General features: G+C 43.9%; 7 protein-coding genes and 1 non-coding gene across 22 annotated transcripts; 6 read left to right on the plus strand and 2 right to left on the minus strand.

Moving 5' to 3' along the window:
- Positions 1–48910: 48910 nt before the first annotated feature.
- LOC130355874 (protein spinster homolog 1-like) lies at positions 48911–52476 on the plus strand. Its single transcript, XM_056556675.1, has 2 exons — positions 48911–49010; positions 50926–52476. The coding sequence occupies exon 2, from the start codon at positions 50951–50953 to the stop codon at positions 52463–52465; it is 1515 nt and encodes a 504-aa protein (XP_056412650.1). The 5' UTR covers positions 48911–49010; positions 50926–50950; the 3' UTR covers positions 52466–52476.
- A 41393-nt stretch (positions 52477–93869) lies between these two features.
- Positions 93870–171196, minus strand: TUBD1 (tubulin delta 1). 5 transcript variants are annotated; one of them, XM_056556681.1, is made up of 11 exons: positions 171114–171196; positions 147561–147655; positions 126698–126830; positions 120330–120514; positions 120093–120240; positions 118416–118632; positions 116867–117098; positions 115015–115179; positions 112720–112854; positions 97940–98123; positions 93870–97029 (listed from the first exon to the last, which is right to left on the minus strand). In XM_056556681.1, exons 4-11 carry the CDS (start codon positions 120496–120498, stop codon positions 96927–96929), a joined length of 1353 nt encoding a protein of 450 aa, XP_056412656.1. In that variant the 5' UTR covers positions 120499–120514; positions 126698–126830; positions 147561–147655; positions 171114–171196; the 3' UTR covers positions 93870–96926. The 5 variants fall into 5 exon arrangements, with proteins under 5 accessions (XP_056412656.1, XP_056412657.1, XP_056412652.1 ...); XM_056556677.1 differs by lacking the exon at positions 126698–126830 and having other exon boundaries at positions 93871–97029; positions 171114–171189; XM_056556678.1 differs by lacking the exons at positions 126698–126830; positions 171114–171196 and adding an exon at positions 147926–147944 and having other exon boundaries at positions 93871–97029.
- Positions 147969–210255, plus strand: RPS6KB1 (ribosomal protein S6 kinase B1). Its single transcript, XM_056556676.1, has 15 exons — positions 147969–148211; positions 152971–153017; positions 159707–159827; positions 169270–169338; positions 171739–171886; positions 173146–173203; positions 175162–175262; positions 186866–186956; positions 188247–188337; positions 188457–188564; positions 202939–203001; positions 203309–203386; positions 203521–203628; positions 204375–204487; positions 208592–210255. Exons 1-15 carry the CDS (start codon positions 147972–147974, stop codon positions 208827–208829), a joined length of 1674 nt encoding a protein of 557 aa, XP_056412651.1. The 5' UTR covers positions 147969–147971; the 3' UTR covers positions 208830–210255.
- Positions 210256–238185: 27930 nt separating this feature from the next.
- OGG1 (8-oxoguanine DNA glycosylase) lies at positions 238186–267741 on the plus strand. Of its 2 annotated transcripts, XM_056556683.1 has the most exons (8): positions 238186–238232; positions 238379–238489; positions 246211–246584; positions 247623–247802; positions 250031–250209; positions 253184–253331; positions 263770–263819; positions 267584–267741. In XM_056556683.1, exons 1-8 carry the CDS (start codon positions 238201–238203, stop codon positions 267656–267658), a joined length of 1149 nt encoding a protein of 382 aa, XP_056412658.1. In that variant the 5' UTR covers positions 238186–238200; the 3' UTR covers positions 267659–267741. The 2 variants fall into 2 exon arrangements, with proteins under 2 accessions (XP_056412658.1, XP_056412659.1); XM_056556684.1 differs by lacking the exon at positions 263770–263819.
- A 24373-nt stretch (positions 267742–292114) lies between these two features.
- RNFT1 (ring finger protein, transmembrane 1) lies at positions 292115–373663 on the minus strand. Of its 5 annotated transcripts, none has more exons than XM_056556693.1 (10): positions 373529–373603; positions 345947–346019; positions 328612–329039; positions 322085–322161; positions 318245–318345; positions 316875–317028; positions 311910–312068; positions 310936–311001; positions 297106–297207; positions 292115–295335 (listed from the first exon to the last, which is right to left on the minus strand). In XM_056556693.1, the coding sequence occupies exons 3-10, from the start codon at positions 328988–328990 to the stop codon at positions 295201–295203; spliced, it is 1173 nt and encodes a 390-aa protein (XP_056412668.1). In that variant the 5' UTR covers positions 328991–329039; positions 345947–346019; positions 373529–373603; the 3' UTR covers positions 292115–295200. The 5 variants fall into 4 exon arrangements, with proteins under 5 accessions (XP_056412668.1, XP_056412669.1, XP_056412666.1 ...); XM_056556694.1 differs by lacking the exon at positions 373529–373603 and adding an exon at positions 347321–347358; XM_056556691.1 differs by lacking the exons at positions 345947–346019; positions 373529–373603 and adding an exon at positions 344309–344540.
- On the plus strand, positions 344313–845992 carry LOC130355880 (uncharacterized). 5 transcript variants are annotated; one of them, XM_056556685.1, is made up of 30 exons: positions 344313–344394; positions 354053–354171; positions 405046–405189; positions 417955–418063; positions 426764–426876; positions 438132–438267; positions 478205–478421; positions 486936–487059; positions 488684–488852; positions 495683–495861; positions 550666–550809; positions 551162–551323; positions 552487–552602; positions 567236–567267; positions 567563–567663; positions 569040–569202; positions 635032–635139; positions 636626–636787; positions 650218–650305; positions 654272–654416; positions 654853–655054; positions 661956–662134; positions 676877–677042; positions 683502–683663; positions 687669–687832; positions 698238–698413; positions 739478–739535; positions 813708–813860; positions 817078–817278; positions 845863–845992. In XM_056556685.1, the coding sequence occupies exons 1-30, from the start codon at positions 344367–344369 to the stop codon at positions 845899–845901; spliced, it is 4059 nt and encodes a 1352-aa protein (XP_056412660.1). In that variant the 5' UTR covers positions 344313–344366; the 3' UTR covers positions 845902–845992. The 5 variants fall into 5 exon arrangements, with proteins under 5 accessions (XP_056412660.1, XP_056412665.1, XP_056412661.1 ...); XM_056556686.1 differs by lacking the exon at positions 344313–344394 and adding an exon at positions 344557–344656; XM_056556687.1 differs by lacking the exon at positions 344313–344394 and adding an exon at positions 344609–344677.
- LOC130359899 (U2 spliceosomal RNA) lies at positions 402922–403109 on the plus strand. The gene has a single exon (XR_008890496.1). It is a non-coding gene; the product is annotated as a U2 spliceosomal RNA (small nuclear RNA).
- Positions 845993–991928: 145936 nt separating the features above from the next.
- MED13 (mediator complex subunit 13) lies at positions 991929–1140383 on the plus strand. 2 transcript variants are annotated; one of them, XM_056556697.1, is made up of 30 exons: positions 991929–992673; positions 995082–995316; positions 1020962–1021130; positions 1036082–1036227; positions 1036384–1036581; positions 1037902–1038093; positions 1045087–1045249; positions 1046840–1046950; positions 1052866–1053555; positions 1067578–1067788; positions 1069638–1069722; positions 1070012–1070133; positions 1079289–1079376; positions 1080903–1081093; positions 1084707–1084903; positions 1085786–1086705; positions 1099034–1099198; positions 1100407–1100630; positions 1103656–1103845; positions 1108489–1108939; positions 1115290–1115509; positions 1116034–1116225; positions 1124296–1124519; positions 1124650–1124792; positions 1125330–1125488; positions 1127853–1128029; positions 1129124–1129269; positions 1129519–1129692; positions 1136106–1136206; positions 1138371–1140383. In XM_056556697.1, exons 1-30 carry the CDS (start codon positions 992608–992610, stop codon positions 1138501–1138503), a joined length of 6483 nt encoding a protein of 2160 aa, XP_056412672.1. In that variant the 5' UTR covers positions 991929–992607; the 3' UTR covers positions 1138504–1140383. The 2 variants fall into 2 exon arrangements, with proteins under 2 accessions (XP_056412672.1, XP_056412671.1); XM_056556696.1 differs by having other exon boundaries at positions 991930–992673; positions 1099031–1099198; positions 1138371–1140381.
- The last annotated feature ends 13050 nt before the right edge of the window (positions 1140384–1153433 follow it).

A 1153433-nucleotide genomic window follows, 5' to 3' on the forward strand; every position in this document is an offset into this window, starting at 1 on the left:
GATCGGAGCAACAATTGTCTATTCTCTGCTAACCAAAATGGAGTGCGGCAGCGGTGCAGTGCAGACGGTGTGTTATAATCAATCGTACGGCCTGTCGCAGAACGGTCCCAGACGTCCTCCCGCTGTCAGAGCTGACCTTATACAGGACATCCACAACGTATTTGTTGAGATTATCAATATGTACTTCTATATACGATTATTTAGACACGTATCTTGTGTCAGTAACTGTGAAGCATTTAGGCCAATAGCCAAGGACTTTTAACCATCTCCTGCCACCAGTGCCGGAGTAGTAGATGCTGGATTAACTGATATTCAATGGGAAGTTTAATCTCCAACCTTGATCAAGCATATATATTTTATGCCTATAATATACATTATAATTGCAGTAATATTGCGCAGCTACAGTTTTTAATTTGTTATTATAAATAAATGTTATTCAAAATTTGAAACATAGTCTCCTCATATTTTTATATATTTTATATATTTTTATTATCAAACCACAATCATGCGCCAGTAACTCTGGTGAGGTCCTTGAGGTCCTTTTTTTTTTTTTTGTTTCATTCATCTAATCTAACTTCAATTTAAATTTAAAAAAATATATTTCATCTTTTCAATTGTGAGGCCCTATGGTCTCATCAGGTTGCTGCCATCTCAAGCCTGAGTGATTCTGCCACTATATGGTCTCCAATGGCTGCTGCCACCAGGCTGAGTGATTCTGCCACTATATGGTTGCCTACTGCTGCTGCCACCAGGCTGAGTGATTCTGCCATTATATGGTCTACTACTGCTGCTGCCACCAGGCTGAGTGATTCTGCCACTATATGGTCTACTCATGCTGCTGTCAACTCCAGGCTAAGTCATTCAGCCACTATATGATCTACTCATGCTGCTGCCACCATGCTGAGTGATTCTGCCACTATATGGTATACTCATGCTTCTGCCTCTTCAAGCTTGAGTGATTCTGCCACTATATGGTCTTTTACTGCTGCTGCCACCAGGCTGAGTGATTCTGCCACTATATGGCCCCCTACTGCTGCTGCCACCAGGCTGAGTGATTCTGCCACTATAAGGTCTACCCATGCTGCTGCCACCTCAAGCCTGAGTGTTTCTGCCACTATATGGTCTACTACTGATGCTGCCAAAAGGCTGAGTGATTCTGCCACTATATGGTCTACTCATGCTGCTGCCACCTCAAGCCTGAGTGATTCTGCCACTATATGTCTACTGCTGCGGCCACCAGGCGGAGTGATTCTGCCACTATATGGTCTCTTACTTCTGCTGCCACCAGGCTGAGTGATTCTGCCACTATATGGTCTCCTACTGCTGCTCCCACCATGCCGAGTGATTCTGCCACTGTGCACCCAGAATTATTGATGCCACTATGCCACCAGAATTAATGATGCCACTGTGCCCCCAGAATTAATTATGCCGCTGTGCCTCCAGAATTAATTATGCCACTGTGCCCCCAGAATTAACGATGCCGCTGTGTCCCCAGAATTAATGATGCCACTGTGCACCCATAATGAATTATGCTGCTGTGCCCCCAGAATTAACGATGCCACTGTGCCCCCAGAATTAATGATGCCGCTGTGCACCCATAATTAATTATGCCGCTGTGCCCCCGTAATTAATTATGCAGCTGTGCCCTCAGAATTAACTATGCCGCTGTGCCCCCAGAATTAACTATGCCACTGTGCCCCCAGAATTAATGATGCCGTTGTGCCCCCAGAATTAATGATGCCACTGTGAACCCATAATTAATTATGCCGCTGTGCCCCCAGAATTAATTATGCCGCTCTGCCTCCAGAATTAATGATGCCGCTGTAACCCCAGAATTAATGATGCCACTGTGCACCCATAATTAATTATGCCACTGTGCCCCCAGAATCAATTATGCCGCTGTACCTCCAGAATTAATTATGCCACTGTGCCCCCAGAATTAATTATGCCGCTGTGTCCCCAGAATTAATGATGCCACTGTGCACCCATAATTAATTATGCTGCTGTGCCCCCAGAATTAACTATGCCGCTGTGCCCCCAGAATATTGCAGCTGTGCCCCCAGAATTAACTATGCTGCTGTGCCCCCAGAATTAATGATGCCGCTGTGCCCCCAGAGTTAATGATGCTGCTGTGCCCCCAGAATTCATGATGCCGCTGTGCCCCCTGAATTAATGATGCCACTGTGCCCCCAGAATTAATATTGCCGCTGTGTCCCCAGAATTAATTATGCCGCTGTGCCTCCAGAATTAATTATGCCACTGTGCCCCCAGAATTAATGATGCCGCTGTGCCCCCAGAATTAATTATGCTGCTGTACCCCCAGAATTAATTATGCCACTGTGCCCCCAGAATTAATATTGATGCTGTGCCCCCAGAATTAATGAAGCTGCTGTGCCCCCAGAATTAATATTGCCGCTGTGCCCCCAGAATTAATGATGCCGCTGTGCCCCAGAATTAATATTGCCGCTGTGCCCCCAGAATTAATGATGCTGCTGTGCCTCCAGAATTAATGATGCTGCTGTACCCCCATAATTAATTATGCCGCTGTGCCCCCAGAATTAATGATGCCGCTGTGCCCCCAGAATTAATATTGCCGCTGTGCCCCAGAATGAATAATGCCGCTGTGCACCCATAATTAATGATGCCGCTGTGCCCCCATAATTAATTATGCCGCTGTGCCCCCAGAATTAATGATGCCACTGTGCACCCATAATTACATATGCCGCCGTGCCCCCAGAATTAATATTGCCGCTGTGCCCCCAGAATTAATGATGCTGCTGTGCCCCCAGAATTAAGCATGCCGCTGTGCCCACTGAATTAATTATGCTGCTGTGCCCCCAGAATTAATGATGCCGCTGTGCCCCCAGAATTAATATTGCCGCTGTGCCCCAGAATGAATAATGCCGCTGTGCACCCATAATTAATGATGCCGCTGTGCCCCCATAATTAATTATGCCGCTGTGCCCCCAGAATTAATGATGCCACTGTGAACCCATAATTAATTATGCCGCTGTGCCCCCAGAATTAATTATGCCGCTCTGCCTCCAGAATTAATGATGCCGCTGTAACCCCAGAATTAATGATGCCACTGTGCACCCATAATTAATTATGCCACTGTGCCCCCAGAATCAATTATGCCGCTGTACCTCCAGAATTAATTATGCCACTGTGCCCCCAGAATTAATTATGCCGCTGTGTCCCCAGAATTAATGATGCCACTGTGCACCCATAATTAATTATGCTGCTGTGCCCCCAGAATTAACTATGCCGCTGTGCCCCCAGAATATTGCAGCTGTGCCCCCAGAATTAACTATGCTGCTGTGCCCCCAGAATTAATGATGCCGCTGTGCCCCCAGAGTTAATGATGCTGCTGTGCCCCCAGAATTCATGATGCCGCTGTGCCCCCTGAATTAATGATGCCACTGTGCCCCCAGAATTAATATTGCCGCTGTGTCCCCAGAATTAATTATGCCGCTGTGCCTCCAGAATTAATTATGCCACTGTGCCCCCAGAATTAATGATGCCGCTGTGCCCCCAGAATTAATTATGCTGCTGTACCCCCAGAATTAATTATGCCACTGTGCCCCCAGAATTAATATTGATGCTGTGCCCCCAGAATTAATGAAGCTGCTGTGCCCCCAGAATTAATATTGCCGCTGTGCCCCCAGAATTAATGATGCCGCTGTGCCCCAGAATTAATATTGCCGCTGTGCCCCCAGAATTAATGATGCTGCTGTGCCTCCAGAATTAATGATGCTGCTGTACCCCCATAATTAATTATGCCGCTGTGCCCCCAGAATTAATGATGCCGCTGTGCCCCCAGAATTAATATTGCCGCTGTGCCCCAGAATGAATAATGCCGCTGTGCACCCATAATTAATGATGCCGCTGTGCCCCCATAATTAATTATGCCGCTGTGCCCCCAGAATTAATGATGCCACTGTGCACCCATAATTACATATGCCGCCGTGCCCCCAGAATTAATATTGCCGCTGTGCCCCCAGAATTAATGATGCTGCTGTGCCCCCAGAATTAAGCATGCCGCTGTGCCCACTGAATTAATTATGCTGCTGTGCCCCCAGAATTAATGATGCTGCTGTACACCCATAATCAATTATGCCGCTGTGCACCCATAATCAATTATGTCACTGTGCCCCCAGAATTAATTATGCCGCTGTGCCCCCAGAATTAATGATGCTGCTGTTCCCCCAGAATTTATGATGCCGCTGTGCCCACTGAATTAATGATGCCACTCTGCACCCATAATTATGCCGCTGTGCCCCCAGAATTAAATATGCCGCTGTGCCTCCAGAATGAATTATGTCACTGTGCCCCCAGAATGAATGATGCCGCTGTGCCCCCAGAATTAATATTGCCGCTGTGCCCCCCAGTATTAATATTGCCGCCGTGCCCCCAGAATTAACTATGCTGCTGTGTCCCCAGAATTAATGTTGCCGCTGTGCCCCCAGAATTAAGACTTATTACTGATTGGTGCACTAAGTATTATCTACTACAACTGATAGTGAAGTTGTATCTATTGCGAAATCATTTTCGCATTGCGATTTTCGCTAGGCAATTTTTGCATGCGCGAATATATTTGAACACTATAAAGAGATTGATCTAGCATGCATGTGAAGTATAATGAAATACACTAGTGGAATGCGAAAATACTTGCACTGATGAGGAGTTTTTCCTCCTTCCTTGAAAAGTAGCTGCCAACCATTTTTGCTGCTGCTAGATTGCTGTAAACTTCGCTGCCGAAGATCATATTGCGCATGTCACGCGATATTGCGCATGCAAATTTTATGGCGAACGCACATGCAAATTTTAAGGCGCATTGAAAAAAAGGCTGCGAATATGCAAATTTTACAAATATATGGCGAATATTCACCCATATATTCATGAAATATTGCGAATTAATTTGAATATGGCCTATGCCACTCATCACTAGCCTCCACATGCATTAGCTGTTTTGCTACCTGAACCCCCTTAAGATGCCAGGTCTCGAATAAGCTATTCTCCCTACCTTTAGGGAATTCTGGGTGGCCCCAGAGATCTAGACGCCCAGACAGCAGAAAAGGAAGCCCATAAACCCTATGGACAGCTTTCCATGTCCAAATAATATCTCTGATCACTAGAGAATGCTTTATGTGAGAGAGAAGGTGTGGGATGCAGGCATGAAGGCAGGACACCAACTTTCAGGGGAAAGTCAAGTCCACCTATAGTTACATAGTTACATAGTTAGTATGGTTGAAAAAAGACATACATCCATCAAGTCAAACCAGGGAATTGAAGTGAAGGGTGTAAGGGGATAAGGGAAAGGGATATAGTTTTATAATTCTGCATAAGCATTAATGTTATTTTGTTCCAGGAATGTATCTAACCCTGTTTTAAAGCTGTTAATTGTTCCTGCTGTGACCAGTTCCTGAGGTAGACCGTTCCATAAATTCACAGTCCTCACGGTGAAGAAGGCGTGTCGCCCCTTTAGACTAAAACTTTTCTTCTCCAGACGGAGGGAGTGCCCCCTCGTCCTTTGGGGGGGTTTAACCTGGAACAGTTTTTCTCCATATTTTTTGTATGGGCCATTTATATACTTATATACGTTTATCATATCCCCCCTTAAACGTCTCTTCTCAAGACTAAACAATTGTAACTCCTTTAATCGCTCCTCATAGCTAAGATGTTCCATGCCCCATATTAGTTTAGTCGCACGTCTCTGCACCCTTTCCAACTCCGCAGTGTCCCTTTTATGAACAGGCGACCAAAACTGAACAGCATATTCCAGGTGAGGCCATACCAATGCTTTATAAAGGGGGAGTATTATGTACCTGTCCCTTGAGTCCATGCCTCTTTTTATACATGACAATATCCTGCCGGCTTTGGAAGCAGCTGCCTAACATTGCATGCTATTCTGTAGTCTGTGATCTACAAGTACACCCAGATCCTTCTCTACCAGTGACTCTGCCAGTTTAATCCCCCCTAAGACATACGACGCATGCAGGTTATTAGTACCCAGATGCATAACTTTACATTTATCCACATTGAACCTCATTTGCCAAGTGGATGCCCAGACACTTAGTCTATCCAAGTCATCTTGTAACTTATGCACATCCTCTATAGACTGTACCGTGCTACAAAGCTTGGTGTCATCTGCAAAGATAGAAACAGAGCTGTTAATACCATCCTCTATATCATTGATAAATAAATTAAACAGCGGGCCCAGTACTGAACCTTGGGGTACACCACTAATAACCGGGGACCAATCAGAGTACTAATCATTGACCACCACTCTCTGGGTACGATCTAAGTTTCCAAGCCCAAAGACCTTAACTTACCTGTCAGACGTCTGTCAGGGACAGTATCAAACGCTTTGGCAAAATCCAGAAACACTATATCCACAGCCATTCCTCTGTCAAGGCTTCTACTCACCTCTTCATAAAAGCAAATTAGATTGGTTTGACAACTTCTATCCTTAGTAAACCCATGCTGGCTGTCACTTATAATACTATTATCCCCTACGTATTCCTGTATGTAATCCCTTATAAGTCCTTCAAACAATTTACCCACAATGCACGTTAGACTTACCGGTCTATAATTGCCTAGTGAAGACCTAGAGCCCTTCTTGAAGATTGGTACCACATTAGCCTTGCGCCAGTCCCTTGGCACAATACCAGACACCAGAGAATCTCTAAATATCATGAACAAGGGTACAGATATTACTGAACTTACCTCTCTAAGAACTCTTGGGTGTAGTCCATCCGACCCTGGAGATTTGCTTACATTTATATCACTTAACTTACCTTGTACCATCTCTACATTAAGCCAGTTCAGTACATTACATGATGTGTTACCAGCACTGACCTGTCCAATGTCAGCTCCTTTTTCCATAGTATATACAGAACTAAAGAACCCATTCAGTAGCTCTGCCTTCTCTTGATCACCAACTCTGCTTTGTTGGAAATGATCAGATCCAACAAGGCATCACTTCTTGTTGGGTCCTCCACAAACTGGCCCATAAAATTATCCTGCAATAAATTTAGGAATTTTCTCCCCTTTGTAGTTTTAGCCAGCCCCCGGCCCCAATCTATATCTGGATAGTTAAAATCTCCCATTATTATTGCATTATTTCTTTTCAATTTTGCAATACATTTTTTATATTTTCTTAATGTATTAAAAGGATGTTTTTTTGTATGTGGGTGGGGGCATCTATATGGGTGTGGCTTACACATGGGTGGGCGCATGGGGGGCCCCATGATCCTCTATCGCCTGGGGCCCCCAGGAGTTGTCAGTCCACCCCTGCTTAGAAATATCATGACCTGAAGTCAATGCAAGTTAGGGGACAACTGTTCGAGAAAATCTCACAAACAATAAATAAACTATAATATAACTATAATCAAATTACAGTGATAAGGATATTCAGAGGTTTCTACAGTAGGTGGCCTGATATCTAAGGTGCTCACATGCTGTGAATAGCTGTTGGCCAAACACTATCAGCCACCCAGTATGACTTTTCTTTAATCTGTATTGGCCCTGTTACATATGTTACAAATTGGTTTTACATTCTCATTCAGTGAACAAGATTATGTTTTGTAGTTTTGCAACATCTGGAGGGACCCTGTTTGTGTGAAACTGCTCTACACACTCGGATGCTGTCAACACTAATGGAACAAATAATGGTCCAGCATTATAACTTCTCAGGGAATGCAAGTATTTACTATACAAGACTAGATGTTGGTATTAAACTATCATTTTTTTAGTCCTGGAAATATTCCCATTCGCAATAACATGACAGTAATTAGCAACATAAAACTGAAAAATAATGAATTATAAATACATTTTCACTAAAGAATATTTGCCTATTGAAAAAAATCATTTTAAATTGCTTTATTTGTAGCATGTGCCAAATGTCTTGTAACTAGGCAAATTGTTGTAATTTGAGGAAGTTAATCCATGCATTACAGCCAGTCCCTTTCCTGATATACATGAGTTGTGAGAAGGCACAAATCCAAGTGGGTTAACGACATATCATTTATTTTTCTATTGTAGCATGATGAGCACAGCAAAAATGTTTTCATAGCTGCTAGTACTTTCCCTAAAATAGCACAATGTTTTTGCCAAAAACATGTCCAGTATTAAACTGTTAGATTTATCGGGTTTATGTAAGGTATTGCTCCGGTTTACTCTCTTTCTTTGCCTTAAAAATCAAGTAAAAGAATTTCACTGTTAGGGTAGGGTCATATGTGCCGAATTTTGCTACATATTTTCTGTAGCTGATTTTGTTACCCATTGACTTAAATGGGTAGGAAAATATACAGCAACAAATACACAGCAAAATACGGCATGTGTGGCCCTACCCCTAAAAAGTACCTTTCACCAAATAAACTTTTCTAAACTAACTCAGGCTACTCCTAACACTCCTCCTACCCTTAAAAACAAAATTCAGAGCTTTAAAAAAACCCTGTATCTTACCTTTTATTCTTGCTCACATAGTGCAATCTCCTAGTGTTTCCCTGTAGGCATGACATCACCAAAGCCTGCTGGGGGACCACTTCCACCCTCACATCTTTGCAGAGCTGTGATGAATATAAGACCTCAAGCTCTGTGCAGCTTTCAGTGAGGCTCTATGCATGTTTCAGTGAGGATCTTTGCAGCTTTCAATGAGGCTCTGTGCAGCTGTCAATCAAGCTCAGTGCAGGGAGAAGGACTTCCTGAGTTTAGTCTCCTGCCAGGCAGGGAAGAGACCAAACTTACTGTATTAATTGAAGCAGGGAACTGAACAGAGCTACCTAGTGGCCCTTTTTTTTTTTTTTTTTACATTTAAATAATATTGCATTTTAAACATATTTATGTTGATAATTTTAAAAGCAAGTGCATTGGAAAGTGTCTGCTTATTACACAAGGAGCACAATATTAAAAGTTTTATTTGGTGACAGGTACTCTTTTAAGGAGAACTCCCATGGAAATGAATGGATCGCAAGCTGTCTACAGTTCCAGAGACTAATTGGACAGGGGATAAGTGAATTTTTGCTTGATTTATCCTTTAAGGTTAATTGTGCAATTTTGACACACACCTAAAAATAGACCCTTACTTCTTAGTCTCCAGGTAGCACAGATGGGATAATACGTTCCTCATCCCCAGCCTACGACCACCAATTTAGCAAATTAGACTAATTTAACAATTAATAGTCAGCCAATCAGCGTGGAACAGCATAAATACCCAGCACAGACACTGCACTCCATGGGGGAGATTTATCACAACCTGTGTAGAGACTTCTGGTTCCGGCGCTGCCATGGAAGGATGTGGCAAAGCAAGCTCCTGCGCCTCCCGACCCCTAACAGCCTTCTCTAATGCTGATGCTGATCCCCCTCTGGACCCCAGCGCCTACAGACCCCCTCTTCTCCTCACTGACCTGCCGCATGGAGGGTTATCTGCTTCGCAGCGCCAGAGATTCGCCTGCCACCTTGTCCTCCCGCCTGGCTTCTGCACAGCGCACGGCGGCGCCATGTGGGAAGACAGCTGCAGCGCACATACAAGTGAGAAAGCGCCTGTCCCGCTTCTCCTACGGGAGGAACTCTGCCCGTCGGAGCCCGTCAACTGCTGGCCTCACCCACCAATCACCGGTGACACTCTCCCCAGCATGGCCCGAAGATCCCCTCGCGGCCTCTACATCCCCTGCAGCCGCGCCATCCCGGACACAGCCCGGCGCACCTCGAGGAGAGCCTGCGCACAATTTGCTATTCAGACCCAGGTCAGTGTATTTCATATGGGGTCTGTCACGCCCCCTTCCCACAGACTTTTGTTGAGCGTTCGTGACATCAAGAGGGGGCGGGCTCGAACACGGAAGCCCACACACAGCGTTCGGAGTAACAAACTTACGGTCGCTGTGAGCGGAGCTCCGGAAGGCAGGGCAGTGGAGAACCCCTTTAACGACCATGGACGTACATTTATATCTGTGGCTGGATCTCCGATCTGTGAAGCGCGCTCAGAAGCTGAGAGCGCTTCGTATCTGCAGGGTCCCGGTTGCTATCAGCAACCGGGACCCGCGGCCAATACCGGACATCGCTGATTGGGCAGATGTCCGGCATTAACCCTTTAGGTGCCACAATCAAAGTTGATTGCGGTGTCTAAAATGGGAGAAATCCTCACCGGCTAGCTCAGCAGAGCTGTTAAGGACCACTGTGGTGAAATCGTGGCATCCCAAACAGCTGAGAGGAGAGCGGGAGGTGCCTTACCTTCTTCCTGGCTGTCCTATTAGCATTTGATTGCTCCAAGCCTGAAATCCAGGCTTGAGCAATCAAGCGCAGAAAACACTGATCAATGCGTTCCTATGGAAATGCATTGAACAGTGCCTGCGATTAGTGTATGCAATGCTACAGCCCCTACTTTTTTTTTTAAGTTAATAAATGTGATTTAACCCCTTCCCTAATAAAAAAAAAAAGTGTGTAAGTAAAAACAAACATGTGGTATGGCTGTGTGCATAAATGTCTGAACTATAAAAACTGCACGGCCAATGGCGTTCACGCAAAAAAATTCAAAAGTCCAAAATAGCGTTATGATTTTATGCAGAAGTACGACAAAATCAAACCTATATAAGTAGGATATCATTTTAATCGTATAGACCTACAGAATAAAGATAAGGTGTCATTTTTACTGAAAAATGTACTGCGTAGAAACGAAAACCCCAAAAGTTACAAAATGGCATTTTTTCTTAAATTTTGTCACATTTTTTTTCCGTTTTGCTGTAGATTTTTGGGTAAAATGACTGATGTAATTACAAAGTAGAATTGGTGGCACAAAAAAAAAAGCCATATGGATTTTTAGGTGCAAAATTTAAAGGGTTATGATTTTTTTAATGTAAGGAGGAAAAACCGAAAATGCAAAAACTGAAAAACACTTGGTCCTTGGTCGTTAAGGGGTTAAAAAGGCATGCAAAACTACAACTCCCAGCATCCCCAGACAGCCAGGGGAGAGTGCCCAAAATGTACTATCCCATTTTTGGTGTTTCTTCTTTTCTTCTTATTTTAAATAAATGTATGCTGTGGCTTAAGTCAGATTCTGTGGACTATGTCGACGAGGGCTGTGGGGGGGGGGGGGGGGGTGTTTTAAATTTTTTTTTATATTTATATATATATATATATATTTTTTTTTTTTTTTACATGTTTTGTATTTTTTAATATTGACTTTACAAGCTAGGTCAGTGTTTCCCAACCATGGTGCCTCCAGATGTTGCAAAACTACAACTCTCAGCATGCCTTTGGTAGCCTTTGGCTGTCCAGGCATGCTGGGAGTTGTAGTTTTGCAACATCTGGAGGCCCCCTGGTTGGGAAACACTGAGCTAGTTAGTGGCGTTCATTTCTAAGCTGGGGCTTAGCGTAAGCCCCAAAAACAGCTAGCGCTAACCCCAAAATATATTAGCCTGGTACAGCCGCCACAGGGGTAGCCGGAAGAATCACTGCCCACAGGCCCGAAGCCCGCTCCTGGACCCAGGCAGTAACAGGCTGGCGTTATTTAGGCTGTGGTGGGCCATAAACAATGGTCTTCGCCCACCCTGGTAATGTCAGGCTGTTGCTGCTTCATTGGTATCTGGCTAAGAAGTAAAATAGAGGGAACCTTACACTTTTTTATTTATCTAAAAAAAAAATACACAACACAACATGTGGGGATTCCCCTATTTTCATTCTCAGCCAAATAACAACAGCCTAATAAAGTGCTGAATCCCCCTTCTCTGTTTTTTTCTGCATAGCGGTGGCAGGCATAGCACAGGAACTGCAGCACATCTCTGTTCAGCTGAATGGGTTCGGCTGCAGTTCCCTGTATTGTTTGGTGACCTGAAAACCAGCTGTGCTGGGAAAAACTCAGAGAAGGACACAGTGCTAGTGTAAAGTGTATTGTAAAGCCATCTCCTAGTCAGTAGAACTGTTTTAGTTATACATTAAGTTTAATTCAGATGTTAACTTAAGGTGGCATTATGAAATCGAAATACTGTATCTCACATACTGTAAGTAAGTACACCCCTTACAAAAAAAACTCAACACACATCCATTAATGTCTAAACCTTGGCAAAAGAAGTGGGTACACCCCTAAGTGAAAATGTTCAAAATGGACCCAAAGTGTCAATATTTTGTTTGGTCACCATTATTTTCCAGCACTTAAGCCTCTTGGGCATGTAGTTCACCAAAGGTTCTTAATGAAGTCCTCTTCCACTTCTCTATGAAGACATCATAGATGCCCCACAGATGCTCAAAAGGGTTTAGGTTTGGAGACATGCTTGGCTAGTCTATCATCTTTGCCCTCAGCTTCTTTAGCAAGACAGGGGTTGTCTTGTAGTTGTCTTTAGGGTAGTTATCATGTTGGAATATTGCCCTGCAGCCCAGTTTCTGAAGTTGATCATGCTCTGCTTCAATATGTCACATTACATGTTGGCATTCATGGTTCCCTCAATGAACTGTAGCTCCCCAGTTCCAGCAGCACTCATGCAGCCCAGATCAAACCAATCCCACCACCATGCTTGACTGTAGGCAAGACACACTTCTCTTTGTACTTCTTACGAGGTGGCTACCACACATGCTTGACACCATCTGACACAAATAAGTACTGTATACATGGTCCTAGTAATACAAAATCCATGTCCTTAGTGTGCGGCATATTGTCTGAGCACTGACAGACTGACTCCCACCACCCTTTCAACCTCTGCATCAATGCAGCGCCCATAAGTCTATTCCCCAAAGTCAACCTCTGCATATGACGCTGAGCACATGCACTCAGCTTCATTGAGTTGACCATGGTGAGGCCTGTTCTGAATGGAACCTGTCCTGTGAAACCACTGTATGGATGGCAGATGGTGGGAAAGATAAATTGTGCTCGTATATGGTGAAACTAGGACAATAAGTTTTCAGCAAACAGCTATGTAAAGTATGGCCACTATAAGTATGCTTGTATGACATAATCTTTTTTATTGCATTGAATAGATGTATTAAGGAATTGTAGATCTTAACAATATTATATTTTCTGTAAACTTCTTAGTATGTCTGGAGAGATTCTGTGAAGTTAAGGGGCTTTCACAGGAAAAACACAGGAAAGGATTTGAATAGTTTCCTGTGTATAAAAGAAAACTGGGAATTCCTAGTTACGTGCTCCAAAGCGATTAATGTCGAGCAGCTTTACATTCTTTGAACATAGTGCATGTGAAAGAAGCATTGAGATCTATTAACATGGAGTTCTTTGTAACAGACACCCTTATTGTATCTTTTCTCAATCCTGGCATATTGTGAACTGAGGAGGCATCATTACAGGGTTTGGTGGTGACACATTCTGTAATGGGCTGTACGTTCTGTATGACTGTTCCACATTAATTGCAACAGTAAGTGCTAAATTCTGGGAGTTGTGATCATGCAAAATGTAGGATGATAGCTATACATACACGCTTAATGTACTTATAACTAATTTCATATATAATAATCATTTATAATAATATCATGTAACCCATTCTATAGCAACTGGAGCCACTATTGGCATGTAGACCAGACATGTTATAGGCGAGGCAAGCAGACTTATGGACATAAAGGGGAACTGCTAAAGATCTTGGGGGAGATTTATCAAAACCTGTCCAGAGGAAAAGTTGCTGAGTTGCCCATATCAACCAGATTGTTTCTTTAATTTTTTACAAGGCCTCTGCAAAATGAAAGAAGCCATCTGATTAGTTGCTATGGGCAGCTCAGCAACCTTTCCTCTGGACAGGTTTTGATAAATCTCCCCCTAGTCTTTAACCTGTTGGGGACGGAAGGCGTATGGATACGCCCTCGCGTCCCGGTACTTAAGGATGGAGGGCCTACCTGTACGCCCTCCGCATTTTCGATCACCTCAGCTCGCCAGGCGGTGATCAGAAAGGGATGCCTGCTGAAATCATTCAGCAGGCATCCCGTGACATCGCCCAGGAGGGGGGGGTCATGAGACCACCCATATTGGCGATCGCTGCAAATCGACGGTCACCGCTCGCTGGGCGGTGATCTGAATGGGATGCCTGCTGAAATCATTCAGCAGGCATCCCGACACATCGCCGAGAACCCCAATATTGTCGATCGCTGCAAATCGACGGTCAATACAGATTGGCGATTTGCGGCGTTTCCGGGCATTCAGGGTTTCCAGACACCCGGTGACCCAGATGTAAAGGGTCACGTGTGGCGTAGCACACGTGACCTAGCTCACTTCAGAGTTAGCCCTTCCACCCCCAATGGCCTTTTAAATTGGCTGAGAGTCCTTACAGCATTTTCAGAGATTTTAGAGACGAAAGGCATGGGAGCACAGAATTCCCGCCTGGCATGCTCCTCCGCAGGCGGAGGGCCCTCATCCGAGGATATTTCGTCTCCTGAGGACTGTCTGGCAGCTTCGGACGCTGGTTTGACCTTTTTTGATCAGTTTCTCAGGCCGCCCATGTAGGGGTGTACTTTCCAAAAAGATGGCACAGTTGTGGGGGATCCTCTGTTCTCTCACCATGGGGGCTTTGAAAATGCACATGGCCCCCAACTACAATACCAGCCAAAACAGTGCTTCTTCTCTTCTGAGACCTGTAGTGCGATCGCTGAGCAATTTATGTCCACATGAGGTATTTTCTTATTTATGAGAAATTGGGCTACAAATTTTGGGAGGATTTTTGTTCAATTACACCTTGTTAAAATGAAAAATTTGAGGTAACACAAGAATTTTTGTGTTAAAAATAAAATTTTTCACTTTTACAACCCACTGTTCAATAAACCAGTGAGGTATAAGTTCTTACTGTAATGCTTATTACGTTCCTTGAGGGGTGTAGTTTCCAAAATGGTGTCACATGTCGGGGGTTTCCGCTGTTCTGGCACCATGGGGGCATTGTAAATGCACATTGCCCCCAACTTCAATTACAGCAAAATTCTCTTTCCTACAGCCCAACAGCACTCCTTTTCTTCTGAGACCTGTAGTGCGCTTGCTGAGCAATCTGCGTCCACATATGAGGTATTTACTTATTCATAAGAAATTGGGCTACAATTTTTGGGTGATCTTTGTTTAATTACACCTTGCTAAAAGGAAACATTTGGGGTAACACAAGAATGTATGTGTTTAAAAATCAAATGTTTTAATTTTACAACCCACTGTTCAATAAACTTGTGAGGTATAAGTTCTTACTGTAATGCTTATTAGATTCCTTGAGGGGTGTAGTTTTCAAAATAGTATGCCATGTGTTTTTTTTTTGCTGTTCTGGCCCCATGGGGGGCTTCCTAAATGCAACATGCCCCCCCCCCCCCCAAAAACCATTTCAGCAACACTCTTTTTCAAAAAGCCAAATTTTGCTCCTTGTCTTCTGAGCATTGTAGTGCACCAGCAGAGCACTTAACATCCACATATGGGGTGTTTTCTTAATCGGGAGAAATTGGGCTTTACATTTTGGGGTACATTTTCTCCTATAACCCCTTGTGAAAAAGAAAAATTTGGGTTAATACCATCATTTAAGTGTTAAAAAACTAATTTTCCATTTTCATGTCCAACTTCAACGCAAAGTCGTCAAACACCTGTGAAATGTTTAGGCTCAATATACCCCTTGTTACATTCCTTGAGGGGTGTAGTTTCCAAAATAGTATGCCATGTGTTTTTTTTTCCTGTTCTGGCACCATAGGGCTACCTAAATGCGATATGTCCCCCAAAAACCAAACAAAATTCTCTCTCCATAATCGCAAAGCTGCTCCATCCCTTTTGAGCCATGTTGTGCGTCCGCAGAGCAATTAACATCCACATATGAGGTATTGCCATACTCGAGAGAAATTGGGCTACACATTTTAGGAGTCTTTTTCTCCTTTTATCCCTTGTAAAAAGTCAAAAAATGGGGCTACAAGAAAATGTTAGTGTAAAAAAATGAGATTTTGATTTTTTTTCCTCCAGTTTGCTGCTATTCCTATGAAACACCTAAAGGATTAACAAAGTTTCTGAATGTCATTTTGAATACTTTGAGGGGTGCACTTTTCATAATGGGGTCCTTAATGGGGGGTTTATTACAGAAAGGCCACTCAAATCCACTTCAAACATAACTGGTCCGTGATGTCAGCAGAGAGCTCTGTGTTCCAAAAAGAAAATCATTTCCTCTGTAGTATTCAGCAGCTAATAAGAACTGGAAGGATTAAGATTTTTTAATAGAAGTAATTTACAAGTCTGGACCTTCTAAGTGAGTGAGTATGATTATAGGTAATTATATAAATGATTCTCTGGATCGTGCTTCAATAATAATAATATAAACAATTTATTAAAATAATATATAGATAAACTATGATTAGTTACTTCTCACAGGGCCCATGTGAGAAGAACATATACAATAAAAGAAGCCATTCAATAATAATTATGCATGAAATTAAAATAGAATAAATGATAACAATATCACTGGCATAAATTTAATTTCTGATGTGCAGCTGGTATTCGTCCGCTAATAAGCAGACACCGACTGCACAAGACAAGCAAGATACAGCTAAAAGTGCTTAAGTGATTGTTTCCCTCTTTGAATGCTCAGAATAAAATGTATCCTTTTTGTAATATTTAAACAGTCTGCAACAGTTTCAAAGTTATGGTACAGATCCTTGTAGTGGCAACCTTGGTAGGAGGCGTTGTTACCGCAGTGTCTAGATGGTTTTAGTGCACTGGGTCCTCTGTGCAATGGTCCCAGATGGTAACGGTGTAATGGGAAAAAAAAAATCTTTGTGGGACGAAATCTAAGAAAAAACGCCATTTTGTAACTTTTGGGGGCTTCCGTTTCTACGCAGTGCATATTTCGGTAAAAATGACACCTTATCATTATTCTGTAGGTCCATACGGTTAAAATCATACCCTACTTATATAGGTTTGATTTTGTAGTACTTCTGGAAAAAATCATAACTACATGCAGGAAAATTTATATGTTTAAAAATGTCATTTTTTGCGCCGTGATCTGAAGTTTTTATCGGTACAATTTTTGTTTTGATCGGACTTTTTTTATCACTTTTTATTCATTTTTTAAAGGTATAAAAAGTGACCAAAATACGCATTTTTGGACTTTGGAATTTTTTTACGTGTACGCCATTGACCGTGCGGTTTAATTAATGATATATTTTTATAGTTTGGACATTTACGCACATGGGAATACCACATATGTTTATTTTTATTTTTATTAACACTGTTTTATTTTTTTATGGGAAAAGGGGGGTGATTCAAACTTTTATTAGGGAAGGGGTTGAATGACCTTTATTAACACTTTTTTTTAACTTTTTTTTGCAGTGTTATAGGTCCCATAGGAACCTATAACACTGCACACACTGATCTCTCATCCTGATCACAGGCGTGTATTAACACGCCTGTGATCAGTGTTATCGGCGCTTGACTGCTCCTGCCTGGATCTCAGGCACGGAGCAGTCATTTGTCGATCCGACACAGAGGAGGCAGGTAAGGGCCCTCCCGGTGTCCTGTAAGCTGTTCGGGATGCCGTGGTGATCCTGAACAGCCCGACTGACTAGCCGGGATACTTTCACTTTCGCTTTAGAAGCGGCAGTCAGCTTCTAAAGGGTTAATACCGCACATTGCCGCGATCGGCGATGTGGTATTAGCCGCGGGTCCCGGCTGTTGATGAGCGCCGGGACCGACGCGATGTGATGGGGAATCGCAGCGCGACCCCGCATCATATCGCGGGAGCCGGCGCAGGACGTAAATATACGTCCTGCGTCGTTAAGGGGTTAAAGGACAAGTATCATGAACAAAAACGTATCCCCTCTCGCGGGGGGGGGGGGTGTTTTCCGAGAGCTGGAGCCCCCGTGATCTCCTGTTTGGAGCCCTGGTTCTCTAGCACAAGAGCGCGTCCCGACCCCTGCCCGAAGTGGGAGCCGCCATGCCCTCTCCATATAGCTCTATGAAAGAGCCGTTCAGCAATCTTTGGCTCTCCCATAGATCTTTTTCTTTCTTTCATGTGGGCGAAGGTGTGCACTGTTGCACTTTATATTCTACAAAGTATATGTGTTTAAAACATACATGTATGGTAGATTTTTTTTTTTGTTACTTATTTTGTGTATTTTCATTTCTTATATTTATTTTATACACTGCTCAAAAAAATAAAGGGAGCACTAAGATAACACATCCTAGATCTGAATGAACCAATCATATGAAATACTTTCGTCTTTACATGGTTGAATGTACTGACAACAAAATCACACAAAAATGATCAATGGAAATCAAATTTATCAACCCAGGAATGTCTGGATATGGAGTCACACTCAAAATCAAAATGGAAAACCACACTACAGGCAGATCCAACTTTGATGTTAAATCAAAAGGAGGCTTACTAGTGTGTGTGGCCTCCCCGTGCCTGTATGACCTCCCTACAATGCCTGGGCATGCTCCTGATGAGGTGGCGGATGGTCTCCTGATGGATGTCCTCCCAGACCTGGAGTAAAGCATCCGCCAACTCCTGGACAGTCTGTGGTACAACGTGGCGTTGGTGGATGGAATGAGACATGATGTCCTCAGCTCTGGGGAACGGGCGGGCCAGTCCACAGAATCAATGCCTTCCTCTTGCAGGAACTGCTGACACACTCCAGCCACATGAGGTCTAGCATTGTCTTGCATTAGGAGGAACCCAGGGCCAACTGCACCAGCTTATGGTCTCACAAGGGGTCTGAGGATCTCATCTCAGTACCAAATGGCAGTCCGGCTACCTTTGGCAAGCACATGGAGGGCTGTGCGGCCCCCTAAAGAAATGCCACCCCACACCAATACTGAACCACTGCCAAACCGGTCATGCTGGAGGATGTTGCAGGCAGCAGAATGTTCTCCACGGCGTATCCAGACTCTGTCACATCTGTCATGTGCTCAGTGTTAACCTGCTTTCATCTGTGAAGAGCACAGGGCACCAGTGGCGAATTTGCCAATCTTGGTGTTCTCTGCCAAATGCCAAACATCCTGCACAGTGTTGGGCTAATAGCACAACCCCCACCTGTGGACGTCGGGCCCTCATACCACCCTCATGGAGTCTGTTTCTGACCGTTTGAGAGGACACATGCACATTTGTGGCCTGCTGGAAGTCATTTTGCAGGGCTCTGGCAGTGTTCCTCGTGCTCCTCCTTGCACAAAGGCGGCGGTAGCGGTCCTGCTGCTGGGTTGTGGCCTCATCCACGTCTCCTGATGTACTGACCTGTCTCCTGGTAGCGCCTCCATGCTCTGGATACTATGCTGACAGACACAGCAAACCTTCTTGCCACAGCTTTCATTGATGTGCCATCCTGGATGAACTGCACTACCTGAGCCACTTGTGTGGGTTGTAGACTCCGTCTCATGCTACCACTAGAGTGAAAGCACAGCCAGCATTCAAAAGTGATCAAAATATCAGCCAGGAAGCATAGGAACTGAGAAGTGGTCTGTGTTCACCACCTGAAGAAACACTCCTTTATTGGGGGTGTCTTGCTAATTGCCTATAATTTCCACCTGTTGTCTGCCCCATTTGCACAACAGCATGTGAAATTGATTGTCAATCAGTGTTGCTTCCTGAGTGGACAGTGTGATTTCACAGAAGTGTGATTGACTTGGAATTACATTGTGTTGTTTAAGTGTTCCCTTATTTTTTTTGAGCAGTGTATATTATTAAATAGTACATCCAGAGAATTCAGAGCGTACTCACCCAGAGTCGGTCGCCGTCACCAGGAAATCCAAGCACAGGTTATCCTCGGTCCGTTAGGAACGTCGCAGGAGAGAGAATGGGGGAGTTCTCAGATGCTGGCCATGGACCGTATCACGCCCTCCGGCGCTTCGTCAGGCCACGAAGCGCCGGGGGGCGGGGGGGTGGGTGATACGGTCCGTGGCCAGCGTCTGAGAACTCCCCCACTCTCTCTCCTGCGACGTTCCTAATGGACCGAGGATAACCTGTGCTTGGATTTCCTGGTGACGGTGACCGACTCTGGGTGAGTGCGCTCTGAATTCTCTGGATGTACTATATGATATTTCTTTTTACTGATAGAGGAGCACCACCCCCGCTATATGCATAGTCTATCCCCATGCTAAGACTCGGTTGGGGAGTTTAAGTGCTGGAGTACTGGATAATATTGTGTCCGAATTACCGGATTAAGTATAAGACTGTGTATATATCTAGTGGTGCCGGGATGATGGCTCCTGATGAGCACCCCCATTTGGGGCCAATGTGCCCTCCTGACCTTCTCATTCAGATAGATCCAGAGAAATCCGGGGTTTTCCTCTTTAGGGAATCCATAGTATGACATGATGCACATGACACTGTGGGTTGGGGTACGACCAGGGCAGGAGATTAGGAGAGGTAATAGATGTGCTCTAGGATGAATGTGTTTCAGATGTGTGTGGTTGGGGACGTATGTGCAGATACTCTTGCACACTGTTCATTATTCGGCATCTATGCTTTTCATTTTTTGTTATTATTTTATTCATATTTTGATTTGTTTATTTTTAATTGGTTTCATTTATTTTTATAAATTTTTTTCCTCTACATACTTTTTACTTATTTCCTAATATTGATACTTACTTTTCCTACTTTTCTCTCTATGGTCTTTTTCCTTAACCCCTTAAGGACCTCGTGTTTTCCATTTTTGCTCTTTAGTTTTTTCCTCCTCACCTTTTAAAAATCATAACCCTTTCAATTTTGCACCTAAAAATCCATATGATGGGTTAGTTTTTGCACCACCAATTCTACTTTGCAGTGACATCAGTCATTTTACCCAAAAATCTACGGAGAAACAGAAAAAAAAAATCATTGTGCGACAAAATTGATGAAAAAAAAGCAATTTTGTAACAGTACATTTTCTGCATATGGGGGTGTATGAGGGCTATTTTTTTGCGCCGTGATTACATTTTTGTATTGATTGGACTTTTTGATCGCTTTTTATTCATTTTTTCATGATATAAAAAGTGACGAAAAATACACTATTTTGGACTTTGGATTTTTTTTGCGCGTACGCCATTGACCCTGCAGTTTAATTAATGATATTTTAGTTCAGACATTTACGCATGCGGCGATACCACATATGTTTATATTTATTTTTATTTACATGTTTTGTTTTTTTTAATGGGAAAAGGGGGGTGATTTGGACTTTTATTAGGGAAAGGGTTAAATCACATTTATTAACTTTTTTTCTTTACACTTTTTTTTTTTTGCAATGTTATAGCTCCCATAGGGGACTATAACACTGCACACACTGATTGCAGGCACTGATCACTGCAAAGCCATAGCTTTGCATTGATCAGTGTTATCGGAGGTCGATTGCTCAAGAGGAAGGTGAGTGACCCTCCGCTTGCGTCCTAGCTGATCGGGGCACCGCATTTTCACTGCGGTGGTCCCGATCAGCTCCACTGAGCAGCCGGGAAGCTTTTACTTTCGTTTTATTCAACTTTGAACGCTGTGTCTAAAGGGTTAATAGCAGTGGCACCGCGATTATTGCTGCCACACGCTATTAGCCCAGGGTCCCAGCTTCAGTTACATACCAGGACTGACCACCGCGTGACCCTGCGTCATATCGCAGAAGTCGGCCACGGACGTAAATATCTGTGGGGTACTCCCCTGGAAAACTGTTTTTTTTTTTTTTTTTTTTATGAACTGGTGCCAGAAAGTTAAACAGATTTGTAAATTACTTCTATTTAAAAATCTTAATCTTCCACAGGAAGTTCTTTTCTTTTTGAATTTCCTTCCTGCCTGACCACAGTTCTCACTGCTGACACCTCTGTCCATTTTAGGAACTGTCCGGAGCAGGAGAGGTTTGCTATAGGGATTTGCTCCTACTATGGACAGTTCCTAAAATGGACAGAGGTTTCAGCAGAGAGCACTGTGGTCAGGCAAAAAGGGGATTAAAAAAGTAATGAACTTCCTATGGAACATAGCAGCTGATAAGTACTGGAAGAATTAAGATTTTTAAATAGAAGTCATTTACAAATCTGTTTAACTTTCTGGCACCAGTTTATTTGAAAGAAAATGCTTTCCAGTGGAGTACCCCTTTAACCTACTTGATGTGTATGACACGGTCTGGACAATCAACGCCACTCGATGACGATGTCACATCGTCTTGTGTGGCGAGGGTAGTCCAATTACTGAAACATACACTGATTGCTGGACTCCTATTACTAACATGGCGAACACAGCAGCTGGCAGCACACTGCGCTTGCGCATGTGCTCCGGTGACATGCCGGGTCATGTTACCTGTCCTCCTAAAAGGACGTCATTAGACATGTGCAACACATGCCGGGATGGCGATTTTACAGTTCTGCTAACTCTTATGATGCTTTCTGACTATTGTTCTGTGCAGCCGCTGCTGCTCCCGCCACTGATTATTGATTTTATTATCTACACAAGCACCTGATTGAGCATATTTTATAGTTTTTTCATATTTTATAAATGCTGATACTGTAATGTGTTTACTATAGAGCAGTATCCTTATATCGTGCACCTTATATTATGCTCTGTTCCTATTATACACGTACATTTGTTGATATTTTATCACTTTGTTTGTATTATTGTAATTTTGATTGATTGTGAATTAATTTGCACATGTTATATACCACTGAGTTGGTCACTTGAAAAAGGCTGCATGGGCAGCTGAAACATTGCATTTTTTACACGTTTGGATTGGAATAAACAGTTTCTATTTTTCCACTACAAGTGTGCTGCAGCAACTTGCTTTTGTTGCACTTATCCAGAGGCCTTTTGACTGGGGCCAACGCCACCTGCACCTGTTCACTTTACCTGTGAAGTGCTGCTCTACCTTTGCTTTTTTTCTAACAACCAACCCAGCTACATACAGTACATACCTAAAGCAGAAAACAGCACATCCCTTTTCCATACTGCGAACGTCTTTACAGCTGGGGCACGCAGATTCCTGAGCCTGGGTTAGGGGCCCACACACTATATAACAGCAAACAAGGGTCTCTCTGCAGCACACAATAGATGAAGAAATGATGAAGTTTATTCCATAGTAAAAAATAAAAAAAAAGTGTATTTACAAAAGTGACATTTCAACCAGCTCAAACTGCTCTTCCCCAAGCTGAGAAAGACCAGATTGAACTGGTTAAAATGTTGCTTTTGTAAAGACACTTTTTACTATAGAATAAACTTCACCATTTCTCCATCTATTGTGTGCTGCTGAGAGATCCTGGTTTGCTGTTACCTACGTAGCTAGCAACTTACTTACCTGGTTACCTTCCTAGTTAACAACCTATCTAGCTCTCAGAGGCCATCGCATGTCGATGTCAGCATCGACATACGATGCTTTTTTATGTCGGGGCCATCGCATTAAGTGCTATCCGGCAGCGCCAAATGCTTAAGCTGCTGCCGGATAGCAGCTTAATGTTCCCCGTGTGGTGCGGTAAGTATTACTTACCCCTCCACGATGCTCCGGGGTGCCCTCCGGGTCCAGCGCTGGTCTTCCGGTGTCTTCTCGGCCCTCTCCAATGACGTCAATACGCTGCTGCGCACGTCATCCAATAGGAATGGCGTACGCAGCGGCGTTATGACGTCGTTACGCAGGCCCAGTAAGGCCTTGCGGAAGACAGAAGAGGACCGGAGAAGACAGCGGAGGACCGGAGAAGACAGAAGAGGACCGGAGAAGACAGCAGAGGACCGGAGAAGACAGCGGAGAGCCCAGCGGAGGCCGGGGTCACCATCTCGAGTGGCGGGGACAGGTGAGTACAGCTTCCTATACTTTACATTGCACGAATCCCTCAACATACAATGGATTCGACAAACGATGGCTCGTTTGGAACGAATTACCATCGTATGTTGAGGGACCACTGTATTTGTGAATCCAATTGCTGACTTCAGCAGTAGCCCAATAGATAAAAGCAATGAGTAGCACTAAAAAGTTTCCTCAGAATTAAACTCTTCATAAGAATATTTTCTTAATCATAACATCAAATCTATTGCCCCTGTGCAACCAGGGATACACACACAGTGTGCCTGGCTTTGATTTGCCTGGCTATTTTGACACATAGCAACAGTCGATAGGAAGTAGTGTCAGTGTTTTTTTTATATGATAGTTGTTACTTTTATAATTTTTAAATAGTGTGAGATAAAAAAAATAATAGAATTTTCAGAACAATACATTACCAAATAATCATCTGTTCTTTAGGCTCTGACTACACTGAGGCTTTTTGAAGTATTACTGACAATAGATTTTTACTACCACATAGCAGTTGCAGTTTGCAAGGTTACATGTGTGGTGACTGGGGTGATGCAATGGTGTAGCAGGGTCTGGTGGTATTAACCCTGTGGGGCAAGGTGTTATTAACTCGATTAGTCGTGACACCAGGATGTGGGTGTTTTCTGTATAGGCCCTGCCAACAACCAACCCAGAAACAGCAGGCAATAAAGGAATGTCCAAAGCAGGAATTGTGCAAATAACTGGAACTTTTACTTAACTCCTTGGGGACGAAGGGCGTATGCATATGCCCTCTCGTCCCGTCACTTAAGGACGGAGGGCGTATCCATACGCCCTCGGCATTTCCGATTACTGCCGCTCGCCGGGCGGTGATCGGACCGGGATGCCTGCTGATATCTATCAGCAGGCATCCCGTGGCAATGCCTAGGGGGGTCCTGAGACCCCCCATATCGGCGATCGCAGCAAATCGCAGGTCAATTCAGACCTGCGATTTGCCGTGATTCGGGAAAATCGAGTCACTTGTGACCCGATCTCCCGGAAAATAAGACTGATCGGAGCTGTCAGAGCCAGCTCCGACCAGCCTAAAGGATAGGAGCGAGGTGGCAGTGTTGCCACCCCCTCCTATCCCCTGCCATTGGTTGGTCAGGCTGACCACCAATGGCAGGAGGGGGCGGGGGGGTTAGAGTTCATTTCCCCCACTCTGCCCACCGATCGGAAGTCGGTACAGAGCGGGGAAAACGTGTGGAGAAGGGGGAGCATAGCCCGGCTTACCCGGACCTTCGGAGGCGGCATCGGTGGCATCAGGAACCAGCGGCGCAAGCAGGAGGAGCGGCGGCCGGAAAGTGCGGCGCAGAAGGCTGCAGTGAAGATCGCGATAAGTGATCTTCACTGTGGCCTTCTAAAAGCTGCAAAACTACAACTACCAGCATGCCCACACAGCCAAAGGCTGTCTGGGCATGCTGGGAGTTGTAGTTTTGCAACATCTGGAGGGTCACAGTTTGGAGATCACTATATGGTGGTCTCCAAACTGTAGCCCTCCAGATGTTGCAAAACTACAACTCCCAGCATGCCCAGACAGTCAGGGATGCTGGGTGTGTTGTTCTGCAATATCTGGCCCTTCAGATGTTGCAGAACTACAACTCCCAGCATGCCTGGACAGTCTGGGCATGCTTGGAGTTGTAGTTTTGCAACATCTGGAGGGCTACAGTTTGGAGGCCACTGTTCTTCCCCAGTTGTTGCATAACTACAACTCCTAGCATGCCCAGACTGTCCAGGCATGCTGGGAGTTGTAGTTCTGCAACATCTGAAGGGCCAGATATTGCAGAACTACACGCCCAGCATCCCTGACTGTACGGGCATGCTGGAAATTGTAGTTTTGCAACAGCTGTAGCACACTGGTTGGGAAACACTGAGCTAGAGTCTGTTTCCTAACTCAGTGATTCCAACCCATGTACCTCCAGCTGTTGCAAAACTACAACTCCCAGAGTGCACTGACAGACCGTACATGCTGGGAGTTGTAGTCTTGCAACAGCTGGAGGCACATGGGTTGGAATCACTGAGCTAGAGTCTGTTTTCTAACTCAGTGGTTCCCCACCAGTGTGCCTACAGCTGTTGTAAAACTACAATTCCCAGCATGTATGGTCTGTCAGTGCATTCTGGGAGTTGTCATTTTGCCACAGCTGAAGGTTTGGGGCGCCCCCCCCCCCATGTGAATGTACAGGGTACATTCACACGGGCGAGTTTACAGTGGGTTTCCTTCAAGGAAACTTACTGTGAACCCCTGCCTGTGTGAATGTACCCTAAAAACACTACACTACACTAACAAATAATAAAATGTAAAACACTACATATACACGCCCTTACACGTCGCACGCCTCCCCCCCCCCTCCCCCCCCCCCCCCCAATAAAAAAGAAAAACTTCTCATACGGCAGTGTTTCCTAAATGGAGCCTCCAGATGTTGCAAAACCACAACTCCCATTGTTGCCGGACAGCCATAGACTGTCCTGGCAGGCTGGGAGTCTTGCAACAGCTGGAGGCACCCTGTGGGAGACACTGCTGTAGGGTTTTGGTGGAGACAAGCCCCGTCCTTGTAACCGGGTCCACCCCTATTGCAAATTCCTTATTCAGGCCTCAAATGCGCATGGCGCTCTCTCACTTCAGAGCCCTGTCGTATTTCAAAGCAACAGTTTAGGGCCACATATGGGGTATCTTCGTACTCGGGCAAAATTGCGTTACAAATTTTTGGGGGATTTTTCTCCCATTACCCTTTGTAGAAATGGTAAATTTGGGGGAAAAACCTGCACTTTAGTGAAAAAATTTTTTTTCATTTACACATCCGAATTTAACGAAAAGTCGTCAAACACCTGTGGGGTGTTAAGGCTCACCGGACCCCTTGTTACGTGCCTTGAGGGGTGTAGTTTCCAAAATAGTATGCCATGTGGTTGTTTTTTTTGCTGTTCTGGCACCATAGGGGCTTCCTAAATGTGACATGCCCCCAAAAACCATTTCAGCAAAATTCACTCTCCAAAATCCCATTGTCGCTCCTTCCCTTCTGAGCTTTCTACTGCGCCCGCCGAACACTTGACATACACATATGAGGTATTTCCATACTCGAGAGAAATTGGGTTACAAATTTTGGGGGGATTTTTCTCCTTTTACCCCTTGTAAAATTTAAAAAACAGGGTCTACAAGAACATGCGAGTGTAAAAAATTAAGATTTTGAATTTTCTCCTTCACTTTGCTGCTATTCCTGTGAAACACCTAAAGGGTTAACAAACTTACTGAATGTCATTTTGAATACTTTGAGGGGTGCAGTTTTTTATAATGGGGTAATTTATGGGGTATTTCTAATATGAAGGCCCTTCAAATCCACTTCAAAACTGAACTGGCCCCTGAAAAATTCCGATTTTGAAAATTTTGTGAAAAATTGGAAAATTGCTTCTGAACTTTTAAGCCCTCTGATGTTTTCCAAAAGTAAAAACATGTCAACTTTATGATGCAAACATAAAGTAGACATATTGTATATGTGAATCAAAATATTATTTATTTAGAATGTTTATTTTCCTTACAAGCAGAGAGCTGCAAAGTTAGAAAAATGCAAAATTTTAAATTTTTTCATAAAATTTTGGAATTTTTCACCAAGAAATGATGCAAGTATCGACAAAAATTTACCACTAACATAAAGTAGAATATGTCACGAAAAAACGATCTCGGAATCAGAATGAAAAGTAAAAGCATCCCAGAGTTATTAATGTTTAAAGTGACAGTGGTCAGAATTGCAAAAAATGCTTAGGGTTATAATGGGCTCCGTCCCCAAGGAGTTAAAGGGGTATTCCAGGCAAAAACATTTTTTTATATATATAAACTGGCTCCAGAAAGTTAAACAGATTTGTAAATTACTTTGATTAAAAAATCTTAATCCTTTCAGTACTTATTAGCTTCGGAAGTTAAGGTTGTTCTTTTCTGTCTAAGTCCTCTCTGATGACATCTGTCTCGGGAAACACCCAGTTTATAAGCAAATCCCTATAGCAAACCTCTTCTAAACTGAAAAAGAAAGGAATTTCCTCTGTAGCATTCAGCAGCTAATAAGTACTGGAAGGATTAAGATTTTTTTAATAGAAGTAATTTACAAATATGTTTAACTTTCTGGCACCAGTTGATTTAAAAGAAAAAAGGTTTTCACCGGAGTACCCCTTTAAGTTTTTGTGAAATATCTAATGTTTTCATACCTCATCCAAGGCATTGAACTATTTTACTCTTTTCGGCAGCAGAGAGTTATCTTCCCCATTCTGCTTGAAAATGGTGCTCTGCTTAAAGAGTACCTGTCATCAAACCATATTTTCTAAACTAACTCAGATTATATTCCCTAACTACTCCTAACACCCCTCCTGCCCTTAACACATTTTTCTGAGCTTTAAAAAGCTGTGTACCATACCTTTCCCCTTGCTCACATTGTATGAGCGCCTGGCAGTAGAATGTGGGTGTTTCCCAGCAGGTGTGACATCACTGAAGCCTGTGAGAGCTGTGCCTCACCATGCCCCGCATGCACTTCCTGATTTTGGTCTCCTGGAGACCAAACTAACTGTTTGATTTGTGCAGGGAACAGAACAGAGCCACCTAGTAGCTGTTTTTTCAATCACATTAAAAACATATAAAGGTTGAGAATTTTAACAGCGAGTAAATAGCAAAGTGTCTTATAATTTCATAAGGAACAATATATAAAAAGTTTAGTTTAACTCTTCCTCCCTTTCTAATTCTGTTCTTTCCAGTGGGTGCCTTAGGCACCCCACTATCTTCTCTTCAATTCCTCTTCCCTTTCCTCTTCTAATATGGATCTAGCAACGCCTTTCCGCCTTTGGTTTCTATAAGCTCGATGCTGATCCACTCAGCTGTGTCTCTCTGGATTATTATATGTTTTACTCAGGTTATTTATACAGGAGTGTACTACTGAGGTCTGAAAAGTTTTCTCATTTGCTTATTCACCTTGATCTATGTTACGAGATGTAATATGTTCTTTCATACTTGTAACTTTTGTTAAGTTCTCACTCTAGTTCTTTATCTTGTTATGTTAAAACTTGAAAATAAAGAATTGATTAACCTGTTCAGGATGCAGGGTGTATGCATACGCCCTGCATCCCGAGTCCTTAAGGATGTAGGGCGTATGGATACACACGTGGGAATTCAGGTCCCTGCCGCTAGCCGGTTGGGGACCGGACCGGGATGCCTTCTGAAATCATTCAGCAGGCATCCCGGCACATCGCCGAGGGGGGCCCTGAGACAACACCCCCCCCCATGTCGGCGATCGGAGAAAATCGCATGTCAATTCAGACATGCGATTTTCTACTATTCCGGGCTGATCGGGTCTCTGGTGACCCAATCGCCTGGAAAATAGGGATGATCGGAGCTATCAGTGACAGCCCCGATCATCCTAAGGGATAGGAGCGAGGTTGCAGTGCTGCAACCTCCTACTATCCCCTGAGATTAGTTAGCACTGAGTTCTGACCAATGGCAGTTGAAGACAGGGGGGTTGCCATGGAAACCCCCCGCTCTGCCTGCCCCTGGATGTCGGGCAGAACGGGGGGAGAAGATGGTGGCCGGTACCTGTGGGGACCGCCGAACGTCGGTGACATCATCGGAGATCAGTGGCGCAGGTAGGGAGGCGACGGCGTGGAGCATGAAGGGAGGTGGCAGTAAAGCGATCTTTACTAAGCCAAACTGCAACTCCCAGCATGCCCAGACAGCCAAAGGCTGTCTGGGCATTCTGGGAGTTGTAGTTTTGCAACATCTCCCAGAAGCAGAGAAGCAGAGAGCTTCAAAGTTAGAAAAATGCAAAATGTTCATGAAATTTTGGGATTTTTCACCAAGAAAGGATGCAAGTAACGTCAAAATTTTCCACTAAAATAAAGTAGAATATGTCACGAAAAAACAGTCAGAATCAGAATAATCGGTAAAAGCATCTTAGAGTTATTAATGCTTAAAGTGACAGTGGTCAGAATTGCAAAAATTGGCTCCGTCCATAAGGTGAAAATGAGCTGCATCCTTAAGGGGTTAAAAAAAAAGGTTTAGTTTAGTGACAGGTACTCTTTAGTAGTTTTTCCTTAACCCCTTAAGGACCAAGCATTTTTCTGTTTTTGTACTTTCGTTTTTTCCTCCTTATCTTTTAAAAATCATAACCCTTTCATTTTTTGCACCTAAAAATCCATATGATGGCTTATTTTTTGCACCACCAATTCTACTTTATAATGACATCAGTTATTTTACCCAAAAATTTAAGGGGAAAAAAATCATTGTGCGACAAAATTTAAGAAAAAAAACATTTTGTAACTTTTGGTAGCATCCGTTTCTAGGCAGTACATTTTTCGGTAAAAATAAAAATGTATCTTTATTCTCTAAGTCCATACGATTAAAATGATACCCTACTTATAAAGGTTTGATTTTGTTGTACTTTTGGAAAAAATCATAACTACATGCACGAAAATTAATACATTTAAAATTGTCCTCTTCTGACCCCTATAACGTTTTATTTTTCCACATACGGGGCTATATACAGGGCTCATATTTTGTGACGTGAGCTGAAGTTTTAACCTGTACCATTTTTGTTTTGATCTGACTTATTGATTGCTTTTTTCCCCCATTTTTTATGGTATAAAAAGTGACCAAAAATACGCTGTTTTATACTTTGGAATTTTTTGCACGTACGCCATTGACCGTGCAGCTTAATTAACAATATATTTTTATAGTTTGGACATTTATGCACGCGGTGATACCACATATATTTATTTTTATTATGTTTATATATTTTTTATATGGAATTTAGGAAAAGGGATTCCATAAAACCACATTGATCTGTGTGTTCTGCGCTCGATTGATAAAGCCTGGCCCTGCCAAGTCTTTATCATTGTCAGAGCCACAGCAGCAGCAGGACAAGAAGTAAGCCTTCCGGCTACCTCAGCAGTGGATCGCCCCCCCCCCCCCCCCCCCCCAATCATGCTGGGGGGGAAGCAATCCACCCCGCTGGACCACCAGGGACAGGATAAAGGCACCTTCAGACGCTGCTGCCAGGTTTGACAGCGGCGACCTAAAGGGCTAATAGCCGGCCACTGCGATTGCCGCATGTTGGCTATTAACCCCGGCCCCCAGCTACAGGAATCAGCTGGGGGCCGGCCGGTATGACGCGGGCTCGAGTTGGGAGCCAACACTATACCCAGTTAACGGCACATGGACGAGTATACACGTCCATGGTCGTTAAGGGGTTAAATTGGGCTCACCTGGCAATCTAAATGTCACAGGTATCTGAGCTTGTGATCAAAAGAGCACAATGCCATCCATGAGTAAAACTGAGAAACAAAATATTTAATCTTTGTGACATTTAAATTGAATTTGCATAATAATTTGGAACAGGGTGTATACTTTCTGCGAAGAACATGGAGCTTGGGAATCATTAGACTTTCCAAGACAGGGCAGTGATCCCAAGCATACCTTAAACTTTACCAAGACTACTTGATTTCAGATGAAGTGGAATTTAAAAGAAAAACATGTAAACCAGAAAATATTAGTGAACTGGGGGATACTACTTATCAGGAATGGGCTTACGTTCCTCTGGAACACAGTTGGTCATAACAACAAAAGGGTGTTTTATTAAGCAGTAAATACAAAGTGGTTACATAATTCTAATGGCAGTAGTCATTATTAAAAGTGGCATTTTGTGTTGAATTTACATTGTCCTTGTATGAATGGCTTTACCAGAAACAGCTGAAGAACTCTTTCTGGTTTTCTGTGCTCCTGTTGTTCATTCTATTCGGTAAAGAGACAGTACATAACTAGACTGTCTCATTCTCCGTTCACTTGCTCCAGTGGCTGTTGCTGCATGCTGTGTCAGTATAGCCTCTGTTGGCAGTTCAGGCTGAGCTCCTGCCCCTGCCTACATGGTTCACCTTTTATCCTTCCCCATCTTTCTGTTTACTTTATGATGGCACAGTGGCCTTAATACTATATGGGTGCACAGAGGTAGCCTATTATTATATGGGTGCACAGAGGGGTCCAAATACTATATGTGGGCACAGAGAGAACCAATACTATATTGGGGCACAGAGGTAGGCCTAAGTACTATCAGGGCACAAAGGTGGGCCTAGTACTATATAGGAGCACAATATGGGCCCACCAAATATAGGTGGGAGCACAGAGGGGGCCTAACTACCATATGGGGAGGTACAATTTATGGGGGCATAGAGGTGGGTTTAATTACAATATGTGGGCGCAGAGGGGCCTAACTACTATATGGTCAATGTATGCAGTTGGGGGGCTATTGGTCTTTGTATAGTGGATTTTATTCAGTGTGGTGATATTAGCCACTATGTGGCAATATGTGGTCATTGTGTAGCAGTATTATTTGTCCAATTTAATTCATTTAGCCATGTACAGTATCGTGCATGGAAAATTGTCTTACCAATGTTAAAGGGGTTATCCAGGAATTAAAGACAGAGCTAATATCTTTCAAAACAGCACCACTCCTGTCCTCAAGCTGTGTATATCCACAGTTGCAAGAAAAAGTATGTGAACCCTTTGGAATTAAATGGATTTCTGCACAAATTGGTCATAAAATGTGATCTGATCTTCATCTCAGTCACAATAGACAATCACAGTCTGCTTAAACTAATAACACACAAAGAATTAAATGTTACCATGTTTTTATTGAACATGCCATGTAAACATTCACAGTGCAGGTGGAAAAGGTATGTGAACCCTTGGATTTAATAACTGGTTGAACCTCCTTTGGCAGCAATAACTTCAACCAAACGTTTCCTGTAGTTGCAGATCAGACGTGCACAACGATCAGGAGTAATTCTTGACCAATCCTCTTTACAGAACAGTTTCAGTTCAGTAATATTTTTGGGATGTTGTTACGCCGAGCGCTCCGGGTCCCCGCTCCTCCCCGGAGCGCTCGCTTCACTCCCTCCGCTGCAGCGCTCCGGTCACGTCCTCTGACCCGGGGCGCTGCGATCCTGCTGCCAGCCGGGATGCGATTCGCGATGCGGGTAGCGCCCGCTCGCGATGCGCACCCCGGCTCACCTACCTGACTCGCTCCCCGTCTGTTCTGTCCCGGCGCGCGCGGCCCCGCTCCCTAGGGCGCGCGCGCGCCGGGTCTCTGCGATTTAAAGGGCCACTGCGCCGCTGATTGGCGCAGTGGTTCCAATTAGGGTTTTCACCTGTGCACTTCCCTATATTACCTCACTTCCCTTGCACTCCCTTGCCGGATCTTGTTGCCTTAGTGCCAGTGAAAGCGTTCCTTGTGTGTTCCTTGCCTGTGTTTCCAGACCTTCTGCCGTTGCCCCTGACTACGATCCTTGCTGCCTGCCCCGACCTTCTGCTACGTCCGACCTTGCTTCTGCCTACTCCCTTGTACCGCGCCTATCTTCAGCAGCCAGAGAGGTGAGCCGTTGCTAGTGGATACGACCTGGTCACTACCGCCGCAGCAAGACCATCCCGCTTTGCGGCGGGCTCTGGTGAAAACCAGTAGTGGCTTAGAACCGGTCCACTAGCACGGTCCACGCCAATCCCTCTCTGGCACAGAGGGTCCACTACCTGCCAGCCGGCATCGTGACAGTAGATCCGGCCATGGATCCCGCTGAAGTTCCTCTGCCAGTTGTCGCTGACCTCACCACGGTGGTCGCCCAGCAGTCACAACAGATAGCGCAAAAAAGGCCTATCCAGCAACATTAAAGATGTTCTGGCCGCACGAGAAATTCCTGCTAATCTACATGAACTTATTCACCTAGCCACTCGCATTGACATGCGTTTTTCTGAAAGGCGTCAGGAACTCCGCCAAGATATGGACTCTGTTCGCACGAGGCGTTTCGTCTCCTCGGCTCCTCTCTCTTCTGGTCCCCTGCAATCTGTTCCTGTGCCTCCCGCCGTGGAGGCTATGCAGGTCGACCGGTCTCGCCTGACACCTCAAGAGAGGACACGACGCCGTATGGAGAACCTCTGCCTGTACTGTGCTAGTACCGAACACTTCCTGAGGGATTGTCCTATCCGTCCTCCCCGCCTGGAAAGACGTACGCTGACTCCGCACAAAGGTGAGACAGTCCTTGATGTCTACTCTGCTTCTCCACGTCTTACTGTGCCTGTGCGGATGTCTGCCTCTGCCTTCTCCTTCTCTACAGTGGCCTTCTTGGACTCTGGATCTGCAGGAAATTTTATTTTGGCCTCTCTCGTCAACAGGTTCAACATCCCAGTGACCAGTCTCGCCAGACCCCTCTACATCAATTGTGTAAATAATGAAAGATTGGACTGTACCATACGTTTCCGCACGGAGCCCCTTCTTATGAGCATCGGATCTCATCATGAGAGGATTGAACTTTTGGTCCTCCCCAATTGCACCTCGGAGATTCTCCTTGGACTTCCCTGGCTTCAACTTCATTCCCCAACCCTGGATTGGTCCACTGGGGAGATCAAGAGTTGGGGGTCCTCTTGTTCCAAGAACTGTCTAAAACCGGTTCCCAGTAACCCTTGCCGTAACTCTGTGATTCCTCCAGTAACCGGTCTCCCTAAGGCCTATATGGACTTCGCGGATGTTTTCTGCAAAAAACAAGCTGAGACTCTACCTCCTCACAGGCCTTATGATTGCCCTATCGACCTCCTCCCGGGTACCACTCCACCCCGGGGCAGAATTTATCCTCTCTCTGCCCCAGAGACTCTTGCCATGTCCGAATACGTCCAGGAGAATCTAAAAAAGGGCTTTATCCGTAAATCCTCCTCTCCTGCCGGAGCCGGATTTTTCTTTGTGTCCAAAAAAGATGGCTCCCTACGTCCTTGCATTGACTACCGCGGTCTTAATAAAATCACGGTTAAGAACCGCTACCCTTTACCCCTCATCTCTGAACTCTTTGATCGCCTCCAAGGTGCCCACATCTTCACTAAATTGGACTTAAGAGGCGCCTATAACCTCATCCGCATCAGAGAGGGGGACGAGTGGAAAACGGCATTTAACACCAGAGATGGACACTTTGAGTATCTGGTCATGCCCTTTGGACTGTGCAATGCCCCTGCCGTCTTCCAAGACTTTGTCAATGAAATTTTTCGTGATCTGTTATACTCCTGTGTTGTGGTATATCTGGACGATATCCTAATTTTTTCTGCCAATCTAGAAGAACACCGCCAGCATGTCCGTATGGTTCTTCAGAGACTTCGTGACAACCAACTCTATGCCAAAATTGAGAAATGTCTGTTTGAATGCCAATCTCTTCCTTTTCTAGGATATTTGGTCTCTGGCCAGGGACTACAGATGGATCCAGACAAACTCTCTGCCGTCTTAAATTGGCCACGCCCCTCCGGACTCCGTGCTATCCAACGCTTTTTGGGGTTCGCCAATTATTACAGGCAATTTATTCCACATTTTTCTACCATTGTGGCTCCTATCGTGGCTTTAACCAAGAAAAATGCTGATCCCAAGTCCTGGCCTCCTCAAGCAGAAGACTCCTTTAAACGACTCAAGTCTGCCTTTTCTTCGGCTCCCGTGCTCTCCAGACCTGACCCTTCCAAACCCTTCCTATTGGAGGTTGATGCCTCCTCAGTAGGAGCTGGAGCTGTTCTTCTACAAAAAAATCCTTCCGGGCATGCTGTCACTTGTGGTTTTTTCTCTAGGACCTTCTCTCCAGCGGAGAGGAACTACTCCATCGGGGATCGAGAGCTTCTAGCCATTAAATTAGCACTTGAGGAATGGAGGCATCTGCTGGAGGGATCAAGATTTCCTGTTATTATCTACACCGACCACAAGAACCTCTCCTACCTCCAGTCGGCCCAACGGCTGAATCCTCGCCAGGCCCGGTGGTCTCTGTTCTTTGCCCGATTTAATTTTGAGATTCACTTTCGTCCTGCCGATAAGAACATTAGGGCCGATGCTCTCTCTCGTTCCTCGGATGCCTCAGAAGTTGATCTCCCTCCGCAACACATCATTCCACCTGACTGCCTGATCTCCACTTCTCCTGCCTCCATCAGGCAGACTCCTCCAGGAAAGACCTTTGTTTCTCCACGCCAACGCCTCGGAATCCTCAAATGGGGTCACTCCTCCCATCTCGCAGGTCATGCGGGCATCAAGAAATCTGTGCAACTCATCTCCCGCTTCTATTGGTGGCCGACTCTGGAGACGGATGTTGGGGACTTTGTGCGAGCCTGCACTATCTGTGCCCGGGATAAGACTCCTCGCCAGAAGCCCGCTGGTTTTCTTCATCCTCTGCCTGTCCCCGAACAGCCTTGGTCTCTGATTGGTATGGATTTTATTACTGATTTACCCCCTTCCCGTGGCAACACCGTTATTTGGGTGGTCGTTGATCGATTCTCCAAAATGGCACATTTCATCCCTCTTCCTGGTCTTCCTTCTGCGCCTCAGTTGGCTAAACAATTTTTTGTACACATTTTTCGTCTTCACGGGTTGCCTACGCAGATTGTCTCAGACAGAGGGGTCCAATTCGTGTCTAAATTCTGGAGAGCTCTCTGTAAACAACTCAAGATTAAATTAAATTTTTCCTCTGCATATCATCCCCAGTCCAATGGACAAGTAGAAAGAATTAACCAGATCCTGGGTGATTATTTGCGACATTTTGTTTCCTCCCGCCAGGATGACTGGGCAGATCTCCTTCCATGGGCCGAATTCTCGTATAACTTCAGGGTCTCTGAATCTTCCTCCAAATCCCCATTTTTCGTGGTGTACGGCCGTCACCCTCTTCCCCCCCTCCCTACCCCCTTGCCCTCTGGTCTGCCCGCTGTGGATGAAATTTCTCGTGACCTTTCCATTATATGGAGAGAGACCCAAAATTCTCTCTTACAGGCTTCTTCACGCATGAAGAGGTTCGCGGATAAGAAAAGAAGAGCTCCCCCCGTTTTTTCCCCTGGAGACAAGGTATGGCTCTCCGCTAAATATGTCCGCTTCCGTGTCCCTAGCTACAAGTTGGGACCACGCTATCTTGGTCCTTTCAAAATTTTGTGTCAAATTAATCCTGTCTCTTATAAACTTCTTCTTCCTCCTTCTCTTCGTATCCCTAATGCCTTTCACGTCTCTCTTCTCAAACCACTCATCCTCAACCGTTTTTCTCCCAAATCTGTTCCTCCCACTCCTGTTTCCGGCTCCTCGGACGTCTTCTCGGTCAAGGAAATTTTGGCTGCCAAAAAGGTCAGAGGAAAAAATTTTTTTTTAGTAGACTGGGAGGGTTGTGGTCCTGAAGAGAGATCCTGGGAACCTGAGGACAACATCCTTGACAAAAGTCTGCTCCTCAGGTTCTCAGGCTCCAAGAAGAGGGGGAGACCCAAGGGGGGGGGGGTACTGTTACGCCGAGCGCTCCGGGTCCCCGCTCCTCCCCGGAGCGCTCGCTTCACTCCCTCCGCTGCAGCGCTCCGGTCACGTCCTCTGACCCGGGGCGCTGCGATCCTGCTGCCAGCCGGGATGCGATTCGCGATGCGGGTAGCGCCCGCTCGCGATGCGCACCCCGGCTCACCTACCTGACTCGCTCCCCGTCTGTTCTGTCCCGGCGCGCGCGGCCCCGCTCCCTAGGGCGCGCGCGCGCCGGGTCTCTGCGATTTAAAGGGCCACTGCGCCGCTGATTGGCGCAGTGGTTCCAATTAGGGTTTTCACCTGTGCACTTCCCTATATTACCTCACTTCCCTTGCACTCCCTTGCCGGATCTTGTTGCCTTAGTGCCAGTGAAAGCGTTCCTTGTGTGTTCCTTGCCTGTGTTTCCAGACCTTCTGCCGTTGCCCCTGACTACGATCCTTGCTGCCTGCCCCGACCTTCTGCTACGTCCGACCTTGCTTCTGCCTACTCCCTTGTACCGCGCCTATCTTCAGCAGCCAGAGAGGTGAGCCGTTGCTAGTGGATACGACCTGGTCACTACCGCCGCAGCAAGACCATCCCGCTTTGCGGCGGGCTCTGGTGAAAACCAGTAGTGGCTTAGAACCGGTCCACTAGCACGGTCCACGCCAATCCCTCTCTGGCACAGAGGGTCCACTACCTGCCAGCCGGCATCGTGACAGTTGTCTGCTGCGAATCGCTTTCTTAAGGTCATGCCACAGCATCTCAATCGGGTTGAGGTCAGGACTCTTACTGGGCCAATCCAGAAGGCAATTTTCTTCTGTTTAAGCCATTCCGTTGTTGATTTACTTCTATACTTTAAGTTTGATAAACTTGTGAATTCATTTTTCCTTCGATGATAGCAATCCATCCAGGCCCTGACGCAGCAAAGCAGCCCCAAACCATTATGCCCCCGCCTCTTTTTCTCCACACATAGTGTTGTGTGTTTCTTCCAAACAACTCAACTTTGGTTTCATCTGTCCAGAGAATATTTTGGTAGTACTGCTGTGGAACATCCAGGGGCTCTTGTGCAAACTGTAAACGTGCAGCAATGTTTTTTTTGGACAGCAGTGGCTTCCTCTGTGGTATCCTCCCATAAAATCCATTCTTGTTTAGTGTTTTACATATCGTAGATTCGCTAGCAGGTATGTTAGCATATGCTAGAGACTTTTGTAAGTCTTTAGCAGACACTCTAGGATTCTTCTTCACCTCATTGAGCTGTCTGCTCTGTGCTCTTGCAGTCATGGTTACAGGACGGCCACTCCTAGGGAGAGTAGCAGCAGTACTGAACTTTCTCCATTTATAGACAGTTGGTCTTTCCGTGGACTGATGAACAGCAAGGCTTTTGGAAATACTTTTATAACCCTTTCCAGCTTTATACAAGTCAACAATTCTTAATCGTAGGTCTTCTGAGAGCTCTTTTGTGGGAGGCATCACTCACATCAGGCAATGCTTCATGTGAAAAGCAAACCCAGAACTGGTGGGTGTTTTTTATAGGGCAGGGCAGCTGTAACCAACACCTCCAATCTCATCTCATTGATTGGACTCCAGTTGGATGACACCTCACTCCAATTAGCTCTTGGAGATGTCATTAGTCTAGGGGTTCACATACGTTTTCCTCCTGCACTTTGAATGTTTACATGGTGTTTTCAATAAAATCATGATAACATTTAATTCTTTGCGTTTTATTAGTTTAAGCAGACTGTGATGTCTATTGTTGTGACTTAGATGAAGATCAGATCACATTTTATGACCAATTTGTTCCGAAATCCATATAATTCCAAAGGGTTCATATACTTTTTATGGCACATCTGTATTTATTGGTATTTCAATACATAAAACAAAACAAAAATTTGAAACAGCAGGTGAGCGGACCATATTCCATATGCATCGGAAAATGAGTTAAACTTGAAATGGACTTGCAGGTCCAACTGGATGAATCACACAGTCAACATATCAATCACAGCATGGACATAGTAAAAGAAAAACAAAACAAAACAAAAAAAAAAGGAGCAAGGGAGAAGAAAGGAAAATACAGTTGTGACATGGAAAAAAGATAAAAAGAGAAAAGAAGACAGGGACAAACACTCGACAATGACAATGACAAACACGGGGAGACAGGACACAGACAAACAGGTTGGAGGGAGGGGGGAGGACACAGATGAAGATGATCTGTAAGGGGGGCAGAACGGGAAGGGAAGGGAAAAGGGGGAACTAAAAGAATTAACCTAAGTCCCTCAGGTAAGCCATCGGGACATCTCCGGAGATTTTCTAAAGGAGTCCCAGGGGTGCCATATACAAAAAAAATCTTCATGTCTGTCCTTTTCATACGCTACCAGTTCATCCATTGTGCGCAACGTGTTAAGCGTCTCAAGAAACTTCAGCTTTGAAGAAGGAGTGATAGATTTCCAATGGCGTCAGATTACGGCCCGCAGGATACCCCCTTTAGCATGCCAAATGGAGGATGTGTAGAGAAACAAAAGGGCGATGGTAGGTGAGGGAAGAACACTATATGCACAGGTCTTGTTAAACAGTTCAAAAGCAGATACCCAGAATGGGCAAATGAGAACACAGTCCCACCAAATATGAGGATAAGAACCTACTGCTCCATTACAGCACCAGCACGTGTCCAGAACTGCAGGAAACATTGCGTGTATCCGATCTGGGCACCTTTACCACCTGGAAAGAATTTTTTAATTGCGTTCCTGGGATCAGGATGAGAGAGAAGTCTTGTGAGTGAGCACAAACACTTTAGAAATCTCAGAATCCGTAAAGGAAACCCCTAGATCTGCTTCCCATTTAAGGACATACGGTGGTTTAACAGAGGTCTCCAGTCTCGATCGCAGCGCTCCGTAGATCTAAGAAATAGTATGAGAAGCGGTAGGAGAGAACACACATCTGCTCAAAAAAGGTACGCTGTCTATGAAGCTGGTCCTTGGGGTGGAGGGAAGAGTAGAACTGGCGCAACCGTCTGTACAGCAGCCAAGTGCTGGAAGGGGTGAGGGAACTAGGGCGCAGTCAGGAGGCCCACGCTCAAGAGTGCCTGCCATATGCATGGAAGCGAGCCAGCCGGGAGCCCCAGGAGAGTACAAATACCCAAGGACTCAGCAAAGTGGGGGTTACCAAAGAGAGGGGTTAAGGGACCCGGCCGACTAGACCGCTGCCAGCGGGCCATAGCAGAATCCCATAAGTACACTCCCGCCTGGAGATTCAGCTGTCAAAGTCACTTTTAGTCAGCAAAGCTTTTAAGTAGGTTTTAATGTCCCAGTCACCTCCCAAGTCCTCCTCCTCTGAGTCCCCAAGCCCGAATACCTGGGAGAGCGGCGAAGAGGCAGACCACGCTCATTCCGTGTCACAGACCACGGATAGGGACCTTGTGGCAGCCGCCATCTTAGAGGTATGCATGCTGACTTCTGGTGCTGTTTGGCTGCTGCCGAAGAAGCAGGCGATACTGCCAGAATCAGGGTGCGAATGATCTATGGAATCCTTATGCTTGTTGGAGCGGGGCATTAGTGTGGGTATGCAGGGTTCGGCAGGTTATAAAGCGTGGTAGAAGCAGGCTGGAGAGCGGAGCGAAGCAGAGCACGTCCTCACTCCTCCATAGGCAAGCCATGACCCCCATATACTTTTTCTTGCAACTGTATGTATCTATTTATAGAATATAACTTTTTTGTTATACTGGCACAAGGATAGGAGTATTGAGTTATAAGGTTAGGGAGGACTAATGCTGTGAGCTTGCCCCCCCAGGCTAAAATTTGCCAGATAGCCCCTGCTTCCAATGGTCACTTCAAAATTTGCAAACTCCACTCACTTCTAAATGTGCACACTTTATATCAGTCCTCTATTTATCCTCAAGCCAAAACAGATTTTTTTTTTGCAATATATGCCTAAAGAGAGCGGATTCAAACCAATGAAGATCACTAAATCTAGAGATCTCCTTTGTTGGTTAGAATTCAGTCCCCATAGGCATATGTTGATATTTTTATTGTTTAAGAAAACCTTGATAAAACCCGATGGACCTTATTCTTAGTCAATGGAATCATTGGGTATCCACAGTGCAACTGATCTGGCGGAGTACTGATTCTGTTATAAATGGAAGGCACAACCAGAGTGCAGTTATAGCCTTATTTGTTGGGTTTGTTATATAATCATATTATTATTCTTAATTAAGAAAATAAAACAAAAAAAAAAATCCCACTGTGCTGTAAACATAGCTATTTCTCCCTGGTGAACCTGGTAATAAAATATTTGAATCCCACCCCAGTTGTGTTATCATGAAATGTAAAGTGCATCATGCAGCAAGAGCATTTTGCTTAGAAAACAGAAAGAGCCCCATCTTGTGGTATGAATCGGCATAGCATGCACCAAGAACGTAGTTTGCTATTTAGATAAAATCTAGCAGGAGCACTGCAGCCCAAATCAATCACCTGGTCACCCCTAATTTTATAACAGTTCCATCTTGGGATATATGTTATATTTTGAAAAACTTGTATTCATCTTTATATTTAAAAAAAATAAAAATTCTGCAATTTTTTGCCTTTCTTTTTTAAAGTATACACTGTGTGGTATTCAAGCAATGAACAAAGTTTTCAGTTCCCCCTCGACGGACTGTGCAAGGCGGCACCACGTCAATGGAAAAGGAATGGAATGTCCAGCACAGATGATGGTGCAAAAATTGAAGTTACTTTATTGATAAAAAGCCATAACAGGGGTGAAGGTAACGCGTTTCAGGTGCTAACGCACCTGAAACGCGTTACCTTCACCCCTGTTATGGCTTTTTATCAATAAAGTAACTTCAATTTTTGCACCATCATCTGCGCTGGACATTCCATTCCTTTTACACTGTGTAGTATAAATGACATGCTAACTTTATTCTGCAGATCACTATGATTTATATATTTTTTTACTATGTTTTAAACATATTTACCTATGCTCTCTGAACAAATATTTGGTGGAAACAGAACAATATTTTTGGCGCACTTCATGCCTGTTATTCATAATTCAGTGCAATAAAATCCTACTTTTCCTGACTAAGGCATTTTTTCCCATAGCTTACATAAGTGAGCATTCCCACCTATGAGTTTGACAGATTTATTTAAAGTGTGGACAAATAATGTATGGAATTTTTGATGCACATTCCACTAAAAGATCTTGTGTATAAAACAGACAGCTTTTTAGTTTTTCCGTTTTTGTTATGAAGCTGTGTTTGCATTCTACAAACAACAAGCCAACTGCCAGCCCTTCAGTATTTAGAAATTATTTTTAATTTATTATGTCCTTGTTAGGATTCGGCAGGCTGGAGGTGGATCCTCTGTGTCAGAGAGGGATTGGCGTGGACAGTACCGGTGGACCGGTTCTAAGTTGCTACTGGTATCCACCAGAGCCCGCCGCAAAGCGGGATGGTCTTGCTGTGGCGGTAGCAACCAGGTCGTGTCCACCGGTAACGGCTCAACCTCACTGACTGCTGAGAGTGGCGTGGGACAGGAGGACTAGACAGAGGTGAGGTCAGACGTAGCAGAAGGTCAAGGCAGGCGGCAAGGTTCGTAGTCAAGGGTAACGGTAGAAGGTCTGGTAACACTGGTAAGGCAATCACAGAAAACGCTTTCACTAGGCACAAGGCAACAAGATCCGGCAATGCAGGGAAGGGGAAGTGAGGTAATATAGGCCTGGAGCAGGTGAGCTAATACACTGATTGGGCCAGGCACCAATTAGTGGTGCACTGGCCCTTTAAATCTTAGAGAGCTGGCGCGCACGCGCCCTAGAGAGCGGAGCCAGGACGTGACAGCCGGGGACCGGGACAGGTAAGTAGATTGGGATGCGACCCGCATCCCCGCCGGCAATGTCAGTGCAGCGCTCCCGGGAAGCGGGTCTGACCAGGGCGCTGCAGAGAGGAGAACGCCGCGAGCGCTCCGGGGAAGTCACAGAAGTCATAGCAGATATGCAGCACATAGTATAACATACCTTCAGTTGTTTGCTAGATTACTGGCCGTGTACCCTAGATGGATGAAGCTGCTACTTTCCCTAGTGCTGTTACGTTGTTTTGCATGTTTTTTCCATCGCTTAGGTATAGTTGATGACAAAAGAGGACAAAATTTGCCATTCTATAAAACCAGACAAATTTACCAAAGTGATTATATCCGACATTATTGGTAAATTCCCCCATTGGGTCCATTGAGTGTTTTTTTTTTTTTTTTTAAATACAGGATGCGCATTTGCTTGCCTTTCTTTCAGGTGTTCCCATAGGCTCTTCCGGATTACAGAATAAACTAAACAAACAGTAGTAGTCTCCAAACAGCTGAAGAGACTGTTACTCTATAGTATAAAATGTTTCCATAAAGAGGAAAGGCTTGCCTCAGCAGGCTTATAGTATGGCCTTTAAAGGGGTATTCCGCTGGCAAGCATGGAACTAAATGTTCTGAACGCTGTTTTTGCGCTGCGGGTTTAGGCCACGCTCCCTCAATGCAAGTCTATGGGAGGGGGCCATAGAATTGTGTTGAGGGGGCGTGGCCGTGACATCACAAGGGGGCATGACCGACCCCCACAGTGCAAAAACAGCTTTGGAACATTTAGTTCCACGCTGGCCAGTGGAGTACCCCTTTCAGGGTCTATTCACACATACAGTATCCTGCGCTTATTTGATGCACACGATTTGAAGCTGAGTTCAGTCTTTTAGTTTACATTGAAATCTAATGGGGGGAAAAAAGAGGGGAACGTGCAGCTCACAACTAAAGTAGCTCAAGGTAAACTGTCATAGGACAACTATACCCAAAAGACCAATATATAGAGACTAATATAAATAAAAGGAAAGAAACTGTCCTCAAGAGCTAGAAAGTACTCCTGTGGAGGAAATAATGCTGCTTAATATACAGTTTTGTATAGTATAACTTGTATTTCAGTTATGGCTCAGTCTCCTATACAGGTATATAGCAATCTCAGCGCAATGCACTTGTAATAGTTTGTATGCATGAATAGCGGTAGCCAGGGGCAGACACAGACAACAGAGGGCCCCTGTGCAAAGAATGTCAAGGCATGCTGGAAGTTATAGTTTTGCAACAGCTGGAGGCACACTTATTTGTAAACACTGGTGTAACACTGGAGGCACACTGATTTGTAAAACTGGTGCTGAAACAATGATGACACTGAGCGCACCGTGATTCACTGACCTGCAGGAAAAGCAGAAGGCGGCGAACAGAGAACGGGACACCAATATTGGAGCAACGGGGGAGCATAGACAGTTGAGTTAGTTTCTTTTGGAATAATTTTCATCCCTGGCACAGTGGATAAAACTAAAATAAAATACTAAAAAAGCCAGCAAGTAGAAGTAAAACGTCCGTCTTTATTCAGGGTTCTTCCTTAAAAGCCTTCACGGTGGCAGACAAACCGTGAACATATCAAAAATATGAAATATTGCACAAACAGAGGGGGGTCCCAAGCATGGCTGACGCGTTTCTGATCTCTCGATCCTTACTCATAGCCTGTAGATCCTCAAATGAGGCACCCTTATATTCTCCAGGGCATATTCCCCATTCCCACAGGAAGGGGAGGGACAGGTCCACATCACATGTGCACGTGATTAAAACAAAAACATGGGACCAAACACAGATAAATTATTCGGAGACATATCAGTAATGTAATATTAAATCTGTTTTGCTATTTAGACCATGGGGTTGAATGCAATTCAAAAGATAAATCCACATGATTTCCCTATTGTGGAGGGATCGAATATGGTCACCTCCCCTTTTATTTAGCTTCACCTTCTCAATGCCTGAGAACCTGAGGGAAGTGGTGTCTGAATTATGATATATTAGAAAATGTTTAGATATGTTAGAAATGTTCGAGCTTAAAGGGCCAGCAGCATGTCTAATGTGCTCTTGCATGCGTTTTTTAAGGGACCTTTTGGTGGAACCCACATATGTTAAGTGACATTGTGTGCACATGATTTTATATAAAACAAAAGTGCTATCACAGTTTATAAAGTTGTGAATGACATGGCATTTGCCATCCACCGTACCTTCTATTTTCTGGCATTTTTCGGCAAAGGTACATACTACACATCGCGATTTACCGCACTTGTGGAAGTCCTTGGTGCTAATTCACTGGGTGGTAACACTAGCCGTGTCCACCATACTGGGGACAAGGCGATTGGATAGAGTAGGTGCCCGCCTCGCTGCAAATCTCACACCTGACTTTATAATCTCCCCTACCATGGGATCTGTTGATAGCAAAGGTAAGTGTTTAATTACAATGCGTTTGATGTCATTAAATTCTGGACTGTACGTGGTGACAAATGTAGGACAATCTTGTGATTCAGTTGGTTGCTTACTTGTAAAAAGGGATTTTCGATCCATAGGATCCACTGTCGACCGAGCTTTTTTCAAGAGCCATCCAGAGTAACCTCGAGCCGCCAGGCGTGTGCATGCTGCATCAGCTTCCCTGCGGTACACCTCGGCGGAAGAACTGTTCCGCTTAATTCGTATAAGTTCACCTACTGGTATGGCTCTTACTGTTTGTTTGGAATGGCATGAATTTGCCCTTCGGATGGTATTGCCTGATATCTTTTTTCTGTAAGGATCAACCTCAATTTTATTTGTATCAGGGTTGCCACGTAATATGACATCCAAAAAGGGGGTTTCACTTTTACACCATGTGTGGGTAACCGTAAGATTGAACCGATTATTATTGATATATGTCATGAATGCATCAACGGTCAGATGGTCGGACGACCAAATGATGACCACATTGTCTACATACCTAGCATACCATGCGAGGCATGTGGAAAATGGATTGGTGTCAGAAAAAATTAACTGCTCCTCCCACCAAAAAACAAAAAGCTTAGCCCGAGCTGGTGATGACTTTGCTCCCATTGAAGCACCCGTGCGGTGCAAATAAAAATTGTTACCAAACATAAAATAATTGTGTTTTAACACAAAATCTACCACCTCAATAATGTAATGTCTCAAATCCACAGAATATTTAGAAAATCTCATCAGTATATCCGAGATAGCTGATAATGCCAGGTTTTGCGGAATACTGGAATAGAGCGATTCAATGTCGCAAGTAAGCCATGACAGAGAATCGCTCCATGTGAATTCATCCATGATTTTTAGCAAGTGCTTAGTGTCCTTGATATAACTTGGGCATTGCATAACCAGAGGTTGCAGTACTGAGTCCAACCACTCGCATAGGTGCTCGTTAAGGGATCCGATCCCCGCCACGATCGGACGCATCGGCGGCGTGAATCGGTCCTTATGCAGCTTGGGTAGCGAGTGGAAGATAGGAATAATTGGAGCAGGCACGAAAATATAATCCACTTCTTTTTGGGTCAAAATAGATCTGGCTTTCCCCTCTTCCAATAGAGTCAACAGTTCTTTTTTAAAAGGTTCAGTGGGATCCCCACAAAGTTTAAGGTAAGTTTTATCATCAGATAGTAGATTTTCGTTTAAATTGATATACAGTCCCGTGTCCATACATACTACCGAGCCGCCTTTATCGGCGGATCAGATCGTCAAATTTTTGTTTTTCTTTAATTTCTTAATGGCAGCAGCCTCCTTTTTATTCAAATTAGGACGAGTTGTATTGGACATTACTTTTGATTGTAGATTAACCAAATCTTTCATGATAAGGTCCTGGAACCAATCAAAAATTACTGGTATGGTCTGTATGGGGTAAAAATGTTGGTTTTAGTGGAGAAGGTATGTGCAGTATTCACTTCATCACAAATAGATATCCCACTATTTTCAAGGAGACAGAGATCTCTAAAAGCAATTTGTTCTGCTAACGTATGCATTAGTGGTAAATCAGGGTTTATAGAAAGTTGAGGTGGGTCCGATGGTTCATCAGCATTTTCCACAAAAAAATGTTTCTTAACTGTTAAAGTTCTCACAAATTTATTTATATCCAAAATTGTCCGATAAACATCAAAATGATGTGTAGGAGAGAAACCCAGTCCTTTCCACAGGACCGAGGTTTCTTCATCTGTAATGATTTGTGCAGAAATGTTAATGACTTGAAAATTCTCTTTTATTACTTTTTCCGTTTGTCCTTGTTACGCTCCGCAGCTCTTCTTCCTATGTTTTCTGCCACCGCGCCTTCCTCGTTTTTTGACTGTCTTCTCGCATTGCGATTCTTGTGAGTGTTCACATATTGCGGTTCTGAGTCCCCGCTAGTGTCCGTGGTATCTGAACAATCTGAATTTTCAGTAAACTCCTGGTCAGAAGAACTAAATTCACATGGAGCGATTCTCTGTCGTGGCTTACTTGCGACATTGAATCGCTCTATTCCAGTATTCCGCAAAACCTGGCATTATCAGCTATATCGGATATACTGATGAGATTTTCTAAATATTCTGTGGATTTGAGACATTACATTATTGAGGTGGTAGATTTTGTGTTAAAACACAATTATTTTATGTTTGGTAACAATTTTTATTTGCAGCGCACGGGTGCTTCAATGGGAGCAAAGTCATCACCAGCTCGGGCTAACCTTTTTGTTTTTTGGTGGGAGGAGCAGTATATTTTTTCTGACACCAATCCATTTTCCACATGCCGCGCATGGTATGGGAGGTATGTAGACGATGTGATCATCATTTGGTCGTTCGACCATCTGACCGTTGATGCATTCATGACATATATCAATAATAATCGGTTCAATCTTAAAGGGGTATTCCAGGCAAAAACTTTTTTATATATATCAACTGGCTCCAGAAAGTTAAACAGATTTGTAAATTACTTCTATTAAAAAATCTTAACCCTTTCAGTACTTATGAGCTTCTGAAGTTAAGGTTGTTATTTTCTGTCTAAGTGCTCTCTGATGACACCTGTCTCGGGAAACACCCAGTTTAGAAGACGTTTGCTATGGGGATTTGCTTCTAAACTGGGCGTTGCCCGAGACAGGTGTCATCAGAGAGGACTTAGACAGAAAAAAATAACCTTAACTTCAGAAGGTCATAAGTACTGAAAGGATTAAGATTTTTTAATAGAAGTAATTTACAAATCTGTTTAACTTTCTGAAGCCCGTTGATATATAAAAAAAAGTTTTGGCCTGGAATACCCTTTTAAGTCACAGGATGCCCTTGGTCCCAGTGGGGTTAAAAGGTCAAAAGATTAAAATATATAAACTAAGAAGACACTGTGAAGTACGGGGATATACTCGGCAGGCCTGGAGAAATATTTTTCTAGGTGTATATTAGTATATATATATTCATATATATATATATATATATATATATATATATATATGTCAAAGAAGAAAGCAGCACTCCTAAAGCGTGAGTAGGTGCCTCCAGCTAGGATCCGGGTCCAGGATCCTGCATACGTAGTTCCAAGGAAAATGCTGTGGCACTCAAGGTATGGTGAAAAAATGAAAACTATTTATTCATCCCAAATGTGCAAAGAGCAACGTTTCAATGGTCTCACACCATCATTTTCAAGTGGCTTGATAATGATGGTGTGAGACCATTGAAACGTTGCTCTTTGCACATTTGGGATGAATAAATAGTTTTCATTTTTCACCATACCTTGAGTGCCACAGCATTTTCCTTGGAACTAAATATATATACACACAAATCAAAAAATATGTTGCAGTCTCTTGTGATACCTTTTTTATTGGACTAACAGAATTTTGTAGAGACAAGCTTTCAGGATTCCTCCCTTCATCAAGTCCAATAGTCAAGGACTAATGATCAAAGGACTTTATAAATTATCAGGGAGGAATCCCAAAAGTTTGTCTCTACAAAATTCTGTTAGTCCAATAAAAAAGGTATTACAATCTGCATCACTGGACTAATATGGCTACTCACATTTACTATACAGATATACACATACCTGAAGATGGTTTAGAACCCTGTGATGTCACACATGCTTGGGATGATGTCACCGTAAGCTGTACAAGGAGGTGCGCGCCGGCTGCAGTCTCTTCAGTGTGTTTTGCATTCACAACCTGTGGTGCAAAGTGTTTGTTAGAGAGTTTCTATTTGCGATAGAGAATTCAAGATTTTGACCGTTCCTTGTCTGAAGAGAGAACCACAAGGTAAGTCTCAGCCTCTTCTATTCATACATACACAGGGCTTTTTGTTTGACAGTTTTTTTTTTTTATTGCTGTTGCTTTTTTTTTTTTGTAGCAAAAAAAAAAAAAAACAAGAAATTAATTTCCAAAAGAAATAACAAAAGTTATATTTCTCATAGCATTGTGACAATACTTGGCTTAGGCATTAAACATAATAAAACGCACAGATAGTATCATGATCAGAGCTTTTTCTTGCAAAACTGCTAAAATGCAATTATGCCCAAAAAAGCCCCCAAGAAAAAGAGTCCTAATTCATGAAGTTCTAAAAGATATAAGTCTATGAGAAAGATTTGGTGGTGTAGTAAAAGAATAACAGAAAGATTAGGGCAGAAATATAATAGTATATAATAGAATTCTGTGTGTACTAACAATAGAAATACTCGGGGTACTCCGAAAGGGAAAATTTTCAAATCAACTAGTGGCAGAAAGTTATATAGGGGACGGATAGATCCCAATGAGATGGGGTAGGTTCATTATTAGTAAATGTATATAGCAGGATAACCCAATTGTATCTACAGTATGAAGTTCACATGGCCCAGTGACCATACAGCCAAGCCCTTATAATCCACCATTACTAGGACAGATTCATGGTTATCAGATATTACTATGACCGGAGAGGTTCAGGTTTATCAGATATTACTAGGACCGGACAGGTTCAGGGTTATCAGATATTACTAGGACCGGACAGGTTCAGGGTTATCAGATATTACTAGGACCGGACAGGTTCAGGGTTATCAGATATTACTAGGACCGGACAGGTTCAGGGTTATCAGATATTACTAGGACCGGACAGGTTTAGGGTTATCAGATATTACTAGGACCGGACAGGTTCAGGGTTATCAGATATTACTAGGACCGGACAGGTTCAGGGTTATCATATATTACTAGGACCGGACAAGTTCAGGGTTATCAGATATTACTAAGACTGGACAGGCTCAGGGTTATCAGATATTACTAGGACCGGACAGGTTTAGGGTTATCAGTTATTACTAGGACCGGACAGGTTCAGGGTTATCAGATATTACTAGGACCGGACAGGTTCAGGGTTATCAGATATTACTAGGACCGGACAGGTTCAGGGTTATCAGATATTACTAGGACCGGACAGGTTCAGGGTTATCAGATATTACTAGGACCGGACAGGTTTAGGGTTATCAGTTATTACTAGGACCGGACAGGTTCAGGGTTATCAGATATTACTAGGACCGGACAGGTTCAGGGTTATCATATATTACTAGGACCGGACAAGTTCAGGGTTATCAGATATTACTAGGACTGGACAGGCTCAGGGTTATCAGATATTACTAGGACCGGACAGGTTTAGGGTTATCAGTTATTACTAGGACCGGACAGGTTCAGGGTTATCAGATATTACTAGGACCGGACAGGTTCAGGGTTATCAGATATTACTAGGACCGGACAGGTTCAGGGTTATCAGATATTACTAGGACCGGACAGGTTCAGGGTTATCAGATATTACTAGGACCGGACAGGTTTAGGGTTATCAGTTATTACTAGGACCGGACAGGTTCAGGGTTATCAGATATTACTAGGACCGGACAGGTTCAGGGTTATCAGATATTACTAGGACCGGACAGGTTTAGGATTATCAGATATTACTAGGACCGGACAGGTTCAGGGTTATCAGATATTACTAGGACCGGACAGGTTCAGGGTTATCAGACATTGGTAACCTCAGGGAAGACGTCTCCATATAAAACACTTATAGAGAAGCGTCTTCTTCTGAGGCTGCCATGGTCTTAGTGTTATCTTGTGGTTCTGTGCTGGACATTTCTGCTCTGTATGAAGGATCTATTGTATAATGACAGGAATGATGACATGTTGTCTAATGTGTTCACTTATCTCTCTCTCTCTCTAGTGTTTTCAGGCTCTGACCTGTGACCATGGCCTCTCCACAAGACCCATTGCTGAAGGAGGAGGAAGAAGCAATGGAGGACCATAGTGATATGGATGTAGAAAAGGGCGATATCCCTGAGAGGCAGAACCTGCCATCTCTAAGCGTGATGTCCACCGCACGTTCCATCATCACCGTAGTGATCCTCGCCTTTGTTAATTTGCTCATCTATGCAAATCGCTCCAGTGTGGCGGGGGTGCTGCCTTATATACAGAAAGCATATGACACCAATGCTAGTCTGTCCGGCTTATTGAATACATTGTTCATTGGAAGCTACGTGCTGGTCGCACCAATTGCCGGATATTTGGGTGACCACTGTAATAAGAAATATACTGTTTGCGCAGGAGTCATCGTTTGGCTGAGCATGACACTTACCCTGTCATTCATCCCTGACGGGTATTTCCTGCTCTTCCTGCTGACGAGTGGACTGGTTGGAGCCGGAGAGGCGACTTTCTGCACCATCGCCCCCTCCATCATTGCAGACCTTTTTACAAGTGACCAGCGGACCCGCATGCTGAACGTGTTTTACTCCGTCATACCTGTGGGTTGCGGACTAGGATACATCATCGGGCCCAAAGTGACTGATGCAGCAAGGGGTGATTGGCACTGGGCATTTCGGGTCACCCCTGGCTTGGGCCTCATAGCTGTGGCTTTGTTGATTTTGGTCACAAAGGAGCTTCCAAGAACGACTACAAACGGGAAGAAGAACAACAAATCCCAGAAGTTTGCCAAATGGGCGACAGATCTGAAAAAACTATTTAAAAATCAAAGCTTCATGTTAACCACCATGGGATCGACGGCTGTATCCTTCATAGTGGGAGCCATAGGTGTATGGGGTCCGTCATACCTGACCCACGCACGAACACTCCTACAAGAGAAGGACCCTTGCCGTGCTGAACCATGTGACTATCACGACATCCTAATATTTGGTGTGGTTACAGTCGTTTCCGGCATTCTGGGAGTTGTAGCAGGGACGGAGATAAGTAAAAGATATCGCAAATCCAACCCACGGGCGGACCCACTTGTGTGTGGATGCGCGATGATGCTCTCCGCCCCTTTTCTTCTGTTGGCATTGACTTTTGGCAACATCAGCCTCGTTGCCACCAACATCTTCATCTTCATCGGAGAGACGCTTCTGTCAGTAAATTTCACCCTCATATCTGACATTATACTAAAAGTAGTAACTCCGTGGAGGAGATCTTCAGCCCTGGCCGTGCAGATGACAATCTATCACCTCCTAGGTGACGCCGGCAGCCCGTACCTCATCGGCTTGATATCTGACACCTACGAACGAGGATATGCCGAATCCCCTCTTCTGAAATACCGCAGCCTGGAGTATGCCCTCATGACCTGCACCATAATGGCAGTCATCGGAGGGGCCTTCTTCATGGCCACGGCCCTATATATAGAGAGGGACGAAAAAGAAGCAGAGATGGAATCAGAACCTCCGTCATCCTCCTCCTCCTCACTGCTTCCTGCCGTTGAGGACCGCGCTTCAGACTGAGGAAAAGTCATTGCTTAACTTTATCTCGTTTACTTCATTAAAAAAAATTAAGAAAAAAATAACTGCATTTGTTCTATGTTCCACTTTACCCCTTATTCTCTACCCAGGGGCGGACACAAACAGCAGAGGGCCCGCCCTTGTGCAAAGAATGTGCCCCCCCCCCCCCAAAACATCAATTGTTCAGCAGGGGGGTGCATGTGTCACTTACTCAGGTGGACCCCCATATGTCACTTGCTGTATAAGTTTCTAATTATTTATTAAGGCCTCCCATATGCCGCAGCTCATTCAAGCCCCCCACATTAGGTAGTATAGATTCCCAACATTAGGTAGCATAGATTCCCCACATTAGGTAGCATAGTTTCCTCACATTAGGTAGCATAGTTTCCCCACATTTGGTAGCATAGATTCCCTACATTAGGTAGCATAGTTTCCCCACATTAGGTAGCATAGTTTCCCCAAATTAGGTAGCATAGTTTCCCTACATTAGGTAGCATAGTTTCCCCACATTAGGTAGCACAGATTCCCCACATTAGGTAACATAGTTTCCCCACATTAGGTAGCATAGTTTCCCCACATTAGGTAACATAGTTTCCCCACATTGGGTAGCATAGTTTCCCCACATTAGGTAGCACAGATTCCCCACATCAGGTAACATAGTTTCCCCACATTAGGTAACATAGTTTCCCCATATTAGGTAGCATAGTTTGCCCACATTAGGTAGCACAGATTCCCCACATTAGGTAACATAGTTTCCCCACATTAGGTAGCATAGTTTCCCCACATTAGGTAGCACATATTCCCCACATTAGGTGACATAGTTTCCCCACATTAGGTAGCATAGCTACCCCACATTAGGTAGCATACTTTCCCCAAATTAGGTAGCATAGTTTCCCCACATTAGGTAGCACAGATTCCCCACATTAGGTAACATAGTTTCCCCACATTAGGTAGCATAGATTCCTCACATTAGGTAGCCATAGCCCCCCCAAACACACAGACAGACACAGACACACACAGAGACACACTTACCTGCCGTGCACAGCGCTTCTCCTCTCCAGCAGCAGCCTGACGAGTGACGTCACTGACGTCCTCCTGAGCGGGTCTGCAGAAGTACGTCACTTGTGCGACGTCCCTCGTCAGACCCCGTTCGTCCGGAGGCAGACTCACTGTCTAAAGTGCCCGCTGCGCTATTATACCCCGCAGCTGCTTTAGAACAGTGAGCAGCGGCGGCGCCAACCCTACCATGAACCTACTAGGCACAAAAAAAAAAGGGGGCAGCAAAATGCCGCCCCTGAAAAGTGCCACCTGGGACTTATGGTCCCACCGGGTCCCATGGTAGGGCCGACTAGAGGCGGCTCTAGACTTTGTGAGGCCTTAGGCGAAACTTGAACATGAGGCCCTGCTTTAATTTCTGCTGAAATTACATGGTGGTCCGGCTGTGAGATGGTTATACTGTGACATCACTGTGTATTATCCCTGTACTGTGACATCACTGTGTATTATCTCTGTACTGTGCCATCACTCTGTGTATTATCCCTGTACTGTGACATCACTGTGTGTATTATTCCTGTACTGTGACATCACTGTGTATTATCCCTGTACTGTGACATCACTGTGTATTATCTCTGTACTGTGACATCACTGTGTATTGCCCCTGTACTGTGACATCACTGTGTGTATTATCCCTGTAATGTGACATCACTGTGTATTATCCCTGCACTGTGACATCACTCTGTATATTATCCCTGTACTGTGACATCACTCTGTATATTATCCCTGTACTGTGACATCACTGTGTGTATTATCCCTATACTGTGACATCACTGTGTATTATCCCTGTACTGTGACATCACTGTGTATTATCTCTGTACTGTGACATCACTGTGTATTATCCCTGTACTGTGACATCACTTTGTATATTATCCCTGTACTGTGACATCACTCTGTATATTATCCCTGTACTGTGACATCACTGTGTATTATTCCTGTACTGTGACATCACTGTGTATTATTCCTGTACTGTGACATCACTGTGTATTATTCCTGTACTGTGACATCACGGTGTATTATTCCTGTACTGTGACATCACTGTGTATTATTCCTGTACTGTGACATCACTGTGTGTATTATCTCTGTACTGTGACATCACTGTGTATTATCCCTGTACTGTGACGTCACTGTGTATTATCCCTGTACTGTGATGTCACTGTGTATTATCCATGTACTATGACATCACTGTGTATATTATCCCTCCCTGTACTGTGACATCACTGTGTGTATTATCTCTGTACTGTGACATCACTGTGTATTATCCCTGTACTGTGACATCGCTGTGTGTATTATCTCTGTACTGTGACATCACTGTGTATTATCCCTGTACTGTGACATCACTGTGTGTATTATCCCTGTACTGTGACATCACTGTGTATTATCCCTGTACTGTGACATCACTGTGTATATTATCCCTGTACTGTGACATCCCTGTGTATTATCCCTGTACTGTGACATCACTGTGTATATTATCCCTGTACTGTGACATCACTGTGTATTATCTCTGTACTGTGACATCACTGTGTATATTATCCCTGTACTGTGACATCACTGTGTATATTATCCCTGTACTGTGACATCACTGTGTGTATTATCCCTGTACTGTGACATCACTGTGTGTATTATCCCTGTACTGTGACATCACTGTGTATTATCCCTGTACTGTGACATCCCTGTGTATTATCCCTGTACTGTGACATCCCTGTGTATATTATCCCTGTAATGTGACATCACTGTGTATTATTCCTGTACTATGACATCACTGTGTATTATTCCTGTACTGTGACATCACTGTGTGTATTATCTCTGTACTGTGACATCACTGTGTATTATCCCTGTACTGTGACGTCACTGTGTATTATCCCTGTACTGTGACGTCACTGTGTATTATCCCTGTACTATGACATCACTGTGTATATTATCCCTCCCTGTACTGTGACATCACTGTGTATATTATCTCTGTACTGTGACATCACTGTGTATTATCCCTGTACTGTGACATCGCTGTGTGTATTATCTCTGTACTGTGACATCACTGTGTATTATCCCTGTACTGTGACATCACTGTGTGTATTATCTCTGTACTCTGACATCACTGTGTGTATTATCTCTGTACTGTGACATCACTGTGTGTATCATCCCTGTACTGTGACATCACTGTGTATTATCCCTGTACTGTGACATCACTGTGTATATTATCCCTGTACTGTGACATCACTGTGTATTATCCCTGTACTGTGACATCACTGTGTATTATGCCTGTACTGTGACATCACTGTGTATTATCCCTGTACTGTGACATCACTGTGTATATTATCCCTGTACTGTGACATCACTGTGTATATTATCCCTGTACTGTGACATCACTCTGTGTATTATCCCTGTACTGTGACATCACTGTGTGTATTATCCCTGTACTGTGACATCACTGTGTATTATCCCTGTACATTGACATCACTGTGTATTATCCCTGTACTGTGACATCACTGTGTATATTATCCCTGTACTGTGACATCACTGTGTATTATCTTTGTACTGTGACATCACTGTGTATTATCCCTGTACTGTGACATCACTCTGTATATTATCCCTGTACTGTGACATCACTGTGTATTATTCCTGTACTGTGACATCACTGTGTATTATTCCTGTATGTTGACATCACTGTGTATTATTCCTGTACTGTGACATCACTGTGTATTATTCCTGTACTGTGACATCACTGTGTGTATTATCTCTGTACTGTGACATCACTGTGTATTATCCCTGTACTGTGACGTCACTGTGTATTATCCCTGTACTGTGACGTCACTGTGTATTATCCCTGTACTATGACATCACTGTGTATATTATCCCTCCCTGTACTGTGACATCACTGTGTGTATTATCTCTGTACTGTGACATCACTGTGTATTATCCCTGTACTGTGACATCGCTGTGTGTATTATCTCTGTACTGTGACATCACTGTGTATTATCCCTGTACTGTGACATCACTGTGTGTATTATCTCTGTACTGTGACATCACTGTGTGTATTATCCCTGTACTGTGACATCACTGTGTATTATCCCTGTACTGTGACATCACTGTGTATTATCCCTGTACTGTGACATCACTGTGTATATTATCCCTGTACTGTGACATCACTGTGTATTATCCCTGTACTGTGACATCACTGTGTATTATGCCTGTACTGTGACATCACTGTGTATTATCCCTGTACTGTGACATCACTGTGTATATTATCCCTGTACTGTGACATCACTGTGTATATTATCCCTGTACTGTGACATCACTGTGTGTATTATCCCTGTACTGTGACATCACTGTGTGTATTATCTCTGTACTGTGACATCACTGTGTATTATCCCTGTACTGTGACATCACTGTGTATATTATCCCTGTACTGTGACATCACTGTGTATTATCTCTGTACTGTGACATCACTGTGTATTATCCCTGTACTGTGACATCACTCTGTATATTATCCCTGTACTGTGACATCACTGTGTATTATTCCTGTACTGTGACATCACTGTGTATTATTCCTGTACTGTGACATCACTGTGTATTATTCCTGTACTGTGACATCACTGTGTGTATTATCTCTGTACTGTGACATCACTGTGTATTATCCCTGTACTGTGACGTCACTGTATATTATCCCTGTACTGTGACGTCACTGTGTATTATCCCTGTACTATGACATCACTGTGTATATTATCCCTCCCTGTACTGTGACATCACTGTGTGTATTATCTCTGTACTGTGAAATCACTGTGTATTATCCCTGTACTGTGACATCGCTGTGTGTATTATCTCTGTACTGTGACATCACTGTGTATTATCCCTGTACTGTGACATCACTGTGTGTATTATCTCTGTACTGTGACATCACTGTGTGTATTATCCCTGTACTGTGACATCACTGTGTATTATCCCTGTACTGTGACATCACTGTGTATTATCCCTGTACTGTGACATCACTGTGTATATTATCCCTGTACTGTGACATCACTGTGTATTATCCCTGTACTGTGACATCACTGTGTATTATGCCTGTACTGTGACATCACTGTGTATTATCCCTGTACTGTGACATCACTGTGTATATTATCCCTGTACTGTGACATCACTGTGTATATTATCCCTGTACTGTGACATCACTGTGTGTATTATCCCTGTACTGTGACATCACTGTGTGTATTATCCCTGTACTGTGACATCACTGTGTATTATCCCTGTACTGTGACATCACTGTGTATTATCCCTGTACTGTGACATCACTGTGTATATTATCCCTGTACTGTGACATCACTCTGTATATTATCCCTGTACTGTGACATCACTGTGTATTATCCCTGTACTGTGACATCACTCTGTATATTATCCCTGTACTGTGACATCACTGTGTATTATTCCTGTACTGTGACATCACTGTGTATTATTCCTGTACTGTGACATCACTGTGTATTATTCCTGTACTGTGACATCACTGTGTGTATTATCTCTGTTCTGTGACATCACTGTGTATTATCCCTGTACTGTGACGGTACTGTGTATTATCCCTGTACTGTGACGTCACTGTGTATTATCCCTGTACTATGAAATCACTGTATATTATCCCTCCCTGTACTGTGACATCACTGTGTGTATTATCTCTGTACTGTGACATCACTGTGTATTATCCCTGTACTGTGACATCGCTTTGTGTATTATCTCTGTACTGTGACATCACTGTGTATTATCCCTGTACTCTGACATCACTGTGTGTATTATCTCTGTACTGTGACATCACTGTGTGTATTATCCCTGTACTGTGACATCACTGTGTATTATCCCTGTACTGTGAAATCACTGTGTATATTATCCCTGTACTGTGACATCACTGTGTATTATCCCTGTACTGTGACATCACTGTGTATTATGCCTGTACTGTGACATCACTGTGTATTATCCCTGTACTGTGACATCACTGTGTATATTATCCCTGTACTGTGACATCACTGTGTATATTATCCCTGTACTGTGACATCACTGTGTATAGTATCCCTGTACTGTGACATCACTGTGTGTATTATCCCTGTACTGTGACATCACTGTGTGTATCATCCCTGTACTATCTGTTATAACACTATGTGTTATCTCTATACTGCAACATCACTGTTGATACTTACACTGCACTGTGACATCACTGTATATATATTATGCCTGTATACCCTAATGCCACTGTACATATTTACCTTGCACTGCGAGTGACAATACAGGGTAAATATGCACAGTGACATCACAGTTCAGAGTTAATATAAACAGTAATGTCTCTGTACAGGGACAATAAACAGTTTTGCCACTACAGGGTTAATAAACACAGTGTTGTCACAGTAGATGGTAACTATACATTGATGTCATTGTACCGGGAAAATATACACAGTGAAGTCAGCATTCAAGAATAATAAACTGTGATGTCACTACAGGGTTGTTATACACAGTGACATCAAATTACAGGATGAAGCACAGTGATGTCCCAGTTTATTATGAAGCACAGTGATGTCCCAGTTTATTATGAAGCACAGTGATGTCACAGTTTATTATGAAGCACAGTGATGTCACAGTTTATTATGAAGCACAGTGATGTCACAGTTTATTATGAAGCACTGTGATGTCACAGTTTATTATGAAGCACAGTGATGTCACAGTTTATGATGAAGCACAGTGATGTCACAGTTTATGATGAAGCACAGTGATGTCACAGTTTATTATGAAGCACAGTGATGTCACAGTTTATGATGAAGCACAGTGATGTCACGGTTTATGATGAAGCACAGTGATGTCACAGTTTATGATGAAGCACAGTGATGTCACGGTTTATTATGAAGCACAGTGATGTCACAGTTTATGATGAAGCACAGTGATGTCACAGTTTATGATGAAGCACAGTGATGTCACAGTTTATGATGAAGCACAGTGATGTCACAGTTTATGATGAAGCACAGTGATGTCACAGTTTATGATGAAGCACAGTGATGTCACAGTTTATGATGAAGCACAGTGATGTCACAGTTTATGATGAAGCACAGTGATGTCACAGTTTATTATGAAGCACAGTGATGTCACAGTTTATTATGAAGCACAGTGATGTCACAGTTAATTATGAAGCACAGTGATGTCACAGTTTATTATGAAGCACAGTGATGTCACAGTTTATTATGAAGCACAGTGATGTCAGTTTATTATGAAGCACAGTGATGTCACAGTTTATTATGAAGCACTGTGATGTCACAGTTTATGATGAAGCACAGTGATGTCACAGTTTATTATGAATCACAGTGATGTCACAGTTTATGATGAAGCACAGTGATGTCACAGTTTATTATGGAGCACAGTGATGTCACAGTTTATTATGAAGCACAGTGATGTCACAGTTTATGATGAAGCACAGTGATGTCACAGTTTATTATGAAGCACAGTGATGTCACAGAGCAGAATGTACAACTGTACGTATGAGGAAGATGGCGGGATGCTATCGAAACGTCACACATACATGGGGGAATAAAACACTTTGTTTTTGCACCTTATCTGGGAGTGCCGCTGGATCTTTAGTTTTGTAGATAGATAGATAGATAGATACATAAATAGATATGAGATAGATAGATAGATAGATAGATTAGTGTATCCCAACCAGGGGGCCTCTAGCTATTCCAAAACGACAACTCCCAGCATGTCTTTGGCATTATGAGCATACTGGGAGTTGTAGTTTTGCAACAGCTGGAGGCCCCCTGGTTGATAAACACTGCTCTATCTATCAATCATCTATCTATCCATCTATCTCCTATCTATCTATCTATATCATATCTATCTATCATCTATATCATATCTATCATCTATCTATCTATCATCTATTAATCTATCTTTCTATCTATCTCATATCTATCTATATATCTATCTATCTATCTCTCATATCTATCTATCTTTCATCTATCTCTCATCTATCTGAGATAGATATGAGATAGATAGATAAATAGAAAGATAGATAGATACATAAATAGATGGATATAGATAGATGGATAGATAGATATGATATAGATAGATAGATATGAGATAGATAGATAGGAGATAGATAGGAGATAGATGGATAGATAAATAAAAAAAAAACTCCAGAAGAGCAGCACAACAAAATGAAGAAAACCAATGCAATGGTGCACGCTGGGTGTGGACCTTGGTGAGAGGTTCACTTGTACTAGAAAAAATCAAGAGACCAGCAGCACACAGAAAAATTACTGCAAGAAAGGTGGAGATTTATTGCATTATCCCAGTGTACAAAAGAAGCGACGTTTCAGCGACCTTTCTTCGCCGTTCTCAAGGAGCTTGTACACTGGGATAATGCAATAAATCTCCACCTTTTTTGCACTAATTTTTCTGTGTGCTGTTGGTCTCTTGCTTTTTTTTTTTTTTTGGATAGATAGATAGATAGATAATAGATAGATGATTGATATAGATCAGTGTTTCCCAACCTGGGGGCCTCCAGCTGTTGTAAAACTACAACTCCCAGTATGCTCATAAAGCCAAAGGAATGCTGGGAGTTGTAGTTTTGCAACAGCTGGAGCCCCCCTGGTTGGAAAACACTGAACTACCTCCCACTGTCTCCTACAACTTTCCCCCTCTCCCCCAAGCAAGTTACTTACTTTAAAAGGGCAGCATCAGCAGTGGGCACTGGGCAGGTAAGTCTTCCCCACTGGTGGTGTCCGGGCCTGTATACACACAGCGGGCCTGCTCCACAAGGTCCAGTATACAGGGGAGTGAGAGAGGGGGAGGAGCTTCCTGTCTGCTCTTCCCAGTCTGCATAGCGTGGCCCCTGCGTGGTGACAGGGCTGCTGGCTGAAGATTCATTTAAAAAAAGGCCGGAGTAGATGGCTCCGGGGTGAGGGGGTGCAGCGGGGGCTCGGGCCCCTTACTGGTGGCCATGAGAGCTGCTAGTGACCTACTGCTGCTAGGGGGGCCCAAGGGGGGGGGGGGCAATCATGATGTAGGGGGGCTCTCCGTGGCCCCCCTAACCCCCCCCCCCCCGCTCCCCCCAGAGACGCCACTGGCTGCAGGGGTGGTTGAACGCAGCGTCCATCCGGGTGCTGTCAAACTTGCTGTGGTCTGGGAGTATGCGGTGGTATGTGGCCTAATGCTCAACTCTGGGGCCGGACCTGGAGAGGGCACCGGGCCCCCTCTCACGCTGGGCCCCTGTGCATCTGAACCGGCTGCACAGGCGATATGTTCGCCCCTGGCGGTAGCGCTGTGCAGCACTGGTGGTACATGAAATGTGTACCACTGAGATCCCGTCAGGCAAGATGCTAAGGTTTTTGACACTATGGCCCTCATTTACTATTGCAAACCCGACATGTTTTGTTGGGTTGTGCGCCAGATTCTGTCGCATTGCGCCAGAAATTCTGTCTGCACCAGAGTGCTAACTCTCCATTTTGCTTAGAAAACCCGAAAGGGGGCGTGGCCACAGAAAAGGGGGCATGGTCGCCGAAAAGCGGCATGTTTCCGGCATTTTCACAAAAACCCAACATATTTACAAAGGTTTCCACATAAAATGTGGTGGATTTGAGCTGAGGAAAACCCGACAGATCAGAGCATGTGTAAAAAAAAAAGCAAAATGTAGGGAAAGTGGAAAATGGAGGGAAACCTTAGTAAATACGGTGGATTTACTGTAAATACTGTAAATAAGGGCCTATGTGTCACAGTTTTTATGGTTTGAAACTACCGTATTTTTCGCCATATAAGATGCAATTTTTCTTCCCCAAAACTGTCGAATACACACCTATCGTGGCGGTCCCTGCGGCCATCAAAGGCCGGGACCCGCGGCTAATACAGGACATCACCGATCGCAGTGATGCCCTGTATTAACCCTACAGACACGGCGATCAAAGCTGACCGCCACGTCTGAAGCGAAAATAACACTAATCGCGGCATCCCGAACAGCTTACAGGACACCGGGAGGGACCTTACCGTCATCCAATAGGAATGGCGTGCGTAGCGGCTTGCGTAGCGACGTCATGGCGGCGGCGGCGGAGAGCGAGGATACCTGGCAGCAGAGACGTTCCAGAGGGAAGGGGACACCCTGGGGACGCGTGACAGCAATGGAGGGCGACATCCAGGGCATCGGTGACGAGCGGTGACAGGTCCGGTGCGGCGGGGACACGTGAGTACTACCTCCCATATCAGTGGTCTTCAACCTGTGGACCTCCATATGTTGCAAAACTACAACTCCCAGCATACCAGGACAGCCAACGGCTGTCCGGGCATGCTGGGAGTTGTAGTTTTGCAACATCAGAAGGTCCGCAGGTTGAAGATCACTGTCCTATACTTTACATTGTATTTGGTTCAGAATTTTTATTTTCTAGATTTTTATCCTATAAAATTAGATGCGTCTTATATGACAAAATATACGGTATATGTCTAAGTTATGGAGAAGCCATAACTGAAATACAAGTTATACTATACAAAACTGTATATTATGCAGCATTCTTTCCTCCACAGGAGTTAATCTGGAATAATTCATATGTACTGTGCTTTAATAGATCCTGCAACAATTGAAAATCCGTATATGCGATTTTGAGGGGCATTCATCAATTCTTCATTCCTTTTTATCCTATTTTAGTCGCCCTGTTTTTGAACTTCCCGTGCCAAATTCATCAAATGTCACACGCTACTTGCTGAATTTACCGGCTCCTATGCCCATGCTACCCGTGTAGACTGCTTTCCAGGGCTGAAGTGACATTTTGTGCGTAAATCACGGTGCTGCTACTGTTTTTTGAGAATTTCAGAGAAAAGTCGCAGATAATGAATCAGTGCCCACTGCATAATACTGGTCTAAAGCCCTGCAAACAGTAGTTCACTTTCAAATATGATCTATAGCAAAAGTCGCACAAAAGTCGCAGGGGAAGTGACTTTTTGTGAGACAATTTTGGAGTAGAAAAAAACATTCTTAACAGCTTGAAGGAGTTATGCAGGAAAAAAAACTTTTTTTAAAAAAATATATCTACTGGCTCCGGAAAGTTAAACATATTTGTAAATTACTTCTATTAAAAAATCTTAATCCTTTCAGTACTTATGAGCTTCTGAAGTTAAGGTTGTTTTTTTCTGTCTAAGTGCTCTCTGATGACACCTGTCTCAGGAAAAACCCAGAAGCAAATCCCCATAGCAAATATCTTCTAAACTGGGTGTTTCCCCGAGACAGGTGTCATCAGAGAGAACTTAGACAGAAAAGAACAACCTTAACTTCAGAAGCTCATAAGTACTGAAAGGATTAAGATTTTTTAATAGAAGTAATTTACAAATCTGTTTAAGTTTCTGGAGCCAGTTGATATATAAAAAAAGATTTTTTTTCCTGGAATACCCCTTTAATGAATTCTCCTCTTTATTCCTATTTTTTGTTCTCAAACCATCATTTTCATTATGTACATTCCCCCAGCTTGCCACAAGTGCCCTGTGGTCAAGTCTGAGTGATGTTTTCTAAAATCATCATTTTTTTTTTATTATGCATGAAATTGAAGTATTATATTTTATTCTGTACAGCATTTAGTATATTCATTTACAATACTAAGACCATACATTGTGGTAAAGTTCTTTTTTAGCTCTTAAGGACTTTTTCTTTCATTTTATTTACATTGAAATCTGCAGCATCAAATATGTACAGGATACTGTACATGTGAATACACCCTTAGGGGTAGGGTAACACGTAATGTATTTTGATGCATATTTTCCTACCCATTGAAGTTAATGGGTAGCAAAATCAGCTGCAGAAAATACGCAGCAAAATACAGCATAATTGACCCTGCCCAAGGGTGTATTCACACATACAGTATCCTGCGCATATTTGATGCACAGGATTTCAGGCTGAAGATTTCAAGGTAAACCAATTGACTAAACATAGCATCAAATTGACAGCTTTAAATTCTGTGCATCTAATATGAACAGGGTAGGTTCACACATTGCAGATTTTTCTGTGTACTTTCTGCAATCGACTTTGCAACCCATTGGGGGAGATTTATCAAAACCTGTGTAGAGGAAGAGTGGTGAAGTTTCCCACAGCAACCAATCAGATTGTTTCTTTCATTTTAAAAAAAGGCCTCTGAAAAATAAAAGAAGCAATCTGATTGGTTGCTATGGGCAGCTTGCTCCAATTTTTGATAACTCTCCCCTATTGACTTCAATGGATAGGAAAATATGCAGCAGCAAAACAGGCACATGTGACCCTACCCTAAAGGGATATTCTGGATTTTTTTTCTTTTTTTTATATTTGTTCATTTGAGTTATCCCATACAAAATTACATTTTACATATTATTTACTTTCCTTTTACATATTAAGCCTATATAAGACCCCCCCTAAAAAAATAATAATAATATTATTACTGATACATTATACATTATATCATCAAAAATGTCAAAGTTATCTATCTCTATACTTTTTTTTTAACTATCTCTAGCCATTCCTGTATATTGGGAGGATTTGAGGAAATCCTTTTTTGAATAATTAGAAGTCTCGCACAGAATAATAATTTATGCACTATATTTCTCCTACTTCCAGTTAATTTCATCCATACATTATCTCCTAATATCCCTTCCACTGGATGAGGGTTTATTTTCATTTTCCATTTTACCCCAATTTCGGAGTAAACCTCAATCCAAAACCATTTTATCTTTTACATTCCCATAACATATGAAAAAAACCTTCCTCATCTTGTCCGCACTTGAACATCTACTATCCTGTCTTTTGCCAATTTTATAAAGGAACAACGGCGTATAATATAGTCAGTAGATAATACTGAATTTTATAATTATTATTTAAGGGTATCTTGTCCATTCCTATATATATATTTGTTCCCATTGTTTGTCATTTTGCCTTGTTCTCTTACTCCTATGTACCAGGCTCTGCCCTGGGGATTGTTTAATTACTTTATATATGTAAGATAATACCTTTTTATTACCTATACCTCTTGTCATTTTTTCAATAAACTCCGGTGCATGACAAATCACCATCCCCTTTTCTAATGTGTTATAAAAAATACTTTGCATCCTTATATACTTAAACCATATACCTGCCCCTACATTCCCTTTTTATTTTTTTCAATCTCTTCCCAAGTGATAAATGTTTCTTCTATCCAAACATCTTTTATTTCCCTAATCTGTTTGACTCAGTGCCTTCATTTCTTCCATTTCTCCTCTTTTATAAAGTGTTCATTATTCCAAATTAACACATTATCTAAAGTTCCCTTAAGTTTCATCTCACTCTTAAATAATTTCCATGATCTTACAAGACTTTCAACAATTACATTTCCTTTCCATTTTTCCCCCGCTTAATTGCCCGATTCCAGAACCTAGTACGTTTTCATATCTGCCCCTACTATTTTTCAACAAATAAGTGCCAAAACGAAATTTTCCCCATTCTTTTAGTAGATATCTTTTAGCAGCACAAATTTATTTAATAACATCTAGGAATCCCAGACCTCCCTTTCCACGTGGAAGGCATAGATTTTCTATCTTCATTCTGGTTCTTTTTCTCCCCCAAATTAGTGAATTAAATGCTGTAATTTTTCTAAAAAGGCTTTCCTCGCACCAAATGGGGCATGTGCCAAATATGTAGAGTAACTTGGGAAGAATAATTATTTTAATCAGTGCAATCTTATCCACTCTCGAGATTTTAAATTCGACCCATACCTTAAAGGAGATGTACGGACTTTTTCTATTCCATCCTGCCCGGGCTGCAAAAAAAGAAAAAACAGACTTTCACTTACCTTCCTACGTTCCCCCGGAGCTCCGCAACAGCTGATCGGTCGGGCTGGGCTGTGTACTTCCATCTTCCCTTAGCCCAGGACGTCACACGGCGCTTCAGCCTATGACCGGCCGCAGCGATGTCCCGTCTCGGTCTGTGATAGGCTGAAGCGCCGTGTGACGTCCAGGGCTAAGGGAAGTAGGAAGTAGACAGCCTGGCCGACAGATCAGCTGTTGCGGAGCTCTGGGGGAATGTAGGAAGGTAAGTGAAAGTGTGTTTTCTCTTATTTTGCAGCCCAGACAGGATTGAATAGGAATATTCCATACCGGACATCTCCTTTAACCTTTCCCTCAATTTTTTTAAGGGGTTTTAGGTTCAAATTATGATGTTCTTTCAAATTACCCAATATTTTTACACCCAAATATGTACAATAATCTTCCTAATCTAATATCCTCACCTCACTATTTATTTTCGTTATACCTAGGCCCAATGGTAACATAATAGATTTTAACCAATTTATTTTCAACCCTGAATATCCTCCATATTCTTCTATTATTTCCATCACCTTAGACATAGATTTCCCCGAGTCTTGCAAGAAGAGTAAGATATCATCTGCATATAAAGATATCTTGTCCTCTCTCCCCCTCGCTCCAAAGCCACATATCTCTTCCTCTTCTCTAATTTTAATCACTAGTGGTTCAATGACCATGGCATAGAGCAAGGGGGAGAGAGGACAACCTTGTATGGTCCCTGTTGAGAGCAAAAAACTCCCTGATAGCTTTCCATCTACCAAAACTTTCGCTGTCGGCTCAAAGTAAAGCAGTCTGACCTTTTTTTATAAAGTCCTCCCCAAATCCGAATCTACACATTGCTCCCCAGAGGAAGTCCCACTCCACTCTGTCGAACGCCTTAACAGTGTCCAGCGACAGAATGGAGTGGGAAATATCCTCATCTTTATGGCCTTGCTGTATATTGGTCAATACTTGGATTCTATATATATATATATATGAGATCCTATATAGACAATTGAACACCCACTCCATACGTTAATAATAAACTTTATTGAGAACATCATTTGATAAAAACAATTAAAAAGGACAGTATAGCCAGACAAAAACTGGAGTTAGTGAGGTAGGTAATGTATCATTAATTAGCATAAATGCAAAAGCAGCATAACTATTCCTACCTAAGGAGTAGGGCCACCAGTATAACAAAAATTATAAGTTACACATAAAAGTCATGCAAGAATTGCACGGATATCAATACATAGATAAGGAGGTCACTGAACAAATGGCCTCCAGCGAGTGTTCAGGAAGAAAGGGGAGTAACAAAGTGCAGATAAGAGCCCAGATAAAGCTTCGGGATAACAATCAACATCCGCACGTCTTGAGCGCAATGAGCAACATAAATATGGAGCTTCCCCACTCACAGAACACAGGCTGGGAGACATAGACAGTGTACCTACCCACACAACGCCAGTACCCCAATGTCGTTTCGCCGTTTGGCTTTTTTACCCTGATATGTTCTGCCTTATACTGCCAGCAAATTCAGTTTACACTCACCTACCCAGTGATTCTATGCGTGTTTCGGCCAGAGGGGTCATGGACACCTATTCTATTTCGGAAGAAACTAATGCGAGTTTGGCCCGTCATCTTGGTTCACCTCCCAGTCCTCCATTGGTTTCTGCCAGGGGTGGTCATCGATGATCCTGGTCAGATCATGAGGTCTCCAGTGCCGACTACGTCACAACGAGGATTGGTTTGCTGGACTTCGCCTCCTCGGGAGCAGAGATCCAGGCTATTCTTGTTGCCGAGGCCTGATAGAATACTCAAGTGTCTATCTATGTGTTCTACTACAGGGTGACAATGGAGGGCGGAGAAACAGACAGGAAGATGGAGATCGCGCTGTCGAAAGAGGACGGTAAGTCCAGATATATATACAACAGGTTACTTTATTGATGTACAGAACACCCAACGCGTTTCAAGACCAATCCGGTCTTTTCATCAGGCGTGACTACAGGGTGGCGGAACTGTTCATGTTATGTTTGTCTCTTTGTGGTTATTGTTCCCTTTTTAGCAGCCCTCTGAGTGCCAGACCACAGTCCTATGTTGGGCTGTAGGCCCGGGACCACAGAATAAAGAAAATGTGTAATTTTTACCGGAAAGTGTACAGCGTGAAAACAAAACCTTCCAAAATTTGCTAAATTGCGGTTTTCTTTTCAATTTTCCCACATGAATAATATTTGTTTGGTTGCACCGTACATTTTATGATAAAATAAGTGATGTAATTACAAAGTACAGTTGGTGATGCAAAAAAACAAGCCCTCATATGGGTCTGTGGATGGAAATATAAAAAGTTATGATTTTTAGAAGGCGAGGAGGAAAAAACAAAAATGCAAAAATAAAATTGGTCTGGTCCTTAAGGCCAAAATGGGCCTGGTCCTTAAAGGGGTATTCCAGGAAAAAACATTTTTATATATATCAACTGGCTCCAGAAAGTTTAACAGATTTGTAAATTACTTCTATTAAAAAATCTTAATCTTTTCAGTACTTATGAGCTTCTGAAGTTAAGGTTGTTCTTTTCTGTCTAAATCCTCTCTGATGACACCTGTCTCGGGAAACGCCCAGTTTAGAAGCAAATCCCCATAGCAAACCTCTTCTAAACTGGGCGTTTCCCGAGACAGGTGTCATCAGAGAGGATTTAGACAGAAAAGAACAACCTTAACTTCAGAAGCTCATACTAAAGGATTAAGATTTTTTAATAGAAGTAATTTACAAATCTATTTAATTTTCTGGAGCCAGTTGATATATATATAAAAAAGTTTTTTCCTGGAATACCCCTTTAAGCGGTTAAACATACTAATTTGGTTAAAAAGTTAGAGATTTTTTTAAATCGGTACAATAAAAGAAAAATATGTCGTCATGGGTATCATTTTAATTGCATTGACCCACAGAATAAAGAAAACATGTCATGTCATTTTTACTGATAAGTGTGTACAGCGTGAAACCAAAATCTTCCAAAATTCACAAAATTGCGGGGTTTTTTTCAATTTCCCCACACAAATAATATTTTTTGGGTTGCGCCATACATTTTATGGTAAAATGAGTGATGTCATTACAAAGGACAACTGGTTGCGCAAATAACAGGCCCTCATATGGGTCTGTGGATGAAAATATAAAAGAGTTATGATTTTAAGAAGGCGAGGAGGAAAAAATTAAAAAGCAAAAATGAAATTGGCTGTGTCCTTAAAAGGGTACTCTACCCCTAGACATCATATCCCTTATCCAAAGGGTAGGGGATAAGATGTCTGATTGTGGGGAGTCCCACTGTTGGCTGTTGGGGACCCCCGCAATCTCTGCTGCGGCACCCCAGACATCCAGTGCACGGAGCAAACTTTACTATGTGTCGGATGACTGGTGATGTGGGGTGGAGGCTCGTGACGTCACGGTCATGCCCATAGACTCCCCTTTGGATAGGGGATAAGATGTCTAGGGGTGGAGTACCCCTTTAAGGCTAAAATGGGCTGTATCCTTAAGGGGTTAATGTTTATAGCCCAAATGAGGATCATAGCTCTTTTTTTATTTTATTATCTCGCTTCTCAGGTGCATCAGAGCGCATTTCAAGATAAAGTGGTGGCGGGTGACTTTAATTTGGTAATGTACCTTGCTGAGGATTGACAGAAGACGAAAGAACGTCTTACCCCTCATAATCGGGTGGCTCACACGCTTATGAATTAGAAGTTCCAGGTGAGTCTACTGGATACCTGAAGACTTGAAGACAGTTATTTCTGATCACGCCTCAGTTACTCTTGCCTGTGCTGACTTAGTTCCTAGAAGCACAGATTATATATTTGATCCTTCCTGCAGGATCTTGCAAGGGAGGAACAGTTCAGGTCTCTGCTTAAGGGTTGGTGGCTTGAGTATGCATCCGACAATTTCATGCCGGAGATGAGTTCGCAGACCTAATGGGAGGCGGCTAAATCGGTCCTCCGTGGCCGAATAATAGCGTATGTTGCCATGTTGAAAAAACCTCATGTCTAGCAACTTCAGGAGGCTGGGGAGAAACTTAGAACAGTTTATACGGCTTATTTGACTTCTCCCTACTGAACATTGTAAATCTTTGTGGAATCAGGCTAGAGCTGAGTAAGAGTCTTGTGTGGAGAGGAGAATCTACATAGGTCAAATCTAGATGGGGCACTATTTCGCTATGGGAACAAACCTGGGAAACTTTTAGCTCGTTCTTCAAAAGGCCAGTTCACTCCCCCGCATATTCCCGTAATGCGTGACGCACAGGGTTTTAGCCTTCACAAGCCGAACAAAATAGTCGCTTTTCAACTATTACTTTCGGGACCTGTACGCGGAGACTTCACCTGCAGCCACTTCTACTAGAGACTTGCTGGCGGATGCACGTCTCCCTTCCTTAACTATGAATGAGAGGGATAAACTAAATGCTCCGGTTGCTATAGATGAGTTGCATGCAGTAATAAAACAACTGCACCCCGGGAAAGCATTAGTCCTGGAAGGATTCTCCAGTGATTTCTATAAAAAACCTCCTCCAGGAGGTGTCCCTGCCTCTGTTGAACTTGTTTAACTCCTATCTCTTAGGGACAAGTATCTCTGAGGCGATGAATATGGCATTAGGGTTCTCCCTGAACCTGGCAAAGACCATCTCACTCCGGATGGCTATCCTCCCATTTCATTAATTAATGTGGACTTAAAGGGGTACTCTAGTGAAAACCTTTTTTCTTTTAAATCAACTGGTGGCAGAAAGTTAAACATATTTGTAAATTACTTCTATTAAAAAATCTTAATCCCTCCTCTACTTATTAGCTGCTGAATACAACAGAGGAAATTCTTTTCTTTTTGGAATGCTCTCTGATGACATCACGAGCACAGTTCTCTCTGCTGACGTTATTATAATAATAATGCTTTCTTTATTGTTGTCCTTAGTGGGATTTGAACCCAAGTCCCCAGCACTGCAAGGCAGCAAATGTTCCTACCGGGTTTTCTATCTTCCTGTTTTCAGCTCCAGCATGGGTCTAGACAGGGGTGTCCACTGTGACCATTTTGTTCAACCTAGCCCTTGAACCTTTGGCTTCAATATTTGAGACTGATTAGTGTGCAGTGGGAATAGCAGTTTATTATACGATCCTCAAATCCGCTTTTCAAAATTGCTATACCCAATGCAGAATATTCCTGTATTGTTGAAGCATAAAGACATCAACTTGCTCAACTCTGTATGAAAATTTTTTAATCGTATATACAAAGTCAAGAATAACATTTATCCCATAGTGGTTATTTATTTAACACACAAAATGATTATATGACACTTAGTAACCATACGTGACCAGTGAAAAAATAAGATCATATGAAATACATAGTTTTCAGGAATAACAAGTGAGAGGAGTGTGCCCATGTACAATGATGGCAAACCCAGTGAGGCAAGTAGGGGCTAAATTGGTGAAGACCCTTTCGGACCCTCACTAGTGTTGACCTGCCTGTTAACTGTAGGTCCCCTGTCCTTGTGACCTGGGCCTACACTGGAACCTCCTCGCTTCTCCTATACTACAGGGAGGATTGGTAAAACATATACTGCCCAGAGGCACCTTAGACTCCGCTTCCTGGCACGGCTCACGTCATCATCCACACAGGTCCGGAGGAACCACCACCTGCTGTGACCCTAACTCCTCCTCTCAGTTGCTATTTAAAAAAAAAAAGTGAATAAAAGGTCCCGGATCTCATTTAGGAAGTTGATGCTGTCGAGGGAACAGGGAAGGCTTAATTTCCCAGACATCAGAAATCCTTCCCCTTGATCCCCTCCCCTCTATACCGGTTATTGGTAGGGTTGGCCTCCCTGTGGTTACACTGGGTGTTTATGTTACTGCCTTTCCCTCTGATTATGTTACTCTTCATCTTGTTCCATTGCTAGACCGTTTTTCTCGCAAAGTGACTACTTGGCATAAACTTCCCCTCTCTATGATTGGTAGATCCAACTTAGTTAAAATGGTTCTAATGCCTCACTTTTTGTATATTCTATATAACACTCCTGTCTGGATTCCTATGAAATATTTTCCTAGGATTCAGTCATTATTTAGAGAGCGTATCTGGAATGGCAAGCCAGCTAGGATCCGTCTTAAAACGTTTCAATGTGGTAAGGAGGTGGGTGGTTTATCCGTTCCAAATCCTTGGTTGTACTTTTTAGCGTTGCAGGTCCAGCAGTTGAAGGGATGGGCGCAGTTTGATACTATGGGGCACACGGGAGATCTAGTATCAAGGCGCATTGGTAAGGTGACCCCTATTTATCTGTTGGAAATGGCTGCACTGACACTCCCCCCAGACCTCCCTCCTACCTTTGTACTTATCCGTAAGGTGTGGACGAAATTTAGGACCCGTTTGCATTATCCTATGTTTGTTACATAGTCTCCTCTGTGGCATAAACCTAGCTTGTCTGAACCCATGGAGTTTTGTATCTCTACCAGCTCTATGATGGGCCGATATTGAAGTCATTTGCTCAAGTGCGAGAGGACTTTATGCTGCCTCAATTATTTTTTTATTGTTATCTACAATTGCAACATGCCCTTGATGCGCAGTCTCGGGCTTGTGATTTGACTGTTGGCTCATCTGTGGCAGATGATGAACTGTTCACTCAGATATCTACTAAAGGTGTGATATCTATGGTGGGCATACCTGTACGTCCTGAGTCCACTCCCGATCTAGCGGGTCGGGCCGGCCTCTAACAACGGCCGGGACCTGTGGCTAATAGCGCGCGGCATTGATTGCGGTGCCGTGTGCTATTAACCCTTTAGACGCGGCGTTTAAAGTTGAACGCCGCGGTCTAAAATGAAAGTGAAACCATGCCGGTTAGCTCAGGGAGCTGTTCGGGATAGCCGCAGCTAAATCGCGGCATTCCGAACAGCTTACATGACAGCTGGAGGATCCCTACCTGCCTCCTCGCTGTCTGATCGCCGAATGACTGCTCAGTGCCTGAGATCCAGGCATGAGCATTCAAGCGGCAGAATCATCGATCACTGGTTTCTTATGAGAAACCAGTGATCAATGTAAAAGATCAGTGTGTGCAGTGTTATAGGTCCTTATGGGAGCTATAACACTGCAAAAAAAAAGTGAAAAAAAAAAAAGTGAATAAAGATCATTTTACCCCTCCCCTATTAAAAGTTTGAATCACCCCCCTTTTCCCATAAAAAAAAACCAGTGTAAATAAAAATAAAAATATACATATGTGGTATCGCCACGTGCGGAAATGTCCGAATTATAAATATATTGTTAATTAAACCGCATGGTCAATGGCGTACGCGCAAAAAAATTCCAAAGTCCAAAATAGTGCATTTTTGGTCACTTTTTATATCATGAAAAAATCTATATCCTATCAATGCAAAAATTGTACTGCTAAAAACTTCAGATCACGGCGCAAAAAAATGAGCCCTCATACCGCCCCATAAGCGGAAAAATTAAAAAGTTATAGGGGTCAGAAGATGACAATTTTAAACGTATAAATTTTCCTGCATGTAGTTTCGATTTTTTTCCAGAAGTACGACAAAATCAAACCTACATAACCTACTTATGTAGTATCATTTTAACCATATGGACCTACAGAATAAAGAGGTATCATTTTTACCGAAAAATGTACTGTGTAGAAACGTAGGCCCCCAAAATTACAAAATTGCGTTTTTTTTCCAAGTTGTCTCACATTGATTTTTTTTCCGTTTCGCCGTAGATTTTTGGGTAAAATGACTGACGTCATTACAAAGTAGAATTAGTGGCGCAAAAAATATGCCATCATATGGATTTTTAGGCGACAAATTTAAAGAGTTTTTTAAAGGTAAGGAGGAAAAAACGAAAATGCAAAACCGGAAAAACCCTGGGTCCTTAAGGGGTTAAAGATGGAAGTCAGATGTGGGTCCCATGTCGGATGAGCAGTGAGCACAGATTGTATCTATGACCCCGCAGCTTGCAGTGTCAGAAGCTCACGGGTTGTCCCAATTATTTTTGCTGCGTCGGGTGTATCGTACTCCTGCATTTTTGCACAGGATTGGGGTCCAGCTGCCCCCATTGTTCCTTGCCCAATGCTCACTCGCTACATGTGATATGGGACTGTACTCATCTCGTGCACTTCTGGAACGAAATGGGACAGCGGATTAGACAAGTGTATGGTTGTCCATTTGGTCTGTCTGCTTTGACATGGGTGCTGGGATACCTGGAGGGCTTAGATGAGGATAGTGGCTTATATATAAGAATCAGCAGGATTTTATACCAAGCTCGTAAGTTGATTGCCCAGCATTGGTTGCAGGTTTTGCCGTCTACTATTTCTGAATTGATAAAATTGAATCATATTATTAGATTGGAAAAAGGGGTATATCTTAAGAGAAAAGCCATGCGTAGATTTGAGTCGAAATGGGGTCCATGGATAGATACCCCTGGTTTGCCCTCCACCTATTTGCGGAGGAATCCAATGAAGGTGTTTCTGGGGGGGTTGGGGTTTTGTCTGTGTTTTGCTCATTAACTGTCCTCACCTTGTCAGTCCCCCTATTTTGTATTTGTCTTGGTATGTTGCTCACTGTCTGAGTCCCTGTTCTGTGTTGGGGTTCCATGTGCCTCTTGTTGCTGCCCCCTCTCCCGTACTGTTTGATGATGTACTTTCTTCTCATATGATGCTCCTGCCTTCTATTTGAGTATGTATGTTGACATGCTTTTGCCTTTTGTCTGGGGGATGATATATTATAATGTATTGTTTAAAAAAAAAATTGGCATGTCTACTCCGTCGTGGATTGGGTGAAGGGCACCAGTGCTTACTCAGTGTTAATTTGCAGATCTGACTACTGAACATGGCACTACGTACTTTGATAGTTTTCTGCATAGCATGGGTGCACGCTATTCTATTTGTTTTGGAAGATTAGGCATAGAGTCAGTGAAGTAGTGGGGGCATCTCTCTTCAGGTATTGGGAGACCAGACTTGATAAGACTAATTTAGTGAAGCCAATTCTGGAAGGGTTGGCGAAGGTTAGAAAGGCAGTGGTGGGGGAAGTGTGGCAAAAAAAACAGTTTGAGATTATGCATCATGCTTTTTACGGGTTTACGCTCCCTAAGACGTCTGAAAGGGCGGATCATATAGAAGCTTATCATAATTGTGGGCTGCAATGGTCTGGTCTTCTCCATGGTCTTGTAACTTATCATGGGCGTTTTGGACTATGCTTGTCGCCTTCTTAGTGTACAAGCTCAAGGTTCGCTTACCAGTAGTCCCTATGTTGATTCTGTTGCATGTACCTGGTGAAGATTTGACCTTGACATTGCTAATGCATGTTTTAATTTTAGTGGGGAAGAGGTGCCTATTAGCTCTGTGGTTGACAGCAGACATGCCGACAATTGCAGATGTTATGCATCAGATGTGACATTATCTTCTTTTGGACAGGTTGGAGTGTGGTAGGATGGCCAATAAAACTGCTAAATCCCTTTTCAAAAATTGGAAAATGTTTATCACTTTCTTTTTGAGGGATGATGAAATTGTACAGGTGGTCACTTACTTTAAGGATACAGTTTGGCATCTACAAAAGGCCAGAGCTGGCATGCTAGGTAGGCTGGCTATTTCTTGAATTTGGTTATTTGGGACCCTGTATAGGGTTTATTGAGGTGACCTTAAAGACCTATTTTGGCCTTTCTTGCTATTTACTTATTGATTGCCTGCTATTTTTTCTTTGTTTTGAAAATCTGAGCAATGGGCGGTGTTTGGGCTGAGATGACATGTACCCATTTTTTCTTTTTTTGCTGCCTTTGTGTTCTTTTCATTAGATTGGGACTATGTTGTTTATCAGGGGTGTGAATGCCTGTCTCTCTTTATGTGTTAATGTTAAATAGAAAAAATAAAAATTATATATATTACTGTATATAATATGAGCTATGATTGGTTGCTTTCTAAAACAGATCATGTATTCAGGCAGATTGGCAAATTTGGGCCATTAAATCCGGAGTAAACTGCTTTCTTGCTGCCGATGTGCCAGCATCGGATGGAATATGGGTAATAGGTACGTGATCACAGAAAAAGTAATAATATTCAGTTTACAAACCTAACAAGATTAGCCAAGGGTCAGACAGACCATCACATTTCCACTCAGTTAACACTTAAGAAAGTGGAGGGCATGGTTAGCCACTGAGGAAGATGGACACCTGAGTCTGCTGCTACCGATCCATAGGCCTTCCACAGCAATTTACCCGCTGTGTCCGCAGGACTGCCCATTTCCGCGCACCTCCCTCCATGCCATTTCCACCCCCCCGTTTGACCTCACAGCGCCCTGAACCCCTAATAGGGCCCAGGTCATGCTGACATGTGCCCCCCCTCCTCTCATATCCCCACGTCATTTTTACATGAATATTTCTACCCTCCCAATACCTTTATCTATCTATTTTTAAACCTTGACTGTCTATCCAATTTACCACTTCCTCTGGATTATGGAAAAACATAAACGTTTCATGATACACAACCTGCATCCTTGCCGAAAATATAAGGGAGAATCTAATTCCATTGAAGTGCAATCTTTTTTTTAACTTCCCTAATCCCTTAACGACGCAGGATGTAAATGTATGTCCTGGTGAGGTGGTACTTAACGCACCAGGATGTACATTTTACATCCTCTACATAACCGCGAGCATCGGAGCGATGCTCGGGTAATGCGCAGCAGGACCAGGCTGCTCATAGCAGCCAGGGACCTGCCAATAATAGCCGACATCCGCAATCACATTAACCCCTCAGATGCCGTGATCAATACAGATCACGGCATCTGCAGAAGTGCAGCACTTAATGTGGACGATCGGATCACCCGCAGCGCTACCGATCATTTGTAATAGTGGACGGAGGTCCCCTCACCTGCCCCCGTCCATCTCCCGGTGTCTTCTGCTCTGGTCTGAGATCGAACAGACCAGAGCAGAAGATAGCCGATAACACTGATCAGTGTTATGCCCTATGCATAGCACTGAACAGTATTAGCAATCAAATTATTGTTATAAATAGTCCCCTATGGGGACTATTAAAGTGTAAAAATAAAAGTAAAAAAAGTAAAATATAAAAGTAAAAAAAATGTGAAAAATCCACTCCCCCAATAAAAAATTATAATTGTCAGTTTTTCCCAATTTTTCCCTCAAAAAGTGTAAAACATTTCTTTTTTTAAAAACATATATTTGGTATCGCCGCGTGTGTAAATATCCAAACTATTAAAATATAATGTTAATTATCCCGTACGGTGAACGGCGTGAACGTAAAAAAAAAATTTGCTGTTTTTTTTATAACATTTTATTCCCCCAAAAATTTATATAAAATGTATTAAACGTTTTATGTATGCAAATGTGGTATTAAAAAAATTACCAATCATGGCGCAAAAAATTAGCCCTCATACCGCCGCTTATATGGAAAAATGAAAAAGTTATAGGTCAGCAAAATAAAGGGATTTTAAACGCACTAATTTGGTTAAAAAGTTTGCGATTTTTTTAAAGCAGTATAATACAAAAGTATGTAATCATGGGTATCATTTTAATCATATTGACCCACAGAAAACAGGTCTATTTTACCGTAAAGTGTACAGCATGAAAACGAAACCTTCCAAAATTAGCAAAATTGCTGTTTTCTTATCAATTTCCCCACACAAATAGTATTTTTTTGGTTGAGCCATACATTTTATGGTAAAATGAGTGATGTCATTACAAAAGGACAACTGGTGGTCGCGCAAAAAACAAGCCCTCAAACTTGTCAGTGGATGAAAATATAAAAGAGCTATGATTTTTAGAAGGCAAGGAGGAAAAAAATGAAAATGTAAAAATAAAATTGTCTGAGTCCTTAAGGCCCAAATAGGCTGAGTCTTTAACCACTTAAGGACCAAGCTCCTTTGTACTTAAGGACCAAGGACGCGATGGGCGGGGACCGGGGTGACTGCTGATCAGCAGGCACTCCGTGCAAATGTGATTCGGGTGATAGCAGCCAGCAGGGGAGGAGTTAATGACCTCTTCTTACCGCTCTGCCGGCTCACTGAGTTCATTCAGCGGGCAGAGCTGCAAGAAGGAGCCATGGAATCCACCCCCCCCCCCCCCCCGCTGTGATCGGAGCCCCTCAGGACAGAAGATCCCCCTTAGAGCAGGGATAGAATACAGAAAAGGGACAGATAGGAGTAAAAAAAAAAAAAGTTAAATGTAATAAAAATGGAAAAAAACAACATTTCCCCTCCCCCTAATAGGTCCCCAAGGGTCCCCCGCAGTTTTTACAGCATGACCTGGGCCCTATTAGGGGTTCAGGGCGCTGTGATTTGCCCCCCCCCCTTTTTTGGGGGGACGCAGCTTTTTTCCCCCCATATAACGGTGTGTGATTTTTAATCACACACAGTTATAGATAAAGTTAACACCAAGCACACACTACATACTCTCTCCCCCCACACACACACACAAACACCCTCCCCCTTTTTTTAGTTTTGGCTATGCTCTGGGTCATCATTCTAGGAATATAACCTGTTTTAGTATTTTACATCCCACTGTACCCCATTTTAATAATTTAGTGTACCATTTTAATAATTTAGTGTACCCTATGTAATGCCCCTTGAGGGGGGGGGGGGCGCTGTTCTGGCTCCATAGGCAGCTATACAGAAGCTCAAGGCCCCTGACTGCACTCCTGCTCCTCCGAGACCGGTGTGCACCCGCAGAGCTGCTGACGTCCAGATATAAGGTATGTCCTTACTCCAAAGAAATGTATCTACAAATTTACAGTGACATTTTCTCATTTTACCACTTGTGAAAATGAAAAATTTGGGTTAACCCCAGCATTTTAGTGTAAAAAAAAAAAAAACATTTTCTTATTTTCACATCCCACTATAATGAACACTTATCAAACACCTGTGGGTGTTAAGGCTCTCTGTACTGCTTGTTACGTTCCTTGAGGGGAGTAGTTTCCAAAATAGTATGCCATGTTTTTTTTTTTTTGTTTTGTTTTTTTGCTGTTTTGGCACCATAGGGGCTTCCTAAATGCAACATGCCCCCCTATTTCTGCAAAATTTGCTAATGTGACTCCTTCTCTTCTAAGCATTGTAGTGCACCCCCAGTGCACTTGACATCCACAAATGGGGACTTTCATACTCAGAAGAGATGGGGTTACAAATTTTGGGGGGCATTTTCTCCTATTACCCCTTGTAAAAAATGTAAAATTTGGGGGGGGGGGGGGGGAAACAGCATTTTTGTTAAAAATAAAAAAAATATAAAAAATAATTTACACATCCAAAGTTGTCAAACACCTGTGGGGTATTAAGGCTCACTGGAGCCCTTGTTATGTGCCTTAAGGGGTGTAGTTTCCAAAATAGTATGCCGTGTGGGGGGTTTTCTGCTGTTGTGGCACCATAGGGGCTTCCTAAATGTGAAATGCGCCCCAAAAACCATTTCAGAAAAACTAACTCTCCAAAATCCCATTGTCGCTCCTTCCTTCTGAGCCCTCTACTGCGCCCGCCGAACACTTGACATACACATATAAGGTATTTCCTTACTCGAGAGAAATTGGGTTACAAATTTTGAGAGGATTTTTCTCCTTTTACCCCTTGTAAAAATTCAAAAACTGGGTCTACAAGAACATGCGTGTGTAAAAAATGAAGATTTTGAATTTTCTCCTTCACTTTGCTGCTATTCCTGTGAAACACCTAATGGGTTAACACATGTACTGAATGTCATTTTGAATACTTTGAGGGGTGCAGTTTTTATAATGGGATCATTTCTGGGGTATTTCTAATAAGAAAGCCCTTCAAATCCACTTCAAACCTGAACTGGTCCATGAAAAATTCCGATTTTGAAAATTTTGTGAAAAATTGGAAAATTGCTGCTGAACTTTGAAGCCCTCTGATGTCTTCCAAAAGTAAAAACATGTCAACTTTATGATGCAAACATAAAGTAGACATATTGTATTTGTGAATCAAAATATCATTTATTTGGAATGTCTATTTTCTTTACAAGCAGAGAGCTTCAAAGTTAGAAAAATGCAACATTTTCAATTTTTTCATAAAATTTAGGAATTTTTCACCAAGAAATTATGCAAGTATCAACAACATTTTACCACTAACATAAAGTAGAATATGTCACGAAAAAACTTTCTCTGAATCAGAAGGAAAGGTAAAAGCATCCCAGAGTTATTAATGCTTTAACTGAAAGTGGTCAGATGTGCAAAATACGCTCTGGTCCTACAGTGAAAAATGGCCTGGTCCTTAAGGGGTTAACGTGACAGTGGTCAGATGTGCAAAAAACGCTCTGGTCCTTAAAGCCAAAATGGGCCTGGTCCTTAAGGGGTTAAAGGCCATGTTTTTTTTTTTGTGTTTCAAATGAATAAATCAGGAAATGTCATTATTTTGTTATTATTATACATAAAATTATTCCTTTCCCTCAGTGCTCGTAAAATTTGAGATTTTCCTAGTTCCTTATGACGGAAAATATGGATTTTATAACGACAGGAGGCGAATAATATGCTTTTCAAATTCTTTACTAGTCGTATAGCAGCTGAGAACATAGTACAGATAAAGGTGAAAAAACTGTGTAAACAAATATGCTAGACAGGTATATCCAGGTAACCAATCAGGTAACATCACAGGTGATATAAGACAGTGAGTCCCAATAACGTCTCCTTTCTTTGATGTGAGTGGTAATAAAACAGGTAATAAAACATAGTAAATATGAAAGTAAAACTAGATCTTCATCTGTAAACTGTAGATGTCTAAATTCAGTCAGGTTCGGTTTTGCAGAGTAACAATGAAGTGAAGAGATGTAGTTCTGCACAAGAAGTAGAAGTGAAGATTCATCTGGTAGATTCTAGTAGGCTGCAAGAAATAAAAAAATATATAATAATATAATAATATCAGGGTTGGGTTATGGGAGGGATATTATTTGCCTCCTGCCGTTATAAAATCCATATTTTCCGTCATAAGGAACTAGGAAAATTTAGAATTTTATTACCAACAAGGAGGCTCATAATATGCTAGTTTAAAGCTAACAATTCAATTAATAAATACATCTACTCATATAAAAAGAGGGATATTATAGGATCATGGACTAGACATGTAAGAATTAAAAGACAGATAAGGAGACATGAGGTTCGGAACGGAAATAAAAGCTGCAGATTGGTCTTCAGAGTCTACCTTTAGAACCTTCTATGATATCTGATAGAGAACCACCTGAAGTCGCGGTTTTTGTAGACATAGCACTACGAACCGAGTGTGCACCAAATAGGGAGATGTCAATGCCGGCAATCTTCATGGTGTTTTTGACCCATATTGCTAACGTAGAAGAGGAAACGGGAAGATGGGGTCTACAGTAAGATATGAGAAGTTGAGGGGAAGAGGAACGAAGAGAGGAGGTTCTGCGTTCATAAGCTTGAAGACAAGAAACTACACATAAATCTGGACGATTCGGAAAATAAGGATAAAACACAGATTGAAGTGATGTTTTTGTACATCTGCATATTTCAAAACGAACTCCGTGAGGAGAAAAAACTCTTCTAGTGATGTCTAAAGCGTGAACGTCTGAAACTCGTTTGATGGAAACAAGACATAATAACATGGTGAGTTTAAAAGAGAAATTTCAGTGAAAGAGAATCAAGAAGAAAGTAGGGAAATTATGAGGGATACGTCCCAAGTGGATTGATAATTAGGACGAGGGGGTCTCTTGAATAGAATGCCTTTGAGCAATTTACAGATTAAAGGGTGTTTACCAACAGGAATGTCCATGTATAACGCATGACGTGCGGAAATGGCTGAACGATAAAGTCTGAGTCGAAAAGTTCTGATAAGAAATTTACGATGTGGAGAATAGAAGCATGAACCCGATCAAGATGTCTTCGACTGCACCAATTATCCCAAATTTTCCAAGCTGATCCGTAAGATTTCTTGGTGCCTGGAGCCCATGCTTCGGCCAAGATGTTTTTAGCTGATTGTGAAAGTCCATAATTATTAGAGGATTGCCCGAAATGAGCCAGGCTACTAGGGACATGGAATTCGACAGGATCAGAGGATACGGATTGGAGTTGGGATCCAACAGAATGTGTGGGAAATTCGGAAGAATCCTCGGTATGTCTATGGCCATGCTCAGTAATTGAGGAAACCAGGATTGAGCTGGCCACCAAGGTGTGATCAGAATCAGAGTAGAGCGAAGGGAAATCGTTTGGAGGAGAACCCTGGGGATCATCGCAAAAGGTGGAAAGGCGTAGACAATGCCTGTGAGCCATGTTTGAAGAAAGGCGTCTTGAGCTATGGCTTCCGGATCCGGACGCCAACTGTAAAACATAGGCACTTGATGGTTGAGGTGGGATGCGAACAGATCCAGTTTTACTGGACCCCAGAGGTTGTTGATAGACTGGAAAATTGAAGGATTTAGCATCCAGTCGCTGGAGTCTATGAGGTAGCGGGAATTCCAGTCCGCTATGGAATTGTAGAGTCCTGGAAGATATTCTGCCTTCAGAACTATATTTTTGGCTAAGCAAAAATTCCATAATTGGGTAGCTATATCCGAAAGGATTTTGGCCACCTAAGCGATTGATATATTGAACCGCTGAAATGTTGTCCATGCGAATCAATATACAACAATGTGATCTGAATTTTGCAAAGCTCTTTAGAGCGAAGAAGCCTGCCAGTAATTCCAGGAATTGATATGCAAATTGGTTTCTGTCTCTGACCAAGTGCCTCCAGTTGAAGCTGAGCCGCAATGGGCTCCCCAGCTTTGGAGACTTGCATCGGATTCTATGACCATGTCTGGTCTGCAATTGAAAATTGCTTTCCCATTCCAGTGTTGTATGTGTTCGAGCCACCATAATAGTTCCTCTTCTGCTTCTGGCGAGAGGGTGACTTTGTCTGAATATGAAAGACCTTTTTGAAGATAATGTTTCTTCAATCTCTGAAGAGCCCTGTAGTGCAGGGGTGCAGGGAAAATGGCTTGGATAGAAGCCGAAAGAAGTCTCACTATCCTTGCAATCACTCTCAAAGATACAGATCGCTTGTGAAGGACAGAAGAAATCTCTCTCTTGATAGTAACTAGTTTCTTGGGGGGGAAGACTGAGTGTAGATGATAGAGTGTCTATCATAAAGCCAAAGAATTCTATTTTCCTGGAAGGAGAAAGGGTGGATTTCTTTGTGTTTATAGAAGAACCTAGATTGTTGAGAAGGGAAATTGTCCAATCTAAATGACGAGTAAGGATAATGGGAGATTGGGCCATGATGAGGATGTCCTCCAAGTATATAATTAGACGGACACCTCGGCTCCGTAATAAGGCAACTACCGGTTTCATCAACTTGGTGAAACACCAAGGAGCCGATGAGAGACCGAAGGGGAGGCAAGTGAATTGCCATTTCACATCTTCCTAAAAGAATTGAAGGTATTTTTGATGAGAAGGAGGAATAGGGACCATTAACCCCTTAAGGACCGGGGTTTTTTCCGTTTTTGCATTTTCGTTTTTTGCTCCTTGCCTTTAAAAAATCATAACTCTTTCAATTTTGCACCTAAAAATCCATATGATGGCTTATTTTTTGCGCCACCAATTCTACTTTGTAATGACGTCAGTCATTTTGCCCAAAAATCTACGGTGAAACGGAAAAAAAAATCATTGTGCGACAAAATTGAAAAAAAAATGCTGTTGTGTAACTTTTGGGGGCTTTCGTTTCTACGTAGTACATTTTTCGGTAAAAATGACACATTATCTTTATTCTGTAGGTCCATACGATTAAAATGATACCCTACTTATATAGGTTTGATTTTGTCGGACTTCTGGAAAAAAATCATAACTACATGCAGGAAAATGAATACGTTTAAAATTGTCATCTTCTGACCCCTATAACTTTTTTATTTTTCCATGTATGGGGCGGTATGAGGGCTCATTTTTTGCACCGTGATCTGAAGTTTTTAACGGTATCATTTTTGCATTGATAGGACTTATTGATTAAATGATATAAAAAGTGACCAAAAATGCACTATTTTGGACTTTGGAATTTTTTTGCGCGCACGCCATTGACCGAGCGGTTTAATTAATGATATATTTTTATAATTCGGACATTTCCGCACGCGGTGATACCATATATGTTTATTTTTATTTTTATTTACACTGTGGTTTTTTTTTATTGGAAAAGGGGGGCGATTCAAACTTTTAATAGGGGAGGAGTTAAATGATCTTCATTCACTTTTTTTTTTCACTTTTTTTTTGCAGTGTTATAGGTCCCATAGGGACCTATAACACTGCACACATACTGATCTTCATCATTGATCTTCATCATTCACTCATAAGAAACCAGTGATCAACGATTCTGCCGCATGACTGCTCATGCCTGGATCTCAGGCACTGAGCAGTCATTCGGCGATCGGACAGCGAGGAGGCAGGTAGGGGCCCTCCCGCTGTCCTGTCAGCTGTTCGGGATGCCGCGATTAGCCGCGGCTATCCCGAACAGCCCGACTGAGCTAGCCGGCAACTTTCACTTTCGCTTTTAGCCGCGCGGCTCAGCTCTGAGCGCGCGGCTAAAGGGTTAATAGCGTGCGGTGCCGCGCGCTATTAGAGGCGGGTCCCGGCTTCACAATGACGCCGGGCCCGCCGTGAAATGACGTGGGGTTACTGTGTAACCCTGCGTTATTTCAGGAGAGCAGGACCAAGGACGTACCAGTACGTCCTTGGTCCTTAAGGGGTTAAATAAGCGTCCTTCAAGTCAACTTTCACTTGCCAATCTAGTTCTAACAGAAGGTCTCGTAGAAGATGGATGCCTTCCATTGTGAAGTGTTGGTAATTGAAAAACTCGTTTAGGTGACGGCGATTGATAACCGGTCGGTGACCTCAGTCTTTTTTCTTTACTAGGAAGATGTTGCTTATAAATTCTAGAGAATCTGGGGGAGAAATGGAGATAGCTCCTTTCTGTGTCAATTCTTTGACTTCTTGAGAGATCAGGGAGTAATCCTGATTTGAAAACTGAATGTGATGGGGAGGGTGTTAATTGAACTGGAGGTGTTACAAACTCTATCAGATATCCTGGGACTGTTTGTAGAATCCAGTGATCTGAGGTTATAGAAGCCCAGATGGGGAAAAAATGTTGGAGACGGCCTCCTAGAGGAGGAAGGGAAGAAATTCCTGGAGGGAGACTTACCTAAAGTTGGTCTTGATCTTGGGAAACCTTGTTGTCCTCGGGATCGCCATGGTCTTCCTCTTGATGGAAAAAATGGAGTTGGGTTTGATTGGAAGGTTGGAGCAGGGTAAGCGTATTGCTGTGTCTGAAAGGAGCCTCTGTTGGATTGTCTATTTGCAAAGGGACGGCCGGGAAAACGGCCTCTGGTTCTCCCGGCCTTCCCAAAAACTTTTTGAGAAAACACTTTCTTTAGAGAACTTTGGGCCTTATCTAAAGAGGTGAAAATATTGACATATTTGCCAATTTATTTAATGGCCTGGTCACCAAAAAGAAATCCCTCAGTAGAGGGTTCAGTTTCAACAGTTGCTAAATACGGCAATTGAGGATCAAGCCTCATAAAGAGGGTTTTCTTCCTGAACAAAGGGCTGCATTTGCATTACCGAAGAGGCAAATGGACCTTTGGAGCCAGCCTCTCATTACTTCAGTGTCTAGAGTGGTGTCAGAGGCTGCGGCATATTCCACAATATCCATCATTTGATTCAATGGGCCCAATAAATCTAATAGTTTATCTTGGCAGATGCGGAGAGATCTGTCCAGACCCTTTTTAGGGTGTTTCCCGGTTTTTAACATATATTTAACTAAGACCGGGTCCACATCAGGGGTGGCAGTAGCCTTGTCTGGTAAGGTGGGCCTGGGGCATTCATCCCTAAGTTTACTTCTAGCGGCCATATCCAAAGGCTTTTTTTATCCAAGTGGAAACATATTTGGTCACTAAGGGTTGGGGGACCCATTCTCCAGACCTAGGATGTGAAATTAATTCTGGATCGAATAGGGGAAACCTTTTGCTGTCAAGAATGATGGAATCTGATTTAGAGGGTTCTTTGGACCTGTGAGGTTCAGAAACTTCACCCTCCTCAATATCAGAATCTTGTGAATAGTCTTCATATTCGTCATCATCATCATCATCCTCCTCATCAGAGGAATTAGAAGAATGGACGATATATGAGTCCGGTTTAGCTCTGGACTGAGCTTTTTGTGCCCTTTTTACTTTATCCATCTCCAGGGCTGAGGGTCTGTGGTGAGAGCTGATATCACCCATCGTATTACCACTAGGATTAACAGTGGAATCATAAGTTTCTTGCCCAACTCCAGTATTAAGGGGAGTGGGAATTTTAAAATCTGTATTGCAAAAACGCCTTTTTTGGGACCTGTTGCCTGATTTTTTATGTCCTCTGGCCAATTTGGACACAGAGTCGTCCGCAGACCAGAAAACGTCAGATGGAGTATTAGGAGGATTGGGGCTAATCATAGCCATAGAGACAGATTTGGTAACAGTCTCTTTGGCTATAGCTGATTTAAGAGCCGATTGGACTGATTGGTCCACTAGTTTTTGAATATGAGTGGGCTCATTCTCCTGTTCAATCATATTGAGAATAGTTATAGGCAGTAATATGGCAATAGGTAAAATATATAAATGGTCAGAAAATATATATATATATATATATAAATAATGGTAGATTAATTCTAATAGTATAGTATAACTAAGATATTATATTTGAGAGAAGTATAGGAATGAAAATGGTGTAGCTGAGGGCTCTGACGGTCTGCTTGCGGCAGGCTGTCTGAGGAGAATGCGAAAGAACGAGTGGCGAAGTGTAAATTTCAGTCAGACGCGTAGTCTCGCGAGGCGCGAGAGTACGCGCAAGGTAAGGGAGGAAGGAGCGCGATGAAGAGATATAGAATGGCGCCGACGGGGAACAAGACAAGACACTGCACGCTCCTAAGGATGCGGAAAGTCACCGGGGGATTCGGAAACATAGTCAGAGGTATGGGAGTTGTAATAATAATAATAATGATAATAACAGCGGGAAAAAAGGGGGGGGCAAGAGAGGAGATAAGTGGTATATGAAACACAGGGGAAAAATATAAACGTAAAACAGGAATAAGATATGATTATATATATATATATATATATATATATATATATATATATATATATGACCAGTATCTATATATAATATGAAAATCTATATAGATAAAACCACTGATATGAAAAATACTACTGAGGAGAAAAACCACAGTATATGGAGAGTACTTATCTTTCTGACGAGCAGCAAAGAAAGGAGACGTTATTGGGACTCACTGTCTTATATCACCTGTGATGTTACCTGATTGGTTACCTGGATATACCTGTCTAGCATGTTTGTTTACACTGTTTTTTCACCTTTATCTGTACTATGTTCTCAGCTGCTATACGAGTAGTAAAGAATTTGGAAAGCATATTTATTACCTCCTTGTAGGTAATAAAATCTTATCTTTATCTCCTTCATTTGGTAATTTTATGACTACCCGGTGGGAACGGACGCATCGGGACCCGTGAGCTCTCTCAATACCGAATGTGGGGGATATTTTGCCCTCTCCACATTCCTCAAGTATCCATCTTTGCATAAAGCCCACTGGGTCCTTCCCCTCCGGGAAGCCCAACAGTCTCAGATACCTTCTCCTAGATCTATCCTCCATTTCTATTTTCTGAGTTAGAAATTTGTTCTCATTCTGGCTTTTCTTTCCCCTTTTTTTTTTTCAATATTTGCATTTCATCCCCTGTAATTCTGACACTCTTTCCTCCATTTCTTTACATCTTTCAATAAGTTTTCTCATGTTGTCCCTTATTAATGTCACATCTGACCCTATACTTCCTATCTAATCAGCTAATCCCTCAATAGATGTATTACATTTCCATATTGTCTCCAATATCACTTTAATTGTCACTGTTGGGCCTTCCTCTTCTTCCTCCATTAGGGTATGCTCACACTGCGGAATACCCACGGAATTCCGCGAGTGAAATTCCGCACAGTGAACTTTAGCATCTGTGTGAATGGGTCTTCCGCGAGACCCATTCACACTGCGGAATTTCATTGGCGAAAAATTCCGCCGCTGAAATTGTTCCGTGCAAAGAAAGAACATGTTCATTCTTTGCGCGGAAGTCTGCGAGCACTGCATAGCCATCAATGGTGACGGCGCAGTGCCGCATGGCCCTCCCACCACCACTGGCTGCCAGGCTGAATCTCTTCTCGCTGAGTTCCGTGAGTGGAGATTCTGCTACAAATCCGTAGTGTGAACATACCCTTAAAATCTCCCTTACATTTTGCTTTCCCTGCTTATTTCTCCAAGTTAATGTTGGTGATGCCAAATATATATATATATATATATATATCCATCTTCCCCGTATTTTTATTTCCTTTTTCTGGACTTGTAGATTTCCTATAAATTAGCAGAATGTCCTATATATATATTTTTTCCTTTCTTGTTAGTAACTTTATTGATTTATTCATAGAAATTCTTCACTACTAATATATATATGATGGTTATTAGTCAGTTTAGTTGTTAGTCAATTTTTAGTTTTTTTTTCTTTCCCCCCAGGACAGTACAAGTGATAAAAGGCACAAAAAATGGAGCAGTCTCGCCCATCCAGCGGATTAATCGCCCGACTGTAGCCGACTTCTATTCCCCACTGTGCTTTCGCCACGGCGGGGGTGGATTTCACTGAAAGGAGGCGCCCTTTAAAGTAGCAGGAGAATTCACTTTTGGGGTAGCATCTATTCCTCTACAGCCTGCTCTCCATCCAGGGGCTCCTTCTATGCCCCTCATTCACCATGGATCTCCAGCTGCTGTGTCTCCACATCAGCTCCAGTGCTCTGAATATACCGCAGCTCCTCCTGCAGCAGCCACGTGTCCTCAGTGTCCCGGCAGCAGCAGCTTATCACCACCAGCTACCCCAGCGATTTTGCAGCAATCACCAGACCTGACCTACTCTCCTCCGCAGATTCCGGTGTTCCCCCGGCAACCACCATGTGGCCTGCGGATCTCTCGGCGTCTTCCGTATTCGGTGTCGTGCGCACCTCCCGTCACAGAATGTTGCACCTCCAGTCGCACCACAGCATTTCCTCACCACCGGGGCCCCCACAGCGGTCCATGTACCCTCAAGCACACACCCGCAGTCTCCACTCACAGACTGTCCTGGAGCTCCGGCACAGGCAGCCCAGCGCAGCTCACCTGTCTCCCGCTCTTCTCTCACCGGACACGGCACTCCCAGGTACTCAAGATCTCCTCTCCGCTCAGAGTTCCCCACCCCAGGGTCCTCTCCTCCAAACTGGGTTCACAGGGGGTATGGCATTCCCACTTTCCGGCTTGCACCAGGCTCTGCAGCATAGCTTGGCGTGGGGCACGAGCTAGAGGAGGGGGACGGAGCCTGTCTTAGCTTCTCCTCCTCATTCAAGAAGACTTTCTACACACAGTTTTTTTGTTTTTTTTTTACTCTCTGTCTCTCGTCCTCTTCCTTCCCATTTGGAAGAATTGATGATTGCAAGGGGAAGATAGGATGTGTATGAGCATATTGGTATGGAACATAAGGGGTTAGGGGCATAAACACAAAAGAATAGCGATAGGAGATATTCAAAAAAAGCACTTACCAGGTATAATTTGCTTATTAGAAACTTCACAGCGAAAAAATTAATTGACACAGAAGGAAGATTTATAATGGGAAATTGGAGAAATTAATATGAACTTTGGCATTTGTATATATATACCATCGCCGTACACATCCGATATTCTTCAAATTGTAATTAGGTTTTGGCAAGGGAAGAGGGAAAGTCCGCTATTCATTCAAGGTGATCTAAATTGTGTGATGAATGAAGAGGTAGATAGGTTAAGATTGGGAAAGGTAAGAAAGAACTATGGACAAACCCCCCTGAAGAAGTTTTGCGATGAAGTAGGATTAATAGACATATGGAGAGCTCGCAATCCAGGGAAAAATATTTATTCCTGTTCGAATAATACCAGTAAAACAATGTCCCGCATAGATTTGTGTCTGAGTTATAAGTTGGGGAGTGTAAAGATTAGAAAGATTAATTATTTTACTCGTATTTCGGATCACTCTCCGTTAAGTATTAAAATTGATACGGGAGTGGGAAATTTAGTGAGAACATGTAGAATTAACGTATATTGGTTTGAATTTTTGGAGAATGAGGTAATAAAACAGTAGTTAATTGAATTTTTTGATAGGAACTGGGGTACAGCTTCAGACCAAATCATGTGGGACACAGGCAAAGCATTTTTACGAGGGGAACGAATACACACAATTAAAAAGAAAAAAGGAGTTTAAAGGGATACTCCGGTGCTAAGACATCTTATCCCCTATGCAGCACCCCATTACCACCAGCCCCCGGAGCATCTTCGGAGCGACGGATGACTGCCAATCATGGGACCAGAGTATTGTAATGTCACGGCTCCGCCACGTGTGACGTCCCACTCTGCCCCCTCAATGCAAGCCTATGACAGCTGACTCCCGCGATCACTCATTTTATCCCCTATCCTTAGTGCCGGAGTACCCCTTTAATATGAGGGAAACATTTTTTAAGGATATAGTAAAAGAAGCAGAGGAAAAATTCATAATAGATGGATCAAGGGACAATAAAAAAGGACTGGGAAGATAAACAAGAAAAACTAGAAAGTTATTCAATTGAGAAAAAGTAGGAGAAAAGCTAGTTTTAAAGGTCAACAGAGATTTATGGAAATGGGAAAACCTAATAAAAAATGTATGGCCCTAATTATCAATCAACAAGGGAATAGAAGTATCCATGCTATTAAAAGATAGAGTGATACAGCATAACCCTGATAATATAATTCAAGAATTTGATACATATTTTGAGGCATTATATAAAACAGAGTCAAAATTTAGTCAGAAGGAATTTAAAGATTACTTGGATAGAATTGAGTTACCTAGAATTTCAGAAGAAGAGCTGAAGGAACTCAATGGCCCATTAACAGTGAACTAATTATACAAAGCATTGGGTACTATTGGGGGGGACCCATCTCCAGGAGGAGATGGGTTCCCCTTTGAAATTTATAGAAGATATGGAGAGATTCTTATTCCAGCTTTTGTTAGAGTTATAAATAGTTCTCTCAAAATGGGGCATTGTCAAAATCAATGAGTGAGGCCAATATAATATTATTGTTAAAACCAGAAGAAGAAAAAAGAAATAGAGTCGTATAGACCAATATCATTGTTGAATACAGATATTAAAATTGTAGCAAAAGCTCTAGCCAACAGAATACAGATAATTAAGCCAGAATTAATAAATAAGGACCAGTGCGGGTTTATACCTGGAAGAATGACAAAGTACAATATTTATAGAGTACTCATGAATTTACAGCTACCACTCCATCTTGTCATTGCACGCGGTTAAAGCGTTTGAAAGGGTGGAGTGGGACGAGTTCTGATTAAAATAATTTAGTTGATGCATTCAAATGCCACGGGGAAGATAAACATAGATGGCATGAGCTCGAAGGGATTTGGGTTGACTAGGCAGGGTTGCCCTAGGCAGAGTTGCCCTCTCTCCTCTCTGCTATTTGCGATGGTTATAGAACCATTGGTGAGTAGTATAAGAAAAAATGAATTAATATGATTTGGAGCTTGGGGGAAGAGGGGACAAAATTACAATATATGCAGATGACATTCTGCTGTTTCTTGAGGACCCAAGGAAATCTTTGTCAAGAGTGATAGAGATAATAAATAACTATGGTAAATTTTCTGGACTGGCAATAAATTGGTCGAAATCGGTTCTCATGCCAATTGGAGATGGAACTATAGGGCAGATGTTTGGATTAAGGGTAATAGATAATGGAGAAAAATTTTAATCTTTAGGGATATATATGTCTAGTGAGATAGGAAGATATCATCAGTTAAACACGGTAAAATTAATAAAGGATATAGAAAGTAAGGCGAATATATGGAATGATTTAAATTTATCAAAAAGGGGGAAAAAATAACATTAATTAAAACAGTTTTGATGCCAAAGATTCTGTACGTATTTGGGTCTGCACCAATTTGGTGCGAGATGAAGCTGTTTAAAAAAATCATTTCAATTTTCAATTCATTAATTTGGGGAAGAAAGAGAATGAGAATCAAATTAGAATATTTCTGTCAAATGAATTAAAATGGTGGGAAAGATTTTCCGGACATATACAAGTGTTTCTTGGCAGGACAAATACATTTTTTTACTAATTGGAAAGAATTTTCCTTTTTCGATTTTTTGTTATCCGGTAGTGGTCCGAAATCTATAGATACATTCCAATTGTCGGAATCAGGGAAGTTAGAAGAAGGTGAATGAAGGAAGGTGTTGATGGTTAAAAGCCTGATTAAAACAGAGGGCATTAAGGAGAGAGACGGACATAAAAGGAATAATGGATGAGGCACAACTGTTGGATAACTTAAATATACCCGAAGTGAGAGCGATGGAAAAGATGGAGTTTATTAAGAAATAAGAGGTGTGTTAGGATAAAAGATGTTTGGAGGGGGATAAATTCCAGAATTGGACAGAATTGAAAGAAAAATTTAATCTAAAAGGAGGGAGGATGGTTGGAATATATTGTCTTAAAAAATGCGTTTCCTGAGTTTATTGATAAAGGAGGTTATAAACATTCTGTTTTACCCCGAGATTATAAGGAAAATAATGGATGGTAAAATTAGGGATAAATACATTTGTATACGGCCTTGGCAAGCTTGACTAAAAATAAATTATTCCATAAGAGCTTTCGACAATGGGAGGAGACCTGAGACCCCCCCCATGTCGGCAATCGCCATAAATTGCTGATCAATTCAGATTGGCGATTTGCAGCGATTCCAGGCTGATCTGGTCTCCGATGACCCAATAGCCTGGAAAATAGGGATGATCGGAGCTGTCTTCCATCATCATGTCCCCCCCTGTCTCATCATGTCCCCCATCATTTCCCCGTCTCATCATCCCCCACCCTGTCTCATCATGTCCCCCATCATTCCCCCCTCATCACCCCCCCAACCTGTCTCATCATCCCCCCACTCATCATTTCCCCCGTCATGTTCCTCCTATGGCGTGGTCTTCAACCTGCAGACCTCCAGATGTTGCAAAACTACAACTCCCAGCATGCCCGGACAGCCAACTGAGTTGTATTTTTGCAACATCTGGAGATCTACAGGTTGAAGACCACTCTTCCCCTTTCCTTACCTGGCTGCGCTTCGGCAGGTCAGGCGGGGGGGTCTTGCGGGCTGCAGGGTCAGTGAAGCAGATGAGTGAAGTCCTCTCCCGGCTCCTTGCGCGGCATCAGGGATGTCACTTTTCGGCGGCAACTACAGGAAATGAAAAGTGACGTCACTGATGCCGCGCAAGGAGCCGGGAGAGGACTTCACTCATCTGCTTCACTGACCCCGCAAGGCCCCCCGCCTGACCTGACCTTCCGAAGCGCAGCCAGGTAAGGAAAGGGAAAGAGTGGTCTTCAACCTGTGGATCTCCAGATGTTGCAAAACTACAACTCCCAGCATGCCCGGACAGCAGTAGGCTGTCCGGGCATGCTGGGAGTTGTAGTTTTGCAACATCTGGAGGTCTGCAGGTTGAAGACCACCCCATAGGAGGAACATGATGGGGGATGATGAGGCGGGGAAATGATGAGACAGGTTGGGGGGGGGGTGATGAGGGGGAATGATGGGGGACATGATGAGACTCTGGAGGACTCTATACCTTGATGTCCATGGGACTCCAGATGCACCAGCAGCTTCAAATAGCTGTTTGCTGCTATGTAATGGTATTTTAGCAGCTGTTCTCTTTATCCGATACATGGATTTGGCAGAAATCTTCCTCAATGTGCCATTATCTGCAGGAACCCGTCTGTGCTCTGAATCAGCCACAAATCTCTAAATAGTTTTCGTGAATTATCTAATGTTTTCATACCTCATCCATGACATTGAACTATTTCACTCTTTTCATCAGTAGTGAGATGCTTTTTATTCCCCATATTGCTTGAAAATGGGTCTCTGCTTAATAATGTGGAACAACCCCCTTTAGTAGTTTTTTCCTTAAATTGGGCCCACCTAATTATCCCAGGTGTCTGAGATTGTTTTCATTGATCAAAAGAGCCCTGAGACACAATGCTATTCATGAGTTAAACTGAAAAAACTAAATATTTAATCTTTGTGACACTTAAATAGAATTTTCATATTCATTTGGAACAGGGTGTAGATATGGTCTCTCCTCCTCTGAATGGTTCCATTACCAGCAGATGCTCCATCAAATGCTCTCTAAGCTTGGCTCGATGGTAGTTTCTTTGCCGACAGCCTTTGAGCATTTATGTCGCCAGGGCCTCCTGTGTAACATTTACTCAGTCCTGAGCTCCCCTGCTGAGGGCTCTGCCCCTTCTCACGTGTATATGGGCCGTTGGGAGGAGGTGCTTCAACCACATAAATCCCTTCCCCAGTAGAGGGTCATTTGGGAGCGTGCCTCTATTTGCCCAGCTTACAAGGAGACCCAGTATAAGATGTTGATGGGTTGGTATCACACCGCTGAGCATTTACATAGACTGCATCCAGCCATCCCTTCCCAGTGCTGGCACTGTGGTGGGGGGTCGGTTCGACTTACCATATTTTCTGGTGTTGTCCTCTTATTGGTCCTTTCTGGATGGAGGTCGGACATCTGGCTTCAGATTTGCTTCATGTCTCTATCCCACTGGACCCCCTGATTTACCCGCTGCATCTGTTGCCTAGGAATCTGGGGAAAAAGCCATTTAAAACCTTTTCTCCATATTCTATTGGCTGCCAAGATGCTGGTGGTGAAGTTATGGAAGAGGAAAGCCCCTAGGGATTTCTGCTCCTTAGCTGCTTACAGCCTTCCTAAATAACACAATTCCTCTGTTCACCACAGTGTGGGAGCCTTTCGACCATTATGTGGATTCAGCTCCCCAATGAGCCTTCTCTCCCTCCCCTTGTCTTCTATGTTGTCTTTGTGTTTGTTTTCTCTGTGTTCTCATCCCCTTTTTTCTTTCTGTTTTGGGGTATGTATCTTTTGTATACTGTTTTATTGGGTTTTATAGCACTACCGCCCCTTGCTTTGGATTTCTTATGTGTGTTCTCTGATTTTTACCTTTCGTTATTTTTATTATTGGTATCTGTCGTGTTCATATTAGTGCTATTGCTACTTATTAGTCTCAGGATATGCAGAAATGCTGTGTTACATAGTTTCTACACTTATGTATCCCATGTTGCTCATTTTGATGCCATCCTTTTTGTGGTGGGCTTTCTATGCTTTATTCTGTTATTGTAATTGAAAATCTTTCCATAAAACCTACAGTTAAAAAAATAAAATAAATGAAAAATAAATATTTATTATAAATATACCCATCTCTCATAAAAAGGATGCTACTTATATACTGGAACAGCAGATTGTGCTATAAAACATGTAGATGTTGCATCAGCAGAATAAATAAAATACTGTACTCTTAAACAGGGCAGGCGCTACCATAAGGTAGCTTAGGCAGCTGCCTTAGTGCTCAGTTATTTTTGTTATTTTTTTTTTTTGGGGGGGGGGGGGGACTAAATCTGAAGGTAATAGAAATGGTCTAGGCCTCGTACAATGTTCCCACTCCTCCACCTTAGAAATTAAAATGAGTGGCGAATATTGTACAGGTGCAGGGAACTGGAATCTCATGGTGCACAGAAGAAGCCCTCTAGCTGCTTGCCTCTGCCTCTTCCTTCTGTGCACTGGTGGCAACAGGAGTGAAAAGAAATAACTGGGGTAGTGTAAGTTAGCTAGTCCAAAGTCTACCTTGTTGGGGGTAGAGGTCATGTGGGAGACCAATTAGAGAGTCAAAAGCACTGCCCACGTTGCCAGCACCTTCTAGCGGCCTGGCACACATCCTGTAGGATGCGCAGCATTACTTACATTATGATGCTGGCAGCTCTGAATGAGGGATAGGAATGGGTAAATGCACAGTGTGTACACATCCTAATGTACAGTGTAACACATTCTGGAATGCTAGGTGGTCTTGCACACACTTAGGGCACACATCAGGCTGCTCGATGTTCAGCTTCAGTGTGGGACAGTACAGTTGCCTAGACATCTGTACCACTCTCAGTAAAGGTTTGTGCACAGGCCCTTTTCCAATGAATGGGACTAGAGGGCAAAACTTCGCTGAGTGTGGTACGGTTGTCTCGGCAACTGTACTCTCCAGCATGACCTGCATCTCCCCACACTGGAGCTAAAGATCGCACAGGCTTGAAACTTGGGAATAGTGCTTTAAAGGGGGTAGTCTGGGGAACTACACTTATCCTCTATCCTTAGCATAAGGGATTAATAACTGATTACAGAGGAGTCTGGCCACTAGGGCCCCCAGCGATCTTCAGAATGGGGTCCAGCTACTTACTGATCCTCAGAGCAGAGTGGCCCACACCTTAGCAAACATGCAGGGTGGTGACAACCTTTTCAGTCAATCACTGGCTGAGGAGAAGATCCTGTCTCAGTCAGTAATTGATGGTGCGGGCCATCATTCCCGCAGGTCTCCAAGGGTGAAGCAGCTTTGCTCCGAAGACAGGTAGTAAAAGTGCGTGTACACAATACTTTGCCTTGCCCCGGGTGCTGTCAACTCACACTAAACTGTGACATCTGGACAGTAACGGCCTTATGTATGAGTCCTGGGGGCGCCAAAATGCACCTACAGCCGGGTTGCACCGACTCTGCTCATAAAGTGGAGTAACTGGAAATAATTTGTTCAAGTGTCGTGAAGCTCTGCAAAAAATCTTCTTCTTCAATGCCATATTTTGTGTATTGGTGAACATATGCTCTGAAACAAAAAAGGAAAATCAAAATCAGCCATGAGTTACTTTACCAACTGAATAGTCAAGGGCAGTGCAGGGCAAACTTCGTAATTGCGAGGGCCTCCAAACTTTTGGCTTAGTAAGCCACTTTTAAACTGTATCTACATTCTTGAGATGCCATCTTAAGCTGCCTGCCCTGCCATTCATTGTATTGCAGGCCACTTGGCAATGGCAATATGCCAGGAACATGTACAAGATGTCCATTTTCTGTCATAGGCAGCAGATGGGAAGAGGTACTTTCATTGTGATGCTGGCATTGGGTACTGACCTCACAGGCCAGAAGAAGCCTGTGAGGTCAGTACCCAATGCCAGCATTACAATGAAATTGGGGTAAGAAAGTTTTATTCTGTAGGGGAAAAAGGTGATGATATTACCTTTTACTCAGAACGTTGGGCATTAATACTGAATGATACTGTGTAGGGTTTAAAAGGTGGCACAATTCTTTGGGGTGTCATGAGCTTGGGTCCCAGCGGTCTTCTTGTAACAACCTACTCCATCCATAAAGGACTGCAATTTTGCTCTATGGGCAATGGATGCTGGTAATTTTAATCTTTGTAAAGTTTTTTTTACCCAACATCTGTAATTATTGATTTACTACGTAGAAGTAAAGGCGTTGCATTTGTAATATGGGCCTTGTATAGTATTATCATTGGTAACATTGGTCTTTGTATAGTGTGGTAAAATGCAAGTAATATAAAGCATTACTACTTGTATAAAACTTTTGACATGTTGTCCAGATGTTGTGATTTGAGGTGCAATCTTTTGTGGCAGCTCGCTTATGCCCTTGGTTTGGATGCAGAGTAGCCCTATTCCACAGGGCTAAGCTGCATGTGGCTTATCGGAAAAAAGGGTAATAAAGAAACAAGAGGTTTTTACTTTGAAGCAAACATGGTCCATGCTTTTCCAACAATGGTGTCCAATGGCTTCAACAGGCCTTGACTATTGCTCATTAAAGTAGCAGACTTCTCGTATTTGTTGAAAGCTCTTGGTGTTTTCCAAATACTAAATGAATTATCCGGTGGCAGCCAGGAAGTATACAATGCTGGTTCTCTGAAGCCCTCTAAAATAATACAAAAAGCAATTGTGAATGACATACATGCCCTGTGACATGTTACTCAGTTGTCACGTAATACAGTGTAGTGGGGTGTACAGTTCATACTTTTTATCTCACAAAAGATAGGCTTCTGTTATATTCACAATACAGTTCAGTCACATGTATCTCAATCATTTGACTACAAATGTAGGTGATGTTGCCATGCAAGTTGCATATATATTTTTTTAAATTACTACATTAAAATATTAGTTTAGATCGGAGGGGTCTCAGGTCTGAAACCCTGACCAATCATTAGCCCCTTCTTGCATTATCACGTACATGCACATGATGATGCTGTAAAGAGAGTATGGAGAGTGCTCAGGAGTCCACTCCATAACCTGCATCCCCTGGCTGATTTCAGCAGCCAAGGATCGCTACTAATAGCCGGCATGTGGCGATCACCAATGCTTGCTAATAACCCTTTAGAAAAAAACTAAAATTGGTCAGCACATCCAACACAAATATTATAGATGTTTTTCTTGTTCTGTGTTTTTTCAGACATTGGTATCCCATTTTACGTCATCATATATTGGCCCAGGTTTATCAAACTGTGTGAGAGAAAAAATAGAGTGATTTTCCCCCAGCAACCAATCACAGCTCAGCTAATGAGCTCTGGCAAAGTGAAAGCTAAGCTGTGATTGGTTGGTGTGGGAAAATCTCTATTTTTTCTCTCACGCAGTTTGATAAATTTGACTAATTGCGTGTAGATTTAAAAAAAATTACAACAAAAACATACAAAAAAACTAATATAGATGTTATAAGTATACACGCTGCTGTGTCTAAGCAAGCAGAAAAATTACTGTAGCACACCGCTAGTGCTAAGATATAATATGATGTATAATGAAACATTTTAAAATGCAATACGGATATAGAAAAAAAAATGTAAGTTCTTAGCGTACCATTTGGCCAAATAGTGTATATCATCCCCCCATGGTTTGGGGACCTAATTTTGGGACAGACCCTACACTACAGAATATGCCTACATGGGCACGCACTAATAATAATAGGGTCCGAAAAGGAGGTCACCGCACCATGGTAGGATGGTATACACTATTTGGCCAAATGGTACGCTAAGAACTTTTATCATTACTTTATAGCAGTTCAAAATGCTTCATAGTATACATATATCTTAGCGCTATGAATGTGCAGTCGTAATTTTTCTGTTTGCATTTACCATCTTTTTATTCTGCTGTTAAAGCTGACAGCAGTATCTAAATCAGTTAAACAGATTTGGTGGTGGTGCAATGGTTTGGATCTCCCACCCGCATCACGATCAAGGGCAGAAGATCCATTGCAATGGCAACCAGAGAACTTATCTAGGTTTCCGGGGCTCCCGATCATCTTATATTAATAGAGCCCAGATGTGATGGATCAGTGCAGTACAGCTGTGCAGCACTGATCTGTATGAGCCACAGATGTATGAGGCATACATTTGTCCCCTAGGTAGACTAATAAAGTGTTATAAAAAAATAAAAAAACTTTTCACATTGTCCATATTAACCCCTTAAGGACCGAGGTCATTTTGGCCCTAAAAGGGGTATTCGAGGATTTTTTTTTTTGACTATGCTACAGGGTCTGTAAAGTTAGTGTAGTTCATAATATAGTGTCTATACCTGTGTGTGACAGGTTTCTCACAATTCTTCTGTGATTTTCACCCCAATATTTATTTTTAACAGCATACAAAATGACTGTTGTCTCAGATTTTTCCCAGCTCACAATGCGGCCGAGACCTGACTCACTAGTCAGCTGATGACAGGGAGCCTGTCTGCTTCAATAGGTGGAGCGATCGCGTGGTGGGAGAGAGATCAATCTGCAACTAATGCAACAGCTGTAGGAACCCTGATTGAAAACCACAGGTCTTTTGTTTCAATGGGTGGGGTGGCTGATGTGTGGGAGGGAGTAAAATGGAATTGTGGGATTTGTAGTCAAAAAAAGAAAAGTCAAACATGAAATACAAGTTCACAAAAAGCTAGCCACAGTGTTATGGTAATCTCATGACATAGCCATTTAGCCCCAAGATAAGCACAGATCCTTCCTACCGTAAGCATGTCCATCACTGTCTGCCAGGTACATACTAAAATCCCCTTATGGTGGAGAACCCCTTTAAGGACCAGAGCATTTTTTGCACATCTGACCACTTTCACTTTAAGCATTAATAACTCTGGGATGCTTTTACTTATGAATTTGTTTCCAAGACAGTTTTTTCGTTAACTATTTTACTTTATCATAGCGGTAAGTTTTCGTCTATACTTACATCATTTCTTGGTGAAAAATTCAAAAATTTCCTGAAAAATTGTAAAAATTTGTATTTTTCTAACTTTGAAGCTCTCTGCTTGTGAGGAAAATAGACATACCAAATAAATTATATATTGATTCACATATACAATATGTCTACTTAATATTTTCATCATAAAGTTGACATGTTTTTACTTTTGGAAGACATCAGAGGGCTTTAAAGTTCAGCAGCAATTTTCCACAACATTTTCAAAATCTGAATTTTTCAGGGACCAGTTCAGTTTTGAAGTGGATTTGAGGGGTCTTCATATTAGAAATGCCCCATAAATGACCCCATTATAAAAACTGCACCCATCATAGTATACAAAATGATATTCAGAAGGGTTGTTTACCCATTAGGTGTTTCACAGGAATAGCAGCAAAGTGAAGGAGAAAATAAAAAATCTAAATTTTTTACACTAACATGTTCTTGTAGACCCAGTTTTTGAATTTTTACAAGGGGTAAAAGGAGAAAATGCCCCCCAAAATGTGTAACTCAATTTCTCTTGAGTAAAGAAATACCTCATATGTGAACATAAAGTGCTCTGTGGGTGCACTACAGGGCTCAGAAGCGAAGGAGCGACAATGGGATTTTGGAGAGTGAATGTTGCTAAAATGGTTTTTAGGGGGCATGTGGCATTTAGTAAGTCCCTATGGTTCCATAACAGCAAAAAAACAAACAAAAAAAACCCCACATGGCATACTATTTTGGAATCTCCATCCCTCAAGGCACGTAAGAAGGGGGTACAGTGAGCCTTAACACCACACAGCTGTTCGACAACTTTTCGTTAAATTCGGATGTGTAAATGAAAAAACATTTTTTTTTTTACTAAAATGCAGTTTTTCCCCCAAATTTACAATTTTTTACAAGAGGTAATAGGAGAAATGCCCAACATTTGTAACCTCATTTCTTCAGAGTATGGAAATACCCCATATGTGGATGTCAAGTGCTCTGCTGGTGCACTACAATGCTCAGAAGAGAAGGAGCCACATTTGGCTTTTGGAAAGCAAATTTTGCTGAAATGGTTTTTGGGGGGCATGTCACATTTAAGAAGCCCCTATGTTGCCATAACAGCTAAAAAAAAAAAAACACATGGCATACTATTTTGGAAACTTTTCATACTTATTGTAGGCCCAAAAATGAATCACTATGCTTTAATAACATTGAAAAGTGTCAACCATGTTGTATGGATTTTCCGAAAGGCCTAAGGGTGCATTCACACTGCGGAATCTCCACTTGCTGAATTCAGCGAGCAGAGATTCCATCTGGCGGCCGCTGCTGAAAATACTTCGGCGCTAGGGCCGCGGGGCACCGAGCGGTCACCATTGATTGAACCTATTCTTTCTTTGCGCTGAACAATTTCAGCGGTGGAATTGTCCGCCGCTGAAATTCCGCAGTGTGAACGGGTCTCTGAGACCCATTCACACTAATGTTAAGTTGACAACGCGGAATTCTGCTCTGTGAACGTACCCTAAGGGGAGTTCAATGAAAGATCACAGACTTTTGAATGTTTGTAAAAGTGTTATCTGTCTAAAACAAGTCAGACAATGGTTTGATGACAGTGATTTACCAAACCATGACAAGTCTCAGGTGAAAGTCCTAGAGAGTAAAACTTATTGTCTGAACACAATGAGTGGTCTGCTCTACACACTTGGAATACCGGTATGTGTGTGTGTGTTTAACAATGGATTGTATTTGCATTCTATTTATCTGTATCTCTGGCCATCTATTTGAAATGCCTGAGAAGTATCAATGGCATTGTAGTACAAGGATGTTGATGTGTATACAGGCGGCCACAATATTCCTTTACATCTATAAACACAATTATAGTAAATTATTAGCTGTGATGTCATTTAACTAGACATGTGACTAGCCCTGATCTCCATACACACACACACACACACACATACACACCAGTCATCATTGGATAATACATTATTACTTGGGTGGATCCTTAAGATAGGAGAGACGCTAAAAGCAGGTATAAGGAGGACAAGGGGGGACCGACAAGGAGAACTACAGGGGACACAGAAAGAGGGACCCCCTTCCTCATCACAGAAGTTCCTAGAGGCTACCTGAAGGGGCAGAGCCATGAAGTTTCAGGGAAAGAGCTAGATCCCATAAGCCCATTGTTCTCTGATAACCGGTTATGACTACAGGTGTTCCCTTGGACCCCAGGCAGCCATTTTTCTTTCATTCAGAAGAAATGAATAGATACACAGGTTTCTTATTTGATTAAGTTACCTCATTTTAATGTGGACATACTTATGTTATGTATATTAGCAGATATGGCTTCTAGATAACCATACCCCCTTCTACTGCAGATGAACGGGGCACGTCTTATGGGGATCAATGCAATGATCATATTGCATATTAGCATAGTCTGATGGGATCCAATACTCTGCTTGTCCACATGACATAATTTCCATGAGGAAACTTAATTTAAGTCTTCCTAATTAGTAGCGTACTATAAATTCTATATTTAGTACCGTATCTTACCAGAGATAGTTGTGGTTAGAACTGGGCAGGGTTTAGTCCCATTTTATACATATAGAATGCCCATTAGATATCATGTAATGTAATGATCTCTACACAAAGTAATATATGAATATCTGAACTAACACACTTCTGTGATTAAGTTTAATCTTTTGAAATAACTTACTAATACATCATTTGTTTATATCTGATCTTGAGTCATTGATATTCTTCATATAATTTCAATGATATCCCCTTAAGGACCAGGGTTTTTTCTGTTTTTGCACTTTCGTTTTTTCCTTCTTACCTTTAAAAAATCATAATCCTTTCAATTTTGCGCCTAAAAATCCATATGATGGCTTATTTTTTGGCACCACCAATTCTACTATGTAATGACATCAGTCATTTTACCCAAAAATCTACAGCGAAACGGAAAAAAAAAATCATTGTTTGACAAAATTGAAAAAAAAAAAAAAAAGCAATTTTGTAACTTTTGGGGGCTTTTGTTATTACACCGTACAATTTTCAGTAAAAATGACACATTCTCTTTATTCTGTAGGTCCATACGATTAAAATGATACCCTACTTTTATAGGTTTGATTTTGTTGTACTTCTGAAAAAAAATCATAACTACATGCAGGAAAATGTATACGTATAAAATTGTCATCTTCTGACCCCTATAACTTTTTTATCTTTCCGTGTATGAGGTGGTATGAGGGTTCATTTTTTGCTGCGTGATCTGAAGTTTTTGGCGGTGCCATTTTTGTATTGATCGGACATTTTGATCGCTTTTTATTCATTTTTTCATGATATTAAAAGTGACCAAATATATGCTATCTTGGACTTTGGAATTTTTTTTGCGCGTACGCCATTGACCATGCGGTTTAATTAACAATATATTTTTATAATTCGGACATTTCCGCACGGGGCGATACTACATATGTTTATTTATATTTACACTTTTTTTTTAAATGGGAAAAGGGGGGTGATTTAAACTTTTCTTAGGGAAGGGGTTAAATGATCTTTATTCACTGTTACGCCGAGCGCTCCGGGTCCCCGCTCCTCCCCGGAGCGCTCGCTTCTCTCTCGCTACCGCAGCGCTCCGGGCAGCTCCACTGACCCGGTGCGCTGCGATACCGTCTCCAGCCGGGATGCGATTCGCGATGCGGGTAGCGCCCGCTCGCGATGCGCATCCCGGCTCCCGTACCTGACTCGCTCTCCGTCTGTCCTGTCCCGGCGCGCGCGGCCCCGCTCCCTAGGGCGCGCGCGCGCCGGGTCTCTGCGATTTAAAGGGCCACTGCACCGCTGATTGGCGCAGTGGTTCCAATTAGTGTGTTCACCTGTGCACTCCCTATTTATACCTCACTTCCCCTTCACTCCCTCGCCGAATCTTGTTGCCATTGTGCCAGTGAAAGCGTTTCCTTGTGTGTTCCTAGCCTGTGTTCCAGACCTCCTGCCGTTGCCCCCGACTACGATCCTTGCTGCCTGCCCCGACCTTCTGCTACGTCCGACCTTGCTTCTGTCTACTCCTTTGTACCGCGCCTATCTTCAGCAGTCAGAGAGGTTGAGCCGTTGCTAGTGGATACGACCTGGTCACTACCGCCGCAGCAAGACCATCCCGCTTTGCGGCGGGCTCTGGTGAAAACCAGTAGTGACTTAGAACCGATCCACTAGCACGGTCCACGCCAATCCCTCTCCGGCACAGAGGATCCACTACCTGCCAGCCGGCATCGTGACAGTAGATCCGGCCATGGATCCCGCTGAAGTTCCTCTGCCAGTTGTCGCCGACCTCACCACGGTGGTCGCCCAGCAGTCACAACAGATAGCGCAACAAGGCCAACAGCTGTCTCAACTGACCGTGATGCTACAGCAGCTACTACCACAGCTTCAGCAATCATCTCCTCCGCCAGCTCCTGCACCTCCTCCGCAGCGAGTGGCCGCTTCTGGTCTACGACTATCCTTGCCGGATAAATTTGATGGGGACTCTAAATTCTGCCGTGGCTTTCTTTCCCAATGTTCCCTGCACTTGGAGATGATGTCGGACCAGTTTCCTACTGAAAGGTCTAAGGTGGCTTTCGTAGTCAGCCTTTTGTCTGGAAAAGCTCTGTCATGGGCCACACCGCTCTGGGACCGCAATGACCCCGTCACTGCCTCTATACACTCCTTCTTCTCGGAAATTCGAAGTGTCTTTGAGGAACCTGCCCGAGCCTCTTCTGCTGAGACTGCCCTGTTGAACCTGGTCCAGGGTAATTCTTCCGTTGGCGAGTACGCCGTACAATTCCGTACTCTTGCTTCAGAATTATCCTGGAATAATGAGGCCCTCTGCGCGACCTTTAAAAAAGGCCTATCCAGCAACATTAAAGATGTTCTGGCCGCACGAGAAATCCCTGCTAACCTACATGAACTCATCCATCTTGCCACTCGCATTGACATGCGTTTTTCCGAAAGGCGTCAGGAGCTCCGCCAGGATATGGACTTTGTTCGCACAAGGCGTTTTTTCTCCCCGGCTCCTCTCTCCTCTGGTCCCCTGCAATCCGTTCCTGTGCCTCCCGCCGTGGAGGCTATGCAGGTCGACCGGTCTCGCCTGACACCTCAAGAGAGGACACGACGCCGCATGGAGAATCTCTGCCTGTACTGTGCCAGTACCGAACACTTCCTGAAGGATTGTACTATCCGTCCTACCCGCCTGGAAAGATGTACGCTGACTCCGCACAAAGGTGAGACAGTCCTTGATGTCTACTCTGCTTCTCCACGTCTTACTGTGCCTGTGCGGATATCTGCCTCTGCCTTCTCCTTCTCTACTATGGCCTTCTTGGATTCCGTATCTGCAGGAAATTTTATTTTGGCCTCTCTCGTCACCAGGTTCACCATCCCAGTGACCAGTCTCGCCAGACCCCTCTACATCAATTGTGTAAACAATGAAAGATTGGACTGTACCATACGTCTCCGCACGGAGCCCCTTCTAATGTGCATCGGACCTCATCACGAGAAGATTGAATTTTTGGTCCTCCCCAATTGCACTTCCGAAATCCTCCTTGGACTACCCTGGCTTCAACTCCATTCCCCAACCCTGGATTGGTCCACTGGGGAGATCAAGAGTTGGGGGCCCTCTTGTTTCAAGGACTGCCTAAAACCGGTTCCCAGTACCCCTTGCCGTGACTCTGTGGTTCCCCCTGTAACCGGTCTCCCTAAGGCCTATATGGACTTTGCGGATGTTTTTTTGCAAAAAACAAGCTGAGACTCTACCTCCTCACAGGCCTTATGATTGTCCTATTGACCTCCTCCCGGGCACTACTCCACCCCGGGGCAGAATCTATCCTCTGTCCGCCCCAGAGACTCTTGCTATGTCGGAGTACATCCAGGAAAATTTAAAAAAAGGCTTTATCCGTAAATCCTCCTCTCCTGCCGGAGCCGGATTTTTCTTTGTGTCCAAAAAAGATGGCTCTCTACGTCCTTGCATTGACTACCGCGGTCTTAATAAAATCACGGTAAAGAACCGCTACCCCCTACCCCTCATCTCTGAACTCTTTGATCGCCTCCAAGGTGCCCACATCTTTACCAAACTGGACTTAAGAGGTGCTTATAATCTCATCCGCATCAGAGAGGGGGATGAATGGAAAACGGCATTTAACACTAGAGATGGACACTTTGAGTATCTGGTCATGCCCTTTGGCCTGTGCAACGCCCCTGCCGTCTTCCAAGACTTTGTTAATGAAATTTTTCGTGATCTCTTATACTCCTGTGTTGTTGTATATCTGGACGATATCCTGATTTTTTCTGCCAATCTAGAAGAACACCGCCAGCATGTCCGTATGGTTCTTCAGAGACTTCGTGACAATCAACTTTATGCCAAGATAGAGAAATGTCTGTTTGAATGCCAATCTCTTCCTTTCCTAGGATACTTGGTCTCTGGCCAAGGACTACAAATGGATCCAGACAAACTCTCTGCCGTCTTAGATTGGCCACGCCCCTCCGGACTCCGTGCTATCCAACGTTTTTTTGGGTTCGCCAATTATTACAGGCAATTTATTCCACATTTTTCTACCGTTGTGGCCCCTATCGTGGCTTTAACCAAAAAAAATGCCAATCCCAAGTCTTGGCCTCCTCAAGCGGAAGACGCCTTTAAACGGCTCAAGTCTGCCTTTTCTTCGGCTCCCGTGCTCTCCAGACCTGACCCATCTGAACCCTTCCTATTGGAGGTTGATGCCTCCTCTGTAGGAGCTGGAGCGGTCCTTCTGCAAGGAAATTCTTCCGGGCATGCTGTTACTTGTGGTTTTTTTTCTAGGACCTTCTCTCCGGCGGAGAGGAACTACTCCATCGGGGATCGAGAGCTTCTAGCCATTAAATTAGCACTTGAGGAATGGAGGCATCTGCTGGAGGGATCAAGATTTCCAGTTATTATTTACACCGATCACAAGAACCTCTCCTATCTCCAGTCTGCCCAACGGCTGAATCCTCGCCAGGCCAGGTGGTCTCTGTTCTTTGCCCGATTTAATTTTGAAATTCACTTTCGGCCTGCCGATAAGAACATTAGGGCCGATGCTCTCTCTCGTTCCTCGGATGCCTCGGAAGTTGAACTCTCTCCGCAACACATCATCCTGACTGCCTGATTTCCACTTCTCCAGCCTCCATCAGGCAAACTCCTCCAGGGAAGACCTTCGTCACTCCACGCCAACGCCTCGGAATCCTCAAATGGGGTCACTCCTCCCATCTCGCAGGCCATGCGGGCATCAAGAAATCTGTGCAACTCATCTCTCGCTTCTATTGGTGGCCGACTCTGGAGACGGATGTCGTGGACTTTGTGCGAGCCTGCACTGTCTGTGCCCGGGATAAGACTCCTCGCCAGAAGCCCGCTGGTTTTCTTCATCCTCTGCCTGTCCCCGAACAGCCTTGGTCTCTGATTGGTATGGATTTTATTACAGACCTACCCCCATCCCGTGGCAACACTGTTGTTTGGGTGGTCGTTGATCGATTCTCCAAGATGGCACATTTCATCCCTCTTCCTGGTCTTCCTTCAGCGCCTCAGTTGGCTAAACAATTTTTTGTACACATTTTTCGTCTTCACGGGTTGCCCACACAGATAGTCTCGGATAGAGGCGTCCAATTCGTGTCAAAATTCTGGAGGGCTCTCTGTAAACAACTCAAGATTAAATTAAACTTTTCTTCTGCATATCATCCTCAATCCAATGGACAAGTAGAAAGAATTAACCAGGTCTTGGGTGATTATTTACGACATTTTGTTTCCTCCCGCCAGGATGATTGGGCAGATCTTCTACCATGGGCCGAATTCTCGTATAACTTTAGAGTCTCTGAATCTTCCTCCAAATCCCCATTTTTCGTGGTGTACGGCCGTCACCCTCTTCCCCCCCTCCCTACTCCCTTGCCCTCTGGTTTGCCCGCTGTAGATGAAGTGACTCGTGATCTTTCCACCATATGGAAAGAGACCCAAGATTCTCTTTTACAGGCTTCATCTCGCATGAAAAAGTTTGCCGATAAGAAAAGAAGAGCTCCCCCCATTTTTGCTCCCGGAGACAAGGTATGGCTCTCCGCTAAATATGTCCGCTTTCGTGTCCCCAGTTACAAACTGGGTCCACGCTATCTTGGTCCTTTCAAAGTCTTGTGCCAAATTAATCCTGTCTCTTACAAACTTCTTCTTCCTCCTTCTCTCCGTATTCCTAATGCCTTTCATGTCTCTCTTCTTAAACCACTCATCATCAACCGTTTCTCTCCCAAATTAGTTTCTCCCACTCCTGTCTCCGGTTCTTCTGACGTCTTCTCAGTGAAAGAGATACTGGCCTCCAAGACGGTCAGAGGAAAAAGGTTCTTTTTGGTGGATTGGGAGGGCTGTGGACCTGAAGAGAGATCCTGGGAACCTGAGGACAACATCCTAGACAAAAGTCTGCTCCTCAGGTTCTCAGGCTCTAAGAAGAGGGGGAGACCCAAGGGGGGGGGTACTGTTACGCCGAGCGCTCCGGGTCCCCGCTCCTCCCCGGAGCGCTCGCTTCTCTCTCGCTACCGCAGCGCTCCGGGCAGCTCCACTGACCCGGTGCGCTGCGATACCGTCTCCAGCCGGGATGCGATTCGCGATGCGGGTAGCGCCTGCTCGCGATGCGCATCCCGGCTCCCGTACCTGACTCGCTCTCCGTCTGTCCTGTCCCGGCGCGCGCGGCCCCGCTCCCTAGGGCGCGCGCGCGCCGGGTCTCTGCGATTTAAAGGGCCACTGCGCCGCTGATTGGCGCAGTGGTTCCAATTAGTGTGTTCACCTGTGCACTCCCTATTTATACCTCACTTCCCCTTCACTCCCTCGCCGGATCTTGTTGCCATTGTGCCAGTGAAAGCGTTTCCTTGTGTGTTCCTAGCCTGTGTTCCAGACCTCCTGCCGTTGCCCCCGACTACGATCCTTGCTGCCTGCCCCGACCTTCTGCTACGTCCGACCTTGCTTCTGTCTACTCCTTTGTACCGCGCCTATCTTCAGCAGTCAGAGAGGTTGAGCCGTTGCTAGTGGATACGACCTGGTCACTACCGCCGCAGCAAGACCATCCCGCTTTGCGGCGGGCTCTGGTGAAAACCAGTAGTGACTTAGAACCGATCCACTAGCACGGTCCACGCCAATCCCTCTCTGGCACAGAGGATCCACTACCTGCCAGCCGGCATCGTGACATTCACTTATTTTTTTTGCAATGTTATAGCTCCCATAGGGGGCTATAACACTGCACAAACTGATCATTTACATTGATCACTGGTTTCTCATAGGAAACCAGTGATCAATGATTCTGCCGCTTGACTGCTCATGCCTGGATCTCAGGCAAGGAAAGGGACACCAGAAGGCAAGGAAAGGGATCCTCCTGCTGTGTCACAGCTGTTCGGGATGTCGCGGCGATCGCGAACAGCCCCCTGAGCTGGCCGGCTACGTTTTAGTTTCACTTTAGACGCAGCGTTCAACTTTGAACGCCCCGTCTAAAGGGTTAATAGCACGCGGAACCGTGATCAGTGCCGCGCGCTATTACCCATGGGTCCCGTCCAGGCCGGGCCCGACCCGCTATGGCCCCGCGTTATAGAATGGGAGAGGACTCAGGACGTACCGGTACGTCCTTGGTCCTTAAGGCGTTATGGTCTGTTTTTATTACTCTTTAATGTTAATCAATTATAACCAATAAGTGTACATATCATTTTTATAATAACTGCGTTATTTTATTATATTGCAAAAGTTACGATTACGACTACTTCAAAGAACTCATATCTGGGAAAATATTCGGGCCTAGATATGGTGAATTTCATTGTTTGTATATTTTTGGCAATTAATAACGGTCATAATATTTTTCATATTTTTGTTGACCAGAATTAATAATTCTCAAGAGTTATTAACCCCGACAAACTACACCCCAAGGCACGTAACTAAGCATACACTTTTCGTTAAAGTTGGATGTGAAAATAAAAAAAAATTTCACTAAAATGCAGTTTTTCACCCCCAAATTTACTATTTTTACAAGAGATTATAGGAGAAAATGCCCCCCAAAATTTGTAACCCCATTTCCCCATGTGTGGATGTAAAGTTCTCTGCGGGCGACCTACAATACTCAGAAGAAAAGGAGCTTTTGGAGAGAGAATTTGTTTACAAAGACCCATGCTACCAGAACAGTGGACCCTCCGCCCACATGTGACCCCATTTTGGAAACTACACCCCTCACAGAATGTAATAAGGGGTGCAGTGAGCATTTACACCCCACTGGTGTTTGACAGACTTTTAGAACAGTGGGCTGTGCAAATGAAAAATTAAATTTTTTCATTTTCACGGACCACTGTTCCAAAAATCTGTCAGACACCTGTGGGGTGTAAATGCTCACTGTACCCCTTATTACATGGAAGAGACTGTGTAGAGGTATGTGTATATGTAGTGTTTTACTTTTTATTTTGTGTACTGTAATGTAGTGTAGTGTTTTTAGGGTACATTCACACAGGCGGGGGTTCACAGTGAGTTTGAGCTGCAGTGAAAAATTTGCTACATCTCAAACTTTCAGCGAGAAAAGTTCGCTGTAAACCCACGCCCGTGTGAATGTACCCTGTAGCTGTTTTAAAACTACAACTCCCAGAATGCCCTTTGGCTGTCTGTGCATGCTGGGGGTTGTAGTTGGAGGCACACTGGTTGCAAAACACAGAGTTTGTTACTCCAGCTGTTGCAAAACTACAACTCCCAGCATGCATGGTCTGTCAGTGCATGCTGGGAGTTAGTTTTGCAACAGCTGGAGGCACACGGGTTGGGAAACACTGAGTTAGGAAACAGACAATGTTTCCTAACCAGTGTGCCTCCAGTTGTTGCAAAACCAAAACTAGAAACTCCCAGCATGCCCAGACAGCTGAAGGTCATGCTGGGAGTTGTAGTTTTGCAACAACTGGAGAACAGTTTGGAGACCACTGTGTAGTGGTGTCCAAACTGTAGCCCTCCAAATGTTGCAAAACTCCAAGCATGCCCAGACAGCAACATCTGAAGGGCCAGATTATACAGAACTACAACTCCCAGCATGCCTGGACTGTCTGGGCATGCTGAGAGTTGTAGTTTTGTAACATCTGGAAGAGCACAGATTGGAGACCATTGCACAGTGGTCTCCAAACTGTGGCCCTCCAGATATTGCAAAACTACAACTCCCAGCATAACCGGACAGCCAAAGGCAGGGGTTGTTGCGGAAGTTGTCCCCCGCCCGACTTCTGCCAGTTAACCCGTGCGGGGTTAACTGAATGACTTATATAAACGTCATGATGCGCGAACTACCAGCATAACATGACGTTTATATAAGTAATTCTGCGGGAAGGGGTTAAAAAAAAGGAAACCCAATGTCTGGTATCGCCACGTGCAGAATTGTCCGATCTATTCAAGCATAACATTATTAATCCTACACAGTGAATAATGTAAATGAAAGAATACCAAACATCAAAATTGCAGGTTTTTTGGTATATCACATCCCAGGTTTTTTTTTTTTTTTTTTTTTTTTAAAGCAATCAAGTCCAAATTTAAGTTTCTACTTGTTTAGAAAAATGCCAAATCTGCTGCATGGCGTTTTTTCGGCCACAAAACGCTGCGGCCAGATGATAGCTGTAAATCAATGAGAAATCGCTAAATTCTTTTTCCACTTTGTGTTTTTCATTTTGGCATTTTTTTAATCGTTTTGGCCTTTTTTTTCTTTTGGAGTTTTTCAGCAACTTGGCAGTTTTCCAAAGTCGCAGCATGTTGAGCCACTGGCGTTCTTTTAGTCAAAATCGTGGCGTTTTTCTCCCATAGAAGTCTATGGGAGTGAAAAAACGCCATGCATGTTTTGCATTTGGCGTTTTTTCTTTGGCATTTTTTCACCTGTGAAAAAAAGGGCTGTTCCCAGGAAGAGGAACAGCAGCCATTTTCTCTGGAGTCAGCCAAAAAGTTAAAAAAAAATCCAACTTGGAAAGGCTGGAAAAATTGCCAAGGTGCCAAATATGCAATTTCCACACAAATGAAAAAACGCATGGAAAAAACGCCAGGCACAGGAAATTGCACTGGCGTTTTTTCAGGTGTTTTTTCTTGCATTTTTTTCTAAAAAAAAAAAAAAACGCAGGACAAACAAACATGTAGAAACTTAGCCTCAATGCAAAGCCTAAATCTCCAGCTTGGTGCGCAATCTGACTGACTGCAGGAGATGGGGTTCCATTAAAGTCTGGGGAGACTGTCTCCTTCGATGAGCACCAAGCCAAGGAGTGATGCACACTTCTGCATGCTTCACCCTTCACTTTCTTCTTTTGGACAGTTCAGGTCAAGTAAGCAATGAGGTATACAAAAAAAAAACTCACCAGGAGATGCTTCTTCGATATCCTTTCCACGAAACATAGCAAGGTTTGCCACAGATTTATTGAACTGCAATTCAGCTGCCAGAGAGTTTCTTCCTGATGCTAGCTTGGATGGTAGTTGAACTTGCCAGTTGATGCCTAAAAAGTAAAGTAAAATTCCTTTGAAGAACTGCTGTAGTACAATTTGCTGAAAAAGTTAATACTGGCTTTGAAAGGCGTCAAAACACAGTGCATAGCAGTTTATTGCATATGGGTCTGGGCACCTGCAGACAGGGCAGAGTACCCATTGCCCACAGCTGTTGGCACCTACAGAAGGTAAATGAGCATCAGATATGGACCATGGAAGACAGTGGCATTGCTTACTTGGGAAATGGTGTTAGGATCCATTATAGGAAGAAGGCAAGGCTGCTAGCAGGGGTAATGTGATGCTCTAGGGTCTAGGCAATGTTCTGCTAGAAAACCTTGTGTCTTTGTGTCCATATGGGTTTTATTATGACATGTATAACTAACCTAAAACATTGTTGCAAACAAAGTACGCCCCTTAATGGCAATGGTATACCTTACAGTGATCAGCAGGATAATGCACCTGCTATACTGCAAACGTTGTTTAGGAATAGTTACTGGAATACGACAAATACATGCCTTAGATGTCATCATCACGTCTGATCCATGTCAGCCCCACCTCGCAACTGCTGCTTATGCAATGGTGCCAGATACCACAGGGCACCATCAGAAATCTTGTAGAGTCCATGCCTCTTTAGGTCAGAGCTGTTTTGGTGGCCCATGGGGGACCAGTACAATATTAGACTTGTGGTTTAAATGTTATGGCTAAATTGGTGAATGTGAATAAAAGACTTCTGGAAAGTCAATGAACCCTTCAGCACAACTCATTCTAAGGTTTGTGTATGGACAGCTCACGACTACATGCTTAACAACCTATTAGCCATGGGTGTGAAAAAAACCTCTGTACCGGCGAAGCGGTGTTAACCCACTTTTGACCATTAAAAGAGGTAACAAATGTTTTTAAATCAACTGGTGCCAGAAAGTTAAACAGATTTGTAAGTTGCTTAAAAATCATAAAGATGCATCATGCATAAAAACTTATCCCCTATCTGCAGGATAGGGAATACATTTTAAATCACAGGGGGGACCCCCTGCCATCTCCTGTATGGGTTCCCAACTCTCCTCTGAAACGGAGCGAGTCGGCTGCTGCAAGAAGCCGCGGCTGACAAGCCCCTTCCATATATCTCTATGGGAGAGTAGGAGATAGCTGAACGTCTCTCCTTTAGAGATATATGGAGGGGGCGTTTCGGATGCTGCTTTGTGCAAGGTTGACATGCCTTGTTCCCAGGGAGTGCCAGGGACCCATACAGGAAATCGCAGGGGGGTCCCAGCGGTCAGACACACAACCCCCCCCCCCCCCCGCAATCTATAACGTATCTACTTATATATATCTACTTTAAGTTTTCCAGTACTTATCATCTGCTGCATGCTCCGGAGAAATGTGTGTAGTTCTTTTCAGTGTGTCCACTGTGCTGACACCTCTGTCCATGTTAGGAACTGTCCAGAGTAGAAGCAAATCCCCAAAGCAAACCTCTCCTGCTCTGGACAGTTTCTGACATGGACAGAGGTGTCAGCAGAGAGCACTGTGGTCAGACTGGAAAGAATTACACAACTTTGCCTTGTAGTATACTGCAGCTGATGAGCACTGGAAGGATTAGAATTTTTCAAATAGAAGTAATTTATAATCTGTTTAACTAGCATCAGTTGATTGGAAGAAATTTTTTTTCCACTGGAGTACCCCTTTAAGAATATTTTATTTAAATGATTATATTTTCCATAGATTGTACTCTTGCTTAATTTCAAGCTATAGTAATAATAAATCTTAGATTTACAGCATTTGCATCCTCAGCTATGCAATAGCCTACTTGTTTTTGTTTCCAATAAGCTTAAATTCTAACCAGAAAGTTTTAAATGACCCAAAACAGACGGAAGAGTATTAAAAAGTGCCAAGTGTATGTCTAGCTGAGGACACAAATACTGAGAAGCATTTGTTCTAGTATGGGAGTTGCTGTCGTATATTTTGGTGGAGTTCGGACTGTGGGTGCTGCAACCACACTATTTGCCAGTAAAGATGCTTCTTTACTGTATGTGGAAGGAGTATTTTTTCCACAGAACTGGCCAAAGTCACCAGGGGAACATCCAACATAAATAAACCCAAGTAGCTTACAAGAACACATATTCAAACTGCATAGTTATCGGTGTTTATTTTAAGCTGTACTACATGACTGCTCGCACCTTCTTCCATTTTTGCATTAGCAATGAGCATTTGTCTCAGATGTTTGATGAGGCCATGCCAAGTAAATGTACTATACGCCAGGGAGTGTTCAGACATCTGAGGAATGTTACCAAGACCTAACAGTTTGAATTCTGGGTGTGGAACCAGACTCTCCATTAGTTCCCCTAGTAAGAAGAGGAAAAAGTGTGTATTAGCAAATGTGATAAAAACAAGTATGCATTATTTTTGTTAGCATTTTGCATAATATGATAAATATTTGAAAAGGGTATTTGGGGCAGATATTTTATTTTTTATTAATGCTGTAAAAAAAAAAAAAAATAAATAAACATACTCACCTGCCCTAATCCCCCTGTTCTGACAGTGCCTAGTCTCTGATGCTCTTTGCTTTTTTCTGCTTTCAAAAAATGTCCACTCAGGGGGTGAGCCGCCTCAGTCAATAAATGGCTAAGTGCTTTTCCCTGCTACCAATGAGGTTTCATTAGTTGATGCCCAACATGCACTAGAGACTCTGTGCTGTTAAATTGTCAGTAGCCAGGTAATGGGGCAGGTATGTATAGCTAAAGGGGTATTCCCGCCTTATAAATCTTATCCCCTATCCAAAGGATAGGGGATAAGATGTCTGATCGTAGGGTTACCAGCACTAGGAACCCCTCGATCTCTGTGCAGCCCCCAGCATTCTGTGCCGCGCTGCCTCCGAGACAGAGATGTAATGCCACGGCCAGGCCCCCTCATGATGTCACGCCATGCCCCCTCCATTCATGTCTATGGGAGGGGGCGTGGCTGCTGCCACACCCCCCTCCCATAGACATGAATGGAGGGGGTGTGGTGTGGGTGTGATGTCACTAGGGGGCCTGGCCGTGTCGTCACATCTTGATGGCAACGGCTAGACCCCCTATGTATAAGACCGGAATACCCCTTTAAAATAAAAACATTCTGCCTGAAAAACATCTTTAAGAGAGTATTCACACGTACAGTATCCTGCGCATATTTGATGTCCAGGATTTGAAGCTGTGTTCAGTGATTTAGTTTACACTGAAATCTGCAACATAAAATCTGCGCAGGATACTGTACGTGTGAATAGACCATAAGGTTGAAATATTTAGTTCCAGTCTATCTGAATTTACATGTAAGTTTATGAAATGCAAGTCCACCACTATAGCTGTCTACAGTGTCTAAAACTTATCAAACAAAAATCACTATGATGGTTTGTGTTTCATCTGTATATTACATGTCTTAAACACCAATGGTTCTCCTGAGGGAACTTTTTCACATTGTTAGCATAAAAAATGCATGAAAGTGACACAGACTATTAAATTTAGCCTGTACTGGATGTGACTGTATCCTTAGGTGATAAAGAAGAGAAAAAATACAGAGACAAGCATCAAAACTGATAAAGGGGCATAGAGCCTCTTAAGGTGGCCATACACCTTCAATAGCTGACCAACAGCTATTGCTCCCAATCCCTTAATAAACTTGGATGTTTGACTTGGCCGAACATCCATGTATTGTTAGTGAAGAGAGGAGGAGTAGTCTGCTACCAAACTCCTTTGGCAACTTAATACTGAAAAATAACCCAAAAAACTAGGGTTAGCCATTTGGAATTCACTACGTATCGGTATCGCTACGTGTGAACACTACCTTATAGACTAGTAAACATGCTCCAATCTAAAAGATTGGCACTTATTTACTCAGCGTCACGGGCCTTGTAATATCGCCTTTACTCTAGATCAATAAAGGGAAAAGTTCTACTATAGCCTAGCAAGCCTGATTATGTTTAATTACGCTGAACATTAGTGTCACTTTAAAACTGTAAGCAGACTGTTCATTTAATTGCAAACCAATCTATCATACCAAGAGGATTTCTACTGTAGTGCAAGGCTCCATCTGCCGTGTATGCAGGCTGAAATACACTGCCAAGCTGGTGTGCAATGACTTTATTTACATCCTGGAATGATATCTGCTTGATGTTCATCCGTTGAGAGCACACCTTGTGAATAATGTCATTTTCATGAACCAACAGAGCATCAGAGGATTCATAGAGGTGGGAAAGTGTTAAAATGGAGTTGTAGTTCTGAACAATAACCTAAAAGTGAAAAGTTTGAAGAGCTAAATAAGATTATTTATATCCAGTATATGTAGTCATAAAACGCAGTAATTATTATTCATTAAAATCTTCTCATAGACCTCTGTGTTTTGTTCTTCTTTACTTCCTTCTAGAAATATATAAACTGGGCTCTACCAATTAAAAGTGTGACCCTGCACAAACTGAAATGGTCCAATCAATGCTGGGAGTGCTAGACTGCATATGGGCACAGCCATCTGGCAATGGATATGGGAACACCCAGTTTTCAAATTATTCATTTTTTTTCCACTTTTTTTTGCAGTGTTATAGCTCCCATAGGGAGCTATAACACTGCACACACTGATCTTTATCATTGATCACTGGTTTCTCATAAGAAACCAGTGATCGATGATTCTGCCGCTTGACTGCTCATGCCTGGATCTCAGGCACTGAGCAGTCATTCGGCGATCGGACAGCGAGGAGGCAGGTAGGGACCCTCCGGCTGTCCTGTAAGCTGTTCGGGATGCCGCGATTTCGCCGCGGCTATCCCGAACAGCCCACTGAGCTAACAGGCACTTTTTACTTTCACTTTTAGCCGCGTGGCTCAGCTTTGAGCGCGCGGCTAAAGGGTTAATAGCATGCGGCACCGCGATCAGTGCCGCGCGCTATTAGCGGCGGGTCCCGGCTTCACTAGGACACCGGGCCCACCGTGATATGATGCGGGGTCACCGTGGGACCCCGCGTTATATCACAGGAGCGGGACCAAGGACGTACTCATACGTCCTTGGTCCTTAAGAGGTTAATTAAAAATAAATAAATTATAATAATATTTAGCTGTGATACAGACAGGCTTGTAATGCATGAGGTACAGTGTCATTAGCCAGTTCTCTTTTATTTGTACAAATAAGAATAAAACAACATAGGGGAATAATGTGAGTCACTGAGTAAAGTCCAAGCTTCATACTGGGATTTTACAGAAGGACTCCGCCTTTATACAAATAAATACACCCACATATGCATGTAATTCCCATCTAGAGATACACTGGGAATTGAGTCACAGAATCCACAGCAAACTGTTTAGAATGCAAAATGATTTTAAGAATCAGTTCTCAACAAATAAGACACCACAATATGGAAACCTCATATGTTTAGTCCAGTTTATGTTGTTTAGTTTGATTTAGAAATTTCCTTCTTTACCTTTTATAGACAGTTTATAGAACAAAGAAAAAAAAAAAAAAAAAAAACAAATGATATGCTTCTAAAAGTTTAGAACTCCAAAAATTTGTTAAAACTGATAACCAAGTCTTACTTTAGTGAAAATGTGTAAACAATATTTACCTCTCCCGTTCCATAAGGCCAAATAACTTCATTGAGTAATAGGGAGTTGGGGTAGAAATCACGTAAACATCTTGTGACGAAGGTCCCCATACCGGAGCCAGTGCCACCCGCCATACTCATTATTGTGATGAAGCCACTCAATCGATCACATTTTTCAGCTTCCTTTCTGACCAAATTCATGATGAAGTCCTTATGCTTTGGTCCATGCACATAGTATCTATAATGATAGTTATTAGGAAAAAAAAAAAGTTTGCCATCATCTTATAGCTAATTATCTAACCCACCCATCCACTGCAAATACATGCAAATCTAAATCCTGTAGAATACATATTAACCTAAATGTATAAAATAAAAATAAAAACACAGCCTGCATTTAACTTAATATGTTTTGCATGGATTAAGGGCTTAATAATACATTTTGTTATACCTTACAGGAAATCTAAAAAATATATTATATATCTGGGCCCTAACACAGTGGGCCTCAGTATCCGGTTCCTTCTCAGTAGAGCAGTGGTTGGGCATGCTTAGATCTCCAAATTCTGCAACTTTCACATGCACATGAAACAACCCCACTTAAATGTCTGGGACAGTATTTTAGTCTTAGAAATTTATGTAACAAATCTGTCATGTGTGATCTAGAAAAGTTCTCTTTCTGAGAATTCAAGAGTGCATGAAGATTTACAGAGATCATCAAGTGCCCCCTTCTAGGTATACTTAATGTTTACCGGGGTTGACCACTTGTTTTAGGTTTTAATGATCTACATGTTAATGGAATACTTCAGCATTTAAAAAGGCCTCCCCCTTTCCCAGAGGTTGGACCCCCGAAATCTCCAGAACGGGGCCAAGCATGCTCTATAGGAGCACTGGAGATACCAGAGTATAGCGCTTCGGTATCTCTGGAGCTCCCATAGAGCATGCATGGAACGAGCGCCGACCATGTGCGCCATGGGGCAAGGAGCTTGGAAACCCTGCAATCAAACACTTATTCCATGTGAATAGAGGATAAGTTGTTAAATGCTGCAGTCCCCCCTTAATTATAACAGGTGACTTACTGAATGTCCTTTAGCACAGTTGTGTACTATATAGTATATATACTGTCTCTCTGTGCTGTCAGGACAGCACTTCCATCCATAAGATGTCAGTATATCGAGGGGCATGTGACCATATAACATCACCAAGTCTACTCTACTGCATCTGTGCTACTTTCTTGACATTTAAAAAACACTTTTGACATGTTGTCCAGACATGTGGAGACCTGCACTTGAGACCTGCTGCAATTGAGTTACAGCCTAGTTAAGTGACGCGTCTCACTCCCCAGCTATCACTCAAACCAGAATCATTCACATTGAAACTCTGCCACACACTTCACTTGAGTTATAACTCAGGACTCAAATTATAAAACTTTAGCTACAAATTTGCAGAAATCATGGCAAGATTACATATAAAATGCACACAAATTAACCACACGTTTGAACACAGCTAAGTCCCCTGTAAGGAGTGACCAACCCATCTAAAAAGAGACTGGGGTCTCTTCTGGGTTGCCATTTAGTGATGCCACTTTTGTAGCATCTTTATATTCTGGATTTTATTATTGAAAGATTATTTTTGGACCACCCAAACAAAAGTTATTTCCTATGTGAAATTCTGAAATTCTATACTTTAACAAATATTCCTTACCCATTTGCCCAGTTGTTTCCGGACCCCTGCTTCTGGGAAAATTGTGACTTCTCACTATACCTCCATTTACCGGAATGGGTTGCCCTTGATAGAGTCTGAGAAATTACTTTGGGTTCCATGTCAAGAAGCACTGCGCGGCTAACAAAGTCTACAAATGAAAAATATATATCATAAACACTGCAGTATGATAAAAATTTTAAAGCCATAGGCTTTAAAAAGTCGTTTTAGAACCTATACCTCCAGATTCTGTCTCATCAAAGAATCTTTCCTTAGATGCTGCTTGATAAAGCTCATTTTCCTTTCTGGTGCACAGTCCATTGCTGTGTATATCATTAGAAATCACATCAAATAACTCATAGCCAATCTGATTGCCACATTGCCCCAACTGTACTGTAATAAAAGACATGTTCAGATGATTTTATCTGTGAAAGAAAGAGACCAGAAATATAAAAGGTGCAAAGGTGCTCCAAACCATTCTAACATGAGTCATATGTATATTTTTTTTCACTTTAATGTGCAGTTCATCCCAGCTATATTTTAGACCCTGTCAAAATAGGGGTACCGATGTATACTGCGACGCATTGCAGTGGGCCCAATTCACTTCAATAGCCCTTGAATACTTTAATACCCCACTCACTTCAGCTAGTGACTAAGTTTTGCCCGCTTCCCACTCATATACATTAAATTCAATTGTGTTGCTGGGTTCACACTATGTTTGTAGTGGACGGGAACCGGATAGGGCTGGGGGGCGCTCCCGTATCCCTGCCGGATCTGGCCCGAACCCCATTCATTTCAATCAGTTGACCGGAGACAAATGCTGACTCCGGTCGGCTTATTTTTGCCCCGCATACAGTTTTCTGACCAGATCTAAAACCGTGGTATACCATGGTTTTAGGTCTGGTTAGAGAACAGTATACGGGGCAAAAATGAGCTGACCAGAGTCAGTGTATGACTCCGGTCAGCTCATTGACATGCATTACATTAGGGCCGGGTCCGGCTGGGATAAGGGAGCGCATGGTTTATGCTCCCCCCCAGCCGTATCCGGTTCCCGTATTGGCAAATTGTAGTGCGAACCGGCCCTTAATGAGTCCAACAGTGACAGGGATTATGTTTACATTGAGGTGTGTATATCATAAAACCGAACTGAAACTGAAAGTACATGAAAGAAAATCCGGTCTGGATGAGGGAGTGGTCTACCTAAAGAGGTGGTCTTTTGAAGATCCATATCGACCTGTACTGTAAAGATAAAGGGGTTGACCACTTATTATGCAGCAATGCAGATTACTAAATATATATGTGTGTGTGCGCGTATGTTCCTGCATAACTTCAAAATGGCTGGAGACATTTCTATGAAACACGTTACTCATATGTCAACTAAAAGTATAGTAGAGTTATATTAACCCTAACCCACCCCCATTTGTGAGGGTGTATTTTTTTTGTCTGATATCCCATACATGTCAATGGGACTTCAAGTAAATCTCCAGATCGCGTTACCCTTTGGCTGTTGAGACTGCACAGGACATTTAAAACATCCCGTAGAAGGTGTAGGAGAGCTAGCCAGATAGTTAACTAGGTGCCCTAGGGACAAAAAAGTGGCAACAAATAACACTAAGGATTCTGGCATTCTGGGTCATGGATAACTGAGGCATATTGTAAACTGGTTTAGTTATAAATATAAGGATAATTTATTATATTCCAGTAGTGAGACACTGGATGACTGGCGGGTTGCAGGGCCCTTGCTCGCCGCTTAAGTCAAACCAATAAACAGTTACAATATACGTAAAAATTAAGATTGATACATGATTAGAAAAACAAAAATTTTAAAATTATAAAACAATGGTATTAAAAATAAGGTGCTTAAGCTGTGTTCAGATTAAATGCACTATTTCCATAGATAACATGAGGGTAGAATTGGGAGAGATGTAGTAATAAAACTCTCCTGGAGCACCCAAGCAATAACAAGTAGTGTAAGTCTGTTGCTATGGGCAACCACCTGTAATTAAAGTCTTAGTAGATGATCCTGTAAGTCTCTAAGGGAAAATTTAAATGCACAAACAACTTATGGGTTATTGGTAGAGTGCTCCGGAATGTAAGTATATCCTGTACTTAAAAGAGTAGTCTAGTAAAAAAGAACGTATCCCCTATCCAAGGATACGGGATAAATTATAGATCACAAGGGCTAAAATGTCCCTACCCCTGCCTAAATGTGAAAGTGGTTGGCCACTCCTTCTGTGTTTTTAGTAATTTACACGTAAATAATGATTATAAAAGCGTACTTAAGCTGTGAAAATCATGCACTGTTTGAACCAGGTGAATGTACAGTGTCCAAGTCACACTGGCTCTGGAGATGTCAGTAGAGGCAGAAAATTAAGCTGGAACATTTGAGTCAGGGTGAGTATCAGAGGGGGGAGCGGGCATTCCTCTCACGGCCCATTATGGATGGAGAAATCAGAAGAGGGGATGTTATTTACCTAGACCTAAGCTGTCAGACAGGAATAAAGTGACAAGATCCAGTTTAAGAACCCCGAGCAGATGTCTACGTGGAGAGTCTCTGAATGCCAGGAACTGCACATTGGTGTGAATATCTGCTTTTAGATTGTGAAATAAAAGCTGTGATTTTATCTGAATGCTGAATCATTTGTTTCTTTAGTCCAGGAGTACTCAATTATTTTAGTAAGTGTCCGCTCATCCACGTCTGTCACGTCCAAGCAAAGCGCTGAGGCCCGGTACACACCTAGTGGCCGCAGTGCAGTGAAGGAAATGGGCAAAATGACTGGAGTTGAGTACCCCTGCTGGGTGCGGATTCCAATATTGTATGTACCACTGATCTAGAGGCAAGAATTTTGACAAAAAGCTTGAGATCAACATTAAGGAGGGAGATGGTACAGTAATTTGCACAAAGGGATCCTTCCCCTCTTTAGTGATAACTGAAATGCGCCCATGGTGGACCACACCCTGAGATAGAGAATTAAAAGAGAGGTGAGAGGAATTCACCCAAAAACTTTTAGTACCCCATGGTAAAACCATTCGAACTGGGAACCTTCGTCCATGTTTAATCACAATTGACAATTCATCCTTTCTAAAAAGGTGATTCAAGAGCCATTACATTACACTAAACCGTGGCAGGCCAGAATCAGAAATAACCCAAAAACCAGGACCAGTAAAAACAGGTTAGAAGGTATCAAGAGTACAATTCCATACAGAATTCCTGAAAGACACGTCAGTTAAGAGGTGTACTAGGGTTTGGGAACATGTTTGGATGGTATATATGATCTTGCCTGCTGGGCAAGGAGTAATCTGGCCAGAGTTCCCCAGGCTTAATACCAAACTCATGAAAATGTCTACGAGACTTAGGGCCGGTTCACACTACGATTTTGCAATACGGGAACCGTATCCGGCTGGGGGGAGCGAAAACCGGGCACTCCCGTATCCTAGCCAGACCTGGCCTGTATGTAATGCATTTCAATGAGCCGACCGGAGTCAAACGCTGACTCCGGTCGGCTCATGTTTGCCCTGTATACAGTACTCTAACCGGACCTAAAACCGTGGTATACCACGGTTTTAGGTCCGGTCAGAAAACCGTATACGGGGCAAAAATGAGCCGACCAGAGTCAGCGTTTGACTCCGGTCAGCTCATTGAAATGAATGAGGTACAGGCCGGGTCCAGCTGGGATATGGGAGTGCCCGGTTTTCGCTTCCCCCGGTTCCCGTAACCTAAAAACATGGTGTGAACCCAGCCTTAGTGAGTGTGGCCTTAGTTTTGGAAAGCAAACCTGTTATTTCTGGAGAAGGGAGACCTTAACCCCTTAAGGACCAGGCCATTTTACACCTTAGGACCAGAGCGTTTTTTGCACATCTGACCACTGTCACTTTAAACATTAATAACTCTGGAATGCTTTTAGTTATCAATCTGATTCCGAGATAGTTTTTTCGTGACATATTCTACTTTAACATAGTGGTAAAATTTTGTGGTAACTTGCATCCTTTCTTGGTGAAAAATCCCAAAATTTGATGAAAAATTTGAAAATTTTGCATTTTTTTAACTTTGAAGCTCTCTGCTTGTAAGGAAAATGGATATTCAAAATATTTTTTATTTTATTCACATTTCCAATATGTCTACTTTATGTTTGCATCATAAAATTGATGTGTTTTTACTTTTGGAAGACACCAGAGGGCTTCAAAGTTCAGCAGCAATTTTCCAATTTTTCACAAAATTTTGAACCTCGCTTTTTTTCAGAGACCAGTTCAGGTTTGAAGTGGATTTGAAGGGTCTTCCCATTAGAAATACCCCACAAATGACCCCATTATAAAAACTACACCCCCCAAAGTATTCAAAATGACAATCAGTAAGTGTTTTAACCCTTTAGGTGTTTCACAGGAATAGCAGCAAAGTGAAGGAGAAAATTCACAATCTTTATTTTTTACACTCGCATGTTCTTGTAAACCCAATTTTTTAATTTTTACAAGGGGTAAAAGGAGAAAATGTATACTTATATTTGTAGCCCAATTTTTCTCGAGTAAGCACATACCTCATATGTCTATGTAAAGTGTTCGGCGGGCGCAGTAGAGGGCTCAGAAGCGAAGGAGCGACAAGGGGATTTTGGAGAGTACGTTTTTCAGAAATGGTTTTTGGGGGGCATGTTGCATTTAGGAAGCCCCTATGGTGCCAGAACAGCAAAAATAACCCACATGGCATACCATTTTGGAAACTAGACCCCTTGGGGAACGTAACAAGGAATAAAGTGGGCCTTAATACCCCACAGGTGTTTCACGACTTTTGCATATGTAAAAAAAATATTTTTTTTTTCACTAAAATGTGTGTTTCCCCCCAAATTTCACATTTTTGCAAGGGTTAATAGCAGAAAATACCCCCCAAAATTTGTAACCCCATCTCTTCTGAGTATGGAGGTACCCCATAAGTTGGCATGAAGTGCATTACGGGCGAACTACAATGCTCCGAAGAGAAGGAGTGATATTTGACTTTTTGAGAGCAAATTTTGCTCGGGGGGCATGTCGCATTTAGGAAGCCCCTATGGTGCCAGAACAGCAAAAAAAAAAAACACATGGCATACCATTTTGGAAACTAGACCCGTTGAGGAACGTAACAAGGAATAAAGTGAGCCTTAATACCCCACACGGGTTTCACGACTTTTGCATATGTAAAAAAATATATATATTTTTTCCACTAAAATGTGTGTTTCCCCCCAAATTTCACATTTTTGCAAGGGTTAATAGCAGAAAATACCCCCCAAAATTTGTAACCCCATCTCTTCTGAGTATGGAAGTACCCCATAAGTGGAGCTGAAGTGCACTACGTGCAAACTACAATGCTCAGAAGAGGAGGCGCACCATTGAGCTTTTGGAAAGAGAATTCGTTTGGAATGGTAGTCAGGGGCCATGTGCATTTACAAAGCCCCCCATGGTGCCAGAACAGTGGACCCCCCCCCCCACATGTGACCCCATTTTGGAGACTACACCCCTCACAGAATTTAATAAGTGGTGCAGTGAGCATTTACACCCCACTGGCGTTTGACAGATCTTTGGGACAGTGGGCTGTGCAAATGGAAAATTACATTTTTCATTTTCACGGATCACTGTTCCAAAAATCTGTCAGACACCTGTGGGGCGTAAATGCTCACTGTGCCCCTTATTACATTACATGAGGGGTGTAGTTTCCAAAATGGGGTCACATATGGGGGGGTCCATTGTTCTGGTACCATGGGGGCTTTGTAAACACAAGTGGCCTTCAATTCCGGACAAATTTTCTCTTCAAAATCCCAATGGCGCTCCTTCTCTTCTGAGCATTGTAGTGCACCCATAGAGCACTTTACATCCACATATGGGGTATGCTCTTACTCAGAAGAAATTGGGTTACAAATTTTGGGGGGCTTTTTTTATTTTCCCTTGTGAAAATGAAAAATTTAGGGTGACACCAGCATTTTAGTGAAAAAAATTTTTTTTTTCACTTTCCCATCCAACTTTAATGAAAATTTGTCAAACACCTGTGGGGTGTTCAGGCTCACTATACCCCTTGTTACGTTCCGTGAGGGGTGTCGATTCCAAAATGGGGTCACATGTCTGTATTTATTGTTTTGTGTTTATGTCAGAACCGCTGTAAAATCAGCCACCCCTGTGCAAATCACCAATTTAGGCCTCAAATGTACATGGTGCGCTCTCACGGGTGCAACAAGGTTAGCTTGCAGAGGGCGCCTGAACACCTAACAGGTCACAGAGCTGTGCTGGTAACTGTGAAAGCCGAAGCACGCTCTCTCTCTAGGGGTTATCCAGTATTCGAAAAACAAGTCTTACAAGTAACATTTTTGTGTCATCAGCAAAAAGACATATCTTACAATAGATTGCAACAAATGCAGCAAGAGATTGCACAGGTGAGCAGACAGTATAGAAACTTAGGGGGAGATTTATCAAAACAAGTCCAGAGGAAAAGTTGCTGCATTGCCAATAGCAATCAATCAGATCACTTCTTTCATTTTTCAGAAATGAAAGAAGCAATCTGATTGGATGCTATGTGCAACGCAGAAACTTTTTCTCTAGACAGGTTTTGGTAAATCTCACCCTTAGTGTCCATGAGAGCATCCACACATTAGCAGCAATCAGACGGCCAACCCAAAAAGAAGTCAAGCTTCCAGAGGCAGAGACACAGCTTATTCCGGGGCCAGAAGTTCTGAAAAGAGCAGGTCAGCAGGAGAATTCCTCACGGCCAGTGCAGCAGCCCTGGATCTGCAGCGAGAAGGTAGAGATTCCGAATTTTCAATTGAGAGCCAATCTGTAATAGAGATCAGGTCACATCGAGGAAGAAGCAAAAATCTGGGACAATGGAAGTGCCCCTCCACAAAATCAAAATGAAAAGGAAGTGATAGTGATATTGCGCAACAGGGTCTCAAAGTTTTGCAGAGCTTAGAGGCATCTAATATATAGGCTGCGGGCAGGTACATCCAGAAACAGATGCACTGGAGCTCTGTCATAATTTATAGTTTTAGAATCGTGCACCGAGTGCCGGATAAGTTCCTTGTCAGAAAAATAGTGTAGATAGCATACAACATCACAGGGACCCATTAGTTCTGGCGTTGAGGCTCGTGCCACTCTATGCACATGATCCAAGGTAATCAAGGCATCAAGATGCCAGGATGTGGCTATATTGCAACATTTTAGTAGGTGGTGCTGCAAATCAACCTGATGGTGCAATTGTGGCAGATATTATTGTATTACAGTGTCCTCTGTTCTTCTGGTCATCAAACATGAGTCAAATGTTGCATATAGAGCTCGGAGTTGGACACTAGTTTCCAGAACCTCCACCCAAGCAAACAGGGCAGATGTAGCAGTCTCAGTTACTGATGTACTGACTACCAACTGGTCGATATCTGAATGTACCCTAGCAAAGGCCTGCTGCTGTGAAGCTTCTATAGGTTGCAGTGCTGCATCTAGGGCCTGCTTTGAGGAAAGTGCTTGAATGAGGGACCAGAGGAAGTTGCAACTCAGCATGTACTGAGGTTTGGAAAGCACCATGAGGAGATACCATGGAGGCAGAGAGAGCAGGCGCTGGTATAGCAGGCAGAAAAGGGGGGGGGGGTCATAGGCCAGGGAAGTCAATTGATAAAGGTCCACCGGCCCCACAGTGACTGAAGGAGCAGAGGAGGAAGGGCCTACACAAAATTAAAATGATACCCATTTACATCATTTTTTTTTAAATATCAGGCAGGGTTCATACTGAAGAATCTAAGGACAGAAAAATTCCGGCCGAAGATAAGAGGGGCCAGCTTAGGGCTGCTGGGGCAGTGCCATCCCCACAGAATGCAATACATTGTGCCAAAAGAATGACCAGGATCATAATTTCAGCAGCAGAGTGTCCGCCGCTAAAATTCTGTAGTCTGCCCTGTGCAGTTGAATCCCAGAGACAGTAATGAGATTCTGCTGCTTCAGAATTTAGGAGCGTAATTTACAAGCTGAATTATGCTTGGAAATTCCTAGGTGTGAACCTAGACTTCCTGTATTATGTACACTTGTCCAAGGGACTAAAACATAACACAATCTACTTGTCCCTCATGAAAATTCACTTGTCCTGGTATACAAACTAATTTTAACCAAAATAGTACGCAAGGTCTTTATTTGTTTATTTAGTTTTAGTTTTTTCCTCCCCGCCGTATAATAGCCATAACTCTTATTTTTCCCCATACAGACCCATGAGGGCTTGTTTTTTTGCAGGACCAATTGTACTTTGTAATGACAGCTTTCATTTTTCCATAAGTTATGCTCCAAAACAAAAACTTATAAAAAAAAAATTAAGTGAAAAAAAAAAATAAATAAATAAAAATTATATATATATATATATATATTCTTTTTTTTATGCCTGATAACCGCAATACCAAATTTGTTTAGTTTCAATCATGTTTTACTAACTTAAAAAAAAAAAAAATTCGGACCCCTATAACATTTTATTTTTCCGTGTACCGGGCTGTATGAGGGCTCACTTTTTGCACCTTATCTGCTGTTTGTATTGGTACCATTTTGGCATAATAGGTAATAGGGGTGGCACAGGAGACCTGAGACAGGAGGTCTGGACGATAGGGAAGGCGCAACGTTAAGTCGTTCAGGAGCCTGACCATGACGACGTACCACGCCCGCCGGGCCCAGGCTGGGCCACTAGAATGGCGGAAACGTCCCCCGAAAAGAGAAGAAAGGGAGTAAACAGATAAGGTAGGGCAAAGCCCGACCACCAAATATACCAGGTAGGGCAAGGCTCGACCAAGAGAGAGGAACGCGTCGGTTGTGGCGGGACAAGCAGAGGTCCACGTCTGGAGCGCCCCAGGGGTTTCAGATCACAGCAAACACTCCTGGATGTAGGGACCAGTGGCCTTGGACGACTGAGGACCGGCCGAGATCACATCCCAGGGACGGCCAGACTGAAGATAACTGAGATGGCCGGAAACCTGAGTTCCGCCCAGGAGGGAAATTCCCAAGAAGCAAGCAAAGAAAGAATTGCCCTATGCCCCAAAATGTTGAAGGGGAAAAAGCTTATCGGGGAGCCAAGACCCCAGACCGGGAGGTCCCTGAAAACACCTCCCCAGCCTGACAGACTGGCAGGGATGGACAGGAAGGAAAACCCCCGAAAAAAATGAGGGGGGAAAACAAAGCCACCATAGAAGGGACCAACAAGACTGACGAGAGAGAACGATCTTGCGGCCGAGAGACAATGGAGACCTGTCACACCGGAAGAAAATCACCAGTTGCATGTCCAGGCATCCTGGAGGGTGAGAGGCGACCAACCACCCGAGAGAGGTCGGCGGGTGGGGGCGACCCTTTAGGCCAAGGAAGGCCTACAGCTGCCTGATGGGGCCGCCACACGGCTGGAACGGATAGCCGACCTCCAGGAGGAATGGGATCAGAAAGAGGAGCCCTCCTTCCATGAAGGAGCCTGGCTGGACCCTTTGTCTGTACCAAAGGTCCGCAGAACCGGAAGGAGAACTTACGACGGAAAGCGGTTCTGAGAGTCTTACCAGAGGTAATAAAGAACTCTTTTTCCGGCCGTCGCCTCACTTCCTGAAAGTGGCGTCTGCATTCCAGGCTTAAAGCCACTTCAATCACCACTTGTTGAAAACAGTCTAGTAACCGTTTAGTAACCTTCGGATCAAAGTTACTCCTCTTCCTTAAATTATCTGGGACATCTCCCTCTGAACTGTATCTAAGATTGCATGTAACCGAACATATCCACTACAATACTGTTATATGGTCATGAATCAGGAGTGCCAGAGTAACGGTTGCCGGTCTATTAGGACACTGACGCTATATATGAGCAAGTGATAGTATAAGATCCTGAATTGCTTAATGCAGTAAAGGTGATGTGATTAATTATACATATCCACCACTAGGGCCCAGTGGTATGACATATTATTAGTGCTTTTAATATATGTGTGTTTATTCTTACTTTTATCTGATGTCAATAAATAACTTGTGAAATTGAAGCAGGTTCTGTTTACAATCCACTCTTTTCATTATGTACCATATTTTATGGTAAGGTCTTTGAGGTGTGGTTATTAGTTTTTAATATCTCCCCCTGTCCAGTATTTACCCCGGTTAACATTAAAAAAATGCATTTTCAACCTGATCATTCTGCAAAATGTATTAAAATCCACCATAAATTAAAAACTAGTTGCATCTTTAGTTGGGAAAAAGCCTAATCCCCAGTTCAATACTTTATTTTGCACTTTGGACAGTTCAACAGATGATATATTGTTCAATAGCTCACCCCTTTCATCGGTTTGCATCTGTTCCGGGCTCTGGTATGTACTTACTCCGATCTTTCTAATTCCTTTACTTTTCCTTTCTCTTTTTTGGTTGTTTTTGGTTGTGCCCCTAAAAAATTGTGTGCAGCTTTATTAGGCTAAGTTTCCACTTGGGTTTTTCTGGCAGTTTTTGGAATACTACCACTGCAGTTTTTGTGCCAAAGTCAGAAGTGGTTCAATAAGGGAGGAGGAGTATAAGTCCTTACTTTATATGTCCTATTCCTTTTGAATACACTTCTGGCTTTGGCTCAGAAACTGCAGTGGCAGTATTCCAAAAACTGCCAGAAAAAAAAACCAAGTGGTAACTTAGCCTTAGGCTAGGATTCCACTGAGATTTTTCCCCTGCAATTTTTTTGGCTTAAAAACACCAGAAAAACTGCCACAGTTTTTCCCTGCGTTTTGGCATTTTTTCTGGCGTTTTTACCTTTGTGTGGAATTTGCCTTTTTTTGGCCCCTTTGGTGTTTTTTGTACAAAATGAGTTGGGTACCAAAAAAATAAAATAAAAAAAGGCTGCAGTAGGGATGTAAAAAAATGTATTTAACTAAATGTTTTTTTTTCTAACAAAATTTAAATACATTTTTGTATAAAAGTGTGTGTGTGTTTAACTTTTTTTTTCTCTTTGTTTTTAATTTTTTTTTATGTAGTACTACTACTCCCAGCATGGAACACACTTTTCCATGATGGGAGTAGTAGTACCTGTACTAATAGACATATCGCCCCGGGTGTCAGTCTGACACCCGATGCGATCGTAAATAATATAGCAGAGATGCGGCTGTATACAGCGCTTGCATCTCTGCACTATACTCCGGCCAGTGATGTGAATAGAACATCACTCTTTCATATTTTCCACCCAGAGTGGTGATTGGCCGGATGGTTGCAGCCATTCACCGCTGTGAGGGAAATATGAATGAGTGGCCGGCCGGAGTATATTGCAGAGATGTAGTGCGCAGGAGAAAGCCGCTCCATCTCTGCAATAGACAGGACGATCACAGCGGGTGTCAGTAGTGATACCCGCTGTGATCTGTTCTTAACTACAAGTACTACTACTCCCAACATGGAGCACACTCTGCTCCATGCTGGGAGCTGTATTCCTGCATTAATAGACAGATCGCAGCGAGTGTATTTCTGACACCTGCTGTGATCTGTCTATTCATGCAGGTACTACAGCTCCCAGCATGGAGCACACTCTGTTGGGAGTAGTAGTACTTGTAGTTAAGAACAGATCACAGCGAGTATCCCGCTGTGAACTTCCTGTATAATGTATAGATGCGGCGGATGCTTTTCTATGGTCCCCTGCACTGACGTATATATACACATATTCCTATTTCCCACAGAGAGCTGTGATTGGCTGGAACCATCTGGCCAATCACAGCTCTCTGCGGGAAATATGAATAGGTGTATATATACGGCAGTGCAGGGGACCATGGAAGAGCGGCCGGACGCATCTATAAATTATACAGAAGGATCGCAACAGGCGATCTGTCCATTAGTACAGGTACTACAGCTCCCATCATGGAACAGTGTGTTCCATGCTGGGAATAGTAGTACTACCTAAAAAAAATGTTGAAAAAAAAAAAGGTGAAAAACACACACACACACACACACACAATACATTTTTATTATTGTCGGCTACATTTTTAGTGCTTTACCCGTCCACAGAAAATTTCGTAATAAAAAAGATAGATTTCGCTAAATACAATTTTTTCCATCACTACTTTATCTTTTTTATAATTTTTTTTTTAATGGTACCCTACGAAATTTTAATAAAAAAGGTATCTCCATCACTTTTTTGGATCGCTAAAGTCCAAAAAAGAATAAAAAACGCCTGAAAAAACGCCAAACTAGGTTTTGTCTGGCGTTTTGAAAAACCAGCTTCTGAGCCCAAAATTGCTGAAAAAACGCCAAAAGGATAAAAAAAACGTCAAACTGAAAAACATATGAAAATATAAAGTTGTATATAATAAAATAAAATATTATCTATGAAGGTTATGTTATACATAAAGAATCATGATGGTTATTCTACGATAAATTAATATATGGGACACAAGATGAATAAGTGTCTGTATAGGTGTCATGTTTAGATAATTGTGTCTCAAATGTTATCAATAGATCTATTCAGCACTGTTTTTGGGTATCACTTTTCAAGAAATTTTTTCAGTTAGAGAGCAAGCTTCTTTTTCAAACTGAGGTTCTAAAGTGCAGTTTCTCTTAAGCATACAATATTGGCTTATAGGGATGTTTAGGAGCCACCTAGGTAGGTGGCAACTATCAAAGCGAATAAAGCTATTCTTGGATACTGGTTTACGATAAGTGCTGCATATCAATTTTGGTGGGTCTACAGATACCAAGAGGTCCAGAAATTCAAGTGATTCAGTGCTAATGTGGGGTGTGAATTTCAAGTTTAGTGAGTTTGTATTTAATTCTTGAATACAATTTTCTAAAAAGTCCCTAGACCCCTTCATATAAATAAAATATTGTCTATATAGCCCCGCCAAAGCACGAGATCCGCGCCTATCCTGGAAGTGATGTGATTAGCCTCCCAGGCTGCCATGAAGAGATTGGTATAGCTAGGCGCAAATCTCGTGCCCATGGCGGTGCCTGTCAATTGTAGATAAAAATCTCCCTCAAAATAAAAATTATTGTGGGTTAGAATAAAAGATATTGAATCAATAATAAAATCAATTTGTTCGGGTAAAATGTCACCTTTAGTTAAAAAATATCTCACTGCCTCTAAACCAGCTTGATGTTGTATTATAGTATATAAAGAGCTGATGTCCAAAGATGCTAAAATATAATCTGGTTCCCAAATGATGTTTTCTAAAATTCTAATAATCTCTGTCGTGTCTTTTAGATAAAAATCGGTGTTTTGTACAAATGGTTGTAAAAAGCGATCGATTACTTGAGAAAAATTTGCTGTCAATATAAAAGTGGATTTATAAAGTCTTTGTGGATCTTGGGGAGACAGTAGAAGACTGGGAGTCTCCCCTGTGTCCCCAAGATAAAGTCGTGTTCTTTGTTGGAGAAAATATCTAATGAAAGTGCATTATCACAAAGTGTCTTTAGTGCCATGGTAAACTTTTTAGTAGGGTCAGATTTTAATTTCATATATGTATTGCTGTCGGATAGGGGCGGATTGTATTTCCTAATTTCTCTCTATATGTAATGTTATTGGGTTTTGTATTCGATTTCATTTTCATGAGATCCGCCTGTACAGATTTTTTTTTAAAAGCTAAGATGTCAGGTCCAGCTTATTGTTTAGGATAGAAACTAGATTTCAGAGTACATGTTGTATGTTTAAATTTGGTATCAAAACGGTAACGGGGACTCGTCTAAATCCCCGATACCAAATCTGTCACCTCATGGAGTGCTCCGCTTTGCTGCCCTGTCCTCCGGTTCACGTCATTACTGCTGCCCCCGTTCTGCCGTCCGCATAATGGAGTCTTATGGAGGAGCATGTGACTTACACGTCACTTCACTGCGCCCAGCGTAACGCTACGGAGGAAGCAGAGTGACGTGTATGTCACATGCTCTTCCATAAGACGCCATTATGCGGATGGCAGAACAGGGCAGCGGCAGTGATGAGAATGGGGCTGCGGAGCGGAGACAACGGAAAGTGAACAGCTACAAAGGGGGTCCTGCTGGCTACAAAGGGGAGGCCCTGCTGGCTACAAAGGAGGGGCCCTGTTGTCTGTCTGCAACTATCTATACTACCTATAAGGGAATACTACCTACTATTAAAGGCAATCTTACAGCAGAGTCACCTGCCCTAACTTGAATTTATTGGTAGATAGTGCAGGTGACCCGGTTTCTACTGCTGCTCACGATGTGAACATCAGCGCAATCTCTCCGGAGACAATCGGTCTCGCTGCCAATGCATATTTCCTGTTCTGCCAAATGGAGAAGAGCGAAATCTTGGCTCATACTACAGCAGCCGCCTCCAATGCACACAACAAGGAACCCACATATCAGCACGGTAAGCAGCATCAGAGAACGGGTCACCCTGGGGTCAGATTCCCTTTAAAATAAAAGTACTCGTATTTGGTATCGGCGAGTACTAGAATTAAAGTACCGGTACTCGTACTCAGTGTTAAAAAAATGGTATCGGGACATCCCTATTTGTTACATTGTGTACGATAAAATAATAGGACAATATCTTCCTACATAAAATTACACAAAATTACCAAATCTAAGTATACAAGTAGCACCTACTGTAAAACCCCCCTCTAACCCATCAAACTGGTTACAAACTAAGGGTTTCCACAGATGTGGAACCTGTTTGGGCTGTAGAACTACTAATTTCTCTAAAAAAGACTGTAGAGGTACCTTCCAAATCTAATGAATTCTTATTTAAAATAAAGGAATGTTTACCACATTTACACTGTACTAGATAAATGACACCTTTACTGTGACATGTTAAACAGTACATTGGTCGTACCAAATGCCATTTTAAAAAGGTACGCATCGCTGAACATATCTATAACATTAAAAAAGGTGTAAAAACACATCCCTTATCCCTGCATTTTAATGATTTCCATAAAAAATGATCCATCAGAACTAACATTTACAGCTTTACATACTGTTAGAAGATGTTGGAGAGGAAGCGACTACATCACACGTATGTCACGAGCAGAAGCACAAAAAATCTTTGAATTTTACTCATTGATCCCTAAGGGACTCAATGCTGAACTGGAAATTTTTGGATTTCTTTAGGCAACATGAGTCAGGTTCTCCCCCATGAGCAGTCAACGGCTGGCAGTTTATTGACCCGATGACGGAACCTGGGGTTGACCCCGCTCATGTCATACTTCCACTCATCATGTTATTCACCATGCATCTTATACAGTACACTTTATCTATCTCTATTATTATTTCCATTCATGTATTAATTTATTATTATTTCTATTTATTTATATGTATTTTTATTTCTATTTTTATTATTATTTTAATTTATGTTTTTATTTTCCATACTCCATTTTTTATGGTTTATATTAAGATCATTACCATCTCGGTCTACTTATTATTTTATGATATTTATTTGTATCCTTTACTTTTATGTACTCATATTTGTTTATTAACAATTGTCTAAACATGACACCTATTCAGACACTTATTCATCTTGTGTCCCATATATTAATTTATCGTAGAATACCCATCATAATTCTTTATGTATAACATAACCTTCATAGATAATATTTTATTTTATTATATACAACTTTATATTTTTATGTGTTCATGTATCTATTCTTCTTCTTCTTTCTTCCTTTAACTTTTCCCCGTTTCCTATTTAGAGAGTTTATATATAATACTTCTAATTCTATATATTCTACTTGTGGAATTATTTTCCATGTCTTAGCTTTTTCTTTTTCCAAATCTGACATCACTGACCTGTGTTATATAAATCTGAATCTTAAGATAGCTAATTGATATACATTTCTGGCTACCGAAGAATGAGACTACGGTCTACGCATATAGACAGTTTATTTTTAAGATCACCACCTCTTATGACTTTTAAAGCCGACCTATTAGCCTTTGGTAGCGCTGCAGCACCTTATTTTCTGGACCACCAAGTGATCGCGCGCGCGACCTAACACGAGGACGCCAGGGATGGCACTAAGTCCAGACATCTACATCTACTACTAAAGACGATGACGGCCGGATGACCATCCATGCCAACCTGTACCTAATGAGACCGCATAACAATCAGGTGACTCACCTATCCATACAGGGGCCGGACACCACTCCATTTCAGTGCCGAACGCTGCCCTCGACGCAGAGATTGTCAGCTACGAGGAAGCCGGCCACACAGACCGTAACAAATAGACCACATCGCGGATTGCAGGTATCACTATCATTGCAATATTGAATTGCTACTTTATCACCATTGACATTATCTCTGGCTACATCACTCCCTAAACTGCCATTTGGATCTATTAGATACTACAATTCAGGACTGTCGGACCCCCACACCATCACACCTCTTCCTCCATGCTTCGCGGTGGGAACCAGGCATGTAGAGTCCATCCGTTCATCTTTTCTCCGTCGCACAAAGACACGGTGGTTGGAACCAAAGATCTCAAATTTCTACTCATCAGACCAAAGCACAGATTTCCACTGGTCTAATGTCCATTCCTTGTGTTCTTTAGCCCAAACAAGTCTCTTCTGCTTGTTGCCTGTCCTTAGCAGTGGTTTCCTAGCAGATATTCTACCATGAAGGCCTGATTCACAGTCTCCTCTGAACAGTTGTTCTAGAGATGTGTCTGCTGCTAGAACTCTGTGTGGCATTGACCTGGTCTCTAATCTGAGCTGCGGTTAACCTGCGATTTCTGAGGCTGGTGACTCGGATGAACTTATCCTCCACAGCAGAGGTGACTGTTGGTCTTCTTTTCCTGGGGCGGTCTGCATGTGAGCCAGTTTCTTTGTAGCTCTTGATGGTTTTTGTGACTGCATTTGGGGACACTTTCCACCTAGAATATGACATTTTCAGTTGTTTCACACTTTTTCTTATGTTTATAATGCCACATGTGTTAATTCATAGTTTTGATGCCTTCAGTGTGAATCTACAATTTTCATAGTCATGAAAATAAAAAAAACACTTTGAATGAGAAGGTGTGTCCAAACTTTTGGTCTGTACTGTATGTATTGCTGTAATTCAACAGGAGATGTTTTAGGGAGATGTATTAGTTGGTAGAACGGGATACATTTGTCCACGATGTTGCAGAATGGAATGCACACCTTAACCGTTTGCATCTTCTTTTTTGTTATAAATGCCAAGTATGAGGCACACATATTACAATTGATTACCGTATTTATCATGGAACAATACACCAATAAACTCTTTCTGGCCCCGCAGAAGCAACTACGGTTCAATGATTTATATTGGCCGCTTTAGATAATGTAACTGCAGCAGCTTCTGCAGCGTCGCGCGCTGTTGCTGAGCGCTGCCCACTGACGAGTGACGTCCTCAATGCGATGCCACTCGTCAGTGCACAGCAACAGCCAGGATGCCCCGGAGCCTGCAGGAGATGGGGCCCCCAGGAAAAGTAGATATGAAAGCCAGGGACTGGGAGGGAATAAAGCGGCGTCAGCGGGACTCTGGCCCCGCAGAAGCCGCTGCAGTTACATGATCTAAAGCGGCCGCTATAAATCATTGAACCACAGAGGCTTCTGCGGGGCCAGAAAGCGTTTATCAGTGTATAACACGCAGATAGACTTTAACCCCTTAAGGACCCAGACATTTTACACCTTAGGACCCGGCCATTTTTTGAACATCTGACCACTGTCACTTTAAACATTAATAACTCTGGAATGCTTTTAGTTATCATTCTGATTCAGAGATAGTTTTTTCGTGACATATTCTACTTTAACATAGTGGTAAAATGTTGTGGTAACTTGCATCCTTTCTTGGTGAAAAATCCCAAAATTTGATGAAAAATTTGAAAATTTTGCATTTTTCTAATTTTGAAGCTCTCTGCTTGTAAGGAAAATGGATATTCCAAATATTTTGTTCTTTTATTCACAATTCCAATATGTCTACTTTATGTTTGCATCATAAAATTGACGTGTTTTTACTTTTGGAAGACACCAGAGGGCTTCAAGGTTCAGCAGCAATTTTCCAATTTTTCACAAAATTTTCAAACTCACTATTTTTCAGGGACCAGTTCAGGTTTGAAGTGGATTTGAAGGGTCTTCATATTAGAAATACCCCATAAAATACCCCATTATAAAAACTACACCCCCAAAGTATTCAAAATGACATTCAGTCAGCATTTTAACCCTTTAGGTGTTTCACAGGAATAGCATTTTTTTACACTCGCATTTTCTTGTAGACCCAATTTTTGAATTTTTACAAGGGGTAAAAGGAGAAAATATATACTTGTCTTTGTAGCCCAATTTCTCTTGAGTAAGCACATACCTCATATGTCTATGTAAAGTGTTCGGCGGGCGCAGTAGAGGGCTCAGAAGTGAAGGAGCGACGAGGGGATTTTGGAGAGTACGTTTTTCAGTAATGTTTTTTTGGGGCATGTTGCATTTAGGAAGCCCCTATGGTGCCAGAACAGCAAAAAAAAAAAAAAAAAAACAACACATGCCATACCATTTTGGAAACTAGACCCCTTGAGGAACGTAACAAGGAATTAAGTGAGCCTTAATACCCCACAGGTTTTTCACGACTTTTGCATATGTAAAAAAAAAAAAAAACACTAAAATGTGTGTTTCCCCCCAAATTTCACATTTTTGCAAGGGTTAATAGCAGAAAATACCCCCCCAAATTTGTAACCTCATCTCTTCTGAGTATGGAGGTACCCCATAAGTTCACCTGAAGTGCACTACGGGCGAACTACAATGCTCAGAAGAGGAGTCATATTTGGCTTTTTGAGAGCAAATTTTGCTCGGGGGCATGTCGCATTTAGGAAGCCCCTATGGTGCCAGGACAGCAAAAAAAAACAAAAACACATGGCATACCATTTTGGAAACTAGACCCCTTGAGGAACGTAACAAGGGGTACAGTGAGTATTTACCCCCACTGGTGTCTGTCAGATCTTTGGAAGAGTGGGCTGTACAAAATTTTTAATTTGCACAGCCCATTTTTCCAAAGATCTGTCAGACACCAGTGGGGTATAAATTCTCACTGCACCCCTCATTACATTCTGTGAGGGGTGTAGTTTCCAAAATGGGGTCACATGTGGGGTTTTGTTTTTTTTGCGTTTGTCAAAACCGCTGTAACAATCAGCCACCCCTGTGCAAATCACCTCAAATGTACATGGTGCACTCTCCCTTCTGGGCCTTGTTGTGCGCCCCCAGAGCACTTTACGCCCACATATGGGGTATCTCCGTAGTCAGGAGAAACTGCATTACAAATTTTGGGGGGCTTTTTTCCCTTTTACCTCTTGTCAAAATGAAAAGTATAGGGCAAAACCAGCATGTTAGTGTAAAACATTTTTTTTTTTTTACACTAACATGCTGGTGTAGACCCCAACTTCCCCTTTTCATAAGGGGTGAAAGGAGAAAAAGCCCCCCAAAATTGGTTAGGCAATTTCTCCCGAGTACGGCAATACCCCATATGTGGCCCTAAACTGTTGCCTTGAAATACGACAGTGCTCCGAAGTGAGAGCGCCATGCGCATTTGAGGCCTGAATTAGGGATTTGCATAGTGGTATTCTACGCCAGCGATTCCCAAACAGGGTGCCTCCAGCTGCTGCAGAACTCCCAGCATGCTTGGACAGTCAACGGCTGTCAGGCAATACTGGGAGTTGTTGTTTTGCAACAGCTGGAGGCTCCATTTTGGAAACAGTGGTGTACCAGACGTTTTTCATTTTTATTGGGGAGGGGGGCTGTGTAGGGGTATGTGTATATGTAGTGTTTTTTACTTATTTTATTTTGTGTTAGTGTAGTGTAGTTTTTTTAGGGTACAGTCACACGGGTGGGGGATTACAGCGAGTTTCCCGCTGCGAGTTTGAGCTGCCGTGCAAAATTTGCTGCATCGCAAACTTGCAGCCTGACACTCACTGTAAGCCCCCTGCCCATGTGAATTTACCCTGTACATTCACAGGGGGGGGGGGGGGAACCTCCAGCTGCTGCAAAACTACAACTCCCAGCATGCACGGTCTATTAGTGCATGCTGGTAGTTATAGTTTTGCAACAGCTGGAGGCACACGAGTTGGGAAACACTGAGTTAGGAAACAGACAATGTTTCCCAACCAGTGTGCCTCCAGTTGTTGCAAAACCACAACTCACAGCATGCCCAGGCAGCCGAAGGTCATATTGGGAGTAGTAGTTACGCAACAGCTGGAGGAGAACAGTTTGGGGACCACTGTGTAGTGGTGTTCAAGCTGTAGCCCTCCAGATGTTGCAAAACTACAACTCCCAGTATGCCAAAACTGTCCAGGCATGCTGGGAGTTGTAGTTCCTTCAGATGTTGCAGAACTACAACTCCCAGCATGCCTGGACAGTAAGCGCATGCTGAGGATGTGTGGTTTTGCAACATCTGGAAGGGCACAGTGGTCTCCAAACTGTGGACCTCCAGATGTTGCAAAACTGCAACTCCCAGCATGCCCAGATGCCAAGGGCTGTCTGGGCATGCTGGGAGTTGTAGTATACAGGGTCCCATTACAGCAATGCATGTCGATTTACAGCGACGTGCATTGCTGTAAAGGGCCCGACCGCGGCTGAAGAGGAACTCACCTGTCGCCGCCGCCGTATTCACCGCCGGGATCCGGGTCTTCAGGGACGAGGTAAGTACCGGGGCCGGTCCCCAGTACTCCCCCGTCCCCTGCCGCATCCTCCAGTCTTCCTCCCGTTCTGTCAGGACATCCAGGGGCCGGGCAGGGCGGGAGGAAGTAACCGCCCCCCCCCCCCCCCCTGCGATCGGTCGGTTAACTAACCGACGGATCGCAGGGGATAGGAGGAGGTGGCAGGTTTGCCACCTCGCTCCTAGCCTCCAGCATGGTCCTGGCTGTCTGACAGCCAGGATCATGCAAAATTACCGGGCGGTCGGGTCCCAGAGACCCTATCAGCCCGGTATCGCCGCAGATCGCAGGGGCGATTTCCCTAGCGATTTGCGGCGATTGCCGACATGGGGGGCCTACATGGCCCCCCTCCGCGTTTGCCCTGGATGCCTGCTGAAGCATTTGAGCAGGCATCCGCTTCCGATCTCTGCCCAGGGCACGGCAGAGACCGGAGAAACACCAGGACGTACTAGTACGTCCTGGGTCATTAAAGCCCAGGTTGCCAGGACGTTCTAGTACGTCCTGGGTCCTTAAGAGGTTAAGCAAAAAATGTTTGTTTAAAAAATGCGTGTTATATGCTGATAAATACGGTAATCAATTGTAATATTGGTACCTCAAACTCGGCACTTAATAAAAAAATATATAAACGGTTACGGTGTGCATTCCATTCTGCAACATCGTGGAGAAATGTATCCCGTTCTACCAACTAATACATCTCCTATTGGATTACAGCAATACATATATAATAATTGTTTCCATGTATAATCAGGTCAGTCATTTTATTTATATTGTGGCATTGAGACAGGTTTGAGGGCAATGAAAGGGTGTTTTTCCCAGTCCTTTATCCTAGCTGAGCTAGCAGAGATGCTCATCAGGTGCCTAATTAATGAGGCCAGCAGAAATGTGGGAAGTCTAGACATAAGGAAAAGAAACAGAATAGTTGGGGCTCTCCCTGGGAAACAGCATGTCGCTATAGGGGGGAAACACACGGACCCTGTTGAGGAAGTATACAGCGGGAGCTGTGAGTGGTCCAAGAAGTGGTGTGAACTGTGAGTAGCAGGTTGCTGGAGTCACATGTTTAACTGGCTGAGGGTAGCTCACCAGTTAGTAGTCAGGGAATGCTGATATGTGTCTAGGATTTTATTTTGTTCCTGAAACCTATGTAAATAAAACTGGTGAGGTGCCAGACTTGTATGCTTAACGGTTGTCTGGCGAGTTATTGCGAGGAAACGTGTCCCGTGGCAAGTGACCGGGACGATTCCAGAGCTTATCCCCAAGGAGGAATCCTTACAATATATAGGGAGTTATCTCCTTCTTTTTAGGTATACTAGCTGAGTACCCGGCATTGCCCGGTTTTTTCTTCCTAATCCTTGTTGGGTAGGAAACTCAACAAAAGGAGGAAGCTTACTTCATATCCCGTCCTTATATATTGTAGTCATATCCTAATCCCATATCCTGTCCCACTATCCCCTCAGGTGGGACTGATCTGTGATGAAGATATTGTAAGCTGAAAATGGTGTGATGTCCCAGTACAGGACTTGATCCTGCACTACACTTAGGCCCTATCAGATTGAGTCCCTCAGTGACCTGGAGCTCTCCTGCAGTGTCTTCCCTGCGGTTACTATACTGTCATTTATTGTAATAGAATTATAGTCAGTATGTCAATGTATAGTCAGTATAAAGGACCTGTGAGAGGTCATCTAAAAAGGACCTGTGAGATGTCACATGTTATGTTTATGTTGTCACATGTTACCCAGAGGGCACCAGTTTAACACATGACCCGCAGCTTGACCAATGGGCTTTGGCTCAGCCCGCCTCTATATAAGGGGGCAGCCATTACAATTCTGTCTCTTAGCACTTGTGCTCTTTACTGAGGCCAGCATATACCAGAGATCTCAGTGCTAGTGTCCAGCACCTGGAAGGCCTCAAATCCACAGTCATTCCAGTAAATCAAGTCTATGTCTGCTGTCACTACTATCTATAGTCAAGCCAAGCCTTTAGTCAAGATTCTGAAGTCTATTACAAGTCTAATTGGTCCCGGCAAGCTGCGAGTTCCTTCTGTGTTCCTGGCCACCTCTCTGAGATTCTGGCCTAGCTGTGAAGATAACACCTGTCTTAACTCTGTAAAGCCTCCGTTAAACCATAACTTTGTTGTGGACTCTCCTTTCACTGCCTAGCCATTGGAATAGCGGAGATACCGTTCGTGTGGTTCCGGTAGCCAAAAACCACTCTGGTGTCACGAACATTAGGGGTTAATAACACCTTGCCCCTTGGGTTAATAACATCTTGCCCCATCCACCTACACCGTTACACCCCGTGGTCCCACCATCACAGTGGGTCACCACAATAGAAGGGGATGTGGCTTTGTGGGACTGGGCGTGATTTGCAAGCCATACTGATGCACAAAAAAAGGTAGATAATAAAAGGGGTGGGGCTTAACATGTGGGTGTGTCTTTGTGACATGGGGTGTGGCTTGCAAGCCGGAATGACACAATTACCAGGAGATGCAGAGCGGAGCTTGTGGAGTAAGGTACTGGAAGTCCCATATACTTGCATAGGACTTGAAACAAAAAAAAAACATCTTTTATAAAAAGGTGTAGGAAAGGGTTAATTTAACTATCATATATTTTTATTTGACATATAAGTAATATGTGTACCAGGTATTATTGAAATATCTCCAGCCGTACAGAAGTTTTGTGGGAACATACATTTCCCATTGATTTGCATGGGACTTTAAACAAAAACCCTGACCTTCACAGATGGGGGTAGTTAAGGGTTAAATTAACTATCCTAAATTTTAAGTGGAGATATAAGTAACATGTGACCAAGTATTATCGAAATATCTACAGCCATTTGGAAGTTATGCAGTAACATATATTTCCCATAGACTTTTATGGGAATTTAAACAAAAACCCTGACCCTGGCAAATGGGGGTGAGTAAGGGTTAAAGGGGTTGTGCACTGCCCTGACTTTTGGAGCTCCGCTCACAGTGTCCCGAAGTTCATTACTCCGAACGCTGTGTGCGGGCTTCCGTGTTAGCGGTTGCCGGGCGTGACGTCTCGCCTGCCCCCTCGTGACGTCTCACCCTCCCCCTCGTGACGTCTCTCCCGCCCCCTCAGCGAACGCGGAAGCCCGCACATAGCGTTCCGAGTAATTAACTTCCGGACGCTGTGAGCGGAGCTCCGAAAGTCAGGGCAGCGCACAACCCCTTTAAAATTACCTATCCTATGTTTGTTGTTGACATATAAGTAACATGTGTGCCAAGTTTCATGTTGATATCTTTAGCCCTTTGGACGTGATGCTGGAACATACTCACACACACACAATGGCCCTCATTTACTAAAGTCCAACCGACTCTTTTTCTCGGTTCTAGCGCATAAATTTTAGTCGCAACGTCTGTGCGACTATTCATGCGACCAAATTTTACGCTGCACAACCGACACTTTAGAAACCACTCGAGTGGGTTTTCTTTCTCTCTGAAATGGGCGTGTTATATGCAAAAATGGGCATTTTATTGACAAAACACAAAAAAAAACTCGGAGTACTTCACTCGAGAAAAAGTGTGAGTTTGCCTCACACAATAACCGACAGCCAAGAGGACGAGTGAAATTCAAAAAGTGGAGTGATTTCTAACAAGGGACTGTTTGCCATTGTGTTTTGTGTGAAAGTACCGTATTTATCGGAGTATACCACGCACAGGCCTATAACACGCACCCTCATTTTACCAAGGATATTTGGGTAAAAAATGTTTTTTACCCAAATATCCTTGGTAAAATGAGGGTGCGTGTGTTTGCATGTGTATACCCCGATACACTGTTTCTGACCCCGCAGAATCCCCCAGGAAAGGCAGGGGGAGAGAGGCCATCGCTGCCCGCTTCTCTCCCCCTGCCTTTCCTGGGGTCTAGAGCCCTGCTGCCGCCGCTTCTCTCCCGATGGCTATTGGCGCCGCTGCCCCATTGGGGTCTAGAGCCCTGTTGCCGCCGCTTCTCTCCCCCTGGCTATTGGCGCCGCTGCCCCATTGCCTCCCCCATCCCCGATTTTATAATTACCTGTTGCCAGGGTCGGGTCTGCGGTGCTTCTGGCTCCGATGTGGCGACTATGCGTTGTTGCTATGCGCTGCGAAGCACAATAACGAGTGACGCAACGTCACTCGTCATTGCGTAGCAACGCATAGCAACGACGCATAGACGCCACACCGGAGCCAGAAGCACCGCAGACCCGACCCTGGCAACAGGTAATTATAAAATCGGGGATGGGGGAGGCAATGGGGCAGCGGCGCCAATAGCCAGGGGGAGAGAAGCGGCGGCAACAGGGCTCTAGACCCCAGGAAAGGCAGGGGGAGAGAAGCGGGCAGTGACGGCCTCTCTCTCCCTGCCTTTCCTAGGGGCTTCTGCGGGGTCAGAAAAAACGGGGGGGATGGGGGAGGTAATCGGGAAGCGGCGCCGGCAGTCTCTGGACCCTAGGATAGGCAGGGGCAAAGAAGCCGGCAGCGACGTCAGGTCTCTGGACCTGCAAAAGCTGCTGTAGTTCATTGATTTAAAGCGCCCGCTTTAAATTATTGAACTGCAGCGGCTTATCGGCGTATAACACGCAGATAGACTAAAAATTTTAGCCTAAAAAATGTGTGTTATACGCTGATAAATACGGTAACTTGTTTTATAACCTGAAAACATTTTGTACAGTTAAACACTTTTATGAATAAAATATTGAATGCTTTTGTGATAGTTATTGTTTATATTTTTTATTCTTTTTAACACATTTGCAATATTAGGTTTAACACCCAAGCTGATAAACAAGGATAATTGTTGTAATGTTTGAAAAATTATAACACATGAATACTTTTAATTCATGAAAACATTTTTAAACAAACAAGTCTAAACCATTTTGACTCACACAATTAATTTCTTTATCTCAGAGTTTGTGAGACACAATTGACTAGTGGGACACAAAAAAACAAAAAACAAATGTGCGACAGAATAGTAAATAAGCTTGAAAAAAAAATATTGCGATATAATAAAAAAATTGTGAAATCCCCCCATTTCATGTCCAATGGCCTCCATTTCACATCTATCCACCCATTTTATGCCCACCGCCTATTTCACATCTCCCCCTTGTCACATTCTCCTCCCGTCACATCCTCCCCATGTCACATTCTCCTCCCCCTTGTCACATTCCCCTCCCATCACATTCCCCAACCCCTTGTCACATTCCCCCCCTTCTGTCACATTCCCCTGCCCCCCATTCTGTCACATCCCCCCCTGTCACATTCCCCCTGTCACATTCCCCTCCCCCCTCCTGTCACTTTCTTGAACTGCAGCAATACACTGGGTTTCCCGGGCGGATTTCAAATCTTCCGCGGGAAACCTAGTGTATTGCTGCAGTACAAGACCTTTCCCCATCAGCCAATCACTGGCTTGACATGTGACACCACTGCGGCTACTGTACTAAGATAGGACACTTCGGAGCGCACGGAGACGAATCTGCAGGGATCGGGACTAGGTGAGCAGAAGGTTTTTTTTATTTTTCTCCCTGCGCCCTTAGCTCAGTGTTTTTCTAGCAGGGTGCCTCCAGCTGTTGAGAAACTACTACTTCCAGCATGCCCGGACAGCCTTTGCCGATTCGGGCATGCTAAGAGTTGTCGTTTTGCAACAACTGGAGGCCCCCTGGTTGGGAAACACTGACTTTTAGTATTTAAATTAGTCTTTACCTGCTCTGGCCGGCCCCCGCCACGGGATACAGCCCGAGCAGATAATCGCATGTTTTCCCGGGGGGGCGTAACGCTAGATCGCAAAAAGCGCGATTCGATTGCTTTTGCGATATATCGTGCTGCCCTAATATATATATATATATATATATATTATGTATGCACGGCCTGTCAGTACTCAGTCATGATTATGTAGAAATCTAATCATGTATGTAAAATTGCACGATCGGTGAGCGCCCCTGAAAACCCAGCTTTTCTCCACAGCAGGTTCCCAGTTCTCCTGGGCATCTGAAATCTCCATAGCAGGACCATCCAGGACGGGTGTGGGTCAAGGCAGCTACCAAAAGATTTTACTTGCTACATGCCAGAATAGGTGTTGAGCTCTTAGCTGAACATCAGGTGGGCGGACAAGCTGACCTGTCTTTTCTCCAGTTGTGTTACCATAATATTCCGCTCACAATCCCCATGTAAAAAAAAAAGTATTTATAGCCATATTCTTATCAGAAATAGGTCAAATGTGTAACCATGAAATTCCACCCATAATTCCCATGTAAAAAAAAAATTTATTATTCCCATATTCTTATCAGAAATATGTCTAATGTGTTCCTTAGCATGTGTAACCATGATATTATAAAATCAATAATCTAGCCCTACAAATGGCTAATTTTTCTATTTCTATAGAATTTACTATGAGTCCATTATACAACTGTAAATATTTCAGCAAGTAAATGGTTAATCATTTGCATCTTATTTTTGCAACATAGTATCAAGAACTACAGAAAAGGACATACTGTGATTTCCTATGAGTGTAAAAAGTGTAGTGACATCTAGTGATAGTTAGGAGAATTGCAGTCAATCATCCCACAATGCTGTTTAGTATGTGCCTAAAAACCGTGCACGACTCCTGCGCTTGCTTTATATCCGTGTCGTAAATGTACTTCATTGTACATAAAGTTACTAACTGCATAAATTTCCCTTAACACCAAATAAAAAATCCCCCTTACACACAAGCACTAATAATAAATCCCACAATCATGCCTTGCAGCCAAGACCCCCCGCCACATAATATGGACAAATTGCCGGTAGTCTGTATGTGTGAGACTGGCCTCAGTGATACATAACTAGTCCCAACTAAAACTGGGAAAAAAAGAGACAGCGCATATAAATAGTAAGAACTAACACATGAGAGGAATCCAATAATCGAAAGTGCAACATCCCAATGAATAAGAAGCAGAACTCTACCTGACAGGCTCCGGCCATCACTCAGGGATCAGCTGCTATTACCTCCTAGGAGCCCCTGACAGAACACACACCATTCCATGACGTCTCCAGCGTCTCTGAAAACCAAACACAACAACCGTTCAAACTGTTCACAAGAAAAAAAATCTAATAAAAATTCGAGCAATAAATGTCCGCAACTAAGAAGCCATTTTAGTGAAGCCTGACAGCTCTACATCCCAGTCAATTATAATTACTGCAAAAGTACAAGCCCCCGCTAGTAGTACCGTTTTATATATCTAATATATACCATATAATTTATCTTTGTCTAAATGCTAAGTGGTTAAATACTATAAAGATGTGCAGTTAGAACTAGAACGATCCCTTACACACGGACCAGGCTGCGCATGCTGATGACCCTCTACCCAATTGCGCATGTCCTGTGTTGGCGGGATCGCGCACGCAGGAGACCTGGGAAGTAGAGTCGTACGGGGGCGCCGCTGCGCTTCCACGTCCGGTGATGGCGGCTGTGTGTTGGAGCCCATGAGGCGGGGAACAGGGGGACCGAGCCGCGCTGCGGGGAAGCAGAGCACGTCCGATGCCATGGCGGGCGTGTTTGATATCGACCTGGACCAGCCCGAAGACGCTATTTCGGATGAGGAATTGGAGGACGGAGTGAGTAGAACCTGCGCTGTATATGAAGGCCACAGAGCACTGGAGGCCTAAGTTCTGCCCAGCATTCACAGCTGCCCGGGCACCTAGAGCGTCTCCTGTCCGTATGTGTCACCGATACCTCCCGGAGCCCTCAACTGGGCCGCTTTGGAGCTGCAGCACAGTACACCTGATATTAGGCAGGACTAGTACCGGAGCCTGGTAATGTGTGTGCTGTACACCTGATATTAGGCAGGACTAGTACCGGAGCCTGGTAATGTGTGTGCTGTACACCTGATATTAGGCAGGACTAGTACCGGAGCCTGGTAATGTGTGTGCTGTACACCTGATATTAGGCAGGACTAGTACTGGAGTCTGGTAATGTGTATGCTGTACACCTGATATTAGGCAGGACTAGTACCGGAGCCTGGTAATGTGTGTGCTGTACACCTGATATTAGGCAGGACTAGTACCGGAGCCTGGTAATGTGTGTGCTGTACACCTGATATTAGGCAGGACTAGTACCGGAGCCTGGTAATGTGTGTGCTGTACACCTGATATTAGGCAGGACTAGTACTGGAGTCTGGTAATGTGTATGCTGTACACCTGATATTAGGCAGGACTAGTACCGGAGCCTGGTAATGCGTGTGTGTGTGCGCTGTACACCTGATATTAGGCAGGACTAGTACCGGAGCCTGGTAATGTGTGTGCTGTACACCTGATATTAGGCAGGACTAGTACCGGAGCCTGGTAATGCGTGTGTGTGTGCTGTACACCTGATATTAGGCAGGACTAGTACTGGAGTCTGGCAATGTGTGTGCTGTACACCTGATATTAGGCAGGACTAGTACTGGAGCCTGGTAATGTGTGTGCTGTACACCTGATATTAGGCAGGACTAGTACCGGAGCCTGGTAATGCGTGTGTGTGTGTGCTGTACACCTGATATTAGGCAGGACTAGTACCGGAGCCTGGTAATGTGTGTGTGTGTGTGTGTGTGTGCTGTACACCTGATATTAGGCAGGACTAGTACTGGAGCCTGGTAATGTGTGTGATGTACACCTGATATTAGGCAGGACTAGTACCGGAGCCTGGTAATGCGTGTGTGTGTGCTGTACACCTGATATTAGGCAGGACTAGTACCGGAGCCTGGTAATGCGTGTGTGTGTGTGCTGTACACCTGATATTAGGCAGGACTAGTACTGGAGTCTGGCAATGTGTGTGCTGTACACCTGATATTAGGCAGGACTAGTACTGGAGTCTGGCAATGTGTGTGCTGTACACCTGATATTAGGCAGGACTAGTACTGGAGTCTGGCAATGTGTGTGCTGTACACCTGATATTAGGCAGGACTAGTACTGGAGTCTGGCAATGTGTGTGCTGTACACCTGATATTAGGCAGGACTAGTACTGGAGTCTGGTAATGTGTGTGCTGTACACCTATTAGGCAGGACTAGTACTGGAGTCTGGCAATGTGTGTGCTGTACACCTGATATTAGGCAGGACTAGTACTGGAGCCTGGTAATGTGTGTTCTGTACACCTGATATTAGGCAGGACTAGTACTGGAGCCTGGTAATGTGTGTGTGTGTGTGTGCTGTACACCTGATATTAGGCAGGACTAGTACTGGAGTCTGGTAATGTGTGTGCTGTACACCTGATATTAGGCAGGACTAGTACTGATGCCTGGTAATGTGTGTGCTGTACACCTGATATTAGGCAGGACTAGTACTGGAGCTTGGTAATGTGTGTGCTGTACACCTGATATTAGGCAGGACTAGTACTGATGCCTGGTAATGTGTGTGCTGTACACCTGATATTAGGCAGGACTAGTACTGGAGCTTGGTAATGTGTGCGCTGTACACCTGATATTAGGCAGGACTAGTACTGATGCCTGGTAATGTGTGTTGTACACCTGATATTAGGCAGGACTAGTACTGGAGTCTGGTAATGTGTGTGCTGTACACCTGATATTAGGCAGGACTAGTACTGATGCCTGGTAATGTGTATGCTGTACACCTCATATTAGGCAGGACTAGTACTGGAGCCGTACAATTGGGAGACTTGGCACCATTGTGAATAATTCAGTTGTAAGTAACATGGAAACAAGTTTGTATTGTATTGATACACCTAAAGTGTTACTTTAATTTATATAAACTTTTGACATGTTGTCCAGACATGACAAATACTTTGATCGCTTTGAGTCTTAGTTCTGAGACCCGCTACAATCTTAAAGTAGAACTGAGTGTAGAGGGCTTTACTCCCAGATCCTCCATAGTAGTCTATGGGGTGTATCAGTAGGGCCTGGCAGCCAGCTGGAGAGTGAAACATGTTGATGTATGCTTCACTTGGTTATAAATGTGTTATTTGAGAAAGAAATTGTTGTCTCATGTCTGCGGGAATTCCGCTGTATGAACCTTAAAGGGGTTGTGCGCTGCCCTGACTTCCGGAGCTCCGCTCACAGCGTCCGGAAGTTCATTACTCCGAACGCTGTGTGCGGGCTTCCGTGTTCGCAGCCGCCGGGCGTGACGTCACGTTGACCGCTGTCACGCCCCCTTCCCGTAGACTTTGGTAGAGGGGGCTGGTGTGAAGTCACGAGGGGGCGGGCGAGGGGCCAGGCGTGACGTCACGCCTGGCGCCCGCGAACACGGGAGCCCGCACACAGCGTTCAGAGTAATGAACTTCCGGACGCTGTGAGCGGAGCTCCGAAAATTAGAGCAGCGCACAACCCCTTTAACGTTGTTGTGAATGGGCTTTCTGGTGACCTATTTACACTGCAGAATTTCAACATCAAAAAAATGTTGCTGCTGTAATTGATCTGCCGAAAGAATTACATGCTAGTAGTGCTGGGCGGTATACCGGTTCATACCTAACACCGAAATTCTTGTGCTGCACAATATTAATTTTTCCCATACCGCAATACCGGTTGGGCCCCTCCCCCTCGGGAATGAATGATCAACCCAGCGCTGCGCTGTCCCAACATCGGGGAACTAATCATATGTGACCCACAAGCGCTGTTCTGCTTCTCCCCCCCCCCCCCCCCCCCCCCAATTATCAGCCCACCGACGCGCTGTCCCCATCAGGGTAAATACTCGCATATCACCCGCAAGCACTGCCCTCCTCGTCCTCCTGTTTGTTGCGGACCGCCGGCGCTGACACTCTATACTGTACCCTGTATCCCTATGCCCGGGCTGCATAAGATAAACAAAATAAACTTTAACTCGCCTTCCCCCGTTGGTCTGGACCTGCTTCCTGGGGACTGGAATGTCGGAGAGCCGTCAGCCTATCACCGACCACAGCGATGTTCTGCCTCGGCCGGTGATAGGTTGAGCTGGCTTCTTACATGACAGTGGGCTCAGCCTATCACCGGCGGAGGCGGAACATCACTGCGGCTGGAGATAGGCTGACGGCTCTCCCACGTTCCCGTCCCCAGGAAGAGTGTGAGGCTGACGTAGGAAGGTGCGTAAAAGTTTATTTTGTTTATCTTTTACAGCCCAGGCATAGGGATACAGCGTACTGTATAGAGTGTCAGTGCCGGCGGTCCGAAACAGACAGGAGGACGGGGACGGCAGCGCTTGCGCGTGATATGTGAGTATTTACCCTGATGGGGACAGCGCAGCGCTGTGCTGATAATTAATTGGGGCATTGAGAAGCAGAACAGCGCTCGTGGGTCACACGATTTGGGGGGAGGGAGAGAGGAGAAATACCGTTATATACCGTGGAACCGCCATGAGTTACAAAAATACTGTGATACACATATTTGGTCATACTGCCCAGCTCTACATGCTAGCTGCATTACTGTGAATAGTGACAGTTTGGTCCTAGTGGCGAAGGATTTCAGTGGCGGACTGGATCCTGAGTGGTCTGACTGGCTCCTTATGTCTACAGTTATTTCACCTTCCTTGGGTAGAAAACAAGTTAAACTTGTACAGAAGCCTGCTGTCAGGCTTGCTGATCGTCTGGACTTTAAGTTGATAGAGGTTATGCTGGTTTCCACAATGTTCTGTCCTTACTGTGTAGTAATGTTTCCAACAAAATATTTTACAGAATAAATAAAACAAGTAAATGTGCTGTGCTAGTTTTCAGTAGAAAAAAAAAACCTGGTGGGTAGCTAGCTGATAGAGGGGGTGCCAATGCAAGGAAGCTGATAATTCACCATGGTATGGAAAATACAGTTTTTATGGTTGATCCCCCTAAAAACATCATGTATCTTCCTCTGCTAAACAGTGCAACGTACATTAATATTTCATGCTGCAGTACAGTTTCATATTGAGGTCCAAAAATAATGTTCATGTAGCTTAAAAGGGTACTCTGCCGCTAGACACGTTATCCTTTATTGAAAGGATAGGGGATAACATGTCTGATTGTGGGGTCTGGCTTCTGATTGTGGTCTACCACTGCGATCTCGGCCGCGGCACCCCAGTGATCCGGTGCACAGAGTGTACTCTGCGCCGGATGACTGGCGATCACAGCTGCCACGCCCCCTTCATTCATGTCTATGGGAGGAGGCGTGATGGCTGTTTAGTAGCCGTCATGCCACTCCCCCTCCATTCATGCTTCCGTGACCGTAGCACTACAGCCATGCCCCGGAGATCCGGAGGGTCCCAGTGGCTGCACCCCCTGCGATAAGACAAGTTATCCCCTATCCTTTGGATAGGGGATAGCATGTCTAGGGGTAGAGTACCCCTTTAAGGCTGCCTTTTCAAGGCTAATGCAGTGTTACATGTTTCTGTTGATGCATAGAAGCTTGTTGAATTTTAATTTCATTTTATTTCTGTCTTCTACAGAGCACCGTAAATGAATTCATGGACCATGGTGGCATGTCATATGAACTGTAAGTTGAACTATTGGTTTAGCATTGAATTAATGTTAGCAGTTTCTGGTACTCAAAGACTTATCCGTGCTTGCTTGTTCCTCATACGGTTTCTCTATAAAATATGGGTTTGCGTGTAAGGAGTAAAGTTATACGCTTCAGTCATCCAGAGTTTGGGAAGTTACCCTCTGAGCAAGCTTCAATGTGATTCTTAATACAACTGCTTTGTGTTAAGGTTAGCATTGCCCTCTGTATTTGGGACTCATAACTATTTTATGGAGCACACCTCAACAGACCAGAATAATAGCCTAGAATTCGTGGCATCTTTTTTAGTTTAGGATTAGTGTGTATATTTGTCTATGCACTGCCCAATAATCAAGCAGGAGCTGCCCCTATTTTTATTTTATATTTATACAGTATAAATTACTTCACATAGTACATATGACATATCTGAACCAAGCACCACATTATTCAGGATTTTCTCCCATGTAGGACCTTCCAGGGGGCCTATTTCTCTTTCCCATTTATTGTTAATCTGGAATATAGATAGAAGACGTTTCATGTAAACATTCCTCAGGGACTTCATTGTGCTCTGTGATTGCATAATATAAAGTTAAAAAGTTTGTGTTCCTGTAATAAATTTATCTCGATCACTAGTGTATCTATCCGCTTCCTTTAATTGAAGATAGAAAAATTCCTTCCCTTCCCTAATGTTATATTCTACCCTCAGTGAGACAAAGGGTCTCAAGTCACTTTTATCATAAAGCTGATGTACAAATTCAATACCCCTTTGAACCCAAAATTGCTTTTCCAAACCTTTATTAAATTCACTAAATTTATAATTCCCCCAAATCTTCGTGTATTCAAAACTGTCTTGCTCCACAATGTTTTATTTCATTCCAAACTTTATAGTATATCTCAAATATTGAGAAAAATTTAGATAAGTGCTCCCTCGGTTGTGACTCAAAAATATTTCTATAGTCCTTTAAGTAAAAATGTATCATAGGTTCCAAGATGCTATTCCTGGTGCCTTGCTTTATATTCTGTACTTTTGCCGCCACAAGGTAAAATTTTAAATTTGGTAATGCCCATCCTCCTTTCCCTTCTGGAAGAGTAAGAGCTGAGTATTTTATTCTTACTCGACCACGTCCCCATATTAATTTATTAAGAATTGCTTCTAGACCTTTAAACCAAGAGTCCTGTACCCATACTGGAGCAGCCCTAATAACATACAAAATCTGCGGAGAAAGATAATTTTTAGTGCTGCCACCCGATCTGCCTGTGATAGTCGTAATTTACACCATGTATCAACTTTTTTCTTGATTTATTTTTTTTTTTTTTCCCCTTCAAAGGTTTAATATTTGCATCCATGAATGTTTTACTATTTGATGTAATATCTATCCCTAAATATTTTAAGGATTCGCCTTTTTTTTAAACATGTTATCCCTGATTTATTATTTTTGTCCCTTCCACTACTGGCAATAGAAAATATTTCTCCCAATTCACCTTCATTCCGGATATCTCTCCAAATTCATCGACCATTAACATTACTGTTGGTATCATATCATTAGGTTTACCTAAAAATATCATATCGTCAGCATATAAAAGGTCTAGTTGTTCTCTCCCTTTATACCCAACCCCCTTATACCTACCGACCTCTTAACTGCCTCAGCCAGTGGTTCTATAAATAATACAGAAAGGAGCGGGGAGAGGGGGCAGCCTTGTCTAGTTACCCTAGAAAGTGGGAAGGAGTCCGTCAATCTTCCATTACTTATTATTCTAGCAACGTGTGTTGCTGTATAAGAATTTCGCACATCTAATAAATCTTTCACCAAAACCAAACTGGTCCATAACTCGCCATAGAAACTCCTATTCCACCCTGTCAAAGGCTTTCATGGCATCCCCTTCCATCTGCATACTGGCCAAAACCTTTGCTATATTATCATGGATTTGCCTACCTGGTATAAAGCTGGATTGGTCCTAGTGAATCAGTGTCTGTATTACCTCAATCAACCTACGTGCCAGAATTTTTGCAAACATTTTCACATCCACATTTAATGAGATTGGTCTCAATGCTGTGAGCTCTATTATGGATGGGGGGACTTTGCCAACCTTAAAGGATTCATTGAAAACATTCAATAATATGGGCAACAATATTTCCCCCCCATTCCTTATATATCCCACCGGGAGACCATCCGGACTGGGAGCTGACTTTTTCAGATAAATAATCAAGTGCTGCTTTCACTTCCTCCAGATTTATAGGTCTTTCAAGATGATACCTTAATGATTCCGTAAGATTTGGTAGCTTTATTCACCTCATAAATAACTCCCATTTATTCTCAGAGAAATTAATCTGATTTATATAAGCTAGAAAAAAATTCAAGGACCTACAGCCATATTTGTTTAGGCTGAATTACTATTTCACCTCCAGTGTCAGAATACTTCCAATATCCATACTACCCCTTTGTACCCTGTACAGACTGCCTTCTTTCGCCCCTTCGATAAACTGTTCCTCTCCCCAAAAAAGGCTTTCTGTTGAGCCCTTTCCTGCTAAAATTTCGTAAAATTATCTTGTGACTTTTTCAAATAATCATATTGTATTTGTACCGGATTCCTAGCATACTCCCTTTCCCCTTCCATAACTTCCTCCTTCAATTTGTTTTTTCCAAATTCCTTCTTTATCTGAGATATTTCCCTAAACAGTAACCCTTGAACCCTTGGTCTCTGGGACCCGATCGCCCGGTAATTTTGCATGATCCTGGTTGTCACAGACAGCCAGGACCATGCTCCTCCTATCCCCTGCGATCCGTCGGTTAACTAACCGACCAATCGCAGGGGGGGGGGGGGGGGGGGCGGTTACTTCCTCCCGCCCTGTCCGGCCCCTGGAAGTCCGGAGGGGACGGGAGGAAGACCGGAGGATGCGGCGGGGGGCGGGGGAGTGCTGGGGCCCGGCCCCGGTACTTACCTCGTCCCTGAAGACCCGGATCCCGGCGATGAAGACGGCGGCGGCGGCGAAAGGTGAGTTCCTCTTCAGCAGCGGTCGGGCCCTTTACAGCAATGCATGTCGCCGTAAAGCGACATGCATTGCTGTAATGGGACCCTGTATACTACAACTCCCAGCATGCCCAGCCAGCCCTTGGCGTCTGGGCATGCTGGGAGTTCCAGTTTTGCAACATCTGGAGGTCCACAGTTTGGAGACCACTGTGCCCTTCCAGATGTTGCAAAACTACACATCCTCAGCATGCCCTTACTGTCCAGGCATACTGGGAGTTGTAGTTCTCTAACATCTTGCCCTTCAGATGTCTCAGAACTACAACTCCCAGCATGCCTGGACAGTTTTGGCATACTGGGAGTTGTAGTTTTGCAACATCTGGAAGGGCACAGATTGGGAACCACTGTATTAGTGGTCTACAAACTGTAGTCCTCCAGATGTTGCAAAACTACAACTCCAAGCATGCTGGGAGTTGTAGTTCGGCAACATCTGGCTCTAAAGATGTTGCCGAACTACTACTTCCAGCATGCCTGAGAATGTTTGGGAGTTGTGGTTTTGCAACAACTGGAGGCACACTGGTTGGGAAACATTGTCTGTTTCCTAACTCATTGTTTCCCAACCCGTGTGCCTCCAGCTGTTGAAAAACTATAACTACCAGCATGCACTGATAGACTGTGCATGCTGGGAGTTGTAGTTTTGCAACAGCTGGAGATTTCCCCCCCCCCCCCCCCCCGAGGGTACATTCGCATGGGCAGGGGCTTACAGTGAGTATCGGGCTGCAAGTTTGCAATGCAGCAAATTTTGCGTGGCAGCTCAAACTCGCAGCGGAAAACTCGCTGTAATCCCCCTCCCGTGTGACTGTACCCTAAAAACACTACACTACACTAACACAAAATAAAATGACAATAAAAAACACTACATATATACCCCTACACAGCCCCCCTCCCCAATAGAAATGAAAAACGTCTGGTACGCCACTGTTTCCAAAATGTAGCCTCCAGCTGTTGCAAAACAACAACTCCCAGTATTGCCGGACAGCCGTTGACTGTCCAAGCATGCTGGGAGTTTTGCAACAGCTGGAGGCACCCTGTTTGGGAATCACTGGCGTAGAATACCCCTATGTCCACCCCTATGTAAATCCCTAATTCAGGCCTCGAATGCACATGGCGCTCTCACTTTGGAACCCTGTCGTATTTCAAGGCAACAGTTTAGGGTCACATATGGGGTATCGCCGTACTCGGGAGAAATTGTGTTACAAATTTTGGGGGGCTTTTTCTCCTTTAACCCCTTATGAAAAGGTGAAGTTGGGGTCTACAACAGCATGTTAGTGTAAAAAATAAATTTTTTACACTAACGCTGGTGTTGCCCTATACTGTTCATTTTGACGAGGTAAAAGGGGGAAAAAAGCCCCCCAAAATTTGTAATGCAACTTCTCCCGACTACGGAGATGCCCCATATTTGGGCGCAAAGTGCTCTGGGGGCGCACAACAAGGCCCAGAAGGGAGAGTGCACCATGTACATTTGAGGTGACTTGCACAGGAGTGGCTGATTGTTACAGCGGTTTTGACAAACGCAAAAAAAAAAAAACATGCGACCCCATTTTGGAAACTACACCCCTCACGGAATGTAATAGGGGTGCAGTGATAATTTACACCCCACTTGTGTCTGACAGATCTTTGGAACAGTGGGCTGTGCAAATTAAAAATTTTGTACAGCCCATTGTTCCAAAGATCTGACAGACACCAGTGGGGGGTAAATGCTCATTGTATCCCTTGTTACGTTCCTCAAGGGGTCTAGTTTCCAAAATGGTATGTCATGTGGGGGTTATTTTGCTGTCCTGGCACCATAGGGGCTTCCTAAATGCGACATGCCCCCCTGAGCAAAATTTGCTCTCCAAAAGCCAAATATGACTCCTTCTCTTCTGAGCATTGTAGTTCGCCCGTAGTGCACTTCAGGTCCACTTACGGGGTACCTTCATACTCAGAAGAGATGGGGTTACAAATCTTGGGGGATCTTTTCTGCTATTAACCCTTTCAAAAATGTGAAATTTGGGGGGAAACACACATTTTAGTGAAGAAAAAAAAAATTTTTTTTTTACATATGCAAAAGTCGTGAAACACCTGTGGGGTATTAAGGTTCACTTTACCCCTTGTTACGTTCCCCAAGGGGTCTAGTTTCCAAAATGATATGCCATGTGGGGATTTTTTGCTGTTCTGGTACCATAGGGGCTTCCTAAATGCAACATGTCCCCCAAAAACCATTTCAGAAAAACATACTCTCCAAAATCCCCTTGTCGCTCCTTCACTTCTGAGCCCCCTACTGCGCCCGCCGAACACTTTACATAGACATATGAGGTATATGCTTACTCGAGAGAAATTGGGCTACAAACATAAGTATAAATGTTCTCCTTCTACCCCTTGTAAAAATTTAAAATCGGGTCTACAAGAACATGCAAGTGTAAAAAATGAAGATTGTGAATTTACTCCTTCACTTTGCTGCTATTCCTGTGAAACACCTAAAGTGTTAAAACGCTGACTGAATGTCATTTTGAATACTCTGGGGGGTGCAGTTTTTATAATGGGGTCTTTTTATGGGGTATTTCTAATATGAAGACCCTTCAAATCCACTTCAAACCTGAACTGGTCCCTGAAAAATAGTGAGTTTGAAAATTTTGTGAAAAATTGGAAAATTGCTGCTGAACTTTGAAGCCCTCTGGTGTCTTCCAAAAGTAAAAACTCGTCAATTTTATGATGCAAACATAAAGTAGACATATTGTATATGTGAATAAAAATTTTTTTTTGGGGAATATCCATTTTCCTTACAAGCAGAGAGCTTCAAAGTTAGAAAAATGCAAAATTTTCTATTTTCTCATCACATTTTGGAATTTTTCACTAAAACGATGCAAGTATCGACAACATTTTTACCAATAACATAAAGTAGAATATGTCACGAAAAAACAATCTCGGAATCAGAGTGATAGGTAAAAGCATCCCAGTTATTAATGTTTAAAGTGACAGTGGTCAGGTGTTCAAAAAACGCTCCGGTCCTAAGGTGTAAAATGGCCTGGTCCTTAAGGGGTTAAGTTATTTTCCTCACCATCTTCTTTAAAACAAAAGTCCGACACAGAGCAGGCGTTTGTTGCAGCGCTGCTGAGCGCACTCCTCGGCAGCATGCCGGGAGTTATCCACATGACTGCCTCATCACGTGGTGCCTCTCCTTCACCCACGCAGCCTCAGAATGGACCATTCAGATCACAAGTAGGGGGAGAGATGCAGCAATCCTCTATAACTCACCATACTCCAACTTGCAAAGTCTCACCACTTCTTCCCCCCGGCAGCTCTTCTCTTCACCACGGCCTTTCTCATATTCCTACATAATCTGTCTCCCCTTCTCCAACGACCATCAGCCCGGCACCTCAATATATCATAGACTGGTCCATCCCGCGTTCTCCCTCCCCAGCACGGGGAAGGATCGCAGCTGAGAGGGAGGGGGGGGGGCGCAACCGAGGAGCCCTCCGGTGAGTGCCTACAGCATGATGTCCTCCGCCCACTATTACTTTTGCTTCTGGCACAGATCCAGTATTCACTACATACAGAATTACCTGTCACTGTTTTCCTTGTAACCTAGCAGTATTCATTTACGATACAGTTCTGTTTATATAAATTTGCAAGAAAAGAATGTTCGTGTTTCATTTAAAATGTTCACATTTTTTATTTAGTGGCATGGAGCATTGTGAAAAGTTTGAGATCTCAGAGACCAGTGTAAATAAGGGCCCAGAAAAGATCAGGCCAGAGTGTTTTGAGCTTCTTCGTGTTCTTGGAAAAGGTGGTTATGGGAAGGTAAGAGAATAAAGCTTGTTTTACTACCTTGTCTTCTGTCATCCATTCTGTTATTAGAAAAGGAATGTGCACTAGAATTTATTCTTAAGTTGCCTCAGAAATTGCACTGCTTAATGTAACCTTGTTACAGGTAAACCTAAATTCTAATTAGAGATGAGTGGAAGTTACAGTGATTCGATTCGTCACAAACTTCTCATCTCTGCAGTTGTTGACTTTAGCCTGCATAAATTAGTTCAGCTTTCAGGTGCTCCGGTGGGCTGGAAAAAGTGGATACAGTCCTAGGAGAGTCTCCAGCCACCAGAGCACCTGAAAGCTGAACTCCTTTATGCAGGCTAAAGTCATCAACTGCAGAGCTGAGAAGTACATGACGAATCGAATCACTGTAACTTCACTCGTCTCTAATGCTAATGCATATTTAAAGGAGTAGTCCAGTGGTGAACAACTTATCCCCTATCTTAAGGATAGGGGATAAGTTGCAGATCGCGGGGGGTCCGACCACTGGGGCCCCCTGCGATCTCCTGTAGGGAGCCCCGACAGCCCGCGGGAAGGGGGCGTGTTGACCTCCGCACGAAGCAGATGTTTAGTGTAAATCTTAAACGTAGACAACAGTATACCATGCAAAATGGGGGACGTCAATCTCAAAAAGAAAATGTAACACTGATAGGTCATCACTTTATGGTCTGTGGGAGGTCCCAGAGGTCTGACCCTCAGTAATTCTAAAAACAGTGAATAGGGCTGGCTACAGTTATCAACAGATCCCCATGGACAGGAGTGAATCTGTGCAGAAGCCATAGCACCAGACCCCCATGATCATACGGTGATTGTAAATCCTAGTGATATGCTATCACTTTAGGATGTAGGAATGTATTGTATTTTGTTTTAAATCACTTACATTCAACTTTCCCTTTCTCTCTGCCTTATATGCCAATGTAAATGAGGTAGGCCAAAAGTAAACTCTTGGGACTACATTTGACCCATTTAAAGTAATGGGATATGGATTTTGTGTATATATTGTTTTTATGTTTCAAGTATAGACAGTCATGTCTTAACTAAATAGCTTAGACTCCATAAAACATTGCTGATAGCATTGATCTGCTTCTAGACAGCTACCAGATTTACTACAGTTGTATACAGCATAGGGATGTAAGAAAAAATCGATTTGCGCGATTATCGCGATTTTTCATTTGGCGATACTGAATTGATTCAAAATATTTTAGAATCGATCCTTTTAGCATGTCCCGGGCGTCAGGAGATACAAATTCCACATTTGTGGAGCCAGGCAGGTGAATTTTTCCGGCTCGTGCAAGCAGGTCCGGATCTGACTCTGCTTACTCTGCGGCCCCCAGCTGATTTCAGTAGCCGGGGGCCGCTGATGCATCACCGCCGCTAATATCCAGCATGCGGCGCTCTGCAGTCTGTATTGAGCGGGCTCCGAACTCTTGCCCGCTCCATACTCTGCAGCCCCCGGCTGTTTTCAGTAGCCGAGGGCCGCCGCTAATAGCCAGCTGTGGCTGGCTATTAACCCTTTATCGGCACCTAAAGGGGTCTGTGAATGCTCCCTGGTGGGCTAGTGGGGTGGATCGCCCCCCCGCAGCACGATCGCGGGCGGGCAATCCACTGTGGAGGTAGCCGGAGGGCTTACCTCTGTTCCCTGCTGTCCCGTGGCTCTGTCATTGATAGAGCCTGGCTTGACTAGGCTCTATCAATGGATCACAGATCAATGGAGTTAAATAGAACTCTATTCATCTGTCTGAGGAATCTAATGATTCCTCTTAAAAGTCTAATAAAGTGTATAAAAAAAAAATGTAAGTTTTAATAAGTGTAAAAGACATTGTTTTTGAGACAGAATCGGGATATATCGCGATGTATCACCTAGACGGTATCGCAATATATCGGGATATATCGAATCGCCACACTGGTATTGCGATTCGAATCGTATCGCCAAATTTTGGGCGATTCACACCCCTAATACAGCATATACATTTGTAGATATTCCAGTAGGTTTGTTTTTCTTAATGTGATGGAGGAGGTTCATCATAACCTGGGCAAAAAATGGAACTGTTGTCCATAGCAACCAACCAGATAGCATTTTTTTTTTTTTAAATCCTTAAATAATACAAAGAAACAGCAGTCTGGTTGCTATGGTCGACTTTTTCCTCTACATGGGTTAGGACTAATCTCCCCAAAGATTTTGTTCAAATTATATGGATTAAAAAAAAAAAAAAAAATGTTGATCACTGAGCCAGAGGAGCTTAACCCCTTAAGGACCAGGCCCATTTTGTCCTTAAAGAGGTACTCCGGGGAACTAAATCAGTAGCCCATTCTTTCCCTCTCACCAACCTATGCATTTGTCTAAATATAATTCATTAGCTATATACAACAGTTTTCTTCTTTCAGCTGTCACTTACATGCAGGAAGTGTGAGAAAAATTAATTTTTTAGATCCACATTGTCTCCTCAGTGAGAGCAGCCCCTCCCATCAAGACAACATCACCTGATCTATGTCTGATTTCTGATTGGGCTAGAGCTCTGGCTGTACAGCCACACCTCCCTTCCCCCTCCCCTCCCTGTGTGAGGAGCTTGTGAGAGAAAACCTTTTTAGTCACAACTGAGCACATAGCTTCAGTTTTTCTCTTGAATATGCTGCCATTCAGAACACACAAATATTTATAGCAGGAGGAGGTATAGAAGAAAAGACATGTACAGTGGCCCAGATTTATCAAACTGTGAAAAAGTGGAGAGATTTCCCCATATGCAGCCAATCACAGCTCGGCTTTCACTTTACCTCACTTTACCCAGTGTGTGTGTGTGTGTGTGTGTGTGATCTGCAGTGTCTGCACACAGATAGTGGAAGCAGTTGACTGGCAGCCATTACACAGAGCTGAATTCTGGGAGTGGTAGTCTGTGCTGCAGATAAGGAAAAACAAGTATTTAGGAGACATCAGGGGCCAAAGTAACTGCCAAGATCACATGAATAACTACAGGGGACACAGAACAGGTATTGTGATGGCTTTGGGGCATTTTTATTTTTCTTAACTTCCCCGGAGTACCCTTTTAAGGACCAGAGCGTTTTGTCACTTTAAGCATTAATAACTCTGGGATGCTTTTACCTTTCATTCTGATTGCGAGATTGTTTTTTCGTGACATATTCTACTTTGTTAGAGGTAAAATTTTGTCGATACTTTCATCCTTTCTTGGTGAAAAATTCCAAAATTTGATGAAAAATTTGAAAATTTTGCATTTTTTTGAACTTTGAAGCTCTCTGCTTATAAGGAGAATGGATATTCCAAATACATTATATATTGATTCACATATACAATGTCTACTTTATGTTGGCATTAGAGATGAGCGAACTTACAGTAAATTCGATTCGTCACGAACTTCTCAGCTCGGCAGTTGATGACTTATCCTGCATAAATTAGTTCAGCTTTCAGGTGGTCCCGTGGGCTGGAAAAGGTGGATACAGTCCTAGGAAAGTCTCCTAGGACTGTATCCACCTTTTCCAGCCCACGGGACCACCTGAAAGCTGAACTAATTTACGCAGGATAAGCAATCAACTGCCGAGCCGAGAAGTTCTTGACGAATCGAATTTACTGTAAGTTCGCTCATCTCTAGTTGGCATCATAAAGTTGACATGTTTTTATTTTTGGAAGATATCAGAGGGCTTCAAAGTCCAGCAGCAATTTTCCAATTTTTCACAAAATTTTCTAATCAGAATGTTTCAGTGACCAGTTCAGTTTTGAAGTGGACTTGAAGGGCCTTCATATTAGAAATACCCAATAAATAACCCCATTATAAAAACTGCTCTCCTCAAAGTATTCAAAATGACATTCAGTGAGTGTGTTAACCCTTTAGTTGTTTCACAGGAATAGCAGCAAAGTGAAGGAGAAAATTCCAAATCTTCATTTTTTTACACTTGCATGTTCTTGTAGACCCAGTTTTTGAATTTTTACAAGGGGTGAAAGGAGAGAAATCTTCCTAAATTTTGTAACCCAATTTCTCTCGAGTAAGGAAATAGCTCATATGTGTGTATGAAGTGTTCGGCGGGCGCAGTAGAGGGCTCAGAAGGGAAGGAGCAACAATGGGATTTTGGAGAGTGAGTTTTTCTGAAATGGTTTTTGGGGGGCATGTTCCATTTAGGAAGCCCCTATGGTGCCAGGAGAGCAAAAAAACTCCACATGGCATAATATTTTGGAAACTACACCCCTCAAGGAATGTAACAAGGGGTACAGGGAACCTTAACACCCCACAGTTGTTTGACGACTTTTCGTTAAAGTTGGATGTGTAAATTATTTTTTTTTTTTTCACTAAAATGTTGGTTTTTCCCCAAATTTCACATTTTTACAAGGGGTAATAGGATAAAATGCCCCCCAAAATTTGTAACCCCATCTCTTCTGAGGATGGAAATGCCCCATGTGTGGACGTCAAGTGCACTGCGGGTGCACTACAATGTTCAGAAGAGGGGTCGGGAAAGTACACCCCTCAAGGAACGTAACAAGGAGTACAGTGGACCTTAACACCCCACGGGTGTTTGACGACTCTGGATGTGTAAATAATTTTTATTTTATTTTTTATTTATTTTTTACTAAAATGCTGTTCTCCCCCCCCCCCCCCCCCCCCCCCCCAAATTTTATATTTTTACAAGGGGTAATAGGAGAAAATGCCCCCCAAAATTTGTAACCCTATCTCTTGAGTATGGGAGTACCCCATGTGTGGACGTCAAGTGCACTGTGGGCGCACTACAATGCTCAGAAGATGAGTCGCATTTGCAAATTTTGCTGAAATGGGGGGGGAGGCATGTCGCATTTAGGAAGCCCCTATGGTGCCATAACAGCAAAAAAAAGTTTTTTTTGAACCGCCTCCGTGCCATGACCATACTGTAAAGCGGGGTCTGGTATAGCACGTCCCCGCTCCAGTACTGCCTGACACTTGGTTTTTTGACCAGGCCCATATGCAGCGCGAGGCCCCAAAATGTCCTCATGACCCCCCTTGGCATTTGCACAGGGAGCCTACTGATCGACCGAAATTCCCACGGAAGTACACGTACATCCTTGGTCCTTAAGTACCATGGAGCTAGGACGTACATCCTTGGTCCTTATGTGGTTAAAGGGGTTATCCAGGGAAAAACTTTTTTTTTTTTATAGATAAACAGATTTGTAAATTACTTATTAAAAAAAATCTTAATCCTTTCAGTACTTATGAGCTGCTGAAGTTGAGTTGTTCTTTTCTGTCTAAGTACTCTGAGTACACCTGTCTCAGGAACTGTCCAGAGTAGAAGCAAATCCCCATAGCAAACCTCTTCTACTCTGTGCAGTTCCCGAGACAAGGATGTCAGCAGAGAGCACTGTTGCCAGACAGAAAAGAACTCGACTTCAGCAGCTGATAATTATTGGAAGGATTAAGATTTTTTAATAGAAGTAATTTACAAATCTGTTTAACTTTCTGGAGCCAGTTGATATATAAAAAATAGTTTTTTCCTGGAATACCCCTTTAACCCCTTCCCGACCTATGACATACCTGTACGTCATGGGTGGCAAGGTGTTCCCGACCCATGACATACAGGTATGTCATGAACATTACTGCCGCTACTCGCGGCATCCCGCAGCGCCCGGAAAGATGGTGACTATCACTGATAGCCAGCCATCTTACCGTGCGACCACGGGGGGTTTCATCCCCCCCCCCCCCCCCCCCCCAGCGATCGCTGCTATCAGCTGGTCAAATCTGACTAGCTGATAGCAGCGTTTCGCTATGAGAACACTTAGCAGCGCGGTGTGTGAGTTCCTATCTCGGGGATCGGGACACACACCGCTCTGCTAAGTGTCCCTGACCCGTCCCCCGGCGTCACTTACCCGTCCGAGCGGTGTCCCGAGCGGTCCCGGCGTCCTCCATGCGGTCCCGGCTGCGCTGCGTCCCGGAGGTGAGTTTGCAGCAGCAGTGCGGCATCTTCATTGGCAGCAATGAGATCGCCGTAAAGCGATCTCACTGCTGCCTCTGAGTTTCAAAACTGCAACTCCCAGCATGCCCAGACAGCCTTTGGCTTTCTGGGCATGCTGGGAGTTGTAGTTTTGCAACATCTGGAGGTCCACAGTTTGGAGACCACTGTATAATGGTCTCCAATCTGTGCTCTTCCAGATGTTGCAAAACTACAAATCTCAGCATGCTCAGTCTGTCCAGGCATGCTGGGAGTTGTAGTTCTCTAACATCTGGAAGAGCACAGATTGGAGACCATTATACAATGGTCTCCAAACTGTGGACCTCCAGCTGTTGCAAAACTACAACTCCCAGCATGCCTAGACTGCCCAAGCATGCTGGAAGTTGTAGTTCGGCAACATCTGATCCTTCAGATATTGCCGAACTACAACTTCCAGCATGCCTGGGCAGTCTAGGCATGCTGGGAGTTATAGTTTTGCAACAACTGGAGGCACACTAGTTGGGAAACATTGTCCGTTTCCTACCTCAGTGCCTCCAGCTGTTGCAATTGTTGCAAAACTATAACTCCCAGCATGCACTGACAGACCATGCATGCTGGGAGTTGTAGTTTTGCAACAGCTGGAGGCACACTGGTTTGGAAACACTAAGTTTGGTTGCAAAACACTTGAAAGTTTATTACTTAACTTAGTGTTTCCAAACCAGTGTTCCTCCAGCTGTTGCAAAACTACAACTCCCAGCATGCACGGACAGCCAAAGGGCATGCTCGGAGTTTGCAACAGCTGGGGTCCCCCCCCCCCCCCCCCTGTGAATGTACAGGGTAAATTCACATGGGCAGGGGGCTTACAGTGAGTGTCAGGCTGCAAGTTTGCGATGCAGCAAATTTTGCGCGGCAGCTCAAACTCGCAGCGGGAAACTCGTTGTAATCCCCCACCCGTGTGACTGTACCCTAAAAAAAACTACACTACACTAACCTAAAATAAAAAGTAAAAAACACTACATATACCCCTACACAGCCCCCCTCCCCCCAAAAAATGAAAAACGTCTGGTACGCTACTGTTTCCAAAACGGAGCCTCCAGCTGTTGCAAAATAATAACTCCCTGTATTGCCGGACAGCCATTGACTGTCCAGGCATGCTGGGAGTTTTGCAACAGCTGGAGGCACCCTGTTTGGGAATCACTGGCGTAGAATACCCCTATGTCCACCCCTATGCAAATCCCTAATTCAGGCCTCAAATGCGCATGGCGCTCTCTCACTTTGGAGCCCTGTCGTATTTCAGGGCAACAGTTTTGGGACACATATGGGGTATCGCCGTACTCGGGAGAAATTGCCTTACAAATTTTGGGGGGCTTTTTCTTCTTTAACCCCTTATGAAAAGGTGAAGTTGGGGTCTACACCAGCATGTTAGTGTAAAAAAATAAATTTTTTACACTGACATGCTGGTGTTGCCCTATACTTTTCATTTTCACAAGAGGTAAAAGGGAAAAAAGACCCTCTAAATTTGTAACGCAATTTCTCCTGAGTACGGAGATACCCCATATGTGGGCGCAAAGTGCTCTGGGGGCGCACAACAAGACCCAGAAGGGAGAGTGCACCATGTACATTTGAGGCGATTTGCACAGGGGTGGCTGATTGTTACAGCAGTTCTGACAAACGCAAAACAATAAATATCCATATGTGACCCCATTTTGGAAACTACACCCCTCACGGAATTTAATAAGGGGTGCAGTGAGCATTTACACCCCACTGGTGTATGACAGATTTTTGGAACAGTGGTCTGTGAAAATGAAAAATAAAATTTTTGACTTGCACAGTCTACTGTTTCAAATATCTGTCAAACGACAGTGGGGTGTAAATGCTCACTGCACCCCTTATTAAATTCCATGAGGGGTATAGTTTCCAAAATGGGGTCACATGTGGGGGGGGTCCACTGTTCTGGCACCATAGGGGCTTCCTAAATGGGACATGCCCCCCAAAAACCCTTTCAGAAAAACTCACTCTCCAAAATCCCATTGTCGCTCCTTCCCTTCTGAGCCCTCTACTGCGCCCGCCGAACACTTAACATACGCATATGAGGTATTTCCTTAATCGAGAGAAATTGGGTTACAAATTTTAGGGTGATTTCTCTCCTTTTACCCCTTGTAAAAATTCAAAAATTGTGTCTACAAGAAAATGCGAGTGTAAAAAATGAAGATTTAGAATCTTCTCCTTCACTTTGCTGCTATTCCTGTGAAACACCTAAAGGGTTAAAACACTTACTGAATGTCATTTTGAATACTTTGGGGGTGCAGTTTTTTAATGGGGTCATTTATGGGGTATTTCTAATATGAAGACCCTTAAAATCCACTTCCAACCTGAACTGGGCCCTGAAAAATTACGATTTCGAAAATCTTGAGAAAAATTGGAAAATTGCTGCGGAACTTTGAAGCCCACTGGTGTCTTCCAAAAGTAAAAACATGTCAATTTTTTAATGCAAACACAAAGTAGACATATTGTATATGTGAATCAATATATAATTTATTTGGAATATCCATTTTCCTTTCAAGCAGAGACTTTCAAAGTTAGAAAAATGCTAAATTTTCAAAATTTTCATGAAATTTTTAGATTTTTTACCAAGAAAGGATACAAATATCAGTGAAATTTTACCGATAACATAAAGTAGAATATGTCACGAAAAAACAATCTCTGAATCAGAATAAGTAAAAGCATTCCAGAGTTATTAATGTTTAAAGTGACAGTGGTCAGATTTTCAAAAAATGCCCAGGTCCTGAAGGTGAAAATGGGCTGGGTCATGAAGGGGTTAATCCTTCACTACTTATCTAAAACAATGAAATGCAGATGTATACCAATGTATTATCAAACCTATTACTTTTACAATTATGTCAAGTGTGTTACCCCCAAATATTGTCCATGAGTACATGGAGAGCACTGTTACCAGACAGAAAAGAACAACTCAACTTGATTAGCTGAAGTTCCAGAGATATCACTAGGTCAGGAAAGTTTACATTTCCTTAAAATGGCACTTTTCTCATTTTGCCTGGTGTAAGCAGATACATTCCACTGCAGTCTTTGAGCCAAAAAACTGCCAAGTGCAAACTGGCAATATTCGGTCTGTTTACACTAGTGCCTATGGCTTCCATTTAGAATGGAAGCCATGTTGCTGTGAAGGATTTTTCATGCAATGGATAAAAGTTGTTGCCATAGAATGCCATTAAGGTGTAAATGGGATTCATCAGTGTTCTGTCAAGATCTTAATGCTCTTACAGCAAGAATATGTGATGCCCTATTCTTGCTGTCAAGTGACCAAACTCTAAATAACTGCTGTTAGTGTGTGTGTGTGTGTGTGTGTGTGTGTATATATATATATATATATATATATATATATATATATATATATATATATGTATATATATGTATATATGTATATATGTGTGTTTTTTTTTTTTTTTCATATGCTGTTGGCATTGAAGTAAAAAAAAAATTTTTTTTTTTTTTTTTTTTTTTTTTTGTGCAGGTATTTCAAGTGCGGAAAGTACTAGGAGTTCATACTGGAAAAATATTTGCCATGAAAGTACTTAAGAAGGTGAGTACCAGATTGCAGCTTTTATTTTTAGAGGCATTTTAAAAAAATGAAAGAAGCCATCCTGTATGATAGGCCAACTTTTCCTTTGCATGTGTTTTGATAAATGGCCCCCATGGTGTGACTGACTCCACCATTTGACTGTTTTGTTTAAATAGCCACTGTCATTAGGTGAAACTTCTGATGTCCTAGCGACATGTCAAAAGTTTTAATAGGAGGGAGTGTTCAAACATCTGCCAATCAGGAGAACGAGCCCAGAGGAATTCGCACAAAGAGGTTCTTCTCCATGTAAGCCTTTGAGTGTCTTGATCTCGTGAAGAGCATGTGGCAGCGTGATCTTCTCCCAGTTTGTACTCCCGATGGATGTAGGTGTGAACACTCAGACCAATGCGGATCAAAACTTTTAACATGCTAGGACATGTTAAGTTTGTCCTAATAAGGGTGCATGCACACCACTTTTTTGCTATCCAGTTCCCGTATACGGTTTTCCTTCAAAAACCGTACTAATTGAAAACCGGATGTATTGACCTAACATTGCAAACGCATCATACGGTTATGTCTGTTTGGCGACTTTTACGGTTGGTCCCGGTTTTTCAGCCGTGTTCGCAACCGGAGTATACAGCGTATCCTAACCGGATACGTTTTTATTAACATGGAAGTCACTGAGAACCGGACTAAACCGTATGAGTGTACGGTTGCATCCGTTTTAATCCCTCTGTTTTTATTATTGCACATGCAAGCCGAAAACACCACCCACCTTCTAGAATGTTCTTTCTGGAAAAACTTTATTTAAAAACAAGGCGAACATTGACAGACGTATACATTTTTTTAGGGTGAAAACGGATACAACCGGCTTAAACCGTACATCACGATTCAAACCGTATACGGTTTCAAACCGGATACAGGTTGATCTATGTGCACACGGTTAAATACGGTTGAGTCCGGTTTTTGCCTATCCGTTTTTTTTACACACAAACCTGATGGGGGAACTGGATAGCAAAAATGTGGTGTGCATGCACCCTAACAGGTACACTTTAAAGGGGTACTCAACCTCTAGACATCTTATCCCCTCTCCATGGATAGGGGATAAGATGTTGATCGCGGGGGTCCTGCTGCTAGGGACCCCTGCGATTTCTCCTGCAGCCCTGACCCCCCCCCCCCCCACATCATCAGCTGTATGGAGCAGCGTTTGCTCTGTGGCTGCTGACTCACGATACAGGGGCTGGCGGCTAGACATCACTACCCCGCCCCCTCATGATGTCATGGTCTGCCCCCTTAATGTGAGTCTATGGGAGGGGGCGTGGTCACCATCACACCCTCTCCCATAAACTTGCATTAAAGGGGCGGGGCTGTGATGTCACAAACTGCCGGCCCCTGTATTGTGAGTCATCAGCCACGGAGCAAACTCTGCTCCATACAGCTGATGACTCGGGGGCTGCAGGAGATAGGGGATAAGATGTCTAAGGGCGGAGTACACCTTTTAAGTTTGTTAAAGGGAAACTGACAGCAGAGTCACCTGCACTAACCTGAATATACAGGTACATAGTGGCCATGGCACAGGAAATGTGCACATACATGGAGGGCATTTAGATGACTTGCTGTCCATGTAATACAAGGATACCTTGAGCCCACCAGAACATGAGCTGCTTTTACAGAGCAGCTCTTCATTACAGCTCAAACACAGTTGAGAAGGCCCCTAATAGTGCATATAGTAAGGGGTTACCCACACAAGACAACCTCCTTTAAAATATAATGCTGTTTCATTGTGAACAGCATACCTGTCATCACTTGGACAGAGAAGTTCAGTCCTACTTGGAAGTGGTCTCTGATCATTTCCAGCCTTTTCTTGCCAGGATAACAGCTGTTAAAGGCAAGAAAAAAGAGAGGGAGCTTAAGAGGCCGTTCTCAACGGGGCGCAACGACAGTGTGAAAGTAGCCTTAAATGGCCCAAAAAAATAATGAAAGTATATTGGAGCACTTATATTCATAGGCACTTTTCTTTTTACAAATAAGTGCCTATTTAAATGTGTTCGTTAAAGAGCCATAAAAAAAAATCTGGTATTACAAAGGGTTTCTCATTACTTTGATCCTTAGAATATGCCGTCAATACAGATCAGACACACCCACAGTACAGGTAACTGAATGTGATTGTTAGACCAGCCGCAGCCCGTACAATGTGTCTGGTAAACAATGGAAGGGACGTAAGACCCACTGGGAGCACAGAGGATCTTTCAATCACCTGATTTGTGTGGGTGCCAAAATCCAGGCCTTTCTAATATTGTTGTCCTATCCTAAGTTCATGATTACATTTTCTGAATTAATGTGCTTTCTTCAAGATTATGAAATAACCCTTTCTAACACTGAAATTGAAAATTGTCCTTGTGTTTTTTAATTGGCTCCTAGGCTATGATTGTGCGGAATGCAAAAGACACAGCGCATACAAAAGCAGAACGTAATATCCTAGAAGAAGTGAAGCATCCTTTTATTGTGGACTTAATTTATGCCTTTCAAACTGGTGGAAAGCTCTACCTCATTCTGGAGTATCTTAGCGGTCAGTCACCTCAACTAAAGACATATTAGTAGGCATATTAGACCGCGATCACTCTTCAGTTCAGAAGCTGTCTCTGTTACTATAACTGGGAACTAGGAAAACTGTTCTGGAAAAAAGCGATGACTATAATTTTAGCTGTTGTTAAAGGGATACTCTTCCGGAAAACATCTCATCCCCTATCCAAAGGAAAGGGATAAGATGTTTAATCACAGGGTCCCGCCACTTGATCTCCGCTGTGGCACTCTAGTCATCCGGTTTACAGAGTGAACTCCGCTCTGTGCTGGATGACTGGCGACTGCAGCCGCCACACACCCTTAATTCATGACTATGGGAGGAAGCGTGACTATGTACTGGCCGTCACGCCACCTCTAATAGACATGAATGGAGGGGACGTGGCATTACGTCGCTAACACGGAAGCTCCAAGCACCCCTGTGATTAGACATCTTATCCCCTATCCTTTGGATACGGGATAAGATGTTTTCCAGTGTAGTACCCCCTTTAACGTGTCAGAATAAGTTTTAATGAGAATACCCATTTATTTTACACCTGCCTCGAATACAAGGGATCATGGAGAATTAATATATTCTGGGGAGGCAAGCTGTGGTTATATATAATCCTTACACAATTCTGTGTGTTTTTCATTTCTGACCTTCAATACATTTGGATGTGAAATGAAAATGAGGAAATAGTTTTCATTAGTGATGAAATTCAAAAAGAACGAAGGGTGAATTGCGTTTTCACCATTATAATTAGTTTTCATCACTGAAATATCCTATTCCAGACAAATCCAACTTCTGCACAGTAAAGGGCGTGGTTTCATGCATGGAAACTTTCCATGGCATAAACACATTTAAATGCATGTTTTGGCATGCTTTTCATTGATTCTAACATAACCATGCATTCTGCTTCACAGCTTAGAATCTTTGATGCACTCTACGTGAAACATGGTGCTTCTGCTTCACTTTTTAAAAAATTGCAGATCTTTTCTATGCATTTTAGAAAACGTGGTGCGGGTGCATTTTAACATGTTGTGCACCTAAATTTGCAAGATTGAAAAGTGTTCACAGAAATTCACTACAGGGAATAAAGGATTTTCAAACTGGCAGATTTCTCATCAGTGAATTCTGAAGAGATTAAAACATTTTATTTTTTCAATACACTTTTCACACTTTTGTATTTATTTATTCTCCCCATTTACTTATTTTTTCCCCCCCAAAATGTTTAGTCTGTAAACCCATATAGTTGTATTTTTATCTAGGTGGAGAACTCTTCATGCAGTTGGAACGTGAAGGGATATTTATGGAAGATACTGCCTGGTGAGTAAAATGGACTTTTTTCTATTTTAGTCCATGAAAGCTTTAAAATCAAGCAAGATTTAGACAGTTTCCTCCTTCTATTCCATCTCGGGTTAGAGTTGACCAATATGCTCACTCACATGTCTGTTCCTTTGTCTCCAATGCTAATGTCCCACTGCATCTCGTGAGTCAGGGAGATTCTTTGTTGCTTCTAAGGGAGGAATAGCCCCTAAATAAGGAATGCAAAGGATTTGTACAGAATAAGAAACATTCATTAGCTTTCGTAAGACTCAAACATACTAAGGTACATTAATGCCCCTTACATCTCTATGGGGGCACTGTTGTGACTCCTAAAAGAATAAAACTGTTAAGAATTGGTAAACTTAAGTTTTTGTGTTTCTCAAAATTATACAATTAATAAATATTAAAAACTTGAGTCTAAACTTTGGATCTGAGAGATTTTAATCAATCAGTTAGATTTGTCCTAATGTTAATTTGCTTTCTTCTGAAATGTTAGTCTTCAGTCAGGGTTCTAGGCCATTATGTAAAATAAAGGGCAAGGTCACATGTGCCATCTATTGCTGTGTATTTTCCTACTCATTGAAGTCAGCTGCATATTTTGCTACCCGTCAACTTCAATGGGTAGGAAAATATGCAGCAGCAAAGTATGGCATGTGTGACCCTACGCTAATACGTATTTACTTAATGACAATACAGTGCTGCTTTTATTTTGTTACTTTATTAATCCCAAAGAAGTAACGTTGGATTATGAGGAAACAGACACATTTTTACAGACCCTTTTTTCTTTTTAGAACTGTGTGCCATCGTAGTGAAGCCATAACAAGACAATTACAACAAAAATTTACTGTACTATAACCAAGAATTGGACGTGCAAGGGTGGTTAACCTTTTCCCTAAGAAATTAGCTGTAGGTCATTCCTATGTAGAAATGATTTATGATGTCTGGCCACCCAACATCGTTAGTAATATGCCTTAAACCATTATCTAGAACGTATTTGCAATGTGTTGAAAATGTACTGTTTGATATATATACAACAAGAAGCCAAAAAATGTAGGCTCTTAGCGCACTTTTTGATCAAAACGTGTCCCCCATCCACCATGCGGAGGTGACCTTCCTTTGGATGGGACCCTAACATGCCTATAAAAAAAAATATGCGTCAATATGCCCTGTTGTCCTTGGTTATGACAATCAAGCAGACTCAGTTCAGCTGCATATTGCTCATTAGTCTCTACTGAATATGCAAGAATTCAAAAAACAGAGCTTTTTATCTTCAAAATACAGCAGGACCCTGTCCTTAGGTTGTGTCTAGTATTGCAGGTCAGTTTCATTGACATGAATGCTGCCAAGTTGTAGTACCACACACAACCTGAGGACAAGTGTAGTGCTGTTTATTTTTTTTTTTTTTAAAGAAATCTGCTCTGTTTTTCTATTATTTCTAGATAACCCCTTAAAAGGGACTATCCAGGAATAGAAAAACAGAGCTAATTCATTTCAAAAACAGCTCTAAGTCTGTCATCAGGTTGGGTGTGGTATTGCAACTTGGCTCTATTCACTTCAATGGAACTGAGCTGTAGAACCACACCCAACCTGGAGACAGATGGGGAGCGGTTTTTAAAAGATGTTAGTTCTGTAGTTCTATTCCTGGATAACCCTTTTAAGGGGGTATTCCCATCTCATAGTGATAGCATAATGGAAGGATGTACATCACTTCCATTATCGGTAGGGTTTAACACATCTAGGAACTACACCATTTGTGGGAATAAACTATGTGCAGTGCAGTTACAGTGCTGCACCCCCTTCTTGTCCTTGCCATGTTCTGATGACAACATGCAACTTCATTGTAACAGATTGAAAGCTAGGCAATGGTAGAATTTAACATTGGACAAAGGGTAGTAAACTTCCAAGCTCATTTTTTATATATAAATTGTTTTTTTATATTAATCCATGTTTATTTTCAGCTTTTACTTGGCTGAGATCTCAATGGCTTTGGGACATTTGCATCAGAAAGGAATAATTTATCGTGACCTGAAACCAGAGAACATCATGCTTAATCATCAAGGTAGAAACAGTCACTTGCAATTCTGTCTCTTCTGGTAATATTTATCAGAAGTTAATTCTTATGCAATGTTTGATAACTTTTCTTTATTACAGTGGTAGGCCCATTACAGACATTTAAGGCATATCTACAGCATGTGCCATAAATGTTAGATAGGTACAGGTCCCAACTCTTGGATTTACACTTACAGGTATTTCTAGAATATGCACAGAATATAAATTAGTTATCCATACACAATTTTTCCAGGCCTGTATAACCATGCAACATGTGAGGTAGGCGTCAAATATAGGAGTTCATGTCCACACGATCATTTAACCCTAGAGGGCCCGTTGCTTCGGTTCTTAGAATCCAATTTGTTTCTCTCTGTAACAATTTCTTGTCACGCTGCTCTCCTGGTTTAGCATAAACTTGCTCTATACCAGCAAACCTAAGTGTTTCAGGGTTACCTCCGTGGATATCATTCATGTGGGACAAGAGAAGATGTGCTCCTTTAGCAGAACGGAAGGAGTAGAAATGCTCCCTAAATGTGTGTTACAGTGGCTTACTTCTCTCTTCCCCAATAGGATTGGATATTTGTGATTTGGGAAATATAGCATTTGGCCAACTGCTGTCTTGGGTATGGGCAGATTTAGGTTCTGTATATTTAGTACCACAGTGAAAATAGATCCTGTCTTGTGAGATTGGGAAAAGTCTTTTGTAAAAGAAGGGATTGGAAAATGCTTTTTTTTTTTTTCTATCTGCTCCATTGGGGGGACACAGACTATGGGTATATGCTGCTGTCTCTAGGAGGCTTGACACTATGGCAACAGAAAAGTCGTCTCCTACCAGCAGGGTATACCTGCCCACAGGCACCTGAGGTAATCCGTTTTAGCTTAGTGTCTTAAGGAGGTGGATATGGTCTGGAGTTCTCCAGACCAGGTCTTACGTTTTATTATTTTCCTAGTTAGGGAATGTGTTGGCTGTTTTATTCCTTTTTCTTTCCGTTTTCAGGTGGGGACTCGGGAACTGCGGTTCACTGTTTCCCCACTGCGAAAGGTGGCAGGCATCTTGGATGTACTGTTAACCCCCTCACGCCAACGGTCAGCGCTTGGGGTTGTACCTCATGGATCCGGGTCCCCCTACCTCCCTGTTAGCCTCGCTATGAGCTTGGCTTGCTGCAGGTGACAATGCTGACTAAAGACAACATTCTGAAGACTTTCATGAGGCAAGTTCTTCAGCATGAGGTGAGTATTTTTTCCCCTTTTTCTTCCAGGTAGGGACTTTCAGCCTCTGGAGACCCCCTATTTTGGTCCACCTTTGGTACACTGCCTGGATATGGCGCCTGGCATGAGGGTCTTTGTTCCCTCCTCCTTGGGGTCTCTTTATTCATGGGGTGGGGGACAATGTCTCCCCGTTCTATAGCAGTGGTGCGGAACTAACTTTAAAGATTTCAGGGAGAGCTGCACTGTCATGGCAGCGCAGCTTTAACTTTCACTTTCTTCTGGGCTTGCGGCTCAGCCGGCTGTGTATCGCGTCCGCCTTATGTCCCTGTTGGCAGCGTGGGGCTGCTGGCGGGGTGCTCATTCGCTCCGGGGCTGACAGTCCGCCATATGTCCCTGTCGGCAGCGTGGACTGCTGGTGGGGTGCTCGCCTGCTCCCTCCCCCTGTCATTCGCTCAGGGCTGGGAGCGGGCGCCATTGTCGGCCGCGTATAGAGTCCTCCTTTTCCCTGTCAGCAGCGTACTGCTGCCGGAGGAGTGCTCTCCCACTCCCTCCACCTGTTATTCGCATATATGTTCGGGGTTAGGAGCGGGCGCCATTATCAGCCGACATGTATTTTGAGCGCGGCTGGGACTTGACTCCTCCCACCCGCAGTTAGCTAAGAGCGCGAGGTTTCTTTCTTTATGGGACGCTATTGTAGCCTGGCCATTTTGATTCCTTGTCGGGCTGTAGCCCCGCCCACTCTCGGCTGCGGGAATCCTTCTCCCTCTCAAAAAAAAAAGAAGAAAAGTTACAGCGCTTAGACCAGTCCCCTTCTCTGCCAATCTGCGCTAAGTGCGCGCAGAGGTGTCTGAGAGCCAATAGACAGTCCTCTCTTCTGCTACTTTGGGCCGCATTGGCTATTCGTCTTTCTCTTCTCTGGGGAACGGTCCCTCCTAGACGGATAGCAGGAGCCCTGGTCACCTATTATTTTTGCAGGGGCCAAAATTCTACAATGCTTGGTTCTGCTGAACCACTTGTTCCACCTGCACCACTGCTTCCCCTGCTATTTCTACCCCTCTCCCAGTCTATATCCGACTTGGCTCAGGTGACAGCCTTGGAGAGGTCCACCCTACGCCGGTCCTTCAGAGGGACCCGCTCCCCTTCTCTCCATATCACCGCTCTCGCAAGCGTGATAGGGTGTATTCTCTGACTCATCCTGGGTCTCCTTCATAGGACTCTCCCTGTTGCTCCAATTTGTCACAAACGTCGCTCCTTCGGAGGACTCTTCCGTGGTCGCCGCTCTGGCTCTCCAGAACCGCGTACCCGGTCAGTGTCTCTCTCCTTCAGGACTGCCTCCACTCGTTCCCACTCACCTGGAGAACTTGTGGACGAGGTTTCCGATTTGGCATCTGACTCAGAGGACCGCACGGATGTGGCTTACGCGGTGAACTCATTGGTTTCGGCCATAAGAGACACCTTCCATCTAAAGGACCCAGGAAGTTCGGATGTGGCTCCAGAAGTTGAATTTGACGCCCTGCTGGCATCTACCTGGAGGCACCCTGACAAGAAGTTTCAGGAAACGAAGAAGGTTCAGGCGTGGTATTCCTTTGCCAAGGACCTCATTTCTCGGTGGACCTCCTCTCCAACTGTGGATCCACAGGTCTCCCGCCTCTCTAAGGCGACTACCCTGCCATTGGCTGATGTGGCGGCCTTCAAAGATCCAGCGGACAAGAAGGTGGAGACCTTGGCTAAACATGCTTTTGAGACAGCAGGTTCCTCACTAGATCTCCAATGCTCCTCAGCTGGAGATTTTTTCTGTGTTCTGCTTCCATGCGCAGCCGCTGCACTGCCTTTGCCACAGGCTACCTGGTAGCCCTCAGTCACTCCATATGGCTTAAAGCCTGGAAAGCGGACATCGCCTTCAAGAAGTGAGGCGACGGGCGGAAAAGAGTTCCTTTTTGCCTTTGGATAAGGCTCGCAGACCCATTTTCTGACGGAAGTCCTCCTCCTTCCGGTCCTGCGGACCTTTGGTTCATGTGACCCGATTTAAGCCAGCTGATGTCTCCATAAAAGTAATTGGAGAGGTAACCTCTGCATTGACCTGTGTGGGGATAAAGTGCTAACATGAATCTTTAAATGAGGGTTGTAGGATGCCTGCTTTATGCTATACACTCTTGGTATGCCATAATTGTTTATGCTATGTTTATCCCTTTTAACCCCTTGCAGAATGACAATGTAGCTGACCTCAGCTCAATAACATTCAACTGACATCTCACTGCAATGGCTGGCATCAGAGCTAAGTCTGATCCTAGCTAGCAACACCCTTAAAGGAGTACTCTGGTGGAAGACTATTTATTTTTTTTCCTAATCAACTGGTGGCAGAAAGATTTGTAAATTACTTCTGTTTAAAAATGTAACCCTTCCAGTACTTATCAGCTGCTGTATGCTCAAGAGGAAGTGGAGTTGTTCTTTTCTGTCTGACCACAGGGCTCTCTGCTGACACCTCTGTCCGTGTCAGGAATTGTCTAGAGCTGGATAGGTTTGCTATGGGGATTTGCTCCTACTCTGGACAGTTCCTGACACGGACAGAGGTGTCAGCAGAGAGCATTGTGGTCAGACAGAAGAACTATAACATTTCCTCTGTTGCATACAGCAGCTGATAAGTACTGGAAGGGTTACACTTTTTAAATAGAGGTCATTTACAAATACTAACTTTTTGACAGCAGTTGATTAAAAATTTTTTTTTTTCCATTGGAGTACCTCTTAAATGCCATAGTCAATATAGGGGCTCCTCTGTTACCCCATCGGCACCCCATGTGATACATTCTAGGGGAGCTGGTACATTGTCATGCTAGTTGGATGTAGAACAGAAATCCCTGTGTATGCCTTCTGTATTTGCCAAAACATATATCTCTCAAATGTGTGGCAAACTGTCATTTTTAGTGTATTTTTGGCACATTCAAATGAATGGGTCTGATGGGCATGTTGTTGTATAGGCTGGCATTTAGTTTTCCTGGCTTGTTGACATATACCACAAAATTGGCGTTATATCAAGGGCAATGACTAACCAAAGCAGATCCTGAGATGCACAACATCTTCTGAAAATAAGTTTAACACGTGGAGTTAATAATTGTTACCTATGTCTCATGTACCTTACCCTTAATACTGATGATTTAAAGCTATTCCCCCTGGTCTGCTAACAAAAATAGTTGACTGACTTTAACCCCTAGAGCAGGGGTCTCAAACTGGTGGCCTTCTAGATGTTACAAAACTTTAACTCCCAGCATGCCCAGACAGTTATCGGCTTAGCCAATTGCTGTTAGCTGCAGCCAACACATGTTCAGGCATGCTGAGAATTGAAGTTTTGCAACATCTGGAGGGCCACCAGTTTGACACCTGCCCTAGAAGTACATATATGTTGCAGCGGATTTACTTTTTTTTTTTGAAGCACTAGCTTTATAGACTATGGGCGTGCATCCAGGGACCCGCTAATAATGGTGGACATCAGTGTTTATGCTTATGTCTGCCATTAACCCTTAAGATGCCGGGAATACAACTTTTGAAGGCTTACGGACAGGTGCCAGGTGGATCACTATGCTCATCAGACCCCTGCAGGGAGATCACTGGTTTAAAGAGAACCAATCACCAGAATTTACCCTATATAATGCTTGGCAAAGCGTTATATAGGGTAAAATCTTTATCCTCCCCTTCCCCGAGGGACACTCTTGGCTGCGGGGATGAATTGAATATGAAGTTATAAACTAGTCCCCGCTGGCCCCGTAAGTAGTCCCCTGGGCTGGGAGCTCCTCTTACCAGGTCCCGTTACTTCGTCTGGCAGCGACGCCCCTCCGCTTGATTGACGAGCCACATCATCGCTCTGCTCACTGAACAGACGAAGCTGAGCGATGACGCGGCCCATCAATCAAGCGGAGGGGGGCGTCGCTGCCGGCCGATGTAACGGGACCTGGTAAGAGGAGCTCCTCGCCCATGGGACTACTTGTGGGGCCGGCAGGGACTAGTTTATAACTTCATATCTTCACCATCTCTGGGGGGAAGGAGCGTCCCCTGGGGGATGGTGAGGATAAAGATTTTATCATATATAATGCATTGCCAAGAGTTTATATAGGGTAAAATCTGATAATTGGTTCCCTTTTAATAAGCTAAATGGTGGAGGAGGTCAGTTATACTCCTGCTGCAGGCCAGATCGTTGCAGAGCCAGGTTGAATCAGTACACGGCAGGTCCCGGCAACCATCAGCAGCCAGGGACCCACAGGTAAAGGCATTCATTAGCGATCGCACTGATGTCACCATTAACACTTCAAATACCGTGATCAATACTAATTGCCGCTTTTTATAGCTGATCAGATTTCCCGCGGCACGACCATGAGTATCCGATCAGCCAAGATGTAGGATGGATGTCTCCTAACCTTCCTTCCAGCTGCTCTGACAGGGTCTTCTTTTCTGATCTTCACTGAACTGTATTAGCAATCTAATGATTGCTATAAATCGTACCCTATTGGGGACCTAAAAAGCGTAAAATGTGTAATGTTTTGCTGTAATAACTCAATTGTGCTCATAAAAATAGATTATGAAAAATTAAAATTATTACAAATATATATTTGCCTAGCCGAGAAGTTCGTGACGAATCGAATTTACTGTAAGTTCGCTCATCTCTAATGATATTATCAATATATATATATATATATATATATATATATATATATATATATATATATATATATATATATATATATATATATATATATATATTATATATATAATATAATATAAAATAATATAATAATAATAATAATATACACACAAACAAAATCCAAGGAACACAGCACCAGTCAGGTCACGGATCTTTAAAAAGCTGCATTGTCTTTATTATCCCAAAATCAGAGCAACTTTTCGGCAGTAGTAGCCTTTATCAAGCATACCAATGCCGAAACGTTGCTCTGCTTTTGGGATAAAAAAGACAACTCAGCTTTTTAAAGATCCGTGACCTGACTGGTGCGGTGTTCCTTGGATTTTGTGTACAATTTTCCTGGGCTGGCGGCCTGGGTAAACACAGGCACAGAGGTCAAACCCTGGTGCAGTCTCAAAATAAGAAAAAAAAAAAAAAAAAATAATATATATATTTATAATATATATATATATTTATAATATATATATATATATTTATCTATAATTAATATATATCTATCTATCTATAATTAATATATTTATCTATAATTAATATATATCTATCTATCTATAATTAATATATATCTATCTATCTATATCTATCTATCTATCTATATCTATCTATCTATATCTATCTATCTATATCTATCTATCTATATCTATCTATCTATATCTATCTATCTATATCTATCTATCTATCTATATCTATCTATCTATATCTATCTATATCTATCTATCTATATCTATCTATCTATATCTATCTATCTATATCTATCTATCTCTTGCTTGTACTCACTGTACTTTTTATTGATACCACATTTGCATATATAAAACATTTAATACATTTTTTTACGTTTACGCCGTTCACCATACGGTATGATTAACATTATATTTTGATAGTTCGTACAATTATGCACGCAGCAATACAAAATGTTTATACATTTTTTTTTTATACTTTATGTCCCCATAGGGGACTATTTATTTCAATCACTTGATTGCTAATACTGTTCAAGTGCTGTGCATAAGGCATAGCACTGATCAGTATTATCATTGATCTTCTGCTCTGGTCTACTCAATCTCAGACCAGAGCAGGAGACCCCAGGAGACAACTGGAGGCAGGCGAAGGGACATCCTGCCACCATTATAGATGATTGGATCCCCGCAGGAAGGATGCAACACTATGGCTTAAAAGCGTTTCCAGCCCGGACTGGGCTCTTCGTCAGGCCCGTGTGGAATCGGAACACCGTCGGCCGAGGAGCCCAGTGACTCAGGAATTGGGCACATTGATTCTTCCACCTGAACCCCCTTTGTGTGTGGATATAGATGCTCTATACGTTCTGCTGGGAGCTGCGGAGTGCTGACCGTGCACCTGTGGACGTGCTCCTTGTACAGCAGCGATAGGTGAAAGAGTTGTTATGGAGAATATATGAAGAGGAATCTATGAGAAATTGACGGTGTTCCGATTCCAAACGCGCCTGATGAAGAGCCCAGTCTGGGCTGGAAACGCTTTTAAGCCATAGCGTTGCATCCTTCCTTGTGGAAATAAAGAATTCCTTTACTTTGAAGCTGCGCCCCGAAGTGATGTCCTGTTTTTCCAAAGGTTTTTGACTGCTTGTTTGTTCTGAAGTCTACCGATTCTTTTCGCTGAAAAAGTTCGGAGGGACCAGGAGGCTGCAACATCTATACTATACAGGTTTACACAGGTGTTATGCTCTCAGCATAACCCTCTGAGATAAGGGTCCAATCTGTCGGCCCCCTCTATTTATTTATTGATATAATCTATATATCCTGAGTTTATCTGCACGAGGTGCGCACCGGTATTTTCCTTTTGTCTCCTTTTTATATATACACACACACAGTGCGACACACACACAGTGCGACACACACACACACTGCGACACACACAGTGCGACACACACACACAGTGCGACACACACACACAGTGCGACACACACACACAGTGCGACACACACACACAGTGCGACACACACACACAGTGCGACACACACACACAGTGCGACACACACACACACAGTGCGACACACACACACAGTGCGACACACACACACACAGTGCGACACACACACACACAGTGCGACACACACACACACAGTGCGACACACACACACACAGTGCGACACACACACACACACAGTGCGACACACACACACACACAGTGCGACACACACACACACACAGTGCGACACACACACACACACAGTGCGACACACACACACACACACAGTGCGACACACACACACACACACAGTGCGACACACACACACACACACAGTGCGGCACACACACACACACACACAGTGCGGCACACACACACACACACACACAGTGCGGCACACACACACACAGTGCGGCACACACACACACAGTGCGGCACACACACACACAGTGCGGCACACACACACACAGTGCGGCACACACACACACAGTGCGGCACACACACACACAGTGCGGCACACACACACACAGTGCGGCACACACACACACAGTGCGGCACACACACACAGTGCGGCACACACACACAGTGCGGCACACACACACAGTGCGACACACACACAGTGCGACACACACACACACACACAGTGCGGCACACACACACAGTGCGGCACACACACACACACACACACAGTGCGACACACACACACACACACAGTGCGACACACACACACACACACAGTGCGACACACACACACACACACACAGTGCGACACACACACACACACAGTGCGACACACACACACACACAGTGCGACACACACACACACACACACAGTGCGACACACACACACACACACAGTGCGACACACACACACACACACAGTGCGACACACACACACACACACAGTGCGACACACACACACACACAGTGCGACACACACACACACACACACAGTGCGACACACACACACACACACACAGTGCGACACACACACACACACACACACAGTGCGACACACACACACACACACACACAGTGCGACACACACACACACACACACACAGTGCGACACACACACACACAGTGCGACACACACACACACACACACACAGTGCGACACACACACACACACACACACACACACAGTGCGACACACACACACACACACACACACAGTGCGACACACACACACACACACACACACAGTGCGACACACACACACAGTGCGACACACACACACACACAGTGCGACACACACACACACACACAGTGCGACACACACACACACACACAGTGCGACACACACACACACAGTGCGACACACACACACACACACAGTGCGACACACACACACACACACAGTGCGACACACACACACACACACAGTGCGACACACACACACACACACAGTGCGACACACACACACACACACAGTGCGACACACACACACACACACACACAGTGCGACACACACACACACACACACACAGTGCGACACACACACACACACACACACAGTGCGACACACACACACACACACACACAGTGCGACACACACACACACACACAGTGCGACACACACACACACACACAGTGCGACACACACACACACACACAGTGCGACACACACACACACACACAGTGCGACACACACACACACACAGTGCGACACACACACACACACAGTGCGACACACACACACACACAGTGCGACACACACTCACAGTGCGACACACACACACTCACAGTGCGACACACACACACACACTCACAGTGCGACACACACACACACTCACAGTGCGACACACACACACACACTCACAGTGCGACACACACACACACAGTGCGACACACACACACACACTCACAGTGCGACACACACACACACAGTGCGACACACACACACACACACAGTGCGACACACACACACACACACACACACACACACAGTGCGACACACACACACACACACACACACACAGTGCGACACACACACACACACACACACACAGTGCGACACACACACACACACACACACACAGTGCGACACACACACACACACACACACACACACACAGTGCGACACACACACACACACACACACAGTGCGACACACACACACACACACACACACAGTGCGACACACACACACACACACACACAGTGCGACACACACACACACACACACAGTGCGACACGCACGCACGCACGTAAATGTACGTCATGATGCGCTGGTACTTCTTGCAACAGGACGTATGTTTACGTCCTGTACATGACCAGGCTGATGTCCGCCATTAACCCCTCAGATGCCATGATCAATAAATATCATGGCATCTGCGGCAGTTGTAATGGCTGATCTGATCCGATCAGCCAGGATGGTGGACGGAGGTCCCCTCACCTGCCTCCGCTGCTTTCCCGGGTTATCTTCTTTGATCTGCCTTCCAGCAGACCAGAGCAGAAGATCGCCAATAATACTGATCAGTGCTATGTCTATGCATAGCACTGAACAATATTGGCATTTTAAGAATTGCTATAGAGAAGTTAAAAATAAAAGTAAAAAATTTGAAAAAGCCCCTCCCCAATAAAATTTTAATCACCCATTCTCCCCATTTTACTCAAAGCATAAAAATGTATTAGACCTATTTGGTATTGCTGCTTGTGTCACTGTCCAATCTATCAAAATATCTTTGTTCCCATATAGTGAAACGTAAAAAAAAAAAAAGGGGGGGGGGGGGGAATTTGTCTTTTTTGGTCATATCACATTCCCAAAAAGATTGATAAATAAAAAGCAATTAAAATGTCACAAACACACGTGGTACTAAAGAAAACAAACAAAAAAAACTACAGGTCATGGCGAGGGAAAATGGAAAAAAGTGAGTTGGTCAAAATAGCGAGATTTTACCCAGGCATAAGCAGTGAGTGTGAGGCTACTGATAGTAGCCGACTTGAAAGAAGAAATCGCAGACGGCACTCACGGAACAGCAAGAAGTTTTATTCGGGATCGCTGGTTCACACAACAAGAACGCCAGGTTCTTGGCGTTCTTGTTGTGTGGACCAGCGATCCCGAATAAAACTTCTTGCTGTTCCGTGAGTGCCGTCTGCGATTTCTTCTTTCAAGTTACCTAAGCTTATGCTTATGGCGGACTGAGCATCGGATTAGTGGCATCTGGACCCTGACGGTGCAGTGATCCAGTATACTCCAGCAGTATCGTGAGTGCGGCAGTGCCGACATTTTTCCTTCACCATGTGTTTGATAGTAGCCGACACTCACTGCCCTAAAGCGAGCGAAGCTCCTGCGCACGCTTAAGGATTAAGGGCGTACAGGTATGCCCTTGGGCCTTAAGTACCAGGACGCAAGGGCTTACCTGTGAACATGGGTATCCTTTTAATCGTATTGACCCACAGAATACAGAAAACATGTCATTTTTAAAGTGTACAGCTTGAAAACGAAACTCTCCAATTTTTGGGGTTTGCCGTATGTTTTATGGTAAAATGAGTGATGTCATTACAAAGTACAATTGGTTGCGCAAAAAACAAGCCCTCATATGGGTCCGTGGATGAAAATATATTTAAAAAAAAAAAATTTAGATGCCAAGGAGGAAAAAATGAAAACTCAAAAAAATGGACTTGGTCCTTAATGGGTTAATAAAATATATATTTTTTTAAACTATTTTTTTTGTTTTGTTTTTTTAACCGCCTTTCCTTCTTTTGGCAATTTTTTTTTTTTTTTTTAATCTTGGAAAATAACTTTTCATTTTTTATTTTTTTTATTTTTTCTCTAGGACATGTTAAACTGACAGATTTTGGACTTTGTAAGGAATCCATTCACGATGGCACAGTGACACATACATTTTGTGGAACCATAGAATACATGTGAGCATTTACTACTTCAATAAGTTTTAGTACACATAAAGTGGCAAAACCACACTAAATGATGCAGATTGTAATATAGTTTTGCTGCTGCTAATCTGTAAATAAATATGCTTATTGTTTTTAAAGAGTCATTGGGGAGGATTTATTGATTGGTGTTAGGGTATGTTCACACTGCAAAATCTTCGCTCGTGGAATTCCGCAAGCGGAGACTCCGTCTGGTGGCCACTGCCGAAAATCCTTCGGCGGTGGGACCGCGCAGCACTACACCGTCACCATGTAGTGGTGGAATTCCTCGGTGTGAATGGGTCTCACGGAAGACCCATTCACCATGTTCACTTCGCGGAATTCTACTTGCGGAATTCTGCTCACGGAGTTCCGCGGGAATTCCACAGTGTGAACATACCCTTAGTGTAGGTTTCGACAGAAATAAATTTGCTATAAAAATTTTTTATTAGTGTTTTGTGACTATTGTATGATTTTCAGTTTAGTGGGCAAATCCACAGTGACTCACAATGAATTAGTTTTTTTGCTGCTGTAGTAAAAGTTTCCAATTTTCCACACAGAAATATATAGCTGTTAGGGTATAAAAGCTAATTATTTTTCCAGGAGCTAGTGGTTGCCAAACTTATAAAATCGCCTTTTTATTTCCCAGCCAAGTGCAGAGCTGCTCAAATGCCACAGCCTGAGCTGAACTACTCAAAAGCCACAGCCTGGCACACCACCTTGCATGTCATCACCTCCCAGCCTCTACTTATTGACATACAGGGTTCTTTACATCAATCAAGGAGGGGCTGGGTAGCTGAAACAAGCTAGAAGGCATGCTGGTCTGTGGCCCTTAAGTAGCTTAGCCCTGCCTCCTTGACACTTGGCTGAGAAAAAAGGCAAATTTTTAGTTTAGCAACCATCATCCACATCAGGAAAGGTACAGTTTGCCCATAACCTATAAAAGCTATACAGTAGTGCCTTAAGCAGTAATTGCAGCTGACAAAATTTTGATCTCTAGCTCTTATATTCTTTCTATATATATTATGTCGGCGCCTGCAGTTTGCAGAATGTTGCACAGAGATTTTCCATGGGGACATTCTGATGTGTGAACATAGTCTTACATAAAGTATCTAGTTTTCTAGTAATCTGAAAACCCTTTTACATCAGGGATATAAGATTAAAGGATGTAATTCCACATTGGGTAAAAGCAGACCTATAACACAGGTGTAGACCCTTACAGCCTAATTCCACAATCTAAGTATTGTTTTGTTTTATTTATTTATTTTTTAATTCCTTATTTTGCAGGGCCCCAGAAATTCTAATGCGGAGTGGCCATAATCGAGCAGTGGATTGGTGGAGTTTGGGAGCCTTGATGTATGACATGCTAACTGGGGCTGTGAGTGCCTTCACCCCTCAACCGCCTGTGTTATTTGTGTTATTTCCAGTACAACGGTCTGTTTTGCCATACTGGATTTGTTTAATATTACTTTTCTTTTTTCTATCTTTCTCTTTAAGCCACCATTTACTGGTGAAAATCGTAAAAAGACTATTGACAAAATTCTCAAGTGTAAACTTAACTTGCCCCCCTACCTCACCCAGGAAGCCAGGGATTTACTTAAAAAGGTATGTACCTCTGTTTCTACCCTTGGTTATTTTTCTCCATAGAAAGTTCATGTGTTCATATAACCTCAGGGTTTCTTGTTTGAGTGCTGTGTATTTAGCCTTAATACTTTTGCTTGGATATTGATTGACCTCTAGTCAGTGTTTGTTTATTAAAAAAAACAAAAGTAAACCTGCAAGAGAAGCACATTTAGGGTCTAGTTACATGTACAGTATCCTGCGCATATTTGATGCACAGGTTTTTATGCTGCAGATTTCAATGTAAACTAAATGACTGAACGCAGCTTAAAATCCTGTACACATATGATGCTGCTTATACTGTACATGTGGTACCACTTATTATAAGAATAATATAGGCCCTTGGGACTGAGGCGTGTATAATCTTAAGTGATTACAAGAGAAATAACTCTATCCTTTTTATACTTGTACAGTTTAGGAAAACATAAATTAACTTTAAATGGATGAGAAAAACATCCAACCTACTATTTAGAATTTTATGTATAGTTATTTATAGTTTTTGTTGTATACTGCAATAGGCAGTTTTCTCTATCGGCTCCATTGGGGGACACAGACCATGGGGTTTATGCTGCGGTCTCTAGGAGGCTTGACACTATGGCAACCAAAAAAGTCGGCTCCTCCCAGCAGGATATACCCGCCTGCAGTCCCTGAGGTAATCAGTTTCAGCTTAGTGTCTAAGGAGGATAGACATTGGTCTGGAGTTCTCCTCAGACCAGGTCTTTTATTTTTTATTTTCCTAGTTAGGGAATGTGTTAGTTCTTTTCTTTTTCTTTCCGTTTTCAGGTGGGGACTCAGGAACTGCGGTTCACTGTTTCCCCATTGCGAGAGGTGGCAGGCATCTTGGATGTACTGTTAACCCCCTCTCGCCAAACGGTCAGCGCTTGGGGTTGTACCTCATGGGTCCGGGTCCCCCTACCTCCCTGTTCGTCTCGCTATGAGCTTGGCTTGCTGCAGTTGATAATGCTGACTGAAGACTACATTCTGAAGATTTCATAGGAAAGCCTTCATGAGGTGAGTATTCCCCCCCCCCCCCTTTTTTTTTTTTTCTATCAGGTGGTGGATTTTCAACCTCTGGAGACCCCCAGTGTTTAGCCCACTATTACATTAGATCAGACCAGGAGGGTTTTTTCCCTCCTTTTGTCTGCTTGGGGGTCCCTTTCTTTATTATAAGGCTGGGGGACAGAGCAGTGGTGTTTGTACATTTATAGCGGCTTGCTAGTAAGCCGTGGCGGTTATTTTTGTTTTGTGCTACGGGCGCTTCTTCGGCCTGGCCACACACAGAGCTCTATCATGTCTCTCTGTTGGCAGCAGAGGCTGCCGGAGGTACTTCGCCCGCTCCTTTCCTCTCTATCGGGGCTGGGAGCGGGCGCCATTATCGCCTCAGCTGCATTTTTCGGCCCGTCAGTGTTTCTCTGTGCAGGGGCTAGTTATCTATTGGCGCTGTGCACGCGCACGCAGAGGGGAGTTTTCAGGGCCATTCAACAGCGCCCTTGGTCCCCTCTTGCCATTGGTGCAGTGTTCTGCATCTCTCCTCAGCCTGCCAGAGTTTAAAAAAAAAAAAAAAAAACTTCAAAGCAGCTGTCTTGGGGGCTCAGACCGGGGGTTTACTTGTCCTAGCCCAGACCTATTCCTCCCTCTAACAGATGACTAGGTCCCTGGTTTCCTTTTACACTCTAAGGGTTGTAACACGAAATTACTGGTTCTGTTAAACCCACTTGTTCTGCCTGCACCACTGCTCCCCCCAGAACCCCCCTGTTATATCTACTCAGGATTCCCTCCCAGACCCTGTGGGTTCGGCCATCCTTCTGGTCTGGGTATTCCCAGACTTGGCTCAGGTCTCCCGGTATGGGGTGACTGCCTTGAAGAGGTCCTCCCTACACGGAGGGTCCCATTCTCCCCCTGTTCTGATGCTCTCGCAGCGTCATAATAGGGATGTTTCATCTGTCTCATCCCCTTAGTCTTGGGCAGGCACGGGAGCTCCCCTCACAGGCATCGCCCTGTTGCTTCAGCTTGTAGCTCGCGTCACTCCTCTAGTGGACGCTCCCATGGTCGTTGCTCTGGCTCTCCAGACCCGCGTAGCAGGTCAATCTCTCTCTCCCTCTTCCAAGGCCGCCTCCCGCGTTCACCTTTACCTGGAGAACTTGTGGATGAGGTTTCCGATTTGGCCTCTGATTCAGAAGACCACATGGATATGTCGGACATGGTGTACTCATTGGTTTCGGCCATAAGAGACACCTTCCATCTAGAGGACCCAGGAACTTCAGACGTGGCTCCAGAAGTTTCCTTTCATCGTGCCCGACCTCTTCCAGGGCTGCCTCACCTCGTTCCCATTCACCTGGAGAACTTGTGGATGAGGTTTTTGATTCGGCCTCAGACTCTGAGGACCGCACGGAGATCCTGATGTGGTGTACTCATTGGTTTCGGCCATAAGAGACACCTTCCATCTAAAGGACCCAGGAACTTCGGACGTGGCTCCAAAAGTCTCCTTTCTTCGTGCCCGACCGGCACCCAAGACTTTCAGCTCTCACGCTGAATTTTACGCCCTGCTGGTATCCGTCTGGAAGCAACCTGACAAGAAGTTTCAGGACACAAAGAAGGTTCAAGCGCGGTATCCCTTTGCCAAGGACCTCATTGCTCGGTAGACCTCCTCTCCAACTGTGGATTTGCCGATCTTCCGCCTCTCTAAGGCGACTACCCGGCCGTTGGCTGATGCGGCTGCCTTCAAGGATCCAGCAGACATGAAGGTGGAGACTTTGGCAAACTTTGCCTTTGAGACAGCAGGTTCTTCCTGCTTTTGCTTCTGCTGGGTGTCAAAAGCCCTTTCAGTATGGTCTCCCAACTCTGCCAGGGTAGTCTTTCAAGATCCTTCCGGAGGATTTATTTAATCTAGTTCTCCGATGCTCCTCAGCTGGAGATTTTGTGTTCTGCTTCCATGCGCAGCCGCTGTGCTGCCTTTGCCACAAGCTACCTGGTAGCCACCATGTGGCTTAAAGCATGGGATACCGACACCGCCTTCAGGAAGTGAGGCGACGGGCGGAAAAGAGTTCTCCTTTACCTCTGGATAAGGCTCACAGAACCGCTTTCCGTCGGAAGTCCTCCGCCTTCCGGTTCTGCGGACCTTTGGTACCAACAAAGGGTCCAGCCAGGCGCTTTCCTCCTTCCGGACCACGCACATTCAGGATCCCTGGGTCAGGGATGTGATAGTCAACGGATACAGGATCAAATTTGCTTCCCTTCCATGGGATTGCCTTTTTCTTTCCTGGACCCTCTGGTTCCCATCTCTATCGAAGGCAGTTCGGAGCGTGCCCCAGCTCCTTTTTGTCCAGGGAGTAATTTTCCCGGTTCCTTCAGGGGAAGGTTTTTGAGGTTTATTCCAACCTCTTTGTGGTCCCCAAGAAGGCGTTTCTGTTCGCCCAATCTTGGTTCTCGAGTATCTCAGCCAGCAGTTTCTGCTTTCCATCCCGAATGGAGTGTCTCCGTTCGGTGCTGGCGTCCGTGGTTCTAGGGAAGTTTTCTTCCTCAGTGGACATCAAGGATGCCTGCCTCCATACCTCATTGTTTCCCGGTCTTCAGCGGTATCCCCGCCTTGCAGTTCCGGACGGTCATTTTTCATTGTGGCTCTCCATTTTGGTCTGGCCACCTCTCCGTGGACTCTTACCAAAGTCCTGGCACCTGTGATAGCCCTTTTACGGATAACAGTTGTTTCCGTAATTCCTTACTGGATGACCTCCTGATCAGAGCTCCAGCCAGGGCCCGGATCCTGGAGAGTCTTAGTCTCAACCTTCAGACCTTATCTCACTTCGGTTGGATGGTCAATTGGGACAAGTCCAACCGCTCTCCTGGGGCTCCAGTTCAACTCGGCCTCTGCCCGCTTTCGACTCTGCCGAGCAATTGGCTGACTCTCTTATCTAGAGTCCGATGACTTAGGCACCCTGCTCCAGTTTCCATTAGCTTTTGCATAGATGTCCTGGGTCGGTTGGTGGCAGCCGTGGTCGCCGTGCCATTTGCCCAGTTTCATCACCGACCTCTTAAACTGGTGATTTTCTTCTGGTGGGACAGTTCTCCATTGTCTCTCGACCGCAAGATCGTTCTCTCTCGACAGTCTTGTCTGTCCCTTTTATGGTGGCTTCGCTTCCCCCCTGCTCTTTCAGGGGCGCTCCTTCCTGCGCCTCCCTGCCAGTCTGTCGGGCTGGGGAGGTATTTTCAGGGACCGGCCGGTCTGGGCCTTGGTCCCCCTAAAGCCCTTTTCCCCTTCAACATTGTTGGGGCCTAGGGCAATTCTTTCCTTGCTTTTTTCTTGGGAAATTCACTTCTGATCGGAACTCAGGTTTCCGGCCACCTTCGCTATATTCATTCCTGCCGTTCCTGAGCTGTGGTCTTCTCGGCCGGTCCTCATTCGTCCAAGGTGAGTGGTCCCCACATCCGGGGGTGTTTGCAGTGATCTGCAACCCCTGGGGCGCTCCTGTCGTGGACCACTGCTTGTCCCGCCACAACCGAAGCGTTCCTCTTTCGTGACCCAGCCTGGGCCCGGCGGGTGTGGTATGTCGTCGTGGTCAGGTTCCTGAACAACTCAAGGCTGCGCCTTCCCTATTTACCGTCTCTGCCTTTGCTGGCGTGGCGGTTGAGACAACAGTTCTGAGGACCCGTGGCTTCTCTTCCCAAGTGCTGAGGGCTCACAGGCCTTCCTCTGCAAGATTTGCCTCCATACCTGGCGGTCTTCTTTTCGTTGGTGTGAAACTCAGCCCTTGTTTCTCCGGTCGTAGTTTTCCCTTCCGACCCCTTTCCAGTCGGGGATGGCCCAAGGGTTGCCTTTTCAGCTCCCTTAACCTCTTCAGGACATAGGGCGTATGGATACGCCCTGAATCCCGAGTCCTTAAGGACCGAGGGCGTATCCATACGCCCGTGGGAATTCCGGCCCCCACCGCTAGCCGGTTGGGGACCGGAGCCGGATGCCTGCTGAAATCGTTCAGCAGGCATCCCGGCATATCGCCCAGGGGGGTCATTATGCCCCCCCATGTCGGCGATCGCCGCAGATCGCTGGACAATTCAGTCCAGCGATCTGCGGCGATTCCGGGTCAATCGGGTCTCCGGTGACCCGGTGACCCGGAATTACTGGCTGTTCGGCCAGACCCTGCAGGGGTGAGGTGGCACTGGTGCCACCTCACGATCGCCCTGATTCGTCGGCCGGATTACCGGCCGACCAATCAGGGCGCCTGCTGCGGGTGTCACTCCCGCACCCGCTCCGCCCCTCTTCTGGAGGACGTGAGCGGGTGCGGGAAGACGACCCCCGGTGCTGGGGACCCCGATCCCCGGCGTCCCTGTTGGGATCGGGGCCCCAGGAGCAGCTGCGGCGGCGGGACTGACCTGCAGCGTCTGGATCGTTGGAGGTGAGTGACAGCCTCCTGCTGTTGCTTAGCAACAGCTCCCAGCATGCAAAAAGGGCATGCTGGGAGCTGTAGTTATGCAACAGCAGGAGGCAGACCACCACAACTCCCAGCATTCCCTTATGGGCATGCTGGGACTTATGGTTTTGCAACAGCTGGAGGCACATTCTTTCTATGGAAAAGTGTACCTTCAGCTGTTGTATAACTACAACTCCCAGCTTGCACAATCAGCTAAAGTGCATGCTGGGAGTTGTAGTGGTGCATCTGCTGGTTGCATAACTACAACTCCCAGCATGCCCGTTGGCTGTCGGTGACTGCTGAGAGTTGTAGTTTTGCAACAGCTGAAGGCACACTGGTTGTGAAACTCAGTTTTTTTTTACCTAACTCAGTGTTTCACGACCGGTGTGCCTCCAGCTGTTGCAAACTACAACTCTCAGCAGTCGCCGTACACCATGCACCGTACATGCTGGGAGTTGTAGTTTTGCAACAGCTGGAGGCACACTGGTTGTGAAACACTGAGTTAGGTCACAAACTCAGTGATACATAACCAGTGTGCCTACAGTTGTTACAAAACTGCAACTCTCAGCAGTCACCGACAGCCAACGGGCATGCTGGGAGTTGTAGTTATGCAACAGCTGGATGTCCCCCCCCCCCCCCCCCCCCCCAATGTGAACGTACAGGGTACACTCACATGGGCGGAGGCTTACAGTAAGTATCGGGCTGCAAATTTGAGCTGCCGCAAACTTTCTGCTGCAGCTCAAATTGCCAGCGAGAAACTACTGTGAACCCCCCGCCCGTGCGACTGTACCCTAAAAACACTACACTACACTAACACAAAAAATAAAATAAAAAGTAAAAACACTACATAAACACATACCCCTACACAGCCCCCCTCCCCTCCCCAATAAAAATGAAAAACGTCTGGTACACCACTGTTTCCAGAACGGAGCCTCCAGCTGTTGCAAAACAACTCCCAGTATTGTCGGACAGCCGTTGACTGTCCAGGCATGCTGGGAGTTTTGCAACAGCTGGAGGCACCCTGTTTGGGAATCACTGGCGTAGAATACCCCTATGTCCACCCCTATGCAAGTCCCTAATTTAGGCCTCAAATGCGCATGGCGCTCTCACTTTGGAGCCCTGTCGTATTTCAAGGCAACAGTTTAGGGTCACATATGGGGTATCGCCGTACTCGGGAGAAATTGTGTTACAAATTTTGGGGGGTATTTTCTGCTTTTACCCTTTTTAAAAATGTAAAATTTTTGGGAAAACAAGCATTTTAGGTAAAAAAAAAAAATTTTTTTTACATATGCAAAAGTCGTGAAACACCTGTGGGGTATAAAGGTTCACTTAACCCCTTGTTACATTCCCCGAGGGGTCTAGTTTCCAAAATGGTATGCCATGTGTTTTTTTTTTTGCTATCCTGGCACCATAGGGGCTTCCTAAATGCGGCATGCCCCCAGAGCAAAATTTGCGTTCAAAAAGCCAAATGTGACTCCTTCTCTTCTGAGACCTGTAGTGCGCCAGCAGAGCACTTTTCACCCCCATATGGGGTGTTTTCTGAATCGGGAGAAATTGGGCTTCAAATTTTTAGGGGTATTTTCTGCTATTACCCTTTTTAAAAATAAAATTTTTGGGGGAAAACAAGCATTTTAGGTAAAATTTTTTATTTATTTTTTACATTTGCAAAAGTCGTGAAACACCTGTGGGGTATTAAGGTTCACTTTATCCCATGTTACATTCCCCGAGGGGTCTAGTTTCCAAAATGGTATGCCATGTGGGTTTTTTTTGCTGTTCTGGCACCATAAGGGCTTCCTAAAGGTAACATGCCCCCCAAAAACCATTTCAGAAAAACGTACTCTCCAAAATCCCCTTGTCGCTCCTTCCCTTCTGAGCCCTCTACTGCGCCCGCCGAACACTTTACATAGACATATGAGGTATGTGCTTACTCGAGAGAAATTGGGCTACAAATACAAGTAAAAATTTTGTCCTTTTACCCCTTGTAAAAATTCAGAAATTGGGTCTACAAGAACATGTGAGTGTAAAAAATGAAGATTGTGAATTTTCTCCTTCACTTTGCTGCTATTCGTGTGAAACACCTAAAGGGTTAAAACGCTGACTGAATGTCATTTTGAATACTTTGGGGGGTGTAGTTTTTATAATGGGGTCATTTATGGGGTATTTCTAATATGAAGACCCTTCAAATCCACTTCAAACCTGAACTGGTCCCTGAAAAATACTGAGTTTGAAAATTTTGTGAAAAATCGGAAAATTGCTGCTGACCGTTGAAGCCCTCTGGTGTCTTCCAAAAGTAAAAACTCATCAATTTTATGATGCAAATATAAAGTAGACATATTGTATATGTGAACCAAAAAAAAATGTATTCGTAATATCCATTTTCCTTACAAGCAGAAAGCTTCAAAGTTAGAAAAATGCTAAATTTTCAAATTTTTCATCAAATTTACGGATTTTTCACCAAAAAAGGATGCAAGTATCGACAAAAATTTACCACTATGTTAAAGTACAATATGTCACGAAAAAACAATCTCGGAATCAGAATGATAACTAAAAGCATTCCAGAGTTATTAATGTTTAAAGTGACAGTGGTCAGATGTGCAAAAAACGCTCCGGTCCTTAAGGCCAAAATGGGCTCCGTCCTGAAGGGGTTAAGGGTCAAAGGTTCTGCCCTTTTTCCATTCTTTTTTTCAACGTCCCCTGACGTTCAATTATCATGTCCGAACCTGGTTCAGGGAGTGGCACACCTTGCCCTCCTTCTCAGTCCCCTTCTTTCCTTTGGGACTTACTCTTGGTCTTAGGTGCTCTGCAAGGCGCCCCCTTTTGTACTTCTCAGGGACATTTCTTTTCGCTTCCTTCCCTGGAAGGTGGCGTTCCTTATTGCTCTTACCTCTCTTTGGAGGGTGTCAGAGCTGGCAGCTCTCTCCTGCCGTTCTCCTTCCTGGTTTTATACCAGGACAAGTTGTTTTCTGTCCAGATCTGTCCTTTTTACCTGAGATGGTTTTGACTTTTTCATCTCAATGAGGAGACAGTCTTACCGTCCTTTTTGTCCGGTCCCTTCTCATCCCTGGAAGCGTTTTTTTTTCCCACAACCTGGTAGTGGTGAGGGCTGTTCAGACTTATCTCTGTCTCTTTCCTTTCGGCAGTGTGGCTCCCTGTTTTGGTTTCTCCGGAAGGTCGTCGTACAGGACAACCTGCTTCTGCGGCCACCATTTTTTTTCCGGTGGATCCGGTCTGCTATTCGGGAGCTTACCGCTGCAAGAGGAAGATCCCAGATGCTACTCTGGGCTGTAAGACGTTGCAGCTGGCGGTGGTCAAACCGTCCACCTGTCTGATTCCTTACCCACCCAAGGGACGGCTTTGGTACGTCCCATGGTCTGTGTCCCCCAATGGAGCCGATAGAGAAAAGGAGATTTTTTTTATGCTTACCGTAAAATCTTTCTCGAAGGATCCATTGGGGGACACAGCTCCCAGCACTCCCTCTGTAGCCGTGCATCCCCTCCCCTATTTTCACAGGAGGTGGTTTGGATCGTTAGTGGATCCAACATGTCACCCAGCCTGAGGTGGGTGAGTGTTTAGGGACCCATCCGATAGGAGGCCACCTCCGCGTGGTGGATGGGGGGACACGTTTTGATCAAAAAGTGCGCTAAGAGCCTCCATTTTGTTGACCAAGTGTGCTGCTGCCATTTTCTTTTCTTTTTTTACATGTTTTGTACTTGCCACAGCAGCGTGCACCCGTGTATTGGGTTTAGGTGCTGGCTACATTTTCATTTTTTTTTTTTTTTCTTTGCGACACAGCTCCCACCCTTTTTTTTTTTTTCTGGTGTTCCTATTTCAGTTATCTGTCCGAGGGTGTGTTAAGTTGCTTTTCTTCTGATTGCTCGGACAGTTTGTGTTTTTTTTTTTTCTTGACCGGTCGGTCATCTCCTATTGCTCTGGGACTAAAACTGATTACCTCAGGGTCTGGAGGCGGGTATATCCTGCTGGGAGGAGCCCGACTTTTTTGGTTGCCATAGTGTCAAGCCTCCTAGAGACAGCAGCATAAACCCATGGTCGGTGTCCCCCAATGGATCCTTCGAGAGAGAGATTTTACGATAAGCATAAAACATCTCCTTTTTTAGTAGCGCTGTGTTCACGGTGGTGTATAGTAGGGGTGTGAATCGCCAAGAATTTGGCGATACGATTCGAATCGCGATACCAGTGTGGTGATTCGATATATCCCGATATATGGCGATACCGTCTAGGTGAGGATACATCGCGATATATCCCGATACATCGCCCACCAGGGAGCATTCACAGATCCCTTTAGACGCCGCTGTCAGCTTTGACAGCGGCGATCTAGTAGTCCAACGCGCACTCTTCTCATTTTATCCCGTCCGGGCTGCAAAATAAAAGAAAACACACTTTTTCTTACCTGCCAACGAGCCCCCGGAGCTCCGGTACAGGTGTTCGGTCCCCGGGCTGTATTCTTCTTACTTCCTGTTAGCGCGGCACGTCACACGGAGCTTCAGCCTATCACCAGCCGAGGCGGGACATCGCTGTGGCCGGTGATAGGCTGAAGCTCCGTGTGACGTGCCGGGCTAACAGGAAGTAAGAATAATACAGCCCGGGGACCGAACACCTGTACCGGAGCTCCGGGGGCACGTTGGCAGGTAAGAGAAAGTGTGCTTTCTTTTATTTTGCAGCCCGGAGGGGATAAAACGAGAAAAGTGCGCGCCGGACTACTCCTTAATAGCCAGCCGCGGCGATCGCCGCATGCTGGCTATTAGCGGCGGCCCCCGGCTACTGAGAACAGCCGGGGGCTGCAGAGTATGGAGCGGGCACAAGTCGGAGCCCGCTTCATACACCCAGAGCGCCGCCGCGTCAGATCCAGCCTGCCCGGCTCCACAAATGTGGAATTTGTATCTCCTGATGCCCGGGACATGCTGTTCCGGGCGTCAGAAGATACAAATTCCACACCCCTGAAAGAATCGATTCAAAAATATTTTGAATCGATTCAGTATCGCCAAGTGAAAAAATCGCGATAATCGCGTGAATCGATTTTTTTCTTACATCCCTAGTGTATAGCAGAGCAAGCAGTGAATTATTACAAACACAACTTGCTCTGGCAGCCACGGACATAGCGCTACTGACAGACAAGACTCCTCCAGAGTATTGTATATTCTAATGCATTTGTGTATACCATACATGGGGAAGGCTCTGTGTCAGTAGCACAGTATCTGCGGCAGTGCTTAAAGGGATACACCGGTGTAATTTTTTTTTTTTTTTTTATTTATTTTTTTTAAACTCAACTGGTGCCAAAAAATTAAACAGATTTGTAAATGACCTCTATTAAAAATTTCCTTCCTGTACTTTTTAGCAGCTATATGATACAAAGAAAATTCTTTTCGATTTGAAATTCTTTTGTCTTGTCCACAGTGCTCTCTTCTGACACCTGATATCCCTTCTATCCCGTATCAGCAACTGTCCAGGGCAGGAGAAAATCCCCATTGGAAACCTTTGTTGCTCTGGACAGTTTCTGACATGGACAGAGGTGTCAGCAGAGAGCACTGTGGACAAGACAAAAGAGAATTGGAAGGGTAAAGATTTTTTAATAGAAGTCATTTACAAATCTGTTTTAACTTTCTGACACCAGTTGATAAAAATAAAAAATTAATAAAAAGTTTTCCACTGGAGTACCCTTTTTAAGCGAAGTGGACAAATGAGGACCAGGACACGTGCAGTCTTGCAGTTCCTCGATACAACTGTTGTTGGCAGCAGGGAGCCAAGTGTCAGTTTACTGCTGCCACTGAACATATACAAGTAAATATCTTAAAAATAAGTTGTTGTTTTTTTCCCCACAAAGTAATTTTTAAAGGGGTAAATCAACTGGTGCCAGAAAGTGAAACAGATTTGTAAATTACTTCTATAAAAAAAATCTTAAACCTTCCAGTACTTATAAGCTGCTGAATACTACAGAGGAAATTCTTTTCTTTTTGGAACACAGTGCTCTCTGCTGACATCACGAGTACAGTGCTCTCTGCTGACATTTCTGTCCATTTTAGGAACTGTCCAGAGCAGCATATGTTTGCTATGGGGATTTTCTCCTACTCTGGACAGTTCTTAAAATGGACAGAGATGTCAGCAGAGAGCACTGTGCTTGTGATTCAGCAGAGAGCTCTGGGTTCCCAAATGAAAAGAATTTCCTCTGTAGTATTCAGCAGCTAATAAGTACTGGAAGGATGAAGATTTTTTTTAATAGATGTAATTTACAAATCTAGACAATAAAATACAGAAAATGGGGCTCAAGGTCACGGATATATGGAGTAATGTGGTATTTATTAGAATTAATAGTATAAAATTTATCAGATATTGGTTGATGCCTGGCTAGCCACAGGACCCTTGCAGGTGTACAGGAATCGTGTGTGTGTGTGTATATGTCTATCTATCTATCTCTATATATATATATATATATATATATATATATATATATATATATATATATATATATATATATATATATATATTCAATCATAATGTAATAAATATCATAAAAAAACATACCGTATATACTCGAGTATAAGCCGACCCGAATATAAGCCGAGGCCCCTAATTTCACCCCAAAAACCCAGGAAAAGTTATTGACTCAACTATAAGCCGACCCGAATATAAGCCGAGGCCCCTAATTTCACCCCAAAAACCCAGGAAAAGTTATTGACTCAACTATAAGCCTAGGGTGGGAAATACATCATCGCCCCCCGTCGTCATCGCCCCCCCCCCCCCCCCCGTCGTCATCGCCCCCCCCCCCCCCCCGTCGTCATCGCCCCCCCCCCCCCGTCGTCATGCGCCCCCCCCCCCCCCGTCGTCATTGCGCCCCCCCCCCCCCCCCGTCGTCATTGCGCCCCCCCCCCCCCCCCGTCGTCATCGACCCCCCCCCCCGTCGTCATGCTGGGAGTTGTAGTTTTGCAACATCTGAAGGTCCGCAGGTTGAAGACCACTGAGAAGGGATTGACAGGCGGAGAGTTCACTCGTGTATAAGCAGAGGGGGGTGTTTTCAGCACAAAAAATTGTGCTGAAAAACTCTGCTTATACTCGAGTATATACGGTAATGCATATATTAAGAAAAACCTGAGATCACTCCAATAAATGATAGAAGTGAATATTGTTGTTGTGGATCAACACCAATAATTATCATAAAGTTCACAAAAGTTCATCCAAATTTATGGTGAGTCAAAAACTCCATATATGCCTCTAGCAATGAAATAGTAAAGCAGAAGATTCAGTCTCTCATATGTATCTCGAGCAAGAGATAACAATAACAATCAATTATTCTCAGCAGCTTTATGTAACAAGTTTTCATAAGTAGCAAATCCGGTCACTTTAGATCAAGCCACTTTGTATCAGTTATAATGGAATGCTCTGTACCAATGTACGGCTCTGTACAAATAGCAATTCACGGCTCTCCGTGATGTGAATGGGTAAGATATGCTCACCGGTCCGGGCGTCTGCTGCACGGGTTCCGTGATGGACTCTCCGGTTGATGCAGTGATGTCTCCGGTACGTGTATGTAATCCCCGGCGGGTCCTCCTGGCAGTCTACGTGCCGGCTCTCTCAGCAGGAGAGCCCACCGCTCGGAGACTCGGCCATCTCCCGGTAAGATATTGGAGTGGATATTGGAGTGGACCTGGAATCGGGTTACTGCAGCACTGCACCGCTTAGATGGTGGTTCCGGTGCTCTCCTCGTGTCTCTCCAGCGCGCGCTGGGAGTGATTTTGATTGACAGGTGGCGATCTCTGTAAAACTTAGATATTGGAGGCAGGAGTACAGATGATAGTGATCCTAAGAGTGTAGTATAGTGGGCTGGACACGTTTCAGAACCTCCTAGGTCTATATTTTATGCTGCTGAGGAAAGAGCCTAGGAGGTTACATTTTATGTTTTTTATGATATTTATTACATTATGATTGTCTAACATTTATATATATATATATATATATATATATATATATATATATATATATATATATATATATATATATATATATATATATATATATATATATATATACATACACGATTCCTGTACACCTGCAAGGGCCCTGTGGGTAGCCAGGCATCAACCAATATCTGATAAATGTGATACTATTAATTCTAATAAATACCACATTACTCCATATATCCGTGACCTTGAGCCCCGTTTTCTGTATTTTATTGTCTAGATATTTTGTGACACCTGAGGTATAGGTGTCTGTTGGGTAGCCCAGGTCTTAATTGCTGTCCAGAGCACTTTAGAGCCTCTCCATACTTCTATTTTTATCATTTACAAATCTCTAACTTTCTGCACCAGTTGATTTAAAAAGAAATGTTTTTCACTGGAGTACCCCTTTAACTTTATTAAAGGAAAACTGTCATCCTCGTCACCCACACAACCTGTTGGTACAGGCTTGTAGTACGGGTGACACTGATTAAAATTATACTTAACCCCACCAGATCTGTCTTTTGGCCATTATGCTTCTTATTTGGTTGCAGCTTGGGCAGAGCTTCAGAGGCACAAAGACATCATGTTGCTGCTGCTTTCTCAGTCTGCTGGTGTTCTGAAGGTTCTTGTCCCATCAGTGCTGAGAGCAGAGGGAGTTGTATGTGGCCTCAGCCAATCATGGGAGGATATGCTAGCTGCTGGGTGGTATGAACTCAAAAAATTTTTAGGGCACAAGAATCTTGAGAACACAGTCAATGAGAAAGCAGCAACAACTGTAAGGTCAGCGTGCTCCTGAAGCTTCGTCTGTGCCCCAAGCCGCAACCAAATAAGCATTAAAGCCAAACAGCGACTGATGTGGCGGTAGGGAGTATCATTGTAATCAATATCACCTGCATTACAGTCCTGTACACACAGGTTATGCGGGTGACCGTTTCCTTCCTTGAATACCTCTTAAGATGGGCAAAAAATGTTTTTTATATAAATTTTTTTTTTTTCCTTCTTTGAAAGCTGCTAAAAAGAAATGCTGCCTCACGACTTGGAGCTGGTTTGGGTGATGCCGGGGATGTTCAGGTAAACTTTCATTCCTCTGTTTAAAACGTTACTGCATTTACATCTTCCCGAACACCCCTAAAATTTTCCTTAGATGGGATCTGTTTCTATTTAAGGCACAGGCTACAGGTTTCCTGTCTTCCTTTGTACCAAAATGGATTTTTTTCTGTCAACGCAGGCAAATTTATCCATATTGCCAGGATCATTTAACTTTCTTTTCATAAATTACCATGCAGACCTTTCATTACCATTAAAAGCTCTTGAAGAAAGGTTGTCTAGCATCACTACTTCTCAAAACCTATTGGTTATTTAGCAATTTTTATTTTAGGCTCATCCATTCTTCAGACACATTAATTGGGAAGATCTCTTGGCTCGGAAGGTTGAACCTCCCTTCAAGCCACTTTTGGTAGGTTTATCTATCTACATACATATCATTTTTTTTATTTACCTTTATTTTGAACTGTCATAATGTAAGTGAATGCTTGTATAAAAAAAAATTGCATTCCCTCTCTCATATAAACATTGTTTTTCTCTGTAAAGCAATCTGAGGAGGATGTGAGCCAGTTTGATTCAAAGTTTACACGACAAACACCAGTAGACAGCCCAGATGATGCCACTCTTAGTGAAAGTGCCAACCAAGTGTTTGTGGTAAGTTATCTTCTATAAATGGCAGATATGTATTTCAGTCTACATCTAAGAAGATACAGCAGTTACTCTAATGAGCTATAGTGCCAGTGTCACTAGTATATAAAAACTTCGGCGTGGTAAAGTTCACGGCTACCTGCAGTAATGATAGTGGTGCTCTTTCACGTGTAGCTTAAGTCATAAGAGCGGCAAAAGAACAAGAATTGGGAGACACTCACGGTTCAAGACTGTGCAGGCGTTGTCTCCTTTATTTACAGTGCATGAGTATAAAATACAGCGGGGCACTTAGCTGAAATTAAACAGGAGCCATGCTGGTAATAGCTATTGCGTGCCACTGATGGCACTTCATCAGACTGCAGGAAAGGGGGTAGGGTCGAGGATCTGACCGCTGTACTGGGAAGTCCCAGCGGTCGTATTGGATTCAGGATCATGTTAGTGACCTTTTTTTTTAATCCCCAATACCCCACAGTGAGCTTCTTGTGAGATTTCTGCTTACACAAATGGGATACATAGCATTCAGGTGCACAGCAATAATACTTCAGATATACTCTGTATCCTTTGTATGTTGTATGTATTTGAAAAATGTTAGACCACCTGTGATGGCTTAAGGGTCCCTTTAGATGCCGCTGTCGCAATCGTTGCATGCCGGCTATTACAAATTCCGCCCCCGAATTTACACTCAATACTTGTATAAATTTCAAAAATACATGTATATTTTTGTTTGATAACTATCTTGTTATGATCCCTAGGGTTTTACTTATGTGGCCCCTTCTGTACTTGAAAGTGTAAAAGAAAAGTTTTCTTTTGAACCAAAAATTCGGTCTCCTCGTCGATTTATTGGAAGCCCTAGGACACCTGTGAGGTAACTTATTTAATTTTTTTATTTTGCCTCCAAGCCTGTTTAGGATTTTTGCTACTCCATTAATTTAGGCTAGGTTTAGATCTGCACCTGATCTCAGTTCAGGGAGTTCTATTCTTTTCAAAGAAAATCTGGTTGCTATGGGCAACTGCATCACTCATCCTCTACACAGGTTTTGATAAATCTCCCTCACTGTCAGCTTATAAACAGACCCCAGACAGACCCTGTTAAAGGGGTACTCCGGTGGAAAACTTTTTTTTTTTTTTTTTTAAATCAACTGGTGCCAGAAAGTTAAACAGATTTGTAAATTACTTCTATTAAAAAATCTTTCTAGCACTTATTAGCTGCTGAATACTACATAGGAAATTCTTTTCTTTTTGGAACACAGAGCTCTCTGCTGAAATCATGACCACAGTGCTCTCTGCTGACATCTCTGTCCATTTTATGAAATGTTAAGAGAAGCATATTTTTTGCTATGGGGATTTTCTCCTACTCTGGACAGTTCTTACAATGGACAGAGATGTCAGCAGAGAGCTCTGTGTTCCAAAAAGAAAAGCCTTTCCTCTGTAGTATTCAGCAGCTAATAAGTACTGGAAGGATTGAGATTTTTTTTTTAATAGAAATAATTTACAAATCTGTTTAACTTTATGGCACCAGTTGATAAAAAAAAAAAAAAGTTTTCCACTGGAGTACCCCTTTAAAGGGGTACTCTGCCCCTAGACATCTTATCGCCTATCCAAAGGATAGGGGATAAGATGTCAGATCGCGGGGGTCCCGCCGCTGGGGACCCCCAGGATCTCGGCTGCAGCGCTCACCTGTTGCGGCTTCCAGAAACGCTGGAGACTTCGGCTCCCGACCACGGTGACGGGAGATTGTGACGTCACGACTCTGCCCCCCGTGTGACATAACGCCCCGCCCGTCAGGTCGTGAGGCGTTAGGATGAGAGCCTCCAGCGATGCCTGGAAGCCGCAACAGGTGGGTGCTGCAGCCGAGATCCCGGGGGTCCCCAGCGGCGGGACCCTCGCAATCTGACATCTTATCCCTATCCTTTCGATAGGGGATAAGATGTCTAGGGGCGGAGTACCCCTTTTAAGGTCTGTGTCATCCGCAACAGAGCATCTGACTGCTTCTTCTGTCAGAAACGGTCTGATGGAGCTCTGATGTAGAGGTGAACCTAACCATAGCTGTTCAAAAAGCAATACATGGAATCAAGGCAAGTTGTTATACCATACTGTTATACCATACTGTATTACTGGTCATGGTGAACTCTGTAAAAGAGTTCAAAAGGGGTCTGGGTGCATTTTTGGAGAGTAATAACATTACAGGTTATGTATTCTAGATTTATAGGGACAGAACGTTGATCCAGGGATTTATTCTGACTGCCATATTTGGAGCCGGGAAGGAATTTTTACCTTTTAGTATGAGGGTTTTTTGCCTTCCTCTGGATCAACTCAGTAGGGACTCATTAGGGATATAGGTTGAACTTGATGGACTCTGGTCTTTTTTCAACCTCATGAACTATGTTATGTATCGCCTGAAGGAATTACTTTGGTTCACAGGGAAAGTTCTCATTTTGGTTAATCTGCTGAACATCATGCTCACTTGGTGGGATGTCACACAAAATCAGTAATCTGCCCAGACATGTAGGCCACATTTACACATTACTTGTGCCTGTTTTGTGCCATTACCTGCACATGTGACTACCTTCGGCCCATTTCTCCTCAAACTCATTAAAGGGGTATTCCAGGAAAAAACTTTTTTTTTTTTTTTTTTTTTTTTAATCAACTGTCTCCAGAAAGTTAAACAGATTTGTAAATTACTTCTATTAAAAAATCCTTAATCCTTTCAATAATTATCAGCTGCTGAAGTTGAGTTGTTGTTTTCTGTCTGGCAACAGTGCTTTCTGCTGACATCTCTGCTTGTCTCGGGAACTGCACAGAGTAGTAGAGGTTTGCTATGGGGATTTGCTTCTAAACTGGGCGGTTCCCGAGACACATGTCATCAGAGAGAACTTAGACAGAAAAGAACAACTCCACTTCATCAGCTCATAAGTACTCAAAGGATTAAGATTGTTTTAATAGAAGTAATTTACAAATCTGTTTAACTTTCTGGAGCCAGTTGATATATAACGTTTTTTCCTGGATAACCCCTTTAATCTGAAAACGTCTGCTGCCTGTGCTCCATTATATGCCTGATGCCGATGCATACCACTGGCAGGTTGGAATTATTTCATTGTGAACCCCTCCTTTAAAGGGAACCAATCAGCTTATTTTAGTATATATAATGCTTGGCAATGCATTGTATATGCTAAAATCATTATCCTCACCATCCCCGGGGGATGTTTGTGCCCCCAGGGATGGTGAAGATATGACGTTATAAAGCCCGGCAAGTAGTCTCCTGGGCGGGAACTTACACTTACCAGTTCCTTTCACTGTGGCCCCGCCCCGACAGCTTGAATGACGGCTCGCATCATTGCTCCGTTCCCTAAGCAGACAGAGCAGAGCGGTGTCGCGAGCAGTCAATCATAGCGAGGGGGTGGGACCTCAGCCGCAGCAACTGGAGCTGGTAAGTGTAAGTCCCAGGGGACTACTTGCCGGGGGACTTTATAACTTAATATATTCACCATCCCTGGGGGCACAAACGTCCCCTGGGGATGGTGAGGATAATGATTTTAACATATAAAACGCATTGCCAAGTGATATATAATATATATATATATATATATATATATATATATATATATATATATATAATATATAATATATATATATATTTATATAATATATAATATATATATATATATATATATATATATATACACATGCTGATTAGTTCCCCTTAATTGTCTTGTCTCGAGATCATATTTCTTTTTGAGGTGTACGTTTTACTTTAGTCTTTGAACACAGCTTCCCATAAAAAATGAAAATATATAAATAGTGTGTTTCCTGAAAAAAAAGCTACTTAACATTTTTTGAGTTGCTTACAAAAAGTCCATTATCCATATCGTAAGGCCCTAAACAGCTGCCTCATTCAGCTGACAGCTATTCCTCCTGATCTCATCTCATACAAATGCTTACTTGGTGTAAATGTCTTCTCAATGGCAGAAGAGAGTAAGCCGCTGCCAGACACAGAATAGCGGCTTAATTGTGTGAGAACAAAGGATTGGGGATTTTAAAATCCAAGATGCCCATTCATCCTTTGCTGTGTTTTGTTATGTATGAGAAGGTTTGGATACACCAATATACAATGTCTGCTAACTAGGGCTGAAACTAATTACTAAATCAACAACTAATTAATTATTTATGAATGTCAACTAATTTTATAACTGATTAATCAGTTGGTTGATTAGTAAGACAATTTCCAAAGTTCATTTACATAGCAATTATCACTATGTATATATGCAGCTGCAGTTCCCAGCAGCCTGTGTGGTGAAGAGGGGGGGGATCCAGTACACCTGATCTTTAGCTTCCGACAGCTTTTCTTTGCAACTATTGAGTCCCTGGCTGTCTGACTTTGTGCAAAAGATAGTCGCAGAGGAGATGCAGTAAGTGAACGATCATATGTTCTGGGCCCCTTCTTCACTAAACAAGCTGCTGTGGGCACATAGGATGCCACTGGACAACCAGAAAGTGTGTTGTCCCTCCTCTGGCCATGTGTAAGAAACCGGGAGGGGGTGAAAGACCTTATAAATAAGGGAAAAAGCTAAATTAATAAAAAAATTTAAAAAAAAAAACCACAGATGATCTGGTCAAATCCCCTCCCTGGTAAAAAAAAAAAAAAAAAAACCCTCATTAAATTCCTTCCTTGTAACTTACAAATGATCTTCTCCACTGTTGTTTTTAACGCATTATGCAAAATAATAATCAAACTATTTATGAAATTATGAAAATAATCTTTCAGTCTGCTGTAGGGTTTCAGCCCTACAGCAGACGTTCATAAAATGTATATAGGCACCTTCAGAGGGTGGTCGTGGTAGATTGGGGAAAGTTTTATATGCTTACCAAAGCAAGTCTAGGAACTTTGTGATTTAGAAAAGTCTCTCCATTGCCTAATAGATGAACTATGCATAGCAAAGATATTGACATTTCATTCTTTATATTTTTAAAGCCCTGTCAAGTTTTCCCCTGGTGATTTCTGGGGACGAGGAACAGCTGCTGGATCCACCAATGCACAAGCACATTCTGATTTCCGAATGGAAACAAGTGCTGTGGAACAAATGGATGTGACAGTAAGCGGAGAAGCCTCAGCTCCACTACCAATTAGACAATCTAATGTGGGGCCATACAAGAAGCAAACCTATCCATTGATCCCTAAACGACCGGAACATCTGCGCATGAATCTATGACAATGTAGTGTTGACTGAAACTTTGACTTGTACAGGTGGTGAAACCAAGGAAGATAGAACCCAACTGAAAATAAAGCAAAAATATATATAGATCTTGGGTTCTTTTTCAACTCCCTATGAAGGGAAATTGAAATTTAGTCTTGGTTACTACACAGATCAGTTTGGCAAGACTAAGGCGTGAACATTCATTTTTTTTTAAGATATAAATTATATATATATGCTCAAATATATATATATTTCAATCAGTGGTGCACAAAAACAGATTAAGAAACTGTAAACAGAAATGGAGGCAATGTATTATTAACCTCCAAGAATACTTTCAATGTCCTAGTTGAAAGAAAAATGTATTTGCTCAAGGATTTCATCTTACTCTACACGTTTACATTTTTTTTTACATAAATATCACCATAAAATGAACTCTGTGGATGGCGGACATGATCCTGCAAGGACATTGAGTTGTGTTTCAAGTTCTTTAATAGCTGAATAGAGTTTGCATACAGTGATCGAAAAAAATGGTATTTCCTTGAAACAAATCAGTTGACCTGCATAATATTGAAATCCCCAATGCTATGTTAGAGAGCTAGTTTTACCCAGAAACAATTGGCAGTCTTCCATTGTGTTTTGGGAAATATATGCATTGGAGTGGCTTTTAAATAGGAGTGTGATTACTTCCATTTTTGCAATGTAATGATGCTGTTCAGCATATAGGGAATTAAGTATTGAAGGCTTCAAATGAATCCAAGGCACATGTGAACCTTGACACTGGAGTGTTTCATGCTACTAGTAATGTATTCCTTTGCATTTTATCAGTTTTTTTCCTTCTATTCCTCTATATATTAAGCTCAATGCTATAAGAACTTTAAATGCTGGGACTTTCCGATTGTAAAAGTATTATATGGCCTTTAAACTCATGTCTTCCATAAAAGGGGGAATGCTGTCCCTGGACCTAGGGAATGTTATCACAATGCTGGTCTTGGATTCTGTATGAATGGTGTAGCTGTTTGCCCTCTAGGTACAAAGAAATAAAGGTAACTTTACCTTAACTGCCTTAACAAAGCAATTTCATGAACATCTTTGAGAAGGTAATTAAATCATGTCCATTTTTGTATTATACACTTAATAGTATCATATAAGTGTTTTCTTACCTTTTACTTGTTTTCCTGTACGTCCAATTATGTAAATATAGACTGGAGTACACTACCATTGCCTGAATTTTCACACACCACTTTCAGCCCATAGTTGAGCCTAGGAAACAAGCCATACAAATGTCTATGTATTGAATTCACTGAATAAAGAAGGCGTTTATTTGGTGCAGTTGGCATTGCAGCTATTAACCTGTTTCATGTATAATGTCCATCTACCACACACACAACAAATATCTGGCACTGTACCACAGGTTGTATTAAAAAAAGCTTGTTGAAAGGTCTTTCAGTGGTCTGTTTACTGTATGTGTATCCATACCAGTAAAAGTATAGTTACACAGCTTGCAAGCACAAGAGGTAACTTTAGTTGACACTTAAGTCTCTTACTTACGGGTGAGTACTAATGGATTAGTTTGTATTTGAGTTTTATTTAGCACTCATTTTTTAGCAGCATTTAGAGTGATCTGTAATGATGAGAAATTTAAATCTGATTTGAATTTAAAGTGTTAAGTGTGGGTTGTAATTTAGGCATTAATTTCTATAATACTGCATTATACAAATAAAAAAATTTAGGTATGTACCTTACATTTGTCTGACTGAGAAGGCTGCTTATATGCCAAACTTTAAAGAGCTTTAGCTGAATTTTTATCAGATATTTATATACTAAACATCGTTGTTAGCACAATACTTACCTGTAAGTACCTGTCACCAAATAAAACTTATAATAGTGTTTCTTGTGTAATTAGAAGACACTTTCCCATTCAATTGAATTCGGTCTCCTTCTGGCCTGGCAGGAGTCCGAACTCGGCAAGTGTTTCTCTGCACAGAGCTTAATTGTCAGCTGCATAGAAAGTGAAAGCTCCACAGATTCTCACAGAAAGCTGCACAGACAGCTGAAGGAGAGCCTCACTGAAATATGTACAGAGCTTGAGGTCTTCTGCCCTCACATTGTTGCAGAATTGTGATAGATAGAAGTGGTCCCCCAGCAGGTTTCAGTGATGTCATGCCTACTGGGAAACGCCCACTTTCTCCTACTGGGAAATTGCACTATGAGAGTCAGAAGAAAGGTAAGATAAAAACTATTTCAGAGCTTTAAAAAGTTCTGTAAGGGCAGGAGGGGTACATAGCCTGAGGTAGTTGAGCAGTTTATTTGGTGACAGATACTTTTTAAGGGAGAACTTCACCCAAAAACTTAGTCTGAGGTGGAGTCATTGGTAAGCCCTTAAAGGGGTACTCCGGTCAAAACCTTTTTCTCTTTTAACCCCTTAAGGACTGAGCCCTTTTTCACCTTAAGGACTCGGCCATTTTTTGCAATTCTGACCACTGTCACTTTAAACATTAATAACTCTGGGATGCTTTTAGTTATCATTCTGATTGCGAGATTGTTTTTGCGTGACATATTCTACTTTACCATAGTGGTAAAATTTTGTGATAACTTGCATCCTTTCTTGGTGAAAAATCCCCAAATTTGATGAAAAATTTAGCATTTTTCTAACTTTGAAGCTCTCTGCTTGTAAGGAAAATGGATATTCCAAATAAAAAAAAAATTGATTCACATATACAATATGTCTACTTTATGTTTGCATCATAAAATTGATGTGTTTTTACTTTTGGAAGACACCAGAGGGCTTCAAAGTTCAGCAGCAATTTTCCAATTTTTCACAAAATTTTGAAACTCGCTTTTTTTCAGGGACCAGTTCAGGTTTGAAGTGGATTTGAAGGGTCTTCATATTAGAAATATCCCACAAATTACCCAATTATAAGAACTGCACCCCCCAAAGTATTCAAAATGACATTCAGTCAGCATTTTAACCCTTTAGGTGTTTCACAGGAATAGCAGCAAAGTGAAGGAGAAAATTCACAATCTTCATTTTTTTCACTCGCATGTTCTTGTAGACCTTATTTTTGAATTTTTGCAAGGGGTAAAAAGGAGAAAATTTTTACTTGTATTTGAAACCCAATTTTTCTCAAGTAAGCACATACCTCATATGTCAATGTAAAGTGTTCGGCGGGTGCAGTAGAGGGCTCAGAAGGGAAAGAGCGACAAATGGTTTTTTGGGGGGGGGGGGGGGGGGCATGTCACTTTTAGGAAGCCCCTATGGTGCCAGAACAGCAAAAAAAAAACACATTGCATACCATTTTGGAAACTAGACCCCTCGGGGAACATAACAAGGGGTAAAGTGAACCTTAATACCCCACAGGTGATTCACGACTTTTGCATATGTAAAAAAAAAAAAAATTTTTTTTCTTCCTAAAATGCAAAAGTTTTTACATTTTTAAAAAGGGTAATAGCAGAAAATACCCCCCAAAATTTGAAGCCCAATTTCTCCTGATTCAGAAAACACCCCATATGGGGGTGGAAAGTGCTCTGCTGGCGCACTACAGGTCTCAGAAGAGAAGGAGTCACATTTGGCTTTTTGAAAGCAAATTTTGCTCTGGGGGCATGCCGCATTTAGGAAGCCCCTATGTTGCCAGGACAGCAAAAAAAAAAAAAACACATGGCATACTATTTTGGAAACTAGACCCCTCGGGGAACGTAACAAGGGGTTAAGTGAACCTTTATACCCCACAGGTGTTTCACGACTTTTGCATATGTAAAAAAATAAAAAAAAATTTACCTAAAATGCTTCTTTTCCCCAAAATTTTACATTTTTAAAAAGGGTAAAAGCAGAAAATACCCCCCAAAATTTGTAACACAATTTCTCCCGAGTACAGCGATACCCCATATGTGACCCTAAACTGTTGCCTTGAAATACGACAGGGCTCCAAAATGAGAGCGCCATGCGCATTTGAGGCCTAAATTAGGGATTGCATAGGGGTATTCTACGCCAGTGATTCCCAAACAGGGTGCCGCCAGCTGTTGTAAAACTCCCAGCATGCCTGGACAGTCAGTGGCTGTCTGGTAATACTGGGAGTAGTTGTTTTGCAACAGCTGGAGGCTCCGTTTTGGAAACAGTGGCGTACCAGATGTTTTTTCATTTTTATTGGGGAGGGGGGCTGTATAGGGGTATGTGTACATGTAGTGTTTTTTACTTTTTATTTTATTTTGTTAGTTTAGTGTAGTGTTTTTAGGGTACAGTCGCACGGGCGGGGGTTCACAGTAGTTTCTCGCTGGCAGTTTGAGCTGCGGCAGAAAATTTGCCGCAGCTCAAACTTGCAGCCGGATACTTACTGTAAACCTCCGCCCATGTACATCCAGCTGTTTAAAAACTACAACTCCCAGCATGCGCTGACAGACTGTACATGCTGAGAGTTTGTTTTGCAACAGCTGTAGGCACACTGGTTGTGTATCACTGAGTTTGTGACCTAACTCGGTGTTTCACAGTGTGCCTCCAGCTGTTGCAAACTACAACTCCCAGTATGTACGGTGCATGCTGGGAGTTGTAGTTTCCAACAGCTGGAGGCACACCAGTCGTGAAACACTGAGTAAGGTAAAAAAAAGAGTTTCACAACCAGTGTGCCTTCAGCTGTTGCAAAACTGCAACTCTCAGCAGTCACCGACAGCCAACGGGCATGCTGGGAGTTGTAGTTATGCAACCAGCAGATGCACCACTACAACTCCCAGCATGCACTTTAGCTGTTTGTGCAAGCTGGGAGTTGTAGTTATAAAACAGCTGAAGGTACACTTTTCCATAGAAAAAATGTGCCTCCAGCTGTTGCAAAACTATAAGTCCCAGTATGCCCATAAGGGAATGCTGGGAGTTGTGGTGGTCTGCCTCCTGCTGTTGCATAACTACAGCTCCCAGCATGCCCTTTTTGCATGCTGGGAGCTGTTGCTAAGCAACAGCAGGAGGCTGTCAATCGCCTCCAACTGCTGCTCCCCCGGTCAGTCCCTCGCCGCCGCTCCTGGGGCCCCGATCCCAACAGGGACGCCAGGGATCGGGGTCCCCAGCTCCCGGGGTCCACGTCCCGCACCTGCTCACGTGCTCCGGAAGCGGAGCGGGTTGCGGGAGTGACACCCACAGCAGGTGCCCTGATTGGTCGGCCGGTAAACCAGCTGACTAATCAGGGCGATTGTGAGACGGCCCCGATCAGCCAGTAATTCCGGGTCACTGGATATGTATGCTAAGGGCAGCAGATGTATGCTAAGGGCAGAATGGTGGCTCAGTGGTTAGCACTGCTGCTTTGCAGTGCTGGGGACTTGGGTTCAAATCCCACTAAGGACACCAATAAATAAAGCATTATCATAATGTCAGCAGAGAGAATTGTGGTCGTGATGTCATCAGAGCATTCCAAAAAGATAAGAATTTCCTCTGTAGTATTCAGCAGCTAATAAGTACAGGAAGGATTAAGATTTTTTAATAGAAGTAATTTACAAATATGTTTAACTTTCTGCCACCAGTTGATTTAAAAGAAAAAAGGTTTTCACCGGAGTACCCCTTTAAGGCCGTGTTTACGCTTTTTTTTTTTAACCTATCATAGTTTGGAAAATCACTACTAATATCTTATGGACATGTCGATCAGCTCAGTAATTGTTCATTTTCAGAAGACATGTTCCATTGTAAGACCTATGTTATAAATGTTGGATAAGTGATAACCATAGTGGCATATTTATTGAAATACTGAAGTTTATTGCTGATGCTAACCCTTTGATTTCTCACTGCTGCAGAACTGGATAAGAATTAGCCCTCTTGTAAACATATCACTTATTTGTGGTGTATTGAAAGCCACACAGATTGGGGTTGTAGAAACCCTATTCATTTGAACTGGAGATGGACTGTCATCAGATTAGAGGTGTAGTTTGGTGCAGAATCTTTGCCAAGGTTTCTGTGCCAGTGGTAAATGTGTTGCTGGCACTGTTCTATTGATATTTTTAATCATTAAAGGACAACTGTAGTGGTACACTTTTCTATATGCCTGTGCCTCAAAAATAAACAAAATAAACTCATACATAGCTTCCTACGAGCCCCCGTTGGTCCGGCAGTGCTGATCTCATTCCACTTCCTGGGGACACCGCAGAGCCGTCGGCGTATCACCGGCCGTAGCGATGTCCCGCTCTGGCCGATGATAGGCTGAGCCCACTGTCATGTAAGAAGCCAGCCAGAGCTCCTTACATGACAGTGGGCTCAGCCTATCACCGACCCGGGCGGGACATCGCTACGGTCGGTGATACGCCTGCGGCATCCCCGTCCCCAAGAAGTGGAATGAGGTCAGCACTGCCGGACCGTGAGGCATGTGCCGGACCAATGGGGGCTCGTAGGAAGGTATGTATGAGTTTATTTTTGAGGCACAGGCATATAGAAAAGTGTACCACTACAGTTGTCCTTTAAAACAAGACAACAAATGTTGTGATTGCAAACAACAATCATAATAATTATTGCTAAATGTAAGCAAGCAGGCCATAACTTTTGTATCATTCAGTAATATGACTAGCCATCTTCATGGTGTGGGATAGGTGGCAAATACATCTTTGGAGGGTGGTACCTTGCACCCAAAACTCTGGAGTTTTTCATTCATTACACATCTACAATAGTTTGTGTGCTCTTTTACATACGGATTGCTTTTAAAACGTTCTCTAAGAGGCAATGCATATATTAGAAATGAGCATTGACAGTATTCAGTTCCAGAACTGATTTTTTTAAAACATTTTTACATTTTGCTTTTGTAACCTTAGATTTTTCATTCTACAAACTGTAAACAGAAATGTTTTATCTATTTTCCCTAATTACATATGAATGCCACAATTGATCAGGTGAGAGAATACTTGATCTTTACTTGCATTGTAATTATTAAAATATTAAATATTTTCCTGAAATATTATATATCATTTGTTAGAATCTGACAGCTGTTCACCTGCACTAAACCCAATTTACTGGGCTATAGTGCAGGTGCAGAGCTTTACAATGAAGGGTCACTTTTTTTTGGTTGGTTGGGTGCAGAGTTCTTTAATGCTGTTGTTCATATTGTGCTCCAGTGTGCATTGGAGGCAGGGAGCCAGCTTCCCTGCCTCATCCATATGAGGTAGGGGAAGTGGGTGAGCTGGCTCCCCGCCTCCAATGTGCGCTGGAGTGTAATAACAGCATGAAAGAACAGAACTCTGCACTTACGCCACCAAAAAGAGTAAGTGACCCTTCATTTTAAAGCTCTTCACCCGCACTATAACCCAGTATATTGGGTTTAGTGCTAATGAACAGCTGTCAAATTCTGTAAAAAATGTAATGCTTACAAATTTGTCCTATAGTTAAAATTCCCACATGAGCTGCATATTTCATGCTGTTAAAATGATAATGTGACAAATAAGTAGTTGAACATCCGCAGCAGATATGGGATGTGTAAATGTACCATAAATGTGGTCAAAAATGTTGTATTGTTTAAGATATTGCTGTTGCATACTTGTTATGGTGTCTTATAGTGCTGGGCAACATACCGGTTCATACCGAATGCTGTTTTTCTGTACAGTATGAATCTCCCCCCTCGAATGAATTATCAAATGTGACCTGTGGACGCTGTCCTGCTTTTTTCTCCCAAAAAATACTGTCAAATACCGTGGAACCATAAGTTTGAAAAAAATACTGAGATACACCTTTTTGGTTTATACTGCCCAGCACTAGTGTCTTATTTGTTTTTCCATCTCATGCAATCCCCATTCAAAATCTCAACCTGAACATTTTAAATTACATTTATGGCTAAAAGTTCCAGTGCAGCAGAGTCCCTTTGCTGTCATTGGGATTTAGCTGCACAGTGCAGATTACAGAATTTCAGAGGCGTTCCTCAGTCTTTCGTCAGAATACAGGGTGGGCTATTTATATGGATAACCCTTAATAAAATGGTTGGTGATATTAGCTTCCTGTTTGTGGCACATTAGTATATGTGAGGGGGGAAACTTTTCAAGATGGGTGGTGGCCATTTTGAAGTTGGCCATTTTGAATCCAACTTTTGTTTTTTCAATAGGAAGAGGGTCATGTGACACATCAAACTTATTGGGAATTTCACAAGAAAAACAATGATGTGCTTGGTTTTAACCCCTTAAGGACACAGCCCATTTTCACCCCTAGGACGCAGCCCTTTTTTGCACATCTGACCACTGTCACTTTAAACATTAATAACTCTGGAATGCTTTTACTTATCAATCTGATTCCGAGATTGTTTTTTCGTGACATATTCTACTTTAACATAGTGGTAAATTTTTGTGGTAACTTGCATCCTTTCTTGGTGAAAAATCCCAAAATTTGATGAAAAAATAGAAAATTTTGCATTTTTCTAACTTTGAAGCTCTCTGTTTGTAAGGAAAATGGATATTCCAAATATTATTTTTTTTGGATTCACATACACAATATGTCTACTTTATATTTTCATCATAAAATTGACATGTTTTTACTTTTGGAAGACACCAGAGGGCTTCAAAGTTCAGCAGCAATTTTACAATTTTTCACAAAATTTTCAAACTCGCTATTTTTCATGGACCAGTTCAGGTTTGAAGTGGATTTGAAGGGTCTTCATATTAGAAATACCCCATAAATGACCCCATTACAAAAACTGCACCCCCCAAAGTATTCAAAATGACATTCAGTAAGTGTGTTAACCCTTTAGGTGTTTCACAGGAAAAGCAGCAAAGTGAAGGAGAAAATTCAAAATCTTCATTTTTTTACACTTGCATGTTCTTGTAGACCCAATTTTTGAATTTTTACAAGGGGTAAAAGATAAAATTTATACTTGAATTTGTAGCCCAATTTCTCTCGAGTAAGCACATACCTCATATGTCTATGTAAATTGTTCGGCGGGCGCAGTAGAGGGCTCAGAAGCGAAGGAGCGACAAGGGGATTTTGGAGAGTACGTTTTTCTGAAATGGTTTTTTGGGGGCATGTTGCATTTAGGAAGCCCCTATGGTGCCAAAACAGCAAATAAAAAAAACATGGCATACCATTTTGGAAACTAGACCCCTTGAGGAACGTAAAAAGGAATTAAGTGAGCCTTAATACCCCACAGGTGTTTCATGACTTTTGCATATGTAAAAAAAAAATAATAATTTTTCACTAAAATGTGTGTTTCCCCCCAAATTTCACATTTTTGCAAGGGTTAATAGCAGAAAATACCCCCCAAAATTTGTAACCCCCTCTCTTCTGAGTATGGAGGTACCCCATAAGTTGACCTGAAGTGCATTACGGGCGAACTACAATGCTCAGAAGAGGAGTCATATTTGGCTTTTTGAGAGCAAATTTTGCTCGGGGGGCATGTCGCATTTAGGAAGCCCCTATGGTGCCAGGACAGCAAAAAAAAACGACATGGCATACCATTTTGGAAACTAGACTCCTTGAGGAACGTAACAAGGGATAAAGTGAACCTTAATACCCCACAGGTGTTTCACGACTTTTGCATATGTAAAAAAAATATTTTTTTTTTACCAAAAATGCTTGGTTTAACAAAAATTTAACATTTTTATAAAAGGTAATAGCAGAAAATACCCCCCAACATTTGAAGCCCAATTTCTCCCGATTCAGAAGACACCCAATATGGGGATGAAAAGTGCTCTGCTGGCGCACTACAGGTCTCAGAAGAGGAGTCACATTTGGCTTTTTGGAAGCAAATTTTGCTCTGGGGGCATGCCGCATTTAGGAAGCACCTATGGTGCCAGGACAGAAAAAAAAGCCACATGGCATACCATTTTGGAAACTAGACCCCTTGGGGAACGTAACAAGGGGTAAAGTGAACCTTAATACCCCACAGGTGTTTCACGACTTTTGCATATGTAAAAAAAAAAAATATTTTTTTTACACTAAAATGCTTGTTTTCCCCCAAATTTTACATTTTTACAAGGGATAATAGCAGAAAATACCCCCCAAAATTTGTAACCCCATCTCTTCTGAGTATGGAAATACCCAATAAGTGGACGTGAAGTGCACTGGGGGCGAACTACAATGCTCAGAAGAGAAGGAGCATTATTGAGCTTTTGGAGAGAGAATTTGGCCATGTGCATTTCCAAAGCCCCCCGTGGTGCCAGAACAGTGGACCCCTCACATGTGACCCCATTTTTAAAACTACACCCCTCACGGAAGGTAATAAGGGGTGCAGGGAGAATTTACACCCCACTGGCATTTGACGGATCTTTGGAACAGTGGGCGATCGCGGCCCCGGCAGCTGCGGTGGGACTCCGGCTGTGATTGACAGCTGAGTCCCACCCGCGATCTCCTGCGCTGCCCGCGGCAGAGCAGGAGATCGCTTGGACGTATGCATACGTCCATTTGCGCGAACGTGTAATTCGCCTGGACGTATGCATACGTCCAATAGCGGGAAGGGGTTAATAAAACTTTCTTCTTTCATGAGTTATTTACAAGTTTCTGACCACTTATAAAATGTGTTCAATGTGCTGCCCATTGTGTTAGACTTTATTGCATTGACAATCCAAGGGGGGTCAGATTGGGAGACCTTGGGGGGCCATTCAACTGGCCCACGGCGACCAATCCACTTGATGTGTTTCCCTCTATGCACTGAAGCTGGCACGTTCCCTGAGTTTTTCCAACAAGATGGTGCACCACCACATTATGGGTGTCAGGTCAGAGCATTCCTAGATGAACAGTTTCCTGGAAAGTGGATTGGTCGTCGGGAGCCAGTTGAATGGCCCCCAAGGTCTCCCGATCTGACCCCCTTAGACTTTTATCTTTGGGGTCATCTGAAGGCAATTGTCTATGCTGTGAAGATGCGAGATGTGCAGCACCTGAAACTACGGATACTGGAAGCCTGTTCTAGCATTTCTCCTGCGGTGTTGCTATTAGTGTGTGAAGAGTGGGAGAAGAGGGTTGCATTGACAATCCAACACAATGGGCAGCTCATGGAACACATTTTATAAGTGGTCAAACTTGTAAATAACTCATGAAAGAATAAAGTTATGTTAAAATCACATAATTGTTTTTTTTGTGGAATTCCCAATAAGTTTGATGTGTCACATGACCCTCTTATTTAAAAAACAAAAGTTGGATTCAAAATGGCTGCCATACTCACTACCCATCTTGAAAAGTTCCCCCCTCACATATGAGCTTCCTGTTTGTGTCACATTAGCATATCACCAACCATTCCCATTTTATTAAGGTGTATCCATATAAATGGCTCACCTTGTACATTGCCATCTCTAGGGACTGCACTGTCCACATGGTCCTAGCTACCCACTGGTTTAGACTATATACAGGCAGCTTTTGTAGACTCTGGCCATATGAACCCTACCTGACAGAAAAATTGATATGCTTAATTTAACTGAATTTTAGTAATTGTGTAACTATTGGACAATACTTTTTTTTTTTACATTGCATTCATCTGAACACTTTTTTTTTTTTTTTTTTTGTTTCCCCTGCAAATACACTATAAAGGGCTAATATGTATTGGTAACTGTTGTATATCTTCCCCCTGAATAATTATCACTGCTTTAAAGTACCTGATTGTGTGAGTGGGAAGATTATCTGAAAAACATAGCAACTGATCTTGCCATGAATGTCTGATTGTTAATAGGTGTCTTCAGTGTATGTTAACTGGCAAGCCAATAAGTTGCAAGAATATATATATTTAGCAGCCTGGAAATGTGTTGAAGAGACAGCACTGGACTTCACAGCTGTGCAAGTAATCATCCAGGAATGCCAGCCCGGAGAAGCATACAAACGTGTAGTGGATACAGCACCAAAGAGCTGAAGCCTCAAATATTGGAGTGTAAATATTTATTCGCTCCCCAAAATGCAACCTTTCGGCAACAAACTGCCTTTTTTAAGTATAACAAAGTGGCAATGTGCATAGATACAGGAACCACAACATTTCAGGGATTGGTTAACCCATACAGGACCTAGGGCGTATGGATACGCCTTCTGTACCTGGGTGTTAAGGACCCAGGGCGTACCTGTACGCCCGTGGGAATTTTGGGGGACCGGGCCGGAGTGACTGCTGATATCGATCAGCAGGCACCCCGTGCAAATGCCCAGGGGGGTCATCAGACCCCCCCATGTTGGCGATCGGCGCAAATCGCAAGTGAATTCACACTTGCGATTTGCGCCAATTCCGGGTCATAAGGGTCTATGGTGACCCGGAATATAAGGGGGATCGCGGTTGTCTAAGACAACTACGATCTCCCTCTAGTGATAGGAGTGAGGTGGCAGAGGTGCCACCCCTCCTATCTCTGCTATTGGTGGTCTAGACACGACCACCAATAGCAGATCGGGGGGGGGGGGGGGTTTACTTTCGTTTTCCCCGTTCTGCCCACCCACAATAGGCGGGGCAGGACGCCGAAGATCCACTTACCCGTCGGTGGAAGCTGCGGGACGGGATCGGCGGCGGTGATGTCGTGCAGCAGAAGAGGACGGCTCCCTGGATCCGACGGAAGCCGGTAAGTTGCCTAGCAACAGCTAGAGGGCTACAGTCTGAGACTGTAGCCCTTCAGATGTTGCAAAACTACAACTCCCAGCATGGCCAGACAGCTGCTGGGCATGGTGGGAGATGCAGTTTTGAAACAGCTGGAGGTCTACAGTTTAGAGACCACTGCACAGTGATCTCTATACTGTAGCACTCTAGATCTTGCAAAACGAAATTTATATTTGTTATAAAAAACATTGTATTACTTTTTAAACAGGGATCAATTTGTGTGCGGGGAAATAAAAATGTAGCCGACAGTTATAAAAATGTATTGTGTGTGTGTTTTTTACCTTTTTTTTCTCTTTTTCAATTTTTTTTAGTTAGTACTACTACTCCCAGCATGGAACACACTGTTCCATGATGGGAGTAGTAGTACCTGTACTAATAGACAGTTCGCCCGCTGCGATCTTTCTGTATAATGTATAGATGTGGCGGGTGCTCTTCTATGGTCCCCTGCCCTGACGTATATTTACACTTATTCATATTTCCCGCAGGGCTGTGATTGGCCAGATGGTTCCAGCCAATCACAGCTCTCTGTGAGAAATAGGAACATGTGTATATATACGGCCGTGCAGGGGACCATAGGAGAGCGGCCGCCGCATTCATACATTATACAGGAGCATCACAGCGGATGTCAGGAGTGATACCTGCTGTGATCTTTCCATAACTGCAGGTAATACTACTCCCAACATAGAGCACACTCTGCCTCATGCTGGAGCTGTAGTACCTGCAGTAATAGACAGATCGCAGTGGGTGTCAGAAGTTACACTCGCTGCGATCTGTCTATTAATGCAGATTCTACAGCTCCCAGCATGGAGCAGAGTGTGTTCCATGTTGGGGGTAGTAGTGCCTGCTTAAGGACACATCAGAGTGGATGTCACTACTGACACCCGCTGTGATCGTCCTATCTATAGCAGAGATGGAGCGACTGTAAACATTGCTCGCATCCCTGCTCTGCACTATACTCTGGGCCGGCCGCTCATTCATTCATCTTTTCCTCAGAGCTGTGATTGGCTGCAACCATCCGGCCAATCACAGCTCTGGGTGGGAAATATGAACGAATTATGTTCTATTCACATCACTGGCCGGAGTGTAGTGCAGAGATGTGAGCGCTGTATACAGCAGCATCTGTACTATATAATGGACGATCGCATCAGGTGTCAGGACTGAGACCCGATTCAATCTGTCTATTACTACAGGTACTACTACTCCCAGCATGGAACAGTCTGTTCCATGCTGGGAGTAGTAGTAGTAGTACTACGTGAAAAATAGAGGGGAAAAAAGTGAAAAACACACTTTATTAAAAATAATAAAAAGTGGGTAATACAATATATACATTTTGTTTAATAAAATGTTTTCCATCACTGCAGCATCTTTTTATTTTTTATACCAAAAATTTTAGGTCCCAAAAAAAAAAAGCCAAAAGGTGCCAAAAATGCAATTTCCACACAAATGAAAAAAATGCCGGAAAAAACGCATGACGACGTATATTGCACTGACGATTTTTCAGGCGTTTTTTAGGCGTTTTTTTTTAATCCCTAAAAACGCAGGACAAAAAAACAAGTGGAGACTTAGCCTTAAAGGGGTACTCCGCTGCCCTGTTTCCGGAGCTCCGCTCGCCAGCATCCGAAAGTTTATTGTTCTGAACGACGGCTGTGTGCAGGCTTCCGTGTTCCGTCACGCCCCCTTCCCATAGACTTTCGTTGAGGGGGCGGGCGTGACGTCACGAGGGGTGGCCCTGATCACGGAAGCCCGCACACAGCTGTTCAGAACAATAAACTTCCAGATGCTGGCGAGCTGAGCTCCGGAAGCAGGGCAGCGGGGTACCCCTTTAAAGAGACATATGCCAGATTAGAAAAATTGGGCTTGGTCATCTAGGTAAAAACAGGCTGCATCCTTTAGGGGTTAAATTTACTCACCAAAATTTCTTCTTACCATTAGTCTCAAGGCAGCACATTAAAGGGGTACTCCGGTGCTTACACATCTTATTCCCTATCCAAAGAATAGGGGATAAGATGCCTGATCGCGGGAGTCCCGCAGCTGGGGACGCCCGGGATCTTGCACGCGACACCCCGTTTGTAATCAGTCCCCGGAGCGTGCGAACATGCTCCAGGGACTGATTACAAACAGGGTGTCGCGTGCATGATCCCGGGCGTCCCCAGCTGCGGGACTCCCACGATCAGGCATCTTATCCCCTATCCTTTGGATAGGGGATAAGATGTGAAAGCACTGGAGTACCCCTTTAAGCTTCCTTTTTCCTACTAGGACAGAAGAAAACAATACACCCTATTAGTTAATTAGTACCACTAACAAGCACATTAACAGCTTAACCCCTTCAAGGCATCTGCAGCAGTACGGCACTTCGAATGGCTGATCTGATCGCCCGCTGCACTGCTGTGGGGATTAGATCAGGTAAGATGGCGGACGATGGTCTCCTCACCTGCCTCCTGGGGTCTTCTGCTCTGATCTGCCTTTCAGCAGACCAGAGCAGAAGATCGCGGATAATACTGATCAGTGCTATGCCTATGCATAACACTGAACAGTATTAGCAATCTGATGATTGCTATTAATAGTGCCCTATGGGGACTAAAAAAGTGTAAAATAAATGTTAAAAGTGGGGGGAAAATGTGAAAGCCCCTCCTCCAATAAAGATTTAAATCCCCCCTTTTCCCCATTTTAATCAAAAAAGCATAAAAATGATAAACATATTTGGTATAGCCACATGCGTAAATTTCTGAATTATAAAAATATAATGTTAATCATCCCGTACAATGAATGTCGTAAACAAGAACAATAAGTCAAAAATTTCAGCTTTTATGTGACATCACATTGCGAAAAAAGTAAAAAGCGATCAAAATGTCATACGCAAAAGTGGTAGAAAAAAAATAATAAAAACTACAGATCATGGTGCAAAAAATTATCCCTCACATATCCCTGTATAAGAAAAAGAGTGTTAGAGGTGGTTAAAATATTTTAAACGTACTTATTTTGTTGAAAAAAATCAGTTATTTTTAAAGCAGTACAATAATAGAAAAGTATGTAACCATGGGTATCCTTTTAATCGTATTGACCCACAAAATAAAGAGAATGTCATTTTTACCGTAATGTGCACAGCGTGAAAATGAAACCCCTTCCCAAATTGGCAAAATTGTGATTTTCGTTTAAATTTGTTTACACAAAAAAAAAAATTGGGGCTTTACCATTCATTTTAGGGTTAAATGAGTGGTCATTACAAAGTACAATTGGTTGCGCAAAAAACAAACCCTCATATGAGTTTGTGAATGGAAATATGAAAAAGTCATGGATTTTAGAAGGCAAGGAGGAAAAACCGAAAACGCTAATAAAATTGGTCCTTAAAGGGGGTTATCAAGGAATAGAAAAACAGAGCTAATTTCTTTCGAAGACAGCTCCACTTCTGTCCCCAGGTTGTGTGGGGTATTACAACTTGGCTCCATTCACTTCAATGGAACTGAACTGCAGAACCACACCCAACCTGGAGACAGACAGGGAACAGTTTTTGAAATAAATTAGCTCTGTTTTTCTATTCTGGATAACCTCTTTAACATGTTTAGAAGTACCAAGACACAGAAACCAGTCGTGAGAGTATGCACAAATAACATTTATTAGGATTGGTATATTGTGCTGCCTTGGGACTTATGGCAAGAAGAAATTTTTTGCTATAAATTCAAACTTTCCATTTCTTTCCTACAGTAGAACACGAAAAGAACTTATGAAAAAATAATCAAAAAGTAAGGGTTGGCAAACTAAGAAACTGCCAACTCAAGCACTCTTCTGCCAAAGGCCTCTACTTGTGGAGCCATAACATTCACTCTGTAGTGTTTGATGAAAGTACAAGGTGCTTCCCACTACAAATTTCTTACAGTGAGACTTGCTCTAACTCTGCCCACGATGTTAAAGCAAATTAGGTAGAGTGGGCTCTGAACCCTTCAGGTGGTGGAACCCCTAAACCACCCTTGATAAAGATTCTTTTGAGGCTGGTTTCCCTTTGTTTGGGTCTTGAAATTGCAAAAACCGTTTGTCTTCCGGAAAGATTCTGAATTCTCCAGCTATGTGAGCACTGCTCATGTAACCACCCGTAACCTGAAAGGGACTTTTTGGGCCAAAACCGAAAATTTAGGCTGTGCTTGGCCGGAAACAGAAACCGAAAATGCATTGCCCCGCCCACTTTTTAAAAAGTTTTTTGTAAAATTGTATTATCAGAATTTTTTTGTTTAATACATTTTGTGAATTTAAAGCGTACCTGTCAGATCCAACAAAAAACATAATTTTTAATATATCACTCCGTACCTAATCCTAACCATGTACATCTAATTTTTATGTGTCTAGCACCATTATTTATTTTTTTATTACACTTTTAATTTAGATGAAAATATAAAATAGATGATTTTTTGAAGGCGAGGAGGAAAAAACAAAAACGTAAAAATAAAATTGTCTGAGTCCTTAACGCCTTAACGACCACACACGTAAATGTACGTCCTGGTTTGGCGGTATTTCACGCACCAGGACGTACATTTACGTCCTGTGTATGACCGCGAGCATCGGAGCGGTGCTCGCATCATACACAGCAGGTTCCTGCTGCTATCAGCAGTCAGGGACCCGCCGGTAATGGCGGATGTCCGTCATTAACCCCTCAGATGCTGTGATCAGTACAGATCACGGCATCTGCGGCAATGAGCAAGTTAACATGGATGATTGGATCGTCCGCAGCGCTGCCGCGTCTCCTGCTCTGGTCTGAGATCGAGCAGACCAGAGCAGGAGATAGCAGATAGTCCCCTATGGGGAAATAAATAGTGTAAAAAAAAAAAAAAAAAAAAAGTTGAAAAATGTTACAAAAAAAAAAAAAAAGTGAAAAATCCATTCCCCAATAAAAATTTTAATTGTCCGTTTCCCATTTTACCCCCTAATTTTTTTTTTTATAAACATATTTGGTATCACCACATGCGTAAATGTCCCAAATATCAAATATAATGTTAATGATCCCGTACGGTAAACGGAGTAAAACGTAAAAAATAAAAAAAAGTCCAAAAATGTTGCTTTCCCCCCCCCCCCCCCCCCCATTTTATAAAAAAAAAAATTATCCAATAGTTTTATATAGGCAAATGTGGTATCAATAAAAAGTACAGATGACGGCACAAAAAAACTGAGCCCTCATACCGCCCTATATATGGAAAAATAAAAAAAATTATAGGTGGTCAAAATAGGGCGATTTTGGATTACTGATTTTGTACAAAAAGTTTTTGATTTTTTTAAATCAGTGCAAAAATATAAAAGTATCTAGTCATGGATAACATTTTAATCATATTGACCCACAGAATAAAGAACACGACATTTTTACCGTTAAGTGTACAGTGTGAAAACAAAACCCTCCAAAATGTGCAAAATTGTGGTTTTCATTTAAATTCCCTCCCTAAACAAATTATTTTTGGGGTTTGCTGTACATTTTATGGTAAAATGAGAGGTTTCATTACAAAGTACAATTGGTCATGCAAAAAACAAGCCCTTATATGGGTCTGTAGATGCAAATATGAAAGAGTTATGGATTTTAGAAGACTAGGAGGAAAAGACGAAAACGCTAAAATAAAATTGGCCTGGTCCTTAAAGGGGTACTCCGGCTCTTAGACATCTTATCCCTTATCCAAAAGCTAGAGGATAAGATGCCTGATCGCGGGGGTCCTGCCGCTGGGGACCCCCTGTGATCTTGCACACCACACCCTGTTAGAATCAGTCCCCGGAGCAGAGCTGTCACGCCCCCTCCCATAGGCTTGCATTGAGGGGGCAGAGCCGTGACATCACAATGCTCCGTCACGGTGATCGACAGTAATCCGACCCAGAGCGAACACGCTCCGGGAACTGATTCTAACGGGGTACGGCGTGCAAGATCACAGGGGGTCCCCAACGGCAGGACCCCTGTGATCAGGCATCTTATCCCCTATCCTTTGGATAGGTGATAATAAGATGTCTAAGCGCCGGAGTACCCCTTTAACCCCTTAAGGACGCAGGACGTAAATGTACGTCCTGGTGAGGTGGTACTTAACGCACCAGGACGTACATTTACGTCCTAAGCATAACCGCGGGCATCGGAGCGATGCCCGTGTCATGCGCGGCTGATCCCGGCTGCTGATCGCAGCCAGGGACCCGCCGGCAATGGCCGCCGCCATTAACCCCTCAGGTGCCGGGATCAATACAGATCCCGGCATCTGCGGCAGTTCGCCATTTAAATGAACGATCGGATCGCCCGCAGCGCTGCTGCGGGGATCCGATCATTCATAACTCCGCACGGAGGTCCCCTCTCCTTCCTCCGTGCGGCTCCCGGCGTCTCCTGCTCTGGTCTGTGATCGAGCAGACCAGAGCAGGAGATGACCGATAATACTGATCTGTTCTATGTCCTATACATAGAACAGATCAGTATTCGCAATCATGGTATTGCTATGAATAGTCCCCTATGGGGACTATTCAAGTGTAAAAAAAAATGTAAAAGTAAAAAAAAAGTGAAAAATCCCCTCCCCCAATAAAAAAAGTAAAACGTCCGTTTTTTCCTATTTTACCCCCAAAAAGCGTAAAAAACTTTTTTTATAGACATATTTGGTATCGCCGCGTGCGTAAATGTCCGAACTATTAAAATAAAATGTTAATGATCCCGTACGGTGAACGGCGTGAACGAAAAAAAATAAAAAAAGTCCAAAATTCCTACTTTTTTAATACATTTTATTAAAAAAAAAATTATAAAAAATGTATTAAAAGTTTTTTATATGCAAATGTGGTATCAAAAAAAAAGTACAGATCATGGCGCAAAAAATGAGCCCCGATACCGCCGCTTATACGGAAAAATAAAAAAGTTAGAGGTCATCAAAATAAAGGGATTATAAACGTACTAATTTGGTTAAAAAGTTTGTGATTTTTTTTAAGCGCAACAATAATATAAAAGTATATAATAATGGGTATCATTTTAATCGTATTGACCCTCAGAATAAAGAACACATGTCATTTTTACCGTAAATTGTACGGCGTGAAAACAAAACCTTCCAAAATTAGCAAAATTGCGTTTTTCGTTTTAATTTCCCCACAAAAAGTGTTTTTTGGTTGCGCCATACATTTTATGATATAATGAGTGATGTCATTACAAAGGACAACTGGTTGCGCAAAAAACAAGCCCTCATACTAGTCTGTGGATGAAAATATAAAAGAGTTATGATTTTTAGAAGGCGAGGAGGAAAAAATGAAAACGTAAAAATTAAATTGTCTGAGTCCTTAAGGGGTTAAGGTTAAAATGGGCTGAGTCCTTAAGGGGTTAACATAAGTTCCATTTAGACAGAAACATACTCCCAAGTCCTCATGCACGTCCTCATGACCGAACTTTCACACATAAATAAACCCCTTCACCAGTGATCTCCTCCATCACCACCTGCGCCTCTCCCTATACTACTCATTAACACCCCGCATAAACTCACGGCCCCTTATTCCCCCCACAGCTCCTCCTCATGACCCCGCTTCCCTTTAACCACAGCCACGCCAGTAGAGGCTTTCCTAGACAAACAATGCACACCATCTATTCCCGCGAAAGTATCGTACCACGTGACCTACGAAATCAGGTGGCTGGTCACGTGCTGTGATGACGTAGACAGGTCCTTTTGACTAAGGAAAGCCAGCTATTACCGAAGTTTCGGACAGAAGGTAAAACGGATCGCCCATGTATTACGTCCTCTTGTCAGAATGTTCGCCTTGTACATACACGTTATGGAAAGCCATCCATATTCTTTGTAGAAGGAGTTTACAGCTGTATTGTCTTGCACTAGGAAGGGTCACATGGATATGCTTGCTCTACCTAGTGCTGGTCACATGACCTGCAGTAATGGGGAGAGCCATCATAAACAGATATTGGGGGTGCAGTGTATTCATTTGTTATAAGCATCTTTAAAAGATTGTCTGCAGGGGTAGGATTCAGCCAGTTCTCCCCAGTTTTCAGAAACTGGCTGTTTAAAATGGCAACTATGCTACTCTCCACACTGTCGCTGTTTCCCCCCACTAGGCACCCTATTTGGACGTGCTGCTGGGGCACCCTGGCCCAAAGTACATTGTGCTGGGGCAGGGGCACTGCCACTTTAAGAGGACAGTACAGGGGGGCAGCTAAAATGAGAAGAAATATTGGCAGGGTTATATTCGGGGGGCACTGTGTCCTGGCAGGGTTATATTCGGGGGGCACTGTGTCCTGGCAGGGTTATATTCAGGGGGCACTGTGTCCTGGCAGGGTTATATTCAGGGGGCACTGTGTCCTGGCAGGGTTATATTCAGGGGGCACTGTGTCCTGGCAGGGTTATATTCAGGGGGCACTGTGTCCTGGCAGGGTTATATTCAGGGGGCACTGTGTCCTGGCAGGGTTATATTCAGGGGGCACTGTGTCCTGGCAGGGTTATATTCAGGGGGCACTGTGTCCTGGCAGGGTTATGATTATTGTTTTCATATAGGAAATCCAAAGAAAGGGCAAAATAATACCAATATATTTCAAGTCGAGTGTGTTGGTAACTAACAAGAAATCCTATATACACACTAGAACACCAATTTTATACATAAGTAGTAAACTTTATTGAGAACATCATTTAATAAAAACAGTTAAAAAGGACAGTATAGCCAGACAAAAAGGAGTTGGTAAGGCAGGTAGTATATCATTAGTTAGTATAAATGCAAAAAATGACCTAGTTATTCCTAACTACAGAGTAGGGCCACCAGTATAACAAAAATATAAGTTACACATGACAGTCATGTAAAAATTGCACCGAAAAACAAAACTAACCTAAGTACGGAGGTCACTGAATAAGTAGCCTCCAGCGAGTGGTCAGGAGAAAGGGGAAAAGCAATTAATGGTGTGCAAATGGAGCACAGAATATCAGCATTACCATGAAGCTTCCCCACTCACAGAGCACAGGCTGGGAGACATAGACAGTGTACCTACCTACACAACACCAGTACCCCAACGTCATTTCGCCGTTTGGCTTCCTCAGGGAGTATATATATATATATATACTCCCTGAGGAAGCCAAAAGGCGAAACGACGTTGGGGTACTGGTGTTGTGTAGGTAGGTACACTGTCTATGTCTCCCAGCCTGTGCTCTGTGAGTGGGGAAGCTTCATGGTAATGCTGATATTCTGTGCTCCATTTGCACACCATTAATTGCTTTTCCCCTTTCTCCTGACCACTCGCTGGAGGCTACTTATTCAGTGACCTCCGTACTTAGGTTAGTTTTGTTTTTCGGTGCAATTTTTACATGACTGTCATGTGTAACTTATATTTTTGGTATACTGGTGGCCCTACTCTGTAGTTAGGAATAACTAGGTCATTTTTTGCATTTATACTAACTAATGATATACTACCTGCCTTACCAACTCCTTTTTGTCTGGCTATACTGTCCTTTTTAACTGTTTTTATTAAATGATGTTCTCAATAAAGTTTATTACTTATGTATAAAATTGGTGTTCTAGTGTGTATATAGGATTTCTTGTTTTCATATAGGGAATCAGCTGACAAAGTGATGAACCAATGATTTCCGGATGTCAAATTGCAGAGGGAAGATGTAGCTGGAAAAAGTCCTAGTGTCTGGACCAGATGAAGAAAAGGAAAAACAATAGAGAAGATGTCACCTAAGAGTCACTGATATCACTGTGTATTCTGACAGGGTCCCATGAGTGCTGCAGTCACTTGTAAGTTTTGCAGTTATAAAACTACAACTCCCAGCATACCACAGCTTAGATCATACTGGAAGCTGTAGTTTCACATGCTAAAAACTTGTTTAGCACTTTTTCCTTACTTGGCAATTGGTATACAGTGGTCCCTCAACATACGATGGTAATCCGTTCCAAATGAACCATCGTTTGTTGAAACCATCGTATGTTGAGGGATCCGTGCAATGTTAAATATAGGATGTTGTACTCACCTGTCCCCGCCGCTCCGGACAGTCACCGCTGCCCTGGATGTCGCCGTCCATCACTGCCGCGTCGTCCCCGGTGTGTCCCCACCGCTCCAGAATGTCTCTTGTTGCCTGGGATCGTCGTTCCTCATCGCCGCCATCACATCACTACACACGCCGCTCCTATTGGATGACAGGACAGCGTGCATGGTGACGTGATGACGACGATGGAGAGCGCCGACGATGCAGGGGATCCCGAAGATGACATCCTGGAGCGCCGCGGACAGGTGAGTGACCATCACCAGAGCTTACGGGGCACCGAAACGGCTATCCGACGGCAGCTGAAGCAGTCTGCACTTCCAGATAGCCGGTTATGCGATGGCCCCGACATACAAAAGCATTGTATGTTGATGCTGCCTTCAACATGCGATGGCCTCTGAGAGACCATCGCATGTTGAAATTTATCGTATGTCGGGGGGGGGGGGGGGGGTCACTGTATTTCATTATTATTGTCAAAATAATTTCCTGCTACGCTGCGGGTGTCTTGTCATGTCAAGTAGGGAATTGTGGTAAAAAATGTGAATCCCACCCCTGGTTGTCTACTGAGGGTATTGGCGGCATGTTGCCGAGGTTAGCAAAATTTAGTGGAATAGAGACGAGCAAAGAGCCCTGCACCTGTTTTTAGCCACACTCTTGGCATTGACTGTAATTATCCAGCTATGGCATATTTCGATATTTAAGTGATCGTTCCACAAAATTAGCCGCTAAATATTTAGTGATTTAATTACCTTCCTCTAATGTGATGGCTGAACCACTTCTCTTTGGTGAAGTGTGCGATATTAGCTGGGACTGATGGATGATTTGTATTGGCCATTCTGAAGCGCAGTAAACTCTTTGCGATGTGAAGTTTTGAAAAGCCATTGTTTTCACTCTGCATTATAGTCTTAAAGGGTGCGTTCACACGCTAATAACTGGGTGCGAGTTACGCTACCATTCAAATCTAACACTATTGCGGACTGTCTGTGGACCCATTCAAATCAATGGTAACGTAACTCACAGCAGGTTTACTGCAGCGTGAAACCCACTGCTAGTAATGGCGTGTGAACGCACCCTAAAGCATAATTTGAAATCCACACCATGGAAGAAGTGATATCACAAATTAAATATGCATTGGATTGATCGGATTAAACATATTTTGCCACCCAAAAATCCATCATGTGAACCTGCCCTAAGAATTTTGGAAAGAAGGGTTTAAAGTTGCCCCAGAAGAAATAGAACATGATGGCACCATCCTATGTGCAACTAACACTCATAGAGTATGTTCACATAAGCATTAACCTGTGGTGTTTTTTTTACATGAACGCAGCACTAATTTTTGTGTCAAAAACTACACTATTAAAATAATAGTAAATAAAATAATTCTCATTGATTTTAATGGAAGAAAGTGAACCACGCACAAAAAATTGATGTGTTCATACAGCTGGGCGGTATCACCAAACATGTGTATCACGGCATTTTTGTAACTTATGGCGGTTCCACGGTATATAACGGTATTCCTCCCCCCCCGCCCCAAAATCATGTGACCTGTGAGCGCTGTTCTGCTTCTCCGCCCCTCCCATCCCCCCCCCCCCCCCCCCAAAAAAAAAATAATTTCATTACCAGGCCAGCGCTGCGCTGTCCCCATCAGGGTAAATACTCACATGTCACCCGCAAGCGCTGCCCTACTCGTCCTCCTGTTTGTTGCGGGCCGCCAGAACTCTGTACTGTACGCTGTATCCCTATGCCCGGGCTGCAAAAGATAAACAAAGTAAACTTTAACGCACCTTCCTACGTCGGCCGCAAGCTCTTCCTTGGGACGGGAACGTGGGAGAGCCGTCAGCCTATCACCGGCCGTAGCGATATTCCGCCTGATAGGATAGGCTGGCTTCTTACATGACAGTGGGCTCAACCTATCACCGGCCGAGGCGGAACATCGCTGCGGCCGGTGATAGGCTGACGGCTCTCCCATGTTCCCGCCCCCAGGAAGCAGGTTCGGACCGACGGGGGAACGTAGGAAGGTGCGTTAAAGTTTTATTTTGTTTATCTTTTGCAGTCCAAGCATAGGGATACAGCGTACAGTATAGAGTGACAACACCGGCGGCCCGCAACAAACAGGAGGGCAGCGCTTGCGAGTGACATGTGAGTAGTTCCGATGGGGACAGCGCAGTGCTGGGCTGATAATTAATTGGGGGGGGGGGGGGGAGCAGAACAGCGCTTGTGGGACACATATGATTAGTTCCCCCGATGGGGTTGATAATTCATTAATCTCCGAGGGGGAGGGGCCCAACCGGTATTGCGGTATGGGAAAAATTCATATTGTGCAGCACAAAATGTAGGTATTCGGAATGAACCAGTATACCGCCCAGCACTACGTTTTCATCAGTCAAACACCACCGCACTGCCCAGTGTGTTGGCCCCTGGTTGGAGAAAAACACAAACCCAGCACTGCACACGGGCAAGATTTTCATATGTGTTCACATGCTCTTATTTTCTTAGGCTTCATTGCATGGGATGTAAAAAGTATGTTGTGGATTTTTCTGCAAAGTACACTTTAAATGACTACATATAGCTTTTGTGGTAGAATTTGTTGTGGATTCTGTACTATGCATTAACACGTTAAGGACCAAGGGCGTAGGGGTATGCCCACAGTCTTTGGTACTTAACCCCTTAAGGACATAGGGGTTTTTCAGTTTTTGTACTTTTTGTGGGTGTTCGTTTTTTCCTCCTTACATTTTAAAAATTATAACCCTTTCAATTTAGCACCTAAAAATCCATATGATGGCTTATATTTTGTGCCACCAATTCTACTTTGTAATGACAGCAGTCATTTTACCCAAAAATCTATGGTGAAACGGAAAAGAAAATCATTGTGCGACAAAATGAAGAAAAAATGACATTTTGTAACTTTTGGGGGCTTCCGTTTCTACGCAGTACATTTATTTCTATGCAGTAAACCTTATCTTTATTCTGTAGGTCCATACGATTCGTCCTGCGCCAGCTCCCGCGATATAACGCGGTGACCCAGCGTCATATCGGGTCGGTCCCGGCGGCGATCAATGTCCGAGACCCGCGGCTAATACAGGACATCACCGATCGCGGTGATGCCCTGTATTAACCCTTCAGACGCGGCGATCAAAGTTGACCGCCATGTCTGAAGCTCAGACAGCTCAGTCAGGCTGTTCGGGACCGCAGCGGCGTCCCGAACAGCTTACAGGACACTGGGAGGATCCCTACCTGCCTCCTCTGTGTCCGATCGGCGAATGACTGCTCTGTGCCTGAGATCTAGGCAGGAGCAGTCAAGCGCCGATCACACTGATCAATGGCATGTTAATACATGCCAGTGATCAGTGTAAAAGATCAGTATGTGCAGTGTTATAGCCCCCTATGGGGGCTATAACACTGCAAAAAAAAAGTGTTAATAAATGTGATTTAATCCCTTCCCTAATAAAAGTTTGAATCACCCCCCTTTTTCCCATAAAAAAGTGAAAATAAATATAAACGTGGTATATGTGGTATCGCCGCATGCATAAATGTCCGAACTATAAAAATATATCATTAATTAAACCGCACGGTCAATGGCGTACATGTCCAAAGTCCAAAATAGCGTATTTTTGGTCCCTTTTTTATACCATAAAAAAATGAATAAAAAGCGATCAAAAAGTCTGATCAAAACAAACATGGTACTGATAAAAACTTCAGATCACGGCACAAAAGATGAGCCCTCAAACCGCCCCATACGCGGAAAAATAAAAAAATTATAGGGGTCAGAAGACCTGTTTAAACGTATACATTTTCCTACATGTAGTTATGATTTTTTTTTCCAGAATTCGACAAAATCAAACCTATATAAGTAGGATATCATTTTAACTGTATGGACCTACAGAATTAAGATTCTTTCACCAGAAAATACACTGCGTAGAAAAACGGAAGCCCCCAAAAATTACAAAATGGCGTTTTTTCTTCAGTTTTGTCGCACAATGATTTTTTTTTTTCGGTTTCTCCGTGGATTTTTGGGTAAAATGACTAATGTTACTGCAAAGTAGAATTGGTGGCGCAAAAACTAAGCCATAATATTAGGTGGAAATTGAAAGGGTTATGATTTTGAAAAGGAGGAAAAAACGAAAATGCAAAAACTGAAAAACGCTGAGTCCTTAAGGGGTTAAAATGATACCCTACTTATATAGGTTTGATTTTGTATTCCTTCTGAAAAAAATCATAACTACATGCAGGAAAATTTATATGTTAAAAATTGACATCTTCTGACCCCTATTACTGTTTTATTTTTCCACGTACAAGGTGATATGGGGGCTCATTTTTTGCGCCGTGATCTGAAGTTTTTATCGGTATCATTTTTGTTTTGATCAGACTTTTTGATCACTTTTTATAAAAAAAATTTTATGGTATGAAAAGTCACCAAAAAGACCCTATTTGGGACTTTGGCATTTTTTTGCATGTATGCCATTGACCGTGCGGTTTAACTATATATTTTTTATAGTTTGGACATTTACGCATGTGGTGATACCACATATGTTTATTTACACTGTTTTTTTTTTTTTTTTTTATGGGAAAAGTGGGTGCTTTTGCATTGTAATACATTGATCAGTGTTATCGGTGGTTGATTGCTCAAGCCTGGATTTCAGGCTTGTAGCAATCAATCGCGGATCGGATGCGCAGGAGGAAGGTAAGGCACCCTCCTGCTGCGTCCTAGCTGATCGGAACATCGCGATTTTACTGTGATGGTCCCGATCAGCCCGACTGAGCAGCCGGGAAGCTTTCACTTTCGACCCGGCGTCTAAAGAGTTAATGCCAACATCTGCCGGAACAGCGATGTCCAGCGATGTCCAGCATTAGCCACAGGTCCTGGCTGCTGACAGCAACCGGGACCGTGTGGGTATGATTCATTTTGCGGCAAGGGATTTAGGACAGAGGTCGTACCTGGTCCTGTTACCGGGTTTTGAAGGGTGCTCAGTTATATTTTTTTTGTTTTGTTTAAAGTAGTAAAATAAAATAAAACCTACATAAAATGGGTATCCTTGTAATCGTATGGACCTACAGAATAAAGATAAGGTGTCATATTACAGAAAAGTGCACTGCGTAGAAACAGAAGCCCCCAAAAGTTACAAAAATTTTATTTTTTATTTTTTACAATTTCACCCCACAAATATATATATGGAGTGGATTGTGTTATGAAATTATTTATGTCATTACAAAGTACAGTCGGTGACGCAAAAATGCAAGCCTTTATATGGGTCTGAAGGTGCAAAATTGAAAGCTTTATGATTTTTAGAAGGGGAGGAGGAAAGACTAAAGTGAAAAAAAATGAAAATGGGCTTGGTCCTTAAGGGGTTAAAGAATGCCGTGTCTTGTGAAAGTCTGCAACATAAACTTGACATGCAGTGGATTTAAAATGTGCGCTGTTATATACGGTATTTTCTTTTTTCCCCACAGTGGAAAAATCAGCTTTTTATTTCTCAGCAAAGGAGGCAGAGCTGAGCTGCTTAATTCCAGGATTTTGTTTTTTTGACTATGCTACAGGGGCTGTAAAGCTAGTGTAGTTCATAAAATAGTGTCTGTACCTGACTCTAATGGTTGGTCTTGCATTCTTATGTAATCTTTGTGCTGGATGTTTATTTTTAACAGCATACAAAATTACTCCTGTCTCAGGTATTCACAGGATGCAGTGCGGCCGCAACACTTCATCAATAGTTTGGTGATGACAGGAAGCCTGTTCTGCTTAAATGGGTGGAGTGATCACAGGGGATTTGCAACAGCTGGAGGCACCCTGACTAGAAAGCACTGGTCTTTTGCATGGAATTCAGCTTGTTTGTGGTTCAATGGGTGGGGTGGCTGATGGGTGGGAGGGAGAAAAGTGGAATTATGGGATTTGTAGTAAAAGAGAACTCCAACAGGAAATATCCAGTTCACAAAAAGATAGCCACAGTGTTATGGTAATCTCACAACATAACTTAGCCCAAAGACAAGCGCAGATCCTTCCTACGCATTAGGGATCGACCGATATCTTTTTTTTTTTAGGGCCGATAGCGATAATCGGTGGAGGTTAGGGCCAATAACTTATACAGATATTCCGGTATAAGTTATCGGCTATTTATCCCCCCGCGACACCGCTGCAGATCATTGATTTAAAGCGGGCGCTTTAAATCAATGCACTGCAGTGGCTTTTGTGGTGCCATAGGCCACCGCCGCCACCCGCTTCTCTCCCCCTGCCTGTCCGGGGGTCCTGAGACCTATCACCACCATCGCTCCCCCCGCTGCACCGCGACCGACCCCCGCACCGCATCGGCCCTATTGCCTCCCCATCCCCGGTTTTATAATTACCTGTTCCGGGGGTCCACTCCACATCTGGCTCCGGTGGCGTCCTCCTGAACTGTCACTGTGGGCACTGACTGTGACGTCACGTCGCGCACGTCATGTCACTCGTCATTGCAGCAGGAGCAAGAAGTAGCGTGGGCTCCGGGAACAGGTAATTATAAAACCGGGGATGGGGGAGGCAATGGGGCCGGGGTGGTGGGGGGTGCGACGCGGTGCGGTGGGCCGGGGGGGCGGTCGCGGTGCGGCAGGTCGGGGTGGGGACGGTGCGGGGGGCGGGGCATTATCGGCTTATCGGCAAGGTAATTGCCGATAATGCCCAAAATCGTAATTATCGGTCGATCCCTACTACGCATGTCCATTACTGTCTGGCAGGTAAGTGCTTAAATCACCTTATGGTGGAGAATCCCTTTAAGTGCCACAGCCTGGCAACTTGACAGGTGTACAGTCGTGGCAGCATTGACCATAGCCCCACTCTCTGCTTCTTGGTACACTGTCAATACATCTTATTGCTGCTCTGCATATTACTGGCTGAGGGGGGACACCTTGTGGCCAGTGATTGGCTAAGCAACAGTGTGATGTATTTAATTTCCCCCTCCCAGCACTATAGATTGGAGCATGTTGGAGGAGGCTATGGGGGACAAAGGGAGGTAAGTATAGGTTTGTTTTTAGCAAGCAGTCTGGGCATATTTAAGCCCCAGTGCATTAGCCTGTGCATGACTGTTTACTTTATAGGTTTAGTTATAGTTGTTGGACTGTATTCTTGTACTTTAATTGCGGGTTATGATTCTTACAGGATGAAACTCCTTAAATCTCTCGCAGACTGCCCTAATCTGTGGCGCTCAATACCATGCCAACTCTCTGAGCTTCGCTTGGATTTTGTTTTGCCAGGTGGCCAGTCTTTTCGGTAAGTTTGTTGTTTTTTTAATATATATTTATATATATATATATATATATATATATATATATATATATATATATATATATAAATATTTTTTTTTTTTAATATTTATTAGTAAATATATTCCTGATAAATAGTGGGTATGCTACTTTTGCTATAACTGGTTGCATCCTATTTTTTTTCAGATTTCAAAACAAAACCGCACCTTTCAACACGATGAAAAACATGATGGGGGAGATTTATCAAAACCTGTGTAGTGGAAAATTTGCCCAGTTGCCTATAGCAACCAATCAGATTGCTTCTTTCATTTTGCAGAGGCCTTGTTAAAAATGTAAGAAGCAAGCTGGTTGGTTGCTATGGGCAACTGGCCAAATTTTCCTCTGCACAGGTTTTGATAAATCTCCCCCGATGTGTACTCCGAGAGTAGTGCCTCTAGACTTCTTCAGCACCCTATGTGTGCTTGCAGACTTCAACTAATCGTCTAGCCCTCACAACAGACAAAACTGATTCCATTACCGAGAGAGCTTACCTCCTCCTCTTGCATTTGATTAACAGCCTCTGTGCTGTAGGGGAAGGAAGTTATGGAAATTCAGGGCACTTAAATGGGCAATGTCATTTGCAAAAAGTTTTTTATATAATGTAGATAATAACATTAAATGTATTTTTGTAATATACATTGGTTAAAAAATGTATATATTTTTGTATGGAAAAAATGCTCTATATTTCTTACCACTATGGGATCCTTCACTGTCAAGAAAACTGTCTTGCCCCTGGGGTTATTGCCTGTGTGTGTCAGTCAGTAGTTTTGGAAAACTACCACTGCAGCTTTTGAGACAAAGTCAGAAGTGGATCAATAAGGGAGAAGTGTAAGTCCTTCCTTTATATGTCCTATTCCTTTTGAATATACTTCTGAATTTGGCTCAAAAACTGCAGTGGCAGATCTCCAAAAACTGCCAGAAAAAAAAAGTGGAAACTTAACCTCGGTGCGCAGCCAGTGAAAACCGGTGGAAAACAATTTTTTTATATAAACTGGCTCCAGAAAGTTAAATAGATTTGTAAATTACGTCTATCCACTGAGGAGGAGGGGCGTTCCCTTTTTTTATTTATTTATTTTTTTATTTTAATCAACTGGTGCCAGAAAGTTAAACAGATTTGTAAATAACCTCTATTAAAAATCTTAATCCTTCCAGTACTTATCAGCTTCTGTATGTTCCTGAAAAAGTTTAGTTATTCTTTTCAGTCTGACCACGTGCTCTCTGCTGACACCTCTGTCTATGTCAGGAACTGTCCAGAGTAGGAGCAAATCCCCATAGCAAACCTCTCCTGCTCCCTATATGGACAGAGGTGTCAGCAGAGAGCACTGTGGTCAGACTGAAAAGAACTACTCAACTTCCTCTGGAGCATACAGCAACTGATAAGTACTGGAAGGGTTAAGATTTTTGATAGAGGTTATTTACAAATCTGTTTAACTTTCTGGCACCAGTTGATTTGAAAAAATAAAATAGTTTTCCACCGGGGTACCCCTTTTAAGGGCAAACATCATGATTGCCTAAGGGAACGCTGCCTCCTCCTCAGTGAACCGTATACAGTGTGAGCAGCATAAACAATGTTTTTTTAATCTTCTCATCGGCCCCACCCTGCTGGGGACTTGCTGCTCATTTGAATATATAAGAAATGCAAAGCGCAGCAGAAGTTTAAAAATTAGTTACACTGTGTAAAACAATCAGACAAATTGATAATCTTATACAGTTATAAGGTTTAAAGTGGTAGTCCGGGGAAAACAACTTATCCCCTATCCACAGGGGGTTTGTTTCTACACAGTGCACTTTCCTGATAAAATTACATGTAATCTTTATTTTGTAGGTCCATACAATTGCAACAATATCCAACTTATAAAGGTTTTGTTTTTTGTACAGAGCTGTTTAAGGGCTCATATTTTGCATCATGAGCTGTACTTTTTATCGGTAAAATTTTGGTCTAGATGGGACTTTCTAAAGAGGGGGTGATTTACACTTGTATTAGGGGAGGGGCATAGCATTCATCCGAAGCACAAGCAGCCTGGTAAACAGATCAAGCAGACAGCACGGAACCTGGTGATGAGCCTCTGGCCATCATGTAACAGAGTGCCATCTAAAGGGTTAAAGGGGTATTCCAGGATTTTGTTTATTTGACTATGCTACAGGGGCTGTAAAGTTAGTGTAGTTCATAATATAGTGTCTGTACCTGTGTGTGACAGTTTTCTCACAATTCTTATGTGATTTTCACCCCAATATTTATTTTTAACAGCATACAAAATGACTGCTGTCTCGGATTTTTCCCAGCTTGCAATGTGGCCGAGATCTGACTCACTAGTCAGCTGATAACAGGGAGCCTGTCTGCTCAATGGGTGGAGGGATCGCTTGGTGGGAGAGAGATCATTCTGCAACTAATGCAACAGCGGTAGGCACCCAGATTGAAAACCACAGGTCTTTTGATGGATGCAGCTCATTTATGTTTCAATGGGTGGGGTGGCTAATGTGTGGGAGGGAGGAAAATGGAATTATGGGATTTGTAGTCCAAAAAAAGAAAAGTCAAACAGGAAATAGATCAACTAGTTGTAGTCTAGAAACTAGTTCACAAAGAGCTAGCCACAGTGTTATGGTAATCTCACAACATAGCCATTTAGCCCCAAGACAAGCACAGATCCTTCCTAAATATGTCAATTACTGCCTGCCAGGTACGTACTAAAATCACCTTATGGTGGATAACCGCTTTAACCTCTTAAGGATGTAGGGCGTACCTGTACGCCCTACGCCTGGTCCTGGTAAATAAAACAGGGTCACGCCATGACCCCGCGTCATACCGGGTCGGTCCTGGCGGCTAATGGGACCCTGGGCTAGTAGTGTGCGGCACCGATTGCTGCGTCTAAAGTTGATCGCTGCGTCTAAAATGAAAGTGAAAGCTTCCCAGCAGTTCAGTCGGGCCCACCGGGACCATCGCAATGTCCTGATCAGCTCGCACCCGAGCGGGGGTTCCCTTACCTTGCTCAGTCTTATCAGATCGGCGATTGATTACTCCAAGCCTGAGATACAGGCTTTAGCAATCAACCGCCTATAGCACTGATCAATGCACAGCTATGGCTTTGCAGTGAACAGTGTAAAAGATCAGTGTGTGCAATGTTATAGCCCCCTTTGGGAGCTATAACACTGCAAAAAAAAAAGTGAATAAAGATCATTTATCCCCTTCCCTAATAAAAGTTTGAATCACCCCCCCTTTTGCCATAAAAATAAACATATGTGGTAATCCACTGAGGTACTTAACCGTACCGTATTTTTTAGGTCTCCCAATATTGTGTAAAACAATTAATAGCGCAAAGGGAACCTTTTAAATTATTTTATTGTATTCACATAACACTCGTGGTAATGATTAAAATCCGGGATTGCCACCATACACTGCTTATAATGCCGCTTCCATATTGTATCTATAGAGATATATCACACGTTGTAGTCCATGTATTGCTCTAGGCCAAAATGTTCATCAGTGCGTTTAAAGTGCATATGCGAATGTGCGTTTTCTTGTGCATACTTTGTCATCAGAGGTTGTGCTTGTACACTTGTAACATCTGTCTTCTGTATGTGCCTCCTTAACACCTTGATTGTCCAAGTGTATTGACAGTATGCTTATTTTGTGCATATATTTGCAAACAGAGGTATTTAATGTGCATTTATATTTTCAATAGAGGTGTTTCATATGTATGCCTCCTTAGCAGCCTAAATGTCCATCTGTTAGTGGCAACATGTAATAGATTCTTATTTAGATGTATCACAGTCTATAGGATATTGCACATTGTACATATTGCACATTTGGAATATTTCCATTCATTGAATTATTGCACATGTTCCATATTGCACATTACACTCATTGCCCTTATCTCTTATTCCAGCTATTCAAGTAGTTGGTGCTTATCGTTTCTTTCGGATGGGAGCCTCTTTTTCTTTCTTTTTAGATAATTGCCGGTTCGACGCGTTTCCTCTTGCGATTCTTCCGGGACTTCTTTTCGGCTTCTTTCACTCCTCCTGTATCCTTTTTAGATACGGCACTGATGACTGCCGTCAATATGTACAATGTGCAATATCCTATAGACTGTGATACATCTAAATAAGAATCTATTACATGTTGCCACTAACAGATGGACATTTAGGCTGCTAAGGAGGCATACATATGAAACACCTCTATTGAAAATATAAATGCACATTAAATACCTCTGTTTGCAAATATATGCACAAAATAAGCATACTGTCAATACACTTGGACAATCAAGGTGTTAAGGAGGCACATACAGAAGACAGATGTTACAAGTGTACAAGCACAACCTCTGATGACAAAGTATGCACAAGAAAACGCACATTCGCATATGCACTTTAAACGCACTGATGAACATTTTGGCCTAGAGCAATACATGGATTACAACGTGTGATATATCTCTATAGATACAATATGGAAGCGTCATTATAAGCAGGGTATGGTGGCAATCACGGATTTTAATCATTACCACGAGTGTTATATGAATACAATAAAATAATTTAAAAGGTTCCCTTTGCGCTATTAATTGTTTTAAACATATAAGGTATCGGCGTGCGGAAATGTCCAAATTATAAAAATATATCCTTAATTAACCCGCACGGTCAATGGCGTACGCGCAAAAAAATTCTAAAGTCCAAAATAGCGTATTTTTGGTCACTTTTTATATCATGAAAAAAATGAATAAAAAGTGATCAAAAAGTCTGATAAATAAAAAAAAATGTTACCAATAAAAACTTCAGATTATGGTGCAAAAAATTAGCCCTCATACCGGCTCGTACGCGGAAAAATAAAGTTTTATAGGGGTCAGAAAATGAGAATTTTTAACGTATAAATTTTCCTGCATGTAGTTATGATTTTTTTCAGAAGTAAGACAAAATCAAACCTATATAAGTAGGGACCTACAGAATAAAGATGAGGTGTCATTTTTAACGAAAAATGCACTGCGTAGAAACGGAGGCCCCCAAAAGTTACAAAATGTATTTTTTTCTTCAATTTTGTCGCACAATTAATTTTTTTTTTCCATTTCGCTATGGATTTTTTGGTAAAATGACTGTCACTGCAAAATTGAATTGGTGACGCAAAAATAAGCCATCAAATGGAATTTTATGTGCAAAATTGAAAATGTTATGATGTTCGTATGACTGTAACGCTTTAAATTTAGAAAATTTATAATTAGAAGTAAATTTTCTTTTATAAATAAACACACAACACAAAGTAACCAAAGTATACCACCAATTTAAAGCGTACCTATCAGATCCCACTGTTTACTCAGTACCTAATCCTGATCATTTACATAGGATTTTTATGTGTCTACGATCTATATTTCTCTCAGAATTACCTTTTTATTTACTTTATTTATGGAATTACCCATGCCACATTGAGCTCCTGGCAGTGCTGTCAGCTTATGACAAAAGTCACAAATCAAGTGAAGTCCTGCACAGAGTTGGGCATTGATTTGTGACTTGTGTGATGAGAGCTGCTCGGAGCTCTGTGAGGAGCAGGAGAGAGCTCAGAGAAGTGCTGTTAGTATAACACTTAAGTCCTGCACTGCCTGTAACAGCCAAGCAGCTGTTTTCTCCCTGTGTCAAACTCTGCAGCCACAGAGAAGAAATATTAAAAAACAATGGCCAGTAGAAACCCTTACCGAAATACACTGCTTAAAAAAATAAAGGGAACACTTAAACAACACAATGTAACTCCAAGTCAATCACACTTCTGTGAAATCACACTGTCCACTCAGGAAGCAACACTGATTGACAATCAATTTCACATGCTGTTGTGTAAATGGAACAGACAACAGGTAGGCAATTTGCAAGACCCTCCCAATAAAGGAGTGGTTCTGCAGGTGGTGACTACAGACCACTTTTCAGTTCCTATGCTTTCTGGCTGATGTTTTGGTCACTTTTGAATGCTGGAGGTGCTTTCACTCTTGTGGTAGCATGAGACGGAGTCTACAACCCAGACACGTGGCTCAGGTAGTGCAGCTCATCCAGGATGGCACATCAATGCGAACTTTGGCAAGAAGGTTTGCTGTGTCTGTCAGCGTAGTGTCCAGAGCGTGGAGGCGCTGCCAGGAGACCGGCCAGTACATCAGGAGATGTGGAGGAGGCCGTAGGAGGGCAACAACCCAGCAGCAGGACTGCTACTTCCACCAAGGAGGAGCACTGCTAGAGCCCTGCAAAATGACCTCAAATGTGCATGTGTCCAATCAAATGGTCAGCAACAGACTCCATGATAGTGGTATGAGGGCCGGACATTTACAGGTGGGGGTTGTGCTTACAGCCCAACACATGACCAGTTTGGCAGTGGGGCAGTAATGGTGTGGGGTGGCATTTCTTTGGGGGGCCGCACAGCCCTCCATGTGCTTGCCAGAGGTAGCCTGACTGCCATTAGGTACCGAGATGAGATCCTCAGACCCCTTGTGAGACCATATGCTGGTGCAGTTGGCCTCCTAATGCAAGACAATGCTAGACCTCATGTGGCTGGAGTGTGTCAGCAGTTCCTGCAAGAGGAAGGCATTGATGCTATGGACTGGCCTGCCCGTTTCCCAGACCTGAATCCGATTGAGCACATCTGGGACATCATGTCTCGCTCCATCCACCAACTCCACTGTCCAGGAGTTGGCGGATGCTTTAGTCCAGGTCTGGGAGGACATCCCTCAGGAGACCATCCACCACCTCATCAGGAGCATGCCCAGACGTTGTAGGGAGGTCATACGGGCATGTGGAGGCCACACACACTACTGAGCCTCATTTTGACTTGTTTTAAGGACATTACATCAAAGTTGGATCAGCCTGTAGTGTGGTGTTCCACTTTGATTTTGAGTGTGACTCCATATCCAGACCTCCATGGGTTGATAAATTTGATTTCCATTGATAATTTTTGTGTGATTTTGTTGTCAGCACATTCAAATGTAAAGACGAAAGTATTTCATACAATTAGGTCATTCATTCAGATCTAGGATGTGTTATCTTAGTGTTCCCTTTATTTTCTTGAGCAGTGTATATAATATATTTGTGCGCCTTGAGGTGATGCTCTTTGCACTGATACTGTAGATCCATGCGCGCTCACACAGGCAGCCTTGTCAATCAGTCATCTCTTGCACATGACTTGTTCATGACCCCTGGATACACACTGATGCTGCAGGACTCGTCAGTGTCTGGGGAGGTATGGGGACCCCTAGTGGTCTGATTTTCAAAGGCAGTTTTCTTAAATAAAACATGACATTTTTATAAAAGTATACTAGAAAAACTATTGTTTTGCCAAGATGTACAACATATAAAAAGTTTTTGTATCTGACAGTGCCCATTTAAAGAACAGTGGAGGGAATGGGTAATTTCATTTATGCCAGTTTTTGGTGTAGAAAAGACCACAACATTTTACCTTATGTCACCCCTTCTAGTTTTTAAAAAGTAGACTGGCTTCCTAGAAAAAGTGGGGCCAGCACATTTGTTTAACTATGGTTTCCTATTAACCATTCTGATTACATTTGTGCTTTTTCTAGGAAGTATAAAAAGCAGTAAGCCAATTTCTGCGAGCATCATCTTTTTTTTTATTTTTTATTATTATTATCCAGTTTTCACAAATGAGGTCAGCTTAGTACAGTACAGTGGCACAAATTCGGAATTATGGTTTTTTTTTTCTCTTTGTCCTAAAATGTTTAGGTGGAGAGAAACCAGTCCTGGGTACTGGACAGGGGTATTACATGGACAAGTGTGGACACTGACTCAGAAAGATAACCACTTGTCGTATACTGTGTATCCCAGCCCAGGGGCAATGGAGTTGGAAAAGAGAACGAAAAAAAGGCCTGCAAAACGAAAGCTGACTCCTAATGTGTCTGAACAAATAAAGCAGGAAAAAGACACAATAAAGCAGGAAAAAGAGGAGGTGGCTGTAAACAGTGGATTTATGAGTGACTGTAAGAAAGACAGTGACATTTTACAGGATTACTTCCAGTTGCACATCAGTCTTAACGAACTCTACAATCAGTGGGGAAAGTCTGACAAGAATTTTCTGAAAGTAGCGAAGGAATTTCCAGGTAATATGGTATTAGCATTTTTGTAGACATAAGCAAGTGCTATAACCTCTCCCTTTATAAAATGGAGACATTTTGAAAATAGTGCATGGTCACTCAAGGGATTAATATTGTTCACAAAGCATGTGTCTGTATGCACTTTGACAGCCCTCCTTCTCTTCCATTCACACAGTACAGGCAATGCATTCCTCCACTGATCATTCCTGCTTGTAATTTAAAAACATAAATTTATTTTTCAGCTTAAAAGTATGCCTGTTCTGTAGTATATAGCAAAACAAACCTTTACTCACCTCCTGTGTCCTGCTTTGGGCCCTGCAGCGATCATCTTTTTCGCGTGACTGTCAGGCCTAGGATGCACCCAAGCCCATTGTGTCTCACTGCTGCTCATCGAATCGCTGGCCGAGGCGGGACACCGGAGACATCACTCAGGAGGTGTGAGTAAACGTTTGTTTTCTTAGAAACTACAGAACAGCATACTTTAAAAAATACTTCCCCACCTGCTGGATAACCCATTTCATAATAGTAAAATAAAATATTCTGTTATATCGTACAAAACAGAAGTTTTAAATTGAAATAATAATAAAAAATGTGTGTTAATATTGCAGTTACATATTTAAGGGCTCCCTGATGTACTTATGTTTCTCTTTAGGGTCACACAATGCGTGTATGCAGTGTATTTCAGGCTGTGCAAAATCCGCTGCGTATTCTCCCATGAGCAAACACACAGAGCTTCTCTGCAGCAGCCCTTTGTGCGCAGTGAGGTTTGGAGGTGGGGCCAGCCCACCAACATGACTGTGACGCTTGGACCTGCCTCCAAATCTCGCTGGGCACACAGGGCTGTCATGGGGAAGTCTTGTGTGTTTTCAAAGGAGAATATGCTGTGTATACGCAATGTGTGACCCTTTCCTAAGCGTGTATTCACACGTACAGTATCCTGCACATATTTAATGCAAAGGATTTGGGGCTGCAGATTTTAATGTAATGCTTATATATAGCTGTGAATGTCACTTATGATATGACTGTGCATTGTCTTCCTTCCAGGAATTCGAATTTTGCGGCAGGATCCTGTAGAGTGCCTTTTTTCTTTCATCTGTACCTCAAACAACCACATTTCTCGCATCACTGGAATGATTGACCGGTTATGCAAAACTTTGGGAAAAAGACTATGCCAACTTGACTTGGTGGAGTACTATTCATTTCCCACCCTGCAGACATTGGCAGGTAACATGCCAGTCTTCCTCTGACTGGTTATATGAATTGTGTACTTGTGGGGACAAGCTACCTTAGCATTATGATGCTCAAGCCACTTTGGGGGAGATTTATCAAAACCGTCCAGAGGAAAAGTTGCTGAGTTGTCCATAGCAACCAATCAGATCGCTTCTTTCATTTTTCAGAGGCCTTTTTAAAAATGAAAGGAGCAATCTGATTGGTTGCTATCGGCAACTTTTCCTCTGGACAGGTTTTGATAAATCTCCCCCCTTTATGCTGAACGGTTAGAAATACTGTTACTAGATCAATGCAACAAAATTTCCAATAGTGTATTCGTTTCTGGCAGGGATTTCATGAATAGAAATACTATTATAAAAGTGTACTGTAGACATTCAACAACAGCTCAAATACTGTACCTATAATTACTAAACCGCTTAATTTTTTTCTAAATATTTACTACATCCCTGTTGCTGAAAACTCCCTATATAGGTGTTCTCCTCAGTCAGTTATTCCATTATACCAGTGTTTCCCAACCAGGGTGCCTCCAGCTGTTTCAAAACTAAAACTCCGAGCATGCAACAGCTGGAGGCACCCTGGTTGGGAAACACTGCGTTATGCAATAATCACAGGATAATGTTTAAAGGGGAACTCCGGTGGAAAACATTTTTTTTTTTAAATCAACTGGTGCCAGAAAGTTGAACAGATTTGTAAGTTACTTCTATTAAAAAATCTTAATCCTTCTAGTACTTATTAGCTGCTGAATACTACAGAGGAAATTCTTTTCTTTTTGGAACACAGTGCTCTCTGCTGAATCATGAGCACAGTGGTCTCTGCTGACATCTCTGTCCATTTTAGGAACTGACCAGAGCAGCATATGTTTGCTATGGGGATTTTCTCCTACTCTGGACAGTTCTTAAAATGGACAGAGATGTCAGCAGAGAGCACTGTGTTCGTGATGTCAGCAGAGAGCACTGTGTTCGTGATGTCAGCAGACAGCTCTGTGTTCCAAAAAGAAAATAATTTCTTCTGTAGTATTCAGCAGCTAATAAGTACTGGAAGGATTAAGATTTTTTTTATAGAAGTAATTTACAAATCTGCTTCACTTTCTGGCATCAGTTGATAAAAAAAAAAAAAAAAAAAAAAGTTTCCCACCGGAGTACCCCTTTAATAGATGTGGGTCCCGTCTCTGAGACCCACACCTATCTCTGGGTCTTCTGCTAGAGGTGATAGAGAAGCTGGAAAGCACAGTTTATGTAACTCACATTGAGGTTAATGGGAGCTGCATAAACTGCATAAGGCTGGGTTCACACTACGCTTTCTCCCATACGGGAGCGCATACGGCAGTGGGGAGCTAAAACCTCGCGCTCCCGTATGCCTTCGTATGCGCTCCCGTATGTCATTCATTTCAATGAGCCGGCCGGAGTGAAACGTTCGGTCGGCTCATTTTTGCGCCGTATGCGCTTTTACAACCGGACCTCAAACCGTGGTTGACCACAGTTTTAGGTCCGGTTGTAAAAGCGCATACGGCGCAAAAATGAGCCGACCGGACCGAACGTTTCCCTCAGGCCGGCTCATTGAAATGAATGACATACGGGAGCGCATACGAAGGCATACGGGAGCGCAAGGTTTTAGCTCCCCCTTCCGTATGCGCTCCCGTATGGGAGAAAATGTAGTGTGAACCCAGCCTAACACAGCAAGCTATTCTGTTTCTGTAACTTGGGAGCTTGGCTGTTTTTAGCTTCAGTACCACTGCCACTTTAAGGACTGGAGGGCTCTCGATCATGAAATGGGACCCACATCTTTTATGGCATATCCTGTGGATATTCAGTGGTCAAAATGCAAAAGACACAAATCTGTGCATCCAATATATAGTAGTTGCCCATGCCCCATATAGTACAGGGTTAGGTTAACAAAAATGGACGCATAACAGTCTTTTAATTTTGTTTACCAAGTTTCAGATTAATTTTACAAGCATACTCTGTGATTCACATCTGTATATGTCACGATCAACCCATGTGCACAAGTCCCAAAACTGCTTTTTTTACTTGAATGGTCCAACGTGCCAAGATTCTGGATCCATTAGCAAAGTTCTCCCAAGCAAGGAAGTTACTGCATCTCAGTATGTGTTTGCAATGTTTCACTGTCTACCTTTTAAACCAGCATATATTTTTTTATATATGCCACAATTGTCATACTGTGTTAAGCATGTATTATGTTTTTAACTTGTGTTTACTCTGCAGCTGAAGACACTGAAGCAAAGTTACGAGATTTGGGTTTTGGTTACAGAGCAAAGTTTGTTAGCGAAAGTGCACGGGCCATTTTACAGAAGCAAGGCCTTGATTGGTTGAACAGCCTTCGTCTGGCTCCCTATGAGGAAGCAAAGTCTGCACTGTGTTCCCTGCCGGGGGTAGGAGCCAAAGTGAGTATGATGTGTTTACAATTCAGCACATGTAATAGGAATTATCAATCCAAGAACATCAGCAAATGATCTTGTGAAGATTCTAAATGTGAAATTGCCAAATTTTTACTTTGTGGCAGTTTTTCACTGCCTTCTGCGTACCACTCTCTAGTTTGGATGCAGGATGCCCCCGGAGTGTAAGGACTGAAGTAGTGATTCATAACACTGCTGCCGGTTCTATAGTATACAGAGGTGCATAGCCCGGACTCCTGTCACTCTACTGATGGGAGTTCCTGCTTCTACCTGTTCTATACAGCTGCGGGTATAGCTTATGGTGGGCAGGACATATAATTTTTTTTATCTCCTGCCCATCAAGGATATACATTAAACCAGCAATCTGTATAGGTCACTGGTTTGCTGTAACTCCTTGATGGGATAGGTTCTATGTGCTGGCCCAGCAAGGAAAGAGTTAACTAGTGCTGCATTCCTAGGGGGTACACAGCCATCTATATAGATCCTATGCAGTGAGCAGAAGTTCACCTACACACCTCGTTCCTGGTCCGGTGTAGCCCTGTCTCTAGTGATGATCACTAGAGGCGGAGCTACAGCCAGGAACAATGGTGTGTAGTGAGGCTCTGTTCACATTGTGCATTTTTGGTATGCCTTTTTATGTAATAAAAAAAAAAAAAACATTTAAAATGCAAAATGTGAACAGACCCTTCCTGGCAGTGTTTCCCAAGCAAGGAGCCTTCAGTGGTTGCAAATTCAACTCCCAGCCTTTGGCGGTCTGGGAATGCTTTAGGTTGTTTAGCAACAACTGGAGGCCCCCATTTTTTGGTGTTTTTCTTTTAGTATCAGATGCAGTTGCTGTTTGATATCCGATGCAGCAACAGCCTGATGTTCACAGGGTGGGCAAGTACCACTGTTTTGGGTCTTCTTCAGCATTTATATAACGCTGCCTAGGCCCAGGAGCACCATTTTGGATGCTTCAGGCTTCTTGGTACCAGATCTTAGTGGTACCCCTGTGTCGGAAGGTAGTGGGGTAGTAAATGTGGTCATCAATGTAGTCCACATACGCACAATGGGAACAGAGCCTCACTTACCACCCTCATACCTGGCCGTAGTGACATCATCACTAGAGGCGGAGTAAAGCTAGGCTAGGCCAGATCAGGAATGAGGTGGGTAAGTGAATTCTGCTCATGGTTTACAGTATGCAACCATCTACACTGCTCAAAAAAATAAAGGGAACACTTAAACAACACAATGTAACTCCGTCAATCACACTTCTGTGAAATCACACTGTCCACTCAGGAAGCAACACTGATTGACAATCAATTTCACATGTTGTTGTGCAAATGGAACAGACAACAGGGGGAAATTATAGGCAATTAGCAAGCCACCCCAAATAAAGGAGTGGTTCTGCAAGTTGTGACCACAGACCACTTTTCAGTTCCTATGCTTCCTGGCTGATGTTTTGGTAACTTTTGAATGCTGGCAGTGCTTTCACTCTTGTGGTAGCATGAGACGGAGATTACAACCCACACAAGTGGCTCAGGTAGTGCAGCTCATCCAGGATGGCACATCAATGCGAACTGTGGCAAAAAGGTTTGCTGTTTCTGTCAGTGTAGTTTCCAGAGCATAGCGCTACCAGGAGACAGGCCAGTACATCAGGAGATGTGGAGGAGGCCGTAGGAGGGCAACAACCCAGCAGCAGGACCGCTACCTCCACCTTTGTGCAAGGAGGGAGCACTGCCAGAGCCCTGCAAAATGAGCTCCAGCAGGCCACAAATGTGCATGTGTCCACTCAAATGGTCAGAAACAGACTCCATGAGGGTGGTATGAGGGCCCAACGTCCACAGGTGGGGGCTGTGCTTACAGCCCAACACCATGCAGAACGTTTGGCATTTTAGCACCACAGACTGTCCAGGAGTTGGCGGATGCTTTACTCCAGGTCTGGGAGGACATCCCTCAGGAGACCATCCGCCACCTCATCAGGAGCATGCGCAGGCATTGTAGGGAGGTCATAGGGACACGTGGAGGCCACACACACTGCTGAGCCTCATTTTGACTTGTTTTAAGGACATTACATTAAAGTTGGATCAGCCTGTAGAGTGGTTTTCCACTTTGATTTTGAGTGTGACTCCATATCCAGACCTCAATGGGTTGATAAATTTGATTTCCATTGATACTTTTTGTGTGATTTTGTTGTCAGCACATTCAACTATGTAAAGACGAAAGTATTTCATATGACTAGTTCTTTCATTCAAATCTAGGATGTGTTATCTTAGTGTTCCCTTTATTTTTTTGAGCAGTGTATATAGATGGCTGTACACTGTATACTCTCCCAAGGAACGCTAGCAGCGATAGTTAACTGAGTAGCATAGTTAACACTTTCCTTGCTGGACTAGCACATTGCGCTCAGCCCAGCAAGGGGGTTACAGTAAACCAGCAATCTATACAGATTGCTGGTTTACTGTATATTTTTGCTTAGCAGGAGATATACTGTACAATGTATATCTTCTTCCCAGCATGAGCTGTGACCCGGCTGTATAGCTTCAGCTAGCTTAGTCCCGCTAGTAGCAGAGATGGTATACAGTGCTACCCTAAGCAGCTCTACATGTACTGTACAGCTGGGGGGGGTAATCAGCGATGCTATGCATCACTAGTTACCTCCGTAGATGCTACAATAATCTCAGCATGCTACAGTTATGGAAAACTTCCACTGAGCCCAAAATCAAAGAAAAACAGCCAACATGAGGGAAAAAATGAGCCCAAAAAATGCCATTTGGGTTAGGTGTTTTATGATTCTCTATTTGTCTCCCTGCCAATATGTAGCCACTGCATTTGGTCGCAAAAAAGTGCAATGCGACAGTTTGGGCGTTTTTGCAAAAAAATAAAATAAATACTTTGTGGAAACTTAGCATCAAAAATCCAGGTGGTATCTGATGCTTTTCTTTTGATGTAATAATCTTTTGAATTTACTATATTCTTTTAGGTTGCAGACTGTGTTTGCTTGATGGCTTTAGATAAACCCGAAGCTGTACCTGTGGACACTCATGTCTGGCAGATTGCAAAAAGAGACTATTTACCTCAGCTCGGTCAGGGTAACAAGACTCTCACAGCAAGGGTTTACCGGGAGATTGGTATGTATATTCAAGATGTTAGGCATTTTTATACGTCTTTCTTGAACATTTCCAGTTTTAAACATTACATTTGTTACATCATTACCAAAGTACTGTACTTGTTGCATTCATTTTACAGTAGTGCAATTTATATGGTAATTTGATAGAGTAAGGCTCATGGCAAAGAGAGTAGTTGGTTGGCAGGCTGATAAAAATATTGATTTAGTTTACAAAATGGCTGTCTACTCCAGCCTGCCCCCTCACACGACACACACGTGAGCAGCGGCGCTGCTCTGCCACTGCTCACTGTTCTAAAGCGGCCGCTGTGCATAATAGTGCAGCGGCCACTTTAGACCAGTGTTTGAAATTTCCTCCTGGCGACCGCGTGAGCATCATGCGCTGAACACTTCTGCCAGAGAGGATCCTGTGTCCGAGCGGGGAAGCACTCAAGACACTGCAGCGACGACGTGGGACGCTGCAGCCCTTGTACAGAACAGCGCACAGGTGAGTGTGGGGAGCGGGGATTTTTAATGCAAAGGGGCAGAAGCTGGGAGGGGGGGTTGACTGGAAGCTGGGGAAGGAGGAACTAGAATGGAAGCAGGGGAGGGGGGGATAAATGGAAGGAGTAGGGGGGATGAATGGAAGAAGGAGCAGGGGGGGATGAATGGAAGAAGGAGCAGGCGGGGTGTTAAATGTACACAGGGGCAGAAGTGGGGGAGGGGGGAATTTGAATGGAAGAAGGCGAGGGGGGTGGAAGCAGGGGCAGGTGGGGTGAATGGAAGAAGAAGCGGGGGGGGATAATGGAAGCAGGGGGGTAATGGAAACGGAGGGGGGTAATGGAAGCAAGGGGGGTATAAATGGAAGCAGGGGCAGGGAGGGGGTTTATGGGGGGGGGGGGGACAGCACATTCTTTGCTTCTTTGTACAGGGGCCCTCTGCTATCTGTGTCTGCCCCTGATCTACTCTATTTGATAATGTCAAGCAGCAGCTGCAAAAACAAATAAGATTTTAGTGTTTATATAAAAGAAATATCCAATGCAATCTTACCTCTCTAATAGCCCTAATGAAACTACGTCTTGAATACATGATTTTTTTTAGGGTTTACATTATAAAAAAGATATAGGATAGCTAAAGAGAGTTAAAAGCTGTTGAGTAGACTATTGACTGTTCTCTCTCATAATGTGAGGATAGAAAATTAGGCTTGCTCAGGTTGGAAAAAACAAATTATAGTGGATTTTATTCACATTTATGATCTGTATCCGTACCTAAACTATTGGACCTGAGGTGTGCCCTGGTTTTGCCGTCAGGTGTGTGCCTGAATATGGGCATACCAGTGAAGTAAAATTTAAAGATAGAATAAAAAATAAATAAATGAAAAAAAGATATATTGAGAGGGCGGGATCAGCAATAAACTCCAACCATGAGTAAGAGACTTGCCCCTGTAAAAATATACAATAGGCCCCTGCCATAAATCAGGCTAACCCTTTGTTAGCCTTCTATTTATGGTCATTTATTACCTGTGACATTGTCTGTACCTAACCTATTCGACCTAAGGTGTGCATTGGCCTTGCCATAAGGTGTGCCTGAAATGGAGCAAAAAACTGAAAATTGTAGGTAAAAGAATTATTATAGTTAATTGTGACACAATCATATAGCGAGATGCCAGATTCATGAATGATGGTGCCAGCTTAAACTGAGGCTTAGGCATGTGACGACTGGAGCAAGAGGATTACCATCTACCTAGCTTCTTGTAAAGGTGGAATAGAACCATTAGTTTGAGAGAGCCCCTAAAGCCATCCCTTCTCTGAAAGAATGCCCTAAGATTTGTTGTGATGCTTGATTTAATTGGAGTTTTAGAGGCAGCACTGGACAAAGTAGAAGAGTGCTATCTGCATGGCCTGGACAGCCTCCAGTAGCCGATAAAATACCAAAACTGAGCACCATGCATTTGAGTGGCTAAAACTTGTAATGGTAGAATTACCTGTTAGTTGTGACTTACATATTAACACCAGGGACAACCCCTACCTCTTATGACCAGATGTTTAACCCTTAGCACCATTGAATCGTAAAGTGTTGACTTTTATGAATTCTCCTGACCTCAGACACTCCAAAGTTTTGCAGAAAAAAAGTAAGAATACCAACAGATAAATAAGATCCATATATAATCTTCAAACAAATAAGAGTTGCAGCTCACCCACAATTATGCCAAGTGTCTATTCTGGTACCACCCGAAAAAGTACTAAGGAATAAATGATTTAAACAGGATGGCTCCACTAAGCTCACAACCAAAAATGATGTCCTCACAATACCCATTCACATTGTAGTAATCCGATTTCTCTGCTACTTTTAAGGTTCCATTTTCTGAGAAGCTTTGCTCTGTGGATGCAAAGGACTATTCATGTCTCTTAATCAGCTCTTTGGTTGAGAATTCCCAGTGATAAAGAATATTGTGGTCGCAAAGTGCTCTTGTTACTATCTGAAGCTTCCTACAAGCTTCGATTGTTGCTTGTGAGAGATCTGCGTACATAGTAACCTCCTGATATGGAAGTTGCTTTAGCTTCCTGCTTTGTTGCATTAGCTTGTCTCTAACAAATATCTTTTGACACATGATCTGGTAGACTTTTCAGTTTATAAAGTTGGTGTGCTCGATCTATAAGGTCTCAGTCATTGTCACACGACACCACTGCTATAATAATCTTTCCCTCATTTTGGGTAAGTTCACTGTTAAAGACTTTTTATGGAAGCCCGCAGAGCTTAATATTGTGGCTGTTCCTGTCTTCTTTACCAGCCATTTAGATTTTTATTTTATCCATCTAGTTGCACATTCCTGAATGGGCATCTCCAAAGTCATTCTGTATTGATGTTAATTCACCCACTTTATTTTCTAGATGGTCTATCTTGAAAGGTCTCAAACTTTTTTCTATTGGTGAGACAGTAGCTGAAATCTTTTTGTATAGATGTCCTTAACGCCATTATGGCTTCTAGGATGAAATCATTAGATGCAGATTTGCCAGTAGTGCAAATATTGGCTAACGACTCATTAAAATATTCTTTTTCTTTATTATCAGGTATGTGTCCCATCTCACTTTATTTCAGTGGGCTTGTTGTGGATGAATTCCTTATTTTTACTTTCAGTTGTGATGGGCTCTTAATTTTTAAGGTTCCCCTTTTTCCCTAAGTTTGACATGGTGATATGGCAGAAAGGGCTTTCTTGCAGTGCATTGTGGGAGAAGTTCCTGATTTTGAGAAGCTTGAACTGCCAGGAGAACATGAAAAGCAACAGGGTTTTCCCATCACAGTTGTCATATAGGCTGCGGCTAAGGAAGTAATGCGTTTCAAGGCTTTTCCTCTTGCCTTCCTGGATGCTGTTGTTGAGGTTGTGTTGCATGGCCTCATAATCTTTATTCTGTATGTACAATTTAACATTTTTTCTCCAGGTGTAAAGAACTTTGATTTTATAGTGTATACTATTGCACAGTCAGTCTCAGTACATGGTCATAAACAGTCCTGTAAGTCACAAAGCTTATGAATTGTATGCAGCTTAATCTTCACTACAGCAAGTCATGATGGAAATAAGAAAACACTTTGGTTTGAACTGTATAGACACAGCTGTCAATATATCAGTTTTAGTATTATTTAAAGGGGTATTCCAGGGATAAAAAAAAACAGGCCTTTTTTCTTTCAAAGACCTCTTGCTGTTTGTCTCCAGTTTGGGTGTGGTTCTGCAGCTCCGTTCCATTGAAGTGAATGGAACCAAGTTGTAATACCACACCCAAAGTGGAGACAAGGAGGGCGCTGTTTTTGAAAGAAATAAAATGCCTGTTTTTTTATTCCTGGAAGACCCCTTTAACCTCCTTCCTGCACAGGGCTTTTGGTGGGTTTATATTAGCTATACATTTATAGATATCTCCAGATGGTTTAAAAGCCTCGGTATGGGTAGATTCTATGGCCGCGGTCCTAACTGGCAATTATCCCTGCCAAACTCTCCCAAGGTATCCCCTACCTTTTGTGGGTAAGTGTCATAAGATGTCCAGTGGTAAGCAGGGGTTCACCTTTAGTGGATGACAGCAGATACGTTTATGTTTATGGCCATCTGGAATTTAGCGCAGAAAATTTAGCAGCACTTGACCTTAGCTATATTTTCCAGAGCTTGGATTTCCTCCAATCTTTCCCTGGAGCAGCACCACAATGACAATAGATTAATCTGGTGCAGAAAAAAAGCTTTTGTGTTGCTTTTTAGCTCCTTATCCGGATCTCCTCAGACCAGAGCTCTACACTTTACTTGGGTCCCCTCAAGATGGCACCTAGCAGGCAAAAAATTGTTCTGCCTTTTTGAACGGTGGCCATATGCAAAAACCATCTGCATTAAAGGGGTATTCCAGGAATTTTTTTTATTTGACTATGCTACAGGGGCTGTAAAGTTAGTGTAGTTCATAATATAGTGTCTGTACCTGTGTGTGACGGTTTTTTCACAATTCTTCTGTGATTTTCACCCCATTATTTATTTTTAACAGCATACAAAATGACTGTTGTCTCAGAATTTTCCCAGGTTGCAGTGCGGCCGAGACCTGACTCACTAGTCAGCTGATGAAAGGGAGCCTGTCTGCTTCAAAGGGTGGAGCGATCGCTTGCTGGGAGAGAGATCAACTGCAACTAATGCAACAGCTGTAGGCACCCTGATTGAAAACCACAGGTCTTTGGATGGATGCAGCTCATTTATGTTTCAATGGGTGAGGTGGCTGATGTGTGGGAGGGAGGAAAATTGAATTGTAGGATTTGTAGTAAAAAAAAAAAGAAAAGTCAAACAGGAAATACCAGTTCACAAAAAGCTAGCCACAGTGTTATGGTAATCTCACAACATAGCCATTTATCCCCAAGACAAGCGCAGATCCTTTCTAAGCATGTCCATTACTGCCTGCCAGGTACATACTAAAATCACCTAATGGGGGATAACCCCTTTAAAGCTCGGCCACAAGCCTGAGTCCCATCCAAGCCCTGTGACTGTACACTGTCTGGTTCAGAGTCATGGCCTGGATATTGGGGAAGTTACACCACATCCTTTGTTTGGAATCTTGACATATTGTCTTGACGCTGAACCTGCGAGTTTATGACAACCACATATCGGCAATGGCTTTGCCATCAGTATGCAATGCATACATGGGCTGGTGTAGTTTTAGAGACTTTTCAGTGGCTTTGCGCCTTTTTTTGTTCCTTTTTACAAAAAGGCGCAATGATCAATCCCTTCCATATCATGTGTATTGGCAAAATCTGTGGATTGCAACTCAAAATCAGCAGAAATGTGTACACAAAAAGGGGCAAAAAAAGGCGCAAAAAATCCTGCTTGCGCCTTTTTTGCCCCTTTTTTGACTCAAAAAACGGTCTAAAGACCATGATAAATGTGTGCCTGTATCTTCTGGACTAACCAGTGTAAGCGTTGCTGAACTAACCACCAGGAACTCTAAAGTGCCCCTCCCTTTTGAGTAACTGCCTGTCTCACACGAAACATGATGTATGCCCACCGTGACTCCCCAAGCAGAATAGTGAGAGCAGCACTGGAGTATAATAACCTAAATAAAATGCAGGAAAGTAAAATGTATGTACGCAGTGACTCTCGCAGTAGTACAGAGAGTTCAGCAATGAAGTATAATACAGAATGTCCAGCAGAATAGTGCACACAGCTCTGTAGTCTCGCCACTACAGGGAGCAGCTTCTCTGACTGCTGAGTGTGGAGTGTATCGTTTGGTGTGTGCTCTGAGGTCAGCATGAAAACATCTGCGCCAGGCATCGTTTTTCCTTCCCCAGAGGAAGGGCATGTGTTCTGGTATGAGCGGGGAGAGGGGAACCCCAACACTGGCCCCCCAAACCAGGACTGCTGGGGAGCAAGGGAATCTAGCAACCAGCTACAGAGGAAATGCCATCAGAAAGCACATCAGAGGTCTCCGGGTTAAGGCGTTCTGCAGCTCCAGCCCTCCATGAAAGAGTAGCCGCAAGGCTGTTCCTGCAAGTTGTGGGACCATGCACACAAGTTCTGCTTAGGATACTGTTACAACAAGGCCTGATAATGTGGACTGTGACACTCCTGGAGCAAGGCTAAATTCCTGTGGAGGTGGATTGGGGAATGCCTAGGGCCCAGGAGCCACTGGAGTCACTTATGGTTCCTGGGTAACAGAATGCCTCGGTAGATATGAAGAAGCCAGGAACGCCTTTTGTATAGGCTTCTGGAGGAGGTACGCAACCTTTTAGGTTGTTGGACACTGCGCCTAAGTGGCAGAAAACTGAGCTGTTGGCAAAGATTAAGCAGCTGAAAAATTAAATAAAGAAGCTAGGGGAAAAAAAAGAGCAGGGGACCATTCAGGGAAAAACTGTTAAATGACGATCGATTTATGGAAATGGAGAAAGAAAAGGAGAGAGAGCTGAGGGGGCTTCAGCCATGGGGTGAGGAGGCAGGAGATGCTGTGGAGGCTGATAATGTTGAGCCGAATCCACCCGGGATCTGTAGCATCTGACCCCATTCAGTGGGCTCCCTGCTGGGCAAGTGGCGATGTCATCTGGCCATGGTTTGGGGGATGAGTGCAACACCAGTCAACAGGGAGGGGCGCTGATGGGCTGATGGCCCAGATCCAGCTCCTGGAGTCCCCAGGTCGCCTCCAGGACTTCACATTTGGGGATGAGTTACCAGAGGAGGCACCTGGGGGAAGAAGAAAGAGAAAAAGCCAAAGAAGACAAAGCTCCAGGAGCAGGTAGCATTTGCATATACCCCTTTCCCTGAGCTCCCCGCACTGGCCACAGAATCAGCTCACGGTGTGAACCCCATTTCTCAGCCTGGCTTGAGTTCTGCTGTGGACTGTGCTGGAGAGTGGGTAGAGTATTAAGTCTAATGTGGCGGTGAGCTCCATCGAGTTTGCAGTAACAGTGGTGGAGCAGGTGAGGTATTGGCTGTGAGACCAGACAGAGATATTGGCCTAGCAGTGGGCAGTAAAGGCTCTGGTGCATTAGCTTGCTCCCCAAAGGGTGGGTGGACAGCTTTTTGCCTGAGTCTGCTGCGGGAGCTCCGGCGGCTCTAAGCATTGCCGCTGCTGATCCTTTGGAGCAGCGGTGTCATCCTGAAAGAGCGGTCAGTACATACATAGATGCCTTCGCCACCCAAAAAGACTGGACTGAAACTGTTATTTTGTATTGGTACTGCTTATCCGGATCAGTGGCACACAGGAGCAGGAAACTTGGGTACTGGTAAAAACAGGGCTGGGGCTGCTTCTAAACAGGCTAGGCAGGCTGTTAAAGAGCTAGGCAGGAAAGGTATAGGGAGTCACGGGAGCAGCGTCAGGCAACTGAGGTGATTTTTAAATCTTGTCCCTGAGGCCAGCCTTACTGCTGAGGACCTGAGGGATAGTGAACTAGATGAGGAGATTGGGAGGATCCACAAAGTGAAGGATGCCATCTACTTGCTGTCCTCTCATGGTGAGAACACTGAGGACAGTGGGAGATGGGCGGGTACTAGGCGGAATAAGAAAGGATAGTTAAGATCTTCAGCCACCCGCCAGATGCCAAAGGAAGGTTCAATTTACCTCCCGAATCTCTCAAACCGGTTCCGAGCCCTCTGTGACTTTTCCTCTTCGGAGGAGGAGGAGGCTGGGGGTGAGGTTCCGGATGTTGTTATGGGGCTTACAGGAGACGCTGAGTTCTCTCTCCCTGGGGAACCTGGAGGAATGGGGCCAAGCTGTATAGTGGAGTGGCAGTCTTTTTTACCACAGCAGTAGAATGCCGACCTTTTGACTAAGATCAAGTGTAGTCTCTGTTCTTATCAGGTAGTCCACTGGTGGAAATGGATGGCTACATGGAGGAGCAGGTGTACCAAGGCGCTCTGGGGCTGGTGCCACAAAATCAGCTCAACGGCTACCCTGATGTGACCTGCTTCCTCCAGGTCTCACCATGAGGCCGAGAGGGTCTAGAGTCAAGATACATTAGTGCCTCGGGGAGTGGTGACCCCAAGGTGCCGAAACTCACTGGGTGTATTGGCTCACTGAGTTGAAGCACTGGCACCATGATCTCTTCACCTTAGTGGCACTCACCACTTGATTCCCGGCCTTCTGGCTAGGATAAGAGAAATTTTATAGATCTGGCCGGATGTCCGGGCAGTATACCTGCGCATATTCACATTTATTTATTTTTGTTCACCGTGTCTTTTTTTTGCGTGTTGTGTGTCCACAGGATTGTTAGGATGCGGTAGCCCTTCTGGGTGTCCCTCCTAGCGGTCTGGGGGAGGTGTGTGGCATTAGGTTTTGCACCTTCCTGCAAAAACCCCTTGTACTCCTGCATGGACAGAGTACCGACCGTTAATGGCTCTGCCGGCAGATACCTTGGCTAACGCCAAGGTGTTATCCCGCTTCGGTGAAAAGGGACATCGAACCTGGAACCTCGCAGGTACCTTTTTGGTTCGGAGGCGAAGGGTAAGGTTTGTTGGGGTGCCTCTCTCCTGTCGGAGAAGGGTTTGCGATAGATCGCATTTTTTAGTGTAACACGTTTGCACTTTTTCTTGAACTTTGGGTGATTCGAGAGCACGTTCCTTGGCTCTTTAAAAAAAAAAAGTAGAATTCGACCTGATCCTGTATCAGTGCCCAATAGGACCGTCCCCTCCCAGTATTAACCCTAAAGACGCGGCAATCAAAGTTGATCGCCACATCTGAAGTGAAAGTGAAACCTTCCCGTCAGCTCAGTCGGGCTGATCGGGACCACCATGGAGAAACCGCAGTGTCCCGATCAGTTGTACGGACACGAGGAGGGTCCCTATTTGCCTCCTCGCTGTCCGATCACCGAATGACTGACTGCTCCGTGCCTGAGATCCAGGCAGGAGAAGTCGTGTGGCGATAGCACTGATCAATGCCATCCTATTGCATAGCAGTGATCAGTGTAGGAAATCAGTGTGTGCAATGTTATAGTCCCCTATGGGGGCTATAATATTGCAAAAAAAAAAAGTGAAAATAAAGTGTTAATAAATGTGATTTAACCCCTTCCCTAATAAAAGTCTGAATCACCCCCCTTTTCCCATAAAAAAAACTATGTAAATAAATATAAACATATGTGGTATCGCCGCGTGAATAAATGTCCAAACTATAAGAATATATAATTAATTAAACCGTGCAGTCAATGGCGTACACGTAAAAAAAAATTTAAGTCCAAAATAGCGTATTTTTGGTCACTTTTTATACCATAAGAAATTAATAAAAGCAATCAAAAAGTCAGATCAAAACAAAAAACGGTACCAATAAAAACTTCAAATTACGACGCAAAAAATGAGCCCTCATACATCCCCCATATGCGGAAAAATAAAGTTATATGGGTCAGAAGAGGACATTTTTAAACGTATAAATTTTTGAGCATTTAGTTATGATTTTTTCCAGAAGTAAGACAAAATCAAACCTATATAAGTAGGGTATCATTTTAATCACATGGACCTACAGATTAAAGAGAAGGTGTCATTTTTACCGAAAAATGCACTGCGTGGAAACGGAAGATCCCAAAAATTACAAAAATGGCGTGTTTTATTTTTTTATTTATTTTTTCAATTTTGTTGCACAATTATTTTTTTATTTTGGGTTTCACTGTAGATTTTTGGGCAAAATGACTGTTGTCATTACAAAGTAGAATTGGTGGCACAAAAAATAAGCAATCATGGATTTTTAGGTGGAAAATTGAAATGGTTATGATTTTTAAAAGGTGAGGAGGAAAAAACGAATATTGAAAAACACTGAGCCCTTAAGAGGTTAAAATAATAAACTCTACTTCTCTGGTCCCCGGAAGCTATTCCTAGTCCTTTCCCATTTTTTTAAATAAAATAATGTAATCAGAAATAAATATAAACATATGTGGTACCGCCGTGTGCGTAAATGTCCGAACTATTAAAATATAAGGTTAATCAAATCGCACGGTCGATGGCATACACCTAAAAAAAAAAGAAAAATACCAAAGTCCAAAATTGTGAATTTTTGGTCCCTTCATAAACCATAAAATTTTTTTATAAAAAGCGATCAAAAAGTCCAATCAAAACAAAAATGGTACCAATAAAAACTACAGACCACGGTGCAAAAAAAGTTAAAGGGGTCAGAAGATGACAATTTTAAACATACTAATTATGGTGCATGTAGTTATTTTTTTAGTAAAATAAAATAAAACCTACATAAATATAGTATCCTTGTAACCGTATGGACCTACAGAATAAAGATAAGGTGTAATTTTTTAATTTTTTGTTTTGCCGCAGATTGTTATAAAATTTGTGATTTCATTACAAAGTACATTTGGTGACACAAAAAACAAGCCCTTATATGGCTCTGTAGGTGCCAAGGTGAAAGTGTTATGGTTTTTAGAAGGGGAGAAGGAAAAACGAAAGTGCAAAAAATGGACTTAAGGGGCTAATAAAGTACTGTAACTACATAATTTGTCTATTCCTCTCTCTTGTCTTCTAGGAGAATATTACCACAGTCTCTGGGGTCCTTACGCCGGATGGGCCCAAGGAGTAAGTTTGTGTGCCTATTTAAAATTTTTGCAACCCATAATAAATAAATTCATATTAACGTTTTTGTATAAAATATTTTGAAGTCTTTAGCTTTCAGTATTCAGTGGGAGGGCCAGTTGAAGGTATCGTGAGTAGTTGCTGTGTATTCCTATGCAGTCCCTGTAAAGACATCCTTAATCCCTTAAGGACATGCGCCATAAATGTATGGTACTGCAGCAAGTACCTGCACACAGCGCCATACCTTTACGGCACGGCAATGACGCAAATGCAGGAGCTGCGCTTGCTTCATGCACAGCGGGGACCCGCCGGTAATGGCGGACATCAGCGATTGCGCTGATGTCTGCCATTAACCCCACAGATGTCATGATCAATAGAGATCACGGCATGTGCGGCACTTTAAATGGTTCATCTGATCGCCCGCAACACTACCGCAAAGGTCCCCTCACCTGCCTCCGCCGCTCTCCCGGGGTCTTCCTTCCTGCCTTCCAGCAGAGCAGAAGATCGCCGATAATACTGATCAGTGCTATGCATAGCACTGAGCAGTATTGGCAATCCGATGATTGCTATAAATAGTCCCCTATGGGGACTAAAGCGTAAAATAAATGTTAAAAAAAATGTTTTAAAGCCCTTCCCCCAATAAAGATTTAAAGGGGTACTCCGGTGGAAAACTTTATTTTTTATTTTTTATTTTTTTTTATCAACTGGTGCAAGAAAGTTAAACAGATTTGTAAATTACTTCTATTAAAACATCTTAATCCTTCCAGTACTACTTAGCTGCTGAATACTACAGAGGAAATTATTTTCTTTTTGAAACACAGAGCTCTCTCTAGGGGCGGAGTACCCCTTTAAGGACGCAGCCCTTTAAGGATGCTTTTACTTTTCATTCTGATTCTGAAATTGTTTTATGTTCATGTTAATGGTAAATTTGTGTCGATACTTGCATCATTTCTTGGTGAAAAATGCCAAAATTTTATGAAAAATGTCAAAATGTTGCATTTTTTTTTACTTTGAAGCTCTCTGCTTATAAGGAAAATGGACATCCCAAATAAATGATATATTGATTCATATATACAATATGTCTACTTCATATTTTCATCATAAAGTTGACATGTTTCTACTTTTGGAAGACATCAGAGGGCTTCAAAGTTCAGCAGCAATTTTCCAATTTTTCACAAAATTTTAAAAATCTGAATTTTTCAGGTACCAGTTCTGTTTTGAAGTGAATTTAAAGGGTCTTCATATTAGAAATACCCCATAAATGACCCCATTATAAAAACTGCACCCCTCAGCATGTTCTTGTAGACCCAGTTTTTGAATTTTTACAAGGGGTAAAAGGAGAGAAATCTTCCTAAAATATATAACCCAATTTCTCTTGAGTAAGGAAATACCTCATATGTGTATGTCAAGTATTCGGCGGGCGCAGTAGAGGGCTCAGAATGGAAGGAGCGACAATGGGATTTTGGAGAGTGAGTTTTTCTGAAATGGTTTTTGGGGGGCATGTCACATTTAGGAAGCTCCTATTGTGCCAGAACAGCAAAAACAAAACAAAAAAAAAAACACATGGCCCACTATTTTGTAAACTACACCCCTCAAGGAACGTAACAAGGGGTACAGTGAGCCTTAACACCCCACAGGTGTTTGACAACTTTTTGTTAAATTCGGATGTGTAAATAAAAATTTCACTAAAATGCTGGTTTTTCCCCAAATTTGACATTTTTACAAGGGGTAATAGGATACAATGCACCCCAAAATTTGTAACTCCATTTCTTCTGAGTATGGAAATACCCCATGTGTGGACGTCAGTTTGCTGTGTGGGCATGCTGAGATTTGTAGTTTTGCTACATCTGGAGGGCTACAGTTTGGAGATCACTGTGCGGTGCTTTCTAAACCGTGGCCCTCTAAATCTTGCAAAACTACAACTCCCAGCATGCACGAACAGCAAACGGCTGTCTTGCCATGCTGGGAGTTGTAGTTGCGTACCTCCAGCTGTTGTTTAACTACGTCTTAAGGGGTTAATCAAAAAAGCTTAAAAAATTATAAATAAACATATTCGGAATCGCCACGTGCATAAATGTCCGAACCATAAAAATATAATGTTAATGATCCCATACGGTGAACAGCGTAAAAAAAGAGTCAAACATTTCTGCTTTTTGGTCACGTCACATTGCAAAAAAGATTAATAAAAAGCAATCAAAAAGTCACATATACGCAAAAGAAGAGCAAAAAAGAGCCTTCACACATCCCTGTATACAGAAAAATGAGAACGTTATAGGTGGTCAAAATTTTTAAATAGAAGTAATTTACAAATCAAATATAGACACAATCGAGAGGCTCCTGTCTGTCTGACCGGCACTAAAGACCCGAGCAACCCAGCAAACACCTATACCCACGGTGTATAAAAATAGGGACAATATGTAAAAAGTAGATGGGGCTCAAAGGTCAAAGATATCTGGTTTAAAATAATTAGTATTTATTAATATAGAATGATAATAGATTAAATAGGGAATGTACAGGGTCCTTGTACTCCCCTAATTAATTTAATTAAATACACAATACAAATATAATATAATAATACCAATAACAACTATAAAAATAATAATAATCTGCGACTTGAGCCTGTAATATCGATATAGCAATCTAATAATCCTGTGGAACAACACAGTGCAAATGTTCATTCAATTGTTCCTATTCTCAGTGATCTTCAATATGAAGCAGATAAAATGTAGCAGCTACAGATATACAGTTAGTCAATTGATGCAATAGTACTGTATCTGTCCAGACAGTGGCAACTCGATCCCACCTAAACAAGGTAGCGCTTGGTGAACAGTGAACAGTCACTAAAGATCACTCCTTATGCATCTCTGTGTATACCACACATCAAAATGTCATATCAGATCAGCCAGTTTGCAATAAGCTCCATACAATGCTCACCACTCCCGGGATGTCACGGATCTCCCTTCAGTGTAGTCCTGTGTGCCGGCTGTATAGAGTCTTTCGCCCAGTGACTTGCCTCAGTCAGGGATCGCACTGCTGGAGTCTCGGCCAACTCTTAAGAACGCGGCACTTGGTGGTGGGCACCGTTTGGGGGGGACTGCAGCGCTGTCAAGCGGAGTCCCTTGGTCGGACCAGCTGGGAATGGTGGCGGTCAGCAAGCTTCAAGTCCTTATTGTGGATGGCCCGATTGGCTTTTCACTTGCAATTAATATAACGGCTGGATGCGGTATGCTGAGTGAATATCCCGGCGGCGTTCCTCGTGTACAGGTCGCGCGCTCGGGAGATAGCGCACTGTAATAGATGCATTGGATCTGTCGGATGATCGCTAATAGTCTCAGGCAAGTGTTCTATATTGTCAGGCTCAATATCGCATATTTATAATCGCTGGACGCGTTTCAAAACCATCCTCGGTTTTTCCTTCAGCAGCGGAACGTTCCGCTGCTGAAGAAAAAACCTCTTTGGGCGGTGACAGGATACAGGTTTAAAACTCCCAGCAACCCTCTAGCGAGCAGTTTACTAAATTGCCAGATGACCCATGCGAGTCTTCAGGACTGCCAGCAATTCCGTAGACCACTTGTTTTAGCAGCAGGCTACAAGGTTGCCATTAGTTTTAAATGTGTATCCTGCTGCTTAAAAATATTGCAGTTACACTGTAACATATGCGGTTTGTACTTCTGATCAGCTGCTATGTTGCAGTATACAGTTGTGTGTTAACGTGTAATGCATAGTCTATCCATTCTCTGTATTTTATTATTATTTGCTTTTTTTAGGTCTTATTTTGTTCAGATCTTAAGAAATTTCAGCATTCAGAAGATCAACCAAAAGAAAAAAAGTTAAAAAGATAAAAATGAAAATTATTATTTTTTTGTTATATATTAAGAACAATTTTATTTTGTTTTTACACAAGCAAATAATAAATTCTATATAACCCCAAAGTCAGTTTCATATTGTTTATATTTATTTTTTTATTCCAGATTTAGGAATCCTAAACAGTCTCTGCGTTACAGTGCAATGTGATAATCACCTAGCACATGCATGCGGGGAAATTTATCAAAACCTGTGCAGAGGAAAAGTTGTCCATAGCAACCAATCAGATTGTTCTTTTGTTTTTCAGAGGTTTTTTTTTTTATTAAAGCAGCGATCTGATTGGTTGCTGTGGGCAACTGATCAACTTTTCTTCTGCACAGGTTTTAATAAATCTCCCCCACTAACTAGAGCACTGAAGATTTTGAAACAAAACATTGGATACTATCCTAATTATCTGTCATATTTAGATGAACTTCTACACATGCCAATATTAATAGCCATATAAACTCAAAATATCTGTATTGTCACATTTCCATAAGGCCTATTTCTGTATGTGGCAAGCCACATCTTAGAACCCTCATCTGTGAGATATTAGTTGAAATGATATGAATTTCTAAAGTGAAAACTTATTCTAGGACCCTTCACACATAAAATTACTGTAATGGCATGCTGGGAGTTGTAGTAGTGTGGCGGGTGGTCGGAAAATGTGCGGGCGGGTGACAAGCTTGTCACGCACCCGCGCCGCAGGACTACAACTCCCAGCATGTCCTTATTGTCACCCGCCCGCACATCTCCCTCCCGTCCGCGCTCCACCAGGGCATGGTGGGAGTTATAGTAGTAATGCGTCACGGGCGGAAGATGTGCTGGCGGGTGACAAGCTTGTCACGCACCCACGCCGCAGGACTACAACTCCCAGGATGCCCTTACAATAAGGACATGCTGGTAGTTGTAGTGGTGCAGCGTAGGCAGCGGATGACAAGCTTGTCGCCTGCCTGCACATCTTCCACCTGCCCGACTACAACTCCCAGCATGTCTTCACTGTAAGAGCATGCTGGGAGTTGTAGTCTTGAGGCGGGGTGGGTGACAAGTTTTCGTCTGCCTGTGTCACAAGCCTACAACTCCTAGCATGTCCTTACTGTAAAGGCATGCTGGGAGTTGTAGTTATGCGGCAGGGCAGGTGACCAGCTTGTCACCCGTGTCGCACATCTCCCGCCCACGACACATAACTACAACTCCCAGCATGTCCTTACTGCAAGGGCATGGTGGGAGTTGTAATCGTGCAGCAGGAGATGTGCAAGCACGTAGAGATAAGCGAAGTTACAGTGATTTGATTCATCGCAAACTTCTCGGCTCGGCAGTTGCTGACTTGGAGAGTCTCCTAGGACTGTATCCACCTTTTCCAGCCCACCGTAGCACCTGAAAACTGAATTATTTTATGCAGGCTAAAGTCAGCAACTGCAGAGCCAAGAAGTTTGTGACAAATCGAATCACTGTAATCTCTAGTGACAAGCTTCCCTGACTTGCTTGTCACCCGCCTGCAAATCTCCCGCCAGCCTGCCATCGTATGACTACAACTCCCAGTTTGCCCTTACAGTGAGGACATGCTGGAAGTTGTAGTCGTGTGCCACGGTCAGGTGGCAAAAAATGTACCAACCTATTTTCCATCTTTCTCTCATTTCAGATCTGTGTATCCTGTGGACTACTTCGGATTTGGTGGACTACTATTATGACCAGCGTTTTTTAGTTTTTGTTTTTAAAGTTAATAATAAAATGGTTAATGAGGGCTTGTTGGGGAGTTTTTATTTTTTATTTTAAACAAAAGTACCCACTGCCACAGGGCCGGTAGCAACAGGCCCGGGGCATCAAAAATGGCACTCCTGGGCCTAGGCGGTAACACGCTGGCATTATTTAGCTGAGGATAGCCAGTAACAATGTTCCTCGCTCACCCTGGTAACATCAGGCTGTTGCTGCTTGGTTGGTATCTAAGAATGAAAATAGGGGGAACCCTATGCAGTTTTTTAAATATTTAATTATTTATGAAAAAAATGTGGAGGGTTCCCCATATTTTCATTCTCAGCCAGATACCTATCAAGCAGCAGCCTGACATTACCAGGGTGGGCAAGGACCATTGTTACTGGCCCTCCCCAGCCTAAATAATGCCAGCCTGTTACCGCCTATGCCCAGGAGTGCCATTTGACACTCCGGACCTGTTGGTACCGGCGGTAATAATTGGGGATTAGTTCTAGCTGTTTTGGGGGCTAACGCTAAGCCCTGGCTTAGTAATGGACTCTGTCTATAAGAAAGTTTCCACTACTAAGCCTGTAAAGTAAATTTAAAAAGAAAAAACACAACACTTTTATAAAATATTTATTTTCAGAAACACTGCCCCACAAGCCCTCTTTAACTATTTTATTAATATTAAACAAAAAAAAAAAAAAACACTGGTCATCGTAGTCCGCCGAATCTGAAGTACGCCACAGGATACACGGATCTGAAATGAGAATAAAAAACACAAACAAACAAAAAATGGGTTAGTACATTTAGGGTGAAAAAAGTTGTAATTTTTTTTTTTTTAAATAAACACACACATACAGATATAGATATATATAGAGATATATATATATATATATATATATATATATATATATATATATATATATATATATATACACACACACACACATATATACAGTCATGGCCGTAAATGTTGGCATCCCTGAAATTTTTCGACAAAATTAAGTATTTCTCACAGAAAAGGATTGCAGTAACACGTTTTGCTATACACATTTTTATTAACTTCGTGTGTATTGGAACTAAACCAAAAAAGGAGGAAAAAAAGCTAATTGGACATAATGTCACACCAAACTCCAAAAATGGGCTGGACAAAATGATTGGCACCCTTAACTTAATATTTGGTTGCACACCCTTTGGAAAAAATAACTGAAATCAGTCGCTTCCTATAACCAATCAATAAGCTTCTTACACCTCTCAGCCGGAATGTTGAACCACTTTTCCTTTACAAACTGCTCCAGGTCTCTATAATTGGAAGGGCGCCTTTTCACAACAGCAATTTTAAGATATCGCCACAGGTGTTCAATGGGATTTAGATCTGGACTCATTGCTGCTCACTTCAGAACTCTCCAGCGCTTTGTTGCCATCCATTTCTGGGTGCTTTTTGACGTATGTTTGGGGTCATTGTCCTGCTGGAAGACCCAAGATCTTGGCCGCAATGCCAGCTTTCTGACACTGGGCTGTACAGTGCGACCCAAAATCCATTGGTAATCCTCAGATTTCATAATGCCTTGCACACATTCAAGGCACCCAGTGCCAGAGGCAGAAAAACCCCAAAACATCATTGAACCTCCACCATATTTCCCTGTAGGTACTGTGTTCTTTTCTTTTGTAGGCCTCATTCTGTTTTTGGTAAACAGCAGAATGATGTGCTTTACCAAAAAGCTCTATCTTGGTCTCCTCTGTCCATAAGACGTTTTCCCAGAAGGATTTTGGCAAAATGTAGTCTTGCTTTTTTGTCTGTGTCAGCAGTGGGGTCCTCCTGGGTCTCCTGACATAGCGTTTCATTTCATTTAAATGTCGACGGATAGTTCGTGCTGACATAGATGCTCCCTGAGCCTGCAGGACACCTTGAATATCTTTGGAACTTGTTTGGGGATGCTTATCCATCAGCCGGACTATCCTGCGTTGACACCTTTCATACATTTTTCTCTTCCGTGCACACCCAGGGAGATTAGCTACAGTGCCATGGGTTGCAAACTTCTTGATAATTTTGCGCACTGAGGACAAAGGCAAATCTAGATCTCTGGAGATGGACTTGTAACCTTGAGATTGTTGATATTTTTCCACAATTTTGGTTCTTAAATCCTCAGACAGTTCTCTTCTCTTTCTGTTGTCCATGCATAGTGTGGCACACACAGACACACACTGCAAAGACTGTGAGAGTGAACTTCTCTCCTTTTTATCTGCTTTCAGGTGGGATGTTTATATTTATACACAAAGGGAATAAACATGTGTATAGCAAAACATGTATTACTGCAAGCCTTTTCTGTCAGAAATACTTCATTTTATTGAGAAATTTCAGGGGTGCCAACTAGATGAGCGAACTTACAGTAAATTCGATTCGTCACGAACTTCTCGGCTCGGCAGTTGATGACTTATCCTGCGTAAATTAGTTCAGCCTTCAGGTGCTCCGGTGGGCTGGAAAAGGTGGATACATTCCTAGGAAAGAGTCTCCTAGGACTGTATCCACCTTTTCCAGCCCATCGGAGCACCTGAAAGCTGAACTAATTTATGCAGGAAAAGCCATCAACTGCCGAGCCGAGAAGTTTGTGACGAATCGAATTCACTGTAAGTTCGCTCATCTCTAGTGCCAACGTTTACAGCCATGACTGTATGTATGTATATGTATGTATGTATATATATATATATATATATATATATATATATATATATATATATATTCACTTTTTTTCACAGCTGCAACTTGAGATGGGGTTACAAAGTGTTGTTCTGAAGTCATTTATTGGTTTTCGCTTGTGCTAAAAAAATAAATAAATGGTATTCAAAAGGGATTTACTGTTTTTTTGCTTATGTGAGCTAAATTTATCAACAGCCTGTGATAGTATGAGAAATATGTCACACATAAGCAAAAGCAAAGCTAGAAAAAAATGACTACAGAACTCTCTTACCAAAGCAACCATGATAAATGTCCATCATTGACACGGCTATCAAACGTATGGTTTTTATGCTTTTAAGGAAATCTATGCAACAGTGCTGGAGGTTCACGTCCTGAGTTGCAGCTGACAAATGCATACAGATGGTTCATTATCTATACTGAAAATCCAATGTGTGTTATATTTAGTTGTATGGGCAGGGCCCTAGTCCTGCAGGAATGCACAGGAATGGCGTTCCTTTGCTTTTTCCAGAGGAGGAACTCCGTCCCTTTACATTGGTCCTGCAGGACCGACCTCTGAATTATTCTTATCCTCCCTCCGTCTCCTCCCCCGGCCGGGACTGCTAGATGCTGGAGATGTTGGGGGCGGAGCTTAACTGTGGAGCACAGGAGAGATCGTGGCTGAAGGACCTGTGTGATGCTGTGGAGGAGGAAGGCTGAGCTGGAGGAGACATGTCACAAGTAACCCCAGTAAGGAAATTACATGGAAGGAGGTTTGTTACAGTGTGTCACCACAGTAGTCGAGTAATTACATGAGGAGAGTTTGTTACAGTGTGTCACCACAGTAGTAAGGAGATTATATGAGGAGGAGCATTGTTACAGTGTGTCACCCCAGTAGTAAGGAGATTACTTGTTGAGGAGATTTGTTACAGTGTGTTACCCCAGTAGTAATGAGATTACATGAGGAGGAGGCTTGTTACATTTGTCACCCCAGTAAGGTAATTACATGGAAGGAGGTTTGTTACAGTGTGTCACCCCAGTAGCAAGGAGATTACATGAGGAATAGGTTTGTTACAGTGTGTCACCCCAGTAGTAATGAGATTACATGAGGAGGTGGTTTCTTACAGTGTGTCACCCAGTAGTAAGGAAATTACTTGAGGAGGAGGAGGTTAAAAAAGTTATAGGGGTCAGAATACAATAAAAAATAAATGCTTTACTTTTTTTTTTTTTTTTTTAAAGCAGTACAATAATAGAAAAGCATATGTCATGGCTAGGCTATCATTTTAATCATATTGACCCACAGAATTAAGATGTCATATAATTTTTACCATAAAGTGCTCTCCAAATAAATAGTTGCCAACTTGCATTTTTCTTTTAAATTTCCCTCACAAATTATATATTTTTTGGTTGCCTCATACACTTTATAGTAAAATGAGTGATGTCATTACAAAGTACAATTGGTCATGCACAAACAAGCCTTTTATGGGTTCTGTGGATGGCAAAATTAGTTATAGCTCTTGGAAAGCGAGGCGGAAAAAATCAAAACCCCAAAAAAGTTAACTTTCTGTGTCTTCAAGGCCAAAATGGGCGAAGGGCTTGTTACAGTTTATCAGAAATGTGATTTATTACAGTGTGTATTCTTGAGTGACAGTCACCCAGGGCCGCCATCATCACATTAGGAATGCAGCCGCCCTCTACCACTTTAACAGGGCAATAGCTGCTGGGAGTAGACATGCTAAGACAGTCACGTCTGCTAAAATACACCGGGCCCTCCGCTGCCTGCCAATGAGGAGCAGAACAGCCACTACTGTGGAGTCAGACTGTGATGGTAACCACAGGGGTCTATAGGGGCTATACAGGAGGGCTGGTAATCTCTACAGGGGGGCATTATTACTGTTTGGGGTACAATAGGTGCTGGAAAAGTGCTGAGCCTAAAATGTTTGTCTTGCAGGTTCTGTGGAGATGAGTTGTGTCTGGAATTAATCATCATGACATTTTGGGCCGGATGAAGAAGAAAAAGAAAGTAACCGCCTCTGATCAGAGAAGACGTCACATGCGAGTCACCTGATGTAACTGTATATAATCGCTTATATGGTCTGCAGAGCCTGTGTGCAGCTGATATCTACCATTATATGGTCACCGTATGTGGGAATATTTGTAGAAGTGGGGGTAGGGGGCAGTAGTTACTTCTGTTCTCTAATTCTCTGGCTACTATATATGGTCCTATATATTCACATCATGATTTAATCTTACACGTAGGTTATATATTTGGTCAACATATAGTGGCAATGCCCCAGTTTACTTTAGTGGCCTAAACATGGTCATGGGCTAGTGTCAATGTTTAGTCCATTTTCTGCATGTATATGTTTACTTAGTGTGACTAAAAAGTGTGGTCTGCTGTGCTTTACAGTGCTGCACAGTAAACCTATACATGCAGGGAATGGACTAAAACGTAGTCACATACTAAGTGTAAGTTTAGATGGTGATGTGCACAGCCCCCGAGTAGGATAACACAGAGGGTTAACCTGTTATAAAAAAAAAAAGTGTATACAGTTAAAATCTGTGACTGAGCAATAAGTCTTGCCCTGTTACTAAACTCTTATAAACTGTAGGCAGCTGTATGTCTGCGTCCTGTAAGATTCCTGGATGTCAAGTTTTAGCTTGGACTTTTTCTATTCTTTTATTTTTTTGTGCAAACTGTAGGGGTTTATTAGAAATCTTGGGTGAGTTCCCACACTTTTTTCCAGGACTTGACCCCTAGGTATGGTGTATATTGTAAGGAATTTTAGGGGGAGAGCTTGTAATACAATACATTTTAGGGGGTATGATGTATATTATGGTGACTATCAGGGGTAGGGTATATTTTATGATAAATTACAGGGTGCCTTGATTAATCAGTATATGTAAGAGAACAACTGGAGAGATTTACTCCACAGCAACGAATTACTGCTCAGCTTTCACTTTACCAGAGATCATTAAAGGGGTACTCCAGTGAAAAACGTTTTTTGTTTTTTTTTATTTTAAATCAACTGGTGCCAGAAAGTTAAACAGATTTGTAAATGAGAAAGAACTCCGTCCGGCACCAAGGTATGAGGTAAAAAAGGCTTGTCTTTATTTATTCCACTGCAGGATACATACAGATAAAGATGTCTGATGCGTTTCGCCCTTTACAGGGCTTAATCGTAGACTAATACATCTCATAACAAACACGATTAAAATACTGAGCGGTCCGGTCACATGACCTACCGCATCATCACATTAAAATTACATGGAAGAACTGGATACCTGGATAACACATGGATCACACTCTATTTGGAGAAACCTGAGGTAACTGTCAACGCGCTAATTCACACCTTCCTCTTTAGCCGTTATTTCTGTGTGCGAATTTTATCCTAACCCCAAGAAAAATAGGGGAACATGGCTGGAAACAACAGGGTGCTGGAAGTATGGACACACTAGATGCATTACCTGTAACTTTATAGAACAAACAAACAAAATAATATCATGTTGCACAGGGAAAGAATATAAAATTAAAGATTACATTAATTGTAATTCAAAATCGATTGTATATGTGGCCACATGTACTGCCTGTAAGATTCAATATACAGGTTGTACAGGCAACACTTTAAAAACAAGGTTCCGCAAACATGTGGCCGACATTAAAAACAATGTATCTAGTGTGTCCATGCTTTCTAAACACTTTAGAAAAGTGCACGCAGGGGACAATAGTTTTCTGAGGGTCACAGGAGTGGAAAAAATACAATTAGGAGTCAGGGTAGGAGACCTAAGGAGACGGCTATATAATCGGGAAACATTTTGGATGTTTCTATTAGCAACCAGGCATCCGCAAGGTCTGAATAAGAGACTAGATTTGATAATTACCTGTCCGTGAAACTTATCGTCCCATCTATATTGGCTATATATGTAAAAAATTGGTTTGCATTTGTTTAAGTATTGCCGTTTATAAATAAATAAAATGAAATAAAATAATAATACATAACGAAGCAATACTTATGAACAATGCTATTTATTAAGCAATATAAAAAGAACTTTGTTATAATAATTATATCAAAAAAGGAAAAAATAACAATAGAAGTAAAATAAAATAGCATAGATAATTGGCAACAAAAGACAATTATTATAGCATATGATAAATAGTGAAACACTAACAATAAGAATGGAATAATATTAAATAATAATAAAAATAATAATAAAATAAAAACATGAATATAGAAAGTAATATATATATAATAAAATTAGGAAATATATATTAGCAACTATAAAATTAAACATATGTTGTCATAGTTAATATTATGATAATAATCTAGCATCCCCTGATTGATAAATACACTCACATATAAGAAATAATAAAATAATATGTGCTGAGCACTACTTATATTCATCCATATTACTATTATGTATGATGAATATATGTAGAACCAATTACTATCAGTAAAATCACTATAGGCTCTAATATCTAGAATAATAGAAAATAAGAGTAAATTCGGCACTATCTCAAAAATACCTTATAGCCTTTAAATTAGATCTCAAATAGTATTAGTTATTTTGGTGTTTCTAAGATTTTATAATTGATATGGATTTATACATGGCCCCTCTGTTTCATACTAATTTGTATTTCATATATAGGGATTATCAAATGAATTAGGTTTACAGCTAAATCCGTATAATTTTAGGATAAAATTCGCACACAGAAATAACGGCTAAATAGGAAGGTGTTTAACTAGACGCTTTCAGGGTTGTATAATATAACCCTTTCCTCAGTAGTCATGACTACTGAGGAAAGGGTTATATTATACAACCCTGAAACGCGTCTATTCGTTATCTACTGGCATAGTAGTACTCGAACTGTGCCTAAACTTTATGGCCAGTTACCTTTTATGAACTGTACCATTATTAGCGCTCTTACTCTGCTACCTACCCGGTTCAGCAGTTCAGATCCATTCCGGTGTAACCATCCTGGTGCAGCCATCCCGGCTCTGACGTCAGACGCCGGCACAACGAGTTGAACTTCCAGCCCTCCAGTACATGGTCCTGTCTACCAACTAGCAAAGCGGTGAGGAATACCAACTCCAGCGCACGCCAGCGCCAGCAGTCCCCGGACACCACTGCGATCTTCGGCGCCTGCCAGCGCCTCAGCCGACAGCGACTGCCACCGCGCTAAGATTCTACTGGACCAGGCTCACAATTGGAAGCACCGCACAGAGAACTGTGCACACCACGGACACTCAGCCATTGCGGGAGCAATATCCATCGCCTGAGTTACCATTTACAGACCGGTAACAATTTCTAATATTACAGACTGTTTGCTACTGTATCTAAAAGGGACATATCTACCCTAAATACCCAGAAGAGCAACTCTTTAATATATTTGTATGGTACAGATCCTACTCTGCTATTTTATTATCCTATGCCAGGATTATACTTTTAATTACTATTGCCTAAATTCATTGTTAGGTTGCCTTTTAATATGTATGTTCTTCTCACAAGGGCCCTGTGAGAAGTGTCGAAATCTTATCTATATTTTATAATAAATGATGATTATTATTGAAGCACGATCCACGTATATCCATTTTTATTCACTCACCTAGAAGGTCCGGGCTACATTGTATTTTTTGGTTTTTCCCTTTCTAGCAATTAAGGTATAGTTGCTTGCCCAGTTTGACCTCGGTGCGTAATAGTTGTGAGCTGCACACACCTATATAGTTTTTTCATATTTGTAAATTACTTCTATTAAAAAATCTTAATCCTTCCTGTACTTATTAGCTGCTGAATACTACAGAGGAAATTCTTTTCTTTTTGGAATGCTCTCTGATGACATCACGAGCACAGTTCTCTCTGCTGACATTATTATAATAATAATAACGCTTTATTTATTGTTGTCCCTAGTGGGATTTGCTAACCACTGAGCCGCCATGCTGCCCTTAGCATACATCTGCTATGCATTAAGATTAGGATTTTTAATAGAAGTAATTTACAAATATGTTTAACTTTCTGCCACCAGTTGATTTAAAAGAAAAAAGGTTTTCACAGGAGTACCACTTTAAGGTTTTTCTCACAATCCTGTGAGCTGTTCTGTCTGATATTTTCCCTGGTGTTCTAGATCTTGCTTTAACTTCCACTGTTCCTGATGACTGCCAATTCTTAATTACATTCTGAACAGAGGATATTGACATCTGAAAACGTTTTGCTATCTTCTTATAGTCTTCTCCAGCTTTGTGAGCGTCAACTATTTTCAGTTTCAGATTTCTAGACAACTGCTTAGAAGAACCCATGGTGCTGATTGTTGGGGCAAGGTCAAATGAGTCTGGGCATTTAAAACCTTTGAGATTGACATCACCTGGTCTTCCCAGATGATGATTGAGAACAATCCATGACACTGGCAGGTCTCAGCTTTGCAAAGGGGGCTGTACATGCTATAAATTCTGCAGGGTGCCCAAACTTTTGCAGACCCCATTTTTTTGTTTTTTGTTATTTTGAAAGTGTAAATGATGGAAATAAAATCTAACTTTTGTTGACATATTATAAGAATGGCTAATCTGTAATTTGATGCCTTTTGGAGATTTTTCCATCTTTCCTTGGCTTCTTTATGCACAATAATAATGTTTTTTTTTACCTGGGGTGCCCAAACTTTTGACCCCCACTGTATGCTGCTCTGGACAGTTCCTAAAATGGACAGAGATGTCAGCAGAGAGCACTGTGCTCATGATGTCAGCAGACATCTCTGTGTTTCATAAATTAAAATAATTTCTGCTGTAGTATTCGTCAGCTAATAGGTACTGAAAGGAATAAGATTTTTAATAGAAGTAATTTGTTTAACTTTCTGGCACCAGTTAATAAATAAAAAAAAAAAAAAAAAGTATTCCACTGGAGTACCCCTTTAAGCTAGGAAAGCTGAGCTGTGATGGGTGCTCTGGGGGAAAATTACTACAGTTTTCTGACAATTTGATAAATCTGGGCCAACAGTTAATATCGGGGACACTCGTGTGTGGGATTGCAGTTCAGTCCTGTTGACGTGAATGTATTTGTAATCCCAAACACCACCTGTATTACGACTTATTTTTTGTGGGACAAGTTGTACTTTTTAAAGGCAACTTTTTTTTTTTTTTTTTTTTTTAAATCAACTGGTGCCAGAAAGTTAAACAGATTTGTAAATTGCTTCTATTTAAAAATGTTAATCCTTCCAGTACTTATCAGCTGCTGTATAATACAGAGGTTCTTTTCTTTTTGAATTTCCTTTCTGTCTGACCACAGTGCTCTCTGCTGACACCTCTGTCCATTTTAGGAACTGTCCGGAGCAGGGGAGGTTTGCTATGGGGATTTGCTCCTACTCTGGACAGTTCCTAAAATGCACAGAGGTTTCAGCAGAGAGCACTGTGGTCAGACAGAAAGGAAATTCAAAAAGAAAAGAACTTCCTCTGGAACATACAGCAGCTGATAAGTACTGGAAGGATTAAGATTTTTAAATAGAAGTAATTTACAAATCTGTTTAACTTTCTGGCACCAGTTGATTTAAAAAGCCAGAAAGAACCCCTTTGAAGCCAGAAAAAAATATCTTTAGGGCAAAAATGTGGAACAAGACCAACCAAGAAAAAAGCTAAAATTTAACAACTTTTATTGAATACAGTTAAAACCTATAGTTACTATAAAATACGACATCTGTTACAGGGTCTGACCCCGACTGGGATTAAACCGAATGCACTAGCCCTTTTATACACAACAGGAAACCAGAGGGGCCTAAAACCTTTAGTCACTTGATACATTCCGCTCATTTCACTAAATCTCATCCTCTACGTAGATGCGAGAGGGATTTAAACACGACTTTCACTGCTGAGGAGTGGCAGAGATCCTTCAAAATGATACGTCTCTACTTGAAATGCTTGGCACATGTTGAATCCGCTATGAAAACCGTACTGAGGTGGTACTATACCCCAGACAAGCTAGCTCTTATATATCCCACAGTTTCTCAGGTATGTTGGAGGGGCTGCTCATGTAAAGGAACTTTGATACACATTTTATGGTCCTGTCCACGGGCTCAACCATATTGGAAGGCATGTAAACAAATACTAGTGAAAATCCTCCCTTGGTCAATCCCCTGGTCCGCACAACTTGTACTCCTATTGATAGGCATTGAAAGGGAGGGCGCTGATATGTATGATATGCATTATAGCCAAAACAGTTTTGTTCCGCAAGTGGAAGTCTGCTGATTTGCTGAACTCAGACGAACTACCTATGGCTATTAATCTCACATGCAGTAATTGTTCCGCCACTATGTCCCGTCACTGTATAACGTCCGTAATTAATTACGGGCATATACGGGTGCAAACGGGCAGTTACAAAATCCCATAGGCTGCAATGCGATTTAGTCTCGGCCATCAGGGGTTTTGTAATGGCAGGTTTTTGCCGAAAATTGTGACGGAACTTCAATAACAGAGAAAGCACTAGTATGAAAGGAGCCTTACATGACAGCCGGAGGATCCCTACCTGTCTCCTCGCTGTCCGATCGCCGAATGACTGCTCAGTGCCTGAGATCCAGGCAAGAGCAGTCAAGCGGCAGAATCATCGATCAGTGGTTTCTTATGAGAATCCACTGGTCAATGTAAAAGATCAGTGTGTGCAGTGTTATAGGTCCCTATGGGAGCTATAACACTGCAAAAAAAAAAGTGAAAAATGTCCAGAGTAGGAGAAAATCCCCATAGCAAACATAAAGATCATTTAACCCCTCCCCTAATAAAAGTTTGAATCACCCCCCTTTTCCCATAAAAAAAGTGTAAATAAAAATAAACATGTGGTATCGCCGCGTGCGGAAATGTCCGAATTATAAAAATTTATTGTTAATTAAACCGCACGGTCAATGGCGTACGATCAATAAGTCCTATCAATGCAAAAATGGTACCGCTAAAAACTTCAGATCACGGCGCAAAAAATGAGCCCTCATACCACCCCACATGCGGAAAAATAAAGTTATAGGGGTCAGAAGATGACAATTTTAAACCTGCATGTAGTTTTGATTTTTTTCCAGAAGTACGACAAAATGAAACCTACATAAGTAGGGTATCATTTTAACCATATGGACCTACAGAATAAAGAGGTGTCATTTTTACCAACAAATGTACTGTGTAGAAACGGAAGCCCCCAAAAGTTACAAAATGGCATTTTTTTTTTCAATTTTGTCTCACAATGATTTTTTTTTACGTTTCGCTGTAGATTTTTGGGTAAAATGACTGACGTCATTACAAAGTAGAATTGGTGGCGCAGAAAATAAGCCATCATATGGATTTTTAGGTGAAAAATTTAAAGAGTTATGATTTTTTAAAGGTAAAGAGGAAAAAACGAAAATTCTAAAATTGAAAAACCCCGGGTCCTTAACCCCTTAAGGACGCAGGACGTACTCAAATGGCCCCTTTTCCGAGTCCTTAAGGACTCAGGACGTTTGAGTACGTCCTGTCAAATACCGGCCCCCCCGCCGCTAGCTGGAGGGGAGCCGGTGCCCGATGCCTGCTGAAATCGTTCAGCAGGCATCGCAGCATATCGCCCAGGGGGGTCATGATGACCCCCCCATGTCGGCGATGGCCGCAGATCGCTGGACAATTCAGTCCAGCGATCTGCGGCAGATTCCGGCTCAATCGGGTCTCCAGTGACCCGGTGACCCGGGATTACAGGCCCCGAACAGCCAGAGGCAGCAGTGGTGAGGTGGCACTGGTGCCACCTCACGATCGCCCTGATTCGTCGGCCGGTTTCCCGGCCGACCAATCAGGGCGCCTGCTGAGGGTGTCACTCCCGCAACCCGCTCCGCCCCTCTTCCGGAGAACGTGAGCGGGTGCGGGACGTGCACCCCGGGAGCTGGGGACCCCGATCCCTGGCGTCAATGTTGGGATCGGGGCCCCAGGAGCGGCAGCTCAAACTGCCAGCGAGAAACTACTGTGAACCCCCGCCCGTGTGACTGTACCCTAAAAACACTACACTACACTAACACACAATAAAATAAAAAGTACAAAACACTACAAATACAAATACCCCTACACAGCCCCCCTCCCCAATAAAAATGAAAAACGTCTGGTACGCCACTGTTTCCAAAATGGAGCCTCCAGCTGTTGCAAAAAAACTACTCCCAGTATTGCCAGATAGCCACTGACTGTCCAGGCATGCTGGGAGTTTTACAACAGTTGGAGGCACCCTGTTTGGGAATCACTGGCGTAGAATACCCCTATGTCCACCCCTATGCAAGTCCCTAATTTAGGCCTCAAATGCGCATGGCGCTCTCACTTTGGAGCCCTGCCGTATTTCGAGGCAACAATTTAGGGTCACATATGGGTTATCGCCGTACTCGGGAGAAATTGTGTTACAAATTTTGGGGGGTATTTTCTGCTTTTACCCTTTTTAAAAATTAAAACATTTTGGGAAAAGAAGCATTTTAGGTACAATTTTTTGTACATATGCAAAAGTCGTGAAACACCTGTGGGGTATTAAGGTTCACTTAACCCCTTGTTACGTTCCCCGAGGGGTCTAGTTTCCAAAATAGTATGCCATGTGGGTTTTTTTTTTTTTGCTGTTCTGGCACCATAGGGGCTTCCTAAATGCGGCATGCCCCCAGAGCAAAATTTCCTTAAAAAAAGCCAAATGTGACTCCTTCTCTTCTGAGACCTGTAGTGCACCAGCAGAGCACTTTTCACCACCGTATGGGGTGTTTTCTGAATTGGGAGAAATTGGGCTTCAAATTTTGGGGGGTATTTTCTGCTATTACCCTTTTTAAAAATGTTAAACTTTTGCGAAACCAAGCATTTTAGGGTAAACATTTTTATTTTATTTTTTTTACATATGCAAAAGTCGTGAATCACCTGTGGGGTATTAATTAAGGTTCACTTTACCCCTTGTTATGTTCCCGGAGGGGTCTAGTTTCTGCTGTTCTGGCACCATAGGGGCTTCCTAAAGGTGACGTGCCCCCCAAAAACCATTTGTCGCTCCTTCCCTTCTGAGCCCTCTACTGCGCCCGCTGAACAATTAACATAGACATGGGGTATGTCCTTACTCGAGAAAAATTGGGTTTCAAATACAAGTAAAAATGTTCTCCTTTTTACCCCTTTCAAAAATTGGGTCTACAAGAACATGCGAGTGTAAAAAATGAAGATTGTGAATTTTCTCCTTCACTTTGCTGCTATTCCTGTGAAATACCTAAAGGGTTAAAACGCTGACTGAATGTAATTTTGAATACTTCGGGGGGGGGGGGGGGGTGCAGTTTTTATAATAGGGTTATTTATGGGATATTTCTAATATGAAGACCCTTCAAATCCACTTCAAACCTGAACTGGTCCCTGAAAAAAAGAGAGTTTCAAAATTTTGTGAAAAATTGGAAAATTGCTGCTGAACTTTGAAGCCCTCTGGTGTCTTCCAAAAGTAAAAACTCATCAATTTTATGATGCAAACATAAAGTAGACATATTGTATATGTGAATTAAGAAAATTTATTTGGAATATCCATTTCCTTACAAGCAGAGAGCTTCAAAGTTAGAAAAATGCAAAATTTTCAAATTTTTCCTCAAATTTTGGGATTTTTCACCAAGAAAGGATGCAAGTTACCACACAATTTTTCAACTATGTTAAAGTAGAATATGTCACGAAAAAACTATCTCTGAATCAGAATGATAACAGAAAGCATTCCAGAGTTATTAATGTTTAAAGTGACAGTGGTCAGAATTGCAAAAAATGGCCGAGTCCTTTAGGTGAAAAAGGGCTCTTAAGGGGTTAATAGTTCGGACAATCACGCATGCAGTGATACCAAATATATTTTTTTACATTTCTAACAGGGTTTTATTTGGCCCCCCTAGGGGCTTATTATAAGCAATCAGTCAATGGCTTACATAGATCGATGTAATGCTATTGCATTACATTAATCCATGTAATCTGCGCTCTATTGCTATAGCCTGCCAAGCATCTGCTGGTTATAGCGCAGACCAGACCCCTGAGCCAGTGCTAGTACAAGTAAGTCATGAGTCAGGAAGGTGGTAAAGTTTCAAAGTTAGTAGATCATCCTCTACTAGACTGACACTTATGGCAATGCCTGGTGATCTCTACAGAGGAGGTGTGGCCAAATCTTTGTTGAATTAAGGGTCAGACATCTGGTCTTTAAATTCTTCAAAGAGTTGAAACCTGACTGTAGAAAGGAGAACTGCCTCACACCTATAAAATTATTTTTTCCAAGTAGTGTGGTAACTTGATCATTGTCCAACCTCTTCTATAAACCCAGTGGCGTAGCTATAGAGGTCGCAATTGCGACCGGGCCCTAGAGCCGGCTGAGAGGTCGGGCCATCGCTGCAGGTAACTAAACTTCACCGGCCGGGTCTTTAACCCCTTAAGGACCAGGCCATTTTACACCTTAGGACCAGAGCGTTTTTTGAACATCTGACCACTGTCACTTTAAGCATTAATAACTCTAAGACGCTTTTACCTATCATTCTGATTCCGAGATTGTTTTTTTGTGACATATTCTACTTTATGTTATTGGTAAAATTTTGTCAATACTTGCATCGTTTCTTAGTGAAAAATTCCAAAATTTGATGAAAAAATTGAAAATTTAGCATTTTTCTAACTTTGAAGCTCTCTGCTTGTAAGGAAAATGGATATTCCAAATAATTTTTTTTTTAAATTCACATATACAATATGTCTACTTTATGTTTGCATCATAAAATTTACGAGTTTTTACTTTTGGAAGACACCAGAGGGCTTCAAAGTTCAGCAGCAATTTTCCAATTTTTCACAAAATTTCCAAAATCACAATTTTTCAGGGACCAGTTCAGGTTTGAAGTGGATTTGAAGGGTCTTCATCTTAGAAATACCCCATAAATGACCCCATTATAAAAACTGCACCCACCCCCCTAAGTATTCAAAATGACATTCAGTCAGCGTTTTAACCCTTTAGGTGTTTCACAGGAATAGCAGCAAAGTGAAGGAGAAAATTCACAATCTTCATTTTTTACACTTGCATGTTCTTGTAGACCCAATATTTGAATTTTTACAAGGGGGTAAAAGGAGAAAATGTATACTTATATTTGTAGCCCAATTTCTCTCGAGTAAGCACATACCTCATATGTCTATGTAAATTGTTCGGCGGGCGCAGTAGAGGGCTCAGAAGCGAAGGAGCGACGAGGGGATTTTGGAGAGTACGTTTTTCTGAAATGGTTTTTGGGGGGCATGTTGCATTTAGGAAGCCCCTATGGTGCCAGAACAGGAAAAAATACCCACATGGCATACGATTTTGGAAACTAGACCCCTTGAGGAACGTAACAAGGAATAAAGTGAGCCTTAATACCCCATAGGTGTTTCACGACTTTTGCATATGTAAAAAAATGTTAAATGTCACTAAAATGTGTGTTTCCCCCCAAATTTCACATTTATGCAAGGGTTAATAGCAGAAAATACCCCCCAAAATTTGTAACCACATCTCTTCTGAGTATGGAGGTACCCCATAAGTTGACCTGAAGTGCACTACGGGCGAACTACAATGCTCAGAAGAGAAGGAGTCATATTTGGCTTTTTGAGAGCAAATTTTGCTCGGGGGGCATGTCGCATTTAGGAAGCCCCTATGGTGCCAGGACAGCAAAATAACCCCCACATGGCATACCATTTTGGTAACTAGACCCCTTGAGGAACGTAACAAGGGGTACAGTGAGCATTTGGAACAGTGGGCTGTACAACATTTTTAATTTGCACAGCCCACTGTTCCAAAGATCTGTCAGACACCAGTGGGGTGTATATTCTCACTGCACCCCTCATTACATTCCGTGAGGGGTGTAGTTTCCGAAATGGGGTCACATGTGGGGTTTTGTTTTTTTTGCGTTTGTCAAAACCGCTGTAACAATCAGCCAGCCCTGTGCAAATCACCTCAAATGTACATGGTGCACTCTCCCTTCTGGGCCTTGTTGTGCGTCCCCAGAGCACTTTGCGCCCACTTATGGGGTATCTCCGTACTCGGGAGAAATTTCATTACAAATTTTGGGGGGCGTTTTTCCCTTTTACCTCTTGTCAAAATGAAAAGTATGGGGCAACAGCATGTTAGTGTAAAAAAAATTGTTTTTTTACACTAACATGCTGGTGTAGACCCCCAACTTCACCTTTTCATAAGGGGTGAAAGGAGAAAAAGCCCCCCAAAATTTGTTAGGCAATTTCTCCCGAGTACGGCGATACCCCATATGTGACCCTAAACTGTTGCCTTGAAATACGACAGGGCTCCAAAGTGAGAGCGCCATGCGCATTTGAGGCCTGAATTAGGGATTTGCATAGGGGTATTCTACGCCAGTGATTCCCAAACAGGGTGCCTCCAGCTGTTGCAAAACTCCCAGCATGCCTGGACAGTCAACGGCTGTCCGGCAATACTGGGAGTTGTTGTTTTGCAACAGCTGGAGGCTCCATTTTTGAAACAGTGGCGTACCAGATGCTTTCATTTTTATTGGGGAGGGGGGCTGTGTAGGGGTATGTGTATATGTAGTGTTTTTTACTTTTTATTTTATTTTGTGTTAGTGTAGTGTTTTTAGGGTACAGTCACACGGGCGGGGGGGATACAGCGAGTTTCCCGCTGCGAGTTTGAGCTGCCGCGCGAAATTTGCTGCATCGCAAACTTGCAGCCTGATACTCACTGTAAGCCCCCTGCCCATGTGAGTGTACCCTGTACATTCACAGGGGGGAGGGACCTCCAGCTGTTGCAAAACCACAACTCCCAGCATGCACAGTCCATCAGTGCATGCTGGTAGTTATAGTTTTGCAACAGCTGGAGGCACACGGGCTGGGAAACACTGAGTTAGGAAACAGACAATGTTTCCCAACCAGTGTGCCTCCAGATGTTGCAAAACCACAACTCCCAAACATTCTCAGGCATGCTGGGAGTAGTAGTTCGGCAACATCTTTAGAGCCAGATGTTGCCGAACTACAACTCCCAGCATGCTTGGTTGCTACAGGTTGCAGACCACTAATACAGTGGTTCCCAATCTGTGCCCTTCCAGATGTTGCAAAACTACAACTCCCAGTATGCCAAAACTGTCCAGGCATGCTGGGAGTTGTAGTTCCGCAACATCTGAAGGGCCAGATGTTACAGAACTACAACTCTAAGCATGCCTGGTTAGTAAGGACATGCTGAGGATGTGTAGTTTTGCAACATCTGGAAGGGCACAGTGGTCTCCACTGTGGACCTCCAGATGTTGCAAAACTGCAAGTCCCAGCATGCCCAGACGCCAAGGGCTGTCTGGGCATGCTGGGAGTTGTAGTTTACAGGGTCCCATTACAGCAATGCATGTCGCTTTACGGCCCGACCGCGGCTGAAGATCAACTCACCTGTCGCCGCTGCCGCCGTTTCCGCCGGGATCCGGGTCTTCAGGGACGAGGTAAGTACCGGGGCCGGGCCCCAGCACTCCCCGGTCTTCCTCACGTCCTCTCCGGACTTCAAGGGGCCGGGCCGGACGGGAGGAAGTAACCGCCCCCCCCTTGCGATTGGTCGGTTAGTTAACCGACGGATCCCAGGGGATCGGAGGAGGTGGCAGGCTTGCCACGTCGCTCCTATTCTCCAGCATGGTCCTGGCTGTCTGTGACAGCCGGGATCATGCAAAATTACCGGGCGGTCGGGTCCCAGAGACCCGATCAGCCCGGTATCGCCGCAGATCGCAAGGGCGATTTGCGGCGATCGCTGACATGGGGGACCTTTATGGCCCCCCTCGGCGTTTGCCCTGGATGCCTGCTGAAGGATTTCAGCAGGCACCCGGTTCCGATCTCTGCCCGGCGAGCGGCAGAGACCGGAAAACGCCATGACATTGTGGAACGTCATTGGTCCTTAAAGCCCAGGGTGCCATGACGTTCCACAACGTCATTGGTCCTTAAAAGGTTAAAAATTTGGCGCAGGGCTGAAAAGACCAGGCGCTGCTGGGAGCAGAAGTGTCCACCGCAGACATGCACATCTGCACCATCCAAGCCCCTGAGCCCTGAAGTATCCCTGCCTATGAACACGCTGCATCCTTGGCATCTGGTGAGTGTGAGCGGCGGCGGAGGGGAGTATTTGGGAGAGGAGACCCAGGATGATAGATATGTGAATGTATGTGTGTATGAATGTATGTGTGTACAATTTCCCAGGGCCCCATCCCCAAGGATGCAGCATATTATAGTAAACCTCTCGGCAGCTAATGGCTGCTAACAGAGGTTCACATTACATGGCAGCTGCAGAACGCTACCAGTGCCACCTTAAGAGGAGCTCCTGTGCTCCCTTAAAGGAAATCTGTCAACAGTATCACCCACACTAAAGCTTCACACAGGCTTGTAGTGCGGGTGATACTGATCAAAACGATACGGCGTCCAGATTCGCCCAGCCGTTTCGACGCAATTCGCCTTTTTCTTTTTATGTAAATGAGGGCCTTGGGGCATGGACAGAGCTCCGAAACGAGCTAGGGACACGCTGACGCCATCTTCATCATCAATATTCATAACCCCCCTCCCTGGTCTTGCGCCCTATGTTAGTGTACGGTGCATGCCGTAGGAATATTGATGAGCTATTTAAATAAATATTATTATTCAAGAAGTCGTGGACAGCGCTCCATTATCCTCCTTGGGGGTAAGATTGTGGATTTGGATTTTATGGAACACGCAGCCTAGCGTGTCAGAGGAGGCAGCTGCAGCCTTGTATACATGCCCTTGTACGTGTTGTGTCGGCATTAGCACAACCACCCTAGGTGAGTCAGTTCTTGGCTCACCTTTTCAATTCACTATTAGCTTTTGGAGGATATCACACAAGGAAGCGCCTCTTGTTCTTTTATTGCAGTGCTTGGTGATGGCACTCATCCAGACCTGCGAGAAATTCATTAGGGTTTCAGGTGCAAAAGTCTACTGTAAGTAGTCTGAGGCCTTGATCTTTTGGGGATTGGGCAATAGTCCTAACAGATTTTTTTCCCTTCTCCATCCAACTTTTACAGTAGGAGAGAGTGGCCCTAAAGTCCGGACAGGATCACTTGCCTAAAGTTAACTCCAAGATTGCACAGTGTAACCTCAGACAGCTAATGAAAAAAAAAAAAAAAAGTATTTAACAAAGAGTCAGACATCCTAATATTAAGAGCATAACAAATTTATTAAGTAGTTTCTTATAAATAAGCAGAATGATTCTCTTTACATACATGCACTGAATGAAGAAACAAGTTGCAATATACATTTTTTTTGTCTCCTTTTTCAGAATACCTTTCAAAGATAGGCAACAAAAGCCAATACAAAATATGCTTCAAAATTACTAGTATAAATCATTCTTTTTGTATAAACAAGATTTTAGTATAGACAGCAGAAAAGTCATACAATTTGTTTGGCTGGATGCCAGCAAGTAAAACAAGGATTTAACCCATCAAATGTAGAATTCTTGCAGTTCTGTGTAGAACCTGCTAAAATGCTGGTGTGGCCTACTCTGAGCACTGAGCAGAAGATGCAGAATTAACATGAGTAAAGCTGTGCTTTGGTTCTTGTTTTTTTAAATAAACACTGTATTGTGGTACAAATGGAGCTCAAAATCCTATGTTAAAATGTAATACAACTGTAGCCATATTCACCAGCTGGAACACCATACCCAACACCCTGTGGATAAAGGATAAGGTGTTTTTTTTTTTTAACCTGGGCATCCCCACTGATGAACTGTCTGAAAGGGCCAAGCCACTATACTGTTTACTGCTGTTTGTGCTTGCAATCTTTCTACTTTTCATAGCTACAGTGCAAAGAGCTGCAATACTGTGCCATGCACTTAAATGGGATAATGCTGCAGTTCCTTGCATCAATGCTACTAAAAGTACAGCTCCATTCCGCCTTCGCTGTACATCAAACACAGGCAAAAAAGTATACCAAGTATACCACTTCATACTTGCGACAGGCCCAATAAATGTAGTATACCCAACAGTTTTTATTTATTTATTTATTTTTTTGCAGGCGTCAAAAACATGGTAGACAAAGCATTTGTGAAAATGGGCCCACTGCGTGTACACTGGTCTATGTCGACATACCTTTTTGCTGATATTCCAATATATATGGACTATGTACATTAACAATGTAAATGTGTGAATAGGGCCTAATCACTTGTATTCAAGTACACACAAATCCAATTTGGTTAATAAAAATGTCAAATTTGACTGCCTATGTTTGGTGACGAGTCACATCATATACAAAGGTTTGCAAATATGCCCTTCTCAACGTAATCTGTATAAAAAATATGAGGTGCAAAAATCTCTTGTTTTCCTATAATGGATTCCAAGTCACAATACTGTATAGAAGGATACAACAATGAAGAATGTCTGAAAAAAAAGCATGCAAGCAAAAATAATTGAGTCTTCGTATAAAAAGTGCTAAAAAAGATTAGGTCATTCTTACAGTGGAGATTTCAAAACCTGTACACAAAATCAATTTACATTAAAGCATACTGAGCATTTAATCAGCAACTAATAATACCTTTATCACCGGATAAGTAACCAGTAAAATTGTTTTGCATAAAAAAATAAATAAAAAAAAAAGGAGTTCTCCAGTTTAAGCAAATTGTATAATGAAAAGAAATTTGGTTTTTAATTTGTTATCAGTTAATCATGGTTTTCACTGCCTGTTTTCACAGCCGTATATGTTGGCACCCCTGAATTTTTTCATGAAAATGAAGTATTGCAGTAACACATGTTTTGCTATACAAATGTTTATCCCCTTTGTGTTTATTGGAACCAAACAAAAAAAGGAGGGGAAAAAAGCAAATTGAACATAATGTCACACCAAACTCCAAAAATGGTCTGGACAAAATTATTGGCACCCTTTCAAAATTGTGGATAAATAAGATTGTTTCAAGCATGTGATGCCCCTTTAAACTCACCTGGGGCAAGTAACAGGTGTGGGCAATATATATAAAAAAAAAAAAAAACACCTGAAAGCAGATAAAAAGGAAAGAAGTTCACTTAGTCTTTGCATTGTGTGTCTGTGTGAGCCACACTAAGCATGGACAACAGAAAGAGGGGAAGATAACTGAGGACTTGAGAACCAAAATTGTTGAAAAATATCAACATTCTTAAGGTTACAAGTCCATCTCCAGAGATCTAGATTTGCCTTTGTCCACAGTGCGCAACATTATCAAGAAGTTTGCAACTCATGGCACTGTAGCTAATCTCCCTGGGTGTGGACGGAAGACAAAAATTGATGAAAGGTTTGAACGCAGGATAGTAGGGATGGTGGATAAGCAGCCCCAAACAAGTTCCAAAGATATTCAAGATGTCCTGCAGGCTCAGGGAGCATCAGTGTCAGCGCAAACTATCTGCCGACATTTAAATGAAATGCTATGGCAGGAGACCCAGGAGGACCCCACTGCTGACACAGAGACATAAAAAAGGAAGACTACATTTTGCCAAAATGAACTTGAGTAAGCAAAAAATCCTTCTGGGAAAAAGTCTTGTGGACAGATGAGACCAAGATAGAGGTTTTTGGTAAAGCAAATCATTCTAATGTTTGCAGAAAACTGAATGAGGCCTACAATGAAAAGAACACAGTATCTACAGTGAAATATGGTGGAGGTTCAATTATGTTTTGGGGTTGTTTTGCTGCCTCTGGCACTCTGTTCCTTGAATGTGTGCAAGGCATCATGAAATCTGAGGATTACCAAAGGATTTTGGGTCACACTGTACAGCACAGTGTCAGAAAGCTTGGTTTGCGTCCGAGATCTTGGGTCTTCCAGCAGGACAATGACCCCAAACATACGTCAAAAAGCACCCAGAAATGGATGGCAAAAGTGGCCAGCAATGAGTCCAGATCTTAATCCCATTAAACACCTGTGGAGAGATCTTAAAATTGCTGTTGGGAAAAGGCGCCCTTCCAATAAGAAAGACCTGGAGCAGTTTGCAAAGGAAGAGTAGTCCAACATCCCGGCTGAGAGGTGTAAGAAGCTTATTGATGGTTATAGGAAGAGACTGATTTCAGTTATTTTTTCCAAAGGATGTGCAACCAAATATTAAGTTAAGGGTGCCAATAATTTTGTCCATCCCATTTTTGGAGTTTGGTGTGACATCACATCCAATTTGCTTTTTCTCCTCCCTTTTTTGGTTTAGTTCCAATACACACAAAGGGAATAAACATGTGTAAAGCAAAACATGTTACTGCAATCCTTTTCTGTGAGAAATACTTTAAGGGGTGCCAACATTTACGGCCATGACTGTATAAAACAGTTATCTATTGTAATGTAACTTGAAAAGAAGAAATTCGGCCACTCACCACGGAACATCTTCAAGTTTCTTTATTGTGCATGAAATACTCGCATAACGAAAATTGGAAAGGGATATAGGACGGGGGGGGGGGGGGTGTTACAGATAAGGCAACAAGCTCCGTTTCATACTAGCAAGTGCTGTACCCCCCGCCGTCCTATATCCCTCTAAGATTCTCATTATGTGAGTTTTATGCACAATAAAGAAGCTTCAAGACGTTCCATGGGGAGTGGCCAATTTCTTTTCAAGTTACACTGGGTTATGTATTTTATTTTTAGTCAGAGCACGCCATACACTTCGCTAGCAATACATTCCTAGATCCCTGAACCTGTATCTCCTTACAACCGCAGTGCCTCACGATCCTGCTTGCTGGTTATTTGTATGATCTATTGTAATGTGCCTGGCACCTGTGTACAATTTTCCTACTCTGCTTGTGGTCAGTATCACAGTGAACCCCAAGAGATTTTGGGAAGTCACACACATTCTTTCTCCAATAAAAAGTTACAGAAATGTCTAATGAGTCTTAAAAAAATGATACTGTTTTAACCTCTTAAGGACGGCGGGCGTATCCATACGCCCCCCGTTTTAAAGTCCTTAAGGACTGAGGGCGTATAGATACCCCCCTGGGGGAATTCCTGGATACACCCGTGGGAATTCCAGTCCCCACTGCTAGCCGGTCGGGGACTGGACCGGGATGCCTGCTGAAATTATTCAGCAGGCATCCCGGCACATCGCCGAGGGGGGTCCTGAGACACCCCCATGTCGGCGATCGCAGGAAATCGCATGTCAATTCAGATATGCGATTTTCTGCTATTCCGGCTGATCCGGTCTCTGGTGACCCGATCGCCTGGAAAATAGGGATGATCGGAGCTGTCAGTGACAGCCCCGATCATCCTAAGGGATAGGAGCGAGGTTGCAGCAGTGCAACCTCCTCCTATCCCCTACCTTTAGTCAGTACCGAGTACTGACCAATGGCAGTTGAAGACGGGGGGTTTCCATGGAAACCCCCCGCTCTGCCCACCCCTGGATCTCGGGCAGAACGGGGGGAGAAGATGGTGGCTGGTACCTGTAAAGAAAATGCGGTGGGGACCGCCGATCATCGGTGGCATCAGCGGAGATCAGCGGCGCAGGTAGGGAGGCGACGGCGTGGAGCATCAAGGAAGGTGGCTGTAAAGCGATCTTTACTGCTGCCTTACTAGTGGTTGCCAAACTGCAACTCTCAGCATGCCCAGACAGCCAAAAGCTGTCTGGGCATGCTGGGAGTTGTAGTTTTGCAACATCTGGAGGGTCACAGTTTGGAGACCACTATTACAGTGGTGTCCAAACGGTAGCCCTCCAGATGTTGCAAAACTACAACTCTCAGCATGCCTAGACTGCTCAGACATGCTGGGAGTTGTAGTTCTGTAACATCTGTCCCTTCAGATTTTGCAATTTTCATGAAAATTTTGAAAATTGCTATTATACTTTGAAGCGCTCTAATGTTTTCAAAAAGTAAAAATATGTCCATTTTATGATGCCAACATAAAGTAGACATATTGTATTTGTGAATTAATATAAAAGTTATTTGGAATATCCATTTTCCTTTCAAGCAGAGAGTTTCAAAGTTAGAAAAATGCAACATTTTCAAAATATTCATGAAATTTTGGGATTTTTCACCAAGAAAGGATGCAAGTAATGACAAAAATTTACCACTAAAATAAAGTAGAATATGTCACGAAAAAAACTCTCTCAGAATCAGAATAATCGGTAAAAGCATCTCAGAGTTATTAATGCTAAAGTGACAGTGGTCAGAATTGCAAAAAAGGGCTCAGTTCTTAAGGTGAAAAAGGGCTCAGTCCTTAAGGGGTTAAAAGGGAATGTATGACCTAGTTTTTTTTTAGATAATGGAAAACTTTTTTTTTACAGCATTTTGAGATATGAGTCACAGCAGAACATATGGACAGGACCTTTCCCATTCACATAAACTGAAAATATTACTGAGAATTATCTGATCTTTTCAGGTCATTCTACAGGCATGGGGATGCTAAACCTTAGTTATTGTGAACGGATTCTAATCTATCAATTGGTGTCACCTTTAATGCAATCCTGTTTGTGATGAGAGCAGGGGCACTGCTGGAAAGTGATCAGTACATAACAGGAAGTCTCAGCTTAGTTTTAGGCCTAATGGCCAGAATTTCATGATTATTTGAAAATCTAGATAGTAAAATGTATTATTAGAAACAACCAAAATGATTTAAGAATGTGGTTAACATAATAATTAGATTGAAAAACAATGGGTAATTTTTTTATGCCAAATTCTCTTTAAGGCCATGTTCACACGTCGGAATTTCCGTGACGGATTCTGTATTGGAATTAGTCACGGAGCTTCCGCTGCAGTAGAGTCCCATTGAATTCAACAGAATTCTGCTGCACTGTGCAACCCAGATGTTTCTGGATTGAAAATTCAGTTTTCCATGTCCGCATGGAATGCATAGCCATCTATGAGATGGTGCATTCCTGTGTGGTCCTAGCGCTGGCATTTTGCGTAATGTCTGCATGAATTCTCTGTGCGGACATTCCAACGTGTGAACATAGTATAAGAGTAATCCACTTCTAGTGTGATACACAGTCACCAATGCAACTATTTGCCTGCTTTGAAAAGTTCAATTGAGTTTAGAAGAAGTGCCAAAAATAAAAAAATTGTAATATAAATTTATAAGAATACATGTATATAAAAAAGGTGTTTGGCTTGGAACCATTAGCTCTCTTATACAAGTATGCCTTATGCATAGGAAAGAAACAGGCATTAGGAGTAAACCAGAACACTAACAATGAAAACATAAAACCCAATGCAAACCCGTTAACTTCTAGCCCTTCATTTGAACAAGTCACCAAAATCTATACACCAAAAGAACAAGTGAAACAAAACAAAAACTTAAGAAAACTTAAGACTAGAACAGACGCAGTTGTAGGGATGTGGCTCCATCTTTCCACTTGTGGTTGTGGTTGGATATCACAGTCCGGCAGAGAGGGCAGGTCTTTTCTCTATTGAACCAAAGAGAGATGCACTCTTCACAGAATATGTGCTGAAGGAAGAAGAAACAATTTATGTTATAATGAGGCAAGCATTTAGTTATTGGGAAATTGACAGGTTATTCACCTACACTAAACCCGATATATCGGGTTATGGTGTGGGTAAACAGTAACAAAAGTGTGTATACACCGGCCCTAAGACATCTTATTCCCTGTCCAAAAGGATAGGGGATAAGATGTCTGATCGCGGGGGTCCAGCCGCTGGGGGCCCTCGCTATCTCGCACCCACCTCTTGGAGCTGCAAGCGGCGCTGCAGCCTCGGATTCTGCCAGGTCACGAATACGGGGCCGGAGTATGCATGCTACTTGCGAGATAGCGGGAGTCCCCAGCGGCAGGACCCCCGCGATCAGACATCTTATCCCCTTATCCTTTGGATAGGGGGATAAGATGTCTTAGGGCCGGAGTACCCCTTTAAAGTAAGTAAAGACCCTTCAGTACATTAGGATTAGTGCGGATGAACAGCCTGTCAGTTTCCCTTTAAAGGGGTTTTCCAGAACTTTCAATAAACGTGATTGATTTTACAATATGTTATTGCCAAGGGCTTTGGACTCCCTTTTGACTCCCAATAAGTAGAACAATGGGCCAAACACATTCACGCATAGTGTCCTGTCAGAAGGGGCAACAGGGCTCTAATAAGCACCATTGCCTTAAGGTAAAATAATTAAGCGTGAGTGTAATTTAGGTTTTAGACTTTGCCCTATGACATCCCCCGTAATCTAGTCTAATATACTTAGCATAGGTGCAAGGTCTGTAGCAACTTTCTACCAAAAGAAAGGCCCTCATTTGCCAACAGGTTCAATCTGTAATGCTTGAAGAAAAAGTGCGCAATAAACTCCATGTAGCCGTCCTGCATATATGATCAATTGATGCTGATGCGCTCTTAGCCCAAGAAGTTGACTCCGAATGGGGTGGATTGCACCACAAACCCTGACAGAGGAGCTCTACCCACAGCAGTGTAAGGGGGACCAATGACTGCCGTCACACACCCTCCCATAGACATCACATCACATCCCAGGGGAAGCGCCAGGCCCAGCGGTGGGACCCCTGCGATCAGACATCTTATCCCCTATCCTTTTGGATATTGGATAAGATTTCTAAGACCGGAATTTCCCTTTAAACATGTAAAACTTTCAGCAAAGAATCTTACAAATGGCAGTATAGATCTCCACATTCTGGACTCCTGTGAAACAGGATTTAAAAGGAGCAGAGGAGATTCTGCTTACTAACTTAAAGGGGTACTCAGATAGAAAAAAAAAAAAGTTTTCAAATTAACAAATACAGGTTTGTAAATTACTTCTATTTAAAAATCTTATCCCTTCCAGTACTTATCAGCTTCTGTATCCTCCAGAGGAAGTTGTGTAGTTCTTTTCAGTCTTCTCTGCTGCCACCTCTGTCTAAATCGGGAACTGTCCAAAGCAGGAGAGGTTTGCTTTGGGGATTTACTCCTGCTCTGGACAGTTCCTGACACTGACAGAGATGGCAGCAGAAAGCACAATGGTCAGGCTGGAAAGAACTACACATCTTCCTCTGGAGCATAAAGCAGCTGATAAGTACTGGAAGGATTAGGATTTTTACATTGAAGTAATTTACAAATCTGTTTTAACTTTCTGGCACCAGTTGAATTAATTTTTCCCCCCTTTGGAGTATATCTTTAAACTTTGTTTTTGAATGGGTATAACAATAGATTTTATTAAACAAAATGTAAAGACAAATTATGAAAGTCATGGGTTCTAACAAAAACAACACAAAAGTGTAATTCTTACATGGCATATAAGAGCAATCGGTTTTGTAAATTCAGCTTGACATATTGCACAGATGTCCTCCGCTTCGGAACATTGTCTTTTGGTTGCAGCCACACCATAATTCTAAATGGGAAATGAAGTGTACATTATATGCGATATGTTGCTACTTATATGCAAAGTATTTAGACTGAGAGACATACATTCCTAAGCTGACTCACAGAAAAATTATTGAATTTCAAAATGAAGCAACGACAGCCAGACAGAGCATTATGAAGATGTTGTACACTGTACACGCATGGGCAACCGTGGAGAATGTGTGACAAGTGATAAGTGCAATGGTTTCTCTGGCATAAAGTCAATTAACCCTAAGTCAATTAACCCTAAGTCAATTAACCTTAAGAACAGTGGGGGGAATTTATCATAGTATAGAGAGCGGTTTTGTATCTACTTTTTTGCGCAAAAATATGCGCAAGTGTGCAAATTTTTATAGAATTCTTCATCGCCTTGTCTACGGTTAAGTTTACCGTAGATGATTTTCTACTGTAGAATCAAATTTACTAACTGTTTTTTTTGCGCAAAAAAAAAAAAAAATGCGCAAACGCCAATGCGTTTTTTTTAATTTAATAAATAAATAAAAGTGTGTGGTTCCCTCATTTTTTCAGTATCAGCCAGATACCAGCCAAGCAGCAACAGCCTGACGTTACCAGGGTGGGAGAGGACCACTGTCACTGGCCCTCCCCAGTCTAAATAACACCAGCCTGTTACAGCCTAGGCATGGGTGGCAGAGGGGTGTAGAGGAGCCTACATGTGTGACAAGGATGTGGTCAGGAGTGGACAATGTAGGGGGGGGTGAACATGGGTGACATGGGGATGGACAGTGATGACAGAGGGGTGGATAGGGGGATGGCCAAGGTGGACATGGATGACAGGAGGATGGACATGGGAGACTGGGTCAGACGGGTGGACAAAAGTGACAAGCGGATAAAAGAGGGGTGGACAGAAGTGACAGAGAGGGGTGGCCTGGGGTGACAAAGGGACAGAGGGGTGAATAGAGGGGGTGGACATAGGTGACAGGGGGATGGACATGGATGACAGGAGGGTGGACACAGGAGATATGGGGTGGACATGGATGACAGGAGGGTGAACACAGGAGATATGGGGTAAACAGGGATGACAGAAGGGTGAATGGGGGTGAACATGGGTGACAGGGATGGACATGGATGACAGGAGGGTGGAGGGGCGGGGGGACATGGGTGAGAAGGGGGGGGGGATGGACATGGTACAGTACCTTAAGCAAGCCATTTTTCTTCCCCTCTCCGGCAGGGCACAGAGTCAGGGCTCCGGCAGAGCACTCATTTACTGCGCCGCAGGGGGGAGGGGGATGCTGGGGCACGGGTCATGACACCGGCCCAGCACAGCTTCCACATTTTTCCCCTCTCTGGCAGGGCACTCACTGGGCCACAGGGGGAGGGGGACCCTGCGGCGCCAGGGAGGGAAATTTAAATAAATAAATTTGATGGCAAAATCCCGCCGCACCCCAGTGTGCCGCAGCACCCCAGTGTGCCGCAGCACCCTGGTTGGGAATCACTGCTCTAGTTGTTGCTTTTACAAAGACTGTTATATTTAATAAGGCGTTTATAAAATAAGAATATATGGCAGTGTCTCTTATCACGCAGTTCAATCACAACAAATGGGAATGGTGCCTTGATTCAGAACACTCAGAACACTCAGAACACACACACACACACACACACACACACACACACACACACACACACACACGCGCCTGAGATTTGCATATGTATAGCATGAATGGTATAAATAACTGCTTTCATTGCAAAAATGGTGCCAGACAAAGATAGAATTTCCATTTGGCTTAACACTAGTCTCGTATTTAGGCTTTTGTTCAACAAAGGGAGAACAGAAAAAAAAAAAAAAAAACTAGTAGGAAAAAAAAAATCATGAACACTAAAGTCTCACAACAAGTATGCAGTTCTCATAAAGGAAGGAGGATTGGGGGATGAGGATTGAGAGTTTACAATTACAATGGATGGATAAAATTTTTATTTTTTTTTATTTAATAGACATAATGCTAATTTAAAAAGGAAAAAAGATACCCCCTAGAACTGTTATTATAAAATATAAAACAAATTATATGTACACAGATGTTTACAAAACCCACAATGCTCCCTGAAATAACATGAAACTGATAGGACTAAAAGTGAATAAAGATTTACTGAAAATTAACTAATGAAAATCAGACACTGCTTTTGATTTATGGGTCAAAAGAATTATCCTGAAAAACTTTTGCAAATTGTTGTATAAATTACTGCTAGACGGCTTATTTCCGCAAAGCTTTTTACTTCCAAAAGTCATGAGAGAAAACACTTTTATGGGGCATCAAGGCACACTATGGATCTCCATAAGGACTTGACGCCCTTAAAGGGGTACTCCGGTGGAAAACATTCTTTTTTTTTTTAATTACTTTTATTTAAAATTCTTAATCCTTCCAGTACTTATTAGTGGCTGTATACTACAGATTTGGATTTCTTTTCTGTTACGACAGCAGTGCTCTCTGCTGACACCTCTGCCCATGTCCGGAACTGTCCAGAGTAGGAGCAAATCACCATAGCAAACATATGCTGCTCTGGACAGTTCCTGACATGGACAGAGGTGTCAGCAGAGAGCACTGTGGTCGTGACAGAGAAGAAATCCAAAAAGAAAAGAATTTCCTCTGTAGTATATAGCTGCTAATAGGTACTGGAAGGATTAACATTTATTAATAGGAGTAATTTACAAATCTGTTAAACTTTCTGGCACCGGAGTACCCCTTTAACACTTTACCGCAAGTGGACGTACATTAACGTCCATTTGTGGCTCCCGAGGTATGACCTGCGCTCAGCAGGTGAGCGCACATCATACCCGGTGGGTCCTGGTTGCTATAAACAACCAGGACCAACGTCTAATGCCAGACATCGCCGAGCGGCTGATGTCTGGCATTAACCCTTTAGTTTGACCGCCGCATCTAAAACGAAAGTAAACAGTGACTGTTAGCTTAGTGGTGCTGTTCGGGACCACCCCGGGAAAATCGCGGCATCCCGAACTGCTTGCAGGAAGCGAGGAGGATCCCTGCCTGGCTCCTCGCTGTCCGATCGCCGAATGACTACTTCGGGTCTGAGATCCAGGCAGGAGCAATCAAGTGGCAGAAACACTGATCAATGCTATGCTATGGCATAGCACTGATCAGCGTAAGTGATCAGTGTATTGTATGTTATAGCCCCCTATCAAAAAAGTTTGAATCACCCCCCTTTTCCCTATTTAAAAAAAACTGTGTAAATAAAAAAACATATGTGGTATCGCTGTGTGCGTAAATGTCCAATCTATAAAAATATATTGTTAATTAAACCGCATGGTCAATGGTGTACATGTAAAAAAAATCCAAAATAGCGTATTTTTGGTCACTTTTTATACCATGAAAATTTATAAAAAGTGATCAAAAAGTCTGATCAAAACAAAAATGGTACCGATAAAAACTTTAGACCATGGCGGCAAAAATTTGCCCTCATATGAAAAAAAAAAAGTTATAGGGGTCAGAAGGGGACATTTTTCAACGTATAAATTTTGGTGCATGTAGTTATAATTTTTTTTTTAGTAGTAAAATAAAACCTATATAAATTGGGTATCCTTGTTACCGTATGGACCTACAGAATAAATATAAGGTGCAATTTTTACCGAAAACTGCACTGCGTAGACACGGAAGCCGCTAAAAATTACAAAATCTCACAAGCGGAGAACGGGTTAAACCCTGTGAGTCCCAGTTGCTACGTGCAGCCTGGATCCACAGCTAATCTCAGGCACCGCAAATCGAGCCGATGCCCGGCATTAATCCTTTAGACGCCACAATCAAAGTTGATCGCGGCATCTAAAGTGAAAGTAAAACTATCCCGGCAACTCAGCTGAGCTGATCGGGACTATCGCAAAAGAATCAGCTTACTGGACAACAGGAGGGTCCTCACCTTCCTCCTGGTCGTCTGATCGGTGATCTACTGCTCCATGCTAATTTTGGTGCATGTAGTTATAATTTTTTCAAAGTAGTAAAAATAAATAAATAAAACCAACATAAATTGGATATTCTTGTGACTGTATGGACCTACAGAATATATAGTGTCATTTTTACCAAAAAGTGCACTGCGTAGAAATGGAAGCTCTAAAAATGTGCTAAATGGCGGGTTTTTATTTAATTTTACCCCACAAATAATTTTGTTTTGTTTTGCTGCAGATTATGTTATAAAATGAGTAATGTCATTACAAAGTACAGTACAATTGGTGACACAAAAACAAGCCCTTATATGGGTCTGCAGGTTCATAATTGAACGAGTTATGATTTTTAGAAGGTGAGGAGGAAAAAACAAAAGAGCAAAAACGAAGAGTCCTTAAGGTGAAAATGGGCTAAGTCCTTAAGAGGTTAATAAAGATGGCTCAGTTAAAGCTGAAAAAACCAGTTTGAATTAAATGTAATACGTTAAGACAGTCAGGCACCTAATGATGCGGAAGTATTAGGCGACTCAGAGGAGGTATTAGCATAATATGTATCCATGGTTATCCAGGGAAAAAACTTTTTTTTTTATATATATCAACTGGCTCCAGAAAGTTAAACAGATTTGTAAATTACTTCTATTAAAAAAAATCTTAATCCTTTTAGTACTTATGAGCTTCTGAAGTTAAGGTTGTTCTTTTCTGTCAAAGTACTCTCTGATGACAAGTGTCTGGGGAACTGCCCAGTTTAGAAGCAAATCGCCATAGCAAACCTCTTCTAAACTGGGTGGTTCCCGAGACAGGTGTCATCAGAGAGCACTTAGACAGAAAAGAACAACCTTAACTTCAGAAGCTCATAAGTACTGAAAGGATTAAGATTTTTTTAATAGAAGTAATTTACAAATCTGTAACTTTCTGGAGCCAGTTGATATATACAAAAAAAGTTTTTTCCTGGATAACCCCTTTAAATTTGTTTATATACTAGTTTTAACTAGGGAAACCTGCTTAGGTGAAACATATCAGTTAAAAAGCTATTAAAAGTGTTAATTGGGATTTAAAAAACATTTCTATGATGTAGCATTTGTTGAAGATATAACAATATTTGGTATAACATAAAGGATAGTAGAAAAATAGAAAGCGTTTGATCCAGCAATTCCTTAAAACATCGATCCTTTATTCTTATTCCACAACGATAAAATATGCAAGACGAACTCACATCACGCCACCTAGCCGGTGACACACTCCCAATGGACGCGTTTCGAGCGCACGTGCGCATACCTGGCCCTCTAAGTACAAGACCCAGAGGGAGGAGTCACTGTTCGTGAATTTAATTACACATGGATAACTATTTAAAATACAAGATTAGCAATGAAACATAAGTTCCTTTAGTTTTTTTTAACCCCAGGGGGGCTCGTCTGAAGCGCAAATTGCCAAAATGCCTCCCAGCGTAACAGTTTGCGCTGCAGATCACCTTCCCATGCTGTCAACTGAAGTTTTTTTTATAGTATACATCCTGAAGTTGTTGACATTGGCATTATGTTTTTCAAAGAAATGTGATGATGCACCCGATTTGTTTAGATTTCCATTCGCATTTGCAGCATCATTTAGATGTTCCCCAATTCTTATTTTCAGCCTTCGTGTGGTGCACCCCACATATTTTAGGTTGCAAGATGTACATTCAATCATGTACACTACGTTCATGGAATTACAATTTAAATGTTGTCGTATTTTGTGTACGTGATTGTCTGTTGCATCCGAAAATTCTTTACAGACCTTGACCACTCCACACGCCTTACATTGCGCTGCTCCGCATTTATAGAAGCCAGCATTATTAAGCCACCTGTTCACACCCTGCCTTTCGGAGATTACCAAACCTGGGGATAATTTGTCTCTGAGTGTGATAGCTAAGTGTGCTAAGATGTTAGATAGTTTGTCATCTTCCTTGAGTAGATGTAAATGTTTATATACAATATTACGTATAGTTTTAAATTGTGGGCTATATGTAATGGCCAGGACTGGTTCGGTGGAATTATTTCTAAAATGGATTTTACTCTTATCCTCACGTGGTCTTATCAGGTTCTGGCGATTCTTGCGATTCACAATTCTTTTTGCTCGATTCATTTGTGCCCTACTGTAACCCCGTATAAGTAGACGGTCCTCTAAGGATTGTGCTTCCTCTAAGTACTTGAATTGTGAAGTACAATTTCGCTTGAGTCTGGTTAATTCCCCTACTGGTACGGCACGAATGGTCTGTGGGGGATGATTGCTGTCTGCCCGTAATACAGTGTTGCCCGATATGGGTTTCCTAAAGGTTTCCATCTGAATGTACATTTTGGGTATTCTTGTTAACTTAAGATCCAAAAAGTTGACTAACATTTATTTCAAGCCGTCACATATATGAAGTTTGTTTGACATGCTGATCTGCACATAAAATTTCCAAGTTCATGCGAACATTGCCAAACAAGCACTTATGAACCTGTCTTCTTAAAGGGTAGCTCCCACCATACTTTTTTTTTTTGCTGTCCCTGCCTATTGCCCATCTATCCCTAACCCCCTCCCTGCCTTTAATTAAATTTTTTTTTTACATATTAAAAATGCCTTTTGTCTGCCTGGTAGTGTGCTCACTACCGGGCAGATTTTCCCAACAGGCACGATGTCACTGATGCCTGCTGGGGAGGACACTTCCGCCCTTAGTTCACCTATTCAGTGTACCTCCAGCTGTTTCACCACTACAACTCCCAGCTTGCCTTGACATCTATTGTCTGTCAGGGCATGCTGAGAGTTGTAGTGGGGAAACAACTGGAGGCATATTGTATAGGTGAACACCGTATCTGTGATTGCCGCACATCCCGCTCCCCGCCACGCAGCCAGCAACCCCCCAGTTACAGCAGCCCGCTCAACCCACTCCCCGGCAAAAGAACAGTAAAGAACAGTCACAGCAGCCCGCAAACCCACCCCCCACCCCCGGCAAAAGAACAGTCACAGCGGAGCTGCAGCTTAGCAGCAGGTGAGCATAATATTTTACCTGTCCCCGGGAGCTGGGGCGGGCGTGCGAGGCCAGGGAGCCTGCGTGCATCCTCTTTCTTCAAAGCGCTCGCTCCCGCCTGTCTGGCAGGGAGCGTGCGCAGCCTGACTGAATTCGGACCGATGCCCAGCCGGCATCAGTCCGAATTCAGGCGTGACGTCAAGCCACGCCAGGCTGCAGCCGGCCACTAGGAGGGAGACCCCTAGTGGCCGGTTTTTAAGTGTAAGTTAAACCATTTTAATGAATAAAAATAAAAGTATATTAGAGATATGTTTCAAAAAAAAAATTTGATGACAGTGCCCATTTAAATTATTTTACATTGTTATATGTTTTAAATTCACGAACAGTGACTCCTCCCTCTGTGTCTTGTACATAGAGGGCCAGGTGTGCACAGGTGGTATGGTGATCAAGAGCGAGCATTCGCTCGAAACACGTCCATTGGGAGTGTGTCACCAGCTTGGTGGTGTGATGCGAGTTCAAGCTTGCAAATTTTAATTGTGGAATAAGAATAAGGATCGATGTTTTAAAGGAATTGCTGGATCAAACGCTTTATCTTTTTCTACTGTCACGTATCAAGCTGGGCCTGGCTGAGGATCTGTGCAAGACCGACGGGAGGTGAGCTGAAGATTTTTCCATTGTATTTTCATTATAACATAAAGGATACAACATTTGTTTTATTTTACTAGGGAAAACCAGTTTTCACTGGTCTATGGGGGTCTCACAGCATGTAACACAGTAAGATAAGCAGGACCGTCTCGGCAGCACAGTGGATGGGAGACCACCATGGGTTTGAGTCCCGGGGTGGGACAGAGTGTTACAGTGTTGTGGTTTAACTTTACTTTTGGTATTGTGCAAAGGGCCTGGCGCAAGGCGAATGTGGTGCCAATCTTCAAAAAGGGCTCTAGGTCTTCCCCAGGAAACTATAGACCGGTAAGTTTAACGTGCATTGTGGATAAATTGTTTGAAGGACTTATAAGGGATTACATACAGGAATACATAGGGGATAATAGTATTATAAGTGACAGCCAGCATGGGCTTACTAAGGACAGAAGTTGTCAAACCAATCTAATTTGCTTTTATGAAGATGTGAGTAGAAGCCTTGACAGAGGAATGGCTGTGGATATAGTGTTTCTGGATTTTGCTAAAGCGTTTGATACTGTCCCTCATAGACGTCTGACAGGTAAGTTAAGGTCTTTGGGTTTGGAAACTTTAGTTTGTAACTGGATTGAACACTGGCACATGGATCGTACCCAGAGAGTGGTGGTCAATGATTCGTACTCTGATTGGTCCCCGGTTATTAATGGTGTACCCCAAGGTTCAGTACTGGGCCCGCTGTTGTTTAATTTATTTATCAATGATATAGAGGATGGCATTAACATCTCTGTTTCTATCTTTACAGATGACACCAAGCTTTGTAGCACGGTACAGTATATAGAGGATGTGTATAGGTTACAAGATGACTTGGATAGACTAAGTGTCTGGGCATCCACTTGGCAAATGAGGTTCAATGTGGATAAATGTAAAGTTATGCATCTGGGTACTAATAACATGCATGCGTCGTATGTCTTAGGGGGGATAAAACTGGCAGAGTCACTGGTAGAGAATGATCTGGGTGTACTTGTAGATCACAGACTTCAGAATAGCATGCAATGTCAGGCTGCTGCTTCCAAAGCCGGCAGGATATTGTCATGTATAAAAAGAGGCATGGACTCGAGGGACAGGGACATAATACTCCCCCTTTATAAAGCATTGGTACGGCCTCACCTGGAATATGCTGTTCAGTTTTGGGCACCAGTCCATAAAAGGGACACTGTGGAGCTGGAAAGGGTGCAGTGACGCGCGACTAAACTAATATGGGGCATGGAACATCTTAGCTATGAGGAGCGATTAAAGGAGTTACAATTGTTTAGTCTTGAGAAGAGACGTTTAAGGGGGGGATATGATAAATGTATATAAGTATATTAATGGCCCATACAAAAAATATGGAGAAAAACTGTTCCAGGTTAACCCCCCCAAAGGACGAGGGGGCATTCCCTCCGTCTGGAGAAGAAAAGGTTTAGTCTCAAGGGGCGACACGCCTTCTTTACCATAAGAACTGTGAACTTATGGAACAGTCTACCTCAGGAACTGGTCACAGCAGGAAAAATTAACAGCTTTAAAACAGGGTTAGATACATTCCTGGAACAAAACAACATTAATGCTTATGAAGAAATATAAAATCCCATCCCTTCCCCAATATCGCGCCACACCCCTACCCTTCAATTCCCTGGTTGAACTTGATGGACGTATGTCTTTTTTTAACCGTACTAACTATGTAAGTATGTAACTGTGACACACACACTAATTATAATATATATATATATATATATATATATATATATATATATATATATATACATACACACACACACACACACACACACACACATATATACACACACATACACACACAAACACACATATACATACAAACACACAAAAATATATGCTCACCATGGCTTCACAATGCATTATAGCGGATTATATTAAAAATCGGACTCCATAAGCTAACAGCCTTTAAAAATCCAGCTGCACAAGACTACACAAGTTATCAGCCCCTATGGTTGTTTCTTGTGTGAGCTGCAGTAGGGGCTGCCTTGAGAGAGGTGAGGTTACATGGTTAGAGAAGCAGTGAATAAGGGTGAGAAAGGTGTGTGCGCCTATCCGAGACAATCACACACAGCACATTGAAGCACAACTCTTTGATTTGAGGAGAAGGGAGTGAGGTTATAAAATGACAAGTCAGGCCCAGCAAACTGGTGTCCAACAGCCATCATGTGTACCAAGAACTACTGGACCTCATGCCCAAAGGAAAAGCCAAAATAAACAGGGCACATGCTCAGCAAAGCTTATACTTGTACATTGCAAACTTATAAACCTTTAACATGTGCAGCTATATAAAAGGTGATTTCATTTGGCTGGAGTTTTCCTTTAAGTTATCAGGCTATTTGGGCCTGGGAGTTAAATTGCACCTTCTGCAGCCAGGACTGGAGCAGAGCATTTGTATTGCCCCATAAGATGTCTTTATCAGTCAGTCTCCCATTCTAGTTGCCTAGATTTGTCTCAGCTTTAGGCAGCCAACTCTCAGATTCTTCATTATTGTCATGGGGTTTTGTTCTGACTCGCTTTGTGCCTTGACCGGCTATGATACTTTAATCTTTTTTTTGTTCTGTGGACATTGTACATTTGTGCTTTATCCCTATCCTTCCCTTCCCTGGTTTTTAATTATGTATCCCTTCTTGTTTCTATTTTTCTTTCAATAAGGTTTGGAATTATATATATTTATTATTATAATAAAAAAAAAAAAAATTATTTTATAAAACTGGGCTTAACAAAAATGATGGTCCCCTGAACTTTATATTCTGTTGCATGACCTTTGAGGCAGTCACTGAAATCAAGCGATTTCTTCAACTATCAATGGGACTTCCGCACTTGTCTACAAAGTATTCTGACCCATTTATCAAAGGTAAACTGCACCAGCTGTCTCAGGTGTGAAGGATGCCTTCTCCAGACTGCATGTTTCAGCTCCTTCCACATATCTTCCAGAGGATTCCATTTCAGAATATTACAATATTTTGCTCACAGCCATTCTAGAGTATTTTTACTATGAGTTTTCAGTCATTATCCTGTTCGGGGATCCCGAAACCTGTGACGGAGACCATGCTTCCTGACACTAGGCAGCATATTTAACCCCTTAAGGACCAACACAAATAAACCTGTACGCCCCTGAAAGACCAGGCCTGTTTTTTCAAATCGGGGATGTCTGTCTTTATTAGAGAATAACTCTGGTAACGTTTTGCCAATCACGATAATTCTGACATTGTTTTTTTGTCACAAGTTGTCCTTCATGTACATAGTAAAAGTAAGCCGATATCATTTGTAGTTTTTTTTGTGCAATGCAAAAAATCATGACATTTTTTTTAAAAATTAAGCTTTTTTGCTATTTTAACACTAATAGGTTGCATATATTTATACATACTGACCAAATAGTTTATGAAACTTATACTTTCAGATGTCTACTTTATTTTGACAGCATTTTTTTTGTTTTTAATTAACATTTTAAATTAATTAGAAGCCAAAACAATTTAACTTGAAATTTTGAAAATTTGAAAAGTACATTTTTTTTGTGTGCTATGCAAGGTTTGCAGACATTTTAAAGGTAGTAGAACATAGGAACATTACCCAATTTTAAAAACTAGACCCCTCAAGGTATTCGCTAGGGGGTACAGTTAGTATTTTAACACCATAGTTTTTGGGCAGGAATTATTACAAAGTCAGTGTTAAAAATCCGAAATTTGCCTTTTTTCACAAATGCATCATTAGTGGGGCATATTTTTTGTACATCACTTCTGACATTGCAAGAAATGCACCTTATATTTTATTAAGCTGCTCGGCCCGTGTTTGGAAATACCCCCGCTTAGGACATATTTGGTTCCTTGGCCGCGTGGTAGGACCCAGAAGGAGAGGAGCCCCCTTTGGCTTTCAGGGCATCATTATATGAATAGTCCCCATTCATACTGCGTTTCTGCAGTATAGGTATCCGTTGTCATGTCAAAAAAGGGATCCAATGTATACTGTAGCAGTCTCATTCAGAAATGAATGGAGCTGCTACAGTATACGTCAGCATCACTCTTTTTGATGTGATGCTGACGGATACCTCTAACACTGCAGAAACATAGAGCGCATCCGCTCTATGCAGTCACATAGAGCGCATAACACTGCAGTCACATAGAGCGCATCCGCAGCATATTTCACACAGCGGATGCCCCCGGCAGTCACAAGGGCAAGATCACTGCTGTGGCTGGGTAGCTCAGTGTGTCTGTCATGACTGCCGGCGGGAAATCCACCGCTATTAGTGGACACACAAAGCTACCCAGCCGTAGCAGGGAGCTCATTATTGTGACTGTTGGCGGGCATCCACAGCAGGTAATATGCTGCGAATATGCGCCGTGTGATCCTACACATTATACATTTTTATTTTTTACTATATTTATTTAATAAATGTGTTTTTATTATTTTTTTAAACTTTTTACACTTTTTTCACACTTTTTTTTTACACTTTTTTTTTTTTACACTTCTTGTTTTTATACACTTATTTTTTTATTTTATTTTTTTTCACTTTTTTTGATGCTTTGGAATACTTAGTATTCCAAAGCATTGCAGATATTTGCTGCCTGCTAGTTTTACACTAGCAGGCAGCATATGAGGACGTGCCTCTGGCACGTCCTCACAGGCAATAACTGGGGCAGACCTGGGGGTCCTTGTAAAGATAAGCAGCAGCACCCCGCGATCATTGCAGGGTGCTACAGGAGAGAGAAAGAGGAAGCCCCCCTCAAAACTCCTTAAAGCTCGCGGTCGCTTCCGACCGCGGCTGTACAGGTTAAACTGCCGGGACCGAAGTTGTCTTTGGTCCCGGCAGTCTTGGTTTTTAATTGTACCCTGTACAGATTCAAGATGCCCTATGCCAGGTACAGTAAAGCAGGCCCAAAACATAAACAATCCTACTCTATGCTCCACAGTAGGATCAGAGTTCTTTTCTTTATTTGTTTCAGTTTTACGTCTGCAAACATAGAGCTGATGTGACTTGTTTTGTCTCACCTGTCCAAAGAACATTCTCCTAAAAGTTTTGTGATTTGTCAATATGCATTGAAATTCCAGCAATTTATTTTTAAATTTGCTTTTAAAGGGTATGTTCACGCAGCGGAATCTCTGCCCCCGCTGAATTCAGCGAGCGGAGATCCCATCTGGCGGCCGCTGGCGAAAATACTTCGGCGGTAGGACCACGCAGCACTGCGCCATCACCATTGACGGTTATGCAGTGCTCGTGGACTTCCGCGCAAAGAATGAACATGTTCTTTCTATGCGCGGAACAATTTCAGCGGAATTTTGAAGTGTGAACATACCCTAACAGTGGTGTTCCCTTGGTAGTATTTCATTTAGGCCAATTTGTCTCAAACAGTCAAGGATGATGTGATTTGAAACTGATGTACCTTGGAGTTAACCTCTAATGTCTTTGGAAGTTGTTCTGGGGTCTTTAGTTACCATTCGTATTATCTATCTCTTCGATTTGTTATCAATTTTCCTCTTTTGGTCAGATTCTCAAGGATCTTAAACTTTTAAATAATATGTGCAACTGTAGACACAGGAACGTCAATCTGCTTGGAGAAGAGACCGCCTTATAGCCATTACCTTTATAATGCTTGGCTATAATTTTCTTTCTAATCTCCAGAGACAACTCTCTTCTTGACTTTCAGTGGTCCATGTTCAATGTGGTGCAAATCATAATCCCAAACAGCACAGTGACTACTTTTAACCCTCTAAATAGGCTGATTGACAAATTACAACTGCAGGACATCTTAGTTAAACAACCCAACCTATCTTTTCTGGAGGGACCATCATTTTTGTTCAGGTCAGTTTCATTAATTTGTTTTTTTAAATTATTCTGTTAAAGCAAAATTAAAAAGCAATATCTAATTTTCATCAGTAAATTTTCAGTAAATATTATTACTATTGTCCGTTATAAGTTATTTTAGGAAGCATTGTGGGTTTTCTGTCTAACAGAAGGGTACCAACAATTTTGTATACGTCTGTGTGCACATATATATATTTATGGCAAGGATAAGTCATTACATTACATCATCATCAAAGGGCCACTGCTACTCGGGAGAAGTGAGGTCACAAAAATTACATCTTGCTGGGCACTGTTAGAATATTTAATGGTGTTAATTAAATTATACTTTAATATTACTTACAGGCTGATTAAAAAACTGTTGTAATACATCAGCAGATGTTTTCCATTGTCCAAAAACAACAAACAGCTAGAAGGAAACAAGGCAATTCAGTAATTAGGGTTTTTAATATTGTAAAAATAATAATGTTATATATTCAAAAGCATATCCCATCATATATACAATGTGGTTTGAAATAAAGATATTATTTTGCATTGTAAACATAAAAAAAGAAAAAACTTAATATCTTCTCCATCCCTGGGGGCACAAACATCCCCCAGTGTTATATATGCTAAAATCTGCTGACCGGTTCCCTTTAACCGATTTGTTGTTTCGGCCCTATGAAACCTGTGTCCAATCTGTGGTCCGGTTCACCTGTTACAGTACTTCCTCCATTTGGGCATCTGGCAGAGTTTCATGATGTCACCTCTGCGGCTTCTCTGCTGGGCTTGGGAGAACACCAGCGGTGAAGTCATAAAGCTCCAAACGGAGGAAGTAACACGTGAACTGAACAATGCTTCTAAGACAGGTATCAGGGCTGAACCCACGAATCGATTACTAATCGTTAATCATTAGTTGCAGCCCTAATTACACCCACAAATTAAACAGGTGTCCATAGCCTTTATGCATATTTATTAAACGGTTTTATTACTGTCCAGATTTAAGGCACAGGCCTTATGGTTGTTGCCAGAGACAAGCCTGTTTACTGGCTTAACTTAGCTAAGCTACAATAAAGCACAGGGGAAATTCCTAAATTTGATTTATGTACTGTATCTTGATAATATCTGGTTAATTCTATTAGTTAAATGAGAGAGTCTGCAAAGGACATATAAATATGATTTTAAAAAAGTCAACAAAAATTAGAACAGTAATTGGTATATTGCTAAACTATGCAAATTCCTGTGTAGAGGCAATCCTGACAAGGAATTTCTTACATTTGCAGAGACTTTGCGTCTGCATATTGGATATTTTTAATAGGTAGACATACTTTTACTTACCTTTATGATGAGGTAGAGCAAAGCCAACAGAATACCAAAATGCCATTCAGCTCCACTGGTTTGAGCCCCATAATCAATCAAGTAACGGAACCAGACAGGTGTAGAGACAAGTGTACAATAATACTGTGAAATTTCTTCCATACACATGTACCAAAAGCCCTAAAACAGAGAGCTGTAGTTATCCATCCAAGTGAAGCTGTAATTTGCATATTTAGCATCTACCAAGTGCTGTAAAATGGTTTCCATTCACCACCTTTTTTTTTTTTTAAATCCTTTTTTAAATTTGTTTACAAAAGCTATGGACACCTTTGCACAAAATATATAACAAAATAGGGACAAATTATGATAAGAGTCTGTAAAAACCTACAGAACTGGAAACCTAACACCAGACATAAAACAAACATTTAAAACCACATAAAAGAGAGTGGCAGAAAAAAACAAAAAAACAAACAAAACATACACGGGCATTGTAGGGGTATATTTAATGAATACCAAATGTCCACAAAATGCATTTATAGCAAACACTATACATGTACTCAAGCTGTACAACATGACAAATAATATAAGTTGCTAAACGATACACACAACTAGTATAGGACACAGCTGATTACATGAACAGCCAGTAGTGAGGACTATGGTAAACCTAGGGAAACAGGCGATGTATGAAGCCTTCCCGCAGTGATGGCTAGTGGAGGAAAAAAACTTACCATAGGGCTACAGACAGAACAAGTCAGACTCCACAAGCTTAGACAGAACAGGACATGATGCCCTGTATACTAAGCAAACAAAGCACTGCATTGACCCTTCTCAAAAGGCCTCCTTCACAAAAAAAAAGGATTTAATAAAAAGGGGAAATAATTAAAAGCACATTTGTTTCTGAAGATTTGCTTCCTGAGTGCATATTAAAGCACTAGTCTTAAGTAAAAAGGTGCCACCATTTAAAGCGTTAGTCTCCCTTGGCTGGGGTGGCAGGATACAGTTAGTCTTCTCGGGCAATCTTGTAGCCACACATTAGATGGATTCCAGGAAGCCCGAAGCCGGAGGCCCCATAGACTTACATGGGACCTCCAGGATCGGAGTTACAGTAATTGACTGATCACGTGAGGCTTGGAGCAATTCTTGGGCTACAAGATTGTCAGGGAAGTTTAAGGGTACATTCCCACGTACAGGTTTCTGCACAGATTTGATGCACAGGATTTGTAGCTGCAGATTAGTAGCAGAGTGCTCAGTCATTTAGTTTCCATTGAAATCTGCAGCAGTAAATCCTGTGCATCAAATCTGCGTACGTACCCTTAATGTATCCTGCCACCCAAGTAAAGGGGAAAAAGTGTTTTTTGAACTATAATAAATATGAAACAAGAACAAAATAAATGATTTTCAAAAAGGTGTCCATAGCTTTTAATTAAGAAACATCATTTCAGCAACTTGGCATATATCAATAGTAGGTGTAAATATAAAAATCTTTGTAATGCATGTTATCAGGGAGGGGCAGAGGCAGACAGACAAACACTAATGAGGTTTAGTTGGCATTGTATCTCACTCCAGTGCTGAACTCACAGCTTCCACTGTTTAGTACTACTCTATAATATCCTCTGTTCTGCTGCTTCTGAAGGTGTCATGCAAAGAGATAGAAGAGCAGAATACACTCTTCTCTGTGTATGCAGTGTATGGCAGAGGCTAGTTTCCACCCATTAGCCCAGGGAAAACTGAAAATTACAGATAAAGCCTGCAAAGCAGTAAAAAAAAGGAAGGGGATACCATATACATGTTATATAATGGCTACTGTAAAAAAAAAAATAATAAAAAAAAAATTGGGAGTGGCTACTGGTTCACTTTCAAATTGATATAAAAATAAATAAGAAAAACAAAAACACACTTAATACACTTACACTTTGTGAGTGGCCCGAAATGACCACTCACAAATTCAACAGGCGTTTTCACATGTATAAAACTCCACGGTTGCCTCTTCTGGTGAGGAGACCCCTCTCCACCCGATTTTGATAAATGCTGAGAAAAAAAGGAGAAAACGAGGAGCGGACACACCTATTCCAATTGTGACTTATATGACTCAGAAATATCTATGCCTCTGGACACTTACTTCACCGAGGGGAGCTGATTTCAATCCTGCTCCCCTCGTGCCGGAAAGCCTGTATCTCCTACTTTCGTTCCACCAATTCCTTTCCTTAAAGGGGTACTCTGTTCCAGACATCTTATCCCCTATCCAAAGGATAGGGGATAAGATGTCAGATCGCTGCGGTCCCACTGCTGGGGAGCCACGGGATCCCCGCTGCGGCACCCCGCTATCATTACAGCACAGAGCGAGTTCACTCTGCACATAAATGACGGGCAATACAGGGGCCGGAGCATAGTTACGTCACGGATCCGCCCCTCGTGACGTCACGGCCCGCCCCTTTCAATACAAGTCTATGGGAGGGGGCGTGGCGGTCGTCACGCCCCTCCCATAGACTTGCATTAAGGGGAAGGGCCGTGATGTCACGAGGGGCGGAGCCATGACGTCACGCTGCTCCGTCCCCTGTACCGCCCGTCATTACGCACAGAGCGAACTCACTCTGTGCTGGAATGATAGCGGGGTGCCGCAGCGGGGATCCAGGGGCTCCCCAGCAGCGGGACCACGGCGATCTGACATCTTATCCCCTATCCTTTGGATAGGGGATAAGATGTCTAGGGGCGGAGTACCCCTTTAATGCTCCCGGTCTCTTCAGCTGTGGATCTTCCTGGAAGTTCTTTTCTTTTTGTACCATAGATCAGCAAGGACTCGGGTATTTTCAAAAGGTAGGTACATTTATTATAAAACATAATACATCCGACGCGTTGCGGAGTTGCCTCCTTTCTCAGGGACTAATACAATGTATTTGTCCCTGAGGAAGGAGGCAACTCCACAACGCGTCAGATGTATTGTTATGTTTTATAATAAATGTACCTACCTTTTGAAAATACCTGAGTCCTTGCTGATCTATGGTACAAAAAGAAAAGAACTTCCAGGAAGATCCACAGCTGAAGAGACCGGGAGCATTAAGGAAAGGAATTGGTGGAACAAAAGTAAGTGTCCAGAGGCATAGATATTTCTGAGTCATAGAAGTCACGATTGGAATAGGTGTGTCCGCTCCTCGTTTTCTCCTTTTTTTGTCAGCATATAATGGCTAGGAATAGTGCTACTCCTTATGAACACACACACACACACACAGCTTACCTTTGAAAGCTACCTGAAACAACAGGTGCACTCCCCTTAAGGACTCAGGGTTTTTCCGTTTTTTCCTCCTTACCTTTTAAAAATCATAACCCTTTCAATTTTCCACCTAAAAATCCATATTATGGCTTATTTTTTGCGTCTCCAATTCTACTTTCCAGTGACATTAGTAATTTTACCCAAAAATTCACGGCGAAGTGGAAAAAAAAAATCATTGTGCGACAATGACAAAAATGGCAAAAATGCCATTTTGTAACTTTTGGGGGCTTCCGTTTCTACGCAGTGCATATTTCGGTAAAAATGACACCTTATTATTCTGTAGGTCCATACGGTTAAAATGATACCCTACTTATATAGATTTGATTTTGACGCACTTCTGGAAAAAATCATAACTACATGCAGGAAAATTTATACTTTTAAAAATGCATCTTCTGACCCCTATAACTTTTTTATTTTTCCACGTACAGGGCGGTATGAGGACACATTGTTTGCGCCGTGATCTGAAGTTTTTAACGGTATGATTTTTGTTTTGATCGGACTTTTTGATCACTTTTTATTCATTTTTTAAAGGTATAAAAAGTGACCAAAATACGCTTTTTTGGACTTTGGAATTTTTTTGCACGTACGCCATTGACCGGTTTAATTAATGATATATTTTTATAGTTCGGACATTTACGCACGCGGCGATACCACATATGTTTATTTTATTTTTTTATTTACACTTTTATTTTTTTATGGAAAAAGGGGGGTGATTCAAACTTTTATTAGGGAAGGGGTTAAGTTACCTTTATTAACACTTTTTTTTTATTTTTTTCAGTGTTATAGGTCCCATAGGGACCTATAACACTGCACACACTGATCTCCTATGCTGATCACCGGCGTGTATTAACACGCCTGTGATCAGTGTTATCGGCGCTTGACTGCTCCTGCCTGGATCTCAGGCACGGAGCAGTCATTCGTCACCAAGGAGGCAGGTAAGGGCACCCCCGGTGTCCTGTAAGCTGTTCGGGACGCCGCGATTTCACCGCGGCGGTCCCGAACAGCTCGACTGACTAGCCGGGATACTTTCACTTTCGCAGCGGCGGTCAGCTTTGACCGCCGCTTCTAAAGGGTTAATATCGCACATTGCCGCTATCGGCGATGTGTGGTATTAGCCGCGGGTCCCGGCAGTTGATGAGCGCCGGGACTGACACGATGGGATGCGGGGACGCAGCGCGACCCCGCTTCATATCACGGGAGCCGGCGCAGGACGTAAATATACGTCCTGCGTCGTTAAGGGTTAAGTTACATAACAAAAAGACTCTTCTTGAACATAATTATTAGTTTGAAAGGTGGTGTTCTTAGAAGCTTAGATCAGCAAGGTCCCAATGTGTTAAAAAGTAACACTTAAGAGATTGCATTCTCACCTGAGACACAGAGGGCTCCTTGATACAATGATATGCCTAGGTCTAATCTGATACTAATGCCTATAGTCACAGCTACTAGTTGGGCCTCTGTACTTTACCTAGCACCGCAGCACATGCATCTATGTATCTGTGGTGGCCCCAGCAGTCTGTTGACATGCCGTTAATCTCTGTGGTGGGAAAACCCTTTTTACTCTACAGTAGAAGTCATACAATATACTTAGTAGGAAACACTAAGAAAAGTGCCAGCTTCAATACCTCTTAAATAATTTCCAATGCAATTAGAATACTATGTAGTTCTGCCTGATATGCTGTAACCATGACTGAGGCCCATCTAATACTGTAGTAGTTTACCTTGCATTTATGTGACATCATAACAGAAGGCACCAGGAGAATAAAGCACTTTAGGCCCATGAAGAAAAATTTCACAATAAAGTCTGTTATTCCTACAACCCACAAAGCATCCCAGAACTGCAAAGGTCCAAGAGATGGATTCATAAAAATCAAGCTATGAAAAAGAGAATGACATAGGTTAACATAGAAATATAACAAAATTGTTCCACTCTCAAGCTAAATGCTAAACATTTATTGTATTTAAACATCCCTAGAATCAAGAATTTGATATAAATCAATCAAGAAAGCAGAAATGGTAAGGATACCCTTTTAGCTTTCTCTTGTGGGTGTTAGGTGGGCACCATAACATGTCAGTGGCAGATCTCTGTTTGTGAAAAAAAATTGTGCAATTACAGCACTATATTAGAGCTTTTAATAAAATTCAAGCTGTCTGCTTGTTTCTCTAACATGTCTGGAGGTAGTAGGCATTGCTCATCCCCTGCACAATACCATACCTACAGTAAAATATGGTGGTGGCAGAAACATGGTGTGCGAGTGTTTTTTAATGGCTGGGAAAGAAAGACTGTTCAGGGTTGAGGAAAAAGCTGAATGGAGCTGAGCTGAAGTACAGGCATATTCTTAATAAAAACCTTATCCAAAGTGCTCTGGACCTTAGACTGGGACAAATGTTTACATCCAATAGGACAATGGGGGAAAACTGTGTAGAGAAAGAATAGACTAGTTGCGCATAGCAACCAATCAAATTGCTTCTTTCATTTTTAGAAAAGACTCAGACAACACAGGAATGGCTTAGGGTCAACTCCTTGAGTGGCCAATCCAGAGCCCTAACTTGAACCCAGTGGAACAGCTCTGAAAAGACCTAAAAATAACTGTCCACTGACTGTCCCCATTCAACCTGACAGAGCTTGAGAGGATCTGCAGAGAAGAATGGCAGCAATTTCCCAGCCCCCCCTTGTGCAATTCTTGTGGCATCATTCCAAAGAAGACTGGAGGCTGTAAATGCTGCCAGGGGCTTCAACTGAGTAGATGATCTGAATACTAATGTCAACAAAATATTTAAGTTTTTCCTTTTAAATTAGCAAAGATTTCTAATATCTTGTTATGGGGTATTAGGTGAAGAATGATGGAAGAAAACGTGATTTTTTTATATTTTAGTACAAGGCTTCAACACAACAAAATGTGACAAGAGTGAAAGGGTCTGCAGACTTTCCAAACACTATGCATATGACATGTTATAAAGGCTGATGTATGCCACTGTATGAAAGTCACAGTGTATATGATCTGAGTGGGGGGGGGGGGGGGGGGGCTACCTTACTGTTTTCTTGTGCCAACAATGGGTTCAGTATACATATACACAATTTAAGACATACCTGTAATAAAGTGCCTGAGATGAAAAGGTGTAATACAAAAGCAGTGAGCAGCCAGTCAAAAATACCAGGAGCCAAAAACACTGCAATTTAGAACTCTTATCCTATAAAACAATCATAAAAAATTATTAATGTAAGCAATCTTGCACAAATATTGTTCAAAGGCAAGTTTTGACAGTTTCTTCTATGAAAAAGCAAAACATATATTTGTAATAATATGTGTATGGGTATGAAAGCGTGAATGCCAACCAAAAATGTAGCTTTAACGGACATCTGTAGTGCAGTATAACTTATCCCCTATCCGGAGGATAAGTTATAGATCGCGTGGGGGGGGGGGGGGGGGGGGGGAGTTCCGAGCGCTGGGGCCCCCGGGGATCTCTGGAGACCAGAGAGATACATGGAAAGGGCGTGTCTGCCGCAGCTTTCTGCTAAGGACAAAACTGCAATTCCTGCAGACTGCTGCAGCCCCGTCAATCCCGGGGGGTCCCAGCACTCTGACCCCACTGCGATCTATAACTTATCCCCTATCCTTTGGATAGGTGATAAGTTATGTTGCGCTGGAGTACTCCTTTAAAGGGGTACTTCCATCACCAACATGTCTGTCATATCTACAGGACATACAATAAAGGTTTTGATACATGCAAGTATCTCAGTTCTAGGAAACACACCTAAGTGTAAATCTATTATTTCTTCTGGATTAATTATTTACTTGGATTTTTACCCAGAAATCCTGCTCTAAAAGTAATATGAACTGATGTATCACAGAGCTCAGCTTCTTTCTTTGTATCATATTCTGCCAGTACTATAGTACTCCCAGCACAATAGTAAGCAATCAAGTTACTACTCGGCTGCGTTTTTGTTTCAGTTTAAAAGGAGCACTTTGGTACATGAAAACTCATCCTCTAACCTAAGGATAAAGGATAAGTTTCAGATCCAGGGGGATCCGAGCAGTGGGATCCACAGGAAGGGGAAGTGTTCGACCACCGCACAAAGCTGCAGCTGACACGCCCCCTCAATACAACTATATGGGAGAGCCGAAGCACTGCATTTGGCAATCTCTGGCTCTCCCATAGCCCTGCATTGAGGGGGGGTGTCGGCCATAGCTTCGTGCGATGGTCGACACGCGCTATTTGGTGGGAGAGCTGGGACATCGTACGGGAGATTGCGGGGGGGGGGGGGGGGTACAATCTAAAACATATCCCCTATCCTTAGGATAGGGGATAAGTTTTCATATCCGGAGTATTGCTTCAATATATATATGATTTATACACTTGAAAAGGAAAAAAAAAATATACGTTAACGGATGCTATAACTGGATACGATTTTCCATTTAATTACATGGGGGGGGGGGGGGAGGACGGATTGCATTTTTTATTTTTTTTTTGCAGAGTGCAAAATTAAAATGTATTGTATGGGAAACTGTGAAAAAGGCAAAAACGCAGTGTGAACCTAGCCTTGCTCTTTGCTTAAACAACATTCACCTCTGCATAGGATTACTCTTGGGCCACCATTGATGAAAATTGGTAATGATAATTCCAGAAATATATAGATATATCTATTTATTTATATTTTTTGTTCTCCAAATCTCCTATTGAAACAGAGTGGTAACCTTTTTCATACAACTCCCACTTCCATCAATGCAATCCTTTATATTCCATCCTCAATGGCTGACAGAAGGCAACAAGCTTTTAACAAGAGTGTTGGCAAAGACAACTAAAAAACCTGGTCCATCTAGTTTGCCCTTTATTATTTTTATCTTAGGATAAATATGTTTAGATCAGGAAGTGGATTGGATAGTGGGTCAACATGCAGATTAGCCTGATTCTAACTAATTCGAAATAATCCAGAGCTTTCACACATAATCTGCAAATCCTTAGCAAGTGAACATTGTATCACATATTCTCTTTGATGCCTGTAAATACATGTTCCCACCCAAAACAATATTTTCCATCATCCACCCTACAAAGCTAGGATTTTTTATCCTACGTACTATTTAAAGTCACCAAAACCAGGACCTTTAAGTAGCCTGGTTCTACTGCTTCCGTTTAGTCATTCCGTTTTTTGCTATCTTAGTCTGAGACAGCTAATCTTCTTTCAAGACATTGGAGAACCCTCTGTATAAAATGTTCTGTTGAGAAACATTTTCAATTTTGCATTTTCGTTTATTTATTTTTTTCCCACCTAGCCTTCTAAGAGACATAACACTCTTATTTTTCCATCCACAGACCCATGGGAGGTTTTTTTTTTTTGCATGACCAATTGTACTTTGTAAGTACATCTTTCATTTTAACAAAAAAAAAAAAAAAAAAAAAATGTATAACGTCAAAACGTAAAACTAACATTACTTTTATCCTGTGGGTCAAAACATTGGTTAACATGCTTTTCTACTATTGTACTGTACTTACAAAATAAGTATGTTTAAAATTTCCCTATTCTGACCCCTGTAAGAGGCTATTTTTTGCAGTTTTGTAGTTTTTATTGGTACCATTTTACCAGTATATGACTTTTTGACCACTTTTGGACTATTTTTTTTACATTTATGCCATTCATAGTAAAGGATCATTAACATTATATTTTAATAGATATTTCCGGTTGATTCTGTTTTTTTTTTTTATTTGGGGGGGGGGGGGGGGGAGGCTTATAAAACTCTTAAAACCTTTTTTTTTTTTTTTTTACATTTTTTTTTATGTCCCCATTGGCGTAGCACTGATCAGTAATATCTGCGATGGTCCAGTAGGCAAACCATACAAATGGATCCAGGAAGAGCGGCACATAGCAGGTTAGGAGAGCTCCAGCTGTCGTCTGGACTCATTTGACCACTACAATCATGCTCCAGGTGGTCTGATTAGTCTCTCAAACCCCCCTTATACTTTAGATTCTTTGATCAGTATCAATCATATAATCAAGAGTGAGTGAGGTTTATTAAAGGAGAACTCCAGAATACAAAAATTGTCCTCCATACTGCCGGCAGTAAAAAAATAAACAGGTGCATACCTTCCTTCACTCCCCCGGTAGCCTGCTCCAGCCTCCGCTGTCATCCTCTTTCTGGTTGCCGGTGGTCAGCGAGTCATACTGCACTCAGCCAATCACCGGCCGCAGCAAAGTCCCGACTCGGCCGGCGATAGGCTGAGCGGCAGTGTGAGAACGCTTCAAGACACACAATTCTTCACTACATCGGCACCTGCTGCCGGGGCCGAAAACGTCACACACTGCCGCTCAGCCTATCGCAGGCAGAGTTGGGACTTTGCTGCGGCCGGTGATTGGCTGAGTGCAGTATGACTCACCGACCACCAGCAAGAGGATCGCGGCGGAGACCGGAGCAGGTTACCGGAGGCACCGGGGGAGCGAAGGAAGGTATGTATCTATTTATTTTTTTGCTGCCGGCAGTATGGGGGACAATTTTTGTATTCTGGAGTTCTCCTTAAAATCCACATGCCAAATACCTTTTGGCCCAAAACCTGGCATAAAAACCTTGTTGCCATATGTACACAATACAGCCATACGTGTCCTGTTCAGTGTAACTGCATGCACAATGTTCATGTTACATAACACCTAATGACATGTCACCAGTGGCAAGATTTAGTACACGCAGCTGCAGAGGTCAACTGTAAAATGTATAGTATAGCTATCTATAGGAGGCACTTTACGAAAGCTACATGGTTATAAGAACACTATAGTACATAAAAACCCTTTCCAAACTTTTGCATGCCTGTGTATCTAGAAGAAAAAAAAGCTGTTAGAAATTGAGCTAAAAAATAGCTCCTGTAAGTCTTAACTTTGTGTGTGCCTTTTGTGTTTGAAACCATTATTTATGGATACTGAATAGTGAACTTGCTTACTTACTTTTAGAAAAACCTGATTTACAATGCTTTTATTTGCATACAGAAATGTTGTTAGCAGGCCAATTCCAACAGTAATGCCTATTGAACAAAAAAAAATTAAAATAAATACAAGTAAACAAAATAAAACAAAAAGAAGCTATTGATATTTAAGGGTCCTATCAATTAAACAACAATTAAAACATAATAAATAAAATTCTGGAAGGCTTAAAACAGTTACGTCATGAATGGAAATTGATGTTTTTTGTTTAAATTTTGTTCCTATTAAACTAGAGCTTCCCTGTAATAAAAAGTATGTCAAACTACATTCAGGAAGTATTTTAGAGGCATACGTAATACCAGCATATATAGTAGTGTACTTTTGGCAGGACCCATAAGTATAATGGACCACAAAGAGCCTACTAGTGACTACATTTGGTCAATTTTGTAAACGCATACTTTTATTTTGCAGTACTCAAAAGTGCAGCAGACAACGTAAAACTAAAGTTATGTTTAGGGAAACATACTGAACAAGGACTATGTTTGGTCAATAAAATGGGTTGCAGTGATATACGTTGGCATACGTTTTTGCTGGTGTCCCAACGTATGACTCCAAAATACTCACTGAATATCAACCGAGCCTACTTTTACTATACAGTCATGGCCAAAGGTTTTGAGACTGACACATTTTGGTGTTCACAAACTTTGCTGCTGTAGTGAAAAGTTATCAGATGAATTGCAAAGTCATTCCTTTGCATGAAAAGCCCAACCTAATTTCCACTGAGGTTTAACCTTGCCACAAAATGACCTGCTAACATCATTTCAGTGATCTTCTCATTAGCTCAAGAGAAAGTGTTAAAGACAAGGCAGCTGGCATCACTCTGTCATGCTGACCAAATTATACAGAAAGAATGGTTACTATTAAAGGGGTTCTCCGATGAGTAGACATCTTATCTCCTATCCAATGGATAGGGGATAAGATGCCTGATCGCGGGAGTCCTGCCGCTGGGGACCCCCCGTGATCTTGCACGCGGCACCCTGTTTGTAATCAGTCCCCGGAGCGTGTTCGCTCCGGGTCTGATTATCGGCGACCACAGGGCCGACGGCGTGTGACGTCACACCTCCACCCTTGTGTGATGTCACGCTCCGACCCTCAATCCAAGCCTATGGGAGGGGGCGTGATAGCTGTCACGCACCCTCCCATAGGCTTGCATTGAGGGGCGGAGCATGACGTCACATACCGTCGGCCCAGTGGTCGCCGATAATCAGACCCGGAGCGAACACACTCCGGGGACTGATTACAAACAGGGTGCCGCGTGCAAGATCACGGTGGTCCCCAGCGGCGGGACTCCAGCGATCAGGCATCTTATCCCCTATCCTTTGGATAGGGGATAAGATGTCCAAGCACCGGAGAACCCCTTTAAAGAGGGATGGTGAAGACTTCACCTGAAATCATTGTCTTCTTCTGTTAAAGGCCAATGTGTTTTTTCAGTTTCCACTTACCCTTGCAGGTGAGTTTTCTTGTTATCTCTGGTCTCATGCTTGCTCTTTGTTTGTCTCGGTTTTCATTTCTTTGCACAAGTGTGTCCATGTAGTGTAGCATCTATTCCTGTTTTGCCTTTGTTTTAGAAAGCACAGCTCCCAGCATGCCTTGTAGCCCGTCTCCTCTTTCAGTGCTTTGCCCAACTTGTTTTGCATTGCCGCCCAGCCCTGTTTGGGGCTGGCATTTTTTTTCTCCTTCTCCTTTCTTCTAGCACACCCTTTCCCCCGTCCTGCTCATTAGTATACTTTGCGCACTGTCAGCTTCTCACCCCACAGTCCCCACATCAGGGAATAAATGAATTGTCATCCGCAGCGCGCTGTCCCCACATTGGGGAACTAATCATATGTAACCCGCGGGCGCTGCTCTGCTTACAATTCATTCATTCCCTGATGTGGGGATTGCGGGGTGAGAAGCTGACAGTGCGCCCGCAGGGCGAATCATGATAGCGCTACGGCTGACATGTTACTAATTCCTCCACCATGGGGACCGTGCACCCGCGGGGGGAATCATGATAGCCGATTCCCCTGATTCCTCCTGCGGGTGCACAGCCCCATGGCAGGGAAGGAGTTACATGTCAGCCGCAGCAATGATACAGGGTATTCAGTACACTGTGAGCCGGGCGCAGGGATGGCTGACAGCGGGAGGGGACATCCATCCTCCCTCAACAATTCAATGAGAATATTCATTACGGGGTGTGGAAAAGGGGCGAAACCATTGCAGGAGGAATAAAAAACAGCAACGCCTGCAGAACTGACGTCTTGTCCACAACAGTGAACAAACATGGCCGCAGGTGTGGACGGCAGTCAAAAGCAACCAGAAAAACTACTGAACTTCCGTCACAGAAAAGAGGTCAGTAAAAAAACAGACATGCTGTGGACAGATGTATAATATGTGAATTATAAAAGTGCTCAACTCACTACAAACACGCTAGATAACCATAAAGCTGTGGTACCGGAGTACCCCTTTAACCATAATTACCTTCAAGTTAGTATGTGTAGTCACTGTTTCTTTGCATCTAAAAGGCTTTACAGATAAAGACATTGATGCTCATAAGATTGCCCCTAAATCAATCATGAATCAGATTATCAAGAACTTAAGGAGAGAGGTTGAATTGCTATTAAGAAGGTATCAGGGCACCCAAGAAAGTCCAGCAAATGTCAGGACTGTCTCCTTAAGAGCATTGAACTAAGGGATGGATTCAACACCAGTACAGAGCTGCATGCAAAGTAAAGTTGAAGGGGTACTCTGCCCCAAGATATCTTATCCCCTATCCAAACTATAGGGGATAAGATGTCTGATCGCTGGGGGTTGCTGCTGGGACCATCCACAATCTCCAGCAAGGCACCGCAGTCATCCAGTGTACAATGCAAACTCCGTTCCGTGATGGCTAGTACATAGACATGAATGGAAGAACATGGCATGATGCCACAAACACAGAAGTCCCAGGCTTCCATGTTCGTAAACGCCTCAGCGCCAGGCCAGAAATCGCAGGGGGATTCCAGCAGCCGGACCTCCGCAATCAGACAGGTTATCCCCTATCCTTTAGATAGGAGATAACATGTCTAGGAGCGGAGTACCCCTTTAAGGCTTTTGGAGTCTGGCTTGTATTCAGGGCAGCAAAGAAGCCAATTCTCTCCAAGAAAAACCATAATGGAAAGCCTTACATTTTGCAGGAAATTCAGGAATTGGACTGCAGAAAGGTATTTTCTCTGATGAGGCCCCCTTCAGACTGTTTGACACATCTGGAAGAATGATCTTCATCCAAAAGTGGGCTTAATCACAATCTTACCCTAGAACACTGCCATACATAAATTATACAACCTAAAAACATTCTCCAAGGACCCAGGAGCAATCTGATGATTAACAATGCTTTTTCTAGCATGATGGAGCAAGGTCAGTGAACAAAATATTAAAAATAGGGTCCATAATGAGGAAAATTCCCAGATCTCAATCCTATTGAGAATCTGTAGTCAATGCTTAACCCCTTAAGGACCCGGGCTTTTTCCGTTTTTTCATTTTCAATTTTTCCTCCTTAACTTTAAAAAATCATAACTCTTAAAAATTTTCACCTAAAATTATATATAATGGCTTAATTTTTGCGTCACTAATTCTACTTTGTAATGACATTAGTCATTTTACCCAAAAATCTACGGTGAAACGGGAAAAAAAAATCAATGTGCGACAAAATTGCTGAAAAAACACTATTTTGTAAGTTTTGGGGGCTTCTATTTTTACGCAGTACATTTTTTGTCAAAAATTATACCTTATCTTTATTCTGTAGGTCCATACGGTTAAAATGATACCCTACTTGTATAGGTTTGAATTTGTATCACTTCCGAAAAAAATCATGAATACATGCAGGAAAATGTATACGTTTAAAATGGTCATCTTTTGACCCCTATAACTTTTTTATTTTTCTGTGTTCAGGGCGCTTTGAGGACTCATTGTTTGCGCCGTCATCTGAAGTTTTTAGTGGTACAATTTTTGTTCTGATCAGACTTTTTGATCACTTTTTATTCACTTTTTTGTGGTATAAAAAGTGATCAAAAATGCGCTATTTTGGACTTTGGAATTTTTTTGCGCGTACGCCATTGAACGAGCGGTTTAAAAAGCGGTATATTTTTATAAATCGGACATTTCCGCACGCGGCGATACCACTTATGTTTATTTTTATTATTATTTACATAATGTTTTTTTTATTTTTGGAAATGCCGGGTGATTTAAACTTTTATTAGGGGAAGGGATAATTGAAAGGGTTAATGATTTTTTTACACTTTTCTTATGCAACATTATAGCTCCCATAAGGGGCTATAACATTGCATTTACTGATCTTTTACACTGATTGATCCATCTCCATAGGAATGGATCAATCAGTGTTTTCGGCGATTGAATGCTCAAGCCTGGATCTCAGGCTTGAAGCATTCATTCGGCGATCGGACAGCACAGGAGAAGGTAAGAAGACCTCCTCCTGTGCTACAGCTGTTCGGGATGCCGCGATTATACCGCGGCGATCCCGAACAGCTCCCTGAGCTAGCCGGGCACTTTTACTTTCGTTTTTAGCCGCGCGGCTCAGCTTTGAGCGCGCGGCTAAAGGGTTAATAGCGCACGGCTCAGCGATCAGTGCCGCGCGCTATTAGAGGCGGGTCCCGGCTTCACTATGACGCCGGGCCCGCCGCGATATGATGCGGGGTCACCGTGTGACCCCGCATTATATCGCAGGACCGGGACCCATGACGTATGCATACGTCATGGGTCCTTAAGAGGTTAACAAGCAGGTGAACCAACAAAAATACAGAAATTGTGATGAACTCCAAGCACCAATCAGGCAAGAATGGGTTGCCATGAGTCGGGATTTGGCAATACTGTAAATATTGAGCCTTCGCATAAATGTGATATTTGTCAATTGTTATGAAAATTCAATATAGTTTCCTTAGAATATGTTGCCGAGGTCCTAATAAGAAGTCAACATATTTAAGGAAACTATTGAATTTCTCTAATAAAAAAAAAAACCTTTGAAGTGTACCTCAGTATACCATAGAAACATCTGACTAAATCATCTAAAAACACTAAAGCAGCAAACTTTGTGAAAACTGACCTTTGCATCACTTTTGGCCACCACAACTGTACATTAAATGACCAAATGTAGTAATACTGTACATGTGTAATTCAAATTAAATGCAGTCTATTCAATTTATAGACAACTTGAGTCCGCTTAAGTAAAATCAGTTGTTATGGACATCCATGATGTCCATATGTCCTTATATTTGTGAGACAACCCTTTTAACCCCTTAAGGACGCATCCCATTTGGGCCTTAAGGACTCAGACAATTTTATTTTTACGTTTTAGTTTTTTCCTCCTCGCCTTCAAAAAATCAACTCTTTTATATTTTCATCCACAGACTAGTATGAGGGCTTGTTTTTTGCACGACCAGTTGTCTGTTGTAATGCCATCACTCACTTTACCATAAAATGTATGGTGCAACCAAAAAAATACTATTTGTGTGGGGAAATTAAAAAGAAAACCCCAATTTTGCTAATTTTGGAAGGTTTCATTTTCACGTCGTACAATTTACAGTAAAAATGACGTGTTCTTTATTCTTTGGGTTAATACGATTAAAACGATACCCATGATAACACACTTTTTTTTACATTTACGCCGTTCACCGTACGGTATCATTAACATTTTATTTTAATAGTTCAGATATTTACGCACGCGGCGATACCAAATATGTATATAAAATATTTTTTTTAAACACTTTTTGGGGGTGAAATAGGGAAAATGGGACAATTTACATTTTTATTGGGGAGGGTTTTTTCACTTAATTTTTTTACTTTTATTTTTACACTTTAATAGTCCCCATAGGGGACTATTTATAGCAATCATTTGATTGCTAATACTGTTCAGTGCTATGTATAGGACATAGCACTGATCAGCTTTATCGGTCATCTTCTGCTCTGGTCTGCGGGAAGGCAGATCAGAGCAGAAGACGCCGGGAAGGCAGCGGAGCCAGGTGAGCGGACCTCCGTCTGCCATGCTGGATGATCGGATCGCTGCGGGCCATCCGATCATCCATTTTAATGACCACGATGCTGCAGATGCCATGATCTGAATTGATCACGGCATCTGAGGGGTTAATGGCAAACATCCGCGGGATCAGCAGCCAGGACCTGCCGCACATGATCCGGGCATTGCTCCGATGCTCGCGGTTATGATTAGGACGTAAACGTACGTCCTGGTGCTTTAAGTATCACCTCACCAGGAGGTACATTTACGTCCTGCGTCGTTAAGGGGTTAATTATTCTGCATACTAGACAAAATCCAGAGGCCAGTTGGCTAATAAAATACTAGTGAAGGATGAATATATCACTTTTCTGGGCCCATATAGAGCCCAATGATATTTCTTTTTTGAATTTGACAAATATTCATTCTATTGGTTTGAATTGTGAGGTTAACCATGAAATCGTATTTATGGGAAAACATTAATAATTACAATGTGAGTGAAAATTACCTGTTAGATGCTGAACAATGAGTTTGGCACTAAAGATTAATATATATGGAAAACTTTTATCCAACCACTTATAGACATGTAGGACCTCTGAGATACTGTTGCTATGTTCTCTTGCATCTGTGTTATTTGACTCATCTTGCCCGCCCGCACCATTGGTATTAGAGTGTGTATGACCAGGTCGATTCTGTAATCGTATGGTTGGTCTGGCATGTCTTGAGCCAGATCTTGTGTCACTTTCAGAATTTAATGAATGTACATTTATTGCTACATCTCTAGAGTTGCTGGACCCATCTGCAGGTAAACGGTTAGCAGGGAGAGAAAGGCTGGGCAAGCCATTCCCATTTCCTGTTGGATGGGTATGTCCAGAGCTTGTCTGCATGGCGAGAGTCCCCTTGTCTTCTATGTTGCAAGCCTCGCTGCTACATTTCCTGAAAAATAAAAATACATGAGAAAACATTACTTAACATAAAATATATACCGTATATAAACCAGCACATACACACAACAAAACCACCATCACTCAAAAGAAAATTACCACTAAATCTTTAATAAAAATATAACACTCCAACATTCCACATCAGTGTCTTTCTACAAATCAGTATAGCCAAATATACACTAACATTTCTCACCTAACCCTTAACAAGTGATAAACATGAAATAGTGGAATCTCTGCTTCCGGTTTGTCTTTTCCCAATAAAGGCTGGAAGATCAAAGGCCTGACAAGACCTTGGATCTTGGAATATTCAAACTTTTGAACACCTTGATGTCTCTTGGAGCCAAACTCCATTGTCTCCGATACAGGAACTACAGAATACAGAAAGCTTGTGTGGTTTAATAATACTTTTTCTCCCCACCAGGACATATGCAGTGTGGAACAGATGTAAGGACAAGTAGAATCACTTGTTTTTTTTCTGTCAGGTTTCCACTGGACAGAATAGGGAAGCATACTGCACTACTTTATCCAGCAACAAAAGTCTTTTTTTTAAGCTACTTTGACTTCATGTTTCCATACAAAGCAAATCACAATGGGGGAGATTTATCAAAACCTGTGGAGAGGCAAAGTTGACCAGTTGCCCTCAGCAACCAATCAGGTCGCTTCTTTCATTCTTAACAAGGCCTGTGAAAAATGAAAGAAGCAATCTGATTGGTTGCTATGGGCAACTGGTCAACTTTGCCTCTCCACAGGTTTTGATAAATCTCCCCCAATGAAGCAGTACTTGGTCATTGTTCTTGTAATGCCGAGTCCAGATGCAACTGCAACTTGCAGTGTTGATTCTGCACCTCAAATCAGCAGGATTAACAACAAAACCCAATTTAGGTTATGTTCAGACTACGGAATCTCCGCCCGCTGCTAGGACTGCACTGGCGGCAATACAGTTCACGCCTAATTCCACTGAAAGATGAACATATTAATTCTTTCAGCAGGTGAATTTTCCACCGCTGAAATTCCGAAGTGTTAATGGGTCAATGGAAGACCCGTTCACACCAATGCTAAAATAGTACAGCAGAATTCCACATGGAGATAATGTAGTGTGAACATACCTTTACAAGGACTGGAAAAGTCCCACAATCACAGCAATGGGTATCTTCACAGTAAATTTCACCCTTAGCAATGTATAGGGTGAAATACACAGCAATTCTGCTATAAAATGTATGCGGTAGTCACAAACTCAGAATATCCTGCTGCATTTAAAGCGCAACTGTCATGAACTTGGGGCTATATAACCTACACACAGCCTTTGTACTGTGTGCAGATTGTGTCTACAGTAGTGTATTTACCTTCGTTCTTTCTGCTTTTATCACCCCTAAAAACTTTTTTGATAGCAGCCGCACACAGTCTGATAGGCGTGGCGCAAGGTTCGCTATGACCTGCCGCCGCCATGCCTATCCCCAGCACGCTCTCTGCCTTTAGCACTGGTGGCGGGAGCGAGCACTTGCCAGGATAACACGCAGCGTCACGCACGGGGGATAAGCTAAGATGCGCATGCACTGGGACCTGTGTGTCAATCACACAGCGGTCCCAGCGCTGACGTACAGGGGATAGGCGTGTAGGCAGCAGGGCATAGCGAACCTTGCGCCACGACTATCCGACTGTGTGCGGCTGCTATCAAAAACGTTTGAGAGAACCAAGGTAAATACACTACTGTAGACACAATCTGCACACAGTACAAAGGCTGTGTGTAGGTTATATAGCCCCAATTCATGAACGTTGCGCTTTAAACCCAGTTGAAACACAAGGTGTGAATGAAGCAAGGGTATCCTTTTTACACTATTTTTGTATCCCCTGTTTTCAAAGAGCTGTAACATTTTATTTTTACCATCAATGTAGCTGAGGTAGGGCTTTTTTCAGAATTTTATAAGATTTTACCCTTTAAAGGGGTACTCCACCCCTAGACATCTTATTCCCTATCCAAGAATAGGGGATAAGATGTTTGATCTCTGCTGTGGTACCCCAGTCATCCGGATCCAGATCTGGATGACTGGTGATGCGGGACGGGAATCTTGTGACATCACGGCCACGCCCCCTCAATGCAAGTCTGTGGGAGGGGGCGTGAAGACAGTAACGTTACAAGCCTCCGACACTCTGAACGAACGGCGGGAGATAGCGGGGGTCCCCAGCGGCAGGACTCCCGCGATCAGACATCTTATCCCCGATCAATTGGATAGGGGATAAGATGTCTAGGGGAGGAGTATCCCTTGGTTTACCCGCACTAAACCCAATATATTATAATAATTGTTCTGCACTACATTTTATGGTAAAATGAAAGAGGTCTTTACAAAGTACATACAAAGGAGCAAAGAATTGAAGAGGAGAGCACCAGTGAAGTGCTTGACACCTGCGGGGTGCACACAGTAAAGCTGCAGTAACCGATAGTGACACGTAAAGAACAATAGCATGCACTCACAGATTGTGTCTAGATGTCCGGGATCCCGGGGGAGCATATGACAGAGGCCGGAAGAAGCACGCATAGCCTTGTGAAACGAACGACGTAGCCTCTGAGCACTTCGGTACCCCTCATATGCTCCCCTGGGATCCCGGACCGCTAGACACAATCTTTGCGGTGAGTGCATGCTATTGTTCTTTACGTGTCACTATAATTACAAAGTACAACTAGTCGCGTAAAAAACAAGACTTCATATAGGTCTGTAGGAAAAATAAAGAGTTAAAATAAGATTAAAAACAAAAACGCAAAAGTGAGAACTGGATGTGTCCTTAACCCCTTAAGGACCAGGCCATTTTACACCTTAGGACTCGGCCATTTTTTGCACATCTGACCACTGTCACTTTAAACATTAATAACTCTGGGATGCTTTTAGTTATTCTGATTCCGAGACAGTTTTTTCGTGACATATTCAACTTTAACATAGTGGTAAAATTTTGTGGTAACTTGCATCCTTTCTTGGTGAAAAATCCCCAAATTTGATGAAAAATTTGAAAATTTTGCATTTTTCTAACTTTGAAGCTCTCTGCTTGTAAGGAAAATGGATATTCCCCCCCAAAAAAAATTTATTCACATTTCCAATATGTCTACTTTATGTTTGAATCATAAAATTGACATGTTTTTACTTTTGGAAGACATCAGAGGGCTTCAAAGTTCAGCAGCAATTTTCCAATTTTTCACAAAATTTTCAAACTCACTATTTTTCAGGGACCAGTTCAGGTTTGAAGTGGATTTGAAGGGTCTTCATATTAGAAATACCCCACAAATGACCCCATTATAAAAACTGCAACCCCCAAAGTATTCAAAATGACATTCAGCAAAGTGAAGGAGAAAATTCACAATCTTAATTTTTTACACTCGCATGTTCTTGTAAACCCAATTTTTGAATTTTTACAAGGGGTAAAAGGAGAAAATGTATACTTATATTTGTAGCCCAATTTCTCTCAAGTAAGGACATACCTCATATGTCTATGTAAAGTGTTCGGTGGGCGCAGTAGAGGGCTCAGAAGCGAAGGAGCGACAAGGGGATTTTGGAGAGTACGTTTTTCAGAAATGGTTTTTGGGGGGGCATGTCGCATTTATGAAGCCCCTATGGTGCCTTAATACCCCACAGGGGTTTCACGACTTTTGCATATGTAAAAAAAAATATATATATATTTTTTTTCACTAAAATGTGTGTTTCCCCCCAAATTTCACATTTTTGCAAGGGCTAATAGCAGAAAATACCCCCCAAAATTTGTAACCCCATCTCTTCTGAGTATGGAGGTACCCCATAAGTTGACCTGAAGTGCACTATGGGCAAACTACAATGCTCAGAAGAGGAGGAGCACCATTGAGCTTTTGGAAAGAGATTCGTTTGGAATGGTAGTCAGAGGCCATGTGCATTTACAAAGCCCCCCGTGGTGCCAGAACAGTGGAACACCCCCCCCCCCCCACGTGACCCTATTTTGGAAACTACACCCCTCACAGAATTTAATAAGTGGTGCAGTGAGCATTTACACCCCACTGGCGTTTGACAGATCTTTGGAACAGTGGGCTGTGCAAATGGAAAATTTAATTTTTCATTTTCACGGATCACTGTTCCAAAAATCAGTCAGACACCTGTGGGGCCTAAATGCTCACTGTACCCCTTATTACATTACATGAGGGGTGTAGTTTCCAAAATGGGGTCACATGTTGGAGGGTCCATTGTTCTGGTACCATGGGGGCTTTGTAAACACAAGTGGCCTTCAATTCCGGACAAATTTTCTCTTCAAAATCTCAATGGCGCTCCTTATCTTCTAAGCATTGTATTGCACCCATAGAGCACTTTACATCCACATATGGGGTATGTTCTTACTCAGAAGAAATGGGGTTACAAATTTTGGGGGGCTTTTTTCCTATTTTCCCTTGTGAAAATGAAAAATTTAGGGTGACACCAGCATTTTAGTGAAAAAAAAAAATTTTTCTTCATTTTCCCATCCAACTTTAATGAAAATTCGTCAAACACCTGTGGGGTGTTAAGGCTCACTATACCCCTTGTTACGTTCCGTGAGGGGTGTTATTTCCAAAATAGGGTCACATGTGGGTATTTATTTTTTTGGGTTTATGTCAGAACCGCTGTAAAATCAGCCACCCCTGTGCAAATCACCAATTTAGGCCTCAAATGTACATAGTGCGCTCTCACTCCTGAGCCTTGTTGTGCGTCCACAGAACATTTTACGCCCACATATGGGGTATTTCCGTACTCAGGAGAAATTGTGTTACAAATTTTGGGGGTCTTTTTTTCCCCTTTTACCTCTCGTGAAAATAAAAACTAAAAGGACAACACCAGCATGTTAGTGTAAAGAAAAATTTTTTTTTTTTTTTTTACACTAAACAGGCTGGTGTAGACCCCAACTTTTCTTTTTCATAAGAGGTAAAAGGAAAAAAAAGCCCCCAAAATTAGTAGTGCAAAGTACGGAGATACCCCATATGTGGCACTAAACTGTTTCCTTGAAATACGACAGGGCTCTGAAGTGAGAGAGCGCCATGCACATTTGAGGACTAAATTAGGGATTGCACAGGGGAGGACATAGGGGTATTCTACGCCAGTGATTCCCAAACAGGGTGCCTACAGCTGTTGCTAAACTCCCAGCATGCCTGGACAGTCAGTGGCTGTCCGGAAATGCTGTACGTTGTTGTTTTGCAACAGCTGGAGGCTCTGTTTTGGAAACACTGCCGTACAATGTATAAGTATATGTAGTATTTTACCCTTTATTATGTGTTAGTGTAGTGTAGTGTTTTTAGGGTACGTTCACACTGGCGGAGGTTTACAGTGAATTTACCGCTAGGAGTTGCGCTGCGGTGAAAAATTTGCCGCAGCTCATACTTGAAGTAGTAAACTTACTGTATGTACCCTGTACGTTCACATGGGGGGGGGGGCAAACCTCCAGCTGTTTCAAAACTACAACTCCCAGCATGTACTGACAGACCGTGCATGCTGGGAGTTGTACTTTTGCAACAGCTGTTTAGGCATGCTGGGAGTTGCAGTTTTGCAACATCTGGAGAGCTATAGTTTAGAGACCACTGCACAGTGGTCTCCAAACTGTGCACCTCCAGATGTTGCAAAACTACAACTCCCAGCATGCCCAGACAGCAAACTGCTGTGTGGGCATGCTATCAGTTGTAGTTTTGCAAGATCTGGAGGTGCACAGTATAGAGATCACTGTGCAGTGGTCTCAAACTGTAGACCTCCAGCTGTTGCAAAACTGCAACTCCCAGCATGCCAAAACAGCTCTTTGGGCATGCTGGGAGTTGTAGTTTTGCAACATCTGGAGGGTTACAGTTTAGAGACCACTATAGTGGTCTCAGACTGTAGCCCTCCAGATGTTGCTAAGTAACTCACCGGCTTCCGTCGGATCCAGGGAGCTGCGTCGCCGTCCTCTTCTTCCGCCGATCGTCGCCCGCTGCCGCCGCTGATCGTCGCCCTCTGCCGTCGCCGATGGATAAGTGGATCTTCGGCGCTGGTCCCTGTCGGTTTCCCCGTCCTGCCCCGCCTATTGTGGGTGGGCAGAATGGGGAAACCGAAAGTAAAGCCCCCCGCCCTGCTATTGGTGGTCGCGTCTAGACCACCAATAGCAGAGATAGGAGGGGTGGCACCCCAGCCACCTCACTCCTATTGCTTCAAGGGGATCGTGGGTGTCTAGGACATCCGCGATTCCCTTTATTTTCCGGGTCACCGGGTCACTATAGACCTGTATGACCCGGAATAGCCGCAAATCGCAAGATATCAGCAGTCACCCCGGTCCGGTCCCCACCCGGCGCGCGGAGGGGACCGAAATTCCCACGGGCGTACAGGTACGCCCTTGGTCCTTAAGTACCAGGGAGCAAAGGCATACCTGTATGCCCTTGGTCCTTAAGGGGTTAAAGTGTACCTGTCGTCAACAAAAACTTTTTCTATAATGTAGAGAATACCATTATATGAATATTTGTAATATGCATTGTTTAAAAAATGTGTATATTTTTGTCCCTGCAGCTATTGCATGTGAGTATCTATGAGGAGTCCAAATACAGGAAGGGAGGGCAAGCAGGGCTCTGCGCAGTGAAGACACGCAGGGCTCTGCGCAGTGAAGACACGCAGGGCTCTGCGCAGTGAAGACACGCAGGGCTCTGCGCAGTGAAGACACGCAGGGCTCTGCGCAGTGAAGACACGCAGGGCTCTGCGCAGTGAAGACACGCAGGGCTCTGCGCAGTGAAGACACGCAGGGCTCTGCGCAGTGAAGACACGCAGGGCTCTGCGCAGTGAAGACACGCAAGACAGTGTGCACTGAGGCTCTATAACATGCTTCTGGCTCATACATCAGGATGATTGACAAGCCAGGAGTCTGCATAGATCCCTGCTTGTCCTACCCTCACTTCCTGCTTTTAGATTCATCGTAGAGACTCACAGACAATAGCTGCAGAGCTCCGCAACAGCTGATCGGTCGGCCGGGCTGTCTACTTCCCACTTCACTTAGCCCGTGTCTACTTCCCACTTCACTTAGCCCGAAACGTCACACATCACTTCAGCCTATCACCGGCCTAGGCGGGACATCGCTGCGGCCAGTTATAGGCTGAAGCCCCGTGTGGGGTCCCGGGCTAAGGAAAGTAGGAAGTAAACAGCCCGGCCGACTGATCAGCTGTTGCGGAGCTCTGGGGGAACGTAGGAAGGTAAGGGAAAGTTTGTTTTCTCTTTTTTTGCAGATGGGCAGGATGGAATAGGAATAGTCCGTACTGGACATCTCCTTTAACCAATGTATACTACAAATATACATATAATGGTATTGTCTACATTATATAAAAAGTTTTTGTTGACGACAAGTACATTTTAAGGTGTTAAAAAACTCCCCCCATAATCGGGGAAATATTTTGTGCTGCCCTAGTCACTCAGGCTGAATACACCCTATAAGGGTACGTTCACACGCACAGATTTACAGCATATTTTACGCTGCAAATCCGCTGGTGAAGGCCCGCTCTATGCTGGCTTTACATGTGCCTGCTCGTAGTGGCAATACGCTGCTACGAGCAGACACACTGAGATGTGAGAGTCGCAGTATACTCGCACATTGCGGGAGCTCTCTGCCTAGCTCAGAGCAGGGAGAGCGGCCGCGATGTGCGAGTAAGCCACGCACATCGCTGCACTGTGTCTGTTCGTAGCATTGTATTGCCCCTACCAGCAGGCACATATAAAGCCAGCATACAGCGGGGCCTTCACCAGCGGATCCGCAGCTAAATATGCTGCGAAAATCCGCCCACGAGAATGTACCCTAAGGGTGATTCTACACGCATCACAATTTTTCCACACAGTTTTGTCACATATAGGCTGAAAAAAAAAAAAAAAAGGTGGTGAAATCAATCACATATCCATAACACAATAAGCTGCTACAACTACACATAGTAGGTACATTCCATAGAGATTCTGCACATGTGCCCAAAGGGGAAAACTGATTTTTTTTTTCCTCTTCTATTTTGTTTATTCCAGCACTCACTGAAGTGCTGTCCCACCCAGCACTGTTGCCCTAGGCTCAGGCCCACTGGTGTCTAATGGCAAATACAGCCCAACCCATAATGAAGATATAAATCACGCACCTTTTCCGATTAAAAAAAAATAAAAATAGATTAACATAATGGGGGAGGTTTATCAAAACCTGTGCAGAGGAAAAGTTGAAGAGTTGTCCATAGCAACCAGATTGCTTCTTTGTTTTTCAGAGGCCTTTTAAAAAAAAAAAAATTAAAGAAGCTATATCATTGGTTGCTATGGGCAACTTTTCCGCTAAATAAGTTTTACCAAATCTCCCCCAATGGGTTTCATAAAAATGCAGAAACATCCACACTATTAAAATATGTAACTGTCCCTCTGCGGCAAGTAGTCACGTCACACCATACCCAAGAAAAAAATAAATGACTTAAAAGCGATTAAAACTACAAAGTCACAGCTAGAGATGAGCGAACTTACAGTAAATTCGACTCGTCACGAACTTCTCGACTCGGCAGTTGATGACTTATCCTGCATATATGAGTTCAGCTTTCAGGTGGTCCCATGGGCTGGAAAAGGTGGATACAGTCCTAGGAGACTTTTTCCTAGGACTGTATCCACCTTTTCCAGCCCACCGGAGCACCGGAAAGCTGAACTAATTTATGCAGGATAAGTCATTAACTGCCGAGCCGAGAAGTTTGTGACGAATCGAATTTACTGCAAGTTTGCTCATCTCTAGTCACAGCACCAAAACATTTGCCCCAAATAGCTCCTTAGGGTACATTTACATGTGTATATATTGCTGCAGGTTTTCCATAGCGGATTTTGGTACTCAGTAAAGTCAATGGGTAAGAAAACCAGCTGCGGAAAACTCTCCGCAAAATATGCACATGTAAAAGGTACCCTAAGACTGAAAAATATAAAACTTATAAACTTACTATAGGGGGCAGAATAGGGATCCAAGGAATAAAAAAAAAAGTAGTAAACAAAAACAATATCAATTGGGCAGCAAAGTAATATTTCTGACCTTTAAAATAAGAATAAGATTTCAGTTTTACTGCCCAGCGAAATGTGGTAAAACTGTCACTCCCAGCAAAATGTAGAAAATTCTGTCTCACCTCATGAATAGATTTTTTTTTTTGCAGTTTACAGTATTTTAAGGTAAAAAGAATGACTACATTACAGTATAACTAGTCCTGTAACAGAGCCCTCCAAAGAGCCTTCCTTAGGTGAAGAAATAACAGCGCTCTGACTCTTTGAATGTGAAAACGACAAATAAACAAAAAAAAAACATAAAACTAAAATAGGCGCAGAAGAATAGTTAAAGGGGTTATCCAGGAAAAAACTTTTTTATATATATATCAACTGGCTCCAGAAAGTTAAACAGATTTGTAAATTACTTCTATAAAAAAAAAAAAATCTTAATCCTTTCAGTACTTATGAGCTTCTGAAGTTAAGGCTGTTCTTTTCTGTCTAAGTGCTCTCTGATGACACGTGTCTCGGGAACCGCCCAGTTTAGAAGAGGTTTGCTATGGGGATTTGCTTCTAAACTGGGTGGTTCCCGAGACACGTGTCATCAGAGAGCACTTAGACAGAAAAGAACAACCTTAACTTCAGAAGCTCATAAGTACTGAAAGGATTAAGATTTTTTAATAGAAGTAATTTACAAATCTGTTTAACTTTCTGGAGCCAGTTGATTGATATATATATATATATATATATCAAAGTTTTTTCCTGGATAACCCCTTTAAACCCTATTTAGAGGTAACCCTTTCACCTCAGGTGCACATCACTCTAGAGCAGTGGTCTTCAACCTGCGGACCTCCAGATGTTGCAAAACTACAACTCCCAGCATGCCCGGACAGCCAACGAGTTGTAGTTTTGCAACATCTGGAGGTCCGCAGGTTGAAGACCACTGCTCTAGAGAATGTCATGACTGTACACTAGTGTTTCCTAACCAGGGTGCCTTTTGCTGTCGGGCATGCTGGGAGTTGTGGTTCTGCAACAGCCGGAGGCACCCTGGTGGGATAACGACACACACACACACACACACACACCATATCACACTGACATCCTCAGCTGTGCTGTCCCTATACACCAGTGCTTCTCAAATAGTGGGGGGGGGCGCGAGGCTCCGTAAAGGGGGGCCCGACTCACTCACAAGCGGTGTCCCACACGGCGTCGGTTGCCTAGCAACTCTACGGCTGGATCTTACTTACGGCCCTGGGTCGTCAGTGTGGCTGCCTGGGAGAGGCGCTTTGAACTCCGGCGTGGCGCACTGCTACGTTCAGGCGTGAGGTCACGTCACCGGGGTGACGTGACCTCATGTCTAAGCGCAGCAGCCCACCATGTCGGAATTCACTGTGCCACCGAGCAGTGCGTGTACAGAGCCCCGCTTGTCGTCAGTGTACAGAGCCCCGCTTGTCGTCAGTGTACAGAGCCCCGCTTGTCGTCAGTGTACAGAGCCTCATATACGTTAATAAGGATACAGTGTTATGCAGAGGTGTACTTATAACAATTTTATAGACAAATGATACTATTTACAGTGCATGGGGGGGCATGACAGAAAATAATTGGGAAGCACTGCTATATACATATATACACACACACACACACACACACATCCTCAGCTGTGCTGTCCCTATACACACACCCTCAGCTGTGCTGTCCCTATACACACACACACACACACACACATCCTCAGCTGTGCTGTCCCTATATACACACACACATCCTCAGCTGTGCTGTCCCTACACACACATCCTCAGCTGTGCTGTCCCTATACACACACACACATCCTCAGCTGTGCTGTCCCTATATATACACACACACACACACACACATCCTCAGCTGTGCTGTCCCTATATACACACACACACACACACACACACATCCTCAGCTGTGCTGTCCCTATACACACACACACACACACACACCCTCAGCTGTACTGTCCCTACACACACACATCCTCAGCTGTGCTGTCCCTATATACACACACACACACATCCTCAGCTGTGCTGTCCCTATACACACACACACACACACACACATCCTCAGCTGTGCTGTCCCTATATACACACACACACACATCCTCAGCTGTGCTGTCCCTATACACACACACACACACACACATCCTCAGCTGTGCTGTCCCTATACACACACACACACACATCCTCAGCTGTGCTGTCCCTATACACACACACACACACACACACACATCCTCAGCTGTGCTGTCCCTATACACACACACACATCCTCAGCTGTGCTGTCCCTATACACACACACACACACACATCCTCAGCTGTGCTGTCCCTATACACACACACACACATCCTCAGCTGTGCTGTCCCTATACACACACACACACACACACATCCTCAGCTGTGCTGTCCCTATACACACACACACACACATCCTCAGCTGTGCTGTCCCTATACACACACACATCCTCAGCTGTGCTGTCCCTATATACACACACACACACACACACACATCCTCAGCTGTGCTGTCCCTATATACACACATCCTCAGCTGTGCTGTCCCTATATACACACACACACACATACACATCCTCAGCTGTGCTGTCCCTATATACACACATCCTCAGCTGTGCTGTCCCTATATATACACACACACACACACACACATACACATCCTCAGCTGTGCTGTCCCTATATACACACACACACACCCTCAGCTGTGCTGTCCCTATATACACACACACATCCTCAGCTGTGCTGTCCCTATATACACACACACACCCTCAGCTGTGCTGTCCCTATATACACACACACACCCTCAGCTGTGCTGTCCCTATACACACACACATCCTCAGCTGTGCTGTCCCTATACACACACACACACACACATCCTCAGCTGTGCTGTCCCTATACACACACACACACATCCTCAGCTGTGCTGTCCCTATACACACACACACACACACATCCTCAGCTGTGCTGTCCCTATACACACACACACACATCCTCAGCTGTGCTGTCCCTATACACACACACACACACATCCTCAGCTGTGCTGTCCCTATACACACACACATCCTCAGCTGTGCTGTCCCTATATACACACACACACACACATCCTCAGCTGTGCTGTCCCTATATACACACATCCTCAGCTGTGCTGTCCCTATATACACACACACACACATCCTCAGCTGTGCTGTCCCTATATACACACATCCTCAGCTGTGCTGTCCCTATATATACACACACACACACACACATACACATCCTCAGCTGTGCTGTCCCTATATACACACACACACACCCTCAGCTGTGCTGTCCCTATATACACACACACATCCTCAGCTGTGCTGTCCCTATATACACACACACACCCTCAGCTGTGCTGTCCCTATATACACACACACACCCTCAGCTGTGCTGTCCCTATATACACACACACATCCTCAGCTGTGCTGTCCCTATATACACACACACATCCTCAGCTGTGCTGTCCCTATATACACACACACACATCCTCAGCTATGCTGTCCCTATATACACACACACACATCCTCAGCTGTGCAGTCCCTATATACACACACACACACACATCCTCAGCTGTGCTGTCCCTATATACACACACACACATCCTCAGCTGTGCTGTCCCTATATACACACACACACACACACACACACACATCCTCAGCTGTGCTGTCCCTATATACACACACACACACATCCTCAGCTGTGCTGTCCCTATATACACACACACACACATCCTCAGCTGTGCTGTCCCTATATACACACACACACATCCTCAGCTGTGCTGTCCCTATATACACACACACACACACATCCTCAGCTGTGCTGTCCCTATATACACACACACACACACCCTCAGCTGTGCTGTCCCTATATACACACACACACACACACATCCTCAGCTGTGCTGTCCCTATATACACACACACACACACATCCTCAGCTGTGCTGTCCCTATATACACACACACACACACACCCTCAGCTGTGCTGTCCCTATATACACACACACACACACACACATCCTCAGCTGTGCTGTCCCTATATACACACACACACACACATCCTCAGCTGTGCTGTCCCTATATACACACACACACACACACCCTCAGCTGTGCTGTCCCTATATACACACACACACACCCATCCTCAGCTGTGCTGTCCCTATACACACACACACACACACATCCTCAGCTGTGCTGTCCCTATACACACACACACACACACATCCTCAGCTGTGCTGTCCCTATATACACACACACACACACACACCCTCAGCTGTGCTGTCCCTATATACACACACACACACACCCTCAGCTGTGCTGTCCCTATATACACACACACATCCTCAGCTGTGCTGTCCCTATATACACACACACACATCCTCAGCTGTGCTGTCCCTATATACACACACACACACATCCTCAGCTGTGCTGTCCCTATACACACACACACACATCCTCAGCTGTGCCGTCCCTATATACACACACACACACACACACACACACACACACATCCTCAGCTGTGCTGTTCCTATATACACACACACATCCTCAGCTGTGCTGTCCCTATATATACACACACACACCCCCTCAGCTGTGCTGTCCCTATATATATATACACACACACACACACATACATCCTCTGCTGTGCTGTCCCTATACACACACACACACACATCCTCAGCTGTGCTGTCCCTATACACACACACACACATCCTCAGCTGTGCTGTCCCTATACACACACACATCCTCAGCTGTGCTGTCCCTATATACACACACACATCCTCAGCTGTGCTGTCCCTATATACACACACACACACATCCTCAGCTGTGCTGTCCCTATACACACACACATCCTCAGCTGTGCTGTCCCTATATACACACACACACACACACACACATACACATCCTCAGCTGTGCTGTCCCTATATACACACACACACACACACATCCTCAGCTGTGCTGTCCCTATACACACACACACACATCCTCAGCTGTGCTGTCCCTATACACACACACACACACACATACACATCCTCAGCTGTGCTGTCCCTATATACACACACACACATACACATCCTCAGCTGTGCTGTCCCTATATACACACACACATACACATCCTCAGCTGTGCTGTCCCTATATACACACACACACACATCCTCAGCTGTGCTGTCCCTATACACACACACACACACACATCCTCAGCTGTGCTGTCCCTATACACACACACACACACACATCCTCAGCTGTGCTGTCCCTATACACACACACACACACATCCTCAGCTGTGCTGTCCCTATATACACACACACACACACATACACATCCTCAGCTGTGCTGTCCCTACACACACACACATCCTCAGCTGTGCTGTCCCTATATACACACACACACACACACACATACACATCCTCAGCTGTGCTGTCCCTATATACACACACACACACACACACATCCTCAGCTGTGCTGTCCCTATACACACACACACACATCCTCAGCTGTGCTGTCCCTATATACACACACACATACACATCCTCAGCTGTGCTGTCCCTATATACACACACACATACACATCCTCAGCTGTGCTGTCCCTATATATATACACACACACACACACACACACACACACATACATCCTCAGCTGTGCTGTCCCTATATATATATACACACACACACACACACACACACCCTCAGCTGTGCTGTCCCTACACACACACACACACACACACACATCCTCAGCTGTGCTGTCCCTATATACACACACACATCCTCAGCTGTGCTGTCCCTATATACACACACACACACACACACACACATCCTCAGCTGTGCTGTCCCTATATACACACACACACACACATCCTCAGCTGTGCTGTCCCTATATACACACACACACACACACACACACACCCTCTGCTGTGCTGTCCCTATACACACACACACACATCCTCAGCTGTGCTGTCCCTATATACACACACACACACACATCCTCAGCTGTGCTGTCCCTATATACACACACACACACACACATCCTCAGCTGTGCTGTCCCTATATACACACACACACACACACACACACACACACACACACACACACACATCCTCTGCTGTGCTGTCCCTACACACACACATACATACATACATACATACATACATACACATCCTCAGCTGTGCTGTCCCTATACACCTTTTCTTCATGGCACCGCGGAAGCGTCAGTGTCAGCGTATTCACGTCACGTGTCCTACTTATATTTACTAGAGGTGTCCGTCCTCACCGCTCAGAACTTGGTCGTAGCTTCATGCTGATGTCTAGAAACGAAACCGTCGCCGCCCATGTCTCCCTCAGAAGCGGTGCTCACAGGTAAGTACTGCTACCCCCGGGTCACACGTAAGCCGGGCTGTCCCACATACAGGTTCCGGGTGCTACCGGAGTGACGACCAGTAATTCCAATACGGCGTCGACGTCATGAGGTAGGCGGAGCAAGGTTCTGCATTCCAAGTCTAGAATACGGCATAGCGCTGCCTACGTCATATGGGGGGAGGGGTGGACGCTTACGTCGTTGCTAAGGTCATGGTGAAAGCGTCCATAGGCGTTAGCAACGGGATTCTGGTCTGAGACTCAGGTGAATGATAAAAGATACGGGGTATAATCTATGTTTAATATGTATATTTAGGAAGCTGTACAAAATAGTAAATTGTTCACGTTTAACACTGTGAACTATTGTGCTAGTTAGCAATAAGTTTATCCATCGTGTTAGTTCTGTATCAGGAAGTACTGCCATGTGCTTTTACTGATCCAGAAGAAATATTTGGAGGGATTGTCAAAAATGATTGTCAGTGATATTCACTGCGGGGTCATGCATTGGTCACTGCCACCAACCTGACTTCTTTATCTGTTGATATATCCTAGTAACTTTGGCTGAGTCGTGATGGGACAGAGGTTATATTATTAGATCTCATCCCATTGTTTGATTCACAGCTTAGCTGCTCAGTACTGCTCTATGATGTCCTCAATGCTGCTGCTGAGGATGTGCATTAGAATCATCTGGCGTCTGACATCTAGTGACCAATGATACAATACCATGTGGTAATGCGTTATAGTCCTTTATTAATAACGGATGTTATTTTGTGATGGGAGAATGACCCGTTACCATCTTCCGTCACAAAATAACGTCCGTTATTAATAATGGACTATAACGGATTAAAACGGATAATGTAAAAATCCCATAGATTATAATGGGATTTTCTAACGGCCGTTTAATGGCCGATTTGCAGGGTTTTCATGACGGAACATTCACTTTGTTTGCTCTTTTCCTTTTTCCTTTTCTCTTTTTTGTTTCTTTTCTTACTTTCAATCCCCTAGTTATCACACTCAATATTTTATAATTATTAATATAGCCCTTTTTATCTTTCTGAGAGCTATATGCCCATTTCCCTACAGGTGATCCATAAGGAGTTTCTACCATAATGTATATTTCCTGACTTATTGCTGAAAATTAGCCTACGAAATTATCCAAATAATAGATCGTGATAATTGAGGTATCTGATTAGAATCTTGGCTGTCAGGGCATGCTGGGTGTTGTAGTTTTGCAACAGCTGGAGGCACCCTGGTTCGTTGGGAAACAGAAACACTGGGTTAGCGCAAGTGTAAAACACATATCTAACATATTTTACATGTTCAAAAAAAAATACACATTACATAAAAATGTATGTATTAACAATAAGTATATATTAAAATCACATATTTTACTATAAATATCAACATAAAACAGTTAATAAAAATAACATAACATAACACGCTATACATAAATCACCCATCAATCAAACACATCAATCATCCAAGCAGCATTCAATCATTCATTCAATATTACATTATGTATTAATAAATCACATAAAATGAAACATTATCTTACCTGTCTTCCAATGTTCCAATCTCTGCGGCTCCCTTCTTTTCCTGCACCCTCTTCCAATAGTGGTCCCCTGCTTCTAAATAAAAAAGAATTTTGTTATCAAAAAAATAAAATTAGTTTCTCACAATTCCCTATAGCATCTTTCTTTTATCGTGGTACCCCGCCAAAAGGGGCAAAAAAGAAAAAGAACAAAAAAAAAAAGTAACGATACCAAGTTAAACGAAAAATTAATACGATACTCCGAATACCGAATGTGTCCAAAAAATCAAAGCCGAAAAAATTACCGAACAGACGAAAATATAACGAAACAAAACACAATTTTCCCTCGTGCACATGTTTACTCCAAACTCATCGGATCATTGAACATGTTTGTGATATGCTGGAATGGGCTGTGAGATCTGCTGTCACTGCTCTGAAAAATGTTCAGCAAGGGGTTATCACCCCAAAAGGTGGACCGACCTGCTATTGAGTAGGTAGTCCCAATGCAGTGATTGTTCAGTTAAGAGATGAAGGAAAGCAGGGGGCGGACGAGACGTCACAAGGGGTGGCCCTGAACACGGAAGCCCGCACACAGCCATTCGGAACAATAAACTTCCGGACGCTGGCGAGTACCCCTTTAAAGGGTATTCCGGTGGAAATTATTTTTTTAATTCAACTGGTGCCAGCTGCTGTATGCTTCACAGGAAGTTCTTTTCTGTCTGACCACAGTGCTCTCTGCTGACACCTCTGTCCATGTCAGGAACTGTCCAGAGCAGGAGAGGTTTGCTATGGGTAATTGTTTCTACTCTGGACAGTTCCTGACATGGACAGAGGTGTCAGCAGAGAGCACTGTTTGTGGTCAGACAGAAAAAGAAATTCAAAAAGAAAATAACTTCCTCTGGAGCATAAATTATTTGATAAGTACTGGAAGGATTAAGATTTTTTAATAGAAGTAATTTACAAATCTGTTTAACTTTCTGGCACCAGTTTATAAAAAAATAAAAAATAAAATGTTTCCCACTAGAATACCCCTTTAATACATAGACTTTATGGGAAGATTTATCAAACTATCTGCAGTGGAGCAGTTGCCGATAGCAACCATCAGCTTTCAGTTTTTATTTTTAAAAAGGCTTCTGAAAAATGAAAGCTGGAATCTGATTGGTTGCTTTGGGCAACTGATCCTCTGCACAGATTTGTGAAGCTCCCATTATATCTCCAGGGCCTGGAGAAATATAATACTAAAGGGACTGGTACTAGATTTCTGGCGATGGTTCATTTATCTGATTGCCATATTTGGAGTTGGGAAAAGATTTTTCCTCTAAAATGGAGCAGTTGGCAAATGTTTCATAAGGGTTTTTGCCTTCCTGCAGATGACAATAGTTAAAATTGTATACTTACCGTAATTTTTCTTTCTTCGAGACAGAAGGCAGCACAGAAGGAATAGGCCTGGCCTCTTTTATTCATCCTAGGACCGCCCACCTAAAAAAAACTCCACAATAATCAACCAATGGCATGACAGCATACCTTATAACTAGTCATTCAACATACATACAAACTGTGTAAATAACTAGACTCTTTTCTCTGATGCTTAAATCATTTATTGGGAGGGTTATATGTGCTGCCTTCTGTCTCGAAGAAAGAAAAAGTACGGTAAGTATACAATTTTTACTTTCTTCATCGACTTCCGGCAGCACAGAAGGAATTCTCGCTAGCTTAGAGAACAGGGGTGGGGTTATAGATGAAGAGCTGCAGACAGTACCCCAGTGCTAAAGGCTGGATTCTCTGCTTGAAGGTTAAGCCTGTAATGGTTGATGAATGTGGAAGACGATGACCATGAAGCTGCATTACATATGTCTGTCAGGGGAACTTGTGCCCTCTCTGCCCAAGAGGTAGCTGTGGCTCTTGTGGAATGTGCTCTAATCTGAAAAGGGGGTTCTTTATCTTCCAACTTGTAACATTCCACAATTACCGATTTGATCCATCTTGACAAGGTGTCTTTAGCGGCTTTCTTTCCTTTCCTTACACCGGAGAATTGAATAAAAAGATTCTCATCAATTCTGAAAGACTTCACTCTTTGTAGATAGATTAAGAGAGCTGTTCTGACATCCAGAGGAGAATTTTCAGATGGTAGGAAGGAATATTTCCCTATTGATGTTTTGTACTGAAGCTACCTTGGGAATAAATGAAGGTATTGTCCTGAGAAGAACTCCATCCGGAGTGAACTTAGTGTATGGAGGATTCGCTGATAGGGCTTGTAACTCCCCCAGCCTCTTGGCAGACGTGATGGCGACTAAGAAGAGCACCTTAAAGGATAACCACTTTATTTCTGCATCCTGTAATGGCTCAAAGGGAGGAAGCGACAGTCTGGACAGTACTAGTGATAAGTCCCAAGAAGAAACCGGAGGTTTAACCGTAGGTCTTAAATTTTTCAGCGCTTTGAAAAATCTTGCAATAAGAGGTTGACCCATAAATTTTCCATCAGTATAGGCGTTGATTGCCGTGACATGAACACGGAGAGTATTCGGCTTCAAACCCTTTAGAAGTCCTTCTTGTAAAAATTGAAGAATAATAGACCCAGAATTCTCTGTCAAACCCTTCTGTTCCTTCCAGGAGACAAATTTCCTCCAAAGCTTAGCATACAGTAGGTTAGTGAATGGTCTTCTGGCTGCTAACAAGGTTTCTATAACTTCTTCAGATAAACTTTTCTGTCTGAATTTCTCCCTCTCAAAATCCAGAGAGTCAGATGCAATCTGTCCAGATGTTGATGAAATAGCCCTTTCTGTAACAGGAGATCTTCTTCTAGAGGTAGCTTCCAATATTCTCCCTTCGAGAGACGAAACAATAGAGGAAACCAAGCCCTCCGGGGCCAAAAAGGTGCGATTAACAGGACTGAGGGGCTGTCGAGAATAATCTTGTTCAGTACCCTGCTGATTAACGGAATTGGAGGGAAGAGATAAATGAACTGATCTTTCCAGCTCATGGTGAAAGCATCCAGATGGTCCGGAAGATCTGTGCGATACCTTGAGCAGAACTTCTGTAGTTTTCTGTTGCATCTCGTGGCCATCACGTCCCATTCGGGTAATCCCCAACTGTGGGTTATCTGAGCAAAGTACTTGGGATTTAATTTCCATTCGTTGGGATCTAACCTCTGTCGGCTCAACCAGTCTGCTTGAGAATTTAGTGTTCCTTTTATATGAAGCGCCATCAGGGAGATGCCCTGTTGTTCTGCCCAGGACATTATCTTGCTGCATTCCTTCTGTAAAGCTGCAGACCTTGTTCCACCTTCCTTCTAGATGTAGTACACTGAGACTAGATTGTCTGATTGGATCAGGACTGAAGAATTCTCAATCTGAGGAGAAAAATGTATTATGGCTAATCTGATCGCTCTTAACTCTCTGAGGTTGGATGAAAATTGAGTCTCTTCTCTTGACCAAGTTCCCTGAACCCACTGAGTTCTGAAGTGGGCACTCCAACCCCATCGGGAGGCATCTGTGGTTATAACCAGAGGGTCTTGAAGCTTGAAACTCTTTCCCTTGTTCAGGTTGTTCTCTTGTAGCCACCAACGTAAGTTTAGGCGGGTCTGACTTGATAATGAAATTGTAGCTTCCAGAGAGCTGGGTACTTTGTCCCAGGAGGTTAAGATCTCTTTCTGCAAATCCCTGATGTGTGCTCTGGCATAGGGAACGGCATCTATTGCCGTCATAAGTCCAAGTATCTGCATAGCCTTCCTGATGGATAGAAATGGGGTCTTTATTAGGGAGCTTACTTGAAGAATAATTCTCTCCTGTTTTTCTAATGGAAGAAACACTTTCTGACATTGTGAATCTATAATCATCCCCAGAAAACGTCTTCTTGTCGTTGGTAAGAGTTCTGACTTCTGGGGATTGAGGATAAATCCCAATTTCTTCAGAAGATTCAAAGTTGTCTGCAACTGCTGAAGGAGAATCTCTTGTGTGGTCGCAATGAGCAACCAATCGTCCAAGTACGGTACTACTTGTATCCTTTGCAACCTTAGAGCTGCCACAACTGTAACTGCAATTTTCATGAACATCGTGAAGATGTTAGACCAAAGGGCATGGCCCGAAACTGAAAATGGCAAATTTCTTGATCTCGAAGTATAGCTATCCTCAGAAATCTCCTGTACTTTACTTGTATGGGGACGTGAAGATAGGCGTCCATTAAATCTAGAGAAACCATCCAATCGCCCTGCTGGACTAGGTGAGTAGCGGACTTCACATTTTCCATGCGGAACTTTTCTTTTACCAAATATCGATTTAGGTATCGTAAATCTATGATCAATCTCCATTTTCCGTTTGCTTTTGGGACTGGAAACACGTGTGAGTAGATACCGTGACCTTGCTGTTCTGGTGGAACAGGTTCCACAGCTTGCTTGTCTAGAAATTCTTTGAGGAGAAGCTGAACCACAGGGTTCGCTCTGTTTAGGATAAATCTTTCGGGAGGAATTGACACAAATTTCAGACTGTAACCCTCTGCAATAATTTTTAACACCCATTGATCTGTTGTCAGATCCAGCCAGGCTGGAAAGAAATTTACCAGTCTTGCTCCTACCGCAATTGACCCGTGGTAGTCAGAACTCGGTTTTTGGTTGCTTCTGATCTGGCTGTCTCTTTTTAGTTTCTTGAAATCTCTTAATGTACCTTCTGTCTTGAAAAGGTTTCTTCCTAAATCCAGATCTGCGAAGTCTAAAGGGCTGAAACTGTTTCTTCTTTCTAGTGAAAGGAAAATAAGAAAAAACATAGTTAGTGGTGGGCAAGGTGTGATAACACACCTGTCAGGAAGAAAAGAGGACAGAAAAAAACACAGTTTATATGTATGTTGAATGACTAGTTATAAGGTATGTGTTACGCCTAGCGCTCCGGGTCCCCGCTCCTCCCCGGAGCGCTCACGGCGTCTTTCTCCCTGCAGCGCCCCGGTCAGTCCCGCTGACCGGGAGCGCTGCACTGTTTTGGCCGTTGGGGATGCGATTCGCACAGCGGGACGCGCCCGCTCGCGAATCGCATCCCAGGTCACTTACCCGTCCCGGTCCCCTGCTGTCATGTGCTGGCGCGCGCGGCTCCGCTCTCTAGGGCGCGCGCGCGCCAGCTCTCTGAGACTTAAAGGGCCAGTGCACCAATGATTGGTGCCTGGCCCAATTAGCTTAATTGGCTCCCACCTGCTCCCTGCTTATATCTAGTCTCCTCCCTTGCACTCCCTTGCCGGATCTTGTTGCCTTGTGCCAGTGAAAGCGTTTAGTGTGTCCAAAGCCTGTGTACCTGAACTTCTGCTACCCATCCTGACTACGAACCTTGCCGCCTGCCCCCGACCTTCTGCTACGTCTGACCTTGCTTCTGCCTACTCCCTTGTACCGCGCCTATCTTCAGCAGCCAGAGAGGTGAGCCGTTGCTAGTGGATACGACCTGGTCACTACCGCCGCAGCAAGACCATCCCGCTTTGCGGCGGGCTCTGGTGAAAACCAGTAGTGGCTTAGAACCGGTCCACTAGCACGGTCCACGCCAATCCCTCTCTGGCACAGAGGATCCACTACCTGGAAGCCGAATCGTGACAGTAGATCCGGCCATGGATCCCGCTGAGGTGCCGCTGCCAAGTCTCGCTGATCTTCCCACGGTGGTCGCTCAGCAATCGCAGCAGATTGCCCAACAAGGACAGCAGCTGTCGCAGTTGACCGCCATGTTACAGCAAATTCTGCCTCTGCTACAGCAGCAACCATCTCCTCCGCCAGCTCCTGCACCTCCTCCGCAGCGAGTGGCCGCTCCTAACCTCCGCTTGTCCCTGCCGGACAAATTTGATGGGGACTCCAGACTCTGCCGTGGATTTTTGTCTCAGTGTTCCCTGCATATGGAGATGTTGTCAGACTTGTTTCCTACAGAACGGTCTAAGGTGGCATTCGTAGTAAGTCTTCTTTCAGGAAAGGCCTTGTCTTGGGCCACACCGCTCTGGGACCGCAATGATCCTGCCACAGCCACAGTCCAGTCCTTCTTTGCTGAAGTCCGAAGTGTCTTTGAGGAACCTGCCCGAGCCTCTTCTGCTGAGACTGCCTTGCTGAACCTGGTCCAGGGTAATTCTTCCGTTGGCGAGTACGCCATACAATTCCGTACTTTTGCTTCTGAACTATCCTGGAATAATGAGGCTCTCTGCGCGACCTTTAAAAAAGGCCTATCCAGTCGCATCAAGGATGTGCTGGCCGCACGAGAGATTCCTGCCAACCTCCAAGAACTCATCCATTTGGCTACCCGCATTGACATGCGTTTTTCTGAGCGACACCAAGAGCTCCGCCAGGAAAAAGACTTAGATCTCTGGGCACCTCTCCCACAGCATCCTTTGCAGTCTTCGCCTGGGCCTCCCGCCGAGGAGGCCATGCAAGTGGATCGGTCTCGCCTGACCCAGGAAGAGAGGAATCGCCGTAGAGAAGAAAATCTCTGTCTGTACTGTGCCAGTACTGAGCATTTCTTGGTGGATTGCCCTATCCGTCCTCCACGCCTGGGAAACGCACGCACGCACCCAGCTCACGTGGGTGTGGCATCTTTTGCTTCTAAGTCTTCTTCTCCACGTCTCACGGTGCCCGTGCGGATTTCCTCTACAGCCAACTCCTCCATCTCAGCCGTGGCCTGCTTGGACTCTGGTGCCTCCGGGAATTTTATGTTGGAGTCCTTTGTTAATAGATTCAGCATCCCGGTGACCCGTCTCGTCAAACCGCTCTACATTTCCGCGGTCAACGGAGCCAGATTGGACTGCACCGTGCGTTACCGCACAGAACCCCTCCTGATGTCTATCGGACCCCACCACGAAAAGATTGAGTTCTTCATTCTCCCCAACTGTACCTCTGAGGTCCTCCTCGGTCTGCCTTGGCTCCGGCTTCATTCCCCCACCATTGATTGGACCACCGGGGAGATCAGGAACTGGGACTCTGCCTGCCACAGGAAGTGTCTCTCCCCCCCTCCCAGTCCCATCAGGCAAGCCTCTGTGCCTCCCCATGGCCCCCGTCCTGGTGTCACACTGCCCCGTGCCAGGCCTCGCCCTCTGCCCTCCCTCCCCATTCCCACTCCTGCTGTACTGCCTGCCGTTGAGGAAACCCTCCATTCTTTCCCGGTGTCCTCATCCCAGGGGAGGCAGTTACCGGACAAAGAGAAGGGGAGACCTAAGGGGGGGGGTACTGTTACGCCTAGCGCTCCGGGTCCCCGCTCCTCCCCGGAGCGCTCACGGCGTCTTTCTCCCTGCAGCGCCCCGGTCAGTCCCGCTGACCGGGAGCGCTGCACTGTTTTGGCCGTTGGGGATGCGATTCGCACAGCGGGACGCGCCCGCTCGCGAATCGCATCCCAGGTCACTTACCCGTCCCGGTCCCCTGCTGTCATGTGCTGGCGCGCGCGGCTCCGCTCTCTAGGGCGCGCGCGCGCCAGCTCTCTGAGACTTAAAGGGCCAGTGCACCAATGATTGGTGCCTGGCCCAATTAGCTTAATTGGCTCCCACCTGCTCCCTGCTTATATCTAGTCTCCTCCCTTGCACTCCCTTGCCGGATCTTGTTGCCTTGTGCCAGTGAAAGCGTTTAGTGTGTCCAAAGCCTGTGTACCTGAACTTCTGCTACCCATCCTGACTACGAACCTTGCCGCCTGCCCCCGACCTTCTGCTACGTCTGACCTTGCTTCTGCCTACTCCCTTGTACCGCGCCTATCTTCAGCAGCCAGAGAGGTGAGCCGTTGCTAGTGGATACGACCTGGTCACTACCGCCGCAGCAAGACCATCCCGCTTTGCGGCGGGCTCTGGTGAAAACCAGTAGTGGCTTAGAACCGGTCCACTAGCACGGTCCACGCCAATCCCTCTCTGGCACAGAGGATCCACTACCTGGAAGCCGAATCGTGACAGTATGCTGTCATGCCATTGTTTGATTATTGTGGAGTTTTTTTTAGGTGGGCGGTCCTAGGATGAATAAAAGAGGCCAGGCCTATTCCTTCTGTGCTGCCGAAAGTCGATGAAGAAAGTAAAATGATAGATTGAACTTGATTGACTTGTGTCTTCTTTGGTTCCTAACAACTAGGTAACATCATTGCCACTATACCTTTATAGTGTAATGTATTATTAGTATAGAATATGTTAAATTACTTTTTTTTCTTTTAGGTATGGACGTAACTCCTGGTCACCTAAGCTATTCTACTAACAAACATGAACGTTTCAATGAGCCATGGTTGGATTTTTGCTTTCACAGTACATTGCTACCTGGCAGCCCATGGCATAAGGTATGACATTTGTTTCTTTATACTATAATGCATGTAAATGTAAATAAAGAACAAGTTGCACGATACTTAACTATCCAGCTCCTTGAGATGGATTACGGACTGACACTGTGGGTAACCAGATAACTCCACCCGCAGCTGTGCAAGGACAATATGAAATAGGTATCAGCAATAGTATCAAATAGAATTGGACAGGCGTCCTGCACTCACCGCACAGGTACTGGTCAATAACATAGTGCTGCATAATAATCATGTGATCCCGTGATGTGGTTGCAGAAAGAAAGTGTAGAAAACAGAACAAAACACATCTTTTTTATAACTGGAAGTGAATATAACCATATTACTCTTCATTCCAAACGTTATAGAATAATTATGATTCATAGAAAAGGGGATAGATCAAGCCTATCATTTAACCCTAACGGGCCCTGAGCATCTAACCACAGGATCCAACGGGCCTTGGCTTGCAGTAATAGTTGGCTACAATCTATCCTGCTAGAACCTCTTTTCACTATCTCTAAACCTCCAAATTTCAAGCGTGAACAGTCACTATTGTGGAATTCTTGCATGTGTTGTACAAATTTTGGCGATCCTCCTCCTTTTTTCACCGAGTACATATGTTCTTTTATCCTGATCCTGAGTTGTCTCTCAGTTTTCCCGATTTAGAATTTTTCACAGCTGCAAATCATATAATACACCACGTATGTACTCCGGCAAGTAATAATTTCCTTCACAAAATAGTTATGACCTCCTAGATTTCCGCGGATGGAGTTCAATTTACATTGAGGGCAGAAGCCACACTTTCTATTTCCTTTTGGGAAACTTGAGGTTAACCAATTTTCTTCCATTTTTTTGTAGTTTTTTTTATGAAGTCTGCTATGGTGGTATTTCTTCTGAAGGTAATATTTGGCCTGTTGCTTATGGTCTCAGAGTCTTGTTCATGGGACTGTTTTTAAAAGCAAAAGAAAATGTTTTGGTCCTGTTATCGTCCCTAGTAACAGGTTTCGTCCTAAAAATTAGGCTTTCCCTGTCTCTAGTAATGGTCCTGTGATACGTTTGTGGCAACACATTTTCAGGATATTGACGGCTTCTTAATCTAGTTAACAACTCTTGAGATCCTTCCCAGTATGTCATCCATATGTCTCCAAAATGCATGAATCTGACCTAACAAAAGGATTTTCTGTACTGAATACATACTCCTGTTCGAACACAGCCAGATATAAATTTGCATAGGAGCAAGAAGTAGGACTCCCATGGCCATGCCTTCACATTGTCTAAACCATTGAGTGCCATAATGGAAGGTATTATTATCCAAAATAAACTTCAAGGCTTTACAGATTTATTGGTCTGAGATAGAACTGTGCGGATGGCCTGTACACCCGCATCATGAGGGATGGGGGTGTACAGAGCCTCCACACCTATGGATGCAAGGGAATATGATTCCTGCCACTGGAAGTCATGTATAAATCTTATCACATCCCCTGTATCCTTGAGGTAAGTTGGTATGAACTGCAGGAGAGGTTTTAGGGCCCAATCTACAAATTTAGACAGATATTCTTTCTCCAAGCCCTGTGTTCGAACAGGAATATGTATTCAGTACAGAAAACCCTTTTGTTAGTCAGATTCATGCATTTTGGAGATATATGGATGACATACTAATCATCTGGGAAGGATCTCAAGAGAGCTTTTCTAACTTTGTGTCCTACCTTAATCAAGTAAATACAATGAACATGAGGTTCACAAGTGTGTATGGCGACAAGAGTTTAGAATTTTTAGACCTGCGTCTTTTTGTTAAAGGTAACCAGTTAAAATCACAAGGATTAAGGAAAAAGTGTCTAAAAATGCCTTACCGGTATTACATTTTTAAAAGTTCACACCCTGCGCATGTAAAAAATGGGATTCCATACAGTCAACTCCTGTGACTTAAGAGAAACAACAGTGATGAATTAGATTTTAAGAAACAAGCCGAGAAGCTGTTAACCAGATTAAGAAGCTGTCAATATCCTGAGAATGTGTTGCAACAAGCGTATCACGGGGCCATTATTAGACAGGAAAAGCCAAATTTTTAGGACGAAACCCGTTACCAGGGACGATAACAGGACCAAAACATTTTCCCATGAACAAGACTGTAAGAGCTGCCATAACTAGTCATTGGCATTTACTGTCATCAGATCCAGACATTGCTGAAACCATAGGCAACAGGCCAAATATTACCTGCAGAAGAAATACCACCATAGCAGACTTCATAATAAAACAGCAAAACCAGAGACAACAAAAAACGCAAGAAAATTGGTTAACCTTAAGTTTCCCGAAAGGAAATAGAAAGTGTGGCTTTTGCCCTCAATGTAAATTCAACTCCAACTCTATCAGCGGAAATCTAGGAGGTCTTAACTATTTTGTGAAGGAACTTATTACTTACCGGAGTACATACGTGGTGTATTATATGATTTGCAGCTGTGAAAAATTCTTTATCGGGAGAGACAACTCAGGATTAGGATTAGAGAACATGTGTACTCGGTGAAAAAAGGAGTAGGATCGCCAAAATTTGTACAACACATGCAAGAATTCCACAATAGTGACTGTACACGTTTGAAATTTGGAGTTAGTGAAAAGAGGTTCTAGCAGGATAGATCATAGCCAGCTATTACTGCAAGCCGAGACCCGTTGGATCCTGCGGCTAGATGCCCAAGGCCCGTTAGGGTTAAATGATAGGCTTGATCAATCTCCTTTTCTATGAATCATAATTATTGTATAAAGTTTGGAATGAAGAGTAATATGGTTATACTCACTTCCAGTTATAAAAAAGATGTGTTTTGTTCTGTTTTCTACACTTTTTTCTGCAACCACATTGCGGGATCACATGATCACAATGCAGCACTATTTTATTGCACAGCGCGATGACGTAAACAAGTCCGGAAGAAGCGCATCTTTGTGGGTGAAACTTGCCGGCAGTCGCCTCTGAGCGCCCCACGCTACCTTGCCAGCCGTTCCCGAAGGAGCAGCCCGAGATGGGAGCCGAGTGACCAGTACCTATGCGGTGAGTGCAGGACGCCTGTCCAATTCTATGTGATACTACTATAATGCATGTTCTAATTTACTAGCCTTGTGTCTCTCACCAAGTAGTTGTTGCAATTTAATTAAAGGGGTATTCCAGGAAAAAACGTTTTTATATATATATATATATATATATATATATATATATGTATATATATATATCAACTGGCTCCAGAAAGTTAAACAGATTTGTAAATGACTTCTATTAAAAAATCTTAATCCTTTCAATAATTATTAGCTGCTGAAGTTGAGTTGTTGTTTTCTGTCTGGCAACAGTGCTCTCTGCTGACATCTCTGCTTGTCTCGGGAGCTGCAGAGAATAGAATAAGTTTGCTATGGAGATTTGCTTCTAAACTGGGCGGTTCCCGAGACACGTGTCATCAGAGAGCACTTAGACAGAAAAGAACAACTCAACTTCAGAAGCTCATAAGTACTGAAATGATGAAGATTTTTTAATAGAAGTCATTTACAAATCTTGTATCAAGAATAGAAAAATTGGGGTATGTGCAGCTCACAAAATAAATTAGTCGAGGCTATATGGAAGGTACTTACACCAAAAAGTACAGATATAAAGTAATTTATAGAGAAAAAAAGGGTACCAAAAAGCCTCTAGACTAATACCATAAATGGTACATGATGATAAAATTACAAAGGAATAGAGTCGGACTGTGCTTCACTTTAAATGATGAACGATATTTAATATAAAATAATTACAAATAAGACATTAATGTAAAATAATGTAAATAATATGAATCCAAAACATAAATTGATACCTCTTTTCACAGGGCCCTTGTGGGGAGGTAGTAATATACAGTAATAAAATAATTTAAAATCCGCTTATATGGTATAATCTTCCGCTAATCCAATATTGTATAAACCGGCATAGTTCACTTTTTATAAAGTGCACTCCGTGATCGTATATGTTGTAGAATTTAAAAGACAGCTCATGTAGTCATATAGTTACCAACTCCCATGGATGGTGTAATTGTATGGCTGGATGTCCGAGAGGCAGATGACAAGTGCTGTGGAAGCTGTGTCCAGCACTGGCATGCGCTTACGGCGACGGGCCCAGTTGCCACAGGCCTAGGAGAAGTCGCCGGTCACGGAGATAAATGGATTACTCCGGAGATGGAAACACACTCGGAGACGGATGGATCTACTCCGGGGACAAAGCAAAGCCTCGTGGAGGATCTCTCGGCGTCTGATGGTAGTAAAGCAGGTAGAATACAGCCAGGTGTAGAAGCAGAGCATAACGGAGCTTGACAGGAGTGGTATCGGAGGTAGGGAGATGCGGTTAGTGGATTGCAGTAGTCGTGCGGAAGATTATACCATATAAGCGGATTTTAAATTATTTTATTACTGTATATTACTACCTCCCCACAAGGGCCCTGTGGAAGGAGGTATCAATTTATGTTTTGGATTCATATTATTTATATTATTTTACATTAATGTCTTATTTGTAATTATTTTATATTAAATATCGTTCATTATTTAAAGTGAAGCACAGTCCGACTCTATTCCTTTGTAATTTTATCATCATGTACCATTTATGGTATTAGTCTAGAGGCTTTTTGGTACCCTTTTTTTCTCTATCATTTACAAATCTGTTTAACTTTCTGGAGCCAGTTGATATATATAAAAAAAAGTTTTTTTCTGGATAACCCCTTTAAACTTTATGTGTGTGCATGTAATGATGAAATGTATGTAAGTGCTTATAATATTAGAGAGAAAAGTTTAGTGTAGAAAGCTGTATGATTAAAAGTACTCTGTTCGGTCATCTTGGATACAAGATGATAAATGGTTGGGCATGGACGCATACAGGTTCTGTGGCAGTCTGCAGGTACATTTGTCCACAGATGTTGGAGCTGGGCTTGTAGGTCCATCACGCTTGTAGGTTGTTGAAGCTGGATTGCCAAATTGGTGGTGAATCTGTGCAGGCCAAGGAAGTGTTACAGTCTTGTCTTCCTGGGAATTCCTTTAACGTGTGTGGGCAAGTAATATCCTTCTTAAGAATGCCAATTTGAACCCTGCCACAAGAGGCATTACAAGTGCCCTGTACATATTGCACCAAATTTCCTTTTGCTAATGAAGGCGCCGCCTGTCAGAATGGAGGGCAAGAAAACTGTGGAAGGTGATCCTCTCTACTAGTGGTCTGGCTGGGGCATTTGAAACCAATTTGCCATATATGTGCCCTCACCTAACTGCGATGGCCCCGACATACAAAAGCATTGCATGATGATTCTGCCTTTGCATGTTGATGCTGCCTCTGAGAGGCCATCATATGTTGAAATTATCATATGTCGGGGCCATCGCAGGTCATGGGATCACTGTATAGTAATACAAATAAACCTTTCTTTTACAAAAATATATTTTTTGTTGTTTTTTTTAAAGCGCTGAAACAGCTCACCTATTGCTGTAATCATACTGGCTTGCAGAATGAAATAGAAATGTTATACTACAATCTAAACTCCAGGGCTATGTTCACACATTGTTTTTCAGGCGTATTGCATTTGTAAAAATTGGTCTGCAAAATTGCATCTCACTTATTTACGCAGCTGTAAAAAAAAGTGTCCATATTTTTACATTTTATGTGCAGAGAGAACAACTTTTCCATAGATTTAAAGAGCACATTAATGTTAGACATGCAGATGCAAGTTGTCCACGATTTTGCGGACGCATTTTTACAAATGCAATACGCCTGAAATAAACACTGTGTTAACATAGCCCAAAAACAATTACACTTTTTCCATTCTACCCTACAAATCATCATATTTGATTATTAAAGGGATTCTATCAGCTACAATTCACATTCCAAACTGCTGACACTATTAGATATTTATTAGGGCAAGGTGACCCATGGAACCTTTCATGTATTTGTCTTTGCTTTTATTCTCTGGGGCCAAGTGTCAAAGAGGCGTTTCCAAGCCCTTCGAAGTGCAAAGGGCTAGAACGTCTTCTCATTCCAATCCCTATCCCTGCTTGATAGCCCTTTCCACTTTTATACCTTTGCACTTCAAGGGCTTGGTAATGCCTCTTTATGGAAGCACAGACATATCTATGTATATATATATATATATATATATATATATATATATATTTGTGGTCATGCCTTACCACTGGAACATGTGCTTACCTGATCACTATACTATAAGCGGTGTGAGGTGTGCCATAACCGCGTGAAATGAGGGCACGCCTATAGAGGGCATACCCCATAGTTAAAATGGAAAGAAAAAGGGGGGGCTGGGTGGGAATAAAAACGCTGCACCCGCCCCAAGGGAATGAAGACCGGGGTTTATATATGTACAGCCCCTCCCACAAATACAGCCCTCTGGGCTTAATACTCGTGGTCATGGCTTCCCACTAGAACATGTGCTTGCCTGATCACTATACTATAAGCCATCTGAGGTGTGCTGTAACTGCGTGAAATGAGTGCACGCCTATAGAGAGCAAAAGACAAGCCATAATAGGTGAGCATGATGTTCTTAATTAAATTACAAGACTAACAATTTGAACACATCAAACATTTCTTTCCCTGGGTTTGGAATGTAACGTGCATGACAAGATGATTTCCATCTACACAACCTCTCGATAATATGAGCGGGCACCTTATGCTTTGAAGTAGAAGATGCTGCCCCTATCCTGAAAGAATGGGCAGAAAAATTCAGTGCATCTAGACCTAGCATAGTCATCAGAGAACGTATCGAACTAGTGAGAAGACTAGTTAAAAGAGGTGAAGCGCCTACCGACAATAACGGTAAACCAGAACCTACCCTGCAGGTGCTTGCCATGAATTGATCCAACACTCTAATCGGACCCCACTTATGACCTGTGGGAAAATATGTAACCAACACCTCAGATTTGGATGTCTTGGTGCCTAGCAGAGATAAAACAAATCTGTCTCCGACTCAAGACAATTGCTGCCTCAATACAGGTTTAGCACATCCGGAACTAGCAGTAAGTTCCCCTGGCCTAAGGAAACCGTAAAAAAATAAGTACATAGTTGTTTTTCTTAATACACTACGCAGAAAGCCAAACAACGCTGTTTCGAATAGGCCAGATAAACTTCAGAATATGTCACCTGAAACTGGCCACCTGACCCTTCTCCTAACAGCCAGGGTGCTACGTATTACGCAAAGCACAGATTTGACAGCATGAACCGAAAATAGTGAAGGCCGCCTTGGATTTTCCATGGACTGGAAAGGCTGTATACCTGCCAAGTAAACCTTTGTCGTGTTGTAAGATAAATTCTTGGTATGATGGCAAAAAGTGATAAAACAAACTAAGTTAGAAATTTAATCTTGAGAAGGACTGGAAAAGTCCACTGAAAATGTATTTATAATATATACCCCACGCTAAAATGTATTATCGAGCAGTACTGGGTGCTAATGATTTCATCATTAGCTTACGAGCCAGCTGCTTGTATTATTCTAATCCATGTTGAGCAAATGGAACCGTGGAACTGGACAACCGTGCGTATCTGCCCCCTGGCATCACCTGAAAGAAAACGTCAAATTTGAACCTAGACAAAGCATCAGCTGCAATATTTTTTGACACCCTCAATATGTTCTGCCACAAAATGAAAATTAAATTGTAAAGCAATTCATAATAATTTCCTTAAAAACGTTGTCACTTCTACAGACTTTGATCTACCTTTGTTTATGATATCCACCGTGGCCGAGTTATCACAAATGAAAACCACTGATCTATTGTGCCAGCAATCCCCCCAGACTTGAGCTGCAGCCACGATGGGGACGATTTCAAAAGTCGGGAATGTTATGCACCTGTCTGCTTGCTATCCACCGTGAACCATATATAGCTGCGAATCCAATACTGGAGGAGGCATCAGTAAATATGCAGGGGATTCGGTGGAGACAATTGGCACAAAGAAGGACACCCCGTTCCAATTGACCAGAAACTGCTGCCACATGAGCAGATCTGCCATTGCCGATTGACCCAACGGGACCATGCTATCCTGTGAGGTGCAGATGCTAGCAACTCCAATAACCTTTAGATAAAGGTTCTCCCCTGAGGAATTACCCTCATCGCAAACGCCAACATCCCCAGAAGACTTTGTAACTCTGCTTTATTTGTAACCTGGGACCTAACAAATTTATCCACCATATCTTGGATGCGTTTTAGCTTATCTGCAGGTAAACGAGCCTCTATCCTTTGGGTGTCTAGAACTATCCCAAGAAAAGATAAAACCGTGGTTGGCCCTTCCACCTTTGTAGGAGATACCGGGACTACTACTAGCTTGAATGTTTCAAGTGTTTTCGCCAGCTGCCAAGGTACCTGCTGAGGGGGCTCTATCAACAGGAAATCATCAAGGTAGTGGATAACGTTGTTACAGCCCACTGAGTGCTGTAATATCCACTGCAAGGCACAAGCCAATTGATTGAAAAGCCAAGGACTGGACTTTGAGCCGAACGTTAGCTTAACCGCAAAATAATATAGTTGTTGCCACTTGACTCCGTACCATTGCCAAAGTTCCATTTTTACTGGCTTCTGCCAGTAAAAAAGGAACTTTGGCAATGGCAATGCTTGAAGGTGTCCATTATGTCTGCCTTGGGCACCCAGGCACCTGAACCCATCCCTAGCAATAACTGAACTGCTTGATCTATGGAGGAATATTTCATAGCAAATTCACAAGAAGGAATCAACGAATTGAAGCTAGGTATGACAGGCCCATGAGGTGCTGATAAATCAAAAATCAAACGCTTTTTGTTACTGAACTTGCCTGTAACAATACCAATATTGCTTACTAGCCAAGCCGGGAAAAGAGGTACTGGAAAAGGTCCGATCATGTAACCCCTCTCTACTTTCTTAACTAGTAATTCCGATACCGTCATGGGGTCATTGGCTGCCAACAACAAGTTCTTACATTCATACGTAGTCTGTGGCAAGGCCACCAACCCCATATGGAACCCGCTACTGAAACCATCCAACAGCCAATGTACCAATTCCACATCGGGATGGGGCTCCAGATACCTTTTCAAAACATTCATCTGTATGACACCTAAATAGGAAGAGCCACATTTAATTGAACACAGTGAACGGGGATGGGCCCGGAAACACTTAAAACACATATGTAATACTCTGCACTGATTATAATTACATGTGGCTAGATCATAATTGTTACATATCTGGTTCTTGCCTAAAAACTTCACCGGTCTACCCAATTTGTCAACTGTATCCATTTATTTATGTCCAGCCTGTGACATGCTAGGTTTACCTGCCGCAGAATCATCCTGCGCCGGATTGCACCAAGCCGTAGCATGCGATATAGATTGGCACAAGGCACACGACGGGGCCCTGAGACCCACAAAATACCTACAGAATAACTCTGTATCCAGTTTGGACCAATCATAACAGTAACCGTGTTGTTTGAAGGCTGCCGCCTTTGCAGAAGATGATTTATGATAATCATAGAAGTAGGTTCCGCCATACTTGTTGCACAACTCCGCGATATTGAATAAATATGCATCCAATTCCTCTCTGTGGCTTCACTGAACAGATCACATCCCAGAACATACTGAAAGCCACTATGAATTCAGAAAGGGATAGTTTCTTATTCAACCTGGCATCCTTACTTCTTAGTACCACTGACAATTCTCCACAAGCAACGGTTCTGGTGTCTATCATGTCGTGCGTGGCAATAAGCAAAGATGCCAAATTGACATCCCTTCCCTCCAATATATCTCTATGTACATTGGTAGGAACAAAATAAGCTGGAGCAACTCTAGGTGGCAACATCCCCCTACCTGTATGAGAGCTACATCCCGGTACTGGCACTGCTATTTGCATGCCAGTAGTAGCTTGATCAGGCACCATGACGGGTACGAGAACACCTGCTGCTGTCCCTTGAGAGATGCTGATCTCAAGATTATCTAGCCTGCACGCTTGACAATGAGTCCATCATGGTTGACATCATGGCATGTAATTGTCCCAGAGAAGCTGCCACAGGGTCCTGTTGTTGACTTATCCCAAGCATCAGGTCAGCCATTCGTAACTTATACAATTCCGTGCGTGCGGAAGCAGGAAACGGGACCCCGCGCTTCTTGAGCTCATCCATCAGCTTTGGGATGGTCCATGACCGATACGATGGACCACCACCCCTCTCAAAAACCCTGGATGGGGTATCTAAAATGGACAGTGAATCCTCAATATCAGATCCATGAGACATGCTTGAGCAGGTACCTGTCTGGGCCAAGAGGGTACCGGTGGAAAATGAAAAACAATAATTAAAAACCCATGCAGCATGTATCATGAACTTCTCTCCTTTTTTTATTTTATTTTTTAAATCAATACCCAACCAGGGTGCACGGGTATATATCTGAAACAACGACCGTCACTGGACCTGCAATACTAAATGAAAAACCTGACCATAAACGAAAGATATGAGTAAATATGTAAGTGTTCATACAATAAGTGAGATTGTATCTGATCTGAAAACATGTCAGATCACCTACACGACCACACCATATCAGTTCTTCATGCTCTGAAGATGAGTCAGCAACAACCATAATTCACCCCCAAATCCTGAAAGAACGAATCAGGTAACCGGATAGTGAATTAACATATAACTGACATGTAAATGACAACCGTCCCTATAAAATAACATGAAAACCGTGGCAGTTCATAAAATAACTACTAAAATTAAACGAAAACGTAAGCGTGAAAATACAACAAACGAGGTTGTATCTGACCTGAAAACATGTCAAGTCACATAAATAAAATACAACGCCAAATTGCTCTGAAAAAGAGTCAGTAACAACCGAAATCAACCCCCTAACCTGAAGAGGAGTCAGGTGACCAGGTAAGTAATTAAAACATAACTGAACGTGAATGACGGCTATAACTATAAAAACATATCATGATATTACCGTGCAGATTACTAAATAACCACTAAATGAAACGAAAATGTAAGCGTGTAATACAGCAAAACGAGGTTGTAAATGACCTGAAAACATGTCAAGTCACATAAATGAAATACAACGCCAAATTGCTCTGAAAATGAGTCAGTAACAACCGTAATTAACCCCCTAACCTGTAAAGGAGTCAGGTAACCGGTTAAGTAAACAAACATATCTGAACCTTTAAAAAAAAAAAATAATTTTCTTCATGGACCTCTCTCAACTGAGGATACTGTGATACACGTTACCTACGGTGTCAAATATTAGAAGAAACAGACAAAAAATTTGCCAAAAAAATTGCACCAGTCATAGTAGGTTAAGGATATTGAAAAAGAGAGGAAGATGTCCAATAATGTGTAATTAATAATTTATTAAAGTACACTATGGTGTCTTCTGCAGGGCCCTTGCATCAGACATAGCACTGGATAAAACAGATAAATGCAATAAATACTAATCATATACTCAATAAGGCATGCTCATGAACGTATATAATACACAGGATAAAATAATAATAGATAGATATATAAAACTTAGTTCCCAATTTGGCAAGCTGAGTATGATGTCGAATTTAATGTCTCATTTAGCAATGTATGTAGACGACAAGTTCATGCCTCTTATTTCATTACTCAATTGTAGCATCCTTACCTGTCGTCTACATACATTGCTAAATAAGAAACAGAATGATGCAATAAAATCCTTAACTGCGAATTCTAATATTGTAATATGAAGTGCTAACAAAGGTGGGGGAATAGTCATCCAGGACAAAAGCGTCTATGTCGCCGATCCAGCCTCCTATGTACCTTTATCAGATGACCCCACCAAAAGGTTCATAGAAGAATGCCACCTTCTGGTAGATAAAGCATTTGAAAGAAGAGTTCTTTCTAAAAAAGAGAAGGAATATCTGAAAATAAAAAATCCAAGATTTCCCATATTCTATCACCTCCCAAAGGTCCATAAAGATCTGGACAATCCAGCAGGAAGACCAGTAATCTCAGGTGTCAACTCTCTAACGAGTAACCTCTTGACCTCCTACTTCAAAAGCATGTTATTCAACTCCGTTAATACTTAAAAGATACCCCCACCCTAATAGAACTTTTGGAAGACCAAGTATGGAAAAAGGGGTATAAGTGGGCCACCCTAGATGTCACCACCCTATATTCCAACATCCCACATAAAAAAGGAATCAACACCATATCAAGAATCTTAGATCAAGACCTGTCAATGCCAGTCAAACAAAAAAAGTTTGTGACAGACAGCATTGCATTTATCCTTAGCCACAACTATTTTAGTTTTCAAGCCATGATGTTCCTGCAGACAACGTGCACAGCGATGGGGACAAAATTTGCCCCATCATTTGCCAATGTATATATGGGTGGCTGTGAGGAAGAATATGTCTATACCGAACACCCCTGGAAGGTGTGACAGTGTGGCAAGGAAAGGGTGTATTTCCCTAGCTAACCCTGGAGAAACATCCACCTGTGGCCTAATTAATGAGGTAGCAGAACGGGGAAGTGTGTTTAAAAGGAAGTCAGACAGTGTAGTCTGGGCTCTCCCCAGAAGACAGCAAGGTGGCTGTAGGGAGAGGCAGGGGTCCTGCTGAGGAACACACAGCCCGAGCTGTGAGTGGGCCCAAAGAGTGGTGTGGACGAGACACACAGCAAGAGGTTGTAAACACTGTGTGTGAATAGTGAGTAGAAGGTTACAGGAGGCGTAAGTTTAACTGGCCGGGAAAAGCCCACCAGTTGATAGACAGGGCATGCTGGATTGTGTAGTTAGTGACTAGACGGTCTAGGGTTTTGTTAGTTCCTGTCTTATGATTTTATTTATCCTGCAACCTGTCTAATAAAGCTGGCGAGGAGCCGGACTTGCATAAAGTACTGTTTGCCGGTTTATTGAAGTGGAAACGTGTCCTGTGACGGTGTCAAGGATGATCCCAGAGCTATCCCCAGGAAGAAATCCTTACAAAAGATTACATCAAATTTTATAAAAGGTACATAGATGACTTTATATTCATTTGGAGTGGGACAGAGGAAGAATTCGAAAGATTTACGGAGTACCTTAACAAAAATAATTGGAACCTATCATTCTCCGGGAAATGTACAGAAAAAGTAATTGAATATTTGGACCTGGAATTGACTACTGAGCATTTGAAGATTATCACAAGGACTGATTTAAAAAAATGTAGACTGCAATAGCCTTCTCGATTTCAACAGTTGCAATTTTAAAAAATATACTGTATGGCTAATTCCACCGGATTAGGTGAATTGTACCAAGACAACAGATTACATTTCACAGTGGTATCATCAAAAAAAAGATTGTCGGAAAAAGGCTATCCAAAGAACATCATTGAAGCAGCCTTTAAGAGGGCTCTAAAGAACCCATTTGGGATTAAGAAGAAAGAGATGGATAAAAAAAAAGATTAGGAGCAACAGGAGAATAAAGAATTCAGATACAACTTTATCACCAACTATTCAGCTGGACATCTGAATATTAGAGAAACAATAAAAAGACATTGGGATATCCTACGACTGGATCCAATTTTAAATAAATTAATACCTGAAAAACCGAGGTTCACCTATAGACGTGCTAGGAAGATAAAAAGCAACATCGCACCCAGTCGATTGAAGGAAAAAAACAATAACAACAACAAAAAACACTAACTTTAACCCCTTAAGGACTTAGCCCTTTTTCACCTTAAGGACTCGGCCGTTTTTTGCAATTCTGACCACGGTCACTTTAAACATTAATAACTCTGGAATGCTTTTACTTATCATTCTGATTCCCAGTTTGTTTTTCCGTGACATATTCTACTTTAACATAGTGGTAAAATTTTATGGTAACTTGCATCCTTTCTTGGTGAAAAATCCCAAAATTTGATGAAAAAAATGAAAATTTTGCATTTTTCTAACTTTGAAGCTCTCTGCTTGTAAGGAAAATGGATATTCAAAATACATTTTTTTTTGGTTCACATATACAATATGTCTACTTTATGTTTGCATCATAAAATGTATGAGTTTTTACTTTTGGAAGACACCAGAGGGCTTCAAAGTTCAGCAGCAATTTTCCAATTTTTCACAAAATTTTCAAATTGATATTTTTAAGGGACCAGTTCAGTTTTGAAGTGGATTTGAAGGGTCTTCATATTAGAAATACCCCATAAATGACCCCATTATAAAAACTACACCCCCAAAGTATTCAAAATGACATTCAGTCAGTGTTTTAACCCTTTAGGTGTTTCACAGGAATAGCAGCAAAGTGAAGGAGAAAATTCCAAATCTTAATTTTTTACACTCGCATATTCTTGTAGACCCAATTTATGAATTTTTGCAAGTGGTAAAAGGAGAAAATTTTTACTTGTATTTGTATCCCAATTTCTCTCGAGTAAGCACATACCTCATATGTCTATGTAAATTGTTCGGCGGGCGCAGTAGAGGGCTCAGAAGGGAAGGAGTAACAAGGGGATTTTGGAGAGAACATTTTTCTGAAATGATTTTTGGGGGGCATGTCACCTTTAGGAAGCCCCTAGGGTGTCAAAACAGCAAAAAAAAAAAAAAAAACACATGGCATACCATTTTGGAAACTAGACCTCTCGGGGAATGTAACATGGGATAAAGTGAGCCTTAATACCCCACAGGTGTTTCGTGACTTTTGCAAATGTAAAAAAAAAAAATAATTAACTAAAATGCTTGTTTTCCCCAAATTTAACATTTTTAAAAAGGGTAATAGCAGAAAATACCCCCCAAAATTTGAAGCCCAATTTCTCCCGAGTCAGAAAACACCCCATATGGGGGTGAAAAGTGCTCTGCTGGCGCACTACAGGTCTCAGAAGAGGAGTAGTCACATTTGGCTTTTTGGAAGCAAATTTTGCTCTGGGGGCATGCAGCATTTAGGAAGCCCCTATGGTGCCAGGACCGCAAAAAAAAAACCACATGGCATACTATTTTGGAAACTAGACCCCTCGGGAACGTAACAAGGGGTTAAGTGAACCTTTATACCCCACAGGTGTTTCACGACTTTTGCATATGTAAAAAAAAAATTTTTTTTTACCTAAAATGCTTGTTTTCCCAAAAATTTTAAATTTTTAAAAAGGGTAAAAGCATAAAATACCCCCCAATTTCTCCCGAGTACAGCTATACCCCATATGTGACCCTTAACTGTTGCCTTGAAATACAACAGGGCTCCAAAGTGAGAGCGCCATGCGCATTTGAGGCCTGAATTAGGGACTTGCATAGGGGTGGACATAGGGGTATTCTACACCAGTAATTCCCAAACGGGGTGCCTTCAGTTGTTGTAAAACTCCCAGCATGCCTGGACAGTCAGTGGCTGTCTGGTAATACTGGGAGTAGTTGTTTTGCAACAGCTGGAGGCTCCGTTTTGGAAACAGTGGCGTACCAGACGTTTTTCTTTTTTATTGGGGAGGGGGGCTGTGTAGGGGTATGTGTATATGCAGTGTTTTTTTTACTTTTTATTTTATTTTGTGTTAGTGTAGTGTAGTGTTTTTAGAGTACAGTCGGCGGGGGTTCACAGTAGTTTCTCGCTGGCAGTTTTCTGCCGCAGCTCAAACTTGCAGCCGGATACTTACTGTAAACCTCCGCCCATGTGAGTGTACCCTGTACGTTCACATTGGGGAGAGGGGAACATCCAGCTGTTGCAAAACTACAACTCCCAGCATGCGCTGACAGACTGTACATGCTGAGAGTTTTAGTTTTGCAACAGCTGTAGGCACACTGGTTATGTATCACTGAGTTTGTGACCTAACTCAGTGTTTCACAACCAGTGTGCCTCCAGCTGTTGCAAAACTACAACTTAAAGCATGTACGGTGCATGCTGGGAGTTGTAGTTTGCAACAGCTGGAGGCCCACCGGTCGTGAAACACTGAGTTAGGTAAAAAAAAAATCTGAGTTTCACAACCAGTGTGCCTTCAGCTGTTGCAAAACTACAACTCTCAGCAGTCACCGACAGCCAATGGGCTTGCTGGGAGTTGTAGTTATGCAACCAGCAGATGCACCAGTACAACTCCCAGCATGCACTTTAGCTGTTTGTGCAAGCTGGGAGTTGTAGTTATACAACAGCTGAAGGTACACTTTTCCATAGAAAAAATTTGCCTCCAGCTGTTGCAAAACTATAAGTCCCAGCATTCCCATAAGGGAATTCTGGGAGTTGTGGTGGTCTGCCTCCTGCTGTTGCATAACTACAGCTCCCAGCATGCCCTTTTTGCATGCTGGGAGCTGTTGCTAAGCAACAGCAGGAGGCTGTACTCACGTCCAACTGCTGCTCCCCAGGTCAGTCCCTCACCGCCGGCGCTCCAATGGGCCCCGATCCCAACAGAGACGCCGGGGATCGGGGTCCCCAGCTGCCAGGGTCCACATCCCGCACCCGCTCACGTGCTCTGGAAGAGGGGCGGAGCGGGTTGCGGGAGTGACACGCGCAGCAGGTGCCCTGATTGGTCGGCCGGTAAACCGGCCAACGAATCAGGGCGATCGTGAGGTGGCACCAGTGCCACCTCACCCCTGCTGGCTATGGCTGTTCGGGGCCATCAGAGACGGCCCCGATCAGCCAGTAATTCTGGGTCACCGGGTCACTGGAGACCCGATTGACCCGGAATCGCCGCAGATCGCTGGGCTGAATTGTCCAGCGATCTGCGGCCATCGCCGACATGGGGGGACATAATGACCCCCCTGGGCGATATGCCACGATGCCTGCTGAACGATTTCAGCAGGCATCCGGCTCCGGTCCCCAACCGGCTAGCGGTGGGGACCGGAATTCCCACGGGCGTATGGATACGCCCTGCGTTCTTAAGGACTCGGAATGCAGGGCGTATCCATACGCCCTGCGTCCTGAAGAGGTTAATCCTGGAAAAAGTGGTTTATTCCACAAAGGTGCAATAGGCAACATTTCAGGTGCAAGCATGCAGCCTTTTTCAAGCTGGCTTGAAAAAGGCTGCATGCTTGCAGCTGAAATGTTGCCTATTGCACCTTGATGGAATAAACCACTTTTTACAAGTTTTCATCTAAGAACCGGAGTGCTGCAGTGTTTTTGCAATGTGTATCGTTTGGAGGCTCGTGACCTGGGACTCCCACTGAATTGCACCCACTGCTACCTTTTGTGTTCTCTAACTTTAATCCTGGATATCATGGAAAAGAAAAACCTGGTTGCTATAGATGTGGACTAAGAACATGCAAATTATGCATGAACATAAACCATGGAGCAACCGCGTACACAAGTAACAGCACAGGAGAAAGCTTCAACATCAGAACTAGGTTGTGCTGTTCATCTACCTAGGTCATCTATTTGATCAAATGTGATTGCAAGTTGCAGTACATCGGTAGAACGATGCAGCAACTAAGGACCAGAATGAATAACCATTGCCATAATCCATGGATTCATAAAACACAGCGTATGACGTCATGCCACTGAGTTTCATAACAATAACTTTACAGCATTTAAAGTGATAGCTCTTGAACAGATACCCGTAAATGCACATTACCGTTTTGAAAGTCTGAAGAGGCGTGAGTCATTTTGAATCTTTAAAATGAACATGCTATATCCATTTGGTTTGAACGAAGAATTGGAAAACATATAGTGTGTTTTCAAGACCCAGGTCCATCCAATATATATATATATATATATATATATATACAGGGTGGGCCATTTATATGGATACACCTTAATAAAATGGGAATGGTTGGTGATATTAACTTCCTGTTTGTGGCACATTAGTATATGTGAGGGGGGGGGGGGGGAACTTTTCAAGATGGGTGGTGACCATGGTGGCCATTTTGAAGTCGGACATTTTGAATCCAACTTTTGTTTTTCAATAGGAAGAGGGTCATGTGACACATCAACCGTATTGGGAATTTCATAAGAAAAACAATGATGTGCTTGGTTTTAACGTAACTTTATTCTTTTATGAGTTATTTACAAGTTTCTGACCACTTATAAAATGTGTTCAATGTGCTGCCCATTGTGTTGGATTGTCAATGCAACCCTCTTCTCCCACTCTTCACACACTGATAGCAACACCGCAGGAGAAATGCTAGCACAGGCTTCCAGTATCCGTAGTTTCAGGTGCTGCACATCTCGTATCTTCACAACATAGACAATTGCCTTTAGATGACCCAAAAGATAAAAGTCTAAGGGGGTTAGATCGGGAGACCTTGGGGGCCATTCAACTGGCCCACGACGTCCAATCAACTTTCCAGGAAACTGTTCATCTAGGAATGCTCGGACCTGACACCCATAATGTGGTGGTCACCATCTTGCTGGAAAAACTCAGGGAACGTGCCAGCTTCAGTGCATAAAGAGGGAAACACATCATCATGTAGCAATTTCGCATATCTAGTGGCCTTGAGGTTTCCATTGATGAAGAATGGCCCCACTATCTTTGTACCCCATATACCACACCATACCATCAATTTTTGTGTTCCAACAGTCTTGGAGGGATCTATCCAATGTGGGTTAGTGTCAGACCAATAGCGGTGGTTTTGTTTGTTAACTTCACCATTCACATAAAAGTTTGCCTCATCACTGAACAAAACGTTCTCCATAAACTGAGGGTCCTGTTCCAATTTTTGTTTTGCCCATTCTGCAGCACCTGAAACTATGGATACTGGAAGCCGGTGCTAGCATTTCTCCTGCGGTGTTGCTATCAGTGTGTGAAGAGTGGGAGAAGAGGGTTGCATTGACAATCCAACACAATGGGCAGCACATTGAACACATTTTATAAGTGGTCAGAAACTTGAAAATAACTCATGAAAGAATAAAGTTACATTAAAACCAAGCACATCATTGTTTTTCTTGTGAAATTCCCAATATGTTTGATGTGTCACATGACCCTCTTCCTATTGAAAAAACAAAAGTTGGATTCAAAATGGCCGACTTCAAAATGGCCGCCATGGTCACACCCATCTTGAAAAGTTTCCCCCCTCACATATATTAATGTGCCACAAACAGGAAGTTAATATCACCAACCATTCCCATTGTATTAAGGCGTATCCATATAAATGGCCAACCCTGTATGTGTATATATATATATATATATATATATATATATAAAAAATTATATTTTCCATTTTTATTTCTTTATATTTTTCAAATACTCAACATGCACTTACTAAGTCGATATCATCTACCTTGTCAAGCACTGTTGATACTAACCCTTTGTATCACTATGTATCACTATTGACAAATACATATGCATCTGTCACTGACAAAATTTTAATTGCCATATACCAGTATCTTTAACACTCTCTTTTCTTCCATATAAGTTTCTTCAAGTAATATATAATTTGTTTACTTTATTTCATTTGATTCATTTATTTCATCCATTTAATTTTCCTTTTTTTATTCCTTGACATTATAGCGATATGCACATATAATTTACATGCTATATCTACTCGATTGTATTATTGATTTTACTCCCCTCGGGCACCAGATTCACTGATGTAGCTACATACCCAAACAGTCTCTATACACATACATGCAGAGAATATCCTGAGCATCTCTGCATGTCCACGAAAAGCCATTTATTCTCACCAAACGCATGCACGAGTTATAGCGTCCTTAGCAACATCCCCCTTCTAGTGAACTATTACGCTCACCGTTGGCCTCATACACGGGCATGCGCATTGTCTGTTTAAACCTCTGCTGACAGCGGCTGAGGACAGTAAACTCCGTGCAAGCCATGGAACAAACCATAATGATAGTTGGATGTTCCCTTGCACGGCACTAGGTGGCGCTTAAGTAAGGGACCTGGATACATGCTGCAATAATTTTATCTATATATTTATTTACATGTGCAATACCCGGAGCATCTTAAATACTGTTTACATTGTACGTCACTCTCCTGCATTTCTGGCAGGAGCACTGATGTCAGATACTTGCCAATCATTTGACTTTTAGCGCGCTTTTAGCCTTATAAGCACACTGTTTGTATGTACATGCCATTTTAACATTGAGAAAGAGGCTAGTAAAGGCCTGAAAACGCGTTTGTTTGCATTGGCACTTCAATAAAAGGACTATCTTCCCATATGTTACGAAATGTGAGTTTATCAGATGGTTTGCGCCCGTGGAATTTTTTCCTCCCTCCATTGATGTCTCTACATTCGGCTGAGGACCTCTGACAGCTGAAACCCGGGTGGCTGCACCGACTTTACACGCTGTTAAAGGTGGTTGTGTTTGGCACACAACCACAAAAGGTGAGCGAGATTGCCCCTATCCTTCATTTAATATTGAAGGGCACTTTGACGCCATCAAGACTACTATCCCATGAGAAGCTCTGCTTTGTTTTTTCCAGATACGCTCATCCATTATTCACATAGAAAGAGACCTTTACTGACATTTTATACGCATATGCAAACATTTGAAAAAAGTCAAGAGCACGATCCATTGTGATATATTTGCAACATCTTTAGTGTAACCCCTTGAAAACACATCCAATTTTAGTTTTTGCAATTTGAATTTTTCCTCCTCTTCTTCCAAAGGCCATAACTATTTAAATTTTTTTAAAATTTTGCAAATTTAGGAGGCTAATGTGCAAAATCTGTAGTTTTCATTGGTACAATTTTGGCATTAATTGATGGCTTTTTATTCGATTTTCATTTTGTTGACAGTCATGTGACCAAAATCCCACAAATCTGGCATTTGGTCTTCACCATGATATTTCATTAATGGTATATTTTAATAGTTTGGACATTTCCACACATGGTGATGCCAAATATGCTTTTATAGAAGTCCTGTAGAATTTTTTTTTTGCTTATTCAATAAAATGCATGATGAATGCAAGTCAAGTATATTCGTCTGGTGTTGTCAACAGGTTAAATTTACACTAGGAATTAGGGATTAGACTATGTTCATATCTCAACATAGGCTATCTTTGTGTATACATAAGTAACTGGAAGAATGAATCAATTTATTTCAATTAACTGAATGTAGTACAGTGGTCCCTCAAGTTACAATATTAATCGGTTCCAGGAAGACCATTATATGTTGAAACCATTGTATGTTGAGACCAGAACTCTATGGAAACCTAGTAATTGGTTCTGAAGCCCCAAAATGTCATAACATATTTTTTTTTTCAAGTGAGGATTAAAGAAAAATAAGTAAATACCGTATTTATCGGGGTATACCACGCACCGGCCTATAACACGCACCCTCATTTTACCAAGGATATTTGGGTAAAAAAAGTTTTTTACCCAAATATCCATGATAAAATGAGGGTGCGTGTGTGCGCGTGTATACCCCGATATACCCCCAGGAAAGGCAGGGGGAGAGAGGCCGTCGCTGCCCGCTTCTCTCCCCCTGCCTTTCCTGGGGTCTAGAGCGCTGCTGTCGGCCCTTTTCACCCCCTGGTTATCGGCGCCGCTGCCCGTTCTGTCCCCCTGACTATCGGTGCCAGCGCCGATAGCCAGGGGGAGAGAAGCGGCGCCGACAGCCAGGGGGAGAGAAGGGGCAGCGGCACCCATTGCCGGCGCCGCTGCCCCGTTGCCTCCCCCCATCCCCGGTGGCATAATTACCTGAGTCGGGTCCACGCTGCTCCAGGCCTCCGTCGTGCGTCCCCGGCGTCATCGCTATGCGCTGAACGGCGCGGCGCTCTGACGTCATGCGCCGCGCCGTTCAGCGCATAGCAATGACGCCGGGGACGCACGACGGAGGCCTGGAGCAGCGCGGACCCGACTCAGGTAATTATGCCACCGGGGATGGGGGGAGGCAACGGGGCAGCGGCGCCGGCAATGGGTGCCGCTGCCGCTTCTCTCCCCCTGGCTATCGGCGCCGGCACCGATAGTCAGGGGGACAGAACGGGCAGTGGCGCCGATAACCAGGGGGTGAAAAGGGCCGACAGCAGCGCTCTAGACCCCAGGAAAGGCAGGGGGAGAGAAGCGGGCAGCGACGGCCTCTCTCCCCCTGCCTTTCCTGGGGGTGTATCGGCGTATAACACGCACACAGACTTTAGGCTAAAAATTTTAGCCTAAAAAGTGTGTGTTATACGCCGATAAATACGGTAACTAATATAGATAAAGCAAGTTCTTACATATAAAAGTAATAAAGATCTGCTGGGAGCTGTAATCACTGTCTATGTAGAGAACAGGAGCTTCTTCATGGTCCTGTACAATACACACAGTGTCCAAAAAAAGGAAAATGGAGCCGCCCTCACCTGGTGTCCAAAGGAGCATCTATACCTGGCACAGGTAAAGAGTAGTACAGAACATGTAGTTCATCCCTGTACTGTGGGACGGCACTAACAGACAGCCAGTCAGTGCATGCACTTCAGTAACACAGGTGTTTTACCAGTGAATGCCCATTCTAATTGGTCAGTTCTTTCAGCCATTGACACATTTTGCAGATCTGGACTGTCCGTAGCATTGTATGTTGAATTTGGTTTCAAGTTACAATTGTCCAGAAAAGACATGTATGTTGAGGCAATTGTAAGTTGAGGAATCACTGTATAGGAGTGACTCCAATTGATACATTTCTAGAGTGTATAGTTACTTTCTATTTTTGGGACACAAAATCTGCATTTTTTAGTAACACCAAAAGCATATAAATATTTAGAGCGCAACTGTCATGGATATTATATCCCCCCAGAATAACATGATAGTATAGATGATGACACTTGTAATGCAGCTATACCTTTGGCTGCTCTTTATCACACTTTATCAGCAGAAAAATAGTTTTATTGTGTGGTCAGCAACTGTCGGATAGGCGTGGCTGGGGATCGTAATGCCCTGCCTCCGCCACGCCTATACCCTGTAAGTGAGCGCTGGGACCACTGTGTGATTGACACACAGGTCCCCACCCCCGATGTCCATGATGTGCGGTCTGGCGTGACTTCACTGAGCCTATACATATTATGTGCACCTTTATGATATACAGTGCCAGTACTCCTTTCTTCTCCTGGTGCCGGAGACACGCTGCTTCTGCTTTCACTAGAGGTAGAGAGCTCGCTCCCTGCCTCTAGCACTGCACAGGCGGACTGAGCTGGTGGTAGACAACGGGAGTGAGCGCTTTCTCTCTGCCTCTAGTGAAAGCAGAAGCAGCGCATCTCCGGCACCAGAAGAAGAAAGAAGAGGAGTACGGGCACTGTATATCATAAAGGTGTATATGTATAGGCTCAGTGAAGTCACACCAGACCGCACATCATGGACATCGGGGGTGGGGACCTGTGTGTCAATCACACAGTGGTCCCAGCGCTCACTTACAGGGTATAGGCGTGGCGGAGGTGGGGCATTACGATCCCCAGCCATGCCTATCCGACAGTTGCTGACTGCACGATAAAACTATTTTCCTACTGATAAAATCTGATAAAGAGTAGACAAAAGTATAGCTGCATTACAAGTGTTATCATCTATACCATCATGTTATAAGTCTGGTGTGTACAATATCCATGACAGTTGTGCTTTAAAAATGCAAAAGAAAGATGGAGGACAGCACTAGACTAATCCTCTTTGCTTGTGGTCAGCTAAAAAGCCAGTTCAGTATTCAAAAGAAGTCCAAGGCCATAGCCCCAAAAATGGAAATCTCCATTTTGCTTAACTCCTTAAGGACTGAGGGGTTTTCGGTTTTTGCACTTTCGTTTTTTCCTCCTCACCTTTTAAAAACCATAACCCTTTCAATTTTGCACCTAAAAATCCATATGATGGCTTATTTTTTGCGCCACCAATTCTATTTTGCAGTGACATCAGTCATTTTACCCAAAATGCGACAGCGAAACGGAAAAAAAATCATTGTGCGATGAAATTGAGGAAAAAATGCCATTTTGTAACTTTTGGGGGCTTCCGTTTCTATGCAGTACATTTTTCAGTAAAAATGACACCTGATCTTTATTCTGTAGGTCCATACAGTTAAAATGATACCCTACTTATATCAGTATGATTTTGTCGTACTTCTGGAAAAAATCATAACTACATGCACGGAAATTTATACGTTTAAAATTGTCATCTTCTGACCCCTATAACTTTTTTATTTTTCTACGTATGGGGCGGTATGAGGGCTCATTTTTTGCAACGTTTTTAGCGGTACAATTTTTGTATTGATCAGACTTTTTGATCGCTTTTTATTAATTTTTTCATGATATAAAAATCGACCAAAAATACGTTATTTTGGACTTTGGAATTTTTTGGCACGTACGCCATTGACCGTGCGGTTTAATTAATGATATATTTTTATAGCACGGACATTTACGCACGCGGCGATACCACATATGTTTATTTTTATTCTTATTTACACAGTTTTTTTTAATGGGAAAAGGGGGGTGATTTGAACTTTTATTAGGGAAGGGGTTAAATGACCTTTGTTAACTTTTTTTTTCACTTTTTTTTTGTAGTGCTATAGCTCCCATAGGGACCTATAACACTGCACACACTGATCTCCTATGCTGATCCCTGCAGAGCCATAGCTCTGCACGGATCAGCAAGATAGGGGCTCGATTGCTCAAGCCTGTAGTTCAGGCTTGGAGCAATCAAACCCCGATCGGATGCTGCGGACACAGGTAAGGAGACCTCCGCCTGCGTCCCAGCTGATCGGAACATCACGATTTTATCGCGATGTCCCGATCAGCCCGACTGAGCTGCCGGGAAGCGTTTACTTTCGTTTTCAGACGCGGCGGTCAACTTTGATCGCAGCGTCTGAAGGGTTAACAGCGCTCGGCACAACGATTGGTGCCGCACGCTGTTAGCCCAGGGTCCTGGCTATGATTAGCAGCCGGGACCGACCCGGTGTGATGCGGGGTCACGGCGTGACCCTGTTTTTAACACCGGGAGCGGCCTCAGGACGTACAGGTACGTCCTAAGTCCTTAAGGAGTTAAAAAACTGCTGTTGTTTATTGGTTCCCCAAATGCAACGTTTAGGCTTGATGTTGGCCTTTATCAAGCAATTTTGTGGATGCATTTTTACAAATGAAATATGCCTGAAAAAACACTCTATGTGTGACCATAGGCTTTCCGCTATTCTTTGAATAACCTCATGGTAGCAACATAAAGCTTTTGACAATAAAAACAGTTGCACTTGAAGGGGAACTCTGGTGGAAAACTTTTTTTTTTTAAATCAACTAGTGCCAGAAAGTTAAACAGATTTGTAAATTACTTCTATTAAAAATCTTAATCCTTCCAGTACTTATAAGCTGCTGAATACTACAGAGGGAATTCTTTGCTTTTTGGAACACAGAGCTCTCTGCTGACATCACGAGCACAGTGCTCTCTGCTGACATCTCTGTACATTTTAGGAACTGTCCAGAGCAGCATATGTTTGCTATGGGGATTTTCTCCTACTCTGGACAGTTCTTAAAATGGACAGAGATTTCAGCAGAGAGCACTGTGCTTGTGATTCAGCAGAAAGCTCTGTGTTCGTTCCAAAAAGAAAAGAATTTCCTCTGTAGTATTCAGCAGGTAAGTACTGAAAGGATTAAGATTTTTTACTAGAAGTAATTTACAAATTTGTTTAACTTTCTCGCACCAGTTGATTTAAAAAAAAAAAAAGTTTTCCACCGGAGTACCCCTTTAACCCCTTAAGGACTCAGCCCATTTTGGCCTTAAGGACTCAGACAATTTAATTTTTACGTTTTCATTTTTTCCTCCTCGCCTTCTAATAATCATAACTCTTTTATATTTTCATCCACAGACTAGTATGAGGGCTTGTTTTTTGCGCGACCAGTTGTCCTTTGTAATGACATCACTCATTATATCATAAAATGTATGGCGCAACCAAAAAACACTATTTTTGTGGGGAAATTAAAACGAAAAACGCAATTTTGCTAATTTTGGAAGGTTTTGTTTTCACGCCGTTCAATTTCTGGTAAAAATGACATGTGTTCTTTATTCTGAGGGTCAATACGATTAAAATGATACCCATTATTATATACTTTTATATTATTGTTGCGCTTAAAAAAAATCACAAACTTTTTAACCAAATTAGTACGTTTATAATCCCTTTATTTTGATGACCTATAACTTTTTTATTTTTCCGTATAAGCGGCGGTATGGGGGCTCATTTTTTGCGCCATGATCTGTACTTTTTTTTGATACCACATTTGTATATAAAAAACTTTTAATACATTTTTTATAATTTTTTTTTTAATAAAATGTATTAAAAAAGTAGGAATTTTGGACTTTTTAAATTTTTTTTCGTTCACGCCGTTCACCGTATGGGATCATTAACATTTTATTTTAATAGTTCGGACATTTACGCACGCGGCGATACCAAATATGTCTATAAAAAATGTTTTTTACGCTTTTTGGGGGTAAAATAGGAAAAAACGGACGTTTTACTTTTTTATTGGGGGAGGGGATTTTTCACTTTTTTTTTACTTTTACTTTTACATTTTTTGACATTTTTTTTTACACTTGAATAGTCCCCATAGGGGACTATTCATAGCAATACCATGATTGCTAATACTGATCTGTTCTATGTATAGGACATAGAACAGATCAGTATTATCGGTCATCTCCTGCTCTGGTCTGCTCGATCACAGACCAGAGCAGGAGACGCCGGGAGCCGCACGGAGGAAGGAGAGGGGACCTCCGTGCGGCGTTATGAATGATCGGATCCCCGCAGCAGCGCTGCGGGCGATCCGATCGTTCATTTAAATCGCGAACTCCCGCAGATGCCGGGATCTGTATTGATCCCGGTACCTGAGGGGTTAATGGCGGACGCCCGCGAGATCGCGGGCGTCGGCCATTGCCGGCGGGTCCCTGGCTGCGATCAGCAGCCGGGATCAGCCGCGCATGACACGGGCATCGCTCCGATGCCCGCGGTTATGCTTAGGACGTAAATGTACGTCCTGGTGCGTTAAGTACCACCTCATCAGGACGTACATTTACGTCCTGCGTCCTTAAGGGGTTAAAGGGTACTCCACTGGAAAAATGTTTTTTAAACCAACTGGTGCCAAAAAGTTAAACAGATTATCTTAACCCTTAACTCTTAACCCTGCCAGTACTTATCAGCTGCTGTATGCCCCACAGGAAGTTCTTTTCGAATTTCCTTTATGTCTGGCCACAGTGCTTTCAGCTGACACCTCTGTACATTCTAGGAACTGTCCAGAGTAGGAGATATTTGCTATGGGGATTTGCTCCTACTCTGGACAGTTCCTAAAATGGACAGAGGTGTCAGCAGAGAGCACTGTGGTCAGACAGAAAGGAAATGCAAAAAGAAAAGAACTTCCTCTTGAATATACAGCTGATAAGTACTGGATGGGTTAAGATTTTTAAATAGAATACATTTACAAATCTGTAGAACTTTCTGGCACCAGTTACAGGGGTACTACCGTGGAAAACATTTTTTTAAATCAACTGGTGCCATAAAGTTAAACATATTTGTAAATCACTTCTATTAAACAAATCTTAATCCTTCCAGTACTTTTTAGGGGCTGTATACTAAAGAGAAATCCAAAAAGAAAAGCATTTCCTGTGATGTCCTGACCACAGTGCTCTCTGCTGACCTCTGCTGTCCATTTTAGGAACTGTCCAGAGAAGCATATGTTTGCTATGGGGATTTTCTCCAGTTCCTAAAATGGACAGCAGAGGTCAGCAGAGAGCACTGTGGTCAGGACATCACAGGAAATGCATTTCTTTTTTGGATTTCTCTTTAGTATACAGCCCCTAAATAGTACTGGAAGGATTAAGATTTTTTAATAGAAGTGATTTACAAATCTGTTTAACTTTCTGGCACCAGTTGATTTAAAAAAAAAAAGTTTTCCACGTTAGTACCCCTTTAAGTAAAAAAAAAAAATGTTTTCCAGTGGAGTACCCCTTTAAAACCACATGGTGGCAGCCTATGCATACTGAAACTTGATGAATGCCAACTTTCATAGACCTGGCAAGATTTTATTTATTACAATTAAAATTGATGATTGTTACATTTGTCTTCAAAGCAAATTGGTCCAAGATTTATGGACACATACATTTCTTCCAGATCTTATTTACACATGTATTTATCCTGCAAATAATTTTTCAATGGAATTACAATTTATTTAGCATTTATGGGCATGTAAGCCATTTGGAAATAGTGGAGCTTGTTTCTTAGAAATGTTGCAAGGATTAGGTTCGCTTTATTTAAAAAATGTTATTGACTTGATTGATCTGTAACCATTTTCTCTTATGTAATACTAAGAACTGTTTTAAACCAGGCATATGCCATGTGCTTATGTGTGTTCTGTTATGGAACAGATATTAAATATATTGCACTGCTTTGACCAACAAATACCTTCTCTATGTCATACCCCTTTTTTGAAACAGGATAGATTCAAAATTATTGCAAATGTTTTTTAAATATGGTGTATACAAACTAGAACAGTTTTAAACTGCTTGCCGCTGCATCTATATTTCGAGGGGAAAAAACGTATTACATTTTCCATTTGTGTAGCCATATGGTGGCTTGTTTTTTGCAGAATAAGTTGCACTTTTTAATAAAACCTTTTTGAGGTCCATATGCAATATTGAAAAACTTTTATTCCACAACAATTCCATGATACCAATAAGTATGATATAAATTATGTGTTGACTGTTTCCTCAGGATCAGTGTGATTACCTAATCTGTATAGTTTTTACATGCTTTTCTAAGTTTATGAATAAAAACCATTTTCAATTTTAAAAAAATTCTCGCCATATTTTGAGACCCATAATTATTTTATTATTCCATCAAGAGAACTTTATAGGATCTTGTTTTTTGAAAGACAAACTTTTATTGATATCATTTTAGATACATACTGTAAATATTTCTCCCTGGGGATAGCTCTGGGGTCATCCTTGACACCGACAGAGGACACGTTTCTACTCTAATCAGCAGGCAAACAACAGTACTTTATGCAAGCCCGGCCCCTCGCCAGCTTTATTATACAGGTTGCAGGATAAATAAAAACATAAGACAGGAACAAACAAAACCCTAGATCGTCTAGTCACTAACTAAACAATCCAGCATGCCCTGACTATCATCTGGTGGGCTTTTCCCAGCCAGTTAAACTCATGCCCCCTGCAACCTTCTACTCACTGTTCACGCACAGCATTTGCAACCTATTGCTGTGTGTCTCGTCCACACTTGGGGTCACTCACAGCTTGGGCTGTGTGTTCCCCACCAGGACCCCTACATCCCCCTACAGCCACCTTGCTGTAGAGAGCCCAGACTACACTATCTGACTTTCTTTTAAACACACTCCCCCTTTCTGCTACCTCATTAATTAGGCCACAGGTGGAGGTTTCTCCAGGGTTAGTGTCACGATTTGGCTGGCAGGAGGTGGATCCTCTGTGCCAGAGAGGGATTGGCGTGGACCGTGCTAGTGGACCGGTTCTAAGTTACTACTGGTATTCACCAGAGCCCGCCGCAAAGCGGGATGGTCTTGCAGCGGCGGTAGTAACCAGGTCGTATCCACTAGCAACGTCTCAACCTCTCTGACTGCTGAAGATAGGCGCGGTACAAGGGTGTAGACAAGAGCAAGGACGGACGTAGCAGAAGGTCGGGGCAGGCAGCAAGGATCGTAGTCAGGGGCAACGGCAGGAGGTCTGGAACACAGGCTAGGAACACACTAGGAAACGCTTTCACTGGCACAATGGCAACAAGATCCGGCGAGGGAGTGCAGGGGAAGTGAGGTATACATAGGGAGTGCACAGGTGAACACACTAATTAGACCAACTGCGCCAATCAGTGGCGCAGTGGCCCTTTAAATCGCAGAGACCCGGCGCGCGCGCGCCCTAGGGAGCAGGGCCGCGCGCGCCGGGACAGGACCGACGGAGAGCGAGTCAGGTACGGGAGCCGGGGTGCGCATCGCGAGCGGGCGCCACCCGCATCGCGAATCGCATCCCGGCTGGGGGCGGTATCGCAGCGCACCCGGTCAGTAGATCTGACCGGGGCGCTGCAGTAGCGAAGATGTTGCGAGCGCTCCGGGGAGGAGCGGGGACCCGGAGCGCTCGGCGTAACAGTACCCCCCCCTTGCGTCTCCCCCTCTTCTTGGAGCCTGAGAACCTGAGGACCAGACTTTTGTCTAGGATGTTGTCCTCAGGTTCCCAGGATCTCTCTTCAGGACCACAGCCCTCCCAATCAACCCAAAATTTTTTTTTTCCTCTGACCGTCTTGGAGGCCAGTATCTCCTTCACGGAGAAGATGTCAGAAGAACCGGAAACAGGAGTGGGAGAAACAAGTTTGGGAGAGAAACGGTTGATGATGAGTGGTTTAAGGAGAGAGACATGAAAGGCATTGGGAATACGAAGAGAAGGAGGAAGAAGAAGTTTGTAAGAGACAGGATTAATTTGGCACAAGATTTTGAAAGGACCCAGATAGCGTGGTCCCAGTTTGTAACTGGGGACACGGAAGCGGACATATTTAGCGGAGAGCCATACCTTGTCTCCGGGAGCAAAAATGGGGGAAGCTCTTCTTTTCTTATCGGCAAACTTTTTCATGCAAGATGAAGCCTGTAAAAGAGAATTTTGGGTCTCTTTCCATATGGTGGAAAGATCACGAGTCACTTCATCCACAGCGGGCAAACCAGAGGGCAAGGGAGTAGGGAGGGGGGGAAGAGGGTGACGGCCGTACACCACGAAAAATGGGGATTTAGCAGAAGATTCAGAGACTCTGAAGTTGTACGAGAATTCGGCCCATGGTAGAAGATCTGCCCAGTCATCCTGGCGGGAGGAAACAAAATGCCGTAAATAGTCACCCAGGACCTGGTTAATTCTTTCTACTTGCCCATTGGATTGAGGATGATAAGCAGAAGAGAAGTTTAATTTAATCTTGAGTTGTTTACAGAGAGCCCTCCAGAATTTTGACACGAATTGGACGCCTCTATCCGAGACGATCTGCGTGGGCAAACCGTGAAGACGAAAAATGTGTACAAAAAATTGTTTTGCCAACTGAGGCGCTGAAGGAAGACCAGGAAGAGGAATAAAATGTGCCATCTTGGAAAATCGATCAACGACCACCCAAACAACAGTGTTGCCACGGGATGGGGGTAAGTCTGTAATAAAGTCCATACCAATCAGAGACCAAGGCTGTTCGGGGACAGGCAGAGGATGAAGGAGACCAGCAGGCTTCTGGCGAGGAGTCTTATCCCGGGCACAGACAGTACAGGCCCGCACAAAATCAACAACATCCGTCTCCAGAGTCGGCCACCAATAGAAACGAGAGATGAGTTGCAAGGACTTTTTGATGCCCGCATGGCCTGCGAGGTGGGAGGAGTGACCCCATTTGAGAATCCCGAGACGTTGGCGTGGAGAAACGAAGGTCTTCCCTGGAGGAGTTTGCCTGATGGAGACTGGAGAAGTGGAGATCAGACAGTCAGGAGGAATGATGTGTTGCGGAGAGACCTCTACTTCCGAGGCATCCGAGGAACGAGAGAGAGCATCGGCCCTAATGTTCTTGTCGGCAGGGCGAAAATGAATTTCAAAGTTAAAACGGGCAAAGAACAACGACCACCTGGCCTGGCGAGGATTCAGCCGTTGGGCAGACTGGAGATAGGAGAGATTCTTGTGATCGGTGTAAATGATAACTGGAAATTTTGATCCCTCCAGCAGATGCCTCCATTCCTCAAGTGCCAATTTAATGGCCAGTAGTTCTCGATCCCCGATGGAGTAGTTCCTCTCCGCCGGAGAGAAGGTCCTAGAAAAAAAACCACAAGTAACAGCAGGCCCGGAAGAATTTTTTTGTAGAAGGACCGCTCCAGCTCCCACTGAGGAGGCATCAACCTCCAATAGGAAGGGTTTAGATGGGTCAGGTCTGGAGAGCACGGGAGCAGAAGAAAAGGCAGACTTGAGCCGTTTAAATGCGTCTTCCGCTTGGGGAGACCAGGACTTAGGATTGGCATTCTTCTTGGTTAAAGCCACGATAGGAGCCACAATAGTGGAAAAATGTGGAATAAATTGTCTGTAATAATTGACGAACCCCAAAAAACGTTGGATAGCACGGAGTCCGGAGGGGCGTGGCCAATCTAAGACGGCAGAGAGTTTATCTGGGTCCATTTGTAGTCCCTGGCCAGAGACCAAGTATCCTAGGAAAGGAAGAGATTGACATTCAAACAGACATTTCTCCATTTTGGCATAAAGTTGATTGTCTCGAAGTCTCTGAAGAACCATGCGGACATGCTGGCGATGTTCTTCTAAGTTGGCAGAAAAAATCAGAATATCGTCCAGATACACAACAACACAGGAATATAAGAGATCATGAAAAATTTCATTAACAAAGTCTTGGAAGACGGCAGGGGCGTTGCACAGGCCAAAGGGCATGACTAGATACTCAAAGTGTCCATCTCTGGTGTTAAATGCAGTTTTCCATTCGTCCCCCTCCCTGATGCGGATGAGATTACAAGCACTGTTACGCCGAGCGCTCCGGGTCCCCGCTCCTCCCCGGAGCGCTCGCAACATCCTCGCTACTGCAGCGCCCCGGTCAGATCTACTGACCGGGTGCGCTGCGATACCTCCCCCAGCCGGGATGCGATTTGCGATGCGGGTGGCGCCCGCTCGCGATGCGCACCCCGGCTCCCGTACCTGACTCGCTCTCCGTCGGTCCTGTCCCGGTGCGCACGGCCCCGCTCCCTAGGGCGCGCGCGCGCCGGGTCTCTGCGATTTAAAGGGCCACTGCGCCGCTGATTGGCGCAGTTGGTCTAATTAGTGTGTTCACCTGTGCACTCCCTATGTATACCTCACTTCCCCTGCACTCCCTCGCCGGATCTTGTTGCCATCGTGCCAGTGAAAGCGTTCCCTTGTGTGTTCCTAGCCTGTGTTCCAGACCTCCTGCCGTTGCCCCTGACTACGATCCTTGCTGCCTGCCCCGACCTTCTGCTACGTCCGACCTTGCTCTTGTCTACTCCCTTGTACCGCGCCTATCTTCAGCAGTCAGAGAGGTTGAGCCGTTGCTAGTGGATACGACCTGGTTACTACCGCCGCTGCAAGACCATCCCGCTTTGCGGCGGGCTCTGGTGAAAACCAGTAGTAACTTAGAACCGGTCCACTAGCACGGTCCACGCCAATCCCTCTCTGGCACAGAGGATCCACCTCCTGCAAGCCGAATCGTGACAGTAGATCCGGCCATGGATCCCGCTGAAGTTCCACTGCCAGTTATCGCCGACCTCACCACGGTGGTCGCCCAGCAGTCGCAACAGATAGCGCAACAAGGCCACCAGCTGTCTCAACTGACCGTGATGCTACAGCAGCTACTACCACAGCTTCAGCAATCATCTCCTCCGCCAGCTCCTGCACCTCCTCCGCAGCGAGTGGCCGCTTCCGGCCTACGACTATCCTTGCCGGATAAATTTGATGGGGACTCTAAGTTTTGCCGTGGCTTTCTTTCACAATGTTCCCTGCACTTGGAGATGATGTCGGACCAGTTTCCTACTGAAAGGTCTAAGGTGGCTTTCGTAGTCAGCCTTCTGTCTGGCAAAGCTCTGTCATGGGCCACACCGCTCTGGGACCGCAATGACCCCGTCACTGCCTCTGTACACTCCTTCTTCTCGGAAATTCGAAGTGTCTTTGAGGAACCTGCCCGAGCCTCTTCTGCTGAGACTGCCCTGCTGAACCTGGTCCAGGGTAATTCTTCCGTTGGCGAGTACGCCATCCAATTCCGTACTCTTGCTTCCGAATTATCCTGGAATAATGAGGCCCTCTGCGCGACCTTTAAAAAAGGCCTATCCAGCAACATTAAAGATGTTCTGGCCGCACGAGAAATTCCTGCTAACCTGCATGAACTCATTCATCTAGCCACTCGCATTGACATGCGTTTTTCCGAAAGGCGTCAGGAGCTCCGCCAGGATATGGACTTTGTTCGCAAGAGGCGTTTTTTCTCCCCGGCTCCTCTCTCCTCTGGTCCTCTGCAATCCGTTCCTGTGCCTCCCGCCGTGGAGGCTATGCAAGTTGACCGGTCTCGCTTGACACCTCAAGAGAGGACACGACGCCGCATGGAGAATCTTTGCCTGTACTGTGCCGGTACCGAACACTTCCTGAAGGATTGTCCTATCCGTCCTCCCCGCCTGGAAAGACGTACGCTGACTCCGCACAAAAGTGAGACAGTTCTTGATGTCAACTCTGCTTCTCCACGCCTTACTGTGCCTGTGCGGATATCTGCCTCTACCTTCTCCTTCTCTACTATGGCCTTCTTGGATTCCGGATCTGCAGGAAATTTTATTTTGGCCTCTCTCATCAACAGGTTCAACATCCCGGTGACCAGTCTCGCCAGACCCCTCTACATCAATTGTGTTAACAATGAAAGATTGGACTGTACCGTGCGTTACCGCACGGAGCCCCTCCTAATGTGCATCGGACCTCATCACGAAAAAATTGAGTTTTTGGTCCTCCCTAATTGCACTTCCGAAATTCTCCTTGGACTACCGTGGCTTCAACGCCATTCCCCAACCCTTGATTGGTCCACAGGAGAGATCAAGAGCTGGGGTACTTCTTGTTTCAAGGACTGTCTTAAACCGGTTCCCAGTACTCCCTGCCGTGACCCTGTGGTTCCCCCTGTAACCGGTCTCCCTAAGGCTTATATGGACTATGCTGACGTATTTTGCAAAAAGCAAGCTGAGACTTTACCTCCTCACAGGCCTTATGACTGTCCTATTGACCTCCTCCCGGGCACTACTCCACCCCGGGGCAGAATTTATCCTCTGTCCGCCCCAGAGACTCTTGCTATGTCTGAATACATCCAGGAAAATTTAAAAAAGGGGTTTATCCGCAAATCCTCCTCTCCTGCCGGAGCTGGATTTTTCTTTGTGTCCAAAAAAGATGGCTCCCTACGTCCTTGCATTGATTACCGCGGACTTAATAAAATCACGGTAAAGAACCGCTACCCCCCTACCTCTTATCTCAGAACTCTTTGATCGCCTTCAAGGTGCCCACATCTTTACCAAACTGGACTTAAGAGGTGCTTATAATCTCATCCGCATCAGGGAGGGGGACGAATGGAAAACTGCATTTAACACCAGAGATGGACACTTTGAGTATCTGGTCATGCCCTTTGGCCTGTGCAACGCCCCTGCCGTCTTCCAAGACTTTGTTAATGAAATTTTTCGTGATCTCTTATATTCCTGTGTTGTTGTGTATCTGGACGATATTCTGATTTTTTCTGCCAACTTAGAAGAACATCGCCAGCATGTCCGCATGGTTCTTCAGAGACTTCGAGACAATCAACTTTATGCCAAAATGGAGAAATGTCTGTTTGAATGTCAATCTCTTCCTTTCCTAGGATACTTGGTCTCTGGCCAGGGACTACAAATGGACCCAGATAAACTCTCTGCCGTCTTAGATTGGCCACGCCCCTCCGGACTCCGTGCTATCCAACGTTTTTTGGGGTTCGCCAATTATTACAGACAATTTATTCCACATTTTTCCACTATTGTGGCTCCTATCGTGGCTTTAACCAAGAAGAATGCCAATCCTAAGTCCTGGTCTCCCCAAGCGGAAGACGCATTTAAACATCTCAAGTCTGCCTTTTCTTCTGCTCCCGTGCTCTCCAGACCTGACCCATCTAAACCCTTCCTATTGGAGGTTGATGCCTCCTCAGTGGGAGCTGGAGCGGTCCTTCTACAAAAAAATTCTTCCGGGCATGCTGTTACTTGTGGTTTTTTTTCTAGGACCTTCTCTCCGGCGGAGAGGAACTACTCCATCGGGGATCGAGAACTACTGGCCATTAAATTGGCACTTGAGGAATGGAGGCATCTGCTGGAGGGATCAAAATTTCCAGTTATCATTTACACCGATCACAAGAATCTCTCCTATCTCCAGTCTGCCCAACGGCTGAATCCTCGCCAGGCCAGGTGGTCGTTGTTCTTTGCCCGTTTTAACTTTGAAATCCATTTTCGCCCTGCCGACAAGAACATTAGGGCCGATGCTCTCTCTCGTTCCTCGGATGCCTCGGAAGTAGAGGTCTCTCCGCAACACATCATTCCTCCTGACTGTCTGATCTCCACTTCTCCAGCCTCCATCAGGCAAACTCCTCCAGGGAAGACCTTCGTTTCTCCACGCCAACGTCTCGGGATTCTTAAATGGGGTCACTCCTCCCACCTCGCAGGCCATGCGGGCATCAAAAAGTCCTTGCAACTCATCTCTCGTTTCTATTGGTGGCCGACTCTGGAGACGGATGTTGTTGATTTTGTGCGGGCCTGTACTGTCTGTGCCCGGGATAAGACTCCTCGCCAGAAGCCTGCTGGTCTCCTTCATCCTCTGCCTGTCCCCGAACAGCCTTGGTCTCTGATTGGTATGGACTTTATTACAGACCTACCCCCTTCCCGTGGCAACACTGTTGTTTGGGTGGTCGTTGATCGATTTTCCAAGATGGCACATTTTATTCCTCTTCCTGGTCTTCCTTCAGCGCCTCAGTTGGCAAAACAATTTTTTGTACACATTTTTCGTCTTCACGGTTTGCCCACGCAGATCGTCTCGGATAGAGGCGTCCAATTCGTGTCAAAATTCTGGAGGTCTCTCTGTAAACAACTCAAGATTAAATTAAACTTCTCTTCTGCTTATCATCCTCAATCCAATGGGCAAGTAGAAAGAATTAACCAGGTCCTGGGTGACTATTTACGGCATTTTGTTTCCTCCCGCCAGGATGACTGGGCAGATCTTCTACCATGGGCCGAATTCTCGTACAACTTCAGAGTCTCTGAATCTTCTGCTAAATCCCCATTTTTCGTGGTGTACGGCCGTCACCCTCTTCCCCCCCTCCCTATTCCCTTGCCCTCTGGTTTGCCCGCTGTGGATGAAGTGACTCGTGATCTTTCCACCATATGGAAAGAGACCCAAAATTCTCTTTTACAGGCTTCATCTCGCATGAAAAAGTTTGCCGATAAGAAAAGAAGAGCTCCCCCCATTTTTGCTCCCGGAGACAAGGTATGGCTCTCCGCTAAATATGTCCGCTTTCGTGTCCCCAGTTACAAACTGGGACCACGCTATCTTGGTCCTTTCAAAGTCTTGTGCCAAATTAATCCTGTCTCTTACAAACTTCTTCTTCCTCCTTCTCTTCGTATTCCCAATGCCTTTCATGTCTCTCTCCTTAAACCACTCATCATCAACCGTTTCTCTCCCAAACTTGTTTCTCCCACTCCTGTTTCCGGTTCTTCTGACATCTTCTCCGTGAAGGAGATACTGGCCTCCAAGACGGTCAGAGGGAAAAAATTATTTTTGGTTGATTGGGAGGGCTGTGGACCTGAAGAGAGATCCTGGGAACCTGAGGACAACATCCTAGACAAAAGTCTGGTCCTCAGGTTCTCAGGCTCCAAGAAGAGGGGGAGACCCAAGGGGGGGGGGTACTGTTACGCCGAGCGCTCCGGGTCCCCGCTCCTCCCCGGAGCGCTCGCAACATCCTCGCTACTGCAGCGCCCCGGTCAGATCTACTGACCGGGTGCGCTGCGATACCTCCCCCAGCCGGGATGCGATTCGCGATGCGGGTGGCGCCCGCTCGCGATGCGCACCCCGGCTCCCGTACCTGACTCGCTCTCCGTCGGTCCTGTCCCGGCGCGCGCGGCCCCGCTCCCTAGGGCGCGCGCGCGCCGGGTCTCTGCGATTTAAAGGGCCACTGCGCCGCTGATTGGCGCAGTTGGTCTAATTAGTGTGTTCACCTGTGCACTCCCTATGTATACCTCACTTCCCCTGCACTCCCTCGCCGGATCTTGTTGCCATCGTGCCAGTGAAAGCGTTCCCTTGTGTGTTCCTAGCCTGTGTTCCAGACCTCCTGCCGTTGCCCCTGACTACGATCCTTGCTGCCTGCCCCGACCTTCTGCTACGTCCGACCTTGCTCTTGTCTACTCCCTTGTACCGCGCCTATCTTCAGCAGTCAGAGAGGTTGAGCCGTTGCTAGTGGATACGACCTGGTTACTACCGCCGCTGCAAGACCATCCCGCTTTGCGGCGGGCTCTGGTGAAAACCAGTAGTAACTTAGAACCGGTCCACTAGCACGGTCCACGCCAATCCCTCTCTGGCACAGAGGATCCACCTCCTGCCAGCCGAATCGTGACAAGCACCTCTTAAGTCCAGTTTGGTAAAGATGTGGGCACCTTGAAGGCGATCAAAGAGTTCTGAGATAAGAGGTAGGGGGTAGCGGTTCTTTACCGTGATTTTATTAAGTCCGCGGTAATCAATGCAAGGACGTAGGGAGCCATCTTTTTTGGACACAAAGAAAAATCCAGCTCCGGCAGGAGAGGAGGATTTGCGGATAAACCCCTTTTTTAAATTTTCCTGGATGTATTCAGACATAGCAAGAGTCTCTGGGGCGGACAGAGGATAAATTCTGCCCCGGGGTGGAGTAGTGCCCGGGAGGAGGTCAATAGGACAGTCATAAGGCCTGTGAGGAGGTAAAGTCTCAGCTTGTTTTTTACAAAATACGTCAGCATAGTCCATATAAGCCTTAGGGAGACCGGTTACAGGGGGACCCACAGGGTCACGGCAGGGAGTACTGGGAACCGGTTTAAGACAGTCCTTGAAACAAGAAGTACCCCAGCTCTTGATCTCTCCTGTGGACCAATCAAGGGTAGGGGAATGGCGTTAAAGCCACGGTAGTCCAAGGAGAATTTCGGAAGTGCAATTGGAGAGGACCAAAAACTCAATTTTTTCGTGATGAGGTCCGATGCACATTAGGAGGGGCTCCGTGCGGTAACGCACGGTACAGTCCAATCTTTCATTGTTAACACAATTGATGTAGAGGGGTCTGGCGAGACTGGTCACCGGGATGTTGAACCTGTTGATGAGAGAGGCCAAAATAAAATTTCCTGCAGATCCGGAATCCAAGAAGGCCATAGTAGAGAAGGAGAAGGTAGAGGCAGATATCCGCACAGGCACAGTAAGGCGTGGAGAAGCAGAGTTGACATCAAGAACTGTCTCACCCTTGTGCGGAGTCAGCGTACGTCTTTCCAGGCAGGGAGGACGGATAGGACAATCCTTCAGGAAGTGTTCGGTACCGGCACAGTACAGGCAAAGATTCTCCATGCGGCGTCGTGTCCTCTCTTGAGGTGTCAAGCGAGACCGGTCAACTTGCATAGCCTCCACGGCGGGAGGCACAGGAACGGATTGCAGAGGACCAGAGGAGAGAGGAGCCGGGGAGAAAAAACGCCTCGTGCGAACAAAGTCCATATCCTGGCGGAGCTCCTGACGCCTTTCGGAAAAACGCATGTCAATGCGAGTGGCTAGATGAATGAGTTCATGCAGGTTAGCAGGAATTTCTCGTGCGGCCAGAACATCTTTAATGTTGCTGGATAGGCCTTTTTTAAAGGTCGCGCAGAGGGCCTCATTATTCCAGGATAATTCGGAAGCAAGAGTACGGAATTGGATGGCGTACTCGCCAACGGAAGAATTACCCTGGACCAGGTTCAGCAGGGCAGTCTCAGCAGAAGAGGCTCGGGCAGGTTCCTCAAAGACACTTCGAATTTCCGAGAAGAAGGAGTGTACAGAGGCAGTGACGGGGTCATTGCGGTCCCAGAGCGGTGTGGCCCATGACAGAGCTTTCCCAGACAGAAGGCTGACTACGAAAGCCACCTTAGACCTTTCAGTAGGAAACTGGTCCGACATCATCTCCAAGTGCAGGGAACATTGCGAAAGAAAGCCACGGCAAAACTTAGAGTCCCCATCAAATTTATCCGGCAAGGATAGTCGTAGGCCGGAAGCGGCCACTCGCTGCGGAGGAGGTGCAGGAGCTGGCGGAGGAGATGATTGCTGGAGCTGTGGTAGTAGCTGCTGTAGCATCACGGTCAGTTGAGACAGCTGGTGGCCTTGTTGCGCTATCTGTTGCGACTGCTGGGCGACCACCGTGGTGAGGTCGGCGACAACTGGCAGTGGAACTTCAGCGGGATCCATGGCCGGATCTACTGTCACGATTCGGCTGGCAGGAGGTGGATCCTCTGTGCCAGAGAGGGATTGGCGTGGACCGTGCTAGTGGACCGGTTCTAAGTTACTACTGGTATTCACCAGAGCCCGCCGCAAAGCGGGATGGTCTTGCAGCGGCGGTAGTAACCAGGTCGTATCCACTAGCAACGACTCAACCTCTCTGACTGCTGAAGATAGGCACGGTACAAGGGAGTAGACAAGAGCAAGGTCGGACGTAGCAGAAGGTCGGGGCAGGCAGCAAGGATCGTAGTCAGGGGCAACGGCAGGAGGTCTGGAACACAGGCTAGGAACACACTAGGAAACGCTTTCACTGGCACAATGGCAACAAGATCCGGCGAGGGAGTGCAGGGGAAGTGAGGTATACATAGGGAGTGCACAGGTGAACACACTAATTAGACCAACTGCGCCAATCAGTGGCGCAGTGGCCCTTTAAATCGCAGAGACCCGGCACGCGCGCGCCCTAGGGAGCGGGGCCGCGCGCGCCGGGACAGGACCGACGGAGAGCGAGTCAGGTACGGGAGCCGGGGTGCGCATCGCGAGCGGGCGCCACCCGCATCGCGAATCGCATCCCGGCTGGGGGCGGTATCGCAGCGCACCCGGTCAGTAGATCTGACCGGGGCGCTGCAGTAGCGAGGATGTTGCGAGCGCTCCGGGTAGGAGCGGGGACCCGGAGCGCTCGGCGTAACAGTTAGCTAGGGAAATACACCCTTCCCTTGCCACAGTGTCACATATCCTTCCCCCCCCCCCCCTCTGCTCAGTCCACCGGGAAGGAGCACTTGAACAACTTCATCCAACTTTGAGGCACTTGGCTTACTTCTTCAGCAGATTTTATATGCACCACTTCAATGGCGCACCATTCTTTCATTTGCTCTTTCATCAGCCACCAAGCACAAGACTTTTGGTCACCTTTGACAAATTCCTTGTAAAAAGGCTCTATTCATGTCACACCTTTCCAACGCCAGGTTCTTCACTTTGGTCTGTGCAGTGCTCTGGACACTAGGTAAGGACAAGGCAGATGCTCCAGGCCTTTGTCTTCTTCTGTCACCGGTACGGCCATCGCCAGAACTTTGCTGGTGGCCAACCAAGCCTGTATCACCCATTTGCAGGACTTCTTCAGTTATCTCTGGTTTAGCTTCTGCCTCAGAGAGCTTCTCTGCCTTTTTCACCATCTAATGTCCATATCTCTGCAGCTTCAGAGGACCTTTCATAGGATTTCACCTCAGTCTCAGCTTCAGAGGACTTCTCATATGGCTTCCTCTCATGGTCCTCAGACTCTACCGTTTCTTGAGTCCATTGCTCAGACTCTGCCACTTATAGAGAAAGCATCTCAGTCTCCAGTAGCTTTAAATGTTTCTGCTGCTCACTCTTGAGTTAGCAGAGTTCACCTTCTAACTTTCCAGCAATTCTGTCAAGTTTTTGACAGTATCCTCCAGGGAAAGATGTTGTTTTCTCATCTGCTCATTGTCTTTACTCAGCTGCGCCATCTTGGACACTTTTTGCTCATAGACTTTTAGCTGAGCCTCTTGTTCAAAGAGCTGTGTTCCCAGTGAATCCAAGGTAGCTGCGTGAGACTTAAGGTGCGTTTCATTCTGCGCCTCCAGGCTCTGAACCTTATGAGCCATTACTATTTTCTCCTTCTCCGGCTCTTCCATGGCTACCAACCTAGCCTTGTGATCACTTTGTAGAGCCAGATATGCCTCACACAAGACTTTCACTTCTTCATCCTTGAATGAGACCTGCTTGGCCAGACTCTCCAATTCTCTCTCCTTATTGGTCACAAGATCTTGGGAGCAGGACAGTTCATCCTGCAGAGCCGCAAACTCATTTTTCTGCAGGTGAAGCTTTGCTTCCTGCTCTTTCAAGCCAACTCGTTCCAACACTTCTCCTCCTTTAGGGGTTGTCGTCCCCTTTGCAAGGATCTTGGGCCTTAGGGTAGTCCCCGGACAGTCTCTCTGGACTGTTTCTCTGCTCTCCGGCAGACTTCTCTTTCACTTCACCATCGTCTCTCCGCTCATTCGCAGAAACGTCAAAAGCTCCTGGGTCTGCAACAACAACATCTGGTCCAGTGGTTCGACCTTCCTGGTCACGATCCATCTCTGGTCCAGACATCCCATCTCCTTCACTCAGGACTCTGTCTATGACAGTAAGCGCAGCACCCAGCTCCACATGTACTCTCTTCAGTACTTCTGTATTATCCACAGACATCTCTGTAGCTTCTTTTCCGGTCACCTCTTCCAGATGACCGCGCAATTCTAGCCCCACCTCGGGCTCATGTTCAGCTGGCGGATGGAACCCATGTTCCTGTACCTTATCTGTTTCTGGTTTTACTGAAGATTCTGTTTCAGTCAGAGGCACACTTGTCACTTGAGTCTCTGGATTTTCCTGGACTTGACTCACGGTCTGTTCTTCAGCTCCCCTAGCAGTGTTGTAAGCCCATCAGGCGCACCTGCTCTAGTTACCTGACAGTCTTCCCATAACTGCTAAAAAAATGGGAAATCCGTCTCCAGTACTACATCATACTCCAAGGATGGCTCTATTGCAACCTTGTGACTCACAGTACCATAGGGGGTAGAAAAGCAGACATTAAAGTTTTACAAGCCCAAATAACTGCCTGTATAGACCCTATGACAGGGTCCGGCTTCACCAGACTTATACCCCAAGGCTCTAGCAAAGCAATCATCTTTTTACCATCTACTACCAGCTCACATAGGTTTTCGTTTGACCTGTCAGAGTTGGCAGCAGTACACATTACTTCAGAACACTTAGGCATGAATTTTTGACAAAAAACATTATCACACTGCATAGGTTCAAAATTTACAGGACAGTTCACACAGTCAAGTAGTGACCACCCATCATTATATCAGGAACCTTTGTGTGCGGTTTTTCTGGCACACTCTCCTCATTCCACAACTGCCAAAAATATGGGAAGACTCTGCCCAGTATATACTCCACATTAAGCTCTGCGCACACCTCCTGCTTATGGCTTACTGTCCCATAACATGTTTCAAAGTAAATTAACAGATTCTGGTCGAATCTTCACAACCGGTATTATGTCCGGCATGACTCTGGATACAGCCTGGTGACAGTCCAATTCCATGTACAGCGGGATACCACCCTCCATCAACTCACGGATCCTCACATCCATCTTTTCTGGCCTCCTGACCAGAGGATCATCATGTGTGAAGTCGTCCTCTTGCTGAACTGCAGCCAATTTCATCAAGGTGCTCACATAGCATCCTTCTTGGCGACCATGGGTTGCTGTCCAAGTCGGTTTCTCCTAGCAACGGCATTTCGACGTCGACCCATCTTTGCAAAACAATCAACACGGCTTACTGCTGTTGCGCTGCGCAGGTGGCCCGTCCACCTGTCTCGTTAGCTGAGAGAGCGCTCACTCGCTTGGTGCGATCTGTTGCCCCTAGCAACGCTTTCACCACAGGCTCAGTCCTGCTCTTGTACTCCACAGCTGGGCTTGTACCACTTGCAACATGCAGGGTGGGATGCTCCTGGCAGCAACTTCACTGCAACTCGACCGTTGGTTGCACTTAGCAACGTGCTGCCCGCATCCTCCACCAATTGTAAGGATTTCTCTTTGGGGATAGCTCTGGGAACGTCCTTGACACAGCCACAGGACAGGTTTCCACTCCAATCAGCAGACAAACAGTATTTTATGCAAGTCCAGCCCCTCGCCAGCTTTATTAGACAGGTTGCAGGATAAATAAAAACATAAGACAGGAACAAACAAAACACTAGACCATCTAGTCACTAACTAAACAAACCAGCGTGCCCTGACTATCAGCTGGTGGGATTTTCCCGGCCAGTTAAACTTATGCCTCCTACAACCCTCCATCCACAGCGTTTGCAACCTCTTGCTGTGTGTCTTGTCCACACTTGGGGCCACTCACAGCTCGGGCTGTGTGTTCCTCACCAGGACCTCTGCCTCCCCCTACAGCCACCTTGCTGTCTTCTGGGGAGTGCCCAGACTACACTGTCTGACTTCCTTTTAACCCCTTAAGGACGCAGGACGTAAATGTACATCCTGGTGAGGTGGTACTTAACGCACCAGGACATACATTTACGTCCTAAGCATAACCGCGGGCATCGGAGCGATGCCCGTGTCATGCGCGGCTGATCCCGGCTGCTAATCGCAGCTAGGGACCCGCCGGCAATGGCCGACGCCCGCGATCTCGCGGGCGTCCGCCATTAACCCCTCAGGTGCCGGGATCAATACAGATCCCGGCATCTGCGGCGGTTCGCGATTTAAATGAACGATCGGATCGCCCGCAGCGCTGCTGCGGGGATCCGATCATTCATAACGCCGCACGGAGGTCCCCTCTCCTTCCTCCGTGCGGCTCCCGGCGTCTCCTGCTCTGGTCTGTGATCGAGCAGACCAGAGCAGGAGATGACCGATAATACTGATCTGTTCAATGTCCTATACATAGAACAGATCAGTATTAGCAATCATGGTATTGCTATGAATAGTCCCCTATGGGGACTATTCAAGTGTTAAAAAAAATTTAAAAAAATGTAAAAGTAAAAGTTAAAAAAAAGTGAAAAATCCCCTCCCCCAATAAAAAAGTAAAACGTCCGTTTTTTCCTATTTTACCCCCAAAAAGCGTAAAAAACATTTTTTATAGACATATTTGGTATCGCCGCGTGCGTAAATGTCCGAACTATTAAAATAAAATGTTAATGATCCCGTACGGTGAACGGCGTGAACGAAAAAAAATAAAAAAAGTCCAAAATTCCTACTTTTTTAATACATTTTATTAAAAATAAAATTATAAAAAATGTATTAAAAGTTTTTTAAAATGCAAATGTGGTATCAAAAAAAAGTACAGATCATGGCGCAAAAAATGAGCCCCCATACCGCCACTTATACGGAAAAATTAAAAAGTTAGAGGTCATCAAAATAAAGGGATTATAAACGTACTGTTACGCCTAGCGCTCCGGGTCCCCGCTCCTCCCCGGAGCGCTCACGGCGCCCTTCTTCCTGCAGCTCCCCGGTCAGCGCTGACCGGGAGCGCTGCTCTGCCATGGCCGTTGGGGATGCGATTCGCACAGCGGGACGCGCCCGCTTGCGAGTCGCATCCCAGGTCACTTACCCGTTCCCGTCTCCTGCGGTCATGTGCTGGCGCGCGCGGCTCCGCTCTCTAGGGCGCGCGCGCGCCAGCTCCCTGAGACTTAAAGGGCCAGTGCACCAATGATTGGTGCCTGGCCCAATTAGCTTAATTGGTTCCCACCTGTTCCCTGCTTATATCTAGTCTCCTCCCATGCACTCCCTGGCCGGATCTTGTTGCCTTAGTGCCAGTGAAAGCGTTCTTTGTGTGTTTATACCCTGTGTACCAGAACTATTGCTATCTCCCCTGACTACGAACCTTGCCGCCTGCCCCCGACCTTCTGCTACGTCCGACTTTGCTTCTGCCTACTCCCTTGTACCTCGCCTATCTTCAGCAGCCAGAGAGGTGCCGTTGCTAGTGGATACGACCTGGTCACTACCGCCGCAGCAAGACCATCCCGCTTTGCGGCGGGCTCTGGTGAAAACCAGTAGTGTCTTAGAACCGGTCCACTAGCACGGTCCTCGCCATCCCTCTCTGGCACAGAGGATCCACCTCCTGCCAGCCGGCATCGTGACAGTAGATCCGGCCATGGATCCCGCTGAAGTTCCTCTGCCTGTTGTCGCCGACCTCCCCACACTGGTCGCCCAGCAAGCCCGACAGATTGCCCAACAAGATCACCAGCTGTCGTACTTGACCACCATGACTCAGCAACTCCAGTCGCAGCTACAGCAGATTCAGTCTCAGCTACAGCAGCAGCAACCATCTCCTCCGCCAGCTCCTGCACCTCTTCCGCAGCGAGTGGCCACTCCTAGCCTCCGCCTGTCTTTGCCGGACAAATTTAATGGGGACTCTAAGTTTTGCCGTGGCTTCCTTTCCCAATGTTCCCTGCATCTGGAGATGATGTCGGATCAGTTTCCTACTGAAAGGTCTAAGGTGGCTTTCGTAGTCAGCCTTCTGTCTGGAAAAGCCCTGTCATGGGCCACACCGCTCTGGGACCGCGATGACCCTGTCACTGCCTCTGTACACTCCTTCTTCTCGGAAATTCGAAGTGTCTTTGAGGAACCTGCCCGAGCCTCTTCTGCTGAGACTGCCCTGCTGAACCTGGTCCAGGGTAATTCCTCCGTTGGCGAGTACGCCATACAATTCCGTACTCTTGCTTCTGAACTATCCTGGAATAATGAGGCTCTCTGCGCGACCTTTAAAAAAGGCCTATCCAGCAACATTAAGGATGTTCTGGCCGCACGAGAGACTCCTGCTAACCTGCATGAACTCATTCATCTAGCCACTCGCATTGACATGCGTTTTTCTGAGAGGCATCAAGAGCTCCGCCAGGAAAAGGACTTAGATCTCTGGACACCTCTCCCACAGTCTCCACTGCAATCTGCGCCTAGGCCTCCCGCCGAGGAGGCCATGCAAGTGGATCGGTCTCGCCTGACCCTGGAAGAGAGGAATCGCCGTAGGGAAGAGAATCTTTGTTTGTACTGTGCCAGTACTGAACATTTTCTGGTGGATTGCCCAATCCGTCCTCCACGTCTGGGAAACGCACGCTCGCACTCAGCTCTCGTGGGTGTGGCGTCTCTTGATGCCAAGTCGGCTTCTCCACGTCTCACGGTACCTGTTCGGATTTCCACTTCAGCCAGCTCTCCCCTCTCAGCCGTGGCCTGCCTGGACTCTGGAGCTTCTGGGAACTTTATTCGGGACTCCTTTGTGAATAAATTCCGGATTCCGGTGACCCGTCTTGTCAAGCCACTCCACATTTCCGCGGTCAACGGAGCCAGGGTGGACTGTACCATACGTTTCCGCACGGAGCCCCTTCTTATGAGCATCGGATCTCACCACGAGAGGATTGAACTTTTGGTCCTCCCCAATTGCACCTCGGAAATTCTCCTTGGACTTCCCTGGCTTCAACTTCATTCCCCAACCCTGGATTGGTCCACTGGGGAGATCAAGAGTTGGGGGTCCTCTTGTTCCAAGAACTGTCTAAAACCGGTTCCCAGTAACCCTTGCCGTAACTCTGTGGTTCCTCCTGTATCTGGTCCCCCTAAGGTCATTAAGGACTCTGCCTGCCACAGGAAATGCCCCTCCCCCCCTCCCAGTTCCATCAGGCAAGCTTCTGTGTCCCCTCGTCCTGGTGTCACACTGCCCCGTGCCAGGTCCCGCCCTCTGCCCTCTCTCCCCATTCCTACTCCTGCGGTTCTGCCTGCCGTTGAGGAATCCCCCCATCCTTTCCCGGTGTCCTCATCCCAGGGGAGGCAGTTTCCCGATAAAGAGAAGGGGAGACCTAAGGGGGGGGTACTGTTACGCCTAGCGCTCCGGGTCCCCGCTCCTCCCCGGAGCGCTCACGGCGCCCTTCTTCCTGCAGCTCCCCGGTCAGCGCTGACCGGGAGCGCTGCTCTGCCATGGCCGTTGGGGATGCGATTCGCACAGCGGGACGCGCCCGCTTGCGAGTCGCATCCCAGGTCACTTACCCGTTCCCGTCTCCTGCGGTCATGTGCTGGCGCGCGCGGCTCCGCTCTCTAGGGCGCGCGCGCGCCAGCTCCCTGAGACTTAAAGGGCCAGTGCACCAATGATTGGTGCCTGGCCCAATTAGCTTAATTGGTTCCCACCTGTTCCCTGCTTATATCTAGTCTCCTCCCATGCACTCCCTGGCCGGATCTTGTTGCCTTAGTGCCAGTGAAAGCGTTCTTTGTGTGTTTATACCCTGTGTACCAGAACTATTGCTATCTCCCCTGACTACGAACCTTGCCGCCTGCCCCCGACCTTCTGCTACGTCCGACTTTGCTTCTGCCTACTCCCTTGTACCTCGCCTATCTTCAGCAGCCAGAGAGGTGCCGTTGCTAGTGGATACGACCTGGTCACTACCGCCGCAGCAAGACCATCCCGCTTTGCGGCGGGCTCTGGTGAAAACCAGTAGTGTCTTAGAACCGGTCCACTAGCACGGTCCTCGCCATCCCTCTCTGGCACAGAGGATCCACCTCCTGCCAGCCGGCATCGTGACACGTACTAATTTGGTTAAAAAGTTTGTGATTTTTTTTAAGCGCAACAATAATATAAAAGTATATAATAATGGGTATCATTTTAATCGTATTGACCCTCAGAATAAAGAACACATGTCACTTTTACCATAAATTGTACGGCGTGAAAACAAAACCTTCCAAAATTAGCAAAATTGCGTTTTTCGTTTTAATTTCCCCACAAAAATAGTGTTTTTTGGTTGCGCCATACATTTTATGATATAATGAGTTATGTCATTACAAAGGACAACTGGTCGCGCAAAAACAAGCCCTCATACTAGTCTGTGGATGAAAATATAAAAGAGTTATGATTTTTAGAAGGCGAGGAGGAAAAAATGAAAACGTAAAAATTAAATTGTCTGAGTCCTTAAGGCCAAAATGGGCTGAGTCCTTAAGGGGTTAAACACACTTCGCCTTTCTGCTACCTCATTAATTAAGCCACAGGTGGAGGTTTCTCCAGGGTTAGCTAGGGAAATACACTCTTCCCTTGCCACAGTGTCACAATACAAAGTTTTGATCACTTTATATACATATATATATATATATATATATATATATTTTTTTTTTTTATATAAGTGTCAAAACGTGGGGCTGAGCTGCTCAAGTGCCTCAACTTGTTATACAGCCCTGTACACCAGTCAAGGAATAGCTGGGAGGTGTGGGCTACATAATGAAAAGGGATTTTATATGTTTGGCAACCACCATCAGCTCCAGGAAAGGTACAATATATTTCATTTAATTCACAGATTTTCATCCGTAATTGATTAAAAGAAAAGCTGCAGTTTTTAATGGACTAAAATCTGTGTGTAAAATAAAATACACTGCTAAATTTATGAGGCTCCAATGCAGAGTGGCAGGATGATAAACCTGCAACAGATCTATACAACTGCTTCAAGTTCCAGCTCCCTAAACATTTTTAATTTCTTTTAGCAAAAACAAGAAAATCACTTCTCGGCCTTTTGGCTAAGATTAAGTGTAGTATCTGTTCTTATCAGTTTCCTGCCGGTGGTCTCCACAGCACCGGTGTTGGACTGATGGGGATGGGTGCTGCATGGAGGGGACAGGTGTACCAGGGTGTTCCAGGGCTGGTTCTGAGGAATCAGCTTGACGGCTGCCCCGATGTGACCTGTTTCCTCCAGGTCTCGCCATGAGGCTGAGAGGGTCTAGAGGTACTTTAGTGCCTCGGGGAGTGGTGACCCTGCAGTGCTGAAACTCACTGGGAGGATAGGCTCACTGAGTTGAAGCACTGGGACCATGAACTCTTCACCTTGTGGCACTCACCTCTTGATTCCCGGCCTTCTGGCTAGGATCAGATAATTTTTTTATAGATCCGGCCGGATGTCCGGGCAGTATATCTGCACACATTCACTTATTTATTTACTTTTTGTCACTGTGTCACTTTTTGTGTGTTGTGTGTTCACAGGATTGTTAGGATGCGGTAGCCCTTCTGGGTGTCCCTCCTAGCGGTCTAGGGGAGGTATGTGTGGCCATTAGGTTCCGCACCTCCCTGCAAAAACCCTGGGTACTCCTGCATGGGCAGGGTACCAACCGTTATCGGCTCTGTGGGCAGATACCTTGGCTAACGCCAAGGGGGATGCTGGGAGCATTTGTGGTCCCTTAGTAGCTTCGGCGAAAAGGGACATCGAAACCTGGAACCTCGCAGGTACCTTTTGGTCTGGAGGCGAAGGGTTAGGTTTGTTGGGGGGCCTCTCTCCTGTAGGAGAAGGGCTTGCGATAGACCGCATCCTTTGTGCACGTTTTTTTAGTGTAACACATTTGCACTTTTTCTTGCACTTTGGGTGATTCCAGAGCACGTTCCTCGGCTCTTAATAAAAAATAAAAATAAAAAAATAAGAAAATCAAGACATAAAGATTCTCTTTGTTGTATACAGATAAGAAGGATGCAGCATCACTTTTTGTCCACAAATATAGGCTCTTAGCGCACTTTTGATCAAAACGTGTCTCTTTGTTGCCCATGACAACCAATAATCACTCACCTTTAATTTCTTATAGTGCTCATATTTCTCAAATGAACCCTGAGCTATGACTGGTTGCTATGGGCAATAAAGATAATTTTACTATGAGACATCTTGATAAATCTCCCCCTGAAATTTTATTTTAAAAGCCCAGCACTATGTACTATTCTTCATTTAATCCACATTCTACCAAAGATTCCCGATTGAGTGTTTTTACTAATTGAGTCTTTGGTTCATTTGCAGGTAGTGCTGCAGTAGATAAGTCAGGTAGTCAATAGCTCATAATAAGGAAAAAGCTGCAGCACAGAAGGAAAGTAATACCAAAGATTCTTATTGTACTCTAATTCTTCTCTGCAGATTAACATTAAATATTAATTCAGTACATTAGCAGGCGATGCATGATCTCTCACAGTTCTAGCGAGTAGTATTTCCACTAGAGTCACACAGTTGTTTACCATGTATTGATATTCAAGATTACTTACACCATGGAACATGGAGAATTTCTGAGCAAAGAAAATCAACTTGGATGCTGTGGAATGTGTCTTTCATAATACTGAATGCCCAAAATTGCCATAAATGCAGTCTGAACATATGCATTGTTTTGGATAGTTATATATCCTTAGGATAGAGGATAAGTTTTTATAAACGGGAGTTCTTCTTTAATAAAAATGATTAGCAAGAAAAATATGGCAATTCAGGTACAAGCAGCAGTAAACACGGAAAAGACTGTGGCACTCGCAGGGAGTACAACGGCTGTCAGGAGTTGGACCTCAGCTAATCCGGAGGATAGGCTATCCATTTCATAAAGATATAAAGATGAACCTTTAACTTATTTATTTCATGTTGGAAGTTTCAGAGAGTGCTTTGTATAGACTGCTGTGCATAGACTGCCTTTAGTGCTCTAGCAGCATTTCTATTGGTTAAAGTCAACCTGAACTTAGTGTACTATGCCTCTGCACATGCTGTAAAACTTTTTTTTTTTTAGACTGATATTAGGTTAGAATGCTAGAATACCATGTATTTTAATATGTTTGATTACTAGTACATACTCATATATTTAGTTCCTTTTTAAAATTCATTTTCTTTGCCAGGTGCTGACCAAGATTACTAAGGCCTTTGCTGAAAATATACAGTTATCCGATGATCCCAAGGAAAGGCAAATGATGTTCAAACTCCTGGGAAATAACTTTGTACAAAACTATTTTAGTGAATATCCAAATGTTCCTAGTTTGCTGGTAAGTAGCACAAATGTACATATTTTTGGAGGAATTCCCTGATACAAATATTCTGATAAAACATATATTAAAGATTGTCTTGTTCTGGCCTTTCTCAAGCCAGTTTCAAAGATACCATGTTATATGAATTAATCAATTTTTATCCTGCCACCCATCCACTAATCAAAATCATGCCCAGTCACTAAAGTAACTAAAAACTGTAATTAACACTTAAACAAATACAAATTACTTTTAAAAAGGTAAACGGGTAATCACAAGTATTTGTATTCTAGAAGTAGTCATATTCCCATGATGTGATCAAAATCCAGAAATAATTATTTATGGATAACCTATCATAATGCTGAATCAGAGAATTCTCCATTTTATTTGGCCCCGACCTGTCTGCTGACCTTATTAATGTGTAATTGCCATTGCAGTGCACACCCATACTATAACAAGCTAAATCTACACATTTCAAGTACCTTGCCAACCAGCAATATACTGTGGGGCAAAAAAGTATTTAGTCAACCACTATTTGTGCAAGTTCTCTCACAAATGGTGGCTGACTAAATACTCAACTATGAGAGACATAATGAGAAGAAAAAAAAATCCATAAAATCACATTGTCTGATTTTTAAAGAATTTTTTTTGCAAATTATGGTGGAAAATAAGTATTTGGTCAATAACAAAAGTTCATCTCAATACTTTTGTTATATACCCTTTGTTGGCAATGACAGAGGTCAAACGTTTTCTGTACTTCACAATGTCTTCACAAGGTTTTCACACACTGTTTCACACACTGTTGCTGGTATTTGGCCCATTCCTCATTGCAGATCTCTAGAGCAGTGATGTTTTGGGGCTGTCGTTGGGCAACATGGACTTTCAACTCACTACAAAGGTTTTCTATGGGGTTGAGATCTGGAGACTGGCTAGGCCACTCCAGGACCTTAAAATGTTTCTTACGAAGCCACTCCTTCTTTGCCCGGGCGGTGTGTTTGGGATCATTGTCATGCTGAAAGACCCAGCGACATTTCATCTTCAATGCCCTTACTGATGGAAACAGGGTTTCACTCAAAATCTCACGATACATGGCCCCATTCATTCTTTCCTTTACACGGATCAGTTATCCTGGTCCCTTTGCAGAAAGACAGCCCCAAAGCATTATGTTTCCATCCCCATGCTTCACAGTAGGTATGGTGTTCTTTGAATGCAACTCAGCATTCTATCTCCTCCCAACATGACAAGTTGAGCTCTACTTTGGCTTTATCTGACCATATGACATTCTCCCAATCCTCTTCTGGATCATCCAAATGCTCTCTAGCAAACTTCAGATTGGCCCAGACATGTACTGGCTTAAGCAGGGGGACACGTATGGCACTGCATGATTTGAGTCCCTGGTGGCGTAGTGTGTTACTGATGGTAGCCTTTGTTAATTTGGTCCCAGCTCTCTGCAGGTCATTCACTAGGTGCCCCTGTGTTGTTCTGGGAATTTTCTCACCATTCTTGTGATTATTTTGACACCACAGGGTTAGATCTTGTGTGGAGCCCCAGGTCGAGGGAGATTATCAGTGGTCTTGTATGTCTTCCATTTTCTAATAGTTATTACTGTACATTACAGTTGATTTCTTTACACTAAGCTGCTTGCCTATTGCAGATTCAGTGTTCCCAGCCTGGGGCAGTTCTAAAATTTTTGTTTCTGGTGTCCTTCGACAGCTCTTTGATCTTGGCCATAGTGGAGTTTGGAGTGTGACTGTTTGAGGTTGTGGACAGGTGTCTTTTATACTGATAACAAGTTCAAACAGGTGCCATTAATACAGGTAATAAGTGGAGGACAGAGGAGACTCTTAACCCCTTAACGACGCAGGACGTATATTTACGTCCTGCGCCGGCTCCCGCGATATGAAGCGGGATCGCGCCGCGATCCCGCATCATATCGCGTGGGTCCCGGCGCTAATCAACGGCCGGGACCCGCGGCTAATACCACACATCGCCGATCGCGGCGATGTGCGGTATTAACCCTTTAGAAGCGGCGGTTCTAAAGTGAAACTGAAAGTATCCCGGCTGCTCAGTCAGGCTGTTCGGGACCGCCGCGAACAGCTGATCGGACACCGGGAGGGCTCTTACCTGCCTCCTCGGTGTCCGATCGACGAATGACTGCTCCGTGCCTGAGATTCAGGCAGGAGCAGTCAAGCGCCGATAATGCTGATCACAGGCGTGTTAATACACGCCTGTGATCAGGATGAGAGATCAGTGTGTGCAGTGTTATAGGTCCCTATGGGACCTATAACACTGCAAAAAAAAAGTAAAAAAAAAGTGTTAATAAAGGTCATTTAACCCCTTCCCTAATAAAAGTTTGAATCACCCCCCTTTTCCCATAAGAAAAATAAAACAGTGTAAAAAAAATAAAAATAAACATATGTGGTATCGCCGCGTGCGTAAATGTCCGAACTATAAAAATATATCATTAATTAAGCCGTACAGTCAATGGCGTACGCGCAAAAAAATTCCAAAGTCCAAAAAAGCGTATTTTGGTAACTTTTTATAACATTAAAAAATGAATAAAAAGTGATCAAAAACTCAGATCAAAACAAAAATCATACCAATAAAAACTTCAGATCACGGCGCAAAAAATGAGTCCTCATACCGCCCCGTACGTGGAAAAATAAAAAAGTTATAGGGGTCAGAAGATGACATTTTTAAACGTATAAATTTTCCTGCACGTAGTTATGATTTTTTCCAGAAGTGCGACAAAATCAAACCTATATAAGTAGGGCATCATTTTAACCGTATGGACCTACAGAATAATTATAAGGTGTAATTTTTACCGAAATATGCACTGCGTAGAAACGGAAGCCCCCAAAAGTTACAAAATGGGGTTTTTTTTTCGATTTTGTCGCACAATGATTTTTTTTTCCGTTTCGCCGTGCATTTTTGGGTAAAATGACTAATGTCACTGCAAAGTAGAATTGGCGACGCAAAAAATAAGCCATAATATGGATTTTTAGGTGGAAAATTGAAAGGGTTATTATTTTTAAAAGGTAAGGAGGAAAAAACGAAAGTGCAAAAACGGAAAAACCCTGAGTCCTTAAGGGGTTAAAGAAGAAGTTACAGGTCTGTGAGAGCCAGAAATCTTGCTTGTTTGTAGGTGACCAAATACTTATTTTCCACCATAATTTGCAAATAAATTCTTAAAAAATCTGACAATGTGATTTTATGATTTTATTTTTTCTCATTATGTCTCTCATAGTTGAGGTATACCTATGATGAAAATGACAGGCCTCTCATCTTTTTAAGTGGGAGAACTGCACAATTGGTGGCTGACTAAATACTTTATTGCCCCACTGTAGCTACCTACCTGGCTACCTGCCTAGACACCTACCCTACCAACCTATTTGCCTTAGTATACAGGACTTGGTCAGTAACATTATGATGTTAATATGTAGGGTAATAATATTCCTTCTTGTATACTGGTATTATTAATTATATTGGTCTCAGTACACAGGCTTTGATCAGTAACAGTATAATAGTAATATGTATGATATACATTTATTTATGCCTAAATCATACAGTTCATAATTAAAATTTGAGCATGCTGTGAGCAAGGGTCCCCACTTCCTGTATCCAGTTAAGAAAGAGGTACTGCAGTATAAGTGAAGTCAGGCAGGTAATTTTCTATATTAAGAGAGCAGATTCAGGGAGTTATTGCACTGTACATGCGTTCAGAAAAATATCAAGCTATCAGTACAATCATAGATGCTATGGGGGAGATTTATCAAAACCTGTGCAGAGGAAAATTTGCCCAGTGGCCCATAGCAACCAATCAGATTGCTTCTTTAATTTCTAACGAGGCCTCTAAAAAATAAAAGAAGGAATCTGATTGGTTGCTATGGGCAACTGGGCAAATTTTCCTCTGCACAGGTTTTGATAAATCTCCCCCTATGTACTATAAACAAGTCTGTAGAGAATGTACCCGACTCTGCTCACCTCTACACCATTAGACTGAGTTTATTCACAATGTGCAGTGTCCAGACAAGTATGTATAGCCGATTCAGGTGGTGCGTATGTTTAAAAAGTAAAGTACAGTCTGTATGAAATTAAAAATTAGAACGGAGCAACTCATCACTTGCTGGCTTCAAGACGCTTTATTCCAACATATATCCAGTATATATTCTGCAGCTGATTTTGCTATCTATTGAAGTTAATGGGTAGCAAAATCAGCTGCATAAAATATGCAGCAAAAATATGCAGCAGATCCTGTATGTGTGAACATACCCTTAGGGTGTATTAACCTAATGGCTACATTGTCAAATCTATACAATTGTGGATCTGCAACAGAGGATTTTCCAAGGCATTTCTTATGTTTTTTTGATTTATATAAATGTAAAGTCAGCATTGCAGGTCCACGACTGTGGATCTGAAACTTCAAATCCGCAGCGCATCAGATGTGTGTGATTACACCCTTAAGGTAGGGTTACACACAGGGCATACGCAGCTTATTTCACACTGCAAGAAATCCATCAGGCAGCGGAAAATACAATGCACATCAGCAGACACATAGGGCTTTGACTGGCAGTGATGTCCAAAATGTAATAATGTCAATTAGATAAAGAAGACTTCCTCTGACTGATGCATCACTGTTTTACACCTGGCATATAAATGTTTGATAGACTTCCCAGGGAAGACCAAATGTTGCATGTTTCTATGTATCTGCAATTACTGCAAGAAATTCTGTTCATATTAAGTTGGTGTCATGAAGTGGGGGTAGGGAGAAGTGATCCCTAAAGCTGCTACTATAAACCACTCTCTCTGCCTACTTGCCCATCCGCCCTAAACGATGGATCAACAACTAGGAGACGGTCCCTTCATTGCGCTTAAATGCATGGGTGTCGAAGTCAACAAAACAAACAACTGTACAAAGTCAGGAAACAAGTCAGGAACATAACGGGAATACAATAACCAACAAACAGATATATAAATACAAACAAGGCAGGATATAGCATACTAACATACAGTTCAGAAACCGGAATCAAGAATAAAGAAGGATATAATAATAAGAACAAGACTAGATAAACAAAACCAGGAAGTGCAGGGAATGTACAATTAACTGAATGTCAGAACACTAAACGGGTCAGGAAATCAAGAGAACTGTTCACACTGGACTCAGAACAAGGAACACACTATACACCCCACTCCAAGCATGGAGGGACATCAATACTAAAGCCAAATAAGCACCTAGCTAGAGGGCACACTCCACCATGTCATCAGGATACTAGCCTAGGAGGAAACAAAAATCCAAAATCAAGCTAACACAGGTACAGGCACAAGACTCACTCACTCTTCAGATTAATCCAAGACACAGATCAGGATTCTATCCTCGGAGATACAGGATCAAACAAAGTCAAAACAGTGTGAATACAGACTAAAGCAACACAATGCAAATGCAGAAGGAATACAAGAATACTAAAACCTGACAAAGTAAGCGAACAAAGCAAGCTAAACAGGACAGATATCAAACAGGACAGATAACCATGTATGGTTTAAACTCGGGATAAGTGCAGAGACAGGCATAGTGAACATCATGCCAACATGGTCAGAGTACAGGTTTAATTACCAGCCCAGAACAACACCTGAGGAGGTCTTATATATCCCTGAAGTGCTAAAGTCAGGAAGGTTAACTCTTCCCATCCCAGGGAGAATTAACACAGAAACTCTTCAGACACAAACAATGTATGCACAGGAAAAAATGAGTGAAGGTGGGTGGCTGCACAATAAGATGCTAAGTGTCCAAACTGTGCTGAGGTACTAAATGCACTATACCCGTAGTGCCAATAAACAGTAAATGAAATATAAAAACCTCAAGGAACAGTTCCAATGTGAAATATTTGTAAATGTATTTACACAAAACATGAAGATATTTAAAGACAGTTTGTGAAACAAATGCATGTAACCATTCCTTAATCCAACAGTAATGTTCGTTTATCTGTATTTTGTATTTTTTGCTTTGGGTCCTGTTCATACACGAAGGAACAGTTGGTAAAAAATAATGCTACAATTTAAGATAATTTAAAATATGGCTAGAGATACTGCTGGTTTTACAATATGGTTTTTATTCAAATATCAATACAGCATGGGACTGTACCCTGGGCAGGGCCCTTGCTACAGGGTCAGCACATAAATAAAATGTTAAATAAATACACTGTTAATTATCAAGTTTTAAAATGCATACATTTGTATGAAATAGATGGAATTTTGCCACCTATGATGATATAAAGAAATGTCCTTTTATGCCATGTTCAAAGCGCTGGTAATGGTGCTGCAGGATTATTATCACATTAATATGGCTAAAGTAGAAGTGCAGAAGAAAATGAAAGTACAGTCTGATCACAGGGTGGCACGGGTATGCACCCGACCTGCTGTTCTGATGCTGTGCCTGTGATCCTGGAACGGTGCGCAAATAGTGAGACTTGCCTGTCTGCCGGGTGGTAATGCTGAGGAGTAGTCCAACCTATGGATGGCACAGAGCAGCGTCCGGCACGGTGAAGGTGGGTCCCGGCAGTGGATGTAATGCGGACGCTCCAGGCAGCGGCGTCCTCGTGCAGTGATTGCCGTCTGAGCGCATATCACACTGTATGGTGGTACACTAAGCGGGGACTGCAGCGCCTGCAAGAAGTGTACGTGGAAAATTTTATCAGTGGCAGATCATGTAGGGAGATCTGTGAAAGTCCAGACACGTTTTGGGGGAGTCCCCCTTTATCAATGGCTAAAGATAACTGACTATAGACAAGGTGGTCTTTTATAAGATGTCATCTTAACTAGCATGTGGGTTCTGGTGATATGAATACATGGTCTGGATTCTGCTAATTGAGATTAGGAGTTTACACTCACTAGTCTTGGTGTTACATGTTCAACACAGTGTATAAAAATGCATAGGAATCAATACATTATCATTGCATTGACTCCTTAAAATAAAAACAATAGTAATAAAGAAATAATGAAATGATGATAAAATGATTGTATAACCAGTTTAGTCTCTATGTTTACCTGTAGTGAGATCATTTAGAGAATGTGTATCAGTGTATATGGAGATGTATTGTCAAATCTGGTAGTGGGTCTTGACGGTGTGATGTTCATCTGATGGGATATATATGTAGCAAGGATATGGAGGAAAACTGTTGGCAATTTGGGCCAAAATTTAAAAAAATGTAAAATAATGTAAAAATTTTTAAAATAATGTAAAAAAATTTAAAATAAGATATGAAAAATACCGGGGAACAAAGGGAAAGTAGCATAACACCTGAGAATATGTAAAAGAATATGTAGAAGAATTTCATATGACTTACTAGTAGGTGGACCCTATGGGCTAGGGCGCAGACCCTGTCCAAGCGCTGAGTACGCAGCCTGGCATTGGATCGGGATTGGGCCAGAGCCCAAAGGGTTTCTACAGGAAGTCAAAGATCTCCATTTCAGAGTTCAGACCCCTTCGGTTCCAAAGATTCGAATTCATAAATTTTCCTGGCTTCTGCCCTCGACATTTTCGCTATAAAATCACCTCCTCTCCAATCTTTCTTTATAATTTGTAACCTGCAATATTTCAATTGTGATGGATCTTGTTTATGGTATTTATTAAAATGTGCAGAGAGAGAGAGGATGTTTTTCATTCCCTTTTTTAATATTATTTATGTGTTCAGATAGTCTTACTTTGAGTGACCTCTTGGTTCTCCCTTATATTGTTTGCTACATCCGCATTGCAAGATGTATATAACTTGTTTAGTGTTACATGTGATCGGTTTCTTGATTTCCCAATTAAAGTTATTTGATGTGGATTGAACTGAGGTTGTGGTTTTAGGGAAATTGGTTAGTTTACAATTTTCACAGGAGCCGCATCGGAGAAAACCCTTGATTGTCAACCATGTGTTGTCTTTCTCTTTGTGTGTGTTTTGCATGGTTGGGGCAACCGTGAAACCAAGATTTGGAGCTTTTGTGTAGGTGATTTTTGGAATTGGAGAAATTATGGAATGTAATGTTTTGTCTTGTTGTAAATGGTGCCAGTTTGTGCTTTTTATAGTCTTTATTGAAGGATAAAATATGATGGATGTCATTCTCGTTATGGTTTTTGACTTTGGGGGTAGGGTCAAAGTCAGAGGACCTGTCCTGTCATGTAATTTTGGTTTATGCATCTTGAAGCAATTTGTTGGTATACCCTCATTCTTGTAAGTTGGTAGCCAATTGTTGCGCTTCTATCTTGTATTGTGTGGATTCTGTGCAATACGTTTGATCCTTCTGAACTGGCCAGCTGGAATGCTCAGGAGCCATCTCAGTAAATGGCAACTGAAATAAAGGATAAAACTGTTTTTTGAGCTGGGTTTATGAAATGTACTACAGATAGGTGCACCTGATGAACTAGAAATAATGAGATCAAGGAATTCTATTTTAGAGTGATTAGTGGATGCAGTGAATTTTAAATTGTTACTGTTGGAATTTAGGTTGTGAATGAATGATGTCAGTTCCTTAGCTGATTTGTCCCAAACTAAAATAATGTCGTCGATATATCAACGCCATAGGACCAGACCCGCGCCTAGGTGGGGAGTGATGGTAAACTCTCCCACGCCGACATGAAAAGGTTAGCGTAACTGGGCGCATATTTGGTTCCCATGGCGGTGCCGCTTTTCTGTAAATAATAATTACCGTTGAAATAAAAATAATTTTGAGTTAAGATGAATGTGATATTGTCAAAAATAAATAGAATTTGTGTAGGTGGTAAATTGCCTTGTGAGAGATATTTTTCAATGGCTTCTTAATGTGAGGTAGGATAGTATATAGAAAAACTGACATCAAGTGTGGTCAATAGGTAATTTGGATTCCAGTGTAAATTTTCTATCAGTGAGATGATTTGTGTGGTATCTTAAAGGTAATACAGGGTGTTTTGGACATATGGTTGGAGGAGTTAAATTGGATGTGATGGAACCTGTACTGGAAATCGGATGGCCAGAAGGGTTTTATTCGGTCTTTGTGAATTTTGGGGATAGTGTAATATACTGGGATTCTTTCTTGTGTACCTAACAGAAATTGTTTTTCTTTCATTGTAAGTAAACCAATCTCTGTGGCTTTATTACATAGTTGTTCTAGTTCTTTGCTGTATTGTTTTGTGGGTTCCGGTTTCAAAGGTTGACATGTGTTGGAATCTACTAGTTGGGTCAGGCATTCTTTATTGTAATTTACTGTATCTAAATTCACTATGCCCCCGCCCTTATCAGCTGGGTGTATTGTCATATTTTTCTCTTTTTTTAGTTCCTGGATTGACTGCCTTTCTTTGAATGTTAAATTAGATCTATGCATATTGGGAGGATTCAAACTGATTTATGGAATGCAGCAATGGAAGGTCCCATTTCATATCTGGGATAGAATTTGGATTTTAGAGTGCAATTGGTGTGAATTTAGGGGTCTCTTGCAGTTGTGGTGGTCTCTAGAGGGTGTTTAGTGAAATATTTCTTGAGGCAAAGTTTTCTAATGATTTTTTCTATACCTATGTAGTTGTCGAATTTACTAAGTTGTTGTGTAGGGGCAAATTTGAGGCCTTTATTTAATAGGGATATTTAAGGTTTAGTAAGGGTTGTGGAACTCAGATTAACCCCTTAACGACGCAGGACGTATATTTACGTCCTGCGCTGGCTCCTGCGATATGAAGTGGGGGCGCGCTGCGACCCCGCATCACATCGCGTCGGTCCCGGCGCTCATCAACGGCCGGGACCCGCGGCTAATACCACACATCGCCGATTGTGGCAATGTGCGGTATTAACCCTTTAGAAGCGGCGGCCAAAGCTGACCGCCGCTTCTAAAGTGAAAGTGAAACTATCCCGGCTAGACAGTTGGGCTGTTCGGGACCGCCGTGGTGAAATCGCGGCGTGCCGAACAGCTTACAGGACACCGGGAGGGCCCTTACCTGCCTCCTCGGTGTCCGATCGATGAATGACTGCTCCGTGCCTGAGATCCAGGCAGGAGCAGTCAAGCGCCGATAACACTGATCACAGGCGTGTTAATACACGCCAGTGATCTGTGTAAGAGATCAGTGTGTGCAGTGTTATAGGTCCCTCAAAGTATCTGAACACATAAATAATATTAAAAAAGGGAATGAAAAACATCCTCTCTCTCTCTCTGCACATTTTAATAAATACCATAAACAAGATCCATCACAACTGAAATATTGCGGGTTACAAATTATAAAGAAAGATTGGAGAGGAGGTGATTTTATAGCGAAAATGTCTAGGGCAGAAGCCAGGAAAATTGATTAATTCGAATCTTTGGGGCCGAGGGGGTCTGAACTCCGAAATAGATATCTTTGGCTTCCTGTAGAAACCCTTTGGGCTCTGGCCCGTTCCTGGTCCAATGGCAGGCTGCTTACTCAGCACTTGGATGGGGTCGGCACCCTAGCCCATAGAGTCCACCTCCTAGTAAGTCATATGAAATTCTTCTACATATTCTTTTACATATTCTCAGGTTTTATGCTACTTTCCCTTTGTTCCCTGCTATTTTCCATATCTTTTTTTTTTTTTACATTATTTAAAATTTTTTTTTACATTTTAGCCCAAATTGCCAATAGTTTCTCCATATTCTTCCTACATATATACCCCATCAGGTGAACATCACACCGTCAAGACCCACTACCAGATTTGACAATACATCTCCATATACACTGATACACATTCTCTAAATGGTCTCACTACTGGTACACATAGAGAGACTAAACTGGTTATACAATAATTTTATCATCATTTTATTATTTCTTTTTTACTATTTCTTTTTTATTTTAAGAACTCAATGCAATGATAATGTATTGATTCCTATGTATTTCCATACACTGTGTTGAACATATAACACCAAGACTAGTGAGTGTAAACTCCTAATCTCAATTAGCGGAATCCAGACCATGTATTCCCATTACTAGAACCCACATGCCAATTAAGATGGCATCTATAAAAGACCACCTTGTCTATAGTCAGTTATCTTTAGCCATTGATAAAGGGGAACTCCCCCGAAACACGTCTGGACTTCCACAGATCTCCCTACATGATCTGCCACCGATAAAACTATCCACGTACACTTCTTGCAGGCGCTGCAGTTCCCCGCTTAGTGTACCACCATACAGTGTGATACACGTTCAGACGGCAATCACTGCACGAGGACGCCACTGCCTGGAGCGCTCGCATTACATCCACTGCCTGGACCGAGCCGGACGCCGCTCCGTGCCATCCATAGGTTTGACTACTCCTCAGCATTACCTCCCGGCAGACAGGCAAGTCTCACTATTTGCGCACCGTTCCAGGATCGCAGGCACAGCATCAGAGCAGCAGGTCGGGTGGATACCCGTGCCACCCTGTGATCAGACTGTACTTTCATTTTCTCCTGCACTTCTACTTTAGGCATATTAATGTGATAATAATCCTGCAGCACCATTACCAGTGCTTTGAACATGGCATAAAAGGACATTTCTTTATATCATTGTAGGTGGCAAAATTCCATCTATCTCATACAAATGTATGCATTTTAAAACTTGATAATTAACATTGTATTTATTTTACATTTTATTTATGTGCTGACCCTGTAGCAAGGGCCCTGCTCAGTCCCATACTGTATTGATATATGAATAAAAACCGTATTGTAAAACCAGCAGTATCTCTAGCCATATATTAAAATGTAGTTTACGGACATTACTGTTGGATTAAGGAATGGTTACATGCATATGTTTCACAAACTGTCTGTGATTACTTATCTTCATGTTTTGTGTAAATACATTTACAAATATTTCACATTGGAGTGATGTGAATATATTTAAAGGGGTTCTCCCTTGTTTATACTGTTTTTTGTTATTATGTTTGTGTGTTATGTGTGTATAAGTATGTGTTTTTTTATGTGTTGTGATTATGTATATATGTATTTTCTTACCTTTTGTGAAGATCCGGAAGCTGGCCCCTTTTTCTTCCAGCGGCTTACTGTGTAACCTCGGCCTCCACCATGTTGTGTACGGTAATGGGATGTCGGGGGGTGTGTTCTTGCTTCTGTCCTTCCTATCTTCTGACGTCCGAGGCAAATCTTTTCTTCCTGTTTCTTCCGTGGCTCAGCGATGAATCTGCGGCCTCATCCAGCGCATGCGCAGGTAGTTTGTTTGTTCTTTTTAACCAATAAATTCTAATTGACAAACTGTCTGCGCTTGCGCAAAGCTACGCTATAAGCGTAGACCTAAGGTATGTTACGCTGTTAGCGTAGCACTTGCGTACTCGCGCATGCGCAGACAGTTTGTCAATTAGACAAAAAAAACTTTGTTGGTAAAAAAAAAAAAAAAATACCTGCGCATGCGCCGGAAAAGGCCGCAGATTCGTTGCTGAGCCACGGAAGAAACAGGAAGAAAAGATTCGCCTCGGACGTCAGAAGATAGGAAGGACAGAAGCAAGAGCACACCCCCCGACATCCCACTTACCGAACACAACATGGCGGAGGCCGAGGTTACACAGCAAGCCACTGGAAGAAAAAGGGGCCAGCTTCCGAATCTTCACAAAAGGTAAGAAAATACATATATACATAATCACAACACACATAAAAAAAAAACACATACTTATACACACATAACACACAAACATAATAACAAAAAACAGTATAAACATACCATATATGATAACCATATGAATTCTTAACAGCAAAATGACACATTATAAAATTTGTAATATTTATAAAATATTTCTGTACATTGAGTCTCTTTGCTGACTACATCTCATACTTTTCTTCCATTATCAGCATCCACCAAACATGAGTACAGTAGATCATGAGAAAATGGAAAAAAAAGTGAAGCTGTGGCTTTGGAATCAATGGAAAAAAACAGCAGAGCAATCAGGATGTACTACAGGTATGTTGTTATATAGTTAAGTCAAGAAAAAATTTTGGGTCACAATTTTCATAGTATATCCTTTATACACCACAACAACAATAAATTAGAAACAATGAATTTGAAGTGTGGGCTTTATGCTTTAAAGCATACCTATATGTCCTAGGGACATGTCAAAGGATCAGGGAGTACTTCTTCCCCAGTCCGTGTCTTTCAGTCCAGGAAAGCCCCATAGACATACATTATGTATGTGTATGGGGATGGCATACATTACGTATGTCTATGTGGATGATAGACATGTGCAATTCGGTTCGGCACGAATGTCTAAATTAACGAATTTTACCGTTTTCGTGCATTCGGACCGAACCGAATGCACGAAAACATATTTTGAACATTCCCGAATAGCCACGATAATACGAATAGCAAAGTAACGAATACATTCGTTATTTCCCAACCATAATGCTGTAAATAACGAATGCATTCGTTATCTGTAAACGAACGTGAAAAATTCATTCTGATAACAAATATAATAAAAAGGATATAGATAGTTTGATTTTTCGGATACATTCGGTATTCGGGTACATTCGGTAAATCTTTTTATTCTTTTTTTGGACTTTAGCGATCCTAAAAGATTATGGAGATACCTTTTTTATAAAAATTTCGTAGGGTATCATAAAAAAATCATAATAAAAAAGATACAGTGGTGATGGAAAAAATTGTATCTAATGAAATGTATCATTTTTATTATGAAATGTTTATTCATTTTTAAACAGGGATCAATTTATGTGAGCGGGTAAAGCACTAAAAATGTAGCCGACAATAATGAAAATGTAGTGTGTGCTTGTTTTTCACTTTTAAAAAAAACATTTTTTAGGTAGTACTACTACTCCCAGCATGGAACACACTCTTCCATGATGGGAGTAGTAGTTACCTGTACTAATTGACAGATTGCAGGGGTCCCTTGCGATCATCTTGTATAATGTATAGATGCGCCGGCTGCTCTTCTATGGTCCCCTGCACTCACGTATATGTACACATATTCATATTTCCCGCAGAGCTGTGATTGGCCAGATGGTTCCAGCCAATCACAGCTCTCTGTGAGAAATAGGAATATGTGTATATATACGGCCGTGCAGGGGACCATAGGAGAGCGGCCGCCGCATTCATACATTATACTGGAGGATCGCAGCGGGTGTCAGGAGTGATACCCGCAGTGATCTTTCCTTTACTACAAGTACTAATACTCCCAACATGGAGCACACTCTGCTCCATGCTGGGAGCTGTAGTACCTGTATTAATAGACAGATCGCAGCGGTTACACTCGCTGCCATATGTCTATTAATGCAGGTACTACAGCTCCCAGCATGGAGCAGAGTGTGCTCCATGTTGGGAGTATTAGTACCTGCAGTAAGGGACAGATCCCAGGGATGTCACTTCTCCTGACACCCGCTGCGATCCTCCTTATGTGAATGTCGGGATCAGCTGTTCTCAGGGCTACAGAGCCAGGAGAACAGCTGACCCTGAGCCGTAGGTATACATCGTATATCTACTGCCCAGCAAGAACTTACAGTGAGCTTGCAATGTGTATACAGTATACACATTGCTGGCTCACTTAACCCCTTGCTGAGCTGTGCGCTATGCGCAAGCCCAGCAAGGGAAGAGTTAACTTACACTGCTGGACAGTGTAGGTTAACCCTTTGGGCGGTATACACTATATACAGCTATCTATAGATAGCTGTATACAGTGTATACAGAAGACGAAGTCCAGCTTACTTCCCTCGAGTCCCGGGCGGGGTTCGTGTAGCTCCGCCCCCTAGTGATGACGTCACGGGAACAAGGCTAATTAATCTGAAGCTCTGTTCACATTGTACGTTTTGTATAATGTGAACAGACCCTTCTGGCAGTGTCCACCCAGACAGGGAGACTCCAGCTGTTGCTAAACTACAACTCCCAGCATGCCCAGACAGCCAAAGGCTGTCTGGGCATGCTGGGAGTTATAGTTTTGCACCAATTGGTGGCTCCCTGTTTGGGTAGACATTGCATCATGGGTGCTCTCCCCAGCGGACAGCGCCAAAAATGTCATAACCAATTTTTTGTGTTTTTTTCTTCTCGTTTCAGATCCGTGTATGCAGAGGATTACTGCGGATTCGATGGATTACGGCGGATTATTTATTTTTTCCTTTAATAAAATGGTTAACGAGGGCTGTGGGGGAGTGTTTTTTTAAATAAAATAATTTTTCCAATGTGTTGTGTTTTTTTTTTTTATTGAATTTTCAAGGTTAGTAGTGGACGCTGCCTTATTGACAGAATCCATTACTAGGCCAGGGCTTAGTGCTAGCCCCAAAAACAGCTAGCGCTAACCCCTAATTATTACCCCGGTACCCACCGCCACAGGGGTGCCGGGAAGAGCCGGTACCAACAGGCCTGGAGCGTCAAAATGGTGCTCCTGGGCCTAGGCGGTAACAGGCTGGCGTTATTTAGGCTGAGGAGGGCCAGTAACAATGGTCCTCGCCCACCCTGGTAACGTTAGGCTGTTGCTGTTTGGTTGGTATCTGGCTGAGAATGAAAATACGGGGAACCCTATGCGTTTTTTTTATTTATTTTTTTATTTAAATTTAAAAAAAAAAAAAACGCATAGGGTTCCCCGTATTTTCATTCTCAGCACAATACCAACCAAACAGCAACAGCCTGACGTTACCAGGGTGGGTGAGGACCATTGTTACTGGCCCTCCCCAGCCTAAATAACGCCAGCCTGTTACCGCCTAGGTCCAGGAGCGCCATTTTTGACGCTCCGGGCCTGTTGGTACCGGCTCTTCCCGGCACCCCTGTGGCGGTGGGTACCGGGGTAATAATTGGGGGTTAGCACTAGCTGTTTTTGGGGCTAGCACTAAGCCCTGGCCTAGTAATGGATTCCGTCAATAAGACAGCTTCCGCTACTAACCCTGAAAATTCAATAAAAATAAAAAAAAAACACAACACATTGGAAAAATTATTTTATTTAAAAAAACACTCCCCCACAGCCCTCGTTAACCATTTTATTAAAGGGAAAAAAAATAATCCGCCGTAATCCATCGAATCCGCAGTAATCCTCTGCATACACGGATCTGAAACGAGAAGAAAAAAAAACACAAAAAATTGGTTATGACATTTTTGGCGCTGTCCGCTGGGGAGAGCACCCATGATGCAATGTCTACCCAAACAGGGAGCCACCAATTGGTGCAAAACTACAACTCCCAGCATGCCCAGACAGCCTTTGGCTGTCTGGGCATGCTGGGAGTTGTAGTTTAGCAACAGCTGGAGTCTCCCTGTCTGGGTAGACACTGCCAGAAGGGTCTGTTCACATTATACAAAACGTACAATGTGAACAGAGCTTCAGATAAACTAGCCTTGTTCCCTTCTGTAGCTCCGCCCCCTAATGACGTCATCACTAGGGGGCGGAGCTACACGAACCCGGCCCGGGACTCGAGGGAAGTAAGCTGGACTTCGTCTTCTGTATACACTGTATACAGCTATCTATAGATAGCTGTATAAAGTGTATACCGCACAAAGGGTTAACCTACACTGTCCAGCAGTGTAAGTTAACTCTTCCCTTGCTGGGCTTGCGCATAGCGCACAGCTCAGCAAGGGGTTAAGTGAGCCAGCAATGTGTATACTGTATACACATTGCAGGCTCACTGTAAGTTCTTGCTGGGCAGTAGATATACGATGTATACCTACGGCTCAGCGTCAGCTGTTCTCCCGGCTCTGTAGCCCTGAGAACAGCTGATCCCGACATTCACATCAGGAGGATCGCAGCGGGTGTCAGGAGAAGTGACATCCCTGGGATCTGTCCCTTACTGCAGGTACTAATACTCCCAACATGGAGCACACTCTGCTCCATGCTGGGAGCTGTAGTACCTGCATTAATAGACATATCGCAGCGAGTGTAACTTCTGACACCCGCTGCGATCTGTCTATTAATACAGGTACTACAGCTCCCAGCATGGAGCAGAGTGTACTCCATGTTGGGAGTGGTAGTACTTGTAGTAAAGCGAAGATCACTACAGGTATTACTCCTGACAGCCGCTGCGATCCTCCAGTATAATGTATGAATGCGGCGGCCGCTCTCCTATGGTCCCCTGCACGGCCGTATATATACACATATTCCTATTTCTCACAGAGAGCTGTGATTGGCTGGAACCATCTGGCCATTCACAGCTCTGCGGGAAATATGAATATGTGTACATATACGTGAATGCAGGGACCATAGAAGAGCAGCCGGCGCATCTATACATTATACAAGAGGATCGCAAGGGACCCCTGCAATCTGTCAATTAGTACAGATAACTACTACTCCCATCATGGAAGAGTGTGTTCCATGCTGGGAGTAGTAGTACTACCTAAAAAATGTTTTAAAAAAAAGTGAAAAACACGCACACACTACATTTTCATTATTGTCGGCTACATTTTTAGTGCTTTACCCGCTCACATAAATTGATCCCTGTTTAAAAATGAATAAACATTTCATAATAAAAAAGATACATTTCTTTAGATACAATTTTTTTCATCACCACTGTATCTTTTTTATTATGATTTTTTTATGATACCCTGCGAAATTTTAATAAAAAAGGTATCTCCATTATTTATTAGGATCGCTAAAGTCCAAAAAAAGACTAAAGATTTACCGAATGTACCCGAATACCGAATGTATCCGAAAAAAACAACACGAATACCCGAATACCGAATGTGTCCGAAAAATCTAATCCGAAAATATTGCCGAACCGAAATTTTTTTCCAAAACGAAAAAACGAAACGAAATTAAACAAAAATTTTTCTAGTGCACAAGTCTAGTGGATGACATTATGTCTAACATAATGTCATTTGCAAAGGTCAGAACCTGAGAAAATGAGAATAGATTGAAGTTATTGTAGTAAAGGGTCTATGTCAATATTAAAAAGTAAAGAATAAAGGTTGCAGTCAGTACCCCAAAAATTTCAAATAGTCACAAATTTTTCCCGTTGATTGTTATATTAGTCTGTGCTTGTTTATGGTTAGATTGTAGGAATTTAGAAAAGTTTTCCAAAGCTTCATCCTGAAAGTTCCTGTACTAAAGATGTCTAAGAGATGTGGTCGAAAGCCTTTTCAGTACCTAGGCTTAACAACATTGAGACAGGATTATCAAGGTTCAGGGCATCAACTATAACGGCTATGGCAGTACAAACTGTAACGGTCCGGACAGGAGACTGGAGGTGGATCCACTGGACCAGAGGGGTGATGGCGTGGGCCGTACCCAGGGAACGGAATCTAAGGAGCTACTGGTCTTCACCAGGGCCCGCCACAAAGCGGGATGGTCTTGCTGCGGCTGGTAGCCCCCAGGTCGTTCCACCAGATAGCGACTCGACCCCTCTGGTTGCTGAGATATGCGCGGTACAGGAGGAGCAGGCAGAAGCGTAGTGAGACATAGCGAAGGTCAGGGCTGGCGGCACAGGATCAGAAGCGGTAGTCACAAGCAACAGGTCAAGGCAGGCAGCACGGGTTCAGAGGCGGAGGTCACAGGCAAGGGTCGGCAACTAACAGGGAACACTATAATGGTATGGAACGCTTTCTCTCAGCACGAGGCACAAAGATCCGGCAAGGGCAGGAAGGGGCACGGAACATTTATAGGCACTTTGGGCCAGGCACCAATTAATGGTGCGCTGGCCCTTTAAATTTCATGAAGCCGGTAGGCGCGCGCCCCACAGAGCGGGGATGCGCGCGCCGGCGGACAGAGAGGATGCACGGAGCCGCAGGAGGTAAGGGGCGGCATCGAAATGCGCTATGAGGTATTTCCTTACTCGAGAGAAATTGGGTTACAAATTTTAGGAAGATTTTTCTCCTTTTACCCTTTCAATTCAAAAACTGGGTCTACAAGAATATGCCAGTGTAAAATTTTTTTTTGAAGTTTTAGAATTTTCTCCTTCAATTTGCTGCTATTCCTGTGAAACACTTAAAGGGTTAACAAACCTTTTGAATGTCATTTTGAATACTTTGAGGGTGCAGTTTTTATAATGGGGTCATTGATGGGGTATTTCTAATATGAAGGCCCTTCAAATCCACTTCAAAACTGAACTGGTCCCTGAAAAATTTCGATTTTGAAAATTTTGTGAAAAATTGGAAAATTGCTGCTATTCTTTTGAAGCCCTCTCATGTCTTCCAAAAGTAAAAACATGTCAACTTTATGATGCCAACATAAAGTAGACATATTGTATATGTGAATCAATATATAACTTATTTGGAATGTCCATTTTCCTTATAAGCAGAGAGCTTCAAAGAAAAAAAATATATGCAACATTTTCATTTATTTCATCAAATTTTGGAATTTTTCACCAAGAAATTATGCAAGTGTCGACAAAATTTTACCACTAACATAGTAGAAAGTAGGGATCGACCGATTATCGGTATGGCCGATAATCACGATTTTGGGCATTATCGGTATCGGCAATTACCTTGCCGATAAGCCGATAATGCCCCGCACCGCGACCGCCACCCCCTCGAACCGCCGCACCACCGACCCACCGCACCGCGTCGCACCCCCCACCGTGATGCTGGGCGGTATACCGGTATGGATTTTTGCCCATACCGCTATATCGGTCGGGCCCCTCCCCCACCCCCCGAGTCAATAAAAAAATGAAACTTACCCGTAATGAGGGTGGTCCGGGCCATCCATCCTTCCTTCCTGTAGTGTCCGGGGGCGTTCCGGGTGGAGGGTGAACCGGTCCGGGCTGTCCTTCTCCGGCGGTCATCTTCTCCACTCCGGGCAGGCTCCGGCCTAGTACGCTGCATAGACGCCGCTGCGCAGTGACGCCCGTGCGCAGCGACGCTCCTGACGTCACGGCGTAGCGGCGTCTATGCAGTGTACTAGGCCGGAGCCTGCCCGGAGTGGAGAAGATGACCGCTGGAGAAGGACAGCCCGGACCGGTTCACCCAGAACGCCCCCGGACACTACAGGAAGGAAGGATGGATGGCCCGGACCACCCTGACAGGTAGGGGGAGAGAAGCGGGTGGTGGCGGCGGCGGCATATGGCCCCGCAAAAGCCACTGCAGATCATTGATTTAAAGCACCCGCTTTAAATCAATGATCTGCAGTGGTGTCGCAGGGGGTTAAATAGCCGATAACTTATACCAGAATATCGGTATAAGTTATCGGCTATCGGCCCTAACCTGCACCGATTATCGGTATCGGCCCTAAAAAAACGATATCGGTCGATCCCTAGTAGAAAGTCACGAAAAAAACAATCTCTGAATCAGAATGAACGGTAACAGCGCGTGTGCGGGGACCTCCCGCCACGCTACCCGCATTCCTGACAGGGCAAACTCTGTGTGTCTGACCGGGACGCGCAGGGACGCTGGGGACCGGGGACGGAGGCAGTGGGCGCTCCGGTCCAGGAGCGGGGACCGGAGCGCTGACTGTAACATGAACATTTGTGAAAGTATTTATGTTATGCAAGAAGCTCTTTTAGAGACAGATTACATGTCAGAATGGATTGGACTTTGACAAGTAGTTTGTAATCTTAGTTCATGAGGCAGTGGGTCAGTAAAAAGTTTGGAGTGTCAAGTCTTTTTTAGCTTCAGTAGAAGAATAGTTCTAGTGTCATTAGTTTACAGGGTATGATATGACATTTATAAACTGTATTGAAAAGGACCATTAGGTTTGTGAGTGATTTCAGGTGGAGAACACAGTAATCTTCTTTTGAGAACCCAGCCTGAGGGCTTCTTAAGGAAAGAAAATTGTATTCTTTTTCAATGGCATCTGACCTTTCTGAAGACAAAACTAAAAACAGAGGGACCCACAAAGCAGCAGCAACTGAAGGCGTTAAAGTGAGGGCCTAGTAATGCATCACAAGAGAAAACTCAGCACTGGTGATGCCGATGGATGGATGTATTTCCATTCTGGAATTAAATATATTTATATCTCTAATTATTTGAGTTTATCTTTTATTTAAAGGGGTACTCCGGTGGAAAACTTTTTTTTTTATAATCAACTGGTGCCAGAAAGTTAAACAGATTTGTAACTTACTTCTATTTAAAAATCTTAATCCTTCCAGTACTATCTGCTGAATACTACAGAGGAAATTCTTTTCTTTTTGGAACACAGTGCTCTCTGCTGAAATCATGACCAAAGTGCTCTCTGCTGACATCTCTGTCCATTTTAGGAACTGTCCAGAGCAGCATATATTTTCTATGGGGATTTTTTCCTCCTCTGGACAGTTCTTAAAGTGGACAGAGGTGTCAGCAGAGAGCACTGTGGTCATGATGTCAACAGAGAGCTCTGTGTTCCAAAAAGAAAATAATTTCCTCTGTAGTATTCAGCAGCTAATAAGTACTGGAAGAATTAAGATTTTTTAATAGAAGTAATTTACAAATCTGTTTAACTTTCTGGCACCAGTTCATTTAAAAAAAAAAAAAAAGTTTTCCACCGGAGAAGTGTAGGGGCTATGTAAACAATCACTTCTGTTATGAAAATGCTTTAGGCAATATTTTTGTAAAACCTTTGTCAAGTCAAGTTCAAAGTCTACACTTCAATCACATTTTGATGACTTTGCTTGCAATCCACTGTGATTGTTTACATTTTGGTGGAGGTTAAACTATGAAAATTGTGCCATTTTCTAAATACTACTGGACTCAGCTGTATCTTCTTCATGGACATATTGTATAGAATAGTAAAATATCAACTTGTGTGCTACATTTCTGTTATTTCCATAGATGATGGCACAGAAGATATCTCACCAGAAATGACAAGTTTTATAAATCACACTTTCCAGCTGGTTGAGAATATAATGGATTTGTTTTTAGCCCAACAAGAAACAAAAAACAAGGTAAACAAAATAACTATTTAAACACTAGATCTAATTTTGCAAACATTTGTATTGTTTCAAATAATCTCAAAATTGGACTATGTGGGTTTCTGTGGTTACCAAGAACCTCTGTGTAATCTAATCCTGAATTTACACTCCCTTCCATCTGTTGCCTACTTTTTGTAATCAGAAAATGGCCTATTGTTTAAATTGGTGATGTTTTTTTCTCATTTTCTATGTTGTTATATATTATTAAATAATCCTTAACCCCTTTACTCCTTAGCCTGTTTTGACCCAGGGGTACTCCGGTGGAAAACTTTTTTATTTTTAAATCAACTGGTGCCAGAAAGTTAAACAGATTTGTAAATTGCTTCTATGAAAAAAAAAAGTACCCCTTTAATGACCAAGGCAAATTTTCTAAATCTGACATGTGTCCACTTATTTGGTAATAAATTTGGAACGCTTTTACTTTAAGCGATTCTGAGATTATTTTATCGTGACATATTGTACGTAACATTAGTGGTAAATTTTGATTGATATATTTACCATTTTTTAAGGTCCAAAATTTTGCGAAAAAAATTTAATATTTGCATGTTTCTACATTTTACATTTTCTGCTTGTACGACAAATAGTCATGGCACACCAAATTAATAATTAATTCACATCTACAATATGTCTACTTAATGTTCCCATCACTTGGTAAACATTATATAACTTTTTTAGACTGTTAGAAGGTTTAACAGTTTAGCAGTAATTTTTCAGGTTTTCAAGAAAATTTCAAAATCTGATTTTTCAGCGACCAGTTCAGTTCTGAAGTCGAATTGAGGGGCCTGTATGTTAGATACCCCCATATATCACCCCATTTTATAAACTTCACCCCTTAAAGTAGTCAGAATGTTATTAACCCCTTGGGGACGGAGGGTTTTCCAGTTTTTGCACTTTCGTTTTTTCCTCCTTACCTTTTAAAAATCATAACCCTTTCAATTTTGGAGCTAAAAACCCATATGATGGCTTATTTTTTGCGCCACCAATTCTACTTTTTAATGACATCATCATTTTACCCAAAAATCTATGGCGAAACAAAAAAGAAAAAAAAAACATTGTGCGACAAAATTGAAGAAAAAATGCCATTTTGTAACTTTTGGTGGCATCCGTTTCTACGCAGTAAATTTTTTTGTAAAAATTATACCTTATCTTTATTCTGTAGGTCCATACGATTAAAATGATACCCTACTTATATAGGTTTGATTTTGTCTTACTTGTGGAAAAAAATCATAACTACATGTAGGAAAATGTATGCGTTTAAAATTGTCATCTTCTGACCCCTATAACTTTTTTTATCTTTCTGTGTATGGGGCAATATGAGGGCTCATTTTTTGCACCGTGATCTGAAGTTTTTAGCGGTACCATTTTTGTATTGATCTGACTTTTTGATCACTTTTTATTCATTTTTTATGATATAAAAAGTGACCAAAAAAACGCTATTTTGGATTTGGATTTTTTTGCGCGTACGCTATTGCCCATTTAATTAATTATATGTTTTTATAATGCGGACATTTATGCACACGGCGATACCACATGTTTATTATTATTTACACATTTATTTATTTTTAATGGGAAAAGGGAGGTGATTCAAACTTTTATTAGGGAAGGGGTTAAATGATCTTTATTCACTTTTTTTTAAAACTTTTTTTTTGCAATGTTATAGCTCCCATAGGGGGCTATAACACTGCACACACTGATCTTTTACATTGTTCAGTGGTTTCTTATAGGAAACCATTGATCAATGATTCTGCCGCTTGACTGCTCATGCCTGGATCTCAGGCACTGAGCAGTCATTCGGCAATCGGACAGCGAGGAGGCAGGTAGGGACCCTCCAGCTGTCCTGTAAGCTATTCGGGATGCCGAGATTTCACTGCGACAATCCCGAACAGCTCCCGAAACTAACCGGCAGTGCTTTACTTTCACTTTAGATGCAGCGTTCAACTTTAACCTCTAAAGGGTTAATAGCACGCGGCACCGTGATCAATGCTGTGCGCTATTAGCCACGGGTCCCGGCGTGGCCCCGCGTTATAGACAGGGAGCGGGCTGAGGGCATATAGGTGCGCCCTCCGTCCCCAAGGAGTTAAAGAAGTTCCATGAGGAAAAAGAATGTATCTGCACTCACCATTACTTGCAAACAGACTGCGACTTTATTGCAAAAACCTCCATACATAGGAACAGCAAAACTTCACCCAGTGCAGGGAGGGAGAGCAACTCCACACAGGCAGCTGGGGCGTATCACTGGAACAACAGCACCGTTCCTATGTATGGACGTATTTGCAATAAAGTCGGACTCTGTGTACAAGTAATGGTGAGTGCAGATACATTCTTTTTCCTCATGGATACTGTTTATTGTGGAGTTGCTATATTCTACTAGTATCTGGAAACCCTTAGGCTCCTTTCACACTATGAAAAGGACCCGTTATATAACACCCGTTATAAAATCGCGAGTGCATGCACTATTTCTCCCGCTACTATCTCCCGTCCCAAAATAACGTGCGTTATGAATGACGGGCGAGAATGGGTTAAAATGTGTATTAGAACAATCCCATAGACTATAATGGGATTTACTAATGTAAGTTAGGGCTTTTCTAATGACCATTTTACCCCGCGATTTTATAACGGGTGTTATATAACGGGTCCTTTTCATAGTGTGAAAGGAGCCCTACAAGAGACTACTTCACCTGATTTCCTTTATGCTGTGTTTGCAGCTATAGTAGGAGTGTTGCAGTTCCCATCCCCCCACCTTTGCTTTCTTTGGTTATTGTTTATTAAAGCTTTAGGTGTTTCACAGAAATGAAAACAAAGTGGAGGCGGAATTTAAAAATTTCATTTTTTTGCAGATTATTAATTTTAATCCATTTCTTTTCTGTAGCACAGTAGGTGTTGACAGAGAAATGCAACTCAAGATCTATTCCCTCAAATTCTGATGTATTTAGAAATATTCCATATGTGGCCTTTGTACTCTATGTGACTCACAAACAGGCCTCAGACATGAAGGTGTGCTGTGTGGATTTTGGGGCCTCCTTTTAGTTTAGCATATTTTGTTGCCTTGGGGTGCAAAAATATTTTTGGGAGACAAGTTGACACTATCATTGGTACCATTCTAGGGTACATGTGACATTCATAGTTTTTTATTAGATTTTTTATGAGGTGGTATAAATAAAAATCTATTCTGCTGTTGTTTTTTAATTATTTTTTTAAGTCGTTCGTCATGCAGTGTAAATGACATGTTCACTTTACTCTGCAGGTTGATATGATTATGGCGATACGAAATGTATACAGTAGAATCTTCCAATAGCGGACACAAAGGGGAATAAAAAAGTTTCCGCTATTGAGAGATGTCCCCAATTGGGAAAAAAGGCTCAAAAAATATTTCTAAATGACGGAATACTGTACTGTACTCCCTCCAGAGTGTAATTACCTATAAAAAAATGTAAAAAGCAATATTACAGTAGAATCTCCCAGTGCCTTTTAATCACCCCTTATCCCCCCCATCATTTCATCCACCCTGTATACCCTGTGCTACCTTATGCCTTGTGCCAAATTATCCCCCCCCTTACCCCCTGTGCCACATCATTTCCCCTTGATCCTCCCTGTGCCATTTCATTTCCCTAATATTACCCTCTGTGCAAATTAATCACCCCCCTCTTTATGAAGTGGCAAAGGGGGATAAAGGGGAAATGAAATAGCACAGGGGGAATCAAGATGAAATGATGTGGCAAAGGGGATAAAAAGGGCAAGGGGATGATTTGAAGCAGGAGGAATAAAGTAATGGGAGGGGGATCAGGGAAGGAGGGGCGTGAATGATGTGGCAGGCGGATGTACAGAAGCAGGAGACCACTGTTTAAACATGGGTCTTCTTCTGTGCTGGGGCTTCTGCAGGGAGGGTGCAGTGAGGGCCTTGGCCCCTCACTGGGGTATTGGCTGTACCTCCTGACGGCGACCCTGTGTACAAGGTAGGGTCGGCACATAAGCCTGGTTGTCCCCTATTGGGAGTGTCTTGTCCCCTATTGTTCCCTATTGGGAGTGTTTTGTCCCCTACTGGGTGTGTCCTCATCCAAATACATCAAGTCTTATGGGACTCTGCCGGGGAATTAAAAACTGTCCACTATTGGGAGGTGTCCACTAAAGGAGCTTTCACTGTATACTTTTTTTTTTTATATTTTAGTACATTTATAGCATAAAAACTATTTTTGTTAAAAAATCATGTTTGTACGTCGCTGTATTCTGTGAGCCATAAATTTTTTTAATTTTTTCACTGATGCAATTGTGTGGGAACTCTTTTTTTGCGGGACATGTTAACATTTTTGGGGAGACTATTTTGGGTGTGTTTATGGGTGTATAATATATTTAGAATTTATTTTATTACTTTTTTTTGTAATTGTTTTTCAGATTCAAATTCACATTTTTTTTCCCACATTTAAAAAAATAAAATTTGTACACTTTTTTTTTACACTTTAATGGAGTACAAATCTGTACTCCATTGATTTATGCCTATATCTGTCAGTTTTACACTGAAAGTCATAGGATAGCAGATCAACCTCTAGCTTAGGTATGTTGCCATGACAATGGAGGCCATTGTCACACCTCAGATTGCCATGGCAACCATTGTCGCACTGCTTTCACTTTGAAAGCAGAGTGCCGATCGGTGACAGAGGGAGCTTCCTCCCTCTATAACCCTAATAGACGCTGCGGCCACAGTGACTGCAGCATCGATAGGGTTAACTCACGATCAGAGCGCAGCGGGCGGCCCCCTTCGACAGGGCCCCCCTCACCTCTGATCGCTTCAATGTGTGAAGCGACGGAGGAGAGGGGGAAGGAGGAGACCCCTGCACTATCACTGCTATTGATCTGTCTGTACTAATGGACCAATAGCAGCGATCGCCAGCTGGGGACCGATGCGATTGGACCCAAGACGGCTTCATAACTTTTTAGGATTCTGCTCCATATCATCACAGACAGGATTACCATAAAAGGTTACACCAGTATATAGATAATATTGAATCCTTATTTCAGAAGAGCTGAACCAATGTATAAATATTGTACTTTGATGCACGTGTAACATTTATTCCAAACAACTTTTTATAGATTCAATCTTAAATGGGCACTGTCAGATACAAAAACTTTGAATATGTTGTAAAGCATGCAAAACCAATAGGTTTTGCAATTGCTTTCATTAGAAAATTTTCTGTATTTCATAATGAAAAAGCTAGTCAAACAACTGCCCCCCCCCCCGCCTGCTTGAACACATACTAGTCCTGCTGTGTCCGTGCATCATCACCTATGTCATGGACACACTTCCTTGATTGACAGCTGTGAGCGCAGGGCTCACAGCTGGAGGAAAAATCCTCCCATTGTAAGCTGGTGTTCCGCTACTGTCAGTGAGGACATGCTAGGAGTTGTAGTTTTACTAATGCTAGGGGAGATGTTAGTGTCACGATGCCGGCTGGCAGGTAGTGGACCCTCTGTGCCAGAGAGGGATTGCGTGGACCGTGCTAGTGGACCGGTTCTAAGCCACTACTGGTTTTCACCAGAGCCCGCCGCAAAGCGGGATGGTCTTGCTGCGGCGGTAGTGACCAGGTCGTATCCACTAGCAACGGCTCACCTCTCTGGCTGCTGAAGATAGGCGCGGTACAAGGGAGTAGGCAGAAGCAAGGTCGGACGTAGCAGAAGGTCGGGGCAGGCAGCAAGGATCGTAGTCAGGGGCAACGGCAGAAGGTCTGGAAACACAGGCAAGGAACACACAAGGAACGCTTTCACTGGCACTAAGGCAACAAGATCCGGCAAGGGAGTGCAAGGGAAGTGAGGTAATATAGGGAAGTGCACAGGTGAAAACCCTAATTGGAACCACTGCGCCAATCAGCGGCGCAGTGGCCCTTTAAATCGCAGAGACCCGGCGCGCGCGCGCCCTAGGGAGCGGGGCCGCGCGCGCCGGGACAGAACAGACGGGGAGCGAGTCAGGTAGGGGAGCCGGGGTGCGCATCGCGAGCGGGCGCTACCCGCATCGCGAATCGCATCCCGGCTGGCAGCGGGATCGCAGCGCCCCGGGTCAGAGGACGTGACCGGAGCGCTGCAGCGGAGGGAGTGAAGCGAGCGCTCCGGGGAGGAGCGGGGACCCGGAGCGCTCGGCGTAACAGTACCCCCCCCCTTGGGTCTCCCCCTCTTCTTGGAGCCTGAGAACCTGAGGAGCAGACTTTTGTCAAGGATGTTGTCCTCAGGTTCCCAGGATCTCTCTTCAGGACCACAACCCTCCCAGTCTACTAAAAAAAATTTTTTCCCTCTGACCTTTTTGGCAGCCAAAATTTCCTTGACCGAGAAGACGTCCGAGGAGCCGGAAACAGGAGTGGGAGGAACAGACTTGGGAGAAAAACGGTTGAGGATGAGTGGTTTGAGAAGAGAGACGTGAAAGGCATTAGGGATACGAAGAGAAGGAGGAAGAAGAAGTTTATAAGAGACAGGATTAATTTGACACAAAATTTTGAAAGGACCAAGATAGCGTGGTCCCAACTTGTAGCTAGGGACACGGAAGCGGACATATTTAGCGGAGAGCCATACCTTGTCTCCAGGGGAAAAAACGGGGGGAGCTCTTCTTTTCTTATCCGCGAACCTCTTCATGCGTGAAGAAGCCTGTAAGAGAGAATTTTGGGTCTCTCTCCATATAATGGAAAGGTCACGAGAAATTTCATCCACAGCGGGCAGACCAGAGGGCAAGGGGGTAGGGAGGGGGGGGAAGAGGGTGACGGCCGTACACCACGAAAAATGGGGATTTGGAGGAAGATTCAGAGACCCTGAAGTTATACGAGAATTCGGCCCATGGAAGGAGATCTGCCCAGTCATCCTGGCGGGAGGAAACAAAATGTCGCAAATAATCACCCAGGATCTGGTTAATTCTTTCTACTTGTCCATTGGACTGGGGATGATATGCAGAGGAAAAATTTAATTTAATCTTGAGTTGTTTACAGAGAGCCCTCCAGAATTTAGACACGAATTGGACCCCTCTATCCGAGACAATCTGCGTAGGCAACCCGTGAAGACGAAAAATGTGTACAAAAAATTGTTTAGCCAACTGAGGCGCAGAAGGAAGACCAGGAAGAGGGATGAAATGTGCCATTTTGGAGAATCGATCAACGACCACCCAAATAACGGTGTTGCCACGGGAAGGGGGTAAATCAGTAATAAAATCCATACCAATCAGAGACCAAGGCTGTTCGGGGACAGGCAGAGGATGAAGAAAACCAGCGGGCTTCTGGCGAGGAGTCTTATCCCGGGCACAGATAGTGCAGGCTCGCACAAAGTCCCCAACATCCGTCTCCAGAGTCGGCCACCAATAGAAGCGGGAGATGAGTTGCACAGATTTCTTGATGCCCGCATGACCTGCGAGATGGGAGGAGTGACCCCATTTGAGGATTCCGAGGCGTTGGCGTGGAGAAACAAAGGTCTTTCCTGGAGGAGTCTGCCTGATGGAGGCAGGAGAAGTGGAGATCAGGCAGTCAGGTGGAATGATGTGTTGCGGAGGGAGATCAACTTCTGAGGCATCCGAGGAACGAGAGAGAGCATCGGCCCTAATGTTCTTATCGGCAGGACGAAAGTGAATCTCAAAATTAAATCGGGCAAAGAACAGAGACCACCAGGCCTGGCGAGGATTCAGCCGTTGGGCAGACTGGAGGTAGGAGAGGTTCTTGTGGTCGGTGTAGATAATAACAGGAAATCTTGATCCCTCCAGCAGATGCCTCCATTCCTCAAGTGCTAATTTAATGGCTAGAAGCTCTCGATCCCCGATGGAGTAGTTCCTCTCCGCTGGAGAGAAGGTCCTAGAGAAAAAACCACAAGTGACAGCATGCCCGGAAGAATTTTTTTGTAGAAGAACAGCTCCAGCTCCCACTGAGGAGGCATCAACCTCCAATAGGAAGGGTTTGGAAGGGTCAGGTCTGGAGAGCACGGGAGCCGAAGAAAAGGCAGACTTGAGTTGTTTAAAGGAGTCTTCTGCTTGAGGAGGCCAGGACTTGGGATCAGCATTTTTTTTGGTTAAAGCCACGATAGGAGCCACAATGGTAGAAAAATGTGGAATAAATTGCCTGTAATAATTGGCGAACCCCAAAAAGCGTTGGATAGCACGGAGTCCGGAGGGGCGTGGCCAATCTAAGACGGCAGAGAGTTTGTCTGGATCCATCTGTAGTCCCTGGCCAGAGACCAAATATCCTAGAAAAGGAAGAGATTGGCATTCAAACAGACATTTCTCAATTTTGGCATAGAGTTGGTTGTCACGAAGTCTCTGAAGAACCATACGGACATGCTGGCGGTGTTCTTCTAGATTGGCAGAAAAAATTAGGATATCGTCCAGATATACAACAACACAGGAGTATAACAGATCACGAAAAATTTCATTGACAAAGTCTTGGAAGACGGCAGGGGCATTGCACAGTCCAAAGGGCATGACCAGATACTCAAAGTGTCCATCTCTGGTGTTAAATGCCGTTTTCCACTCGTCCCCCTCTCTGATGCGGATGAGGTTATAGGCGCCTCTTAAGTCCAATTTAGTGAAGATGTGGGCACCTTGGAGGCGATCAAAGAGTTCAGAGATGAGGGGTAAGGGGTAGCGGTTCTTAACCGTGATTTTATTAAGACCGCGGTAGTCAATGCAAGGACGTAGGGAGCCATCTTTTTTGGACACAAAGAAAAATCCGGCTCCGGCAGGAGAGGAGGATTTACGGATAAAGCCCTTTTTTAGATTCTCCTGGACGTATTCGGACATGGCAAGAGTCTCTGGGGCAGAGAGAGGATAAATTCTGCCCCGGGGTGGAGTAGTACCCGGGAGGAGGTCGATAGGGCAATCATAAGGCCTGTGAGGAGGTAGAGTCTCAGCTTGTTTTTTGCAGAAAACATCCGCGAAGTCCATATAGGCCTTAGGGAGACCGGTTACTGGAGGAACCACAGAGTTACGGCAAGGGTTACTGGGAACCGGTTTTAGACAGTTCTTGGAACAAGAGGACCCCCAACTCTTGATCTCCCCAGTGGACCAATCCAGGGTTGGGGAATGAAGTTGAAGCCAGGGAAGTCCAAGGAGAATCTCCGAGGTGCAATTGGGGAGGACCAAAAGTTCAATCCTCTCATGATGAGATCCGATGCTCATAAGAAGGGGCTCCGTGCGGAAACGTATGGTACAGTCCAATCTTTCATTATTTACACAATTGATGTAGAGGGGTCTGGCGAGACTGGTCACCGGGATGTTGAACCTGTTGACGAGAGAGGCCAAAATAAAATTTCCTGCAGATCCAGAGTCCAAGAAGGCCACTGTAGAGAAGGAGAAGGCAGAGGCAGACATCCGCACAGGCACAGTAAGACGTGGAGAAGCAGAGTAGACATCAAGGACTGTCTCACCTTTGTGCGGAGTCAGCGTACGTCTTTCCAGGCGGGGAGGACGGATAGGACAATCCCTCAGGAAGTGTTCGGTACTAGCACAGTACAGGCAGAGGTTCTCCATACGGCGTCGTGTCCTCTCTTGAGGTGTCAGGCGAGACCGGTCGACCTGCATAGCCTCCACGGTGGGAGGCACAGGAACAGATTGCAGGGGACCAGAGGAGAGAGGAGCCGAGGAGACGAAACGCCTCGTGCGAACAGAGTCCATATCTTGGCGGAGTTCCTGACGCCTTTCAGAAAAACGCATGTCAATGCGAGTGGCTAGGTGAATAAGTTCATGTAGATTAGCAGGAATTTCTCGTGCGGCCAGAACATCTTTAATGTTGCTGGATAGGCCTTTTTTGAAGGTCGCGCAGAGGGCCTCATTATTCCAGGACAATTCTGAAGCAAGTGTACGGAATTGTACGGCATACTCGCCAACGGAAGAATTACCCTGGACCAGGTTCAACAGGGCAGTCTCAGCAGAAGAGGCTCGGGCAGGTTCCTCAAAGACACTTCGGATTTCCGAGAAGAAGGAGTGTACAGAGGCAGTGACGGGGTCATTGCGGTCCCAGAGCGGTGTGGCCCATGACAGGGCTTTTCCGGACAGAAGACTGACTACGAAAGCCACCTTAGACCTTTCAGTGGGAAACAGGTCCGACATCATCTCCAGATGCAGGGAACATTGGGAAAGAAAGCCACGGCAAAACTTAGAGTCCCCATCAAATTTATCCGGCAAGGATAAGCGTATCCCAGGAGCGGCCACTCGCTGCGGAGGAGGTGCAGGAGCTGGCGGAGGAGATGACTGCTGAAGCTGTTGTAGCATAACGGTCAGTTGAGACAGCTGTTGGCCTTGTTGCGCTATCTGTTGTGACTGCTGGGCGACCACCGTGGTGAGGTCAGCGACAACTGGCAGAGGAACTTCAGCGGGATCCATGGCCGGATCTACTGTCACGATGCCGGCTGGCAGGTAGTGGACCCTCTGTGCCAGAGAGGGATTGCGTGGACCGTGCTAGTGGACCGGTTCTAAGCCACTACTGGTTTTCACCAGAGCCCGCCGCAAAGCGGGATGGTCTTGCTGCGGCGGTAGTGACCAGGTCGTATCCACTAGCAACGGCTCACCTCTCTGGCTGCTGAAGATAGGCGCGGTACAAGGGAGTAGGCAGAAGCAAGGTCGGACGTAGCAGAAGGTCGGGGCAGGCAGCAAGGATCGTAGTCAGGGGCAACGGCAGAAGGTCTGGAAACACAGGCAAGGAACACACAAGGAACGCTTTCACTGGCACTAAGGCAACAAGATCCGGCAAGGGAGTGCAAGGGAAGTGAGGTAATATAGGGAAGTGCACAGGTGAAAACCCTAATTGGAACCACTGCGCCAATCAGCGGCGCAGTGGCCCTTTAAATCGCAGAGACCCGGCGCGCGCGCGCCCTAGGGAGCGGGGCCGCGCGCGCCGGGACAGAACAGACGGGGAGCGAGTCAGGTAGGGGAGCCGGGGTGCGCATCGCGAGCGGGCGCTACCCGCATCGCGAATCGCATCCCGGCTGGCAGCGGGATCGCAGCGCCCCGGGTCAGAGGACGTGACCGGAGCGCTGCAGCGGAGGGAGTGAAGCGAGCGCTCCGGGGAGGAGCGGGGACCCGGAGCGCTCGGCGTAACAGTTAGCAGACAGCATAATGAGGGAAGGGGCGAAGACAGAGATAAATTAAAAGTGTCATAAAAAAAAATAAAGGTGCTAAACACATACAAATTTGATGTACATGGTCAGAAATAGGTACTGAATGATATATTAAAAAAAACATTTTTGTTGTATCTGACGGGTACGCTTTAACTTATTTTCAGAGCCACTTTACAGGAATGAATGATGGGTTTGTATCATGGAGATCATTTTTAAGGAAACGGCCAAAATCAGTGGAAAGTAAAGACCTGCATTTAACCATTAACAGAACAGAAACATTCTCACTCAACAGTAATAAAGGTAACCTATACTTACTGAAGTGTAATGTACGAAAGAGGTGTTGGTCCAAGTCCTAGATGTAGACTTCAAATTTCCTCCATGCAAATTTGTATCTGTATTAGTGCAGAGATACAGTCATAGGACAATCACTGTAAGGTTTCTTAAAAATGTTTTTAAAGAGTAAAATCTTAGATTAACCCACTATACTTTTAGTCACTTTTAATATTTGCCCAGTGATAGTAACTGCAGATAACAGTGCCACAAAACCTAAGCCTACATATAGACTTAAGTTTTTCTCGGTTTTTCTGTTCATTGGGGACACCTATACTGATGGTTATATGCTCTTGCCACTAGGAGGTACTGACACTAGGAAAAAAAGTCGGCTCCTCCCTGGCAGGATATACCCGCCCACTGGAAGTGAGGTAATTGGTTTTAGCTAGTGTCAGTAGGAGGCAAGACACAGGTCTGGAAGCTCCCCGGACCTGTTTATTTATTTTTATTATTTTCTAGTAAGGGCTGTTTGGTTAGTTTTTTAATCTCCCCTCTATTTCCCTTTTTCAGGTGGGGGTTCAGGAGCATGGCACTACCTGTTCCCCATATGCAACAAACAGGCATGGAACATAAGAGTATGGGCCATCAACCTCTTATCGCCAATGGCCGGCGCCTGGAGGTTGCACCCTGCGTCCAGATCCCCCACTGCCCCTGCTTACCCCGTTATTTTAGCCTGGTATGACGCAGTGTGGCCTAATGTTGGCTGAAGCAGTCAAGGGGTGAGTATGTGGCAACTGAGGTGAGTATGCCCCTCCATTACCGCCCCCCCCCTCCGATGAACAAGCAGTAGTAGCCCTGCTTCTGGGGATGTTTATGGCGATTAGGGTGGGAGTCCGGGCAGTGGGTTGGGGGGGGGGGGGGGGGGGGAATAACACTGCCTGTCGGCAAGTTTCTATTCTGGCGGTCCCCTTTTTGGCAAGAACCACTTGCATGCCAACTGGTCTGCTGCAAACCTGCCGGCTCTCCCTAGCTCCTAACATGTGTCGGGAGCTGTCACTTCCTCACTTCTCGCCTGGGTCTGCACTGTGGACCTGGCATGTGTGCGCTCCTGGAGTGCTTAGCCGGTGGGAGTCCTGGGGACTCCTCTCCAGTTTGCACGCTCCACAGCTCCTCCCTATGACTGGGGGGATGCTCCCTATGACTGGGCGGCCGTTCTTCTCTGCGCCTTTGGCGGCGTCTTGCTCCGCCCCTCCACCATTGTGGGGGTCGGCAGGAGCTCTTCTTATCTGGCCCGATCTAGTCCCTGGCCCCAGACCTGCACGGCGGCTTATCAGGCGCTTATCAGCGTGCTGCTCCGAGCCATCACTGCTCCTGGGGCTGCCCACTTGTGTTGGTCCTTACTGTTCACATTCTCTCTTTGGGGACCTCACGGGCTGCATCAGCACATGATGCCTGGCTCCCCATGCTTCCTCAGGCCTGTTCGTAATAATAATAATAATGATAATGTGTTAAAAAACACACGCACACACTGTCTTGGGGCCGCTTTTATTGCTTCAGTCACCCTGTAAAGTGACCTGCTATAGATGAATAACATTTCTGCAGGGTTCTCACTCTGTCAGTGAGCGTCTGCGAACCGCTGTGGCGGGTTGTTGACAGGGATTTCACGATCCCTTGCAAACTGCCGGGGATATATTCAATGCATGTTCTCCCCTACTACTGAATGCCACACCGTGTGCAAGGGCTTTTGTTTCCCGGAGGACATTAAGGGCTCTTTTGAGGTTCCTCTGTCTGGTCCGCCAACCACCCACCAAGGGGGTGTTCTTGGCATGTCATACAATGTGGTTCCCTCCTCTACAGGCTGCCGCATCTGCGGCTAGTGCACCTGATCCCCACTTCCATTGTAAGGTCTCTATGGCAGTGTCCCTGCGTGGGCATGGATCGGACCTGATATCGATATGCCAAACAGTAGTCTTGCTTGTATCTCATCTCACAGCTGCCGCGTCAGCGGCTGTCATGCCGGTCACCCACTGCTAGTGCGAGGTGTCCGATGGAGCGACCTCTTGTCTACTAAGGACCCATACCAGTAAGCCAGACAGTGGTCTGCATGGTTTCCTACGCCGCCTGTCACACATCACACGGCTGATGTATCTGCAGCTGGAGTTCCGTACCCCACTGCTAGTGCGAGGTGTCTGATGGAGTGACCCGTTGTCTAATATGGACCCATAACAGTTAGCCAGGCAGTGGTCTGCATGGTTTCCTACACCGCCTGTCACACATCACCTCCAGTTCCCACGTCTATCGCTCCAGTGTTCCGGGATGCCCCCTCTTTTGGGCATTCCGCACCTTTTTTAGCTGTTATTACCTTCCGTCTCCTCCTTTGGGGTCCATGTTCTCTCAAGATGGAGGGTGTTCCGGTCGCCCGGATTACGCCTGTCCAGCTGTTTCGCCACCCGAAGGCTTGTTGCGGGCCCCTGGATGGGGGTTTTGGGTCTGCAGATGTTCAAATGAGATGTTCGATCTTCCTGCACCAGGCCATCGATCTTCTGCACCAACTGGTTTCCGTCTTTTTCCCTTTTTCCAGTGGTTTCCTGGTCTCTTCTGTGCTCGCCCTCTGCTCAGACGTACTCTGCTCTGCCTGGCATTTTTCCGCCATGTTCTATTCAATCGGTTGACTCTGGATGGGGTTCTCTTTTTGTGCCCTTTTCCATTTTTGTTTCCCAGCCGGGTTAGCCCTCTGTCTGGTTCTGTGTTCCTTGGAGTTGATTTCCTGCCTCCCTGGTTCCGGCCCATCTGGCTTCCTAGACGACTCTTTCTTGTCTCCCTATATGGACCGGGGGTTTAGAGTCTCTGCCATGGACAGTCCCTTCCTTTGGCGTCCCAGTCCATCTCCATGGACGGGGGACCTTCCAAGAGATCTTCAGGGCCTCGGTTATCTCTGGCCTGGGTTCTCATCAACAGGCCTTATGGACGAGTGGGTTCGGTCTCGGGACTGGTTTGCCTTTCGCTGTTGGTTGTTCTTCTCACCCTAGGGGACTGCTTTGGTACATCCCATCAGTATAGGTGTTCCCCAATGAAGAGCGACCGAGAAAGGGAGATTTTTTTTTTTGTACTCATCGTAAAATCTCTTTCTTGTAGCCTTCATTAGGCGACACCGCTCCCACCAATTTCTTAATTTTTTGTCTGGATATTCTTTTCCATTTATATATTTTTTTTTTACTGGATTCCTTTCTCGGATCCTTCGGACATATTTCTTTGTTGGCTTCTCCTACTGTTTTGTGACAAAACTGATTACCTCACTTTCAGTAGGCAGGTATATCCTGACAGGGAGGAGCTAACTTTTTTTTCCTACTGTCAGCACCTTCTAGTGGCAAGAGCATATACCCATCAGTATAGGTGTCCCCCAATGATTCCTACGAGAGAGATTTTACGGCGAGTACAAAAAAAAATCTCTTTTTTTTGCCCCCAATGAAGATTTTTTGTATTTGGTAGTACGGTCATGGTTGTTAATGTTGGCACCCCTGAAATTTTTCAAGAAAATTAAGTATTTCTCACAGAAAAGGATTGCAGTAACACATGTTTTGCTATATACATGTTCATTCCTTTTGTGTGTGATGGAACTAAACAAAAAAAAGGAGGAAAAAAACTAATTGGATATAATGTCACACCAAACTCCAAAAATGGGCTGGACAAAATTATTGGCACCGTTAACTTAATATTTGGTTGCACATCCTTTGTAAAAAATAACTGAAATCAGTTGCTTACTATAACCATCAATAAGCTTCTTACACCTCTCAGCCGGAACGTTGGACCATTCATCCTTTGCAAACTGCTCCAGGTCTCGCTTATTGGAAGGGCGCATTTTCCCAACAGCAATTTTAAGATCTCTCCACAGGTGTTCAATGGGATTTAGATCTGCACTCATTGCTGGCCACTTCAGGACTCTCCAGCACTTTGTTGCCATTCATTTCTGGGTGCTTTTTGACGTATGTTAGGGGTCATTGTCCTGCTGGAAGACCCAAGATCTCGGATGCAAACCCAGCTTTCTGACACTGGGCTGTACAGAGCGACCCAAATCCATTGGTAATCCTCAGATTTCATGATGCCTTGCACACATTCAAGGCACCAAGCACCAGAGGCAGCAAAACAACCCCAAAACATCATTGAACCTCCCCCATATTTCACTGTAGGTACTGTGTTCTTTTCTTTGTAGGCCTCATTTCGTTTTTGGTAAACAGTAGGATGATGTGCTTTACCAAAAAGCTCTATCTTGGTCTCATCTGTCCACAAGACATTTTCCCAGAAGGATTTTGGCTAACTCAAGTTCATTTTGGCAAAATGTAGTCTTGCTTTTTTATGTCTGTGTCAGCATTAGGGTCCTCCTGGGTCTCCTGCCATAGCATTTCATTTCATTTAAATGTCGACGGATAGTTCATGCTGGCAATGATGCTCCATGAGTCTGCAGGACAGCTTGAATATCTTTGGAACTTGTTTGGGGCTGCTTATACACCATCCGGACTATCCTGCGTTGACATCTTTCATCAATTTTCCTCTTCTGTCCAGGGAGATTAGCTACAGTGCCATGGGTTGCAAACTTCTTGATAATGTTGCGCACTGTGGACAAAGGCAAATCTAGATCTCTGGAGAAGGACCTTGAGATTGTTGACTTTTTTCCACAATTTTAGTTCTCATGTCCCCAGACAGTTCTCTTCTACTCTTTCTGTTGTCCATGCTTAGTGGGGCACACACAGACACACAATGCAAAGACTAAGTGAACTTCTCTCCTTTTTATCTGCTTTCACGTGTGATTTTTATATTGCCCACACCTGTTACTTGCCTCAGGTAAGATTAAAGGAGCATCACATGCTTGAAACAATCTTATTTTCCACAATTTTTGAAGGGTGACAATAATTTTCTCCAGCCCATTTTTGGAGTTTGGTGTGACATTATGTCCAATTTGCTTTTTTTCCCTCCCGTTTAGTACCAATACACACAAAGGGAATAAACATGTGTATAGCAAAACATGTGTTACTGCAATCCTTTTCTGTAAAAAATACTTAATTTTCTTGAAAAATGTAAGAGGCGCCAACATTTACAGCCATGACTGTATGTCTGAAATAAGCATACTCTCTAAATGTGTAGTTTTAGGCATGGCATTTTTGGCCTTGCATGCAAAACAAAATAATTTTCAGGTCACCGCAAGATAGTATTGCTGCCTTTTGGATATCCACCTCATGTACCCTGACATTTCTGATAGTTGTTGGAGATGTGGAGCGGTCCGAGAGGTCCATGGGACATGTTTAGTGGGGATGCATAAGCATAACGTCTTTCTGGGATCAGATTTTTCTATATGTGCTGTCTATATATCAGTCAGCACATTGCCAGTACCCCTGAAACGGCATAATTATTTCTTATTCTGGGCTCATTAGCCAAATCAAAAAGGGGATGTTGCAACATTTTTTGACAGCCACCAGGAAGGTAATTCCCAGGGACTATAAAGTGCATGAAGTAAAATCTAAACCCGACAAATTTAGCAAAATTGCAATTTTATTTATTTACCTCACAAATAATTTGTTTTGCATTACATTCTATGGTAAAATGAAGGGTGTCATTACAAAGTGCAATTGGTCCAATAAAAAAAGCTCTCCTGTGGATTTGTAGATGGAAAAAATAAAAGGATTTTTACCCACAGAGAAGGATGGAAAAAAAAAACAAGAACAAAAACTAATAACTGCATTTTCAGTGGCTGATGAACTGCACTGACAGAACAGGCTGGCACTGTGATTTGGATGATTTACAGTACAGCACTTTAGATGGTACAGTGGAGCAAAAAAGTATTTAGTCAGCCACCAATTGTACAAGTTCTCCCACTTTAAAAGATGAGAGGCCTGTAATTTTCATCTAGGTATACCTCAACTATGAGAGACATAATGAGAAAAAAACCCACATAAATTCACATTGTCTGATTTTTTAAGAATTTATTTGCAAATGATGGTGGAAAATAAGTATTTGTTCAATAACAAAAGTTCATCTCAATACTTTGTTATATACCCTTAGTTGGCAATAATAGAGGTCAAACGTTTTCTGTAAGTCTTCACAAGGTTTTCACACACTGTTGCTGGTATTTTGACCCATTCCTCCATGCAAATCTCCTCTAGAGCAGTGATGTTTTGGGGCTGTCACTGGGCAACACGGACTTTCAACTCCTTCCAAAGGTTTCTAATGGGGTTGAGATCTGGATACTGGCTAGGCCACTCCAGGACCTTTGAAATGCTTCTTACAAAGCTACTCCTTCATTGCCCGGGCGTGGTGTTTGGGATCATTGTCATGCTGAAAGACCCAGCCACGTTTCATCTTCAATGGCCTTGCTGATGGAAGGAGTTTTTCACTCAAAATCTCATGATAAATGGCCCCATTCATTCTTTCCTTTACACGCATCAGTCGTCCTGGTCTCTTAGCAGAAAAGCAGCCCCAAAGCATGATGCCCCCCCCCCCATACATCACAGTAGGTATGGTGTTCTCCTCCAAACACAACAAGTTGAGTTTTGACCAAAATCTTCTACTTTGGTTTCATCTGACCATATGACATTCTCCCAATACTCTTCTGGATCATCCAAATGCTCTCTAGCAAACTTCAGATGGGACCAGACATGTACTGGCTTAAGCAATGGGGCACATCTGTCAATGCATGATTTGAGTCCCTGGCGGCGTAGTGTGTTACTGATGGTAGCCTTTGTTAGCTTGGTCCCAGCTCTCTGCAGGTTATTCACTTGGTCACCCCCCTGTGGTTCTGGGATTTTTGCTCACCGTTCTTATAATCATTTTGACACCACAGGGTGAGATCTTGCATGGAACCCCAGATCGAGGGAGATTATCAGTGGTCTTGTATGTCTTCCATTTTCTAATAATTACTCCCACAGTTGATTTCTTCACACCAAGCTGCTTGCCTATTGCAGATTCAGTCTTCCCAGCCTGGTGCAGGTCTACAATTTTGTTTCTGGTGTCCTTCAAAAGCTCTTTGGTCTTGGCCATAGTGGAATTTGGAGTGTGACTGTTTGAGGTTGTGGACAGGTGTCTTTTATACTGATAACAAGTTCAAACAGGTGCCATTAATACAGGTAACACGTTGAGGACAAAGGATACTCTTAAAGAAGAAGTTACAGGTCTGTGAAAGCCAGAAATCTTGCTTGTTTGTAGGTGACCAAGTACTTATTTTCCACCATAATTTGCAAATAAATTCTTTAAAAATCAAGTAATGTGATTTTTTTTTTTACTGTAGATTTTTATTAAAGTTTTTAACTGTAGATTTTTATTAAAGTTTTTGTAGAATACAGAAATTAGAGAACACAGGTAATACTCAAGTAACAACAAGAATCCAAACCAATCCCAGATATCGACAATCAACTAAGATAACAGAAGTATAACGGTAGAAATCACCAGGACATTCCGTCAGGATCCATCAGTCAAACAAAAACAGACCACGAGACTACATGACACACGTAAACACGGACAGACATGGGACAACAAAGAGGGAGCACAACAGAGAGATGAGGAGGGAGGAAAAGGGGGGGGGGGCGATGGGGAGTAAGGGGATAAGCTAAGGAGAATCTCGGTCCACGTAGCTATCCCAGGGTTTCCAGACAGAGAGGAAGAGGGGCACTGTATTGTTAAGAGAGGCAGTGAGGGATTCCAGGGAACGCATCTCCCGAACTCTCGCCAAGTGATCAGCTTCAAATGGGGGTAAGGAGGACTTCCAGTGTTTAGCAATAAGAGTTTTAGCCGCCAGTACTGTCTGCATGAAAAGCTTGAAGGGCTTCTTAGGTAAGGATCAGGAGGAGAGGAACAGGAGGTAAACCAGGGGGTCCAGGGGGATCTGAACCCCCAGCACATCCTCCACCAGACGTCCCACCCCCTCCCAATAGGGCACAATCAGGGGACAGTTCCAGAAGATGTGGAAGTTCAGGATGTTCAGCAAAACGGGGGTATGATACTAGCCCATCAACATCTTGAATTGCGTTCCTTTATAAGCAGTACATATGGAAGCCCGGGATACCCTATCAAAGATGATCCGCCACTGAGGCAGGGTGATAGTGATGTGCAAAGACTCCTCCCTGCGACTCATGTAACGGTGAGATGGGGCCCCACCGTCTGCCGGATTGGAGAGTATGGAGTAAATATCAGAGAGGAGCCCCTTCATCTGAGGCCCCGCTCGACAAAGCCGCTCAAAGGCCGTAGGCAGAGAGACCACTGGGCCCCTGAAGACCGATACCATATAGTGTCTGAGCTGAGTATAGTGGAGTCGCTGGGAGAAGGGAAGACCAAAGCGGGACATCAGATCCTCAAATGGGAGTAGAGAACATGTGAGGGGATGGACCAGATCTGCCCAACAGAAAAGCCCTCTACCCCCCCTCCCCCCCATTCCCTCACCATAGGGGACATGAGACCCGGTGGGAAGGCCGGGTGATAGAGAAAAGATAGGAGATGCACACAAGAACATTGGAAACTTCCTAGAGCAATTCCCCCAGACATAATGGGAAAAGGACATGGGACCTAACAAGGGGCCTGGCGGGGGCAAGGGAGAAGAGCGACTCCAAAGAAATGTATTGGGATGGATTGGGGCCAGCCATAACTTCTCCAACTCCATCCAGCAACTAAATGCACAGCAGGATGTCCTGGCAGCCAAGTGACGCAGGTGTGTGGCCCAGTAATACTTAGTGACGTCCGGGACCGCTATCCCTCCCGCACCCCGACCAGCTAACAATACCAACATAGGAAGCCGATGCCGTTTGCCATCCCAAATAAATTGGAAAACAGCGGACTGGAAGGTCTTCAGAGCCGCTAAAGGTACCCGGACCACGAGCGTCTCAAAAAAGTATAGCAGCTTAGGGAGTATAGTCATCTTGACCGCCGCTATACGGACGAAAAAAGAGATATATTGCGAGCGCCAGTTATCCATGAGTGCACGCAGCTGGTGGAACAGGGGGGTATAGTTAGTGAAATAGAGAGAAGAGTAGCTGGAAGTCAGACGGACACCAAGATAAGTGATAGCAGAGGAAGACCATCGGAAGGAGTAAGCATTCCTGAGTTGAGCAGAAAGGGGAGGCATGAGGTTCAAGGGGATAACTTCAGATTTAGAAAGGTTAACCCTATAGCCAGAGACAGTGCCAAAGGTATGCAAGACCTTGTAAAGGTTAGATAGAGAGAGAACAGGTTTGGTAAGAGTGAGAAGGACATCATCAGCAAAAAGACAGATTTTTAATTTTTAATCATGGAGAGTGACACCAGCAATGTCCGCACACCCCTGAATCATAGCAGCAAGGGGCTCAATGCACAAAGCAAAAATCAAAGGGGTGAGCGTACATCCCAGTCTGATACTGTTATACAAGGAAAAAGAGGTGGAAGAAGCATGAGGAAGCTTCAGGGAAGCCGTGGGAGAAGAGTAAAGAGCCCGCAGTGCAGTAAGGAAGGCACCCGAAAACCCAAATTTACGGAGAGTGGCAAAAAGAAAAGGCCAGCCCAGTCTATCAAAGGCCTTTTCCGTGTCCAGACTAAGGACAACGGTTTGCTCAGACCGTTTATTAATCAAGTCTATTAAATCAATCACCCGCCTCGTGTTGTCTCCCCCCTGTCTGCAGAGTATGAAACCCGCCTGATCCTTGTGGATGAGAGATGGGAGGAGGCAACCGAGACAGGCTGCCAGAACTTTAGAGAACAATTTGAGATCGGTGTTCAGCAAGGCAATAGGCCTATAGCTAGAACAGTCATGAGGGTCCTTCCCCGGTTTGGGAATAAGGGTGAGCAATGAGTGTAAGAAAGACTGCGGGATCCTCTCTCCCCCCCAGGAAAGAATTGAAGAGAGAAACCATATGAGGAAGGAGTAAAGCAGAGAAAGTCTTGTAATATAGGTAAGTAAAGCCATCAGGTCCCGGGGAGCGTCCCGAAGGCAGTGATTTAAGGACCTTCGTCAATTCCTCCAACGTGATCGGAGCATTAAGTGCCGCCAGGTCTGTGGAAGTGAGGGAGGGGAGGTGGCAGTTTGTAAGAAATTAGTCCAGTAGGGCATCCCGCACCCCGGGATCAGAGGGGATTTGAGAAGGAAGAGAGTAAAGTTAAGAGTAATAGTCAGTGAACAGTCAGGAGATTGTGTCAGGGTGGTAGTGGAGAGTTCCCGAGGGATCTATCAGAGCCGAGGGCGTCTGGGCAGTGGCACGGTCCCGCAAAGGTCTAGCAAGCAATGAATGGGCTTTATTGCCCTTTTCATAGAAACGTTGCTTGGCATAAAGAAGCTGACGCTCCACTTTGTGAAAAGCAAGTTTGCCCAGCTGGGCACGAGCCGCAACCAGACGCCTCAGGACAGAGAGAGAAGGAGTAGCCAGCAAGTCTGCTTCCAGCGCGCAAATTTGAGTCTGCAACTCCCGGGATCAAGCCAAGCCAGAGCGTTTCAAACGTGAGCCTAGGGCAATGCAATGCCCCCGAATGACCGATTTATGAGCTTCCCAGAGGACCGCCTGAGAGGAGACAGATCACAGGATAAGGGAGAAGTATTCAACTATGGAGTCCTGGATCAAGTCCCGGGAGGGCAGAGATTTAAGCAAAGAGTCATTGAGGCGCCAGTGGGAGCGCTGGGGAAAAGAGGAGGAAGGGGAAAACGAGAGAATTACCAGACTAAGGTCCGACCAGGAAATAGGATCTAGGGAAGCAGAAGAAAGCATGTGCACCATGGGAAAATTACCAAATAAATAGTTTATGCGCATGTGCAGTTTATGTGGATGAGAGTAAAACGAGAACGACTTATCAGTAGGGTGATTCATCCGCCACAGATCGTATAATGAGGCAGAACGAATCAGCCGACAGAACAATGAAGCGAGCCGCAATTGACTAGAAGGTACAGGGCTACCCAGGGCAGCGTGCCGGTCCATGGAGGGGGAAAAAAACTGATTGAAGTCGCCACCAAAAAGCCAGGCTGATGGTGAATATTTATGTAACCGCGCAATAACCTGGCGCAAAAAGGGGATCTGGGACGTGTTTGGAGCATACACGTTGCACAGAAGGAGAGGTTTACTATCCAAGGAGCCCTCAACCACTACAAACCGTCCATGGGGATCTAGAAAGGAGGAGGACACCTGGACAGGACAGAGCCTGGAGATGAGGATTGCCACTCGGGCTTCCTTCCGACCCAAAGAGGCGGAGAAGGCAAGCGGATAGAGATGATGCAGGAATTGGAAAGTACCAGAATGGTCAAAATGTGTGCCCTGAAGGAAGACTCTGCTTTCTGTGCAACAAGCTCCCTTTGCAGGAGGTGTCTCTTGGGAAGGGGAGTTAAGGCCTTTAACGTTCAGGGAGACACATTTAGCCATGGTCAGAATTATAGAGGGACAGGGGAGCAAAAGTAGGTATTTCACTCACCCTAGGATAGCGGAGGAATTCCCTCAACCACAGGCCTCCAACCCAAGGACAGGAAGCACAAGTAAGCATTGGCATCAGCAGGAACCTGGGGGAAAACGAAAGGAAGGGAGGGAAGGAGAGGAAACACGCAGGCAAAAGGGAGACAAGACAAGAGACATACAACAAAACAGATAATGCTAAATCACTAAAGAACAACACATTAGTAAATAAACCTTTGACCGCAAGGCCAAAGAGGAGGCATATACCGGGAGCGAAACCAGAACACATAGGTACTCCAGGAGCACCATAGCGTTTGGGAAGGCCTCAGTGGGGAAATGACAGAGCACCATCCAAAGAGATAATACCGATACAGGAGGAGGACTCCCCACGAGGTCATGCCAAAGACAACTAAATGCAAAAAAACGTTAGAACAGGCAAAAAGGTAAAGTGCAGGAGAAACCGGAACAGTCCAGAAAAAGGGAGACCACAGTGAGGACAATCAAAGTGCTTTATCGAGGCACACCGCAGTCCAGAAACAAAAGGCAGGTTTTAGGGAGAGACTAGCATCCAGGTCACGGGGGGACGGAAGGTACGCCAGTACCACCAGGTGGAGTCATGATCCCGGTCCTTCCAGACCTATGATGTCTGACCGGCTGCCACACTGGAGGAAGGGGAAGAGGGGGGGGGCAAGCCCCCAGTCCAACACTTGGGGGACAGGGACTTCCAATGTAGAACAAAAGGCGGGGATGTCCGAATAGGAGTGTAGAACAGCAGAGCGTCCATCCCTGTGTGATGGTGGCGACGAGTAGCCAGTAGGGGCTGTAGCATGTGCCTCTTTCAGAGAGTGATCCAGGAGAGATCCTGATACAGCTGGATAGGGGCCCCATCAAAATCAAAGTCCTGCTGGGAATGTGTTTTAGCCATGATAGCTTCCTTGATTCTAAAGTCATTGACGCAACAGATGACATCCCTTGGGGGACCATTGGAAGGCCGGGGGCGGAGGGCACGATGTGCTCGATCCAGCTTAATCCTGAGGGGCAGCGACTCGCCCAGAATCTGGATGAAAATAGCTTCCAGTGTGTCCGGAAGATCCTCATCTTTTGTGGCTTCAGGGAGGCCGAGGACATGGATGTTATGGCGACGCCCCCGATTATCTAGGTCCTTCAGGTGGTTATGCATATCAGTGAGGACCATGGCCTGAAGTTGTGCCACATAGTCCCTGGTAGAATCATGGGCCTCTTCCAGAGCCTCAACCCTGTCAGAGACATGTTGTAGATCCTCATGAATGGAGGCAATTTCTGCACGGCAGGCTTCCTTAACTTCAGCCACTATGGACCGGAACTCCTCTTTGGATGGAATAAGTGATAAAAGTTGCAAAAAGTCAATGGGAGTCGGTGTAGGAGCAGGGTGGCCAGAGGGGTCCAAGTCCACACTGGTAAGGCCGACCCAGGACGGTGAACCTCTGCCATCTGGAGGTTGGAGAGTGCCCAGTATGGTTGCTGAGGAAGCCACCACAGCCTGGGGAGCAAGCACTGGGGGGTCCACGGACAGGGCTGGTAGACGTGGGGCCCGAGGAGGCTTAGGGGCCAAAGTATCCTTAGGGACCTCAGCTGACAGATGGGGTGGAGGGGATGCCCAGTCAGCAGTGACCCACTGGGGATCCAGAAGGACACACCGGGAGGGTTGTGCAGCGCAGGTCTCAGGGAGAGACAGAGGATGCCGGAGTGAGGTGGTGACCCCCCTACAACAGATGCCCAGGAGGCCTGTGTGGCGTCCAGGGGCTCAACATGAGGAGAGCAAAGTCAGCAGGGAGAGATGCTGGAGGGGCAGAGGGCACTTGCAGGAGTCACTGGGAGAGGAGGAGGTGAGCACAACAGTGCAGCAGGAGCAGGAGAAGTTACCTAGCTGTATGCAGGAAGCTGCTTGGAGGAGACGGCTGTCGGCACCTCCGCTGAGCTCACAGGCTGGTCACTCATCTCCCCTGCTGTAGGACCCTGGAGGACAGGAGTCTGCAGAGCAGGTACACTGGGTGCGGCGTAGTCCGGGCGGGAGCGGGAATGTGGCCGGTCCGAGTCAGCAGGCACTTGGGGAGATGCTGGAGGTTCCGGCCGGGGCCGCAAGCTGTAAGCGGGACTTGCGAGGCCAGGCTGGAGTGCAGGGCTGGAGGCCGGAGTCGGGCAGAGAAACTGCCTAATACTTCGGGTATTGGAGGCCACGTGTGCGGCAGCAGGGGGGGTCTCTTGGGAGTCTTCCGATGTGATTTCCCCATAAAGTGGCGTATTAAGCAGGGCATGAGTCCTTGTGGTCAGGAGCTCTAGCACCGCACGGCCATCTTTTTCGACGCCTCGCCACGCCCCCAGACAATGTGATTTATGGATTTTTTTTCTTATTATATCTCTCATAGTTGAGGTATACCTATGATGAAAATTACAGGCCTCTCTCATCTTTTTAAGTGGGAGAACTTGCACAATTGGTGGCTGACTAAATACTTTTTTGCCCCACTGTATTTGGGGGGGAAAGGCTGCTATTGGTGCTATGTGAGCAGAAGGGATCACAGCAACAGGATTGCAGCAAAGGTGTTACATCACAAGAGCAATCCTAATATTCAGTGAACTGCTAATGATGATGATAAGCTAAAGGAAGAGGGGAAACAGGATTACATTACAAATTCCGCTTTGTGTAAATAGTAGGAACACAAGTTGCCTGGAACTTATTGGTGATTATGGAGAGATGAAAAGGAAGCCTTGATTTAACTTTCAGGCACAGTGTAGAGACGGCAGCCAGGTTTTGATACATAGTCTTAGCTTTATTGTTACACACTGCGCTCTAGCCGTGAGCACATTGTTCCTCTATCCCCGACCGCCAGCGGGGTCGGGATCCGCATTGCGGGACGCGCCCGCATGCGAATCCATGCCCATCACTCACCACGTCCCACTCCTGCAGCTCTCTCTCAGCTCCGGCGTGCATCCCCGTCCCTTAGGATGCGTGCCGAAGCTCTGAAATTTAAAGGGCCAGTACGCCCATAATCAGTGAATACACCTGACACCACATTATAAGTTGTTGCACCCCCCACACTTCCCTATTGCCTGTTTTGCATACCCATGTATCCAGACCTTCCTGCTACGTTTTTTGACTATGAACCTTTGCCTTGACCTTCTGCTACATTGACTATGCTACAGCTTCCTCCTTCGTTACCTCGCCTTGCACAGTTACCCGTGTGTCGGGGGGAGTGACCTTGGTGTCACCTGCTGCAGAAAGCCCATCTCGCCTTGCGGCGGGCTCTGGTGAAAACCAGCAGCACCTTAGACTCTGCTCCCCGATACGGACCGAGTCATCAGCCACACAGGTAGAGGATCCACATCCAGCTCCGTTACATTTATTTCCTGTCTGGTTCTCTCTGCTGCTAGAAAGGGAATTCCCCTAACACCAAAAAGTGGACAGCGGCTTTCAAGGAAGTGAGGCATCTAGTCGTTAAGACTTTTTTTCTGGGGTCATTGTTTAGTGTTTTTGCCATGGCATTTTGGGCTTAGTTTTTTTTTTTAGATCTCCAAGCAAGTTTAACTATTAAAATTTTTCATGGTCAATACACGTTTAGCAATATAAATTTTTGCTATGTTTTACTACTTTTAAAAAGTAACAAAATTTCAATGTAATAAATGGGAAATATTTTTTTGTTTTACTCTTAAGATTTCTGCCTTGGAGATGCTGGGAGAATGGCACAGGAAAAGTAAAGAGGGTTTAAAATAAAATTAATTTTTCCTATCCAGAATATCCTATCATGTGGTCATACACCTTCAATATCTGTTGGCCAACAATTGTCCTGTTCCGCACATGTACATGAATAAAATTAGATGCCCAACAATTTGATTGGTTAAGTAATTATTAGTTGCTGTGGAGTGATTGGATGAATTACTAAAAGACATCATATTAAAGAAGTGAAAGGAAAATAGGAATTATTTTAAGAGAATCTGACAGCTGGTTCACCCGCACTAAACCCCATATACTGGATTATAGTGCGATAAATAACTGTTAAATGAGGGGGTCACTCACTTATTTTGGTGGCTTCTGTGTATAGTTATGACTGTTTATTCTTTTATTTAAAATGCGCTTCAGCGCGCACTGGAAGCGTGGAGCTGGCCTGCTCCTTCCGTGACGTAAGAGCCAGCTCTCACTTACAATAAGGGGCGGGCTAGGGGGTGAATATTGATGAGGCAGCGGAGCTCTGTGAGCCAGATTTCTGCAATGCGCATTGGAATGCATTATGAAAAAAAGAATGAACAGTCACAACTATGCACAGAAGCCACCAAAATGAGTGAGTGACCCTTCATTTTACAGCTTTTTACTCACACGGTTACCTAGTATATTGGGTTTAGTATGGGTGAACCAGCTGTCAGATTCTCTTTAAGGTTAAGAGAAATAGTAATTTATAGTAAGTGGGACATTTTTTGAACTCACTTACCTGGTTTTTGTCATTTATGTTTGTGTATGGTATGTTGTTGTAAGGTACATATTTAATCCTATTATGTTTTTTTTTTCTTAAAATGAAGTTAAAAAATCCCCCAAAATTTTTTACGGCAGAATATATGCATGTGATGTAATGCATTCAGAAATGTTGAGTCTACCGTTTTGGGGTCTTTTTCTCTATGCATCCTCTTTGTAAAAATGTGCATTCTCTCTCTATTCTTGAATGGGTGGGCGCTTCCTGATGTGATATCAGAGCTGTAATGTGTAGTCTGAGACAGTCAGAGGCTCCCTGCTTCTTCCTTTTACATTTCACAGCATGAGTTCCAAACAAAAGGCAAAGAGACTGTAATGTTATCACCTTCCTCCTTTGTTCAGAGCATAAGTCTTAGGTTATGTTCACCTGCAAAGTGTATTCTGAGGCAAAAAAAATTCTTTAAAAATAAAAAAATAAAAAAATTAAAGTCATTTGTATGTGTTAGAATTCAATGTGAAAACACCTTATAGCTCACGAATGTACAGATGTACAATTGTACACCAGCCATAAAAGTAAGTTCATATTTGTGTTGGGCTGTTTTATGTCCTAAATATGTAAGTCTTTTGCACATTTTGAAATAATTTGTTACATGTTAAAGCTTTAGAACACTTATAAATGCAAACAAAATCTATGTAAATTTAGAACCCTGTACTGATCTTTAGGCCATGTGTAACTTTGTAAGCAAAACAATTTTTTGGGGGTCTGCAGACTTTTTATTTTGGTTGTGTATGGCAAAAACATGAAGCAAAAAAAACAAAACATATGTACAGTCATGGCTGTAAATGTTGGCACCTGTAATGAAGTATTTCTCACAGAAAAGGATTGCAGTAACACATGTTTTGCTTTACACATATTTATTCCCTTTGTGTGTATTGAAACCAAACCAAAAAAGAGAGGAAAAAAAGAATATTGAACATAATGTCACACCAAACTCCGAAAATGGGCTGGGTAAAATGATTGGCACCCTTTCAAAATTGTGGAAAAATAAGATTGTTTCAAGCATGTAATGCTCCTTTAAACTCACCTGGGGCAAGTAACAGGTGTAGGCAAAATAAAAACCACACCTGAAAGCAGATAAAAAGGAGATAAGTTCACTTAATCTTTGCATTGTGTGTCTGTGTGTGCTACACTAAGCATGGACAAGAGAAAGAGGAGAAGAGAATTGTCTGGGGACTTGAGAACCAAAATTGTGGAATAATGTCAACAATCTCAAGGTTACAAGTCCTTCTCCAGAGATCTAGATTTGCCTTTGTCCACAGCGCGCAACATTATCAAGAAGTTTACAACCCATGGCACTGTAGCTAATCTCCCTGGGCTTGGACAGAAGAGAAAAATGTATGAAAGGTGTCAACGCAGGATAGTCTGGATGGTGTATAAGTAGCCCCAAACAAGTTCCAAAGATATTCAAGCTGTCCTGCATGTTTAGGGAGCATCATTGTCAGTGTGAACGATCCATCGACATTTAAATGAAATGAAACGCTATGGCAGGAGACCCAGGAGGACCCTAATGCTGACATAGAGACATAAAAAAGCAAGAGTACATTTTGCCAAAATGAACTTGGGTAAGTCAAAATCCTTCTGTGAAAATGTCTTGTGGACAGATGAGACCAAGATAGAGCTTTTTGGTAAAGCACATCATTCTACTTTTTACCGAAAACGGAATGAGGCCAACAAAGAAAAGAACACAGTACCTACAGTGAAATATAATGGAGGTTCAATGATGTTTTGGGGTTGTTGTGCTGCCTCTGATGCTTGGTGCCTTGAATGTGTGCAAGGCATCATGAAATCTGAGGATTACTAAATGGATTTTGGGTCACACTGTACAGCCTAGTGTCAGAAAGATGGGTTTGCATCCGAGATCTTGGGTCTTCCAGCAGGACAATGACACGAAACATACGTCAAAAAGCACCCAGAAATGGATGGCAACAAAGCGCTGGAGAGTTCTGAAGTGGCCAGCAATGAGTCCAGATCTAAATCCCATTGAACACCTGTGGAGAGATCTTAAAATTGCTGTTGGGAAAAGGCGCCCTTCCAATAAGAGAGACCTGGAGCAGTTTGCAAAGTAAGAGTGGACCAACATTCAGGCTGAGAGGTGTAAGAAGCTGATTGATGGTTATAGGAAGCGACTGATTTCAGTTATTTTTTCCAAATGTGCAACCAAATATTAAGTTAAGGGTGCCAATAATTTTGTCCAGCCCAATTTTGGACTTTGGTGTGACATTATGTCCAATTTGCTTTTTTTCCTTCTTTTTTTTTAGTTCCAATACACACAAAGGGAATAAACATGTGTATAGCAAAACATGTGTTACTGCAATCCTTTTCTGTGAGAAATACTTAATTTTCTTGAAAAATTTCAGGGGTGCCAACATTTACGGCCATGACTGTAAATGCTTGTAAAGTTGGGTGGAAATATTACAATATATTTTGTCAACATGTTGTTTTCTTGAAAAAAAAAAAAAAAAAAGGCATGTGAGCGGAATTATATTAATTGTAGAGGTTATTCTAAATTATGCTATAAAATTCCGCCCCAATAAAAAAAATTAAAATAAAATAGCATTTAGTCAGTTCTACATTATTTATATAATTATAAAAATTCTAACATTTTCTATAGATATAACATTCCCTAAAATATATAACTTGTGTTAAAACACAGGTAGTTCTGAGGTTTAGTGAAGAAGCATAGGCCTGTAAACTCCCAAGATAATGAACAAGAAAGTCTCTCTTAGGCTACTTTCACACTATAACTATACTTTTGCTCCGTTAAAAGATCCACTATAAACTTCCGTTCGAAATCCCTTAAAAACGGTTGTTAAATGGCCATTACAAAATCCCATTCATGTCTATGGGATTTTTTGAATATCCGTTAACACCCGTTATAGCCCGTTATGAATAACGGACGTTATTTGTGACGGAAGAAAAAATTTCACATGCACTAATTTTGCTTCTGTCAAAAATAACGGTGGAATAACGGCCGTTAAAACTTTAAAGGATACCTTTCATCAAAAAAACTTTTGATATATTATAGATTAATGTATGCAGAATAACTTTCCAATAGCATGTTATTAAAAAATATTCTTCTTTCTATTAAATTTTCAACTTTGAAAAAATGACCACTAGGGGTCTCCCTACCAGTCCTTTTTTATAGATTTCAGACTCATGCTGGAGTCCTAAATCTCAGACTGCAGCCGGGACACAGACAAGCTCAGCACTGCTCCCTGGCAGTGAGCAGTGGTGAGTTTGTCTGTGTTCCGGCTGCAGTCTGAGATTTAGGACTCGTGCATGAGTCTGAAATCTATAGAAGCATATGTTTTAATAACATGCTATTTTAAAGTTATTCTGCATACATTAATCTATAATATATCAACAGTTTTTTTTATGAAAGGTACCCTTTAACATTGAAGTCTATGGCAAATGGTTGAGCCTTTAATGTCATTCGTTTGCACCCGGTTTATAATATCCATTATTACTTGTGAGCATGCTCAGACATCAGCAGACTCCTGCAGTGCAGAGGGACTACTACTATTCCCATCATGGAACCGACTTGTTTCCATGATGAGAGTAGTAGTTCCCTGGCTGCGGGAGTCTGCGGGTGGCTGGGGAGGCAACATTAGTGTTTGTACTACTACCCCATCATGGAACAGACTCTGTTCCATGATGAGGGTTGTAGTACATGGGCTTAGGGATTGGTCGCACCAGATCTCACTTCTGAGACCCAAAGCTATCAGAAGTTATTAAACAGGGGAGCGGGCGGCATGCGATGAATGGTGTATTTTTACTTTCACTTTTAAATTCCCCTCCGGGTGCCCTGAATGGCCGGCACAGAGGAGTCATTCAAGGCTCCCGCCGGGGTTTTTAAACTACGAATTTGACCCCCAAATGTATGCCCCCCATGCATATCTATAATAATTCATTGACCCCAGTGTGTTTATAATAAGTCATTGGCCCCTGTTACGCCGAGCGCTCCGGGTCCCCGCTCCTCCCCGGAGCGCTCGCTACACTCTCGCTCCCGCAGCGCCCCGGTCAGATCCACTGACCGGGTGCGCTGCGATACCGCCTCCAGCCGGGATGCGATTCGCGATGCGGGTGGCGCCCGCTCGCGATGCGCACCCCGGCTCCCGTACCTGACTCGCTCTCCGTCGGTCCTGTCCCGGCGCGCGCGGCCCCGCTCCCTAGGGCGCGCGCGCGCCGGGTCTCTGCGATTTAAAGGGCCACTGCGCCGCTGATTGGCGCAGTGGTTCTAATCAGTGTGTTCACCTGTGCACTCCCTATGTATACCTCACTTCCCCTGCACTCCCTCGCCGGATCTTGTTGCCATTGTGCCAGTGAAAGCGTTCCCTTGTATGTTCCTAGCCTGTGTTCCAGACCTCCTACCGTTGCCCCTGACTACGATCCTTGCTGCCTGCCCCGACCTTCTGCTACGTCCGACCTTGCTTCTGTCTACTCCCTTGTACCGCGCCTATCTTCAGCAGTCAGAGAGGTTGAGCCGTTGCTAGTGGATACGACCTGGTCACTACCGCCGCAGCAAGTCCATCCCGCTTTGCGGCGGGCTCTGGTGAACACCAGTAGTGACTTAGAACCGGTCCACTAGCACGGTCCACGCCAATCCCTCTCTGGCACAGAGGATCCACCTCCTGCCAGCCGGCATCGTGACAGTAGATCCGGCCATGGATCCCGCTGAAGTTCCTCTGCCAGTTGTCGCCGACCTCACCACGGTGGTCGCCCAGCAGTCACAACAGATAGCGCAACAAGGCCACCAGCTGTCTCAACTGACCGTGATGCTACAGCAGCTACTACCTCAGCTTCAGCAATCATCTCCTCCGCCAGCTCCTGCACCTCCTCCGCAGCGAGTGGCCGCCTCAGGCCTACGACTATCCTTGCCGGATAAATTTGATGGGGACTCTAAGTTTTGCCGTGGCTTTCTTTCACAATGTTCCCTGCACTTGGAGATGATGTCGGACCAGTTTCCTACTGAAAGGTCTAAGGTGGCTTTCGTAGTCAGCCTTCTGTCTGGAAAAGCTCTGTCATGGGCCACACCGCTCTGGGACCGCAATGACCCCGTCACTGCCTCTGTACACTCCTTCTTCTCGGAAATTCGAAGTGTCTTTGAGGAACCTGCCCGAGCCTCTTCTGCTGAGACTGCCCTGCTGAACCTGGTCCAGGGTAATTCTTCCGTTGGCGAGTACGCCGTGCAATTCCGTACTCTTGCTTCAGAACTTTCCTGGAATAATGAGGCCCTCTGCGCGACCTTTAAAAAAGGCCTATCCAGCAACATTAAAGATGTTCTGGCCGCACGAGAAATTCCTGCTAACCTACATGAACTCATTCATCTAGCCACTCGCATTGACATGCGTTTTTCCGAAAGGCGTCAGGAGCTCCGCCAGGATATGGACTTTGTTCGCACGAGGCGTTTTTTCTCCCCGGCTCCTCTCTCCTCTGGTCCTCTGCAATCCGTTCCTGTGCCTCCCGCCGTGGAGGCTATGCAAGTTGACCGGTCTCGCCTGACACCTCAAGAGAGGACACGACGCCGCATGGAGAATCTCTGCCTGTACTGTGCCGGTACCGAACACTTCCTGAAGGATTGTCCTATCCGTCCTCCCCGCCTGGAAAGACGTACGCTGACTCCGCACAAAGGTGAAACAGTCCTTGATGTCAATTCTGCTTCTCCACGTCTTACTGTGCCTGTGCGGATATCTGCCTCTACCTTCTCCTTCTCCACTAAGGCCTTCTTGGATTCCGGATCTGCAGGAAACTTTATTTTGGCCTCTCTCATCAACAGGTTCAACATCCCAGTGACCAGTCTCGCCAGACCTCTTTACATCAATTGCGTTAACAATGAAAGATTGGACTGTGCCGTGCGTTACCGCACGGAACCCCTCCTAATGTGCATCGGACCTCATCACGAAAGAATTGAGTTTTTGGTCCTCTCCAATTGCACTTCCGAAATTCTCCTTGGACTACCCTGGCTTCAACACCATTCCCCAACCCTGGATTGGTCCACAGGGGAGATCAAGAGTTGGGGTACCTCTTGTTTCAAGGACTGCCTTAAACCGGTTACCAGTACTCCCTGTCGTGATCCTGTGGTTCCCCCTGTAACCGGTCTCCCTAAGGCCTATATGGACTTTGCTGATGTGTTTTGCAAAAAACAAGCTGAGACTCTTCCTCCTCACAGGCCTTATGACTGTCCTATTGACCTCCTCCCGGGCACTACTCCACCCCGGGGCAGAATTTATCCTCTGTCCGCCCCAGAGACTCTTGCTATGTCTGAGTACATCCAGGAAAATTTAAAAAAGGGCTTTATCCGCAAATCCTCCTCTCCTGCCGGAGCCGGATTTTTCTTTGTGTCCAAAAAAGATGGCTCCCTACGCCCTTGCATTGACTACCGCGGTCTTAACAAAATCACGGTAAAGAACCGCTACCCTCTACCTCTTATCTCTGAACTCTTTGATCGCCTCCAAGGTGCCCACATCTTTACCAAACTGGACTTAAGAGGTGCTTATAATCTCATCCGCATCAGAGAGGGGGATGAATGGAAAACGGCATTTAACACTAGAGATGGACACTTTGAGTATCTGGTCATGCCCTTTGGCCTGTGCAACGCCCCTGCCGTCTTCCAAGACTTTGTTAATGAAATTTTTCGTGATCTCTTATATTCCTGTGTTGTTGTGTATCTGGACGATATCCTGATTTTTTCTGCCAACCTAGAAGAACACCGCCAGCATGTCCGCATGGTTCTTCAGAGACTTCGTGACAATCAACTTTATGCCAAGATGGAGAAATGTCTGTTTGAATGTCAATCTCTTCCTTTCCTAGGATACTTGGTCTCTGGCCAGGGACTACAAATGGATCCAGACAAACTCTCTGCCGTCTTAGATTGGCCACGCCCCTCCGGACTCCGTGCTATCCAACGTTTTTTGAGGTTCGCCAATTATTACAGACAATTTATTCCACATTTTTCCACCATTGTGGCTCCTATCGTGGCTTTAACCAAAAAGAATGCCAATCCTAAGTCATGGCCTCCTCAAGCGGAAGACGCCTTTAAACAGCTCAAGTCTGCCTTTTCTTCTGCTCCCGTGCTCTCCAGACCTGACCCATCTAAACCCTTCCTATTGGAGGTAGATGCCTCCTCAGTAGGAGCGGGAGCGGTCCTTCTACAAAATAATTCTTCCGGGCATGCTGTTACTTGTGGTTTTTTTTCTAGGACCTTCTCTCCGGCGGAGAGGAACTACTCCATCGGGGATCGAGAGCTACTAGCCATTAAATTAGCACTTGAGGAATGGAGGCATCTGCTGGAGGGATCAAGATTTCCAGTTATTATTTACACCGATCACAAAAATCTCTCCTATCTCCAGTCTGCCCAACGGCTGAATCCTCGCCAGGCCAGGTGGTCTCTGTTCTTTGCCCGATTTAATTTTGAAATTCACTTTCGGCCTGCCGATAAGAACATCAGGGCCGATGCTCTCTCTCGTTCCTCGGATGCCTCGGAAGTAGAGCTCTCTCCGCAACACATCATTCCTCCTGACTGCCTGATCTCCACTTCTCCAGCCTCCATCAGGCAAACTCCTCCAGGGAAGACCTTCGTCACTCCACGCCAACGCCTCGGAATCCTCAAATGGGGTCACTCCTCCCATCTCGCAGGCCATGCGGGCATCAAGAAATCCGTGCAACTCATCTCTCGTTTCTATTGGTGGCCGACTCTGGAGACGGATGTTGTTGATTTTGTGCGGGCCTGCACTGTCTGTGCCCGGGATAAGACTCCTCGCCAGAAGCCCGCTGGTCTTCTTCATCCTCTGCCTGTTCCCGAACAACCTTGGTCTCTGATTGGTATGGACTTTATTACAGACTTACCCTCATCCCGTGGCAACACTGTTGTTTGGGTGGTCGTTGATCGATTCTCCAAGATGGCACATTTCATCCCTCTTCCTGGTCTTCCTTCTGCGCCTCAGTTGGCAAAACAATTTTTTGTACACATTTTTCGTCTTCACGGGTTGCCCACGCAGATCGTCTCGGATAGAGGCGTCCAATTCGTGTCAAAATTCTGGAGGGCTCTCTGTAAACAACTCAAGATTAAATTAAACTTTTCTTCTGCTTATCATCCTCAATCCAATGGGCAAGTAGAAAGAATTAACCAGGTCCTGGGTGATTATTTACGGCATTTTGTTTCCTCCCGCCAGGATGACTGGGCAGATCTTCTACCATGGGCCGAATTCTCGTATAACTTCAGAGTTTCTGAATCTTCTTCCAAATCCCCATTTTTCGTGGTGTACGGCCGTCACCCTCTTCCCCCCCTCCCTACTCCCTTGCCCTCTGGTTTGCCCGCTGTGGATGAAATAACTCGTGATCTTTCCACCATATGGAAAGAGACCCAAAATTCTCTCTTACAGGCTTCATCACGCATGAAGAAGTTTGCTGATAAGAAAAGAAGAGCTCCCCCCATTTTTTCTCCCGGAGACAAGGTATGGCTCTCCGCTAAATATGTCCGCTTCCGTGTTCCCAGCTACAAATTGGGACCACGCTATCTTGGTCCTTTCAAAATTTTGTGCCAGATTAATCCTGTCTTTTATAAACTTCTTCTCCCTCCTTCTCTTCGTATTCCTAATGCCTTTCACGTTTCTCTTCTTAAACCACTCATCATCAACCGTTTCTCTCCTAAACTTATCTCTCCCACTCCTGTCTCCGGTTCTTCAGACATCTTTCCTGTAAAGGAGATACTGGCCTCCAAAAAGGTCAGAGGAAAAACCTTCTTTTTGGTTGACTGGGAGGGCTGTGGTCCTGAAGAGAGATCCTGGGAACCTGAGGACAATATCCTAGATAAAAGTCTGGTCCTCAGGTTCTCAGGCTCCAAGAAGAGGGGGAGACCCAAGGGGGGGGGGGGTACTGTTACGCCGAGCGCTCCGGGTCCCCGCTCCTCCCCGGAGCGCTCGCTACACTCTCGCTCCCGCAGCGCCCCGGTCAGATCCACTGACCGGGTGCGCTGCGATACCGCCTCCAGCCGGGATGCGATTCGCGATGCGGGTGGCGCCCGCTCGCGATGCGCACCCCGGCTCCCGTACCTGAATCGCTCTCCGTCGGTCCTGTCCCGGCGCGCGCGGCCCCGCTCCCTAGGGCGCGCGCGCCGGGTCTCTGCGATTTAAAGGGCCACTGCGCCGCTGATTGGCGCAGTGGTTCTAATCAGTGTGTTCACCTGTGCACTCCCTATGTATACCTCACTTCCCCTGCACTCCCTCGCCGGATCTTGTTGCCATTGTGCCAGTGAAAGCGTTCCCTTGTATGTTCCTAGCCTGTGTTCCAGACCTCCTGCCGTTGCCCCTGACTACGATCCTTGCTGCCTGCCCCGACCTTCTGCTACGTCCGACCTTGCTTCTGTCTACTCCCTTGTACCGCGCCTATCTTCAGCAGTCAGAGAGGTTGAGCCATTGCTAGTGGATACGACCTGGTCACTACCGCCGCAGCAAGTCCATCCCGCTTTGCGGCGGGCTCTGGTGAACACCAGTAGTGACTTAGAACCGGTCCACTAGCACGGTCCACGCCAATCCCTCTCTGGCACAGAGGATCCACCTCCTGCCAGCTGGCATCGTGACAGCCCCATTGTGTTTATAATTAGTAATTGGCCCCAGTGTGCTCATCCTTATCCCCCCCCCCCCACAGTGTCCTTATTTCCCCTCCCGCTGCCTGCTCCTCATCTTCTTGGAGCAGGGCAGCAGCTGGACATGAATGATTGATGCCGACATGTCCCGCTTGTAGGCTTCATTCATTCATCGCCGCTGCCCGACAGGAGCAGGCAGTGGGAGGGGAAATAAGGACACTGGGGGGGGGGGGGGGGTGGATAAGGATACCTGGGGCCAATTAATTATCATTAACACACTGTTGCCGATGAATTATTATAAACACACTGGGGCCAGTAAATTTGTATAAATATGCATGGGGGGGCATACATTTGGGGGTCAAAGTAGTAGTATAAAACAAGTCTGTTACATGATGGGAGTAGTAGTAGTTCCGGCTGCGGGAGTCTGTAGGCAGAGATGTTGAAACAGCCATAAAATAACGGTACATGACAGATGTTAGAACAGGTCTTAGCGGATGAATATGCTCATTATTTTGACGAACGTTATTCAGCCATTAGCACCCGTTATTTCATATGTTATTATGCATCCGGTTTTTAATTATACAATACAGAAAACGGATGTTTAATAACGGATGAATACTCATAGTGTGAAAGCAGCCTTTGTGAGATTCTATTCACACCATAAATCACAGACAAGTCTCTCAGCGCCAGTGAGTCAGAGAACAATTGGTTGCTAACTGAGCAACTGTTCTCTCCTCCTACTCCTTACGTGTCATAAGCTGCAGTCTGTCTTTGATGTGTCTTCTGTTCTCTTTCGTAGGCCCATAAACATCAAGTGCTCTTCTCTAGACTAAGTGCTGTTTCTTACTGAGCCAGGTCATTGTCAGTCTTTTTCAGCAGATGCTTTTTGCTTTGTTCTGATTTAGTCTACTTAGGTTTGAACGATAGGACACACCATGGCATTGTTATTGCTTATCTACGTGCATATAGAAATGATCACATATTGCTTCTTATTATTCACTCCATATTGTACAACTCAAAATCACAGTTGCTTTATAAGTGAAACAGATAACTACAGTAATTGTTTATAAATATAAATTATTTACATATGCAAATAACTAGTTCAAATGACATTAGTCCTTGAAAATACAGGACAATGCATTCGGAAAGTCTTCAGGACCTTTCATTTTTCTCATATGTTGTTATGTAATGGCTTTGTCTTCAAAACATGTGTGTAAAAATAATCTGATTTCCTCCTATCAATCTGCAGTCAGTACCTCATAATGACAAAGTAGAAATAGAATGTTATAAACCTTTTCGAATTTATTGAAAAGGAAAAACTAAAATATTCCATTGACATAAGTATTCAGACCCTTTAGGCTAAGTTTCTACTTGTTTCTCCGGGGTAGCCTTCCTTAGTTACCGGCCTTACATTGTTTAAGGTGGGGTAGTGAGAGGGTTCTGTTCTTGGTGTTTGTAGCTTGGCTTGACGTTCTTTTCACGCTCTGTCATAGTTGTTTTTAGGGTATAGGTCTACACTGTGTTAGGGCGTAGAGGCTTTCTTATGTCCCATTTAATGTTAGATAGGGAATTTTTCGGAATGTTTTGTTTATGCTTTTCTGACTCTGTTTTAGTGTTTTTTGTTTGTGCCCTGTCTGTCTCTGTGCTGGATGTTTGTGGAGTGTGTGATCCCGGTGCACTCTCCTCCCCTGCCCTGGTCCTCCTTTGGTCCCTCCTGTTTTTTGTCCGTAGTTGTCTATGGTAATGGGGACCCTAAAAGTTGTTAGCTGTAACGTCTGGGGGTTTAACTCCAAATTTAAGAGTGCTCTGTGCTTAGACTTTGTTAAGCGTCAGTCTCCTCATGTTATCTGTTTGCAGGAAACCCATATTACTGGCCAGAAGGTCCTTGCCATGAAGAGGGCCTGTATAGGGTGCGGCTATCATGCCTCCTACTCTAATCATGCTAGAGGGGTCTCTCTTATAGTTACTAAGTAATTTCTCAGGCCCTTTCCCCTCTGACCCTGTCCTTTTCATAGGTGACTTTAACGTGGCTCCTGATCCCCTACTCGATCACACCACTACTGCTTACCCTGGCTCCTCCTCTTTTGCTAACTGCCACTTGGCGTTGGGCCTGACTGATCTCTGGAGGTGGAAGTACCCTACCCGACTGCATCTACTTTTTCCTTTTACACAGTGGCCCATAGGTCCTTTTCTCACATTGATCTTGCCCTGGCATCAGAGGATCTTCTCCCGACAATAAGAGATGTTATGTTTCTTACACCACTAGGGGGATCTCAGACCATTCTGCTATAGTTGTTGTTCTTAATCTATGCCCTCGTCCCCCTTCCCGTATTTGGCGCATGTACCCAGGTTGGTTACAGGCTGAGACAGTTGTGGAGGCTCTGGGGGTTGCCCATACTAAGTACTGGGAGCATAATGCTTCTCATCCTGACCCCTTATTTCAGTGGGATGCGTACAAGGCCACAATAAGGGGTGCCTTCATAGCTGGAGTGGCAGGTCAGAGGAGGGTTCAATCGGCTATGGAAAGTGGGTTACAGCTAAAGGTGAGTGCTTTGGAGGCGGCCTATGTCAGAGATCCCTCCCCTGATAACGAGAGGGTGTGGGCTAAGGCTCAGAGGTCTCTTTTGGTTGTCCAGAAGGATAGGGTCCAATTGCATACAGAGAAGCTGCCCTTTTTGAGTTTGGGGATAAGAATAGGAAGCTGTTGGCTTACTTGGCAAGAGTGTTTTGTCCTGTAGCCTCTATCCCTTGTATTAGAGAAACGGGGGTGGTTCTGTAGTGTCAGACCCCCAGTTCATCAACTCTGTCTTCAGGGACTTTTACTCTTCTCTATATATTACTCTTCTCTATATTCTGCTCCATCTAGGCCCTGTCAGGGGGAAATTCTCTTTTTGTAAGATAAGTTAACCCTTCCCACACTTATTCAAGTGCAAGCTGAGGCCTTAAATTCCCCCTTTACAGTAGAGGAGGTGGAACAGGCTATCTGTGATCTTCCTCCTGGGAAAACTCCAGGACTGGATGGGATGATTGGTGACTGGTACAGGATGAATGAGGAGAGGCTGGCCCCTGTACTCCTTAGACTGTTTCACTTGGTGGCTGTTGAGGACTCTCTTCCGGACTCTATGAAGGAAGCGCTGATAGTTGTGCTCCTCAATCCTGGAAAGGACCCGTTATTGCCTGATTCTTATAGGCCTATCTCCCTCCTTAATGTTGATATTAAGATATTGACTAGAGTACTGGCTACTCGCCTCCATGGTGTCATTTCCTCCATCATTCATCCTGACCAAACTAGGTTTATGCCGGGTAGAGCTACTGATATCCATGTTAAGCATCTGCAACTAAATATAGAGGTGGTGGGAGAGGGTTTCCCTACTGGAGTGGTAGTTAGTCTTAATGTTTACAAGGCCTTTGATTCTGTAGTGTGGCTCTATCTCTGGGAAGTCCTGGGTGCATTCGGGTTTGGCCCCAGGTTTTTTGCTTGGGTCTGTCTGTTATATGATAGCCCTATTAGTGCATTCACACTAATGTTTCTGCACCCTTCCCCTTAGGCCGTGGGACGAGGCAGGGGTGTCCACTGTCTCTTTTTCTTTATGCGCTAGCGGTAGAGCCTTTGGCAGAAGCCATCTGTATGGACCCTGCTATCTGTGGTATCCCCAGGGGTTCTATTGTAGAAAAGGTTTCCTTTATGCAGATGACACGTTAGTGTATTTGGCGGATTCCGCGTGTTCTCTTCTCTCTCTAATTGACTTACTTGACCGGTTCGGTTCGCTTTTGGGCTTGTGGGTCAACTGGGCTAAGTCCTCTCTGATGGCGCTTTCAGCTGGGGTTCTTCTTCCCTCTTCTCTGCCAGCAGGTTTACAGGTAGTCCATCGCTTTAGATATTTAGGAGTGGAGGTTACTGCATCCCTGGCGGATTATTTTTCTCTGATTATTTTTTGAGTTCCACTGAGGAACGGTTGAGTGCCTCGTCCTCGCTTCCTCTTTCACTGGCTGGCAGAATTTAGGTATTTAAAATGATTTACCTTCCCAAATTCCTTTATCTTTTTGATTAGGCTCCCCTCGTTCCTCCCAGGAGATTTTTTGGGAAACTGTGTGGTGCTCTGAGATCCTTTTACTGGCAGGGCAAGCCTTCCAGACTTGGTTGGGCTCTTCTTCAGGCCCCTAAGCGTAATGGCGACTTGGCTTCCCCTGATCTGTATAACTATTTTCTTAACTCCCAACTGGTCTATGCTGCGTGGTGGATCGACCTGGATCTTTCGAATTCTGCTCCTGCCTTGGCTGGAGCGCTTATGGGTTCCTATGAAGCTCTTACTAACTCGCTCTACAGGTATCCCTCTACTTCATCTTTTCTTATTCACATCCAGACGATAGCTAAAGTGTGGTCCGAGTTGTCAAGTAAATTTCCGCAATTGCTGGTGTCTCCTAGAGCACCCATGTGGGGGAATATTCATCTTCCTCACCTGCACGGGTTACAGGGAGCCGGCTTTTGGTGTACTCATGGAGTCAAATTTTTGATCCACTTGTTTGGAGAGTATCAGGTTTTCTTATCCTTTTCGGACATGCAGGAACGTTATGACATCCCTGGAAATGCCTTTTATAGGTATATTAGTTACATAGTTACATAGTTACATAGTTAGTATGGTTTAAAAAAGACATACATCCATCAAGTCCAACCAGGTAATTGAAGTGAAGGGTGTAAGGGGATAAGGGAAAGGGATGTAGTTTTATAATTCTGCATAAGCATTAATGTTATTTTGTTCCAGGAATGTATCTAACCCTGTTTTAAAGCTGTTAATTGTTCCTGCTGTGACCAGTTCCTGAGGTCGACCGTTCCATAAATTCACAGTCCTCATGGTAAAGAAGGCGTGTCGCCCCTTTAGACTAAACCTTTTCTTCTCCAGACGGAGGGAGTGCCCCCTCGTCCTTTGGGGAGGTTTAACCTGGAACAGTTTTTCTCCATATTTTTTGTATGGGCCATTTATATACTTATATACGTTTATCATATCCCCCCTTAAATGTCTCTTCTTAAGACTAAACAATTGTAACTCCTTTAATCGCTCCTCATAGCTAAGATGTTCCATGCCCCATATTAGTTTCTTCAGTATCTTCAGCTTCAGTAGTATCTTCAGCTTAGGCATGCGGTTCAGGCGCAGTTTGGCTCCCTGACGTTTACTCCTGTATTTTCTGAGGTGGAGCTTCTCCTGGGCACCACGGATCTCTCTAAACCTCTTACCCAGTCCTATGCTCTCCTCCAGTCACTGGGGCTTAGCCCCTTCTTGGAAGCATTTTATAAGTGGGTGGTTGATATCCCAGATTTGTCTGATTGTCAGTGGAAGGAGGTCGTGAGTACTTATTATTCTACTGTGGTTAGTTGTAGAGATATGCTGATACAATCTAGATATATACTCAGGCTGTATTATACCCCTGTAAAATTGAAATGTATAGGTGTTTCCCCTTCTGATCTTTGCTTTTGCTGCTCCTTTGAGGTAGGTACTATTATACACGCTGTCTGGGATTGTCCTGTTATTGCCTCCTTCTGGAGAGATGTGCTGAGGTTTTTAGCTGACAACTTGTATTTCCCTTTTCTAGTTACGCCTGTGGTGTGCCTTTTGGGAGTTATTAATGGTTTTTTTTTTATGGTTCCCATAGACGTTTATTAATCCGGTTCCTTCTCTTTTGTGCTTGTAAAGTGGTGGTGATGACCTGGAAGGATACCTCTCCTCCTCCTCTGTCCTCATGGCTTAGTCTGGTTAACAGATATGTCCTACTGTACCAGGCGTTGTATGTAAGTTGCAAGTGTCCCAAAAAATTTGATAAAATCTTGATCCCCTAACTCTTACTAGATTTGTCAGCTGACCCTCAGACAAGCAGGGTTTTTTAGCCATTTCTGATTTCAAATCCATCACTGCAATTGCTTGAAAATGCTGCTTACTTTTCCCATGAATCCTTTGGCTGTGCAGAGATTGATTATTGAACTTTGCCATCTTAACCATCTGCTAGTGCTGGAGGTCACCCAAGGGAAATTATTAGACTCCTAAGTGAGTTGGTATCAGTTCACACTTCATGCTGTTTTGATGTATTTTCTTATTCAGATTGCGTTTTTTAGAGAAATATTGCCACCAGGTGAAAGTGATTTAACCTACTATCATAAATGAGGTGTTTTATGAGGTGAGAATTCAATGATGATATATGTACAGTCATGGCCGTAAAGGTTGGCACCCCTGAAATTTTTCTAGAAAATTAAGTATTTCTCACAGAAAAGGATTGCAGTATGCCTGGATTCATCACTATGATTAAGGCAATATGGTTCCAGTTCATAGTTGTCTTGGTTTATTGTTCAAGACATCACTTAAAACAAAGGTAATGATGGTTTGCAATGTGGCACCAAATTTCCTACTGCTAAGTGTCTAAAATGGTCCAGGAAGAGACAGAGGTGTGTGATGAAGGTTCCAGCTGTTCACCTGTTTCTGGATGGTGGAGAAAAAAAAATGTAGGAGCTGCTCGTGCTTGTAGGCAGATCAACCAAACCTGTCTATTGGTGGTCTGTCTGTCAACCGGGTAAAATGTCCTTGAGTGTCTCGTAGAGGTATGTCTAACAGTCAACATTCTCTTTATAGAGACATAAAAGACAAAGCTACATTTTGAATTTTGCAGCAATTTACCTTTCTGCCTGAATGCATTATTTTTTTTTTTTTTGGGCAATGAGTGAATTTAAAACAATTGTGAATTTTTACGACAATTTTATGCGAAAAAACTCGGTTGATAAATGTCGGTAAATCAGTTGATAAATGTCTGTCAATTGACTTATTCTTTCCAATCTGTCTTCTTATTCTTTTCAAAAGCATCCACAGTTGCTGCTAAAACATGCATGTATATTAAAATAGCTGATAACTTTTTATCTACAAATACAAGCTTTATGGTGATATAACTTTGTCTTAATATAAAAATAAAGTCCTACAACATAAAATTTGTGCAAATCACAAAAAACTGCAATGTAATATTCTGCAAGAAGAGATACATTGCAATTCCATAATATTGTCCATATTAATTTAGAGCACACACTGTGAATTAAGAGGAACAAATAATAAACTAACTGGTAATTTAATTGGATTAGCTAGAATTGGTATGTACTGTAATTACATGATTACCATCTAAGTATTATATAAATAATGTGCAAAATGTCTTTCTTCTATTTTAGACTAAATACAAGTTACAACAGATGCAATGTAGTCATTTCTATATGACTTTAACACTATGATTTAAATGTTAGAATCAGCCAATACTTTGTTTACTAAGAAACAATCTAATGTGAGATTAATATCTGCACTGTTTCAGCAAGAATATGAATATGTGTTTTTTATTTGTTCAGAGTGGTCCTACCTAGAGGGGAAAACTTTATACAAGAGACCATCTACCTTAAGGGGAGATCCTACCTTCAGGGGTCCTGCCTACAGGAGGCAAGATAAAGAAAGGGGGGAAACTCCCTACAGTAGGGAATATACCTACAGGGGATCCATAGAGGGGCAAACAACTTTGAGGTGTCCTACATACATTGGGCATGCTACCTTCAGGGGGAAGTCCTACCTACAGGGCAAACTACCTTCAGGGAATCCTACCTAGGGGGCAGACTTCCTATCACATTAGGGGTGAGATAAAGGAGAACTACGGGATTGAAAATGTTATCCCCTATCCTAAGGATATGGGATAAGTTTCAGATCGCGGGGGGTCCGACCGCTGGGGCCCCCCACTATCTCCCGTACGGGGCCGCAGCTCTCTGCATAGAGAGCGTGTGTCGACCACCACACGAGGCGGCGGCTGACACGCACCCTCCATTTACTGCTATGGGAGAGCCGAAGCGCTGCCTTCGGCAATTTCCGGCTCTCCCATAGCAGTGTATGGAGGGGGCGTGTCAGCCGCTGCTTCGTGCGGTGGTCAACACGCCCTCTCAAACCAGAGAGCCGGGGCCCCGTAAGGGAGATCGCGGGGGGCCCCAGCGTTCGGACCCCCCGTGATCTGAAACTTATCCCCTATCCTTAGGATAGGGGATACATTTTTCAATCCCGTAGTTCTCCTTTAATGAAACATTTGACCAAATATAGCAACTCATTTTTAGCTGATATTTTTTTATGGCCCACAAATTATTTTTTTGATATCCAAATGGCCCATGGCAGATAAAAGGTTCCCAATTTACCGATTACAACAATACCCAGTTTATATACAGTAGGATTTGTTTTATTCTATTTTTCAAGTACATTTATGTGTTAAGTTTCAGACTGCAAGAGCGTACATGTATGTCCTGGGTTAAAAAATTTTCACTTTTTGTAAGAAAATGAGTATGCTTATTCTGAACTATATAACACTTTTATTTTTCTTTATACGGGGCTAGGTCAGGGCTTATTTTTGTACCATGATCTGTAGTTTTTATCAGTATCATTTTTTTCTTGATGGGACTTTTTAATCGCTTTTTATACATTTTTGCCTGGGATATGAAGTGACCAAAAATGAGAAATTCTATACTTTCGTATTTTTTACGTAATTCACTGTGCAGGTTTTTTTGTACATTATATTGTTTTTATAACACTTTATTTAGATTTTTATAACATAAAAAACAAGGGCCCACATTTATCAAACTGTGGGAGGGAAAAAATTGAGTGATTTTCCCACAGCAACCAATCACAGCCCAGCTTTTACTTTACCAGATCTTGTTAGCTGAGCTGTGATTGGTTGCTGTGGAAAAATCATTCTATTTTTTCTCCCACACAGTTTGATAAATCTGGGCCAAGGAACTTAGATATAAAATTATAAAGGAACATTCTATACAAATTAGAACAGAACATAACAACCCCATCTGTGAAGGTTAGAGTGAAGACATGAAGAGTGAGAAGTCACCACAGCACAATAAATCCTATTTTTAAACTCAGACAATATAACAGACTATCCATCCGGAGAAGTAGTCAATCTTGAAGCTCCAGTGGAGTTAGCTCCAATTCTCCTAGCTATGAGGCCTTTCATTGTAAAATTATGGTGCACTACAGCTTTGATAGCGGGGAGGTCAGGGATGGCTGCTTATTTCCAGTGTTTGGCAATGGAGGTTCTAGGCATTGGGAGGGCATGCAATAATACAGTTAAGCAGGTTTTTGGTAAGTGTTCTAGGGAGAGTGACAAAAGAGCCACTTCTGGACCTTACTGTATAGTTACATAAAGAAGAGTGTGTAGAAATGCTTTACTGCATTTTCATAAGGGGCAGATAATGTAGCATGTCTATCAAATATGCATAAGAGTTCCGGTGGCACCTTGACATCTCCAACAGAGCACAAAGAGTTGAAGTACATTTTAGCTAGGTGGTAGTACCACCAGTAGAATAGTTTTTGGGATGGCTCCAAGTGATGGCACATTTAGAAAGTCCCCTGTGTAGAGTAAAGAGACATCTCTATTGTTTACTAGAAAAGGTGCTTCCAAGTTCTCCTCCCATTTAACCTGAAAGGAGTAATAGTCAGGTTAAGTAAGAAAAAGCATCTCTGAGTAGCCTACAGATATACCTTTAGTAAGTATTGTTCTATTCATTAAATAGTGTTCATAGTTGGTATCACTAGCATCCCATCAAGTCTAAGATACTTGGATAAATCTTTATAAGCTAAAGAGAAGATAATAGAGCAAAAAGGAAGACGATCTGTGGGGTAAGAGATTTGGCCTACATGGATTATACCAGCCTTGGTCCAATTTGAGTGAGGGTTGGTCCAAAAGGACAGACTCATATGAGGTGCCTCGCCCTGCCACCACCAGTTTTCAGCTGTTCAAGTAATACTACCTGATGGGAAATAAATGTGGAGACATGAGCATCCCATCCCCCCTTTTTGGCGTGTAAGATAGAGTATCTGAGCACTCACCTTTGGTCGCCTACCTGCCCAAATAAATTTAAGTAACAATTTCTGGAGGTTAGATATAAGAGAGGATGGTAAAATAATAGGGAAATTGCAAAATATGTATAAAGTCTTCGGCATCATTTTGGTCACTGCTATTTCACATACCCATGATACCTGCAGGAAGGAAAATCCCTGTTTGTCCTTCATAAGTTGTGGTTTAAGGGTGGAAAAAGTTACAGAAGCCATCCAGATCAATAAGTGTTACACCTAAATATAGAATCTAGCCCTCCGACCATGTTTAGGGAAATTGCAGTTTCAAGGAATCCTCAACAGAGGATCATTTAAAACTAATATAGTAGATTTGATTGCATTCAGCTTATAAGAGCTGGTGTTGCTGAATGCAGTTATTATACAAGACACAGGGAGCAAGGAGGACTGTGGGTTTGATATATGTTACGACATATAATGGCATCATCAGCAAACAGCCCAATCCTGTCATCAGTACCACCAATAGACATACCGAAGAGCTCTGACGATGACCTCAAGTAAAGGGCTTCATGATGAGGGTAAAAATTAAGGGAAAGAGAGGGCACACCTGCTGAGTGCCGTTAGTCATTTCAAATGGTATGGAGAGCGCTCCAGCAATGAATACCTATTCTGACAGGCAAGAATATAATACCATAATGGCTGACAAAAATTTTGGGGACACTATAAACTTACGCAGGAAGGGTTTCAGATATCCCTAATGCATCCAATCAAACATGGCACACGCTCCATTCATTCTCTATGGGAGAGCAGAAGAGACCTGACTGTTGTACTCAGACATCTCTAGAGCTCCCATAGAAATCAATGGAGAGGGCGCCATCTGCAGCATGCGTTCCTCTCACAAAGCCGGGACCCATTTAGGAGATTGCGGGGGGTCCCAGTGGTCAGACTCTAATGATCAGACACTTATCCCCTATTCTGTGTTGTATTAGTTGTATTTCACTGGACCACGCCGTTATGGTCTGGCAGATGAATTTTAACGCTTTTAGACATCCCAATCAATTTTCATTGCAGTGTACATCAGCCTGCTATCGGCAGCTGGGCCCCACCAGGTATGAAATGCGCTTACCACGAGCTGGCACAGGATGTAAACGTCCACCTTGGGTCCTTAAAGGGTTAATGGAAGCCTCAATGGAGGCATATGTGAACAGAAGTACCAACAAGGGCTAGAAACAACCAAAAGGCCAGAATCAGACTCAGATTATTATTTTTTTGTAATTATTTTATGATTAAAGTTCAGACTCAGATTATTATTTTTTTGTAATTATGTAATGATTAAAGTTTACAAGGAAGTGAAAATATAGTTGCACAAATAAATTGCATAACTGTCCTTTTAAACAAAGGCTGTGCACATATGCCTGGCTAGTACTGGAAAGTGATAAGTACGAAGATGTTTAAAATTAGCAACTCCTACTGATAAATCTGACCCAGTTTTGGTATATATCCTTTCAAATCTAATCTGTAAATCCTTACTCTCTGCGGGCAAGCATTAGCATGTCACACAGTTCATTTACTTGTTCTAAAAATGGCTCTTTGCCTGAGCATGATGTTACATATGTCATTGGTTGTTATTGTGGACATGCTTACGTAAGACTATTGATCTCAAGGAGGTAATGGACAATGACAGTTGATGCGTCACTGTTCATTATGTGATTCTTTATTAATTAAATAAGTGTCATCAAGTATTTAAGTTACAAGCGTAGATATCATTGAAATGTGTGGTGTAAATCCTTATTGATCAAAATATTGTGTTCCTACCTTTAATTATCATCTGTACTGTATATATTGTTCTTTTAATTTTTGTTTCTTTCTTTTTTTGCTTTGCAATAATATATTTATTCTAGTTTTAACTTCTATCCACAGGGGGTGGTGTGACATTGTAAAAACAGTGTACAATATTATAAAAGAATAGTTATTATGCTTTGTACTCTGTGTAATTATTCTTATTAACACCAGTAGCCAAGTACAATGACATTTCTTTACACTGAAAGCATCAAGCACTTCAACATCTCACACTTATTCTCTCTGCTCAAAATACTTCAACCCAGAACTGCCTTTGGCAAAGATACTTGGATATGACATGTACTTTGTAATGAAGCTGTGAACCATGAATCACTAGGGTTGCCATTTCTTGAGCTACACAAGTGAACATCATGGATCAGGCACTTATTGTTGTCTAATCTCTATAAGGTTCATGATTAATGTTCCATTTGCTAGTTGTTGCCTGGTAACTAGATGCTAACTACAGTACTAACCCCTATAGACTGCATAGTAAATATTCCACTAATCACATGACAACTGAATGCTTATCAATACTGTGTGTCTAGATTCTAACTAGGGATCGACCGATATCGTTTTTTTAGGGCCGATACCGATAATCTGTGGAGGTTGGGGCCGATAGCCGATAACTTATACTGATATTCCGGTATAAGTTATCGGCTATTTATCCCCCCGCGACACCGCTGCAGATCATTGATTTAAAGCGGCGCTTTAAATCAATGAACTGCAGTGGCTTTTGCGGTGCCATAGACCTGCTGGTATATTTGCTGTGTGCCCTTCAAGTGGTCCTTTATACCATGAAAATGTGAGTTTGTTTAATGTAACACTGCTGCTTTGCCATTTAGGCATTCTTTCAGAGTGGCATTCTGGGAACTTATACTTTAGACCCAAGTCAGCAAAGAAACAATACTATCCCCTACAAGTATTGTTAAAAATACAATAAATATCCCGTAAATACTCGAGTATAAGCCGACCCCAATATAAGCCTAGGCCCCTAATTTCACCCCAAAAACCCAGGAAAAGTTATTGACTCGACTATAAGCCTAGGGTGGGAAATACATCATCCCCCCCATGTCATCATCCCCCCAGTCATCATCCAGACCCTCATCATTAACACCCCCGTCATTATCACCCCCTTTATCATCACCCTGTCATTATCACCCTGTCATTTTCAACCCCGTCATCATCACCATGTCATCATCTCCCCCCATCGGCTGTCTGGGCATGCTGGGAGTTGTAGTTTTGAAACATCTGGAGGTCCACAGGTTGAAGACAACTGCGCAGGCCTTTGTCATTATCTGGACCCCCCCCCCCTTTAGTTTTTTACTCACCTCCCCTCGGTGGGAAGAAAGGGTGAGCTGGTCCGGGCCATCTATGCTGCAGGGACCGTCTGGTGGGGAGGGTTAGTCGTTCCGGGCTGTAAATTTTTCACCGGGAGGCCCTCTTCTCCGCTCGCTCCGGGCCAGCCCCGGACTAGTGACGTTGCCTTGACGACGACGCACAGGGACGTACATGCGCATGAAAGTCCCTATGCGTCGTCGTCAAGGCAACGTCACTATTCCAGGGCCGGCCCGTAGCTAGAGGAGAAGAGGGCCTCCCAGTGAAAATGTACAGTCCGGAACGACTAACCGTCCCCACCGGACGGTCCCTGCAGCATAGATGGCCCGGACCAGCTCACCCTTCCTTCCCACTGAGGTGAGTAGAAAACTAAAGGGGGGGTCCGGATGAAGGCGAAGGCCCACAGCCCATGGCTGTCCGGGCATGCTGGGAGTTGTAGTTTTGCAACATCTGGAGGTCTGCAAGTTGAACACCACTGATTAAGGGATTGACAGGCAGAGAGTTCACTCGAGTATAAGCCAAGGGGGGCGTTTTCAGCACTAAAAATCGTGCTGAAAAACTCGGCTTATACTAGAATATATACGGTAGTACTTGATGAAACCAATATAAATAAATAAATAAAATATAATTTATATAATCTGTCAAGCTACTGTATCCCTATTAAATTGTCATATTTATAAAGGATTTTGTCATACATTATTTAGTTACACCATTATCAAAATGTTTTTATGCTCTCTGTTGCGGTGGAATAATGAATATGGAAGGGTATATGTTTTATTTTGCAAAGTTTGGACACTGCCCTGAGTCTTGGTTTGTTAACTAAAAAATAAAAATAAAAAAAACTGTCAATATAATCAGCCTCCACAATGTAAGCATTTTGTATTATATAGCTACCATAGTTATTGAAGTACTCTATGTATCATCTACATGGAGGGAGATTGATTAATTGGAAAACAATATTTAAAGCGTAACTTTTTTCAAACCATATTTTGTAAACTAACTCAGATTATATTCCCTAACTGCTCCTAACACCCCTCCTGCCCTTAAAAAAGAATTCTGAGCTATACAAAGCTCTGTATCATATCTTTCCCCTTGCTGACATTGTGTGAGCTCCCGGCAGGAGAAAGTGTCCGTTCCCTAGCAGGCACAATTTCGTTGAAGCCTGAAAAAGCTGTGCCTCGCCATGCCCCGCACGCACTTGAGTTTGGACTTCTGCATGTCCAGGTGGGGACCAAACTAACTGTTTGACTTGTGCAGGGAACAGAACAGAGCCACCTAGTGGCCGTTTTTTTAATCACATTAAAAACATATAAAGGTTGAGAATTTTAATAGCAAGTAAATAGAAAAGTGTCTTATATTTACATAAGGAACAATATATTAAAAGTTTAGTTTGGTGACAGGTTCTCTTTAAGATGTATTGCTATGTTGGTATACTTCTAAATGTATATGATGCCTTTGTTGTGATCTTTTTTCCCATAGGAATTTCAGGACATCAGATAAAACCACCACCTCTAAGCAGTGCTGGGGCTGAAGTGCTGGGTAATTCAATCTGTGCTATCATTTCATTAGACTCAAGTACCATGACTTCAGTCTGTGATAGGCTTAATGGACAACTTCTTCCAAGAGCTCTCAGACGGTTTATATGGATGGATAAACTTCTAAGGTCCGAAAAGAATTTCAAAGAAGAAAATACAAGGTAAGATTTATATAATCAGACTGCACAGTATTCATTTTAAGAAATGCTGTTAATGTAAATGGTGAACCTGCAAACTGGTGAGTTTTTACTTGAATGTTTATGATTCTTACACATGGTTATGTATTATATATTTTTCTAATTAAATAATATTCAATTTTGGCGCAAAATAAGTGCCAATTCCTCATAATTTTTGCTTCATTTACCTTTGAACAGAAAGTGCAAAAAAAAAAATTCTTGCTGAATTTCGTATTGTGAACGAGCCCCACAAGTAACCGCCGGTTATTAGGCACAGTGGTTGAGGGAATGCTATAAGAGGAGGGAACTGATCATATAAATGTGTAACTGTAAAGTCAATTTTGGATTACTCTAACTTATGGTTTATGGTAAGAATAAAAGAGACGCACTATCATCATCATTACTACTTTCAAAGACTGCTGAGTAGTAAATCTGGCTACTTATCACGTCTACCATAACTTGGATCCTCTGTTCCATTAGTAAATAACATTGGCGGGAGATTTATCAAAACCTTTGTAGAGGAAGTGTGGTGCAGTTGCCCATGGCAACCAATCAGAATGCTTCTTTTTCGTTTTTAAAGAGACCTGTGAAAAAATGAAAGAAGCAATCTGATTGGTTGCCATGAGCAACTGCACCACACTTCCTCTACACATGTTTTTAAAAGATCTTCCCCATTACGTGCATAGAAATGAAACAAATTTTTTTTTTTTTTTTTTTTTTTTTTGCTGATGCCTTTACTAAAGAGATATCTGCTCTGTTCCAGCCTCTGGCTGTACCACATTAATAGCAAAGAGACTCACCAAATCATACAGTGACTTGTATGTGCACAGGATATCAGTTTCTCTGTTCACTTCTATGAGAGGCATATTGAGAAACTGACTGAACTATGCATAGTGATTTATACACATTAAAAGGGTACTCCGGTGGAAAAGATTTCTTTTTAAATCAACTGGTGGCAGAAAGTTAAACAGATTTATAATTTACTTCTATTAAAAAATCTTAATCCTTGCAGTACTTATCAGCTCCTGTATAATACAGAGGAAGTTCTTTTCTTTTTGAATTTCTTTTCTGTCTGTCCACGGAGCTCTCTGCTGACACCTCTGTCCATGTCAGGAACTGTCCAGAGCAGGAACAATTCCCCATAGCATAACTCTCCTGCTCTGGACAGTTCCTGACATGGACAGAGGTGTCAGCAGATTGCACTGTGGACAGATGGGAAAAAAAACTTCCTCTGTATTATATAGTAGCTGATAAGTACTGGAAGGATTAAGGTTTTTAAATAGAACTAATTTACAAATCTGTTTAACTTTCTGGCACCATTTGATTTGAAAAAAAAAAAATGTTTTCCACCGGAGTACCCCTTTAACACAACACACAGTAAAGCAGTGTCTCAGACAGCTTTTTCAGACATACATTATAAGGTAGATAACGCTAAACAAAACCCAAATTGGTCTCACATAGCAGCAGACAAAGAACCAAAACTTTGGGCATTTAGCGCATGTGTGCGACACACCCCTGCATAAGTGGCTTCAGGTAAAATTTTCTTTTTGGCATACCCATATTAACCCCTTAAGGACGCAGGACGTAAATGTACGTCCTGGTGAGGTGGTACTTAACGCACCAGGACGTACATTTACGTCCTAAGCATAACCGCGGGCATCGGAGCAATGCCCGTGTCATGCGCGGCTGATCCCGGCTGCTGATCGCAGCCAGGGACCCGCCGGCAATGGCCGACGCCCGCGATCTCGCGGGCGTCCGCCATTAACCCCTCAGGTGCCGGGATCAATACAGATCCCGGCATCTGCGGCAGTTCGCGATTAAAATGAACGATCGGATCGCCCGCAGCGCTGCTGCGGGGATCCGATCATTCATAACGCCGCACGGAGGTCCCCTCACCTTCCTCCGTGCGGCTCCCGGCGTCTCCTGCTCTGGTCTGTGATCGAGCAGACCAGAGCAGGAGATGACCGATAATACTGATCTGTTCTATGTCCTATACATAGAACAGATCAGTATTAGCAATCATGGTATTGCTATGAATAGTCCCCTATGGGGACTATTCAAGTGTAAAAAAAAATGTAAAAAAATGTAAAAGTAAAAGTAAAAAAAAAAGTGAAAAATCCCCTCCCCCAATAAAAAAGTAAAACGTCCATTTTTTCCTATTTTACCCCCAAAAAGCGTAAAAAACATTTTTTATAGACATATTTGGTATCGCCGCGTGCGTAAATGTCCGAACTATTAAAATAAAATGTTAATGATCCCGTACGGTGAACGGCGTGAACAAAAAAAAATTTAAAAAGTCCAAAATTCCTACTTTTTTAATACATTTTATTAAAAAAAAATTATAAAAAATGTATTAAAAGTTTTTTATATGCAAATGTGGTATCAAAAAAAAGTACAGATCATGGCGCAAAAAATTAGCCCCCATACCGCCGCTTATACGGAAAAATAAAAAAGTTATAGGTCATCAAAATAAAGGGATTATAAACGTACTAATTTGGTTAAAAAGTTTGTGATTTTTTTTAAGCGCAACAATAATATAAAAGTATGTAATAATGGGTATCATTTTAATCGTATTGACCCTCAGAATAAAGAACACATGTCATTTTTACCAGAAATTGTACGGCGTGAAAACAAAACCTTCCAAAATTAGCAAAATTGCGTTTTTCGTTTTAATTTCCCCACAAAAATAGTGTTTTTTGGTTGCGCCATACATTTTATGATATAATGAGTGATGTCATTACAAAGGACAACTGTTCGCGCAAAAAACAAGCCCTCATACTAGTCTGTGGATGAAAATATAAAAGAGTTATGATTTTTAGAAGGCGAGGAGGAAAAAATAAAAACGTAAAAATTAAATTGTCTGAGTCCTTAAGGCCAAAATGGGCTGAGTCCTTAAGGGGTTAAGAAGCAAAAACCTAACCAATAGGTTCCTACTATGTATTTTTTTTCTTGACATAAAAAGGTTGTCCAGCGGTAGGATGTGCATTTAAAAATCTCCTGATTTTTTCAAAATATTGTGCAAAGATAAATACAATGGGGGAGATTTAACAAAGTTGTCTATATCCCGCATTAACATAGCCCAACCTACAGAGGGTTAGGCCGGTCTATTGTGTGCTTAATTTATCAAAAGTGGCAAGGCTTTTATGTGACTAAGTCGCTATTGATAATTTCAGCACCAATGCATCTAAAGCAAAAGTCGCAGAAAAGTCGCACATATTTAGACTGCGACTTTCTGTGTGATAAATTTAGACAGGTAAAAACTGTCTAAATCATTAGATAAATCTCTCTCAATGGCTCTTTATGGGCCTATTTCTGTTTGAAAAAAAATGTTTGAAATATAAAAATTCATTTTTGGCAAATTATTAAAAAAAAGAGTTTTTAAACCCCAATTAGACTAAATTTTTCTTCATAGGGCTGCAACAACACATCTATCTGTCATCATGGTTGTTTCAATTAAAATTACAGACCAGGTTGTACTACCTGACTACACCGTGACATAACCTGCACTCACATTGAACCCCTGGAGAACACACAACATACATGTAAGTCGCTGTGCCCCGGTAATTAGCGCACAGCGGTGTTCATGTACATTGCGGCTGGTTTACAGTCTATGAAGCAATCACTGAAGCAGCGCTTGACTCATAAACTGCAGTTCCCAGCTGCTATCAGCACACTGATGTCTGCTGCTAACCCTTTAGTCTCGGTGATCAATACTAATATATATATATATATATATATATATATATATATATATATATATATATTTATATTTATTTTTTTCTTCTTGCCTTTGTTTCATCCACACAGTTGTTGCTTGTCTGGGCACTAATAATCATGGAATATTACGTGAGATTAGCTTCTTCCCACTGTCATTTTCAGACATTTACAATTTGGCAACTAACTCGGAAATTTTGGTGCAAAAAAACTAAAGTGGCGTGAAAAAAAAAGTTATTAATTAATATGTGCATGCAGTATAAGGAATTTAGGTATATTGGCTGTAAGTCAAATTCTGTAAAACCTTTTTTACCTTTATAAATCCATTGACAGTAATATCAATGTCACTTCAGCACCTCAGTTAGATATACTGCTACAACAGAAATCATGTAAAGCAGACATTGGTAGTCACAAATCAAATAACTGACAAGTTGACAGGAATGATTTTGACCTTTTGATAAAAGAAACAGCAGCATTCTGGAATATGCAGTGAGACTTGTGCAAATTGCAGAACATATTCTCCTCTTTTTCCGCTGTGCAGAAATGCTGCCAGCAAGTCTTTTGTCATTCCCTAAGGAACCTTATTTCCAGGAATACAATTTCAACATCAGCTGAATATGATTAGCTACTTCTAAGGAGCCTCCTTCAATCTATAGATAGGTTTTCCAAGAATCACTGCATTTTCAAGGTACGGTGATTGGCTAAATGACACCAATAAGAAATAATCATATATTATGGCTGAACAAAACACAAGCCATAACATGCAGTTTTAGGGTGTGCTACATTTTATACAAGAGTGATAACATCTGAAAGCCATTGCTGGTTAACACTATCAATTTTCGTCATGCTGCTGCAGATTCCAGAGTCAGCACTATCTGTCTGTTACACATCATGGTCAAGAATAGAACCTATTGTTTCCAAGAGGAGAAAATCAAGTACTTTTTGCTAACAGTTTTTTTTTATTTTATTCATGGAACACATGGCACTTTTGTCTTGTGTTTATTATCAAAGTGATTGTTTTATGTCTGCTATGTTGCCCTGGGCTTTTTTATATATTGGACCTTTTTATTTTATTTTTTTTCATTTTATTAACAGAAACCACAATACAGTGCTAGACTGTGACAGACAACAAAGGCCTCTGACAGACTATTGAAAATGGGGTCCCTTGACTCCACTGCCTAGCCTGCCATTTTTAACCCGTTAAGGACCCACGGCGTACAGGTACGCGCTGACGTCCTGGGACTTAAGGACCCAGGGCGTACCTGTACCCCTGTGGGAATTCCAGTCCCTGCTGCGCACCAGGTGGGGACTGGACCAGGATGCCTGCTGAAATCATTCAGCAGGCACCCCGTGCAACCCCATCAATGCAGATCGGCGATTCCGGGTCAATCGGGTCACAGGAAAAAAAGGGTGATAGGTGCCGTCCGACACGGCACCTATCACCCTTTAGCAACAGGAGTGAGGTGGCACTGGTGCCACCACACGATCGTCCTCATTCGTTGGCCGGTAATGGGCGACGAATCAGGACGCCTGCTGTGGGGGGTCCCTAACGGCACCTGCTCCACCCCTTACTCCGGAGGGCAAGAGCAAGTGGCCGGAGTATGGAACACAGTGGGGGCCCCCGATCCCCAGCATTGATGGCGGAATCGGGGCCCCCGGGGTGGAGACAGTGGCTGGCCTCCTGCTGTTGCTTAGAAACAACTCCCAGCATGCACAAAAGGGCATGCTGGGAGTTGTTGTTATGCAACAGCAGAAGGCACAACTACAACTCCCAGCATGCCCTTTGGTAGTTTGTGCATGCTGAGGGGTGTAGTTATGCCACAGCTGGAGGCACATTTTTTCTATGAAAAAGAGTGTCTCCAGCAATTGCATACTAACAACCCCCAGCATGCACAAACTACCAAAGGGCATGCTGGAAGTTACAGTAGTGTGCCTCCAGCTGGTGCATAACTACAAGTCCCAGCATGCCCTTCGGCTGTAAGTGCATGCTGAAAGTTGTAGTTTTGCAACAGCTGAAGGTACACTGGTTGCGAAACACAGAGTTTGTTACCTAACTCAGTGTTTCGCACCGGTGTGCCCAGCTGTTTCAAACTACAACTCCCAGCATGCACTGATAGACCGTACATGCTCACTTCGGAGTTTAGAGCCACATATGGGTATTTCCGTACTGGGGGGCTTTTTCTCCTTTCACCCCTTATGAAAAGGTAAAGTTGGGGTCTACTCCAGCATGTTATTGTGAAAAAAAAAATTTTTTTTACGCTATCATTCTGGTGTTGCCCCATACTTTTCATTTTCACAAGAGGTCAAAGGAAAAAAAGACCCCCAAAATTTGTAACACAATTTCTCCTGAGTACGGAAATACCCCATATGTGGACGTAAAATGCTCTGCAGGCGCACAACAAGGCTCAGGAGTGAGAGCACCATGTACATTTGAGGTGATTTGCACAGGGATGGCTGATCGTTTCAGCGGTTCTGACATAAACACCAAAAAAAACCACCCACTTGTGACCCCATTTTAGAAACTACACCCCTCACAAAACGTAACAAGGGGTATTAACACCCAACAGGTGTTTGGAAAATTTTCGTTACATTTGGACGTTAAAATGAAAATTTTTAATTTTTTCACTAAAAAGCTTGTGTTATCTAAAATTTTTTATTTTTAAGAGGGGTAATAGGAAAAAAGCCCCTCAAAGTTTGTAACACAATTTCTTCTGAGTATAAAAATACCCTATGTGTGGATGTAAAGTGCTATGCAGTGCACTACAATGCTCAGAAGAGAAGGAGCGCCATTAGGCTTTTGGAGAGAGAATGTGTCTGGAATTGAAGGCCATGTGCGTTTACAAAGCCCCCATGGGGCCAGAACAGTAGAGCACTATACATCCACATATGGGGTATTTCCATACTCAGAAGAAATGGGGTTAAAAATTTTGGGAGGCTTGTTCTCCTTGGGGTAACACTAGCATTTTAGTGAAAGAAAATCAAAATGTTAATTTTCACGTCCATCTTTAGCGGATATTTTTAAAACACCTATGGGGTGTTAAGGCTCACTGTACCCCTTGTTATGTTCCTTGAGGGGTGTTGTTTCCCAAATAGTATGCCATGTGGGGCTTTTTTTTTGCTTTTTTGGCACCATAGGGGCTTCCTAAATGCGACATGTCCCCCAAAAACCATTTCAGCAAAATTTGCTTTCCAAAAGCCAAATGTGACTTCTTCTCTTCTGAGCATTGTAGTGCGCCCGCAGTGCACTTGATGTCCACACATTGGGTATTCCCAAACTCAGAAGAGATGGGGTTACAAATTTTGTGGGGCATTTTCTCCTATTACCCCTTGTAAAAATGTAAACTTTGGGGTAACACCAGCATTTTAGTGAAAAAAATTTATTCTTTACACATCCAACTTTAACGAAAAGCCGTCAAACACCTGTGGGGTGTTAAGGCTCACTGTACCACTTGTTATGTTGCTTGAGGGGTGTAGTTTCCAAAATAGTATGCTATGTGTTTTTTCTTTTTTTTTTTCTTTTTTGCTGTTCTGGCACCATAGGGGCTTCCTAAATGTGACATGCCCCCCAAAAACCATTTCAGAAAAACTCACTCTCCAAAATCCTATTGTCGCTACTTCCCTTCTGAGCCTAGTAGTGTACACACAGAGCTTTTTACATCCACATATGAGGTATTTCCTTACTCAATAGAAATTGGATTACAAATTTTAGGGGGATATCTCTCCTTTTACCCCTTTTAAAAATCCAAAAACTGGGTCTTCAGGAACATGCAAGTGTAAAAAACAAAGATTTTGAATTTTCTCTTTAACTTTGCTGCTATTCCTGTGAAACACCTAATGGGTTAACACACTTTCTGAATGTCATTTTGAATACTTTGAGGGGTGCAGTTTTTATATGGGGTCACTTATGGGGTATTCTAATATTAATGCCCTTCAAATCCACCTCAAAAATAAATTGGTCTCTGAAAAATTCCGATTTAGAAAATTTTTGAAAAACTGGAAAATTGCTGCTGAACTTTGAAGCCCTCTGATGTCATCCAAAAGTAAAAACATGTCAACTTTATGATTCAAACATAAAGTAACATTGTATATGTGAATCAATATATAATTTATTTGGGATGTATATTTTCCATATAAGCAGAGAGTTTCAAATAAAATAAAAGTGCAACATTTTCAAATTTTTCATCTAATTTTGGCATTTTTCACCAAAAAATGATGCAAGTATCGACGAAAATTTACCACTAAAATAAAGTAGAACATGTGACGAAAAATCTCAGAATCAGAATGAAAGGTAAAAGCATCCCAGAGTTATTATTGCTTAAAAATGACATTCCTTCAGTTACGCATTACAGAATAAGAGCTGGATGCTACTGACAAAGCCTTTGATGCAGATATGAACAAAGGCAAACATCTTATATGTGCCCTATTATATCTCAAGATGCATAGATAACAACATGTATGCCATATATTATGATATTGTGGTATGCTGTGATAACCCATTTAAATGGCAAACCTCAGGATTACATAGCTAGACTAAACATTTCAGTACAAGTGTATAGAAGAATTTTTTTTATTTCAGACTGTGACAACTTTATCGGCATACAGGTGCACATATTTGTGTTTTGCTGGGCCATTCTAAATGGTTCTACTATATGATGCAGACATATTTTTTTTATTTCACCTTAGCCTGCTAAATTCTAAAACTATTGTCATTCTAACATTTTATAATATGGTTTTTCAATAATTGAAATATCTTTATACATACATAATATTCATAATTTTGTGCAGCATAATAGAAAAGGAAGCAAGGGGACGATATGGAAGAACACTGGAACACAGATGTTTTGAATTAAATCTAAGAAGTGCCACGCGCTCTCCAATTTCAGGTCTTATTGAGAATGCTGTTGTGGAGGTAAGTGGTAAAACACTGCCCATTCTTATACAGTATGTTCATGTTGACCTAACATCAGATCTATTCTACAGAGAAACTTTTGCAACAGTATACATATGAATATTTCCTATGTTATGTCTTTATAGCCTTCAGCCTGCTCTTATGGTATACTGTTCAAATAATTATGTGTATAATATAAACTCATGCGTGGACAAAATTGTTGGTACCCTTCCTTTAAAGTCAGAAAAACCCACAATGCTCCTTGAAATAACTTGAAACTGACAAAAGAATTAATGGTTTGACGTGGGGCTGCAACTATTATTTTCATAATCGATTAGTTGGCAGATTATTGTTTTGATTAATTGACTAATCGGATAAAAATAACCATAGTGGATAAGAACATCATTTGTGAGTTAGATTAGGGAGGGAGTGAATGAGTGAGGGGATCAGACTGAAGGTCTTCTGTGTGTTTTTGGTAAGGGATGCATTGTGAGTTATGAGAGAGTTTGTGGGGGGTCGACTAGATGCTGAGCTTTGCGGAGGCTGAGAGGAGCAGCTTTTTATTATATTTAAATACGTATAATAATTATTTTAAATGTAATTTTCTTTATTTTTTTCCTTGTAATTTTTTTTTCCTTGTAATTTCTTAGATGGGAGGGGCAGCACATTCCCTGGTTGTCCTTCCTACGTGCCCCCAGCAGCCTCTTTAGTGAAGGGGGTGGGGGGCAGCTCACATGATCTTCTTATGCATATTCTCTCTGCAACTATCGCAAGTCTGGCCTTTAGCACAGAGCCTGACAACGGAGGACTCACGATAGCTGCAGAAAGGAGCTGCAGGAAGCAGAAGATCTTGTGTGCTGGGCCCCCTCTTCACTAAACAGGCTGCCGAGGACCACAGTTGCATATATATATATATATATATATATATATATACATACTGATAATCACTAAGTGTATGTGAACTTTAAAAATTGGCTGACCAATTGATTTACCAAACTAATTGACCAATCGATTAATCGATTATGAAAATAGTTAAGACTATTTGCATAATCAATTAGTTGCTGATTAATCGCTTAGTTGTTTCAGCCCTAGTTTGACGGTAGGTCAGTGACGGCCTGGGGATGGATATCCTTGGAATATCATATGCCTATGTGATAGCCAACTGTATCCTGACTGCTGGTAGGTCCTGGGATGAAATTCTCTGGGCCATTGTCAGACCTTACTTTGGTGTAGTGAGTTCTAGGTTTCTCCTGATGTGGGGTAATGCCCCGTCTCATGCAGCCAAATATCATGGGTGATGAAGGCATTGATACCATTGACTTAGCTTCACATTCCCCAGACTTGAAATTAATTGAGAATATCTGGGACATTGGGGGACATTTATCAATAGCGGTCTATCATTTGTAAATGTGTATAGCCCACATTTGTTGTGGTCTTTTTGACATCCGTGTGACAAATTTATCAAAATGTCACTTGGTATTTGATAAAATTGTTGCATGGACCACACACCTCAAAATAGCTCTACTTCACACGACAATTGCCAGGCATGTGACTCTTAACAACTTTGGAGCCTCTTAAACTGTTGTGTTTATACTTAAGAATGATCTATAGGTCTTTTATAAATTTACCTCTTTGTGTCTGACAGGAATTTGGAAACACTCCATCCATGTATCCATTTGCATCAGATGAAGACAGGATTAAGGAATCCAGCAGATCATTAAACATTCTATATGTTTATAATGGTATATATGAGCCCTATCTAATCCACCGGCTGTTTCCGCTTCAAATGGCATTTAGACAAACTCCAACTACAGGTAAATGAGAATCAATGGAAAGTACAGTACAAGGTTATATACAGTTTTTCCCCTTATTAGTACCAGTTATATTGTCATATTATTTTTCTGCAAATATTTTTTGTATCCAGGTCCTTATGTTTATTATAATATTCGAATAATATTCGAATTGTATTGTGTCTATGGATTGTTGGCTTTATTGATGCTTTCACATAAAAAGAAACCATAATAGGAATGATCTAGTGGTTTTTCACCTTATACATAATCCTAACTGTATTGCAAAACAAATTCTTTATACAGAGCAGTACTTTTTTGTTTTTGTATAGATATGCCAAAAACAGAGAAAGTAAAACATGTGGGAATCAAGCATTTTTCTTTTCTCATCAAAAATGCTGCATAAGTTAATTCAGGTAGTAGTGTTCTTTGATACAATTTATGTTTTGGGGGAAAACTCTCAAAAAGGCCACCACAGTGCATGCTACTTAGCAGGAAAAAATTAATTGAAGATGTTCTATTAAAACACCATACACCGACCTGGCAATCACACAATGCAGTTTCAGTTCAGTTTTTCTATTCTTTTTTTTATTTTTTATTTTATTTTGTGGACTGGTTTATGATTTATACAGTACACAACTATAGATGGCTTATTGTGGGGTTATTGATGCACTACATTTGCAAGATACTATGGGGGGTATTTATCAATTTTGCCTGTTGACAGTTTCTTTTTACCCTTTTTTTTCACTTTGGTTTTCGTGGACATGCACCAAATTTATCATTTGGTGCACTTTGTTAGTAATTTTGGCTCAAATGTTGAAATCAGCTGTTCACAGCGCCTTTTACACAGAACTTACCGCCACAGAGGACTGCATATTTTACCCTGTAGAGCAGCCATTTCGGAGTCCCTCCTGCAGTATATCAGCAAGCGACGTGAGTTATTTTCTTTTGTGGGGTTTATAGCCACCATGCGAAATGGATTTTATTTTCAACTTGAGTAGTTTTTTTTTATTTTTTTGGTTACTGTCCCATGCTGTCCGGGCATGCTGGGATTTGTAGTTTTGCAACATTTGGAGGTCCGCAGGTTGGAGACCACTGCTTTAGTGCTTACCTTTCCTGAACCTGTGTGGCCATGTTCAGGGCTGGACTGGGGCTAAAAACCAGCCCTGGAAAAATTATCATACCAGCCCCACAGCATTGCGTCGCTGTAGCAGTCACTGGCTGCAGGGAAGGGACAGGGAAGCCTGGCACTTGATTTGCTATGCCTCTATAAGAGAACTATGTTGTGGCTGCGCCCTGAAGTCAAAGGGGTGCAGCCTCAACATACAAGATAGTAATGTGGTATTAAAGGGGTACTCCGGCGCTTAGACATCTTATCCCCTATCCAAAGGATAGGGGATAAGATGCCTGATCTCGGGGGTCCCGCCGCTGGGGACCCCCGTGATCTTGCACGCAGCACCCCAGTTAAAATCAGTCCCCGGAGCATGTTCGCTCCAGGTCTGATTACCGGCGACCACGGGGCCGGCGATGTGTGATGTCACGCATCCGCCCCTCAATGCAAGCCTATGGATGGGGCGTGACCCTCCCATAGGCTTGCATTGAGGGGGCGGAGCGTGATGTCACATGGGGCGGAGCCTTGACGTCACAACACTCTGGCCCCATGATCGACAGTAATCAGACCCGTAGCGAACACGCTCCGGGGACTGATTTTAACGGGGTGCGGTGTGCAAGATCACGGGGATCCCCAGCGGCGGGACCTCCTTGATCAGGCATGTCTAAGTGCTGGAGTACCCCTTTAACTCTATGTAAAATCCACTTGGAAAAAACAGTAAAATAAATAAATAAAAGCAACCCTCTCTTTTTTGCACTTGAGCTACCACCAGTAGTGTCCAGCACTACTAGGTCAGGTTATGTGATCTCACACAGCTGTTCATTCAATTACGGGCCGAAGCAATGTCCAGCCTCAGGCGCTGATTGGATGGCTGGCCATGTCACGTCACCTAACCGAAAGTGCCAGATACCAGAAACAGAATTCTGTCATTTCAGTGGCAGTGTGAAAGCAAGGAATTTTAGAAAGGGTTTTAGTTGTTTTTACTGTTCCCCCTCCCGTAGTAGATATTGCATAGGGTTAAAATACCGTGGGCAGCATAACACTGCTGCAGGCATTGCGATTCCAGGACACAAATTGCACAGAGACATAGTTTGAAAATGCTACAAGAATACAGGTAAATAGTCACAGGGGCGGGTCCTGGCGGCTGCTCCCTGCCCAGTCAGCTTGATTGACAGCTCTCTCTTGTCTCTAGCAGTGTATAGGGAGACACTGGAAGATACAGTGCTCAGCACTACAAAGTCCAACACTACATCTTTTCCCGACTTTGCAGGTTCCTGCATACAGATGGGGTACTCAATCCCAATAGTTTATAGCAGTAAGCATAACAGTCTCACAGTAGAAAATTATTGGAAGCACTCACCAATCAACTGGGAATCATTTCCTTTGCACAGGCTTTGATAAATCTCCCCTAGATCTCCAAACTGTGGACTGTTAGCTGTTCCAACAACGCTCTGTGCATGCTGGGAGTTGACGTTTTACTGGGAGTTTTAGTTTAGCAGCAGCGTGAGATCCAGTTTGGAGACCACTGATACAGGGAAAGATGCGTCACCTACCCTAAGGACTAATTACCGGGTCCGGTGGCATTTAGAAACTAAGATTACTTTGAATGACCGAGTGTCTTAGTGTAATTCACAGTGTCCTGGAATCGTGCTGCCTGCACCAGTTTTATGCTGCCTACTGTTTGGGCAACATAAAACTGATAACAGGTTCCCCTTAACTGTAGTTAAATATAAAAAATATAGTTATTTAAAAATAATGAATAAACAACTTAAATTGCAAAAAAAAAAAGAGTGAACCAAAGTAGTAAGGTCTCCTCTTCCCATAACCTACCCCCTACCCCACATTACAGGTTCCCCCCCTCATCACAGGTCCCCCCCCCCCCGTCTCCAGCATCCAACATCACAGGTCCCCCCCGTCTCCAGCCCCCTACATCACAGGTCCCCCCCGTCTCCAGCCCCCAACATCACAGGTCCCCCCCCGTCTCCAGCCCTCAACATCACAGGTCCCCCCTGTCTCCAGCCCCCTACATCAAAGGCATCCCCTCTTCAGCCCCCAACATTACAGGTATCCCCTTTCCAGCTCCCCATATCACAGGTCCCACATAACTGGTCTCCCCTCTCCACCAGCACCCACCAACATTACAGCCCCCCACATCACAGGTCCCCCCTTTGCAGCCCCTCACATCACAGTTCCCCCCTTTGCAGCCCCCCACCTCACAGGTCCCCCCTTTGCAGCCCCCCACATCACAGGTCCCCCCTTTGCAGCCCCCCACACCACAGGTCCCCCCCTTTGCAGCCCTCCAACATCACAGTCCCCCCCCCTTTACAGCCCCTATCATCACAGGTCCCCCCCTTTACAGCCCCTCACATCACAGGTCCCCCCTTTGTAGCCCCCCACATCATAGGTCCCACCTTTACAGCCCCTATCATCACAGGTCCCCCCCCCCTTTACAGCCCCTATCACAGTCCCTTTGCAGCCCTCCAACATCACAGTTCCCCCCTTTACAGCCCCTATCACAGGTCCCCCCCTTTGCAGTCCCTCACATCACAGGTCCCCCCCCCCCTTTACAGCCCCTATCATCACAGGTCCCCCCCTTTACAGCCCCTATCACAGGTCCCCCCCTTTGTAGCCCCTCACATCACAGGTCTCCACTTTACAGCCCCTATCATCACAGGTCCCCCCTTTGCAGCCCTCCACATCACAGGTCCCCCCTTTGCAGCCCCCCACATCACAGGTCCCCCCTTTGCAGCCCCTCACATCACAGGTCCCTCCTTTACATCCCCTATCATCACAGGTCCCCCCCCCTTTACAGCCCCTATCACAGGTCCCCCCCTTTGTAGCCCCTCACATCACTGGTCTCCACTTTACAGCCCCTATCATCACAGGTCCCCACCTTGGCAGCCCACCACATCACAGGTCCCCCCCTTTGTAGCCCCCCACATCAAAGGCCCCCCCCTTTACTGCCCCTATCACAGGTCCCCCCTTTGTAGCCCCTCACATCACAGGTCTCCACTTTACAGCCCCTATCATCACAGGTCCCCCCCTTGGCAGCCCCCCACATCACAGGTCCCCCCCTTTGTATCCCCCCACATCACAGGTCCCCCCCTTTAAAGCCCCTATCACAGGTCCCCCCCTTTGTAGCCCCTCACATCACAGGTCTCCACTTTACATCCCCTATCACAGGTCCCCCCCCTTGGCAGCCCCCCACACCACAGGTCCCCCCCTTTGCAGCCCTCCAACATCACAGTCCCCCCCCTTTACAGCCCCTATCATCACAGGTCCCCCCCTTTACAGCCCCTCACATCACAGGTCCCCCCTTTGCAGCCCCCCACATCATAGGTCCCACCTTTACAGCCCCTATCATCACAGGTCCCCCCCCTTTACAGCCCCTATCACAGTCCCTTTGCAGCCCTCCAACATCACAGTTCCCCCCTTTACAGCCCCTATCACAGGTCCCCCCCTTTGCAGCCCCTCACATCACAGGTCCCCCCCCCTTTACAGCCCCTATCATCACAGGTCCCCCCCTTTACAGCCCCTATCACAGGTCCCCCCCTTTGTAGCCCCTCACATCACAGGTCTCCACTTTACAGCCCCTATCATCACAGGTCCCCCCTTTGCAGCCCTCCACATCACAGGTCCCCCCTTTGCAGCTCCCCACATCACAGGTCCCCCCTTTGCAGCCCCTCACATCACAGGTCCCCCCTTTACATCCCCTATCATCACAGGTCCCCCCCCCCTTTACAGCCCCTATCACAGGTCCCCCCCTTTGTAGCCCCTCACATCACTGGTCTCCACTTTACAGCCCCTATCATCACAGGTCCCCACCTTGGCAGCCCACCACATCACAGGTTCCCTCCTTTGTAGCCCCCCACATCAAAGGCCCCCCCTTTACAGCCCCTATCACAGGTCCCCCCTTTGTAGCCCCTCACATCACAGGTCTCCACTTTACAGCCCCTATCATCACAGGTCCCCCCCTTGGCAGCCCCCCACATCACAGGTCCCCCCCCTTTGTATCCCCCCACATCACAGGTCCCCCCCTTTAAAGCCCCTATCACAGGTCCCCCCCTTTGTAGCCCCTCACATCACAGGTCTCCACTTTACATCCCCTATCTCAGGTCCCCCCCTTGGCAGCCCCCCACATCACAGGTCCCCCCCCTTTGTAGCCCCCATATCACAGTTCCCCCCTTTACAGCCCCTATCATCACAGGTCCCCCACCCCCATTTGCAGCCCCCCCCATCACAGGTCCCCTTCTGCAGCGCCCCCCCCCCATCAAAGGTCCCCCTCTTACCAGATCCCCACACACACACCACAGAACAGGACTCCCACCCTTTCCCTTACATAGTAATAACATTAGGTCCCCTTTTCCTCTCACCAGTATAGTAGATCTTACCCCGAGCAGCTGCAGTCACTGTGGGGATAGGAGGAGGGGCCAGGAGCAGTGAGGAGGTAGAGAGTAGAGGGGAGTGTCCTGTCTGTACAGCTCCCAGTACAGACTCTGTAGCCCCCAGTCCTCCGGACCTCCGCTCACTGTATCAGCTGTCAGGAGCCCCAGGATCTGTGTGTGATGCTGCAGCTGCGGAGCACACAAGTCCTGACACTGCAGATAGACTGACACAGTGACTTGTCGGGACTCAGGCAGCCTGCGCTCCAGCCATTACCGGCCCACAGGGCAACGGCCTACCGGGAATATTCCCGCTATCCCGGTATGCCAGTCCAGCCCTGGCTATGTTCAATGCTGGCTCAACGGAGGGTGAAGGTTCCTCAGAGACAGCTATGTCACAGGATAGTATTGAGCAGCCTGGAGGCGTCGCTGCTTTCACAAATTTTTTTTTTTATGTATTTTGACGCCTTTACATTTTCTGACAGTGCTAAGTGTGTTTTCCATGTGCAAAATTTCTTGGCGGTGATTTGCGCTAAAAAAAAAACTAAAGGCGCAAAATTGCACCAAAGATCTGTGCCAAAGTTACGCGAAAAAAAACACATAAATCCTTAGATAAATACCCCCCTATGTGAGCAGAAAGGATAATAGCAGCAGCATCACAGCATGTCATGGGTTACAATACAAAAGCAACCCTGGTCTAAGATGTAAACTGCTGTTGCTACTGCTGCTGGTGATGATGACAAGCTAAAGAGAGAAGATTACAGCATGGAAGAGATTACATTACAAAAGCAGCCCTGGTCTATGCTGTGAACTGATGATGATGATAACAAGGGATAGTTGCCCAGAACTTAATGGGTCATTAGAGATAAGAGGAAAGCCTTGATTAACCTTTCAGACAAAGTGTGGACCCTCTGGTTAAGGCAAGAGGCAAACAGGCTTTTGCATGCACACATTTCCTGCTCTCGCCTGAATAGAAGTAGCAATGCCCTGCTCCCACTACCTGTTCCATTTTGTTCAATCTGCTGCAGGATACAGAATTCCTGTAACAACAGGCAGTGGACAGCAGTTTGCAGGGAAGTGAGACACCTAGTGGCCAAAATGTTATGGCAGTTTTTCTTTTTTGGTAAATAAAATTGTTTTAAAATATGTTACAGATCACACAGGCAATGAAATGGAGAGAAGTTATTTGAAGCAACAGTGATCATTTTAGTGTTTTCTCGTAAATATTCTATGTGAATTAAATTCTATATCTACTGCATCTATTGTTTCTCAATTATTTTTCTATTTTTCTCTTGTTTGCATGTCTAATTGACTGTTTCCCCAGGGTTTATATCTAGATTGTAAAAGAAATATATTTTTTTCAGCTGAGCATCCATATGAATTATTTATGTATCTACATCTTCTGATTAAGAATATCTTCCCTTCATGGCTGGAAATTTTTGCAATGGCTGAACGAGTCATGGCTACCCTGAAGACAGAGGATGTGGAGCTGTTTACTCATCTAGAGCATATTTTTCCAAGGAATGTGACTTTAAACCCAAAAGTAAGAACTCTATCTTATCTTCAAACCATTCATTCAGTACTTGGTGTTAGGCATAAGGGAATCGAATCTGACGAATCCGAATTCGTTACGAATTTCAGGAAAAATTTGATTTGGAAAGAATGCGAATATCGCATTTAGTGCGGTCCAGGCTCCAGAGGCTGGGCATCTATAATGGCAGATCCACATGTGAGGACATGGGGCAAGGAATCCTGGGAAGGCTGGAAGGCAAGGCGGGAAGGCTGGTAGGCAGGATGATCCTGAATCACATGCAGCATGCAGCCTATCAGCAGCCAGCCACCCTTGTGATTTCACAGCCCTATGTAATTGGCAGCCATCTTGCGGCCAGTCACATCAGCATTCTATTACAGAGAGAGGGACAGACAGCAGTGTATGTTGCACAGAAAAGCATTTTTACAGCAGCGATTCACCTCCCAGTCACATCAGTGTTCTATTACAGAGAGGGACAGAGAGCAGTGGGTTGCACAGAAAATCTTTTTTACAGCAGCGATTCACCTCAAGCCCAAATCCAGCCTAGGTGGGGATGGGAGTGAGATTGAGAGAGAGAGTGCAATTTTGGGTATAGTACACAGCGACTGTGTGCTGCAGCACTGGTGTGTATAACAACTGAAAAGCTAATAGTAGCCAGCCAGTTAGGGTGAGCAGAGCACTAAAAGCGTATTGTCCTCTATTAAGTGTAACCTGTGCGTACACAAGTGGTGTTCCATTGTGTTCCTGTTAAAGTCTTAAGGGCCTACATACTGTGAAAGGCCAGCTTGCTCTTCTGAGTGTTGCTGTGTAAGAGGGGGCGTGAAAGAGGAGTTACAAAAACTGTGATTATCTGTTGTGCGGAGTGAATCTGTGGAGTGGGTGCGACTGCCTATAGTCTACATTCATATTTTGGGTAAGTTTTTCTCTTTTGCACATAGTGGGATAACTGTTAGAGTTTAAACACCCTTTTTCATTTTTTTTTTTTTTTTTTCTCTGTTCCACCTCTAGGGGGAGGAGGAGTAGATTGGGCACAGGTGTATAAATCTTAGCTTGGGACTCTTATTGAGAGCTTGCTCTTCTGAGTGTTGCTGTGTAAGAGGGGGCGTGAAAGAGGAGTTACAAAAACTGTGATTATCTGTTGTGCGGAGTGAATCTGTGGAGTGGGTGCGACTGCCTATAGTCTACATTCATATTTTGGGTAAGTTTTTCTCTTTTGCACATAGTGGGATAACTGTTAGAGTTTAAACACCCTTTTTCATTTTTTTTTTTTTTTTTTCTCTGTTCCACCTCTAGGGGGAGGAGGAGTAGATTGGGCACAGGTGTATAAATCTTAGCTTGGGACTCTTATTGAGAGCTTGCTCTTCTGAGTGTTGCTGTGTAAGAGGGGGCGTGAAAGAGGAGTTACAAAAACAGGAGTTTGAAAGCAGGAGGTTGAGATCGCTGTGAGTGTTAATTTCTGAACCCACAAGGTCTACAAAAAATTTTAAGTGTCATTTTGACTGTCTGTTTTTTCCTATACATTTGTGAAATCCCCATAACTAGATGGCCTCCATGTTGGAAAATGCAGTCCAATGTACATCCTGTTCAATGTATGCAATCCTTGAACAACAGTTTGAGGGTGCATATTGTTGTGCGAGATGTGTGCTAGTTGTCCGTTTGGAAGCCCAGATCCTGGATCTAGAGGGGCGACTGGCAACAATGAGAAGCATTAACAACATGGAGAGGAGTCTCGTGCTCACTGAGCAGGCACTCTCGGGAATAGAGGTGGGGGAGGACAGTGGGACGGAGTTGCAGGACAGTCAGGCAGTTAGCTGGGTTACAGTTAGAAAGAGGGGTAGGGGAAAAAGTATCAGGGAGGCTAGTCCTGAACTGGCACACCCCAACAAGTTTGCCCGCTTGGCAGATGAGGGGGATGCCATTCCAGAGCTAGCAGAACTGCAGCAGGATACCGCCTCTGACCGCCAGGGGGGTGTCTGCTCCAGTAAGGAGGGAGGGAGGAGTACAGGGCAGGCCAGACAGGTACTAGTGGTGGGGGACTCAATTATTAGGGGGACAGACAGGGCAATCTGTCACAAAGACCGGGATCGCCGAACAGTGTGTTGTCTGCCTGGCGCACGAGTTCGGCACATCGCGGATCGGGTTGACAGGTTGCTGGGCGGGGCTGGAGAGGACCCAGCAGTCATGGTACATATTGGCACCAATGACAAAGTAAGAGGTAGGTGGAGTGTCCTTAAAAATGATTTCAGGGACTTAGGCCGCAAGCTTAAGGCAAGGACCTCCAAGGTAGTATTTTCTGAAATACTACCAGTACCACGAGCCACACCAGAGAGGCAGCGGGAGATCAGGGAGGTAAACAAGTGGCTCAGAAGCTGGTGTAGGAAGGAAGGGTTTGGGTTCATGGAGAACTGGGCTGACTTCGCTGTCGGTTACCGGCTCTACCGTAGGGACGGGCTGCACCTCAATGGGGAGGGTGCAGCTTTGCTTGGGGAGAAGATGGCTAGAAGGGTGGAGGAGTGTTTAAACTAGGGACTTGGGGGGAGGGAACCTACAGCAAAGAGGGGGAAGATAGTGTAGATAGAGAGGTGGGAATTATAAATGTACCTGGGGGTGGACCGGAGGGAGGGGTTAGAATAGTTAATAGGAACAGGCTTCATAGGAAAATAAAACTTACACCCTTGAATCCCATTAACCCCAATAACATAAAGGATGGAAATGTAAAGTGTATGTTCACAAATGCCAGAAGCCTAGCAAATAAAATGGGGGAGCTTGAGGCCTTTATACTGGAGGAACATATTGATATAGTTGGGGTCACTGAGACATGGCTGGACTCCTCGCATGACTGGGCTGTCAATCTGCAGGGGTTTACATTGTTTCGCAAGGATAGAATGAACAGAAAAGGTGGTGGAGTCTGTCTGTATGTAAGAAGTGGTATGAAAGTCAGTGTGAACGATGCCATAGTGTGTGATGATTTTGAGGAGGTGGAATCACTGTGGGTAGAATTACAAAAGGAGGGAAATACTGAAAAAATAATATTTGGGGTAATCTACAGACCCCCTAATATCACTGAAGAGATAGATGTTCGGCTTCATAAACAAATAGAGAGGGCCACCCGGGCAGGTACAGTGGTAATAATGGGAGATTTTAACTATCCAGATATAGATTGGGGTCCGGGGTTGGCTAAAACTACAAAGGGGCGACAATTCCTAAATTTATTGCAGGATAATTTTATGGGCCAGTTTGTGGAGGACCCAACAAGAAGTGATGCCTTGTTGGATCTGATCATTTCCAACAACGCAGAGCTGGTTGGTAATGTAACTGTGCGGGAAAACCTTGGTAATAGCGACCACAATATAGTTACTTTTGACTTAAAATGTAGAAAACAAAGACAGGCGGGGAAGGCAAAAACATATAACTTTAAAAAGGCAAACTTCCCTGGGCTGAGGGCTGCACTACAGGACATAGACTGGGGGGAAGTGTTCTCAAATACTGATACAGAAGGTAAATGGGACATCTTTAAATCAACTCTAAATAACTATACAGCTAAATATATACCAAAGGGGAACAAATATAAATGATTAAAATTAAATCCTACATGGCTGACACATGATGTTAAAAGAGCAATAAACAACAAAAAAATTGCCTTCAAAAAATACAAATCTGATGGGTCAGCGATAACATTTAAACAGTACAAAGAGCTTAATAAAATCTGTAAAAATGTAATAAAAACAGCAAAAATTCAAAATGAGAGACAGGTGGCCAAAGAAAGCAAAACTAATCCTAAATATTTTTTTAGATATATAAATGCAAAAAAAAAAAGGACAGAGCATGTAGGACCCCTTAATAATGATAATGGGGAGGTTGTCACAGGCGATCAAGAGAAGGCGGAGCTACTGAATGGGTTCTTTAGTTCTGTATATACTAGGGAAAAAGGAGCTGACATTGGCCAGGTCAGTGCTGGTAACACATCATGTAATGTACTGAACTGGCTTAATGTAGAGATGGTAAAAGGTAAGTTAAGTGATATAAATGTAAGCAAATCCCCAGGGCCGGATGGACTACACCCAAGAGTTCTTAGAGAGGTAAGTTCAGTAATATCTGTACCCCTGTTCATGATATTTAGAGATTCTATGGTGTCTGGTATTGTGCCAAGGGACTGGCGCAAGGCGAATGTGGTGCCAATCTTCAAGAAGGGCTCTAGGTCTTCCCCAGGAAACTATAGACCGGTAAGTTTAACGTGCATTGTGGGTAAATTGTTTGAAGGACTTATAAGGGATTACATACAGGAATACATAGGGGATAATTGTATTATAAGTGATAGCCAGCATGGGTTTACTAAGGATAGAAGTTGTCAAACCAATCTAATTTGCTTTTATGAAGAGGTGAGTAGAAGCCTTGACAGAGGAATGGCTGTGGATATAGTGTTTCTGGATTTTGCTAAAGCGTTTGATACTGTCCCTCACAGACGTCTGACAGGTAAGTTAAGGTCCTTGGGCTTGGAAACTTTAGTTTGTAACTGGATTGAACACTGGCTCATGGATCGTACCCAGAGAGTGGTGGTCAATGATTCGTACTCTGATTGGTCCCCGGTAATTAGTGGTGTACCCCAAGGTTCAGTACTGGGCCCGCTGTTGTTTAATTTATTTATCAATGATATAGAGGATGGTATTAACAGCTCTGTTTCTATCTTTGCAGATGACACCAAGCTTTGTAGCACGGTACAGTCTATAGAGGATGTGCATAAGTTACAGGATGACTTGGATAGACTAAGTGTCTGGGCATCCACTTGGCAAATGAGGTTCAATGTGGATAAATGTAAAGTTATGCATCTGGGTACTAATAACCTGCATGCATCGTATGTCTTAGGGGGGATTAAACTGGCAGAGTCACTGGTAGAGAAGGATCTGGGTGTACTTGTAGATCACAGACTACAGAATAGCATGCAATGTCAGGCTGCTGCTTCCAAAGCCGGCAGGATATTGTCATGTATAAAAAGAGGCATGGACTCAAGGGACAGGGACATAATACTCCCCCTTTATAAAGCATTGGTACGGCCTCACCTGGAATATGCTGTTCAGTTTTGGGCACCTGTCCATAAAAGGGACACTGCGGAGTTGGAAAGGGTGCAGAGACGCGCGACTAAACTAATATGGGGCATGGAACATCTTAGCTATGAGGAGCGATTAAAGGAGTTACAATTGTTTAGTCTTGAGAAGAGACGTTTAAGGGGGGATATGATAAACGTATATAAGTATATTAATGGCCCATACAAAAAATATGGAGAAAAACTGTTCCAGGTTAAACCCCCCCAAAGGACGAGGGGACACTCCCTCCGTCTGGAGAAGAAAAAGTTTAGTCTCAAGGGGCGACACGCCTTCTTTACCGTGAGGACTGTGAATTTATGGAACGGTCTACCTCAGGAACTGGTCACAGTAGGAACAATTAACAGCTTTAAAACAGGATTAGATACATTTATGGAACAAAATAACATTAATGCTTATGAAGAAATATAAAATCCCATCCCTTCCCCAATATCGCGCCACACCCCTACCCCTTAATTCCCTGGTTGAACTTGATGGACATATGTCTTTTTTCGACCGTACTAACTATGTAACTATGTAACTATGTAAGTACACACCTACTGGTGTTGTAGAAAAATACTGTTTTAAGCGTACTGGTTTCCACTGCTGTCAGTGAATTATCACTGATCAGCGTTTTTTTGGGGGTTCAGGCGGGTGCATTTTTTCAGGGTTAAGTGTTTTTTATTTTTCGGGTATTTTGTGTAGGGGTCTGTACGTGCCACCAGCCACTGTTCTGGACTGAGTGGCCGGAACCCCCACTGGTTTCTGCGCTCCCTGCCGTTACCAAGCACTAATTAGTTTGCACAGTCTTTTTTTTCTTTTTTTTATAGTTTGTTTTCCCCTTTTTTCCCTTTTCAGTTTATATTTCTTCCTTTTAGGGTAGGTCTAGTTGGGTTAGAGCGGGTTAGGGCGGGTTAGGTAGGTAGTCTCGCACCACACACAGCACATACACAAATAAAGTTTTTCTCACACACATACACATCCCCATTAGAGTAGGGAAATGGCCCGCAGGTAGTTTTCAACGGAGGAGGCATATGCCATACTTGCCACGACACTGAAAGCGCCACAGACAGCGAGGAAGACCCCAGCTTCCTTATTTCTTTGTCCTCCTCATGATCTAGTTCTGATGATGAGACACCAAGGTGGCGGAGTCGCTGCCATGCAAGGCCGCAAACCTCCTCTGCTCCTGACCCTGTGCCCCATGCTAGTATGAGTCCCCCTGGTGCTCATACTAGTCAAGCCCCCCAGCCAAGTTTACTGGTGCCTGGTAAAGTGCGAACTTGTCTGGACTCAGCCAGCGGACCATGAGCCCGTGATTCCTGAGATTGTTGGTAACTCAGGAATCAAAATTGACATTGTCGTTTTTTTTTTTTTTTCAGTGACGACTTTGTCAATCTGATGGTTGACCAGACGAACCTGTATGCCCAACAGTTTGTCACCACAAACTTGGGCTCCTTTTTATCTAGGCCCGGTGGCTGGTTCCCAGTCAGTGCAGCCAAAATGAGGACCTTTTGGGGCCTCGTGCTGCATATGGGCCCAATTAAAAAGCCAAAGGTCATGCAGTACTGGAGTGGGGACGTCCTCTACCAGACACCGCTCTACAATATGGCCATGACCCGTCCCTGGTTCGAATGTTTCGGGAATGTTTGCATTATGTTGATAATGTGGCATGCCCCCCCCCCCCCCCCCCCCCCCAAACTGATCCAGCGTATGACCGCCTGTATAAAATCAGGCTGGTCATCAATCACTTCGGGGCCAAATTTTGGGATGCCTATGTCCCTGGAAGGGAGGTCGCTATTAATGAGTCTCTCATCAGCTTTAAGGGGAAACTCAGCTTCTGGCAATACATCCCAACCAAGCGAGCACAGTATGGCGTGAAGATGCATAAACTTTGCGAGAGTACCTCAGGGTGCACTTGCAAGTTTATGGTGTATGAGGGACGAGATTCCCGTATTAAACCCCCAGATTGCTTCAGGGAGTATCACACTGCCATGGAGCACAAAATTTTAATCCTTTTCCCTGATTTTAATTCCAGATTTTAATTTCCAATGTACCAGTCCAGAGTACATTGTCTTCCAAATTTTAAAAGCCTCTGCATTAAAAGGGTATTCCGCCCCTAGACATCTTATCCCCTATCCAAAGGATAGGGGATAAGATGTAAGATCGCCTCGGTGCCGCTGCTGGGGACCCCCGGGATCCCCGCTGCGGCACCCCGTTCTCATTACAGCACAGAGCGAGTTCGTTCTGTGCGTAATGACGGGCGATACGGGGGACGGAGCAGCGTGACGTCATGGCGCCGCCCCTCGTGACATCACGGCCCGTCCCCTTAATGCAAGTCTATGGGAGGGGGCGTGACGACCGCCACGCCCCCTCCCATAGACTTGTATTGAAAGGGGCGGGTCGTGACATCACGAGGGGCGGAGCCGTGACGTAACGATGCTCCGGCCCCTGTACCGCCCATCATTACGTGCAGAGCGAACTCGCTCTGTGCTGTAATGATAGCGCGGTGCCGCAGCGGGGATCCCGGGGGTCCCCAGCAGCGGGACCTCAGCGATCTGACATCTTATCCCCTATCCTTTGGATAGGGGATAAGATGTCTAGGGGCGGAATACCCCTTTAAGGATTGCTTCAGGGAGTATCACACTTCCATGCAGCACTAAATTTTAATCCTTTTCCCTGATTTTAATTCCAGAATTTAATTTCCAATGTACCAGTCCAGAGTACATTGTCTTCCAAATTTTAAAACCAACCCCCCCCCCCCAAAAAAAAAAACAACAACCCAAAAACCTATTTTTTTCTCCCCCCAAAAAACAGGTCATGGGACACAAAGTCAACAGCAATGGGGGTTTGCAGTTGCCTCAAATGCGCAGCGCTCTCTATTTCCCCAGCTGAGCGGGGTGCGCATTTGAGGTAACAGAATAGGGATGGCCACACAGATCACATTCCCAGAATGATGATTCAGAGCATAGGTTTTGGGGTGAGCATCATTTTTACTTTTGGCTATAGTCTGGGTCATCATTCTGGGAATATAATTGGCATATCTGTACTAAAATTGCTATTTTTATTCCCCCCCCATAGTACACTTCATCCATTCCTGGAAAATAAATTTAGGAAACACCCGTCTGTTCCAAATCTCCACTTCACCCCTATACACCTTCCCTAGGGGGTGAACTGTTTGTAATAGGCTCACATGTGGGTGTTCCTTTCTTGTATTTTCCTCTGAATGTATGTAACTGTTAGGTCCGTAAGAAACATCGGCCTCAAATGACAAGAGTTCTTGCTCATGTACTCTGTCGTATTTCCAGGCGACAATTCAGAGTCACATGTTAGTTGTTCACAGAATGATGAAGGAGAGCATGGGTTGAAAATTGCAATTTTCAAAAGCTACCCATCATCCATTCTGGAAAATAAATTTAGGAAACACCAGTGTGTTCAAAATGATCTCTTTACCCCTATACCCATTCCTCAGGGTGGGTAATTTCTGTAATGGTGTCACATGTGGGTGTTTTATTTTTTTTCCCTCTGAATGTATGTAACCGTCAGTTACTGATATGCCATAGGTCTCAAATGAAAACAGACCTCTATGATGAATTCTGAGCCTTGTTGTGCGCCCGTCCAGCACATTACCCCATATGTGGATGTATTTCCATAGTCAGGAGAAAAAGTCCTCCAAAATGAGTAACACAATTTCTCCCATTACCCCTTGTGAAAATGTTAAAAATTGGGTAACCCCACCATTTTAGTGTAAAAAAGGTGTTTTCAGTTTATGGCCCACTGTTCAAAAAACCTGTGAGGTGTCAGTACTCACTGTACCCCTTGTTACCTTCCTTGAGAGGTGTAGTTTCAAAATTGTGGTCACTTGCCAGAGTTTTTTTTTTTTTTTAGATTTTATGTCAGCACCTCAACCATTGCAGGCCTCAAATCTCATCGGTGCTGTCTCACTCCTAAGCCCTGTTTTGCACCCACATAGTGCTTTACCGCCTTATATGGGGTATTTTCTTATTCTGGAGAAATCGGGCTACAAATTTTGTGGAGATTTCTTTCTCCTGCTACTTGTAAAACTAAATAAATTTTGGTTAATACCAATCACTTTTACGGCCCACTGTTCAAAAAACATGTGAGGTGTAAGTACTCACTGTAACCCTTGTTACGTTCCTGGAGGGGTCTAGTTTCCAAAATGGTATCACATGTGGGGGGTTTCTGCTGTTCTGGCACCATGGGAGATTTGTAAATGCACATGGCCCCCGACTTCAATTTCAGCAAAATTCTCTCTTCAAAAGTCCAATGGCGCTCCTTCTGTTCTGAGACATGTAGTGTGCCAGCAGAGCACTTAACGTTCACATACATTTTCTTAATCGTGAGAAATTGGGCTTCAAATTTTGGGGTCCATTTTCTCCTATTACCCCTTGTGAAAAAGAAAAATATGGGCTAACACCATAATTTTAGTGTTAAAAATCTAATTTTTCATTTTCACGTCCAACTTCAATGCAAAGTCGTCAAACACCTGTGAGGTGTTAAGGCTCACTATACCCCTTGTTACGTTCCTTGAGGGGTGTAGTTTACAAAATAGTATTCCCTGTGTTTTTTTTTTTTTTTTTGCAGTTCTGGCACCATGCAACATGCCCCCCCAAAAACCATTTCAGCAAAATTCTCTTTCAAAAAGCCAAATTTTACTCCTTGTCTTCTGAGCATTGTAGTGTGCCAGCAGTGCACTTAACCTCCACATATGGGGCGTTTTCTTAATTGGGAGAAACTGGGCTTTAAATTTTGGTGTCTATTTTCTCCTATTACCCCTTGTGAAAAAGAAGAATTTGGGGAAACACCATCATTTTATTGTTAAAAATCAAATTTTCCATTTTCACGTCCAACTTCAACGCAAAGTCGTCAAACACCTGTGAGGTGTTAAGGCTCACTATACCCCTTGTTACTTTCCTTAAGGGGTGTGGTTTCCAAAATAGTATGCCATGTTTTTTTTTTTTTGCTGTTCTGGCACCATGGGGGCTTCCTAAATGCAACATTGCCCCCAAAAACCATGACAGCTAAATTTGTTTTCTAAAATCCCACAGTTGCTCTTTCCCTCTTGAGCCATGTTGTGAGCCCGCAGAGCACTTTATGTCAACATATGAGGTATTTCCATACTCAAGAGGAATTGGGCTACAAATTTTGGGGGCTTCTTCTCCTTATACCACAAAATGAAAAAAAAAAAAAGGGTGTAAAAATGCAGATTTAGATTTTTCTGCCCCACTTTGCTGCTATTCTTGTGAAACACCTAAAGGGTTAACATACTTTCTGAATGTCCTTTTGAATACTTTGAGGGGTGTAGTTTATTTATTGGGGTCATTTATAGGGTATTTCTCACAGAAAGGCCCCTCAAATTCTCTTCAAACTTAACTGGTCCCTGAAAAATTCAGATTTTGAAATTTTCATTAAAATTTTGAAAATTGCTGCTATAATTTGAATAATCTGAAGCTCTCTAATGTCTTCAAAAAGTAAAAACATGCCAACTTTATGATGTCAACATAAAGCAAACATATTGTATTTGTGAATCAATATATAATTTATTTGGAATATGCATTTTCATTACAAGCAGAGAGTTTCAAAGTTAGAAAAATGCAAAATTTTCAAAATTTTCATGAAATTTAGGGATTTTTCACCAAGAAAGGATGCAAGTAATGACGAAAATTTACCACTATGTTAAAGTAGAATATGTCACGAAAAAACAATCTCGGAATCAGAATAAAAGGTAAAAGCATCCCAGAGTTATTAATGCATAAAGTGACAGTGGTAAGAATTGCAAAATAAGGTGAAAAAAGGCTGAGTACCTAAAGGGGTTAAGGGCCTAAATACTGTGAAAGGCCAGCCAAAAGTACACACCTGCTGGTGTTGTAGACAAATACTGTTTTAAGCATAGTGGAGTGTATTGTACTCCCCTCATATACGCAAGAGGACTGAGCTCCCGGTATCAGCTAGCGGTTGTGTCTCGACCAGCATCCCATCTGCCGTCATCGATTGGTTAACACGGTCATCCACTTCATCACAAGTGACATCTGACACCCCCAGTCAACAGTCGGTGGGTTCCTCAGACACAACCCTCAGTTGGCATGGCCCAGGAGCAGTCCCTGTCCTCCCATTGCCTCTGTCCTATTCTGTTCCCTCCCCCACAGAACTATCTTATGCTGTGGGTTCAGCTCCACTATTTAGTGAGGATGATCTACTAGAGGACAGTCAGCAGCTACTGCCCAGCCAAGAAATGGAGGAGACATCCGCCGCTTCCTCCGCTAGGCGGGCAAGTAGTGATGAGGAGAGTGGCATGGGAGGTGGTTTTGCGAACGTTCAGGCTCCTGAAGCAGACACTGTTGAGGAACCTAAGAAGGAGATCAGTGACGTGCAGACACAACTCGATGATGATGAAGCCGATTGCACTTGGGAGCCGGGTGCAGAAGGGGGTTCATCATCATCAGGAGAAGAGGGTTGCAGGTTGCCCCTGAGGCAACAGCTGAGCCAGCAAGGTAGTAGCATGGTTGGCAGTCAGCATGGTGGCAGAAGTGGAAAGTCTGGAGCCAAACGTGCCCGGGGTACACCACCTGCTTCGCGGCAGCCTACCTTCCCGGGAGGTAGTGGAACAGGGGTTCCTGGAGTTGGCGGCAGTAGCAGTCAATCAGTAGCAGTCAATTTTGGCACCACGGTCCTGCATCAACATATGCAGCCTCACCATAAAGCGGCCTGGGAGAACCGTGGCTCTGATGTGGTGGTCCAGCCTGCTGCCTCACCCAGTGGCACGCCACTCCCTGTTTCAGCCAGCCAAGGTGCCACCACCTCAGCTGAAGGGAGCTGTGTGTCATACCCATCTTCTGTCTTTCCAGATGCTCCTGCTCCTCCTACCTTGAGTCAGTCATTCCACCAGTAATCCATTGGCGAAGCCATGTGCAAGAGACAACAGTATGCGTCCACTCATCCAACGGTGCAGAAGCTGAATGTGCTCCTGCCTAAGTTGCTGGTGCTGTAGTCCCTCCTTTTTCAGAGAGGTGGACTCTGCACCTCTCAGAGAACTGATGGCTTGTGCCAAGTCAAGGTGGAGAATGCCAAGCCATAATTTCTTTGCGAAGAAGGCAGTACCAGCCCTGCACAGTTTTGTGGAACAGAAGGTGGGCCAGTCCTTGAGCCTGTCGGTGTGTACCAAAGTGCACGGCAGTGCCGACAAGGGGAGCTGTAATTGCAGTCAGGGACAATACATGTCCTTTACATGTCCTTTATCAGAGTAGATTGACCATGGTGCCACACCAACACTTAACAAATATGGATAGTGCACAATATATTTAAGGTGCTGCTCCCCAGTTACAGACATTTCTCTGCATCAGACCACAAGTAAGTATTGAGGATATGCAAAGGTGTGCAAAAAACACCATGTGCCTCCTACACCACCAAGTATTGATGTGATGCATTGACCTCTAAAAGGTGGAAGAGAACAATGTATGGTTCATTGTAACCGGTGGGGGTAAAAACTTCCCCTGTAAGGCCCTACTCTCGCATTATTAATTCCCTTCTTGGAAAGTGTTACTCGCCCCAAAAAAAGGCGGCCTACATAGGAACCTCTCCCTATTTCCACCTACAAACACTGCCATTTCACATGGTTTTTAGGTGGAAATAGGGAGAGTTTCCTGTGTGGGTAGCCCTTTTTAGGGCAAGTAACACTTGCCAAGAAGGGAATTAATAATGCGAGAGAAGGGCCTTACAGGGGAAGTTTTTACCCCCACCGGTTACAATGAACCATATGTTGTTCCCTTCCACCTTCCACCACATCAATACTTGGTGGTGTAGGTGGCACATGGTGTTTATTGCACACCTTTCCTTTTGTTTGATTTAAAAAAAAATTTGAGTACATATATTTTATCCGAAGAATATTATTAAAAGTTACTTTTTATGTAATGCATATCCTCATTACTTACTTGTGCACACCCACATTTTTACAAAAAAGACTGTTTTTTCTCCCTACCTGCCTCAGCTACTATTCTGATCCTGCCACCAGCCTGATGCCACACATCTGATGCCAAGTTTTACTTTTTTTACCCACCTTCGTCACCGGGTACTGGTATTGCCACCCACTGCCCCTCTGATGGGTCACTTTCAGGACTCCTGATGCTGCTGATGCCACCTCCACGCTGTCTCATTCTGCCACCATATGTTCTCCCCATGCTGCTACCACCTCCAGGCTGTCTCATTCTGCAACTATATGGTCTCCTCATGCTTCCCCACCTCCAGGCTGGGTCATTCAGCCACTATATGGTCTCCTCATCATGCTCCCACCTCCAGGCTGTGTCATTCAGCCACTATATGGTCTCCTCATGCTTCCGCCACCTCCAGGCTTTGTCACTGCAACAGTTACCTTAAATGACTAATCTATAAATAGCTGTCCTTATATAGTTCATGTTTATAGGCCCCATTCACATCATGTTTTGAGGCTTCATTACCATTATACATTTGGATATATTTAAAAAAGTATTGTAATGTTTTGTTTGCAGGACACAAAAGCCATAGCAGATTACAGTTTTGTGTCCTACAAACAAAATGTATACATTTGTGAAACAGTCCAAATGTAGTCCCTAGCAAACTAGGTTTTGTCTGTTAAAAGTTATGCCCAGGATATGCCAGAGTTTATACCAGAATACCTTTTTGAAGGTACAGTACAGACCAAAAGTTAGGACACACCTTCTCATTCAGAGTATTCTTTATTTTCATGACTATGAAAATTGTAGATTCACACTGAAGGCATCAAAACTATGAATTAACACATGTGGAATTATATACTTAACAAAAAAGTGTGAAAATATGTAATATTCTAGGTTCTAGCCAGCTTTTACTTTGAGTACTGCTTTGCACACTCTTGGCATTCTCTTGATGAGCTTCAAGAGGTAGTCACCTGAAATGGTCTTCCAACAGTGTTGAAGGAGTTCCCAGAGATGCTGAGCACTTGTTGGCCCTTTTTGCCTTCACTCTGCGGTCCAGCTCACCCCAAACCATCTCGATTGGGTTCAGGTCCTGTGACTGTGGAGGCCAGGTCATCTAGCGCAGCACCCCATCACTCTCCTTCTTGGTCAAATAGCCCTTACACAGCCTGGAGGTGTGTTTGGGGTCATTGTCCTGTTGAAAAATAAATGATGGTCCAACTAAACGCAAACCGGATGGAATAGCATGCCGCTGCAAGATGCTGTGGTAGCCATGCTGGTTCAATATGCCTTCAATTTTGAATAAATCCCCAACACTGTCACCAGCAAAGCACCCCCACACCATCACACCTCCTCCTCCACACAGCACACCTGTGAAGTGGAAACCATTTCAGGTGACTATTTCTTGAATCTCCACAAGAGAATGCCAAGAGTGTGCAAAGCAGTAATCAAAGTCCCCGCCCAGACAATTAAGATTACGCACCTGCACATGGACACTTATACACTGTTTTTATCTGTATACTGTTTTAGATAGTTTTTAACTATATGACACTTTAGCGTCCCGATATGGGAGGCCTTATGGATATACTTATTGCACTTTGATTACTATTTATTATGTTTGATGTACTGTTTTTATTGTATTTTTTGTAACATGACGTCACTAATTGACTGGCCCTGCGTGGCCATATATACTCACAAGTTTGCACATTGTATTGCTTGATAATGGCTAGGTGAGCTAGCCGAAACGTCGCCACCTTCCCTCTTGTGTGAATAAAGACCTTATTTTCTGCATCATATGGGAGTGCGGTTGCCTTTCGTTTTCCAAAACAAAAGGTGGCTACTTTGAAGAACCTAGAATATGACATATTTTCAGTTGTTTCACACTTTTTGGTTATGTATATAATTCCACATGTGTTAATTCATAGTTTTAATGCCTTCAATGTGAATCTACAATTTTCATAGTCTTGAAAATAAAGAAAACTCTGAATGAGAAGATGGGTCCAAACTTTTGGTCTGTACTGTATCCTGATGTATACCACTAGCTATGCTTTTTTCCATAACGCACACTGCATAACTCAGCTGCCTTGATCTTGAGATATGTGTAGGTCCCGGGAGCACCCAAATGTATTAGACATTTATCCATAAGATATGCCATATATTTCCAAATGGGAATAATCTTTTAACCCCCTTGAGGGAACAGGACGTATGAAGCACTCTCAAACGCTGAGTGCACTTCCCAAGGCAGGACACATGGCTAATGCTGGCAATCGCCAATAAGTCAATGTTGATTGTGGTGTCTAAGTGCAAAAAATTAAGGTCCTTTAGGGTAGCTGATTGGGACCACCGCAACAAAATTGCTGAGTCCTGATCAGCTTAGAGCACAGACGAATGTCACTTTCCCTGCTTCCTTCCATCTGATTGTTACTCCAACTGCAGGCAGCCTAAGCATCCAATACAAGTTCAGCATTATTAGCAATGATCAGTGCTCCCACAAACAATAAAAAACTTTGCGGGCATGGGCGGTAATGAGGTTTTGTGGGCAGGATCAAGTGATCACAGGACACACAGCCAACGGATCCTGCACAGTCCCGCAAACCTCTGAAATTTCACAGGGGGGTGATGAAATGGCACAAGAAAGGGATGAAATTGCACAAAGGGGTGATGAAATTGCACAAGGGGGTAATGAAATGGTACTGGGGTAATAAAATGGCACAGGGGGGACTATTTCTAAAAGCTGTGGCTAAATGTTTGCAGGAGCAGGCGGGATTGGACACATGTTGCAGGAGCTGGCGAGAGTGGAATGCATACCTTGTGGGAGAGAATGGTGGTAATGGTCAGAAATGAAGCAGGAGCAGACGGGAGCCAGTATAAAAAAAAAACAGTCCCTCGCAGGGCTCTAGTTTAGTGTTTGCAATCTAGAGAATGTGTTAAGATGTTAGATGATGACAATTTTAAACATACTAAGCATACTAATAATACTTTAAAGTGGTAAAGTGAGTATCGTTGTAATTGTTGCAAAATTTTTATTTTTTATTTTGCCCCACAAATTTTTTTTTTAATTTCCCCATTGATTTTGTGACAAAATGAGGGATATTTTCGACAGTAAAATTGGTCACCGTCAGTGCGCACAGTGACAGCTCAGGACGCCGCCGGAGCCAGAAGTAGCACGGACCCCGGGAACAGGTAATTATAAAACCGGGGATGGGGGAGGCAATAGGGCAGCGGTGGTGGTTGGACTAGGGAGGACCCCAGGACAGGCAGGGGGAGAGGAGCGGGCGGTGGCGGTCTCTGGCCCTGCAAAAGCCACTGCAGTTCATTGATTTAAAGTGCCCGCTTTAAATCATTGATCTGCAGTGGCTTCTGCGGGGCCGAGTGGGTGGGGGTCAATAGCCGATAACTTATACTGGAATATCGGTATAAGTTATCGGCTATCGGCCTGAAAGGTCACAGATTATCGGTATCAGCCCTAAAAAAATCGATATTGGTCGATCCCTAGTTTAAACAGCTCAGGCAAGATGACAAGATTATAATGTGCAAACATAAAAATAAAAATAAAAAATCTCAATCAAACAAAAGAACACGTTTCAGTATCTAGTTTTTACCAGTAAAAAAATCTGGGTGACATATTCCCTTTAAGTATATACTTTTAGTATATAGACAAAGGGGAAGATTTATCAAAATCTGTCTAGAGGAAGAGTGGTGCAGTTGCCCGTTGCCCATAGAAACCAATCAGATTGCTTCTTTCATTTTCCACAGGTCTCTTTAAAAATGAAAGAAGCGATCTGATTGGTTGCTATGGGCATCTGCTCCACTCTTCCTCTGCACAGGTTTTGATAAATTTCCCCCAAAGAGATTGAGACACCTACATACTACACCTACAGAAACTTATAATGCTATTTCATAGGCATTAACGTAACGTTGGTTCCACCTTCACAGTTATACATGCATATATACATCTAGCTTTCACTCTCCTGAATTAATGTTGGACAAATGGGCTTGACTCACAATTATAATTATAATTTTTTTTTTAAGAGCCGAGGTATGTGCTCTCAATTCACCCAAGTGCAAGTAAAAAGTTCAAGTGTTCACACAAAAAAACTTGCTCAAGGATGTGGTCCATGACAAGCCCTTCTCCGAAAGGAGAGAGGCCCCCCAATAAACCGAACCCTTCACCTCTGGGCCAAAAGGCACCTGCAAGGCTCTAGGTACAATGCCCCCTTTTGCCGAAGCTACTCAGAGACTGAAAGTGCTCCCATCGAGCAGCTTGGCATTAGCCAGGTTGCTGCCAAGGAACCAGTAAAACCGGTTTGGTGACCCTGGGCATGGCAGGGAGGTGAGGAACCCGATGGCCACACACACCTCCCCTAGACCGGCAAGGAGGAACACCCAGAAGCGTTACCACACCCTGACCAATCCTAGTGTTCATAAACAAAACACAAACGTGAGCACAGGGACAAAACATATATCATAAACTAGCTTTTGCCCGCAGCTTCGCTCGTGTTAAATTTGGAGTAACATAGATTTACTTTTTATGATCCTATAGTATTGAGGCCGCTCTGGGTAAAGTCTACGGGCATCCAAAAAACCCAAAACATTACATCTGCTGTTTCATGGAATTGAAGATCGACTTCCTTTGAGGACCTTTACCGACTCTGCGCGCAGGGGAACACGCCTTCTCGCGCTGCTTATATACTGCCAACAGCCCTCATATGCCATCCTCCTATCTCGACCTCATATCCCGACCTCCTTTCCCGATCTATCTCGATCTCCTCTCCCGACCTCCTATCCCGACCTCCTATCCCATCGTCCTATCTTGACCTCCTATCTCGACCTCCTAACCCGACCTCCTATCCCGACCTCCTATCCCTTTCTCCTATCTCGACCTCCTATCTTGACCTCCTATCCCGTCCTCCTATCCCGACCTCCTATCCCGTCCTCATATCCCGTCCTCCTATCTAGACATCCTATCCCGACCTCCTATCACGACCTATCCCGACCTCCTATCCCAACCTCCTATCCCGTCCTCCTATCCCGTCCTCCTATCCCGTCCTCCTATCCCAACCTCCTATCCCATCCTCCTATCTCGACCTCCTATCTCGACCTCCTATCCCTTCCTCCTATCCCAATCTCCTATCCCGACCTCCTATCCCGTCCTCCTATTCTGTCCTCCTATCCTGTCCTCCTATCTCGACCTCCTATCCCGTTCTCCTATCGCGATCTCCTATCCCATCCTCCTATCCTGTCCTCATATCCCGTCCTCCTATCCTATCCTCCTATCTCGACCTCCTATCTTCCCCTCCTAACCCGACCTCGTATCTCGACCTCCTATCTTTACCTCCTATCCCGACCTCCTATCCCGTCCTCCTATCCCGAGCTCCAATCCCATCCTCCTATCCCGTCCTCCTATCTCGACCTCCTATCCCGACCTTTTATCCTGACCTCCTATCCCGACCTACTATCCCGTCCTCCTATCCCGACCTCCTATCTCGATCTCCTATCCCGTCCTACTATCCCGTCATCCTATCCTGTCCTCCTATCCCATCCTCCTATCTCGACCTCCTATCCCGTTCTCATATCCCATCCTCCTATCCCGTCCTCCTATCTTGACTTCCTAATCTGACCTCCTATCCCGACCTATCCCCACCTCCTATCCCGTCCTCCTATCCCTTCCTCCTATCTTGACCTCCTATCTTTACCTCCTATCCCGACCTCCTATCCCAACCTCCTATACCGTCCTCCTATCCCGACCTCCTATCCCGACCTCCTATCCCATCCTCCTATCTCGACCTCCTACACCGACTTCATATCCCGTCCTCCTATCCCGACCTCATATCCCGACCTCATATCCCGACCTCCTATCCTATCCTCCTATCCCGTCCTCCTATCTCGACCTATCTCAACCTCCTATCCCGACCATCCCGTCCTCCTATCCCGACCTCCTATCCTGACCTCATCCCGTCCTCCTTTATCGACCTCCAATCCCGACCTCCTATCCCGACCTAGTACAAGTACAACTATTTGCTGCTGATAGATAGCTATTAATTGTATGTCTATGAGAAGTTTCAGTTGTAACAATTGCTGATCCTCTACCTCTCTTTACATCAATGATATCCCGCCTGTGGCTTTCCAGTTTTGCAAGACTACAACTGCAGCAGCAGGCTTTCATAGCAAACTCAGAGTAGTAGTTTTGCAATGGCTGGGGTAGCCAAAGGTTGACCAGTTCACCGCCGCATTACATCAACCCATTGAATAAATGTACTACACATGATCTTAGCTTTATGGCAGATTCAAAGTTGAAGAGTCATGACTGCATTATTAGTTAACGCTGCTCAAGGTTAAATCATGAGTTCTCCTGAGTACGAGGTACTTCAGAGCGTACATTTTCTATTAGTATCAAGAGAGCCTTTGTCCTCTTGTTGTTGTTGTTTTTAGGGTAGGGACTATTGATAGGATTCAGATTATTGGGAAGACTAGATGGGCCAAATGGTTCCGACACATTCTATGTTTCTGTGCTGAAAGAAATGTGATGCTCTGTTAAGCAAACTATCTAATTTGTGACATTTGGAAAGTGGCGGATTTCATCATCACACAAAATTCTCACAAATTGCGTTCCTCGTATTTTCTGGGTAATTAATTGTGAACATTGACATATGTTGTGAGTACAGTAATTACCACAGCTGATTCAGGATCCTTTCAATGGGATAAAACTGCATGAGTGCTTAAAAAAGGCAGATGGTTTGATTCCAGCATTGGAGGGTTCTTTATGTAAAGCATCATTTAGTCCTACCCCTCGCTCCAGTAGTCACCTCATCAATGTAGATCTGCCAGCAAATGTATTTTTCAGAAGCATCATTGTGGAAACCCACTAGAAACTATTTATATGTATATAACAAATATATTTATTATATCATTACTAGACATCTCTGTTTCAACAGGGTTCAAGGCCATTTGTATTTACAACAACCATCACTTGAGCAAATGAAAGGCATCTATCATGCTGGTGAAATAGGCCCAGCGCTATAAAAATAACTATACACAGAACCGTAGTAACATGGTAAATAATACAATGCTATGAATAGATTTAGATTATCTTAGCTGCACACAGTTTTACATTTTTTATCACATTCAAAACTTTTTCTTTCACAGCCTTGAAAATTTAGAAAAACAGAACAATTTGTTAATACATTACTATCTGTATCTCTTAGTAACATTAGTATCTTCAAGTTCTAAAATATAATCTACCATGTTCTGTTCAGTAATGCCACATTTCCACAGTACTATGCTCCATTGCAGGAGGTCCTTTTCTCTTAGTTGATAGCTGCAGTGGATACAAATGATCATCTACTTCAGTATTTACATCCTGTATGGCTTAAATAGTGACAGGTATTCATGTAATCAGAAATAAGGTAACATTCCAGCTATCTGCACAACCACTAGAGGCATAGAAGCTTATTGCATACTTTTTTACATTGAACTCAAAAAAAGTATCAAAAGCTCTTGCTATTTGTCACGATCACACCCTATCGGTCCAGCCAAGACGCTAGAGAGAGTGTGATGGTGCAAGGGTTAAGGCTACCAGACCTCTGGGTATCCACTACTAGTCCCAGCAAGTCACCAAATTAACCCTTAGATAAACGTGTTTCCACCAGAGCTGCCTTCAGAAAGGTGAGCTCCTATATTTAGAGATCAAAGACCAGAGCTGATTAATTAAACATTTAATCTGATAAAAGGTATCACAGTGCTGACTATATAAAAATACAGAAACAAATGACATACAGGTACAAAAATATGAAAGACTTTAGCAAGGCAAGTTCAGAAAACAAAATATGAAGTTCTTACAGCATGATGATATAGCAGTCTATCAGTGAGAGTCCATCTCCTGTCAGCTTTGGGCCCAGCCTTGAACACCCAGAGTCTAGCATTGTTAAATATTATATATCTGCCTTTTTGGAGGGAGACTCCATTCCCCCTCCCCTCTGATCCCACCAGGGGGGCATCTCTGTTCCTGGCCCTCTTATCTGGTTGATTATATGATGGGACCAGAGTGCATGACTTCCTGCTGCTTCAAAAGAGCCTTTGACTTCAAAGGAGATGTAAACAAACAGCCAGACCCCCCCCCCCCCCAATAAAATGCAATACACAAACCCACAGTCTGAATGACCTCCACCCCCAGGTCTTGGATAATACCTCACACACAGTTATAATTTATAATACACATATAGGATTTTAATAATCAGGACTTGGGCCTGACACTATTGAACTGCCCACTCATCTAATCATTGATTGAGGGGGGACACTGCTGTGGCCAGTGATTGACTGAGCAAGGCAGTTTCCATGGGGACAATGTGTCACAGGAACCAGAAAGAAGTGGGGACCAGAAATCATCAGAACAGCAGCTGCGTGGAATCAGGGTAGATAATGTCTGGACAATACCTTAAAATATTACTGTTCAATAGAGTGGAAAAATATATACTGCGAGTAGATTCTGTCACATTTGAAGATTGAGCGACAAAGTATATTACCCAATGTGGCACAAAAATTGACTAAGACATATGGCCAAACTGATTAATATAATAACTCACTTGAAACATAGGTGGGATTAATTATCTCTTCTGTAGACTCTGAATACATGAAACATAACTGTATTAACAAGTAACATACAATGAAATCTCTTGGTGCAAAGTTCACATACACTGACAAAATCCAAAAAAGGGGACTGACGTCACCAATGGGCCTGATGACACTTCTCTAGGCATGAAAAGGCTGCTGTCGCCCGGTGCACGCTAATGCCTCCGCTCCACACTGCTACAGAGTTTTACTTGTTACACTCTACATTGCAATAAAGATTCATCTATCAAGTTTACCTGGTGAGCGCTCTGGACCTGTTTTCTTTATATTGTTTATTACATCTTGCTTAAATTATCCCATTTGAAAATGACACCCGTCATTAAATTTATCTATGAATATAGTAATCATTTTGACTCGAAAGGTGTTACATAGAAATTAATACTGGGCCGTGAGAATGAAAAATCACTTTTTTGCCACTAAAATGTAATTTTTCTATTTTAAAAATAATAGGGTTATAGTAGAAAAAGCACACAATTTCAACAGAATGTGGCAATACCCCATGTGTGGCTGTAAACTGTTGTATGGGAACATGGTGGGTGTCACGATTCGGCTACAGGTAGTGGATCCTCTGTGTCAGCGAGGGATTGGCGTGGACCGTGCTGGTGGACCGGTTCTAAGAGGCTACTGGTGTTCACCAGAGCCCGCCGCAAAGCGGGATGGTCTTGCTGCGGCAGTAGCAACCAGGTCGTATCCACTAGCAACGGCTCAACCTCGCTGACTGCTGAGAAGGCGTGGGACAGAAGGACAAGGCAGAGGCAAGGTCAGACGTAGCAGAAGGTCGGGGCAGGCGGCAAGGTTCGTAGTCAAGATGGATAGCAGAAGTTCAGGTAACACAGGCTTTGGACAACACTAAACGCTTTCACTGGCACAAGGCAACAAGATCCGGCAAGGGAGTGCAGGGGAAGTGATGTGATATAGCCAGGGAGCAGGTGGAAGCCAATTAAGCTATTTGGGCCAGGCACCAATCATTGGTGCACTGGCCCTTTAAGTCTCAGAGAGCTGGCGCGCGTGCGCCCTAGAGAGCGGAGCCGCGCGCGCCAGCACATGACAGCAGGGGACCGGGACGGGTAAGTGACTTGGGATGCGATTCGCGAGCGGGCGCGTCCCGCTGTGCGAATCGCATCCCCGACGGCCATATCAGTGCAGCGCTCCCGGTCAGCGGGACCGACCGGGGCGCTGCAGGGAGAGAGACGCCGTGAGTGCTCCGGGGAGGAGCAGGGACCCGGAGTGCTCGGCGTAACAGTACCCCCCCCCCCTTAGGTCTCCCCCTTTTTTTGTCCGACAACTGCTTTACCTGGGACGAGGACACCAGGAAAGAATGGAGGGTTTCCTCAACGGCAGGCAGTACAGCAGGAGTGGGAATGGGGAGGGAGGGCAGAGGGTGAAGCTTGGCACGGGGCAGGGTGACACCAGGACGGGGGCCATGAGGAGGCACTGAGGCTTGCCTGACGGGACTGGGAGGGGGGGAGAGGCATTTCTTGTGGCAAGCAGAGTCCCAGTTCTTGATCTCCCCGGTGGTCCAGTCAAGGGTGGGAGAATGAAGCTGGAGCCATGGCAGACCGAGGAGGACCTCAGAGGTGCAGTTGAAGAGGACGAAAAATTCAATCCTTTCGTGGTGGGGGCCAATGCACATTAAGAGGGGTTTTGTGCGGTAACGCACGGTGCAATCCAATCTAACTCCGTTGACCGCGGAAATGTAGAGCGGCTTGACGAGACGAGTCACCGGGATGCAGAACTTATTCACCAAAGACTCCAAAATGAAATTCCCAGAGGCACCAGAGTCCAAGCAGGCCACGGCTGAGAGGGAGAAGTTGGCTGAAGGAGAAATCCGCACGGGCACCGTGAGACGTGGAGAAGCAGACTTTGAACCAAGAGACGCCACACCCACGTGAGCTGGGTGCGTGCGTTTCCCAGACGTGGAGGACGAATAGGGCAATCCACCAAGAAATGCTCGGTACTGGCACAGTACAGACAAAGATTTTCTTCCCTACGGCGATTCCTCTCTTCCTGGGTCAGGCGAGACCGATCCACTTGCATGGCCTCCTCGGCGGGAGGCCCAGGCGTAGATTGCAAAGGATGCTGTGGGAGAGGTGCCCAGAGATCTAAGTCTTTTTCCTGGCGGAGCTCCTGATGTCTCTCAGAAAAACGCATGTCAATGCGGGTGGCCAAATGGATAAGTTCTTGCAGGTTGGCAGGAATCTCTCGTGCGGCCAGCACATCCTTGATGCTACTGGATAGGCCTTTTTTAAAGGTCGCGCAGAGAGCCTCGTTATTCCATGATAATTCGGAAGCAAGAGTACGAAATTGGATGGCGTACTCGCCCACTGAAGAATTACCCTGGACCAGGTTCAGCAGGGCAGTCTCGGCAGAAGAAGCTCGGGCTGGTTCCTCGAAGACACTACGGACTTCAGCGAAGAAGGACTGGACTGTGGCTGTGGCAGGATCATTGCGGTCCCAGAGCGGTGTGGCCCAAGACAAGGCCTTTGCTGAAAGAAGGCTCACTACGAACGCCACCTTAGACCGTTCTGTAGGAAACAAGTCCGACAACATCTCCATATGCAGGGAACATTGAGACAGAAATCCACGGCAGAGTCTAGAGTCCCCATCAAATTTATCCGGCAGGGACAAGCGGAGGCTAGGAGCGGCCACTCGCTGCGGAGGAGGTGCAGGAGCTGGCGGAGGAGATGGTTGCTGCTGTAGCAGAGGCAGAAGTTGCTGTAACATGGCGGTCAACTGCGACAGCTGCTGTCCTTGTTGGGCAATCTGCTGCGATTGCTGAGCGACCACCGTGGTAAGGTCAGCGAGACTTGGCAGCGGCACCTCAGCGGGATCCATGGCCGGATCTACTGTCACGATTCGGCTACAGGTAGTGGATCCTCTGTGTCAGCGAGGGATTGGCGTGGACCGTGCTGGTGGACCGGTTCTAAGAGGCTACTGGTGTTCACCAGAGCCCGCCGCAAAGCGGAATGGTCTTGCTGCGGCAGTAGCAACCAGGTCGTATCCACTAGCAACGGCTCAACCTCGCTGACTGCTGAGAAGGCGTGGGACAGAAGGACTAGGCAGAGGCAAGGTCAGACGTAGCAGAAGGTCGGGGCAGGCGGCAAGGTTCGTAGTCAAGATGGATAGCAGAAGTTCAGGTAACACAGGCTTTGGACAACACTAAACGCTTTCACTGGCACAAGGCAACAAGATCCGGCAAGGGAGTGCAGGGGAAGTGATGTGATATAGCCAGGGAGCAGGTGGAAGCCAATTAAGCTATTTGGGCCAGGCACCAATCATTGGTGCACTGGCCCTTTAAGTCTCAGAGAGCTGGCGCGCGTGCGCCCTAGAGAGCGGAGCCGCGCGCGCCAGCACATGACAGCAGGGGACCGGGACGGGTAAGTGACTTGGGATGCGATTCGCGAGCGGGCGCGTCCCGCTGTGCGAATCGCATCCCCGACGGCCATATCAGTGCAGCGCTCCCGGTCAGCGGGACCGACCGGGGCGCTGCAGGGAGAGAGACGCCGTGAGTGCTCCGGGGAGGAGCAGGGACCCGGAGCGCTCGGCGTAACAGTGGGGCTTAGAAAGGAAAAGGAAGAAGCACCATTTGGCTTTTAAGTACAGATTTTACTGAAATATTTCTTGGGCGCCATGTTGTGTTTGCATAGCCCCTGAAGCACCAGTACAGTGGACACCCCCAAGAAGTGACCATTTTGGAAACTACCTAGAATAACTAGGGAGGTATGGATCATTTTGACTGCATATGAGTTTTCCAGAAAGTAGCAAATTTTTCACAATGCTTGAAAATCTACAAGCATAAATCTAGCACATTTACTTGTCAATTATTGGCGGAATCTCAGTCTCCCCTTGAACATTTTTTTTGTTATTCTAGGCAAAGAGTGTTTTTGGGGTTAGTTGTCATTTTGTTTTATCTTTCTTGTGTATTATACCCACACAAATTATATATTGTTTTTATCATGATATATTGAACTTGATATCAGTGGTATATTTTGTTGTTACATTCCACGTTTTTTTGTAAAAAAAAATCTCAAAAATTGGGAAAAATTTGAAAATGTGTGGGTTTTTAAAATAATTTTTTATGGTGTTCATGGTGTGGTAGACATTGTTATTTTTTTTTTTTTGGATTGATGCGATTGTGACGCTATTCAATTGATATACCTTTTATGTTAATTTTCCTTTTCACAGCAAAATCCTTTTTTTTTCCAATTTTGGGTTTCCAAGTTCAAACAGCCATTAATTTTTTTTCCCGCCCAACGCCATTGTGTGAGGGCTTATTTTTTGCTACCTTTGGATTATTTTTATTCCACTTTTTGGGTCAAAATTTGCAATTGTTGGGCTTTTTTTTACAGCGTTCACCATGTGGGACAATTAACATATCCTTATATAGTTCAAGTTTTTATCAACGTCTCAGTATCTATTATGTGTAGTTTTTTCGTTTAGTTTTATTTTTTTATAATACAGGACTTTCTTGGAAAAGAAGCATTTATTTTTTATCTCTTTACACTTTATTTATTTATTTATTTATTAAAAAAACTTTTATTTCTATATCTTTTTTACTTTTTATCTTTTAGTATTATGTAGCTGTCAGTATTTTACTGACATTTAGCCCGTGAGATCAAGTCTAGGGCTGGACCTCACAGGCTTCTATACTCAGCAGACAGGAGGCCATCAGCTGGCCTCATACAGCCATGGCAACTATCCGGACACAATTGCATTGCAGGGTCACCGATGGGGGACAAGGGGTGCCCTCTCTGTCCTTTCAAACCTGTAGATTGCGTGATCTGTACTATCACAGCCTCTACATGGTTAATACTGCTGAGACCGGTGCATTCTCGGTCTCAGCAGCTGCAGCAGGATTCTGGCTGTCAAGTCCAGAGAAAGCGATCCTTGATTGCTTTCTCTCTGTGATGAATCAGGTCCGTCAACCACATGTTTTTGTGTGATTAGTCTGTCACATGTCACAAAAGGGTTAAAATTAGTCAATAAAATAGAGTCACCAGGGGCATTGGCTGTTGAAATTAATTCATTTTAACAGTGCTTTAAGGCATGTTCTTACCATTACAACCTTGTACTTTGGCATATAACATAATTCTTAACTGGAGCAAAATGAGTGTATGGTGGGTTATTGAGAAGGAGTACCCAAAATGTTTGCATTACTGTAGTATTGGTGGGATGCCACAGCTGGCCTCTTGCACAATATGATATTGGGTGACTGGCCAGAAAAGAGGATGTTTAAAAATTGGTTTGTGCAATCATACGGTTCACCAACAAGATTTTTTTTAATCTAGTTTGTGTCAGTTTTTATAGTCAGTCAAGTGACTCTAATTGGGTGCCCTCAACTGTCACCTACTAAGCTGTTGTGAGAGTATTTTAAGCTCACACATCAGAGGTTAGCTAATTTTTAGACGGTGAGGGCTGTTACGCCGAGCGCTCCGGATCCCTGCTCCTCCCCGAAGCGCTCGCGGCGTTTCTCTCCCTGCAGCGCCCCGGTCAGACCCGCTGACCGAGAGCGCTGCACTGACATGGCCGGCGGGGATGCGATTCGCATAGCGGGACGCGCCCGCCTGCCAATCGCATCCCAGGTCACTTACCTGTCCCGGTCCCCGGCTGTCATGCTCTGGCGCGCGCGGCTCCGCTCTCTAGGGCGCGCGCGCGCCAGCGCTCTGAGATTTAAAGGGCCAGTGCACCAATGATGGTGCCTGGCCCAATCACCCTGATTACCTTGCACCTGTTCCATGCTCTACTTATACCTCACTTCCCCTGCACTCCCTTGCCGGATCTTGTTGCCTTGTGCCTTGAGAAAGCTTTACTGTGTTACCCATACTGTGTTCCAGACCTCCTGCTATTCCACCATTGACTACGAACCTTGCCGCCTGTCCCGACCTTCTGCTACGTCTGACCTTGCTCTTGTCTACTCCCTTGTACCGCGCTTATCTCAGCAGTCAGAGAGGTTGAGCCGTTGCCAGTGGATACGACCTGGTTGCTACCGCCACTGCAAGACCATCCCGCTTTGCGGCGGGCTCTGGTGAATACCAGTAGCAACTTAGAACCGGTCCACTGACACGGTCCACGCCAATCCCTCTCTGGCACAGAGGATCCACCTCCAGCCTGCCGAATCGTGACAGTAGATCCGGCCATGGATCCCGCTGAGGTTCCCCTGCCAGTTGTCTCTGACCTCACCACGGTGGTCGCCCAGCAATCCCGACAGATCGCCCATCTAAGTCACCAGCTGTCGGAAGTGTCCACCATGGTACAGCAACTTCAGTCGCAGCTACAGCATCTGCAACAGCAGCTACCATCTCCTCCAACAGCTCCTGCACCTCCTCCGCAGCCAGTGGCCGCCCCTAACCTCCGCTTGTCCCTGCCGGACAAATTTGATGGGGACTCTAGACTCTGCCGTGGTTTTCTGTCACAATGTTCCCTTCATTTGGAGATGTTGTCGGACCAATTTCCTACAGAACGGTCGAAGGTGGCTTTCGTGGTCAGTCTCCTGTCTGGGAAGGCTTTGTCTTGGGCCACACCGCTCTGGGACTGTGATGACCCTGTCACCGCCTCTGTACACTCCTTCTTCTCTGAGGTTCGCAGTGTCTTCGAGGAACCAGCCCGAGCTTCTTCTGCCGAGACTGCCCTGCTGAACCTGGTCCAGGGTAATTCTTCAGTAGGCGAGTACGCCATCCGATTTCGTACTCTCGCTTCCAAATTATCTTGGAACAACGAGGCTCTCTGCGCGACCTTTAAAAAAGGCCTATCCAGTAACATCAAAGATGTGCTGGCCGCACGAGAGATTCCTGCCAACCTGCATGAACTTATCCATTTGGCCACCCGCATTGACATGTGTTTTTCGGAAAGACACCAGGAACTCCGCCAGGAAAAAGACCTTAATCCCTGGGCACCTCTCTCTCGGTATCCCTTGCAATCTACCCCTGTGCCTCCCGCCGAGGAGCCTATGCAAGTAGATCGGTCTCGCCTGACTATTGAAGAGAGGTCTCGCCGTAGGGATAAAAATCTATGTCTGTACTGCGCTAGTACCGAACATTTCTTGGTGAATTGCCCTATTCGTCCTCCACGTCTGGAAAATGCACGCACGCAACCTGCTCATGTGGGCCTGGCGTCTCTGGGTACGGAGTCTGCTTCTCCATCTCTCTCTGTGCCCGTACGGATTTCTCCTTCTGCCAACTCCTCCTTCTCTGCTGTGGCCGTCTTGGACTCTGGTTCTTCTGGAAATTTAACTCTGGCCTCTTTGCTTGATACGTACTGCATCCCGGTGACCCGTCTCATCAAGCCGCTCTATATTTCTTCGGTCAACGGGGTCAAGCTGCACTGCACTGTGCGTTATCGCACAGTGCCCCTGCTTATGAACATTGGACCGCATCTCGAGGAAATTGAATTTTTGGTTTTGCCCAGCTGTACCTCTGAAATCCTCCTCGGTCTGCCATGGCTCCAGCACCATTCTCCCACCCTTGACTGGACCACCGGGGAGATCAAGAATTGGGGTCCTGCTTGCCACAAGGAGTGCCTCACGTCTGCTCCCAGCCCCGTCTGTCGGTCCTTAGTGTCTCCTCCTGTGCCTGGTCTCCCCAAGGCCTGTCAGGACTGTGCCGTGCCCCCTCATAGTCCCCGTCCTGGTGACACTCTGCCCCGTGCCAAGCCTCACCCTCTGCCCCCCCTCCCCATTCCCACTCCTTCTGACCGGTCTGCCATTCATGTGTATACCCAGGACCTCACTGTCCCCCAGAAGGAGACTCTACAATCGCTCCCGATGTCCTCGTCCTCTGTGGAGTGACATCCCGACAAAAAGAGGGGGAGACCTAAGGAGGGGGGTACTGTTACGCCGAGTGCTCCGGGTCCCTGCTCCTCCCTGAAGCGCTCGCGGCGTTTCTCTCCCTGCAGCGCCCCGGTCAGACCCGCTGACCGGGAGCGCTGCACTGACATGGCCGGCGGGGATGCGATTCGCATAGCGGGACGCGCCCGCCCGCGAATCGCATCCCAGGTCACTTACCTGTCCCGGTCCCCGGCTGTCATGCTCTGGCGCGCACGGCTCCGCTCTCTAGGGCGCGCGCGCGCCAGCACTCTGAGATTTGAAGGGCCAGTGCACCAATGATGGTGTCTGGCCCAATCACCCTGATTACCTTGCACCTGTTCCATGCTCTACTTATACCTCACTTCCCCTGCACTCCCTTGCCGGATCTTGTTGCCTCGTGCCTTGAGAAAGCTTTACTGTGTTACCCATACTGTGTTCCAGACCTCCTGCTATTCCACCATTGACTACGAACCTTGCCGCCTGTCCCGACCTTCTGCTACGTCTGACCTTGCTCTTGTCTACTCCCTTGTACCGCGCTTATCTCAGCAGTCAGAGAGGTTGAGCCGTTGCCAGTGGATACGACCTGGTTGCTACCGCCGCTGCAAGACCATCCCGCTTTGCGGCGGGCTCTGGTGAATACCAGTAGCAACTTAGAACCGGTCCACTGACACAGTCCACGCAAATCCCTCTCTGGCACAGAGGATCCACCTCCAGCCTGCTGAATCGTGACAAGGGCACAACAAAAAAAAGGGTTTTTTTGGTCAAAAAAATGATGTGGACTCTGGTCGTCCAGGGGAATTATTAATAAATATGATAAAGGCCCAATGGGAAAAATGTGAGATTTTGTAGATTAAAAATGCGCAAGGTACTTTCATTAAAGGGGTACTCCGGTGAAAACCTTTTTTCTTTTAAATCAACTGGTGGCAGAAAGTTAAACATATTTGTAAATTACTTCTATTAAAAAATCTTAATCCTTCCAGTACTTATTAGCTGCTGAATGCTACAGAGGAAATTCCTTTCTTTTTGGAACACTGATGACATCACGAGCACAGTGCTCTCTGCTGACATCTCTGTCCATTTTAGCAACCATGCATAGCAAATGTATGCTAAGGGCAGCATGGTGGCTCAGTGGTTAGCACTGCTGCCTTGCAGTGCTGGGGACTTGGGTTCAAATCCCACTAAGGACAACATTAAATAAAGTGTTATTATTATTATTATAATAACGTCAGCAGAGAGAACTGTGCTCGTGATGTCATCAGAGAGCATTCCAAAAAGAAAATAATTTCCTCTGTAGTATTCAGCAGCTAATAAGTACAGGAAGGATTAAGATTTTTTAATAGAAGTAATTTACAAATATGTTTAACTTTCTTCCACCAGTTGATTTAAAAGAAAAAAGGTTTTCACCAGAGTACCCCTTTAAAGACCCCAGTCAGGTTCAAGAGGTGGTGTTACAGTATTTTGCGGACCTGTATAGAACAGAAGGTACTCCTCCCTTGCAATGAGTCGATGAGTACTTAAAAGGGTGCGATTTGCCCAGGTTGCCCCCAGAGAAAATGGGGCTTCTGAACATAGAGATAATTGTGGAAGACGTGTGGACTGCAGTGAAATCAGGAAGGGGGAAGTCATCGCTGGGCCTGGATGGACTGCCATTCCAGGTCTATCGGGACTTTGGGGATGTACTGTTTCCTTTCTTTATGCAGGTTTTAGAGGAAGCCAAAAATAACTGGAGATCTTCCACAATCAATGCTCGAAGAAACAATCATTTTGATCCCAAAAAAAGATAAAGAGCTTAGCAAAGTCGAATCATATCGGCCGATCTCACTTATCAACAAAGATGCAAAAATCCTTTCAAAAGTGCTGTTGAATAGGTTGGTTAAAGTAGCGCCAGGAGAAGATCAGACAGAATTTGTACCTGGATTAATTAGTCAGTCTAATTTAATGCATACCTTCTTAAATATACAGTTGGTCAATGACTCACTCCACTCCATCCTGTCACTAGAGGCAATGAAGGCATTCGACAGGGTGGAGTGGAGGTTTCTGTGGCATCTTTATGGAAAAATTTGGTTTGGGTGGGGAGTTCTTGAATTGGGTGAAATTGTAATATAATGCACCAAGGGCCAAGATTAGTTTAAACGGTATTTTAACTGAAAGTTTTTGTCTTTAAAGAGGAACCAGACAAGGCTTTCCCCTCTCGACATTGGTTTTTGCTTTGTTTGTCGAACCATTAGCCGTAATGATAAGGAAATCAAATACATTATCAGGGTTTGGTTTAAGAGGGAGGGAAGATAGAATTCTGCTGTATGTAGAATATCTATTGTTATTTTTGGAGAAGACTGAGATTATGCTCCCGGTGGTCATGAATATAGTTGACAAATCTGGTAGGATGTCTGGTCTTAGAATTAATTGGGAGAAATCAATGATACTCCCAAAATCTCAGGGGGCTATATCAAAAGTAGAGAAAGTGAGAGTACTGGGACAAGAGGAATATATTGATTATTTGGGATTAAAAACAACTAAATTTAAAACCTCTGATCAACAAAATAAAAAAGAAAATTGATCTGTGGGTGAAGCTTCCCTTATCGGCAGCTTCCCTTATCGATAGCTAGAGAGAAGCCCCATTTTTTCTAGGGGGCAACCTGGGCAAATCGCACCCTAGTAAGTACTCATCGATCACTTGCAAGGGAGGAGTACCTTCTGTTCTATACAGGTCCGCAAAATACTGTAACATACACTCATTTTGCTCCAGTTAAGAATTATGTTATATGCCAATTATGTTATATGATCAACAAAATAAAAAAGAAAATTGATCTGTGGGTGAAGCTTCCCTTATCGGCAGCTTCCCTTATCGATAGCTAGAGAGTATGCCTAATAAAAATGGTAATATTGCCACAACTTCTTGCCCGCTGCGAATCATGTCTGTTGCGGCACGCCGTCACTTTATGATTCACATGCAATAAAAAGAAAATCATCTTACAACTTCCAGAGGTGGTGAGTGCTATCCTTTATGTCTATTAACTAAGATTTTACACCCCACCCATCGTGCTCCTGCAAAGGGATCTAATTCACAATATAATGACTAACAGACTAACAGACTCTCTCTACTAAAGGATACTTCTATAGTTGATTTCAGCATCCCCAGTTTGGATTACTGCTAAATGGTTCAAAGGGATTGAGGCAATGTTAAGTAGATTGATATGGGGAATATCGCATGTTCGACTAAAATACTCAAACTTAGTTCTGACAGAGGGAATGGGGGGCTGGGCGCTTCCAGATCTGAAGCTATAGGAGGTGAAAGTACAGAATCTAAGAATGGGTGGAAAAGATTGGGTACTGAAACAATTGTGGTTACAGCAAATGGCTTACAGGAAAAATTAAATTGAGTGGGCTGAATCGGGGTTCCCAGTACAAAATAAATTCCCTGGGGTCTCAGTGGTAAATATGTTGAGGAGAGTATGGCAGGAACTGAAGGTAAGATGCAAAATTGTCGAGAGTGCTAGATCTACTAGAATATGTATACATATGTATGAGACAATATTTTTGGAAACAAAAGGGTGTAGAATATGTGCACCAAGTAGTCACTAATAATCAAATTAAATCTTATGCACAAATAAAAGAGTTTATGAAAGATTTTGATATCATGGATAACTATAAGTTCTGGTATATACAAATGTCTGAAGCAGTTAGGGCTATGAGCAGTGAACAATTTCTCACTATAAGTTCACATCCGTTAATTGATATTATTGAGCACAATACAGCACATAAGAGTTTAACTGGTATAATATATCAATTGCTAGTGCAAGAAATCACTTTGCCCTTTTTAGAAAAGGTTAAAAAAAAGATGGGAATTAGAAATAAATAGTGTAGATGAGGATTCCTGGCAATGTATATTTAAGAATGTGCAATATTGTACTTCTAATAAACAGTTCCAATTCACCTAGCTCAGGTTAATTTTTAGAGTATATCAGTCATCTAGAGAATTCAAATCAATGGGATACAAAGAGAAGCAATACAGTCCGAGATGTGAGGAAGAAGGGGTGGGTTTTCTCCATATAATATGGGGCTGTATTGTGTTACGGAAATTTTGGGACCAAGCCCATTTTCACCTTAAGGACCCGAGCATTTTTTGCACATTTGACCACTGTCACTTTAAGCATTAATAACTCTGGGATGCTTTTACTTTTCATTTGCGAGATTGTTTTGTTGCGAGATCGTGACATATTCTTTTTTATGTTAGTGGTACATTTTTGTCACTACTTGCATCATTTCTTGGTGATAAATTCCTAAATTTGATGAAAAATTTTGAAAATGTTGAAATCAACTTTGAAACTCTTGCTTATAAGGAAAATGGGCATCCCAAATAAATTATATTAATTCACATATACATTATGTCTACTTTATGTTTGCATCGTAACGTTGACATGTTTTTACTTTTGGAAGACATCAGTGGGCTTCAAAGTTCAGCAGCAATTTTTCAATTTTTCACAAAAATTTCAAAATCGGAATTTTTCAGGGACCAGTTCAGTTTTGAACTGAATTTGAAGGGCCTTCATATTAGAAATACCCCATAAAAGACCCCATTATAAAAACACCCCTCAAGGTATTCAAAATGACATTCAGAAAGTGTGTTAACCCTTTAGGTGTTTCACAGGAATAGCAGCAAAGTGAAGGAGAAAATTCAAAATCTTCATTTTTTACACTCGCATGTTCTTGTAGACCCAGTTTTTGAATTTTTACAAGAGGTAAAAGGAGAGAAATCACCCTAAAATTTGTAACCCAATTTCTCTCGAGTAAGAAAATACCTAATATGTGGATATAAAGTGGTCTGTGGGTGCACTGGAGGGCTCAGAAGGGAAGGAGCGAATGGTTTTTGGGGGGCATGTCACATTTAGGAAGCCCCTATGGTGCCAGAACAGCAAAAAAAACAAACAAACACATGGCATACTATTTTGGAAGCTACACCGCTCAAGGCACGTACCAGGGGGTACAGTGAGCCTTTAAACCCCTCAGGTGTTTGACAAATTTCCACAAAAGTTGGACATGAAAATGAAAAATTTTATTTTTTTCACTAAAGTGCTGGTGTTACCTCAAATTTTTCATTTTCACATGGGGTAATAGGAGAAAAAGCCTCCCAACATTTTTAACAACTTTTCTTCTCAGTAAAGAAATACCCCATATGTGGATGTAAAGTGCTCTGCAGGCAAACTACAATGCTCAGAAGAGAAGGAGCACAATTAAGCTTTTGGAGAGAGAATTTGGTTGAAATAGAAAGTTGGGGGCCATGTGCGTTTACAAAGCCCCCCTGTGGTGCCATAGCAGTGGACCCCCCCACACATTTGACCCCATTTTGGAAACTACACCCCTCACAGAATTTAATAAGGGGTGCAGTGAGCATTTACACCCCACTGGCATTTGACAGATCTTTGGAACAGTGGGCTGTGCATATGAAAAATTTAATTTTTCATTTTCACGGACCACTGTTCCAAAAATCTGTCAGACACCAGTGGGGTGTAAATGCTCACTGCACCCCTTATTAAATTCTGCGAGGGGTGTAGCTTTCAAAATGGGGTCACTTGTGGGGGGGTCCACTGTTCTGGCACTATTGGGGCTTTGTAAACACACCTGGCCTGACACATTCTCTCCAAAAGTCCAATGGAGCGCCTTCTTTCTGAGCATTGTAGTTCACCTACATAGCACTTTACATCCACACATGGGGTATTTCCATACTCAGAAGAACTGGGGCTACAAATTTGGGGGGCTTTCTTTCCTATTTTCCCTTGTGAAAATGAAAAATGTAGGGTAACACCAGCACTTTAGTGAAAAATTGTTTTTTTTTTCATTTTCACATCCAAATTTAACGAAAATTCGTCAAACATCTGTAGGGTAAGGCTCACTATACCCCTTGTTACATTCTGTGAGGGGTGTAGTTTCCAAAATGGGGTCACATGTGGGTATTTATTGTTTTGCGTTTATGTCAGAGCCACTGTAAAATCCGCCACTTCTGTGCAAATCACCAATTTAGACCTCAAATGTACATGATGAGCCATGTTGTGCATCCACATATGGTGTATTTACGTACTCAGGAGAAATTGCGTTACATATTATGGGGGTCTTTTTTTCCTTTTACCCCTTGTGAAAATTAAAAGTATGGGGCAACACCAGCATGTGAGCATTTACACTAACATGCTGGTGTAGACCTCAACTTTACCTTTTCATAAGGGATAAAAGGAGAAAAAGCCCCCCAAATTGTTAACACAGTTTCTAATGAGTACAGAAATACCCCATATGTGGCACTGTTGCCTTGAAATATGCTAGGACTCCAAAGCGAGAGAGCACCATGCGCATTTGAGGCCTAAATTGGGTATTTGCATCTGCCACTAAAATACCCTATGGCAGTGTTTCCCAAACAGAGTTTCCAGCTGTTGCAAAACTCCCAACATGCCTTGACAGTCAGTGGCTGTCCAGCAATACTGGGAGTTGTTGACTTTCAACAGCTGGAGGCTCCGTTTTGGACACAGTGCCATACGAGACTTTTTTTTTTATTGGGGGGGGGGGGGGGTAACTGTGTAGGGGTATATGTATATGTAGTGTTTTACTTTTTATTTTGTGTAGGTGTAGTGTAGTGTCTTTAGAGTACATTCACATGGCAGGGGTTTACAGCGAGTTTCCCGCTGAGAGTTTGAGCTGCGGAGGAAAATTTGCCACAGCTCAAACTTGCAGTGGGAAACTCACTGTAAGCCCCCGGCCCTGTGAATGTACCCTGTATACCTGGAGGCACACTGGTTGCGAAACACTGAGATAGGTAACAAACTGTGTTTCGCAACCAGTGTGCCCTCAGCTGTTGCAAAACTACAACTCTCAACATGCATTGACAGCCGAAGGGCATACTGGGAGCTGTAGTTATGCAACAGCTCTTGCAAAACTACAACTCCCATCATGCCCATAGAAAAAAAAGTGCCTCCAGCTGTTGCATAACTACAAGCCCCAGCATGCACAAACAGCCAAAGGGCATGCTGAGAGATGTAGTGTTGCCACCAGCTGTTGCAAAACTACAACTCCCAGCATGCCTTTTGGCTGTGCATGCTGGGAGTTGTTGCTTAGCAACAGCAGGAGGCGAACAACTCACCTCCTGCTGTATCCTGCCGCCGCCACTGGGGACGCCGCTGATGCCGCCTGGGGACCTCTGCTGATGCCGCCGACTCCAAGCACCCTCCACGTCTATGCCAGGGACCCCTGCAGGCCCCGATGGACAGGTAAGGGACCCCCGACTTGCCCGATCGCCGCCCGATCACCTCCCAGCAGGCTCTGTGATTGATCGGTCGTCTGAACCGATCAATCATCCAATCGTGAGGTGGCACCCATGCCACCTCACTCCTGCTGGTAAAGTGCGATAGATGGCATCTCGGACGCCCCCTATCACCCTTTTTTTTGTGTTACCGGGTCACCGGAGACCCAGTTGACCCGGAATCGCCACTAATCGCAGGTATGGGGGGGGGGGTCTCAGGGTGCCTGCTGGCGGCGAGTGGTGGGGAGCGGAGTTCCCACGGGCGTACAGGTACACCCTGGGTCCTTAAGTACCAGGGTGTCAGGACTAATGATACTAAGGAACTGGTACAACCCAATGACCCCATATGTTGCGGCTTGGATTAATATGGCTAATAAATTTAAATTGTATGTACTTATGTCAAAAATAGCTATTGATACCTGTTATGTTACTTGTGCTCCTATTTGACGTATTATCTTTTTAATTGGTAAAGACGTGCCTGGGAATATTAGCTTTCTTTCTAATTTCCCTTTGTACCACAGTCCTTTTCTTTTGTTGATTTTGAAAATGTAAATGTTGTTTTACTTTTGAAAACCAAATAAATAAACAGTTATAAAAATAGTAATAATAATAATAAATTGTTTGAAAAATGGAGGCGTAGGGAATCGAAGAAAAAAAGCCAAAGATTTCAATAAGTCAATAAGTCTTGGGTACTTTGGGATAATTAAGAAAAATTTTTTTCTCTTACCTGATGGGCAATAGGGGTGGGAATATGGGTTAGCTAAGTTGATAAGCTGATATACTGTTAGAAATTTTATTGTCATCATTGTATAAAATTATTTAAAGAATAAATTAAAAAAATTTATGGGAGGAATTTAGAGAGAAGCCATTGGCTGGATAAGTCACATGTTCACCACTGCATACTCTCCTTAACAACAAGGTCCTTAGCAACAAGAGATTTAAGGCAACAAGTGCACAGAAAATACAATACATTAACCCTTATGTAAGAGTACATTATATAGTGTATAGTTATAGAGAGTTCTGAGGAGAGTGGGCCCAAGACGGACATTGAAGCAGCATCTGCCACACAGGATGGGCAAGAGTACAGAAGAACATGTGATTCTGTACTGGGTCACCACCTGTATTCTTGTATAGGAAGCAGTATTATAGTAGGTATATTCTTGAATATAGGAGTAGCATTATAGTAGTTATATTCTTGTACATAGGAGCAGTGTTACGCCGAGCGCTCCGGGTCCCCGCTCCTCCCCGGAGCGCTCGCTACACTCTCGCTACTGCAGCGCTCCGGTCAGATCCACTGACCCGGTGCGCTGCGATACCGCCTCCAGCCGGGATGCGATTCGCGATGCGGGTGGTGCCCGCTCGCGATGCGCACCCCGGCTCCCGTACCTGACTCGCTCTCCGTCGGTCCTGTCCCGGCGCGCGCGGCCCCGCTCCCTAGGGCGCGCGCGCGCCGGGTCTCTGCGATTTAAAGGGCCACTGCGCCGCTGATTGGCGCAAGTGGTTCTAATTAGTGTGTTCACCTGTGCACTCCCTATGTATTCCTCACTTCCCCTGCACTCCCTCGCCGGATCTTGTTGCCATTGTGCCAGTGAAAGCGTTTCCTTGTGTGTTCCTAGTCTGTGTTCCAGACCTCCTGCCGTTGCCCCTGACTTCGATCCTTGCTGCCTGCCCCGACCTTCTGCTACGTCCGACCTTGCTTCTGTCTACTCCCTTGTACCGCGCCTATCTTCAGCAGTCAGAGAGGTTGAGCCGTTGCTAGTGGATACGACCTGGTCACTACCGCCGCAGCAAGACCATCCCGCTTTCCGGCGGGCTCTGGTGAAAACCAGTAGTGACTTAGAACCGGTCCACTAGCACGGTCCACGCCAATCCCTCTCTGGCACAGAGGATCCACCTCCTGCCAGCCGGCATCGTGACAGTAGATCCGGCCATGGATCCCGCTGAAGTCCCTCTGCCAGTTGTCGCCGACCTCACCACGGTGGTCGCCCAGCAGTCACAACAGATAGCGCAACAAGGCCACCAGCTGTCTCAACTGACCGTGATGCTACAGCAGCTACTACCACAGCTTCAGCAATCATCTCCTCCGCCAGCTCCTGCACCTCCTCCGCAGCGAGTGGCCGCTTCAGGCCTACGACTATCCTTGCCGGATAAATTTGATGGGGACTCTAAATTTTGCCGTGGCTTTCTTTCTCAATGTTCCCTGCACTTGGAGATGATGTCGGACCAGTTTCCTACTGAAAGGTCTAAGGTGGCTTTCGTAGTCAGCCTTCTGTCTGGAAAAGCTCTGTCATGGGCCACACCGCTCTGGGACCGCAATGACCCCGTCACTGCCTCTGTACACTCCTTCTTCTTGGAAATTCGAAGTGTCTTTGAGGAACCTGCCCGAGCCTCTTCTGCTGAGACTGCCCTGTTGAACCTGGTCCAGGGTAATTCTTCCGTTGGCGAGTACGCCGTACAATTCCGTACTCTTGCTTCTGAACTATCCTGGAATAATGAGGCCCTCTGCGCGACCTTTAAAAAAGGCCTATCCAGCAACATTAAAGATGTTCTGGCCGCACGAGAAATCCCTGCTAACCTACATGAACTCATTCGTCTAGCCACTCGCATTGACATGCGTTTTTCCGAAAGGCCTCAGGAGCTCCGCCAGGATATGGACTTTGTTCGCACAAGGCGTTTTTTCTCCCCGGCTCCTCTCTCCTCTGGTCCCCTGCAATCCGTTCCTGTGCCTCCCGCCGTGGAGGCTATGCAGGTCGACCGGTCTCGCCTGACACCTCAAGAGAGGACACGACGCCGCATGGAGAATCTCTGCCTGTACTGTGCCGGTACCGAACACTTCCTGAAGGATTGTCCTATTCGTCCTCCCCGCCTGGAAAGACGTACGCTGACTCCGCACAAAGGTGAGACAGTCCTTGATGTCAACTCTGCTTCTCCACGTCTTACTGTGCCTGTGCGGATATCTGCCTCTACCTTCTCCTTCTCTACTATGGCCTTCTTGGATTCCGGATCTGCAGGAAATTTTATTTTGGCCTCTCTCATCAACAGGTTCAACATCCCGGTGACCAGTCTCGCCAGACCCCTCTACATCAATTGTGTTAACAATGAAAGATTGGACTGTACCATACGTTTCCGCACGGAGCCCCTCCTAATGTGCATCGGACCTCATCACGAGAAAATTGAGTTTTTGGTCCTCCCCAATTGCACTTCCGAAATTCTCCTCGGACTACCCTGGCTTCAACACCATTCCCCAACCCTGGATTGGTCCACTGGGGAGATCAAGAGTTGGGGTTCCTCTTGTTTCAAGGACTGCCTTAAACCGGTTCCCAGTTCTCCTTGCCGTGACCCTGTGGTTCTCCCTGTAACCGGTCTCCCTATGGCCTATATGGACTTTGCGGATGTTTTTTGCAAAAAACAAGCTGAGACTCTACCTCCTCACAGGCCTTATGACTGTCCTATTGACCTCCTCCCGGGCACTACTCCACCCTGGGGCAGAATTTATCCTCTCTCTGCCCCAGAGACTCTTGCCATGTCTGAGTACATCCAGGAAAATTTAAAAAAGGGGTTTATCCGCAAATCCTCCTCTCCTGCCGGAGCCGGATTTTTCTTTGTGTCCAAAAAAGATGGCTCCCTACGTCCTTGCATTGACTACCGCGGTCTTAATAAAATCACGGTAAAGAACCGCTACCCCCTACCTCTCATCTCTGAACTCTTTGATCGCCTCCAAGGTGCCCACATCTTTACCAAACTGGACTTAAGAGGTGCTTATAATCTCATCCGCATCAGAGAGGGGGATGAATGGAAAACGGCATTTAACACTAGAGATGGACACTTTGAGTATCTGGTCATGCCCTTTGGCCTGTGCAACGCCCCTGCCGTCTTCCAAGACTTTGTTAATGAAATTTTTCGTGATCTCTTATATTCCTGTGTTGTTGTGTATCTGGACGATATCCTGATTTTTTCTGCCAACCTAGAAGAACACCGCCAGCATGTCCGCATGGTTCTTCAGAGACTTCGTGACAATCAACTTTATGCCAAAATGGAGAAATGTCTGTTTGAATGTCAATCTCTTCCTTTCCTAGGATACTTGGTCTCTGGCCAGGGACTACAAATGGATCCAGACAAACTCTCTGCCGTCTTAGATTGGCCACGCCCCTCCGGACTCCGTGCTATCCAACGTTTTTTGGGGTTCGCCAATTATTACAGACAATTTATTCCACATTTTTCTACCATTGTGGCTCCTATCGTGGCTTTAACCAAAAAGAATGCCAATCCTAAGTCATGGCCTCCTCAAGCGGAAGACACCTTTAAACAGCTCAAGTCTGCCTTTTCTTCGGCTCCCGTGCTCTCCAGACCTGACCCATCTAAACCCTTCCTATTGGAGGTTGATGCCTCCTCAGTAGGAGCTGGAGCAGTCCTTCTACAAAAAAATTCTTCCGGGCATGCTGTTACTTGTGGTTTTTTTTCTAGGACCTTATCTCCGGCGGAGAGGAACTACTCCATCGGGGATCGAGAGCTACTAGCCATTAAATTAGCACTTGAGGAATGGAGGCATCTGCTGGAGGGATCAAGATTTCCAGTTATTATTTACACCGATCACAAGAACCTCTCCTATCTCCAGTCTGCCCAACGGCTGAATCCTCGCCAGGCCAGGTGGTCTCTGTTCTTTGCCCGATTTAATTTTGAAATTCACTTTCGGCCTGCCGATAAGAACATTAGGGCCGATGCTCTCTCTCGTTCCTCGGATGCCTCGGAAGTAGAGCTCTCTCCGCAACACATCATTCCTCCTGACTGCCTGATCTCCACTTCTCCAGCCTCCATCAGGCAAACTCCTCCAGGGAAGACCTTCGTCTCTCCACGCCAACGCCTCGGAATCCTCAAATGGGGTCACTCCTCCCATCTCGCAGGTCATGCGGGCATCAAGAAATCCGTGCAACTCATCTCTCGTTTCTATTGGTGGCCGACTCTGGAGACGGATGTTGTGGATTTTGTGCGAGCCTACACTGTCTGTGCCCGGGATAAGACTCCTCGCCAGAAGCCCGCTGGTCTTCTTCATCCTCTGCCTGTCCCCGAACAGCCTTGGTCTCTGATTGGTATGGACTTTATTACAGACTTACCCCCATCCCGTGGCAACACTGTTGTTTGGGTGGTCGTTGATCGATTCTCCAAGATGGCACATTTCATCCCTCTTCCTGGTCTTCCTTCAGCGCCTCAGTTGGCAAAACAATTTTTTGTACACATTTTTCGTCTTCACGGGTTGCCCACGCAGATCGTCTCGGACAGAGGCGTCCAATTCGTGTCAAAATTCTGGAGGGCTCTCTGTAAACAACTCAAGATTAAATTAAACTTTTCTTCTGCCTATCATCCTCAATCCAATGGGCAAGTAGAAAGAATTAACCAGGTCCTGGGTGATTATTTACGGCATTTTGTTTCCTCCCGCCAGGATGACTGGGCAGATCTTCTACCATGGGCCGAATTCTCGTATAACTTCAGAGTCTCTGAATCTTCCTCCAAATCCCCATTTTTCGTGGTGTACGGCCGTCACCCTCTTCCCCCCCTCCCTACTCCCTTGCCCTCTGGTTTGCCCGCTGTGGATGAAATATCTCGTGATCTTTCCACCATATGGAAAGAGACCCAAAATTCTCTCTTACAGGCTTCATCACGCATGAAGAAGTTTGCTGATAAGAAAAGAAGAGCTCCCCCCATTTTTTCTCCTGGAGACAAGGTATGGCTCTCCGCTAAATATGTCCGCTTCCGTGTCCCTAGCTACAAGTTGGGACCACGCTATCTTGGTCCTTTCAAAATTTTGTGCCAGATTAATCCTGTCTCTTACAAACTTCTTCTTCCTCCTTCTCTTCGTATTCCTAATGCCTTTCACGTTTCTCTTCTTAAACCACTCATCATCAACCGTTTCTCTCCCAAACTTGTTTCTCCCACTCCTGTTTCCGGCTCCTCGGACATCTTCTCCGTAAAGGAGATACTGGCCTCCAAGAAGGTCAGAGGGAAAACTTTTTTTTTGGTCGATTGGGAGGGTTGTGGTCCTGAAGAGAGATCCTGGGAACCTGAGGACAATATCCTAGACAAAAGTCTGCTCCTCAGGTTCTCAGGCTCTAAGAAGAGGGGGAGACCCAAGGGGGGGGTGCTGTTACGCCGAGCGCTCCGGGTCCCCGCTCCTCCCCGGAGCGCTCGCTACACTCTCGCTACTGCAGCGCTCCGGTCAGATCCACTGACCCGGTGCGCTGCGATACCGCCTCCAGCCGGGATGCGATTCGCGATGCGAGTGGCGCCCGCTCGCGATGCGCACCCCGGCTCCCGTACCTGACTCGCTCTCCGTCGGTCCTGTCCCGGCGCGCGCGGCTCCGCTCCCTAGGGCGCGCGCGCGCCGGGTCTCTGCGATTTAAAGGGCCACTGCGCCGCTGATTGGCGCAAGTGGTTCTAATTAGTGTGTTCACCTGTGCACTCCCTATGTATACCTCACTTCCCCTGCACTCCCTCGCCGGATCTTGTTGCCATTGTGCCAGTGAAAGCGTTTCCTTGTGTGTTCCTAGCCTGTGTTCCAGACCTCCTGCCGTTGCCCCTGACTACGATCCTTGCTGCCTGCCCCGACCTTCTGCTACGTCCGACCTTGCTTCTGTCTACTCCCTTGTACCGCGCCTATCTTCAGCAGTCAGAGAGGTTGAGCCGTTGCTAGTGGATACGACCTGGTCACTACCGCCGCAGCAAGACCATCCCGCTTTGCGGCGGGCTCTGGTGAAAACCAGTAGTGACTTAGAACCGGTCCACTAGCACGGTCCACGCCAATCCCTCTCTGGCACAGAGGATCCACCTCCTGCCAGCCGGCATCGTGACAAGCAGTATTATAGTAGTTACATGAAGGACAGTTTGTTTTGTAGGAGGGGGCACACTATTACTGGTTTATTACAATATTACCACTAGTAGTTTAATACTAATACAATTTTTGTGTACAATTTGAATTCTATTGCCTCAAACATATTAAAAGAGTACATGTTACATAAAATACAAGGCACTAGCTCCGTACGCCAGTGTTCTTTACACTTCCTGACTTCTAAAGGGTTAAGTCCTTTCCCAATGTTGATTTCAAGCTTGGGATTTCAAAAACCTTTTGCCAGGGTTCCTCACTGCCAATAGATGAGGAGGTTATTAGGAAATTTTCCTCATTCTCACTGGCTGTGTCTAAACATGGCATGGTTTAGGCCTCTTTCATAGTGCATGTCTCTGAAGCCACACTAAGTCAGGCCAATGTATTTTTCTGACTAAAACAGCGCCTGCACACAACAGGACATAATGTGCCTTTACAGACATACACTGCTCAAAAAAATTAAGGGAACACTTAAACAAGACAATGTAACTCCAAGTTAATCACACTTCTGTGAAATCACACTGTCCACTCAGGAAGCAACACTGATTGACAATCAATTTCACATGCTGTTGTGCAAATGGAACAGACAACAGGTGGAAATTATAGGCAATTAGCAAGACACCCCCAATAAAGGAGTGGTTCTGCAGGTGGTGACCACAGACCACTTCTCAGTTCCTATGCTTCCTGGCTGATGTTTTGGTTACTTTTGAATGCTGGTGGTGCTTTCACTCTTGTGGTTGCATGAGACGGAGTCTACAACCCAGGTAGTGAAGCTCATCCAGGATGGCACATCAATGCGAGCTGTGGCAGGAAGGTTTGCTGTGTCTGTCAGCGTAATGTCCAGAGCATGGAGGCGCCACCAGGAGACAGGCCAGTACATCAGGAGATGTGGAGGAGGCCTTAGGAGGGCAACAACCCAGCAGCAGGACCACTACCTCTGCCTTTGTGCAAGGAGGAGCAGGAGGAGTACTGCCAGAGCCCTGCAAAATGACCTCCAGCAGGCCACAAATGTGCATATGTCCATTCAAACGGTCAGAAACAGACTCTATGAGGGTAGTATGAGGGCCCAACATCAACAGGTTGGGGTTGTGCTTACAGCCCAACACCGTGCAGGACGTTTGGCATTTACCAGAGAACACCAAGATTGGCAAATTCACCACTGGCGCCCTGTGCTCTTCACATATGAAAGCAGGTTCACACTGACCACATGTGACAGACGTGACGAGTCTTGAGATGCCGTGGAGAATGTTCTGCTGCCTGCAACATTCTCCAGCATGACCGGTTTGGCGGTGGGTCAGTAATGGTGTGGGGTGGCATTTCTTTGGGGCCGCACAGCCCTCCATGTGCTTGCCAGAGGTAGTCTGACTGCCATTAGGTACTGAGATGAGGTGAGACCATATGCTGGTACGGTTGGCCCTGGGTTCCTCCTAATGCAAGACAATGCTAGATCTCATGTGGCTGGACTGTGTCAGCAGTTCCTGCAAGAGGAAGGCATTGATGCTATGGACTGGCCCACCCGTACCCCAGAACTGAATCCGATTGAGCACATCTGGGACATCATGTCTTGCTCCATCCACCAATGCCACATTGCACCACACTGTCCATGAGTTGGCGGATGCTTTAGTCTAGGTCTGGGAGGACATCCCTCAGAAGACCATCCGCCACCTCATCAGGAGCATGCCCAGGCATTGTAGGGAGGTCATATGGGCACGTGGAGGCCACACACACTACTGGACCTCATTTTGACTTGTTTTAAGGACATTACATCAAAGTTGGATCAGCCTGTAGTGTGGTTTTCCACTTTGATTTCGAGTGTGACTCCATATCCAGACCTCCATGGGTTGATAAATTTGATTTCCATTGATCATTTTTGTGTGATTTTTTTGTCAGCACATTCAACTATATAAAGACGAAAGTATTTCATACGATTAGTTCATTCATTCAGATATAGGTGTGTTATCTTAGTGTTCCCTTTATTTTTTTGAGCAGTGTATATATTTCTTTTCTTTTTGGAACACAGTGCTCTCTGCTTACATCACGAGCACAGTGCTATCTGCTGACTTCTCTCTTCTCTGTCCATTTTAGGAACTGTCTAGAGCAGCATATGTTTGCTATGGAGATTTTCTCCTAATCTGGACAGTTCTTAAAATGGACAGAGATGTCAGCAGAGAGCACTGTGCTCATGATTCAGCAGAGAGCTCTGTGTTCCAAAAAGAAAATAATTTCCTCTGTAGTATTCAGCAGCTAATAAGTACTGGAAGGATTAAGATTTTTTAATAGAAGTAATTTACAAATCTGTTTAACTTTCTGGCACCAGTTGATTTAAAAAAAAAAAGTTTTCCACCGGAGTACCCCTTTAACGCACCAGGATGTACATTTACATCCTTTACATACACCAGATCGGTGCTTGCATCATGCATGAAGGGTCGCGTCTGCTATCAGCAGCCAGGGACCCGCTGGTAATGGCGGACATCAGCGATCGTGCTGATGTCCACCATTAACCCATCAGATGTTGTGATCAATACTGATCACGGCATCTGCGGCAGTGCAGCACTTTGGGTGATCGGATCGCCCACGGCACTGCAGCGGGCATCCGATCACCCAAGATGGTGGGCAGAAGTCTCCTCACCTGCATCCCACCAGTGGAGCAGACCAGAGCAGTAGATAGCCAATAATGCATAGCGCAGAACAGTATTAGCAATCAAGCAATTGCTATAAATAGTCTCCTATGGGGACTATACAGTATAAGTGTAATAAAGTTAGAAAAAAAAAAGTTTAAAAAAAGCTTTAAAAAATTTGAATAAGCCCCTCCCCCAATAAAAATGAAAATTGACCCTTTTCCCTTTTTACAAAAAAAAAGTGTAAAATAAATTAATTAATTAACATATCTGGTATCGCCACATGCGTAAATGTCCGAACTATTAAAATATAATGTTAAAGGGGTACTCCGATGGAAAACTTTTTTATTTGTTTAATCAACTGGTGCCAGAAAGTTAAACAGATTTGTAAATTACTTCTATAAAAAAAATCTTAATCCTTCCAGTACTTATTAGCTGCTGAATACTACAGAGGAAATTCTTTTCTTTTTGGAACACAGTGCTCTCTGCTGACATCACGAGCACAGTGCTCTCTGCTGACACCTCTATCCATTTAAAGAACTGTCCTAAAAGAAAATAATTTCTTCTGTAGTATTCAGCAGCTAATGAGTACTGGAAGAATTAAGATTTTTTTTAGTATAAGTAATTTACAAATCTGTTTAACTTTCTGGCACTAGTTGATTTAAAAAAAAAAAAAAAAAGTTTTCCACCGGAGTACCCCATTAATGATCATAAAGAAAATAAAAAAGACAAAAATTGCTGCATTTTGGTTACATCACATCCTAGAAAAATATAATAATAAGTGATCCTAAAGTCAGATATATGCAAAAGTGGTACCAATAAAAACTACAGATCATGGAGCAGCCCCGTATACAACAAAATGCGAAAGCTATAGGGGTCATAATACGGAGACCTAAAACATACAAATTTTTTTTAAAAAGTTTGAGATTTTTTTAAATTGGTACAATAATAGTAAAGCGTGTTGACATGGGTATCATTTTAATCATACTGACCCACAGAATATATATATATATATATATATATATATATATATATAAAATTTAATTTTTACAGTAAAGTGCACTGCATAAAAACTAAATTGGCCTCTGTCCTGTTCAAATTCGGCCTGATTAAAGGGATATTCCGGTGGAAACCATTTTTTTTTTTATTTAAATCAACTGGTGCCAGAAAGTTAAACAGATTTGTAAATTACTTCTATTAACCTCTTAATCCGGTGGAAACCATTTTTTTTTATTTAAATCAACTGGTGCCAGAAAGTTAAACAGATTTGTAAATTACTTCTATTAACCTCTTAAGGACCCATAACTTACCGCTACGTCATGAGTCCGCTCCCGTTCTATAACGCGGGGCCACGGCCTGGCCCCGTGTCATAGCGGGTAGGGCCCAGCCTCTAACAACGGCCGGGACTCGTGGCTAATAGCGCACAGCACTGATCGTGGTGCTGCACACTATTAACCCTTCAGCTCAACTTTGAATGCCCCGTCTAAAGTGAAAGTAAAACATTGCCGGTTAGCTCAGGGAGCTGTTCAGGATCACCGCAGCGAAATTGCGGCTTCCCAAACAGCTTACATGACAGCCGTAGGGTCCCTACCTTCCTCCATGCTGTCCGATCGCTGAATGACTGCTCAGTGCCTGAGATCCAGGCATGAGCAGTCAAGCGGCAGAACCATCAATCAGTGGTTTCCTATGAGAAACCACTGATCAATGAAAAAGATCAGTGTGTGCAGTGTTATAGCCCCTTATGGGAGCTATAACACTGAAAAAAAAAAGTGAATAAAGATCATTTAACACCTTCCCTAATAAAAGTTTGAATCACCCCCCTTTTCCCATTTAAAAAAAAAAACCTGTGTAAATAAAAATAAAAACATATGTGGTATCGCCGTGTGCGGAAATGTCCGAATTATAAAAATATATCGTTAATTAAACCGCACGGTCAATGGCGTACGCGCAAAAAAATTCCAACGTCCAAAATAGTGCATTTTTGGTCACTTTTTATATCATGAAAAAATTACTAAAAAGCGATCAATAAGTCCTATCAATGCAAAAATGGTACCGCTAAAAACTTCAGATCATGACGCAAAAAATGAGCCCTCATATGCGGAAGAATAAACAAGTTATAGGGGTCAGAAGATGACAATTTTAAACGTATAAATTTTCCTGCATTTAGTTATGATTTTTTCCAGAAGTAATACAAAATCAAACCTATATAAGTAGGGTATCATTTTAACTGTATGGGCCTACATAATAAAGAGAAGGTGTCATTTTCCCCCAAAAGTTACAAAATTGCGTTTTTTTTTCAATTTTGTCTCACAATGATTTTTTTTTCCCTTTTCGCCGTAGATTTTTGGGTAAAATGACTTATGTCATTACAAAGTAGAATTGGTGTCGCAAAAAATAAGCCATCATATGGATTTTTAGGTGCAAAATTGAAAGATTTTTTTTAAGTAAGGAGAAAAAAACGAAAGTGCAAAAACGGAAAAACCCTGTGTCCTTAAGGGGGTTAAAAAATCTTAATCCTTCCAGTACTTATTAGCTGCTGAATACTACAGAGGAAATGTTTTTATTTTTGGAACAAAGAGCTCTCTGCTGACATCATGACTACAGTGCTCTCTGCTGACATCTCTATCCATTTTAAGAACTGTCCAGAGTAGGAATAAAATCCCCATATGCTGCTCTAGACAGTTCCTAAAATGGACAGAGATGTCAGCAGAGAGCACTGTGCTCGTGATGTCAGCAGAGCGCACTGTGTTCCAAAAAGAAAAGAATTTCCTTTGTAGTATTCAGCAACTAATAATTACTGGAAGGATTAAGATTTTTTTTATAGATGTAATTTACAAATATGTTTAACTTTCTGGCACCAGTTGATTTAAATAAAAAAAAAAGTTTTCCACCAGGGTACCCCTTTAAGAATATCAAGACTGCAATACTAGCTCTTTATTCCTACCCTTCAGCTTCAGTGTTTACATCAGGGTTCTTCTCACACTTCAGGATAACCAATGGGACACGTCAGGGGTGCCCTTTGTCCCCGCTAATTTTTGCCCTGGCGATGGAACCCTTGGCTGAAAAGATAAGAGCGAATCCCTTAATTTCGGGGATAGATATGGGGAATTATAATCACCATTTTGGACTTTTTGCGGATGATGTGATCATCATATGTAAAAACCCAATACAATCTTTGCCCAATATTGTGGAAGATCTACAGGCATTTGGTAGTGTTTCTTATTATAAAATCAATACTAACAAATCCCAGATCCTTGGATTAGGCCTTTCCACCAAAACAATAAGTATTATTAAATCCTGTTTTTCCTTCCCTTGAGTGGAGGGCTCAATATCTTATTCAGGAATTAAATTAAGGTTCCCTTGCAATAAACTCTGAGGCCAATTACTCTACCTTATTAAAAGATCTGCAAACACTATTACTACTCTCCCTAGAATGGGAATTTCATGGCTGGGGAAGGTAGCGGCTATTAAGATGATGATATTGCCTAAAATCATGGATACATTTCGCAATGTTCCAATTCATCTCCCTATTTTATACCTTCGGAAAATTCAGTCCATCATTATGCAATTCATTTGGGCCCAAAAAAAAAAGCCTAGAATCCAAATGAACTTTTTTTTCCACCTGTCAAAGAAGGAGGCATTGAATGCCCTTGTTACGCCTAGCGCTCCGGGTCCCCGCTCCTCCCCGGAGCGCTCACGGCGTCTTTCTCCCTGCAGCTCCCCGGTCGGTCCCGCTGACCGGGAGCGCTGCACTGTCATGGCCGTCGGGGATGCGATTCGCACAGCGGGACGCGCCCGCTCGCGAGTCGCATCCCAGGTCACTTACCCGTCCCGGTCCCCTGCTGTCATGTGCTGGCGCGCGCGGCTCCGCTCTCTAGGGCGTGCGCGCGCCAGCTCTCTGAGACTTAAAGGGCCAGTGCACCAATGATTGGTGCCTGGCCCAATTAGCTTAATTGGCTTCCACCTGCTCCCTGGCTATATCTGACCTCCTCCCATGCACTCCCTTGCCGGATCTTGTTGCCTTGTGCCAGTGAAAGCGTTTAGTGTGTCCAAAGCCTGTGTACCTGAACTTCTGCTATCCATCCTGACTACGAACCTTGCCGCCTGCCCCGACCTTCTGCTACGTCTGACCTTGCCTCTGCCTTGTCCTTCTGTCCCACGCCTTCTCAGCAGTCAGTGAGGTTGAGCCGTTGCTAGTGGATACGACCTGGTTGCTACTGCCGCAGCAAGACCATCCCGCTTTGCGGCGGGCTCTGGTGAAAACCAGTAGCCTCTTAGAACCGGTCCACTAGCACGGTCCACGCCAATCCCTCGCTGACACAGCGGATCCACAACCCGTAAGCCGAATCGTGACAGTAGATCCGGCCATGGATCCCGCTGAGGTGCCGCTGCCAAGTCTCGCTGATCTTCCCACGGTGGTCGCTCAGCAATCGCAGCAGATTGCCCAACAAGGACAGCAGCTGTCGCAGTTGACCGCCATGTTACAGCAACTTCTGCCTCTGCTACAGCAGCAACCATCTCCTCCGCCAGCTCCTGCACCTCCTCCGCAGCGAGTGGCCGCTCCTAACCTCCGCTTGTCCCTGCCGGACAAATTTGATGGGGACTCTAAACTCTGCCGTGGATTTTTGTCTCAGTGTTCCCTGCATATGGAGATGTTGTCGGACTTGTTTCCTTCAGAACGGTCTAAGGTGGCGTTCGTAGTAAGCCTTCTTTCAGGAAAGGCCTTGTCTTGGGCCACACTGCTCTGGGACCGCAATGATCCTGCCACAGCCACAGTCCAGGCCTTCTTCGCTGAACTCCGGAGTGTCTTCGAGGAGCCAGCCCGAGCTTCTTCTGCCGAGACTGCCCTGTTGAACCTGGTCCAGGGTAATTCTTCAGTGGGCGAGTACGCCATCCAATTTCGTACTCTTGCTTCCGAGTTATCATGGAATAACGAGGCTCTCTGCGCGACCTTTAAAAAAGGCCTATCCAGTCGCATCAAGGATGTGCTGGCCGCACGAGAGATTCCTGCCAACCTCCAAGAACTCATCCATTTGGCTACCCGCATTGACATGCGTTTTTCTGAGCGACACCAAGAGCTCCGCCAGGAAAAAGACTTAGATCTCTGGGCACCTCTCCCACAACATCCTTTGCAGTCTACGCCTGGGCCTCCCGCCGAGGAGGCCATGCAAGTGGATCGGTCTCGCCTGACCCAGGAAGAAAGGAATCGCCGTAGAGAAGAAAATCTCTGTCTGTACTGTGCCAGTACCGAGCATTTCTTGGTGGATTGCCCTATCCGTCCTCCACGCCTGGGTAACGCACGCACCCAGCTCACGTGGGTGTGGCGTCTCTTGGCTCTAAGTCTGCTTCTCCACGTCTCACGGTGCCCATGCGGATCTCTTCTTCAGCCAACTCCTCCCTCTCAGCCGTGGCCTGCTTGGACTCTGGTGCCTCTGGAAATTTTATATTGGAGTCCTTTGTGAATAAATTCAGCATCCCGGTGACCCGTCTCGTCAAGCCGCTCTACATTTCCGCGGTCAACGGAGCCAGATTGGACTGCACCGTGCGTTACCGCACAGAACCCCTCCTCATGTCTATTGGACCCCACCTCGAGAGGATTGAGCTCTTCGTTCTCCCCGGCTGTACCTCTGAGGTCCTCCTCGGTCTGCCATGGCTCCGGCTTCATTCGCCCACCCTTGATTGGACCACCGGGGAGATCAAGTACTGGGACTCTGCCTGCCACAGGAAGTGCCTTTCCCCCCCTCCCAGTCCCGTCAGGCAAGCCTCTGTGCCTCCTCATGGCTCCCGTCCTTGTGTCTCCCTGCCCCGTGCCAAGCTTCACCCTCTGCCCTCCCTCCCCATTCCTACTCCTGCTGTACTGCCTGCCATCGAGGAAACCATCCATTCTTTCCCGGTGTCCTCATCCCAGGGGAGGCAGTCACCGGACAAAAAAAAGGGGAGACCTAAGGGGGGGGTACTGTTACACCTAGCACTCCGGGTCCCCGCTCCTCCCCGGAGCGCTCACGGCGTCTTTCTCCCTGCAGCTCCCCGGTCGGTCCCGCTGACCGGGAGCGCTGCACTGTCATGGCCGTCGGGGATGCGATTCGCACAGCGGGACGCGCCCGCTCGCGAGTCGCATCCCAGGTCACTTACCCGTCCCGGTCCCCTGCTGTCATGTGCTGGCGCGCGCGGCTCCGCTCTCTAGGGCGCGCGCGCGCCAGCTCTCTGAGACTTAAAGGGCCAGTGCACCAATGATTGGTGCCTGGCCCAATTAGCTTAATTGGCTTCCACCTGCTCCCTGGCTATATCTGACCTCCTCCCATGCACTCCCTTGCCGGATCTTGTTGCCTTGTGCCAGTGAAAGCGTTTAGTGTGTCCAAAGCCTGTGTACCTGAACTTCTGCTATCCATCCTGACTACGAACCTTGCCGCCTGCCCCGACCTTCTGCTACGTCTGACCTTGCCTCTGCCTTGTCCTTCTGTCCCACGCCTTCTCAGCAGTCAGTGAGGTTGAGCCGTTGCTAGTGGATACGACCTGGTTGCTACTGCCGCAGCAAGACCATCCCGCTTTGCGGCGGGCTCTGGTGAAAACCAGTAGCCTCTTAGAACCGGTCCACTAGCACGGTCCACGCCAATCCCTCGCTGACACAGCGGATCCACAACCCGTAAGCCGAATCGTGACAGCCCTTCTATCACTCAATACTACAGAGCAGTCCTTCTAGATCAACTTAAATGTTTATGGGAGAATGACCAATCTAAATTATGGGTGGATATGGAGATATCATTACTAGGAGGCATATCTCTTGGCCAGGTCCTTACAGCAGCCTATATTTTTAAAACCATCATTTTCTACTCTCACTCAACTCTCGGAGCCATACTTCAATGTTGGAACCAATATATCCTAAATAATAATTTATGCGCGATTGACCCACTTAAATCCCAGTTGTCGACCCTGATTGCCCATATCCCCGTCTTGAATTTGTCCAACCAGATTTCTAACGGAATCCATCTCATAACCAATATTTGGGATGGCAGTACCTGTGTGCCGTTTGATGTACTTCACAACAATTTTAATATCCCTGACAAGGAATTCTACAAATACCTTCAGATCCGTCACACACTGCAATCTATCAAATCTCCCCTAGACCAAAATAACTCTGAAATTATCAACTGGCTGGTACACACGAAGCACACCAGAAAAAACATATCCTGGAGTTATGTCTATCTTCTTAGATCCAACCCTAAGGCTCCTGACTCCCATAAAACTAAGTGGGAACTAGACCTGGGTTATGGGATCACGGACTACCAATGGAACAAAGGTCACTCTCTCCTACCCAAATTTTCTAGGTGTATTAGTCCTCAAGAAACATCTAAAAAGCTATTATACAGATGGTATTTAACCCCATCACACTTGGCTCCGATCCTTCCCAATCCTAACACGTGTTGGAGATGCCCGAACTTTGGATCATATCTACATATATGGTGGGAGTGCCCAAGGTTGCTTCTATTTTGTAGAAAACAAGTTAAATTTCTGTTGCAGGTTTATGGACTTCCGATAATATTGGATCCCGCCTTGGCTCTCCTAAACATAAATATAGACAGATACTCGACCTTTCACAAAATTATTGTCCTTCATGCTCTTATTATGGCCAGATACAAGATCATTAGAAAATGGGTGACGCCAGCTACTCCCACGATCAAATAAATAAAATTAGGTATTAACTCAAACTGCTGGCATGAATATAACATTTCCTGTGCCTTAAACTCTGATTGTGAGTTCCTATTCAAATGGGATGTCTGGTTGAACATCCCTCACAATACGGTACAATTGTGACAACTATACCTATCTCTTATTCGATATGCCATTAGGTCTCCACAATAATCCTTGATCAACTCCCATGACTACATCCGTACAGGATATAATCATTATTCAGAAGCGAGTGCATGTACATGTTATTACCGGTATTTAGTTATGTCTTTTTGTGTACATTTAGCTTAAAAAAAAATTCAATATTGAATGTATATTACGGTCATACAGGCATTTTATTTCTTTGCCGATTTCTTCTAGCCACTCCGTGGCTTATGTTATTTTGTGTCAAATGCCTTTTGATATATTGTACACTGTTAAATCTTGTTAAAATTGCAATAACATTTCTTATTATAACAAATTTTAAAAAAATCCAAAAGTTGCAAAATTTCGGTTTTCTTTTTAATTTACACACAAAATAAAAAATGGTAAATTAGAAAATTAGGAAAAAATATCACCATAAATCATTTATATAATTTATATTGTGATATCTTTTTAGGAGCATGCAGCTGTTACATTTAGCCTTTCTGTATATAAATAGTTTGGATAAAACTTTTCTTTCTCTGTAGTAAGACTAATGAGCATCATCACTGCTCAGAATGAACTCTGCACCGCACTAATGACATAAATTGAAGCCTTGAAATACTTAATTTTGCAGACTATAATATATTTTGATGATAACAGCAATGAACATTGGCAGTTACAAATTTTATTTTAATGCAAATGTCTTCGTCATGCCTACTATCTGAATGATATGTTCAAAACAAGATTAATTTGCAGATGGCAATGCTCTCTTTCTGTCTTCAGGATTTCTTAGTAGAACTGATGGCTAGAGAGAGAGAAGAAGCTCTGAAACTTTATGCAAGTAACTACAAGCCTCAAAGCTTGTCAAAGTTCCACGAGGAACACCTGGCAAGTCCAATCATCTTCCTTAGAAAATGGATGGGTGAGGTAAGAACAATAAGCGCCATTCATAAAATCTTGTAGAGAAAAACAATGAGGCTGGACGATTTTTTTCTTGTGTTTTTCCCACAATTTTGCTGTGATTTTTGAGGGGGAAAAATGCAAAAATTGAGCTATTTTAAAATAATTGTGCAAATTGTAGCAATAAAAAGCACCATTCATGCTACAATCTCACCAGAAACACTATTTTAAAAGCACTGGTATAACAGACTTACATGGTATTAGCATTATGGAATTAGTATGCCTAGTATTATTAATCTAGTAGTATTAATAATTTTGTAAGAATAAGCAGTATTTTGTGGACAAATTGTGTTGTTCATATTCTTTTTGTGTCCAACAGGGATTTGTAAATTCACTAGATCTGCCTGCAGTTTTGCTAATATGGGATCAATTGTTTATGCAAAACTGGAATCGTAATGTAATGGAAAATTTCTGCATTGTATTGCTTATGTTATTGAAAGAATCATTCATGGCAGCCAACGATTTTCCTGCTGTCAGACAGGTAATGTTCAGATCTCAAAATGCATAAGACAGACTTACTGCTATACCTTCAAAGGCCACCCATTGAATGCCAAAGAAATGTCATTCTGGCCTATGTTCTGGTAGTCATCAATGAAGTTTACATTTTTTGTGCTCAATGAAATAATTCAGACCTCTGAGCTATTTTTTTTTAACATAAGGGTTTATGTATGGTTAAGGCTACAAAGTGGTATTGCTCATAGTTATACTTTATTGATATCCATTGGGCAGTACTCCAATGTATAACTTTGCTGGTTCTGTAGATTTAAAGGAATTCTTTGGTTTCTAGACACTTAGATGAAAGAAACTTTGTAATATTCAGTTAAGCTTTAATGGAGAAGATTTTCACTATATGAATACAAAGTGTCTTCTTACACATGCTCCTCCATACAGTTTACATAGTAGATTAGTAATTAAATTGATCACTTTGCACTTTTCTATAGATTCAGCTGCATAGATGAGCTTGTATAGACATATTAAAGAAGATTTACGAAAACATTTTGGTTCTGTTTGATGTGTCTTCTTTTTCTCTCTATCTTTTTTTCTTTCTGTGTCTATTTCTCAGGCTTTTATACACATGCATTTCTGAAAACTCTGAACAAGGACTCTGCATTAACACTTTAGGGGTAAATTTTACTAATGTGAGATTTCCTGGTATATTCTTAAAGGGAATCTTTTATCAGTATCACCTGCACTAACCTGTTGTACAGGCTTATAGTGCAGGGGACACTTATGACAATGATTTACTGATCCCTGCAATCCTATTTCTTTGGTACTTAAAAATTATCACTTCTTTAACTTCTGACAGCATCTTCTTATTAACACCTCCTCCCCTGTGCTGAGTCTCCTCTGCTGCAAAATGGAGCTCCACTCTGCAGAGGCTCAACACAGTGGAGGAGGAGTTAACGTGATACTGATGACAGATTCCCTTTAATGCATATTCAAAATGAATTGATGCATTGCCTTCATCAGAAATTGACTGGACCACATGGATTTGCAGTAAGATCCATGACTAGAAAAATCCACCTTGTTTGGATTTACATCTATTTTTTTTTAACACCTAAAAAAATAAATAAGGCAACAGTACAAACCAATGATACGTGCTATGTCCCTACAATGCATAATAATTTAAATTTTTTCATGCAGATATTTTTAAGTGGTGGATATAATTTACTTACAGCTGATATACAAAAATCTTGGATCCACCTACAACAAGGAGGATTACTTGCTGATATCCCTGGCATGAATCGATTGAGCCAAAGGTACTGTATAAATACATCTCAAATAATATTGATATGCATATATATATATATATATTCATGTAAAAAGCAAGAACAGCCTATGTATTGTTTTTTTTCATTATAATATAGTGTATGTGGGCAAACAGTCATGGCTGTAAGTATTGGCACTCCTGAAATCTTTCTAGAAAATTAAGTATTTCTCACAGAAAAGGATTACAGTAACACATGTTTTGCTATACACATGTTTATTCCATTTGTGTGTATTGTATTGGAACTAAACCAAAAGAGATGGACATAATGTCAAACCAAATTGGACATAATGTCACACCAAACTCCAAAAATGGGCTGGACAAAATTATTGGCACCCTTAACTTAATATTTGGTTACACACCCTTTGGAAAAAATAACTGAAATAAGTGGCTTTCAATAACCATCAATAAGCTTCTTACACCTCTCAGCTGGAATGTTGGACCACTCTTCCTTTGCAAACTGCTCCAGGTCTCTGTTATTGGAAGGGCGCCTTTTCCCAACAGCAAATTTAAAATCTCTCCACAGGTGTTCAATGGGATTTAGATCTGGACTCATTACTGTCCACAATACATTTTCCCAATAGGATTTTGGCTTACTCAAGTTCATTTTGGCAAAATGTAGTGTTGCTTTTTTATGTCTCTGTGTCAGCAGTGGGGTCCTCCTGGGTCTCCTGCCATAGTGTTTCGTTTAATTTAAATGTCAACGGATCGTTTGCACTGACACTGATGCTCCCTGAGCCTGCAGGACAGCTTGAATATCTTTGGAACTTGTTTGGGGCTGCTTATTCACCATCCGGACTATCCTGCGTTGACACCTTTCACCAATTTTTCTCTTCTGTCCATGCCCAGGGAGATTAGCTACAGTGCCATGGGTTGCAAACTTCTTGATATTGTTGCGCACTGTGGACAAAAGAAAAAAACCTAGATCTCTGCAGATGGACTTGTAACCTTAAATACAAAGAAAGGGGGGCTCAACCTGTAATATGATGTACCGGGTGCTACTACAACCATATTCACACCAAAGAAAAGCAGTTGCTGTATAAAGTGCACACCTATAGTTCTGCAAAAAATATATAAATTCTTTATTTATTACAATATTACACAAGGTAGAAGTGCATAGACAAGGGCATGAAAAACATTTAAAAATTCTCATAAGAGCAACACACAACATGGGAGAAGGGCCGTGAACTCCTTCCCCACAGACCCTGTCCTCCAATAAGATAAATTGCTATGTGCTCCAAGGAATAAACAATATAACATATATCAGAACTGAGTGTGCTAAGGTATAATACAATAAGTATTACATACATAAATTTTTATACACCATATAGTAAAATGCAAGATATAAATACAACCAACTTCCTCTGGGGTGTTGTGCTAAATATGCCATGAAACACACACACACACACACACACACATATATATGTATATGTATATATATATATATATATATATATATATAGAGAGAGATACACATACAAATCAATTTACCTATCCCACAGGTCACGTGAGTCCATATCATGTGATCACAAGACGCTAGTTGCTAGGATTTTATGCCGCACATGCGCAAAGACTTAAACAAATCTACTGGGAGTGCTCTCTTGTGTACCTGCGTAAACCTTACAGTTTGGGATAACAGTAAATGCATAGGACAAAATTACCCATATAGTAACATTAGAGAATAAAATAAATTAGAATAATGCATAAACTCTGCATGCGCCTTTTTTTGCGCCTTTTCTAGACGCAAAAAACAGTCTAAAGGCAATGATAAATGTCGTCCTGTATTCCTAAATCCCAATGTAGTCCATGATCACCAATAAGTAGTCTTATACACAAGTAAAAAATGCTAAGCTAATTGAAAATCCATAATAAATATATATAAATAAATAAGCCCTTATATATAAATTTTCCCCAATTATCCAGACATACATCATCCTAATACTGAGCTCACCATACGATGTATATAATTGTGTACACTAAAAAAGACCCACAAGATCACCCCTAAATAAGTGGGAATTTTTTTTTTATAAATAAATATTATACTAAATTTAATAAAATATATATACCTAATAAATCCCTCATATAAATAAATGCAAAATTATATACGGTAATAAATAAATATATATAAATACAAAAGTAATAATAAACTAAAATAAAATACCCCAAGAGTAATTACCCTAAGGGTATACAGTGGCCCCTCAACATACGATGGTAATTCGTTCCAAACGAGCCATCGTTTGTCGAATCCATCGTACGTTGAGGGATTCGTGCACTGTAAAGTATAGGAAGCTGTACTCACCTGTCCCCGCCGCTCCCGATGGTGACCCCGGGCCTCCGCTGGACTCTCCTGGTCATCTCCGGTCCTCTGCTGGGCTCTCCTGGTCTTCTCCGGTCCTCCGCTGTCTTCTCCGGCCCTCTGCTGTCTTCCGCAAGGCCTCACTGGGCCTGCGTAGTGACGTCATTACGCCGCTGCGTACGCCATTCCTATTGGATGACGTGCGCAGCAGTGTATTGACGTAATCGGAGAGGGCCGAGAAGACACCGGAAGACCAGCGCTGGACCCGGAGGGCAGCCCGGAGCATCGTGGAGGGGTAAGTAATACTTACTGCACCACACTGGGAACATTAAGCTGCTATCCGGCAGCAGCTTAAGCATTTTGCGCTGCTGGATAGCACTTAATGCGATGGCCCCGACATAAAAAAGCATCGTATGTCGATGCTGACATCGACATGCGATGGCCTCTGAGAGGCCATCGTATGTTGATTTGATCATATGTCGAGGCCATCGTAGGTCGGGGGGTCACTGTATAGTAAGGTGACCAAATACCAAAAGTAATAATTAACTCCTATATATATCCTTTTATACCACCGTACAAAAATTATTACCAATATACCATACCTCTAGTTATCCACATTGTGTCCAAAACCTTTCATAGTACCACAATTATTCCTCCTGACTAAAAGAAGGAAATATCCAAAAACATAATTCAAAGCTTATATTGAGTATACGTACGATATTAAAACACCCAGTGATGCTCGTATCCTCTGTACATATAACAGTTTCCAATTTGCCCCAGTATGCCATGTGGGAACCAGCAGACACCCCACCTGTATATCACATTTCCCAGTTCAACATATAGGATAAATACAGCTATTTAAATCAAGAACAGTAATTTATTATATACATATCATTGATTTGGATAATAGCCCTATCTATGGGGCCGTTTAATGCCAAAAATTTACCAAAAAGTCACTATAATCAGTGTCCATGAAATGGAGTCTTTACATCGCAGGCCCATCAGATCTGCAGACATTGTCCAAATGTAAAATGCGTGATGGACTGAGTACATTAGTAATTCGGTCAGTTTCACCAAACTTATCTGTTATAATGTCCATCAAATGGGAGCAAAGAGTTTTGTTATAAGCTCTGTACAGACGTGACTTATTTCAATGTCCATGGGAACAAAGAGTCTTGTTAGTAAACTTTGTGTAAACATGACTTATTTATTATATAATTTAGCATTTATTTATATGAGGGATTTATTAGGTATATATATATATATATATATTATTTAGTATAATAGTTATTTATTTCCACTTATTTAGGGTTGATATTGTGGGTCGTTTTAGTGTACACAATTATATACATGGTATGGTGGGCTCAGTATTAGGATTGTGTATGTCTGGATAATTGGGGAAAATTAATATGTAAGGGCTTATTTATTTATATACATTTATTATGAAATGTCAATTAGCTTAACATTTTTAACTTGTGTATAAGACTACTTACTGGTGATCATGGACTACATTGGGATTTAGGAATACAGTCCGACATTTATCATTGTCTTTAGACTGATTTTTGTGTCTAGAAAAGGCGCAAAAAAAGGCGCAAGCAGGGTTTATTTGCGCCTTTTTTGAGCTTTTTGGTTTACACATTTCTGCTGATTTTGAGTTGCAATCCACTGATTTTGGCAATAGACATGATATGGAAGGGTTTTGTCAACTGCCTTTTTTTGTGGAAAGGCGCAAAAAAGGTGCAAAGCCACTGAAAAATCTCTAAAACTACACCAGCCCAGACTTAGCTTAGCTTTTTGGTGTATGTGAAGAGATTCACTCCGGGAGGCCTTGGGGGCCATTCAACTGGCCCACGACAACCAATCCACTTTCCAGGAAACTGTTCATCTAGGAATGCTCAGACCTGACACCCATAATGTGGTGGTGCACTATCCGAGGTCCGAGTATTCCTAGATAAACAGTTTTCTGGAAAGTGGATTGGTCGTCGTGGGCCAGTTGAATGGCCCCCAAGGTCTCCCGATCTGACCCCCTTAGACTTTTATCTTTGGGGTCATCTGAAGGCAATTGTCTATGCTGTGAAGATACGAGATGTGCAGTACCTGAAACTATGGATACTGGAAGCCTGTGCTAGCATTTCTCCTGCAGTGTTGCTATCAGTGTGTGAAGAGTGGGAGAAGAGGGTTGCATTAACAATCCAACACAATGGGCAGCACATTGAACACATTTTATAAGTGGTCAGAAACTTGTAAATAACTCATGAAAGAATAACGTTACGTTTAAACCAAGCACATCATTGTTTTTCTTGTGAAATTCCCAATGAGTTTGATGTGTCACATGACCCTCTTCATATTGAAAAAACAAAAGTTGGCCAACTTCAAAATGGCCGCCATGGTCACCACCCATCTTGAAAAGTTTCCCCCCTCACATATACTAATATGCCACAAACAGGAAGTTAATATCACCAACCAAACCCATTTTATTAAGGTGTATCCATATAAATGGCCCACCCTGTATATATATATATATATATATATATATATATATATATGTGTGTTTCAGGGCATATTCAACACAACACCCCTGAGGAAGTCACACAAAGTGATGGAACACGTGGGGTTCTCTTGTGACTCTGTCCCATGCATTTATTTAATCTTGTTGCTCCTCCATTTGTGGTCTGCTATTCTGTTTTGTAGATATACTTGAGAGTGCTATGGTTGTATTCATATATTGCATTTAACTATATGTTGTATAACAATTTATGTATGTGATACTTATTGTACTATACCTTAGCACACTCAGTTCTGATATATGTTATATTGTTTATTCCTTGGAGAACATATCTTATTGGAGGAAGGGGTCTGTGGGAAAGGGGTTCATGGCCCTTCTCCCATGTTGTGTGTTGCTTTTATGAGCATTTTTTAATGTTTTCAATGCCCTTGTCTATGCACTTCTACCTTGTGTAATATTGTAATAAATAACGAATTTATATATTTTTAGCAGAACTATAGGTGTGCACTTTATACAGCAACTGCTTTTCTTTGGTGTGAACCTTGGAATTGTTGATATTTTTCCACAGTTTTGGTTCTCAAGTCCTCAGACAGTTCTCTTCTCCTCTTTCTGTTGTCCATGCTTAGTGTGGCACACACAGACACACAATGCAAAGACTAAGTGAACTTCTCTCCTTTTTATCTGCTTTCAGGTGTGATTTTTATATTGCCCTCACCTGTTACTTGCCCCAGGTGAGTTTAAAGGAGCATCACATGCTTGAAACAATCTTAATTTTCCACAATTTTGAAAAGTGGGCAATAATTTTGTCCAGACCATTTTTGGAGCTTTTTTCCTCCCTTTTTTGGTTTAGTTCTAATACACACAAATGGAATAAACATGTGTACAGCAAAACATGTGTTACTGCAATCCTTTTCTGTGGGAAATACTTCATTTTCTTGAAAAATGTCAGGGGTGCCAACATTTACAGCCATGACTGTATATGAAAAAAAAATTATGGGGTAGAATTGATCATTGTGTATCTTTTGAAAGTGTGTTGTGAAGCCTTCTTTACCACTTTGGTTTTGCTTTACTGGGACACATAGGTAAAAGTTCAGGAATCACTCCTTTGTGACTTTTCTGCAACTTTTTTACTCCGTTGCACAAACAAAAAATGTGCAACATTTTTATTTATTTTTGTATTCTCTCCAAAGGCAGTTTAGTAAGCCAGGTCAGGGCTGGTGTAAATGTGTAGTGTTTTATGCAAAAGTCGCATTTGATAAATTTGTAACCACTGCAAAGTGAAATTTCTAAATCACTCCACGTAGAGCATTTACACAAAATTGCTTAACCTCTGTGCCTCATGAAATGTCACACAAATCTATGCTTAGGCGCACCTGCGACTATTAATGCACTCAAGCTAGGCAAAAAAGGCTCTGCCTCCAATGATAATGGTGTCTCTCAGGGTTCTTAGAAGATGAGGAGTAACAAACAAGGTCACAAACCACTGATAGAAAAAGGGGATAAAGATACTTATTGTGAAGTTTCTAAACACATCTGCAGGGAGTTTGTTCCAAGCACCTACTACTACCGTATTTTAATAAAACAAAATTTTCTGACTAATTTTAGATTTTTGGCTTCTGTTTAGTTTCTTATTAAAAACACTTTCCTCTTGAACCTTATCTAAAGGGGTAATCCAGATATGGTTGTTTTCTTCAGCCTTTGAGGCCATTATGCCAAGTTATAATACTGTGTAATATGCTTCTATTATCTCTGTGCACCAATTTGTCACGCTTTCATGTACGGAACCCACGGGAGTGCTGTAGTGCAAGTCTTTTATTGTACTAATGTCAGATTTCCCAGCATTTAATACAGCAAGAGACAATATTGCATAATTCACAAGGTCTCCACAAGGGCATGGCTATTCTGCAGTGGGTGGGTAGATAGCAGAGTGGGAGGGATGCAATCCACCCACCCACTGACAGCAAAAGTTTACTCCTCTCATCTAATTAATGCAGCCTTTTTCTAATCAACGCTTGTACTCTAAAATAAAATGTTATGATAATTTCCTGTTCCTGCTCTGGACAGTTCCTGACATGGACAGAGGTGTCAGCAGAGAGCACTGTGGACAGACAGAACTTCCTCTGTATTATACAGCAGCTGATAAGTACTGCAAGGATTAAAAAATTTTATTGAAGTAAATTACAAATCTATTTAACTTTCTGGCACCAGTTGATTAAAAAAAGAAAATGTTTTCCACCAGAGTACCCCTTTAATATATCACTTTAAACACCATGACTGCAAACAGATGCTCTTTGACTGCATATATGACTTCTGAGACAAGTAGCTGCCCTAGTGAGATTTAGTTGTAGTGTAGCAACATGGGGATAGTTACCAGTTCAGTTTGTTGGTGTAAGACTAGGACTGCACTGCACTTTTTGATCATGATAAAATTGTGATACAGTTTTTCTTTTGTAGAAAATGTTCCTTAACTACTGTAAAAATGCCAACAGGATTCAAATTTTTGTGATTGTTGTTTGTTATTTACAACTATTAGATCTGTTGCTGTAACTTAAAGGGGTACTTCGGTGGAAAACTTTTTTTCTTCTTTTTAAACACTTAGGGACCCAGGGCGCCCTGACGCCATGGTACTTACCAGACCGGGATGACTGCTGATATCTATCAGCAGGCCCCCCCGGGTCATGAGACCCCCCCTGTCTGTGATCACCACAAATCGCATGTCAATTCAGACCGGCAATTTGCGGCAATTCAGGGTCAATCAGGTCTCTGGTCACCCGGAAAAAAAGGGTGAATGGGGCTTTCTGAGACAGCCCCATTCACTCTTACCCAGCAGGAGTGAGGTGGCACGGAACGACCGACCAATCACTGCCTTGCTGGGCGGTAATCAGGGCGGCGTTTGGGTCTGTGATCGGGTCCGGCCGGGGGCCTCCTACCTCTCTCTGCCCAGCAGGGGTCCCCTCAGGAGCAGCTGCAGCAGTCCCGCGGCAGGAGCGGACGCAGCAATGGCGGCGGTCCCGGCGGCAGGAAAAAAGCAGGAGGTGAGGCCTGTTCACCTCCTGCTGTTGCTTAGCAACAACTCTCAGCATGCACAGCCAAAGGGCATGCTTGGGAGTTGTAGTTTTGCAACAGCTGGAGTTCCAACTACAACTCCCAGCATGCCCTTTGCTAGTCTGTGCATGCTGGTTGTTGTAGTTATGCAACATCTGGAGGCACATTTTTTCTATGAAAAAGTGTGCATCCAGCTGTTGCATAACTACAACTCCAAGCATGCACAGACTACCCTAGGGCATGCTAAGAGTTGTAGCAGTGTGCCTCCAGCTGTTGTAAAACTACAATTCTCAGCATGCCCTTCGACTGTCAATGCATGCTGAGTATTGCAGTTTTGCAACAGCTGGAGACACATTGGTTGTAAAACAGAGTTTGTGTCCTAACTCAGTGTTTCGAAACCAGTGTGCCTCCAGCTGTTGCAAAAATACAACTCCCAGCATGCACTGAGAGATTGTATATGCTGGGAGTTCTAGTTTTGCAACAGCTGGAGGCACACTGGTTGCGAAACACTGAGTTAAGTAACAAACTCTGTGTTGCGCAACCAATGTGCCTCCAGCTGTTGCATAACTACAACTCCCAGCATGTATGGTCTGTCAGTGCATGCTGGGAGTTGTAGTTTTGCAACAGCTGGAGGTTTGACCCCCCCAGCGAGTATTCTGCTGCAAGTTTGAGATGCAGCAAATTCCCCCCCCCCCGCCCACTAAAGACACTACACTACACAAAATAAAAATGAAAACACTACATATACCCTTACACAGCCCCTCCCCCCAATAAAAAAAATGTCTTGTATGGCACTGTTTCCAAAACAGAGCCTCCAGCTGTTGATAAACAACAACTCCCAGTATTGCCGGACAACCACTGACTGTCAAGGCATACTGGGAGTTTTGCAACAGCTGGAGACACCCTGTTTGGGAAACACTGCCGTAGGTTATTTTGGTGGCGGATGCAAATCCCCAAAATAGGCCTCAAATGCACATGGCACTCTCTCGCTTTGTAGCCCTGTCGTCTTTCAAAGCAACAGTTTAGTGCAAGTGTAAAAAATGAAGATTTTGAATTTTCTCCTTCACTTTGCTGCTATTCCTGTGAAACACCTAAAGTGTTAACACACTTTCTGAATGTCATTTTGAATGCTTTGAGGGGTGCAGTTTTTATAATGGGGTAATTTATGGGGTATTTCTAATATGAAGGCCCTTCAAATCCACTTCAAATCTGGTCCCTGAAAATTGTTTGTGAAAAATTGGAAAATTGCTGCTGAACTTTGAAGCCCTCTTCCAAAAGTAAAAACATGGCAACTTTATGATGAAAATATAAAATATGATGAAAATATAAAGTAGACCCTATAATACAAGTATAGCTATGATAGCAATAGGTCCATACCCATTAAGAACTATTGTGTATTTAATAACAAATAAATTATATATTGATTCACAAATTACATATTGATTCACATATATGTGAATCAATATATAATTTATTTGTTATTAAATACACAATAGTTCTTGCTGGGTATGGACCTATTGCTATCATAGCTATACTTGTATTATAGGGTCCTATTCCCAGATGATCCTATTGCAGTATGCATACAGCTCCATAACAACATGTACACTTAAGAAAAAAGAGCTTCACCACTTTTTGAGCAATAAAAACCAATAACTTTATTTATATTTCCATAAAACATATATTACGCATGATTAGGTCTTTATATTGCAACAGTCCAATACTATAAAGTGCATGAAGGGGAAGGGATGCCTGTCACTATACCATTCACCTGTACAACCTGTCAGTACATTGCACACATGAGATAGATTATCAGTAATACTCCATATAATAGTGTATCTTTGGGCTGGGGAACCAATCACTCATTATGGAGACCCAAATCCCTCTACCATATGTCCGTCTATCACAATTGAATACCAACAGGAACAGCAATTCGCTTACCCATGTCTTTTATGGTCTGCTCCGTTACCTCCCTCGACCCCAACTCACGTTTGCAATCTTTTTCAAGAGGTCATGTTAAATGCGTTTCCCCCCAGGGTTTATATCCCGATACTAGTGATCCTTACCAGGGGCAGATTGTTGGCGCATGCGCTGCGAGTTGCGAGGTTCACTTTCACACCGCAACGCTAATGTCCGGGGCTGGCGTATTCCAGACATGCGCACTGCGAACTTTTGGCACTTCGGTATGCACTGTCAATCATCCCTGTCTCTCGGGTATGCTAGTTTCACTGCCACTATGTTTAGTTACGCTATCTCTATTGGAATAAGGTATAAGTGTCTCCACTGCATCTAACATGTATGGAGCATTATGATACCATCCTATCCATTATTAAGTGTCAAACTACCACATTGTGTCTATATATTAGATTGTACATATACATAAAAACAGCATCTCTTTATACATGTGAATTAATCAAAACATATTTTTAAGGTGCACATTATTATCTGTCCATATATTATAAAGTGCTCTTGCTCCATATTATAGATACAATACAGAATATAAATAAATTATTTCATATATAAAGGGCAATGTGCCTCCCTATGTTGCATTATACCATCGTGTTAAGTATATCATTAAAACATTCGTACCACCCCATTAAATAAATTCCAAAACCATATATACACCACACAAAAAAAAACATTATATAAATCATTATATCACACACCCATAGTGCTACTACCCAGGTATCCTATCCCATAAATTTATATATATATATATATATATATATATATATATATATATATCTTTGCAGGGTACCACTTCACGTTCTCTTGTCCCATCCATATAGATCCAGTGGCTCTGCTACTTCCGCGGGAATGTTTGTTTCCATCTTTTATCACTACATATATGTGTACGAATAAGGAACCTAAAACCTTAAAAAATTACAAGAAGAAAATATTAAAAATCACAGTAGAACAACCTACTCACAGGTAAGGGGCAAAACTCAGATGCTCATTTAAGCCCCTTGGGGTCATTGTCCCCAGGGGTGACAATCGAGTGAGTTTCTTTTTGGGCCAAAATAAGTTTTATATTCCCTCCTCTAATTCCACATTGTACCTGCTCAATACCCTTTACCGTGAACCCTTTTAGGTCACAATTATGATATATTTTAAAATGACGGGCATTGTTTTTAGACCTGCAATATCCTGTGTGTCTCTAGCCGCCAGTAGATCCCTCACATGCTCGCAAACTCTTATTTTTAAATGTCTGGATGTCAATCCGATATAGATTTTATTGCATCCGCATGTTGCATAATAAATCACATTCGAGCTTGTGCAGGAAATATACTGGCGGATAGAGAATTCCCAGGAGCCATCAGATGTTTTAAAGGACTTGTCACGACTAATATTTTTGCATGCGATGCAATCCCCACATGGGAAGCACCCTGTTCTTGCCGACGAGGTTCCAAAGAAATTTGGGATTTCTGCTATATTGTGACTCCTCACTAAAATATCTTTTAGGTTCTTGCCCTGTCTTGCTGTCATAGGGAATCTCTCGGGAAGTATAGGCCCCAACACTGGATCCATCCGCAACACATCCAAGTGTTTTTCCATTGCCTCTTTCATATTCTTCCACTGATTGTTAAAAGTGGAAATAAATCTTGGACACTTATCATATTCTTGGGCATTCTTTTGTTTAACTTGTTACAGTTCTTTTCTTGGTGTATTCTTTGCCCGTCTATATGCTTTTTTTTTTTTTTATACTTCTCCTACTATTCCCCCTTACCATAGAATCTTTTAGAGAGTTCTTGACTTTGTTCCTCAAAAGCCTCATTTGATGAACAAATACATAAAAACTGACCTGTGGGTACCGCTTTTATTGTTGACTCCAGGTGTGCAGATGTAGAATGAAGTAAAGAATTAGTGGCCGTTTCTTTTCTATATATGGTGGTCAGTAGATGTCCATTGGACTGTTTTTCAATGGAGATGTCCAGGAAGTTGACCTTGGTGGCACTGTAGGTATAGGTAAGTTTCAAATTAATGCTATTTTAATTTAGTCTTGACATAAAGTTCTCTAAGCTTGCAGGGAACCCCTGCCATATAAAGAGAGCGTCATTGATGGAATCCATCCAGCATTGCACCTGGTTGCCGCCTAGTACCCCGTTGCACTGAAATACCTCTCTCTCCCAATATCCAAGGAAGAGATTGGCGTACGACGGGGCACAGGTGGCTCCCATTGCGGTCCCTCGTTTTTGCAACTCGCTCATTTCCTTTTCAATGTTACTTGTCTCCAAATAGAACTTTACTGCCCATATCCCATCTGAGTGGGAGATACATGTTTAGAGGGATTCAATGTCCGCCATAACTAGCAGCATGTCAGACTCCACAAAGATTCCATCAGTCCACCCTAGGACATCCATTGTGTCCCATACAAATGAGGAAAGATGTTCGACCAATGGTTTTAGATATATATCTATAAATTTACATATGGGGTCGCATATTCCATCGATCCCTGACATAATTGGACGGCTGGGCGGATTAAGGGAATCTTTGTGGATCTTGGGTATTAAATAAAATGTTGGAATTTGTGGATATGTTAATAATAGTTTCTCCATTTCTTTTTTGGAAATGATGCCTCTTTCAAATGTGGTTACAATAATTTGCGCCAGTACACCTTTAAATTTCATTAGGGGGTTATGTGGTAGTCCAGCATACGTGTCTCTGTCTTTCAATTGACAAAATGCCTCCTTTTCATATAGCACTGTAGACCAGACTACCACATTTTCCCCTTTATCTGCTGGTTTGTATACCACATCTTTCAGCTCCCTTAATTGATCAATGGTCTCCCTCTGCTGTTTAGTTAGATTATCCCTCCCCCTCTTTTTAGGAATCTTTTCAAATTCCTGTATCACTAGTTTGGTAAAAATTTCAATCGCTGGAAATAATGTGAGAGGGGGGAAAACTTTTGATTTAGGTGCAATCCGTGGTATCTGCCTACCTTGTGGGGTTTCATCCTGTTCCCGCCAGAGATCCTCTAATGCTTGAAGTGCCTGTCTCTTATTTTCCTCTAATACTGATATCTCTTTTTTTGTATGCAATTTTTTCAGGAGAAGCTTCCGAGAAAACAGGTGCAGGTCCTTTATTGCTAAAAAGGAATTAAAGCCATTAGTGGGGGCAAAATTTAAACCTTTACACAATACCTCACATTGTGTTTCTGATAGTGTGTGTCTTGACAAATAAATGACCTCTAAATTACTCTTGTTTTTTTAATCTTGTTTCTGAGGTGGTGTTAATTGTCGCTTTTGTGCATGTCATCCCCGATTGGGGCGACTATTAGAGGGTTGGATGTCCCTAAGATCATTCCTCATTCTCTCTCCTCTTAATCTTTGTTGTTCATCCGATGATGTTAAGGAATTCACTGAGTTAGAACGGGATCTTGATGTTTATCTGGATCTATCTCATGTTTGTCTCCATCTATATACCTGTTTCAATATTTGATCTTGATTATCCCGCTAGAATTTTCTTGTTTTCACATCTCCTATTTCTTTACCCCATTTTATAAATAGGGTTTCCAGGTCACTATTTAATTTCTCTAATTCATTATTGGGTAGAGTATCTTTAATTTTCTGTTGGAGATTTTCAATTTCTTTCTCAACATCTACTAATGTATTATGTTGTATTAAGAGTTCCATAAAACCATTAGGCCAATTTTTGGCCAGGTTTTCCCACTTGTATTTAAATTCTTCACTTTCAATGGGAAATGAAGGGCATACCTGTACCCTTAACCCTCTAGGTATAAGGCCTTTGAGCAGGTACTTTTCTAAAAACGCTCTGTTCCACCACACCCTAGTTCTTTTGTGTAGTAGACTTTTTAATTTGGTAATTGATTCCTGAGTATAATGTCCTAGTGAATTTAAAACTGTATTGGGAGAGTTGCCAAAGACCTCATCTAGCCGAGTTAGCCAGGATTGTTCATGCGTGCGAAAATCCATATAGGATCTAGAACCAGATGCTGTGAATAACACAGAAAAACTAAATAATAAATAAACAATAGTTCTTTATTTGTTATGTATATTTTCCTTATAAGCAGAAAGTTTCAAAGTAAAAAAAATGCAAAATGTTAAAATTTTTCATCAAATTTTGAAATTTTTCACCAAGAAATGATTCAAGTATTGACAAAAATTTACCACTAACATAAAGTAGAATATGTCACAAAAAACTTTCTCGGTATCCAAATGAAAAGTAAAAGCATCCCAGAGTTATTAATGCTTAAAGTGACAGTGGTCAGATGTGAAAAAAATGCCCAGGTCCTTAAGGTAAAAATGGGCTGGGTCCTTAAGGGGTTAAATCAACTGGTGCCAGAAAGTTAAACAGATTTGTAAATTACTTCTATTAAAACATCTTAATCGTTCCAGTACTTATTACCTGCTGAATACTACAGAGGAAATTCTTTTCTTTTTGAAACACAGTGCTCTCACAGCGTGACATCACGAGCACAGTGCTCTCTGCTGACATCTCTGTCCATTTTAGGAACTGTCCAGAGCAGCTTATGTTTGCTATGGGGATTTTCTCCTACTCTGGACAGTTATTAAAATGGACAGAGATGTCAGCAGAGAGATCCAATCTGATGTTTTTTTTTATTTTTTTTTATAAATGTTGCAATGTGTATAGTTTGACATCTTTAGATTGCACTTTTTTACAGTTTTACTTTTATTGTTGTGAAAAAATGAAACTTAATTACATGTGTAATTCCACCAGGACCATCACTTATTGCACTGTGCCTCACAACAGGAAAAAAATAAATTATTAAAATAAACTAATTAGTAATTTTCATGTGCAGGCAAGTCCGTGAACTGTCTCCAAGGATCCAAGGTATTTAATGTCTCTTGCAAATAATAGAGCGTAATGTTCTATTGTTTTCAGTGTCATAAATTATAAACATAAGCCTTCATATGTGTTTTTTACCCCTATATATCGATGTCCAGACTTATTTATTGTATTTTTTTATTATTCACTATCCCCAGTTTTATCTAACGTTTTGGAATGCTTTTTAAAAATAATTCAATACATACAGTATGATATATATATATATATATATATATGTATATATATATATATATATATATATAACGTTTAATTAGCCTGACAGTATTTTTTTTATATTCAGGCACAATGGGTACTGGGAATTTTAGAAACATTTTGCCTTTTGGTGTCAAAGATATTGTACTGAAGATCTTACAAAGGGACAGCTCTGATACATCTTTAAACGTAAGTGCTTTCAGCAGTTATAGAAATATTTCTTAAAGGGGTTGTACAACTTCTTAAGAATTTTATTAAACATGTAGTAAAGTTAATGATTTACCGTATATACTCGAGTATAAGCCGATTTTTTGTGCTGAAAATGCCCCCTTCGGCTTAAACTACAACTCCCAGCAAGCCCGCAGGTTGAAGACCACTGCGGCCTTCGTCATCATCCAGCCCCCCCCCCTTTTGTTTTGTACTCACCTCCCCTCGGCGGGAAGTTAGGGTGAGCTGGTCTGGGCCATCTATGTTGCAGGGACCGTATGGTGGGGATGGTTAGTCGTTGCGGGCTGTCCATTTTCACCGGGGGGGGGCCTCTTCTCCACATTTCAGGCCCGGCCACGGAGTAGTGATGTTGCCTTGATGACGACGCACAGGGACGTTCATGCGCAAAGTCCCTTTGCGTCGTCGTCAAGGCAACGTCACTAGTCCGGGCCCGAAGCTCGTAGAAGAGTCCCCCCCCCGGTGAAAATGGACAGCCCGTAACGACTAACCATCGCCACCGGACGGTCCCTGCAGCATAGATGGCCCAGACCAGCTCACCCTAACTTCCGACCGAGGGGAGGTGAGTACAAAACAAAAGGGAGGGGCTGGATGATGACGAAGGCCGCAGTGGTCTTCAACCTGCGGACCTCCAGAGGTTTCAAAACTACAACCCCCAGCATGCCCGGACAGCCGATGGCTGCCCAGGCATGCTGGGAGTTGTAGTTTTGAAACCTCTGGAGGTCCGCAGGTTGAAGACCACTGATGAAGGGATTGACTGGCGGTGATAATGAAGGGGGGGGGGATGATGACGAAGGCTGCAGTGGTCTTCAACCTGCGGACCTCCAGAGGTTTCAAAACTACAACTCCCAGCATGCCTGGACAGCCGATGGCTGTCTGGGCATGCTGGGAGTTGTAGTTTTGCAACATCTGGAGGTCCGCAGGTTGAAGACCACTGATGAAGGGATTGACAGGCGGTGATGATGAAGGGGGGGGGGGTGATGACGGGGTCTGGATGATTACATGGGGGGATGATATATTTCCCACCCTAGGCTTATAGTCGAGTCGATAACTTTTCCTGGGTTTTTGGGGTAAAATTAGGGGCCTCGGCTTATATTCGGGTCGGCTTATACTCGAGTATATACGGTACAACTGTTAGTACACTGTGTTATTACAGTGCTGCCCATAGGGTGGCGCCCTATGGAGGAGAATGTGACCATAAAAGTCGCTCAGCCTCCTCCTCCATGATTAACTTTACTACATATTTTATAAAAATTTTAAGAAGTGGCCAGCTCCTTTAAAACTTCTGTTTATAATATTTTTGCTAACATGTTTCTTTCTATATGATCTTCTTTTTATAGACTTTTTTAAAAGATTTTGATCCAACTAACTTAATGCTGACATTATCCGTATATTCTGGTCATGTGAAGTTACATTCAAAAACAAGTTATTTGAAACCAATTCTACGGGAACAGGTCACTGAGAATCAAGCCATCAGCAGTTTGTTTCTACTTAATTTTAATGGTAAGCTGTCTCTATTGGTAAAATGGGGTGAATATGACTGTATTACATTTTCTGGTCACACAGACACTTGTTTTTATACAAAATTACTTAGGGTAATATTTGAAATGTTCTGTTTTATATTAAATATTTGTCATGCCATCACTCTCATCGGTCCTTGGAGCTCCCAATCTAAATTGAAACCTACCTACCTATTTTGTTTTTATATAAAAAAAAAATTGGATGACTCCCCAAGGCTTACAACATAAACATTTTCCAAAAACGTATATAATAAAATACGTCTTCCACAGTGAGTATATATCGACAATTGTTCATAAGAAGCAAATCATTTATTTCATATAGCTGTTATCAACTACAAATGTATCGAAAAACCAAAGAGAGAATAAATAGTTATTAATAAAATAAAAACATTAAATAGACAGCCAGGAAAAATAATCCAATATAAGCTCTTTTTTAGTCTCAATAGGGGACTATTTAGTGCTATACATAGGCAGAGGTGTAGCTTCTCGCTTCTGGGCCCCGATGCAAAATCTGCAACAGGGCCTCATATGCCAATTAAAATACTGGTCTCATATGAGGCAGATGTGTTTTGTGGCCCCCATAGGCACCAGGGCCCCATTGCAACTGCTACCTCTATAGCTACGACCCTGTACATAGGCATAGCACTGATCAATGTTATTTACTTCCCTGCTCTGCTTGAAGACCCCATGATGACAGCAGAAGGTAGGTAAGGAGACCTGCGGCCACCATCTTGGCTGATCTGGTACCCGCTTTCGTGCTGTGGGCGATCAGATCAGCCAACAGATCCGCCGCATTGCCGCAAATGCTTTTATCAATATTGATCATGGCATTTGAGGGGTTAATGGTGGACATTAGCACAAGCGCTGATGTCCACCATTACCAGCGGGTCCCTGGCTGCTCTAGGCTATTCTTTCAATGTCCATGGGGCTTGTTCTAAAGCATTTCTAAATGTTGTTATATGGTAGTTTCACATGTGCCATATTTTGTTGTGTATGTTTCTACCCATCAAAGTCAATGGTTAGGAAAATATACAGCAACAAATAGGCAGCAAAATATGGCACATCTGACCAAAATATGGCACATGTGCCTGTACCCTTTAGCAGCTCAGGCAAGATATTTAATGCAATAAAAATGGCAATCTAAAAAAGAAATAGGGAGAAATTAAGAATTAGTTCACATAATCTATTTAATTTTATAACTTCACCTACTAGAACTGTTAAGCCACTTAGTTAAGCCACTAAAAAATTTGGTTAGGGAATGTCCCTTGGATTTTCAGGCAAGGATTAAGGACAAATGGAATAGGGGGGCTGGACTAGGCTGCTTGGGATAGAATAAGAAAGAACACAATTTTGGTATCTTGAAATAAAAAATTTCAATTTATGCAGCTTAAATATTTATTTGTCTCTATTATTCTCCCATTATGTTATGGAAATTTAAAGGGGTATTCTGGGCTATCATGCCCCCTCCCATAGACATGAATGGAGGGGACGTGGCGTGACGTCACGTCTCCAGTCCCGGAAACCGGGCAGTTTCCGAAACTGGAAACGCAGCTCCCACATAGAATTCGGGTGTTGCAGGGAGATCGCGGGGGGTCTCCTTTAATTGTAGATCTGATTCATCATGTCCCAAATGTGGTACTACCAATGCTAACTTTATTCACCTAATATGGGTCTGTCCTAAAATTAGACAGTTCTGGAACTCAGTTTTTGAACATATTGAGAAGAGATTTGGGATTCAGCTGATTTTATCAGTCACCTCCGTGATATTGGGGGACAATGCGGAAGCTGGAATACTAAACTTATTATTATGTATAATCTATATCTTAGCGAAATACTTTATAGTATGTAAATGGTTTGAGGTGGAGGCCCCTTGTATGGAAGCTTGGCTACGTTTAGTCGATAGAATTAAAAAAATTTAATTGAAAGGTTTAAAATAGGGAGGTCAAAGAAAAATCTTAATCTCTTTGATAGATCTTGGGGTCTATGGACATAGAATATTAAGTAATTTATAATAAGAGAATAACTAACTCCCCTTTAGTCTTTTCTTCTCCTCACACTGGGCTGGGTGGGTTTGGGTTGGGAATAGGGTCATTTTTTGTAAGCTACTGATACGGTATTTGGTACTGTTAAGGTCTAATATTTGTTTTCCATTATCTCAGTTTCTTGCTTCCCATCGAAAATAGACAGATTTGGGTAATAGGGACTGTATGTGATTGTTTCTTATTTGTTACATAATTAACTTTTTGTATATTTTGTACTTTTAATTATGCAGGGTGTCCCCTTAGTCTGGACACATAGCCAAAATGCATACATTTCAATATATTTTTCAACAACATTTTATGAGATTTATTCATAACATTTTCAGTGTGATTTCCGCAATCTGTGCTGAAAAGATTCCTGCGTTTTACAGGAAGCACATGAACCTGATTCAGTAACTCCACATTTCTGGTAATTTAAGCACAATTATTCACTGTTAGAAGCTCTCAGGGATTCCTTCACTTAGCCTTTTAAATTTGTGGAATTAAAGGGGTTATCCACCATAAGGTGAATACTTACCTGCCAGACAGTAATGAACATGCTTAGGAAGGATTCATGCTTGTCTTGGGGCTAAATGGCTGTGTTGTGAGATTACCAAAATGCTGAAGCTATCTTTTGTGAACTGGCTATTTCCTGTTGGAGTTCGTTCCCTCAAACTACAACTTGGGAAAACCTGAGACACCAATCATTTTGAATGCTGTTAAAAATAATTAAACACAGGTACAGAAACTATATTATGAGCTACACGAACTTTACAGCCCCTGTAACATAGTCAAATAAAAAAAAATCCTGGAATACCCCTCTTAACTGATTTTTCAACATGGTAATGTATAAAGAAAAATGGCCCAACACAAACTTTCAATTTCAATGGCGTTGCCAGGGTGCTAGAACTCCACAGATGTGGGAGTGACGTAATCTTTCCCCTCCTATTTAAGACTTTGAATTTTAAACCTGTACTTGTATGACTAAGGTCCGGTGATTGGACTGAAACATGTCACCCTGTCCTGTGTGTCATTGGATTATATCACTAAAGCCTAACGTTCTGAGTAGAGATGGGTAAATTTAAAAAAAATTTGATTCGGCTGATTCACCGAATTTTCTGAAAAAGTTTGGTCCGATCCAAATATATTTGCAGCGAATTGCTATTGAAAACAGCTATTTTCGGGCTATAGAGAGCCTCAATAGGGGTGTAGAATACTTTGCCTTGCTGTAACACGCATAGGGGGTGTGCTGGGGTAGTGAAATAATACTGTTATTTAGTATGACATGCAGATTACAGGCATTGCTATTAGGCTAAGTTTCCACTTGTTTTTTTTTTCTGGCAGTTTTTGGAATACTACCACTGCAGTTTTTGAGCCAAAGCCAGAAATGTATTAAAAAGGAATAGGACATATAAAGGAAGGACTTACACTTCTCTTCCCTTATGGATCCACTTCTGACTTTGGCTCAAAAACTGCAGTGGCAGATATCAAAATACTGCCAGAAAAAAAAACAAGTGGAAACTTAGCTTAACAATCACTGCCGCAGAGCAGCACAATGACAGAGTCTGGATGTGGCAGCAGGGTCAGGAGACCACAATTGAAGAGATTAAAGAGATTTTTGAGATGTCAATTGAAGAAAGAGATTAACAAGTTTAATGTGCCACCAGCAGAATGAGATCATATGGCTGCACAATGACACAGCCTGGAGGTGGCGGCAGCCTATGTAGGCCGCAGAGCGGCACAATAACAGAGCCTGGAGGTGGCAACAGCATGACGAGACCATAGGGTGGCACAATGACAGAGCCTGGAGGTGGCAGCAGCATGACGAGACCATAGGGCGGCACAATGACAGAGCCTGGAGGTGGCAGCATCATGAAGAGAGGTGGCACGTTTGGCTCCAGACTTCCCACTTCTGCCTCATGGGCAACCTGCCACCCTCTTCTCCTGATGATTATGATGAAGCCCCTTTTGCACCCAGCTCCCAAGTGCTGGGTGCAAAATTTTCACACCATCTTTTTGATAGTGTAGAAATCACAGAAATGGTTGTAGTGTTATTGTTTTTTTTCTTTTTCTTCTCATTTTAGATTTGTGAATGCGGAGGACTATGCTATAATTTGGTGAATTGCGATGATGAACAGCGGTTTTTAAAATGTCAATAATAGAGTTAACGAGGACTGGGGGGGGGGTGTTTTTTTAAATAAAATTTTTTTTTTCAATGTGTTGTGTTTTTTATAATTGAATTAGCATTAGCCCCAAAATCAGCTAGCGCCAACCCCCAATTATTACCTCGGTACCCACCTCCACAGGGGTGCCGGGAAGAGCCGGTACCAACAAGCCCGGAGCATCAAAAATGGTGCTCCTGTGCATAGGCGGTAACAGGCTGGCATTATTTAGGCTGGGGAGAACCAGTAACAATGGTTCTCGCCCACCATGGTAACATCGGTCTGTTACTGCTTGGTTGGTATCTGGCTGATACTGAAAAAATGGGGGAACCACACACTTTTTTTTATTTATTTCTAAAAAAAAAAAAAAACGCATAGGGTTCCCCCTATTTTCAGTATCAGCCAGATACCAACCAGGCAGCAATAGCCCGATGTTACCAGGGTGGGCGAGAACCATTGTTACTGGCCCTCCCCAGCCTAAATAATGCCAACCTATTACCACCTAGGCCCAGGAGCGCGATTTTTGACGCTCCGGGCCTGTTGGTACCAGCTCTTCCCAGTACCCCTGTGGCGGTGGGTACCGGAGTAATAATTGGGGGTTAGCGCTAGCTGAATTTGGGGCTAACACTAAGCCCAGGCTTAGTAAGGGATTGCATCTATAAGACAGCTTCCACTACTAAGCCTGAAAATTCAATTATAAAAACACGACACATTGAATTATTTTTTTTTATTTAAAATATCACTCCCCCACAGCCCTTGGGGGTTAGCGCTAGCTGAATTTCGGGCTAACGCTAAGCCCCGACTTAGTAAGGGATTGCATCTATAAGACAGCTTCCACTACTAAGCCTTAAAATTCAATTATAAAAAACACGACACATTGAATTTTTTTTTAAATTTAAAATAACACTCCCCCACAGCCCTCATTAACCCTTTTATTGAAATAAAAAACCCGCTGGTCATCGTCGCAGTCCACCGAATCTGACCTAGTCCTCCGTATTCAGGTATCTGAAATGAGAAGAAAAGAACAACAAGAAATATGGGTTGGTACATTTTTGCGCTCTCCCCTGGGGAGAGCGCACATAATGCAGCGTGTTCCTAAACAGGGAGCCTCCAATTGTCGCTAAACTACAACTCCCATCATGGGGGCTGTAGTTAAGCAACAGCTGGAGTCTCTCTGTTTGGGAACACACTGCCAGAAAGGCTCTGTTCCCATTATGCAAAACACATAATGAGAACAGAGTCAGGACTGGACATTGTAGCTCCGCCCCTAATGATGTCATCACTAGGGGCGGAGCAGTAAAGGTCACAGGGGGTCTCAGGAGTGAGACCCCTTTCTATCTGTCCCTCTCCCCTTGGAATACTACTCCCATCATGGGACAGAGTTTGTCCCTTGATGGGAATAGTTGTAGTACTGCAGTGCTGAGGGATGGCACTTGCACATCCCCTGGCTGCGGGACTTTTAGGACTACTACTCCCATCATGGACAGACTCCATCCATGATGGGAGTTATAGTCCAGGCTCTGAGGTGCAGATCGCAGCAGGTCATTCTGCTGAGACCCACTGCGATCCGCATTTATTAAGTTAACAAGCCGTCGGCACATGCGGCTCCACTGTTCTCCCCGCCGACTCCAAACGGGGAATTCTGTATACACTGTCATAATTTATAATCCCCGCCGCCGGGAGACCGATGCTCTGATCGGTTAATAGCTTTTCACCAATCAGAGCTCCCGTCTCCCGGGCAGGGATTATGAATTATGACAGTGTATACAGGAGCCGGCGGGCAGCGCAGTGTAGCCGCATGTGCCGCCGGCTTTTACAGTTAATAAATGTGGATCGCAGTGGGTCTCTGGAGAATGACCTGGTGTGATCTGCCCCTCAGCCCCTGGACTATAACTCCCATCATGGGCAGAGTCTGTCCCACGATGGGAGTAGTTGTAGTACTGCAGCGCTGAGAGATGGCACTTGCAGCTGTATACAGGAGCCGGCGGTGAGCGCAGATTAGCCGTATCTGCCGCCGGCTTGTTAACTTAACAAATGCGGATTGCAGTTGGTCTCAGCAGAATGACCTGCTGCGATCTGCACCTCAGCCCCTAGACTATAACTCCTATCATGGATGGATTATGTCCATGATGGGAGTAGTAGTCCTAAAAGTCCCACAGCCGGGGGATGTGCAAGTGCCATCCTTCAGCGCTGCTGTACTACAACTACTCCCATCATTGGACAGACTCTGTCCATGATGAGAGTTATAGTACTGGGGCTGAGGGACAGATTGCAGCAGGTCATTCTCCAGAGACATTTATTAACTGTACAAGCCGGTGGCTCCACTGCGCTCCCCGCCGGCTCCTGTATACAGCTCTCATAATTCATAATCCCCGCTGCCGAGAGACAGGAGCTCTGATTGGTGAATAACTTTTCACCAATCAGAGCTCCCGTCTCCCGGCAGCGGGGATTATGAATGATGATAGCGTATACAGTATTCCTCACCAGGAGCGCATTGTAGCCGCATGTGCCGCTGGCTTTTACAGTTAATAAATGTGGATTGCAGCGAGTCTGTGGAGAATGACCCAGTGCAATCTGCCCCTCAGCCCCTGGACTATAACTCCCATCATGGGCAGAGTCTGTCCCATGATGGGAGTAGTTGTAGTACCGCAGCGCTGAGGGATGGCACTTGCACATTCCCCGGCTGCGGGACTTATATGACTACTACTCCCATCATGAACAGACTCCATTCATGATGGGAGTTATAGTACATGGGCTGAGGGGCAGATTGCACTGGGTCATTCTCCAGAGACCCACTGGGATCCGCATTTATTAACTGTAAAAGCCGGCGGCACATGCGGCTACACTGCGCTCCCCACCAGCACCTGTATACACTGTCATAATTCATAATCCCCGCCTGGGAGACGGGAGCTCTGTTTGATGAAAAGCTATTCACCAATCAGAGCTCCGGTCTCCCGGTGGCGGGGATTATGAATTATGATAGTCTATACAGTATTCCCCATCTGGAGCCGGCAGGGAGCGCAGTGTTGCGCATGTGCTACCTGCTTGTTAACTAAATAAATGCGGATCGCAGTGGGTCTCAACAGAATGATCTGCTGCGATCTCAGCAGAATGACCTGATGCAATCTGCACCTCAGCCACTGTACTATAACTCCCATCATGGATGGAGTCTGTCCATGATGGAAGTAGTAGTCCTAAAAATCCCTCAGCCGGGGGATGTGCAAGTGCCATCCCTCAGCGCTGCAGTACTCCTATCATGGGACAGACTCTAGCCATGATGATAGTTAAAAGGGCTGAAGGGCCGATCACACCAGGTCATTCTCCAGAGACCCGCTGCGATCCGCATTTATTAACTGTACAAGCCGGCAGCTCCACTGCACTCCCTGCCAGCCTCTGTATATAATGCCCGCCGCAGAGAGACGGGAGCTCTAATTGGGGAATAGCTTTTCACCAATCAGAGCTCCCGTCTCCCAGCAGCCGGGATTATGAATGATGATAGCGTATACAGTATTCCCTACCGGGAGCACAGTGTGGCCGCATGTGCCGCCGGATTTTACTGTTAATAAATGCGGATCGCAGCGGGTCTCTGGAGAATGACCTGGTGCGATCTGCCCCTCAGCACCTGGACTATAACTCCCATCATGGGCAGAGTCTGTCCTTGATGGGAGTAGTAGTCCTAACTGTTCCAAACTAGTTAATATATTTTGTTTCCAAAATACATAGGGGAACACAAGTTTCACATTCTCAGATGCTTTCTGACACTTTGGTACGTGTTCTCCGAGGTGGAAAAAACACGCAATTCATAAATTGCTCCCTGCCGCCACCAAGCGCTAATCAGTGCGCACACCACAGATTAGGTACACACTTTTTTGGGGGGCGCAGGGCTTTTTTTTGTGCTAGAAGTCTTTTTTTTTTTTTTTTTTAGTTTTTTTTCCCCTTTTTACTTTATATTTTTTTCTGTTAGGTTAGGTTTAGTTAGGTTAGGGCAAAAAGTATCGCACCACACCACACGCAGCACACACCAATAAATTTCCCCCCCCCCCCATTAGAGTAAGGAAATGGCCTGCAGGGCGTTTTCAGCAGAGGAGGCATTTGCCATACTTGCCTCCGACACTTAAAGCGCCTCAGAGGACGAGGAAGACCCCACCTTCCTTATTTCCTCGTCCTCCTCATGATGTTCTGATGATGAGCCACCAAGGCGGCGGAGACGCTGCCAAGCGAGGCCGCAAACCTCTTCTGCTCCTGACCCTGTGCCCCATGCTGGTATGAGTCCCCCTGGCGCTCATACTAGTCAAGCCTCCCAGCCAAGTTTACTGGTGCCCCGTACCGGCGAACTTGTCTGGACTCAGCCAGCGGAACACGAGCCAGTGATTCCTGAGTTTGTTGGCGACTCAGGAATCAAGATTGACATTGTCAGGTTCACTGAAATGGACTATTTCAGGGTTTTTTTCAGTGACGACTTTGTCAATCTGATGGTTGGGCAGACGAACCGGTACGCCCAACAGTTCATCGCTGCACACCCGGGCTCCTTTTTAGCTAGGCCCGGTGGCTGGTTCCCAGTCAGTGCAGCCGAAATGAGGACCTTTTGGGGCCTCATGCTGCATATGGGCCTAGTTGAAAAGCCAAAGGTCAGGCAATACTGGAGCAGGGACATCCTCTACCAGACCCCGCTCTACAGTATGGCCATGACCCGTCCCCGGTTCGAGGCCATTTATAAATGTTTGCATTATGCTGATAATGCGGCATGTCCCCACCGAACTGATAATGCGGCATGTCCCCCCGAACTGATCCCGCTTATGACCGCCCGTATGAAATCAGGCCGGTCATCAATCACTTCGGGGCCAAATTTTGGGAGGCCTATGTCCATGGAAGGGAGGTCGCTATTGATGAGTCTCTCATCAGTTTTAAGGGGAGACTCAGCTTCCGACAATACATCCCTACCAAGCGAGCGTGAAGATGTATAAACTTTGCGAGAGTACCTCAGGGTACACTTGCAAGTTTATGGTGTATGAGGGACGAGATTTCTACATTGAACCCCCAAATTGTTCCCCCACTCTGGGTGTTAGCGGGAAAATCGTTTGGTGCCTTTTGCACCCATTGCTAGATAAAGGTTACTACCTTTACGTGGAAAACTATTATACTAGAATCCCTCTCTTCACATCCCTCGCCGCCAGATCCACGCTCGCTTGTGGGACAGTCCGGAAGAATCAAAGAGGCCTTCCATCCTATCCCCTGCAGACTCCTATCCCCTGGGGTGAGTCCCGTGCCTTTTCCCATGAAAACCTGTTGCTGGTCCGGTATAAGGATAAGAGGGATGTCCTTATGCTCACCACTATTCATGGGAACAGCAGCACCCCTGTCCCTGTGCGAGGTACAGTGGGGACCGGTCCTCAAGCCCGATTGTATCCTGGACTACAATCGGTATATGGGGGGAGTTGATCTTTCTGATCAAGTCCTCAAGCCATATAATGCCATGCGGAAAACACGGGCATGGTACAAAAAAGTTGCGGTCTACATCGTACAGGTTGCCATGTACAACTCTTTTGTACTGTCCCAGTATACTGGCAACACAGAGACATTCCTGGAATTACAAGAGGAAGTTCTAATGGCCCTCATCTTTGGTGACCGCCAAGGAGCGGGTCAGACACCTCTGGAACTTCAGAGCCCCGGATCATCCCCGGCCAACACCTTCCAGGTGAGGTCCCCCACACTGGAAAGAAGAGACTATATCAGAAAAAATGCAGTGTGTCGCAAGAGGGGAATTCGTAAGGACACGTAAGGCAACACTTGCCCCGATCATCCGGGCCTCTGCATTAAGGATTGCTTCAGGAAGTATCACACTTCCATGGTGCACTAAATTTTAATCCTTTTCCCTGATTTTAATTCCCCGGAATTCGACTGCAATGTACCAGTCCAGAGTACATTGTCTTCACATTTTTAAAGCCAAACAACAACAAAAAAAATAACTATTTTCCAATGACCCTGATAATATCTTTTTTTTTCTCCCCCCCAAAAAGTGGGTCATGGGACACAAAGTCAACAGCATTGGGGGTTTGCAGTTGCCTCAAATGCGCAGCGCTCTCTCCCCACCTGAGCGGGGTGCGCATTTGAGGTAACAGAAAAGGTGCCCCCCATAGTACACTTCATCCATTCCTGGAAATTAAATTTAGGGAACACCCGTCTGTTCCAAATGTCCACTTCACTCCTATACACCTTCCCTAGGGGGTGTACTGTTTGTAATAGGCTCAATGTGGGTGTTCATTTCTTGTATTTTCCTCTGAATGTATGTAACTGATATGTCTGTAACAAACATCGGCCTCAAATGCGAAGAGTTCTCGCTCATGAGCTCTGTCGTGTTTCCAGGCGACAATTCGGAGTCATATGTTAGTTGTTCCCAGAAAGATGAAGCAGAGTATAGATTGAAAATTGCAATTTTCAAAAGCTACCCTTCATCCATTCCTGGAAAATAAATTCAGGAAACACCCGTGCGTTCAAAATGTCCTCTTTAGCCATATACCCATTCCTCAGGGGGGGGGGGGGGGGGGGATACTTTCTGTAATGGTGTCACATGTCGGTGTTTCATTTTTGTATTTTCCTCTGAATGTATGTAACCGTCAGCTACTGATATGCCATAGGCCTCAAATGCAAAAAGACCTCTATGCCTTCTGAGCCTTGTTGTGTGCCCGTCCAGCACGTTATCCCATATGTGGATGTATTTCCATAGTCAGTAGAAAAAGCCCTCCAAAATTGGTAACCCAATTTCTCCCATTTCCCCTTGTGAAAATGTAAAAAATTGGGTAACCCCAGCAAGTGTAAAAAAATAAATTTTTTCAATTTACGGCCCACTACTCAAAAAACCTGTGAGGTGTAAGTACTCACTGTACCCCTTGTTACCTTCCTTGAGGGGTGTAGTTTCATAATTGTGGTCACTTACCAGTTTTTTTTTTTTAGATTTTACGTCAGAACCTCAACCATTGCAGTTCAAATCACCACTTTAAATCTCACCGCCTCAAATCTCATCGGTGTTGTCTCACTCCTAAGCCCTGTTTTGCACCTGCATAGTGCTTTTCTGCCTTATATGGGGTATTTTATTATTCTGGAGAAATTGGGCTACAAATTTTGTGGAGATTTTTTTCTCTCACTACTTGTAAAACTAAAATTTTTTTGGTTAATACTAACAATTCAGACTTAAAAATCAATTCTTTCATTTTTACGGCCCACTGTTTAAAAAACATGTGAGGTTTAAATACTCACTATAACCCTTGTTACCTTCCTTGAGGGGTCTAGTTTCCAAAATGGTGTCACATGTGGAGGGTTTCTGCTATTCTGGCACCATGGGAGGTTTGTAAATGCACATAGCCCCCGACTTCAATTTCAGCAAAATTCTCTTTCCAAAAATCCAATCCTTCTATTCTGAGACCTGTAGTGCGCCAGCAGAGCACTTAACGACCACATATGGGGCATTTTCTTAATCAGGAGAAATTGGGCTTCAAATTTTGGGATCCATTTTTTACTATTACCCCATGTGAAAATGAAAAATTTGGAGTAACACCATCATTTTAGTGTTAAAAATCTATTTTTTCATTTTTACAGACCACTGTTCAAAAAACCTGTGAGGTGTAAGTACTCACTGTAACCCTTGTTATGTTCCTGGAGGGGTCTAGTTTCAAAAATCATGTCACATGTGGGGGGTTTCTACCATGGGAGGTTTGTAAATGCACATAGCCCCCAACTTCAATTACAGCAAAATTCTCTTTGCAAAAATCCAATGGCGCTCCTTCTGTTCTGAGACCTGTAGTGCGCCAGCAGAGCACTTAACATCCACATATGGGGTGTTTTCTTAATCGGGAGAAATTGGGCTTCAAATTTTGGGGTCCATTTTTTACTATTACCCCATGTGAAAATGAAAAATTTGGAGTAACACCATCATTTTAGTGTTAAAAATCAAATTTTTCACTTTTACGGCCCACTGTTCAAAAAATCTGTGAGGTTTAAGTACTCACTGTAACCCTTGTTATGTTCCTGGAGGGGTCTAGTTTCCAAAATGGTGTCACATATGGGGGGTTTCTGCTGTTCTGGCACCATGGTAGGTTTGTAAATGCACATAGCCCCCGACTTCAATTTCAGCAAAATTCTCTTTCCAAAAATCCAATTATGCTCCTTCTGTTCTCAGACCTGTAGTGCACCAGCAGAGCACTTAACCTCCACATATGGAGCATTTTCTTAATCGGGAGAAATTGGGCTTCAAATTTTGGGGTCCATTTTCTCCTATTACCCCTTGTGAAAAAAGAAAAATTTGGTGTAACACCATAATTTTTTTGTTAAAAATCAAATTTTTCATTTTCACGTCCAACTTCAATGTAAAGTCGTCAAATACCTGTGAGGTGTTAAGGCTCACTATACCCCTTGTTACATTTCTTGAGGGGTTTAGTTATTTTTTTTGCTTTTCTGACACCATGGGGGCTTCCTAAATGCAACATGGCCCCCAAAAACCATGACAGCAAAAATTTGCTTTAAAAAATCCCACAGTTGCTCTTTCCCTCTTGAGCCATGTTGTGAACCCGCAGAGCACTTTATGTCAACATATGAGGTATTTCCATACTCGAGAGAAATTGGGCTACAAATTTTGGGGGGCTTTTTCTCCTAATACCACTTTTAAAAATGAAAAAAATAACACTTACCGCCCAGTTTAGAAGAGGTTTGCTGTGGGGATATGCTTCTAAACTGGGCAGTTCCCGAGACACGTGTCATCAGAGAGCACTTAGACAGAAAAGAACAACCTTAAATTCAGAAGCTCATAAGTGCTGAAAGGATTAAGATTTTTTAATAGAAGTAATTTACAAATCTGTTTAAATTTCTGGAGCCAGTTGATGTATATAAAAAAACAAACAAACAAACATTTTTTCCTGGATAACCCCTTTAAATGGGGATTGCTCCCAGTTCTGAATGGGGAGTGCTTCCTATCATGATCTCAATTGACTCAAGAGACTATGAAACTACTTCTAAACTCTCCCTGCCTGTCTGCCTGCCTGCAGTTATGCGGGCTTGAGGTCAATGGATTTGCTTCTGTAAAGATCTTTATTGTCAGTAATGGTAATTAGTGCGCACACACAGTCTGTTCTCTCAGCAAAATGCCGGGAATTGGAAATGTCCGTCTTCGGCAATGGCTGCCGAATATATAGAGCTGTGACATCATAGGGCAGGCTGGCTGCTGATAGGCTGCATGCCGCCATGTGATTCAGGATGATCCTGCCTACCTGCCTTCCCAGACTTCCTTGCCCCATGTCCTCACACATGTAGCTGCCATTTTGGCCCCCCCGGCCTGCACAAAATGTAGTGAATGAAGCGATTTGTTACCATGAAGCGCGAGGAAATTTGGATTTGTTCATGAAATTCGGAACGAATTTGACTTCGTCAGCTTCGATTCCCCCATCTCTAGTTCTGAGGAAAAGTGCCGTGCTGGAAGTATTTGTTTCTTCTGCTGCTATTTACAGGTGTATCCACACCATTCCGTGCCCTGGCCTGACGCTAAGGTAAGCTGGCTAACCGCACCTGTTACCTATGAACGTTTGGATCTTGCCTGTGCTCCCTTGATCCTGTCGGGGATATAACAATATGGCTCACAGCCTATGCCTACAACCCGTGAAGGAGTGTCCATCCCGGAATTAACGTATGCTGCATATCTTCAATGCCAAAGATGCTGGCACACAGGAAAAAACTTTTTTTTATATATCAACTGGCTCCAGAAAGTTAAACAGATTTGTAAATTACTTCTATTAAAAAATCTTAATCCTTTCAGTACTTATGAGCTTCTGAAGTTAAGGTTGTTCTTTTCTGTCTAAGTCCTCTCTGATGACACCTGTCTCAGGAAACGCCCAGTTTGGAAGCAAATTCCCATAGCAAACCTCTTCTAAACCGGGCGTTTCCCGAGACACGTGTCATCAGAGAGCACTTAGTCAGAAAAGAACAACCTTAACTTCAGAAGCTCATAAGTACTGAAAGGATTAAGAATTTTTAATAGAAGTAATTTACAAATCTATTTAACTTTCTGGAGCCAGTTGATATATATAAAAAGTTTTTTCCTGGAATACCCCTTTAAACTTATGCCTCCTGCAACCTTCTACTCACTGTTCACACACAGCATTGGCAACCTCTTGCTGTGTGTTTCATCCACACTTCACCGTTGGGGCCACTCACAGCTTAGGCTGTGTGTTCCTCACCAGGACCCCTGCCTCCCCCCTAGAGCCACCTTGCTGTCTTCTGGGGGAGAGCCCAGATTTTTCTGTTTGACTTCCTTTTAAACACACTTCCCCTTTCTGCTACCTCATTAATTAGGCTACAGGTGGAGGTTTCTCCAGGGTTAGCTAGGGAAATACACCCTTTCCTTGCCACACTGTCACAGGAGTTAAACAGAGAAAATTTGTCTGGGACTTACAGGACTATAAAACAGACTCTGTTTTCAATGGCCAGATACAATCATGAATCCTTCCACTCCCCGCTCCATCTTGAAAAAGAACAGAGGGCATAAGAATAAGAAAATTCTGCAAAAAGACATCAAGGTTACTTTTACCATTTCTGATTCTATTGAATCAGGTTTTGACTCGGGGGATCCCTCTGTGCATCATGTTCCACCTGCACCGAGTGCAGCTTTTTCCCCTTTACCCATGGGCAACTCGATCTGCCACCAGGTCAAAAAACACTGGGTCCGGAGGAAACACTGTCTCCGCCACAAGGAACACCCGCTGCAACAGGAGACAGTAGATGTTCCTGTGTTTAACCTGTCAGCCAAGGTATTAACTAGTGAACAACTTGATGTTATGTCCAAGGGACTTTCGTTTTCCCCATTTTGTAATTTTGATTTATTTAAAACAATGCTTGATATTAACGGATTTGTTCGGAATATCACTGTTAGGAAACATTTTGATGAAGGCAAACATAATGTGAATGTGAATGATGTTGTTCCTGTTGACTCTTTGATAAATGATTTTCAGCATGAAGGTATTGTCTCGAGTTCACATGTTTCAAATAATGGACATTATTACGACACAGAAACACACAATGCTCCTTTACATTTCATGAGCAGATGGTTGCCTCTTGAGTTACAGGAGTTATATGATCCACCGTTTCAAGTAGATATTCCGGACTTCTCTACCACAAATCCTGGTTTTTATCCTATTTCATCCCGTACACCTATACTTGATCAGTTCCACAATGTGGTGGAGGAGCTAGTGTCTCTATCACGCAGAACATCTAAAAAGAAAAATTATTTAACCTACAAACAACGGGAGGCACTCAGACATTAAGCGATATGCCTGATATTACAATACGACAGGCAGATAAGGGGGGAGCCGTGGTGCTCCTGGACAAGGGTCTGTATTGCAGTCTTAATATGAACATATTGCAAGATGTTAATACGTACAGGCCCTTGCTCAGGGACCGGACTTTGATTTGCAAATGGGAATTGCAGTCACTTGTGGACTTGGGAGTGAGTCGGGGTTTTATAAACAAAAAACAGGCTGAGTATATGATTGTAGACAGCCTATTATCCAAATATTCCACTCGCTCCCGAAAGTACACAAGCAATGCTTTCTCCCCCACCATTGAGGCTCATTGTGGCAGGGATCTCATCCCTAAATTAAAGGATTTGTTCTTGGGTGGACGCTATGCTTCAACCTTGGGTACCGTTTATGCCAGGGTATCTTAAAGATACTAAGCATGTATTATGTATTGTAGACAAGGTTGTTTGGCAGGATTCTTATAGCTGGATTACAGCAGACATTTCTTCTTTCTACTCTATAACATTTCTACTCTAGCATTGCTAGCCCTATCTTGGTTTGTGACAGCTTATGCTAGATACTCTGGCAATTTTTGTGAGTTTATTTTATTGGTCATTGAGTTTCTTTTAGGTCACATCTTTTTCATATTCAACAAAAAAAATTTCAGGTAACCGAAGCTTCTATGGGGGCGAAATTCTCCCCCTCTCTCACCAACATATTTATGTGTTGGTGGGAGAGGGGGGACACTTTTTTCCCCCCTTAACTCCTTTTGTTCCTCCTATGTCTGGTATGAGCGCTACGTAGATGATCTCATATTTATATGGGGATCGGATGTGGCAGCCATACCAGACTTACCAACTACCTTAACACTAATTCATGCAAAATGTCCTTAAAGGGATACTCCGCCCCTAGACATCTTATCCCCTATCCAAAGGAAAGGGGATAAGATGTCAGATCACCGTGGTCCCGCTGCTGGGGACCCCGGGGATCCCCGCTGCGGCACCGTGCTATCATTACAGCACAGAGCGAGTTCACTCTGTGCGTAATGATGGGCGATACAGGGGACGGAGCAGTGTGACGTCATGGCTCCGCCCCTTGTGACATCACGGCCCGTCCCCTTAATGTAAGGAGCCGTGACGTAACGATGCTCCGGCCCCTGTATTGCCCGTCATTACGTGCAGAGCGAACTCGCTCTGTGCTGTAATGATAGCGCAGTGCCGCAGCGGGGATCCCGGGGCTCCCCAGCAGTGGGACCGCGGCGATCTGACATCTTATCCCCTATCCTTTGGATAGGGGAATAGATGTCTAGGGGCGGAGTACCCCTTTAAGTTTCCACTTGTTTTTTTTTCTGGCAGTTTTTAGAAAACTGCTAATGCAGTTTTTGAGCCAAAATCAGAAGTGGATCCATAAGGGAGGAGAAGTATAAGTCCTTCCTTTATAAGTCCTATTCCTTTTGAATACATTTCTGGCTTTGGCTCAAAAACTGCAGTGGCAGTTTTCCAAAAACTGCCAGAAAAAAACAAGTGGAAACCTAGCCTTACGGTGACACACTCAGGGAGGGAGGTAGATTTCCTGGATTTACATATGAGGGATGACCCAGACCAACATCAAATACATACATCTACGTATAGAAAGAGCACTGCGATAAATGCTATTTTACACGCTGCGCCGTGTCACCCCTCACATGTGGTTCGGAACCTCCCTGTGGGAGAAATGATTCATGTCCGGGGAAATTGCTCTCTTGAGAGCGATTTTTACAGGAGTCTGAACAGACTTCAACACGGCTGCATAATCATGCTTATGCATTATGTGATATAGACAGGGGTAGAAGGATTGCCTCTGGTAAAGTCCGGTCAGACCTCATTGTTACGAAACATAACTCTAAACAGACCATAAATAAATACACTTCACCTATCACATTTGTCACCACTTATAGTGAGGAATTTAAGGACATTTGTGGAATTTTCCACAAATATATGCCACTTATTGTATCTGACTCGACATATGAAGAAGTCCTAAAACATGTGTCACGATGCCGGCTGGCAGGTAGTGGATCCTCTGTGCCAGAGAGGGATTGGCGTGGACCGTGCTAGTGGATCGGTTCTAAGTCACTACTGGTTTTCACCAGAGCCCGCCGCAAAGCGGGATGGTCTTGCTGCGGCGGTAGTGACCAGGTCGTATCCACTAGCAACGGCTCAACCTCTCTGACTGCTGAAGATAGGCGCGGTACAAGGGAGTAGACAGAAGCAAGGTCGGACGTAGCAGAAGGTCGGGGCAGGCAGCAAGGATCGTAGTCGGGGGCAACGGCAGGAGGTCTGGAACACAGGCTAGGAACACACAAGGAAACGCTTTCACTGGCACAATGGCAACAAGATCCGGCGAGGGAGTGAAGGGGAAGTGAGGTATAAATAGGGAGTGCACAGGTGAACACACTAATTGGAACCACTGCGCCAATCAGCGGCGCAGTGGCCCTTTAAATCGCAGAGACCCGGCGCGCGCGCGCCCTAGGGAGCGGGGCCGCGCGCGCCGGGACAGGACAGACGGAGAGCGAGTCAGGTACGGGAGCCGGGATGCGCATCGCGAGCGGGCGCTACCCGCATCGCGAATCGCATCCCGGCTGGAGACGGTATCGCAGCGCACCGGGTCAGTGGAGCTGCCCGGAGCGCTGCGGTAGCGAGAGAGAAGCGAGCGCTCCGGGGAGGAGCGGGGACCCGGAGCGCTCGGCGTAACAGTACCCCCCCCCTTGGGTCTCCCCCTCTTCTTAGAGCCTGAGAACCTGAGGAGCAGACTTTTGTCTAGGATGTTGTCCTCAGGTTCCCAGGATCTCTCTTCAGGTCCACAGCCCTCCCAATCCACTAAAAAGAACCTTTTTCCTCTGACCGTCTTGGAGGCCAGTATCTCTTTCACCGAGAAGACGTCAGAAGAACCGGAGACAGGAGTGGGAGAAACTAATTTGGGAGAGAAACGGTTGATGATGAGTGGTTTAAGAAGAGAGACATGAAAGGCATTAGGAATACGGAGAGAAGGAGGAAGAAGAAGTTTGTAAGAGACAGGATTAATTTGGCACAAGACTTTGAAAGGACCAAGATAGCGTGGACCCAGTTTGTAACTGGGGACACGAAAGCGGACATATTTAGCGGAGAGCCATACCTTGTCTCCGGGAGCAAAAATGGGGGGAGCTCTTCTTTTCTTATCGGCAAACTTTTTCATGCGAGATGAAGCCTGTAAAAGAGAATCTTGGGTCTCTTTCCATATGGTGGAAAGATCACGAGTCACTTCATCTACAGCGGGCAAACCAGAGGGCAAGGGAGTAGGGAGGGGGGGAAGAGGGTGACGGCCGTACACCACGAAAAATGGGGATTTGGAGGAAGATTCAGAGACTCTAAAGTTATACGAGAATTCGGCCCATGGTAGAAGATCTGCCCAATCATCCTGGCGGGAGGAAACAAAATGTCGTAAATAATCACCCAAGACCTGGTTAATTCTTTCTACTTGTCCATTGGATTGAGGATGATATGCAGAAGAAAAGTTTAATTTAATCTTGAGTTGTTTACAGAGAGCCCTCCAGAATTTTGACACGAATTGGACGCCTCTATCCGAGACTATCTGTGTGGGCAACCCGTGAAGACGAAAAATGTGTACAAAAAATTGTTTAGCCAACTGAGGCGCTGAAGGAAGACCAGGAAGAGGGATGAAATGTGCCATCTTGGAGAATCGATCAACGACCACCCAAACAACAGTGTTGCCACGGGATGGGGGTAGGTCTGTAATAAAATCCATACCAATCAGAGACCAAGGCTGTTCGGGGACAGGCAGAGGATGAAGAAAACCAGCGGGCTTCTGGCGAGGAGTCTTATCCCGGGCACAGACAGTGCAGGCTCGCACAAAGTCCACGACATCCGTCTCCAGAGTCGGCCACCAATAGAAGCGAGAGATGAGTTGCACAGATTTCTTGATGCCCGCATGGCCTGCGAGATGGGAGGAGTGACCCCATTTGAGGATTCCGAGGCGTTGGCGTGGAGTGACGAAGGTCTTCCCTGGAGGAGTTTGCCTGATGGAGGCTGGAGAAGTGGAAATCAGGCAGTCAGGAGGAATGATGTGTTGCGGAGAGAGTTCAACTTCCGAGGCATCCGAGGAACGAGAGAGAGCATCGGCCCTAATGTTCTTATCGGCAGGCCGAAAGTGAATTTCAAAATTAAATCGGGCAAAGAACAGAGACCACCTGGCCTGGCGAGGATTCAGCCGTTGGGCAGACTGGAGATAGGAGAGGTTCTTGTGATCGGTGTAAATAATAACTGGAAATCTTGATCCCTCCAGCAGATGCCTCCATTCCTCAAGTGCTAATTTAATGGCTAGAAGCTCTCGATCCCCGATGGAGTAGTTCCTCTCCGCCGGAGAGAAGGTCCTAGAAAAAAAACCACAAGTAACAGCATGCCCGGAAGAATTTTTTTGTAGAAGGACCGCTCCAGCTCCTACAGAGGAGTCATCAACCTCCAATAGGAAGGGTTTAGATGGGTCAGGTCTGGAGAGCACGGGAGCCGAAGAAAAGGCAGACTTGAGCCGTTTAAAGGCGTCTTCCGCTTGAGGAGGCCAAGACTTGGGATTGGTATTTTTTTTGGTTAAAGCCACGATAGGGGCCACAACGGTAGAAAAATGTGGAATAAATTGCCTGTAATAATTGGCGAACCCCAAAAAACGTTGGATAGCACGGAGTCCGGAGGGGCGTGGCCAATCTAAGACGGCAGAGAGTTTGTCTGGATCCATTTGTAGTCCTTGGCCAGAGACCAAGTATCCTAGGAAAGGAAGAGATTGGCATTCAAACAGACATTTCTCTATCTTGGCATAAAGTTGATTGTCACGAAGTCTCTGAAGAACCATACGGACATGCTGGCGGTGTTCTTCTAGATTGGCAGAAAAAATCAGGATATCGTCCAGATATACAACAACACAGGAGTATAAGAGATCACGAAAAATTTCATTAACAAAGTCTTGGAAGACGGCAGGGGCGTTGCACAGGCCAAAGGGCATGACCAGATACTCAAAGTGTCCATCTCTAGTGTTAAATGCCGTTTTCCATTCATCCCCCTCTCTGATGCGGATGAGATTATAAGCACCTCTTAAGTCCAGTTTGGTAAAGATGTGGGCACCTTGGAGGCGATCAAAGAGTTCAGAGATGAGGGGTAGGGGGTAGCGGTTCTTTACCGTGATTTTATTAAGACCGCGGTAGTCAATGCAAGGACGTAGAGAGCCATCTTTTTTGGACACAAAGAAAAATCCGGCTCCGGCAGGAGAGGAGGATTTACGGATAAAGCCTTTTTTTAAATTTTCCTGGATGTACTCCGACATAGCAAGAGTCTCTGGGGCGGACAGAGGATAGATTCTGCCCCGGGGTGGAGTAGTGCCCGGGAGGAGGTCAATAGGACAATCATAAGGCCTGTGAGGAGGTAGAGTCTCAGCTTGTTTTTTGCAAAAAACATCCGCAAAGTCCATATAGGCCTTAGGGAGACCGGTTACAGGGGGAACCACAGAGTCACGGCAAGGGGTACTGGGAACCGGTTTTAGGCAGTCCTTGAAACAAGAGGGCCCCCAACTCTTGATCTCCCCAGTGGACCAATCCAGGGTTGGGGAATGAAGTTGAAGCCACGGTAGTCCAAGGAGGATTTCGGAAGTGCAATTGGGGAGGACCAAAAATTCAATCTTCTCGTGATGAGGTCCGATGCACATTAGAAGGGGCTCCGTGCGGAGACGTATGGTACAGTCCAATCTTTCATTGTTTACACAATTGATGTAGAGGGGTCTAGCGAGACTGGTCACTGGGATGTTGAACCTGTTGACGAGAGAGGCCAAAATAAAATTTCCTGCAGATCCGGAATCCAAGAAGGCCATAGTAGAGAAGGAGAAGGCAGAGGCAGATATCCGCACAGGCACAGTAAGACGTGGAGAAGCAGAGTAGACATCAAGGACTGTCTCACCTTTGTGCGGAGTCAGCGTACGTCTTTCCAGGCGGGGAGGACGGATAGGACAATCCTTCAGGAAGTGTTCGGTACTGGCACAGTACAGGCAGAGATTCTCCATGCGGCGTCGTGTCCTCTCTTGAGGTGTCAGGCGAGACCGGTCGACCTGCATAGCCTCCACGGCGGGAGGCACAGGAACGGATTGCAGGGGACCAGAGGAGAGAGGAGCCGGGGAGAAAAAACGCCTTGTGCGAACAAAGTCCATATCCTGGCGGAGCTCCTGACGCCTTTCGGAAAAACGCATGTCAATGCGAGTGGCAAGATGGATGAGTTCATGTAGGTTAGCAGGGATTTCTCGTGCGGCCAGAACATCTTTAATGTTGCTGGATAGGCCTTTTTAAAGGTCGCGCAGAGGGCCTCATTATTCCAGGATAATTCTGAAGCAAGAGTACGGAATTGTACGGCGTACTCGCCAACGGAAGAATTACCCTGGACCAGGTTCAACAGGGCAGTCTCAGCAGAAGAGGCTCGGGCAGGTTCCTCAAAGACACTTCGAATTTCCGAGAAGAAGGAGTGTATAGAGGCAGTGACGGGGTCATTGCGGTCCCAGAGCGGTGTGGCCCATGACAGAGCTTTTCCAGACAAAAGGCTGACTACGAAAGCCACCTTAGACCTTTCAGTAGGAAACTGGTCCGACATCATCTCCAAGTGCAGGGAACATTGGGAAAGAAAGCCACGGCAGAATTTAGAGTCCCCATCAAATTTATCCGGCAAGGATAGTCGTAGACCAGAAGCGGCCACTCGCTGCGGAGGAGGTGCAGGAGCTGGCGGAGGAGATGATTGCTGAAGCTGTGGTAGTAGCTGCTGTAGCATCACGGTCAGTTGAGACAGCTGTTGGCCTTGTTGCGCTATCTGTTGTGACTGCTGGGCGACCACCGTGGTGAGGTCGGCGACAACTGGCAGAGAAACTTCAGCGGGATCCATGGCCGGATCTACTGTCACGATGCCGGCTGGCAGGTAGTGGATCCTCTGTGCCAGAGAGGGATTGGCGTGGACCGTGCTAGTGGATCGGTTCTAAGTCACTACTGGTTTTCACCAGAGCCCGCCGCAAAGCGGGATGGTCTTGCTGCGGCGGTAGTGACCAGGTCGTATCCACTAGCAACGGCTCAACCTCTCTGACTGCTGAAGATAGGCGCGGTACAAGGGAGTAGACAGAAGCAAGGTCGGACGTAGCAGAAGGTCGGGGCAGGCAGCAAGGATCGTAGTCGGGGGCAACGGCAGGAGGTCTGGAACACAGGCTAGGAACACACAAGGAAACGCTTTCACTGGCACAATGGCAACAAGATCCGGCGAGGGAGTGAAGGGGAAGTGAGGTATAAATAGGGAGTGCACAGGTGAACACACTAATTGGAACCACTGCGCCAATCAGCGGCGCAGTGGCCCTTTAAATCGCAGAGACCCGGCGCGCGCGCGCCCTAGGGAGCGGGGCCGCGCGCCGGGACAGGACAGACGGAGAGCGAGTCAGGTACGGGAGCCGGGATGCGCATCGCGAGCGGGCGCTACCCGCATCGCGAATCGCATCCCGGCTGGAGACGGTATCGCAGCGCACCGGGTCAGTGGAGCTGCCCGGAGCGCTGCGGTAGCGAGAGAGAAGCGAGCGCTCCGGGGAGGAGCGGGGACCCGGAGCGCTCGGCGTAACAACATGGCTATAGGTGTAGCTCAAAAAGAGCTCCAACTATTGGACAGAAATTGTCCCCTAGTCTTCTTGTAGAAGATACAGCAAGGAAACCCACTTGGTTGAGACATCAGGGCTCATATCATTGTGGGCACAATAGGTGCATATGCTATGGAGTAATGAGAAATTCTACTGTGGTGACATCCTGTTTTGATAATAAACAGTAGACAATCATGCAGTATATAAACTGCAACACAGCATATGTTATCTATGTGTTTACTTGCCAAGAATGCCATCTTCAGTATGTGGGCTGCACGTCAAACCCCCTCAAAGTAGGTATATGAAAACACTTTTCGGGTGTTGCCCATTTCTATACAAGACGGGTCTCCATGGTCTCCAAACATTGTATGGAGGAGATTTTTCTACCCTTACACTACAAGGTTTGGAACGTGTAACCGCTCCTATAAGAGGGGGCAACATCAAGCACAAGTTGTTAGACCGTGAAATATTCTGGATCTTGAAGCTGGGTAGCCACGTCCCTCATGGCTTAAACAAACGATTAGATACGGTCATTCATTATTAACAATTATAGGGGTTTCATTTTGACTTGGCTCTGTATGATACTTATATGTATGTACCTCTATTTACCTTTATACATTATGCATGTTGGCTTTTATATGTTTTATATATTTCATGTATAAGTTATTATTATTTCTTTATTAGGTACTATTCACATTGAACCCAGCCTATGCGTTTTCCATGCATATTTTTTCCGCAATCTTTGCTAGGTACTGGTTAGTTATATTTATACCTATGATGCATTACTAGTTACCTTTTGATAATTTGATCACGCTTAGTCTTTTTTATATATAATAATGCTTTTAATTATGTTTTAGACTTTGCATGTAAAGGATTAAGATGCCAGAACTCCACAGGTGTGGGAGTGACGTCATCTTTCCCCTCCTATATAAGGCTTTGGATTTTAAACCTGTACTTGTATGACTAAGGTCCGGTAATCAGACCAAAAGCGTCATCATGTTCCCTGTCTTGTGTGTCATTGGATTATATCAATAAAGCCTAATGATCTGAGGAAAAGTGCCGTGCTGGAAGTCTTTGTTTCTTCAGCCCCTGTAGCATAGTCAAATAATAAAAAAAATCCTGAAATACCTCTTTAACTGATTTTCAACATGGTAAGGTATAAAGAGGAATGGCCCCATCACAGGCTTTCAGTTTCAATGGCGTTGCCAGGGGGGTAGCAGAGGGGGCCATGCATCCCAATTGAAATACATTATTAAATCTCAATTGCTGCAGCCCGTCCAGCCAGCCGACGTGCTCCCCAGCTGTCATTCCTGTCCTGCGATCTTGTGCAGTGGCAGTGAATTGACAGACCCAAAGAAGGCTGTTACGCCTAGCGCTCCGGGTCCCCGCTCCTCCCCGGAGCGCTCACGGCGTCTTTCTCCCTGCAGCTCCCCGGTCGGTCCCGCTGACCGGGAGCGCTGCACTGTCATGGCCGTTGGGGATGCGATTCGCACAGCGGGACGCGCCCGCTCGCGAATCGCATCCCAGGTCACTTACCCGTCCCGGTCCCCTGCTGTCATGTGCTGGCGCGCGCGGCTCCGCTCTCTAGGGCGCGCGCGCGCCAGCTCTCTGAGACTTAAAGGGCCAGTGCACCATTGATTGGTGCCTGGCCCAATTAGCTTAATTGGCTTCCACCTGCTCCAGACTATATCTGACCTCCTCCCATGCACTCCCTGGCCGGATCTTGTTGCCTTGTGCCAGTGAAAGCGTTTAGTGTGTCCAAAGCCTGTGTACCTGAACTTCTGCTATCCATCCTGACTACGAACCTTGCCGCCTGCCCCCGACCTTCTGCTACGTCTGACCTTGCCTCTGCCTTGTCCTTCTGTCCCACGCCTTCTCAGCAGTCAGCGAGGTAGAGCCGTTGCTAGTGGATACGACCTGGTTGCTACTGCCGCAGCAAGACCATCCCGCTTTGCGTCGGGCTCTGGTGAAAACCAGTAGCCTCTTAGAACCGGTCCACTAGCACGGTCCACGCCAATCCCTCGCTGACACAGCGGATCCACAACCCGTAAGCCGAATCGTGACAGTAGATCCGGCCATGGATCCCGCTGAGGTGCCGCTGCCAAGTCTCGCTGATCTTCCCACGGTGGTCGCTCAGCAATCGCAGCAGATTGCCCAACAAGGACAGCAGCTGTCGCAGTTGACCGCCATGTTACAGCAACTTCTGCCTCTGCTACAGCAGCAACCATCTCCTCCGCCAGCTCCTGCACCTCCTCCGCAGCGAGTGGCCGCTCCTAACCTACGCCTGTCCCTGCCGGACAAATTTGATGGGGACTCTAAACTCTGCCGTGGATTTTTGTCTCAGTGTTCCCTGCATATGGAGATGTTGTCGGACTTGTTTCCTACAGAACGGTCTAAGGTGGCGTTCGTAGTAAGCCTTCTTTCAGGAAAGGCCTTGTCTTGGGCCACACCGCTCTGGGACCGCAATGATCCTGCCACAGCCACAGTCCAGTCCTTCTTCGCTGAAGTCCGAAGTGTCTTCGAGGAACCTGCCCGAGCCTCTTCTGCTGAGACTGCCTTGCTGAACCTGGTCCAGGGTAATTCTTCCGTTGGCGAGTACGCCATACAATTCCGTACTCTTGCTTCTGAACTATCCTGGAATAATGAGGCTCTCTGCGCGACCTTTAAAAAAGGCCTATCCAGTCGCATCAAGGATGTGCTGGCCGCACGAGAGATTCCTGCCAACCTCCAAGAACTCATCCATTTGGCTACCCGCATTGACATGCGTTTTTCTGAGCGACACCAAGAGCTCCGCCAGGAAAAAGACTTAGATCTCTGGGCACCTCTCCCACAGCATCCTTTGCAGTCTTCGCCTGGGCCTCCCGCCGAGGAGGCCATGCAAGTGGATCGGTCTCGCCTGACCCAGGAAGAGAGGAATCGCCGTAGAGAAGAAAATCTCTGTCTGTACTGTGCCAGTACTGAGCATTTCTTGGTGGATTGCCCTATCCGTCCTCCACGCCTGGGAAACGCACGCACGCACCCAGCTCACGTGGGTGTGGCATCTTTTGGTTCTAAGTCTTCTTCTCCACGTCTCACGGTGCCCGTGCGGATTTCTCCTACAGCCAACTCCTCCCTCTCAGCCGTGGCCTGCTTGGACTCTGGTGCCTCCGGGAATTTTATTTTGGAGTCCTTTGTTAATAAATTCAGCATCCCGGTGACCCGTCTCGTCAAGCCGCTCTACATTTCCGCGGTCAACGGAGCCAGATTGGACTGCACCGTGCGTTACCGCACAGAACCCCTCCTCATGTCTATTGGACCCCACCTCGAGAGGATTGAGCTATTCGTTCTCCCCGGCTGTACCTCTGAGGTCCTCCTCGGTCTGCCATGGCTCCGGCTTCATTCGCCCACCCTTGATTGGACCACCGGGGAGATCAAGTACTGGGACTCTGCCTGCCACAGGAAGTGCCTCTCCCCCCCTCCCAGTCCCGTCTGGCAAGCCTCTGTGCCTCCTCATGGCTCCCGTCCTTGTGTCTCCCTGCCCCGTGCCAAGCTTCACCCTCTGCCCCCCCTCCCCATTCCTACTCCTGCTGTACTGCCTGCCATTGAGGAAACCATCCATTCTTTCCCGGTGTCCTCATCCCAGGGGAGGCAGTCACCGGACAAAAAAAAGGGGAGACCTAAGGGGGGGGGGTACTGTTACGCCTAGCGCTCCGGGTCCCCGCTCCTCCCCGGAGCGCTCACGGCGTCTTTCTCCCTGCAGCTCCCCGGTCGGTCCCGCTGACCGGGAGCGCTGCACTGTCATGGCCGTTGGGGATGCGATTCGCACAGCGGGACGCGCCCGCTCGCGAATCGCATCCCAGGTCACTTACCCGTCCCGGTCCCCTGCTGTCATGTGCTGGCGCGCGCGGCTCCGCTCTCTAGGGCGCGCGCGCGCCAGCTCTCTGAGACTTAAAGGGCCAGTGCACCATTGATTGGTGCCTGGCCCAATTAGCTTAATTGGCTTCCACCTGCTCCAGACTATGTCTGACCTCCTCCCATGCACTCCCTGGCCGGATCTTGTTGCCTTGTGCCAGTGAAAGCGTTTAGTGTGTCCAAAGCCTGTGTACCTGAACTTCTGCTATCCATCCTGACTACGAACCTTGCCGCCTGCCCCCGACCTTCTGCTACGTCTGACCTTGCCTCTGCCTTGTCCTTCTGTCCCACGCCTTCTCAGCAGTCAGCGAGGTAGAGCCGTTGCTAGTGGATACGACCTGGTTGCTACTGCCGCAGCAAGACCATCCCGCTTTGCGGCGGGCTCTGGTGAAAACCAGTAGCCTCTTAGAACCGGTCCACTAGCACGGTCCACGCCAATCCCTCGCTGACACAGCGGATCCACAACCCGTAAGCCGAATCGTGACAAAGACCAGTGCGGGACGCATTTAACTACAGTGGGGCAAAAAAGTATTTAGTCAGCCACCAATTGTGCAAGTTCTCCCACTTAAAAAGATGAGAGAGGACTGTAATTTTCATCATAGATATACCTCAACTATGAGAGACATAATGAGGAAAAAAAAATCCATAAATCGAGTGGGTTTGGGCACTATCTTTCACAAATTTTGGTCATACCCATGTATTTTGGCCTATTGGATGATGGTCCAGCGGGTTCTTCACACTGTTTTGAGTGTCTTGATCCCCTTGGACCCCTTGGTTTATCTCTTGTACCTATCAAGTAGGTTCCTTCCGAAGAAGCCATTTAAGCTCTTTTCACGTGACCCTGGCCGCTAAAACTCTCATCGCTAAACATTGGAGGCAGATCCTTCCGCCATCGGAGGAAGATCTGATGGCTCGGGTCCGTGAGGTTCGCTCTATGGAATCTCTTACGGCCTTTCTCAACAACATGATCCCTCAGTTTGTGTCTGTCTGGGAGCCTTGGGATAGATTTGTGGATCGGCAGCCCCCGTAATCCATGTCAGGTTAGCTGTGCCTCTGGCCTTCTTTCTGTCTTTTTCTTTCCTCTGACTTTCTGGCTTTCCTCCTTTTTTGTTTTTTCTTGTTAGTCCTGTGGTTTGTTCCCTTGTACCCTCCCCCCCCCTCCCTCTCCATTTTTGTTTGTCCATTGACTGGATGAATTACTGCTCAGTTTTTCCCTTTCCTTCATGGATTGGCCTTGTTCGATTCTCTTCTTAATTATTTCCCTCGTTAGGGATTGTTCCCTCTTAGTTTTATTCCTGCTGATTGATTTGCCTTTGATTATGATCATCTATAGTTCCTGTTGACTACTGTGACTCTTTCACTTTATTTTGTTAAAGGGGATGAGTATTTACCTCAGGTTGAGGCCACCACTCCTGGTGTAACAGAGCTTCAGAAGGCCATTAAGCACTCCGCGGGCATTCTGGGTAGGGGAATATGCAAAGCAGCTCATTGCATCACCTTTTCAGGTAATGTTCCCTGGTATCAGCTTAGCTCCTGTTAAGGAATATAAAAAGCTGATCGGGATTTTATGCCAAGCCAGACTACTCCCCAAAAGGGAAGTTTCTACCCATCTGCAGACAGCTGTTTTGTGGTTTTTGCCACTCGTGAGTACAGAGCAGGGTGATCTGGCTTGTCTGGGGTAAGAGGCCTGAGAGCAGCTAAAGGGGATGAGTATTTACCTCAGGGCGAGGCCACCACTCCTGGTGTAACGGAGCTTCAGAAGGCCATTAAGCACTCCGCGGGCATTCTGGGTAGGGGAATATGCAAAGCAGCAAAGCAGTTACACCAGGAGTGGTGGCCTCACCCTGAGGTAAATACTCATCCCCTTTAGCTGCTCTCAGGCCTCTTACCGCAGCCAAGCCAGATCACCCTGCTCTGTACTGACGAGTGGCAAAAACCACAAAACAGCTGTCTGCAGATGGGGAGAAACTTCCCTTTTGGGGAGTAGACTGGCTTGGCATAAAATCCCGATCAGCTTTTTATAATCCTTAACAGGAGCTAAGCTGATACCAGGGAACATTACCTGAAAAGGGGATGTAATGAGCTGCTTTGCATATTCCCCTACTTTATTTTCTTATTATACAGGGTGGGCCATTTATATGGATACACCTTAATAAAATGGGAATGGTTGGTGATATTAACTTCCTGTTTGTGGCACATTAGTATATGTGAGGGGGGAAACTTTTCAAGATGGGTGGTGACCCTGGCGGCCATTTTGAAGTCGGCCAATTTGAATCCAACTTTTGTTGTTTCAATAGGAAGAGGGTCATGTGACACATCAAACTTATTGGGAATTTCACAAGAAAAACAATGATGTGCTTGGTATTAACGTTACTTTATTTTTTCATGAGTTATTTACAAGTTTCTGACCCCTCATAAAATGTGTTCACTGTGCTGCCCATTGTGTTGGATTGTCAATGCAACCCTCTTCTCCCACTCTTCACACACTGATAGCAACACCGCAGGAGAAATGCTAGCACAGGCTTCCAGTATCCGTAGTTTCAATTGCTGCACATCTCGTATCTTCACAGCATATACAGTTGCCTTCAGATGACCCCAAAGATAAAAGTCTAAGGGGGTCAGATCGGGAGACCTTGGGGGCCATTCAACTGGCCCACGACGACCAATCCACTTTCCAGGAAACTGTTCATCTAGGAATGCTCGGACCTGACACCCATAATGTGGTGGTGCACCATCTTGCTGGAAAAACTCAGGGAACGTGCCAGCTTCAGTGCATAAAGAGGGAAACATATCATCATGTAGCAATTTTGCATATCCAGTGGCCTTGAGGTTTCCATTGATGAAGAATGGCCCCACTATCTTTGTACCCCATATACCACACCATACTATAATTTTTTGTGTTCCACCAGTCTTGGAGGGAACTATCCAATATGGGTTAGTGTCAGACCAATAGCGGTGGTTTTGTTTGTTAACTTCACCATTCACATAAAGGTTTGCCTCATCACTGAACAAAATCTTCTGCGTAAACTGAGGGTCCTGTTCCAATTTTTGTTTTGCCCATTCTGCAGCACCTGAAACTACGGATACTGTAAGCATGTGCTAGCATTTCTCCTGCGGTGTTGCTATCAGTGTGTGAACAGTGGGAGAAGAGGGTTGCATTGACAATCCAACACAATGGGCAGCACATTGAACACATTTTATAAGTGGTCAGAAACTTGTAAATAACTCATGAAAGAATAAAGTTACGTTAAAACCAAGCACATCATTGTTTTTCTTGTGAAATTCCCAATAAGTTTGATGTGTCACATGACCCTCTTCCTATTGAAACAACAAAAGTTGGATTCAAAATGGGCGACTTCAAAATGGCCGCCATGGTCACCACCCATCTTGAAAAGTTTCCCCCCTCACATTGGTTTATCAAAAATACCTTAATAAAAATTTACAGTTCAAAAAAAAATGTATTCCATAAAATTACATTGTCTGATGTTTACAGAATTTGTTTGCAAATTATGGTGGAAAATAAGTATTTGGTCAATAACAAAACTTCATCTCAATACTTTGTTATGTACCCTTTGTTGGCAATGACAGAGGTCAAACATTTTCTGTAAGTCTTCACAAGGTTTTCACAAACTGTTGCTGATATTTTTGCCCATTCGTCCATGCAGATCTCTAGAGCAGTGGTGTTTTGGGGCTGTCGCTTGGCAACACTGACTTTTAAACTCCCTCCAAAGGTTTTCTATGGGGTTGAGAGCTGGAGACTGGCTAGGCCACTCCAGGACCTTGAAATACTTCTTACGTAGCCACTCCTTCGTTGCCTGGGTGGTGTGTTTGGGATCATTGTCATGCTGAAAGACCCAGCCACCTTTCATCTTCAATGGCCTTACTGATGAAAGAGGTTTTCACTCCTCAAAATCTCATGATACATGACCCCATTTCATTCTTTCCTTTACACGGATCAGTCATCCTGGTCCCTTTGCTGAAAAACAGCCCCAAGGCATGATGTTTCCACCCCCATGCTTCACAGTTGGTATGGTGTTCTTTGGATGTAACTAAGCATTCCTTCTCCTCCAAACACAATGAGTTGAGTTTTTACTAGTTCTTCTTTGGTTTCATCTGACCATATGACATTCTCCCAATCCTCTTCTGGATCATCCAAATGCTCTCTAGCAAACTTCAGACGGCCCGGATATGTACTGGCTTAAGCAGGGGGATACGTCTGGCACTGCATGATTTGAGTCCCTGGCGACGTAGTGTGTTACTGATGATAACCCTTGTTACTTTGGTCTCAGGTCTCTGCAGGTCATTCACTAGGTCCCTCCGTGTGGTTCTGGGATTTTTGACCACCATTCGTATGATCATTTTGACACCACGGGGTGAGATCTTGCGTGGAGCCCCAGATCGAGTGAGATTATCAGTGGTCTTGTATGTCTTCAATTTTTTAATATTTTTTCCCACAGTTGATTTTTTTACACCAAGCTGCTTGCCTATTGAAGATTCAGTTTTCCCAGCCTGGTGCAGGTCTACAATTTTGTTTCTGGTTTCCTTCAACAGCTCTTTGGTCTTGGCCATAGTGGAGTTTGGAGTGTGACTGTTTGAGGTTGTGGACAGGTGTCTTTTATACTGATAACAAGTTCAAACAGATGCCATTAATACAGGGAGGACAGTTAAAGAAGAAGTTACAGGCCTGTGAGAGCCAGAAATCTTGCTTGTTTGTAGGTGACCAAATACTTATTTTCCCCCATAATATGCAAATAAATTCTTTAAAAATCAGACAATGTGATTTTATGGATTTTTTTTCTCATTATGTCTCTTATAGTTGAGGTATACCTATGATGAAAATTGCACAATTGTTGGCTGACTAAATACTTTTTTGCCCCACTGTATAAGTGCATCTTACTGACACACCTATAGTTAAATGTGGCATATGACTGTTTGACAGAGCGAAAAGCCATTCGCTCCTCACCCTGTCAACTACTCTTTTGGCCGTCCACAATACAGGCGCCCACAAGAGGTCCGAATGTGTTTATTTTATACATTGCTTAAAATAGTTAAGTATTGGCATTGTTTAGGTGATAAGAATGTAAATTGTGCCTGAAATGTTTGTTATGATGAAGGGAGATGTGTGCAAAGTTCAAACAGTTCTTTATATGATGCAGTGAGTCAGGCTGTGTGATATCATGTGTAAAATACATAGTGACACCTCACCTGACCTGTAAGCAACCAGATGATGATATGAAACTTCTCTGACATTAAAATGAAATCGCTTTCAAGCTTTAGCTCTACAGCAATCAGAATCAGCATGAACAATCAGTGTAAGTATGAATCCATTAGATTACATTTGCATATATAAGTGGTGATTTTCTTCGCAGTCTTAAGGAAATTAATTTCTTATTTATATTGTTTGAGGTAAAAAAAAAATCAGTATTTCAACCTTTTGAATGAAAAAGATGTTTTAATGGGATTTATGTAAACACTTAGCATTGGCTTGGGTTTGCTTTGCGGGGAAACAAATGAACTTTTGTGGCTCATTATTATGGGGTTAGATTTTATTATCACATCCAAATATCAATCCTTAAAGGCTATGATTACATCTGTTTCCAAGACACCTTTAGAATCCTCCTTCGTGATTCATTATTTTTTCTTGGGAAAAATAACAGCATGCAGCGCTACTTTTTTCTTGGCGAAACTATGAACACCACAGCATTGCATATATTAAAGGGGTTATCCAGGAAAAAACTTTTTTTTATGTATCAACTGGCTCCAGAAAGTTAAACAGATTTGTAAATTACTTCTATTAAAAAATCTTAATCCTTTCAGTACTTATGAGCTTCTGAAGTTTAGGTTGTTCTTTTCTGTCTAAGTAATCTCTGATGACACGTGTCTCGGGAAACGCCCAGTTTAGAAGCAAATTCCCATAGCAAACCTCTTCTAAACTGGGCGTTTCCCGAGACAGGTGTCATTCCTGGAATACCCCTTTAAGTCAATGTAGTTGCCCAGGTTACATAGTAACATAGTTCATGAGGTTGAAAAAAGACCAGAGTCCATCAAGTTCAACCTATATCCCTAATGAGTCCCTACTGAGTTAATCCAGAGGAAGGCAAAAAAAAGCTCATACTAGAGGTAAAAATTCCTTCCCGACTCCAAATATGGCAGTCAAAATAAATCCCTGGATCAACGTTCTGTCCCTATAAATCTACTATACATAACTAGTGATAAGCGGCATATGCCATATTCGAATTCGTGATATTTCGCGAATATGAGGACGAATATCCATCCCATATTCGTGAAATTCGAATATTCCTTTTATTCGTGACGTTTTTTTGAATTGTGAAATTTCGCTATTGCGAATGCGAAATTAATAGCAAAATTTTGCTCGTCTGCGCATGTGCACTATAACATCATGCGAGGGACGTTGCTAGGGACGTTGCTAAGCTCTGACAACTGTGCTTGCAGAACTCTCATTGACTCACAGGCATAAGTAGGGCGGAATTTCCACGAATATTCGCATTGCGAATATTCGTATTGCGAATATTCGCAAGCATAAACCTTTCGCCTCACAGTCTCATCCCTGGGACTTTAATGAAATGATACAAGCATTGCATTTATCAGCCGAAGGAGATCCCTACAATGTGCTCAGTTTTAAAACAGTTTGAAAAAAAGACGAATATTTGTAATAGCGAATTTTAATCACAAAATTCGTAATATTCGCGAATATGCGATATTTGCGACGAATATTCGAATTGTGAATATTCGTGAGCAACACTATACATAACCAGCGATGTTATTACTCTCCAAGAATGCATCCAGACCCGTTTTGAACTCTTTTACAGAGTTCACCATGACCACCTCCTCCGGGAGAGAATTCCACAGTCTCACTGCTCTTACAGTAAAGAACCCCCATCTGTGCTGGTGTAGAAACCTTCTTTCCTGTAAACGTAGAGGATGCCCCCTTGTTATAGATACAGTCCTGGGTATAAATAGATCATGGGAGAGATCTCTGTACTGTCCCCTGATATATTTATACATAGTTATTAGGTCTCCCCTAAGCCTTCTTTTTTCTAAAATAAATAACCCTAATTCTGATAATCTTTCTGGGTACTGTAGTCCTCCCATTCCCCGTATTACTCTGGTTACCCGTCTTTGAACCCTCTCCAGCTCCACTACATCTTTCTTGTACACTGGTGCCCAGTACTGTACACAGTATTCCATATGTTGTCTGACTTGTGATTTCTACAGCGGTAGAATTATTTCCTTGTCGTGGGCATCTATGCCCCTATTGATGCACCCCATGATTTTATTAGCCTTGGCAGCATCTGCCTGACACTGGTCACTACAGCTAAATTTACTGTTAACTAAGACTCCTAAATCCTTTTCCATGTCAGTCGTCCCAAGTGTTCTCCCATTTACTATGTAACCCCAAAGGCTGAAAGGACAAAAGGCGTGTTCTTACCTTTATACTAATGCATCCCCCCTCCATCTTTATCCCCTTGTGCTATTATTCCCCCTCCCTCTGATCCCCTTGTGTTATTATTCCCCCTTCATCTTTATCCCCTTGTGTTATTATTCCCCCTCCATCTTTATCCCCTTGTGTTATTATTCCTCCTCCATCTTTATCCCCTTGTGTTATTATTCCTCCTCCATCTTTATCCCCTTGTGTTATTATTCCTCCTCCATCTTTATCCCCTTGTGTTATTATTCCCCCTCCATCTTTATCCCCTTGTGTTATTATTCCCTCCTCCATCTTTATCCCCTTGTGTTATTATTCCTCCTCCATCTTTATCCCCTTGTCCCATTATTCCTCCTCCATCTTTATCCCCTTGTGTTATTATTCCCCCTCCATCTTTATCACCTTGTGTTATTATTCCCCCTCCATCTTTATCCCCTTGTGTTATTATTCCCCCTCCATCTTTATCCCCTTGTGTTATTATTCCTCCTCCATCTTTATCCCCTTGTGTTATTATTCCTCCTCCATCTTTATCCCCTTGTGTTATTATCCCCCCTCCATCTTAATCCCCTTGTGTTATTATTCCCCCTCCATCTTTATCCCCTTGTGTTATTATTCCCCCTCCATCTTTATCCCCTTGTGTTATTATTCCCCCTCCATCTTTATCCCCTTGTGTTATTATTCCTCCTCCATCTTTATCCCCTTGTGTTATTATTCATCCTCCATCTTTATCCCCTTGTGTTATTATTCCTCCTCCATCTTTATCCCCTTGTGTTATTATTCCCCCTCCATCTTTATCCCCTTGTGTTATTATTCCCCCTCCATCTTTATCCCCTTGTGTTATTATTCCCCCTCCATCTTTATCCCCTTGTGTTATTATTCCCCCTCCATCTTTATCCCCTTGTGTTATTATTCCCCCTCCATCTTTATCCCCTTGTGTTATTATTCCCCCTCCATCTTTATCCCCTTGTGTTATTATTCCTCCTCCATCTTTATCCCCTTGTGTTATTATTCCTCCTCCATCTTTATCTCCTTGTGTTATTATCCCCCCTCCATCGTTATCCCCTTGTGTTATTATTCCTCCTCCATCTTTATTCCCTTGTGTTATTATTCCTCCTCCATCTTTATCCCCTTGTGTTATTATTCCCCCTCCATCTTAATCCCCTTGTGCCATTATCATCCAATATGACAAAAGGGGATCAGATGGAGGGGGGGATAATAGCACAAGGGGATAAAGATGGAGGAGGAATAATGGGACAAGGGGATAAAGATGGAGGAGGAATAATAACACAAGGGGATAAAGATGGAGGAGGAATAATAACACAAGGGGATTAAGATGGAGGAAGAATAATGGGACAAGGGGATAAAGATGGATGAGGAATAATAACACAAGGGGATAAAGATGGAGGAGGAATAATAACACAAGGGGATAAAAATGGAGGGGGAATAATAACACAAGGGGATAAAGATGGAGGAGGAATAATAACAAAAGGGGATAAAGATGGAGGAGGAATAATAACACAAGGGGATAAAGATGGAGGATGAATAATAACACAAGGGGATAAAGATGGAGGAGGAATAATGGCACAAGGGGATAAAGATGGAGGGGGGGAATAACATAGGGGATAAAGATGGAGGAGGAATAATGGCACAAGGGGATAAAGATGGAGGAGGAATAATAACACAAGGGGATAAAGATGGGGGGGAATAATAACACAAGGGGATAAAATGGAGGGGGGAATAATAACACAAGGGGATAAAGATGGAGGAGGGAATAATAACACAAGGAGATAAAGATGGAGGAGGAATAATAACACAAGGGGATAAAGATGGAGGGGGAATAATGGCACAAGGGGATAAAGATGGAGGAGGAATAATAACACAAGGGGATAAGATGGAGGAGGGAATAATAACACAAGGAGATAAAGATGGAGGGGGAATAATAACACAAGGGGATAAAGATGGAGGAGGAATAATAACACAAGGGGATAAAGATGGAGGGGGGAATAATAACACAAGGGGATAAAGATGGAGGAGGAATAGTGTGACAAGGGGATAAAGATGGAGGAGGAATAATAACACAAGGGGATAAAGATGGAGGGGGAATAATGGCACAAGGGGATAAAGATGGAGGAGGAATAATAACACAAGGGGATAAGATGGAGGAGGGAATAATAACACAAGGAGATAGAGATGGAGGGGGAATAATAACACAAGGGGATAAAGATGGAGGAGGAATAATAACACAAGGGGATAAAGATGGAGGGGGGGAATAATAACACAAGGGGATAAAGATGGAGGAGGAATAATGGGACAAGGGGATAAAGATGGAGGAGGAATAATAACACAAGGGGATAAAGATGGAGGAGGAATAATGGGACAAGGGGATAAAGATGGAGGAGGAATAATAACACAAGGGGATAAAGATGGAGGAGGAATAATGGCACAAGGGGATAAAGATGGAGGGGGGGGAATAACATAAGGGGATAAAGATGGAGGAGGAATAATGGCACAAGGGGATAAAGATGGAGGAGGAATAAAAACACAAGGGGATAAAGGTGGGGGGGGGGAATAATAGCACAAGGGGATAAAGATGGAGGGGGGAATAATAACACAAGGGGATAAAGATGGAGGAGGGAATAATAACACAAGGAGATAAAGATGGAGGAGGAATAATAACACAAGGGGATAAAGATGGAGGGGGAATAATGGCGCAAGGGGATAAAGATGGAGGAGGAATAATAACACAAGGGGATAAGATGGAGGAGGGAATAATAACACAAGGAGATAAAGATGGACTGGGAATAATAACACAAGGGGATAAAGATGGAGGAGGAATAATAACACAAGGGGATAAAGATGGAGGGGGGAATAATGACACAAGGGGATAAAGAGGGAGGAGGAATAATGGGACAAGGGGATAAAGATGGAGGGGGAATAATAACACAAGGGGATAAAGATGGAGGGGGAATAATAGCACAAGGGGATAAAGATGAAGGGGAATAATAACACAAGGGGATAAAGATGGAGGGGGAATAATAACACAAGGGGATAAAGATGGAGGAGGAATAATAACACAAGGGGATAAAGATGGAGGGGGGAATAATAACACAAGGGGATAAAGATGGAGGAGGAATAATGGGACAAGGGGATAAAGATGGAGGAGGAATAATAACACAAGGGGATAAAGATGGAGGAGGAATAATGGGACAAGGGGATAAAGATGGAGGAGGAATAATAACACAAGGGGATAAAGATGGAGGAGGAATAATGGCACAAGGGGATAAAGATGGAGGGGGGGGGGGATAACATAAGGGGATAAAGATGGAGGAGGAATAATGGCACAAGGGGATAAAGATGGAGGAGGAATAAAAACACAAGGGGATAAAGGTGGGGGGGGAATAATAGCACAAGGGGATAAAGATGGAGGGGGGAATAATAACACAAGGGGATAAAGATGGAGGAGGGAATAATAACACAAGGAGATAAAGATGGAGGAGGAATAATAACACAAGGGGATAAAGATGGAGGGGGAATAATGGCGCAAGGGGATAAAGATGGAGGAGGAATAATAACACAAGGGGATAAGATGGAGGAGGGAATAATAACACAAGGAGATAAAGATGGACTGGGAATAATAACACAAGGGGATAAAGATGGAGGAGGAATAATAACACAAGGGGATAAAGATGGAGGGGGGGAATAATGACACAAGGGGATAAAGAGGGAGGAGGAATAATGGGACAAGGGGATAAAGATGGAGGGGGAATAATAACACAAGGGGATAAAGATGGAGGGGGAATAATAGCACAAGGGGATAAAGATGAAGGGGAATAATAACGCAAGGGGATAAAGTTGGAGGGGGAATAATGGCGCCAGGGGATAAAGATGGAGGAGGAATAATAACACAAGGGGATGAAGATATTAATCCCCTTGTGTTATTATTCCCCCTCCATCTTTATCCCCTTGTGTTATTATTCCTCTTCCATCTTTATCCCCTTGTGTTATTATTCCCGCTCCATTTTTATCCCCTTGCGCCATTATTCCCCCTTCCTCTGATCCCCTTTTGCCATATCGGATAATAATGGTACAAGGGAATTAATATGGAGGGGGAATAATGGCACAAGGGGATAAAGATGGAGGAGGAATAATAACACAAGGGGATAAAGATGGAGGGGGGTGGGGGTAATCAACCCTCCCCCCCTCCATATTAATCCCCTTGTGTTATTATTCCCCCTCCATCTTTATCCACTTGTGTTATTATTCCCCCCTCCATCTTATTCCCCTTGTGCCATTATTCCTCCCTCTCTCTGATCCCCTTTTGCCATTTCCCCCCCCCCCCCTCCATCTTAATCCCCTTGTGCCATTATTATCCGATATGGCAAAAGGGGATCATAGGAAGGGGGAATGGCGCAAGGGGATTAAGATGGAAGGGGAGAGGGATAATGGCGGAGTTGGGGTGGGGAGTAATAAAGCACAAGGCATTAAGATGGAGTAGGGAGGGATAATGGCGGATGGGGGATGAGGGAGAAATAAAGCACAAGGCATTAAAATGTAATGCCTTGTGCTTTATTACTAAACCCACCCCACCCTCGCCGCCACTATCCCTCTCCCCCTCCATCTTAATGCCTTGTGCTCCGTCCAATACACTCCCCCCCTCCAATACACTTCCCCCCCACCTCGTCCAATACACTCCCCCCCCCCCCTCCTCCAATACACTTCCCCCCCACCTCGTCCAAAACACTTCCCCCCCACCTCTTCCAATACACTCCCCCCCCCCCCATCCAATACACTTCCCCCCTCTGGCCCACACAGTTGTTAACTTTCTTTTTTCGTATTACCTGGCCTCCGGCGGGACTCTGTTCGCTGCCACTTGATGCAGTGCGACCCGTTCGGCGGGACCGCACTGACGTATGACGTCCTCCTGCGTTGTGCGGCAACTCCGCGCAACGTAAGGGGAGGTCACACGTCTCCCCGGCAACCAGGCAGCTCACTCACAGTAGCTTGGGCCGCCCTACTGTACAGTGAGCTGCCGCGGCTAAATAAAAAAAATGTGCGCTGTCAAATACTGCCAATGCATGGCCGGTATTTGACAGCGCTTTCGCGTACCCCCGCTCAACCCGTGGCGTACCCCAGGCTCTATAGTGTTTACCGCTTTACAGAGTTTAGTATCATCTGAAAAGATTGTTACTTTACTATTCAACCCCTCTACAAGGTCATTAATAAATATGTTAAACAGAACAGGACCCAAGACGGACCCCTGTGGTACCCCACTAGTAACAGTCACCCAATCAGAATAAGTACCATTAATAGCCATCCTCTGTTTCTTATCACTGAGCCAGTTACTTACCCACTTACACACATTCTTCCCCATCCCCATCCTTCTCATTTTATGCACCAACCTTTTATGAGGCACCGTATCAAATGCTTTGGAAAAATCCAGATATACTACATCCAGCGATTGCCCCTGGTCCAGTCATGAGCTCACCTCCTCATAGAAGCTGATCAGGTTAGTTTGACAGGATCGATCCCTCGTAAAACCATGCTGATATGGGGTCATACGTTTATTTTTATTAAAATACTCCAAAATAGCATCTCTTAGAAAACCCTCAAACAATTTACATACAACGGAGGTTAAACTAATAGGCCTATAATTCCCTGGGTCACCTTTTGTTCCCTTTTTAAATAATGGTACCACATTTGCTATGCGCCAGTACTGGGGAACAGTTCCTGTTACTATAGAGTCGCGGAATATTAAAAATAGGGGTCTGTCTATAACATTACTTAATTCCTTTAGAACACGGGGGTGAATGCCATCTGGACCTGGTGATTTTTCTGTTTAGATTTTTTGTAGGCGGCACTGTACTTCTTCCTGGGTTAGACAGGTGACCTGTAATGGTGAGTTTACGTTATCACACTGTATTTCACCTGGCATTTCATTTTCCTCGGTAAACACAGTGGAGAAGAAATTGTTTAATATATTTGCTTTTTCCTGATCCCCGTTTATAATTTCTTTCTCATCATTTTTTAAGGGGCCCACACTTTCATTTTTTACCTTTTTGCTATTTATATAGTTAAAGAACATTTTGGGGTTAGTTTTACTCTCTTTGGCAATGAGTCTTTCTGTCTCTATTTTTGCGGCTTTTATCTGTTTTTTTTACATATTTTACATTTTTCTCTATAGCTTTGTAATGCTTCTTCACTGCTGTCTTGTTTTAGTATTTTAAATGCTTTATTTTTGTCCTTTATTGACCCTTTAATGTTTTTGTTAATCCATATTGGTTTTCTTTTATTTCTGACCCTTTTATTCCCATAAGGTATATATTTATTACAGTGATAATTTAAGATATCTTTAAAAGTCTCCCATTTAGTGTCAGTATTCTTGTTTTTGAGGACAATATCCCATTTTATATTGTTAAGGGCTTCTCTGAGCTGATCAAACTTAGCCTTCCTAAAGTTCATTGTTTTTGTGGCCCCTCGAGAGATTCCCTTATTGAAAAATAAGTTATAATGTATTATATTATGATCACTATTTCCCAGGTGTCCTTTTACCTGCACATTAGTTACTCTGTCAGGTCTGTTGGTTAATATTAAGTCTAGTAGGGCGCCCCCTCTGGTCGGGCTCTGCACCATTTGGGACAGATAATTGTCTTTAGTTATAGTCAGAAACCTGTTTCCTTTATGAGATTAACAGGTCTCAGTCTCCCAGTTTATATCAGGATAGTTAAAGTCCCCCATTATTATCACATTTTGATTTGCTGCTTTGTTTATTTGCCTCAGTAATTGATCTTCTGCCTCTTCCATTATGTTTGGTAGCTTATAACAAACCCCTATCAGAATTTTTTTATTTTTATCTCCATATATTTCTACCCATAATGCCTCCACATTATCGTCTCCCTCCCATATATCCTCCCGCAGTGCGGACTTCAGACTTGATTTCACATACAGACAAACTCCTCCCCCTTTCAGTTTTGTCCGATCCTTCCTGAATAGACTATAACCCTGTATGTTGACCGCCCAGTCACAGCTATAATCCAACCAAGTCTCTGTTATACCCGCTATGTCATAATTTTCTTCAGACATCAACCACCAGGTTCTACTGGTGTCCAATTTTGTGTCTTTCTTTATAAACAGAAGCCAGAACACAGATGTAAATAGAGTCTAATATACAGGCTGGAACAATCTTAATTAAAACATCAATACGTACACTATATGGACAAATATTTTGCGACAACTACACATTATACCTACTGGTGCAAATAGGACATCCCATTCTATGGCATTGATATGGAGCTTTTCACCCCTTTGCCATTATATCAGCTTTTACTAGATTTTGAAGTATGTGGGAATTTTGCACATTCATTTAGAAGAGCTTTTATAAGATCAGACAGTAATGTTTGGCATGAGGTCCTGGTTTGCATTGTCCATTCTAGTTCATCCCAAAGGTGATTGGTGGAATTAGGGTCAGGGCTCTGTGCAGAGAAGTCAATTTCTTCCACAGCAAACCCATAAGCTTTGGATCACTGGGGTACAATCATACTGGAACAGAAAAGTCCTACCCCCAATAGTGCCTACAAAGTGAAAAGCGTACAATTATCCAAGATGTCTTGGTATGCTAAAGCATAAGGATAGTTTTATACGGGCCAAGTATCAGCCAAATGAGTGTTCTTAGGAATGTTTGTTCCCGCTAATTGGCCAATGTAAAGGCCAGTGATCAGCCGATGATTGAATGATGAATAATGATGATCCCCTCTAGGACACGCACCATAAATGTATGATGCTGCAGCGAGTAACTTACTGCAAAGCTATGAAGCGAGTGCAGGAGCAGCGCTTACTACATAGCAGGTGAGCTCCAGCTGTTATCAGCAGCTAGGGACTCACTGACAATGGCGGATATCAGTGATCACGCGATAGTTCAGATAACGTGACCAACATTTATCATGACATCTGAAATATTGCGGAACTTGAGGGTGTTCATCAGACCACCTGTGGTGCAATCGCGGGAGTCTGATGAATCAAGATGGCTGCCGGAGCTTCACTTAAAAGTTTTAAAAGTTTTAATAAAAGTAAAAAAGGCTCCCTGCAAAAAAAAAAATCCCTCTTTTCCAATTTTACAAATAAAAAAAAATAGAAAAAAATCTACATATTTGGTATTGCCCTGTGCGGAAATGTCCAAACTATTAATATAATGTAAATGATCCCGTACGGTGTATGGTGTGAACATAAAAAAAATAAAAAAATTCAAAAATTGCTGTTAATCAGTCACATCATACACCAGAAAAAACGAATAAAAAGTAATCAACAAGTCACATATATGCAAAAGTGGTACCAGTAAAAACGACAGATCATGGTAAAAAAAGGGGTTCTCACACAGCCCTACATACAGAAAAGTGAGATAGTTATAGGTGGTCAGAATATATCAGTTTTAAGCAAACTTTTTTTTTTTTTTTAAACACAATAGCATGTAAAAATCAACCCAGCACTGCAAGTGACTATCATTGCCCCGAGGAGTGTATGCTCCAACGATCCCGACAGCTCACCTGCCAGGTGGTGCTCACTGCTAAAGCAGTAATCAGATCCAATATATACAGTGTAGAAAAAGAATTGCAGGGAACTCACCATAGGCTTAAAAAACTTCTTCTTTATTCCATTAACAAGATACGGTGTATAAAGACAGGAACGGATGGACAAAGGTGCGGGGATGACCTTGTCCGTCTGTTCCTGTCTGTATGCATCGTATCTTGTTAATGGAATAAAGAATAAAGAAGAAGTTTTTCACGCCTATGGTGAGTGCCCTGCAGTTCTTTTTCTACACTGTATATATTTTTTTTAAGTTAGCTTTTTTAAAAAGTAGTACTTTAATAGAAAAATTTGTAAAGAGGGGCGTGGCCTGGCTACCAGACTGAATGGTCACGCATTAGCTGAGCTCCGCTTTATATAGCCATTTACAGCGACTACACAGCGATTTACAGAGCCTACCTAGCACCCACGGACATGGGAAACCTTCACCAACATGCCTGTTTTGAAAAAGAAGATTATCAAGCACAGATCCCTGGCAAATTTCAACTTTTCACAGAGGCGGCCTCCATTCCAAGATGGCGCCGACAGAGAGTGGGACTCAGAGCTGCAGCTGTCTCAGACTGCGCGCATCTCGCCTTCACTACACAGGCGCTCCACCTCTGATCCAGCGCTACACAGTGCTCACCTTCTGCTTGCCGCAGGGTCACCGGCTTCATGCACCAACATCTCCTGCTTCTTCTCTGGGACCCAGCCCTCAGGTACCACCTGTCTCCCTCGCGTCTAGGCCCCCATCCACCTCGGGACTGACGGGGACACTCCACACAGCCCATTGCCACAAAGACAGCCTAGCAGCTTCCCACTGTTCAGACAACAACCTCAGGCTGCTTGGGGCTCTGACCCTTTCCCTCCTACAGACGAAGATGATCTGCAGCTCATTTCTGTTTGGGGTCAAGCTGTCACAGACACTCCGATAACGCATATGCTTGCTATGTTCTGTTAGGGGCATAATGGCTGTAATTAACCCTTTGCACACCACTGTGGAGGACCTTGACATGAGGGTTGACCATATTGAAACCAAATTTGGGGAATTCGCTGCCTATCACAATGAGGTTATTTATTCTCATCATGCTGCAGAAGATGATATTGCCGCGCTCAAAGCAAAAGTCACCGATCTGGAAGATCGCAGTTGGCACAATAACATTAAACTGTGTGGAGTGCCAGAATCTGTAGTGCCTGTGGACATTCCCAAGTACATCCGCTCTCTCATACAAGTTGTGCTACCAACTTGCTCTCCTCAAGTGTTGGAAATAGGCCGGCACTTAGATTACCCCTTCCAAAGCATTTGGACGACTCTGTTCCCCATTACGACTCTGGCCACATTACAGTTACGTCATGTTCTGCAACCCCTTACGTCTGCTCTCCGTTCAGCAAACATTCAATATAGATGGGGCTTTTCTGTACATCTGCTCATACGCCATGATGATGCCACACATGTGATCCGCTCACTAGAAGAAGGCAAGGCTCTTCTACGACGATGGAACCTTTCCTTGGATTCCAACAAGAGACCTCACATGTCTATCCGCAAGGTTCATGATGACTGGTCCACAGTTCGCTGACTCTGGACTCTAAAACTTCTGCTTCCACTTTGGGCTTTTCTGCTGTGAAGTTTGGTCCGGCTTTGGCATGGACATTTCCCCCACTCAGGAAGATAGGCCTCAGCCTTCACCTGCCATATCCTTTACTATTGTCATAGTTTATTGGTTTGCATTGTTTTATGTGTTCATGTGTGTTGTGAGGTTAGCATACTACCTGTCTGTCCATAATGCATTGCTCACTTTCTTATGACCCAAGCGTGCTGGCTGGGAGGTGCTTGTGGTCAACCCCTTATTTGACAATTTCATCCATTATCATGTTTTTTTTATTTTACTTTATGGTTATTAAACTGATCAGAATTTATGTGAATGGTCTAAATAGCCCGCATAAACGTTCTTTCATGTGGAAGGAAGCTGTGACATTGGGAGCTGATGTAGTCTGCATTCAGTAGACTCACCTCCTTAGAAAAGATGTCTTTAGGATTAAACACCCATCATACCCACACATCTTTCATTCATAGTATAAAACAAAATTTAGAGGTGTGTTGTTGGCAATCAGGAACACTGTAGCTTTTGCTGTACATGACTTAGTCTGTGACCCCAACAGGCACTTTATAATACTTTCCTGTTTGATAAATAACTTGCCATACACACTTGTGTCACTATTTGTGCCCAATTTAGGCCAGCACCGCTTCCTCCGCAGTACTTTAAAGAGTACTACCCGCATTAAAAAAGGTCCACTTATTATATGCGGAGATTTTGATTTAGTGGCAGTTCCATCTCTAGATACCACATCCACAGCTCGCATTTCTCCTGCTTCCTTGGCCCACCTGCTCTAGTCAGAAGAACTATACGATACCTGGAGAATACAGATAGGGACTATACCCACCATTCTCTGACCCATAATACGTATTCACGCCTCGACATGTTCCTAGTGGAACGGCCCTTGCTCTCTAACCTAGCATCTTCCACCATTAAACTTATTTCTTGGTCGGATCATGCAGCTATCTCATTGTCTCTACCTGAACAATCTAACACCTCTCCTGCATATCTATGTAGAGCCAGTCCCTTTTTACTGTCTCACCCGGAGCATGTCCCGACATTACAAAACAATCTGACTGACTTTTTCACTGTTAACGCTACCTCGGAGATAGACTCTTTTACTTTATGGAATTGTCATAAAGTCTATATCAGGTTTTTTTTTTGTTGTTAAATATGGATCTATTAGCAAAAAGAAAGATGCACAACTGACTAGTGTTTTAACTAAATTAGGACATCTGGAAGCCTTTTTCCATCCCCTGACCTAGTCACTCAGTTGTCCACTTTAAGACAGGACCTTAGGGGACTTCTCTTATTTCAATATGAGAACAATCTTAGGCGAACTAAAGCCAGATACTACTCACAAAATTATATATAGTGGGCATATTATTAGCTTCACGCCTTAAAAACCGGCATGAACGATCCCATATAGCTCACCTTAAGCATCCTGTCTCTGGGCTTACAACTTAAACTCCGGAAGACATATGTCACGATGTCGGCTGGCAGGTAGTGGATCCTCTGTGCCAGAGAGGGATTGGCGTGGACCGTGCTAGTGGATCGGTTCTAAGTCACTACTGGTTTTCACCAGAGCCCGCCGCAAAGCGGGATGGTCTTGCTGCGGCGGTAGTGACCAGGTCGTATCCACTAGCAACGGCTCAACCTCTCTGACTGCTGAAGATAGGCGCGGTACAAGGGAGTAGACAGAAGCAAGGTTGGACGTAGCAGAAGGTCGGGGCAGGCAGCAAGGATCGTAGTCAGGGGCAACGGCAGGAGGTCTGGAACACAGGCTAGGAACACACAAGGAAACGCTTTCACTGGCACAATGGCAACAAGATCCGGCGAGGGAGTGAAGGGGAAGTGAGGTATAAATAGGGAGTGCACAGGTGAACACACTAATTGGAACCACTGCGCCAATCAGCGGCGCAGTGGCCCTTTAAATCGCAGAGACCCGGCGCGCGCGCGCCCTAGGGAGCGGGGCCGCGCGCGCCGGGACAGGACAGACGGAGAGCGAGTCAGGTACGGGAGCCGGGATGCGCATCGCGAGCGGGCGCTACCCGCATCGCGAATCGCATCCCGGCTGGAGACGGTATCGCAGCGCACCGGGTCAGTGGAGCTGCCCGGAGCGCTGCGGTAGCGAGAGAGAAGCGAGCGCTCCGGGGAGGAGCGGGGACCCGGAGCGCTCGGCGTAACAGTACCCCCCCCCCTTGGGTCTCCCCCTCTTCTTAGAGCCTGAGAACCTGAGGAGCAGACTTTTGTCTAGGATGTTGTCCTCAGGTTCCCAGGATCTCTCTTCAGGTCCACAGCCCTCCCAATCCACCAAAAAGAACCTTTTTCCTCTGACCGTCTTGGAGGCCAGTATCTCTTTCACTGAGAAGACGTCAGAAGAACCGGAGACAGGAGTGGGAGAAACTAATTTGGGAGAGAAACGGTTGATGATGAGTGGTTTAAGAAGAGAGACATGAAAGGCATTAGGAATACGGAGAGAAGGAGGAAGAAGAAGTTTGTAAGAGACGGGATTAATTTGGCACAAGACTTTGAAAGGACCAAGATAGCGTGGACCCAGTTTGTAACTGGGGACACGAAAGCGGACATATTTAGCGGAGAGCCATACCTTGTCTCCGGGAGCAAAAATGGGGGGAGCTCTTCTTTTCTTATCGGCAAACTTTTTCATGCGAGATGAAGCCTGTAAAAGAGAATCTTGGGTCTCTTTCCATATGGTGGAAAGATCACGAGTCACTTCATCTACAGCGGGCAAACCAGAGGGCAAGGGAGTAGGGAGGGGGAGATGAGGGTGACGGCCGTACACCACGAAAAATGGGGATTTGGAGGAAGATTCAGAGACTCTAAAGTTATACGAGAATTCGGCCCATGGTAGAAGATCTGCCCAATCATCCTGGCGGGAGGAAACAAAATGTCGTAAATAATCACCCAAGACCTGGTTAATTCTTTCTACTTGTCCATTGGATTGAGGATGATATGCAGAAGAAAAGTTTAATTTAATCTTGAGTTGTTTACAGAGAGCCCTCCAGAATTTTGACACGAATTGGACGCCTCTATCCGAGACTATCTGTGTGGGCAACCCGTGAAGACGAAAAATGTGTACAAAAAATTGTTTAGCCAACTGAGGCGCTGAAGGAAGACCAGGAAGAGGGATGAAATGTGCCATCTTGGAGAATCGATCAACGACCACCCAAACAACAGTGTTGCCACGGGATGGGGGTAGGTCTGTAATAAAATCCATACCAATCAGAGACCAAGGCTGTTCAGGGACAGGCAGAGGATGAAGAAAACCAGCGGGCTTCTGGCGAGGAGTCTTATCCCGGGCACAGACAGTGCAGGCTCGCACAAAGTCCACGACATCCGTCTCCAGAGTCGGCCACCAATAGAAGCGAGAGATGAGTTGCACAGATTTCTTGATGCCTGCATGACCTGCGAGATGGGAGGAGTGACCCCATTTGAGGATTCCGAGGCGTTGGCGTGGAGAGACCTTCGTCTCTCCTGGAGGAGTTTGCCTGATGGAGGCTGGAGAAGTGGAAATCAGGCAGTCAGGAGGAATGATGTGTTGCGGAGAGAGTTCAACTTCCGAGGCATCCGAGGAACGAGAGAGAGCATCGGCCCTAATGTTCTTATCGGCAGGCCGAAAGTGAATTTCAAAATTAAATCGGGCAAAGAACAGAGACCACCTGGCCTGGCGAGGATTCAGCCGTTGGGCAGACTGGAGATAGGAGAGGTTCTTGTGATCGGTGTAAATAATAACTGGAAATCTTGATCCCTCCAGCAGATGCCTCCATTCCTCAAGTGCTAATTTAATGGCTAGAAGCTCTCGATCCCCGATGGAGTAGTTCCTCTCCGCCGGAGAGAAGGTCCTAGAAAAAAAACCCACAAGTAACAGCATGCCCGGAAGAATTTTTTTGTAGAAGGACCGCTCCAGCTCCTACAGAGGAGGCATCAACCTCCAATAGGAAGGGTTTAGATGGGTCAGGTCTGGAGAGCACGGGAGCCGAAGAAAAGGCAGACTTGAGCCGTTTAAAGGCGTCTTCCGCTTGAGGAGGCCAAGACTTGGGATTGGCATTTTTTTTGGTTAAAGCCACGATAGGGGCCACAACGGTAGAAAAATGTGGAATAAATTGCCTGTAATAATTGGCGAACCCCAAAAAACGTTGGATAGCACGGAGTCCGGAGGGGCGTGGCCAATCTAAGACGGCAGAGAGTTTGTCTGGATCCATTTGTAGTCCCTGGCCAGAGACCAAGTATCCTAGGAAAGGAAGAGATTGGCATTCAAACAGACATTTCTCTATCTTGGCATAAAGTTGATTGTCACGAAGTCTCTGAAGAACCATACGGACATGCTGGCGGTGTTCTTCTAGATTGGCAGAAAAAATCAGGATATCGTCCAGATATACAACAACACAGGAGTATAAGAGATCACGAAAAATTTCATTAACAAAGTCTTGGAAGACGGCAGGGGCGTTGCACAGGCCAAAGGGCATGACCAGATACTCAAAGTGTCCATCTCTAGTGTTAAATGCCGTTTTCCATTCATCCCCCTCTCTGATGCGGATGAGATTATAAGCACCTCTTAAGTCCAGTTTGGTAAAGATGTGGGCACCTTGGAGGCGATCAAAGAGTTCAGAGATGAGGGGTAGGGGGTAGCGGTTCTTTACCGTGATTTTATTAAGACCGCGGTAGTCAATGCAAGGACGTAGAGAGCCATCTTTTTTGGACACAAAGAAAAATCCGGCTCCGGCAGGAGAGGAGGATTTACGGATAAAGCCTTTTTTTAAATTTTCCTGGATGTACTCCGACATAGCAAGAGTCTCTGGGGCGGACAGAGGATAGATTCTGCCCCGGGGTGGAGTAGTGCCCGGGAGGAGGTCAATAGGACAATCATAAGGCCTGTGAGGAGGTAGAGTCTCAGCTTGTTTTTTGCAAAAAACATCCGCAAAGTCCATATAGGCCTTAGGGAGACCGGTTACAGGGGGAACCACAGAGTCACGGCAAGGGGTACTGGGAACCGGTTTTAGGCAGTCCTTGAAACAAGAGGGCCCCCAACTCTTGATCTCCCCAGTGGACCAATCCAGGGTTGGGGAATGAAGTTGAAGCCAGGGTAGTCCAAGGAGGATTTCGGAAGTGCAATTGGGGAGGACCAAAAATTCAATCTTCTCGTGATGAGGTCCGATGCACATTAGAAGGGGCTCCGTGCGGAAACGTATGGTACAGTCCAATCTTTCATTGTTTACACAATTGATGTAGAGGGGTCTGGCGAGACTGGTCACTGGGATGTTGAACCTGTTGACGAGAGAGGCCAAAATAAAATTTCCTGCAGATCCGGAATCCAAGAAGGCCATAGTAGAGAAGGAGAAGGCAGAGGCAGATATCCGCACCGGCACAGTAAGACGTGGAGAAGCAGAGTAGACATCAAGGACTGTCTCACCTTTGTGCGGAGTCAGCGTACGTCTTTCCAGGCGGGGAGGACGGATAGGACAATCCTTCAGGAAGTGTTCGGTACTGGCACAGTACAGGCAGAGATTCTCCATGCGGCGTCGTGTCCTCTCTTGAGGTGTCAGGCGAGACCGGTCGACCTGCATAGCCTCCACGGCGGGAGGCACAGGAACGGATTGCAGGGGACCAGAGGAGAGAGGAGCCGGGGAGAAAAAACGCCTTGTGCGAACAAAGTCCATATCCTGGCGGAGCTCCTGACGCCTTTCGGAAAAACGCATGTCAATGCGAGTGGCAAGATGGATGAGTTCATGTAGGTTAGCAGGGATTTCTCGTGCGGCCAGAACATCTTTAATGTTGCTGGATAGGCCTTTTTTAAAGGTCGCGCAGAGGGCCTCATTATTCCAGGATAATTCTGAAGCAAGAGTACGGAATTGTACGGCGTACTCGCCAACGGAAGAATTACCCTGGACCAGGTTCAACAGGGCAGTCTCAGCAGAAGAGGCTCGGGCAGGTTCCTCAAAGACACTTCGAATTTCCGAGAAGAAGGAGTGTATAGAGGCAGTGACGGGGTCATTGCGGTCCCAGAGCGGTGTGGCCCATGACAGAGCTTTTCCAGACAGAAGGCTGACTACGAAAGCCACCTTAGACCTTTCAGTAGGGAACTGGTCCGACATCATCTCCAAGTGCAGGGAACATTGGGAAAGGAAGCCACGGCAAAATTTAGAGTCCCCATCAAATTTATCCGGCAAGGATAGTCGTAGGCCTGAGGCGGCCACTCGCTGCGGAGGAGGTGCAGGAGCTGGCGGAGGAGATGATTGCTGAAGCTGTGGTAGTAGCTGCTGTAGCATCACGGTCAGTTGAGACAGCTGTTGGCCTTGTTGCGCTATCTGTTGTGACTGCTGGGCGACCACCGTGGTGAGGTCGGCGACAACTGGCAGAGGAACTTCAGCGGGATCCATGGTCGGATCTACTGTCACGATGTCGGCTGGCAGGTAGTGGATCCTCTGTGCCAGAGAGGGATTGGCGTGGACCGTGCTAGTGGATCGGTTCTAAGTCACTACTGGTTTTCACCAGAGCCCGCCGCAAAGCGGGATGGTCTTGCTGCGGCGGTAGTGACCAGGTCGTATCCACTAGCAACGGCTCAACCTCTCTGACTGCTGAAGATAGGCGCGGTACAAGGGAGTAGACAGAAGCAAGGTCGGACGTAGCAGAAGGTCGGGGCAGGCAGCAAGGATCGTAGTCAGGGGCAACGGCAGGAGGTCTGGAACACAGGCTAGGAACACACAAGGAAACGCTTTCACTGGCACAATGGCAACAAGATCCGGCGAGGGAGTGAAGGGGAAGTGAGGTATAAATAGGGAGTGCACAGGTGAACACACTAATTGGAACCACTGCGCCAATCAGCGGCGCAGTGGCCCTTTAAATCGCAGAGACCCGGCGCGCGCGCGCCCTAGGGAGCGGGGCCGCGCGCGCCGGGACAGGACAGACGGAGAGCGAGTCAGGTACGGGAGCCGGGATGCGCATCGCGAGCGGGCGCTACCCGCATCGCGAATCGCATCCCGGCTGGAGACGGTATCGCAGCGCACCGGGTCAGTGGAGCTGCCCGGAGCGCTGCGGTAGCGAGAGAGAAGCGAGCACTCCGGGGAGGAGCGGGGACCCGGAGCGCTCGGCGTAACAACATAGCTAATCATTTCCAAGATTTTTATTCTTCCTTATATAACTTACAAGACTCCATACCCTCCCCTCCTTCCCTGGACAACTCTATTCGATCTTTCCACTTCACATACCGAAGCTCACCGAGGAACATTTGACATCCCTTAACTGTCCTGTATCTTTGGCTGAAATTGTAAAAACTGTAAAATCCCTTCCCTCCCAGAAAGCACCGGGCCCTGACGGTTTTATCAATTTTTATTACAAATCATTTTGTGACACCCTCTCCCCGTTCCTTAGGGATTTCTGCCAAGCAGCCATAACCAAAGATACTTTCCCAACTGAAAACCTTCAGGCTTTAATAGTGACACTTCCCAAGCCTGGGAAATCCCAAGTTCTTCCCCCGATTTTTGTAGACCAATCTAATTGCTGAACCAAGACCTTAAGATTTTTACCAAATTAATTGCCTCCGGCAATTATACTAACATCCTTGGTTCACGTAGACCAGTCTGGCTTTGTGCCTGGCAAGTAGGCATCAGACGATACCAGGTGCCTGTTACGCCGAGCGCTCCGGGTCCCCGCTCCTCCCCGAAGCGCTCGCAGCGTTCTCTTATTCGCAGCGCTCCGGTCAGACCTGCTGACCGGGTGCGCTGCGATATTGCTCCCAGCCGGGATGCGATTCGCGATGCGGGACACGCCCGCTCGCGATGCGCATCTCGGCTCCCGTACCTGACCCGTTCCCCGTCTGTGTTGTCCCTGTGCGCGTGGCCCTGCTCCTTAGGGCGCGCGCGCGCCGGGTCTCTGCTATTTAAAGGGCCAGTGCACCAATGATGGTGCCTGGCCCAATCTCCCTGATTAGTTTCCACCTGTGCACTCCCTATTTATACCTCACTTCCCCTGAACTCCCTTGCCGGATCTTGTTGCCCTTGTGCCAGAGAAAGCCTTTCCTTGAGTGTTCCTAGCCTGTGTTCCAGACCTTCTGCCGTTGTCCCTGACTACGATCCTTGCTGCCTGCCCTGACCTCCTGCTACGTCCGACCTTGCTCTTGCCTTATCCCTTGTACCATGCCTATCTCAGCAGTCAGAGAGGTTGAGCCGTTGCCGGTGGATACGACCTGGTTGCTACCGCCGCTGCAAGACCATCCCGCTTTGCGGCGGGCTCTGGTGAAAACCAGTAGCTACTTAGAACCGGTCCACCGACACGGTCCACGCCAATCCCTCTCTGACACAGAGGATCCACCTCCAGCCTGCCGAATCGTGACAGTAGATCCGGCTCGCGATGCGCATCTCGGCTCCCGTACCTGACCCGTTCCCCGTCTGTGTTGTCCCTGTGCGCGCGGCCCCGCTCCTTAGGGCGCGTGCGCGCCGGGTCTCTGCTATTTAAAGGGCCAGTGCACCAATGATGGTGCCTGGCCCAATCTCCCTGATTAGTTTCCACCTGTGCACTCCCTATTTATACCTCACTTCCCCTGAACTCCCTTGCCGGATCTTGTTGCCCTTGTGCCAGAGAAAGCCTTTCCTTGAGTGTTCCTAGCCTGTGTTCCAGACCTCCTGCCGTTGCCCCTGACTACGATCCTTGCTGCCTGCCCTGACCTCCTGCTACGTCCGACCTTGCTCTTGCCTTATCCCTTGTACCATGCCTATCTCAGCAGTCAGAGAGGTTGAGCCGTTGCCGGTGGATACGACCTGGTTGCTACCGCCGCTGCAAGACCATCCCGCTTTGCGGCGGGCTCTGGTGAAAACCAGTAGCTACTTAGAACCGGTCCACCGACACGGTCCACGCCAATCCCTCTCTGACACAGAGGATCCACCTCCAGCCTGCCGAATCGTGACAGTGCCTCCTAAATGTTTTCCATCACATTGAAAGGACCCACACTGCCCTGGTTATTGCTTTGGACGCCGAGAAGGCGTTTGACCAGCTTTGCTGGTCGTACGCCTTCTTGGTCCTACAGCATATGGGTTTTACTGGCCCAATCCTGCCTACAATCACCTCGCTATATACTTGCCCTATGGCTAGAGTATTCGCAAATGGTTCTCTGTCGGATTCTTTGTCCATCACCAATGGCACAAGACAGGGGTGCCCCTCTCCCCCCTCATTTTAATTTTATGCTTAGAGCCCCTTGCACATGCTCTCAGAGCAGACAACCCTTATCTGATTATACGTGGATGACATCATCCTTACCTTGACTCACCCATCCATCTCAGCCCGTGCTGCCCTGGAACTCATTCATAGTTTTGAAAATCTCTCGTACTACCACCTTAATGCCTCTAAAATACAAGCACTCCCTCTCTTTTTGAATGCAAAGACTTTACACACCCTTAAACAGTCCAATTCATTTGCCTGGTGCACATCTGACGTGATTTATTTAGGTATCAAACTTACCTTCCCTCATAAACTACTATATCAGAATAATTATGAACCCTTTTTAAAAAAAAATTGAGGAAGAGACTTGTAGACTGGCCCAATGTGACATCTCTTGGGTAGGGCGTGTAGCCACTTTTAAAATGTTTTTGTTGCCAAGTTTTTTATATTTATACAGAACCTTACCAATTTCTGTCCCGAACACTTTTTTCTACACAGCTCAGAGATTACTGTCAAGATTTGTTTGGGCGGGCAAGAAACCTAGACTCCATTTTAAGTAAGGCTAAGGAGGCAGGAGGCCTGGGCGTACCAGATCTGCATGGGTTCTGTATAGCTACGCTAGTCAACTCTATACGTGGATGGTGGAAGTGGTACTTGGAGGTGCCTTGGGTGCATATAGAGCATACTTACACTTCCCCTTACCACATCGCAAATGTTCTGGGACTTCCCTTTTGGAACTCCACATCTCCACTTCCACTTTCTAATCCTATTGTTAAAGCATCATATAATGCCTGGATGAAATATCTGATAGGAGCTGCTCCTAGCAACATTGCTGTCTGCACTTCTCTCCCCCTTACATTTATACAAGCCTCTATTCCACATCTACAGGGTGGGCCATTTATATGGATACACCTTAATAAAATGGGAATGGTTGGTGATATTAACTTCCTGTTTGTGGCACATTAGTATATGTGAGGGGGGAAACTTTTCAAGATAGGTGGTGACCATGGTGGCCATTTTGAAGTCGGCCATTTTGAATCAAACTTTTGTTGTTTCAATAGGAAGAGGGTCATGTGACACATCAAACTTATTGGGAATTTCACAAGAAAAACAATGATGTGCTTGGTTTTAACGTTACATTAGTCTTTCATGAGTTATTTACAAGTTTCTGACCACTTATAAAATGTGTTCAATGTGCTACCCATTGTGTTGGATTGTCAATGCAACCCTCTTCTCCCACTCTTCACACACTGATAGCAACACCGCAGGAGAAATGCTAGCACAGGCTTCCAGTATCTATAGTTTCAGGTGCTGCACATCTTGTATCTTCACAGCATAGACAGTTGCCTTCAGATGACCCCAAATATAAAAGTCTAAGTGGGTCAGATCGGGAGACCTTAGGGACCATTCAACTGGCCCACGACGACCAATCCACTTTCCAGGAAACTGTTTATCTAGGAATGCTCGGACCTGACACCCATAATGTGGTGGTGCACCATCTTGCTAGAAAAACTCAGGGAACGTGCCAGTTTCAGTGCATAAAGAGGGAAACCATCATGTAACAATTTCACATATCCAGTGGCCATGAGGTTTCCATTGATGAAGAATGGCCCCACTATCTTTGTACCCCATATACCACACCATACCATCAATTTTTGTGTTCCAACAGTCTTGGAGGAATCTATACAATGTGGGTTAGTGTCAGACCAATAGCGGTGGTTTTGTTTGTTAACTTCACCATTCACATAAAAGTTTGCCTCATCACTGAACAAAATCTTCTGCGTAAACTGAGGGTCCTGTTCAATTTTTGTTTTGCCCATTCTGCAGCTCCTGAAACTACGGATACTGGAAGCCTGTGCTAGCATTTCTCCTGCAGTGTTGCTATCAGTGTGTGAAGAGTGGGAGAAGAGGGTTGCATTGACAATACAGCACAATGGGTCAGAAACTTGTAAATAACTCATGAAAGAATAAAGCTACGTTAAAACCAAGCACATCATTGTTTTTATTGTAAAATTCCCAATAAGTTTGACGTGTCACATGACCCTCTTCCTATTGAAAAAACAAAAGTTGGATTCAAAATGGCCGACTTCAAAATGGCCACCATGATCCCCACCCATCTTGAAAAGTTTCCCCCTCACATATACTAATGTGCCACAAACAGGAAGTTAATATCACCAACCATTCCCATTTTATTAAGGTGTATCAATATAAATGGCCCACCCTGTAGATGTGCACACCTAGTTGGTTAGGGGTATTACTCAGGTTAGCCATCTGTATGACGCTGGACAGTTACTGACATTTTAAGAACTGCAGATAAAATACTCAATACATAAAAGAGATTTCTACATGTACTTACAGATTAGACATTTTCTTAGCACCTTGTCTCCCTCTGGGATAAACCCACACACAGCGACATTTGCTTTCTTAAACAGTAATCTGAAAGGTATGAAGTTGATATATTCTACTTATTTACACTCCACCTCTTTTCATAAATTACACCCTTTTCACTCTTGAGAAAAATCACTAGGCATGTCTATTGATGAGCAAGACTGGAAACAGGCATTTCAAATAGCACATAAAGCTTTCAAATATGTCTCTCATGTAGAATCCATATACAAATCTACGTTTCAATGGTGTTACACGCCAGAACGACTAGCGCTTATCTACCCTGGCTCATCCCAATGTGTTGGAGAAATTGTGGACACAAAGGTACCCTTTTGCACATGTTGTGGGAGTGTCCAATTATTATTCCTTTCTTGGCGTCTTGTAGAGCATTGCTTGAAGAAGTATTGCTTATAGATATTACATGGTCCCCCCAAATGGCCTTACTCTTAATTCACATGCACTCTATCCCGCCTAAATTACGAGACCTGGCAAGTATTATACTGTATGTGTCACTGCTAAAATTTCCCTCACTAAGGTGTGGAAATCCCCCATAGTACCCTCTATTACTAAAGTTGTGAACAAACTAAACATCTCATGCAAATATGAAAACATTATGGCTTTAAGAAATGGTATCAAATCCACTGGGCTAACTTTCTCTCTTCTTTTCTTCCATTGATAATTGAGATGCCACTTCGACTAATTATAGCCTTATACTATAATTCACACCTGTCGTTCACTGTAGACATAAGACTGTTCATGTATATATTACAGAAGTGGGCAATGGCAAATTCCCCTTATGTGTCTTGTTGTAGCTTTAGTACGGACAGCTAGTTGACTTATATTTGTTTAATCTCCTGAACCGATTCTTCACACTATTTGGTTTCTTTTTTTATGCTCATATTCTAGATATGTTTCATTGTTTGTGTTGATGTCAAAACTTATGCATATTAAGCTGGCTTTTGTACCCTCCACATGTCATCACTTCTTTATATGGCATTTTTGTATTTGTAATGTTTGTTGTTTATTGTAAAATTTTTTAAAATTTTCTCTATAAAAATTATTGAAACATAAAAATGTGTTTTTCCATAAAGTGCACTATGTAACCCCTCCCCCCACGCCCCCTCCCGTAGGCTTGCATTGAGGGACGGAGCATTGAGGGACGTCACGCGGAGGCGTGATGTCACACGCCGTCGGCCCTGTGGTCGCCGGTAATCAGACCCGGAGCGAACACGCTCCGGGGACTGATTACAAACGGGGTGCCGCGTGCAGGATCACGGGGGTCCCCAGCGGCGGGACACCCGCGATCAGGCATCTTATCCCCTATCCTTTGGATAGGGGATAAGATGTCTAAGCACCGGAGAACCCCTTTAAATCAACTGGTGCCAGAAAGTTAAACAGATTTGTAAATTACTTCTATTAAAAAAAATCTTAATCCTTCCAGTACTTATTAGCTGCTGAATACTACAGAGGAAATTCTTTTCTTTTTGGATTTCTTTTCTGTCTGTCCACAGTGCTCCCTGCTGACACCTCTGTCCATTTTAGGAACTGTCCAGAGCAGCATATGTTTGCTATGGGGATTTTCTCCTGCTCTGGACGGTTCCTGACACGGACAGAGGTGTCAGCAGAGAGCACTGCGGACAAAAAGAAATCCAAAAAGAAAAGAATTTCCTCTGTAGTAAACAGCCACTAATAAGTACTGGAAGGATTAAGATTTTTTAATAGAAGTAATTTACAAATCTCAACTTGGAAGTGTAGGGAGAGCACACATGGGGGAACTATATCACCTGATGGCATCTGCAGCGAGGTCTGCGGTGACCTCCGATAACAGTCTCCTGCGGGGTGCACGTACAAAAGATGAAGTATCAAGTAGAACGATTATAGAAAACGTAGGTGCACTCACCGCAAGGTAACAGCTAGTTGACTTATATTTGTTTAATCTCCTGAACCGATTCTTCACGCTATTTGGTTTCTTTTTGTATGCTCATATTCTGGATATGCTTCCTTGTTTGTGTCGATGTCAAAACTTATGCATATTAAGCTGGCTTTTGTACCCTCCACATGTCATCACTTCTTTATATGGCATTTTTGTATTTGTAATGTTTGTTGTTTATTATGAATTTTAATTTTTTATTTTCTCTATAATAATTATTTAAACAGAAAAATTAGTTTCTCCATAAAGTGCACTACGAACCCCCCCCCCATGCCCCCTCCCGTAGGCTTGCATTGAGGGGCGGAGCTTTGAGGGACATCACGCGGAGGCGTGATGTCACACGCCGTCGGCCCTGTGGTCGCCGGTAATCAGACCCGGAGCGAAATGCTGTCGCATCTCGGTGTCCGATATCGGGTAGCCAGGTCACTGCATGCTGGTGTATGGTGGCGCTCAGAGGCAACGCCGGCAGTTTTGCACGAAAGTGCGTGCTTCTTCTGGCCTCTAGTTCACATCATCGCGCCCAGACATATGAAGTGGAGAAGAACGTGGTGTTGTCATAGCGATAGTAAACAAAGCTACGGAACACCAAGTGTGCCAAAAAGTAATCAACCAAACCGTAGTGCAAAAGGTAAGGAAAGGTGTCAGAAACACATCACCTGTGTTAATCAGAAACAAAGGCAAAAATAACCAAACCTCAATATACTAAACGAGGACAAGGAAAAGAAATCGATTATTATCCAAACTAATATAAAAGGATAAATATATAACAGGGAAAAAGAAAAATAGATCTCAAAGGCTAAGTCTCCACTTGTTTTTTTTTTTTTGCAAAACGCAAAGAAAGACGCCAATTCTGCCGCATGGCGTTTTTTTGGTCAAAAAACGCTGCGGCCAGATGTTAGCTGTAAATCAATGAGAAATTTTCAAATTCCAAATTCCACTTGGCGTTTTTTCACTTTGGCGTTTTTTTTTATGCTTTTGGCGTTTTTGCACTTTTTCTGCATTTTTTCCCGCTCAAACCGGCGTTTTTTGTCAAAATCGTGGCGTTTTGCTCCAATAGAAGTCTATGGGAGTGAGAAAACGCCAAGAAAAACGCTATGTGGATTTTAACTTTGGCGTTTTTGCATGCGGTTTTTAATCTTTTTTGGACTTTATTAACACTTTATTAAAAAATAATAAAAATTGGATTATAAAATATATACATTGCGTTTAATAAAAAAATTTCCATCACTGCTGCATCCTTTTTTTTTTTTGGTACCCAAGAAATTTTGGGTACCAAAAAAAAAACGCCAAGGTGCAATTTCCACACAAATAAAAAAAACGCTGCACTGGCGATTTTTCAGGCGTTTTTTTAATCCCTAAAAACGCAGTGCAAAAAACCAAGTGGAGACTAAGGCAGAGCTAAGCAAGAAAAAGAGTCATATCGACTCTATCATTAAATCCCGCAGAACCACGGGCATTAGTCCTCATAATCATGCGGGCTTCTTCTTGTAGTAATAGATTTTATATCTCCTCCTGTATCAGGTACAGCTATTTTGCGGAGGCCACCAAATCTAAGTACATCGGTATTGTTCTCGTGATATGTCATTAAATGTTCAGCCAACCTGGGGATTCCTATCCCTTTCTTTAGGTGTTCCCTAAAGCGGGAGCATAATTGCCGTTTGGTCTTTCCTATGTAAAAGCGAGAACAGGGGCAAGTAATATAGTACACTACATGTGTACTCTTACATGTAATAAGTTGAGACACTGTGAGAGACAGTCCACCTATATTAACATGTTTCGCGCATGTATTATACCGGCAAAATTTACAGTTGCCGCACTTGAAGTTTCTTATCATTTTGGTGTCTGTCAGCCAATTAGAGGAGCCATTGGTTTTTTGCATTTTTTTCTTAGCAAGTTTTTTCAAATGGTCTGAGATGGTAAGGTTTTTCCGATACGTAATCACAGGAGGTTTCCTAGCGATATGACAGATTTCCCTGTCATTTTGGAGGAAGTGCCAGTACTTGCGGATAGTGGAGTTAATGACTGAATTAAGTAGGGAATTTTTAAATGAAAATGTCAATCTTCTTTCTTCAGACGATGTATTCTTCTTTCTATAGTTTTTTTTATTCTTATATGCCAGGAGGTCCTGCCTAGTCATATTAGAGACTTTTTCTTGTGCATTCTTGAGGTAGGAAAATGGGTACCCCCTCTCTAGAAGCCTATTCGTCAACTCTTCAGATTGTCTAATACATGTATCAGGATCGCTGTTCAAATGTTTAAGTCTAATAAATTGACTTAGCAGTATCCCCCGTTTGACATGGTCGGGATGTGAACTCGAAAAATGAAGAATGCTGTTTTTGGCAATGCTTTTATGATATCCTTCAGTAAGAACTCCTTCTGAAGTGATAATGATATTGATGTCCAAGAAATCTAGATTGGTGGAACTGAATACACTGGTAAATCGCATGTTCATAGTATTGTTTGAATTCAAATGTGATACAAATGCGTCAAATGTACTCTCAGGTCCGTCCCATACTATAATTATGTCATCAACATACCGTTTATATGCTTTGATGAAGCTAGAGTATTTGTTATTAGTAGAAAAGATATAGTAATATTAAAAAACCGCAAGAAAGATGTTTGCGAACGTACAAGAGATCGGTGTCCCCATAGCTGTCCCAGTCTTTTGTTTAAACCATTTCTGTTCAAATTGGAAAGCATTCTGTGTAAGAAGGAAGTGAATGGCCTCACACACAAAATCTACATACGCAGCTGATTTATCAGTTTGCTGAAGGAAAAAACGAACGGCCTGTACACCCACATCAATAGGGATGCGGGTGTACAGGCTCTCTACGTCAATGCTAGCTAGATTGTAAGTACCGGACCAAGGTAAATTGGAAAACTTCAGTCGAATCCTTCAAATAAGAAGGAATAGACGGAAGGAGGGGGCGTAGGAGCCAATCGATATACTTTGACAGGTGTTCAGTAACAGAACCAATTGCAGCCACGATCAGCCAACCGCGGGGATTGGTCTGTGTTTTATGCACCTTAGGCAGCATATACCATTAAGGCCTCCTAGGAAAGAGGGGGAGAAGCCGTTCTGCTGTTTTAAGATCGATCACGCCCTTATCCACCTGTGTATGAAGAAATGTACGTAATTTTTCCTGTATTTTATGGGTAGGGTCTTGCAACAACGATTCGTATGTAGTCTGATCTGATAACTGCCTCATGGCTTCCGATTGGTAATATGCTGTTGTCATAACTACGATGCCTCCTCCTTTGTCTGCTTTTGAAATTGTTAAATGCGTTTGTGAAGCAAGCCAACCCAAGGCTTTAGACTCTTCCTTTGTCAAATTGCATGGTTTCTCCGGATAAATGAGGCACTTCACGTCATGTATTACAGCCTGGGTAAATAAATCGATGGGGGGATCCCGGTGCCACTGAGGGGTTGAACATAGATGGATTCCCTCCTGTAAAAAACGAATCATCTTCTACTTGTACTTCATCCTGTTGTAAATTAGGTAGTTCTGCTAAGAGCCGGAATACTTCATTATCGCTTTGTTGAAAGCCATGGACTGCACCAAATCCTAGTGGGCCAATCATACATGGTGTGGTACCTTCCCTTGGGGTATCGGCTTTCTTGGGTTTGTTATTATATAATTTGAAAAGGGACATCTTCCTGTTGGCCTTAAAAAGGTCTATTTCGAAGTCAACAATATCGAAATTTTTATATAGGCCATAATTTAACCCTTTTGATAAAGCATTGATGCATTCTATAGGTAGTTCACATCCAGAAATATTGATGACATTATTCACCCCTCCTGCTAATTCCAAGATACTGATTTCCTTATCTGCTGATAAGGTCTCGACTGTCCTCTTCCTTTTACGCTAACTTCTCCTTGTTTTACGTCTAAAGGGACCTTACCATCCAGACTGCTATTAACTGGAGTTAATCTCTTTGCCTACTTCATCCGACATACTAGTGTCGGAGTCTGTAGTCCAAAAATCAGGACTACGGCGTCTCCTATGGAAACGTCATCTATTACCTCCTTTGGCACCTCCTCTGGACTGTTTTTCATTTTTCCATGTGAATATGGTATTGGAATCATAATCTTTCACAAACGCATTTAACAATTTCAAAAGCAGACAAAAGGAGGAGGCATCGTAGTTATGACAACAGCATATTACCAATCGGAAGCCATGAGCCAGTTATCAGATCAGACTACATACGAATCGTTGTTGCAAGACCCTACCCATAAAATACAGGAAAAATTACATACATTTCTTCGTACACAGGTGGATAAGGGCGTGATCGATCTGAAAACAGCAGAACGGCTTCTCCCCCTCTTACCTAGGAGGCCGAAATGGTATATGAAGCCTAAGGTGCATAAAACAAAGACCAATCCCCCCGGTCGGCCAATCGTGGCTGGAATTGGTTCTGTTACTGAACACCTGTCAAAGTATATCGGCTCCTATGCCCCCTCCTTCTGTCTATTCCTTCTTATTTGAAGGATTCAACTGAAGTTCTCCAATTTATTCAAGACCTCCCTTGTTCCGGTACTTACAATCTAGCTAGCATTGACATAGAGCGCCTGTACACCCGCATCCCTATTGATGGGGGTGTACAGGCCGTTCATTTTTTCCTTCAGCAAACTGATAAATCAGCTGCGTATGTAGATTTCGTGTGTGAGGCCATTCACTGCATTCTTACACAGAATACTTTCCAATTTGAACAGAAATGGTTTAAACAAAGACTGGGACAGCTATGGGGACTCTGATCTCTTGTACATTCGCAAACATCTTTCTTGCGGTTTTTGAATATTACTATATCTTTTCTACTAATAACAAATACTCTAGCTTCATCAAAGCATATAAACGGTATGTTGTTGACATACTTATAGTATGGGACGGACCTGAGAGTACATTTGACGCATTTGTATCACATTTGAATTCAAACAATACTATGAACATGCGATTTACCAGTGTATTCAGTTCCACCAATCCAGAGTTCTTGGACATCAATATGATTATCACTCCAGAAGGACTTCTTACTGAAGGATATCGTAAAAGCATTGCCAAAAACAGCATTCTTCATTTTTCGAGTTCACATCCCGACCATGTCAAACGGGGGATACCGCTAAGTCAATTTATTAGACTTAAATGTTTGAAAAGCGATCCTGATACATATATTAGACAATCTGAAGAGTTGATGAATAGGCTTCTAGAGAGGAGGTACCCATTTTCCTCCCTCAAGAATGCACAAGAAAAAGTGTCTAATATGACTAGGCAGGACCTCCTGGCATATAAAAAAAAAAAAAAAAAAAACAATAGAAAGAAGAATACATTGTCTGAAGAAAGAAGATTGACATTTTCATTTAAAAATTCCCCACTTAATTCAGTCATTAACTCCACTATCCGCAAGTACTGGCACTTCCTCCAAAATGACAGGGAAATCTGTCATATCGCTAGGAAACCTCCTCTGATTACGTATCGGAAAAACCTTACCATCTCAGACCATTTGAAAAAGCTTGCTAAGAACAAACTGCAAAAAATCAATGGCTCCTCTAATTGGCTGACAGACACCAAAATGATAAGAAACTTCAAGTGCGGCAACTGTAAATTTTGCCGGTTTAATACATGCGCGAAACATGTTAATTTAGGTGGACTGTCTCTCACAGTGTCTCAACTTATTACATGTAAGAGTACACATGTAGTGTACTATATTACTTGCCCCTGTTCTCGCTTTTACATAGGAAAGACCAAACGTCAATTATGCTCCCGCTTTAGGGAACACCTTTATACCCTAAAGAAAGGGATAGGAATCCCCAGGTTGGCTGAACATTTAATGACATATCACGAGAACAATACCGATGTACTTAGATTTGGTGGCCTCCGCAAAATAGCTGTACCTTATACAGGAGGAGATATAGAAAATCTATTACTGCAAGAAGAAGCCTGTATGATTATGAGGACTAATGCCCGTGGTTCTGCGGGATTTAATGATAGAGGCGATATGACTCCTTTTCTTGCTTAACTCTGCCTTAGTCTCCACACTATTTGAGATCTATTTTTCTTTTTCCCTGTTATATATTTATCTTTTTATATTAGTTTGGATAATAATCTATTTATTTTCCTTGTCCTCGTTTAGTATATTGAGGTTTGGTTATTTTTGCCTTTGTTTCAGATTAACACAGGTGATGGGTTTCTGACACCTTTCCTTACCTTTTGCACTACGGTTTGGTTGAGTACTTTTTGGCGCACTTGGTGTTCCGTAGCTTTGTTTACTATCACTATGACAACCCCACGTTCTTCTCCACTACATATGTCCGGGCGCGATGACGTGAACTAGAGGCCGGAAGAAGCATGCACTTTCATGCGAAACTGCCGGCGTTGCCTCTGAGCGCCACCATATACCAGCGCCGCATGCTGTGACCCGGCTACCCGATATCGGACACCGAGATGCGACAGTTGTTACCTTGCGGTGAGTGCACCTACGTATTCTATTTACAAATCTGTTTAACTTTCTGGCACCAGTTGATTAAAAAAAATAAAAAATAGTTTTCCACCGCAGTAGCCATTTAATAGGTGCTGGATTTTATACACCTCTTGCAATGGCACTGAAAGAAACACCTAAAATTCAATGATTAAGAAGTGTGTCACAATAGTTTTCTTCATATAATGTATAAGTAGCTGGACTAAAAATGTGTTGGCTCTGTGACTCTCATTTACATGGGTGGCTGAATGCTATAAAATAATGAACACTGTCCATAGGAAATGAAACCAGTTTGAGGCTGAGAATGACTTTTTTCTTTGTTAAACATAAAATCTGTCCTATTTTTGTAGCAATGTAATGTTGTCTTTTTTTATACAAACATAATCATAGGCCAGTGTTTCACAACCAGGATTTTGCAAATCCCTTGGTGTTCCTGGAACCCAACCAGGGGTTCCCCAGAAGAAAACAGTAGCAAGAGCTATTTCAGTCTGCTTAAAGATACTTGAAATGGGTAGGAAAGTAAGTCAATAAATGTCAACCACAATATGAGATTATAGAATGCTCACTCTTCATGCTTATTTGTAGTAGGAATATGAATAATCTTTAAATGGACAATGTCATGAAAATTATGTTTTTGCATATGATACAGCAGGTAAAATACCTATTTTCATTTACTCCCTGCAAAAAAATTATTTTTATGTCACTTTCATGGCTCAGAAGCACAGACTTTGGTCTTCTGCTGGACTTGCAGGAGACCAAATTCAGGAAGTGCGGTCTGGTCATAGGCAGTGAATAGCACTCACTTTCTGTCTGTGTGTGAAACAGAGAGAGCAAGTGCTATTCACTGCCTATGGCTAGACAGCACTTCTTGAGTTTGGTTTCCTGCCAGGAAAAAACAGTTACCTGGTGTACAGAATCAGATTACACAATGTAGCATCAAGGCAAAGTAATGCTGCCCTATACTCTATGCACAGGCTGGACTGGCTACCCTACAGAGCATAAGTATAACAATGAATATAAAAGTAAAACATACAAACCAGGGTACCAGAAGGGGGGATTAGACGGATACAGGTATAAACAGGTCACGACATTTCCTCAACATGGAGAGAAAGATGTCCAGAGCTCCAAATTTGCAAGTTCATTTCTCGCTGCAAATGTAACAACTTCTGTTGTATGTATGTATTAATGATGGTAAAAGAAAATGCATATCACCTTACCTAACCCTTTACTTTGTCTTTCAGAACTTTTAGAATTTGAATCTATTGACCTATCGGATTATACAAATTATACAGAATCTGGAGGAAATCCTTTTCTTTTAATAAAAGCATTTTATAGTGATGGAGAACAAGGTGTGTCCCTTCCTTATAGCTGTGAATAAATGCTTAAATAAAAGGTTGATAGTTTTAAATTCACTTGGCCTTAGTATCAAGGCAAGTGTTCTACTGTTATAGATGTGCAGAAGTGTACTTGGAGCTATGAAATTAATTCTGTGTAGACACTGGCTGTCTTGTGTAAGTGGTTGGCTTGGTTAACAGATAATGTTGGCATAAAAATAAAGCGTTTGATTATATTTATTGGACATATAATTGGAAGAAATCAATATATTTAATTTATAGTACACTGCAATTTGTAAAAAAAAAAAATGTTATAATCTTATCTTTATTAATTTATTTTATGCTTTTTTTTGCATTTTGCAACAATTTCTTCAAGCTATCTATCAAGCAGCTTTTCTCAGTATAAAGTATTATATTATTATATTTGTTAAATTTATGGCCATATTAGCGTGAAAAGTTCACTTTCTTTTATCACTGTTCATTGGAACAGAATGTTACGCTTTGAAATTTATGAAATGTATATGGATATTGTAACTTACTATTATGTATAGGTCAATGGAGAATGTCAAAGCTTTCCGTATACAATGTAATAGGAGTGGTGAATCAGATTATTTTATGTTTTCTTATACACCTTATAATAGTATACTGTATTACATAAATTGGAGAGAACTTTTATATGTGGCCATTTAGAGTGAGCATGTAGGCTTTTTCTGGCATATACTATATGTGCAAAAGGAACAAATGAACGAAAGTCACCTATTCACTGCTACAGAGTAGATCCACTGCTTCATCTGGTTTTCAATGGTGCACAGAGAGAAAAGACCTCCTAGATACAGTCTTCAGTAACAGGAAGTGAAATGAGCATCATAAAATCAAGATGTCCCCCCCCCCCCCCCCCCCATCTCTTGCACAGACTTTGGACTCTTGCTTGCCTGGCAGAAGTCCAAAATAAGGAAATGCAGGGGGGGGGGGGGTGCAGCCTTAGCCAATCATAGCTCATCTCACACTGAACTGCTCTGGGCTGTGTGTAGCAGAGGGAGGGAGGGAGGGAGGAAGTTCTCCCCTGTATGGCTTCAGATGATGTCACACCTGCTGGGGAATGCCCCTTCCCAGTCTGTGAACCTGACTGAGCAGAAAATACAGAGCAATATCAAGGTAGAAAACTAAAAAATAATAAAAATAAAGGCAGGGGGTGGTTTATCATAATTTGGGGAGTGAACTGGGACGATTATAAAATTTAACAAGATCATGAGAGGTACTCTTTAAAACCCCGATGTAACAATCCGAAATGTGTGGGATTTTTGTGGAGTGCCTGGAATATCTTGATTTTGCAATAGTTTTTAACAGATTAAATTAAATTCTTGGTCTTTTTTTTTTTTAAAGATGAACACTGGTGATACTCATTTTTTACTTCCTATAAATCATATTTTGTAAGGAGATGCTTACTATGCTTAAGTGTTGAATTTTTTTTGTATCTATGCTTAAGCATTATTTTTTTAAGGTGTGCATACACTTGGATGGGCCAAAGTTGATGCTTTTGAACAGGAAACAAGGAGCAGTCAGCTCATATGGAAACCCAGGGAGTTCTCGTCACTGTTATCGCTTCATTCTGGGAAGGAGCCAGATAATATTAATGAGTGCAATTCAAGTGTCAGCGGATCAGGTAATTAAAAAACACAATCTATGCTGATTACCAGCCACATGGCAGTGCACATGACATTGTCAATTACAATAAGACCTGTCATTAAAGCATCTGATTTCTATACTGCCAATTTACTAAACGAAAATGTCTCTTTTTTTTCTTTTATATGTATTTGAGTGGAAATTGGTTTGCATTATTAATATTTTATTTTATACAATGCTACAAACAGCATTGAGGAGTATGACTGTCCCATGTTCTCCTTTAGAATGATGAATGAAGCAGTATGTAAACATACACACTGCTGCTCTATTCAACTCTATGGGACTGATGAAGGTAACTTGCTTACAGCTGTAACTGTTCTGTAGTGAGTAGATTTAAAGGGTGTTTTTGTATTGTTTTTGGTTTTTTTAGCCAGACAGGGTTAAAAAATTATTGCTGCATTCACCTGCCAGATGCCTTGCTGTTGCCATTTCAATAGTACCCAGTGTTAGTTTCTGGTTCATGTCTGGAAAGAAGAAAGTTGTCACGATGCCGGCTGGCAGGTAGTGGATCCTCTGTGCCAGAGAGGGATTGGCGTGGACCGTGCTAGAGGATCGGTTCTAAGTCACTACTGGTTTTCACCAGAGCCCGCCGCAAAGCGGGATGGTCTTGCTGCGGCGGTAGTGACCAGGTCGTATCCCCTAGCAACGGCTCAACCTCTCTGGCTGCTGAAGATAGGCGCGGTACAAGGGAGTAGACAGAAGCAAGGTCGGACGTAGCAGAAGGTCGGGGCAGGCAGCAAGGATCGTAGTCAGGGGCAACGGCAGAAGGTCTGGAATCACAGGCAAGGAACACACAAGGAACGCTTTCACTGGCACTAGGGCAACAAGATCCGGCGAGGGAGTGAAGGGGAAGTGAGGTGATATAGGGAAGTGCACAGGTGTAAACACTAATTGGAACCACTGCACCAATCAGCGGTGCAGTGGCCCTTTAAATCGCAAAGACCCGGCGCGCGCGCGCCCTAGGGAGCGGGGCCGCGCGCGCCGGGACAGAACTGACGGGGAGCGAGTAAGGTACGGGAGCCGGGGTGCGCATCGCGAGCGGGCGCTACCCGCATCGCGAATCGCATCCCGGCCGGAGGTGGTAACGCAGCGCCCCGGGTCCGTGGAACCGACCGGGGCGCTGCAGTGAGGGAAGTGTAGCGAGCGCTCCGGGGAGGAGCGGGGACCCGGAGCGCTCGGCGTAACAGTACCCCCCCCCTTGGGTCTCCCCCTCTTCTTGGGGCCTGAGAACCTGAGGATCAGACTTTTGTCCAGGATATTGTCCTCAGGTTCCCAGGACCTCTCTTCTGGACCACAACCCTCCCAATCCACTAAAAAAAAAGTTCTTCCCCTGACCTTTTTAGAGGCCAAAATCTCTTTAACAGAGAAGATGTCCGAGGAGCCGGAAACAGGAGTGGGAGGAACAGATTTAGGAGAAAAACGGTTGAGGATGAGAGGTTTAAGAAGAGAGACGTGAAAGGCATTAGGGATACGAAGAGAAGGAGGAAGAAGAAGTTTGTAAGAGACAGGATTAATTTGACACAAAACTTTAAAAGGACCAAGATAGCGTGGTCCCAACTTATAGCTCGGGACACGGAAACGGACATATTTAGCGGAGAGCCATACCTTGTCTCCAGGGGAAAAAATGGGAGGAGCTCTTCTTTTCTTATCTGCGAATCTCTTCATGCGAGAAGAAGCCTGTAAGAGAGAATTTTGGGTCTCTTTCCATATGGTGGAAAGATCACGAGAAATTTCATCCACAGCGGGCAGACCAGAGGGCAAGGGGGTAGGGAGGGGGGGAAGAGGGTGACGGCCGTACACCACGAAAAACGGAGATTTGGAGGAAGATTCAGAGATTCTGAAATTATACGAGAATTCGGCCCAAGGTAGAAGATCTGCCCAGTCATCCTGGCGGGAGGAAACAAAATGTCGTAAATAGTCACCCAAGATCTGGTTAATTCTCTCTACTTGTCCATTGGATTGAGGATGGTATGCAGAAGAAAAATTTAATTTAATCTTGAGTTGTTTACAGAGAGCCCTCCAGAATTTAGACACAAATTGGACGCCTCTATCCGAGACGATCTGTGTAGGCAACCCGTGAAGACGAAAAATGTGTACAAAAAATTGTTTAGCCAACTGAGGCGCTGAAGGAAGACCAGGAAGAGGGATGAAATGTGCCATTTTGGAGAATCGATCAACGACCACCCAAATAACAGTGTTGCCATGGGATGGGGGTAAGTCAGTAATAAAATCCATACCAATCAGAGACCAAGGTTGTTCGGGGACAGGTAGAGGATGAAGAAAACCAGCGGGCTTCTGGCGAGGAGTCTTATCCCGGGCACAGATAGTGCAGGCTCGCACAAAGTCCACCACATCAGTCTCTAGAGTCGGCCACCAATAGAAGCGAGAGATGAGTTGCACAGATTTCTTGATGCCCGCATGACCTGCGAGATGGGAGGAGTGACCCCATTTGAGGATCCCAAGGCGTTGGCGTGGAGAAACAAAGGTCTTTCCTGGAGGAGTTTGCCTGATGGAGGCTGGAGAAGTGGAAATCAGGCAGTCAGGAGGAATGATGTGTTGAGGAGAGAGTTCAATTTCAGAGGCATCTGAGGAACGAGAGAGAGCATCGGCCCTAATGTTTTTATCAGCAGGCCGAAAGTGAATTTCAAAATTAAATCGGGCAAAGAACAGAGACCACCTGGCCTGACGAGGATTCAGCCGTTGGGCAGACTGGAGGTAGGAGAGGTTCTTGTGATCGGTGTAAATAATAACTGGAAATCTTGATCCCTCCAGCAGATGCCTCCATTCCTCAAGTGCTAATTTAATGGCTAGAAGCTCTCGATCCCCGATGGAGTAGTTCCTCTCCGCCGGAGAGAAGGTCCTGGAAAAAAAACCACAAGTAACAGCATGCCCGGAAGAGTTTTTTTGTAGAAGGACAGCTCCAGCTCCCACTGAGGAGGCATCAACCTCCAATAGGAAGGGTTTAGATGGGTCAGGTCTGGAGAGCACGGGAGCCGAAGAAAAGGCAGACTTGAGTCGTTTAAAGGCGTCTTCCGCTTGAGGAGGCCAAGACTTGGGATCGGCATTTTTTTTTGTTAAAGCCACAATAGGAGCCACAATGGTAGAAAAATGTGGAATAAATTGCCTGTAATAATTGGCGAACCCCAAAAAACGTTGGATGGCACGGAGTCCGGAGGGGCGTGGCCAATCTAAGACGGCAGAGAGTTTATCTGGGTCCATTTGTAGTCCCTGGCCAGAGACCAAGTATCCTAGAAAAGGAAGAGATTGGCATTCAAACAGACATTTCTCTATTTTGGCATAGAGTTGATTATCACGAAGTCTCTGAAGAACCATACGGACATGCTGGCGGTGTTCTTCAAGATTGGCAGAAAAAATCAGGATATCGTCCAGATATACAACAACACAGGAGTATAGTAGATCACGAAAAATTTCATTAACAAAGTCTTGGAAGACGGCAGGGGCGTTGCATAGACCAAAGGGCATGACCAGATACTCAAAGTGTCCATCTCTGGTGTTAAATGCCGTTTTCCATTCATCCCCCTCTCTGATGCGGATGAGATTATAAGCACCTCTTAAGTCCAGTTTGGTAAAAATATGGGCACCTTGGAGACGATCAAAGAGTTCAGAGATGAGGGGTAGGGGGTAGCGGTTCTTAACCGTGATTTTATTAAGACCGCGGTAGTCAATGCAAGGACGTAGAGAGCCATCTTTTTTGGACACAAAGAAAAATCCGGCTCCGGCAGGAGAGGAGGATTTACGGATAAAGCCCTTTTTTAAATTTTCTTGGACGTATTCAGACATGGCAAGAGTCTCTGGGACGGACAGAGGATAGATTCTGCCCCGGGGTGGAGTAGTGCCCGGGAGGAGGTCAATGGGACAATCATAAGGCCTGTGAGGAGGTAGAGTCTCAGCTTGTTTTTTGCAAAAAACGTCCGCAAAGTCCATATAGGCCTTAGGGAGACCGGTTACATGAGGAAGCACAGGGACACGGCAAGGTTTACTGGGAACCGGTTTTAAGCAGTCCTTGGAACAAGAGGGCCCCCAACTCTTGATCTCCCCAGTGGACCAATCCAGGATTGGGGAATGGAGTTGAAGCCAGGGAAGTCCAAGAAGGATTTCAGAAGTGCAATTGGGGAGGACCAACAGTTCAATCCTCTCGTGATGAGATCCGATGCACATTAGAAGGGGCTCCGTGCGGAAACGTATAGTACAGTCCAATCTTTCATTGTTTACACAATTGATGTAGAGGGGTCTGGCGAGACTGGTCACCGGGATGTTGAACCTGTTGACGAGAGAGGCTAAGATGAAATTTCCTGCAGATCCAGAGTCCAAGAAGGCCACAGCAGAGAAGGAGAAGGCAGAGGCAGACATCCGCACAGGCACAGTAAGACGTGGAGAAGCAGAGTAGACATCAAGGACTGTCTCACCTTTGTGCGGAGTCAGCGGACGTCTTTCCAGGCGGGGAGGACGGATAGGACAATCCTTCAGGAAGTGTTCGGTACTAGCACAGTACAGGCAGAGATTCTCCATGCGGCGTCGTGTCCTCTCTTGGGGTGTCAGGCGAGACCGGTCGACCTGCATAGCCTCCACGGCGGGAGGCACAGGAACAGATTGCAGGGGACCAGAGGAGAGAGGAGCCGGGGAGAAGAAACGCCTCGTGCGAACAGAGTCCATATCCTGGCGGAGCTCCTGACGCCGTTCGGAAAAACGCATGTCAATGCGAGTGGCAAGATGGATGAGTTCATGTAGGTTAGCAGGGATTTCTCGTGCGGCCAGAACATCTTTAATGTTGCTGGATAGGCCTTTTTTAAAGGTCGCGCAGAGTGCCTCATTATTCCAGGATAATTCTGAAGCAAGGGTACGGAACTGTACGGCATACTCGCCAACGGAAGAATTACCCTGGACCAGGTTCAACAGGGCAGTCTCAGCAGAAGAGGCTCGGGCAGGTTCCTCAAAGACACTTCGAATTTCCGAGAAGAAGGAGTGTACAGAGGCAGTGACGGGGTCATTGCGGTCCCAGAGCGGTGTGGCCCAAGCCAGGGCTTTTCCAGACAGCAGGCTGACTACGAAAGCCACCTTAGACCTTTCAGTGGGGAACTGGTCCGACATCATCTCCAAGTGTAATGAACATTGGGAAAGAAAGCCACGGCAAAACTTAGAGTCCCCATCAAATTTATCCGGCAAGGATAGTCGTATTCCAGAAGCGGCCACTCGCTGCGGAGGAGGTACAGGAGCTGGCGGAGGAGATGATTGCTGGAGCTGTGGTAGTAACTGTTGTAGCATAACAGTCAGTTGAGACAGCTGTTGGCCTTGTTGCGCAATCTGTTGTGACTGCTGGGCGACCACCGTGGTGAGGTCAGCGACAACTGGCAGAGGAACTTCAGCGGGATCCATGGCCGGATCTACTGTCACGATGCCGGCTGGCAGGTAGTGGATCCTCTGTGCCAGAGAGGGATTGGCGTGGACCGTGCTAGAGGATCGGTTCTAAGTCACTACTGGTTTTCACCAGAGCCCGCCGCAAAGCGGGATGGTCTTGCTGCGGCGGTAGTGACCAGGTCGTATCCCCTAGCAACGGCTCAACCTCTCTGGCTGCTGAAGATAGGCGCGGTACAAGGGAGTAGACAGAAGCAAGGTCGGACGTAGCAGAAGGTCGGGGCAGGCAGCAAGGATCGTAGTCAGGGGCAACGGCAGAAGGTCTGGAATCACAGGCAAGGAACACACAAGGAACGCTTTCACTGGCACTAGGGCAACAAGATCCGGCGAGGGAGTGAAGGGGAAGTGAGGTGATATAGGGAAGTGCACAGGTGTAAACACTAATTGGAACCACTGCACCAATCAGCGGTGCAGTGGCCCTTTAAATCGCAAAGACCCGGCGCGCGCGCGCCCTAGGGAGCGGGGCCGCGCGCGCCGGGACAGAACTGACGGGGAGCGAGTAAGGTACGGGAGCCGGGGTGCGCATCGCGAGCGGGCGCTACCCGCATCGCGAATCGCATCCCGGCCGGAGGTGGTAACGCAGCGCCCCGGGTCCGTGGAACCGACCGGGGCGCTGCAGTGAGGGAAGTGTAGCGAGCGCTCCGGGGAGGAGCGGGGACCCGGAGCGCTCGGCGTAACAAAAGTGCCTGCTTGGCCATTTTCTTCCTGTCCTTTGGTCGAAAAGGAGACAAGAAATGGTTGCAGCATGGAATACAGTTATCGAGTATTGCTTTTTTTTTTTTATGCCAGCCTGACAGTAGCTTCTGTAGGGAATTAATCCCTTAAGGACCAAGCATTTTTCAGTTTTTGCTCTTTCGTTTTTTCCTCCCTACATTTTTAAAATCATAACCCTTTCAATTTTGCACCTAAAAATCCATATGATGGCTTTTTTTTGTGCCACCAATTCTACTTTGTAATGAGATCAGTCATTTTACACAAAAATTTACGGCAAAACGGAAAAAAATCATTGTGCGACAAAATTGAAGAAAAAACACCATTTTGTAACTTTTGGGGGCTTCCGTTTCTACGCAGTAAATTTTTCGGTAAAAATTACACCTTTATTCTGTAGGTCCATACGATTAAAATGATACCCTACTTATATAGGTTTGATTTTGTTGTACTTCTGGATAAAATTATAACTACATGCACGAAAATGTATACATTTAAAATTGTCATTTTCTGACCCCTATAACTTTTTATTTTTCCACGAATGGGATGTCATGAGGGCTTATTTTTTGCACCATGATCTGAAGTTTTTATTGGTATCATTTTTGTTTTGATTGGACTTTTTGATCGCTTTTTATTAAATTTTTTTATGGTATAAAAAGTGACCAAAAATACGCTATTTTTGACTTTTTTTTGCGCTTACGCCATTAACTATGCGGTTTGATTAACAATATATTATTTTGGTTCGGACATATACACACATGGTGATAACACATATGTTTGTTTTTAGTTTTATTTACACACTTTTTTTTAATGGGAAAATGGGGGGTGATTCATATTTTTATTAAGGAAGGGGATAAATCACATTTATAAAAAAAAAATTCTTTTTGTATGCAGTTTTTAGTCCCCTCTAGGGGCTGTAACATTGCATACACTGATTGCAGGCACTGTTCAATGCATTGCCATAGGATTGCATTGATCAGTGTTTTCTGCACTTGATTGCTCAAGCCTGGATTTCAGGCTTGGAGCAATCAAATGCTGATCAGACAGCCGGGAAGAAGGTAAGGCACTTCCCGCTGTCCTCTCAGCTGTTCGGATGCAGCGATTTCACCGCGACGGTCCCGAACAGCTCCGCTGAGCTAGCCAGCACGGATTTCTCCCTTTTTAGATGCCGAGAACAACTTTGATCGCGGCGACTAAAGGGTTAATACCAGACATCAGCCTGATCGGCGATATCCGGTATTAGCCGCGGGTCCTGGTTGCTGATAGCAACCGGGACCTCACAGATAAGAAGCGCACTCAGCTTCTGAGCGCGCTTCACAGATCGGGAGCCGGCCATGGACGTAAATATACGTCCGTGGTTGTTAAGGGGTTAAGTAAAGAGGGGGATGCTTTCCTCTGCATAGTTTTCCTGCTATTTCCTACTATTTGCACACCACAAAATTTAGGAAGTAAAGAGAACTGAAACTTGGGCCACATGCCAAGTGTTCCCATAGCTGCACCAAACTGACCAACCCTATGCTATTGTACAGGGGGTCACGATTTTTAATTTTAGGCATGAGAAAGTGAAATGATCCACTACTATCCATCTCCATATGTTATATTTTAAATGTTGTATAAACATACGGTTATGCAATTGATATTTCTACATTAATTATTATTATTATTATTATTAAAGGCATACCCCTGAAGGACTCAGGGTTTTTCCGTTTTTGCACTTTAGTTTTTTTCCACTTTACCTTTAAAAAATCATAATTCTTTCAATTTTGCACCTAAAAATCCATGATGGCTTATTTTTTGCAACACCAATTGTTCTTTGTGATCCAACAAATAGAAGTGAAGAAAAATCGCACTCACCCACAATTAATGCGAAAAAAAAATGTAGATTTTAATCCAAGATCTTCATCTGGACAGACAAAGGCAATGGACGTGGAGGAGTGAAAGACAAGCGACCGGTTTCGTGCTAGGAAGCGCTTCCTCTGGCTTGAGAACCAATTCTACTTTGTAATGACATCAGTCGTTTTACCCAAAAATCTATGGCGAAATGGAAAAAAAAAATAATTGTGTGAAAGAATTGAAAAACAAAAACAAAACGCCATTTTGTATTTTTGGGGGCTTCCGTTTCTACACAGTACATTTTTCAGTAAAAATGACACCTTTTCTTTATTCTTTAGGTCTATACGATTAAAATGACACCCTACTTATGTAGGTTTGATTTTGTCGAACTTCTGAAAAAAATCCTAACTACATGCAGGAAAATTTATATGTTTAAAATTGTCATCTTCTGACCCCCATAACTTTTTTATTTTTCCGCATACGGAGCATACGGAGTGTGTATGAGGGCTAATTTTTTGCGCCGTGATCTGATGTTTTTACCGGTACCATTTTTGTATTGATCGGACTTTTTTATCGTTTTTTATTCATTTTTTCATGATATAAAAAGTGATCAAAAATACACTATTTTGGACTTTGGAATTTTTTTAAATTTACTTCTTATAGACAGATTATAGACAGAATCCATTACTAAGCCGGGGCTTAGCATTAGCCACAAAAACAGCTAGCACTAACCCCTGGAAGAGCCGGTACCAACAGGCCCAGAGCATAAAAAATGGCGCTCCTGGGCCTAGGCGATAACAGGCTGGCATTAGTTAGGCTGGGGAGGGCAAATAACAATAGTCCTCTCCCACCCTGGTAACGTCAGGCTGTTGCTGCTTGGTTGGTTTTGACTGAGAATAAAAATAGGAGGAACCATATACTTTTTTTTTTTTTTTGCATAAATAATTAAATATATAAAAAACAAAACGCATAGGTTCCCCTTTAATTTTTATTCTCAGTCAAATGCCAACCAAGCCGCAACAGCCTGATATTACCAGGGTGGGCGAGGACCATTGTTACTGGGACTACCCAGCCTAAATAATGCCAGCCTTTTACCACCTAGGCCCAGGAGCATCATTTTTGAAGCTCTGGGCCTGTTGGTACCGGCTCTTCCTGGCACCCCTGTGGCGTTGGGTAAATGGGGTAATAATTGGGGGTTAGAACTAGCTGTTTTTGTGGCTATTGCTAAGCCCAGTTTAGTAATGGACTCCGTCTATTAGACAACACATTTAAAAAGAAAATTATCCAGAAAGACACTTCCCCGCAAGCCCATGTTAACCATTTTATTAACATTAAACAAAGAAAAATGCTGGTCATCTACGTAGTCCTCCGAATCCAAAAGAGTCCACAGGATATACGGATCTGAAATGAGAACAAAAAAAAACATGAAAAATAGGTTAATACATTTATTTTAACCCGCTCGTACATCTCCCTCGCCGCACGGGGAGATTTGAAATTACAGTGAACTCCGTGGCGCAGTAGCAAAGGGAGCACAGGCTGACATAACACTGCAGCCGCCCGGGACTCCTGCAGCCGGAACAGGAGATGTGCACAAGCCGTACCTGCCATCCTTCAACGTGTACTGCAGTGCTGAGGGCTGGCAGGGATGGCTCCAGAACATCTCCCAGCCCGGCTGCAGGAGTCCCGGGCGGCTGTAGAGTTATGCCAGGGCGGGCCCCTTATGACGGTGCCGCGGAGTTAACCCCCCGGCTTTTTTTTCATTTAATTTTACCTTACCTGGTCGCGCTCCGGCAGGCTTAGGTTCAGGCTGCGGGTGTTCCAGGGACTGCGGTGCCTGTAAAGTATTGAAAGCATGCCGAGTGACGATCCCTGCCAGCTCCTCTTCTGCGTGGCCAGGTCAGGTAAAATAAAATGAGGAAAAAATGCAGTGGGAGAAAGTGGGAGAGCTATGATAGCTGTCATCCCACACTGCCGCATAGTTTTTCCATCCCTTACGGTAATATCAAAGTTCCCGCTTTGTACCTTGATTGGCTGCTCGGTCCTTGCCAAGCACGGGACCCAGTGGGAAATGTGAAATTACAGTAGGGGATAGAAAAACTCTGCAGCACTGTGGTATGTTAAAAGGAGCCCGGGCTGGCATCACTCTGCAGCTGCCCGGGCTCCGTCATACTTTCTCCCCGCTACCCTAACGTCTAATGATGGGACACTGATTTACATCCCCCCACTTGTCTCCCACCCGCCCGTGCTGCACATCTCCCGCCTGCTACAAGACTACAACTCCCAGCATGCCCTCACTGTATGGGCATGCTGGGAGATGTACTCTTGCATGGGAGATGTGCAGATGGGAGATGTGCAGCGTGGAAGGGTGGGAGACAAGCGGGGGATGTAAAGCAGTGTCCCTGTCTTTGTAAAGGAAGCAGGGAGAAAAGATGACGGAGCCCAAGCGGCTGCAGAGAGATGCCAGCTCGGGCTCTGTTATAGGGTTGTAATATATTTCCTGCTGGAGCAGTGATCACGGCTGCCAGTGGGAAATATAAAATCTTCTCTCCAACGCCGTTTTGTAAGCCAGCTCCGGGCTGGCTTACATTTACGCTGTTTTGGAAGGGTTGCGACTTTCGTACTTGATAAATCCCTGACCATTGCAAAGGGAAAAATGAAATTCACTTTGGTAAGCTCTTTTGTAGCTTTTTGCTTACAGCCAAAAGTCGCACAAAAATTTGCTTAGGTGCTTATACGACTTTTTGTGCAACTTTTGTAAGCAAAAAAAGAGCTCTAAATCCCTTGATAAATGTCCCCCATAGAGGGCAATTCATCAAGCTGTTTAGAAACTTTTTTTTTATCTAAAATTGTTGCACAAAAAGTCTCAGTCAGTTCCCATGCGACTTTTGTGAGACCTTTGCTTTTGATCATATTTGAAAGTGAACCACTATTTGCAGGGCTTTAGACCAGTATTATGCAGTGGGCACTGATTCATTATGTGTGACTTTTCTCTGAAAGTCTCAAAAAAGTCTCAGAAAAGTTGCAGCACTGCGATTTACAAACAAACTCAGTAGCATGGGCATCAGTATGGTGGGTGACAAGTAGAACAAATGCCCCTGATGAACTGACATGGTAATGGTCCTCTGATGCCCCCCCTGCCCTCAATTGTGCCCACAGGATAATGGGCGGCAAGGGGAGGATGATGATGTTGAGCAGGCAAGTGAGGTAGCCTATTTCCATTGCATGACGCTTGGCTGCTTAGTTTATTTCCAGTGCTGTACGCTGACGCAAAAGGTGGGAAAAATAGGAGGACTCTGAGGTAATGTTCCCGTGCACCAAATTCATGAAATAGCGTGCAACTTTTGGTGAATTTGGTGATGAAAGGTGTATTATTAGGCAACTTTTCACATCTATAATAGCACATATACTTGTAAAATATTGATGAATGCCCCTCATTATGCCACAGACAGTTGAGATTTGCGGCACAGGTAAATCGACCATTCAGATTATGCATTGCACTGGTGAAACCCCTGTATTACTAAAGTGCATGCAATGAATAGCTGTCTAGTGGCATCACTCTACAGAACAATACTGTACTACTCTTAACCTTTGCCAGGATGAACGGCTTCTTTCAACACCAGGTTTGGGCAGCTCCATTTTGTGCTGTTCAAGACCCTCATGAAGTCCTGGCCCTCTATATATAAAGTGGTTTGTAGCTTTTAGCTGCTACTTCTCCCTTTTATATGAAAGGACTTGGTTTATCTATATTAGTTATCTAATAATTTTTTTAATCCCTAAAGTACACAGCCCATTTTGGCCTTAAGGACACAGCCAATTTTCTTTTTTTTTTCCTCCCTCGCCTATGAGCCATAACTCTTTTATTTTTCCATTAACAGACCCATATTAGGGCTTGTTTTTTGTGACACCTTTCATTTTACAATATAATGTACAGCACAACCAAAAATATATAATTTGTGGGGGGAAATTGAAAAGAAAACCACAATTTTGCTATTTTTGGAGGGTTTTGTTTTTCCGCAGTGTACTTTATGGTAAAAATTACATGCTCTCTTTAATTTGTGGGTGAATATGATTAAAATGAACCCAACTTATATATATATGTATATATATATATATATATATTTTTTTTTTTTTTCAACCAGATCAAACCAGATCAATATGCTTAAAATTGCCCTATTCTAATGCCTATAACGGTCTTATTTTCCCATAAAAGGAATGAGTGCAAATTTTTTGCCCATGATAGTGTTTACCCCTGTAGTTTTATGAGTACCATTTTTGTTTAGATGGGACTTTGTAATAACTTTTTATAATTTTTTTTTCTGATATGAGATGTGAACAAAAATCTGCATTTCTGGTGTTTGGTATTCTTTTACGTTTACACACATCATGCAGGATCATTAACATTATATTTTGATAGTTTCGACAGTTATACAACGATACTCCGGCCCCGTGGTTGTCACACTGCACACTCGGAGCCTCCAGCGCTGCGGAGAGCTTGCAAAGGTGGGTGCTGAATGACAGATTGCGGGGGTCCCCAGCAGCAGGATCCCCGCGATCAGACATCTTATCCCCTATCCTTTGGATAGGGGATAATATGTATTAGTGCCGGAGTACCCCTTTAAAATAGAATGTTAATGATCCCATAGGGTGAATGGCGTAAATGTAAAAAAATACCAAATTTGCTGATTTTTAGTCATATCACATATAAACATAAGAGTAAAAAGTGATTTTACACATATCACATATATATGCAAAAGTGGTATTGATAAAAACTACAGATCACTGTTCAAACAAATGAGCATCATACAGCCATGTATACAGAAAAATAAGAAAGTTATAGGTTAGAATTGGGCAATTTGAAGTATATATTTATTTTGTTTCAAAAATGTGCTTTATATTAAAAGTAGTACAATAATAGAAAAACATGTAATCATGGGTATCATTGTAAAAAACAAGCCCTCAAATGGGTCTGTAAATGGAAAAAATCGAAATATTATAGCTTTTAATAGGCTGTGATTGACAGCCGTGTCCCGCCGCTGATCTCCTGCATAATGAACGGTGCTGAACATATAGGTATGTCTTGTTGCAGGAACATACCGCTACAAGGCCGTACCCATACGTCCTATCAGGGAGGGATTAAAAATGCATTGGAGCCGTTTTAGACAATCTAAAAATGGGCCAGATATTTAACAGTGTCTCAGACTGTTTAAAAAGCCACATGTTTAAAATTGCAGCATGCTGAAACTATGGCATTTTTATGTGGCATAAGTGTGTGTTGCATTGGTTGGGTGCTTTTTTGAGGCATGTTTTCAGATTTCAAAGTTTCCATCATTTTTAATAACTGTAAAAAGTGAACTCATTAATGTTATTTAGTTGTAAATGATATCAAATTTTTGGTGTGGTAATCAATTAAATGTAATGGTATACTGTTTATCCTAGGATCAAATGATTCAAGCATTGAGTTTACTGTGTATGATCCAACAAAGGACTATAAAAACAGCATAGATCATACAGAAGAAGAAAGCAGGTAAGAAACAGAATACTCATCTTACAAATGTTTAACCCCTTAAGGACCAATTTTCACTATTGCACGTTCATTTTTTTCCTCCTTGCACTTTACTAGCGATAACTCTTTTATTTTTTCATCTACACACCCATATAAGTGTTTGGTTTTTGCAGGACCAATTGTACTTTGTAATGTCTTTGTTCATTTTTCCATTACATATGCTCCAAAATGGCAAAAAAAAATTTTTTCTTACACCATTCACCGTGTGGTCAAACTAACATGTAGTCTTGATACTTTAGGTAGGCATAATTAAAACAATTCCCAATTTAGGATAGTAAATAGTTTGCATCATGTTTTACTAATTTAAAAAAATTCTAAACTTTTTAGAAAAAAAAAATATTGCCATTTATACTTCTATTTTGAAAGTATAAATTACCACCATTTTCCATATAAAAAATTGTAAACATAATAAAGATAAACATATTTGGTGTTGACCTATGCATAATGGTTTGAACTATAAAATATAATATTATTTATCCCATTATCCCTTGTAAATGTACAAAAATACCATATCCCAGAATTGTGTTTTTTTTATCACATTATATCCCAGAAAAAATGGGTACCACAATGGTACCGAAAAAACTACAGATCACAGTGCAAAAAATTCATCCTCATACAACCCAGTAAACAAAAAACAGAAGTAGGGCTCTGTGCAGGCTCCTGGCTTGTCAATCATCCTGCTGTGTGAGCCAAAAGCATGTCAGAGTCTCACTGCACAGAGACCTGCTTGTCCTCAATGCACAGAGCCCTGCTTGTCCTCAGTGTACAGAGCCCTGCATGTCATCAGTGCACAGAACCCTGCTTGTCCTCAGAGCACAGAACCCTGCTTGTCCTCAGTGCACAGAGCCCTGCTTGTCCTCAGTGCACAGAACCCTGCTTGTCCTCAGTGCACAGAGCCCTGCTTGTCCTCAGAGCACAGAACCCTGCTTGTCCTCAGTTCACAGAGCCCTGCTTGTCCTCAGTGCACAGAGCCCTGCTTGTCCTCAGAGCACAGAACCCTGCTTGTCCTCAGTGCACAGAGCCCTGCTTGTCATCAGTGCACAGAGCCCCGCTTGTTCTCAGTGTACAGAGCCCCGCTTGTCCTCAGTGTACAGAGCCCTGCTTGTCCTCAGCAGGGCCGGATCATCATTGGCGCTCATGGAGTGCCTGCTCCAGGCCCCAGGCCCGCAGGGGGCCCCCGTCACATTCAGGACATCCCTGTGTCCCAAAAAATCCTTTCAGGACACAAGGGCGTGGTTACCTCTTTGCGGCGGCCCCCGCGTCAACTTTAAAAATGTAGGGAAGTAGCGCACGTCGGGACGTCACTGACATCCCTGCGTGCACCCATACGAGAAAAGCAGAGCGGAGCATCGAGGAGGACGCGCGCATGGTAAGTCATCTTAAGTGTTCCGACCTCCGCTCCTTCGGTTCCGGGACCTACTGCTATGGCCCGTAGGCCATAGCAGTAGATTGTGACTCTGGACCGGTGGAGCGGTGGTCGGAATACTGAAGTGGGACAGTGAACAGGCATACAGCCTCCAGCCATACACTGTTTATGGCTGAAGGCTGTATGTCTGTGGGGGAACTGTACTGCACCTAATGTAGGGCAACTATACTGCACCTAATGTGGGGGAACTATACTGCACCTAATGTGGGGAACTATACTGCACCTAATGTGGGGAACTATACTGCACCTAATGTGGGGAACTATACTGCACCTAATGTGGGGAGCTATACTGCCAACCTAATGTGGGGGAACTATACCGCACCTAATGTGGGGGAACTATACTGCACCTAATGTGGGGCAACTATACTGCACCTAATGTGGGGGTAACTATACTGCACCTAATGTGGGGGAACTATACTGCACCTAATGTGGGGGAACTATACTGCCCCTAATGTGGAGGAACTATACTGCACCTAATGTGGGGAACTATACTGCACCTAATGTGGGGAACTATACTGCACCTAATGTGGGGGAACTATACTGCACCTAATGTGGGGGAAGTATACTGCACTTAATGTGGGGCAACTATACTGCACCTAATGTGGGGGAACTATACTGCACCTAATGTGGGGGAACTATACTGCACCTAATGTGGGGGAACTATACTGCACCTAATGTGGGGGAACTATACTGCACCTAATGTAGGGGAACTATACTGCACCTAATGTGGGGGAAACTATACTGCACTTAATGTGGGGGAACTGTACTGCACCTAATGTGGATGAATTGTACTGCACCTAATGTGGAGAACTGTACTGCACCTAATGTGGAGGAACTGTACTGCACCTAATGAGGAGAACTGTACTGCACCTAAAGTGGGTAACTATACTGCACCTAATGTGAGGGAACTATACTGCACCTAATGTGCGGGGACATATACTGCCAACCTAATGTGCAGGGACGTCCAACCTAATGTGGGGGAACTACAACCTAATGCGGGGGAACTATACAGCCAAACTAATGTGGGGGGACTATACTGCACCTAATGTGGGGGAACTGTCAGGGGGGGGAGGGGGCATCATAACGAAGTGCTCAGTCTTCCTGGCAGCTTTCATCTGGTCCTCAGTGTGCAGAGCCCTGCTTGTCCTATAACTGATCTTTCAAATATATAAGCTCTCATACAACTCTGTTAGGAAACTAAAAGCATTGGAGGGGGAAAAATTCTTCTTTCCCCCTCCTATACAGATACTTTGTATAATAAATAGTAATATTTGTCATAATTTATCTTAAAAAGTTAAAGAGTACCTATCATCAATTTTTTTTTTATATGTTAGAGCTGATTGTATATAGAACAACTTTGTAATTAGATTTAATTTAAAAAAAAATGCTTCCTTTTATGTGTTTTTAGTTTTGAAAATGTGGCCACTAGGGGTCTCCCTAGCCGCAAGCTTTTCATTGATTTCGGACTCAGGCCAGCCTGGCAGTGAGTCCGAAATCGCATTGCTGGCTGAGCACGTGACCAGCTGATTGACAGGCGGGAGCGCTGTGCTCACATGCAGGGCACTGAACACCGAGGAAAAGCGGCTCTCTGAACACTGGGGACAAGCAGGCATCTGGGCAGTGAGGACAAGCGGCGCCCCGTACACTGAGGACAAGCGGCACCCCATACACTGAGGACAAGCGGCGCCCCGTACACTGAGGACAAGCAGCGCCCCGTACACTGAGGACAAGCGGCGCCCTGTACACTGAGGACAAGCGGCGCCCCGTACACTGAGCACAAGTGGCGCTCTATTCACTGAGGACAAGCAGCACTCCATTCACTGAGGACAAGCAGCGCTCCATTCACTGAGGACAAGCAGGCATCTGGGCAGTGAGGACAAGCGGCGCTCCATTCACTGAGGACAAGCAGCGCTCCATTCACTGAGGACAAGCAGGGCTCCATACACTGAGGACAAGCAGCGCTCCATTCACTGAGGACAAGCAGGCATCTGGGCAGTGAGGACAAGCGGCGCTCCATTCACTGAGGACAAGCAGCGCTCCATTCACTGAGGACAAGCAGGGCTCCATACACTGAGGACAAGCAGCGCTCCATTCACTGAGGACAAGCAGGCATCTGGGCAGTGAGGACAAGCGGCGCCCTGTACACTGAGGATAAGCAGGTACTATTCCCATGCCCACCCCCCCAAGTGAGGGCGGAAGCAGTCCCCCCCAGCAGGCTTCAGTGACGCGGAGCCTGCTGGGGCACGCCCACATCCTCCTGCCGGGTGCTCACACTAAGTGAGCAAGAATATAGGTAAGTTACAGAGCTTTTTAAGGCTCTTTAAAAAGTTTTTAAGGGCAGGGAAGGTGTTAGGTGTAGTTAGGGAACATAGCTTAAGTTAGTGTAGAAAAGTTTATTTAGTGATAGGTACTCTTTAAGTAAAAAAAATCCTTACATTTGTAATGTTTAGTAAATAAATATTGAATGTTTTATAATACTCAGTTTGCTGTCTTTGTTTTAGGAAAGAAGAAGATCTATCACCTGTACCAGCCTGGGTGAAGCATAATGAATTAAATGTGTTGCCAACTCCTACAACAATTGAGGAGCCCTTTAACTTATGTATTGATGCTTTGCACTATATACCCGACTGTGCCACTATAGTAAAAGTAATATTTTTGTATAATTTTTGCCACTAAGTTTATGTACGATTGTTAGAAAATAAAGTATATGTATGTATTTATTAAACATAAAAAGTAGAGAGTTAAGTTAATTCAGATAAACAGTTACATTAAGAGGTACCTCCACTGCCAGTCATGACCACATCTACATCTAGAATACAATCAAGCGAGCAGGCAGTCCAGATATCTGAGCAATTTTGCTGTGCCAGGAGCCTGTCCTGTAGGGGATTTTTAGCAGTAATGGCTTTTATACCAAAGACCTTTCTGGTAATTCCATCATAAAGGAAATGATTGTGTGTTATATGCAGTTATATGTTTAATTCATAAACATATTTCTTTCTTTTGTGTTTATCTTTGAATGTATGCCTTACCATGGCAATCTTCAGTACTGTATGGATATTAAATAAGTCCTCTTTGTATTTAGATTTCAGCAAAAATTCTAAATTCGGGAACAAAATCTGTATCTGAATATGTGGCATTCCCAAGCAAGGACAGTTCAGCCCGAAATCCAGTGTTTAACTTCTGCCAAAAGCTAAACACTGAAGATGAAAAGCTAAGTATCAACGCCCATGTTCTCTTTCAAGTAACTACAGTGGACCCACATTCTGGAAATTTGGTTGTGATTGGTAATTACATCTCTGTTCTACTCATTTATGTCCAATGAAATAGTAATTCAAGGACTTTAGGTTACATATATAACCTTCTGTATGAATATCTTCAGACTGTAGATAGTTGATGTGAAATAAGGCTCTGTTCATGACCAGTGGCCAACCCCAAATGATTAAGCTTATACTGTCATTAAAGCGTTACTGTAATTAGTAAGAAAATCTTAAAAAAACATGCTTAAGTCAGTGTAGTAATGTGCCATAAGACATTTATGCATAATAATATACATGTGTTAATATGTTAAATACATTTTGATCTATATATTACTGTGATCAGTCTTTCTGTATTTCTCTAGGAGGCTTGGAGCATTTCTCCTGGAGCATGAACAGCTCCTTTCCTCCCCCCTCCCTTCTCCCTTGCACAAACATTTTTACATTTGCAAAGCTTTCTGCCTAAAGTGCATGCTCTGTATAACTCTTTTTTTCTCAAATATCTTTTTATTCGTTTTACATATAAACAAATACAAAACCATGCCCATCCATCCAATAGGAGAATAGCATTTGAACAAGGTGATGCACAGAACAGCTTATTCAGTGATTACAACAAAGGAAAACAATTAGAAAGGGGGGGAGGAGGGGAGAGGGTAGGAGGGGGGGAGGGGTACAAAATACAGAGGGGTATAGGGGGAGAAGTAAGGGGGGAGAACAGGGGTAGACATGTGAGTTCATCTTCAGTTAAAGTATCTAACAGAGCCCTAAACAACCCGATTCCTGCAGTAATGCGACTGAAGCCATGGTTTCCAGGCTTTAAGGAATCATTTGTTCTAAGTGCCCTGTGTTGCATTTCCTCAAATCTGCACACCTGGTGGACCTTAGTGAGCCATTCTTCAATATGCTCTGTATAATTCTAATGCAGCCATGTTAAACTATATGGTTCAAGTATAGAAGAAAAACCTGCATTTTGTGCCAAAAAATAGAATACAAATTTTTACAGCTTTGTGACCAAAGTGCATGGTTTTTATATCCCTAAAGCAGCCATGTGGGACCTATATGGTGCCAATACACAAGAAGTTCATAAAAGGACTGAAGAGAAACCATTTTGCAGATAAATAATAATTTAGCACCTTGTATTCCTTGTCAGTGTTTGCAAGCTGTCTGGATCTCACAGGGGTTAAAGGGGTACTCTCATGGAATATATATATATATATATATATATATATATGGAACAGGAAAGCAGCACTCCAGAGGAAAAAAGGGTGTACGGGTGCCTACTGTGTCAGGTCCAGGTTGGGGACCCCTCCAAGACACAAAGCAAAAATAAACAGTGGCACACCAAGTGAAAAAAAGAAAGGTGATTTATTTCAAAAAAACGTGTTAGGCAACGTTTCAGCTGGCTCACCCAGCCATTTTCAATCAATAAATGACTCTCAGTGTAAGGTATATATAGGGTATACAATCATTAAGATCCAATACATTAATTAGTGTACAAAAGTGTATAAAAGTACATAAATAACAATAAATATAACAGTAGTGGAGGGTTTAAGACGCATATATACATGGGATACACAATCACAAGAACCGATCTTGTTCCCAAACATATCAGCGTTAGCAATATACAGTGTAAAATATTAATTACATAATAGTAGTGCACAGGTGAAGATTAAATTCATAATTAACTGGGCGGAGAGATGAGTCCACTCACCAGGAATGTACACAAGAAGCGCCACGAGGACGCCATTGCCAGGGGAAACAGCACACGCCGCTAAGCCGGAGCCGGAAGCTGCGGCTCTATCAGGGGATCACATGACCTTGCGAGTAAAGCGATGTAGCGCATGCGCCCTACATGAACATACACATCGTCGGCCATCTTTGTTGTGGGCATACCCATCCACATCGTTACAGAGAGCACAGCAATCTTCAGTGCGCGATCAAGCGCAAGGTGTAGCCAGGCAATAGGTGGATTCCCATCTCAGTCTGGCAAACCTATACCTCCTACTGTCCTGAGCACCAGTTGCCCTGATGTCACCGGGTTGGCACAATGTGAAGAAGTGCATCCTCTTTCCTTGAATGTAATTTGGATGGCTTTCATACATATTGATGGCTTCATGATGTAATGCACCTTTGGGATACAAATTCTATTGTGAAGGCGTGTACTGTTCTAAATAAAAAATACAAAATAAAGTGTAGAATTCTTGAGTGAGTGAATCCCATCTTCAGTGTCCAGTAATTTAAAAATATAAAAAAAATATAAAAATTCTATAAGTATATTGTCAAGAAATACAGAGGGTTAGCAAGCAGGATTATAGTCAAAATGGTTATGCATTATAAATTTCATGTGTTACATGAAAATGTACATTAAGGCCGGAGGGTCTCAAAGTGTTTAATTCATAGATCCATCGTAATTCTTTACGTTTCAGCATTGCCACCCTATTGCCACCCCATTTGGGTAATGGTACATGATCGATTAACATGAATTTTAAATCCTTCTCACAATGGCCATATTCCATGAAATGACTAGGGACAGGTAAATCAGTTCGTTGTTTGCGAATGGAATAACGATGCTGATTTAGTCTGGTCTTAGCATCTAGTGTGGTCTCACCCACGTATAATAAATTGCAGGGGAATTGCAAGATATATATATATAACGTGGTTCGAGTTACAAGTAAGATAGTATCGATTTGTATACCATTTGCCAGTGTTTGGATGAATGAATTCTTTTCCCTTCATCATGAAGGGGCAATTAACGCAGGTGCAGCATGGAAAGGAGCCCTTGTTGGCTACTGTCAGATATCTTTGTTTAGATTTCACAAGGGACACATCAGATTTCACTAATCTATCCTTTAAGTTCGCTGCCCTACGGTAAGACATAAGTGGGGGATTACTTAATTCGGGGATCTGTGAAAGCCCAGTGCTTAAAATCTGCCAATGTTTTCTAATACTGTGTGCAATTTTCGGGGATGCTTCAGAGTAAGTGGTTACAAAAGCAATCCTATTGTCTTGTTTTTTTACTGTGTTGGTCTAGAGTAAACTGTATCTATCTAGAGTTCGCACCTTATCCTTACATTGGTAACCACATGTAAGGATAAGGTGCGAACTCTAGATAGATACAGTTTACTCCAGACCAACACAGTAAAAAAACAAGACAATAGGATTGCTTTTGTAACCACTTACTCTGAAGCATCCCCGAAAATTGCACACAGTATTAGAAAACATTGGCAGATTTTAAGCACTGGGCTTTCACAGATGCCCGAATTAAGTAATCCCCCACTTATGTCTTACCGTAGGGCAGCGAACTTAAAGGATAGATTAGTGAAATCTGATGTGTCCCTTGTGAAATCTAAACAAAGATATCTGACAGTAGCCAACAAGGGCTCCTTTCCATGCTGCACCTGCGTTAATTGCCCCTTCATGATGAAGGGAAAAGAATTCATTCATCCAAACACTGGCAAAAGGTATACAAATCGATACTATCTTACTTGTAACTCGAACCACGTTATATATATCTTGCAATGCCCCTGCAATTTATTATACGTGGGTGAGACCACACTAGATGCTAAGACCAGACTAAATCAGCATCGTTATTCCATTCGCAAACAACGAACTGATTTACCTGTCCCTAGTCATTTCATGGAATATGGCCATTGTGAGAAGGATTTAAAATTCATGTTAATCGATCATGTACCATTACCCAAATGGGGTGGCAATAGGGTGGCAATGCTGAAACGTAAAGAATTACGATGGATCTATGAATTAAACACTTTGAGACCCTCCGGCCTTAATGTAGATTTTCATGTAACACATGAAATTTATAATGCATAACCATTTTGACTATAATCCTGCTTGCTAACCCTCTGTATTTCTTGACAATATACTTATAGAATTTTTATATTTTTTTTTATATTTTTAGATTACTGGACACTGAAGATGGCATTCACTCACTCAAGAATTCTACACTTTATTTTGTATTTTTTATTTAGAACAGTACACGCCTTCACAATAGAATTTGTATCCCAAAGGTGCATTACATCATGAAGCCATCAATATGTATGAAAGCAACCCAAATTACATCCAAGGAAAGAGGATGCACTTCTTCACATTGTGCCAACAGCGCCCCCGAAACCCGGTGACATCAGGGCAACTGGTGCTCAGGACAGTAGGAGGTATAGGTTTGCCAGACTGAGATGAGAATCCGCCTATTGCCTGGCTACACCTTGCGCTTGATCGCGCACTGAAGATTGCTGTGCTCTCTGTAACGATGTGGATGGGTGTGCCCACAACAAAGATGGCTGACGATGTGTATGTTCATGTAGGGCGCATGCGCTACATCGCTCTACTCGCAAGGTCATGTGATCCCCTGATAGAGCCGCAGCTTACGGCTCCGGCTTAGCGGCGTGTGCTGTTTCCCCTGGCAATGGCGTCCTCGTGGCGCTTCTTGTGTACATTCCTGGTGAGTGGACTCATCTCTCCGCCCAGTTAATTATGAATTTAATCTTCACCTGTGCACTACTATTATGTAATTAATATTTTACACTGTATATTGCTAACGCTGATATGTTTGGGAACAAGATCGGTTCTTGTGATTGTGTATCCCATGTATATATGCGTCTTAAACCCTCCACTACTGTTATATTTATTGTTATTTATGTACTTTTATACACTTTTGTACACTAATTAATGTATTGGATCTTAATGATTGTATACCCTATATATACCTTACACTGAGAGTCATTTATTGCTTGAAAATGGCTGGGTGAGCCAGCTGAAACGTTGCCTAACACGTTTTTTTGAAATAAATCACCTTTCTTTTTTTCACTTGGTGTGCCACTGTTTATTTTTGCTTTACATATATATATATATATATATATATATATATATATATATATATTTTTTTTTTTTTTTTTTTTAAACTGGTGCCAAAAAGTTAAACAGATTTGTAAATTACTTCTATTTCAAAATCTAAATCCTTCCAGTACTTATCAGCTGCTGTATACTAGAGAGGAAGTTTTTTTCTTTTTGAATTTCCTTTCTGCCTGACCACAAGTGCTCTCTGCTGACACCTCTGTCCATGTTAGGAACTGTCCAGAGTAAGATCAAATCCCCATAGCAAACGTCACTTGCTCTGGACAGTTCCTGATATGGACAGAGGTGTCAGCAAAGAGCACTTGTGGTCAGACAGTGAGGAAATTCAAAAAGAAAAGAACTTTGTGTGAAGCACACAGCAACTGATAAGTACTGGAAGGATTAAGATTTTTGAATAGAAGTAATTTACAAATCTGTTTAACTTTCTGGCACCAGTTGATTTAAAAGAAAATGTTTTCCAGTAGAGTACCCCTATAAGCTCATGAGGCACAGCATGGAGATAACCTCATCTCCCTTTCCCTCCCCTCTCAGAAAAAGGTCTCTTTTTGATGGACCAAAAAGGCTCGATTTTCAGTTCGTTTACAAAATCAAATATATGGTGACCATTCTTTTAAATCATTTTTTTTCACATCTTTAGCAATCACATTTTTAATAACGTATGTTAGGAAAATGCAGGTTTCAATGGAAAGAAAGCAGAAATAGCGGAGCACACACCTGGATATCTTGCTTGTGATGATTTATTCTGAGAAAACCAACAGGTTCCAACATCCTTACACCCCTAGACCAAGCAGAGCTGGAGCGGAAGGAGCTATGCACCTGGACGTCCAGGTGCATAGCTCCTGCCGCTCCAGCTCTGCTTGGTCTAGGGGTGTCGGGATGTTGGAACCCGTTGGTTTTCGCTGAATAAATCATCACAAGCAAGATATCCAGGTGTGTGCTCCGCTTTTTCTGCTTTCTTTCCATTGAAACCTGCATTACCTTGCTGGACGTGAGCACCACACCTTGCTCTACATCACATCCCACCCCCACTACCAGAGAGACATTTCTTTGCTTTTTTCCAGTTATTTTTCCCGCTTACAGTGCCCAGTTTTCTGCTCCTTTTTTTTATATATATTTGGAAAATGCTTAGCTTTTAAAGAAGTATTAAATGGGCAAAAAAGTTGTTTCTAACGACAGTATTGCTTCAAATATGCTACTTTTAGGAAACTAAAATTATTTGGTATTTTTTCTTATTTAGCTGGCACAATTTTTTATTTCCATCAGGTTTTTTGGCTTACTTTTCAACTATTGCTTTAAATCTTAGGTGTGTTTTTTTTCACATGCATATATCTGAACCCCTTACCAAGTAGCCACATCCACATGATTATAAAGTCAAAGCTCAAATTCCTTCTGCCCCTTTTAACACCTCTTATTTAAATTAATTAAATTAAGTTAAAAATTGATGACTTATTTTAAAGAATTTACTAATACAAAAAAGTGTGAATAATAAAAAAACTATTTAAAAAAAATTGTCCGTAGCATGTGTGTACCATGTCACTTATTTTTATAGACAAAAAAAAAATACTTTTTTTACTTATATATTTTTCACCTTTAGGATTCACTTCTCATTTTTGTCTCTATGAACCTAAATGTTTTGCTTGTGGGATTATATTTCTTTATTTTACTTTAGTATAAAGTCTTTCTTTAGACACCAGTATATCAGTGGTGCAAATGCAATTAAGCACACCAATAAGAAAGGATGAGTGGCACTCGCCCCAATGATTAAATGTATTCAATGCTTCTTTATTTGAAAGCCATGAAAATAGAAAGTCAATGATGATACATAGTGCCAGCTATCTTTCTTTACAGTTGCCAAATGCAATTAAAGTTGTTTTTAGACAAGTGGCTGCAAGTCTTAGCCTGACAGTGGGTCCCTATGACCACAAAGATTGATATAATGCTGTCATTTGGGTGAGTAGACCCTTGAGTCCAGCCAGGATTTCAGACCATTTTATGTTTGTCTAAAACAGGCCCACATTTGTATGTACATAATTGCTATAACTCACGTTCTTGTCTTGTTAAGGAAACTGCATGCTTCGAGTGTTTAATAATGATGGAAAGCTTAACGTTGGAGGGTTTCAACTCAGGCTCAGAACCGGTATACCAAACAAAAAACTACAAACTCTTGCACCCCCTGATTTATTGAATTATCCTGCTTTTCCATGTTGTTCACTCTTGGTTCAACTCCGGCCACATACTCAGGCAAGTTTAAGCGTACCTGTCCATATCACAAAAAAATAATGCTTATATATGTTACTCACTAGGTAATGCAAATGCTTTACATATATTTTTTATATGTCTAATTACTGTATTTTGCTCACAATCTGCAGCTACTCACTCATACTGACATCATCTGCTCATGAAGGGGAATGTCCCATGCACTGAGCTTGCAAGCCATGCATTCACTTCTTCCCTGAATCTTCTGTTCTGTGCTGAGTCTCTTCCAGTCACTGTAGGCTGCTCTGTAACCCCCTCCTTTCTGTTTTTAGACAGAAGTCTAATAGACAGAACAGGAGTGAGCACAGAGGAGTGTAATCCTGCCCTCACATACTGGACTTTGTCCCAGCCTATGCTTCATCTTATTCAGGATTATGTTTTGGATGGTATGGGGATGCCTAGTGGTCTTTTTTTTAATAATGTTCCCATTATGTCTGTATGACATGTGAACTGACTTCAGCAAAGAACATTGCATCTAGCGTAATTGAGAAACAGGTGAACTATCACATCTATCTAAAAACGTTCTGCCGCATAAACTCTTAAAGGGTTATTCTGAGTATTTTTATTTTACATTTTTCTGGGGCTGGTATAAAAAAAAAAGTAATACTTACCTACACCTTGCTGCAATGTCTGGGATAAGAGATATCTATAATCCCAGCTACTGATAGATTTTAACTATAAATTACAGCTGCAGTCCACAAGATTGCATTCAACTCAATATATTGTTTTAAATTGCAATAGCTGGGATCAGGGATAACTGCAGGGGTGTGGAAATAAAAAAAATAAAAAAATACTTGCCCAAGGGACTAAAACGGGAGCACAATCTACTTGTCCTTCATGACAATCCACTTGTTCTGGCCAATTTTCGTTTGTGCACTCTCGTTTTTTTTACTCCTTTCCCCATAATAGCCATAACTCTTTTATTTTTCCATCTACAGACCCATTTGAGGGCTTGTTTTTTTGCTAGACTAATTGTACTTTGTAATGACAAACCTTTTTATATATACACTGCTCAAGAAATTAAAGGGAACACTAAGAATAAATATTCTAGATCTGAATGAATAATCTAATCGTATGAAATACTTTCGTTTTTACTTAGTTGAATGTGCTGACAACAAAATCACACAAAAATGATCAATGGAAATCAAATTTATCAACCCATGGAGGTCTGGAAATGGAGTCACACTCAAAATCAAAGTGGAAAACCACACTACAGGGTGATCCAACTTTGATGTAATGTCCTTAAAACAAGTCAGAATGAGGCTTAGTAGTGTGTGTGGCCTCCATGTGCCCGTATGACCTCCCTACAATGCCTGGGCATGCTCCTGATGAGGTGGCAGATGGTCTCCTGAGGATGTCCTCCCAGACCTGGACTAAAGCATCCGCCAACTCCTGGACAGTCTGTGGTGCAACGTGGCGTTGGTGGGTGGAGCGAGATGTGATGTCCCTGATGTGCTCAATCGGATTCAGGTCTGGGGTGTTGAGCTGTAAGCACAACCCCAATCTGTGGACGTCGGGCTCTCTAACCACCCTCATGGAGTCTGTTTCTGACCGTTTGAGTGGACACATGCACATTTGTGGCTTGCTGGAGGTCATTTTGCAGGGCTCTGGCAGTGCTCCTCCTTCTCCTCCTTGCACAAAGCTGCTGCTGGGTTGTTGCCCTCCTACGGCCTCCCCCACGTCTCCTGTACTGGCCTGTCTCCTGGTAGCGCCTCCATGCTCTGGAGACTACCACGACAGACACAGGAAACCTTCTTGCCACAGCTCGCATTGATGTGCCATCCTGGATGAGCTGCACTACCTGAGCCACTTGTGTGGGTTGTAGACTCCTTCTCATGCTACCACTAGAGTGAAAGCACCGCCAGCATTCAAAAGTGACCAAAACATCAGCCAGGAAGCATAGGAACTGAGAAATGGTCTGTGGTCACCCCCTGCAGAACCACTCCTTTATTGGGGTTGTCTTGCTAATTGCCTATAATTTCCACCTGTTGTCTGTTCCATTTTCACAGCAGCGTGTGAAATTGATTGTTAATCAGTGTTGCTTCCTGAATGGACAGTGTGATTTCACAGAAGTGTGATTGAATTTGAGTTACATTGTGTTGTTTAAGTGTTCCCTTTATTTTTTGACCAGTGTATAATATATGCTCCTAAACAAAAAATATATATTTGTGACGTGAAATAAAAAGACAAAACAAAGATAATTTAGCACATTTTTTTTTTTACGCCATTTACCATGTGGTCAAGCTAACAAGTTCGGCTGGGTTCACACTACGTTTTGTAACTACGGTTCCCGTATACGGCTGGGAGGAGGGGGCGGGGCTTAATCGCGGCGCCCGCACTCAGCCGTATTTGGGAAACGTTTTTATTGCATGTCTATGAGCTGACCGGAGTGAATCGCAGCCTCCGGTCGGCTGCTTTTTTGTCCATATGCGGTTTCCCGACCGCAGGCTAAAACGTGGTCGACCGTGGTCGACTTGTGATAGGTCTGCCATACACAGATGCACCCGCCAATTGTGCAAGTTCTCCCACTTTTTCATCATAGGTATACCTCAACTATGAGAGACATAATGAGACAAAAAAATCCATAAAATCACATTGGATGGAAAATAAGTATTTGGTCAATAACAAAAGTTCATCTCAATACTTTGTTATATACCCTTTGTTGGCAATGACAGAGGTCAAACCTTTTCTGTAAGTCTTCACAAGGTTTTCACACACTTTTGCTGGTATTTTGGCCCATTCCTCCATGCAGATCTCCTCTAGAGCAGCGATGTTTTGGGGCTGTTGCTGGGCAACACAGACTTTCAACTCCCTCCAAAGGTTTTCTATGGGGTTGAGATCTGGAAACTGGCTAGGCCGCTCCAGAACCTTGAAATGCTTCTTACGAAGTGTTTGGGATCATTGTCATGCTGAAAGACCCAGCCACATTTCATCTTCAATGCCCTTTCTGATGGAAGGAGGTTTTCACTCAAAATCTTACGAAACATGGCCCCATTCATTCTTTCCATTACACCATCAGTCGTCCTAGTCCCTTAGCAGAAAAACAGCCCCAAAGCATGATCTTTCCACCCCCATGCTTCACAGTGTTCATGGCGTTCTTTGGATGCAACTCAGCATTCTTTCTCCTCCAAACACAACGAGTTCAGTTTTTACCAAAAAGTTCTACTTTGGTTTCATCTGACCATATGACATTCTCCCAATACTCTTCTGGATCATCCAAATGCTCTCTAGCAAACTTCTGACAGGCCCGGACATGTACTGGCTTAAGCAGGGGGACACGTCTGGCACTACATGATTTGAGCGTAGTGTATTGCAGATGGTAGCCTTTGTTACTTTGGTCCCAGCTTTCTGCAGGTCCCACTAGGTCCCCCCATGTGGTTCTGGGATTTTTGCTCACTGTTCTTGTGATCATTTTGACACCATGGGGTGAGATCTTGCGTGGAGCCCCAGATCGAGGGAGATTATCAGTGGTCTTGTATGTCTTCCATTTTCTAATAATTGCTCCCACTAGTTCAAACAGGTGCCATTAATACAGGTAACGAGTGGAGGACAGAGGAGACTCTTAATGAAGAAGTGACAGGCCTGTGAGAACCAGAAATCTTGCTTGTTTGTAGGTGACCAAATACTTATTTTGCATCATAATTAGCAAATAAATTCTTAAAAAATCAGACAATGTGATTTTATGGATATAGATATACAGTCATGCCCGTAAATGTTTGCACCCCTTAAATTTTTCAAGAAGATGAAGTATTTCTCCCAGAAAAGGATTGCAGTAACACATGTTTTACTATACACATGTTTATTCCCTTTGTGTGTATTGGAACTAAACCAAAAAAGGGTGGAAAAAAAGAAAATTGGACATAATGTCACACCAAACTCCAAAAATGGGCTGGAAATGGGCACCCTTAACTTAATATTTGGTTGCACACCCTTAGGAAAAATAACTGAAATCAGTCGCTTCCTATAACCATCAATAAGCTTCTTACACCTCCTCAGCTGGAATGTTGGACCACTCTTCCTTTGCAAACTGCTCCAGGTCTCTCCTATTGGAAGGGCACCTTTTTCCAACAGCAATTTTAAGATCTCTCCACAGGCGTTCAATGGGATTAAGATCTGGACTTATTGCTGGCCACTTCAGAACTCTCCAGCGCTTTGTTGCCATCAATTTCTGGGTGCTTTTTGACGTATGTTTGTGTTCGATGTCTTGCTGGAAGACCCAACATTTTGGATGCAAACCCAGCTTTCTGACACTGGGCTGTACTGTGCGACCCAAATCCTCAGATTTCATGATGCCTTGCACACATTCAAGGCACCCAGTGCCAAAGGCAGCAAAACAACCCCAAAACATAATTGAACCTCCAGCATATTTTACTGTAGGTGCTGTGTTCTTTTCTTTGTAGGCCTCATTCCATTTTCGGTAAACAGTAGAATGATGTGCTTCACCAAAAAGCTCTATCTTGGTGTCATCTGTCCACAAGATGTTTTACCAGAGGGATTTAGGCTTACTCAAGTTCATTTTGGCAAAATGTTGTCTTGCTTTTTTATGTCTCTGTGTCAGCAGTGAGGCCCTCCTGGGTCTCCTGCAATAGCGTTTCATTTCATTTAAATGTCGACAGATAGTTTGCGCTAACACTGATGCTCCCTGAGCCTGCAGGACAGCTTGAATATCTTTGGAACTTGTTTGGGGCTGCTTATCCACCTTCCGGACAATCCTGCGTTTACACCTTTCATCAATTTTTCTCTTCCTTCCAGGCCCAGGGAGATTAGCTACAGTGCCATGGGTTGCAAAATTCTCGATAATGTTGCGCACTGTGGACAAAGGCAAGACAAAAGCAAGGTTGTGACTGAATATGGCCAGAGAAGCTTTTGGTGTGAAAAACTGAATGCCAGAAGTGGAATAAAAAGGAGTGTAAAATATGAAGGAAGGTCTTATACTTCCACTCTTTACTGAGTCCACCTCATAATTGGTTGAAAAAAACCTGAATAAAAAGCCAATACAAATTCTATCACAAAAAAGCTGTTTGTGAACTCCCCCTAATGCTCATGCACATTACCTTATTTCAGATCTGTGTAGTACAAATGTGGCCTAGGATTTTTTGCATCAATTTGTGATGCTTCCTTCGCTTGCTGTGTTGTATAAATATTCTCTTTTAAATAATACAGTGCCACTGGCTATGAAGCAAGCACAGGAGCTATGCTTCATAGACTGCTGGTCCCAGCTTCTATCAGCAGTCGGGGACCTGAGCTGCACTCACCCAAATATGTAGGTCGCCAAGCGATTCTTTTATTTTCAGTGTCCGTACAGCAAACGGCATACAGGTAGCTGGATGTGTGGGAAGCGAGTGCCGAAGCTCTCAGGTGCAGGGGGTGTACCACAAGATGACTAGTTTCATGTCAGAAATTACACTTCTTCTGGTCAGTGATACGTCATTCTGTTGTGGGGAAGGTGCTTATATACAGGTGAATGTTAATTAACAAAATATGGAAAACAGTGTGAATTTAAAAACACTTTCCTATGTTTCTAGCGCTCTGTATAATTTGAGCAGAATGAAACAGAAATATTCGTAAAATGCAAAACGAATTTACAGAAAAGGGGAAAAATCGTTTCTTTCATTTAACCCCAAAGGGCCCAGAGCTCGTAGATACATGATCCAATATGCCTCTCTACGGAGTAGATGGGCATGTCGATCTTCTCCTATGGGACCATTATCTATTCTCTCGAGACCGGCAAATTTTAAATGAGCAGTATTATTTTGATGGTGTTGTTGCATATGATTTATAAAACGCGTAGCTCCTTTGCCGGTTCGGAGGGAATAGATATGTTCTCGTATGCCGGTGCATAGTTTTCTTTTGGTTTTACCAATATAGTAGAAATTGCTGTTGCAGATTAGTGCATAAACCACATACGTTGTTTGGCAGTAAACAAATTGGTTTACAAAGATATTTTCTCCTCCTAAAATAAAACTTTGTTTACTTATATTTACTTTGCAATATTTGCGATTATTACAGGGAAAATTACCTTTTGGGGTAAACTTGTTTAACCAATTTTCCTTTTTCTTTTGAGCTGTATTTTTTCCTTTTTTTTAATCATATCACCTATCGTTTTTGTACATCTAAAGGTTATGATGGATCTTTCCTTTGTACAATCATGTATCTCAGGGTCACGTTCAAGTATAAACCAGTTATTTAGAATGCTTTTCTTAATTTTTTCACTCATACATGTATTGGCAAAGGAAAACACACATCTGGCGTAGTTTTTTTGTTTTTTCTGGACTGGATATAATAGATCTCTTCTATCTTTTTTTTCTATTTTTTCGATTGCTTGATTTATTATTCCCTATGGGTAGCCTCGCTCGGACAATCTTTTACAAAGATCATTCAGTTGTAATTTGAATGTGTCTGAGTTACTGTTGACGCTTTTTAGTCGTAGCATCTGGCTATATGGAATATTATCTTTCACATAGTTTAAATGAGAACGCTCATAGTGCAGAAGAGAATTCTTTGATATTGCTTTTCTGTAGCCTGACATTACTAAGATGTTATTTACTATCTCAAGCTTCACGTCTAAGAATTCCAGATTTTTGCCTCCGTAGCAACTTGTGAATAGCATATTTAAGGTATTTTTGATATTTAGATATTTTACAAAAAGGTCAAATTTTTATTTTTCTCCATCCCACGCAATCAATATATCATCCACATAACTCAAATAATATTTGATCTGGCTGATATATGGATTGGGGTGGGTGAATATGTATTGCTTTTCGAACATGGTAAGGAATATGTTAGCTTATGTACATGATACAGGCGTGCCCATGGCGTGTCCACTGACCATCATGTAAGAATACATTATTTTTAAGTACAAATTCCAAAGCATCTTTTACAGATGAGACGAACATTGGGAATTTATCTAGTTTTTCCAGGAAGGACAGAGTAACCTGTACACCCGCATCCTGAGGGATGCGGGTGTACAGGCTTTCAACGTCCACAGACACTAACTGATAGTTTTCTTGCCAAATGAAACTATCAAAATACTGTAAGTAGGTCACCTGTATCTTTTATGAGTGTGGCAACAGCCACTCTTTTATGAGTGTGACAACAGCCACTCAATGTAGCTGGATAATGACTCTGTAATCGAGTTTATACCTGCTACAATGGGGTGGGGTGATTTGACGGGGCGGTGGTGGATTTATGCACTTTTGGCAGAATGTACCATTTTGCTGTTATTGGATCTTTTGGTAGGAGTCTATTCGCCATGTTTTCAGACAGGGTACCATTTTCAACCTGCCTTCTAAGTAAAGTACGTAAATTATCAAGAGCTCGTCATGTGGGATTTTCTTTTAGGGCAGTGTGTGTGACCCTGTTGTCAATGTGGCGATAGACTTCTTTGTTATAATCGTTTGTACTCCATACCACCACCGCCTTTGTCAGTCCTGTGATGTGTAGGTAATTTTGTTTGCCTAACCATTTAATTGCTTCTCTTTCCTTTTTTGTAAGATTATCTTTAACTGCAGGATATATTAAGGCTTTTGTTTCTCTCAGGACAGCTTCTTGAAATAAATCAATGGAGCTGCCTGGGGTGATTGGGGGGTTGAATATGGAGGGGTTTCCTCCCTTGAACCTTTCAGTATTAATATTTTCCCTAAGGTGAGCCGTAGCGGTATCAGATTCGATATCGCTCATTAATTCACATAGGTATTCCACACAAAAATCTTTTGAAACTCTAAAACCTAATTGGTCAATTTGACATTGCACTTCACCCTCTTTTTGATTTTTGCTGCATTTATTTTTATTTTCTGATTTTGAAAAGAATTTTTTTAGGTTTATTTTTCTTAGTGCCCTAAACAGATCAACCTTGAAATTTTCAGGGGGAGAAATGTCCATTAATCCCAAAATTGAGTCCTTTTGATAGGACACTAAGACAGTCATTGTCCAATACTGTGTTGGTAAGATTTATCACATTATTCGGTAGTGTCTTCACTTCCTCTCGGATACTCCCTTCCTCTTCTTTGTTCTTGTCCAGACATTGCGTTTTTTCTCCCTCCTCCCCTCCTCCTGCATCTAAAGGGATTGTATTATTTGATTTTGATGTTAATGGCTCTTTTTGTATAGGTTCATTTCTTTTTATTTGTGTCTCGCCCGAGGAGCTGGAATCTGACTGTTGTCAGAAAATCGGTTGCCTTTTTCTTTTTAAGATTTTTTTTGAATTTTATTTCCTCCATATTCGTTTCTCTTTGTTTGGTTTTTCCAAGAAAAGATCTGGTTACTTTCAAAGTCTTTCTTATCACGAATGTATTTGTCTAGTTTTTGTTTTTTTTACACCTTCTTGCAATGTGGCTAATTTCTGTTCTAAATCTTTTAGGAAATTATTATATTTCTCGTCTGACATGTGTTTTCCTCAATACCATTTTAGTTGTTCTGCAGTAAGTTCATATTCACATTGATTTTTCTGGAGTAGCAGTTTTTGCAGGTTAATAGAATGTTCCAAATATGCGGTTTCCGATGCAGCTGCGAAGGCTCTATCATCAAGAAACTGGGAAGGTGGTTTGTAGGATCTGAGGCCTCGCGGCAACCTTTTGCATTCATCATATGCAGTCAGAGATTTTATTGTCCAGTACAATCGCATCTCACATTCGGCTAAGGTGTGAACACGGTGTGATAGGTTCTTAATGCTCAAAAGAGTTAATTCCTCCTGGAAGTTACATGACAAAAAGTACACCCCCACATCTTCTCGACCCACTGACACTGTCGCCCCATTGTAGCGGGTATAAACTCAATTACAGAGTCATTATCCAGCTACATTGAGTGGCTGTTGTCTCCACTCCTAAAAGGTATCCCCACACTCATAAAAGATACAGGTGACCTACTTACAGCATTCGATAACTTCATTTGGCAAGAAAACTATCAGTTAGTGTCCGTGGACGCTGAAAGCCTGTACACCCGCATCCCTCAGGATGTGGGTGTACAGGCTACTCTTTCCTTCCTGGAAAAACTAGATAAATCCCCAATGTTCATCTCATTCGTAAAAGATGCTTTGGAATTTGTACTTAAAAATAATGTATTCTTACACAATTGTCAGTGGTACAGGCAAGCCCATGGCACAGCCATGGGCACGCCTGTATCATGTACATACGCTAACATATTCCTTACCATCTTCAAACAGCAATACATATTCACCCACACCAATCCATATATCAGCCACATCAAATATTATTTGCATTATGTGGATGATATATTGATTGTGTGGGATGGAGAAAAAGAAAAATTTGACCTTTTTGTAAAATATCAAAAACACCTTAAATATGCTATTCACAAGTTGCTACGGAGGCAAAAAAATGGAATTCTTAGACGTGAAGCTTGAGATAGTAAATAACATCTTAGTAACGTCAGGCTACAGAAAAGCAATATCAAAGAATTCTCTTCTGCACTATGAGAGTTCTCATTTAAACTATGTGAAAGATAATATTCCATATAGCCAGATGCTATGACTAAAACGCGTCAACAGTAACCCAGACACATTCAAATTACAACTGAACTATCTTTGTAAAAGATTGTCCGAGCGAGGCTATCCAGAGCGAATAATAAATCAAGCAGTCGAAAAAATAGAAAAAAAAGATAGAAAAGATCTATTATATTCAGTCCAGAAAAAAAACAAAAAAACAACAACAGATCTGTGTTTTCCTTTGCCAATACATGTATAAATGAAAAAATAAAGAAAAGCATTCTAAATAACTGGTTCATACTTGAAGGTGACCCTGAAATACATGATTGTACAAAGGCAAGACCCATCATAACCTTTAGGCGTACAGAAACGATAGGTGATATGATAAAAAAAGGAAAAAAATTACAGCTCAAAAGAAAAAGGAAAATTGGTTTAACAAGTTTACCCCAAAAGGTAATTTTACCTGTAATCATTGCAAATATTACAAATTAAATATAAGTAAACGAAATTTTATTTTAGGAGGGGAAAATATCTTTGTAAACCATTTGTTTCCTGCCAAACAACGTATGTGGTGTATGCACTAATCTGCAACTGCAATTTCTACTATATTGGTAAAACCAAAAGAAAACTATGCACCCGCATACTAGAACATATCTATTCCCTCCGAACCGGCAAAGGAGCAACGCGTTTTATAAATCATATGCAACAACACCATCTAACTCATTTAAAATTTGCCGATCTCGAGAGAATAGATAATGTTCCCATAGGAGAAGATCGACATGCCCATCTACTCCGTAGAGAGGCATATTGGATCATGTATTTAAGAGTTCTGGGCCCTATGGGGTTAAATGAAAGAAACGATCTGTCCCCTTTTCTGTAAATTCGTCTTGCATTTTACGAATATTTCTGTTAACTGTTTCATTCTGCTCCGATTATACAGAGCGCTAGAAACATAGGAAAGTGTTTTTAAGTTTGCACTGTTTTCCATATTTTGTTAATTAACATTCACCTGTATATGAGCACCTTCCCCACAACAGAATGACGTATCACTGATCAGAAGAAGCGTCATTTCCGACGTGAAACTAGTTGTCTTGTGGTATGCCCCCTGCACCTGAGTGCTTCGGCTCTCGCTCCCCGCACATCCAGTTACCTGTATGTCGTTTGCTGTATGGACGCTGAAAATAAAAGAATCGCTTGGCAACCTACATATTTGGGTGAGTGCAGCTTCATTTCCTTCTACGTTCTTTTGCATTATATGGAATATCTGCCTGGAGAAGCAGGTGCTACCAAGTGAATTGTTTCCAAGTGTGTTGCAGACACTGTCGAGTGAAATGGCGCTTTGACTGCATGGACATTCACCGTCACTATTGATGACAGTACAGTTCTGTAGGCGGGAGATTAAAACTTAAATGTGCGAACTCCTTTCTCTTCTCCTTTCGCTAGGAGGAAAATGAATGGGAAACACAAGTGAGCAGCTAGGGGTTGCCATCACTAAAAACAGTGAAACAACTAATCTGCCAACACAGTGCCCATCTCTAGGTATCTATTACAGATGTCTCATTTCAAGCCACAGAATGCTGTTTTTACCTGGAAAAAACCTTTACACACTGTAATTTTCTAGTTGGTCACATGACCCAGCTGCAGTAATGAAATGTGTGGATGCAGCAGATCTGAGATAAAACAGATGGCATTACATGGATAATGGTGATGAGTGTGCAATCTTTTGAGAAAAAAAAAACATAACTAAAACCGATAAGCCAATAATGTTAGACAATAAATTATTTGAAGGTAAAATATTGTTCCAGTGTGCTGTGTGCTATTATCTAGTTTCTACCTGTGTGGTAAATTGCGACATTTTTCCCATTACTGCTTAATTAACTTAAAAGTTGTCAAGCATAGTTCATAGAAGGAATAGGATATTTACCTCCTCAAATGCAAGCCATTCATATAGTTGGTACAGTATATTGTATGTTATTAATATAGTATATCTTGTGTCACATACAATATAAAAATATCTACATATCTGCTTATCTAGTTACAAGATAATCTAAACCTACATCTTCTTCAAAAAGCAGCTGCCCTGATCTGAAATACATGCGGATTCTAAACTGTCTTCATTTTGCAAATGATAGTCATTGGCATATTTAGGTCAGAGCACTGGAGCAAATCTCTATATTCATTTGAAAAGTGCTCATGCATGTTGTATTGTGTCACAAATGCAAACTGTAACTAGGAAGCAAATGTGCGTACTGTATCTCAGAACAGAATCTGCTTCAGGCCAACAGTATTATCGCTAAGATTTACACAAAGGATAGATCACAAGAAAAAACAAATGCAGCTTAGAGATTGCGTAGTGATGTATTAGAATGCTGATGTCCCTGGAAACATTGGGTTCTAGGAAGTGACAGGAATTCTTTAGTAATCTGAATAAGTACTTTTTTAATATTTATTTTTGATTGAAAGTAAACAAAGGTTATACAGCAGACATTAAATGTACATCAAAATCTGCCAGTTTTAGATCATACAGGAACAATACAAATTTTAAAATCCTCCACCCAACCCCCTCCCACATCCCTTCCCTACTTGTTCGCCTCCTATGTAGAAGATTCCCACACCAAACAGATAGGGACAGAGCTGTAAAGTCAAGAAAGCAAGATTGGATCATCTTCAGACAGCTGTGCTTGCATGTACCCAACCAGTCGTCTAAAAACAATTATGTACAATATGTCTTGGAGATAACGGTTGTACAATAATAAAAGCATTCCAAGTGAGAGAACTTTTTTTCCTAAGCTTTCCACAATTGGAGAGTAAATCAATGATATATTTACATCCCTCCTGTTTGAGGTTCCTATAAATCATGGCAGGGTACCACCAAGCAATTGGAGGTTGCCTCTAAACGGAAGGATGACAGGCACTGAAAGATCTAGTTTACAAAGGCACCTGGAGACTCTCCAACATCTAATTTCTTGAAATCTGGGGACCATAACTTGTAATATTATATTTTTTCAAGAAAGGCATCCAGGCCCCCTTGAACTTGTTTAATGATTCAGCAATCACAACATCATGTAACAGAGAGTTCCATAGCCTTATTACTCTTACAGGAAAGATCTCCCATCTGCGATGATGGTGAAACCTTCTTTCCTCTAGACTTAGAGGATAACCCCTTGTCATGGTTACCTCCATGTGCACCTGACTGGTGGTTTTGAAACAGTGAACATACTAAAAAATGTTTTGTTGTTTATGTTATAGAAAAATCATTACAATTAGTATTGGTACAAAATAAAATCTTTATATGGCTCTGTATATGGAAAATATTTAAAGCAATATGGCGGCTTATCTTTTGCAGGATGGGTTGTAGTTTTTATAAGTACTATTTTGGGATACATATCATTTATAGTGTTGAGCGGCATAGGCCATATTCGAATTCGCGAATATTCGCGAATATATGGACGAATATTCGTCATATATTCGCGAATATTCGCATATTCGTTATAATCTCGTTTTATTTTCGCATATGCGACAATTCGCGTATGCGAAAACTAACATATGTGAAAATTAGCATATACAAAATTAACATACACAAAAATTCGCATATGCGAACATTTGCATATGCTAATTTTCGCATATGCGAATTTTCGCACGCCAGTCTCACACAGTAGTATTACAGCCTTCTTTACACCACACAAGCTGGAAGCAGAAAGGGGTGATCACTGTGATGTGTACTGTGAAGAAAAAAAACAAAAACAAAAAAAAGAATATTCGTAATTACGAATATATAGCGCTATATTCGCGAATTCGTGAATATGCGATATTCGCGAATAATATTCGAATTGCGAATATTCGCGAGCAACACTAATCATTTATTGAGTAAGATTTATTGATTTTTTACTTGGCATAAAGAACAAAGATGGCACTTACCAGTTAGCAGAAATGTTTTCCTTTTATTGATCAGACAGCATTGGTCTAAGATGCAGATGGCCAACAGGCCACTTAACACCATGCAGGGTGCTTACGCTTGACCTCAGAGGTCACCAGTAAGCACCCTGCGTGGTGAGAAACGGCATGTTGGCCATCTGCTTCTTATATCTATGATGTCTGATCAATAAAAGGAAAAGATTTCTGCTACCTGGTAAGTGCCATCTTTGTTCTTTATGCCAAGTATTTTACCGCTTCTTGTCTGGATAGAGCACCACCTACATATAGCATCATATTAGGAACCACAGGTGTTTACTTTCAAGCCACTACTGACGCTGCACAGTGTGAACAAAGGCAGTGCTGACTGAATTGCATCTTAGAGATTGTTTGTTAATTATATTATTTGTTTTGTTTGTTTGGCATTTTTTGGGGGGGTTGGGTGGGCTTCTACAATTGCTTTTTTAAGTCTTCTTTTTTGGCGTTCACAAAATGATTAATTATAATGACAAACTTATTTTATTTCATTATATATGAATGTGTATGTTGTGTGTGTGTGTGTGTTGTTTTTTTTTATACTTTTTGAACAAAATTATTTTAGTTTATATGTTAAATATTAATGTCTGTATGTATTTATTTTTAATGGGCACTTTTTTTTATATTCACCTTTTTATTACACTGACAGTCTGTCAGGCTGTTCCTCTGACCTAATGGGTAATCAGCACTGGCAGGCATAAGGGCCATTGTTAGGTCCCTGGCTGCAATGGAAACCATTTGTGACAATAGTTCCTATTGACTTCAGCATATAAGAGGTTAAACTGCTTACCTCTGGTCAGTTGCAGCAGGGTACTGTCTGTGTACTACAACCGGGCTCCTGCTGTGTTATTATTTTGGCACAGTGACAATACATACATGATTAGCTCCAAGTTCTGCTCAGCCAATACCCCAAACAGAGCTTGGGCACGCTTTTAGGGGGTTACAGTAATAACTTACAAACATAAAGCAATGTAAAGCCACTTTGTATCTGTTTTTTAGAGACAACAGCATAGCAGTACTGATATAATGAAGACACTGTTATATTAGGAGGAGCAAATGCTTGAGACTAAAAAGCAGCATATATTTAGTCATCTTAGCTGCAGTCTAATGCTATTTTTGCTGTCCTTTTCTATTGTGCCCATACCATTTTATTAAAGACTGCTGCAGCTGAAATAATTTCTTAAAATGGTTTCAATAACAGTGTACGCAGTCCAAGAATGAATGCAAACCATAACAGACATCATTATGTTGATTTAGTGTTGCTGAACCAGCATAACATATGTCAGTGTGTACAGTGCCAAATACTTCTCATTCTCACTATATGCTCTGTCTTCCTGTAGCACCCAGAACCCATGGCCAGCTATACATCGGGCTACTACTTTACGGATGATGCCAAACCAACAAGGTCAGAGCTTCAGATTATATCCACATTTCAGGAAGATACTGTGTTCCCCAAGAGTGTAAAAGATATGGCAAAACATTTCATGGAGAAAGAGCAAAGCCAAGGTATATAGACTACAGACTGGGATGCAGTAGAGAAATATGTTGGTACTGGTTATTTATTTCTGGCTTTATGAAGCTATTTCATCTTCTTTTACATTTAAACAAATAACATAATGAGGAACATTAGCCATGCTAAAGAAAAAATCTTTGAACTGATATCAAGTATTGTATGTCTGCCAACTATCATCAACAGTCTTCCTAGAAGAAGCACAATCCAACATTTAACTATATGTCTGTAGCTGTTTACTGTAGGATTGGATACCTTTATGTTTTGAGTCCTCAAGCTTTTATTTTACTATTTTATAATCTAATAATTTTACATTTCTTTTTTAATGAACCTATTTTTATGTTCACGTGTTCATATACAATAAAGGGGTTCTCTGTTGGGAAACAATTTTTTTCATATTAACTGGCTTTGCAAAAATCTGTAAATTACTTCTATTAAAACAATCCTAATCCTTCCAGTACTTATCAGATTCTGTATACTACAGAGGAAGTTGAGTTGTTATTTTCTGTCTGTCCACAGTGCTCTCTGCTGACACCTCTGTCCATGTCAGGAACTGTCCAGAGTAGGAGAAAATCCCTGTAGAAAACCTATCCTGCTCTTGACAGTTCCTGACACTAACAGAGGTGTCAGCAGAGAGCACTGTGGTCAGACAGAAAAGAACAACTCAACTTCCTCTGTAGTATACAGCAGCTGATAAGTACTGGAAGGATTAATATTTTTTAATAGAAGTAATTTAAAAACCTGTATAACTTTCTGACACCAGTTGATTTGAAAAAAATTGTTTTCCACCAAAGTAACCCTTTAACCCCTTAAGGACACAGCCCATTTTGGCCTTAAGGACACAGCCAATTTTATTTTTGTGTTTTTTTCGCTTTTTCCTCCTCTCCTTCTAAAATCCATAACTCTTTTATATTTCCATTCACAGACCCATATGAGGGCTTGTTTTTTTGCGTGACTAGTTGTACTTTGTTGACATCACTAATTTTACCCTAAAATGTATGGTAAACCCAAAAAATAATTTTTTACGTAAAGGAAATTTTTACGAAAATCACAATTTAGCAAATTTGGGGGGGGTTTCGTTTTCACGATGTACACTTTACGGTAGAAATGACTTGTTTTCTTTATTCTCTGGGTCAATACGATTAAAATGATACCTATGGTTACATACATTTTAATTATTGTACTGCTTTAAAAAAAATTCAAACTTTTTTTTACAAAATTAGAACGTTTAAAATTGCCCTATTTTGACCACCTCTAACTTTCTAATTTTTCCATATTCAGGGATGTTTGAGGGATCTTTTTTGCACCATGATCTGTAGTTTGTGTCACGATGCCGGCTGGCAGGAGGTGGATCCTCTGTGCCAGAGAGGGATTGGCGTGGACCGTGCTAGTGGACCGGTTCTAAGTCACTACTGGTGTTCACCAGAGCCCGCCGCAAAGCGGGATGGTCTTGCTGCGGCGGTAGTGACCAGGTCGTATCCACTAGCAACGGCTCAACCTCTCTGACTGCTGAAGATAGGCGCGGTACAAGGGAGTAGACAAAAGCAAGGTCGGACGTAGCAGAAGGTCGGGGCAGGCAGCAAGGATCGTAGTCAGTAAGGTAATAGCAGGAGGTCAAGTACACAGTAAGGACAACACAGTAACGCTTTCACTAGGCTCTAAGGCAACAAGATCCGGCAGGGGAGTGCAGGGGCAGAGGTCAGATATAGTCTGGGAGCAGGTGGAAGCCAATTAAGCTAATTGGGCCAGGCACCAATCATTGGTGCACTGGCCCTTTAAGACTCAGGGAGCTGGCGCGCGCGCGCCCTAGAGAGCGGAGCCTCGCGCGCCAGCACATGACAGCAGGGGACGGGAACGGGTAAGTGACCTGGGATGCGATTCGCGAGCGGGCGCGTCCCGCTGTGCGAATCGCATCCCCGACGGCCATGACAGTGCAGCGCGCCCTCGACCGGGGCGCTGCGGAGAGAGAGACGCCGTAAGCGCTCCGGGGAGGAGCGGGGACCCGGAGCGCTAGGCGTAACAGTACCCCCCCCCTTAGGTCTCCCCTTCTCTTTGTCCGGTAACTGCCTCCCCTGGGATGAGGACACCGGGAAAGAATGGAGGGATTCCTCAACGGCAGGCAGTACAGCAGGAGTGGGAATGGGGAGGGAGGGCAGAGGGCGAGGCCTGGCACGGGGCAGTGTGACACCAGGACGGGGGCCATGAGGAGGCACCGAGGCTTGCCTGACTGGACTGGGAGGGGGGGAGAGGCACTTCTTATGGCAGGCAGAGTCCATAAAGACCTTAGGGAGACCGGATACAGGGGGAACCACAGGGTCACGGCAGGGAGTACTGGGAACCGGTTTAAGGCAGTCCTTGAAACAAGAGGTACCCCAGCTCTTGATCTCCCCTGTGGACCAATCCAGGGTTGAGGAATGGTGTTGAAGCCAGGGTAGTCCAAGGAGAATTTCGGAAGTGCAATTGGAGAGGACCAAAAACTCAATTTTTTCGTGATGAGGTCCGATGCACATTAGGAGGGGCTCCGTGCGGTAACGCACGGTGCAATCCAACCTGACTCCGTTGACCGCGGAAATGTAGAGTGGCTTGACGAGACGGGTCACCGGGATGCGGAATTTATTCACCAAGGACTCCCGAATAAAATTCCCAGAGGCACCAGAGTCCAGGCAGGCCACAGCTGAGAGGGAAGAGTTGGCTGAAGGAGAAATCCGTACAGGCACCGTGAGACGTGGAGAAGCCGACTTAGCATCAAGAGACGCCACACCCACGAGAGCTGGGTGCGAGCGTGCGTTTCCCAGACGTGGAGGACGGATAGGGCAATCCACCAAAAAATGTTCGGTACTGGCACAGTACAGACAAAGATTTTCTTCCCTACGGCGATTCCTCTCCTCCTGGGTCAGGCGAGACCGATCCACTTGCATGGCCTCCTCGGCGGGAGGCCTAGGCGTAGATTGCAACGGAGACTGTGGGAGAGGTGCCCAGAGATCTAAGTCTTTTTCCTGGCGGAGCTCTTGATGTCTCTCAGAAAAACGCATGTCAATGCGAGTGGCTAGATGAATGAGTTCATGCAGGTTAGCAGGAATTTCTCGTGCGGCCAGAACATCTTTAATGTTGCTAGATAGGCCTTTTTTAAAGGTCGCGCAGAGGGCCTCATTATTCCAGGATAGTTCAGAAGCAAGGGTACGGAATTGTATGGCGTACTCGCCAACGGAAGAATTACCCTGGACCAGGTTCAGCAGGGCAGTCTCAGCAGAAGAGGCTCGGGCAGGTTCCTCAAAGACACTTCGAATTTCCGAGAAGAAGGAGTGTACAGAGGCAGTGACGGGGTCATCGCGGTCCCAGAGCGGTGTGGCCCATGACAGGGCTTTTCCAGACAGAAGGCTGACTACGAAAGCCACCTTAGACCTTTCAGTAGGAAACTGGTCCGACATCATCTCCAAGTGCAGGGAACATTGCGAAAGAAAGCCACGGCAAAACTTAGAGTCCCCATCAAATTTGTCCGGCAGGGACAAGCGGAGGCTAGGAGTGGCCACTCGCTGCGGAAGGGGTGCAGGAGCTGGCGGAGGAGATGGTTGCTGCTGTAGCAGAGGCAGAAGTTGCGACTGAAGTTGCTGCACCATGGTGGACACTTCCGACAGCTGGTGGGTTAGATGGGCGATCTGTCGGGATTGCTGGGCGACCACCGTGGTGAGATCAGAGATAGAAGGCAGGGGAACCTCAGCGGGATCCATGGCCGGATCTACTGTCACGATGCCGGCTGGCAGGAGGTGGATCCTCTGTGCCAGAGAGGGATTGGCGTGGACCGTGCTAGTGGACCGGTTCTAAGTCACTACTGGTGTTCACCAGAGCCCGCCGCAAAGCGGGATGGTCTTGCTGCGGCGGTAGTGACCAGGTCGTATCCACTAGCAACGGCTCAACCTCTCTGACTGCTGAAGATAGGCGCGGTACAAGGGAGTAGACAAAAGCAAGGTCGGACGTAGCAGAAGGTCGGGGCAGGCAGCAAGGATCGTAGTCAGTAAGGTAATAGCAGGAGGTCAAGTACACAGTAAGGACAACACAGTAACGCTTTCACTAGGCTCTAAGGCAACAAGATCCGGCAGGGGAGTGCAGGGGCAGAGGTCAGATATAGTCTGGGAGCAGGTGGAAGCCAATTAAGCTAATTGGGCCAGGCACCAATCATTGGTGCACTGGCCCTTTAAGTCTCAGGGAGCTGGCGCGCGCGCGCCCTAGAGAGCGGAGCCGCGCGCGCCAGCACATGACAGCAGGGGACGGGAACGGGTAAGTGACCTGGGATGCGATTCGCGAGCGGGCGCGTCCCGCTGTGCGAATCGCATCCCCGACGGCCATGACAGTGCAGCGCTCCCGGTCAGCGGGACCGACCGGGGCGCTGCGGAGAGAGAGACGCCGTAAGCGCTCCGGGGAGGAGCGGGGACCCGGAGCGCTAGGCGTAACAGTTTGTTTTAGTACCACTTGCGTATATGTGACTTTTTGATTGCTTTTTATGAATTTTTGTTGTAGTGTGATATGACCAAAAAGCAAACATTTTTTTTTAACGTTTACACCGTTTGCCATAGGGGATCATTTACATGATATTTTTATAGTTCAGACATTTACACATGCGGCAATACCAAATATGATTATTATTTATTGTTTTTTATGCTTTTTTTTATTAAAATGGGGAAAAGGGGTGATCTAAAACTTTATTGGGGGTGGGGCTTTTTCACTTTTTTTCCACTTTTTTAAAACTATTTTTTTTTTTTAAATGCATGGGGCATAGCACTGATCAGTATTATCGGCAATCTTCTGCTCTGGTCAGCTGGAAGGCAGATCAGTGCAGAAGACCTCAGGAGGTAGGTGAGGGGACCTCCGTCTGCCATCTTGGCTGATCTGATATCCGCGGCAGTGCCGCGGGTGATCAGATCAGTTATTTTAAGTGCTGCACTGCCGCAGATGCCGTGATCTGTATTGATCACGGCATCTGAGGGTTAATGGCAACATCAGCGGGATCACTGATGTCTTCCAGTACCGGTGGGTCCGCGGCTACTGACAGCTGCCGGGACCCGCCGCACATAAAGCGAGCGCAGGAGTAAATGTACGGCACTGTGCGCAAAGTATCTCTGCAGCGCCGTACATTTATGGCGTGTGTCCTAAAGGGGTTAAAGGAGAATTGTACTGAAGATTATTCTTTAACCTCTGTGCCTGGGCTGCAAAAAAAACTAACTTTAACTCACCTTCCGACGTTCCCCCATTGCGCCGATATCGGTGTCCCGGTCCTCCTGTGATGGTCTTATTCCGCTTCTTGTGGTATGGTAAGTCATACTGCACTCAGCTTATCACTGACCGCAGCGATGTCCCGTCTCGGCCGGTGAGAGGCTGAGCGCAGTGTCATGTAACAAGCCCAGACAGCAGGGAGAAGGCGGGGCCCAGGCAGGTTACATGACACTACGCTCAGCCTATCACCGGCCGAGGCAGGACATCGCTGCGGCCGGCGATATGCTGAATGCAGTATCACTCACCATCCACCTGGAAGCGGAAGAAGGAGGACCGGGACACCGATGTTGACGCAATGGGGGAATGTCGGAAGGTGAGTTAAAGTTTGTCTTTTTTGTTTTTGCAGCCCAGGCACAGAGGATATGGAATCATTTTCAGTACAGTTCTCCTTTAAAGATAACCTGTGTTCAGTATCACCCGCACTAACCAGGTACAGGCTTATAGTGCGGTTCACTGATGAAAATAGTACTTACCACTTTTCACTCTGTGGCTCCATGTGTCTGTTATGCCTGTTCTTCAGTATATGCTAATTAGCAGGCTTAGTGCACATAAGGGTTCCCAAAGGAAACCTGCATCAGGATTGGGATCCTGCAGGACCCAATAAAACACTTGCGGACGGTAATGAGGTTGCTGCGGGCGAGAGCGGGCAGTCACAGAACAATTGATGAAATAGCACAAGAGGGTGATAAAATGGTACAAAGGGATGATGAAATGGCATAGGGGGTAATGAAATGCCATGGAGGGTACTATCTCTAAAAGCTGTTACAAAAATGTTTGTGGGAGTGTAAAGAAATCCAGCGGGAGAGTGGTTTAGAAAACAGTCCCACGCAGGGATGTAGTTTCCAAGCCCCAAGGGCATGTTGATGTCGAGCCTGTCTCATCCTCTCTCCAGCCCACCATATGAATATACATAATCCACTTTTGCCTCTGTCTTCTTTCGATGACTACAGTGCATGTGCCACTTCCAGGTTACACCCAGAAGCAGTGCATGAGCACTAGATGCCGAAAGGAGACAGAAGGCAAAAGAGGGTTATGCATATGTGAAAGGAGGCAAGTCATTTTGTGCAAACAAGCTGATTTCTTGGAACTTCAGCTTTGTTTACTATAATAAACTATATTTTACTTAATATATTATATTTACTTATTACGTATTTTATTTATAATATGTAATGATAATATTTTTACAGTTTCTGAAAACCAGTTGAAGGGCTGGTATGAAGCATGGTTAGGTGGTTACAAGTCATCCGTGGCTCAGCCATCCTTGACAAATTGCAATACTCACAATGTGGTACGATATCATCAGCAAGTTGGTCTGCGTGTGCGAATAAAACAAGCATTTGGATTGGAAGGTAAATTGCAACATTATTAATTCATTATTAAAGCGTACCCGTCAGATCCAACAAAAAAACACATATTTTTACTATATCACTCAGTACCTAATCCTGACCATGTACATCTTTTATGTATCTAGCACACTTTTAATTTGGCTCACTAGTCTGAATTCCTCTCAAAGGGAGGGGGCGTGGCCTCACTTTGCAGGTCTCCGCCCCCTCCCTCAGTATGCTGTCTGCTCACATCTCCCCTAGCATTAGCAAAACTACAAATCCCAGCTTGTCCTCACTGACAGTAGCGGGACACAAGCTGACAGTGGGAGGATTTTTCCTCAAGCTGTGAGCCCTGCACTCACAGCTGTCAATCAAGTAAATGTGTCCATGACATAGGTGATGACGCATGGACACAGCAGGACTAGTATGTGTCCAAGCAGGCAGGAGGGGCAGTTGTTTGACTGGCTTTTTCAGTATGAAATACTGAAAATGTTCTAATTAAAGCAATTGCAAAACCTATTGGTTATACATGCTTTGCAACATATCAAAAGTTTTTGTATCTGACAGTGCCCATTTAAGTCCTTTTTTGTTTTATGTACAATCAAAGTATATGAAAAATATAGTGTTTCCCTAGAAAGGTTTTTCCAGGATTAGAAAAAAAAGGTGTTATTTTTCCCTAGTCTTTTCCAAAGGTTGTTTGTGGCATTGCAGGCTACTTCAATAGGAGTGTAATGCTGTAACAACCTAAGGTAAATATGTTAGGAAGTGACCCCTCAACAGACTCCTGTTCACCCACACTATAACACAGTGTATTGGGTTTAGTGTGGGTAAACAGGATGACTGTATTCCTTTAAAGTGTACCTGTCATTTTGGATTTTTGGATTACTTTTCGGGTTGTGCATGAACATTATGTAACTTGTATATGATATTTTTAGCTGATTTCTGTTCTGTAGATTTTAGTAATTTGCCGGAACAGGACAAAGCTGAGCTGATTTTCAAACTGCAAAACAGTCTTAAGGGGGGGGGGGGGGGGGGTTTGATAACAGGAGAAAGAAAAGTTTTTGTCTAATAAGATATATATATATATATATATATATATATATATATATATTTATTTTTATTTTTTTCAAATTCAAAAAGGTATTAACTGAACAAAATTAGTTTTTATTGAACAACATAAAAAGTGATACATGAGTAGAGATAATATATGCATATAAGGAAGCCCGATGGCCTGGTGAGGCTAGTAAGAACAGTGAGGGCCAACAGGAAATTGCATTAACAACTGAAAATACTGGTAAGACAGATCAAAACAACAGTATAACCAGTAGCAAAACTAAAGAGGATGCTCAGTGGAAGAGTGATGCTCAGAAGAAAACATCACAATTACAGAGAGCAAGTCATTGTGCGTCAGGTAGGGGAAGAGTTGCAGAAGTAACCAACAGACTAAATGAGCAGCAGAAGACATTCTGTATCAGAACTGCACCACCAGAGAGAGAGCGTGAAGTAACCACAGTAAGAAAAGCAAAACACAAGGAGAAGTACAGAGAAGCAATGGAAAAGTGAAAATGAAAGAGAGAAAGAGAAAGAAGGTGGAAGAACCGGCGGAACACGGGATGCTGCAAAAAGACAAACAATAATGAAAATACAGCAAACAGCACCTGACCCTATCCAATTATTGCCACAAGGACCAATATCTCTGGGAGGAGCAGAACTCCGACCACGACAGCCAAGTGGCCCAGTACCGAGCCACATCTCGCAGAAGAAGAAAGGAGTTCCTCCATATGCTGAATGTGAGCAATTTCTATTAACCTGTCCTCCAAGGTAGACTTCCACCTCCTAGGGATGAAACATTTATCTGCTTGGAGGAGATGTCTCGCTAGAGATTTCTTGTATTTTGACTGGGCCATGGGAAAAATTAACAGCAAAGCTGCCTTGGGGGTGTGAAAAACCCTAACTGCCACCACTTCAGAAATAACTTGTAGAATGGTGCACCAGAAGAAAGCCAGTCTGGAGCAACCCCGCCAAACATGCATCATCGTACCCTCAGCAGAACCACATCTACAACAGGAGCTCGGCACAGAAGGGTACCATCGATGGAGTACCACCGGCACCCAGTACCAGCTAGACAAAATTTTATAACTAGTCTTTTGTGGTTTCGTGGCACTCACCTCTTTGTGAGTCAGAAAGATCTAGCCCATTGATCAGGAGGGAAGGTTTTACCCAATTCAGACTCTCACGCACGGCAAAACGATAGGAGGGATTCCGACCAAGAAGAGATTAATAATTTGTAAATGGTGGAGATAGGGTGTCAAGAGACTTAAGCATACAACCAGCTAGTACATGGCGAAAGTGCAGAAGACTAGATAGTGAAGATTTAAAGAAGCCCCCCCCCCCAGAGGAGGATCCCGGTGTAAACTGCGGATGATCAGTGATAAGAAGGAGGGGCCCCACACGATCAATCAAGCAGGCCCCTCCACCAGCAGCATGGAGGGAAGCTAATGTGTGATGCATGGAATAGGAGGCAGGGAAACTGTCCTGTGTAGCCGGGCCCGAAGTCAATGGGAGGGTGAAGAGGGCCTTGGGACAAATGTCCTGCGCCAGCCGGACCCACAATTTGATATCCACATTGTAGCACATATCCAGGACTCGGGCATGCACACAGGCCAAATAGTACAAGCCACCATCTGGGAGGTCTGCCCCTCCAGACAATTTAAAGCGGGACATGGTAAGGCGATTAAGCCAGGACCAAACAAATAGCCCTAAATATTTCTGCAGCTGCCCCCAAAACAAAGACGGGATATGTATGAGTATGGTCTGTAGGAGATAGATCAAGCGGGGCATCAGTGTCATTTTAAGGATACTAATCGTTCCAAACCTTTCCGATCCCAGGACGCTAAGTCCGTACGGAAACAGGCTAGAAGGGGGGAGAAGTTCAAAGAGAACGTCTAATAAGATATTTTACCAAGTTTTTTTTATATTCACTTGTACTATTGATCTATCTGACAGTCCCTATCTTAATAGTTCTCACTGAGATGCAAAAAAAAGTTAAAGGGCTATTCCGGGCAAACACATCTTATCCTCTATCCAAAGTATAAGGGATAAGACGTCTGATCGCGGAGGTCCCAGCATTGGGGGGGGGGGGGGGTGGGCGGCCTGCAGCTGGTACTCCCCCACGATCTCCCTGCAGCACCCGCATTTTATGAGGGACTGCGTCTCCAGTTTCGGAAACCTCCCAGTTTCCGTGACTGGAGATGAGATGTCACGCCACGCCCCCTCAAGTCATGTCTATGGGAGGGGGTGTGAGGCCCATCACGCCCCCTCCCATAGACATGAATGGAGGAGGCATGGCGTTACGTCATGTCCCCAGTCCCGGAAACTCAGAGGTTTCCAAAACTGGAGAAGCAGCCCCACATAGAATGCGGGTGCTGCAGGGAGATCGTGGGGGAGACCCAGCAGCGGGCAGCCCCGCCCCCAATCATACATCTTATCCCCTATCCTTTGGATAGGGGATAAGATGTTTTTGCCCGGAATACCCCTTTAAAGATGCTCTTTTTATCAATTCTCTCTGGCTAATAAATTGTGACCTTATGGCCGAGTTTCCACTTGGCAGGTTTTTGGAAACTTCTTCTGCAGTTTTTGAGCAAATGCCAGATATGTATTTAAAATAAATGAGAAATATAAAGGAAGGACTTATACTTCTCCTTCCTTCTGGATTTATTCCTGGCTTTGGCTCACAAACCGCAGAAACCCAGATTAATAGGAGATTTAAAAAATAGTTTTGGAAACCAGAGATCCCATTTAATTTGTAAATAAAGCTATAAGAAAATGTGTACAATATAGGAAATAAGGCAGTATGACTGTATCTTGTCCCTTTAAACAGTTTAGTCATATTTTTTAAATTGTGCATTTTTGACAGTTATACTGCCATCAGGAAGAAGATTCTCTTTAAAACACCATACATGTTTATTGTTTGTAACAGAATATTTAATGTATCGGATATTATACTTCTTTACACCCCTACAATAACAGGAGATGGTCTATACATCAATGCATTTGCTAGAATCTTAAATGGACCACAGAGTATTCAACTTCCAGAGATACCAGACGGCTGGGGAGGGGAGAAGAAGCTGTTGACACAGCAGCATGACTTCGCAAGTCTTCAGCGGTCACCAAGGTGGATAGATCCTTCAACGGTATGTGATGCAGCTACTGGAAAATGCTTCAGAAGTTTTATAAATTATTTTTATTTTCACATTATTTTAGTAAATTTACTAAAAATATAAAAATAGTTGGTGTTATAATTGAGCATAATCAACAAATAGAAACAAATACAATAATCAATGAGTGTGGATTTACAAATGTGTAAAAGTTGTGTACCCTACATGTGGCATGTGGCTAAGCAACAGGTGGCTTAGGACACTAAAGCTCCTATAAAGGCCGACAGGGGCACAAGAACAAATGCTAATCTTTTGTGTGGCCATTAAAATCATTGTTATCAGCTGTATATTGCCTTGTGTAAATATATGATGTGCAGGAGACAATTGTTAGGGGCAGCGCTCTGGCCATCCATCCTCCCCCTCCTCTGTCTCTGCTCGTCTCGGGACTCGCGTTGCGGGCCGCACCCACACGCATTTCCTGGGCATTGCAAGGGGCAATGCTCCAGCCATTCTTTCCATCCGTGAGCGCTCCCTATCTAGTGCCTCCGAGCGTCCCCTCACCTCTCTCTGCTCCCGGCTGTTCTTCTGGCCTGCTTCTCCGGCGCGCGCGTCTCCTTCCCTTAGGGCGTGCATGCTGGCATTACTAGATTTAAAGGGCCAGTATGCCCATAATTGGTGGTTTTCTGAGTGGACTCTATATAGGTCCGGCACCTCCTTAATATGGTGCCGGATCTTTGTGCCTTGTGCTCCATGCACCTAGAACTCCAAGCGGACCAGTTTCCTACCAAGCATGCCAAACTGGCATTCGTCGCCAGCCTTCTTTCTGGAAAAGCCTTGGCCTGGGCCACCCCGCTGTGGGACTGCAATGACCCATTGTCCTCTAATCTCCGGACTTTCCTTGCAGAATTCCGTAATGTATTTGAGGAACTGGCCCAGGCATCTTCTGCGGAGACTGCCTTATTGAATCTCTCTCAAGGAAATTCTTTGGTGGGAGAATATGCAGTACAATTCCGCATCTTGGCCTCCAAACTGGCGTGGAACTAGCTTTGTGCGCTACTTTTAAAAAGGGTCTCTCTAGTAGGATCAAGGACGAATTGGCGGCTCAAGATCTTCCATCCTCCCTGACAGATCTCATTAATCTTGCCACTTGAATTGATGTATAATTCTCGGAGAGACAAGAGGAGCTACATCGTGAGAGAGAACCACTTCGGACACGGCGTTTTCCCTGTTTTGCTCCCATGTTTCAACATCCACTACAACTCTCTCCTTCTCCACCAGCAGAAGGGCCCATGCAGGTGGACCGCATTAGACTTTCTTCACAAGAAAGAACCCGATGATGCAATGAGAACTTATGCCTATACTGTGCCAGCCCTGAACACTTCCTTAAAGAGTGTACTCTTCACCCTCAGCGTCCGGGAAACGCTCGCACCTAGGGCACGTAGGAGAGGCTTCCCTGCGTGTGAATAGTACCTCTCCACATTTGATCTTGCCTCTTCAAGTTCATACTCCTACGAAGTCTTCATTCTTCGCTTCCGCCTTCCTGCACTCTGGTTCCGCGGGAAACTTTATTGACATTACCCTGATCCAAAAGCATCGGTTGCCAGTGTCTCGGCTTGACAAACCTCTGTATATCTCTTCAGTTATCGGAGAGAACCTCAGGGGTATGGTCCTTTACCGAACTGAACCTCTTACTATGCAAGTGGGAGTGTTGCATAAGGAAAAGATACAGTTCTTTGTGCTACCACATTGTACTTCTAGGACTTCCTTGGCTTCAGCGCCATTCTCCTCAATTTGATTGGAATTCTGGAGAAGTTTCTCTTTGGTGAACTTTCTGTCAAGGTCACTGTCTGGAGCCCTCTCTGTCTAAGACTAATTCATCACCTCTTATTAAGTCAAGTATACCTTCCCCATATCGTGACTTTGCTGATGTATTCTGCGAAAAACAGGCATAGACTCTTCCACCACATCGTCCCTACGAATATCCCATTGATCTTCAACCAGGTACTACACCTCCTCGAGGAAGAATTGATCCGTTGTCTGTTCCAGTGACTCAAGCTATGAAAAAATATATTCAAGAAACCTACAAAAGGTTTTTATAAGGAAATCTACCTCTCCTGCCGGAGCTGGATTCTTTTTGTTGGGAAAAAAGATGGTTCTCTTCGTCCTTGCATAGACTATCGGGGACTTAATAAAATTACAATAAAAAATCGCTACCCTTTGCCCTTGATTTAAAGGGGTACTCCGGTGAAAAACTTTTTTTTTTTTTTTTTAAATCAACTGGTGCCAGAAAGTTAAAGAGATTTGTAAATGTCTTCTATTAAAAAATATTAATCCTTCCTGTATTTATTAGCTGCTGAACACTACAGCGGAAATTATTTTCTTTTTGAAACACAGAACTGTCTGCTGACATCACGAGCACAGTGCTCTCTGGTGACATCTCTGTCCATTTTATGAACTGTCCAGAGCAGCATATGTTTGCTATGGGGATTTCCTTTTACCCTGGACAGTTCCTAAAAATGGACAGAGATGTCAGCAGAGAGCACTGTGCTCATGATTTCAGCAGACAGCTCTGTGTTTCAAACGGAAAATAATTTCCACTGTAGTATTCAGCAGCTAATAAGTACAGGGAGAATTAAGATTATTTAATAGAAGTAATTTACAAATCTCTTTAACTTTCTGGCACCAGTTGATAAAAAAAAATAAAAAAAGAACTCTTTGATCGTCTACGTGGAGCAAGAAACTTCACTAAATTAGATCTCCGCAGAGCATACAATTTAATTAGCATGACTAATGGAAGAGAGCTTTTAACACCCGAGATGGCCATTTTGAGTACCTTGTGATGCCATTCGGTCTGTGCTATGCCCCAGCTGTCTTCCAAGAATTTGTTAATGACATCTTCCGTGATTTATTGTTTACCTGCATGGTGGTCTATCTGGACGATACCCTGGTCTTCTCTTCCAATTTAAAGCTTCATCGTCTTCATGTCCGCCAAGTCCTGCAGCGTCTACGGGAGAATCGTCTATTTGTCAAGCTGGAAAAATGTCTCTTTGAGAGAACGAGTTCTGCTCTTTTGGACTGGCATCGTCCTTCAGGCTATTCAAAGTTTTTTGGGGTTTGCCAACTACTATTGTCAGTTTATTCCTCATTTTTCTTCCCTGGTTGCTCCAATTGTTGCCCTTACCAAAAAGAATAATAACAGCAAAAATTGGTCTTCCGAGGCTGAAAAGGCCTTTTCTCAGTTGAAGTCTGCCTTCGCTACTGCACCTCTTCTCTCTAGACCTGATCCTGGAAAGCTCTTCTTCTCTCAAGTCAACTTCATCATTCATTTTCGTCCTGCAGAGAAAAATGTTAGAGCCGATGCTTTTTCTCGTTCCTCTGATGTTGTTGGTCAGGATATCACTCCTCATCATATCATTCCTCTAGAGTGCCTTCTTACTGCAGCTCCAGCTTCTCTTCTTCAAGTACCACCTGGGAAGACATTTCTGCCACCTCGCCTCAGACATTGTGTCCTCTGTTGGGGACACTCCTCATTGTTGGCTGGTCACTCTGGGATCAAGAAATCTTTTCAGTTAATATCTCGACACTATTGGTGGCCACATCTCAAACAAGATGTCACAGATTTTGTCAGTTCTTGTACCACCTGTGCTCGAAACAAGACTCCTTGTTTAAGACCTGCTGGACTCTTAAAGCCCTTGTCTATTCTGGATGCCCCTTGGACTCATATAGCAATGGATTTCATCACCGATCTTCCTCCTTCCAGTAACAATACCGTCCTCTGGGTGGTTGTTGATTGGTTTTCCAAGATGGCACATTTTATTCCTTTGCCCGGACTTCCTTCAGCTCCTCAGTTGGCCAAACATTTTTTCCACCAAATCTTTCGTCTTCATGGTTTTTCTTCCCACATTGTCTCAGATTGTGGGGTGCAATTTTTCTCCAAATTCTGGCGTGCCCTTTGTTCTCGTTTAAAAATTAATCTGGACTTCTTCTGCCTACCACCCTCAATCCAATGGGCAAGTGGAGAGAGTTAATTAGGTCCTGGAAGGCTACCTGCGACATTTTTGTAAAACCAAAGAGACTCTGAGTCCACAAAGACTTCTCCCTTTTTTGTCATCTACTGTCTTCATCCTCGTCCACCTCTTCCTCTACCTTATTCCTGTGGAGTGCCGACTTTGGACCCTAATCAGAAATTTTGTGTCCATCTGGCTGGAGACTCGACGCTCCTTGCTATCTGCTTCCTCCCAAATGAAGTCTCAAGTGGACAAGAGAAGAAGACCTCCTCCATCTTTTTCTCCTAGTGACAAGGTCTGGCTCTCCTCCAAGTATATATGCTTTAAAATTATGTGTTACAAGTTGGGTCCTCGTTATCTGTCTCTCACAAATTATTTCTGCCCTCCTCCCTCCGCATTCCAAATTATTTTCATGTCTCTCTGCTTAAGCCCTTGGTCATTAATCGCTTTTCTCAAAAAGTTGTTGCTCCCACTCCTGTCTTTGGTTCTTCAGATATTTTTGAGGCTAAGGAGATCCTTGCTATGAAAACAATTAGACAAAAACATTATTTTCTTGTAGACTGGAAGGGGTTTGGTCCAGAAGAGAGGACTTGAGAACCAGTGGAGAATATTTTTTATTGCAGCCTAGTTCGAGACTTTCTTAGACCCAAGAAGAGGGGGAGACCCAAGGGGAGTACTGTTAGGGGCAGCGCTTCGGACATCCATCCTGGCCATGAGCGCTCCCCCTCCTCTGTCCTTGCTGACCCGGGACTCGCAGTGAGGGACTTGCCTGCACGTGTGTCCCGGGCATTACTAGGGGCAACGGAGCCATTCTTTCCGGCCGTGAGCGCTCCCCATCTAGTGCCTCCGCATGCGAGTCCCGAGTGTCCCCTCACCTCTCTTTGCTCCTGGCTGTTCTTCTGTCCTGCTTCACCAGCGCGTGCGTCCCCTTCCCTTAGGGCACCCACAAGCATTGCTAGATTTAACCAGTTAAGGACCCAAGGCATACAGGTACGTCCTGACACCCTGGTACTTAAGGACCCAGGATGTAAATGTACGCCCGTCGGAATATCGGTCCCCACCGCGCACAGGGTGGGGACCGGACTGGGGTGACTGCTGATATTGATCAGCAGGCACCTCGCGCAAATGCCCAGGGGGGTCACCGCAAATCGCCGATGAATTCAAACAGGCGATTTGCGTCAATTCCGGATCATACGTGTCTCCGGTGACCCGGAAAATAAGGGGGATCGGGGTTGTCCAAGACACCCACGATCCCCCTGAAGGGATAGGAGTGAGGTGTCAGGGGTGCCACCCCTCCTATCCCTGCTATTGGTCGTCTAGAAGCGAAAACCAATAGCAGCGGCTCCCTGGATCCTATGGGATGCCTAGCAACATCTGGAGGGCTACAGTTTGAGACCACTATACAGTGGTCTCTAAACTGAAGCCCTCCAGATGTTTCAAAACTACAACTCCCAGCATGCCCAGACAGCTGTTTGCTGTGTGGGCATGCTGTGATTTCCAGTTTTGCAAAATCTGGAGGGCCACAGTTTGGAGATCACTGTGCAGTGGTCTCTAAACTGTAGCCCTCCAGATGTTGCAAAACTGCAAATCCCAGCATGTCCAAAAAGAAAACAACTGTCTCGGGATGCTGGGAGTTGTAGTTGCGTACCTCCAGCTGTTGCATAACTACATCCCCCAGCATGCCCTTCGGCGATCAGTACATGCTGGGAGTTGTAGTTTTGCAACAGCTGGAGGCACACTGGTTGGAAAATACTGAGTTAGGGAACAGAACCTAACTGAAGGTTTTCCAACCAGTGTGCCTACAGCTGTTGCAAAAGTACAACTCCCAGCATGCACGGTCTGTCAGTACATGCTGGGAGTTGTAGCTTTGAAGCAGGTGGAGGTTTGCCCCCCCCCCCCCCCCCCCCCCATGTGAATGTACTGGGCAGGTTCACACGGGCAAGTTTACAATGAGTTTCCTGCTTGAAGTTTGAGCAGCGGCGCAAACTCCTAGCAGGAAACTCACTGTAAACCCGCCAGTGCGAATCTACCCTAAAACACTACACTACACTAACACATAAAAAGTGTAAAACACTACAAATACACCCCCTTACACTGTCCCCCCCCCCCCAATAAAAATGTAAAAGTAATGTACAACAGTGTTTCCAAAACAGAGCCTCCAGCTGTTGCAAAACATCTCCCAACATTCCCGGACAGCCACTGGCTGTCCAGGTATGCTGGGAGTTTAGCAACATCTGAAGGCACCCTGTTTGGGAATCACTGGCGTAGAATACCCCTATGTCCACCCCTTTGCAATCCCTAATTTAGTCCTCAAATGTGCATGGTGCTCTCTCACTTCGAAGCCCTGTCGCGTATTTCAAGGAAACAGTTTAGGGCCACATATGGGGTATTTCCGTACTCAGGAGAAATTGCACTACAAATTTTGGGGGGCTTTTTCTCCTTTTACCGCTTATGAAAAGGAAAAGTTGGGGGCTACACCAGCCTTTTAGTGTAAAAAGATTAAAAAAAATTACACTAACATGCTGGTGTTGCCCCATGCTTTTTATTTTCACAAGCGGTAAAAGGAAAAAAAGTTTGTAACGCAATTTCTCCTGAGTACGGAAATACCCCAAATGTGGGCCTAAAATGCTCTGCGGACGCACAACAAGGCTCTGGAGTGAGGCATAAATTGGTGATTTGCACAGGGGTGGCTGACTTTACAGCGGTTCTGACATAAACACAAAAAAAATAAATACCCACATGTGACCCCATTTTGGAAACTACACCCCTCATAGAATGTAACAAGGGGTATAGTGAGCTTTAACACCCCACAGGGGTTTGATGAATTTTCACTAAAGTTGGATGGGAAAATGAAAAAAAACTATTTTTTTCACAAAAACACTGGTGTTAACCTAAATTTTTCATTTTCACAAGGGAAAATTTGTAACCCCATTTCTTCTGAGTAAGAACATACCCCATATGTGGATGTAAAGTGCTCTGCGGGCGAACTACAATCCTCAGAAGAGAAGAAGCGCCATTGGGCTTTTGAAGATAAAATTTGTCCGGAATTGAAGGCCATGTGCGTTTACAAAGCCCCCCTGAAATGTAATTTTTTATTGGCACAGCCCACTGTTCCAAAGATCTGTCAAACACCAGTGGGGTGTAAATACTCACTGCACCCCTTATTAAATTCTGTGAGGGGTGTAGTTTCCAAACTGGGGTCACATGTGGGGGGTCCACTCTTCTGGCACCACGGGGGACTTTGCAACGCACATGGCCCCTGATTTCCATTCCAAACAAATTCTCTTTCCAAAAGCTCAGTGGCGCTCCTCCTCTTCTGAGCATTGTAGTGCGCCAGCAGAGCACTTGACGTCCACACCTGGGGTATTTACATACTCAGAAGAAATGGGGTTACAAATTTTGGGGGTCATTTTCTCCTATCACCCCTTGTAAAAATGTAAAATTTGGGGGAAAACCTACATTTTGGTGAAAAACTATTTTTTTTTTATTTACACATCCAACTTTAACAAAAGTCGTCAAACACCTGTGAGGTGATAAGGCTCACTGTACCCCTTGTTACATTCCTTGAGGGGCGTAGTTTCCAAAATAGTATACCATGTGTTGTTTTTTTTTTTGCTGTTCTGGCACAATAGGGGCTTCCTAAATGCGACATGCTGCCAAAAACCATTTCAGCTAAATTTGCTTTCCAAAAGCCAAATGTGACTCCTTCTGCTCTGAGCATTGTAGTGCACCAGCAGAGCACTTGACGTCCACACATGGGGTATTTCCATACTCAGAAGAGATGGGGTTACAAATTTTGGGCGGCATTTTCTCCTATTACCCCTTGTAAACATTTAAAATTTGGGGGAAAACTAGCATTTTAGTGAAAAAAACAAACAAACATTTACACATCCAACTTTAACAAAAAGTTGTCAAACACCTGTGGGGTGTTAAGGCTTACTGTACCCCTTGTTGTGTTCCTTGAGGGATGTAGTTTCCAAAATAGTATGCCATGTGTTTTATTTTTTTTTTATTTTTTTGCTGTTCTGGCACCATAGGGGCTTTTAAATGTGACATGTCCTCCAAACACCATTTCAGAAAAACTCATTCTCCAAAATCCCACTGTCGCTCCTTCCCTTCTGAACCCTCTAGTGCACCCACAGAGCACTTGACATACACAGATGAGGCATTTCCTTACTCAAAAGAAACTGGGTTATACATTTTAGGAAGATTTCTCTCCTTTTACCTCCTTCAATTTGCTGTTATCCCTGTGAAACACCTAAAGGGTTAACAAACCTTTTGAATGTCATTTTGAATACTTTGAGGGGTGCAGTTTTTTAATAATGGGGTCATTTATGGGGTATTTCTAATAAGAAGGCCCTTCAAATCCACTTCAAAACTGAACTGGTCCCTGAAAAATTCAGATTTTGAAAATGTTGTTAACAAATTGGAAAATTGCTGCTATACTTTGAAGCCCTCTGATGTCTTCCAAAAGTAAAAATATGTCAACTTTATGATGCCAACATAAAGTAGACATATTGTGTATGTGAATCAATGTATAATTTACTTGGAATTTTCATTTTCTTATAAGCAGAGAGCTTCAAAGTGAAAAAAATTATGCAAAATTTTAAATTTTTTCATCAAATTTTTGCATTTTTCACCAAGAAATGATGCAAGTATCGACAAAATTTTACCACTAACATAAAGTAGAATATGTCACGAAAAAACTATCTCGGAATCAGAATGAAAAGTAAAAGCATCCCAGAGTTATTAATGCTTAAAGTGACAGTGGTCAGATGGGCAAAAAATGGCCAGGTCCTACACTGAAAATTGGCTGGGTCCTTAGGGGGTTAAAGAGCCAGTATGCCCATAATTGGTGGTTCTCTAGGCAGACTCTATATTAGTTCGGCACCTCCCTAATAGGGTGCCGGATCTTTGTGCCTTGTGCCTTTCAGAAAGCTTTACTTGTGTGCCATATCTGTGTTCCTTACCTTGTGCCTGTGACCCAACTACGCTCCTTTGCTGCATGCCTTCTGACCTGTGCTTTGTCTTGACTACGCTACCATATGTGCCAAGTTCCATCTGGGCAACCTGTGTGGACGGATCGTGCCAGGGGTAGCAAACTGGGTGTCGCCTGCCACTGCAAGTCCATCCTGCTTTGCGGCGGGCCTGGTGAAAATCAGCGGCACCTTAGACTCCGCTCCCTGGTACGGTTCATTCATTGTCCACACAGGACAGTGGATCCACTTCTCTGCCGTCACGGTAAGACCGTTACAACAATGATGAAGTAAAAGGGTTTGACTAAAGGTCCATTGTGTAATTCATGGAGCCCTGTAAAGGCTCTTTAACAAGCGCTGATCATATAGACGCTCATTTTCTTGTCCCTGTCAGTCCATGTAAAAGGGCATTTCATTCTTTGATGACGCAGTCTTTTTTGGCCTTAATGCTCTGACCAGTTTTCATTTTTGCGTAAAATTTTTTTCCTCCATGACTTCCACCCATGAAGTACATATATGTCATAGGGCGGAAAAGGGTGAAACGGCACAATCAATCAATTGACGAGCCACACAAACTTTTAGTGGCTCATTTGTGTGGCCTTTTAACTTCAGCATTGTTAGTCACTGATAACTGAGATTTTAACGGCTTTACAAAAGATGTGATCGGTGACTGAATGAACGATTTCACGTCCACTGGTTGATCGCTGGACCTTTTACATGAGCCAATATCAGGAACATGCATTCCTTTGAGTGCCCATTTGGCCAATTATCAACCCATGTAAAACGGCCTTAATATGAAAGAAGGCCAATGTCACATAAGTGTCTGCAGCAGAATACTATGAATAATATGCAGATATGGCATATTAGCCTGATGTTGGCCCATACTTTACGCTTAAGTGCCTCAAATAGTAGACACATAGAAGGAGATTTATCTAAACCTATGCAGAGGTAAAGTTGACTTGTTCCCAATGGCAACCAATCAACTTGCTTCTTTCATTTTTGAAAAGGCCTCTGAAAAATAAAAGAAGCAATCTGATTGGTTGGTATGGGCAACTGGTCAACTTTTTCTCTGCACAGGTATTGATAAATGTCCCCCATATATCTTTTATTTTACAGATCCTGTTTCAACGCTAAAATTCTGTAATGTGCACTGTGCTGCAGAATTCCTTTTCCAGCAATGGGATTCTGCACCAGAATTTCCTACTAAAATTCCTAAGCAGAATTCTGCCGAGAAATTCTGTAGTGTGACAGCCTTAGGGTGTGACAATATAAAAACTTGCTATATTACATACTGTATACATTGATTAATATACGTGCTTGGAAATGATCCTGTATTGATTATTATTTCAATTTACTTTAAAGAATTTGCTACATTACAAAATTATATCTTACACTTGCTATTTTTTATATTTTTTATTAATATTTATATTCCTTCCTTTCTAAAAAATGTCACTTTAGGTTCTTCATCCTCATTTAGATGTTAACAGTGTGCTTCTAGTTCAAGTATTTGGCATGGCTGCTGCTTACATTCCTTATCCCAGCAATGATCAGCGTGGTCATGTGATATCCCATAATGGACAAGAGATTGAACTTCAGCCTCCATTAGGATGGGCTGTTTTCCCGCTGTTTGACAGGTACTATATTCATTGAACATTATGTGTAACTATTTGTATTCACAAGAAAATGTAAAAATGAGAAAAAATGTATTTCAATCTAAATTAATTTGAGAAAACTATTATATTTTTAAATGTGTTTTTTTTTTTATATTATCTGTAAATTGAATATGTCTCAGAGCAAGTTGATAAAACACCCACATGTCTATATCTTGGGAGAAAGAAAAAGTAACAGTTACTGGGGACCTTAATCACCTCTGGCCTCCATGCTCTGGTTCCTCCCAGTATATTGAAGCAAAGACTTTATTAAATTTTGAAATGTACCCTAACATTATAAAAGTTTTAATATTTGGAAGAAGAGATGCTGTGGACAAGAGGGCAACATGTATCTATATCAGTGTTTCCCAACGTTTTTCGGCTCGGGGAACACCCCTGAAATAAAAAATTTCCGTGGGGAACCCCTACCAAAGTTGACGAGCAAAAAAATAAAAAATAAAAAAAGGGAAACCACCGCAATGCAATACACAATATCAATTTATCTGTGGGTATGTAGATTACAGTGCTGCTTTATACACCTACTCATAAGTGATGTCTTCTAAAATCAGTGTGGTTTCCTTCTCTTCTCCATCTGGTCTGCGCCATCATGACGATTTCTTCCAGCAACAATTCTTCACCGTTAAACCTGCAAAGCAAACCTATTAGGCTCTGCACTTTTCCAGCATCAGCCTCCAGATTCCCCTTTTAGAAGTGTGTAGGGGTGTATAGGCAGGGCCGTTTGATGGAATTTGGGGGCCCCAAGCAAAATGGACATGGAGGCCCCCCCCCCTTTGATGTTGACGCACGTCACGCTCTAGGGCCGGCGTCAGGACATAGTAACGCCGGCCCTTGAATTCTGGGAGCGCAACGTGAGCGAACGTCGATACGACGCACATTAGGTGCAGCAGTGTTCCCCCCACATTAGGTGCAGCAGAGTTCCCCCAAATTAGGTAGGCAGTGTTCCCCCCACATTAGGTAGGCAGTGTTCCCCCCACATTAGGTGCAGCAGTGTTCCCTACCCATACCCCCTGTCCAGACCCCCCCCCCAGGGCCATTTTTTTTGGTGGGGGTTTGACTGCTGAGACCCCCACCAATCACCTCGGTTGAAGTGGTTCTCCAGCTGTTGGAAAGCTAAAACTCCCATCATGTCTGAAGAGCCTCTTGCAATGGGAGTTGTAGTTTTGTAACAGCTGAAGAGACACAGATTGGACACAGTTTTACCCATCATCACTGCAGAACTTACAAGTGACTACAGTTCTGATGGGACAGTCAGGAGAATACACAATGATATCAGTGACCTGAGTGACGTCTTCTGACTTGAGTGATATCTTTTCTGTTATCTTTTCTTCTTCATCTGGTCCAGAGACCAGGTCTTCCCCCAGCTCCATCTTCTCTGCAGAGTCTGACATCCAGGCATCATTGGCTCCTCACATTGTCAGCAGATCCTCATCCTCTGAATGAAGACAGTAATTGTTACGCCGAGCGCTCCGGGTCCCCGCTCCTCCCCGGAGCACTCGCAACATCCTCGCTACTGCAGCGCCCCGGTCAGATCTACTGACCGGGTGCGCTGCGATACCGCCCCCAGCCGGGATGCGATTCGCGATGCGGGTGGCGCCCGCTCGCGATGCGCACCCCGGCTCCCGTACCTGACTCGCTCTCCGTCGGTCCTGTCCCGGCGCGCGCGGCCCCGCTCCCTAGGGCGCGCGCGCGCCGGGTCTCTGCGATTTAAAGGGCCACTGCGCCACTGATTGGCGCAGTTGGTCTAATTAGTGTGTTCACCTGTGCACTCCCTATGTATACCTCACTTCCCCTGCACTCCCTCGCCGGATCTTGTTGCCATTGTGCCAGTGAAAGCGTTTCCTTGTGTGTTCCTAGCCTGTGTTCCAGACCTCCTGCCGTTGCCCCTGACTACGATCCTTGCTGCCTGCCCCGACCTTCTGCTACGTCCGACCTTGCTCTTGTCTACTCCCTTGTACCGCGCCTATGTTCAGCAGTCAGAGAGGTTGAGCCGTTGCTAGTGGATACGACCTGGTTACTACCGCCGCTGCAAGACCATCCCGCTTTGCGGCGGGCTCTGGTGAATACCAGTAGTAACTTAGAACCGGTCCACTAGCACGGTCCACGCCAATCCCTCTCTGGCACAGAGGATCCACCTCCTGTCAGCCGAATCGTGACAGTAATCATTATAACCTTGCCAGAAAGTGTAACCTAAATAAAATACTGCCCCACACTGTACCCTGAATATAATACTGCTATACACTGTACCCACTTAATATAATACTGCCCCACACTGTACCCTGAATATAATACTGCCCCACACTGTACCCTGAATATAATACTGCCCCACACTGTACCCTGAATATAATACTGCCCCACACTGTACCATGAGTATAATAATGCCCCACACTGTACCCTGAGTATAATAATGCCCCACACTGCACCCTGAGTAAAATACTGCCCCACACTGTACCCCAAATAAAATACTGCCCCACACTGTACCCCAAATAAAATACTGCCCCACACTGTACCCTGAATATAATACTGCTATACACTGTACCCACTTAATGTAATACTGCCCCACACTGTACCCTGAATGTAATACTGCCCCACACTGTACCCTGAATATAATACTGCCCCACACTGTACCCTGAATATAATACTGCCCCACACTGTACCCTGAGTATAATAATGCCCCACACTGTACCCTGAGTATAATAATGCCCCACACTGTACCCTGAGTAAAATACTGCCCCACACTGTACCCCAAATAAAATACTGCCCCACACTGTACCCTGAATATAATACTGCTATACACTGTACCCACTAAATATAATCCTGCCCCACACTGTACCCTGAATATAATACTGCCCCACAATGTATCCTAAATATAATACTGCTATATACAGTACCCACTAAATATAATACTGCTATTCACTGCACCCACTAAATATAATACTACCACACACTGTACCCACTAAATATAATCCTGCTATTCACTGTACCCACTAAATATAATCCTGCTATTCACTGTACCCTAAATATAATACTGCTATACACTGTACCCTAAATATAATACTGCCCCACACTGTACCCTGAATATAATAGTGCCATACACTGTACCCTGAATGAAATACTGCTATACACTGTACCCACTAAATATAATACTGCCCCACACTGTACCCACTAAATATAATTCTGCCACACACTGTATCCTGAATATAATGCTGCCACACACTGTACCCTGAATATAATGCTGCCACACACTGTACACTGAATATAATGCTGCCTCACACTGTACCTTGAATATAATACTGCCACACACTGTACCCTGAATATAATGCTGCTCCACACTGTATCCACTGAATACAATACTGCCACACATGCATACACATCATATATACATATACACCCCCTCTTATCCTCTGTGTCCTCATCATCCCCATAACCCCCCGCCAAACCTCTCCTCATCATTACTATAACTCTCCCCCCCCACACCTCTCCTCATCACTATTATAACCAGGGGGGGTTATGGGGGGGTGATGAGGAGAGGTGCAGGGGGGGGGCACCTCTCATGACCCCCATAACACCCCCTGCATCTCTCATGACCCCCATAACACCCCCCCTCCATCTCTCATGACCCCCATAACACCCCCCTGCATCTCTCATGACCCCGAAAACACCCCCCTGCATCTCTCATGACCCCCAAAACACCCCCCCTGCATCTCTCATGACCCCCATAACACCCCCTGCATCTCTTATGACCCCCATAACACCCCTGCATCTCTCATGACCCCATAACACCCCCTGCATCTCTCATGACCCCCATAACACCCCTGCATCTCTCATGACCCCCATAACACCCCCCTGCATCTCTCATGACCCCCATAACACCCCCCTGCATCTCTGCATCTCTCATGACCCCCATAACACCACCCCCTGCATCTCTCATGACCCCATAACACTCCTGCATCTCTCATGACCCCATAACACCCCTGCATCTCTCGTGACCCCATAACACCCCTGCATCTCTCATGACCCCCATAACACCCCTGCATCTCTCATGACCCCCATAACACCCCCCTGCATCTCTCATGACCCCCATAACACCCCCCCCTGCATCTCTCATGACCCCATAACACCCCCTGCATCTCTCATGACCCCCATAACACCCCTGCATCTCTCATGACCCCCATAACACCCCCCTGCATCTCTCATGACCCCCATAACACCCGTCTGCATCTCTGCATCTCTCATGACCCCCATAACACCACCCCCTGCATCTCTCATGACCCCATAACACTCCTGCATCTCTCATGACCCCATAACACCCCTGCATCTCTCATGACCCCCATAACACCCCCCTGCATCTCTCATGACCCCCATAACACCCCCCTGCATCTCTCATGACCCCATAACACCCCTGCATCTCTCATGACCCCATAACACCCCTGCATCTCTCATGACCCCCATAACACCCCTGCATCTCTCATGACCCCCATAACACCCCTGCATCTCTCATGACCCCCATAACTCCCCCCTGCATCTCTCATGACCCCCATAACCCCCCCCCCTGCATCTCTCATGACCCCCATAACCCCCCCTGCATCTCTCATGACCCCCATAACACCCCTGCATCTCTCATGACCCCCATAACACCCCTGCATCTCTCATGACCCCCATAACACCCCCCTGCATCTCTCATGACCCCCATAACACCCCCCTGCATCTCTCATGACCCCCATAACACCACCCCCTGCATCTCTCATGACCCCCATAACACCACCCCCTGCATCTCTCATGACCCCATAACACCCCTGCATCTCTCATGACCCCATAACACCCCTGCATCTCTCATGACCCCCATAACACCCCCCCTGCATCTCTCATGACCCCCATAACACCCCCCTGCATCTCTCATGACCCTCATAACACCCCCCTGCATCTCTCATGACCCCCATAACACCCCCCCTGCATCTCTCATGACCCCCATAACACCCCCCTGCATCTCTGCATCTCTCATGACCCCCATAACATCACCCCCTGCATCTCTCATGACCCCATAACACCCCTGCATCTCTCATGACCCCATAACACCCCCTGCATCTCTGATGACCCCCATAACACCACACACACACACACACACACACACCTCTCATCACCATTGCAGTCCCCTAACCACCATACAATCCTCCCCTCCTGCCCCCCGCGCCAGTTTACTTACCCTGCCGGGGATTGTTGCAGAGGCGGGAGTCTGCTGCTGCTCCTGTCACTGTACGGAGTATGCTGGAGGTTCCCGCGGGGACGCAAGCAGGGACAGGTCAGGTGATGGGCGTAGACGTGCGTGCCTGCGCGGGGCACGTGACGTCTCTACTCCAATCATCCCCTGACCTGTCCGGTGCCGGCCCTGCTTTGTTTCTTAAGGGGCCCGCGCCCCCCAAAAAAGGTAATTTTGGTGAAATGTGCGGGCAAGCACCGGCTCTGTGCGGGCAAGCATCGGCTCTGCTCGGGGCCCCCCAGCCAGCTCGGGGCCCCAAGCAATTGCTTGGCTTGCCGGTCCGGTAGCGACGGGCCTGTGTATAGGTGTAAAGGGGTAACAGAGGGGGGCAGAAAGGTGTACATGGGTGACAGGTGTTTAGAGGAGTGTATATGGGTGACAGAGGGGTGTAGAGGAGTGTGCATGGGTAACAGAGGATGTAAGGTGTGACATAGGGGTTCTTCTTTTAAATATGCTCTCCTCCTTTACTGTGTTGATTCCCTTTATATATTTAAAAGTTTCTTTCTTTCTTCCAAGCTATACATGTTAAGGTCCTTTAACCTTTCCTGGTAAGTTTTATCCTGCAATCCATGTACTAGTTTAGTGGCTCTCTCTAGAGAATCTATATCCTTCTGGAGATACGGTCTCCAGTACTGCGCTCCAGTACATGGGTGACAGATGGTTGTAGAAGAGAGTACATGGGTGACGGGTGTATAGGGGGTGAAAGAGAGGTGTACATGGGTGACAGAGGGGTGTACATGGGTGACAGGTGTGTGTGTAGGAGTGTACATGGGTGACAGAGGGGTGTAGAGCAGAGTACATGGGTAACAGAGGGGTGTAGGGTGTTACAGAGGGGTGTACCTAGGTGACAGATGGTTGTAGAAGAGTGTGCATGGGTGACGGGGCATAGGGGGTGACAGAGGGGTGTACATGGGTGACATAGGGGTGTACATGGGTATCAGAGGGGTGTTGGGGGTGCAGAGGAGTGTACGTTGGTGACAGATGGGTGCACATGGGTGACAGAGGGGTGTAGGGTGTGACAGGGGTGTACATGGGTGACAGATGGTTGTAGAAGAGTGTACATGGGTGATGGGGTCATAGGGGGTGACAGAGGGGTGTACATGGGTGACAGAGGGGTGTAGGGTGTGACAGGGGTGTACATGGGTGACAGATGGTTGTAGAAGAGTGTACATTGGTGATGGGGTCATAGGGGGTGATAGAGGGGTGTACATGGGTGACAGAGGGGTGTAGGGTGTGACAGGGGTGTACATGGGTGACAGATGGTTGTAGAAGAGTGTACATGGGTGATGGGGTCATAGGGGGTGACAGAGGGGTGTACATGGGTGACAGAGGGGTGTTGGGGGTGTAGAGGAGTGTACATGGGTGACAGAGGGGTGTAGAAGAGTGTACATGGGTGATGGGGTCATAGGGGGTGACAGAGGGGTGTACATGGGTGACAGAGGGGTGTTGGGGGTGCAGAGGCGTGTACATGGGTGACAGGGGGGCGTAGGGGGTGAAAGAGGGGTGGACAGGAGTGACAAGGTGGTAACAGGGGAGGACAGGAGTGACAAGGTGGTAACAGGGGTGGACAGGACTGACAAAGAGAGAAAGGGGTGAACAGTGGGGGTTGGACATTGGTGATAGGGGGGTAGATTGGGGTGGTGGTCAGTGGGGGGTGAACATGGGTGACAGGGGCGGACAAGGTGAACATGGATGACAGGAAAGTGGACAAGGATGAAAGGGGGTAACAGAGGGGTGACAAGGGGGGGTGGACAGGGGTGACAGAGAGGAGAGGGTGCACTACCTTAATTAAGCTGAGCTGAGCCGTCCTTCTGCAGGGGGCCGGAAAGAATCGGGCATGCAGGGAAGAATCAGGCGGGCCGGGGAGAATCAGGCGAGCTGGGTAGAATCAGGCGGGTCGGGAACAATCTGGAGGGCCGGGAAAAGTACGGCCTGTGCACCTGTGACTTTCCCACAGTGCCGCAGGGGGAGGGGACGCTGTGTGCGCAGTGCGCATGTACACGCAACGCGCACGCAGGCTTCCTTCCCCCCTGCGCCGTCGTGATTCACAGGCACGCAAGCTGGGGCGGGAGATTAAAAAAAATAATATTGGGGCCTGCAGAACCCCCAGCAGTTCTCGACAGAACCCCAAGGTTCAATGGAACCCCGGTTGGGAATCACTGATCTATATACACAAGCAGAAAGTAGGGAGTGAAAGAAGAATACAAAAAAATTGCAGCATTGGTACAGTTAGTATTGCTGCCACCAACTCCTGAATATTAAGGAAGCACTCCCACTAAAACTATTCTATTCATTATGTAATTAGAAATTCAGGTATTTTGTTTACAGATGGTTTTATTGCAGAGCTTTTGGCTCTGTTCCAATCCTTTGCTGGACCAGACTTGCTGAATTATAGGGCCTCAGCAATGGAGTATGGGGATAAGAAGGCGGGCTTTCACTCTATGCACTCTACTCATGTATTGAGCTCATTGGGCTCATTAAGAATCACCTGAGAGAGCTTATTAGATGTAAGCATCTCAGACAGTGGTTCCAGTCAGGGGAAGAACAGGCTGTGCCAAGACATGTTGGAGCCAGGATCATCATCTCCAGGGTAAGGTGGTTGGCACATGAACAGGATTTGAACTTTAACAACTGTATACATATTGTGTGTATGTAGTATATGTCTTTAAGCTTTCCCTAGCATTTTTTGGGAAGGACTTAGTCTGGGAGAAACACAAGACAAGCAGTTGAGGTTTGCCTAAGGCCTAAACTAGCTGTGTATATAACACCTCTCTGTTATATTAATGGAGATTGGAGATTATGCTTAAAACGTGTCATAACAGGATTAGACAATATTCAATTATTTAGATTCCAATACTAGTCATTGCGGAAAGTAAACAAACTCAATTAAACTCCCTTTTTGGTGATGTGGTATGTAAGTGGTGGGAGGTACAGGGGCAGACAGACAACACTCAGGGCCCCCGGACCCAAAAAATCATGCATTGCTCTACCGCTGGTCACACTTCTACCCTTATTCCACCCAAATCGCTTGACCACCCCTACACTCAAAATGAACTAAATTTTATATATAAGAAACACTTTAACGTAGGTAAAATAATTTTCCATGACCAATAATACCACCATACAATAACTGGATAATACTGCCATACTGTACTGAATAAAATCACTATACACAGGTGATTATATACAGGACCATATGGCGGTAGATATAATCTGTACACAGGATGGGGGAGATTTATCAAAACAAGTCCAGAGGAAAAGTTCAGATTGCTTCTTTCATTTTGCAGAGGCCTTGTTAGAAATGAAAGAAGCGAGCTGATTGTTGCTATGGGCAACTGGGCAACTTTTCCTCTGGACAAGTTTTGATAAATCTCCCCTGATATGTATACCATATAAGTGATTACAGTTACATAAAGGGACTTACAATTACGTCTTTTCTGATCAGCGGTGTCCTCTTTTCTTTTCTTCTCCGTCTGGACCAGACCACCATGTCGATCTCATCTGCAGGACAAACATGTTAGACTCTGCATTTTTCCAGTGCCCTCAGATTCTCTACACAATCTTCCCATTTACAGGCCCACAAATTTTAATAATACCCTCCTTGTTGTACTGCACAGTAAAAGGGCAGGTAGGTAGGTAGCCAGGTAAATAGGTAGGTAGATCAGAAAGCTAGATATGTAGGTAGGTACTTGGGCAGCCATATATGAAGGCCAGGTATGTACATAGTTAGGAAGCCAGGTATGTAGGTATGTAGCAAGATACGTAGGTACTTAGACAGCCAGGTCTGTAGGTTATTAGATACAGCCATGGCCGTAAATGTTGGCACGCCTGAAATCTTTCTAGAAAATTGAGTATTTCTCACAGAGAAGGATTGCAGTAACACATGTTTTGCTATAGACATGTTTATTTCATTTGTGTGTATTGGAACTAAACCAAAAAAGGGAGGAAAAAGAGCAAATTCGACACAATGGGCTGGACATAATCATTGGCACCCTTTCAAAATTGTGGAAAAATAAGATTGTTTCAAGCATGATACAAAAGGGTGTACTCAGCGCTCTTCCCTGGTCAGTAGAATGCTCCCCTCGTTCACATAAAAGTGTAATCAATAGTGTAGTCCAAAAGCTTCTTTATTTAATAAAACAATAAAAAGACAGGTACCAATGGATGACACGTTTCGAGGGGCGGGACCCCCTGTTCCTCAGGTCAGGTCGTAGAGGGGGTCCTGCCCCTCGAAACGCGTTGTCCTTTGGTACCTGTCTTTTTATTGTTTTATGAAATAAAGAAGCTTTTGGACTACACTATCGATTCCACTTCTCTGTGAATGAGGGGAGCATTCTACTGACCGGGGAAGAGGGTTGAGTACACACTTTTCAATACTGCAGTTTGCGGTCTTTTGTATCCTGCATTCCAGACCTTCCAGGAGGCTTCCAGGACGGAGCAGTGCCGGCAGCACTCCCGGGTCCCTACACTAGGCCACCCGCCCACTGCCTTGGCGAAAAGCGATACATGATGTTGTGCTCATAGTACAACACCAGAAGAAACCTCCCCGTTTATTTTTGGTTGCCAAAGGTAACGGCACATTGTTGCGCCTTGTATCTCTGCTTCCTTTTCATATTTGCCTGTATTGTTTTAAGCATGTTATGCTCCTTTAAACTCACCTGGGGCAAATAACAGGTGTGGGCAATATAAAAATCACACCTGAAAGCAGATAAAAAGGAGAGAAGTTCACTTAGTCTTTGCATTGTGTGTATGTGTGCCACACTAAGCATGGACAACAGAGGAGAAAGGGATTTGAGAATCAAAATTGTGAAAAAATATCAAAAATCTCAAGGTTACAAGTCCATCTCCAGAGATCTAGATATGAATTGATGAAAGATGTCAACGCAGGATAGTAGATAAGCAGTCCCAAACAAGTTCCAATGATATTCAAGCTGTCCTGCAGGTTCAGGGAGCATCAGTGTCAGAGCAAATTATCCGTCGACATTTAAATGAAATTAAACGCTATGGCAGGAGACCCAGGAGGACCCCACTGCTGACACACAGACATAAAAAAGCAAGACTACATTTTGCCAAAATGAACTTGACTAAGCCAAAATCCTTTTCTTGTGGACAGATGAGACCAAGATAGAGCTTTTTGGTAAAGCACATAATTCTACTGTTTACCGAAAACGTAATTGGGCCTACAAAGAAAAGAACACAGTGAAATATGGTGGAGGTTCAATGATGTTTTGGGCTTGTTTTGCTGCCTTTGGCACTGGGTGCCTTGAATGTGTGCAAGGCATCATGAAATCTGAGGATTACCAACAGATTTTGGGTCGCACTGTACAGCCCTGTATCAGAAAGCAGGACAATAACCCCAAACATACATCAAAAAGCACCCAGAAATGGATGATAACAAAACGCTGGAGAGTTCTGAAGTGACCAGCAATGAGTCCAGATGAGTGTAAGAAGCTTATTGATGGTTATAGGAAGCGACTGATTTCAGTTATGTTTTCCAAAGGGTGTGCAACCAAATATTAAGTTAAGGGTGTCAATAATTTTGTCCAGCCCATTTTGGAGTTTGGTGTGATATTATGTCCAATTAGCTTTTTTTTGCTCCCTTTTTTGGTTTAGTTCCAATACGCACAAAGGGAATAAACATGTGTATAGCAAAACATGTGTTGCTGCAATCCTTTTCTGTGAGAAATACTTATTTCTAGAAAAATTTCAGAGGTGCCAACATTTACGGCCATGACTGTAGCCAGGTATGTAGGTAAGTAGTTAGGCATTCAGGTATAAAGTTAGGTAGCCTGGTAGTTAGTCAAGTATGTAGCCAGCACCCCGTAGGTAGGTAGGTAATGTCCCCAGGAAGTAGTGGCCCCTAATAGACCATGCCCCCAGGTAGTTAACCCCTTAAGGACTCAGCGTTTTTCCATTTTTGCATTTTCAGTTTTTCCTCATCACCTTCTAAAAATCATAACGCTTTCAATTTTGCACATAAAATTCCATATGATGGCTTATTTTTGTGCCACCAATTCTACTTTGCAGTGACATTAGTCATTTTACCCAAAAATCCACGGCAAAACGGAAAAAAAATTCATTGTGTGACAAAATTTAAGAAAAAATTTCATTTTGTAACTTTTGGGGGCTTCCGTTTCTACACAGTGCATTTTTCAGTAAAAATGACACTTTATCTTTCTTCTGTAGGTCCATACGGTTAAAATGATACCCTACTTATATAGGTTGGATATTGTCGTACTTTGGAAAAAAATCATAACTATATGCAGGAAAATTTATATGTTATAAATTCTCATCTTCTATCCCCTATAACTTTTTTATTTTTCCACATATGAGCCGGTATGAGAACGAATTTTTTGTGCCGTGTTCTGAAGTTTTTATCGGTACTATTTTTGTATTGATCGGACTTTTTGATCGCTTTTTTTCATTTTTTCATGATATAAAAAGTGACCAAAAATACGCTATTTTGGACTTTGGAATTTTTTTACACGTACGCCATTGACCGTGCGATATATTTTTATTGTTCGGACATTTCCGCATGCGGCGATACCGCATATGTTTATTTTTATTTACACTTTTTTTTTTTATGGGAAAAGGGGGTGATTCAAACTTTTATTAGGGAAGAGGTTAGATGACCTTTATTAACTTTTTTTTTTTTTTTCACTTTTTTTTTTGCAGTGCTATAGCTCCCATAGGGACCTATAGCACTGCACACACTGATCTCTTATGCTGATCACTGCAAAGCCATAGCTTTGCATGGATCAGCGAGATAGGGGCTCGATTGCTCAAGCCTGTAGCTCAGGCTTGGAGCAATCAAACCCAGATCGGACGCGACTGAGCAAGGTAAGGGGGTCTCCGCTCGCATCCTAGCTGATCGGGACATCGCGATTTTATCAGCCCGACTGAGCTGCTGGGAAGCGTTTACTTTCACTTTCAGACTCAGCGGTCAACTTTGATCGCCGCGTCTGAAGGGTTAATAGCGCATGGCACAATGATCGGTGCCGCGCGCTGTTAGCTGTGACCCCATTTTAAACACAGAGAACGGGCTCAGGGCATACAGGTACGCCCTTAGTCCTTAAGAGGTTAATGTCCCACTGGTAGGTAGTTATGCCCTGTGGGTAAATCCCCCAGATAGCTGCCGCTGTATGAAAACCCCCTATGCAGGTAGTAAGTAGCCCTCCTATTAGTTTGGTAGTTTGTCTCCATATTAACTAGTCAGGAACATAGTAGATAGTCCCTCACATTAGGTGTGGGCAGCAGAGGTCCCTCACATTAGGTGTAGGCAGCAGAGGTCCCTTACATTAGGTGTAGGCAGCATAGTTCCCCCCACAGTAGGTGTAGGCAGCAGAGTTCCCCCACAGTCGGTGTAGGCAGCACAGTCCCCCCACAATGGGTGTAGGCAGCAGAGTCCCCCACAGTAGGTGTAGGCAGCAGAGTTCCCCACAGTAGGTGTAGGCAGCAGAGTTCCCCCACAGTAGGTGTAGGCAGAAGAGTTCTCCCACAATAGGTGTAGGCAGCAGAGTTCCCCCACAGTAGGTGTAGGCAGCAGAGTTCCCCCACTGTAGGTGTTGGCACCAGAGTTCCCCCACAGAATTCCCCCACAGTAGGTGTAGGCAGCAGAGTTCCCCCACAGTAGGTGTAGCCAGCGGGGTCCCCCCACAGTAGGTGTAGGCAGCAGGGTCCCCCCACAGTAGGTGTCGGCAGCGTGGTCCCCCCACAGTAGGAGTAAGCAGCGGGGTCCTCCCACAGTGGGTGTTGGCAGCGGGGTCCCCCCACAGTAGGTGTAGGCAGCGGGGTCCCCCCACAATAGGTGAAGGAAGCGGGTCCCCTCACAGTAGGTGTAGGCAGCGGGGTCCCCCCACAGTAGGTGTTGGCAGAAGGGTCCCCCCACAGTAAGTGTAGGCAGCAGGGTCCCCCCACAGTAGGTGTAGGCAACGGGGTCCCCACACAGTAGGTGTAAGCAGGAAAGTTTTTTCCCCCTCCCCCCCAAATGATGCTCACCTGATGTCCCACGTAGCGATCTCCTCAGCATCAGGGCCCGCCTCTCCCTACCTCCACAGTGCAGGCGCCGATGAGTGACATCATCAGCGCCTTCACTGCACAGTGGTGGCAGAGGTCATGTCTCCTCTGTGTAGGCGCAGACGGGGCTCTCACAGAGGGGACGCCTTCTCCTGTATGTGCGTGTACTGCACATACAGGAGAAGGCATCGCTGTCTGCTGGAGATCCGGGACAAGTGTCCTGGATCCTCATGAGCAGCGGCGGGCCCTACACCCGGCAGGGCCCTTGGACAACGTCCGATCGGATCTGCCTTTCAGTCCGCCCCTGGGAAGTATGTATCGTTTCCAATACTATACTTGTTAGCTGAAGTATATAGCAGATCTGTGAGATTCAAGCTGAAGAGACAATAGCATGGGCTATTATGTTAACTTGCTTTCTTTAATCTAGTAGTATAACAGTGAGAAACGTTGATAACACAAGACCACCCTGCTTTTAGACTACTGGTATGTACTCAATTACAGCAGCAACATCTGCAGAGTAACTACAATATATTAGAACCATATCAAAAATATTTACTAACAAAAATAGACCACAATCATATATTTTACTAAGATTCCAAAAATTTTCCCTTGGATGGTGCCATCCCGTTAAACACCATCTATAGGCAAGTATATTTTTGACTGTTACAATGGAGCATTTAATATAGGAGATGTGTTTGTCCAATCTAAGGTATGGTTCATCACTTAGAGCGCATGTGTTTTAGAGGCATACACTAAAGGAGTACTCTGGTGTAAAACACATTTTTTTAATCAACTGGTGCCAAAAAGTTAAACATATTTGTAAATAAGTCTATAGGGAAGAGGCAGCGCTCAGCACAGCAGTAGCACATAAAGCAATCCCCTTATAGCAGGAGTATACGGTAGCAAAGACACTATAGCTGTGGGTAAGTGGAGGTGCAGGAACTATAAAAAGCACAAAAACGCTGGCAGGTATACCAATGGAAGAAAGTAGATTGCACTCACCATTCTTCTTAAACATGCGGCTTCTTTATTGAGACTTCAGAGTGAAGATACAGTGAACACGGCAATGCTGGGAGAGGAGTCAGATGCCGTTGTGTATCAAGGTGTGACAGCTGTTTCGTTGGTCACGCCCACTTCCTCAGACCATACCTCAGTGTATGCGTCACCTCCCCTAAATACCTGTTGGGGCTGACCTGGCCAGGTAGATGTGTACATCTAGTGCAAGTGAGTTAAAAACAAATAAAATAGCACCAATTCTAATCACAATGCAAATACATATAAGGCATATAACATGTATGTGTGTCTTTATAGACCTAGGTTTCCCTGAGCCCGGGTGTGGAGAATCCGGTTTGCTTTATTACGCAGTAGGTTTTTTTCCTCTCTGTTCCTTCTCTAAAAGCTAAAATAAGCCAATTAGCCGAAAAAGAAATTAGGCTAATTTGGACCATAGGCTCCCTTAAGTCATACAAAGAATGGAGACGTTTTAAACTTTAAAGAGCCTTCACAGTACCTAGACTATCCTGCATTACTTAACACCTGGGAACTCATTCACCTAGAGTATTCTTGGAGAGAAATAGTCTAATCTTGGAGAAAAATTAAACCGAATCAACTACAACTACAGAACTACTAGGAAAAGCTAAAGTAGAGTTACGGACATATGTCAGAAAGTGAGAGACAGACTTTTCTGAAAAAACTGGACACCAAACTACTCAGTATGACAGGCTCAATTAAAGGGTCACTCCGCCCCAGACATCTTATGCCCTATCCAAAGGACAAGGGATAAGATGTCTGACCGCTGGGACTGGGCGATGTAGGGGACTGAGCATTGTGACGTCATGGCTTTGCCCCCATGATGCCCCACCCCCTTAATTCAAGGCTTCTATTGAGTGGGCAGGACGTGACGTCACGGGGGGGGGGGGGGCGGAGCTGTGAGGTCCCCAGCAATCTTTGGATAGGGGATAAGATGTCTGGGGCGGAGTACCCCTTTAAAGAACAAAAACTCAATAAATTTCTAAGGGACAATGCAGACTTTGAAACTGGAAAAATATTTACCAAAAAACTAATAATAGTAATAACAATAAAAAATACAATAAACCTTGGAATAGAAACCAGAAAAAGAAAAACAACAAGACAGAACGGAATGCAGACGACTTTTTGGACTACAGAGTCGAACTCAAGTGGTACAGAAGATCTGCAAAGACGAGTAAAACATAACCAACCAGAAAAAGAGAATAATATCCACCCTTTAGGAAGAAGACCAGAAGGGGACATAGGAGGAAAAATAGATCCAGGAGCAATAGCAAAACGGAAAAAAAGTGTAGTGGTACCAATGAGAAGGAACACTGAACTTAATAATACTATTACATCTATTTCATTTACTCCACCAGCTATTATTAACCTCATGGACATAATCTTGGATGATGATGATATTGCTGTTTTAATGAAGGGTCTCAATTATTGTATTACAGATGCATTTGGCCCATAAACCCAAGTGAAGAAGAGAACGAATGTCTTCAAGCCCTTATGGAATTATTGGTTAGAACCCCCCCTCCTCTCAACATCCTATTTCTAAAGATAGCTTTTTCCTAGGTGGTGTTAAATCAACTTTCAATCCCCCCATTACCCGGGGTAGTAATTTAGATCTCTTCCAGTATAAAGTACTGGAAGATCTAAAAGATCTGAAAGGGGTACTCCGGTGACCTTAGAGTCCCCACTTTAGAGTCCCTCCCTTAAAGGCCAGGGATTTATACAATAGACTACTAGAGAGAGGCTATCCAGATAAGAATGTCACTTCTTAAAAAATCTATATCTAAAAATCATAAAAATTTCTCTAGAAATAATACAGAAAAACACCTCTGCTTTTCATTCAAATACAGTCCAATGTCAGAAGTTGTAAAACAAATTATATACAAATACTGGTACCTTATTCAAAAAGATCCCATACTAACTGAATACAGTAAAAAAAAAAAAAAAAAAAAAAAAAAGACCATTAATAACTTTTAGCTAATAGCAGATTTTCTACCAAAAAGAAAGATTGGCTTAGTGAAACAACACCCAAAGGAAATCATAGATGCGGAAACTGTAAATGGTGTATTTAAATGGATATAGGCAGTCGTTTTACTCTAGGAGGGATTGACATCCAGGTCAGAGAATGTATCTGCTGTAGATCTACTTTTGTAATATATGGCTTACCTGTTCTTGCGGACATTGCTATATCGGAAGTACTACGCGATCTTTACATACCCAATTTCGGGAACATATTTAATCTTTAAAATCAGGCAAAGGTTCCCCACGTGTGATAAAACACATTTTGGAATCTCATAATGGAGATCCAAAATCTTTGCATTTTTTTGGTATAGAAAGGATCCCCCCTGGAGAAGGAACAGATAGGGGAAAAACTACTACGTAATGAAGCAACCTGGATTCTCTGCATCGGGGCTCAGGGAAACCTAGGTCTTAATGATAAAATCGATCTGGGCATATTCCTATAAAGACACACATAAATGTTATATGCTTTATATGTATTTGCATTGTGATTAGAATTAGTGCTATTTTTTTTTTTTTAACTCACTTGCACTAGATGTACACATCTACCTGGCTATGTCAGCCCCAACAGGTATTTAGGGGAGGTGACGCATACAGGAGGTATGGTCTGAGGAAGTGGGCATGATCCACGAAACAGCTGTCACACCTTGTTACACACCGGCGTCCGACTCCTCTCCTGGCATGGCCGTGTTCACTGTATCTTCACTCTGAAGTCTTAATAAAGAAGCTGCATGTTTAAGAAGAATGGTGAGTGTGATCTGCTTTTTTTCCATTTGTATATTTGTAAATAACTTTTGTATAAAAATCTTAATCCTTCCAGTACTTATCAGCTGCTGTATGCTGCAGAGAAAGCTGTATAGTTATTTTCTGTCTGACCACAGTCCTCTCTGCTGACACTTCTGTCTGTGTCAGGAACTGTCCAGAGCAGGAGAAATTTGCTATGGGGATTTGTTCCTGCTATGGACAGTTTCTGACATGGACAGAGGTGTCAGCAAAGAGCACTGTCGTCAGACAGAAAAGAACTATACGACTTCCTCTGCAGCTGACAAGTACTGGAAGGATTAACATTTTTAAATAGAAGGAATTTACAAATCTGTTAAACTTTTTGGCACCAGTTGATTTAAAAAAAATAATAATTTCCACCAGAGTTCCCCTTTGAATAATAAGTAGCTACTTGATCTAGCATTTGAATTATCAATGTGTGCCCGTGGATATGAGTATCTTGTTCAATATATTGATATGATTATGTGTACATGCTCTAGTGTCACATCTAGTTTTATGTTCTGGGTCTTTGGAGGGAATTTATCGATTCTTACACAAAAAAAACTGTCCTAAAAAGTCAAACAATTTTGGATGATTCTCTAAATTCTTACACAAAGCATAGGATAGTTGCTATTTTTTGTGCATAAAGAGATTAGTGCAAAAAAAATGCAGCTTTTATTATGCCAGAAAACATAATCGTTTACCATTTTTCTTGTGAAAATTTTTGAAATGATATAGTATACAGTATATTCTTTTGATATATTGTAAATACTATTTTTATATGACTCTGTGGCAGATTACTTATTGTTGTCTACCACTCATTTATAGTAGATAGCTGGTAATGATTGGCTAATGTATAATGGGAAAAGGAAAGGGACCAACATGAAATGGCCCTTTTCTCAAAATTCCCTCATAATAGCAGCATAGTTGTCAGAAGTAGTTATTACATTTTTGAAGATCTTCTAACAATTTCTTTTTTTATTTGCAGTTGATATTAGTTTATCAACTTCAATCTCATTTTATTTGTACTGTATGAATTGTATTTCCTTTTAGAGAACAGCATCTGTTAAATTGCATATTCATCAGTGGTAAAAACAAAAAAAAAACAGGCTTACTTAGAGAAATACATGTTCAGAAACCCGAAACATCAAAGTAAATGGAAGACTTTATTACCATTAAAGCCCTCCGACTGTTAAAAATCATTAGTAACATAAAGTGACACAGACATTACAGCTTCAGGGTGGATGTTACTCTGAAGTTTTGCTCATCCATTGAAATTGCAGCTATTTAGGTTATGTTCTTAGAAACTACTACTTGTCAGCACAAGGTTAATGCCAGTTTTATGCCAGGTTTATGAACGCAACTTTTTTGTCTATTTATGTATTTTTTCTACTATGGGCTACTATGTTATATATTTTAATGATCACATTTTAATTTAACTAAATTGGCTTTACAATAAAATATGAAGCCTAGATACAGTTGTATACCATGTGCAAATATCTTGCCTATAGTTAGTAATAATCATGGAGTCCTAAAGGAGGTTAACCCTTATCGCTCATTTGTGTTAGAGATACCAATGTTTACATGCAGAAACAATCTCCATAGCTAGAAATGTTATACAGTTTCTAATCTGTTCAGGCAACAACATTTCTATGCAAACAGTAGTGGAGTCATTTGCTACAAAACTGACTGCAAAGAGCAATTAGATCTTCATTAATATGCAAATGCAGTCCACTGCAAATTCATCTATGTATGAGGTATAAATATGCTAACAGTGCTGAGCTGCAGACCCAGATGCCTTTATTTACTTTGAAATCGAGGGGCTTAGTTAATGATGTTGTTGACAGAAATACACAGTATCTGTTGCAATGTCATCATGTAGTCAAGATCACAAGGAACGTTGCCTTCTTTTTGTCTCCTTCAAAACCAAAAGAACAGATTTCAACGCAGCAATATGTACAGTGGGACAAAATAGTATGTAGTCAGCCACCAATTGTGCAAGTTCTCCCACTTAAAAAGATGAGAGAGGCCTGTAATTTTTATCATAGGTATAACTCAACTATGAGAGACATAATGAGAAAAAAAAATCCATAAAATCACATTGTCTGATTTTCAAAGAATATATTTGCTAGTTATGGTGGAAAATAAGTATTTGGTCACCAACAAACAAGCAAGATTTCTGGCTCTCACAGACTTCTTCTTTAAAGGGGTACTCTGGCCATAAGACATCTTATGGGGGACCCCCACCATCTCGAATGCAGCAGCCACCTCTGGGAGCTGCACGCAGCGCTACAGCCTCGGAGTCTGCCGGGTCATGACCCCCACGACCCCCACAATCAGATATCTTTTCCCCTATACAAAGGATAGGGTATAAGATGTCTTAGGGCCGGAGTACCCCTTTAAGAGTCTCCTCTGTCCTCCACTCGTTACCTGTATTAATGGTAACTGTTTGAACTTGTTATCAGTATAAAAGACACCTGTCCACAACCTCAAACAGTCATACTCCAAACTTCACTATGGCTTAGACCAAAGAGCTGTCGAAGGACACCAGAACCAAAATTGTAGACCTGCACCAGGCTGGGAAGACTGAATCTGCAATAGGCAAGCAGCTTGGGAGAAATTATTAGAAAATAGAAGACATACAAGACCACTGATAATCTATGTCGATCTAGGGCTCCATGCAAGATCTCACCCCGTGGTGTCAAAATGATCACAAGAACGGTTAGTAAAAAATCCCAGAAACACACTGGGGGACTTAGTGAATGACCTGCAGAGAGCTGGGACCAAAGTAACAAAGGCTACCATCAGTAACACACTATACCAGGGACTCAAATCATGCAGTGCCAGACGTGTCCCCCTGCTTAAGCCAGTACATGTCTGGGCTCATCTGAAGTTTGCTATAGAGCATTTGGATGATCCAGAAGAGTATTGGAAGAATATCATATGGTCAGATGAAAACAAAGTAGAACTTTTTGGTAAAAACTCAACTCGTCGTGTTTGGAGGAAAAAGAATGCTGAGTTGCATCCAAAAAACACCACAACTACTATGAAGCATGAGGGTGGAAACAGCATGCTTTGGGGCTGTTTTTCTGCAAAGGGACCAGGACGACTGATCCGTGTAAAGGAAAGAATAAATGGGGCCATGTATCGTGAGATTTTGAGTGAAAATCTCCTTCCATCAGCAAAGGCATTAAAGATGAAACGTGGCTGGGTCTTTCAGCATGACAGTCATCCCAAACACACCGCCCGGGCAATGAAGGAGTGGCTTCGTAAGAAGCATTTCAAAGCCCTGGAGTGGCCTAGCCAGTCTCCAGATCTCAACCCAATAGAAAACCTTTGGAGGGAGTTGAAAGTCCGTGTTGCCCAGCGACAGCCCCAAAACATCACTGCTCTAGAGGAGATCTGCATGGAGGAATGGGCCAAAATACCAGGAACAGTGTATGAAAGCCTTGTGAAGACTTACAGAAAATGTTTGACCTCCGTCATTGCCAACAAAGGTAATATAACAAAGTATTGAGATGAACTTTTGTTATTGACCAAATACTTATTTTCCACCATAATTTGCAAATAAAGTCTTTAACCTCTTAACGACCACAGAAGTAAATGTACATCCTGTTGCGGCGGTACTTAGCGCACCTGGACGTACATTTTCGTCCTGTGTATGACCGCGAACATCAGAGCGGTGCTCGCGTCATACACGGCAGGTTCTGGCTTCTAGCAACAGCCTTGGACTCACCGGTAATGGCCAACATTTACGTCCTTTACATAACCGTGAGCATCGGAGCGATGCTCGGGTCATGCGCGACAGGTCCCTGTCTGCTATCAGGGTCGCGCGGATGTCCGCCATTAACGCCTCAGAGGTGCGGCACTTAATGTGGACAATCGGATCGCCCGCAGTACTGCCGCGGCGATCCGATGATCTGTAATGGCGGACGGAGGTCCCCTCACCTGCCTGAGATTGAGCAGACCAGAGCAGAAGATGGCCGACAACACTGATCAGTGCTATGTCCTATGCATAGCACTGAACAGTATTAGCAATCAAATGATTGCTATAAATAGTCCCCTATGGGGATCACAGCGCATAAAATTAGTCAGCAAAATAGAGGGATTTTAAATGCACTAATTTGGTTAAAAAGTTTGTGATTTTTTTTCAAAGCGGTATAATAATAGGAAAGTATGTAATCATGGGTATCATTTTAATCGTATTGTCCCACAAAATAAAGAAAACATGTATATTTTACCGCAAACTGTACAGCATGAAAACGAAACCTTCCAAAATTTGCAAAATTTCAGTTTTCTTATGAATTTACCCACATAAATAGTATTTTTTTGGTTGTGCCATACATTTTATGGTAAAATGAGTGATGTCATTACAAAGGACAACTGGTCGCACAAAAAACAAGCCCTCATACTAGTCTGTGGATGAAAATATAAAAGAGCTATGATTTTTAGAAGGCAAGGAAATGGGTCTTTAAAGGGGTAGTCCAGTGATGAAAAACGTATCCCCTATCCTAAGGATAGGGGATAAGTTTGAGATCGCGGGGGGTCTGATCACTGGGGCCCCCTACGATCTCTCTGTACGGGGCCAGGCTCTCCGGCCAGATAGCGGGTGTTGACCACCGCATGAAGCGGCGGCCGACACGCCCCCTCAATACATCTCTATGGCAGAGCCAGAGATTGCCGAAGGCAGCGCTTCGGCTCTGCCATAGAGTTGTATTGAGGGGGCGTGTCGGCCACCGCTTCATGCAGAGGTCGACACGCCCCCTTCCCGCGGGCTGTCGGGGCTCCGTACAGGAGATCGCAGGGGGCCCCAGCGGTCAGACCCCCGCGATCTCAAACTTATCCCCTATCCTTAGGATAGGGGATAAGTTGTTCACCACTGGGTTCACCACTGGACTACTCCTTTAAGGGGTTAAAAATCAGACAATGTGATTCTATGGATTTTGTTTCTTATTATGTCTCTCATAGTTGAGGTATACCTATGATGAAAATTACAGGCCTCTCTCATCTTTTAAAGTGGGAGAACTTGCACAATTGGTGGCTGACTAGATACTCCTACCCCACTGTATCTCTATCTTGTTTGTTAGCTTTAATGGCTTTATTTAAGACCTCAATGGGATAACCTCTATCTAAAAGGCACCTAAATAGGTCCCTAGCTTGGGTCTCAAAAGTAGCCTGTGTGCTGTTGATTCTACGCAACTTCAAGAATTGTCCATAGGGTACTGCTGCTTTGACATGGCTAGGGTGGTAGCTAGCATGATGTAGAAGGAAATTGCCCGCATAACTCTGAAACTAGTCTGTAACCCATCACTCATAATCTGAACAAGTACATCTAAAAATTCTAGCTCCTTGTTGCTAATATTGAACATAAATTCATGGTACTGGTAATGTTTAACCATTGAACAAAAAAAGTGAAATCTTTCTCTGATCCTGACCACACCATCAAAATGTCATCCACAAATCTCATATAGTTTCTCATGTATTTTAAATTATGATTAGTAGTAGAGAAGATACATTTTTTCTCTAGCATAGCAACGTAAATATTGGCTAGCGTACAGGCCACGGAGTCCCCATGGCCACGAAAACACATTGATTATACCACACGCCATCAAAATGGAAAACATTGCTGGTCAGGATCAGAGACAGAGAATCACAAACAAAATCAATACACTTGGGTCTCCTATGCGTTTTTAGCAAGAGCACTCTAACAGCCTAAATTATAACTAAAATGTTGAGTAACTTTGTAAACATCTTGCTTCACCTTGAATCTTTTCTTACTTCTACTTCCTTTTCATCCATGTGTAAAGCTAAAGTCATAATTCTGCTAGTGGATCACAGAAGTGCAATTATTGTGTTAGAGCAAAGCTGTTTGGTTAAATGTCTAACAGCGTAAAACAGGAAAGGAAGAAATTAGAAACAGACACTTGCAATTTTACTTGACTATTTATGTAAATTTAAGTATGTTCAGACCTGCACTGGGGATTTTCTGTTGATTGGCAGGTGAAATATCTGCTGCTTATTACAGTACAAGTAGAGGGGATTAAATTTTAAGGCTTATTCACTCCCTGTGCTGCGGATCTTAAATCCACAGCATGTCAACGTATGTTGCAGATACACTGTGGATTTGTTGTAAATTTTCCTGACTGATTTTTATGGGGAAGTCAAAAACTGCAATAAAATGTATTATTGCAGTTTTTGTTATGGAGACCTCTGGATCTGCAGAAAAAAATTACAAATACTGATCGATAGGTCATAAACCTCTAATATGTGAAAATCCAATTGCTTTGAACTCCACCGATTTTCAGAAACAAGCACATGATGGGAGTGAAAATGGGAGTAAATATCATGTGATGGGTGGGATTATACAGTCAGGGGGTTTACATTGAGGGGCATATATACCTAAAACACACTCCCTTGACTGTATAATCCCACCCATCACCAGATAGTCACACTGATTATTAAAATTAAATTTACACCCATCTAACTGATTCCCTGAATTGTCAGACAAACTATAAATTCAGCTTTCTTGGGAATGGAAGGCGTATCAGGAAACTGTAAGAAGATGTGTGATCAGGGTACCCTGAGCTATTAAGTGATAATGAAATAACTTTTTTATGGGTTGGCCATAGGTCCTCTTTAATGTTTAGTCAGGCTAAGATGGCTAAGTGACTAAGTCAGTTTGATTATTTGTACCGTTTCTGGGGCTGTACCTGGTAACTCAGATTAACAAATAAATAAATAAATAGATCGATAGATATAAATTAATATACGAGCTAAGAATTTGCAAACCCCTTAAAATAATGTACACTACCATTGAAAACTTTTAATTTATCTGACAAATGACGGAAAATATTTGAGTGATTGTCAATGATTCATTTGATTAATTTTATCATTCATTACATCAATCATTATGTTTTAGAAAATCCCGATAGATGAATAGTGCATTTCGTTAAACAGATTTAATATTTAAACCATCTTTGGTATATCACTTGTATTTCATTTTTGTATCTGCAACTGCTTAATACCACCTTAAGGCTAAGTTTCCTTTTTCCGGAAGTTTTTGGAATACTGCCACTGCAGTTTTTGAGCCAAAGCCAGAAGTGTATTCAAAAGGAATAGGACATATAAAGGAAGAACTTATACTTCTCCTCCCTTATGGATCCACTTCTGACTTTGGCTCAAAAACTGCAGTGGCAGTTTTCCAAAAACTGCCAGAAAACAACCAAGTTGAAGCTTAGCCTAAGACTTTTTAAATTACCAAGGAATTAAATAAAAATGTATACATTATTTTGTCAGAAGGGATGTATTTTACTCATGCGGACTTGAAAACCTTTTGTTATCCGGGTCAGTGAAGGTTAATAGTCCATTTGTAACCTCAAGTTTGCCTTGTGATTATAGAATAATGCATTTACTCTAGAATACATTTTTTTGCACCTTAAAATATTACATCAATAATGGTGAACAATTTTCAGAAAGATAATGTTGCAATATTAAATGTGTTCTAAATTAGTTTCACAGGAGTTTGCATAGATTACAGTTACATTTGCACGCTTTTCCTTTACATAGTCCACATTCCTCTCTACTGATTTTAAACAATTTTCTTAATGCAGACTGTACTTATTTCTCAGAAGCTGTTAAAATACACACATTACTTCAGCTTAGCTAGTAAATATTCATAGACAAAACTATTTCTAAATTGGACTCAAAAGAATAAGACCTTAAAATACCTCTCGATTTATGACAGATCCGTTTGAATTATTCTTTCAAAGCTTGTCTATCATAACAGAAAATAAGAACATGCAGCTATCTGGAACATGCTGCTATGTAATGAAAATATTATCTTGTTAAAATTGGGAACTAATGGGAGCACTGTTTAATTAGGAAACTACACTGCTCAAAAAAAAAAAAAAATACACTAAGATAACACATCCTAGATCTGATTGAATGAATTAGTCGTATGAAATACTTTTGTCTGTACATAGTTGAATTTGCTGACAACAAAATCACACAAAAATTATCAATGGAAATCAAATTTATCAACCCATGGAGGTCTGGATATGGAGTCACACTCAAAATCAAAATGGAAAACCACACTACAGGCTGATCCAACTTTGATGTAATGTCCTTAAAACAAGTCAAAATGAGGCTCAGTAGTGTGTGGGATCTCCACGCGCCCGTACGACCTCCCTACAATGCCTGGGTATGCTCCTGATGATGTGGCGGATGGTCTCCTGACCTGGACTAAAGCATCCGCCAACTCCTGGAAAGTCTGTGGTGCAACGAGGCGGTGGTGGATGGAGCGAGACATGATGTTCCAGATGTGCTCAATGGGATTCAGGTCTGGGGAACGGGCAGGCCAGTCCATAGCATCAATGCTTTCCTCTTGCAGGAACTGCTGACACACTTGAGCCACATGAGGTCTAGCATTGTCTTGCATTAGCAGCAACCCAGGGCCAACCGCACCAGCATATGGTCTCACAAGGGGTCTGAGGATCTCATCTTTGTACCTAATGGCAGTCAGGCTACCTCTGGCAAGCACATGGAGGGCTGTGCGGTCCCCCCCGTCCCCCCCAAAAAAAGCCACTCCACACCATTACTGACCCACCGCCAAACCGGTGATGCTGGAGGATGTTGCAGGCAGCAGAATGTTCTTCACAGCGCCTCCAGACTATTTCTTGTCTGTCACATGTGCTCAGTGTGAACCTGCTTTCATCTGTGAAGAGCACAGGGCACCAGTGGCAAATTTGCCAATCTTGCTGTTCTCTAGCAAATGCCAAACGTCCTGCACGGTATTGGGCTGTAAGCACAACCCCCATCTGTGGACATCGGGCCCTCATACCACCCTCATGGAGTCTGTTTCTGACCATTTGAGTGGACACATGCACATTTGTGGCCTGCTGGAGGTAATTTTGCAGGGCTCTGGCAGTGCTCCTCCTGCTCCTCCTTGCATAAAGGAGTAGGTAGCAGTCCTACTGCTGGGTTGTTGCCCTCCCACGGCCTCCTCCATGTCTCCTGATGTACTGGCCTGTCTCCTGGTGGTGCCTCCATGCTCTGGACACTACGCTGACAGACACAGCAAACCTTCTTGCCACAGCTCGCATTGATGTGCCATCCTGGATGAGCTGCACTACCTGAGTGGGTTGTAGACTCCGTCTCATGCTACCACTAGAGTGAAAGCACCGCCAGCATTCTAAAGTGACCAAAACATCAGACAGGAAGCATAGGAACTGAGAAGTGGTATGTGGTCACCGCCTGAAGAACAACTCCTTTTTTGGGGGTGTCTTGCTAATTGCCTATAATTTCCACCTGTTGTCTGTTCCATTTTCACAACAGCGTGTGAAATTGATTGTCAATCAGTGTTGCTTCCTGAGTGGACAGTGGGATTTCACAGAAGTGTGATTGACTTGGAGTTGCATTGTGTTGTTTTTAGTGTTCCCTTTATTTTTTGAGAATTGTATTAGGTTTATTAGAATGCACACAAAAAATATTTTTATAATATAAAGATTATCATGTAAGGCAGGTGTTATATTTTATTATCATCAGAACCTTTTTATATATAGACAATTATGGGGAACATTTATCATAGTGTTACCAAATTAGTTTACCAAAGACAGTAATGAGTAATGTACCCCTGTATTTTTATTCAGCTTCATTCACATAATAATCATACTCTAAACAACTGTATACCAGCTGTATATTTTAAGACAGATCTGTAAAGTGAAGGTAAAAAAAAAAGGAATTGATGATCAGATTAACCACTGAATTTCAAGGTAACTAGTACAAGAGGGCTATCACTCTGCAGTAATAAAGTAGAAGTAGACAAATGAGGAAAACTATGATGAGATATTGAAGAAACACCCAAAAATATAAGTCAGAAAACTTGGTGCAAATAGGTTTTTCAAATGGACAATTACCCCAGACATACTTCCTCTGTAAAGGGAGTGCTACCAAATACTACCAGATGGAGGGGATAAATAAAAATAAAAGTGTATTCGGTGACTAGACTAGACTCTACAAATGCACCAGATATCTAAATTAAAGGAAAACTGTCACATATTTTCTCCCGCACTATCCACATGTACTGGTGGATAGTGCGAGAGACGTTGATTAAAATGAGCCCTACCTTGTTCTGATCCGTTCCGCCGTTCGCCCGCAATTGTAGTTTTAATCTGTGTATATCCTGCTGTAACTGGCAAAGGCAGGGCTTCTGCGGGCTAACTGACACTGACGTCAGCGCCGCTCATGAATATTCATCCCCCCTCCCTCTGGTTAGGAGCGGCGAAGAGAGGGAGAACAGAAGGGATGAATATTCATGAGCGGCGCAGCGCTGACGTCAGTGTCAGTTAGCCTGCAGAAGCTCCGCCTTTGCCAGTTACAGCAGGATATACACAGAGATTAAAACTACAATTGCGGGCAAACGGCGGCGCGGATCAGACCAAGGTAGGGCTCGTTTTAATCAGAGTCTCCCGCACTATCCACCAGTACCTGTGGATAGTGCGGGAGAAAATATGTGACAGTTTTCCTTTAAAGTGGTGCAAGCTGTTAGACTGTCTATTTTTAGTATGCACCATCTTTACCTTGGCTTAGTTTGTTGTGCATTCTAGTGCAATTATGGATCGTTTCTGGTGCAAGCTTGGAACCTTTAAGCCATGTCTCATATTCCTAAAATGTACCCACATTGTCCTAAGCCTGGACCCCTTTTGGACAGAGTGCAAAACTCTATTCTTTTTGGTGCTTTAAAATCTGTCAAACAACAGATATTCCACTAAAAAACTGGCAAGCACACTTTTATCTATTCCACCTAGAGTGGCTGTAAACTTTTGAGCCACTAGGAATGTGATTAAAATAGCTTAAAAATCACTAGGGAGATCTGTGTAATTCTTAGAGAGTGCATACTTCAAATATGGCAGATTTATCACAGAAATCAAGGCTAATAGATAAACCTTGCACGTTTGTTGACTGTCTAGTTATACTTGATACTAACTATTGTTAGGCTTACCTCAGGCAAAAGTTTTGCTGCATTATTTTGGCACATTGCAGGGTCTTTCAGACCACTACCAGTTTCTATCTACACACATCCTTCCCTAATAGGCCACACCTCATTGTCAAGCAAAGTGCATTTCCCTGTTCTTTATGGTACATTAGAATAATATATGTGTCTGGCTTGATGTGTGCCACAATTTTGATGCATGTGGGGATTACTGTATTGTCCAAAGGCAGGCAACATCCAGATCCATATTTTATCTGTATGCATCTTTTTCTTGTTAAGCAGAAAGACAAAATATAAACTAAAAAACAAAATAATAGGTGGTGTATTACCCTCAGTATATAATAATGCTCAGTGTGGATTGCACTGTACTCCAATCCAAGTACAACCATGGGGTAACGTGTGAAGGAAGACAAGGCCTCTGCAGCCACTCCACGCTAGGTAAACAGCATCAAACAGCAGACATACCTCTGGGAACAAAGCAGGATAAATGGGTGCTGAGACTAGGTGAGTTACTAATAACATTTATTTTCGAACAATGCGTGCGGGGCCGCTTCCACAAGCATGTTGAATGGGAGTGAACAGACAGGTTCTATAGGGCAATGTGAACCCGAGGGAAGGCGAATAAAGGGGAACCAAGGGCTGAGTATTGTGCTGATCATGTCCATCCCTTTATGACCACAGTGAAATTATCTTCTGATGGCTTCTTCCATCAGGGTAATGCACCATGTCACAAAGCTCTCAAACTGCTCTCTTGGACATAACAAAGAGTTTACTGTACTGCAATTGCCTCCACAGTCACCAGATCTGGATCCAATAGAGCACCTGCAAAACTGTCAACAGCTACTTTCTATTCTGTGGGGAAATTTCACTGTGGTCACAAAGGGATGTATATGATCAGCAACAATACTCAGCCCTTGGTTCCCGGTTATTCGCCTTCCCTCGGGTTCACATTGCCTCATAAAACCTGTCTGTTTACTCCCATCCAACATGCCTGAGGAAGCGGACCCTCCCGTGAAACGCGTTGCATTGTGGGAAAATACATTTTATTAGTAACTCACCTAGTCTCAGCGCCCATTTATCCTGCTTTGTTCCCGGAGGTATGTCTGCTGTTTGAAAGTATAAACTGGGTTCACATGTTGCAGATGTGAGCTAATAGTGTATCTCTGGGCAAAACCATATACGTTAACCTCTAAATTAAAACAGTTTTGTATCAAGTACAGGTGAAACAGGTGACTTATGTACTTCACTTTCACTTATCTTAAATTTGCTATTCCACACTACCATCCCAAGGCTGCAACGTTGGTTTGATGTGATTTCACTTGAACAAATAATCATGCTACTACGTAGGAAAACCTAAAAATGAACCTCAAAAGAGTTAGCTGATGAGCTAAAGATAGATAAGACATCATATGATACAAAAGAGGCTCTGTGCTGACAGTAAAATGTAACAATAAGTTATGGCTGGCGCAACCTGTTAAGGAAATAAAATTATTTGTAATGTCCCAATGAGTGCCATTTATTGGTTTGGCATATAACAAAACTTGGAAGTGGAGTACAAATCTTTTTACATTTCTGGCACCAGATCATTTAAAAAAAAAAAAAGTCGTCCACCGGAGTACCCCTTTAAGCTGTCGCCATCTGCGACAGTGCAGGAGAGCGTGTCTGGAGCCTACAGCAGAGAGTAGGAGCCTTGCGTGCCATTCGGCCGAGGTACATAGCAGGATGCACTACACGCAGGCGGCTGCCAACTGCCACTGTTACATTATTATAAAGCCAAACAAGCTCTAAGGCTATGTTTAAACACAGTATTAGATTTCTGGTACCTATATTAGCATGCTTTTCTACACTCATCCCCCCCCATTTCACTCTTCATCTGTCCAGTCACCGTACACTTGTCTGGACAGCATGTAATCGGATGTGCCAGTGAACTGCTAATCTGTCTTGTAAACACAGGACAAAACTGAGATATTTAAAAAGTTTAGTGTGGAGGTGGAGGGGAAAAGAAAGAAGGAAAGGAAATGGGAGGAAAGAAGTTTGATAAGCTTTAAAAAAGCTTGGAAGCTTAAAGTGCATTACTATTAACCACCCATAGTGCAATTTTATTTTACTTATAGCATGTTTTAGGTAAGGAATCTTTTTTTTTTTTTGCCTTAAACTTCAGTGGAAAAAATAATTAAATATAATTCAATAATAATTGGTTTAATTTACCAAACTAAGAAAATATTTTTTTCCAACAGGTGTTACGCCTAGCGCTCCGGGTCCCCGCTCCTCCCCGGAGCGCTCACGGCGTCTTTCTCCCTGCAGCTCCCCGGTCAGTCCCGCTGACCGGGAGCGCTGCACTGTCATGGCCGTTGGGGATGCGATTCGCACAGCGGGACGCGCCCGCTCGCGAATCGCATCCCAGGTCACTTACCCGTTCCCGTCCCCTGCTGTCATGTGCTGGCGCGCGCGGCTCCGCTCTCTAGGGCGCGCGCGCGCCAGCTCCCTGAGACTTAAAGGGCCAGTGCACCAATGATTGGTGCCTGGCCCAATTAGCCTAATTGGCTTCCACCTGGTCCCTGACTATATCTAACCTCCTCCCATGCACTCCCTTGCCGGATCTTGTTGCCCTTGTGCCTAGTGAAAGCGTTTTGTGTGTCTAAAGCCTGTGTACCAGAACTTCTGCTATCCACCCTGACTACGAACCTTGCCGCCTGCCCCCGACCTTCTGCTACGTCCGACCTTGCTTCTGTCTACTCCCTTGTACCTCGCCTATCATCAGCAGTCAGAGAGGTGAGCCGTTGCTAGTGGATACGACCTGGTCACTACCGCCGCAGCAAGACCATCCCGCTTTGCGGCGGGCTCTGGTGAAAACCAGTAGTGACTTAGAACCGGTCCACTAGCGCGGTCCTCGCCAATCCCTCTCTGGCACAGAGGATCCACTACCTGCCAGCCGGCATCGTGACAGTAGATCCGGCCATGGATCCCGCTGAGGTCCCTCTGCCTTATATCTCTGATATCACCACGGTGGTCGCCCAGCAATCCCGACAGATCGCCCATCTAACCCATCAGCTGTCGGAAATGTCCACCATTGTGCACCAACTTCAGTCGCAACTTCAGCAGCAATCATCTCCTCCGCCAGCTCCTGCACCCCTTCCGCAGCGAGTGGCCACTCCTAGCCTCCGCCTGTCCTTGCCGGACAAATTTAATGGGGACTCTAAGTTTTGCCGTGGCTTCCTTTCGCAATGTTCCCTGCACATGGAGATGATGTCGGACCAGTTTCCTACTGAAAGGTCTAAGGTGGCTTTCGTAGTCAGCCTTCTGTCTGGAAAAGCCCTGTCATGGGCCACACCGCTCTGGGACCGCAATGACCCCGTCACTGCCTCTGTACACTCCTTCTTCTCGGAAATTCGAAGTGTCTTTGAGGAACCTGCCCGAGCCTCTTCTGCTGAAACTGCCCTGCTGAACCTGGTCCAGGGTAATTCTTCCGTTGGCGAGTACGCCATACAATTCCGTACTCTTGCTTCTGAACTATCCTGGAATAATGAGGCCCTCTGCGCGACCTTTAAAAAAGGCCTATCCAGCAACATTAAAGATGTTCTGGCCGCACGAGAAACTCCTGCTAACCTGCATGAACTCATTCATCTAGCCACTCGCATTGACATGCGTTTTTCTGAGAGACATCAAGAGCTCCGCCAGGAAAAAGACTTAGATCTCTGGACACCTCTCCCACAGTCTCCACTGCAATCTGCGTCTAGGCCTCCCGCCGAGGAAGCCATGCAAGTGGATCGGTCTCGCCTGACCCTGGAAGAGAGGAATCGCCGTAAGGAAGAGAATCTTTGTCTGTACTGTGCCAGTACCGAACATTTTTTGGTGGATTGCCCTATCCGTCCTCCACGTCTGGGAAACGCACGCTCGCACCCAGCTCTCGTGGGTGTGGCGTCTCTTGATGCTAAGTCGGCTTCTCCACGTCTCTCGGTGCCTGTACGGATTTCTACTTCAGCCAGCTCTTCCCTCTCAGCCGTGGCCTGCCTGGACTCTGGTGCTTCTGGGAATTTTATTCGGGAGTTCTTGGTGAATAAATTCCGCATTCCGGTGACCCGTCTTGTCAAGCCACTCCACATTTCCGCGGTCAACGGAGCCAGGTTGGATTGCACCGTGCGTTACCGCACGGAGCCCCTCCTAATGTGCATCGGACCTCATCACGAGAAAATTGAATTTTTGGTCCTTCCCAATTGCACTTCCGAAATTCTCCTTGGACTACCCTGGCTTCTACACCATTCCCCAACCCTGGACTGGTCCACTGGGGAGATCAAGAGTTGGGGTCCCTCTTGTTCCAAGGACTGCCTTAAACCAGTTCCCAGTACTCCCTGCCGTGACCCTGTGGTTCCTCCTGTATCCGGTCCCCCTAAGGTCGTTAGGGACTCTGCCTGCCACAGAAAATGCCTCTCCCCCCCTCCCACTCCCTTCAGGCAAGCCTCTGTGTCCCCTCATGGCTCCCGTCCTTGTGTCGCCCTGCCCCGTGCCAAGCTTCACCCTCTGCCCTCCCTCCCCATTCCTACTCCTGCTGTACTGCCTGCCATTGAGGAAACCATCCATTCCTTCCCGGTGTCCTCATCCCAGGGGAGGCAGTCACCGGACAAAAAAAAGGGGAGACCTAAGGGGGGGGGTACTGTTACGCCTAGCGCTCCGGGTCCCCGCTCCTCCCCGGAGCGCTCACGGCGTCTTTCTCCCTGCAGCTCCCCGGTCAGTCCCGCTGACCGGGAGCGCTGCACTGTCATGGCCGTTGGGGATGCGATTCGCACAGCGGGACGCGCCCGCTCGCGAATCGCATCCCAGGTCACTTACCCGTTCCCGTCCCCTGCTGTCATGTGCTGGCGCGCGGCTCCGCTCTCTAGGGCGCGCGCGCGCCAGCTCCCTGAGACTTAAAGGGCCAGTGCACCAATGATTGGTGCCTGGCCCAATTAGCCTAATTGGCTTCCACCTGGTCCCTGACTATATCTAACCTCCTCCCATGCACTCCCTTGCCGGATCTTGTTGCCCTTGTGCCTAGTGAAAGCGTTTTGTGTGTCTAAAGCCTGTGTACCAGAACTTCTGCTATCCACCCTGACTACGAACCTTGCCGCCTGCCCCCGACCTTCTGCTACGTCCGACCTTGCTTCTGTCTACTCCCTTATACCTCGCCTATCATCAGCAGTCAGAGAGGTGAGCCGTTGCTAGTGGATACGACCTGGTCACTACCGCCGCAGCAAGACCATCCCGCTTTGCGGCGGGCTCTGGTGAAAACCAGTAGTGACTTAGAACCGGTCCACTAGCGCGGTCCTCGCCAATCCCTCTCTGGCACAGAGGATCCACTACCTGCCAGCCGGCATCGTGACAACAGGTACTGCCGTTGTTAAAGTAACACCTAACAACTGCCTGTCCAAGCAAGATTTTGGTGTGTAGGCTGGCAATTTAGACATTTACAAAATTATTGAGATGCTGGTCTAATAAGGGTAAAAATGCTTAATGGAAATAAACAAACAAAAACATCTGTAGGAAGCAAAATTAGGTTTGAAAGTCCTCCAGAATGAAGAAGAAAAAACACTTGTAGAATCTGTCTTTTCTTTGTTGAAAAGAAATCAGCATAGTGGTGGGGGAAGGTACTAGGTAGTGATGGCATAAAAGGTCATGTCGAGAATTATCTACTCTCTTTATGCACTTGAGCGCTTTGTGTTCTCATTCTTCCATGTGTGGCAGGTCATACTGGGACAATAAGAGAACCATTGGCTTGTGCATTGAGGCATACAATGTTTGGGAAAGCAAAAAGAGGGGGCATTGCAATCCACAACCCTTTAAAGTGTGGTGCACAGTTATTCAGATTACACCAACATTGCCCTTATATTAATAATGAATAAAAATTATTTCTTATGTAAAAAATCTAATTGTTACTAAAGAAACCATACTGTAAAAATGTATTGGCAAGAAATATATTGACACCTTCTATGTGCAGCTTTTTCTTTGATACAGTTTACCACCAGCATTTATTGAAACTCAAAGATGCATAATGTAGACATTCCTCTTTAGTATAAGTACATGCAAGGAGTAAAATGGTTAGACACAGAGGATGTCTATAATGATGAATGCCTACATAGAGTTTTATTGTATATATAAACCATATTCATGGATGAGCCAAAAAAATTAAAAAAAAAGCAAGCACAGCTATCTTTATAAAAATTCAAAGAACCATTTAATAGAGTTTTGTGCAAGCATTTCTAAAGTTATACATTAAGGGGCTCATCTAAAATATTATTGTAAAACTCTACGATAATGAGCCTTAATTATAGACACAAATGATCTAGAAACCTCTAGTACAAACCCAAGTTGAGCCTGGTGTCTGAAATGCCCAAAAAGACACAAGTATAAAGGTCTGTGGTGAGGGTGTGATGAGGGCAAATGGAACTACCCTAGGGGCAGATGGCATCAACCGTTTGTGATGCCAGGGCGTGGTTTATCCCCTACACAACCCGAAGGAATACCGCTGGATCCTGGGCTAGGCACGGGGGCAAATAATGACTCTGGCGCCAAGTTACGGAACAACAGCAACTTTACTGAGTCAGATAGGTGAAACAGTCTATGGAGCTTGGCTGGGCCTTAGGAGGTGACCAGTGACTTCAGAGACCTCTGCACTCACTGGGACTTATGGTGGACTGGGACAATTTGTTGCAGAGCCACACTGACTGAAGACAGATTGACTTGGACTGACTTGACTATGGCAGACTATGACTGACTTCACCCCCTCTGTAGCTTACCAGGCTTTGACTTGACCTGTGGGGTACTGGACTTTAGGATTCGTTGCTGTGTGGTAGACTTTAGGCCTCTTTAGGACTTCGGACAGACACCTAGGACTTGACCTTTCTGCAACTCAGCAAAGACTTAAAAAGAAGAGAAAAGAGAGGCTCCACCCAGGGCTTATATGGGGGAGACTCTGGTGGGCTCATCATCGGCTTCATCATCATCAAAAGATGTGTGCACGTCACTGATGTCCTCCTCGTGTTCCACAACAGTGTCTGCCTCAGGACCCTGAACAATTGAAACACCACCTCCCACGTCACTCTCCGCATCACTACTTGCCCGCCTTGCGGAGCAAGCGACGCATGACTCCTCACATTCTTGGCTGCCCATTAGCTGCTGACTGTCCTCTATTGGATCGTCCTCAGTAAATAGTGGAGCTGAACCCAAAGCATGAGATACTACTTTGGGAGAGGGAACAGCATAGGACAAAGGCAATGGGATTACGGGGACTGCTCCCGGGCCATGCCAACTGAGGGTTGTGTCTGAGGAACCCACCGACTCTTGACTGGGGTTGTCACATGTTGCTTGTGATGATGGGGATGAGTGTGCAAACCAGTTGACGAGGAGAGATGGGTCGACGACACGACCGCTGGGTGTTAACGGGAGCTCTGGCCTATTGCTGCGACTCCTGCTGCCACTCGGTCCAAGTCTGCTGCCAACTCTGCCTGATGTATGTAGGCCTCTGCCCCTTCTCTGTGCACGTCCTGGCACTTCCCTGCCTGACATACTTAGTGCGTTTATGAGGGTATAGAACAGCAGCAGGCGATTACTTACGGCTGTCCTTTCAAAGTATATAGGCCCTAGACAGAATAACAGTTACTAAATTGTACACTCCTTTGTTGTATGTATGCCCTTTGCAATGATGAGCGCACTGGTATGCGTATTTCTACGCAGAAAAAAACACTTTTTTTTTATTTTTTTTAAATCCACCAGCAGGTGTATACTAATGTGTGGAATAGCACTGAATTTAGCACCGAGACAGAATAACAGGTAGTAAATAGTACACTACTTGGTTCTATGTATGCCCTTTGCAATGATGAGCGCACTGTTAAGTGTATTTATATGCAGAAAAAAACTCTTTTTTTTGTTGTATACACCAGCCAGTGTATACTAGTGTGTGGAATAGCACTGAATTTAGCACCGAGACAGAAATACAGGAACTAAATAGTACACTACTTGGTTGTATGTAGGCCCTTTGCAATGATGAGCGCACTGTTAAGCGTATTTGTACGCAGGAAAAACTTTTTTTTTCTTTAATACACCGGCAGGTGTATAATGTGTGGTATAACACTGAATTTAGCACAGAGACAGAAAAAAAGGTGGTATATGGTACGCTATTTGCTTGTATGTAGGCCCTTTGCAATGATAAGGCCACTGTTCAGCGTATTTGTACGCAGGAAAAACTTTTTTTTTTCTTTCATACACCGGCAGGTGTATAACATGTGGTATAACACTGAATTTAGCACAGAGACAGAAAAAAAGGTAGTATATGGTACGCTATTTCCTTGTATTTAGGCCCTTTGCAATGGTAAGGCCACTGTTAAGCGTATTTGTACGCAGGAAAAACTTTTTTTTTCTTTAATACACTGGCAGGTGTATAACGTGTGGTAGAACACTGAATTTAGCACAGAGACAGAAAAAAAGGTAGTATATGGTACGCTATTTGCTTGTATTTAGGCCCTTTGCAATGATAAGGCCACTGTTAAGCGTATTTGTACGCAGGAAAAACTTTTTTTTTTCTTTCATACACCGGCAGGTGTATAACGTGTGGTATAACACTGAATTTAGCACAGAGACAGAGTAACAGGTGAAAAATGGTAAAAAGGCACTAAAGTCCACACTAATATGACTTTTTTCTGAACAGCAGCAGGATCCAACAGTGCAGCACCACAAACAAAAATCTAGGGATTAAACCCTAAATTGCACTCTGTCACACAATTCTGAGCAGCAGAAGATTTGTGGAGCAAATAAAAATAAACTCAATTGGGCTGAAAAATGAGGAGATAAGATGCTTCAGAAAGTTCAGGCAGCTTGGAGATCTGTATGAGGCAGCTGACAGCTATCTGCCCCTCTCTGCTGCAATGCTCAATAACGTGAATAGGAGGTTTAGCTATCAATGATCCTTCTCAGTGTAACAGCACAGCACTCTGCACTCTTGTCTTTCCCTAATGCTGATGTGACTAGCAGTTGCAGTGTAACGCTGTGGTATGAGCTATTCACACACACACAGTCCCGTCCTCTCCATCTGAGTGCATAGATGAAATGAAGAGAGGCAAGATGGCCGCCGATTATATAGGGGCTGTGACATCACAGGGGTCAGTGAACACTGATAGGCTGCATCTCACATGTGATTCAGGGTCAGCCCGCCTACCTTCATTCCCGCCCTCCCATAATCCCCTGCCCCATGTACTCACATGTGGATCGGCCATCTTAGGTCTCCAATAGCCTGGAACACTGTAAAATGGAGTTTAATGAAGTGATTTGCGTGATAGAATCGCGGCGATATTCGTATTCGTTGCGAATCGAATTTTTCATGAAATTCGTAACGAATTCGGGTTCGTCAACTTCGATTCGCTCATCTCTAGCCCCGATACAAAAGCATCGTATGTTGATGCTGCCTTCAACATGCGATGGCCTCTCAGTATGTTGAAATTATCGTATGTCGGGGCCATCGCAGGTCAGGGGATCACTGTATTCACCCCATGATAAAGGCCCTGTATTTATTCATTCCAACATGACAAGAAGAACTAAGAATATCAATAATAATGTATGCCTATACATAGTTTTCTTTGTGGGAAAAAACAAAGCTTGCAATCCATGCCACGTTGTACCTAGAATTTGTCACTAATACTTTTGTGTTGAGAAACATGTGGCCCTATTTGGTCAGAAAATGCTATTACCATTTTTTGCACTGATTTATATGCTTTGCTGATTTGAAAAAAAATTGCAGTCTGCATTAACATGTCATAGATAGCGCTTCCTCCACACCAGGGGTGTCAACTGTTCAGGTCACAAAAATTAGTTTTTTTTTCCCAATGTGTGTTAAAACAAAATACACACATCTGTGATTTTTTTCTGAGAATATTGATATCTTAGCAGGTCATTTTGATTGAAATTTTCATCATTTTACAGAATAAACAGTGGTAGTAGTTTTTGTCCATATGCCAGCCTGATAATAAACACCTGTACTAGAGAGACAGAAATCTGTTTTCTACAGTTTACCAGATGGATTTATCCATTTGCCAGTACAGAAGGAACAAACATCAAAATCACATAACTATACAAAAAAAAAATGAATACAGTGTACTACAATGCGAAATCAGTGTCTAGTCTAGTGAATGCCACTAGATGTGATTAAAAGGGTTGTCCAATGAAAATTTTTATTCAACCTTTGTGTCCAGACTGCATAATAAAACTCACCCCCTCAATCCCTTGTAGCTTCCGGTATCAACGCCCTGTTTCAGCCACCACAGCACTTCACGAAGTTGTAGACGCTACGTCACATTGCCACCCAGCCAATCACTGACCACAGCAATGTCCTTCCTCAGTCAATGATTGGTTGAGGAGTGCTGTGACAGTCGAGACTGGGTGCTGTACCAGAGGATGCGAGGGAGGTGTATAAAAGCTTTTTTTTTTGTTTTAGTATGCAGCCTGGGTTCACTGATTAAAGGGGTACTCCGGAGAAAATACAGATTTGTAAATTACTTCTATGTAAACTGTTAAATAGAAGTGATTTACAAATTTAAAATGTTAAACCTTCCAGTACTTATCAGCTGCTCCAGGTAAAGTTATGTGATTCTTTCCATTCTGGCCACAATGCTCTCTGCTGACACCTCTGTCCGTGTCAGGTACTGTCTTTAGAAGGAGAGTTTTGCTTTGGGGGTTTTCTCATGCTGTGGACAGTTCCTGACACGGACAGAGGTGGAAGCAGAAAGCACTGTGGTCAGACTGGAAAGAACTACACAATTTTCTCTCGGGCATACAGCAACTGATAAGTACTGGAAGGATTAAGATTTTTAACCCCTTAAGAACCAAGGACGTACCGGTACGTCCTTGGTCCTGCTCTCCTGATATAACGCAGGGTTACACAGTAACCCCGCGTCATATCACGGCGGGCCCCGGCGTCATAGGGAAGCCGGGACCTGCCTCTAATAGCGCGCAGCGCCGATCGCGACGCCACACGCTATTAACCCTTTAGCCGCGCGCTCAGAGCTGAGCCGCGCGGCTAAAAGCGAAAGTGAAAGTTGCCGGCTAGCTCAGTTGGGCTGTTCGGGATAGCCGCGGCTAATCGCGGCATCCCGACCAGTTTACAGGACAGCGGGAGGGCCCCTTCCTGTCTCCTCGCTGTCCGATCGCCGAATGACTGCTCAGTGCCTGAGATCCAGGCATGAGCAGTCATGCGTCAGAATCGTTGATCACTGGTTTCCTATGAGAAACCAGTGATCAATAATGAAGATCAGTATGTGCAGTGTTATAGCCCCCTATGGGACCTATAACACTGCAAAAAAAAAGTGAAAAAAAAGAGTGAATAAAGATCATTTAACTCCTCCCCTATTAAAAGTTGGAATCACCCCCCTTTTCCAATAAAAAAAAAACACAGTGTAAATAAAAATAAGCATATATGGTATCATCACGTTTGGAAATGTCCGAATTATAAAAATATATCATTAATTAAACCGCGCAAACAAATTCCAAAATCCAAAATAGTGCATTTTTGGTCACTTTTTATATCATTTAAAAATGAATAAAAAGCGATCAATAAGTCCTATCAATGCAAAAATGGTACCGTTAAAAACTTCAGATCACGGCGCAACAAATGAGCCCTCATACCACCCCATACACGGAAAAATAAAAAGTTATATGGGTCAGAAGATGACAATTTTAAACGTATTAATTTTCCTGCATGTAGTTATGATTTTTTCCAGAAGTCTGACAAAATCAAACCTGTATAAGTAGGGTATCATTTTAATCGTATCGACCTACAGAATAAAGATAAGGTGTCATTTTTACCGAAAAATGTACTACGTAGAAACGGAAGCCCCCAAAAGTTACAAAACTGCGGGTTTTTTTTCAATTTTGTCGCACAATGATTTTTTTTTTCCGTTTCACCGTAGATTTTTGGGCAAAATGATTGACGTCATTACAAATTAGAATTGGTGGCGCAAAAAATAAGCCCTCATATGGATTTTTAGGTGCAAAATTTAAAGAGTTATGATTTTTTAAAGGCAAGGAGCAAAAAACGAAAATGCAAAAACGGAAAAACCCTTGGTCCTTAAGGGGTTAAACAGAGGCAATTTACTAATCGATATAACTTTTTGCCACCAGTTGATTAAAAAAAACTTCTTGGTGTACCCCCTTTAATTACATTTTTTCGTTGGACAACCCCTTTAAACTATTTTAATGAAAATGTAAAATATTTTGCAGTTATTGCTACTTTTAGAGCAAACCAAATACATGGGGTTACAATCTACATACAGCCTCTCAGAATTAACTCAGACTTTTTTTCCCCAAAGTCTCTGTTGATATTTAGTCTTTAAAAAGTCATTAATCTATAATCTCTCAAATGACCGAAGGGAATATGGATTTCCTATGCAAGACTGGAGCTGATTGAGAATGCTCACCCAGATAATGAGAGCATAATGCTATCTGGCCATAGCATTATGTCAGCAGATTACTATTTAAACAATTTGATAACATTTTATGCAAAGTAGATCAACGTGAGAGCTACACTTTACAGTCTGATCTCCCTATAATTACTGAGCATCTGCTCTTTGAAGGAAAATGAATTGGGCAGGTATGATTTTTCCTGCCTGTTTCTATCATTTTCCCGAGAGAAGAAGCAGTGTCAGAATTGTGTGGCAGGTGCTCATACCTCCCACATCCATAGGGATTAATATGCATGTTAATGTGAAGGTTGGCAGTATTAATTTCTTTCACAGTTAAAATTCTTTTGTCTAAACACTGTGTGCATGGCCTGATTGACTATGAAAAACTGAGTCCTTTTTGTTTTGGCAGTGTCAAATGATAACTTCTACACTTATATATTAAATAATACTGATTATATCGTATGATATGTGATTAACTGTTTTATATATGTGGCCTTTGTGTAGGTAATATTCATTTTACTGATTATGTCTTTCTCTTCCAGGTACTATGTGAACAGTGGCATCCACAGTTCTCCTCTGTTTACAGGTCTTCCTAATGCTGTAAGTTTTTGCGGATCTTGATTAAACTGTTTTAACATAGGTGATTGTTTCTTAACCCCTTAAAGTGTACCTGTCGTGAACAAAAACTTTTTATACAATGTAGATAATACCATTATATGTATATTTGTAATATACAATGGTTAAAAAATGTGTATATTTTTGTCCCTGCAGCTATTTTCTGTGTGTCTCTCTGTGGAGTCCAAATACAAAAAGTAGGGGTGGACAAGCAGGGCTCTGTGCAGTAAGAAAAAGCAGGACTGTGTGCACTGAGGCTCTATAACATGTTCCTGGCTCATACATCAGGGTGATTGACAAGCCAGGAGTCTGTACAGATCCCTGCTTGTCCCGCCTTCACTTCCTGTTTTTGGACTCCTCATAGAGACACACAGGCAATAACTGCAGAGACACAATTTTTTTCACCCAAAAATAATTTATAACCAATGTATATTACAAATACACATAAAATGGTATTATCTACATTATATAAAACATTTTTGTTGACGACAGGTACACTTTAAGGACATGCGGCGTAAATGTATGTCGCTGCAGCAAGCAACTTTGCGCCCATCGCTGTACATTAACAGCGTGGCTATGAAGCAAGCTCAGGAGCTGCACTCCCTACATATCAGGTGAGCTCTAGTGCTATCAGCTACCAGGGCCTCACTGATAATGGCGGACAGCAGCGATCACGATCAATGCGCAGCATCTATAGGTGAAATGGGGCAAATGGGCTGTGTCTTTAAGGGGTTAAATAAGCTATTGTTATTTTGTGGGTTACATCATCAAAGCAACATGGAACTAAGAATTTTGACTCCAAACAATTCTTTCCGCTAGAAAAAGAGTAATACTTTTGCAGTAAGACTTGCAGGCCACCTGGAGTAGTGGAATGGAATCGTCATTTTGTCTCTTCTATATTTTAGGTTGGTTATAGGGTGCCTGCAGTGTCATGGTCATGAAATGCACTGTATATAAGTATATAAATGTTGTTATTTGTGGCTGTCCATTTGTATTTCTACTACAGGGATCAGAGTGAGATTTTGGTTTTCACACAGTCTGCTGCTTCAGTGATTTTAGATCTTTTAGTCAAATGTTTCTATGGTATACTGAAATACAGTTATTAAAAATACGTTTTTAAACTTTTATTGACAAAATACATCAAGTTTATGCGAAGATTGAATATTTAAGGTGTTGACCCTTCTTTGTTAAGACTTCTGGCATGCTGGATATCAGCTTCTAGGCTAAATTATAACTGATAGCATTGTTGCCTATTCAGAACTCAGAGTTTATAAAGATTTCAGTGTTTTTGTTTGTCCACATGTTTTTTGAGTATTGACCACAAGTTCTCAATGGGATTAAATTCTAGGACGTTTCCTCGACATTGATCATTCTTTCAGATTTCCCAAACAATTTGAAAGGGGCTCAGTCACAGATAAAAACGCCACTCCTCTGCGGTCCAATCCCTGTACTTCCTTGACACTAGTCTAGCCTCCAAAAGCCTTGGCCTCACTGGATAGTCAGTGGATATTTGACATTCGATATTTGAGTCTTGTTGTAGGCAGTGAAAAAGAAGTTCTAGACTGAGTATAAAAATGAGACTGGACAGGATGCTTGAAGGCTACCATATGTAATAGGGAAGTAAGCAGAGAGTATCCCATGAACATTGGCTACTTTGGAGGGGTGGAAGTAAAGGCTGTTTATCCAGCATAATATAATGAGGCCTTGAACAATGAGGTGTAACATATGGGACAGAGACCACCAATCCATATAGTAAAAATCTTTTTTAGCATCAGTGAGAGGAGAACGGATAGAGAGGTATAAAGAAGGAGAAAAAGTAGCGTAGGATATTTATGGTACTAGTGGCTGTGTCCCTAGCCTGTCCGGTAGACATAAAGACCACCTATTCACTGTATACAATATGCTAAAGCAGTGGTGTAAGATGGGATACTGGGATTTTGGCAAATGACCAGGACATTGAGGAGAAAAATTAGCATTGGAGATCAAAGCATTACTATGCTTCCCAATGTGGCTGTTGCTAAGGGAGACTTCTCTGAGGCTGGTAACCTAGAGATTGCCTGCATCTAGATTCCTTTAAAATCACTCCCCAATTTAGCCCTAAAACAAATTCCTAGTAGGCATATTTCTAAACCCTTTCATTTTTCATGTGGAGTCAGGAATGACATAAAGAATAAAGAAATATGTTAGCCTTTTACATATCTTGTTTGACATTTTAGGGACTTTTAACAGACTCTTGTTAAGGCAACAAGGCAAGGTATGTGATTAGGAAACTGGGAGAAGATGGGGAATAATCTAGGAAAAATATCAAAGTGGAGCCTGAGAGATAGACATGACTCCACTTTTACTTTTCTTCATTTGTGATGGTAAAACCACAGATTCAAGTCTATTTCATTGCAATTTTAGGTAATAGACCAACACATTTCAACTCAAGGCACCCCTCGGAAATTATATTTTTGCAGGGCACCCCTACCAAATAATTTTTTTATATGTTGGCTATGTAGATTACAGTATTGCTATATGCAGCGACTCACAAATGACGTCTTCTCTGATTGGAGTCGTTCTCTTGTTCATGTCTTCCCTATCTAGTGCAGGGTATCAAGATGATTACTTCCAGCCAAAACTCTTTAGCACAGAACCTGCAACACATACACATTAGGCTCTGCACTTTTCCAGCATTATCCTCCCCTTTTCTCCACAAATGCACCCATTCCCTCCCATACAAATGCCACGAGCCTCCCTACAACACACAATGTTTCAAGCCTCACACAATGCCTCCAGCCACACCTCACACAAACGCACAATTGCCCTGATTTACTAACAGTGTAGTGTAGGTTTCTTTGTGGGTTTTAATTCCCTACAATTTTTTTCCACGGTATTTACTAAGGTTTCCCTACATTTTGCACTTTTCCCTACACTTTGCTTTTTTTACACATGCTCTGATCTGGGGGGTTTTCCTCAGCTCAAATCCACCACATTTTCTGTGGAAACCTTAGTAAATATGTTTTTTTTTGTGTGAAAATGTCGGGAACACGCCCCTTTTCGGTGATCATACCCCATGTCCCCTATGTCCACGCCCCTTTTTCAGGTTTCTCAGTAAAATGGCTGAATTTTTGGCGCACAAAATTTGTCGGGTTTGCAATAATAAATGAGGGCCCATGACTCCTGCCTTACCCAAATGCCTCCAGCCTCCCACACACACAATGCCTCCAGCCTCACCCACACAAAATGCCTCTAGCCTTTCTTTTACAGGTGTAGAGGAGTACAGTGGTGTATAGCTGTACAGGAGTGACACAAGGGTGGGTGTACATGGGTGACAGAGGGGTGTACATGGGGGACATGGGTGTAGAGAGGTGATAGAGGGGTGTACATGGGAGACTGGGGTGTACAGGGGAGACAGAAGGGTGTACTTGGGGACACACAGGTCTACAGCGGTGACATAGGGGTAAGGAGGGGTGACAGAGGGGTGTGCAGGGTGACAGAGAAGTAATGAGGGGTGTAGAGGGGTGACATAGGGGTGTACAGGGGTGACATAGAGGTGTATCAGAGGTGTGACAGAGGGGTAACAAGGGATGTAAAGGGGTGACAGAAGGGTGGATGTGCAGTACCTAAAGCCAGTGGCGGATCCAGAGTCTAGTCTAGGGAAGGGCACTATCAGAGTATTTTGCATAAAATAAGGCATTGCTTACAGAACGCAGAGGATACTGAGTATGAGCAGTGGCGATGCTAGGGTTGGTGTCACCTGGTGCGGTAGAAAATGTTGCGTCATCTTTAACTATCGGAGTGTCCTAGCACCCCTGCCGGGGCACCCAAATTGAAAATCACTGCCTAGTGTAATGTGTGCCGGACATCTCTGGCCAATGCGCCCCCTTGCAGCAGCACGCCTGAGGCGATTGCCTCAGTCGCCTTATGGGAGCTACAGCCCTGGAATTAATACATGGATTTCAAAATGATTTACAAACAAAAATGTTAAAAGTGTTGAGTGCTTATGCATTCACCCCCTTTACTGTGAAACCCTTGACAAAGATCTGTTGCAACCAAGTGCCTTCACAAGTAATTTTCGCAAGTTTCATAATCAGTGACTTGCACAGACATTTTGAGAGACAGGGGCTCAAGGAAAAGGGGCACAATTATTTAAGGAATGGGGAAGGGGTTACCCAGGGGATGGAGCACACAGTAAGGAATCATCCAGTGGATGAAGCATATAGTACAGTATACAGTAAGGGAAGATAAGAGGAAAAGGTGGATACCCAGGGGATGGAGCATACAGTAAGAGCAGGGAGGGGTCACAAGGTAATGGAGCACACAGTAAGGTGGGGGAAAGGGGTCACCCAGGAGATGGAGCACATAGTAAGGTGGGAAAGAGGGCGTCACTCTAGGGATTAAGCACACAGTAAGGGTGTCACCCAACCCTTGGGATAGAGCACACAGTAAGGGGGTTACCCAACCCAGGGGATGGAGCACACAGTAAGGGGGAAAGGGGGTCACCCAGGGGATGGAGCATAGAGTAAGGGGGGAAGGGGTCACAAACAGGGGAAGGAGCACATAGTAAGAGGGGGAGGTTGTCACCTAAGGGATGAAGCACACGGTAAGGGGGGAAGGGGGTAACCCAGGGGAGGTATGGGGGTCCCGACCCGCACCCTCATTATATACTCTAAGAGCTGTGCAGGCCCCTACTAAGGTACTAAAGCAGCATGTATGCCACTGCTAAAGTCTGTACCCCTCTGAGCTCCTCTGTGTCTCTTGCCTTTAGGAGAAAATCATTCCTGCTCACCAGTCACATTGAGGGCATTTACCTTCACACACCTGCAGGGGAACTATATATATGTTCACTTTGATGTCTATGATTCTTGCTGGTAATGTGTTTTCTGTAACTAGAACACTTTACTTTGACATACTGAAGATTGGTTTCGAAATCATACCCCCATTCCTTCCTTCCACTCCTCTCCCTTTTTCTTAGTTTTATTACATAGTAACATAGTTCATAAGATTGAAAAAAAGACCAGAGTCCATCAAGTTCATCCTATAACCCTAATGAGTCCCTACTGAGTTGATCCAGAGGAAGGCAAAAAACCCTCATAGGCTGCATTCACATCTTGGTTTTACATTACGGGTGCTGGATCCGGCTGGGGGAGGGGCAAACCTTGCGCTCCCGTACCCCAGCCGGACCAGCGCTGAACTCCATTCACTTTAATGAGCCGACCGGAGACAAACGGGGACTCCGGTCGGCTCATTTTTGACCCGTATCCAGTTTTGTGAAAACCGAGATGTGAATGCAGCCATACTCGAGGTAAAAATTTCTTCCCGACTCCAAATATGGCAATAAGAATAGATCCCTGGACCAACCTTCTGTCCCTATAGATCTAGTATCCATAACCTGTAATGTTAATATTCTCCAAAAATGCATCCAGACCCCTTTAAAATTCTTTTACCGAGTTAACCATGACCACCTCCTCAGGCAGAGAAGTCCACAGTCTCACTGCTCTTACAGTAAAGAATCCCCGTCTGTGCTGGTGTAGAAACCTTCTTTCCTCTAAACGTAAAGGATGCCCCCTTGTTATAGATACAGTCCTGGGTACAAATAGATCATTATTCTTAACCTAGATTCCCTTGTTTAATCCTAGAACACTATTGTTCTACCTCTCCAGTCTACGCATTGAAAGTGTGATCTCTGAAACTTACAGTTTGTGCAGAGATAGCAGTAACCTCAATCTAAGTTGAATTGGCTGACAGTGACTCGATCCAAAAGACACCTTGTACATTATGATGACGTTTATTCCAAACTGTGCAGATCATACACCGATGAACAAATGGATAGGTCAAAAGATCATGCTGTGAGCAGCTAACAGGCACATATGGATGAGATGAAGGATGAAGCAAAAAGACAAGAGTGGAGGGAGGAGTCAAAACTGAGAACAGAATGAAGGGGAGAGAGAAGGGACACACAATAAAAAAGGCAAACCATGCATATGTAACATAACACTCCCCGTCGAAATCTATGATTTCTAATAACAATAATAAACTTTAGTTAAGTCCATGTATAATAGATAATTCTTCTTCTGGAACATCTCTCTCCTCATCAGGTCGGTGTAAGGGGTTCATCTTCCTGTTTAGGCAGAAGCAGGACCAGCTCGTTTATGGGTCAGAAGTAGTGTCTTTCAGAACCTTCTTTTATTACTTTAACTTCTACTTTACGCACCTTGCCATCATTACTTGGACTAGTCCTTGTAATAAGACCACTAGGCCAATTGTTATGATGAGCATTCCTTTCTTTCAGGAGAACTATGTCCCTGGCTTGCAGGTCGAGTTTGCTGAATTGCCATTTTCTTCAACTTTGAAGATTGCAAAGGTACTCCATCTTCCAACGGCTCCAAAATGCATTAGCAAGATGTTGGATCCAATTCCATTGGTATTTTTAAACATTTTGACAATCGAAGTCCTGAGGAGGAATAGTGGCTACTCCGATCTTTTGAGTTAGGGGAGTGGATGGAGTTAGCAATACTGGAGACTCTGGGTTTGAGGAGACAGGAACAAGTGGTCTTGCATTAATTATTGCTAAAACCTATGCAAGGAAGGTGACCAAGACTTCATGTGCGAGCTGGGAAGATTTTTGGTCTAGCAACATAGAGTCCAGGATTTTCCTAGAAATCCCAATCATGCGTTCCCAAGAGCCACCCATATGTGAGGAATGTGGCGAGTTGAATTCCCATTTACACTTGTTGTCATTGAAGAAGTTATCTATCTTCTCTTCTCCTGTAAAATTTGTCCCGGAGTCGGATCTAAGTAACTTTACAGGTCCACGTATGGAGACAAATCTTCTGAAGGCATTAATAAAGCAAGAAGAGTGCATTGATTCTATAACTTTGATATGCACTGCACAATCCTTAAACAAGTAAGTAGCACAGCCCAAAGTTTATTGTTGATGACTCAGCCACGAGTCTTACGTGTAACAACGGTCCAGGGACCGAAAATGTCTAAACTGACATTGGTAAAAGGTGGTTCAGTGCTTAATCTGTCTGTTGGAAGCTCTGACATCTGTTCATTTAGATATTTTCCTCTTAGTCTTTGGTACTTGACGCATTTATGGAGTATGGATGATATACATCTCTTCATTCCAATTATCCAGAAACCTGCAGACCTTACTGCTCCCTCTGTGAAGTGATGGCCTTGGTGTTGCACTTGCTCATGGTACTGTCTGACTAGCAGAGGAGTAATGTGGTGACGTCCTGGAATGATGAGGGGCTTTTGCTCACTGGTCATATTGGACCTTGCTGTGCGACCACCAACTCGGAGTAGTTTGTTCTGATCAATTATTGGATTCAACTGGTAAAGAGGACTATCTTTTGATGGGTTGAGTCCCTTTGACATGTTGTGAATCATTTGTGAATATACTTCATGTTGGAAACATTGGATGATGAGTCTTTCGGCTTTAGCAACCTCTGCAATTGTGGGGGCCCTTTACAGATGTGCCACTTCTGACACTCTTGATTATTGTCACCTCTGTTTGCAAAGTGATAAGCAACGTGAATAAGACATGCAATGACTCGTACGGCAGAAGACCACTTGCAAAAATGTTCAAAACGGTGAGATTTTAATTTTACCTTTACCTCTACAGAGGTATTAAGTGTAACTGCAGTAGTCTTGATTTAGTTATCGGACTCCGGATAGATAAGTTCAAAGGTAGACTTTACAGTGTTTGAGAAGAAGTTCTCATTCAAGAGTACTGGTGGAGATATCCACGATGTATCCAGAAAAGCAGCAGCAGGTAAAACACAACTGCCTAGGTCGGCAGGGTTAAGATCAGTGGGCACATAGCACCATTGTGCTGGAATGGAGAATTTCCTAATGCGTTCCACTGGATTGCCGACATACACATGGAACTGTCTTGTTTGATTGTGTATGTATCCTAGCACAATTTTGCTTCCAGGATTCCCACCTTTGCTGTTACTCTTTGGGTAAAGGGGTATCCCAGTCATTGTTCTCTGAAGTAAGTTGTCTGAATAATATCTTGCCCTGTATAGTAAAGGGTGCTATAAATCCCAAGGGATCGCAGATACTGTTTACTGCAGACAGTACTCTGCGTTTTGTGAAGGGCTTGTCACAGATTGATGTTTGAAATGTGAACACGTCTTGTTTAACATCCCATAGCAATCCAAGGCTGCGTTGAGTGAGGGTAAGGTCAGACCTTAGTTGAAATTCCTTAGCATTGATGGCATGATCATCAGAAGGAAATGCTGTCAGCCTCATTGCTGTTGGAGATGATGTTGTGTAGTCAGAGGTTGGCAGTAGCGAGCATGTTCTGAGTTCTGGTGAGAAGGTCGATGGCTTCTTCCTCCGTAGGTAGAGACTTAAGACCGTCTTCTATGTAGAAGTTACTTTCCACAAACTGACATGCATCAGACCCGAACTCTTGTTCGCCTTCTTGGACTGTTTTCCTAAGTCCATAAATGGCAACAGCAGGGGAGGGACTATTACCAAAAATGTGTACTTTCATCTGATAGTCTATAACCTCGTCATTAAAATAATTATTGCTGTACCATCGGAACCTAAAGAAGTTTCTATTGTCTTCATGGGCGATGAAACAATGAAACATTTATTGAATGTCGCCCATAATGGCAATTGGTTCTTGTCTAAAGTGGAGTAAGACTCCTAGGAGGTTGTTGTTCAGGTTAGGCCCAGTGAGAAGATTGTCATTTAGAGAAGCGCCTTTGTAACGAGCACTTGAGTCAAAGACCACCCTAATCTGGTCAGGCTTGCAAGGATGGTAGACACCAAAACACGGTAAGTACCAGCATTCCTCTCCTTGTGTAAGGGGGATGCAGGCTCTCAAATGCCTTCTGCATAAAGTCGACAAAATGCTTCTTCCTCTCCGGTTTCTGGTTCAGGTTGCGCTCTAAAGAGATAAACCATGAATCTGCATATTGTCTATTGTTATGAATCCTCTTCCTTGGGGTGCAAAACGGTAGCGGTGCCACCCAGCTGTTGGAATCATCTTGGCAGAACTCTTTGCTCATGGTTCTCAAGAATTCCTTGTCTTCCGTCGTGTCTGCTAACTCATTGGCCTTGATTTATCAATCTGTCTGAGACAGAAACTGAAGTGATTTTCCCAAGCAAACAATCACGGCTCAGCTTTCATTTTACCAGAGCTCCTTAAGATATAAAACATGAGCTGTGATTGGTTACTTGGGAAAATCACTCCAATTTCTGTCTCAGACAGATTGATAAATCAGGGCCATTGTCTCTTCTGGTCACTTCAAACACTGTGTCACCAATGTTGTCATCCCGGAAGACAAATGCTTTCCTATCGTATAGTATGATGCGCTCTTGCGTACCTTTGAGATATTTGGCTCATCTTCTAAGATCTCTTCACTGATCTTTTGACTGTTCTGCCTCTCCAGTCTAAGCATTGAAAGTGTGATCTCTAAAACTTACAGTTTGTGAAGAGATAGCAGTAACCTCAATCTTAGTTGAATTGGCTGACAGTGACTCAATCCAAAAGACACCTTGTAGATTGTGATGAAGTTTATTCCAAACTGTGCAGATCATACATCGATGAACAAATGGATAGGTCAAAAGATCATGCTGTGAGCAGCTAACAGGCACATGTGGATGAGATGAAGGATGAAGCAAAAAGACAAGAGTGAAGGAGGGGAGGAGTCAAAACTGAAAACAGAATGAAGGGGAGAGAGAAGAGACAAACAGGATATAAAGGCAAACCATGCATGTTAACCACTTAAGGACCAAGGACGTACGTGTATTTCTAGCTTCCTGGTACTTAAGGACGTACGCGTACGTCCGTGGGAATTTCGGTCCCCGGTGATATCGATCAGCAGGCACCCCGCGCAAATGCCCAGGAGGGTCATCAGACCTCCCCCATGTGGGAGATCTCCGCAAATTGCAGGAATCACACCGGCGATTTGCGCTGATCCCGGGTTATACGGGTCTATGGTGACCCGGTGACCCGGAAAATAAGGGGGATCGGGGTTGTCCAAGACACCCACGATCCCCCTGAAGAGATAGGAGTGAGGTGGCAGGGGTGCCACCCCTCCTATCCCTGCTATTGGTTGTCTAGAAGCGACGACCAATAGCAGATCGGGGGGCAGGGGGATGTAAACTTTCAGTTTCCCCATTCTGCCCAACCACAATAGGCGGGGAAGAACGGAGAAAGCAAGGAGGACCGACACCGAAGTCCACTTACCCATCGGATGCGGCAGCGGGCTGCGATCGACAGCAGAAGAGGACGGCGATGCGGCTCCCTGGATCCTACGGAAGCCGGTCAGTTGCTTAGCAACATCTGGAGGGCTACAGTCTGAGACCACTATACAGTGGTCTCTAAACTGTAGCCCTCCAGATGTTGCAAAACTACAACTCCCAGCATGCCCAGACAGCTGTTTGCTGTGTGGGCATGTTGGGATTTGTAGTTTTGAAACAGCTGAAGGGCTACAGTTTGGAGATCACTGTGCAGTGGTCTCTAAACTGTGGCCACCTAGATCTTGCAAAACTACAACTCACAGCATGCCCACACAGCAAACAGCTGTCTCGGCATGCTGGGAGTTGTAGTTGCTTACCTCCAGCTGTACCTGTACCTTCGGCGATCAGTACATGCTGGGAGTTGTAGCTTTGCAACAGCTGGAGGCACACTGGTTGGTAAAATACTGAGTTAGGTAACATAACCTAACTGAAGGTTTTCCAACCAGTGTGCCTCCAGCTGTTGCAAAAGTACAACTCCCAGCATGCACGGTCTGTCAGTACATGCTGCGAGTTGTAGTTTTGAAACAGCTGGAGGTTTGGCCCCCCATGTGAATGCACATGGTACATTGACACGGGTGAGTTTACAGTGAGTTTCCTGCTTCAAGTTTGAGCTGCGGCAAATCTTTCACTGCAGCGCAAACTCCTAGAGGGAAACTCACCGTAACTCGCCAGTGTGAATGTACCTAAAAACACTACACTACACTACACTACACTAACACAAAATAAAGGGTAAAACACTACATATACACCCCCTTGCACAGTCAACCTCCCCGCCCCCCAGTAAAAATGAAAAATGTATTGTGTGGCAGTGTTTCCAAAACGGAGCCTCCAGCTGTTGCAAAACAACAACTCCCAGCATTTCCGGACAGCCACTGACTGTCCAGGCATGCTAGGGGTTTAGCAACAGCTGGAGGCACCCTGTTTGGGAATCACTGGCGTAGAATAGCCCTATGTCCACCCCTATGCGATCCCTAATTTAGTCCTCAAACGCGCATGACGCTCTCTCACTTCGGAGCCCTGTCGTATTTCAAGGAAACAGTTTAGGGCCACATTTGGGGTATTTCCGTACTCGAGAGAAATTGCACTACAAATTTTGGGGGACCTTTTCACCTTTAACCCCTTATGAAAAGGAAAAGTTGGGGGTTACACCAGCCTGTTAGTGTAAAAAAATAAAAGATAAAAGGCCAAATGGTTCTTATCTGCCGACACATTCTATGTTTCTATGAGAGGGAGCGCCATTGGGCTTTTGAAGAGAATATTTGTCCGAAATTGAAGGCCACGTTTGTTTACAAAGCCCCATAGTGCCAGAACAATGCCCCCCCCCCACATGTGACCCGATTTTGGAAACTACACCCCTTACGTAATTTAATTAGGGGTACAGTGAGCATTTACTACTGAGTATTTACACTCCACAGGTGTCTGACAGATTTTTGGAACAGTGGTCCATGAAAATGAAAAATGTAATTTTTCATTTGCACAGCCCACTGTTCCAAAGATCTGTCAAACACCAGTGGGGTGTAAATACTCACAGCACTCCTTATTAAATTCTGTGTGGGGTGTAGTTTGCAGAATGGGGTCACATGTGGGGGGGGGGGTCCACTGTTCTGGCACCATGGGGGGCTTTGTAAAAGCACATGGCCCCTGACTTCCATTCCAAACAAATTCTCTTTCCAAAAGCTCAATGAAGCTCCTTCTCTTTTGAGCATTGTAGTGCGCCAGCAGAGCACTTGACGACCACACATGGGGTATTTCCATACTCAGAAGAAATGGGGTTACAAATTTTGGGGTATAATTTACTCCTATTACCCCTTATAAAAATGTAAAATTTTGGGGGGGAAAACAGCATTGTAGTGAAAATAATTTTTTTTTTCATTTACACGTCCAGCTTTAACAAAAAGTCGTCAAACACCTGTGAGGTGTTAAGGCTCCCTGTACCCCTTGTTACGTTCCTTGAGGGGTGTAGTTTCCAAAATAGTATGCCATGTGGTTTTTTTTTTTTTTTTTTTTTTGCTGTTCTGGCATCATGGGGGCTTCCTAAATGCAACATGCCCCCCAAAAAAATTCCAGAAAAATTTGCTTTCCAAAAGCCAAATGTGACTCCTTCTCTTCTGAGCATTGTAGTTCGCCCGCAGAGCATTTAACGTCCTAACATGGGGTATTTCCATACTCAGTAGAGATGGGGTTACACATTTTGGGTGGCATTTTCTCCCATTACCCTTTGTAAAAATGGTAAATTTTGGAAAAAAAATGCACTTTAGTGAAAAAAACTTTTTTTTCATTTACACATCCGACTTTAACAAAAAGTCGGCAAACACCTGTGGAGTGTTAAGGCTCACTGGACCCCTTGTTACATGCCTTGAGGGGTGTAGTTTCCAAAATGGTATTCCATGTTGGTTTTTTTCTGCTGTTCTGGCACCATAGGGGCTTCCTAAATGCGACATGCCCCCCAAAAACAATTTCAGAAAAACTCACTCTCCAAAATCCCATTGTTGCTCCTTCCTTTCTGAGCCCTCTACTGCGCCCGCCGAACACTTGACATACACATATGAGGTATTTCCTTACTCAAGAGAAATTGGGTTACAATTTTTGAGAGGATTTTCTCCTTTTACCCCTTGTAAAAACTCTAAAACTGGGTCTATAAGAACATGCAAATTTAAAAAATGAAGATTTTGAATTTTCTCCTTCACTTTGCTGCTATTCCTGTGAAACACCTAAAGGGTTAACAAACTTACTGAACGTCATTTTGAATACTTTGAGGGGTGCAGTTTTTATAATGGGTCAATTATGGGATATTTCTAATAAGAAAGCCCTTCAAATCCACTTCAAACCTGAACTGGTCCATGAAAAATTCCGATTTTGAAAATTTTGGGAAAAATTTGAAAATTGCTGCTAAATTTTGAAGCCCTCTGATGTCTTCCGAAAGTAAAAACATGTCAACTTTATGATGCAAACATTAAGTAGACAAATTGTATTTCCATCAAATGTTGGAAAATTTTTCACCAAGAAATTATGCAAGTATCGATTAAATTTTACCACTAACATAAAGTGTAATATGTCCCGAAAAAACTGTCTCGGAATAAGAATGAAAGGTAAAAGCATCCCAGAGTTATTAATGCTTAAATGGGTTATCCAGGAAAAAACTTTTTTTATATATCAAATGGCTCCAGAAAGTTAAACAGATTTGTAAATTACTTCTATTAAAAAATCTTAATCCTTTCAGTACTTATGAGCTTCTGAAGTTAAGGTTGTTCTTTTCTGTCTAAGTGCTCTCTGATGACATGTGTCTCGGTAAATGCCCAGTTTAGAAGAGGTTTGCTATGGGGATTTGCTTCTAAACTGGGCGTTTCCCGAGACACTTGTCATCAGAGAGCACTTAGACAGAAAAGAACAACCTTAACTTCAGAAGTTCATAAGTACTGAATGGATTAAGATTTTTTAATAGAAGTAATTTACAAATCTGTATACAATATATATAAATGTGTATCGGCGCTCTAATAATAAAACTATAAATAGTAGCCGTAGAAATTGTACACAAATTGAGGAATACAAAAAGGAAGCCATGGAACTACAAGAAAAATTCCTTGAGAAAGGATATAAGAGGGAAACTTTAGAGGACACAATCAAACAGATCCAGGAAATAGATAAGTATTTACTACTGGTTGACAAGGACAAAACAGAGAATAAAAATAAAAATAAACAAGATAAAATGATGGTTCCTATAATCACAGCGTACAATAGTTAAAGCTCTGCTTTTCGTAAAATTGTGCGTAAACACTGGGAAATTTTGCGCGGAGATAGGGTAGTGGGCGAGACATTACCAAAGGCACCCATCTTCATTTTTCGGAAAACATCTAATATTGGCAACAGAATAGCACCCACTACAAAAAATCTCAAAGACCCTAATAGTTTGAATCAATCTATATTTTTCAAGAAACCAGGCTTTCATCCATGCCGTTCCTGTAAGGGATGTAAAATTACTAAGGAGAAAAAAGCAATATTGGATGTTGAAAGTAGAGACGGTTCATATAAGAAGACTATAAAAACACACATAAACTGTAAAACAAAGGGTGTGGTTATTGAAAGAGCTTTATTGTCCATTCAGTCATTACAAGTCATACAATAAATTACAATCACACAAAGCATGACAGTACAATACACAGCAAAGGTTCCCTAAGCTATACATCGCACATCATGCTACTCTAACACTCAATCCTGTAATAGAAAAGCACAAGAGATCGAACAACAAAACAATACAATCTGTGATCGGGGTAGGGCCGTGGGCTGTGGGGCGGGGGCGGAATGGGCGACTATGTGGGGGTGGGGAGGGGGCGGATCACAGGGCCAAACTGCTGGGCTGTATCTTCAAGGGGACATGGGAGAAGGAGGGGGGTCTTCACTCCTCTTCTTCCTTATCAACGGCCAGGCTGTCCAAGATGGAATAGTCTCTAAGCAGGCTCTTGATGAACCTGCGGCAGTCCCGGACGGACATGTTCTCCCTGTTGATCACGAGGCGGTTCCTGGCAAGCCGCACTGCCTCCTTAAAACAGTTCATAAGGCGCCAGGCCTCCTGGATGGCCTCGTGGGTCCCAGGGAACAGACTGTAAAGCACCGAATGGTACGATAGGCAGCTCCTGGGTACAGAGTCTCTGAGTTCATGTTCCAGGGCGTCCAACAGACCCTGTGCAAAGGGGCACTGCCAAAACACGTGCAAAGATGTTTCCTCCACATAGGGGCACCGGGGGCAGTACCTGGTTGTGCACAGGTTGCGGGCATGCATGAACGACCTGAGAGAGAGTCCTCCCTTGACGGCCTATACACTATGTGAGTGGATTGACAGGTGATAAGCTGATTGGCAAAAATATTGACACCCCCTATGAGAAAGTTTCTTTTAGACAGGTTAAATCTACAAAAATTGCAATGCCTGCAAGGGAAATTTCCTTTTGGTGTCATTCTTGTCAACCAGCGGTCACCCTCACCTTGGCACTTTTTATTATGTTTTTAATTATGTCTCCTATGGTAGTAGATTTTCTGAAAGTAATCACATGTTTTTCCTTTGCTTCCTCTTCCAAATCTTCATCATTTTCAAAATAAAACCAGTTATCAAATATACTTTTCCTGATCAGCTGGTTGATTGGGGAGTTGGCAAAGGAAAAAACAATGTGTTTTTTATTCTTTTGATGTTTTTTCCTCCCTTGATGTTTAGGGGTTAGCAATTCATCCCTGTTTTTAATTTCTGCCTTTCTTTATGCCTTTTCGATGATATTTATTGGGTAACCCCTCATAGTGAGCCTTTCTTTTAACTCTTCTGCCTGTTTTACATATGTGTCTTCATTACTATTGACCCTTTTGATTCTGAGGAATTGGCTATAGGGAATGTTGCTTCTGACATGACTAGGATGCAAACTATTATAGTGGAGTAATGTATTCTTAGAAATGTATTTTCTATACCCTGTAGTTGTGAGGTCTCCTTCTTTAATAGTAAGGGTGACGTCTAGGAAGTTGATGGTGTCGCCCCCAAAGGCATAGGTGAAGAACATATTATTAGCGTTTTTTTCGTTCAGGTATTGGACGAAGCCCTGCAAATCTTTCTCAGTGCCCTCCCATACCAATAGGACGTCATCGACGTATCTGATAAAATATGCTATGTTCCTAAAATATGGGTTGCTATGGGAGAAAACCACTTTTTTCTCTAGCATGGTAAGAAAAACATTTGCGTATGTACAAGATACAGGCGAGCCCATGGCTGTGCCATGGGCTTGCCTGTACCACTGGTCCTCATATAGAAAATCGTTGTTTTTCAACAGAAACCTTAAGGAGTCAGAAATAAAGTTTCTGAAACCCTCCGATTTACCCGCATCTCTGAGGAAGGCATCCATAGCCTCTATACCCGCAAGGGAAACTAACCTGTGAGAATGTTGAAAAGGGAACTGTTTGAAGGCTCCCAGTAATTCACCAGTATCTTTTAGTAGTGTGGGAATATGTTTGAGTAGAGGAGCAATTAACCATTCAAGGTAAGCAGATAAAGGTTGGGTGATGGAATCAGTGCTGGCGACTTTTGGTCTGCCTGGGGGGTTGTGCAAAGACTTATGCACTTTTGGCAATATATACCACTTGGCGGGTTTAGGGTTGGTTGGCAAGAGTTTGTCTGCGGTTTTTGCAGAAATGATTTTTCTTTCCACTTGGCGTCTAAGGAGGGAGTGGAGGCAGTCGGTGGTTTTTCTAGTGGGGTTCTCTTTTAAGGGCATATAGACTGTGGTATCTCCTAGTTGTTGTTCAACTTCTCTATTGTGCATCTGTGTCCCCCAGACCACCACCGTGCCCCCCTTATCGGCTCGAGTAATGATCAGATCCTTTCTCCTGCCTAACCACTCCAAGGCTCTTTTTTCTTTGATAGAAAGTTTTTTTTGTTGGTTCAAGTGCCTGTATGTATTTTTTAACAGCCCTACAGAATAGATCCACATTGCTTCCAGGGGCAATGGGAGGAAAGAATGTGGATTTATTCCCTCCTAGGAAGTATGAGTGCTTTAGAGTTCCCTCGTCTATTGAGGGGACAGGGACTTCCTCCTCTGTAAGTTGACAGAGCATTTCAGTATTAAGCTGATCCTGTATGGAGAAGTCTTGTGATACTATAAACCCTAAACGTGACACTATGCAGGGTGTTTCTCCTTCTAGTGCAGGTGATATTACTGCTTTTTTATTACCACTGATTTTTTGCATACGTGAAAAATATTTATTTAGGCAAATCTTTCTAAATGCCTTATGCAGGTCAATTTCGCAGTGGGCAGAATTAATTTTGTCGTGTATCCCAAAATTAAGTCCCTTAGACAGAACAGAGATGCAGTCTTTGTCAAAGGGAACATCTGTTAAGTTCACAACATTGTCCACATTTATTACTGCTTCCATGCAACTTCCTTTCTTTTCCATTGTTTCCCTTGTGTGAACTTGGTTCTTTTCCCCTCTTCCTCTCCTGGTGCGCCTCCTAAAGGGCCAGTGGTAGAGGTACTGGGTTGCTCGGGGAGACGGGAGCGTGTTGTGTCATCCTCTTCTGAGGGGCTAGAGTCCGACTCCGTAGTTAGAAAGTCCGACACAACTTTGGTTTTTCCAGGTTTATTCTTTAATCCTTGTTTAGGACCAGATTTATATTTCTTATTTTTACTTCTGCTTTTGTTTTCTGTGGCAAAGTTAGTTCCATGTAAAGATGAAACCATTTTCAAAGTCGTGTTTGTCTCTGATATACTTATCCCTTTTTTGTTCTTTTATGTCGGCTTGCAGAATAGTGAGTTTTTTCTCCAGATTTTTCATGGATATACTATATTTATCGTCCGATAGACGCGTTTTTAGTGCGTTTTTTGCCTTACAGAGTTCCTGTGTAACTGGTTCATATTCCGTTTTATTTTTTTGATATATCAATGACTGTAGATTCAGAAAGTGCTGTAGATAGGCTCCTTCCCAGGCTTTTACAAAATTGATGTCGCTCTGAAATTGAGATGGGGGTTTGCCCGTAACCCTCGTGGCACTCTGTTACTATTAATGTAGGCTTCCAGGGATTGCACAGTCCAATAAATACGCATTTCTTTCTCTCCTAAGGAGTGTACCCGAAATTCCAGGTTTTTAGTGCTCAAAGTGGTGATGTCATCCAGTGAATCGCAGATAGTAAAGTATGCCCGCGCGTCAGCTCGATCCGCATGTATACTGCAGTCTGACTCTTCATCCGCAGATGCATAATAGAGAAGTGGAGAACTAGGAGATACCACAGTCTATATGCCCTTAAAAGAGAACCCCATTAGAAAAACCAACGACCGCTTCCGCTCCCTCCTTAGGCGCCAAGTGGAAAGAAAAATCATTTCTGCAAAAACCGCAGACAAACTCTTGCCAACCAACCCTAAACCCGCCAAGTGGTATATATTGACAAAAGTGCATAAGTCTTTGCACAACCCCACAAGCAGACCAATAGTCGCCAGCACTGATTCCATCACCCAGCCTTTATCTGCTTACCTTGAATGGTTAATTGCTCCTCTACTCAAACATATTCCCACACTACTAAAAGATACTGGTGAATTACTGGGAGCCTTCAAACAGTTAAATTTTCAACATTCTCACAGGTTAGTTTCCCTTGATATTGAAAGCCTCTATACCTGTATCCCGCACGATGCGGGTATAGAAGCTATGGATGCCTTCCTCAGAGAGGCGGGTAAATCGGAGGGTTTAAGAAACTTTATTTCTGACTCCTTAAGGTTTCTGTTGGAAAACAACGATTTTCTATATAGCACAGCCATGGGCTCGCCTGTATCTTGTACATACGCAAATGTTTTTCTTACCATGCTAGAGAAAAAAGTGGTTTTCTCCCATAGCAACCCATATTTTAGGAACATAGCATATTTTCTCAGCTACGTCGATGACGTCCTATTGGTATGGGAGGGCACTGAGAAAGATTTTCAGGGCTTCGTCCAATACCTGAATGAAAAAAACGCTAATAATATGTTCTTCACCTATGCCTTTGGGGCGACACCATCAACTTCCTAGACGTCACCCTTACTATTAAAGAAGGAGACCTCACAACTACAGGGTATAGAAAATACATTTCTAAGAATACATTACTCCACTATAATAGTTCGCATCCTAGTCATGTCAGAAACAACATTCCCTATAGCCAATTCCTCAGAATTAAAAGGGTCAATAGTAATGAAGACACATATGTAAAACAGGCAGAAGAGTTAAAAGAAAGGCTCACTATGAGGGGTAACCCAATAAATATCATCGAAAAGGCATACAGAAAGGCAGAAATTAAAAACAGGGATGAATTGCTAACCACTAAACATCAAGGGAAGAAAAAACATCAAAAGAATAGTTTTTTCCTTTGCCAACTCCCCAATCAACCAGCTGATCAGGAAAAGTATATTTGATAACTGGTTTTATTTTGAAAGTGATGAAGATCTGGAAGAGGAAGCAAAGGAAAAACCTGTGATTACTTTCAGAAAATCTACTACCATAGGAGAATTAATGTAAGAGTTAATCGCTTTATGGGAGCTACAGCCCTGGAAATATTACATGGATTTCAAAATTATTTACAAGCAAAAATGTTAAAGTGTTTAGTGCTTATGCATTCACCTCCTTTACTGTGAAACACCTAACAAAGATCTGGTGCAACGAGTTGCTTTTACAATCAGGGACGTGCACAGACATTTTGGGAGACGGGGACTCAAGAAAAAAGGGCACAATTATTTAAGGAATGGGGAAGAGGTTACCCAAGGGATGGAGCACACAGTAAGGAATCACCCAGTGGATGAAGGATATAGTACAGTATGCAGTAAGGGGGGATAAGAGGAAAAGATGGATACCCAGGGGATGGAGCATACAGTAAGAGCAGGGAGGGGTCACAAGGTAATCGAGCACACAATAGGGTGGAGGAAAGGGGTCACCCAGAAGATGGAGCACATAGTAAGGTGGGAAAGAGGGGTCACTCCAGGGATAAAGCACACAGTAAGGGTGTCACCCAACCCTTCGGATAGAGCACACATTAAGGGGGTCATCCAACCCTGGGGATAGAGCACACACTAAGGCGGTCACCCAGTAAATGGAGTACAAAGTAAGGGGGAAAGGGGGTCACCCAGGAGATGGACATAGAGTAAGGGGGAAGGGGTCACAAACAGGGGATGGAGCACCTAGTAAGGGGGGTAGGTTGTCACCTAAGGGAAGAAGCACACAGTAAGGGGGGAAGGGGGTCACCCAGGGGATGTATGGGGGTCCTGACCCGCACCCTCATTATATACTCTAAGAGCTGTGCAGGCCCCTACTCAGGTACTAAAACAGCATGTACACCACTGCAAACGTCTCTACCCCTCTGTGCTCCTCTGTGTCTCTTGCTTTTAGGAGAAAGTCAGTCCTGCTTACCAGACACATTGGGGGCATTTACCTTCACACACCTGCAGGGGAACTATATATGTTCACTTTTATGTCCAGGATTCTTGCTGGTAATGTGTTTTCTGTAACTAGAACACTTTACTATGACATATTGAAGATTGGTTTCCAAATCATACCCTCATCCTTTCCTTCCACCCTTTCTCTTAGTTTTATTCTTAACCTAGATTCCCTTGTTTAATCCTAGAATACTATATAGTACTATTCTTTTTCTTAATGTGACAAGACCTGGAAATAATCCACTTTAGTTTGAACTGGGTTGTTTTCTGCATTACCTAGTTTACTATTCTTTACTTGAGAGATGCTCTTATTGAAGTAGCCTGACAACGAACAATCTGGCTATTGACTGCTTAACACTGATTCATCAGTGCTCTCTTTACATTGATAGAATTTATGTAATTTATAAAGTTAATGTCAGCTGATAGACATAACATCGTACAGACATTTCACACACATGTACCCCCTTTAATGGTACTTATTGTCTAGTGTTTTTGTACTGACTGGGATTAATCTAATTCTTTTTGGATTTTTTTTTACTGTATTTGCGATTGGAATATATAGGAAAAATAATATAGTAAATAATATAATAAATAAAAATAAAAAGTTATAAAAAATGTGAAAACCATCAGGATGGCATAATACAAGTGTTTACAGTATTTCCAGTGTAATAAACAAAATAATCTAAATAGTTCAGAAGTTTAACCCCTTAAGGACCAAGGACGTATGAGTACATCCTTGGTCCCGCTCCCGTGATATAACGCGAGGTCCCACGGTGAACCAGCATCATATCACGGCGGGCCCGGCGTCATAGTGAAGCCGGGACCCACCGCTAATAGTGCGCGGCACTGATCGCGGTGCCGTGCGCTATTAACCCTTTAGCCGCGCGCTCAAAGCTGACTCACGCGGCTAAAAGTGAAAGTTGAAACTGCCGGTTAGCTCAGTGGGCTGTTCGGGATAGCCGCGGCGAAATCGCGGCATCACGAACAGCTTGCAGGACAGCCGGACCTGCCTCCTCGTTGTCCGATCGTCGAATGACTGCTCAGTGCCTGAGATCCAGGCCTGAGCAGTCAAGCGGCAGAATCATCAATCACTGGTTTCCTATGAGAAACCAGTGATCAATGTGAAAGATCAGTGTGTGCAGTGTTATAGGTCCCTATGGGAGCTATAACACTGCAAAAAAAAAGTGAAAAAAAAAGTGAATAAAGATCATTTAACCCCTTACCTATTAAAAGTTTGAATCGCCCCCTTTTTCCCATAAAAAAAAGACAGTGTAAATAAAAATAAACATATATGATATCACCGCATGCGGAAATGTCCGAATTATAAAAATATATCGTTAACTAAACCGCACGGTCAATGGCGTGCGCGCAAGCGCAAAAAAATTCCAAAGTCCAAAATAGTGCATTTTTTATTACGTTTTATATCATGAAAAAATTAATAAAATAATCAATAAGTCCTATCAATGCAAAAATGGTACCGTTAAAAACTTCAGATCACGGCGCAAAAAAATGAGCCCTCCTACCACCCCATACGCAGAAAAATAAAAAAGTTATAAGGGTCAGAAGATGACAATTTTAAACGTATTAATTTTCCTGCATGAAGTTATGATTTTTTCCAGAAGTACGACAAAATCAAACCTATATAAGTAGGGTATCATTTTAATCGTATGGACCTACAGAATAAAGATAAGGTGTCATTATTACCGAAAAATTTACTACGTAGAAACAGAAGCCCCCAAAATTTACAAAACCTGCGGGTTTTTTTTCAATTTTGTCGCACAATGATTTTTTTTCCCATTTCACCGTAGATTATTGGGCAAAATGACTGACGTCATTACAAAGTAGAATTGGTGGTGCAAAAAATAAGCAATCATATGGATTTTTAGGTGCAAAATTGAAAGAGTTATGATTTTTTAAAGGCAAGGAGCAAAAAAAGAGAGTTCAAAAACGGAAAACCCTCCGGTCCTTAAGGGGTTAAATAATAGGAAAAATTATCTTCTAATCTCATTACCGTGTTTCCCCGAAAATACACCCTACCCCGAAAATAAGCCCTAGCTGGATTATCGGGGTGGGCTGCAATATAAGCCCTACTCCGAAAATAAGACCTAGACCAGTGGTCTCCAACCTGCGGACCTCCAGATGTTGCAAATGTTTGCAACATCTGGAGGTCCGCAGGTTGAAGACCACTGAGCTAGACAATGCCCGGACTGCAAATATTAAAAAACAAACTTTAACTTACCTTCGTCCTCCGTTCCCCCGTTGCTAAGGAACCGGCCTCACTGTCCTCCGCTGTTCTCGCTGCGGTCCTGGGGATGGGAACATCACAGAGCCTTCAGCCTATCACCGGCCGCAGCGATGTCCCGCCTCGGCCGATGATAGGCTGAGCCCACTGTGATGTAAGAAGCCGGCCGGCTTCTTACATGACAGTCGGCTCAGCCTATCATCGGCAGAAGCGGGACATCGCTGCGGCCGGTGATAGGCTGAAGGCTCTGTGACGTCCCAACACCAGGAAGCAGCAAGAACAGGGGAGGACAGTGAGGCCGGTTTCTTAGCAACGGGGGAATGGGCGACGAAGGTAAGTTAAAGTTTGTTTTTTAATATTTGCAGCCCGGGCACAGAAATACAAAGTACAGCGCAGCGGCTGATAATTATTTGGCAGGGGGGAGAGAAGCAGCGCTTGCGGGTGACATACGATTAGTCCCCCGATGTGGGGTGCAGCGCTGGGCTGATAAACCGGCAGGGGGGGGACATTGGGGGGGCAGAGCTGCGCCCATCAAATGATGATAATGGGGGGGTGTAAATACCGTTAAATACCGTGGAACCGCCATGTTGTTCAATGTACATACCGTAAATATATAAGCCCTACCATGAAAATAAGCCCTAGTGTGTTTTTTGTGACTAAAATTTATGTAAGACCCGGTCTTATTTTCGGAGAAACACGGTATCATTTTCATATCTTGAATCTTCCATTGAAATTTAATAGAATTACAGTGTCATTTAAGATATAAATATAACTTGTTTATGAAGCAGCCTGTTCTTTATCTTGTTCACGTACGTATTCTTGTAGTGGTTCTAATACTAAGAGGCTGTAAAACTGTCACAGTGTGAAATATATATCTATATATATAGATATATATATATACATTACAACAGGCTGCTTTACAGATTGTGTTTTAGTATAATTTGCAATGAAGCTGTTGAAGAAATTAATTATCTTGTCTATTTCTCAACTTTGGAAAGCAATACATGCTCACAATGCCACATAAACATGGCAGATAGGAATCTCATCTAATGATTTCAGCTTGGTGATTACCACTTGGAAGTAATGGCATTATATGTATTTTAAATCATTTTATTATAACTAAGAAGTTAGGATCCATCATTTTACAACTATTCTGTTTCTTTCATTGACTGTAACAACTTTCCCATGGGCATCACTTGTCTTTATTATTGCCCTCTTGGATAGGAAATATAAATATCGTTCTTGCAGACTAAAAATAAGATGCAACGTCAGCAGCAAATAAAAATCATACTTTTTCGCTGTCTGTCTGGATATAATGTAAATAGAAGTGTCCTATTTTGCACAGAATTTATTGATTTGTTTACATTTACAGTCATTTTTGCTTACTACACAATCTTTTCTTTACCTAAAGCATGTGAATCCAAACAAAATAATCTCTATAAATATAGCATAAAAAAATTGCACATTAAAAATCAATATCCAGTACATCTCAATTGGAAGAAGGTAGGGACATACATTCAAATCTGACATAAAGGAAAAGATTAATGACCTAATGCAAAAAGTGTCAGGTTTGCCTCTAGGAGCCAATGGTGGGGGTTTGCTCTGCATGACCTTCAAATGCAATTAAGAAAATAAGTGACCATAGCGCATTGTAGTGATCACCATTAGTGGTTGTCACCTTTTAGACATCCAGCAGCTTTTAAAAGGATTCTGTCACTAGGTAGGTGTTACGCCTAGCGCTCCGGGTCCCCGCTCCTCCCCGGAGCGCGTACGGCGCCTCTCTCTACGCAGCGCCCCGGTCGGTCCCGCTGACCGGGAGCGCTGCACTGTCATGGCCGTCGGGGATGCGATTCGCACAGCGGGACGCGCCCGCTCGCGAATCGCATCCCAGGTCACTTACCCGTTCCCGTCTCCTGCTGTCATGTGCTGGCGCGCGCGGCTCCGCTCTCTAGGGCGCGCGCGCGCCAGCTCCCTGAGACTTAAAGGGCCAGTGCACCAATGATTGGTGCCTGGCCCAATTAGCTTAATTGGCTCCCACCTGCTCCCTGGCTATATCTGAGCTCCTCCCTTGCACTCCCTTGCCGGATCTTGTTGCCCTTGTGCCTAGTGAAAGCGTTTTGTGTGTTTAAAGCCTGTGTACCAGAACTTCTGCTATCTCCCGACTACGAACCTTGCCGCCTGCCCCCGACCTTCTGCTACGTCCGACTTTGCTTCTGCCTACTCCCTTGTACCTCGCCTATCTTCAGCAGTCAGAGAGGTGAGCCGTTGCTAGTGGATACGACCTGGTCACTACCGCCGCAGCAAGACCATCCCGCTTTGCGGCGGGCTCTGGTGAAAACCTGTAGTGGCTTAGAACCGGTCCACTAGCGCGGTCCTCGCCATCCCTCTCTGGCACAGAGGATCCACTACCTGCCAGCCGGCATCGTGACAGTAGATCCGGCCATGGATCCCGCTGAGGTTCCCCTGCCAGTTGTCTCTGACCTCCCTACGCTGGTCGCCCAGCAAGCTCGTCAGATCGCCCAACAAGATCACCAGCTGTCGTACTTGACCACCATGACACAGCAACTCCAGTCACAACTACAGCAAGTACAGTCACAGCTACAGCAGCAACAACCATCTCCTCCGCCAGCTCCTGCACCCCTTCCGCAGCGAGTGGCCACTCCTAGCCTCCGCCTGTCCTTGCCGGACAAATTTAATGGGGACTCTAAGTTTTGCCGTGGCTTTCTTTCGCAATGTTCCCTGCACTTGGAGATGATGTCGGACCAGTTTCCTACTGAAAGGTCTAAGGTGGCTTTCGTAGTCAGCCTTCTGTCTGGAAAAGCCCTGTCATGGGCCACACCGCTCTGGGACCGCAATGACCCCGTCACTGCCTCTGTACACTCCTTCTTCTCGGAAATTCGAAGTGTCTTTGAGGAACCTGCCCGAGCCTCTTCTGCTGAGACTGCCCTGCTGAACCTGGTCCAGGGTAATTCCTCCGTTGGCGAGTACGCCATACAATTCCGTACTCTTGCTTCTGAACTATCCTGGAATAATGAGGCTCTCTGCGCGACCTTTAAAAAAGGCCTATCCAGCAACATTAAAGATGTTCTGGCCGCACGAGAGACTCCTGCTAACCTGCATGAACTCATTCATCTAGCCACTCGCATTGACATGCGTTTTTCTGAGAGGCATCAAGAGCTCCGCCAGGAAAAAGACTTAGATCTCTGGACACCTCTCTCACAGTCTCCACTGCAATCTGCGCCTAGGCCTCCCGCCGAGGAGGCCATGCAGGTGGATCGGTCTCGCCTGACCCTGGAAGAGAGGAATCGCCGTAAGGAAGAGAATCTTTGTCTGTACTGTGCCAGTACTGAACATTTTTTGGTGGATTGCCCAATCCGTCCTCCACGTCTGGGAAACGCACGCTCGCACCCAGCTCTCGTGGGTGTGGCGTCTCTTGATGCTAAGTCGGCTTCTCCACGTCTCACGGTGCCTGTTCGGATTTCTACTTCAGCCAGCTCTCCCCTCTCAGCCGTGGCCTGCCTGGACTCTGGAGCTTCTGGGAATTTTATTCGGGAGTCCTTAGTGAATAAATTCCGCATTCCGGTGACCCGTCTTGTCAAGCCACTCCACATTTCCGCGGTCAACGGAGCCAGGTTGGATTGCACCGTGCGTTACCGCACGGAGCCCCTCCTAATGTGCATCGGACCTCATCACGAGGAAATTGTATTTTTTGTCCTTCCTAATTGCACTTCCGAAATTCTCCTTGGACTACCCTGGCTTCAACACCATTCCCCAACCCTGGATTGGTCCACTGGGGAGATCAAGAGTTGGGGTCCCTCTTGTTCCAAGGACTGCCTTCAACCGGTTCCCAGTACTCCCTGCCGTGACCCTGTGGTTCCTCCTGTATCCGGTCTCCCTAAAGTCGTTATGGACTCTGCCTGCCTTAAGAAGTGCCTCTACCCCCCTCCCAGTCCAGTCAGGCAAGCCTCGGTGCCTCCTCATGGCCCTCGTCCTGGTGTCACACTGCCCCGTGCCAGGCCTCGCCCTCTGCCCTCCCTCCCCATTCCTACCCCTGCTGTTCTGCCTGCCGTTGAGGAATCCCTCCATCCTTTCCCGGTCTCCTCATCCCAGGGGAGGCAGTTACCGGACAAAGAGAAGGGGAGACCTAAGGGGGGGGGGGGTACTGTTACGCCTAGCGCTCCGGGTCCCCGCTCCTCCCCGGAGCGCGTACGGCGCCTCTCTCTCCGCAGCGCCCCGGTCGGTCCCGCTGACCGGGAGCGCTGCACTGTCATGGCCGTCGGGGATGCGATTCGCACAGCGGGACGCGCCCGCTCGCGAATCGCATCCCAGGTCACTTACCCGTTCCCGTCTCCTGCTGTCATGTGCTGGCGCGCGCGGCTCCGCTCTCTAGGGCGCGCGCGCGCCAGCTCCCTGAGACTTAAAGGGCCAGTGCACCAATGATTGGTGCCTGGCCCAATTAGCTTAATTGGCTCCCACCTGCTCCCTGGCTATATCTGAGCTCCTCCCTTGCACTCCCTTGCCGGATCTTGTTGCCCTTGTGCCTAGTGAAAGCGTTTTGTGTGTTTAAAGCCTGTGTACCAGAACTTCTGCTATCTCCCCTGACTACGAACCTTGCCGCCTGCCCCCGACCTTCTGCTACGTCCGACTTTGCTTCTGCCTACTCCCTTGTACCTCGCCTATCTTCAGCAGTCAGAGAGGTGAGCCGTTGCTAGTGGATACGACCTGGTCACTACCGCCGCAGCAAGACCATCCCGCTTTGCGGCGGGCTCTGGTGAAAACCTGTAGTGGCTTAGAACCGGTCCACTAGCGCGGTCCTCGCCATCCCTCTCTGGCACAGAGGATCCACTACCTGCCAGCCGGCATCGTGACAGTAGGGCAGCATAAACCTGGTGACAGGGACCCTGAGTAAGACCCGATAAAATCACTGTTAATCACATGGGGGGAACATTTATCAAGGGGTTTAGTCAGGTTTTCTTTACTATAATTGTCGCAAAATTGTCGCAACTGCGACTACGTGTGTTTTTGTGCGACAATTTGCGTGAAGAACAAGAAAAGCAAGAAAATTCAAACTTGGTTACGTAGTTAATTTTTCAAAATGCATTTGCTTTAGTCAGGTATTTATTAACTGCGCCGGCCCAGCTGCGCAATAAAAAGTCGCAACTGCCTTAAAAATTGACTAAATTTTCTCCAGCTCCAACATGGAGCAGGAAAAGCTACTGCCGCCCGGGCTCCAACATACTTTCTCCCCGCTACCCTCACTTTGCTACAGGGACACTGCAGTGATTTACATCCCCCCCCTCTCACCTGCCAGCGCCACACAACTCAGCCCGGGCTCCTTATAACATATACCGGTGCCGCAGACTCCTAAATCCCCTGCTGTAATTTCACATTTCCCGCTGGGTCCTGTGATTTGCCAGGACCAGCAGCCAATCACAGGACCCGACCGGAACAGTGACATGATTAGGGGATATAGGAGTCTGTCAGGGGGGGTCTGTCAGCATACCCCCCCCAGCCCCCCGGCCTTCACCTGCACTGTGCTCGGCCTCCGCTCCCACGCCTTTGGTTGCGCCGGCCTGACGTCCCTCGCAGGGCGCCCGTAGAGAAGGAGCGTTGCGCTGGATGGGTGTGTGTCTGTCTCTCTGTCTGTGTGTCTCTGTCTGTGTGTGACTGTCTGTGTGTGACTGTGTGTGTGTGTGTGTGTGACTCTCTGTGTGTGTGTGCCCGGGCTCCCTTTGCAGGACTACAACTCCCAGGATGCCCTTACTGTAAGGACATGCTCGGAGTTGTAGTTGTGCAGTGCAGGCGAATGACAAGCTTGTCCCCTGCCCCCAGCTGCAGGACTACAACTCCCAGCATGTCCTTACTGTAAGGGAATGCTGGGAGTTTTAGTCCTGCAGCTGGGGGCAGGGGACAAGCTTGTCACTTGCCCACACATCTCCTGCACCACACAACTACAACTCCCAGCATGTCCTTACTGTAAGGGCATGCTGGGAGTTGTAGTCGTGCAGCTGGGGGCAGGGGACAAGCTTGTCACTTGCCCACACATCTCCTGCACCACACAACTACAACTCCCAGCATGTCCTTACTGTAAGGGCATGCTGGGAGTTGTAGTTGTGCAGGGCGGAAGATGTGGGAGCAGGTGATAATAAATGTACTAACCCATTTTTAGTTTTTTCTTCTCATTTCAGTTCCGTGTATCCTGTGAACTCCTTCGGATTCGGTGGACTACTTCGATGACCTGCGTTTTTCTTTGTTTGATTTTAATCAAATGGTTAACGAGGGCTTGTGGGGGAGTGTTTTTACTTGACAGGCTTAGTAGTGGAAGCTGTCTTATAGAGTCCGTTACTAAGCTGGGCTTAGCGCTAGCCACAATAACAGCTAGCGCTAACCCCCAATTATAACCCCGGTACCCAATGCCACAGGGGTGCCGGGTAGAGCCGTACCAACCGGACCGGAGCATCAAAAATGGCGCTCCTGGGCCTAGGCAGTAACAGGCTGGCGTTATTTAGGCTGGGGAGGGCCAGTAACAATAGTCCTTGCCCACCCTGGTAACGTCAGGCTGTTATTGTTTGGTTGGTATTTGGCTGAGAATAAAAATAGGCGGGACCCTATGCGTTTTTTTTTAAATAAATAATTAAATATAAAAAAAACACATAGGGTCCCCCCTATTTTTATTCTCAGCCAAATACCAACCAAACAGTAACAGCCTGACGTTACCAGGATGGGCGAGGACCATTGTTACTGGCCCTCCCCAGCCTAAATAGCGCCAGCCTGTTACTGCCTTGGCCCATGAGCGCCATTTTTGACGCTCTGGGCCTGTTGGTACTGGCTCTTCCCGGCACCCCTGTGGCGTTGGGTACCGGGGTAATAATTGGGGGTTAACGCTAGCTGTTTTTGTGCCTAACGCTAAGCCCGGCTCAGTAATGGACTCCGTCTGTAAGACAGCTTCCACTACTAAGCCTGTCCATTAAGTAAAATTAAAAAAAAACACAACAGGTTAAAAAAAAATGTTATTACAAAGAAACACTCCCCCACAAGCCCTCGTTAACCATTTTATTAACATCAAGCAAAGAAAAACGCTGGTCGTCGAAGTAGTCCACCGAATTCGAAGGAGTCCACAGGATACACGGATCTGTAGAAGAAGAAAAAAAAAAAAAAAAAAAAAGTAAGTACATTTAGGGAGAAAAAACTGTTCTAAAAAAATTTAATAAACACACACACATTATATATATATATATATATATTCATATATATATATATATATATATATATATATATATATATATATACATTTCTTTTCAAAGCTGCAAAGTGGTGTTCTGTAGTCATTATTTGGTTTTTGCTTATGTGTGCTAAAAAAAAATGGTATTTAAAAGTGATTTCTTGGTTTTTGCTCATGTAACCCAAATTTATCAACCCCCTGTGATAGTATGATAAATATGTCATACATAAGCAAAAAAATAGCAAGAAAAAAATGACTACAGAACATGCTTACCAAAGCAACGATGATAAATGTCCCCGATGGACTATTAAGTGAGTGTGCATTCAGTAGCCCTTGATATTCTTGAGCTGCCCGTACGTAATTGGCAACATTCTTTCTGTGCACAGTATTGACAGAATGCTGCCAATCATTGTCAAGTGGGTGGGCTGGAGCAACAGCCATGGACTATTGAGCGTACCCCCACAGTGTTTAGGTGACCTAAAAAGAAATGTAATATAGGATCTTACCAGTCACCTGTCACCAGACCATTCACAATAAGTTCAGGTGTGTTAGAAAGTGCAATCCATAGATGGAGTTTCACCCGGCTCCTTATAAGACTCTTATTCAAACATATGGGTAATGGTGTAGGCTAGGGATCGACCGATATCGTTTTTTTTAGGGCCGATACCGATAATCGGTGGAGGTTAGGGACGATAGCCGATAACTTATACCGATATTCCGGTATAAGTTATCGGCTATTTATCCCCCCGCGATACCGCTGCAGATCATTGATTTAAAGCGGGCGCTTTAAATCAATGCACTGCAGTGGCTTTTGCGGTGCCATAGGCCGCCGCCGCCGCCACCACCACCCGCTTCTCTCCCCCTACCTGTCAGGGTGGTCCGGGCCATCCATCCTTCCTGTAGTGTCCGGGGGCGTTCTGGGTGAACCGGTCCGGGCTGTCCTTCTTGTCCGGCGGTCATCTTCTCCACTCCGGGCAGGCTCCGGCCTAGTAGCAGCATAGACGCCGCTGCGCAGTGACGCCCGTACGCAGCGACGCACCTGACGTCACGGCGTAGCGGCGTCTATGCAGCGTACTAGGCTGGAGCCTGCCCGGAGTGGAGAAGATGACCGCCGGAGAAGAAGGACAGCCCGGACCGGTTCACCCTTCAACCGGAACGCCCTTGGACACTACAGGAACGATGGATGGCCCGGACCACCCCCATTACGGGTAAGTAACTTTTTTTTTTATTGACTCGGAGGGTGGGGGAGGGGCCCGACCGGTATAGCGGTATGGGCAAAAATCCATACCGGTATACCGCCCAGCACTACGGTGGGGGGTGCGACGCGGTGCGGTGGGTCGGGGGGGCGGTCGCGGTGCGGCGGGTTGGGTGATCGCGGTGCGGTGGGGGCGGTGCGGGGGGCGGGGCATTATCGGCTTATCGGCAAGGTAATTGCCGATACCGATAATGCCCAAAATCGTGATTATCGGCCGATAATATCGGCCATACCGATAATCGGTCGATCCCTAGTGTAGGCTCAGCGGCATAGTTATATGTTTTGCAGAGAAGAACTTACAATTCTGTAGTTCATTTCTTCTTTTTATTGGATGCTTTTAATAGGTTTCTCACATAGTTCAGGAATAAAATAAATCAGTAGGTATCAACATTCATATGCGCTGGCAGAGATCAATCACACCAAAAGATCACCAGAGGTCTGACGCGATGTTTCGGGATATGCTCCCCTACTCATGCGTACTGGACTTTACTCCCTGATCGTATTAGTATGATGAGCACACTTGTTTTTAAGGTAATATAATTAGCTCCAAGGTAAGGTAACTACTGTTTTCTATGTGTGCTAAAATACTAGTGCGATCCTGATATAAAATCAATAAATATAAATAGGCAAAAGTTACAAAAAGGCTTTAAAACTGCATATTTAATTTAAACCGGATGGGGAAATTGTATATAGTTCACTTATCCAAAATGCCTCTCTCTGCAATAGTCGTTTTCGATTCATAGCTTAGTTCACACCTTATCTGTTCGATTATCTGCCATCTTAGATCACTGACTTTATGTTATTTTTCAAGAAAGTGTTTCGCTGCTGTGCTTTATCCATATTTATTTTCACTACTATTTTTAGTTTGCAATGTTTTCCGTATATTTGATTTATGTTTGGTTACACTGATTTTCATTTTCCTACTTGTTTGTCCTACGTTTGTCAGACGCACAGGTAAAAAAAACCTTTGACGCAAATTTTATTACCGCTTTTTGGATGGTGAATATATTCACCTTTAAGTATTCCACTGCAGTGTGAACAAGACAAACAGGAAAAAGTCCCCTTTTTAGTTGTAGCAAGAAATGTCTGTTGATCTTTTTTCTTTTTTGTAATGTTGCCTCTCACTAAAGTATTACCTTGCGATTTACCTCTACAGTAGACAAACATTGGGGTTCCCTAAACAGATCCCGACATTTAGGATCTGCTCTCAGGAGTCCCCAATACTTATTCACAGTTTTTTGACCAGATTAGCATGTCGATTGTAAGTACCTGTGTACATTATGCGGTTAATTTTCTGATGGTCTCTCGTTTTATTTTTTAGAAGGTCTTTTCGGTCAAATTTTGCAACTTCATCAGCTGCATTTTTTACCTCTTTTTTATTGTACCCTCTCTCCATAAATTTCTTTGACATCATTTCGATGTCATCAGGTTCATTCTGATAGGTAGGAAAGCATCATTTAGATGACAGATTACCTTTAAAGGGGATTTAGCGCCAATATTAATTAATTAAGGGGATTGTCCAATGACGAATCTTATTTTTAACTGTCTAATAAATTAAATATATTGGTAAATAAAGTAATTTTACTGCCTTTCTTTGGTCTTTCATGCTTTCCTTCTTTTTTATGGAAATGTCTGCTCTTTTGGCTTTATAATGCAACTTCCTGTCTGGTGTACATCCTGTAATTGACTTCCTGTTCCTGGATGTACAGACATCTCTATCCCCCTCCCACTGTGTCAAGAATGCATTGTGGGATGGAGATAGAGTTGTCTGAATTCATGGCTAGAATATGCTGACCAAGGTGGAGTAATAAAGACAACAGAGCAGATAATTTGCATTAGAAGCAGAATTAAAGTATAATTGCATGAAAGACCACAAAAACGTAGTGAAATAACTTTACTTACCAATATATTAACTTTTATTAGACAGTTGAATATAGGTTTAATCATCGAAAAAAAAACTTTTAAATCAGATACCGTAAGTAAAACATATTTTCTAATGTGTTTTTATTTTTTGATTGTAGCTTATTTTATTATTTTTTCTGTAAATTAATATGGAGGCAACCATTTTGCCTTAGCTGTTGCTGTGCTCTGTTAACAGTAGTTCAGAGATATTCCTTACAAAATCTTCATTTATACTACTTATCTTTAAAACATCCTCCTACTCTGAGAAAGTCTCCTTCACATCAGACTCAACAAGCTAAGCCCTCAGGGTTTTATAATGCAGCAAAATTATGATGAAACCCGCTGACCGATCAGATAATTTACAGTTTGGCTGCAATCAGTGTAGGGTGGAAACAAAATGCTGAATGCTGAGTGTTCAGCTAGCTGCTACAGACAGTGAAACCTGAAGACAGTCACATGACACAAGGCACTGGAAGGCTGACAGTAGAAGGGGGACCATGGGGAGTAGTCTGTGTAAGAGGGGACATTGGAAACAGTCTGTAGGAGAGAGAGGGTTTAGAAAGCAGTCTGTGTAACGGAATTAAGGCATGGGGAACAGTCTGTGTGACAGGGGCCCAAAAATAGCATTCTGTGTGCGAGGGAAGGATATCAATCCTTATCTCAGCCTTCATGTTTCATGGACAAATTGGGAGTCCTCAGGCTTCCCTAAGTTACCACTGATACTGAAATTAATCCTTTCTAGACCCTGGGCCACTAGGTTTCCTGACACAACTCTTTTTACTGTCCTACATCACAAAGGATATAGAAAGTAACCTGTTCTCAGTACTAGACCACCAGGGATGCAAACATTAACCCTTTAACTGCCCTAGTTCAGCAGACATTACCCCTTACACCTTCCTAGATTAATTTCTTCTCTACCTTAGATACAAGGGTTGTTACCATATACACATAAACTAGTTTATATATTCATGGCAAATCATTTGGTGCTTTACTGCAATAATTATTTACCACTGTTGGATTACCCAATTTCACCTGGTACCATACTTTCCCGCTCATTAGCTACAAAAATGTATAGGCAACATTGGTCTGGAGATGCTGTGATCCTGTATTATCTGCCTCCTGATAACTAAGTGTTAAATTAGCAGCACGGTGGCTTAGTGGTTAGCACTGTTGCCTTGCATTGCTGGGGTTCTGGATTCAAATCCCTTCGGGTACTCTGGTTTCCTCCCACACTTTAAAACATACTGATAGGTTTTGGTTGTGAGTCCCAATGGGGACAGGGACCAATTTAAGTGTACAGCGCTGTGGAATCTGTGTGCACTATATAAATAAATAGTTACTGTTCTTACTATGTCTTTGTCACATGGGTTTGTCCCTTCACAGTCACTGAATAGACAATTCCTTAGTATGCAGGAACACATCTAATTGTCATTCATAAATTTCTAGAAGGAATAACTGAGGAACATCACAATACAGATTTTTAGGAAAATATGCTTTAACATTTTAAAGAGAATATAAATATTTACTAAAAGACATGACTGGAGAGGTTACAGATCCTCATAATATTTGCATATAACATTTTCCAAGCACGTATAAAATCATAAAATTACAAAAAGGCACCAACATACTTTTGACACCCTAATAAATATTTCAGCTTCAATGCCATTATGTACTATGTGATTATATATAAACCTACAAAAACTGCGTTTTGGCCCAGCTTTCAGTTTTAGAGTGTCATCCCTCCAGCAGGGCAAGATATTTATAAAATAGAGAATGTCCAGCACCAGGTTGCAGGAAAGAAAAAAAATTTATTAGCAAATCATCACTAATGCTAAAATAATGTCATCAACAATGTTATATTACCTAACAATAACTAATATTTTTATTTTTATTATATATACTTTTTATATATGGAAAATGAGAAAAGGGGGTGATTTGAACTTTTAATATGAAAGGGGTCAATGTGTGTTTTTTTAAACCTTTTAGGATGAATCAGTAGATTCCTCATACAGATCAATGAAGTTCCATAGAACTTCATTGATCTGTATGCTCTGTGATCATTTGGTAGAGCCTGGTGCACCCAGGTTCTATCAAATGAAGAGCCATGGACAGCAGAGGAAGAGAGGTAAGCCCTCTGGCTACATCTACAGTTGATCAACCCCCACTCCACGAGCATGCTGTGGTGGTGGTGGTGGGGGATCCACCCAACTAGACTATCAGGGATGTTTTAAAGCTTCCTTTAGATGCCGCTGTCAGCTTTAACATCGGCAGTCTAAAGAGTTAAAGCATGCCAGCTATTAGCTGCGGCCCCCAGCTACTGAAAACAGGGGGTCACAGGGTGTCATGGGTTGCAAAGCGGACAAAAATCTTCCCGGGGTGGCTGTTATGTGGGTATACTAGAGTAGGCATAGGCAACCTTCGGCACTGCAGATGTTTTGGACTACATCTCCCATGATGCTTTGGCAGTATTTTGGCTGTAAGAGCATCATGGGAGATGTAGTCCAAAACATCTGCAGTGCCGAGGGTTGCCTATGCCTGTACTAGAGATTTGCTGTTATGTGGGTATATACTATAGATTTTGTAGCCTTCTATTCTTGAACAGAACTCAGTTGCACTTCTTGAAACTCAATTGCACAGTTGCATAAAGAAAAGAAAAAAAAAAAATATATATATATATATATATATATATATATATATATGTATATTTTGCTTCATGTGCTCTAATTTTGTATCCTGCCTTCAAGCAACATGACATATATCAGCCTGAGCCAGCTAATTAGGGATCGCGCAGCCTGTGTTTGCATTCCAACACAAACTCAACCAAAAAACTACTACGATTTTCATAGTAAAATGAATATATAATAAATGAACTGCTACTGAATACTCGGTATACTAAATGTCATTACCCTATTTAAAAAAAAATAAAAAAGGGTAAAAAAAGATTACTCTGAAATCACATTATAAATGTAGTAAATATCATTCCTGCCATATTCCTGGCATCCAACATAATCATTTCTGCTTAGTCTGACATTTAAAAGTTCCATGATCAAATTCTTGTTTTATAAGTATTACTAGCTAAGTACCCGGCGTTGCCCGGTTTTCCTTCCTCATCCTTGTTGGGGAGGAAAATCAACAAAAGAGGAAGCTTTTGACTTCAAATACCATCCCCATATATTGTTGTCATATCCCGACCCCATATCCCTTCCTCCTATCCCGACCTCCTATCCCGACCTCCTATCCCGTCCTCCTATCCCGTCCTCCTATCCCATCCTCCTATCCCGTCCTACTATCCCGACCTCCTATCTCAACCTCCTATCCCGTCCTTCTATCCCGTCCTCCTATCTCGACCTCCTTTCCCGACCTCCTATCCCATCCACCTATCTCAACCCCCTATCCCCTCCTCCTATCTCCACCTCTTATCCCGTCCTCCTATCCTCCTATCTCGACCTCCTATCCCGTCCTCCTATCCCGTCCTCCTATCCCGTCCTCCTATCCCGTCCTCCTATCCCGTCCTCCTACCCCGACCTCCTATCCCGTCCTCCTATCCCGTCCTCCTATCTTTACCCCCTATCTCCACCTCCTATCCCGACCTCCTAACTCGACCTCCTAACTCGACCTCCTATCCTGACCATCACGTCCTCCTATCTCGACCTCCTATCCCATCTTCCTATCCCGTCCTCATATCCCGACCTGCTATCCTGACCCGTAATATGTGTACCAGGTTTTGAAATATCTCCAGCAGTACGGAAGTTTTGTGGGAACATACATTTCCCATTGATTTGCATGGGACTTTAAACAAAAACCCAGACCTTCACAAATGGGGGTAGTTGAGGGTTAAATTAACTATCCTATATTTTAAGTGGACATATAAGTAACGTGTGGCCAAGTATTATCGAAATATCTCCAGACGTTTTGAATTTATGCAGTAATATATATTTCCCATAGACTTGTATGGGACTTTAAACATAAACCCTGCCCCTGGCAAATGGTGGTGAGTAAGGGTTAAATCAGCTATCCTATGTTTGTTGTTGACATATAAGTAACATGTGTGCCATAATCAATTTATGTGTGCGGGCAGGGCACTAAATATGTAGCTGACAATAATAAAAATGTAGTGTGTGTTTTTTTTACTTTTTCTTTCTTTTTTACATTTTTTAGGTAGTACTACTACTCCCAGCATGGAACACACGGCTCAATGATGGGAGTAGTAGTACATGTACTAATTGACAGATCGCCCCGGGTCCATTGTGATCCTTCTGTATAATTTATAGATTTGGCCGGCCGCTCTTCTATGGTCCCCTGCACTGCCGTATATATACAACTATTCATATTTGCTGTGATTGGCCAGATGGTTCCAGCCAATCACAACCACCTGACATATCCTGTCCAAATACCAATCTCTAGGGGTGAGAGCAGGTCAAAAGGTGAGGGTGTACATGGTCGATATGGCATTGTACAACTCTTTTTTACTATATCAAAGCACTGGCAACACAGGAAGATTCTTTCAGTTCCAGGGGTTAGTGATCAAGGCCGTGATATTTGGTTAGGCCCAAGTACCTCTGGAACTGAAGGCCCCTGTATTGTACCACAGCAACACTTTCGAGGTGATGTCCCCCACATTGGCAAGAAGGGATGGTCCCGGAGATGATGCAGAGTCTTTTCTAGGGGAAGGGGATAAGAAAGAACACCATCACACTGTGTGACAACTCTCCTACAAGAACAGACCTCTGCATCAAAGAATGCTTCAAGGCTAACCATACATACATGGAGTACTAAATTTACGATTTACCCCATTTATATTTTAACCCAATTTACTGTGCGTTGACTTGAGCTAGGCGGCATTGTACAACACTTTTGTACTTTCTGATGTGTTGGTGGTGTTTAGCATGAGTCATGTGGCATTAAACTAAGCTTTTGTAATACACTGGCAGCACAGAGAAATTCCTTTAGTCCTTTATTGTAATAATCAAGTCCTTAATAAGTCCTTATTAATAATAACCCTTTAAAGACCACAGGTTTTTTCATTTTTGCACTTTTGTTTTTTCCTCTTCACTTTCTAAAAATCATAACACTATCAATTTTCCACCTACAGACCAATATGAGGGCTTGTTTTTTGTGCCACTAATCTTACTTTTATAATGACATCACCACAAAATCTATGGCAAAGCCAGAAAAAATATATTTGTGTGGCAAAATTTAAAAAAGCACACCATTTTGTAACTTTTGGGGGCTTTCGATTCAACACAGAGCACTTTTCGGTAAAAATGACACCTCATATTTATTCTGTAGGCCCATACGATTAAAATTTTGTTCAACTTATATTGGTTTGATTTTGTTTTACTTCTGTTAAAAAATTATAACTTTTTGCACGGAAATTAGTATGTTTAAAAATGTCCTCTTGTGACCTCTATAACTTTTATTTTTCCATGTACGGGGATGTGTGACAGCTCATTGTTTGTGCCACAGGCTGTAGTTTTTATTAGTATCATTTTTGTTTTGCTGGGACTTTTTGATTACTTTTTGTAATTTTTTCTAGGGTTTACAAAGTATGCAATTTGGGATTTTTTTTATGTATATGCCATTGACCGTGTGGTTTAATTAACATTATCTTTTTATAGTTCGGACATTTGCGCACACGGCGACACCATATATGTTTATTTTTATTGTGTTTACATATTTTTTATATGGAATTTGAGAAAAGGAGGGTGATTTAAACTTTTAATATGGAAGGGGTTAATGGGTATTTTTATTTTACTTTTATTCAACTTTTTTTTTTTACACTTTTTTAGTACCCTCAGGGGACTTTTAGGAGGAATCATTAGATTCCTCATACACATCAATATAGTTGCATAGAACTACATTGATCTATGTGCTCTTTTCTCGATTGATAAAGCCTTCAATCACAAAGTCGGGACCAGCATATGATGAGAGGTAAGCCCTTCGCTCCCTCACAATTGCGCTGCGGGGGGATGCACTATTTCTTCTGTTCATTCGCCCATCACAAAATAACGGCCGTTATTAATAACTGGCGATAACGGGTTAAAACGGCTATTGGAAAAATCCCATAGACTATAATGAGATTTTCTAACGGCCGTTTAACGGCCGATTTGCAGGGTTTTTATAACGGGCGTTTATAACGGAGGTATTTTTATAGTGTGAAAGCAGTCTAAGCATTAATAACTCTGGGATGCTTTTAATTATGAATTTGATTCCGAGATTTCATGACATACCGTAGTCTACTTTAACATAGTGGTAAATTTTTGTCGATCCTTGCATAATTTCTTGGTGAAAAATTCCTACATTTCATAACTTTGAAGCTCCCTGCTTATAAGGAAAATAGACATACCAAATAAATTATATATTCATACACAATACGTCTACTTTATGTTTGCATTATAAAGTTGACATGTTTTTACTTTTGGAGGACATCAGAGGGCTTCAAAGTTCAGCAGCAATTTTCCAATTTTTCACAAAATTTTCAAAATCGTAATTTTTCAGGGACCAGTTCAGTTTTGAAGTGGATTTGAAGGGCCTTCATATTAGAAATACCTCATAAATGATCCCATTATAAAAAATGCACCCCTCAAAGTATTCAAAATTACATTCAGAAAGTGTGTTAACTCTTTAGGTGTTTCACAGGAATAGCAGCAAAGTGAAGTAGAAAATTCTAAATCTTCATTTTTTACACTCGCCTGTTCTTGTAGACCCAGTTTTTGAAGTTTTACAAGGGGTAACAGGAGAGACATGCCTCATATGTGTATGTAAAGTGTTCTGTGGGCGCAGTAGAGGGCTCAGAAGAGAAGGAGCGACAATGGGATTTTGGAGAGCGAGTTTTTCTGAAAAGTTTTTTGGGTGGGCATGTCCCATTTAGGAAACCCCTATGATGCCAGAACAGCAACAAAATAAAAAAAAACAACATGGCATACTATTTTGGAAACCACACCCCTCAAGGAACGTAACAAGGGGTACAGTGAGCCTTAACACCCTACAGGTGTTTGATGACTTTTCGTTAAACTTGGATGTGTAAATGATTATTTTTTCACTGAAATGCATTTTTCCCCGCAAATTTTACATTTTTACAAGGGGTAATAGGAGAAAATGCCCCCCAAAATCTGTAACCCCATCTCTTCTGAGTATGGAAATACCCCATGTGTGGACGTCAAGTGCTCTTCTGGTGCACTACAATGCTCAGAAGAGAAGGAGTCACATTTGGCTTCTGGAAAGCAAATTTTGTTGAAATGGTTTTGGGGGGGCATGTCGCATTTAGGAAAAAAAAAACACATGGCATACTATTTTGGAAATTACACCCCTCAAGGAACATAACAAGGGGTACAGTGAGTAATAGGAGAAAAAGACTCCCACAATTTGTAATCCCACAATTTGTATGGAAATACCCCATATGTGGATGTAAAGTGCTCTGCGGGTGAACTACAATGCTCAGAAGAGAAGGAGCGACATTGAGCTTTTGGAGAGAGAATATGGTTGGAAGAGAAGTCGTGGGCCATGTGCGTTCACAAAGCCCCCATGGTGCCAGGACAGTGGACCCTCCCCCCCCCCCCCCCCACATGTGACCCCATTTTGGAAACTATACCCTTCACAGAATTTAATAAGGGGTGCAGTGAGCATTTTAACCCCACTGGCATTTGACAGATCTTCGGAACAGTGGTCTGTGCAAATAAAAAATAACATTCTCATTTTCACGGACCACTGTTCCAAAAATCTGTCAGACACGTGTGGGGTGTAAATACTCACTGTACCCCTTGCTAAATTTCGTGAGGGGTGTAGTTTCCACAATGGGGTCACATGTGGGGGGGTCCACTGTTCTGGCACCATGGGGGCTTTGTAAATACACATGGCCTTCAATTTCGGACACATTCTCTCTCCAAAAGTCCAATGGCGCTCCTTCTATTCTGAGCATTGTAGTTTGCCCGCAGAGTACTTTACATCCACATATGGGGTATTTCCATACTCCAAATTTTGGGGGCTTTTTTCCTATCTTTCCTTGTGAAAATTAAAACTGTAGAGTAACACCAGCATTTTAGTGAAAAAAGTTTTCTTTTCATTTTCACATCCAACTTTAACGATAAATTTATCAAACACCTGTGGGGTGTTAAGGCTCACTATACCCCTTGTTACGTTCCGTGAGGGGTGTAGTTTCCAAAATGGGGTCACATGTGGGTATTTATTGTTTTGTGTTTATGTCAGAACCACTGTAAAATCAGCCACCCTGTGCAAATCACCAATTTAGACCTCCAATGTACATGGTGCGCTTTCACTTCTGAGCCATGTTGTGCACCCGCAGAGCACTTTGCGTCCACATATGGGGTATTTCCGTACTCAGGAGGAATCGCGTTACAAATTTTGGGGGTCTTTTTTTCCTTTTACTGCTTGGAAAATTAAAAGTATGGGGGAACACCAGCATGTTAGTGTAAAAAATTTAATTTTTTACACTAACATGCTGTGTGTAGATCCCAACTTTACCTTTTAACAGGGGTAAAAAGAAAAAGCCCCCCAAAATTTGCAACACGATTACAGAAATACCCAATAGGTAGCCCTAAACTGTTGCCTTGAAATACGACAGGACTCCAAAGCGAGAGAGCGCCATGCGCATTTGAGGACTAAATTGGGTATTCGCATCCGCCACCAAAATACCCTATGGCAGTGTTTCCCAAACAGGATGTCTCCAGCTGTTGCAAAACTCCAAGCATGTTTTGACAGTCAGTGGCTGTCCGGCAATACTGGGAGTTGTTGTTTTTCAACAGCTGGAGGCTCCGTTTTGGAAACAGTGCCCGTACAAGATGTTTTTTTATTTTCAATTGGGGGGGGGGGACTGTGTAAGGGTGTGTAAAAGTAGTGTTTTACTTTTTATTTTGTGTTAGTGTAGTGTGGTGTTTTTAGGGCACATTCACACTGGCGGGGGATTACAGTGAGTTTCTCGCTGGGAGTTTGAGCTGCAGCACAAAATTGGCCGCATCTCAAACTTGCAGCAGAAACCCCTGTAAACCCCTGCCCTTGTGAATGTACCCTGTACATTCCCATGGATGCGGGTGCAAACCTTCAGCTGTTGCAAAACTACAACTACCAGCATGCACTGACGGACCATGCATGCTGGGAGTTGTAGTTATGCAACAGCTGGAGGCACATTGGTTGGAAAACACTGAGGGTGTGTTACTTAACTCAGTGTTTCGCAACCAGTGTGCCTTCAGCTGTTGCAAAACTGCAACTCTCAGCATGCATTGACAGCCGAAGGGCATGCTGAGAGTTGTAGTTTTGCAACAGCTGGCAGCACACTGCTACAACTCCCAGCATGCCCTTCAGCTGTCCGTGCATGCTGGGAGTTGTAGTTATGCAACAGCTGGATGCACACTTTTTCATAAAAAAATTATGCCTCCAGCTTTTGCATAACTACAACCCCCAGCATGCACAGACTACCAAAGGGCATGCTGGGAGTTGTAGTTGGAACTCCAGATGTTGCAAAACTACAACTCCCAGCATGCCCTTTGGCTATGCATTCTAGGAGTTGTTGCTATGCAACAGCAGGAGGTGAACAGGCCTCACCTCCTGCTGTATCCTGCTGCCGCTGCTGCCACCGCTCCTGTACTTTACTGTAATACAAGAAATATTAGTGATAGACCAAAGTTATATTTTTAAGAACCTTCTTACATATATTAAATTTAGTTAGAGTGTAAATAAAAGTTATGTTTTATAGCTAGGGGTTTGTATAGTAGGGTGTTAGTGGGCCATTTGGGTCTTTTTGATAGTACAAGATAAAAGAATGGTATGTCTTGAAAACCATATCTTTCCAGCCTTAACAGCATAAGGAGATGCAGTCAAAACAACAATTACACACAAACACCAGCCGCAGACATGAAACACTTAACCGTCTGCTTTTGAGTGAGTAGGCGTAAACAACCAAAGAATGTGGAGCATAAAATCCTCACTGATTAATAGTTATCCACATTGTAATTAATATTTTATTTTATTCATTACCCTGGAGAGAGAAATTGTAAAGAATACCTCAAGTATAGAGACAGGGTTTATTGTGCTTCCACTTTACAAATCTGCTACATTAAAAATATAGGAAGTAAAAACACTTGTTTTATGTATTATGCTGAAACAGCTATACGGGGGTAAAAATTATCCCATGGATAGATAGGGCTTCTTATCAGGATTCTGGGCACACCTGTTTTTTTTGTTTTTTTTTAAAATCTCCATAGTCCTTTCCAGTGAGTAGATATAAGCCTTGTTGTTAATATGTAAATGAGACTCAAGTTTCCTGTGAGCATTAACAAACATGCCAAGAGCCCCGGGTCAGCCGACCCATCTCCTGTTTTTCAACATCTCTGTGACCACCTGCATATGCCCTCTGCTTGCTTACATCATTGATTGACAGCCACTAGGCTTATTTACCATGCAGAGGCTGGGAATAAGAGGAGATGGGCTAACCCCTGTCTCTTGCCATGCTTGGGAATGCCCCTTGGACACCTGAACATTATTTACATATTAAAAACAAAGGCATATATCTGAAAGGGACTAAGAAGATAAAAAAAATCTATGTATGCCCAGTATCCTGATGAGAGGTCCAATTTTTTTAGTACTCACTGTATTAACTATGGTAGAGATAATCAAAAAAGCGCAAAGGAGTCATTTAATTGGAATATAAAATATACATGATTTTATTGGTACATATTAAAAACATACAATTCATAAAACATGTTTTATGAATTGTATGTTTTTAATATGTACCAATAAAATCATGTATATTTTATATTCCAATTAAATGACTCCTTTGCGCTTTTTTGATTATCTTGTCTTGTGGAGATCATATATGAAGCCGTAGTCACCTTAGTATCTCTGATAACTTTTAGACATCTTTGATGTCCTAATGATATAATACAGTTACTATTGGGCATTTGCTGCTGGTCACGTTTATACTAACTATGGTAGAGGCAGAAGTACGGAACTCTTTTCCTTGAAATACTTACTGCAGACTCTGAAATATGAACACAAACTTGCTTTTTTTTTGCTTATAGAGATGTACGGACTCTTGCTATGTCCAATAGACCCGGGCTGCACCAGGCGCCTGAGTCGCCTAGTTTGCCTGGTGGCCCAGAAAAGCAGTAGAGTTAACTGTACTCTCTGAAGAATTCTCTGAATAGCATTCTCTGAATACAGATACGGTTAAAGAAAGCACGCTGATGACATAAGTGGCCCGACACACAAGTCATGTTGCATTGCAATCAATTGCGCCCCTGACATCCTCAGTGTTCTTTCGGAGCCCCATAGTCCACAGGTCAAAAGTAGCCTGTGGCCTAGAAGTATAGCACAGAAGAAAGAAGGTGCAGGAAGAGGACACCCTGGAAACAAAGGTAGGGGAGTATAATTATTTTTTTTCTCTTTGCAAACATAGAAGGGCCTGACCAATATAAGAACATTTATTACTGTTTTGGAGGCATAAAGGGGACATTATTACTGTTTTGAGTGCACAAAAGGGGACACTATTACTGTTGGTCATGAAGGAGGCACTATTACTGTTTTGGGGGTGCAATAAGGGAAGTACTATTATGGTTACTATCTTTTGTAAAGACACCAAGGGGGGAACATTCTTAGCATTTGGGGCATTATAGGATGATGCTGGATATGCAAGGAATGTTTTTTCTAATTAATTCTGCAGAAACAATTTGTGTCTAGAAGAAATCTTCATGATGGGCCAGATGAAGAAAAAAAAGGGGGAAAAAATTCTGTGAACAAAGGTATACCTAGTTCCCCTGCACCCCTGGCAAGGTGCTGTGTCAGCAACTTCCACAGACCCCTAGCTATGTAGGTAGGTAGGCAGCCAGCCAGATAAGTAGCTATGTAGATAGGTGGGTAGTTATATAGGTAGGTAGGTTGCAAGGTAGGTAGGTAGGCATCCAGGTAAATACTTAGGTAGGTAGGCAAATAAGATACAGAGATGATAAATACAAAAAGTCAAATAAAATGATGCTTACCTCATGTCCCATGCAGCATTCTCCACTGCAGCACAGCCTGGCAGCATCTGGCTTCCTCTATAGTACAGGCACCTGCACTGCATGAGGGTGAAGGTCACAGGTCTACTTCAAGTGTAAGGTCCATGTCCGGCGGCTTAAATTGAGAGGGAGGTTTCATCTGTATTGTGCGTGTACGCATACAGGTAAAAATAGTGCTCGCTCGCTTTACTTGTCTGAGGATCTTGGGCAAGCGTCCTGGATTGCCCATTAGTAAGCAAGAGCCTGTGCAATACCTACACTTTGGCGGCCTGCAATCCTCCTAACACCCTGCTGGGCAATAGGGGAGGGGCATACAAAAGTTTACTATAGGATCCAGCCTTTTATAGTAGCAACCCTGCTACACACACTTGTCCATCACAGTCTCTTCAACAGTATTAACATCAAGTATCTTTACTTGTCGTTTCCTTTTAAAACATTACTGTCATTAAAGAAAAAAACTTTTGAAGCATCATGTAGATATGTCAAAAAATTTTAAACAGCGAGGGTCTCACCCCTGATCTCTAAATATAGCCAAGCACTTCACTCCCCGGCTTTACATAAAATCTCTCACTTTGCAGATGTTGGGCTCCATGGACTATAATGCAACATGGGGGTCTCAGCACTAACACCCTGACCGATCAAAACTTTTGTCATGTTTGCATGACATGTTAAATTTATTTTAATGAAATTAAACATCAGGATTGGGGTTTACTTATGATTTCCACCATAAGACCCCTTAACCCCTTAAGGACGCAGGACGTAAATGAACGTCCTGGTGCGGTGGTACTTAACGCACCAGGACGTACATTTACGTCCTGTGCATAACCGCGGGCATCGGAGCGATGCCCGTGTCATGCGCGGCTGATCCCGGCTGCTGATTGCAGCCAGGGACCCGCCGGCAATGGCCAACGCCCGCGATCTCGCGGGTGTCCGCCATTAACCCCTCAGGTGCCGTGATCAATACAGATCCCGGCATCTGCGGCAGTGCGCGATTTAAATGAACGATCGCATCGCCCGCAGCGCTGCTGCGGGGATCCGGTCATTCAGAACGCTGCACGGAGGTCCCCTCACCTTCCGGCTCCCGGCGTCTTCTGCTCTGGTCTGAGATCGAGCAGACCAGAACAGAAGATAGCCGATAACACTGATCTGTTCTATGTCCTATACATAGAACAGATCAGTATTAGCAATCATGGTATTGCTATGAATAGTCCCCTATGGGGACTATTCAAGTGTAAAAAAAAATGTCAAAAAATGTAAAAGTAAAAGTAAAAAAAAAGTGAAAAATCCCCTCCCCAATAAAAAAGTAAAAGTCCGTTTTTTCCTATTTTACCCCCAAAAAGCGTAAAAAATAAATTTTATAGACATATTTGGTATCGCCGCATGCGTAAATGTCCGAACTATTAAAATAAAATGTTATTGATCCCGTACGGTGAACGGCGTGAACGTAAAAAAAAAAAGTCCAAAATTGCTTCTTTTTTTATACATTTTATTTAAAAAAATTATAAAAAATTTATTAAAAGTTTGTTATATGCAAATGTGGTATCAAAAAAAAGTACAGATCATGGCGCAAAAAATGAGCCCTCATACCGCCGCTTATATGGAAAAATAAAAAAGTTAGAGGTCATCAAAATAAAGAGATTATAAACGTACTAATTTGGTTAAAAAGTTTGTGATTTTTTTTAAGCACAACAATAATATAAAAGTATGTAATAATGGATATCATTTTAATCGTACTGACCCTCAGAATAAAGAACACATGTTATTTTTACCGTAAATTGTACGGCGTGAAAACGAAACCTTCCAAAATTAGCAAAATTGCGTTTTTCTTTTTAATTTCCCCACAAAAATAGTGTTTTTTGGTTGCGCCATACATTTTATGATATAATGAGTTATTTCATTACAAAGGACAACTGGTCACGCAAAAAACAAGCCCTCATACTAGTCTGTGGATGAAAATATAAAAGAGTTATGATTTTTAGAAGGTGAGGAGGAAAAAATGAAAACGTAAAAATTACATTGTCTGAGTCCTTAACCCCTTCATGACCCAGCCCATTTTCACCTTCATGACCTGGGCATTTTTTGAAAATCTGACCACTGTCACTTTAAACATTAATAACTTTGGAATGCTTTTACTTATCATTCTGATTCCGAGATTGTTTTTTCGTGACATATTCTACTTTATGTTATTGGTAAAATTTCACTGATATTTGCATCATTTCTTGGTAAAAAATCTAAAAATTTAATGAAAATTTTGAAAATTTAGCATTTTTCTAACTTTGAAAGTCTCTGCTTGAAAGGAAAATGGATATTCCAAATAAATTACATATTGATTCACATATACAATATGTCTACTTTGTGTTTGCATAAAAAAATTGACAAGTTTTTACTTTTGGAGGACACCAGAGGGCTTCAAAGTTCCGCAGCAATTTTCCAATTTTTCGCAAGATTTTCAAAATCGTAATTTTTCAGGGCCCAGTTCAGGTTGGAAGTGGATTTTAAGGGTCTTCATATTAGAAATACCCCATAAATGACCACATTATAAAAACTGCACCCCCCAAAGTATTCAAAATGACATTCAGTAAGTGTTTTAACCCTTTAGGTGTTTCAAAGGAATAGCAGCAAAGTGAAGGAGAAAATTCTAAATCTTCATTTTTTACACTCGCATTTTCTTGTAGACCCAATTTTTGAATTTTTACAAGGGGTAAAAGGAGAGAAATCACCCTAAAATTTGTAACCCAATTTCTCTCGAGTAAGGAAATACCTCATATGCGTATGTAAAGTGTTCGGCGGGCGCAGTAGAGGGCTCAGAAGGGAAGGAGCGACAATGGGATTTTGGAGAGTGAGTTTTTGTGAAAGGGTTTTTGGGGGGCATGTCCCATTTAGGAAGCCCCTATGGTGCCAGAACAGTGGACCCCCCCACATGTGACCCCATTTTGGAAACTATACCCCTCATGGAATTTAATAAGGGGTGCAGTGAGCATTTACACCCCACTGGCGTTTGACAGATATTTGAAACAGTGGACTGTGCAAATTAAAAAATGTTATTTTTCATTTTCACAGACCACTGTTCCAAAAATCTGTCATACACCAGTGGGGTGTAAATGCTCACTGCACCCCTTATTACATTCCGTGAGGGGTGTAGTTTCCAAAATGGGGTCACATATGGATATTTATTGTTTTGCGTTTGTCAGAACTGCTGTAACAATCAGCCACCCCTGTGCAAATCGCCTCAAATGTACATGGCGCACTCTCCCTTCTGGGCCTTGTTGTGCGCCCCCAGAGCACTTTGCGCCCACATATGTGGTATCTCCGTAGTCGGGAGAAATTGCGTTACAAATTTTGCCTGGACAGTCAATGGCTGTCCGGCAATACTGGGAGTTATTATTTTGCAACAGCTGGAGGCTCCGTTTTGGAAACAGTAGCGTACCAGACGTTTTTCATTTTTTGTGGGGAGGGGGGCTGTGTAGGGGTATGTGTATATGTAGTGTTTTTTACTTTTTATTTTAGGTTAGTGTTAGTGTAGTGTAGTGTTTTTAGGGTACAGTCACATGGGCAGAGGTTCACAGCAAGTTTGCCGCTGGGAGTTTGAGCTGCAGCGCAAAATTTGCGCCATCTCAAACTTGCAGCACTCACTGTAAACCTCCGCCCATGTGAGTGTACCCTGTACATTCACATTGGGAGGAGGGGGCAAACATCCAGCTGTTGCAAACTCCGAGCATGCCCTTTGGCTGTCCGTGCATGCTGGGAGTTGTAGTTTTGCAACAGCTGGAGGAACACTGGTTTGGAAACACTAAGTTAAGTAATAAACTTTCAAGTGTTTTGCAACCAAACTTAGTGTTTCCAAACCAGTGTGCCTCCAGCTGTTGCAAAACTACAACTCCCAGCATGCATGGTCTGTCAGTGCATGCTGGGAGTTATAGTTTTGCAACAATTGCAACAGCTGGAGGCACTGAGGTAGGAAATGGACAATGTTTCCCAACTAGTGTGCCTCCAGTTGTTGCAAAACTACAACTCCCAGCATGCCCGGACTGCCCAGGCATGCTGGAAGTTGTAGTTCGGCAATATCTGAAGGATCAGATGTTGCCGAACTACAACTTCCAGCATGCTTGGGGAGTCTGGGCATGCTGGGAGTTGTAGTTTTGCAACATCTGGAGGTCCACAGTTTGGAGACCACTGTATAATGGTCTCCAATCTGTGCTCTTCCAGATGTTAGAGAACTACAACTCCCAGCATGCCTGGACAGACTGAGCATGCTGGGAGTTGTAGTTTTGCAACATCTGGAAGAGCACAGATTGGAGACCATTATACAGTGGTCTCCAAACTATGGGCCTCCAGATGTTGCAAAACTACAACTCCCAGCATGCCCAGAAAGCCAAAGGCTGTCTGGGCATGCTGGGAGTTGCAGTTTTGAAACTCCCAGAGGCAGCAGTGAGATCGCTTTACGGCGATCTCACTGCTGCCAATGAAGATGCCGCACTGCTGCCGGAAACTCACCTCCGGGACGCAGCGCAGCCGGGACCGCATGGAGGACGCCGGGACCGCTCGGGACACCGCTCGGACGGGTAAGTGATGCCGGGGGACGGGTCAGGGACACTTAGCAGAGCGGTGTGTGTCCCGATCCCCGTAATCGGGACTCACACACCGCGCTGCTAAGTATTTTCATAGCGAAACGCTGCTATCAGCTAGTCAGATTTGACCAGCTGATAGCAGCGATCGCTGGGGGGGGTGGGGGACGAAACCCCCCGTGGTTGCACGGTAAGATGGCTGGCTATCAGTGATAGCCACCATCTTTCCGGGCGCTGCGGGGTGCCGCGAGTAGCGGCAGTAATGTTCATGACGTACCTGTATGTCATGGGTCGGGAACACCTTGCCACCCATGACGTACAGGTATGTCATAGGTCGGGAAGGGGTTAAAGGGGTACTCCGGTGAAAACCTTTTTTCTTTTAAATCAACTGGTGGCAGAAAGTTAAACATATTTGTAAATTACTTCTATTAAAAAATCCTAATACTTCCTGTACTTATTAACTGCTGAATTCTACAGAGGAAATTCTTTTCTTTTTGGAATGCTCTCTGATGACATCACGAGCACATCTCTCTGCTGACGTTATTATAATAATAACGCTTTATTTATTGTTGTCCTTAGTGGGATTTGAACCCAAGTCCCCAGCACTGAGCCACCATGCTGCCCTTAGCATGCATCTGCTATGCATGGTTGCTAAAATGGACAGAGATGTCAGCAGAGAGCACTGTGCTCATGATGTCATCAGTGTTCCAAAAAGAAAGGAATTTCCTCTGTAGCATTCAGCAGCTAATAAGTATTGGAAGGATTAAGATTTTTTAATAGAAGTAATTTACAAATATGTTTAACTTTCTGCCACCAGTTGATTTAAAAGAAAAAAGGTTTTCACCGGAGTACCCCTTTAAACATTGTCCTTTTCCCGAATTGAGGTTTCAGGCAACAGTAGGCTTAAGGCCTTAAAGAGGTACTCGGGCCCTTAGACATCTTATCCCCTATCCAAAGGATAGGGAATATGATGCCTGATCGCGGGGGTCCCGCCCCTTTGGGGGTGGAGCTGTGACGTCACAATGCTCCGGCCCCGTGATCGACAGTAATCAGACCCGGAGCGAACATGCTCCGTGGACTGATTTTAACGGGGTGCAGCGTGCAAGATCACGGGGGTCCCCAGCGGCGGGATCCCCGCGATCAGGCATCTTATCCCCGATCCTTTGGACAGGGGATAAGATGTCTAAGCGCCCGAGTACCCCTTTAAATAAAAACAGACACCCACACTAAACCCAATACACTGGGCTATAGTGTGAATGAACAGGAGTCCAATGAAGGGTAATTTACTAGAATACGTTCCTAGGTCCCTAGATATCCCCCTGAAGACCCACTGCTATATTCCGTAAATTGCGCGCTAGAGGCGGGCCCTGTCGGCTCAATTTACTTATTCATTGTCTGTGACTTCACATCTCTAGGACAGGCAGCAGGCGCCGGCAGAACATGCTGAGACTAGGACCACTCGAAAATGCGTCCACTGGAAACAATGGGCCTCTGCTGCAATGAAAATACCAAGCAGAATTTTTCCTTCGAATTCTGCTCAGAAATTTGAATGAGGCCTTACATGTTTTTCCTTTTTAGTATGCTGTGAGTGATGGCTTCAGATATCTGTTCATGCCACAAATCCTGCAATGAGTGGCACTTTAGTAGATACAGCATCTACAAACTTAGGCTTAGGCAGATTTTAGTGTCCATCTTACCCCCGCAAGTCCTAGCCTGACCACAGGTCTGATGACCCTATCTAACAGCTGTCTGTAAAACAGATGCAAAAAATGCTGATGAAGGAAATGGAAGAAAAAGGTACAACTGGGCAACGCGTTTTGGCGTGTTCTCACGCCTTCCTCAGGTCCACAACAACAATTTTGCGGTATCCTGTTCATGGGTTCCTGTGTTCCTGTATATGGCGGCCCATATACAGGAACACAGGAACCCATGAACAGGACACCGCAAAATTGTTGTTGTGGACCTGAGGAAGGCGTGAGAATACTCCGAAATGCGTTGTCCAGTTGTACCTTTTACGTACGAATAAAATAAAAGAATCCTGTGTATCCATTGGCATCCTGACTCATTTTGCCAGTAGCGCTTGGGAGACAGAACCCCCGCATTTTTCTGTGCTTCCATTTCCTTCATTGTCTTTTCCGTGACCCCTCCATGGGGACAACGGACAAGGGGGCACTAAGCAGCAAGCTGTAACAGCCCACCACATACTGCGACAGAGTCGTGCCCTACCCGCCGCACAACACTTGGAGGTCAGTGCCACCGCACAGGTGTGGTGGTGGGTTTGCTCCTTCTCTCCCTTTTTTTCTTCCTACCATCAATAATCTAACTTACTATGCCAGAGAGCGCCCCTTATCTTTTTTCACTTTTTTCCTCCTTCTCAAAAAAATACTGATGTAATACGTGTGGGCCCCTTAGTCTGATGAGCTTATTAATAAATACTTACTATAGAAACTCCAGATATATCTGCAGCTGAAAATCAGTTACATGACATTGAATGACATTGCCCTAAGCATACGATTACTGTCGTGTGTGAACTCACCCTTACAAAGTTCTTATGTTTAGCACTGAATACTCCACACTTTTAGGTAACTAGGGCAGAAACTAAGTACTTAGCTTAAGGCTGTATTCACATTTGCAATACAGTTCCCGTATCAGGTTTTTGATGAAAAACAGGTTCCTCAAAACAATACTAAATTGTATAAAAGCATGTGCACAAATTTTTATCCGTATAGGCTACGGTTTTGCTTACGGGGAAAAAACCTTACAAAACCGTACAAGACGCAAAACGGATGCAACCGGATGCATCATTTGGCATACGGTTTTCAATGGTGCATCAATGCACACGGTTTTCAATACGGTTCCATATGATTTTCAAATTGAAAACGTATACGGTAACTGTATTGCAAAAACGCGGTGTTAATGCACCCTTATTTAGGTTTCAATATGCCATGTAGACGAATCAGGTAAATGCCTAAGGTTGCATGATTTAAAAGCCATTGTCGATTGTAAAATTTTATTAAGTTTTATCTTAGTAGAATATGTACCAACTGTGACCAAATGAGGCATGAGCTGCTTGTTTCAAATGTATTGTTTGCAAAGTATAATTGTTGTTGAACTAGAATACTTTAATAAACTAATTTTCTTTAATGTATAAGAGAATTCTGGGCTCACTATCAACCCTTTACAGGACAGATATATCAGTATTAGTTTAAACTGCAATTGAAAATGTGAACTGTGTATTTAGTGTACATCAATCTAATGAATATGCCAAGATGGATAGAAATAAGTGATTGATGGCATTTGGGACTTATGTTCATCATATGTTTATCTTCTCTGATTTATCTTCCCTGTTGTAACCTACTTAAGATTTTCCCTTATGTCAAAGTAAATTACAAAGCGATACACTTAACGTTTTGCATGATTCAGTCTTGGCATTGAGAACTGCTATTGCTGGCAGGAGGGACCATGTTCTTTCATATCCTTCAGTTTGATACCCATCCAGCCACTGGCATCAAGAGGGCCCATATGCCATTATATGGAATCTAGCCGGTTACCGGTCTTGTCTTTCCTTGTTCTTTACCAATTCTTGGCTACTGTGGTGCTGATGTGTCATTTGAAAACTTTAGACTCCTGTTTACAAACTACGTATATGGATTATTTTGTTTCATTTAATAATTTAAATAGTGCAATAATTTGATTTAATGATAATTATGCTAAATAGATTCTATAACTTGTAAGATTTGCTTACTATTTCTCATTTGTAGAAGATTGACTTAAAGGGGTTATCCAACATAAGGTGACTTTAGTACTAACCCACAAGACAGTATTGAATATGCTTAGGAATAATGCGTGCTTGTCTTGGTGCTAAATGGCTGTTGTGAGTCCACCATAACACTGCTGCTTTCTTTTTGTGAAATGACTAGTGATGTAATCTCTCAGGCCACACTGCAACCTGGGAAAAGCTGAGGCAAAACTCATTTTGTATGCTGCTAAAAATGAACATCTGTGCAAAGATCATATAAGAATTGTGAGACCAACCATCAAATCTAATTTTACAGCCCCTGTAGCACAGTCACATAAAAAAATTCTGGAATGAAAACAGCATGAGAGCAGGTATTGTAGTGCAATCTTTGCATTCAAGCAAAACCACGACTGCATGCAGTGTACAATGACTGCATAATATTGCCATATCAGCAACATTATGCGGCTATTAGTGACTCCATGTGGGCAGGGTTTTGCCCACATGTGATGTCAGGAGTCATACTTCCAAGAGGACACCGAAGCAAAAATAGAGCACAATAAAGGATATGTTCACCAATGGCAACATGACTTTGCAAATTATTCTGGTAAAACAATACATTGGTAGATGCATAGGGGTGTAGTTTCTCATCTTTTTCTCACTAGAAGATAAGAGCCATATTGCAGGGGGCAATTATTGACCATATGGGCCTATTATTGCCCCATATAAAAGGTACAGCAACCAGCCAATGAACAAGAAAATGCTAATTTGTTTGCTGATCACTGGGATGTTGCAGGACTATAAATGAATGCTAATTGGCAGTACATCTCCCATGTAAACAGGATGTGTTGCCGACAATGAAGAAAGTAAATAGCCATCTGAAAGATCCAGCAGTTGGATTCCTGGCATATATATGGGTGTGTTCACACATTCAGGTGTTTAAAGGGGTATTCCTAGTTAAAAAAAAAAAAAAAAATCATATCAACTGGCTCCAGAAAGTTAAACAGATTTGTAAATTACGTTTATTAACCCCTTAACGACGCAGGACGTATATTTACGTCCTGCTCCGGCTCCCGCGATATGAAGCGGGATCGCACCGCGACCCCGCATCATATCGCGTCGGTCCCGGCGCTCATCAACGGTCGGGACCCGCGGCTAATACCACACATCGCCGATCGCGGCGATGTGCGGTATTAACCCTTTAGAAGCGGCAGTCAAAGCTGACCGCCGCTTCTAAAGTGAAAGTGAAAGTGACCCGGCTGCTCAGTCGGGCTGTTCGGGACCGCCGCGGTGAAATCGCGGCGTCCCAAACAGCTGACAGGACACCGGGAGGGCCCTTACCTGCCTCCTCGGTGTCTGATCGGCGAATGACTGCTCCGTGCCTGAGATCCAGGCAGGAGCAGTCAAGCGCCGATAACACTGATCACAGGCGTGTTAATACACGCCTGTGATCTGTGTAAAAGATCAGTGTGTGCAGTGTTATAGGTCCCTATGGGACCTATAACACTGCAAAAAAAATGTAAAAAAAAGTGTTAATAAAGGTCATTTAACCCCTTCCCTAATAAAAGTTTGAATCACCCCCCTTTTCCCATAAAAAAAATAAAACAGTGTAAAAAAAATAAATAAATAAACCTATGTGGTATCGCCGCGTGCTTAAATGTCCGAACTATAAAAATATATCATTAATTAAACCGCACGGTCAATGGCGTACGCGCAAAAAAATTCCAAAGTCCAAAAAAGCGTATTTTGGTCACTTTTTATACCATTAAAAAATGAATAAAAAGTGATCAAAAAGTCCGATCAAAACAAAAATCATACCGATAAAAACTTCAGATCACGGCGCAAAAAATGAGTCCTCATACCGCCCTGTATGTGGAAAAATAAAAAAGTTATAGGGGTCAGAAGATGACATTTTTAAACGTATACATTTTCCTGCATGTAGTTATGATTTTTTCCAGAAGTGCGACAAAATCAAACCTATGTAAGTAGGGTATCATTTTAACCATCTGGACCTACAGAATAATGATAAGGTGTAATTTTTACCGAAATATGCACTGTGTAGAAACGGAAGCCCCCAAAAGTTACAAAATGGCGTTTTTTCTTCGATTTTGTCGCACAATGATTTTTTTTTCCGTTTCGCCGTGCATTTTTGGGTAAAATGACTAATGTCACTGCAAAGTAGAATTGGCGACGCAAAAAATAAGCCATAATATGGATTTTTAGGTGGAAAATTGAAAGGGTTATGATTTTTAAAAGGTAAGGAGGAAAAAACGAAAGTGCAAAAACGGAAAAGCCCTGAGTCCTTAAGGGGTTAAAAATCTTCCTGTTTTAGGAACTGTCCAGAGGAGGATATTTTTTCTATGGGGATTTGCTCCTACTCTGGACAGTTCCTGAGACAGACAGAGATATCAGCAGAGAGCAGTGTTGTCAGTCAGAAAAGAACAACTCAATTTAGCAGCTGATAAGTACTGGAATGATTAAGATTTTTTAATATAAGTAATTTACAAATCTGTTTGACTTTCTGGAGCCAGTTCATGTGAAAAAAATATGTTTCTTCCTGGAATACCCCTTTAATTGCACTTATTAAATACTAAACCAGGAACAGATCATAAATAAACATGTATGAATGAAAGACTGAGACTTCTCTTTTCAGATCCATTTCTGGCTCTTTATTCAATAATTGCACTTAAAAGCCTGATAGCTACACAGCAAGATTTTACATACCAGCTCTTTCTGGTATTTCTAGCGGTGTTTAACAATATCTCTTGCATTTCTGGCTTCCCGCCATCCTTTTTGAAAGCCTTGTCATAGTCCAAACTTCTGATTTAGATGCTGTGACCTTTAAAAGGTGGTGCATGCTTAAAAACCCACTCCAATGTGGCTTAGTTTAAATAATTCTGCAAAGAACAGTGAAATTCTTCCACAGGGATGTGAAAGACTCATTGCCAATCAATGCTTGACTGCCAAGGGTGGCACAACCAGTTAGGTTTAGGGTGAAATCACTTTTTCACATAGGACCATGAAGATTCAGATAGCTTTTTCCCATTAATAAATTAAATGATTAATTAACTTCATGGAACAAAGGGCGTACCTGTATGCCCTAGTCCCGCTCCCCTTCTATGACGCAGGTCATAGAAGAGTGATCCCAGTGTCTTTCTGCCGCTGGGACCCATGCCTAATGCTGGACATCACCGATCGTGATCGGGACTATAAAGTAATGTCAAAAAAGTATAAAAAAAAGCTAATCAAAGTGATGTAACCCCTTCCCTAATATAGGTTTCAATTACCCCCCCCCCCTTTTCTCATTAAAAAAATAATATATATATATACATTTAAACAAAAATAAACATTAATATATGTGGTATAGCTATGTGCATAAAGGTTCAAACTATTAAAAAATAAAGCTACTTTAACCATACAGTCAATGGCGTATACATAACAAATTTTATAAAAAGTGATCAAAAAGTCCCATACCAATAAAAAGAGATCACAGCGCAAAAATTTTGCCCTCACATATCCCCGCATGCGGAAAAATAAAAAAGTTATAGGGGTCAGAAGAGGACATTTTTAAACATGCAAATTTTTGGGAAAAAAAGTTATAATTTTTTAAAAGAAGAAAAACAAAATCAAACCTTTATGTTGGGTATCATTTTAATTGGGGACCTACAAAATAAAGATAATGTGTCATTTTTACCGAAAAGTGCACTGCGTGGAATTAAAAGCCCCCAAAAGTTACACACTTTTTAAAATGTATTTAAATTTTGTCCCACAAATAATCTTTTTTGTTTCGCCATAGATTTTGGGGCTGAAATGGCATTTCAAAGTAAAATTGGTACCGCAATAAAAACAAGCCCTCATAAGCGTCTGTAGGTGAAAAATTGAAGGTGTTATTACTTTTAGAAGGGGGGGGGGGGGAGGAGGAAAAAACTAAAGTGCAAAAATGAAAAATGTCCCGATCCTCAAGGGTTGAAAACAGCATTTCCATTGGTTATCATTGTTAATTATTTGAAACAGTGAGTGTGACACATTTTCAAATTCTCTTAGTGGATGCCCTTAGCGTTAGAGCTCTGTTCAGAAGCTCCATTACAAAGTCTGTTCACTACAGAAAAAGCTGAATAGTCTGTTGCAAAACCACCAACAAGTCCCATTGACCTTAAATAAGGTCTGTCTGGTGTGGAATGTTTTGCAGGATTTCATCAAAGAAAAATAATTTTTTTTTCTCTGCTCATGTTCCTCTTTTTTGACTGATTCTGCAAACAGAGCTCCCTGAACAGAGAACCAACACAAATGTGAACAAGCCCTAAGGGATCAGATCTATGAGGGAGAAGTACAGAAGTAGATTACAGTGATGTAAGTCATTAGATTTGGCATTTTGCATTTCCTTTCAGCTAGCATCTGGCCGTGGCGTTTATTCTGTGAAAAAATGCTGTGCAGCAGTTTGGGCCTTTTTGGGGGCAAAACAACCCAAAAACTCCCAGTGGATACTTAGCCTAAGGCTGGTGTTCCACAGTTTAAGAAAAAAAAACACTGCACATTTGTGGCAGTTTTTCCTTGTTTTTTATATATATATATATATATATTTTTTTTTTGCCAAAGTCAGGAATTGAAAAAAAATACAAAGAAATACTTGCTTTCTACATGGTCTACTTCTGGCTTTGCCTTTAAAAACTAGGCATGACACCAGCTTAAAGGTCGTTGTCTATATATAATTTGTAATTATAGGTTGTTATGTACTAGCCATCATGCCCCCTCCCATAGACATGAATGGAGGGGGCATGGCATGACGTCATGAATGCGGAAGCTGCAAGCTTCTGTGTTCTGGAGATCGCCCCGATCTAACATCTTATCCCCTATCCTATTTGGATAGAGGATAAGATGTTTAGAGTGGTGTACCCCCTTTAATGTTCTGGTTTTGCATATAAAGGAGGTGTTTCAATTCATCTGGTTCACCAACCAAATCACCTTCAGCAAAAAGAACCCTAAACTGCTAAGAGGCTAAGGCTAAGTTTACATTATTAATAGAAGCTCTGATAGAGAGCTCCATTCGCTGATTCCTTTAAATTGGTGGGGCTTTTGCAGAGAAAAAAAATCTTGCATGTCAGGTTTTTTTCTCCAATAAAATCCTGAAAAATAATGGATATCTAACGGAACTTCAACGGGCACCTCATTCAAGAGGAATGGGGCCTATCACAATCCTTTGGTGTCTGGAGCCACATCCTCTATCCAGCTCCGGAACCTGCCTTTCATATCCGTTCAGTTAGGGTCTGTTCATATAGCTGAACAGATCCTATTTAAAGGGTTACTGCGTTCCCCGGCGTCCGGAACATTGAGTTCCTGAACACTGTGTGCGGGCTTACGTGTTCACGCCCTCCCCCTCGAGACGTCACGCCCCGTCATGTGACCTCACGTCCCGTCCCCTCAATGCAAGTCTATGGGAGGGGGTGTGCCGGCCGCCACGCCCCTTTCCAATAGACTTTCATTGAGGGGGCAGGCCGTGACGTCACGAGGGGGCGGACGTGAACACGAAAGCCCGCACACAGCGTTTAGGAACTCAATGTGAACATGTGAATGTGTTTTTTTTAGAGAAATATTGCCATAAGGAGAAAGTGATTTACCATATAATCACAATGAAGTTGTTTTATGAAGATATGAAGTTTTTAGGCTGTTCATAAATTTTTACTGCTTTTTTGGCCATATTTTTGCATCATTTTTCCATCGTCGCTATGAAAATGACATGTTTGCATCTTGAGCAATTTTGGTAGGTAACACAATAACACAGAACACAAGACCAAAAAAAAATGCAACCTGTGATCACAGCCTCAGGAAAGGTGTATAACTACTATACAGTGGTCCCTCAACTTACAATGGCCTCAACATACAATAGTTTCAACATACAATGGTCTTTTCTGGACCATTGTAACTTGAAACCAGACTCAACATACAATTCTACGGACAGTCCAGATCTGTGAAACGTGTCAATGGCTGGAAGAACTGACCAATTAGAATGGGCATCCACTGGTAAAACACCTGTATTACTGAAGCATATGCACTGAATTCCTGTCTGGTAGCACTTCCCTACAGTACAGGGAGGTATAACACCTTCTGTACTACTCCTAAAGAGTACCTGCCACCAAAAGAACTTTTCAAAACTAACTCAGGCTATGTTTCCTAACTACTCCTAACACCCCTACCACTGTTAAAAAAAAAATCAAATCAGAGCTTTAACCCCTTAACGACAATGGACGTAAATGTACGTCATGGTGACGTGGTACTTCACGCACCATGACGTACATTTACGTGCCGACATGATCGCGAGCACCGGAGCTGTGCTCGCGTCATGCCCGGCAGGTCCCGGCTGCTATCAGCAGCCAGGGACCCGCCGCTAATGGCGGACATCCGCGATCGCGCGGATGTCCACCATTAACCCCTCCATTGCGGTACTTTGAACGGATGATCGGATCGCCCGTGGTGCTGCCGTGGGGATCCGATCATCCAGCATGGTGGCCGGAGGTCCCCTCACCTTGCTCCGGCCGTCTCCCGGGGTCTTCTGCTCTGATCTGAGATCGAGCAGACCAGAGCAGAAGATCACCGATAATACTGAGCAGTGCTGCGTCCTATGCATAGCACTGCACAGTATTAGCAATCAATTGATTGCAATGAATAGTCCCCTATGGGGACATAAAAAGTGTTAAAAAAAAAAAAAGTAAAAGAATTTGAAATAAAAAAGTAAAAAAATTTGAAAAATCCCCTCCCCCAATAAAAAAGTAAAACGGCCGTTTTTCCAATTTTACCCCCAAAAAGCGTAGAAAAATAATTAATACACATATTTGGTATCGCTGCGTGCTTAAAAGTCTGAACTATTAAAATATATTGTTAATCATCCCATAGGGTGAACGGCGTAAACGTAATTATTTTTTTTTTAAAGTCCAAAATTGCAGCTTTTTTGTCACATTTTATTCCCAAAAGAAATTTAGAAAAAATTTATAAAAAGTAAAACCTAAGCAAAAATGATACTGATAAAAACTACAGATCATGGCGCAAATAATGAGCCCTCATATCGCCCCATATACGGAAAAATGAGAAAGTTATAGGTAGTCAAAATAGGGCAATTTCAAACATACTAATTTTGTTAAAATGGTTTGACATTTTTTTTAAGCGGTACAATTATAGAAAATAATATAATCATGGGTATCATTTTAATCGTATTGACCCACAGAATAAAGAAAACATGTCATTTTTACCGGAAAGTGTACAGCGTGAAAACAAAACCTTCCAAAATTTGCTAAATTGCGGTTTTCTTTTCAATTTTCCCACATAAATAATATTTGTTTGGTTGCGCCGTACATTTTATGGTAAAATAAGTGATGTAATTACAAAGTACAATTGGTGATGCAAAAAACAAGCCCTCATATGGGTCTGTGGATGGAAATATAAGAGAGTTATGATTTTTAGAAGGCGAGGAGGAAAAAAACGAAAATGCAAAAATAAAATTGGTCTGGTCCTTAAGGCCAAAATGGGCCTGGTCCTTAAGGGGTTAAAAAGCTGTGTATCATACCTTCATTATTGCTCACATAGTCCAATCTCCTAGCAGGAGAAAGTCTGTGTTTCCCAGCAGGCATGACATCACTGAAGCCTGCTGGGGGACCACTTCTGCCCTCACATTGTTGCACTGCTGTGATGAATAGAAGACCTCAAGCTTTGTGCAGCAGCTTTCAGTCTGTATATCTTTCAGTGAGGCTCTTTGCAGCTTTCATTCTGTGCAGCTGTCAGTGTTGCTCTTTGCAGCTGTCAATCAAGCTCAGTGCAGTTTCAGTGCAGTTTCTACACTTCCTTAGTTTGGTCTCCTGCCATTACAAGCAGGAGACCAAAATCTGAGATTCTGACCAGACGGAATGTGTTCTGGCCAAGAAGGAAGACCCCTGGTGGGCAGAAGTATACAGAAGAAAAACTAACATAAAACTTTGTTTTAGTTTTTTTAATGGAAGCCAATTACAAAAGTTATTTATTTGGCATAAGGAATCAAATATTAAAAAATGTTTAATCACAGTGCCCATTTAACCTATGCCACAGTTAGCTGCTCCTTTGGACACCAAGTAAGGGTGGCTCCATTTTACTTTTTAGGGCACTGTGTGTACTGTGCATGACCCTGAAGAAGCTCCTGTCCTCTACATAGACATTGATTTACAACTTCCAGCAGATCTTTCTTACTTTTATATGTAAGGACTTGCTTTATCTGTATTAGTTATCTACTTATTTTTGTTTAATGCTCACTTTTTCCTTTTTTGGATGACATTTTGGTGACTTCGGAACCAATTACCAGGTGTCAGGCCCAAGGCCTGATTATGGAAACATACATTTGTTTTATAATTGCAACTATGTATAAACTAAGACCTGGGGGTGAGGGGTCATTCAGACGGTGTATCCTGTGTTTTTTGTGAATTGCATTTTATTGGGGGGGGGGTTTGGCTGTGTGTTTACATCTCCTTTGAAGTCATGCACACTGGTCCCATCATATAATCAACCAGATAAGAGGGCCAGGCAGAGAGATGCCCCCCTGGTGGGATCAGAGGGGAGGGGGGAATGGAGTCTCCCTCCAAAAAGGAGGTATATAATATTTAACAATGCTGTGCAACAAGCTGACAAGAGCTGGACTCTGACTCTCTCATGGACTGATACCATCATGCTGTAAGAACTTCATCTTTTGTTTTCTGAACTTGCCTTGCTAAACTCTTTCATATTTTTGTAACTGTATGTCATTTGTTTCTGTATTTTTATATAGTCAGCCCTGTGATACCTTTTATCAGATTAAATGTTTAATTAATCAGCTCTGGTCTTTGATCTTTAAATATATGAGCTCACCTTTCTGAAGGAGGCTCTGGTAAAACACGTTTATCTAAGGGTTAATTTGGTGACTTGCTGGGACTAGTAGTGGATACCCAGAGGTCTGGTGGCTTTAACCCTTGCACTATCACACTCTCTCTAGCGTCTTGGCTGGACCGAAAGGGTGTAATCGTGACACCAGGTTTTCATAGAGTTATGGTCTCAACATACAATGGTTTCAACATACAGTGGTCATCCTGGAACCAATTAATATTGTAACTTGAGGGACCACTGTATATCCTCAGCCCAAAGAGATAGGAGCAACATCATACAGATAGGGAGGGGGTCAGTGAGCTGCCAGAAGAGTCTGAGAGATGATGATGTCATCCTGTAGATCACAGGAAGTCAGCTGACCTAGGACTGATCGCTTCCTCTGACATATTAAGCACTGTGATTTTCTCTGGGTGAGACTTGTGATCACATGACCCAGTTACTCAGCTTTCATTTTCATTACCAGAGTAATACGAGAAATAAAAAACTGAGCTGTGAAAATCTTAAAGGGTACCTTTCATCCAAAAAACTTTTGATATATTATAGATTAATGTATGCATAATAACTTTACAATTGCATGTTATTAAAAAATATGCTTCTTTCTATTTAATTTTCCACTTTGAAAAAATGACCACTAGGGGTCTCCCTACCAGTCCTTTTTTTTATAGATTTCAGACTCATGCAGGAGTCCTAAATCTCAGACTGCAGCCAGGACACAGAAAAAATCCCTGGCAGTGAGCAGTGGTGAGCTTGTCTTTGTTCCGGCTGCAGTCTGCGATTTCGGACTCCTGCATGAGTCTGAAATCTATAAAAAAAAAAAGGACTGGTAGGGAGACCCCTAGTGTTCATTTTTTCAAAGTGGAAAATTAAATAGAAAGAAGCATATTTTTTAATAACATGCAATTGGAAAGTTATTCTGCATACATTAATCTATAATATATCAAAAGTTTTTTTGATGAAAGGTACCCTTTAATGTAAAACAGCTTAATAAATCCCCCCCAAAGTGTTTGCACTTGCCCTTTTCCTATGAATATAGTCTAGTCAAGATAAGTTTTTTGGTCAGAAAACAGGGAAAGTGAAGGCTTATCAAAAGCTAGAAGTTAAAGGGAATGTGTCACCTAGATTTTGTTTTACCGATTAGAGACAGATACTGAAACATGTCCTTTTACCTAATGTTTCTATTTATTGATTGTAATTTTTCTAATATTATTTTTAGTACATTGTTATGGGGACGGCCGTATTGCCTAATCTATTTTTAACGGCATGTCCATGGACAAAGAAACAATAGTCTGGCCCAGACCCAATTGACATGAATGGAAATATGGTCACTTATCATGCTACAAGTTAGGATCCACTCTAATTCAAGAAATATACACTGATACATTCCTATCAGAGAAAAACAGGAAAATGAAAGTTAAAAAAAATGTTTTCCTGCTTTCCTTTGCTTAAATATATGGACTGAAATACTGCTTGTGAATGCACTGTGGGAGTAATTCACTGTTGGAAATGCATTTAGTTACTGCAGTACATATGGACATTGTACATTTAAAGGGGTATTCCAGGGAAAATTTTATTTTTTTTTTTTAATCAACTGGCTCCAGAAAGTTAAACAGATTTGTAAATTTCTTCTATTAAAAAATCTTAATCCTTTCAATAATTATCAGCTGCTGAAGTTGAGTTGTTGTTTTCTGTCTGGCAACAGTGCTCTCTGCTGACATATCTGCTTGTCTCGGGAACTGAGTAGAAGAGGTTTGCTATGGGGATTTGTTTCTAAACTGGGCGGTCCCTGAGACACGTGTCATCAGAGAGCACTTAGACAGAAAAGAACAACTCAACTTCAGCAGCTCATAAGTATTGAAAGGATTAATATTTTTTGATAGAAGTAATTTACAAATCTGTTTAACTTTCTGGAGCCAGTTGATATAAAAAAAAAAAAAAGTTTTTCCCTGGATAACCCCTTTAATGTGGTGACATAGGTTGATCTCCATAAGGGCTTCACAGACCCATAAGTACTACATGTCTCTACAATGAAGAATTATTTAGTAATACAGCATGTAGTGGAGCATTCCTCATTTTCCATAGAGTTTTCTATAGATTCACAAGAAAAACCTTTGTATGCCTCCATATAAAACTGCAGGCACAAATCTGTACAACATAGTTCTAGATCAGTCCATTATATCTAAGAGAGCTGCCTGTGTCATCCTCAGTATTTAGCTGGTGTTGCTATATTCACAAAAAGTGGTCATGAAATAGCAAATAATTATTCATTTGGGAATCTAAAGGACAATCTATAAAATATTTGCATTTGGAATGTACTATTTTCTCTGAAGCTATTGTGTTTTTTTCTCGTAGTGTTGGTCACTTAAACAGTGTGCTTTTTTGGGTTAGGAAAAACAACACAGCTGTAAAATGCACAAAAAAAGTTATCCAACATGTTTAGGGGCAGTGCAACAGTGCTAGACAGCAGACTGTCAGGAAGTCCCCAATGACTCCTTTATTCCTCTGGGAGATAAGCTGTTGGCCGACTGCCCATGTGTATGGGAAATTCAGGAGAAACAGCTGTGTGGCCAGCTTAGGGCTCACTGTGTTAAACCTGTTCATCCTGTTGTTGTTTTTGTCATTTATTTAGCATTTCGCTCTATTTATCTCTGCATTAAAGGAGTAGTCCAGTGGTGACTCAGTGGTGAACAACTTATCCCCTATCTTAAGGATAGGGGATAAGTTGCAGATCGCGGGGGGTCCGACCGCTGGGGCCCCCTGCGATCTCCTGTACGGAGCCCCGACAGCCCGCGGGAAGGGGGCGTGTCGACCTCCGCACGAGGCGGCGGTCGACACGCCCCCTCAATACAACTCTATGGCAGAGCCGAAGCGCTGCCTTCGGCAATCTCCGGATCTGCCATAGAGATGTATTGAGGGGGCGTGTCGGCCGCTGCTTCGTGCGGGGGTCGACACCCGCTATCTGGGCGGATAGCCGGGGCCCCGTACAGAGAGATTGCAGGGGGCCCCAGCGGTCGGACCCCCCGCAATCTCAAACTTATCCCCTATCCTTAGGATAGGGGATAAGTTTTTCACCACTGGACTATCCCTTTAAGGACTATGCGAAAATAGAAATCTATAGCAATACGATACTGCTTTTGATGCTGCCAGTTCAACATTCTGGAAGCTGAGAAGTGTATGAAGGCAATAGCTTATTTACTGCTTAATATATACATTTTTTTTTAGAACTAAAGAATGTTTTCATGTCTGATTTCACTAAAATAGACCAAGCTTGTTAACAAAATATCAGGTCTAAGTTTAGAACTATTTGATGATACTCTTAACTTGTGAACAGTTTCTAAATGTCAGATTACACAAAACAGACCTTACATCCCAAGTATGCCAATCAGAAGTCATCTACATGTCTCTAATTGGGCGTCAAAGATATTTTTAACTCTCTTAAGGTAAGAGTAATTCTAAAGGCCAAAGAATGCTTAAAGGGATATTCCAGCTCTAAAAAAAAACTAATCATGTTCCATTGATTGTCCATGGGAATGCTGGAGATACCAAACTCGCTAGCGTATCTCCCATAGAGAATGAATCAAGTGCATGCCGATCCACTGCTCCATTTAGCGGGGAGAGTCAGAGCTCCGTTCTAAAGATTGCAGTGGGTCCCAGAGATTGGACCCCCTGTGATCAGACGCTTATGCCATATTCTTTGGAAAGTAGATACATTTTATAGGTCTGGAATACCCTTTAAATAAAGAAAGTATTGTATAACACATACCATGGTCAATGAGAAATCTGCTACATATCAAACTGCCTCTCACAGCATCTCTGGCATTGGTGACCCAGATCAATTTCATACTGTATTTATCAGTTCTATAAAACATAGAAGATTGATGGCAGAAAAAGATTACCTGGTCCGTCTGTTCTAACCTTATAGTATTTCTTAGAAAGATCCCAAGGCGAGGCATCATATTACTCTTGTAACACCCTGTCAGAGGTGTAATAGGAATCATAGCCAGAGTATAGGGAAAGGTCACAATTTGATATGAGCGAATTTTTCAAAAATTCGATTCGGCCGACCAAAAAATTTGGTTCGATACAAATTTATTTGCGGCAAATTTCTATTTAAAACGATTATTTCTGGGCTACAGAGAGCCTCAATAGGGGTGTAGAACACTTTGCCTGGCTATAACACACATAGTGAGTGTGCTGTGGTAGTGAAATAATACTGTTATTCAGTATGATATGCAGATTACAGGTATCGCTATTAGAATCACTGCAGCAGAGCGGCACAATGAAAGAGTCTGGATGTGACAGCAGGGTCAGGAGACCATATGGCATCTTAATTGAAGAGATTAAAGAGATTTTTTAAATGTCAATTGAAGAGTTTGAAGAGACTAACAAGTTTAATGCGCCAGCAGCATGGGGAGATCACATGGCGGCACAATGACAGAGCCTGTTATTTGGAATGAGCACATTTTTTATCCTTTTTTGAGGACCCATTGGAGGGCAAGTCTGGTGCCAGCAGCTGCGGTAATTCCAGCACCAAGTACTGGAAGTGTTAAGATTTTTAAGTAGAAGAAAATTACAAATCTGAAAAAAAAAATTCAAAACAACTGGTGGCAAAACATTATAATTTCAGAGTTCCCCTTGTTAAACAACCTCATTCAGGTTTATGGAACGGACTGTTGCAGAAATTTCTACAACTTAAGCTGCCCCCTTTTAAAATCCACCCTTGAAGACCTTTTCACATATAATACTACCTCTTTTTTTTATAGCACTTTTATCACAGATTTTAGTGTTTTTTGAAGTTTGCATTTTTTGCACTTGCATGTAATGCACATCATGTAGCAATGTTTGGCACTTCTCTGATCGCTGTTATAAGAGCCTTGTAGTTTGCAGACTTTGTTTAAAGACGTTTTATAATTTATGAAAAGTGACTTGTAAATTTCATAATCATAATCTTAATTTAACATTCTAATAGGATATAGATAAATAAACACTTATTTACATAAATAAAAAGCTACAGAGCTGTCTGGATTGGAGTGTGAATGTGGAAGATTCGTAGGATAGCTTGGATATAAAGAGTGCTGTAGAAGTGACACTAATGTGAAAAAATTCTTATATAGGTGTCCATAGCCATTAAATCATTTAATTAAAGTGCTGATATGACTCTAAGTAGGGTTTGTGTTTATAATGCGAAAGTGTCCAAAAGATTTTATCGTGTTTCCTTCAAGCTTCAGTTTTCGAGAACTTTTGTTAGAGCCTTTTGTACTTGAAGAGGTGACATTCACAACGTGGGCAAAAATGATCCACATCTTTCGTAGCGTTCATACAGAAGGGAATTAAGCAGCATCCAGCCACGAGCCCCAAAAACATAATTGCTATACATAAAAGCCAGTTAACCTCTTGGGGACCAAGGACGTACCTGTACGTAGTGTTGAGCGGCATATGCCATATTCGAATTTGCGAATATTCGCGAATATATGGACGAATATTCGTCATATATTCGCGAATATTCGCATATTCGTAATATTCTCGTTTTATTTTCGCATATGTGAACATACGCATATGCGAAAATTTACATATGCGAAAATTAGCATATACTAAAATTAGCATGAACGGAAATTCGCATATGCGAAAATTTGCATATGCAAATGTTCGCATATGCGTAAATTCGCACGCCTGTCTCATACAGTAGTATTAGAGCCTTCTTTACACTACACAAGCTGGAAGCAGAGAGGGGTGATCACTGTGATGTGTACGGTGAAAAAAATAAAAATAAAATGAATATTCGTAATTACGAATATATAGCGCTATATTCGGGAATATTCGCGAATTCGCGAATATGCGATATTCGCAAATAAAATTCGTATTGCGAATATTCGCGAGCAACACTACCTGTACGCCCTTAGCCTTCTCCCTTTCTATAACGTAGGGCCACCCTGTGGCCTCTCGTCATAGCGGGTGGGCACTGTCACCAACTTTATTTTTTGATATGTTGTAGTACTTATGTACTACAACATATCCCTAATATACTTTTATTATTATTATTTTTTTTTCATTAAAAAGGTTTAATTTACTTTTAAAAACCGTCCACTGAAAAAGGACTGATTTTGGAGTGGCAATCAGTCCTTTTTCAGTTAGGCTGCACTCGCTCCCTGCCTGTCAATCAGACAGGCGGGAGCGAGCGCATTGGCTCCCCGGCCACTGGCTGGGAGGCCACTCCTCCCGCACATCGCCGCCGCCTCGTTGCCGCTGTCCCTGCACGCCCGCTGCCGGACTCTGCAGTAACTGCAAGTGTAATGAGGGAACGGGCTAGTGCCGTAGCGGGGAGGGGGGGGAACGGGCTAGCAAAAAAAAAAATAGGATGGTGGGAGCTACCCTTTAAAGCTGATCGCCGCGGCTAAAGCAAAAATGCTCCCGGCAGCTCAGTCGGGCTGATCGGGACCATCGCGAGCAAGTCCTGATCAGCTAGGACGCAGCAGGAGGGTGCCTTACCTGCCTCCTGCACGTCCGTTCGCCGAATGAGAATGAGATCCAGACAGGAGCAGTCAAGCGCCGATAACACTGATCAATGCAAAGCTATGGCTTTGCAGTGATCAGTGTAAAAGATCAGTGTGTGCAGCGTTATAGCCCCCTACGGGAGCTATAACACTGCAAAAAAAAAGTTTGAATCACCCCCCTTTTCCCATTTAATAAAAAACAATGTAAATAAAAATAAACATATGTGGTATCGCCACGTGCGGAAATGTCCGAATTATAAAAAATATATTCTTAATTAAACCGCACGGTCAATGGCGTACGCGCAAAAAAATTCCAAAGTCCAAAATAGTGTATTTTTGGTCACTTTTTATATCATGAAAAAAATGAATAAAAAGTGATCAAAAAGTCTGATCAATACCGTGAAAAACTTCAGATCACGGCGCAAAAAATGAGCCCTCATACTGCCCCCTACGTGGAAAAATAAAAAAGTTATAGTGGTCAGAAAAGGTCAATTTTAAACATTTTTACGACAAAATCAAACCTATATAAGTAGGATATCATTTTGAACGTATGAACCTACAGGATAAAGATAAGGTGTCATTTTTACCGAAAAATTTACTGTGTAGAAACGGAAGCCTCCAAAAGTTACAAAATGCTGTTTTTTCTTCACTTTTGTTGCACAATTTTTTTTCCGTTTCGCCGTAGATTTTTGGGTAAAATGACTGATGTCATTACAGAGTAGAATTGGTGGCGCAAAAAAAAAAAAGCCATCATATGGATTTTTAGGTGAAAAATTGAAAGGGTTATGATTTTTAAAAGGTGAGCAAGAAAAAACTAAAGTGCAAAAATGGAAAAACCCTTGGTCCCCAAGGGGTTAAGAAGTCCAGAATGGAAGTTAACTCTTGTCACTACATTCTCATGGCATGAAGGACATGTTACAGGGCTTGGAGAATCAACCAGACACTTATCAATCGGATGTGTTCCGGTCTCCACAATCCAAACAGGAACCGGTTGGTGATAGATCACTTTAGGTTGACATGTAGTGACAATGTGAGAAATAGCTTGTGGATGTGTCATAGTGGGCACTGGCTGAAGGTAGTATTGTGGAGTAGACAAGTATGGAGTAATTTCTGGAGGCGGGTAGGCTGGAGGCTCATCATCCGTATTAGCTGTGCTTGGGATCTTCTGGTCAAACATTTTTTTAACATTTTGACTTTACATGTACATTCAGTTCCTCAAATGGAACCTTTCTAACTTGCAAGGCTTTAAGGAGGGAACGGCATAGGACAGAGGCAGTTGGAGGACAGAGACTGCTCCCGGGTCATGCCAACTGAGGGTTGAGTCTGAGGAACCCACCGACTGGTGACTGGGGTTGTCAGAAGTCACTTGGGATGAAGTGGTTAACCAATCAATGACGGCAGATGGGTTGCTGGTCGAGACACGACCGCTAGCTGATACCGGGAGCTCAGGCCTCTTCCTGCGACTCCTGCTGCTACGCGCCCCTAATCTGATGCGACATTGGCCTGCGCCTGATGAATATCCGGCTCTGCCACTCCTCTGTGCTCCTGACATACTTGTAGAACTGCTGAGTGCGTATATATTTCATTTATTTGCGGATAATAATCCCCAAAAAGGTTGCACCAGAAATAAGCGTAACTATCTAGAGCGTAAGTGTTTTAGTGCTTTTATACTAACTGCCCCCTATGACCTTTAACCAGAATAAATGTGGAATTGCTGAGTGAGTATATATTTCACTTATTTGCGGATAGTACGCCCCAAAAAGGTTGCACAAGAAATAAGCGTAACTAGTACATAAGTGATTTAGTGCTTTTACACTAACTGCAAACTATGACCTTTAACCAGAATAAACGTAGAACTGCTGAGCGCGTATGTATTTCACTTAATTGCGTATAATACGCCCCAAAAAGGTTGCACCAGAAATAAGCGTAACTATCTAGTGCGGAAGTCTTTTTAGTGCTTTTACACTAACTGCCCCCTATGAGCTTTAACCAGAAAAAAACGTTGAGCTGCTGAGTGCATATATATTTCACTTTTCTATTAAATTCGTAACGAATTCGGATTCATCCAATTCGATTAGCTCATCTCTAGTCACAATACACTGCAGTACATTAAATCCCATGTGTAAGTCCCCTAGAAGGGTTAAAAAAAGGTAAGAAAAAAAGTGAAATAGCTATTTTAAAATTTTTTATCCCACTCTTTTCCCAGTAATCATATAAAAATAAACATGATTGGTATTGCCACATCCGTAAAGTCCAAACTATTAAAATATCACATTATTAATCCCACCCAGAGAACGCTAGTGCCAGAATTGCTGTTTTTTTTGGGTTCCCACACTAACATTATAGCATCACTAATAGGTTGTAAGCCATCTTAGTGAACTACACGGGTGGGTTAGACTATACTCCCATTTAGAATAATTCGAGACTTGAGGTATTCTCAAAGGTCCTGGATTGCTCCATTTGGAGGGGTTAGAGGATTAGGCCATATTGTTAAGGATGGTTTGTTGAAAACTTTTACTGAAATGCAAATGGAGTTTGGGCTTACACGTATTGATAAATTAAGTGTCCATTGGGCCAAACAGAATAAAGAAATATTCATTATTACTTACAACAGTTTAGTAAAGCATTAAAAAAATAGGTAAAATACAAAAAAAAAAGCTATAGTAAATATTTATAGATTGCTGCAACACAAAGCCACTAAGCAATTAAAGGGAAGGCATATAGGAAAAGACATTTGGTGAAATAATTGGCACTTAAAGGGGTTATCCAGGAAAAAACTTTTTTTTTATATATATATATATCGACTGGCTCCATAAAATTTAACAGATTTGTAAATTACTTCTATTAAAAAATCTTAATCCTTTCAGTACTTATTAGCTGCTGAAGTTGAGTTGTTCTTTTCTGTCTAGCAAACCTCTTCTACTCTATGCAGTTCCCGAGACAAGCAGAGAGGTCAGCAGAGAGCACTGTTGCCAGACAGAAAAGAACAACTCAACTTCAGCAACTGATAATTATTGGAAGGATTAAGATTTTTTTTATAGAAGTAATTTACAAATCTAGAAGAAAAAAAAAAGAGGTTGTGCAGCTCACAATTAACTAGCCGAGGTAAGGAGGTTGTACACCTACAACTGCTGGAAATTTAAAACAATATTTTCAAACAATAACCAACCCCTCAAGACTAGTACCAGTTGCCTGATACATGGATGAGAAATAATATAAATAAATGGCTGGATTGTGCTTCAAATATAGGATACAATTTTATTAAAATATATAAAATGTCAATTAATGTAACTTAGCCTCATTGCACAGGGCCCTTGTGCCGAGGAAAAGAAATAGATTTACTTAGACATACACTTGCAATAAGAAATAAACACTGATATTTAATATTTCTACAAAAATATAGTAAAATATGTCACTTTCAATAGTCCGGCAACTGATAATCCAGAGATGTGTTAAAGTCCCGTAACTGATATAGAATCCTGATATATTGAAAGGAATGGGTGGGTTAATAGTTACCAGCTTGAATAGAGTCCCACTGTAACGTCACCTGAGGACAACTGAAGAGTTCCGCAATTTTCGGGTGGTGTGAAGACGCTGGCATGCGTCACCGCGGCGGTCTGCCTGCCACAGACCAGTGTGAATAATAGCCGCTCCCGTAATCTTTCGCTGTAGTTGGAATCTTAGCGGTGCAGACCTCTTGGTATTCTGTTGACGTGTGACGTCTCAGGCGCTTGGCAATGCCGCCTGGACGTGTAGACTTAGATGGTATTGCTGGTTTAACCCACAGTCGGTCCTTCAGAAGTGAATATAATATCGGTGATAAAATCATACACCTAGGTGCGTTTCAGGGCTCTTACAAGCAGAACACGGCCCTTTCCTCAGTAGGTATGTATGCCGCATACATACCTACTGAGGAAAGGGCAGTGTTCTGCCCTTTCCTCAGTGTTCTGCCCTTTCCTCAGTGTTTATTTCTTATTGCAAGTGTATGTCTAAGTAAATCTATTTCTTTTCCTCGGCACAAGGGCCCTGTGCAATGAGGCTAAGTTACATTAATTGACATTTTATATTTCCGGACGAAGGCTGTAACGTGCTGAAACGCGCGTTGGGGTGACGATGCCCCTTACCCTGCTGACTAGTTGCTGCTATTCTTGTTACTGTATTGAATACTTTGATATAGGTTGGTATACACCTTGTTTAGCACTTTATGCGCTGTTGCACATTGTTTTGCACTGATCCCCTTATATATAATTGTGTGTGTGTGTGTGGGGGGGGGGTGTTATTATATCCCCATTCAGGCCATACCTAGTGCAATAGACCTATTATTAATTGCGTTGACCTTCCTTTTAAGCCCTTACTGTGGTGTTCCTTTTTTACCATATGTCAGCAGAGGTTTCGGTGCAGTGTTCTAGTGTTCCCATGTTTTGCGATTCCTCCTTTGCAATTATGTTTTTATCAATTGTTATTTAATAAAGATTATCATGGTTTACTTATGAAGGACTCCATTTTAAATTTTTGGGTTTTTGTGTGATATAGGAGTCTAGATTACCCTACTTTACTTTACATGGGGTTGCTACTATAGTGGCTAGTGTTTAGGTTTTTTAGCCCTCACTACCTTCCCTCCCCCTAATAAGTATTGTGTTTGCTTAATTAAATTCTGGAAAGGGTGGGAAGTGAATAATATGAATATAAATCCTTGACATTTCTTCTTCTTTTTTTCCCAACATATTAAATAGTATATTAAATCTTTCTACAGAAAAGTATGGCTCTTGGAAGGCAGGGATGAATAAAATGTGCCAAAAGTAAAAGTGAAGGGAAGAGGTTTGCATAAAGTTTGTGACAAGCGTCTACTACTCTTTCAGTAAAATAATATTTTCTGACATTGTTTTTTACCTTCCCCGCAACTAACCTCAGATTTTGTCCCCTTATTTTGTTATTAGAGATAGAGATAAGTTTTTTTTTTTCTTAGGCAATGGTTGATGGGCAAAGTATGCACATTTGCTCTGATTGCCTTGGCCTGTCCCATCTAATAAATATTCATTTACCCCTCCTTCGGTTTCTACGGGATTGGCTGAGCAGCATTGACTATGCAATAGCTGCTTCAGCCAATGACAGCAGCCCCAGTGCACCTCCATTCTCCCCCCTCGGCAGGGGAGAGCGTGCTATCCACCAATGCTCTCCCCTGCTTCAGTGCTGAAAAACTGTGGGGGAAATTGTGGATGTAGCAGAACGAGGGAGAGCGGGAGGGAGAGGGACGTGTGGGCGTGGTTGCATAAATGAGGATGGTGGAGAAGGGAGGCAGTGTGGGCTGTGCTAGTGCCATGGGGACGCGAAAGGCACTATGGGACTTTTAGTATAGACCGGATGACAGAGAGCTCCATGAACGGATTTTCGAGTGTTGGTTGCGGGCGAACGGAACAAGCTATTTTCATGGGGACAAGGTCGTCATGATGGTGAGCAGATGTACTTTAATATGAGCTTTTTTATTTTTATGGGGTTTGGTGCATGGGATTTCTTCTTTAATGTAACATGTGGTATGAAATATAGTGTAGTTATTGGGTGCTGCTGCCTAGCCTGCGCTGTGTTACAGAACATTGTATATATGTTATGACTATTGATTGTTATTAAAGTTATTATTAATTTTTAAAAAAATACAGAATTTAATTGTTTTTCACAAATAACTTTCCATTATTTTACTTGTAGGCCTTTCTACAGTCTGTATCTGTGACATCTGTAAAAGCAGCAATTGAAGAGGGCTTAAAGAAAAATATAATATCGATTAATAAAAGTTATGGAAGTATAATGGTTGAAATTTGGGATGGCCATTATTTTGATGGTGAACATCTCCCTTTACCAGTAAGAGTTTTTTTTACAATCAGTTATCTAATAAAAAATTTCCATTAATATCTTATTATTTGTATAAATAGCACATTCTTATGTTAGAACTTGACAACTATACAGGGATAAGCAGGGTTAGTATCTCTTCCTGAATAAGAATTCTGTCACAGATTACAGTGGTAGGAAGCTTCTTCTGCTGTGTGAAACACTGATACACAGTACTCCCTCTACAACCTAGTGGTTGTTTAGCACCTACAGGGTGTATTGTACAGTATTGGGCTCAGATGCTGCAGAAGTTCCATTTGCAATGTATGAGTGTGTTTTATATGAATCAATAATGGCCCATATACAATATGTTTTAGGTCCTCATTCCAGCTGCCAAAAAAGGGATGCTGACGTGCAGCCAGACATGTTGCTAATGGGTGAATAGAACACATAATTGAGTCTTACACACACAGTATATGGACTAGTTACAATTAAATTACATTTGGCCCATTGAATTCTATGGCCCGTAAGTAACATGTCAGGCAGTATGTCGGCATCCCTTTTTGATAACACAATGGAGAGTGTAAAACGTAATGTGTAATGGAGCCTAACACAAGGTGAGTAACAAATTATGTTTTTCTTTGGAAAAGAAAGATTTGCAGTAGCTTAGTTTTGTATTGTAAGAAATAATGTTCCCCTTCTATAAATTGTAAAGAACATAAGGAGTTATGCATTCAGCCTGCAGCCTTGTACACTTCATTGAAATCTTCACCATAATATACAGTTTGAGATGGATTTTAACATGCTGGATATCAAATAAAGCTAAATATTTTCTTTAAAAACATTGTTACAAAATTCACAAAGTTACACACCCAAATAAACACACAGTTTGCCATCAGTTAAATATCTTTACCTTCAGGTAAAATAAAGTAAGAAACATAGGAAGTAATGTAAGTGTTGTAGATCCTCGCTGACAAAAATAAATGAATATGATCTAAAAAGATGACCATAAATATGTTACATTTAATACCCATTAAAAGATCTGTCTAATTTTACACAACCACTATCCAAATAACTTTTTAGCACATATCAGTGCCATAAAAGGAGTTTTCTCCCTTATGACCTTCCACCAATAACTAGAGAACAATCCAGAAAACATACATGTCTGTGTTATTCACAACTTATATGTCATTTGTCTTTATTCAATGGGTTCAGACGTGGCTGTAATGCTTAGTGCTCATTTTTCTAAGCATAAATTTCTATATAATGGTAATTTACCTTATGTCAAATTTGGTCCCTGATGAGTTGTGGTAACTGATCTCTAAGTACACTGCTCATTCTTAGAGAGAGAGACACATAGATAAATGGGCACAGCTTACCTATGTTTACACACACACACACACTGTATAAAACACACACACACACACACACACACACACACACACACATACAGTGCATAGTGAAAGTATTCGGCCCCCTTGAACTTTTCAACCTTTTGCCACATTTCTGGCTTCAAACATAAAGATATAAAACTGTAATTTTTTTTTTTTTTTGAAGAATCAACAACAAGTGGGATACAATCATGAAGTGGAACAAAATTTATTGGATATTTCAAAAAATTTTAACAAATAAAAAACAGAAAAATTGGGCGTGCAAAATGATTCAGCCCCTTAAGTTAATACTTTGTAGCTCTACCTTTTGCTGCAATTACAGGTACGTCGCTTGGGGTATGTCTCTATCAGTTTTGCACATCGAGAGACTGAAATTTTTGCCCATTCCTCCTTGCAAAACAGCTCGAGGTCAGTGAGGTTGGAGGGAGACCGTTTGTGAATAGCAGTTTTCAGTTCTTTCCACAGATTCTCGATTGGATTCAGGTCTGGACTTTGGCTTGGGCCATTCTAACACCATGTTTATTTGTGAACCATTCCATGTCTTGTTGGAAGACAAATCTCCGTCCCAGTCTCAAGTCTTTTGCAGACTCCATTAGGTTTTCTTCCAGAATGGTACTGTATTTGGCTCCATCCATTTTCCCATCAATTTTAACCATCTTCCCTGTCCCTGCTGAAGAAAAGCCCAAACCATGATTCTGCCCCCACCATGTTTGACAGAGGGGACGGTGTGTTCAGGGTGATGAGCTGTGTTGCTTTTACGCTAAACATAATGTTTTGCATTGTTGCCAATAAGTTCGATTTTGGTTACATCAGACCAGAGCAACTTCTTCCACAAATTTGGTGTGTCTCCCAGGTGGCTTGTGGCAAACTTTAAACAACACTTTTTATGGATATCTTTAAGAAATGGCTTTCTTCTTGCCACTCTTCCATAAAGGCCAGATTTGTGCAGTATATGACTGATTTTTGTCCTATGGACAGAGTCTCCCACCTCAGCTGTAGATCTCTGCAGTTCATCCAGAGTGATCATGAGCCTCTTGGCTGCATCTCTGATCAGTCTTTTCCTTGTATGAGCTGAAAGTTTAGAGGGATGGCCAGGTCTTCTTAGATTTGCAGTGGTCTGATACTCCTTCCATTTCAATATTATTGCTTGCACAGTGCTCCTTGGAATGTTTAAAGCTTGGTAAATCTTTTTGTATCCAAATCCGGCTTTAAACTTCTCCACAACAGTATCTCGGACCTGCCTGGTGTGTTCCTTGTTCTTCATGATGCTCTCTGTGCTTTAAACGGACCTCTGAGACTATCACAGTGCAGGTGCATTCATACGGAGACTTGATTACACACAGGTGGATTCTATTTATCATCATTAGTCATTTAGGTCAACATTGGATCATTCAGAGATACTTCTGGAGAGAGTTTGCTGCACTGAAAGTAAAGGGGCTGAATAATTTTGCACGCCCAATTTTTCAGTTTTTTATTTGTTAACAAACTTTGAAATATCCAATAAATTTCGTTCCACTTCATGATTGTGTCCCACTTGTTGTTGATTCTTCCCAAAAAATTACAGTTTTATATCTTTATGTTTGAAGCCTGAAATGTGGCAAAAGTTCGAAAAGTTCAAGGGGACCGAATACTTTCACTATGCACTGATATATATATATATATGTGTGTGTGTGTGTGTTCCTTGCATATTATCTTACTCTTTAACAAGCAGCAGAAAGCATATCATCACTGAGTCAAACCTCTATGGAGCTGCCTTGAATGCATAGACCAATGCAAGCTATGACAAATGTTATGGTTATCAATGTTAATAGGTGTTGGGATTTATGAAGTTATTTTTGTGGCTATCTCTTCTTTGACAGGTTATCAATGATTTGCTTGCAGTAAGCAATATCAAGAAATTCTTGGCTACTCAGATGAGTAAGAAAGGCAAAGAAATGTCTCTGTTAATCATAGAAAGCCTGGATAAGAAACAGAGGAAATTGCAAAGAAACAGTCAAGAATATCAGCAGCACCAGCGCTTTTACGAAGAGGCAATGGGAGAGAAATTTTATGACCTTATTGTAAGTATGGAAATACTAGGTATGCAATATTCTCAGCGTGCTTCCATTAGGCAACATCTTCAGGGAAAGTAGTCATTTCCACAGATAGAGAAATATAATTTTGGAATAAATAAGGCACTTTCATGGAAAGAATAGATGAGATTGTTAGAGGACACTGATGAAACTGATTTACAACAGAGTGTCAAGAGTTTGACACTATTAAACATCGGTGTATTGACAGAGCTTAGGCAAAAAAAAAAAAAGCATAGAATTCAGTGTGAAGCTCCATTTGAAGCCATTTAAAAACACACATTAAGGCTGTTGTGACACACAGCATTTTTGGGACTGAACATGTTATGTAGGTTTTGTGGTGTTTTTTTTTCCTGTGCATTTTTTTGCCAAAAAATGATGTGGTCAGATGTTAACCAAAAGTCAACAGGGAAATATAAAATGCACAAAAGAACAATGCTTTTGTTAGTGTTTTTCTTCATTTTGGGTGCACATGTGGAATCAGTGACATATTTTTCCAAATGCAGCATACTCTAGGTTGTCATTCTCCACAGAAAAATGGTACCAAAAAAATTTAATTGATCACTAAAACACATAATTTTTTTGATGCTTTTTAAGCTAACAAACAAAGAAACACTACAAATAGTGTGTGTGACAGAGGCCCAAGGGGGTTATCCAGCATTAGAAAAAACATGGCTACTTTCTTCCAAACACAGCCACATGCCCATTGTGCTGTGTCATGTTTTTCAACCACTTTATGCTTAAAAGAGGACCAGTGGCCAACCCCCAATAAATGAGATTTTTCTATAAATAAATACCTTAGGGTGCCCTGATTCCACACCTTTTTACAATTCCTGTGTGTGCTCTTCTGTTCATGAGATATTTACTATGCGTTTTAGATATATTTAGACACTTTTACACCTTGCTTGACAAGGGGGCATGTGCTATGGATTGACAAGGGGGCATGATTTGTTTAGCTAAAAAAAAGGTCTGATTTGAATGCGGCATTATGCTCCAAAAAAATGGTCCAAGGGGGGCGTGGCCTGAATGCAGAGCTGAGCGGACGTGTGGTCCAGAGCTCCCGCTACCTCAGCTAACAATTACCCTGAATTAACCACCTTAAGCCATAACTCACCTGCCTGATCCCTGCTGGCCTCCTGAAGATCCTGGGCTGGTACTGTCTCGGCCACGAGTGGTTGCGCGCTGTGTCTGCGCTGGGCTGTCAGAGCTGCGGTGCAGTCTGTGAGTCCCTGTCTTGTCCCAGCTTGGTGGGGTGTCGGGTGAGGCTCTGGTTCTTCTCCTGTACTGGCTGTGCAGTGGTGCCTCTCGCTGCGGGCAGTAAGCTGGGATCGTGATTGCACCGGTGGGCGCCGCCATTACCGCTTTTGTGGGCGTGTCTTCCTCCCAGGTCCTGCTGGTTGCCCTGGAGACTCCCGCTGGTGGCAGTGCTGTGTGTGGGGTGGTCCCTTCTGCAGCCCTCTTCTCTCCATGCTGGGATCCAGAGTGGTGCCTGTCTGCCCTCAGAGTCTGCTGTGGGGGTGAAGCGGGGTTGTGTGCACCTGGAGGAGCTGCTCAGGGGAGCCCTATCAAGCGTTTAACTCTGCACTGGACTGATATACCTCCCCCAGGCCCTCTTCTGCCTTGCTGGGACTTGTGCTCTATACTGTGGGGCCTCCATAGCCCTCCCCCACTGCTTGGATGTTCTGGCTGGCTGCCCCTGCTGTGGTGGGCGTAAGGCATGCTGGGCATTGTGGTGCATTCCTGTTGCTGGACCGTTTCCCTCTCTGCTGGACTGTGTGCAGCTATATCGGAGCGACCTGAGCTGTGCTACCCTGTTGTGTGCTTTCTACTTATCTGTCTGCCCCTTCTTCGTGCAATGGGGGGCTCTTGGAACAAAGCAAAGAATACTAAAGTGGTGGCTGAAGCTGCTTGGCATTCCTCTGATGATGACGTGTCGTCTGATGATGGCCCACTGCGGTCGCGTGGCCCCTCCCGGTGAGACTCCTGTGCTCAGCCTCCTATGGCCTCTAAAGTGTCAGCTCATGCAGCCAAAGCGCTCATTCAATTTTCCAGATCTCAGGGCTGTCCTGGACGTGAGTCTCCTGATCCATCTATGCTGTTCTTTGAGGGCCCTGCTACCCCGCTGCAGCTCCATTATCTTGCTCGATCGCAGTATAATACTGCGGATATTGACCTGTAGTTTTCTGAAGTGCTGGTGGCTATTACTACGTGTCAAACCATGATGGTCTCCAAGGTGGATGAGTTGATACAGGATTTTGTTATCCTCTGGAATGAGACTCAAAAACTCATCAAAGCGGAGCGATGTATCTCGACCATTGATAACATACTTCAACCTATCCCGCAACAGATTGCTACCTTGCAGAGGCAGGTGAAGTTGGTAGTTGACAGTTCCCTGAGAAGGCAGAGGGGACTGATGCAGTTGCTTTCCTAGAGACTTGGCTCAATGACACTCTCCCTGCCGATACATTCCCCCCATACTTCTCTGTAGAATGGGCACAGAGAGTCCCCGCCAGACCTCGTTCCCTGGATGGGACACCCAAGCCCTTCCTGGCTAAGCCGCTTCATTTCAAGGACAGAGGTGCCATCCTAAGAGGGGGAAGTTCTCTTCAACAGCAGAGTGGCGTTCTATCTGGACTTCTCAATGGAACTTCGCAAACAGAGGACGCAATTCAATGAGGTCCAGCAGCGTCTCGGTTCCAAGGGATACCAGTACGCCATGTTGTTTCCAGCTTGCTTGAGGGTGGTTGTTGGATCATTGACCAAGACTGAAGCCCTGCAGTGGGCGGACGCTGCTCCATCTGCTCGCCCACCTGACAGAACTGATCCTTGTAGTGGGACCTATTTATCTTTACCCTGCCTTAGTTAGTCCAGGGAGATAGGGTGCTCTTTTGTTTAGGGCCTCCCTAGGTTCCTGTTCCCTTAAGGTTCTCTTTTAGGTTCTTGCTGGGGGGGTGGGGGGTGGACGTGTGGTGTTTTGGAGTTACTTACTCAGCTAATTCCAGTCCATTTCTCCTAACTGTTAGCGTTTAGGGTATAGGGATACACTTGGTTCCTTTAGTGTTAGACAGGGTATTGCTGGGAATGTTTTATTCTGTTTTTATGCTTCATGCCCCTTATGTATTCCCCTGTGTTCCTTTTTGATTTCCGCCATGATGGGGTCTCTTAAGATTGTAAGCTGGAATGTCCAGGGTCTTAACTTTAAGTTTAAGTGGGCCCTATGCCTTGATTTTGTCAAACGTCATTCTCCCCACTTGATTTGTTTGCAGGAGACGCATGTTACTGGTCAGAAGTGTCTCAGGTAGTCTGTGATCATTTTGGGAGGTTTGTGATTCTGCATTGTTCCTTTAGATCTTTCCATTTTACGTTAGGGTCTATGCTCCTCCTCCATTCCGTGTGGATGTATTGGATGTTATTACTGCCAAGTTACTCACTTTTCCCTCTGATCCTGTTCTCTTTATAGGTGGTTTTAATGCTGTTCCTGATCCACTGGTCAATCGCACCAGTGCTGTAGATTTGGGATCCTCCGTCCTCACCTCCTGGCACCTGGCGTTGAGTATTACAAATGTGTGCAGTTGAAAATATCTGACTGATAATGTTTTCTCCTTCTACTCCTCTGTGCACAAATCCTTCTCGAGAATAGACCTAGCCTTTGCCTCAACGGATCTTCTACCTATGGTAAGAGATATCCTGTACACCGGTAGGGGGATCTCAGACCACTCAGCTATTGTTCTTACTCTCTCTGTGGGTCCCTGTCCTTCTTCTAACCTTTGGAGGATGCAACCTGGTTGGATCCAGTCTGTGGCAGTTGCTGAGGCAGTGGAGGTTGCTCATGATGAGTACTGGGCTCATAATGGAAGTCATCCTGATCCTTTCGCTCAATGGGATGCCTATAAGGCTATGGTTTGGGGTGCTTTCATTGCTTGGGTGGCAGGTCAGAGGGCTATTTACTTGGCTCGGGAACGGTCCTTGCAGTCTGAGGTCAGTAGATTAGAGGCGGAGGTGGTCCGTAACCCTTCCCCTGATGGGGAACGTGCTTGGGCTAAGGCGCAGGGGGCATTATTAGTGGTTCAGCAAGATAGAGTACAGAAGAAACTGGTAGATAGGAAGGCTGCCCTCTTTGAATTTGGGGATAAAAATGGGAAATTGCTTGCTTATCTAGCGAGGGAGAGTCGTCCATTGGGCTCTATTCCTTGTATTCAGGATGCGGATGGGTCTCTTGTTTCTGATCCTGTAGCTATTAAAGGGGTGTTTTGGGACTTCTATAGTGATCTTTATGCTTCTCGCTCTCTTGCTATCCCTGACGGCTTGCTTTCCTAATTACATAGTCTGTCCCTCTCTCCCCTTGAGGATCCGTTCTCTGCTGAGGAAGTTTCTCAACCCATTAGGGACCACCCGCTCGGCAAGACTCCGGGATTGGATGGTATGGTTGGGGAATGGTAACGGATGAACGAGGAGAAGTTGATGCCCCTCCTTTTACGTTTGTATAATTCTGCTATTGAGACGAGCTCTCTCCCTGATTCTATGAAAGAAGCGTTGATAGTGGTTCTTCTCAAACCTGGTAAGGACCCCAGTAGACCTGATTCTTATGGACCTATTTCCTTGCCTAACATGGACATTCAAATTATGGCCAAGATTTTAGCCAACAAACTAAATGGAATTGTCTCTTCCCTCGTTCATCCTGACCAGTCTGGGTTCATGCCTGGCAGGGCGACGGACATTAATCCCTTAAGGACCAAGCCCATTTTCACCTTAAGGACTAGGCCAATTTTATTTTTGCGTTTTCATTTTTTCCTCCTTGCCTTCTAAAATCCATAACTCCTTCATATTTCCATCTACAGACCCATATAAGGGCTTGTTTTTTGCGTAACCAATTTTACTTTGTAATGAAATTTCTCTTTTTACCAAAAAATGTACGGCGAACCCCAAAAACTTTTTTTAGGGAGGAAATTTAAATGAAAACCACAATTTTGCACATTTTGGAGGGTTTTGTTTTCACACTATACACTTTACGGTAAAAATGACATGTGTTCTTAATTCTGTGGGTCAATACGATTAAAATCATACCCATGGCTAGATACTTTTATATTTTTATACCTCTTAAAAAAAACTAAAACTTTTTCTACAAAATCAGTAATCGCTCTATTTTGACCACCTGTAACTTTTAAATTTTTCCATATATAGGGCGGTATGAGGGCTCATTTTTTACGCCGTCATCTGTACTTTTTATCGATACCACATTTGCATATATAAAACTTTTAGATCATTTTTTTATTAATATTTTTAATATTAATTTATTTTTATAAAATGTGACAAAAAAGCAGCATTTTTGGACTTTTTAAAAAATGTTACGTTTATGCCATTCACCATATGGGATAATTAACATTATATTTTGATAGTATGGACATTTACGCATGCGGCGATATGAAATATGTTTATTAAAAAAATTACGCTTTTTGGGGGTAAAATGGGAAAAACTGACAATTTTCATTTTTATTGGGGGAGGGGATTTTTCACTTTTTTTTTACTTTTATTTTAACATTTTTCACCTTTTTTTTGTACACTTTTTATGTCCCCCATAGGGAACTATCTATAGCAATCCTTTGATTACTAATACTGTTCAGTGCCATGTATAGGACATAGCACTGATCAGTATTATCGGTGATCTTCTGCTCTGGTCTGCTCGATCTCAGACCAGAGCAGAAGACCCTGGGAGACGGCCGGAGCCAGGTGAGGGAACCTCCGGCCGCCATACTGGATGATCGGATCATCCATTCAAAGTACCGCACTGCCGCAGATGCCATGATCTGTATTGATCACGGCATCTGAGAGGTTAATGGCGGACATCCGCGCGATCGCGGATGTCGGCCATTACCGGCGGGTCCCCGGCTGCTACTAGCAGCCGGAACCTGCTGTGTATGACGCGAGCACCGTTCCGATGCTCGCGGTCATACACAGGATGTAAATGTACGTCCTGGTGCGGGAAGTCCCGCCAAACCAGGACGTACATTTACATCCGTGGTCGTTAAGGGGTTAATGTCCGCCGGCTACAGCTTAACATTGCAGTTGCAGAGGGTGATGTTACTCCGGGTTTTGTGGCCAGTTTGGATACATATAAAGTCTTTTATTTGGTGTAGTGGCAGTATTTGTGGTCTCTAGAGATGAGCAAATATTTTTAAAAATTAGATTCGGCCGATTCGCTGAATTTTCCCCAAAAATTTGTTTTGGGCCGAATTTATTTGCACCGAATCGCTATTAAAAAGGTCTATTTCTGGCCTACAGAGAGCCTCAATAGGGGTGTAACACGCCTTGCTGTAACACGCATAGGCTGTGTGCTGGGTTAGTGAAATAATACTGTTATTCAGTATGACATGCAGATCAGAGACGTTGCTATTAGAATCACTGTCGCAGAGCAGCACAATGACAGAGCCTGGAGGTGGCATCAGTATGAGGAGACCGTATAGTGGCTGAATGACACAGCGTGGAGGTGGCGGCAGCATGACGAGAACATATAGTGGCTGAATGACACAGCGTGTAGGTGGCGGAAGCATGAGGAGACCATATAGCCTCAATAGGGGTGTAGAACATATCGCCTTGTCCTAACATGCATAGGGAGCGTGCTGTGTTAGTGAAATAATATTGTTATTCAGTATGACATGCAAATTACAGGCATTGCTATTAGAATCACTGCCGCAGAGCGTCTGTATGTGGCAGCAGGGAGACCATATGGCGTCAAAATTTAAGAGAATTTTTATGTAATTTTTACTTAATTCAATTTGAATTTATTTACATTTTTTGAGTACCTATTCTTGTGAGTAATGAGCATCGAGCTGGCGGTCCTCCACCAGGCGAGATACCACCTGTTCCAGCCCCTGCCTCGTTAATTAAACTGCACGAATAAAAAACGGGAAAAAAGATTCCAAAGTCCCAAATAGCGTATTTTTGGTCACTTTTTATAGCACAAAAAAATTGAATAAAAGACGATAAAAAAGTCAGATAAAAAAAAACGATAAAAACTTCAGATGACGGCGCAAAAAATAAGCCCTCATACATCCCTATGTGCGGGAAAAAAAAAGTTATAGGGGTCAGAAGATGACAATTTTAAACGTATAAATTTTCCTGCATGTAGTTATGATTTTTTTCAGAAGTAATACAAAATCAAACCTATATACCGTATATACTCGAGTATAAGCCGACCCGAGTATAAGCCGAGACCCCTAATTTCAACCCAAAATCCCAGGAAAAGTTATTGACTCGAGTATAAGCCTAGGGTGGGAAATACCTCATCCCCCCCTGTCATCATCCAGACCCGTCATTAACATCCTCATCATCATCCCCTTGTCATCATCCCACACATCCCCCCTTCATCATCCTCTTATCATCCCACACATCCCCCCTTCATCATCCCCTTATCATCCCACACATCCCCCCTTCATCATCCCCTTGTCATCATCCCACACATCCCCCCCTTCATCATCCCCTTATCATCCCGCACATCCCCCCTTCATCATCCCCTTATCATCCCACACATCCCCCCTTCATCATCCCCTTGTCATCATCCCACACATCCCCCCTTCATCATCCCCTTATCATCCCACACCCCCCCTTCATCATCCCCACCCCCCTTCATCATCCCCACACCCCCCCTTCATCATCCTCTTCTCATCATTCGCCCTCAGTGGTCTTCAACCTGCGGACCTCCAGTGGTTTCAAAACTACAACTCCCAGCAAGCCCGGGCAGCCATCGGCTGTCCGGGCTTGATGGGAGTTGTAGTTTTGAAACCTCCGGAGGTCCGCAGGTTGAAGACCACTGCGGCCTTCAACATCATCCAGCCCCCTCTCACCCCCTTTAGTTCTGAGTACTCACCTCCGCTCGGCGCTGGTCCGGTCCTGCAGGGCTGTCCGGTGAGGAGGTGGTCCGGTGAGGAGGTGGTCCGGGCTGCTATCTTCACCGGGGGCGCCTCTTCTCCGCGCTTCCGGCCCGGAATAGAGGCGTTGCCTTGACAATGACGCAGAATTACGTTGGCAATGAACGCACCTCTGCGTCGTTGTCACGGCAACGTGACTATTCTGAGGCCGGGCCCGAAGCGCTTAGAAGAGGCCTCCCCGGTGAAGATAGCAGCCCGGAACACTATCCCACCGGACCACCTCCTCACCGGACAGTCCTGCAGGACCGGACCAGCGCCGAGCGGAGGTGAGTACTCAGAACTAAAGGGGGTGAGAGGGGGCTGGATGATGTTGAAGGCCGCAGTGGTCTTCAACCTGCGGACCTCCGGAGGTTTCAAAACTACAACTCCCAGCAAGCCCGGACAGCCGATGGCTGCCCTGGCTTGCTGGGAGTTGTAGTTTTGAAACCTCTGGAAGTCCGCAGGTTGAAGACCACTGCGGGTGGGGGAGTTCACTCGAGTATAAGCCGAGGGGGGTGTTTTCAGCACGAAAAATCGTGCTGAAAAACTCGGCCTATACTCGAGTATATACGGTAAGTAGGGTATCATTTTAACCGTATGGACCTACAGAATAAAGATAAGGTGACATTTTTACCAAAAAATGCACTGTGTAGAAACAAAAGCCCCCAAATATTACAAAATGGCATTTTTTTTCCGTTTTGTCACACAATGATTTATTTTTCTGTTTCAGCATGGACTTTTTGGTAAAATGACTAATTTCACTGCAAAGTAGAATTGGTGGCAAAACAAATAAGCCATAATATGTAATTTTAGGTGCAAAATTGAAAGTATTATGATTTTTAGAATAAGATGAGGAAAAGAGCAGTGCCTTAACCCCTTAAGGACCAGGCCATTTTACACCTTAGGACCAGAGCGTTTTTTGAACATCTGACCACTGTCACTTTAAACATTAATAACTCTGGGATGCTTTTACTTATCATTCTAAATCCGAGATTGTTTTTTCGTGACATATTCTACTTTATGTTATTGGTAAAATTTTGTCGATACTTGCATCGTTTCTTTGTTGCATTTTTCTAACTTTGAAGCTCTCTGCTTGTAAGGAAAAAGGATATTCCAAATAAAAAAAAACATTTTATTCACATATACAATATGTCTACTTTATGTTTGCATCATAAAATTGACATGTTTTTTTACTTTTGGAAGACACCAGAGGGCTTCAAAGTTCAGCAGCAATTTTCCAATTTTTCACAACATTTTCAAACTCACTATTTTTCAGGGACCAGTTCAGGTTTTAAAGGGTCTTCATATTAGAAATACCCCACAAATTACCCCATTATAAAAACTGCACCCCCCAAAGTATTCAAAATGACATTCAGTCAGCAGTTTAACCCTTTAGGTGTTTCACAGGAATAGCAGCAAAGTGAAGGAGAAAATTCACAATCTTCATTTTTTACACTCGCATGTTCTTGTAGACCCATTTTTTTTATTTTTACAAGGGGTAGAAGGAGAAAATATATACTAATTATATTTGTAGCCCAATTTCTCTCGAGTAAGCACATACCTCATATGTCTATGTAAATTGTTCAGCGGGCGCAGTAGGGGGCTCAGAAGCGAAGGAGTGACAAGGGGATTTTGGAGAGAACGTTTTTCTGAAATGGTTTTTGGGGGGCATGATGCATTTAGGAAGCCCCTATGGTGCCAGAACAGCAAAAAATCTCCACATGGCATATCATTTTGGAAACTAGACCCCTTGGGGAAAGTAACAAGGGGTAAAGTGAACCTTAATACCCCACAGGTGTTTCACGACTTTTGCATATGTAAAAAAAGATACATTTTTTTCACTAAAATGTGTGTTTCCCCCCAAATTTCACATTTTTGCAAGGGTTAATAGCAGAAAATACCCCCCAAAATTTGTAACCCCATCTCTTATGAGTATGGAGGTACCCCATAAGTTGACCTGAAGTGCACTACGGGCGAACTACAATGCTCAGAAGAGAAGGAGTCATATTTGGCTTTTTGAGAGCAAATTTTGGTCGGGGGGCATGTTGCATTTAGGAAGCCCCTATGGTGCCAGAACAGCAAAAAATCCCCACATGGCATACCATTTTGGAAACTAGACCCCTTGAGGAATGTAACAAGGGGTACAGTGAGCATTTACCCCCCACTGGTGTCTGTCAGATCTTTGGATCTTTTCAATTTGCACAGCCCACTGTTCCAAAGATCTGTCAGACACCAGTGGGGTGTAAATTCTCACTGCACCCCTCATTACATTCCGTGAGGGGTGTAGTTTCCAAAATGGGGTCACATGTGGTTTTTTTTTTTTTTGCGTTTGTCAAAACCGCTGTAACAATCAGCCACTCCTATGCAAATCACCTCAAATGTACATGGTGCACTCTCCCTTCTGGGCCTTGTTGTGCACCCCCAGAGCACTTTGCGCCCACATATGGGGTATCTCCGTAGAAAATTGCATTACAAATTTTGGGGGGCTTTTTTCCCCTTTTACCCCTTGTCAAAATGAACAGTATAGGGAAACACCAGCGTGTTAGTGTAAAAAATTTATTTTTTTACACTAACATGCTGTTGTAGACCCCAACTTCACCTTTTCATAAGGGGTTAAAGGAGAAAAAGCCCCACAAAATTTGTAACACAATTTCGCCCGAGTATGGCGATACCCCATATGTGGCCCTAAACTGTTGCCTTGAAATAGGACAGGGCTCCAAAGTGAGAGCGCCATGTGCATTTGGGGCCTGAATTAGGGATTTGCATAGGGGTGGATATAGGGGTATTCTACGCCAGTGATTCCCAAACAGGGTGCCTCCAGCTGTTGCAAAACTCCCAGCATGCTTGGACAGTCAACGGCTGTCCGGCAATCCTGGGAGTTGTTGTTTTGCCATCGCTGGAGGTTCCATTTTGGAAACAGTGGCATACCAGACGTTTTTCATTTTTATTGGGGAGGGGAGGGGGGCTGTGTAGGGGTATGTGTATATGTAGTATTTTTGTAGTGTAGTGTTTTTAGGGTACAGTCACACGGGCGGGGGATTACAGTGAGTTTCCCGCTGCGAGTTTGAGCTGCCGCGCAAAATTTGCTGCATCGCAAACTTGCAGCCTGATACTCACTGTAAGCCCCCTGCCCATGTGAATGTACCCTGTACATTCACAGGGGGGGGGGGGGGGACCTCCAGCTGTTGCAAAACTACAACTCCCAGCATGCACAGTCTATCAGTGCATGCTGATAGTTATAGTTTTGCAACAGCTGGAGGAACACGGGTTGGGAAACACTGAGTTAAGAAACAGACAATGTTTCCCAACCAGTGTGCCTCCAGTTGTTGCAAATCCACTACTCCCAAACATTCTCAGGCATGCTGGAAGTAGTATTTCGGCAACATCTTTAGAGCCAGATGTTGCCGAACTACAACTCCCAGCATGCTTGGAGTTGTAGTTTTGCAACATCTGGAGGACTACAGTTTGCAGACCACTAATACAGTGGTTCCCAATCTGTGCCCTTCCAGATGTTGCAAAACTACAACTCCCAGTATGCCAAAACTGTCCAGACATGCTGGGAGTTGTAGTTCTGCAACATCTGAAGTGCCAGATGTTACAGAACTACAACTCCCAGCATGCCTGGACAGTAAGGGCATGCTGAGGATTGTAGTTTTGCAACATCTGGAAGGGCACAGTGGTCTCCAAACTGTGGACCTCCAGATCCGCCAAGGGCTGGCTGGCTATGCTGGGAGTTGTAGTATATAGGGTCCCATTACAGCAATGCATGTCGCTTTACGGCGACGTGCATTGCTGTAGAGGGCCCGACTGTGGCTGAAGAGGAACTCACCTGTCGCCGCCGCCGCCTTCATCGCCAGGATCCGGGTCTTCAGGGACGAGGTAAGTACCGGGGCCGGGCCCCAGCACTCCCCCGTCCCCCGCCGCGTCCTCCGGTCTTCCTCCCGTCCTCTCCGGACTTCCAGGGGCCGGGCAGGGCGGGAGGAAGTAACCGCCCCCCACCCTGGGATTGGTCTGTTAGCTAACCGATGGATCGCAGGGGATAGGAGGAAGTGGCAGGCTTGCAACCTCGCTCCTATACTTTAGCATGGTCCTCGCTGTCTGTGACAACCGGGATCATGCAAAATTACCGGGCGGTCGGGTCCCAGAGACCCGATCAGCCCCGTATCGCCGCAGATCGCAAGGGCGATTTCCCTCGCGATTTGGCCCCCTCGGCATTTGCCCTGGATGCCTGCTGAAGGATTTCAGCAGGCATCCGCTTCCGATCTCTGCCGGGTGAGCGGCAGAAACCGGAAATACAACAGGACGTTCTCTAACGTCCTTGGGCATTAAAGCCCAGGTAGCGGGGACGTTAGAGAACGTCCTATGTCCTAAAGAGGTTAAATCTGTTTTGCACTATCCATATGTGTGAAGTGTTGGTGTGGCACCATGGTCAATCTACTCTGATGCATCAGGCATTGGTGAGTGGAAATCCTGGCTGATCCATGCCTGATTTATCATCACAAATGTCAGTCTCTCCACATTTTTCATGGACAGAGGAGTTCTCCTTGTGGTGACTATGGCCCTCGCCACACTAAACACCTGCTCTGATGGCACACTACTGGCCGGGCAGGACAGCTTTTCCAGGGCAAACTCTGCTAGTTGTGGCCACAAATCAAGTTTGGCTGCCCAGAAGTCCAGCGGATCTTCAAGGTGTGTTGGCATGGGCATGTCAAGGTATGCCACCACCTGCTGTTTCAGGTCCTGCTCCAGGTCTACCTGCTGATTAGTTGTTTTACTATGCAGGTGAAGAAAGGTACTCATCAGCGATTGTAGACTGCTGCTGATGGAGCTGATACTGCTCCTGCCACCCCACCCCTCCCCAGCAGCCATGGCAGTGGAAGGTGAGTGCAGAGGGCCCCCCCCCCAATCAGACCTGCAAGATGATGGATGATGGCGCCGACTGACTACGTATGATGTCTCTGTAGTAGGTCAGTTTGTCCTCCCTCTAAGTGGGTGTTAAAAAGGCCCCCATTTTGTGCCAGAAGTGAGGGTCCAATAAGGTGGAGAGCCAGAAGTCATCCCGGAATAATGGAGATAATTCAGCAGTCACTACGCAAGCAACTAAGCATGCATCATGCCATTTGTGCAAGTGACTAAGAGGGACTCCCTGCCTCCATCTGCAATGGTGTGTCTGGGTCCTCTGTCTCGCCCTTCCTCATAACTTAGCTCCTCCTGCTCCTCTCCTGTCAGATGACTAGAAAAACCACCCATTTGATGAAACCTAAACTGTGCTCCACTGTGCCCCTCCCCCTCCAGTTCCGCCCCCACAGGGCTCATATGGCCTTGAGGTGTAGGCGCCACATCTCCAGTGCCCTGACCAGCCATCGTTTCCAACACGTGTTGTAGGAAATGAAGCAGTGGAATGATGTCATTCATCCCGTAATCCTGGCGACTGACTAATAATGTGGCTTCCTAAAAGGGCCTGAGCAAACGGCAGGTGTCACGTATGAGCTGCCACTGGTTGACATTGAAGTTACACAGGGGAGTCCCCCTATCCACTTGGATCATCAAGAAATCAGTGATGGCTTTTCTCTGTTCGTATAGTTGGTCCAAAATATGGAGGGTGGAATTCCAATGTGTGGCAATGTCACAAATCAGACTATGGTGGGGGATACCGTTCTGACGCTGCAGCTCAAGGAGGGTGTGCTTTGCGGTGGCTGAAGTGCATGCAAAGTTTCCCTCCCATTTTTAGGATGTCTTGCAAATGGGGGGGAACACCTTTGCCATGCAGGGCGCATGGCTCAGCCTTCCAGACAAGATGTTCTTTCTGTTGTCAGTCACCATGGTTCCCATTTCCAGTTTTCGTGGAATAAGCCATGCTCCAATTTCTTTATGAATTACTTTTAGCAGTTCCTCCCGTGTGACTCCGTTCTCCAAGGCAAACCATGTGAAGAACAGCGTGACACCACCTTTCCCTACACACATGGTATGCTGAAACGGCACTGAGACTTGTCTGTGCAGTGGAGGCTGAGGACACGGTAGAGGATGAGGAGGCGGAGTCCCACACGGTCACAGGACCAATGGCCTGAGAGGGTGGAGGAGGAAGGAGCGTGATCTGTCCATGTTGCTGTTGTGGCTTTGCAGGAACCACATTCACCCAGTGGGCCATAAAGGACATGTATTGTCCCTGACCCTAGTTACAGCTCCAGATGTGGGCGCTGCTGTGCACTTTGGTACACACTGACAGGCTCAAGGACTGGCCCACCTTCTCTTCCACAAAATTGTGCAGGGCTGCTACTGCCTTCTTCGCAAAGAAATGATGGCTTGGGACTCTCCATCTCAGCTAGGCACAAGACATCAGTTTTCTGAAAGGTGCAGAGTCCACCACTTGAAAAGGGACTGCAGCACCATCAACAGTCCACACTAATTGACTGCTACTGCTGCCATTTCCAGGGACCTCTGTTCCACTACCTCCTGGGAGGGTAGGCTGCTGCGAAGCTGGGCAATTGCCCAGGGCCCCCATGTCCAAAAGGGCCCCCTGAACTCTAGGAACATTACTGCATTTTACCGCAATTTGTGCAAAATCGCAGCAAAAATGCTGCAGTTTTATGCAAATTGCAGCAGACTAAAGTAATGTGAGAGTGACCCTGTGGGAGCCCAGGCTTCAGAGAGCCCACAAAGCAGAATTGACACTCACACTGTATGGTAAAGGACCTTCCTGATGATGCCATCGCAGGTCCTTTACCATACAGTGTACAAAGAGGAGGAGGAGGGGGTAATAGGGAAAAGCATGGGGGGAGGGGGCTGTGAGGAAGGTGGGGAGACCAGTACATGTGATGAGGGACATATAAACTGTATATAGTGGTGGGGTAAAGTTAGCAATATATGGGGGGGTATAGGTAGCAGTACATGAGGAGCATAGGAAGCACTGTATAATGGGAGAAGGGGGCCATAAGGAGCAGTATATGTGATAGAGGGTCATAGGGAGCAGTAAATATGTGATAGGGGGTCATAGGGAGCAGTATATATGTGATAGGAGGTCATAGGGAGCAATGTATGTGTGAAATACGGGGTCATACAGAATAGTATATGTGAGATAGGGGGACATACGGAGCAGTATATGGGAGATAGGGGACATACGGAGCAGTATATGGGAGATATGGGGTCATACAGAGCAGTATATGGCAGATATGGGGTCATACAGAGCAGTATATGTGAGATATGGGGTCATACAGAGCAGTATATGTGAGATATGGGGACATACAGAGCAGTATATGTGAGATATGGGGTCATACAGAGCAGTATATGTGAGATATGGGGTCATACAGAACAGTATATATGAGAGAGGGCCATGGGGAGCAATGTGTGGAGGGGGAGGGTCTTTTGGTCCAGTCTGTTGTCTGTACACCAAAGGTCATCACCAATACACAGAATATCTGATCGGTGAGACCTGACCCCTGGGACCACCACCGATCATGAGTAGAGAAGTCCCTTGTCCCCCAAATGAATGGAGCAGCAGCACATGATCACCTGCAGCTCCATTTGTTCTTTATGGGACTTATAAACATTGCTGATCACTGCACTCACATGTATGGAGATCCCATAGAGAATGAATGGAGTGACATGGGTTCATGTGCTGTTGCTTTAATCACCCAGGGGTTCCAGTGGTCGGATCCTACCGATTAGATTTTGACACTGTCCCCTAGGTATGCTGTAGACATGGTAATGGGGCAGCAGCAACAAAGCAGGTTGTCCATGTAAAGGATGGGGGTTGTGTTACTATAGAGTTTTGGGTAGACTGCAGAAGGGGCCACAGATGTCTTGGTATAGTCTTTAGTCATCAGGAGACATCATCATAATAACCTGGGCTGGATTGGAAAGAGAACATATGCAATCAGAGAAGACGCCCCCTGTGGTCACTGGATTTAGTAGTCCTGTATGCTGTGACTGCTTCTGATCAAGGGAGAGCTGCTCTAACATGGCCACAATACAGGAATGTTTAAGCCTACGAGCTGATCACTGGTATACTGCAGCCTACGAGCTGATCACTGGTATACTGCAGCCTACAAGCTGATCACTGGTATACTGCAGCCTACGAGCTGATCACTGGTATACTGCGGCCTACGAGCATATCACTGGTATACTGCAGCCTACGAGCTGATTACTGGTATACTGCAGCCTACGAGCTGATCACTGATATACTGCAGCCTACGAGCTGATCACTGGTATACTGCGGCCTACGGGCTGATCACTGGTATACTGCGGCCTACGGGCTGATCACTGGTATACTGCAGCCTACGAGCTGATCACTGGTATACTGCAGGCTACGAGCTGATCACAGGTATACTGCAGCCTACGAGCTAATCACTGGTATACTGCAGCCTACGAGCTGATCACTGGTATACTGCAGCCTACGAGCTGATCACTGATATACTGCAGCCTACGAGCTGATCACTGTTATACTGCGGCCTACGGGCTGATCACTGGTATACTGCGGCCTACGGGCTGATCACTCGTATACTGCGGCCTACGAGCTGATCACTGGTATAATTCGGCCTATGAGCTGATCACTAGTATACTGCAGCCTACGAGCTGATCACTGGTATACTGCAGCCTATGAGCTAATCACAGGTATACTGGCCTACGAGCTGATCACTGGTATACTGTGGCCTACAAGCTGATCACTGGTATACTGCGGCCTACGAGCTGATCACTGGGATACTGCAGCCATCTATCTGTTTTGGCACTTTGTGTCTTCTATGCTGTAAAAACTGCTTTTACCCACAGTTGCCAAAAGTCAGAGAGGAGTGGCCAGGGATCTACAATGCCCCGGGCTGCCAAGCCTCTCTTCTCTGGCACCACAGCACTGCCCCAGTCTGACTGGCACGCAGCTCTGTTTCTTTCTCAGTCAGTGAGCGGTGCTGGGGAGGTGCTGTGATGTCGGAAAAGAGATTGCAGATCCCTGACTACGCCTCTCTGACTTTTGGCATCTGTAGATAAATGTCATTTTTACAGAATAGAAGAGAAGGAGTGCCAAAACAAATGTATGGCTGTAGTATACCAGTGATCGGCTTGTGCTGTGCTGACAGGTTATTGACCTATTTTTATGCAACAGTTGCGCTTTAAAACAAAAAGTTTTCACTATGGGGGAGATTTATAAAAGCCTATGTAGAGGATGCTATTCTCATTTTTAAAAAGGCCTCTGATCGGTTGCTGTGGGCAACTCCACCACTGATTCTCTGCACAGGTTTTCCTAAGTCTTCACCTATATAGCTTATATTTGGACCCTATAATGCATTTGTGTTATGGCCTTCAGCTGAGATGCTACACAATTCTACACAATTCAACATGGTGATCTTTGGTCATGGGCCCCATTTTTATTTTTGCCCAGGGCCACACTTAGTCTAAAACCGGCCCTGCCTACCAAGCATGTTTGGCTGCAGAATGTCCACTTCTTCCACAATGCTGACTGCCAACCATGTTACCACCTTGCTGGCTCAGCTGCTGCCCCAGGGGCAACCTGCGGCCCTCTTCTACTGATGATGATGATGATGATGAAGCACCTTCTGCACCCAGCTCCCAATTACTTTTGGCTTCATCATCATCAACAAGTGTCTGCAGTAGCTGCTGACTGTCCTCTATTATATTGTCCTCACTGAATAGTGGAGCTGAACCCACAGCATAAGATACTTCTGTAGGGGAAGGAGCAGCATAGGACAGAGACAATGGGAGGACAGGGACTGCTCCTGGGCCATGTCAACTGAGGGACCCACCGACTGTTGACTGGGTGTATTAGATGTCACTTGTGATTAAGTGGATGACTGTGTTAACCAATCGATGACGGCAGATGGGTTGCTGGTTGAGACACGACCGTTAGCTGATACCGGGAGCTCAGGCCTCTCTCTGCGACTCCTGCTGCCACTCGCCCCTAGTCTGCTACGACCTCTGCCTGAAGGATTTAGGCCTCTGCCACTTCTCTGCCTGACATGCTTAGTGCGTATATGAGGGGAGTACAATACGCTTCACTATGCTTAAAACAGTATTTGTCTAGAACAGCAGCAAGGGTGTACTTTTGTCTGGCCTTTTACAGTAACTAGGCCCTTAAGACTTTATCAGGAACAAAATGGTACAACACATAGATGTATGTATGTGGTATGCACTTATGAGGGCAGTAAAATGCGCTCCACTATGCTTAACAGTATTTGTCTAGAACAGCAGCAGGTGTGTACTTTTGGCTGTCCTTTCACAGTATCTAGGCCCTTGAGACTTTAACAGGAACAAAATAGTACACCACTTAGATGTACATATGTGATATGCACTTATGAGGGCAGAAAAATTTGCTACAGTACCCTTAAAAAAGTATTTGTGTACCAGCTGGTGAGTACTTTTGCCTGGCCTTTCACAGAATCTAGGCCCTTGAGACTTTAACAGGAACAAAATAGTACACCATTTAGATGTATGTATGTGCTATGCACTTATGAGGGCAGAAAAATGAGCTACAGTATGCTTAAACCCTTAAGGACCAGGCCATTTTACACCTTAAGGACCAGAGCGTTTTTTGCAATTCTGACCACTGTCACTTTAAACATTAATAACTCTGGAATGCTTTTAGTTATCATTCTGATTCTGAGATTTTTTTTTCTTGACATATTTTACTTTAACTTAGTGATAAAATTTTATGGTAACTTGCATCCTTTCTTGGTGAAAAATCCCAAAATTTTATGAAAAAAAAGAAAATTTTGCATTTTTCTAACTTTGAAGCTCTCTGCTTGTAAGGAAAATGGATATTCAAAATAAAACATTTTTGGGTTCACATATACAATATGTCTACTTTATGTTTGCATCATAAAATTTATGAGGTTTTACTTTTGGAAGACACCAGAGGGCTTCAAAGTTCAGCAGCAATTTGGAAATTTTTCACAAAATTTTCAAACTCGCTATTTTTCATGAACCAGTTCAGGTTTGAAGTGGATTTGAAGGGTCTTCATATTAGAAATACCCCATAAATGACCCCATTATAAAAACTACACCCCCCAAAGTATTCAAAATGACATTCAATAAGCGTATTAACCCTTTAGGTGTTTCACAGGAATAGCAGAAAAGTGAAGGAGAAAATTCACAATCTTCATTTTTTACACTCGCATGTTCTTGTAGACCCAATTTTTGAATTTTTGCAAGGGGTAAAAAGGAGAAAATTTTAACTTGTATTTGAAACCCAATTTCTCTCGAGTAAGCACATACCTCATATGTCTATGTTAATTGTTCGGCGGGCGCAGTAGAGGGCTCAGAAGGGAAGGAGCGACAAATGGTTTTTGGGGGGCATGTCACCTTTAGGAAGCCCCTATGGTGCCAGGACAGCAAAAAAAAAACACATGGCATACCATTTTGGAAACTAGACCCCTCGGGAAACGTAACAAGGGGTAAAGTGAACCTTAATACCCCACAGGTGATTCACGACTTTTGCATATGTAAAAAAAAAAAAAAAATGTTTTACCTAAAATGCTTGGTTTCCCAAAAATGTTACATTTTTAAAAAGGATAATAGCAGAAAATACCCCCCAAAATTTGAAGCCCAATTTCTTCCGATTCAGAAAACACCCCATATGGGGGTGAAAAGTGCTCTGCTGGCGCACTACAGGTCTCAGAAGAGAAGGAGTCACATTTGGCTTTTTGAAAGCAAATTTTGCTCTGGGGGCATGCCGCATTTAGGAAGCCCCTATGGTGCCAGAACCGCAAAAAAAAAACACATGGCATACCATTTTGGAAACCAGACCCCTCGGGGAACGTAAAAAGGGGTAAAGTGAACCTTAATACCCTACAGGTGTTTCACGACTTTTGCATATGTAAAAAAAATAATTTTTTTTACCTAAAATGCTTGGTTTCCCAAAATGTTTACATTTTTAAAAAGGGTAATAGCAGAAAATACCCCCCAAAATTTGAAGCCCAATTCCTCCCGATTCAGAAAACACCCCATATGGGGGTGAGAAGTGCTCTGCTGGCGCACTACAGGTCTCAGAAGAGAAGGAGTCACATTTGGCTTTTTGAAAGCAAATTTTGCTCTGGGGGCATGCCGCATTTAGGAAGCCCCTATGGTGCCAAAACCGCAAAAAAAAAACACATGGCATACTATTTTGGAAACTAGACCCCTCGGGGAACGTAACAAGGGGTAATGTGAACCTTAATACCCCACAGGTGATTCACAACTTTTGCATATGTAAAAAAAAAACTAAAATGTTGGTTTCTCAAAAATTTTTGATTTTTAAAAAGGGTAATAGCAGAAAATACCCCCCATAATTTGTAACACAATTTCTCCCGAGTACGGCGATACCCCATATGTGGCCCTAAACTGTTGCCTTGAAATACGACAGGGCTCCAAAGTGAGAGCGCCATGCGCATTTGAGGCCTAAATTAGGGACTTGCATAGGGGTGGACATAGGGGTATTCTACGCCAGTGATTCCCAAACAGGGTGCCTCCAGCTGTTGTAAAAGTTCCAGCATGCCTGGACAGTCAGTGGCTGTCTGGTAATACTGGGAGTAGTTGTTTTGCAACAGCTGGAGGCTCCGTTTTGGAAACAGTGGCGTACCAGACGTTTTTCATTTTTATTGGGGAGGGGAGGGGGGCTGTGTAGGGGTATGTGTATATGTAGTGTTTTTTACTTTTTATTTTATTTTGTGGTAGTGTAGTGTTTTTAGGGTACAGTCGCACGGGCAGGGGGTTCACAGTAGTTTCTCGCTGGCAGTTTGAGCAGCGGCAGAAAATTTGCCGCAGCTCAAACTTGCAGCCGGATACTTACTGTAATCCTCCGCCCATGTGAGTGTACCCTGTACGTTCACATTGGGGGGGGGAACATCCAGCTGTTGCAAAACTACAACTCCCAGCATGTAGGGTCTATAAGTGCATGCTGGGAGTTGTAGTTTTGCAACAGCTGGAGGCTTCGTTTTGGAAACGGTGGCGTACCAGACGTTTTTCATTTTTATTGGGGAGGGGGGCTGTGTAGGGGTATGTGTATATGTAGTGTTTTTTACTTTTTATTTTATTTTGTGTTAGTGTAGTGTTTTTAGGGTACAGTCGCATGGGCTGTTCACAGTAGTTTCTCGCTGGCAGTTTGAGCTGCAGCAGAAAATTTGCTGCAGCTCAAACTTGCAGCCGGATACTTACTGTAATCCTCCGCCCATGTGAGTGTACCCTGTACATTCACATTGGGGGGGGGGAACATCCAGCTGTTGCAAAACTACAACTCCCAGCATGTACGGTCTATCAGTGCATGCTGGGAGTTGTAGTTTTGCAACAGCTGGAGGCACACTGGTTGTGAAACACCGAGTTTGGCAACAAACTCAGTGTTTTGCAACCAGTGTGCCTTCAGCTGTTGCAAAAGCTACAACCCCCAGCATGTACGGACAGCGGAAGGGCATGCTGGGTGTTGTAGTTATGCAACAGCGGGAGGCATACTACTTTGGCTGGGGATGCTGGGGATTGTAGTTATGCAACAGCTGGAGACACACTGGTTTGCTACTTAACTCAGTGTGCCTTCAGCTGTTGCAAAACTACAACTCTCAGCAGTCACCGACAGCCAACGGGCATGCTGGGAGTTGTAGTTATGCAACCAGCAGATGCACCACTACAACTCCCAGCATGCACTTTAGCTGTTTATGCAAGCTGGGAGTTGTAGTTACACAACAGCTGAAGGTACACTTTTCCATAGAAAGAATGTGCCTCCAGCTGTTGCAAAACCATAAGTCCCAGCATGCCCATAAGTGCATGCTGGGAGTTGTGGTGGTCTGCCTCCTCCTGTTGCATAACTACAGCTCCCAGCATGCCCTTTTTGCATGCTGGGAGCTGTTGCTAAGCAACAGCAGGAGGCTGTCACTCACCTCCTGCTGCTGCTTGATCGACGCTGCAGGTCAGTCCCGCCGCCGCCGCCGTCGTCGTCGCTCCTGGGGCCCCGATCCCAACATTAACGCCGGGGATCGGGGTCCCCAGCACCAGGGGTGCACGTCCCGCACCCGCTCACGCCCTCCGGAAGAGGGGCGGAGCGGGTGCGGGAGTGACACCCGCAGCAGGCGCCCTGATTGGTCGGCCGGGAATCCGGCCGACGAATCAGGGCGATCGTGAGGTGGCACCAGTGCCACCTCACCCCTGCAGGCTCTGGCTGTTCGGGGCCGTCTCTGACGGCCCCGATCAGCCAGTAATTCCGGGTCACCGGGTCACTGGAGACCCGATTGACCCGGAATCGCCGCATCTGCGGCCATCGCCGACATGGGGGGGCATAATGACCCCCCTGGGCGATATGCCGCGATGCCTGCTGAACGATTTCAGCAGGCATCGGGCACCGGCTCCCCTCCGGCTAGCGGCGGGGGGCCGGGAATGGACAGAACGTACTCCTACGTCCTCGGTCCTTAAGGACTCGGAAACGGGGGCGTAGGAGTACGTCCATTGTCCTTAAGGGGTTAAAAAAGTATTTGTGTACACCAGCCGGTGAGTACTTTTGCCTAGCCTTTCACAGTATCTAGGCCCTTGAGACTTTAACAGGAACAAAATAGTACACCACTTAGATGTACGTATGTGCTATGCACTTATGAGGGGAGAAAAATGCGCTACAGTACGCTTAAAAAAGTATTTGTGTACACCAGCCGGTGAGTACTTTTGCCTGGCCATTCACAGTATCTAGGCCCTTGAGACTTTAACAGGAACTAAATAGTACACCACTTAGATGTATGTATGTGCTATGCATCTATGAAGGCAGAAAAATGCGCTACAGTACGCTTAAAAAAGTATTTGTGCACAACACCAGCAGCACACACCAGTGCTGCTGCACACAGTCGCTGTGTACTACACCCAAAATTGCACTTTTTCTCTCAATCTCACTCCCTTTCCTATCAGTACTTCTAGGCAGGATTTGAGCTTGAGCTGAATCGCTACTGTTCTTCTGTGTAACACACTGCTCTCTGTAATAGAATGCTGTAGACAGTGACTGGGAGGTAAATAGCTGCAGTAAGAATGCTATTCTGTGAAACACACACTGCCCTCTTTCCCTCTCTCGGTGTAACAGAAGGCTGACTTGACTAGGAGGTGAATCGCTGCTGGAAAAAGCTTTTCTGTGCAACACACAGCGCTGTCTGTCCCTATCTATCTCTCTGCAGTGAAAGGCTGAAGTGACTGGCCCCAATATGGCTGCCGATTATATTGTGACATCACAGGGGTGACTGGCTGATGATAGGCTGCATCCTTCATGTGATTCAGTGTCATCCCGCCTACCCTTGTTCCCGCCTTCCCAGGATTCCTTGTACCATGTTCTCCCTCACATGTGGATCCGCCATTTTAGATGCCCTGGAGCCTGGACCACACTAAGTGGAGTTTAATGAAGCGATTCGCGTGATAGGATCACGGCGATATTCTCATTCGTTGTGAATCAAAATTTTCCTGAAATTTGTAACAAATTCGGATTCGTCACATTCGATTCGCTCATCCCTAGTGGTCTCTGCTGAGGGTTTTCCGTTTTGGGCCTGTTTTCCGTTCATGGGTTCGTCCAACCTAGGGCTAGAATCCGTACAAACTTGGATGTGTCAGCTTCATTCTCCCTGGGTAGAGGTACTCGACAGGGCTGTCCTCTTTCGCCACTCCGTTTGCTCTGGCAGTTGAACCATTGGCGGTGGCCATTCGAGCCTCCCCTGATATTCACGGTATTAGTAGGGGGTCTTTGGTGGCGAAGGTGTCCAGTGGCAAGGTGTACGCAGACCACACCCTAGTCTATCTTGTGGATGTGGAGGGCTCCCTTAGGTCCTTGTTTGCCCTTCTGGACCGGTTTGGCTCCTTTTAGGGCCTCCGGGTCAATCCCACTAAGTGCTCTTTCATGCTGCTCACCCGGAATGCGGTCCTCCCACTTATTCTTTCTGTTCCTTTACAGGTTGTTAATGGGTTTTGGTATTTGGGTGTGCAGGTTTCTGCTTCCTTACCTGACTATTTCTCCTTGAATCTTGAACCTCTTCTTTCCCTAACTGAGTCTAAGCTTTCCTCCTGGTCTTCTCTCCCCTTTTCTCTCTCGGGCAGGATTAATATTTTAGGAAGATTAAATCTATCTTCCTAAATTTCTTTATCTTTTTCATCTCTCCCCTACTATTCCTCCTCAACGCTTTTTCCATTGTTTAAATTCTGGTCTGAGGTCCTTCTATTGGCAGGGTAAATCTCCTAGATTGAGTTAAGCTCTTCTCCAGGCGCCTAAACATCGAGGTGGGTTGGCAGCCCCGAATCTCTACAATTATTTCCTTGCTTCACAGTTGGTGTATGCAGCCTGGTGGATCGGCCTGGATCTCTCCAACGTGGCTACAGCCTTGGCGGGTGCGCTGATGGGTTCCTATGAGTCTCTCACTAATACGCTGTATAGGAGCACTGCGTCCTCCTCTCTCCTGATTCTGTTGCGCACGACTGCTGTGGTTTGGTCAATAGTGTCTAGCCGTTTTACCCAGCTGGTTGTCTCTCCCCGTGCACCCCTGTGGGCGGATTCACATTTTCCTCACCTGCAGAGGTTGAAGACTGCTGGATTTTGGAGCTCCCATGGAGTCAGGTTTGCCTCACATTTGTTTGGGGAAGGTCTCTTTCCTTCCTTTTCAGACATTCAGGACCGCTTTGATGTCCCCAGTAGTGCCTTTTCTTAGGTATCTGCAGCTGAGACATGCGGTATGGGAACATTTTAGCTCCCTGGAAGTTACTCCTGTTTTTATTGATGTGGAATTGCTCCTGGGTACCAATGATTTTGTTGCTTATTTGAAGTGGGTGGAGGATATTCCTATGCTCTCAGACAATATGTGGAAGGAGGTGGTCCTGACCTTTTACTCTATTACTGACTGTTATAAGTGCAAGGGACTTGTTAATCCAGTTAAGTTTTATCCTGCGTCTGTATTATACAGAGGTTAGGCAGAAATGAATTGGGGTTTCCCCTTCAGATACCTGCGGTAGATGTCAGTCTGAGGTTGGCACCCTTTTACATGCTATGTGGGAGTGTATCTGTGTGGTCCCATTTTGGACAGAGGTGATGGGTTTTCTCTTAGATCACTTGGAATTTCTCTATGTCTTGACCCCTGAGATTTGTCTTTTGGGCCTAGTTAATGGTATGGAGATGGGCTCCCATAGGCACCTGCTGATCAGATTTTTGTTATTTTGTGCCCTTAACTTGCTTTTCATGGCATGGAAGGATCCTGTGACCCCACCTTTGTCTCGATGGAAAGCAATGGTGAATAAATATGTTCCCTTATATCAATCCCTGTATACTAGTAGAAAATGCCCTACAAAATTTGAAAAGGTTTGGGTACCCTGGCTTTTGATTGGGGAATCTGCTGATGCTCCAGTTCGGATATTTCCTAGCATCTAGTGGACTTTGTTTTTCCTATGTCTTGTATTTTTGAGGGGGGTGTGAATGTGTTGTGTGCCTGGTTGTCTGTTGGAGTGATTGTGCTGTGTTGTTTGTCTGGCACCAGATGCTCATGGCTGTTTTCTGCATCCTACTCTTTTATACTGCAGGCATGCTACTGTGTTTCTCTTGCAACCGTGCGTTCATTTGTGGGACATTTTCCCTGGGAAGACGATGTAATCCCTGAAACCTTTGTCGAACTGTGTTGCCTTGGTGCTTTTTTGTTTGTTTACCTGTTGTTTCTCTTGTTGTATTATTACTAAAAGCTTAACTGGTTGCCGCATTAGGACTAGCTGGCTTGACCTGAAGCTAAACTGTGAAGTGACATCAGCTGTCATAGACAGCTGATGATCACAGACATCGACCGCGGGACCCCCGCTGCTGGCTCCACCCCCCGATCGCTGTGATTGCTCCGATCTCCTCAGTGCAGGGAGATCTGTGAGGAGATCTGTGAGGGCGGAGGCAATTGTAACCCTTCAATCCGGGTCCGCCACAATGCAATTCCTAATTTAGGCCTCAAATGCGCAACGCATTCTCTCACTCCGGAGCCCAGTCGTATTTCAAGGCAACAGTTTAGTGCCACATGGGGTATTTCTGTACTCGGGAGAATTATGTTACAAATTTTGGGGGGCTTTTTCTCCTTTTTATCCCTTATGAAATTAATTAACATGCTGTTGTTGTCCCATACTTTTCATTTTCACAAGAGGAAAAGAAAAAAAATTTGTAGCGCAATTTCTCCTGAGTACGGAAATACCCCATATGTGGATGTAAAGTGCTCTGTAGGCACACAACAGGGCTCAGGAATTAAAGCACACCATGTACATTTGAGGTCTAAATTTGTGGTTCTGACATAGCCAAAATGCAAAACAATAGATACCATCATATAACCCCATTTTGGAAACAACACCCCTCACGGAACGTAACAAGGAGCACAGTGAGCATTTACACCCCATAGGTGTTTGACAAATTTTCGTTAAAGTTGGACGTGAGAATGAAAAAAAACATTTCTCTAAAATGCTGGTGTTACCCCAAATTTTTCTTTTTCACAAGGGGTAATAGGAAAAAAACAAAAACTAAATTTGTAACCCCATTTCTTTTGAGTAAGGAAATACCCTATATGTAAAGTGCTCTGCGGGTGCACTACATGGCTCAGAAGAAAAGGAGTACCATTGGGCTTTTTTAGAGAGAATTTGGCTTGGATTGAAGGCCTTGTGTGTTTACAACGCCCCCATGCTGCCAGAACAGTGGACCCCCCCCCCCCCCATGTGACCCCATCTTGGAAACTACACCCCTCACAGAATTTAACAAGGGGTGCAGGGAGCATTTACACTCCACAGGTGTCTGACAGATTTTTTTGAACAGTGATCTGTGAAAATGAAAAATTTTATTTTTCATTTGCACAGCCCACTGTTCCAAAGATCTGTCAAACGCCAGTGGGGTGTAAATGCTCACTGCACCCTTTTGATATTTGCTGCTATTACTGTGAAACACCTAAAGGGTTATTAAACTTTCTGAATGTCATTTTGAATACTTTAAGGGGTGCAGTTTCTATAATGGGGTCATTTATGGGGGATTTCTCACTGAAAGTCCCCTCAAATCCACTTTAAACTTAACTAGTCCCTGAAAAAAATCAGATTTTGAATTTTTCGTGAAAATTTGGAAAATTGCTGCTATACTTTGAAGCCCTCTAATGTCTTCCAAAAGTAAAACATGTTAACTTTAGGATGTCAACATGTTGTATATGTGACATATTGTAGATGTGAATCAATATATAATTTATTTGGTATGTCCATTTTCCTAACAATCAGAGAGTTTCAAAGTTAGAAAAATGCAAAATTTTCATGAAATTTGGGAATTTTTCACCAAGAAATGATGCAAGCATCGACACAAATTTACCACTATGTTATAGTAGAATAAAATAATCTCAGAATCGAAATGAAAGGTAAAAACATCCCAGAGTTATTAATGCATAAAGTGACAGTGGTCAGATTTGCAAAAAAGGGCTCGGTCCTTAAGGTGAAAATGGGCCTTAAGGGGTTAAATAAATACTTTAAGGGAAAAAAAAAGGTCCAATTCTGGTATATTTTTAGTCTGTCTAGTCGAAGTTTACACTGGTGAAGTGTGTACTTTGCATTCCTAGATTTGGCTTTTAAAATACTGCAAAAACTGACTAAATTTCTGTTTTTTGAAAGTCGCCTTGGGTTGCGTTATTTGAGACAGTAGTGTTATTTTCTCCAAATGTACCAAGCTCTTGGTATATTGGTTTAGATCTATCAATCTGATTGAAACTAAAACTGTCTGGTGTTGCCCATAACAACCATAGATGAACTGCAAAGTGCAATAACTGTTGTACTTTTTTCCTATTTGTCTCATTGATCTTAAAGGGGTTATCCACCATATGGTGATCTTAGTACGTATCTGCTAGGCTAAATGTCTGTGTTGTGAGATTACCATAACACTGTGGCTAGCTTTTTGTGAACTGGTATTTCCTGTTTGGGTTTTCTTTTTTTGACTACAAATCCCATAATTCCATTTTCCTCCCTCCCACACATCAGTTACCCCACCCATTAAAACATAAATGAGCTGCATCCATCAAAAGACCTGTGGTTTTCAATCAGGGTGCCAACAGCTGTTGCATTAGTTGCAGATTGATCTCTCTCCCACCAAGCGATCCCTCCATTTATTGAAGCAGACAGGCTTCTGTCATCAGCTGACTAGTGAGTCAGGTCTCGGCCGCATTGCAACCTGGGAAAAATTTGCGACAACAGTCATTTTGTATGCTGTTAAAAATAAATATTGGGGGGAAAATCACAAAAGAATTGTGAGAAACCATCACACACAGGTAAAGACGCTATATTATGAACTACACTAACTTTACAGCCCCTGTAGCATAGTCAAATAAAAAAAAAATCATGGAATACCCTTTAATGCAAAATAGACAATGATAGAATACAAACTAAGAGAATGACATTAATGCTGAGAAACTGACATTTTCCTATTATTTCTCAAGTTTTTACTCAAATTTAGCAGAATGATGGGTGCAATAATTGATGCATTAGACAACAAATTTGTCTTTAGTTGCATCACTTTTGTACCCATCTGCCATCTGGAACCAGAATAGTGACAACACATAGGTGTTTTTTTTTAAATATATGTAAAATAGTTTGTATATTTTTATTTGTACTTTTAGCTTAAAATTGATCCACTGCCTGCTACTAAAGTCTATTTTCCTTAATTTCTTTTAATTTATGTGTCTTTCATTTATTATCTTACATTTGTTCCTTTCAGGAGATGGCCCTGCTGAATGCTGGATATGGTCCTTTATAAGCCATCTGTTCTACAAAATTACCTGGAACAGATCTTAAACTGTAAAACACTGTACATAGTGTTTCCGAATAAAAACCAGTTGTGAATTGTCTTCATTATTCTTATTACGGTTCATGATCAGAGAGCATTGTTGAGGTATATGAGATCATATCCGAGCATTTGACATTCTGATGTTTTGTTCACATGAAAAACAAATTGGTATTACTTACAGAATGCCAGCAATTGCAACTATTATAATCCTGCTGGAAGCAATGATAATTAGGATAGTGATGCTAGAAGTAACATTAACCAAAATGTCTAGGGTAAAGAATTTTGTCCATAATGGAAACAATGGGAGCAACAGGGCAATATTAGATAACACCAGACAGCTTCAGAACAGGTCAGCAGAAAATTTATTTCCTACCTGAAATTTTCTTTTTCTGAAGTCTGTAGGCAGCACGAATGGGTTAAATTAATTTGCTAACCCGGAAGAAGAGCTTACAACTAGCAATAGAATTAGAGACAAGTTAATCAAATTCAAGACACCTGTTTAGCATGCATAAAGGTACCAAGCATAGGCGTGCGCACGGGGTGTGCCGGGTGTGCCCAGGCACACCCTAATCAAGCTCAGGGGGGCATCCGAGGCCACCACTGAGCAGCCCGCAGAGGACCCCCCCTCACATTCGGGACATCTCTGTGTCCCGAAAGATCTTTTCGGGACACAAGGCTGTCCTGGTTACCTTTCTACAGCGGCCCCCGCGTTAACTTTAAAAACACAGGGGCCGCCGGGAAGTAGCGCACGCAGGGACGTCATTGACGTCCCGTGCGTGCGCCCATAGTAACGGAGGAGCGGAGATTCAAGGAAGAGGATGCGCGCGCCGGCCGGAATGGTAAGTGACCAACACGATCTGGCAGCACGTCGTCTTCAGTGTTCCGACTACCGGTCCTCCGGTCCCGGGACCTACTGCTATGGACTATAGGCCATAGCAGTAGATCGTGACCCCGGACCGGAGGACCGGTGGTCGGAACACTGAAGTGGGGCAGTACACAGACATACAGCCTCCAGCCATACACTGTATATGGCTGGAGGCTGTGTGTCTATGGGGAATATACTGCACCTAATGTGGGGAACTATACTGCACGCTATACTGCACCTAATGTGGGGGACTACACTGCACCTAATGTGGGGGACTATACTGCACCTAATGTGGGGAACTATACTGCACCTAATGTGGGGGACTATACTGCACCTAATGTGGGGAACTATACTGCACCTAATGTGGGGAGCTATGCTGCACCTAATGTGGGGGACTATACTGCACCTAATGTGGGGGACTATACTGCACCTAATGTGGGGGACTATACTGCACCTAATGTGGGGAACTATACTGCACCTAATGTGGGGAACTATACTGCACCTAATGTGGGGATCTATACTGCACCTAATGTGGGGAACTATACTGCACCTAATGTGGGGAGCTATACTGCACCTAATGTGGGGGACTATACTGCACCTAATGTGGGGCAACTATACTGCACCTAATGTGGGGAACTATACTGCACCTAATGTGGGGGAACTATACTGCACCTAATGTGGGGGAACTATACTGCACCTAATGTGGGGGAACTATACTGCACCAAATGTGGGGGAACTATACTGCACCAAATGTGGGGGAACTATACTGCACCAAATGTGGGGGAACTATACTGCACCAAATGTGGAGGAACTATACTGCACCTAATGTGGTGAAACTGTACTGCACCTAATGTGGGGAACTATACTGCACCTAATGTGGGGAACTATACTGCACCTAATGTGGGGAACTATACTGCACCTAATGTGGGGAACTATACTGCACCTAATGTGGGGAACTATACTGCACCTAATGTGGGGGAACTGTACTGCACCTAATGTGGGGAATTGTACTGCACCTAATGTGGGGGAACTGTACTGCACCTAATGTGGGGGAACTGTACTGCACCTAATGTGGGGAACTATACTGAACCTAATGTGGGGGAACTATACTGCACCTAATGTGGGGGAACTATACTGCACCTAATGTGGGGGACTATACTGCACCTAATGTGGGGGACTATACTGCACCTAATGTGGGGGAACTATACTGCACCTAATGTGGGGGAACTATACTGCACCTAATGTGGGGAACTATACTGCACCTAATGTGGGGAACTATACTGCACCTAATGTGGGGAACTATACTGCACCTAATGTGGGGGGACTGTACTGCACCTAATGTGGGGGGACTGTACTGCACCTAATGTGGGGGGACTGTACTGCACCTAATGTGGGGGGACTGTACTGCACCTAATGTGGGGGAACTGTACTGCACCTAATGTGGGGAACTGTACTGCACATAATGTGGGGAACTATACTACACCTAATGTGGGGGAACTGTACTGCACTTAATGTGGGGGAACTGTACTGGTGCAGTACAGTTCCCCCACATTAGGTGCAGTACAGTTCCCCCACATTAGGTGCAGTACAGTTCCCCCACATTAAGTCCAGTACAGTTCCCCTTCATTAGGTGCAGTACAGTTCCCCCACATTAGGTGCAGTACAGTTCCCCTACATTAGGTGGCACCTAATGTGGGGGAACTGTACTGCCAACCTAATGTGGGGGAACTGTACTGCCAACCTAATGTGGGGGAACTGTACTGCCAACCTAATGTGGGGGAACTGTACTGCCAACCTAATGTGGGGGAACTGTACTGCCAACCTAATGTGGGGGAACTGTACTGCCAACCTAATGTGGGGGAACTGTACTGCCAACCTAATGTGGGGGAACTGTACTGCCAACCTAATGTGGGGGGAACTGTACTGCCAACCTAATGTGGGGGAACTGTACTGCCAACCTAATGTGGGGGAACTGTACTGCCAACCTAATGTGGGGGAACTTTACTGCCAACCTAATGTGGGGGACCTATACTGCACCTAATGTGGTGGGACTTATACTGCACCTAATGTGGCGGGACTTATACTGCACCTAATGTGGCGGGACTTATACTGCACCTAATGTGGGGGAACTATGCTGCACCTAATGTGGGGGAACTATACTAACTGTGTGTATGTGTGCGTATATATATATATATATATATATATATATATATATACACGCACGGCGGGAGTTTGTGCTTTAGGGTGCACACCCTAATGCAATAGGCTGCGCACGCCTATGGTACCAAGGAAACACCAAACTAATGTATCGTTTGCAGCAATATATTTTAATGGGGGGGGGGGTATAATTGTGCCGCCTACGGACTTCAGGAAAAGAAAATTTCAGGTAGGAAATACATTTTCTGCTTCCTGTACGTCCTTAAGGCGGCACGAATGGGACATGCAAGCAGTGCAAAAAGTAAGTTGAAAAGGGAGGGATTACTCTTGGTTTAAAGCCCCTTGAATCACGCTAGAGCCAAAGGCTGATCCAACGGCCGATGCAACATTAAGCCTATAGTGCTTCACAAAGGTGTTAGGAGACTTCCATGTTGCTGCTTTGCAGATTTGATCCAATGGCACATGGAATTTCTCCACCCAGGAAGTAGCTGTGGATCTGGTTGAGTGTGCCCTCAGGAGAAGCGGAGACTCTTTTCCTTCCAACACGTAACAGTGTTTCATAGTATCACGAATCCATCTGGCCAAAGAAGATTTACTAGCCTTTTTCCCTCTGTTTGGGCCTCGAAACTGCAGGAACAAAGCCTCAGACTGCCTGAAGGTTGCAGTTCTGTTCAGGTAAGTGACAATAGCTCTTTTAACCTCCAGAAGATTAAGATTGTTATTGGACTCATCCTTGAAGACAGGTAAGATAATTTCCTGGTTGATATTAGATGTAGAAGGCACTTTGGGAAGGAACCCTGGCATGGTTCTGAGGACAACTGATTCAGGCAGTATTCTGAGATAAGGTTCCCTGGACGATAAGGCTTGAAGCTCAGATAACCTTCTGGCTATGTGATAGCAACTAAGAAAAGGCATTTGAAAGAAAGCCACTTCCAAGCAGAATCTTCCAGTGGCTCAAATGGGTGTACACATAATTTTCTGAGAACCCTGAGAACCAAAGGCAAATCCCATGCGGGAATAGGGTTATGAAAATATGGGCAGAGCTTGTTAACAGCCTTGAGGAATCTTGAAATTAGAGTATTTCTGGAGAACAAACCATTCAAGTTGGAGTTAATAGCTGTAAACTGGACCTTCAAGGTGTTAGGCTTGAGGCCTTTTTCAAAGCCATCCTGTAGAAACTGAAGAATACATGTAATAACATCCGGAACACAGTTGTTCTTGAGGCACCAGGCATTATATAATGACCAAACTCTGTTGTATATTATCAAAGTAGCTGGTTTTCTAGATGCCATCAGAGTAGAGATTACCCTCTGAGAGAACCCTTGATCCGTCAGACGTCAGCGTTCATGAACCAAGCCGTAAGTTGAAGCCTCTGAAGATCTGGGTGATACATTCCCGACTGGAGGAGTAGATCTTTTTGAGTTGGCAGCCTCCAAAACATTTCCTTCGAAAGAGATAATGCGAGCGGAAACCAAGCCCTTCTGGGCCAAAAGGGCAGGATCACAACTGCCTTCACTCTCTCGTCGCGGATTTTCTGCAGGACTCGAGGAATTAGCGGAATCAGGGGAAAGATGTAAACAAAAATCCCTGTCCACCTGATCGTTAGACCATCCACTGCTACTGGACCTCCTATTCTCGAGAGAGAGCAAAATTTCAGTAGCTTCTTGTTCTGATGATTGGCCATCGTATCCAAAGTTTGAAGGCCCCACTTCAATGTCAACATTTTGAAGATAGTTGGATTTAGTTCCCACTCGCCTGGAATCACATGGTTCCGACTCAACCAATCCGCTCTGGTATTCTCTGAACCTCTGATGTGGACTGCTGAGATTGAAAGAAGGTTTGATTCTGCCCAGGCCATTATCCGAGCACATTCTTTTTGCATAGAATGACATCTTGTCCCCCCCCCCTGCTTGTTCAGATAGAATGGAGGTTGTCTGATTGAATCTGGACAGCTTTCTGAAAAATCCAGGGTTTGAAGTAGAAGAGGGCTTTCCGGACAGCAGTCAATTCCGTCAGGTTGGACGACATTTTCAGTTCCATTTGGGACCAAGGCTTCTGGACCCACCGGTCCCCGACATGGGGACCCCAAGCTAAACCTGAGGCATCCGTCGTGAGGATCACCGAAATCTGATTCCGAAGAGATCTGCCCTGAGAGAATCGATTTGGATGCAGCCACCACCTCAGATCCTTCTTCAAGGAAACGGGAATTCTGATTCAGAGAATGTAAGGACCGGTTCCACCTGCTGAGAATGTGATCTTGTAGCATTCTGAAATGGGCTTGAGCCCAAGGCACAGCTTCTAGGGGGGAGGTTAGCATCCCTAATATCTTCATTGCTTCCCTCACTGAACATGAGTCTGATGCAAGAAGATTTCTGACTCCCAACTGGAGATTGACCGTTCTCTGGTGAGATAGGAAGAGCTTCATCTGGAGTGTGTCTATGGAGAACCCTAGGTAAGATATTAAAGTGGAGGGGGTTAGGCAGGATTTCTTGATGTTTACTAAAAACCTGTGGGTTTTGAGAAACTGAAGAGTAGTGTTCAAATGAAGAATCAATAAGTCTTGTCTCGGGGCCCTTATTAGCCAATCATCCAAGTATGGTGTGACTGAGATTCCTTGGAGGCGAAGGGCTGCAGTGAGAACTACCACAATCTTGGTAAATACTCGGGGAGCCGATGTGATGCCGAAAGGTAGACATGTGAATTGGTAATGCAGAATCTTGTGATGAACTAGAATGGCCACTCGTAAATATTTTCTGTGAGACTGAAGGATTGGGAGGTGAAGATAAACGTCTTGAAGGTCTATGGTAGCTAAGGAGTCTCCTACTTCTAGATTCATCACTGCTGAGCGAATAGATTCCATCCTGAATTTGCGTTTGAGGAAAAAACTGTTCAGAAAGGATAAGTCCACCACCAGTCTCCAGTCCCCTGAGGACTTGGGAACTGCAAAAATCGGATTACAGTCCCTTGAATCTCTCTTGATGTGGAACTTCTTCTAGTGCATGTTTCTGGATGAACTGCTCTACAAGGTCTTTTACCACAGGTGTGGATTTGTTGAGAATAAACCTTTCTGACGGGAAGGATTTTAACTCCAGAGAGTAACCTCTTTTGATGATATCTGAGACCCACAGATCTGATGAGGTCTTTTGCCATATCTGTGAAAAAAACCTTAACCTGCCCCCTACTGGAATGAGACTGCTGGCGTCAGGAATCTTTATTCTTGGCAAAGGGTTTTTTACTAGTGGTGGCTGATTCTGACTTTTTCTTGGAATCAAGTCTCTGGCCTTGACGAAAGGAATAATTTCCTCTAGATGATCCTCCGGATCTGCCATAGAATGCTCTGGAAGATTTCTTCTTCTCAACTTGAAAGGCAATATCTTTCTCCTCATTATAGGATTTTAGAATTTCCTTAAGATTCGGCCCAAAAAGAGAGGAGGGCTGGAAGGGAAGGCTTACAAAGCTGAATTTTGAGGCTATATCTCCCTTCCACTGCTTTATCCATAAAGCCCTTCTGGTGGCATTAGAGAGAGCCAAGGATCTAGAGGAAAACTTCATAACATCAATCGGAGCATCACATAAAAACTCCGCTGCCAGCTTCATAATTTCTACACCCTTGAGAAGACGCTCTCTAGGGACGCCATCATCAATATCTTGGGATAGCTGACTGAGCCAAATTCTAAGCGCTCTAGCTACTGGAACGGTAGAGGCTGCAATTTTAGAAGTGGAGGCTGCCGCTAAGTAATTCTTCTTAGCTAAGCTGTCTGCTTTTCTATCAAGTGGATCAGAAAGCTTAGTAGACTCTTCAGAAGGGAATAGAGATTTTTTTGCCATTCTAGCAGCAGCTAAATCCAGCTTAGGCGGCTCCTCCCACTCGGCGGACGCTTTAGGATCCAACCGGTATGTGGTTTTAAATCTTGCTCCTGTGTCAGTTTTTTTCTCAGGCTTAGACCAATCCTTTTTGAACCAATCGGACAGTATTGGGTGAGAAGGAATCACTTTCCCAGATACTTGAGGAAAATAATAAAGTTGGTCTTTTTTAGGTTTATGCCCCACATCTTTTTCGGACTCAACCGTGTCTTTAACTGCTACTAAAAGCTTTGGATATTTCTCTTTAGGCAGGAGATAAAGGTCATTATCCATATCCTCAAATATAACCTCCGAAACAGAGGAATCAGAGACAGATATAGAAGAAGTATCTGAAGAAACTGGAGAGGTGCGTTTTTTTTCACGTTTTTTCTTTTTAGGAACAAGAGACTATTATAATTCTTTAAATGTGCTGGACATTTCCCCTTTAAATTATTCTAGGAATTCACTGGGTTGCAGATTAGAAGGGACTTGACAGGCATTACAAGTATCATTTTCCCAGACTTCCGGGAGTGGCTGCTGACACTGCACACAGATATTGTGGCGAGACTTCCTTCTGGCTTTAGGCATCTGCAAAAAACAAAGAAGTAGCAGTGTAAGACCAGCAAACTGCCTTAACAGTAGAGGATATGCCCCAGGACATAAACTACCTTAACACCGACCGGGATCAGCTGCCTAGACTGAGCGCAGCCCAAGCACACCCGGCTGGCGTTTAAATAACAGCAGACTGCCGAACTTCCGGTCCGTACCGGAAATGAGGTCCGGCGCATGCGCACTCACGCCAGGAAGTGGGGCAAGAACAGGTGTCAGGCTGGAACAGGACCCGGCAATCTTGAATGGGGATGCCGCCGCCGCCATCACAGCACATGATTTTACCGCCGCATCTTCGGTCCGTGCGGTGGAAGGAACGGCTGAGGGACCGGAATAGCACCCAGTATACGGCCGACCTAATAGAGATCTCAGGGACCCAGAAGCCCTAGGTATGAGACCCACTTGTCTCTTCATGTCTTCCTCCGTGAGAGAAAAAAGAATACATGAGTTTCGTGTTTCCTTGGTAGCTTTATGCATGCTAAACAGGTGTCTTGGATTTGATTAACTTGTCTCTAATTCTATTGCTAGTTGTAAGCTCTTCTTCCGGGTTAGCAAATGAATTTAACCCATTCGTGCCGCCTTAAGGACGTACAGGAATGAAAGTATATTAGGAAGTTATATAACTTGGGATTGTGTGCTAAACTCTAGTGAATGGTTTTCACTGGATAACCCCTTTAAGGGGGATGTGTCAGGTACTGAAACATGTTCTTTGTTTCTAATCAGTTTTTATTTTCAAATTTACATTTTGGTCACTGTTATAGAACCTGACATCTTGCCTGTGCGGTTTTTAACAGCATTTAATGATATGCTTTTAAAGCAGGAGCCATGGACATAGACAACACTGGACAGGACCTGTCCCGTTTACATAAACTGCAGACAGCATGAGCAATCTCTGTGATATTTTCAGAGGGAGGGGGATGCTGAGATCTGCTGTGAATGGTGGTGGACCCAGTGTTATCTATATATTAGTGTCAACTTTCATTCTACTCCTGTCTGTAATGTGAAGAAAGGCATTAGCGGGTAACGTCTGTACAGAAAAATAAGTCTCAACCTAGAATGGAAACTGCAAGATTTCTTAATTATTATAAAATATAAATAGAAGATTGGTAAAAACATTAACAAAAATTATTAACCACTTAGGGACCAAGGGCATACAGGTATGCCATCGCTCCCTTGTACTTAAAGGGGTACTCCCGTGGAAAACTTATTAAAAAATCATCTGGTGCCAGAAAGTAAAAAAAAAAATTGTACATTACTTTTATTAAAAAATCTTAATCCTTCCAGTACTTTTTAGGGGCTGTATACTACAGAGGAAATGCTTTTCTTTTTGGATTTCTCTTCTGTCACGACCACAGTGCTCTCTGCTGACCTCTGCTGTCCATTTTAGGAACTGTCCAGAGCAGGAAAAAATCCCCATAGCAAACATATGCTGTTCTGGACAGTTCCTAAAATGGACAGCAGAGGTCAGCAGAGCACTGTAGTCGTGAAAATTACTGGAAGGATTAAGATTTTTTAATAGAAGTAATTTACAAATCTGTTTAACTTTCTGGCACCAGTTGATTTAAAAAAAATAAGTTTTCCACAGGAGTACCCAAGGGCGTACCTGTACGCCCATGGGAGCTTCGGTCCCCACCGCGCGCCGGGCAGGGACCGGACCAGGATGACTGCTGATATCTATCAGCAGGCATCCCGTGCCAATGCCCAGGGGGGTCCTGAGAATTCACACCAGCGATTTGCAGTGATTCCGGGTCATACGGGTCTCCGGTGACCTGGTGACCCGGAAAATAAGGCGGATCGGGGTTGTCCAAGACACCCACGATCCCCCTGAAGGGATAGGAGTGAGGTGGCAGGGGTCGGTCAGGAGCGACTGTCCAATAGCAGATCGGGGGCAGGGGGGGGGGTTGAAGTTCAGTTCCCCCGCTCTGCCCACCCACTGTAGTCCGGATACAGCAGGGGAACCGGCGGGGACCGGCGCCGGAGGTCCACTTACCATTGGCGATCGGCGGCAGAGGGCGGCGAAGCGGCTCCCTGGTGCGGCGATCCTATGGAAGCTGCTGAGTTGTTGCCTAGCAACATCTGGAGGGCTACATTTTGGAGACCACTATAAAGTGGTCTCTAAACTGTAGCTCTTGAGATGTTGCAAAATTACAATTCCCAGCATGCCCAGACAGCTGTTTGCTGTTTGGGCATGCTGGGATTTTCAGTTTTGCTACTTCTGGAGGACCACAGTTTCGAGATTACTGTGCAGTGGTCTCTAAACTGTGGCCCTTCAGATCTTGCAAAACTACATCTCCCAGCATGCCCAAACAGCAAACAGCTGTCTAGACATGCTGGGAGTTGTAGTTTTGCAACAGCTGGAGGCACACTTGTTGGAAAATACGAGTTAGGTTACAGAACCTAACTGAAGGCTTTCCAACCAGTATGCCTCCAGCTGTTGCAAAATTATAACTCCCAGCATGATCGGTCTGTCAGTGCATGCTGAGAGTTGTAGTTTTGAAACAGCTGGAGGTTTGTGAATGTACAGGGTATATTCACATGGGCGGGTTTACAGGGAGTTTCCTGCTTCAGGTTTGAGCTGCAGCAAATTTTCCGCCGCAGTGCAAACTCGTAGCGGGAAACTAGCTGTAAACCCCCGTCCGTGTGAATGTACCCTAAAAACCCTACACTACACTGCACTACTCTAACACAAAATAAAGGGTAAAACACTAAATGTACACTCCCTTTAAAATGAAAAACGGATCGTACGGCAGTGTTTCCAAAACAGAGCTGTTGCAAAACATCAACTCCCAGCATTTTCGGACAGCCACTGACTGTCCAGGCATGCTGGGAGTTTAGCAACAGCTGGAGGCACCCTGTTTGTGAATCACTGGCAGAGAATACCCCTATGTCCACCCCCTATGCAATCCCTAATTTAGTCCTCAAATACACATGGCGCTCTCTCACTTTCGTATTTCAAGGAAACAGTTTAGGGCCACATATGGGGTATTTCCGTACTCAGGAGTAATTACACTACAAATTTTGGGGGGCCTTTTCTCCTTTTACCCCTTATGAAAAGGAAAAGTTGGGGTCTACACCAGCCTGTTAGTCTAAAAAAAAAAAATTTTTACACTAACATGCTGGTGTAAATGGTAAAAGAAAAAAAAAGTCTCCTGAGTACGGAAATACCCCATATTTGGGCGTAAATTGCTCTGCGGACGCACAAAAAGGCTCAGGAGTGAGAGCGCAGTATGTTCATTTAAGGCCTAAATTGGTGATTTGCACAGGGGTGGCTGCAGGGGCATACCTAGAGCATTTATCACCCGGTGCGGACCCTTTGTTTGGCACCCCACACACACACACACACCCCCCCCCCCTTAATTACACCCCCTCCCCCCCAGGGGCGGACTGACAACACTCGGGGCCCCCGGACCAAAAAAAAGGCAAGGGCCCCTGCTAGGCTCTGCAGCACATCAATCTTCTGCCACGCTCCTATTCCACCCAAATCCCACACACAATAAATTTAAATTTATATACCGTATTTATCGGCATATAACACGCACCCCCATTTTAACAGGGAAATTTAAGTAAAAAAAAATTAAATGTAAAATAAATGACTCGAACTAAATGCCACATAATCCCCACAACTTCGTTTTCTTCTGCACCTGTTTGGTCCCGTCCCCTCCAGTGCCACATCATTCCTTCCCTTTTATCAGTCCCTGTGCCACATTTACCCCTCTCATCGGCACCCCCCATGTCCCATCATCCCCCCCTTGTCTCATCATTTCCCCCTGTCATAGACCACCACTAGCCATACAGACATTAAGCATTTAGTGCCTCCCCCATTTTCCCAATTTCCCCCTGTCTCATCATGTCCCCCATCATTCCCCCCTCATCATCCCCCACCCTGTCTCATCATCCCCCACCCTGTCTCATCCTGTCCCCCATCATTCCCCCCTCATCATCCCCCCACCCTGTCTCATCGTCCCCCACTCTGTCTCATCATGTCCCTCATCATTCCCCCCTCATCATCCCCCACCCGGTCTCATCATGTCCCCCATCATTCCCCCTCAACATCCCCCCACCCTGTCTCATCCCCCCACCCTGTCTCATCATGTCCCTCATCATTCCCCCCTCATCATCCCCCCACCCTGCCTCATCATCCCCCCTCATCATTTTCCCCTGTCTCATCCCCCATCATTCCCCCCCTCATCACTTCCTCGTCTCATCATCCCCCCATCATTCCCCCCCTCATCATTTCCCCCTGTCTCATCATCCCCCCTGTCTCATCATCCCCACCATCATGTTACTCCTATGGCATCCAGTGGTCTTCAACCTGCGGACCTCCAGATGTTGCAAAACTACAACTCCCAGCATGCCCGGACAGCTAACTGCTGTCCGGGCATGCTGGGAGTTGTAGTTTTGCAACATCTGGAGGTCCACAGGTTGAAGACCACCTTTCCCCTTTCCTTACTTGTCTGCGCTTCGGCTGTCTTGCGGGCTGCGGGGTCAGTGAAGCAGATGAGTTACGTCCTCTCCCGGCTTCTCTGTGCGGCATCAGGAATGTCACTTTTCGGCGGCGACTACAGGAAATGAAAAGTGACGTCAGTGATGCCGCACAGAGAAGCCGGCAGAGTACGTAACTCATCTGCTTCTCTGACCCCGCAAGACCCTCCACCTGACCTGACCTGCCGAAGCGCAGCCAGGTAAGGAAAATAAACAAAACTATAAAAAGCAGGAAAAGGGGGAATGATGAGGCAGGGGGGAGGTTCTCCCGCACTATACACAGCTACTGGTGGATAGTGCGGGAGACGCTGAAGGTAGGGCAGATCCGGACAAGGTAGTGTTCATTTTAATCAGTGTCTCCCGCACTATCCACCACACCAGTACCTGTGGATAGGGTGGGAGAAAACAAGTGACAGAGCGGGGAGGAGACACCGCTGGTCACTGATTTAAAGTGGCCGCGGCCGTGCTGTTAATTCTTAACAAGCAGACGCTGCTGCGGCCGCTTTAAATCAGTGACCAGAAGACTTATCGGAGTATAACAGACTTTTTGCCTTAAATTTATGTTTTAAAAGTGCGTGTTATATGCCGATAAATACGGTATGTAAGAAACACTTTAAAGTAGGCAAATTTCAATGACCAATAATACTGGTATACAAGGAGTAAATATATACCACCACACAATAACTGAATAATACCGCCATACTGTACTGAATAAAACCACTATACACAGACCAGTATACTATAAAGAATCTGTATACAATGTAAGTGATTATATACAGGACCATATGGCGGTAGATATCAGCTATACACAGGATGTGTACACCATATAAGCGATTACAGTTACATTTTGGGACTCACAATTACGTCTTTTCTGATCAGCGGCGTCCTTTTTCCTTTTCTTCTCCATCCGGATAAGACCGCCATGTGGATCTCTTAACATCTGCAGGAAAAACATGTCAGACTCTGCATATATTCAGTGCCCTCCTCTACACAATCTTTCCATCTATAGGCCCACAAACTGTAATAATGCCCTCCTTGGTGCACAGTAAAAGGGCAGGTAGGTAGGTAGCCAGGTAACCCCCTCTTTCTCATAGGTATATGCAGAGTTACACCCCCCCCTCTTTCCCATAGGTATATGCAGAGTTACACCCCCCTCTTTCCCATAGGTATATGCAGAGTTACACCCCCCTCTCTTTCCCATAGATATATGCAGAGCTACGCTACCCCCCCTTTTTCCCATAAGTATATGCAGAGTTACACCCCCCTCTTTCCCATAGGTATATTCAGAGCTACACCCCCCTCTTCCCCATAGGTATATGCAGAGCTACACCCCCCCCCTCTTCCCCATAGGTATATGCAGAGCTACACCCCCCCCCCTCTTCCCCATAGGTATATGCAGAGCTACACCCCCCTCTCCCTCCCTTTCCCATAGGTATATGCAGAGCACCCCCCCTCTCCCTCCCTTTCCCATAGGTATATACAGAGCACCCCCCCCTCTCCCTCTCTTTCCCATAGGTATATACAGAGCACCCCCCCCTCTCTCCCCCCTTTCCCATAGGTATATGCAGAGTATCCCCCTCTCCCTCCCTTTCCCATAGGTATATGCAGAGCACCCCCCCTCTCCCTCCCTTTCCCATAGGTATATACAGAGCACCCCCCTCTCCCTCCCTTTCCCATAGGTATATACAGAGCACCCCCCTCTCCCTCCCTTTCCCATAGGTATATACAGAGCACCCCCCTCTCCCTCCCTTTCCCATAGGTATATACAGAGCACCCTCCTCTCCCATAGGTATATACAGAGCACCCCCCTCTCCCTCCCTTTCCCATAGGTATATACAGAGAACCCTCCCCCACTCCCTCCCTTTCCCATAGGTATATACAGAGCACCCCCCTCTCCCTCCCTTTCCCATAGGTATATACAGAGCACCCCCCCTCTCCCTCCCTTTCCCATAGGTATATCCAGAGCACCCCCCCTCTCCCTCCCTTTCCCATAGGTATATACAGAGCACCCCCCACTCCCTCCCTTTCCCATAGGTATATACAGAGCACCCCCCCTCTCCCTCCCTTCCCCATAGGTATATACAGAGCACCCCCCACTCCCTCCCTTTCCCATAGGTATATACAGAAAAAAAAACTCTCCCTCCTTTTCCCATAGGTATATACAGAGCACCCCCTCTCCCTCCCTTTCCCATAGGTATATACAGAGCACCCCCCCTCTCCCTCCCTTTCCCATAGGTATATACAGAGCACCCCCCCTCTCCCTCCCTTTCCCATAGGTATATACAGAGCACCCCCCTCTCCCATAGGTATATACAGAGCACCCCCCCTCTCCCTCCCTTTCCCATAGGTATATACAGAGAACCCCCCCCCCACTCCCTCCCTTTCCCATAGGTATATACAGAGCACCCCCCCTCTCCCTCCCTTTCCCATAGGTATATACAGAGCACCCCCCCTCTCCCTCCCTTTCCCATAGGTATATACAGAGCAACCCCCCCCCCTTCCACATAGGTATAGGCAGGGTTAATAAAATAAAAAAACGATGCTCACCTGATATCCCATGCTGCGATCTCCTCAGCAGCAGGGGCCGCGTCTTCTCCCCTCCACAGTACAGGCGCCGGATGAGTGACGTCACCGGCGCCTGTACTGCGTGCTGCGTGGGGGCGGAGGTCACGTCTCCTCTGTGTGAGCTTCAGATGAGGCTCACACAGAGGGGACGCCTTCTCCTGTATGAGCGTGTATCGCGCATACAGGAGAATGTAGCGCTGTCTGCTGGGGATCTGGGACGAGTGTCCCAGATCCTCAGTAGTTGCGGCGGCGGGTCAGTCTGCCCCTGGCACCCCCCTTGAGAGTGGCACCCGGGGCGCCATTGGGGTGTAAATGCTCACTGCACCCATTATTAAATTGTATTTTATAAAATGGGGTCACAAGTGGGGGGAGTCCATGTAAACGCACATGGCCCCTAACTTCAATTCCAAACAATTTTTCTCTCTAAAAGCTCAATGGCGCTCCTCCTCATTTGAGTATTGTAGTGCGCCAGCAGAGCACTTGACGTCCACACATGGGGTACAAATTTTGGGGGGCATTTTCTCCTATTACCCTTTGTAAAAATGTAAAATTTGGGGGAAAAACATAATTTTAGTGAAAACATTTTTTTTTCATTTCCACATCCGACTTTAACAAAAAGTCGTCAAACCTGTGGGGTGTTAAAGGCTCACTGTACCCCTTGTTAAGTTCCTTGAGGGGTGTAGTTTCCAAAATACTATGCCATGTGTTTTGCTTTTCTTTTTTTTTTTTTTTTTTTGCTGTTCTGGCACCATAGGGGCTTCCTAAATGCGACATGCCCCCCAAAACCATTTCAGCAAAATTTGCTTTCCAAAAGCCAAATGTGACTCCTTCTCTTCTGAGCATTGTAGTTTGCCCGCAGAGCATTTTACATCCTAACATGGGGTATACTCAGAAGAGATGGGGTTACAGATTTTGGGGGGCATTTTCTCCCATTACCCTTTGTAAAAATGGTAAATTTGGGGAAAAAATTGCACTTTAGTGAAAAAAAAAATTCATTTACACATCCAACTTTAACAAAAAGTCGTCAAACATCTGTGGGGTGTTAAGGCTCACTGGACCCCTTGTCCAAAATACCATTGTCGCTCCTTCCCTTCTGAGCCCTCTACTGCACCCGCAGAACAGTTCACATACACATATGAGGTATTTCCTTACTCGAGAGAAATTGGTTTACAAATTTTCAAGAGCTTTTTCTCCTTGTAAAAATTCTCTGAATGTCATTTTGAAAACTTTGAGGGGTGCAGTTTCTATAATGGGGTCATTTATGGGGTATTTCTAATATGTAGGCCCTTAAAATCCACTTCAAAACTGAACTGGTCCCTGAAAAATTCTGATTCTGAAAATTTCGTGAAAAATTTGAAAATTGCTACTGAACTTTGAAGCCCTCTGATGTCTTCCAAAAGTAAAAACATGTAAACTTTATGATGCAAACCTAAAATAGACATATTATATATGTGAATCAATATATAATTTATTTGGTATGTCTATTTCCCTTACAAGCAGACAGCTTCAAAGTTATAAAAATGCAAATGAATTTTTCACCAAGAAATGAAACATTCTTGGAATCAAATTCATAAGTAAAAGCACCCCAGAGTTATTAATGCTTAAAGTGGTCAGATGTGCAAAAAATGTTTTAGTCCTTAACGTGTTAAGGACCAAGGGCGTAAACTTACGCCCCTAGTCCCGCTCCGGTGATATAACGCGGGGTTACACGGTAATCCCACATCATATCGCGGCGGGCCCGGCGTCATAGTGAAGCCGGGACCCGCCTCTAATAGCGCGCGGCAACGCGATCAGTGCCGCGCGCTATTAGAGGCGGGTCCCGGCTTCACTATGACCCTATTAACCCTTTAGCCGTGCGCTCAAAACGAAAGTAAAAGTGTCCGGCTAGCTTAGGGAGCTGTTCGGGATTGCCGCGGTATAATCGCGGCATCCTGAACAGCTGTAGCACAGTAGGAGGTCTTCTTACCTACTCCTGCGCTGTCCGATCGCCGAATGAATGCTTCAAGCCTGAGATCCAGGCTTGAGCATTCAATCGCCGAAAACACTGATTGATCCATTCCTATGGAGATGGATCAATCAGTGTAAAACATCAGTTAATGCAATGTTATAGCCCCCTATAGGAGCTATAATATTGCATAAGAAAAGTGTAAAAAAAATCATTAACCCTTTCAATGATCCCTTCCCCTAATAAAAGTTTGAATCACCTGGCATTTCCAAGAATAAAAAAAAAACTGTGTAAATAAAAATAAACATATGTGGTATCGCCGCGTGCGGAAATGTCCGAATTATAAAAATATACTGCTTTTTAAACCGCACGTACGCGCAAAAAAAAATTCCAAAGTCCAAAATAGCATATTTTTGGTCACTTTTTATATCATGAAAAGATTAATAAAAAGCGATAAGAAATGAGCCCTCATAGCCCCCTGAACACGGAAAAATAAAAAGTTATAGGGCTCAGAAAATGACAATTTTAAACATATAAATTTTCCTGCATGTATTTATGATTTTTTTTCAGTAGTAATACAAAATCAAACCTATACAAGTAGGGTATCATTTTAACCGTATGGACCTAGAGAATAAAGAAAAGGTGTCATTTTTACCGAAAAATTTACTACATAGAAACGGAAGCCCTCAAAAGTTACAAAATGGCATTTTTTTCCCAATTTTATTGCACAATGATTTTTTTTCCCGTTTCGCCATAGATTTTTGGGTACAATGACTGATGTCATTACAAAGTAGAATTGGTGGCGCAAAAAATACGCCATAATACAGATTTTTAGGTGCAAAATTGAAAGAGTTATGATTTTTTAAAGGTAAGGAGGAAAAAACGAAAGTGCAAAAAACTAAAAACGCCTGGTCCTTAAGGGGTTAAAGGGGTACTCCGCCCCTAGACATCTTATCCCCTATCCAAAGGATAGGGGATAAGATGTCAGATCGCCGCGGTCCCGCTACTGGGGAGCCCCGGGATCCCCGCTGCGGCACTGCGCTATCATTACAGCACAGAGCAAGTTCGCTCTGCACATAATAACGGACAATACAGGGGACGGAGCATCGTTACGTCACGGTTCCGCCCCTCGTGATGTCACGGCCCACCCCTTTCAATACAAGTCTATGGGAGGGGGCGTGGCGTTCATCACGCCCCCTGCCATAGACTTGCATTAAGGGGATGTCATGAGGGGCGGAGCCATGACGTCACGCTGCTCCATCCCCTGTATCGACCGTCATTACGCACAGAGCAAACTCGCTCTGTGCTGTAATGATAGCGCAGCGGGACAGCACCGATCTGACATCTTATCCCCTATCCTTTGGATAGGGGATAAGATGTCTAGGGGCGGAGTACCCCTTTAAGGTGAAAATGGGCTTGGTCCTTAAGGGGGTTAAAGGAGAACAAGAAGAACCAACAGTCCCAGACTAATCAGCAGAACAATTTGCAGAACTCTGGGGCCTGATGAGCTTCCCAGAGAGTTCTATGAAGTACTGCAGGAATAAACTTAAAGAGGAACTCTGGTGGAAAGCCATTTTTTTCAAATCAACTGGTTCTTGAAATTTGAACAGTTTTGTAAATGATTTCTATTAAAAAAATCTCAATCCTTCCAGGACTTATCAGCTGCTGCCTGTTCCAGAGGAAGTTGTGAAGTTCTTTTGTCTGATCACAGTGCTCTCTGCTGACACTCTTTTTATTATAAAAATACAAAACTTATCCAATACATAAAAAAAGAAAAAGAAAACAAGCTTAACCAGCTATAACATAAATCAAAAACAAAACCCTGCCTAACCGGCCAGCCCAGCTTAAAGGGTCACTCTCATTAAAACAAATTTTTGCTATTGCACTCCTTTTGGTAAATGAAAAATATTTCTAATATACTTTGTTTAAAAAAATGAAGTTTTCTATGTTTTATTTGTGCTTAAAAAAGCTTTTTTCCCCCAACTCATACACAGACTTTGGACCAAAGTCCAAACACAGGAAGTGCCGCCTGGAGTGCTGAGGGGGGGGGGGGTGTCCAGCCTCATCCAATCATAGCTCCTCTCACACATAACTGCCATATGCTGTTGGTTGGACACCCCCCCCCCCCTCAGCACTCCAGGCGGCACTTCCTGTGTTTGGACTTTGGTCCAAAGTCTGTGTATGAGTTGGGGGAAATGTGCTCTTGAGCTTTTTTAAGCACAAATAAAACATAGAGAACTTAATTTTTTTTAAACAAAGTATATTAGAAATATTTTTCATTTACCATAGGGAGTGCAATAGCAAAAATTAGTTTTAATGAGAGTGCCTATTTAACAGAAAAATTTATAAATAAATAAACCCACTTACCTAACCAAACTATCTAAACAGCACACTGACACACACATACTGAAAATGAACATAAAAATAGCACAATTTGGCTTAAAATAAAAAATAAATAAATAGAAATAAATAAATAAATAAATTAGCACTACCCGGCTGTAACTAAAATACATCCATACTCGGGAAACACACAAGAAGAAAACAAAACAATAAAACAAAACAGAAAACATAGCAAGTACACCACTGCAAAAAAAATAAAAAAATTAAGCTGGAATAAACCTGATAAACCACATATCAACTGAAATAAACCTAATAAACCACATACGAACTGAAATAAACCAAATAAATCACATATCAACATAACTGGTATAGAATATAAATAAACAAACAAATATATAAACATATAAATAAACATATACATAAATAAACATATGCACTTCAGAAAACCTTTTTACAAAATCAACAGAACCCCCCCCCCCCCAAAAAAAAATAAAAAAATAGAAAAAACCCTACACTAAAACTGTGCCCTCACCCACACCACCCTTCCTGCACATGGGTCAGAGTTCATACCGTTCATACAGTTCACAAAGTCCTGTCCTTAACTGACCCATGTCAGGTCCTCCCCAAAGCAAACAAACAAAAACACCACCACCCACAAATACACCCTCCCCACCTAGCACTCCTCCCAACCAACTTATACATAAACGTATGCACGCTAAACCACAACCTACTTTAGGCCCAAGTTTGGTCGCCTGTAAGCCATTCATAACGTATCAGCTTAAAACAAAACAAAAAGCTAGCGTGCACATGCATTAGCTCACCACCGGGAAGAAGGATGGCAGACTTGATACATCAAAATAATTTTTAACTCTTTCCCTAACTCCCCCTACAATTCTCCCTAATTCTATCCCTCCATTAAAACTGACCCTACTCTCACCCTATCTCTATCCCTATAACACTTCTCCCTAACCAAAATAAAAGGTACTCTACCCAAAAGGTTTAGTACCTAGGGCACATCAAAAGAAAACCCTCTCGATTGGAGAGAAGCCCTACTGGTACCAAGACTGCCATACTCCAAAGAACTGATGTTCCTGAGGTCACCGGTGATATTCCTACAGACCTCCACCTCGCAGAGGATTTTTTGTTGGGTTGACACTAAACACTGTGCGTTCCACGTTTACTACCTAACCACTAAGCTAACTAAGAATAAAGTGCCCCAGTCTCGGCCACCCGGGTTCCTAAATGCCCCATAAGCCAACTCCGGATAGGTAAGGCCGGCAAGTTGACTCCAGCCGATGGAAGCCCCAACCTGGTTGTAAACCCCTATATTAAAGGGACAATGAAGCAGGAAGTGGTCCATGCTTTCCAGCATGTCCCCGCACTCTTCTCGGGGACATCCCCGGTCATCAGAGTTCCTGCACTTCAGGTTGTCTTTACATATAGCTTCCCCTGAAAGCAGCGCCAGGCCAAGTCCCAAAACTTCTGGGGGATCCTTTTCATGTTCAATAGATGCAACGACACCCTCAGATCCCAACCTGGGCAGTCCCTGAGCTCCAGAGGCTTTTGAAAGTGGGTCAACAGAACCCGTTTGTCAAGGAACTGCCTTGATTGGGTCCTGATCTCCCATACTCCCAGACCCCACCGACGTATCGCCTTCAGAGTCGCAGTAGCGTAAGCCGGAAGATATCCATGAGGCGTATGGAGGTCCTTCACTCGCCCTCCTCTCTCCCATTCCTGGAAGAAAGGCCGAAACCATTCCCTGCAGGAGAGTACCCACGGAGAAGCCCTCTCTGACCAGAGGTTTGAGATGTTGGCTTTCAAGAAGGTGTTCGTTAAGAACACCACTGGGTTTACCATAGATAAACCCCCTAGTCTCCTCGTGCGGTACGTAACCTCCCTCTTTACTAGGTTCATTCTGTTCCCCCATAACATCTGGAAAAACAGGCTGTAGTAAGCCTCTGGCAAGATACATACACTGCCCAGATAAACAAGGGGAGCAGGTACGATTTGATCAGGTGCACCCTTTCCCTGAGGGTCAAAGACCAACCCTTCCACTGGTCCACCTTCTGAGGGCATCCTGGAGCTTACCATGCCAGTTTTTGGTGGGATAATCATCCTGGCCGAATGTGATGCCTAAGACTTTTGCTGATTCTTGGGGCCCTGGAAGGGTGTCTGGGAGATCAAACGTGGGATCCCCCCTCCCAGCCAGAGACTCTCACACTCATCCCGGCTGATCTTAGACCCGGATGCCTCCGAGTAGCGGTCCACCTCCGACATCACCACATCGACCTCCTCTCTCTCGACGAAAATAGTGACATCGTCAGCGTACACCACCACTCTCTGGGTGACATCCAGCTCCGCCAGACTCATCCCAACTCCCGCCAAAGACCCACAATCTTCAATCCGGACGAAGGGATCGATTGCGAACACGTATAAAAGCGGCTCAAAGGACAACCCTGATGGACTACGGACCCCACCTCAAAAGAGCGGCCAGACCAACCGTTCACCAGCGGGAAACGCTCTGCCTCTGCATACAAGATCTTAAGCCAATTAACAAAAGTACTTGGTAAGCCATATCTCAGGAGGACGGACCAGAGGTACTCGTGGTTCACCCCATCAAACGCCTTGGCCTGATCCAGGGACAGCAAGTACCCTTTCCAGAAACCCGAAAAACCCGCTCCACTGCCCCTCTGACACTAAGAACAGCACTTAAGGTGCTTCGGCCTAGAACAGAGCAGTGCTGAGCCTCCGAAAGGAGCCGGGGTGCAAACTTCACCAGCCGATTAAACAGCATCTTGGCCAGAAGCTTCCTGTTCGTATTGAGAAGAGCTATGGGCCTCCAATTCTCAATACGGCTAGGATCTTTACCCTTTGACAGAAGAATCAGGGCTGACCTCCTCATTGACTTCGGCAGAGTGCCCGAGGAGAGACACTCATTGAATACCTCAGTCAAGAGGGTAGCTAAAGACTCCATAAAGGTCCTGTACCACTCGGATGTTAACCCCTTAAGGACCAAGGACGTACCGGTACGTCCTTGGTCCTGCTCTTCTGATATAACGTGGGGTTACACAGTAACCCCGCGTCATATCATGGCGGGCCCGGCGTCATAGTGAAGCCGGGACCCGCCTCTAATAGCGCGCAGTGCCGATCGCGGCGCCGCGTGCTATTAACCCTTTAGCCGCGCGCTCAAAGCTGAGCCGCGCGGCTAAAAGTGAAAGTGAAAGTTCCCGGCTAGCTCAGTCGGGCTGTTCGGGATAGCCGCGGCTAATCGCGGCATCCCGAACAGCTGACAGGACAGTGGGAGGGCCCCTTCCTGCCTCCTCGCTGTCCGATCGCCGAATGACTGCTCAGTGCCTGAGATCCAGGCATGAGCAGTCATCCGGCAGATTCGTCGATCACTGGTTTCCTATGAGAAACCAGTGATCAACATAGAAGTTCAGTGTGTGCAGTGTTATAGGTCCCTATGGGACCTATAACACTGCAAAAAAAAAAGTGGAAAAAAAAAGTGAATAAAGATCATTTAACTCCTCCCCTATTAAAAGTTTGAATCACCCCCCTTTTCCAATAATAAAAAAAACACAGTGTAAATAAAAATAAAAATAAACATATGTGGTATCACCGCGTGCGGAAATGTCCGAATTATAAAAATATATCATTAATTAAACCGCTCGGTCAATGGCGTGCGCGCAAAAAAATTCCAAAGTCCAAAATAGTGCATTTTTGGTCACTTTTTATATCATTTAAAAATCAATAAAAAGTGATCAATAAGTCCTATCAATACAAAAATGGTACCGTTAAAAACTTCAGATCACGGCGCAAAAAATGAGCGCTCATACCGCCCCATACACGGAAAAATAAAAAAGTTATAGGGGTCAGAAGATGACAATTTTAAACGTATTAATTTTCCTGCATGTAGTTATGATTTTTTCCAGAAGTCCGACAAAATCAAACCTATATAAGTAGGGTATCATTTTAATCGTATGGACCTACAGAATACATATCAGGTGTCATTTTTACCGAAAAATGTACTACGTAGAAACGGAAGCCCCCAAAAGTTACAAAACAGCGTTTTTTTTTCAATTTTGTCGCACAATGATTTTTTTTCCCGCTTCACCATAGATTTTTAGGCAAAATGACTGACGTCATTACAAAGTAGAATTGGTGGCGCAAAAAATAAGCCATCATATGGATTTTTAGGTGTAAATTTGAAAGAGTTATGATTTTTTAAAGGCAAGGAGCAAAAAACGAAAATGCAAAAACGGAAAAACCTCCGGTCCTTAAGGGGTTAAGCCATCCGGACCTGGCGACTTCTTAGCGGCAAGCCCCTCGCCAGTCTCACTTCCTCTTCCCTAATTTCTCCTGCCAAAACGCCAAGAGAGGGGTCTACCCCTGGCTCAGGAATGGTTTCAGCCAGGAAACCCGACATCACATCCCGATCCAGATCCTTCCTTCCCAAGAGGTGCGAGTAGAAGGATCTGATGACCTCCAAGATCGCTGATCTGGACCGATTCAGAGATCCTGTACTATCAATCAGTTCTGAAATGACTTTACTACTCACTGACATCTTACAGTTTCTGTAATGGTCGGGCGAGCGGTACCTCCCGTAATCCCTCTCAAAAACCAAAGATGCGTGCCTATCGTACTGACACCTCATCAGCAAGGACTTCACTCTGGAGATATCCTCTAGGCTACCTCCAGTCGAGACAAGAAGTTCGAGTTTCCTTCTCAGACCCTGATACAGGCGATACCTGTTCAGGAACCTGAGGCTCGAGAGCTGGCGGAAGAACCCCGCAACCCGCTTCTTGAATATCTCCGACCACTCCAGCTTATTACTACAAAGATCCAGTAAAGGTACCTGACTCTGAAGAAAATCCTCAAAGGACTGTCTTACCTCCGCTTCCTCCAGGAGGGACGAATTCAGCTTCCAGTAACCTTTACCCATACGGGAGGTCTCTGAAACATTCAGGGAAAACAAAATCATACAGTGATCGGAGAACTCCACCTCAACCACGGACACTGCGGAAGAGACGGCTTCCTCCTTTAAATAAAACCTATCTATCCTAGAACTGCGACTACCTTGATGATAGGTGAAACCTGCGTGGCCCAAGGGGCTCCGGATGTGGGCATCCTCTAGGCGAGCTTCTCTAGCTATGCTAATCAGTGCCACACTATCGCAAGTCAGCGGACCATTGGAGCCTCTCCTATCTTGGGACCTTGTGACATTACTGAAGTCCCCTCCAAAGATCACTTGCTAACTCGTAAAAAGAAAGGGCTTAATCTTCATGAAGAGATCTTTACGGCCCGCTTAGTTTGCGGGGCATAGATGTTAATGAGCCGGAGCTCCTGTCCCTTCATGAAGACATCTAAGATCAGGCACCTCCCCATTTCTAATTCAATAACCCGTCAGCATTCAACAGGAGCGGTGAAAAGGACCGCCAGCCCACTATAAGGCTCAGCCGCAAGAGACCTGTCACGCCGAGCGCTCCGGGTCCCGCTCCTCCCCCGGAGCGCTCGCGGAGTTCGGCTCCTGTTTGCAGCGCCCCGGTCAGACTCGCTGACCGGGAGCGCAGCTCTGTGTCCCCCGTCTCCGTTTACCTGCCCCGTCCTCCTGCTCAGTCCCGCTCTCTAGGGCGCGCGCGTGCCGGGTCTCGCAGATTTAAAGGGCCAGTGCACCATTAATTGGTGCCTGGTCCAATCAGTTCCCAATCACTCCCTTCACATATAAACCCACTTCCCCTTCCTGTCCTTGCCGGATCTTGTTGCCTTTGTGCCAGTGAAAGCGTTCCCGTGTGCCTATTGCCTGTGTATCCAGACCCTTGCCATTGCCCCTGACTACGAACTGTTGTCGCCTGCCCTGACCTTCTGCTACGTCCGACCTTGCCTTTGCCTTGTCCTTGTGTCCCGCTCCTGTCTCAGCTGTCAGTGAGGTTGAGTCGCTATCGGGTGGAACGACCTGGGGGTTACCTGCCGCAGCAAGTCCATCCCGCTTTGCGGCGTGCTCTGGTGAAAACCAGTAACCCCTTAGATTCCGTTCCCCTGGTACGGCCCACGCCATCGCCTCACTGACACAGAGGATCCACTACCCGTGTCCTCCCCTCATACCAGTCCGGATCCTGACAGTAGATCCGGCCATGGATCCCGCTGAGGTGCCGCTGCCCAGTATCGCTGACCTAACCTCCGTGGTCGCCCAGCAATCTCAGCAGATCGCCCAACAAGGACAACAGCTGACTCAGTTGACTGCCATGCTACAGCAGCTCCTGCCTCCACAGCAGCAACCATCTCCTCCGCCAGCTTCTGCTTCTCCTCCGCAGCGAGTGGCCGCTTCTAGACTCCGCCTGTCCCTACCTGATAAGTTTGATGGGGACTCTAAGCTTTGCCGTGGGTTCCTGTCCCAGTGCTCCCTACACCTGGAGATGATGTTGGACCAGTTTCCTACAGAACGGTCTAAGGTGGCGTTCGTGGTCAGCCTGCTGTCTGGAAAGGCCTTGTCCTGGGCCACACCGCTTTGGGACCGCAACGATCCTGCCACTGCTACTACTCAGTCCTTCTTCTCCGAAGTATGCAGTGTCTTTGAGGAGCCAGCCCGGGCTTCCTCAGCCGAGACGGCTCTATTGAATCTTGTCCAAAGGAGCTCTTCAGTGGGCAAATACGCCATACAGTTCCCCACCCTCGCCTCTGAGCTAGCCTGGAACAATGAGGCCCTCTGCGCGACCTTCAAGAAAGGTTTATCCAGCCACATCAAAGATGTTCTGGCCGCACGAGAAATTCCTGCTACCCTGTCTGAACTCATCCATTTGGCCACCCGCATTGACATGCGTTTCTCTGAAAGACGCCAGGAGCTTCGCCAGGAAAAGGATCTTGTTCGCAGCAGGCGATTTCCTCACTTGGCACCTCTCTTCCAGCGTCCTTTGCAACCTGTTCCTGTGCCTTCTGCCGAGGAGGATCGGTCTCGCCTGACCCAACAAGAGAGGACTCGCCGCAGGAACAAAAACTTGTGCCTGTACTGTGCTAGTACCGAACATTTCCTCAAGGACTGTCCTATTCGTCCTCCACATCAGGGAAACGCACGCACCTAGTTAACGTGGGAGAGGCGTTGCTAGGTGTGAATTCTTCCTCTCCACCTGTGCGGATTGCTGTACCCGCTAATACTAATACATCCTTCTCCACTGTGGCCTTTCTGGACTCAGGTTCAGCAGGAAATTTAATTGAAGCCTCTCTCATCAACAGATTCAATAGTCCTGTTACCCGTCTCGTCAAACCTCTCTTAATTTCTTCCGTGAATGGAGAAAGACTGGTCTGCACCGTGCGTTACTGCACAGAACCTCTGCTCATGAGCGTTGGAGTTCACCATCATGAAAATATTTAATTTTTTGTATTGCCCAACTTCATCTCATAAATTCTTCTTGGCTTGCCCTGGCTCCAGCGTCACGCACCTACCCTCGACTGGGCTCTGGGGACATGAAGAGTTGGGTATCTTCCGGCCACAAGCGATGTCTCAAGTCTGTTCCTACCAGTCAAGTCTCCATCGCTACACCATTTCCAGGCCTTCCTAAGGCCTATCAGGAATATTCTGACATCTTTTATAAAAAGCAAGCAGAGGTCTTACCACCACACGCATCTACGCCCTTGTATAGACTACCGTGGTCTTTATAAAATCACAGTGAAAAACTGCTATCCTCTGCCACTCATCTATGAACTCTTTGACCGCATGGAGCAAAAATTTTCACCAAACTTGATCTAAGGAGCGCATATAACCTCATTCAAATTCGGAAGGGTTACGAGTGGAAAACCGCATTTAACACTAGAGATGGACACTTTGACTATCTCGTCATGCCGTTTGGACTTTGCAATGTCCCTGCAGTCTTTCAAGATTTTGTTAATGACATTTTTCGGGACTTGCTGTATACCTGGGTGGGAGTCTACTTAGATGACATTCTAATCTTTTCCTCCAACCTAGAGGAACATCATCTCCATGTCCGCCAAGTGCTTCAGCGTCTACGTGAAAATCATCTGTACGCCAAGTTTGAAAAATGTCTATTTGAACGCAGCAGCCTTCCTTTCCTGGGATACTTAGTCTCGGGTCAGGGTCTTCAAATGGATCCTGACAAACTCTCTGCGGTATTGGATTGGCCACACCCCTCTGGACTCCGTGCTATCCAACACTTTCTTGGCTTCGCTAATTATTATTGTCAGTTCATTCCCCACTTCTCCACCATTGTTGCTCCAATTGTGGCACTGACTAAGAAAAACGTGAATCCAAGATCTTGGCCTCCCCAAGCGGATGAAGCTTTTAACCGACTCAAGACCGCCTTCGCCTCGGCTCCGGTCTTGTCCAGGCCTGATCCTACGAAGCCTTTTTTTCCTTGAGGTTGATGCCTCCTCGGTTGGAGCTGGAGCCCTTCTTCTTCAAAAAACCACTTCTGGAAAAAACATCACTTGCGTTTTTTTCTCCAAAACCTTCTCTCCTGCAGAAAAGAACTATTCCATTGGAGACTGTGAACTTTTGGCCATTAAGTTGGCGCTTGAGGAGTGGAGACATCTCTTGGAAGGATCCATTCACCCCATCATCATCTACATGGACCATAAAAATGTATCTTACCTCCGGTCCGCCCAGCAGATAAATCCTTGCCTGGCTAGATGGTCATTGTTTTTTGCCCGCTACAATTTTGAAATACACTTCCGTCCTGCTGACAAGAATATCAGGGCAGATGTTCTATCATGTTCCACCGATACCTCTGACTCTGAAGCTCCCCTACAGCACATCATACCACCTGAGTGGCTGATCTCCTCTGCTCTAGCCTCTCTGGTGCAAATTCCTCCTGGAAAGACTTTTGTCCCTCCACGTCTTTGCCTCAAGATCCTCAAATGGGGTCACTCCTCTCTTTTTGCGGGCCACGCTGGAATCAAAAAATCCATTCAGTTGATTTCCCGACTATATTGGTGGTCTTCCCTGGAGAAGGATGTGACTGATTTCGTTCGGGCTTGTAAAGTTTGTGCCTGTGATAAAACTCCTCGCCAGAAGCCTGCAGGTCTTCTCCTTCCTCTGCCAGTGCCCGAACAGCCATGGTCCCATATTGCTATGGATTTCATCACTGACTTTCCATCTTCTCACAGCAACACAGTCATTTGGGTGGTCGTTGATTGTTTTTCTAAAATGGCCCATTTTGTCCCTCTGCCAGGTCTTCCTTCCACGCCACAATTGGCGTAACTATTTTTTCTTCAAATTTTTCTTCTCCACGGGCTTCCCACGCACATCGTCTCTGACAGAGGCGTTCAATTTGTTTCAAAATTCTGGAGGGCACTCTGCAGTCAATTAAAAATCAAATTAAATTTCTCTTCTGCTTACCACCCACAATCCAACGATCAAGTGGAAAGAGTGAACCAAATACTTGGTGACTACCTGCGACATTTTGTTTCATCCCGTCAAGATGATTGGGTCGACCTTCTACCTTGGGCCAAATTTTCCTACAATTTTAAAAACTCTGAATCCTCTTCCAAGTCTCCATTTTTTGTGGTGTACGGCCATCACCTTCTTTCCCCCCTCCCCATTCCTTTTGGAGTTCCTGCCGTGGATGAACTGACTGAACATTTTTCCTCTATTTGGCATGACACTCGAAAGTCTCTTCTAATTGCGTCTTCCCTTATGAAGAGACACGCCGACAAGATGAGAAGGGTTCCTCCTGTTTTTTCCCCCGGTGACAAGGTATGGCTTTCTGCGAAGTACATATGTTTCCGGGTACCCAGTTACAAGTTGGGCCCTCGATTTTTAGGCCCATTCAAAGTCAAAAAACAAATTAACCCTGTCTCTTATCAACTTCATCTTCCCTCCTCTCTCTGTATCCCTAATTCTTTCCATGTTTCTTTGCTCAAGGTCACTGTTCCTACTCCTGTCTCTGGCTCCTCCGATGTATTCTCTGTGAAGGAGATCCTCGCTTCTAAAATTGTCCGAGGTAAAAGATTTTTTTCAATTGACTGGGAGAATTGTGGTCCTGAAGAGAGGTCCTGGGAGCCTGAGGCAAATATTTTGGACAAGGAACTCATCCACAAATTCCTTGGTTCCAAAAAGAGGGGGAGACCCAAGGGGGGGGGGGGGGGGGTAATGTCACGCCGAGCGCTCCAGGTCCCGCTCCTCCCCCGGAGCGCTTGCGGCGTTCGGCTCCTGTTCGCAGCTGCTCTGAGTCCCCCGGCAGGGATGCGATCCGCGCGGCGGGACGTGCCTGCCCGCGGGTCGCATCCCGTTCCGTTTACCTAACCCATCCTCCTGCTCAGTTCCGGCATGCGCGGTCCCGCTCTCTAGGGCGCGCGCGTGCCGGGTCTCTCAGATTTAAAGGGCCAGTGCACCATTAATTGGTGCCTTGTCCAATCAGTTCCCAATCACTCCCTACACATATAAACCCACTTCCCCTTCCTGTCCTTGCCGGATCTTGTTGCCTTTGTGCCAGTGAAAGCGTTCCCGTGTGCCTATTGCCTGTGTATCCAGACCCTTGCCGTTGCCCCTGACTACGAACCGTTGCAGCCTGCCCTGACCTTCTGCTACGTCCGACCTTGCCTTTGCCTTGTCCTTGTGTCCCGCGCCTGTCTCAGCTGTCAGTGAGGTTGAGTCGCTATCGGGTGGAACGACCTGGGGCTTACCTGCCGCAGCAAGTCCATCCTGCTTTGCGGCGTGCTCTGGTTAAAACCAGTAACCCCTTAGATTCCGTTCCCCTGGTACGGCCCACGCCATCGCCTCACTGACACAGAGGATCCACTACCCGTGTCCTCCCCGCATACCAGTCCGGATCCTGACAAGACCAGTGGGAGGGACCACGCCTCCACTCTCACCTGGCTTTTACCAGGGAGGCTAGATCTGACAACCTGGTCTCCTGTAAAAAGAAAATGTTGGCTTCAACACGGCCGAGAAAATCAAAGGCTGCAAATCTAGCCGTATCAGACTTTATGCTGGCACAGTTAATAGATGCCAGCGTCAATGGGGTGAGTGCCGCCATACAGGGTGATTAAATTAGACAGCCACACCCTTCACTTTTGTTTTCCCTTCTTTTTGCCCCCTCATCCCCCGAAGAAGATGAGAGGGCAGGACCACTCTTGGATCTTTTTTTCGATTCTGATAGATCCATGTTATTCCCGTCTCCGTCCAGCCCCGGTCTAGCCCTGCCCTCTGAGGAAAGTGCCTCAACAGGACAGGGCCCAGTTCCCCCCAGAGGCTATTTCTCTCTAGGCACCTTGCCCTCACCTTCTCCCTCCAAGGAGGGAGAGGAGATGGTATCGAGGACGAGGTACCGGTTTGACAGGTCAATCAGAGGGGGGGCAGTCAGGCTTCCGTTTTGGACCTGGCCCGTAGTACAAGGAACAGATGGCTCTGACCTCTTCTTTCTCCCTTTCCTTTTGCCCTTTTCTTTCTTTTTAGGCCTCTCCCCACTCTCCTCATCCACACTTTCATAGTGGGAAGAATTAGAAGGGTCGGCCATATTGCCTTCCTCTTTGCGCAGCCTCCTGATCTCCTCATCCGGCACGTTCTCTTCCAGGGCTTCAGCGGTTACAGGGCCAGCTTCAGGAACAGGGGCTGAAGCTACCCCCGCCACTTGGGCACTCTCCAGCTCCTTACTCCTTCTACGATTTTCCTCCCGCCTTAGTTTGGCGGGGCCCTTTTTCCTCCTCACAAGCCCTGTTGTGCCCCCATCCCTGCCCGTACCCTCCCAAGCCGAGGCAACATCACAGCTCTCATCAGCCGGAGCGGCCACTGCATGGGGGAAGGCGCTAGGACAATGGCTGAAAGGGTGTCTGAGGACACCACACAGGTGGCACCGGATCTGCCTACAGGATGCGGCCAGATGACCCACCCCACCACACAAAGCGCAGACCTGCACAGAACAGGCTGCGCTAAAGTGGGTGGAGCTGTCATACCTGTGACAGACCTTAGGCTGCCCCTGGTAGAAGACCTGAATCCTATCACGTCCAAGGAAGGCAGCTGACGGAATGCGGGCAACCGTACTGCCTGAACGCTTGAGTTTGACGGAGAACGTCCAGGCCCCAGACCAGATCCCATGCTCATCAAAGTTTTTCTTGGGCATGTCCGTCACATCCCCATACCGTCCGAGCCAGGTCATGATGCCATAACAAGAAAGCGACTTGTTACGGGTCAAAACGGTCACTTTCTTGACAGCGTTCTGACGGAAAATCGTCTTTACGGCGAAATCCCGCCAGGCAAACTCGTTCTTCGCCACTTCGTAGTTTGACCAGAAGAGTTCAAGACCCTCTGGTCGAACAAAACTGACGTCAAACTCAGACGAACCGTAGGGGTGAATGAGGGCAAAGATGTCACTCGCCCTGAATTCCATTTGAAGGAGGAGCTCCACCACTTTTGCGCGGGGTGAGCACGCATCCTCGCCCCTCCAAATCAGACAGACCACATTTCTATGGTTATTGTCCTGCCCGGTTGTCGGGAGGGACCAGACCACCTCCCCATTCCGCTCTCGGAAAGCCCCCAAACCGTGCCTCTCTATCCAGAAAGACAGGTCGACCTCACCCCTTCCCTCTACCTGGATTTACCTGTCGCCCCTGCGTAGAGCCTCCAGGAGGCGTTGTTGCAAGTGGCCTCCGGAGCCGGACGGAGACGGGGACCCCCCTGAACCCCTGGCAGTGACATTGGCATAGCTCGTAGGAGCAGTCAATACCGGGGGGGCAGCCAAACCAGACCCAGACCCAGAACCACCTATACCACCATTCACACCACTACTCTCATCCTCTCTATTTCCATCCATACTAGACTTCCCATTCATACCACCACCACTCCCACCCACATTCACTCCACTGACACTCCCACATACACTACTACACTCAGCATTCACACACCCTGCACTCTTGACCTTACTAACAAACTCTGGGCTGGCTGGGACTTGTAGTGTTGCTGGTCTTAGTATGCTCTTCTGTGCTGGCCCAGCTACTGCTGGGGTCGGTGCTGATGGCTCCTCCTCCATGGCTGTTGTCTCCTCCTGAGTCTGGGGCTGCCCCACCGGGCGCACCCCAGCTCCTCCCTCAGTGCCAGCACCGGATTTTCCCGACTGCACGGGCTCTGCGGATGATATCGGCACCCGGACACCCCCCCCCCTCACAGTGGAGTGCCCCGCAGTGCCCGCAGAACACACTGGACTCAGAGGGCCGCACCCCAAGCACACAGATCCAACACTCTCTGCCACCGGCATCCAGACACTCCCGCCCCCCTCACAGGGGAGTGCCCTGCAGCGCCGGTAGTGCCCACAGCACTTGGGGCACCGCCCCCCGAGCACACGGCGGCATAGCTCGCCTCTGGCACTTGGACACGCCCCCGCCACCCTGGGGCAGTCCTGTAGTGCCAGAGCTGTCCACCATGAGCCCATCCTGCCCCACTTCTATTGCATCCACAGTCCTTACTGATGCCATGCTGGCTCCTTTCCACCACAGAAACGGGGTCTAGCAGTCTGGAGGGCCCAGCAGCCTGAAACAGCTTTGCAGCTGGCCCAGACTGCTGGAAAGGAACAAACACATACTGCACAGATTCTTGTGTCTTCTGTTTCTTTACTTTCCTCTTCACTGCCACATCCTCACATAGGTCATCACCAAAGGTAAAATTTTGGAGGTTGGCTGGGGACTCCTGCATGACTATAGCTCTCAATAAGCCCCCAGCCTCACCCTCCACATCCTACTCCTCCTCACTCGAAGGAAGCGCCACCTGGGCAGGTTCAATGTAGCTGTCCTGGGTGGTCTGGATGTCACAGGGGGCAGCCACAGGCACAGCATCTTCCTCCACCCTCTCCTCCTCCTCTTCTTCTTCACCACCATCATCACTATCTTCACCGCCACTACTCTCCTCATCATCCACCTCCACCTTACCTGGGGATTTCATGGCGGCAAACTGGTCCCCGTTCATCAGCTTCTCCCTGAAGAGACCGCTCCCTTCCAGGATTTCTGTTCTCCAGCTTCTCAATCTTGGCTTTTAGGGCCATGATTCTTTTTTTCAGCTCACTCTTATTCCGCTTTTACCCAGAGTTTGCCAGACTCTGGGCCCCACACAGATCTTCTCTTGTCAGCCTGAGCTCCTTACTGCAGCGGTCATATTCCGCAAACCTTGAGGCCATGCAGGAGCAGTAAGTGGAGCTGGACTCTTTGGGCCCTCTTTCAGCCCACATCTCTATGCTCTTTCTCCCTGCCTTTCTTCCACTGCTGGATCTCTGGCTCACCATTGCCAGAGGAGCAGAGCCTGCATTGCTGCAGACTCTGCTGGATCTTCTCCCACCGGCCGGAACAATGGCTGTTGCTGTTTTCTCTCTACCCCCCGCTAGCCTTGAAGAACGTGAGGTGGAGGCCCGAGACTCCATGCAGGGCGACTCTCCCCAGGAGACTGCCACGCTCCTGGGAAAGACTGATGTAACACCTGCTGCTTTCTGCTTCTGGAAGTCTGAAGGAGCACACAAAGGGACACACCCGCTCGCTGCTCACACTGAACGGTTCTGGACTGCTGTGTTCCAGAGAGCAATGTGGTCAGACTGAAAAGAACCTCTGGAGCATACAGCAGCTGATAAGTACTGGAAGGGGTACTCTTCCCCTAGACATCTTATCCCCTTTCCAAAGAATTGGAGATAAGATATCTGATCGCAGGGGTCCCGCTCCCGGGCCCCCCACGATCTCTGTGCAGCACCCGGCATTCGTTTAGAATGCTGCGTGCAGGCGGCAGGGTCATGATATCACTGCCACGCCCCTCATGATGTAACGCCAAGCCCCCTCAATAAAATTATATGAGAGGGGTTGTGGCGGCCGTCACGCCCCCTCCCATAGACTTGCATTGAGGGGGCGTGGTGTGACACCATGGTTTTTTCCACCAGAGTACCCCTTTTAAAGGAGAACTGTGGGAAGGCGCATGCATGCGGCTCACATACAGGCAGCACCTGATGTGAACTCTGTACTGACCGGAGTTCTTATGCCCTTCTAAGCGCCGAAATTGGCTCCTACTTGGCAGATTCTTGCATCTACGTGGAGGGGAAAATGTCCCGCTCTCATAAGAAGAAGAACCAGAAGCTTTTTTCTCCCAGTCAATTACGGACATCTTCAGATCGAGGCCTAGCACAAAGATGGCCGCCTCCCACTCCTGCTCTCCAGCTCAGCACTCAGATGGAGAGGACGCTCCTGCAGCGGAGGACTTAACCCCGGCGGCTATGTACCACCATATTAAGGAGCTGTTTCAAACCTCCTTAGCTAAGGCTGTCTCAGATATCTCTACACAGCTGCAGGACCTGGGCCAGCGTGTAGCTGACTCGCAAGGTAAATTGGATAAACTTACCGATGCCGTGGAAGCTGACCACCATGATCTAGATGACCACGCAGCCCAGCTTCAAACCCTGGAGCTGAAATTGGAAGATCTCGAGAATCGGTCCAGTCGGGCGAATTTGAGACTCAGGGGCCTTCCGGAAGAAAATGTGGACTTAAGTAAGAGTGTTTCTGCTTTATTCTAGAAAGCGGCACCTTAGCTGGAGCCGGAGATGCTCCGTTATGATAGAATCATTAGGGCTCTCGCCAGGCCCAAGAAACCCAAGGTGCCCAGGGATGTTGTCTTAAACTACACTATCTGGAGGTGAGGGATGCGTTATTGCAAGCCGCCAGGAATACCCCTGTGCTGGCAGGCATGGCCCCCTCCGTACATTTGTACTCTGATCTGACACCCATCACTTTGGCCCGATGCAGGGACTTTCGCCCAATCACCCTAGCGATTCAACGGGAGGGTGTCAAATACCGATGGGGTTTTTCCTTCTCCCTCAACTTTCAGCTGAATGGCCGAACATGTATGGTCAAGTAGTTTTCCGAAGCTCGAGATGCCCTGACTAAAGAGCGAATAGTTATTGTGGACCCACCACCGTTACCACAGAGAGCAGGGCGCCCGATCAGGACCTGGACTCCGGTGGTAAGGGATCGCTGCACTCATCGCCCTCAAAAGATGGACGCTAACCCTCCGTGAGGGTCCCTCTTGCTACTACGAGAGGCCTTTCTTTTCCTCCCTGATGACATCCTCCGTTACTGCCTGAATTGAATGGGAAGCAATATTGCTGCCATGTGAACTACCCCCTCTTCATACCTCCCCGGCCTCTTATTGCTGGCTTTTTGCCTGGACTGTAGCTTCCCGGGAGGAGAGCCTGTGGCAGGACATTTCCCTTGTCCTCTACTATATTATCCCCGCTGGTGTTCCTTTTCTGGTTTACAGCTTGGTTATTTGCCTACCTGAGTCTCCTCTTCTCTTTTCTTACCTCTTTGTCCTTACTGTTACCCTTCTAACTCTTTTCTCTTGTTTTATTCTTATTGTCCTTATTCTTTTTTCCCCCATTTTTTCTTTCCCGTCGCTTGTTTTGATGGGCTCCCCCCCCCCCTCTTTTTTTTTTTCTTCGCCCTGGCTTTCTCCCTTCCCCTTTTCATCTTTGTTCCTTCTTTATCTCCCTAGCTATTCTTCACCCTCAGTCTCCCTCTTTTTTTTCTTCTCTCTAATTTTTTCTTGTGGTTTCCCCTTTTCCTCGTTCATAGCTTCTTTTCTGCGGTTTTCTCTTCTTTATCTTGATGTTCTGCCTTCCCCCTCCACTTTCTTATTTTTCTTGCATGATCTTGTATCTGCCCCCCTCCCCTTTTTTATAGTTTGCTGGGCTGATTCCAGCTCAGACAACTGCATCCCTCTGCCCTTCTTTGGGTTAGTGGAAGTTGGATTGTCCACGATATTATGTGGTCTGTCTTTCCTGTTTTGTTGGTTTTGTTTTGTTGTGTTTTTGTATTGCTCTTTTTGTCTGTTTTTTTGTTTTTGGTGTTGGTACATGTATTGTATCATATGCTTATGGCTTTATGCCTTAGTTATACTGGCTGACCCCTTGAGATTATATTATCTCTTCTGGTGTGCTACCCCACAGTTCTTATTGCTCTGGCCTTTTAGCTTGCCTATGTGCTATCATGATGAGTAAAGTAATCTCCCATAATGTGCAGGGATTTAATTCTCCACATAAATGGGGGAAAGCTTTTCGGGACTATGCCCGCTTAAAGTTAGATGCTATCTGTCTTCAGGAGATGCATTTTACAAATGAATATAAGCCACAGTTTTTTCATAAGTCATATTCTTGCTTTTATATGTCATCTTATGTTTCTAAGTGTCGGGGTGTTATGACCCTTTTACATAACTTCCTTTTCAGGTTCAGGATGTTCATGCTGACTCGGAAGGCAGATATTTTATATTATTGTGGTATTTGTATGATAAAACTCTATGCCTTGTTAACTCTTATGCACCCACTGATTCTCCTTTTCTCTTTTTTCAGAGCCTTTGTGGTCCTCTTGCCTCCCGGACCTATGACACTTTGATTTGGGCTGGAGACTTCAATCTAGTCTTTAAAGGGGTACTCCCGTGGAAAACTTTTTTATTTTTTAAATCAACTGGTGCCAGAAAGTTAAACAGTTGTAAATCACTTCTATTAACCCCTTAAGGACCGGAGGTTTTTCCGTTTTTGCATTTTCGTTTTTTGCTCCTTGCCTTTAAAAAATCATAACTCTTTCAAATTTACACCTAAAAATCCATATGATGGCTTATTTTTTGCGACACCAATTCTACTTTGTAATGACGTCAGTCATTTTGCCCAAAAATCTATGGTGAAGCGGGAAAAAAAATCATTGTGCGACAAAATTGAAAAAAAAAACGCTGTTTTGTAACTTTTGGGGGCTTCCGTTTCTACGTAGTACATTTTTCGGTAAAAATGACACCTGATATGTATTCTGTAGGTCCATACGATTAAAATGATACCCTACTTATATAGGTTTGATTTTGTCGGACTTCTGGAAAAAATCACAACTACATGCAGGAAAATTAATACGTTTAAAATTGTCATCTTCTGACCCCTATAACTTTTTTATTTTTCTGTGTATGGGGCGGTATGAGGGCTCATTTTTTGCGCCGTGATCTGAAGTTTTTAACGGTACCATTTTTGCATTGATAGGACTTATTGATCACTTTTTATTCATTTTTAAATGATATAAAAAGTGACCAAAAATGCACTATTTTGGACTTTGGAATTTTTTTGCGCGCACGCCATTGACCGAGCGGTTTAATTAATGATATATTTTTATAATTCGGACATTTCCGCACGCGCTGATACCACATATGTTTATTTTTATTTTTATTTACACTGTGTTTTTTTTTTTTATTGGAAAAGGGGGGTGATTCAAACTTTTAATAGGGGAGGAGTTAAATGACCTTTATTCACTTTTTTTTTCCACTTTTTTTTTGCAGTGTTATAGGTCCCATAGGGACCTATAACACTGCACACACTGATCTTCTATGTTGATCACTGGTTTCTCATAAGAAACCAGTGATCAACGATTCTGCCGGATGACTGCTCATGCCTGGATCTCAGGCACTGAGCAGTCATTCGGCGATCGGACAGCGAGGAGGCAGGAAGGGGCCCTCCCGCTGTCCTGTCAGCTGTTCGGGATGCCGCGATTAGCCGCGGCTATCCCGAACAGCCCGACTGAGCTAGCCGGGAACTTTCACTTTCACTTTTAGCCGCGCGGCTCAGCTTTGAGCGCGCGGCTAAAGGGTTAATAGCGCGCGGCGCCGCGATCGGCGCTGCGCGCTATTAGAGGCGGGTCCCGGCTTCACTATGACGCCGGGCCCGCCGTGATATGACGCGGGGTTACTGTGTAACCCCGCGTTATATCAGAAGAGCAGGACCAATGACGTACCGGTACGTCATTGGTCCTTAAGGGGTTAAAAAATCTTAATCCTTCCAGTACTTTTTAGAGAAATCCAAAAAAGAAATGCATTTCCTCTGATGTCATGACCACAGTGCTCTCTGCTGACCTCTGCTGTCCATTTTAGGAACTGTCCAGAGCAGCATATGTTTGCTATGGGGATTTTCTCCTGCTTTGGACAGTTCCTAAAATGGAAAGCAGAGGTCAGCAGAGAGCACTGTGGTCATGACATCAGAGGAAATGCATTTCTTTTTAGGATTTCTCTTTAGTATACAGCCCCTAAAAAGTACTGGTAGGATAAAGATTTTTTTTATAGAAGTGATTTACAAATCTGTTTAACTTTCTGGCACCAGTTGATTAACCCCTTAAGGACCCAGCCAATTTTCACTGTAGGACCCGGCCATTTTTTGCACATCTGATCACTGTCGCATTAAGCATTAATAACTCTGGGATGCTTTTACCTTTCATTCTGATTCCGAGATTGTTTTTTCGTGACATATTCTACTTTATGTTAGTGGTCAAATTTTGTCGATACTTGCATCATTTTTGGGTCAAAAATGCCAAAATTTGATTAAAAAAAATTGAAAATGTTGCATTTTTTTAAATTTGAAGCTCTCTGCTAATAAGGAAAATGAATATTCCAAATAAATTATATATTGATTCACATATACAATATGTCTACTTTATGTTTGCATCATAAAGTTGACATGTTTTTACTTCTGGAAAACATCAGAGGGCTTAAAAGTTATATAGTAAGCCTCCTTCATATTGGCCATAACCTCAGCCAAGAGGCTTGGTGAGCTTCAGGCCCTTTCGGCTTTTGAGCCTTATACACTCTTTCTCCACGACAGAGTCCTGTTGAGGTATTTGCCTACCTTTGTTCCTAAGGTCCCCACTTTCTCCAACACTAGTCAAGTCATATCCCTTCCAGTTCTGTGTCCTAATCCATCCTCTCACGAGGAAGTTGCAGATCATACTCTGGACATTTCAAGAATTCTCAGAATCTACATCTCAAGAAATGGAGAATTCAGAAGATAGGAGAACATTCTTGTTTGTTTTTCAGGGAAGAACAAAGGTCTTAAAGCCTCTAAACCCTCTCTGAGTAGATGGATTAAAGAGGCAATCTGGGAGGCTTTTGTAGCTCAGGAGATGACTCCTCCTGCTTTTGTCACTGCCCATTCTACCCGGGCAGTATCTACCTCTTTTGCTGAGAGAAAATCTGTTCCTTTAGAACAAATCTGTGCTGCTGCCTCCTGGGGCACCCATAAGACTTTTGTTAGTCATTAGAGGGTTAATGCCAAATGTTTGGAAGAGCTGGCCTTTGGGCAATCAATCCTAAGTGCTGCTCTTCCATAGTCCCTCCCTATTTGTGTTACTTGCTAAGTCCCCCACTTTTGCTGCTGGTTAGGACGTAAGGGAAGCGTTAATTTTTAACGGAAATTTGTTTTCCCTTAGTCCCAACAGCAGCACAAAAATTTTCCGCCCTTGGTTTAATTTTGTTTACATGTTATTAAGTAATGTGGCCTGTGGGAGGAGGCCTTATATGGGGGGCTAATTAAATGTTTTAATTACTTGGGCAGAATTAAAAATTCCACCGTCTTGCCAGCTTCACACCCCACTTGTGCTGCTGTTAGGACTAAGAGAAAACAAATTTATGTTAAAAATGAATGCATATAATGCTGTATAGATGCTTGAGTGAGAAGCTCTAACTCCCAGATAGCAAGCTTCACCCTGTTCCAAATTATTATGCAAATTAAATTTAAGTGTCACAAAGATTAAATATTTAGTTTTTCAGTTTAATTCATGGATGGCATTGTGTCTCAGGGCTATTTTTATCACTGAAAACAATCTTGGAAACCTGTGATAATTAAATTGCCAGGTGAACCCAATTTAACCCCTTAAGGACTGAGGGGTTTTCGGTTTTTGAACTTTCGTTTTTTCCATCTCAACTTTTAAAAATCATAACCCTTTCAATTTTGCACCTAAAAATCCATATGATGGCTTATTTTTTGCGCCACCAATTCTACTTTGCAGTGACATCAGTCATTTTACCCAAAAATCTACAGCGAAACGGGAAAAAAAATCATTGTGCGACGAAATTGAAGAAAAAACACCATTTTGTAACTTTTGGGGGCTTCCGTTTCTATGCAGTACATTTTTCAGTAAAAATTACACTTGGTCTTTATTCTGTAGGTCCATACGATTAAAATGATACCCTACTTATATCGGTTTGATTTTGTCGTATTTTTTGCACTGTGATCTGACAAATTTTTGTATTGATCGGACTTTTTGATCACTTTTTATTCATTTTTTCATGATATAAAAAGCGACCAAAAATACGTTATTTTGGACTTTGGAATTTTTTGGCGCGTACGCCATTGATCATCCGGTTTAATTAATGATATATTTTTATAGTTCGGACATTTACGCACGCGGCGATACCACATATGTTCATTTTTATTTTTATTTACACAGTTTTGGTGATTTGAACTTTTATTAGGGAAGGGGTTAAATGGCCTTTGTTAACTTTTTTTTTCACTTTTTTTTTGCAGTGCTATAGCTCCCATAGGGAGCTATAGCACTGCACACACTGATCTCCTATGCTGATCCCTGCAGAGCCATAGCTCTGCACGGATCAGCGAGATAGGGGCTCGATTGCACAAGCCTGTAGTTCAGGCTTGGAGCAATCAAACCCCGATCGGATGCCGCGGACACAGGTAAGGAGACCTCCGCCTGCGTCCCAGCTGATCGGAACATTGCGATTTAATCGCAATGTCCCGATCAGCCCGACTGAGCTGCAGGGAAGCATTTACTTTCACTTTCAGACGCGGCGGTCAACTTTGATCGCCGCGTCTGAAGGGTTAACAGCACGCGGCACAATGATTGATGCCGCGCGCTGTTAGCCCAGGGTCCCGGCTATGATTAGCAGCCGGGACCGACCCGGTGTGATGTGGGGTCACGGCGTGACCCCGTTTTTAACACCGTGAGCGGGCTTAGGACGTACAGGTACATCCTAAGTCCTTAAGGGGTTAAGGAAAAACTACTAAAAGGTGAGTGTACCACATTATTAAGCAGAGCCCCATTTTAAAGCAATTTGGGGAAAAAAACGATCTCTCTGCTGCTGAAAAGAGTGAAATAGTTCAATGCCTTGGACGAGGTATGAAAACATTAGATATTTCACAAAAACTTAAGCGTGATCATCGCACTATTAAGAGATTTGTTACTGATTCAGAGCACAGACGGGTTCGTGCAGATAAATGCATATTGAGGAAGATTTCTGCCATATCCATGCATTGGAGCAGGAGAGCAGCTGCTAAAATACCATTACATAGCAGCAAACAGATATTTGAAGCTGCTGGTGCCTCTGGAGTAACACGGACATCAAGGTGTAGAGTCCTCCAGAGTCTTGCAACAGTGCATAAACCTTCTATTTGGCCACCACTAACCAATGCTCACAAGCAGAAACGGCTGCATTGGGCAGAAAAATACATGAAGACTAATTTTCAAACAGTCCTGTTCACTGATGAGTGCTGTGTAACCCTTGATGGTCCAGATGGATAGAGTAGTGGATGGTTAGTGGACAGCCACCCTGTTCAAACAAGGCTGTGATGTTGGTGGTAGTGGAGTCATGTTTTGGGACGGAATCATGGGAAGAGAGCTGGTCGGCCCCTTTAGGGTCCCCGAAGGTGTAAACATGACCTCTGCAAAGTATGTGGAGTGTCTGACTGACCACTTTCTTCCCTGGTACAGAAGGAAAAACAATGCACCATCTCATGCTGCAAAGAATACATCTGCATCAATGGCTGCTATGGGGTTAAAAGGAGAGAAAGTCATGATGTGGCCTCCATCCTCCCCTGACCTCAATCCTATTGAGAACCTTTGGAGCATCATCAAGCAAAACATCTATGAGGGTGGGAGATCTGTTTGGCAGCTTACATCCAAACAGCAGCTCTGGGAGGCTATTCTGACATCTTGCAAACAAATTCAAGCAGAAATAGTTCAAAAACTCACAAGTTAAATGGATGCAAGGCTTGTGAAGCTACTATCAAATAAGGGGTCCTATGTTAATGTGGTGGCCCAGTATGGGAGGTGTTACCCCGTACCCTTGTTGCCCTGTCAGGCAGCCTCCTGCAGTGTCCCCTGACCCCCCCCCCCCCCCCCGCAACTTTAAGACTGTTTACCATGTGATTTGTCATGTGATTGTTACCCAGGAGGTATCAGTGACCAATGGGACCTCACCAGAGCCTCCCCCATAAAAGCCCTGGGTGGAGTCTCTGCACGCTCTCTTAGTCTTTGCTGAGGTCCGGTCAAGTCATGCCTAAGTGTGTGTCCAGAGTCATAGGAGGCCTCAAGTCCAGTCTGCAGCCACAAGCTACAAACCTGCAAGTAAGCCACAGTCACAGTCTTCAATGTGTAAATGCGAGAGAAGGCTTCAGTAGGAAAGACAGGAGTACATCGGCGCTGAACGGACCCAGGACACAGCAGGTAGGAAAATAAAATCCAGTTTATTTGATGCAACGCGTTTCCCTGCGCAAGCGCCTGATGAATCTGCGCAAGCGCCTGATGAATCTGCGCTTGCGCAGGGAAACGCGTTGCATCAAATGAACTGGATTTTATTTTCCTACCTGCTGTGTCCTGGGTCCGTTCAGCGCCGATGTACTCCTGTCTTTCCTACTGAAGCCTTCGCTCGCATTTACACATCAGGAGGGCGGCAGACGGACCATTGTATCCAAGCGATTCCCATTGTTGTGTATGTTGCTACACAACCACCCAGGGTGAGCAGTTTTAAATCAGCTTTTACTCTCCCCTCCGCCCCATCTCCGGTAGTATTACCCTATGGAGCGCCTTCTCTCCTGTTTTTAGAACAGTCACAGTCTTGTCAGTCACAAGTCAGTCAAGTCAAAGTCATCTGTCCAGTCAACGTGGCCTGCACTAAATTGTCCCCCTCTACTACAAGTCTCAGCAAGCCCTTAAGGTCTCTGAAGTCACTGGTCACATCCGTGGGCCTGGCTGAACTGTATAGACTTTTCCACCTGTCTAACCTCAGTAAAGCTACTGTTGTCCGTAACTTCGGAGTCATTATTGCCCCCCGTGCCTAGCCCAGGATCCAGTGGTATACCTTCGGGTGGTATTGAGGATGAACCACGCCCTGTCATCATGAATACAAGGGGTTAATGCCATTTGCCCCAGGGTAATTCCATCTGCCCTTTTCATCACACACCATACCACATTAAAATGTAACGTGACCTGTTAAAATGTTTAAATAGTTAAAATGTTGTTAATAGTTTTATTGAAATAGCTAATAAATATGCTGCAAATACAGCAAATGACAATTTTGAGTTCTTTACTACCTATAAAGTGTTTTGAAACTTACTGTGCAATGTAAGTTTTTTATGTTAAAAAAAATACTATTATTATTAGGAGGTTTGTTCAATAAAATTTGAATTGTACTCAAATAGTTGATAACATGAGAATTATTCTGACTGTTATTTGCATCAATTATTTAACCCCTTAAGGACCACAGGTTTTTCCGTTTTTGCACTTTCGTTTTTTCCTCCTCACCTTTTAAAAATCATAACCCTTTCAATTTTGCACCTAAAAATCCATATTATGGCTTATTTTTTGCACCACCAATTCTACTTTGTAATGACTTCAGTCATTTTACCCAAAAATCTACGGTGAAATGGGAAAAAAATCATTGTGCAATGAAATTGAAGAAAAAACGCCATTTTGTGACTTTTGGGGGCTTCCGTTTCTATGAAGTACATTTTTTGGTAAATAGGACACCTCTTTATTCTGTAGGTCCATACGATTAAAATGATAACCTACTTATATAGGTTTGATTTTGTCTTACTTCTGTAAAAAATCATAACTACATGCAGCAAAATTTATACGTTTAAAATTGTCATCTTCTGACCCCTATAACGATTATGGGGCGGTATGAGGGCTCATTTTTTTGCGCCGTGATCTGAAGTTTTTAGTGGTACCATTTTTGTTTTCATCGGACTTTTTGATCGCTTTTTATTCATTTTTTCATGATATAAAAAGTGACCAAAAATATGTTATTTTCGACTTGGAATTTTTTTGCGCATACACCATTGACCGTGCGGTTTAATTAATGATATATTTTTATAGTTCGGACATTACGCACACGGCGATACCACATATGTTTATATTTATTTTTATTTACATGGTTTTTTTATGGGAAAAGGGGGACGATTCAAACTTTTATTAGGTAAAGGGTTAAATGACATTTAACCTTTTTTTTTTACACTTTTTTTTTTTTTTTTGCAGTGTTATAGCTCCCATAGGGGACTATAACATTGCACACACTGATCTTATACCCTGTTCACTGCAAAGCCATAGCTTTGCATTGATCAGTGGTATTGGCTGTTGGTTGCTATAGCCTGTATCTGAGGCTTGGAGCAATCAATCGCCGAAGGGACACGCCGGAGGAAGGTAAGAGGACCTCCGCTCGTGTCCCAGCTGATCGGGACACCGCATTTTTACTGCGGTGGTTCCGATCAGCCCCATTGAGCAGCCGGGCAGCTTTCACTTTCGTTTTAGATGCGGCGTTCAACTTTGAACGCCGCGTCTAAAGGGTTAATAGCACGCGGCGCCACGCGCTATTAGCCCCGGGTCCCGGCTTCAGATACATGCTGGGAACGACCCGATATGATGCGGGGAAGAGAAATCCAAAAAAGAAATGCATTTCCTCTGATGTCATGACCACAGTGCTCTCTGCTGACCTATGCTGTCCATTTTAGGAACTGTCCAGAACAGGAGAAAATCCCCATAGCAAACATATGCTGCTCTGGACAGTTCCTAAAATGGACAGCAGAGGTCAGCAGAGAGCACTGTGGTCATGACATCCGAGGCAATGCATTTCTTTTTTGGATTTCTCTTTAGTATACAGCCCCTAAAAAGTACTGGAAGGATTAAGATTTTATAATAGAAGTTATTTACAAATCTGTTTAACTTTCTGGCACCAGTTGATTTAAAGAAAAAAGTTTTCCAGGGGAGTACCCCTTTAAGACCTTCCACATAACTCTACTAACCTCTGGGTGGGCTCATTCTACTCCCAACAGTTATATCTACTTTTACTTATAGAAAGGGTACCACTGTGATGGGATGGAGGTTCAGTGGATAGGAGGTTTGTTGGGGTGATAATATTTCGGTTTCTGTTCTGCTACCTTTAGATAGTATTTTCTGTCATTTATGGCCTTGCATTTGTATCGCTATAGTTATTGGTATGGCTTTGTTTTGATTCATAGCGTGACTTAAAAAAATAGAAAACAAAAATAGAAACAAGGCTCAAGAAAAAGTGTGTCAACATAGTTTCACACTGTATTTACATGGTTGCACGACCAGTAACTCTCAGTGTTGTATATTATAAAGAAAAAACAGATCCCATAAAAGGAAACCAGACAAACCATTCCCAATGGAAAAGTTTAGGAATTTTTTAGGAAAGTATACAGTGCTAAGGCTGACAACTGCATGAATACAGTGTCAGTTGCAGTTAGAAGTCCGCCTGCCTAAATTATTTAGTTAAAATAGGAAACAAAAACTATTTACAAACTTGCACAAAATACATATTTGTCACCATCATAATCATAATCACCCATAAAACAGAACTATAACTCGTTCCACAAAAACCTCATTAAGACTACATAGATGTGGACTGATGACTGGTGACACAATTATTTCATAAAACATTTTTTTTATTGTGGAAAAAAAATAAGATATAAAATAAACTAAACATATTTGCTATCACTGCCATTGAAAGGCCAAAATGACCTGCAGATTTAAAAATATATATATATATATTTTTTTAACTTTTCCTCTCCCATAAAAAAATACAAATAAATATAATTAAATCAGAAATTGATATATACCCCCAAATACTGCCATTTGGCACTAGAATAATTATGGCTCTTGGAGTGGTGCAATGATAAAAACTATAAAATCTGCATCCTGAGGGTATAAAATAGAAAAGATAAAATTTGCAATTAAAGGGGTACTCTGTTTCTCAGCATTTGGAACAAACTGTTCCGAACGCTGGAGCCAGCACCGGTAGCGTGTGATGTCACACTTCCTCCCATAGACTTGCACAGAGGGGGCCCGGGGCGTGAAGTCATGAAGAGGCGGGGCTATGATGTCACAAGCCCCCCGACGACAGCTCCAGCGAGCAGTGGAGTACCCCTCAAAACTCAATTTTACTGGTTAGTCCTAAGCACCCCAGCCCAACAGTATATATGAGTGAAATTTATTTATTTTAGCGGTGCAGTTGCCCATAGCAACCAATCAGATTGTTTCTTAAAAATCAAAGAAGCTTTCTGATTGGCTACTATGTGTAACTGCACCATTGATTTCATTGGGATTCTGCTGCTGCTCTGTTCACATGGCAGAATTTCCGCGGCAGCAACATCTGCCGGAGAAATTCTAATTCCAGCATCCGCTAAAACATTGAACATGCTCAATGATTTTGTGGATTCTGCTCGATGCAAACGGTCATAGCACCATCATGTTCTGGCGGCACTCCGCTATCTGTCGAATTTCCACACAGAGGATTCCCGTGAGGACATTCCTCCATGTCAACATAGCCTATGTCACTGGAGAACTGTTACTATTTTAACCCCTTCACGACGAGCGACGTACATGTACGGCGCCGCGAAGTGTCACTTGGCGCGCGGCGACGTACATGTACGTCGCGGGGTTCCGGGAGCGCCGCGTCACCGGTAGCGGTGATCGGGCCGGGATGACCGCGATGCGCGCAAATCACAGGTCAATTCAGACCTGCGATCTGCGCGATTCCGGGTCATACGGGTCACTGGTGACCCAGTGACCCGGAAAATAAGAGGGATCGGGGGTGTCCGAGACACCCTCGATCCCCCTAAAGGGATAGAAGTTTGATGGCAGGGGTGCCACCCCTCCCCCTGCTATTGGTCGGCCGAGCGACCGACCGATAGCAGACCGGGGGAGGGGGGGGTTAAAGTTCGGTTCCCCCGCTTTGCCCACCTATAGGTGTCCGGGCAAAACGGGGGAACCGTCCAGGGAAGGTCGGCGCCGAAGGTCCCTACCTGGATCCCGGATCCCTGTTCGCGATCCTCCCCCACGTGCGGTGGCGGCAGCAATACTTCCAGGTCCTGCTAGGTGAGTTGTTGACTAGCAACATCCGGAGGGCCACAGTTTACAGTGGTCTCTAAACCGTGGCCCTCCAGATGTTGCAAAACTACAACTCCCAGCATGCCCAGACAGCTGTTTGCTGTGTGGGCATGCTGGGACTTGTAGTTTTGCAATATTTAGAGGGGTTCAGGTTGTAGATCACTAAGTGGTCTCAAACTGTAGCCCTCCAGATGTTGCAAAACTACATCTCTCAGCATGCCCAGACAGCAGTTTGCTGTCTGGGCATGCTGCGAGTTGTAGTTTTGCAACATCTGGAGGGACACAGTTTTGAGACCACTGGACAGTGATTTACAACTTGAACCCCTCTAAATCTTGCAAAACTACAACTCCCAGCATTCAGGAACAGCATAAGGCTGTCTTGGCATGCTGGGAGTTGTACTTGCGTGCCTCCAGCCATTGCATAACTACATCTCCCAGCATGTCCTTCCGCAAACAGTACATGCTGGGAGTTGTAGTTTTGCAACAGCTGGAGGCACACTGGTTGGAAAATACTGAGTTAGGTCATAGAACCTAACTCAAGGTTTTCCAGCCAGTGTGCCTCCAGCTGTTGCAAAACTACAACACCCAGCATGCATGGTCTGTCAGTGCATGCTGGGAGTTGTAGTTTTGACCCCCCTCCCGTGTGAATGTACAGGCTACATTCACACTGGCGGCAGATTACAGTGAGTTCCCCGCTACAAATTTGAGCTGCGGGAAATTTTTCGCCGCAGCTCAAACTCCTAGCGGGAGACTCATTGTAATCTGCCGCCAGTGTGAATGTTACCTAAAAACACTACACTACACTAACATAAAATAAAGAGTAAAACCCTACATATACACACGTACACTGCCCCCCCACCACCCCCCTTCACCAATAAAAATGAAAAACGTATTGTACGGCAGTGTTTCTAAGATGGAGCCTCCAGCTGTTGCAAAACAAAAACTCCCAGCATTTCTGGACAGCAATTGACTGTCCAAGCATGCTGGGAGTTTAGCAACAGCTGGAGGCACCCTGTTTGGGAATCACTGGCATAGAATACCCCTATGTCCACCCCTATGCAAGTCCCAAATTCAGGCCTCAAATGCGAATGGTGCTCTCACTTTGGAGCCCTGTCGTACTTCAAGGCAACAGAATAGGGTCACATATGGGGTATCGCCGTACTCGGAAGAAATTTTTTTTACATATGCAAAAGTCGTGAAACACCTGTGGGGTATTAAGGCTCACTTTATCCCTTGTTACGTTTCTCAAGGGGTCTAGTTTCCAAAATGGTATTCCATGTGTTGTTTTTTTTTTGCTGTTCTGGCACCATAGGGGCTTCCTAAATGCGACATGCCCCCCAAAAACCATTTCAGAAAAACGTACTCTCTAAAATCCCCTTGTCGCTCCTTCGCTTCTGAGCCCTCTACTGCGCCCGCCGAACACTTTACATAGACATATGAGGTGTGTGCTTACTCGAGAGAAATTGGGCTACAAATATAAGTATACATTTTCTCCTTTTACCCCTTGTAAAAATTCAAAAATTGGGTCTACAAGAACATGCGAGTGTAAAAAATGAAGATTTTGAATTTTCTCCTTCACTTTGCTGCTTTTCCTGTGAAACACCTAAAGGGTTAAAACATTTACTGAATGTCATTTTGAATCCTTTGGGGTGCAGTTTTTATAATGGGGTCATTTATGGGGTATTTCTAATATGAAGACCCTTCAAATCCACTTCAAACCTGAACTGGTCCCTGAAAAATTGCGAGTTTGAAAATTTTGTGAAAAATTGGAAAATTGCTGCTGAACTTTTACACTAACATGCTGGTGTTGCCCTATACTTTTCATTTTCACAAGAGGTAAAAGGGAAAAACGCCCCCCAAAATTTGTAACGCAATTTCTCCCAAGTACGGAGATACCCCATATGTGGGCGCAAAGTGCTCTGGGGGTGCACAACAAGGCCCAGAAGGGAGAGTGCGCCATGTACATTTGAGGTGATTTGCACAGGGGTGGCTGATTGTTAAAGCGGTTCTGACAAACGCAAAAAAAAAAACACACCCACATGTGACCCCATTTTGGAAACTACACCCCTCACGGAATGTAATAAGGGGTGCAGTGAGAATTTACACCCCACAGGTGTCTGATGGATCTTTGGAACAGTGGTCCGTGAAAATGAAAAATTTTGCACAGCCCACTGTTCCAAAGATCTGTCAGACACCAGTGGGGGGTAAATGCTCATTGTATCCCTTGTTACGTTCCTCAAGGGGTCTAGTTTCCAAAATGGTATGCCATGTGGGGGTTATTTTGCTGTCCTGGCACCATAGGGGCTTCCTAAATGCGACATGCCCCCCGAGCAAAATTTGCTCTCAAAAAGCCAAATATGACGCCTTCTCTTCTGAGCATTGTAGTTCGCCCGCAGTGCACTTCAAGTCCACTTATGGGGTACCTCCATACTCAGAAGAGATGGGGTTACAAATTTTGGGGGGTCTTTTCTGCTATTAACCCTTTAAAAAATGTGAAATTTGGGGGAAAACCAACATTTTAGTGAAAAAAATAAAAAAAATTTACATATGCAAAAGTCGTGAAACACCTGTGGGGTATTAAGGCTCACTTTATTCCTTGTTATGTTCCTAGTTTCCAAAATGGTATGCCATGTGTTTTTTTGCTGTTCTGGCACCATAGGGGCTTCCTAAATGCGACATGCCCCCCAAAAACCATTTCAGAAAAATGTACTCTCTAAAATCCCCTTGTCGCTCCTTCGCTTCTGAGCCCTCTACTGCGCCCGCCGAACACTTTACATAGACATATGAGGTGTGTGCTTACTCGAGAGAAATTGGGCTACATTTTCTCCTTTTACCCCTTGTAAAAATGCAAAAATTGGGTCTACAAGAACATGCGAGTGTAAAAAATTAAGATTTTGAATTTTCTCCTTCACTTTGCTGCTTTTCCTGTGAAACACCTAAAGGGTTAAAACATTTACTGAATGTCATTTTAAATACTTTGGGGGGTGCAGTTTTTATAATGGGGTCATTTATGGGGTATTTCTAATATGAAGACCCTTCAAATCCACTTCAAACCTGAACTGGTCCCTGAAAAATTGCGAGTTTGAAAATTTTGTGAAAAATTGGAAAATTGCTGCTGAACTTTGAAGCCCTCTGGTGTCTTCCAGAAGTAAAAACTCGTCAATTTTATGATGCAAACATAAAGTAGACATATTGTATATGTGAATCCAAAAAAAAAATTATTTGGAATATCCATTTTCCTTACAAGCAGAGAGCTTCAAAGTTAGAAAAATGCTAAATTTTAAATTTTTTCATCAAATTTTGGGATTTTTCACCAAGAAAGGATGCAAGTTACCATAAAATGTTACCACTATGTTAAAGTAGAATATGTCACGAAAAAACAATCTCAGAATCAGAATGATAACTAAAAGCATCCCAGAGTTATTAATGTTTAAAGTGACAGTGGTCAGATTTGCAAAAAAGGGCTTCGTCCTAGAGGTGAAAATGGGCTCCGTCCTTAAGGGGTTAAAGAGATGCAAATATTCAGCAATGCAAATAATGACACTATGTAAGGGAGATCTGTTCACAGATCCCATTGTCACACCTCCCACCCCCCATTCATTTGAGAACTGCTACACCAGGCAACAATACAACAAAAGTATGTTTGTAATCTTTCCCTATTCAGGAGATTTCTGGAAGGAAGATGAGCATCTAATCAGACACTTGTTTTCTGTTTTCTTTCCCTTTGCCCCTCCCCATCTTTAAAATGGTTGATTTAGTTCTGAGGTCAAATTATACCAAACCTCTAAACATTTTCCATGGTGAGACCCAATTTACATGGTAATAACGGTAAGAACTCTGATTAGTTCAGGTACCTCTTTAGATGCAATTAGGGACTCCTAGTGTAAAGATGTAACAGGCCTTGATTACAATTCCTACTGTTTGTATAAACTTCAGACTTCTTCTGGGTGACTGCCAGCACTCCCCCCTCACTTACATTTGCATATACGGCACTGTGAAGTGACACTCTCTTTCAGAAGTTCACCCCGGGCTGTTCTCTTTGTTTAAGGCATCAGTGCATGTCTTGCTGTCAGGGAAACTTCTAAACTAAGTTTCTTTGTAGATGCGATAGAGTAAAAGAGATGAAGTTTGCACTCACTGTTCCTGTAGAGACGTTTCATACGGTCATTCCGTTCCGGTTGGGAGACTCTGGTGATGCAGGGTGCACAGAGGTGAACAGCCGTTTTCGCACACAGGTATGCGCTTCTTCCGGCCTCTATTACGTCACTGCCCCCATGTGTTTAAATAAGGAGGGAAAAACTGTCACTAAGGAAACGTATAAACAATAAATCCCGGGTGTGTTAAAACAAGTTAGAAAACGGCAGAATAATAATACAAATAGCATACTACTAAGGACAGCAAAAAGAACGTGGAAAACACTTTACAAAAATGGCATGAGGTCTACTCTATAATTTAATCCTGCAGGACCTTGTGCATCCACCTGAAGGATCCAACGCGCCTCCCGTTCAAGTAGGAGATCATGTTGATCACCACTAGGCCACCGAATCTCATTACTTCGGCGTTACTGCCATGTTCGTTCTTGATATGCTCTATAAGCCTAGTAGCACCGATTCCCATTTTTATTGAATACATATGTTCTCTAAATCGCAATGCCAGTTGTTGTTTTATTTTTCCTATATAATACCTTTGACAGGGGCAGACAATATAATACCCAACGTAGGTAGATTTGTACGTAATTAACTCCCGTATCTCATGTGAATAGCCTCCTAGGTTACACCATGTGATATTCACATTAACCTGTTGGGGACGAAGGGCGTATGCATACGCCCTTGCGTCCTGGTACTTAAGGACGAAGGGCGTATCCATACGCCCGTGGGAATTTCGGTCCCCGCCGCGCGCCGGGCGGGGACCGGGCCGGGGTGACTGCTGATATCTATAAGCAGGCACCCCGTGCAAATGCCCAGGGGGGGTCATTAGACCCCCCCCATGTCGGCGATCGGCGCAAATCGCAAGTGAATTCACACTTGCGATTTGCGCCGATTCCGGGTCATTACAGGTCTATGGTGACCCGGTGACCCGGAATAGAAGGGGGATCGCGGGTGTCTAAGACACCCACGATCCCCCTAAAGCGATAGGAGTGAGGTGGCAGAGTTGCCACCCCTCCTATCTCTGCTATTGGTGGTCTAGACGCGACCACCAATAGCAGATCTGGGGCGGAGGGGTTTACTTTCGTTTTCCCCATCCTGCCCTCCCACAATAGGCGGGGCAGAATGGGGAAAATGAAGAGGAGCGGCGCCGGAGTCCACTTACCCCTCCGGAGGCAGCGGAGCGACGGGGATCGGCGGCGGCGACGGAGATCTGCGGCGGCGTGCGGCAGAAGAGGACGGCTTCCGGATGCGACGGAAGCCGGTGAGTATTTGCCTAGCAACATCTAGAGGGCTACAGTCTGAGACCACTATAGTGGTCTCTAGACTGTAGCCCTCCAGATGTTGCAAAACTACAACTCCCAGCATGCCCAGACAGCTGTTTGCTGTGTGGGCATGCTGGAATTTGTAGTTTTGCAACAGCTGGAGGTCTGCAGTTTAGAGACCACTGCACAGTGATCTCTATACTGCCCTCTAGATCTTGAAAAACTACAACTCCTAGCATGCCCACACAGCTGTTTGCTGTCTGGGCATGCTGGGAGTTGTAGTTTTGCAACATCTGGAGGTCCACAGTTTGGAGATCACTGTTCAGTGGTCTCTAAATTGTAGCACTCCAGATGTTGCAAAACTACAAATTCCAGCATGCCCCACAGAAAACAGCTGTCTCGGCATGCTGGGAGTTGTAGTTGCGTACCTCTAGCTGTTGCATAACTACATCTCCCAGCATGCCCTTCTGTGATCAGACATGCTGGGAATTGTAGTTTTGCAACAGCTGAAGGCACACTGGTTGGAAAATACTGAGTTAGGTAACAGAACCCAACTCAGTATTTTCCAACCAGTGTGCCTCCAGCTGTTTCAAAACTACAACTCGCAGCATGTACTGACAGCCCGTGCATGCTGGGAGTTGTAGTTTTGCAACAGCTGGAGGCTCACTGGTTGGAAAATACTGAGTTAGGTAACAGAACCTAACTGAAGGTTTTCCAAACAGTGTGCCTCTAGCTGTTGCAAAACTACAACTCCCAGCATGTACTGACAGACCGTGCATGCTGGGAGTTGTAGTTTTGAAACAGCTGGAGGTTTGCCCCCCCCCCCATGTGAACGTACAGGGTACATTCACACGGGCGGGTTTACAGCAAGTTTCCTGCTTCATGTATGAGCTGCGGTAAATTTTTCGCCGCAGCGCAAATTCCTAGCGGGAAACTGTAACCCGCCAGTGTGAATGTACCCTAAAAACACTACACTACACTAACACCTAATAAAGAGTAAAACACAACATAAACACCCCCTTACACTGTCCCCCCCAATAAAAAGGAAAAACGTATTGTACAGCAGTGTTTCCAAAACGGAGCCTCCAGCTGTTGCAAAACAACAACTCCCAGCATTTCCGGACAGCCACTGACTGTCCAGGCATGCTGGGAGTTTAGCAACAGCTGGAGGCACCCTGTTTGGGAATCACTGGCGTAGAATACCCCTATGTTCACCCCTATGCAATCCCTAATTTAGTCCTCAAATGCGCATGGCACTCTCTCACTTTGGAGCCCTGTCATATTTCAAGGAAACAGTTTAGGGTCACATATGGGGTATTTCTGTACTCAGGAGAAAAAGCCCCCCAAAATGTGTAAGGAAATTTCTCCTTTCACCCCCTTAAGAAAAAGTAAAGTTGAGGTCTACTCTACTGTATAAAAATTTTTTTTAAAACATGCTGGTGTTGCCCCATACTTTTCATTTTCTCAAGAGGTAAAAGGAAAACATTTCTCCCGAGTACGGAAATACCACATTTGTGGACGTAAAATACTCTGCGGGTGCACAACAAGGCTCAGGAGTGAGAGTGCCATGTACATTTGAGGTGATTTGCACAGGGGTGGCCGATTGTTACAGCGGTTCGGACAAACAAAAAAAATTTAATTAAAAAAAAAATGCCCCACACGTGATCACATTTTGAAAACTACACCCTTCACGGAACATAAGAGGTATAGTGAGCCTTCAAGTGTGTACTCCGGTGGAAAACTTATTACATGCTCAATACTACAGAGGAAATTTTATTTTTTATTTATTTATTAACACAGAGCTCTCTGCTGACTTCATGACCACAGTGCGCTCTGCTGACATATCTGTCCATTTTAAGAACTGTCCAAAGTAGGAGGAATCCCCATTGCAAACATATACTGCTCTGGACAGTTCAACAAAAAGGTACCACTATGTTCAAATAGAATATGTGTCACAAAAATAAATAAATAAATAAACTCTCAGAATCAAATTCATAAGTAAAAGCATCCCAGAGTTATTAATGCTTAACCCCTTAACGACGCAGGACGTATATTTACGTCCTGCGCCGGCTCCCGCGATATGAAGCGGGATCGCGTCGCGATCCCGCATCATATTGCGTCGGTCCCGGCGCTAATCAACGGCCGGGACCCGCGGCTAATACCACACATCGCCGATCTCGGCGATGTGCGGTATTAACCCTTTACAAGCGGCGGTCAAAGCTGACCGCCGCTTCTAAAGTGAAACTGAAAGTGACCCGGCTGCTCAGTCGGGCTGTTCGGGACCGCCGCGGTGAAATCGTGGCGTCCCGAACAGCTGACCGGACACCGGGAGGGCCCTTACCTGCCTCCCCGGTGTCCGATCGACGAATGACTGCTCCGTGCCTGAGATCCAGGCAGGAGCAGTCAAGCGCCGATAATGCTGATCACAGGCGTGTTAATACACGCCAGTGGTCAGCATAGGAGATCAGTGTGTGCAGTGTTATAGGTCCCTATGGGACCTATAACACTGCAAAAAATAAAGTAAAAACCATAAACCGGAGAACCATAAACCGGACGTGTGGCTACAGGAGTGTAAGTATGATGGCTGGTGCGATGCGCACTGTTTGCATTGCAGGTACTAGCATCTCCCATATTGATTGGGACCCTGTATCTTTATTATAGGTATCCGGGCAAACACTTGGAAATTGTGAATATGTGTCTTTTCTCTAGGTATTTATATTGATACTATAAATGGCCAGTAACTATGGAATTCGGATGGCACATTGAAACCTTTTTCTATGTTTATGTTTTACTTACAGGTTGCCCTGAAGGATGATTCTACCTCCTGTTATGATAGCCACACCATGGCAATAGGGATATACACTATGTATCGGGTGTTTCCCTATTGGTTGAGCTAAAGTAATTAAGGGATATACACTGTGTATCGGGTGTTTCCCTATGAATCAAACTACACCGTTTGTTTTATACTCTATTGATATTTTGTTATATAGCAGTATTACTATCTATTGCATATTGTATACATTTCCCCTGAGGAAGCCACGTAGTGGCAGAAATGCGTTGGGAGACATTTGGCAATAGTTATGCTTCTCTTTGATCATAAATCCACATAATATGTGGTAACTGCTTTCTGTGTTGCTTTGTAATTTGGGCACTGTTTCTTTATCACAAGGTGTGGTGCATTTTAGAGTACTATATTAAAAGTTATGTTTTATAAGGTATTTCCCCCTCTCAGCATCGAGAATTAGATATTTCGAGTTGATTTTTGACATATTTATACCGGGAATTTTGGGCCCCTGCAGGCTCATATATATGCAAGTGTTGCAAATGTTTTCTAAAAGTAAAAACTCATCAATTTTATGATGCAAACATAAAGTAGACATATTGTATATGTGAATCAATATATAATTAATTTGGAATATCCATATTCCTTATAAGCAGAGAGCTTCAAAGTTAGAAAAATGCAAAATTTTCAAATTTTTCATGAAATTTTTGCATTTTTCACCAAGAAAGGATGCAAGTATCGCCGAAAATTTACCACTAACAAGTAGAATATGTCACGAAAAAACAATCTCGTAATCAAATTTATAAGTAAAAGCATCCCAGAGTTATTAATGCTTAAAGTGACAGTGGTCAGATTTGCAAAAAATGCTCCCGTCCTTAGGGTCATAATGGGCTCCGTCCCCAAGGGGTTAAAGCAGCAATAGTTGCAGTGTCCGCATTTTTTGTTTCCTTTTGGAGAGTTTTTGGTAAGCCAATTTTCTTTTCTTTTTTGCTTTTCAAGTTATTCTTCCTATTGGTAATTTTGTCTTGAATAGTTTCATTTCTCCTGTGTTATTATGGGTTTTCTTTCTGCGACTTCTTTCAGTTCTGGGTCTTGTTCTATCATGTACCAGTATTTTTTTTAAATTATTCTATTGATATGATTATTCATTTGTGTATTCTTAAATTAAAAAAATTAGCTTTTTTTCATGTTTTTGTAGTTTTCTTTTAGATCCTTGTAAAAGTTCAACCCTTGTCATGCGTTCCACTTTATTGTAGGCTGTTTATATTATTGCTTCAGGATAACCTCTTCTTCCAAAACATGCTTTTAATTCTATTGCTTGTGTTTGATAAGTATTTTTGTTAGTATTATTTCTTTTTAATCTGATAAATTGACTAAATGGTATGCCATTTCGTAAGTGGCTCGGATGTGAACTTGCATAATGTAATATGGAATTTTTTGATATTGGTTTTCTGTATACTTGTATTTCAAGACAGTTTGTGTTGGCTATTAGTTTAATGTCCAGGAATTCTAATTCTTTGTTGCCATAGACACTGGTGAAGATCATGTTTACTTTATTAACTTCATTTAGGTACCTAGTGAAATTATTCAAATTGGTTTCTGTACCTTCCCATATTATTAGCATATATGTGGTATGACTTGATGTTACAAACAAATGGTTTAGTGCTGAATAGATGTACTCTCTTTCCATTATTGCCAGGAATAAATTTGCATATGTGCATGATATCGGTGTTTCCATAGCACATCCTGATATCTGTTTATACCATTGCTCCTCATATCTGAAATAATTATTATTAAGTATTAGCAAAATGGCATCATATATAAAATCAATACAATCCAGGCCTTTATCTGTTGAGGTAAGGAGGGTACGTATCGCCTGTACACTCACATCGTGTGGGTTGCGGGTGTAAAGATTTTCTATATCAATGGAAGTCAATGTGAAGAAATCCTATCATGCATAATCTTCTAAAACATTAATCACGTCCCCTTTGTCCTTTACGTATGAAGGCATTGTATTAAGTGGTGGACGAAGGATCCAATAAATATATTTAGATAGGTGTAGGGTCGCAGGCTCTGCGATTTATGCACCTTAGGAAGCAGGTACCACTTGGGTTTTGCTGGATGCAATGGGATGAGTTTCTCTGCTGTCTTCTCACCAATAACTCCTTTGCTAACACTTGTTCTCAGAAATGAATGTAACTGCGAAAGTACTATTAGCACTAAAGTATTATTTGTAGATGTAGCTTGTTAAAAGCAAGGGTGGACTTGGAAATCTATTGCCCTTCAGTCTCTATTTTCTGTTGTTTATAAAGAATCAGATGATTAGAGAGAGTAGAAAATAGAGACATATTAAAAATTTTATCCCATACACCTTAGCTGTTGGCCAAACACCTAGAGTTATTTTTTTCTGACTGTCATACACATGCATTCTTTACTTGATGGAGTGTGCATGTGTTTACAGATGGAAGACTCTTCAGGAAATGGCTTATCTCCTGTGGCAAAAAAATCCAACATTTAAAATCCAACACGCCATCCTTTTTTCTGATATCTTAGAATTATAGGAGGGCGGGACAACCCCATGCACATGATTTAGCAATATATGTTAGCAAACTAAAAAGAGTTTAGCAATGAGATATTAGTAATATTGTGTGTTGTATAATAGTAAAGGTACCTATTGTCCAGTAAGGGGAATGGTAGATAAGGCTAAGAGAAGGCTAAAAAGATATCCGTTATCTGGGTATGCAAATACATACAATCTACGCATATAAAATATAAGAGAGAAGGCATTTACCTAGTATGTGGTCAAGGAGAAAAAGTTAGTGATTTCCACAATGAGAGAGTAAGTGGGTATCCACTGGATTAAAGATAGTTAAGTAGCTTGTCAGTCTGTCCTTGGTTACTGACTTCCAGTGACCTACAGAATTACATCATCACCCTTTGCATTCACTCCAGGCAGTGGAAGAGAGAGGTGGATTGTGGTAAATAAAAAAGCAAGTACACTAGCGATTGTTTGAGCTAGCGATTGTGTGTGTGGTTCTATACAAGAGTGTGACATATACAAGTGAGTGTAAGTATAAAAGTGAGAGGGACTTAAAATTAAGGGAATACTGTAAGAAATATTGTGAGCATTGTGAGTGCATTTCTGTGTTTTTTTTTTTTCTCTTTCTCTTGCTGGGAGGAACACAGGTGGAGAGAGGGTGGAGTAGTTAAATAATTAGCAGCTGATAAATTACAGCTGCTTGCAGCCAGCTATCCATTTGCATTCACTCCAGGCAGTGGAAGAGAGGTGGATTGTGGTAAATATAAAAGCAAGTACACTAGCAATTGTTTGAGCTAGCGATTGTGTGGTTTGATTGTTGTTGTTTTTTTACTGTTAATTTCTGCAATCCCCAAATCTAGTATGGCCTCCATGTTGGAAAATGCAGTCCGGTGTACATCTTGCACGATGTATGCAATCCTTGAGCAGCAGTTTGCGGGGGCATATTGTTGTGCGAAATGTGTGTGAGTTGTTCATTTGGAAGCCCAGATCCTGGATCTGGAGGAGCAACTGGCAACACTGAGACGCATTGACAACCTGGAGAGGAGTCTCCTGCTCACTGAGCAAGTACTCTGTGGGGTAGAGGTATGGGAGGATAGTGGGACGGAGGTGCAGGACAGTCAGGCAGTTAGCTTGTTTACAGAAAACGGGGTAGAGGGAAAAGTGTCAGGGAGGCTAATCCTGAACTGGCACACCCCAACAAGTTTGCCCAGTAGGCAGATGAGGGGGATGCCATTTCAGAGCTAGAAGTACTGCAGCAGGACTCTGCCTCTGACCACCAGGGGGGTGTCTGCTCCAGTAAAGAGGGAGGGAGGAGTGCAGGGCAGGCCAGACAGGTACTGGTAGTGGGGGACTCAATTATTAGGGGGACAGACAGGGCGATCTGTCACAAAGACCGGGATCGCAGAACAGTGTGTTGTCTTCCTGGCGCTCGAGTTTGGCACATAGCGGATCGGGTTGACAGGTTGCTGGGTGGGGCTGGAGAGGACCCAGCAGTAATGGTACATATTGGCACCAATGACAAAGTAAGAGGTAGGTGGAGTGTCCTTAAAAATGATTTCAGGGACTTAGCCTGCAAGCTAAAGGCAAGGACTATTTTCTAAAATATTACCTGTACCACTAGCCACACCAGAGAGGCAGCGGGAGATCAGCAAGATAAACAAGTGGCTCAGAAGCTGGTGTAGGAAGGAGGGGTTTGGGTTCATGGAGAACTGGGCCAACTTCGCTGTCGGATACCGGCTCTACCTTAGGGACGGGCTGCCCCTCAATGGTGAGGGTGCAGCTGTGCTTGGGAAGAAGATGGCTAGAAGGGTGGAGGAGTGTTTAAACTAGGGAATGGGGGGAGGGAACCTACAACATAGAGGGGGAAGATAGTGTAGATAGAGAGGGGGGACTTATTAATGTACCTGGGGGTGGAGCGGAGGGAGGGGTTAGAATAGTTAATAGGGATAGGCATCATAGGAATGAAAAACATACACCATTGAATTGCATGTTAACTAATGCCAGAAATCTGACCATTAAAAAACAAACGAACTGGAGTTGAAAATGTCTGAGGAGGATTATGACATAGTGGGTATAACAGAGACTTGGTTGGATGATAGCTGTAACTGGGCTGTCAACACAAGGGTTATAGTGTATTCAGGAAAGATCGAACAAAACAAAAGTCCAGTCTGAAGGTCGCACTGAGGGAAACGATAATGTGGAGTCATTATGGGTAGAAACATATGGAGATTAGAATAAAAAAATTCTGATAGGGGTTTGCTATAAGCCACCAAACATAATGAAAGAGCCAGAAGATCAATTACTGAGGCAAATAAACAAGGCAGCAAATCAAAATGATGTGATTATAATAGGGGACTTTAACTATCCTGATATAAACTGGGAGACTGAGACCTGTGAATCTCATAAAGGAAACAGGTTTCTGACTATAGCGAAAGACAATTATTTGTCCCAAATGGTGCCGGGCCCAACCAGAGGGGGCGCCCTACTAGATTTAATATTAACCAACAGATTTGACAGAGTAACTAATGTGCAAGTAGAAGGATACCTAGGAAATAGTGAACATAATATAACACATTATAACTTGTTCTTCAATAAGGTAATCTCTCGAGGGGCCACAAAAACAATGAACTTTAGGAAGGCAAAGTCTGATAAACTCAGAGAAGCCCTTAACAATATAAAATGGGATAATGTCCTCAAAAACAAGAATACTGACACTAAATGGGAGCCTTTTAAAAATATCTTAAATTCTCACTGTAAGATGTATATACCTTATGGGAATGAAAGGGTCCGAAATAAAAGAAAACCAATATTGATGAATAAGAACATTAAGGGGGCAATTAATGACAAAAATAAAGCATTTAAACTACTAAAACAGGAGGGCAGTGAAGAAGCATTAAAAAGCTATAGAGAAAAATGTAAAATATGTAAAAAACTGATAAAAGACGCAAAAATATAGAGATAGAACGACTCATTGCCAAAGAGAGTAAAACTAACCGCAAAATGTTTTTTAACTATATAAATTGCAAAAAGGTTAAAAATGAAAGTGTAGGCCCTTTAAAAAATGATGAGGAGGAAATTATAAACGGGAATCAGGAAAAAGCAAATTTACTAAACAAATTATTCTCCACTGTATTCACTGAGGAAATTGAAATGCCTGGTGAAATACAGCTAGATAAGGTAAACTCCGCAGTACAGGTCACCTGTATAACCCAGGAAGAAGTACGGTGCCGCCTACAAAAAATCTAAATAGACAAATCACCAGGTCCAGATGGCATTCACCCACGTGTTCTAAAGGAATTAAGTAATGTAATAGACAGACCCCCATTTTTAATATTCAGGGACTCTATAGTGGCAGGGACTGTTCCCCAGGACTGGCGCATGACAAATGTGGTGCCAATATTTAAATAGGGGACAAAAGGTGACCCCGGGAATTATACACCTGTTAGTTTAACCTCTGTTGTATGTAAATTGTTTGAGGGTTTTCTAAGGAATGCTATTTTGAAGTATCTTGATAAAAATAAATGTATGACTCCGTATCAGCCTGGCTTTATGAGGGATCGGACCTGTCAAACTAAGCTGATCAGGCTGATCAGCTGATAAGCTGATCAAAGATTGGTGCATAAAATGAGAAGGATTGGGCTGGGGGAAAATGTGTGCAAGTGGGTAAGTAACTGGCTCAATGATAGGAAACAGAGGGTGGTTATTAATGGTACTTATTGTGATTGGGTGACTGTTACTAGTGGTGTACCACAGGGGTCCGTCTTTGATCCTGTCCTATTTAATATATTCATTAATGACCTTGTAGAGGGGTTGAATAGGGAAGTAGCAATCTTTGCAGATGATACTAAACTCTATAAAGCGGTAAACACTATAGAGGACAGTGCACTGTTACAAATGGATCTGGATACGTTGGAGGTTTGGGCTGAGAAGTGGCAGATAAGGTTCAACACTGATAAATGTAAAGTTATGCACATGGGGAAGAATAATCCGGGCTGGGATTATGTATTGAATGGGAGCACACTTGGGACTACTTACATGGAAAAGGACTTAGGAGTCTTAGTTAATAGTAAATTTAGCTGTAGTGACCAGTGTCAGGCAGCTGCTGCGAAGGCAAATAAAATCATGGGGTGCACCAATAGGAGCATAGATGCCCACGACAAGGAAATAATTCTACCACTGTACAAATCACTAGTCAGACTACACATAGAATACTGTGTACAGTACTGGGTACCAGTGTACAAGAAAGATATAGTGGAGCTGGAGAGGGTTCAAAGACTGGCAACCAGGGTAATACGGGGAATGGGAGGACTACAGTACCCAGAAAGATTATTAGGATTATTTAGTTTAGAAAAAAGAAGGCTTAGGGGTGACCTAATAACTATGTATAAATATATCAGGGGACAGTACAGAGATCTCTCCCATGATCTATTTATACCCAGGACTGTATCTATAACAAGGGGGCATCCTCTACGTCTTGAGGAAAGAAGGTTTCTACACCAGAACAGACGGGGGTCCTTTACTGTAAGAGTAGTGAGACTATGGAACTCTCTGCCAGAGGAGGTGGTCATGGGGAACTCTGTAAAAGAGTTCAAAAGGGGTCTGGATGCATTTTTGGAGAATAATAACATCGCTGGTTATGTATACTAGATTTATAGGGACAGAACATTGATCCAGGGATTTATTCTGACTGCCATATTTGGAGTCGGGAAGGAATTTTTACCTCTAGTATGAGGGTTTTTTGCCTTTCTCTGGATCAACTCAGTAGGGACTATTTAAGGTTATAGGTTGAACTTGATGGACTCTGGTCTTTTTTCAACCTTATGAACTATGTTACTATGTTACCTCCTGACAGCTCTAAAACCCCTCTCCACCCAGCTTTACACTTCTAGTTTCTCTATATGTCTCCCAAAGCACAGAATGCTGCAGTAAATTGAATGTCTGCCCTTTTTAAGAGACCAGGAAAGCAGTAATAGTAGGTGAGTCCATACAATCATAAGCTGCAGAGATATATGCCTCCCCTGATCACACAGACTGTCTCTATCTAATGTCAGATGACAGGGGTGTGGAAATGTAAAAAAAAACTACGTGTCCATGGGACTGAAACAGAGGAAAATCTACTTGCCCCTCATGACGAGCCACTTGTCCTGGCCAATCGCTCTTACACTCTCGTTTTTTCCTCCTCGCTCTATAATAGCCACAACTGACAACTATAATGATACCTTTTAATTTTTCCATAACATATTCTTTGAAACAAAACAAAAATATTGCTGAAGTGAAACTGAAATAGTAAATGATAATTTTTAAGATTTGGTGGTTTTCTTTTCTATGCCATTTACCTTGTGGTTGAGCTAACATGTTATTTTGAGACTTTAGGCCAGCCTAATTACAGCAATACCAGATTTGTCTAGTTTCCGTCATATTTTACTAATTAAAAAAAAATAATCTGAACTTTTATTATTTTTATTTTTTATTGAAATTTTCTGACCCCTGTAGCTTTAAAAAAATAAATAAATAAAAAACATATGTTTGCATACCAGGCTGTATGAGGGCTCCTTTTTTGCTCCATAATCTGGTTTTTGTATTGGTACCATTTTGGTATTGATCTGACTTTTTAATAGGTTTTAACTTTTTTTCTGGGATATTATAAAAATTGCAATTCGGTGGTTTGGTATTTTTTTTACATTTATGTCATTTACTGTACAGATACATAATGATATATTTTAATAGTTAGTACAGTTACGCATGCAGGGATACCAAATATGTTTATTTTTATTATGTTTACGTTTTTATATAGGAAAAGGGCGTGATTTGAACTTTTAATATGGAAGGGGTTAATGTGTATCTTTAAAACTTTTATTAAACTTTTTTTCACACTTTATTAGTCCCTTAGGGGACTTTTAGGAGGAATCATTAGATTCCTCATACAGATTAATAGAGTTCTATTGAACTCCATTGATCTGTGTGCTCTGCATTGCATTGATAGAGCCTAGTTCATCCAGGCTCTATCAATGACAGAGCCACGGACATCAGGGAAACAGAGGTAAGCCCTCCGGCTACATCTATATCGGATTGCCCCCCCCCCCCCCCGATCCACCCCACTAGCCCACCAGGGAGCATTCACATGACCCTTTACACCTAGATCTAAAGGGTTAATAGCCAGCCGCGTGATTGGGATCGCCGCATGATGGTTTTTAGCGGCGGCCCCCAGCTACTGAAATCAGCTAGGGGCTGCAGAGTACAGAGTGGGCTGGAGTCGGGAGCCTTCTCCATACACCCCTGTGAGTGCCGCCGTGCTTGTCGGGGGCTTTCAGGTCCGGCCCTGCTTGCCCGAAGCAGGGCTAAGGACCTGAAAAATTCACCTGCCCGGCGCCCGGAACTGCATGTCCCGGGTGTCGGCAGATACAAATTCCCCATCCCTGCATGAGAGTTAGGGGACAAATGTCTGATGTCACTTATCTATTTAACTTGCTGTACTTACATAGGACTCAGAAAGTACAGTGATGAGACTCATGTCTAAAAAGCCATAGGGATCATGAGAAATGTAGAGGCTGCTCTAGAAGAGCCATACCAGGGGAAATTATTAATTAAGATGGCAGACAACCCATGCATGCCATAACATAAACTAAAATAGGTATACACAGGGTATACACAAGAGCCTCTTTTTGTTATTTAATAATAGCCTATGTTGCACTATATAAGCAAAAACACATTTTAAATGCTAAATCAAAAGAACCAATGTAATATTTGTTGCTGCATATGCATTACACAATATTTTGCCATTTACCAGTGTAATATACATATCAGCATAAAACAGAGATGCAAAGGAAAGTTCACGTCTTAATCCTTTTATTTTGACCTGAAATAATCTCTGGACAAAGCCCTTGATCCTCTTCAAGATAGATTATAAAATTATGCTCTTCAGGGTTTTGTAGAGTGTTTAATATTTGTGTTGGTGAAATGCTGCACAGTGCACTACATAAATGCTCCAGATAACAATTGAACCAACTAAAGTATTAGCATAATTGTAATATATCCTAGTGAGAAACAACGATTGCATTTGTGAGGGATCACTTTTACATATATGTTAGGCCTCCTTTATATATATATATATATATATATATATATATATATATATTGCTGCGTTCCTGCGTTCCCTGGTCCATGCGGCATGATAAATAGTTTTGATAAATCTCCCCTATCATGTTTACTATTTTTATACCACTTACAGGCATGAAGCACATTTTTTGTTTTCCCTGTACAACCCTTAAGGTTCATAAATAGTTTGAGGCATGTATTACTTGGACAATGACCAATCACATGAGGCACCCTGGACAATTCATACCTATGGCTTTCTCTTCAGACCAGGTTGTTTGCAGAATATTAAAGTAAGTATCAATAAGAATTCAGTTTGCATATTTCCCTGGGGCCGCTTTGAGATGTAGCTGCGTGCATTTTTTTCCCACTACAGTGGCCGCCAGGGCCGGATCATCATTGGCGCTCATGGAGCACCTGCTCCGGGCCCGCAGGGGGACCCCATCACATTAGGGACATCCATGTGTCCCAAAAAATCTTTTCGGGACACAAGGATGCCCCGGTTACCTCTCTGCGGTTGCCGGCCGCACGTTAACTTTAAAAATGCAGGGGCCACCGGGAGGTAGCGCACGCAGGGACGTCACTGACGTCCCGTGCGTGCGCCCATAGTAACAGAGCGGAGCGGTGAGGAGGACATGCGCGCATGGTAAGTGACCAGCAGCACGTCATCTTCAGTATTCCTACCACCGCTCTGGGGTCACAATCTACTGCTATGGCCTATGGGCCATAGCAGTAGATCATGACCCCGGAGCGGTGGTCGGAATACTGAAGTGGGGCAGTAAACAGGCATACAGCCTCCAGCCATACACTGTATATGGCTGAAGGCTGTATGTCTGTGGGGGAACTGTACTGCACCTAATGTGGGGGACTATACTGCACCTAATGTGGGGGAACTATACTGCACCTAATGTGGGGGAACTATACTGCCAACCTAATGTGGGGGACTATACTGCACCTAATGTGAGGGGCTATACTGCACCTAATGTGGGGGGACTATACTGCACCTAATGTGGGGGAACTATACTGCACCTAATGGGGGGAAACGATACTGCACCTAATGTGGGGAAATGATACTGCACCTAATGTGGGGAAACTATACTGCACCTAATGTGGGGAAACTATACTGCACCTAATGTGGGAAACTATACTGCATCTAATGTGTGAAAACTATACTGCACCTAATGTGGGGAACTATACTGCACCTTATGTGGGGAACTATACTGCACCTAATGTGGAGAAACTATACTGCACATAATGTGGGGAAACTATACAGTACCTAATGTGGAGGAACTATACTGCCAACCTAATGTGGGGGACTATACTTCACCTAATGTGAGGAACTATACTGCACCTAATGTGGGAAACTATACTGCCCACCTAATGTGGGGGACTATACTGCACCTAATGTGAGGGGCTATACTGCACCTAATGTGGGGGACTATACTGCACCTAATGTGGGGGAACTATACTGCCAACCTAATGTGGGGAAACGATACTGCACCTAATGTGGGGAAACTATACTGCACCTAATGTGGGGAAACTATACTGCACCTAATGTGGGGAAACTATACTGCACCTAATGTGGGAAACTATACTGCATCTAATGTGTGGAAACTATACTGCACCTAATGTGGGGAACTATACTGCACATAATGTTGGGAAACTATACTGCACATAATGTGGGTAAACTATACTGCACCTAATGTGGGGGAACTGTACTGCACCTAATGTGGGGGAACTGTACTGCACCTAATGTGGGGGAACTGTACTGCACCTAATGTGGGAACTATACTGCACCTAATGTGGGGGAACTATACTGCACCTAATGTGGGGGAACTATACTGCACCTAATGTAGGGGAACTATACTGCACCTAATGTGGGAGAACTATACTGCACCTAATGTGGGGGAACTATACTGCACCTAATGTGGGGGAACTGTACTGCACCTAATGTGGGGGAACTGTACTGCACCTAATGTGGGGGAACTGTACTGCACCTAATGTGGGGGAACTGTACTGCACCTAATGTGGGAACTATACTGTACCTAATGTGGGGGAACTATACTGCACCTAATGTAGGGGAACTATACTGCACCTAATGTGGGGGACTATACTGCACCTAATGTGAGGGACTATACTGCACCTAATGTGGGGCACTATACTGCACCTAATGTGGGGGAACTATACTGCCAACCTAATGTGGGGAACTATACTGCATCTAATGTGTGAAAACTATACTGCACCTAATGTGGGGAACTATACTGCACCTTATGTGGGGAACTATACTGCACCTAATGTGGAGAAACTATACTGCACATAATGTGGGGAAACTATACAGTACCTAATGTGGGGGAACTATACTGCCAACCTAATGTGGGGGACTATACTTCACCTAATGTGAGGAACTATACTGCACCTAATGTGGGAAACTATACTGCCAACCTAATGTGGGGGACTATACTGCATCTAATGTGAGGGGCTATACTGCACCTAATGTGGGGGACTATACTGCACCTAATGTGGGGGAACTATACTGCCAACCTAATGTGGGGAAACGATACTGCACCTAATGTGGGGAAACGATACTGCACCTAATGTGGGGAAACTATACTGCACCTAATGTGGGGAAACTATACTGCACCTAATGTGTGGAAACTATACTGCACCTAATGTGGGGAACTATACTGCACATAATGTTGGGAAACTATACTGCACATAATGTGGGGAAACTATACTGCACCTAATGTGGGGGAACTGTACTGCACCTAATGTGGGGGAACTGTACTGCACCTAATGTGGGAACTATACTGCACCTAATGTGGGGGAACTATACTGCACCTAATGTGGGGGAACTATACTGCACCTAATGTAGGGGAACTATACTGCACCTAATGTGGGAGAACTATACTGCACCTAATGTGGGGGAACTATACTGCACCTAATGTGGGGGAACTATACTGCACCTAATGTGGGGGAACTGTACTGCACCTAATGTGGGGGAACTGTACTGCACCTAATGTGGGAACTATACTGCACCTAATGTGGGGGAACTATACTGCACCTAATGTGGGGGAACTATACTGCACCTAATGTAGGGGAACTATACTGCACCTAATGTGGGAGAACTATACTGCACCTAATGTGGGGGAACTATACTGCACCTAATGTGGGGGAACTATACTGCACCTAATGTGGGGGAACTGTACTGCACCTAATGTGGGAACTATACTGTACCTAATGTGGGGGAACTATACTGCCAACCTAATGTGGAGGACTATACTGCACCTAATGTGAGGGACTATACTGCACCTAATGTGGGGAACTATACTGCACCTAATGTGGGGAAATATACTGCACCTAATGTGGGAGAATTATACCGCACCTAATGTGGGGAACTATACTGCACCTAAGGTGGGGGAACTATACCACACCTAATGTGGGGGACTATACTGCACCTTATGTGGGGGAACTATATTTTACCTTTTATGAACAAGAAAATGACGACGTGCTGGTACAATGACGCAACACTATGGGGCTGGTATGTAATTTTTTCCAGGGTTGGTTTTTACACCCAGTCCGGCCCTGTCTACAGGGGGCAAACTGCCTGACTGGAGGTCCTACCTACAGTGTGGCAAACTACATGGGAAAACCACATTTAGGAAGGTCCTACTTCCAGGGCGGGCAAACTATCTATACAGGGCAAACTACATGCAGGGAGATCCTACCTACAGGGAGAGCAACTTACAGGAAGGAGAGTATTAACAGACAATTTTTTTTATATAAGTGATTCTGAGATTGTTTTTTCGTGACATAATTTGGTAAATGACTTTCTAATATTTTTAGGATAAAAGAGGGCTTAGAAGCTTAGCAGCAAATTTTCAAACTGTACCCCTCAAAGTATTGAAAACTGGATTTAGAAATGTAGCTAACCCTTTAATTGTTTCACAGGAAATAAGGTGGTGGTGGAATAAAAAAAGAAAAAAATGACCCTTTCAATTTTAAACAATCTTACTCAATATGTATTACCATGATTCTGCAAAAATTCCATTTTCTGACAGCCATAACTTTTTTATATTTTTGTCAGCAGAGTTGTGTGAGTGCATTTATATTATTTTTTTTGGGCGAGACGAGCTGCAGTTTATTGTATAATTTTGGGCTTTATATAAAGATTTCTTGATCATTTTTCTTGAGGTTTAAAAATTGTAGTTCTGTTATAATCTTAAGGCTCGGTTTACACTATGGAATTTTTTATATTAATTCCATTTAAAAATCAACTATCCTCTAAGCCATCTAAGCCATGATTTAAAAAATTATTGCAGGGTACATCGATCACGTGACGAGAGGATGTAGACTCGTCAGCTCCGACCTCTCCATGACCTCTCTCCCTCCAGCCGGGTAATCCCTGGTCAATACACCGAAAATGGACGCCCTGAAGCAGGTGGATGAGAGGGGAGACTGGACAAAGGGGAGATGCGGTGGGGAACACACTGAAAGGCAATCCAAAAGTTTTAGAAAGTTGCCCGGAAATCGGGAAATCAATGTGGATTTTACTTACAGTTGTGAGGTGGGAAGAGCCCGGCGATATCAGCAGCGCAGCGCAATGGAGCAAAGGTATGGCTGAGGGCCCGGCTTCAAAGCTGACCGCCAGGCCCATTGGGAGATCATGTGGACCTGCACCGCACCCGGAAGACACCGACTCGGCACCTTGTGAACGCTGCACGGAGGGGGCTGTGAGAGAGCCCGGGAATCGTAAGACCACGGAGGAGGATAAGAAAAGGTAACCACCGGCCGTGTGTGAGTTGTATGTGTGATTTTGGAGGCAAGAATTGAAAGTCTGGGTGCGGAGGTCGGCAGCTGCATTATGAAGTAAGTGGTAATCTTTTGTGGAGGCAGTAAAAGTAGCCTATTTGTGAATTTTTTTTTTTTTTTATAAACAGCTCACGTAGTGAAACTAAAATAATCTTTTCATTGTATGGCAACCTCCAGTACTGAGGCGAATAAGGCTTCAATATAGTATGCATAAGCAAATTGGTTGAAAGATTTATATCTGTGGAAACAATGCAAAATCGTGTGTGTGTGAGGGAGGGGAGAAGTTAAGTGGAACGTGGAGAGTTTTGTGGTAATTCAAAACGGACCAAAAGGTGAAGGGGGGGGGAGAGGGGACATCAGCCTGGCACAAGGTTATTACAACAGAGGAGGGTATGATAATGGTTGAAAGCCGAAGCTAGAATGAAAGGAAGTGAGAGTAAAGACAAAAATAAAGTGATTGTATAGAATATTAGGGACATGAAAGACAGAAGGAAAAGAGTGTCAATTACGGATTGATTTAGTAAATACTTGCCAGCTATTATCTGTATTCTTGAAACGCACACCTAACTAAAGAAACTGTACTGTATGTGATGAAATAGGGTGGAGAGACATATGGAGGAGTCTATACTCATCAAAAGAAGTGTTTTCTTGTTATAATGCTACGCATAAGACAGCATCTAGGATAGATATAATACTGGCAAATGAAAGTGGATTGCAGGCTGTCAGGAAGATGAGCTATGAACCAAAGTGTATCTCATGATGGTTTGCAACTTTATGTATGGTAGCCAAAGTTCCCCAAAAAATAGAAATATGAATTATAAATCAACATTGGTTAGAGGTAGAAGGAGTTACTAATGGGGTTGAGGAGGAAATTAAGTGGTTTTGAGAAACCAATAAAGGTTCCACAAATGTATTCATGGTCTGGGATGCATTGAAAGCATATCTGAGGGGGGTCTTGTTTAAAAATATTGTGCACGTTAAAGACAAGTAAAAATAAAAGAAGAAGCATTAGTTAAAGAAATAAAAGAGTGGGAGAGTGAATATGTCAAAACTCCAGGGGAGGAATTATGGGAGAAATTGGACCAAGCCCAGCAAAGATATAAAGATTTTAGCTTGGAAAAAGCCCAGCACAGGTTATTCCTTTGGGGACAGAAGATCTTCACAGAAGGGGGTAAAAGGAATAAATGGCTTGCTAGTATTATAAAGAACCAAAAAGAGAATAGAGAGATTAACGCCATTAAGGACAAAGAGGGTAAGCTGTCAGAGGTGATAAAAATATTGCTCAAGTGGCAGTTGAGTATTATCAATCATTACACAAATCAGAGAACAGTAGAACAGAAGAAATAGATGGGTATCTGCTGAAAAGAGTTGGCCCAAAGATAAAAGAAGAAGAGAAAAATAATTTAAATAGGGATATTACATTGAAGGATGTTTGGGATGCTCTTAAAACATTTTCGGGTAACTCTGCACCCGGATCTGACGGGTTAGTGTTTGAGATATATAGAAAGTTTAGCGAGGTTCTGTCGCCCTGCTTATTAGAGGTATCTAATGAATCCTTGAGTGACGCTGGTGGGGGTTAAGGATAGTTTTTTGGTTTATCAGGGAAAAAAAATTATGAATTAATATGGGGTTGGAAACGGGTGAGAATTAAACTACAATTCTTAGTCCCAGCAGTAGAATTAGGAGGATTAGGGGTACCTGATTTTTATTTTTTGGCTTCACAAGTGTTGTTTTTGGTACAAGAACAAGTAGTACTAAGGGATTTTTTTAAGAAACAGGGAATAGGTAGTAAATCAATATGGGAATTATTGGAAAGTGGGAGATTAAGGAAACTAGAAGGGGGAAGTCAGGTGCTAGCTACCAAGATAAGTAAATTATGGGACAGAATTAAAAAGGTAATCAGGATAAAAGGGAGTATTTGGTGCACCCCACTTTGGCACAATTTACACTTTCCAGAACAGAAAAAAAATCTCAAATTATATTAATTGGGAAAAGAAAGGAATATGGCGAGTGGATCATATACTTACACAGGGAAAATTGATTGAATGGTCAGAGCTATGTGAGAAATGTAATTTAAATAGAAATAATAAATGTAGTTATTTATTTTCAGGTGAAAGAAGCACTTAAGAAAGAAAAAAAATAGATTTATGATACAGACCCATCGTTTATGGGTGTTAATAAAGGTTTCACAGGGTAAAGAGAAAAAATTATCTAGTATGACATATAAAATTATGGTTAATAGTAAATGAGAAACAGCACAAAGTAGAGTAAAATGGGAAAGGGACACAGGTGGGATTAAAGAAGAAGAGTGGAAAGTAGTCTTTAGGAATATTAACACTTAGAAGCAAGATATACCAGGCACTGCTTTCAGTAATACTATAGTCCCGTCATATAGCTCTATGTGACTAAAGGTGCAGGTAGCAGTATGCTGTGTCCTCGGGTGCAGACATAAAAAGCACGAGCATTGGCAATGAAATATGACAAGGTATAAGAATAAGTCGCACTCACCCGGACTTCAGCTTCCCCATAAAGAAATCTATTCCAAATAGACTGCAGCATGCATGTAAAAACATACAGATCCGCGGCGGGGAGCGAGAGCCGGCACGGCTCTAAGATGCGGGGCACACCACTGATAGGCTACTAGTTACTCGTCACAACGGACGCATCTTCCGGCCCAGGTGTACACCTGGGCCGGAAGAAGCGTCCACTGTGACGAGAAACTAGTGGCCTATCAGTGGTGTGTAGTGTTGCTCGCGAATATTTGCAATGCAAATTTTATTCGTGAATATCGCATATTCACAAATTCGCGAATATTCGCGAATATAGCACAATGTATTCGTAATTACGAATATTTTTTTTTTCACAGTACACATCACAGTGATCATCCCTCTCTGCTTCCAGCTTGTGTGGTCTAAAGAAGGCTCTAATACTACTGTGTGAGACTGGCGTACGAATTTTCGCATTTGGGAACATTCGCATATGCTAAATTTCGCATATGCGAAATATTGTTTATGCAAATTTTCGCATATGTTAATTTTCACACATGCGAATTTTCCTTTATGCTAATTTTCGCATATGCGAAAATATAACGCGAATATTACGAATATGTGAATTTTGAGAATATATGACGAATATTTGTCCATATATTCGCGAAATATCGCGAATTCGGTGCCCCGCATCTTAGAGCCGTGCCGGCTCTCGCTCCCCGCCACGGATCTGCAGTCTATTTGGAAAAAATTCCTTTATGGTGAAGCTGAAGTCCGGGTGAGTGCGACTTATTCCTATACCTTGTCATATTTAGGAATATTGCCTCAATTAACGTGAACCATAGGATATCCTTTTTATGTTATTATATGGAACACAATATGCCCCAGGATTTACGTATAAAGTGGGTGTTAGAGAAAAACCAAAGTGTCCAAAATGTAACATGGAAGATACATATTGGCTGCATATGGTATGGAGTTGCTGTAAGATTAAAAAATTTGGGGTGTTTTTGAGATAATTGAGGCAAAGCTCCAAGTTGAAATGTTGTATGGTTTGAAAACCGCAATAATAGGACAGAATGTGGAACGGTATAAATACAAAGTTATGATCTTAAAGATGTTAGGGTTTGCAAAAATTATACTTTTCAGAAATAGTATGGCCCAGAAAGCTCTGAGTAAAAAAGAATGGTAAGAGTTAGGTAACAAAGTGATGTTTTATGAAAAGGTGTATTATAAAGGGACTAAGAAGGTAAAGAAAATAGAGGATGGCTGGTCAAAATGGAAAGGTGGAGATAGTGTGCCAGGCTGACGAGAGAGAGGGAGAATAGGGGGGAGGGAGGGTAAGGGGAGGGAAGGGGATTTGGTTTTGTTATGTTTGCTTTTTTCTGTAGTGTGAATAAAATCAAATAAAGAAAAAAATATATATATTATTGCTGACACAGCCCCCCTGACATGACTCATTAGCCTGTACCTCTGATGAACCTTGTTTAAAATACTTTTTCACTGTGACCAGAAATCATGGCGTAGAGGACACATTATATGTTTTCTATTGATAAGCACTGAGATCATTCTGCTTACATCTTGGACTCAATATTCATGATTTTAAATGACTAGTTGCCCTCTAATTTTAACTATATTAGTAAAAGTTAAGTTTTAGAAGGGTTATATAGGTTAATTAGTGCCAAGTGGGGCACTTTGTGATTTTATTGTTAGACTACATGCCTTTCCTTAATAATGGTATTTTTGTCTGTAGACATTTAGAAATCACACTGGGAAATTCGGGTGCAGAAGGATCCCTTCGCTGTCAATAGGATTCCGCTGTGGTGGAATCTCTGCGGCAGACATTTCGCTGAAATTTTGCCGCCAAAAGAATGATCACTGAAAGAATGATTCTTTGCCATCTATGGAGACTGCAATGTCTGTATGGTCCTGGCTCCAATTGATTCAGCCGGCATCAGGTACACTCAGAATCTCCTGTTAAAATTTTTCTTGCCAGAAATTCCAGTGATACCCAACATATATATGTCAGGATCCAGACTAGCGGCTGGTGAGGACACTGGAGATGGATCCTCTGTGCCAGAGAGGTGATGGCGCGGGTCATACTGGGGGATCGGTTCTAAGTAGTTACTGGTCTTCACCAGAGCCCGCCGCAAAGCGGGATGGATTTGCTGCGGCGGTAACTACCAGGTCGTGTCCCCCAGTAGCGACTCGACCTCTCTGGCTGCTGAGACAGGCGTGGTACAAAGGACAAGGCAAAGGCAAGGTCAGACGTAGCAGAAGGTCGGGGCAGGCGGGAAGGGTTCGTAGTCAGGGGCAATGGCAGAAGGTCAGAAACACAGGCTAGGCAATACACAAAACACTTTCTCAGGGCACAAGGCAACAAGATCCGGCAAGGGGAGGAAGAGGAAGTGAGTATTTATGCATTTAAACTTGATTGGGCCAGGCACTGGCCCTTTAAATTTCAGTGAGCCGGCGCGCGCACCCTAGGGAGCGGGGCCACGCACCAGGAGGAAGACACAGCCGGACTCGACTGGTAGGTGACTTGGGATGCGACCCGCGGGCAAGGACGTCCCGCCACGCGGATCGCATCCCCGCCGCAGGCAGGGGGACAGCTCTCCCTGTCAGGGACAGTGACCGGAGTGCTGCTACAAGCCGAACGCCGCGAGTGCTCCAGGGAAGCTGCGGGACCCGGAGCGATCAGCGTTAGAGTACCCCCCCCCCCCTTAGGTCTCCCCCTCTTTTTGGAGTCCAGGAACCTATGGATGAGCTCCTTGTCGAGGATATTGTCCTCGGGCTCCCAAGACCTCTCTTTGGGGACACAATTCTCCCAGTCAACAAGAATTTTTTTTTTACCTCTGACGACCTTGGAGGCGAGGATTTCTTTTACAGAGACAACGTCAGAGGACCCAGAGATAGGAGCAGGAACGGTGACCTTGGGGGAAAAGCGGTTAAGAATGAGAGGTTTGAGAAGGGATACATGAAAGGAGTTAGGAATACGAAGAGAAGGAGGAAGATGGAGCTTGTAGGAGACAGAGTTGATTTGACTTTTGACTCTAAATGGCCCGAGGTAATGAGGACCCAGCTTGTAGCTAGGGACACGAAACCGAATATATTTGCCAGAGAGCCACACTTTGTCACCAGGGGCAAAGACAGGAGGAGGTCTTCTCTTCTTATCCGCATGTTTCTTCGTGTGAGAAAAGGCCAGTGAGAGCGACTTTTGAGTCTCTTTCCAGATAGAGGAGAAGTCCAGGGTAAATTCATCTACAGCAGGAACTCCAGATGAAGTGGGAATGGGGAGGGGGGGAAGCGGGTGACGGCTGTACACCACAAAGAATGGAGACTTGGCGGATGACTCAGAGTTTTTGAAATTGTACGAGAATTCAGCCCAGGGTAACAGGTCGACCCAATCGTCTTGGCGGGAGGAGATAAAATGTCGCAGGTAGTCCCCAAGGATCCGGTTCACTCTCTCCACTTGTCCATTGGACTGCGGGTGGTAGGCGCAAGAAAAATTCTATTTAATCTTCAATTGGGTGCAGAGTGCTCTCCAGAATTTTGAGATGAATTGAACGCCTCTATCAGAGACGATATGCGTGGGAAGTCCGTGGAGACGAAAAATGTGCAAAAAGAATTTCTTCGCCAACTGTAGCGCAGAAGGGAGACCAGGAAGCAGGACAAAATGAGCCATTTTGGAGAATCGATCAACGACCACCCAAATGACAGTGTTGCCATGGGATACAGGAAGGTCAGTGACGAAGTCCATCGCTATGTGGGACCAAGGCTGTCCGGGCACCGGCAGAGGAAGGAGAAGACCCGCAGGCCTCTGGCGAGGAGTTTTGTCACGTGCACAGACAGTACAGGACCGTACAAACTCAGTCACATCTTTTTCAAAAGCAGGCCACCAATAGTGTCTGGCAATCAACTGAATGGATTTTTTGATTCCAGCGTGACCCGCCAAGTGGGAGGAATGACCCCATTTGAGCGTCCGGAGGCGAAGACGTGGAGGGACATACGTTTTTCCTGGAGGAACTGGCACCAGAGAAGCAGGAGCAGCAGAGATCAGACACTCAAGAGGGATAATGTGTTGAGGAGAGGCTTCAGCTTCTGTGGTATCGGTGGAACGTGATAGGGCATCTGCCCTGACATTCTTGTCTGCAGGACGAAAATGGATCTGGAAATTGAAGCGGGCAAAGAACAACGACCACCTGGCCTGGCGAGGATTTAAGCGCTGGGCGGACTGTAGGTAGGACAGATTTTTGTGGTCAGTGTAGATGGTGATAGGGTGAAGGCATCCTTCCAGGAGATGTCTCCACTCTTCTAGTGCCAACTTAATGGCCAACAATTCATGGTCACCAATAGCGTAGTTCCTTTCAGGAGGAGAAAAAATTTTAGAGAAAAAACCGCAAGTGACGTTTTTTCCTTTAGCGGTTTTTTGAAGAAGGACCGCCCCGGCTCCTACCGAATAGGCGTCTACCTCAAGGAAGAACGGTTTCAGAGCATCGGACCTAGTCAAGACTGGGGGGGAGGCGGCCTTAAGGCGAGTAAAAGCTTCTTCCGCTTGGGGAGGGGAGACCAGGATCTCGGATTCGCATCTTTCTTTGTTAGTGCCGCAATAGGAGCCACCATAGTGGAGAAGTGGGGGATGAACTGACGGTAGTAATTAGCGAATCCGAGGAAACGCTGGATAGAGCGAAGTCCCGAGGAGCGTGGCCAATCTAAGACCGCGGAGAGCTTGTCGGGGTCCATTTGAAGACCTTGTCCTGAGACCAGGTATACCAGGAAAGGAAGACAGCTACGTTCAAAGAGGCACTTTTCAATTTTGGCGTAGAGATGGTTAACACGGAGGCACTGGAGCACTTGACAAACATGGAGGCGGTGTTCCTCTAGGTTGGAGGAGAAGATTAGTATGTCATCAAGATAGACCACTACGCAGGTATACAATAAGTCCTGTAAGATTTAATTGACAAAGTCTTGAAAAACTGCAGGGGCATTGCAAAGACCAAATGGCATGACGAGGTATTCGAAGTGGCCATCTCTGGTGTTAAAAGCGGTTTTCCACTCATCTCCTTCACGAATTCTGATGAGGTTATACGCGCCCCTGAGGTCAAGCTTAGTAAAAATCTTTGCTACGTGCAGACGGTCAAAGAGTTCCGAGATGAGAGGCAGAGGGTAGCGGTTCTTTACAATGATTTTATTGAGGCCGCGGTAGTCAATACAAGGGCAATTCTCCTGAATGTACTCCGTCATGGCCTTAGTTTATGGAGAGGAGAGAGGGTAAAACCTGCCACGGAGCGGTGTGGTACCAGGGAGCAAGTCAATAGGACAGTCGTAGGGCCTATGTGGTGGTAAGGCCTCTGCCTGCTTCTTGCAAAAGACATCAGAAAAGTCCTGATAGGCCTTCGGAAGGCCGAGCAATGGAGAAGTGATGGAGACTTGTCTAGTAGGTACCGACTTAAGGCAACGTGTGTGGCAGGAAGAGCCCCAGGATTTAATGTCCCCAGTCGTCCAGTCGAGGGTAGGAGAGTGACGCTGGAACCAGGGCAAGCCTAGAAGGATGTCAGAGGTGCAGTTTGGCAGAACAAAAAATTCAATCGTTTCTTGATGGAGAACCCCCACGGTCATGTGCACGGGTTCTGTGCGGTAACGCACAGTGCAATTCAGGTTTTCTCCGTTAACCGAAGAAATGAAGAAGGGCTTGACGAGACGGGTAAACCATTTGATGAAGGAGGCTTTAATTAAGTTTTCTGCTGAACCAGAGTCCAAGAAGGCCTCCGCAGAGAAGGAGGCTTTAGCGGCTGGAGAAATCCGTACTGGAATAGTCAGGCGTGGAGAGGAAGAATTTACACCCAGTGACGCCTCTCCCACGTTCACTAGGTGCGAGCATTTCGCTGACATGGGAGGAAGAAGAGGACAGTCCTTTAAGAAATGTTCAGAGCTCGCACAGTATAAGCATAAGTTCTCGTTCCTCCGGCGAGTACTCTCTTGCTGGGTCAGGCGAGACCGGTCCACTTGCATGGCCTCCTCAGCGGGAGGCTCAGTAACAGGCTGCAATGGATGCTGGAAGAGAGGAGCCAGGCGTGGGTTTCGCCTTGTGCGAACAAGATCTTTCTCCTGGCGGAGCTCCTGACGTCTTTCAATGTAGCGCATATCAATGCGGGTAGCCAAATGGATGAGTTCAGTCAGGGAGGAGGGTATCTCTCGTGCGGCCAGACAATCCTTAATGTGGCTGGATAAACCTTTTTTAAAGGTCGCGCAGAGAGCCTCATTGTTCCAGGCCAACTCAGAGGCCAAAGTACGGAATTGTATGGCATATTCGCACACTGTAGAGTCTCCTTGGGCAAGGTTCAACAAGGCTGTTTCCGCGGATGAGGCACGGGCAGGTTCCTCAAAGACACTGCAGACTTACATAGTTACATAGTTAGTATGGTTGAAAAAAGACATACGTCCATCAAGTCCAACCAGGGAATTGAAGGGAAGGGTGTAAGGGGATAAGGGGAAGGGATGTAGTTTTATAATTCTGCATAAGCATTAATGTTATTTTGTTCCAGGAATGTATCTAACCCTGTTTTAAAGCTGTTAATTGTTCCTGCTGTGACCAGTTCCTGAGGTAGACTGTTCCATAAATTCACAGTCCTTATGGTAAAGAAGGCCCCTTTAGACTAAACCTTTTCTTCTCCAGAAGGAGGGAGTGCCCCCTCGTCCTTTGGGGGGGTTTAACCTGGAACAGTTTTTCTCCATATTTTTTGTATGGGCCATTTATATACTTATATACGTTTATCATATCCCCCCTTAAACGTCTCTTCTCAAGACTAAACAATTGTAACTCCTTTAATCGCTCCTCATAGCTAAGATGTTCCATGCCCCATATTAGTTTAGTAGCACGTCTCTGCACCCTTTCCAGCTCCGCAGTGTCCCTTTTATGTACAGGCGACCAAAACTGAACAGCATATTCCAGGTGAGGCTGTACCAATGCTTTATAAAGGGGGAGTATTATGTCCCTGTCCCTTGAGTCCATCCCTCTTTTTATACATGACAATATCCTGCCGGCCTTGGAAGCAGCAGCCTGACATTGCATGCTATTCTGAAGTCTGTGATCCACAAGTACACCCAGATCCTTCTCTACCAATTTTATCCCCCCTAAGACATATGACGCATGCATGTTATTTGTACCCAGATGCATAACTTTACATTTATCCACATTGAACCTCATTTGCCAAGTGGATGCCCAGACACTTAGTCTATCCAAGTCATCTTGTAACTTATGCACATCCTCTATAGACTGTACTGTGCTACAAAGCTTGGTGTCATCTGCAAGATAGAAACAGAGCTGTTAATACCATCCTCTATATCATTGATAAATAAATTAAACAACAGCGGGCCCAGTACAGAACCTTGGGGTACACCACTAACAACCGGGGACCAACCAGAGTATGAATCATTGACCACCACTCTCTGGGTACGATCCATGAGCCAGTGTTCAATCCAGTTACAAACTAAAGTTTCCAAGCCCAAAGACCTTAACTTACCTGTCAGACATCTATGAGGGACAGTATCAAATGCTTTAGCAAAATCCACTATATCCACAGCCATTCCTCTGTCAAGGCTTCTACTCCCCTCTTCATAAAAGCAAATTAGATTGGTTTGACAACTTCTATCCTTAGTAAAGCCATGCTGGCTATCACTTATAATACTATTATCCCCTATGTATTCCTGTATGTAATCCCGTATAAGTCCTTCAAACAATTTACCCACAATGCACGTTAAAATACAGGTCTATAATTGCCTGGCGAAGACCTAGAGCCCTTCTTGAAGATTGGCATCACATTCGCCTTGCGCCAGTCCCTTGGCACAATACCAGACACCAGAGAATCTCTAAATATCATGAACAAGGGTACAGATATTACTGAACTTACCTCTCTAAGAACTCTTGGGTGTAGTCCATCCGGTCCTGGAGATTTGCTTACATTTACTTTACTTTACTTACCTTGTACCATCTCTACATTAAGCCAGTTCAGTACATTACATGATGTGTTACCAGCACTGACCTTTCCAATGTCAGCTCCTTTTTCCATAGTATATACAGAACTAAAGAACCCATTCAGTAGCTCCGCCTTCTCTTGATTGCCCGTGACAACCTCCCCATTATCATTATTAAGGGGTCCTACATGCTCTGTCCTTGGTTTCTTTGTATTTATATATCTAAAAAAATATTTAGGATTAGTTTTGCTTTCTTTGGCCACCTGTCTCTCATTTTGAATTTTTGTTGTTTTTATTACATTTTTACAGATTTTATTAAGCTCTTTGTACTGTTTAAATGTTATAGCTGACCCATCAGATTTGAATTTTTTGAAGGCTATTTTTTTGTTGTTTATTGCTCTTTTAACATCATTTGTCAGCCATGTAAATGACTAGTTTTAATTGTTTATATTTGTTCCCCTTTGGTATATATTTAGCTGTATAGTTATTTAGAGTTGATTTAAAAATTTCCCATTTACCTTCTGTATCAGTATTTGACAACGCCTCCCCCCAGTCTATGTCCTCTAGTGCAGCTCTCAGCCCAGGGAAATTTGCCTTTTTAAAGTTATATGTTTTTGCCTTCCCAGTCTGTCTTTGTTTTCTACATTTTAAGTCAAAAGTAACTATATTGTGGTCGCTATTACCAAGGTTTTCCCGCACAGTTACATTACCAACCAGCTCTGCGTTGTTGGAAATGATCAGATCCAACAAGGCATCACTTCTTGTTGGGGCCTCCACAAACTGGCCCATAAAATTATCCTGCATTAAATTTAGGAATTTTCTCCCCTTTGTAGTTTTAGCCAGCCCCCGGCCCCAATCTATATCTGGATAGTTAAAATCTCCCATTATTACCACTGTACCTGCCCGGGCAGCCCTCTCTCTTTGTTTATGCAGCCAACCTTCTATCTCTTCAGTGATATTAGGGGGTCTGTAGATTACACCAAATACTATTTTTTCAATATTTCCCTCCTTTTGTAATTCTACCCACAATGATTCCACATCCTCAGAATCATCACACACTATGGCATCGTTCACACTGACTTTCATACCACTTCTAACATACAGACAGACTCCACCACCTTTTCTGTTCATTCTATCCTTGCGAAACAATGTAAACCCCTGCAGATTAACAGCCCAGTCATGCGAGGAGTCCAGCCATGTCTCAGTGACCCCAACTATATCAATATGTTCCTCCAGTATCAAGGCCTCAAGCTCCCCCATTTTATTTGCTAGGCTTCTGGCATTTGTGAACATACACTTTACATTTCCATTAAGTTTTACACATATAGTCGCACTAATGGAATTTTCTGAGTTATTGGGGTTAATGTTATTATTTGAGTTATAAGGGCTAATTGTACTATTTAAGTTATTGGGGCTAATGGGATTTTTTGAGTTATTGGGTCTAATGTTATTATTTAAGTTATTGGGGCTAATGGGATATTTTGTGTTATTGGGTCTAACGTTATTATATAAGTTATTGGGGCTAATGGTATTTTTTGAGTTAATGGGGCTTATTGTAGTTATTGAGTTATTGGGGCTAATGGAATTTTTTGAATTATTGGGATTACAAGACAGGACAGGACGGAGGCAGTGGCAGGATCGTTGCGGTCTCAGAGCGGCGTGGCCCAGGCCAAGGCCTTCCCAGATAGTAAACTGACCACGAACGCCACCTTAGACTGTTGTGTGGGGAACTGGTCCGACAACATCTCCAGGTGCAGGGAACATTGGGACAGGAATCCCCGACACCTCTTAGAGTCCCCGAAAAACTTATCTGGGAGAGAAAAGCGGACTCTAGCAGTGGTAGCGGCAGCTTGGAGAGGAGGGGAAGCTGGAGCTGGCGGAGGAGATGGTTGAGGCTGTGGAGGCAGAAGCTGTTGAATCATGGCGATCAACTGCGACAACTGTTGTCCTTGTTGGGCAATCTGTTGGGACTGCTGGGCGACCATGGAAGTGAAGTCAGCGAGGCTTGGCAGCGGCACCTCAGCGGATTCATGGCCGGATCTACTGTCAGGATCCGGACTAGCGGCTGGTGAGGACACTGGAGGTGTATCCTCTGTGCCAGAGAGGCGATGGCGCGGGTCATACTGGGGGATCGGTTCTAAGTAGTTACTGGTCTTCACCAGAGCCCACCGCAAAGCGTGATGGATTTGCTGCGGCGGTAACTACCAGGTCATGTCCCCCAGTAGCGACTCGACATCTCTGGCCACTGAGACAGGCGTGGTACAAAGGACAAGGCAAAGGCAAGGTCAGACGTAGCAGAAGGTCGGGGCAGGCGGCAAGGGTTCGTAGTCAGGGGCAACGGCAGAAGGTCAGAAACACAGGCTGGGCAATACACAAAACGCTTTCTCAGGGCACAAGGCAACAAGACCCGGCAAGGGGAGGAAGAGGAAGTGAATATTTCTGCATTTAAACTTGATTGGGCCAGGCACCAATTAGTGGTGCACTGGCCCTTTAAATTTCAGTGAGCGGGGCCGCGCGCGCTGGGAGGAAGACACAGCCGGACCCGACCCACGGGTGGGGACGCCCCGCCACGCGGATCGCATCCCTGCCGCAGGCAGGGGGACAGCGCTCCCGGTCAGGGACAGTGACTGGAGCGCTGCTACAAACCTAACGCCGCTAATGCTCCGGGGAAGCCGTGGGACCCGGAGCGCTCGGCGTTACAATATATATATATATATTGTAATGTTTTACAACTTTTTCATAAAGAACTAACTTTCATTATGTGTTGTGAGGGGGCTTGTTTTTTGCGGGACAAGGGAGACTGGGAGACTGCAGATGTTGCAAGCAGTGATGGCTGAATATTCCGTTCGAACTAGGTGGATAATTCACTGCAGATTGGTACACTATTGGTAGTGCGTTTGTGGATACGTTGTTAGCACTTTAGACGCGTTTCAGGGCTCTTAACCATTCAAAGTGGCCCTTTCTTCAGTAGAACTTATCCATTTGGACTGGGAGACACCATTGTGTATTGTATATTGACTTCCCTATCATTCCGATTCACCAGATGACTATTACTTCCAGTGTGGGATACTATACTCAGTGCGGGACACTATACCTTCCACAAGGGCCCTGTGGTATTAGGTTTGGCAGCAATCTTTCATACTATCCTATTGATTGCATGTTTTTGTGGATGCCATAATTTTATACATTTATTTATAGATATTTTTTATCTGTTCTGTCATAAATAAATTTTGTTAATTTTTCATCAAAAATTGAAGCACGTATTTTATCCCTTTGTTCACCATGTATCAGATTGTCTGAGACTAGCCTTGAGGTGGTGATTGTGTGTTTCTTTTTCCTTTGTAATTCATACACCTGGTATAGGTGTAAATCACTATACCTCGGCTGGAAAACTGTGAGCTGCACAATTCTTTATTATTTTTTGTTTTCTAATGAATTTGTATAGCATTAGAAACTTTTTGGGCTAGGAAGTTCTGTGAAAGTTGAGTAGTGGTGCAAAAGTCCTGCACGAGCTGCATCAGGTATGAACACTGATGAACATCAGCTAAGCACCGGCTGAGGTGGAACAATGCTGGGGCCATTGATTAGCCAATCAGCACTGTTACGGGTTGACCGCTAGCAACCAGAAAGAAGACAGCAGCGAAGGACTGCAGCGGCGATACTGGGGCACCAGGGCATAATGGCACAAAAAAGTTCTGAACAGGACTTTTCCTTTAAAGAGGTTACCTGAAGACATGTATGATGCAGTTTTTTTGGGGGAAAAAAGCAACTATGTTTTTAAAATCATGGATAACCCCTTTAACCCCCTTAAGGACTCACCGTTTTTCAGTTTTTGCATTTTCGTTTTTTCCTCCTTACCTTTTAAAAATCAAAACCCCATTAAATTTTCCACCTAAAAATCCATATTAGGGCTTATTTTTTGCACCACCAATTCTACTTTGTAGTGACATTAGTCATTTTACCCAAAAATCCACAGCGAAATGGATCATTGTGCAACAAAATTACTGAAAAAACTAAATTTTGCAACTTTTGGGGGCTTCCGTTTCTACGCAGTGCATTTTCCGGTAAAAATGACACCTTATCTTTATTCTGTAGGTCCATACGGTTAAAATGATACCCTACTTATATAGTTTTTATTTTGTGGTACTTCCGGAAAAACTCATAACTACATGCAGGAAATGTTGTACATTTAAAAATGTCCTCTTCTGACTCCTGTAACTTTTTTATTTTTCTGCATATAGGGATGAGGGTTCATTTTTGTGCCGTGATCTGAAGTTTTTAGCAGTACCATTTTTGTTTTGATTGGACTTTTTGATCGCTTTTTATTCATTTTTTTAATGGTGTAAAAAGTGACCAAAAGTACACTATTTTGTACTTTGGAATTTTTTTACGTGTACACCATTGACCGTGTGGTTTCATTAACAATATGATTTTATAGTTCAGACATCTATGCACGTGGCGATACCACATATGTTTATATTTATTTTTATTTACATAGTTTTTTTATTGGGAAAAGGGGGGTGATTCTGACCTTTATTAGGGAAGGGTTTAAATCACATTTATAAACCTTTTTTTTTAACGTTTAAGCCCCCATAGGGGAATATAACACTGCACACACTGATCTTTTACACTGTTCACTGCCATGCATTAACATGGCATTGATCAGTGTTATCGCCGCTCAACTGCTCCTGCTTCGATCTCAGGCACAGAGCAGTCATTCGGCAATCAAACACGTAGGAGGCAGATAGGGATCCTCCCGGTATGCTGCGATTTTACCGTGGCGGTCCCGAACAGCCCAACTGAGCTTTAAGTTTCACTTCAGACGCGGTAGTCAACTTTGATAGCCATGTCTACCGGGCATCACCGCGATCAGTGATGTCCGGTATTAGCCGCGGGTCCCGGCCGTTGATGGCCACCGGGACCGACCCGTTATATCGCAGGAGCTGGCGCAGGACGTAAATATACATCTTGCGTCGTAAAGAGTTAAAGGGAATGTGTCACCAATTGTTTATTTTTTTGGAGGTTAAATACATTTTTCAATTTTTTTTATATTTTTGAAAATATTTTTAAAAATGTTTACTCGTCACAAAATATGAAAAATTAAAAAAATTACTTTGCATATTTCCCACTGTTGACTAGAAGAGGGAGTTAACATGAGTAATCTGTAAAAAAGCAATGGACTTTCTGTAAAACTGGCCTCCCCGTCTACACCTTCCTCTTGAGTCTGTGTGCAAAAGGAAAGGGGGGTGGGGGTTTAGTAGTTTTTTCAATTCCACCAGGCAGAGACATTTTGTTGGTGATTGAAGAGTGGTAAAGTACAGCCTACCAGAAGTCTCTTGTGCACTGGCTGTCACTGCCAGAAGTCTCTTACCCATTTTACTGCTCTAAAGTCGCATCTGTGTTAAAAAAAAATTGTGATTATATATGTACACTGCTCAAAAAAATTAAGGGAACACTAAGATAATACATCCTAGATCTGAATGAATGAACTAACTGTATGAAATACTTTCGTCTTTACATACTTGAATGTGCTGACAACAAAAGTACACAAAAATTATCAATGGAAATCAAATTTATCTACCCATGGAGGTCTGGATATGGAGTCACACTGAAATCAAAGTGGAAAACCCCACTACAGGCGGATCCAATTTTGATGTAATGTCCTTAAAACAAGTCAAAATGAGGCTCAGTAGTGTGTGTGGCCTCCACATGCCTGTTTGACCTCCCTACAACACCTGGGCATGCTGATGAGGTGGCGGATGGTCTCCTGAGGGATGTCCTCCCAGACCTGGACTAAAGCATCCGCCAACTCCTGGACAGTTGGTGGATGGAGGGAGACATGATGTCCGAGATGTGCTCAATCGGATTCAGGTCTGGGGAACGGGCAGGCCAGTCCATTGCATCAATGCCTTCCTCTTGCAGGAACTGCTGACACACTCAAGCCACATGAGGTCTAGCATTCTCTTGCATTAGGAGGAACCCAGTGCCAACAGCACCAGCATATGGTCTCACAAGGAGTCTGAGAATCTCATCTCGGTACCTAATGGCAGTCAGGCTACCACTAGCAAGCACATGGAGGGCTGTGCAGCCCCCCAAAGAAATGCCACCCCACACCATTACTGACCCACTGCCAAAACGGTCATGTTGGAGGATGTTGCAGGCAGCAGAATGTTCTTCACAGCATCTCCAGACTTGTCTGTCCCATGTACTCAGTGTGAACCTGCTTTCATCTGTGAAGAGCACAGGGTGCCAGTGGCGAATTTGTCAATCTTGGTGTTCTCTGGAAAATGCCAAACGTCCTGCACGGTGTTGGTTTGTAAGCACAAATGGACCACCTATGGACCTCGGGCCCTCATACCATCATCATGAAGTCTGTTTCTGACCTTTGAGTGAACACATGCACATTTGTGGCCTGCTGGAGGTCATTTTTCAGGGCTCTGGCAGTGCTCCTCCTGCTCCTCTTTGCACAAAGGCGGAGGTAGTGGTCCTGCTGCTGGGTTGTTGCCCTCCTACAGCCTCCTCTATGTCTCCTGATGTACTGGCCTGTCTCCTAGTAGCGCCTCCATGCTCTGGACACTACGCTGAAAGACACAGCAAACCTTCTTGCCACAGCTCATATTAATGTGCCATCCTGGATGAGCTGCACTACCAGAGCCACTTGTGTGGGTTGTAGACCCTGTTTCAAGCTACCGCTAGAGTGAAAGCACCGCCAGCATTCAAAAGTGACCAAAACATCAGCCAGGAAGCATATGAACTGAGAAGTGGTCTGTGGTCACCACCTGCAGAACCACTCCTTTATTGGGGGTGTCTTGCTAATTTTCCATTTATATTTATAACATGAGTACTTTGACACATGTAATAGTGCCTATGAGGGGAATTCATCAATATGTGTCTATTGTAGACACTGCTTGTCTATTGTACACTCTTGCTCAGAATTTACTAAGGCTGTGCATGTCCTTTGATAAATGTTGTGCAAATATAGAAACGCCCCCCCCCCCCCCCCCCCCTCACTCTACTGTACACTCCTTCTCTACCTCACAGGAAAAGTGGACGTAGGGATTTTGTTCTATTGCTTTGAGGCCAGGATTCCATTGTGTTTTTTTGTCCATCATAAAAAATGCCAGAAAAACTGTCCCAGCTTTTTCCTGCATTTTGTCAGTTTTTCTGTGTTTTTTTTCTTGCACTTTTGCTGGTGTGTGGAAACCAAAAAATTTACTAAACTTTATTTTTTTCTTCCAAATTTAGATACGTGAATGCGGAGGACTATGCCAGATTTGGTGGATTGCGATGATGAACAGCATTTTTTTTCAATGTCAATAAAAGGGTTAACAAGGGCTGTGAGGGAGTTTTTCTTTAATAAAAAAATGTTTCAATGTGTTGTGTTTTTTTGTAATAGAATTTTTTGTAAAAGAATTTTAAGTTGTTGGGACAACAACGATAAGTAAAACAGAAAGGTAGTACAATCCTACTAATTGGGGACATGTTAATAAGTCTCAGGCAAATGGAAAACTATAAAATCAGACAGATAAATTCAGAATACAGAATGTGTGGATCATTGTTGTAGATATAAATCAAAATTATAAACAAGGGTGTAAAAGGCGGAGGAACCATGGAACTAAACCGAATGGTGAAGGAATGACAGGGCATGAGGATAAAAAAAATATGCATAGGGTTCCCCCTATTTTCAGTATCAGCCAGATACCACCAAGAAGCAACAGCCTGATGTTACCAGGGTGGGCGAGGACCATTGTTACTGGCCCTCCCCAGCCTAAATAATGCCAGCCTGTTACCGCCTAGGCCCAGGAGCGCCATTTATGACGCTCTGGGCCTGTTGGAACCGGCTCTTCCTGGCATCCCTGTGGCGGTGGGTACCAGGGTAATAATTGGGGTTAGCGCTAGCTGATTTTTGGGCTAACGCTAAGCCCTGGCTTATTGATGAATTCCGTTTATAAGACGGCTTCCACTACTAACCCTGAAAATTCAATTATAGTCCTCCGCATTCACATATCTGAAATGAGAAGAAAAGAAAAACAAGAAATATGGGTTAGTACTTTTTTTTTGCTCTCCCCTGGAAAGAGCGCACATAATGCAGTGTGTTCCTAAACAGGGAGCCTCCAATTGTTGCTAAACTACAACTCCCATCAAGGGGGCTGTAGTTAACCAACAGCTGGAGTCTCCCTGTTTGGGAACACTCTGCCAGAAAGGCTCTGTTTCCATTATGCAAAATGCATAATGTGAACAGAGATCTATCTCTCTTCCCTTGGACTACTACTCCTATCATGGGACAGAATCTGTCCCATGATGGGAGTAGTTGTAGTACCGCAGCGCTGCTGAGGGATGGCACTTGCACATCCCCCGGCTGCGGGACTTTTAGAACTACTACTCCCATCATGGGAAGACTCTTCCCATGATGGGAGTTGTAGTCCAGGGGCTGAGGTGCAGATCACACCAGGTTATTCTGCAGAGACCCGCTGCGATCCGCATTTAAATTAACAAGCCAGTGGTACATGTGGCTACATCGCGCTGCCCGCCGACTTGTATATATACTGTCATAATTCATAATCCCCGCTGCCGGGAGAGGGGAGCTCTGATTGGTCAATAGCACCGGGGAGCGCGATGTAGACGCATCTAAGGCCGGTAATTTAGTTAATAAATGCGGATCGCAACAGATCGCCAGAGAATGATCTGATGCGATCTGCATTTAAGTTAAAAAGCCGGGCGGTACATGCAGCTATACTGCGCTGCCCACGGGCTCCTATATACACTGACATAATTCATAATCCCCGCTGGAACATGGGAGCTCTGATTGGAGAATAGTTATTGACCAATCAGAGCTCCCCTCTCCAGGCGGGGATTATGAACTATGACAGTGTATATACAAGTTGGCGGGCAGCGCGATGTAGCCCAATGTACCGCCCGGCTTGTTAACTTACATGCGGTTCGCAGCGGGTCTCTGCAGAATGACCCGGTGCGATCTGCACTTCAGCCCCTGCATTATAACTCCCATCATGGGCAGAGTCTGTCCAAGATGGGACTAGTAGTCCTAAAAGTCCCACAGCCGGGGGATGTGCAAGTGCCATCCCTCAGCAGTGCTGCAGTACTACAACTACTCCCATTATGGGACAGACTCTGCCCCATGATAGGAGTAGTAGTCCAAGGGCAGAGGGGCAGATCATTCTCCTACGATCCGCATTTAGCCAGCGGTACAAGCGGCTACACTGCGCTGCCGCGGGCTCCTATATACAGTTCTTATAATTCATAATCCCCGCTCTGATTGATGAATAGCTATTGACCAATCAGAGCTCTCCTTTCCCAGCGGCGGGGATTATGAATTATATGACAGTGTATACAAGAGCCGGTGGCAGCGCAGTGTGGCCGCATGTGCCGCCGGCTTGTATAGTTAATAAATGCGGATCGCATCGGGTCTCTGGATAATGACCTGCTGTGATCTGCACCTCAACCCCTGGATTATAACTCCCATCATGGGCAGAGTCTGTCCATGATGGGAGTTGCAGTCCTTACTGTGTGAAAATAGACACTTTGGTATGTGTCCTCCGAGGTGGTGTATATGTGCGCAAAAAAATGAGACTTGCGTTCTTTTTGTGCATCAAAAAAAAAAAACGCAGTTAGTAAATCGATGTCTACAGGAAAAATGGCTCTACGGTACACCCGAAGGGTGACATCTTTATAAAAAGTTCCACAAAAAAAGACACACAAAAAGAACGCAGAAAATATCATTGCGCAAGAAAATACACTTAAAATTACTCTATATAGATTGATGAATCCCCCCCAAAGGGAATAAACATGTGTATAGCAAAACATGTGTTACTGCAATCTTTTTCTGTGAGAAATACTTCATTTTCTTGAAAAGTTTCAGGGGTGCCAAGATTTATGGCCATGACTGTATTTGGATCGTGGCCTAAACCAAAGATGGCGCTGACATCTTTGCGCCGCCGAGTCCGGGCTCCCTGGATGAGGAGGACATTGCCGACTCCTCACCACTGCTTCCTACTCTGACGGAACCCCTGAACCTGATTGAGCTGTTCCGCTCCATCCAAGCTATGTTTAAGACTGAATTAGCCTCTGCAATCACTGAGTTCATGAAGCAGATGGAAGATATTGGCCACAGAGTGGCGGACTTGGAGGTCAGAGCAGATGAGCTAGCTAATGCCACTGATGCTGACAGACACACCATCTCTGACCACACTGACAGGCTGGATCAGATAGAATTGAAGATAGAAGATCTTGAAAATAGATCTCGGAGGGCGAATATCCGTATCCGTGGCCTACCTGAATCGGTCGCTGACCTGCCGGAAACGGTAATAACACTTTTCCAAGCACTCTTGCCGTAATCAGATCCATCCCTGCATGGAGCGCTGACCAGACCTAAGAATACAGACATCCCCAGAGGCCTCACTTTGAATATTTGTGCACAGTACTGGAGGCCGTATCTCCAGAAGGATATAGATACTCTAGAGCAGGGGTCAGCTAAAGCGGGGTGCTTTTGAGTGGCACGTGGGGCTCCCGCTCGAGATGCGCTCGCTCCGATAATGGGGATCCCGGACGCTTGTCCCGGATCTCCAGGCGAGCGAGCGCCGCTTTAAGCTGTGTGCGCACATGCACACACAGCTAAAGCCTCCTCTCAGTGTGAGCTGCAGGAACTGCGGCTTCACTGAGAGGAGACCTGTGACCTCTGCCCCCACGCAGTGCAGGAGCCGATGACATCACTCATTGGCGCCTGCACTATAGTGGGAGAAGAACGCAGCCAGCCTTTGCTGCCCAGGAGATCCCTGCCTGCAACATAGGTAAAAGTTTCTTTTTTATGGGATGGGGGGGTGCAAGTGATGATGGGATGGGGGATGCAAGTGTTGATGGGATGGGGGGTGCAAGTGATGATGGGATGGGGGGGTGCAAGTGATGATGATGATGGGGGGGTGCAAGTGATGATGGGGTGCAAGCGATGATGGGGGTGCAAGTGACGAGGCAAAGGGGGTGCAGGGGAGGAGGGCGCAAGTGACAGGGAGAGAGACGATGATTTAAATGTGAAGGAGAACTGGCTACTTCCCTACCTGGCTACCTACACAATGATAGGGGTGTGAGTGATGATGAGGGGGAAGGGGGTGTGAGTGATGATGAGGGGGAAGGGGGTGTGAGTGATGATGAGGGGGAAGGGGGGTGCAAGTGATGATGAGGGGGAAAGGGGTGTGCAAGTGATGATGAGGGGGAAGGGGAGTGCAAGTGATGATGATCGGGAAGGGGGTGCAAGTGATGATGATCGGGAAGGGGGTGCAAGTGATGATGGGGAAGAGGGGTGCAAGACATGATGAGGGGAAAGGGGGGCGCAAGTGATGATGAGGGGAAAGGGGTGCAAATGATGATGGGTGCAAGTGATGATAGGGAGGTGCAAGTGATGATGGGATGGGGGATGCAAGTGATGATGGGATGGGGGTGCAAGTGATGATGAGGGGAAAGGGGGTGCAAGTGATGATGAGGGGAAATCGGTGCAAGTGATGATGAGGGGGAAGGGGGTGCATGTGATGATGGGGGGAAGAGGGGTGCAAGTGATGATGAGGGGAAAGGGGTGCAAGTGATGATGAGGGGGAAGGGGGGTGCAAGTGATGATGAGGGGAAAGGGGGGTGCAAGTGATGATGGGGAAAGGGGGGTGCAAGTGATGATGGTGGGTGCAAGTGACGGGGAAAGGGGGTGCAGGTGACAAGGAGGGGGGGTGCATGGGAGGAGGGCACAGGTGACAGAGAGGGGGATGATGATTTAAATGTGAAGCAGAACTGGCTACTTCCCTACCGGGCTACCTACTCGATGATGAGGGGGAAGGGGGGTGCAAGTGATGATGGGGGGAGGGGGTTGCAAGAGATGATGGGGGGAAGAGGGGTGTAAGTGATGATGAGGGGGAAAGAGGTGTGCAAGTGATGATGAGGGGGAAGGGGGTGCAAGTGATGATGAGGGGAAAGGGGGTGCAAGTGATGATGAGGGGAAAGGGGGGGTGCAAGTGATGATCGGGGGAAGGGGGGTGCAAGTGATGATGAGGGGGAAGGGGGTTGCAAGTGATTAGGGGAAAGGGAGGTGCAAGTGATGATGAGGGGCAAGGGGGGTGCAAGTGATGATGGGGGTTGCAAGTGATGGGGGTGCAAGTGACGGGGAGGGGGTGACAGGGAGGGGGCTATTGATTTGGATATGAAGGAGCACTGGCTTCATCCCTACCTGGCTACCTATACAATAACCTGCCTGGCTACCTACCTTATTAATTTTCTAGCTACGTACCCACCTACTTAGCCACCTGGCTACCTACCTACATAGCAACCTAATCACCTAACTACCTACTTGCTACCTAACTACCTACCTATCTACCCAGGTACCTACCTACATACATTCATAGCTACCCATTTACCTACCTTGCTACCTACCTATGAACTTATCTCCATATCTACTTACCTACCTGCATAGCTACCTACCTACTTATATCCAAGGAAAATCGTAGCTCACCAAAATATAAAGTGCAGAATTCAGTGCAGTTGATTCCATTTCAAACAGTGTTACAGAGCAGGCTATGTTTCGTCACTTCTCATGCTTGACAAAGGCGAAGACAGGTCGCTGAAACATAGTTTGCTCTATAACGCAGTTTGGAATGGAATAAACTCCATCGAATTCAGCACCTCTGGGGACTACACTGAAAAAATGCAGAAACTAAGATGTTTTGTCTTGCAGATGCTGCAGTAATGGGTTTTGGCTGGAATAAGTCATCATGGTGGTCTGAGCCAGAAGGAGAACAGAAGGAAAGAGGACATATGCAAATTGTGAGTCAGTTAATGTAAATGTATGTATATTATTGCACAACACGACTGGGGTCTGATCCTGGGGCTCTGTATTATGTAAAGGGGGGAATGTCTGTATTGTGGTGGGGTCTGATTTTGGGGTCTGTATTATAGTGGGGTCCGATTCTGGGGTCTGTATTATGGTGGGTGATCATTCTGGGGTCTGTATTATGGTGGGTGGTGATTTTGGGGTCTGTATTATGGTGGGTGGTGATTCTGGGGACTGTGTTATGGTGGTCAGGGCCGGCTTTAGGGCGTGGCAAATACTGCAGGCTGCTCAGTAAGTGGGGGGGGGGCAACTGTTTTAAAGTGGCCGCAGCGTTGGCTGCTTGTTAAAGATTAGCAGCCTGGCCGCGGCCATTTTCAAGGAGAACTACAGGATTGAAAATTTTATCCCCTATCCTAAGGATAGGGGATAAGTTTCAGATCGCGGGGGGTCCGACCGCTGGGGCCCCCCACGATCTCCCGTACGGGGCCCCGGCTCTCTGCATAGAGAGCGCGTGTCGACCACCGCACGAGGCGGCGGCTGACACGTGCCCTCCATTTACTGCTATGGGAGAGCCGAAGCGCTGCCTTTGGCAGTTTCCGGCTCTCCCATAGCAGTGTATTGAGGGGGCGTGTCGGCCGCTGCTTCGTGCGGTGGTCAACATGCCCTCTCTAACCAGAAAGCCGGGGCCCCGTACGGGAGATCGCGGGGGGCCCCAGCGGTCGGACCCCCTGCGATCTGAAACTTATCCCCTATCCTTAGGATAGGGGATACCTTTTTCAATCTCGTAGTTCTCCTTTAAACCAGTGACCAGCTCCAGGCCCCGTGCCCGCAGGGGGCCACCGTCATATTCAGGACATCCGTGTCCTGAAAAATCTTTTCAGCCCCGTTTACCTCATAGCGGCCCTGCGTTAACTTTAAAAACGCAGGGGCCGCTGGGAGAAAGCGCACGCAGGGACGTCACTGACGTCCCCTGCGTGCGCCCATAGTAACAGTACAGCGGAGCAGTGAGGAGGACGCACGGGTATGGTAAGTGACCAGCAGTCATCTTCAGTGTTCCGACCACCGCTATAGCAGTAGATCGTGACCCCAGAGCGGTGGTCAGAACACTGAAGTGGGGCAGTAAACAGGCATACAGCCTCCAGCCATACACTGTATATGGCTGAAGGCTGTATGTCTGTGGGGGAACATACTGCACCTAATGTGGGGAACTACTTTATACTGCACCTAATGTGGGGGACTACTGTATACTGCACCTAATGTGGGGAACTACTTTATACTGCACCTAATGTGGGGAACTACTTTATACTGCACCTAATGTGGGAAACTACTTTATACTGCACCTAATATGGGGGAATACTGTATGTATGCTGAACCTAATGTGGGGGACTACTGTATACTGCACCTAATGTGGGGGACTACTGTATACTGCACCTAATGTGGGGGACTACTGTATACTGCACCTAATGTGGGGGAACTACTGTATACGGCACCTGATGTGGGGGGACTACTGTATACTGCACCTGATGGGGGGGGGACTACTGTATACTGCACCTAATGTGGGGGGACTACTGTATACTGCACCAGATGTGGGGGACTACTGTATACTGCACCTAATGTGGGGGAACTATACTGCCAACCTAATGTGGGGGAGCTACACTCTTTACCTAATGTGGGGGGTACTATACTGTCTACCTAATGTGAGGGATCATACTGCCTACCTAATGTGGGGGGACTATGCAAAAATATAAAAGTGTACTCTTCTGATCCCTATAACTCTTTTATCTTTCTGTTATTGGGGATGTGAGGGTCATTTTTTGCACTGTGATTTGTAGTTTTTATCGGTACCATTTTTGTTTTGATGGGACTTTTCAATAGCTTTTTAGATATTTTTATAGTATTTGAAGTGACCAAAAATGTTCAAATCTGGTTAGTGCACTATTATGACTTTTGGGGCCCTACTTTTGATTTTGCCAAGGGCCACGCTAAGCCTAAAACCGGCCCTGGTGTGTGGTGATTCTGTGGTCTGTATTATGGTGGGTGGTGATTCTGGGGTCTGTATTTTGGTGGGTGGTGATTCTGGGGTCTGTATAATGGTGGGTGGTGATTCTGGGGACTGTATTATGGTGGGTGGTGATTCTGGGGTCTGTATTGTGGTGGGGTCTGATTCTGGGGTCTTTATTGTGGTGGGGTCTGATTCTGGGGTCTGTATTATGGTGGGTGGTGATTCTGGGGTCTGCATTATGGTGGGGTCTGATTCCTGGGTCTGTATTATGGTGGGTGATGATTCTGGGATCTGTATTATGGTGGGTGTTGATTCTGGGGGTCTGTATTATGGTGGGTGGTGATTCTGGGGGGTCTGTATTATGGTGGGGGGTGATTCTGGGGGTCTGTATTATGGTGGGTGGTGATTCGGGGGTCTGTATTATGGAGGGTCTGATTCTGGGGGTCTGTATTATGGTGGGGTCTGATTCTGGGGGTCTGTATTATGGTGGGGTCTGATTCTGGGGTCTGTATTATGGTGGGTGGTGATTCTGGGGTCTGTATTATGGTGGGTGGTGATTCTGGGGTCTGTATTATGGTGGGTGGTGATTCTGGGGTCTGTATTGTGGTGGGTGGTGATTCTAGGGTCTGTATTGTGGTGGGGTATGATTCTGGGGTCTGTATTGTGGTGGGTGGTGATTCTGGGGGCTGTATTATGGTGGGTGGTGATTCTGGGGGCTGTATTATGGTGGGTGGTGGTTCTGGGGTCTGCATTATGGTGGGTGGTGATTCTGGGGTCAGTATTATGGTGGGGACTGATTCTGGGGTCTGTATTATGGTGGCGGTGATTCTAGGGTCTGCATTATGGTGGGTGGTGATTCTGGGGATTGTATTATGGTGGGTGGTGATTCTGGGGTCTGTATTATGGTGGGTGGTGAGTATGGGGTCTGCATTATGGTGGGTGGTGATTCTGGGGTCTGTATTATGGTGGGTGGTGATTCTGGGGTCTGTATTTTGGTGGGTGGTGATTCTGGGATCCGTATTATGGTGGGGTGTGATTCAGGGGTCTGCATTATGGTGGGTGGTGATTCTGGGGTCTGCATTATGGTGGGTGGTGATTCTGGAGTCTGTATTATGGTGGGGTCTGATTCTGGGGGTCTGTATTATGGTGGGGTCTGATTCTGGGGTCTGTAGTGTGGTGGGGTCTGTATTATGGTGGGTGGTGATTCTGGGGTCTGTATTATGGTGGGTGGTGATTCTGGGGTCTGTATTGTGGTGGGTGGTGATTCTAGGGTCTGTATTGTGGTGGGGTATGATTCTGGGGTCTGTATTGTGGTGGGTGGTGATTCTGGGGGCTGTATTATGGTGGGTGGTGATTCTGGGGGCTGTATTATGGTGGGTGGTGGTTCTGGGGTCTGCATTATGGTGGGTGGTGATTCTGGGGTCAGTATTATGGTGGGGACTGATTCTGGGGTCTGTATTATGGTGGCGGTGATTCTAGGGTCTGCATTATGGTGGGTGGTGATTCTGGGGATTGTATTATGGTGGGTGGTGATTCTGGGGCCTGTATTGTGGTGGGTGGTGAGTATGGGGTCTGCATTATGGTGGGTGGTGATTCTGGGGTCTGTATTATGGTGGGTGGTGATTCTGGGGTCTGTATTTTGGTGGGTGGTGATTCTGGGATCCGTATTATGGTGGGGTGTGATTCAGGGGTCTGCATTATGGTGGGTGGTGATTCTGGGGTCTGTATTATGGTGGGTGGTGACTCTGGGGTCTGTATTATGGTGGGTGGTGATTCTGGGGTCTGTATTATGGTGGGTGGTGATTCACGGGTCTGCATTATGGTGGGTGGTGATTCTCGGGTCTGTATTATGGTGGGTGGTGATTATGGGGTCTGTATTATGGTGGGTGGTGATTATGGGGTCTATATTATGGTGGGTGGTGATTCTGGGGTCTGTATTTTGTCCCTACCCATCCTAAATCCGCCAAAATTTATATTTTACCTAAAGTGCATAAAAGCCTAACGCACCCCACCGGACGACCCATCATAGCTGGGATAATAATTGAAAGCCTGGACACCCACATCCCACACGATGCGGGTGTACAGGCAATGCATACTTTTCTTCAGGCCACTGATAAATCTCCGAATTTCATCGACTTTGTCGCTGAGTCACTTAATTTTGTTCTTGGTAATAATGTTTTTTTGCATGGGGAACAGTGGAACAGGCAGGCCCATGGCACGGCCATGGGCACGCCTGTATCATGTACCTATGCAAATGTTTTTCTCACAATATACGAACAGGCTTGTATTTTTTCTATCAACAACCCATACATTAAACATATAAAATATTACCTAAGATACGTCGATGACGTTTTGATAATATGGAATGGCTCTGCTGATGAATTTACAAACTTTGTTTCATCCCTAAATACCACCAATACTGTAAATATGTTGTTCACCAGCCTCTTTGGAGGAAAGACATTAGATTTTCTTAATATAAGATTACAAATAAAAAATGGTTCCCTCCATACTTCAAGTTACCGTAAAAGCATTGCTAAAAATTCTCTACTTCACTATCAAAGTTCTCATCCTAATTATATCAAAGATAATATACCTTATAGTCAATATCTGAGATTGAAACGTGCAAATAGTGATAATGATAAATTTCTAGAACAGGCCCAAGAACTCACTATACGACTTACTAAACGTGGGTACCCTTTATCTGTACTTTAAACAGCCCTCAAAAAAGCGGAAAATAAACCACGTCAGGAATTACTTACACCTAAACTTAAAAATAAAAATATTAGCACTAACAGACGGTTCACTTTTTCTTTTGCCAACTCTCCAATGAACGACATCATAAGAAATAATATATACAAAAATTGGTTCATGATTGAACATGATGCCGACATCGGAGAACAAGCTAGAGAGAAACCAATTATAAAATTCCGAAAATCTAGGACAATTGGGAACATGATTAAAAAAGGAAAACAGAGAATTGATAATAAAAATGAAACTTGGTTAAAGAAATCTCTACCTAAGGGAAATTTTCTCTGTAAAAATTTTAATTTTTGCCAATTTAATATGGCCAAAAGAAATTTTTCATTATGTGGTATTAATGTTTTTCTTGATGATTTTATTACATGTCAATCCACATTTATAGTCTATTGCATTATATGCCCATGCGGGTTTTACTATATCGGTAAAACTAAAAGAAAATATTTTTTTAGTATACGTGAGCACTTTTATTCTTTAAAAACGAAAAAGGGATCCCCTCGTTTTGTCTCCCATATGATAACTCATCACGGAGGCAAGACTGATGGGCTCAAATTCGCTGGGCTAGAGCGCATAGACACAATCCCCGAGGGCACAGACCGTAACACCTTTTTATTACGCCGAGAGGCTTTATGGATCATAAAGTGTGACGCTACTGGCCCTCTCGGACTAAATGAGCGTAACGTTTTGTCTGCATTCCTGTAAGTCACTAAAATATTGTGTTGTTTCTCTTCTCTTACTATATTGGTTTTAATACTGTTTTTTCGTATTTTCACATTATTAGTTTGCACTGTCTAGTAGTCACTATTCACACTGTGGTGTGTCTAGCATATATAAGTGTTATTACCTGAGGTAGGAGAGGCACACACCTGGCCGGAAGAAGCGTCAGATGACGCGAAACTAGTCGCCACCCACCTGTGTGCCCCTGCGTCTCAAGAGTGGCTGCTCTCACTCCCCGCTACAAGGAAATGTTCCTGTATTTTGCTGCTATCATCTTATATGGAATAAACATCTGATGACTTTGGGACATGCCGAGTGGTGAGTGCGATTCCTTTCTCACTTCTTGCCTTTGAAGTCTGTTTGCTATGTATGCACCTGGTCTGAAGCCGCACCACCTGAGTCTCCCTATTCCGGCAGCTTGTACACATTTCGGCATTCCTGTACACATTTACAAGAGACTATTTTTTGCTCCAACCGAGCCCGTCTCTATATCGTTTGTAGCAGTGCCTGACAGCTAACTTTCTTCACTGTCTCGTACTTTTAAGTATATTTTCTTGCGCAAAATCTTGCACAATGATATTTTCTGCGTTCTTTTTGTGCATCTTTTTTGGTGGAACTTTTTCTAATGATGTCACCCTTCGGGTGTACCGTAGAGCCCTTTTTCATATAGACATGGATTTATCAACTGCGGGTTTTTTTTGGACGCACAAAAAGAACGCAAGTCTAATTTTTTTGCGCAAATATACACCACCTCGGAGGACACGTACCAAAGTGTTTATTTTCATACAGTAAGGACTGCAACTCCCATCATGGACAGACTCTGCCCATGATGGGAGTTATAGTCCAGGGGTTGAGGTGCAGATCGCAGCAGGTCATTATCCAGAGACCCGCTGCGATCCGCATTTATTAAAGGGGTATTCCAGGCCAAAACTTTTTTTCATATATCAACTGGCTCCGGAAAGTTAAACAGATTTGTAAATTACTTCTATTAAAAAAATCTTAATCCTTCCAATAGTTATTAGCTTCTGAAGTTGAGTTGTTGTTTTCTGTCTAACTGCTCTCTGATGACTCACGTCCCGGGAGCTGTGCAGTTCCTATGGGGATATTCTCCCATCATGCACAGCTCCCGGGACATGACATCATCATTGAGCAGTTAGACAGAAAACTTCAGAAGCTAATAACTATTGGGATTAAGATTTTTTAATAGAAGTCATTTACAAATCTGTTTAACTTTCCGTAGCCAGTTGATATATATATAAAAACATGTTTTGCCTGGAATACCCCTTTAACTGTAAAAGCCGGGCGGTACATGCTGCTACACTGCGCTGCTACCGGCTCTTGTATACACTGTCATAATTCATAATCGCCGGAATACGGGAGCTCTGATTGGTCAATAGCTATTCACCAATCAGAGCTCCCCTGTACACAGGAGCCCGCGTGCAGCGCAGTGTAGCCGCATGTACCGGCGGCTTGTATAGTTAATAAATGCGGATTGCAGGAGAGTGAACTGCAGTGATCTGCCCTTGGACTACTACTCCTATCATGGGACAGAGTCTGTCCCATGATGGGAGTAGTTGTAGTACTGCAGCGCTGCTGCTGGACTTTTAGGACTACTAGTCCCATCATGGACAGACTCTGCCCATGATGGGAGTTATAGTCCAGGGGCTGAGGTGCAGATCGCACCGGGTCATTCTGCAGAGACCCGCTGCGATCTGCATTTATTCAGATAACAAGGCGGCGGTACATGCGTCTACAATGCACTGCTCGCCGACTTCTATATACACTGACATAATTCATAATCCCTGCCGGGAGAGGGGAACTCTGATTGGTCAATAACTATTCTCCAATCAGAGCTCCCGTGTTACGGCGGAGATTATGAATTATGTCAGTGTATATAGGAGCCCGCAGGCAGCGCAGTTGAGATGCATGTACCGCCCGGCTTTTTAACTTAAATGCGGATCGCAGCAGATCATTCTCTGGAGATCTGTTGCGATCCGCATTTATTAACTAAATTAATGCGGATCGCAGCGGGTCTCTGCAGAATGACCCGATGCGATCTGCACCTCAGCCCCTGGACTACAACTCCCATAATGGGCAGAGTCTGTCCATGATGGGAGTAGTAGTCCTAAAAGTCCCGCAGCCAGGGGATATGCAAGTGCCATCCCTCAGCAGCACTGCGGTACTACAACTACTCCCATCATGGGACAGACTCTGTCCCATGATAGGAGTAGTAGTCCAAGGGCAGAGGGACAGATCTCTGTTCACATTATACCTTTTGCATAATGAGGATAGAGCCTTTCTGGCAGTGTGTTCCCAAACAGGGAGACTCCAGCTGTTGGTTAACTACAGCCCCCATGATGGGAGTTGTAGTTTAGCAACAATTGGAGGCTCCATGTTTAGGAAAACACTGCATCATGTGCGCTCTTCCCAGGGGAGAGTAAAAAAAAATAAATGTACTTACCCATATTTCTTGTTTTTCTTTTCTTCTCATTTCAGATACGTGAATGCGGAGGAGTACGTCAGATTTGGACTGCAACGATGACCAGCATTTTTTTTTTAATTCAATAAAATGGTTAACGAGGGCTGTGGGGGAGTGTTTTTTTTAAATAATTTTTTTTTTCAATGTGTCTTGTTTTTATAATTGAATTTTCAGGGTTAGCAGTGGAAGTCGTCTTATAGACTGGATCCATTACTAAGTCAGGGCTTAGCGTTAGCCCAAAAATGAGCTAGCGCTAACCCCCAATTATTACCCCGGTACCCACCGCCACAGGGGTGCCGAGAAGAGCCGGTACCAACAGGCCCGGAGCGTTAAAAATGGCGCTCCTGGGCCTAGGTGGTAACAAGCTTGCGTTATTTAGGCTGGGGAGGGCCAGTAACATTGGTCCTTGCCCACCCTGGTAAGGTCAGGCTGTTGCTGCTTGGTTGGTATCTGGCTAATACTGAAAATAGGGGGAACCCTATGCATATTTTTTTTTTTATAAATAAAAAGTGTGTGGTTCCTTAATTTTTTCAGTATCAGCCAGATACCAACCAAGCAGCAACAGCCTGACGTTACCAGGGTGGGCGAGGAGCATTGTTACTGGCCCTCCCCAGCCTAAATAACGCTAGCCTGTTACTGCCTAGGCCCAGGAGCGCCATTTTTGATGCTCCGGCCCTGTTGGTACCAGCTCTTCCTGGAACCCCTGTGGCGGTGGGTACCAGGGTAATAATTGGGGGTTAGCACTAGCTGTTTTGGGGGCGAACGCTAAGAGCCCGCCTAGTAATAGATTATGTCTACAAGACGTCTTCCACTACTAAGCCTTAAAATTCAATTACAAAAAAAACACAACACATTGAAAACATGTTTTATGTAAAAAAAACACTCCCCCACAACCCTCATTAACCCTTTTATTGACATTTTTTTTTTAAATGGTGTTCATCATCGCAATCCACCAAATCTGACATAGTCCTCCTCATTCATCTAAATTTCGAAGAAAAAAAAAGTTTAGTACATTTTTTTGTTTCCACACATCAGCAAAAATGGAAGAAAAAAAAAACACAAGAAAAACTGACAAAACGCAGGAAAAAGCTGGGACAGTTTTTCTGGCGTTTTTTATGATGGACAAAAAACCACAATGGAATCCTGGCCTCAAAACAATAGAACAAAATCCCTACGTCCACTTTTCCTGTGAGGTAGGGAAGGAGTGTATGGTAGAGTGAGGGGAGAGTTTCTATATTTGCACAAGATTTATCAAAGGACATGCACAGCCTTAGTAAATTCTGAGCAAGAGTGAACAATAGACAAGCAGTGTAAAGGGGTAGAACTCTGTCTACAATAGACACATATTGATGAATCCCCCCCCATATTGTATATATTGCCAAACATGACCTTAAACATGTCTCCCTATACACAGTGCTACACCTGTTGTACTTCCTTCCCCCTACTGTGTTGTCACACCATATGGTTCTGCTCATGTGTGGACAAGGCTCCCACCATATACTTGTAAAGCAGCTGTGTCCGCTTTATTTGCTCTCTGCCTGCAATACAAGGCTAAATAAGCGACATTGTTATGTAGTAAAGTTGATAACAGTGTGAAGGTCAAGCTGGATATAAGATTTACACTAAGGCTGAGTGATCTATGGAAATTTCTATAAATATTTATTTAATGTGTAAGTCAGAGGGGCTAGTTCTACAGTATACCTAACACATTACTATGATTACAGATATTCATTTGTCATTTAGTAACATTGGTATATTTGTACGTAAGTGTCCTCAACTATTCTAAATAATAATTATTAGATGCACATTGCTTGATGAAGTGTCCTTTCCGGGCAAGAAACGTGCTGTTTATTGTGCTAAATAAACCGTTTGTGACACATTCATGACCTAAGTGACCTCTGTCCAACACTGGAACTGCACCTGTGGAAGATCCTGTTTTCTGCTTATCTTTTTTTTTTTTTACTATTGTGAGCCGTGTGAGCGAGCCTCTGACTGGGAGGATCAAGGCTGCATACTGATTGTCATCTACCTGAAAACGCTATATGGTATTGTGCCCTCAGCGCAACACCACTTGGTAAGTGAATTTCTTACTTTGCACTGGCCAAATACACAAGGGTACTACACTAGGGGCGTGTGTTCTTTTATTCTATTTTCTGTAAATAATTATTTGAGGAACTAAAGTCGTATTCCCAGCATAAAATTTCCTGAATATTCCATAATATTAAGATCTGTATCCTATTTTTATTCAAGTCCAGCAAGTGGATCCTGACCAATCTTAGCAAAACTCTAAAAGTGTATTATTTTTTAGAAATTATGACAGAATAGTGGTGTTTTAGTGGAGCTAATATGCACTGTAGCTGGAACTTTTATGGGGATTTTGTTATAGTGGTTATACATGTATGACACTTTAAAAATATGACTTTAAATATGGCACCACCATGGGAGAACACCTGTGCCTCAATTCTGTGTGTAAAATGTATGATCGTCTAGATGTGCCTGGTCACCAGGGAATGATATTATTGTGAAGCAAAATTGTCTAGGACTAACAGCAGCTCAGGCCATGCAAATTCGAATGGCAAGTAAAAATCAATTATCCCTTGTTGTATAACTCCTTACAAAGTTTAAAGCTACCTCTCGAAGTAGTGATGTTTCCATAGTCAAGCAGCTACACACAATCCAAAAATCACTATGCATATTTCCAAACGTTGAATGGAATAGGGTAATGCACACAGTTACTGGACTCTGGAGCAGTGGAAGGGATCTCAATGACTCCCATTGCACTAGCAGTGTAGGACAGTATGAGGCTCTTTCTCAGGGCTGTTTCTCAGTATGAAAAGAAATCTGTCATCAGTATCACCCACATAACGGGTTTGTAGTGCGGTTGACACTAATGAAAATGGTACTTGCTGTTCAGCTCTTCATGGCTCAGTTTGTTCATTATGCACAGTTTTCTTTATATGCTAATTAGCAGGCTTCACCCTGACATCAAGCCCGCTTCTTGAACCACCAGGCACAGCTTATGCATATCCATAACTCTCTCTGTCTGCTTTTGTCGACTACAGTACATGCCTGCTTTCATGGTACACCCGAAAGTAACGCATGCACAATGGTCGACTTCCTGTTTCTGTGTGAAAAACACTCTAGTCAGGAATTTAGCCAACTCTATCTTCCTCCCACCATGTAAGAAGGGTTATAGTCAAGAAAGTTTAGTGGGAGGGAGGTTGTCTCCTAAAGTAACTATTTTGTGTTCTGTTACGTGGCTTACCTCTGCTGCGGATCGGTTACAATATGGCTGGATCTCCTTCTTTAGTTGGGTCTGACTGTGGGCATATTTCCCTGATGAAGATCCTTTTAGGGGTGTCCTAGACTGGATCAATGTGGGGGAGGAGCATTGGGGTCAGATCTACAAAAAGCACTATCCAACCCCGTACGCCAGTGAGTCTTTGCATCAGGCTGCTGGTTCTGGGTACAGTTGGCCTGTAGAGAGCCTTTAAGTTTCCTGGCAGTGGCTTGTGCACAGGAAGGTGGTGTGTGGCATCACATCCAGTCTCCAGTGAGGGGGATGCTGATACATCACTTCTGGGCATGGCTCAGGGAGGTATGATGTGATTTCCGAGGCTCCCAGTCTTGTTGCATGGCAGTTTTGGCACCTCAGTTATTTTTTGGTGCCAGTATTTGGGTTTCATGATCTCTAAATCATTCCGTCTGCTGTAGCCTCTGCACAAGATAGGTACTGCAGCAAAGATCCCTGAGGAAAAAACCCAACCAGTCATGGTGACAGTAAGTAATGAGGCTGTGGGGCATATTCCCCTTGCCTCTAAAGGTTTAGTTTCTAATTCTTGTCTTTTTTAGTGTCAAAATTTTAAATTTATTGAAAATACTTCAACAATCAAACAACAGTACAGTAATAGCCAGAACATGGTACAGTTGTCCAGGCATCATTGTAAAACAGGTAAATCATATAAAAACATGACCAATTGATCACAACAGGGTAGAAAGGGACGGGGAAAGAGGAGGATGCAATACATCAGCTCCAGTGGAAGAAAAAAAAGTGACATAAAAACCATCTAAAGCTATTTCAGTCACCAAAACAACAATGGTATGAGAGAGCCCTAGTAAAACAACCATAACATGAGGTAGCGCTTATAAGGTCAAATAATAAGGTAAATCAGGAGCATGGGAGGACAGCCAGGGCTGCCATAACTTCGAAAATTTACCCATGGTGTCAGCCCCAAGGGCTCCGACAGAAGGATCTCATTAATCCTAGCTATCACCATTAATAAGGATAAAGTTGACGAGCACAATTGGGAAGCTACATGTATGCGTGCTGCCAAAAGGAAATTTTGAGCAAGGCGGAAGGAGGCATGAGCAATGCCATCAGGCTTATGGCCGAGGAGGAAAACCTTAGGGCAACGGGAGCTTTGAATCCCTGCGACTGTAAAAACAAAGCCCATTATTTGACGCCAAAAAGAAGCAACCCTAAATCCGAACAACCCTGAAAACATGGGGGACACCATGGGGTAGATGGAGTGGAGTCTCGGGACAAAATATGCCCTGTCGAGAATTTTGTGTGCAGTTTCTACCAATGAAACCTGCCAACTACCTTTACTATGTTGTTCGCAGCAAGCATGCCATTCAGAGTAAGCGATTCCCGGGTATCCTCCTCCCATTGTAACATAAAAGGCAATTTCCTATCTCTTGGTGGCTGGTTCAGAGAAGCATAAATGATCTATAGAGACCCAGGGCAGAGGGGAGAGTAAAGTGCTAGGGCCTCTTAAGATGTGGTTTTGTGGATGGCAGAGGGAGTAGTGCCAGAATGTAGAAAGGAGAAGACTTGTGTTATCCGATACTGTTCGGAGAGGGGAGGGTGATATCTAGATACGAAAAGCTCAGGAGAAATAAGCTTTTTACCCAGCAAAAGATGATGGACAGCATGTATCCTGTTAGCCGTCCACTAAGCAAACTTGGATTTATGTTACCTAGGGGGGAAGGTAGGGTTGGAGAGGAGGGGTGTAAGTGGGGAGAAAGGATATTGCAATGGTAGCTTAAATCTAACAGCACGCCATTACAATAGGGAATAGAGGGAGATGGAAGCCGTCAAGGGAACATATGTCATGACTGGGCCGACAAGCCACAAAGAGTATAAGGGGATAATAGCTCATTTTCTAACTGCACCCACCTGGGATATGAAGTAGAAGCATTAGAAAGTAACAATTGGGACAGCCTTGCCACTTTATAGTATAGTACAAAATTGGGAACAGAAAGACCACCCAGTACATAATGTAGCGTGGAATATGAGGGTAGAGACCCTGTCAGAGGAACTGGAAAACATCCGCCTGCAATGCTTGTAAATCAGCAATGCGTACAGGGAGCATTAGGGAGCGTCCTAAATAGATATAAAGGGAGCAGCATCATCTTGCAAATGGCCCAGCCACGATATATGAGGTAGGTTCCATCTGGCCAGGTCTGCACGAATAGACCTGAACAAGGGAAGGTAATTAAGTCTATAGAGAGAAGGAAGAGAGGAGGGAAGTGAAATGGCCAAATAGGTTAGATATGGTGTAGAGAGTTGGAGAGGAAAGTTAGTACAAATGAGGTCCTGAGTCTCCGTAGGAGGATTACAAAATAGGATCTCTGATTTGTGCTTGTTAACCACCAGGCCCGAAACAGCAGAAAAACTGTCTAAAAGATGAAACGGGTTTGGGAGGGATAACAACGGTTTGGTAAGGGTCAAAAGTAAATCATCAGCAAATAAATTGACTTTATATTCCGAATTCCCTAAAGTCACCCCAGAGATGTCCTGATTATGGCGCAGGAGACTCGCCAGGGGTTCCATAACCAGAATGAATAAAGCAGGGGAGAGTGGGCAAACCTGGCGAGTACCCCTCTGAATCGCAATAGGGAAAAGGGGAAGAGGAGGGAAGTTTAAAGTAAGGCAGGGGAGAGGAATACAACAGCCGCAAGGCACTCATAAAGGGCCTCCTGAAAAGTTCATAGCCCTCAACATTCCAGACATATAATGCCAGGACACAGAATCAAACGCTGTTTCTATATCTAAACATTGTCAACGGTGTGTCCGTCTGGGAGGCCCACTGTACGATGTTGAGCACCTTGCAGATTTTGTCAGAGGCTTGTCTACCTGGTATGAAGCCCACTTGATAATTATGAACTAGAGTAGGCAAAATCATATTAAGTCTGTGGGCAAGAATAGAGGTGAAAATCTAGATATGGTGCGGTAGTTTGAGGGGAGAAGGGGGTCCTTATTGGGCTTAGGGATAACAACTATTGAGGCTTGCAGAAATTCCTGGGGCATATGGGAACCAGACATAATTTTATTGCAAAGGGTAGTGATATGGGCTGTAAGGATAAGGCCAAACTTTTTATAGTACATCGCCAACAGAGCGTTCGGGCCTGGGGATTTACCAAGTTTTAAACCAGAGATCGCTAGATTCACCTCCTCCTCCGTGACTACCTCATAAATAGACTTCAGGGCCGAAAAGGAGAGAGAAATTAAAGAGAAAGAAAGGAGAAAGGCATCCACTTCGGACTGAGAAGGAGGAGCAGCATGCTCAGCATAGAGAGAGGAGTAGAATGTATGGAAGGTGTCAAATTTATGGGCTGGCTGCGATGTGGAGACTCCAGGTCTAATCTGTATGTTGTGGACCCTGTTCAACCGTTGCCTCTGCCTTAGCATGGGTTCAAGCAATTTACCGGGTTTATTAGCCCATTTATAGTAGGTAGCCTTAGTCCATCTCAAAGCCTTCTCAGTGCTATCCACCAAGATGGCATCCAATTTCAGTTTAGTAGATTTAATGGCTTGATAGAGATAGGTAGTGGGGTTGAGCTGGTAGGCAGTTGTCAGTCGAGCCAGTTTCGATTCCAAATTGGTTTGTGCTTGATGTCTATTTCTTTTGAGGCTAGAAGCAAGGGCCATGAGTCTACCCCATACATAAGCCTTATGGGCAGTCCAAACCCACCCCTTATCTGATTCTGGAGTAGAGTTAGTGAAGAAATATGCGGTAAGGTCAGTCTCCAATTGGGTGTGTATATGAGGGCGACAAAGTATAGACTCATTGAGATGCCAAGAGTACGGTGTGTGACATCTGGTCCCAAATTGAAAATGGGAGAAAACAAGATTGTGATCTGACCATGCACAGTGAACATGCCTAGCATACAATTAGTGGGGCAAAGAAACAGAGTTGGTCAGAATCCAATCTATCCTTGTGTAGAGGTTATGTGCAGAAGAATAATAAGTGTTACGCCGAGCGCTCCGGGTCCCTGCTCCTCCCCGGAGCGCTCGCGGCGTTCCTCTCTCTGCAGCGCCCCGGTCAGACCCGCTGACCGGGAGCGCTGCACTGACATTGCCGGCGGGGATGCGATTCGCATAGCGGGACGCGCCCGCTCGCGAATCGCATCCCAAGTCACTCACCTGTCCCGGCCCCCGGCTGTCATGTCCTGGGGCGCGCGGCTCCGCTCCTTAGGGCGCGCGCGCCAGCTCTATAAGATTTAAAGGGCCAGTGCACCAATGATTGGTGCCTGGCCCAATTAGCCTAATTAGCTTCCACCTGCTCCCTGGCTATATTACCTCACTTCCCCTGCACTTCCTTGCCGGATCTTGTTGCCTTGTGCCAGTGAAAGCGTTTAGTGTTGTCCAAAGCCTGTGTTCCAGATCTTCTGCTATCCACATTGACTATGAACCTTGCCGCCTGCCCCGAACTTCTGCTACGTCTGACATTGCCTCTGTCTAGTCCTTCTGTCCCACGCCTTCTCAGCAGTCAGCGAGGTTGAGCCGTTGCCGGTGGATACGACCTGGTTGCTACCGCCGCAGCAAGACCATCCCGCTTTGCGGCGGGCTCTGGTGAAAACCAGTAGCAACTTAGAACCGGTCCACCGACACAGTCCACGCCAATCCCTCGCTGACACAGAGGATCCACATCCAGCCTGCCGAATCGTGACAGTAGATCCGGCCATGGATCCCGCTGAGGTGCCGCTGCCAAGTCTCGCTGACCTATCCACGGTGGTCGCTCAGCAATCGCAGCAAATCGCCCAACAAGGACAGCAGCTGTCGCAGTTGACCGCCACATTACAGCAACTTCTGCCACTGCTACAGCAGCAACCATCTCCTCCGCCAGCTCCTGCACCTCCTTTGCAGCGAGTGGCCGCTCCCAGCCTCCGCTTGTCCCTGCCGGACAAATTTGATGGGGACTCTAGACTTTGCCGTGGCTTTCTGTCTCAATGTTCCCTACATATGGAGATGTTGTCGGACCAATTTCCCACAGAACGGTCTAAGGTGGCGTTCGTAGTGAGTCTTCTTTCTGGAAAGGCCTTGTCTTGGGCCACACCGCTCTGGGACCGCAATGATCCTGCCACAGCCACAGTCCAATCCTTCTTCGCTGAAGTCCGTAGTGTCTTCGAGGAACCAGCCCGAGCTTCTTCTGCCGAGACTGCCCTGCTGAACCTGGTCCAGGGTAATTCTTCAGTAGGCGAGTACGCCATCTAATTTCGTACTCTCGCTTCCGAATTATCTTGGAATAACGAGGCTCTCTGCGCGACCTTTAAAAAAGGCCTATCCAGTAACATCAAGGATGTGCTGGCCGGATGAGAGATTCCTGCCAACCTGCAAGAACTTATCCATTTGGCCACCCGCATTGACATGCGTTTTTCTGAGAGACACCAGGAGCTCCGCCAGGAAAAAGACCTTGATCTCTGGGCACCTCTCCCACAGTATCCTTTACAATCTACCCCTGTGCCTCCCGCCGAGGAGGCTATGCAAGTGGATCGGTCTCGCCTGACCCAGGAAGACAGGACTCGCCGTAGGGAAAAAAATCTTTGTCTGTACTGCGCTAGTACCGAACATTTCTTGGTGGATTGCCCTATTCGTCCTCCACGTCTGGGAAACGCACGCACCCAGCTCACGTGGGTGTGGCATCTCTTGGTACGAAGTCTGCTTCTCCACGTCTCACTGTGCCCGTGCGGATTTCTCCTTCTGCCAACTTCTTCCTCTCAGCCGTGGCCTGCTTGGACACTGGTGCTTCTGGAAATTTTATTCTGGACTCTTTGGTGAATAAGTTCTGCATCCCGGTGACCCGTCTCGTCAAGCCGCTCTACATTTCTTCGGTCAACGGAGTGAAGTTGGACTGTACTGTGCGTTACCGCACAGAACCCCCTCTTAATGTGCATTGGACCCCATCACGAAAAGATTGAATTGTTCGTCCTTTCCAACTGTACCTCTGAAGTCCTCCTCGGTCTGCCATGGCTCCAGCATCATTCTCCCACCCTTGACTGGACCACCGGGGAGATCAAGAATTGGGGTTCTGCTTGCCATAAGAAATGCCTCACCTCTGTTCCCAGTCCCGTCTGTCGGACCTCAGTGTCTCCTCCTGTGCCTGGTCTCCCCAAGGCCTATCAGGACTGTGCCGTGCCTCCTCATAGCCCCCGTCCTGGTGAAACTCTGCCCCTTGCCAAGCTTCACCCTCTGCCCTCCTTCCCCATTCCCACTCCTGCTGAACTGCCTGCCTTTGAGGAAACCCTACAATCGCTCCCAGTGTCCTCGTCCCACGTGAAGCAATTGCCGGACAAAAAAAGGGGGAGACCTAAGGGGGGGTAACTGTTACGCCGAGCGCTCCGGGTCCCTGCTCCTTCCCGGAGCGCTCGCGGCGTTCCTCTCTCTGCAGCGCCCCGGTCAGACCCGCTGACCGGGAGCGCTGCACTGACATTGCCGGCGGGGATGCGATTCGCATAGCGGGACGCGCCCGCTCGCGAATCGCATCCCATGTCACTCACCTGTCCCGGCCCCGGCTGTCATGTCCTGGCGCGTGCGGCTCCGCTCCTTAGGGCGCGCGCGCGCCAGCTCTATAAGATTTAAAGGGCCAGTGCACCAATGATTGGTGCCTGGCCCAATTAGCCTAATTAGCTTCCACTTGCTCCCTGGCTATATTACCTCACTTCCCCTGCACTTCCTTGCCGGATCTTGTTGCCTTGTGCCAGTGAAAGCGTTTAGTGTTGTCCACAGCCTGTGTTCCAGATCTTCTGCTATCCACATTGACTACGAACCTTGCCGCCTGCCCCGGCCTTCTGCTACGTCTGACCTTGCCTCTGTCTAGTCCTTCTGTCCCACGCCTTCTCAGCAGTCAGCGAGGTTGAGCTGTTGCCGGTGGATACGACCTGGTTGCTACCGCCGCAGCAAGACCATCCCGCTTTGCGGCGGGCTCTGGTGAAAACCAGTAGCAACTTAGAACCGGTCCACCGACACGGTCCACGCCAATCCCTCGCTGACACAGAGGATCCACATCCAGCCTGCCGAATCGTGACAATAAGTTTAACCCCTCTGACCCAAATTATGTTCTCTCCATGTGTCAGACAGGTCATGAGCTGAAAATGTCCCCACGAGGAGCCTCTGTTAAACCCTGAATGGCGGAAAAGAGAGGTGCTAGACCGGTCAAATACCCCATTGAAAACCATATTGAAATCTCCGCACCATATCAAATGGTCAGTGGATGTAACCAATCCTCCACTTGTGTAAAAAATTGCAGAGGATTCTCATTGGGGGCATTTGAGTTGACTATATAGTTTAGATTCCTGAAACGCCCCCTCCAATATAAGATAATGACCCTCAGGGTCTACATGTGACAGTGTAAGGGTAAAAAGGAAAGAATTATGCAAGAAAATAGTAACCCCTCGAGATTATGAAGTGAAGGAGGAAAGATAGAATCTAGTGTAGTGTAAGTGAAAATGCTTAGGAAAGGAGGATACCGTGAAGTGCGTCTGCTGCAGACATATCACCTCTGGGTTATGCTTCAAATAATCCAAAAAAGCCTTCTTACGCTTAATTGGGGAATTAAATCCCCTAACATTATGGAAAATTAAAAGAAAGGAAAATCGGAATGGCTCTCTGATCCTGGTAAAACAATGTAAAGACCGAGCAGCTGGTGAGACACTTAACTGTAAGTGTAAAAGTAAATTGGGTAAAAATAGCAATAGGACTTGAGCTCAAGGTCTATAAATATAAGGCACATGTACAATATTAAAATGAAAACATAGTGAAATGTATTAAATAAATGAATGATAAGTATAAAAGTGTGTAAAAATGCATATGCTATCTCAACTGACAGGGCCCTTGTCAGAGAATAGAATAAAAATGCAATATTCAAATAAAGTCCATGAATAAAATCTGAACTTCATTATCAGTAAACTTGCAATAAATGTAAAGTCATTTGATCTGACACACACCCATGAATAATCGTCATAATGATAAAGTTCTCTTAATAGGGATAGGCTGATATAGTTCTCCTAATAGGCATATAATATTCACCCAATGGGTAACAAGTCCCTACAGCTCGTAGTATAGTAAGACAAGATGATATCGCTCACGCAATCCATGCAGGTCCCCCTGGTTCTTGCCACCGGCTGTGTTGAAAACAGCGTGCCCATGCAGACCTATTACTCACAGCGCCGGTAATTCTGTTCTTCTTCCATGTTTCTGCAGACATCCTGCAGAAAGCCTCTGCTCTGCTGTATACACTCGATCACACACTCAGCTCTGCTGTATACACACGATCACACACTCGGCTCTGCTGTATGCACCCGATCACACACTCGGCTCTGCTGTATACACACAATCACACTTGGCTCTCCTGTTTACACTCGATCACACACTCGGCCCTGCTGTATACACACAATCACACACTCGGCTCTGCTGTATACATATGATCACACACTCGGCTCTGCTGTATATATATGATCACACACTCGACTTTGCTGTAAACACTCAATCACACACCCAGCTCTGCTGTATACACTGGATCACACATGCTGAGATTTGTAGTCTTGCAACAGCTGGAGGCACCGCTGCAAATCCAAGCATGCACGAACAGCAGAAAGCTGACAGGGCATGCTGGGATTTGTAGTCTTGCAACAGTTAGAGGCACAAATGCAACTCCAAGCATGCACGTACAGCAGAAAGCTGTCAGGGCATGCTGGGATGTGTAGTCTTGCAACAGCTGGAGTCACCTCTGCAACTCCAAGCATGCACATACAGTAGAAAGCTGTCAGGGCATGCTGGTATGTGTAGTCTTGCAAAAGCTGGAGGCACCACTGCAACTCCAAGCATGCACGAACAGCAGAAAGCTGTCAGGGCATGCTGGGATGTGTAGTCTTGCAACAGCTGGAGTCACCTCTGCAACTCCAAGCATGCACATACAGCAGAAAGCTGACAGGGCATGTTGGGATTTGTAGTCTTGCAACAGCTGGAGGCACCACTGGAATTCCCAGCATGCCCGAACAGCATAAAAAATAACTGGGCATGCTTGGAGTTGTAGTTGTGAAAAAGATGGAGGGACCCCTATTAGGACAGTTTTATAGACAAACAATTATGTTTTTTACCATTTTTACTTTCACTATCCACTTTCCAGTGCAGACACTGCTGATTCTAGCTATGCAGACTGTCTGTCTATATAGCTAGGATCTAACATGAGCATGGAGGCAGCTGCTTCATCACTGGACAGGAGCCAGCATGGGGAGGGGGAGATGAGCAGAAGGGGAGGGTATATGCATAGGGGAGGGAGATGTGGGCGTTGCAATATAATAATTTGCTCGGGGGATAGAACGGGGGGAGGGCAGCAGCTTACAGGAAGTAAGCACAAGGCATGATGGGAGATGTAGTTTTACTTTCACTTCTCCTCAGTAATTCGTGTGCTGATAACGGGAGAACGGCTGGGCCAATTTTGACGGGGGAGACATCGTTGGAAAGGTCTTTCAAAGACCTATTAAATGAGGTAAAAAGAAAAAAATTTGCCCAGCACTGCAGATGTCCTTTAATGATGCACAAAACACTTGTTAATACATACAATTATTAAAAAGACAAAGGTACCCAAAAATGCGTGGGTAACTGGTGCAGTAGTTATATACAGTTACATATATGGCCAATGAATACAAAGTGCTTGTGCTATAGCAGGAGCATTAGTGAATAACAGCCTCACTAGTCTGGCCTGTGCCTAAACAACTGGAGTATCTGCTCTATTTACACCCTACAGTTCACCAAATAACTGCCAGAACATTACAATGCCATGTACAGTCAAAGGAATACGTCTTACCCGTGTGGGACTGCACTCCTGTACCTCCGCGACCCCTACAGCTGTTTCGTCTCCTTCCTCAGGGGGCTCACCTACATATTGTTTATGACAGGGACATTGTATAACGTAAATCAACCTCTTGCTATTACAAGTTAGACCAGTGTTTCCCAACCAGGGTGCCTCCAGGTTTTGCAAAACTACAAAGGCTGCCAAAGGCTGTCCAGCCATGCTGGGAGTCGCAGTTTTGCAACATCTGGAAGCACCCTGATTGGGAAACACTGGGTTAGACATTCTTGAATATTCCATATAAAGTCATTAACATTTGAGGTGACTTGTTTTTTTTCTGGTGCCAGAAAGTTAAACAGATTTGTAAATTACTTCTATTAAAAAATCCTAATCCTTCCAATACATTTTATGGGCTGTATACTACAGAGGAAATGCTTTTCTTTTTGGATTTCTCTTATGTCACGACCACAGTGCTCTCGGTTGACCTCTGCTGTCCATTTTAGGAACTGTCCAGAGCAGCATATGTTTGCTATGGGGATTTTCCCCTGCTCTGGACAGTTCCAAAAATGGACAGCAGAGGTCAGCAGAGAGCACTGTGGTCATGACATCAGAGAAATTAAAAAAGAAAAGCATTTCTTCTGTAGTATATAGAAGGATTAAGATTTTTTAATAGAAGTAATTTACAAATCTGTTTAACTTTCTGGCACCAGTTGATTTAAAAAAAAAAAGTTTTCCACAGGAGCACCCCTTTAAATTCTACTATTTTTTGAATGCTGTTTATGTGTTAGATTCCGAACTGTGGGGGCTATTTTAATATTAGGGGCTCGGGGGTACATAATTGGTGGTTTCATGGGCAAAATTTCCCCCACAATTCTATCCTGTTTAAGTAATGCCCAGTATTTCTTAATGATTGTTTCAACCTGCCTATATTGTGAGTTGAAGGGTAAAATTAGTTTTGATCCCTCACGGTATGAATCAGTTGGTGATTTGTAGTATTTTCAAAGAACTTTTTTCTGTCCAATGCCCTCACTTTATTCAAGGAATCATGTAATATTTGTTTTGGGTATTATTCATCAGTAAACATTTAGGTCAGAAACCTTATTCAATCTCAAACTGCTCAGTATTTGTACAATTTCTTTTTAGACATCTAAACAGGCTTGTGGAAACATTCAGCAACCATCTCTTACTGGTATGAAGGCTAAAACAGTTTTTTGCAACCGGCTTACGGTAAGTACTAGTGATGAGACTTGTGGGTGTAGCCGTAATTAACAAATCTAACAACTCTACTGAACTATTACTAATATGTGAAGTGAATTGTAGATTGTATAGATTGATGTTGAGTGACATGATAAATTGATGCAGTTCTTGTTCTGATTTGTTCCAAATAAAGACAATGTCATCGATATATCTATACCAGAACACTAGGCAGCTCCCCAGTTGTATGGTTTCCTCTTCACAACTTGCCATGAACAAGTTGGCATAACTGGGGGTGAATGTAGTGCCCATAGCAGTCCCATTAGTTTGTAAATAAAAATCTGAACCAAACATAAAATAATTGCGAGATAGGATGAAATGAATACCCTCTAATATAAAACATACAGCATCTGACCTGGATGTAAATTATTATTTTTGTATAGGATTTTTTCTTTTGCTTTAATTACTTAAGCATGATTAATAAATGTGTAAAGGGAACTTACATCAAGTGTCCTCAAGATCCATTGAGGTTCCCACAGAGAGGTCTCTACTATTTTAACCATCTTTGTAGTATCTTTTAAATAGGACAGTATTTTTTTAACATAGGATGGTATTTTTTAAATATTGGGAAATACACGACACATCAGGAAAATTCTAATAACTAACTGCGCAAGTTATCCAATGCCTCAGCTGGTGAATGCACTGTGTACGCCATGGAGTGAAGCTGGAACTGCAGGCTAAAGGGGAACCCCCATCAGTAACGGATTTGTGCCTTCTGAAGTGCCACTGTAATAGGGCACATGTGGCGGTGCCTTTCGAGGGTGGAGGGTGCCAGGCCAGCATATACAGTGGGGCAAAAAGTATTTAGACAGGCACCAATTGTGCAAGTTCTCCCACTTAAAAAGATGAGAGAGGCCTGTAATTTTCATCATAGGTATACCTCAACTATGAGAGACATAATGATAAAACAAAAAATCACATTGTCTGATTTTTAAAGAATTTATTTGCAAATTATGATGGAAAATAAGTATTTGGTCAATAACAAATAACAAAAGTTCATCTCAATACTTCGTTATGTACTCTTTTTTGGCAAAGACAGAGGTCAAACGTTTTCTGTTAGTCTTGACATGGTTTCCACACACTGTTGCTGGTATTTTGGCCCATTCCTCCATGCAGATCTCGGGAGCAGCAATGTTTTCGATCTGTCGCTGGGCAACCTGGACTTTCAACTCCCTCCAAAGGTTTTCTATGGGGTTGAGATCTGGAGACTGGCTAGGCCACTCGAGGACTGTGAAGTGCTTCTTACGAAGCCACTTCTCCATTGGCTGGGTGGTGTGTTTGGGATCATTGTCATGCTGAAAGACCCAGCCACGTTTCATCTTCAATGTCCTTGCTGATAGAAGGAGATTTTCACTCAAAATCTCACAATACATGGCCCCATTCATTCTTTCCTTCACATGGATCAGTCGTCTTGGTCACTTTGCAGAAAAACAGCCCCAAAGCATGATGTTTCCACCCCATGCTTCCCAGTAGGTTTGGTGTTCTTTGGATGCAACTCAGCATTCTTTCTCCTCCAAACACCATGAGTTGAGTTTTTACCAAAAAGTTCTACTTTGGTTTCATCTGATCATATGACATTCTTCCAATCCTCTTCTGGATCATCAAAATGCTCTCTAGATGGCCCCGGACATGTACTGGCTTAAGAAGGGGGTCACGTCTGGCACTGCATGATTTGAGTCCCTGGCGGCGTATACTGATGGTAGCCTTTGTTACTTTGTTCCCAGTTCTCTGCAGGTCCCCCCATGTGCTTCTGGGATTTTTGCTCACTGTTCTTGTGATCATTTTGACACCACGGGGTGAGATCTTGCATGGAGCCCCAGATCGAGGGAAATTATCTGTAGTCTTGTATGTCTTCCATTTTCTAATAATTGCTCCCACAGTTGAATTCTTCACACCAAGCTGCTTGCCTATTGCAGATTCAGTCTTCCCAGCCTGGTGCAGGTCAACAATTTTGTTTCTGGTGTCTTTCGACAGCTCTTTGGCCTTGGCCATAGTGGAGTTTGGAGTGTGACTGTTTGAGGTTGTGGACAGGTGTATTTTATACTGATAACAAATACAAACAGGTGCCATTAAAAAAGGTAACGAGTGGAGGACAAAGGAGACTCTTTAAGGGGTACTCCACCCCTAGACATCTTATCCCCTATCCAAGGATAAGATGTCTGATCCCGAGAGTCCCACTGCTGGGGACCCCCATGATCTCTCCTGCAGCCGCTAGTCATCTGCAGCACAGAGCCGAAGTTTGCTCCGTGCCCGGTGATTCACAATACAGGGGCAGGCGGTTTGTGATGTCACGGCCCCACCCCCCTTGTGACCTTATGCCCTGCCCCCTTAATACAAGTCTATGGGAGGGGGTATGGTCACCATCACGCCCCTCCCATAGACTTGTATTAAGGGGGCGGGGACGTGATGCCACTAACCGCCAGCTCCTGTATCAGGAGTCATCAGGCACAAAGCAAACTTTGGCTCTGTGCTGCAGGTGACATGGGGCTGCAGGAGTGATTGCAGGGGTCCCCAGCGGCGATCAGACATCTTATCCCCTATCCTTGGATAGGGGACAAGATGTCAAGGGGCGGCATACCCCTTTAAAGAAGAAGTCACAGGTCTGCGAGATATCTTGCTTGTTTTTAGTTGGCCAAATACTTGTTTTCCCCCATAATTTGCAAATAAATTCTAAAAAAAAAATCAGGCAAGGTGATTTTGTGGACTTTTCTTCTCTCATTATGTCTCTCATAGTTGAGGTACCTATGATGAAAATTACAGGCCTCTCTCATCTTTTTAGGTGGGAGAACTTGCACAATTGGTGGCTCACTAAATACTTTTTTGCCCCACTGTAAGTGGACCGATGGCAGAATGCCCAGCAAGAGAGAAATATTCCTGGCTGCTTGTAAGGTGCGATCTGTCACCTCGGGTTAGTGAAGGACGACGTCTCACCAGCGTTCTGTACTGTGGCATAAGCACTTCTCTCTTTCTACTGCTTATACCTCTCCCGATACATCCAAGCATTCTGCTAGCATTTCCTTCTGTTCTATTACATTGTCTTCCTACCTTTAAGTCTTCTGAAATAATTACTCCTAAATTCCTTTACTCAGATACTGAGGTCAGGACTGTGTCAAATATTCTATATTCTGCCCAAAGGTTTTTACACCCCAGGTGCATTATTTTGCACTTATCCATATTATTATATTACTATAAATATTAGTGATATTGTTTTCTGTGATGACCCTGGTTTTCCCCATCTCTACACCTTTCCTGACCAAAAATTCTGGAAACGCTTGGGGGTCACTGCCATGGCTTATATGTGTAATGGGGATGTATTTAAATCATTTTCCAGTTTACAGGCTCTCATGTAATTGATTGGTCCTTCCCTGCTTTCTTTACATTCTTTATTTTTTTCCTTTTCTCCCTCCTGTCCTTTACATACTGATATTTTCTAATCTATATATATAAAACTCAACGTGTGTGTGTGTGTATTGTAGGAGACCAGCAGGCAAAGTGGTGGAAGGTAGATATGTGCCAAGTAGATTTCTGTGTTCACTACTAAACTTCCAGGGTTGTCAAAGAGGCCGATCCGGCAATCCGTTTCAGTGTTGCCATGCAGCTAAGTTAAAGCAGGGAAGCTGCAGTGTATGTGCCACCGAAGTCCCGGGGCTCGGTGGGGGAAAAGAGCATTTTTTGTAATCAATAACAGTAGGTTACTGATATGTGCATAGCTAGGATAACTGCCATGCAGTTTTAGTGGGCTCTTTTCCTGAAACGGCTGTAGTGTGGGTGGGAGGCCGTTCCCACAGTCCGGTCCGGGCTTTACTGGACTTAGTCTGTATTAAAACGGCTGCTCCTAGACCTCAGGTGAGGAGAGTGTGGACTAAAGAGTGTGGTTGTCATGTTTTTTTGCTCTGCAGTGAGCTACAGACTGGAGCAGTCACAACAGTGCCATGAGAACAGGCCTGAGAGAGCCTTGCTGCCCTGCACTTGGAGTAACCACCACTACAAGGTCATGTATGGATGTTTATGAGGGAGCAACCTTCTATTTTTTGTTGTATGGACTGAGTTAACCGGCTGCTGAGAAGCCTTCTGCTGAACTGCTATGTTCCTGCTTTTTTTTTTTTAAATAAACCCTTTTGTTTTGCACCAGCCTTCTGCCTGTCAGCCTACCATTTGTTCAGCTAATTCCCACAGTATGTATGTATATATATATATATATATATATATATATATATATATGTATGTATGCTCCACAAAAACTTTCAAACGACTAAAGATATTAACATGAAACTTGGCACACATGTTACTTATATGTCAACAACAAACATAGGATAGGTAATTTAACCCTTACTCACCCCCATTTGCCAGGGGCGGGGCTTATGTTTAAAGTCCCATGCAAGTCAATGGGAAATATGTTACTGCATAACTTCCAAACGGCTGGAGATATTTCGTTAATACTTGGTCACATGTTACTTATATGTCCACTTAAAATATAGGATAGTTAATTTAAACCCTTAACTACCAACATTTGTGAGGGTCAGGGTTTTTTTTTTTTTTAAAGTCCCATGCAAATCAATGGGAAATGTATGTTCCCATATAATTTCCGTTAGGCTGGAGCTATTTCATTACCTGGTACACATATTACGAGTCAGGATATGAGGACGGGATGGAAGGACGGGATAGGAGGACGAGATAGGAGGACGGGATAGGAGGACGGGATAGTAGGACGGGATAGGAGGACGGGATAGGAGGTCTGGATAGGAGGTAGAGATAGGAGGATGGGATAGGAGGTCGAGATATGAGGATGGGAAAGGAGGTCGGGATAGGAGGTTGGGATAGGAGGACGGGATAGGAGGTTGAGATAGGAGGTCGAGATAGGTCGGGATAGGAGCTTGAGATTGGAGGACAGGATAGGAGGTCGAGATAGGTCGAGATAGGAGGACGGGATAGGAGGTCGGGACAGGAGGTCGAGATAGGAGGACAGGATAGGAGGTCGGGATGTGGGGTTGGGATATGACAACAATATATGAGGACTGCATATGAAGTCAAAAGCTTCCTCCTTTGTTTATTTTCCTCCCAAAAAGGATTAGGAAGGAAAAACCGGGCAACGCCGGGTACTCAAGCTAGTTTTACATAAAAGAGACACATAGGCACCTCATGGTTTATAATGTTTTACAGTCTGTTTTAATTCAAACATATTTATGTATGCTGGTACATGGATAATTCCTCTACGTAACTGTCAGGATCCGGGTTGGCGGAGGGTGAGGACACTGGAAGTGGATCCTCTGTACCAGAGAGGTGATGGCGTGGGCCGTACCAGGGGAACGGAGTCTAAGGGGTTACTGGTATTCACCAGAGCCCGCCGCAAAGCGTGATGGACTTGCTGCGGCAGGTAACCCCCAGGTCGTTCCTCCCAGTAGCGACTCAACCTCTCTGGCGGCTGAGATGGCGCGGTACAAAAGGACAAGGCAAGGCAAGGTCAGACGTAGCAGAAAGGTCAGGGCAGGCGGCAAGGTTCGTAGTCAGGGGCAACAGCAGAGATTCTGGAAACACAGGCAAGGACACACTGGAACGCTTTCACTAGGCACTAGGCAACAAGATCCGGCAAGGACAGGAAGGGGAAGTGATGTTTTATAGAGGAAACAGTGATTGGACTAGATTGGGCCAGGCACCAATTAGTGGTGCACTGGCCCTTTAAATTTCAGAGAGTGGGGCCGCGCGCATCGGGCAGGAACAGAGGAAGGACGGAGCGGGTGAGAAGGGACATGGGATGCGATCCGTGAACGGGCACGTCCCGTCCCGCGGATCGCATCCCCTCCGGTGACAGGGTAGCAGCGCTCTCGGTCAGCAGCGCCGACCAGAGCGCTGCAAGCAGAGTAATGCCGCGAGCGCTCCGGGGAAGCAGCGGGACCCGGAGCGCTCGGCGTTACAGTACCCCCCCCTTGGGTCTCCCCTTCTTTTTGGAACCCAGAAATCTACGAATGAGTTCCTTGTCAAGGATATTGACTTCGGGTTCCCAGGACTTCTCTTCGGGGCCACAATTCTCCCAATCAACGAGAAAAAATCTTTTAACTCGGACAACCCTGGAGGCGAGGATCTCTTTCACAGAGAAGACATCAGAGGATCCAGAGATAGGAGGAGGAAGAATGGCTTTGGGAGAATAGCGGTTAAGAACAACAGGTTTGAGTAGAGAGACATGGAAGGAGTTAGGAATACGGAGAGAGGGGGGCAGATGAAGTTGGTAAGAGACAGGGTTGATTTGTTTTTGGACTTTGAAAGGCCCTAAAAATAGGGGGCCCAACTTGTAACTAGGTACACGGAATCGAATATACTTAGCAGAAAGCCATACCTTGTCACCAGGCAAAAATACCGGAGGAACCCTTCTCTTTTTATCAGCATGCGCCTTCATTCGAGATGAGGCCAGTTGAAGCGACTTTTGAGTCTCACGCCAAATGGAAGAAAAATCTTGCATCAATTCATCAACGGCAGGAACCCCAGAGGAAGTGGGGATAGGGAGGGGGGGGGAAGCGGGTGACGGACGTACACCAAAAAAATGGGGATTTGGAGGAAGACTCAGAGTTTTTAAAATTGTATTCAAATTCAGCCCTGGGCAAGAGGTCCACCCAATCGTCTTGGCGAGAGGAGACAAAATGTCGCAGGTAGTCACCAAATATCTGATTTACTCTTTCCACTTGACCGTTGGATTGAGGGTGGTAAGCAGAAGAAAAATTTAGTTTCATTTTTAATTGACTGCCGAGTGCCCTCCAAAATTTAGAAACAAACTGGATGCCTTTGTCTGAGACGATGTGCGTGGGAAGCCCGTGGAAGCGAAAAATATGAAGAAAAAATTGTTTCGCCAATTGAGGCGCAGAAGGAAGATCCGGCAGAGGAACAAAATGAGCCATTTTAGAAAAACGATCAACGACCACCCAGATGACTGTATTATTGCGGTAAGGTGGAAGATCGGTGATGAAGTCCATACCAATATGGGACCATGGCTGTTTAGGTACAGGTAATGGAAGGAGGAGACCTGCCGGCTTCTGGCGTGGAGTCTTGTCACGGGCACAGGTAGTACAAGCCCGAACAAAATCAGTCACATCCTTCTGCAAGGTGGGCCACCAATAGTGTCTGGAAATCAACTGCTCTGACTTCTTGACACCAGCATGTCCGGCCAAAAGAGAAGAATGCCCCCATTTAAGAATTTTGTGGCAAAGGCGTGGAGGTACAAAGGTCTTCCCTGGAGGAACTTGCACAAGAGTGGTAGGAGCGGAAGAGATGAGACACTCAGGAGGTATGATGTGCTGTGGAGGGGCTTCAGATTCGGAAACATCGGTGGAACGCGATAGTGCGTCAGCTCTAACGTTCTTGTCGGCTGGACAAAAATGAATTTCAAAATTGAAGCGGGCAAAAAACAATGTCCATCTGGCTTGGCGAGGATTTAATCGCTGGGCAGTCTGGAGATACGATAAATTTTTATGGTCCGTGTAAATGATGATGCGATGCAGGGACCCTTCTAAAAGATGTCTCCACTCCTCGAGTGCCAATTTAATAGCTAAAAGCTCACGATCTCCAATCGAATAATTTTTTTCTGCAGGAGAGAAGGTCTTGGAGAAAAAGCCACACGTGCGATTTTTCCCAGTAGTGGTCTTTTGAGTTAAAACGGCACCGGCACCAACAGAAGAAGCATCTACTTCAAGGATAAAAGGCTTTGAGGGGTCAGGCCTGGACAGGACAGGTGCAGAAGCGAAGGCAGCCTTGAGCAGATTAAAGGACTCCTCCGCCATAGATGGCCAGGACCTCGGGTTTGCGTCTTTTTTGGTCAATGCTACAATAGGTGAAATGATGGTGGAGAAGTGGGGAATAAATTGACGATAGTAATTAGCGAACCCGAGGAAGCGTTGGATAGCTCACAATCCAGAGGGGCGTGGCCAATCCAGAACCGCAGAGAGTTTGACAGGATCCATTTGAAGGCCTTGGCTGGACACAATGTAACCCAAGAAAGGTAGACTACTGCGTTCAAAGAGACACTTTTCAATCTTAGCGTAAAGGTGATTTTTGCGTAAGCGCTGTAACACCTGACGGACATGGAGGCGATGTTCCTCAGGGTTAGAAGAAAAAATAAGAATGTCATCCAGGTAGACCACTACACAAGTGTATAGCATGTCACGAAAAATCTCATTGACAAAGTCCTGGAAAACTGCTGGGGCATTGCAAAGGCCGAAAGGCATGACTAGATACTCAAAATGTCCGTCACGGGTCTTGAATGCAGTTTTCCACTCGTCTCCTTCACGTATACGGATAAGATTATAAGCCCCTCTTAGATCGAGTTTGGTAAAAAATTTCGCTCCCCGCAGACGTCAAACAATTCAGAGATAAGGGGGAATGGGTAACGGTTCTTAACGGTAATTTTATTTAAACCGCGGTAATCGATGCATGGGCGTAAGGTTCCATCTTTCTTAGCAACGAAGAAGAATCCTGCTCCAGCAGGAGACGAAGATTTTCTGATAAATCCTTTTTTTTAATTTTCTTGAATATACTCGGACATGGCTTGGGTCTCTGGGGCAGAGAGCGGATAAATCCTGCCACGCGGTGGAGAAGTACCAGGAAGCAAGTCAATAGGGCAGTCAAAGGGTCTGTGTGGAGGTAAGACCTCTGCTTGCTTTTTACAAAAAACATCGGAAAAGTCCTGGTAGGCCTTAGGCAGGCCTGGCAGAGAAGAAGCGATGGTTACTTGACTGATGGGTAAGGTCTTAAGGCATTGCTGGTGACAGGTAGGACCCCAACTTCTAATGTCCCCAGAAGACCAGTCGAGAGTAGGAGAGTGGAGCTGGAGCCAAGGCAAGCCTAGTAGAACTTGAGAAGTACAGTTGGGAAGCACAAAAAATTCAATCTCCTCATGATGGAGGACACCTACGTTCATGCGCAAGGGCACTGTGCGATAGCACACGGTACAGTCCAGATTCTGTCCGCTGACAGAAGAAATGAAGAGAGGCTTGTCGAGACGGGTCACAGGGATGTTGAATCTGTTGACTAATGAGGCCTCAATGAAGTTACCTGTTGAACCCGAGTCCAGAAAGGCCACGGCAGAAAAGGCAGATTTAGCAGGCAAAGAAATCCGTACAGGAATAGTTAAGCGTGGAGAGGTAGAATCCACACCCAGCAACGCCTCTCCCACGTTTACTAGGTGCGTGCGTCTTCCCAGACGTGGAGGACGAATAGGACAGTCCTTCAGGAAATGCTCGGAGCTCGCACAGTAAAGGCAAAGGTTCTCATTCCTGCGGCGAGTCCTCTCAAATTGGGTCAGGTGAGACCGATCCACATGCATAGCCTCCTCGGCGGAAGGCACAATCACAGGTTGCAGCGGATGCTGGAAGAGAGGTGTTGGGCGGGGAAACCGTCTGGTGTGAACGAGATCCTTTTCTTGGCGTAGCTCCTGTCGCCTTTCAGAAAAACGCATATCAATGCGGGTGGCCAAATGGATTAGTTCAGACAGGGTTGAGGGTATCTCTCGTGCGGCCAGAACATCTTTGATGTGGCTGGATAAACCCTTCTTGAAGGTCGCGCAGAGAGCCTCATTATTCCAGGCTAATTCTGAGGCTAGAGTCCGGAACTGAATGGCGTAATCGCCCACTGTAGAGTTTTCTTTAACAAGATTCAACAAGGCCGTCTCGGCAGAAGAAACCCAGGCTGGTTCCTCAAAAACAGAGCGTATTTCTGAGAAGAAGGTTTGGACTGAAGCGGTGGCAGGATCGTTGCGGTCCCAAAGCGGAGTGGCCCAAGACAACGCCTTTCCAGAGAATAAGCTGACCACGAATGCCACCTTAGACCGTTCCGTGGGAAACTGGTCAGCCAATAGCTCCAAGTGCAGAGAACATTGGGTCAGGAAGCCACGGCACAACTTAGAGTCCCCATCAAACTTATCTGGAAGAGAAAGACGGACTTTGGTGCTGGAAGCGGCAGCTTGCAGTTGAGGGACTGGCGGAGAAGATGGCTGTAGAGGCAGAAGTTGCTGAACCATTGCAGTCAGTTGTGACAACTGATGTCCTTGTTGGACTACTTGTTGAGACTATTGGGCCACAACGGAGGTAAGGTCTCCAAGGCTAGGTAGCGGCACCTCAGCGGAATCCATGGCCGGATCTACTGTCAGGATCTGGGTTGGCGGAGGGTGAGGACACTGGAAGTGGATCCTCTGTACCAGAGAGGTGATGGCGTGGGCCGTACCAGGGGAACGGAGTCTAAGGGGTTACTGGTATTCACCAGAGCCCGCCGCAAAGCGGGATGGACTTGCTGCGGCAGGTAACCCCCAGGTCGTTCCTCCCAGTAGCGACTCAACCTCTCTGGCGGCTGAGATGGCGCGGTACAAAAGGACAAGGCAAGGCAAGGTCAGACGTAGCAGAAAGGTCAGGGCAGGCGGCAAGGTTCGCAGTCAGGGGCAACAGCAGAGATTCTGGAAACACAGGCAAGGACACACTGGAACGCTTTCACTAGGCACTAGGCAACAAGATCCGGCAAGGACAGGAAGGGGAAGTGATGTTTTATAGAGGAAACAGTGATTGGACTAGATTGGGCCAGGCACCAATTAGTGGTGCACTGGCCCTTTAAATTTCAGAGAGCCGGCACGCGCTCGCCCTAGAGAGCGGGGCCGCGCGCGCCGGGCAGGAACAGAGGAAGGACGGAGCGGGTGAGAAGGGACATGGGATGCGATGTCCCGTCCGGCGGATCGCATCCCCTCCGGTGACAGGGTAGCAGTGCTCTCGGTCAGCAGCGCCAACTGGAGCGCTGCAAGCAGAGTAACGCCGCGAGCGCTCCGGGGAAGCAGCGGGACCCGGAGCGCTCAGCGTTACAGTAACTTTACATCTTGTTTATTGGCATTGTTTACAATCTTCTATGTACCTGTGTTATTTGCAATATAATACATTTTTTTGCCATCCACACTCTTGACTGACTGGCTTTCAGGGTGTTTAGTAAAACTTTTAAATGGTTGAATCCACTAGAGGATAGGTCTAGACTCTGATATAACAAGGATCACATCACATTAATTTGATGTCTATCACATTTTCCAAATAAACTATTAGACTGGATGGTATTGAGCTTCTTTACATGTAATATAAGTAAAATTGTTATGTAACTCATTTCCACATAAGGACAAATGTAAATACTTAACTTTTTGTGTTCCAGTGCTGCGGCTCCCCACCATCTGAGACACTGTGTGTTGCTCAGCAAGGCTAGTTAGCCAATTAGAGAGCAGGGACACAGAGCAAATCATGCTCAACCCCAGTGCGCCATGCTCTCACAACCTGAGCCATTTTAACGGCACCTGCTGTTCATAGTTGCCTGTGATTTTTGTATATAGTATCACTAGCGTTTCTTGTGTCTGTGCTGACATTCTGTGTTTCTGACCTTCTGTCTATTTCTCTGCCTTCTGATAAGGCCCTTGGATTAAACTATGACAGGCCACTGCATGACGATTTTGCTGTTACATGACCTTCTGGTTTTGGATCTTTGGATTGTACCCTGACTATCTGTTTCCTGCTGATTTTTCTACTATATTATTTCAATGTACTAGCCCACTTAGTTAGGAAGGGACCATCTCTGTGGTTGGGGTTGCTATGATCAGTGCAAGTGCTAGAAATACGTAGGGACAGGAGTGCTGGTTGAAATTGAGGCTGCACATCCTGTCCCCTGTTATTACACCCAAGTTTCCTAAGTACAATGTTGACCCACTATGATATTTACTTATACTATAACCATATATACTATAGGATGGTGAGAAAGTAAAGGCCTGTAGTTAAAGTAAAATCAGTGGTACATGCTTAATGACTGAAAACCAAAGCAAAACTGGCTTAGTTGCCCATAGTAACCAATCAGGACGCTTGCTGTATTGGTGTCCATAACGGCACCTGCTTTGCCCCTGTTCCGGAGGGTGAGAGACGATGCTGGGAGTGTGAACCTGAGGCTGGGGCCCCCGATCCCCAGCATCGGTATCAGGGCTCCAGCAGCGGAGTTGGCGGCGGCGACAGCAGGCAGATCTTCAGTGTGCAGCAGCAGGAGGTAAGGCTGGCCTACTGCTGTTGTTGTTATGCAACAGCAGAAGGCACAACTACAACTCCCAGCATGCCCTTTGGTAGTTTGTGCATGTTGGGGGTTGTAGTTATGCTAGTTATGCAACAGCTGGAGGCACATTTTTGTACCTCCAGCTGTTGCATAACTACAACTCCCAGCATGTACGGACAGCCAAAGGGCATGCTGGGAGTTGCAGTAGTGTGCCTCCAGCTGTTGCATAACTACATGTCCCAGCATGCCCTTTGGCTGTAAGTGTATGCTGAGAGTTGTAGTTTTGCAACAGCTGTAGGCACACTGGTTGCGAAACACTGAGTTAAGTAATAAACTCCCAGTGTTTTGCAACCAGTGTGCCTCCAGCTGTTGCATAACTACAACCCCCAACATGCACAGGCAAACAAAGGGCATGCTGGGAGTTTTAGTAGTATGCCTCCAGCTGTTGCATAACTACAAGTCCCAGCATGCCCTTTGGCTGTAAGTGTATTTTGAGAGTTGTAGTTTTGCAACAGCTGAAGGCACACTGGTTGCGAAACACAGAGTTTGTTACCTAACTCAGTGTTTCGTAACCAGTATGCTTCCAGCTGTTGCAAACTACAACTCCCATGCTGGGAGTTGTAGTTTTGCAACAGCTGGAGGCACACTGGTTGCGAAACACTGAGTTAAGTAATAAACTCCCAGTGTTTTGCAACCAGTGTGCCTCCAGCTGTTGCATAACTACAAGTCCCAGCATGCCCTTTGGCTGTCCGGGCATGCTGAGAGTTGTAGCTTTTTGCAACAGCTGGAGGCACACTGGTTGCGAAACAATGAGTTAAGTAACAAGCTCTGTGTTTTGCAAACTATGTGCCTCCAGCTGTTGCATAACTACAACCCCCAGCATGCACGACAGCCAAAGGGCATGCTGGGAGTTGTAGCTTTGCAACAGCTGGAGGTTTGCCCCACCCCCCAATGTGAATGTACAGGGTACATTCACACGGGCTGGTTTACAGTGAGTTTCTCGCTGCAAATTTGAGATGCAGCAAATTTTCTGCTACAGCTCAACCTCCCAGCGGGAAACTCGCTGTATACCCCCGCCTGTGTGAACACTACATATACATATACCCCTACACAGTTACCCCCCGCCCCAATAAAAATGAAAAATGTCTGGTACAGCACTGTTTCCAAAATGGAGCCTCCAGCTGTTGCAAAACAACAACTCCCAGTATGGGAGTCCCAAACATTGACTGTCCAAGCATGCTGGGAGTTTTGCCACAGCTGGAGGCAACCTGTTTGGGAAACACTGGCGTATCTACCGGGTCTGTCCCTATGCAAATTTAGGCCTCAAATGCGCATGTCGCTCTCTCAATTTGGAGGCAAAAATTTAGTGCCACATATGGGGTATTTCCGTACTCGGAAGAAATTGCCTAACAAATTTTGGGGGGCTTTTTCTCCTTTTACCCCTTATGAAAAGGTAATGTTGGGGTCTACACTTGCATGTTATTGTAAATTTTTTATTTTTTTTTACACTAACATGCTGGTGTTGCCCCATACTTTTCATTTTCACAAGAGGTAAAAGGAAAAAAAGATTCCCAAATTTGTAACACAATTTCTACTCAGTACAAAAATACCCATTATGTGGGCGTAAAATGCTCTGCAGGTGCACAACATGGCTCGGGAGTGAGAGCGCACTATGTACATTTGAGGTCTAAATTGGTGATTTGCACAGGGGTGGCTGATTTTACAGCAGTTCTGACATAAACACAAAAAAATAAATACCCACATGTGACCCCATTTTGGAAACTACATCCCTTACGGAACATAACAAGGGGTATAGTGAGCTTTAATACCCCACAGGTGTTTGACGAATTTCTTTAAAGTTGGATGGGAAAATGAAAAAAAAAATCACTAAAAAATGCTGGTGTTACCATAAAAAATTTTCATTTTAAGAAGGGAAAATAGGAAAACAAGCCCCCCCAAAATGTGTAACCCCATTTCTTCTGAGTAAGAACATACCCCATATGTGGATATAAAGTGCTCTGCTGGTGCACTACAATGCTCAGGAGAGGAGCGCCATTGGGCTTTTGGAGAGAAAATTTGTCCGGAATTGAAGGCCATGTGTATTTACTAAGCCCTGATGGTGCCAGAACAATGGAACCCCGAACGTGACCCCATTTTGGAAACTACACCCCTCATGTAATGTAATAAGGGGTACAGCAAGCATTTACACCCCACCGGTGTCTGACAGATTTTTGGAACAGTGGTCCGTGAAAATGAAAAATTAAATTTTTAATTTGCATAGCCTACTGTTCCAAAGATCTGTCAAACACCAGTGGGGTGTGAATGCTCACTGTACCCCTTATTAAATTCTGTGAGGGATGTAGTTTCCAAAATGGGGTGACATGTGGGAGGGGTCCACTGTTGTGGCACCATGGGGGCTTTGTAAATGCACATGGCCCCCGACTTCCATTCCAAACAAATTTTCTCTCCATAAGCTCAATGGCGCTCCTTCAGTTGCAGTTCGCCCGCAGAGCACTTTACATCCACATATGGGGTATTTCCATATTCAGAAGAAATGTGGTTAAACATTTTGGGGGTATTTTATCCTATTACCCCTTGTAAAAATGTAAAATTTGGGGAAAAACCAGCATTTTAGTGAAAAAAATTTATACATTTTTATCTACACATGTGACTTTAACAAAAAGTCGTCAAACACCTGTGGGGTGTTTAGGCTCACTGTACCCCTTGCTACGTTCCTTGAGGGGTGTATTTTTTGCTGTTCTGGCACCATAGGAGCTTCCTAAATGCGACATGGCCCCCAAAAACCATTTCAATAAAATTTGCTTTCCAAAAGCCTAATGTGACTTCTGAGCATTGTAGTGCACCCGCAGAGCATTTTACGTGCTAACATGGGGTATTTCCATACTCAGAAGAAATGGGGTTACACATTTTGGGGGGCATTTTCTCCTATTACCCTTTGCACTTTCGTTTTTTCCTCATTACCTTTTAAAAATCATAACCCTTTCAATTTTGCAGCTAAAAATCCATATGATGGCTTATTTTTTGCGCCACCAATTCTACTTTGTAATGACATCAGTCATTTTGCCCAAAAATCGACGGTGAAACAGAAAGAAAAAAATCATTGTGCGACAAAATTGAAGAAAAATGCCATTTTGTAAGTTTTGGGGGCTTCCGTTTCTACGCAGTGCATTCTTCGGTATACCTTACCTTTATTCTGTAGGTTCATTCACCTTACCTTTATTCTGTAGATTCATACGATTAAAATGATACCCTACTTATAAAGGTTTTATTTTGTCATACTTCTGGAAAAAAATCATAACTACATACAGGAAATTTATACGTTTAAAATTGTCATCTTCTGACCCCTTATAACTTTTTTATTTTTCTGCGTACAGGGCGGTATGAGGGCTCAATTTTTGCACCGTGATCTGAAGATTTTATGTATTGATTGGACTTTTTGATCACTTTTTTATTAATTTTTTTTATGATAGAAAAAGTGACCAAAAAATACGCTATTTTAGACTTAGGAATTTTTTTGCGCGTACGCCATTGACCGTGCGGTTTAATTAAGGATATATTTTTATAATTCAGACATTTCCGCACACGGCGATACCACATATGTTTATTTTTATTTACACTTTTTTTTTTTATTGGGAAAAGGGTGTGTGATTCAAACTTTTATTAGGGAAGGGGTTAAATGATCTTTATGAACTTTCTCACTTTTTTTTTGCCATGTTATAGCTCCCATAGGGGGCTATAACACTGCACACACTGATCTTTTACATTGGTCATTGGTTTCTCATAGGAAACGACTGATCAATGACTCTGCCACTTGACTGATCATGCCTGGATTTCAGGCACTGACCAGTCATTTGGCGATCGGACACCATGGAGGAAGGTTGGGACCCTCCTGCTGTCTTTAAGTACTGGAAGGATTAAGATTTTTTAAGAGAAGTAATTTCGAAATCTGTTTACATTTCTGGCACCAGTTGATTTAAAAAAACAGTTTCCACTGTACCCCTTGTTACGTTTCTTGAGGGGTGTAGTTCCCAAATTAGTATGCCATGTGTTTTTTTGCTGTTCTGACACCATAGGGGGCTTCCTAAATGCGACATGCCCCCCATAAACCATTTCAGCAAAATTCACTCTCCAAAATCCCATTGTCCCTCTTTTCCTTCTGAGCCCTCTATGGCACCCACAGAGCAATTAACATCTACACATGAGGTATTTCCTTACATTGATCATTGGTTTCTCATAGGAAACGACTGATCAATGATTCTGCCACTTGACTGATCATGCCTGGATTTCAGGCACTGACCAGTCATTCGGCGATCGGACAGCATGGAGGAAGGTTGGGACCCTCCTGCTGTCTTTACAGCTGTTCGGGATGCCGCGATCTCAAAGGGTTAACAGCACGCGGCACCGCTATCAATGCCACGCGCTATTAGCCACGGGACCCGGCCTCTAACAACTTGTTGCTAGAGGCCAGGCCCGACCCGCTATGACGCGTTATAGACAGGGAGCGGGCTGAGGGCGTATAGGTACGCCCTCCGTCCCCAAGGAGTTAAAGGGGTACTTTTTTTTAAATCAACTGGTGCCAGAAAGTTAAACAGATTTGTAAATTACTTCTATTAAAAAATATTAATCCTTCCATAACTTATTAGCTGCTGAATACTACAGAGGAAATTATTTTCTTTTTGGAACACAGAGCTCTCTGCTGACCTCATGAGCACAGTGCTCTCTGCTGACATCTCTGTCCATTTTAAGAACTGTCCAGAGTAGGAGAAAATCCCCATAGCAAATATATGCTGCTATGGACAGAGATGTCAGCAGAGAGCACTGTGCTCGTGAGGTCAGCGCTGTGTTACAAAAAGAAAATAATTTCCTCTGCAGTCATCAGCAGTTAATAAGTACTGGAAGGATTAAGATTTTTTAAGAGAAGTAATTTCGAAATCTGTTTACATTTCTGGCACCAGTTGATTTAACCTCTTAAGGACCCATGACGTATGCATACGCCATGGGTCCCGGTCCTGCGATATAACGCGGGGTCACACGGTGACCCCGCATCATATCGCGGCGGGCCCGGCGTCATAGTGAAGCCGGGACCCGCCTCTAATAGCGCGCGGCACTGATCGCGCGGCTAAAAACGAAAGTAAAAGTGCCCGGCTAGCTCAGGGAGCTGTTCGGGATCGCCGCGGTATAATCGCGGCATCCCAAACAGCTGTAGCACAGGAGGAAGGTCTCTTACCTTCTCCTGTGCTGTCCGATCGCCGAATGAATGCTTCAAGCCTGAGATCCAGGCTTGAGCATTCAATCGCTGAAAACACTGATTGATCCATTCCTATGGAGATGGATCAATCAGTGTAAAAGATCAGTAAATGCAATGTTATAGCCCCTTATGGGAGCTATAATGTTGCATAAGAAAAGTGTAAAAAAATCATTAACCCTTTCAATTATCCCTTCCCCTAATAAAAGTTTAAATCACCCGACATTTCCAAAAAAAAAAAAAACATTATGTAAATAATAATAAAAATAAACATATGTGTGGTATCACCGCGTGTGGAAATGTCCGATTTATAAAAATATACCGCTTTTTAAACCGCTCGTTCAATGGCGTACGCGCAAAAAAATTCCAAAGTCCAAAATAGCGCATTTTTGATCACTTTTTATACCACAAAAAAGTGAATAAAAAGTGATCAAAAAGTCTGATCAGAACAAAAATGGTACCGCTAAAAACTTCAGATGACGGCGCAAAAAATGAGTCCTCAAAGCGCCCTGAACACAGAAAAATAAAAAAGTTATAGGGGTCAAAAGATGACCATTTTAAACGTATAAATTTTCCTGCATGTATTCATGATTTTTTTCGGAAGTGATACAAATTCAAACCTATACAAGTAGGGTATCATTTTAACCGTATGGACCTACAGAATAAAGATAAGGTATCATTTTTGACAAAAAATGTACTGCGTAAAAATAGAAGCCCCCAAAACTTACAAAATAGTGTTTTTTCATCAATTTTGTCGCACATTGATTTTTTTTCCCGTTTCACCGTAGATTTTTGGGTAAAATGACTAATGTCATTACAAAGTAGAATTAGTGACGCAAAAATTAAGCCATTATATATAATTTTAGGTGAAAATTTTTAAGAGTTATGATTTTTTAAAGTTAAGGAGGAAAAATTGAAAATGAAAAAACGGAAAAAGCCTGGGTCCTTAAGGGGTTAAAAAAACAGTTTTCCACTGTACCCCTTGTTACGTTTCTTGAGGGGTGTAGTTCCCAAATTAGTATGCCATGTGTTTTTTTGCTGTTCTGACACCATAGGGGGCTTCCTAAATGCGACATGCCCCCCATAAACCATTTCAGCAAAATTCACTCTCCAAAATTCCATTGTCCCTCTTTTTCTTCTGAGCCCTCTAGTGCACCCACAGAGCACTTTACATCTACATATGAGGTATTTCCTTACTCGAGAGAAATTGGGTTGCAAATTTTTTTTTTTTTGGGGGGGGGGGGGGGGGGGGGATTTCTCCCCTTGCAAAAATATAAATAAATGGCTCTACAAGAACATGCAAGTGTAAAAAATTTTTGATTTTTAATTTTCTCCTTCACTTTGCTGCTATTCCTGTGAAACACCTAAAGGGTTAACAAACTTTCTGAATGTCATTTTGAATGTTATAAGGAACGCAGTTTCTATAATGGGGTAATTTATGGGGTATTTCTCACAGAAAAGCCCCTCCCGGCCGGCTACGTACATGAGTCCTATCACCGGCCGAGGCGGGACATCACTGCGGCCGGTGATACGCTGACGGCTCTGTGACGTTCCCGTCCCCAGGAAGCAGCATGAGGATCGCAGCGGAGGACCGTGAGGCCATTATCGGAGCAACGGGGGAACGTAGGAAGGTGAGTCAAAGTTTTTTTTTTTTTTTTTTTGCGACCAGAGTACAGGAATATGTAAAATTCATGCAGTACAGATGTCCTTTAACAGTTCCCTGAAAAAATCAGATTTTTTTTGTGAAAATTTTAAAAATTCCTGCTATACTTTGAAGCCCTCTAATGTTTACAAAAAGTTAAAACATGTCAACTTTATGATGCCACAAAAAAGGGAAAAGTTGGGGGGCTCAACCTAATAACCTAGCACCACCCCTGGTTGCCATTTGAAGGCAACAGAAAGCGTGGGGTTTCTTGCGACCCTGTCCTTCTCCATTTCTATTATCTTGGCCCCGGTCTGGGACGCTTGCTTCTATTATGGCACTCTAGGATATGCAAGTATTAGTGTTTTTTTTGTACCATGCTCCTTATTATGGTAGGGACTTATTACTAGGCTTCACTTCTCTACTTGTTAGGCATTCCACAATACTTGTACGGGCACTAGCACTTTGTTGGATTGTCTATTTAAGATATTATTGTTTACACATGTTATTTAGTCCCTTATTTACACCTGAATAGTGGCGTAGTGTTTGTCTAGACCTGGCTCATATAATTTATTCTAATATCAAGGACGGGTGTCTGTTTAGGTGAGGGGGTTCATTGCCCCTCCCCTAGGTTGTGCACTGGCTTCAATAAGCCAGAAATTTTTATGGTTTTTAATGTGTCTGTATATTATGGATTAATTCCTGTGTGCAAATTGTATGTTTTTCTTTACTGATTTGTACCAATAAAATTATTAATTGTTTATCGTTGGGTGTGCTGCTATTTGTCAGTGATGGCTTTTTCTATTATTTTAAACTTTATGATGCCAACATAAAGTAGACATATTGTATTTTCCAAATAATATATAATTAATTTGGAATGTCCATTTTCCTTACAAGCAGAAAGTTTCAAAGTTAGAAAAATGCTAAATTTACCAGTATGTTAAAGTAGAATATGTTACGAAAAAACATTCTCGGAATCAGAATAAAAGGTAAAAGCATCTCAGAGTTATTAAAGGGGTACTCCGGTGAAAAAACTTTTTTTTAAATCAACTGGTGCCAGAAAGTTAAACAGATTTGTAAATTACTTCTATAAAAAAATCGTAATCCTTCCTGTACTACTTAGCTGCTGAATACTACAGCGGAAATTATTTTCTTTTTGAAACACAGAGCTGTTTGCTGACATCACGAGCACAGTGCTCTCTGCTGACATCTTAGGAACTGTCCAGAACAGCATATGTTTGCTATGGGAATTTCCTTTTACTCTGGACAGTTCCTAAAATGGACAGAGATGTCAGCAGAGAGCACTGTGCTCATCATGTCAGCAGACAGCTCTGTGTTTCAAACGGAAAGGAATTTCCACTGTAGTATTCAGCAGCTAATAAGTACAGGAAGGATTAAGATTTTTTAATAGAAGTAATTTACAAATCTGTTTAACTTTCTGGCACCAGTTAATTAAAAAAAAAAAATTAAATAAGGTTTTCACAGGAGTACCCCTTTAATGCATAACGTGTGAGTGGTCAGAATTGCAAAAAAGGGCTGAGTCCTTAAGGTGAAAATGGGCTGAGTCCCTAAGGGGTTAAACCACAGGGTATTTGTCAAGGAAAAAATCTGGGTTGCCCAAAGACTTCATAAAAGATAGTGAACAGGATTCAAGCCTATACAAATGTCGTCCTAGAAGCATAGTCCAACAAAGAAAGTTGGCAGGCTGACTAATATTAAACTGTCAGAGTCACAAACCACGTTATAGTACAGCTGTCATGCCCCCTCCCATAGGCTTGCATTGAGGGGGCGGAGCGTAACATCACATGGGGCAGAGCCGTGATGTCACAATACTCCGGCACTGTGATCGGCAGTCATCAGACCCGGAGCGAACATGCTCCGGGGGCTGATGGTAACAGGGTACTGCGTGAAAGATCACGGGGGTCCCTTGGATAGCGGATAAGATGTCTTAGGGCCAGAGTACCGCTTTAAGCTCTGTTCAGGGGAGCTCTGTTCGCTGAGTCCATTATAATGATAGAAGTTGAGTGGAAAAAAATTACTGCAGGTTTTGCTTTTTGCTCCACTTAAAGAGTACCTGTCACCAAAGCATGTAACCACTGAAGCCTGCTGGGAGACCGCCTACGCCCTTTCATCACAGCTGCGCTCCACGTCGGAAGCATGCTGAGATGATTAGCCTATGGCTCAGTGCAGGCTTCCTCTTCTCTCTGTCTCCAGCTCTGCACTGCGCTTCGGCCGGCTTGCGCTGCCAGCCGGCTCTCCTTCACAGCCTGGTGACGGGGCCATGTCAGTAGCATGCCACACGACAGGCACAGTGCTCGGTCCCGCCTGTCTGATTGACAGGTAGTGAGCGAGAGCTGTGCCTCACCATGTCTTTCACGCACTTCCAGAATTTGGTCTCCTGCCATTTTTTCACTTACATTTTAAAACGTATAAAAGTTGATAATTTTAACAGCAAGTGATTAGGAAAGTGTCTGAAAATTACATGAGGAACAATAAATGAAAAGTTTCACTTGGTGACAGGTACTCTTTAACTCCTGCAGAACAACGAACACCAGACAGAAGCCAGACAGAACTACATTCAAAGTCAGTGGGACCCATAAGGACCAGTTTGTGTCTCTTGTGCAACAGACAGTCTAGCTCCTTTGTTTTTCTACCGAACGGTGCTCCGATGCAAGTGTCAACTAAGCCTGACTTATCTTTTACTGAGTAGCAGATATATGGTTTGACAATTTTATTGAAGACATTTTAGAAAGTTGCGTGCACCAGAGGGAAACTGATGCTAGAACTGATCCCTTTCATTTGAATGGGACAGTTCACAATCAAACGATGTCTCAGTTTGGACGCTGGACGGTTGGACATGCCGGACAACACTGGACAGGAGAACGCAGCTTTCTCAGTCCCCCTGTCCGGCGTGCAGAAACAGTTGTGGCATCGGTTGCGTCGAGATTTAAGTTCACCTATGCCGGATATATGTGAACTCAACCTTACTTTTCACTGCATAACTCCTTTAACCAAATCCCTCTCCAGAGTACAGTTAGCATTAACCAAAAAGTTGTTCTGGGGAGTTAAATTGGCCATACACATAAAAGATGCTGTTGGATGAATCCTTGTTTTTTTCCTAATCGGCTGAGCGTGCATGAGTTCTGAATGGGGAGAGGCGAGAAAGATGCTGTCAGACAACTTTAGCAGTGGCTTATTTTCCATGGGCAAAAGGTCTAACCATACACATTACTTGGACAATTGAGCCCTCTTAGGCTGGGTTCACACTACGTTTGTAGTGTACGGGAAACGGATACGGCTGGGGGGAGCGAAAACCGGGCACTCCCGTATCTTAGCCGAATCCGGACCGAACCCCAATAATTTCAATGAGCCAACCAGAGTCAAACGCTGACTCCGTTCGGCTCATTTTTGCACCGTATACGTTTTTCTGACCGGACCTAAAACCGTGGTATATCAGTGTTGACTCCGGTCTGCTCATTGAAATGCATTACATGCACGCCGGGTCTGGCTGGGATATGGGAGCGCCCGTTTTTTGCTCCCCTCAGCCGTATCCGGTTCCCATACACTACAAACGTAGTGTGAAACAGCCTTTACATTGGCAGGTTCTGCTGGCTCATAGATAATAGAGAAGCTCTTAAGGACTCAGGGTTTTTCCGTTTTTGCACTTTCGTTTTTTCCTCCTTACCTTTTAAAAATCATAACCCTTTCAATTTTCCACCTAAAAATCCATATTATGGCTTATTTTTTGCGTCGCTAATTCTACTTTGCAGTGACATTAGTCATTTTACCCAAAAATGCACGGCGAAACGGGAAAAAAAATCATTGTGCGTCAAAATCAAAGAAAAAACACCATTTTGTAACTTTTGGGGGCTTCCGTTTCTACACAGTGCATATTTCGGTAAAAATTACACCTTATCATTATTCTGTAGGTCCATACGGTTAAAATGATACCCTACTATATAGGTTTGATTTTGTCGCACTTCTGGAAAAAATCATAACTACATGCAGGAAAATTTATACGTTTAAAAATGTCATCTTCTGACCCCTATAACTTTTTTATTTTTCCATGTACAGGGTGGTATGAGGACTCATTTTTTGCGCCGTGATCTGAAGTTTTTATCGGTATGATATTTGTTTTGATCAGACTTTTTGATCACTTTTTATTCATTTTTTAATGGTATAAAAAGTGACCAAAATACGCTTTTTTGGACTTTGGAATTTTTTTGCGCGTATGCCATTGACCGTGCAGTTTAATTAATGATATATTTTTTATAGTTCGGACATTTACGCACGCGGCGATACCACATGTTTATTTTTATCTTTTTTTACACTGTTTTATTTTTTTTATGGGAAAAGGGTGGTGATTCAAACTTTTATTAGGGAAGGGGTTAAATGACCTTTATTAACACTTTTTTTTTACATTTTTTTTGCAGTGTTATAGGTCCCATAGGGACCTATAACACTGCACACACTGATCTCTCATCCTGATCACCGGCGTGTATTAACACGCCTGTGATCAGTGTTATCGGCGCTTGACTGCTCCTGCCTGGATCTCAGGCACGGAGCAGTCATTCGCCGATCGGACACCGAGGAGGCAGGTAAGGGCCCTCCCGGTGTCCTGTCAGCTGTTCGGGACGCCGCGATTTCACCGCGGCGGTCCCGAACAGCCCGACTGAGCAGCCGCTTTGACCGCCGCTTCTAAAGGGTTAATACCGCACATCGCCGCGATCGGCGATGTGTGGTATTAGCCGCGGGTCCCGGCCGTTGATGAGCGCCGGGACCGACGCGATATGATGCGGGATTTAGACTGAGATTAAGCGTTCCTATTGTCTGTTTGCCTTGCCCATGTATTTTGACCCTTCAGCTACATTATTTGACTACGCACCTTTGCCGCCTGCCCTGACCTTCTGCTAAGTCTGACTACGTCTGTGCCTCATCCTTCTGTACCTCGTCTTGCCCAGTTTCCTGTGTGGTCGAGTCGTATTGGGGTAGCGACCTGGATGTCCCCAGCCGCAGCAAGCCCATCCTGCCTTGTGGCAAGCTCTGGTGAAAACTAGCGGCACCTTAGACTCCGCTCCCCAATATGGCCCGTGTTATCTGCCACACAGGTTGGAGGATCCACATCCAGCAGCGCTACTACTACCGTGAGAATTACAGCAAGATCTGGCCATGGATTCCACTGGGGTTCCGCTGCCCGATAATCTAGATCTTGCCTCAATCGTGGCTCTCCAGTCGTAGCAGTTGGCCCAGCAGGCACAACAGTTAAACCAATTGTCTGCCATGATGCAGTAGTTGCTTTCTGCTCAACAACTGCAGCAGCCACAGCCTCCTCCTGCTCCAGTGTTGCCTCTCGCTCCTGCAGTCGCCTCGGGATCTAAGCTCCGCTTGTCTCTTCCTGAGAAGTATGAGGGGGATCCCAAGTCTTGCCGTGGTTTTGTGACACAATGCTCCATGCACATAGAACTTATGGCGGAACAGTTCCTTATGGAACGAGCAAAGGTGGTCTTTGTCCTCAGTTTCTTAACTGGAAGGGACCTGGCCTGGGCAACCCCACTATGGGATCGCAGTGATCCACTCTCTACTAATCTCCAGGCTTTTCTGTCAGAATTCTGTGGAGTGTTTGAAGAACCTACACGAGCTTCCTCCGCTGAGACGGCTTTACTGAGTCTTTCTCAGGGTAACTTCTCTGTGGACGAGTATGCCATCCGATTCCGTACCCTGGCATCGGAGTTATCCTGGAACAATGAAGCTCTTTGCACCACTTTCAAGAGAGGACTTTCTTGCCATATCATGGATGTCCTTGCTGCCCGGGAATTGCCCACTACCCTGAATGAACTAATACAGTTGGCATCTCGGATTGATATTTGTTTCTCTGAACGACGTGAAAAACTACGTCAAGAAAGAGAGTCTGTACGACCTCAGTGCTTTCCTTGCCGGGCACCCGTCTTCCGGCAACCACCGCAACCTTCTACGTTGCCTCCCGCTGTGGAGGCTATGCAGATGGATCGGTCTCGCCTGACCCTGCAGGAAAGAAACTTATTAACTGGAAGGGACCTGGCTGCAACCTTCTACGTTGCCTCCCGCTGTGGAAGCTATGCAGATGGATCGGTCTCGCCTGAACCTGCAGGAAAGAACCCGCCGACAAGCTGAAAATCTTTGCATATACTGTGCCAGTGCAGATCATCTCAGAGATTGTCCTCTGCATCCACAGTCACAGGGAAACGCTCGCACCTAGGGTTTGTAGGAGAGGCCAGCTATCTCTACCCTCCAAAGAGACTATTTCCGTTCTTGCCTTCTTGGACTTTATCAATGCCTCCTTAGTACACCGGTATCGTCTGCCTGTATCCTACCTTCTGAAGCCTTTTTACATCTCTTCGGTCAACTGAGAAAATCTGGACTGTACTGTCTTATTCTGCACAGAACCCTTATCTATGCAGGTTGGAGTTCTGCATAAGGAAAAATTGTCCTTCTATGTTCTTCCACATTCTACCTCCACTCTTCTACTTGGCCTTCGTTGGTTACAACTACATGCCCGCATCTTGATTGGAAGACTGGAGAAGTACTTCGTTGGGGAACCTACTGCTATAACAACTGTTTTCATACCCTACCGTCCAAGTTGGTTTCTTCTTCTACTCCTCTGCCCGGTCTGCCATCTTTTATTCAGGACTTTGATAACGTCTTCAGCGAGAAACAGCTGAAGTTTTACCACCACATCGTACCTACGATTGTCCTATTGACTTATTGCCCGGGACCACCCCTCCTTGGGGCAGAATTTACCCTTTGTCTGTTCCCGAAACCTAGGCCATGTCTGATTACATCCAAGAAAATCTTCAGAAAGGATTTATCAGAATGTCATACTCCCCTGTCGGAGCTTGATTCTTCTTCATGGAAAAAAAAGACAGATCTTTGTGACCTTGCATAGACTACCGTGGCTTGAATAACATTACTGTCAAGAACCGCTACCCACTTCCTTTGATGTCAGAATTATTTGATAGTCTGCGTGGAGCGAGGATCTTTTCCAAACTTGACCTTGGGGCCTATAATTTGATCTGCATACGTGAAGGAGATGAATGGAAGACATTGTTCAATACTTTTGATGAACATTTCGAGTATCAGACTCTGTAATGCTCCAGCAGTCTTCCAGGAGTTTGTCAATGACATGTTTCGTGACCTCCTATACTCCTGTGTCGCGGTCTATTTGGACAACATTCTCATCTACTCAATATCCAGACTCATCAAGCTCACCTCCGCCAAGTTTTACAGCGTCTCCGAGACAATCATCTCTATGCTAAACTTGAGCAGTGTACTTGAAAACAACAGCCTTCCATTTCTGGGGTATATCGTTACCAGTCAAGGTCTTCAAATGGATCCTAACAAGTTGTCCGCAGTACTGAACTGGCCACGACCTTCTAGCTTGAAAGCTATTGAGCGCTTTCTCGGCTTTGCAATTATTATGGGCAATTTATTCCTCACTACTCCACCTTGGTAGCCCCCCATTGTTTCTCTCACCAAGAAGAATGCTAATCTGAAGGTCTGGACTCCAGAGGCTGAAGAAGCTTTCAAACAGTTGAAGTCCGCCTTCACCTCTGCTCATGTTTTATCTAGACCCGATCCAAAAAAGCCATTTATTTTGAAAGTGGATGCTTCTTCAATTGGAGCAGGTGCAGTTTTAACATAAAAGTCCTCTATAGGAAGAATTGTAACCTGCATTTTTTTCTCTCAGACCTTCTCTCCTGCAGAGAGAAATTATACCATTGGAGATCGCAAACTCTTGGCAATAAAGCTGGCTTTGGAAAAATGGCGTCATCTCTTGGAGGGTTCTTTACATCCGCTTACTATTTAAGCTCTATCTTCAGACTGCCCATCGTCTCAACCCGCAGCAGGCTTGTTGGTCTCTGTTCTTCTCCAGATTTAACTTTTTTAAGCACTTCACAGAGAAGAATCTTCGAGCTGACGCTCTATCTAGACCCTCAGATGTTCAAGACCAGGAATCTCACCCTCAACATATTATTTCTCTTGATCGACTCATCTCTGGAGCGCCTACAAGTCTACAGCACCTGCCTCCTGGAAAGACCTACGTATCTCCCTGTTTAAGATTCTGAGTCTTGAAATGGGGTCATTCCTCTCTTCTGGCCGATCATGCCAGAATAAGTCCTTGCAGCTCATCTCCCAACAGTATTGCTGGCCTACTTTAAAAAAAGATGTCATTGATTTTGTCCATTCCTCTTCTGTCTGTGCCTGGGACAAGACCCCCTGTTCCAGACCTGCAGGTCTTCTACATCCCTTGCCAGTTCCAGAGCTGCCCTGGACCGATATTGCAATGAATTTTTGTTACTGACCTTCCCCCTTCCAGACCTGCTGGTCTTCTACATCCCTTGCCAGTTCCAGAGCTGCCCTGGACCAATATTGCAATGGACTTTAGTTACTGACCTTCCCCCTTCTGGCAGCAATACAGTCATTTGGGTTGTAGTGGACCAATTCTCTATAATGGCTGCTTTTGCACCTCTGCCAGGATTACCATCTGCAGCACAGCTTGCTAAGCTTTTCCTTTGCCATATCTTTCGCTTTCATGGATTGCCCTCTCATGTTGTATCTGACCTTGGAGTCCAGTTCGTCTCTAAGTTCTGGAGGGGCCTCTGCTCACGTCTCAAAGTTAAACTGGACTTTTCCACAGTTTATCACCCCCAATCCAATGGACAAGTCCAAATGGTGAACCAGGTCTTGGGAGACTATCTTCGCCATTTTGTTCAGGCTTGTCAAGCAGAAACTTCCCTGGGCAGAGTTTTCTTACAATCATAGGGATTCCGAATCCACGGGACTTCACCTTTCTTTGTGGTCTATGGACTCCATCCTCGTCCTCCTCTTCCCTTGTCTTCTTCCTCTGGAGTTTCCTTGGCTGATGAACAAGTGCGGAATTTCGCCTCCATCTGGCAGAAGACTCGTCACTCCCTTTTATATGCCACGTCCCGTATGAAGTCTCAAGCGGACAAGAAAAGGCATTCTCCTCCCAAATTTTCTCCAGGAGACAGAGTATGGTTGTCATCCAAATATATCCACTTTAAGGTACCCAGTTATAAACTGGGTTGTCACTATTTGGGTCCTTACAAGATCAAGAAGCGTTTAGATATTGTGGCTTATTCTCTCCATCTGCCATCTTTTCTACGGATCCCGAATTCTTTTCATGTCTCCCTCTGGAAACCTGTTATCCATAACCCGCTTCTCTACAAAAAGACATTTCTCCTACTACCATCTCAGCTACCTCTGATGTTTATATCGTCATGGAAATTCTGGACTCCAAGTTTATCAGAGAAAAACGTTTTTTTTCCTTTTGGATTGGGAAGGATTTGGGCCGGAGGAGAGGTCTTGGGAGCCACAGGACAACATTTTAGACCGTGACCTTGTCAAAAAACAGGGGGAGACCAAAAGGGGGGTACTGTTCCGGCACTCCGACCGTGAGCGCTCACCTCCCCGCTTCTCGCCTGCCTTCGCTATAGACCTGTCTCGCCCACATGCGAATCCCAGCCCATCACTCACCACATGCTCCTTCTGCCTCCTCCTCTGCTTCTTTGCTCCGGCATGCGTGTCCCCGACCTTTAGGGCACGCGTGTGCTGGAGCTCGGAAATTTAAAGGGCCAGTATGCCCAATAATTAAGTAATCACCTGTGCCTCAATTATAAGTTCCTCCACTTCCCTGCCAGATCTTCAGTGCCCCTAGACTGAGATTAAGCTTTTCTACTGTCTGTTTGCCTTGCCCGTGTATTTTGACCCTTCAGCTACGTTATTTGACTACGCACCTTTGCCGGCTGCCCTGACCTTCTGCTAAGTCTCACTATGCCTGTACCTCATTCTTCTGTACCTCGTCTTGCCCAGTTTCCTGTGTGGTCGAGTCGTATCGGGGGTAGTGACCTCGGTGTCGCCAGCCACAGCAAGCCCATCCTGCCTTGCAGCGGGCTCTGGTGAAGACCAGTGACACCTTAGACTCCACTCCCCGATACGGCCGTTGTTATCTGCCACACAGGTTGGAGGATCCACATCCAGCAGCGCTGCTACTACTACCGTGAGCGTTACAGTATGGATATCTCAGAGGATACAATACAGTTTGGCAAGTGTACAGAAGGGAGTTATATCTGTTTCAATTAGAGATGAGCGAACTTACAGTAAATTCGATTTGTCACGAACTTCTCGGCTCGGCAGTTGATAACTTTTCCTGCATAAATTAGTTCAGCTTTCAGGTGCTCCCGTGGGCTGGAAAAGGTGGATACAGTCCTAGGAGACTCTTTCCTAGGACTGTATCCACCTTTTCCAGCCCACCGGAGCACCTGAAAGCAGAACTAATTTATTCAGGATAAGTCATCAACTGCCGAGCCGAGAAGTTCGTGACGAATCGAATTTACTGGAAGTTCGCTCATCTCTAGTTTCAATATAAAAAAAAAAAAAGTTCTGTAAGGCTGGGTTCACACCACGTTTTTGCAATATAGTGTATATGTTTTCAATTTGAAAAACGTACGGAACCGTATTGAAAATTGTATGCATTGACTCTCCATTGAACACCGTATGCCAAACGATATATCCGGTTGTGTCCATTTTGCATCCTGTATGGTTTTGTGCATACGGTTCCATCCGGTTTTCACCATACGGTTTTTGACTTTGCACAGTTTTTTTCTTGGAATTTCAATCAAACAAGTGAAAACTTTATAATGGAGTGAAAAGTTAAAAACGTATAAATTTTATTTCTTAACCCCTTAAGGACCCGGGGTTTTTCCGTTTTTGTATTTTCATTTTTTCCTCCTTACCTTTAAAAAATCATAACTCTTTCAATTTTGCACCTAAAAATCCATATGATGGCTTATTTTTTGCTCCATCAATTCTGCTTTGTCATGACATCAGTCATTTTACCCAAAAATCTACAGCGAAACGGAAAAAAAAATCATTGTGAGACAAAATTGAAAACAAAAAACAAAAAAACGCCATTTTGTAACTTTTGGGGGCTTCCATTTCTACACAGTACATTTTTCTGTAAAATGGACACCTTATCTTTATTGTGTAGGTCCATACGATTAAAATTATACCCTACCTATATATGTTTGATTTTGTCGTACTTCTGGAAAAAATCATAACTACATGCAGAAAAATGTATACGTTTAAAATTTTCATATTCTGACCCCTATAACTTTTTTATGTTTCCATGTATGAGGGCTCGTTTTTTGCGCCGCGATCTGAAATTTTTAGCGGTACCATTTTTGCATTTAGGGGAGGTGTTAAATAATCTTTATTCACTTTTTTTTTTTTGCAGTGTTATAGCTCCCATAGGGACCTATAACACTGCACACACTGATCTTTTACATTGATCTCATTACTCATTATGTACGCGTACGTCATGGGTCCTTAAGGGGTTAAAAACGGATGAAACCGGACATCATCTTTCAAACGGTATACGGATTAAAATTTGTATACACGTTTTGATACAGTTTTGTCAGGTTTTGAGGAATCCATTTTTTTTAATCAAAAACCTGACACAGGAACTGTATTGCAAAAATGTGGTGTGAACCCAGCTTAAGGCTAAGTTTCCACAAAGGTTTATTTTTTTTTTTTTAAACTGCCACTGCAGTTTTTGAGCCAAAGCCAGAAGTGTATTCAAAAGAAAAGGGAAATATAAAGGAAGGACCTATACTTCTCCTTCCTGCAGGATCCACTTTTGATTTTGGCTCAAAAGCTGCAGTGTCAGTTTAAAAAAAAAAAAATTTAAATTACTTAAAAAAACCTGTGTGGAAACCTAGCCTAAAAAGAGTAGATTTACTATAATATTTCATAGTATTGGACGTTCTTCTAGAGCCCAGCGCGGAATTCGATACTTACTATAAGATTCTAGAATACTTCCCACTACACTAGGACAAGGCGATGAACTTTCCAGGAACTTCGTCGTTATGATAATCTGTTCCCGCAGCAGACTGTAGTGGCCGCACGTCACCCGCTGGCGGCGCACAATCTGAACACAGTCTCACACCTCGCCCCCTAGTGGTGGATGCCTATGACAAGCTCTCCGAACCTCCCCCACTCGCTTCGTTTCAGTCTACAACCCAGACTAGCCAATCAGGGAAGGCATCTTTTGGTCACATGACAGTGTGCCAACCAACCAGCAACGAGAGGCCGAGCAGGCACCACGGCCGCCATTAAAGAAAGGAATCTGTAAATTCAAATGGGAAAGCTGCCCCGACATTGATCCGATTATTTATTATCGCTTCTTAGTTGCTATCGCTTGGGATTGGCCTGAGAGAAGGCGGTAGGCAGCGGATATACCGAATCTCAGCCTCGACAACTATCTGTGTGTGCGCAGGAGGAGACACTCGGGGAGGAGGAGGAGAGGAAAATGGCGAACCTGTGAGAAAAGAAGCCGAGAAGCTCCCGGGGACTGTTGGTGGCCGGCTTCGGGCGTTTTCCTTTGTGTGCAGCGCGGAGGTCTAGCGTGCCCCTCAGTGCTCCGGTGACCGGGCGGTTCCCGCCATGCTCTGCGCCCCGAACAGGGGGACAAGCGGCGGGGGAGGGAGGACTGAGACACCGCCCGGAGACCGGCGCCTGTAACCGCGCCAGGACGCTCGCCTCACGGTGCAGACTTATTGCGCAGGCTGTGCGGCCGACATAGCGCAGGGATACTACGGGAGGCAGTGCGGCGGCGGTGGACATTCGAGAACTCCAGTGCTCCTGGTCACGTGGAATGGGCAGCGATTAGTCGGTGATAATGGTGTGCTAGTGGAGCCCGGGAGCGGGGGTGTGCAGCTGCCGTGTCTTTCTTGTTCGGTGGGATAATGGCGTGCGCTCCCTGCCTGTGACGATGAGTTCATGTTTTGTGCCCAACGGGGCCAGTCTGGAGGATTGCCACTCCAACCTGTTCTGCCTGGTGAGTGTGCCCATCTATCTCCTCTCCCCTACAACATCCTGTGTTCCTAAACTTTGCCCTGGCTTGGTGCTGCAGCCTGGCACTGAGCACATCCTGGTCCTGTGAGGAGATGGGACTCTTCCTATTCTCCTCTGTGGGAGTGGAGCCAGGGAGGAGGCAGGAAGCAGCCATTTTCCTGCCTGTGCTGCTGCTGGGCCAGGCCACAACTTTAAGACGCCCTGTGTCCTATGTGTTGTGCCCATATATAACGCATGATGCCATCTGATTGTCCCCTCCCTCTCTAGCTCTCTTTTGTGGTCGTGCACCAGTCATCTCCTGTTACTATGTATGTTTACCTTGGCTGCAGTTCACTCCAGGCTGTAGCACCTGACCTTGTAGCGTTGCCTTTTCTCTAGGCCAGTGCTTCCCCACCAGGATGCCTCCAGCTGTTGCAAAACTACAACCCCCAGCATGCCCGGACAGCCGAAGGCTGTCCGGGCATGCTGGGAGTTGTAGTTTTGCAACAGCAGGAGGAACCCTGGTTGGGAAGCACTGCTCTAGGCTAATGCTGGGAATTGTAGTTTTGGAGTTGTAGTTTTGCAACAGCTGGAGGCACCCTGGTTGGGAAACACTTCTCTAGGCTAATCTTATCAGCATCCCTGGCTCTTCTACACATGCCTGCAGTTCACACAGTGGCACACTTTCTGTTAGTATAAACTTAATAATCCCCCCATAGAAGAAATGAGTGCCATTGCATTGGCATAGAAACATCATGTGGGTTAGGTCTAGTGTCCAGGCATGTTTCTGGAAAGCTGGGTAACAATCAGTATGGCACCTTGCTTTCCCAGCTTCTTACTACTGCTGTAGTAAAAGAACATTCTGCACCACCCCCCTCCTCTTATAGGACAGGGTACACCTTTTGAATGCCACCCAATTTCCCCAGAAGCAGACCGCTCCAGGACTTGTATGTAGATCAGGTCATAGGTTTTCTTGAAGTAAGGCTGCATTCACACCACGTTTTTGCAATACAGTTCCCGTAAACGTTTTCTATGGGAACCATATTGAAAACCATATACATTGACTCTCCATTGAAAACCGTATGCCAAAAGAGGCATCAGGTTGTGTCCGTTTTGCATCCTGTAAGGTTTTGTCAGTTTTTTTTTCCCCCGTACCCAAAACCGTAACCTACCACGGTTTTTGGTCCTGGTTAAAAACTGTATTAAACCGTATTCGTTTTTTTAATTTTTTTTTAACATGGGAGTCAATGGGAACCGTACAGAACTGTGTGTGCATACGGTTTTGACTTTGCACCGTTTTTTTTTTTTTTTCCCTTGGAATTTCAATCAAACAAGTGAAAATTTATTCATAATGGAGTGAAAAAGTTAAAAACGTATGGGTTTCTTTTTTTCCTTAACTGATGCAACCGAATATCATTTTTTAAACCGTATACGGTTTTTAAAGGGGTTCCCCACTACCCTGCCTTCCGGAGCTCCGCTCGCAGCGTCCGGAAGTTTATTACTCTGAACACTGTGTGCGGGCTTCCGTGTTAGAGGCCGCCCCCTGAACGAAAGTCTATGGGTAGGGGGCAGGACATCGGTTGTGCCCCCTTCCCATAGACTTTTGTTGAGGGGGCGGGTGTGATGTCACAAGGGGGCGGCCCCGAAAACGGAAGCCTGCACACAGCGTTCAGAGTAATAAACTTCCGGACGCTGCGAGCGGAGCTCCGGAAGGCAGGGCAGTGGAGAACCCCTTTAACTGTGTACGGGTTAAAATTTGTACACACGTTTTGATACAGTTAGTCCAGTTTTGAGGAATCAGTTTTTCATCAAAAACCTGATACGGGAACTGTATTGTAAAAACGTGGTGTGAATGCACCCTTAGGAGGCTGTGTCACCAGTTTACTGATCTAACATGCTGTACTCTGTCTTGTTGACATGACCCGTTCTGCTGCGGACTGATAGGAGTAACAGTAGTCCTGTAAAGCCTGGGTATTGGCCATTTAATTGGGAATAATGAGATGTGCACTTTTCTTCCCCTCCTCCCCTTCTTCTCTCTTTGTGTCCCCATAAGGGAAGTTGAGCCGAGGTTGGGATTCCAGCTGTTAGGTGATGGCGTTGTTAAACCTTGAGATGTTTGTATTGTTGTGCTTCAAGTAATTATAGTCCAGGAATGTGCTTCTCCCAGCTCGGCGGCAGCGGCTCATCTTTCTGACTAGCAGTCCCCCTCCCTTTCCCTTCCCTTGTTCCTGTGCTGCCACTCTGGAATGGCTGGATGTGTTTATCTAAGAGAGGGCTGGGACTGCCATTGAGCCGTTCATTGGTCTGTTACCCTAACCTTATAGAAAGAAAAATGCTAAACACTGTCTGTGCTGTTAAAGTGAGCTTACACGTCTGTGATCGCAACCTAAAACAACCTGTTTCACTTTTCAGGCTGACCTTACCGGGATCAAATGGAAGCAGTATGTGTGGCAGGGCCCTACCTCTGCTCCAATCCTTTTTCCGGTAACAGAAGAGGATCCAATACTGAGCAGCTTCAGTCGGTGTCTCAAAGCCGATGTGTTAAGCGTGTGGCGGCGAGACCAGCGGCCCGGCCGGAGAGAACTGTGGATATTTTGGTGGGGAGACGATCCCAATTTTTCTGACCTAATTCATCATGACTTGACAGGTAATCTTTGATTTATAGGTGGACTTCAGGGTTTGCTTTGCTGCTATTCTTCATGTCCTGTGCCTGCCATCTTCCTAACACAGTGTCTTAAATATTCGGAGCAGGCTGTATGGTTGACACAAATACGTTTAGTCATTGTGGGAATTTTGGCATTGCAGCCCAACAATTTGTTGCACTTTTTCCTAGCATTTATTATCTGTGTAGGGACTTACTGGCCAATGTAATGTTGGCTAGCAAGTGCCACATAAAAAATCAGCTGGTCTTCAGTTTTTATTGGACAGATTTGTTGCATGTTATAGTGGTATTCACACAGGAAAATAAGAAATGAAGGGATAAATATACAGCTGTGACACCCAACCATTATTAACCCCTTAAGGACCAACACAAGTAAACTTTTACGCCCCTGAAAGACCAGGCCTGTTTTTCAAATTGGGGATGTTTGACTTTATTGGAGAATAACTCTAACGTTTTGCCAATCACGATAATTCTGACATTGTTTTTTTGTCACAAGTTGTCCTTCATGTACATAGTAAAAGTAAGCCAATAAAATTTGTATTTTTTTTATTTTTTTTTTACAATGCAAAAAATCATGAAGTTTTAAAAAGTGATTGTTTGATATTTTAACACTAATAGGTTGCATATATTTATACTTTCTGGCCAAATAGTTTATGAAACTTATACTTTTCAGATGTCTCCTTTATTTTGAAAGCATTTTTTTTTAAACATTTTAAATGAATTAGAAGCCTAACAATTTAACTTGAAATTTAAAAAAAAATGTTGTGCTATGAACCATATAGAACCCCCACAAGTGACCCCATTTTGGAAACTACACCCCCTAAATTATTCACCTAGACCAAAAGTGAGTACTTTGACTCCTTTTTTTGTGTGGCTGGAATGGTTACAGTCAGTGTAAAAATTGATATTTTCTTTTATTTAATTTTTTCTCCCCCACAAATGCATCATTTGTGGGACATTATTTTTTGTACACTGCATCTGAAAAGTAGAAAATCTGCCCCATATTTTATTACGCTGTTTGTCCCGTTTTCGATAATACTCCCGCTTAGGCCATATTTGGTTGAATGGCCACATGGTAGAACCCAAAAGGAGAGGAGCACCATTTGACTCAGGATATCATTATATGAATTATAGACCCCCACCCCAGGCCTGCAAAAGATCGGAGTTGTCAGAACAATAACGTCCCCCTACAAGTGTATTGGCTGGACCAGGGACCGCTCTGATCGGTCCTTGGTCGGCTAGCAGTGACGTGCGGCTGTCTGACAGTTAAAGTTCCTGATGGATATATCTGTCATGTTGTAGGAATAAGCGCCCACTCATGGCCAATATATCAATCACTGGGCTAAAAAAATAAAAAACTATTTAAAAAAAACTTTAAAAAAATGGTTTATTTTGTTGGGGGGGTTGGGTGATAGTCCTCATTCATACTGCATTTCTGCAGTATGTGTCTGTTATCATGTCAAAAAAGCATGCCAATGTATACTGTAGCAGTCTCATTCAGAAACGAATGGAGCTGCTACGGTATACGTCAGTATCACTTTTTTTTTGACGTGATGCTGACGGCTACCTCTAACATACTGCTGAAACGCTGCCCCCGGCAGTCACAAGGACTAGATCACTGCTGCTGGCGGGAAATCCGCCACTATGAGTGGACACACACAGCTACCCAGCCACAACAGGGAGCTCATTATTGTGACTGGTGGGGGGCATCCGCAGCATGTAATATGCTGCTGATGTGCGCGGGATGATCCTAGACATTTTTTATTATATTTAATGTTTTTTTTACATTTATTTTTTTAACACTTATTGTTTCTACACTTAACTTATCTATTTTTCACTTAAAAAAAAAAAAAATTTACATTTTTTTAATGCTTTGAAATACTTAGTATTCCAAAGCATTGCAGATGTATGCTGCCTACTGGCACGTCCTGACAGGCAATAACCGGGGCAGACCTGGGGGTCCTTGGAAAGACCCCACGGCTGCCCAGGTAGCCAGCAGCACCCCGCGATCGTTGCGGGGTGCTACAGGATAGAGACAGAGGGAGCCCCCTCCCTCTGTCAAAACTCCTTACAGCTCGTGGTCGCTTCCGACCGCGGCTGTAAGAGTTGAATTGCCGGGACCGAAGTTTACTTCGGTCCCGGCTGTGTGTTATAGCAGAGTCCCTGCCGCGATCTCATGGGTGCACTGGGCAGCACCCACAATAGCCATGGAACGATAGCCGGCAGGCCCCCGCCCGCGGGAATCACACACAGCAACCCGTGATTGCACTGCAGGGGTGACAGAGGGAGCTCCCTCCCTCTGTCAAAACACTTACAGCCCGTGGTCACTTCCAGCCCGCTGTCACTTCCGACCGCGGCTGTAAGGGTTAAACTGCTGGGACAGAAGTTTACTTTGGTCCCGACAGTGCGTTAGGGTCCCGGCTGTGTGTTACAGCAGAGTCCCTTCCGCCGTCTTGTGGGTGCACTGGGGAGCACCTACGATAGCCATGGAACTTGCATCCCCCCTGGATGTGTATACACATCCATGGTTGTTAAGGTGTTAAAGTCCTGTTTTCCTCTGTTTCTATCCATCTCTTAAATGGACACTGTTACAGTGAGCTGCAGCAGGATATACACTGCTCAAAAAAATAAAGGGAACACTAAGATAACACATCCTAGATCTGAATGAATGAACTAATCGTATGAAATACTTTCATCATTATAGTTGAATGTGCTGTCAACAAAAATTATCAATGGAAATCAAATTTATCAACCCATGGAGGTCTGGATATGGAGTCACACTCAAAATCAAAATGGAAAACCACACTACAGGCTGATCTAACTTTGATGTAATGTCCTTAAAACAAGTCAAAATGAGGCTCACCAGTGTGTGGCGCCTCCACGTGCCCGTATGACCTCCCTACAATGTCTGGCGATGCTCCTGATGATGTGGCGGATGGTCTCCTGAGCGATGACCTCCAAGACCTGGACTAAAGCATCCGCCAGCTCCTGGACAGTCTGTGGTGCAACGTGGGGTTGGTGGATGGAGCGAGACATGATGTCCCAGATGTGCTCAATCAGATTCAGGTCTGGGGAACTGGCAGGCCAGTCCATAGCATCAATGCCTTCCTCTTGCTGGAACTACTGACACAGTCCAGCCACATGAGGTCTAGCATTGTCTTGCATTAGGAGGAACCCAGGGCCAACCGCACCAGCATATGGTCTCACAAGGGGTCTGAGGATCTCATCTCGGTACCTAATGGCAGTCAGGCTACCTCTGGCAAGCACATGGAGGGCTGTGCGGACCCCCAAAGAAATGCCACCCCACACCATTACTGAACCACTGCCGAACTGGTCATGCTGGAGGATGTTGCAGGCAGCAGAACTTTCTCCATGGAGTCTCCAGACTCTGTCATGTCTGTCACATGTGCTCAGTGTGAACCTGCTTTCATCTGTGAAGAGCCCAGGGCGCCAGTGGCAAATTTTCCAATCTTGGTGTTCTCTTGCAAATGCCAAACATCCTGCACGGTGTTGGGCTGTAAGCACAACCCCCACCTGTGGACGTCGGGCCCTCATGGAGTCTGTTTCTAACCGTTTTGAGTGGACACATGCACATTTGTGGCCTGCTGGAGGTCATTTTGCAGGGCTCCTCCTTGCACAAAGGCAGAGGTAGCGGTCCTGCTGCTGGGTGTTTGCCTCCTCCATGTCTCCTGATGTACTGGCCTGTCTCCTGGTAGTGCATCCATGCTCTGGACACTATGCTGACAGACACGGCAAACCTTCTTGCCACTGCTCTAATTAATGTGCCATCCTGGATGAGCTGCACTACCTGAACCACTTGTGTGGGTTGTAGACTCTCATGCTACCACTAGAATGAAAGCATCGCCAGCATTCAAAAGTGACCAAAACATCAGCCAGGAAGCATAGGAACTGAGAAGTGGTCACCACCTGCAGAACCACTCCTTTATTGAGGGGTGTCTTGCTAATTGCCTATAATTTCCGCCTGTTGTCTGTTCCATTTGCACAACAGCATGTGAAATTGATTGTCAATCAGTGTTGCTTCCTGAGTGGACAGTGTGATTTCACAGAAGTGTCATTGACTTGGAGTTACATTGTGTTGTTTAAGTGTTCCCTTTATTTTTTTGAGCAGTGTATTCTAATGTCTCGGCCAATCTTGTAGCCCAAGACTGAAGAGATAAGGAGTCGGAATGCCGGAAGTCCCATAGACATGTATGGGGCATCTAGTATTCTCACTCCTAATCACATCAGTTTCACTTTGAGATTGCCCGGGATGTTTACATTTCTAATTTACATAAGAAAATGTTGTTTCCTTTTTTTATAGAAATGATGGCTTTGTCCAAGCTAAAGTCCAGCAAGTGAGGGTGGGCTAATACTCCTATGCTCTCTCCTGTCTGGATATAGCACTCCTCTGTGCTCTCTCCTGTCTGGATATAGCACTCCTCTGGGCTCTCTCCTGTCTGGATATAGCACTCCTCTGGGCTCTCTCCTCTCCTATCAGACAACACAGAGGAGTGCTAGCCCACCCTCACTTAATGGACTTTGTCTATGCCTGTGCTTCAGCTTGGATAAAGCCATGATTTCTATAAAAAGAAAATAACATTTTCTTATGAAGTATATTAGAAAGGTTAATGCTTTGCCAAAATGGTCATCATCTAAAAAGTTTTTGAATCTGACAGTGCCCATTTATGCATATTCTGCTGTGGCTCATCTTGATGGGTACACTTTTTCAGTTGTCTGTGCACATTAAAGGAGTAGTCCAGTGGTGAACAACTTATCCCCTATCCTAAGGATAGGGGATAAGTTTGAGATTGCGAGGGTCCGACCGCTGGGGCCCACTGCGATCTCCTGTACGGAGCCCCGACAACCCGCGGGAAGGGGGCTTGCCGACCTCCGCACGAAACGGCGGCCGACACACCCCCTCAATACAACTCTATGGCAGAGCCGAAGCGCTGCCTTCGGCAATCTCCGGCTCTGCCATAGAGATGTATTGAGGGGGCGTGTCGGCCGCCGCTTCGTGCGGGGGTCGACACCCGCTATCTGGCCGGAGAGCCGGGGCCCCGTACAGAGAGATCGCAGGGGGGCCCCAGCGGTCGGACCCCCCGCGATCTCAAACTTATCCCCTACTTAGGATAGGGGATAAGTTTTTCAGCACTGGACTACCCCCTTTAAATAAGTGTCAGTGACACCAACTTAAATCTCATGTGTATGAGTGTCACCTTACTGTCTCCTGATGTCACATCCTTTGATCCTTAGGGAGACAAGCTGTCACCAGAAGAGTTTGGCTCACTCACGTCTTTAAAAAGATGTCAAGTAGGGGCAACTTTCTCTTTACTAAAAAGGATAAATTTGCCATGCCAGAGCATTGCCCTTTCCCTTGATGAGGAGCTGTATGCTGTGCCTCTGCCGCTCTCGCATCCACAGTCTCACTTTATATATTTAGCACCATGTTAGAGAGGTTTGAATATCCATCCATACCCTAACTGACAGATTAAATTGTAATTGTCATTTGAACTTCTGATGTGTCAACCAAACAGTTTGAATGTTTTGATCGAACAGGATCTTAAACCTCTTATGAAGTTCACTGGCACAGATGTGGACGGTGCGATCTAAACTTTTGACCTTTCTGGATTAGGCTGGGTCCACACTACGTTTTGTCCCATACGGGAGCGCATACGGCAGGGGGGAGCTAAAAGCTTGCGCTCCCGTATGTTACCGTATGCGCTCCCATATGTCATTCATTTCAATGAGCCGACCGGAGTGAAACGTTCGGTCCGGTCGGCTCATTTTTGCGCCGTATCCGCTTTTACAACCGGACCTAAAACCGTGGTTGACCACAGTTTTAGGTCCGGTTGTAAAAGCGCATACGGCGCAAAAATGAGCCGACCGGACCGAACGTTTCACTCCGGTCGGCTCATTGAAATGAATGACATACGGGAGCGCAAGCTTTTAGCTCCCCCCTGCCGTATGCGCTCCCGTATGGGACAAAACGTAGTGTGGACCCAGCCTAACTCTGATAAATTACTGCTTGCAGCTTTTTGTTTTTCTTGTCCGCTCATGACCCATAAATTAAATGGATACTGTGATTTAGCTTTAGTGCTGATGTGAACATAGCCTAAAAAGGTTAGGTACAGGGACTGTCATAGTGAGACGTCTCCTTTAAAATGTACAAAATGCACTGCTTTTGCCCAAGTAGTTTCTAGTTGTGCTGCTCTGAAAAATACACACTGAGCAGATTCTGTATTTAAAAATCTGTTGTCTAGGGCTGGGCAATATGGCTTACAAATAAAATCATGATTCTTTACAATTCAAATCGCACTGACAGGGCAAATAAATTAGTGTATCTGTCATAGCACAGAAAAATATTGCATATATATTACCCAGTTGGTCATGCAGATCTTTTTTGTATTTGGCTTACAAATTCTTCTGCTTACTTGTTCTGACATCTGCTGCTCAGGAAGGAGCATGTTCGCAGCAAACACAGAGCCTGCCCCCACTCGCCATGCTTTAACTTCCTCCCTGAGTCTGCTTTGCTGGTTCTCCGCATCCAATCACTGTAGGCTGCTCTATAAGGATGGGTTCACAAATGTCTGGCGTGAACCAACCTAAAGCTCAACTCAACTTTTCAGACAGGAGTGTGATAGGACAGGAGTGAGAACAGAAGAGTGCTAGTCCTGCCCTCATTTTCTGTACTTTGTCACAGCCGAGTAATGCAGCTGCCAGACAAGACTACGCTTTAGATGGTATGGGGATCACTAGTGATCTTTAAAAAAAAAAAAAAAAAAGCTATTTTATTTCTATAAAATAGTATATTAGGTTAAAGCAAATGACCCCTTGTTAACCCACACTTAACCCAATTAACAGGGTTATAGTGCGGTTGAACCAGATGAAAAAGAGGTATAACTCACCCGGATATGTGCTCCGGTTTTGGAGATCCAGATGATATACATGGTGATATTTTTTTTTTCTTCTGCCGATAGTCGCCCCATGAAATAATTTTAGACCTAACAGGAGCCTCTCCTAATTGTATTTTACTTATATGGTGGTCCTAAGTAGTGTACTGCTAATAAGAACAAAAAGAAAACCCTGTTGACTTAACCAAACTCAACCTGAATTCTTTTGGTGGTGGATCTTAGACCTCATTCACGCTTGCAACTTTGGTTAGTTACATTGTTACATATACAAATATACAATTTGAGACTGAGGCCCATTTACTGTGTACAGGTGCATGGAAATTTATTTCATTTTGTCAGTTTGATTAAGTTTGTCACTTTAAGGCTATGTTCACATGGTCCAGAAAATGCGGGTGGACATTCTGCACATATAGTTCTGGGGGGCACTAGGAATGCTCCGAAATGCACCCTCTTTGGGTTCATTTACACCACGTTTCCGAGATCCAGCTGTTGGGCGCCAACGCCAAATCTCATTTAATTTAAATGTGCCGACCGGAGTCATTGGCGCTGGTCGGCTAATTTATGCCCTTTATCCAGTTTTAGTCCGGCCACAAACAGGGCAAAAATGAGCCAACCAGTGTCACTATCAGACTCAGGTCGGTGCACTTAAATGAATGAGATTTGGCGGCGTGTCGGCTGGGAAACTGCATCGACTGGTTTTGAAATATCCCAGTCGTATCCGGAAGCTGGATCTCGGAAACGTAGTGTGAATGCACTCTTAGACTGCAATGCATTTCCGAGCAGTATCCACAGAGAGAATAAAACGTCTTTTTTTTTCACTGGATTCTGGAATCGGAATTTCCACGGCAGAAACATCTGCTTTGTATATTCCACCATGTGCACAGTGTTGCAGAATCCCATTGAAATCAATGGGACCCTCTTGCAGCTAAATGTTAGAGCTGAATATTCCAGCGTAATTCCGCTTAGAAATTCGGCTGTGAGAACATGGCCTAATGCTGCCTGCTGAACTGTTCTCCCATCAAATGTGATGACTTCTCACAACCGCAGTGTAAACAGAGCCTAAATTGTCCTGTATGTTGGCTTCTAAGCTTTACTTGTGCCTGTCTCTGTATGCAGTAATGGCATCTAAATCTCAGCTATTTTTATCTACAGTAAACAGCAGCATATTGTGGCAGGGAGACTCAGATGCTGTTACTTGATGATTTTTACATGCTTACTAGTAGTATCATGTACCATCATAACATTTTGGCTTCACATTTTACTGCTCTTGCTAAAACCTTCTGTAGTATTTTGCACAGAACATAAGAATTTTCTCAGGATATATAGCGCGATATAACTCAACGTGTGTGTATGTGTACCAGCATCACGTCCAAACGGCTGAAGATATTAACATGAAACTTGGCACACATGTTTGTGTCAACAACAAACATAGGATAGGTGATTTAACCCTTACTCACTCCCATTTGTGAGGGTCGGGGTTTTTGTTTAAAGTTCCTTGCAAATCAAAGGGAAATGTTCCCACATAACTTCCGTACGGCTGGAGATATTTCAATACCTGGTACACATATTACGGGTCGGGATATGAAGTCAAAAGCTTCCTCCTTTGTTTATTTTCATCCCCAACAAGGACTGGGAAGGAAAAAATGGGGGGGGGGGGGGGGGGGGGTGTGTGTGTGTGTGTGTGTATAATATATATGTGTGTGTGTGTGTATAATAAATATATATATATATATATATATATATATATATATATATATTATTTATTTATTTTTATTTTTAAATAATGCACAAAAAATAAAATGTTTAAAGCCAAGCTATAATTTACCTATTGCATTTCTGCTATAGTTTTAGAAGGACCACTGGCACTTGGCTCATGTTTGTTTACACATCATGCACTTGTCTGTAGAAGCAGCACAGGAGAGAGCCTCATATTTTTCCTCTCTACACTAGTCTTTCACACCAAGATTTTATTTGAGCTAAAATCAGATATCTATTTTCTCTGCAAAGCAAGCAGTATTTGTCTTGTTTTTTAGTTTTACTCTGTCGGGTTTATCTAGGAAAGTTGCAATATGATCAAGAAGAAAATGAAAGCCAACCACTTACCATTTCAGGTCTTCAAACTTCTTTATTAGATAAGGGATTACTCACATACATGCAAGGGACTGGGACAGATCCAGGGGGTACAGATGGGCAACAAGCTCCGTTTCGCACTAAAAAAGTGCTTCCTCCATATGACCGGAGGAAGCACTTGTTAGGCAACAGGCTGTTTCGCACTAAAAAAGTGCTTCCTCCGGCCATACGGAGGAGGCCAGAGGAAGCACCTTTTGTATTGCGAAACGGAGCTTGTTGCCTATCTGTACCCCCTGGATCTGTCCCAGTCCCTTGCATGTATATGAGTAATCCTTCGTCTAATAAAGAAGTTTGAAGACCTGAATTGGTGAGTGGCTGGCTTTCATTTTCTTCTTGATCATATTGCAAATTGAACGCCTCTTTGAGCCTGAGCACCGCCCTACGTTTATCTTGCAGTGATCGCCCTTATCTCAGTATTAATTTATCCGCTTACATTGCAGTGCCGGACTACTTTCTATGCTTTTTTTAGCCCTTGTTACCATGAAGAAACCACTGTAACTGCTTTGGTAACTGCTAAGCCAATCTTAGTTTAGTACAGGCCTCAAAAAATGGCAGGTGGCCATGGCTGCTCACCACCCATAAGTAGTCCTGTTTGCTGTGAGTATACAGCAGCCTGATTTATCTATGCCCAGAATAGGTTTGTGAAACCCTACTACACTGTGTGCAGCTTCACAAGCCTGTTTTAGAGGACAGTTGCACTTTAAACTCTACAATGTAGTGGTACAAAAGCGAAGCTTGGTGTGTTAATGTTCCACATAAGCGGATCTCATGCTTAATATGCATCACTGTATGACAGACTTCTTTCAAAAATTAGCATATTGTTAGACTAACTGGTGCAAGTGTTTTACATATAGACAGTTTTAGTAAATATGGTCTCTGTAGAAAGCACCCTTCCTGTGTAAACGGGATAAGCAAGGGACAACGTTGAAATTGGATGCCCGCACAAATGATCCAGGGATCGTTCTCTCTGCCTTACCTCTCAATTATTGTACAAAGTTGATTGGTTCTTGTATTTGGCAGCTATCTGTCTCTGTGCTTTTTGTACATGATCTGTTGAATTACATTTGCTTCTGACTGCTTATGAATATACAGTGAGAGTATTTTTATCAGAAGTGGCAGTTACCCAAAGCAACCTCATTAAATCCTAGAGCTGCCACCTAATTGGTTTATATTTGGAAGTCTGCTGTTTTTTAATGTTTTAATAAATATACAGACCTCTTGCCTGGGTGTACAGTACTGACACCTGTATCCAAAAGTGTGGCTGCACAAGAATCTGTGAGTTCTGCTTTTTCATGGCATCAATTAAATGGTTTCTGAACCTTATGTAAGAAGCTATCTAATTTAACAAATACACAACTTTTATTTCAAGCCTGGAAATATTTAATCTGTATTTTATTGACATACATGTACTTTACTGTAAAATAAACTATGCAAAGTTTTTTTTCCTTTGGTAATAGTCCAGGAAACCTGTGTGGTTTTGCGCCATCTCCAAGTCTTTTGTAGTTAGCAGTGGTTATAGCTTTACATACTTTCTCTGATAGTATCAGTTAGTTTTTTGGCATGATATAGCCCTATCATGGACTTGCCAAACTGTGTGCTTTTTATGTTGTCAAGTTCACAATTTATTACAGTATTGAGGTGCATCTGTGTGTTTTTTAAAGTGCATTTTTGGTAATAAGAGAGACCTATTATTTAGATCAAGTTAGTTTTTATGTTAATCCTATTTAAGAATTTTTGGTAGTGTGTTTGTGTGTTTTTAAATAATCTTGAAGTCTTGCATTTTGGCCAGTAGGCCTAGAACTAAGATGATGCTTTTTGTTTTGTCTGTGAGATCAGGATAAGTTGACAGAAAGTGATCAGTACTGCATTATGGTAAAAGGTAGCTCAGAGCTCAGCCTCCCCCTCCCTGCAGAATGACCCCTTCAAAGGTGACAGAGTACGCCCAGACACACATCCTAATATTTTGAAAAAGACTGCTCCTTTCTTTTTTTCTTTTTTTTGCCAAGTCCATAGGGCTTTTGATGCAAAGCATATCTCTAGGGGTAGGGTCACACGTGCCGTATTTTGCTGCTTTGTATTGTCATACCCATTAAAGTGAATGGGTAGCAAAATCGGCACATGCTACCCTACCTTAAATGCTGATATAAACAGCTCGGTCAAGAAGGCTGCCCCCATAATAAAGTACAGAAAATTAATAAGTAAATAAATTACAATGTTCAGTATCTGGTTGTAATTGGGAACAAAGCAGCTCTAGGTGGTACGTTCTCTGTTTCTCCGTGCAGCACCTGGTGTTCTAAACAGTATGTTAAGAACACTGGGTTCCCGCAGGAGGGGCTTGTCACTTCACGCCATGCCCCCTCATGGCAGCCATCCCATATAGGCTTTATTTTACTCCTTAAAAAAAAAAAAAAATAACTTTTTTCATAAGAAAAGGAGTAAGCTTAAATGGGCACTATCGGTTACAAAAACTTTTTATGTTGTGCATCTTGGCAAAGCATTATCCTTTCTAATATACTTCATAACAATTTTTTTTTAAATTTTATTTTACTTTTTATAGAAATCATGGCTTTGTCCAAGCTGGAGCACAGGCATGGACAAAGTCCAGTAAGTGAGGGTGGGATGGCACTCCTCTGTGCTCTCTCCTGGCTGATGGCACCTCCTCCTGTGCTCTCTCCTGGCTAATGGCACCTCCTCCTGTGCTCTCTCCTGGCTAATGGCACCTCCTCCTGTGCTCTCTCCTGGCTAATGGCACCTCCTCCTGTGCTCTCTCCTGGCTGATGGCACCTCCTCCTGTGCTCTCTCCTGGCTGATGGCACCCCCTCCTGTGCTCTCTCCTGGCTGATGGCACCCCCTCCTGTGCTCTCTCCTGGCTGATGGCACCCCCTCCTGTGCTCTCTCCTGGCTGATGGCACCCCCTCCTGTGCTCTCTCCTGGCTGATGGCACCCCCTCCTGTGCTCTCTCCTGGCTGATGGCACCCCCTCCTGTGCTCTCTCCTGGCTGATGGCACCCCCTCCTGTGCTCTCCTGTCAGATCAGACAGTTCTAGCCCACCCTCACTTACTGGACTTTGTCAATGCCTGTGCTTCAGCTTGGACAAAGCCATGATTTTATAAGCCATGATTTCTATAAAAAGGAAATAACATTTTGTTGTGAAGTATATTAGAAAGGTTAATGTTTTGCCAAGATGGGCAACGTTTAAAAAGTTTTTGTATTTGACAGTGCACATTTAAAATTGTCCTCTTATAACTTTATTGTTCCACATATGAGACTCAATTAAAGTAAAACTTTTGCGCTGTTATCTGTGTAGTTTTTATCCGTACCACTTTTTAGATATTTTTTTTCTGGTATATGAAGTGACCAGAAATCATGAATTCTAGCCTCTGGTATACTTTTTTTTTTTTTTTTTTTAAGTTTACGCCATTGACCGTATGGTTTCATTGACGGTATATTTTTAGAATATGGACCTTTACGCACACAGTGATACCACATATGTGGGTTTATTTTTGTTTCAATATAATCACACAGTGTGGGATATAGAGAAATTTAAGACATGTCCATCTAATATAGACCCAGCCGGGTAGTAACTCAGGATTCCGATCTTTTTCAAGTTATTCAGTAGCTTTTATTTTCAAACTTCATCATGGGTCTTATAAACAATGTGGAGCTTGACATATCAACAGATGGATCTGAGCTAAGATCTTCCTCCTGATCTACACTTTGGACATGACGGCGTTAAATAACCATAGTTTTTATCTGTCTGCAATATATGCCAATTCTTTAGAATGGCTTTTTTAACAATTCTTTGCATTTTTAATGGGCCTCCTTGATATGGCATTGACCTTGACTTATTTCCATTTTGATAGTACTTATTATTTACAAATATTAATGGCGTATCTATAGGGTCCTAAGTGGCACCTTGTGTTGCTAATGGCTTCATTGCAGACTTTGAGCAGAGTTAAAGGGGTATTCCAGGAAAAACTTTTTTTATATATCAACATCAACTGGCTCCAGAAAGTTAAACAGATTTGTAAATTACTTCTATTAAAAAATCTTAATCCTTTCAGTACTTATGACCTTCTGAAGTTAAGGTTGTTCTTTTCTGTCTGTGCTCTCTGATGACACCTGTCTCAGGGAAACGCCCAGTTTAGAAGCAAATCCCATAGCAAACCTCTTCTAAACTGGGCGTTTCCCCGAGACAGGTGTCATCAAAGAGCACTTAGACAGAAAAGAACAACCTTAACTTCAGAAGGTTATAAGTACTGAAAAGATTAAGATTTTTTAATAGAAGTAATTTACAAATCTGTTTAACTTTCTGGAGCCAGTTGATATATAAAAAAATTTTTTTTTCCTGGAATACCCCTTTAAGTGTTTGGTGATACATCCACAAACATGCCATCCATGTGGCTTCGCTACGTGGGTGACGTGTTCATGACATGTAAGGGCAATGTTTGTTGAAAACCTAAATAAACGTCATAAAAATTTACGCTAAATTACTACAGTGATGGTATCCAATTTTTGGATGCTGAAGTTAGACGTACACCTGGGGGCTTTCATACAGCTATGCATGTTAAGCCTACAGATGTAAATAATACTTTGCATTAAAAAAAAAAGTGTTCACACACCTACGTTCAAAGGTCTGACACAAAGTCAATTCATCAGAGCCCGACGTATTACTAGCTCAAATCAAGAATACGGAAATAGTAAAGAAAAGTTAGTTCAGAAATTTATCGAAAAAGGCTATGATGCTAAACAGAAAATACGTGAAGGAGAGAAAGTTCAAGTGATGAATAGGAGAGATTTATTGAAAAAAATCTATTGAGCCTAAAACGTAAGAAGTACAGGATTGTGCAATGTACGGTATTTGGGTACGTACGACAAGAGAGCATGTATTGTTAAAAAAGCAATTCTAAAGAGTTGTCATATATTGCAGACAGATAAAAACTATGGTCAATTATTTAACCCCTTAAGGACCAAGGGTGTACCTGTATGCCCTGAGTCCGCTCCCATTCTATAAGTCGGGGCCACGTAGTGTGTGCAGCGTTGTAGCCCCTTATGGGAATTAGAACACTGAAAAAATAAATAAATAAATAAAAATAAAAAAAAGTGAAAGATCATTTAACCCCTTCCCTAATAAAAGTTTGAATCACCCCCTTTTCCCATTTAAAAAGTGTAAATAAACATGTGGTATCGCCGCGTGTGTAAATGTCCGAACTATAAAAATATATCGTTAATTAAACCGCACGGTTAATGGCGTACGCGCAAAAAAAAAAAATCCAAAGTCCAAAATGATGTATTGTTGGTCACTTTTTATATAATAAAAAATGAATAAAAAGCGATCAAAAAGTCCGATCAATGCAAAAATGGTACCGATAAAAACTTCATAACACGGTTCAAAAAATTAGCCTTCATACCAGCCCGTACGCATAAAAATAAAAAAGTTATAGGGGTCAGAAGATGACAATTTTAAACGTATAAAATTTCCTGCATGTAGTTATGATTTTTTTTTTTTTGTATCGAACAGATCAATTTATTGATGGGTGTCAGGTTGCAATAAAAATACAAGCATATTTGTTGGGATACAACCCGAGTGAACAGTAAAATACAAAGTAACATCAAATAGAACAAATGTGGGTTACAATGTGCGAACTAATAGTCGAGAGAATCCAGAAGCCGCGAAGAATCCTGGTGGAGGGCAGTATGTAAGATTAAGATGGAGACAACGAATACCTAATCTCAGGGCAGTACGAGGAGGATATCCAAGGGGACCAGACTTTGTGTCATAATGACTAACAGTGTCCATGCGCATAGCATTGAACTTTACAAACCGCATAATCTGATTAATCCTGTCTATTACTGCACCTACGGATAACGTTGCATTCTTCCACTGGCTAGCAATATGGATCCTAGCAGACAGTAGAATAAACTGGCTGTTGGGCATCCTGCACGGCCGCCTGCTAAGAAGACAAAAGACAGGGAGAAAAGGACAGCGGAAAGAGGATGGAATGGAGAGGATGGAGCGCCAGAATGACTGAACAACAGGACAAGTCCACCACGTATGCTGCATGGTGCCAGCAGCGTTACAAACCCCGAAAGCAGAGTGGTGGTGAGGAGGAAGGGAAGATAGCATGTAGACGAGCTGGGACATATGTTCTGTGTAAAATTTTTAGTGAGGTTTCAGTGAGGGAAACCTGCCAGCTCCCCTTACTTGGCGTGTCACAGCAGTCCTGCCATACCTCCATTGACAGGTCAATATGTAGGTCCTCTTCCCATCACCACATGAATGGGAGTTTCGTATCGGGGGAGGGGAATTCAATAAGCTATAGATCAAGGCAAGCAGTCCTCGCCTCGATGGGGAGTATAGTAGTAAACGTTCGTATCTAGTCAATGTAGGGATCCGGTGTGCGGGGAAGAGTGAGTGAAGGTATCCTTTCATCACTCACATCTCCACCAGGAAAGCTCGCTATAGGCTGCAGCAATACAGCTGCGGCTTATTACAGTTTAGTGACTGGTTGCCACGTCATGTGTGAATTCTTCCGGCATTTAGCGCTGCTTGCCCGATGCCGGGCTAAATGCCTGAAGAAACCACCTGCCCGGCACCTGGAACTGCATGTCCCGGGCATTGAGCTATACAAATTCAACATCCCTGACTTAGGGAGGGCCGATCGGACGGGACTGAAGCAGGTTGGAACCCTTCACCTGTCCTGTCAGTTAATTGGACCCCTGCAATATTCCTATAGTGGTCCTGATTAGCCCCACTAAACTACCAGCAACAAATGTTCAGCACTTTAGTTGCCGCAATGAACTTTGCACATGTTCGTCCTGCATCTAAGGGTCAAAGGAGTTATCCCATTGCAAACGCACGTAAGTAGTCAGCAGAGACTTTAGGAACTTTAGATGGAAACTGCTTTACCTATTTCATAGAATGTGTGGTGTGTGTGTGTGTGTGTGTGTATATATATATATATATATATATATATATATATATATATATACACACACCACACACATACACACATTCTATGAAATAGGTACCTCAGCAGCAGTTCCTGAAATTTCAGCTGCATGTGTATTACAAAGTGTCAGCACTTCTAGTACTGAGTTACATACGTTCGGGGAAGTAATATCAGATATATAGACATGAACATGAACTCATACACCCGTTAGGCTCTGTTCAAAGATTGTCATGTTTGACGTGCAAAGTAGCACTGCATGATTTGCTGTTCCCATCAAAGCGGTGAACTCTATGAAGGAACCCAGTGCTTCTTATTAATCAGTGGGCTCAGTTGAATGTCATTTGTGACAATTTTGTGATTAATCCAACATTCACTGTTTTCTGCTGCTATGACTGCTAAAAAAAATCCTTAAATATGGTTTCCTAAAATGACTTATCTTGCCTTTTTCATACAGTGAATGTCTTGGAGAGAAATATTTCCTCTGAGACTGAACTGCTTGCAATTTGATCTGCCCTTCATTTACATAGCTTCTGTATTTGGGAATGTCTCGCAGCTTGTTCTGCAAGAGCCATATGCCTGCTAATAACGCTGGTGTCCTGTTACATGCATTTGTTTCCTTCCCTGCTGGGTGAAGCAAGTACCAAGCATGTTTCCAGTTTTGTAGTATTTTTCCCATGTTTACTAGAGAAAGTGTAATTTCCCCCCCCCCCCCAACATGTACAGATTTATAGGATTCCAGAGCTTCTCAAAACGCGTGGCAAAAATCTGACCTGGTGTTCTAACACGGATTGTCATGTGTGCTAAGGCTGGGTACACAGTGTGTACTACACACCACATTTTTCCTTTTTTTTTTCCCCCACAAGTACCCTTGGCATGCCACAGAAAACTGGGTGCGAACATGTACTGTAATGGACAGTTTTTAGCACCATTCACTTAAATGCCCTAAACAGAGTTACTTAGGGAGTCCATTTAGGCAACTTTTCAATGGGATACAGTAATTTTAACTGGACTCAATAGCCCTGTCTACTTTTCTGTTGAGATCAGTTAAATAAGTTGATACCAGTGGAATGTGTTCCAGACTTGGTCATTGAAGTGAATGGTGCCTGGTACTGTTCATCAAGATTTATGTTGGGATACCATCAAGTTTCATTGATGGAAAGAGGGTTCACACTGTTTTCCAAGACTTAGCATGTATGCTAAAAAGGCATTAAAATCTGAGTGCACCAATAGGTCTCCATAAAGTCAATAAAGTAATGTAATTTGTCTTTGTTAGCTGGTATATATTATCATACCTCTGGACATAGTCCGTTCTAGTAAAAAGCTTATACTTTTAAACTTCGATTAAAGCTGGGCAAACCTGCTTGTTTCAGTCAGATTGGCAGAATACATGTTGTTTATGAAGGCTTCTCGACTCTCCTTGATGGCAAATCTTTGGGGAAAGATCGGCTGGGCATTTAGGAATTTAATAGAACGGATACTTTTCAGCAGCTTTGTCCTCATTAAAAACACTTGCACACATTGACCAGCGTTTATGACCCTGATTTACCAGAGTTCAGCTTATATATCTTTAAAGCGCAACTTTCACCTAGCATAGGCATGTAAAGCTGCACCCACTGTGTACTAAGGCTTCACAAGCCTATTCTAGACATACCTTTTATAGAGATATACAGCCCCCTCTCTATAGAAACAATGGGGGAGTTTTGGAAAAACCTGTGAGGAGAAAAGTTGATAAAGCCCATAGCAACCAATCAGATCTTAATTTTTTTTTAAAAGGCCTCTGAGAAACAAGAAGCAATATAATTGGTTGTTATGGGCAGCTGGTCAACTTTTTTCCTCTTCACAGGTTTTGAATTCTCCCCAAATGTGGGCAGCGCTCCTGTAACGGGGGCCATACATCTTAGTTGGACAGCTGTCAACAACTGTTCTCTCACTCCCTGTAAACATGGCCCAGATTTATCAATCAGTCCATGACAGAAACTGGAGTTATCTGCCCGCAGTGACCAATCACAGCTCAGCATTCATTTTACCAGAGCTCATTAAAGAGCAACTGTCATCTAGAATAGGCTTATAAATCTGGGCACAGAAGAGTGATATTTGCACACCAGGGGAGCATCAGAAGGAGAGTTAAATAAAAAAAAAAAATTAGCGGAGTGTACCCCCCTTTTTTTAACCCCTTAAGGACTTCCTGGACATGCACCATAAATGTAAGGAGCCACGTACATTTACTGCACGGCTGTAAAGCAAGCACAGCAGCTTGTTCACCAATGATGGCAGATACCAGAAGGACAGTACTGATCAGGGCATCTGAAGTATCTCTGGGGATTCATCAGACCACCCACAGTGCAATGAATCAAGATGGCCGCCGGAAATTCTCACCTGCTGCTGGCCACCTGCTAAGATCTTCTCCTCTGGTATGCCTTCTAGCAGACCAGAGAAGCAAATCACCGATAACACTGATCAGCATTGACCAGTAAAAGCAATCAAAAGATTGCAATAAATAGTATAAAGTGTAAGGGGGAAGGTTAAAAAAAAGGTTTAAGTATAAAAAAAAGCCCCTACCCCAATAAAAATAAAATTCCCCTCAGTCTGCTAAACAAATGTAAAAAAAACAAAACAAAAAAAAAAACATATTTGCTATGTGCGTGTGCAGAAATGTCTGAACTAAAAATATAATGTTAATGATCCCATATGGGGAATGGCGTAAACATTAAAAATAAAAGTCCAAATTTGATGCTATTCAGTTACGTCACAGCCCAGGAAAAAAGAATAAAGGTAACCAAAAGTCACACATATGCAAAAGTGGTACCGATAGAAACTACAAATTACTGTGCATAAAGCCCTGCAAATGGAAAATTAAGAAAGTTAAAACTCTGTAACGTACACAAAGTAAAAAAATAAAAAATAAAGAATTATGGGTTTCTTAACAATTTTCCCAAAAAAATTTTTTTGTGGTGCTATACAAATGTAAAATGAAAGGTGTTTTACAAAGTACAATTGGTTGCACAAAAAACAAACCCTCATATGAGTCTGTGGATGAAAAATGTCTCTTAGGTAGTTTTTATTTTTCCTTCTCGCCGGCTGTGTCCTTAAGGGGTTAATAAATATGCCCAATGTTGCCTTTTTGTACGCTTCCTGGAACCATGTAACATATATTTTAGTGAACCCTTTCATGGATTTACCTGTAGTTGACATACATTTTTATTTATATATATAATATATATATATATATATTTTTTTTTTTTACGTTCTTAAAAAGTTTACCTCATAGCTCATTAAAAGACCTTTCCAAAGATACCTAATTTGTCAAAAACGGTCCAGCCGTTCTCTGGTAATTGCCACCCAAAGCAGTAAGCAGCCATGTCATAAAGACTACATTTCCTATGACCCCCTGCTCCTGGTTCCTTTGAGCTGCTTCTCTCTCCCCCCCCCCCCCCCCCCCTCCTCTCCCCCCAAGGATATTATAATAAATTATTATAGTGACGCCCACAGCTCCTTCCCTTGTGGTTATCCCCTCCCATCCTCACCACATGTTCTCCCCTGTCCAATAGGAGAGCTGGCTGCAGCTGCCTGGAAAACAGCTTACATAGCTATAATGTACAGTGTGGAGTTGCAGGGGTTCCTCCAGCTGTTGCAAAACTACATTTTCCAGCATGTCTGGACAGCCAACGGCTGTCAGGGCATGCTGGGAGTTGTAGTTTTGCAACAGCTGGAGTTGCTCTGGTTAGGAAACACTGGTATAGATTATGGTGCAACATTTAGGGACTGAGGACAGGGGGACAATGTGGACTTATGGACCTCTCAGCAGCAGTGACCCACAGGAATGCTATGCTTTCTCTCAGCAGCACACTGCTGTAAACTTTATTCCAAGAGGCCAGTGAGAAAAGGGACTCACAGTACAATAGCTAACATGGTTGTGAGAGGCAGGCACATAAAGGGTTACTGCCTTCACTGAAGGCAGCACACTATAGCACCCGGGCAGATGTCACCACGGAGACCGAGGGGGGAGCCGGCCATGCTAAAGCTGATTGCAGACACAGGCTCTGTTTCTGCTCACATCCAAACGGCTCAACTCACAGCCCTGAAACTCCCCTACTGTTCGCTCAGCCAATTAGAGCAGAGCACAGAACAGCCTAATGAATATGTATGAGGTTGGAGGAGCTGCAGGGGGAGTGAAGGATCCTGGGAGTTTGTGACGTAGCGTCGACCTAGCTGACAGCCCCATAGGGAATAACAGGTAGACGCTACTCACATTAGAGCCCCAGGCAGCAACTTCCTGTGACAGCAAAGCAGCTAAACTGTGCAGAAAAGGTAATGGAGCACAATTAGTAAGTTGCATAAATTCTTATTTAATGACCTTAGAGCACTACTTCATTAGCACTGCAGTTGTCCTTTTTAGGTACAAAATACATCAAAGGCACAGAAGGGACAGCACATTTTCTGCTCTGCCTCTGCAAAGCCAAGTGTATTACAATGTGCTGCCCATGGGTTAATATTTTTTCGGCTTAAGATCGACATAATGATACCTGTAGGTGTGGTTAAAGATATGGAAATCGTCTGCTTCCCCTTCCCTGAAATCTGGCTGTGTGCATATACTAGGAAGGGATATGGTGTAATGTGCCAAATCTAGAGTGCAGGGCTTGTTTTTATTTGTTAACTCCGTAGTTTAGTGGACAATTTACATTTCCTTCTCCGGTGCATGCATTTGTTGTATTAATATGCAAATATAATCCTTTGCACCACAGAGGCGGAAGCTGACTCTTCAAGTTTTTCTGCCTCTGCCGCCAAATGCCCTTGATCTCTGAATATGCATACTCTCTTCAGTGTGGTCTCACAGGCATAGGGTCTTGCCTCATTAGGACGTGATTGATATTGGAATGTATCCAAAATCCATCAGCATGAGGACCAAATGGCCATACACTCACTATTGACAGCAATGCAGCCTGCACGGAATTACGCTAAAAGAATGACCATTTTAACTCTTTTGGCGGAGTCAGAAATTACAATTGAAAACAATAGGAGGCTGCTGCAGTGGAGTTTCCAAGCGGAATTTCCTGGTGTGTGTATATATGTATCTCTCTATCCTCTAATATCAGCGGAGAGACCGTGAGGTTGGTTCTGGAGAAACGTAGGAAGAAGGTGAGTTTAAAGTTTATTTTGTTTATTTCTGAAGCTCAGGATAGTACAGTACAGCGGCTGATTATTTTGGGGTGGGGGGGAGCGCTCGCGGGGTCACATGCGCTGGGCTGATAAACGGTGGGACCACCTTAATTTACCAAAATACTGTGATACACATTTTTGGTAATAACGCCCAGCTCTACGCTATGGCAGCAGACCCCGGAGGACCCCACTGCTGACACAGAGACATAAAAAAGTAAGACTACATTTTGCCAAAATGAACTTGAGTAAGTCAAATAAATCATTCTGGGGAAAATGTCCTGTGGACCAATGAGACCAAGAGTTTTTTGGTAAAGCACATAATTTTACCGAAAACTGTATGAGGCCTACAAAGAAAAGAACACAGTACCTACAGTGTAATATGGTGCAAGTTCAATCGTGTTTTGGGGTTGTTTTGCTGTCTCTGGCACTGGGTGCCTTGAATGTGTGTAAGGCATCATGAAATCTAAGGATTACCAACGGATTTTGGGTCTCCCTGTACAGCCCAGCGTCAGAAAGCTGGGTTTGCGGCCGAGTTCTTGGGTCTTCCAGCAGGACAATGACCCCAAACATACGTCAAAAAGCAACCAGAAATGGATGGCAACAAAGCGCTGCAGAGTTCTTAAGTGTCTAGCAATGAGTTCAGATCTAAATCCCATTGAACACCTGTGGAGAGATCTTAAAATTGCTGTTGGGAAAAGTTGCCCTTCCAATAAGAGAGACCTGGAGCAGTTTGTAAAGGAAGAGTGGTCCAACATTCCGGCTGAGAGGTGTAAGAAGCTTATTGATGGTTATAGTAAGCGACTGATTTCAGTTATTTTTTCCTAAGGATGTGCAACCAAATATTAGGTTAAGGGTACCAATAATTTTGTCCAGACCATTTTTGGAGTTTGGTGTGACATTATGTCCAATTTTCTTGTATATTTTCCTACTTCCAATACACACAAAGGGAATAAATGTGTATAGCAAAACATGTTACTGCAATCCTTTTCTGTGAGAAATACTTCAATTTCTTGAAAAACTCCAGGGGTGCCAACATTTATGGCCATGACACTGTGAGTAAAGTGTGTGTGGATAGATATATAAATATTCTTCTGCAGATTTTGGTGTCTCCTTGGTTTATATGCAGGACTTGGCATCCAGCCCATCCTTGTCTGCAAATCCTGCGCCTGGTGCATGGACGGTGAGATTCTCCACTGTGGCCACTGTCACTCAATGAGGGTGTGCCATTATTTTCAATAATGCAGGCATACAATATGCAAACAGATTTTAACTTCAAGTAGAACCCTGCATGTCTGTCAGCCAAGGAGGGACAGGAAATTCACTGTTAAAGAACTATGTTTGAGATGTGTTTCCCCTGAACTGCAGAAGTGATTTAGCAAAAAATAAAGCAGCGGTCATGTTTGATGTACATGGCATCATTAGATGGGGGGCACCAGGGTGTCTGCACTGGAGCAGCTGATAATTTAACCAGTGAATTATTGAGTAGAATTATTATTATTTTTTTTTTTTAACAACCTTTCCTGTTTAGTTTTTAAATCTCCTTTTAAAAAAGCAATGGGATTAACTATATAAGCTATTAGAGAATATTTTTGCATATGTCTTGTGCTTACCTGTCTTAGATGATGTGGCATGCATTAGTTTGGCTCCATATTGGATGTGGTTTCACACTGAAATGATTCCCTAATGCTGCCTATATTTCCCATATATTCTTTGGCTGATGGTGTGGTGTTTGATGACTGCACCTTTTTATCTAATCAGAACTGATTTAGACTCATAAAAGGATGGCAACCAGCCAATTGCTGTTACTATCTGTGTACATGCTTTGTTGTAAACACACAGTGAGCAGCACACACTGTACATGTTTTTTCTTTCAAACTTAGCAATAAATCCTGCTATGCTCTGAATCGAAGCAGTCAGTGATTGGATCTACAGCAGGTGTAGTGCCAGAAAGGTCTCACACAGCGAGGGGAGAGGCAGGGGTGTGTGGTTCCTAGAAAACAGGAGGTTGGGGCTACTCTTAGTGAGGGCTTTGCACAGAGACCAGGGGGATCTGACAATGTACTTCTTTCTCTAACTCTCTTCATGTAAGTGTCCGCTGAAGGAGGGGAAACTTCTCTATACAGCTAATGAATGATCTTTAGACAAATGGGTTTGTGAGAGGGGAAGGATGTGCTATGGGTTTAGTTTCCCAGAGTACCCCTTTAAAGGAATGAAGGGTATGGATGCAGCTGTGCTGGAATTAAAGGAAATCTGTCACCAGTGTCACCTGCACTAACTTGTCAGTACCGACATGGTGCAGGTGACACTGATGACAAGGGTACTCACCTTGTCCCGTTCCTTGGCGGGGATCTTCGATAATCTTCTCCATGAGCTCCGCTCTATACACTGCTTGGGGCACGGGTGGAGCTTACTGATGTCACCACTGCTGTTTTCTCACAGCGGGATCCAGCAGGAAGCAGCAGAGGTGATGTCATTAAGCTCTGTCCATGCCCCAAACCGCTGCTGTGCTCTGCTGGGTGTCGCAGCAGCAGTGACCTCAGTAAGCTATGCCTGTGCCCCAAGCAGGGTGCCCGGAGCTGACGGAGGATCCCCACCACGGAACAGTATGACACTGGTGACAGATTTCCTTTAAACAAATAGTAAATATTACTAGTCATAATGTACCAAGTATTTACTAAATGTTTATTTCAGTTTGGAAAGGGCAATATAGCTGTGACCTGATCTTCTGTAAGAAAACAAAAGGTTCATCATGTACGATTCTTTTCTCCTAAATCGGCCATGAAAGTTTACCGGTCATTAGCAAAAACTTTTTGTATAATGTAGATAACATTATATGTATATTTATAATCATTTGGCTAAATTTATATATTTTTATCTGAAAAAATGCTGTCCCTGCAGCTATGTGTCTCTATGAAGAGTCCAAATACAGGAAGTGAGGGCAGGACAAGTAGGGCACTGTGCAGGCTCCTGGCTTGTCAATCATCCTGCTGTGATAGCCACGAGTGTGTCGCAGAGCCTCACTGCACAGAGCCCAGCTTGTCCTCGGTGCACAGAGTCCTGCTTGTCCACCCACAATTCCTGTGTTTGGTCTTTTTACAGAGACTCACCGGCGATAACTGCAGGGACAAAAATATACACTTTTTTAATTAAAATTTTCTTTAACCAATGTATATTACAAATATACATATAATGTTGTTTTCTACATTCTATAAAACATTTTTGCTAATAACAGGCACACTTTAAAGGGGTTCTCCTCCCCTAGACATCTTATCCCCTATACAAAGGATAGGGGCTAAGATGTCTGATCGTGAGGGTCCAGCTGCTGGGGACCCCTGCGATCTCTCCTGCAGCACCCCCGTTCACCAGCTGCACAGAGCATAGAAAGCTCCGTGGCTGATGGGCGATATGGGGGCCGGAGTATCGTGACGTTACGATACTCCGGCCCCTGTATCGCCCGTCATCAGCCAGGTGCAGGAGAGATCGCAGAGGTCCCCAGCAGCGGGACCCCCATGATCAGAAATCTTAACCCCTATCCTATGGACAGGGGATAAGATGTCTAGGGACCCTTTAATGGACAACCAGGAGACGCCCATACACATTGGTCTGTACTACTTTATGCCTGTAGTGCAGTCCAACAATTTTATTTTCAGCTGGCCTTGAAGTTTGTGCCAACAGAGTGTGAACATAGATTGATTTTTATTTTTTACAAAATGTTATGTTTAGAATACTTTGTCATTTTCTCAACATTATGCAAATGTTAATTAACATGGTATTTTTCCTCTGCATAGCTTTTGATAAATCTCCTCCATTGTCCTGGTCACTGTATAGCGCTATATAAATAAAATAAATAAATAAAAATAAGAAATTACAGGATATCACACTGCTAGTATGTATATGCAAACTGCCCATTGGTGCATGTGAATACAACCACAAGAGAGTCACTTGTATAGCAAATATATAAATGTATTTTCTTGGTAAGCATTAAAATCAACCTAAAGTTGAGAATGGAGTTTGACAGCAAAAAATAGCAGCATCACCGATAAAATGTATATACTTACTAGTTTGTGTATGGCAATGTGTAAACTTCTATACAGTAACTGCATTTGAAGTATGCATTGTTCAGGAATTGCCCATAAGTGGTGGTGGTATGTGGTTATCTGTACACAACCTGTGTATGTAAATATCGTAAAAGGGCTGTATAATGGGCACTTGTATCATCCACTAGGGTATCCCTTTATAGGCATTTGTATAGATATTCCTGTATAGCAAGTTCAACATTCAGTAATTCAATGGTTTTCCTCTACATGCTATTTAATGTGCAACCTACCAGGCAGATAAGTGTGCAGTAAAGACTTGATATGACTATGGGAAATGTCTTACTTAGGCAACAGTGCTTTGCTGGTGGCTTTGTTACTTTATAATATTATTATTATTATTTTTTTTTTTTTTAAATCATTTTTTTTCTTTCTCCCTTTCTAGTGGAGGAAGATGGCATTTGGGATAATGGTCTCTCATACGATTGTCGTACTCTGCTATTCAAGGCCATTCATAACCTGCTGGAGCGGTGTTTAATGAACCGAAATTTTGTCCGCATAGGAAAATGGTTTGTTAAGCCATATGAGAAGGATGAGAAACCAGTTAATAAAAGGTGAGTTTATCCCTTATGTAATGAGAACATTCAACCTATGAAAGTTTTCTGTTAGAGTACCTATCATGATCTAAACTCTTCCTAATCCCCCGCCCCATCTGTCCCTTACTCTAATTGACACTATGCCTGTTTTTCTTTTCATCCAAAGCCCGCTCTTTCTACCTGATTTATTGTATTCTTGGCTGCTCATTCAGCTGTCCTAGTGTGAGGGAGGAAGGGGACCTGACCCAGCATATAGAGGCTATCAACACAGCAGCCTGCAGCTCTAAATCCTCTCTCTGCTTACAACTGCATGTGCAGAGAGAAGAAAGATTGGAGCTCAGAAAGTAAAATGAATGAGGGCATGCAGTAAGGCAGAGTCAGGAGTATGCTCTTCTGTGCTTTGAGCACAGTGCTGGCTCCTGCCTGTCTGATTGACAGGCAGGGAGCAGTGCTGAGCTTGTCTGGGTCCCGGCTGCAGTCTGACATTTCGGAATCCAGCATGAGTCTGAAATCTATAAATGGGGCTTACGGCCAGGACTGGTAGGGAGACCCCTAGTGGTCACTTTTTCAAAGGGGAAATTTAAATAGAAGCATACTTTCTAATAACATGCAATTGGAAAGTTATTCAGCATACATTAATCTATAATCAAGTTTTTTTTTTTTTTTTTTTTTTTAAAGGTACCCTTTAAATTTTTTCTTGTCAATCTTTGATATTGGTTCCTATAACAGTGCCTATTACATACCAGCAAAATAAGGCACAATACATTACCTGCTTTTTCTCTACTTTGGTCCCACTTGGTTTAGACATTTAATTCTAAGCTGGAGGTTTTAGGATGTGAAAAAAAAAGTCATATGTGCAAAAGCGGCATCAATTAAAAATTGTAGATCACAGCATAAAAAAAGAAACCCTAATACAGTGTTGTATAAAGAAAACTAAAGTTTCAGGGGGAAGAATAGTTATTGGAAACCATATTTTGTGTAGAAAGTTAGATTTAGATTTTTTTTTTTTTTTACAATACTAGAAAAGCTGTGTAAACGTGTTGTTATAATTTCATTGACTTACAGAATAACGATAACATGTCTTTTTACTGTAAAGTGCCCTCAGTAAAAACTAAATTGCTGTTTTCTTAATTTCTCCCAAGAAAAATTAATTTTTTGGTTGTGCCATACCTGTTTGTTGTCCCTGAAGCGGAGCAGCAGCTCAGATGAGATGGCTGCTCCCACAATCATGTACAGAGGACAAAGGGAATCTGTCAGCTGTATTGAACCATTAGATGGCTGTTGAGACGTTAAAGCAAACTGTACCTAGGGCTGGGCGCTATGACCAAATCTGCGTATCACTGTATTTTTGTAACTTTTGGCGGTTCCACGGTTCCCCCCCCACCCCCCCACCCCCAACAAAAATAAATTAGCAGCCCAGCGCTGCCCCCATCGGGGTAAATACTCACATGTCACCCGCTGCCCTCCTCATGCTGTTTGTTGCAGGCGCAGACACAAGGTAAACAAAATAAACTCACGCATGTTCCGACGTCTGCCCTATGTTAGGGACGGGAATGTCGGACAGCCGTCAGCCTATCACCGGCCACAGCGATGTTCCACCTCGGCCGCTGATAGGCTGAGCCCACTGTCATGTAAGGAGCTCTGAACAGCTTCTTACATGATAGTGGGCTCAGCCTATCAGCAGCCGTGGCGGTACATCGCTGCGGCCGGTGATGGGCTGACTGCTGTCCGACGTTCTGTTCCATTCACAAGGAAGCAGATGAGGCCGGTACCGGACCAACGGGAGGCGAGTTAAAGTTTATTTTGTTTTTTTGCAGACCGGGCATAGGGATACCACACAGTATAGAGTAGTTTTGCAACATCTGGAGGTCGGCAGGTTGAAGACCACTGGTATAGAGTGTCAGTGCCGGCGGCCGCAACAAACATGAGGATGAGGAGGGCAGCGCATGTGGGTGACATATCAGTATTTACCCCGATGGGGACAGTGCTGGGCTGATAATTAATTAGGGGCAGAACAGCGGTCGTGGGTGACTTGTGATTAGTTCCCTGATGTGAGGACACTGCAGCGCTGGGCTCATTCATTCATTCATTCATTCATTCCTGAGGGGGAGGGGCCCAACCGGTATAGCGTTATGGGTTAAAATTCATATCGTGCAGCACAAAAAATGTCGGTATTCGGTATGAACCGGTATACCGCCCAGCCCTAACTGTACCTTTCCTGGAGCTGATGGCACTACATCCTTGACACTTGGCTGAGAAATCAAAAGGCAACTACCAAGTTGCGCAAGTGCCGCAGCCTTGCATGCCTCTTCGTTTGCGTTGTGAAGGCCTGCCAGACGATAGCACTTGAGCAACTGGGCACGATACAGTTTGCGTTTATATCCTAATAAAATAAATATATACATACACAGTGGTGTCTGCAGCCCTTAGCATCAAATTCAGCTGACAGATTTTGTTTAAAATATCTACTTTATTTCCATTAACAACCAGCTTAGAAGAAACCTGAACCAATATCTAGTTTAGAGAAGTAAAAAATCAATTTTTAAAAGTTCTTAACCTTTAACAGTGTGTTGTATTTGATCAATCTGCTTGATACACCATAAGGAGTGAAAATGTATGTCTGTAGGGGAGATTCTGTACATTTTAACATGAAATATACAAGGAATGTATTTCCAAGGCTCACTCTGTCCAAGACAGCTGGACTTGGAGAGATGCTGAAAGTAGGACAGTTTGGGATAAACGTCAGGAGCTAAAAGCTGTTGTCACGTATTTCTTACTATATATTATATTTTATGTTTCATTTAAGATCTTAGAGGTAAAGAGCATGTGACCTTTTGCTTCATATGAAAATTGGAAAAGTGTGACTCAACATTATCTACAGGAATAATTTAGTTATATTGCCAACTTTATTTTGACCTCCTCACCTCTAGAAGATTCCTGAAAGCACTTGTATGATTTAAGCAGTGCAGTACCAGTTAATCAAACCTGTGCTCAATGTGGCTATTTACAGAGGGCTTGTTCAGAGTGCGGGGAAAAATGGGATTCTGCTGCTCTCTGCGATCTGGGGAATTCCATCGAATGGAACGCATGTCCGCCCAAAGAATGAACATGTTCATTCTTTTGGTAGGACTCCACCTGACTGCATCACAGTCTGAGATGGTGCACGTCCGCGTGATCCTACAGCCCATGGTTTTGGTGGCGACAGTGAACATTCAGTTGACAGAATCCTGCTGGCTGAGTGCAAGTGAGCGCTGAACCTGTGATTGAAGCGTTCTGCTGTGATCTTCCCATACTCTATCTAGCAATCTGTGGGGGGGCTCTTCACATGATAATAGTAGATTTGTTGGGATCCCAGTGCAAATTTATTTTTATTTCTGTTTTCATGACATTAACCCTTTTATCTGCAGCCTGTGGTTTGAAGTTGAAATCCACATCATGTCACGGTTATTGTTGCATTGCATATTGATCGCAAAATTTCCCCCCTGACATCAATTAGGAAGTCCAAATCCACAATAAATTCTTATTTCTGCAAAAATACTGCTGAACTACAGCAAAATAGAGTAATTGTATTCATCACACAAAAAGTGATATATTTTTTAAACCATCAACATATTTCCCTCAAAATCTACATTGTGTGTGTGTATATGTACGTATGTATGTATGTACGTACGTACGTGCGCGCGCACACACACAAACAATTAGGGATATTGATTTTTTTTTTTTTTTTTTTTAGAGCCAATACCGATAACCTGTGAACTTTCAGGCCGATAGCTGATAACTTATACCGATATTCCGTGCATTTAAATTTTGGGGCATTTTAAAGCAGGGCCCTGTAACCGCGAAGAGGGGTAATATTTTGGGTGCTTTCGTACAAGTTATCTTGGATGTTCAAAGTATTAACATGTTTGTGATAGAAGTAGAAATTTTATTAGCCATTTCTACTTCTACCACAAATATGTTAATACTTTGAACATCCGTGATAACTTGTACAAAAGCACCCGAAATATTACCCCTCTACGCTGTTACAGGGCCCTGCTTTAACCCCTTCCCGCAGAATGTCATATATAAACGCCGGGTTGTGCAGTGCGTTCGCGCATCCCGGCGTTTATAAATGACATTCAGTTAACCCGGCGATGCGCAGCATCGCACGGGTTAACTGCCAGAAGTCCCGCTGTTTCCAGCAGGGGACAACTTCTGCTTCACCCCCAGGACCATCCATTGATGGTCCTGGTCAGCGATCACTATGATTGGTCCCTGTGGACCAATCACAGTGATCTGGGGTGAAAGTTCAGATCCCCCGCACTGCCCGCCCCTGGAAGTCGGGCAGAACGGGGGACGATGGCTGCGGGGGCTCGCGGGGACCTGCGGCACAGGGGGGGAACACGAGGGGACCGGCGGACTTACCTGGCGGGACCGAGGAGCAGAGCGGGACCGGACACGTGGAGGAGCAGCGACGGGACCGGCAGGTGAGTGTATGGTCCTCAGAAGCAGCAGTGAAGATCTTCTCTGCTGCTTCTAGGAGTCTGAAAACTACAACTCCCAGCATGCCTAGACAGCCTTTGGCTGTCTGGGCATGCTGGGAGTTGTAGTTTTCAAACATCTGGAGGGCCCCAGTTTGGAGACCATTGTATAATGGTCTCCAATCTGTGCTCTTCCAGCTGTTGCAAAACTACAACTCCCAGCATGCACTGACTGTCCAGGCATGCTGGGAGTTGTAGTTCGGCAACATCTGAAGAGCCAGATGTTGCTGAACTAAAACTCCCAGCATGCCCTTCAGCTGTCTGGGCATGCTGGGAGTTGTAGTTTTGCAACAACTGGAGACACACTGGTTGGGAAACATTGTTTCTAACTCAGTGTTTCCTAACCTGTGTGCCTCCAGCTGTTGCAAAACTATAACTCCCAGCATGCACTAACAGACCATGCATGTTGGGAGTTGTGGTTTTGCAACATCTGGAGGGCCCCAGTTTGGAGACCATTGTATAATGGTCTCCAATCTGTGCTCTTCCAGCTGTTGCAAAACTACAACTCCCAGTATGCACTGACTGTCCAGGCATGCTGGGAGTTTTAGTTCAGCAACATCTGGCCCTTCAGATGTTGCCGAACTACAACTCCCAGCATGGCCTTCAGCTGTATGGGCATGCTGGGAGTTGTAGTTTTGCAACAACTGGAGACACACTGGTTGGGAAACATTGTCTGTTTCTAACTCAGTGTTTCCTAACCTGTGTGCCTACAGCTGTTGTAAAACTCTAACTCCCAGCATGCACTAACAGACCATGCATGCTGGGAGTTGTGGTTTTGCAACATCTGGAGGGCCCCAGTTTGGAGACCATTGTATAATGGTCTCCAATCTGTGCTCTTCCAGCTGTTGCAAAACTACAACTCCCAGTATGCACTGACTGTCCAGGCATGCTGGGAGTTTTAGTTCAGCAACATCTGGCCCTTCAGATGTTGCCGAACTACAACTCCCAGCATGGCCTTCAGCTGTATGGGCATGCTGGGAGTTGTAGTTTTGCAACAACTGGAGACACACTGGTTGGGAAACATTGTCTGTTTCTAACTCAGTGTTTCCTAACCTGTGTGCCTACAGCTGTTGTAAAACTCTAACTCCCAGCATGCACTAACAGACCATGCATGCTGGGAGTTGTGGTTTTGCAACAGCTGGTGCCCCCCCCCCCTGTGAATGTACAGGGTACATTCACATGGGCGAGGCTTTTACAGTGGGTTTCTCGCATCTTGAGATGCAGCAAATTTTGCGCCGGGAAACTCGCTGTAATCTCCCGCCCATGTGACTGTACCCTAAAAACACTACACTACACTAACACAAAATAAAATAAAAAGTTAAAAACACTACATATAGACATACCCCTACACAGCCCCCCTCCCCCAATAAGAATGTCCGGTACACCACTGTTTCCAAAGCAGAGCCCCCAGCTGTTGAAAAACAACAAATCCCAGTATTGCCGGACAGCCGTTGACTGTCCACGCATGCTGGGAGTTTTGCAACAGCTGGAGGCACCCTGTTTGGGAATCACTGGCGTAGAATACCCCTATGTCCACCCCTATGCAAATCCCTAATTTAGGCCTCAAATGCACATGGCGCTCTCACTTTGGAGCCCTGTCGAACAGTTTAGGGTGACATATGGGGTATCGCCGTACTCGGGAGAAATTGCGTTACAAGGTTTGGGGGGCTTTTTCTTCTTTAACCCTTCATGAAAAGGAAATGTTGGGGTCTATACCAGAATGTTAGTGTAAAAAAATTTAATTTTTTACACTAACATGCTGATGTTGCCCTATACTTTACATTTTCACAAGAGGTAAAAGGGAAAAAAGCCCCCCAAAATTTGTAACGCAATTTCTCCCGACTACAGAGATACCCCATATGTGAGCGCAAAGTGCTCTGGGGGCGCACAACAAGGCCCAGAAGGGAGAGCGCACCATGTACATTTGAGGTGATTTGCACAGGGGTGGCTGATTGTTACAGCGGTTTTGACAAACGCAAAAAAAACAAAACCCCACATGTGACCCCATTTCGGAAACGACACCCCTCACGGAATGTAATGAGGGGTGCAGTGAGAATTTACCCCCCACAGGTGTCTGACGGATCTTTGGAACAGTGGTCCGTGAAAATGAAAACTTGTACAGCCCACTGTTCCAAAGATCTGTCAGACACTAGTGGGGGGCAAATGCTCACTGTACCCCTTGTTACGTTCCTCAAGGGGTCTCGTTTCCAAAATGGTATGCCATGTTTTTTTTTTTGCTGTTCTGGCACCAGAGGGGCTTCCTAAATGCGATATGCCCCCCGAGCAAAATTTGCTCTCAAAAAGCCAAATATGACTCCTTCTCTTCTGAGCATTGTAGTTCGCCCATAGTGCACTTCAGGTCAACTTATGGGATACCTCCATACTCAGAAGAGAAGGGGTTACAAATATTGGGGGGTATTTCCTGCTATTAACCCTTGCAAAAATGTGAAATTTGGGGGGAAACACACATTTTAGTGGAAATGTTTTATTTATTTTTTACATATGCAAAAGTCGTGAAACACCTGTGGGGTAATAAGGCTCACTTTATTCCTTATTACATTCCTCAAGGGGTCTAGTTTCCAAAATGGTATGCCATGTGTTTTTTTTTTTGCTGTTCTGGCACCATAGGGGCTTCCTAAATGCGACATGCCCCCCGAGCAAAATTTGCTCTCAAAAAGCCAAATATGACTCCTTCTCTTCTGAGCATTGTAGTTCGCCCATAGTGCACTTCAGGTCAACTTATGGGATACCTCCATACTCAGAAGAGAAGGGGTTACAAATATTGGGGGGTATTTCCTGCTATTAACCCTTGGAAATATGTGAAATTTGGGGGGAAACACACATTTTAGTGAATTTTTTTTTTTTTTTTTTTTTTTACATATGCAAAAGTCGTGAAACACCTGTGGGGTATTAAGGCTCACTTTATTCCTTGTTATGTTCCTCAAGGGGTCTAGTTTCCAAAATGGTATGCCATGTGAGGGTTTTTTGCTGTTCTGGCACCATAGGGGCTTCCTAAATGCAACATGCCCCCCAAAAACCATTTCAGAAAAACGTACTCTCCAAAATTCCCTTATCACTCTTTCCCTTCTGAGCCCTCTACTGCGCCCGCCGAACACTTTACATAGACATATGAGGTATGTACTTATCTCGAGAGAGAAAATATAAGTATACATTTTCACCTTTTACCCCTTGTAAAAATTCAAAAATTGGGTCTACAAGAACATGCGAGTGTAAAAAATGAAGATTGTGAATTTTCTCCTTCACTTTGCTTCTATTCCTGTGAAACACCTAAAGAGTTAAAATGATGACTGAATGTCATTTTGAATACTTTGGGGGGTGCAGTTTTTATAATGGGGTCTTTTGTGGGGTATTTCTAATATGAAGACCCTTCAAATCCACTTCAAACCTGAACTGGTCCCTGAAAAATAGCGAGTTTGAAAATTTTGTGAAAAATTGGAAAATTGCTGCTGAACTTTGAAGCCCTCTGGTGTCTTCCAAAAGTAAAAACTCATCACTTTTATGATGCAGACATAAAGTAGACATATTGTATATGTGAATAAAAATTTTTTTTATTTGTAATATACATTTTCCTTACAAGCAGAGAGCTTCAAAGTTAGAAAAATGCAAAATGTTCAAATTTTTCATCAAATTTTGGGATTTTTCACAAGGAAAGGATGCAAGTTACCACAAAAATTTACCACCATGTTAAAGTAGAATATGTCACGAAAAAACAATCTCGGAATCAGAATGATAACTAAAAGCATTCCAGAGTTATTAATGTTTAAAGTGACAGTGGTCAGATGTGCAAAAAAACGCTCTGGTCCTTAAGGCAAAATGGGCTTTGTCCTGAAGGGGTTAAAATGCCCCAAAATTTTTATGCACTTAATATCGCTATAAGTTATCGGCTATCGGCCTGAAAGTTCACAGGTTATCGGTATTGGCTCTAAAAAAAAAAAAAAAAAAATCCATATCGGTCGATCCCTAATTGTTTGTTTGTGTACGTACATATACACTAATCTAGGATTATTGTTGTTGTCACGATATAGTAGGAGCAAATCCTCCTACAATAATGTAAGAGGAAAATTATAATCTTAGGGCAATCTCAAGCATGACGTCACATGACCTGTTTCATAGCCAGACATTGTATAGTGTTCTTGCCTAGTTTTTCTTCAGATATTTGTGTAGTATGGTATGAACTTGCTTTAACCCCTTAACGACCAAGCCCATTTTCACCTTAAGGACCAGAGCATTTTTTGCATTAAGCATTAATAACTCTGGGATGCTTTTACTTATGAATTTGATTCTGAGAGTTAATTTTTTTTTTTTTTTTGTGTGACACATATTCTATTTGAACATAGTGGTACCTTTTTGTCGAACTGTCCAGAGCAGTATATGTTTGCAATGGGGATTCCTCCTACTTTGGACAGTTCTTAAAATGGACAGATATGTCAGCAGAGCGCACTGTGGTCATGAAGTCAGCAGAGAGCTCTGTTAAAAAATAAATAAATAAAAAATAAAATTTCCTCTGTAGTATTGAGCATGTAATGTTTTCCACCGGAGTACACACTTGGAGGCTCACTATACCTCTTATGTTCCGTGAAGGGTGTAGTTTTCAAAATGTGATCACGTGCGGGGCTTTTTTTTTTTTATTTATTTTTTTATTTATTTATTTTTTTTATTAAATTTTTTTTGTTTGTCCGATCCGCTGTAACAATCGGCCACCCCTGTGCAAATCACCTCAAATGTACATGGCGCTCTCACTCCTGAGCCTTGTTGTGCACCCGCAGAGCATTTTCCGTCCACATATGTGGTATTTCCGTACTCAGGAGAAATTTTTTCCTTTTACCTCTTGAGAAAATGAAAAGTATGGGGCAACACCAGCATGTTTAAGAAAAAAAAAAAATTTTTATACAGTAGAGTAGACCTCAACTTTACCTTTTCTTAAGGGGGTGAAAGGAGAAATTTCCTTGCAAATTTTGGGGGGCTTTTTCTCCTGAGTACAGAAATACCCCATATGTGGCACTAAACTGTTGCCTTGAAATACGACAGGGCTCCGAAGTGAGAGAGCATCCCCCCCCCCCCAGCACTTCTTTATACATATGCCCCTGCAGCGCTATGTATGAAAAGTATTGTATCAGCATCATTGGGCTGGCCGCTGCTGCTGGCCCATTAGCTGCTGATAGATATACTTTTCACATATAGCGCTGTGGTAGCATAATATGAGAAATAGGGGGGGGCACAGCTCTATATATCAGTACAAACACTAATGTAGCCCCGCCAGCCACCGGCAGACTCCAGCAGCCGGGGAATTAAGACTCCCATCATGGAAACAAGTTTGTTCCATGATGGGAGTAGTAGTAGTCCCGGCTGTGGGAGTCTGTAGGCAGAAGTGTTAAAACAGATGAATATGCCCGTTACCATAAAGTGTTGTGCAACGGCCAGCACAACATGGAGAAGGGTATATGTCAATAGCCCACTGCTGCCATTCCACAAGTAACCAGAAAAACCACAATCCACCTCCAAAAATGGAACTTCAGGCGCTGAGGGACTCCAGCCACAGCTCTGTGGCTGGAGTCCCTCAGCGCCTGAAGTTCCATTTTTGGAGGTGGATTGGGGTTTTTCAGATTCTATGGCTTTTTGTAGTTTTTAGTTCAATAAGCATTCATGTAGTTTGTTCCCTCTCTAAGATCTGGTCAGGAAGACCACTATTTATTCTTGCTATCAGTTGGTGCCACTTGTTGTTTAAAATTGACCAGCTGTGCCTTCTGTGTGGGTTTCTGCTCATTGGGGCATGCTCTTTTTGCCCATTCATATACGTGGGTGCACAAATGCACATTAATAAAAATAAAAAAAATAAAAAAACTTTCCCGTGACCTTTTAGTCATTTTAACTCCCAGAAACAGTAACACGATAACTGAGCAAAGTACACTGCAGCCTTGTAGATGCCTTGCAGCAATTCTTATGTATATGTGCATCAGAAATGTTGTAGCATACGAGTAAACTTGTATGTATAGCCTGGAAAAGGTTTCAGTACGACTTCCTTTGTCACACATGCAAAACTCATTATTTATTTATTTTATTTTTAAATACTTGACACTCAGTATGTCTACACCTAAGGTAGTTGCTTTATTTGTCTGTAAACATGTAGTAGCATATAATGTCTTGCACATTGGTGTGAATGAGGACAGTCTCTGTAGTGGTGTAGAATATGTTGGCGTTTTAAATAAACAATTGGGAAATATGTTTTGTGTAGCAGATTGAATGATCTAGCAAATAATGTTCTTGTTTGTGTTGACAACAGTATAACATGCCCCCCCTAGTGTTAGGTTTTACAGCCTATACTAGAGAGAGGCCACTTTAGACCATTTTTTGCAGACTGTCAGCACCTTAAATCACATGAATGAGCATGCTACATGCCAGCTGGAGGCAGATAAGAAAGTTTTATCTTCTGTGTTATATTTTTTGGCTGTGGAGTGCTGTAGTTGGTAAGTAGTTAAAGGGGTACTCCGGTGAAAACCTTTTTTCTTTAAAATCAACTGGCTCCGGAAAGTTAAACAGATTTGTAAATTACTTCTATTAAAAAATCTTAATCCTTCCTGTACTTATTAGCTGCTGAATACTACAGAGGACATTCTTTTCTTTTTGGAATGCTCTCTGATGACATCACGAGCACAGTGCTCTTTGCTGACGTTATTATAATAATAAAAAGTCTTTGATTTGAACCCAAGGCCCCAGCACTGCCAGGCAGCAGTGCTAACCACTAAGCCACCATGCTGCCCTTAGCATACATCTGCTATGCACGGTTGCTAAAAGGGACAGAGATGTCAGCAGAGAGCACTGTGCTCGTGATGTCATCAGTGTTCCAAAAAGAAAGAAATTTCCTCTGTAGCATTCAGCAGCTAATAAGTACTGGAAGGATTAAGATTTTTTAATAGAAGTAATTTACAAATATGTTTAACTTTCTGGCACCAGTTGATTTAAAAGAAAAAAGGTTTTCACCGGAGTACCCCTTTAAATCCAATTGACAGACTTGCATCCCATTTATGAACAAGCAGATTAGACTTTAGATAATGGCACAGATCGATAAGGGAGTGTCATTGTAATTTTATGTCTTTATAACCTAGAACAACCATGATCGACAAGAACATCAAAAGGCAGCTGTCTGAAATCATTACCATATGCCAGTGTTTCCCAACCAGGGTGCCTCCAGCTGTTGCAAAACTACAACTCCTAGCATGGCCGGGACAGCCTTTGGCTGTCCGGGCATGCTGGGAGTTGTAGTTTTGCAACAGCTGGAGGCACCCTGGTTGGGAAACACTGCCGTATGCACCACGTTAGTATCTACACGGGCCAACATTTAAGTTGTTTTGCATTACAAAAGGCACTTTACACTGAAAGCATTTAAAGACTACACGAGAAGAAATTGCAAAGCGAAGAGCTGGATGAGTTTCTCAACTGAGACTAAAAGAATGGCTTCTGGTGGGCATATTTTACTTATTGGGCAGTGCCGTGAATGTACCGCATGCAGCTCATGAGCAGAAAAGCTATTTGTTTTACTTGTCCTTGGGAGCTCTCCAGCTTTGGCTCGCTGCCGTCTTGTTTTCTTTTTTGAAAGCTGTAATAAGTAATGTTTTACATGATGAAGTGTAGTTGTGTGCTGTCACAATGCACAGCTTTTAGGTGTTTTCTAGATGTTTTATTGTTGCATATTATGCTGTGTTTTGCTGGTCTTTAGTATACATTTATAGCATGTACAGCATTGGTATCCTGAAGGGATGCAGGTAAACGGTAATCTTTAATCACCTTAGTAAAAGTAGAATTGTTTTACCCAGAAGACTGCTGTTTTTGCATTTTCCTTTTTTACCTTATGTAATCGGAAATATCTGTCATGCAAGACTGCATGGAGCATGCTTAAATAGTTTTTTTTTTTCTTAATCCTGCATATAGGGGACGGAACTGGGTGTTTAATGCGGCTTGACTTGTCATAGCGACTCCCTCTCTTTTCTACTTATACGTGAATGGCGGACAATAAACTACACGAAGATTCTGGTGTCTAATGGCTCATTTTCCCTGCAGCAAAATGTATTGTGAGCCACAATTTCCCATGGCGATATCGGCTTTTCACAGGCAGATTGTGAAGCTACACTTCAGGCTGATGTATTCATTTTATAAAGGTGTTGTCTTGGAGAGAGAGCACCTGTTTTAAGGCCATAATCTGACCTGGAAGAAACAGATGGTGTAGAGAGACTCAGACAGGACAGCTCTCCATGTCCCTGGTATCATATGCACATATATAAAAAGAATAAGACAGGAAATCCACCCAAACATTCACCAACAATCTCTCTTCTTATATCTTAATCTATAGTGTATAAGACCCAGTATAACTTGTAACTTATTGATTGAAATGCCTGCTTTTTCTTTTCTTGGGAGTGGGTATAATCTGGGCTCCTAATCATGGAAAGAGCAGAGAATTCAATAAATAAGTTATACTTTGCCCACAAAAGAAAGACATCAATCTCCTTGCTTTATAACGTGATGCCTATAGATAAAGTTTTTATGGTGACAGGTTCTATTTTAATGCCCATTCTATATTTGTATGAGATATTTTCTTAAGTAATTGTTTTTTAATATTGAACTTTGTTTGCTACCTGTACTGTATGTAAATGAAGTACCTGGAGACACTGGGACATTACAAAGCATCTCGAAGTAAAGGAGTCTTCTCTCTGCATTCATGTTTACACAGGGCAATGTGTGGCTGATAAGAGGTTATTCACACACAGAAAACCGGAACTAATTTTTTACAAGAACAGCACCACACGTGTGTGTGTGTGTGTGTGTGTGTGTGTGTGTGTAGTATTACAACTTGGCTCCATTCACTTTAGTGGAACTGAGCTACAATGCCATATACAATCTTAGGACAGGTGTGGTGCTGTTTATGGATTGAAGCAGCTATGTTTTGCTAATCTGAGAGAACCCCATTTTTAGGGTATGGTCCCACATACTGCATACGCAGCGTATTTCTCGCTGTGCAAAATCTGCAGCAGCAGTAGTGGGAAATACGCAGCGTATTCCTCGATCACCATACACACAGGGCTTTCCAGCGGCATCCCTAGATGTGCAGTGTGTTTTGGAGGCGGGGCGGTGCGTCAGTCATGCCGTAACGCGGCCCCGCCTCCAAAAGTCACTACACACAGGGCTGCTGGAAGGCCCTGTGTGTATGGTGAGCGAGGAATACGCTGCGTATTTCCCACTACTGCTGCTGCAGATTTTGCACAGCGAGAAATACGCTGCAGCCTTTCTTTCTTAGGGTACGTTCACACATACAGGATCCTGCGCAGGATTTGTAATTGCCAATTAGTAGCAGTGCTCAGTCATTTAGTTCACATTGAAATCTGCAGCAGAAAATCCTGTGCAACAAATCCTGCGCATCAAATCTGCGTAGGTGTGAATGTACCCTTAGGGTACGTTCACACGAGCGGGCCCACAGCGTATTTTTACACTGCAGATCCGCCTCTGAAGGACCCCTGCATGGCTTTACACGTACCTGCTTTACATGCGCCTGCTCGGAGCTGCAATACGCCGCTACGAGCAGGCACACTACATGTGCGAGTCGCAGCGCACATGCACAGTATACTCACATCACGGCAGCTCTCGGCCAAGCTCATGGAGCAGGGGGAGTGGCCGCAATTTGTGCGAGTACATCGCGCATGCACGGCAACTCGCACATTGCAGTGTGTCTGCTCCTAGTGGCGTATTGCCGCTCCAAGCAGGGACATGTAAAGTCACTATGCAGCGGTCCTTCAGCTGCAGATCTACAACATAAAATAATAAAATACAATGTGGGTCCGCTCGTGTGAACGTAATCTTAAAGTAAATAATGTAGATTCAAGGATGGCTTCTAGATTGTTCCTGTGCTGGGCTTACAGGACATCTGCAGCGTTACAAACACTTATCCCCTATCCTCAAGATAGGGGATAAGTGTTTGATCGCGGGGGGTCCGAACGCTGGGGCTCTTCCGTGCAGCCGGCACGCCTCCTCCATACATCTCTATGGGAGAGGCGGGGAGGCAGCATTCGTGCCTCCCCCATAGAACTGTATGGGCACGGGGAGGAGACGGGGTGTCACCGTCCACCTCTAGGTCGACGTTGCGCACCTTAGCACTCACCATGAGCGCTTATGGCGGCGCCCCGTTAGTGAGATTGGGGGGGGGTCCCAGCGGTCGGACACCCCCCGCGAGCAAACACTTATCCCCTATCCTGTGGATGGGGGGATAAGTGTAATGCCGCTGCAGTTGTCCTTTAACTGCATAAGATGATGATTTTTTTATTTATTTCAGACACATTAAAAGAAATGCCTAAACAAATAGTCTGTATGCTGTATGCAATGCCTTTTCAATGTGTTTTTCATTTTTTATATAAAAAAAATAAATGTAATCTCTTCTTATTTCAGTGAGCATTTGTCTTGCTCGTTCACCTTCTTTCTTCATGGGGACAGCAATGTTTGCACAAGTGTAGAAATAAACCAGCACCAACCAGTGTATCTTCTTGGTGAGGAGCACCTTAACTTAGCCCAGCAGTCAAGTAGCCCGTTTCAAGGTAAGAGGGGATAATTTCAAACATGACCTTAAGAGTATACCAGTCATACCAAAGTGCCATACTCTAAACAAGTTTTAGCAAAAAGTAATTTTTAACGTTCTACATTTTAGCCTGGTACATAAATTTTTAAAGTTTGTCCACCCTTTCCTCCCCCAGTTATCTTAAGCCCATTTGGATTAAGTGGAACCCTCACAGGGCAGTCATTTAAGATGTCTGATTCTTCTACTAAGAAATTAATAGGAGAATGGAAGCAGTTCTATCCCATTTCATCCAATATAAAAGAGTGCCCAGAGGAGAAACAAGAGGAAATGGATTGGGAGGATGATTCATTGGCAGCTGTTGAAGTTTTAGTTGGTGAGTCTCAAGATTTTTAATTTTATTTAATTTTAGCTTCTGTTTTTTTTTTTTTTTTTTTTTTTAATGTTGATTAAAGCTGAGTGAACAGTCAAAGCAGTGTTATTTTATAATGTGAAACGTTTTTTTTTGTTTTTTTTTGTTTAAATCTTGTAGACTAAACCATGTGACCTTGCAGCAATGTTTGCTCTTAAAACATACTACTCCTATGTTGTCTTGTGTATTACTACATGAATATCCAGTGCAGAGATATATAGATATATATTTATTATATTATTTATTCATTTTTTCTTTTTAAGCTTTTTTTTCTTTTTTTTTTTTTTCTGCCTATCGACCTTTCAGTGTAAACAAAAAATTTGTAAAATGTTCATGTAATCGGTATCTGGAGTTTGTCCTTCCCCGATTTGTCTTGTCTTCCCCCTTGTGTATGCTCTGTCCCTTTGGAATGGAGAGCTAGTCTTTCCCTGGTTTCTTTTGGGGGCTATGTTAAAATTTCTAGTGGAATCTACTGGAAAAATTCTGCTAGAAAGTTCTGCAAAATTTGCTGCACATAGTGTTAAATGGTGATTCCGCTACCCCATTCACAGGGTGGAATTTCTTCTGCAAAAACTCCACAGCAGTAATTTTGCGTTCCAGATTCTGCAAAACATTAAACATGTCTTTACATTTTGCAGAATTCTAGGCAGAATCCCATTGTAGTAATTATAGAAAGCACATAGAAAATCCGTTCTGCAAATATTCCACAGCAAGCTTTGCAGAATGGAATTTTTGTGAAATCGCAGCATTTCCCCCATCTGAACATGCCTAAGGGTCATTCAAACGAGTGGAATACTGTACATGCTTGTTTGAGCCTGAAAACATGCGGGTATTCTGCCTGTGTGAACGTACCCTTAGGGTACCAGGTCAGGCTAGATAGAAGTTAATAGTTATTTGTGTTGTCTGAGGGTTTCAGTACAATGTTTAGGAGCTATTTTCTTATTCTAATTGTTGTATTAAATTTTTTTGCATTCACATAGCTATTCCTTATTCTGTAAGAGTATGTTCACACTATGGAAATTCTGCTGGAAGTTCCAAGCGCAAACATTATGCTCCATCCCATTCACTGCTGGGCTGCCCCGGGTCTTCTCTAGCAGATTTCAGTGATAACTAATCAGCAGAACCCCAGTTAATTCAATGGGGTTCTGCTACAAGCTTAATGCGCACAGATTTTATGAACATTACCCTTATTCATAAGGATTTGCATTTTAGCTTTAAATAAAGGTGGTTAAATGTGATTGGTTAGTGTTTTTAATTGGTGTTTTTTTTTTTTTTGTCTCTAAGCTGGTGTCCGAATGGTCTACCCGGCATGCTTTGTGCTTGTCCCTCAGTCAGACATCCCTACAGTCACTTCAACTGGGTTCACTCATTGCGCAAACACATGTTTAGGTGTTCAAGTGCCTGCTTCTTCCCGAGATCCAGCCATGTCTTCAGTTACTCTGACGCCACCAACATCCCCCGAAGAGGTTCAAACAAGTAAGATGCAGTGTGTGTGTTTTATGTGTGTGTGTTTCATATGTGGACAAGTAGTTCCAGGCGCAGACAGACTTCCCCCCATATTTTTCTTTAATGCCGGTGTGAGGCGCAAAAGCCGATGCAAGTCTGCACCTCACACCGGCGCTCAGAGTGTATGGAGGGGGCGGCGGCCCCCAGCTGATCTCAGTACAACCGGGGGGGGGGGGGGGGGGGAGGAGGGGGAGGGAGCAGCGGCAGGTGTATGTATGATGTGTGTGTGTGTGTGTGTGTGTGTATATGTATGGTGTGGGTGTGTGTGTATGATGTGTGTATGTAATGTATGATGTGGGGGAGCAGCGGCGGGAGTATGTATGATGTGTGGTGTGTGTGTGATGTGTGTATGGTGTATATATGATGTGTGTATGTAATGTATGATGTGCTGGGGGCAGCAGCAGGTATATGTATGATGTCTGTATGTAATGTATGATATGGGGGGCAGTGGCCAGTGTATGTATATGTGTATGCATGTATGTTTTGTATAGGGGCGGACTGACACGTCAGGCACTAGGCAGTGCCCTAGGGGGGGGGGGGGGGGCGCTGCTGCCAGTTGTGCTAATTTTTTTATTTATTTTTAGTGGCTTCTGGCCACCTACACTAAATTACACCACTAGAATACTACCCCCTTGATACTCGCCCGACGACCAAGAGCCCCACGGATGGACGCAAACACGCCCAAACTAAAACTACAACTTCCAGCATGTTGCATCATAACCTAAACTGTAGAACTTTAAAGTGCAACATGCTGGGAGTTGTAGTTTTGGTTCGGGTCAGCTGCAGAGCCATAAGCTGCATCAGGGCATGCTGGGTGTTGTAGTTACTAACTGCAATTCCCAGTATTCCTTGACACAGCCTATGGCTCTGCAGCTGACACGAACCAAAACTACAACTCCCAGCAAGTTACACAATAACCTTAACTGTCCTACTATACAGTGCAACATGCTGCAACACCCACGGAACCATAGGCTGTATCAGGGCATGCTGGGTGTTGTAGTTATCTAGTAACTAAATGCAACTTCCAGCATTTTCTGACACATAAATTAGAGTAAATAAAATGTACCCCCCCTCCCAGTAACAGCGTTGTTCAGTGTTTTCCAAGCAAAAGACTTCATATATATATCCCTATGAAGACTGAAAAATAGTGATTAAAATATTTTAAGAAGTGCGTATATATGTGAATAAGCCCCTTTCCTAATAAAAGTTGAGATCACGGCACATAAGATTACCCTCATACGTCCCTGTATATGGAAAAATTGGCGTTATAGGGGTCAGATGGGGGGCGGGGCTTACCTCGGGTGTAAAAGGAGCTAGCTACAGCTCTCCCGGCCGCTAATAGCCTGGCATGCTGCGATCACCGTGGCCGCTATTAAACCATTAGATCACCGCTGTTAAAGTTGACAGCAGTGTCTAAAGGATCTTATATCCATCCTTGGTGGTCTAGTGGGGGGGGGGGGGGGGGGGTCGTATTATTTTGATTGAAATTATTTTATCTACCAGAACAAGTGGATTTTCTTGAGGGACAAGTAGATTGTGTTCCGCTTTAGTCCCTTGGACAAGTAGTTGTGGAAATAAAAAAAATTAAAAACCACTTGTCCAAGGGACTAAAGCGGAACACAATCTACTTGTCCCTCAAGAAAATCCACTTGTCCTGGTAGATTAAATAATTTCAACCAAAATTGTACGATCCCCCCCACTAGACCACCAAGGATGGATATAAGATCCTTTAGACACTGCTGTCTAAAGATCTAATGGTTTAATAGCGGCCACGGTGATTGCAGCATGCCAGGCTATTAGTGGCGGGAGAGCTGTAGATAGCTCCTTTTACGCCTACAAAATTGACCCCCCCCCCCCCATCTGACCCCTATAACTCCAATTTTTCCACATACAGGGATGAGGGTAATCTGTGTGAAATGATCTATAGTTTTTTATCGGAACTTTTATTAGGAAAGGGGCTTATTCACACATATATGCACTTCCTAAAATATTTTAATCACTATTTTTCAGTCTTCATAGGGACTTATATATGGAGTCTCTTTTGCTTGGAAAACACTGAACAGCGCTGTGTTACTGGGGGGGGGGGGGGGGGGCAGTGTTCTGCTTCTCAAGTTTGTGTGCTGCATTTTATTTACTCTAATTATGTGTCAGAAAATGCGGGAAGTTGCATTTAGTTAGTAGATAACTACAACTCCCAGCATGCCCTGATACAGCCTATGGTTGTGTGGGTATTGCAGCATGTCGCACTGTATAGTAGGACAGTTAAGGTTATTGTGTAACATGCTGGGAGTTGTAGTTTTTGTTCGTGTCAGCTGCAGAGCCATAGGCTGTGTCAAGGAATACTGGGAATTGCAGTTAGTAACTTCAAGACCCAGCATGCCCTGATGCAGCCTGTGGCTCTGCAGCTGACCCGAACCAAAACTACAACTCCCAGCATGTTACACTTTATAGTTCTACAGTTTAGGTTATGGTGCAACATGCTGGGAGTTGTAGTTTTAGTTCGGGCGTGTTTGTGTGCATCCGTGGGGCTCTTGGTCGTCGGGCGAGTATGAAGGAGTGGGATTCTGGGGGTGCAATTTAGTGCGGGTGACCGGAAACCACTAAATATAAATAAAATAATTAGATAGCACAACTGGCAGCAGCACTTGTCAGTCCGCCCCTGTACAAAACATACATGCATACACATATCATACATACACGTATACCGGCCACTGCCCCCTATATTATACATTACATACATCATACATACATACACATATCATACATACACATACACCGGCCACTGCCCCCTATATTATACATTACATACATACATTCATACATCTGCCCCCCCCCCCCCCCCCCCCACATCGTACATTCCATACACCATACACACATGATATATACACATACACTCACACCATAAATATACGCCATACACACAACATACACCTGCCGCTGCCCCCTATATCATACATTACATACACACATCACACATACACCATACACACATCATATATATACATGACACACACACACACACACACACACACCATACATATGCACACATTATACATACACCCACTACTGATACACCCCCCATCATACACACATCAGACATACACGGACACCGTACACATATACACTACATATATACACTAGGGATCGACCGTTTATCGGTTTGGCCGATAATCAAGATTTTGGGCATTATCGGTCAATTACCTTGCCGATAATGCCCCGCCCCCAACCCCTCACACCGGCTGGGTGGCTCTGAGCAGTGGCCCCCGGCTACTGAAATCAGCTGGGGGCCGCCACTGCCCCCTCCATACACTCTGAGCGCCGTTGTGAGGTGTAGACTTGTATCGGCTTCTGCGCCTCACACCGGCATTAAAAAAAAATAATGGAGAAGTCTGTCTGTCCCTGCTAGCCCGATAAAGGGCTAAATCTATAAAAAAAAAAAAAAAAAAAAAAAAAAAAATAATCACCTGCCCGGCGCCCAAAACTACTTGTCCCGGGCGTCGGGCGATATGATTTCCACATCCCTGTGTGTGTGTGTGTGTGTGTATATATGTGTATATGTGTGTGTGTGTGTGTGTATGTATATATATATATATATATATATATATATATATATATATATATATATATATATATATATATTTATATTTATATATATATTTATATTTATGTGTATGTCTTTAACTTGAATGCATTCACAACAGTAATATTCTCCTTTTATACCGTGTTTACTTCTTTACACGTTCCCCCCCCCCCCCCCAATTATAAGCTATATTCATGTTTCTGACCTTCACATAAGTTGTGATTGTGATAAGTGATTTTTTTGTTTATTGAAACTTTACTAAAAGTGAATCTACTACTGACAGTGGCATTATAGGGGTTAAAGGCCTTTGTACAGTATTGTAAAAACGTATCCCCTGTCTGCAAAATTTTTTCCTTCCCTAGTATCTATGGAGAGCCAGATAAACTTTGGGTATTTCCAGCTCTCCCATAGAAATGCATGGAGGGGGCATGTCTACCACAGCTTCGTGCCGTGGTCAACACACTGCATTCATACAGAGAGACAGGCCCAACCGTTGGGACCCCCGTGATCTGAAACTTATTCCTTATCCTGTGGATTTGGGAGGTGTGTGAGACTGGGTTAATGTTGACATAGCTTTATAACTTCTTGTTTTTTGTGGTGGGACTGGTGATACTTTTAAGTCCCTTTTCACATATGCGGTTCTAGTGTTTTTTTTTTTTTGCGAGTGCTGCCCTGCAGTGTTAGGATTGGCTCCCCCACATAGTGGTGTTTTATAGGACTTATCTGTCGCAAATCTTACTAGAGGTTTCAGTCAACAGTGAAGATCCGGACATTCTACACATTAAAATAAAATACTACAGCTTGGATCTGAAGCATATTTACAGCATGTAGATATGAATTGTAAAATCTGATTTGCGTGACTGGCACTTTTATCCATTGTGTAATTTATTGGTACAAAGCTGCATATAAAACCTGCAACAATTCCACAACATGAGAATTTACACCCTGCATTCACACACAGTAATTTTGTGTAATGTTTGTTGTTGGTTTGATAAAATGTAGTTTAAAAAGTAAACATGATTTAAAAAAAAAAAAAAGAGGGGTAGTAGATAATGTCTAAAAGAGATCAGCACATATTTCCACATCCACGCTGACGTGTTTCCATGTGCCTAATTTTGACAATTGTAAATAGATCTGCTTATAAATCCACATAAAAATTCTTGAATGAACATTTCAAAATATTTGTGTTTTCCCTTTGTAACTAAAGAAAGAAATAGGGGTAATGTTACAACAGTAGTAGTAGTTATTTAAAAATAAAAAAAGAGAACTGGGAAAAAAATGCTTACCTTTTTAAATTTCACTTGCTTTTCAGGCAGACAGTTGCTTGGGGTATTTGTTTTTACTGTCCTATAGCAGTGAGGTGACTTCACCACTGTCTCTATTGATTGTTTACTGTGATCATGTAGTGCTGGATAATACATCATTACAACATGTGGGCAACAAAAAAATGGGTCCCCAATGAGCTATGCCAGTGTCAATGCAAGGCATAAGTTTGTGTACCATATTTGTGGACATATATAGTTGACACCCCTGAAATTTTTCAAGAAAATGAAGTATTTCTCACAGAAAAGGATTGCAGTAACACATGTTTTGCTAGACACATGTTTATTCCCTTTTGTGTGTATTGGAACTAAACCAAAAAAGGAGGGAAGAAAAGCAAATTGGACATAATGTCACACCAAATTCCAAAAATGGGCAGGTCAAAATAATTGGCACCCTTAACGTAATATTTGGTTTCACATCCTTTGGAAAAAAAAAAACTTAAATCAGTCGCTTCCTATAACAATCAATAAGCTTCTTACACCTCTCAGCCGGAATGTTGGATCACTCTTCCATTCCAAACTGCTCCAGGTCTCTCTTATTGGAAGGGTGCCTTTTCCCAACAGCAATTTTAAGATCTCTCAACAGATGTTCAATGGGATTTAGATCTGGACTCATTGCTGGCCACTTCAGAACTCTCCAGCGCTTTGTTACCATCCATTTCTGTTTGCTTTTTGACGTATGTTTGGGGTCATTGTCCTGCTGGAAGACCCAAGATCTCGAATGCAAACCCAGCTTTCTGACACTGGGCTGTACAGTGCGATCAAAAATCCCTTGTTAATCCTCAGATTTCATGATGCCTTGCACACATTCAAGGCACCCAGTGCCAGAGGCAGCGAAACAACCCCAAAACATAATTGAACCTCCACCATATTTCACTGTAGGTGCGGTGTTCTTTTCTTTGTAGGCCTCATTCCATTTTCGGTAAACAGTAGAATGATGTGCTTTACCAAAAAGCTCTATCTTGGTCTCATCTGTCCACAAGACTTTTTCCCAGAAGGATTTTAGCTTACTCAAGTTCATTTTGGCAAAATGTTGTCTTTCTTTTTTTAGGTCTGTCAGCAGTGGGGTCCTCCTGGGTCTCCTGCCATAGTGTTTTGTTTCATTTAAATGTCAACTGATAGTTCCTGCTGACACTGATGCTCCCTGAGCCTGCAGGACAGCTTGAATATCTTTGGAACTTGTTTGGGGCTGCTTATCCACCTTCCGTCCTGCTTTGATGCCTTTCATAATTTTTATCTCTTCCGTCCACGCTCAGGGAGATTAGCTACAGTGCCATGGGTTGCAAACTTCTTGTTAATATTGCGCACTGTGGACAAAGGCAAATCTAGATCTCTGGAAATGGACTTGTAACCTTGAGATTGATATTTTTCCACAATTGTGGTTCTCAAGTCCTCAGTTCTCTTCTCCTTTCTGTTGTCCATGCTTGGTGTGGCACACACAGACACACAATGCGGAGACTAAGTGAACTTCTCTCCTTTTTATCTGCTTTCAGGTGTGATTTTTATATTGCCCACACCTGTTACTTGCCCCAGGTGAGTTTAGAGGAGCATCACATGTTTGAAACAATCTTTTTTTTCTACAACTTTAAAAGTATGCTGATCATTTTGTCCAGCCCATTTTTTGGAGTTTGGTGTGACATTATGTCCAATTTTCTTTTTTTCCTCCCTTTTTTGGGGTTTAGTTCCAATACACACAAAAGGAATAAACATGTGTATAGCAAAACATATGTTACTGCAATCCTTTTCTGTGAGAAATACTTCATTTGCTACAAAAATTTCAGGGGTGCCAACATTTACGGCCATGACACTGTGTGTGTGTGTGTGTGTGTGTGTGTGTGTGTGTATATCTATATCTCTATCAAAAATGTTTGCAGTATCTTGTATTGGTCGAAAACGGCTACTCAAATTTACATCTCTCTCTCGTGTGTTTGTGTATGTGTGTGTATGTGTATATATATATATATATATATATATATATATATATATATATATATATATATAATATATATTTAGTGTATGTACGTATAATAAATTTTTATTATAACCATTTATTTTCCCTAGTTGATGTCCAGTCTGCACAGAAGTGGATGAAGTTTCCATCTGTTATAGATGGTTTTAATTCTGATAGTACGAGTCATCATGGTGGTAAAATACCTAGGAAGTTGGCTAACCAAGTGGTTGACAGAGTTTGGCAAGAGTGCAATATGAACAGATCCCAGAACAAGTAAGCTTTGCATTGTTTAGCTGGAGCATGCTCTTAAATGTATCTCCTTGTAGACAACTGTCATACATTTTATCTGGCTTGAATGAGGTAGTGAGTACCAAGCGCCACAAATGTTTGGCACATGCATGGCAGGAGCTTAACCTGCAGCATCTTTAGCTGATGTCAGCTATTACAGCTCAGAGGTTGCTGCACTGATCAGAATCAGACATGACCTATTTCCTTACATTTGATCCCTTATGTTGTAGTCGATCGTAGCCATTGCATATAAGTGGGGTGACACAAGGGAGTCCTCTCCCTTCATCTAACCAGTCAGCAGGTCTACAGTGTACTTTAAGGCAATGTTAACACTGCATGTTGTGGCACATATCTATTTGAGCGTATTATACAGTAAATTGCATGCAGAAATGCGCATTGCATTGTTTTCAATGGGAATATACCTACATAAATAGTAATAACTGGCATATGTTTTTAGACACACATTTTATGCATGCCTAAATAAGTGACGTCCATCTAAAAGTATCGCTCAGATAAGTGGTTGACACTAACTACTAGGGATCGACCGATATCGGTTTTTTAGGGCCGATACCGATAATCTGTGCAGGTTAGGGCCGATAGCTGATAACTTATACCGGAATATCGGTATAAGTTATCGGCTATTTAACCCCCTGCGACACTGCTGCAGATCATTGATTTAAAGCGGGCGCTTTAAATCAATGATCTGCAGTGGCTTTTGCGGGGCCATAGGCCGCCGCCGCCACCACCCGCTTCTCTCCCCCTACCTGTCAGGGTGGTCCGGGCCATCCATCCTTCCTTCCTGTAGTGTCCGGGGGCGTTCCGGGTGGAGGGTGCACCGGTCCGGGCTGTCCTTCTTCTCCGGCGGTCATCTTCTCCACGCCGGGCAGGCTCTGGCCTAGTACTCTGCATAGACTCCGCTGCGCAGTGATGCACCTGACGTCACAGCGTAGCGGCGTCTATGCAGCGTACTAGGCCGGAGCCTGCCCGGAGTGGAGGAGAAGACCGTGGGAGAAGGACAGCCCGGACCGGTGCACCCTCCACCCGGAACGCCCCCGGACACTACAGGAAGGAAGGATGGATGGCCCGGACCACCCCCATTACGGGTAAGTTTAATTTTTTTATTGACTCGGAGGGTGGGGGAGGGGCCCGACCGGTATAGCGGTATGGGCAAAAATCCATACCGGTATACCGCCTAGCATCACGGTGGGGGGTGCGACGCGGTGCGGTGGGTCGGGGGTGCGGTGCGGCGGGTCGAGGGGGTGGCGGTCGCGGTGCGGTGGGGCCGGTGCGGGGGGCGGGGCATTATCGGCAAGATAATTGCAGATACCGATAATGCCCAAAATCGTGATTATCGGCCGATAATCGGTCGATCCCTACTAACTACTCCTAATAAATTTGACTAATCTGCCCCCATGCCTGCCAATAAAAATGCTTTAAGATGCTAACATTTGTAGATATAGCCTTAAATTGAGAAGCACAATAAACCACAATACTGTAAAGATTTTAATAATGTCATGGTTGTGAGAATATGGTAACAGAAAAACTTCTTATTTGTTTTGTTATATTTAAATACAGAAGGAAGTATTCAGCTACTTCAAATGGAGTGTGTGATGAGGAGACAACTGATAAAACCACAACCTGGGATTTTGTAGAAGCTACACAAAGAACAACTTGTGTCTGTTCAAGGTACTCGCAATTCCTTAACATTTTTCAAGATTTTCCTATGTGATTTGAGAGAAGCCTATCAAAAGTACAGACCTCTTGGATAACAGAAAATTTTGTATGGTGCTATTAAAAACTGGACAGCAGACTCCTAGTCTCTAGGAGTATTAATTTCTTGGTCGCTCTTCATTGGGGGACACCGATACTGATGGTAAATGCTCTTGCCACTAGGAGGCACTGACACTAGGGGAAAAAAGTCTGCTCCTCCCTGACAGGATATACCCGCCCACTGGAAATGAGGTAAGCAGTTTTAGCTAGTGTCAGTAGGAGGCAAGACACAGGTCTTGGAGCTCCCCAGACCTGGTCTTTTTTTATTTTCTTGTAAGGGCTGTTTAGTTTTAGTTTAGTTTTTTTCATCTCCCTTTTTATTTCCCTTTTTCAGGTGGGGGTTCAGGAGCATGGCTCTACCTGTTCCCCCGTATGCGACAAAGGGGCACGGAACATAAGAGTATGGGCCGTCAACCCCTTATTGCCTACGGCCAGCGGCTGGAGGTTGTTCCCTGGATTTTGGTCCGGGTCCCCCACTGCTCCTTCTTGCTATCTTAGCCTGATATGATGCAGTGTGGCCATAAGCTGGTTGAAGACTCCTAAGGGGAATATAGAAGATGGTGTCGGCAGGTGAATATGTACCCCCCGCTCCCTTCCTCTTTAAAATATGGACTCTGTCCTTTATTTAGAGCGCTTATGTGTGGGGCTTGCTCAGGGTCTCCTTTCTCTTCCTCTGCTCTGCCTGCTGTCTTATCTTTCATTCCCCCCACTGCAGAGGGTATTCAGCCAGCAGGAGTTCAAGGGGTTATGGTGGCGCGTTGCTCCGCCCTCCTTCTCCCCCTCAGCCAGCATGCCAACCGTGAGGCCAGGCAGCTCCTCCTCTCCAGGTGCGCACGCTGTACGGATCATCCTTTATGACTGGCGGGTGCTTACCCGCAGCCTTTATTCTAGCTCCGCCCCTCCACCTTTGCGGAGGTCGGTGGCGCTCCATAGACAGAGTGGTACTGCTGGCCTCCTTAAGTGCAGACCGGTGGGAGCTCTTCAAACCGGTCCGCTCTCTTGGTTTCTGAGCTGTGCGTCTGCTGCAGGCAATTATATAGTGCGCTGCTCCGATCAGTCACGGCTCTATTTCGCCTTTATTCTGTGTGCCTAGAGCGGCACCGCTGGCTTCCCCAAGAGCAGCCCAATTGGAGCTCTTCCATCTGGCCCACTCTCCCGGCCTCTGAGCTGTGATCAGCTGCTTAGCAGGCGCTTCTATAGTGTGCTGCTCCAGCGCGCTGCTCCGAGCCGTCACTGCTACTGGGGCTGCCTGCATGCGTGCTGCTCATGGAGTGGACGTCCTAGCGCCTCTCCCTTATTAGTTCATGCGGCCACTTACAGTGCAGGGCGCATTGCTCCCCACGTTTCCGTCCTGCGCGCAAGAAAAATTTGTGCTTCTAGTATTTCTGACCATTTGGTGGCACTTGGCTCCCTTCTGTGGTCATTAATTGAATTGTCGTTTCCATTTCTTCTTGTGAGGTCCCTCTTGACAGACATTAGTTATTATAGGCCTGTAATATGTGTTCTTATCAGCTTAATATCTGCTAGGCTTCTTTTCTAGGGACTGTATATGGGGACTGTATTTCTTGCCTCCATCGCCTCATATGGGGCCTGATGTGGCAAATTACCTTGAGTCAGATACAGTATGCCTCCGGCATACTATTTTCTGCTGGGATCTCCCTCTGTCAGGGAAGCATATGTGATCCGCCATTAGATGGTCATTGCCAGGGATTCACAATCCCTCAGAAGTTTCAGGGGATACAGTCAGTGACTGTTCTTCCCTATTGCTGGGTGCCATAACATGTCTTCGTGCCCTCGGCCGAATTCCGTCTCCCCTCCCCCTGCCGTGAATGGCACTGGCCGAATGCCCTTGCAAGGGCATTTACATTCCTGAAGGACTCTACGAAGGCTTTGGCTGTCATGTCCGTTGGTCATACATCAAAAGGGTGTTCTTGTTGTGTGCATGCTATATGTCCCTCCTCCACAGGCTGCCGCATCTGCTGCTAGAGCTCCGGACCCTACGTCCAGTGCGAGTTTTCCAGTGAAGTTAGGACCTGATATCATTATGCCAGACAGTAGTCTTGCCTGTCACTCATCTCGCAGCTGCCACATCCGAGGCTGGATTCCGGTACCCCACTACTAGTGCGAGGTGTTGGATGGAGTGACCTGTTGTATATTATGGACCCAAACCAGTAAGCCAGACAGTGGTCTGCGTGGTTTCCTCCTCCGCCGCTTGTCACTCATCACATGGCTGAGGCATCTGCGGTTGGAGTTCCGGTTCCCCTCTGCTATGTGAGGGGTCCAAAGAAGTTCCCCAACATTTCCTATGGACCCTATACTGGGTGATGGGGATACAATCCATGGCTACTCAACCTTCCCCGATCTCCCAGGGTGGCGGGGATGCTATCCATGGCTGTTAGGCCTCACCTCCCTCCCACATGTGACAGGGGCACAGTATTCACACATTTGGCTGTCGTCCCTTTTTCGCCAGCGCCTGGAGGTGTACTGGTTTAGCAGACCTTTGTCTGGATGGTTTACTTCGCAGTCTGTCTCCCATCCGCAGGGCTGCCGCGGTCATGGCCAAGTCTTCCTTACCCCTCTTCTGGTGTGAGGAATCAATATGAGGGTCCCTGCAGGTACTGGGACTGCTAGGTCTCCTACACCACCGGGTTGCCTGTTCCAATCGGCTGCACTACTGTACTTGTGGGAAGGTTTGATGGAGGGATCCTGTACATTCAGGAATCTTTTACCAGTCGGCCAGGCGGTTGTCTGCATGGTTTACTACTACGTCAAGCTTTCGGTGTGTGGTACTGCATGCGGTACCCGATGTGGCCATGGTCCCTATGCCAGATAGCCAGTCTGTGTCTGAATGGTTTTCTGCTTCACTAGGTCACCTTCCCCATTCCTGCTGCTCCCGCGTCTACAGTCCGGTGACTCTATCAATGTGAAGTTTTACAGTGTGTGTCTCTGTGGGTTCCTTAACCTTTTATACCTCTACTGCCCCACATGCATCCTTCATCTCTGTGTCTGCGACAGCTGTCCTGGTGTGAGACACCATTAGGGGATGGGATGTAGGCATTTCCTGCAGGTTTCATGGCCTTTCATAGCTACTGCAGTGCACTCTGTTCACCTTTCCAAGTGGGCCATGTTGGTCTGGTAGGGGCATGGTTGTGACACACTGTTGGGTGCTGAGCCTGTCTTCCATATTCCGGATTTTTGGATGTCTGTGGTTTGTGTCTGCAGTCTTTAGTACCCCACGAATGTTGTGAGGTAACCATGTTGGCGTCCCTACATATGCTATGGACTCTGCACGTGTAGTGCCCACTTTCCCTTTCGTCGGTGGGGTGGGCCTCTGGCCTCGAATTCCTCTTTTCAGGCATGGGGCCTGTTGGGGCGACGCAGTCAGTTCAGCCTCCCCCCTATGCCTCCAGGTACCTTCCTGCAGGATGGCTCAGACGCCTGCTCTGTTGCCTTGGACTCGACCGGGATGGCTCCGTTGGTGCCCATCTGGTCCAGGGTTTTACCCCAATAGGGGTTCCTCTCAATGCTGTTGTTTGCTGTATGCTTGTACTTCCTATGTGCATTCGTAGTCACGTCTTCTTCTGTTGTTGACCTGCACCAGGGTCTGGGATTCCGATCCCTCTGGGGACACAATTTAGATCCTCCATTCCTTGATATATTGTTGCAGGGTTTCTGGGGGCTTTGTCCACCCAGTACTTTGTTCCGTTGCCTTAGGGCGGAATTCCCCTCTTCCTTCAGTGCCTGGCCCCCTCTTTCACAGGGAGTACGAGGATCAGGGAGCTTGACATGGTCAGTGCCTGAGTTTTCTTCTCGACCAACCCTTGTTTTCCCTTCCACTGAGACTATTTCGCTGAGCGCTTTCTATTGCCAAGATGTAGCCATCTCTCTCTTCCCACTGTGGCCGGGCCCCCCCTTTTATTTATTTTTTTATTTTTTTTTTGCTGTGAGCATTCAGAAGAGCTTTCAGCAGTCTGTTTGTGTGCTTACTGCACACTATTGCATCCTGGCTCTCTTCCTGTTTCTTGGTTATCTACTGCTGCTCCTCTGTTGGAGGAGTTTATGCGATCATGCATGGATCGGCAACGGCCGGTGTCGTCACAGATTGTTGTTTGGGTCCTGCCATTGCTCTCCTCCTCCCTCGGAACAATCTCCTTGGAGTTTGTGTTCAACCTTCCCTCTGCACTGCACTGACACCACAGTCTTCTGGGGTAACCTTCCTGTGCCCAGAACCTTGGAGACCCAGCTGGGCTCCTTTTTGTATCCCCTCCATTCCCGTTTGGACGGGATGTTGATTCGCAGCGCACTGGTCCGCTCGGACTGCTGGGGTCCAAAACCGGTTAGTCTCCTTGTCTTGGACATAATCCTGGGATACTGTGGTGTGCCTTCTCTTCTAAGTTGTCCCTCCTGATTCTTGGGCTTTAGTGGTGGTTGAGGTTTTGGCCATGTGTAGTGATCCTGCTCAGACTTCTCCGCAATCCATTTGTGGGGCGGTCTCTCTGTACCGCATTTCTGGTCTTGACACGGAAGTTTATCACTCAGAGCATTTCGCGGACGTTGGGTTTAATTACATTTTCAGGTGTATGTCTTCCAGGTGCCTCGGGAACCTCCAGTTTCCATGTCTGTCGCTCAGGTGTTCGGGGATGCCCCTTTTCTGGGCGATCAGCTCCTTTTTGCTCGTTCTTATCTTCTGTCTCCTCCTTTGGGGTCCATGTACTCCAGAGATGGGGGGTGTTGCGGTCTTCCGGATTCTATCGGTCGAGCTGATTTCACCTCCCGCGTGCTCGCGGTGAGCCCCTGGGACAGGGGTTTTGGGTCTAAAGATGTTCAGGTCATTGTTCTTCTGTCCCAGACCTCTCTAGAGCTGGTTTCAGTTTTTCTTTTTTCTAGTGGTTTTCTGGTCTCACATTCTGTGCTTGCCTTCTGCTAAGGTGTACGCTGCTCTCCCTGGAATTTTTCTGCTATGTTCTTGCTTCGATTGACTCTGGATGGGGTTCTCTTGTTGTGCCCTTTTTCCATGTTGGTTCTCCAGCTGAGCTAGCCTCTGTCTGGTTCTGTGTTCCTTGGAGTTGTTTTCCTACCCCTTCTGGGATGGTTCTGGCCCATCTGGCTTTCTATTCGACTTTTTCTTGTCTCTTTATGGATGTAGGTTAGAGTCTCTGCATAGGACGGTCGTTTCCTTGGCATTCTAGTCTATCTCCATGGAGGGGGATCTTACGGGAGCTCCGTTTCTGGGCTTCGGTTTTCTCTGGCCCGGAGTCTCGTCCACAGACCTTTCTGTCTCTCAACGGATTGCCTTTCTTTGGTGGTTATTCCCACCCTTGGGGACTGCTTTGGTAGGTCCTATCCGTATCGGTGGCCCCAATGAAGAGCGACCAAGAACAGGAGATTTTTTTTTGTACTCAGCGTAAAATCTCTTTCTCGTAGTCTTCATTGGGGGGACACCACACCCACCCATTTCTTTCTTCTTGTCTGGATACTCTTTTCCGGTTTTTGAGGATTCTTTTCTAGGGTCCTTTGGACATGTTTCTTTGTTGGCTTCTCCTATTGCTTTGTGACAACACTGACTTTCAGTGGGCGGGTATATCCTGCCAGGGAAGAGCCGACTTTTTTTCCTAGTGTCAGCGCCTCCTAGTGGCAAGAACATATACCCATCAGTATCGGTGTCCCCCAATGAATCTACGAGAGAGAGATTTTATGGGGAGTACAAAAAATCTCCTTATGCCTGATGGTTTGTTAGGAACACTTATTTAGATAACAGTTTGGGTTTGTTTGGTTGCAGAATAAAATTATGTGGCTAATATTCACCAACTTTTTTTTCCCACTTATTTTAGACACAAAAATCTCAAGCAGAGAAATTCAGGTCAGCCGGGTCAGGTGACACCTGCAGGGTCCCAGCAACAAGCAGCTCAAAAGCACAAGACTAACGAGAAACAGGAAAAGGGAGACAAACCTCAGAAGCGTCCACTTACTCCTTTTCATCATCGCATATCTCTTGGTGATGATGTCAGCATGGAAACAGATACTACAAGCCAGAGACTTGGAATTCGCTCCCAAGATAGTAGAGGACGGTTTTCAAATATCCGGCCAAGTGATGTAGCAAAAACTCCACAATTGCATGGCAATGAGATGAGTAATTCGCCTCCGCCTCCTCCATTGAGTCCTCATCCCTGTGAGGTGTTAGATGATGGTGGTGAAAGCATAAAGAATCCATCAACACCTCAAAGTCAGCATTTTTATCAGATGCCTACTCCCGATCCTTTAATTCCTGCTAAAGCAATAGATGAACGACTAGATGGCTTGTCTCAAACCTTTGCACCCCCATTCACCGAAGTCCTTGAACCAACAGTTTATGTTGGCACAGCAGTTCACTTGGAGGAATGTGAAACTGACAACACCTGGAAGTATTACAAGGTCCCAAAGAAAAAAGAATCTGAGTTTCTTCCTCCATCACTTCCAAATGATAAAGTAAGAGATGATGGATTTGGTCCTCATGGAAAGGAAAATATTACTTCTGTCACAGAGTAAGTAGTAAATATGTGGTTACATTTGTGAATATAATGGTGGTCTATGGCTGATATTTGAGTACATTATATTTTTTACATTTATTAGCATATTTATACATGGAAAACCACTAGGTTAGGTCTTGCCTATTGTAAGGATAATTGTAAAATTGTGGCTATTAGAAAGTTGTTGCTATTTCTGGTGACCTATGATGAAAACAGAATAAGGCTAAGTTTGCCTCCACTTGAGATGTATGCTGGGGTAGCATCAGAGGTACACAGTAGATGTATCCATAGGGTTACATTGGCCCAGCAGAAGTAGGGAATAGAATATTTTATACTATACAGTAGTAGTACATGTGTTTATCATATTCGTTATTACAATGGGAACACCTTTAGAAACAAGAAAACCGTGCAGAGAAAACCATGACACAGCATTGCAAATGAATGCGGATAATGGGGGAGATATATCAAAACCTGTCTAGGGAAAAAATTGTTGTTGCCCATAGCAACCAATCAGAGCACTTCTTTCATTTTGAGAGTCCTGTAAAAAATGAAAGCAATCTGGTTGCTATGGGCAACTGCACCACTCTTCCTCTACACTGGTTTTGATAAATTTCCCCCTTTGCTTTGTTCACATGCCCTAGGGCTAGGTTAAGACTGTGGAATTTCCTAGCTTAATTCTGCTTAGGCTGGGTTCACATCACGTTTTTGCAATACTGTTTTCAATCCGTTTTTCTAAAGAAAACCTTATGGCAAAAAAAAACCGGATGGAACAGCATGGGAAAAAGGAAACGTATGCGTTTTTAAACTTTATACTGTTAAAAGTGCAAACAGTTCCGTCCGTTTTTATAAAAATAAATAAAAATAAAATATGTTTTTGATAATTTAGTCCATTTTTAATGGGTGGGGTGTTGAGTGGGGACTTTAGGATGCACATGAGCATTTGCATCTTAAAGTCCCCACCCAACACCCCTCCCATTAAAAATGGACAAAATTATCAAAAACGTATGTTTAAAAAAAATATTAAAAATAGACGGATGGAACTGTATGCACTTTTAAAACAGTATACAATTTAACCCCTTAAGGACTCAGCGTTTTTCCGTTTTTGCATTTTCACTTTTTCCTCATCGCCTTCTAAAAATCATAACGCATTCAATTTTGTGCATAAAATTCCATATGACGGCTTATTTTTTGTGCCACCAATTGTACTTTGCAGCGACCTTAGTAATTTTACCAAAAAATCCACGGCGAAACGGAAAAAAAATAAATTGTGCGACAAAATTGAAGAAATTTTTGGGGGCTTCCGTTTCTACGTAGTACATTTTTCGGTAAAAATGACACCCTATCTTTATTCTGTAGATCAATACGATTAAAATGATACCCTACTTATATAGGTTTGATTGTCTTGCTTCTGAAAAAAATCTTAACTACATGCAGGTAAATTTATAAATTTAAAATGGACATCTTCTGACCCCTATAACTTTTTAATTTTTCCGCATACGGGCCGATATGAGGGCTCATAATTTGCGTTGTATTCTGAAGTTTTTATCGGTACCATTTTTGCGATGGTAGGACTTTTTGATCGCTTTTTATTCATTTTTTTTAATGATTATAAAAAGTGACCAAAAATGCACTATTTTGGACTTTGGAATTTTTTTGCGTGTACACCATTGACCGTGTGGTTTAGTTTATGATATATTTTTATAGTTCAGACATTTACACACGCGGTGATACCATATGTTTATTTTTATTTACAGTTTTTTTTTTTTTTTTTATGGGAAAAGGGGGTGATACAAACTTTTATTAGGGAAGGGGTTAAATGACCTTTTGTAAACTTTTTTTTTTTTCTCCAATTTTTTTTTTACAGTGTTATAGCTTCCATAGGGGGCTATAACACTGCACACACTGATCATTTACCCTGATCCCTGCAAAGCCATAGCTTTGCATGGATCAGCGAGATAGGGTCTCAATTGCTCAAGCCTGTAGCTCAGGCTTGGAGCAATCAAACGCGACGGAGACGACGGAGCAAGGTAAGGGGACCTTCGCTCGCGTCCTAGCTGATCGGGACATTGCAATTTTATTGCGATAGTCCCGATCAGCCCGTCTGAGCTGCCGGGAAGCGTTTAATTTCATTTTCAGCCCGGCGATCAACTTTGATCGCCGCGTCAGAAGGGTTAATAGCGTGCGGCACAACGATCAGTGCTGCGTGCTATTAGCCCAGGGTCCCGGCCATGAATAGCAGCCTGAATAGTGTGACCCTGTTTTAAACACCGGGACCGGTCGTACAGGTACGCCCTGCGTGCTTAAGAGGTTAAAAACCGCATACGGATTGAAAACAGTGTCAATAACGTGATCCCGGCCTTAGTAATTGCGCTCAAAAATTCTGGTACAGCAGAATCCCTTTGTCAATGGGATTCCGCTGCACAATACACATTATGAAATTTCATAATCTTAGTCTCAGTATAAGAGAGATACTGGGAAATGTATGATTTATTTAAAGCCTAAATATTTTAAAATGTTCAAATTGGCTTAAATTTGCAAGTTTTTACCTAGAAATCTAAGTTTGTATGTTGTCTTTTAGAGTTGTTATCCTTTTATAATTAAAGGGGTACTCCAGCAATAAGACATCTTATCCAAAGGATAGGGGATAAGATGCCTGATGGCGGGGGTCCCGCCGCTGGGGACCCCCGTGATCTTGCACGCAGCACCCCGTTAGAATCAGTCCCTGGAGCACGTTTGCTCCCGGTCTGATTACTGGCGATCACGGGGGTCGGAGTATTGTGACGTCACTCTCCGCCCCCTGAATGCAAGCCTATGTGAGGGGGCGTGACAGCTGCGTGCAAGATCACGTGGGTCCCCAGCGGCGGGACCCCCGCGATCAGGCATTTTATCCCCTATCCTTTGGATAGGGGATAAGATGTCTTAGTGCCGGAGTACCCCTTTAAGATGGCTAGTTTGTATGTTTCCATTGCATTTGTTGAAACTAACATTTTGCTACTGTAAATTTGGTCAATACAAAGTGTGGCCGTAAAGGTTTTTTCAAGCATTTACATTAAAGGAGAGCTGTAGTGCTCTGTACTTATCTTTGGATAGGGGCTAAGTTATAGATCGCGGGGGGTCCGAGCGATGTGGCCCCCCATGATCTCCTGTACGGGGCCACGGCAGTCTGCTGGAAAGGGGGCGTTCCGTCCCCGCATGGCGCGTCAGCCCTCCATGCATCTCTATGGGGTGCGTCATGCGGGGATGGAACGCCCCCTTTCCTGTACATTGCCGCGGCCTTCGGATAGGGGATAAGTTCACAGCACTGCAGATCTCCTTTTAAAGATCTATCCCCAGGATGAGCCAGGGTGGGGTGTTGGGGGACTAAATTTTTTATTTTTTTTTAAATATACATGCACTCCCCTCCAATAAAAAGTCAAATGACAACCCAACCCTATCTTAACCCAAAAAAATTAAATGTAAACAAAAAACATGATTTGGTATTGTTGCATGTGGAGATGTCCGAGCTGTTAATGTTTCTGAAACTGCACGGCCAATAGCAGAAATGTGTGTGTGTCTGTGTCTGTGTCTGTGTCTCACATCATATCCCCTAATAACTGGATCTAAATGTCCAAACTACGTCAAAGCAACTATAAACTAAATAAATGTTTTATTTATTGGTAGTCTTATTGTGTAACAGTGTTATGGGTATACACTGCTGCCACAAGGAGGATCTGACATTGAGGGGCTCAATCGCCACCTGTTTTTCTCGGTCGCTCCTCATTGGGGGACACCTAACTGATGGGTATATGCTCTTGCCACTAGGAGGCGCTGACACTAGGAAAAAAAAAGTCTGCTCCTCCCTGGCAGGATATACCCACCCACCTGCAGTGAGGTAATCAGTTTAAGCTAGTGTCAGCAAAGAGGGGGGGGGGGGGGGGGGGGGGGTTGCTGTGTTTTGTGCATACCAGGTCCTGTGCAGCAGTTCCCTCCACAGGAGTTCTCACTGGCTCACTTCTGATGAACAGCCTCGCTGTTCTTGCTTCCAGTATGATTTTCTCCCTGAGGGGTCTGCTCTGCCGGCAGGAGTCCAGGGCCCTGGCGGCACATGGCCACCCTTCTTATTGCCCTGAATCTGTGCTCTGGGAGGCCAGACGGCGCTGCCCTCCTTCCCCATTGCCGGGGCTTGGCGAGGGCGAAAGCGCCTTGGCTCCCCAGTCAGCAGCCCGGCGGGAGCTCGAGATTTGGCCCGTTATTTTCCCCTCCAGTGGCTTGATGTCTGCTGGTTATAGTTGCTGCGGGCAGCACTTACAGGGTTCCCTGCGACCACTGTCCCTTTCCATATCATGTTTTAATCCATAGTTAATATTTATTTCTTGGTTTCTCAGACCATTTGGTGGTGTTTGGCACCCTCTTGTGGCCGATACTTGTATTGCAATTTTAGTTTTATTGCAGCATTAGCCGGTAGAGATGAGCGAACTTACAGTAAATTAGATTCGTCATGAACTTCTCGGCTCGGCAGTTGATGACTTATCCTGCATAAATTAGTTCAGCTTTCAGGTGCTCCGATGGGCTGGAAAAGGTGGATACAGTCCTAGGAGACTCTCTCCTAGGAATGTATCCACCTTTTCCAGCCCACCGGAGCACCTGAAGGCTGAACTAATTTACGCAGGAAAAGTTATCAACTGCCGAGCCGAGAAGTTCGTGACAAATCGAATTTACTGTAAGTTCGCTCATCTCTATTAGCCGGCCTTATCTATTCCCTGTCGTGGAGCATATAAAAACCGCTGTGGCGGGTTGTTTCCAGGGAATAAAGTCCCCTTGGAACAAGGGGGTCATATTGCAGCAATATGTTCACTTCTGCCACTGAGTGCCATATAATGAGCAAGTTCTTTTGCTCTCCTGCTAGACGCTCAGGTTTCTTTTAAGATTCCTCATCTGTCAGGTCTGCTGGCCATCCATCCTAGGGGTGTTCTTGGCATGTCATGCTATGGGATTCCCTTCTCCACAGGCTATCACATCCGCGGCTAGTGCTATGGATACAATCATCCACCGCACGGCCCTCAGGGGAATACTCCTGCGTGGGAATGGATTAGACCTGATATTATTATGCCAGACGGTAGTCTCGCCTGTTACTCATTTCATGGCTGCCGCATCCGCGGCTCACACTCAGTACCCCACTGCTGGTGGGGTTGACGTATCTGCGGCTGGAGTCCGGTACCTCACTACTGTGAGGCTTCCTATGGAGTGTCCCGTTGTTTCCTAGGGACCCATACCAGTAAGCCAGACAGTGATCTGCATTGTTTCCTATACCGCCTGTCATACATCAAACGGCTGATGTATCTGCGGCTGGAGTTCCAGTACCTCACTACTGGGTGAAGTATCCGTTGGAGTGAACCGTTGTCTACTATGGACCCATACCACTAGGCCAGACAGTGGTCTGCATGGTTGCCTCCACCCGTCATACATGAAATGGCTGACGTATCTACTGCTGGAATTCCGGTACCTCACTACTGTGCGAGGTGCCGACGAAATGACTTGTTGTCTTCTATGGACCCATACCAGTAAGCCAGACATTGGTCTGCGTGGTTTCCTACACCACCTGTCACACATCACATGGCTGGTGTATCTGCAACTGGACTGCCGTTACCTCACTACTGTGCGAGGTTCCCGACGGAATGACTCTATCAGTTATCTGCATGTTTTCTTCTGTCTCCTGTCACACGTCACACAATTGATGTTTTTGCAGCTGGAGTTCCGGTTCCCCACTGCTGTGCACGGTATACATGGAACAGCGTGTCCCACGGACACTATACGGGATGTCAGGTATGCATTCCACGGCTCCTCTGCCTCCCTCTATCTCCCAGGGGGTGGGGTTTCTCTGCCTTCCCACCTATGACAAAGGGGCACAGTTATCGCCTGTCTGACTATTCCCTTTTCGCCACACACCTGGGGGTGTTCTTGTTCAGCCAGACTGTTGTCTACACTGTTCCCACCGCCATCGGTCTCTGACCTCTGGGCTGCCGCGGACATAGCCAGGTTTCCCGTACCCCACGGATGGGTGAGGGGTCTGAAGTAGGGTCCCTACAGGGATACGGGATTGGTAACAGTCGGACAATCCTTAGTGGACGTTGGTTCAAGTTGCCCACTGCCATGATCTAATTTTCGAGTGAGTCACCCCATGTTGCCCCATGGGCCTTATACAATGCACCACATACTGGTTTACAGGGTTACCTACTTGGCCAGGTCCCTCTCTGCATGCCTGCTACTCTGTCTACAGACATGTATCTCTCTCCACTGTGTTTCCATAGCCGGGACCTCGCATGGCCACGGTCCCTTTGCCACATAGCCAGACTGTGTCTGCCTGGTGTTCTAATACACCTGATCGCCTCCCCCGTTTTTGCCAATGCTGCAGTCTGGTGTCTCTCTTCCAGTTGCAGTTCCGCAGTGTGTGTACCTGTGGGTTCTTGGATCCCTTTCTACCTGTAAGTCACAGTGTCTGCATTTTTCCTGCTCCACAGTCATTCTTCATCTCCTGAGTCTGTGTCTGCAGCCTTGGTGTCTGGCACCATAGGAGATGGAGTGTGGGCTTTTTTTTTTTTTGCAGGTCCCAGGGAATTTCTCTGCAATGGCAGCATCACTCTGTTCTCCTCCTTTCTTAGGTTGCACTGTTGGTCTGCTAGAGGCATACCTCCCTTCCTGCTGGTCCCTTGAATGTCTGCGGTTTCTTTTGTGTCTGCAGTCTTGGTACCCCTCTGCTATCGTGTGGTACCCATGTCTGGGTTCCTACATATGCTCAGACCACTCTGTAGGTGTAGAGCCCACCTTCCCCTTTGTTCGGTGGGGTGAGCCTCCAGTTGAGCACTTCTGTTCTGACATGGGGCCTGCTGTGGCGACAATCCATTTCTGCCCCTCCATATGCCTCCAGGTTTTTTTTCCTGTTGAATGGCTCTCAACATGTCTTATATTTTTTGCCCAGCTCCAGTGTACAGGATTCTGATCCCTCTTGGGACACAAGGTGGCTCCTCCATACAGCAATGGTTGCTGGGGCCTGGGGGCTCTGTCCACCCAGTACTCTTTCTGTGGCTGTGGGACAGCATTTCCCTGCGCCTGGCGCATTTTGCAAATCCCCTTTCCATATGCAGCATGCGGATCAGGGTGCTTGGCATGGGTCTTTTGAGTTTTCATCTCGACCACCCTTGTTTTCTCTCCTCTGGATGGACTATTTTGTAGAGCTGGGCGGTATGACCAAAAATGTGTATCATAGTATTTTTGTAAGTTAAGGTGGTTCCACAGAATTTTCCATCCCCCCCCCCCCCCCCACACACACACACCCCAATCATGTCACACGGGGAACTAATCATATGTAACCCGCGAGCGCTGAACCATAATCTGTAGTTTTTAACTGTACTACTTTTGCATATATCTGATGTTTTGGTCACTTTTTGTGTGTTGTTTTTTCAGATGTGTTACTGTGAAAATTGTCCAAGATAGAATCTACTATTGATTAAATGATTAAATGTGTTGCCGCAGGCTTATGAGTATATAGACATCTAGGCCTTGTGTTTCTACAATATAAAAGTTGTGATGCTCAAGCTGTAGTCTGTGCATAAAGCGGTGTATACTAGGGATGTAAGAAAAAATCGATTCTCGCGATAATCGCGATTTTTCATTTGCCGATACAGAATCGATTCAAAATATTTTTGAATCGATTCTTTTAGGGATGTGGAATTTTTAATAAAACGCACTTTCTCTTACCTGCCAACGAGCCCCCGGAGCTCCGGTACACTCCGGTACAGGTGTTCGGTCCCCGGCTGTATTCTTCTTACTTCCTGTTAGTCCGGCACGTCACATGGAGCTTCAGCCTATCACTGGCCGCAGCGATGTCCCGCCTCCGCTGGTGATAGGCTGAAGCTCCATGTGACGTGCCGGACTAACAGGAAGTAAGAAGAATACAGCCCGGGGACCGAACACCTGTACCGGAGCTCCGCGGGCTCGTTGGCAGGTAAGATAAAGTGCGTTTTATTTTATTTTGCAGCCCGGACGGGATAACATAAAAAAAAGTGTGCACCGGAGTACTAGATCGCCGCTGTCAAAGCTGACAGCGGCGTCTATTGGGATCTATGAATGCTCCCAGGTGGGCGATATATCGCGATGTATCGTCACCTAGACGGTATCGCGATATATCGCGATATATCGAATCGCCACACTGGTATCGCGATTCGAATCGAATCGCCAAATTCTTGGCGATTCACACCCCTAGTGTATACCATAGACTACCCTTGATACATCAGAATATGGTGTTTCTGCAGCGACCCTCGAGTTCATAACAACCTGGACCTTATGACTATGCAATACAGAAATAATTATCTGGTATTCGATGTAGAGAATTTCCTTTTTGACACCACAAGATATCATTTTCGGTACACTTATTTTATATCTTGACTAGTACCTCACTTGGCCATGGATCTGGGCCTTGTGGTTGTTCTGACTTGATGAGTGAAACATAAAAAATACACAATGTAATTCAGTCCTCTAACTTTATATGTTTGCAAAATTAAAAAATGTTGCAGTATCTTGTAATGCCTTTTATTTTTTATTGGACTAACAGCATTTTGTAGAGAAGCTTTCGGGATTCCTCCCTTTCCTCCCTTCAAGTCCAAAGCAAATCTAAGCTCACAAGCAGAAGACTCAGGTTAGGCTGCTTTCACACTATGAAAAGTACCCATTATATAACACCCGTTATAAAATTGTGGGCGATCGCGGCATTAAACCGACATTAGAAAATCCCTAACCTACGTTAGAAAATCCCATTATAATCTATGGGATTTTTCGAATAGCCGCTTTAACCCGTTACCACCCGTTATTAAAAACGGACGTTATTTTATGACTGGAGATAGTGCATGAACTATTTCTCCCGTTACTATTTCTTCCATTCAATCGCCCGTCACAAAATAACGTCAGTTATGAATAACGGGTTAAAACGGCTATTAGAAAAATCCCATAGACAATAATGGTCGCCCCCACTATTTTATAACGGGTACTTTTCACAGTGTGAAAGCAGCCTTACATCTCACAGATATGCAGGGGTTAAGACAATAGATGTGGAGAATTCACACTAAGATAGCCCATAAATTGTCCTGCTATAGGAACATAGACTAAATAGATAAGGATGAGAAAAAGTGGGAGGGAGCAGGGGAGAGACTGATAATAAAGCAGGACAAAGTGATAGGCAAAAGAGAATCCAGTACAGGTTATAAAATTTTTTTGATAATTAGATAAAAATCTCAAATCCACATTGACTCTCTGTTTTTGGAATAAAAAAAAAAAACAGTATCATTTTAGCTTTAAATGTCTTTGTCTCTTGGGTGTTTTTGAAGTTCCCTCTCAGTATCTTGATTGTAAGGTCATGTATGGAGTGGCCTGTTTGGGTAAAATGGTGTCCAACTGGGGTGCAGTAGTCATTTTCTTTATGGCGGTTGATGGAATGTCTGTAGATTCATCCTTTTGTTGAGATTCTGGCCGGTTTCTTCCTCTAGAAATGTTATGATAAATCTCCCCCTATGTTCCTATAGCTGGACAATTTATGGCCTATCTTAGTGTGAATTCCCCACATCTATTGTCTTAACCCCTGCATATTTGTGTGATATATAACCTGTGTTTTCTGCTTGTGAGTTAAATTTGCTTCTGACTTGATAAAGGGAGGAACCCCGAAAGCTTGTCTACAAAATTTTGTTAGTCCAATAAAAAAGGTATTACAAGATACTGCAACCTTTTTTTTGATTTTTGCATCACTTGACTAATACGGCTTCCCAAATTACGCTCTCTATCTCTCATATCTGTCTGTATCTCGTATCTGTCAATCTATATCTCATATCTGTCTATCTCATATCTAATAAGTTCATATAATAAACAAAGTGAAACAATGAAATATATTATCAAAAAAGTTTTTTGCTATAATATAAATTTCTAGCATGAAAGCATCATAAACTGGGGGGAAGGTGTTGTCCAGTTGTAGGAAATGGATTGCTGTTTGGTCCTTACGGACAATCCACCATTTATGACCCAAATATCAACAGCTGTAATTTGTACACCTTTTGTTGCCAATATATGTTTGTTGTTTCTTATATCTGTTTTTTGTGGTTTTCTGTGCAATGTATACACCGTATTTATCGGCGTATAACACGCACTTTTAACCCCTTAAGGACTCAGGGTTTTTCCGTTTTTGCACTTTAGTTTTTTCCTCCTTACCTTTTAAAAATCATAACCCTTTCAATTTTCCACCAAAAAATCCATATTATGGCTTATTTTTTGCGTCGCCAATTCTACTTTGCAATGACATTAGTCATTTTACCCAAAAATGCTTCCTTTTCTACGCAGTGCATATTTCGGTAAAAATTACACCTTATCATTATTCTGTTGGTCCATACGGTTAAAATGATATCCTACTTATATAGGTTTGATTTTGTTGTACTTCTGGAAAAAATCATAACTACATGCAGGAAAATTTATACGTTTAAAAATTTCATCTTCTGACCCCTATAAGTTTTGTATTTTTCCATGTACAGGGCGGTATGAGGACTAATTTTTTGCGCCGTGATCTGAAGTTTTTATCGGTATGATTTTTGTTTTGATCGGGTTTTTTGAACACTTTTTATTCTTTTTTTTTAATGGTATAAAAAGTGACCAAAAATTCGCTTTTTTGGACTTTGGAATTTTTTTGCGCGTACGCGGTTTAATTAATGATATATTTTTATAGTTCGGACATTTACGCACGCGGCGATACCACATATGTTTATTTTTTTATGGGAAAAGGGGGGTGATTCAAACTTTTATTAGGGAAGGGGTTAAATGACCTTTATTAACCCTTTTTTTTTACATTTTTTTTGCAGTGTTATAGGTCCCATAGGGACCTATAACACTGCACACACTGATCTTCTACACAGATCACAGGCGTGTATTAACATGGACCTCATTAACGTGGATCTCGGGCACGGAGCAGTCATTCGCCGATCGGACACCGAGGAGGCAGGTAAGGGCCCTCCCGGTGTCCGGTCAGCTGTTCGGGACGCCGCGATTTCACCGCGGCGGTCCCGAACAGCCCGACTGAGCAGCCGGGTCACTTTCAGTTTCGCTTTAGAAGCGGTGGTCAGCTTTGACCGCCACTTCTAAAGGGTTAATACCGCACATCGCCGCGCGGGGACCGACGCGATATGATGCAGGATCGCGGCGCGATCCCGCTTCATATCGCGGGAGCCAGCGCAGGACGTAAATATACGTCCTGCGTCGTTAAGGGGTTAAGGACCACGGTTTTTTGCACTTTGGTTTTTTCCTCCTCACCTTTTAAAAATCATAACTTTTTCAATTTTTCACCTAAAAATCCATATAATGGCTTATTGTTTGCGCCACCAATTCTACTTTGCAGTCACATCAGTCATTTTACCCAAAAATCTACTGCGAAACGGGAAAAAAATCATTGTGTGACGAAATTGAAGAAAAAAATGCCATTTTGTAACTTTTGGGGGGTTCCGTTTCTACGCAGTACATTTTTCGGTAAAAATTACACCTTATCTTTATTCTGTAGGTCCATACGATTAAAATGATACCCTACTTATATAGGTTTGATTTTGTTGTACTTCTGTAAAAAAATCATAACTACATGCAGAAAAATGTATACGTTGAAAATTGTCATCTTCTGACCCCTATAACTTTATTTTTCCACATATTGGGCGGTATGAGGGCTCATTTTTTGCACAGTAATCTGAAGTTTTTAGCGGTATCATTTTTGTATTGATCGGACTTTTTGATCGCTTTGTATTCATTTTTTGATCACATAAAAAGCGACCAAAAATACGTTATTTTGGACTTTGGTATTTTTTTGCGCGTACACCATTGACCGTGCCGTTTAATTAATGATATATTTTTATAGTTCGGACGTTTACGCATGCGGTGATACCACATATGTTTATATTTTTATTTACGTGGTGTTTTTTTTATGGGAAAAGGGGGGTGATTTGAACTTTTAAGGAAAAGGTTAAATCACATTTATTAGCTTATTTTTTTTACCCTTTTTTTTTTTTTTTTTTTTTTTTTTTTGCTGTGTTATAGCTCCCATAGGGACCTATAACATTACACACACTGATCTTATACCCTGTTCACTGCAAAGCCATAGCTTTGCAGTGATCAGGGTTATCGGCGGTCGATTGCTCAAGCCTGAATCTCAGGCTTGGAGCAATCAATCGCAGAGAGGACACGCCGGAGGCAGGTAAGAGGACCTCCGCTCGTGTCCCAGCTGATCGGGACACCGCCTTTTCACTGCGGTAGTCCCGATCAGCCCCGCTGAGCAGCCGGGCAGCTTTCACTTTCGGTTTAGACGCAGCGTTCAACTTTGAACGCCGCGTCCAAAGGGTTAATAGCATGCGGCACCGCGATCGCTGCCGCACGCCATTAGCCCCGGGTCCCGGCATCAGATACATGCCGGGACCGACCGGATATGACGCGGGTCACCGCTTGACCCCGCGTTATATCGCGGGAGCCGGCCAAGGACATAAATATATGTCCTTGGTCATTAAGGGGTTAAAACTTCAAGGCAAAAAGTCTGCCTGCGTGTTATACGCCGATAAATCTTCTTGTCACTGAGTTAAAGTGGCCGCAGCAGCGTCTGCTTGTTAAGGATTAGCAGCCTGGCTGCGGCCACTTTAAATCGGTGACCAGCGCGTGGCTCCCGCTTTTTTTTTCTTCCTCCCTTTCCCCCCTGCTTTTTATTGTTTTTTTTTATCTTCCTTACCCAGCCGCGCTCGGCAGGCCAGGTCTGGTGTCCGCTGCGGTCAGTGAAGCAGGATGAGTGACGTCCTCTGCTAGCTCCACGATCAGTGACGTCACTCATTCAATGTACCGCTGTGACTATTCTAATGGCTGCGGTTGCTGCGGCCACACTGACCAGCGGCGGCTGCAGCGAATGATGAGTGACGTCCCTGATGCTGTGCAGCGTCACTCGTCCTGCTTCACTGACCGCAGCCCGCAAGACCCGACACCGGACCTGGCCTGCCGAGCGCGGCTAGGTAAGGAAGATGGGGGGAAAAATATATATATATATTTCAAAAACGGGGGGGGAAATGGCGTGATGAGACGGTGGGGGCGTGATGAGACGGTAAGGGGGGGAGATGGTTATAAATGTGGCACAGGGTCTGATAAAAGGGGAGGAATGATGTGGCACTGGAAGGGGGGACCAAACTGAAGTTCAGGCAAAATCAAAGTTAGAGGGATGATATTGCATTTAGTCTGTCATTTATCTTATATGTATTTTTTTTTACTTAAATGTCTCTATTAAAATGGGGGTGCGTGTTATACACCAGTGCATGTTATACGCCGATAAATACGGTGTGTGTATGTATGTGTGTTCTGATGGTCACAATAAGCCAATTTAGATCTATCTTGGCAAAGATATCTCAATATCAACAATAGCACCAATGATGACAATATTACTATTAAAATTACAATCAAAGCATACTCTTTGTAGCACAATAAGATAAAACTGTAGCACCTGTATAGTCTTTATGACAAGATATAATAGATGACACTTTCTCCTATTGAGGGAAAAAAGTTGTAGTGCTGTTTCCTGTAAGTGCACCACTTACCAGTCTTACACAGGGATGGCTGTCTGGTTCTCCAGGATGAAGTAACTTTCCCAGTGTGCTGTGTACTGCTAATTTTCAGTTCTGCAATGGAATCATGGAGAGAGACCAAAATGTTGTGGTGTATTGATGCCAGTTTTAAACTTCGTTCTCTCTGGAATTATCCGGCCCTTTGGAAATGTAATGCCACACTGCAGTGAGTGTATAGTGGCGATGAGTTTGTTTTCAGGGTCTAGAAGTGAGTACAAGCTGTACGCGTTTTAGAGCTTCCTGGCTCCTTTTTAGTAGCAATTTAAGATCATTCCCAATGATGTATCCCAAATACACCATTCCCACATTGATAGCACAACAGTACATGCATGATATAGATATGTGAAAAACAGAAAAGTTATCCTTTTGAACTTTTATACTTTTCTTTGTGCTCCAGGGCAATGGTGCAATGTAAAAAGCCACTTAAAATTTCAGAAGAGTTGCTCCTCAAGTATCAAAGCAAGAACCAATACGTCCCAACTGCTGTATTAGATAGTGATCAAGAACCTGATCCCTATGCCTTTGAGGATGATGGTGTGGAATTTGTATTCTCGGATGCCAAAAAGGATAGACAGGTCAATGAAAGAGATGTTGGAAAAAAGCATAAGGTATGTTTATAGTTTAATTTACTACACCATTTCCCCAATACCAAAATCTGTCACCCAACTTACTGGATTAGCACTGTCCTGTACACTTACCTCAAATAACTGTTAGTATTGAGTAGACCTGATCATCTTAGTTTTTGTACCACAAAAGTTGTATATAGTAACAGCATAGAAAATCAATATACCCTTACAGTGGGCAAGTGAGAGCAGAATAAATCAGGGTTGCTAAATATTTGCAACAATAGTATTAATACTGTGGAGAGTGGAGAAGAACAAGACTTTAGTTCAGTGCATAGTGTTAGTATCCTATGGATAAAAACAATGGTTTCTTGGATACTGGGTAGAAAGAGGGTTCATTAATCTAAATTTTCAGAAAAGGATATCCATTGTTTCCATGCTTTCTCAAAGCCCCCATAACCTTGGTTACTAGGTGGTGAGATTTCCACCGGGCAGCGGTGTATATTCTCTCTGCCATGCTAATTATTTAGGAGAGATTGTGCCTGGTTTTTCTATTTTGTAAACTTATCTCCAAGTCATAGCACTGTGGGGTTTAGGACCGGTTTGGGGGAAATGTATTTTAAGTACTTAAAAGATACAATTGTGGGGCACTTTTACCATAAATGCACTTGTGAACCGGTCACAAGACTTCCTCTGAGGCAGAAAGGAATGGATTACAGAAAGATAGCCATGAGGGGTCTGGGACTAAATTACGTCTGACACTTCTGCTAAGGTAGTCTGGTGACTTCCTTTTTACAACGTTGATAGGGGGCAACGTTGCCTCCTCCATCCCCGGTTTTAGAATGACCTATTCCTGGGGTCCGCGCTACTTCTGGCTCCTGCGGTGTCCTGCGCAGCGCAATGACGAGTGATGTCCTCAACGCGACGTCACTGTCAGTGCGCACAGTGACGGCTCAGGACTCCGCCGGAGACGGAAGTCGCGCTGACCCCGGGAACAGGTAATTGTAAAACCGGGGATGGGGAGGCAATGGGGCCAGCAGTGGTGGCTGGACTAGGGAGGACCCCAGGACAGGCAGGGGGAGAGAAGTGGGTGGCGGCAGTCTCTAGCCCCGCAAAATCTGCTGCAGTTCATTGATTTAAAGGTCGCAGATTATCGGTATTGGCCCTAAAAAATAGATATCGGTCGATCCCTAATTAGTAGTGACAATCAACCTTTTTTCCATTTATAGTCTGCTGTTCCAGCTGTTGAGATGATATACAACAAAGAACTGTATGACTTGGGTGCTGTTTTAGTTTCCCTTGAACCTTGCAGTATAAATGAACTGTGCATCAAATTTTTTCTCCCCCCTAAAATTCTTACATCAAATGTATGTAATTGATTTGGTGTATTAAATTGTTTTGGTATGTTCTGTTTTATGTATCTGTCACATCTAGATCCTACTTGAAGCTCATCTTTTTGCCTACGGTCGGGAAACTGCATACGGCCGAAAAAGCAGCCGACCGGAGGCTGCGGTTCACTCCGGTCGGCTCATAGACATGCATTAAATACGGTTCCCCTATACGGCTGAGTGCGGGCGCCGCGATTAAGCCCCTCCCAGCCGTATACGGGAACTGTAGTTAGAAATCGAAGTGTGAACCCAACTTAAGCCCCAGAATACACTTTCTTCCTCCCTTAGCCCGATCTGCCTTGCCTGATTTATGTGCTGGAAAATGAGCCCTGTACATCATTAATGCATTGTGGGTAGGGAGAAGGCATGAATCCTTCTGCTCTGAACAGCCTCAATGACACTTGATCTCTGAGTGTTATCTAGCTGTTATAAAAAGCAAACACACATGTTATATGCATCTTCTGTTACTGCCTTTTGTTGTGTTAATGGTATGTCTTACTTTCTAGGCAGATGATGGCATGTCAAATGTTGCTGTTCTAGCCCAAGAGGGTGAAGATGCCATGTCGTTATTCAATCCATCAGTTAAACAAGGTAAGAAATGCAAACACGCATTCAGTATCAGGCGGTGTGCGCACGTATTTCTGTGCGGAATCCGACGGGAAAATTTTTCTTGTAAATTCTGCTGCATGAAGTTAACATTGTAGTGAATGAAATTTCCGCTGTCGTGTTCACATTGCACATTTTCAGGTGTGGCTGATATATATATTTTCTAACTTGACTCTGTATTTTTATGTTTAAATGCTGCCAGGATCGCAGGCCACCCCTGCCCACTATGGCTTGCAGTGTAGATTCATGTATAATGATTTATGTTTCCTTCCAGATCCTCAGAAATCAGCTGCTCATGCCCGCACAGCCTCAACCAGCCTCTTTCATGAAACTGACCTTGTGGTTTCCTTTAATGATTTGGATAACCTTTTTAACTCTGATGAAGATGAGCTCACGGTATGATAATTTAAAACTAAATATTTTATAAATGGCACGCACCTCTTATTTTATAATATAATAATATATTATATATTATGTATTATTTGAGAGAGCTCTATAGAACAACAATGGCACAGCACTCCAAAAAAATGCAGAAAATTTGAAATTTATTCCTTCATGTCAAAACAAGCTACGTTTCAGCTCCTTAAAGGAACTTTTTTCAAGCATGGTGATACAATAAACTGAAGCTATCTCTAGAAACAACATAGGATCGCAGCAGCTGATTACCAATATTGTTTGTTTTAGTTACGGCAACCAGGATCACGTGCACATTGGGACCGGCGTCACAATGCGATCATAGAGCGTGACGCAGGATCATATGACATAACGTCAGGTTATATTATACCTAGCAAATGCACGCATGCGCAGTGCATTTGTGTACATGCCTATGGCGCCATCTTCAATACAGAGCGTGTGAGCAGTTCCCTTTCATTCAAACATGTATTTTCTGATTGTATATGATACACAGCTGTATGTATAATTGGTTAATATGGAGCGTTGGATTTTCAAGCCTCATTGTTTTTATTTATACACACTATGAGCATTATGCACTTTACCATGTACTTAGGTACTCCTAAATATACAATGTATGTTTCACATGTGGTTTTTTTCCGCAAGTTTTTATATTTGTATATTTTATTGATTGATGATTGTATTGATTGCACTGGGTATAAGAAACCCCTCAGTTTATTGTATCACCATGCTTGAAAAAAGCTCCATTGAGGAGCTGAAATGTCGCTTGTTTTTGACATGAAGGAATAAATTTCACATTTTCTGCACTCTTATGGAGTGCTGCGCCATTGTTCTATTACATGGACTTTGATTGAGTTGGGGCGCTAGCACCAGACATTTAAGGGTGAAGTAGTGCTGCATTGTCTTTGAAAAAAAAAAAATATATATTATAGTGTGTGTGTGTGTGTGTATGTGTATGTATGTGTGTAATATATATATGTATATGTATGTGTGTGTTAAATATATATATATATATATATATATATATATATATATATATTTAATATCTACATATGTGTATATATTAAATAAATATATATATATTAAATAAATATATATATGTATATAATAAATATATATATATATATATATATATATATATATATATATATATATATATATATATATATATGTATAGATTAAATAAATATATATATGTATATTTTAAATAAATGTGTGTGTGTGTATATGTATATGTATGTATATGTATGTGTATGTATATGTATATGTATATGTATATATATATATATATATATATATATATATATATATATATTTATATATATTTTATCTCTATATCTATATCTCTAGTAAATTTGAGTAGCCGTATTAGTCCAGTGATGCAAATCTAAAGAGATTTGCTTTAGACTTCACAAAGGGAGGAATCCCGAAAGCTTGTCTCTACAAAATTCTGTTAGTCCAATAAAAAAGGTATTAAAAGGATACTGCAACATTTTTTGATTATATATATATATATAATATTTATTATAATTATTATTATTTATATTGTGTGTGTGTGTGTGTATTTTGGTGATTTTTAGATCAAAGTAAACATAACATAAAAAAAATACTCCAGGTAGCCGCAGGGCCAGTCCTAGATACGACTAATACAGGAAACAAATATACGGTAGTAAATTAGGCAGAAAAAAAGCAGGATAAACAAAATTGCAAATAGTAAGGCATTTCTCGGTCTCCCTTCATTGGGGGGGGACACATAACTGATGGGTATATGCTCTTGCCACTAGGAGGCACTGACACTAGGAAAAAAAAGTAGTCTCCTCCCTGGCAGGATATACCGACCCAACTCTAGTGAGGTAATCAGTTTTAGCTAGTGTCAGCAAGGAGGCAAGACACTGGTCTGGGAGCTCCCCAGACCTGATCTTTTTTTAAATTCTTTTCTAGTAAGAGCAGTTTAGTTTCTTTACTCCCTTCTTGTTTCCCTTTTTTTTTTTTTTTTTTTCAGGTGGGAGTTCAGGAGCATGGCGATACATGTTCCCCCATATGCGGCTAAGGGGCACGGGACCTAATAGTATGCACAGTTAACCCCTTCCTGCCAATGGCCAGCGCCTGGAGGTTTTACCCTGGGTCCGGGTCCTCCACTGCCCCTGCTCGCCCCGCTATCTTAGCCTGGTATGATGCAGCGTGGCCATAAGCTGGTTGAAGACACCTGAGGTGAGTATAAGAAAATGGCATCTGCAGGAGAGTATGTACTCCCCCTCACCCCTTTATTGTCCTTTAATGGGGTCCTTATGTGTGGGGGCTGTGTTTCTGTATACTGGGACAGCCGCCGGCCCTTTGCAGCGGTTCTCTCCGGCACTTGTTGAGGGGTTATGGCATCTCTGCATAGCTTCTGTGGTGTCACTGGGGGTCGGCTGCACGCTGAGTGAGGGGGGTCATGGTGGCAAATGGCTCCGCCCTTCCCGGCGGCCCCTGCTTTTTAAAGTAAACGCGGGGTCTCCGAGAGCGCATCCCTGTGTCACGAAAACATCTTTTGGACACAGGGATGTCCCAGGCAGTGGCGGGCCGGATAAATGTCCTCGGCGGGCCGTAGTTTGAGGACCCCTGGTTTACAGTTTCAGTCTTGAACTATTGACCCTCCATTCTCTTCACTTATACAAGTGTCTCTAGTCCTGCAAAAAACATATTTACTTAATCCCTTATCAGTGAGAGGCTAGGTTACCCATGGGTTCCCTGTAACAGCAGAACACAACACTACGGAAAGTATAAGTATTGCCGCTCCTAATTGTGCGTTGCGTGCCATAGTGAAGCACATAGTGAAAAGCATGCTTCTTCACGGTCACTTAACTTGTTAGTTATGCAGTGACGTGAGGCACTGCATGCATTGGTCTTTATTCTTACAGTAGAGAAGTCATTAATTATAACTTTTTGTGAATTGGGACATTTAAACTTGCTCCTTTTTTTTAAATTTTTTTTATTCCAATCTAAATTTAGTTGGAGTCGGTGCATTGTTTGCCTACTCAGACTCCAGGTACCCAAAATTTCGTCCGACTCAGACTCCACAGCACTGAGGCCTTTTGCAAGCTTTGTCGTTCCTGAAAGACACTCTGATCTCTTTTGAGGTTCCTCATCTGTCATGTCTGCCGGCCACCCATCCTGGGGTGTTCTTAGCATTTCATTGTATCTGATCCCTTCTCCACAGGCTACGGCATCTAGTGCTCCGGATCCTCACATCCAGCACTAGGTCTGCATGGGAATATCCCTGTGTAGGCATGGTTTGGACCTGAACTATGCCAAACAGTGGTTTCTCCTGTCACTCATCTCACAGCTGCCGCATCAGCTGCTGGTGTGAGGTTTCCGAGCAATGCCCCATTGTTTACTAGGGACCCATACCAGTTAGTCAGTGGTCTGCATGGTTTCCTCTGCCGCCTGGCACACGTCACACAGCTGATGTATCTGCAGCTGGATTTCTGGTACGTCAACTACTGTGCGAGGTTTCCGAGGGAATGACTCGTTGTCTGCTCTGGACCCATACCAGTAAGCCAGACAGTGGTCTGCATGGTTTCCTACACCACCTGACGCACATCACATGGCTGGTGTATCTGCGACTGGACTTCCGGTACCTCACTACTGTGCGAGGTTCCCGACGGAATGACTTTCTATCCACTATGGATCCATACCAGTAAGCTAGACAGTTGTCTGCATGTTTTCTCCTGCCGACTGTCACTTGTCGCACGGTTGATGTTTTTGTGGCTGGCGTTCCAGTACCCCACTGTTGTGCGCTCTATTCATAGAACTGACCCATCGTGTCCCACGGACACTATACGGGATGTCAGGTATGCATTCCACGGCTCCTCTGATTCCCTCTATATCCCAGGGGGTGGGGATTTTCAGCCACCCTGCCCTCCCACCTATGACAAAGGGGCACAGTTATCAACTGTCTGACTGTTCCCTTTTCACCAAACGCCTGGGGATGTTCTTGTTTAGCCAGACTGTCTACACTGTTCCCGCTGCAATCGGTCTCTGGCCTCTGGAATGCCACGGACATAGCCAGATTTTCCCGTACCTCACGGCTGGGTGAGGAATCTGAAGTAGGGTCCTTACAGGTATACGGGATTTATACCAGTCGGACAATCCTTCGTCTGTTGGGTTTTCTACACCACCAGGTCGCCCGTTGGATAGGCCACTCTAGAACCCCGCTTTTTGTGGGGGGTTGAATGGAGTGGCCCTGAGTGCTTAGGAATCCTTTACCTGCCGGCCAGACAGTTTTCCGCATGGCTTACAACTAATTCGGGTCACCTACCATACACTTTCACCCCGTGGACGGTAGTTAAGGTTACCCACTGCCATGATATGGTTTTCGAGTGAGTCACCCCATGTTGCCCCATGTGCCTTATACAGTGCACCACCTACTGGTTTACAGGGTTACCTACTTGGCCAGGTCCCTCTCTGCATGCCTGCTACTGTCTACAGGCTGGTATCTCACTCCACTGTGTGTTTCCGTATGCGGGACCCACGGTCCCTTTGCCACATAGCCAGACTGTGTCTGCACGGTGTTCTAATGCACGTGGTTACCTCCCCTGTTTCTGCCGCAGCTGCAGTCCGGTCTCTCTCTTCCAGGTGCAGTTCTGCAGAGTGTGTACCTGTGGGTTCCTTGGTCTACCTGTAAATCATACTGTATGCATTTTTTCCTGCTATACAATCATTCTTCATCTCCTGAGTCTGCATCTGCTAATGGGGGGTGGGCTTTTTTTCTGCAGGTCCCAGGGACTTAATCAGCAACAGCAGCATCACTCAGTTTTCCTTTCTTAGGTTGCACTGTTGGTCTGCTAGAGGCATACCTCCCTTTCTGCTGGTCCCTTCAAAAGGATGTCTGCGGTTTCCTTAGTGTCTGCAGTCTTGGTACCCCACGGCTATCGTGGGGTACCCATGTCTGTGTTCCTACATATGCGAAGACCGCTCTGTAGGTGTAGTGCCCACCTTTTCTTTTGTTCGGTGGGGTGAACCTAGGGGCTTCCGGTGATTTTGTTTCTGCAGCAGTTTTGTTCTGCAGCGGTTGATCGCTTCTGTTCTGACATGGAGCCTGCTTGGGCGACAGTCGGTTCAGCCCCTCCCTATGCCTCCAGGTGTGTTTTTTTTTTATTTATTTTTTATTTATTTTTTTTATTTTTTTTTTTATTTTTTTCTCCACGGTTTCTATCCGGGTGACTGTCACCTACTCATTACTGTCTTGAATGGCTCTCAAAACTTCTTGTATTTTTTGCCCAGCTCCAGTGTCCAGGATTCCGATCCCTCTTGGGACACAAGGGCAGCATTTCTCTGCTCCTACTGCGCCTGGTGTGTTTTGCCAATCCCCTTTCCACAGGGGGTACGGGGATCAGGGTGCTTGGCACGGGTCTGTATTTGTTTTCATCTTCACCACTCTTGTTTTCCTTCCTCTGAAGGGGCTATTTTGTTGAGTTTTCTCTGCCGCCAAGATGATGCCATCTCGCTGTTTCGACTATATAGGTGGAGTATCTGGCGTGGCCCCTGTTTTTTTGCTGAGCGCATTCAACAGGGATTTTTACTGTCTAGGCTTGTGTGCTTTCTGTCCAATGTTACAGCCTGGCTCTCTTTCTGTTTGTTGGTTATCTACTGCTGCTCACCTAGCCTTGGCACTCTCCTATGTTGGAGGAGTTTGTACAATCTCCCTGGGTGTGTTCTTCCTTCCCTTTTGTCGGTGTCAGTTGTACTGCACTGACACAAAAGTCTTCTGGAGTCATCCTTCCTGAGCCCAGACCCTGAGAATCCCAGCTGGGTTCTCATTTGTGTTTCTCCCTTCATTCCCATTCTGGCGGGATGTTTATTCAGTGTGCTCTGGTCTGCTCGGACCACTGGGGTCTGACTGGTTGGTCTCCTTAGCTTGGACTCTGTCGTAGGATGCTTTGGCATGCCTTCTTTTCAGGCGGCTCTTCCGGTTTCTTGGGCCTTGGTGATGGTTATGGTCTTGGACATGTGTAGTGATCCGGCCAAGACTCCTCCGCAATCCCATTAGTCGGGGCAGTCTTTCTGTTCTGCACTCCTTCTATTCTTCCTGGAAGTTTGTCGCCCGGAGAGTTTTCGCACACGTCTGTTTTCCTTACTTCATTCGTGGTCCATGTCCTCCCGAGTTGGACGGCGTTCAGGTCATCTGCTTTACACCAGTACGGCTATTTTTGCCTTCTAGGTTCTCATGGCGGGCCCCTGGGACAGGGGTTTTTAGGTCTGCGGCTGTATAGGTCTTTGTTCTCATGCACTAGACCTCTCCGGAGCAGATTTCCATCTTTTTTCCTGTGGTTTCTTGTATCTCTATATGACCCGGGTGTCTTGGGTCTCTACAGAGGATGGCCCCTTCCCTCGGCATCCTTGTCCATCTCTCTTGGCCTAGTGTGTCTCCACCTAGGGGGCTCATCCGCAGGCTATGTGGACACGTGAGTTCAGTCTCAGGACTGATTCCTTGTCTCTGGTTGTTTTTCCCACCCTAGGGGACTGCTTTGATACATCCCATCAGTAAGGTGTCCCCCAATAAGGAGCAACCGAGAAAAGGAGATCTTTTTTTGTACTCACTGTAAAATCTTTCTCGTAGCCTTCATTGGGGGACACCCACCCATTTCTTCATCTTTTTTCCGGACTATTTCTTCCGTTTCTTGGGTTGTTTAGCCGGGATTCCTTTCTAGGGTCCTTCGGACGTATGACTTTGTTGGCTCTCCTAATGCTTTGTGACAAAACTGATTACCTCACTGCAGGTGGGCGGGTATATCCTGCCAGGGCGGAGACTACTTTTTTTTCCTAGTGTCAGCGCCTCCTAGTGGCAAGAGCATATACCCATCAATTAGGTGTCCCCCAATGAATTCTACGAGAGAGATTTTACGGTGAGTACAAAAAAATCTCCTTATCACTACCACCACCCGGTACACAGGGGCAGGCACAGACCCCGAACCCCCCCGGAGTGCGGCAGCCCAGCAACAACACAAGACAAACAAAAACACACATTCATTCTCTGGTACCCCGCTCGCTCCACTACCACTAAAGGACAGTCAGCCAGAACAAATCAAACCGCCTGGGAGGATTGGCCAGAAGGATCTATTGAGGCATCCAGGAGCAGCCAAGGCAGCCATACCTTTGTCAAATTTCTTTGGGCATTTGCAACTAAGGTATAGAGACTTGTACAACGGAACATATTTATTGACCACCTAGAGAGAGGTGGTGGTGGGGGGTTAGGGGGGGGGGAGGGGGGAGAGGAGTCTTTCCAAGTAATCACAACCACCTTACGTGCACAAAACAGTAAGAAACGGATCAAAAGGAGTCTAGGAGAACCCAACTCATCTTTATTGATAAGGCCCAAGAGACAAACCTCAGGGGTAAGAAGAAAAGGAAAATCCAAATTATCTGCCAAAAACTGCATCAACCTCCCTCCAGAACGGGGCAACAATGGGGCAACTCCACACCGCATGCAAAAACAAACACACCTCAGCGGAACATCTAAAACGAACATCAAATGGTGTAGTAGTCATAAAATGAAACTGGATTGGATCAACAAGTCTCTAATTACAGTGGGATAATACGATCCTTTCACCTCCCTCCAGCATTCACCAGACAAGTTCTGGATATCCACCACCCATTTCTCATACGTTAACTCGAATGTATTAGGCCCTAAACTCTGGAGCAGGACATAAGCTTGAGTAAGGGGCTTATAATGGTCGGTAGTGCCTAGAAAGAGCTCCACCTCAGAAAATGCAGCGGTGACCACCAGCGAGCCAAATTGCGCCTGAACAGCATGAGATACCGGAAAAAGGCTTTCCTAGGGACATGATAGCGAGCCTGCAGCAAAGGACAGGAACACCTGGTCCTTCCCAAACAGATGGGCAGCAAATTTGACACCATGAGTACCCCAAAAATTGGCATCCTATAACCCTTGGAGGTGGGACAGATGGACATTCTCCCCCCCCCCCCCCCCAAGGGTGCTCTAGGAGAGACTCCCTGTTGCGGAAACCGCTCAGACACCACCGACCAGACCGCAGTCAGTTTTAATAGGAGAAATGTATGAGAAAGACAAGGAGTACCTGTGTATAACATATTGGTAAGGCTTTCATAAGACCCAATAAGTGCCCCAGCCAGGGCAGGAGCTGCATTCGAGAGATCCAGATCGATCCACCATGCCGCATACACCAGTTGAGGAAATAGTTGTTGATGTCAGGAGCAAATTATGTATTATTCTAACAGAAGTGAATAAGTTTAGAAAATCGCTTTTATTATTAGAGTATTCTGATGAGAAAAATCTCAATTCCACTAGCATTACCACATTTCTACAGGTTCTCTCATAAAAGGACACAACAGGACAATACACAGGTGAGGGTGCTTTCACACCACATTTTGTTCTTACGATTCCGGAATACGGTTGGGAGGAGGGGGCGGGGCTTAATCACGGCGCCCGCACTCAGCCGTATTCGGGAACCGTATTGAATGCATGTCTATGAGCCGACCGGAGGAAACCGCAACCTCCGGTCGGCTGCTTTTTCGTCCGTATGCGGTTTGCCAAAAACGCGGTTGACCACGTTTTTGCCTGCATACGGCCTCACCCCGCCCCCCCCCCCTCCTCCAAACCATATTCGGGAACCGTATTTAACTAAACGTGGTGTGAAAGCACCCTCATTGAGGGAAGGACTAAAAGCTACATCAAAATATTATTCAATTCAAAGTTTCTACCATTAGTGCATATAAATGTGTTTATATATTGTGCATAAAATGGGCATTGTTGTGTGAATGAAGCTACATCCTTTTGAGACACTTTATTTATTTTCTCATTTCTCCTTTGGACATGCACTGGCATTTTTTTCTGAGGACCTTTTATGTGGCTGTATTTGCATGTATTTTTAAACCTTGTAATAAAGTTATTTTATTTTTATAAAAATTAGTTCTCTGAACTTGTTATCTTCTGTGGCAATATTGTGGTGTTCCCCTTAAATATGTAGGAATGTACAGATATGATGCATATACATATTCATTCATATACAATTGTTGGTGTTTTGTTGTGTTTATAATGAATTATTTGACTTGAGATATATATATATATATATAATATAATATAATATAATTTTATTTCTTTATTTTATTTTTCTTTATAGCCTGGCTCTAAAAGGAATCTTAACAATGATGACAAGAACAATAACAAAGAGTCGAAATCTGGCAATTTGGACCCTTTGTCTTGCATAAGTAATTATTTTTATCTTTATCTGAGAGTTGTGGGTTTGCTTATTCTTATGTACTTGAGAACTATATTAGCACTTGATTAGTCAATTACCTGGGAATAGTTTGCAGTGTATGGTTTATACAAAGGTGTTGTGCCTGGTGCCATTGGCAGAATACTGGAGATGCATGCAGACGTCTTAGAAAGGAAAAGTATTGTGATGTGCCTCCTTGTTAACCTCTTAATGACAGACGACCTACATGTACATCCTGGCGCGGTGGTACTTAAAACGCACCAGGATGTATGTTTACGTCCTGTACATGACTCGAGCACCAGACACGTGCTCGCATCATGCGCTGCAGGTCCCGGATGCTATTATCAGCCAGGGACCCACCAGTAATGACGGACATCAGCTATCGCGCTGATGTCTGCCATTAACTCCTGATGCCACGATCAATACAGGCGGGCGTTATATTAGATGATCTGATCACCCGCGGAGTTGATGCAGAGATCTGATCATCTATAATGGCGGCCGGAGGTCCCCTATCCTGCCTCCATCAGTCTCCTGGGGTCGTCTGCTCTGGTCTGAGATCGAGCAGACCAGAGCAGAAGATCGCCAATAACACTGATCAGTGCTATGTCCTATTCATAGCACTGAACAGTATTAGAAATCAAATTATTGCTATAAATAGTCCCCTATGGGACACAAAAAATTAAAAAAAGTGAGATTTTTTTTTTTTTTTAAATCCCCTTCGCCAATAAAAATGAAAATCATCCCAAAAAGCATAAAAAATGTATAAACATATTTGGTATCGCCTCCTGTGGAAATGTCATAGTATAATATATAATGTTAATGATCCCGTACGGTAAACGTAAAGAATTTCCAAAACGTCAGCTTTTTTGTCACATTTTATTCTAAAATTTTTTATAAAAAGCAATTTGTTTCATATATGCATATGTAGTATCGATAAAAAGTACAGATCACTGAGCAAAAAATGAGCCCTCATAGTTATAGGTCATCAAAATAGAGGGATTTTAAACATACTAATTTGGTTAAAAAGTTATAGATTATTTTTTTTTTTTTTTCAATTTCCCCATTTTTTTTTCGGTTGTGCCATACATTTTATGGTAAAATGAGTGATGTCATTACGAAGGACAACTGGTTTCGCAAAAATAGGCCCTTATGTGGTCTGTGGATGAAAATGAGTTATGAATATAGGAAGGCAACAACGAAAATGCAAAAATAAGATCTGTGTCCTTAAGGCCAAAACACGCTGTGTCCTTAAGGGGTTAAAAAGGAAACTTTTTGTGTTGTGAATGAAGGTCTGTCAGACGGGAATCCTTTGCTTTAATTATCCCTTGCAATTATGAAGTTCTCATCTCTATTAATTTACTTTATTTAATTTACTAATTGACTAGAGGTAAATTAAACTTCTCTTTAACCCCATAGATTTTTTTTTCATAACGCACACTCCCCCCCCCCCCCCCTCTTTCCTATATGTCATGCCAAAGAGCTTAACATTGATATGAATGTCTTTTTCTACTGGTACAGCGGATCTTCAAAAAATGTACCCAACACCACCTTCTTTGGAACAGCACTTGGGCTTCTCGCCTATGAACATGAATAGCAAAGACTACGGCAATATTGACACTACACCGGGAGGAACCCTTGATGGAATATCTACCCAGTTCAAAATTGAAGTTGATGAAGGATTCTGTAGCCCAAAGCATTCAGAAATGAAGGTAATTTGTTAAAACTTATTCTTGCAGAATATTAACCCTTCATTAATGTCCATCTGTGGCTCCTGAGGTATGACGCTCGCTCAGCAGTTGAGCGCGCATCATACCTGGTGGGTCCTGGTTGCTATTAGCAACCAGGACCCACGACTAATGTCGGACATTGCTGATCGGGCTGATGTCTGGGATTAACCCTTTAGACGCGGTTAGCAAACTTGATCAGTGTCTGAAACTAAAGAAAACATTGCCAGTTAGCTTAGTGGTGCTGTTCGGGACCGCCGCGGTGGGACTGCCGCGGTGTTCCGAATAGCATTCAGGATGCAAGGAGGATCCCTATCTGCCTCCTTGCTTTCTGATCGCTGAATGACTACTCCGTGCCTGAGATCCAGGCAGGAGGAGTAAAGCGGCAGAAACACTGGTCAATGCTATGCTATGGCATAGCATTGAACAGTATGAGAGATTAATGTAATGCATGTTATAGTTCCCAATGGGGGCTATAACATTGCAAAAAAAAAGTTCATTTAACCCCTCCCCTAATAAAAGTTTGAATCGCCGCGTACGTCCGAACTTTAAAAATATATAGTTCTAAGAGCTGTTGCACTTGCAAGGTTTCTAGCTTAGTCTCCAGGGCGCGGGATCCCCTGGCACTTGCTGTAGATGCTCTAGTGGTTCCTTTGACCCAATTCGCTCTCCCTTACCTTTTTCCCCCGCTTCTTCCCAGGGTCGTCCAGATGCTCAAGGCGGAGGGCGTCTCAGCGATTCTTGTGACTCCGGATTGGCCTTGTCGCGTGTGGTACACGGATGTGGTCAGTCTCGTGGCAGACGTTCCTTTCAGTCTTCCAGATCTCGCCGACCTTCTCTCCCAAGGACCCATTGCCACCCCAATTTTCTTCTGCTACGTTTGATGGCGTGGCGGTTGAAACCATGGTTTTGAGGGTTCGTGGATTCTCTTCCCGTGTTATACGGACAATGCTCCATGCTCGAAAGCCCTCGTCCGCCAGGATTTACCATCATACCTGGTGGGCCTATTTCCGCTGGTGCGAGTCTCTCTCTCTCTCTCTCTCTCTCTCTCTCTCTGTCTCTCTCTGTCTGTGTCTCTGTCTGTCTCTCTCTGTCTGTGTCTGTCTGTGTGTCTGTCTGTGTGTCTGTCTGTGTGTCTGTCTGTGTGTCTGTCTGTGTGTCTGTCTGTGTGTCTGTCTGTGTGTCTGTCTGTGTGTCTGTCTGTGTCTCTGTCTGTCTGTGTGTGTCTGTTTTTCTGTGTCTGTCTGTCTGTGTGTGTCTCTGTGTGTCTGTCTCCTCTTTTTCTTTGCCAAATCTCTTGTCCTTTCTGCAATCTGTCCTGGAGACGCGCCTAGCCCTCAGTTCCATCAAGGTGCAGTTTCGGCACTTTGTCCTCTTCCAGCGCCCTCTGGCATCCGACCTTCATGTCCGCACTTTATTGCATCGAGTGGCTCACGAGGTTCCTCCGTTCCGGTCGCCCACTGAACCTTGGGACCTCAATCTCATTTTAGACGTTCTGGAGGGAGCTCCTTTTGAGCCTCTTGGTCAGGTTTCTGTTCGCTTCCTTTGCTGGAAGGTGGCCTTCCTGGTCACGGTCACGTCTATTTGCCGGGTGTCGGAATTGGCTGCCCCCTCTTGTCTTTCCCCTTTTCTGGTGCTTCATTAGGGCAAGGTTGTTCTTCAGCTGGTGCCCTCAATTCAGCCCAAGGTCATGTCTTCTTTTCACCTGAATGGGGACATTGTGTTGCCTTCCCCTTCTCATCTGCGGAAGCGCCAACTTCACAAGCTGGATTTGGTTCCTGTAGTTCAGACCTATTTGTCGCTCACTTCCTCCTTTTGGCGGTGTGACTCTGTGCTTCCTAATGGACGGCGCAAGGGGCTGCCGGCTTCTATGGCCACTATCTCCCGGTGGATATGCTCCGCCATTTCAGAGGCGTATTGTTGCAAGGGTCAGATGCCCCCCTTTTTGAGTGACTGCTCATTCCACCCTCACGGTGGGGGCCTCTTGGGTGGTCAGCCACAGGGCTTCGGCTTTACAGGTTTGCAAGGCGGTGACCTCGTCGTCTCTGCATACTTTTGCCAAGTTTTACAGTGTTCATACCTTTGCGTTCTCTGACGCAGGCTTGGGCCGCAGGGTGTTACAGGCTGAGTTTTTTTTTGGCTGGGATGTTGTTTTTTCCATCCCCAGGGACTGCTTTAGAACGTCCCATGGTCCTGTGTCCCCCCCCCCCCCCCCAATGAAGCGCTCGAGAAAAGTAGATTTTTTTTAGACTTACCGTGAAATCTTTCTCAGAGCTTCTATTGGGGGACACAGCACCCACCCATTATTGGTGGCCAGACAGTTTCTGCCGCTGTGGTACAGGGGTGTTTTTTTAGTTTTTGTTTTTTTATTGGGGTCGGTTCCCTTCCTTTGTCTGGGTTTTTGCTGTTTTATTTTTGGTTGGTTGATGTTCTGCTTTGTAACTAAACGGAGTTACTCAGAGCCAGGAGGCGGTTATATACTGCTGGGAAGAGCCTAACTACTTCTTGTTTTTTGCCTAGTGTCAGCCTCCTAGTTGCAAGCAGCATATACCCATGGTCCTGTGTCCATCAATAGAAGCTCCTAGAAAGAGATTTTAGGTTAAGTCTAAAAAAAATCTACTTATACCCTATCGGATATGGGAAAAGATGTCTGATCGCGGGCCACTGGGGACTCCCAAGATCTCTGGCCCAGCACCCAAGTCATCCGTGCACCAAGAGACTACGGCCACCACACCCCCTCTATTCAGGTCTATGGGGCTTGACGTCAGGAACACGGAAGCTCCAAGCTTCCGTGTTCCAGGCACCACCACTGCCAGCCCGGAGATTGCGGGGGTCCCCAACGGCAGGAGCCCCTACGATCCGACATCTTATCCCCTATCCTTACGATCAGACATCTTATCTCCTATCCTTTGGATAGGGGATAAGAGGTTTTTTTTTTGGTTTTTTTTGCCAGAGTACCCCTTTAATCGTATCCACAGAATAAGGATATGTTCACGTCAGGATTTCTGTGCAGAATTCTGCATTGGGATACTGCAGCAGAGTCCCATTGATTTCATTGTGATTCTGCTGCACTGTGCACACATTGGAATTTCCGCACCAGAAGTTTGTGGTGCAGAAATTCCGATTCAGGTGTCCCCTGGAAGAATGGATGCCAGGACCGCATCCTACAGAATGTCTGCAGTGTGAACATAGCCTAAGGGTATGTTCACACTGCGTAATTCCCACCGAATTCCGCAAATGGAATTACGCATTGTGAACTTTAGCATCAGTGTAAATGGGTCTTCCGCGAGACCCGTTCACACTGAGGAGTTTCAGAGGCTGACAATTTCCCCACTGAAATTGTTCCGCGCAAAGAAAGAACATGTTCATTCTTTACGCGGAGGTCCACGAGCACTGCATAGCAGTCAGTGGTGATGGTGCAGTGCTGCGTGGTTCTGCCGCCCCTTTAATTAATTAATTAATTAATTTTTCTGCATGAATTGCATTTTGTACAGCACCCTATAGAATGTATTAAAACATTTTTAAATCATTTTCTTCCTAGAAGAATTCATAGAAGTATGGAATCCTTTTTTTTTTTTTTTTTTTTTTCTCCTTACAGGATTTCTCCTACGTATACAAACCAGAAACATGTCAAGTAATGGTGGGATGTACCATGTTCGCGCCTTTGAAGACCCTTCCTAGTCAGTGCTTGCCACCAATCAAGTTTCCAGATGAGTGCATTTACCGTCCCAGTTGGACTGTAGGGAAATTGGACCTGCTCGCACCTGTATCCACAATGCCTTTTATCAAAGATGGGTAAGTCCTTAAAAGGTTACTCCGCTCCCCATGGTCCGGAACTCAATGTTCCAAAACGATGGGTGCGGGTTTCCGTGTTCAAGCCCGCCTCCTCATGACATCACACCCCACCCCGTGATGTCGTGTCTTGCCCCCTCAATGCAAGTCTATGGGATTTTCATTGAGGGGGTCGGGGCGTGACTTCACGAGGGGTTGGGCATGAACACGGAAGTCTGCACCCAGCATTAGGAACATTGAGTTCTGGCCGCTGGGGAGCGGAGTAACCCTTTAAATGTAAGATTTTTAGAGTGGCTTTAAAGAATAGGTGTTATGAGTTAACATCCCCTATCCACAGTATAGGGGATAAGTGGTAGATCACAAAATGATGTTTATCAAGTTCTGTGCAGAGGAAAAGTCCAGTCCAGAGGAATCAGATTGCTTCTTTCGTTTTTGAAAAGGCCCCTAAAAAAAGTGACCTGGTTGCCATGGGCAACTTTTCTTCTGAATTTGTTTTGATAAATCTCCCCCAAAGAGTCCAATTGTTGGGCCCCTCTGGTTTTGTTGTGACTAGAGCAGCGAGATGCAGGCACACTACAACTCTATTTAGTAGTGAAAAACTGTTAATAAGAGTACTAAATTTAGATAGGGGGATAAGTTAGGTCATCTTTGATTACCCCTCTTAATTATTTTAAATTCCTGTCCCTAAAATAAGCTAACTTTGCAAAGACCTTTTTAATCTTCACTATATTTCTGCTTTTGTGTAAAGCTTCTGTGCTTTATGCTGTCAATGTCCCAGATTGAAGTACCCCTCTATCTTCTATTTATTTTTTATTAGGGGAAAAATAAAGACTTAGTACTTGAAATTACATGTGTTTTTTTATTTTTTATTCTTCTCCCATTTAGGAATATCTCTAGTGTCAGCAGTGCAATTGACCAAGAATATGTTCAGACCTACACACCACAAACCCATACACCATTTGGAATGTCAAATAGTGCCCCACCTAGCAATGGAGGAGCAGGCATTCTTCCTTCACCTGCCACACCACGCTTTTCTGCTCCCACTCCACGAACGCCAAGAACTCCTCGTACCCCAAGAGCAGGCCCAGCCAGTGTTCAAGGATCCGTCAAATATGAGAACTCCGATTTATACTCTCCAGCCTCCACGCCTTCAACATGTAGACCCTTAAATTCAGTAGAACCAGCAACTGTTCCATCGATACCAGAAGCTCACAGCCTCTATGTCAACCTTATCCTTTCAGAATCTGTAATGAATCTCTTTAAGGATTGCAATTTTGACAGCTGTTGCATTTGTGTATGCAACATGAACATTAAAGGTGCAGATGTTGGTGTGTATATCCCTGATCCCACCCAAGAAGTGCAATTCCGCTGTACATGTGGCTTTAGTGCAGTGATGAATCGAAAGTTTGGTAACAGCTCTGGCTTGTTTTTGGAGGATGAGTTGGATATAATTGGCAGACATACAGAATGTGCTAAAGAAGTGGAAAAACGCTTTGATGCCCTTCGAGCTGCAGGAGCTGATCATGGGGTGCTAAAGGATACAGAAAAAATCCCAGATGAATTGATACTACTACTACATGATCAGTGCACTAATTTATTTTCTCCATTTGGAATTATGGATGAAGAGCCAACAACAAAAACCAGCATTGTGAATTATGCAGCTCGTGTTGAAGAACAAGACTGCTGTAATGATTGCTACTTGGCACTGGAGCATGGACGACAGTTTATGGATAACATGTCTGGAGGCAAAGTGGATGAAGCACTTGTCAGAAGTTCTTGCTTACATCGCTGGTCTAAAAGGAATGGTAAGCAGTCTTCTGTTGTTACACTTCCCTAATATGGCTGCATTTTATTTTAATTGACATCACATAAGCATGATGAAAGCCTAAAATCCTGCTATCGTGGCCTCTAACCCTGACCTCACCTGAAGTCTTTGATGTGAACTAACAGCATCGTTGGGTCTAAGGACCAGTGTCATAAAGATCTGCTGTTAGGTTTGGTCGTTACATGCGGTCAGGCCTGGGTTTGTGGTTAGAATAGAGATGTAACCGTGCACCTAGGTTGTGTTCTTGTGAAACTGGCTTTTTCTATGTGCCTGGTATACTGTTTTAGTAGATTATTTTTATTCTGCTTTTTTCCCAAAGACAATGACTGCCCACTGGTGCAGACAATTTTAGGTTTGCTTGCATGGCAATGAATTTTGTACTATTGATGGTGCAGTTTCTGGGACTGTAAAGAAGCCAATGTTTCTTTGTACTTTTTGCATATCCTGTGTAGATTTTCTTTATTCAACTTTTAAGCTGGCAGGCTGTTCCTATATTGAAGATCTATGGGGGAGATTTATTAAAATCTGTGTAGAGAAAGGTGCAGTTGCCCATAGCAACAATCAGATTTCTTCTTTCATTTTTAAAAGGCCTCTAAACGGTGAAAGTAGTGATCTGATTGACTGCTATGGGCTGCTATTTTCCTCTGCACAGGTTTTGATGTCTCCCTTGTGTCTGTCACAGATTAGACTCCTTTGGGATCTAAAGACGCCAGTTTGAAACTTTTGTAGGTTGATTCAATTTAACTCAACCCTAGGGCCGTAGCCCGGGATAAAACACACCCCTTTTGATATACCCCTAAAATATAACTTTTAACCCCTTAACGACGCAGGACGTATATTTACGTCCTGCGCCAGCTCCCGCGATATGAAGCGGGATCACGCCGCGATCCTGCATCATATCGCGTCGGTCCCGGCGCTTATCAACGGCCGGGACCCGCGGCTAATACCACACATCGCCGATCGCGGCGATGTGCGGTATTAACCCTTTAGAAGGGGCGGTCAAAGCTGACCGCCACTTCTAAAGTGAAACTAAAAGTGACCCGGCTGCTCAGTTGGGCTGTTCGGGACCGCCGCGGTGAAATCGCAGCGTCCCGAACAGCTGACCGGACACCGGGAGGGCCCTTACCTGCCTCCTCGGTGTCCGATCGACGAATGACTGCTCCGTGCCTGAGATCCAGGCAGGAGCAGTGAAGCACCGATAATGCTGATCACAGGCGTGTTAATACACGCCAGTGATCAGCATAGGAGATCAGTGTGTGCAGTGTTCTAGGTCCCTATGGGACCTATAAAACTGCAAAAAAAAATTTTTTTAAAGTGTTAATAAAGGTCATTTAACCCCTTCCCTAATAAAAGTTTGAATCACCCCCCTTTTCCCATAAAAAAAATAAGTGTAAAAAAATAAATAAATAAACATATGTGGTATCGCCGCGTCCGAACTAAAAAGATATATCATTAATTAAACCGCACGGTCAATGGCGTACGCGCAAAAAAATTCCAAAGTCCAAAAAAGCATATTTTGGTCACTTTTTATACCATTAAAAAGTGATCAAAAAGTCCGATCAAAACAAAAATCATACCGATAAAAACTTCAGATCACGGCCCAAAAAATGAGTCCTCATACCACCCTGTACGTGGAAAAATAAAAAAGTTATAGGGGTCAGAATATGACATTTTTAAACGTATAAATTTTCCTGCATGTAGTTATGATTTTTTCCAGACGTGCGACAAAATCAAACCTATATAAGTAGGGTATAATTTTAACCGTATGGACCTACAGAATAATAAGGTGTAATTTTTACCGAAATATGCACTGCGTAGAAACGGAAGCCCACAAAAGTTACAAAATGGCGTTTTGTTTTTTTATTTTGTCGCACAATTTTATTTTTTCCGTTTCGCTGTGCATTTTTGGGTAAAATGACTAATGTCACTGCAAAGTAGAATTGGCGATGCAAAAAATAAGCCATAATATGGATTTTTAGGTGGAAAATTGAAAGGGTTATGATTTTTAAAAGGTAAGGAGGAAAAAACGAAAGTGCAAAAACGGAAAAACCCTGAGTCCTTAAGGGGTTAATGAGTGCTCAATTAAAATATAAGCCCAGAACGTGTTAAAATAGATGCCAGATTGGTAATGTATTTGTAATGTGGTAGCAAACGCTCTCGTTCCTCTATTTATTGTACTGCAGATACCAATAAACCCTATCTGGAATTCATTAAAATAGGCATACTATATTGCCAGCCTCTGACTATATAGATTGATTGGTATCTGCAGTACCACAAATGGAGAAACAAGAGGGTATGATACCCTATTACACAGTACAAATACATTACCTATCTGGCATCTATTTTAAAAGTTCTGGGTTTATATTATATTTTAATTGAGCACTTATTAAAAGTTATATATTAGGGGTATATCAAAAGGCTATGGCCCTGGGATTGAGTTAATTTGCATATAGAAGGGCCCCTTATTCCCTTTTGGGGGGATTTGTTTCATATTTTTTAGATTTAAGCACTTAAAATGAAGATCTGACTTTTTTTTAGTGCAGTTTCCCACCACTAGCTTAACACCTTAAGGACCATGGGCGTACAGGTACGCCCTGATGTCCTGCTACTTCAGGACCAAGGGCGTACCTGTACGCCCGTGGGAATTCCAGTCCCCGCCGCTCGCAGGGCGGGGACTGGCCGGGATGGCTTCTGAAATCGTACAAACCCCTGGGGGCTATTCCGGGTCAATCTGGTCACTATTGACCCGGAAAAAAGGGTGATATTTGGACGTGAAAATGAAAAATTTCACTAAAATGCTGGTGTTATCCATAATTTTTGATTTTCACAAGGGTTAATAGGAGAAAAAGCCCCCATGATTTGTAACACCAATTAAATTATGTATAAATACAAATATATAAATACCCCATATGTGGACGTAAAGTGCTCTGTGGGCGCAATACAGGGCTCAGAAGAGAAGGAGCACCATTGGGCTTTTGGAGAGAATGTGTCTGGGATTGAAGGCCATGTGCGTTTGCAAAAAGCCCCCATGGTGCCAGAACAGTGGAACACACACACACACACACAGTGCCAGAACAGTGGACCACACACACACACACACACAGTGCCAGAACAGTGGAACACACACACACACACACACACACACACAGTGCCAGAACAGTGGAACACACACACACACACACAGTGCCAGAACAGTGGACCCCCCCCCCACACACACACACACACACACACACACACACACACAGTGCCAGAACAGTGGAACACACACACACACACACACACACAGTGCCAGAACAGTGGAACACACACACACACACACAGTGCCAGAACAGTGGAACACACACACACACACACACACAGTGCCAGAACAGTGGAACACACACACACACACACACACACACACAGTGCCAGAACAGTGGAACACACACACACACACACACACACACACAGTGCCAGAACAGTGGAACACACACACACAGTGCCAGAACAGTGGAACACACACACACACACACACACACACAGTGCCAGAACAGTGGAACACACACACACACACACACAGTGCCAGAACAGTGGAACACACACACACACACACACACAGTGCCAGAACAGTGGACCACACACACTCTGCACATGTCCCCTGACTTCCATTCCAAACCAATTCTCTCCCCAAAAGCCCAATGGCGCTCCTTCTCTTCTGAGCATTGTAGTTCCTGCAGAGCAATTTACATCTACATATGGGGTATTTAAAAATTTGGGGAGGCTCTTTATCCTATTCCTATTTGGGATAACACTAGCATTTTTGTGAAAAAATCTTTTTAAATTTTTACGTCCAACTTCAGCTGAAATTTGTCTAACACCTGTGGGGTGTTAAGGCTCACTGTACCCCTTGTTACGTTCCTTGAGGGGTGGTGTTTCCCGAATAGTGTGCCATGTGGGGCTTATTTTACTGTTCTGGCACCATAGGGGATTCCTAAATGCAACATGCCCCCCAAAAACCATTTCAGTAAAATTTGCTTTCAAAAAGCCAAATGTGGCTCCTTCTCTTCTGAGCATTGTAGTGCATTTACGTCCACACATGGGGTATTTCCATTCTCAGAGGAAATGGAGTTACAAATTTTGGGAGGCATTTTCTCCTATTACCGCTTGTAAAAATGGTAAATTTGGGGAAATTACTGCATTTTAGTGAAGTCATCAAACGCCTGTGGGGCTCACTGCACCCCTTCTTACGTGCCTTGAGGGGTGTAGTTTCCCAAATAGTGTGCCATGTGTGTTTTATTTTTTTTATTTTTATCGGTTGCTCTTAATTGGGGGACACACAAACCATGGGTATATGCTCTTGCCCCAAGAGGCGCTGACACTAGGAAAATAGTCGTCTCCACCCTGGCAGGATATACCCACCGGAAGTGAGGTAAACAGTTTTAACTAGTGTAAGTAGGAGTAAGGGCTGTTTAGTTACCTTTTTCCTCCCTTTTGTTACTCGTTTTCAGGTGGGGGTTCAGGAGCATGGCGCTACCTGTTCTCCATATGCAACAAAGGGGCACAGATGTAGAGTATGTACTGTTAACCCCTTCTCGCACGATTTACTGCTCAGGCACCGGCACAGAGGTGGTGCTTGTCGCGTCTGCAGATCCAGCATCGCTTTTCTGGAGGGTGGGCCCTTTCCCTTTTCTCACAGGACACCTGCAGTTCCTCTCTTCTCCCGTGCTGATGGGCAAGGTTCGGCACAAATCTGCACCTCTCTCAGACGGAGTTTAGCTCTGCCCCTCTCCTTCCCCCGTATCACATCCATGCTTGGGCTCGGGGGTTAATGCTGGGAATTTTGCGGGGTGCCCTGCGGATAAATAAATGAAAAAACTGGAAAACGCCCTCTAGGGGCTGTTAATGGTATTTTGTGGTTCCCTCTGTGGCATCTCATAGCTATTACAGTTTTTTGCCCGTAATATCTGTTTTTATCAGATTGAGATCTGCTGGGTTCATTTCTGTATATGGGGTCCGCCTTTTTTTCCCAGATAGTGCTATTGGCACAATGCTTTTTGCTCTATGCCTCTGCCATACTTAATTCTGCAGAGTTCTTGCTCTGTGAGGGAGCATATGCGAACCGCGGTGGCGGACCGTTACACGGTCCCTGGAGATTCCGGGGTTACTTTCCGTGCCTTGTTTCCCCTTAAGCTGCATACCATGCCATGTTTACTGTGCCCACGGCCCGTCCTAGTCCCTCCCTATCGGGGCATGGCTCCGGTCCAGTGCCCTTACAGGGCTTTTGCGTTCCTGGCGGACGCCTAGGGCCTTTTTGGGTCTCTTCCTCCGATGGTCATCCATCAGGGGAGGGTTCTTGGCATGTGTATACACTATGATTCCCTCCGTTACAGGTCACTGATCTTATATCTGCCGCATCCGTGGTTGATATTAAGGTACCTCTCGGCCAGTGCGAGGTGTCTGACGTAGTGCCCTGTTGCATACTATGGACCTATTCCATTAAGCCAGACAGTGGTCTGCGTGGTTCCTCTGCCGCCTGTCATTTCTCATGTGCCTGATATCTCTGCTGCTTGAGTTCCAGTACCCCACTACCAGTGAGTGGTGTCCAAAGAAGTGACTTGCCATTTCCTATGGACCCTATACAGGGCGACGGGGTTACCATCCATGGCTCCTTAGCCACCCCCGTTCTCCCAGGGTGGCGGGGATTCTATCCATGGCTTCTAGGCCTCACTGTCCTCCCACCTGCGACCACTGGGGCACAGTGTTTGGCGATATGACTGTTGTTCCTTTTTCGTCAGCACCTCGAGCACTTGTTGTCTGCACGGTTTCCAATGCAGTCGGTCTCTCATCCCTGGGCTGCCACATGCATGGCTGGGGTATCCAGTACCTCACTGCTGGTGGGAGAAATCTGGAAGAGGGTTCCCTGCAAGTACACGGGACTGTCAGTCAGTCAGGCTTTCTTCTGCTTGAGGGTTGCCCATCGGATCGGCCACACTCCAGTACCCCACTTTTGGTGGGAGGGTTCGCAGAAGTGACTGTGCGTTCAGGAACCCTTTACCATTCAAACAGGCGGTGGTCTGCATGTTTTACTACTACGTCGGGTCACCTACCATAAACTTCCCATACCTTGGTAGAAGTTCAGGTATCCCACTGCCGAGGTGTAGTTCTGAGCGAGGGACCCCATGTTGCTCCATGGGATTTTTACAATACACGACGCAGTGGTTCGCAGGGTTCCCTACTTTCCCAGGTCCCTCTTCACAGGCCTGCTGCTATCACGGGTATGATTTATTTTTTTCCCCTAGAAGTGTCAGCGCCTCCTAGTGGCAAGAGCATATATACCCATGGTCTCTGTGTCCCCCAATGAAGTCTACGAGAAAGAGATTTTACGGTGAGTACAAACAAATCTCCTTTTTGCTTTTCTGGCACCATAGGGGCTTCCTAAATGCTACATGCCCCCCAAAAACCACTTCAGCAAAATTCATTCTACAAAATCCTATTGTTGTTCCTTCGCTTCTGAGCCCTCTAGTGCACCCACAGAGCACTTTACGGACGGGTCAGGGGGGGTACAGTAGGCAACAGCGGCTGTTGTTTCGCACTGGAGTTGTGCTTCAGTCCGTCCGTCCCGTTACATGTATGTAACGTGAGTATTTATAATAAAGAAACAGAAGATTTGGTGAGTTTCCATTCATCTACACTATACGAAACTTTACGTTCACATCTGAGGTATTTCCTTACTCGAGAGAAATTGGGTTATACATTTTGAGGGGCTTTTTTCTCCTTTTACCCCTTGTAAAAAATCAAAAACTGGGTCTAAAAGATGTAAAAAGGATTTTTAATTTTCTCCTTCAAAGTGGAAAATTAAATAGAAAGAAGCCTATTTTTTAATAACATGCAATTGTAAAGTTATTCTGCATATATTAATCTATAATATATCAAAAGTTTTTTTGATGAGAGGTACCCTTTAAAGGCTCTAAATACTGATGTGATATTTCTGTGCTATTTCTGTTGAGCCGGAGTCTGCATGAGCGCACCCACAGGACAGGTAAATATGAAAGCCGGGGATGGGGAGGGACATGTTATTTGGGTGGCGGCGGGACTCTGGCCCCGCAGAAGCCGCTGCAGTTACATGATTTAAAGTGGTCGCTTAAAATCATTGAACCGCAGCGGCTTCTGTGGGGCCAAAAAGATTTATTGCGATTTACACGCACCCTAATTTTAACAAGGATATGAGGGTAAAAAAAATAAAATAATACCGGTGCTCTGCTGCTCTAGATCAAGCAGCAGAACATGGTGCAATAGATCACCAATTGGACGACGAGGAGGCAGGTGAAGACCCTCCTGTCGTCCAGTAAGCTGATCGGTTCATCGCGATAGTCCCGATCATCTCCGCTGAGCTGCCCGGATAGTTATACTTTCAGTTTAAGCGCCGCAATCAACTTTGATCGCGGCGTCTAAAGGGTTAAAGGGGTACTCCAGCGCTTAGACATCTTATCCCCTACACAGTTCTTTGCTAGAGCGGGCAAGAGAACAATTTCTTTGCTCTACTGATAATTGCTTTTACACAGTCTCTTAGAAATTCCAACTATTGTGTATTACTGGCTGCCCGCAAAAGCACAGATTGAAGGAATTTATGATCGGATTTGGCAATCCCATGACTCCACTGAGGCAGCTCCTGTGCTCAAGCAGGAACTGCCTGAGAATTTTATAACAAAAGGCATAGTGGTTAGCCAGAACCCCCTAACATGTGTAATACTGGCTAGAGGAAGAAGTATTTGAACGTTAACGGGTGTCCGGCATTAACTCATTAGATGCCGCAATGAAAGTTGATCATGGCGGTGTCTAAAGTGTAAAAAATTAAATCCTGTATTCTCAGGGAAGCTGATCTGTGGCAAAATTGCGGGGTCCTGATCAGCTAAGAGGACGGTGGGAGGACCCTTACCGATGAGGAAATAAACAGTTATTTTTTAAAAAAAATTGAGGAAAAAAAAGTTTAACATTTTTTTTTTTTTTTATGTGAATCAACCCCTTCCCTACTAAAAGTTTGAATCTCCCCCATCATTCCATCATCCCATCATAACAAATATGGTCCAGATAAAAAACTAAAGATCATTGTGCAAAAAAAGAGCACTGGTACATCCCTGTATACAGAAATATAAAAGTTATAAGGGTCAGAAGAGGATAGTTTGCATACACATTTTCATACAAAAAGTTTGAATTTTTGTAGTAAAATAAAATCTAGATAAATTGGGTGTTCTTGTAATCACACGGATCTACAGAATAGACATAATGTGTACTTTTTTACCAAAAAGTCCACTGCGTTGAAACAGGAGCCCCGAAAATTGACAAAACTAATTTGAATTTGTTTTATCCTCTTTCATCCTTTTTTGTCCTTATTTTTTTACTTTGAACACACATCAAATAAACCTACGGGGAGGAAAATGTATCATTGTTGTGTTTGGAAAGTGAATTTTAAAGTAGTGTGTTGGTTTTGCTTATGTGTGACACATTTATCATACGATCTAGAGGGGTTGATAAATTTAGCACTCTTAAGCAAAAAAATAATAAAGCACTTCAGAACACCATTTTGTTTCCGCCTCTCCTCTGCCACTTAAAGGAAAACTGTCAGCTTTCTCTCTCTCTCTCTTCTCCTCCCCCCAGCGTTACTGGCTGGTAGTGTGGGGGATGCTGATCAGTTTGATGCTTACCGTGCCCGGCCGTTCGGCCCTAATCTTCTATTTTTGGGATATGCTAATGAGGTGCTAGCTGGCACCCCCCTGGGTAACTGGCACTCTGATGTCAGTGCCGCTGGCCGCAGCGCCGCCCAGCTCAATATTCCTCCCCTCTCTCTTCATTACAGAGCAGGGAGAAGAGGGAGAGGCGGAGGGAGGGGAGAAATATTGATGAGCTGGGCAGCGCTGCGGCCAGCGGCACTGACGTCAGAGTGCCAGTTAGCACCTAATTAGCATATCCCGAAAATAGAAGAATTAGGGCCAAACGGTGCAGTGGATCTGGGCACGGTAAGCATCAAACTGATCAGCGTCCCCCACACTACCAGCCAGTACCGCTGGTTAGTGCAGGGGAAGAAAGCTGACAGATTTCCTTTAAACCAAAGAACACCTCCAATGGATAGTATCAGGATCAAGCAAGGCGCTGGAACTCTTCAAAGGTAAAAGGATTTATTACCCATCATGCAACGCGTTCACGGGAGACCGCTTCATCAGGTATATTGGGAACAGGGGAGGTCAGTGGTATTTATAGAACACCATTAACCCGTGCATGGATATACAAAAATTTAACAAAATTTAGAAACAATGCAAAAAATGCACAAACACGCAAAATACATACAGATAAAATACATATTAAGTCAAAATATAAAAAATGCCAGAAACTACACATGCTACCATGAGTTTTCAATGGTTTTATTCAAACCACTCGGAAAGAGCGTATGTAAAGATTCAAAAACTCTCTTTTAATCAGTTTTTTAAAACTATTATGTGTACAAGAAGGTATAGTTTAATGGTTAAATTTAAAACATCAAAATCACAGTCATGTTTTTGTGATAGGTGACGAGATACGCTATGTAATATGTATTTTATCTGTATGTATTTTGTGTGTTTGTGCATGTTTTTTGCATTGTTTTTACATTTTGTTACATTTTTGTATATCCATGCATGGGTTAATGGTGTTATATAAATACCACTGACCTCCATTGTTCCCAATATGCTTGATGAAGCGGTCTCCCGTGAAATGCGTTGCATGATGGGTAATAAATCCTTTTACCTTTGAAGAGTTCCAGTGCCTTGCTTGATCCTGATACTATCCATTGGAGGTGTTCGTTGGTTTGCTGTCTATTGCATCAGGAGCGGCTGCAGGTTCTCGCCTGTCTTCATTTCCGCATGCTTTTACCATTGTTGTACGTGGCTGGTGCAACCACTGTTGGTGAGCACCATTCTATCTGCCATTTACCTTTATGTGCATATATGTTATCACACTACGGAGCGCTTTCCTTCGTTTTTAGTCCTCTGCCACTTGTCTGCACAAAGTCTGTTACTCAGTCTCAGCAACTTCTTGTGAGACTTTTTAAGTGTCCACCAAAGGCATTTTTGTAAGCCAGGTCTGACCTGGCTCTGATTTGCAACATTTTGGAGGGGTTTGCGGCTTTTTTTTGCCTACGTACGACATTCGCCCTTCATAAATTTGCGACTGCTATAAAGTGAAAAATGAAAGTTGCTTAGATAAGGTTGTTTGCTACTTCATGTGTACCCACAAAAGTTGTAATAACAATTGCTTAGGCGCATGTGCAAACCAAACCCCAAAAACTGTCAATTCAATGATAAATCTCCCCCATGATATTTTAACTGGAAAGAATATTCCTAATCGCACCTTTTCATTCTCTATTCACTTGCAATCCTAGCTCTTGACATGAAGACTTGCTGGTCCGTAAAGGGTAGCTCCCACCATCCTATTTTTTATTTTTATTGCTAAACCCATAAAGTTGGTGACAGTGCCCATTTAAACTCTGGTAACACTGGGTGGGGAGATGAGCTGCATTTATTTTTCTTTGTTATACATTTGCAGCTCGCTCCAGCGGCCTCTTTCAGAGAACAATGTGGAAAGGGCTATGAGTCCCAGTCCACTATGGGTGGGATATCAGCAATAATATTGGCAAAATCCTTTCATGTGGAAAGATTTGGGTTTGTGACCCTGTATAAGATTAGGCCTATGCCCGGTTTGACTAGTAAAGGCAAACGCCTCTGGTGACCTCCGGAGGCAAACGCTTATTGTTGTGTAGTGAAGGCAAACTCCTCATGAGTATTGGAGGTGAAATACACTTGCTAGCGTGATGTTGAGGGGTTTACAGACATTTCTGAAATGTTCCTCAAGAGAATAATAGGTATCCTGGCTAGACAGAGGGGAACCTAATGCAGAGTCCCTGACTGAAATAATGTGCCTCTTGGGTCTAATGTCCTCATCTAGGATGAAGATGAGTCAGGGGAATAGGCTGGCCTATCCACTGCAGGAGGCGCCATGTTCAGCGATGCTGCTATGGAGCAAGGTCCTAGGTCCTTCATTGCTGCTGTTTTAAAAGTGGTAGTAAACACTCAAGTACAGGAGCAGCCTCATTGGAGTTGTTGATAGGTGGCTGCCTTTCTGAAGAACAAAAAACATGCAAAGTGATTCCCCTTTGTACAAGAGGATACAGGCAATAGAATGGTTACAGAGCATGTGGGTCCTCGGACAGTATACCTTAGAGGGTGCCATAAGAAAAACATTTTTCTATTTGAAGTTGTCCCGTGTTATGGATTTCCATTGCCAATTTGTATGTGACATGTCAGAAGAAGCAAGTCTCTCTGTCTCCCTCTATTTGCTAAACTATAGGGTACATGGCATCACACAGAGCACTGTACCCCTTCATCTTGTGACATAATCCTCTTTCAATCTCTAGTCCAGTCTGCTGCATTGACTGTTTATGTTGCTTTGCCAGTACTTTATTTATTATTGTTTACCCCTTAAGGATGCAGTTTTGGTCAATTTCACGCCACAAATATTTTTTTCTTGTTGTGACAAACATAAAGTTCAATTGGTCATGCAAAAAATACAAGCCCTTATATGGGTCTGTAGATGGAAAAATATGAATTATGGGGGATATTTATCAAAACCTGTGCAGAGGAAAAGTTGTCCATTTGCCTATAGCAACCAATCAGATCAGTTCTTTCATTTTTCTGAGGCCCTATCATAAATGAGAGAAGCAATCTGGTTGCTATGGGCAACTGGTCAACCTTTCCTTTGCACAGGGTTTGATGACTCTCCCTCTGTCTCTTAAAAGGTAAGGAGGTAAAAAATGAAAATGCAAAAATTGTGTCCTTAAAGGGGTACTCTGTTGATAGACATCTTATCACATAGAGATAAGATGTCTGATGAGGAGGGTCCGGCCGCTGGGTCTCTCCGCGATCTCCGTGCAGACAACCAGTGTTCTGAACATCACGCCACGTCTATAGGAGGGGGCGTGACAGCTGGACCCCTGCGATCAGACATCTTATGCCCAATCCTTTGGGTAGGGGATCAGATGCCTAGCAACAAATTACTTTGTCCTTAATGGGTTACATTTTAATTTTTTTATTTTTATTTTTTAGGTTTGACAACTTATCACATCTAACTTTGATTCCAGGTCACCCCTGCACACTTCAGATATATTTGGATGAAATGTTTAAATCTTTATAAAATAAACTGTGGTCTCTATTGTGTGTAAAACTTCTCAGGTTTAGACATAGTTGCAATGTTGATCATTTGCAATCATTTTCATTGTGTTTTTTTTTTTTTTCCTGCAGTAGTAGATTCAAGCAAGCAGTGTTCCCAAGACATTCTTCGGATGCTTCTTTCGTTGCAACCTGTTTTACAAGATGCTGTTCAAAAGAAGCGAACTGTACGGTCATGGGGTGTGCAGGGTCCTTTAACCTGGCAACAGTTTCACAAAATGGCTGGTCGTGGCTCATATGGTAAGTAAAGTTTTGACCATTGTTTTCAAAGGCGGTATGCTGCCCCTATATAAGTAGGGTATCATTTTAGTATAGAACTACAGAATAATGGGAAGGTGTCATTTTTACCTAAAAATGAACTGCGTAGAAACGGAAGCCCCAAAAAGTTACAAAATGTCGTTTTTTTGTTTTCTTCAATTTTGCTGCAGCATTATTATTATTTTCTTGTTTAGCCGGAGATTTTTGGGTAAAATGACTGATGTCATTACAAAGTAGAATTGGTGGCGCAAAAAATAAGCCATCATATGGCTTTTTAGTTGCAAAATTGAAAGGGGTAGGATTTTTAAAAGGTATGGAGGAAAAAACAAAAGTGCAAAAAACGGAAAATCGCTATGTCCTTAAGGGAGTACTCCAGGATGGGAAAGGTCTCCGCCGCGATCCTCTTCCTGGTTGGCGGTGGTCGGCGAGTCACACTGCACTCAGCCAATCACCGGCTGCAGCGAAGTCCCGACTCGGCCGGCGATAGGCTGAGCGGCAGTGTGACGTTTTCGCAGGTGCCGGGGCTGAAAACATCACACTGCCGTCCAGCCTATAGCCGGCCGAGTCGGAACATCACTGCGGCCGGTGATTGGCTGAGTGCAGTATGACACGCCGACCAACGGCAACCAGGAAGAGGATTGCGGTGGAGACTGGAGTGGGTTACCGGGGGGAGTGACTTTTTATTTTTTTACTGCTGGCAGTATGGAGTACAATTTTTCCATCCTGGAATAATCCTTTAAGGGGTTAAAAAAGTATCCCCTTTGTCCAGAATTGAGCTGACTCTCCCTTCCTAGATGTACTCATATCAGCAGTGATGGCCTAATGACCGCCTAATTTGGTTATTGGTTGAGTGGGCAGTCCCTGCCAAGATGAGTGTGTCTCAGAAGGTGGGGGCTAGAGGGTTCACCGGGAAAAATCTGATCCTGTCCTATGGATTGGGGATATGTTTTTATTAGTTGGATAACTTGGAGCTAAAATCAGACATTCAGTGCAACTACTGCAGTCCATAGAAATGCATGGTTGTGGCATATATTTGCAACTTTCTTAGAACTGTCAAACTGGTGTGTGAATAAGTTGTGCAATATGTTTGGTGCTGTCATGCTGAAGTTTACGTGCTAGCCCAACTTACTATTCTCCTTTAATATTTCTACACTTGTTTTTAACAAACATATTTTTTTTTATGTCCCCAGGAACAGATGAATCTCCAGAACCACTGCCAATCCCTACATTTCTGGTTGGATATGATTATGACTTTTTGGTGCTGTCTCCCTTTGCTCTGCCTTACTGGGAAAGGCTGATGCTAGAACCTTATGGGTCTCAGCGAGACATTGCATATGTGGTGGTTTGCCCAGAAAATGAGGCTCTTCTAAATGGAGCTAAGAGTTTCTTTCGGGATCTCACTGCAATGTATGAGGTAGGAGTATCATTACATTTACAATACATTTTGTGTAAATGAACACGTCATGCCGTTGTTTCCTAAGACATTCATAGTGTTCCACAGAACCTAGGGAAAATACTGGAATTAGGACATCTGCAGTCGTTTTGGCATTGGATTGAAAATAAGATGCAACTGTGACCCAGCTTTCACAATTTAAACCATTGCATAGTTCAGTTGATGAATTTAAAATATAAATTATTATTTTAAATGCAGCAATAGAACTGTTTTTATAATGCAAAAGTAGTAATCAGGGATGTTGAAATCCTATTGCCCTACACACGGGACATGCAGTTCCGAGCGCTGGGCAGGTGAATTTTTCATCCTTTTATCCTTGATTGGGCAAGCAGGGCCGGACAGACTTCCCATTTTGGGCGCTGAGCAGGCGAATTTTTCATACTTACACCCTGCTTTAGGCAAGCAGGGCTGGACCGACTTGCTCAGGGTGTATGGAGTGGGCTCATGACTTGAGCCAGCTCCATACCTGATGGCCCCTAGCTGATTTCTGTAGCTGGGGTCTGCCGCTAATAGCCTGCATGCTGTCTAAAGGGACCTTTCAACCATCCCTGATGGTCTAGTGGGGTGGATTCCCCCCCCCCCCCCCCCCCCCCCACATTAACCTCTTCCATATTAAAAGTTCACATTACCTCCCTTTTCCCATTTTCCATAAATTTGTTTTTAGCATTATGAAATTAAACATATGTGGTATTGGTGCATGCATATTGATCAAAGAGCAGATTATGGCTCAAAAAATGAGCCCTCATACAGCCCAGTATAGGGAAAAATAAATGATATTTATATATAATATATATATATATAGTGGTCCCTCAACATATGATATTAATTGGTTCCAGGAGGACCATCATATGTTGAAACCATCATATGTCGAGTACATATGTCTATGTAAAAATGATAATTGGTTCTGGGGCCTTGGAACCATTGTATGTTGAATACATATCTCTATGGGAAACTGCCAATTGGTTCTGGGATGACCATTGTATGTGGAGTGTATGGGAAGCGTTTAACAAACCAGGGTGCCTCCAGCTGTTGCACAACTACAACTCCCAGCATGCACGTACAGCCATTGACTGTCTGGGCATGCTGAGAGTTATAGTTTTGCAACAGCTGGAGGCACACTGATAGGGAAACATTGATGTATGGGGTGTATAGTGTGTATATGTATTGTATGTGATGTGTGACATCGCATACAGTACTGTACAGTTCTTTAAATACCTTCAGGGGGGACAGAATGTCCTCCATTACTATCCTGCCGACTACAGCTCTATAGGAAAGGAAGGGGAGGGCAGCCAGCAGCTCATTGGATGCCTGCAGCAAGATGCTCCAGGCTATTGGCTATGGCTGCACTGGGGGGCGGGGCTTACACGGAGCTAACAGTGGCAGCCTGTATGAGTTAGCAGGACAGCATGTGAGTAACAGGAGGCAGAACAGGGCACATTAAACAACTATCTGTCAGTTGCTGAAGTTGTCAGTGCTGTCAGATAGCTGTTTGTATGATCTCCCCGACACACAGCAGCATCATATGTCGATGCTGCCTTCAACATATGATGGGCTCTGAGAGGCCATCATATGTTGAAATGATCATATGTCGGGGCCATCATAAGTCGGGGGGTCACTGTGTGTGTGTGTGTGTGTGTGTGTGTGTGTGTGTATGTATATGTATGTATATATATATATATATATATATATATATATATATATATATATATATAATCTATATCTTTTTTTATTTTATTTTTTTTTTTAAAGCATTTATTTATTTTTTGCATGTTAAATAACAAACAACCAACAAGGTATATAGCTAAAACATACCCCTTAGGGTCCCAACGCCCATTGCCACCACTATAAAGGATGATAATGTGCAGATAGGCAAGCCATTAGCAATGAGAAGGAAGCGTCATAGACCCATCCAGGGAAAGGCCAGTACAAACACACACCCATCCACTCACACATGCACACCTCCCGGTACCCCAATCCCACCCCCCATGTTTCATTTCAGTCCCTTTTTATTTGTTTTATTTCCATGCCCCTGAGTAATGCATAATTTAGTATAGCCAAACCTGCTTTAACAGTAAGGGGTTAAAGGGATTGTTCACAAAAAGCTGGTAAGTCCCCTGATGGACTTTGGTTTTTTTTTATTTATTTTTTCTCCCTGAGATGATGGTGAAGATGGTGGCCTCATTAGTGATACTGTGAGCACACAGTCCAATGATTTGCTGCAGTGGTCACGTACATGTACAGGGTCTTTGTTCCTGGAAAAAATATCGAACAGCAAGGATAACTGGAACATCAGAGCTAAATCAGTTGGGGATTATTTTGTTACTATTCCAGCAGACAGAAGGAATACAAAATTTCTTTAGCTTTCTGGCAGCTCTTAAATTTTACTATTCACCAACTTCTCTTATATGCTAATGTTAAGCTCAATATTCTCTAGTCGGGAACATTTATCATTGTTTGCTTTGGTAAGCAAGTTGTGAAGTCGTTTTTTTGCTTATATGCTTCATACACTACATATTTATACTATCACAGGGGGTTGATACATTTGGAGCATATAAGCAAAACAAAATTTGCAGCTGAGACTTTTGTGAGACTGTTTTTTTTTATTTATTTTTTTTAGTTTTTTTTATTTGCTCACGTACGGGCGTTTTGTACTCCAGGTCAGACCTTCATCAGACCTGCGACTTTTTGTAAGGGGTTGGCGACTTATTTTTATTTTTTGCCCATGTGCGACTTTCGCACATCATAAACACTGCAGAGTGAGAACTGGAATTTGCTTAGGTAAGGCTGTTTGTTACTTTTTGCTTACTCAAAGGTTGCACAAAAATGTGCTTAGATGCAGGTTCGACTTTTTGCGCACTCGGAGTAGGCAGGGCTCTAAATACCTTGATAAATGTCCCCCTATAATGTTGTATAATTTTTTTTCAATGTATTCAGTTTTGTTTTGTTCATCATGTATTCCTAATGTGCGTGCATTGCGTGGTTTCAGGCTTGCAGACTTGGCCAGCATCGACCAATTTCCAAACAGCTAACAGATGGCATCATGCGAGTTGGGTCCACTACAGCAAAAAAGGTTTCTGAGAAGTCTGTTGCACAGTGGTTTACTCAGGCAGCTAGCAGCGGCAATGATACCTTTTCCAAATTACGATTGTATGCGCAAGTGTGCAAATATGAGTTGGGTAAGTCCTGCTTATTCTTTGAGCAGTTGTAACAATTTCTACATGGAGTTATTAAGCTATTAGCCATTAAACATAATTACTAAATGTAAATATAAAGGCAAAATGTATGTACAAAAATGCATCCTCATTAGTGCTTGTACAATTGTCAGGCAACCTATTCATACATGTCACGTATGACACAACCATTTGGGGCTGTTCACATGTTGTTATGCAGCAACATCAAAGGTTTATATCTGGTAGGCTCTCAACATATACCTCTCCTTTGAATAGGCATCATATGGGAGATTTATCAAAAGCGATGTAGAGGGATTCCTGGCTGCAGCAAGGTGCTCCATAGATATACTTCCAGTCAATAAATGAAGCATTGCTATGAATGACTCTGATTAGTGTGACACATAGCAATTGCAGGAAGCCTGGGTAAACTCCAGTAAGAACTCTTCCTATATGGACCAGGGATGTGGAATTTCTATCGCCCGACGCCCCGGACTAGCAGTTTTGGGCGCCTGGCAGGTGAATTTGTCCGGCCCTTAGCCCGGGCTTCGGGCAAGCAGGGCCGGACCTGACAAGTGCGGCGGATCTGCAGTCTGCATGGAGCGGGCAGGAGTCGGGAGCCCGCTCCATACAGACTGCAGATCCGAAGCAGAGTAGGGGAGATGAGAAGCTGTGTATGTCTCTCTCTCCCCTGCTCTGCAGACGTGCGGGGGCAGATGAGGGGGCGTGGCTTCTTGCTCCCCATGCAGACCTGCGTCCTCTGGCTTCACTCCCCCCAGCTGTATCTTCGGAGAGCTGAGGGGAGGAGGCGCGTCTGCACGGGGAGACTGTATGCGGCGCTCTGCAGTATGTATGGAGCGGGCTCCGGACTCGTGCCCGCTCCATACTCTGAAGCCCTCGGCTGTTCTCAGAAGCCGGGGGCCGCCGCTAATAGCCAGCATGCGGCGATCGCCGCGGCTGGCTATTAACCCTTTAGATCGCCGCTGTCAAAGCTGACAGCGGCGTCTAAAGCCTGGGTTCTCAACCTGGGGTACGCGAAAACGCTGACAAATACCTGCCATGCATTGGCCAGTATTTGTCAGCGCATCGCCGCGGCAGCTCACTGTACAGTAGCGTGGCCAGAGATGCGGCCGGGGCTACTGTGAGTGAGCTGCGTGGTTGCCAGGGAGACGTGTGGCCTCCCCTGACGTTGAGCGGAGTTGCCGCACAGCGCAGGGGGACGTCACACGTCAGTGCGGCCCTGTGGAACATCCCGTGAAGCAGCAGGCAACGGGACCACAGGACGCCAGGTAAACAGCTGTATGGCACATGGACGGGACGGGACTGTATGGGACGGAGCACAAGGCATTAAGATGGAGGGGGAGAGGGATAATGGCGGAGGGGGGGGGGGGGGGGGGGGAGTAATAAAGCACAAGGCATTGAAATTTTATGTCTTGTGCTTTATTACTCCCCTCTCCCCTTCCATCTTAATCCCCTTGCACCAGTCCCCCCTTCCTCTGATCCCCCTTTTGCCATATGCGATAATAATGGCACAAGGGGATTAATATGGAGGGGGGAAAATGACAAAAGGGGATCAGAGGGAGGGGGGAATAATGACACAATCTTAATCCCCATCTTAATCCCCTTGTGCTATTATTATCCGATATGGCAAAAGGGGATCAGAGGGAGGGGGGAATTATCAAACCCCCCCCCCCCCCCCTTCCATATTAATCCCCCTGTATCATTATTCCCCCTCCTCCATCTTAATCCCCTTGTTCCATATTGGATAATAATGGCACAAGGGGATAAAGATGGAGGAGGGGGAATAATGGTAAAAGGGAATCAGAGGGAGGTGGGAATTGTGGGACAGGGGGAGTAAGACGGAGGGGGAATAATAGCACAAGGGGATTAAGATGGAGATGGGATGCATTAGTATAAAGGTAAGAACACGCCTTTTGTCTGCGGGTACCCCTCGCTCGCAAGTTCCGCGTGAGGGGGTACCCGTGGACATACTTTTAGGCCTTGGGGGGTACGGTCACCGAAAAGGTTGAGAACCACTGGTCTAAAGGGACATGTGAATGCTCCCTGGTGGGCTAGGGGGGTGGATCACCCCTCCCCCCCCCACAGCGTGATTGCAGGGGGGCGATCCACTATGGAGGTAGCCGGAGGACTTACCTCTGCTTCCTCCAGTCCCAGCTCTGTCATTGATAGATCCTGGCTGGACCAGGCTCTATCAATGGATCACAGAGCACACAGATTAATAGAGTTCAATAGAATCTATTCATCTGTCTGAGGAATCTAATGATTCCTCCTATAAGTGTAATAAAGTGTAAAAGAAAAAAAAAAAGTTTTAATAAAAGTTTGAAAGACACCCAGTGGTCTTCAAACTGTGCCCCTCCAGATGTTACAAAACTACAATTCCCAGCATACCCGGACAGCGGTTGGCTGTCCGGGCATGCTGGGAGTTGTAGTTTTGCAACATCTGGAGGGCCACAGTTTGAAGACCGCTGCATTAACCCCTTCCATGTTAAAAGTTCAAATCACCCCCTTTTCCTATATAAAAACATGCAAATATAATAAAAATAAACATATTTGGTATCGCTGCGTGCGTAATTGTACAACCTATTAAAATATAACATTATGTATCCCGTACGGTAAATGTAAAAAAAATACCAAACCACAGATTTGCAATTTTTATAATATCCCAGAAAAAAAAAGTTAAAAAGCGATTAAAAAGTCAGATCAATACCAAAATGGTACCGATACAAAAAACAGATTATGGCGCAAAAAATGATCCCTCATACAGCCTGGTATGCGGAAAAAAAATAAAGCTACAGGGGTTAAAAAATGGCAATTAAAAAAATTAGAAAAAGTTCAGAATTAGTAAAACATGACGTAAACAATACAAATCTGGTATTGCTGTAATCAGGCGGCCTAAAGTATAAAACTAACATGTTACCTCAACCACAAGGTAAATGGCGCAGAAAAGAAAAACACCAAATCTGCAAAATTATCTTTTACTATTTCAATTTCACTTCCCTAAATATATATATATTTTTTGGTTCAGAGAATACGTTATTGAAAAATTTAAAAGGTATCCTTATAGTAGGTATTTATGGCTATTATAGGGCGAGGAGGAAAAAATCAGAGCGTAAAAGCGAAAAATGGTCCGGACAAGTGGATCGTCATGAGGGACAAGTAGATTTTGCTCCATTTTAGTCCCGTGGACAAGTAGTTTTTTATAAAATTTCCACACCCCTGTGGACAGTGATGTGACTGGAGCTTCCAAACATAAACCTTTTATAAGTAGAGCCCAGCAACACATACCTTGCAGTGGCTTTCGTCACCTATAGACTAAACAAAATAAAGATGCAAACAGCTACTTAACCCCTTAAGGACCCGTGGTTTTTCCCTTTGTGCACTTTCGTTTTTTTTCCTCCTTACCTTTTAAAAATCATAACCCTTTCAATTTTGCACCTAAAAATCCATGTGAGGGCTTATTTTTTGCTCCACAAATTCTACTTTGTAATGACATCAGTCATTTTACCCAAAAATCTACAGCGAAACTGGAAAAAAATTGTGCAACAAAATTGAAGAAAAAATGCCATTTTGTAACTTTTTGGGGCTTTCGTTTCTATGCAGGAAATTTTTCAGTAAAAATGACACCTTATCTTTATTCTGTAGGTCCATACGATTAAAATGATACCCTACTTATATAGGTTTGATTTTGTCGTACTTCTGGAAAAAATTGATTTGTATTGACTGGACTTTTTGATCGCTTTTTAATCATTTTTTCATGATATAAAAAGTGACAAAAAATATGCAGTTTTGGACTTTGGAATTTTTTTCCGCACGTGGCAATATCAAATTTTTATTTACACGGTTTTGTTTTTTTAAATGGGAAAAGGGGGTGGGGTGATTCAAAAATCTTAAACTTTTTTTTTTTTTTGTCCCACTTTTTTTTAATGCAATGTTGTAGCTCCCATAGGGGGCTATAACACTGCACACACTGATCTTTTACATTGATCAATGGTTTCTCATAGGAAACCATTGATCAATGATTCTGCTGCTTGATTGCTCATACCTGAATATCAGGCACTGGGCAGTCATTCGACGATCTGACAGCGAGGAGGAAGGTAAGGGACCCTCCTGCTGTTCAAGATGCTGCTATTTCGCCGCGGCAATCCCGAACAGCCCCCTGAGCTAAGCGGCATTCGCTTACTTTCACTTTTGACAGGGCGTTCTACTTTGAATGCCATGTCTAAAGGGTTAATGGCATGCGGCACCGCGATCACTGCCTCGTGCTATTAGCCACGGGTCCCGGACGTTGTTAGAGGCCGGGCCCGACCCGCTGTGACGCCCTCCGTCCCCAACAGGTTAAGAGTACTAATGTTGACCGCATCTCAGATAGGCAAGATCAATAAAAAAAAGCATTCTCCAAATTACGACTGTTCAAAGTGGTCCACTCTATAATCCGCACTGGAGATCGCTGATCACATTTAGTAAGAACCAGAATAGCAATGTCAGAAGTTTTCTATGTTTACAATTATGGTCAGTTCTGTAAGAATATGCTTTACATTTTTTAAATAGCTGTACTTTTTATGGTGAAAGTAAAAATTTTTTAAATGTCTTTTTGATATCCATTATTCATTTCCCCCACTTGTATTTTACAGGGCCGTATCTTGCTTCCCAACCACTAGATAGTTCTCTACTCTGCCAGCCGAACCTTGCACCTCCTGTTAGTCAGAATCCTTCCACTCAGCCTCTCTCAACAAGTGGCTCCGGAAACCCCAGCACTCCTTCATCCATAACCCCAGCTCCAACAACTAATTCATCCACAACTCCAAACAGTTCTCTGCCCGCTACAACTACAACAGGCCTTTCTGGTTCCGCAAATGGGACAAACCCCTTACAAGGAAACAAACCTACCAGCTTTCCTCCCTATGGGAGCATGAACAACTCCACTAGTGCTGTCCCAACGCAAGTCAGTTCTGTCCAGAACAATCAGGCCGGACAGCAACAGCTGAATCTGCAGCAAGCCACTGGAATGTCAAGTGACCAGGTGGCGGCGGCGGCAGCAGCAGCAGCTGCAGCTGCTGCAGCAGCAACTGAGGTTACTGAAAGGTAAGGGTTGCACGTGTTCACAAAATGTTACTTAAACACCATTATGAAAACTTCTTATGTATATGAATCTTCCTCTTTCCACTTACTTCTTTTGAAAATGTTAAATATAGTATGACAAACCTGTTACATAAAGCCAAATGCTAGGATCATATGTGGCCTATTTGCTGTGTTTTTCAAATCCACAGACAACTGTATGAGGTTTAAGAAAATCGTATGTACGTGATATATCACAAAATCAGTGTACATGAAATTTACCTGCGGTACAGATTTGCTTTCTGTAGTATGTCAGTTCAGAGTTAATAGTGCTGAGAATTACCACAGAATGAACTCATTGACTTCAGATCTGCAGGTTTTTTTATTTTTTTATTCTTTTGATATTTATTTTGTACTTACTTACACGGGCACTGTCAGATACAAAAACTTTTGATATATTGTAAAGCATGCAAAACCAATAGGGTTTGCAATTGCTTTCATTAGAAAATTTTCAGTATTTCATACTGAAAAAGCCAGTCAAACTGCCCCCCTGCCGGCTTGGACACATACTAGTCCTGCTGTGTCCATGCATCATCACCTATGTCATGGACACACTTCCTTGATTGACAGCTGTGAGTGCAGGGCTCACAGCTGGAGGAAAAATCCTCCCACTGTCAGCTTGTGTCCCGCTACTGTCAGTGAGGACAAGCTGGGAGTTGTAGTTTTGCTAATGCTAGGGGAGGTGTGAGCAGACAGCATACTGAGAGAGGGGGCGGAGACCTGCACAGTGAGGCCACGCCCCCTCCCTTTGAGAGGAATTCGGACTAGTGAGCTAAATTAAAAGTGTAATAAAAAAAATAAAGGTGCTAGACACATAAAAATGTGATGTACATGGTTAGTATTAGGTACTGAGTGATATATTAAAAAATGTTTTTTCTCTCTATCGGCTCCATTGGGGGACACAGACCGTGGGTGTATGCTGCTGTCTCTAGGAAGTGTGACACTATGATGAAAAAGTCTGCTCCTCCCAGCAGGATATACCCGCCTTCAGGCCCTGAGCTAATCAGTTTAAGCTTAGTGTCTGAAGGAGGTGGACATGGTCTGGAATTCTCCAGACCAGGTCTTCAGAATTTTTGTTTTACTAGTATAGGGACGTTAGTTTTTTTTTTATTCCTTTTTCTTTTCTGTTTTCAGGTGGGGACTAAGGGACTCCGGTTCCCTTTTTCCCCATTGCGAGTAAGGGGGCACAGACATTGCGTAAATGCGCTGTTCACCCCCCCCCCCCCCTCCCCCTAGCCAACGGTCAGCACCTGTGTTAGTACCTCATGGGTCTGGGTCCCCTTATTTCCCTGCTCGCCTCGCTCGCGCATAGCAGCCAGGCGTGATGCAGGTAACTAAAGCTGACTGAAGACTCCATTAGGTAAGTTCTTCTGACTGAGGTAAGTACTTTCCTCCCTTTTCTCCTTAGGTACGGACTTGCAGCCTCTGGAGACCCCCTGTTTTTGGCCCACTTTTCAGGTTATGGGGCTGGCTTATGCAGGGGCTGGAATTATATTCTGGGGAGCAGTGGCATCTCAGGGGGCATGTAATCTATGTTTTACATTGGGCGCTTCACTGTATGTGTGTGTGTGTTTCTTGCGACAATATCCGCAGCGCCTTATATGCGGCTGAAAGCCGCGGCGCTGGAACGGGCCGGGCGCTGTCAGCGCCGACTTACTTTCACTTTTTCCAGGAGTGTCTGCCGACGTATAGGCCGCCCGCTCTATTTACCCGAGCGCATATGCGGCTGACATGTGCGCTCGGGACAAGGAGCGGGCGCCATTACAGCTTCTTCTCGGCAGTCTATAGCTCCACCCACAGGGCGGTCGGAGCTCTTCAGAGGCGCGAAGTAGCCTCCAATCTGCGCTGTGGGCTTGATTTTCAGTTAGGAGGGGCCAATTAGTGAGTGCCTCTGCTTCAGGCACGCCCCTCTCTCCCTATTGGCTGGCCTGTTTCTTACTCTAGCTGTACGGAGCAGAGTTCTCCTCCCTGCAGCTGCCTGGGGACACAGACTAGGGTAAGAAAGTTCCTGTCTCTTTTCTCATTATGTCCGTACCCAGAGCTATTCCTCCCTCTAAACAGAAACCTGGAACGTCAGTGACTTATTTTGTCTGTAAGCACTGTAATACCAAGATGCCTGGCTCTGCTGACCCACTTGCCCTGCCTGCTCCACTGCTCCCCCTCTGAGAGGGCCCGCTCCTCGTCTCCACATACTTCCCGCTCTCACAAGCGTACTAGGGGTGCCTCGTCTGACTCTTCCATTGAGTCTTCAGATAGACGTGAGTGTTCCCCTCGTGGGTCCCTGTCATCTGAGCACAAACGTCGCTCCTCAGTAGGACGTTCTGAGTCGCCGCTCTGCCATGCCAGAGCCACGTACCCGGCCAGGGTCACCTCACTCCAGGACTGCTTCTACTCATTCACATTCCCCTGGTGAACTGGCGGACGAGGCTTCCGAGCCGGCATCTAACTCAGAGGACTGCTCGGATTAAGTTGAAACGGTGAACTCATTGGTGACAGCCATAAGAGACACCTTTCACTTAGAGGACCCATGATCTTCGGATGTCACTCCAGGAGTATCCTTTCATCATGCTAAACAAGCACCTCAAAGGTTCAGCTCTCATGCTGACTTTGATGACATTCTGGAATCTGCATGGAAACACCCAGACAAGAGGTTCCCGGGAATCAATACAATTCAAGAACGTTATCCATTTGACAAGGACTTTGTCACTGGTGGATCCACAGAGGGAGGGAAAACCACTTTAATCTCCCGGACCTCCCGGATCTCTAGGGCGACTACACTGCCACTGGCAGATGCCGCTGCCTTCAAGGATTCCACGGACAAGAAGGTAGAATCCTTAGCGAAGTTTACCTCTGAAGCAGCTGGCTCTTCTCTTCTTCCCATCTTCGCCTCGACATGGGTGTCCAAGGCCCTGTTTGAGTGGTGCCAAAAGCTCCATCAGGATATCTTAGCGGGATCCCCCCCAGAGGATCTATCTGACCTGGCTCTCCAATGCTCTCAAGCTGGAGACTTCCTGTGCGCAGCTTACATGCAGTCAGCCCGTTGTTCTTCCTTTGCTGTGGGTCACCTAGCGGCTCTCTGCCGCTCCATGTGGCTTAAAGCTTGGAATGCGGATGCCGCTTCCGAAAGGTCTCTCACTGAGCTTCCTTTTACAGGTGGCCGTCTTTTTGGCAAGCGCCTTGATGAGATTATCTCTGAGGCAACGGGAGGTAAGAGTTCCTTGTTGCCTCAAAATAAGGCTCGCCCTACTTCCCGAAGGAAATCCTCTTCCTTTCGGACCTTTGGCTCCAGCAAAGGGTCCGGGCAGGCGCCTTCGCAGGACAAGAAGGCTCCCTCGTTCCAGGCGCGCCCGTCTCGGAAGTCGGACTCAAACTGGTCCGGCCGTTTTGCGCCCAAATCAGGCAACCGCAAACCCTGTTCTGTGTGAAGTGAGGCCCCCCACTCGCTTTTTTTTCTCGGGTGGGAGGTCGTCTCTTACTTTTTCGTGACATCTGGACCTCACACATTCAGGACTCTTGGGTCAGGGACATGGTGTCCAATGGTTAGCGAATTTAATTTGCCTGCCTTCCGAGGGATCGCTTTTTTCGATCCCAGGTCCCCCGGTCGCCTTCTCTGGTGAAGCAATTTCGAGAGGCTCTCCAGTCTCTGCTTCTCCAGGGGTTTATTGTTCCTGTTCCCCCAGGGGAACCGTTCCAGGGTTTCTATTCCAATCTTTTTGTGGTTCCCAAGAAGGACGGGTCTGTGCGACCAATCCTAGACCTCAAGCGTCTTAACCGTCATCTTCTCATCCGTCACTTCTGAATGAATGGCATCTCTCCATTCGGCGGTGGCGTCCCTGGAACAAGGGGAGTTTCTTTCATTGGTGGACATCGGGGATGCCTACCTCCATGAGCCAATATTTCCAGGCCATCATCGGTACCTTCGCTTTGCGGTTCCGGAGGGGCATTTTCAATTCGTAGCCCTCCCCTTCGGTCTGGCCACGGCTCCTCGGGTCTTTACCAAGATCCTTGCGCCAGCGATGGGCCTGTTACTGTCGAGGGGAGTCTCGGTGATGCCCTACCTGGACGACCTTCTCATCAAGGCCAGACTCTGGAGAATGTGGACATCACTCTCCACACTCTGGATCGCTTCGGCTGGATGGTCAACCGGGACAAGTCAGTCCTCTGTCCTACCCAGTCTCTAACCTTCTTGGCACTTTGTTTCAACACGGCCTCTGCCCGAATTTGCCTCCCGCTGAACAAACGTCTGGCGCTTCTGTTGGGGGTCCGCTCCCTTCGGGCCCAGGTCTCAGTCCCCATCCGCACTTGTATTGGAAGTCCTGGGTCGGATGTTGGCAGCTATGGAGGACGTACCCTTTGCCCAGTTTCATTACCGCCCCCTTCAACTGGCGATTCTCTCTCGATGGGACAGGTCTCCTCTGTCCCTCGATCGTCAGATTGTTCTCCCTCGCAGGGTCCGTCAGTCTCTGCTCTGGTGGCTTCGCTCCACCCTTCTTCTCCAAGGGAGGTAATTTCTTCCCCTTCACTGGTAGGTAGTTACAACGGATGCCAGCCTTTCGGGCTGGGGCGGCGCATTCAGGGATTGGACAGGGACTCTGGTCTCCCCGAGAGACCCTTCTTCCGATAAACATATTGGAATTACGGACGATTCTTCTTTGTCTTTTTCATTGGGAGTCCCGTCCTGTCCGCAACCAGTCGGACAACGCCACAGCCGTGGCGTACATAAATCAATAAGGTGGCACTCGCAGCTCTGCAGCCATGGTGGAGGTGACCAAGATTCTCATCTGGGCGGAAAGTAAGCCCCGGGACCCTCAGGCTCTGGCCGTGGACGCCCTAGTGATTCCTTGGGCGGGGTTTGCCCTACCCTCTGTTCCCTCCCCTTCCGCTCCTTCCCAGGGTTCTGAGGAAGCTCAAAACAGAGGGCGTCCCCGCCATTCTGGTAGCTCCAGATTGGCCCCGAAGGTCGTGGTACGCCCCCTCTCCCCCTTGGGACTTGAATTTGGTTCTGAGTGCCCTCCAGGGTGAACCCTTTGAGCCCCTTAGAGAGGTGTCTCTCCGCCTCCTTTCTTGGAAAATGGCATTTCTTGTTGCCATCACCTCCATCAGGAGGGTGTCTGAATTGGCAGCTCTCTCCTGCCGTTCTTTTTCTGGTGATCCACCAGGACAAGGTTGTTTTCCGGCCAGATCCTTCCTTTTTGCCCAAGGTGGTTTTGGCCTTTCACCTCAATGAGGACATTGTCCTCCCGTCTTTTTGTCCTGCTCCTTCTCATCCTAAGGAGCGCTTACCACACAAGCTGGATGTAGTTCGGGCTGTTCGGTCTTATCTCTCCATCACTTCTTCGTTTCGTTAGTATGATTCCTTTTTTGTCCTTACGGAAGGTCACCGTAAGGGACAACCTGCTTCCAAGGCCACCATTTCTCGGTGGATTCGGTCCGCCATTTCGGAAGCCTATCGCTGTATGGGGAAGATTCCTCCTTTCAGGGTTGTGGCTCATTCTACCCGTTCTGTTGGGGCATCCTGGGCTCTCCAGAATAGAGCCTCGGCCTCGCAGATTTGCAAGGCGGCCACCTGGTCATCTATGCACATTTTCTCGAGGTTCTACAGAGTTCATACCTTCGCATCGGCTGATGCTAGTCTGGGTCGTAAAGTGTTGCAGGCGGCAGTGGTTCGGCTGTCTGCCTGACTGCTTATCTGCCCACCCAAGGGACGGCTTTAGTACGTCCCTCGGTCTGTCCCCCAATGGAGCCGATAGAGAAAAGGAGATTTTTGTCTACTTACCATAAAATTTCTTTCTCGGAGGTTCCATTGGGGACACAGCTCCCGCCCTTTTTGGGATTTTCCTTTTGGTTCTCTGTCCGAGGGTGTGTTCAGTTATGTTTTCTTCTGGTTCTCGGACAGTTTTGGGTTTTTCTTTGACCTGTTGGTCTCCTCCTATTGCTCTGGAACTTAAACTAATTAGCTCAGGGCCTGAAGGCGGGTATATCCTGCTGGGATGAGCCGCCTTTTTTTATTACCATAGTGTCACACCTCCTAGAGACAGCAGCATACACCCACGGTCTGTGTCCCCCAATGGATCCTCCGAGAAAGAGATTTTACGGTAAGTAGACAAAAATCTCCTTTTTGTTGGATCTGATGGGTACGCTTTAAAATCCTTTCTATTTCACGGAGAATTTCACTGTGGGAAATCCAGAGCATTTCTGCTGTGTGTTGCCATACTTATAAAGTTACATGAATGGGAATTTTAGAAGCGCCACTTTAATATGAATGTGACTTATTTTTATAAACTTTGACTCATTTTGTGCCATCTATTCCCATTTAGCACCATGGATCGAGATAAGGTTGGAGTTCCAACTGATGGAGAGTCTCATGCCATCACCTATCCACCAGCTATTGTGGTTTACATTGTTGATCCTTTCACTTACGAAAATAAAGATGAAGGCTCAAATTCCTCTAGTATATGGTCCTTGGGGCTTCTTCGCTGTTTCTTGGAAATGGTGCATGTTCTTCCATCACACATCAGAAACACAGTTTCTGTACAGGTAATTCTTATGTTTATCTAAATATTTTTGTTCTAGAAGAATGTGGTTTAGTACTCCCTCTGTATATGGGCACAGTGAATATATATGCACTCACCAGCTACTGTAGCTGTAGCTTAGGATTCAGTCACGAACTGGTGTTAACAGCAGAGATCAGTATTTCTCTCCTCCCCCCCCCCCCCCCCCCCCCTTCCCTTTCCTGTTAAATGACCTCTGACTAGGTCACGGAGAATGCTCAGAAATGTCTACATCTGAATATGTCCTGTCCATGGGTCCTTCTGTAAAGCATATCATTAAATGCTGGTAAAAATGGCTTAGGAAAGTTGGCAGCCTCCATAATAATGTAGAAAAAAATTTTTAGAAAAAAGTTAGAAAAAAAAGTTTCAGTATTTGTATTTAAGCAACACATTCCCTTTAAGAAAAAAAAATCACAATCTGACTACAAATAGATTTGTTTTGATGGTATGCAGTTATGAGTTATAAAATTGCTAATCAGAAAGTGTTTTAACAATCCCTTTCTCTCTTAGATTGTACCGTGCCAGTATCTTCTTCAACCAGTGAGACATGAGGATCGGCAGATTTATACACAGCATTTGAAATCCCTAGCATTCTCTGTGTTTACGCAGTGCAGAAGACCACTTCCCTGCACTACATATGTAAAAACGTTAACTGGATTTGGGCCTGGTCTGGCCATTGAAAATGCCTTGAAAAGTCCAGAGGTAAGTTTAAAGAAGCACTCCAGGTTTTTGTTTGCCTATATCATGCACACTCACCGTCACTAGTCCTACAGTACCATCTGTTCAATACCTACACAGCTGCATCAATACATTTCTTAAAGGAAAACGGTCACCCTGATTACCCACACTGAACCCAATAGACTGGGTTATAGCGTGGGTGACCAGGATTATAAAGACAGGTCACTTACTAAATACTGTCCTGTGGTTCTTGTGATATGGGCTACAGAAGATCTCTTGATCTATCATACAAGTGCACATAGGAGGTGAGTGCCATACTAGCCTGAAAGGGTGCAAATTCAGGTTTGTGTCAGTGACCTTGTTGTCAGTTTCCTTGTAAAAACGTAAATGCTAAAAGTTCTAAACATTTAAGTACAATTATAAGTATTTCATAACTTTTTTTTTAAAGGAACAGCAGGGTCACCCAGACTAACCTGAATATACATATAGATAGTATCCAAACAAGAATTGAAAGATGCCACCCACCTGAACAGCATTCTGGTTTTGTGAACTTTTTTCAAAATATTAGCTTCAATGCATAAGATAGGCACGCAGTGGGGAGCTGCACATAGACAGACGGACTATGTGCAACTCCCTGCTGTGTGTCTGTCTTATACACTGAAGCTGATATTCTGAATAAAGTTCACTGAACCAGAACGTTGTTTGGCTGGGTGCTCTCTTTCACTTCTTGTTTGGATACTTTGGACTGTGACTATTACATGAGAGAGATCACCACCTTACAGCCAAGTAGTGCAGATTCTGCTATCGCTGCTCACTCCTACACTGGATGCACAGTACCCTATTAAGAAGGGAGTGTTAAACTCTTACCTGTGCTTGAAGATACATATAGATAGTGCAGGTGACCTTGTTTCCAGCGCTTCTTACAGGTTGAAAATTGAGCAGCCATTCAGGGGGGGTGGGGGGATTCGGGATATGACAGTTCAGGGTCTCTGGTCTCCTCCGGAAGCTTGTCTTCCCATCAATCGTATATAGGCTCCGGGCCATCTTTCTTTGCCTCCTCTATTGGGAGATCCTGCTTCAGGACTGGCCGGTCCGTGTTCAGTCGGACAACGCCACGGCTGTGGTATACATCAATCGCCAGGGTGGCACGTGCAGTTGCTCTGCGATGTAAGAGGTCTCCAGGATTCTAACCTGGGCTGAGGCTCGAGTTCCCGCTCTCTCTGCGATCCACATCCCGGGGGTGGAGAATTAGACTTTCTCAGTCGATCTTTGGCGGATCTGGGGGAGTGGTCACACCCTCCGGAGGGGTCTGCGCAAATCTCTGGGGGACCCTGGACGGTGATCTCTTTACGTCTCGAAGTCGCGAGACCCTCTGGCTCTGGCGGTGGACGCTCTGGTCATTCCGTGGTCGTCCTTCCGTCTTTCTTCCCTCTTTCCGCCTCACCCCCTCTCCTGCCCAGGATTCTGCGGAAACTCAAGGCGGAAGGCGTTACCGCATTCTGGTGGCTCCAGACTGGCCCAGGCGCGTGTGGTACGCCAATGTGATTCGGCTGCTCGCCGACGTTCTGCTGCGTCTTCCACTTGGTCCCCATCTGCTCTCCTAGGGTCCTCTCTGCCACCTCAGTTTACGGTCGCTACATTTAACGGCGTAGCGGTTAAAACCACGGTTTTGAGAGCTCGGGGGTTTTCATCCCGGGTGATTCGCACCATGCTTCGAACACTGAAGCCTTCCTTCGCCAGGATTTACCACCACACTTGGAAGGCTTATTTCCGGTGGTGTGAGGCGCAGTCAGTTTCCCCGGTCATGTTACTTTCCGCGCCTTCTTGCTTTTCTATAATCCGCTTTAGATCAACATTTGACCTCCGCCCCTTAAGGACGCAGGGTTTTTCAGTTTTTGCATTTTTGTTTTTTCCTCCATACCTTTTAAAAATCATAACCCTTTCAATTTTCCAAGTAAAAATCCATATTATGGCTTATTTTTTTGCATTACGAATTCTACTTTGCAGTGACATTAGTCATTTTAACCAAAAATCCACAGTGAAACGGAAAAAAAATCATTGTGAGACAAAATTGAAGAAAACACCATTTTGTAACTTTTGGGGGCTTCCGTTTCTACGCAGTGCATATTTCGGTAAAAATGACACCTTATCATTATTTTGTAGGTCCATACGGTTAAAATGGTACCCTACTTATATAGGTTTCATTTTGTCGTACTTCTGGAAAAAATCATAACTACATGCAGGAAAATGTATACGTTTAAAAATGTTCTCTTCTGACCCCTATAACTTTATATTTTCACGTACAGGGCAGTATGAGGGCTAATTTTTTGCGCCGTGATTCTGAAGTTTTTATCGGTACCATTTTTGTTTTGATCGGACTCTTTGATCACTTTATATTCATTTTTTTAATGGTATAAAAAGTGACCAAAAATACGCTTTCTCGATCGGCTCCATTGGGGGACACAGACCGTGATAGTGTGACACTATGGTAATAAAAAAGTCAGCTCCTCCCAGCAGGATATACCCGCCTTCAGGCTCTGAGCTAGTCAGTTTAAGCTTAGTGTCTGAAGGAGTTGGACATGTTCTGGATTTTCCAGACCAGGTCTTCTGATTTTTTATTTTCCTAGTATAGGGACGTGTTAGTTTTTTCATTCCTTTTCTTTTCTGTTTTCAGGTGGGGGCTCAGGGACTCCGGTTTCCCCTTTGCGAGTAAGGGGGCACAGACATTGCGTATATGCGCTGTTAACTCCCCCCCCCTCGCCAACGGTCAGCGTCTGGGTTGGTACCTCATGGGTCCGGGTCCCCCTTTTTCTCTGCTCTCCTCGCTCGCGCATAGCAGCTAGGCGTGATGCAGGGACAAAAAGCTGACTGAAGACTCAATTAAGTAAGTTCTTCTGACTGAGGTAAGTACTCCCCCCCCCCCCCCTTTTTTTTTTTCTCCATAGGTACGGACTTGCAACCTCTGGAGACCCCCTGTTTTTGGCCCACCTTCAGTTTATGGGGCTGGATTATACAGGGGCTGCACTTTATTCTGGGGGAGCAGTGGCACCTGAGGGGGCATATATTATAGGGCACTTTACTTTATGGGGCATGTAGTATGGGGCACTTTACTATGGTGTGTGTGTGTGTCTGTTGGTGCAACTTCTCCAGCGCCTTATATGCTGCTGTTAGCCGCGGCGCTGTTTCGGGCCGGGCGCTCTCAGTGCCGGCTTACTTTCGTTTTGCCTGCAGCGCCTTATACGCTGCTGACAGCCGCGGCGCTGCTACAAGCTGTGCGCTTCAGCGCTGGCTTACTTTCACTTTCGCCGGCAGTCTCTGCCGGCGTTTAAGCCGCCCGCTCTATTCCCCCGAGGCATGTGTGCACGGGACAAGGAGCAGGCTCCATGACAGTTCTTCTTCGGCCGGTCTGTAGCTCCGCCCACTAGGCTGGGAGCTCTCAGAGGCGCGAAGCAGCGTCCAATCAGCGCCGTGGGCGCGATTTCCTATGTGAAGGGGTCAGTTACTGTGTGCCTTGCTTCAGGCACGCCCCTCCCTCCCTATTGGCTGGCCTGTTCAGTCTCTCTGGCTGCACGGAGCGAGTTTTCCTCACTGCAGCTGACAGGGGACACAGACTAGGGTAAGAAAGTTCCTGCTCCTTTTTTCCCACATTATGGGAGACATTTATCAAAAACTGTGCAGAGGAAGAGTGGAGCAGTTGCCCATGGCAACCTATAAGCTCGCTTCTTTCATTTTTAAAGAGACATGTGAAAAATGAAAGAAGCAATCTGATTGGTTGCCATGGGCAACTGCACCACTCTTCCTCTGCACAGATTTTGATAAATCTCCCCCTATGTCCGTACCCAGGGCTGTTCCTCTCTCTAAACAGAAACCTGAGAGAGGTCTCTTCTTCCGGAGGTGTTCGCGCAGATCTGCGACCTCTGGGGGACCCCGGACGTTGATCTCTACACGTCTCGACACAACTGGAAAGTTCTGAAGTTTGTGTCAAAGACAAGGGAACCCTTGGCTCTAGCAGCGGATGCCTTAGTAATTCTGTGGTCGGGCTTTGTCCTGCCCTACCTGTTCCCTCCTCTCCCTCTCCTTCCCAGGGTTCTGAGGAAGCTGGTGGCTCCAGACTGGCCTCAAAGGGCATGGTACGTTCCGTTCCGCCTTCCTCTTTGTCCAGACCTACTGTCACAGGGTCCCCTTTGCCACCCCAATTTACAGTCATTTCATATGACGGTGTGGCAGTTGAGACCGCGGTTCTAAGGGCCCGCGGCTTCTCTTCCCAGGTAATTCGCACCATGCTTAGGGCTCGCAAGCCGTCCTCTGCGAAAATTTACCTCCGTACCTGGCGGTCTTACTTTTATTGGTGCGAAGCTCCATCTTTTTCTCCAGTTACCTTTTCCGTGCCCCGTCTCCTTTCCTTTTTATAGTCGGGGCTGGAACTAGGGCTGGCTCTCAGTTCCCTTAAGGGTCAGGTTTCGGCCCTTTCTATTATTTTTCAGCATCCTCTGGCTTCCAATTCTAATGTCCGGACCTTCCTCCAAGGAGTGGCACATGTGGCCCCTCCTTACCAGTCCCCTTCGCCTCCTTTCCTGGAAAGTGGCTTTTCTTATAGCTATTACCTCCATTAGGAGAGTTTCTGAACTGGCAGCTCTCTCCTGTCGTTCCCCTTTCCTGAGAATTCATCATGACAAGGTTGTTTTCCGACCAGATCCGTCTTTCTTGCCTAAAGTCGTTTCGGCCTTTCATCTCAACGAGGACATCATCCTTCCGTCCTTTTGTCCTGCTCCTTCTCATCCCAGGGAGTGTCTGCTTCACAAATTGGATGTGGTTCGAGCGGTTCGGACTTATCTTTCCGTCACTTCTTCCCTTCGTCAGTGCGATTCTTTTTTTGTTCTTACGGAAGGCTGTCGGAAGGGACAGCCTGCTTCTAAGGCCACCATTTCTCGTTGGATCCGATGTGCTATCTCAGAAGCTTACCGATGCAAAGGGAGGACCCCACCTTTCAGGGTTCTGGCTCATTCCACCCACTCTGTGGGAGCATCCTGGGCTCTCCGAAACAAGGCCTCGGCCTTGCAGATCTGTAAAGCGACCACTTGGTCGTCTTTACACTCTTTTTCAAAATTCTATCAGGTTCATACCTTTGCATCGGCTGATGCTAGTCTGGGCCATAAGGTGTTGCAGGTGGCGGCGGTACAGCCGACTGCCTGACCTTTTTTATTCTCTGCCCACCCAAGGGTCGGCTTTGGTACGTCCCAGAGTCTGTGTCACCCAATGGAGCCGATAGAGAAAAGGAGATTTTTTTAGACTTACCGTAAAATCTTTCTCGAACGATCCATTGGGGGACACAGCTCCCGCCCCTTTTTCTGAGGTTCCTTTTCGGTTATCTGTCTGAGGGAGTGTTCAGTTATTGTTTCTTCGGGTTTTCGGACAGTTCATGATTTTTCCTTTGACCTGTCGGTCTCCTTCTATTGCTCTGAGACTAAACTGAATTGCTCAGTGGCCTGGAGGCGGGTATATCCTGCTGGGAGGAGCCGACTTTTTGGTTACCATAGTGTCAACCTCCTAGAGGCAGCAGCATATACCCAGAGTCTGTGTCCCCCATTGGATCCTTCGAGAGATTTTACGGTAAGTCTAAAAAAAATCTCCTTTTTCCCACCCTGGGGACTGCTTTGGTACGTCTCATGGTTTCTCTATCCCCCCAATGGTACTGACCGAGAAAAGTAGATTTTTATGCTTACCGTAAAATGGTTTTCTCGGAGGATCCATTGGGGGACACAGCACCCATCCATGGTTTGTGACTAGGGTTCGGTTTGTTTTTGTCCGAGGGGTAGTTCGGTTCCCTTTTTTTGTCGGGTTCCTCGGACACATGCAGGTTTCTTTGTCGGTTCCCTCCTACTGCTTTGGGACTTAACTGATTAGCTCAGGGTCAGTAGGCGGGGTATATCCATTGTATTCATAGCGTCAGCGCCTCCTAATGGCACCCACAGTTTTTGTTCCTCAATGGATCCTCCTCCGACAGATTTTACAGTAAGCATAAACATCTACTTAACGCTACTATGGTACTTTCTTAATGGCACTGATGGCAGCTGCTGCTATATGTGCATTGCTTTCTCCCGCCCCCTTTGGCAGATAACTCGCCCCTTTGCAGACAGAATGCGGCTAGAGAAAGCATTGCACATACAGCAGCAGCCAGTCTCCTGTACAGTTAAGAAGAAAATACCATACTAGCAACAAAATGAGTATCCCCAGAATAGCTACACCGATTTTCACCTGGTAAGAAGCGATCGAAAGAGGTCACCCACACTATCTACCTGTATACTTATATTAGTGCAAGTAACCCTGTAGGTGTCGTCTTCCCCTTCAACTTTTATTGACAAATCAAGTGTATGCAAAAACTCAATATTTACAGTGTTGATCTTCCATTTTCAAGGCTTCTACAATTCACCCTAGCAGTCTGGATATCTGCTTCTGGGGTAAATCCTTACTGATGGCAACACATTCTTGTCTAATCAGGGTGTTTATAGTTTTATCACATTTTCTGTGTTTTTGTTTGTATACCCACCTTTGAGGATTGACCACAGGTCCTCAATTGTTTTAAGATCTGGGAAGTTTTCTCACCATAGACCAAAAATTTAAATGTTTTGTTTTAAGTTGTCACTTAGTTATGTTGCCTTGTGACATGGTTCTCCATCATACTGGAAAAATAATTGTTCATCCCTAAATTGCACCTGGACCATTGCAAGACAGCTCTTGGAGTATGTTTAGATACCAGCGAGTTTCAGGACAATCAAGAGGATTCAGCTACATGATTGGTTCAACACTAGTGCAGAGCTTGCTGAGAAATGGCAGGAAGCAAGGGATAGTGCATCTGCACACATAATGAGGGACCTCTGGAGGCTGGCTTAAGGTCAAGAAGGGTAGAAAAGAAACCACTTCCCTCCAAGAAAAAATAAGGACAGACAATTCTGCAGGAAGATTTGGCCCCGAAGCTAATATTCAGCATGCCAGGGTGAATTTCAGAAGCTTTGAAAAGAAGGGTTAACTCTGTAAATGTTGAGTCTTTGCATAAACTTGATGTATTTGTTAATAGAAGTTAAGTTTGAAGTACAAGTTAGAATTGTACTTCAGATTACCACAAAAATATCACACTAAAAGATCATAAAACACTGAAATGGCAAACTTTTTGAAAACCAAAATGTGTGTAAGTCTCAATGACTTCATGAAGCATTAGAACAAAGAAAAGAGTACATTCAGCTTCTCCAGCAGAACAAATGTAGATACAATAAAACATACCTTTTACTGTGCTTGCATTAGAACTCCAACTGAAGTGTTAATGCGAGCACAGTACAAGTTATGTTTTAACGTATCTACCTTTGTTCTGCTGGAGGAGCTGGAAGTACTCTGTACCATGTATTCCCGGGATTCGGCCCGCTCTCCACTTCCCTTGCTTTCCGAAACTTACTATCCTAACATGGACATCTACTGATACCGGCGAGTTGAAATATGAACTGTATTGTAATCTCGTTTATGAAGCATTAGAACATCATTTTAATAAAATTTTAATCAGAATAGCTGAAAACCCATGCCTTCTAAAATAAGCCAGCACATGCATACACAAGAATCTCTACATTATTATTGAATAGGCTGTGGTATATATGAAAAAAAATAAAAGTTTATTCAGGAGAAATTTATCTGGGCTAAGGGCACAGTTAATATACTTCCCTTGCTATCTGTGTGTCAGTCTCTGTCATACAAGGACCTTCCCGTTCATAATGTTAGTGGCAGCAGCGGTATCCCACCTCAGCCCTCACCAGGAGGTGCAGCACAGTGGGGACATGGAGATAAGTGGGAGCAAGGTGGGTAAGTATAGGTTTCTGGTTAATTTAACTGCAAGCTCCAAGCACAGTTAAATAGAAAGAAATGTCCAAAATATCCCTTTAATGTAAGGATAGCTGTAATCCATATTGAAATGCTATTAACTGAAGCTGTTAAGGCAAGTTATATTATTGCAGTTTATTTTAAATCTGTCTTTAAAATGGCAAAATATTACATTTTTAATGGGTGTATATATATATATATATATATTTTTATTTTTATTTTTTATTTTAGAGGCCAGAATGTATTAAACTGTACACCCCACCATTTATTCTGGCTCCAGTCAAAGATAAGCAGACAGAGCTTGGTGAAACGTTTGGAGAAGCTGGCCAAAAATACAATGTTCTCTTCGTTGGTTACTGTTTGTCTCATGATCAAAAGTGGCTCCTAGCATCTTGCACCGATCTCTATGGCGAGCTCTTGGAAACTTGCATCATTAATATTGATGTGCCAAACAGGTAAGGGACATCTTAAAGATACATTTTTTTTTTTATTATTTTTTTTACTTTTTCCTTCTATTGGTTATTTTTAATATACTGCATACTAGTCCAGGTGAGAATGTAAAACCTGTTTTGCTTTAAATTACAGAGCTCGGCGGAAAAAAGGCTCTGCTCGCCGCAGTGGTCTTCAAAAGCTATGGGAATGGTGCCAGGGACTTGTACAGATGAGCTCTTTACCATGGAGAGTGGTAATTGGTCGCCTGGGAAGGATAGGGCATGGAGAGCTAAAAGGTAAGTTTTAGTTGGTGGTTAAAACTCTCTTGTTAACCTATTTCTCATTGTTAAAAGGGTACTCCGCCCCTAGACATCTTATCCCCTATCCAAAGGACGTCCGGAGCGGGGCGCAACTCTGACGTCAGGAGTCTCAGCCCCGCATCGCCAGTCGTCCAGCACGGAGAGAAGTTTGCTCTGTGCACCGGATGTCTGGGGTGCCACAGCAGAGATCGCAGGGGGGGTCCCCCAGCAGTGGGAACCCCGCAATCAGACACCTTATCCCCTATCCTTTGGATAGAGGATAAGATGTCTAGGGGTGGAGTACCCCTTTTAAGCTAGTTGATAGGTCAAGCCTCAGTTGCTACAACAATTACGTAGTATAGGTTTCTGCTATACGGTTACCCTGCTCATTTATGGAAATGTATTTTTCTGTGAAGCTGAAAATAAACTAATAATTGCCTTTTTTGTGCTGTACTCATTTCGGCAGTACAAAAAACATCCAAAGTTGTTAGATTTCATGTTTTTGCTATTGAATTCTTCTTTTTACTTGTATAGATTGGAGCGCCTTGTTGAGTAGTCGCAATTTGCAGTCACTTAGCAAGAGATTGAAGGATACGTGTCGAATGTGTGGCATATCAGCAGCAGATTCTCCCAGCATACTTAGTGCTTGTTTGGTAGCTATGGAGCCACAAGGTTCATTTGTGATCATGCCAGGTGTGTAAGAGAATAAAAAGTATACATTGTGAATGTCTTGCATGTCATGGATCAGAATTTTGGCACAATACTCTTTCCCTAATGAGTTCGGCTTACAGGTTTCAGGCTACATAATGCACTTAACAATTAATATTATGGACTTCTGGATTATATGGTGATATTGGCATCCTTTATTGATTTGGATAAAAAAAAAAAATAGTATGAAGCAAGCTCCAAAGCTTCACAAAGTGTGGGTCACTAGTTGCCAGAATACCACCCACGCTGTAGATTTCCAGCTATATAGCAGGAAAATGCAAAGATACATTAATGTCAGCACCCTTAATTGGTACTCCGCTGGCAAACATAAAAAAAAAAAAAAAAATATTATATATATATATATATATATATATATATATATATATATATATATAAATTTTTTATTTTATTTTTCCCGCAATCAAGAGGTGCCAGGACGTTAAAGGGATTTGTAAATGACTTCTATTTAAAAACCTTAATATTTTCAGCACTTTACAGCTGCTGTATGCCCCACAGGAAGTTCTTTTCTTTTTTTAATTTCCTTAGTCTGACCACAGTGCTCTCTGACACCTCTGTCCATTTTAGGAACTGTCCAGAGTAGGCGCAAATCCCCATAGCAAACTTTTATTTCCCTGGACAGTTCCTGACATGGACAGAAGTGTCAGCAGAGAGCACTGTGGTCAGACAGAAAATAAATTAAAAAAGAAAAGAACTTCCTGTGGAGCATACAGCAGCTGATAAGTACTGGGAGGATTAAGATTTTTGAATAGAAGTAATTTACAAATCTGTTAAACTTTCTGGTACCAGTTCATTTAAAGAGTACCTATCATCTAAACTGTCCCTAATTCCCCCCCCCCCCCCCCCCCATCTGTCCCTGACTCACTGACTTCATTTGTACCAAAAAACGCCTATAAATCCTTTAGTTTTTTTTCTTTTTTCATCCCGTGTCTGTTCAAATTAGCTGGATGGAGGAAGGAGGCGTAGCGTGGCCCAGCAGGCGCAACATCAACTGATGGCTGCCGGGGCGCATTTCCGCCCTTCTTCCTCTTCACACAGATATATATATCTCTAATGCCTATATATGCTGAAGACCTCGATCAGACTCGGGAGAGGCAGACCCGATCCTCTTCTGTGCAGCCGTGCACTACACTGACATTTGCCATCCCGTGCTGGCTCTCCTTTCAAGGGGGAGCCGTCTGATCATGCGGCTGGCCAGGTCAGGAGCGCCCGTGCTGCAGTCACTGTGCTTGCTCCCGCCTGTCTAACAGGTGGGAAGCTGCGCTGTCATCTTCAGTGTCCGGCTGCACTGAGATTTAGGACTCCTGCTGCCAGACCGGCATGAGTCTGAAATCTATGTGCTGGGGCAAGTAGGCAGACCCAAATGTTGTTTTTTTTTTTAATAAAAAATACATTTTTGTTAATCACATGTAATTAGAAAGTTGTTTCTAATACATTGCTTAACAAAATATAAAGTTTTTTTGGTGATAGGTACTCTTTAAAAGAAAATGTTTTCCAGTGTAGGACCCCTTTAATGTTGGGACCATGTTAAAAGGTGAACATTTACATTTGGTCCACCTTGTCCATATAACAATAATTTGGTCAGTATGTTTGTATCAATATTTGTGTAGGTTTTACTTACATAGAAGAATTTGGCCTTGTTGTTGTATTTTATAGACTGTCTCATAGTTTTGGCATACAAATACTGATGCAAAATACAGACCAGGATACTGCCATGTAAAAGTGATTTTAGGCTTTGCCTACACAGATTGGCCAGTTTTATCTGAGCTCAGCTTTAATTTATCTGTGCTTGTTAAAATGTGAAAGCTGAGCTGTGATTGGTCAGTATAGGTAGAACTACATGGGCTGATAAATCTGGGCCACTGTTTGTAGTGCTGCTGATTTATTCAAACTGTTGAGCTACAGCTGCAGTCCAGAGGATTACATTGGCTTATTTTGTCTTGTGGACAGCAGCTGTTCCTTAAAATTCCTTAGGGGACATTACCAGAAAACAAAAAAAAGCCCTAGTCTAAGGGTCTATTCACACGGCGGAATTTCCGCCGGCGCATTACGCCTGAAATAAAAGCCCAATAAACTTCTATTGGATTCCGTTCTCCCGTTGACACCTTGGAATTTCCGCTTGCGAAATAGCGGGATTTCCGGAAGTGCGGAAACCCATAGAAGTGTCTTGGACTTTCATTTGAGGCGGAATTCTGCCGGTGGAAATTCTGCCATGTGGATATGCCCTTAGGGTTCATCCACACTTCCGTACACAAGGGAATGCTGTTTCTGCAATGATTTTTTTTTTTTTTACTTTGTATGTTATATAACTTTTTTTATTTTTTTCTGCAGATTCTGTGTCCACTGGTTCAGTGTTTGGGCGTAGCACTACATTAACCATGCAAACTTCACAACTTAATACACCACAGGACACATCCTGCACCCATATTTTAGTTTTCCCTACATCAGCGTTTGTTCAAGTGGCATCTGTAAATAACACCAATGAAAACATATTCAGTACAAATAATGGTGAGTATTTTACTTTCTCTGCCTTTTCAATATGCACCTTACAGTAAATTAAGGCTATGTTCAGACACTGTAAAATCAAAACAATTTTTTTTTTAAATATGAATAAAAATTGTCCCTTGTTTTTTTTTAAAGGCAGCTACATATTTCTTTTCTTTACTAACCAAATAGGGGTAACAGTGTATTTGTAGTTCTCTGCAGGCCAGTTTTGCAGGGATTTCTGTGTTGTCCAAAAGTAGAGGCTTCCAAGTCAGTTATCCTCATGCCTGCTGGATAAACCATTTGATATTGCCTGCAGGACAGTTTATGCAGCCCTGGGCAGCAACATGCCCCTATAAAGGCATGTATTAACGCATTTACAACAATATTGTGAAGCAGCTGCCCTCAACAAAAATGACATGTGGCATAAACATTAACATTTGCCCTATTGCATATAATCTGCCCTTTTTGATTAAGACAAGTGTCAAGGAGGTTGGGTCTAGCTGCTTAAGTGCCATAGTGTGGCTCGCCTCTCTGCTTTCCCTCCTCTCCCAGACCCTGTCTCAATTTTCAGAGCCCTGACCATCATTCAGGAATGGATTGGGCAGTATGGATGAGTAGAAAGGCAAATGCCCACTGGGACAATGGGAGGGAACACAAAGGTGGTGGTGCTGGAACACCAAGGTGGTCCCAAGTCACTTCTCCCCATGGATAGCTTCCGTTTTGCGTATAGGGACAGATCAATCTGGTAGGGCAGCAAGCAGCCACTGGGGACCACCCTGATGACTCTGCCTTAAAGTGATGTCTTTAAAGCATGTGCTTGGGATTATTGTCCTTTTTAAAGACCCATTTGTGCATAGATTCAAACTTGTGGCAACATGGTTTACAGCCAACCATGTGAAGGTTATGAAGATGCCATTACAAAGCCCATGGAAAATTGTTCAAAACAGAGTTTTAATGAATGGGTGAAGGTGTATGTATTCTTATGGGGGTTCAACTGTGTGCATTATACAAGGTTTAAAAAAAAAAAAAAAAAAAAAAAACAACCTTAGAGTATGCGCATAAGCAATGTGGCCAGACATGTTTTGCTTACTTTTATTTTCTTCTTTTTATGGTAGATGGATCAGATGGCATGGGGATCTTTGATGTGCTTGATACACCTGAAGATTTGGACCCAGATATTATTAACATTTTTCCTGCATCGCCTGGATCCCCAGGCCATTCTCCAGGATCTCATTACCCCCATGGAGGTGATGTTGGCAAGGTAAAAAATAATCATTTACACTGTTTCCATACAATATGAAGGCCTTTTTGTGGCTAAAATGCCACAGCCAAATGTTAGCTTACCTAATGGTCTAAAGGGAATTATGAACTGCCAACCCCACTTGCCGTTTTTTTTCTTTTGGCATTTCTTCACTTCTTGGGTGTTTTTTTTATTTATTTATTTTTTTTAACTTTTGGAAATTTTTTTGTTGTCAGCCATAAATTCATGATTGGGACGGTTTTGTTTCAGGGTCAAGGAACTGATCGACTGCTGTCTACAGAATCTCATGATGAAGTTACCAACATTTTACAACAACCCTTAGCACTAGGTTACTTTGTTTCGACTGCCAAAGCTGGACCATTGCCTGACTGGTTTTGGTCAGCATGCCCTCAAGCACAAAATCAGTGCCCACTGTTTCTTAAGGTAAATGTCTGCCAAGTTAGTGATATTTTGCATGTAATCATCTCTAAACAAAATGAAAAATAAGTTTAGACTGATATGAGCCCATATCAGTATTTTGTTATCCTGAGTATTTTTAAAGATGTCATGTGTGATTTCTTCATATGCTGATCATAAAGAGATTTGTTTGCAGGTCATGGGACATGTATTTCTGGAATGCAAAATACTTAAATATACCCCTCTAACCTTTATATGATATTTCTAGCATCTATACAAACATATTATACATTGAGAGAGCATTTTTTTGAGCTTGTGCATACAAAAGTGGCAAAGTATTGGCCTTGAAAAGTCCTAATGCCATTCAAATATAGCGTACCCTAAAAACAGTGGTTAAATTTTTTTAAAAATGTTTATTTTTTTTTTTTATATTCACCTCAAACGGTGAACAGCAGGAGAGAGCTGCCAATTCAGGCACCCTTCGGATGGAGGTGATAGCAACAAGAAACGCACTTTCCAAGAAAGGAGGCGGAGAGACACCTCTCAAAGGGTTCACCCTGGAGGGCACTCAGAACCAGATTCAAGTCCCAAGGGGGAGAGGGTGACCGATAAGGAGGAACAGCATGCGCCACTCCTTGAAGGAAGGTCCGAACATGAGAATTAGAAGCCAGAGGCCGCTGGAAAAGAATAGCAAGGGACGAAACCTGACCTTTAAGGGAACTGAGAGACAACCCCAGTTCCAAACCCGACTGCAAAAAGGAGAGAAGACTGGGAACCGAGAAGGTTACAGGGGAGAAGTCCTGAGCTTCACACCAATGAAAATAAGACCGCCAAGTACGGTGGTAAATTCTTGCGGAGGAGGGCTTACGAGCCATGAGCATGGTGTGAATGACTTGGGAAGAGAACCCGCGGGCCCTCAAAACCGCGGTCTCAACCGCCACGCCATCAAATGCAGCGACTGTAAATTGGGGTGGCAAAGAGGACCCTGAGAGAGCAGGACCGGACTAAGCGGAAGGCGCAGTGGAGCGTCGTCCAGGAGCCTGACTACGTCGGCGTACCACGACCTTCGGGCCAATCTGGAGCTACCAGAATGGCGGGGATGTCCTCTATTTTGAGCTTCCTCAGAACCCTGGGAAAGAGTGGAAGGGGAGGGAACAGATAGGGTAGGGCAAACCCCGCCCAAGGAATCACTAGGGCGTCCACGGCCAGAGCCTGAGGGTCCCGGGACTTGGACACAAAAGGAAGGATCTTCCGATTGTGCCGGGACGCGAAGAGGTCCACGTTCGGAATGCCCCAGAGGTCGCAGAGTTTCGCGAAGACCTCTGGATGTAGGACCGATTGAGGAAGTCAGCTTCCCAGTTGAGCACCCCCGGAATGTGAATCGCCGAAATGGCCGGGACCTTGCTTTCCGCCCAGATGAGAATCTTGGTCACCTCGGCCATGGCTGCCGAGGTGCAAGTGCCGCCTCGTCGATTAATGTACGCCACGGCCGTGCCGTTGTCCGACTGGACGCGGACAGGATGGGACTGAGGCCGGGCCTCCCAATGAAGAAGACAAAGAAGAATCGCCTGTAATTCCAATATGTTTAACGGAAGAAGGGCCTCTCGAGGAGACTAGAGTCCCTGAACCGTCCAATCCCTGAACACGCCGCCCAAGCCCGACAGGCTGGCATCCGTTGTAACTACCTGCCAGTGAAGGGGAAGAAATGACCGCCCTTGGAGAAGAAGGGGGGAGCGGAGCCACCAGAGCAGAGACTGACGGACCCTGCGAGGGAGAACAATCTGACGATCGAGGGACAGAGGAGACCTGTCCCACCGAGAGAGATGAAACTGGGCAAAGGGTACAGCCTCCATAGTTGCCACCATCTGACCTAGGACTTCCATGCAAGTGCGGATGGAGACTAAGACCAGGGTCCGAAGGGAGCGGACCCCCGACAGAAGCGCCAGACGTTTGTCCGGCGGGAGGCAAATTCGGGCAGAGGCCGTGTCGAAGCAAAGTCCCAAGAAGGTTAGAGACTGGGTAGGAGAGAGGACTGACTTGTCCCGGTTGACCATCCAGCCGAAGCGATCCAGAGTGTGGAGAGTGACGTCCACATTCTCCAGAGTCTAGGCTCTGGTTGGAGCCTTGATGAGGTCGTCCAGGTAGGGTATCACCGAGAATCCCCTCGACCGTAACAGGCTCATCACTGGCGCAAGGATCTTGGTAAAGACCAAAGGAGCCGTGGCCAGGCCAAAGGGGAGGGCTACGAATAGAAAATGCCCCTCCGGAACCGCAAATCGGTGGTACCGATGATGGCCTGGAAATATTGGCACATGGAGGTAGGCATCCTTGAAGTCCACTGAGGAAAAAAATCCCCTTGTTCCAGGGACCCCACCACCGAACGGAGAGATTTCGAAGTGGGGGATAAGAAGATGACTGTTGAGACGCTTGAGGTCTAGGATTGGTCGCACAGAAACGTCCTTCTTGGGAACCACAAAGATTTGAATAGAAACCCCGAAACCGTTCCCCTGGAGGAACGGGAACGATAACCCCCTGGAGAAGTAGAGACTGGAGAGCCTCTCGAAATTGATTAGCCAGAGAAGGAGACCGGGGGGCTCGGGATCGAAAAAAGCGATCCCTCGGGAGGGAGACAAATTCGATTCGGTAACCATTGGACACCACGTCCCTGACCCAAGAGTCCTGAATGTGTGAGGTCCAGATGTCTCGAAAAAGTAAGACGACCTCCCACCCGAGAAAAAAAAACGCGGGTGGGGGCTTCATTTCACGCAGAAGTGGGTTTGCGGTTGCCTGATTTGGGCGCAAACCGGCCGGACCGGTTGGTGTCCGACTTCCAAGACGGACGTGCCCGGAACGAGGGAGCCTTCTTGTCCCGCGAAGGCGCCTGCCCGGACCCCTTGCTTGAGCAAAGTGTCCGAAAGGAAGAGGACTTCCTTTGGGAAGTAGGGCGAACCTTATTTTGAGGCAACAAGGAACTCTTACCTCCCGTCGCCTCAGAGATAATCTCATCAAGGCGCTTGCCAAAAAGACGGCCACCCGTAAAAGGAAGCTCAGTGAGAGACCTTTTGGAAGCGGCATCCGCATTCCAAGCTTTAAGCCACATAGAGCGGCGGAGAGCCGCTAGGTGACCCACAGCAAAGGCAGAACGGGCTGACTGCATGGAAGCCGCGCACATGAAGTCCCCAGCTTTAGAGCATTGGAGAGCCAGAGCAGACAGATCCTCTGGAGGGGGATCCCGCTAAGATACCCTGATGGAGCTTTTGACACCACTCCGACAGGGCCTTTGACGCCCATGCCGAGGCGAAGATGGGAAGAAGAAAAGAGCCAGCTGCTTCAGAGGCAAACTTCGCTAAGGATTCTACCACCTTGTCCGTGGAATCCTTAAAGGCAGCGGCATCTGCCAGTGGCAGTGTAGTCGCCTTAGAGATCTGGGAGATTGTTGGATTCACTGAGGGAGGGGAAACCACCTTAGAGACAAGGTCCTTGTCAAATGGATCATTTTCTTGAATCGTCTTGATTCCCGGGAACCTCTTGTCTGGATGTTTCCATGCAGATTCCAGAATGGCGTCAAAGTCAACGTGACAGCTGAACCTTTGAGGTGCTGGCTTAGCACGATGAAAGGATAATTCTGGAGTGATATCCAAAGATCCTGGGTCCTCTAAGTGAAAGGGGTCTCTTATGGCTGCCACCAATGAGTTCACCATTTCAACTGAATCCGAGCGGTCCTCTGAGTCAGATGCCGGCTCGGAAGCCTCGTCCGCCAGTTCACCAGGAGAATGAACGAGTGGAGGCAGTCCTGGAGGGGGGCGACCCTGACCGGGTACGCGGCTCTGGCGTGGCAGAGCGGCGACTCCGAGAACATCCTCTGGAGGAGCGACGTTTGTGCCCAGATGACGGGGGGGGGGCGGGACCCACGAGGGGGGCGCCCACGTCTATCTGAAAACTCAATGGAAGTGTCAGACGAGGAACCCCTAGAACACTTGTGAGAGCGTGAAGTATGTGGAAACGAGGAGTGGGCCCTCTCAGAGGCCCTGCGCAGGGTAGACCCCTTCAAGGCGGACACCACTTCCCGTGAGGCCTCAACCACCGAACGGGAGACTTGGGTCAAGTCAGCCATATACTGGGTCAGGGAAGAAACCCAGGCTGGTGGAGCGGCTGAATCCACCGGAACCGAAAGGGCATCAGGGGGTCTGGGGGAACAGTGGAGCAGGCAGGGCAAGTGGGCTCACTAGAGACAGACATCTTGTTATTACAGTGCTTGCAGACAAAATAAGTCACTGACGTTCCAGGTTTCTGTTTAGAGGGAGGAACAGCTCTGGGTACGGACATAATGAGAAAAGAGACAGGAACTCTCTCACCCTAGTCTGTGTCCCCAGGCAGTTGCAGTGAGGAGAACTCTGCTCCGTGCAGCTAGAGTGTAAGAAACAGGCCAGCCAATAGGGAGAGAGGGGCGTGCCTGAAGCAGAGGCACTAACTAATTGGCCCCTCCTAACTGAAAATCGCGCCCACGGCGCTGATTGGGAGGCTACTTCGCGCCTCTGAAGAGCTCCGACAGCCCTGTGGGCGGAGCTATAGGCTGACCGAGAAGAAGCTGTAATGGCGCTCGCTTCTTGTCCCGAGCGCACATGTCAGCCGCATATACTCTCAGGGGGGAATAGAGCGGGCGGCCTATATGCCGGCAGAGACTGCCGGAGAAAGTGAAAAAAAAAGCCGGAGCTCAGAGCGCCCGGCCTGTACAAGCGCTGCGGCTGTCAGGCGCATATAAGGCGCTGCGGTCATAGCCGCAAGTAACCACACACACACACAGTGTAAAACATACATGCCCCCTAAGATGCTACTGCTCCCGCAGAATAAAAGTCCAGCCCCTGTATAAGCCAGCCCCATAACCTGAAAAGGTGGGCCAAAAACAGGGGGTTCCAGAGGTTGCAAGTCCGCACCTAAGGAGAAAAGGGGGAAAGTACTTCAGTTAGAAGAACTTACCTAATGGAGTCTTCAGTGAAGTCTTCAGTCAGCTTTTGTCACCTGCATCACGCTTGGCTGCTATGCGCGAGCGAGGTGAGCAGGGGAATAGGGGGACCCGGACCCATGAGGTACCAACCCAGGCGCTGACCGTTGGCGAGGGGGGGGGGTGTGAACAGCGCATATACGCAATGTCTGTGCCCCCTTATTCGCAATGGGGAAACAGGGAACCGGAGTCCCTGAGTCCCCACCTGAAAACAGGAAAGAAAAAATAATAAAAAACTAACACGTCCCTATACTAGGTAAACAAAAAATCAGAAGACCTGGTCTGGAAAATTCCAGACCATGTCCACCTCCTTCAGAGACTAAGTTTAAACTGATTAGCTCAGAGCCTGGAGGCGGGTATATCGTGCTGGGTGGAGCCGACCTTTTTTTTATTACCATAGTGTCACATTTCCTAGAGACTGCAGCATACACCCACGGTCTGTGTCCCCCAATGGAGCCGATAGAGAAAAAAAGTTAAAAAAAAAGATAATTTAACCCCTTCCCTAATAAGTTTGAATCACCCCTCTTTTCCCATTTAAAAAAAAAAATAATAAACAGTGTAAATAAACGTGTTATTGCCGTGTGCATAACGGTCCGAACTATAAAATTATGTTGTTAATTAAACCGCACGGTGAATGGCGTACATGTAAAAAAAATTCCAAAGTCAAAAATAGCTGCATTTTGGTCACTTTTTATACCATAAAAAAATGAATAAAAAGTGATCATAAAGTCCGATGAAAACAAAAATCGTACAGATAAAAACTTTAGATCACAGCACAAAAAATGAGCCCTCACCACCCCGTATACAGAAAAATAAAGTTATAGGGGTCAGAAGAGGACATTTTTTTTATGTATTAATTTTGGTGCATGTAGTTATAATTTTTTTTTGTAATCTAAAATCAAACCTTTATAAATTGGGCATCCTTGCAACCATATGAACCTACAGAATTAGGTGCAATTTTTACAGAAATCTGCACTGCGTAGAAACGAAAACCGCTAAAAATCCAAATATGGCTTTTTATTTTTTATTTTATTTTGTCCCACAAGTCATTTTTTTTCCTGGGTTCGCAGTAGATTTTGTGGTGAAATTATTAATGGTATTACAAAGTAAAATTGTTGGCGCAAAGAACAAGCCTTCATATGGATTATTAGGTGGATTATTGAAAGTGTTTTGTTTTTACTCCTCACCTTCTAAAAATCATAAGAGCAAAAATGAAAAATCACCAAAGAGGGAAGGGGTTAAAGGTAAGATCAGGAGTGGATACTAAGGAAAAGCACGGTTCAGAACGAATGTACTAGAACAAAAAAAGTATTAAAACAAAGTTGTTGTGTTTTTTCTTTTGTTTTTATCAAACAAAATACTACTGAATGGAAAGTCTTGGTGTTGTGTTCTTCTAAAACACAACATACATTGTGATGATCTTACATTTGTGTTTTAGGCCTCTCTGCACCTTCATGTGCCTTCAGTGCAATCGGATGAGTTGCTGCACAGCAAACATTCACACCCACTGGATTCAAATCAGACTTCAGATGTCCTCAGGTATGGAGCTTGTTCTATGCACTTGTTCTAGGCATAAATTTAGCCTTTTGATAGAAGTCTGTAAAAATAGCTTAACAGGGTACCCCGGAGGAAAACATTTTTTCTTTTTTAAGTCAACTGGTACCAGAAAGTTAAACAGATTTGTAAATTACATCTATAAAAAAAAATCTTTACCATTCCAGTATTTATTAGCAGCTGTATGCTAGAGGAAATTATTTTTCTTCTTGAATTTCTTTTTTGTCTTGTCCACAGTGCTCTCTACTGACACCTGATGCCCGTAACAGGAACTGTCTAGAGCAGGAGAAAATCCCCATAACAAACCTATGCTGCTCTGGACAGTTCCTGACACGGACAGAGGTGTTAGCAGAGAGCACTGTGGACAAGACAAAAGAGGAGGAGTACCCATTTAGCCCCTTAAGGACTCAGCCCATTTCTGCCTTAAGGACTCAGATAATCTTATTTTTACATTTTCGTTTTTTCTTCCTTGCCTTCGAAAAATCATAACTTTTTTATATTTTCATCCACAGACTAGTATGAAGGTTGTTTTTTTGCGCGACCAGTTGTCCGTTGTAATGTAGTCACTCATTGTACCATAAAATGTATGGCGCAACCAAAAAAATACTATTTGTGGGGAAATTAAAAAGAAAACCGCAATTTTGCTAATTTTGGAAGGTTTTGTTTTTATGCCGTACAATTTATGGTAAAAATGACATGTGCTCTTTATTCTTTGGGTCAATATGATTAAAAGGTTACCCATGATAACATGCTTTTCTATTACTGTTGCGGTTAAAAAATCGCCAACTGTTTAACCAAATTAGTACGTTTAAAATCCCCCTATTTTGAAGACCTATATCTTCTTTATTTTTCCGTATAAGCGGCGGTATGAGGGCTTATTTTTTGTGCCGTGATCTGTACTTTTTATTGATACCATATTTGCTTATATAAAACTTTTAATAAATTTTTTTTTTTTTTTTTTAAAGTTATAAAAAAAGCAACATTTTATTTTAATAGTTCGGATATTTATGCATGCGGCCATACCAAATATGTGTATAAAATATTTTTTTTACACTTTTTTGGGGTGAAATAGGGAAAATGGGACAATTTACGTTTTTATTTGGGGAGGGGTTTTTCACTTTTTTTACTTTTATTTTTACACTTTAATAGTCCCTATAGGGGACTATTTATAGCAATCATTTGATTGCTAATACGGTTTTGTGCTATGCATAGGACATAGCACTGATCAGTGTTATCTGCCATCTGCTCTGGTCTGCTCGATCGCAGACCAGAGCAGAAGACCCGCGGAGGCAGGTGAGGGGACCTCCGGCCGCCATGCTGGATGATCGGCTTGCAGCGCTGCGGGCGATCCGATCATCCATTTTATTGTCCGCAATGCTGCAGATGCCGTGATCTCTATTGATCACGGCATCTGAGGGATTAATGGTGGAAATCAGCCCGATCACGGATGTCCGCCATTACCGGCGGGTCCCTGGCTGCTATCAGCAGCCGGGACCTGCCACGCATGACCCAAGCATCGTTCCCATGCTCGCAGTTATGTATAGGACGTAAATGTACGTCCTTGTGCGTTAAATACCACCTCACCAGGACGTGAGGTCCGGCGTGGTTAAGGGGTTTATGTCCATTTTCATCTATCTTTGTCTAATATATGTGGGTATATTCTATTAAATAGTTTAAAGGGGTACTCCGGTCCTAATACATCTTATTATTATTATAACTTATAATACATCCAAAGGTTGCTGCTGTGGACCCCCTGCAATCGGTCATCCTGCACCCACCTTTGTGAGCTCTCCGCAGCGCTGCGAGTGTGAAGCCCTCCGCCCCCATGTGACGTCATGCCCCATCCCCTCAATGCAAGTCTATGGGAGGGGGCATGACGGCAGTCATGCCCCCTGCCATAGACCTTCATTTAGGGGGCGGGGAGTGACGTCACACGGGGGCGGAGGGCTTCACACTCGGGGTGCAGGATGACCGATTGCAGGGGTCCCCAGTGGCGGGACCATCTCGATCATGCATCTTATCCCCTATCCTTTGGATAGGGGATTAGATGTATTAAGGCCAGAGTACCCCTTTAAAGCTAAAGGCTAGATTAAACTGTGTCAGTATGCTGATTTTGACTTTTTTTTTTTTTTTTTTTCCTACTACATAGGTTTGTTTTGGAACAGTATAATGCCCTCTCCTGGCTAACCTGTGATCCTGCAACTCAAGACAGGCGTTCGTGTCTGCCGGTTCATTTTGTGGTGCTGAACCAGTTGTATAACTTTATCATGAATTTGCTGTGATATTCATCAGGAAAGCCAAGGATCAAGAAAAATTTTACTTTCATTGCAGGACTTTAAAATCCTTTTGTTTTTATCTGAAGCCACTCGGTACTCAATGGGCAGCATTTCCAGCAGTCTGCATTTCCATCCTTGCTATGTTTTAATAGAATGGACGTTTTGAGTTTTTGCTTTGAAGCCAGTCTAAGTCACATTGCACACTGCTCATCTCCAGTCTCAGTATTTCCTCTAAGATCTTCTCTACCTGCTGGCATCAAGAGATTCGAGAGCTTGGGGATGCCCTATACTAATAATGAGGCGCTTTAGCTGTGACATTTAAGCGCCATAAAGATGTTGTGTGGATTCTAAAACCTAATATCAATATACAGAAAATGCCTGCATCTTTTATTTATTGTAAGTTTTTAAATGTGTAAATTGTCTTATATTTCTTAACCTCTTTTATAAATACAAAAACATTTTTCCTAGAAGGTTTATACTGCCTTCTTGCTTTAAAGCAATTGGTTTAAAATCTATGTATGCGTCTTAATTAAAGTTGCAGTAGGTTGCTTTTAGAGTATTATTTTTTGTAAGTGGGTGGGAGACATTAAAAACTTTGTATTATTCGATGTACAGTTAAAGGGTTGGGTGGGTAGGAGGGATAATGTCCATACCATTGTGTGTGGGGGATTTACAGCTAAGCTGTAGCAGCAGAGTACTTGTACAGTAATGATCTACACTGTGTTTATAAATTTGAAAAAGGTACCGGGTCTTTAACAGATTTTTTTTTTTTATAGAATTGCACATCAGCAGACCTAATGGCAATATATCATTGACTATTTTAGGTGGATATACCTGTAGTGACAAGTGTTCAGTTTTTGTTTTGTTTTTTATATTTGGTTTGGGGCTTTGACTGCTTTTGTTAAATTTGTTGCTACAAACAGCATTATTTTATATTTATAAGAGCTATATCCCCTCCCTAAAATTATAGATTTTTGTTAATGATTTCCTTTCCCCCCATTTGTGATGGCTGGTTAACATTGAATGCAAATGGGTAAAACTGATGACCGTGTCATTTAATATGTTAAACCTAGCTTGGCGTATGCCATGTGGCAATGGAAGCCGTCATCATGGGGTTCTACATGTGGTGTTATGGTGCAGTGTATATAGACTCTCACACTGGTTGGTTGATAGGATTCCTAATGTTCTTATATCAGATCTTTATCATTTTAAATCTGTATTATCTTGAAGAGTTCCTCTATTTACACAGTACCTGGAAATAATTGAATTGTATTCAGAGAAACCTCACTTTTTTAAGTTTGTAAATACAGAGTATTTACCTTTAACGCTCATATAGTTACATGGAGGAATCCAGTATGCATTTTGCGTATGTGTGTGTATATATATACATAGATATATATATATATATAAATATAAATAAATATTTAAGAAGAGATGAATTTTGTTTAACACTTGGTGACAAAAGCTTTCAGACATTCTTTCAAAACAGTGCAATCAAAAAGTATTTTACTTCAGAAATCTCTATTTTTATTTTTGTTTGTTTCCTAAAGGTAATTTGAATGCCTCAGGAAATAAGTTGGCATTTCTCTTACTTGGTTAAGATTTCTGTGGGATAAAGATGTTTTCTGATGTGTTGGAAATTTTCAATCTGTAATTAAATCAGTCATATTTTTATTCATTTTGTTTATGCTTGCTATTATTTACCTTCTACCTGCCAACTACCCAGACAACATGATTTGCTGTGTGTGTGTGTTTTACAGTAAAATTCCAATAATCTGGCACCTTTTATGGAGTTGCTCGCCTTCCTCAAGAATTGCTACACTTCATTATATTTAATTTTCTCTACTCTTTCCAAATTTCTTGGACTGATCCACTAAGTGCCATTATTGACTCTTACTGCATGTGAAATGTAATATGAGTCAGAGGGTGAAGTATGGCCTAAGTAATTGTGGCGTAGTTATTAAGAGCCAAGGCTCTGTTCATATCGGTGTTGTGCCACACCACGGTGCTGGATCCATCGTTTGATCTGTCACGATTCACCAAGGTGTCTGATCATTTACCGGGAAAAATAGCTGTGAGTGGTTAATAATAATCATGAGGGGAACTAGAGCAAAATATGAGATGCATTCTTTTTTTTACATAGTGAGTCATATATTTTACTAACTAATGTTCAACTTTATAAATTGGCAGTCCATGTATGAAAGCATAATATTAAGGTTATCCATGATAATTCAAGAAACAGCACCACACTTGTCCTTTTAGGTTGTGTGAGGTATTACAGGTCAGTTCCATTAAAATGAATTGATTCAGGTTGTAAAACCACACACAACATAAGTACAGGTAAAGTTCTGTTTTGTGGAAGAAATTGGCTCTTTTTCTATTCCTGATAACCCATTTAAGGTGTTCATACACGTTAGGTCAGACACACCATCCATTTCAGAGGGGCCAGCTGTTTTGTGATTCATTGTGCTTTCCATATTGTCCTAAGCGGATAATGTCAGTCATCCATGTTGAATTTCAGTGCTCAATGCTGCGGTTCTCAGGGGAGATAAGCTTCCACCAAAGACAGCATATCCAGAAGACAGCTTTTACAACAAGCTCTTTGTATGGTAATATACCTTTATACAACACAAATGGTCAGTGCAGTTACATCCAGTGGCTACAGAGAGCTTTTTTAACCCCTTGAGAACCGGGCCATTTTTCAATTTTGCACTTTCATTTTTTCCTCCACCCCTTCTAAAAATCATAACTCTTTCAATTTTCCACCTACAGACCTATATGAGGGCTTGTTTGAGGTCATTACGAAGTAAAATTTGTGGCGCAACCATCATTTCACCACAAAATCTATGGCAAATCAAAACTCTTTTTTTCAATTCATAACTGAAAAAACAAAACGCCCCCTCCCATAGACTTGCATTGAGCAGCAGCATACCCCTTTAACCAGACTACAGCATAGCTACACAACTTTAGATAAAGCTTCTAAAGCAAAAATGGCAATCAAAAGTCTCTAAACGGCAACTTATACAAATTGTGTGACAAACTACCACCATAAAAACAAGGTAAAATAAATTTTAAATTCCCCCATACTCTCAATAATCCCAAATACCTCCTATGCCCTTCCATGTTCTAGTACTCCCTTTGTGTCCAGAAAGCAATAATGGCTTTTGTGCCCCATAATAGTACCCGAAACATTAGCAAAATTATTTGTCCCCCACAAATAAGGGGATTACGGCGGTAAATATTGTGATTTCAATATGCAACTGCAATATAATAAACAGTAATAATCACCCCATTCCACGTCCAATCCCCCAATTTCATGTCACTTTCTGTTCTTAAACTACAATCCCCAGCATGCCTTATTGTCTGCTACAAATCTTATCTCAGCTTGAACTACATTCTCTAGTAAGGACTTGTGACAGCCTAGTAGAGCCTAATTTAAGGTATAACTGTATCATGCAGTACGTTTCTTTAGATGTTGTATTGTGTGTATTACAACCCCCTCAGCATGCTCTAGCAAGTATCTGTGAAAGTGTAACAAAGTGGTCACCAAACTGTGGACTTCTTGCTGTTGCGAAAATACAACTCTACATACTCTGTGAAATGATCACCATCCACCGATTGCAAAACAAATTAAAATGTAACTTTTCTTAAAATGCCTTATTCTATAGCCTTCATTGAAAAATATTATACCCGAACAACCCCTTTAAATCCATTACCATGTCAAGCAGAGTGGCTCAGATTCCCTACAGTGGCCATGGTACAGACAGTGCAGAGGCTCATTTGCTGTATGCCTTCTCTTGTGAATCATGGGGCAGGGCACTCTTTGTCCCAAGTATCCTGAGGATGCAGGTAAAGTTTGAATGTAGTCTTCACCTATGATTGACAGCTCTAGCTGTTTGTTGACTGGAAGCTAGAGCTGTCAATCAGCTAGGGGGAGGTTCTCATGAAGCTTTGTGCAGGGAAGCATTATTTCTCTATCGGCTCAATTGGGGGACACAGACCGTGGGTATATGCTGCTGTCTCTAGGAGGCTGACACTATGGCAACAAGAAAGTCGGCTCCTCCCAGCAGGGTATACCCGCCTACAGGCACCTGAGGTAATCCGTTTTTGCTTAGTGTCTTAAGGAGGTGGACATGGTCTGGTTTTCTCCAGACCAAGTCTCATATTTTTTCATTTTCTTAGGTTTAAGGGAACAAGGTTGTAACTTGAAAAATGTCCGACTCTGCTGAACCACTTGTTCGGCCTACACCACTGCTCCTACAGACCCCCCTGCTATTTCTACCCTGGTTACTCTTCTAGATACGGTGGGTTCAAATAAAAAAAGCCGCCCCTCCAGCCTAGGTTCCCTCCCTCTCCCAGTCTATATTCGACTTGGCTCAGGTCTCCCGGTATGTGGTGACTGCCTTGGAGAGGCCCTCCCTACACCGGCCCTCCAGAGGGTCCTGTTTTTCCCCCTTTACTGACTTTCTCGCAGCGTCATAGGGGTGTTTCAGCTCATTCATCCCCCGAGTCTTGGGCAGGCATGGCCCCTCTCAGGTATCGCCCCGTTGCTCCCACTGGTAGCAAGGGCCGCCTCACATGTTCTCTTTTTCCTGGAGAACTTGTGGATGAAGTTTCCAATCGGCCTATGACTCAGAGGACCGCACGGATATGTCGTTCATGGTGCACTCATTGGTGTCGGCCATAAGAGACACCTTCCATCTAGAGGACCCAGGAACTTCGGACGTTGCTCTAACAGTTCCCTTTCATCGTGCCCGACCCCTTTAAGGGCTGCTTCACCTCGTTCCCATTCTCCTGGAGAACTTGTGGATGAGGTTTCTGATTCGGCTTCCGACTCTGAGGACCGCACGGATATGCCTGATGTGGTGTACTCATTGGTTTCGGCCATAAGAGACACCTCCCATCCGGCACCCAAGACTTTCAGCTCTTACCTGGTGGCACCCTGACAAGAAGGTTCAAGCGTGGTATCCCTTCACCAAAGACCTCATTGCTCTGTGGTCCTCCTCTCCAACTGTGGATCCACCGGTCTCCCGCCTTCTAAGGCGACTACCCTGCCGTTGGCTGGTGCAGCTGCCTTCAAGGATCCAGCGGACAAGACAGTGGAGACTTTGGCTCAATTTGCTTTTGGGACAGCAAGTTCCTCATTAGCTCTCCAATTCTCCTTAGCTGGAGATTTTTGTGTTCTGCTTCCATGCGCGGCCGCTGTGCTGCCTTTGCCACAGGTTACTTGGTAGCCCTTCGTCGATCCATGTGCTTAAAGCCTGGTAAGCGGTCACCGCCTTCAAGAAGTGAGGCAATGTGCGGAAAGAGCTCCTTATTGCCTCTGAAGGCTCACAGAACCACTTTTTCGGAAGTCCTTCTCCTTCCGGTCTTGCGTACCATTGGTACCAGCAAGGGTCCATCCAGGCACCATTACGAGAAGAGGGCTCCCTCTTTCCTGACCAGTCTCTCCTGGAGGTCTGCTAACCGTTACGGTCGTTTTGCGGCCCCATCAGACACCCATAGGCCTACTGAAGGGTCGCCCCCACCCGACTACTTTTCTCGGTTGGTGGGTCGCCTCTTACCCTTCCGGGATGCCTGGACCACGCACGTTCAGGATTCCTGGGTCAGGTCCCCCTCTCTAGCGAAGCCAGTTCGGGGCACGCTCCAGTTCCCTTTCATCCAGGGGATTATCATCCTTGTTTCTTCAAGGGAATGTTTTTCAAGGTTTTTATTCCAACCTCTTTGTGGTCCCCAAGTAAGGCGTTTCTGTTCGCCCAATCGTGGTTCTCAATCATCTCACCCAGCATCTTCTGCTTTCCCATTCTGAATGGAGTCTTTCCGTTCGGTGCTGGCGTCCATGGGTCAAGGGGAGTTTTTCTTCCTTGGTGGAAATCAAGGACGCCTGCCTCCACATCCCAATATTTCCCAGTCGTCAGTGGTACCTCCGCATTGTAGTTCCGGACGGTCTTTTCTATTGTGGTTCTCCACTTAGGTCTGGCCACTTCCTCGCGGGCCTTACCAAGGTCCTGGCACCTGTGATATACCTTTTTATGGACAAGAGTTGTTTCAGGGATTCCTTACTTGGGCGACCTCCTGATCAGAGCTCCAACCAGGGCCCAGAATCTGGAGAGTCTTAGTCGACCTCCGGACCTTGTCTCTCTTCAGTTGGATGATCAATCAGGACAAGTCCAACCTCTCTCCTGGGGCTCCAGTTTGACACGGCCTTTGCCCGCTTTCAATTCCGCCGGTCAATCGGCTGACTCTCTTTTCGGGAGTCCTATGACTTCGGCACTCGCTCCAGTTTCCATTTGCTTTTGCATGGATGTCCTGGGTCGGTTGATGGCAGCCGTGGAGGCCTTGCCATTCCCCCAGTTTCATCACCTATCTCCAACTGGTGATCCCTCTTCCAGTGGGACAGGTCTCCATGGTCTCTCGACCCTTCTATGGTGGTTTTGTTTTCCCCTGCTTCTTCAGGGGCGCTCCTTCCTACCCCTTCCTGCCAGTCTGTCTGGGGAGGTGTTTTCAAGGACCGTCTGATCTAGTGCCTTGGTCCCTCGAGAAGCCCTTCTTCCCTCAACATGCTGGGACTAAGGCATTTCTATCTTTGCTTGCTTCTTTGGGAAATTTCCTTTTGGGTGGAACTCAGGTTTCTGGCCATCCCAGCGATTTTCTTGCCAGGCATACTCAACTGGGAAGTGGTCTTTCTCAGCCTGTCCTCAGCTGACCAAGGCAAGTGGTCCCTACATTCGGAGGAGTCTGCAGTGACCTGCAACCTCTGGGGCGCTCCAGGCTCTGACCTCTGCGCGTCTCGCCACAGCCAAAGCGCTTCTCTCTTGGTCGGGCTTTGCCCTACCTTATCTGTTCCTTGGTTGGGCTTTGCCCTACCTTATATGTTTCCTCCCCTTCCTCTCATTCCCAGGGTCCTGAGGAAACTCACAGCAGAGGGCGTTCCCGCCATTCTCTTGGTCCAGACTGGCCCCGACGGGCGTGGTACATCATCGCGGTCAGGCCCCTGAATGACTTACCGCTGCCCTTCCCTCTCTTCCAGACCCCTATCTCAGGTCCCCTGTGCCACCCCATTTTACAGTCTCTGCTTTTGACGGCGTGGCGGTTGAGACCGTGGTTCTGAGGACCCGCGGTTTCTCTTCCCAAGTGGTTTGCACCATGCTAGGGCTCTCAAGCCTTCCTCTGCAAAGATTTACCACCATTCCTGGTGGTCTTATTTTTGTTGGTGTGAGCCTCAGCCTTTTTTTTTTTTCTCAGGTCGTGTTTTTCCTTTCCCGACCCTTTTGCAGTCGGGCCGGCCCAATGGTTGGCTCTCTGCTCCCTTAAGGGTCAAAGTTCGGCCCTTTCCATTCTTTTCCAATGCCCTCTGGCGTTCAATTTTCATGTCCAGACCTGTTTCAGGGAGTGGCGCATGCTGCCCCTCCTTATCGGTCCCCTTCTTCCCCTTGGGACCTACCCTTGGTCTTAGGTGCTCCTTTTGAACCTCTCTGGGATATTCCCCTTCGCCTCCTTCCCTGGAAGGTGGCGTTCCTTATTGCTCTTCCTCGGTTAGGAGGGGGTCAGAGCTGGCAGCTCTCTCCGGCCGTTCTCTCTTCCTGGTTGTTTACCAGGAAAAGTTGTTTTCCGTCCAGGTCCATCCTTCTTGAGATGGTTTCAAATTTTTAATCTCAATGAGGACATCGTCCTGCCGTCCTTTTTGTCCGATCCCTTCTCGTACCAGGGAGCGTTTGCCCCACAAGCTTGTTGTGGCGAGGGCTGTTCGGACTTATCTCTCAGTCACCTTTTCCCTTTGGCAGTGTGACTCTGTTTTTCCGGAAGGTCGTCGTTCAGGACACCCTGCTTCTACGGCCACCATTTTTCCGGTCTGCTATTTCGGAAGCTTGCCGCTGCAAGGGGAAGATCCCACGCTTCAGGGTTTTGGCTCATTACACCTGTTTTTCGGGGCATCCTGGGCTCTCCGCTATGTGGCTTCGGCCTCCCAGTTCTGTAAAGCGTCCACGTTGTCGTCTTTGCACACTTTCACAAGGTCCTACCAGATTCATACCTTTGCATCAGCTGATGCTCCTCTGGGCCGTAAGGCGTTGCAGGGGGCAGTGGTCCAGCTGTCAACCTGACTGATTTCCTTACCCACCCAAGGGACGGCTTTGGTACGTCCCACGGTCTGTGTCCCCCAATGGAGCCGATAAAGAAAAGAATTTTATGCTTACCGTAAAATCTTTCTCGAAGGATCCATTGGGGGACACAGCTCCCACCCTTTTTCTGGTGTTCCTTTTTCAATCATCTGTCCGAGGGTGTGTTCAGTTACCTTTTCTTCTGGTTACTCGGACAGTTTGTGGGTTTTCTCTTGACCTGTTGGTCTTCTCCTATTGCTCTGGGACTAAAACTGATTACCTCAGGTGCCTGTGGGTGGGTATACCCTGCTGGGAGGAGCCGCCTTTTTTGTTGCCATAGTGTCAGCCTCCTAGAGACAGCAGCGTATACCCACGGTCTGTGTCCCCCAATGGATCCTTAGAGAGAGATTTTACGGTAAGCATAAAAACCTCCTTGTCCCACTTCTTTAAAAGAAAAGGCCAGGTGGCCAGGACATTTAAAGGGGTACTTCGGTGATAATTATTTTATTTTATTTTTTTATCAACTGGTGCTAGAAAATTAAACATATTTACAAATTACTTCTATTTAAAAATCTCTTAATTCTTCCAGTACTTATCAGCTGTTGTTATGCTCCAGAGGAAGTAGAGATTCTTTTGTCTGACCACAGTGTTCTCTGCTGATACCTCTGTCCATGCCAGGAAATCCCCATAGAAAACCTCTCCTGCTCTGGACAGTTCCTGACATGGATAGAGGTGTCAGCACTGTGGTCAGAGAGGGAAAAAAAAAACTATTTTTTCTGTAGTATACAGCAGCTGATAAGTACTGGAAGGATACAATACAGGAATATGGGTGCACTACTGTGGTAGATGTAAACAATACATTGGCTATCCCTCAACACTGATGTTAAAATTGAGACATTCGCCAGTGTATCCTTATATGAAGGACACACCAGAGCCCGCACACCAACGCCAAGGTTTCTCAAATTGGTGCGAGACCTAACGCTAATCCTACCTGTGCTTGATAAGCAAAACAGGGGCCAGTGGGCAATTACGGCAGCATTCGGTTGACTCACAACTTCCTCCCAGATACCCTCCAGCGTGACTGAGCACACATGCAATGGGAAGAGGGAGGCAAGCTGCAAGCCCCACCTGAGTTGGCTAATATGGGTGCCTGGCCTCACTGGTGTAGGATTCTATTGTGGCACTTGTAGTCCGCTGCAGGCATCCTCCATTGTATGCATTTTTATGCTGGGGATCGCCCTTAGCAACGGACTACAAGGGCAGGATCTGCTCCCCCAGTATAAATGCACAACCGCATTTGGGGTTGAGCACCTCCAGCCATTTGAGACCACATTTTTTGTTGTAAGTACTGGAAGGATTAAGATTTTTAAATAGAAGTAATTTTCAAATCTGTTTTAACTTTCCGGCACCAGTTGATTTAAAAAAAAAAATAAAAATTTCCGCTGAAGTACCCGACTGCTGCTTCCTGTAAGTCGAAGAGTCACGTGTCGCTCAGCGTATCACCGGCCACAGCAGTGTTCCCCTGCGGCCGGTGATACGCTGAGTGTCACATGACTCTTCAACTTACAGGAAACGGAAGAAGTTGGGTACCGAAGAACGGGACATCAATATCAGAGCAACAGGGGAAGTAGGAAAGTGAGTTAAAGTTTTTGTTTTGCTTTGCTCTGCCCTTATTGATGGCTATTTTGATACCTCAAAACTGCTCACAGATTTCCCTTAAAATAGTGACTCCCAAATGTTTGCATATGTACCAGTGCAGGCTTTCCTGCAGGAGACGCCAAGTGTAATAAAATAGTTGCCTTTGTCTCTGCACAACCTACAGATCAGTCATACTGTACATCTATTGTCTAAATGAATAAGCCTAAACCGTGTCATCCAGGTGAGCTTTTTTGGCTTCCTCGACCCCCTGTGGCTGTACCCTGTGCTGTAAACAGGCTGAAGAAGCCTGAAAATTATGAAGAAACAAAATGGGATAACCCCCATAGGGGTACGGTCCCATGTACCGCTTCTGCAGCGTATGTCACACTGCGCAAAATAGGGTGCAGCAGTGGGAAATATGCTGCGTAGTCTCTGATCATACACACAGGGATAGCCGGCGGCAGCCCTGCGTTTTCCCTGAAGTTTGGAGGCGGAGCAGCATGCCGACGTGACTTCAGTGAAAATGCAGGACTGGCGCCGGCTAGCCCTGTGTGTATGATCACTGAGAATACACAGCGTATTTTTCCCTGCTGCACCCGATTTTGCACAGCATGAAATATGCTGCGGAAGCAGTAGATGGGACCGTACCCTTAAACAGTGTTTGACGCATTTCATTGGTGGTTCAGAAGGCCTTCTTAAGGCTGGTGTGACTGATCTGCTTCTACAGTCTTCCATAGGCAGGCTGTTTAAAGGGGTACTCTGCTGCTCAGCGTTTGGAACAAACTGTTCCGAAAGTGGAGCTGGCGCCGTGAGCTTGTGACTTCATAGCCCCACCCCTTCAATGCAAGTCTATGGTCTATAGACTTGCATTGAGGGTGCAGGGCTATAACGTTACGAGCTCCCGACTCCAGCGTTCGGAACACTTTGTTCCAAACGCTGAGCAGTGGAGTACACCTTTAAGCAGATCACCTATTTAATGGATGAATGTGGTATAAATACAAATTGCCCCCTTTTCCCATTTTTCAAATAGAAAAATGTATACAAAAACAGTCAAACATTTTGTATCGCCATTTGCAGAATTGTCCAAACTATTAACCCCTTAAGGACCCGGGGTTTTTCCGTTTTTGCATTTTCGTTTTTTCCTGCTTACTTTAAAAAAATCATAACTCTTTCAATTTTGCACCTAAAAATCCATATGATGGCTTATTTTTTGCCCCACCAATTCTACTTTGTAATGACGTCAGTCATTTTATCCAAAAATCTACAGCGAAACGGAAAAAAAATCATTGAGACACAAAATTAAAAAACAAAATGTTGTAACTTTTTGGGGGCTTCTGTTTATACGCAGTGCATTTTTTTTTTTAAATGACACCTTCTCTTTATTCTGTAGGTTCATACCATTAAAATGATACCCTACTTATGTAGGTTTGATTTTGTCGTACTTCTGGAAAAAATCATAACTACATGCAGGAAAATGTATGTTTAAAAATTCTCATTTTCTGACCCCTGTAACTTTTTTTATTTTCTGCGTATGGGGCGGTATGAGGGCTAATTTTTTGGGCCGTGATCTGAAGTTTTTAGTGGTACCATTTTTGTATTGATCGGACTTTTTGATCACTTTGTATTCATTTTTTCATTATATAAAAAGTGACCAAAAATACACTATTTTGGACTTTGGAATTTTTTTGCGCGTACACCATTGACAGTGCGGTTTAATTAATTATATATTTTTATAATTCGGACATTTTCGCACGTGGCAATACCACATGTTTATTTTTATTTACACAGTTTTTTTTATGGGAAAAGGGGGGTGATTCAAACTTTTATTAGGTAAGGGGTTAAATTATCTTAATTTTTTTTCTTTTTTGCAGTGTTATAGCTCCCATAGGTACCTATAACACTGCACACACTGATCTTTATCATTGATCACTGGTTTCTGATAGGAAACCATTGATCGATGATTCTGCCGCTTGACTGCTCATGCCTGGATCTCAGGCACTGAGCAGTCATATGGCGATCGGACAGCATAGAGGCAGGTAGGGACCCTCTCGCTGTCCTGCAGGCTGTTCGGGATGCCGCAATTTAGCCGCAGCGACCCCGAACAGCTCCATGAGCAAACCGGCAACATTTTAGTTTCACTTTAGATGCGGTGATCAACTTTGAACGCCGCGTCTAAAGGGTTAATAGCGCGTGGTACCGCGATCAGTGCCGCACGCTATTAGCCACGGGTCCCGGCCGTTCTTAGAGGCCGGGCCCAACCCGCTCTGACGCAGGGCCATGCCGTGGCCCCAAGTTATAGAACGGGAGCGGACTCATGACGTACATGTACGTCATGAGTCCTTAAGAGGTTAAAATATTTTTTTATTTTTTTTATTTTTTATTTTTTTAACAAATTCCAGAATTGACATCCCAGAAAAAAAAATAGAACAAAACACAATCCAAATTAGTACTGATAAAATCTATAAATTGCAGCGAAAAAATAAGCATCCACACTGCTCCATAGATGGACAAATAAAGTTTAGGGGTTGGAACAAAGCAATTTTAAGAATAGTTCAATTTCACCTTCAACAGCATATTTTATGGAAAAATGAAGTGTCATTATGAAGTACAATTGGTCTGTCAAAAAGTAAGCCCTCATATGGCTATGTAGATGGAAAAAATAAGTTATGGCTATTATAAAGGCAAGGAGATAAAAAAAAAATGTCAAAAATTATCTAGGAATAGAAAAACAGCTAACTTCTAAAACAGCACCACACCTGTCCTTTGGTTGTGTGTTGTATTACAACTTGGTGTCATTCACTTCAACAGAACTGAGCTGCAATATCTCACACAACCTGAGGACAGGTGTGGTGCAGTTTTTGAAAGAAATCTGATATTTTTATAATCCTGGACAATCCCCAGGATTTTACGCTGGGGATCCGCTGCTGAAGGACTGCTGAATGGTGGCTTCATGTGTGCCTGCTCGGAGCGGCCAGCCACCGCTACGAACAGACACGCTGCGATGTGCGAGTCGCAGTGTGCATGCGCAGTATACTCGCACATCGCAGCTGCTCTCTGCCAAGCTCATGGAGCAGGGGGAGCAACTGTGATGTGTGAGAGTACTCTGCGCATGCGTGGCGACTTGCACGTCGCTTCACTGTTTCTGCTTGTAGAGGTGGATTGCCGCTCCGAGCAGGCACATGTAAAGCCACCATACAACGGTCCTTCAGCGGCGGATCTGCAGCGTAAAACACAATGTGGGTCCACTCGTGTGAACGTACCCTTAAGGGTTTAAAAATATGTATATCAGGGGTCCCCAACCCAGTCCTCAAGGTCCGCCAACATTCCAGGTTTTTTGTTACTCCATTGGGAATAGAACAGGAAAAAAAAAAATCAAATCCACAAATCGAAAGACCACTATTCTGCCCTAAACGTTAAAACCAACATCTGAGGAGCCAGAAAAATCTCTCAGCCTTTTAATGAAAATATTACATTTCATTCTTTCATTTACTTTTATTTTAATTTTATTTTTGTTAAAGGGGTTATCCAGGAATAGAAAACAGAGCTAATTTCTTTCAAAACCCGCTCCAGGTTGGTTGTGGTTCTGCAGCTTAGCTCCACTGAAGTGAGTGGAGCCAAGATGTAAAACCACACCCAACCTGAGGACAAGCGTGGAGCTGTTTTTGAAAGAAATTAGCTTTGTTTTTCTATTCCTTTATAGCCCCTTTAATGACTTTTTCTCCACTCCTGACAGTTTCATTGGAAGTCCAGCTGTTTGACCCTTAAAATACTAGGTATATCGCCAGTCATTAAGAGGTTAATATTTTTTAAGATAAAACCAAATAAAAGTTTTTATAAAAATTGCTCCATGTAATTAACATCCCTTTACTTACCAAAGTATGTATTATGTGTGATGTCTCTTAAACAATGCAAAATGATGTATACATATAACAGAATAAATGCAGCACTATTTAGCCATCCATAAGGTGGTGCCAGCATCCCAGACTTGATTAAAGGCCCTAGAAATATAGAAAGCAGTGGTGCTGCACTCCAGGGTTCAATACAGGAAATGTAAAAAATGTATTCCATCCATATCAATCAAAAAATACAGTTTTCAAATGTTGCTGCATCATTAAGATACATACAGTACAGACCAAAAGTTTGGACACACCTTCTCATTCAGAGTTTTCTTTATTTTCATGACTATGAAAATTGTAGATTCACACTGAAGGCATCAAAACTATGAATTAACACATGTGGAATTATAGACATAACAAAAAAGTGTGAAAATGTCATTCTAGGTTCTTCAAAGTAGCCACCTTTTGCTTTGATTACTGCTTTGCACACTCTTGGCATTCTCTTGTTGAGCTTCAAGAGGTAGTCACCTGAAATGGTCTTCCAACAGTCTTGAAGGAGTTCCCAGAGATGCTTAGCACTTGTTGGCCTTTTGCCTTCACTCTGCGGTCCAGCTCACCCCAAACCATCTCGATTGGTTTCAGGTCCGGTGACTGTTGAGGCCAGGTCATCTGGCGCAGCACCCCATCACTCTCCTTCTTGGTCAAATAGCCCTTACACAGCCTGGAGGTGTGTTTGGGGTCATAGTCTTGTTGAAAAATAAATGATGGTCCAAATAAATGCAAACCGGATGGAATAGCATGCCGCTGCAAGATGCTGTGGTAGCCATGCTGGTTCAGTATGCCTTCAATTTTGAATAAATCCCCAACAGTGTCACCAGCAAAGCACCCCCACACCATCACACCTCCTCCTCCACACCAGCACACCTGTGAAGTGAAAACCATTTCAGGTGACTACCTCTTGAAGCTCAACAAGAGAATGCCAAGAGTGTGCAAAGCAGTAATCAAAGCAAAAGGTGGCTACTTTGAAGAACCTAGAATATGACATATTTTCAGTTGTTTCACACGTTTTTGTTATGTCTATAATTCCACATGTGATAATTCATAGTTTTGATGCCTTCAGTGTGAATCTACAATTTTCATAGTCATGAAAATAAAGAAAACTTTGAATGAGAAGGTGTGTCCAAACTTTTGGTCTGTACTGTGTGTGTGTGTGTGCGCATGCGCGTGCGCGCGTGCGTGCATATATATATATATATATATATATATATATATATTTTATTATATCGATACAGCTGGAAGAGGAAAGTAGTAATATATATGAATTCTTAATTGTATTATTTCTTACAGTGTGCTGGTGAGATCT

Source organism: Hyla sarda, chromosome 2 (genome assembly GCF_029499605.1).
Source record: "Hyla sarda isolate aHylSar1 chromosome 2, aHylSar1.hap1, whole genome shotgun sequence".
In the NCBI taxonomy this organism is placed as follows: Eukaryota; Metazoa; Chordata; class Amphibia; order Anura; family Hylidae; genus Hyla; species Hyla sarda.

What these genes read in the sequence shown, in the direction of transcription:
- MED13 (XM_056556696.1), top strand. Translation starts at nt 992,608, where the DNA reads ATGAGTTCATGTTTTGTGCCCAACGGGGCCAGTCTGGAGGATTGCCAC. An exon ending in GTCAAGTAGCCCGTTTCAAG is followed by an intron (nt 1,036,228 to 1,036,383) that starts GTAAGAGGGGAT and finishes TTCCTCCCCCAG; the next exon opens with TTATCTTAAGCCCATTTGGA. An exon ending in ATGCCTTTTATCAAAGATGG is followed by an intron (nt 1,084,904 to 1,085,785) that starts GTAAGTCCTTAA and finishes TCTCCCATTTAG; the next exon opens with GAATATCTCTAGTGTCAGCA.
- OGG1 (XM_056556683.1), top strand. Translation starts at nt 238,201, where the DNA reads ATGTTGGAGGAGGCTATGGGGGACAAAGGGAG. An exon ending in GCTATGGGGGACAAAGGGAG is followed by an intron (nt 238,233 to 238,378) that starts GTAAGTATAGGT and finishes TGATTCTTACAG; the next exon opens with GATGAAACTCCTTAAATCTC. An exon ending in TGCCGGGGGTAGGAGCCAAA is followed by an intron (nt 250,210 to 253,183) that starts GTGAGTATGATG and finishes ATATTCTTTTAG; the next exon opens with GTTGCAGACTGTGTTTGCTT.
- RNFT1 (XM_056556691.1), bottom strand. Translation starts at nt 344,334, where the DNA reads ATGAAGCTACGACCAAGTTCTGAGCG. An exon ending in AACAGTTTTTTAATCAGCCT is followed by an intron (nt 297,208 to 310,935) that starts GTAAGTAATATT and finishes TTTCCCATTTAG; the next exon opens with AATTATGGTGTGGCTGCAAC. An exon ending in CGATTGCTCTTATATGCCAT is followed by an intron (nt 295,336 to 297,105) that starts GTAAGAATTACA and finishes TTCTTCCTTCAG; the next exon opens with CACATATTCTGTGAAGAGTG.
- LOC130355880 (XM_056556685.1), top strand. Translation starts at nt 344,367, where the DNA reads ATGTCTCCCTCAGAAGCGGTGCTCACAG. An exon ending in ATTTTCCTGCTGTCAGACAG is followed by an intron (nt 551,324 to 552,486) that starts GTAATGTTCAGA and finishes TTTTTCATGCAG; the next exon opens with ATATTTTTAAGTGGTGGATA. An exon ending in GCTCTGATACATCTTTAAAC is followed by an intron (nt 567,664 to 569,039) that starts GTAAGTGCTTTC and finishes TTCTTTTTATAG; the next exon opens with ACTTTTTTAAAAGATTTTGA.
- RPS6KB1 (XM_056556676.1), top strand. Translation starts at nt 147,972, where the DNA reads ATGTCCTGTGTTGGCGGGATCGCGCACGCAGGAGACCTGGGAAGTAGA. An exon ending in CCATGAAAGTACTTAAGAAG is followed by an intron (nt 169,339 to 171,738) that starts GTGAGTACCAGA and finishes ATTGGCTCCTAG; the next exon opens with GCTATGATTGTGCGGAATGC. An exon ending in CTCCCTTCAAGCCACTTTTG is followed by an intron (nt 203,387 to 203,520) that starts GTAGGTTTATCT and finishes TTCTCTGTAAAG; the next exon opens with CAATCTGAGGAGGATGTGAG.
- LOC130355874 (XM_056556675.1), top strand. Translation starts at nt 50,951, where the DNA reads ATGGCCTCTCCACAAGACCCATTGCTGAAGGAGGAGGAAGAAGCAATG.
- TUBD1 (XM_056556681.1), bottom strand. Translation starts at nt 120,498, where the DNA reads ATGTCTTTTATTACAGTACAGTTGGGGCAATGTGGCAATCAGATTGGC. An exon ending in TGATGAGACAGAATCTGGAG is followed by an intron (nt 120,241 to 120,329) that starts GTATAGGTTCTA and finishes TTTCATTTGTAG; the next exon opens with ACTTTGTTAGCCGCGCAGTG. An exon ending in GGCCTTATGGAACGGGAGAG is followed by an intron (nt 117,099 to 118,415) that starts GTAAATATTGTT and finishes TTTCACTTTTAG; the next exon opens with GTTATTGTTCAGAACTACAA.